Source organism: Geotrypetes seraphini, chromosome 6 (assembly GCF_902459505.1).
Source record: "Geotrypetes seraphini chromosome 6, aGeoSer1.1, whole genome shotgun sequence".
In the NCBI taxonomy this organism is placed as follows: domain Eukaryota; kingdom Metazoa; phylum Chordata; class Amphibia; order Gymnophiona; family Dermophiidae; genus Geotrypetes; species Geotrypetes seraphini.
The window spans coordinates 242210542-243298758 of NC_047089.1; the positions used below are offsets into that span (position 1 = coordinate 242210542).

A 1088217-nucleotide genomic window follows, 5' to 3' on the forward strand; every position below is an offset into this window, starting at 1 on the left:
ATTTCCTGCACAGCTAAGTCCATGTGAAGTTACCTTGTGCTGTATTTGACATCTAGCAAGGTCTCTGTTTGAAAGGAAAGATCTAAACTTAAAATGAAGTGGCCAGAAGTTATGGTAAAAGCAGATAGTGTAGCTGGTTTTAAGAAAGATTTGGACAAATTCCTGGAGGAAAAGTCCATAATCTGTTATTAAGACATGGGGGAAGTGTCTGCTTGCCCTGGATCGGTAGCATGGAATGTTGCTACTCTTTGGGTTTTGACCAGGTATTAGTGTCCTGGATTGGCTACCATGAGAATGGGCTATTGGGCATGATGGACCATTGGTCTGACCCAGTTAGGCTATTCTTATGTTATGTTCTCATCTGTAGGGGCCTTTGTTTTCACTTCTTATTTTAATGTATTTTTTTTCTGGGAACTTATCAGTGTTTTTTATAATGGGAACAAAAATGGAAGAGAATTAATGTGTGTGGGATGAGGGGGTAACTAATTTCTTCAGCTAAATAACTCAATCCACTTCAAACAGACATAGGAGAACTCACGCACCATTCACACCCTCCAAGTTTCCAAGTTTATTATTATATAGTTTGATTAATCGCCTATTCTACATTCTAGGCGATGTACAAACGTCAAAAGAACCAAAAACGTCAAAAGAAAAAAACTGTTCGACAACCTCCTAGCCATTCGAGCTGCAACACTCGACCCCCAACTCTACAACCAATTGACATCGACCACATACTGCAAGACCTTCAAAAAGAAATAAAAACCCTTCTATTCAAAAAACACATAAAACCGAACTAACAATCAGAACTGTCCCAAGCATCACCTGCAACTACTCCATATGTACTTCTGATGTCATGACAATTCAGACATAATTTATATTATGTTATGTTTGGAATATAAGAAAATTTTCACTGCCTGTTTCTATTCTGACCATTTATTCCGTTTCATGGTCATTACAAAAAATATTTTTTTACATGGGGGGGGTGCCAAAAAATGATGGGCCCCGGGTGCCACATACCCTAGGTACGCCACTGATTCCCAGCACTTTCTTCACCATGTTTTGCCTCTCCTTCAGGAACAGGCCAGGTCTCCCACCTTGTTATTCGCGGTTTCACCATATCCACGATGGCTTTTAATAGACAACCGTGAATAACATATGAAAAAGTTATTTGCGGTTTTTCTGTATTTGCGGGTCTGTTAATCCCCTATCACGGCGAATACGGAGGGAGAAGTGTACACCCTTTATAAATAATGTGTAGCATCTGATTTTCTTTTCAGCGGCCATTTTTTAAATGTTGTTTATAGAATTCCCTACTATGTGCTTGGACATGAGCAATTAAGCCTGCCTTAGAGTTTATGTAAATGCTTACATCTAGATTTGGGAGATATGCGCATATCTGTAGACTAGGGCAGTGTTTTTCAACCTTTTTACACCTATGGACCGGCAGAAATAAAAGAATTATTCTGTGGACCGACATCGGTCCGTGGACCGGTGGTTGAAGAACAAGGGGCTAAGTCGTGGGCCAGACCCCTCTCCCATAATAGTACTAATTGCACCTTGCATGTCCCATGCCTCATCTGGAAGCCTTCCCTCTGACGTTGCAAAGTCAGAGAGAAGGCTTCCGGTTCAGGTGCAGGATGAATCAGGTGCACTGAAGGGAGAGCTGGCTCAAAGATAACGAACGCCACATCGATCGCACCGTGGACCGGTGGATGAAGAACACTGTTTTGGGCCTGATGCACGTGCTGGCCCTGTGGACCGGCAGGAAATTTCTGTGGCCCGGCACTGGTCCATGGACCAGTGGTTGAAGAACACTGGACTAGGGGGTACTGCAAAGTTCTCAGTCGAACCAAGAATGGAATGACATGGAGCCTTGAAACTTACAAGTTATTCCCCCCTAAGTTCAGCACACTTAGCACATCGTGTCCGAAGTTTCTGTAACTTTTCCCAAAAAATACTCGGATGTCTGGTCATTGAAATACTGCTCTGCTACTGCAATCACCTCTGAATCATGCCAAAATCCATGAGGTTTGGAAAGAGAAAATAGATGGAGCAAGACCTGGTGAGTAGGTTGGATGATCTATGCCAGGGGTGTCAAAGTCCCTCCTCGAGGGCTGCAATCCTGTCGGATTTTCAGGATTTCCCCAATGAATATGCATGAGATCTATTAGCATACAATGAAACAGTGCATGCAAATAGATCTCATGCATATTCATTGGGGAAATCCTGAAAACCCAGCTGGATTGCGGCCCCCCAGGAGGGACTTTGACACCCCTGGTCTATGTACTGAAACCCCAACTGCATCAAAACATCCATCGTTTTGCCAGCCTTGTGAGCAGGTGCGTTGTCTTGCAAAAAGAGAATTCCTATCCACAGCTTCCCCCTCCTTTGTGCTTTCAATACCTCCTTTAATCAGCACAGCAAGTTATAGTATTTTGCATTAACTGTTTGGCCTCTTGGAAGATAGTCATTTGCAACACCTTCTTGATCCCATGACCTTTCCTGCTGACTTTCGGGTCTTGAATTTCCTTGGCTTTGAAGAACCTGAGTGTCGCCATTGAACGGACTGTTGATTTGTCTCAGGATCATAGTGTTGTACCATGTTTCATCAGTAGTAATTAGTCGTTCCAAAATGTTGGCACCAGGTTGCTGAAAATGCTCCAGAATCAACTTGGAAGTGTCCACTCAATGTTGTTTCTCGTTAGCATTCAAACATTTGGGCATCCACTTGGCTGACAACTTCTGCATACTCAGCTGCTCGTGGATTATACACCCAACACGTTCCCGAGATGTCTGTAGTGTCTCAGCAGTTGTGTTAGCCAATATTCACCAATCTGCTAAAATCAGGACATGGTCAACAATTTCAGGAATTGACATTGTATGAGGCCTCCCAGACCTTCCTGCATCTTCAGTCTCAAAATTCCCCGCTGAAAAAGTGCACACCACTTCTTCACTGCGGAGTATGATGGACATTTGTCACTCAAGGTTTGCATCATACATTCATGGATTTCCTTTGGCGATTTCTTCTGCAGGAATAGGAATTTCATGACAGCTCGGAGTGCCACACCTCCTGTATCCTTTCCTCCTCTCTCCCCTCCTACCTATCCACCTCCCTATTCTCTCCCCACTCCTCCCTTCCCTCTCTTTAAGTCGCCATGAGCCTGTATAGGTATGAGCGATGCACAAATAAAAGATTAGATTAGATTAGAAAATTCCACACTTTCCTATGACATGGTTCAATCAATGATCTGAAACAATGACAAAACATAGCATTACGATTCTGCAAATTGGCACTTTGCAAAATAAAATGCACTTCCCCCTCCGTATTTGCGGTGGTTAGGGGCAGAGCCGGCCCACGAATATTAAAAAAACCGCGAATGATATTCGGGCCGGTTCTGCTCCTAACCCCCGCTTCCCCCTAGCTATTTTAAGCCCTGTAAGCCTTACCTGGTGGTCTAGCGGGTTTTCGGGCAGGAGCTATCTGCCCATGCTCCTGTCCCGTGCAGATCGCTCACAGGAAATAGCTGCCTTGAGCTCCCGTCGTCTCTCGAGACGACGATGGGAGCTCAAGGCAGCCATTTCCTGTGAGCGACCTGCACGGGGCAGGAGCATGGGAAGATCGTTCCTGCCCGAAAACCCGCTAGACCACCAGGTAAGGCTTAAGGGGGGCTCACAGGGCTTAAAATAGCCTGAAAAATGAAAATGATTTTTTTGGCAGAAAATCGCGAATAATCGAAACCATAGATACGGAAACCACGAATACAGAGGGGGAAGTGTAGCACTCTTTTCAGCTACAGTGGCAAAATAGCACTCGGAATTTAGGAAGTTGGTGAGCTGTGCCTATGCTCCACCCATGTGAATGCCCACCTGCAAAGTACACGCTGTTTACATATGCACGCTGTTTACATATGCACAAAAATGACTCGATTATTGGCAAGTATGTGCATGCATGCCACCTATCTTTATCTGACCTCCTATGTGGATGGAGCCAGGGCAGCCTATAAAAATATTCAGTGGTACTATCTGGATAATGCCACTGAAATTTGACAGATAGGGCACTGGTGCTGCTGCTTTGAATATACTTAGTTTTATTTTTAATTTGACTTTTTGACGCTCCTGTTCTACACATTTAGGCAGTTTAGGGAAGAAACAGATCTCCTGATTATTTCTCTCTAGGCGTCTTAAAGAATCTGAGAGAACCTTGACCGGGAGAAGGAATACACAGTGAAAACCAAGAAATATACCTGATTTTTCAACATTTAGGAAAAAAAAAAGAAATATATGATGTAAAAAGTAAGTTTATAATTGGCATGTTGACACAAATTTCTGGGAAGAGACAAAGCCATGGATTCTCGAGAGCTCTACAACATTCGCAACTCATAGAAACATAGAAAAATGACGGCAGAAAAGAGCCAAAGCCCATCAAGTCTCGCACAGTCGTATCATTCAAATAGTTTGATTTTCCTAGCTATGTTATGTAAAATTAATTAAGATATTCTTCTGCGTCGCTGCTTTTGTACGGTTCAATCCAGGGACACCGCATTTTCATGCAATTTCAATCGCGACAGAGTAGCTTTTCAGTAGGAATCTGGCTTTCTAATTCTATTCATTTCAGGTAGGTGGAAATGAATTCATCCGTTTCTTTAGCATTCTCGTCTGCTCTTTGTTCTCCGCGCTGCTTTCATCTGCTAGTCTGAATGATGAATGCAGCCATCGGTAGCGTCTGATGACATTTCCGATGAGTTGTTCCTTCAAGATGTCTCCCTACACTTTCCTGTCTTCGCCTACAGCTGACAATTAAGTCTTTGCTAATTGATACCAATCCACTCATAACTTGGGGCTCCTTTTACTAAGGTGCGCTAGCGTTTTTAGCGGGCGCTGCCCCCCCCCCTCGCTACACGTAAAAACTAACACCAGCTCAATGGTGGCGTTAGCGTCTAGCCCAGCTTAGTCAAAGGAGCCCTTGGTGTTCATTTCCATTCTACTGTACCCCTAGGAGTGCTTACTTCTTTCAGCCTTTAGCATCTGACCATTGTGGTCTTAAAAGTAGAGAATGGCACGGGGACAAATTTTTCCCCATCTCTGCGGGGGTCTCGTTTTCTCGTACCCTCCTGTCAAGTTCTTTTCCTGTCCCTGCCTCTTTCCTGCAAGCTCCGTCCTCATCTGCACAAGCCTCAAACACTTTAAAATCATAAGTGTTCGAGGCTTGTGCGGTTAAGGCAGAGCTTATAGGAATGGGGCAGGAACAGGGACAGGGACAAAACTCGCAGGGATGGGACAGAGAAATTGAATCCCTGCGGGGACAAATGTGTCCCCGTGTCATTCTCCACTTAAAAGCGCATGTCCAACATGCCTGAGTATACAACTCTTACCTTGGAACAAGCACCAGAGTCCACAAAGAAGTGTTATGGCAAATAAAACTCTGTTATGTTTTTATGAATCCCCCTAACCCATTATTTTAGACTTTGAAAACCCCGTAGATGTATTTTACAGTTGACAGAGTATCAAATTGACCTTGACCTTGTACAAAAGACATTCAGCGCTTATCAATTAATTAACATCTGGGAGATAACACTATTCAAGACTATTTACCGTATTTGCCGGCGTATAAGACGACTTTTCAGTACCTTAAAATCCTCCCCAAAGTCGGGGGTCGTCTTATACGCCGGGTACTGTTTACATGCCCTTACTTTACATGCCCTAACATCTCCTTCCTTACCTCCTTACGGTGCTTACGGTACTAGTAAACCTGCCGGGACATCAGCGGGGCCATGGCGGGACATCAGTGTGACAAGGGTGCCAGCTCCTTCATCCTGCGCAGCGGGAAGCAGCGGCGCTCTGGCCCCACCCCTTTTCTCTTGACTACGTCTCTCGCACATGCGGCCGTGTGTGGAGTCTAGCCCTTAAGGAAGTTGCGGGGGCGAACAGGAGGCTTTTGAAGGCTTTTAAAGGGAAACTGTCATGCCAGCAAACTTGCTAGGGACTTGCCCGGCACTTGCTCTCTCCCTCTATGTGTTATCTTCCTTCTATCATTGACCGTTTCAGTTTGGTTAACAGTTTAGAAAACAAATAGCATGGCAGCTCCCATGGGTTTATTGTTCTATTCAGCTTTAGTGAATTAATTAAAATTGTTGAAATAAATTCTGATGTTCTGTTAAGTTTTATTTGTTGTGCAGAAGGTGTGCGGAAGAAGGGGTCGTCTTATACGGCGAGTATATAACAAACTCTATATTTTAACTGTAAAAGTTGGGGGGTCGTCTTATACGCCCAGTCGTCTTATACGCCGGCAAATACGGTATTTCAAATTTGGGTTGACTTAGTCGCGAGAGGAGAGTGAAGCTAAGTCCTTTAAAAAGGCACGGTTCCTCTTGTAAGGTGCGCTAACCTGGCTTAGGCCTCAGTTTCTGAGGTTTGCAGCATGAAAATGAATTACGCTATTCCCTTCTCCAGCCAAAACATCTTAGTGGTAGGGAGGGAAGTCAAAGTGTTGCAAGATGCAACTGAGACTGGTCAAAACGGCTTTCTGTGCACTGAATCAGTGACTCCAGAGCTTAGAAACATAGACCCAGCTTTGGACAACCTGTTGATCCCTGATTACTTTTGGATCCACAGAGAGGACAAGCATGGACGACACCACCCAGAAATAGCTAAGAAGAAAAAATTTAAAAAAATTTAAATTGAATCAGGTTGGGCAGACTGGATGGACCATTCGGGTCTTTATCTGCCGTCATCTACTACGTATGTTACTATGACTGCAAGAAATGCTAAAGACGTGTGCATAGCGAAGCAAATGGTTGAGGCCGAAATCCGGTGATTAGGAAAATAATTCACGACGGGTTTTTATCTAGTTAGAAAGAAACGGAAGATCCCAGTGTCCCGATTCACAGTTATTTTCAGTGTCATGCTACCCTGAATCCTAATCATTGCACCACCTCAGGATATAACACGACTTCTGCCTGTACCAGCAAAAGCATCCTAACAGTTACTACGAATGGCTTATGTGTGTGACTTTAATTACCGTACATATTTACACCATTGTCACCTGTGCACATTTAACTTGGGTGTTTTATGCAGGACGCATTTCAGAGCATGCCATCTTCCCTGTGCTCGAAAACATGCTGATTTTTGCATCAGAGTCCATGCAAGATTACAGGCACTGGTACACAAGAAAGAACTTATACAATAAACAGGACAGAAGTTCCAAAAAAAAAAAAAAAATCCATAATAACCACCCTGTATTATCTTCGTATCTGGAAGCTATGAGGCAATTTACATTTTTAGAATACTGTGCCTTGCAGTGGGTAAAGTCGTTTGCTTTCATTTTGTCCCATCTATTTCACTCGCACAGCTGCTCTCTACTAGCAAATTCTCGATCCTATTGAGTGAGCAACTCAGAAGCAACGTCTTTGGGAACCTCTTTCTCGTCTTGGTGTTTATAGAGATGACGGAGGGTCTCCATGCATAGACTGGTCATTCTGCCTCTCCAAAGACTTCTCTCGGCTCACCACTGTATGGCGGATGAAGCCAAACTTGTCCCATCGGCCTTTGCTTCTTTGACTCAAGCCCATCGTCTTCAGTGAATGGCCTTGGTTTCAAATTTTTGAACTACCCGGAAGGCCTCTAAGAACTCGTTGAAGTCAATGCTGCCGTCCTTGTTGGAGTCAATGGCACGAGCCAGATCATCGATCGCCGCGTCATCTATGTTGATCTGAAGATGAGAGCTGAACAGTTTCCAAGTCTGGCGGAACTCCTCGATGGAGATCAGCCCTACAGAAAAAATGATAATGTACCAGAATTTTCAGGTTTTTTCAGTCATAAAGGTAGTCATCATATCCTAATGCTGAACACATACATGTATAATCCATGAGAAATAGCAAGGAAACAGTAGAAAACAAAACCATTAACCCCCCCCCCCCCCATTTACGAAGCTGCATTAGGCATTTTTATCACCGGCTGCGGCGGTATTAGCTCTGAAACTCATAGGAATTGTATGAACGTCGGACCTAATACTAAACTAAACTATACCGCATCATCTCCATAAAGATAGAACTCAGCACGGTTTACAGGTAAATTCAATAAATGAGGGAAGGACATAATAAGAAATTTGAGGTTATGAAGAGAATAGCTAGCTTTACGTTTTGGAGAAAAGCCAGGTTTTCAGATGCTTTCGGAATAATTGGAATGAGCCTAGGTTCCGCAGCGGGGCAGGGAAGTTATTCCAAATCTCAGTGAATTTGAAGAACAGGGATTTCCCTAATTTACCTGCATACATGATGCCTTTTAACGAGGGGAAAGATAGTTTGAGTTTGTGGGCGGGTCTGGTAGTGTCAGGTCTCGAAGAATTCCAGGATAGTGGAATCAGGGGAGGAAGAATGCCATGTAGGATCTTGAATATTAGGCAGGTACATTTAAAGTGAATCCCAGAAATCACCGGAAGCCAGTGAACTTTTGACAGAAGCGGGGAAACATGGTCAAATGTGCTTTTTGCGAAGATCAACCTAGCCGCAGTGTTCTGGATCCGCCGAAGTCTTTGAAGATTTTTCTTGGTTAGACTTAGATGGAATTACAATAGTCCAGTCTGGAAAGAATGATTAATTGTATAATGACAGCAAAATGTTGTTGGCGGAAGCAGGATACTGCCGCGGCTGGTGATAAAAAAAAAAAAAAAAGCCTAACACGTCTTTGTAAAAGGGGGGGGGGGGTGAGGAGTAAATTAATCTTGCAAGATGGAACAAATTCTCTCCATAATACGTACTCCCCCATCTCTGCCCTCCCTTCCCTTGCTCCCCCTCCCCTTTTCTCTCTCTATGTCTTCTCAGCTGTCTCTTCTTCGAATGCCTATAATTTTATTGTCCTGTAACTTTATTGTGATTGTCAATTGTAACCCATTCTGAGCTCCCGGGAGAATAATCAATAAAGTCATAACCTTACCTGAATGATCCTTGTCAATTATATTAAATATTATCTTCAGATCGGTCTTGTATCGGTACAGGGTTTCAACTAAGTTTGGCTGAACCTACAATAATTGAAAATATTCTTTTTTAAAAACTTGATTCGAATTAAAAGGCAGTGTAAGTGAAAGCACTTGTTAAAACGTCCCTCCGCCAGCAGTTCTCCCAGTGAGAATTCTTAGGGGGGGGGGCAAGTTTGTTATGGGTGGGTCTTATGAGACGTTGTAACGTTTCATTGATTTTTAAAGGCTGTGGTAGCGATTGTACCACGCTAAATGCACCGAAGCCCGCAGGAATTCAATAGGCTTTGGTGCATTTACCACAGATTTGTAAAAGGGGCCCCTAGATCTTGTATCTGGCTATGATGTGGGATATAACTTTTAAACTAAATTAAAGATAATATGACATAAGAATAGCCATAATGAGTCACATCAGTGGTCCATCTAGCCCAATATTCTGTTTTCAAAGTAGCCAATCCAGGCAAAACCCCAAATAGCAGCAACATTCCTTGCAGAATCCCAAAGAATAGCAAGATTCCGGAATCCCAAAGAGCAACAAGATTCCGGAATCCTAAATAGTATCAACATTCCATGTTACCGATCCCAGGGTAAGCAGAGGCTTCCCCCATGTCTGTCTCAATAGCCGACTACAGACTTTTTCTCCAGAAACTTGCCCAAACCTTTTTTAAACCCAGCTATGTAAACTGCCGCTTGTGTTAAGTTTCAAGTTTTATTATTTTTAATATACCGACCATCAGCATGTATCTGGCCGGTTTACAATGCTAAAAAATGAAATAAAAGGTAAAATAATCTAATATAATAAAATGCTAGGCCGCGCATGCACACTCAAAAGTCGTGTTCCCTGATCCGTCGCGGAAACACGAGTACGCATGCACGCCAATCAAGCTTCCCTGCTCTCCACCTCACAATACGGAAGTTTCTTTACACGCTGACGATCGCCTCCACAAGCCTGCTCCCAGCCAGCCAATGATTGCCTCCACAAGCCAGGACTGGGGTACAAAGAGTGCCTCCTCCCCCCCCCCCCCCGGGACGAACCAAAAAACTGACCCCGCCGCCCGGGACCCGATTCCTTTGCCACCCCACCCTTCCCTTCCCGCGGACCCGACTACGAACCTTGCGATTCCAGCATGTGCAGCAGTCTTCACACGCTGCTTCAGGCCCTTCTACTGCCCTGATTTGCTCTGCCGCGTCTCTGATGATGTCATCAGGGACGTGCCAGAGTAAATCAGGGCAGTAGAAGGACCCGAAGCAGCGTGTGAAGACTGCTGCACACGCTGATGGAATCACCAGCTTTGTAGTCGGGACCGCGGGAAGGGAAAGGGGGGTAGAGGACCCGTTAATGTAATGGGCTTGCTTTTGGGAGGGGGTAGGGAGACAGAAGGGGGCCACGGAGAGACAGTCAGGCATGAAACAACACATAAATACAAGTAGGCAGGGGGCCAGGGAGAAAGACAGAGAGACATACAGAAAGAAAGACAGGGGTCAGGGAGAGAGACAGACATAAAGAAAGACAAACAGACAGGGGGCCAGAGAGACAACAGATAAATACAGATAGGCAGGGGGGGCCAGGGAGAAAGACAGAGAGACATATAGAAAGAAAGACAGGGGGCCAGGGAGACAGATAGAATAAACACAGACAGACAGCAGAGAAAGAGAGAAAGAAACGTCCCTGTCCCCCCCCCCCCCCAGACAAACACTAGCCAAGGATAGAGAGAGAGAAAGAAAGAATGACAGACAGGGGGCCAGAGAGACAGACAGAAAGAAAGACAGACAGACATCTATTCTAGCACCCGTTAATTTAACGGGCTTAAAGACTAGTAATTATATAAGGGGGAAGAGTGAACATTAAAAAGACAATTAACAAATACTAACATGAACTTGAGGGTAATAAGGGGAAGGGAGGGTCAATAATTACATTATTAAAAACAAAATTTAAAAGAGAAAGGAGGGGGGGATATAACATCAGGAATGGGGATTGCTTCCTAAAAGCGGTTACTGAAGTAAATATCAAACACTGAGGACAAATAAATATCAGGAAACAAAGCATACCTCAATCGAGAAATAAGATGTGCTACCGTATATATTCTCTCAGAGAGTGTAACAGTCCTCATAATGTCACGTACTTGTTTTATGGGTTGTTCCATTTTCAAGTCTTCAAAACAGGAGAGATATTCAACATTTCCATCTGAGGCAAGCCGCACCAAGCGGGAGCGCAGCGTCCTCCAGGGCAGATCCAGGTTCAGCACAGATTCCACTGCCGAGGCCCACTCACTACTGGAAATCCTTCCTAAAAAAACCCAAAAAACCAGACAGCTCTGTAACAGTGGCGTAGTGGGAGCGAGAGGCACCTGCAGCGGTGGTGTCCCTCCCTGCCCTCTTCACCCCCACCTCCACACGCTCCTTCTCTGCCCCCTTGCTGTGTACGCGCCACTTCCCTTCCCCCGTACCTCTTCAACATTTCTGTCGCGAGCAGTAACCACCCAACCTAGTGTCGCGCCAGCGTTGGCACTTCCTCTGACGTCACTTCACGGGCGCGGATCCGTGAAGCAACATCAGAGGAAGGGCTGACGCTGGCGCAGCAGCAGGTTTTGGATTACTGCTCGCGCCGGGAACGTTACCGAGGTACGGAGGAAGGGAAACGGCACACCCGTGCAGCAGTAGGGGAGTGGGGAAGGAGCAGGGGGACGGAGAGGACAGGTGCCTGCGCCTTCACCAAGTCAGCACCCAGGGCGGAGGACCACCCCTGCCTTCCCCTTACTATGCCACTGCTCTGTAAATGCAGCCCAAACCCAACTCTCTCACACATAGCATGGCAGACTGCTCCCTGAAAGAATCTGATTCCTCCAGCGCTTTTCTGATAAATCAGGCCTGCACAACTTCGGCCCTCGCCAGGCCAGGTTTTCAGGATTTCCCAAATGAATTTGCATGAGATCAATATGCATACAATGGAAGCAGTGCAGGCAAATAGATCTCATGCAAATTCACTGGGGAAATCCCAGAAAAACCTGACTGGATTCGGCCCTCGAGGACCGGAGTTGTGCAGGCCTGTAATAAATAGAGCAGAAATTAACTGAGAAATAAGGAACTAAGCATATTATTTTATTAACATGACTGCATTTATATGCCGCTCTTCGTTATAACATCAATGCGGCGAACATCGATTAAAAAAGGAAAAGAACGCCAAATAATCATAATACCAGGATAGAAAGGAAAGAAAGAGGAAAAAAAAGTCCTTTAGTTTCTATATTGAGAGATGCCTAATTGAGAATTCATAAAAGAAATTGAAAAAACATATTTAAAGAAGAAAAACTAAGAGGGAAATGCCAATCCAAATAAGTAAGATTTTAGTTTGGCTCGAAGTTCACCACGAAGTTCACTAGGAAGTTCACTAGGAAGTTCACTAGGAAGTGAGTTCCACAAGAAAGGCACTGATGCAAAAAAAAAAAAAATGCAGAGTTTTGAGTTGACTTAAGTGTACTCAAGAGGGGCTTTTACTAAGGCGCACCAGCCGATTTAACGCACGCTAAATGCTAACGCGTCCATAGGATATAACGGACCCGTTAGCATTTTGCACGACTAATTCAGCTACCGCACCTTAGTAAAAGGACCCCCAAGTGAATTGATGGCACTGACAATCTATTTAAAGTTGACGACCTCAATGATTGCAGAGGTTTACACAGGACGAGACGTTTTGCAAGATAGTCAGGTTGCCCACTGTTTAGCACTTTAAAGACCAAAGTCAATGCTTTAAACATCAGCCTGAATTTTATTGGTAGCCAGTGATATTCCTTAAATAATGGGGTCACCTGATCATATTTTCTGCATTATATTGTAAATGCTTTCTGTCTTTATCTGTTTTTAAGTCCATTATTTTAATTTGTATTTTATCTGTATCCCTTGTTGTGAACCGCCTAGAACTTTTTTGGTATGGCAGTACATAAGAACATAAGCAATGCCTCTGCTGGGTCAGACCTGAGGTCCATCAGTCCGCCCAACAGTCCGCTCACGCGGCGGCCCAACAGGTCCAGGACCTGCGCAGTAATCCTCTATCTATACCCCTCTATCCCCTTTTCCAGCAGGAAATTGTCCAATCCTTTCTTAAACCCCGGTACCGTTCTCTGCCCTATTACGTCCTCTGGAAGCGCATTCCAGGTGTCCACCACATGTTGGGTAAAGAATAACTTCTTTTGTTCTGGTTGTAATACCCTTCTTGATTATGCCTAGCATTCTGTTTGCCTTCTTAGCGGCCGCTGCGCACTGTGCCGTCGGCTTCATTGTCAATGTCCACCATTACCCCCAAGTCCCTTTCTTGGGTACTCTCATTCAATAACATCCCTCCCATTGTATAGTTGTACCTCGGGTTTCTGTTTCCCACATGTAATACTTTACTTTTCTCTACGTTGAACTTCATCTGCCATCTCGTCACCCATTCCCCTAGTTTGTTCAAGTCCCTTTGCAATTCTTCGCAGTCCTCTTTAGTCTGAGCTCCACTAAATAGTTTGGTGTCGTCCGCAAATTTTATTATCTCACACTTCATCCCTGTTTCTAGATCATTTATGAATATATTAAATAGCAGCGGCCCGAGTACCAAGCCCTGTGGGACCCCACTCGTGACCCTCCTCCAGTCCGAGTAGTGGCCCTTCACTCCTACCCTCTGTTTCCTACCCGCCAACCAGTTTCTGATCCATCTATGTACGTCTCCATATATAAGAATAAAATTATTATTATAGCTACGAGCATTTGTAATAACTCTAATAGCAGTATTTTGAACTGTCTACAATGTCTTGATAGAGGCTTGAAGGAGTCCGGTATACATGGCATTGCAGTAATCTAATTTTGATGTAACCAATGCATATACATGGTCTAAAATGTATGCATAAAAGTCTATTCAGAGAAGAAGGAGAAAGGCTGTTTTGGTCCCCTTCTTCTGCAGGGATCCTGAGCTGTTTCACAGAGAGAGAATTGGGTAGTGTATTTAAGGATTTAGTTACATTTATAGAAAGAAACTACTGTAGTTTATTTGTAGATTAGGTATACATAGAATAAGAGGTAGTTATCTTATTTGTGAAGCCTCCAGTTGTATACAGATTCATTGTATTCAATTTTTCCTTGCAATTATCACATTACTTTTCTCAATAAACCAAGTGGATTATTTAAGCTCATTTCTGGTTTCCACTGTCATGTTTGGGTTAGCTTCCTGATGTTAACTCTGCAATAAACTTGACCTCTGGCGTAAAACATAGCAAAAGAGGTAAAGAACACACATATACCTCAACGCATGAAATGACAGGAGCAGAAGTCATTTTATCCTAACAACACAAAGGCACACCCAGCTTTCTTAATAGACTTCCACCCTCCGCCATTGAATCCAAATGTAATACAGTGCAGGCCCTATGAAATCGAATCTGGTAATTTTGAGTCGGGCTCCGCCTAAACAGGATCAAGGCGGCGTACTTTATGGTAGTTTGATGAGGTCAGAATTATGGATAGAATGGAGGTTCTTTGACCTGGTAGAGCGTTTGAGTAGAGGGTGAGATTTTTTTATTTTTTTTTTTTTAATTTATCAGCCTAGAAGGTGCTTGAGATCAGAAAAAAGTATGAATCTGAGCTTAGAGGGTAAGAGGTTAATCTCTCATGTTAGGACAGCGATGCTGTCTGTAAGCTTTGGAATACGTTGCCTGAAATTTTGGGAGGATGAATTTTAAGAAAATGCTGAAAAATCAATTGTTTGTTAGCAATTTCCTATATTAGGTTTATTTGGGGTTTTTTTTTTTTTTTTAGAGCTGTTCTGTAATTGTGTCTGAATTTGGTGTTTAACTTGCTATGATTGTAATCTTTGTAAACCGTATAATCACTATACAGTATATAAATTTTTTAATAAATTATTTTGAGTTAGCTGTCAAAGAAAAGTGGGGTTTTGGTTTTGTTTTTTTTCGGAATCATAGAAACATAGAAAAAAAAGCGGCAGAAAAGGGCTATAGCCCACCAAGTCTGCCCATTCCAAGTATCCCCTCCCCTGAATTTACTCCCTTAAAGATCCCACGTGAGTATCCCATTTTCTCTTAAAATCCATCACGCTGCTGGCCTTTATCACCTGGAGTGGGAGTCTGTTTCTATAACCATAAAGCCCTATGACCTCACAATGCAGATGTAAAGAGCTTTAGCCAATAGGAAGAGAAGATGCAAATGTTAAGAGCCTTAGCCAATAGGGAGAGGAGGAGATAGTGGATGCTGTGGCCATTTGGCCTTTATCTGCCATCATAGAAACATAGAAAAAGCGGCAGAAAAGGGCTATAGCCCACCAAGTCTGCCCATTCCAAGTATCCCCTCCCCTGAATTTACTCCCTTAAAGATCCCACGTGAGTATCCCATTTTCTCTTAAAATCCGTCACGCTGCTGGCCTTTATCACCTGGAGTGGGAGTCTGTTCCAATGATCCACTACTCTTTCGGTGAAGAAGTACTTCCTGGAGTCACCATGAAACTTCCCTCCCCTGATCTTCAGCGGATGCCCTCTGGTGGTCGAGGGTCCCATGAGCCAGAAGATATCATCTTCTGACTCGATGCTTCCCGTGATGTACTTATATGTTTCAATCATATCTCCCCGTTCTCTTCTTTCCTCAAGTGAGTACAGCCGTAATTTCTTTAGTCTTTCTTCATACGTGAGATCCTTCAGCCCCAAGACCATCCTGGTGGCCGTTCGCTGAACCGACTCGATCCTCAGCACGTCCTTTCGGTAGTGTGGTCTCCAAAACTGAACACAGTACTCCAAGTGAGGTCTCACCATGGCTCTGTACAACGGCATCATAACTTCAGGTCTCCTGCTGACGAAACCTCTGCGGATACATCCCATCATTTGTCTTGCCCTGGAGGAAGCCTTCTCCACTTGATTGGCTACCTTCATGTCCTCGCTAATGATCACTCCTAGATCGCGTTCCGCATTCCATAACATCTGTTATGGAATGTTTCCATCTTGATGTCAGTCGGGAGTCTTGGAGCCACGACATGTGAAAAGCGAGCCAAATGTGCGTTTGTATTTAACAATTACCAGAACCCCCTGCCACTACAGAGCACTAGTGGGAAATACAAGAAATCATAACCGACATGTTCTGTCTTACGAGTGAAGTTCATTCACAAAACAAACCCATTTGGAGACATTACCCCATAAGTGGTAAGTTAAAATCCTGTGACGTGACTCACATTTGGTTACATAAAAAACAGTAATTGTAGTTATAGAATTCTGCTGTCTTTACAAAGGCAATTATCGGTAAATAGGATCTAACATCCCTAATGTGTGATTAGGGGTTCCCAAACTTGTCCTGAGAGAACCCTAACCAGTCGTGTTTTCAGGATATGAATATGCATGAGATAAGTGGCATACCAGTAGCAGAGGCAGTGTATGTAAATTTGATCTCATGAATATTCATTGTGGATATCCTGAAAACCTGGCTGGCTGGGGGGCCCCCTAAGACAGATTGGTGAATCACAAGATTAGGTTCACTAATTAAAGTGTAATTAACCTAAATCTGTGTGAAATTAATCAAAAGAACCTCCTAGAGTCATGCAAAATGGCATCCTTTCTTACTGGTGAGAAACTTCCCCAGGACATTTTGGATTATGTCACATTTTTAATTTTAAATCAATTTTATTTTGCTGCTGGGGGTTGCCATACTTCTGCCCGTTACACCTGTATTGTCTCTATAACAGGAATATACATTTAATAACACAGAAGGAGACAAAGACCATCTTTAAACTGGATCATCAAAATTTTCTTAAAGTCATTTTTCAACTAATTTTCAGAAATAGAGTGAGAGAACTAGTTGGACAATTTAGAATTGAATTAAAGTGACTGTTACTGCTGCTTAAAAAATAATCAGGAGAGAGAAGAAAAACTGGGAGACTTTATGCTGGGAGTAGGCAATTCCAGTCATTAAGGGCTGCAAACTGGTCTGGTTTTCAGAGACCTAGGCTGAAAAGTTCTCGGCCCCCACTAACCAACTTTCTAAATTCTGAGCTTTATTTTGTCACCGTAGCCGAAACGAAATTCTATGTTATGACATTGTTTCAGATCATTGATTGAACCCTATCCACATCATTCTCTTCTTGGCTGGGCTGAGAACTTTTCAGCACCCCCTGGTAGCGTGAAGAGTTTCAGTGTCTGGTAACCAGAGCTGAGATTGTGATGTCATAATGCCTCATTCCACCAATTAGAGCCAACCTCATCAGTGATGTCACAATGGCTTGATTGTCCTTTATTTGGCTCACTTTTATTACATATGAGAGGGTGCAGAAAAGTTCTCAGCTCAGCCAACCAGCTTCCTAAATTCTGAGCGTTATTTTAGCTGAAAAGAGTGTTATCTTATTTCATAAAGTGCCAATTTGCAGAAACGAAATTCTTTGTTTTGACATTGCTTCAGATCATTGATTGAACCACATCCGCGTCATTCTCGTTTTGGCTGGTCTGAGAACTTTTCAGCACCCCCTCGTATTCACCAGATATATGCACGGTGACGGGTCAAAAGCACGTGAGGACAAAGGCACGCCGACAACCGAGCGCGGACAACTGAGCGCAGGGCTTAATCGCGCTGAAGAAAACCCGTATTTTAAAGGGCTCTGACGGGAGGTGTGGGGGGGAATAGGAATCGCGCTGCCTCACGCTGCCATGTTGAGGGGGTGTGGGGGGTATAACCCCCCACATTATACTGGAAACTTAACTTTTTCCAGTATAATGAGGGGGGTTACAACCCCCCAAACCCCCCACAACGCTAGCGTGATCTCTATTAAGTAAAGTGGAGGGGTTCCCCACCAACACCCCTCGTCGGAGCCCTTTAAAATACGTTTTTTTCTTCGGCGCGATGAAGTCCTGCGCTCAGTTGTCCACGCTCAGCTATTGGCACAATGAAGTCCTCGCACGCTTTAGACTATGAACCTATATGCACGCATTGAAGAGGTGACTCTGGTTACTTTGCATTCTCTGGTTGTGCCGATATAATCAGATGTGTTGGAGTCACCAAATCACCATGCGACTTTGCTGGAGCTGTGGTCTACAGTGCAATGTTAATACCTGTCTCCTCCTGGTCATACTTCCGGAAAGCTGCAAGAAGTTCCGACCTGTGTGCATAGAGTTTCTCTCGCAACGACCTCACAGCAGCTTCTTCAGCCATACTAACTCTGTTTTAAAGAAATAAAACCAAATCTTGGGTGAACTCTAAACAGGATCCAGTTGTCTTTTCCTACGTGCTTCCAATGTCAATTGGTTATTCACTGGCAACAAGCCTCTTTAATCGTATATTAAAACTAGACAGTTCAGTATCCTTCAGAAGAAGCACAATAAGTAATTGGTTTTATTCATTCTAACATCTGTATCTGGAATAAAGAGAAAGGAGGGATAATGTTAGCCTAAAGCAGGGATCTCAAAGTCCCTCCTTGAGGGCCGCAATCCAGTCGGGTTTTCAGGATTTCCCCAATGAATATGCATTGATAGCAGTGCATGCACATAGATCTCATACATATTCATTGGGGAAAATCTTGAAAACCCGACTGGATTGCGGCCCTCAAGGAGGGACTTTGAGACCCCTGGCCTAAAGCGCTTGCTCAGGAGTTTTTGCAAAGGCACAGAGGGACAATTTTCGACAAATTTGCTGAGCAGCTAAAGCTACTAGGCTACTTTTTTGACTTTAGGAATGTTTTCAGTTGCGGCCTACAGCTTCTCAACACTCTCCTGGAGGCATAAGAACATAAGAAATGCCTCTGCTGGGTCAGACCCCAGGTCCATCGTGCCCAGCAGTCCGCTCACGCGGTGGCCCAACAGGTCCAGGACCTGTGCAGTAATCTTCTATCTATACCCTAGCCAGTTGGATTATCAGGATTGCCATAATTAATAATAATAATAACTTTATTTTTCTACACCTCCATGGTCAAAATGACTTCTAGGCGGTTCACATAGAAAGAAGGCTGGACAGTCAGCGAATTACAGAATGCATGAAGAAAGAAGTTACATAATGAATTGGAGAACATGGGAAAATAATACATGAGAGAAGAAAGATGTTACATAATATTTTGGGGTTAAATGGGGAAAGAATAACTGGGAGAAATACATGAAATACATTTGCCTATAACAAAGACCTGTTGCATGCAAATCTATCTTACGCATATTCGCTGATAATCCAACTGGCTAGATGGACCTCCAGGAGACAATTGAGAAGCACTGATGTAGGCCGCAACTGGCCTAAGGTCAAAAAAAGTGGCCCAGTGGATTGGGACACATTGGACTAGTTTTACTAAGCAAACCAATCGTGTACCGATCGGTCTGCGATCCCTTTGTGACCCGATTTTACTCCGGCCCGATTGACTTAACTCTTTGCCGATCCGATTCCGATCCGCACATGCAAAGCAGGCAGGGACCCGATTCACAAAAGAAATCGTGCAAACCGACTGGACTGGCCGATCAACAGGAAGAAGCGACTGCTGGGGACCAGTTGCAAATGTCCTTTCCGACTCTCCAGTTCCACTGCCGCCCTGCTCTCTGCTGCCCGACAATATTTATCTCTTTGCCCCGATCTCGTGCTCTGCCCCGAATCTCTCCCCTGCTCTGCCCTGAATCTCTTCTGCCTGCCACTCTGAATATCTCCTGCCTTTCCCCGCACTGTGAGCCCATGGTTTTAACCCACGGGTTTAAAGTGGGTTAAAACCACGAGCTCGCTGGGTTAGTAAAACTAAAAAAAAAAAAAAAATAGTCTGCGCATGCATCCATTCATCAGCGAGAAGGGAGAGGGGGGAGAGAAAGCTCTTCTGCTGGCACCACCCTCACAGCTGAATTCACCTCAGGTCTGCAATTTTCAAAAGGGGCTGATCAACTAGGGTGGGGTGGGGGGTGGGAATATTTTATGATTTCTTCTGCTTATGATTAATTGTTGGATATAAGGGATGGGGATATTTGATGAAAGATATAATTTGATGATATAATAAATAATGTTAAAGTATAAAATGATTGTATTTGTGTTATACTTATTGTGAGTTTAAAAATGAATAAAGTTTTTTTTTTTTTAAAAAGGGGGGGGGCAGTTCTAATTGGTAACTCTTTAGTCACTCAGCAAAATCTCTCTAAAAACAGTCCTCAGAATTTTGGAAAGTCCACCATAAGAGTAGTACATATCAGATATTAGTAAATGCGCTTTCATCAATCCCGTTAACCTACGAAGCCATAATCTGTGGTACAATATTGCATATTAAGCCTTCTTTAGATAGATATAAAAGCCGGCTCTTCTTGATTTTGACCGGAATAGTCATCCAGATGATTACGCGTAACTGGAAGAGTTACGACAGACTGAATTACACATTTTGGTGGGCAAATATTTGTTCCACGTATAAATATGAGAGAATGAATGCGGAGTGTTTGGGGTCTAGTATGATGTTCAATAAGATGTGGAGCCCATTGGCTGCATAATTAGAGAATGACACGGTGACAAAATTCATCACCGTTCCCGTCCCTGCGGATACCCGTGGGAAATAAACCCATGTCATTTCTAGTGTCTATTTCAACCTCAGTCCTTCTACACCAGCATTCTTCAAAGCAAAGCTTGCGGGTCAGTGGTTGTGGCCATTCATACTCTGATTCTTATGTGAGCCAAGGATAATGAAGCCATTGTGACATCACTGATGTGATTGGCTCTTAGGCACTGGTGGAATAAGGCATTATGACATCACAATATCTGCTCTGGATACCAAAGACTGTCATTCTTCAGTGTCTATCTCAACCTCAGTCCTTCTACACCAGCATTCTTCAAAGCAAAGCTTGTGGGACAGTGGTTGTGGCCATTCATACTCTGATTCTTATGTGAGCCAAGGATAATGAAGCCATTGTGACATCACTGATGTGATTGGCTCTTAGGCACTGGTGGAATAAGGCATTATGATATCACAATATCTGCTCTGGATACCAAAGACTCATTCTTCAGTGTCTATCTCAACCTCAGTCCTTCTACACCAGCATTCTTCAAAGCAAAGCTTGTGGGACAGTGGTTGTGGCCATTCATAAGAACATAAGAACATAAGAACATAAGAAATGCCTCCGCTGGGTCAGACCTAAGGTCCATCGCGCCCAGCAGTCCGCTCACGCGGCGGCCCATCAGGTCCAGGACCTGTGCAGTAATCTTTTATCTATACCCCTCTATCTCCTTTTCCAGCAGGAAATTGTCCAATCCTTTCTTAAACCCCAGTACCGTTCGCTGCCCTATAACGTCCTCTGGAAGCGCATTCCAGGTGTCCACCACACGTTGGGTAAAGAAGAACTTCCTAGCATTTGTTTTGAATCTGTCCCCTTTCAACTTTTCCGAATGCCCTCTTGTTTTTTTATGTTCTGAAAGTTTGAAGAATCTGTCCCTCTCTACTCTCTCTATGCCCTTCATGATCTTGTAAGTCTCTATCATATCCCCTCTAAGTCTTCTCTTTTCCAGGGAAAAGAGACCCAGTTTCTCCAATCTCTCAGCGTATGAAAGGTTTTCCATCCCCTTAATCAGTCGTGTCGCTCTCCTCTGAACTCTGATTCTTATGTGAGCCAAGGATAATGAAGCCATTATGACATCACTGATGTGATTGGCTCTTAGGCACTGGTGGAATAAGGCATTATGACATCACAATATCTGCTCTGGATACCAAAGACTGTCATTCTTCAGTGTCTATCTCAACCTCAGTCCTTCTACACCAGCATTCTTCAAAGCAAAGCTTGTGGGACAGTGGTTGTGGCCATTCATACTCTGATTCTTATGTGAGCCAAGGATAATGAAGCCATTGTGACATCACTGATGTGATTGGCTCTTAGGCACTGGTGGAATAAGGCATTATGACATCACAATATCTGCTCTGGATACCAAAGACTGTCATTCTCATCCCCAAACCTCAACTCACAAAACATCCAAATCACCAACGGCACCTAGCAACCCACCCTATGGTCGGACCACTATAAATACAACTTCACCATCAACTGGGAACACAACAAAAATAAACCCACCCCCCTCAAAACAAGCTTTATGACCAGACAGAAAATCGAACCGAACACATTCTGGAGCGCAGTGGACCCAGCAATAGATTCCAGCAACCCTAGTGAATTCATAAAAACCTGGCGGTCTCTCAGCGAATCGACCTTGAACAAACTAGCACCACTAAAAGAAAAAAACAAAATACACAGACAATCAGATAAATGGTTTGACACCGAACTCCTACAACTAAAAAGGAAATGTAGACAACTAGAAAGGGCATGGATAAAACAGAAACAAGAAATTACTAAAACAGAATGGAAAACCCAAATCAAGCAATACAAAATCAAATTGAAGGAAAAACGCAGACTATTACTCCAACCTCATAGGCACCGACAAACCAGACACAAAAAAACTGTTCAACCTAGTAAGAAACCTTACCGACACTAAACCATGTCTAGCCACCCAGGAAAACCTAACACCTACAGCCTCCCAATTAGCAGACCACTTCAAAAATAAAATCATCTCAATTAGAACAACATTCAACAACTCACAAAACAACACAGACAAGACTCTAATAAAACCCATAACAGATGAAGCAATATCAGCAGACAGATTCTGGACCGACTTCCCTACAACCCAGTGGACTGAACTGGACAGGCTATACAAAAAATATTGCAAATCATCATGTGATCTGAATAACTGCCCACCATACCTACTAGCAACAGCTTCCACCAACTTCAAAGCTAGCTACACATTATGGCTGCAAACCACACTCAGGGAAGGCCAGTTCCCACCAGACCTCGGAGAAATTATAATCACGCCTATACTGAAGGATCCCAAAGGTCTAACAAATAACCCATCAAATTACAGACCAATCGCTTCTATCCCAACATACGTCAAAATAATAGAAGGACTAGTTGCACAACAAATGTCCACCTACCTTGAAGCCCACAACATCTTACATCCATCCCAATCCGGATTCAGAACCAACTACAGTACAGAAACTCTCCTGGTATCTCTACTAGACATAGCTCGAAGTCACCTCAGCCAAGGAAACAGACTGCTAATCATCCAATTTGATCTCTCAGCTGCATTCGATCTAGTGGACCACTCCATACTTCTCCAAAAACTAGACGCAATAGGAATTTCAGGTAAAGTTCATAACTGGTTCCAAGGCTTCCTTAAAACTAGAACATACAGAGTCAAATCTAAAAACATTCTATCTGAACCATGGTCCAATCCATGTGGAGTACCACAAGGCTCTCCCCTCTCCCCCACACTTTTCAACCTATTCATATCCTCCCTAGGCACCACCCTAGACGACCAAAATATTACTTCTCTCAGCTACGCAGACGACATAACCATCCTCCTTCCATTCGACATACACAACCCAATCTCCACAGAACGCCTGAAAACTACATTAGAAACAGTGGAAAAATGGATGACAAATCACAAGTTGAAGCTGAACTCCGACAATACCAAATTCTTATTACTAGAGAAGGACAAAAAACCATCCCTAACAGAACTGGAAGTAAACTCAATCAAGTACCCTATACAGAACTCCCTCAAAATCCTAGGAATACATTTAGATAGATGCTGCACAATGCAAACACAAATCCAAAAAATCACCCAAAAAGCATTCTTCACAATGCGAAATTTAAGAAAAATCAGAAAATTCTTTAACAAAGACCAATTCAGGATCATTGTCCAATCCCTTGTGCTAAGTATTGTCGACTATTGCAACAGCCTCTACTTACCTTGCCCGACCAACACAATAAAAAAACTACAGACCATCCAGAACACAGCCCTCAGACTCATATACTCACTCAGCAAACACGACCACATTACCAATGCATACCTAGAATCTCACTGGCTACCAATAAAAGCAAGAACACAATTCAAACTCTACTGTCTCATTTTCAAAGTAACCCATGGCACGGCACCCAGTTACCTAATTAACCGTTTTCATCACTACCACCCACCAAGAAGAAGGAGAACACAGAACCTTTTCACCTATCCACCACTCAACGGTACTTGTCGTAAGAAACTCTACGACAACCTCCTGGGGACACAGGCAGCTAAAATAGACTCTGACATCTCAAAATTACTGACCAAAACAACAGACATAAAAGAGTTCCGCAAAGAAATAAAAACACTACTGTTCAAAAAATACCTCCCATCATTCTAACCACCACCCAATGAGTTCCCAACCAACGACTTCGGAAACACCCATCTAAACTATCTCTTTGTCTGTGACCAAGAATGTACTGTAACTCTTCTACATTACACCCGATTTAAACGATCAAGTTGACATGTATTACCTCTACAAAATGCATTATCTTCTGTTATATGTAATAACTTCTGTGATAAGTATTATCTTCTGTGAACTTGAGGTATCATAACTCCTTACTATTACTGTAATATACTCCTATCCGAAATGTAACTCTACTGGAACTACCCAGATATCTTCTAAAATGTAATCCGCCTAGAACTGCAAGGCACAGGCGGAATAGAAATCCCTAATGTAATGTAATGTAATTCTTCAGTGTCTATCTCAACCTCAGTCCTTCTACACCAGCATTCTTCAAAGCAAAGCTTGTGGGACAGTGGTTGTGGCCATTCATACTCTGATTCTTCCCTCTCTCCTTAAAGAATGACATGAAGATGGTTTCCCAAGGTTATCCGCGGGGACGGGAACGGTGATGAATTTTGTCACCGTGTCATTCTCTACTGCATATGTTGAATTGCAATGAAGGTCGGGTATCTCCCTTTTTACAGATTCCTTACACATCTGGGGGGGAGGGGAAGGTATTTGGGATTGCTATAGGTATTTATCTATAATATTGCAATAATATATGCATATGCAGTGTAATAGTTATGTGAGGAAGGGAGGGAGAAAAGGATTGGTAATGGATTAATTTTGTGTATTGTAAGTACGTTATGTGTAATGCTCATGTTTAATATCGTTGTATTGCACTTTCAAAATTTGAAAATCAATAAAGAATTAAACAAATTTTTAAAAAAAGTAAATGCGCTTTCGTATCTTCATTCCAAAATAGTAACAACCAGAGCAGGCGCTTATCTCTTCCAAAGTAATTTCTTCTTCTCAACAGTGCAGGAAACTAGATAGTTTTTTTCCCATTCGTTATCTTTGCAGTTAGACACCCCAATCAAAAGGGAACCCCCAAATGCACAGTGCGTTATAACAAGCTATCATTGCCACCTGGTCATAAAAAACTAGATGAAGAAAATAATCCCACTTTTCATATGCCAAATGCTTCGAGAAATGTTACCTCTATATTGCTGTTCAGAAAACCGCTGAAAGTACATCTGTTTGCTCAGGCCTATGATACGAGTATGAAATCTTGAGGTTCTACTGATTTGACGGGAAATAGTGGAGATTTACTGTATTTATATATTTTTGTTTGAAGTACGTCTTGATCTTACTACGACTATTTATTATTTCTATAGCGCTGAAAGGCAAACGCAGTGCTGTACATTTTAACCAAAAATAGACAGTCCCTGATCAGAAGAGCTTACAATCTAATTTAGACAGGGCATTTCAGGGTTGGGGAGGTTATAGTGGGTCTCGGTATCTGACAGCAGTGAGGGGGAGTCAAGAGTTGAACGCAGTTTCAAAAAAGTGGGCCTTTAGCTTGGATGTGAACACTGCCAGGGACGGAGCACGACGTATTGATTCAGGCAACCTGATCCAGTCATACGGCGCTGCATGAAAGAAGGGACGGAGTCTGGAGTTGGCATTGGAAGAGAAGGGTAGAGGGGCTTTCCCAAAGAGCGGAGATCATGGTGGGAGGGGGGGAGCATAAAGGGAGATGAGTGAGGAAAGATATCGGGGGGCTTCAGAGCGAACGCACTTGTAGGTAAGCAAGAGGAGTTTAAACTCTATTCGGAAACGTATGGGGAGCCAATGAAGCGACTTGAGGAGAGGGGTAATGTGAGAATAGCGGCTCTCATGGAATATGAGTCGCGCAGCAGCATTTTGAATGGATTGAAGAGGCGAGAGACAGGGGCGCGGGAGGCTCCAGCGAAGTAAGTTGCAGTAGTCTAAGTGCGAGGTGACGAGAGCGTATGTTTTCGTATTGTACACTACCTAAGATTGTAAGACAATGTGGTGTATAAATTTTAAATAAATAATCGCCTCCTTTACAAAGCCGCAATAAGGAGGGGGGCGAGGGGGGTGGTCCGCCCCAGGCGCCATATTGGTGGGGGAGCCAACACCCTCCTCCTCTCTGCCTCCGCCTCTTCCCATTCCTCCCCTCCATGCGTGCCCCCCCTCCTCCTTTCCCCCATACTTTGAGTTGAAGCTGTTGGTTGCGGCGGTCAACAAAGTGCTCCTTGCGACCCCTGTCAGCTCTCCCTCTGAGGTCACTTCCGGGTGCCGTGCGTAGGAAGTGACGTCAGAGGGGGAGCCAACGGGGTCGCAAGGAGCACGTTGTTGACCGCTGCGAGCAAGAAATTCAACTAGAGGTACGGGAGGAGAGAAGGGGGGTGTGCGCGGCAGGCGGGATCAGGGAAGGAGCAGGGAGCATAGACGAGGGTGGGGAGGGGCACCACTGCAAAGCCGTGCTAGTGTTTTTTGCACCAGCCGCGGTGGTAACAGCTCGGACGCTCACAGAAATTCTATGAGCGTCGGCGCTGTTGTCATGGCGGCTGGCGGTAAAAACGCTAGCGTAGCTTTGTAAAGGAGGGGGGTAATAATAATTGAAAGTAGTTAAATGGGTTTTATTTCGGACGTCTTGGGCTTTCCATAAATTCTAAGCATTTTACAGTAAAAAAATTTAAAAAGGGGTCCAATGAACAAACTATTAATGACATAACTTTACTTACATGAGACAATAGGATAGTGGGGAGAAATACAATTTGAATACTATCTACTAAATGTAGCCTCGCCAACCCTATCGAAGCGCTATCGTAAGTTTCAAAGGTTTCAAGGTTTAATTAAAATTTGATTTAATCCAATACCTTATCCTATGATACTGCGCTGTTTGGCATGTCAATGAGGGCTAAGAGCCAAATCTCATCTAAGAACAACAGGCTTCTACTTATTATGACAGGGGTTGGAAAAACTGGAAGAGACTTAATTACAGTTTTCGGTGGAACTCTTTATGTCACATTTATAAAATGGAGACGATAATAGCCACACAGCAGGGGAATTTTAGAAAATTTCAGGAGATTTGGGAGCCATTACCAAAATATTGTAATGATTGAATATTTCTTTTTCCCTTAAAATATATATCTAGGATGGGGGGAGGGGAGGGAATGGATTTTTATTGATTTGAGCATTAAATAAGGTATATAAGAATGAGGTTTATGATAGGTTTTCTGGAATTTTAAGAGTGTAATTGATTAGGGGGGAGGGGGGATAAAATCTGATATAATGTTTAACAAAATATTAAGTGTTGTATTTGAATTTTAAATGCTATAAATACTGTTACACTTATTTTAAGTTTTTTTAAAAAATGAATAAAGAATTTGAAAAAAAAAATTTGATTTAATCGCTTATCTAATTTCTAAGCAAATTTACAATATATATATATACTAGTGTTTAAGCCCGTTACATTAACGGGTGCTAGAATAGATGTCTGTCTGTCTTTCTCCTGCCCCCCTGTCTCTTTCTTCCTTTCTTTCTGTCTCTCTCCCTGCCCCGTTTATCTTTTTTCTTTCTGTCTCTCTCCTTCTATCTTTCTTTCTCCCTCCCGCTTTATTTCTTTCTTTCTATCTTTTTTTCTTTCTGTCGCTCTCCCTGCCCAGACCCTCACTGAATAGGCCGTTACATTAATGGGTGCTAGAATATATATGTGTGTCTGTCTTTATTTATTTCTCTCTCTGTCTCCTTAGCCGTTTTCTGTATTTCTGTCTTTCTTTCTTTTTGTCTTTCTTTTGGCTGTCCACCACCACCCCTTGCATGCTCCCCCTATCCATTCTCCCTTCCTTTTATCTCCCCTGTGTCCTTCACTGCTCCCCTTATCCAGCAGCAGCCCTTCTCCCTTTGTTTTACCTCCCCCCTGTCCATCAGCACATTTTCCTGTTCCCCCTGTCCAGCAGTAGGCCTCCCTTCCTCCCCCCCCCCCACCAAGCAGTCTGCAATAGTTACATTTGTGAACTTCAAAAAAGCTGAGAACATTGTTATCGAGAAATAAATGCTTCAAGTCAAGCAGACCTTGAAAATCCAGCCCTGTTCCATTTCTGCTGGCATCTTTGTATTGGGGGTGGCTGCTCCCTGTCGCTTTCAGGCCTTTCCCGGGGCGCTTTAACCTGCGATAATGTGCGCGAGTGGCTCCAGCACCGGCTTCTCCACCCGGACCCTGGGTACGCGCCGCGCTCCGCCCCTTAGCTACCCGGAAGTACCGAGCTTCACTCGCCTGCTCCCGGAGAGTAGCCTGAGAAGGCGGGAGGGGGGAAGCGGCTGCCGTGGTGATCTTGCCGACTTCCTTGCCGGAGTTATTTTTCAGTTTAAAGGTGCCACGGCTGCTCCTCTAACGATCCCCGCCTGCATTAGAAGTGTTTTCTGAAGCAGGTGCGGCTGGTGACAGGAGCCGCGGCGGCACCTTTAAACTGAAAAAATAACTCTGGCAAGGGAGCCGGCCAACTGGCAGTTCAATTGGGAGCTTCGGTCTGGTCTTGTCTGCTTCCTGCTCGCCTTGCCGTATTTTTTTTTTTTAGTTGAAAGACGCAGCGGTGGCTCTTCTCATGATCCCCGCCTGCGTCGGATGTCCGACGCAGGCGGGGATCGTGAGAGGAGCCACCGCAGCGTCTTTCAACTAAAAAATACAATAAGGCAAGGAGCAGCAGGGAGCAGGCCAGACGGAAAAACGGAACCCTAAGCAGCGCATGCGCACTCCTATCTGCGGGTCGCTACAGCTCACGGAAAACCGGCACACGCAGAGGAAGTGCGCATGCGTGGCCTAGCGTTTTATTATATTAGATAAAAAAAGAGCATGAACATAATAAAAATGCCATTAACAATACCATTAATACTTACAAAAAAAACCCAACAAATTACAAAGCAACATCAACTAATAATTGGCATATTAAAAAGGGATAAATGAGACAGACAGACAGGAAACAAAAGGAAATAGGGCTAGAAATACAATTTGGATAGGAATGAAAGACAAATAAGGAAAAAAACACAAAAGGAAAGGGCTCGTTGCTGCTTAATTCCTTAAGGGAGTTAAAAAGGATAATGTAAAATTTAAATCAAATGTTAAAAGCTTCTTTAAATAAAGCCTTGGGGGTGACAGCGGCTCGCTTACTGCTGGCCGCTGCATGGAAGAAAGCTGATCTCCCATCTCTAGAAGCGGTACTATGTATTTGATGTCTATAGTGACTGCTTTGCGTAAGAACCGACTTGCGCATTTTCATAAAAAGCGGTCCAATTGTGCTTCTTGTCAAGAGGCTGCCGATGCACCGGCCTCCTGATATCCTTGTTTCTGTAATGAATGTGTTAATTATTTTCTGAGCTGTTTGTTATTTAAATGCTCATACCTGAGAGAGAGTGTATTGCATTTGGAGGTGGGCAGTGTGTGTGAGTAGTTGGAAGCTTTGGTTGGGGTTATATAAGAACATAAGAAGTTGCCTCCACTGGGTCAGACCAGAGGTCCATCCCGCCCAGCGGTCCGCTCCCGCGGCAGCTCATCAGGCCTATCACCTGTGCAGTGGTCCCTGACTATTCATATGACCTACCTCTACTCCTATCTGTACTCCTCAATTCCCTTATCCTCTAGGAACCTATCCAAACCTTCTTCGAAGCCTTGTAACGTGCTTTGGCCTGTCACCGCCTCCGGAAGCGCGTTCCATGTATCCACCACCCTCTGGGTAAAAAAGAACTTCCTAGTCCCCTTTTTATTTCTCCGAGTGCCCCCTTGTACTTGTGGTTCCCCATAGTGTGAAGAATCTGTCCCTGTCTACCTTTTCTATGCCCCTCAGGATTTTGAAGGTTTCTATCATGTCTCCCCTAAGTCTCCGCTTTTCCAGGGAGAACAGCCCCAGCTTTTTCAACCTGTCAGCATATGAGAAGTTTTCCATACTCTTTATCAGTTTATTCGCTCTTCTCTGGACTCCCTCAAGTACCGCCATGTCCTTCTTGAGGTACGGCGACCAGTACTGGACACAGTATTCCAGATGTGGGCGCACCATTGCACGATACAGTGGCATGATGACTTCCTTCATCCTGGCCGTGATACCCTTCTTAATGATGCCCAACATTTTGTTTGCTTTCCTTGAGGCCGTCGCGCACTGTGCCGACGCCTTCAATGTTATGTCTACCATCACCCCCAGGTCTCTTTCAAGGTTACTTACCCCTAGCAGTGATCCCCCCCCATTTTGTAGCTGAACATCGGGTTCTTTTTTCCTACATGCATGACCTTGCATTTCTCTATGTTGAAGCTCATTTGCCACTTTTTTGCCCACTCTTCCAGTATCGTTAGGTCCTTTTGCAGGTCTTCGCAGTCTTCCGCAGTTTTAACCCTGCTGCAGAGTTTGGTGTCATCCGCAAATTTGATAACCTCACATTTAGTTCGCGCCTCCAGGTCGTTAATAAATATATTGAACAGGAGCGGTCCCAGCAACGACCCCTGCGGAACTCCGCTCGTGACCCATAGCCAGTCTGAGTAATGGCCCTTTACTCCAACCCTCTGTTTCCTGCCTGCCAGACAGTTTTTGATCCATCGGTGGACATCCCCTTGCACCCCATGGTTCCACAGCGTCTTAAGCAGCCATTCATATGGAGAGGTTGTTGGGGGGGGGGGGGTTAAGGGGAGACTTTTTTTTAAAATTCTTTATTCATTTTCAAAACTTCAATTGTGCACAAAAGATAATGCATTTACATAAAATATTATCATTACAGCACAATATACTCAATAGAATAAAAACAAGACTTATTTCCCCCCACCCACTTTCCAATTAATCAACACCTCATAATACCTGTAAACAACCCATCTATACCTCTTAACCAATGCCAAAACATACCCCCCTTCCCGGATGTGCATGTTTTCCTCAGTTATATAAATAAATCATTCCTTACAATATTTAATGGTTCCCAAACTTCCATAATTTTTTTATAATATCCCTTCTGAATGGCCATAAACTTTTCCATTTGAAAGATATAACATAGGGATTCCCACCAGAATGAATAATTTAATCTATCCCAATTTTTCCAATTCTTTAAAATAAGCTGCATGGCAACCCCCGTCATTATAAACAAAAGTTTGTTATTTTTTGCCGAAATTTGACTTTTTGCCCTCATAAATGTTCCAAATAAAACGGTATCATACGATAATGCCACTGGATTTTCTAATAAATTATTAACTTGATCCCAAATCGATCTCCAGAGACTTTAAGCCATGTACTGAAGAGTGTCAGTATGTGATTAGCCAAACTTTACGTATTTTATATCACATATGACCTTTTGGCTTTGTTTTTGAGAATGATTTTGTAAATGCTATATTTTGCTTCAATAAAAAGTTTAAAATAAAAGAAAGTAGTTGAAGGGGAAATTTAGCCACAGACCCAACCAGCCCCCGAATAATTTCTCACCTCTGTTGGAGAGTAAGTTTGCGGGTGCATTTACTGACTTGGTACTGGACAAATCGAGGCACCAGATCCGACCTCAGTTTAAGGTAAGCCCCTCGGTTACTGCCTTCTTCGTAGTAGTTGGAGGCGGAGAAAATCGTAATAACCTAATATTGAAAAGAGACATCGGTCTGAGCACAGTAAAAAGTTGCCACACTGTCTACCCACATAAACACTGTAGAAAAAAAACCATGGAACCAAATATTATATTCAATCAGAAGGGGTAACGATCACCACGTGATTCTGCCTGGTCCTCGTATAGTCTGTCATGAAGCCACGTAGGGCCAGATTTTGTAATCGGTGCCTAAAAAAGATGCCTACTGCACATCAAAAACGCTTAGGCGATCATTACAGAGTTGCGCTTACCTTAAAACTTATAATATCATAAATGAAGTTACTATATATTGTTAATTTTATTATTTCAAATTTATTAATTTTATAATATAAGAAAAACAATTTATTATACATTTTCTTTACAATTAAAATTCACTACAATCTATGAGACGGCTGAGGGGAGATATGACTGAAATCTACAAAATCCTCAGTGGAGTAGAACGGGTACAAGTGGATCGATTTTTCATTCCGTCAAAAATTACAAAGACTAGGGGACACTCGATGAAGTTACAGGGAAATACTTTTAAACAGGAGGAAATTTTTTTTTTCACTCAGAGAATAATTAAGCTCTGGAACGCATTGCCGGAGGTTGTGATAAGAGCAGATAGTATAACTGGTTTTAAGAAAGGTTTGGACAAGTTCCTGGAGGAAAAGTCCATAGTCTGTTATTAAGAAAGACATGGGGGAAGCCACTGCTTGCCCTGGATAGGGAGCATGAATCCAGGGTTCTGGAATCTTACTATTCTTTAGGATTCTGAATGGAATGTTGCTGCTATTTGGGTTTCTGCCAGGTACTTGTGACCTGGATTGGCCACTGTTGGATACAAGATACTGGACTAGATGGACCATTGGTCTGTCTCAATAGGGCGATGCTTATGTTCTTATGATCTGAGTATGATTTATGCATGGAAGAGTGATAAGAGAAGATATGAGCTAAATATATGTGTGTGAGAGACTTTATGAGAGGGATATAACAGCGTGTAGCCTGGTGCCCTTGAGTAGTTGATTGGCGTGACTCATGCTTGCAGTGGAATAGCAGCGTACGTCAATCCTGACAGTCCCAGGAAAGCACAGCTTGTGGGTGGATTGCAGAGAAATAAAGGCACAGCTGCGGTTGTTCCAAGTATATTTCTCAGGCTGTGACTAATAAGGTATTTTCTGAATATCTGCTTTATGGTAACTGGTTTTTTTCATGCGGTGCGACTCTCACTAAAGCTTAGCGGGTTTTTGCACTTACCGTGTGTTTCAGATAAAAATGAAAGTGCAGAAAGTACAGGGGACCTATCCAGTGATTCTGCTTCCCCGTTCCTATGTGTCATGACCGTCTGTCCAAGTGAGATTGTAAACTCTTCTGAGCAGGGACTGTCTATTTAATGTCAGAATGTACAGCACTGTGTATGCCCTTCAACACTACAGAAGTGATAAATAGTAGTATCTATCCTGAAATTGCCACACAGGGCAGATACTTACTGCAGGGCACTACATTACATGTCTGAATATTTAGCATGGGGGATGGGACTTGATATACTGCTGCTCTTCTATGGTTTCAATCAAAGTGGTTTACATATTTTATACAAGTATTTATTTTGTACCGGGGGCAATGAAGTGTTAAGTGAATGGCCCAGAGTCACAAGGAGCTGCAATGGGCAAGCAGTGGCTTCCCCCATGTCTTTCTCAATAACAGAGTATGGACTTTTCCTCCAGGAACTTGTCCAAACCTTTCTTAAAACCAGCTACGCTATCTACTCTTACCCCATCCTCTGGCAATGCGCTCCAGAGCTTAACTATTCTCTGAGTGAAAAATAAAATTTCCTCCTATTGGTTTTAAGAGTATTTCCCTGTAACTTCATCGAGTGTCCCCTAGTCTTTGTCATTTTTGACGGAGTGAAAAATCGATCCACTTGTACCCGTTCTACTCCACTCAGGATTTTGTAGACGTCAATCCTATCTCCCCTCAACCGTCTCTTTTCCAAGCTGAAGAGCCCTAACCTTTTTTAGGTTTTCCTCGTATGAGAGGAGTTCCATCCCCTTTATGATCTTGGTCGCTCTTCTTTGAACCTTTTCTAGTGCCGCTATATCTTTCTTGAGATGAGACCAGAACTGAACGCAATACTCCAGATGAGGTCGCACCATGGAGCGATACAGGGGCACTATAACATTCTTAGTTTTGTTAACCATCCCTTTTTAAATCATTCCTAGCATCTTGTTTGCTTTTTTGGCCACCGCCGCCCATTGGGCGGAAGGTTTCATCGTATTGTCTACGATGATACCCAGATCCTTTTCGTGGGTGGCTAATCCCCAAGGTGGGCCCTAGCATCCGGTAACTGTGATTCGGGCTATTCTTCCCAATGTGCATCACTTTGCATTTGTCCACATTAAATTTCATCTGCCACTTGGACGCCCAGTCTTCCCATTTCCTAAGCACACTGGGCTAGATTCCAGGCTGTCTACCTTTCAAGAAGATGAATGTCACTAGGTGGAAGACACAGATGGGATTACTGTCACATTGCTGGGTTACAGTTAGCTCTGTCAATCGTGGAGAAGACTTGATTCTTTACAGGTTGGAATCTGTTTTACCCAATCAATATATTGATTATTTAAACGCGTTGTCAGGCAAGGCCTTTTGAAGCCCCCATGGTGTGCTCTTCATCTGTATCAAAGAAATTCAGGATAAATTCATGCAACTTTTCCACAGCTATTTTGAAAATGTTTTTATGTCTAATCTAATCGGAATTTCTGAATCGCACTTACCCAATACGGGTTCAAGGCAATTTACAAGTTAAGAGGCCCAAAGGTAAGATGGGCAGTATTAATTACGTCTCATCGATAAGAGAAGGTAATTCCTTGCAAGCAGAGGGCGGGGGGGGGGGGAAGGGTATACAATTGCGTAGAGCAGTGATCGCCAACTATGTGCTGTGGCACACCAGTGGGCCTCCTGAGATTTCTGGTGTGCCGCAACACACTGGTGAGAAGGAGAGTCATCCACGCTGGTTGCCTACCTACAGGATGTCAGCTAGCGTAGACAACCATCCTCCTGGACGGCGTCTCTCCACTTCTCCCTGCACCTCCCGGATCCCAGTAACGACGGGGTCGCGGCAAGACAGGCCTCCGTGCATGCGCAGACGCGATGATGTCACGCATGTGCATGATGTCATCGCATCGACTTCCAGGTGCCTTGCGACCGGGGCACTGCATTTAGTGTGCCACCGGACGGAAAAGTTTGCAGGACACTGGCGTAGAGGATAGCAAATTCAGACACACAGATAGGAGAGAGGGGCAGTCAAAGTCAAATAGGGGAGACAGTGGCATAGCGAGGGTGAGTGGCACCTCCCCCGCCCTCTTCTCCACCTCCCCGCCACTGCGTGCGTGCCCCCTTCCCTTCCCCATACCTCTTTCATTTTCCTGGCGCAAGCAGGCATTACGAACTTGCTGCCCACTCTCCCTCCGATGTCACTTCCTACGGGCGGGACCCAGAAGTGACGTCAGAGAGAGCCAACGCCGAGGCGGGCAACAAGTTCGAAATGCTGCTTGGGCCAGGAAAATTAAAGAGGTGAAGGGAAGGGCTGCTTGGCGGGGGAGGGGGTCAGGAAAGAGAGGAGGATGGGTGCCGGCGCCTCAATCAAGATGGTGCCCGGGGAAGACTGTGACCTCCCCCCACTTCCCCCCTTACTAGGCCACTGATTCTTGGCTAGGTAAGTAGGAGGTGCCCAGGGTGGCAGCGCCTCTCACGCCTTCCTCTCCATGCCCCTGCTCCTTCTGCCCCCCCCCCACTCCACACTTGCGCTCTCCTTCCTCTCCCCCCCACCCCACTGTACCTCTAAATCTTCACCAATATGAGTGGCTTCTCCAGCATGCTCCTTGCGTCTCTGACGTCACTTTCTGGCCCAGTAACCTGGAAGTGATTCAGAGGGGAACCAGGCTGGTGCGAGCAACAGGCAGGAAAAGTTGCTCCCACTAGTGAAGATCTACAGAGGCACGGGGTGGGGGTGGGATGGTACGAGCGTGGCATAGTGTGGTGGGGTGGGGCGGAGAGGTGCCAGCGCACCCACTGACATGGTGCGCAGGGTGGTCCTCCCCCCCCCTCCTTACTTCCCCTGGGAAGAGCTACTGAGCAGTAAGGAATTTCTCTAAGAAGTGTGTTTTCAGCTTTCTCCTAAAGGTGGGGTAGTTTGTCTCTGCCCTAATGGACGTGGGGAGGCCGTTCCAAGTTCTCGCGGCTGTGTAAGTGAACAGTGCATTAAATATTTGTTTATAAAGTGTTCCCCCGCGAATTTCCAAATCGCGGACTCACTCATTCGCGGTCTGCGCCGACCGCCTCTTCCTGTAGTAAAATCGGGCTACACCAATCAGGAGCTGCATGTCACAGCAGCTCCTGATTGGTGTAGCCCGACTTTACTACAGGAAGAGGCGGTTGTAGCAGACCGTGAGTGATTTTCTTCACCTGCCGGCGCTCCAGCTGCCCTCTTCTGCCTCTCCAGCTGCCCTCTCCTGCCTTTTGACAGGTGAAAAAACGCATTTGCGGTTTTTCAAAATTTACAGAGGTTCCTAGAACGGAACTCCCATGAATTCCAGGGAGTACTGTATTTCACTTCTCTGGGTGAGGAGATGAGCAGTTGACAAGTGCTTTTGAATCTGGAAGATGTGAAGGAAGAGTCCGAGAATATGCGGATTATTTGTTCAGGAGAGTTGGGAGTCGAGGCCGTGAGAGATAGTGTGGGATAGTTTTATGTCGCCTCTCCTAATGAACAGCTGCGGTCAAGTGGGGAAGGCGGTATTGCTGGTGCAAGATTTGCAAATGTTACCTTTCCGTCATGACATAACTCATACCCTTCTTGTTTGCACTCGTGTGAGCGGACGAGCATCTTCAGATTGTACTTCTTCAGGAGTTTGGAAGTCACATCTGGCCCAAAATAGCAACCTCCACCGCGAAAGTTGTTGGGTGAGCAGCCTTTTTGCTTCCTGGGGTCACTCCAAAGAATATTTATAACCTTTAAACAGAGTAAAAACAGTTACAAGGTTTTTAAAAAATAAACATGGTGGTTAGTCGGCTTTTCATCGTTCTATCGTGCTGTTTCTAAAAGCAATATTTTCATAGGATCTACCAAAACTTTGATTAACCTTTTTCCCCCCCAGACACCAGAGCAAACTTTCAAATGGCCCAAGTAGTTACATAAGATGTGGGAATTTTTACCACAAATACTTCCGTCTAATTTCTTAAAAGAAACCATCCCAGTTATTGTCTTTGACAATTAGCTAACGGCATTACTTCTCCCTCCGTATTCGCTGTGATAGGGGATTAACAGAACCGCAAATACTGAAAATCCGCAAATAACTTTGTTATATGTTATTTGCTGTTTTATATTAAAAACCATCGTGAATATGGTGAAACCGCGAATAACATGGCGGGAGACCTGGCCTGTTTCTAAAGGAGAGGCAAAACACGGTGAACAAAGTGCTGGGAATCGGCGATTTTCTCCTTAAACGTTTGGAATGAGCGTTTCTCTATGCAAGCTGATGTAATTTGGGGGGAGGAGCCAGCAAGCTAAAAAATGTGAATAATCGAAACCGCGAGTACGGAGGAAGAAGTGTAGAGCCTTTTTACCGCGGGCCAGCAAGGTGAATGCTCCAATACTCATAGGAAGGGTAACCAGATGTACAGATTTTCCCGGATGGCTTTTCAAAACCTGCCACTGTGTCCAGGTTTTGAACAGCTGGTGAGATCGTGGTGGAACTTAACATGTGGATTTGTAAAGTGGGACAGCTCTATGTGGAACTTGAACCATTTATAGATAGAAACTGCCAAATTCATTTCGCTTATTTTTTTCTACGTGTATATTTGTAAATATGCACATAAAAAATGTGTGTACACCTTTAAGAAAGTGGAGAATTAGTTAGCTGGAATAAACTGCCAGCATTGGAGAACAGAAGATGCAAACTGTAATATAATACCTCAGTGTGTAACTAGGCAACAGCTGTATCCATATTTGAGGGAACAGAAAGGAGGGCGGGATATGCAAATTGATAATGTCCGCTGCTCAGAGATGAAGCACATTCCACTATTATTTGCACACATAAATGATAACATTCACAGCTGAAGAGTAAGAATGTACGCAGTAGCATATACATATTGTAAAGGAGGTGGCGAGTACGTGTTCAATGGGGAAAGCAAACTCTTCACCACAACCAGAAAGGATAGGATTTCACCTGGTCTAAGTTACTTGTGAAGCTCAAAAGTACTGAGAAAATTAGTACATCAGATTTTGTGTTGGAGAGAGTGTAGCACAGTGGTTAAAGCTACAGCCTCAACACCCTGAGGTTGTGGGTTCAAACCCATGCTGCTCCTTGTGACCTTGAGCAAGTCACTTAATCCCCCCATTGCCTCAGGTACAGTAGATAGATTGTGAGAGGGAAAAATGCATGTAAATCGTTCTGAGCTCCGCTGGGAGACTAGTATAGAAAATTGAATAAATAAATAAAGTGTAGCCTGGCATGAACTTCTGGGTGGACTGGTGGGTCCATGCTTTTCTTCTCTGCTCCTGTGCATGAACAGTGGGTACCAGTGTCAGTGGCTGGAAGTGTGGCACTAACTTTCTTGTTGCTCAGACAGCTTGGCAGGCTCCAGCAGAGGACATTGTCAGCTCTCATGGCTTGGGGAACCCTGTTAGCAACACCAATGATGTACACCACTGTTGGGTGAGCCTGAACCTACACCAGTGACTTGCACTGTTGTTACTGCCTGGTTCTTGGCCTTTTGGTTCAGAAGGTAAGGGTCCGGCCAGGCTAGACAACCTGAACTTCAGGTCATGGGCTCTGAGAATCATAAAAAGCTAAAGTTCCTGGCACTCGGACTGTAGAGACACCTTCCTGCAGATTCTGATGAACAGCCCAGGAAAAGGGGCTTGGTAGCACTTGGAGGACCTGGCACAGAGCTGGACAACAGATGGTCTAGTGGCTGAGAAGTAGCTCCGGAAAAGCTACAGCAGCTGAGAGGTAAGGGGAGGGGGATGGGACCCAATCAAAGCAGTTTACTTATTTTAGAGAGGTACTTATTTTCCTGGGGCAATGAAGGGTTAAGTTTTTTTTTGCCCAGAGTCACAAGGATCTGCTTTGGGAAGCAAACTCACAACCTCAGGCTGTTGAGGTAGCTGCTCTAATCACTAGGCCACTCCCAGACAACAGAGAATCCCAGGCAGTTCAGGTATAACCGCAGGGTCCTGTGGCAGAGAAACAATGAGGTAGCACCCCCTCCAGGCAGGAGGGCAACCAGCAGCGTAGAGGCGATCACACTGGGTAAAAGGATGATCTGGCAGTACAGAAGTGGTAGAGCCACAGAAAAGGAGAGCTGTGCCACTGCACTGCTTGTCTTAAACAAATCTATAGTCATCTTTCCTTAATGGCACTTTCTAGTCCAGACATGGGCAACTCCGGTCCTCGAGGGCCAGAATCCAATTGGGTTTTCAGGATTTCCCCCAATGAATATGCATGAGATCTATTGGCACGCACTACTTTGAATGCTTATTCCTTGGGGAAATCCTGAAAACCCAATTGGATTCCGGCCCTCGAGGACTGTTCTAGCCAGTGCTTCGTTTGTGGCTAGAAGGCAGTGCTGCATTATAAGAAATGAGAATTCTTAGACGTACGATACCTGTTTCCATTCCTTGTGTTCTGCTGCTGATAATTCTGGAGTTGCTCGGCGTGCATGGACTTGGGAGTTCAGGTGGGACATCTTTGGGCCGACTTCTCTCCTGGGCCCCGCGTCACCAAGCCTGCTTTCCGTCTTTGATCTTGGTGGTCTCACGGCAGACTTGAACTAAGAGGCAAACCCAGTGTCAGCAGACAGATTGCAACAATATCCCGCGCTATATGCACCCAAAGCAGAATTTTTGTAATTTTGTTTGTTTTGATTTATAAACAGTGGCATTATTAGTAGGTTACAAAAAAAAAAAAACCTCTGTGGAGTGATGTTGTTCCTAAATGGACTTTATTTGAAAGTGTCAAAGTTCCAAAGGGACACTGAAATCATCCACATAAAATAATTCCATCCACATAAGAGCCTTAAAGGACCTAGTCCGCTAGGGATACAGGACCCAACACGGTCCGCGTTTCGACAAAAGGTCTTCTTCAGGGGTCCCTGGGGGTCCTATAAAGGTGAGTACGTGGGAAACAATTGTGTGGTGAGCCGGAAGTTTTTTTTGGTTTTCTCTGGATTTTCATTTTTGTGGATATTTTGGGGTCAATTCCTTTTGTTTTTTGCTTATTACTAGGAGGTTTGCATACGCACATAGCATCAATTACACATACATGCAACTGCCAATTTTCGCTCCTTACATGTACAACTGTTGGATTTTCAAGTAGGAGTGTACATTCATTTGAAACAACATGAGAAATGTCAATGTTTTCAGACTTAAATGAGAGGAAACAACCTGACATTTCTGTTCTTATCGGTCATAAATAGGGTTACCAGATTTTCCTGAAGGAAAATCCGGACCCATGGCCACGCCCCCTCGACCCGCCCAGTTCTGCCCCCAGACTGCATCCACGCATGTGCGGATGCCCCTTCCTGATGCGATTTTGACGGGAAGCTTTTCCCCGGACATGTCTTCCTTTTACAGCACTGTCCAGCCGATTGGATGGCTTTTCAAAACCTGGCACTTTGGGTTTTGAAAAGCTTTGGGCTTGGGGCCAAGTCTGGAGGGCATCTGCGCATGCGTGGATGTGACACGGTGATGTCACCCGCATGCGCACGTGAGTATGACATCACTGCGTTGCACATGCGCAGACCCCCTCCGGACGCGGCCCAAAGAGACGAGGTTTGTGTGGGGCAGGGGTTGGAGAACGGAACAAGGCAGGGCTGTGGGCAGGATGGGGCAGGGCTGTGCGTGGAACAGGGCCACAAGTCCTCTTTTGGCCCAGAAAAAAAAAAATCCGGTAACCCTATGAAACACTGCACACTATGATATTGTTCCCAAAATGAATAATTTTTTAAAAAACAAAAGTATTTGGGCTGAATTGGAGGCAATTATGAATGTAATAGCATGGTAAAGGGGGAGAGGCAAGCAGAAACCTAGCAGCAGCCCGGTATCTCTTCTCTCCCTCACCCCCAGTTATGGAGGTTCTTTCAACTGCACCTCCCCTATCACCTTTACCTCTTAAATCCTTCTATTCTTCACTGGCAGTGAGCAAGGACTCCTACCTGCTCCCCACTGGGCCTGAGCCCTCCCTCTGATGTAACTTCCTGTTCACAGGATCAGGAAGTTACATCAGGGGGAAGACTTGAGATGGCATGAGCAGTGGGAAGGAGACCCTGCCCGTTGCCAGTGAAGAATAGCGGGATTTAACAGTTACGGGGGGGGGGGGGGAGGAGGGAAGAGTGCAGTTAAGAGACACCAGGGGCGATGCCAGGCACCAATGCCTGAGCTCCGTCCTCACCTGCACAAGCCTCAAACACTTTAAAATCATAAGTAGCAACATTCTAGGGCTCAGATTGTGATGTCATAATGCCTCATTCCACCAATGCCTAAGCTCTGTCCTCATCTGCACAAGCCTGAAACACTTTTTTTTTTTTTTTTTGGGGGGGGGGGGGGGGATTTCTCTAACAGGCCTACACATAGAATCCATATGTTTACTTACCCAACAATAAAGGCTTGTCATTATAAAAGATTCCTGGACAGAACTCTTGCTTTCCAGGCAGGTAAATTGAATGACTGGTTGGGTAATATTATCACGCATGCCCCGTCCTATTTTAGTTTCAGCAAATGAATAAAAACGCAATTGTTTGATCGATTTGTAACCTAAGAATTCATTGATTATGTTTATTCTGTATGTATTCTGGTGATTTGTATTTTTTCACCGATTGTCCAGCACTTCTTACTGTAAACCGCCTCGAACTATTATGGCTTTGGCAGTATATAAGAATAAAATTATTATTATTATAAGTGTTCAAGGCTTGTGTGGTTAAGGCAGAGCTTGCAGGAATGGGGCAAGGACAGGGACAAAACTCGTGGGGACGGGATGGGGACATTGAGTTTCTGCGGGGATAAATTTGTCCCCATGTCATTCTCTACTTAAAAGCGCATGTCCAACATGCCTGAGTGCACAATTCTTACCTTGAACCAAGGAACAAGCACCTCAGTCCACAAAAGAGTACTGTTATGGCAAATAGAACTCTGTTATGGCTTTATGAATCCCCCTAACCCAGGGGTGTCAAAGTCCCTCCTCGAGGGCCACATTCCAGTCGGGTTTTCAGGATTTCCCCAATGAATATGCATTGAAAGCAGTGCATGCACATAGATCTCATGCAGATTCATTGGGGAAATCCTGAAAACCCGACTGGAATCCGGCCCTCGAGGACCGGAGTTGCCCATGTCTGACCTAAACCCTTAACTATTGCTGTAGGACAGGGATCTCAAAGTCCCTCTTTGAGGGCCGCAATCCAGTCGGGTTTTCAGGATTTCCCCAATGAATATGCATTGAAAGCAGTGCATGCACATAGATCTCATGCAGATTCATTGGGGAAATCCTGAAAACCCGACTGGAATCCGGCCCTCGAGGACCGGAGTTGCCCATGTCTGACCTAAACCCTTAACTATTGCTGTAGGACAGGGATCTCAAAGTCCCTCTTTGAGGGCTGCAATCCAGTCGGGTTTTCAGGATTTCCCCAATGAATATGCATTGAAAGCAGTGCATGCACATAGATCTCATGCAGATTCATTGGGGAAATCCTGAAAACCCGACTGGAATCCGGCCCTCGAGGACCGGAGTTGCCCATGTCTGACCTAAACCCTTAACTATTGCTGTAGGACAGGGATCTCAAAGTCCCTCTTTGAGGGCCGCAATCCAGTCGGGTTTTCAGGATTTCCCCAATGAATATGCATTGAAAGCAGTGCATGCACATAGATCTCATGCAGATTCATTGGGGAAATCCTGAAAACCCGACTGGATTCCGGCCCTCGAGGACCGACTTTGACACCTGTGCCATAGAGCAGTGGTTCCCAACCCTGTCCTGGAGGAACACCAGGCCAATCGGGTTTTCAGGCTAGCCCTAATGAATATGCATGAAGCAAATTTGCATGCCTATCACTTCCATCATATGCAAATCTCTCTCATGCATATTCATTAGGGCTAGCCTGAAAACCCGATTGGCCTGGTGTTCCTCCAGGACAGGGTTGGGAATCACTGCCATAGAGTATCAAATTGACCTTGACTTTGTACAAAAGACATTTCTATTGTTTTGAAGTTCATTATTTTCTCTTTGCAGAGGCGGCCACGGAAATTAATGCTCATTTATCTGTATCATTTTGCCCACGTTAACCCTTATATCTTGCATGCTACAGCTGCTCTAAGTCGTAGGATTTGGTAGGCAAAGGACAGAGTCAGAAACGTAGCCAGGTTTTGACCTTTTGTAAAACAGGTACTGGTGCGCAGGCCCAATTCGCATAGGCCAGGGGTGGGCAACTCCGGTCCTCGAGGGCCGGAATCCAGTCGGGTTTTCTGGATTTCCCCAATGAATATGCATTGAAAGCAGTGTATGCAAATAGATCTCATCCATATTCATTGGGCAAATTCTGAAAACCCGACTGGATTCCGGCCCTCGAGGACTGGAGTTGCCCACCCCTGGCATAGGTGCTATTTCATTCAAAATCTTTTTGAGGGGGGGTTGTGGTCGCTCCCCTTGCACCCCCGCCTAGCTATGCCTCTGGGCAGAGTGGAGTGTGTGCGGTCCGAGCCGTGTTCCTCACCTTGTTTCTTTCAATGGAAGACAGAAGGTCCAGGTCGGTGGTGTCCGCGATCCCACCGTGTAACACCAGCACTTTGCTGTCAATAATGGTGGCTAGCGGAAGCCAGCTGTAGATATCTTGCAGAAGTTTCAGGATGATGGGACCGTGGGACTGTAAAAGAAGAGATTTGTACCTGTTACAGTGAGGCTAGATGTTTAAATGCCATTTTAGAGCATGGGCCATTCAGCCATAGGGAATCTGAGTACCTCCAGACAGCGAGGGGTTACAGGGAGAGGGAGTGGCCTGGGTGAGACTACAGACATGCATTTCCTATTTCACATAGGGCAGGGGTCAGCAACCTGCAGCTCTCCAGACCCCGACCCTTTAATCTCCCTCCCTCCCAACCCCACAGTCCCCCGTCCCCTAGGACCTACCAAGGTACCTTTGTGGCAGGAGCCGGCCTACTCGCTCTTGCCTCCTTGCACCTGTCTTCTAAAATAGCTGCCACGACCTCTTGTAGCTGCTCACGGGAGGGGGAAAGAATCGTGGGGTTGGGAGGGAGATGAAGGGGTCGGGGCCTGGAGAGGGGAGAGAACCTTGACTACGGCTTTGGAGGGAGGGATGAGAGGAGGGGTGCTGCGCCCTAAGCATGACAGTGCCCGGGGCGCACGCATCCCCACCCCCCCTTACTATGCCACTGAGTAGAACCCCAAAAAGTAATATTTAATAAATGCGCAGATTTCCAATTTGAAAGAATCATCTGAAGGGTTAAAGGCGATAGAGCATCAAGGGCTCCTCTTCACACCACACTGTCAGGCAGACGCCGAGGCAGAGCTGTCCAGTAATCGCTGAAAACTCAGACTTTCCCAAGTCATTTCCCACACTCCCGCTGAGGCAGCCCAAACTCCTTCCCAGTGGTCAGTTTCATGGCACGAGGCCGAGAAGATGCAGCAATCGATTTCCCCATGAAGACCACTCGAGGAGCTTGGACCTACCTCAGTCCTGCCGGGCCGCAACTTTTATGAACACATGTGAGAAATCACCTTCCCCTTTTCTCCTGTCTCCTGCAGGCTGTCCAGAGGAGAGAAAAGGGACTGGGTTAAGGAATGGTGTTCTCTGTACACAGCAACCTCCCTCCCTTTCTGTTCCCTCCATGTCAGGAAGGGAGGAGCCAGGTGACTATATTTTGATATCTTCTGTCTGCTTTATTTTTTTAATCATTTATATTCTGCATATCCTGCATATCGTGTTTTTAAAGCTGTTCTTAAGTTGGACTTGTATGTGACTCAGAACTTGTAGATTTGAAGATTCTGCTCCCAGCTGACAAAAGGGCCAACTGTCCTCACCAATGTTCTCTCTAAGGTACAGCATGCACAACCACACACTGTTCTTAATGTGGCCAGGCATCATTCCTGAATCTGGGTAGGAGTCTCTGCCACTGGAAATGCTGCTCCGTGAAATAAAATGAAGCTGTGACCACATTCTTAAGTAGCAACATTTCAGAGCTCATATTGTGATGTCATAATGCCTTATTCCACCAGTGTCTAAGAGCCAACTTCATCAATGATGTCACAATGGCTTGATTATTCCTATACAGGCAGGCCCCGGGTTAAGAACAAGCTACGTTTTTCAAGCTGTTCTTAAGTCGGAAATACTGCTCAGTGAAATCAAATGAAGATTCAACCTCGTTCTTAAGTCAGGAGTCTGTAACTTGGTGACTGCCTGTACTAGTTAGTGCCTTTTGCACCACTATACAGTATGACCGCATTAAAAAAAAGAAACCTTAAAGCTCCAGGAAGTAAATATCTAGCAGCACTAGAAAAGGTTCAAAGAAGAGCGACCAAGATGATGAAGGGGATGGAACCCCTCTCGTATGAGGAAAGACTAAAACGGTTAGGGCTCTTCAGCTTGGAAAAGAGACAGCTGAGGGGAGATAGGATTGAAGTCTACGAAATCCGGAGTGGAGTAGAACGGGTACAAGTTGATCGATTTTTCGCTCCGTCAAAAATGACAAAGACTAGGAAGCAATGGAACCACGGGATACAAGGGGAGGTCCACCCATGGATCAAAAACTGGCTGGCGGACAGGAAACAGAGGGTTGGAGTAAAGGGCCATTACTCAGACTGGCAATGGGTCACAAGCGGAGTTCCGCAGGGGTCGGTACTGGGACCGCTCCTGTTCAATATATTTATCAACGACCTGGAGGCAGGAACGAAATGTGAGGTTATTAAATTTGCAGATGACACCAAGCTATATAGCAAGGTAAATAACGTGGAGGACTGCGAAGATCTCCAAAAGGATCTGACAACACTGGAAAAATGGGCTAAAAAGTGGCAAATGAGCTTCAACATAGGGTCATGCATATAGGGAAAAAGAACCCGATGTTCACTTACAAAATGGGGGGTTCACCGCTAGGGGTGAGCAACCTTGAAAGAGACCTGGGAGTGATGGTGGACACAACATTGAAGGCGACGGCGCAGTGCGCCTCAGCCTCAAGGAAAGCAAACAAAATGTTGGGTATCATTAAAAAGGGTATCACGACCAGGACGAAGGAAGTCATCCTGCCACTGTATCGTGCAATGGTGCGACCGCACCTGGAGTACTGTGTTCAGTACTGGTCGCCGCACCTCAAGAAGGACATGGCAGTACTTGAGAAAGTTCAGAGAAGAGCAACTAAACTAATAAAGGGCATGGAGGACCTCTCATATACTGACAGACTGAAAAAGTTGGGGCTTTTCTCCCTGGAAAAGCGGAGACTTAGAGGAGACATGATAGAAACCTTCAAGATCATGAAGGGTATAGAAAAAATAGACAGGGACAAATTTTTCAAATTAAGGGGATCAACAAGTACAAGGGGGCACTCAGAGAAATTGAAAGGGGAGAGGTTTAGATCAAACGCCAGGAAGTTCTTCTTTACACAGAGGGTGGTGGATACATGGAATGCGTTGCCGGAGGATGTAGTAAGCAGGAACACGCTACAGGGCTTCAAAGAAGCTTTGGATAGGTACTTGGAGGACAAAGGGATAGAAGGGTACAGAAAAGAATAGAGGTAGAGGTAAGTTATAAAATTAGTCAGGGAGCACTGTTTCAGGCAATAGGCCTGATGGGCCGCCGCGGGTGTGGACCGCTGGGCAAGATGGACCTATGGTCTGCCTCAGCGGAGGCAACTCTTATGTTCTTATGGTCTAAATCCTGAGGTAAAAGGAAACAGTCCTTTAGTAATGTATAAATAGTCAAACAATCTAAAAAATAATACTTGCCTGGATGTTAGCTATGAGCGTTGGAGCTGTTACCGCCACGGCCGGCGCTAAAAACCACGCTACAGTTTTGTAACATGGGGGGGGAGTTGGTTTTTTTTTTTTAATTGTTTCTTAAATTGGAGTCAATTTACACATAGGGCCTGTTTTACAAAGCCGCTGCGTGGCAACAGCCCCGAAGCCCTTTAGATCTCTAAGGGCTTCGGGGCCGTTACCGCGCTGTAGCCGCTAGCGCAGCTTTGTAAAACAGGCCTTTAGTCTTAATTGACCCACCAAAGCATTCCAAAAGGTCATTGTCTGTATAGTTTCTCCGCACTATCAGGTTTAATAACTTTTGATACTCTCCAAGACGATGGCAGAAGCATAACACCTCCAAATTACTTCTGAATTTATACTTCTTAGGTATAATTATACTTCAACTGACAGTCAAGTCCAAGAGAGATCAACTGTCTAAAATGTTTGAGCCAAGTATGGGACAGTTAGGCCATTGTGACATCACTGATGAGGTTGGCTCTGAGGCATTATGACATCACAATCTCAGCTCTGGAATGTTGCTCTCATTGGGGTTCCGGAATCTTGCTATTCTTTGAGATGCTGGAATGTTGCTACTCCTTGGGTTTTGGCCAGGTAATAGTGACCTGGATTGGCCACCGTGAGAACAGCTACTGGGCTTGATGGACCACTGGTCTGACCCAGTAAGGCTATTCTTATGTTCTTACGTGAGCCAAGTATAGGACAATCAAGCCATCGTGACATCACTGATGAGGTTGGCTCTGAGGCCCTGTGGAATGAGGCATGATGATATCACAATCTCAGCTCTGGAATGTTGCTCTCATTGGGGTTCCGGAATCTTGCTATTCTTTGAGATGCTGGAATGTTGCTACTCCTTGGGTTTGGGTCAGGTACTGGTGACCAGGATTGGCCACCGTGAGAACAGGCTACGGGGCTTGACGGACCATCGGTCTGACCCAGTAAGGCTATTCCTATGTCTAACATAGGTCGAGTGATTGTTTCGGAACCAGAGAGACATATTGTGGAAGGAAACCCACGTAACAGAACAGATTTCCTACCTTGTATTTCAGCATTACTTCTTTGGTGAAGCCATACCTGAAAAAGCAAAGGCAATGTCATCACTCAATACTTTCTGCTAAGTTCAGCAGTGCAGGAGACAGACAGATGATTTTTCAAAAAGCTCTTATAAAGGGGATAAGAGGATTTGGGATTTAGCTCACATCTTTCTCAGTAGTTCACGGTGAGTTACGTCCCGGCAGAGCTGCTGTCCTTCCTGTCTCTGAAAGGTTTACAATCAAATTCCCTGATAATTAGACTGTGGTGGTCAATGTTTCTATTAAACGCCAACTGCTACAGACAAAAAAAAAAAATCTGTATATTCAATGGCAGTGGCATAGCCAGACCCAGTATTTTGGCAGGGCCCACAGTTAACTTGGATGGGACCTTCCACCCCTCCTCGCCCCAGAGATATGAAAAAAATTATAGTTTTTTACACCTACCCGCCGTCCCAAATCCATGGCCTCCCACCATCTGCCCTCTCAGCTCTGAACCTCGTCCCTTTCCAGAGTACTTTACAGGCATCCCCCAGCGCCAGCAGTGAACAAAATTTATTATCTATTCCCTCACTAAAAATTATTAATACGAGACGACAATTTATCTTTTCTTGTACTGCACCGCAGACTTGGAACGCCCTCCCTATTTTTTTACGGGAGGAGAAAGAGTTTGGGAAATTTAAAAATGAGTTAAAAACCTTCCTTTTCAAAGATGCCTTCGCAACTTAATTTTACTACTTTATTGTCTTATTTAACTTTGCTATACTTTTGTTAATTATTACCCCTTTGTATTTTCTCTTAATGTCTTCTCTTTACTTTAAGAATTGTATTTCTTCCCTCCTTACCCATTGTTTAGTAATGTTAATTTAATGTAAATTAGCCCTATTTAAGTATTTGTACGTATTGTATTGTCCCCTAAACAAATGTGAATTTTAAAGTGTACATCGCTTAGAAATCCTGATTAAGCGATTAATTAAGAATAAACTTGAAACTTAAACTTGAAACTTGATTCATTTTTGCTGCTGGCACAAGTAGGGTTACCAGATTTCCTCTTTAAAAAAAGAGGGCACAGGGCCTTGCCTCATTTCGCCTCCAGTCCTGTCCCATTTCCTAGCTTTGTTTGGCGATTTTATTTTTCTAATCATCTTTGCCAAGTCTCTGGTTGAACGTCCTTCTGTCTGTGCTCTTAACTGTGTTTCCATGGTCGCCTTATCCATTTGCTGTTTTCTCTCCTTTAGCACTAACTCTTAATATTCAACTTTCTTCCATTTTTCTGCCTCCTCCTCAGATCTATCTACTTTTCCATGTCTTTCTTTCCCATCTATCCCCCCTCTCTGTGCCCTTCCCCACCATCCATGTGTGCCATCTTCTCCCTCATTCTCCCCTATTCCCATCTATCTATAAACAGCATTTCTTCCATCTCTCTTCCCTTCCCCATCCCTCTGCACCATGTCCTCCCTCTCTCTCCTCTTCCCTCCAACATTATGTACCATCTCCTCCTTCTCTTTCCCTCTCCTATGATCTGACATCTGTCTTCCCCCTTTCCCCTTCCTACGGTCTGGGATCTTTATCCTCTCCTTCCCACAGTCTGGCATCTCGCTCCCCTTTTTCCTTTTCTTCCTCCCCCCTTTGTGGTCTGGCATCTCTATATCTTTCCCTTCTCTTCCCCCTGCCTTGGTCTAGAATCCCTTCCTCCTCCTTCCTTTCCCTGATCTGACATCTCACTCCTTCCCTTTCCCCCCTCCAGTGGTCTGGCATCTTTCTTTTCCCCTTCCATTCCCTCCCCTGGAGGTATGGCATCTCTCTTACATTACATTAGTGATTTTTATTCCGCCATTACCTTGTGGTTCAAGGAGGATTACATAAGAGGTTATCTGAACATTTCCAGAAGAGTTACAGAGTTGAGCGGGTTACTTCGGGGGATTGAAATGCTTCCTGTGGAGTTAGTTTGTCTTGATGGATTTCTTGAATAGCAGGGTTTTTATTTCTTTTCTGAAAGTTTTGTAGTCTGGTGTCATGATCAGTAGATTGGATAGTTTTGTGATCAAGTTTACCCACCCCATGCTATCCCCCCCACTCCGGGATCCAGTGCTTGCTCTCCCGGCACTGCTGTAACTCGTCGAGCTGTCGGCAGCATGACTGAAGTAAACATGCCACCTTCGGCGACCTGGAAGCTTTCTCTCTGCTACTGCTTCCCGCCTATGCGGGGACAGAAAGCAGCAGTAGAGGAGTAGCTTCCGTGTCGCTGAAGGCAACATGTTTTACTTCAGTCACGCTGCCGACAGCCCAAAGAGTTACAGCAGCGTTGAGTGAGCAAGCACCGGATCCCGCGAGGAGGGGAAGGGAGGACTCCAGATAAGTGCGGGGGGAGGTGGGGGGGGGGGGAAAGGAGGACTCCAGATAGGTGTGTGAGCTGCTCTGGGGGTACTAGATGTCCAGTTTCCCCCGTAAAAAGGTTATAAAATTAAAAAGCTGCCCGGACTCCCACCAGAGTCCTCAGAAAGAGGACATGTTTGGGAAAACCTGCACATCTGATAACCCTAGGTGCAGACCCTTATCTCATGCCATGACTTCGCTAACATCAATTCCTGTCTGGTGGGACGCAACAAAGGGAAGTCTGGGAGGCCCACGTTGGCAGGAAAAATGAATCGCTGCTGGATCCGGGAACACCTGTAAGGTACTCCAGGGTGGGACGGGGTTCAGAGATTGGATATCGGGGGGGGAGGGGGGCATTTTTCAGATAAGGTGCTCTTTGCAGTCTTTATCTAATTCAAACTTATGGCAAACATAGTTGAATCTTTTGTTATTGTCAATTGTTTGCTCTCCTGAGATATTACTGTAGTTCAAATCGGAAATATGAGTACGTGAGCATTGATGCATAAAATAGAAAAAAAACTATTTTTTTACTTCTGTGGTTAAAATGGCCTTACCATGCAGGAAAAAGGGCCTCTAAGTTCAGTAGTTTTGCATTAATTAATGATAGACAAAAATTCCTGAAAAGCAAGACTTCCGCTGCGAAATAACAGTTTAAGGGAGGTCCTGGTTGGCAAAGTCACCTCAGGTTTATGATGTGGTCCTCGTGGTTTCCTCTGTTCAAATGCAAATTATTTGGGTAGACGAGAAGGAACGCAAAAAGAATGACCAGTATCTCCATGGAATTTTGTCCTCGGTCTACGAAGTCCCCATTGAAGAGATAAGTGTTTTCTCCTGAAGGAAGGCCATTCTGTAGGAAGAGAATGAACAGACAAGTAACATTTCAAATAGGTTCACCTTTGCTGACCTGTTCTAGTAGATACATCTTTAGGGAGAAATTTTCACTTGCCCACATTAATTACATAGTATACAGTCTTCTGGTTACCCAGGGCAGAGAGCACCATCCCCCTCCTCCCGGCAGCGGGGGAGTGGCATGGAATGGTCACGGGGGTCACGGTCCGAATGCACTTGGCCGTCGCCTCTGCCAATCCCCTGCCCTGGAATACTGTGTGCAATTCTGGAGGCCGCATGATCGCAAGGATGTGCTGAGACTGGAGTCGGTGCAAAGAATGGCACCCGGATGGTCTCGGGACTCAAGGATCTACCATACGAAAAACGGCTTGACAAATTGCAGCTATACTCGCTCGAGGAGCGCAGAGAGAGGGGGGACATGATCGAGACGTTCAAGTATCTTACGGGCCGCATCGAGGCGGAGGAAGATATCTTCTTTTTCAAGGGTCCCACGACAACAAGAGGGCATCCGTGGAAAATCAGGGGCGGGAAACTACGAGGTGACACCAGGAAATTCTTTTTCACTGAAAGAGTGGTTGATCGCTGGAATAGTCTTCCACTACAGGTGATTGAGGCCAGCAGCGTGCCTGATTTTAAGGCCAAATGGGATCGGCACATGGGATCTATTCACAGGGCAAAGGTAGGGGAGGGACATTAAGGTGGGCAGACTAGATGGGCTGTGGGCCCTTATCTGCCGTCTATTTCTATGTTTCTATGTTTCTAAGAAGTTGGCATCACATCCCAGGTCATGCGCATGCAAACCACGGCTCTGTGACTGCTCCGTCACCCCCCCCCCCCCCGCCCCCAACTCCCTGCAGCCGAGGCAGACCGCCCCTGCTGACCTGCCTTTGCTACGCTAGAGGGTAGAAGGAAGTTACTTTACCAGTGGCCTGTCCACATACTGGAAAATAAGCCCAGGTGTTTGAAATGCACGATGCCTCTGTGATTCTCATATTTATTCATTCCCAGTGGAGACAGAGACTGTGTCTGATTTCAAGAAAGCTTGGGATTGGCATGTGAGATCTCTTAAGAGCAGTTATCAATGTGCCTCTTTCTAGGTTTGTTTATCCGCTGGAATTGCGGTTCAATTGTGGAGAGAAATGATGTATGGAGTATAAAGTAAAAGTATAGTGGATAAACAAACCTAGAAAAAGGAGAAGTGTGCAAAGTATTTGAAGATTTTGAAGTTCAGCATATGATACACGTTTGATATGAACTTTTATTGGATGGGACGGGTCTAGATATATTTATTTGATAAATTAGTTGTGCAATTGTGGTTTAAATGAAATTTTTGGTGGCTTGTGGGAAATTATATGTAAGCAATAAATTTTAAATGGTGTAAGATTGATTATATGAGTAGTAATTGATATATAGTTCTCTATGGTGCCTGAAATAATGTTTTAATATATGAGAACTATTGAACAAATAAATGTTGGTATTTAGTAACTGGTAATACATATTCACTGTGGATATCCTGAAAACCTGACCTGCATTGCCTACTCCTGTTCTAGACGCTAACAGGCCTTGCCTGGAGGAAAATTCCTGTTAAACAGGCCTTTGAGGAGAAGACAAAAGTGGTGGATGAGAAGGGGGGGGGGGGGAAGCAGATCAAAACTTTTGACACCGTTACATATGAGAAATGGTACATTAGATAGATTGTGAGCCCACCAGGACAGACAGGGAAAATGCTTGAAGTACCTGAATAAATTCATGTAAACCGTTCTGAGCTCTCCTGGGAGAACAGTAGAGAAAATGGAATAAATAGTGTGAAAAGCTTCTGTCTCTAGTAGCCAGAGCTGAGACTGTGATGTTACAATGCCTCCTTCCACCAATAAGAACCAACCTCATCAGTGATGTCACAATGACTTGATTGTCTTATACTTGGCTCCCTTTAGCTATATTTGATTTCTAGAGTGGTGCAGTGGTTAAAGCTACAGCCTCAGCATCCTGAGGTTGGGGGTTCAAACCCACGCTGCTCCTTGTGACCCTGGGCAAGTCACTTAATTTCCTTATTGCCACAGGTAGATTGTGCGGACAGCAGGACAGACAGGAAAAAATGCTCGAGTACCTGAATAAACTCATGTAAACCGTTCTGAGCTCTCCTGGGAGAATGGTATAGAAAATTGAATAAATAAAAATAAAAGTCAACTGAAATAAAGCAGAAAAATGCCAAACATTTAGAAACCGTAATTCAGTCCTAAAATAGCGTAAGATCACGTGGACTGGGCATCAAAATCTATCAACCGCTTCAAATCAGGAGGACAAAATCTGATAATAATCCCACAAGAGTAAATACAGTGGTGCCTGACACAACGAACTTAATTGGTTCCAGGAGCAAGTTTGTTATGCGAAAAGTTCGTTATGTGAAACGCGTTTTCCCATAACAATACATGTTAAAAAAAAATAATTCGTTCTGCAGCATAAAATATGCTAAGATGACATAAAAAAAGATAAATTTTTTGTTATTATGTTTATTTAGATACATCTAAAAACATAATTGTTTTTTAAAACAACACACATTTTTTAAATTTAAAGACAGACTAATTTTACAGTGAGAGAGGGCAGAGTCTCAGCGGCAAAAACTGGGACTTAACTGTTCATTTACATCCTTTAATTTACATTTGGTCCACTGACTTGCTGCCCTTTCTATTGTCTCCCATTGGAAAAAAACAGTCATTCCTTTGCATTTCTTTTGTGTAGCATCTCAAAGGCTACCCTGACACCCCAGTGTATGATTGAGAAAACATCATGTTTAGCTGCTGTTTGGCTCCTGGAGCCCAAAACAGAGAGACAGACTTGACTCCCTTGTAACCATTAGTATCTCAAGTACAGGGCAGCTTTAATGCAGAAGTGTAAGCATGCATCGGATACAAAAGAACGCAAGAGCAAAGCTTAACAAATTGCCAGATGCATGAAAGAAAAGTCAATTTAATAAGGTCAGTTGGTTTCTGTACAACAATGTTTTGTTTTTTTCTAGCATCGGGGAAGCGGCGAGAGTAGCTCCGCCCCCCCAACGCATCAGCAGTAGACGCCGGGCCCCTGCGAGCCGACGGTCCGCCACTGCACAGGGAGCCAGGCGGAGAGAGGGCAGTTAAGCGCAGTGCCTGCACGGAAGGATGCAGCTCGGGCGACTTCGTTGTGTGAAACGAAGTTCGTTGTGGGAAGCAAGACCTGAAGTTCGTTGTGCGCAGCGTTCGCTGTGCGAGGCGTCCGTTATGCGAGGCACCACTGTATCTCAGACCCCCGAATGACTGTTCCCCCCACGAATTCGTAAAACTCAATGAAATATTCAATTACCTTGTAGAAGATGAGCAAAAGATCATCCAGTTTCCCGTGCAGATCACCTGAAGAAGGCAACAGAGTCACGGTTTAAAAGCCTATGATATCAAACGCTCCCTGACGTCAAACGCTGCTTTGACTTTCCTACAGCTGCGATTCAATCATGCTGCAGAGCGTTTGCCGAGGGCTCCTTTCACGAAGGTGCGCTAGCGTTTTTAGCGCACGCAGGAAATTACCGCGCGCGACGCTTTCAGAACTAACGCCAGCTCAATGCTGGCGTTAAGGGTCTAGCGCGCGGCGCAACGTAACGTGCGCTATTCCGTGCGTTCAAGCCCTAACACGGCTTCGTAAAAGGAGCCCTGAGTTTCTGCATTACAGATTTTAGTTGTCCAAGTTACCCTGGGGTGTGGGACTCAGGGCGTGTTAAACCGCGTTAGCGGTTTAACACGCGCTAAACTGCCGGCCACACTAGCCGCTACCGCCTCCTCTTGAGCAGGTGGTAGTTTTTCGGCTAGCGCAGGGGTTAGCGCGTGATAAAAAGTCACGTGCGGTAAAGCCGCTAACGCGGCTTCATAAAAGGAGCCCTCGGTTTTACATCAAATATCACACCCCCACCCATTCATTGTGTTATATCACAGTACAGATAATGGTAGCACAGCGACTGACTAAGTAGGCCCAAAACGGTGGATATAGTAGTATTTATCTGAAATGATTCAAAAATCACAGGGAAAAGACCTCAAACGCCCAAGTGTCTGAAGATTTTAAGACATATACAGGGCTACGAACATCATCATTGGTCTAAAACTGGGGTCTGAAAGTCCCTCCTTGAGGGCCGCAATCCAGTCGGGTTTTCAGGACTCCCCCAATGAATATGCATGAGATCTATTTGCATGCACTGCTTTCATTGTACGCTAATAGATCTCATGCATATTCATTGGGGAAATCCTGAAAACCCGACTGGATTGCGGCCCTCCAGGAAGGACTTTGACACCCCTGGAGTATCTACTCTTACTGAAAATCAATTTGGCAGCTGTGTTCTGGATAAGCTGCATTCTCTTTAAATTACACTTGCTTAAACTGATGTAAAGAGAATTTGCATAGTCCAAGTGAGTTAATATAATAGCCTGGACCAGAGGTAGGCAATTCTGGTCCTCGAGAGCCGGAGCCATGTCAGGTTTTCAGGATCTCCACCATGAATATGTATGAGATGGATTTGCATGCACTGCCTCCTTGAGATGCAAATCTACCTCATGCATATTCATTGGGGAAATCCTGAAAACCCGACTGGATTGCGGCCCTCGAGGAGGGACTTTGAGATCCCTGGTCTAAAACCTCCGATCGGTGATTATCCCCTTCTTTTACTAAGGTGCGCTCGGCGGTTTAGCGCGTGCAAAATGCTAATGTGCGTGCTACTTGCGAATGCGTCCACAGAATATAATGACGCGTTAGCTTTTAGCGCAAGCTAAATCGGCAAGAGAGCCTTAGTAAAAGGACCCCTATTTATTTAACTTTATTTTAGAAATGCCAAAAAATATTTTAATGTTTGTGAAACATGTTCCTATACGTCACTCTTGAGTGCATAACCTTTTCAATATTCTTATGATATATTGGTGTAGATATCAATAGAGCAGTAAAATATGGGGCTCATAATCAAAAAAAAAAAAACCTCTAAAAAGTGGCCTAACTGGGTACTTGGACGATCAAAAAGCCTGATCGTCCCATAACCAAAGCTGGTTTTAGACGTATCTAAAACCAGCTTAGGCCTTTCCTCTATCTCTAAACGCATAGAGCGAAAAGAAGCGTTTTTAGAGGAGGGAAGAGGGCAGGAGGTGAGCTGACCTAGACATAGGTGTGCACTGCCTCCTCGAGATGCCTATTTATTGTGGATACCCTGAAAACCTGACCTGGACTTCGTTGCCAGAGGTTGTGGTAAGAGCGGATAGCGTAGCTGGTTTTAAGAAAAGTTTGGACAAATTCCTGGAGGAAAATTTCATAGTCTGTTATTAAGACATGGGGGGTAGCCTCTGCTTGCCCTGGATCGGTAGCATGGAATGTTGCTTCTCTTTGGGGTTCCAAAAGTGTAGGCAGGTTGCTTAGTCGGCACTTATACGTTTTGACTAAGACCAAGTCAAAACAGGTATAAGTGCCGAAAAAGGGGCCGCTGAGCTGATCGTGGCTGCCGCGATCAGCTCAGCGGCCCTGGCAACCTGCCCACCGTAACCATCGTAGCAGGAGAGATGGCTCATCTCCCCTGCCGCGATGGCGATCACCCCTCTACCCGAACTGCCAGTTGGCCCAGGCGCCTAAGGCCCCACCTGTGGGTGGGGCTTGAGGCATCTGGGCCAATCAGGGCCTAAGGCCCGCCATTCTGCGGATGGCGGGGTGGGGTTTCGCCAGGGCAGGAGGGCTTGGGCTCCCTCCTGCCCCGATCGAGTCGGGGGGAGTTGATGGATCGTGGCAGGAGAGATTGGCTATCTCTCCTGCCGCAATCGTTGCTGGGGGTGTGTGTGTGTCGATTTTGTAACCGGTTTTCTTTTTGACAGACACCGGTTATAGAATCCAGCTTTTAGGCAACAGATAGGCCCCCTTCTTCACTGAAAAGCTCTTGTGTTGGGCGTTTGGGACTTAGGCTTTTTTTTTGTTGATTATATGTTGTAAGTGTAGACGTAGTGGTGGTCTGGGCGTTTAAACAGTTGAACGTAGAGGCAGGCCATTAAAAAAAAAAAACACTCCTTTTGGATGGGTTTTTTTTTTTGAGAATGGACATTTTCCCTGCTTCTATTTTCAGCGTTTAGGGCCTAGACCAAAAGGGGACTTAGACTTTTTTTTTTTATTATGCCCCTCCACATATCAATTAATAAGCACTTAGCTCGCTCCCGAAGTATTCATTGATTGAATGTAAGTGCAGTTTTATGATATTAATTGTATGTATAATTTAATGCACTTTGTTCTCGAATTAAGGTGGGAGGGAGGGAGCGAGGGGGACAATATTTTGTAGCATTCTTTGATCGACAGTAAGTGCTGTCTATAAAGTTAATTGTATGTAAATTTTAATGCATCGTTCTTGAATTGAAAAGTAATAAAGATTTATTTTTTTAAAAAAAGAGTGTTGTTTACAGCATAAGCGTCTGAGTTTATAACCTGTTCTGATAACCAGCTCTTTCTTGCCGTGGAACCTCACCACAGATCGTTATTTCTTTGCAGTTGGAGGTTGACAGATGAATGATGTTTGGCAACTGTTTCAGGAACTTCTTGGTTTCGTGCAGCAGCTGGATGACATAGCGGGCGTGAAGAAACTGTGGTGGAGCAAAAACAGCAGACAGGTTATGGCACTGTAGATTTCCAAGTCTTGACATTTGGTTACATTTTGAAGACGTGTCCCTCTGCGTTTACAATAAATTCCAGTGGGCTAAGTTCGACCTGAAAGTGAATGTGGAACAACATCGCTCTTCCCATCCTCACCACTTTGCAGTTCTCTGGATCTGGTCACCCTAAGCTCAGGTGCAACCATTTTGTCATCCTAACTTCATCTAGACCAGGGGTAGGCAATTCCGGTCCTCGAGAGCCACAGGTGGGTCAGGTTTTCAGGAGACCCACAATGAATATATATGAGATAGATCTGTGTGCACTGCCTCCTCGAGATGCAAATCTATCTCGTGCATATTTATTGTGGATACCCTGAAAACCTGACCTGGACTTCGTTGCCAGAGGTTGTGGTAAGAGCGGATAGCATAGCTGGTTTTAAGAAAAGTTTGGACATATTCCTGGAGGAAAATTTCATAGTCTGTTATTAAAACATGGGGGGAAGCCTCTGCTTGCCCTGGATCGGTAACATAGAATGTTGCTTCTCCTTGGGGTTCCAGAATCTTTTGTTACTCTTTGGGATTCTGGAATCTAGCTATTCTTTAGGATTCTGAATGGAATGTTACTACTCTTTGGGAATTCCACATGGAATGCTGCTACTGTTTGGGGTTCCGGAATCTTTTGTTAGTCTTTGGGATTCCAGAATCTTGCTATTCTTTAGGAATTCTGAATGGAATGTTGCTACTCTTTGGTGTTCCGGAATCTTTTGTTAGTCTTTGAGATTCCAGAATCTTGCTATTCTTTAGAATTCTGAATGGAATGTTACTACTTTTTGGGAATTCCACATGGAATGCTGCTACTGTTTGGGGTTCCGGAATCTTTTGTTAGTCTTTGGGATTCCAGAATCTTGCTATTCTTTAGAATTCTGAATGGAATGTTGCTACTCCTTGGAGTTCCGGAATCTTTTGTTACTCTTTGGGATTCCAGAATCTTGCTATTCTTTAGGATTCTGAATGGAATGTTACTACTCCTTGGAGTTCCGGAATCTTTTGTTACTCTTTGGGATTCCAGAATCTTGCTATTCTTTAGGATTCTGAATGGAATGTTACTACTCTTATTATTAATAATAATAATAGCAGTTTATATACTGCAGGACCATGAAGTTTTATGCGGTTTACAATGATTAAAAATGCTACAAATTGTTACAAAAACTGGTGTCTAACAGCTCCAGAGATCGGTTATTGTGGGAAAGATTGTGCGAATCAGCTACCTAAGTACTTCAGGAACAGATATGTTTTTAGGTGTCTCCTAAATTCCCCATAAATATTAGTGAGCATAAGTAATTGTTCCAGATCTTTACCCCATAATGCTGCCTGATATGAGAAAAGCTGTTGATGATGATGTCTTTTAAATTCACATCCTCTAACCGGTGGGGATTCCACATGGAATGTTGCTACTGTTTGGGGTTCCGGAATCTTTTGTTAGTCTTTGGGATTCCAGAATCTTGTTATTCTTTGGATCCTGTGTGGAATGTTGCTACTCTTTGGTGTTCCGGAATCTTTTGTTAGTCTGAAATTCCAGAATCTTGCTATTCTTTAGAATTCTGAATGGAATGTTACTACACTTTTGGAATTCCACATGGAATGCTTCTACTGTTTGGGGTTCCGGAATCTTTTGTTAGTCTTTGGGATTCCAGAATCTTGTTATTCTTTGGATCCTGTATGGAATGTTGCTACTCCTTGGTGTTCCGGAATCTTTTGTTAGTCTTTGAGATTCCAGAATCTTGCTATTCTTTAGGAATTCTGAATGGAATGTTGCTACTCTTTGGTGTTCCGGAATCTTTTGTTAGTCTTTGAGATTCCAGAATCTTGCTATTCTTTAGAATTCTGAATGGAATGTTACTACTTTTTGGGAATTCCACATGGAATACTGCTACTGTTTGGGGTTCCGGAATCTTTTGTTAGTCTTTGGGATTCCAGAATCTTGCTATTCTTTAGAATTCTGAATGGAATGTTGCTACTCATTGGTGTTCCGGCATCTTTTGTTAGTCTTTGAGATTCCAGAAGCCAGGAAATTAGTGAGGTAATAATAGAAAAGGCTCTTCAATTAGGCATTTCATCAATTTTTAGCACTTATTATAGAGAGAGTCTATTTCAAATGGTTATGAGAGATTATGTTTCTCAAGTTCAAGCTTCACATTTTGGTTGTGTTGAGACAAGAATATACCTAAAATGTAAAAAAAAAAATGGATAATACATTGGGCCATGCTTTATGGTTAAGGCCCAAAATTCAGAAATTTTGGAATGCTGTTTGTGTTTTTCTTGGATTAATTATTTCTAGAATTGTGGTTCCTTCCCCCCTGATGGTATTATTTCTTCAATGGGACAGGATTTTTAAGAAAGGGGTTAGGAAATTATTTCATAAATCCTTTATTATAGGTCAAAAATGTATTTTGCAACATTGGTTAGAAGAAAATCCCCCCTCATTTTGGCATTGGAGGGCAGCATTTCATGCTCTTATGATTATGGAAGCTAGGGCGACCTCCCCATCTTATAAAAAAACAGAGTAAATTTGGGATGACCTGGGAACCTTATATACAGCAATTGTCAGTCAGAGCACGCAGTTTTGGAGTGAACTCATTACATTTGTAATCAGAAAGTGAAGCACTATTTATTAGTAATATTTGGGAATGGGATGGGTGGAGGGGGGAAGAGGGGATGGGAAGAGAGGAGGGTGTGTTGGGAGGTACTTTATCGTCTTTATATTGTGATGATAATTGATTGTTGATTTCTTTGAATTTATATATCTACAATGTATTAACTGAGTTGAGATGATATTCTTTGCAAGATTTTTGTTATGTATATTTTATTTTTAAAACTCAGTAAAAATGATTGAACATTAAAAGAGAAGGCTTTGAAAAATTGAAATGATGGCTTTAATAAAAGATTCACCCTTCTTCCTCTTGTCCATAGCATAAAAAAAAACTGGATCCAAAATAATACCAACTAGGATTGAGCCCTTCCAAGGAACACACATACTGCTATTTGGAGCATAACTTACCTGCTGTTTCTTGAATGCATGAAGAAGGGCATTGGTGTCAGAGGTTGCAAGGGGGAAGGAGAGCCGTAGACCATGATACGAATCAGGGACTTCTACCTTGCTGTATTCCAGTTGCTCGTGGGCCTCTGAGCTCTTCAGACATTCACTCGAAGAGTGGAAGAGGTGAGAAATCCAGTCTAGCAGAAATAAAAGGAGAAGCATGTTTGGATTTCCTAACATCAAGACTGCATCTCGATGGGCTAATTGATCAAATTGTATTGACAGCCAACTGAACATTGAATGAGATTTAAAGACTCGCTTTTAGCCTTGTACGTCTGCGAACCTTTGAGACTGTTACAGTCAGAGGGTGCGATGCTGTTGAAGACGCCTGCACGGACAAGAAACCTTTCGCAAGGACCAGGGCGGGTACATTTTCAATCGCAAGACGCTGGAGTGGAATCAGCTGGCAATCTTGGATTTAGGAAGAGAACCGCAGATCAGTGTCCCGCCAACTTTCTCGAGCTGCGGCACGCTAAAAAAGGAGTGGCCGCAGCTAGAGGCACCCGGAAGTGTGCGAGCATCGCCGTGATGACGTCGCACGCATGCGCGAAGGCCCTTCAGACGGGTCCCCAAGACGCTGGTGGGGATGGAGGGGAGGTGCCAGCAGGGAAGAGGGCCGGAGAGAAGGAGAGGCGCCAGCGTCGGCCGATTGCCTACAGGACCTGCCTCTCGCCACAAAAGGCACGTCCTGCAGACTGTCAGCCGGCATCTCTCCTCCCCAGTGTGCCATGGCACACAGTTTGCGATACACTGACATAGATTTAAGACCTTCAAAGGGCTACTGAGGCTCCGACCACCAAGCTACTCTGTCACTTGAATTCTTTTGTTGAGTGGTTGATATAAGTGAGATTTTTTCCTATCATTTTGATGGCATTCCTTTCTTCCTTTTGTTTTAGTTTGTAAACCGCTTAGATCCGCCTGCTCAGTTTTAGCGGAAGAGCAAATTCTTAAAAAAAAAAAAAAAATCGCAATCCAAGTTAATGCAGGTAAAGTTCTTGTCCGCACTCTACATTTTTACGAGCCCAACTCAAATTTTACACACATACATTTCTGAACTGAAGAGGATAAAGATGTGGAAATCATCTCCCCCTTCCCCCACACACACAAAATTAAAAATGGTCCCAAAGCAAAGGAAACGAAAAAGACAGAACAATGACAAATGAATGTTTATTGTATGATAAAACCGACTCAACGTGAATCGTGTTTTGGCCATTAGGCCTGCCTCAGGAGTCAGATCTAAGTACTGATTTTAGGTGAAAACCCAGAATCTTTTCGCGTATACAGTGGTGCCTCGCATAACGGACGCCTCGCACAGCGAACGCTGCGCACAACGAACTTCAGGTCTTGCTTCCCACAATGAACTTCGTTTCACACAACGAAGTCGCCCGAGCTGCATCCTTCCACGCAGGCACTGCGCTTAACTGCCCTCTCTCCGCCTGGCTCCCTGTGCAGTGGCGCTACATATTTTAAACCCCCCTGCCGCCGCTGCTGCATATTTGTAAGCCTCTGCCGCCACCGCATATTTTTAAACCTCCCCCCGCCGCCACATATTTTTTTAAAAAAGCCACCACTGCTGCAACTTTAATCTCACCCGCTCACTCGTAACTGGTGGTCTAGCAAATTTCCCAGCCAGAAGCGCAGAGATCAAGAGCAAGCCTTCTGTGCTACTGCCTGGGCCTGCGCTGATCTCTGAATGGCTGCAGTCAGCTCTCGCGGGACTCACAAGAACTAACAGCAGCCATTCGGAGATCGGCATGGGCCCACACAGGCGTGCAGAGGAATTGCTCCTGATCTCTGCGCTTCTGGCCTGTACGCCACTGGCTGGGAAAGATGGGAGGAATTAAAAAAGGTACCGAGGGGGGATGATTAAAAAGGTACTGGGGAGTATGTGGGGGGTGATTATAATACACAGCAAGGATCAACAAAACCCCTGTCTCCCCTCCCCTTCACATATATCCCCTCTACTATCAAGAAAATTGAATAAGCCAAATTATTATAGAATGCTACACAGAAATATCATGCTAACAGAATACCACAGTCACACATAGCAGGAATAGGGTTAGGGTAGTGCAACTAGGGCAACTGTCCCCCCTGGTCAAAGAGAGCCGTAAGCCTCTGCCTGGACTTTGCAGTCCCCAGTTGTGTCTAACACCAGCTCTAACAAGATAAATTTATCTTTTTTTATGTCATCTTAGCATATTTTATGCTACAGAACGAATTATTTTTTTTAACATGTATTGTTATGGGAAAACGCGTTTCACATAACGAACTTTTCGCATAACAAACTTGCTCCTGGAACCAATTAAGTTCGTTGTGTGAGGCACCACTGTATTTTCGTTCTTCACCGATGTCGTTCTAAGGGGAAAATGTTTTCATATACCCTGATGTAGCTAGACAAACACAGGACCGTAGGAAATTATTTTTGCTAATGAGACCTGAAATTGTCTCTTTGGGTGATACATTTCTTCTGGCCTACCCCTGCAAATGCCTAGTTAAATATTTAGGGGTTAAATATGTGTTTTATTCTCCTGAACAGCTTTGAGCGTTCTGGGATTTCAAGAAGTTGGCCACGGGGAATGTTTAGGCTAGAAATGAGAACAGCAGTTTGAAAAAGGGATTCTTAAAAAATGCTGTTAAGCCTTTCCTGATTGATTAATTATCTAATTATCTAATATAATATATATTGATTAATTATCTAATATAATGCTGATATGCACGGACGGGGAAAGGGACCTTGGGGTGATAGTGTCCGAAGATCTAAAGGCGAAAAAACAGTGTGACAAGGCAGTGGCTGATGCCAGAAGGATTCTGGGCTGTATAAAGAGAGGCATAGTCAGTAGAAGGAAGAAGGTGTTGATGCCCCTGTACAGGTCATTGGTGAGGCCCCACTTGGAGTATTGTGTTCAGTTTTGGAGACCGTATCTGGCGAAAGACGTAAGAAGACTTGAGGCGGTCCAGAGGAGGGCGACAAAAATGATAGGAGGCTTGCGCCAGAAGACGTATGAGGAGAGACTGGAAGCCCTGAATATGTATACCCTAGAGGAAAGGAGAGACAGGGGAGATATGATTCAGACGTTCAAATACTTAAAGGGTATTAACGTAGAAAAATATCTTTTCCAGAGAAAGGAAAATGGTAAAACCAGAGGACATAATTTGAGGTTGAGGGGTGGTAGATTCAGGGGCAATGTTAGGAAATTCTACTTTACGGAGAGGGTGGTGGATGCCTGGAATGCGCTCCCGAGAGAGGTGGTGGAGAGTAAAACTGTGACTGAGTTCAAAGAAGCGTGGGATGAACACAGAGGATGTAGAATCAGAAAATAATATTAAATATTGAACTAGGCCAGTTACTGGGCAGACTTGCACGGTCTGTGTCTGTGTATGGCCGTTTGGTGGAGGATGGGCAGGGGAGGGCTTCAATGGCTGGGAGGGTGTAGATGGGCTGGAGTAAGTCTTAACAGAGATTTCGGCAGTTGGAACCCAAGCACAGTACCGGGTAAAGCTTTGGATTCTTGCCCAGAAATAGCTAAGAAGAAAAAAATAAATAAATAAATTTAAATTGAATCAGGTTGGGCAGACTGGATGGACCATTTGGGTCTTTATCTGCCGTCATCTACTATGTTACTATGTTACTATGTATAAAGCCCTAAGCGCGCATGCGCACTCCCACCTGCATGCTCCCGTTTTCCGTGCGCTGTACGGCACCACAGGTAGGAGTGCGCATGCGCGAGAATCCCCCGCAGCGGCGGCTGAAGGCCGCAGCGGCTGTCGGCGGCTGCAGGCCGCGACCGAAGATGGCTGAAGCAAGAGGACACAAAGGAAAGTGGCAGCGAGCCACAGTGTCTCCAGCGACCATATCCCTGCCTCTCTGTTTCCGGGCTGGGAAAGGATGGGCTGAGGACAGGGCTAGAAGAGGAAAGAGAAGCCCCTGATCCGGCAAGTAACTCAACAGCTGAGGAAACTGCTCCCTCTAGCTGATGAAGAAGCCAGGGAGGGGGATGATACAGAGGATAAGAGAGAAAGAAAAAAAAGAGACTGAACTGAAGGATAAGAAGGGAAATTAAGATACAGAGGAAGGGATAGAGAGAATATTGTAATCACATCATATGTCATATTGTATTAATAATTGGGAGGAAGATAGGAGAAAATGATTGTTTTATGTATTACTAGCTGATGCCCCGGCGTTGCACGGGTATTTAATTATAGCAATAACACTGTAAATGGATTCAAATAAAGATACTTTATAGTGGTGAATGAATGCAAGTCTCACTGGAATTAGCAATCTCTTAAACTGAAAAGGAAGATCTGTTGGAATAAGTGGCATCCAAAAGTTTCAGTATTGATTTAAACAACTCAATATGTGGAAACTCAGGTTGAAAAGAAACTCCATGCAGTTTGTTCCCGGTTCAGAATGGAACCTGTGTTCCTAGTTCAGCATATGTGAGTACTCATGTAATGTAATAACATTATGAACTGGGGTGCATGAAGGAAACAGTTACAAACACAGTTAGAACATACAAACTCTATATGTATGGTGTCCGTGGTAGAATAGAAACGATGTCCCTAGTGGTTATAGTGTCATAGAAAGTGTTTTATAGTTGGAATTACTGTGAGAATGGCAGCTTTTTACATTTTTTCCATTGACATGAATGGGTGAAATCTGATTTTCTGTTTGTTGCTCCGCCCACGTGTGCAGGTGGGCCGCGAGACCCCCAGAACATATCACCCCAGGTAGTGAGGGATCTGCATACCAAGTTTCGTTCAAATCGGTCAAGCTGGTTTTGATTTACTGTGAGAATGGCAGCTGTTTACATTTTTTCCATTGACATGAATGGGTGAAATCTGATTTTATGTTTGTAGCTCCGCCCACGTGTGCAGGTGGGTCGCGAGACCCCCAGAACATATCACCCCAGGTAGTGAGGGATCTGCATACCAAGTTTCGTTCAAATCGGTCAAGCCGTTTTTGAATTACAGTGAGAATGGCAGCTTTTTACATTTTTTCCATTGACATGAATGGGTGAAATCAGATGTTCTGTTTGTAGCTCCGCCCACGTGTGCAGGTGGGCCGCAACACCCCCAGAACATATCACCCCAGGTAGTTGGAATTACTGTGAGAATGGCAGCTTTTTACATTTTTTCCATTGACATGAATGGGTGAAATCTGATTTTCTGTTTGTTGCTCCGCCCACGTGTGCAGGTGGGCCGCGAGACCCCCAGAACATATCACCCCAGGTAGTGAGGGATCTGCATACCAAGTTTCGTTCAAATCGGTCAAGCTGGTTTTGATTTACTGTGAGAATGGCAGCTGTTTACATTTTTTCCATTGACATGAATGGGTGAAATCTGATTTTATGTTTGTAGCTCCGCCCACGTGTGCAGGTGGGTCGCGAGACCCCCAGAACATATCACCCCAGGTAGTGAGGGATCTGCATACCAAGTTTCGTTCAAATCGGTCAAGCCGTTTTTGAATTACAGTGAGAATGGCAGCTTTTTACATTTTTTCCATTGACATGAATGGGTGAAATCAGATGTTCTGTTTGTAGCTCCGCCCACGTGTGCAGGTGGGCCGCAACACCCCCAGAACATATCACCCCAGGTAGTTGGAATTACTGTGAGAATGGCAGCTTTTTACATTTTTTTCCATTGACACGAATGGGTGAAATCCGATTTTCTGTTTGTAGCTCCGCCCATGTGTGCAGGAGGGCCGCGAGACCCCCAGAACATATCACCCCAGGTAGTGAGGGATCTGCATACCAAGTTTCGTTCAAATCGGTCAAGCCGTTTTTGCGTGATCGCGGCACATACACACATACACACATACATACCTCCGATTTTATATATATAGATTTGGGTAGTTAATAGTGTGTTTTATGCAGTATTTTATGTTCAATTAATTGTATTGCACTGTCAAAGTTTGAAAATCAATAAAGATTTAAACAAAAAAAAGATACAGAGGAAGGGATAGAGAGAGAGAGAGAGGAAAAAAACAAGAGAAACAGGGAGGGAGAATGGTACGCCTTGGGTTCTGAAATGGAGAGTTACTGCTGGACAGGGGGAGCAGGGAAGGGGTACTACTGGAGAGGGGGGAGGTAGAAGGAAGGGAGAAGGGCTACTGCTGGACAGGGGGAGCAGGGAAGGGGTACTGCTGGACATGGGAGGTAAAAGGAAGGGAGAAGAAACAGACAGACAAGGGGCCAGGGAGAGAGACAGACTGAAAGAAAGAAAGAAAGAAAGGGGGCAGGGAGAAAGAAAGACAGACAGAAAGAAACGTCTCAGCGCCCCATTGTGCTAAAAGTCTACACATCTATTCTAACACCCCTTAATGTAACGGGCTTAAACATTAGTATGTATAATAAGTTTCTCTTCACTTAGTGGAATTCCTCTCTTATAATTTGAGGTCTAAGGAGCTATAGATTGTTTCTTTATTGTATAAAGATTTTGATTCTTTTTCCTTTATCCAATTCAAGCTGTATTGCTTTCGCAAGAGTTAATTCTTGTAAATTATTTTGAAAACTGATTAAGAAATAAATATAAAAAAAGAAAACCCAGAATCTGTATTCCAAATGTCAACCTATAAAAACATCCACTTGTAATCAATCTCTTGAATGAACAAGAAAGAGCATTTTGCCAGACACTTTACAAATTAAACTGAACCGAGGAGGAAAAAAGATTTCATTTATTTATTTCATTTATAACATTTTGAATCTGCCTTTATCTGAGGCGGCCCTTACACCCAAAGACAACGTCCACAGCCTAGGAGTAACTCTTGACTCTAATTTATCAATGACAGATCACTTCTCCAAACTAGTATCATCCTCCTTCTACTACCTCCGCCAGCTAAAAACAAATACGTGCATACTTCTCAAAACCCGAATTTCCCCTACGCTTTTGTACTATCCCGCGTAGACTATTGTAACACTCTACTAGTGGGCCTGCCTACCAAAACTCTCTCCCGCCTCCAAAGGGTGCAAAACACTGCAATCCGCCTTCTGAAAAACCTAAGCATCCGTGACCGTGTTACCCCTGCATTAGCTTCCATGCACTGGCTGCCCATTCAAAAACGCTGCACCTTCAAGGCCCTGCTCCTCGCTTTCAAAACCTTCCATGAAACGATTCCGTACCACATGAAAACTAAACTACAAATCTACTTCCCAAAGCGACCGCGGAGGTCCCAAGGATAAAAACGACTGACCATACCTCCCGGCCGCTCCCTCAAAACTGAAACCGCCTGCAAACGCTCCTACTTATATTTCATACCCAAACTTTGGCACACAATCCCTCCATCTGTCAGATCACTAGATGGACTCTGGAACTTCAGGAAGGAACCTTCCTCTTTACTAACCCAGCGCCTTAAAGTCATTCACCCTGAAATGCCACCCAGTCAATGCACCTATGTCACTTAATCTCACCAGATGCTACTTAGTACATATGTTTTATTGTCACGTCTATATTGTAATTTATGTAAACTATGTCATCTCTGCTCTGTCTGGATTATTATGGATGTACTTTGTAACCCATTCTGGGCTCCTTTGGGAGGACGGGCTAAAAAATCGAATAAATAAATAAATAAATAAACTGTATTACATACATATTTTAGGACTTGTACAACATAGAGATCCCCTACATCAGCAAAAATCATGATTATACCACTTCAACCTATAAATTACATCTCAACCGCTCATCAACTACATTACGTCAATCAAACAGCACAAATCTGATAACCTGCAAAAAAAGATGATATTCAGAAAATAAAAAAAAATTAACTCAAGAAGCATTTGAAACTTAACTCAAGAATATCTGAAAATATCATCCACCTCCCCACCCCACCATTAAAAAGGATCCCAAAACATTGACGGTTGAATGGGATTTTGTGATAAAGCAGTAGATACAGTGTTTTACCTTTGATATTGGTGGCAAATCAAATGCGCCCCACAACGAACGCTCGCACGATAACTGAGCGTGACACAATCACGTGCAATACAATCACACACAACTAAAGACATAGGAAGGAGGCACTGGGGGGCAAATGACCACAATATAAACAAATAAATGGAAACACAATACTGAATACAGACCTGCGCGCATGTGTCCGCGCGCATTTCTCTTGCACGCTGTCTTGTGCGATATAGACCTGCGCGCATGTGTCCTCGCGCATTTCTCTTGCACGCTGTCTTGTGCGATATAGACCTGCGCGTATGTGTCCGCGCGCATTTCTCTTGCACGCTGTCTTGTGCGATATAGACCTGCGCGTATGTGTCCATGTGCATTTCTCTTGCACGCTGTCTTGTGCGATATAGACCTGCGCGCATGTGTCCACGTGCATTTCTCTTGCACGCTGTCTTGTGCGATATAGACCTGCGTGCATGTGTCCGCGCGCATTTCTCTTGCACGCTGTCTTGCGCGATATAGACCTGCGCGCATGTGTCCGCGCGCATTTCTCTTGCACGCTGTCTTGCGCGATATAGACCTGCGCGCATGTGTCCGCGCGCATTTCTCTTGCACGCTGTCTTGCGCGATATAGACCTGCGCGCATGTGTCCGCGCGCATTTCTCTTGCACGCTGAATTGCGCGATATAGACCTGCGCATATGTGTCCGCACGCATTTCTCTTGCGCAATATAGACCTGTACGCATTTATCCTGCGCTTTATTGTCTTGCGCTCAAATGGCTGTGCGCATTTGACTATGAACCTTGATATTTTGTGAATAGATAGGGTGATCGCCAGCAATGTGAGTAGCAGCACCTTTTATTAGATATAAGACGTAGTGTCTTAAATATTTTGTAAAATGCTTAGCAGTATATAAATTTTTTAGGAGAGATAATAGGTGGATTCTGTGACAATTGATGAAGGTCAGACCCGCTCTTCCCTCAGGTCTTCTTCCACTGGAGAGCACCAGAGAGTTTAAAGATACTGTAAGTGTCAGTCGTTCCCTTATTTACAAACACACACCCTTCCTCTACTAACGCGTAGCACGGGTTTTGGCGCCGGCAGCGGCGGTAACTGCTCCAATGCTCATAGAATTCCTATGAGCGTCAGAACAGTTATCACCGCTGATGGCGCTAAAACCCACGCTACGCCTTAGTAAAAGAGGGGGGTAAGTTTTTTTTGAAGAGTTTGTATGAATGAATGAATTCAGTGACTTAATCTGGGAACTTCAATAAGGAGGTTTTTTGCCAATGAGGTAGTTTCCCTTTCCAGTATTGTCTGGAAGATAAATTCTGGTGGCATACGGGCACATTTATGTTATATGTTTTTATGTTTTAAATCTGTAAACTTGTCCGTTTATGTTTTAAATGTGTATGATTTATATTGTATATGTTTAATTTATGAACTGTTCTGCAAAAAGCAGGTTATAAATTAAAAAAAAATAAAACATAGGTTCTATGTACATAGAAACATACATAGAAACATACATAGAAATAGACGGCAGATAAGGGCCATGGCCCATCTAGTCTGCCCACCCTAATGTCCCTCCCCTACCTTTGCCCTGTGAATAGATCCCATGTGCCGATCCCATTTGGCCTTAAAATCAGGCACGCTGCTGGCCTCAATCACCTGCAGTGGAAGACTATTCCAGTGATCAACCACCCTTTCAGTGAAAAAGAATTTCCTGGTGTCACCTCGTAGTTTCCCGCCCCTGATTTTCCACGGATGCCCTCTTGTTGTCGTGGGACCCTTGAAAAAGAAGATATCTTCCTCCGCCTCGATGCGGCCCGTAAGATACTTGAACGTCTCGATCATGTCTCCCCTCTCTCTGCGCTCCTCGAGCGAGTATAGCTGTAATTTGTCAAGCCGTTCTTCGTATGGAAGATCCTTGAGTCCCGAGACCATCCAAGTGGCCATTCTCTGCAGAGAATGACACAGGGACAAATTTTTCCCCCTCCCCGCGGGAACTCATTTTCCCGTCCCACGAGTTCTTTCCCTGTCCCTGCCCCATTCCTGCAAGCTCTATCCTCATCTGTACAAGCCTCAAACACTTTATGTTCGAGGCGGGATCTCTCAGAGAGAGAAAGAGATAATGGTTACTGCGGATGGGCAGACTAGATGGGCCATTTGGCCTTTATTTGTCATCATGTTACTATGCTTCTATAACCATAAAGTTCTATGACATCACAATGCAGGTGTAAAGAGCCTTAGCCAATAGGGAATTGTGGAATCTCTTTGGTGGAACCCTTTTTTTGTTTTCTGTTCAGGTAATTAACTTATAAACCCCCTCTTTTACTAAGGCTGACGTGTCCATTATATTATATGGACGAACCATGCTTCCAAAGCCTTCCATCCCCGTGGGAATCCCGTTGGCTACAGGGGGGTCCTCGTGGGAGTCCCGTGTGCCAGAGGGGGTCCCTGTGGGAGTTCCGTGGGTTAGGGGGGATTCCCGCGGGACCCACAGGATTCCCACGATCCCCGTTCCCATGCAGACCTCTATTACAAAGTTCCCGAGCACAAACCAGAAATGCCCTCTTGGCCTTCAGTGCTCTGAGAAAGCATGCAGTCATAATTACAGGTTAATTATGTGTCTGCACAATTACAGAAAGCCCTTTCGCTGTGGCTCCTTACCTGTGCCTGTCCCACTCGGGTGACTGCACTGATCCAGCATGAAAGTGAAAAAGGTGGCAAGCTGCAGGAAAGAGGAAAGCAAAATGTTAACTACACTGAAATACTAGCCATTACAATTAGACAGCTGTTACTCCTACTAAAATACTAACCATCATAATACTTAGCCAGCTGTTACTCCTGCTGAAATGCGATGTTAACCATTACACTTGCTGTGGTGATGTTCAGTCCTTAAAACACTTGTTCTTTGAATGCTATTATAGAGCTTCCTGGGTTCCAGTGTTAGGGGTCTACATGCATTTTTATGAGTGGATGTCCACTAGAGAATGACACGGTGACAAAATTCATCACCGTTCCCGTCCCCGCGGATAACCACCTTCATGTCATTCTTTAAGGAGAGAGGGAAGAATCAGAGTATGAATGGCCACAACCTCAAGCTTTGCTTTGAAGAATGCTGGTGTAGAAGGACTGAGGTTGAGATAGACACTGAAGAATGACAGTCTCTGCTATCCAGAGCAGATATTGTGATGTCATAATGCCTCATTCCACCAGTGCCTAAGAGCCAATCACATCAGTGATATCACAATGGCTTCATTATCCTTGGCTCACATAAGAATCAGAGTATGAATGGCCACAACCACTGACCCTCAAGCTTTGCTTTGAAGAATGCTGGTGTAGAAGGACTGAGCTTGAGATAGACACTGAAGAATGACAGTCTCTGGTATCCAGAGCAGATATTGTGATGTCATAATGCCTCATTCCACCAGTGCCTAAGAGCCAATCACATCAGTGATATCACAATGGCTTCATTATCCTTGGCTCACATAAGAATCAGAGTATGAATGGCCACAACCACTGACCCGCAAGCTTTGCTTTGAAGAATGCTAGTGTAGAAGGACTGAGGCTGAAACAGACACTACAGAATGACATGGGATTATTTCCTGTGGTTATCCGCAGGGACGGGAACGGTGATGAATTTTGTCACCGTGTCATTCTCTAATGTCCACGCTACCAATACATGCAGCTGGCCCAGATGTTCGCTGTCTTGCAACCCCACGATATAGAATTGATTTAAATCCCATCCACCCGATATTCAAAGTGATTTAAGCAGGCCGGAGGGGCTCCTGCCCTCTTACGACAGGGTTACCAGATGTCCGGATTTATTAGGACATGTCCTCATTTTTGAGAGCTGTCCGGACGTCCAGACAGGTTTTCAAAACCCAGCAGTTTATCAAGGGTTTTGAGAACTGTTAATCTCGGGGCCACATTTGGAGAGTGTCCGAGCACGCGTGGATGTGACGTGATGACATCAAGAGCATGCGTGCATGTAGGTGATGTCATTGCGTTGCATTCGCGGCCCCAAAGAGACGAGGTTTGGTTAGCGTTGGGAGGAGGAACAGGGTAGGTTGTGGGAGGAGTGGGGCAGGGGCCTTGGGTGGAGCCACACATCCTCTTTTTTGGAAGAAGAAATCTGGTAACCCTACTCGTAAGTAACACTCTATGGGCCAGATGCCCATATTCAGTGGTACTTAGATGGGCAGAAGGCCGGAAAGGCGTGGAACAGTCTCCTGGTAAAAGGGGTGGAGATAGAAACTGTGTCTTAATTCAAGAAAACCTGGGATAGGCACGTGGGATCTCTTAGAGAGAGGAAGAGGTAATGGTTACTGCGGATGGGCAGAATGGAAGGGCCATTTGGCCTTTATCTGCCACCATGTTTCTATGTTCTATAACCATAAAGCTCTATGACCTCACAATGCAGGTGTAAAGAGCCTTAGCCAATAGGGAGAGGAGGAGATAGTGGATGCTGCGGATGGGCCATTTGGCCTTTATCTGCCATCATATGTCTATGTTTCTATAACTATAAAGTTCTATGACATCACAATGCAGGTGTAAAGAGCCTTAGCCAATAGGGACAGGAGGAGATAGTGGATGCTGCGGATGGGCCATTTGGCCTTTATCTGCCACCATGTTTCTATGTTCTATAACCATAAAGCTCTATGACCTCACAATGCAGGTGTAAAGAGCCTTAGCCAATAGGGAGAGGAGGAGATAGTGGATGCTGCGGATGGGCCATTTGGCCTTTATCTGCCATCATGTGTCTATGTTTCTATAACTATAAAGTTCTATGACATCACAATGCAGGTGTAAAGAGCCTTAGCCAATAGGGACAGGAGGAGATAGTGGATGCTGCGGATGGGCCATTTGGCCTTTATCTGCCACCATGTTTCTATGTTCTATAACATAAAGCTCTATGACCTCACAATGCAGGTGTAAAGAGCCTTAGCCAATGGGAAGAGAAGGTGCAAATGTTACGAGCCTTAGCTAATAGGGAGAGGAGGAGATAGTGGATGCTGCGGATGGTCCATTTGGCCTTTATCTGCCATCATGTTTCTCTGTTTCTATTCTGAGGGCGGAGTAGGGGAGAAGCTGTCAGCTATGCGGGAGCCTGCACTGTTCATTGCTGATGTGACCAAATAAGAAGGCATAAAAAGCAATCCCAGCTTTGGTTGATTAGCTGCCCATGTGCTGGCACTTAATATCAGCTGGATCTCGCATAGCTTCCAGACAGTGGCAGATATTGTTGGATACACCCCCTCCTTCTCACTCCCTCCCCCTTATCATAACATAAAAACATAACATAAAGTGTTATTTGTATACCATGATACACCGTGATGTTCGATGCGGTTAACAAAAATGATCAAAAGACCATACATAGGTGGTTAGGGTACAAATGTAAATCGGTGAAATACAAATATAATCAGTACGGTACAAGAACGAGGAGCAGTTAGTCTTTGGGGGAGGGGGGAATGAACGAGAGCGAGCCACGGCGAGAACACCGAGTTAATGCTCTGCTAGGAACTTATTGAACAGTTACGTTTTTAAGCTTCACTTAAAATGCATGTATGATGGGCAGTAGTTCCCATATGTTTCCTCCTGACCCCCTCTCCCCCCCCAATAATAACTCCTCTCACTCACTTAGACACCCCCTTCCAAAACCCCTGCTGATTCTGACCCTCCTTTAGACCTTTTCCCCAAGATTGGCCCTCTCCTGAGGTGAATCCTGTCAAGACCAGATTCTCGCCCCCACCCTTCAGGATATACCTACATCCTGGTTGTCCAGGGAGGGGGGGGCATCCTGGGCAAGAGCGATTCCCACCTTCGTCTACTAGAGGCTCTATGTGTTAAAATGATACTACTGCTAAAAGTCAGCCTTCCATATATGCTTAGTCATATTACCACATGGAGCCACTAGAGGGAGGAGCAGGTGAGATCTCTCCTGCATGGGATACCCCAACTGGATCACCAGTGATATCGGTAGACCTTGAAGTTCTGTAGTATTGGTTTCTGGATCCTCCCTATAAACTGAGTTTTCTACCAAGATTCTAGGAGTCCTCTTCGACTCCTCACTTTCTTTTAAGGATCAAATCAACTCTGTGATTAAGAAATGTTTTTTTCAATTTACGCATGCTGAGAAGGGTCAGACACCTTTTTCATCAACATCACTTCTCTATTTTGGTTCAGACGATTATTATTTCTCACCTCGACTATTGTAATGCTCTTTATCTTACTAAAACCTGTCTCACTAGACTACAATTGGTCCAGAACACAGCTGCTAGATTGATTTTTGGGAAGGGTAAGTTTGATCATGTGACCCCACTGCTTTATAACCTTCACTGGCTCCCTGTATATTTTAGAGTCCAGTTCAAATGTGCTTGTGTCACTTTTAAAATCCTCTGTGGTATTTTTACTCCCCTGGTCCCTTTATCCACTGTCTTCGCTCCTCCCCCATGCCAGCAGGGGAGAGCCAACGGAGGAGGGCTGCAGTCCGGCCATTGGACCAACGGTCGGCTTGGGGGCCCGTTCCAGTAGGGCACCCAACACTGTCTTCGCTCCTCCCCCATTCCAGCAGGGGAGAGCCGACGGAGAAGGGCTGCAGTCCGGCTCGGGGGTCCGTTCAAGCTGGACTTCAGTTTTGACTGTTTTGATTTTATTTTCAATTCTTTTTAGTTTATGATATATTTTTTAATCTCACTTATTGTTTTACCACTTATTTTGTTTTATTTTATCATTCTAATTTCATTTAAATTTCCCCAGAATTCTATAGTTTCAACGGTTCTCCCTCTGCATCTATTCTTATATCCCCTCTTTTTTCAACCTTTCAAAGTCCTTTAGATCATTGTAGTCTTATTAGAATGTTTATTTTCTTATTTTTCTCATCTATTCTCTATTTTAGTTCTTCATTACTCTACTAATTGTCATTTTTCCAGGTACTTTAGTTAGATTGTGAGCCTTCGGGACAGTAAGGGAATTTCTAAGTACCTATTTTACTTATAATTTTAATGCACCCTATTGTCTATTTTTCTGTAAACCGCTTAGAATCCTAACGGAGTTTAGCGGTATATAAGAAATAAATTACATTACATTACATTACATTATCCTGGAACTCTTATAGATTCTCTTTTGCAAGGGGTGATCAACAATTCAAGCTGTCCTGTCCATCTAGTAAACATATTAAAAGAGCCATTCTCTGTCTTTTATTAAGTTTACCCAACTCTGGAACGACCTTCCACTTCGTTTAAGAAGTTCTGGCTCCCTTTCCGTTTTTTCGTAAGTCTTTGAAAACTATTCTGTGTACTAAACATTTTGGAAACTAATCTTTCTGATAACTTTCCCGATGCCTTTACTAGCCTACTTAATTTGTTGTAAACCGTCCAGCTTTCCTGGATTGAAGTCTCGGTATACAAAACTAAGGGCGACGGGACAAAAAATGCGCGAGACTTCAGCGTGCTGACATTGCAGCGCCGACAATTTGGCGCAAGACACCAGCACGCTGCCTAAAAAGTGACTTTTAAAGAGCTCCGACGGGGGGGGTATAGGGGGGAACCCCCCCCCAATTTACTTCAGACTGTTCGTGCTGCTGTTGGGGTGCAAACCCCCATATTATAGAGAAAACTTAACTTTTTCCAAAAAATTCGGGAAAAAGTTAAGTTTACTCTATAATGGAGGGTTCCAACATCCCCAATCCCCCCCCCCAACAGCAATGTGAAGAGTATGAAGTAAACTGTGTGGGGGGGGGGTTCCCCACTCAAATCCCACGTCGGAGCTCTTTAAAAGTCACTTTTTAGGTGGCGCGTTGGTGTCTTGCGCCAAATTGTCGGGGCTGCAATGTCGGCGCGCTGAAGTCTCGCGCGCGGAATGACTATGAACCAAACTAAGCATTAGATTAGATTAGGATTTAGGAGCAGGATCAGAATTAGCGGGGAGGGGTCTGAAACAGTGGGGGTAGGGAAGAGGAAAGGAGAAAGAAACTAACTGAGACACTTATGCAGCTTCCAGCTGACCTTCCGGTCACCCAGCAGCCAGCAACGGTCCAGTCAGACATGAATCTTTAGTCCCAGTGCCCCTGACAGGGCCCAGGATTGAATATCCAGGTCTACCTTAGCCAGTGATGGTTAGGGTTACCAGACGTCTGTACTTCCTCGGACATAGCCTCCTTTTGAGGACATGTCCGGGGGTCCGGATGGCTTTTCAAAACCCGGCACTAGAGAATGACACGGTGACAAAATTCATCACCGTTCCCATCCCCGCGGATAACCGCGGGAAATAATCCCATGTCATTCTGTAGTGTCTGTTTCAGCCTCAGTCCTTCTACACCAGCATTCTTCAAAGCAAAGCTTGCGGGTCAGTGGTTGTGGCCATTCATACTCTGATTCTTATGTGAGCCAAGGATAATGAAGCCATTGTGACATCACTGATGTGATTGGCTCTTAGGCACTGGTGGAATGAGGCATTATGACATCACAATATCTGCTCTGGATACCAGAGACTGTCATTCTTCAGTGTCTATCTCAATCTCAGTCCTTCAACACCAGCATTCTTCAAAGCAAAGCTTGCGGATCAGTGGTTGTGGCCATTCATACTCTGATTCTTATGTGAGCCAAGGATAATGAAGCCATTGTGACATCACTGATGTGATTGGCTCTTAGGCACTGGTGGAATGAGGCATTATGACATCACAATATCTGCTCTGGATACCAGAGACTGTCATTCTTCAGTGTCTATCTCAATCTCAGTCCTTCTACACCAGCATTCTTCAAAGCAAAGCTTGAGGGTCAGTGGCTGAGCCCATTCATACTCTGATTCTTCCCTCTCTCCTTAAAGAATGACATGAAGATGGTTTCCTGCGGTTATCTGCGGGGACGAGAACGGTGATTAATTTTGTCACCGTGTCATTCTCTACCCGGCACTTTATCCATGTTTGGAAGTCTCTTCTAAATTGCGTCAGGCAGGAGGAAATCCATGCATGCGCGGATTTCCTCCTGCCCGACGAAAGCTGGCAGTGGGGGGCGGGGCTAGAGTAGGATTGGGGGCAGGGCTGGGGCGTAACAGGGTGGGGATAGATGGAACTGGGGGGGCAGGTCTAGGGGGTACAGATTTTACTTTAGTATTCAAAAATATGCGGACCGCTGCTGGTTGAATATTGACCAGCATGATTTTATGAACTAAAGCCATACAGTGACTTGCATCTGTTTTTATGTCTTTCACAAATGTTCGCTGGCTTAGATGAAGACTTTTGGTCTTACTAATAAATTATGTATTTAGCTGAAATTGACTGCAGCACGTCACATGAAATTTCCAACTGGCAGCTGTTTCTAATCACATTCACATGACACATTATCGGCTTAGTGGTCGACATTCATCAGGGTTTAAGCGGGCAGAAGAGGCTATTTAAATGTTCCCTGGGAGCATCTGTTCGTGCATTAGTGAGCGGAGGCTCCTGAGGGAATAAATACATCTCTGGAGGTGTAGTTAACTTTCCTTGAATAACACCATTGCCACAAGCCACACTGTGAATTTGCAGAGCATCTCGTTTTTTGTGCATTACAGCACAGCTATATCTGCCATGTTAAATTGCTATAGCACAGCTTAGTAACTAGGGGCTTAAGGGTGCAGTACAAGTTAGAGAATGACACGGGGACAAATTTTTTCCCGTCCCCACAGGAACTCATTTTTTCGTCCTGTCTTGGCAAGTTCCTTTTCTCTCCCTGCCCCATTCCTGTAGGCTCCGTCCTCCTCTGCACAAGCCTCAAACACTTTGAAATCCTAAGTAGTAACATTCTAGAGCTCAGATTGTGATGTCATAATGCCTCATTCCACCAATGGCTAAGCTCCACCCTCATCTGCACAAGCCTCAAACACTTTAAAATCCTAAGTAGCAACATTCTAGAGCTCAGATTGTGATGTCATAATGCCTCATTCCACCAATGCCTAAGCTCCGTCCTCATCTGCACAAGCCTCAAACCCTTTGAAATTATAAGTAGCAACATTCTAGAGCTCAGATTATGATGTCATAATGCCTCATTTCACCAATGCCTGAGCTCCGTCCTCACGTGCACAAGCCTCAAACCCTTTAACATCCTAAGTAGCAACATTCTAGAGCTCAGATTGTGATGTCATAATGCCTCATTCCACCAATGCCTAAGCTCCGTCCTCATCTGCACAAGCCTCAAACGCTTTAAAATCATAAGTGTTCACGGCTTGTGTGGTTAAGGCAGAGCTTACAGGAATGGAGAAGGGACAGGGACAGCGGCAAAACTCACGGGGACAGGATGGGGAAATTGAATTCCTGCAAAGAAGGGAAAAATTTGTCCCCGTGTCCTTCTCTACCACAAGTGTTTGCATGGCTGGTAAGAGTCCTTGAGGCTGATCTTCAGACCCTAGGTGGCAGGCCGGCTAACTCTTACGATTGGCGCTAACCCTGAATATAAAATGTTTCCAGTGGCGAGCTTTTCTTAAAGCAAAACCCTCTCAAATGTCTCCTCCTTCCCCCCTCCACTATTTTATTTTATTTTTTATCTCGATGTATTTTTTACTTCCTCTTGTTCCTTCCTTCGTGTCATGTTAGTGTCCCTCGATCTTGTAACTCCATTTTTTTATTCTTTCATATTTTAACTGCTCTTTTATTTTTGGAAATTTTAATTGCTTATACTGTATTTTTATTGAATGCTTTTTATTCATTGTAAACCGTCTAGATACTTTTTTGATAGCCGGTATATCAAAGAAATAATAAACTTGGAAATATTGAATATCTGTATGTTTTGGGCCGGCACTAACTTAACCAGCTAAGTTAATGTTTGGCGCTAACCAGGTAATAGTGGCCAAATAAAGGCCTGCTATTTACATCCAGCATTCAGGGTTACCCAGTGCAGCACCCGGGACAGGAGAAGCCATGCCAGTCTTGTTCGATATTTTGTTTGCTTTATTCAATCTGGTTTCTTCATTCTCTATGTACTGATCATCTTGGACCCCTGAGGAAGGAGTGTTTTTTCGAAACACGAACCATGTTGGGTCCAGTATATATGAAAACAAGAACCAGTTTGGGGATACATTTATTTTATGTATGCTGTTTATATATGTTTTTATGACTTTTATTGAATAAATTCCTGCACCTTGTATGTTTTCCTGCAGTTTTAGTTTTCTGCTATTTACATGACCCAGTTTGGCCGCCAAACTTAGCTAGTTAGCGTTTGAATATTTGCAGCTAGCTGCCTAAGTCGCACAAAACAGCTGGCCTTTGGCTAACTGTGACTATTCAGCAGAGACCGCTGAGTGTGGCTAGTGGCTAGAACTACAGCCACACTCCTGAGATTGTGGGTTCAAATCCCACGCTGCTCCTTGTGACCCTGGGCAATTCAGTGAGAGATGTAAGTGCCCTACCAGTGCCTACGTTAATTGAGAAACGCTGTTTGAAATGGCAATTAACATTAAATTTAAAGTGCCTACACAAAAGATGACGAAGTCGTGCTTTCAGAGACACCTAACGTCACTGTAGGCGCAGCTAATGCCGGAAGTGGCATTTGGTGTTGTAATGCGCCTATGTAGGCACGATTCATGGCTCTGGAATGCATTGCCAGAAGATGTGGTAAGAGCGGATAGCGTAGCTGGTTTTAAGAAAGGTTTGGACAAGTTCCTGGAGGAAAAGTCCATAGTCTGTTATTGAGAAAGACATGGGGGAAGCCACTGCTTGCCCTGGATCGGTAGCATGGAATGTTGCTACTCCTTGGGTTTCCGAAATCTTTGATTACTGTTTGGGGTTCCGGAATCTTGCTATTTTAGGATTCTGTATGGAATGTTGCTACTACTTGGGTTTTGGCCAGGTACTAGTGACCTGGATTGGCCACCATGAGAACGGGCTACTGGGCTTCATGGACCATTGGTCTGACCCAGTAAGGTTATTCTTATGTTCTTATGTGAGCAATCAAGCCATTGGCTCTGAGGCACTGTGGACTGAGGCATTATGACATCACAATCTCAGCTCTGGAATGTTGCTCTCATTGGAGTTCCGGAATCTTGCTGTTCTTTGAGATGCTGGAATGTTGCTACTCCTTGGGTTTTGGCCAGGTACTAGGGACCTGGATTGGCCACCATGAGAACGGGCTACTGGGCTTGATGGACTATAGGTCTGGCCCAATGGGGCTATGCTTATGTTCTTAAAGATAGGTCTTGAAAACCCTGGCCTACATTTCCAGCGCCTATCTTTCCCAGGGGCAGTGTCGTAATAAGGGGAGGCCCTCCAGACCTTGTCCAGACTCGGAGAAGGAGAAGAGGTTTGTGTGGGGGCGGGGCTGAGGCAGAACAGGGCGGGGCCACATGTCCTTTTTTTTTTTTTCTTCTTCTTGAAGATTGATTTTGATTTTAAATTCTTTTTCTTACCGGGCTTTAAGAAAATCGTTAAAAAAACCTGTCTATTTGATAAATACGTGTAATTTAGATGAAATCCTTTAATGTCATGCTTTCTAAAATTTTACACAGAATATTCTGAACCTTGTGATGTTAATTCGCTGTGTTGTTCAGTTCTTTTTTTTTTTAATTGTAAACCACACTGAACCGTGAGGTTACATAGAAACATAGAAGATGACGGCAGATAAGGGCCCTAGCCCATCAGGTCTGCCCACTCTACTGACCCACCCCCAAGTCTACTATCCTAGGGATCCCACTCCTGGTGACAGGTTCCCTTGGCTTAACCCTCTAAGGGATCCCACATGGGCATCCCATTTGCTCTTAAATTCTTACACGCTGTTTGCCTCGATCACCTGCACTGGGAGCTCGTTCCAAGAATCAACCACTCTCTCGGTGAAGAAATATTTCCAGGTACTGCTGTATATAAATAAATGTTATTATGATTATTGCCTTCCCTGGGAGGTCTGGCAGCTGAGAATACTGACCTGCAGCTGGGCCTGCTCTTCTGCATACTCAATTGACTGGAAGATGCTCAGCGTGCAACGTCGCCGTACCTCCAGACGGGCCACAGAGCAGCGGTACCAGCGCTGAATGAGGATGGCTGCCCGAATCGCTATCGGAAACAGGGAGACAGAACAGGGGCATTATTATTTCTGCAAACGGCCAATGATCCTTGGGTGCCACACCTTCACGATCGAGGCCCACCAAGAGCAGCCCCCACCCCGGGAGTCCCCCTGTTACAATTTAAAGGGGGGCAAAAAGGCATCTACTGGATATCAAAAATGGCATCTTTTGTGACTATCACATGAGAAAGAAAAGTCACTGGTAAGTTTATTTTCAAGGTTTCCCCCCCCCCCCCTTTTTCCTACTCTGCCTTGTTTAATATGATGAACTGTTTAAAAAAAATTTTATATTCGTTTTTTTTTAAATTGTGAATGAAATCTGCTGGTTCCAACTGAGCTGGAAGTACAGTGAAACCGGAGGAAGCTGCCAGATCATAAAAAAAATTGGAAATAACCAGAGGGGTCCTTTTATCAAGCTGCGGTAGGGGTTTAACTCTCGTAATATCGCCTGTTAAACCGCCTGCCGCGCTATCCGCTAATGCCTGCAATGAGCAGGCGTTAGCTTTCTAAGCCGGCCGCGGGGGTGAGCGCATGATGAAATGTCCGAAGCGCTAACCCCCCTAGCGTGGCTTGATAAAAGGACCCCCAGATGCTGTAGAGAAAGCTGGCGATTCTTTAATTATTGCCAGCCATTTTGGAGCGGGGATCACATCTCTACAGATTTTTTTTTTTTTTAAATCTTTATTGATTTTCAAATTTTGACAGTGCAATGCAATTCATTGAACATAAAATACTGCATAAAACGCACTATTAACTACACAAGTAATACATAAAACAACCATTTTCTCCCACCCTCCTCCCAATTATTAATACAATAGGACATATGATGTGATTACAACATTGTAATTAAGTAATTTTAATCCTCAAAATACATTTCCCTCCCTCCACCCACCCACCCTGGATGTGTAAGGAAATCTAGGAAAAGGAGAGATATATGGCCCTTATTGCAAGGTAAAAAATGTAGTCAATGGGCTCCACACTTTACTAAAGTTATCTACAGGACGTAAGAAGACTTGGAGCGGTCCAGAGGAGGGTGACGAAAATGATAGGAGGCTTGCACCAAGCATCCACACTCAGACACAGAAAAACGCACTCCCCATTCATACCCCCCCCGATCAATGAAGTAAGAAGATCAAAACTTCACGATGGCCTCCTAGCCACTCAAGCCGCAAAAATGGATACCCGAATTTCCAAACTACTGATGACCACATCAGACTACAAGACATTCAGAAAAGAAATAAAAACAATACTTTTTAAGAAACTCCTAAATCAGCCCTAACTTCACCTAATTTTACCTCCATGTACACAATTTACTGTAAACTGTAATTATCCTTACCTCGAAACTACCTAACTGCCACTCTAATGTATCTTCAATTCCTACATTGTAACCCCATTTTATAAATCTTTTTGTAAGCCGCCTTGAACCGCAAGGTAATGGCGGAATAGAAATCCCTAATGTAATGTAATGTAATATGTATACTCTAGAGCAGGGGTCTCAAAGTCCTTCCTTGAGGGCCGCAATCCAGTCGGGTTTTCAGGATTTCCGCAATGAATACGCATGAGATCTATGTGCATGCACTGCTTTCAATGCATATTCATTGGGGAAATCCTGAAAACCCGACTGGATTGCAGCCCTCAAGGAGGGACTTTGAGACCCCTGCCCTAGAGGAAAGGAGGGACAGGGGAGATATGATTCAGACGTTCAAATACTTGAAGGGTATTAATGTAGAACAAAATCTTTTCCAGAGAAAGGAAAATGGTAAAACCAGAGGACATAATTTGAGGTAGAGGGGTGGTAGATTCAAAGGCAATGTTAGGAAATTCTACTTTACAGAGAGGGTAGTGGATGCCTGGAATGTGCTCCCGAGAGAGGTGGTGGAGAGGAAAACGGTGACTGAGTTCAAAGAAGCGTGGGATGAACAGAGAGGATCTAGAATCAGAAAATAATATTAAAAATTGAACTAAGGCCAGTACTGGGCAGACTTGCACGGTCTGTGTCTGTATATGGCCGTTTGAGGAAGGATGGGCTGGAGAGGGCTTCAATGGCCGGGAGGGTGCAGATTGGTTGGAGTAGGTTTTGACGGAGATTTTGGCAGTTGGAACCCAAGCACAGTACCGGGTAGAGCTTTGGATTCTTGCCCAAAAATAGCTAAGAAGAAAAAAATTTAAAAAATTTAAATTGAATCAGGTTGGGCAGACTGGATGGTCCATTCGTCTGGATGGTCTGCCATCATCTACTATGTTACTATGTTACAGATGTTTTTAACAAACGAGTGGTGTATATGGGCTCAGCTCATCAAGTGGAAAACGAAGCAGTCCCCTGCTTACTTACAGGAACTCTTTGGGGACTCGTCTCCTTACATAGGGCTAGATCCACTAAAGTCAACAAATCGCTCCGATTCGTGTCCTATCCGTTTCCGAGCCATTCTGGCCGATCGATTCAGTAAAGCTTGTCCATGCAAATGATCCAATCGTAAACACGCCCCCATTCGCACACACGTCTCGCTGTAACATCGATCGACGCGCGTGCGCAATGTATCCTTGTTGGTTTTGAAGTACATAACGCTTGCGCTAGCTCTTTAAGACTTCACTGCGTAGAAATGGGGCGGGGTTTAATTGTGGACGTCATTGGCGGGCTTCGAATGCGCCTACCGCAAAGCATTGTTGTCGTAAAAAAAAAAATGCAATATAAGAACTGTAGTTTTTACCAACCTCTCCTCGGCAAACTCGTGTTCCAAAAGAAGCAGATAGCGTAGCTGACGAGCGCCGTCCATTTCTCTCAGGAAATGAATTGTTAAGTGGCTAGAAGGCACAACAGCTAACAGCAGTTGAATGCGCTGGGATCACGCGCTGTTATATACAGCTTACGAATCCCAGGAGGCTTTGCGGCTCTTTCTGCCGTGAAGCATGAAGCAACCAAAGGCAACCCCGTGACGTCAGATGCACGCGACAATCTAGCTGGAAGGAAGGGGGATAGCTGGCCTTTAAAAGTTAATTTTGATTTTTTTTTTTTTTTTTTTTTTAAATTTCGCATTGAGATATGAAATGTACACTGTGCAAGGAGAGCACTGGGTTAATCCGTGATTTTCTCGCCATGCGCATTACAAATCCGAGATTCACTCCCGCGCTCGCTATGCGCATTCCCAAAAAATATTTCTAACGCTTATGTACATGAAAGTTTACATATATTTAAAGTTTAGATATATTTTGGATTTTATGCGGGGTAGATATATATTTTTAATGGGGTTCTTAACATGCACGCGGCAGTTGCTCGGCAGGAATAGTCGGCGAGGATGTAAAGCGACTAGTCCTCAGCAGTCAAACTTTTTGGATCGGAAAGGCCAGTCGGTTTGGACGAAATGGTTTCATGAATCGACGCCTTAAGAAATTTACAGGTCTTTTTACTCATTTGCATGCGCAGATCGGATCGGGTGCGGATGGGGTCTGGAGGAAGGTTAGTGAATCGAGCCGTAGTTGGAAACTGAGAGCAAACCGATCGGTATACGATCAGTTTGCATAGTGAATCTAGCCCGTAGTAATTGAATGCAGGCACTTGCAATTGAACTCAGTACACAAATGGAGGAAAATTAAAAAGGGCGCCTACGTAATGGTGAGTGGGTGACGGGACAAAGACGCGGTGACATTTGAGAGCAGACAATTGAGCGCAAGATTCCAGCGCGCCGCCGTAAAAGCTTATATTAAAGGGCTCCGATGGGGGGGGGAACCCCCCCACACTTTACTTAATAGTGTTCGCGCTGCCGTGTTGGGGGGGGGTGTTACCCCCACATTATACAGAAAACTTAACTTTTCCCCTAAAAAATAGGTAAACAGTTAAGTTTCCTCTATAATGGGGGGTTACAACCCCCTCAAAACCACCCCAATGGCAGCGCGAACACTATTAAGTAAGCTGGGGGAGTTCCCCCTTCACACCCCCCATCGGAGCCCTTTAAAATAAGCTTTTACGGCGGTGCGCTGGAGTCTTGCGCTCAATTGTCTGCTCTCAAATGTTGGCACGCCTTTGTCCCGCGCGCTTATGACTGTGAACCGGGGAGTGAGACTAAGGAAAGAAGACGGCCATCTTGGGGTTTTAGCAGCCCTTTCTTCATCCCCCTGAGCCCAGCCTTCTACCAGCCGTTGGTCATTGCCAATGGGAGACACTGGTGGGAAGGAACATAGGGGGGTCTTTTACTACGGCACGCTTGCTGATGTAGGGCGCGCCACATGCTAACGCGTCCATAGAATATAACAGGCACGTTAGCATTTCACGCGCGCTAAATCGGCTAGAGCGCCTTAGTAGAAGACCCCCCAAGTCACAGCAACTGGAAGGCCCATCTCGTCTTCCCAGTCCAGCTCCTGCTCCAGTACAACAGCCCCAGCCGATCTCTGGCTTCCCCTTTTCCCTACTAAGGATCCTCTGTGATTGTTCCGGGCCTTCCCAAATTCTGTCCTAACATAACATAACTTTATTCTTCTCTACCGCAAACAATCAAATGACTTCTAGGCGGTTTACACAGAAGAAAAACTGGATAATCAGCGACGTACAAAGTATTGAGAATAAAAGTACAAAAAATATGTATCCAACAGAGTCTGCAGTAAACAAACAGCAAGCAAAAACCAAAACCAAAACTGCAGACCATGTACAATATCACATTATGATTCTCTCCTTCACATTCTTTTCCCACATGTATTCTTATATCATTATTATCACACTTTTATTTTATCACACCATCACTTAATTACCATTGGTTCATATGTTGTATTGTCACGTATTTACAAGTTTTCAAGTTTATTAGGTGACTTGATCAATCGCTTAATCAAATATTCTAAGCGATGTACACTTTAAAATTTACAATTATTAAATATATAAAAAAAAATAAAACAAACAATACAGTACATACAATTACTTAAAAAAATGGGTAAGAACTCTAGATTTTAACATTGATAAACATGGGAAAGGAGGGATGAACTACAATTCATAAAGTAAAGAAGAAACATTGAGGGAAAACACAAAGGGAAATAGTTAACATAGGGCTCATATAGGAAAACATGATACTGAAACTAAAACTATGTTAAAAAAGCATCTTTAAAAAGGAAGGTTTTAAGTTCAGTTTTAAATTTTCCAAGCTCTTTTTCCTCTCGTAAAAAAATCATTATTTATGTTCATTAGGACCCCTGAGGAAGGTGTTGTCCGAAACATGGACCGTGTTGGGTCCCTTGGTTGGTAATAAGGTGATATATTTACCATACTGCATTAAGATTGTAATAAACAGTGCCTTCATCTTGTACATGATCTGCAGTTTTTGTTTTGAGAATAAAAGTACAACATGTTATCTAAAATATAGACAGTATAAAATTATTGTTAAAAATAAAACTTCAGTTAGGAAATAAATTTATCAAATAGTCCAGTCTTAATCCCTTTTCGAAATGCGCTGTAAGATTGCATGGTTCCGCTAGTATAATTGCCCAACCAGGACTGTCGTCTACTTGCCTGAAATGCTAGCATCCTATCCAAAAAAGACTTGCATTTACAGCCAATGATCCTGGGATAAGTAAATAAATTGCAATTCCTGGTTATCCTGGTAGGGTTGAATAGCACGAAATGAGATAAACGGTAGGTAGGGGCCAAACCAGCTTAAAACAAATACAAGAGAATTTAAAAATTACTCATGCTTCTACTGGCAACCAGTGCAGCATTCGATAATAAGGACTGACGTGATCATTTTCCCTCGGCCCAAATATCAGACGAACGGCCGTGTTCTGCACTATTCTCAGTTTTCTCAATATTTTCTTTGGTACTCCCAATTAAAGAATTAAAGAAGTTTTACTGTTTTTTGGTTCTAATTTATTTTAATATTTGGAACTCGACGTCTCAACTGACTTTATACTGTAATGGAATTATGGGGGGGGGGGGTTGTCTTCACCCCTTCCATTGCGAGGCTGTTCCCTGCCTCTACCAACTGGAAAAAAAAATTTGTTCTCTTGTGAAGCCTAAGTGAACATGATGAATTAAAGAGCAGCAGAAGAGAGCCTCAAAGTAAATTAAATTAAGACTTCATTGTAGAGTCTCATAGAATGACTTCCTCTTCTACAATTTCCTTTATTTGCTTCTAATGCGCTAATTATAACTCCGGAATATTCACATGTCTCTGTTGTCTCAGACATATTGCACCTCTGGTTTCTTTTCTCTCAGATACAGAGATATACAGTATATTTAGAATCTGAAGATAAAAAGCAAAAAAAGTGACCCAGCACTTCCTAGAGCTCATGGATCTTGATTTCTAACCTTGATGAGGGGGTGTAGTATTGCCAGACAGGTCCTCTTTTTAGAGAACTGGTGTCGAGGTGTCTGGATGGCTTTTCAAAACCCGTCAGTTTGTCCGGGTTTTGGAAGGCCCCCAAACTCAGGGTTGCATCTGGAGGGCCTTCGAGCATGCGGGGATGCACTGTGATGATGTCATACACATCTGTGCATCGGTGTGACATCATCACATCACATCCAAGCACGCTCGGAGGCCCTCCAGATGTGGCATGGATTCGGGGAAGGCGAAGAGAAGAGATTTGTGGGGGGGCAGGGCTGGGGCAGAATGGGGCGGGACCACGTGTCTATTCTCTCTGTTCCTTCTAAGGTGAGTGGGATTCTACTGTCTTGATTGCTACCAGTGGGGGGGGGGGGGGAGGGAGGGTGCTTCAATATTATGTTTTCAATTGCTAGAGACAGTCAGGTCCCCAGGAGTCCTGCAGAGCTTGGCTTGTCCCTTGCTATTGAAAGCAGAGCCACCAAGGAGGCGGAGTCCTATGAGAGTTTTAGGGCCCGCCCTTATTCTGCTCTGCTCAGTCCCATCCACAACTCTATCCAGTCCTGCCTATAACTCCACCCACGTCTTTTCCCAGCCACGCCTGCAATTCCTGCTGAGTTCCACCCACAGCAGCACCAGCAGTGCCTCTCCTTCCAGCAGCAGCAGGAGAGGCGTTCCTAAAATGTATTTAAGGTATTTGTATGCCGCCTATCAAAGTTATCTAAGCGGTTTACAATCAGGCACTCAAGCATTTTCTCTATCTGTCCCGGTGGGCTCACAATCTACCTAACGTACTTGGGGCGATGGAGGACTGAGCGACTTGCCCAGGGTCACAAAGGCGCAGCGCGGGATTTGAACTGGAGCTCTAACCACTAGGCCTCGTACTGTCACTCATCCATAATCTTAAAGGGAAATGTCACGGGAGAACGGCACCACTCACCTCTCTCAGACTTCTTTGCTGGACTCCCAGTTCTCACTGATGTGCCGCATCCCATGGCTTATTCTTCCATAGACCGTTAACACTTCAGAACAGGTGCTGTGCCGAGCTTCCAGTCCATCACCCCTAATAAGGGTCGCAGGAACAAGGCAGCAAGAGAAAGAGTGTAAAACTGATTAACATCCTGTGGTTTTTAAGGGACCACTCAGAAAAATCTCTCCTCTCTTCTACCTTCCAAAGTATTTAGATCAATGCTGTCTTGTTAAAATGTTTATTTTATTTTTATTTATTTTTCCTCTAACTCTACTTTTCACTTCTCTATTACCCTCCAGGTACTTTAGTTAGATTGTGAGCCTTCGGGACAGTAAGGGAATTTTTCAAGTACCTTTCTTATTTCTAATCTTAATGTATATTTTCTGTAAACTGCTTAGAACCTAACGGATGTAGCGGTATATAAGAAATAAATTACATTACATTACATTACATAACATCTCCACAATATAGTCCTCAAATAACTACACAGGCTGAATGTTCCGGAACTTTTTGTGACACTGACTCACACGATGCTTTGCTGGGAGTCAGGCTGAGAATGAGTTTCCATCCAGAATACCAAAATACCAGTACTGACCGGGATAAATACCACTCAACTGCTGGCTTCTTCTTGGTTGTTTTTGAAGGAAAGGTTGTCTACTCAAGTTTCTGAGAAACTCCCCCCCCCCTTATTAAACAGAATTGCCTCAATTTGATGTTTGCTGAATTTCTCTGTATCCGTCCCCTTCTTCTCCTGATAATCACAACAATGCAGTATGCATCGAGTTAATGAGAAACTTATCCTATAGCCCTTCAGTAGGAAGTATACGACCTACCGCCCATTCTGGACTTCCTGTCAACTTCTGTGCATCCGAACTTGGCTTCAAATTGGTTTTAAATACATTTCATAATAATTGCAGAGGTGCATTCCAGAGCTGAAAACGAGCTGGAAACCAGTTCCCATACTTACCGGATAAGGAGTTTAAATAAGGACCGTGTGCCCCAGGCTGCCTCTCCTACTGAGTTTACAGGTTCAGTTCTCCACTGCATGAGATACTGATCTGGGCAATGAGAGACAGGATAGAGGTGAATGGTGTACAGTTTGGGATGTGCCAATTTATAATACGAGTTATTTCATAAATAATGCACACTAATTTTTTTTATATTTACAAGTTTTATTTTTTTTCAAGTATTTCTTTACAATCCTTCAATATAGTCTCCCTGCTTTGCAAATGACCGAGTCCCAATGTCTGGGAAGCTTCATTTTTCCATCCAAGACACCGTTTTTGTTCAGTTGCCGAATGGCTCGGGTACCGGCGGAAAAAATCTCTTCCAGAGATGCAAAACAATGCCCACGCATAGGTCGAAGTCTGGTGGACTCATGTCTGGACTGTAGGGATCATGAGGTAACACCTCCCAGCCGTATTTGTGTAGTTTTTCAATGACGACATTTCCTATGTGCGGGCGAGCGTTGTCGTGAAGAATGAGTGGCCCAGCCAAGAGCAACTGAGAAAAAAACATCACGATAATACACTGCTGTGACACTTCTTCCACATGGAACTTTATCTGTAATGATGATGCCTTCATGATCATAAACAAAAATCATCATTTGTTTGACTTTTGATTGAGCTCATGAAAATTTTTTTGGTTATGGGGAAGATGGAACTCTCCACTTGTCATTGAAAAACTACGCAAATACAGCTGGGAGGCGTTACCTCATGCTCCCTACAATCCAGACATGAGTCCACCAGACTTTGACCTTTTTCCAAAGTTGAAACAACCTATGCGTGGACATCGTTTTGCATCTCTGGAAGAGCTTTTTTCCGCCGGTACCCGAGCCATTCGGCAACTGATCAAAAATGGTGTCTTGGATGGAATAATGAAGCTTCCCAGACATTAGGACTCGGTCATTGCAAAGCAGGGAGATTATATTGAAGGATTGTAAAGAAATACTTGAAAAAATAAAAATACAACATGTAAATTAAAAAAAAAAAAAATAGTGTGCATTATTTATGAAATGACCCTCATACCTAATGCACTATATTATAACATGGCTTTTGATGTTAATAAATGGAAGCACTATTATGCGCATTAAACCGCTAGCGCGGCTTGATAAAAGGAGCCCTCGATATACCGCCTTAATTGCGGCACAATTCAAAGCGGTGTAGAATAAAATCAAAATTTAGGAATAACAAACGGAACGCCATGAGGTACAGGATAGAATCACACAATCACGTCAAACGACAAAAGATTCATAATAGGAACTAAACTAAAACTATGGTCTCCTTTTACCGAGGTGCGCTAGCGTTTTTAGCGCACGCAGGAAATTACCGCGTGCGACGCTTCTAGAACTAACGCCAGTTCAATGCTGGCGTTAAGGGTCTAGCGCGCGGGGCAACGTAACGCGCTCTATTCCACGCGTTCAAGCCCTAACGCGGCTTCGTAAAAGGAGCCCTGAGTTTCTGCATTACAGATTTTAGTTGTCCAAGTTACCCTGGGGTGTAGGACTCAGGGCGTATTAAACCGCGTTAGCGGTTTAACACGCGCTAAACTGCCGGCCACACTAGCCGCTACCGCCTCCTCTTGAGCAAGCGGTAGTTTTTCGGCTAGTGCAGGGGTTAGCGCGTGATAAAAAGTCACGTGCGATAAAGCCGTTAACGCGGCTTCATAAAAGGAGCCCTCAGTTTTACATCAAATATCACACCCCCACCCATTCATTGTTTTATATCACAGTACAGATAATGGTAGCACAGCGACTGACTAAGTAGGCCCAAAACGGTGGATATAGTAGTATTTATCTGAAATGATTCAAAAATCACGGGGAAAAGACCTCAAACGCCCAAGTGTCTGAAGATTTTAAGACATATACAGGGCTACGAACATCATCATTGGTCTAAAACTGGGGTCTGAAAGTCCCTCCTTGAGGGCCGCAATCCAGTCGGGTTTTCAGGATTTCCCCAATGAATATGCATGAGATCTATTTGCATGCACTGCTTTCAATGCATATTCATTGGGGAAATCCTGAAAACCCGACTGGAATACGGCTCTCGAGGACTCGGAGTTCCCTACCCCTGCTCTAGGGCAGTGGTTCCCAACCCTGTCCTGGAGGAACACCAGGCCAATCGGGTTTTCAGGCTAGCCCTAATGAATATGCATGAAGCAAATTTGCATGCCTATCACTTCCATCATTTGCAAATCTCTCTCATGCATATTCATTAGGGCTAGCCTGAAAACCCAATTGGCCTGGTGGTCCTCCAGGACAGGGTTTGGAATCACTGCTCTAGGGGAAGAACTTTATAAAAAAAACAAAAGGGCAGTGAAAGTGTCTGCAGGACAGGGAGAGATCAGGGCCAAATCTGCCCTGGGTTGTCAGCCACTGGCTTTTCTCCTGCCCTCCCTGAGAACTCTCCAGCACAGGGGTCTCAAAGTCCCTCCTTGAGGGCCGCAATCCAGTCGGGTTTTCAGGATTTCCCCAATGAATATGCATGAGATCTATGTGCATGCACTGCTTTCAATGCATATTCATTGGGGAAATCCTGAAAACCCGACTGGATTGCGGCCCTCAAGGAGGGACTTTGAGATCCCTGTCCTACAGCAATAGTTAAGGGTTTCGGTCAGACATGGGCAACTCCGGTCCTCGAGGGCCGTATTCCAGTCGGGTTTTCAGGATTTCCCCAATGAATATGCATGAGATCTATGTGCATGCACTGCTATCAATGCATATTCATTGGGGAAATCCTGAAAACCCGACTGGATTGCGGCCCTCAAGGAGGGACTTTGAGATCCCTGGTCTAAAACCTCCGATCTGTGATTATCCCCTTCTTTTACTAAGGCGCACTTGCCGGTTTAGCGCATGCTAAATGCTAACGTGCGTGTTACATGCAAATGCATCCACAGAATATAATGACGTGTTAAAGTCCTAGCGCGCCTTAGTAAAAGGAGGCCGGAGTTTTATAGACCGAGTCATCTACCAAGAGGAGCTCGACTCGGTTAACAATAATGTAAGACATAAACTTGACAAGGCAAAGTAGACTTAAATAGTTAATTTCCAAAATGTTTAGCAAACAAAAAAATTTTTCAGAACTTTCCAGAATAAAGCAAAAGAACCTAAACTTCTTCATGTAAGCGGTAAAGCATTCCAGAATTTGGTTAATTTAAAAGCAAAAGAAGAACTAAATCTCTTCAAGGTTCTGTTTTTACCACTGAGAGAGGGAAATGTAAGTTTTAATTTTGGAGAACTTCTTGGCAAGATGAGATCTATCAACATCCCATGCCTTCGCCTTGCCTGCCCGGATCTACCCTGACCCACAGCCGTGTTTTTCCTGCTCGGTTCCTGAAACCCTGCGTGTTGGAAACAGGACTGCGCCTCACTTTTGGCCTTGAATAGAAAAGGACTTGGGCTACCTCCGTACGATGGACTCCTTTTACGAAGGTGCACTAGTGGTTTTAACGCACGCACTGGATTAGCACGCGTAGCCAAAAATCTACTGCCTGCTCAAAAGGAGGTGGTAGCGGCTAGGGCGGCTTTGTAAAAGGAGCCCTATGTGACAATAGGACTGTGTATTCAGCTAAGTACTCGGAGGGATGAATGACTGATTTATATTTCTTGCCTTTGGGTCAGCGGGCTCAAGCATTCGGGGCATTACTTGACAGTTGATTTCCTGCTTTTTACTGGCATTCCACTTATTTATTGGACACTTGTTTGTCACTGAATTTGTACTTATTAACCCTTTCAGGACCAAGGGACATATTTGTCCCATAACTTTAAAATCCTATAAATTTTGATTGGGATAGTCTACAGTTCTTTTTTTTTTTTTTACCATGAAGATTTATTAATTTTCCAAAAATCAGATAACAAGAACAAAGGAAAAAGGTACAGAGTACAGTGGCAAATTGCATTTACAGAAGGAAAAAAGGCAAGATTAAGCTTAGGAAACTCAGGTACATACATTTTGTAAATACGCAACTAAAGGAGACCATCTCATTGTTACAGTTCGGAACTGACCTCTTTTTCTATATAAATGTAGTTCATATTTTTGATGTTGCAAAACCATATTCCACCAGTGATGAACATGAAGTAAATCGGATGATTTCCAATTTGAAAGGACTAGTTTTTGCGCTAATATCAATAGAACATCAAATAGTTTTTTATGTTGTTCTACAATAATAATATGCGGAGATTGAGATTTAAACATTACTATTGAAAAAGACAATTCTTGTTTCAAATGGAAAATTGATTGCATAGTAGTCCATACATCATACCAAAAGGAATGAGTAAAAGAGCATTCATATAACATATGAATGATGGAACCAGGGTGTGATTTACAATTCCAGCAAATGTCAGAGGAACTAAGGCCAGATGCTTTAAGTTTATAAGGAGTCCATATTGCTTTATGATACAAAAAGTACATAGATTGCAATGTACTGGCTGAAGAAACTGCTCTTATGGTTTTAGACCATAAAAGAGACCAGGACTTAGTATCAATTTGACAATTACAGTCTTTTTCCCATATTTCCTTGAGCACTAAAGTGGATGGTATGTTGTTCATTAGTAACAATTTATATAGTCTAGAGGCAACATGGCCTGTTGTCAAATATTGTGAAGCTATTTGAGGAAGGGTTGGTTGATGGGAATGAAGGGAATCAAAAAACGGTATAGCAGATATACAGTGTCTAAGTTGCAACCATTTAAAATAAGAAGAAGCAGGAAGGCCAAAATTAGTTTGGAGAACATTAAAGGGGAGCAACTTATAGTCTGTATCCAAAATATCAGAAAGGCACAAGATACCCTTATCTATCCATTCCTTCCATAAAAAGGGTTTCTTATTAATAAGAATATGAGTGTTAAACCACAAGGAGAGTGACAGCGACCGGAGATATGGATGATCTAACTGGGAGTCAAGTTCAAGTAGGCATTGTGACGTCTGTTTTAAAATGGGACTAAGGAGACTAATTGTAGAAGTCGTTAATAGAGTTGAGGGAGGAAGTGGTTGTATAGCTTGTTTTTCCACTTCGAACCATATTGGTAAGTGTATATCACTTTCTGTGAACCAATAAAGACCTTGGTGGGTGATGAATGCTTTATGGTATATAAGAAAATCAGGGAACAGAACACCACCTTTATCTTTAGTTCTCTTGAGTTTTTGGAGGGCTATACGTGGTTGTTTATTTTTCCAAAGGAAAGAGGACAGGAGTGAGTCAAGTTTTTTGTAGAAGACAGATGGGAAAAGAGATGGAATCATAAGTAAAATATAGTTTATTTTAGGCATTAACATCATTTTAATTGTTTCAAGACGACCCCACCATGATAAATGTAACGGATGCCAAGAATGAATCAGATTCTTGACTAGTTGAAGAATATGTTGAGAGTTGATATCTATAGTATCTTCAATGGATGTGGTAAGTTCAATACCAAGATACTTTATTTTTGTGGGTGTCCATTGGAGATGATAGGGCTTAATCATGGAGGAGTTGGAATAATGATTGAGAGGGAGAGATTCTGTTTTATCTTGGTTGAGCTTATATCCTGAGAAAGAGGAGTAATCTGAAATAGTTCGAAGAAGCTCTTTTATAGATGTCTCAGGATTAGAGATGTACAAAAAAACATCGTCTGCGTAAGCAGAGAGCTTTACTTCAAAGGAATTACATACTATACCTGGGATATTCGGGTTCTGTCTAATGTGAAGTAATAAGGGTTCAAGCGCAAGGTTAAATAAATAGGGGGACAAAGGACATCCCTGTCTAGTTCCCCTATATAGTCGAAAAGATGTGGAAAGGGTATTATTTGCAATGATTCTAGCAGAGGGATCAGCATATAGAACTCTAATCATGTTAATAAAGGAAGAGGGAGCACCAAACCAATTTAAGATAGAAAAAAGATAATTCCATTCAATTCTATCAAAAGCCTTTTCGGCATCAAGCGAAAGGGCAATAATAGGATGTTTAGAATGTTCCGCAATATGTGCCAAATGAAAAAATAATCTAGTATTATCAGCAATTAACCTACCAGGCATGAAGCCTATTTGGTTTGGGTGGATAACTTTGTGTATTAGCATTTTTAACCTATTGGCTAGAATCTTTGCATACAATTTGTAGTCCACATTTAATAGTGAAATAGGCCTATAATTCTGTACAAGAACAGGATTCTTATTAGGTTTTGGTAAAACAGTAATAATGGCTTCAGAGAAACGTGAATTTATGACGTTTTCAGGGGTCAGGTACTGAAATAAATGGTGTAGGTGATAGATTAAATCATTCTGGAAAATTTTATAAAATTCCGCTGGAATTCCGTCAGCTCCAGGAGATTTGTGAGATGGTAATTGTTTCAAAGCGGTCTGCAATTCTTCTACTGTAATAGATTTCTCTAGGGTAGATACATCTGTTACAGACCAATTGGGTTTATCAATTCCCTGTAGAAAAGAGGATAAGGAAGACGACACGGAGGGTGAGTCAGACTGATACAATTTTTCGTAAAAAGTTTGAAACTCTGTCAGAATCTCAGTGAAGGAAGTTACGGTTAAATCATCACGTTTTTGGATGGCAGGAATCTGTATTTTATGTTTTTTCCTTTTTAGATAGGAAGCCAGTAACTTACCACTCTTATTCCCCTCTGCATAATACACAGCTTCGGTCGTAAAAATTTGCATTCCAGCCTGTTTAGAGAGGATAGAGTTATATTGATATTTAAGTTGACATAAAGTATTATACTGGAGAGGGTCTTTTGTAATGGAAAATTTGTTTTCTAATGATGAAATTTGATTCTCTAGGTCTGTCAGAGCGATTTTTTCCAATTTGTGTTTATGGGAAGCAAGAGAAATGAATTCCCCTCTTAGCGAGGCCTTAAAAGCTTCCCAAGTGATTAAAGGATTGGTATCTGAATAGGGGTTTTGTTTAAAATAAGCACTAATAAAAGTTTTTATATGTTGCACAGTCCGGTCGTCTTCCATTATTGAAATTGGCATTTTCCACAAAGGGGATTTAGGAACAAGGTCAGGAGCCCAAGTTAAAACACAGGAAATTAGAGAATGATCAGATATGAGTATCGGCGATATAGAAGAATTGATTAATGATTGGAGGAGATGTTGTGATATGAAAATATAGTCTAGTCGTGAAAAACTATTGTGAGGTATTGAATGATAGGTATATTCTCTGGCGGAAGGGTGATCAAAATGTGTCCGTTATGAGAATTTATATGTGCTGTCTATATTTTGCACTATGGTCCCCTTTTACTAAACCGCAATAGCGGTTTTTAGCGCAGGGAGCCTATGAGCATCGAGAGCAGCGCAGGGCATTCAGCGCAGCTTCCTGCGCTAAAAACCGCTATCGTGGTTTAATAAAAGGGAAGGGGGTATATTTGTCTATATTTGTATAGTTGTTACTGAGGTGATATTATGCATAAAGTCATTTGCCTTGACCTCTTTGGAAAAAACCCGGAATATAAATAATAATTAACATTTTCTCTGCGTACAGTGTGCTTTGTGTTTTTTAAAATTTTATTGTTGGTAGATCATTTTGACTTGGTCATTTTAAAAGTAGCTCGCAAGCCCAAAAAGTGTGGGCACCCCAGCCCTAGGGCATCCCCGGTTAATATTATTGTGTCTCTTAAGTATCTGATTTTCTTTTCTGGGGTACTTTTGTAATAGTAATAATAACATATGCTTTTACTGTCGCTTCAATTTGAGGGGGGGGGGTTATCATTTTTTTTCCTAAAGAAAAGCTTTCTCGAAAAGAAACGTTTTTAGAACGCAAAATGCTGTTGGGCTTTGGTTGAAAATGGATCCAATGGGTGGGCCCTGAGATGAGCAAAGTCAAAATGGTGGTAGAAATAAGCTAAATCAGCTAACAGAAGCCAAATAATCGGTCCGTAGATAGTGCCAATCACAGTAATAAAGCAAACACGGACAGATCGAAATAGAAGTCTAATCAAGATGTCATACTCAGTAAGGAACGTACCTCAAACACCCATACTAAGGGCCACACCCCGAGTCTTTCTGGGGTTATGAGGAATACCATTGTTACTTAATCCTTAAAAAATTTTTTTTTTGTTTTTTTGTATAAATATTTTTAATTTTTCAATTCAGACATGTTAGGGAAAAAAAAAATGAAGCGTTGCAAAAAAGAAACACTTAGCTGAAGATGACCCGAAGGAGAGTCTGCTGTTTCACCAAGGCTTCCTCAGGGGTTTACGGCTCCTTTTACTAAGGTGCGTTAGGGCCTTAACGCGTGTAATAGCGTGCTAAATTGCCATGCGCGCTAGACCTTAACGCCAGCATTGAGCTGGCGTCATTCTAGAAGTGTACCGCGCGGTAATTTCGTGCGTGCGCTAAAAATGCTAGCGCACCTCAGTAAAAGGAGCCTTTAGTGTTTCAATCGCTTCTTAAACCGCATGTTGTCGCTGAACCCTGTTCAAGCGGCGGTTCAAGAAGCGGTTGAAACACTAAGGGCTAGATTCACAAAATAAACCGATCGGTTTGCGGCCCCTTTGCGACCAGATTTGCGTCCTGCACTATTCATTAACCTCTCCTGCGATCCGCTTCGAATCCGTGCATGCAAATGGGGAGAAACGCATGCAAAGTAGGCAAGGACACGTTTCACCAAAGGAATTTCGGGCTGGTCGATCAACCCAAGAAGTGACTGCTGGGGACCAGTCGAAAACGTCTTTCCGACTCTCTCTTCCCTGCTCTCTGCACGCCCTGAATCTCTCCTGCCTGCCACCCCGATGTTCTTCCCCGATGTCTCCTGCCTGCTCTGCCCCGAATCGCTGCCTTGCTCATCTCCATCTCTCCTGCCTGCTCTGCTCTGGTTTTCTCCTGCCCTTCCCCGCACTGCAAGCCCGTGGTTCACTGGACTACAAAAAGTTTTTTTTTAAAAAAATTGCGTCTCCGAGATATCTTGACGCTTGCGCAGATCATCTAAAGATGGTCTGCACATGCACGGGATCGTACACTTGCGAATGCCCTCATTTGAATTTTCAAGATTGGAGAATTCGTCGGGCCTGCTAGGATCGGCCACGGATCGCCCTGGAAAAACGGGTTAGTAAATCTAGCCCTAAACCCCTGAGGAAGCCTTGGTGAAACGGCAGACTCTCCTTCGGGTCATCTTCAGCTAAGTGTTTCTTTTTTGCAACGCTTCATTTTTTTTCTTAACACAAAAAATGTTGTAAGGATTAAGTACTAATGATATTCCTCATAACCCCAGAAAGACTCGGGGTGTGGCCCTTAGTACGGATGTTTGAGGTACGTTCCTTATTGAGTACTAGCTGATGCCCCGGCGTTGCACGGGTATTTAATTATAGCAATAACACTGTAAATGGATTCAAATAAAGATACTTTAGAGTGGTGAATGAAATTATATTTTTACAGCTTAATAAAAAGTACAATATTCAAATTATAATGTGAAATATTTGACAAAATGAATACAATACAACTAACGCAAAACGTGATTATAAACAACATTTTTAGTTTCACCTCCAGGAGCAAGAACATATAAATTGTTGGGTGAACCCACCCTTGAGCAAGCAACATAGAGTTGTGGGCCGCGAGACCCCCAGAACATATCACCCCAGGTAGCCGTTTTTGAATTACTGTGAGAATGGCAGCTTTTTACATTTTTTCCATTGACATGAATGGGTGAAATCTGATTTTCTGTTTGTAGCTCCGCCCACGTGTGCAGGTGGGCCGCGAGACCCCCAGAACATATCATCCCAGGTAGTGAGGGATCTGCATACCAAGTTTCGTTCAAATCGGTCAAGCCGTTTTTGCGTGATCGCGGCACATACACACATACATACCTCCGATTCTATATATATAGATGACACCTTGATTAGACTTCTATTTCGATCTGTCCGTGTTTACTTTATTACTGGTAGAAATAAGCTGTCAACTCAGCAGGGGTTAAGAACTGCATGTGAAGTGGAACACTGGAGGTAGAGAATGACACGGTGACAAAATTCATCACCGTTCCTGTCCCCGAGGATAACCGCGGGAAATAATCCCATGTCATTTTCTAGTGTCTATTTCAACCTCAATCCTTCTACACCAGCATTCTTCAAAGCAAAGCTTGCGGGTCAGTGGTTGTGGCCATTCATACTCTGATTCTTATGTGAACCAAGGATAATGAAGCCATTGTGACATCACTGATGTGATTGGCTCTTAGGCACTGGTGGAATGAGGCATTATGACACCACAATATCTGCTCTGGATACCAGAGACTGTCATTCTTCAGTGTCTATCTCAATCTCAGTCCTTCTACACCAGCATTCTTCAAAGCAAAGCTTGCGGGTCAGTGGTTGTGGCCATTCATACTCTGATTCTTATGTGAACCAAGGATAATGAAGCCATTGTGACATCACTGATGTGATTGGCTCTTAGGCACTGGTGGAATGAGGCATTATGACACCACAATATCTGCTCTGGATACCAGAGACTGTCATTCTTCAGTGTCTATCTCAATCTCAGTCCTTCTACACCAGCATTCTTCAAAGCAAAGCTTGAGGGTCAGTGGTTGTGGCCGGTCATATTCTGATTCTTCCCTCTCTCCTTAAAGAATGACATGAAGATGGTTTCCCGCGGTTATCCGCGGGGACGGGAATGGTGATGAATTTTGTCACCGTGTCATTCTCTAATTGGAAGCGTGGCAGCCAGCTTTTCATAATGATTGGAGGTGCTAAATCCAGTGGAAATTACTCGTCCCTGGACACAGTCAAAGAGTTTGCTCAATATTGCCTCACAGCTGGCTCCTAGGACTGGAGGCAAGAGCTTCTTTTCTGGTCCGCCACTATTAACTCTTGACCTGCCCATACGAGCGTTCATTATTTTCCAGTGAAGGAGAGACTATATATAACAATAGAACGATGTTTAATGTCTAGTAATATGGAAACATTTCAAATAATTGCCTGATTACGAACCTTGCATATATCAACATAAAGCCCTGATCTGCTGCTTAGAGACTCCTCAACATTGATCCTTTGGATACCTCCTTAAATTAAAAAGTTTTACACTTCCTCCTAAACCAAGTGTGAGCATTCCTTTATACATATCCATGGCATAGCCAGTTGGGGGTTCGGTGGCCTTCCCCCTCCCATGTTGGTTTCAGGCCCCCTCCAAAATTGTGCAGCCAACACATGGCTGGCAGAAGAGCTGAAGCCCTGCCAGCTGAAAAGTTTCACCGCCAGAGCCCAGGAAGTTGGCTACGGTATCATTGACATGCGTTGTTCATATATTTGCCTCCTGTAGGAAGTTAAGGTCTGAGACATTGATCATTGACAACAGAGACATAGAAACACAATGGCAGGTAAAGGTCAAACGGTCCATCCAGTCTGCCCATCCGCAACATCCACTATCTCCTCCTCTGCCTATAGGCTGAGGCTCTTTACACCTGCATTGTGATGTCATAGAGCTTCATGGTTATAGAAACATGAGAGTGGATAAAGGCCCGTCCAGTCTGCCCATCCGCAACATCAACTAACTCCTCCTCTCCCTATAGGCTAAGGCTCTTAACACTTGCATTGTGAGGTCACAGAGCTTTATGGTTATAGAAACATAGCGCATTCCTTTCAACAAACAGCTGATATAAAAGCTTACGACAGATAAGTAATTTAACTGTCATAAATCTTGGAAGTTGTTGGTTGATATATTTATAACCTGCTGAGGTTATTTGAAGTAAGTCTTTTGGAAAGCGATTGCATGAATTTGAATTCACTGCACGCTAAGTCTGTCCTCATACGCCTTATGACGATGACCACGCACCATTTTAGTAGCCTTTCTCTGGACCGATCCCATCCTTTTTGAAGGTGCGGCCTCCAGAATTGCACACAATATTCTAAATGAGGTCTCACCAAAGTCTTATACAGGGGCATCAATACCTCCTTTTTCCTACTGGCCATACCTCTCCCTATGTAACCTAGCATCCTTCTAGCTTTCACCATCACCTTTTCAACCTGTTTGGCCACCTTAAGATCATCACATACTATCACACCCAAGTCCCTATCTTCTGTCGTGCACAAAAGTTCTTCACCCCCAAAACTGTACCGTTCCTTTGGGTTTTTGCAGCCCAAATGCATGACCTTGCATTTCTTGGCATTAAATTTTAGCTACCAAATTTCCAACCGTTCTTCACACTTCGCTAGGTCGTTCTTCACGTCATTCACCCCATCTGGCGTGTCTACTCTATTGCAGATTTTGGTATCATACACAAAGAGGCAAAGAGGCACAGGGCCGACATTAGGGGAGGGCAAACAGGGCAGCTGAACTGGGGCCCCAGGATCTGGGGGCCCTCTATGGACCGGCAGGTCTTCTCCTTTAATCTGCTCCAGTCTGATGTTGCCCTTACCATCCATCGCTGACAAATCCATTTTTACTGCAGGGGACCTTCAATCATGGCAGCCACTGTGAAGCGCTGTCTACTGCTCCCTTCTCTGCTTTCCTTCTGCCACCGTCCGTGCCCAGTAATACGTCTTACGGTTTATGCCTGGGAGGACCATGTCAAAGGAAAGCAGGGAGGGGAGCCGTAGAGAGTGCTTCAGAGTGGCTGCCGTGATTGAGCAAAAATGGATTTTTCATCGATGGAAGGTAAGGGCAACATCAGACCTGCATAGATAGAAGGGGGAAGACATGCGGGCGAGGAAGCTCCCTGGAATAGCTGTAATATTTTTTAAGAGAAAGGGAAAGGGATATAGAATGTAGCAATGTAGAAAAAAGTGTTTTAGTTTGAATATATTAACTGGAATATGTTATCTTTGGGATATGTGCATGACAAATATTTTTGTATTGCATTCAGTGGCGTAGCCATACAGCTGATTTAATGGGAAGGGCTGGAGGGCATGGTCACCAAATCTTCTCCCCGCCTGAAGGCAAAATATAAATACTTGAGCTGATGGTGATGCCCAAGCCCTGGCAACTGAAGACCTCTTCCTCCGGTCTGGCAATCAGAAGTCTCCAAGCTTTGCAGCTAATGGCAATATCCTCAAGCTGCCAGTGCTTTCATGCACACATGAGAGCCAAGCCCGGGGGGGGGGGGGTGGTGGAGGTGGAGGGAAAGTTCTGGACGCTGAACCTGAGGAAGGGGAGGAGGTAGTCATCAGCTGATGAGGCTTGGGGATCCCCAGCAGCTACAGCGAGGGAGATGTTCATTTTGAGGGGGCCTAAGCTCTAAGTGGGAGGCCCAGTTCCCCTCTCATGGATCCTTCTAAAATAAGGACGTTCTGCTTATAGGACTATTTATTATATAATCCTGAAGAAAAAAAAGAGGGGAAAACAACACCACAACACTGAATATGTAAAAACCAGAGTGAAATTGTCCAAAGAAGAGAGATGTACACTGAAAAAAAGTGTCCTCCAATCCGTCTGATGATATGAAGATCTTTATTGTTCGAAACATCTAAATGACACATTCACGACTCAATGACTCGACATGTACATGTTTCGGCCCTCAGGCCTGCCTCAGGAGTCTTAAAGAACGTGATGGATGAAATACACAGTACACTGGCACTGAATTGGATCTGACTAAATGGTCAATCATGGAAGAATACCATATCGCGTATACATCGAGTGTTATCGATCAACACCGCGTATCAATTGAGTGCCAGTGTACTGTGTATTTCATCCATCACGTTCTTTAAGACTCCTGAGGATTGGAGGACACTTTTTTTCAGTGCACATCTCTCTTCTTTGGACAATTCCACTCTGTTTTTTACATATTATATAATCCTCCATGAAAGACACAATACACCAAACACTAGAAACAGTAGCGACTTGGATGAAAAATCACAAACTGAAATTGAACCCAGACAAAACAAAATTCATCCTCCTCAAAAATAATAATATACCAACCATAACCAACAATGAAATCAGCGCAATCAACAACCCCATACAACCCACTCTAAAATTACTAGGAATAACAATTGACAGATGCTGCACCATGCAACCGCAAATCAATAAAACAATACAGAAATCACTCTCAGTCATGAGAAACTTAAGACAAGTTCGGAAATTATTTGAGAAAACACAATTCCAGCTCATAGTACAGTCCCTAATACTAGGCCTACTAGACTACTGTAATATCCTCTATCTCCCCTGCCCTGCAACAATAACAAAACAACTACAAACAATCCAAAACACAGCACCGAGACTCATCTACTCATTGAAGAAACATGACCACATTACAGAAGCATATCTCAAATCGCATTGGCTTCCAATCCCAGCAAGAATAGAATTTAAATTCTACTGTCTACTATTTAAGACTTTATATGGAGACAGTCCAAACGACCTGAACAACCGCCTCATCCACAACACCTCAACCAGACATAGGAAACCTCAAACCCCATTCTCATACCCCCCAATTAAGGAGATCAAACGGAAAAAAACTATACGATGGCCTACTAGCCACTCAAGCAGCCAAACTAGACAACCAAATCGCCAATCTACTGACGGCATCCCCAGACTACAAAAAATTTAGAAAAGAAATAAAGACCATACTCTTCAAGAAATCCCTTAAAAAGACATAGCACTGCAAGTTCAAATCCCGCCTCTCACTAAAGCCCCTAACCCAAAACAACTAGCCATACTCCTTTCTTACTTTCCTTGAAAATGACCAGATATCTTTTTGTAATACATCTTCGATAATTCTTGAACCGCAAGGTAATGGTGGAATAGAAATCCCTAATGTAATGTAATATGGTTATGTATGTACTATTTCTGTGCAAATTGGAATAAAGATTGTTTGTCCTGAGGCTGGTGTGGTCTATCCCACTCCCCACTTGCTTCTCTTTTGTACTTGCTGAGTTTAACATTTTGGGGTTTCCAGTTCAGTTTTGGTATTCATATACAGTGTTCCCCCCTCTTATTCGCGGTTCGTGAATCACGGACTCGCTCATTCGTGGTCTGCTCCGACCGCCTCTTCCTGTAGCAAAGTCGGGCTACACCAATCAGGAGTTGCGCCTCAAAGCAGCTCCTGATTGGTGCAGCCCACTTTACTACAGGAAAAGGCGGTCGGAGCAGACCACGAGTAATTTTCTTCACCTGCACCGCATTCGTGGCTTTTTGAAATTCGCAGGGGTTCCTGGAACGGATCCCCCGTGAATTTCGAGGTAGTATTGTATTTGTGATCCATTGTTCTGCATTCGGTGAAGGTCTGTCTTTGGGTGTGAAGAAGTCATTTAAAGGTGGGTGGGGAAATTGGGAGATAGGTAGGTAGAAGAGGGGACCCTTCCTTAATTTCTGCCCTGTGCCCCAGCATAACTAAAACCAGCCCTGAGCATGCATTGGGACAGGCTAGTTTGTCATCACAGACTTTCACGTAGAATCTGACACATTCATGAAAACAAACAGGCCGAGAGGGTAAATCTGTCTCTAGGACAATGATTTTTGGCAGGCATGAAACTTCTATTTATTCGAGTCCATTTGGGTGCACTATAATCGCATTACCTCCAGAGTATTTGAGGGCCAGGAGACATGGCCCATGAATTTAAATGGATTATACTTTCTGTGTTTCTGCTGTGATACATCCCAAAAGATTTCGCTTGGAAGCCGCCTGGGACAAATGTACTGACAACAAACCATCTGGACAGGAATTAATTTCTCTCCAGAAGGTCGTGGCAGGCAGGTGAGGCCGTGCCAACATTAACTCTTAAGGTCCCTGCATTACTACTTTGTGAAGTGACGGGGAAGGCTGGCCGGAAGACGGAAGAGGAATCCCCCGAAGCGACGCTTCCTGGACTGTAAGTGCTCGTTTATCGGGGCAGTGCTCGGTTTGCGAGTCAAAAGTTTGCTGAGTGTTTTGCTCGTCTTGCAAAACACTCGCAAACTGGGTTACTCGCAAACCGAGGTTCCACTGTAGTGGACTTAGAAAAGATTCAAAGAAGAGCAACCAAAATGATTAAGGGAATGGAACTCCTCTCATATGAGGTTAGGGCTCTTCAGCTCGGAAAAGAGGCGGCTGAGGAGAGATGAATGAGGTCTACAAAATCCTGTGTGGTGCAGAACAGTGTTTCTCAACTTAGTCCCGGTGTACCTCCTTGCCACAATGAATATGCATGAAATAAATTTGCATATAATGCAGGAGAGCGTGGCATAGTGGTTAGAGCTGCGGCCTCAGCACCCTGAGGTTGCGGGTTCAAACCTTTCGCTGCTCCCTGTGACCCTGGACAAGTCACTTAATCCTCCACTGCCCCCAGGTACATTAGAAAGATTGTGAGCCCACCAGGACAGAGACAAAAAATGCTTGAAGTACCTGTATGTAAACCGCTTTGAGTGTGGTTGCAAAACTACAAGTCCCAATCCTTTTCCCTGATGTCATAATGCCTCATTCTACCAATAAAAGCCAACCTCATCAGTAATGTCACAATGGCTTCATTGTTCTATACTTAACTCACGTCTGACATTGCATTGGGGGAGAGTGTGGAGCAGTGGTTAGAGTTATGGCCTCAGCACCCTGAGGTTGTGGGTTCAAGCCCTGCGCTGCTCCCTGTGACCTTGGGCAGGTCACTTAATCCTCCACTGCCCCAGATACATTAGAAAGATTGTGAGCTCACCAGGACAGACAGGGAAAATGCTTGAAGTACCTATATATAATCTGCTTTGAGTGTGGCTGTATAACTACAAAAAGGCAGTATACAAATCCAGTGACGTACCACGATGTCAGAGAGAAGGCTTCCGATGCAGCCGTGAATCGCGTGAGGTGTAGACGCCCGCAACTTTGAGCAGGGGAACCGGCCAGAAATGCTGGGCAGGGAATAGAACTGTTGTTGCTGCACAGGGAAGTTGGAGGGGGCATAGAAATGTTGCTGCTGAACAAGGAAGGGGGGGTGTAGAAATCTTGCAAAGGCAAGGGGGGGTTGAAATGCTGCACAGGCAAGGGGGGAAGACATGCTGCTTCTGCACAGGCAAGGGAAGGGAGGGAAGAAATGCTGCACAGGCAAGGGGGAGAAATGCTGCTGCTGCACAGGGAAGGGGGAGAGAGAAATGCTGCTGCTGCAGCATCCAATTGTGGAGAGAGATGGAAGGAGGGAGAAGGAAGACAAGGGAGATGATCCAGAGATGCCAATTCCATGGGAGGGAGGGAAAGGAAAAAAGGAAAGGAGATACCAGACTATGGAGGGGGAGGAAGAGATGCCATGGCATGGGGGAGGGGAGGGAAGGGAAGGAGATAGAGCTACCAGACCAAGGTGTGGAGTGGGAAGGAAGGAAAGAAAGGAGAAAAGAAAGAGAGAGATGCCACAGCATAGGAGAATGGGGTGGAGACAGAAAATGGAGAGGGGATGAAGCTGAAATGAATCATGTGAAAAGGAGAGAAGGGACACAGGATATACTGTTTATTGAAGGAACATAGAAAGAGGGAAGATACCATATGGAAGAGAGAGAGGGTGGACAGTAGATGGAAGGGGCAAAGAGAGTGTGGGCAATAGATGGAAGGGGTAGAGAGAAAGGGCAGAAGCTGGGTGGAAGGGGCAAAGAGAGGGCAGATGTTGCATGGAAGGGAGAGAGGACAAACGCTGTATAGAAAGAAGAGAGCAAAGAGAAGATGATTAAAGCAGAAATGACAAAAGGTAGAAAGATTTTTTTGTTGCTTTACTTAGAATCAAGTAGTATTGTAACTGTATTGATAAAAGTTTATAAATAGGAAATGGAAATAAGGCACTTTTTTGGACTAAATCCCTTTCCTCAGGTCAGGACAGGATACCATAACAGCAGTATACTGTACTGTTCTGAAGAAAGATTTGGCCTCTGAAATCTAATTGAAAAATGGATTAGTCCAATAAAATGGTATTTTCTTATTTCTCATTATTTGTTTTATTTTTATTTGTTAATTTGTAAAGTGGTGATTGTTTTGTATCAGTTTTTTCAAATTTACATCTACTGTCTTTATATTTTGCACATCATTAGGGGACATGTGTCACTGTTTTTGTGGTGTTGTGGTGTTGCATTGTATGCAGAGTCTGGTTTCTTGGCGGTTCAGTTTAACTTTTGTCTACATATTTCTATTTTTAGTTTGTGATTATTCCATATTGGGCGAGGGTGTATCTCTGTTCTGTGTGTATGAAAAGGACATAGTTTTCAGTTGGCATTGACTGCAGGATCAATTGACTGTGCGGGATCTGGCTTGTTTAGTTTTACAATGTATGTGTTGGTGTTCTAGTGCTCACTGCAGTGTTTAAGATGCTGCCTTTTCCTAGGTACACTCTTGTTGTGCGATATGTGGATTGTTACTAAAAATCATATTTTTCATATAGATGGGGGGAGGGGTGTCAAAAAATGATAAGCCCCGGGTGTCACATATGCTAGGTACGCCACTGTACACATCCCAATCCCAAATCAATCTTATGCATATTCATTGAGGATATCCTGAAACCTGACCGGCAAGGGGGTACTCGAGGACCGAGTTGAGAAACTCCAGTGTAGGACAAAGACTAGGGAACACTCAATGACATTACATGGAAACACTTATAAAACAAATAGGAGGAAATATTTTTTCGTCAGTTCGTATTTCAGCTCTGGAATTCATTGCCAGAGGATGTGGTAATAGTGTTTAGTGTATCTGGGTTTAAAAAAAAAAAAAAGGTTTGGACAAGTTCCAATGTGCATCACTTTGCATTCATCCACATTAAATCTAATCTGCCATTTGGATGCTGTCCAGTCTTCCATTCAATTTTCTATACTGTTCTCCCAGGGGAGCTCAAATGGTTTTACATGAATTTATTCAGGTACTCAAACATTTTTCCCTGTCTGTCCTGGTGGGCTCACAATCTACCTAAGATACCTGGGGCTACAGAGGGTTAAGTGAATTGCCCAGGGTCACAAGGAGCAGCACTGGGATTGAACCTGGCCGAGAGAATGACACAGGGACAAATATTACCTGTCCCCATGGGATCTATCTATCCCCAACCGCCGCAAGCTCTGTCCTCATCTGCACAAGCCTCAAACACTTTAAAATCCTAAGTAGCAACATTCTAGAGCTCAGACTGTGATGTCATAATGCCTCATTCCACCAATGCCTAAGCTCCGTCCTCATCTGCACAAGCCTCAAACACTTTAGAATCCTAAGTAGCAACATTCTAGAGCTCAGACTGTGATGTCATAATGCCTCATTCCACCAATGCCTAAGCTCCGTCCTCATCTGCACAAGCCTCAAACACTTTAGAATCCTAAGTAGCAACATTCTAGAGCTCAGACTGTGATGTCATAATGCCTCATTCCACCAATGCCTAAGCTCCGTCCTCATCTGCACAAGCCTCAAACACTTTAGAATCCTAAGTAGCAACATTCTAGAGCTCAGACTGTGATGTCATAATGCCTCATTCCACCAATGCCTAAGCTCCGTCCTCATCTGCACAAGCCTCAAACATTTTAAAATCATAAGCAGCAACATTCTAGAGCTCAGACTGTGATGTCATAATGCCTCCTTCCACCAATCCCTGAGCTCTGTCCTCATCTGCATAAGCCTCAAATGCTTTAAAATCATAACTGTTCGAGACTTGTGCAGTTCAGGCAGAGCCTGCAGGAATGGGACAGGGATGGGGATAGAACTCGTGGGGACAGGATAGGTATATTGAGATCGCATGGGGATGGGACAAATTTAAGAACATAAGAATAGCCTTACGGGGTCAGACCAATGGTCCATGAAGCCCAGTAGCCCGTTCTTATGGTGGCCAATCCAGGTCACTAGTACCTGGCCAAAACCTAAGGAGTAGCAATATTCCATACAGAATCCTAAAATAGCAAAAGTCTGGAATCCCAAAGAGTAACAAAAAATTCCGGAACTCCAAGGAGTAGCAACATTCCATGCTACCGATCCAGGGCAAGTAGTGGCTTCCCCCCTGTCTTTCTCAATAACAGACTATGGACTTTTCCTCCAGGAACTTGTCCAAACCTTTCTTAAAACCGGCTACGCTATCTGCTCTTACCACATCCTCTGGCAACACGTTCCCACGTCATTCTCAGGGTGCTGAGGCGGCAGCTTTAATCACCAGGCCACTCGGCCACTCCCAACATACGCATGCAAGTGTAGGAGACACCAGTACCCCACCCTAGCGAACACCCTTTACATTTGTGTGCTATGGAAGCTGTGCACTTAGAGAATACTGCTTGGCCACCAAGTAGAACTTACGCACAAATATATACCATTCACAATCTGAGCATGCAAATGGCATGTACATTTAGGTGCTCGTGTTATGGAATGTGGGTGGGTGGGAGCTTGTATGCAAATTTAATCATCATTTAATCAGTGGTGCAGTACCAGGGAAAATACACCGAAGCTACACATATACATTGGCAAATACCAGGATGTCATTGAAGCCCTGTTTTTCATAGCATCGCCACGCCCACTTGACACTAAAGCATCATTGTGCATCAATAACCTTAGTTATCCCATTCAACCCACTATAAAGATATTGGGAGTAACACTGGACCAGAGCCTGACCATGAAAGACCAGGTAGACTCCTTGATTAGAAAAGTCTTTCTCACCCTCTGGAAGCTTCGGTCCATCAGAGCCTACTTCGATGTTTCATCATTTCGAATAGAGAATGACAGGGTGACAAAATTCGTCACCATTCCCGTCCCCGCGGATAACTGCGGGAAACCATCAGCATGTCATTCTGTAAGGAGAGAGGGAAGAATCGGAGTATGAAAGGCCACAACAACTGACCCTCAAGCTTTGCTTTGAAGAATGCTGGTGTAGAAGGACTGAGATTGAGATAAACACTGAAGAATGACAGTCTCTGGTATCCAGAGCAGATATTGTGATGTCATAATGCCTCATTCCACCAGTGCCTAAGAGCCAATCACATCAGTGATGTCACAAAGGCTTCATTATCCTTGGCTCACACAAGAATCAGAGTATGAATGGCCACAACTACTGACCCGCAAGCTTTACTTTGAAGTATGCTGGTGTAGAAGGGCTGAGGTTGAGATAGACACTAGAAAATGACAGTCTCTGGTATCCAGAGCAGATATTGTGATGTCATAATGCCTCATTCCACCAGTGCCTAAGAGCCAATCACATCAGTGATGTCACAAAGGCTTCATTATCCTTGGCTCACATAAGAATCAGAGTATGAATGGCCACAACCACTGACCCGCAAGCTTTGCTCTGAAGAATGCTGGTGTAGAAGGACCGAGGTTGAAATAGACACTAGAAAATGACATGGGATTATTTCCCGCGGTTATCCGTGGTGACGGGAACGGTGATGAATTTTGTCACCTTGTCAATCTCTAATTTTGAATTCTGGTACAATCCCTTATACTGAGTCAACTCGATTACTGTAACATCGCCTACTTGGCACTCCCCCAGAAGTATATGCGGCGATTGCAACTAGTTCAAAATGCAGCGGTTAGACTACGTTGTGGACTGAAGAGGTTTGATCGCGTGACACCTTCCTATCGACTTCTACACTGGCTGCCGATGGAGGCACGTGCGAAATTCAAGTTTGGTTGTTTTTGCTTCAAGGTACTCTATGGCTTAGCCCCTAAATACATAACAGACCTTTTCTCTTTCACAACCAACAGACACAAGCGAAGCTCACACCCGAACTTTGTTTCTCCACCGGTCAGAGGTTGCAAATTTAAAAGTCATCACCAACATCTTCTCACACATCAAGTAGCATTATGGGGTAAAGACCTTGAACAAATACTCTTGCCTACTAACTATGGAGAATTCAGGAAATGCCTGAAAACACATCTGTTCCTGAAATACTTGGGAAACCAACCTATTCAATCTTAGTCCTCAACAAATGATCACTAGAACTATCAATCACTAAGTCTGTACTTTGTTTATTCATTCAATCTGTAACATTTCTAATCATTGTAAACCACATAGAACTTCACGGTCCTGCGGTATATAAACTCTTATTGTTATTATTAGAAAACTGGCCCTATATGTGTGTATATATCATAACGCACATACCATTTACTAAAAGGATATTTTAAGACAATCTAAGAACATAAGATTTTTGAAATCAAAATGTTAAAATATTTCGATACACACCAGACAGGACTCAACAAAGACCTTGGCTTTCATCCCCTCTACACAGAAATTCAGACTGCATTGCCGCCTCTGTGTCTTCAACTACCACTGAAATGCTTTCCTGTTTCTTTATATATACTGACATCGCCAACATTTACTTATTTCTAATCTGAGGAAGAAGGGGGTTACCTTCGAAAGCAAATCATAAACTACATTGTTAGTCCAATAAATAAAGGTTTGTTTGATTTTTACACAGTGGCGTAGTGAAAGTGAGAGGCGCCCAGGGCGGAGGCGGCTGGGGTGGAGGTGCCCTTCCTTTGCCCTCATCTCCACCCCCCCTTACCCGATCCCTCCTCCTTTCCCTTGTGCCTCTAGCTGAAGCTGTTGCTCGCAGTCAACGGAAGGGACGTCAGCGAGAGAGAGCCAACGGGGTCACAAAGGCCACGTTCATGACCGCCGCCAACAATAACTTCAACTAGAGATACGGGGGAACGGAAGGGAGGGGGCGCACTTGTGGAATGGAGGAATGGGAATAGGCATGGGAGGAGCAGAGGGGAGGAGAGGTGTTGGCGCTCTCACCAACATGACACCTGGGGCAGAGGGCCCCCCCCTAACCCCCTCATTACTATGCCACTGCACACATCATGTCTCTCTGCAAAAGGTGCCCAGGAAGAGGATCTTCACATATCACAGATGCCTGGGATTCACTGCTAACCTATCACTGGGCTCACCGGCTCGGGTACTGGGCTCTGCACTAAAGGTCTGCACGGGAACGGGGATCGCGGGAATCCCGCGTGTCCCGTGGGAATCCCCCCCCTAACCCACAGGACTCCCACGGAGACCCCCCTCTGGCCCATGGGACTCCCACGGGGACCGTCCTCTAGCCAACGGGACTCCCACGGGGATGGAAGGCTTTGGAAGCAGGGTTCGTCCATATAATATAATGGACACATCAGCCTTAGTAAAAGAGGGGGTTTATAAGTTAATTACCTGAACAGAAAACATAAAAAAGGGTTCCACCAAAGAGATTCCACAAGGAAAACAGCAGCGCAAACACAAAAGAAACTGTGGAATTGATGATCTTCTCAGAAGTAATTGCTGCTTTTTATGGGGATGGGCGGGGATGGAGGTAATTCCTTGCGGGGATGGGTGGGGACGGAGAGGATCCTGATGGGGATTGGTGGGGATGCAGAGGATCCTGGCGGGAACAGGTGGGGACGGAGAGGATGCTGGCGGGGATGGGTGGGGACAGAGAGGATCCTGGTGGGAACAGGTGGGGACGGAGAGGATCCTGACGGGGACGGGTAGGGACGGAGAGGATCCTGGTGGGGACGTAGAGGATCCTGGCGGGGACAGGTGGGGACGGAGAGGATCCTAGTGGGGATGGAGAGGATCCTGGCGGGGACGGGTGGGGATGGAGAGGATCCTGGCGGAGAAGGGTGGGGACGGAGAGGATCCTAGTGGGGACGGGTGGGGATGGAGAGGATCCTGGCAGGGATGGATGGGGACGGAGAGGATCCTGGCGGGGACGGGTGGGGACGGAGAGGATCCTGGTGGGGGACGGAGAGGATCCTGATGGGGATGGGTGGGGATGCAGAGGATCCTGGCGGGGACGGGTGGGGACGGAGAGGATCCTGATGGGGATGGGTGGGGATGCAGAGGATCCTGACGGGGACGAGTGGGGATGGAGAGGATCCTGGCGGGGACGGGTGGGGATGGAGAGGATCCTGGCGGAGAAGGGTGGGGACGGAGAGGATGCTAGTGGGGACGGGTGGGGATGGAGAGGATCCTGGCAGGGATGGATGGGGACGGAGAGGATCCTGGCGGGGACTGGTGGGGACGGAGAGGATCCTGGCGGGGACGGGTGGGGACGGAGAGGATCCTGATGGGGATGGGTGGGGATGCAGAGGATCCTGGCGGGGACGGGTGGGGACGGAGAGGATCCTGATGGGGATGGGTGGGGATGCAGAGGATCCTAACGGGGACGAGTGGGGACGGAGAGGATCCTGGAGGGGATGGGTGGGGATGCAGAGGATCCTGGAGGGGACGGGCGGGGATGCCTGGAATTTCTGTCTCCGCACAACTCTCTACTCTGCACGCCTAGGAAGCTTCATTTCCATTCTAGAAACATTTTAACTCACATGTGCAACCAGGCTAACATGTTCCCAGAGAGTGTAGTGCTAAGAGAAGCCTTAAACAGGAACATCAACTGGAATTAAAGTATATTTTTTCTAAATCTAGCACCCGTGGCATCTTTTAAGTCCCGCACGCCCTCTCCCAGGCCTGAGGCGGGCAGCGGTCCTGGTGGGGGAAGATACCATATCCTCCCTATTCCAACCCCTTCGCCCTCCCAAGCCCCATATTGCAATGAGTCGCATGCTACGTTTTTGGGAGCGCCTCCTCATCACTCCGGCCACTGCTGGAAAAACGGCAAACGGCGAACGGCAATGGGATACAGGATGCATACAAAGAGGCAGGCTCGGAGATTGTCAAGTGGCCCTACGGTAGAACAGCACAGATCAGCAAAGTCCTAGCAAGGGCAGCCCCAGAGCATGGCAGACCCTCTCTACTAGGGTTACCGTGTGGCTCTAGAAACAGGAGGACTGATTGAGACATCCGGGTTTTACTTCCGGCCCAGCCCTACCCCCACATAATCTCCTTTCTTCTTCCGGACGAGCTCCAGCCATGAATGGAGGGCCTGGAGCACGGGTGGATGTGTTTGACATCATCTGCGCATGCTCAGAGGCCCTCCAGATGTGGGAGCCCGGACAATCCTCTAAAAATAGGGCATGTCCGGGTTCCCCCGAATGTCTGTTAACCCTAACGGAAAGCAATGGAAGTAAAACCCGGATGTCTCAATCCGTCCTCCTTTTTTCTGGAGCCATACAGCAATCCTACCATTTACAAACAAGCTCCAAAACAGGTTGGGCCATGTACAGACCAGCCCCAGAGCAAGAAGGGTCCCAGAGAAGGATACCCCCAAAGAAGAGCAGACCCAGAGGAAAGCAGTCCCAAAAATAGAAGGGTATCTCCAGTTACACTCTAGCTGTCTGGATGGCAAACAGGTGGGATTCCCTCCGCCTCCAGCTATGGGTGAGGCAGCAGCAGACTTCGATGCCGCATGCTCCACGTCTGGGTCAGAACTGTGATATGGTACCGAGAGAAGTTTTTCATATAGGATTTATGGTTTATTGCATGCATAATAATGAAGTTTAGATGTTTGCGAGACTATATATCCATTCTTTGAGAAACATGTATTACAGAACAATAAAATGAATCCTCTCACGGCATATAATAAATTACGAACCAACGTCAGTCTGACCTCTGTGCAAAAGCTTAGAGCACACCATCACAAATCCTCCAGTCTTCCGAAAAAGCCTTGCAAGAAATGTCTGCCGAGGTTGATTATATTTACAGATGGCATTTGGGCTGCTTGTTGTAACAGAGCCATGCCAGTGGCTGTCAGTACATCACAGTGAGACCTTTTATCTCCTCACCCGAAGCCCATCTGCTTTCACCTGTTCCCTGAACCAACCTGATCCTGCAACACTGGAAATGGAGACCCGCCCCAGATCTAGGATTTGGCACTTCAGCTCTGCAAATGGCAGGTTTGCTGTCTGCAATTGAAAGAAAAGCCCCTGGAATAAAAAAAAAGAGACTGTTACCTGCAGGCTGGTGTCGGGAGGAAGCAGAGGATCTGTTACTAAACCAAAGCACGTCCTGGCTCCAGCGAGCATGTGTGGTGAAGGGAGAGGAGGAGGAACACGAGGGCTGATGGATGAAAGCTGACTGCGCTCGGCTCTCTAGGGTGAGCAGAAGATGCAAGCTGTGCTCTGTAATAACGGCACCCTTCCCCCAACATACACACCTATGAAGCACGGCACAGTCTGAAAAGATGTGTGTGCATACATGCACATGAGGCAGAATATGAAAGAGTATATGTGCCTGCGTGTACATAAGGGACTATATGAAAGTTTGTGTGTACATGCGCTTTAGAGAATGACACGGTGATAAAATTCATCACCGTTCCTGTCCCCGCGGATAACCGCGGGAAATAATCCCATGTCATTTTCTAGTGTCTATTTCAACCTCAGTCCTTCTACACCAGCATTCTTCAAAGCAAAGCTTGCGGGTCAGTGGTTGTGGCCATTCATACTCTGATTCTTATGTGAGCCAAGGATAATGAAGCTATTGTGACATCACTGATGTGATTGGCTCTTAGGCACTGGTGGAATGAGGCATTATGACATCACAATATCTGCTCTGGATACCAGAGACTGTCATTCTTCAGTGTCTATCTCAACCTCAGTCCTTCTACAGCAGCATTCTTCAAAGCAAAGCTTGCGGGTCAGTGGTTGTGGCCATTCATACTCTGATTCTTATGTGAGCCAAGGATAATGAAGCCATTGTGACATCACTGATGTGATTGGCTCTTAGGCACTGGTGGAATGAGGCATTATGACATCACAATATCTGCTCTGGATACCAGAGACTGTCATTCTTCAGTGTCTATCTCAACCTCAGTCCTTCTACACCAGCATTCTTCAAAGCAAAGCTTGCGGGTCAGTGGTTGTGGCCATTCATACTCTGATTCTTTCCTCTCTCCATAAAGAATGACATGAAGATGGTTTCCCGCGGTTATCCGGGGGGACGGGAACGGTGATGAATTTTGTCACCGTGTCATTCTCTAATGCGCTTAAGGCAGTACATGAAAGTGTGTGTGCATGCATGCACATGAGGCAGAATATGAAATTGTGTGTTCAAATAAGAGTACATATGTGTGCATGCACTTATGGGACTATATGTGTGTGTGCATGCATGCACATACAGAAGAATATGAAAGTGTGTGCACATAAGAAAGGGATAAAGACCATCCTCTTCACAGACTACTTTAACCAATAAAGCAATATAGAGGAGATTTGGGGCTTGTCCCCACTAGGAACACAATAGGGTGAACACAGAATTGCTGAGGATATGATAAACAAATTACAGAAAACTAGAATTATCAGAATGTAAATCTAAGATGAACATAAAACATGATACAGGTATTAGGTGTGCAAATAAGTAGGATTTAGTAGGAACATAGTCAGGGCCGGATTTTCCTATAGGCTAACTAGGCTTCAGCCTAGGGCCTCAAGATCATGAGGGGCCTACATTCAAACTATTAGCAAAATTAAAATTACACTATTCTAAAAACAGTGAACACTAAAACACTGAACCGAAAATAGGGAGAAATTCTACGCTTCGGGATCGGAACCGGCTCCGGCCGCAACGGGGCGCCGACTCGGCTTCTCCCTTTCTTTTTCTCGCCCTGGGAGGAGGATCGGGGAGGGAACATAAGAACATAAGAACATAAGAACTGCCATCTCCGGATCAGACCTTCGGTCCATCAAGTCCGGCGATCCGCACACGCGGAGGCCCTGCCAGGTGTACACCTGGCGTAATTTATAGTCCACCATATCTTTATATGCCTCTCTTAAGGAGATATGCATCTAGTTTGCTCTTGAAGCCTAGGACGGTCGATTCTGCAATAATCTCCTCTGGGAGGGCATTCCAGGCGTCAACCACCCTCTGAGTGAAGCAGAACTTCCTGATATTAGTCCTGAACTTGCCCCCCCTTAGCTTCATTACATGTCCTCTAGAAAGACGTCAGTCCGGAAACAGCTGGGCAAAGCCCAGCCCCGTGGGGAAAGAGGCAAAACGTGGATCCGTCAGGACAGGGCGGTCCAGACTGGCATCGGGGGGGGGGGAGGTTTCAGTGGAAGGGGGATGGGAGGCAGGCAGGCTGGCATTGGAGGGGGGGTTAATGGAAGGCAGGCAGGCAGGATGGCATGGGGGGTGTTCAATGGAAGGGGGATGGGAGGCAGGCGGGCATCGGAGGGGGGGTGAGGTGAGGAAGGACGCACTGGGGGCACTATGGACATAGGAAGGGGCAATGTTGTGTGTTATGTTTGATTAGTTATTCTCACAAGTACTACATATGGTGCTGAGAATAAATGTCCAAATAAGTGTTCTCGACTTTTTTTTATTTATTATCCGTGTCAATTTTTTATAAAGGTTAGTACCAATAACAACATGTTTCATTTAACATATTGATATATATCACAGTAATGATGTATTTTATTATCTCTCATATAATTTACAAACTTAAAAATGGGAGGTGAAAGGGCCTCATAAGTGCAATAGCCTACGGCCTCTTTTCATCTAAATCCGGCCCTGAACATAGTACATGACACTAATATTATATGTGTATATTCGTAGGATGATTGGTTATGGTATAAATGGGTCTGCATTGAAAAACCATCTCTGTATTGTAACACCATTACAGATGCTCATGTAAACCGCTCTGAACTGTCTCCCATCATTAGTAGCGGTAAAGACGCTTTCAATATTACCGGTATGTGTGCGTGTATTCACTTAGGGGAGCAGTGGTGTCTCTGTACCACAGCATCAATGGAGTCGTGATTTATTGGCAGAAACTCATCCTCCACTTAGGTGCAGAGTGACATTAAAACCTCAAATCCTTTATTCACTCCCCGCAGGAACGGAGTTTTGCTTCAATTCCGTAAATTAAATCCTAAATTGTGACACTCTAGATCCGAGTTTATTCATTCGCACACAGAGTTAAGCAATCCATCTGTACCTCTGCAAAGGCAGGGGGAGGGGGGGTACCATGACGGGGAGTGGATAATGCTCCTCCCCCGCTCAGCAGCCTGACACACAGTTCCTGCATCTTCTCGTCAAGAGCCACAGAAGATCTACAAGCTAAAGCAGCGATAAATCAAGTCAACATATTTTCCTCTAAGCTCAACACCTGAATTCTATCCCCTCTCATTCACATAAAAAGCAGGGGTAGGCAATTCCAGTCCTCGAGAGCCAGGTCAGGTTTTCATGATATCTAATATAATAAAACGCTAGGCCGCGCATGCGCACTCCCATCGCGTGGGTCCGTTTTCCGTGAGCTGTAGTGACCCATAGGAAGTGCGCATGCGCGGCTTACGGTTCTTTGAAAGACGCAGCGGTGGCTACTCTCACGATCCCCGCCTGCGTCAGACTTTCGACGCAGGTGGGGATCATGAGAGGAGCCACCGCTGCGTCCTTCAACTAAAAAAAAAAACGGCAAGGCGGATGTCGGCCGCAGCGGCTGTCAGCGGCTGCAGGCCGTGGCAACTAGCCCACCGCGGCCAAGCACGGAGACGGGCCGAAGTTTTTTTCAACTTCTCAAAGACGCTGCAGCGGCTCCTCTCAAGAGCTGCTCCTGCGTCAGAGAAGGCGGCGATCGTGAGAGGAGCCGCCGGGAAGTTACACTGCTGGGGGCTCGGGCTGTTAGGTCCGTGCAGGCTCCTCTCGCAGTAAATAGAGGGAGAGGGAATGCTGCGGCTGCTGGACAGGGAAGTAGGGAAGGAGATAGGAAGAAAGACACAGGGACAGGGGCAGGGAGAAAGACAGAAAGACAGACAGACAAAGGGGGCCAGGGAGGAAGAGAGACAGAAAGAAAGACAGCGGGAGGAAGAGAGACAGAAAGAAAAAGACGGGTATGGAGAGAAACAGAAAGAAAGACAGACATATATTCTACCACCAGGGGGAGGAAAGGAGACAGAAAGAAAAGAAGAAAGACACAGGAACAGGGAGAGACACAGAAAGACAGACAGACAAAGGGGGCCAGGGAAAGAGACAGACAGAAAAAGACAGCAGGACAGAGAGAGAGTGAGACGGAAATAAAGACAGACAGACAGACATATATTCTAGCACCCGTTAATGTAACGGGCTAAAATACTAGTCCACCATAAATATGCATGAGATAGATTTGCATCTCAAGGAGGCAAGTGCATGCAAATCCATCTCATACATATTCATTGTGGAAATCCTGAAAACCTGACCTGGCTCTGGCTCTCGAGAATCGCCTACCCCTGACATAAGTGGATGATAATTGACATGATGACCTCAAGGGGGCAGGAGAAGGGGAATAAGGCTAAACTTAGATACTTGGAGGAGCATAATCAAAAGAAATCTCTATGTGTGATTTGGACATATGGCGCTAGACGCCAAGTTGGCAGTGGTAAAATGCCCATTCTCGAAAAATTCGTCTAGAATATATATTTCTTTCTTTCCGAAAATCATCTGTCTAGATGTCCAGGCCATTGATCATCCAGACCGCCAGAAGTCTATCTTTATGCCATATTCTCGTCCAAATATTTGTCCAAGTCCCAAATGCCCAGACCAAGACGTGGAACGGGCCAACATTGTGATGAACTGGCCACCCAGACATGGCAACAGAGTGGGGCACCTTACAGGGCACTGCTGTGAACTTCACAAAAAGGGTGCCACATAAATATCTCACCAGGACTCCCTTATAGGTCATGGTGAGCTCCCCCAAAACCCACTATACCCACCTGTCTACAACCCCAATAGAACTTATGGCTACAGCTGCCACCTATATGGCAGTAAAGTAGGGTTTGGGGGGTGCCCATGTTCCACCATAAATGTAGTGGTTAGAGTGGCTTATGGGCCTGGGTCCTCCTCTCTATGGTTCACTAGCCCACCCAGCAGGTTATTTAAGAGACCTGTGTGCAGTTCTACTAGGCTTTCCTATGCCAGGTGCTGATGTTCTGGAGGTAGGTATGTGCATTTTTATTCTGATATTTGTGGTAGTGTGAGGGGGTCAGTGATCACTGGGGGAGTGTGTGGAGGTCTTTACAGTGTGTGGTTGTCTGCAGTAGTTATGTAGTCACTTTGGATACCTTTTTTCCACTTACTGATATACCTGGTTTTACATCGTCTAAGTCGCATCGTCTAAGTTTCATCCAAGATGTCTTGTGAAACCTTCGATTATCCCTGCAGGACGACTAAGTCTAGGTTGGCCCCTATCCCGCCCTAACCACTTCTCCTCCTTTCAGCTCTGGGCGCACAGCGGCCTAAAAAGTCCCTGGATACGTCCAGAAATGCAGTTTGATTATCGGTACTTGGACGGCCTGTCTTTTAGGTCGTCCATGTGCTGACTTGGGTGGGCTTATAGACGTGTTTAGATTTCAATTATGAGCCCCATAATATACAGTATGGGGCTCATAATCGAAAGAGAAAAACGTCCAAAAACCGGCCTAAGTCGTCACTTGGACGATCATAAACGAAAGACGTCCAAGTGCTGATAATAAAAACGGGTTTTGGACGTATTTCTAAACGACCTAGGCCTTCATAGTGCCGCTGAACGACCAGAGCTAAATGGGGCGTTTCAGGAGGAGTGTCGAGGGCGGGAGTTGGGCGGGACGTGTATAACCGAAAGTTTTACAACAAAGCCTAGACGGAACTTGGATGTTGTGACTTAGACCATTTAAAGCATGGTCTAAGTCACAAAAAACCACCTAAAGTCACCAGATAAGCACTGAAAACACATAAAACAGACCCCCATACACTACCCCAGTGATCACTGACCCCCCCCCCCAATCCCATAAAAATCATAATCACACCTGTAAAATTCAGCCTCCAGAACATCATCACCTGGCAGCCTGGCATAGGAAAGCCTAGTCGTCCTGCACAGAGGCAGCTTAAGTCATCTTGGGGGTGGGTTAGGGACCCATAGAGAAGAGGACCCATGTCCATAAGCCCCTGTAATCACTGTATTGATACTGAAATCACTGCATTGAAACATGTGCACTCCCCTATACACCCCAAAACCCTTTTGTACTGGCATATAAGTGGCTCCTGCAGCCATAAGGGCTATTAGGGTGGTAGATAAGTGGGTCTAGGGGATTCTGGAGGTGGTTTGGGGGGCTCACCATGACCTATAAGAGAATTGTAGTGAGGAGAAGACATGGCACCCTTTTTGTGAAGTTCACAGCAGTGCCCTGTAAGGTACCCCACTATTTAGGTGCCATGTCTGGGTGTTCAGTCCATCACTTTGCAGACCCCTCCCATGTCCAACAGGGCTTGTTCTAGGCATTTTTGACTTGGACGAAAAGTTGGAAGAAAATGTGGTATAAAGGTGGACAATTTAGCGACTTGGACGATCAGACCGGCAGTACGTATACTTAGACAATTTTCGAAAGGGAAAAAAATTTGGACGTATTTTTCGAAAATGTGTCCTAGGCTGTTTTTTACTTTAGACGACTTGCAACTTGGACGAAAACGGACTTAAGACGTTCCTTTCGATTATGCCCCTCTACATATTTTATTCTGTCAATTGAACTCCAAAGATCCAGAATAAAAATCAAGAAACTTTGCTTTAATTCATGGCATCAGAGGGAGTACGAAAGAGCACCTAACCACAGACAGCAGTGATAAGAAGCAAGACATGGCCACGGATTTGGGCTTGGAGGATGAGATGTATGGCGTCGGCATCTATGAGACAAACTTAGTATTTTTTGTTACATAGAGCGTTTTGGACCCCAGTTTGTTTACAGAAGTTAGATAGCTCTAAGTCTAATAGATGTTGGCACTGTCATCTTACAGCTGGGACATTGGATCATCTTCTATTTTACTGTCCTTTGATACTTAGTTTTTGGAAATCCATATGGGATCAAGTGAATAATCTATTGGAAAATCCGGTTGCATTATCATATGATACTGTATTATATGGTATCTCTACAATGCGCTGTGGCGGCGAAAAGGGCGAACAGAATGCTAGGAATGATCAAGAAGGGGATCATGAACAGATCAGAGAAGGTTATCATGCCACTGTACCGGGCCATGGTACGCCCTCACCTGGAGTACTGCGCCATACATGAAGAAGGACACGGTACTACTCGAAAGGGTCCAGAGAAGAGCGACTAAAATGGTTACGGGTCTGGAGGAGTTGCCGTACAGTGAGAGATTGGAGAAACTGGGCCTCTTCTCCCTTGAAAAGAGGAGACTGAGAAGGGACATGATCGAAACATTCAAGATAATGAAGGGAATAGACTTAGTAGATAAAGACAGGTTGTTCACCCTCTCCAAGGTAGGGAGAATGGTGATTGGGGGAGGGGGTGCTATTAGCCTTTCTGCCCCAATGCAGCAGCCTGAGAATTTGGGGAACTAGGTTCGATTTCCACTGCAGCTCTCTGTGAGTCTGGGCAAGCCACTTAGCTCACGCAAAATAGGGGTGGGGGAAGGGACACGATCAACCAACTGCAAGGATAACCAATTTATTGAAAATATATATGACTAAAACATATATAACATATAGAGAAAATATACAGCAGGCCTAGCAGAGAGTCCTTTAATCCTTTTTGTACTGGACCCCCAACGCGGGCCTTGTGTCGGCTTGAACAGCGACGCTACTCAGCATATGCGGACGTTCGTAGCGTTTCTTAGTTTGGAACCACTTTGAGCAGCAGGTTCCATCCTGTGTATCGAGAGCATTCCTTTTCGGTTTCATAACCCGTACTTTGGCGCCATCTACTGGGCTTCAGTCAGATACCCCCGAGGAAGGCTGTTCAAGCCGAAACACGGACCGCATTGGGGTCCGGAACAAAAAGAATTCAAGGACTCTCTGTTAGGCTTGCTGTATATTTTCTGTATATGTTTTAGCCATATATATTTTCAATAAATTGGTTATTCTTGATCGTGTCCCTTCCCCTCCCCTATTTTGTTTATATTACAACCCGTGGAGTTGGGTTTTTTTTCCCTTTTTGTTGTGGGATCAAGTCACTTACTGTAACTCTCCATTGCCCAGGCACAAACTTAGGGCTCCTTTTACTAAGCTGTGATTTTATGGACTGTTGTTTTGTCTCAGGATCATAGTGGTGTTACCATGTTTCTTCAACAGAAAACTAGTTGTTCCAAAAAGCTGACAGCTTCACTGAAAATGCTGTGCTCGGGCCACCTATACGTCGTTCAGTCTCTTTTTGTACCGGACCCCAATGCGGTCCGTGTTTTGGCTTGAACAGCCTTCCTCGGGGGTATCTGACTCAGGTTCTCCAAAGCCAAGGAAATTCAAGACCCAAAGGTCGGCAGGAAAGGTCTTGGCCACGGTTGTTTTGGGATCAGGAATTCTATTGTAACTTGCTGTGCCGATTCAAGGAGCCACTGAACGAGAAAAGGAGAGGGAACCTCATTTTGCAACACAATGCGTCTGCTCACAAGACTGGTGAAAAAAATGGATGTTTTGATTTTTGTTGTTCTGATATCTTGTACTGTTTTTGGATGCTCTGTTTTCTGATTGTTCCACTCGTGGTTGTGTGTTCCTTTGCAGTTGTCAATAAAGATAATTTACAAAAAAAAAAAAATAAAAAATAAAAAAAAGGGCACAGTTGGGGTTTCAGTGCCTAGGCCATCCACCCTGACTATTCTCTGTTCCCAAACCTTCAGGAGTCTGAAAGGGTGACAATTTTTGAGCGGTTTGGAGGCGATTGCAGCAACTGAGCAGTATTTCAGTGACCAGAGTATTTTTTTTTGGGAAGGGTTAAAGAAACTTTAGACATGTGTTGCACTTAGGGGTGAATATGTGGAATAACTTGTAAGTTTCACGGCTCCACGTCACCCCCTTCTTGGTCGGGCTGAGAACTTTTCAGCACCCCTTGTGGAGGAAGAGGAGAGGGTTAAAGAACCATTTAAGCAGATGAGCGGGCAGAGGATCGATGCCAGAGGTTAGAGAATTCATTACTGGTAGCACTTTTGCAACTTCAAAGCAGGGTGTAGCTAGAGAGAGCACTGCAGCTGAGGTTGCAAGACTATGAGAGAAGGGAGCAGATACAGACAATATGGTATCGGGATAAAGGCATCCTATATAATAGAAACATGGAAACATAGAAGATGACGGCAGAAAAGGGCTACAGCCCATCAAGTCTGCCCACTCAGCTTACCCACCCCTTGTCTATGCCCTAATGACCCAATTTTCTTATCTTGACCCTCGTAGGGATCCCACATGGGTATCCCATTTATTCTTAAAGTCTGGCACGCTGTCTGCCTCGATCACCTGCACTGGAAGCTTGTTCCAATGATCAACCACTCTCTCTGTGAAGAAATACTTTCTGGTGTCTGCAGCAGCCACTCTCTCCTCCTCTCCCTATTGGCTAAGGCTCTTAACATTTGCATATCCTCTTCCTATAGGCTAAGGCTCTTTACACCTGCATTGTGATGTCATAGAACTTTCTGATTATAGAAACATAGAAACATGATGGCAGATAAAGGCCAAATGACCCATCATAGAAACATAGAAGATGACGGCAGAAAAGGGCTACAGCCCATCAAGTCTGCCCACTCTGCTTACCCCCAATTTCCTTATCTTGACCCTCGTAGGGATCCCACATGGGTATCCCATTTATTCTTAAAGTCTGGCACGCTGTCTGCCTCGATCACCTGCACTGGAAGCTTGTTCCAATGATCAACCACTCTCTCTGTGAAGAAATACTTTCTGGTGTCTGCAGCAGCCACTCTCTCCTCCTCTCCCTATTGGCTAAGGCTCTTAACATTTGCATATCCTCTTCCTATAGGCTAAGGCTCTTTACACCTGCATTGTGATGTCATAGAACTTTCTGATTATAGAAACATAGAAACATGATGGCAGATAAAGGCCAAATGACCCATCATAGAAACATAGAAGATGACGGCAGAAAAGGGCTACAGCCCATCAAGTCTGCCCACTCTGCTTACCCCCAATTTCCTTATCTTGACCCTCGTAGGGATCCCACATGGGTATCCCATTTATTCTTAAAGTCTGGCACGCTGTCTGCCTCGATCACCTGCACTGGAAGCTTGTTCCAATGATCAACCACTCTCTCTGTGAAGAAATACTTTCTGGTGTCGCCATGAAATTTTCCACCCGTGAGTTTGAGCGGGTGCCCTCTTGTGGCCGAGGGTCCCTTGAGAAAGAAAATATCATCTTCCATTTCGACACGTCCCGTGAGGTACTTAAATGTTTCGATCATGTCTCCCCTCTTCCTACGTTCCTCAAGAGTGTAGAGCTGCAATTTGTTCAGTCTCTCTTCGTACGAGAGACCCTTGAGCCCCGAGATCATCCTGGTGGCCGTCCGCTGAACCGATTCAATTCTGCGCACATCTTTACTGTAATGTGGCCTCCAGAATTGCACACAGTACTCCAGATGAGGTCTCACCATGGCCCTGTACAACGGCATTATGACTTCAGGCTTTCGGCTGACGAAACTTCTATTGATACAACCCAATATCTGCCTTGCCTTAGATGAAGCCTTCTCCACTTGATTGGCAGTTTTCATGACTGCACTGATGATTACTCCTAAATCTCGTTCTGCTGAAGTCCTAGTTAAAGTTTCTCCGTTCAAGAAGTACGTCCTGCATGGATTTCCGCTTCCGAGGTGCATGACCTTACATTTCTTAGCATTGAAGCCTAGCTGCCAGGTTGAGGACCAACTTTCCAATGTAAGCAGGTCCTGCGCCATATAATTCTGTAAACTGCATTCACTTACTATATTACATAGTTTGGCGTCATCGGCGAATAGTGTTATTTTACCTTGAAGCCCTTGAGTCAGATCCCCTATGAATATGTTGGAAAGGAGTGGACCCAGGACCGAGCCCTGCGGCACTCCACTGGTCACCCTAGCCGCACATGCGCACTCCTACTTGCGTGCTTCCGTGATCTCTGATCTGTGATCAGTAGGTCCGTGGCTAGCAGGAGTGCGCATGCGCGCTTAGGGTTCTTTTCAGTTCGTCTTCGTCGTTGTCTTCGCCCACCCCCCTCCCCGGCACACCCGAACCCCCGTTGAGCCTCCCACCGCGGTCTGACCCTCCCATCCGACCTTCCCTTCTCGCGGTCTGTCAAATTTCTAGTACAACATTTTGTGATGAACCCAAATATACCACTCAGATCACCGGTACATGCTATGGTCTATCACTGGCTGACCACAAAGTTGATGAAAAAGTTTGTCGTGGAATGCACAATAGGAAGAGATTATGGCCTGTTACTATCCCATAAACCTTTAGGCACATTCTGCTTTGCTTTTATGAGATAAATCTTTATTGATTGTTAAAAAAAATTAGGCAAATTTTTACCTATCTTTGATGTCATATATCACAACTGTACATCCTCCAATCTCTTTCTTTCGTGCACCATTTGAAAGAGCAATTTCTGGGCTACAAAACTTGCCGAGCCACATTTTGACCCCCCTATTCCTAGTAGCTTAAAAGAGGCCTGGAAAGTACACCAAGGCTTCAACCTGCATTTAATGTTAAAATAAGTTGGCGAGGTAGACGGGCCCTGGAATAATTGAATTGGAAATGTGTGGCTTTCTAGTAACTGTAAAGTTTTATTAGGATGAAAAATTAATGTGATCAAAGAACAGCATGGTGAGGAAAGAGCAACAATTTCAAAGACAGATCGCGCTTCACAGTCACTTCAAATGCTGCTCGTCATGCAGTTAGCCTGAATTTGTTGTTAATACTGGATAACACAGTTCTTGAATAGCTGTATTGCCTTCCTGTCGAGGTTGTCTTTGGAGCTTCGAGAACCCTAAAAACATGTTCCTCTGAAACCTACACAGTATCTTTTGTAATGGGCCTAGGAAAGGATCGAACAGGGCCTTGTGGATGCAAAAAAACGTTCCGAGGAGATTTCAGAGATATTTCCAGTCCACCAATTATTGTCACACTTGCAAGCTACTTATTGGCCGGGCTGCAGGTTGACAAGTTGCATCAGCTTTAGTGTCCATTTTGATGGGCCATTTATAAGTGTAAGTGGTTAGCATGGCAAGCCTGACAAACTCAGCTGCACCATGCAATATCACACCTCTAGCTCATTTGCATATTATACAATAGAATGCCAAAGATACCCTTTTTTACCACTTCACGTGAATAATGCATATATTTGAGACCTAACTTCTGGCCAAAACAAGGCTGGATCAAATATGAAGCAGAATGGCTTTTGTCACAAAAAAAGATGTCTCTTTCAAGTGATTTAAAAAAAAATTGGATGATGTCAGGGCCGGATTTAGATGAAAAGAGGCCCTAGGCTATTGCACTTATGAGGCCTTTTCACCTCCCATTTTTAAGTTTGTAAATTATATGAGAGATAATAAAATACATCATTACTGTGATATATATCAATATGTTAAATGAAACATGTTGTTATTGGTACTAACCTTTATAAAAAATGTGACACGGACAATAAATAAAAAAAAGTCGAGAACACTTATTTGGACATTTATTCTCAGCACCATATATAGAACTTGTAACAATAACTAATCAAACATAACACACAACATTGCCCCTTCCTATGTCCATAGTGCCCCCAGTGCGTCCTTCCTCACCTCACCCCCCCTCCGATGCCCACCTGCCTCCCATCCCCCTTCCATTGAACACCTCCCCATGCCATCCTGCCTGCCTGCCTTCCATTAACCCCCCCTCCAATGCCAGCCTGCCTGCCTCCCATCCCCCTTCCACTGAAACCCCCCCCCCCCGATGCCAGTCTGGACCGCCCTGTCCTGACGGATCCTCTCTCCCCGCGGGGCTGGGCTTTGCCCAGCTGTTTCCGGACTGACGTCTTTCCCTCCCCGATCCTCCTCCCGGGGCGAGAAAAAGAAAGGGAGAAGCCGAGTCGGCGCCCCGTTGCGGCCAGAGCCGGTTCCGATCCCGAAGCGTAGAATTTCTCCCTATTTTCGGTTCAGTGTTTTAGTGTTCACTGTTTTTAGAATAGTGTAATTTTAATTTTGCTAACAATTTGAACGTAGGCCCCTCTTGATCTTGAGGCCCTAGGCTGAAGCCTAGTTAGCCTATAGGAAAATCCGGCCCTGGATGATGTGCAGTTGAGATATTGGCACCCAAAAGACAGCCAGAATTTGTATAAAGCACTAACATCATTTATTTGTTTCATTATATTTTTGCTTCCAATTGGCTGCAAAGCCTCTTAATGCAAATCCTACGTGCAGCTGGTACAGTTATGACTTGAATCAAAATACAGGTCAGGAGCAATGAGGAACCAAAGTAGGCATTACATTTCTTTAGAACATTTTTGCCTAATTTGCTGGCTCATAAAAGGGGAGGTAGACTAATGCTACATTCCAAACTTTGCATTCTTTCGGAGGCTTTGTTGGGTTGTAGTGGCTGGACTAAGTTGGCATTTTGTTTTTCCACAGACTGAGCGACTTACATTTGACAGCCTAGGTCTCAAGCCAATAGAGATCCAGCTGAAAATTTTTACATGGTTTCATTTGAGGCTACAGGGAACATCCACACAAAATTTAATTCAATTTGGAGGAGGTCGAGTGGGGATGATTTTCAGTATTGGACTACCTGACATGAAATGACCCACTAGCGATTGCTCTTCCGAGGCACAGCTCCTCCCCTCTTTAACCAGCAATTCTCTGCACGAAGAGCATGTATATAATTTGCATGCTATTTGTAAGGATGAACCCCCCCACACACCCAAAATGTAAGGTTTTGGATGGATGATGTTGCAGCAGACAAGCCCCCAGTGATATAATGTGGCGGCCTTCAATCTGCAAGGTCCCGGGTTCAGTACCCTCTTAGAAGGTTTAGTAGGAAGCGAAATTAATGACAAGAACAGCTAAGAGTAATTGCATAAAGAATACAGTATATCGTGAAGAAAGGTTGAATATTACCGAAGGGCACTATTTAGAAAGATATATCGAGCATATACTGGGTTACAAATGTACAGAAAGAAATCGAGATAAGCTTTAGAAATACAGAGTGGATTTTGGAACTGCTTGTGTGTGAGAGAGAGAGAGAGAGGACAGTTTACCTGCATTAATGTGCGTCTGGATAGGCGAGAGGTTGTCTGTGAGAAAACAGGGAGATAAGCCAGAGTCCAGAGGAAAGAGCAAACCCGGGTCCAGAGAGAAAGGATTTTAACCTCATTTTTATAAGTTTGAGACTTGTTCTAAAAATAGAATCTACTGAAGTTAAGTACCCCCTATGTTTTGTAAACTGTTTGAGACGATGGTGAATAAGGTGTGTGGGGCAGAGGGACTGGAGATAATTTCCAGTATCAGTCTGACAATGGTTTCTGATTAACCATAACTATCGGTGCCAGACCATGCAGCTGGGGCTGGTGTCCGTCTTAAGCACCAGCCATTAGCACATCTTAACTCATCTTCAGAACCTCAGGTCTGGTCCAAGGTCTTCTGTTACTTTTAATCACTGATTTAAGCATTCGGAGGCTGTCTCCACTGACATGCCCCAAGGTCAAATATAACCGCTATGACCTCCCATAGGCCATTGGTTAGGCCACCAGAAAACGCTGATAGGCTGGGCTGACACTATGGAGCTGGTGTCGGAGCTTTGTGCATCTGGGCCTTAAAAGCTTGATATATTGCCAGCTGCTGGAGAGTTTACCAAATGAAACGCATAAAATCATAAGGAAGAAGAAAGAAAATTGCAATCTGAACAGAAAAGCAGGGTAGCAGAGGGTATAAGAGAACAAGCAAGTGGGAAGATGGAGAGAAAATGGGAAGGGGGGGGGGGGCGAATGAGGAACAGAAAACATACAGTCCTGAAAGAACAAGAGCCAACACTGAACAGCCCTGCTTTGAGAAGTTCCACGGGGAAGGTCTGAAGTAACCATTTGCAGTACCCTTGAGATACTGAGTTGCACGTCAGAGGGAAGAAGCAGCCTGAGAGGGGCCCAGTGTACACGAGAGGCTGGATCACCAATATAAACAGCTGCTGTGGTTTCAGGCCCTTGCACGTAAGCACCAGAAGCCTGGATCATGCATTTGATATACCAGCTTCCTGTGATTCAACCAAGGCGGTTTACATATTACGTATGGGCATTTTCTCAGTCCCTAGCGGGCTCTTATGCCACGGGGTCAATAACCAGTCATCGGCAGTGAGAGTTTTTTTAGTCGTCGCTGCTGGCGTTATTCCTGGATATTCAATATCCAGGCACCAGAATTCAATATCCAGGTTTATAGGGCCAACTATCTCTTACAGGACTTGTGTTTTATGAAGACCGATTTAAGAGCTATACTTAGGCAGTTAACCCTTTCAGGACCATAAGGATCGTAGGCCAATTTTTGTGGTTTTGACGACATTTTTATGGTAAAAAGGGCTTGCAGATGCCAAAAAATTGATTTTTTTTGTGAAATATCATTATTTTTTTTTAAAAAAATCACACTTCTGGCTTATGGACAGTGTGGCAAGTGAATCTTCTCGTCAATCTGGCAACGACGCTAATTAATGAATGTCGGAACCAGTTTGTTTACATAAAGGCAGTATCATATGGAATCCGTACATATCAAATTTAGAACTGTAGACTATGCCAATCAACATTTATAGGATTTTAAAGTTATGGGACAAATATGTCCCTTGGTCCTGAAAGGGTTAAGAGAAGTGCTGAATATCGGCACTTAACCACATAAGTATCCCCAGACCACCCAGAAAAATAGCCAGCTTTGAATTTAGTGGTCTACGTCAGTGTATCGCAAACTGCGTGCCGCCCGAGATTCCAGGTGTGCTGCGAGATCCCAAGGAGGAGAGGCGCCGGTGCCAGCTCCTTCTCTACACGCATCTTCCCTTCCAGCACCCCACCCCCCGACAGCTCAGGGCCCCGGCCTTCTAACATGCACGGACGTTGATGTGATGATGTCACACATGCGTGTGATGTCATCGTGTTGACGTCCATGCTCTTCCGGATGCCTCGAGCTACGACCATGTTTAATGTGCTGCAGCTTGGCAAAGTTTGCAAGACACTGGCAGCCAGTAGAAGGAAGAAGGTGTTGATGCCCCTGTGCAGGTCGTTGGTGAGGCCCCACTTGGAGAATTGTGTTCAGTTTTGGAGACCGTATCTGGCGAAGGACACAAAAAGGCTTGAAGCAGTCTAGAGGAGGGCGACAAAAATAATAGGAGGTTTGCGACAAAAGACATATGAGGAGAGACTGGAAGCCCTGAAAATGTACACCTTAGAGCAGGGGTCCCCAAAGTCCCTCCTTGAGGGCCGAATCCAGTCGGGTTTTCAGGATTTCCACAATGAATATGCATGAGATCTATGTGCATGCACTGCTTTCAATGCATATTCATTGGGGAAATCCTGAAAACCCGACTGGATTCGGCCCTTAAGGAGGGACTTTGGGGACCCTGCCTTAGAGGAAAGGAGGGGCAGGGGAGATATGAGTCAGACGTTCAAATACTTGAAAGGTATTAACGTAGAACAAAATCTTTTCCAGAGAAAGGAAAATGGTAAAACCAGAGGACATAATTTGAAGTTGAGGGATGGTAGATTCAGGGGCAATGTTAGGAAATTCTACTTTAAGGAGAGGGTGGCGGATGCCTGGAATGCGCTCCCGAGAGAGGTGGTGGAGAGGAAAACGGTGATGGAGTTCAAAGAAGCGTGGGATGAACACAGAGGATCTAGAATCAGAAAATAATAGTAAATATTGAACTAAGGCCAGTACTGGGCAGACTTGCACGGTTTGTGTCTGTATATGGCCGTTTGGGGGAGGATGGGCTGGGGAGGGCTTCAATGGCTGGGAGGGTGTAGATGGGCTGGAGTAAGTCTTAACAAAGATTTTGGCAGTTGGAACCTAAGCCGGGTAAAGCTTTGGATTCTCGCCCAGAAATAGCTAAGAAGAAAAAAAAAGAAAAGAAAATTTAAATTGAATCAGGTTGGGCAGACTGGATGGATCATTCGATCTTTATCTGCCGTCATCTACTATGTTACTATGTTACTATTCAGCAGCATTAACCAGTTCAATGCCGCTGCATATCAACCAATAGCCCTGCACAAGTGATTTAACTGGAAAATTTCTGGACAATTAAATTACTTTGAATATTGAAGCCTATGTTTTTTTATGGAGGGTTAAGTGATTTCCCCAGGGTCACAAGGAGCCACAGTGGTAACTGATCCCTCTTCCCCTGGTTCTCAGTCCCACTGCACAGCAGTATCTAAAGGAAGACATGCTCTATATTGAGAAGCAATTTGACAGCAGTGGACTGACTAAGTCGAAGCTCCTTAATAGAATTAAGAGGCCGCACGTCATTTAGAGAGTTACGACATGACCAAGGCAAGCATAAGAATTCAAATCGGGTGAAAAGGAAGAAGGCGTGTGATGAAACGTACAGATGCAGAAATGAATAGCAGAACTGAAAGGTGAACTTGAATCAAATGTCACTCCCAGAATGCAGGCGAGGATCTTAATATAGAAGCACAGAATTCTGAACGGTAAAGGTTAAAGCCCAAACTGTGTGCAGTGAGATGGGGGACAAGAATAGAAACAGATGATTAATTTTGAAGCCAAGATTAATAAATAAAAATAAAACAAGACATGGAAAATATGGTGATGTTTTTTCATTGGAATAGCTTAATACTTCTTTTTTTTTTTTAACTAGGTTGTACAGAACAAAGTCATCTTTCTCAAGTTAGGACTGCCAGAGTCAGCAACAGTGCACACAGAAGCAATGGTCCTGTTTTATCTTGAATGCCGTCTTTAATGCTGCTACAAACCCTGAAGAGCTTAGCCTCTCATACGGGGCACCAATGACCTCGTGCTATAATCCCCCCCAGCCACTGCATTTTGGATCACTTGCAATGCTTAGCTAGTAATCCGAGCATAAGAACCGAGCAGGCTCATAACAAAAGCCTGTGTAACAGACTGCAAACTCACTCAGCTAGTAATTGTTGCTTGACAAGCCACAACTGCTACAGTAGCAAATTCTGGCCACATTCTAATTTCCAGGAATGCTCTGTGTCCTGGGGGTTAACTGCGAATCCTTCAGTTTCTCAGAGTTGATGACCCCCTAGAGCAGCCCAGCACCCCTGGACCTAAACTCTCCCCACCCCATCCCTCACCTGCCATGCATTCTCAGCTCAAGCACAATGACTTGGAAGGCAACCAGGCAATCCTATCTCGCAGGTGATGAATGGGAGAGTCCTGGGGGTTTGAAAGCAAACAAGCCTCTTCCAACTAGAGGTCTGCATCGGAACGGGGATCGCGGGAATCCCCCCAATCCATGGGACTCCCATGTGGACTCCACTCTAGTCGATGGGACTCCCACGGGGATGGAAGGCTTTGGAAGCAGGGTTCGTCCATATAATATAATGGACACGACAGCCTTAGTAAAAGAGGGGGTTTATAAGTTAATTACCTGAACAGAAAACAAAAAAAGGGTTCCACCAAAGAGATTCCACAAGGAAACAGCAGCGCAAACACAAAAGAAACGGTGGAATTGATGATCCTGTCAGAAGTAATTGCTGCTTTTTATGGGAACGGGCGGGGATGGAGGTATTTCCTTGCGGGGACAGGTGGGGACGGAGAGGATCCTAGCGGAGATAGGTGGGGATGGAGAGGATCCTGGCGGGGATGGGTGGGATTTCTCTACTTCCAACACCTCTTCCCTGATCCAGAGAGGAGGTGAGTGCAAACTCCACCAAAACGCAGAGAGGACACAGAAGTGTGCCACCTGGCGGTAGGAAACACTAGCAGCAGGGAAACAAAGAAGGACACTGCGCCACCTGGTGTTCAGAAAGTGGGACAGAGGAGGACGCAAAGCAGCCTACAAAACAGCTAGGGGAGGCGAGGAGATTTGGACGCAGTGCCGCCTGACGGCAGGAAACTACAACTGGATACGGAAGAGAAAAAAAAAAAAAAAAAAAAGAAGGTGCAGCGCCACCTGGTGTCAGGAAACAGTGACAAGAACGCCCGAAAGTTAAAAAAAAAAAAAAAAAAAAGCCACGGAGAACAGATGATCAGCTGTAAAAACAAAACAAAACCCAAAACAACAACAAAAAACTGCCAGGAGCTGAGAAACCAATAGGAAGCATCAAATGAAACTGAAGAAGGAAAGTAGCGCCACCTACGGCCAGAATCTGGAGCGACAGAGCTTAGCGCCTCCTGGCGGCAAAAAGTAGCGGTTCTCTCGGCCCCCACCTGGCCCGAACCCTTGCAGCTTTCTTTGACCTCGAGCTGTGCGCCGGCGCATAATTATATTGGCTTTACCTTGGTCTTTGCCGGGTTCTTTCGTAGGGAGAAAGAAAAGGAGTCCGTCAGGAGCAGCAGAAATAGGATGATGACGGCATGAAAGCAGCTTTCCATAGGTTGCTGCGATAGTAGGATCATGGGCGGTTCCGTAGTGTAGTGGTTATCACGTCTGCTTTACACGCAGAAGGTCCTGGGTTCGAGCCCCAGCGGAACCAGCTCGAATTTTTTTTTTTTTTAATCAGTGGGGGGAGAGGAACAATCTGGAAAACCTGTGCAGGGACCCGATGACCTTGGATTTACACATTCCTCATGTTCTGTGTCTATAAACAGAAAAGCTGAATCGTTAATTGGATAGCTTATTCTCCAGCCTGTTCCTTTCTTCTCACATTGATTTTGTTAATTAACCGGGTAAGCATGTTTTTGTGTCATTGAGACTAGATAAAAGTCAGATCCACCAGATCAGCCACTATGGTGTCTGGTTTTAAGGAGCAAACAGGCGGAATGCTTGGGTCTTAGCAATACATTAAATAAAGTATGGAGCCCATTGACTGCATTTGTTAACATACAATAATAGAGATATATCTTTTATTTCTTAGATTTCCTTACACATCCAGGGTGGGGGGAGGGGAGGGGAAAGTATTTGGAAGAGTTTAAAAAGATTTAAATATAATATTGTAATAAATAATACGATTTTATATATTCACTAGTCTTATAGCCCGTTACATTTACGGGTGCTAGAATATATATGTGTGTGTCTGTTTTTATTTTTTTTTTCTCTCTCCTGAGTCGCTTTCTGTATTTCTGTCTGTCTTTTTTTTTTTTTCCCCCCCCTTGGCTGTCTACTACCACCCCTTGCCTGCTCCCCCTGTCCATTCTCCCTTCCTTTTACCTCCCCTATGTCCTCCACCAGCCCATCACCTCACCTTATCCAGCAGAAGCCCTTCTCCCTTTGTTTTACCTCCCCCTGTCCATCATCACCTCCTTCCTGCTCCCCCTGTCCAGCAGTAGGCCTGTCTTTATTTTTCTGGCCCCCTCCCTGTTCATCAGCACCTCTTCCCCTGTCCATCAACCCCTTTTCTGCCCCTCCATTTCCGTGTGTTGCAGCATTTCCCTCCTACCCCACTTCCCTGTGCAGTATTTTCCTCCCCCCATACATTCCTTCTGAACTCCATGCCCTACTTATGTTAAAATGTTTTCAAGTTTCAAGTTTTATTGATTTTGATATACCAACCACGCCATCCGACTCGGGCCACCGCGGCCGACATCCGACTCGGGCTGCCGCGCCGCAGGAGAAGCAGTGCCCAACTTAAAACCCGGCACAGTTAATCTGTCCTGATCGTAACGACATAAGGAGTTTGGTCCAAGGAAGAATGTAGCTCTCTGGATGCAAAGTTGCAAGAAAAGTGTTACCTTAAAATGTTTTCCGGGTTTGGCTGCCGTGGTCGACATCCGCCTCGGGGGGGGGGGGAGGAAGAGAGAGAGCGGAGAGGCGGCGACCGCTGCGTCTTTCAACAGGGAGCAGGACAGACCGTAAGCCGCGCATGCGCACTTCCTATGTGTCGCTACAGCTCACGGAAAACCGGCGCACACATAGAAAGTGCGCATGCGCGGCCTAGCGTTTTATTATATTAGATAATTGGGAGGAGGGGGAAAATGGATGTTTTCTTTAATAATGTGTGTAATATGGTGTATTTTATGCAATTTGTTAAAGTTATATTAATTAATAATAATAATTTTATTTCTTATATACCGCCAAACGGAGCACATAAATTTTATTGGTATACAGTCATCAATGAGAATTAACCAAACCAACTACCCCCCTATTCAGATAAGTACATCTAGTTGATCTGTATTAGTTCGCGGTCACGTAGGGAGGGCAGGGGACAGGTGAAGGCGATGATGGTCCCCTTGTTAACCTCATTGTAGTGACTTCACTATATTTTGGGTTACTTGGTCTGAGCACTTCACAATAATATTTAAAATAAATTAAAGAAAGCAATATTATTAACAAGAGACTATAGCTGTGATTACAATATTATATAGTTATTTCTGTCACAGAAGATTAAGTTTTATCTCCCTATTAAGTAAGAAATTTATATACCGCCAAAGCCATGGAAGTTCTAGGCGGTTTACAGTAAGAAGAGCTGGACAATCAGCGACATAGTTACAATGAAGAATCAATGAATATCAGTGTACAGAACAGGAGAGATGATGAACGGACAAAATTCTTAGGTAACAAATCGGTTGAACAGTTGTAATACACTGTCAAAGCTTGAAAATTAATAAAGAATTTTTTTTTTAAAAAAGGAGCAAACAGGGCTAATAAAAAGGAACCACTTTGAAGACAATTTGATAACATTTTTCCGCATGTAAAACCTGTCTAGATGTGGAAATTGCAAATTAAACGCGGTGCATGGGAAAAGTGCACCCGTTTTTACACAATCTAAGATGGTCTCTGCAATCGTGGATCAGAGTTGCTAAGTTATCCCGTTCCAGAAGGGAAATGATTTAAAATCACATCCCTCCGGGTGCCCAAAGTGCCCTTCTGAATTTCTGACACTGGAGTGCTTGGGGGGTGTGGGGTGGGGTTGGGGGGGGGTGGGTTTGGGGGGTGGGTTCTTCTTGGCTTTTGCTGAGTATCTTTTGTCTCCGCGCAGAAACCACGCGGTAGACCCTCTAGTCTGGTGTTTTACTTTGTTCCTGGTTCTTTGTATTCGGATTGTGGTTTACTTCTTTGTATACTTCTTTTCTTAATAAAATGAAAATTTGAGAAAAAAAAAATAAAAAAAAATCACATCCCAAAGCATGACATCACCGCGTTGCATCCGCACATGCCCTCCCAACGCTGCTCCCAGCTGAAAGCTTTTCAAAACCCGAACAAAGTGACGGTATTTGAAAAGCATGTCCTCTAAAAAGAGGACATGACCAGATAAATCTGGACTGCTGGTAATCCTAGCCATATTACATTACAGATTTCTATTCCGCCATTACCTTTCGGTTCAAAGCGGATTACAAAAAGAGTTATGGAAGAAGGGTACAAAGTTAGATCAGAGATCGTTTCCAAGAGAGGGATAAGAAGGATCAGGGGTTGGGGAGGGTATTGGTAAGAAGGGGTATTCATGGTATTAAGCTTTATTAAGGGATTTCTTGAAGAGTATAGTTTTTATTTCCTTTCTGAACATCTTGTAGGCACAGATAATGGAATATATGGGAGGGAGGGATGGGAAAGGGGAAGGGATAAGAATTTATGAAATATATCAATGATTGTTTGTAAGTGATGTATTTATTGTTAATATGAATGAATATATTTAACACTTAATGTATTTTTGAAAATGAATAAAGAATTAATAAAAATTTTAAAAAATAGGTTACGCAGGCACAGACACATTTATACCAGGGCTACAGATTTAGTGTAATGCTCTAAAAATATAAAATTCCTGAAAAAATGTAATTGCAATTAAAGCGATGACCTGGTCTCCTGCTCCTGTGTCGGGCCCCCTGCTTCTCCAAGTCTGAAAGTGGCTGCAGCATCAGCTTGTGCCTGTTCCCTCTAGCTCTGTCTGACTCAGAGACAGAAAGTATGTGCATTATCCAAAATTCTCTAATGGCAAATACATATATAATTGCCCTTATGGAATACTGGGGGAAGATGGCATTTATGTGCTTAACTTTAGGCATGACACTTACCCCGTGTCAAAGTAAGGTTACCAGATGTCCAGTCTTTTTAGAGGACTGTCCAGGTGTCTGGATGGATTTAGAAAACCCTGCACTTTGTCCAGGTTTTGGACGGCCCTGGCTCTATTAGAGCTCAAGGCTACATCTGGAGGGCCTCTGAGCATGACCAGATGTAACACAATGATGTCACATGCACGCGCCTTCAGAGAATAGTTAAGCTCTGGAACGCCAGAGGTTGTGGTAAGTGAGGAGAGCGTAGCTGCTTTTAAGAAATGCTTGGACAAATTCCTGGAGGAAAAGTCCATAGTCTGTTATTGAGAAAGACATGGGGGAAGCCACTGCTTGCCCTGGATCGGTAGAAAGGAATGTTGCTACTATTTGTAGTTCTAGAATCTTGTTGCTCTTTGGGATTCCAGACAGACTATCCAAAATCTGGCATTTGTGCGGGTTTTAGAAAGCCCCGACGAGCTCCATCCTCATCTGGAGGGCCTCTGAGCATGTGCGGATGACATCAAACATATCCACATATGTTCTAGTCCCTCCAGAATGGAGTGGAGCTGGAGGCGGAACAGGGCAGGTTGATGTGTCCAGGGTTTCCCAGAGAAAAATATGGTAACCCTAGGTATACTGCATCTAAAAAAAAAACTTTAATACTGGGTCCCCTTTCGGAACATCCCAGTTTGAATGTTGCTGTCCTTACCATCTCTTCTTGGACAGTCATCATCTGTATTAAGTACTGGATTAGGTTACGGAAAATCGTAGGCAGTAAACAGACTAAGTAGCTTTACAGAGCCCTGTGTTAATCTCAAGATTTAGAAAACACAAAGCAAGGGGGAGAGGAAGAAGATGGAGCTCAGGGCTGAACGGCTCCTGTTGTTCCTTCTTTGCTATCAAGGTGAGTTCTAGCTGTCTAGATATATTCTCTGCCTCACAATCCTGTAGCCCATCAACTTCCCAAGAAAAATGCTGAGTTTGGAGTTTTAAGCCTGTGTGATTGTGAAAAGCAGCTCTTTCCACCCAGATCCCACATGAAGTTCTTTTGGTCCTGATTTGTCGCCCTGTTCACGGTTCTCCTCTCTCCGGAGATTTCAATGCGAAGTGTAGATTGGAAGGGTTTCGCACATAGCTCAGTTCCTTGTCTGGAAACATATTCAGTCTTCAGGCTTAAGCATCTCCAGGAAACAACAAACCAGAAAGGAATGGTGTGTCAGGGAATTATTAAGAAAGGAATGGAGAATAACGACTATTACAATACCTCTATATCACTCCCTGGTGAGGCCTTGCTTTGAAGTGGAGAAGATGCAGGGAAGAGCGACCAAAGTGATTAAGGGGTGGAATGACTCCCATATGAGGAAAAGTTAACGAGGTTAGGGCTCCTCAGTTTAGAGAAGAGATGGCTGAAGGGGTCTACAAAATCCTAAGTGGAGTGGAATGGGCAAACGTGCATCGATTATGTAATCTTTCAAAAAGTGCAAAGACCAGGGGACAAGCACAAGAAGTTACAAATGAGGAGGTGCTGAAAAGTTCTCAGCCCAGCCAAGAAGAGAATGTTTCTGCACCTCTTGTGTGTAATAAAAGTGAACCAAGTATAGGACAATCAAGCCATTGTGACATCACTGATGAAGTTGGCTCTTATTGGTGGAGTGAGGTATTGTGACATCACAATCTCAGCTCTGGTTACCAGAGACTGAAACTCTTCACGCTACCAGGGGGTGCCGAAAAGTTCTCAGCCGAGCCAAGAAGAGAATGACGCGGATATGGTTCAATCATTGATCTGAAACAATGTCAAAACACAGAATTTAGTTTCTGCAGATTGGCACTTAACGAAATAAGATAACACTCTTTTCAGCTACAGGGGCAAAATAGGGCTCAGAATTTAGGAAGTTGGTTTCAGCACCCAAGTTTCCAAGTTTATTCATGTCTCACTATCCCACACCAAGGTTAAAAACCTGGGCGGCTTACAATCTGAAATCAATTCAAAATAAAATGACAGTACAACAAAGAAGGTTAAAAATGGAACTAGTAGTGGTGCTTTTATAACAAATGGGATAAAATATTTCAATTGACATGCAGGGCCCCTGTTACAAAGCTGCAGTAGCGATTCCTGAGCGGCAAATGCGACACAGCCCGTTCAGTTCCCATGGGCTGCGCTGCATGAGCCGTGCCAGGACTCGCCCTTTGTAAAAGGGGCCCATAATTAAGCTCTGTAACTCATTGCTGATGCAAATGGTAAGAGCAGTTCATGTGGCTGGGTTTAAATTGTTTGGACAAATTCCTGGAGGAAAAGGTCCATAAACCATTATTAAAGCAGGCCTGGGTTCCTGGGGGTCAGTAGCATGGAATCTGTATGCATCGGCTTTTGTAAATAACGCCCTCACCTCAGGCTTTCCTGAATTCCAGCTGTGCAAAGATTTTTTCAGGAGAGAGAGGATGTGGAATCAGAACCCTGCAGCACTACCTTGGGCTCCATGGAGGGCTGATACCCACACTGGACGGGAGGAATCTTTGCCTCTCATCATGTGCCAGGGCATCTGATGCACAAACCAGCAGGATAACTGCCAGCAAACCTTCATGGAACCCCCACTTCCCCCCCCCCAAAAAAAAAAAAAAAATCAGCCACACTTTTGCCCAAAAGGCAGAATTTAAGAACTGGTCACGTTTCCCACAGTACTTATGATACATGGTTAGGTTCACATGATTGTTTTATAGCGCTTTTCCTCTTGCAGCTTTTTCAGAAAATTAAAGTTTTCAGACAAGTGATGCTATGTGAAGAATGTGCCAGCTACTTTTCAGAGACTAAGGGCTCCTTTTATCAAGCCGCGCTAGCGGGGGTTAAGACACGCGACTTTTCATCACGTGTTAACCCCCGCGCTGGCCTAAAACTATCGCTAGCGCGGCTCGATAATAGGAGACCTAAACGTAAGAGTTTGAAAACCCATCTTTCCAGTAAAGCTTTTCAGAATTTGTGATGGGAAACTGTTTTTTAGGGTTTGTTTGGGGGGGGGGGGGGGGGTTTACAGTTCTTACTTTGATGCTTATGTTTTAAAGGAATTGTTTTATGCTTTTTAAGAACTGCATGATGTACATTCTAGGATGTTTGAAGTATTCTATGTGATTTTAATATGTTGTAAAGTTGTTTTACTTGAATTATGAATGTGAATATTGTGACAGGGAAGCTGTTGTCACGGGTTCAAAATCTGCTTTAAAGCCTGACACTAAAGAAAATGTGCCTACTCCTAAGCCAAGGAATCTGCCCATTAACTCTGTTCCCAGGGCTAAGATCAGACAGGCAGGGCAGAACAGAGGGAGGATGGTGGAGAAAAACAGAATACCTGTTTCAAGCCCCTATAATTCCTTTTATAAATCATCTGTTCATTCTCAGGTTAAACCTCTGGTCAGGCAAGCTGACACAGCAAGGGTTAAGGAAAGGGGTGGAGCTGACAGGCAGAATGTGTTCAGAGCACAAGTGAAAGTTTCACAGAAGGATAAAACCATGTCAGCTGAGAACACACAGATCATCAGGAACCTGGAGGGAAGGAGCCTCACAACACAGGGAACAGAAGGCTAAAAGCTCTGTCTTACTGCCTTCTACTAGGAAACCTTCTGTCCCAAAGCACAGCCATGCTGACAAAGCTTTACTTCCCAAGCAGAGGCTAACTGGAAGGGAAAAGTTCTTTGAGCAGGGCTGCTCCAGAGGATCGCATGTATCCAGCTTCAGAGAGTGAGGAGTCTCTTATGGAGGTAGAGGGATATGTCTCTGAGGGAAATGAAATGTAGTGCAGCCCAGTAGCCCTAGACTACATGTCTGAATGCAGCATGAGACGGTAAGGTATTGTGTGGGGGAAGGGAATGAAAGTTTGTTCTATAACAATGGTCTACAGTGCTTAAAAGAAACATTTCTGTCCTCATGAGGGACAGTTTAATGAATGAGGGTTTGATGTGTGAATGTGAGGATTGGTTTGCAGCAGAAATTAAACCAGACTCCCTGTATGCAAGCAAAGCATAATGAGTGGGGGAGGGGTTAAGGCTAACTAACATTAGAAGGAGAAATAAAGCCCTGAGTTAATTCAGTGACCTGGCACATTTCACATCCCTGATAGTGGGAACTTTTGGGAGGGGAATCTTAGACCATTAAAACAAGGGTGGATGGTTCCCAGCCCACTGCCCAGAAATAAGAAGGGTCAGTGGGGTATTTATAATTCAGGCAGCAGCAGCAGCAGGGAATAATATGGGGACAAATTTTTCCCCCTCCTCACAGGAACTCAATATCCCTGTCATGTCCCCATTCCTGTAAGCTCTGCTTCAACCGCACAAGCCTCAAACACGTATGATTTTAAAGTGTTTGAAGCTTGCGCAGATGAGGACGGAGCTTAGGCATTGGTGGAATGAGGCATTATGACATCACAATCTGAGCTCTAGAATGTTGCTACTTGTGATTTAAAGTGTTTGAGTCTTGCGCAGATGAGGACGGAGCTTAGGCATTGGTGGAATGAGGCATTATGACATCACAATCTGAGCTCTAGAATGTTGCTACTTGTGATTTAAAGTGTTTGAGTCTTGCGCAGATGAGGACGGAGCTTAGGCATTGGTGGAATGAGGCATTATGACATCACAATCTGAGCTCTAGAATGTTGCTACTTGTGATTTAAAGTGTTTGAGTCTTGCGCAGATGAGGACGGAGCTTAGGCATTGGTGGAATGAGGCATTATGACATCACAATCTGAGCTCTAGAATGTTGCTACTTGTGATTTAAAGTGTTTGAGTCTTGCGCAGATGAGGACGGAGCTTAGGCATTGGTGGAATGAGGCATTATGACATCACAATCTGAGCTCTAGAATGTTGCTACTTAGAATTTTAAAGGGTTTGAGGTTTGTGCAGATGAGGACAGAGCTTGCAGGAATTGGGCAGGGACAGGAAAAGAACTTGCCAGGACGGGATGGGAAAATGAGTTCCCGCAGGGAAGGGAAAAATTTGCTGCCTTGTGTGTCAGTGGCTGCCACAGCTTTGTGAATGGGCCTCTTAGATTGTAAGTCCTCTAACAGGGCAATGCCTACCGTACTTGAATGTAACTGCTTTGAACTCCTGAGAAAGCTGTGAACTAAATGTAAACCCCTATGAACATGAAGAGATTTGTATGAATCTACTTATTAACATACATAGAGGTCCTTTTATTAAGGCGCACTAACTGATTTAGTACACGCTAATCTTTAGTGCGAAATAAATCAGTTAGCCCGCCTTAATAGAAGGATCCCCATAGTCAATTTCTGAACATTAAAAAGTTGGAGTCTGTGAGACCACTGGGACAGACAGGGGAAAATGCTTGAGTACCTGATTGCAAACCACTTAGATAACCTTGATAGGAGGTATATCATACTTTAGCGTTTCAAGCAGCTTCTTATGATAAAGAATTTCAAACACTACTGTTACAGCTTACACCTACAAACATTTTAGAACAAAGCTGAAGACCTATCTTTTTTCCAAGCACTTGACTAATTAATTTATTCTATGCCTTGTATTATGTTTACTTTTATAATCTTTGGTAAATCGCGTTGAACTTACGGTTACTTGGTTAACCCTTTCAGGACCATAAGGATCGTAGGCCAATTTTTGTGGTTTTGACGACATTTTTATGGTAAAAAGGGCTTGCAGATGCCAAAAAATTGATTTTTTTTGTGAAATATCATTATTTTTATTTAAAAAAATCACACTTCTGGCTTATGGACAGTGTGGCAAGTGAATCTTCTCATCAATCTGGCAACGACGCTAATGAATGAATGTCGGAACCAGTTTGTTTACATAAAGGCAGTATCATATGGAATCCGTACATATCAAATTTAGAACTGTAGACTATCCCAATCAAAATTTATAGGATTTTAAAGTTATGGGACAAATATGTCCCTTGGTCCTGAAAGGGCTACCAAGCACAATGTTATATTATGTTACCTAATAATAATAATATTAAGCAGTTTACAAGCCTTTCCCTATCTGTCCTGGTGGACTCACAATCTATCTAATGCAGGGGTGTCAAAGTCCCTCCTCGAGGGCCACAATCCAGTCGGGTTGTCAGGATTTCCCCATTGAATATGCATGAGATCTATTTGCATGCACTGCTTTCATGGTATGCTAATAGATCTCATGCATATTCATTGGGGGAAACCTGACTGGATTGCGGCCCTCGAGGAGGGACTTTGACATCCCCGATCTAATGCATCTGGGGGCAACAGAGGATTGATTGAGTTGCCCGGGGTCATAAGGAGCAGCATGGGATTTGAACACACAACCTGAGGATGCCGAGGCTGTAGCTCTAACCACTATGCCAGGGATTTAAAGGTTCCTCCTTGAGGGCTGCAATCCAGTTGGGTTTTCAGGATTTCCCCAATGAATATGCATTGAAAGCAGTGCTTGCAAATAGATCTCATGCATATTCATTGGGGAAATCCTGAAAACCCGACTAGATTGCGGCCCTCGAGGAGGGACTTTGAGATCCCTGCACTATGTCACTCCTTCCTCCTTGTCCAAGTGCTATCTCAAATCCTAATCCCTAAATCAGGGGTGGGGAACAAGGGCCATAATCCAATCAGGTTTTCAGGATTTCCTCCAATGAATATGCATGAGATCAATTTGCATAGAATAGAGGCAGTGCATGCAAATAGATCTCATTGGGGAAATCCTGAGAACCTGACTGGATTGCAGCCCTCATTCTCCACACCTGACCTAAGTAATGCAAAGAAAAAAAAAAAAAAAATTAACAAAATGTGTGAATTGAACATAAAAGTGAAAATCAGAAGAAAAAGACAATTTTTCTATAAACAAACCCCAATAAAGTGTCCCTGTCCATACCCCACACTTCACCATCCGTTGTCTTAGATGTAACTTAGACCACTGGTTCCCAACCCTGTCCTGGAGGACCACCAGGCCAATCGGGTTTCCAAGCTAGCCCTAATGAATATGCATGAGAGAGATTTGCATGTAATGGAAGTGACAGGCATGCAAATCTGCTCCATGCATATTCATTAGGGCTAGCCTGAAAACCCGATTGGCTTAGTGGTCCTCCAGGACAAGGTTGGGAACCACTGACTTAGACTGTCTGTAAGAACTCAGCTTGTATGACGAAAAAAAAAAGTTGTCCGTCTGATTGTAATTTGCCTTCAGCTTGGATTTGAAAAAAAGAGAGTAACTCAATTTCAAATGTTAATCAAATCTCCTGGTTATATCTAGCTGATAAAATAGATTTCATTTACCCTAATCCGTGACAGCTTCTGTTAAGAATTTTGTCAGGAATGGAAAACTTCTGTTTAGTGACTTTTATTCACTTAAGTGGAGTGTTTCCTGCCCTTTTGCCGTGTTTCCCAAGCTCTCATATCACAGAAAACTATCAGTGTGACTGTACTCATAGAACTTATCATTCACCTATCACATGATATTACTAAATATCATTTCTATAGTGTAACTAGATGCACAGAAACATGTAAGAAACAGTTCTTGCTGGACAGTGTTTATAATCTACTCAAACAGGACAAATAAAGGATTAGAGAGTTTCATTTTGGGGAATTATTAAAACAACATGGGTATTGAACAGGTGAGTAAAGGATTAACAGTAAAAACATCCTCATAAAGGTGGGCTTTTAGACTGGATTTTAATAGGGCCAGACGTAGAGCACGAGGTACGGACTCCCGTGATTCTAGATCAGGGGGTAGGCAATTCCGATCCTCGAGAGCCACAGGCAGGCCAGGTTTTCAGGATAGCCACAATAAATAGGCATGAGACAGATTTGCATCTCAAGGAGGCAGTGCATGCAAATCCATCTCATACATATTCATTGTGGAGATCCTGAAAATCTGACCTGGCTCCGGCTCTCGAGGACCGGAATTGCCTACCCCTGGATGAAATACAACTAATCTCTTCTGCTGACACAGCAGTGTACATTTTTAGAAACACACTGGCTTCACAACCTCCTGGGTTACATTTCCAACACCGTCCAAAAGCATCTGGGCTGAGGAAACCAGATGATTCATTTACTGAATAAGGCTTTTCTCCCAGTCGCTTGCCTATGGCGGGGGAAGGGGGAGAATGAAATTATAGATCAGGGGTAGGGAACTCTGGTCCTCGAGAGCCGTATTCCAGTCAGGTTTTCAGGATTTCCCCAATGACTATGCATGAGATCTATTTGCATGCACTGCTTTCAATGCATAGTCATTGGGGAAATCCTGAAAACCCGACTGGAATACGGCTCTCGAGGACCGGAGTTCCCTACCCCTGTTATAGATGGAAAAAAAAAAAAAGTCCCTGCAATTTCAGTGTTGACCCATGTCTGATTGTTCGTTAATTCCTTTTAAGGAGCACTGTGGATTTGATAACCTTTTTAATATTTCTCCTTTGCATGCATCCCCGATTGTAGCAGGACAGTCGTTGACTCCTACTGAGGTATGTATGGCAGATATGAAGATATGTCACTCTTTCCAAAGGCTCTGGTCCAATACCATTGCATGTATAAGTTAGTCTTGTACGATGGCTTTCTGTACATGGGTCCCAAAGTCTCTGGAGTGTGCTTCCAGACGAACTGGACAACTTAATGGATTCCCACAGGAGATATAGAGCCTTTCACCCCCTAGCTTACTATTGCCGAGCTATCTGGCGATTTGCATGGAAGAATCTGGTGGACTGAGTCCCATGTTCATGTCACCAATATACCGCCACCCTAACTTGATAGCAGCTAAGATAGAAACATAGAAAAAGACGGCAGAAAAGGGCTATAGCCCACCAAGTCTGCCCATTCCAAATACCCGCCCCCTGGTTTCACTCCCTTAGGGATCCCATGTGAATATCCCATTTTCTCTTAAAATCCGACACGCTGTTGGCCTCAATCACCTGCAGTGGGCGTTTGTTCCAATGATCCACCACTCTTTCAGTGAAGAAGTATTTTCTGGAGTCGCCATGGAACTTCTCTCCCCTGATTTTCAGCGGATGCCCCCTGGTGGTCGAGGGTCCCATGAGGTAGAAGATATCTTCTTCCGACTCGATACGGTCTGTGATGTACTTAAATGTCTCAATCATATCACCCCTCTCTCTTCGTTCCTCAAGTGAGTACAGCCTTAGTTTATTCAGTCTTTCTTCATACGTGAGATCCTTGAGCCCCAAGACCATCCTAGTGGCCATTCGTTGAACCGACTCGATTCTCAGCACATCCTTCCGGTAGTGTGGTCTCCAGAATTGAATGCAATACTCCAAGTGAGACCTCACCATGGACTTGTATAGCGGCATCATGACTTCAGGTCTCCTGCTGACAAAACCTCTACGGATACAACCCATCATTTGCCTTGCCCTGGAGGAAGCTTTCTCCACTTGATTTGCAACCTTCATGTCATCACTAATGATCACCCCTAGATCACGTTCCGTCGTGGTCCTGGCCAAGGTCTCACCATTTAGTATGTAAGATAAGGCCAGCTCGGCGTGGAGATTGAAATTCCTTTCACTTATCAATGATGACTGCAGAACAGAATGGGAGCAGTGGGAACGCCCCCTTTAAATCATCCCTGACCCCCAGTCAGATTAGTCAAAGCATGGCTTCCCACTGCACAAAGCACCCCCTCCCCCCCTCACCATTACAGAGCTGAATATTGTATTTTGAATTTGACATTTCCCTGTTATATGGACAGTAGATAATATATCAAGATTTTAGTTAAAGAAAGTGGAAAAAAAAAGTATTATAGTTAAAGAATCTTATCAAACCTAATGCCTGGGCTGGTCAGCTGGTTCCCTGGTTTCAGAATAGGATGAGACGGGTCTGATTTTATCCCATGATGGACAGGAACTACTTTCGATTCCCCTATGAAAAGCAGATAACTACGGTTTCATTCATGTATTAAAATAAAAAACAGAAACAGATCAAGACTGACCAGTACTGCTTAGGCCTTTCAGGACATAAGACTAGCCTTACTGGGTCAGACTTCCGGCCCAGTGTCCTGTCTCTGCGGAACCCAATCCAAGCCACAAGTACCTGGCCAAAACCCTAGTAGTAGCAGCATTCCACGCTACCGTCCCACGTCTGTCTCAAAAGCAGATGATGGACTTTTCCTCCAGGAATTTGTCCAAACCTTTTTTTTTTAAAAACAAGCTCCATCAACCGCTCTTACCACTTTCTCTGGCAACGTGTTCCACAGTTTGACTATTCTCTGAGTGAAAAAAATATTTCCACCTATTGGTTTTAAAAGTGTATTTTTCCCTATAACTTCATCGAGTGCCCCTAGTCTACACCACTGAGGATTTTGTAGACTTCGATCATATCTCCCCTAAGCCGTCTCTGATTCAGCACTATACTACTAGAGTACTACTATTAGTAGCCATCGGAGAAGGTTATCATGCCGCTGTACCAGGCCATGATACGCCCTCACCTGGAATACTGCATCCAGCAATGGTCGCCGTACATGAAAAAGGACATGGTACTACTTGAAAGGGTCCAGAGAAGAGCAACCAAAATGGTTAAGGGACTGGAGGAGTTGCCGTACAGCAAGAGATTAGAGAAACTGGGCCTCTTCTCCCTTGAAAAGAGGAGACTGAGAGGGGACATGATCGAAACACTCAAGATAATGAAGGGAATAGACTTAGTAGATAAAGACAGGTTGTTCATCCTCTCCAAGGTAGGGAGAACGAGAGGGCACTCTCTAAAGTTAAAAGGGGATAGATTCCATACAAACGTAAGGAAGTTCTTTTTCACCCAGAGAGTGGTAGAAATCTGGAACGCTCTTCCGGAGGTTGTTATAGGGGAAAACACCCTCCAGGGATTCAAGGCAAGGTTAGACGAGTTCCTGCTAAACCAGAATGTACGCAGGTAGGGCTAGTCTCAGGGCACTGGTCTTTGACCTAAGGGCCACCAAGGGAGCGGACTGCTGGGCACGATGGACCGCTGGTCTGACCAAGCAGCGGCAATTCTTATGTGTCTGACCTTTGGATACTCTGTAGGCCAGTCCTCGCCTTGCTTCCCTGTTTTCCACGGCTTCCTTCAATTGCTTGATGTTCATTCCCATGTAATTCTTGATGGTATCTAGCCAACGGGCCTTTGGTCTCCCCTGCTTTCTTTTACCACTGACCATTCCGAGTAGCACCTCCTTTTCTAGTGAATTCGCCCTCATCACATGTCCAAAATAGGTCAGTTTCTGTCTGGTAATCTTGCCTTCAGCACTATAGATATAATAAATAGTAGTAGCAGTTAATGGCCTGCCTATCCATACCAACTAGAAAGCTCTACAATCCTTTCCTTTCTTAGAGATGCTTTGTTGTTGTCCCAAGAATTCAGATACAGTATTCTTTGCACCTCCTCTTCCGTGAGGTCTTTTCACACATCACCACCATTTTGATCAAGAAGTATTTCCTTAGATTACTTCTATCGCCTTTCACCTTCATCCAACATCCCCTTCATCCAATATTCGCTTCCTCTGCATGAGCTCCTCCGAGATATTTAAATATATCTATCTTATCTCCCCTCTTCAATCTTTCTTCCATATTGAGATCTTTAAGTCTGTCGCCATATGTTTTTTGACAAAGACCACTTACCATTCTAGTAACATAGAAACATGATGGCAGATAAAGGCCAAATGGCCCATCTGCAGCATCCACTATCTCCTCCTCTCCCTATTGGCTAAGGCTCTTTACACTTGCATTATGATGTCATAGAACTTTATGGTTATAGAAACATGATGGCAGATAAAGGCCAAGTGGCCCATCCAGTCTGCCCATCTACAACATCCACTATCTTCTCCTCTCCCTATTGGCTAAGGCTCTTAACATGTGCATCTCCTCTTCTTATTGGCTAAGGCTCTTTACACCTGCATTGTGAGGTCATAGAGCTCTATGGTTATAGAAACATAGAAACCTGATGGCAGATAAAGGCCAAATGGCCCATCCAGTCTGCCCATCTGCAACATCCACTATCTCCTCCTCTCCCTGTTGGCTAAGGCTCTTAACATTTGCATCTCCTTTTCCTATTGGCTAAGGCTCTTTACACCTGCATTGTGAGGTCATAGAACTTTATGGTTATAGAAACATAGTAACATGACAGCAGATAAAGGCCAAATGGCCCATCCAGTCTGCCCATCTGCAGCATCCAATATCTTCTCCCCCAATTGCCTGTCCCACATTTTCGTGAATTAAGAGAGTTGCTATCTGGACTGCCTCCATCCTGTCTATATCTTTTCGAAGGTGTAGCCTCCAGAACTGTTCACGGGACCCCAAATAAGGTCTCCCCAGAGGCTTATATACAGGAACCGTGACCTCCTTTCTCCTGTTGGCCATTCCTCTCCCTATGCATCCGAGCATTTTTTTTCTGGCTTTTGCCTTTGCCCTGTTTGTCCATTTGACCACCTTTAGATCATCACGTGCAATCAGCTGCAAGTCCAACTCTTCTTTCAAAGGACACGATAACTCAGTAACTGAGGGCAGATAAAAACCCGCATAGTCCATCCAGTCTGCCCTGAACGGTGGCCAGGATTGTATTTGCTGCTCCCTTTTATTTCTACAAATCATTTATTTGTCACTTTGAGTGAAAATACTTTCTACATCTACGTGTCTTAAAAAGCCATGGTATAGGAGGCAATGTTCTGTTGTGGATTGAGAAGTGGTTAAAAGAGAGAAAACAGAGTAGGGTTCTATACTAGGACTGGTGCTTTTTAACACTTCTAAATGTTCTGCCAGTGGGGTATAAGGGAGATAGGCGGTCCGCCCCAGGCATCTTCTTGGTGAGGTCCGTCTCCACCCTGTTCCTTCCCTGCTCCCCACTGTACTGCCGCGTGTGCACGCTGCTTTCCTTCCCCCGTACCTCCGTAACATTCCTGGCGTGAACAGCAATCCCCCCAAGCTGCTGTCACGCCAGTGTCGGCTCTTCCTCTGATGTCACTTCCTGGCCCCGCATCTAGGAAGTGACATCAGAGGAAGAGCCAACGCTGACTCGCCATCAGCTCGGGGTTGCTGCTCCCGCTAGGAATGTTACAGAGTTACAGGGGGAGGGAAGCGCCATGCGCATGGCAAGAGGGGGCGGTGGAGGAGCATGGGGAGCGGAGAAGAGGGTGGGGGTGCCTCTCACCTTTGCTACACCACTGTACAGCCCATCCCATCTGTCCAACAAGATAAAGATACTACATATGCATACCATTTCAGGGGACAAACTAGAAGTCCTGTCTGTTCAGCCACAATTAGGACACGGGCCATAGAAGTCTGCCTGGCACTGGCCTTGTTCTCCAACTACTGAAGCTGAATCTGCCCAGCCACGATCAGGACACAGATCGTAGATGCCCGTCCAGCACTGGCTTTGCTTCTCAATGACTGGTGTTGGCCTCTAATCACCGCTAAGCTTGTTTGGTTCCAAGCCTTCCATACAGGATTTCCTTAGGCTGATCTCACACACTTTTGGATTCCGTTATAGTTTTCTTCTCTACCACTTCTCACAGGAAGGCGTCCCAGGGATCTACCACTCTCTCCATGAAAAAAAGACCCAGCTCTCATTTTAGGTAAATGCAATTGCATCCAGCGGGTAATTTCTGAAAACCAAGAGTTCCAAAGTGAGATTAGTGACAATACGGATGCAATCTTCCACCCAGGCCCCAAAAAGCAAACGGGAGGCCAGAAAGGATTAGGAAAGGGTTAGTAAAGAAGACCAAGAATATTATAATGCCTCTGTGTCGCTTCGTGGTGCAACCACACCTTGAGAATTGCGTTCAGCTCTTATCTCATAAAAAGATAGCGTGGAATTAGGAAAGGATCAAAGAAGGGCAACCAAAATGGCTAAGCTGGACAAGTTCCTGCTAAACTGGGACATACGCAGGTGAGGTTGGACTCATTTTGAGCACTGGTCTTTGACCTGGGGGGGGGGGGGGCCGCCGCGTGAATGGACTGCTGGGCAGGATGGACCACTGGTCTGACCCAGCAGTGGCAATTCTTATGTTCTTATGATAGAACTCCTCTCATATTAGGAAAGGATGAATAGGTTACGGCTCTTCAACTTGGAAAAGAGACATGGAAAACTAAAGACCATCTGGCCCATCTATCCTGCCTAGCCACGCCATCTACTAGCACCGCCTGTCCCGTAGAGATCCAACATACTTGTCCCACGTTAAAAGGTGATAGGCTCCGGGGTAATCTAAGGAAATACTTTTTTACAGAAAGGGTGGTAGATGCGTGGAATAGTCTCCCGGTAGAGGTGAAGAAGACAAAGACTGTGTCTGAATTCAAGAGGGCCTGGGATAGGCGCGTGGGATCTCTCGGAGAGAGAAAGAGATAAATGTCAGTTTCAGTTAGTGGCCCCCACCAATGTATGGTGGTAGGGGTTAAGTGAAATGCGCACTGACAGACGCCAGGTCCCAGGTTCAGTTCCCTCACGGATGACTCACCAGAAAGTAGAATAAAGAAGGCATAGCCAGAGGTGTTTGCATAAAGAATATATTATAGAAATAGTCTTACAGAAAAGCAATATTTATAATCATTACAATTAAGCATTACAATTAAATAGAGAGCATAGCAGTTTCCCTGCCTTACAGAGTTCAGAGGCAAAGAGGGACATAGAAGCTTGCAGTTCTAGGAAGAGCCAGAGAGAGAGAAACGGGGTATGGTCTAAGCTTCGTGTTCCATAGATAAAGGGAAGGATAGACAGAGAGAGGGAGAGCCAAGACAGAACCAGAGTGCCAAGCAAAGAGCCAAGAGATAGCTAGATAGAAAGAGAGAGAGGGCCAAGACCCCTCTCCTGATAGCTTGATAGAAAAAGAGAGAGATATGTGTGTTGCAGAGAGCAGGCTTTTATACTTGGCTCAATATAGAAACCTGTATGCCCCAGTATCTTTCTGTTTAGAATTTGTAAACTGTTTGAAACAATGGTTAATTTAATTGCTAAGGAGGGTGAGATACCTGCAAGCATGGTGATGGGATTAAGTCTCTGGCTTGATCTGTGCACCATTGTCCTAAGCACCCTCTTAATCAGACATTAACACCTTTTAGCTAGTCATGATTCAATCAGGGAAACTTAAAACATATTCGGGATACTTAAAACAGTTTCCCTGCACTAAGGGTCTATCTGTCTTCCCTTGCCAGAGTCAGATTGATATAATTTCCCATAGGCCTCTAGGCTGACAATAATGGTTACTGCAGATGGGCAGCTCTATGACCTCACAATGCAGGTGCACAGAGCCTTAGCCTATAGGAAGAGGAGATGCAAATGTTAAGAGTCTTAGCCAATAGGGAGAGGAGGAGATAATGGTTACTGCAGATGGGCAGCTCTATGACCTCACAATGCAGGTACACAGAGCCTTAGCCTATAGGAAGAGGAGATGCAAATGTTAAGAGTCTTAGCCAATAGGGAGAGGAGGAGATAATGGTTACTGCAGATGGGCAGCTCTATGACCTCACAATGCAGGTGCACAGAGCCTTAGCCTATAGGAAGAGGAGATGCAAATGTTAAGAGTTGTAGCCAATAGGGAGAGGAGGAGGTAATGGTTACATTTCTTTTCAAAACCTCATTTAATCTCTAAAAACAACCATTTTCTCACTCTTTTTCTAATCTCTAAGATCTAAAATCGGGTACCTCTCTATTAACCATACCCCAATCCAAGTGTTTTACCCCCCCCCCCTACTACTACCTTTCTTTCTTCCCTATGGGAAACAACAATTTGTAACTTTAACCTCCTTTTGTTTTTTCCTAATGTATTTTAGTTCGTCCGTATTGTCAGTCTATCGCAGCCCCTTTTTTAATGTAGTATAATATATTTTAATGTTATATGTTAAATAATTTTTAATGTAATTCGCTTAGATTATAATAAGCGAAACATCAAATTCAAATAAACTTGAAACTTGTTACTGCAGATGGGCAGCTCTATGACCTCACAATGCAGGTGCACAGAGCCTTAGCCTATAGGAAGAGGAGATGCAAATGTTAAGAGCCTTAGCCAATAGGGAGAGAAGGAGACAGTGGATGCTGCAGATAGGCAGACTGGATGGGCCATTTGGCCTTTATCTGCTGTCATGTTTCTAAGCTGTCTTTAATTGAGATACACTATTCGTCTCCACCACCTCCACAGGAAGGGCATTCAGCACCCTTTCTGTGAAAAAGTATTTTCTGAGGTTACGTCTGAATCTATCCCCTTTCATCTTCATCCTAAGCCCCCTCGTTCCAGAGCTTCCTCTCAATTGAGACTTTCTTCATGCGCAGTTATGCCATGTAGATACTTTAACATCTCATAAGAACATAAGAGTTGCCATACTGGGACTGACCGAAGGTCCATCAAGCCCTTTTTCCAACAGTGACCTACCCAGCTCACAAGTACCTGGTGAGATTTCCCCAAAGAGTAAAACAGATTGTATGCTGCTTATCCTAGAAATAAGCAGTGGGTTTTCCCAAGTCCATCTTAATAATGGCTTTTGGAGTTCTGTTTTAGGAAATTATCCAAACTTTTTTTTTTTAAACCCTGCTAAGCAAACTGCTTTCACCACATTCTTTGGCAACATATTCCAGAGTTGAATTACACATTGAGAGTATGATATGATTTGGGACATGTTTGGTCATCATCAACAAATTTGGTGTGGTTTTATACTACCTTAGCAATATCCACTTTGTTGATAATTTGATTCATATTTGAAAAGCTTCATCCTTTCTCTTTGTTCTCATTTCTACTAAAGCCAGAGGATAAATTGGAACAATGGCACAATAAAGCCTGTAAATGCGACTGCCACAGAGACTCCAGCTACACATGGTCTACTGGAGTGATGGTCTTGCACTGCATGCCAGGTAAGAGTGTACTGTGGCCAGCACGTGCTCAGAGACACACTGCATGGCAGGTTTTCTGTGCTGATGTATACTATACAGGCAGTCCCCGAGTTACAGACGTCCGACTTAAGTATAACTCGTACTTAAGAACGCAGTTGCGGTTTCATTTGATTTCACGGAGCAGCATTTCCAGTGACAGAGACTCCTACACAGATTCAGGAACGATGTCTGGCCACATTAAGAACAGTTTGTGGTTGTGCGTGCTGTACCTTAGAGGGAACACTGGGACAGTTGACCCTTTTGTCAGCTGGGAGCAGAATCTTCAAATCTACAAGTTCTGGGTTACAAACAAATCTGACTTAAGAACAGCTTTAAAAACATAACTTGTTCTTAACCCAGGGACTGCCTGTATAGGAATAATCAAGGCATTGTGACATCACTGATGAAGTTGACTCTTAGGCATTGGTGCAATGAGGCATTATGACATCACAATCTGAGCTCTAGAATGTTGCTACTTAGGATTCTAAAGTGTTTGAGGCTTGTGCAGAGCTTAGGCATTGGTGGAATGAGGCATTATGACATCACAATATGAGCTCTGGAATGTTGCTACTTAAGAATGTGGTCACAGCTTCATTTGATTTCACTGAGCAGCATTTCCGGTGGCAGAGACTCCTACCCAGATTCAGGAACGATGCCTGGCCACATTAAGAACAGTGTGTGGTTGTGCATGCTGTACCTTAGAGGGAACACTGGGACAGTTGACCCTTTTGTCAGCTGGGAGCAGAATCTTCAAATCTACAAGTTCTGAGTCACATACAAGTCCAACTTAAGAACAGCTTTAAAAAACATAACTCATTCTTAATCCAGGGACTGCCTCTACACTTTATTATTAGAGAACCTCAAAAGTCTCCAGTATCCAGTGTGTTAAGTGTCCTTAAGCTGTGTTTAAATGTTCATGAAATTCCAGATTTCTTCTGCATTTGCCCTGAATGCTCCTGAATGGTTTGATGGATCTAAGCCTCTATAACAGGGGCATGCGTATTTTATTTATTTCCTGAGATTTAGAAAGATATTTCCTTCTCCTCTACAACTTATTCTATAGGAGGAATATTAAGGCACCTGATTGGTAGAGCTGGTGCTTTAGACCGGAAAAGCGCTGGATCTGACGGTAGGACGAACACTTCCTCACAAGTCTATCCCACTGAAGCTCTGAATTATTGAATGACATGGGGACAAAGTTTTCCCTGTTCCTGCAGGAACTCAATTTTCCTGTCCTGTCCCCGTGAGATTTGTCGCTGCCCCTGTCCCCGCCTCATTCCTGTAAGCTCTGCCTTAACCGCACAAGCCTCGAACACTTATGATTTTAAAGTGTTTGAGGCTTGTGCAGATGAGGGTGAAGCTTGCAGAAATGGGGGAGGGACAGGAAAAGAACTTGCCGGGATGGGGCGGGAAAATGAGTTCCCACGGGGACGGGGAAAAATTTGTCCCCATGTCATTCTCTGCTCTGAATCCCTGAATCCAAAAATGTTGAAATATATTTTTAAAAAGTGTATTCATAGCTGAGTACTTTATAAGTAAGAAGTATATATCAATGGGCAAAAAGATAAGAACTGTGCATAAGGAAAGCCAATGTCATGAAGTTATTCAATAAACCAGGTCCAGCACAAGGTTATCAATTGCCCTAGGTCAGGAGTTGGCAACTCCGGTCCTCGAGGGCCGGAATCCAGTCGGGTTTCCAGGATTTCCCCAATGAATATGCATTGAAAGCAGTGCATGCAAATAGATCTCATGAATATTCATTGGGGAAATCCTGAAAACCCTTCTGGATTCCAGCTCTCGAGGACCAGAGTTGCCCACCCCTGCCCTAGGTCAGGGGTAGGCAATTCCGGTCCTCGAGAGCCGGAGCCAGGTCATGTTTTTAGGATCTCCACAATGAATATGCATGAGATGGATTTGCAATCACTGTCTCCTTGAGATGCAAATCTATCTCTTGCATATTTATTGTGGATATCCTGAAAACCTGACCTGGCTCCGGCTCTCGAGGACCGGAATTGCCTACCCTTGCCATAGGTGAACCTTCAGCCATACCTCCACAGTCCAGCATCGCTTCTTTCAAGTTTTATTAAAAATTTGATAAGATCGCTTATCAGGATTTCTAAGCGAGTTACAATAATAAAAAAAAGATTCAGGGGTAATAAAAAAAATAACATAAATTTTAAAATACAGATAACAAAACTAAACAGAGACTTTTGACTAACAGGAAGCGAAAGGTATGAGGGAATGAAATACAATTGTAAACGTAAAAGAGAACATTTAAGGTACGGTCAAGAAGACCGGGGCAAAGATAATGGGCGGAGTCTAGAATTGAAGGTCGTCACAGCGTGAATGCTTCTTTAAATAGATGACTTTTAAAACGGCCTTTAAAACGGTCGAGATTTTTTTCATTTCTCAGATTGGTGGGTAACGAATTCCAATATAGAGGAGCGACAACAGAGAAGATGTCCTGGTGTTTGGTGTTAATTATTCTTAATGATGGAATAGTTAATAATCCGAGATCTACTTTTATGATAGTTTTTAACTAATCTCTTTTCTCTCACTTTTTTAGTGTATTTTGGGCTTTGACCACTTTTAAATCGAGTCGAGCTCTGATGGGAGATGGCCCGGTATATAAACTGAAGACTAGATTAGATTAGATTAGATTAGAGATCCATTGATCTAAGTGTACGGGAGGGTTCATAGGGAATGAGAAACTGATCAATGAATTGGGGTTTTTTTGTCATTAATGTTTTAAATGTTAATAGAGAAATTATATAAGAAATCCTATATTTTATTGGCAACCAGTGTGTCTTTCCCTCCTTCCCTCCCTCCAGGTAGCCGGCTTCTCCCTCCCTCCCTCCAGGTAGCCAGCTTCTCCATCCCTCCCTCCTTCCAGGTAGCCAGCTTCTCCCTCTCTCCCTCCATCCAGATAGCCAGCTTCTCATCCCTCTGGTCCAGGTGTCTAGCACCTCATCTCTCCCTCCTTAAACCCCACTACCCATTTCTAGTACGTCATCTCCTTTCCTCCTCACTAACCCCCTCTTGACAGTCCAGTATCTCCCTTTCTTTCTCCCAGTCCTGTGTCCAGCACAGTGTGTTCCTCGTGCTGCTGCCCCCACTCCTCTTCCCTAGCCACTTTGAAGGTTCTGCGGACCAGTGCAGAGCCTTTCCAGTAGAAGCCCAGGCTCAAGCGCACCACCTCCCACCCTCCTCCTGAAAAAGCATTTCAGGCCAGGGGAAGGATGGGAGGCAGCAGTGCTTCAGTACAGGCCTCTAGTGCATGCAACGTCAGATAGGAAAGGGGAGGGGACTCTCATCACAGCATGAGGGGAGAATGCAATTGATAATAAAACTGTAATCTTTTAAGCAATTAGATTTTAGAACTGTCTTTGTACTTACTGCAACCGGTTTCGATTACAGAGTGTCCGTACCACAAGCCCCTTGGGTTTGAGTCTGGGGCGGTCACTTCGGACCAGATAAGTTGTTCTAATCAGGAACAGTACACTGGATGGTACTCCTCATGGACTCCAAACAAGGCGCGCCTTAATGGCCAAGGATTTGGGTAGGTCATGGGGTCATTCAGAGCAGGTTTTCTGCCAACAGGTATGCAGAGCTCTGTATTTATTAATGCCACAAAACAGTGTCCCATCATGTAATCTCTGGTTTATGAACTAACAAATTTTGAAAGCTGTGTAAAGAAATTCATTTTGATTTCTTACTCATATGTCTGTGTATTTAGGATTTTTTATTTTAATTTTTAGAAGACACATTTACTACTATGTTTCCCCATAAATAAGACACTGTCATATATTAATTTTGTGCCCAAAAAAGGCACTAGGTCTTATTTTTGGATAGGTCTTATTTTTTCCATGTACAATGATCATCTCTCCCTTCCTCTCCACCACCCTAATTCTTCCTATTTCCTTTCTCTCCCCACATGTGCAACATCTTTTCTCCCCTCTCACCCATCTCCTTGTGCAGTATCTTTCTATCCCTCCCTCCCTCCCCATGTGCAGCAGAACCCTTGCAGCTTTAAATCCCTCCCTTCCTCCCTCCCTCCCATCCCTTGTGCAGCAGAACCCTTGAAGCTTCTATTCCTCCCTGTGCAGCATCTTTCTATCCCTCCCACCCCCCCCCCCCACCACTGTACACCCCCCTGCTGCCCCTTTCATCTCTCTCTCCCATCCAAACCCCAACCGCGAGCTGAAATACCTGGAAACAAACAGCAGCATCGGCTGCATCGCGGCCTGCCCTTCTCAAGTCCAGGCGTTCCTCTGCCACATCACTGATGATGTAATCAGCAACGAGGCACCAAACGGCCGAGCATAATAAGGGCAGGCTACGATGCAGCCTGTGCTGCCAATGCTGCCATTTGTTTCCAGGTTTTTTGGTCTCACGGTCGGGGTTTGGATGGGAGGGAGAGATGGAAGGGTCAGCGGGGGTGGAAGGGGGTGGGGGGGGTGCTGCTGCTGGCAACTAGGGCTTATTTTCGGGGGTAGGGCTTATATCAAGACCTACCCCGAAAATCATGCTAGGGCTTATTTTTGGGGTAGGTCTTGTTTTTGGGGTACTTTCTCTGTCCCTAGTGGGGTCACAACCTAAGTTATGTATCTAGGGCAGTGGTTCCCAACCCTGTCCTGGAGGACCACCAGCCAGTTGGGTTTTTGGGATAACCCTAATGAATATGCATGAGAGAGATTTGCCTATAATGGAGGTGGCAGGCATGCAAATCTGCTTCACGCATATTTATTAGGGCTATCCTGAAAGCCCTCATGAATATGCACAAAAGACATCTGCCTGCCTCCTATGTATCATTAGGGCATTTATGCAGCTCCCATAATGTGTGAAAATCTTTATAATGGATATTTATCAGTGTTCTTCAGAAAATGTGACCAGCTGGTAGGCCTCATGGTCTGAAGTGTCTATCTCTTACCTAAATAAGCCTTCTGCTCAGATGTTTTCATTGAGACTAGAGGTATTCAGGCTCCATAAGAAGCAAACAGTCCATCAAGCCAAGCATCCTGCCTAACTCATATTTGTAAATGATTTGGAGAAACGAGTGATGAGTGAGACGATCAGATTTGCAGATGACACAAAATCATTCAAAGTCATTAAGACCGTACTTTGCTAGGAATTGCAGAACGATATTGTGAGACTGGGCATCTAGCATGGGCAGGTGCCAGTTGGTGCAGTAGGGAAAAATAATCTCAACAGGCACAAAAGAGTCTAGGGTTACCATATGGCTCCAGGAAAAGGAGGATCGATTGAGATCGTCCGGGCTCTACTGCCATTGCTTTCACTGGAAGTAAAACCTGGATATCTCACTCCGTCCCTACATACTGAGTTAGAAATCACCAAACGATGACAAAATCTGTAGAAAATACACTGAAATTTTTGATCCCAGGGGAGCAGCTTGCCAGAAAAGTGGGAGTGTGGTACAGTGGTTAAAAGCTATAGCCTGAGTACACTGAGGTTGGGGGTTCAAATCCACACTGCTCCTTGTGACCCTGGACAAGTTACTTTTTTTTTTTTTTTGTAAAAAATGTTATTGTTTTATAAACTACAACAGTGTAGTACATTTGACTGAATACAGAAAAATATTACAGAGATTACACCATTTTATACAAGTGGTATATAGAACCACAACTTTACCCACCCACCCTTCTATCCATTATTAATAATACAAGACATCTTTATTTATTACATTGGTATGAAGAATTAATATCAATTTCTCAATTACCTCTCCCTCCCCCCCCCCCTGGATGTGTAAGGAAAAACTTAGAAGAAAAGTGCATAAACCATTAATGTGAAGCAGCAAATAAAGCCAATGGACTCCATACTTTGTTAAATGAAACACTGGACCCCAAACATTCTGCATTCATTCTCTCATATTTGTATATATTACATACATTTTTCCACCAAAATGTGTAGTTTAATCCATCATGGCTTTTCCAATTTTTCGTGATCAATTGAACAGCTATTCCAGTCAAAACCAGGAAAAGGCGGCTTTTATATGTATCAAAGGGAGATTTAACGTGCAACATAGTAGCACAAATTATGGCTTCATATGTTAAGGGAATATCCGATTCTAAAACAAGATTTTATTTGTCCCCAAATTGACTTCCAAAAACTAAATATCAGTGGACAAAAAAATAACAGATGATCTAAAGTCCCTATATCAGCATGACAGGGCCAGCATCTATTAGATTTGGAACTATCTAATTTTTGCAAACGAACTGGGGTCCAAAAAGTCCTATGTAATAAAAATAACCATCATAGATGCTGACGCTGTACAAGTTACTTAAACCCCCTATTGCCCCAGATTCATTAGATAGATTATGAGCCCACTGGGACAGACAGGGAAAAATGCTTGAGTGCCTGAATAAATTCATGTAAACTGTTCTGAGCTCCCCTGAGAATAAATCTGTTACCAGTTAAGAATGCTGCTGTTACATTGTTTCACAAGCTGTTTAGCCACTCCCCTACAGCCTCTGATAAGAGCTGGTATTGTGACATCATAATACCTCATTCCACCAATAAGAGCCAACCTCATCAGTGATGTCACAATGGCTTGATCATCCTATACATGGCTCACTTTTGCTACATTGTGTCGCAGTGGTTATAGCTACAACCTCAGCACCCTGAGGTTGTGGGTTCAAGCCCATGCTGCTCCTTGTGACCCAGGGCAAGTCACTTAATTCCCCCATTGCCCCAGGTACATTAGATAGATTGTGAGAGGGAAAAATGCTTGAGTACCTGAATAAATTCATGTAAACCGTTCTGAGCTCCCCTGAGAGAACAGTATAGAAAATTGAATAAATAAATCTGTTACCAGTTAAGAATGTTGCTGTTACATTGTTTCCGAAGCTGTTTAGCCACTCCCCTAGAGCCTCAGAGCTGGTGTTGTGACATCATAATGCCTCATTCCCCCAATGCCTAAGAGCCAACTTCATCAGTGATGTCACAATGGCTTAATCGTCCTAGACTTGGCTCACTTTTGCTACATTGTGTCGCAGTGGTTATAGCTACAACCTCAGCACCCTGAGGTTGTGGGTTCAAACCCACGCTGCTCCTTGTAACCATGGGCAAGTCACTTAATCCCCCCATTGTCCCAGATACATTAGATAGACTGTGAACCCACCAGGACAGACAGGGGGAAATGCTTGAGTACCTGAACAGTGGCATAGCAAGGGTAAGAGACACCCTCCTCTCTGCCCCCCATCCACAGCCCCCCCTCTCCTTCCCCACTACACTTGTGCCCTCCCTTTTCCCCCATTCCTCTTTAAATCTTTGCCAGCACAAACAGCTTCTACGGCCTGCTGCTCACGCCGAAGTTGGCGTTCCCTCCGACATCACTTTCTGACCCTGCAACCCGGAAGTGAGCCAGAGGGAAGCCAGGCCGGCGCGAGTAGCAGGTCAGAGAATTTGCTCGCACTGGCAAAGATTTAAATAGGTACAGGGAGGAGGGTGTGAGCGCCCCTCCAAGACAGTGCCAAGGGCGATCCACCCCCACCCCTCACTATGCCACTGTACCCAAATAAATTCATGTAAACTGTTCTGAGCTCCCTTGGTACAGAAAATTGAATAAATAAATATTAGGGATTATTCATAAAATGATGGAGAACCAAACTGATAATATCATTGTGTCTCTGAATAGATACTACAATGATTATTTCATGTAGTTCTGGTCACTCCACAACTAAAAAGGGGATCACAGAAGTGTGACGAAAAAGATAAAAGGGATGGATCGCCTCTCTTATGATGAAAGGTTAAAGAAATTAAGACTCTTTGGCTTAAAAAGAGAGATTTTATTTATTTATTTTATTTTTAAAATTTATATACCATAGAAACATAGAAACATAGAAACATAGAAAGATGACGGCAGAAAAGGGCCACAGCCCATCAAGTCTGCCCACTCTATTGACCCACCCCATTGAGTGCTAGTGACCCAGTTCCTTAACTTGGCCCTCGTAGGGATCCCACGTGTATGTCCCATTTATTCTTAAAATCAAGCACGCTGGTGGCCTTGATCACCTGCACCGGAAGTTTGTTCCAGTGATCTACCACCCTTTCCGTGAAGAAATAGCCGTTTTATTCCCCAAACGGTTTACAAATACAGTAGTTACATACATAAAATATTATAAAATTCAGAACAAGGTTGAACCAAGATAAACATTCAATCCTTACATAAAATCAGTTTCTCAAAGAAATGCATCTGCCTAACTTTCAAGATCCTTCATGGCTTCCTTCCTCCTTTTATTCCACTTTTTTGGAACTCCTCAAATCTTACCCAAATCCTACCCCAAATCTTACCCAAATCCTACCCAAAAATTAAAACTATCCTTCCCCTCATTAAAAGGCATTTCCCATCCAGGAAAGCTAGGGACTTCCCTCCACTTCAGATTCACTGAGCTCTGGAACAACTGTACCTCCCCTCTTCAGAACCTGAGCTCCCTCCAACTATTCCGTAAACATCTGAAAACCTGGCTATTCTCAAAAATGTAACACTCCCTCCTCCTTTGATATCCTAGTCCTCTAAACATTCTTCTTTCCTCTGATCTTCATCCTTTCCTTGGAGTTCCTTTCTCATCCCAATTCCTGTAAACCGTGCTGAGCTCTACGACTGTGGAGATGGTGCGGTATACAAACCTAAGGTTTAGTTTAGTTTAGTGTTTTCAGCATTTTCCTAAATGAGCTCCTATCTCTACATTTTCGGATTTGACCAACCGGTGTCAGGTCAAAAGCGCGCCGGGACAAAGGCGCGCACAGACAATTGAGCGCAGTGCACGCTGCCGCGCCGCTCTAAATTACTGTTTTTAGCGCTCCGACAGGGGGGCGTGGGGGGGAATCCCCCCACTTTACTTAATAGACATTGTGCTGCGTTGTGGGGGCGTTGTGGGGGGTGTGGGGGGTTGTAACCCCCCACATTTTACTGAAAATTTCACTTTTTCCCTGTTTTTAGGGAAAAAGTTCAGTTTACAGTAAAATGTGGAGGGTTACAACCCCCCAAACCCCCCCATAACGCTGGCGCGATGTCTATTAAGTAAACTGGGGGGGTTCCCCAACAAAACCCCCTGTCGGAGCCCCTAAAAACTGTAATTTATAGCGGCGCGGCGGCGCGCGCTGTGCTCAATTGTCGGTGCGCGCTTTTGTCTTTCGCGCCATTGTCTATGAACCGACCAACCAGGCTATTCCACAACTTAACCCCTGCACGTGTAAAAGTCATGGCATCCATTTCCAAATATTTAGGGTTGGCCTTCGTTTTCAGCAATGGTGAACTTTCAGAGCGCAGTGATCTTAATGGTTGATACTCAGACATCAAACCTTTAAAAAAATTCAGGGTTCGTACCATATAAAAACTGGTGACATATCATCATTGCTTTGTATTGAATTCTGAATACAACTGGCAGCCGATGCAGTTGTCGAAGATATGGATTAATATGCTCATATCTTTGACGTTCATTCTGGCCGCATCATTCTGTACCACCTACAAAGCCCAGGGACAGGACATTGCAGTAGTCCAGGCGCGGCAAGATCATTGTTTGTAGAAGAGCACGAAAGTCAGATGGTAACCACATTGGTTTCAAACGATACAATAAACGTATCTGTGCAAAACATATTTGCACGGTCGTAGACTCGCTCACCGGTAATACCTCATCCATCACTTTCAACGGTTGATATGATTGAAATGTATAAAATCATGAGTGGGGTAGACCTTCAACCCACTCCTTTACTAACCCCGTAGCGCGGGTCGTAACGCCGGCAGCGGCGGTAACTGCTCCGACGCGCATAGGAATTCAGTAAATAAACAGCAATTGTAAAAGGCTCTGCTACAGATTTCTTAAACTAAAGGGAAAATGTGAAAACAAGAACAATATTTCAAATTAAAATTCACCTTTTCAAGATAGTTTTTCTCATTTAGGAAGATTTTTTTAAAAAAAAACAACTAAAAAACAGCTCATGCTATAGTAACGCCAATGTTAAACATTTTCAAGCATCTAGAACAGGGCTGGTTAACTACGGGCCTAGAGGGCCGCAACCAGTGGTGACGGGACAAAAGCGCGCGAGACATTGGAGCGCAGACAATTTGGCGCAAGACACCAGTGCACCGTGGGAAAACTTACTTTTAAAGAGCTCCGATGGGGGGGGTATGGGGGGGGATCGGAAAAAGTTCAGTTTTCTCTATAATGGAGGGTTCCAACCCCCCCAACGGCAGCGCGAACAGTATGAAATAAAGTGGGGGGGGGGGTCCCCACTCACACCCCGCTTCGGAGCTCTTTAAAAGTAAGCTTTCCCGTGGCGCGCTGGTGTCTTGCACCAAATTGTCTGAGCTCCAATGTCGGCGCGCGAATGACTATGAACCCAACCAGTGATGCGCTGGAGCCAGCTCGCACTGGCTCACGGGAGCTGTTAGTTAAGAAGCGGAGAACAGAGTAGGGCTACCAGATTTTCTGTAATGAAAATCCGGATCCATGGCCCCGCCCTCAGGCCCGCCCACTTCTGCCCAGCCCAGCCCCGTTCTGTTTTTAGATTCATCTAGTCACAACGTATAAGTTCTGTCCAGGCAGCCTGGGAAAACTTTCGATTACCCCTGCAGTCCTAAGATGCGCTAACCCATTTAGCGCGTGCATGTTAGTCTATGGATGCGTTAGCGCACCTTAGTTAAAGAGGGTATAAATCTAGGTCGGCCCACATCCCGCCCTAACCACTCCTTCAAAAACGCCCCTTTCGGCTCTGGGCGCACAACGGGATTCAGAGACTTAAAAAGTCTGTGGGCATGTCTAAAAACCTGTTTCAATTGTCGACACTTGGATGACCTGTCTTTTAGGTCGTCCAAATGCCAATTTGGCCGATTTTAGACGTATTTCTGTTTCAATTATGAGCCCCTAAGCATATAACCGGGAGTGCTGCCTCCTTATAGTTACAAGCACCCTGATGACACTCTCATGGATGTGTTAATATTCTTACTCAAAATGATTACCAGCTTCTTCGATTCATAATTACCATATTGTACTTATGTAATACTGTACTTATAATTTACTTATATACCCTCAAATTACATATATGTGAATAAATATTTAAACATATAAAAAGTGCTCAGTGTCTTATCTCTTGCATGCGAGCCACAATGAGATCATTAAGGGACCATCATCGCACTTTTAGGTCCCTTATTAAACATCCAATGAGTGCTAATGCTGTCTCTTAGATACTATTGAATAAATTATTGTACTTATCTTGTTTATCTTGAATGGTCAACTCTTGTGGCTGTGCAGGCTTACTGTTCCAATGAAACTTAGTGAATAAAGGTGTCCAAATTGTGCCAAAAGTGCGAATGTTCAAATTTTAAATTTTCTCTACTCCCCAGATTCGCACTTTTGGCACAATTTGGACACCTTTATTCACTAAGTTTCATTGGAACAGTAAGCCTGCAGAGCCACAAGAGTTGACCATTCAAGATAAACACGATAAGTACAATCATTTATTCAATAGTATCTAAGAGACAGCGTTAGCACTCATTGGATGTTTAATAAGGGACCTAAAAGTGCGATGATGGTCCCTTAATGATCTCATTGTGGCTCGCATGCAAGAGATAAGACACTGAGCACTTTTTATATGTTTAAATATTTATTCACATAAGGATACATAAGTAAATTATAAGTACAATATTACATGAGTACAATATGATAATTATGAATTGAAGAAGCCGGTAATCATTTTGAATATTCCTAAAGTACTACCGGCAATTTAGATATTTATACTCCTGTATTTTTATAGTGTGTTAATATTCTGCCATATAAAAGTGTATTGTGCAAACTATTAGTTTGTTGTAAAATTACTTATGGAACTTTTTTTTTCCAGAAAAAAAAGATAACACCTTAGTAAGGTGTAATTAAAGATTCTGTGAAACCATGTGAAGATTAACTTTGCTGTTAGTTTCTTCTCAGGCTACTTTGCACAGCACACGCTAATCTCCACAGCTGCCAAAAGGGCCCTTCAATGAGAATGTGGTTAAAACTGAGCTTAGCGTGCACTAACAGAACTAATTAGAACTGGACAGATACCGGACGATTGGAAGAGAGCGAACGTCACGCCAATTTTCAAAAAAGGATCAAGAGGAGAACCGGGCAACTACAGACCTGTGAGTCTTACGTCTGTCCCTGGAAAGATGGTTGAAGCACTGATTAAAGATAGCATAGTCCGGCACTTGGATACACACGACCTGATGAGAGCCAGTCAACATGGCTTCAGGAAAGGGAAATCATGTTTGACGAATTTACTTCATTTTTGGAGAACCGGTGGACATAATATACCTGGACTTCCAGAAAGCGTTCGACAAGGTTCCACATGAAAGACTTCTCAGGAAACTACAAAGAGGGAGATATACTAAGATGGATAGGCAAATGGCTGGAGAACAGAAAGCAGAGAGTGGGCATAAATGGGAAGTTCTCAGACTGGGAGAAAGTGACTAGCGGTGTGCCCCAGGGCTCGGTACTTGGGCCCATCTTTTTTAATATTTTCATCAATGACCTAGAAGAAGGAACATCCAGTGAGATCATCAAGTTTGCAGATGATACAAAGCTATGCCGGGCAATCAGATCGCAGAAGGATAGCGAGGAACTCCAGAGTGACTTGTGTCAGTTAGAGAAATGGGCGGAGAAATGGCAGAGGAAGTTTAATGTGGAAAAGTGCAAAGTAATGCATTTAGGCAGAAAGAACAAGGAACACGAGTATAGAATGTCAGGTGCAACTCTGGGTAAGAGCGAACAAGAAAAGGACCTGGGTGTACTGATAGATAGGACCCTGAAACCGTCGGCACAATGTGCGGCAGCGGCAAAGAAATCAAATAGAATGTTAGGCATGATAAAGAAAGGAATCACGAGTAGATCGGAGAAAGTTATAATGCCGCTTTATAGGGCAATGGTCAGACCACACTTGGAATACTGTGTCCAACATTGGTCTCCAACCTAAAGAAGGATATAAAACTGCTGCAGAGGGTGCAGAGACGAGCAACGAAGCTAATAAAAGGTATGGAGAACTTGGAATACGAGGAACGACTTAAGAGACTGGGATTGTTCTCCCTTGAGAAAAGGAGACTGCGAGGGGATATGATTGAAACTTTCAAAATACTGAAAGGAATTGACAAAATAGAGCAGGAAAAAAAATGATTTACAATGTCCAATGTGACACGGACAAGAGGACATGGACTGAAGTTAAGAGGGGACAAGTCCAGGACAAATATCAGGAAGTTCTGCTTCACGCAGCGAGTGGTGGACACCTGGAATGCTCTCCCAGAGGAGGTTATTGCGGAATCCACTGTTCTAGGATTTAAAGGCAAGCTAGATGCACATCTCCTTACGAGAGGCATAGGGGGAATGGGTGACTAAAATTACGCCAGGTGTACACCTGGCTGGGCTTCCGCGTGTGCGGATCGCCGGACTAGATGGACCGAAAGTCTGATCCAGAGATGGCGGTTCTTATGTTCTTATGAATAGTAAGATTCCGGAATCCCAGAGAGTATCAACATTCCAGAGCTGAGATTGTGACATGGACAAGAGGACATGGACTGAAGCTAAGGGGGGACAAGTCCAGGAAGTTCTGCTTCACGCAACGAGTGGTGGACACCTGGAATGCTCTCCCAGAGGAGGGTATTGCGGAATCCACCGTTCTAGGATTTAAAAACAAACTAGATGCACATCTCCTTACGAGAGGCATAGAGGGATATGGGTGACTAAAATTACGCCAGGTGTACACCTGGCTGGGCCTCCGCATGTGCGGGTCACCGGACTTGATGGACCGAAGGCTTGATCCGGAAATGGCGGGTCTTATGTTCTAACAGAGGACGTTCGCACTCATTAAGCTCAGATTTGCCATGTCATTAGTGCAGGACATTTTTTTCCTTGTTTGGCAGGTCATGGGTGAATTACATTCCCAATAATTCAACACCTTAAAAAAAAAAAAGCAACACTGGAGCATTTACTGTACCTCCTATGAGCATCGGAGCAGTTACCCTACGATAAAAAAAATTGCACTGGCTACCGGTGGAGGCTAGAATCGTTTTCAAGTTTGATTGTATGCGTTTCAAAACGTTAACTGGTTTGGCTCCAAACTATCTTTTATACCAATTTGATCTTGCTGGCATTACTAGACGTACCCGTAAATTTCATTTGTTTACCTTTCCTAACTTGGAACATGAGGATTTTATTGGCCAGACTTTACGGTAGATGTCCTGTAAACAACGGGGTGGTTGGATAAGCTGAAGTGCGCTTGGATGGCAACTTCAGCATTTGGAACCTAGGACAAGACCAGACTTTACAGTCTGCGGCCCAGAAATATCAAAGAAGAGACAAGTTAATCTAATCATGTATTTTTTAATGGGTATAACTTAAGGGCAGACTGGATGGACTGTTCAGGTCTTTATCTACTATTATTTATGTTAGCATAGGTTTATAAGAGGTTCCTGGATAGGACTCTTTCATTTCAAGCTGGTAAACTGAAAGACTGGTTAGGCGAATCTATTTTGAAAGCTTTTTCCTACCAGTCTTTCAGATGAACAGTAAAGACTTATTTCTTTGATAAATTTGCTTATCTTTATAATTATGCTGCTGTATTTCGATTACTGCTTGTAACTTTGCTGTCTGTCAACTGTCTCTATTACTGTGAACCGCCTTGAACTGCTTATGGTATTGCGGTATATAAAAATAAAGTTATTACTATTTCTCCCATTAAGCGTATGTTGGGGCTTAATACCCTTTATTCGAAGGGACCCCAAATTTTCCCCCTCTTCAATAGGCTTTTTCTAACCATGCACTCAGACACCTTTGGAGAGATAGTGGCTCACGTCTGAGACATGCAGGATTTAGTATAGGGAATGTATTTTAGTGCTTGTGTAATTTAGATCCCCTGTTCTGAGCAGGTGTGCCTGGCTTTCCAAATTTCAAGACAACGGGCAGTGGCTGCAGATTGACCTTAAAGAGGTGAAGGTTATTTCTGGCCTCCTGACTCAGGGACGCTGCGATGCAGACGAGTGGATGACGAAATATAGTGTGCAGTACAGGATGGACGAGAGCTTGAACTGGGTCTACTACAAGGATCAAACTGGAAACAACCGGGTGAGTGGCTGGTGACAAGTCTGCTAGCCTAAATAAAGCAAGTGGGAGAACATAAGAATTGCTATACTGGGACAGACCGAAGGTCTATCAAGCTCAGCCCATAGTCAGTAGCTGAGACAGACATGAGGGAAGCCACTGCTTGCCCTGGATCAGTGGCATGGAACGCTGTTACTCTTTGGGTTTTTGCCAGGTACTTGTGACTTGGATTGGCCTCCGTGAAGACGGGATAATGGGCTAGAAGGACCATTGGTCTGACCCATGAAGGCTATTCTTATGTTCTTATCCTGTTTCCAACATTGGCCAACCCAAGTCCCAAGTAGTAAAATAGATTTTATGCTGCTTATCCTGGGAATAAGAAGTGTATTTCTCCAAGCCATCTCAATAGGAAATTTTTAAACTCTGCTAAGCTAATACACATGTACATCAGCAATAAGCTCCGATTCCAGTTACCGTACATGTGTTTTCTCTTTTGAAATTAACATACCATGTTACAGATTGCCACTGCTAATTATTATTTCTATAGCACTGCTAGACGTCCGCATTGTACATTAAACAAAAATAATAAAGATCTCTAAAGCAAAATCTAAGGTAGCCTTAACCTTTAGAAGTCACATTATGTGAAAGTTAACATACCCTCAAAATTGTGTAATCAAGGCAAGGACCCAAGTCCCTATGATGAGACCCACCAATCCCGATCATTGTGCATGAAAAAAAAAAAAAATTTAATTTAAGAAGTTTTAACTTATGTAAATTTAATGAGAAATATACGCATAAATTTTATTTTTTTTGTTCAGAAAATTTTTATTGGTTTTCATAAAAGAGAACATAATACAAACAACGAAGATGCTTCCAAAAGGGGAAGCATATGATAACAATTATTAACACATGCCAAGTATATCGCATTGCAAAGAAAAGAAATATACGATATATATGTGCAAAGACATGTAATTAGTAATGCTAAATAAAGTAAAACGATAAGAGACCAGAGGAGTAATATTCAGCCAGATAAGAATAATAAAATTCAGGTAAAGATATAAGATGTATACCATATGAGAATCATAGACCAAACTGCTGTAGCTCAAACTTAGCTCATAGGATTGAGGGTCCCGGCGTGGGCCATGTAACCTTTTTCAAGGAACCCACAGAGAAATGTTGCTGAAAACTTAAATTGGAGATGGAAGTCTGATTCCAATGAATTTGTAATCTTTGTCATATGAGCAGTCTCAAAAGCGAAGGGGGCGCGTGCTTATCCTTTCTCCGTAACTTTCGCTTCAGGGATCTTTATTATTTGTGTGTAAAGTACTTTGATCTCTATCTTCACTACGCTGCATTTTTGGCAATCTCGCTTACGTTTACCTGACTGCTCCCGCACTGTACATTAAACATGTAAGAGACAATCCCTGCTCAATATAGCTTACAATCTAATTCAGGGGTGTCCAACCTTTTGGCTTCCCTGGGCCGCATTGGCCAAAAAAAATGTTTCTGGGGCCGCGCAAACGCTGCAGCAAGACAGAGGAGGGAGCCGGCAAGACGGCAAACACCAGGGGGCAGCAGAGGAAAACACTGCATTGCCCTTGACCGGGGCCGCACAAAATACTTCACGGGGCCGCAGGTTGGACACCCCTGATCTAATTAAAACAGACAAACAGGATAAAGAGGGGTTAGGGAATTTGTCACAGAGGGAATGATAAAATGGACATGGTTGCTTTAAAAACAGCCTTCAAAAAGTGGGCTTTTAGCCTAGATTTGAATATTGCCAAAGACAGAGCTTGAAGTACTGACTCAGGCAGTCTGTTCCAGACATTAGGCCAGATATAAAAGATTCCCCCCTACTCCTATTGTATTTCGCCTTCCCTTTCTTTTAGTTTAAGTAATATATCCTTCCCATTTGCCTATATGTATCTCGTTTTGTCTGTACTGTTCTTGTGAAATTGTTCCCCATGATATTATATTTTCTAACTAGTGTTTAAGCCCGTTACAATAACGGGTGCTAGAGTAGATGTCTGTATGTCTGTTTTTTGTTTTTTATTTGTCTCTCTCTGTCTCCCTGGACGCTGTCTGTCTGTCATTCTTTGTGTTTGTGTCTGTGTCTCTCCCTGGTCCCCTGTCTGTGCGTCTTTCTTTCTGTCTGTCTCCCTGGCCCCCCTGCTTGCCAAGCAGCCTCCTTTCCCTCTCCCCCTGTTGTGCAATGCCTGCCTGCTTCTTGGGCCCCTTCTGTTCCCTCCCATGATTGCTGTCTGCCCCCAGAATAACCATCTCCCCAAAGCAGCCCCCTTTCACTCTCCCTCTGGCCCCCTGTTGTGCCATGCCTGCCTGCTCTGTGGCCCTCTTTTGTTCCCCCCATGATTGCTGTAGGCCCCCAGCACAACCATCCCCCCAAAGCAGCCCCCTTTGCCTCTCCCCCTGTTGTGCAATGCCAGCCTGCTTCGTGAACCCCCTTCTGTTCCTCCCCCCCTCCCTGATTGCTGTCTGCCCCCAGCACACCCCTCCCCCCAAAGCAGCCCTCTTTCGCTCTCCCTCTGGCCCCCTGTTGTGCCATGCCTGCCTGCTCCGTGGCCCTCTTTTGTTCCCCCCATGATTGCTGTCGGCCCCCAGCACAACCATCCCCCCAAAGCAGCCCCCTTTGCCTCTCCCCCTGTTGTGCAATGGCTGCCTGCCTGCTTTGTGCATTCAGCATAACCCTCCCACCAAACAGCTCCCTTTTCTGCCTGCTCCATAGCCCTCCCGTTCTTACCTGTCTCCATCCATCCATGGTTGCTGCCGCTCCTGTTCCTGTTCAAAGCGGCCTGCTTAGATTCATGGGCGGCTGTATTGAACCTCGCAGGCCACTCTCCATATGATAGCATGTTCCTTCTGACGCGATCGCATCAGAGGGAACGTGCTTCATGTGGAGAGCGGCCTGCGAGGTTCAACACAGCCGCCCATGAACCTAAGCAGGCCGCTTCAAACAGGAGCGGCAGCGGTTGGTGGGGGAGTCGTCGACACTGCTGCGGCGCAAGGGGATCGGGGCCATGCTGCCAGCGGGACAGCCCCCAGCTCTCTCCCTCCTCCCCTCGCGCGCTGTGGAGGCGATCGTTGGCTGGCTGCGGTCCTGGCTTGGAGTGGGCAGGGGGTGCACTTGTCTTGCGCGTGAGGCCAGACCGTAAGCCTCGCATGCACACTTCCTATGTGTGCTACAGCTCACGGAAAACGGACGCACGCATAGGAAGTGCGCATGCGCGGCTTACCGTTTTATTATATTAGATATTTTTTAAATATTTGTAAACCACTTTGCACATAAAAGTGGTATATCAAGACCTAAATAAACTTGAAGGGCCAGAATATGGAGTTGGCTATAAAGGAGAAGGGTACAGATAAGAGAGACTTATCCAATGAGCTGAGTGCCGGGGGGGGGGGGGGAGGGGGGAGTGTGGGGAGAGAGGAGAGATACTGAGGAGCTGCAGAGTGAATGCGCTTATAAGTCAACAATAACAATAACTTTATTTTTGTATACCGCAATACCACAAACAGTTCAGAGCGGTATACAGAGGAAGAGACTGTACACAGACAGCGATGTTACAGAAAAAAAACTTTCAAATTACATTACATTACATTACATTAGTGATTTCTATTCCGCTTGTGCCTTGCGGTTCTAAGCGGATTACAAGTTAGAGGACTGGACATTTCCAGTAGCATTGCAGTACATGTAATCAAGAATGTGTCCAGTTACAATTGTTAGTCTGGACTTTTCCAGGAGAAATTGATAGCAGGTAGTAGATAGTGATAGGTTGTTTAGACGAATAGAGATAATACTGTCCGGATTCAGGGTGTTGCTGGTGGTGGTGATGGAGGTGGTCATGAGAGCATTTTCTAATACTTTTGTGAGGTTATGATGATGGGAAGTGTTTTTTGAAGAGATGAGTCTGAACCGTATGAGGAAATGGATAGAGAGCCAGTGAGGTGACTGGAGGAGAGCGGTAATGTGAGCCTAGCAACACTGGCGGGATGTGTCGTGCAGCAGAATTTTGAACAGATTGATGGGGGGAGAGACGATTTAGTGGGAGACCTCTGAGAAGCAAGTTGCAGTAATCTAGGCAAGAGGTGCTAAAAGTGTGGATAAGGATTTTGGTAGGGTGCTCAGAAAGGAAATGTCAGATTTTGATGATATTATAGAGAAAGAAATGTCAGGCTTTAACGGTCTGTTGGATGTGCAGAGTATATCACCACATTTTTATGAACTAGTAGCTAGACCACTATTAAAGGAGGACTTGGATGTCTCATTGGCTTGAAATTCCTGCCCGTTTTCTAACTTGTCGGCAGCTTCTAATTATAGAATGACAGGGGGATAAATTTCTCCCCATCCCCACAGGAACTCAATTTCTCCGTCCCTGTCCCATTCTGGTAAGTTCTGACTTAACCGCACAAGCCTCAAACAGTTATGATTTTAAAGTGTTTGAGGCTTGTACAGATGAGGACGGAGCTTAGGCATTGGTTGAATGAGGTATTATGACATCACAATCTGAGCTCTAGAATGTTGCTACTTAGGATTTTAAAGTGTCTGAGGCTTATGCAGATGAGGACGGAGCTTAGGCATTGGTGGAATGAGGTATTATGACATCACAATCTGAGCTCTAGAATGTTGCTACTTAGGATTTTAAAGTGTTTTGAGGCTTGTGCAGATGAGGACGGAGCTTAGGCATTGGTGGAATGAGGCATTATGACATCACAATCTGAGCTCTAGAATGTTGCTACTTATGATTTTAAAGCGTTTGAGGCTTGTGCAGATGAGGACGGAGCTTAGGCATTGGTGGAATGAGGCATTATGACATCACAGTCTGAGCTCTGGAATGTCACTACTTATGATTTTAAAGCCTTTGAGGCTTGTGCAGATGAAGACAGAGCTTGCAGGAATGGGGGAGGGACAGGAAAAGAAATCGTGGGGATGGGATGGGAAAATTAGTTCCTGCAGGGTCGGGAAAAAAATGTGTCCCCGTGTCATTCTCTACTTCTAATGTGTGAAGTGTGTATCGTATCAATTGAACAAGTTTGGCAAGTTTCTGAAGACTTGCACACAGGGTGGGGGAGCAGTTCTGCAAAGTGGGTCCAGACATTGCCGTGTTTAATACGGGCGTAAATAATTAGAATATTAGCATGTGACTTTAAGAATAGGTGTGGTAGCCTGTCTGGCCAGGAGGGCGGAGCTCAAGGAGAGAGCGGGGAGTTAAAAGACCTCTGGCAGAACAGAACAGGCCTGAAGTGAAGGAATCCCAGGAGGTTCTTGTTAGCTGCAGTACCTGAGGGGATCCTGGTGAAGAGAAGCAGTGCCACCACACACCTAGCTACCCTGTATTCACCAGCAGCAGAAGCTTATTCGAAGTAGGCCAAGTTTATCTTGGAACCTGGATGACATTGGGGCTCATTTTCAAAACAGAAGAATGTCCAAAAAGTTGCATAAAGGGGCAGATGGGTGTTTTTTTCTCACCAAACCCTTCCAAGTCGCTATTTTCTCTGCTGTTCATTTGTAGAGCGTCTAACTTTCAAAGGGGTGTTTTGGGCGTATGGTTTGGCAAGGACTAGAAGGACCAGGAGTCATCTCCACAATACAACCACAAATGAACCAAAAGTGGAGATTTTTCAAAGATACAAGTGTAATTGTTTATTTCGGGGAAAGAGAAGTCAGGGAAGCAGCTACCAGGAAGTATAAGAGATGGGGGGGCCAGGGTTAGGTTAGGGAGGCCCAGAGGGAGAAGAAGGAAGAAGTGGCCCCAGGAAACTCCTTAACAACTACCACGAGACATTCTGCTCGATCGAGTACCCTTTTGATGTTGCTTTTATCTGCAACAAGCTTGACTCTGCAAAATATATTGCGTTATCAATAAGGCTCCTGAGACAGGCCGTTTGGGCTGATACACGTGTGTGTCGAGCCATTGCACAAATGCAGCAGAGCTTTGAAATAAAACAACTACACTTGTATCTTTGAAAAATCTCCACCGTTGGTTCGTTTGGCAAAGACTAGGGTAGGCATACGATTTGGACATTTTTTTTTTTTTTTTTGCAGTAATTTGAACATTTGGGGCTAGACCTATTTTAACAACAAATAAGGAGCAAAAAGATGCCCAAACTGACCACTGGATGGATCTAAGCATGACTTTCCCACACTCTCCAAATAGTCACTAACCCCCTTCCCCTCCCCCCCCCCAAAGATGTGAATGGAACAGTACATGCCTGCCTGTATGACAGGTTCCGATTTTATAGCCAGTCCTAGTAGAGCAGTAAACAGGTTCCTGAGTATCCTAAGGGACATTAAGCCCAGGATCCTGTTTTCAACAGTGGCCAATCCAGATCCCAAGGAGAAAACCAGATGTTATCTAAAGTTTATTTCCAAAGCACCCAACATGGGGCCCTGTTTCGGCGGGAAACCACCTGCTTCAGGGGTCAAAATGCTCTGTAGAGCTTTAAAGAAAAGTGGAGAGATGATACTAAGGAAATGTACAATTCTAGCAATGAAGAAGAAAAGATTACTTTAAAAATACATCAGGTTTTAGCTCGGACAAGCCTGGGAAAATCAAATAAACCACTTACATTTGCTCAGTATCATCTCTCCACATTTCTTTACAGTTCTGCAAAGCATTTTGACCCCTGAAACACAGCCCTGTGTCAGGTCCTTGCATTTTGGGTACTTTGGGGGGGGGGGGGGAAGCCTTTTGATTGTTCAAGCCTGGCTGCTGGAAGTTTTTTGGTCCACCCCTATTGCTTCTTTTAAGGTGTAAATGTTACTGCCTTCTTCATAGAATTACCCCCATCATATCTGGAATCAGGAGGATTCTGGGAATGGGACCAGCATAGCTGGGAAACCTTCTTCTAGAGATCTGTTCATTTCACACAGGAATGTAATACACTCGGCATCAAGGATTGGCTACAAGCAGGTTAGGTTTGCAGGATATCCACCATGAATAAACCCAAACGATGAAGTTATGACCGTCTTATTTTGGTCACACCGTCAGAAGAGAGAGGTCAATGGAGGAGGACATCACGTTTGGGAAGATCGAAGGAACTAGGCGAAGAGGGCAATCTGCAATCAGATGGCTGGACATGTTGAAAACAGCCGTGAGGATGACGCTGGAGAACCTTACGATATGATAATAACAGTTTATATACCTCAGGACCGTGAAGTTCTATGTGGTTTACAATGATTAAAAAAGTTACAGATTGAGTAGTATTAACATCGTTAAGATTTAGCGGTCAGTTATTGTTCAGTGTAGCTGCCTAAGTATTTTAGGAACAAATATATTTTTAGGTGTCTCCTAAATTCCCCATAAGTATTCGCAAGGGTTCATAGACAGTAACGCAGAAGACAAAGGCGCACAGCACGGAGACGTGCGCTGAAGAAAAAGACTGTTTTTAGGGGCTACGATGGGGGGTTTTGTTGGGGAGCCCCCCCCACTTTATTTAATACAGATTGCAGCGGCGTTGTGGGGGATTTGGGGGATTGTAATCCCCCCACATTTTAGTGAAAACGTAACTTTTTCCCTAAAAACATGGAAAAAGTGAAGTTTTCAGTAAAATGTGGGGGGTTACAACCCCCCAAACCCCCCACAACGCAGCGCGATCTGTATAAAGTAAAGTGTGGGGTTCCCCCCCCCACACCTCCTGTCGTAGCCCCTAAAACCAGTCTTTTTCTTCAGCGCACGTCTCCGTCCTCCACGCTGCGCTCAGTTGTCTGCTCGCGCCTTTGTCCCGGCACGCTTTTGACCTGACACCATTTGCAAGTATGAGTAATTGTTTCAGATCTTTACCCCATAATGCTGCCCGATAAGAAAAGAAATGATGATGTCTTTTAAATTTACATCCTTTAACCGGTGGAGAAACAAAATTCAAGTTTGAGCTTCTCTTAAGTCGATTGGTTGAGAAAGAGAAAAGGTCAGTTATATATCTGGGGGCTAGGCTGAAAAGTACCTTAAAACAGAAACTTCACACGTGCCTCCATCGGCAGCCAATGCAGGAGTCGGTAGGAAGGAGTTACATGGTCGCACTTCTTACCAGACTAGTACAAAAGCGATTTCTTTTTAGATCTGTAATTCATCAAGACGCTAAGACTCAAACAAAAGTCGATGGCACCTACCACAGAAGGTGCAATGGAGGTGCAAATTTATCTCATGCATTTTCATGCTGGTTATCCTGCAAACCCGACATGCTTGTGGCACTCAAGGACCGGCTTTGCCCATCCCTGCTCTGTCTATATAAACCATAATAGTGAATCATACCGTTACAGTCAGCACAGACATCAAAAAAGGTGGCAGAGGCGGGGGTGGAAACTGAAGTCTCTTGCACAATAGCAGTAGGAAAATGAGTCGCTCTTGTGCCTCTCTTGCATTATGGTCGCTTTGGTTCAGACCGTGTGCAATGATGTCACCCAGCTGTGGAGATTACAATTAGAGAATGACACGGTGACAAAATTCATCACCGTTCCCATCCCCGCGGATAACCGCAGGAAATAATCCCATGTCATTTTCTAGTGTCTATTTCAACCTCGGTCCTTCTACACCAGCATTCTTCAAAGCAAAACTTGCGGGTCAGTGGTTGTGGCCATTCATACTCTGATTCTTATGTGAGCCAAGGATAATGAAGCCATTGTGACATCACTGATGTGATTGGATCTTAGGCACTGGTGGAATGAGGCATTATGACATCACAATATTTGCTCTGGATGCCAGAGACTGTCATTCTGTAGTGTCTGTTTCAACCTCAGTCCTTCTACACCAGCATTCTTCAAAGCAAAGCTTGCGGGTCAGTGGTTGTGCCCAATTATACTCTGATTCTTCCCTCTCTCCTTAAAGAATGACATGAAGATGGTTTCCTGCGGTTATCCGCAGGGACGGGAACGGTGATGAATTTTGTCACCGTGTCATTCTCTAATTACAATGCAGCTTGTCCTTAAACACAGGAATGCACTTGTACAGTGTGGCACGAGCTGTCCGAACACTACTTTGCAGGTTGCCATGGAAACTCGCAGCATTTGTGAGGGTTGCCCACATACCGAGTCAAATAAACCTGTTTTGGGGTTTTGGTTTTTTTTTTTTTGTTTACTTGACGTCTTTCTTGTCTGCTTTCTGTTCAGGTATTCTACGGAAACTCAGACAGGTCGTCTGCTGTCCAGAACTTCCTTCGGCCGCCAATTGTAGCCCGCTACATACGAATTATACCATTGGGTTGGCATGTGCGCATTGCTATAAGAATGGAGCTGCTACAGTGTATGAGAAAATGCACATAACATCCTGAAAGAGTGGAAAGCTTGGTCTTTTACAGTGGAAATAAATGTTTTCATTGTTAAGACATACAAAAAAGGCAGAAAAAGAAGTTGGCTTTGAAGAAAATGGCGCACAAGCAAACACCAAATACGTGACTGTGCATGGTCCTTTAAATGACCTAAGGGGGGGGGGGCATGTTATATATTTCGCAAATACATTAGAAAGATAAGATAGAAATGAAGAGAACCTATCAAGATAACAATTATAGGCCATCAGTGTTGAATCTGGACACAGCTTTGGGAATATAAATATTTATGTGGTTAAGTGACACTTATAAACTATTGTGCAGAAACTTGATTTTATAAAATCCAAGAAAGTGGGAAGAAACCACAGTATCAAACTGTGGGTTGTTTATTGTATAGATAAGTCTCAAACATGGATAGAAATGTTCAACAATGCAGGACCCAATTGATAAGAGAAAGGGATGGGTCTTTTTGTAGTTTTGCAACCACACTCAAAGCGGTTTACATACAGGTACTTCAAGCATTTTCTGTTTCTGGCCTGGTGGGCTCACAGTGGAGGATTAAGTGACTCGCCCAAGGTCACGGGGAGCAGTGCAGGGTTTGAACCCACAATCTCGGGGTGCTGAGGCTGTAGCTCCACTGCTCCACAGTCTCCCCCAATACAATGTCAGACGTGAGCCAAGTATAGAACAATGAAGCCATTGTGACATCACTGATGAGGTTGGCTCTTATTGGTGGAATGAGGCATTATGACATCAGGGACTGGGACTTGTATTCTGCCTTTTTGTAATTATACTATCACACTCAAAGCAGTTTACATACATGTACTTCAAGCATGTTCCCTATTTGTCCTGATGGGCTCACAATCTATGTAATGTACCTGGGGCAGTGGAGGATTAAGTGACTTGCCTAGGGTCATAAGGAGCAGCATGGGGTATGAACCCACAACCTCAGGGTACTGAGGCTGTAGCTCTAACCAACACAACATTCTTACACTATGCTACACTTAAACTGATAAATTTAAGAGGGATATTTCAGATTATAAAAAGGGAAATACATACGAGGGTCATTTCATAAATATTGCACACTATTTTTTTTTTTTAATTTCCATGTTTTATTTTTATGTTTTTCAAGTATTTCTTTACAATCCTTCAATATAGTCTCTCTGCTTTGCAATGACTAGGTCCCAAGCTTCATTATTCCATCCAAGACACCATTTTTGATCAGTTGCCGAAAGACTCGGGTACCGGCGGAAGAAAGCTCTTCCAGAGAGGCAAAACTATGTCCACGCATAGGTTGTTTCAACTTTGGAAAAAGGTTGAAGTCTGGTGGATTTCATGTCTGGACTGTAGGGAACAAGAGGTAACACCTCCCACCCGTATTTGTGTAGTTTTTCAATGATGACATTCCCTATGTGCGGGCGAGCGTTGTCGTGAAGAATGAGTGGCCCAGCCAACAGCAACTGAGGTCAGGTTTTGTGCATTTTTCTGTACATTTTTTGCAAAAAATCACAATAATACACTGCTGTGACACTTCTTCCACATGAAACTTTATCTGTAATGATGCATGATCCTATGCAAAAATCATCATTTGTTTGAATTTTTTTATTGAGCTCATTAAAATGTTTTTGGCCGTGGGGAAGATGGAGCTCTCCACTTGTCAGTGTCTTGGATGGAATAATGAAGCTTCCCGGACTTTGGGACTCGGTTATTGCAAAGCAGGGAGACTATATTGAAGGATTGTAAAGAAATACTTGAAAACAATAAAACATGCAAATTTAAAAAAAAAAAAAAAAAAAAATAGTGTGCATTATTTATGAAATGACCCTCGTATCCCTGGTATAAATCTAAGACTCCATTTCAATATTCACCATTTAGGTTTACATCTAGACTTAAAACAAAATTAGCTTCAGAATCTCAAACTTATCAGTTATCATCTTGCTGTCTCTTTTGAGGACTCCTGAGGAAGTCACGCTCTTCCGAAACACAGACTGCATTGGGTGCAGCATTGTAGAACATTTGTAGCCACATCTGAGAATTGTCTGTCCAATAAACCACCCCTACCATGATCGTAAGCCTGCGGTTTGTTCCCACTCTCTTGGATTGGTTTGATCTATGGTGTGGGCAATTTTCTCATGTTTCTTCTTGCTGCTTCGCAGAAACTTGATATACCAGATCTGGCCTAGTGGCTGAGTCAGTGAAATATTTTTAGGTGTAATGTAAAATAAATATTGGCAAGTCATATCACAAGCCTGCACTGCACATGATAATTCTTTTTTTTTTTAATCTTTATTAATTTTCAAATATTAACAGTGCATTGCAAAAGTTTTAAACATAAACGAATCAGGAAAAGCACTTTAAATATACAAAAATTCTGAAAACAATCATTTTCTCCCCCCATCCCTTCCTCCCATTCATCCATAAAAGTATAACCATATATGGAATTTCAATAAACTAAATACAAGAAATAATGATGCCTTCCCACCTCCCTCCCACTACAAAATAAATAAAACTTCAGAATGTGAAAGAAAAAAAATACCCAAACCAGGCTGGATTTAGTGACATTAGGCACTAGTGAACAGGGATAATATTTCTAAAGAGTCACTAAAGAGTATAAAGTAACAAAGGGATCGTCTCCAAAACAAAATTGCAAATAGAAAAATATATTTATGATATGTTTGAATTGTAATAATTGAGGAAGGGTGGGAGGGAAGGGTTATAATTTTTATGTTATTATGATTACATGAAAATTAATTTCAAGTGTTATATTGTAGATACTGATGTTATATTAATGTACACTTGTCAGATTTTAAAATGAATAAAAAATTTATAAAAAAGAAAAATGCATTAATTCTTTTGATTCCATTTAATGGTCCTCATAAAAGGCATTTTCTCTTCTTCAACTCAGTCCTTTGTGGTAAGTGCATTTTTCTTTTTAATGCTCTGCTCCCCTCTCCTGGGACTGCATGCTACTGCCCACGCAACTTTTTCTTCTCTGCTTATTTATGCTCGTGCCTTGCAGGAATCTTCAAGTTTGCCATCTGTATTACATGCATTCTTTATTTCATGCTGCTAAAAAAAAAAAAAAAAACAACCAAGAAGTGGCTGAGTACGCTGGTATCATCAGGATTGTCCCCGTTTTGTATATAAAAAGGATGGAGTCAGTCCAGAGGAAGGCTACTAAAATGGTGTGTGGTCTTCGTGATAAGGCGTATGGGGACAAACTTAAAGATCCCAATCTGTATGCTTTGGAGAAAAGGCAGGAGAGGGGAGATGTGATAGAGACATTTAAATACCTATGCAATATAAATGTGCATGAGTCGAGTCTTTCATTTGAAAGGAAAGTCTGCAATGAGAGGGCATAGGATGATGTTAAGAGGTGATGGGCTCCGGAGTAATCTGAGAAAATGCTTTTATACGGAAAGGGTGGTAGATGCATGGAACAGTCTCCCGGAAGAGGTGGTGAAGACAGAGACTGTGTCTGAATTCAAAAGGGCCTGGGATAGGCACTTGGGATCTCTCAGAAAAAGAGATAATGGTTACTGCGGATGGGCAGACCAAATGGGCCATTTGGCCTTTATCTACCATCATGTTTCTATGCTTCTGTAACCATAAAGCTCTATGACATCACAATACAGGTGTAATGAGCCTTAGCCAATAGGGAGAGGAAATGCAAATGTTAAGAGCCTAAGCCAATAGGGAGAGGAGGAGATAGTGGATGCTCTGGATGGACCATTTGGCCTTTATCTGCTGTTATGTTTCTATATTTCTATTGTGCATGATAATGTCCCAAACACTTGTTCAGGAACTTTCTTCCCAATTTTTGTGTGGCATGTCACGATGATCCTCTGCTTATATAGTATGAATATTTTTTTTTAATTGGTATATCAACCGCGTGTATACAAAACGCCAGTATCAGATAGCAAAATCAGTCACCAATTCCAAAAGCTGTAAGAGCACAGAATATGCTTTCTAGCATCTAGCGAACTTCTATCCTCCTGAAGTTTGCCCCTGTTCACCCCTCCTCCCTATAATTCCTCCCCCATTTTCCCTCCTCCAATCATTCTTTACTTCAGTATTTCCCAAACCTGTCCTGGAGGACCACCAGGCCAGTCGGGTTTTCAGGATAGCCCTAATGAATATGCATGAGAGAGATCTGCATATAATGGAGGTGCCAGGCATGTAAATCTGCTCCATGCATATTCATTAGGGCTATCCTGAAAACTTGACTGGTCTGGTGGTCCTCCAGGACAGGGTTGGGAAACACTGAATTAGTTCTTTAATACAAGTCGGCAACTTACATATGGATCTGCGAGAGAAGAGTTTATGCCCTTGCACTTCACTCCCAATCCTCGAGGGCTGCCAGTTCAGATTTTCAGAATATCCATAATGAATGTCCGTGAGAGACTTACATGCCTACTGCCTCCAGTGTTTGCAAATCTGTTTCATGGATGTTTATTAGGGCTATCCTAAAGATCTCACCTGTTGGTGAGCCTTTGAGGACTGGGAATGAAGAATTGATAATCTTCAGCCATTTTTGAAAATTGCTTTCAGTTATGACTAGTGCATTTCCAATTGTCGTTCTATAGCAAAGTCCCTCCTCGAGGGCCGCAATCCAGTCAGGTTTTCAGGATTATGCATGAAATCTATTTGCATGCACTGCTTTCATTGTATGCTAATAGATCTCATGCATATTCATTGGGGGAAATCCTGAAAACTCGACTGGATTGCGACCCTCGAGAAGGGACTTTGACACCCCTGTTCTATAGCATTTAATATTAGCAGATTAAACAGAATGAATTAGATCAAGGGTGGGTAAGCACGGTCCTCAAGGGCCACAACCCAGTCATGTTTTCCAGATTTCCACACTGAATATGCATGAGATTTATTTGCATCCAATGGAAGCAATATGTGAGGAATGTGGTTGCCCACCTTTAGTTTAGATCCATTTATTCTGATCAGTAAAGTATGATCAGAAGGATTAGCAGGATATGAAAAAAATGCTAAGACTATATATACCTGTGTTACGAGAGTCCAATCCCGATTCTAAAAGAGCTATTGATGCACTATAAATTTTGCATTGAAATGATTCGCACGGAAGTTCGTCGTAATCCCCAACTCTCCCGTCTGATTGATCAATGTGAGTGTGACTTTCACACATGTGCAGAGCCGGTAGAGGCAGAGGACCAGCTGAGAGGCAGAGGAAGCCCCAAAGCGGCCTCCTGCCACTCAGCTGTTTGGGGCAAAAGTCCTTTTTTGGGCATAGATGCTGTTGTTACACACACACACACAATATCTGCTTTATAAAATAAGAGGAACCCCCCCCCCCCAAAACTGCCACCCGATGATGACCCTCCCCATCTCCCTGATGGACCGGTGCTGGGGACCAACCGGCCTGCATATCACACCAATCTAAATATATTCACTATTCCTTCTTTCCAAATTGATCCAAAGTACCTCTTCCTTGCCCTGCAGATCCTGCAATTGTGTGGCTTTAATATGATCTTTAACATATAACGCTATTCCCCCTCCTTTTCTTCCTACCCTGTCTTTCCTGAACAGATTATAGCCTGGTATAACTACATCCCAGCCATTGTTCTCTGTGATCGCCACTATATCCAACTCCTCTTCTTCTATCACAGCTTCTAGACCCAGAATCTTGTTTCCCATACTTTGAGCATTAGTATATGCTGCTTTCCAGACATTGTCTCCTTTTCCCTCTCCCTCCTGCCAATGAAGATCCCCCCCCCAAAGCCATCCCCTATCCTCCCCCAAAAAGGCAAGAGGGATGCCCACTCCCTCCTGACACCTCAAACAACCCTCCCCGGTACCTTTTTCTTAAGTTGGAAGCAGGAGGGAAGCACAATCCCTACACCTTCAATGCCCGTCAATCCAAAATGGTGGGCCTTCCCTCCTCGGTGCATTGGGAGGAGCCCCTGATTGGCTCAGACACCTAAGGCCCTTTCCAATTTTCTCTCACTGGGGGGGGGGGGATTTGGCATGGCAGGAAGGAATGGGCATACTTCCTGCCATGCCGACCCACCCTCATGTGAGAAAAAAATGGCAGGAGGGAGTGGGCATCCCTCCTGCCATTTTCACTACTGTGTGTGTGTTTTTCTGTGTGTGGGAGGGGGGTTGGTTCCCAGTGATGGTGTGTCAGAGGGGATGTCATGGAGGGGTTTTCATCGATGGGGGGGGGAGTCTTTTTTACTTTAATGGGGAAGATATTGTGTGTGTATAACATGCACAGCATCTGTGCCCATTAAAAAACACAAGGGCTAAACTATGGTTAGACAGGTAAGTGACTGGTCTTGACCAGTCGATTTTTTTGGATTGCTAAAAGCAATCACTTTTTTCTTAGTGCATCGAGCAGCCATGTTAGAGCATCAATCGCTCTGCTAGTTTACATGGCATTTCAATATTAATGAGCTTATTTTCATGGTTGGATTGGAGAATGAGCGATCGTGCAGAAAACCACACGGTGAGCCGTTTTCTGCGGCGGGTTGGTAAAGGCAATTGTTGCTAAATCAGTCAAAACTGGTTTAGCAATGATCATTAGACAATCACTGACTTTAGTGCATCTGGCCCTGGGTTGCGGCCCTTGAGGACCAAGGTTGCCCACTCCTGTTCTAGCCACTGAACTGCTTCTCCATGTTGCTTTGCAGAGCAGGCCATCTCGCCTTTTCACTCAATGACTGGATTCGTTGTTTGTGGAACTGAGCCTTATCTGATGTTCTTAATTTCCATTTCATGGGCACTCTGGAATGAAGCACAGAATGTGTTGAGTAGATAGGGACAATAAGGCTGTCTCATTACAGCACCTCAACCTCATTTAATCATACTCCCTAGCCACTCTGTAGTCACCCAGTTCCACCCATTCCCGCTCCGTTACACCCCATCCCCGCCCACTGTGATTTTGAGGAAGCTTTTCAAAACCCGGACAAAGTATAGGGCTTTGAAAAGCCATCCGGACCCCCGGACATGTCCTCGACAAGGAGGCACGTCCGGGGAAATCTGGACATCTGGTAACCCTACCCAGACTTTGTTGAGGTCTCAGAACTTTTGCCACCACCTTCACTGTAAGACTAATCTAATCTAATCTTCATTTTATATACCGAATCTACTCCCTAAGGAGCTCGACTCGGTTTACATTTCGTTAAAAATGAAACATAACAACTAAAAAATGTGGGATAAAAATAGAAATTGGTTAGATTAGATGGCTGGAAAAAATTAGAAAAAAGTATGTTGAATTGTTTAAAATTACTATATGCCAACTGACTCAAAAAAAGAATTGCCAACGAAACTTAAAAGAATCCAACAATGAGGCAAAAAATGGTCAAAAGGTTCGTGAGTGATTGCAGAACAGCAAAACCATCAACATACAAAGGAATATGTATACTAAAATAATAATAAGAGTGTGACAATGTAAGGTACCCTCAGTGCGCAGGATAAGCGGTGGGAGAAAAACTCCAATGCTTCAAGCAAAGAGGTGGAGGCTAGAAAGCCCCCACCTACATTTTTTGCTGGGAGTTGGCTGGGGGGGTTCCCTGAGTGATTGCAGTTTGTGAATCCATTTTTTTAATTTGTGTTCATTGTGTACTTGTTTGGGATTGTGCTATTTAATTTCAAAACACACTATAGGTACCCCATGATGGTGTGTAGGTGGGGGCTTTCTAGCCTCTACCTCTTCGCTTGAAGCGTTGGAGTTTTTCTCCCATCGCTTATCCTGCGCACTGAGGGTACCTTACATTGTCACGCTCTTATTATTTTAGTATACATATTCCTTTGTATGTTGGTGGTTTTGCTGTTCTGCAATCACTCACGGAACCTTTTGACCATTTTTTGCCTCATTGTTGGATTCTTTTAAAATTACTATATGACACATCGATATAAAATTACTATACAACATAAAATTTCGACATAAAATTACTATATGACAAATATCAAATTAACTATTGTGAAAACAACCAGGTTTTTAAACTTTTTCGAAATTGAAATAATTGATCTACCAGTCTTAGAGAATCTGGAAGTCCACGGAAGTTACGTGGAAGCAGATTCCGATAAAGCCGAACTACTGATGAATACTTCTGCTCAGTCTTCACCTGTGAGGCACCGGGACACGGTCCGCAGTTGAAGGCAACACAAAGCACAGAAGACCCGTTTCAGAATTTTGAGTTCACACCAGGTGAAGTTTACAGTGAACTGGCAAGACTCAAGGTGAACAAAGCCATGGGACCAGACAATTTGCACCCAAGAGTGCTCAGAGAATTGAGCGATGTCCTGGCGAAACCGTTGGCTGAGCTATTCAATCTCTCCCTAAGTAAGGGGAAAGTTCCCCTGGACTGGAAATTAGCTAATGTCGTTCCTCTGCATAAAAAGGGTTGCGGGGCAGAGGCTGCAAATTATAGACCGGCGAGTCTCACATCAATAGTGTGCAAACTCATGGAAACACTAATTAAAAGAAAATTGGACATGATCTTGAATGAAGGGAATCTTCGGGATCCCAATCAGCATGGATTCACCAAGGGTAGGTCCTGCCAATCCAATCTCATCAGCTTCTTTGACTGGGTAACAAGAAAGTTGGACTTGGGACAGTCTTTGGACGTCGTGTACCTGGACTTCAGTAAAGCTTTTGACAGTGTCCCACACCGCAGGCTGCTAAGCAAGATGGAATCGATGGGGTTAGGAGAGACACTAACTGCATGGGTCAATGATTGGCTGAGTGGCAGACTTCAGAGGGTGGTGGTTAATAGTACCCTCTCTAAAACATCGGAGGTGACCAGTGGAGTGCCGTAGGGCTCGGTCCTAGGTCCACTCCTTTTCAATATATTCATAGGGGATCTGACTCAAGGGCTTCAAGGTAAAATAACACTATTCGCCGATGATGCCAAACTATGTAATATAGTAAGTGAATGCAGTTTACAGAATTATATGGCACAGGACCTGCTTACATTGGAAAGTTGATCCTCAACCTGACAGCTAGGCTTCAATGCTAAGAAATGTAAGGTCATGCACCTCGGAAGCGGAAATCCATGCAGGACGTACTTCTTGAACGGAGAAACTTTAACTAGGACTTCAGCAGAACGAGATTTAGGAGTAATCATCAGTGCAGACATGAAAACTGCCAATCAAGTGGAGAAGGCTTCATCTAAGGCAAGGCAGATATTGGGTTGTATCAATAGAAGTTTCGTCAGCCGAAAGCCTGAAGTCATAATGCCGTTGTACAGGGCCATGGTGAGACCTCATCTAGAGTACTGTGTGCAATTCTGGAGGCCACATTACAGTAAAGATGTGTGCAGAATTGAATCGGTTCAGCGGACGGCCACCAGGATGATCTCGGGGCTCAAGGGTCTCTCATACGAAGAGAGACTAAACAAATTGCAGCTCTACACTCTCGAGGAACGTAGGGAGAGGGGAGACATGATCGAAACATTTAAGTACCTCATGGGACGTGTCGAAGTGGAAGATGATATTTTCTTTCTCAAGGGACCCTCAGCCACAAGAGGGCACCTGCTCAAACTCAGGGGCGGAAAATTTCATGGCGACACCAGAAAGTATTTTTTCACAGAGAGAGTGGTTGATCATTGGAACAAGCTTCCAATGCAGGTGATCGAGGCAGACAGCGTGCCAGACTTTAAGAATAAATGGGATACCCATGTGGGATCCCTACAAGGGTCAAGATAAGGAAATTGGGTCATTAGGGCATAGACAGGGGGTGGGTATGCAGAGTGGGCAGACTTGATGGGCTGTAGCCCTTTTCTGCCGTCATCTTCTATGTTTCTAATTTAAAAGTAAAAGATTTACTAAGCTTCCCAGTGCATTTAATACCTTTCAGAGAAGGAAATGCTAATTTGTGAATTGTTGTAATTCTTGAATAACAGGATCTAAAGGAATTCCCACTAAGGGGAATCAAAGAGTTAAATATTCCACAAAGGAGTTTGAACATCACTCTTTCTGTGGGGAAAAATAAACTATTTTATTCCCATGACTCCCCAGCTTACCCCCTTTGAGAATCAAGCCATAGCCTATCGCTGTAGAACTCTTAGGTTAAAACCAAAAATGTTTACCCTGTTTTGCAATCATGAGATCATCAGGCTTCAAGTCCCAGCATGCCTTGAGAATTTAGTTAAAGTTAAAAACATCTTTCCACCCCCGCATGATTCTGAATCACGCACATAACCTCGGTTCATTTGGCAGCGTGTGGATCGAAAGGGCACCTTGCTTTTCATGCTAACTCTTGCTACTCATGCAGTGCTCTCTGAATGGTACAGTAGATGTTTGCTGAAGTGACTCAGATCCCTCTCCACAGCTGTTCATCCCTGAAGACAGAAAATTATCATTTTAAAATGCCAGAGCTCAAAACACATTTTAAAATAAGACCTATAGAGGGGATAATTTTGCATAATGTTGACTATTGTTCTCATGACAAATAAAATTAACGAACTATAACAAATTACAGGTTAGTAAAGAATTACAGTACGTCTATAAAGAGTAAGAATTTGAGGCCTAGAGGATTTAAGATTCAGAGATATCTGGTAATACTCCCCAGTTAAAATACTGTCCTTTTTTTTTTTTTTTTTTGCATCAACTATGTGAAAACTTACCAAAGGTCAACTTTCGGCCTAGTTGTTTTTGTCCTATTCCCATGGATTTCCGGTTGTTAGAATAAAGGCTGGGATCTGATGTCACAAACTTTCATCTACAACCATGTATTTGGTGAGCTTCTCCAGTCTTTTATATCCCTTTCTAATGTGCCTAGTCTGGTTCTCACAATAATGCTACTCAGTTGAAGGCCATTCTGGAACCCTACATTCATGAATCCTAAAACTATTCACCAGTGGGGTAATTCTATAATAGGGTGCCTGTATCTAACGCGGGGAGTGTCTGTTCTAGAATGACATCTGTTATAAAATACTAGGAAAGAAAGGGTCAATTAAAGAAGACAAACAGGTTGCCGATAGGTTAAATTCATTCTTTGCCTCTGTCTTTACAAATGAGGACACTACAACAATGCCAGAAACAAGGAGGATATTCGCCGGAAGCATAGAGAGCCTCGCAACAGTACATGTGGGGTTGGACATGATATACTTTCAGATTGATAGACTTAAAAGAGACAAGGCCCCTGGACCGGATGGAATTCACCCAAGAGTATTAAAGGAACTTAAGATAGAAATTGGCGAACTATTACAATCCTTAGCTAACATGTCAATCAGAACCAGGCAAATACCGGATGACTAAAGGATAGCAAATGTCATCCCAATTTTCAAGAAAGGATCAAGAGGTGAACCGGGAAACTATAGACCTGTGAGTCTCACATCGGTTCCTGGGAAGATAATTGAAGCACTAATTAAAGATACCATTGTACAACACCTGGAAGAGCACAACCTAATAAGTGCTAGTCAACACGGCTTCAGGAAAGGGAAGTCATGTTTGACAAATTTACTTCAATTTTTTGACAAGGTGAACAAACAAATCGATAGTGGAGACCCGGTGGACATAATTTACTTGGACTTCCAGAAAGCGTTTGACAAGGTCCCGCATGCAAGGCTTATGAGTAAATTACTAAGTCATGGAATAGGAGGAGAAGTGCACAGATGGATCAGCAAATGGCTAGAGAACAGAAAACAGAGGGTGATCATAAATGGGAAATTCTCGGATTGGGAGAAGGTGACTAGTGGCGTGCCCCAGGGCTCGGTTCTTAGGCCCATCTTGTTCAATATTTTTATAAATGACCTTGAGGAGGAAACAACATGCAATATAATCAAGTTTGCAGATGATACAAAATTATGTCGGGGGGTTGGCTCTCCAAGGGACTGCGAGGATCTTCAGAAGGATCTGAACCAGCTGGAAAAATGGGCGATAAAGTGGCAAATGAATTTCAATATAGACAAATACAAGGGATGCATCTGGGAAAGAAAAACAAAGAACATGAATATTGGGTGTGACATTAGCCGAATGCGAACAAGAAAGGGACTTGGGGGTCCTGATAGACAGAACCCTAAAACCATCGGCTCAATGCGCGGCGGCAGCAAAGAAAGCAAACAGGATGTTGGGCATGATTAAAAAGGGGATCACGAGTAGGTCGGAGGACGTCATAATGCCACTTTACAGAGCAATGGTCAGACCACACTTAGAATACTGTGTCCAGTACTGGTCTCCATACTCAAGAAGGATATAACTCTGCTGGAGATGGTGCAGAGGCGAGCCACGAAACTAGTCAAAGATATGGAGAATTTGAGCTACCAAGAACGCCTCAGAAAACTGGGACTGTTCACCCTCGAAAAGAGAAGATTGAGAGGGGATTTGATAGAGACTTTTAAAATATTAAAAGGATTTGACATAATAGACCAGGAAGAAGCATTACTGACATTTTCAGATGTGACACGGACAAGAGGTCATAGCCTGAAACTGTGTGGCAGCAGGTTCAGGACAAATGTCAGGAAGTTCTGTTTCACACAGCGAGTGGTGAGCGCTTGGAATGCTCTCCCAGAGGAGCTTGTGGCGGAGACTAGTGTTCAGGGTTTCAAGTGCAAGTTGGATGCACACCTTCTTGCAAATCATATCGGGGGATACGGGAAATCCGGGTCTCCAACAGGGAGCACCTAACTGGGCCTCCGCGTGTGCGGATCGCCGGACACGATGGACCTAGGTCTGATCCGGTGAAGGCGTTTCTTATGTTTTTATGTTCTAATATAACCCCCACATTGACATGCTGAAATTTGAGTGGAGTGGAAAGGGTAGATGTGAACTGCATGTTTACTCTTTCCAAAAATACTAGGACTAGGAGGCAAGCTACTAAGTTGTAGATTTAAAACTGGAGAAAAAATTTCTTCACTCAATGTGTATACAAACTCTGGAATATATTGCCAGATAATGCAGTAAAAGCAGTCTTGTTTTTCTCTGCTTGGGACCTGTCCTTTTCAGCACGACTATTCCCTCAGGGTGAATGGACAGCTCCCAACACCCCTTGCAGGATGGTATGCAGATTAACTATTTCTTTCAATAGCTCAGGCTCCCTCTGCTGGCCAGGGAGAGGAACTGCATCCTGTTATAGTGCTATTTCCCATGTTTGTTGCAGAGCAGAATAAAATTGTAGAGTTGGGGATTTTTCCCTATTTTTCTCCTTCCTGTTATGTCTTTTATTATAGTGCTCCCTGGAAAGAAGGTGGAGTTAGAAAACATGATTGATAGTTTTCTGCAAGCAACTTGCTAGTTCAGATACAAGATCCTTGTGTTTAGGACCATAGACATATCTACAAGAAAGATTTCCGAGGTAATAACCTAATTTTTATATATCTCTATATATACTACTACTATTATTTCGATAGCACTACCAGACATATGCAGCACTGTACAGAGTCACAAAAAAGAGTCCCTGCTTATAAGAGTTTACAATCTAAATAGACAAGACAAACAGGATGTCATGGATACAGTTAAGGGAAATGGCTAATCTGCTGGCTGTGTTGGTGGGCAGTGGGAAGTAGGGTTATGGAGTGAAGGCTATATCAAAAAGGTGGGTTTTCAGTCTGCTTTTAAACCAAGGTAAGGGAAGAAGCTTGGCAGACATGTGTTAGAGATATGTTAGTTCTATGTGTGCTTGTGATTGGGAGAGGAGATAGGGTGGTTTGAAAGGTGCAATTTAATTGCTATGTTACATTGAATTAGCTCTTGGAACAGTTTTCCCCACAGACATGTACTGGGGCATTTTTGAATGTGCTTTGTTTCTCTTTCCCCCTTCCTGCCACCACATACAGTAACATCACTTACATAGTACATAAACTTTCCCCAGTTCACCTCCTCCCTTCCTGTGCCTACAATTGCATTCCAGTGCTCAAGTGCGCAGTGCTTTCATATTCTCCCATTCCTACCCTGTGTCTCTGCTTCTAGATACACTTCTCCCTCCGTATTCGCTGTGATAGGGGATTAACAGAACCGCAAATACAGAAAAACCGCAAATAACTTTTCCATATGTTTTCTATTAAAAACATCGTGAATATAGTGAAACTGCAAATAACTTGGTGGGAGACCTGGCCTGTTCCTGAAGGAGAAGCAAAACACGGTGAAGAAAGTGCTTGGAATCAGCGAATTTCTCTGTAAATGTTTGGAATCAGCGATTTCTCTATACAAGCTGACGTAATTGGGGGGAGGAGCCAGCAAGCTAAAAACCGTGAATGCTGAAACCGCGAATACGGAGGGAGAAGTGCATATCGGACACAGGCAGGATAGGCTCACTCACACAAGGCATGCAGAACTGCAGAGAAGTAATACTCAGTGGGTAGTGTTCAGCATTTTGGACCACTGCCACAAAAATTAAGCCCGGATAAAAGTGCCAATGTTCAGCCCTTGATTGGAGAAGTTAAACTGGATAAAGACATGACCACTGTTTGTGAACTCCTACTTGTCTAGTTAAGGGCTGAATATCGGCACTTATTCAATTAAGTGCCAGCTCCCCAAACTGTTCACATAATAGCTGATTTTGGCTTTAGCGGTAGAGGGGATATTGGATGGCACTATATGGGGTAAATATTTATTTTATTATTTATATAACACTTATAGCCTAAGTGGTTTACATTCAGGTACTTCAAGCATTTTCCCCATCTGTCTCGGTGGGTTCACACTCTATCTAATGTTCCTGGGGCAATGGGGGATCAAGTGACTTGCTCAGGGTCACAAGGAGCACCGTGGGATTTGATCCCACAACCTCAGGGTGCCGAGGCTGTAGCTCTAATAATTGTGCAAACACTGAATAATCACCCAGGATCCAGTAAGTGTGAGTCAATCATTTAAGAGCCTCTCACTTTGAACATTGATCCCCAGAATTTTAAACTGAAAAATGCCCACAGTAACCATTCTTTTAGCTTCAGACCAGAATGTGTGTTGAATCCTGATAAAGCCAAATAATTGCAATCCTTGCCTCCCGAGTCCTAAACACATCTCAAAGCTGCCCCCGTATGTATCTAGTTTGCCAGTGCCTTAATCTGGCATTGGAAAACTAGTTACATAAATATGCACACATAAAATACACGTGTGTGTGTGTGGTATGTATATGCATCAGTTGTATGCATCCATCTCTGTTGTGTGTATTTGGAGGCTTGGAGGTAGTTTTGTGGGTTTGTCGTGAGGGGTGAGGTTAGTATTGGGGACTGAACAATATAATAATAATTTATTTCTTATATACCGCTATACCATGAAGTTCGAAGCGGTTTACAATAGATACATTTGACAGTACATGGGATAGAATATGAGTAGTTTTGAAGAGAAGTTTGGGGGTGTTGAGGCAGTTGTGGGAGATGATAGGACAACTACAGAAGGCTCATTTTGGGAAGTGGGACAACTGAGTGTGGTGGGGCAGGGTCACTTATGGAATGGTGGGCAGTTGTAGGGGGTTAGTATAGCAGTGGAATGATAAAAAAAACAGGAATATATTTTAGTCAGTTGGTCCTGGAAGCATTGACTTTTCCCAGGGTAATAAAAGTGGAGAGAAAGGATGAATTTTGGATATTGAACTCATATTATCAGGGCTTGAGTCAGAGTCTAGTGTGCTAGCAGGACACACATCCTTCTTATCTGAGCCACAGTGGAAAAACCCAGGAAATTAAATATACTGAGTTAAAAAAATAATGTTTTAGGGGTCCTTTTACTAAGGCACGCTAGTATGTCTTAGTGCGTGCTAAATGTTAACACATCCATAGGATATAATGGACGTGTTAGCATTTATCGCTCGCTAAAGTGCACTAGCGCACCTTAGTAAAAAGACCCCTTAATGTTGCTGCAGACAACCAAAAAGTAATTAGAAACATAGAAATAGACGGCAGATAAGGGCCACGGCCCATCTAGTCTGCCCACCCCAATGACCCTCCCCTACCTTTCTCTGTGAATAGATCCCACGTGTCTATCCCATTTGGCCTTAAATTCAGGCACGCTGCTGGCCTCAATAACCTGAAGTGGAAGACTATTCCAGCAATCAACCACCCTTTCAGTGAAAAAGAATTTCCTGGTGTCCCCGTGCAGTTTCCCGCCCCTGATTTTCCATGGATGCCGCGGGACCCTTGAAAAAGAAGATATCTTCTTCCACCTCGATGCGGCCCGTGAGATACTTGAATGTCTCGATCATGTCACCCCTCTCTCTGCGTTCCTCGAGTGAGTACAGCTGCAACTTATCCAGCCGTTCCTCGTACGGGAGATCCTTGAGTCCCGAGACCATCCGGGTGGCCATTATCTGGACCGACTTCAGTCTCAGCACATCCTTACGGTAATGCGGCCTCCAGAATTGCACACAGTATTCCAGGTGGGGTCTCACCATGGATCTATACAATGGCATAATGACTTCAGGCTTACGGCTGACGAAACTCCTGCGTATGCAACCTATGATTTGCCTTGGATGAAGCTTGCTCCATTTGATTGGCAGTCTTCATGTTCTCACTGACGATCACCCCTAAGTCTCGTTCTGCTTCAGTTCTTGTTAGGATCTCGCCATTAAGGGTGTAAGTCTTGCATGGATTTTGACTGCCCAGGTGCATGACTTTGCATTTTTTGGCATTGAAGCTAAGTTGCCAAGACCTAGACCAGCGCTCCAGTAGGAGTAGGTCGTGCATCATGTTGTCGGACATTGAATTTATGTCTGTTGGATTTTGCCCACTACATTGCTTAGTTTGGCGTCATCGGCGAATAATGTTATTTTACCTCACAGCCCTTCTGCCAAGTCTCTTATAAAGATGTGGAATAGGATTGGGCCCAGGACCGAGCCCTGCGGCACTCCACTGATTACCTCCGTCATTTCAGAGGGGGTGCCGTTCACCACTACCCTCTGAAGCCTACCTCCAAGCCAGTTCCCAACCCATTTCGTCAATGTGTCGCCCAATCCTATAGAACTCATCTTGCTCAGCAACCTGCGGTGTGGTACGCTATCGAATGCCAACTTATTTTAATTCAAGTTGGCTATTTCCAGAAAAACAAAAATGTTATCAATAAAGTTCTTCCATGTACTATATGAGAATATTAATAATCATAATTTTTCCAGCCTTCTAGTGCAAAAGCTGTATATTTTATTAGAGACATTTTTGAAAGGTCCATTCAAAAATACATTGTGCTTAGTAAAAATTAATAATTTCCATGCTGATAAAGTTACCACAGAATAAATACACAACTCTTAAAAAAGTATTTACATCAACAATAGAAATATACAGAAACAAAGAATGCAATACATGCCAGGAAAAACTGGGTACAGTGTATGAGAACATGATACAAATAGTTATATAAACACTTTACAAATGGCTAAACTTTCACAGAGTTTTCTTTTAATATTAAAACTTTTAAGGTCAGTTTTTATGTGAGGGATAAAAGGTCAACAATGCATCACACCCATTCTAAAGTTAAAAAAAAAATGCATGGCATGATGTGGAAATGTGTACATGTATAAATTTCTAAAGAGCTGCTAACAGAACAGAAGGATACCATCAGCCTCCCAGCCAAATATTTAGAAATTCTACATCTATATAGTTTGTCTTTTTGGCCTAGTTCCCATCATGTTGGTCCATGCGGCAATGAAATGACCACATCTACTGGCAAGGAACATCTTCCCCTAATCAATTTATGGGCATAGAAAGCAGAGGGGGAGCACTTCTCCAAGCAGAGTAAACCAATGTCACTGGTGATCCCTTCACTGAAAAGATATCCTTGACATGGTCTCACTTGGGAGAAGAGCTTGGTCAGTGCAGACAATATTCCTGTCTCACGAGGACCATTTCTAAGAGCACTTTTTATAAAATGACCATACAATTTAATTTACTTGTAAATAAAAAAGAAATTTAACGTTTTCATTTGTGGTGTGGTCAATTTGCTGCTGTCCTATTATATGGGAATCCACTGAGGAAAAACTAAATCAATCAGTTTGTTGACTGAAAATTTCATGATAATACTGACTACAGTTGCTCTAGATTAATTCTTCACTTGTAGATTTAAATAACTCATTTTGATCACAGCTTTATCCTCTATTCTATTATACCCACCGCAATCGTAAAAATAAGTGAAATTATCACAAAAAAAGGACAAATGAGAATGGAAAAGAAACAGCCAATTACACATTAGAATTCCCTTGTAAAAAAGCTGCCTGTCAACATCTTATCAAAAATTGTGGTTGTATATAATTACTTACCTTATACAACATGGGTGTGATTTTAACACTGCCTGGATAGGTGCAGTCTACATGTATTTTTACCTGTTGATTTTGCCCTAATTTTCACAACTAAAGTACAGTACACATATCCTAATCTGAATATTGCCTAAGGAATAAAGTACTGAAAGTTACAGCTGCTAATTTTTACAGGCAGGTTATACTCTTGCTCTCCTCTCCACCCTCCCCCCTTTGAAAATTCAAACCCCATCCCAAATCCCTCTTCCTCTTCTGTAGGGGTGTGCATATTCTTTGAGGCTGGCAATTTTCTAAAAAAGCTCATTGTCACAAAAATGCTTCTTAAAATTACCCTTCCCTGTGTGCTTTTTTAAAAAATTAAATGTCATATGTAGTCGTCACAAAATAAACTAAAAATACTTTAACTCCTTTTTGTTGTAATGTGCCTTTAAAAAAAAGGATGCTGACATGCTTCATAAAGCACTTAAACAATTTTCTGCTATGTATCTTGAGAAAAAAATTAAAAGTATCCTCTGAGTGTTTGTACTAAGGCAAAACAAGATTAACAACTTGATTAAAGCACATACGAACACAGTAAGTGGAAAAAATCCTGAGTAATCTGCAAATATCTAGACTTGAATAAATCTATCTAGTAAACTGGACAGACTAAGAACCATCCCATCAATTTTAGGCACTCTATGATTAGCAATTCACATGAAACATCTCCTATTCAAATATTTCACTTAGAGTACAGACAGAAAGATGAAAAATGTTGGTCGATAATATTTGGAATTCCATCCTCCCACATCTGAGCTTATGAAATCTTGTCATAAGACAGGCACTAGAGAGAGTCTGAATTAAGGATACTATGACACAAGCAGAGAGGCTTTCAGAAGACTATAAATACTAGAACTAGGGCAAGGCTTTCTAATTAAAAGTCACAACCCTTCAACAGCTGACCTTGAACAAAACACTTATCTACTTTTGCCTAAATTTGTTCTTCTGCATTAAGTAATACAAGCATTGTTCCCTCATCCATGGGGGATGGTTTATTTAGTCTGGGGATCAAAAAGTGGCTGTACTCTGGTTTCCAAAGGTATTAATGGTCAAGATTGTTGGGTTCACTGGTAAAGCTACCTATATAAGATTTGCACAGGATGATAAGAGGAAGAACATCCATACTGGATCAGACCAATGGTCCATCTAGCCCAGCCTCCTGCTTCCAACAGTTGCCAATCCAGGTCACAGTACCTGGCAGAAACCCAAATAATTGTAACATTGTCCAAATAGCAGCAACACTGACGAACTATGTTTATTAGCTGCACTTTGAGTCTGAATGTCCAGATGCACTGACTGAGTACCAGTAGAAAGCTGGACATCAAAACAGGAGGCAGTTAGGTTAACGTTTCTTATGATTTTCTTTCTTATATAGCAGTGGTTCTCAACCCTGTCCTGGGGACCCCCCAGCCAGTCGGGTTTTCAAGGTATCCCTAATGAATATGCATGAGAGAGATTTGCATACCTGTCACTTCCATTATATGCAAATCTCTCTCAAGCATATTCATTAGGGATATCTTGAAATCCCGACTGGCTGGGGGGACCCAGGACAGGGTTGAGAACCACTGCTATATAGAATGGTAAGTAAACACTGCATTAAAATAATTCAGTGCATGACCTCATTACACTGCGGGATTCTCTTCTTAAATAACTATCTTTTAAGTTATTCTCAACTTAAAACTGTTTTATGAATGCTATAAATGTCAATAAAAAAGATTTTAATTACTTGCTGCCCTTTGGGTTATACATTTAGATATATGAAATGTAGAAACCTATCCTGCCAATCTGTTCCATCAATATTACTTGTGCAAATGATGGGAAGCCTAGACAAATCTTAGAATGGACTATGGCCATCTTTTGGATCAAAAAAAAAAAAAAAATTGCTTGACCTCAGTAATCTTTATTTCCTTGCTAAAACTTGTCTAAGTTCCTCAGGTACTATTCAAATATATACATATTTAACACAAAGCATAGAGACAATCTGGACTTCAACTATAAGCTTTTTACAGTTTCATTCTGTATATCAAATTATCATCTAAATATTATAGCAGGCAAAAAAAAAAATTATATCAGGTAGTAAGTAGGGATACAGATTTAGGGCTCCTTTTATGAAGGCGTGTTAGGGCTTTAACGCGAGGAATAGCACGCGCTAAAATGCCGTGCGTGCTAGCCGCTACCGCCTCCTATGCAGGCGGTAGTTTTTCAGCTAGCGTGCTAATCCGGTGCGTGTGCTATAAACGCTAGTGCACCTTCGTAAAAGGAGCCCTTAGCATGTTAATAACGTGATTAACGTGCTAAATCTTTAACACTGATTAAAAATATTAATAGTGATTAATGTGATTATCTGATCTGCCACTCCTGCACTAGACCCGCCGCTTCTCTGGCTCTGGAAACTGGTTGCGGTGTGAACGTCAGCATGTGCGCGCGCTGCTTCTGGCTCTGCCTGACCTGGAAACAGGAAAATACATTAAACTCTGCTTTAACTTCCTGTTTCTGGGTCAGACACGCTGATACTGACACTGAAACTTATTTCAGACCTGCAGAAGTGGCAGGTCCTGCGCACAAGTGTCAGATCAGGTAAGAGGGAGACAGTTGCTACTTTGTGGGATGCAAGGAGGCGGAAATATGATGCATTGGGGGGGGATGGAAGGTGAGGAGATAGAGAGAGATGCTGAACTTGGGGAAGGGATGGGGAGGAAAGAGAGTGAACCAGTGAGGGGATTGAGGACCAGAAGGGGAAATTGGATGCACAGAGGGAGGGAAAGACATACTGGATATGAGGGATGAGTGGAAGAAAAAGAAAAGAGGAGATGCACTGGATTGGCAGCAAGAGAAAAGAGAGACCAGGATGGGGGCTGAGGCTAGTACAGAAAAAGGAAATGGGGGATTAGGTAGTAGGTGAAAGATAGAGAGGAAACTACAGATAACCAAGTGGTTTATGCTTGATTAACATTTTTAATCTTCCTGCAGCACCCCCCCCCCCCCCAAAGTTAGGAAATACCTGCAATATCTGTACACTTATTCTAAGGTAGTAATAATTAAATAATAATAATTAAATCAACTGTATCAATATATCTAGAATTGTATTAAGAACAAGGCTCCGGAAAGCTATGTTCTGGCTTATTTCTGTTTTATTTTGTTTTGTTTTAAAGCCCACATCACAGCTGCTTATAAGTAGAGTGACTCATGTGAGAATGTGAAATTATCTTATGAAACTGCAGTGAAATTTGCAGTTACCGTGGGAGGGGGCAGGGGTGGCATAACCAACATTTTCTAATGCTGGTCCCACAGTTAAGTGGAAAATAGCATATGGCCACAGGTAACAATGGAGCACTTATATGCCCCCATTAACTATGCATTAGCCAGTTAGCATGTGGTAAGTGGAATGCATTAGTTGGTTAATGCGTGTGTGCCCACTCTCCATTCAAGGCAGAGCTCCTGACAAATGCAGAAAATTTCAGTGACAGGTCTTACTTGGTGCAAATCCTTGCAACCAAACTTGAGCACACGCTCCAGCGCTAAACGCTATCCAATAAATGGCGCACAACTCTAAAAGCTGGTTATTCACTAGAGCTTTTAGCGCTAAGTTTTATCAGAGCATTATAGAATTATGTGCTTCACACACTTTAATAAGAGAGTCCCTAAGTATGAAAATAGCATTTGGTCTTCAATTTCATGTCTCATTACCTGTTGAAAAACTTTTCATGCCATCTGCTATTGACCACATCCAATTAGGTTCAAAGGTTACCCTCACAGATGCAAACACAGCACCCTGTTGTCCTTAAACTCTCCCAGACCACTGAAAAAGTTCACTTTTAAAGGCACAGTGGGCAACAACACATACTGGAAAATTAGCACTGCCTCACTAGATCCTAATGGAGATTTATAGGCACTTATACTATATCAGTGGTCTCTACCAACCAGCACATGGGCTTGCAAAAAGCCCAAAGAGTTAAGCGAAGTAACACTTATGTGAATTAACTACAAATGTTTCGGGTGATAATTTTCCAGAACATAAACATCCATACATAGGCCTGTAAATAAATACAGAAGGGCTGCAATTTTAGTAAACTTATATAGACTGCATATACCTATAGAACTATTAAATCTAAAATCAGAATATATTTTCTTTTTCACCTCTATGAAACATGTACAGTCCTGAGAATCTTTCCGCCTGGATACACATATTAATAGCCTTGGGTTATTTTTTGTTCCGTTGAGAAATTAAATCATCCAGAAAAAGATTGACTACTAACTTTGTCCAGTTTAAGGTATATATTATTCATCTATTATTCTATTCCCTACCACCATCACCATCTGAGAAAAAAATTAAGAAGTTAAAGAATGGAAGGAATATTCCAGCAAGGTTTATTGTCAGATTGACTGCAACATCCAATTCTTAGCTTTAGGATAATGTTTCTCTAAATGCTATCGGCGTCTACCAGTTATGTCAATGACATTTATGAATAAAAATCCTCCAGAAAAAAACAAATTAGTTAGAGAAGCTCTGAAAGAAATCACCAAATGAATGCAAGTCATCAGATTTATCCTCAGACGTCCCACCTAGGGAGGATAATTTTCTGAAGAATTTTTGTGCATATATGCCAATATATACATGCAAAACGCTGCTTATAAGTTTACCCCTGCAGAAAGTACACTCAATGGCAGTAAAACAACTAAAGGTAATCTTTCCACATAAGGAGAAATTGCCCTTGTATGGAAAGATGACTCTTAGCAATAGCATGGGAGACTCGCGCTGGGGGTCATCAGCACCAGAGCTAAATGGGCAGGAGCAGAATGGGACTGGCCCCACTCTGTGCCTCTAGACATGTTACTGGACTACCATTTAGCTGTCACTCCTCCACTCATGTATGGCATGCCCACAACTTGTTCCTAGCAGCATTAAGTAACTAGCAGGGTTTAAAAAAAAAATCATGCTGGCTGCTTTTAACACATTATAAAGCCCACACTAGCTGCTTAGCATAGCTTAATAAAAGACTCCTCCAAAGGCTTCTGCATAAGTCTTTGGACTGAAACACTAGCCTTCACAGTATTTTGGAGAACTTGTGGGAGCTTTGGTCCTCAAAAACTAATCAGACCCTCTGGGAATTATAATTTTCTAGGCTACTAGGTAAGTTCTACTAACTTTGCTTGAATAATCTAAAAGTTAAATATTGTACTACCTCTCACAGATTGAAGAAAGCTATGCTCTTGGAAGCCAATAGGTTGTATTGTTTAATTATGTCATCTCTGGAAGTTTCAAAGGCATTTTAACCATACAGAGAAATTTATGCTGCTATTTCTTTTCAGAGGGAAATTCTAAAGTGGTCTGTACAGAATATGTTGAAAAATGCACTTTTCTTCCGCATAGTCACAAAAATGAACCAAAGCCATTCTAAACTATTAACCCCTCCCCCCAAAAAAAAACACCCACCACCCCACAACAACTCAAAACCAAACCAAACCATGCAGAGGGATGGGATAAATAGTATCCTACATACTTTAGCTTGTTGTTTAGGATATGTGATAAATAAAATATAACTGGATGACCAACCAGGTTAACTCCCTTACTTCACTCATATTTGGTGAAATACAGAACTAAAATGTGGCAATGTTTTCTAATTTCAGCATGGAACAGAGCAGCCTTAACTGACCACTGTCCACTCTTGACCTGGGAGACTTGCTTTCCTGGCACACTGTTGGGAAGGAAAGAATTGGTAACAGGACATAACATATGTAATGCACCCAAGTCCCAGAAGCCCTAGTTCTTCAAAGAAAATATGGCACAATGGACTTGAAACAAAATCTATCATTAACTCTAAACTTAAAATAAAGGGAGTTTATGGACAGAATTTTAGGAGTCTGAAAATTAAAGTGCTGACCAATTAGAGTATCTTATTGGGACCCTCATCTAAAACGTAAAGCAATATTTGAATTATCTGTTATTGAAACAGGACCAATTCCTGGGTTCCAAATTGTGGATGTAGCTGTGATCAAAAGGAAATTTTTATTCCTTTTAGGGAAAAAAGTAATTTGCAGAAATCCACAGTTTTAAAGACTAAACTACCCCAAATTGAAACTAATATTGATTTACATTCTCTCTCAGATGTTCATATCTTATTAAAAATAAAAATCCCCCTTGAAGGGCTGCATATATATGGTATGTACATATACTTTACATGTATAAAAAATATATACGAAATAAAGAAGGTCAATGGGCAAATAAATAATTCTTGATATCCATCTTCATAAATTCTTTAGGGCTATAACCTTTTAAACTTGTTTATAAATCTTTAGCAACAGCATATGCAGAGTATATTAACATCTGTATACGTATGGTGCTTTTTTCCAACATTAACAAGTTCTATGAAATTTTCTCTTATCTAGCACTAGTGCAAAAAACTCCATTTTGCTCTACATGTGTTGGACAGTCTAATTCACAGGTGTCAAAAGTCGGTCCTCGAGAGTCGCAATCCAGTTGGGTTTTCAGGATTTCCCATGCATGAGATCTATTAGCATACAATGAAAGCAGTGCATGCAAATAGATCTCATGCATATTCATTGGGGGAAATCCTGAAAACCTGACTGGATTGCGGCCCTCGAGGAGGGACTTTGACACCCTAAATTAATACAATAATACAGTGACTGAAGAGGCGACAGCTTTGCTTTTCTTTTCATATATTTCAAGTGAAAATATAAAAAACACACATAGCTGCTTGCAGACGTTTCCAACTGTCATCAAGAGCAAGAAATGGAACTGTACTTTAGGTTAATCTGATTAATGGGGGAAAGAGAGAATGGGTTTATTCTGAACCTATACTTACTAGGCTGTAAGTTTAACAGGTCACAGGTAATTCTTTTCAGATTATCTACCGTGTACAGAATTTGGAACCTTTGTGTGAAGGACAGTGTTTAGCAAGAAAGAGAAATGAGCGTCAGAGGTGGCATGGAGGGCTGGCAGGATAAAGCTACAAGTCAAGTATATTTGTCAGATTCACAGTAAGCCATTTTGCAATTGAAATATACAGGAGAAAGACTGTTTACGGTACTTCATGACAAGTGAAAACTAATCTTGTGGCCTTTCACTGCTCCAAGCTCTGTATGACTTTGGTGGCTAGGTCTTAGGACTAGCACCAGTCTGACCGTTTGAGTATGCTGGCTCTCTTTTCAAAGCAAGAATGAGGAAGAAAACAGTTTATGTGAGGCAGCTCTCGCTCATCCTACTGTGCACTAAAGTAAACAGTTGGCCAAATGCAATCTGAAACAGGAGTAAGCAACAAAAAAGCAAAGCAGCAGTTCCAGATAAAACAATACAAACCCAAATGTTTATCTTCATACAATGCTAAATGTGCACCAAACCTCAACTCTGGTGATGTGCCACATTCCACTTGTAGCTCAGGTTAAATTTCTTTGGTGTCCGCCCCACAAAAGTGAATGGAAGAGCATCTATTTTGAAGTGATGGTAGAGGGGCACTGTTCTCTGTTCAATGGGATATAAGTAGAATTATCGTACAGTATGCCTTATGCCCCTTTTCATTTTGACATTCCCTTCAATACAATTTGGTAACAAAGATCAGATTTTGTTAACGATTGGTCCCAATGCCTATAGAACTAAGCAAGAGTCATACTGTTAGTCACACTTATATCCACAATTAAACACCCTTTTGTTAGAAATATAAATACTGCACTTTATATCACAAATGTATGAAAATATGGCAGAGTGTCCTAATACCGTCTTTTAAATGAGGATATTTATAAAACAGCTATTTACTGTATATATACTGTATAACTTTCTTGATGCAATATATAAATGCTATACCATTAGTTTTTATAGAAACTACTTTAGCTGTTGCACCGGTTCACAATGTTTTAAACAGCTCAATAGAACTTTATATTGTAACATAAAATATATGATTAAACAGTACAATATTAGATCATCATAAATAAATATTACAAAAAATCCTATCAAATAGGGTAATTAAAAAAAACCAAAAAAACAATTTTTAGACACACAATACCTCTTTAAACTCATTAAGAGGAATACACTGGTGTCGTGAGCTCCACTGCTTTGGTTCAACAGTGAGGGCTTGGGCCTAAAATGTCTATTTCCAGCTCTGTTAATAAAAGGAAGTACTGACAACCTCTTTTTTCTTGAATTGCACAACTTATCCGATGTCCAGCGAGCTTTCTGGTGAAAGAATCAATGCCATCTCATTTTCTGGGATGATCTGGACGTATCGATGTAGTGGCTGCATAGTATGGCTCCACACGTGTATTGCACATGTTAAAGTAGCTGAAAAAAAGATTATTCCTTTCCCTGCTGCACTAACCCTCCACTTACCCATGGTTCACACTACCTGCAGGTTGCTATTGCATCCAGATTGCAATTACAATGCTGTCTCTTTTAAATCATTCAAATTTGGCATGCGTGATCGGTTTGTTCGGTTAAATGTGTGTCCGTTTTGTCCACTCTTGGAAGTCAGCTGATCAGGGTAGGAAGTCCCATCACTTCCACCTCTGTTTACAGGGGAGACGTGCCAGACTGGTTCAATCTGGCCTGGGATCTGAAGTGCTGGTCTACTCTTTGGCTGCGGCTCCTGACGAATAACTACTCCACTGCCACCACCACTGCCCATTGTCTGACCAATGGAATGAATCCGACTCTCAGGGAAGGAACTTTTGGTTGGCTGGCTTGATAAGGGTTGAAAACGAGGTTCAAGAGGAACAGAATGATTAGAAGAGGAGAGATGGAGCAGCTTCCGAAGGGATTTCAGAGGCTGGTTCTGAAAGGAAAAGCACATGGACAAAGTTTTATTCTAAAGCTCAAAATCTTTTCAAAAAATAATAGCAGAATTTGAAGAGGTAGACTTATTTATATATTGATTGATTGATTGGGATTTATTAATCACTTTTATGAAGAGATTCACCAGGTGGTAAACCTGGAAACAGCAAATTGAAAACCAAATAACAGGACTAACATGACACAATATCAAAAATATACACATTTAACGGCACTACAGAACAACCAAATAACAGAAATATGATAAATTAGTACAACACAAACAATACCATAATAGACAGCATAGAAGAACATTCAAGTAATAGATACAGTGTCAGCATCATACCAATGAAACACCTAATAAACACAAATTAGAACAATTCAAACAACATAGATTATGATGCTAATGCTTTCCGACAATACAGCTTACTATGTAGCTGAGGGGTCAAATACAGATGATGGAGACAAGATGGGTAGTACAGAGTAGAGGTCTGCACGGGAACGGGGATCACGGGAATCCCTTGGGTTCCGTGGGAATCCCCCCTAACCCACGGGACTCCCACGGGGACCCCCCTCTGGCCCACGGGACTCCCACGGAGACCCCCCTCTAGCCAACGGGACGGAAGGCTTTGGAAGCAGGGTTCGTCCATATAATATAATGGATACGTCAGCCTTAGTAAAAGAGGGGGTTTATAAGTTAATTACTAGAACAGAAAACAAAAAAAGGGTTCCACCAAAGAGATTCCACAATGAAAACAGCAGCGCAAACAAAAAAGAAACTGTGGAATTGATGATCCTGTCAGAAGTAATTGCTGCTTTTTATGGGGACGGGCGGGGATGGAGGTAATTCCTTGCAGGAATGGGTGGGGACGGAGAGGATCCTGGCGGGGACGGGTGGGATTTCTGTCCCCATGCAACTCTCTAGTACAGAGCCAGGATAAATAGATGGGTGGTTAAATTCAAAGCAAGTTCTTTGTAGAGTTACACAACATATAAGGAACTGGTCTAAGTTACAGTGTGTGCAGCAAGCTAGTTCAGGTGTGGAATGAATGTATAGTTAGTCACCATATATACTAAAAGCTTGGAGGAAGAGCCAGGTTTTCACCTGCTTACTGGTATTATCAAGAAAGGTATTACAACCAGAACGAAAGAAGTTATCCTTCCATTGTATTGGGCGATGGTGCGCCCGCACCTGGAGTACTGCGTCCAATATTGGTCACCATACCTTAAGAAGGATATGGCGATATTCGAGAGGGTTCAGAAAAGAGCGACACAATTGATAAAAGGTATGGAAAACCTTTCATATGCTGATAGGTTAGAGAAACTGGGGCTCTTTTCCCTAGAAAAGCGGAGACTTAGAGGGGACATGATAGAGACTTACAAGATCATGAAAGGCATGGAAAAAGTGGAGAGGGACAAATTCTTCAAGCTTTCGAAAACTACAAGAACGAGAAAAATTAAAAGGGGACAGATTCGGAACCAATGCTAGGAAGTTCTTCTTCACCCAAAGAGTGGTGGACGCCTGGAATGCGCTTTCAGAGGGTGTGATAGGACAGAATATGGTATTGGGGTTCAAGAAGGGATTGGATAATTTCCTGAAGGAAAAGGGGATAGAAGGGTATAGATAGAGGATTACTATACAGGTTCTGGACCTGATGGGCCGCCGTGAGAGCGGACTGCTGGGCATGTTGGACCTCTGGTCTGACCCAGCGGAGGTACTGTTTATGTTCTTAATTAGTCTGGGCTTAGATGTAGCCCTTCTAAGAGTAAGTTCCAGAGCATGGAAAACTTGTTTTATTCCAGTGAAATATATGGGACTCATAATTAAAAAAAAACCCAACCATATCCAAAAACCAGCCTAAGTCGGTACTTGGATGATCAAAGAGACAGGTCGTCCAAGTTCCCATAATCAAAACTGGTTTTAGATGTATCTAAAAACAGCTTAGGTCTTTTCACTTCCTCTTTGCGCCCAGAGTGAAAAGAGGCATTTTTGAAGGAGTGGATAGGGCAGGGGGTGGGCGGGATGTGGGCCGACCTAGACTTAGTCATCCGGCAGCCATAACCACAAAAGTTTGACAGGTTGCCAGACGGAACTTATACATTTTGACTTAGACGAAGTCAAAAAAGGCAAAAGTTTCAAATCGTGCCGCTGAGCTGATTGTGGCTGCCGCGATCAGTTCAGTGGCCCAGGCAACCCATTCCCCCCACACCTGTAATAATCGTGGCAGGAGAGATGCCCAATCTCTCCTGCCAGAACTCCCCCGAACTAGTGTGCTCTTCACCGGCAGGAGGGATGCCCAGTCCCTCCTGCGGAACACCCCGCCCACCCCCCTGCCAGACCGCCCAGCCCAGCCCACCACATTGACCCCCCCTCCTCCAGGATTTGGTTCTATATTGAGGAAAGCTTGAGGAAAAAGACCCTTAGGAGAGAAACTGTGTTAATGAAACATGCCCAACCTTTATGACCAAACAACTACAAACAATCCAAAATACAGCTTTAAGACTCATCTACTCATTGAGAAAACATGACCATATCACAGAAGCCTACATCAACTCACATTGGCTACCAATCCAAGAAAGAATATAATTCAAATTCTACTGCATGTTATTTAAAACTCTTAACGGAGACAGCCCGTCCTACCTGAACAACCGCCTCATCCCAGCATCCACAACCAGACACAGAAAAACACATTTCCCATTCATTCCCCCCCCCCCCCAATCAAAGAAGTAAAACGATCAAAACTACACGACGGCCTCCTGGCCACTCAAGCAGCAAGACTGGACGGCCAGATCTCCAACCTTCTGGTGTCCACCCCAGACTACAGGACATTCAGAAAAGAACTAAAAACCATACTTTTCAAGAAATTCCTGAAACAGCCCTAACCTCACGTTCTCTCAACAACACTAATAATAGACAAAGGATCGACCCTTTACTATCATAGCAAGGACAATTGTAGTTTATAAATCTTCTGTTAAGCCTCCCTGTTCTTAACTACCAAAGAAATGTCAAAAAATCTACTCTCTACCACTCTAGCAATTCTATTGTTATCCCATTGTAACCCTGTTTATAAATCTTTTGTAAGCCGCCTTGAACCGCAAGGTAATGGCGGAATAGAAATCCCTAATGTAATGTAATGTAATGCAATGACTTATAATGAGACCTATGAGTTGTGCAGAGCATGCATTTCTTTCAACACAAATTATATTTTTGCAAGAGAACTTCATCTTTGCCCTAGAAGCTGACACTTATCTGCTGAGTGTGACACTTAATAGTTGTTCTATTAAGAGACTTTCCAAGATGCTTGGGTCACAAGAAAACCATAATAACAGGTCAAGATGACAATGACATGAACTATAGATAAAACTGCTGACGACTACAATCAAGCTTAAATAGAAGAAGGCCAGTTCAGTGGAGAAGGGAGGGGGCTCACTCTCAAGGATCATTGACCTTAGTATTAACAATGTACTGTCAGGGGAAATAGAGAAATCATATTTGACACCAAGGAGCCTTGAAATAATTCAGTTATTTGTACAACAGCCAATCATTGAATTGCAGATTATGATAACTAATTATAATATAATTATGTAACCAATGGCTATGCAATGTAGCTATGTAGAGTCCCAGCCTTCTAGGCTAAGGGCTAGGATATAAAAGAACAAGGAAACCTATGGATGTTATAACGGACTGGGCATCTCAGACTACTGGTACTCTGAGTGTTTTTCCCCTCCGTTAGGCTCAACTACTGTTACTTTGTCCTTTCTTGGGACCAATTTATTTTGTAAGCTGACGTTTGATTACTATTAAACTTACCTATATTTTACAGCAATTGTTCTGTCGGTGTGAGGTCATTTAAATACATTGAAGATTTTGCAGCGGTCTTCAATATTAATACCTTTCAAGTATTCAAATGTCTGTATCATATTTTCCATGTCCCTCCTCTCCTCTAGACCGGTGTTTCCCAACCCTGTCCTGGAGGACCACCAGCCAGTCGGGTTTTTGGGATAACCCTAATGAATATGCATGAAAGAGATTTGCATATAATGGAGGTGACAGGCATGCAAATCTGCTCCATGCATATTCATTAGGGCTATCCTGAAAACCTGACTGGCTGGTGGTTCTCCAGGATAGGGTTGGGAACCACTGCTCTAGACTATACATGTTTAGGTCTTTCAGTCTCTTCTTGTACTTCTTTTGGTTCATACCCCTTACCATTTTCATCGCTTTCCTCTGAACCGCTTCAAGTCTTTTATATCCTTTGCCAGATACGGCCTCCAAAACTGAACACAATACTCTAAGTGCGGCCTTACCAATAACCTATACAGGGGCATCACCACCTTCTGCTAGTTATTCCTCTTTCTATACAGCCTAGCACCCTTCTGGCTACAGCCACCACCTTATCATACTGTTTGGATGCCTTTAGATCCTCAGACACAATCACCCCAAGGTCCCTCTCTCCGTTTGTGCTTATCAGCTTCTCACCTCCCAGCACATATGGTTCCCTCGGATTTCTACCCTCCAAATGCATCACTCTGCACTTCTTCGCATTGAATTTTAGTTGTCAGACTTTACACCATTCTTCTAACTTTTGCAGAACCTTTTTTATGTTTTCCACTCCCTCCAGGGTGTCTACTCTGTTACAAATCTTGGTATCATACACAAAAAGGCTAACCTTACCTTCTAACCCTTCAGCAATGTCGCTCACAAATATATTTAACAGAATCCAATCCAACTGAGTAATGCATTATTAAATATATTTTAGCCTTAATATCAAACTGGAGTACTCTTTATCCCCCAAAAAACAAAGCCTTTTGGGAATGAGGTTTAGTATGCAATATATTTTTTCATGTACTATGCTTGAGTAATGCATTATTAAATATCTTTTTACCTTAATATCAAACTGGAGTATTCTTTACCCCAGAAAAACATAGCCCATACCACTATATCTGGACGTCGCCAGCACACCTAACTCAAGCCTAGTTAGCACCCAACTCACACCCAAAAGTAGACCTGGTTTTGCAACGCCTACATTTTGAGCAAGAATATAGATGTGCTAGTGCGCTGAGCACCATTCAATTCTGTAAATGGACGTCCATATTAAAACCATGCCCAAGCCTATCACATTAGGCACAGCTTTTTCTGATGGGCGCCTAAAAAATCCTAGATGCCTATTCTGTGAATTGCACACATGTAACTTTCAATTACTGATTATTAAAATCGTTAATTGTGCTTATTATTCAGAGAAGAGTCAGGAGTTCTGCGGGTGCCAGCAGTATCCACATAGCTAAGTAGGCAGACATGCTCTCCCTCACAAAAGGCAGTCGTAATTATACCCGCTTAGCTATGCAGTAGCCAGCACTGTATATCAACTGGCACCTACTTAGTTTCCAGGAACTGGCCTGTAGCTGTCCATATCCTCCCTCCTGAGCATCCCCAACATGGCAGGATCCCCGTTCCCTGCCCCCCCCCCCACACACACACATAACATAAAATTTTTTTTTCTATATTGAAAATACCTTGTGGTTTGATGCGGTGTACAAAAGAATAAAACTGAATAAAGATTAAGTAGGTTCCCCTGGGCCTACTTTAACATCCATTTGGTGATTTAGTGGCTAAGCAGGGCAGGAGCAAACCTCACTGGCTCTTGCCCCTGGCAGCATCTGTTTAACAATGGTGGCCACAACCTCTAGTGGTAATCTCAAAGTACTATTGCTAGGGCCAGCCATGAGGATTGTCATTTCCTATACCTGAAAATCAGCAAAAGGAACAGCTTTTCCAGGTACATTCAGGTGATACAGACTAGCCAACGTGGAACTGCTGTAGTCTAATACACCAACTGTATTGCAGGTTTTATGCAGTTCTCCTAGCCTATTCACCCACTTCCAAATATTTTAATATGAAACACAAGAATAGCCTTACTGGGTCAGAACAATGGTCCATCAAACCCAGTAGTCCCTTTCTCACGGTGGCCAAACAAGTCCCTATTCCTGGCCAAAACCCAAGGAGTAGCAACATTCCATGCTACTGATCCAGGGCAAGCAGTGGCTTCCCCCATATCTTTCTCAATAACAGACTATGGACTTTTCCTCCAGGAAATTGTCCAAACCTTTCTTAAAACCAGCTTCGCTATCTGCTCTTACCACAACCTTTGGCAACGCGTTCCAGAGCTTAACTATTCTCTTGAGTGAAAAAATATTTCCTCCTATTGGTTTTAAAAGTATTTCCCTGTAACTTCATAGAGCAGTGGCTCCCAACCCTGTCCTGGAGGACCACCAGCCAGTCAGGTTTTCAGGATAGCCCTAATGAATATGCATGGGGCAGGTTTGCATGCCTGTCAGCTCCATTATATGCAAATCTCTCTCATGCATATTCATTAGTGCTATCTCGAAAACCCGACTGGTTAGTGGTCCTCCAGGACATGGTTGGGAACCACTGTCATAAAGTGTCCCGTAGCTTTTGTAATTTCTGACGGAGGGAAAAATCTATCCACTTGTACCCGTTCTACTCCAATCAGGATTTTGTAGACTTCACTCATATCTCCCCTCAGCTGTCTGTTTTCCAAGCTGAAGAGCCCTAACCTTTTTAGTCTTTCCTCATATGAGAAGAGTTCCATCCCCTTTATCATCTTGGTCACTCTTCTTTGAACCTTTTCTAGTGCTGCTATCCTGAGATAAGGAGGCCAGAATTGAACACAATTCTCAAGATGAGATCGCACCATGGAGCGATATGGGGCATTATAAGTCTTGTTAACCATCCCTTTTAAAATAATTCTTAGCATGTGTGAAACTGAGCAGGTGCAGCAGGAAGGAAGCCAGTGGGATGCTAGCGCTTGGACAGTGCCGCGGAGTGAAGCAAGTGGGAGAGGGTGAAATTTTTGCTGCTGGAGGATCCCCACCAGCCGGTTCTCGGGGGTGGGGGCTCGCATATCGCGTCAAAGCTCAGTTTGCGAGGCAAGATTTGCGAGAATGTTTTGCTCGTCTTGCAAAACACTCACTTTACTTGTAAATTGAGGTTTGACTGTGTGTGTGTGTGTATATATATATATATATACAGTGGTGCCTCACACAACGAACTTAATTGGTTCCAGGAGCAAGTTTGTTATGCGAAAAGTTCGTTATGTGAAACGCGTTTTCCCATAACAATACATGTTAAAAAAAATAATTCGTTCTGTAGCATAAAATATGCTAAGATGACATAAAAAAAGATAAATTTTTTGTTATTATTTTTATTTAGATACATCTAAAAACATAATTGTTTTTTAAAACAACACACATTTTTTAAATTTAAAGACAGACTAAGTAGAGTCTAATTTTACAGTGAGAGAAGGGCAGAGTCTCAGCGGCAAAAACTGGGACTTAACTATTCATTTTTTTTTTTTTTCTAGCATCGGGGAAGCGGCGAGAGTAGCTCCGCCCCCCCCAACGCATCAGCAGTAGGCGCCGGGCCCCTGCGAGCCGACGGTCCGCCACTGCACAGGGAGCCAGGCGGAGAGAGGGCAGTTAAGCGCAGTGCCTGCGCGGAAGGATGCAGCTCGGGCGACTTCGTTGTGTGAAACGAAGTTCGTTGTAGGAAGCAAGACATGAAGTTCGTTGTGCGCAGCGTTCGCTGTGCGAGGCGTTCGTTATGCGAGGCACCACTGTATATATATATATATATATATATATATATATATATATATATATATATATATATATATATATACACACACACCACAAATGTATGAAATATATATATAAACACAGAACAAATGGCCCACCCACTCTGCCCATCCGCAGTAACCATTATCTCTTCCTCCCTCTAAGAGATCCCATCTGCCTATCCCATGCCTTCATGAATTCAGACACATAAGAACATAAGCATTGCCTCTGCCGGATCAGACCAGGGGTCCACAGGCCCTGCAGTCCGCTCCCGCGGCAGACCCCAAGGTCCATGACCTGCAAGTTCTCCACCACCTAAATTGTTTATACCCTAATCCTGAAGTACCCTGTATAGTAACCTTCTATCTATACCCTGTAATCCCTTTCTCCTTCAGGAAGTCATCCAATCCCTTTTTGAAACCCAATACTGTACTTTGTCCTATCACCTCTCCTGGAAGCACATTCCAGGTGTCCACCACCTTCTGACTGAAGAACTTCCTTGCATTCGTCTTGAATCTGTCTCCTTTCAGTTTTTCTGAATGCCCTCTTGTTTTTGATGTCCCCGCTAGCCTGAAGAATCTGTCCCTCTCTACCTTCTCTATGCCTTTCATGACTTTATAAGTTTCTATCATGTCCCCTCTAAGTCTCCGCTTTTCCAGGGTAAAGAGCCCCAGCTTCTCTAGCCTTTCAGTATATGAAAGGTTTTCCATGCCCTTAATCATCTTTGTTGCTCTTTTCTGGACCCTCTCGAGTATCGCCATATCCTTCTTAAGGTGCGGCGACCAGTATTGGACGGGGTATTCCAGATGCGGGCGCACGATCGCTCGATACAGCGGCAGGATAACTTCCTTCATTCTGGTAGTGATACTTTTTTTGATAATGCCCAACATTCTGTTCGCCTTCTTTGAGGCCACTGCACATTGTGCTGCTGGCTTCATCGTTGTATCCACCAATACCCCCAAGTCTTATTCTAGGTTGCCTTCCCCCAGTACCCTCCCTCCCATCGTATAGCTATACATCGGGTTCCCTTTCCCTATGTGCAAGACTTTACATTTCTCTACATTGAAGCTCATCTGCCATCTTTTTGCCCATTCACCCAGCTTGTTCAGGTCACTTTGTAGATCTTTGCATTCCTCAACAGTTCTGACCCTACTGGACAGTTTTGTGTCATCCGTGAATTTTATAACTTCGCACTTCGTCTCTGTTTCCAGGTCATTAATGAATATATTGAACAGCAACAGTCCCAGCACTGACCCCTGTGGGACACCACTCGTGACCCCTTTCCAGTCAGAGTAGTGTCCCTTTACTCCTACCCTCTGCTTCTTGTCTGCCAGCCATTTTTTGACCCATCTGTACACATCCCCTTCTACCCCGTGGCTCCACAGCTTCTTTATTAGGCGCTCGTAGGGTACCTTATCGAAGGCTTTTTGGAAATCCAGAAATACGATGTCTATAGGGTCACCTTTGTCCAGTTGTTCGCTTATCCCCTCAAAGAAATGCAGTAGGTTCGTTTGGCATGATCTTCCTTTGGAGAAACCATGCTGGCTTGTTCTCAACAGATTATTTTTTTCTATGTGCTCACTGATACTTTCCTTGATCAATGATTCGGCCATCTTCCCCGGAACTGAGGTTAAGCTCACCGGTCTGTAGTTCTCCGGGTCGCCTCTTGATCCTTTTTTTGAAGATAGGTGTAACATTTGCTATCCTCAAGTCCTCCGGGATTACCCCTATTCTCAATGATAAATTACAAATCTGCTGCAACTCCGCTGTTTCGTCTCTGAGCTCTTTCAGTATTCTCGGGTGGATTCTGTCTGGGCCCGGAGATTTGTCAGTTTTTAATCTATCTATCTGCTTGAGCACGTCTTCGAGGCTTACCTCCATGTATGATAATTTTCCCTCTTGATCCCCCTTGAAGATTTTTTCTGGCTCAGGCACGTTGGATGTGTCTTCTCTTGTAAAGATCGACGAGAAGAATGTGTTTAGTCTATCAGCCACCTCTTTTTCCTCCTTCACCACTCCCTTCCTGTCTCCCTCATCCAAAGGTCCCACCTCCTCCCTTGCCGGCTGCTTTCCTTTCACATATTGGAAGAATGGTTTAAAATTTCGTGCTTCCTTGGCTAGTCTCTCTTCATATTCTTTCTTTGCTTTTTTGACCACTCGGTGACATTCTTTTTGTCCTTTTTCAACTTCCGAAATGATTTTTTCTTGTCTCCTATCACTTCCTGTACTTCATTGGTTATCCACCATCTCTCCACCACCTCTTCCGGGAGACTGTTCTACACATCTACCACCCTTTCTGTAAAAAGATATTTCCTTAGATTATTCCTGAGCCTATCATCTCAACTTCATCCTATGCCCTCTCATTCCAGAGCTTCCTTTCAAATAAAAGAGGCTCAACTCATGCACATTTACATCACGTAGGTATTCAAATGACTATCATATCTCCCCTCACCCACCTTTCCTCCAAAGTATACAGATTGAGATCTTTAAATCTGTCCCCATACGCCTTATGACGAAGACCATGCATCATTTTAGTAGCCTTCCTCCTTCCTTTTTATATCTTTGTGAAGGTGCGGCCTCCAGAACTGTACACAATATTCTAAATGTGCTGTAACTAGTTTTTCATCGATGCCATTTTTTATTGGTTTGTTTTACTGGCAGCTTAATTATTGGTGACCTCTGCTACATTTGAATGTTGCAATGTAAAATGACCACATTTGGTTTTCAACCCTTATATGACTTAATTTCCGGCATCCCCGGAAAATTAAATATTACCAGTAATTTGTTCCTCTCTCTTTGCTCTCCTCCTCCCCATCTCTCTTCCTTCCATCGCTGAATCAGACATTTTCCCTTCATTATTCCTCCCTATTATCCATCCTATTATCCATCATCAATCTCTATCTCTCCACCCTCATGATATGTGGTCAAGCATCTCCAAACCCATGTTTAACAGCACAAGTGGGCTCTTGGGTTTTTGAGCCTACAGACACATAGCCAGACAGAACCATCAACAGTACAGAAAAGCTTTCTATTGGTTCAAAACAAAGCTCCCTGAGTCCTATTACTTCACAGGGCAGGGTATGCAGCAAACAGTGTCTTGGTTTGATAAACAAAAAGTCCTGGGATGGGCCTGGAGATGGTAATGCCATACCTCAAACACAGACTGCAAAAGTCTTCTTAAACCAGGAAGTGAGGCCTGGTCCTAGTCAGACATCAGAACAGTACTCAGATATAATTAGCACCAGAAGTTGGCTTACCAAAGTCAAGTAAAATGTTTAAAGATAGTAGTCAAGGAGTATGCTGGGGCCACTTCTTCCTTCCTCTGGCCTGGGCCTCCCCAACCAAGCTCTGGCCCTGCCTTTTATACTTCCTGGTAGATGCCTTCCTGCCCCGCCTTCCTGTATCACTTACTCCTAAGGAGGAGTTACCTATATTAAGGTAGTTCTGACATTATGAGGGAGTACCCAGCAGGGGGAGTTGGTAGCATCATATAGACTCCCTCACTCCATGGTTTGGCATTTCCCCCCCTCTCTCTCTCTGTCGCTATGCTGCCTACCCATGTACTTGTCTTTTAGAGAGCAGCGGCAGCACAGTGATATATCTATTAACATTATAGGGATAGTTATTTTTAAGTTGGATATCAATCTTATATGTGGGGAATGAGACCGATAACGTATTACCTAAATGATGCAATAGGCCGTAATTAAGCTCTGTATATAGTGCATTCATATGGATACTTAGCAACACATTTAGACTGCCTGTGCAAATAGTTAACTGAAGGTTTCTTCCCCCACCACTATCATTTAAAATAATGTTTTTATTAAAACAATTTTATTTCCCATAAACTGTTTATTCATTACAAGAAAATCATGGAAACACACAATTGCAGATACAAACTTTCATTTGTCTAGATAATACTTCTAAAACCTAGGGCAATACAGAGAGAACCCAGGTCACTCTGGACTCTTATATTAGAACAGTTTAATGTGTGATTAGTTGTACATTGAAAAGGAGTGTGCTATTTCAGAGTTTCTAGTGCTCCTCTTGGTGAAATAGTTTGCACTGGGCATGCACTTATACTTATGCATGAATGTGCGCAAATTACATATAATCTTGCAGACTGTAAACCACTTGTGCTACAATATATGCCCTCCACATACACTGCCTATGCGCCATCAAAGCATGAAGTGTATATTTCTACTAGTTGTTATTTATAAGGAGTCACTTAAGTGCATAAATGAATCAAATAGTGCTATTCTTGCTACCTAAAGCCAGGTTAAATTTTATATGAATGCCTCTCAGGTGTCGCCATTAGAACAATGGCTAAGGCTCCCTCTCTTCCCCTCATCCTTTCCATGGCTGTGAATAGTGCCTCCTCAGCATCCCCAACTCCAGCCAACCTGAAAAGCAGCTCACTGGACTTGGGAAATCAAACCTAGATTCATCTACGAGGGTCATTTCATAAATAATGCACACAATTTTTTCTAATTTACATTTTTTATTTTTTGTCAAGTATGTCTTTACAATCCTTCGATATAGTCTCCCTGCTTTGCAATAACCGAGTCCCAACGTCTGGGAAGCTTCATTATTCCATCCAAGACACCGTTTTAGTTCAGTTGCCGAATGGCTTGGGTACCAGCGGAAGAAAAGCTCTTCCAGAGATGCAAAACGATGTCCATGCATAGGTTGTTTCAACTTTGGAAAAAGGTCGAAGTCTGGTGGACTCATGTCTGGACTGTAGGCAGCATGAGGTAACACCTCCCAGCAGGGCAGGATTAATTCGTCGAGAGCCCCTAGGCACACAAGTACACTGGGCCCCCTGCCCCACCCCACCCCACCCCACCATGCGCCCAGGCGGAAACAGGAAGCTGCGTCAGAGGGAAGCTTTGGGCAAGCAGCACCGCTTGCAAAATTACAGTTCTCGTTGCCTTTCTTACCTGCGTTGCTTGCTTGTCTTACTTTCCGTCGATTGGGGGGGGCGCATTATTGATCGGGGGGGGGCGCATTGCCGATCGGGGGGGGGGGGGGCCTGCATTGCCGATTGATGCTGGAGGGGCTCATCGCTGTTTGGAAAAAACAATGTTGATGCCCTCCTTCATCGGGCCCTCCTGACCATTTAGGGCCCTAGGCACGTGCCTACTGGGCCTATTGGTTAATCCTGCCCTGCCTCCCAGCTGTATTGGTGTAGTTTTTCAATGAAAAATGGAGAGCTCCATCTTCTCCACAACCCAAAATATTTTGACAAGTTCAATCAAAAGTCAGAAAATTATGATTTTTGCTTAGGATCATGAAGGCAAAGTTCCATGTGGAAGAAGTGTCACAGCTGTGTATTATTGTGATTTTTTTTGCAAAAAATGTACAGAAAAATGCACAGAACTCGACCTCAGTTGCTCTTGGCCGGGCCACTCATTCTTCACGACAACGCTCGCCTGCACATAGGGAATGTCATCATTGAAAAACTATGCAAATACGGCTTGGAGGTGTTACCTCTTGTTCCCTACAGTCCAGACATGAGTCCACCAGATCTGACCTTTTTCCAAAGTTGAAACAACCTATGCGTGGAAATTGTTTTGCATCTCTGGAAGAGCTTTCTTCCACCAGTACCCGAGCCATTAGGCAACTGAACAAAAACGGTGTCTTGGATGGAATAATGATGCTTCCCAGACATTGGGACTCGGTCATTGCAAAGCAGGGAGACTATATGGAAGGATTGTAAAGAGATATTTAAAACAAAACAAAACAAAACATGTAAATTAAAAAAATTAGTGTGCATTATTTATGAAATAACCCTCGTAGATCACAGTACTTGCCACTTGATCCATCAAATCTGCCAAGTTTTCCATTCTGAAGTTTAAACTTTTAAACTGGAATAAAGAAAGCACTTTGCAAAATCAGCTTTAATAGTTATAGTCTACTTTTAGCGCCATTCAAGGGGGTGCTTGAAGTACACAGAAATATATTCATGTATTGCCTTGACAGGACTTTGTAAAGACCCCTGTATTTTAGGGATCCAACAACATAACTTACATGAGGCTGGATTTCTGACATCTTCTCAGGATGCCAATCCTTTTGCCTGTTGCTCTTGTGATTAGAGGCGTGAATGGCCTTCTGTAAAGCCAGAAGATCCTGCCCATCGCTGCCAGACATCTGCAGCACAGCAACAGAGAATAGGGAAAAAAAATAAGCAACTGCTCAGCAAATTCTTAGAAAGAAATATAATTTGCTAATCTCTCTTTTGTTTTTAGGACATCCACAATGTGAATTATGATCAGCCAGTTTATAATTACATTGCCCCAACTGCCAACACTACTTCCAGATTAGCAATTATATTGGCAGTCGTCATGCAGTTGTTTTCCATCCCTCACCCCTGCAAGCAGTCACATGCTATTAGTTTAGTGATTGTGGAAGAGAAAACAGTCAAAAGCCAATAGGTGAACCCAAAGTTTCTTATAATTTCAGTCACATTCCATAGTGCAGCTAGATAAGGGCCAGTTCCATAAATCACATTCAGTATCAGCAGAGTAATACTTTCCAGTGTCTACTAGGCTAGGGATGAGGATTGTAAAGAAGTTTATACTTCAGCTATGCGGCTGCAAATTCAAACAATAACAATTTGCACAGACCACCAGGATCACAATTAACCGCATTCACTGGTTTAGCTGCTAGTGAATCACAAAACAAATTATTTAAATGAAAAATGAAAGTCATTTTGCTTTGTAGCTGAAACTAGAGCAACAACTACATTGCCCTGAAAAGCCAAAAAAACAATGACTGCTGAAAATGTAATACAAAAAAAGTCTGAAAACATGATTTGTTTGCTAAATCCCCATGATGTAATTCTGGACCAAAACTAATACAGAACTGTGTTCTGGCTTAAACATATCTCCCATTTATCAAGAGATACTGTGCTTTGGATTTTTGCTTTAGGCTTGAAAATGCATCTAAAGGTTAAATGGCTTCCAGACTAACAAATACACAGTAACTACAAGACTTCTGGCAAGTTAGCTTAGTTTTAACTAGAATTTGAGTTACTGTGTTCTGATTTTTTAGGGCAGTAGCAATGGAATAAAATAAATTATAATATAATAGTGCCATAAGATAGATAGTCAGATAGTTTGGGATGCTTTAGCAGTAAACCAAATTTATAGTTATGCATGCACAGAAACCAACACTGGATTTTTTTCTTGTTATTTACATTAAATGCAAAGAACATTTTATGGTATTCAGATGAATTTTTAAAAAACATATAAAATCCAAAGACATCAAGCATCAGAAGAACTACATCTATTTTGTGTTTATAGCAATGCCACTGTGTATATAAATCAAGAACTGGATAGTAAAAGTCCAAGTAGGCTTGAGAAATCTGACTTAAATTTTTTTTGCTCTTCATGGATGTATGCAATTAGGTATATGATTTCCCATTAGATATGTTGCAATCATTCTCTCTATTTTTTTATTCTTTTATATTCCATTGAATTTTAAAACAGCCTAGATTTTGGTGACTCGTGAATTTATGGAACTGGACCAACAGTAAGCTAATATGTACATGCCGTTTTGGAAGTAAAAATTTATTGGAAAGAAGCTGATTGCTACTGCAGTAGTTAAAAGTGAATACCATAGGTAAAGTGACTACGGGAAGCTTTTTCAAAGAGGAACTATGCTTTAAATCATTCTTTGAACTAAAAAGAGGAAAGAGGCATTTCTTGATGCTTGGATTGTCCCCTTCGGTGGAGCCAGTCTGAAATATAAGATACAAACAATCTAATTGTACGTCGTTTTTTGGTTTTTTTTTTTTTAAATTAATGGGACTATCTTCAGAACCTTACACAACATTTAACTGATAAAACCATAGATACTTAGAAAGTTATACAGATAGTGCCAGGAACCTAATTGCAAGTGGCATTATTCATACAGAAAAGGGGTGGAACCAAAAAATTAGTCATACACCCTTCAGATTCTATACAGATCACCCAAATTTGGGCACAGATCCCCAATATGTGCATAAACTAATTAGTCAACAAGGTTCTATCAATCAATTATTGGAGTTAATTGGCACAAATTAGGACTAGGGCTGTGTTTTAATTAATTTTAAATGTTAATAGTGATTAATTGTGTGATTAAAGGTATTTTATTTAGAAACATAGAAAAATGACTAGTACTACTAATAATTTCTATAGCACTACTAGACATTTATAGTGCAGTATATATTATATGCAGGTACTTTCTCTGTCCCTAGTGGGCTCACAATCTAACTGAGGCAATGGTGACTTGTCCAGAGTCACAGGGAGCTGAATGGGAATTGAACCCAGTTCCCTAGGATCACAATACACTGCACTAACCATTAGGCCATCCAGCCTGCTCATCCATGCCATCTACTATCCCATCCTCTCCCAAGTTTTCTTGAATTCAGGTACTATTTCATCTCCATCACTTCCACCAGGAGGTGGCTCCACAAATCAGTCACCCTTTGCATGAAAAAATATTTTCTGACTTCTTAGTCTATTTCCTTTCACCTTCATCCTATATCTCCTCTTTCCAGAGTTTCCCTTCAAGTGAAAGTGACTCATCTCATGTGCATTTATGATATTTAAACATCTCTATCATATCTCCCCCTCCCGCCTTTTTTCCCCAAAATATACATATTTAGATCTTTAAGTCTGTCCTCATATGCTTTATGACAAAGACCACTGACCATTTTAGTAGCCATCCTCTGGACCGACTCCATCCTGTTTCTATCTTTTTGAAGGTGAGGTTTTACTGTAGTAGCAGAGCACTGGGACTCTACTGTTCATTTAAATTTAGACATTTCCACTTAAAAATATTGCTGTTTCCTGCTGCTGCCTTCCTTGGCATCAGAATCAGATACCAGCTGGAAAGCAGTCATTAAAGAAGGGTCATATAAACAACTCTTAACTCACTCTTATTTGCCTATTGCATTCTAGATCTATAGATCCTTCTATGGAAATGAAGTTAATTTCTGTATTTACTCTTCAGTAAGTGCTCAAATAATCATGTGGTGAGAGCTAAACTTGTGCATTAACTATTGAGGCCTTTTCCAGCATCGTCTCATACACTTACTAAAAAGTGTACATAAAGTTAGTGTGGATGCAATCCCCCTTAAAAAACAGACTTTGTATCTAAGCTATCTGCACCAAGATACAGTGCAGTAAACTGCTATGTATTAACTACAATGCACAGTCCAAGCCCATTCTCCAACCCATGGAACGACAAGAGGAGGATCAAAATACAAATGAAAAGGAAAAAGCACCAAGAGCCTCTGTGAATTAGGACCAATTTTTAACAAAACATTCAATGTGTGACTAAGCAAGATTCATGTTCAGGTGTCTTTCTACTGGTTCATTTTTGTATCTATTGCTGTTTGGCAGTTTCATAGTTTTTCATTATATCTGATGACCCCTGATGAAGGTGTTGTGTGCTAAAACACGGCCTGTTGGGTCAATAAAGATTGGTCCCAATTCACGGAGGCTCTTGGTGCTTTTACTATTGTATTTTCTAACCCAAAACAAGGTATGCAATCAGAATGTGAAGATGCTGCACAGCTCTACCAGTGCAGTAATGGTTACTGCTGCTGTGTGCTAATATCAATCAACACACAACAGTAAAAGGGCCTTCTAATTTCAAGTTTCATTCATTTGTTTTAGGTTAGATTTTTGACAGCTGCTCTCTGCCTGGGATACATTCATTGAAACCAGCAGATGCAGATGACATACTCTGTATGGTGGCTTACTAAGTCATCAATATCACTTACCAGTTGAGATTTCTTCTTTTTCTTTTTTATTACTCTGAAAAATCCTTGCTTTTCTTTTTCTTTCAGCTGCTCGGGATGGCTGTTGACATTTTCTGAACCTTTCCTGAAGAAATAACATTAAAAAAGTATTTTCAAGAGAATTTACATGAAAACATTGTCTATACAGCATTTTTGAGATTTCTTGCCTACATAATTCCTATTTTAAAAAACACAAGAGTGTCTTCCTTGCAGTCAGTAGGGAGTTGAATGCCTCTCTGGTTTAAGGTTAAATCTGCACTCAGTTTTAGCATGTCTTGTTATGTTAGTTTTCATTTTGATTACAGACTACCTTATATGTTCTATTCGATTCCTCTTCCCCTGCTTGTGGGTTTATTAGGGGTGGGAGGGAAGTGGTGGTACTTTGTTATCTGATTTCTGTTAAATGATTCATGTTCCATATAGGTTCTTGTGTTATAACCTCATCTCATTTTCTATTCAGAAATTAAATTATTTCTTGTAATTTTTGCTGAAATCTAATATAGAGTAAAAAAAAAATGTTCTAAAAATTTATGTAGATCTTAGGATGGAATTAAGTAACAATGGCTGATAGAAAGCATTTCTTTTTCAACTGGAGGAATTGCAATTTGTGTTGGGAAATAACCAGACACACATTTAGGTGGAAATGGAATGGAGTTTTGATATGCATTTATATTTTTTTCTAATATACTCCGGTATTTGTACAGAATAAACACACACGTATACATGTACGCCTTTTTTAGAGCAGGTGAAAATTTGTGCAAGAGCATTTGTGTGTTACTGGGTGCACTCCAGAAGCCTATATTTGATATACAGTATTGCCAATAGCCAAAAAGACATTTAGGAATAAAAGCTCAAAGGTGAGCAGAAGATATAGGAGGAAACGGCCTAGGAAAAAGAAAAGTTAGTCAGAAAAAGCCTGGTTAAAAAGAAATATTTTGAGTAATTTCTTGAAAACTGAGAAAGATGGTGCAGTTTCGAGTTTGACATAAGCATACGCAGAGGCATGGGTAGAGTCATATTGGATGCAGGTGAGCAGTAGCATGCATAAAAGGGCCTGCTATGTAGGGAATCAACAGTTTGGAAATGTAAGCTGGAGCAGAAGGTAACAGTCCTTTGTAAACTAAAGATACAGATTCCTAGACTGCCTTTATAGGCCTGATTTTAAAGCTTGAAGGGAAATATGTTAGGAGAAAAAGCATAAAACGTAAGGCAAAACACCCCTAAAGAATAAGTGGGTAGCAATCCTATAAGCAAAATTCATAGTGTTGATTGTATTGCACATTGCATTCTCAAGTCAAATAGAAACTAAACTCAGGCCCTCTTTTATCAAGCTGCGTTAGGGTTTTTTTTTATTGCGAGTCGAAGTTGTAAAAGCTCCAACACTCAGAGGAATTCTATGTACTGCAGCAGCCTGTGATAAAAAACCCTAATGTAGCTTGATAAAAGAGGGCCTCAATTAGATGATCTTAAACAGGGTTTTACCCACTCATATTATAAAACAACTCACCAAGGATCAAAGACAGTGGGTCTTTTAGAGTGGTTTGATGCAGTATTGTCTGCAGATCCTCGGTTTAACACATTATCATCATTGTATGTAGCATCTGGACGTGGTGAAGGAACTGAATAAAAGCAGAAAAATGTTTTCATTTTTTTCAACAGCACAATCACAAAGTTCTCTCTCCTAGTTCGCTCTCCATGTTTTCAGTTTATACATGATATTATTCCTTTTAAAGTTATTCAATATAAAAGTAATAAACAAAATTTAAAATAATTTAGTTGACTCTAGAATATACAAAATTATATGGAAGGTAATTTAAAAACATAAGAATAGTCATATTGGGTCAGACCAGTGGTCTCAAACTCAAACCCTTTGCAGGGCCGCATTTTGGATTTGTAAGTACTTGGAGGGCCGCAGAAAAAATAGTTAATGTCTTATACACGAGGTAAAATTCGTTATAGTTTTTCACTTTCTGCATGTTGCACTGCTTTCAGCTGTGTATAGCTGAAATTATCAGAAGCAATTAAGGAACGATTTATAAACTATAGAGTTTTACGGTGACGAGACAAACGAGCGCCGACAATTCAGCGCAAGACTTCAGCGTGCCACAGGAAAACCTTCTTTTAAAGGGCTCCGACGGGGGTGGGGGGAATCCCTCCACTCTACTTAATAGGGATCACGCTGCCTCGTGCTGCCGTGTTGGGGGAGTGTAGGGGGTGTAACCCCCACATTATACTGAAAACTTAACTTTTTCCCTAAAAAATAGGGAAAAAGTTAAATTTTCAGTATAATGTGGGGTTACAACCCCCTAAACCCCCCCACGCCAGCGCGATCCCTATTAAGTAAAGTGGGGGGTTCCCTACCTACACCCCCCATCGGAGCCCTTTAAAAGAAGGTTTTCCTGTGGCACGCTGAAGTCTTGCGCTGAATTGTCGGCGCTTGTTTGTCGGCGTGCGCTTAAGACTATGAACCGTACAGATGCAGGAAAGCACTTGTGTGAGGTTACAGCAGTGAGGCAGGCAACGTTCCAGAACAAGGGTAACATACCGGGGGCCTCAAAATAGTACCTGGCGGGCCGCATGTGGCCCCTGGGCCGCGAGTTTGAGACCACTGGGTCAGACCAAAGGTTCATCTAGTCCAGTATCCTGCTTCCACAGTGACCAAAGTACCTATCAGAAACCCAAATAGAGCAACATTACATGCTACTGATCCCAGAGCAAGTAATGGCTTCCCCGTGTCTGTCTCAACAGCAGACTATGGACTTTTCCTCCAGGAACTTGTCCAAACCTTTTTTATACCCAGCTACACTAACCACTGTTACCAAATCCTCTGGCAATGAGTTGCAGAGCTTAATTATTTCTTTCTATTTGTTTTAAAGCCAAATTGGTGAGTTGAATGGTAATTTACCTGAATATGCCCATTCAACTTAAAATGTAATTTTAAGTTGAATGGTAATTTATCTGAATATGCCTACTCTACTTAAAATAAGAACTACCATACTGGGTCAACCAAATGGCCCATCAAGCCCAGCATCCTGCTTCCAACAGTGGCTAATCTAAGTCACAAGCATTTGCATATAACCAAAACAAGCTAGATTCCATACTGCATACCCTCAAGACTACTTTAATAAAGATTTATGGTCTTTTCCTCTAGGAACTTGATCAAACCTTTTTTTAAACCAAGGTACGCTATCTACTTTTAGCATATCCTCTGGCTTCAAATTCCTTACTTTGGTAGTTGGAAAGGTAATGGAAGCACTACTCAAGGAAAAGATAATGAAACTCCTGGAATCCAATGGGTTACAAGACCTGAGGTACTAAAGGAAAATCGTGCCAAATGAATCTGATTTCTTAGACACATGCTAGATGTAGTCTACTTGGATTTCAGTTAAGGCCTTTGACATGATTCCTCATTGGAGGTTCATGAATAAACTCAGCGAGCTAACGTTAGGACAGAAAATGGTGAACTGGATTGGAAACTGGTTGACTGACACACAGTAGAGGGTGGTGGTAAATGGATTTTACTCAAGAGGATAAAAAGGTAAGTAGTGATCTGGGGCCCATTTTATTCAACATATTCATCAGTGACTTCGCTGAATGGTTAGAACAGTGTATTGCAAACTGTGTGCTGTGATGAGATTCTGGGTGGACCACGAGAGGCACGTCATGTAGGCGAGTCAGCCGGTGCCAATGCCTCTGCCTATTGTGACCATTCAGGCCCTCAGACCTGACCACCAAAGTCCCGGTCAGGTCTGAGGGCAGAGTACAAAAGAAAGCTAGGAATGGAGTGGGTAAAGTTCCTTTGGTTCCTGAACCTGTCAATTTTCCTGTTAACCACCAGAGGGAGCCTGATCTTTCAGAAAGGGAATTAGGTGATCAGTATACAGGTCACCACTGGAGGAGCCCAAGAGCCACTTTGAGTCCTGCTGACACCGCTAGTTTAGGGCGTGTCCCTAGGATACAAAAACCCACAGTGGAGAACAGACAAGCAGGCCGGCTAGGGAGAAGGTTTAAACCGGTTCTCCCTGAGGATCTCCCTGGGTCAAGCAGGTGCAATAGGCCTACACCTATGGAAATAGAGGAGACTGGACAAGCCAAGGAATTGTCTTTGCTGGACACGGAACTGCCGATGGAAGTCCAAGAAAACTTTCCTGAAGTTGGTGGACATTTACCTGAGGACATGGAGGTTGGCTTGATTACCAGCTGCAAACAGTAAGTTTTGTTTTTCAAGAAACTGTTTGCTTTTGAAACTGTGGAAGTTTAGAGCTAGTGATTTGAGCTCAGAATCTTTTGTTTTTCTGTAAAGCTGGAAGTGTCTCTGGGGAGAGGTTTTGCTGTCATCCTGGGAGGGAATTTGTGAAAGCCATTACTAGTGGTTTTTTATTAGCAAAACCTAAGGCACTCTCCTTTTTCCCGGCAGTACCATATTTGCTGCCGGAGGCTTTGTTCTGTTAAGGACTATAAAGTGTGAGAACTGATGCAAAGAACTTTATTTTTGGCCTATTGGACAATCGTGTTTGGGAGCAGGAAGAACTAGCACTGAGGAGAGCTAAGCCTCAGCTGCAGTTTGGACTTTATTTTTGAACTGTTTTATTTTGTTTCCAGTTTTGCATTTTGTTTTGCTGGAGTGTTTGCCTTCTGCCATTTTCATCCTTGTGTATGGAGTATTGACCTTTATGTCTTGGATGAGTAAAGAAGAAATACTTTCAGTCAAATTTCTTTTTGTGTGACTTTGATTTGTGTTCCTGAGTGTGTCAGGACTCCAGTCCGGGTCACACGCTAGTGTTCTTTTCTAGAGTAACCACTTGGAGCGCTGTGGAGTCCCGGTCGGACCACAGTGGGGTTACACTATCTATGAAAATGGATCTAAAAAAATTACTACTACTATTATTTCTATAGTGCTACCAGACATATGCAGCACTGTACAGAGTCACAAAGAAGACAGTCCCTGCTCAAAAAAGCTTACAATCAAAACATATAAGACAGACAAACATGATGTCATGGATACAGTTAACAGAACAATTAATCTGCTGGCTGGGTTGGTGGGCAGTGGGGAATAGGGTTATGGATTGAAGGCTATATCAAAAAGGTGGATTTTCAGTCCGCTTTTAAACAAGGGAAGGGAAGGGACCTGGCAGACAAACATGTAATTTATTCCTGGCATAGGTGGCAGCTAGATGAAAGGAACGAAGTCTGGAATTGACAGTGGAGAAAGGTACAGCTAAGAGCAGATGACCTGAGGAATAGAGTTCTCTGGGAGGTGTATAAGGACAGAGAAGAGAGGAGAGATATTGAGAAGCAGCAGAATGAACATACTTGTAGGTCAGCAATAGGTGCTTGAACTGTATAAGAAGGCGGATAGGGAGCCAGTGAAGTGATTTAAGGAGAGGGGTGACATGAGTGTAGCGAGGTTGATAGAAGATGAGTTGTGCAGCAGAGTTTTGCACAGATTGCAGGGGGGAGAGGCGGCACTGTAGGAGACCAGTTAGAAGTAGTTTGCAATAATCTAAGTGTGAGGTTATGAGAGTGTGGACAAGTGGCTTGGTAGTGTGCTCAGAGAGGAAGGGGCAAATTTTGGTGATTTTGTAGAGATAGAAGCGACCTTAGCAGTTTGTTGGATGTGCATAGAAAATGAGAGGTCGGAATCGAAGACTCCAAGGCTGAGAGCAGAGGAGACTGGAACAATAATGGTATTATTTACTGAGAGAGTTTAGGAGGAAAGAGGAATAGCTCAGTCTTGGACATGTTTAGTTTCAGATGATAGCACTCCAACAGTCAAGGCAAACAATCCACAAAAAACATAATGGGTCTTTTGTGGATTGTTTGCCTTGACTATTGGAGTGCGCCCTGGAGCTGGGGTGTTATCTGTTAAGCAGAAGTGCCAGGATTGGCAGCTAAGTACTGAGTCTCTTTGCCTAACTTTTGCTCATGGAACTGTCTGCAGTTTTGGGATGTGGATTTCTTCCTGGGCTTGCAGTATTGCCTTCCACTTTTTTTGACTGAACAAGTAAAACAGCACTGGAGTATTTCTCATGGAATAAGGGGAGTTTTTTTAACCAATGAAGTTGAACTGAGTTTTTTTTCTCCACTTATTTGTTTTTGTTTCGTGCTTGTGTTGTGTACTGTGGCGACTATATGCTGTATACCAGGGGTGCCCACACTTTTTTGACTCGCGAGCTACTTTTAAAATGACCAAGTCAAAATGATCTACCAACAATAAAATAAAATAAAAAACACAACACACACTGTACGCATAGAATTGTTAATTATCATTCCTATTCCGGGGTTTTTTCAAAGAGGTCAAAGCAGATGACTCTATGCACTGTCACCTCAGTAACAACCATACAAAAATAGACAAATACCCACCCCCCTCCCTTTTTACTAAACCACAATAGCAGTTTTTAGCGCAGGGAGCTGCGCTGAATGCCCAGCGCTGCTCTCGATGCTCATAGGCTCCCTGCGCTGAAAACCACTATTGCGGTTTAGTAAAAGGGGACCATATTGTAAAATATAGACAGCAGATATAAATTCAGACACATTTTGATCACTAAATTTAAAATAAAATCATTTTTCCTACCTTGTCTGGTGATTTCATGAGTCTCTGGTTGCACTTTCATCTTCTGACTGTGCATCCAATCTTTCTTTCAGCCTGTATGCTTCCTCTCCTCCAAACCTCATTCCCTCCTCCAACTTTTTCTTCCTCTCTCCCTGCCCTTTCTTTCTTTCTCTCTTCATGCCCCCTTTCTTTTTTTCTGTTTCTCTTCTTTCCTTCTGTCTCCCTGCCTGCCCCCTTTCTTTCTTTCTTTCTCCCTGCCCTTCCCCAAGCCACTGCCACTGTCGCAACCATCGGGGAACAGGACCCAAACCGCCACCAATGGATAACAGGCCCCAAAACCGCCGCCACTGCCCCATGCTCTCCCTGCTTCGGGCCGACCAGCATTCCTCTCCCCGACGTCAATTCTGCCGTCAGAGAGGAAGTTCCGCCCAGCCAGGCAGCGATTGGCTGGCCTGAACTTCCTCTCCGACGGCAGAATTGACGTCGGGGAGAGGAAGACTGATCGGCCCGATAGATCGCCAAGGCAAAGTGAGTCTTGGGTGATCGACTCACTTTGCCTTGGCGAGCTACCCGTTGATAGCGATCGACCTATTGGGCACCCCTGCTTTATACCCTAGCTGGGGTCTTTATTGTTTCCCTTATGGGGTACAATGGATGTGTGTAGATGATTTCAATTACCCCCAACATCGAGTGGTTAAATGTTACATCGGAGAGTGCTAGGGAGGTAAAATTCCTAGACATCATAAGGGAACATGTATTCCACGTATCAGAAAAGGTGGAAAGAAGAGGAAACGAGAGCTGGCGTGGTTAAAAGGTGAAGTGAAAGAGGCTATTAGAGCAAAAAAAAAAAAAAACATCCTTTAAAGAATGAAAAAAGGATCTGAATGAAGAAAATAAGAAGAGACATAAGCACTGGCAAGTTAGATGCAAAGCATTGATAAAGAAAGCTAAGAAAGAATATGAAGAGAAACTTGCAAAAGAGGCAAAAACTCAACAATTTTTTTTAGGTACATCAGAAGCAGAAAACCTGTGAGGGAATCTGTGGGACCGTTGGATGATCAAATAGCAAAAGGGGTGCTCGGGGAGGATAAGGCCATAGCAGAAAGACTGAATGAATTCTTTGCTTTGGTCTTTACAGAAGAAGATGTAAGAGATCCCACCTGAACCGGAAATGGTTTTCAAGGGTGATGATGTGGAGGAACTGAAAGAATCTCGGTGTATCTGGAAGATGTACTAAGCCAAATTGACAAGTTAAAAAGTGATAAATTGCCTGGACCAGGGTACTAAAAGAACTCAAACATGAAATTACTGACCTGCTGTTAGTGATCTGTAACCTATTGCTAAAATCAGCTGTAGTACCTGAAGATTGGAGGGTGGCCAATGTTATGCTGAATTTTAAAAAGGGTTCCAGAGGAGATCCGGGAAATTACAGACCGGTAAGCCTCACTTTCAGTGCCGGGCAAAATGGTGGAAACAATTATAAAAAATAAAATTGAGGACCTTGTAGACAAACATGATTTAATGAGACAGAGTCAGCATGGGTTCAGCCGAGGGAGATCTTGCCTCACAAATTTGCTTGACTTCTTGAAGGTGTGAAAAAACATGTGGATAAAGGTGAGCCGGTTGATATAGTGTATCTAGATTTTCAGAATGCTTTTGATAAAGTTCCTCATGAGAGGCTCCTGAGAAAATTAAAGTCATGGGATATGTGGCAAAGTTCAGTTGTGGATTAGGAATTGGTTATTGTATAGAGAACAGAGGGTATGGGGTAAATGGTCATTTTTCTCAAGGGAGGAGAGTAAACAGTGGAGTGCTGCAAGGATCTGTACTGGGATCGGTGCTACTTATAAATGATGTGGAAATTGGAACGACAAGTGAAGTGATTAAATTTGCAGATGACACTAAACTGTTCAAAGTTGTTAAAACTCATGCAGATTGTGAAAAATTGCAGGCAGACCTTAGGAAATTGGAAGACTGGGTGTCCAAGTGGCAGAAGAAATTTAGTAGTCCTTTTACTAAGGTGCAGTAACTGATTTAGCGTGTGCTAACATGTCCATAGGATATAATGGACACGTTCCTATGTGTTAGCATTTAGCGGGCGCTAAAATGGCTAGCGCACCTTAGTAAAAGAACCCCTAATGTGGACAAATGCAAAGTGACGCACATTGGGAAGTTAGAGGAATAGTCTAATGCCTGGCAACTAAAATTCAATGCAAAGAAATGCAGAGTAATGCATTTGGGGATTAATAATCAGAAGGAACCGTATATGCTGGGAGATGAGAAGCTGATATGCACGGACGGGGAGAGGGACCTTGGGGTGATAGTGGCCGAAGATCTAAAGGCGAATAAATAGTGTGACAAGGCAGTGGCTGCTGCCAGAAGGATGCTGGGCTGTATAAAGAGAGGCGTAGTCAGTAGAAGGAAGAAGGTGTTGATGCCCCTGTACAGGTCGTTGGTGAGGACCCACTTGGAGTATTGTGTTCAGTTTTGGAGACCGTATCTGGCGAAGGACATAAGAAGACCTGAAGTGGTCCAGAAGAGGGCGATGAAAATGATAGGAGGCTTGCGCCAGAAGACGTATGAGGAGAGACTGGAAGCCCTGAATATGTATACCCTAGAGGAAAGGAGAGACAGGGGAGATATGATTCAGATGTTTAAATACTTGAAGGGTATTAACGTAGAACAAAATCTTTTCCAGAGAAAGGAAAATGGTAAAACCAGAGGATATTTGAGGTTGAGGGGTGGTAGATTCAAGAGCAATGTTAGGAAATTCTACTTTACGGAGAGGGTGGTGGATGCCTGGTATGCACTCCTGAGAGAGGTGGTGGAGAGGAAAACGATGACGGAGTTGAAAGACGCGTGGGATGAACACAGAGGATCTAGAATCAGAAAATAATAGTAAATATTGAAATAAGGCCAATATTGGGCAGACTTGCACGGTCTGTGTCTGTATATGGCCGTTTGGGGGAAGGCTTCAATGGCTGTGAGGGGATAGATGGGCTTGAGTGAGCTTTGACGGAGACTTCAGCAGTTGGAACCTAAGCATAGTACCGGGCAGAGCTTTGGATTCTTGCCTAGAAATAGCTAAGAAAAAAATAAAAAAATTTTTAATTGAATCAGATTGGGCAGACTGGATGGACCATTCGGATCTTTATCTGCCGTCATCTACTATGTTACTATGTCACAGTTACCGGATCATAGGGTCCATCTTGGGGATTAGCACCCAAGAAAAGGATCTACGTGTTATTGTAGACAATTTGATGAAATCTTCCACCTAATGTGTGGCGGCGGCCACAAAAGCAAATAGGATGCTAGGAAATATTAAAAAAGGTATGGTTAACAAAACTAAGAATGTTATAATGCCCGTTTTGCTCCATGGTGCGACCTCATCTGGAGTACTATGTTTAATTCTGGTCTCCCTATCTCAAGAAAGATATAGCGGCACTAGAAAAGGTTCAAAGAAGAGCAACCAAGATGATAAAGGGGATTGATCTCCTTTCATATGAGAAAAGACTAAAAAGGTTAGGGCTCTTCAGCTTGGAAAAGAGACGATTGAGGGGAGATATGATTGAAGTCTACAAAATTCTGAGTGGAGTAGAATGGGTACAAGTGGATTGAATTTTCACTTTGTCAAAAATTACAAAAACTAGGGGATACTCGAAGTTACAGGGAAATACTTTTAAAACTAACATGAGGAAATATTTTTTCACTCAGAGAATAGTTAAGCTCTGGAACGCACATTGCCAGTGGTTGTGGTAAGAGTAGATAGCATAGCTGGTTTTAAGAAAAGTTTGGACAATTTCCTGGAGGAAAGTCCAGTGTCTGTTATTGAGAAAGACATGGGGGAAGCCACTGCTTGCCCTGGATCGGTAGCATGGAATGTTGCTACTCCTTGGGTTGTGGCCAGATACTAGGGACCTGGATTGGCCACCATGAGAACGGGCTACTGGGCTTGATGGACCAATGGTCTGACCCAGTAAAGCTATTCTTATGTTATTAAAAAAAAAGAGAGACTAACTTGACATATAGGCTACCATGACATAAATCCATATAATTTATGTTTATTTATTTAAATCATTTATATTCTGCATATCCAAAGAACTATGTGGGTTACATAAAAATATTCATAAAATTTACATAAACAGGACAACACATTCCCCAATTTAATCTCATATCTATTAGCCGTCTTTTCATAAAGAGATTCACCCAAAGTAGTTTACGATACATTGACGGCCTCTTTTAGCTGCGCTGCGCTAACGGCCCCGAAGCCCATAGAGATTTAAAGGGCTTTGTGGCTGTTGCTGTGCGGCAGCCACTAGCGCAGCTTTGTAAAAGAGGCCATGAATAGTAATTAGGTACTCAAACATTTTCCTCTATCTGTCCTGGTAGCCTCACATTCTAACTGTGGTACCTGGGGCAATGGAGGGTTAAGTGACTTGCCCAGAATCAGAAGGAGCAGGCTGGGATCGAACTCAATCAGTTGCTTTTCTCGGAAATTAAGATCTATTATGTCAGCCATCATTAAAAGAGATTAAAATGAATAAAGACAAGGAATAAATGTTTCTCTTGTGCAGTCCCTAAAACTGTGGACTCAGCTGTCATGGGATATCTGTCTTTTAATTGATACTTTGACTTTCAGATTTTAATGTAAGCTTATCAAGCCATTATGAATATATCAGAGTCACATGGGACAGTTCTTCATGTGCAATTATGGTATCTAGGCAGCTCTGGAAAAGAGCTGATGTTGCAAGGCCTATGAACTGGACAGTGATTTAAGAGTGTTTTACGTTCTGATAGTTCATTTGGCTATTTGTACATTAACTTTTATGTGATGCTTAATAATCGATATATGTATATATCACACAATTTCTTGATTGTATTTTAAATGAAATTGTCCTATAAATAATTTAAGTGATGCATATTAATGTAATGTAATGTAATTTATTTCTTATATACCGCTACATCCGTTAGGTTCTAAGCGGTTTACAGAAAATATACATTAAGATTAGAAATAAGAAAGGTACTTGAAAAATTCCCTTACTGTCCCGAAGGCTCACAATCTAACTAAAGTACCTGGAGGGTAATAGAGAAGTGAAAAGTAGAGTTAGAGGAAAAATAAATAAAAATAAAATAAACATTTTAACAAGACAGCATTGATCTAAATACTTTGGAAGGTAGAAGAGAGGAGAGAAAGGAATAGAAGCAGAAGGGGGAGCCGTTGAACAGTAGAATTCTGGAGAAATTTAAATGATAGAAATAGAACAAAACAAAGACAAAAGGCAAAACAATAGATAAGATTAAAGATAAATCATAAGCTGGAAAGAAAAATAAAATAAAACTTTGTCTTCAATCCACGGTTTCAGCGTCAGTGATGAAGTGGAGCAAGTAAGTTTAGGAGGAGCGATTGACGTTTCCAGAAAGGGCTTCTTCAGGGAAGAGACTTGGCAGACAGTCCCAGGATGCCTATGTCTCCTCCCCTGCGATGTTCTCCCATCCATGCATTCCCTCCCAGACACACTGCCCGTGCCCCAGCCGCTCCAAGTACAATTTGTTAACATTTTGCACAGTTCGATTTATTTTCAAGTGCCCTAGTGCATAATTAAAGAATATTTAAGAGAGTACTGATGATCATCACACCTCCAATCACTTGACTGGCACAGACGACAAATTAACTGACCTTTTTTAAATTCAATTTAAGTTCAACTTGTTAAAAAGACTAATATATACTGTAGCTTTAGAGGTACAATAACTAATGCATGAAAATCATTCCATCTATATCATGAGTTGCTGAACTTCACTTCATATGAGATATGGATAAGAGGTTAACCCTCCTCAACATCTCAAGCTAGTGTATTTTCATTAATACTACTACAAATGACTTGGGAGTTCTGACTGACAAGTCGATGAAGTCATCAGCGCAATGTGCGGTGGCGGCGAAAAGGGCAAACAGAATACTAGGAATGATAAAGAAGGGGATCACGAACAGATCGAAGAAGGTTATCATGCTACTGTACCGGGCCATGGTGCACCCTCACCTGGAGTACTGCATCCAGCACTGGTCGCCGTACATGAAGGAGGACATGGTACTACTCGAAAGGTCCAGAGAAGAGCGACTAAAATGGCTAAAGGGCTGGAAGAGTTGCCGTACAGTGAAAGATTGGAGAAACTGGGCCTCTTCTCCCTTGAAAAGAGGAGACTGAGAGGGGACATAATTGAAACATTCAAGATACTGAAGGGAATTGACTTAGTAGATAAAGACAGATTGTTTACCCTCTCCAAGGTAGGGAGAACGAGAGGGAACTCCCTAAAGCTGAAAGGGGATAGATTCCATACAAACGTAAGGAAGTTCTTCTTCACCCAGAGAGTGGTAGAAAATGGGAATGCTCTTCCAGAGGCTGTTATAGGGGAAAACACCCTCCAGGGATTCAAGACAAAGTTGGACAAGTTCCTGCTAAACTAGAATGTACGCATGTGAGGCTGGACTCATTTAGAGCACTGGTCTTTGACCTAAGGGCCGCAGTGTGAGCAGACTGCTGGGCAAGATGGACCACTGGTGTGACCTAGCAGCGGCAATTCTTATGTTCTTATGTTCATATTACTATAAAGTAAAGATTATACCAACTCCAATTATTCAAGTAGTAGAGTAACTCAGTTTTATGGTCTTCTCATATAAAGTGCTCATGGGATAACTCAATTCATAAAAGGGACAAAGGGACATGCTCATTAATTTATAACAGGTGAATATTAGTATGGTGCTGAAATTTCAAATGCTAAGGAGAGACTTGAGTCTACCAATACTTAATGAACACTTGGTTTTGAAACTAAGACATTCACCACATAGTCATTTTCTCTTCAAATATTTATCTTAAAAACACTCCTTTAAAAAGCAGAATTTATCTTGCATCACATGTAATTTGGATACCTCATGCAGCATATAGAAAGATTACCTCTGTAAAAACTGCCAACTCTTCTCGGAAGAGTGTCACTATAAAGATGTCTATTTTCCTTTGTTCCATCGTCTGGGTGACTATCATGATACGGTCCACTCTAAATCAACAGAAAAAAAAATGTAAGGACTTTTAAAACTGGTGGAAATTTACTGAAGACCTTAGACAGTGATATGAAAAAGTATTATCCTCTTCTTGATTTCCTCTATTATTGCATATTTCGTACTAAATGATTTTTGATCTTTAAACAAAATCTAACATGAGTCAAAGGCAGGACCAGAGTTGGGGGAGGAGATGGAGAGGCAAACAGGGCAGCTGTCCTGGGCCCCATGGTCCATCTCTTTCCCTTCTCCCAACCCCCGTCTGATTTCTCCCTCTTTGCTGCTCACCTTTGTGGTCTACCTTAAAATTGATTTTCTTCTCAGGGGCTCATTGGTGCATGAGCAATTCTGCTATGTTGCCAATGGCTTCCCAGGAGCTTTTCTTCTGCCATATTCCAACCAGGCAGAAACAGGAAGTTGCAACAGAAGGGGTTAGAACGCGACAGAAGGAAAGCACCAGGGAGATTGCAGAGTACCAGAACTGCTGCCAGGCTGGCAAGCCCCTGAAAATAGAAATCTATTTTAAAGTAGACTGGGAAGGTGTCATGGAAGAGATACTGAAGTTGTTTTAAGGTAGAGCAGTGTATGTGTGTATGGGGGGGGGGGGGGGGTTCAAGCAGAGAGAAAAGTGCCAGATAAGGGATGGGAGGAGAGGAAAAGGAAGGAATGATGGGCCTGGAAACACATGAGCGGGAGAGAGTTGGTGGATAATGGGATGGAGGAAGGGAAAGGGAGATATATTAGGCATGGGAGGAAGGAGAACTGCTGGATCTGGGGGTGGTAGGGAGAGAGAACTGCTGGATCTGGGGGTGGCAGGAAGGGAGGGATGATTAACAAGGGAGGGAAGGGTGGAGGGTTCAAGGAGAGGGAGAAATGCTAGAACTGAGGTGGGGAAAAGGAAGGAATGATGAGCCTGGAAACAAATGAGAGGGAGAGGAAGGGAAAGGAGAGATGTTGGGCCTGGGGGTGGAAGGGAGATAGGGAGAACTGCTGGACCTGGGGGTAGCAAGGAGGGATGATAAAGAATGGGAGAGAGTGAGGGAAGAAAAAGAGGGATGCTGGATAATGCTGGGGTGGAAAGTAGAGAATGACACAGGGACAAATTTTCCCCATCCCTGCGAGTTTTGTCGCTGTTCCTGCCCCAATCCTGTAAGCTCTGCCTTAATCGCATAAAGCCTAAGAACATTTATGATTTTAAAGTGTTTGAAGCTTGTGCAGATGAGGACAGAGCTTGCAGGAATGGAGCAGGGACAGGAAACAAACTCAATGGGATGGGACAGGAAAATGAGTTTCCACCGGAATGGGGAAAAACATAACATAACAAATTCACTTATATACTGCAGTAACCTCTCAGATCAATGTGGTAAACAACAATCAAGAGACTGTACAAGCACAGTGTACTGTCATTCTCTAGAGGAAAGGAGAGCAAAAGAAAGAGAGAGGGAACAAAGTTGGACCATGGGGGTAGGGAGAGAAATAATAGGTCCTTGGAGAGGGGAAGAGAGGTAGAATAGGATGATACTAGTAGTTGGAGTGAAAGGGATAGGGAGACATCAGGTCATGAGAGGGGAGTGATGAGGTTGGGCTCGAGTGGGAGAGGAGATGCTGCACTCCAAGAGTAGAGATACTGAAAATGGTGAAACCATGTGGGAGATAATAATAATAATAATTTATTTTTATATACCGCCTAACCAGCGGTTCATAGCGGTTTACACAATTAGATACTCAGCATACAACATAACATCATACATAATAAAATCAGAGTAACTAATACAAACATTAAAACTAATAAATAAGGATAACATAATATCGACTAAAATAAGTACAAATAAAAAGTACATTATAACCACATGATAATATGAAAATCAATAATGTACATTATATTGTTTAAATAAATGGATTTTAAGATCTTTTCGAAATTGATAATAAGTAAGAAATGGAGAAACAAGAAGATTCAAACATGAATTCATTAATCCTGCTTGGAATGCTAGGATCCTATCCAAAATTTTTTTGTAACGACATGCATTTGCTGAAGGAAAATAAAACCAACCAGATCTACAAATATTTTTCTTAGAAATAAAAAAAAACTAAAATGTGAAACAAGGTAAGCCGATGCTAAGCCAAATAAAAGTTTAAAACAAATGCATCCAAATTTAAATAACACCCTAGCCTCAAACGGAAGCCAGTGAAGCTTTTGATAATATACACTGATATGAGCTGTATTTTGTATGATTTTTAATCGGCATGTTTCCAAATAAATAACATTACAATGCTGGGGGAAGGGCAAGAGTAAGAGAAAGATGAGTACAGAGATAGTGGGGAGTAGACAGAAGGTATTAGGAGGCTGGGGAAGGGGGAGAGTGTGGCGCAATGGTTAAAGCTACAGCCTCAGCACCCCGAGGTTGTGAGTTCAAACCCATGCTGCTCCTTGTGACCCTTAGCATGCCACTTAATCCCACCATTACCCCAGGTACATTAGATAGATTGTGAGCCTGTCGAGACAGACAAGGAAAAATGCTTGAGTACCTGAATAAATTCATGTAAACCTTTCTGAGCTCAGAATGGTACAGAAAATTGAATAAATAAAGATGGGAAATGAGAGAGCTAGAGAATGAGAAAAAGAGAAGGAAAGTTGATTATCTGAAAATTAAAAAGAAGAAGGGTGAGAAAGGATGAAGTTTGAATGGACAGGTAGAAAAGTAAAAAGGGAGGAAAAAGCTGAAAGGGAAAGATCAATATGATAGACACAGGCATAGTGGGGAAATGGAACAAGAGAGAGGAGAGGAGAGGAGAAAAGCAAATGAACAATAGACACTGAAAGAGAATTAGCAGAACACAGAGAAGCCAAACTGACTATCCCATCTAGAATGATTTTCCAAACAGTAGTGGGGATGTGAATTTATGCATGTAGGACCAAGTAGCTGCTTTACAGATGTCCTCAATAGGAGTAAAATGTAGACGAGCTACTGAAGTGGCTAAAACTTGAACTCCAATTCTGTTTGGATCTAATATCAGGAACAGCTGTGTAGAAGTTCTGTGAGGCTTGGTCTGATTTAAGTAATAAGCAAGATCATGTTTAGTCTAATGTGTGAAGTGCTGCTTCACCAGGATGAGAATGTAGTCTTGGAAAGAAGAACTATAAACTGGTTGAGATGACATTGTGAGACTACCTTTAGGAGGAACTTCGGATGAAATATTCTGTCATGGTAAAATGTTTTGTAAGGTGGATCTGATCCCAGCGCTTGCAGTTCATTGACTCTGAGCTGAAATAATGTAGATTAGGAATACCACTTTCCATATGAAGTGTTTGAGAGATGTTTGAGTGGTTCAAATGGAGGCTTCATCAGAGTTGAAAGTATAACATTAAGGTCCCAAGCAACTGTAGGAGTCTTGATTAGAGGTTTAGTATGGAAAAAGTCCCTTCATGAATCTGGAGATTAAAGGATGCAAGGATAAAGCAAAGTTACTTACCTGTAACGGGAGTTCTCCTTGGACAGCAGGATAACTCAGCCACACATTTGGTGATGTCATCTACGTTCCCAATTCAGAATTGCTCTCCCAGAGCTCAGGTGAGGCTTTTGGGAGCCTCATCTGAGCATGTGCAGGTAGCCCTATATATACCTGTGCTGGCCCTCACTAATCCAGTGATTTCCCTAGCTTGAATCTTAGGGCAGTGTCACCCATAGGAGAGGAGGGAGGGTCAGTGTGGCTGACTTATCCTGCTGTCCACGGAGAACTCCCGTTACAGGTAAGTAACTTCACTTTCTCCATGGACAAGCAGTATAATTCAGCCCCACTTTTGGTGACTCTCCAGCTGCGGGGTGCAGAGGGGGTAAAAAGGACGGGGTCCCCACTAGAGATGGTCCCCTCTGTGTCCCTGCTACCTCACTGCGGTAGGGTGAGGCTGCATAAGCGTCAGGTGAGGGGCAGAGATAAGAAAAAAAATCCCAAATACTGAGACCAGTCAGAGGTTATGCGTTGTAAAGAATAGGAACTTTATTTTGGTCCATAGAACTGGACCAACAATTTTTTTTTTTTTTTAAATAATTTACCAACATGGAGGTAAGCCTCGAAGACGTTCTCAGGCAGATAGATAGATTAAGAACGGACAAAGCTCCGGGCCCAGACGGGATCCACCCGAGAATACTAAAAGAGCTCAGAGATGAAACAGCAGAGTTACTGCAGCATATTTGCAACCTGTCCTTGAGAATAGGGGTAATCCCGGAGGACTGGAAGATAGCGAATGTTACACCGATCTTCAAAAAAGGATCGAGAGGCGACCCGGGAAACTACAGACCGGTGAGCTTAACCTCTGTTCCGGGGAAGATGGTCGAATCAATGATCAGGGAAGGTATCAATGAGCATATAGAAAAAAATAATCTGATGAGATCAAGCCAGCATGGTTTCTGTAAAGGCCGATCATGCCAAACAAATCTACTGCATTTCTTTGAGGGGATAAGTAAGCAATTGGACCAAGGTGACCCAGTAGACATTATATATCTAGATTTCCAAAAAGCCTTCGACAAGGTGCCCCATGAACGCTTACTGAAGAAACTGTGGAGTCACGGGGTGGAAGGGAACGTGTACAGATGGATCAAAAATTGGCTGGCGGACAGGAAACAGAGGGTAGGAGTAAAGGGGCACTACTCTGACTGGATAGGGGTCACAAGTGGTGTTCCGCAAGGGTCAGTGCTGGGACCATTGCTGTTCAATATATTTATTAATGATCTAGAAACGGGGACAAAGTGCGAAGTTATCAAGTTCGCGGATGACACAAAACTCTCCAGCAGGGCCAGAACTGTTGAGGAATGCAAAGAACTGCAGAGCGACCTGAACAAGCTGAGTGAGTGGGCAAATAAATGGCAGATGAGCTTCAATGTGGAGAAATGTAAGGTATTGCACATAGGGAAGGGGAACTCCATGTACAGCTATACGATGGAAGGGAGGGTACTCGGGGGAAGCAGCCAAGAAAAAGATCTGGGGGTATTGGTGGATAACACAATGAAGCAGGCGGCACAATGTGCAGCGGCCTCAAAAAAAGCGAACAGAATGTTGGGCATTATCAAAAAAGGTATCACTACCAGAACAAAAGAAGTTATCCTGCCACTGTATCGAGCAATGGTGCGCCCACATCTGGAATACTGCGTCCAATACTGGTCGCCATACCTCAAGAAGGACATGGCAATACTCGAGAGGGTCCAGAGGAGGGCAACGAGGATGATAAAGGGTATGGAGAACCTTTCATATGCCGAACGGTTGGACAGGCTGGGGCTCTTTACCCTGGAGAAGCGGAGACTGAGAGGGGACATGATAGAAACTTATAAAATCATGAAGGGCATAGAGAAGGTGGAGAGGGACAGATTCTTTAGACTAGCAGGGACAACTAAAACAAGAGGTCATTCAGAAAAACTGAGAGGAGACAGATTCATAACGAATGCAAAGAGGTTCTTCTTCACTCAGAGGGTGGTGGACACCTGGAACGCGCTTCCCGGAGAGGTGATAGGACAGAGTACAATTCTGGGGTTCAAAAAGGAACTGGATGATTTCCTGGAAGCAAAGGGAATAACAGGGTACAGATAGAGGTTTACCTTACAGGACATTGAGTGAATAGGGTATGGATATTTTAGGTTAGGTAGGGAACACTTTCAGGTCATGGACCTGGGGGGCCGCCGCGGGAGCGGACTGCCGGGCACGATGGACCCCTGGTCTGACCCGGCAGAGGCAACGCTTATGTTCTTATGTATCTCAATAACAGATAGCAAGTATAGCAAAAATATATATCACCAACGTGGTGTTTGAGTAACACCTTTTTTTTTTTTTTTTGTAAGATCTAACAATCTCTTCTATCTGATTCAGACTAATAGTCCTGTTCAGCTAATCCAGGTATTGGTGTCCTTGGCTGTGTCTGTTTTGGTCACCATTCATAGTATGTTGAGACCAAAGTCATTGGAAGACTGCAGCGGTCGATCCAGGCAATAGTGTCTGGTGAAGGTGTGCGGGGCAGACCATGTGGCTGCTCTGCAAATGTCCTGAAGTGGCATGTTGCTGAGGTTTGCCAATGTTGCGGCCATGGCCCTAAGTTGGTGTGCTGTGGCCTTTCCCTCAAGGGACACTCCCTCTTGCTCATAGCAGGAGGCAATGCAGTTTGCGATCCAGTTGGATATAGTGCGTTTCCCCACTGGTGTTCCTGGCTTGTTGGGGTCAAAGGATACGAACAGTTGTACTGCCTTTCACCAGGGTTGTGTTCTTTGAATGTACAGGCGAAGGGCACGGGTGCAGTCTAAGGTGTGTAGGAGTTGCTCCGTGCTGTTGGTATGTGGTCCCAGACAGAAGGAGGGGAGCACTATGGATTGGTTTATGTGAAAAGGTAAGGCTACCTTTGGTAGGAACTTTGGGTGGGTTCTAACCACTGCGTGATCATGAAGGATCTGTGTGTATGGTAGGTATGTCACCAGGGCTTGTAGTTCACGGATGCATCTCGCTGATGTGATGGCAATGAGAAAAACTACTTTCCAGGTGAGGAATTTGATGGCGCCTCCTCCAATGGCTCAAAGGGGTGCGCTGTTAACCTGCGGAGGATGATGCCCAGGTCCCACATGGGCGGCATACCGGGGGGTGCAGGTTTGTAAGCCCTCTCATGAACTTGGACACTAGCGGGTGTGTGGCTAGGGTCCTGTCCTTGATGCGGTTGTGGAACGCAGATATAGAGCTCAAGTGGACCCTTATGGAGGATGTTCTGAGTCCCGTTGTGGATAGGTTAAGTAAGTATTAGAGTACTGCTAGGACCTGGCAGGTGAGTGGGTCTTCTCCTTTCGAGACACACCATATGTGGAATCTTTTCCACTTGAGCCTGTATGATTTTCTAGTCGCCGGGCATCTGGCTGCTAGTAGTACCTCAGTCACCCCTGTTGATATGTGGAGAGGGTCCAGGATTAGCCTTTCAACATCCATGCTGTCAGTGCTAGTGTTTTCAATCTGGGATGTAGAGTTTGTCCCTGGTCTTGGGTGATGAGGTCCAGTCACAGTGGTAGGCTGATAGGGGCCGTGTCGACAGCCGATGTAGGAAGGGGAACCACACTTGTCTCGGCCAGTAGGGCGCAATGAAGATCACTGTGGCTGCCTCCTGCCTGATCTTCTGGAGTGCTCTGTGGATGAGTGGTATGGGGGGAAGGCGTAGAATAGGTGTTTCCCCCAATGTATGGCAAAAGCATCCCTGGTTTGGCTGTATTGTGTCGGTCTTTTGGAGAAGAATTGAGGGCACTTCTTGTTGTCCTCTGCTGTGAAGAGGTCCCTTGTTGGGAGGCCCTGCTTGTGGAAGAGGTCCGGGGTTACCTCTGGGTGGAGGGACCATTCGTGGGGGTCCAGCTTTCTGCTGAGGCTGTCCGCCAGGGCGTAGTTCTGGCCTGGGAGGTAGGTGGCCTGGATGAGAGTGTTGGTTGTGATAAAGCGAATGTCCAGATTTTGTGGGCCTCCCTACAGAGGGTGAGTGAGCCCTTGCCCCCCTGCTTGTTGATGTAGAACATTGCCACCTGGTTGTCTGTCTGGATCAGTAAAGTCTTGTTGAAGATCCAGGGGGCCAAGGCTTGCAGGGCATTTCCAATTGCCCTGAGTTCCAGCAGGTTGATGTGTTGTTTGGCTTCGGATGGGGACCATCTCAGGTGGAGGAGGTGGACTCCCCACCCCTGCTTTGAGGCATCTGTGGTGAGTGTCAGTTGGTGTTGTGGCTGCTGGAAAGACTTGCCCTTGAACAAATTCTGCTGTTGTGTCCACCATTTGAGATCGTGGCAGATTTTCTGGTCCACTGTGACTCTGTGAGACAGAGGCTGTGTATGCTGGTTCTAATTTTTCCTGAGGAACTACTGGAGTGGTCACATGTGAAGCTTGGCAAGCGGGACAACGTGCATGGCGGCTGCTTGATGGTCCAGGAGATGTAGTATTGTCCTTGCTGTGACTGTACGTGTCGCTGATATTTTCTGGGTCAGTTTTTATATTGCTGTTCCCCTTGAGTGGGGTAGAAAAGCTGCGTTCAGGGGCGTGCAAATCCTTGCCCCAATAAATTTTATTGATTGTGTTGGTTGTAGTACTGATTTTTTTATGTTTACGAGGAACCCCAGGGATTGCAGGAGTGACCTCGTTGTATTTACTGCTGCAGCTGTTGCCCGGGCTGATGGACCCACCAGCAGCCAGTCGTCCAGGTAAGGGAACATGCATATGGCGCTCTTGCGGAGTTGGGCCACTGCTACTGCGATGCATTTTGTAAAGACTCTCGGTGCAGGAGAGTCCGAAGGGCAGGACCCTGTATTGGAAGTGCTGAGTTAGGGTCCTGAATCGTAGAAACTTTCTTTGGGAGGGATGCATAGGGATGTGTGAATACACATCTTGAAGGTCCAGTGAGGCCAGCCAGTTGTCTTTTTGAATTAATGGTAAGATTGTCCCTAGGGAGTGCATATGAAATTTTTCCTTGACTACGTGCTTGTTCAGGCCTCATAAGTCTAGGATGGGTCTGAATCCTCCCATCTTCTTGGGGATGAAAAAGTAATGGGAGTAGAATCCCTGGCTGTGCTGTGACTTGGGTACTGGCTCTATTGCTCTTGCTTGGAGGGGAGCTTTTATCTCTCTGGAGGTGAGTTCTGGCTGTTTCGTTTTGGAGGGTTGGATGGTGGATGGGTGCAGAATCTGATGCGGTACCCATTTTTTATGATTCGCAGCATTCATTTGTCTGTTATTTTCCTTTCCCAGGCTTTGTGGAAAGCAGAGAGGTGACCCCCAACTGGGATGGGGGGCGTTGTTGATGAGTCAAAAGCTGGGCCCCACTTTCATACCGGTGGAGGTGGCTGGCTTGTGTTGTTTCGTTCCCTCTGGCACTGCCTTTGCTGGTAAGGGGCACTGGGCTGTTGTGCTTTCTGTCTGTGTGACGGCCATCTGGTCTGGTTGTCATATTGCCTTACATTGGTGTTGTGTTGTGTTGACGGTACTGGTTGGTGTTGGGCCATCTTGGTGTCGCATTTTTTACAAAACCATCTGAGGAGAGGGTTTGAAGAGTAGTGTAATGTTCTTTCATTTTGTCCACTGTTTCTGTCACTGTCTCCAAATAAGTTCTCCCCTGAGCATGGTGTGTCTGCGATATGCTCGTGTGTGTCCTCCCGTAGCCCCGAGGCTCGTAGCCATGCCAGGCGCCTGGCTGCTATGGCTACTCCGGCTGTGCGGGCAGAAGTTTCAAATGCATCAAAGGTCACTTTTATCATATGTTTTCCGCATTCTTCCATATCCTGCAGTATGTGAGCTATGCAGGCTTTCCCCTCCGGGTGTAGCATGTCTAGGGCTTCCTCTGCTCTCCTCCGGAGGGCATCATTGTACAGGATAAGGTGGAATAAGTGAGTGTCAATTTTTGCATTTAGCATGGAGCCATGGTAGACCTTTTTTGTGGTGGAATCCAGGGTCCTGTGTTCCTTGCCCGTCGGGTCATTGGCATGGGGGCGGTTGCTCTTAGCCTTCTTGAGCGCAGATTCTACTATGATGGATTGGTGAGGGAGTTGTGGTTTGTCAAAGCCTGTTGCCTCACTAATCTGGCATTTTTAGTCTAGCATCCTGGACACGGCAGGGCTTGACATTGGGGTCTTTCAGATCTCGTCCCGGCAATCTAGTAGCATCTTGTGAGCTGGTAGTGCTGCTGTGGCTTTTTGCATTTTCAGGTATTTTAGCAGTCCCGGTGCTTCATTTGTCGCTTCTGGCTCTTGTATTGGAGTGAGTGCTAGTGTGGATGCTACTTTCTGGAGGAACTTTGGGTAGGTGAGGTCCTCTGCAGGAGTGTCAGACTGTGTTGTCCCCGAAGCAGGCTCTGTGTCTGGGGTCTCCTGGGTTGCTGATGTATGTGGGCTGCCCCTTGTTGAAGCGTAGCTTTGCTGGTAGCGCCCACTGCGGTCGGAGGTATAGCCGTCGGTAGCTGAAGAGTGTGATGGGGCTGTCTCTGTTCTCTGCCTCCAACTGGTCGGCGGCTGCAGTGTCTGCTCTGCGTTCAGCGCTGGGCTTTGTCTCTGCACCCTTTGCTCGGCGAGTTGTGCGATGAACCTGTTGAAGAGTTCAAACAGACCGTGGTCAGCGGTGGTTGGTTGGTGCGGCTGGGCGTTGTGGGCTGTGGTGGGTGCAATGGGTAACCCTTCGACTGGTGGGGTCTGCCCCTGCTCCTGGCCTCTTGCCCTGCTGATCCTCTGCGTCTTCGTTGTTTTGGTGAGGCGGCTGAGGAGGAGGAGGAAGAACTTGCTCTGTATCTCCTTCTTCTTCCCTCCTTGCAGGTCTGGGTGTGCTGGATCCTGTGAGGCATGTCGTCCTGTCCCTTTAAGTGGGCAGAGGATGGATCCATGTTTGCGAAGGCACTGTCTGTAGTCAGGTTTGCCTTTTGCTGTGGCTGTGCCTTTAAGGGGGTGGAGCCTGGCACGCTGACATCATCCTGGGATGAAGTCGAGGCCACTGGAGTCGTGCAGAATCGGAGCCGACCTAGATCTGTGCTTGTAAAATGGCCGGCGGAGGGGATAGGAAACCCTCGGCCGTTTCTGCCACTGTCTGCACCTCTGTGCTCAGCCCGGGCCTTGGAGCAGCCATCGGGGAGCCTTTCATGAAGCTGGAGAGTTTTAAGAGCAGTCTGCTCTGCTGTTGCTAGGATTCTTTAGTCAGCAGGTAGGCAGGGTTTGCTGCGGTTGCCGATTGGGCTCCCGGGGGCGGGGGGGGGGGGGGTCTTTACCGGCGTCGGGTGTGCAGATGGTGTCTTCCCTGCTGTGGTGGGGATTTTTTCTCCTTCTTGTGCTTGTCTTCCCCCGGGTTTTGAAGCGTGTGCAGGCGGCTTCTGCGGACTCTCGGGGACATCTTGAGACACTGAGAGCAGGCGGCCATGAGGTGAGCTTCTCCTAGGCAGCGGACACACACCTCGTGGGGGTTCGTGGAGCTCATTTTCCTCTTGCAGGTCGGGCACTTCTTGAATCCCGGTTTTACAGTGTTTTTTTCTGATTCCTTTGCCATTCTTTTCCTTCTGGTTTCTTTGTCTTCTTCTTCTTCTCCTTTTTTTTTTGGTGGAGAGCTGTGATCCGGCTGTTGGGAAGGGCGGTTGAACTAAACTGGATTAGTGAGGGCCAGCACAGGTATATATAGGGCTACCTGCACATGCTCAGATGAGGCTCCCAAATGCCTCACCTGAGCTCTGGGAGAGCAATTCCGAATTGGGAACACAGATGACGTCACCAAAAATGGGGCTGACTTATACTGCTTGTCTATGGAGAAAGGTTTCTTATCCAGCAGTGCATGAAATGCAATTATAGCACTGATAAGAACTCTGACAGAAGTAGTTTTGAGACCAGAGTTAGAGAGATGTAAAAGATAGTCCAGGACCGATGGGAGAAGACAGGTGATAGGATCTAAGGAATTAAGATTACACCAGAGGGTAAAGTGAGCGTTGGCTTTCTTAAGACTTCATTGATAGCTGAAACTGAAGCAGAGAATGTAAAAGTATTTACTGATTGGGAGAGAGATACCACGCTGTGAGAGCTAACGAGCATAGATTGGAATGGAGAAAAGACACTTTGTTCTGAATCAGCAGTGTTGGAATGGTTTTAAGTTCATTGGGTTCTTGAACACCGAGTTGGAGAGGGAACCATGGCTGTTGCAGCCATCAAGAAGCTATAAGAATCAAGGTGGCTAGCTCTTGATAGAGTTTGAATAAAGTCTTTCTGATGAGAGGTATTGGAGGGAAAACATACAGAAATCTGTCAAGAGTAAGGAATCTGACTCTAGGTGACTGGGAGTGTAGATTTTGGAACAGAAGACTGAAAGTTTGTGATTGTAAGGGGATGCATAAAGGTCTACTTCGGGGGTCCCCCAATTCCTGAATATTTGTTGCAGCACAGTTTGAGTTGAGTGACCATTCATGAGGTTATAGGATTCTGTTCAGCTTGTCTGCCAAAATATTCCGTTTCCTTGCTAGGTAAACTGCTTTCAGGAAAATGTTTTGAGGTATAGCCCACAACCAGACATGGATCGCCTTCTGGCATAGGTGACTAGAGCCCATACCCTCTTGCTTGTTTATGTAATACATGGCTACTTGGTTGTCTGTATGGATTAGAACTACTTGATTCAGAAGGTGATCCTCGAATGTGCATAGCGTATTGCATATTACTCAAAGTTCTAGCAGATTGATGTGAAGAGTTTTCTCTTGAGAACTCCAGGTTCCTTGAATATGGAGCCCATCAAGATGGGCTCCCCAACCGAGCATGGAAGCATCTATTTAACATTTTTTGATGTGGTGTGTGTGTAAAAAAAGGCTCCTGGAGAGGCTGGCTAGAAATATTCACCACTGAAGAGACTGACGAAATGTTGAGGTAACTTGTAGATGTTGAGATAGTCAATCGGTGGCTTGAGGCCATTGTGTTGATACCTGAGAAGACATTGATGCATGTCTGGATGGAGAAGCAAGCATATGATTTTTAGCTTTTCTGACGGATGACTCTGATGGTGAGGATACCAATGCCTAGCGAGGTTTCAAAGTTGGTAGCAAATTTGATGCTGGAGATGTTTTCTGTGTATTGACATCAAAGTTGCAGACATTTTCAATGCTGTCAATGTCCTTGATGTGGATGCTCCCAAAGTTGGTGGAAAAAGTTTGTTGAATTGGTGCTATCTAGCCTTCAGTGATCCCAATGCATGCACAGACTAACTGTAGATGGTCTGTGCATGCTTAAGAGCAGCGACCTTTTTTTACTTTTATTTTTTTGTTAAAACCATGGGCTTGTAGTGCGGGGAAGGGCAGGAGATTCGGGGCGAGAGCAGGGCAGCCAGTCGGGGTGGAAGGAGAGATTCGGAGCAGGCAGGAGAGCAGATTCACTAGGCAGGAGAACAGATTCGGGGAGTCGGGGCAAGGAGCAGGAGAACAGATTCAGGGCAGAGCAGGGCAGCAGGAGAAAATCGAGGCAGAGAGTCGGGGCAGAAAGAGCAGGAGAGTAAGGAGCAGACAGCTGGAAAAACAGCAGGCAGAGCAGGAGATGGCAGTTGGAAAGCTATGAACAACTGGTCCCCAGCAGTTGCTTGTTTGTAATCGGTCAGCCTAGTCGGTGTTGCAGGGTTTTTGTTTGTGAATCGCTGCCTGCCATCATTTCAATGCCGTTCCCCCTCATTTGCATGTGCAGATCGGAGGATGATCGGGACAGAGGTTAGTGAATCGGGTCGGAGGGAAATCGGGTCGCAAACCAATTGGTACACGATCGGTTTGCTTAGTGAATCTAGCCCTAAGGGATAGAGTTTCAACATGTACTACTGCATTAAGGGCTAGATTCACTAACCTGCCTCTCTGTGCCCAATCCACGGCAGGCCGACCAATTCACCAAGGCTCAGCATACAAATGGGGCGATCGGAGAACGCCCCCCACTGACCACATGGATCGCTAGTGAGCGATCCTGACGCATACACAGTCCATCTGCTTTTCCTGTAGATGGTCTGCGCATGCTCTCTGGAGTAGCCCCGGAAGGGGGGGGGAGGGGCGAGAGCAATAAATACGAAAGCTAGGACAGTGTTTAGCCGGGTTAGCGTTGAGCTCTGGCAAAGGGGTTGCCAGCACTCATTCACAGCATGTAAAAGTGCTTCAGAAGCTTTAAATGGTAGTCTATTGGGCTTTAGAAAGCCTGGCTCCTATTTACAAGGCAGACACAATGAGACACAACCTCTTTGCATATCAATCAGATGGGGACTGAATGCAAATCTGAGAAAGGAGCTCACAATAGGCCTTGCACGGGCACTTGGGAAATTTGCAGGGATGCTGGGTTTTGCCGCCCCGACTCTCCTGCTCTCTGCCGCCCTTCCCCACTGTGCAGCCCCACTTTTAACCCAGGGATTAAAACTAAGGGCTCGCACTGCGGGGAAGAGCGGCCAAGAGCAGGGTGGCCAGAGCAGGAGATCGGGGCAGAGAGCAGGGCGGCCAGAACAGGAGAATCAGGGCAGAGAGCAGGGTTTTAGTACAGGCAATTAAATTTAATTGCTTGTTTTTTGATTGGCCAGCCAGTCAGTATGCCAGAAGAAAGTTTAGTGAATTGCATCCTTCCTGCTTTGCATGTAGTTTCCCCTCAATTGCATGCACAGATCAGGATCAGATCGGAGGATGATCAGTACACAGGTTAGTGAATCGGGTCGGAGGGAAATTGGGTCGCAAACCAATTGGTACACGATCGGTTTGCTTAGTGACTCTCGTCCTAAGTGCGTTATCCTTCTGTAGATCTTGTTTACTGTAATGAAACCTAATTACAGTACAAATAACACATCTTAATGACATTAGTGTGCATTAGTAACTCTAGTCCTAAGCATGTTAAGGATTTCTTTCTGCAAAATGTAAATGCGTCAATAGATTATTCCAGGGTATTACTATTGGAACAGTTTTGTATTAACATTTGTTTTAATTGCATTATATTAGGATAAAACACAAAATAATCAATTGTTAGCTAAACGCTGCTGGGTTGATATTCAATCAGAGATGGTGAGTGGTTTTATCTTTTTTTTAACTGCTGGCAAAATTATTCCTGGATATACAATGCCAGGCCACGTCCAGACATTGGCACTGAATATCTGGTTTTATGTGGCTGGCTATCTCTGATGCAGTTAAGTGCTGATATTAAGAAATGAACCAGATAAGTCTCACTTTACAGATTAGTTTCATTTTTGTGTGGGTGTGTGTTCAAAAACTTTATTATAATTTAATTATGAATGTACATTAACAGGTAAGAATGGATGGGCAGGTAGGTTTGAAGTCTTGACGATTGCTATTACCACTCAAAAGTTTCACACCTGTGAAATCAACTTTTATCATCTGCCACTATTTGTCTCAACATGGATCCACATTTGTTTGGATTATTTTCATACTAAAAGCACATAAGTGATGAACATGTAAACATTAATAATGCACTGGCTAGAATAACTGCTTGGACCAGTAAAATGAAGGAGTGGTATAACAAGATTAATAAACTAATAATAATAAACCAGAAGGATCTTAAAAGTCCTTCAGACCTCAGACTTTTGCCGCGAGTGAAATGAAGTTGAATCTCTGGAAGGATCTTTAACTAGAGGTCTTGCATGGTTCACATCTGGAGGGGTCTGGTCAACCTGAACAAGCAAAACATATAATTCACATAGTTTATGATACTTAATACAGTTCAGTTCTAGTCATTACACATTAAAATGTAAAGAAAAACAAAACATAACAAACAGAAATTAATACAGTATTTCTATTATGCATCCAAATAAGATTCAGAAACAACAAAAGTGTCTCTATACTAGAGAGTTGCGCGGGGACAGAAATCCCGCCCGTCCCCACCCGTCCCCGCCAAAATCCCACCCATCCCCACCCGTCCCCGTGAGGAATCCCTCCGTCCCCACCCGTCCCCGTGAGGAATCCCTCCGTCCCCACCCGTCCCCGCGAGGAATCCCCTCCGTCCCCACCCGTCCCCGCGAGGAATCCCCTCCGTCCCCACCCGTCCCCGCGAGGAATCCCCTCCGTCACCATCCTTCCCTATAAACTTCAGAAATAGTTATTTTATTTAATTATGCTACTGAATTAAAGGCTCTGGTAGAGACCCATTTACAAATAAGCAAAGAGACTATTAATTTGGAAATATTAATTGGGAAGAATACATACTTTGTAAATGGGTTTCTACCAGAACCTCTAATGTAAATATAAAATATAAATACTCAGCTGATGAGAACCCACAAACTGTCAGCTGAGGACTTCCTTTGCAGTTGGCCTGGGGTCCCTTTTGCCAAGCTTGGCAGGCAGCAGTAGCGTCCCTGAGTCACAGATGCTGGCACCTCAGTGGCTCATGGATGCTGCCAGCGACTGCTGCGCTTGGTGGAGGGGAGTTCTGACCATCTCTAGAGGAGGTCCTCTGCTGGCGGTGCTTGGGGATCCCCACCAGTCACAGCAAGGGCCAACAAGTACTTCAACACTGTAGAAATAAAACCAGAAATGCATTTCCTTTTCTTTTGAACACAAAACAAAGATATCTGCCATATACATTTCCCAAGGCAGATGACTCTATGCAATGTCACCTCGGTAACAAAATACAAAAATAGACAAATACACCCCCTCCCTTTTTACTAAACCACAATAGTAGGTTTTAGCACAGGGAGTTACGCTGAATGCCTCGCGCTGCTCTCAATGCTCATAGGCTCCCTGCGCTAAAAAACAATATTGCGGTTTAGTAAAAGGGAGCCATAGTGCAAAATATAGACAGCAGATATAAATTCTCAAAACAGACACATTTTGATCACTAAATTGAAAATAAAATCATTTTTCCTATCTTTGCTGTTTGGTGATTTCATGAGTCTCTGGTTGCACTTTCTTCTTCTGACTGTGCATCCAATCTTTCTTCCTTTCTTTCAGCCTCCTGTATGTTTCCTCTCCTCCAGACCTCATTCTCTCCCCCAACTTTTTCTTTCTGTCTCCCTGTTCCCCCTTCTTTCTGTCTCTCTGTCTGCCCCCTTTCTTTCTTTCTCCGTGCCCTCCCCCAAGCCACTCGGTTTGCTGCCACCGCCATCGGGGAATAGTCCCCAAGCCACCGCTGTCCCAAGCTTTCCCTGCAGAAGCGTCGCGCTGACCAGCATTCTGCTCCCTGACGTCAATTCTGACGTAGGAGAGGAAGTTCCGGGCCAACAAGGCATTTCTCCTCATTCCATCCAGCCTGAGCCCCATCTCTCCTTGATCCAGCATTTCCCTTCTGTGTCTGTCAGAATTACCATTCCACCTATTTTCCAGCATCACCCTTCTTTGTGTCCATCTCACCTATATCCCTATCTCACCACTTTTTCAGAATCTTCATTTGTCTCTGTCCTTGTCTTTACCCCATATTCACCATTTGCCCTTTCAATGTCTTTATCTCCCCCCCCCCACACACACTTTTTCAGCATTACTTCTATGTCTCTATTTCACCTCCTCTTCATGTCCCCTCTGTATCTCTATCCTTATTCAGAAGGTCCTGCTTACCCTTTCTCTTCTTTGTGTCACTATCTCCATTTTCAGCTTTCCCCCCTTTTCCTTTGTTACTGCACCCTGTAGCCAGAATCTTTCCACCCTCTCTCCACTCCGGCCCAGCCCAGTATGAAATATTTCCTTTTGTTTCTCTCCCCTCTCTCTTCTCCTCCCTCACCCACGAGTCCTGCATCTGGCCCTCTCCCTTCTACCTGCACCTGGCAACACCCCCCTGCTCCGCGGCTCTCTTAAGCAACTCGTCAGCAGCGGTGATCAAGACAAGCTGCCGACATCGAGGCCTTCCCTCTACGAGTCCCGCCTTTGTGGAAAAAGGAAGTTGAAACAAGCGGGACTCGCAGAGGGTAGGCCCCGACGCCAGAAGCTTGTGTCGATCGTTGCTGCTGAGTTGCCGAAGAGAGCCGCAGGTAGAAGGGAGAGGGAGATAGGAAGGCTGTAGAAGCTCCGGAGCATGACACCGAACCCGGCCAGGATGATTTCTTTTTCAGGCTGCTGCTGCCGCTGCCATCCCCCACCCGAAATGACAAAAAACAGCCTAATGCCCGCGTCGGGAAATAGCCATGCTGAGCAGTGAGCTCAGCACGTACACAGATGAAAGCCTTGCTTGCTGATTGGTCCGGCGGCACGGTGGGGCGGGGCCGCCGGACCAATCAGCAAGCAAGGCTTTCATCTGTGTACGTGCTGAGCTCACTGCTCAACATGGCTATTTCCCGACGCGACGCCAGACTTGTAAGCTGCATGCTTGCATCGCCAGAATTTAGGTAGGTTGTTTTCATCCCCGTGGGAGTCCCGTGGGCAAGGGGGCGTCCCCATGGGAGTCCCGTGGGTTAGGGGGGCATCCCCGTGGGAGTCCCGTGGGCCAGGGGGCGTCCCCGTGGGAGTCCCGTGGGCCAGGGGGGGAACCCGCGGGATCCCCGCGGGACCCGCGGGATCCCCGAGATCCCCGTTCCCGTGCAGACCTCTACTCTATACTCACTTATGGCCCCATCAAAGCCTCCTTTTATTAAACTGCGCTAGCAGTTTTTAGCGCCGGGAGCCACACTGAATGCCTCGCGCTGCTCCCAACACTCATAGGAACTCTGAGTGTTGGGAGCAGCGCGGAGCATTCAGCGTGGCTCCCCGTGCTAGAAACTGCTATCACAGTTTAATAAAAGGGGGTACAAATCTTTAAGCATAAAAGCAAAGGAGCATAAGAAACTCCCCAAAATGGTCTGCTTTTAAAAAAAAAATAACCTTAAGATCTCTGCAGTAACCCAATGGGCAGTCCTTTAATTATGAAGATTGTAATTCCAACCTTCTAGAATCAACTTCCTTTGTTCACAATGGAAGTCCCTAGTGAATTTTACGAAGAACTTAAACTATTATTTTCAGGTTTCATATGCAGAGATGTAAGATGCCCGCTTCTGGCCTTGGATTGGCTTGGACAACAGCTGACTTTCTTTATATCTACATGTATTATATTTGATACTTAATATTGTAATCTTTACTTCCTTTTCTCTTCGATTCAAAATTTGATTGTGAACCATTCAGATGGATGGTATATCAAATAAGAATTAAGCTTGGAAACTAGGCTAATTTTAATTCATTTATATGCACAACATAGAGGTTTCTTCATAGAAATGGTTTGTTATAAGACAGAAACCAAACAAAAGCAAGTAAGGATGCCCCAAAACTTGTTTTTTAGGGCTATCCTGAAAACCTGACTGGCTGGTGGTCCTCCAGGACAGTGTTGGGAACCACTGCTTTAGATGGTGAGCAAGCATTAAGGAGATGGAGTTTTTCTGACCAAGGATGTCTTCTTGTCTCAACTTGCTGTTGAAACAAGTTTGCCTGTGGGGGTGTTACAGTTTTAGACACAGTATGACACTGAGGCCTTTTCTTCATTTTTTGATAGATTATACGTCATCTTTCTGTTTGATTTTTAAACAGTGCTGGGGGATATTTTGGATGATTGTTACAAGACAGACCATAAAAAGCAGAATGGAACAAAAATCAAAAGAAACCTATTAGTCCATTCACTCTATGACAAAAAAAAAAATCACAAGAAAGGAATAATAGGACTAAGATCTTCAAAGAGTTATAAAAGTTGACTGTTATAAGACTACCCAGAGCATATGCAGGTAATAGTGTATTATGCTCTCAGTCCTTTGGAAGAAGCCATTTTGCACATATTTTTATTCACGATGAGTATATGTGTTCCTTGCAAAGGTGTTTGTGTGGAATTAAACTTACATATATACAGTACATATTTTTGGATTTTCATATGTATACGTACATTTTCTTGAAAGTTTTAAGGTACTAGATAATAAGTATAAATGTGTATATATAATTTCAATGGGATGATTTTTAAAGGGAAAGTATACATGTAACTTTCCCTTTGAAAATTGGTTTAACTTCTGGCCTGTTATGAAATTACAGTCTATGGAAATAATTTTATAAGCAATTTATACAGAGAAAGAAGCACTCTAAAAATTAGTTGGGGATATACATGAATAGACATAATCCAGGCAAATGAAGGGTAATTTCATACACCATTGTGTAAAACTCTGCTTACAACTTTGATACAAATATATAAATTGTCTCTTATAAAATTCCAACTAGGCTAATATAAAGGTGAAGACAATAAACAAAATATCCCCCTGTCTTTTTTGTGTGTCCAGTTGCCCCTCAGTTAAATCACACATTAACCAAATGAACCTCAAATCCCATAGGGAAACAGCTCCACTCAAGAGTTGATAATTCTAATCACAGGTCCGCTCCAGAAACAGGCTATAGAGAAAAAAGTCCCTCCTCCCTACTGAGGAAGAAAAAGTCTCTAGCCAAAAAAACAGGATTATATCAATAACTTCAAGAGGAGACACCCAGCACAAAAATCTAAATGAGGTTAAACTATTCTGCCTGGGAACTGTACTATCATGAAAATCAAATATACAAAAAACAGAGCTGAGATAGCCAAAAAAGGGGAGTGAGGTTGAAACCACCTGTGCTGCAGACACTTTCCTGGCTGCCCCTGCCTGGCATCGGATGGACTTTCCAGGGATCTACATCTGTTGCCGGCTCCGCTAGGAAAGTTATTCACAGATAAGCTTAATTGGATAGTCAACAAATTTAACCAGATAAAAGTCTGACCGCCAATTATATAAAGTTATCTGGAATGACCCAAATACCATCTTCTCTTAACTGGATAAATCTGATCTGCTGGGAAGAGAGAGTGATAGAATTATCAAGAACAAAGATTTGTCCAGGTAACTCCTGAAAATTACCTGGACAAGTCTTTCGACTATCACCCTCAAAACTTATCACAAAACCTGAGGAACCTACTTTGCTTAAGGCCAGCAGTGCCTTCTGCCTTCCACTGCAACTACAATAGGGAAAAGGAAGCAAGTTCATAAAGGTTCTAGGTCAGCAACAAAAGATCATAGGCCAATGACCTGATATGCTAGAAAACCCAAGGAGTGCACCTCAAATTTTGGATTGGCACATGTCCTTTTTGCAGTTCGCCCTATCCAACTCATTAAATACCTGAGTTGTCAGGAATCCCCCAAGCCATACTAGCTGAAAACCTTCTTGAATATGGCCAGAATTCTCTCCAACACAGCTCTGCAGCAGACAGCAGCTTTCTTGAGCTGCCCGATGCTGCCACTCAGCGCATTGTTTGGATTTTGTGCATGTACAAAAACTGAGCATGTGCCGAGTGCTGGCATCAGGCAACTCAGGAAAGCTGCAGACAACTGTGAAGCTGTTCTGGAGAGAGTCCTGGCCATATTCAAGGTGGTGGGGTTTGGGGATCCCCACCAGGGCCAGGAGAAGTGCGCTACCAATGTTGGTGGGTCCCTGCCTACTCATGGCTACATCATGGGAGTGCACACACACACAAAAATAAACAATATTAATGGAACAAATTATTACAAATAAATAATTAAATAATAAATCATATGATCACAAAATCCAATAAGACCATATTTTGGCATTTACCTGCATTAGGGATTAAACATATAAGGCAATTGCTTAAAAAGTTTCTTCATATACAGTAACACCATATGCATCACTTGCCAATAAAAGATATACATATAATATTAGGTCTTGCTATTAATAAAATCCAGATTAGATTCTATAGACTATACTGTATTTGAACCTACTGTACGTCTTCAGAAAAGTGCTTTTCATAGTTGGTTTCAGTTAATTCCACCAGTAATTACAATGACCAAATCCAATATAAATTATATCATGGAATTAAACTGGAGTCAAAACCTAAGTATCACTGATACAAAAGATATACTATTTAAAACCTTGTAAATACCTTTTATTATTAGATGAGAAGATTGTTTATTTAATATTCCTAAAATGAACTTCTAATAGATTACTACTTTAGGTTGGGTACTGCTTTTCTCTACATAAAGTACACATATTTAGAGGAAGAGTAATCTATTAAGAATATACTTTAAGAACATTAAATAGACAATCCTTAATAGAAAAGGTTTTTAGAAACACCTAAGTCTTATCTGTTTTACACGAAAGAGAACAATAAGTATATATTGGTACGAAAAAGAACAATAAGTATCAATGGTATTAAGGTTTTCATTATGGGGGTCGACATTTAAAAAGTTTAAATAGGCAGGAAAGGCTCCTGCCTGGTTAAATCCCACTAAGTTAGCCATTTGTTGATATTCAGCAGCACCTGATGGTTAGTACTGTTGAGTATCACTGCTAATCAGCCATCCCCTAGGTTAGGGGGTGTGGCTGGGGCCAGAGTTAGGGCAGAATTTAACTGGTTAGCAGTGACATTCAGCCAAAACGCTGTCCTAACTTTATGCATCGAGTTAACTGGGCACCAGTCTGAATACCACCAGTGCCCAGTTTACTTCCAGGTCAGCAGACATACCCGAATATTCAATGCTAGGAGGTGCACATGGCCAGGTTGCAGCTGAAGTGGCCTGCAAGCTGCTTACTGCTGTGAGCTGAATATTACCCCCTATATGTTTAGTTTCCTGATTTAATTCAATGCTCATGATCACAGACAAATAAGATCATGTGACTTGCTAGAGATACAGAATAATCATGCGCTCATGGAGAGTCCACCCAGGTCATGACCCTAAGCTCAGGTTTTCTGACTCATTTAAGGTCCCCCAACCCAAAGTTTGGAAAGCTCTTATTTATTTTGGATTGGACATTTGAATTACTTGTGAAACTAATTGAAACCAGTAATGCAAAACACTTTTCTGGAAATATATGATATACTTAGATTCTTTAGATCATATTTAATCTAAATTTTCTTATATTAGAGATCTAATCATGTATGTATAACTTTTCATTAACAGGCAATGCATATGATGCTATATGAAGAAAGTTTTTTAGAAATTGCTTTTTTTATGCAGGCATATGCTGAAAAATGAGCATCTCAGGTGTTTAGGTGATGACCGTTTAGTATTTTATTTATACACAATAAATTTTAATAAAGTTTTTATTCTTTTGTTTTTGGCTTGTTGATTTATGAGGGTGCACTCCTTGGTTCTGCCAGCTGCACTTGTTTTACACTTGATTCATTTGTATTTTCTAGCGACCTAGTACGTACAGCCTGTCAGAAAATCACTGTAAATCACTGCCATTTTGAATACTCCTGTATTAAACTGCTTCTCTGACTCACTGAAAAGTCCAGCTGAAGAGAGTTCAAAAACCACAATCTTTTTGAGAAGATATATGTATTTCAGACATAAGCTGAATTTGGAATGAACCTCACATTTTCAAATTTTTACTTAGTGAGAAAAGCAAAGTTTCACACTGACCCTGTTAAGATCCTCTGTGCAGTCCTCCCGTGAAGACCCAACAGATCTAGTAAGAGACCGGTGTTGCACCTGAGGGGATAGTAACTGCAGACTGTTTGCACGTGAAGCCATACCTTGCCCTGCAGCCAGTCCACCATCAGTGTTCTTTACCTTTACTCTGTCCCGGGTCACATACATAGAATGCCTGTGAGGACGCTGCTGTGAAGAAAAGGGACTAGTGTATCCCAGACCATAGGAAAAGGATTCATGTGGGCCAGAACTGGAATGGGAATGGCTTGAGTCCATTTGATCAGGTGGTTTTAATTCGTCCATGGTCCTTGAATGCCTTGTCTGTGGCCTACGGGAATCCAGGCTGTTTTCAGCTCGGTTATTCCTTCCTGAGGGGCTAAGCAAAGTTCTGTTATCATTATGCCTAGGTGGTGTTGGACTGGTAGGAGAGTTCAAGTCCAAGCAGCTGGAGGGGAAGTACCTGCTACTGGGTTCCAAAATCTGACTTCTAACCTCACTAAGATTACCCACAGATTTTGAGTCTGTCAACCCTGCGTGACTCTTTGACATTGCTATATAGGATGCATTTTTCTTGGAGGATTGGGGTATTGTATCAATGTAGCTATGACGACTATGTTTTTCGCCTGGCTGCAGACTTCCTGTTTTGCTCTGTGATGTTTCCATGAAAGAGTGCCGGTTCTGTTGAGAGCGTGAGTTTGATTTCAGGTATTTTGAGCCTGGACCCTCTGAAGTCTTTTGCTCTGCATTAAAATCAAACTCTGTTTTTGTCTTTGATTCTTTAGGGCTGAGAAGATGTGGCAAGTTATTACTGGCTATGTCCTTGTTGCCAGCTGCATTCTGGCTGCTCTGCTGATAATTTTTTTTGTGTGCCATTGGGCTGTGGGTGGCTGCAGGATGATTTCCATTTATAAGTGTTTCATTGGCAAGGTGCACATCATCTCCTCCTCTTTGCAGTCCAACTCCCAATGACTGGGTATCCTTGCTGTTTGACCTGTGATGATGTTGATGGGTGCAGCTTTTGCTAGACTGATTTCTACTGTATGCAAAAAGTATAAAAACACATTTATTTCATATATATATATATATATATATTAAAAACCAATGATATTAATAAACTATCATGAGACACTAAAATGTGTTACTTTAGAGTTGTAAGTATTGTTCTAATATGAAATCAAGTATTGAGACAGACTATATGGCCAATCAGTACAACTGATATCGCAAAACCAAGAGGGAAGGAAAGCAACTTTTACCTAAGTTGATGACATCATAAAACCATAACAGGGCAGGTACTATCTAAATATTCTGAAATTTACCATCGTTCATGGAGACACAAATATTTTCCAAATGGAATCCTCACATAATACAAAATGAATGCTACACATTGGGTCTGTTCTCATGAGAAGGAATTCAATAAGCAGGTTACGTTTTTACTACTGTACTTCTGAGCTATGGCCTTTCCTTAAACTCATTAGCTATACAATATTTATCATATATAAATTATAATCTATTATCTGCAAAGACCACCATATTATCAGCATCAAGCTCTAACCACACTTTAAAATGCATCTCTTATAATTTATGTGAAGCATATAAGTGTGTTTCAAAACTGGATGTTAGGCTGTACAGCAGGGCCTGTGTTCTATGTAATCAGACACAGTTTAAGCAGAAAAAAAAACTTCTGTGCATAGAAACAAGCATACTAAAGAGCCTGGAACAGTGGACAGACCTCTGCAAAATTCTTCTCACCCTGGTAATTTTTTTCACATTTTGCTGTTTAATAAAACTACAATTCAAAACGCATTAAAAGAGGAGTTTGCTCCACTGACCTATACAACATATTCTATACTTTCAAAGTAAAGAAAACCAATTAAATAAATATTCAATAAATGTTTAGAATACACAGTGTGCATGCTTGGAGTAAGGGTGGGGGGAAGTTATTGTCAAAGTTTTGTTGCAGTGCAGAACTTGTTGCTCTTAAGAAAGGTAAAAACAATGGGATGAAATGTGTACTGTTTGGGGATCACTGCTGTAGTGTTTCATGAATCATTCCGCTGGTAAAGGTTGTGCAATTGGTGATCTGTTGCACTTGGAAATTACAGCTGTCTTATCCTGACTGAGGCATTGAAACCACTGAGATAAGTACCGTATTTTTCACACCATAAGACGCACCTAGGTGTAGAGGAGAAAAAAACAAGAAAAAAATATTCTGAACCAAATGGTGTACCCTGTCCTACCTCCCTGCCCTGAACTCTGTCCCCCCCTCTGGTGGTCTAGTGGTAGGCCAGGACAGGAGGAGGTTGAGAAAGATGCGCCACCTTATTGTGTCTTTTGGTATAGGAATTTCATGTCATCAGAATGTCACAGCCAGCATTAAAATGAGTAACTCTTTCCAGCTCCAGAGTTCGTTGCTGTCTCCAGTTATTTTCATAATATTTATCTTCCTCCGTTGAGCATTTTTTTTAGAAATTTAATATCAATTATCATGCCAATGTGGATATTATCCAGCTTTATATAGAAGCTGATTAAGAAGGCCATTAAATACTGAATAAATATCTGGAGGCGATGCACACCTGGCTTGATACTCATAAATTTAAAAGTGAATCTTGACATATGTGAGTTATTATGGATGCCTAAGAATGCACATCATTTTTGGTATTTCCATGTTTTTTATCCCCCCCCCCCCGGTACCTTTTTAAATCCTGGTGGTCCCGCAAGAACTGATGGCAGCCATTCAGGGAGCGGCACGGGCGCAGGCAGGAGCGCGGAAAGCTCGCTCCTGCTGATACACCGCTGGACCACTAGGATTTAAAAAGGCGGAAAAAAGGTAATATTCGCTCCATAAGGTGCACAGACATTTCGACTAACTTTTGAACATACAAAACTGTAAACCAGGCGTGGATGTTATTTAAAAATATGATCATGGAGGCTCAGACCAGATGTATTCCATTTATCAGCAAAGGTGGAAAGAAGAAGAAACGAGAGCTGGTGTGGTTAAAAGGTGACGTGAAAGAGGCTATTAGAGCAAAAAATCATCCTTTAAAGAAAGGAAAAAGAATCCGAATGAAGAAAATAAGAAGAAACAGAAGCACTGGCAAGTTAGATGCAAAGCATTGATAAAGAAAGCTAAGAAAGAATATGAAGAGAAACTTGCAAAAAAGGCAAAAACTCATAACAATTTTTTAGGTACATCAGAAGCAGAAAACCTGTGAGGGAATCTGTGGGATCGTTGGATGATCAAGGAGCAAAAGGGCGCTCAGGGAAGTTAAGGCCATAGCAGAAAGACTGAATGAATTCTTTGCTTTGGTCTTTACGGAAGAAGATGAATGAGATCTACCTGAACCAGAAATGGTTTTCAAGGGTGATGATGCGGAGGAACTGAAAGAAATCTCAGTGAATCTGGAAGATGTACTAAGCCAAGTGATAAATTGGCTGGACCAAATGGTATACATCCCAGGGTACTAAAAGAACTCAAACATGAAATTGCTGACCTGATGTTAGTGATCTGTAACCTGTCACTAAAACCATCTGTAGTACCTGAAGATTGGAGGGTGGCCAATGTTACACTGATTTTTAAAAAGGGCTCCAGGGGAGATCTGGGAAATTACAAACCGGCATGCCCCACTTCAGTGCCTGGAAAAATGGTAGAAACAATTATAAAAAATAAAATTGTGGAACATGTAGACAAGCATGATTTAATGAGACGGAGTAAGCCTGGGTTCAGCCGAGGGAGATCTTGCCTCACCAATCTGCTTGACATTTTTGAAGGTGTGAATAAACATGTGGATAAAGGTGAGCCGGTTGATATAGTAGTGTATCTAGATTTTCAGAAAGCTTTTGATAAAGTTCCTCATGAGAAAAAATAAAGTGTCATGGGATCGGTGGCACAATTTAGTTGTGGATTAGGAATTGGTTATCGGATAGAAAATAGAGGGTAGGGGGGTAACTGGCCATTTTTCTCAATGGAGGAAACAGTAGAGTGCCGCAGGGGTCAGTACTGGGACCGGTGCTATTTAACTTATTTATAAATGACCTGGAAATTGAAATGATGAGTGAGGTGATTAAATTTGCAGATGACACTAAACTGTTCAAAGTTGTTAAAAAGCATGCGGATTGTGAAAAATTGCAGGTGGGCCTTAGGAAATTGGAAGACTGGGCGTCCAAATGGCAGATGAAATTTAATGTGAACAAATGTAAAGTGATGCACATTGGGAAGAATAACCTGAATCACAGTTACCGGATGCTAAGGTCCACCTTGGGGGTTAGCGCCCATGAAAAGGATCTGGGTATCATTGTAGACAATATGATGAAACCTTCCGCCTAATGTGTGTCGTTGGCCAAAAAAACCAAACAGAATACTAGGAATTATTAAGAAAGGGATGGTTAACAAGACTAAGAATGTCATAATGCCCCTGTTTCACTCCATGGTACGACCTCATCTGGAGTATTGCGTTCAATTCTGGTCTCCTTATCTCAAGAAAGATATAGTGGCGCTAGAAAAGGTTCAAAGAAGAGCGACCAAGATGATATAGGGGATGGAACTCCTCTTGTATGATGAAAGACTAAAACAGTTAGGGCTCTTCAGCTTGGAAAAGAGACAGCTGAGGGGAGATATGATTGAGGTCTACAAAATCCTGAGTGTGGTAGAATGGGTACAAGTGGATCGATTTTTCACTCCGTCAAAAATTACAAACACTAGGGGACACTCTAAGTTACAGTGAAATACTTTTAAAACCAATAAGAGAAAAAAATGTTCAATCAGATAATAGTTAAGCTCTGGAACGCATTGCCAGAGGTTGTGGTAAGAGTGGTTAGCATAGCTGGTTTTAAGAAATGTTTGGACAAGTTCCTGGAGGAAAAGTCCATAGTCTGTTATTGATAAAGACATGGGGGTAGCCACTGCTTGTGTTTTATCCTAATTACCAAGTGAAACACTCCACAATCACACAACTCCAAGGAAACCAACAATTCAATACTCCAAACATCTAGAGGATATATTCACTTGTTCCCTAATTAAAAGCAAATGAATTAAACTTACATTGGCACTTAACTCTGTGCTCAAAAGGCTAGCAAACATGGAAACCTTCAGGTCAGATTTTGAACTCGATGGCATCTGATGTCATAGACCCGCCTACAGCTTGAGCTGTCCAATACTAGTGCTCCCTGACTCAAACTAGGCTGGCCATTGGCTCAGCCCCAACTTCTCAATCCAGGAACCAAAGCTTCCACCAGCGTTCCTGATCACAAATAGTGTTTAAAATGTTCTTGTGTGCATGTTGTATACTGTAAAACATGGACACATGAAGACCCGCCTACAGCTTTTGCTGTCCAATCCCAGTGCTCCTTGATTCAAACTAGGCTGGCCTTGTTAATTGGATCAGCCCCACCTTCTCCATCCGGGAACCAAAGTTTCCACAAATATTCTTGATCCCAGTGTTTAAATGTTTTTATGTGTATGTTGTGTGCTATAAAGCCTGGACACATAAAGATTCTCAGATCGAATTTTAAACTTGACAGAGTCTGCCATTGCAGACCCGTCTACAAACTAAGCAACCCAATCAAAACACTTCCTTACACTGCCCAATCAGAGCTCCTATGCCTGTCCCGCGGCTGAGTCAGATGCCTTCTCTCTGACATTAATATCAGAGGGAAGACTTCTGGTTCAACTGCGGAATGCGTGAGGAGCCACCGCCCGTGGCTTTGTGCACAGAAACAACTGTGGCAGGGAGGAGGAGGGAGCTGGCCAAAAGGTAAACACCCAGGGGTGGCAATTAGCAAAATGTCACATCCCCTTCAAGCCAGGCCGCACAAAACACCTTGCCTGGCTGCATGCGGCCCGTGGGCTGGACACCCCTGCTATACAGTATAGTTTGAATTCTCTTTTGTTTTCTATCAGATAACTATAACCAACCATCTCTCCACTTAAACATATGTTGTGAATGTAAAATTATGTCCTACCTGTTAATTTTCTTTCCTTTAGAAGCAGCAGATGAATCCAGAGACAAGTGGGATATAGCTCACATCGACCAGCAGGTGGAGATAGAGAAACTGATTTACAGTTGGCCTTATAGCCTGGTGTTCCTCCTGTTGAATCAGTTATGCATATTGCCCCAGCATCCCAAGAAAGGAGCATGAGCATTCAAACCAAAGGAAAAACTTCATTCCAGTGAAAAACCTTCTAATTAGAAATGTAAGAAAAAATAATCACCAACAATATCCCAACCGAACCAAGAACCCCATAGATCAAGAGAGAGAGAGAGAGAGAGAGAGAGACCATCTGGGTGGGGCTCTGGATTCATCTGCTGCTTCTAAAGGAAAGAAAATTAACAGGTAGGACATAATTTTACATTCCTTAGCAAAGCAGCAGATGAATCCAGAGACAAGTGGGATGTAGCAAAGCAACTCAAACTGGGTGGGAAGCCAAAGTCGCCTCTGCAATAACCGAAGCGCCAAAATTAGCCTCCGCACAGGCAGCCACGTCCAGACGATAATGCTTTGAAAAGGTGTTCCCCGAAGACCAAGTGGCCGCATGGCAAATTTCTTCCAAAGACATACCACCGGACTCCGCCCAAGACGTTGCCAATGCACGAGTTGAATGAGCCCGAAGTTGTTCCGGCACGACCTTCCCTGCCAACAGATAAGCCGACGCAATAGCCTCTTTTACCCAACGAGCGATCGAAGCTTTAGACGCAGCCATAACCTTGTGTGCACCTGCAAACACCACGAAGAGATGGTCTGATCGGCGAAAGTCGTTAGTCACTCCTAAGTAATGAAGAATCATACGGCGTACATCCAGGCCGTAACAACGCGAAACGCATTCCCCAATCCTCCTTCCGAAAGGCCGGGAGGAATAAACTCTGGTTTACATGAAACGAAGAAACCACCTTAGGAAGAAAGGACGGCACCGTCCGCACAGACACACCAGCATCCGAAATGCGCAAAAAAGGATCCCTGCAAGAAAGCGCCTGCAGCTCCGACACCCGTCTTGCAGACGCCATAGCTACCAAAAACACTGTTTTTAACGTGACATCCTTCAGAGTCGCCGCAGACAGAGGCTCAAACGGAGCCGCCTGCAACCTATTAAGAACCAGCTTCAAATTCCATGCTGGACAGGTGCGCTTTACCGGCGGACGGATATGGTGAACCCCCTTAAGGAATCGCACCACATCCGGGTGAGAAGCTATTGACGAGCGAGACACCCGGCCCCTATAACAAGCAATGGCCGCCACCTGAACCTTTATCGAGTTATAGGCTAATCCTTTAGATACGCCCTCCTGCAGAAAAGACAGAATAGCCGACAGAGACGCCTGGAAGGGCGCAATACTATGCTGCCCGCACCAAGCCTCAAAAACTTTCCAAACTCTAGTAGACGTAGAAATTTACTTCGCTTGAAGAAGAGTGGCAATTACCTGATCTGAATAGCCCCTCTTTCTCAACCGCGACCGTTCAATAGCCAGGCCGTAAGACCAAAGTGGGCCGGATTGTCCATGGAGATTGGACCCTGAGTCAGCAAGTCCGGAGTCACCTGGAACTTCAACTGATCTCCCGTCGAGAGTTGCATTAGATCCCCGTACCAAGGCCGACGCGGCCAATCCGGAGCCACTAGGATCACCTTGCCCTGAAAGAGAGCGATGCGTTGTAACACTCGACCTATCATCGGCCAAGGGGGAAATACATACAGAAGGGAATTCGGAGGCCACGGGAGAGCTAACGCGTCCACCCCCTCCGAGCCCCTCTCTTTCCGTCTGCTGAAGAACCGAGGCCGCTTTGTATTGCGGGATGAGGCCATGAGATCCATGTCTGGAAGCCCCCACCGAAGGACCAGCAGCTCGAACGCCCTCGGAGACAGCTCCCATTCGCCGGGATCGAGAAGGTTCCTGCTGAGGAAGTCCGCTTGAATGTTTTCGTGACCCGCAATGTGTGCTGCTGACAGAAGCGGAACATGAACCTCCGCCCACTGAAACAGCAGCATCGCCTCTTCGGCCAATTGAGGACTCCGAGTCCCCCCTTGACGATTGATATATGACACCGCCGTGACACTGTCCGAAAAGATCCTGGTCGGACGGTCCTGAATCATGGACCGAAACTCCCGTAGCGCAAGCCTTATAGCCCTCAGTTCTAACAAATTGATTGAACACTGGGCCTCTTCCGAGGACCACACTCCCTGCACGGAAGCTTGCCGGCACTGAGCCCCCCATCCTTGCAGACTGGCATCTGTCGTAATCACGACCCAATCCGGCATCGCTAGCGGCATGCCCCGGAAAAGATGGACCTCGTTTAGCCACCAGTGCATGCCGCGAGCCACCCGAGGACTCCATCGGAGACGGCGACTGTAGTCCAGAGATGCCGGGAACCACCGAGAAAGAAGCGACTTCTGCAGGGGCCTCATATGGAACCGAGCCCAGGGAACCACTTCCAGAGTCGCCACCATCGAGCCCAGAACCTGAACATAATCCCAAACCCGAGGATTGGGCGACCCGAGAAGACCCCGAATTTGAGACTGTAATTTCTCTCCCCGTTCCCGGGGTAGATACACCATTCCCAGACCAGTGTCGAACCTGACCCCCAGGTGCACCAAAGACTGAGAAGGGGACAGAGAACTCTTGGGAAAGTTGACTATCCTCCCAGTGACTGAAGGAGCGAGATCACCCGTTGAGTTACCGACACACTCTCCTGCCTGGACGACGCGCGGATCAACCAGTCGTCTAAGTACGGGTGTACCCGAATCCCTTCCTTGCGCAAAAAGGCAGCCACCACCACCATAACTTTTGAAAAGGTGCGGGGAGCCGTCGCAAGGCCAAAGGGCATTGCCCGAAATTGATAATGCTGGCCGAGGATCGCAAACCTCAGAAATTTCTGATGCGGAGGCCAGATCGGAATATGGAGGTATGCCTCCTTGAGATCGAGGGACGTGAGGAACTCTCCCGGCCGTACGGCCGCAATCACCGAGCGAACCGTCTCCATCTTGAAATGGCGAACACTGAGAAATTTGTTGACTCCTTTTAGATCCAACACCGGCCTGAAGGATCCCCCCTTTTTTGGTACAATAAAGTAAAGGGAATATATACCGTGGCCCACCTCTTCCGGCGGAACTGGCACCACCGCCCCTAGATCCAGGAGAATCTGAAGAGTTAAGCGGACCGAGTCTCCCTTGGCCGCCCCATTGCACGGGGATACCAAGAAAGAATCGGCGACGGGAGAGGCGAATTCTAACTTGTACCCTTCTTGAATAATGTCCAACACCCAACGATCTGACGTGATCTTGGCCCACTCCGCCCAAAACGCCGACAGGCGTCCCCCTAATGGAAAAGCAGAGGGGGCCAAGACCCCGTCATTGTGGAGCGCGACTTGCCGGGGTACGAGCTGGCTGGCCTGAAGCGGGTTTCGTCGTACGAAAGGAACTTCTCTGCCGACCCCTAGGTCTAGAAGAAGAGAAAGAACCATACGCGGAACCGAAGAATGGTTTCCCGGACCTGTATCTCCTCACTTCTCTGAAACGAGGTCTAGATGACGAGGACTTCAAAGGGGGCCTAGGCCTATCTTCCGGTAACCGCTGAGTTTTGGTATCTCCAAAATCTTTTACCAATCTATCTAAATCTTCTCCAAACAATAAACCCCCTTTAAAAGGGAGTTTCATCAGTCGAAGCTTAGAAGCCGCATCTGCCGCCCAATGGCGAAGCCATAAAGATCTGCGAGAGACTACTGAAAGCGACATCTGTTTAGCCGAAGCGCGAATAATATCATATAAGGAATCCGCTAAATAAGCCAAACCTGATTCCAAATCAGCCAGTTCCGAAGGGACAGAACCCCCGGACTCCATCATATCATCCGCCATCACTTTAGACCCGTAACCCGGCCTCCGGCGTATCCCATTGTGCCGAGATCAGCTCCTGCATGGCTTCATGCACCGGAAAAGACTTAGGCGGCCTACGGGTACCTGCCATAAGAGGGTTACCCGAAACTTTCGAATCTACTTGAGAGATGTTCAAACCCAGTAAAGCTTTCGAAATTAAGGAGGAAAGTTCTTCCCGGTGAAAAAGACGGAGTGCGGAAGGGCCATCCACTTCCCTACACGGGGGATCCTCCGCTTCCCACTCCTCTACCTCCCCTTCCTCCAAAGACTCCGGAAGGGAAAAAGGGGAAACTACCATAGGCTCGTCCGCGGAAGCGAGCCTGCGCTTTTTAAGTATTGGCGATTTTATTGGAGAATTAGCTCCCTTCGCCGTCTCCCCAGCATCCACTTTCAGGGGAACAGCAGAGGAAGAGGGCCCAGGCAGAACCGGCAAGTTCACCGAGACCGGAGGAGCAGGCTGACTGCACTGCGGCATGAAAGCCCTATGCATCAGCATAATGAACTCCGGTGTGAATGAGCCCAGGCCAACCGCTGTTGAAACCCCCTGTTTGGCGCCGGAGAGCGGAGCCCCCCGCTCCCTCTAGCGCTTCCGACTCCCCGCTCCCTGCCGACCCCCCCTCGGCCGTGGAAGCACCTCGCCGCGAGGCCGAGCCGACCGTGAGGGGCGGGGACGTCGAGCGCGCTTCACGGACGCGGGAAATGGCCCCCTCGCAAGCCTGCAAGAAAGGATCCTCAGCCGGTGCCTCTAAGCACCCAGCTGAGCACAATCCCGCCGGTGTTCGACGCTTCCCACAGCGTGAACACCGCTGACGCGAATCTTCTGCCATCAGAACGCCGCCCCCCCCCAACCGGACCGGCACTCGAGGCGGCAAAAAAATAAAAAATGAAAGTAAGCAATTTACTCACCACACTCTCAGCCCGCCCCCCTGCAGTAAGGATAAAGCTGGTAATTAAACCGAAAGCTACCTCAAAAGGGCACAGCTCAGTACAGGAAGGAGCGTTTTTTGTTTTTGTTTTTTAAACTGGAATGAAGAAACCAACGCTGAGAGCAGGAAAATCCCTCAATCACTCGGAGGGGAGGGTGGAGAAGGGACCTGGGAGGGCCCAGGTGTAGCTCCTAAAGCCGGCACCACTCAGCCAGGCACCCCGATCCTACTGAAGAGCCAAAGGCTCAACAGAGGAGACGAAATGATCACCAATCCACCAGGCACCGTCAGAATCCAGGAGCTAGTGAAATAGCTCCACCCCTGCTGGGAGATAGAGCAAAACTGATTCAACAGGAGGAACACCAGGCTATAAGGCCAACTGTAAATCAGTTTCTCTATCTCCACCTGCTGGTAGATGTGAGCTATATCCCACTTGTCTCTGGATTCATCTGCTGCTTTGCTAAGGAATGGAAAATTATTTATATCATGTTAGAAAGGGAAAAAAGCCTTAAAAAACAGTTACCGCACAATAAACAAGTGCTAGAACTGTAACCAATCATATGCAAAAAAAAAAAACAACACCTTTCATTACATAGTGAATAAATTAAATATAATATACGTATATAGCACTTAACTTAGGGGTCCTTTTACAAAGGTGCATTTAGCGTATGCTAAATGGGTTAGCGCACCTTAGTAAAAGCACCTCTTAAAGTAAATTGCTATTGCAACACCCCCCCACGAATCGGCCCACTAACAGAATTATTAAAGAAGCTCTGACGTTCTATTACTTTCTTAAGAGCCACAATCTGAGGAAAACATGATTCATTCTATATAGCAACAAAGCCCCTTCCAAATAACAATTAATGTGAAATCCATCTCTCTCTGTATCCTGCATACTCTTACTACCCGAAAACAAACCTCAATTTGACAAACTAATCCAACAAGAGGAACAAAGCTTCTGATCCCCTCTCTGCAAGAGGACAAAATGGACTGACCTGCTGCCTGTGTTGCTCTCTCCATGGTGGGGTTTCCTTTTAGAGGACCGGGAAGGGGAACTTGCACAACGGTCTAAGAGTCTCTGAGTTTGAAATGCCAGATGGTTCAAGCTCTGTTCTGTCAGGTATCTGTCTGATGGATTTAACTTTAATAAATTCTAGAGGAAAAATCAAACATATCAATTTATAAATGACCACAGACAACCAAAACACATCTTGTCTTTTAAAAATTTTGGTTCCCATTCACAATAATGAATTTGGTGTAAAATCTCTGTGGGAAGACATGATTGGGGTGGGGGAAGGAAGCAGTTCTACCACTAAGGAAGGGCAAATTTTGTTACTGCATACTAATGATATGGTCATTAATGAGGAATTTGGTTAGCTATACCTCGTGAAGTGGCACTAACAAGCCTTATATATCAACTGCAAGGAGAAGGTCCCACCCATCTTGTACCCCTTCATTCTGATTTCAACGTTAGATGTTTAATGTGGCAAACAGTTAACAACACAAAAACAAAGAAAAGACTGCAGATATGATGTACAAGGCAAAGAAACTTTATTTCAGTCAATACATAGTTGTAATCCAAATAATAATAATAATAACTTTATGGTAGTTCTCATTCATAAAAAGACATAATCTCTACCTCTGTCTTTATATTTTTATCTTTACTTTTCATAAATTGTTTCTTCAGGTACTTTAGTTAGATTGTGAGCCTTTGGGACAGTTAGGGAATTTCCAAGTACCTATCTTATTTATTGTATCTTTTAATGCATCATTTTTGTAAACCGCTTAGAAACCTCCCGGTTATTAGCGGTATATAAGAATTAAATTAAATTAAATAATCAGGACCTGACATGGTCCATGTTTCGAAAAACACTCCTTCCTCAAGGGTCCAAGATGTTAAATGTCACACTCGTAGAGAACCAATAGCATCGAACAATTAACATAAAATCCGAAAAGACAGGTGACGCAAAGTTCCCATCCTGCTGCTGCACAGTATATGAACTTGTTGCTAAAATTAACACCACTACACTGTTAATGCGGTCAGTATTTGCATATGTTAAAAGCCATGTTAAACACTTAACTTAGTAAGAAAGCCCTTTTATGTGAGACAGATGCCAGAGGGTGGTGGTTAATGGAAGATGCTCGGAGGAAGGAAAGGTGAATAGTGGAGTCCCTCAGGGTTCGGTGCTGGGGCCAATCCTGTTCAATATGTTTGTGAGTGACATTGCTGAAGGGTTAGAAGGAAAAGTGTGCCTTTTTGCAGATGATACCAAGATTTGTATCAGAGTAGACACCGAAGAGGGAGTGGAAAATATGAAAAAGGATCTGCAAAAGTTAGAGGAATGGTCTAATGCCTGGCAACTAAAATTCAATGCAAAGAAATGCAGAGTAATGCATTTGGGGATTAATAATCAGAAGGAACCATATATGCTGGGAGGTGAGAAGCTAATATGCACGGACGGGTAGAGGGACCTTGGGGTGATAGTGTCCGAAGATCTAAAGGTGAAAAAACAGTGTGACAAGGCAGTGGCTGCTGCCAGAAGGATGCTGGGCTGTATAAAGAGAGGCGTAGTCAGTAGAAGGAAGAAGGTGTTGTTGCCCCTGTATAGGTCATTGGTAAGGCCCCACTTGGAGTATTGTGTTCAGTTTTGGAGACTGTATCTGGCGAAGGACGTAAGAAGACTTGAAGCGGTCCAGAGGAGGCCGATGAAAATGATAGGAGGCTTGCGCCAGAAGATGTATGAGGAGAGACCGGAAGCCCTGAATATGTATACCCTAGCAGAAAGGAGGGACAGGGGAGATATGATTCAGACGTTCAAATACTTGAAGGGTATTAAAGTAGTGCAAAATCTTTTCTAGAGAAAGGAAAATGGTAAAACCAGAGGACATAATTTGAAGTTGAGGTAGATTCAAGAGCAATGTTAGGAAATTCTACTTTACGGAGAGGGTGGTGGATGCCTGGAATGCGCTCCCGAGAGAGGTGGTGGAGAGGAAAACGGTGACTGAGTTCAAAGAAGTGTGGGATGAACACAGAGGATCTAGAATCAGAAAATAAGATTAAATATTGAACTAGGCCAGTTACTGGGCAGACTTGCACGGTCTGTGTCTGTGTATGGCCGTTTGGTGGAGGATGGGCAGGGGAGGGCTTCAATGGCTGGGAGGGTGTAGATGGGATGGAGTAGGTTTTAACAGAGATTTCGGCAGTTGGAACCCAAGCATAGTACTGGGTAGAGCTTTGGATTCTTGCCCAGAAATAGCTAAGAAGAAAAAATTTAAAAAATTTAAATTGAATCAGGTTGGGCAGACTGGATGGACCATTCGGGTCTTAATCTGCCGTCATCTACTATGTTACTATGTATTCAATTTCTTCGGAATGAAACTAAAGATATTCTTCCCTTCTGTAGAAGGCTGGGTCAAAGAAAAATGGAGCAGAATAGACTAACAGAAGAATTGCCACACTGGGACAGACTGAAGGTACATTAAGCCTAGTATCCTGTTTCCAACAGTGGCCAATCCAGATCACAAGTACTTTGCCAAGATCCCAAGGAGAAAAACAGATTTTATGCTGTCTATCCTAGGAATAAGCAGTGCATTTTTCCAAGTCATCTTAATAATGGCTTATGGTCTTTTCTTTTAGGAAATTATCCACTCCCAGAAGAGCCTTTCTCTTTGTCCTTCTGTCCTGGGAAAGCAGGTAAGGAGGTAGGTATTAGTCAGGGGAAAGAGAGTATGGAACAGAAAAGGAGTGGTTGGGGAAAAGTGTTATGAATGGCTTGAATGGAAAGACAGAGTGTATGATACTGACAAGCTGCCTGGGAGAGGAAAGAGTAGCAGAACCCTAGCTTTTGATCTATCCACATTACCTGCCCTGCTCTTGACATTTAGATGCAGGCTGGCCATTCACTACCAGATGTATTTTGGTTTTCCTTTTTTTTTCTTTGCGGTGTAAGGGGAAATTTTGTTGTGAGTTAAGAGTTCAGCACTCCCAACCATTTTCAAAAGTTGGCTTTTATGCTTTAGGTAAACTCACAGGATTTCTATTCACAGCCCATGACTGCAGATATCATGTGTTTCATAGGTCAGCAACATTGCAAGAACAGTCTCTCTCTTTTCTTTTTGGAGTTAGAGCCCCTGTCCTAAACTGATCTGTTTCTTAAAACAATAGTACATATTCCCAACATGGCTGTACTTAATTCATAAGGCCCAAACCAGACAAATCTAGGCTGAGTTGCAGTTTCCTGCAAACTGAGTTTCCTTCTTCAATCAGGATCAAAAGAAGAGGGGGAACTAGAGCAATATACGCCAAGATGGAAAGTGTTAAATAATTTCAATAAATGTAAACAAGCTTGACTCCATTTATAAATTCAAAACAAAAATTTTAGAGAAGAGCTGCAATTCCAAGAGATACAGTTGCTTAGATTCTCCTACCTTCATGAGGTCAAGTAAAACAGTGTTTATAATTCCCAGATATCTTCTTTCCAAAGACTGCGGGTGGTTAACTGCTGGAAACTGTAAAAGAATGTAATCATTTCATTTATTTTGCTTTCTTATAATGGCTACTAGAATAAAAGTGAAGCAAGTCAACATAAGCAAGGGCAAAAGAAAGGAGCAATTTGTAACATACATTTCCCGAAATATACAAGAAACTGCAGAGAAAAAGTTGCATACAAAGTACAGGTGAAAAAGCTGAACTTGTATGTTAACAATAATAAGTCTGGGTTTCTGTGACACTGATGTGCTTTTTAATTTTTTAATAAAAAAGAAGAAGAATATGCTAGAAGACAGCAGTGTTGTAGTCAGAAAGCCAATTCTGGGTGGGTTTGGGCCCAAAGCTGGTAGGCATAAGAACTCCCCCCCCAACCTCCTGCAGGTGATCCAGTCTCTCCCTTCCACCCCCCTCCCCCCCCAATATCTTTTAAACAACAGTTCTTCGCAGGCAGTGAGCAGCAACAATGCTCGTGGTGGCCTAACAGCCTTCCCTCTGACATACTCCTGCCTATGCAGGAACTTGTATCAGAGGTGAGAAGGGTGTATTAGTCACAATTCATTGCCTAGAAGAACTGATATTTAGGTCTAGGTGCACTAAAGATAATGACGGATCGCTGTTGGTCGATTCTCTAGCAGCGATTGATGCGCTATCAAGATTGCATGCAAATGATTTGCATGGAGGTGCAAATCATCTGCATGCAAACGTGACCAATCGCTCAGTGAGCGATTGACACATGCACAGAGCCCTAACAGCAATGACGGGGGAAGCAGCCTTTTGTCACTTATTAGGGCTTCTTTTCTTTTTTTAATGACTTTATGACTCAGGGCCAGAAGAATCCCCAGACGCAGGACCCTGGGACTTCACAAATAAGGAACCACCAGACTCAGCTATTGAGGAGAAGTCTAACCTGGAATGGCGGGAAATGCCGGCTGCAAGCTGTAGCTCCTGTTCCCTCTCTGCAAGCCTGAGGCACGTGCCTACTGTCACCCAGTCGGGTCCGCTAGGGCACTGCGGGGAACCGCCAACTGGTGGCAGCACAACCCTGGTATGGCTCCCAAAGGGGGAGACCCTAAACAGTGACCAAGTTCTTTGGCTTCCCAATAATAATAATAAGCCAACACGTGCTCAGATCATTGCCAATAGATTAATCTATCAAAACAAAAAAAACCCACAAAAACTATTTCACTGGCTATTCCTCTTTCTACAAACAGTTCATGGAAGCCAGTTGTAATCCAGCGAATAAACTTAAGTTTTGTCCCAGGTAAGTAAGCACAAGTTTTAGGTACTCTTCTGGCAGCATCACACAGCTTCAAACCAGAAACAACAAAAAAACAAAGGAAACACTTTTTCATATCTTCCTGGAGACCTGGGCTTTCAATAATACAGTCCTGTTCTTCACCAGGCTTTCACACAATAAATCCTCAAAATGAAACTTCAGAGAAATGCAGTCTTATAGACTTCGCCTCGAAACAATCTACACATACACTGATGACATCCTCGTCCTTCTCGAGACTGACTAGAACCTCACCAACTTCCACGAGAACATTACAGCTTGCATAACAAGACTTCACTCCTGGTCCCTCTCGGTTCAGATGAAACTGAATGAATCTAAAACAAAACTACTCTGGCTCGGCCCAAAATTAGAACACCTGCCCATCCTCTTTTCACTGCCCTCTGGCGACACTCTGCAGCTTGAGTTCTCAAGCAAGGTCCTAGGCATCACCATCGATTCCTCCCTCTCCTTCAATGACCACCTCAACTCCTTGGCAAAATCATGCTTTTCTAGTCTCCACATGCTGAGGAAAGTAAGGTCCTACTTCCGCCAACATCATTTTGCTGTCCTTGTCCAATCTATCATCTTCTCCAAACTAGACTACTGTAATGCCATCTATTTAAGTTTAACATAAAAAAAATCTTCAAAGACTACAGCTAATCCAGAACACTGCAGCCAAGTTGATCTTCGCAAAACGCAAATCTGATCATGTCTCCCCACTTCTGTCCAAACTTCACTGGCTCCCAGTGATTTCCAGAGTTCATTTCAAATGTACCTGCCTGCCTTTTAAGATCATTCACGGCACCCTCCCCCCCCCATCCCACTATCTTATAACTCCCCGAGTCCTGACTCCACCAGGCCCACCCAAAAACATAAACTATCCTTCCCCTCTCTACATGGTATTACCAGTGTGACAAGGCAGTGGCTGCTGCCAGAAGGATTCTGGGCTGTATAAAGAGAGGCGTAGTCAGTAGAAGGAAGAAGGTGTTGATGCCCCTGTACAGGTCATTGGTGAGGTCCCACTTGGAGTATTGTGTTCAGTTTTGGAGACCGTATCTGGTGAAAGATGTAAGAAGACTTGAGGCGGTCCAGAGGAGGGCGACGAAAATGATAGGAGGCTTGCGCCAGAAGACGTATGAGGAGAGACTGGAAGCCCTGAATATGTATACCCTAGAGGAAAGGAGAGACAGGGGAGATATGATTCAGACGTTCAAATACTTAAAGGGTATTAACGTAGAACAAAATCTTTTCCAGAGAAAGGAAAATGGTAAAACCAGAGGACATAATTTGAGGTTGAGGGGTGGTAGATTCAGGGGCAATGTTAGGAAATTCTACTTTACGGAGAGGGTGGTGGATGCCTGGAATGCGCTCCCAAGAGAGGTGGTGGAGAGTAAAACTGTGACTGAGTTCAAAGAAGCGTGGGATGAACACAGAAGATTTAGAATCAGAAAATAATATTAAAGATTGAACTAGGCCAGTTACTGGGCAGACTTGTACGGTCTGTGTATGGCCGTTTGGAGGAGGATGGGCAGGGGAGGGCTTCAATGGCTGGGAGGGTGTAGATGGGCTGGAGTAAGTCTTAACAGAGATTTCGGCAGTTGGAACCCAAGCACAGTACCGGGTAAAGCTTTGGATTCTCGCCCAGAAATAGCTAAGAAGAAAAAAAAAAAAAATTTAAATTGAATCAGGTTGGGCAGACTGGATGGACCATTCGGGTCTTTATCTGCCGTCATCTACTATGTTGCTATGTTACTATGTTACTATGCGGGTAAACTGGGAAAATCCCTCCTTTTCAAAATCACAGGGCTTTGGAACAATCTTACTGTCCCACTACGGAACCTGAACTCCCTCCAACTATTCTGTAAGCACCTGAAAACCTGGCTTTTCACAAAAATGTAATTTTCTCTTTCCCCCCTTCACGCAACCTCAACCCTTTCTCTTCCCCCCTTTACTCAACCCCAACCCTTTTTCTGCTCTTCCTACATTTAAGTGTTTGTAAACCGTGCCGAGCTCTACATCTGTAGAGAAGATGCGGTATATAAACTTAAGGTTTAGTTTAGTTTAGTTTAGGCTGCAGCAACTCTCCAGCCTCTGGAGACTGGGAACAGAATTGCTGGGTCCCCTTTTAATAATGGCTTTTACAAGCACCCGCAAAAATCCCAACCTTAGGGCTCATTTGCAGCTGGGGTGTAGTAACTTAATTAGTGCTGTGCACAGCTTTAGCACTGCTTCCAGCCCAGCCCCCACTGCTATGTAACAAAGAAGAGAAAAATACTCTCAAAACAAAACAGTTCCTTGTCAAATTGTCCCAATCAAAATATTCAGAAAACAGCAACTTCAATCACTGGCAAGAAACTGCCAAACTCACGTTCCTGGATTCCAAGCATTCAACTTCAGGCATTTCACATTCAGCTGTGTCCATGCTCTCCTCTGGAACTGCCAACTCTGTAGTTTCCTGGGATGTAGAACCTTCCCATTCCATGGGTTCTTGGCCTGTGCCTTGCCTTTGCCTGGCCAGAAGATCTGCTAGGTCTTCTTGAGCTGCCTCCTTCACAGACTTTGAGAGCTGTTTTGAGGAGTTAAAGCCACTCCCTAGCTTAGGTGGCTGGGGCACAGATTTGAGTGCTCTCTGGCTCCCTCTCAGGTCATTGGGAATATTGCAATTGGAAACCTGATTGAATTTCTTAAGGGAGCTTACTCTCTTACAAGGCTCTGTCTCTAGCATGGGTTCTAGGTCATAGTCAGGCTCATTCTCCTCAGGATAGGCAGCCCTGTCCTCTACAACCTCTGAGGCACTATTTTCAACCGGTTTCCTGCCCGGGAAAATGGATCTAATAACGGACTTAATCCTGACATGTTCATCTCTAGGGATCCGGCCCTGTGTATAACACATGCAAAATATTTGTGCCGAAAAAAGAAACCAAAACAGGTAGACTTGTCAGTAAAACAGTTATCTAGACCAGTCAGTTTTTCCGATTGCTAAAACCCCTTTTTTTTTGGGGGGGGGGCTCTTTTTTGGGGGGGGAATAGCCAAGCAATGTTAGTGCATCAATAACTTGGCTACTTTGCATGGAGTTTTAGTTAATTTGCATGGCCAGATTGGAAAATGGGCGATCGAGGAAAAAACATGCAGTGACCCATTTTGTGCAGTAGGTCAGTGAAAGTAATCGTCGCTAAAGCTGTGAAAACAGGTTTAGCAACGCTTGTTGACTTTAGTGCATCTAGCCCTTAAAAGATTTGTGGGAGGGAGAGAGGTTGAGAGGTTTCAGCTGGCAGGGCTTGGAGATCCCTGCCAGCCACATTAATTCTCGGAGAACCCTCAATAGAATACTTCTAAATCTTCCTTCCACAAAAAATCTTCAATACAAATGTGTTTTCCACTCCATGCTCACCTTTCTAGGTGTAAAAACTTGGAATGATCTTACTGAAATGACCAGAACAGAGCCTAACCATGCCATATTCTGGAAGAAACTGAAAACTCATTTATTTGACACTTAATCACCTGTATCCCCTCCTTCCCCCTTCTCCCTACCCCCTCCTACCCTCCTCTTCTCCCTCCCCTCCCCCCTTCTCCATCCTCTCCCTTCTCTATAAGCCTTCAGCCTACCTAGGTATGAGCGACGCTGAAATAGAAGATTAGATTAGATTAATCAGATATTTAACCCATCCTCCCAAAAAGTCCACAATGTGTTACAAAATTACATTTACAATAATTCCCAAACAAAATAAAATACAATCATAAAAATAATCATAATTTTAAAAAAAGTACAGTGTTTACTCGTTTGCGATCTGCTCCGACCGCCTCTTCCTGTAGTAAAGTCGGGCTACACCAATCAAGAGCTGTGTGTCAAAGTAGCTCCTGATTGGTATAGCCTGACTTTACTACAGGAAGAGGCGGTCGGAGCAGACCGCGAGTGATTTTCTTCACCCACCAACGCTCCAGCTGCCCTCTCCTGCCTCCCCTGTCTTTTGACAGGTGAAAAAAATTTACGGGGGTTTCTGGAACAAAACCCCCGCAAATTTCAGGGGAGTACTGTACTGTAAATTAAAATAAAATCACTCATCAAATAATCCAGAATTCAGAAAAAAACAAGATTTTACAGCTTTTGAAAATAAAAGTAACTCATCTAGGGGTCCTTTAACTAAGACGAGTTAGCCTAGTGCGCACCAAACGCTAACATGTCCATAGAATATAATGGACATGTTAGTGTTTAGCGCGCGCTAAAACGGCTAGTACGCCTTAGTAAAAAGACCCCCTGATGACCTAATAACAGAAGGAAGCTGATATCAAAACGTTGTCATAAACAGGAATAAGCTTGTTTATGTGCAGTTTCACTGGGGGATAGAAAAACGCTTCTCCCTTTGTGATTGTAAGGAACATATAGGAGTATAAATTGGCAATTTCTCAGATATATAATCCTGTAATTATTGCATGAAATTGTTTAAATGCCAATACTAAAGCCTTAAAAATAATCTTTTCTTGACTGGTAGCCAATGTACAGAGGCTAAAGCAGGAGAAATATGGTCAGAAGTAACAATCTCAAAGCAGAATTCTGCACACATTGAAATTGAAACAAATTTTTGTCAGACAATCCAACAAATAACACATTACAATAATCTATATGTGATAAAAACATATGCATAGAGTAATTGGGCAATGTCAGTCTCTGAAAAATAACATAAATTTTTGCAATTGACACTGATAATAAAAAGAGGTAGATACCGTTTGAGAAAGATGGTCACTACTGGGTGGGCCTGTGTCAAAGCAAAGCTTATTTGGTTGTGGGGTAGTCTGCAGGTGAGAATAGACATAAAAATCCCCTACTGTTCAAATTATGAGTAGAAAATTCAAATCAATACTATTTTTCAAATTATAAATAAATAGCCTTCCAAAATTTTTCTTCATAGTTCATCAGTAAATAAGTTTATTTTTCAATGATGTGATCATTATATCTTCAAAAATGATTGTACTTGCCAACAGTGGTCGCATTTTGCTGTAATAGTTGCTTCAGGGCTTATGGGATTCATAATGTTTGATGGCAACTCAGCTCAGCACTTACAATGTTTGAAGAAAAATTTGGGAGGATTATTTGTCATGAACAAGTGATACACTGAGTTTGCCAAGTTTCCAATAACAATATCTATAATGAATTTGAAGCCTTCAAAGTTGATTTTAATTTTCTATCCATAATTTGAATTGGGGATTTTTATGCCTATGAAGAAGCATCAAATTGCCTGTGAGGATGGTGATCCTGGGTTGTGCCTAGAGCTCTTTTCCTCCTATTCAATTACATTATTAGTAATAAAAACATAGAAACAAGATGGCAGATAAAGGCCAAATGGCCCATCCAGTCTGCCCATCCACAGTAACCATTCTCTCTTTGTATCTTTAAGAGATCCCACGTGCCTATCCCAGGCTTTCATGAAATCAGACACAGTCTCTGTCTTTACTACCTCTATCGGGAGACTGTTCCACGCATCTACCACCGTTTCTGTAAAAAAGTATTTCCTTAGATTACTCCTGAGCCTATCACCTCTTAACTTCATCCATTGCCCTCTCATTCCAGAGCTTCCTTTCAAATGAGACTCGACTCATGCGAATTTACGCCAAGTATGTATTTAAATGTCTCTATCATATCTCCTCTCTCCTGCCTTTCCTCTAAAGTATACATATTGAGATCTTTAAGTCTGTTCCCATACGCCTTATGATGAAGACCATGCATCATTTTAGTAGCCTTCCTCTGGACAGACTCCATCCTTTTTATATCTTTTTGAAGGTGCGGCCTCCAGAATTGTACACAATATTCTAAATGAGGTCTCACCAAAGTCTTACACAGGGGCATCAATACCTCCTTTTTCCTACTGACCATACCTCTCCCTATGCGACCTAGTATCCTTCTAGCTTTTGCTGTCACCTTTTCAACCTGTTTGGCCACCTTAAGATCTTCACATACAATCACACCCAAGTCCTGTTCTTCTGTTGTGCATATAAGTTCTTCACCCCCTAAACTGTACCGTTCCCTTGGATTTTTGCAGCTCAAATGCATGACCTTGCATAACTTTTAGTTGCCAAATTTCAGACCTTTCTTCAAGCTTCACCAGGTCTTTCTTCCATGTTATTCACATCATCCGGCATGTCTACTCTATTGCAGATTTTCGTATCATCCACAAAGAGGCAAATCTTACCCGACAACCCTTCAGCAATATCGTTTATAAACATGTTAAAATGAACAGGCCCAAGAACAGAACCTTGAGGTACACCACTTGTAACATCTCTTTCCTCAGAGCGATCTCCATTGATCACTACCCTCTGTCACCTTCCACTCAACCAATTCTTGATCCAGCTCGTCACTTTGGGGCCCATCCCGAGGATTCTATATACTGAGCTATATTTTTAATAAGGTGACTCTCCCCCACTTTTACAAAGCCGTGTGGCAACAGCCCTGAAGCCCTTTAAATCCCTATGGGCTTCAGGGCAGTTACCGCAGTGTCCTGCACTAAATGGCTTTGTAAAAGAGGTCCTGTTTTTTAACTTGATTTGTTAGTATTTTGCTAATTTATAGAAGTATGAGTTTAGATTTTGTGTATTTTCCATGCGCTTCGTTTTACAATTTTCCCAAATATTTAATAATTTTTGAGTGATTTCTCTCCATTTGTTTCACACATTCATTTTTATAGGTCCAATTTAACATGTGCTGTAGCATTTTAATACATATTAATCAAATTAACATATGTTAATTTATGTGTCACTATGTATTAAATCAATTTAGCATACACTAAATTATTAAAGCTACACAAATGAATGAGCACAAACAGATGCACTTGCCTAAGAACAGCTTCTACAGAATCACTCTAATAAGCTTTCAGAGAAACTATTAAGGGACTAATATGCATTCAAGGGTCTAAAACACTTGGAAAAGAGCCAGCCTGAAAGGGATAGCAATGGAGAAAGGATGGTGGAGGCTGAGATTATAAGAGATTGTGTACCTTGGAAAGAGAGTGTAGAGGTCAAGAGCTGAGAAACAGAAGCAGTGAATATGATGAAGCTCACGGACTTTATGGAAACCTTTCTTCCAAAAAGAATCCAAAGGCCTCAAACTCTCCCCAGGGGCACCAAAGAGTGAGTCTTTGAACTTTTGGCTCTTATGAGAGTGGATTAGATGACTATAGAGTAGTGTGACTGCTCCTTGTGACCATGAGCAAGTCACTCAGTCCTCCATAGCCCCAGGTACATTAGATAGATTATAAGCCCTCCGGAAAAAATAGGGAAAATGCTTGAGTACCTGATTGTAAAACCACTTCGATAACCTCGATAGACAGTATATTAAAAAAAAAAGCCCCTAATAACCTAATAATTCTTACAAGAAAGCTGAACAGAGGGGTCTCCCACTGTTTCTTTTGAACTGCCTTAAGAATGTTGTCAATGGGCATAGTTACAACTGGTAAGAAAGAGCTCCTCAGGGAGAAACTTTTTCCTTTCATGAGAAGGAGAGTGGTCAGATGGGAGACCAAAGGGACACCTCCTCAGAGGCTCTCTGGCTCCAATTCAAATTCTTACAAGTGGTATGAATCAGATTCAGGTAATATTCCTCAAGGGATGATTGAATCTGGGCCTGCCTCGGTCTACTGGACTCCTGTCTAGACTTGAAGCAAAAGAACCAAGGAATGGAGTCTCTTCTAGGCTTTGGGTGAGATTGTTCGAGAGAATGGAGAGGAGCATCATCCCAATTAGAGCCAATTCCAACACCTGTCTGAGCACTTATGTTAAGACTTGACCAATAGGTCTGGAGAGAGTCTCCAGAATGGTCTGGAAAAGCATCTCAAAATTTTGGTAGCACACCAGGAGGCACTCCAATTCTGGAACTGCATTTCAAGGGAAGGCATCAGAAAAGGATGAGTCAGTACTGGTGTGGTCAGGTTCACAGACTGGGTACTGATTCAAAAGCCTGGTCCCTGGTGTTGAATCCATGGAAAGATAGCAGCCTTCTCGATCCTGATGCATCTGAAGTATCAACATTAATGCCTATGATTCTTTGCCTTCACCTTCTACTCTGGCATCAGAGTCTCTTGGTATAAACAAGGATGATGCTGAACCTTGACCAGTCTTCATGGCTGGGTTTGAAGATGCTCGGTCCTGGTGGGCGCTATTAATGCTCAATGCCAAGAAAGGTAGAGAGCTCCTTGATGCTGATGCAAGTTTTTGGGCATATATCTGGTTTGTTGGGAGTAGACCTGCAGGTGAGCTCCATGGTGTGTCTATCAGATATAACGGATGATCTGACTTTGGGGGATGGAATGGAGGATTCTTTTGTGAAGAAAGTTGGTTCAGTTGCTAAGAAATATATTATGCTTAAATGAGTTGAGAATGAGCCACCCACCCTGGTTTGCTGGAGATTGCAGAATGTAGATGCATGGTCTATTGAGACCAAAATAACTGCAAAGGGATTGATTTATAGAAGTGTGGCACCCCCTTTATAATGCTACTTAAACCACGATATTCATAGTAAAATAATGCTTTATCCTTAACTTAGGAGGATAAAGTATGATTAGATTTTATGGGAGATATGAATTGGTGAGGGAGGGTTTTAAGACTCATTGTGACTATATAGAACAAATTGTTAACTGCTATACTGAGGTTTCAGAGTATGCGCCTCTTTAAAATCAATAAACACTGAATCATAAAAGAACATAAGTACATATGTTGGTTTCTTTGCATGTGCACCCTTTATAAAAGAACTCTTAATATTATTATGTTAAGAGAGCTGCACGATAAATAATACTTTGTTTGTGCCATAATATTAGTAATAAAACTTGAAATAAATTTTCTGAGACCAAATTGTGTGCATGGAATTACATTCATATGTCTACAACCAAACCCAAAACTTGCCCAATTTTTAGTGTGGTATGGGATGTCATATGCAAATATCCTACTGCTGTGAAGGACTATATGTACCTTTCCAGGTGCCACCTCAATACTGCACCACTCAGGAATCCAACAACAAACCTTTCTTGTGTGGTGCTCTTTTCAGCATTTGTATTCAGGCACAAATCTTTTCACTAGGGTAGCTGGTGCTCCTGTTGCATGAACCTGACTATCCACATGTGCACACACTACACAAGGCGAAGTACTGCATAATATCTGCAATTAAAAAGTATTCCCAGATGTAGCAGGCAGTACTATTAATATTGTACAAAAAATCCGTTTGACGTCTTAAAATCTTAAAAGCAAGCATTCTTCTAGTAGATTTACACTGAAAAATGTATGAAAAGAAAGAAAAAATAGCACAGTTTACATTGCTTTTCTGGAGCATGAGTATTTCAGATTTATGGCTTATACCAGATCCTGCATTTGACAGCTTTCTGCTTAGTACTGCTTTATGTTTCAAAGCAATGATAATGGGCTAACTGCTCAAAATATTCATTTGTCTTTTCCTTGACTGTGAATAAACATGTGGATAAAGGTGAGCCAGCTGATGTAGGGTATCTAGATTTTCAGAAAGCTTTCAACAAAGTTCTTCATGAGAGATTCCTGAGAAAATTAAAAAGTCATTGTGTGGATGGAGTGGTCACTTGGGTCACTTCCGGTCGGTTATGGTCACTTTCAGTCACTTGGGTTGCCCTTGAACATTTGGATTGCCTTTGGCCACTTGGATTGCCCTTAGCGACGCTCAGGCCTCTCAGGTTAGTCTCTGATCTTTCAGGCTTTCCAGTGGTTAGGCTTATGCCTGCATTTCTCCCACCAAGGGTTGCCTGTAAGTCAGGGGTACTCTCTCAACTAACTGGCTTTGGATGGCAGGGGATCTTGATCCTCAGCCCCTTAGATGATCAAGGTAAGGCTCAAGGTCAAGGGGAACTGAAGTCCCTATCAATCTCTTGTGACTTCAACATCTTTTCAGAGACCTCTGGGTCGCTTTCCCCACCCACCTTTGGTAAAGCTAATTCTCCCTAGGGACCTTCCTGTTAAAATCAATATATGTAAAAATATTTTGAATGCCTTATGGGTACTCCTTATACCCAACTGGTCTGCTTATACTGTTTCTCTTTAACAATTCTCTTCTCAGGTCCCTGTGACAGAATATAAACTCCATCACATATCCTCCCCCTCAGCTCACGCATATGTGGTTGAGCATGTGACATGTCGGAATTTATTTCTCTGGATGAAAAGTCTATGTTGACATGGTCTTTCCCTGCTCTATGTTTTACAGTAAAATTGTAACCCTTTAAAATAAAAGTACCACCACATGAGACAGCCATTACTATTTCTCATCAGGTAGAGCCATTTCAATGGTACATCATCTGTGATCAGTGTGAATATTCTTCCCAGTAGGTAATAGTGTAGAGTTTTGAAAGCTAGGCACTCTTTCTGTGGTTGTATAGTGCTGTTCATGCCCTGACAGTTTTTGACTAAGGAAGAGTATTGGATGTTTGATTTTTCCTTCCCCCTGACTTAAGACTGCTCCTAGGCCAGCTCCAGATGCAAAGTTTGTAGAATAAAGACTTGAGCAAAATTGACATTTTTCAGTACAGGTTCTCGACAGTCACCTTCAGTCAGGAAAATGCTTTACTGGCATCCATATCTCAATATAAGAAATTTGGTCAGGAGTTTTTTAACAAGTCAGTCAGAGGGGCTGCTATTTCCACAAACTTTGTTATAAACTTTTGGTAATGTCTAATCATTCTTAAGAATCTATTGAGTTGTTTCTTTCCCTAAGGGCATGCTTCTTTGGTTTAGCCATTAGGCTGGACTGTCTGAGAGACTTCAATCTTTTGAAAATATAACATTGTCCAGATAGCCTTTGGCAAACCTATAGTGTGGCTGCAGCATCTGACCCGTTCATTCACTGAAAGGTTGCTGGGGCTCCATGCAGTCCAAAGGGGAGCACTGTGAATTGGTAGAGTCCTTGGTGGGTTATGAACACTGTTTTTTCTTTTGATTCCTCGTCCAATGGGATCGGCCAATACCCTTTGGTCAGATCAAGGTTTGACAAAAACTGTGCTCCTCCTAATTCCTCAATCAGCTCATCGACTCATGGCATTAGGTAAGCATCATATTGAGATACACTGCTGACAGCCCTAAAATCTACACAGAAGCAAATAGAGCTATCTGGCTTTGGAACTTGTACTACGGGACTAGCCCATTCTCCGTAATATTCTTTAGTCACTCCCAGTTTTAACATCTCCAGAATCTCTTTTTCCACTTCCTTTTTTTTTCCGCTTCTGGTAGCTGATATGGTTTCTTCCTGACCACTGTTTCTGGTATTGTCTCAGTATGATGTACCCCCACATGGAAGCATCCCGGAATGGGAAAAAAGACATATTTGAAGCGTTGCACTAAGAGCTGCAGCTGATTCTTCTAGGCTGGGATCAGGTCTTCTCTGATTATTACCAGATGGCCCTCCCCAAAAGTTCCCACTTTAGGTCCTAAATTGAACTCTTCTCTGTTACTACTACTACTTATCACTTATATAGTGCTGAAAGGCATACCAACCCATCTCTCTCTACCCATGCTTTTAACATATTCATATGATATATTTGTATTCTGCCTTTTCCCAGCTTCACTTCTTATGTCAACAAACCCAGCTTTCCGGAGATAGAAAAGGGCTAAAAGTTTATTGGTGGAGGTGGGCATCAGGATTAGGACCTTAACCCCTGCTTTGAATCCCCTTTCTTTTGCTTTTTTTTTTTTTTAATCACAGTAAGTCTTTTTGTTTATTTGGATTTTCTTCAAATTCTCCCCAGTCTTACATGAGCTCAAATGGAGAGAAGCCTGAAGGGGCTTGGGACATTTCTTGATATGCAAACAAGAGGTAGGGGACTGCTTTGTCTAAATCAGCAATTTTCTCCCCAAGACATTTTTTTAAAATCATGCAGAGCAATGTCTGGTTAAAACGTTCAATCAGCCCGTCTGTCTGGGGATGGGAGGCAGGGTTCTTTGAATGCTAAATCCCAAATATCTTAAAGATTCTTTCTAATGCTTTAGATAGGAAGTTTGTCCCTCTATTGGTCAGTATTTCGCATCGGTATCCAACCTGACAAAATTTTATTTATTTATTTAGCACATTTATATACCGCCTAGAGTCTAGGAGGTTTCCAGTATCAAAAACATTCATAAAAATCCATAAGATCAACAAACAAGACAACATTCACTATCTGCAGATCTATAAATACATAGACTTAGACAGCATTTTCATCAATTCCTGGGCAATTATGACAGCAGAAATTTTCTTTAAAGGGTTGGCCCAGGGATATTGGGTAGCATAATCCACTATGATGAGAATGTACTGAATGGTCTGAATGCCTTATGGGTACTCCTTATACCCAACTGGTCTGCTTATATTGCTCCTCTTTAAAGATTCTCTTCTTAGGTTTCCCTGATGGTATATACACTCCATCACACATGGATAGGAGGCAATGTTCTGTTGTGGATTATTGGACAGAAATGGTTATTGGACAGAAAAGAAATGGTTATTGGACAGAAAAGAGACAATATGGTTATATGGCCATTTTTCTCAACGGAGGATGATGAATAGTGGAGTTCTACAGGGATCTATACTAGGATAAGTGCTATTTAACATATTTATAAATTATCTGGAAAACTGACAAGTGAGGTGTTTAAATTTGCAGATGATACAAAACTATTGAAAGTTGTTAAAACCCATGCAGACTGTGAAAAATTGCAGGGAGACCTTAGGAAATTGGAACACCAAATGGCAGATTAAATTTAATGTGGACAAATGCAAAGTGATGCACATTGGGAAGAATAATCCAAATCATAGTTACCTGATGCTAAGGTTCACCTTAAGAGTTAGCATCCAAAAAAAAATCTATGAGTCACTAGACAATATGCTAAAATCTTCCACCTAGTGTGCAACAGCAGCCAAAAAAGCAAACAGGATGATAGGAATTATTAGGAAAGGGATGGTAGATAGGATTAATTATATTATAATGACTCTGTATCACTCCATGGTGTGACCTCAGCTTGAGTACTGCATTCAATTCTGGTTGCTGTATCTCAAAAAAGATATAACAAAATTAGAAAAGGTTCAAAGAAGAGCGACCAAAATGATAAATGAGATGGAACTCCTCTCATATGAAGAAAGGCTAAAGAGGTTAGAGCTCTTCAGCTTGGAAAAGAGATGGCTGAGGGGGAATATGATTGAAGTCTACAAAATCCTGAGTGGTGTAGAATGGGTACAAATGAATCTATTTTTTACTTCATCAAAAATTACAAAGACTAGGGGACACTCAATTAAATTACATGGGAATACCTTTAAAATCGATAGGAGGAAATAGGTTTTCACACTGCTTGAAAGAGCTTATTATTTCTCATCTGTACCCTTCTCCTCTACAGCCAACTCCCAACTCCGTCCCTTCGGCCTTGCTGCTCCTTATGTCTGGAACAACCTGCTTGACTTGGTACATTGGGTTCTATCTCTGTTGGTATTCAAAGTCCAGGCTGAAGGCTCACTGCCTTTCTTTTTTCATGTTTTTGAAGTTTTATTTAAAATTTGATGAATCGCTTTATCTTAATACAAAGCGATGAACAAATCTAAAAAATAATACATCACAATATTCGAGGAAACAGTACAAATAACATAGACAAGTCACAAACACAGACAGGGCCAAGAGGGGGTAGAAATACAATGTTTGAAAGGAAATGAAACAAGTAAGGGAAATAACAAAAGGGAGGGTTAAAAAAAGATCAGAGGCCAGAATTAAAAAGTATGACCTAACTATGAGGAACTAGCAGTCAAAAGCATCTTTAAAAAGAAAGCATGTCAACTGTTTTTAAATCTGTCGATAAGACATTCTTCCCTTATGTATGTTGGGAGGGAGTTCCACAATTGTGGAGCCACAACTGAAAAAATGTATTGTCTATGTGTATTGATGGATTTGAGAGAGGGAACAACCAGCAAATGTTGATCATTGGATCTAAGTGATCGGGTGGGGGGCATAGGGTATTAAGACTCTATCAATTAAGGGAGGGGCTTTATAGAGTATTGTTTTAAAGCTTAGCAGACATATCTTGTAGGTTATTCGATGTGACACCGGAAGCCAATGACATTTTTTGAGAAGTGGTGAAACATGATCAAATTTCTTTGCTTTCATTATGAGTTTGATCGAGTTTGGATAAGTTGTAAGCATCTTATTTCTTTTAGGGGGATTCCTGTGAACAAGGCATTACACTAGTTGATTCTGGAAATGATCAATGAATGAATTAATATGTTAAGAGATTTGGGTTATAGCCATTTTTGGGACCCATTGTCTTCCTCTCTCATATTCTTCCACAGCACATCATCCCAGCCTCAGTCACACAGAGCCCTGTTCAAATACTGGATAAGCAACCACAAACTACAGTAGAAGTACTACTGAAGACTTAAATTAAACTGAAACCTGAGATGCCTGACTCTGAATGTAAGAACATAATAGCCTTACTTGGTCAGACCAATGGTCCATCTAGCACAGTATCCTGTCTTCGCTGAGGCCAATCCAAGTCACAAGTATATGGCAAAAACCCAAATAGCAGAAGCATTCCATGCTACTGACCCATGTCTATGGACTTTTCCACCAGGAATTTGTCCAAACCTTTTTTAAAATCAGCTACATTAACTGCTCTTACCACATCCTCTGTAGTGCAACATCAGAGAACAATAAAGAAATACATATCCTCCTGCAAAGTGCAAATAAAGCTGGCAGATGCAAATTCTCAAAACTGAAATCATTTCAATCGCTAACTGAAAATAAAATACTGTATTTTTTGCCCCATAAGACGCACCCTAGATTTAGAGGAGGAAAACAAGAAAAAACCCCCAAAACATTCTGAAACAAATTCTCCCTGCCAGGCTCTGCACCCTGTCCCCCCTCTGGTGGTCTAATGGTAGGCCGGGACAGGGCAGGCAGGCAGGCCTAGTGGCTGGCTGGCAGGTAGGGACAGGGCACAAGGAATGAAGGCAGGCAGCGCCCCCCCCCCCCCCCCCAACGGTACCTTTTTTATAATCCCGGCAGGTAAGAACGTAAGTTTTCTTTATTGAGACAAGACATGTCCTGGATCGGCAGCATGGAATGTTGCTACTCCTTAGGTTTTGGCAAGTAACCTGGACTGGTCACCGTGAGAACGGGTTACTGGGATTGATGGACCATTAGTCTGACCCAGTAAGGCTGTTATGTATTTATAACCGGAACCAGCTGACACCTTGCGCATGGGCTGCAGGGTATTGTAGTCCGGCGCCTGAACTACAACTCCCATTGGCCTCTTGGGCCAGCAATTTAAGGAGACCCCCAGTTTGTCTTTACTCTCGGTACACCCTAGCCCTCTGGATACCTGGTGACGCTCCGGCCAACTCCCGACAAGCACCGCAGTAGCCCGGTTTGGAAGAAGTACTACAGAAGCATGGAGAGGAAAAACACCGGAACCACCACCAATCACAGCACGACCCTTCCCTTTCCGTCTCAAAACACACCTGCACAATCTTCTTCTGGCCCTTGCATCTTCTGTTGCAAAGGGCATAGGGGAGGAGCAAAGGAGAGACGGGCAGCTAACAAGTGGTGCGTCTGGGCGAGGAAGCGACATGGGTGTTGCCCTGGGGAGGGGACACGAGCAAGAAGGCGGAAGACATAGTAGACTGAGCGAAGGGGTTTGCACATGTGCCCTGAGGGGAGGAAGGGGACTGTGGGTCAGAGGCCAGGTGATGTGATGTCACAAGGCTTGTTGTCATTTTTGAAGACGCTGATTACTGCTGACAGAAAGAGACGGTGTAAAGATCCACTCTGTAGAGAGACAGCCTATTATCGAGAGTGGCGGGCAGTGAGGCGCGAGACAGTCTGCCGTCCATACCAGAGACGGAAAATGTGTATGCGGAGGCACTGGCAATAGAGAGGCGGGGTCATTATACGGAGGAACTGATGGGCGACAGAGAGCCTGCCAAATATTCTGAGACACAGAAACAGTATTTAGAGAGTGACAGCAGAGTAGAGTGAAAGCCGAAGAATAGACAGGGCAATACACAGAGACGTCATCTGTAGGACTGCGTCTAGAGTTTATAAAGAGACATTGAGAGGGTGGACCACGAGACAGTCTGTAAAGTAAATAGCGTCTAGGAAAACTAAGAGCCTTGTTCGCCACTCTTCCTCTTGCTGCCGCAGCTGTCCAGCAAGGGAGGTGCCAGGATTAAAAACACATACCAGGGGTGGGGATGGGGGGGCTGCCAGGATTAAAAACAGGTACGGAGGGGCCCCTGCTGCGATTATAAACAGGTACCGGGGGGGGGGAAGTTGTGGTATTCGCTCCATAAGATGCACCCTTATTTCCACCCACTTTTGGGGGCAAAAAGTTCATCTTATGGAGCAAAAAATACGGTAATTTTTCTTACTTAGCTTGTCTGGTGCTTTTATTTTTCTAATCATCTTGGTTCCCAGTCTCTGGTTCTGTTTCCCTGCCTCTGTGTGCTTAACTATGAGGGATGTTCAATGATTTATCTACCTCAGTAGGAAAGAAGAGTTTTAAAAAATTTTTGTTTTATTTTTCAATATAGTCCCCTGATAGCTCCATACACTTCATCCATTCTTCCCGCGAGAACTGATGCAGCCATTCAGAGAGTGGGGCGGGCCCGGGTAGCAGCGCAGACGGCACGCTCCTGCCAGCCCATACACCGCTGGACCACCAGGATTCGGGGGTGTTTAAAAGGGTACTGCGGGGTGGGGGATGTTTTAAAGGAAGGGCGAGCGGGCGGGGTGTACCGGGAGGGGGGCGGTCGTCTTCATTCCATAAGATGCATCCACTTTTCCACCCTCTTTTTGGGGGTGGAAAAAGTGTGTGTTATGGACCAAAAAATATGGTAATGTCTTATTGAAGAAATGACAATTTTGCATGAAGTAAAACTCTTTATAGTTTATAAATCTTTCCTTTTAGCTAAGTCTTAATAATATATTGTAATTTATAGCTAAAGAGACATATGATCAAGAAATTGTTTTATTTTACTTTTGTGATTATGATAAACATACCAAGGGCCTCAAAATAGTACCTGGTGGGTCACATGTTGTCCCCGGGCCGTGAGTTGGAGACCACTGATGAAGAGGTTGTATTAAGTTTCATGTTTCAATTCTTAGAAACTTTATTATACAAGCTGTTCGTTATTGCTAGCATCTAGGTCACAAAAAATAATATAGGTTGTATGTGGACATGATGGTTAAAAATCATTTAATTTTATGAATGTTTACTGCTTGAAAACCGCTTAGAACTTAGGCAGTATACACATTTTTTAAATAAATAATATTCTGGAGACCAAATCTTCAAAAAGAGATAAAAAGGATGGAGTCGGTCAAGAGGAAGGCTACTAAAATGGTTCGTGGTCTTCATCAGCCTTAAAGATCTCAATATGTATACTTTGGAGGAAAGGCAGGAGAGGAGAGATAATGACAGACGTTTAAATACCTACGTGGCGTAAATGCACATGAGTAGAGTCTCTTTCATTTGAAAGGAAGTTGTAGAATGAGAGGGCATAGGATGAAGTTAAGAGGTGACAGCTCAGGAGTAATCTACGGAAATACTTTTTTTTACAGAAAGGGTGGTAGATGTGTGGAACAGTCTCCCAGAAGAGGTGGTGGGGACAGAGACTGTGTCTGAATTCAAGAAGGCCTGGGTTAGGCACGTGGGATCTCTTAGAGAGGAGAAGTGATAATGGTTACTGCAGATGGGCAGACTGGATAGACCATTTGTCCTTTATCTGCCACCATATTTCTACTACTATTTATCATTTCTATAGTGCTGAAAGACATATGCAGCGCTGTATATTTAACATTCAATAGGCGGTCCCTGCTAGAGCTTACAATCTAATTTGGACAGCTGCTTGAGTTCTGAATATCAGCTTAAATGGCCATGGATTAGCTGGTACTGCACAAAACTGATATTCAGTGCCGAAACCTGGACACCGCCCGGCACTGAATATCCAGGAAAATCAGCAAAATTCTCATTGCCACCATATGAATATTGATCCCATGGTTCCTAGGGAAGAGTCTCCAACAAATGCAACCTATAAACTCCCTTAATTTATTGAACTCTGTTGGGAGTCAATGACTTTATGTACATCTTGAGCCCTCCCCTTACAGAAGAGTTCTTCCAGCATTGGGACTGGAATGCTGATTACTATACATTCTGCATTCTGTGAAAAAATAGTGATAGTTAGAAGAAGGCTAGGGGTAAGTGAACTGAGGAATAATTTTTTTCCTTGTTAGTTAACTGAAATATCTTCCTGTAGTAAAGAATAGATTGGGCATGGCTGCAGAGAAAGTCTAAAATGGAGCTCAGTGATCTGTCATCTCTTATTTTACATCAAAGGAAGTACAGAAATTGTCAACTGGGGCCACCCTTAAACAGAACTGACATCTGCCTAAAGCCAATGTTTTACAAATAGAATGGTTCTTTCAGTGCTCAGTTGCACAATGCATTTTTAGAAAGTAAACCAATGGCTCTTTTTTTTTTTTTTTTTACAAGCTTAAACATGCTACAGCAGAAATGATACATTATACTAAGGTATCAGGAAGCATATGTTCAAATAAAACCCTATTAAAATTGTGTTGACCTTTATCAGATAAAATTTATAAAGTAAATTATTCTAAGTTTTGTAGATATAAAATCCTAGAATCAAGAAACAAAATTTAAGCACTTGTAATGTTCTCTTACCCGCAAACCATGGAAACGAGGATTGCTGTAAAACAGTTTCATCTGTTCGGATGGAAGTGGTCCTAGCACCTTCTGTATGGTAAAAAGCTGGTCAATTTCACTCTCCCCTGGAAACAACGGCTGACCATCACTGAGTTCACCAAGGATACAGCCTACAGACCACATGTCTACAGCTTTTCCATAGGGGGCTCTAAAATGCATAGGATAAACCTTCATGATAATTGAGAAAATGTGAACAACATTTACATATTTTAGCAAGATTGGCAGTTTTCTTTTTTGGTTTTCTTTAGTGTGTCTACAGGAATCCACCATGGCACTCATCCCTACAGTAAATAGTGCAGCACGAATAACTCATGCTGCTTTAACAATGCCCATGCGATTGTTGTTTTTGCAGGGGAAGGGGCTGAAACATCACCTCGGTCAGATGGAGGCAGTTATAATCATGTGCATTATATTTATGAAGGAAAGATCCAGAGGTAAGGTACCAATTTGGTTCAGTTAGGGTTTTTATTTTGCTATGCTCCTCCAGATGAGTTACACAGATCCTGAAACCCTTCAGTGAATGCACCTCTTTTCGTTTTATTTTGATCTCATACAGAATCAGTTAAAGCTTTTCTTTTCTGAAATCCTAAACCATTTCGTACGGGAATAGTAAAGAAATAAATCAACAAACCATCGGCAGTAAAGGCAAATGACTGAAACCTTACAAAAGTTGTTTTCAATAAAACAGCGACACAGAATTTGTATGAATGTCAACATTAAATGTATCTCATCAGGAAGTAGTGGTATCATCTCTGCTATCTTAAAAAGATACTCACCCAAGCAACAGTTCTGGTGAGCGGTACCACCTAGTGGCAACATACTCTGTGTAATTAGCATTGTTTCCTTCGGAAAGGTTTCGAGCAAAGCCTACAAAAAGATTTCAGAAAGCATTACATTTTATTTAATAAATTCAGCTTTTATAACATGGCTAGTAGATTTCTTTAATAAGACAAGTAAGCAATTTCAAATTTGCAGTATCATTTTTATGCTTAGTAGAAGCATTTATTCCATACATTTATATGAACTGTTGAATACAACTCTTACTTACTATATGTTACAATTGTGAGAAATCTTGTTAATTTAGTGTCACCTCACTGTGGATTTTTGGCACAAATTGGATGAAAATGCACAGAAGGATTGACCTTTTGATGGACCCTAGACAAATGAACACATTGGGCTTCCCATCATAAAATAAATGTAATTTAAAACCCTCCATGATTTTGAGTAGAGAAAACTGCAAAAGCAGCTGCAGATGAGCACTGCTTTCTAACTCTTCCTATTGACAAAGAGGACAGGACAAAGCAGAGGGGGATGGGAGAACAGACATACCTCTGCAGTAGTGCTGCTCGATTCGCCGATTCGCTTTGGTGAATCGATTCAAATCTATTTGCTTGCTGATTCAGTGACCAACCCTCCTCCCCACATAACTTCGGCCTCCTAAAGCAGGAGCTGCAGCGCAAAGCCTGTCCTAAGCACTGCCTCTTGCTGGATATCCACTGCCGCTGCTGCTCCTATTTTAGGAGGCCTCATGTCAGAGCTCAAGGGAGGGGAAGGTGGCCGTGAAGTGCTGCATAGGTGCCAGCACTGTGGGTACCCTTAGCTCTGCAGTTTTAGGGGTTTCCCTGAAGGCTGGTTGTTTTCCCCTTCTCTCCACAGTCATCTGGCTTCCCCCTGGCATCTCCGGTGATGTAGCGATTCTAGCAGGCTGCGGTCGGCCTCCGTCACACGTTCCCTCTGCCATGGGCCATCCCAGACCAAAACAGGATGTGATGGAGGAGGGGCAGGGGGAACATGCGGTGGAGGCTGATGGCAGCCTGCTAGAATCGCTACAGCATGGGCGATCCTTGCAGGCCGTAATTAGTTTTTAAAGTGAGACTGGTAGGCCAGGGGGGAAGCTGGATGACGGTGGAGAGAAGAGGGAAACATGCCGGCCTTTTGGGGGGGGGGGGGCCCTGGTGTAGCTATTAGAAGTACACGAAGGGAGGGGGGGTCCAAAGAGAGGGACATATAGCAAACTGAGGGTGGGGGAAGAGGAAGAAATAATGGGTCTGAAAACAGAGGAGAGGGAGAGATGGTGGACAATGGTATGGAGGGAGGAAGGGAAAAGAAAGGGAGAGGAGTTGGATTCAAGGGGTGGGGTGGAGGGAGGGGGATAGAGATACTGGATAGGAGGGTAGTTGGGAAAAAAAAGGGAGAGATTGTGGACCCTGAGGTGAGAGGAAAAGATGCTAGATGAAAGGGTACTTGAGAAAAAGAGAGATGGTGGATCTGGGGATGGTGGGATCCATTGCTGCAGCCGCTCTCATTCTTTGGGCCGCCGGCAGTGTGAGTGAAGAACACATGATGCCTTCTGCAGCTAGAAACCTTCCCTCTGCTACTGCTTCCTGGTCCCACTTGGGCGCGAAGTAGTAGCAGAGGGAAAGCTCCACTCAAGCTATTTATCAAACTCGCAGCAAAGAACATACATCGCCAGCGTATACAAAACGCAGCAATCAAACTTCTAAAAAACCTTGCTCGCAAATGTCTCCCAAGCTCTATCATCAGCTCACTGGCTACCCAAAGCCAAACGTTGTATCAAGGGCCTGGTGCTAGTGTTCAAATCCTTGCAGAACATGGCAATAGGCTACATGACAACCAAGCTTCCTCCATACATGCCAAACAGGTCCCTCTGCTCCCAGGATGAAATATGCCTCAAAACGCCCTCCAACTGCAAACCGCCAAGCGATGTTCCTAGTTTCACTTCCTACCAAACCACTGGAATCAACTGCCCCCACAGATCTGATCCCTTGAAAGATTCCTGAACTTTAGGAAAGCAATAAAAACATACCTCTTCACCTTACTCCCCTGCCTACAGCCAGTGGATTAGAAAGAAATATATATCGGTACTAGATCCTCAGTATGTGCAGTGTTAGGATAAAAACTTGTATTTTTAAAAGTCTTGCACTATAACTATAACAAATTTAACCTACAAACTTTATATTATGTATATTGGTATTAGATCCCTAGTATGTGTTGAGTTAGGATAAAAATATGTATTGAAAAACCTTGCAGTGTAACTATGGAAAATTGTAACCTGTAACCTGTTCTGACTTGTTGGGGGAGAACAAAATAAGCAAACAAATAAATAATCAATAGAGGTAGGCTATAAAAGCCAATTTAAATTAAAATTATAACCCATGCTAAATAAGACACTATTCCAATGTTACTAAAAAATATATATTCAACTTACCAAAGTCACACAGTTTCAAAATGTCATTGCAGCTAATTAAGAGATTTTCTGGTTTGATATCTGAAAGGAAAAAATGATAAACAAGCCTAAATATGTTACTGTCCTTCAATGTTTCAGTGTAATATATGAGTATTGCAATAAAATGTTATTAGCTAACACCATGCAACAGAACCTGATACACTATTAAAGTTTCAATAAGTTTTGAGTTACTACTTTTTATTTCTAGTAAATGTGTCAATATTCGGTATTTTTCTATCCAGTAACCATGTAGCAAACTTATGCCAGATGACTGTTTAGGATTCAAACATACCACCGACAGCCAATAAAAGATTTCTTTAGGTTAGCAGCAAAAGTGGAATATTAAAGCTCTGTTCACAGGAAAATGAAGCTGCACATCAATGGCTTGGGGTCAGCTCACCATAATTAATTTACCCTAGTACAAGAATTAAGATTAAATAACAGAAATCACTGGGTGATAAAGAGAGACTTGGGTGACATAAGTGGAAGATAGGGGCTAGATTCTCTAATATTTGCAGTAAAATCCGATGGGCTGCTAGTGAGGCTGTTATTGTAATGAGGTTTGCAGATGTTCGTGTAGGCTCGTTAAATTTACCTAAAATGAGAAGCAATCAGCACATGTGTAGAATAAATCCCACAAAAAAAAAAAAAAAAAAAAAGAGACCCCTGAATTGAAGATTGGCAGGAGGGATGGCGACTCCCTCCCATTGCTGCTACTATGGTACCCCGAAATCCAAAATCCGATACCCCCAGCAGCAGGAGGAATGCCAATCCCTCCCACCACCACCTCATACCCCATGACAATCAAACACCTGCTCCCCCCCCCCCTTCCCTGAACATAAGAATTGCCGCTGCTGGGTCAGACCAGTGGTCCATCGTGTCTAGCAGTCCGCTCACACGGCGGCCCTCTGGTCAAAGACCAGCGCCCTAACTGAGACCAGCCCTACCTGCATACGTTCTGGTTCAGCAGGAACTTGTCTAACTTTGTCTTGAATCCCTGGAGGGTGTTTTCCCCTATGACAGACTCCGGAAGAGCATTCCAGTTTTCTACCACTCTCTGGGTGAAGAACTTCCTTACGTTTGTACAGAATCTGTCCCCTTTTAACTTTAGAGAGTGCCCTCTCGTTCTCTCTACCTTGGAGAGGGTGAACTACCTGCCTTTATCTACTGTCTATTCCCTTCATTATCTTGAATGTTTCAATCATGTCCCCTTTTAGTCTCCTCTTTTCAAGGGAGAAGAGGCCCAGTTTCTCCAATCTCTCACTGTACAGCAACTCCTCCAGCACCTTAATCATTTTAGTCGCTCTTCTCTGGACCCTTTCGAGTAGGACCATGTCCTTCTTCATGTACGGCGACCAGTGCTGGACACAGTACTCCAGGTGAGGGCGCACCATGGTCCTGTACAGCGGCATTATAACCTTCTCCGATCTATTCGTGATCCCCTTCTTTATCATTCCTAGCATTCTGTTCGCCATTTTCACCGCCGCCGCACATTACGTGGACAGCTTCATTGACTTGTCGATCATAACTCCCAAGTCTCTTTCCTGGGAGGTTTCTCCAAGTACCGCCCTGGATATTCTGTATTCGTGCATGAGATTTTTGTTACCTATATGCATCACTTTACACTTATCCACGTTGAACCTCATCCACCATGTTGATGCCCATTCATCGAGCATGATTATGTCACGTTGCAGATCTTCGCAATCCCCCTGTGTCTTCACTACTCTGAATAACTTTGTATTGTCCATAAATTTAATCACCTCACTCCTCGTACCAATGTCCAGATCATTTATAAAGTTGTTGAAGAGCACAGGTGAAAGCACCGAGCCCTGCATCACCCCACTGGTGATGCTCTTCCAGTCCTAGTATTGTCCATATACCCCCATTCTCTGTTTCCTATGCTCCAGCCAGTTTTTAATCCATATAAGTATATCACCCTCGATTCCATTGCTCGCAATTTTCCGAAGTAGTCGTTCATGCGGAACCTTGTCAAACGCCTTCTGAAAATCCAGATATACAATGTCGACTGGGTCGCCCTTGTCTATCTGTCTGTTTACTTTCTCAAAGAAGTGCAGCAAGTTCGTCAAACATGATCTGCCTTTGCTAAAACCGTGCTGACTGGTCCTCATCAGCCCATGTCTGTCAAGGTGATCAATGATGCGGTCCTTTATCAGTGACTCTACCATCTTTCCCGGTAACGAGGTCAGACTCACCGGTCTGTAGTTTTCCGGATCTCCCCTTGAACCTTTCTTGAAGATCGGCGCCGCCACCTTCCAGTCTTCTAGAATCTTTCCTAATTTGATTGACAGATTGGCTATTAGTTGAAGTAGTTCAGCTATGGTCCCTTTCTGTTCCTTGATGACCCTTTCAGTTCCCTTGATGCCATCCGGTCTATCAATCTGCCTACACACCTCCTCTAAACTGACCGTCAATCCTGTCAGCTTCCCGTCTTCGTTTCTAGCATATAGCCTGATGGGTTCTGGTATGCTGTGTACATCTTCTTCGGTAAATACAGACACAAAAAATGTGTTCAGTTTGTCAGCGATTGCTTTGTCCTCCTTTAGCGCTCCCTTTATTCCATGGTCACCCAACGGTCCTACTGTTTCCTTCGCGGGTTGTTTCCCCTTAATATATATTAAAAAAATGGTCTGAAGTTCTTCGCCTCCTTGCTATTTTTTCCTCGTAGTCCCTTTTCGCCCTTTTTATTGCCTTATGGCACCTGCATTGATGTTTGTGCTTGTTCCAGTTTTCATCCGTTTTTGACCGTTTCCATTCCTTAAATGAAGTTTTCTTGTCTCTGATCGTTTCCTTCACCTCTACAGTGAGCCACGTCAGTTCTTTGTTCTTATTCCTCTTTGATCCCTTGTTGATACGCGGTATATACAGAATTTACGTCTCAGTGACTATGTCCTTAAAAAGAGACCAAGCTTGCTCTAGCGTTTTTACAGTGCTTATCTTCTTCCCTACCATGAGTCTCATCCCTTTGTAATTCCCTTTTCGGAAGTTCAGTGCCGTGGCTGTCGTTTTGGATCGATGTTTCTCCCTGGCGTCCAGATCGAAGTGGATCATATTGTGATCGCTGTTTCCCAGCGTCCCTTCTACTTCTACATCTTGTGCCGGTCCTCGCGGTCCAGAATTGCATTTCCTCTAGTATTTTCCTTTACAAGTTGTTCCAGGAAGCAATTGCCTACAGCATCCAAGAACTTGGTCTCTCTAGCCAGAGGTGCATAGGTTCCAGTCTATTCCCGGATAGTTGAAGTCACCCATGATAACTGCGTTGCCTCTCTTACAGTTGCATTTAATCTCATCCGTCATTTCTCCATCAATTTCTTCGGACTGCCCTGGGGGTCGGTAGTAGATGCCGATCTTCGTTTCCAAGCCATTTATTCCTGGAATTTTGATCCATAGAGACTCTAACTTATCTGTCAGTTGTGGCGTGTTCTCTCCAGTAGATTCAATTCCCTCTTTGACGTATATGGCAATGCCCCCACCTTTTTGAGCCACTCTGTCTCTGCGGTATAGTTTGTATCCCGATAGCACAGTGTCCCAGATGTTTTCCTCAATCCACCATGTTTCCGTGATGCCTATAATGTCAACGTTATCTTTGTGTGCCATAGCTTCTAATTCACCCATCTTATTTCTAAGGCTCCTTGCATTCGTGTACATACACTTGAGTTTGCAGCCTGTTCCTTTCTTGCATTTCCTTCCCTCTTGTGTCCTTTTCGCTCTGTCTTGCTTGTAATCCGGTGAGTCTTTCCCTCTATCTTCTTGCACGGTATCCTCCAGGTATACCGGTTCCTGAACCATCGTCTCTCTCTCTCTCTCAGTCAACTGTCAGCTTTCCCCTTCTTCCTAGTTTAAAAACTTATCAACTTCTCTCTTGATGTTGCTTGCAAGTAGCCTCATTCCGTCTCTGCTGAGGTGGAGTCCATCCTTCCTGTATAGCTTGCTCTTCCCCCAGAACGTCGTCCAGTTGCGCATGAAGTGGAATTCTTATTCCTCACACCAGAGCTGCATCCACGCGTTGACTGCTTGCAACTCCTCTGCCTCTTCTCATCAGCCCTGGGTACCAGCAGGATCTCCGAGAATGCTATCCTCTGCGTTCTGGTATTCAGCTTCCTTCCCAGCGTCCTTCAGTACTTTCCTGTTGTAGTTCCTGTTGCTCACGTTGTTCGTCCCCCACATGGATTACCACCGCCATATCTTCTTCTTTCACACTGTCGATGACCCTGTCGATGCGGCTCACTATGTCTTCTACCTTGGCTCCCGGTAGGCAGGTCACCAGCCGATCCAGTCTTCCTCCCACTATGTGGCTGTCGACTTGTCTGATGATGGAGCCCCCACAATGATTGCTGTCCTCTCTATCTTCTCTTGATTCTCCAGCCGCAGGTCCGTGTCCCTGGTATATGTCCATCTCTCCTGCCGCAGATTCGTATCCTTCATTCTCGCTGCTGTGTCACCCATTTCTTCGTGGTGGTTGTCCGTCGGGTGGTCCACATTCTCTGTAGGTGTCTTTCGGTAGTTCCACTGTTGCTGGTGACTTTCCACGGCCTCCCTGTATGCCTCCTCTATGAACTTCTCCAGTTTTCGGACTTCGATGGTGTCCTCTGTCTTGTTCTCTGCTTCCCCTGTCTTGACGTTCTCTGCATCTCTGTCTCCCTCCTCCCGCTGCTTAATGTGCCTCCAGTTCCAGTATTCTACCCTCCAGGAGGCTGACTTGTCTCTTCAGGCTCTCCAGTTCTCTGCATTGAGTGCATACATAAGACCGCCTCCAAGAGGGGAGGTAGTCATACATATGGCAGATGGTGCAGAAAATTGGGTAGCTCAACATCGTGCTTCCGTCCATGCCTCCATCGCTGCCCGCCTGCAGGTCTGTTGTGGATGCCTTCTGTGTCTGCTGTGGTTGTCCTCTGTGCCTGCTGTGCTTTAGCGGTGTGTGGTTGTATTGCCTCTGTATCTGCTGTGTCTGCCTGGTTGTGTGCCCTCTGCGCCTGCTGCGGTCTCCTTCTGCTTTCCTTTAGCGGTGTGTGGTTGTGTGGCCTCTGTACCTGCTGTGTATGCCTGATTGTGTGCCCTCTGTGCCTGCTGTGGTCTTTTTCAGCTCTGCTTTAGCGGTGGCTCGTCCCTTCTCAAAGGCACTCTCGCTAAGGCGAGCGCCTTTAACGCTCACCTTCGACGTGCGCCAAACGGCTGAGTGCCTTTGGCCCCTCCCCTTTTAAGGGGGAGCTTCGGTGATCGACGTCGGGGGTAGGCGGAGCTAACTCTTGCCGATTCCCCTCTTGGTCTCCTGCCTCTGCTTCCCTCTCCTGCTCTTTTATCTGTTTTTCCCCCTTTGGCTTCTCTCTCCCTCTGCCTCTCTCTCTAGCTGCTTTTCTCTCACTCCGTTGGCCCCTCCCCTTTTAAGGGGGAGCTTCGGTGATCGACGTCGGGGGTAGGCGGAGCTAACTCTTGCCGATTCCCCTCTTGGTCTCCTGCCTCTGCTTCCCTCTCCTGATCTTTTATCTGTTTTTCCCCGCTTTGGCTTCTCTCTCCCTCTGCCTCTCTCTCTAGCTGCTTTTCTCCCACTTCGTTGGCCCCTCCCCTTTTAAGGGGGAGCTTCGGTGGTCGACGTCGGAGGGTGGGCGGAGCTAACTCTCGCCGATTCACCTCTTGGTCTCCTGCCTCTGCTTCCCTCTCCTGCTCTTTTATCTGTTTTTCCCCCCCTTTGGTGGATTCTTCTGTTTTTAGGACATTAATAGCAATACCCATTAAACCTGAGAATGTGCATCTGAAAAGAGAAGTTTTGAAACTTTCCTTAAACTTATCTACTTATCTGTTTAAAAGCAGACTGAAAACCCACCTTTTTGTTATAGCTTTCAATCCTTAACCCTACTCCTCTGCCCTCCAACCCAGCCAGCTGATTAACTGTTCCCCTTAACTGTATCCATGAAATCTTGTTTGTCTGTCTTGCCTTTTTAGATTGTAAGCTCTTTCAAGCAGGGACTGTTTTCTTACTCTTTGCGACTCTGCACAGCACTGCGTGCATCTGGTAGCGCTATAGAAATAATTAATAGTAATAGTAGTAGTAGAAGTAATTGATTTAAGTGCCAATGGTATTGGATTCCAATACTTTGGACCATTAACAGAGACGATAGTGTCTATTACATGTTTGTGTACATTTTCTTTGTATAATGGAATAAGCAATTGTTTATTTCTAGATCTCAAGTATAAATTAAATATATATAAATTAGTAAAAGGAGCCCTTAGTTTCAGTTGTAACTTTATTTTTCTTGTCAAGATTTATGCTTGTAAAAATTGGAAATTTGAATAAATTAAATATTTACAAGCATAAATCTTGACAAGAAAAATAAGGTTACAACTGAAACTAAGGGCTCCTTTTACTAAGGTGCGCTAGCGTTTTTAGCGTGCGCTAAAGATTATCGCGCACAAACCATGCGCTAAATGAAAAATTCTAACACAAGCTCCATGGAGGCGCTAGCATCTAGTGCGCGTGGCATTGTTGCGCGCGCTAAAACCGCAAGCACACCTTAGTAAAAGGATCCCTAAATATACAAAAATTAATGTCCCACAAATTTACAATAAGTAGCACTATTTAAACCTGATTGATAAGGAAATTATTAAGAGACCGGAGAGGCAAGACGTTGAAACCAACAGGGAAACAAGGAAAAATATCAAATAACAGAAAATTTATAACTAGCGGATTACATGTTAAGCTTCATTAATTTCCACCCGATTCACATTAGAGGGAGTGGAGACTGCTATTGGTACCAGAGGTTTTCTTGTTTCCAAAAAAAATTTCAAATGCTCAGGATCAAAGAATGCAAAAGATTTCTCATCTACTTCAACGATACATTTACACAGGAACTGCAAGAAAAAAGTCCCTTTGAGGTCCAATACCAGGGGTTAAGAGCCAAAAAAGCTTTTCTCCTCTGTTGAGTGGACCTACAGAGGTCAGAAAATATCAAAATAGAATTATCCATAAATTTTAGATCCTTAAATCTGAAATACATTCGGAGAATCCAATTCCTGTTGTATTCTAGTGCAAATGTAGTAATAAGGGTAGCTTTATAAAAGATTGTTTCTGACTTCTCCAAGAGACCAGTAACATCAAGGCTGGCTTCCTGGTTCTGAGCTGGAATTGTTTTTTTCAGTGGACTACCTGTAGAAATATAATAGGCTTTTGTTATCGGGGGCATAGATTCAGCAGGAATTTGTAAGACCTCACTCAAGAATTTTTTTAACATCTCAATTGGTTGTAATAAAGCAGATTGAGGAAATTTCAGAAATCTTAAATTCAATCGCTTTTCATAGTTCGTCAGTCTTTCCATTCTCTGGTGAATATTCAAATTATCTTTAACCAAAGTTGTTTGAACAGTTTTGACCCCTTCTATAGTTTTTTCAAATTCCTTTACTTGGGAATCCACCTTTGCTGTAAAGTACCCTGTTTGTTTAACATGAGATTGAACCACCTCAGGAAGTTGGAATACTTTATCTAAACACTCAGTCAATTTTTCCTCTAGAACAGTAACAGCCTCCCATACCTCCTCCAGTGTTATTCTCTCCGGTCTTTTCTTCAACCTGGTGGAGCTCTTCAATCCAGCTTCTTTAGTGTTGGCAGCCACAGATTTTTGCCTCGGGAGCACCTCCTCTGACCTGTAGCTCCTACACAGATTTCCCCAGCTGGTTGTTCCACCTATTGGAGTAAAGAAGGAAGCGACGGCCCAGCTATAATACTACCATCAGCAACCAAACTGCTATTCTCGGGACTTCCCATCAGGTTCATTGCTTTACTTCCGGGTTGGAGTGGAGTGTCGCGGTCCTTGGGGTTTAGTGTGGCTTCTGCCACACTGCAGGCGAAATCCTCTGTCTGTTGATCACCCTCACCCCGAAGAATTTCTTCAATATGAACTGGTAAGAGAAAACTCTCCAGTGTTCATTGTATCACTACTGGGGAGGGCGCCGGGTTGGCCAGGAACAAAAGCAGCTTCCCCTTTCTCTTTACCATACTGTTTTTATTGACGGTATTGAATGCTGGTCAGAGCGACTTCTCACAGTGGCAACCGTGGCCATCTTGTCTTCTTTACTGATATTGCATCTCCTTCAGGAACAGGTCAGGTCTCCCACCATTGTTTTTTATTTGCGGTTCAATAGTAATAACGGTGGCTGTTACAAAAAACCACGAATAACATATATAAAGTTATTCGCAGTTATATCCCGCCCCTAACCACCACAAATATGGAGGAAGGAGTGTATTAGAAGACCTCACTCATTTAGAACAGTCACTACACTCCTGTAGCATCAGAGAGAGAAGAACTATTGGCTTAGTTGTGATGATGTGAAACATGTATACTGTATGTACTCATATTGCAAGACTTTGCTTCTTTAGAACAGTCACTACACTCCTGCAGCATCAGAGAGAGAAGAACCATTGGCTCAGTTGCAATGTGTGTATTGCAAGACATTGCTTGTATATCAAGTTAAAATTTAATAAAATGTTTTGCAGAATACTTGCAAACCAAGTTATTTGCAATCCAAGGTTTTACTGTAACTATTTTGAAGTTTATAGGAACAGGTGGGGATAGATATGATTTCAGCGAGGACGAGTTTGACTCCTAGCAGGGATGGGCGGGGACGGGTTTGATTCTAGTAGGGATGGGTGGGATGGGTTTGATTTCTGTCCCCGTGCAGCTCTATAATCACCAATGACTATGGCAAAGATTTTCTGCTTTATACTCTCAGAAAGTTACATCTTTCTATACCAGCACACATTTACCTCTATGAACAATGTCATTTTTATGACACCAGTGAATGGCCTTGATTAATTGGTAGATATAATTCTTTACTTTTTCTGGTGGAACTCCATTTGGCATTTCTTCAAGCAATTCCAACATGTTCTAAATGACAAAAGTAGAAAGACATTACTATCATTCCATGCAAAGCACAGTTACTTACCTGTGATAGGTGTTATCAGAGGACAGCAGGCAGATTCTCACGTGTGGGTGATGTCATCCATATGGACTATGGTGAAGTGTACTGTCACTTTTAAAAATATTGAAAGTCTCAAGACTGCCCATTCTGCACATGCGCCAGTGCCTTCCCGCCTGATGTCAACTCATGGAATCATCAGTTCAGTAAAAAAGCTGAGAAGCCAATTAGGGGAGAACGGAGGACTGTGAGAATATCTGACTGCTGTCCTCAGATAAAATCTGTTACAAGTAAGTAACTGTGCTTTATCCTAGGACAAGCAGGCAGCATATTCTCACATGTGGGACTCTCTAGCTACCAGGATCAGGATTGGAGTGAAGTTGGCATTTAAATGGAGAATAAATTTTGAAGAACTGCTTGGCTGAACCAACTGTCCCGTCTAGAAAGATTCTCAAAACAGTAATGGGATGTGAAGTCATGAACTGAAAACCAGGTACCGTATTTTTTGGTCCATAAGACGGACTTTTTCCACCCCCAAAAAGGGGGTGGAAAAGGGTATGTGTCTTATGGAGTGAAGATGACAACCCTCCCAGTACCTTTTTAAAACACTGCCTGCTCACCTATCCTTTTAAAACACCCCCGGCCACCCGCCAGCCCTTCCTTTTAAAACACCCCCACCCACCCGTTCCTTCCTTTTAAAACACCTCTCGCCCCACAGTACCTTTTTAAGCGTCCCTTAAGCCTGGTGATCCAGCAGTGTATGGGCCAGCAGGAGCGTGCTGTGTGCGCTGCTGCCTGGGCTCGCCCCGCCTTCAGAATGGCTGCGTCAGTTCTCGCGGGACTCGCTTCTCTTGCAAAATTGTTAGAAACTTGGAACATGAAGTTCCATATCTTTGCAGATGACATTCAGTTGCTAATATTTGTGGGGAACAATCAGGAGGCAGCAATTACGAATCTTAATGTATAACTGAGAGAGATGTGTAATTGTTTAGCTGAGAATGGGACTTCTGTACAACATCCCTGTAGGTTTTCCCTTGTACTTCTCTGTCTCCCTCAGCTCCTCCAAATCTGCTACTCTAGCCTCGTTCTCTGAGAGCTAGGAGCTCATTGCTGTGAGCACACATATAACTTCTCAACAACCGGGAGAAAATCATACATGTGACACTCAGTGCAAAAGACTGGATAGCATCCCTCTTGCTGCTGGACTACTGTCTGCATCTTATTATTGAGCTGATTAATTAATTCTTATTAAGCTACTAGGAATATATCAGACTAGTATAGAGAGCCTTAGGATTATATTATATGCTTTATTTAGTATTTGTTTCTTAGATAGGGTTATATTATACGCTTATTTAGTGTTTGATTCTTTGCAGGTAATGAAATATAAAAAGTTCTCCTGATGTCCTAATTAGAATAATTGACAATAAATTAAGATCATTAGTAAAGAAATAAGCTAGGGGTGGGCAGGAGGGAATGGAGACTAAGCCAGATCCTGCTCTGCCTGCCAGAAACTATCTCTAGCAGAAGGTTCAAGCTTACAAAACTGTAGAACTATAAAGCACAGTTACTTACCGTAACAGGTGTTATCCAGGGACAGCAGGCATATATTCTCACATGTGGGTGACGTCATCTATGGAGCCCCAGCGAGGACAGCTTTTCAAGCAAACTTGATTGAAGTTTCAAGTTTGCTATGCTGCACCACGCATGTGCATGCCTTCTTGCCCACTAGAGGGCGCATCCCCACCTCGTGGTCCTCAGTTCCATAGCCAGCAAAGAAGCCATCCCCGGGGAGGAGGGCGGGTTGTGAGAATATATGCCTGCTGTCCCTGGATAACACCTGTTACGGTAAGTAACTGTGCTTTATCCCAGGACAAGCAGGCATGATATTCTCACATGTGGGTGACCTCCAAGCCAACCAAAAAAAGGCAGGTGGGAGGATGGCAATTTAGGAAAACAGATTACGCAAAACTGACTGGCCAAACCGGCCGTCACTCCTGGATAACGTATCCAGGCAGTAGTGGGAGGTGAAAGTATGAACCGAAGACCAAGTGGCAGCCTTGCAGATATCCTCCACCAGAGTAGACCGGAGGAACGCCACAGAAGCTGCCATCGCTCGGACCTTATGTCCCGTGACCCGACCATGAAGCGCGAGACCAGCCTGAGATAGCAAAAAGAAATACAAGCAGCCAACCAGTTGGACAAGGTGCGCTTGGAAACAGGACGTCCCAACCGATTAGGATCAAAGGACAAAAATAATTGAGGAACCTTCCGATGAGACTTGGTGCGTTGAAGATAAAAGGCCAACGCTCTCTTACAGTCAAGCGTGTGAAGCGCCGCCTCCCCAGGATGAGAGTGGGGCTTCGGAAAAAACACCGGAAGAACAATGGACTGATTAAGGTGGAAATCAGACACAACCTTAGGTAAAAATTTAGGATGGGTGCGAAGAACCACCTTGTCATGATGGAACACAGTAAAGGGCGGGTCCGCAACCAAAGCCTGCAGCTTGCTAATCCGACGAGCGGACGTGAGCGCAAGCAAAAAGATCACCTTCCAAGTGAGAAACTTAAGATGAGATTTGTCAATAGGCTCGAAGGGAGGCTTCATCAGTTGAGCCAAAACCACATTAAGATCCCAAACTACAGGAGGAGGTTTCAAAGGAGGATTAACATTCACTAGACCCCTCATGAAACGAATCACCAGAGGATGAAGAGAGAGAGATCGACCCTCCAGATGCCGATGGAAAGCAGCAATCGCACTGAGATGCACCCTAATGGAAGTCGTCTTCAGCCCAGACTTGGACAAATGCAACAAATATTCCAGAACCGAAGACACCGGAACCGAACTCGGATCCAGATGATTCGAGGAACACCAGGAAGAAAATCTGGTCCACTTCTAAGAATAACAAAGCCTAGTCGAGACCTTCCAGAACCTCCCTCACAGACTGAGAAACCTGTGAAGTCATGGGGAAAGGAACCAAGCCGTCAGATGTAAAGACTGAAGATTGGGATGCAACAGCGAACCCCGACTCTGAGACAGCAGAGAGGGAAAAACAGGCAGAAGCAGAGGCTCCCTAACACTGAGTTGAAGGAGCAGGGAGAACCAGTGCTGACGAGGCCAACGAGGCGCAATGAGAATCATAGTGGCTCTGGACGACTTGAGATGAACCAACGTCCTCAAGATCAGAGGGAAAGGAGGAAACGCATAAAGGAACCTCCCTCTCCAGTCGAGAAGAAAGGCATCGGCCTCGAGACGGTCCGGGGAGTACATCCGAGAACAATAGAGGGGCAGTTTGTGAGTCTCCGGGGAGGCAAACAGATCCACCTGAGGAGTCCCCCAGCGGTCGAAGACCTCGCGCAGAACTCGGGAGTTTAGCGACCACTCGTGCGGCTGGAGAAGATGACTGAGTTTGTCGGCCAGACAATTCTTCTCTCCCTGAATGTAAACCGCCCGCAGGAAGATGTTCTGGGAGACCGCCCATTCCCAAAGGCGCAGGGCTTCCCGGCACAGGGACCAAGATCCCGTTCCCCCTTGTTTGTTCACATAATACATAGCCACCTGGTTGTCCGTCTGCACGAGGACTACCTGATCATGCAGCAGGTGGCTGAACGCTTGAGCAGCCAGAAAAATGGCACGAAGTTCTAAAACATTGATGTGACAACTCCGGTCCTCTGCTGACCATAGACCTTGAGTCCGCAGACCGCCCAGATGAGCTCCCCACGCTTACTCCGAAGAGTCCGTGGTCAGGACCTTGCGATGCGAAGGAACGAGAAAGAGCAAACTCCCGGAAAGATTGGAAGAGTTGGTCCACCAACGGAGCGAGCGTCTCAAGGAAGGAGTCACTGTTATAGGGGAGGAGACTGGGTCCCGATCCTGACGCCACTGGGAGGCCAAGGTCCACTGAGGAAGCCTCAGGTGCAAACAGGCGAATGGAGTGACATGGACCGTCGACGCCATGTGGCCGAGCAGAACCATCATGCGCTGCGCTGAAACTGAGGGCAGCAACGAAACCTGGCGACTCAATCGAAGCAGGACCTCCAACCGTGGCGGGGGGAGGAACGAACGGAGGCGAACCGTGTCCAGCACGGCCCCAATAAACTGAAGGGATTGAGCCGGGCACAACTGAGACTTGGGGAAGTTCACTTCGAACCCCAGACGTTGAAGGAAGATGATAGTCTGTCGGGTCGCTGAAATAACCCCTTCCTTGGAGGACGCCTTGATCAGCCAATCGTCCAGGTAGGGAAACACCTGCAGCCCCCGAGATCTCAGGGCTGCCACGACCACCACCATACACTTCGTGAAGACTCGAGGGGACGAAGCCAGTCCAAAGGGGAGGACCCGATACTGGAGGTGCAACTCCCCCACCTGGAACCTGAGGAACTTGCGGAAGGCGGGATGCACCGGAACATGAGTATATGCTTCCTTCAGGTCCAGGGAGCACATCCAGTCCCCCGATTCTAACAGAGGGTACAGGACTGGAAGGGACAACATATGGAACTTCTCCCGGACAAGGAACTTGTTGAGCCTCCGGAGGTCCAGAATGGGGCATAAGTCCCCTGTCTTCTTCGGGACCAAAAAGTAACGGGAGTAAAACCCCCGTCCCCTTTGGTTCGGGGGCACGGGCTCCACCGCCTGAAGGCTCAACAAGGACCTGGCTTCCGACAAGAGAAGAGGAAGCTGGTCTCAACAGCCAAGAGAAGCCCCCGGCGGATGTTCTGGCGGCATGGCTAAGAAGTTTAGCGAGTAACCCTCGGAGATGATCCAGAGCACCCAAGCGTCCGACGTGATCTCGTCCCAGGCTGGAAGAAAGGCCTGCAATCGGCCCCCGATAGGAAGGGGGTCCTTTGACTGTGCGGAGGGGGCCCGCCCCCAACCGCACATCACGTCAAAAAGACGGAGCCGGTTTAGACGCCCCTTGCGCCTGAGGCTTTGGTTGGGACGCTCTGCCCTGCTGAGGGGGATGCCGGGGCGGAGGCCTCGAGAAAGCCGGCGTCGACTTCTACGGGTATCGCCGCGGAGGAGGTCTAAACGGCTTCCGCGGCGGGGCCCAGGGTTTAGGACAGACCAATGAGGCGATAGAGCGCTCATGTTCAGACAAGCGTTTGGTCGCCGCCTCCAAGGACTCATTGAACAACTCGGAGCCAACACATGGAAGATTGGCCAGACGTTCTTGCAAGTTCGGGTCCATATCCAGGGTACGAAGCCATGCGAGACGGCGCATCGCCACCGCAAAGGCGGATACATGAGAGGCCAACTCAAACGCATCGTAAACTTCGTGAAAAAGGTAGAGACGCAGCTGAGACAAACTGGCCATAAAGGTACCAAAATCCCCCTTATGGGAATCCGGCATGACTCCATAATACCTGAGCAACGCCTTCACCATCTGCCTTAAATAGGATGAGAAGGTGAATGCGTAATTAAGGACCCTGGCAGCCATCATGGAGTTGGAATAGAGGCGACGACCAAACTTGTCCAGGGTCCGTCCCTCCCGCCCGGGGGGGACCGCAGCAGAGACCCTAGAAGGCTGAGACTTCTTCAACGCCGACTCCACCAGCAACGACTGGTGGGACAGCTGTGCTTTATCGAAGCCCATGCAAGGGACTGTGCGATACTTAGACTCCATCTTTGATGGAACCGCTGTGACTGTAAGAGGGGAGTCCAAGTTCCTCAGAAAGGTCTGGTGGAGAACCTTGTTGAGAGGCAGCCAAGGAGTCTCTCTGGGGGGAGAGGGCAAATCCTGCTCCTCCAAAAATTCCTTCGTGTACTGCGAACCTGACGCCAGATCAAGGTCCAAAGCCCACCCCATATCAAGCACAAATCTCGAAAAGGAGGAGGGCTTCGAAGGCGGAGAGGGAGATCGAGAAGCCCTCGTCGCCAAGAAGGAAGGGGAAGCCTCACGGGAGTAACAAGGTTCCTTACCCGTGCCAGACCCCGAACCCCAAGAAGCCGCACCAAGCGACCTCGATGGGGTCGGGGACCGCCCATGCCCCGAGGAACCCCTGCGGGAAGTCCCCGGGGTATGGGGCACCGAGGCACGCCCCTTCCGTCTCGGCGAAGGGTCCCTCGAGCACTCAACCTCGGAGGAACGGAAAAGCCTCGGATTATCGAGGCGGAGCTCAGGAACCCGTAGGGTCTCTGTCCCGGTCGTCGAGGAGCGACCGCGTCGTCGAGGAGAGGCCCGTTGACGTTTGGGCATCCTCGACCGACGCTTCGCCCGAGGCCGATCCGAGGGCGAGGAGCCCCGGGAGGACCTCGACGAGGACGAAGAGGAAGAGATCCTCCGAACCCTCCGCACCTTGTCCCGAGGCCGCACGCTCCGCTCAGGTTGGTCAACCGAGGTCAAGGGCAAGGTCGGGGCCGAGGCCGAAGCCCCCCCGGGGGCCGAAGTCGAGGGTACCGAGACCGAGGCAGCCGACGCCGGGGCCGCCGAAGGCGGCTGGAGGTGCGCGAGGGCACCGGACAGCTCCGAGGTAATGAGCGCACGGAGTAAGTCCTGAAAGGCGGGAATCCCCATCATAGCCGGCAGATCCAGGGCCGGCGGGTGCTCTCTCGAGGGCGACCTCTGTCTCGAGTATTCCCGCGGGGCACCCGACTTCGACGCTCGAGGCAGGGCCGAGGATGACCCACCCGCCCCCGTCGATGAGCCCGAGGATGGCTTCTTCGAGGCTGGAACAGAAGAAGGAAGTAAGGACTTACCCGTCGTCGACTTCGGGGTCGAGGACACAGGCTTCGACGAAGCGGGCTGTCGGGGCGAGGTCGAGGGAGTCGAGGCCGAGGTCAAGGCCGGGGCCGAAGCCGAGGCCGACGTCGAGGCCTTCCCCGCCACGGGGTCCACAGCAAAGAGCTCTGCCATACGAGCGCGACGGCGGCGGAGGGCCCTTTGCTGAAAAGTAGAGCACCGAGTGCAGGAGTCGGTCGGGTGCTCAGGACCCAGACAAAGTAAGCACCACCGGTGGGGATCGGTGATCGAAAGGAGTCGATCGCACCGGGTGCACTTTTTAAAGCCCGTCAAGGGATGGGACATGGACACAAAAAACGGCCAGGAACGAACGAGGTCCCCCGGCCGCGGCTACCGGGAGCCCCCGGAGCCGAACGAAAAATCTTTTTTTTTTTTTTTTTTTCGACGAAAACCTAAACACAAACAAATAAAAAAACAAAGTAAGCACAGCGACCGAGAAAGAAACACTCAGCAGCGGTGTCAGAAGGCAAAATAGAAGAGCACAAATTCCACAGGGCTTCTGGCTCCGCGGAAAAGACTGAACTGAGGACCACGAGGTGGGGATGCGCCCTCTAGTGGGCAAGAAGGCATGCACATGCGTGGTGCAGCATAGCAAACTTGGAAACTTCAATCAAGTTTGCTTTAAAAGCTGTCCGCGCTGGGGCTCCGTAGATGATGTCACCCACATGTGAGAATATCATGCCTGCTTGTCCTGGGATAAAAGGCTATTATACTATGGAGACTAGCTAAGTAAAGTTTGCTCTTTTAAGATCTAAACTGTCTATAATTGAGCTTTTCTCCCCAAACCTATCAAAGCTCAGAGCAAAATAATGTAGACTTACCCAAAGATATGTCTTCTACTCTTCTGTTCTCAGAAAGAGAATGTCCTCTCCCCTCTTTCTCTCCTCTCAGAAAGAATCAAAGTTGTGTTTGTGTGTTTTTTAATTCGATCAGCCACCTCTTCAATCTTAGATCCAAACATATCATTATTCTTGCAAGGAACATCAGAAAAGCGCTCTTGTTCTGAGGTTTCAAGATCAGAGACTCTGAGCCAAGACAAATGGCTCATTTCTACTGCAACTGCAGATGAATAAGAAGCATCAAATTTATTGACTATGCCTCTAGCTAGAAACTCTTGGAGTGAACAAGTTCATAGATAATTGTTGAAATTTCTTGAGCTTTTCTTGAGAGAGGAGTTCCTCATAAACTGGAAGTTGTTTAAGTAAAACCGTGAATAGAATTGGTAGTCCAAGATTCTGTTTGTTAACCTAGATGTTTGAAAAAAGAATTTACTAAAGGAGTCTAATGTTCTAGCTTCTCTGCCTTGAGGAGCAGAAGCATAATATCTTGATCTGTGTGAAGGCAGATTCCACAACCAGAGAATGATGTTGAAGTTGTGTTCTCCCAAAACCTGAACACTTTTATATTCTATACATCATGCCAATCTTTTTAGGAGCTAAATTGGACTGACAGAGGGTTTTCCCAATTCTTAAATAGGGTATCTTTTCATGACTCTATGCAAAAATACTTTAATGCAGTAATTTGGAGGTGATTCATAGTCAAGAAGCTCAAAAGGTTCAAAGCAAGGATCTTCCTCCATTTTAATGAGTAAAGCTTGATCCATCTGTCTAACAAAGCCAGTAAGATATGCTTTCTGGTGGAGACTTTCACCTCCGAGGTGGAGGAGAAGGATCAGAGGCTGCTGAAAAGTTTGGCAGATCCTTATCTGAGTGGATGGAGATATCCGAGTCAGACTCCTCAAAATACTGTCTCCAGGAAATGCATGTCGAGAGGTGTGCCAAATGTCCACTGAGGGATGTTGAGGCATGGATTGATGCTCTGAACCAGGAGATAACTCCTCTGTCAATAACACATACATGGAATGGGCCCATGCTGACCTTGATGCTCAATGTCGAGGAGTGTGTAACCTTGTCCTCGATCAATGCTTCAATGTATCTTTGAGTTGGGCTGAGGTAGGCATGGATGACTTTAAAGCCTGTGAAGATTGCATCTGCAGTAGCCCCCAAAACTCTTGCTTAAGCATAGCTCAAATCTCCTCCTAGAGAGTCAGTGTCTGCATTGGAAGAGACATCAGTGTGGAAGTAGTCTGTGGTGTCAGTTGTCTGGGTGTGGGAGACCTCGATATCGAGGAGGAGACATGATCTGCAGCGATGTGGAGAGATCTTTTGTGCGCCAACATCTAACTATGCGTTGAAGAGGTGAACATCTGCGAAGATGTCGTGCTAAACCTAGAATGGAAGGAATGCATATGCTTCTTAGCTTTCTTAAATGACGTTTCCTGCAATGCATGAAAAATGGACGATATCGAATCATCGAATCTTGCCTCTGCAGAAAGCCCAATGTTCGATGCTCTCTATATAGCATCGGTGTACATAGTGTCAATACCAATGCCAGTATTGACTGAAAAACACTGACAGTCCCTGGGGGAATAAAGGGCCTCAAAGTGGCCTGAAGACCAAAATTGAAAAACTGTCTGTACTAAACTCAGAGTACTAAAAACAATAGAAATGGAAGAATTATGAAGAAAATAATAATGGGAAGGCACAAAAAATACTTCAGAGTTTGACATGCTGAGGAGATGCACCTTCTCAGCTCTGCAGAAAACTTAAAACTGTTGGTCCCGTGTGCCAACGTCAGATAGGAAGGCACCTATACACACACACACAGTATGCACATTACCTGATGATTTAAAGTGACAGTGCAGCTGGCAATGTCCATACCAGGTTCCGTGGATGATATCACCCACTTGTGAAAATATTTTGCCTATTTATCCTCAGAGAACAGTGCATTATCTATGGAAAAGGGATTTTTATCCATCCAATACACAGGTAGAAGCATGATCATATTATCTGCAATTGTATTTCCAAGTTTGGGGTCAAATAAATTAACCCAGAAAGTTTATATGTTTCAAAAATACAGGGTAAATATAAATAATTTTCAAAGTGGAAGTACGTGCATGCCTTCACTTTGAAAATTTGTCAAAATCTAGTGTGCATGTAATTTCACCCAGGTGTACATTTATAAAATTACCCCCTTAATGAAGATCTTGGTCATTGAAGATACCTAATTTTTTTCTTTTGTGAATGCATATTGTTGGACACCTATGGTTTTTCACTGTTTCGCTGCCAGTTGTTGATGGCCATATCACAGTCTTTGAAGTGAATAATGTATCTTTCACCTTTAGAGGTTTTTGTCTAGCCAGGAGACTCAACGTATTTGTTTATACATCTGAGCAGCCTTTCCAAAAATAAAATGATCAAGATGACTGTGCTGGTGTTCAATTACATACAAATCAGTCTGATTTTAATTAACTACTTGCTTCTTCACAAAACAAGAAATCACTTACTTTTTCCACATACTCAAAGACCAAATACAGTTTTCCTCTTCTTCTAAAAGCTTCCTTCAGCTCTACTATGTTTTCTTGTTTCAAGGTACGTAACATTTTAAGCTCACGCAAAGTCGTTTCCTTGACCTCTTCATTTTCTAGGGTTGAAAAATTGTGGAAATGATCATGAAATAGGGCTCTAAACATTAAATTGTATATTTGTGAGTTTGCAGGGAAGCACTATGCTAAAGATGTAGGATAGGAGTTTGATCATCCAAAGTCAGTTCTCCTAGATCAGTGGTCGGCAACCTTTTTACAGCAAAGAGCCAATTTATCCAAAATGTTTGACCCAAGATTTACAAGGATCTGCAAGGTGTAGCTTCTCTCCCCTCCAACTCCTTGCAGGTCTTTCATCCCTCCCCTGCCTCTCCCCCCAACCCATAGGATCTCCCCCCTCTCCAGGCATCAACCCTTTAATCTCCCTCCCAACCCCACGATTCTCTCCCTGCCCCCTCCTCCCCTACCGAAGTACCTGGTGGTCCAGCGGGAGTCTTTGTGGGAAAAGCACAGCCCTCTCGCTCCTGCCTCCTTGTGGCTGCCTCCTAAAATGACTTTTGCAACCTCTTGCAGCAGCTCGCAGTACTACAGGAAATGCTGCAAGCATTAACGAGAGGTTGTGGCAACTATTTTAGAAGGCAACCGTGAGGGAGGCAGGAGTGAGAGAACATAAGAACATAAGAACATAAGTAGTGCCTCTGCCGGGTCAGACCAGAGGTCCATCCCGCCCAGCAGTCCGCCCCCGCGGCGGCCCAACAGGTCATGACCTGCCTTAATCACCAGAAGGGGCCCCCTTGCTCCCTAGGTTTCTCATCGAAGTCCTATCTTCCCATCAATGTCCTAACCCTCCGGCCTTGCACCTGCACGACCTGGTGAGCTGTCTATACTTATGCAACACCCCAGCACCTCCCTCAGTACCCCACGATCCCCTTTTCCCTCAGGAATCTGTCCAATCCCTGTTTGAATCCCTGTACTGTACTCTGCCGGATCACTTCCTCCGGGAGCGCATTCCATTTGTCCACGACCCTTTGGGTGCACTCTGCAACAAAGACCCCCGTTGGACCATCAGGTACCTCGGTAGGCCTAGGGGAGGGGGTAATTGTAGGGTTGGGAGGGAAATTAAAATGTTGAGGCCTGGAGAGCCGCAGCCACATGCAAGAAGAGCTGCATGTGGCTCGCAAGCCTGAAGAGCAGCTATTTTCTTTTGTGGTGTTAGACCCAACAATCTTTGCCTTTCTTAAGTTGCAGTAATGGAAATATGGAAATGTTTTTCTACTGACCAGCTTGGTCCCGCTGGAGACATGGGGAAAAGGTAGGATTACTTTACTAGGTCTGACCAACACTGGTTGTGCCTGAGCCATGGTGTCAGCAAGGGATTACTTTTGCACAGAGCCAGACCTAACAACCTGGCACCCTCTAGCCATAGTATAGCACAGAGTTCTTTTTGCTCTTTCAATTTTGTTGTTATGCTGTCTTAAATAATTATTATTTCCATTTTCAAAAATTGTACTTGACAACATGCTTCCAGTGGTTTTCCAGCTTTTACATCTGAATTGTAAGCAAGCAATTGTTGTCAGCATACTAGTCAGCCAATTTATTCTTGATTATTTGATATCAAACTGAGAATTCTATTTAGCTTACAATATGTAACACTCTTAGCACCAGTGGCCTCCCTCTACAAGGTTTACAGGCTATTTTTATTCAACACAGGACTACCATGTCTTGTGTTCTTGATAAATTTCACAAAAAAATTCTTAAGCACGCCAGTTATTCATGCAAAAAAATATAAAAAATACAGATACAAATATAAGGCATTACCTTCACTGTCTTTGAATTTCTTTATAGCCACAATTTCTTTTGTTTCCTAAAAAAAAGGAAAAACAAAAATACTAATAAAGGTGGCAAAACACATTTGATTAAAAATTTATCTCAGATAAGAGGATAATTGCAGTGGCCACCAAGAGAGGGTGCTAGAGGAAAATGTGGTACCTATTCTCAGTTGCAGGAGCAGTTCTTGAAAGGTACCAGTGATCTTTGGCACTGGAGGGAACAAAAGGTCATTTTGGGAGCAGGGGGTGGTGGTGGGAGCAAACAAGCAGGAGCAGAAGATTAAAAATGCAGTTTGAGGCCTTTGACTTCCTGCAATGTCCATAGCCTGTCATGCTCTGCCCCTCCAAAACAGGAAGCCTGCCTCAGAAAGGATGTGGTTCAATAGACCTCAGTTGCATTTAGGCACATAAAGGCTCTGCCCTGCGGTTTTTTTCCCCATTGTTACAAGGAGAAGATAACCAATGGGAGATGCTTGATCTAGAGAGTGTTGAAGGGAATCACAGGAAGATGCCTGACCCATGGCAGAAGTGGAGGAAGTTTTAGGGAACCAGGAGGAGATGCTGAAACTTGGGGTGGGAATGACAGTAAGGAAGAGATATTGGATAGAGAGACAAGGGGATAATGCAGTACCTGGAATAGGATGGGAAGGGTAGCAAGTGAGAGATGCTGTACCTAGAGCAGGGTGGGAAGAGAAGCAAGAGGGGATTGCTGGACTTGGAATAGAAGATAAGAGATATGCTAGATACTGATGTTTGCTCAACGGCAGGAGTCCTCAAATCTAATCTTCGAGGTCTACAACCTAGCCTGGGTCTCAGGATTTCCACAATGAATATGTACGAGGTCTATAGTAAAATCTCAAGTTATCCAGCACCCACAGGAATTGGTGGATACCAGATAACTGTTTTTCTGGTTAATTGAAAATGTGTTAGAAACTTTGGCTATCACACTCTCATTCGTCTCCCCTCCGGAAGCACCAGCGCAGCAGTGGAACTAAGCTGCAAAGTCCTCCTCCCTCCCTCAAGCTCCAAAGTGGCAGAAGCAGGCAGTGGTCTTGAGTCACAAACTCCCTCAGTCCCTGCCTTTTTCTTCTCTCCCTTCCTTACCTGAGCACAGCTGGTCAACAGGAGTCAGCCTCAAAACAGGATGTTCGCAGCCAGGTCTTTCCTTTGATGTATTGGTCAGACCTGCCAATTTCAGATTAGGAGCGTGTGTCAGGGGTTGGGGAGGGGGGGTGGCAGCAACAGGAGGAAGTGGGCATTCCTCCTGCCAATCTTGGATTGGGTGTGTGTGTTGGAGGGCTGACGGCAGGAGGGAGTGGGCATCCTTCTTGCTGATTTCAGGGGGTCATCTGCTGCAGCCAGCTCAGCTGACTGTGGCAGAGGTATTTTCTCCCTGATCAGCTGAGCAGGCAGGGCTCTCTGAAGCCGCAGCTTTGGGAGTCCTGCCGGCTTAACTGATCATGGATTCCCTTGCTGCGATCAGCTGATGACAAGAGATCCCTCAGCAAAGATAGGCCGCTAGACCACCTATCTTTGCAATCAGGCTAAGGCGTTATTGTCTAACTGGTGCCGGTGACATGGGTGCCAGTTAGTGAATTGGGGGTGGGGGGTTAGGCGTCTTGCTTGTTAGGGCAGACGCAATTCTGCATAGGACATCAGTATTCGATTCTCAGCTGCTTCTTAGGCGGCCACCAAGACCGCGTCCTATACAGAATCAGACCTATTCAGCAGAATACTTACAGGAAGTAACTTCAAAAGCTATAATAAAATGTGAACAAAAATTCAAATGTCTAGTATGCAGTTTAGTCACAGACAATACTGCAAATGTATCCAAGATGAGAAGAAATTTAGAAGAGCATGAAGACAATACCAAGCTAATAACATATAGTTGCAGTGCTCATTTGCTGCACCTCCTAGCCAAAGTCATCAGAGATAAAGACTAATGTCATTGAAATTGCTAAATACTTCCAATCATTTTTCAGAAGCAGCTCTGAAATGAATTTGTATAATCAAGCTAATGCTCCCACAGGTTGTTAGATGGAACTCTGTAGAATTAAATAAAATTCACAAAAGTAACTGCTTTATTACTGATGCTATTCAAATTTGGAAGGAACCGAGTGATCACTTAAAAAAGGAACTGCACAAAGACAGAATTAAATTACAAGCATTAAAAATCCAAATGCACTGTCTCCAGCTTATTTTCTTGCAAATATTGTCAATATCTGGTACCAGGGTCAAAGCTTAAGTGCTGAAGACGAGAAGTTACTTATGACATTGGTATCCAGGAATCATCCATCTGTAATGCCAACTATAATAAACTAAGGGCTAAGGGGTAGAGAATGACATGGAGACAAATCTGTCCCCATAGGAACTCAATTTCCCTAAAAGTTTTGTTGCTGTCCTTTTCCCACTCTTGTAAGCTCTGCCTTAACTGCAGAAGCCTTGAACTCTGATGATTTTAAAATGTTTTAGGCTTGTGCAGATGAGGATAGAGCTTACAGGAATGGGGCAGGGACAGGAAAAGAACTTACGGAGACGGGAAAATAAGTTCCCATAGGGACAGGGAAAAATTTGTCCATTCAAGAACTATATTTTAGCCAATGATGTTTTAAAGAAAGTCACACCAATGAACTAGTGGAGGTCACTATTAAACATTTGGATTTAGAGACTGCTGAAGTAAGGGTTTCAATTTTAACAGCAGTAGCTTCTTCTACTGGCATCGAAAGAATATTCTCTTCCTTTGGACTCATTCATTCTAAACTGAGAAATCTTTTTGGACCAAAAAAAGAAGGAAAGCTTGTTTTTCTTTTCAAGATTATTAATAAAGATGATGAAGATGAAAAAGCTACAGAAGACAGTATTTTAAGTTTTTCATGTGTGGACCTGGCTGACAGTAAATTATTTAAAGATATTTTGTTTAACCACATTACTTAACATGGTTAAGCAAATACAGTGGAACCTCGGTTTGTGAGTAACCCGGTTTGCGAGTGTTTTGCAAGACGAGCAAAACACTCAGCAAACTTTTGCCTCACAAACCGAGCATGTTCTGGTGTACGAGCACCTCCCCCTGCTCTAACCGGCATCACACCCCCCCCGAACTATCATCGCAACCACCCCCCCGCGAACGCCCCCCGCGAGAACCGCAAAGCACCCCCGTGCTGAAAGTGGCATCCACCCGCCCTTCCTCCCAAGCACGGTCCTTACCCCTTCTGCTTGTTGTAAGGGTGAATGCGAGCTCCCGCCTCTTGCCTGGGCTGGGTCTTGAGCATCTGCGCATGCTCAAGGCCTTCTGGCTCTCGTTCTCTCGGAGAGACTGAGGGACTGAGGGAGTTTGTGACTCAAGACCACTGCCTGCTTCTGCCACTTTGGAGCTTGAGGGAGGGAGGAGGACTTTGCAGCTTAGGACCACTGCTGCGCTGGTGCTTCCGGAGGGGGGACGAATGAGAGTGTGATAGACAAAGTTTCTAACACACTCTCAATTAACCTGTTAGAGTGGGGGAAGGGGGTGATGGCGCAGCGCCGGTAGCCTCGGGGGGGGGGGGGGGGGGTTGGTGGAACGAATTGTTCAAGTTTCTATTATCTTCTATGGGGAAAGTTGCTTTGATATACGAGTGTTTTGGTTTAAGAGCATGCTTCTGGAACGAATTATGCTCTTAAACCAAGGTACTACTGTATAAGAATACATATGCTTTAATGTTATTTTTTTCTTAAATAAAACTATTTATATTATTATTAAAGTTGATTATTTTTCCTCTTTCAATAAAGTACAGAAAAAAAGTTGTCCATATATGAATGATTAACCTATTAAACTGGAGATAGTTCACTTCATAATAATTTCACATTTATTTATCTATGTATTTCTAATAGTATAACCAAATCAGTAATTTTTTTCCTATAACTGTAAAACTAATCTGAAAAGTAATTTTTCAAAAAAAGAAACCTTCATCTGGTTGCAAATATTAAGATTATACCAGTTAGAATGAGTCTTTCTGACGAGTGATTTAAATCAAATCCACTCAATTATGCAGGAACATATGTAGATGGTAAGTTCTTGGAGGAAAGAGAAATAAATACCTATAGTACCTGAATGTAGCTCACTTTGACTATTGAACAGGTGTGAGCTAAATCCAAAATGGAACAGAATGTAACTTATCTCTAATAAGTAAAAAATAGCACCCATATGATTGGCAGTGATCTAATTACCGTATTTTCGCGGATATAACGCGCACCCGTGTAAAACGCGCACATGGGTATAGCGCGCAGAAACCACACTTGTATGTACGGAAACTTTTGTATACAGCGCTCATGGGTATACCGCGCATGCTGCCCGACTCTCCTCTGGCCACCCCGACTCTCCTTTCGCCCTCCCCGACTCTCCTCTGGTTGCCCCGACTCACCGTTCACCCGCCCTGACTTTCGGTGCACTGCCCCGCCTCTCCGTGCACTGTCCCGACTCTCCGTTCACCTGCCCTGACTTTCCGTGCACTGCCCCGCATCTCCGTGCGCTGTCCCGACTCTCCGTTCACCTGCCCTGACTTTCCGTGCACTGCCCCGCCTCTCCGTGCGCTGTCCCGACTCTCCGTTCACCTGCCATGACTTTCCGTGCACTGCCCCGCCTCTCCGTGCGCTGTCCCGACTCTCCGTTCACCTGCCCTTCCCCGTACCTTTGGTAGTTGGCCGGACAGACGGGAGCCAAACCCACCTGTCCGGCAGGCAGCCAACGAAGGAATGAGGCCGGATTGGCCCATCCATCCTAAAGCTCCGCCTACTGGTGGGGCCTAAGGCGCGTGGGCCAATCAGAATAGGCCCTGGAGCCTTAGGTCCCACCTGGGGGCGTGGCCTGAGGCACATGGCTGCGTGCTTCAGTAACTGCTGCTGGCTAACGGAGGGAGAAGGTACCGAAGAGAAATGAAGTAGGTCCGAGAAATAGATTCGCTACAGGCTAAGGCGAGAGATAGGGCAGGGAGGAAAGCTTACAATTTGGTGTTCTTGCTTGCTTCGGGTCTTCCTCGCTGCCGGGTCCTGCCTACTTTCTGTTTCCATGAAGGCAGGACCCAGCAGCGAGGAAGGCCCGAAGCAAGGAAGAGCTCCAAGTTGTAAGCTTACCTCCGTCGCTGACCTATCTCCTGCCTTAGCCTGTAGCGAATCTGCCGACCGAGGGGGGGGGGGAGAAGAGATGAGGGGAAAGAAATGCTGTTACTGCTGCATCCAATTAGGGGGAGAGAAATGCTGCTGCTGCACCCAATGGGGGGGGAGAGGAAGACCAAGGAGAGGAGAGGAAAGAGATGCCAAGACCATAGGAGGGAGGGAAAAGAAAGGAGATACCAGACTATTGGGAGGGGGGAAGGAGACAGATGCCAGACCAGGGGAAAGGAAGGAGAGAAAGGAAGGAGAAGAGATGCCAGATAATGGAGTGGAAGGGGGAGATGGAAGGAGAGGCGAGAGATGCCAGGGCATGGGGGGAGAGAAGGGGATAGAGGTGCCAGAGCATAGGGGAAGTGGTGGAGACAAAAAAAACGGAGAGGGGGTGAAGCTGAAATGGAGAGAAAGGGCATAGGAGTACAAAGGCACAAAGTACAAAGGTCACAGAGTACAAAGGAGAGAAAGGGCAAAGGATATACAGTTTATTGGGACATAGAAAGAGGGAAGATGCCATATGGAACAGAGAGAGGGCGGACACTGGATGGAAAGGGCAGAGAGGGTGGACAGTGGATGCAAGGGGGAGAGAGAGAGAGGGCAGAGGCCGGGTGGAAGGGGCAAAGAGAGAGGACAGATGTTGCATGGAAGGGAGCGAGGACAACCGCTGAATAGAAAGAAGAGAGTGAAGAGAAGATGATTAAAGCAGAAACGACAAAAGGTGGAAAAAAATTTGTTGTTGCTTTATGTAGAATCAAGTAGTATTGTAACTGTATTGATTAAAGTTTATCAATAGAAAATGGAAATAAGGCAGTTTTTTGGGGACTAAACCCCTTTCCTCAGGTCAGGACAGCATACCATTACAGCAGTATACTGTACTGTCTTGAAGAAAGATTTGGCCTCTGAAAGCTAATTACTACTAATTGAAAAATGGATTAGTCCAATAAAATGGTATTTTCTTATTTCTCTCTTCCCTGTTTTATTTATATTTGTTAATTTGTAAAGTGGTGATTGTTATGTAGCAGTTTTTTCAAATTTACATCTACTGTCTTTATATTTTGCACAGTATTAGGGTACGTGTCACTGTTTCTGTGGTGTTGCATTGTACGCAGAGTCTGGTTTATTGGCGTTTCAGTTTAACTTTTGTTTACATATTTCTATTTTTAGTTTGTGATTATTCCATATTAGGCGAGGGTGTATCTCTGTTCTGTGTGTATGAAAAGGACATGGCTTTCTGTTAGCAATGACTGTACAGGATCAATTGACTGTGCAGGATCTGGCTTGTTTAGTTTTACAATGCATGTGTTGGTGTTCTAGTGCTCACTGCAGTGTTTAAGATGCTGCCTTTTCCTAGGTGTACCCTTGTTGTGTAACTCATGGATTATTACTAAAAATAACTTTTTTTATATAGAGGAGGGGGTTATTAAAAAATGATCAGCACTGGCAGTCATATATACTAGGTACGCCACTGGATTTAATGATCCTATGCTAACTTTACTGTTGATGTAGGTGTTGCCCCCCCACACACACTATAATGAATTAAATTAAAGCTGTATTAACATCAAACAGCTTTCAAATGACATTATAAGCAAATAAAAATAAAATATTTTTAATACATTGCTAATTATTACCTGCATTTTTACCTAAACTGTTTTGCCTAGCTCTCACTTTGGTTTTTATCTGCTACTTTTTTATTTTGCTGTAGTGCGATCACACAGGTCTCCTTCAAATTATGTGGAAGAGGTTTGGAAGTGGGGATCGCATCTATTTCATATCCTCAGTGAGACCTCAGGAAGGAATATAGTGATCAAAATATTATTAAAGGTGCTGTAGAGATGTTTCTTGTATGACTGGATGAGCTATATTTATCTTTTTTTTAGTTGTTTAAATTCATGCAGAAATAAATGGCTAGATTGAACCTAATGATTTCATTAACGCATTTCCCTTTTTTAAATCTGTATACCAGCGGTCTCAAACATGCGGCCGCGGGCCACATGCGGCCCCCCAGGGACTATTTTGCGGCCCGCAATCTGTCCTTGCCTAAAGCAGGGGTCCCCAATCTGCTTCCCTTCCCCACTGCCCTCCCCCAAGCCACTGCAATCGGGGAACAGGTCAGCGCCCGAGGTCTTAGCTCTCCCTACATATCTTCCCCAGCTCGGAGCCGACCAATTCTCGCCACCCAACGTTCAATTCTAATGTTTGGGAAGAAGTTCTGGGCCAGCCAATTGCTGCCTGGCTGGCCTAGAAGTTCCTCCCCGACGTTAGAATTGACGTCGGGTGGCGTGAATTGGTTGGCCCGCGCTGGGGAAGATATGCAGGGAGAGTTAAGACCTCGGCACTGGCCTGTTCCCCGATTGTGGCGGCGGCCTGTTCCCCGATTGTGGTGGCGGAGGCCTGTTCCCCGATTGCGGTGGTGGCGGCCTGTTCCCCGATTGTGGCAGCGGCAGCTTGTTCCCCGATTGCGGCGGCCTGTTCCCCGATTGTGGCGGCAGCAGCCTGTTCCCCGATTGTGGTGGCGGCGGCCTGTTCCCCAATTGTGGTGGCGGCGGCCTGTTCCCCAATTGTGGTGGCGGCAGCTTGTTCCCCGATTGCGGCGGTGGTGGCCTGTTACCTGATTGCGGCGGTGGCGGCCTGTTCCCCAATGGTGGTGGCTTGGAGGGGGGGGACATAGAGACAGAAAGAAAGAAGAGAAACGGGACACAGACAGAAAGGGGCATGGAGAGAGAAAGGGCGGGCATGGAGAAAGAAAAAAGAAAGAAAGGGGGCACGGAGAGAGAGAGAGAAAGAAAGACATATAGAAAGAATGGGGGCATGGATAGAGAGAGAAAGAAAGAAGGGGGCAGGGTGAAAGAAATAAAAAGTTGGGGGAGGGAAGGAGACAGATGCCAGACCAAGGGAAAGGAAGGAAGGAGGGATGGAGAGAAAGGAAAGAAAGAGATGCAGACCATGGAAATAGGGACAGAAGAAGAGAGAGATAGAAGGGAAGGGAAGACATGGAAACATAGATTTTGAAAAGAAAGCAGAAAAATTGAATATTAAGTTAATGCCAAAGATGGATGCAAGGCAGAAAGTGAAGACGGAGCGAAAAACAGTCAAAGGACAAGAAGACCCTGGAAACATAGTTAAATGGACAGAAAAATAAAGTCGATGCACAAAAGGGAGAAAGAAAGTCCAACGTAGTATGTAGTAAACAACAGCAACCAGAAAACAACGAACAGACTGCAGATAATGTACAAGATGCAGGCGTTGTTAATTAGTAAATGCAGTAACATATACAACCTTATAGCCAAACAAGGGACCCGACATGGTCCGTGTTTCGGATAACACACCTTCCTCAGGGGTCCATGGTGGTTAAGGTATAAAGCAAACTGCATAAAAGATAACAAACACACGCCAATCATGATCAAATGGCATTGTGTAAGACTTGCTTGACCCCATTTGATCGTGATTGGCGTGTGTTTGTTATCTTTTATGCAGTTTGCTTTATACCTTAACCATCATGGATCTGTGAGGAAGGCGTGTTATCCAAAACACGGACCGTGTCGGGTCCCTTGGTTGGCTATAAGGTTGTATATATTACTGCATTTACTAATAAACAACGCCTGCATTTTGTACATTATCTGCAGTCTGTTCGTTGTTTTCAGAAAAATAAAGTCACCAGACAACAAAGGTAGGGAAAATGATTTTATTTTCAATATAGTGATTGAAATGTGTCAGTTTTGAGAAAGGAAAGATATTAAACTTTAAATGTGAGGGCTGCAGAAAAAGTAAGGTACTTGGAGGGCCACAGAAAAAATAGATAATGTCTTATTAAAGAAATTACAACTTTGCATGAGGTAAAACTCTTTATAGTTTATAAATCTTTCCTTTAACTGTTAAAGGAAAGATTTATAAATTATAAAGAGTTTTACCTCATGCAAAGTTGTAATTTCTTTAATAAGACATTATCTATTTTTTCTGTGGCCCTCCAAGTACCTACAAATCCAAAATGTGGCCCCACTAAGGGTTTGAGTTTGAGACCACTGCTCTATACCATTTGAAAGAGGGCGAATATCTAATTATTCACTTCTAGAATTGGATACTTCTTAAATTTAGTAAAAATATTCTGGCACAAGTGTCAAACCTTAAAAAAAGGAAGCAATAGTGAACATTGGAAAATAATAATTAATAAAAATAGTACACATTTAGGGCTCCTAGTGTTTTTAGCGCACACACCGGATTAGCGTATGCCATCTGAAAAACTACTGCCTGCTTAAGAGGCGGTAGCAACTACATGCGCGGCAATTTAGCGCACGCTATTCCGCGCATTAAGGTGCTAACGCATCTTTGTAAAAGGAGCCCTTAATTTTCCCCACCATCAAATTTCCCTGTCTCGCCCACCCCATCCAGCTACTTTTTCATGCCACCCGGCTGGAAAAAATTTCTGGGGAGAACACTGAGTATTTATAAAATCTTTGCTAACATTAGAAGTGATATTGAAGAGCACTTTTCCAAAACTCACTTGGTCCTTTTTTTTTTCATTTGAGGTAAGATTCATTTACTCTAGCTTATCCCTGTACCAAAACTCACAAACACCATGGTATTTTACTATTTTGAATATTCTATCCAAAATTCAATTAATCAGTTTAAAAGCCCAATATTCTACTTTCAAAAGTGGCTAATCCAAGTCACAAGTACCTGGCAGAAACCCAAATAGTAGCAACATTCCATGCTACCAATCAAGCAGTGGCTTCCTCTATGTCTGTCTCAATAACAGGCTATAGACTTTTCCTCCAGGAACTTATCCAAATCTTTTTTTTTTTAACCCAGCTATTACCACATCCTCTGGGTAACAAGGTCCAGAACTTAATTACCTCCCTTTTTATCCAAACTACTTGAATGTGCTGTTCACTTGAATGTGCTATGTCTTGACTTTCTTTTATCTCCAGCTATTTTTGACCTGCTTCGATTGCGCAGGTAATCTCTGGTGGATTCTCTTCCACTACCCCAGGACTCTGTCTTGGGTCCTCTTCTTTTTTCCCTTAGTGCTCTGTTCTCATCCCATCATTATTACTCTATGCTAATGACTCACAGATTTACATCTCTAAATCTGACATTTCTAAAGGAATCTGGGCCTGAATCTCAGCCTGCCTGTCCAACATTGTTGCCTGGATATTTTGCTGCCATTAAAAACTAAACATGGCTTTGACTGAGGTTTTTATCTTTCTGAACTGAGGAAGAAAGGGTTACCTTTGAAAGCTAGTCATAAAGGGGCAAATTCTGTAAAGGACTAAAAGTCTAAAAGTTAGGCATCGTTTAGACGTCCAGCACCAGAACACTCAGCACAAATCTATTAAGTATAGACACACAACAGAAAATTGTGCTCAGCAAATGTAAGCACATCTATATAGTTAGGCGTGCTTTATAAAATCGCCTTTTAGGTGTCACATAGATGTCTTCACAACGTCTATAACGTTATCGCGTTTCAGCATTATGATGTCATTAGAACGACGATTTTATACTTTTTTAACATTAAAATTGTATGCAGTAAAATGGCATGCAGATGGCAGCTCAATTTTACAGAAGAATCACTATTATATTTTATTTATTTTTATCTACTATAATAAAATGGTAAGCGTGCATGCGTACTCTTAACACAGTGTTCCCTGATCTGTAGTTCCGTGGTCGGCAGAGTGCGCATGCGCACTTAGCTTTCCAGTGGCCGCAAGACAAATTGGAAAGTGCTGCCTTTCCTGCTCGCGCAGACCTCCAGGAAAAACTGCAATACAGTTTATTTTTAAGTTAAAGGCTTCTGCCTTGGATCGCCATCTCGGCGGCGGCTTTTTTTTTTTTCCGCCTCGACTCCTTCCCAGTGAATGGAGGGCTGTTCCACGGCATGGATGGAGGAGCGAGCGAGGCTGGGGAGGGAGGGGGAGCAGCGAACGGAGGGTTCAAATCCGCCCCTTCTACCGTCCGGACAAGTCGCCCCGCCGCATCTCTTCCCGGGGCTCGGAGGACGCCTCTGAAGGTGATTTCCAGCTGGGGAGGGGGAGGGGAAGCGGATGGTCGGGGCCCGGGCTGTTCGGTCTGTGCGGCCACCATCAGGCGTGGGAAGGGAAAGGAGCTGCCAGCGGGTACGCCCTGGATCGCCATCTTGGCGGCAGTTTTTTTTTACTTTTTTCCACCTTGATTCCTTCCCAGCGAGCGCGTTCCAAGATTAGGGATCGGCCTTTTCGGATGGTAAGCCCGAACAGAGGGTTCAAATCTGTCCCTCTGAAGGTGATTTCCAGAGGGGGAGGGGAAGTGGATGGTTGGGGCCCGGGCCCGGGCCAATAGAAAGACAGCTGCCAAGGAGAAATATAAAGAAAACAGACAGCGTCCAAGGAAAGAGAGAGAGAAAGAAATAAAAACCTCAGATAACGGCCAAGCAGAGAGAGAGAGAGAGACAGACAGACAGAAAGACATTCTAGCATCCATTAATGTAACGGGCTTAAAAACTAGTTTATTTATATTCAGCTACATTATCACATTTCCCTTCTGTCCTGGTGGGCTCAAGGGGATTAAGTGACTTGCCCAGGGTCACAAGGAGCAGTGAAAGGTTTGAACCCACAACCTCAGGGTACCAAGGCTGTAGCTCTAACCACTGAACCACACACACAAATAGTAAACCACATGTCAATTCAAAGGTCACACTTATATCCTCATGATTCATGAGCAGTAATTTCTCTAGGATAAATATCAAACATGTAACTTCAATACTTGTCCAGTTTCTCTTTTGGCCTCTGTGTTTCTCAATCAAAGCACATGAATAAAATTTATATATTGCATATTAAACCTTCTATTTTTTGGTGCAAAGACGACTCCTCTTTGATCATGGAAAAAGATGTTTAATAATGCATTACTCAGTCAAAGCACATGAAAAAAATATATATTGCATACTAAACTTCATTCTCAAAGTTTAAGAAAAAAAAGAAGAGAACCCCCTCATTCCCAAAGTTTAAGAAAATAAGAAGAGAAACCCTACTCACAATGGCTGTGGCTCAGAGCAAGTAGACATGTTCGACGTACAATCTTGACATCATTGTGACATCATCAATATGCACCTAGATGGCAGATCATCACAAAAAAATGGGAATATGTGCTGGGGTACCTGATCATACTAGGGATTTGAACCCATGATCTGTGGAAGATGGAAGCAGTGACTTTAACCACTGAGCCACATGCACTTCCTTTTAGGCAGGGGAAAAAGAAATATTGCATAGATTACATAGTGTATGACAGCAGAAAAGAGCCGACGGCCCAACAAGTCTGCCCACTCAAAGAACCCTCCCCTAAGCATTTCCCCAGAGCAAACCCACATGTTTATCCCATCGTCTCTTGAAGTCGAGCACGTTTCTGGCTTCGACTACCTGGTGTGGAAGACCATTCCAACGATCAACTACCCTTTCGGTGAATAAGTACTTCCTGATGTCACCATGAAGTCTCTCACTCTTGAGTTTGAGCGGATGCCCTCTTGTTGCCATGGGACCTGTAAGGAAAAAGATATCTTCCTCCACCTCAGCTCAGCATGTAAGATATTTGAACGTCTCTATCATGTCTCCCCTTTCTCTGTGTTCCTCGAGAGAATATAACTGCAGCCTGCTTAGACATTCTTCATATGGGAGATCCTTGAGTCCTGAGACCATTTTAGTGGCCATTCGCTGAACCAATTCCATTCTCTTCACATCCTTTTGATAATGTGGCCTCCAATACTGAACACAGTACTCCAGATGAGGTCTCACCATGGACCTGTACAACGGCATTATAACTTCAGGCTTTCGGCTGACAAAATTTCTTCAGATGCAACTCAGCATTTGTCTAGCCTTGGTTGAAGCTTTCTACACTTGATTGGTAGTCTTCATATCTTCACTAATGATTACATCAAGGTCCCGTTCTGCGACAGTTTTTGTTAAGGTTTCACCATTCAGGATGTATGTTTTTTAGGGGTTACCGCCGCTACCAAGGTGCATAACCTTACACTTTTTGGCGTTAAAGCTCAGTTGCCAAGTATTTGACCATTTTTCCAGTAAAAGTAGGTCCTGCCTTATAGTATCGGGCACGGTTGTGCTGTCCACTACATTGCATAGCTTAGCGTCATCGGCAAATAATGTAATTTTACCTCAAAGTCCTTGGGGCAGGTCTCGTACAAAGATATTAAATAGTATCGGACCCGACTGAGACCTGCGGCACTCCACTGGTCACTTCCAACGTTTGAGGGAGTACCATTTACCACCACCCTCTGAAGTCTACTACTGAGCCAGTCTTTAACCCATGCAGTCAATGTTTCTCCTAGTATTCATTTTTTTCAATAACCTACGGTGTGGGACACTATCAAAGGCTTAACTGAAGTCTAAATATACTATATCCAAGGAATCTCCCCTATCTAGTTGTTTCATTACCCAGTCAAAGAAGCTTATCAGATTGGATTGACAAGACCTTCCCTTCGTAAATCCATGCTGGTGAGGATCCCTCAGCCTCTCATCATCCAGAATCATATCCAATCTGTTTTTAATCAACGTCTCCATAAGTTTACACACTATTGATGTGAGACTCACAGGTCTGTAATTTTCAGCCTCTGACCTGCATCCCCTTTTGTGGAGCGGAATGATGTTAGCAATTTTCCAGTCCAAGGGGACTTTTCCCTTGTTTAGGGAAAAATTGAAAAGCACAGATTGGATTATGGATGACAGAATTCAAACTAAAACTCAACTCGGACAAGACCAAATTTTTCTTAGCAAGCCCAAATGACAAAATTAAAGACTCAATAATTTTGGTGAATGGTCAGGCCTTCCCTATTGAAGATTCCTTAAAAATCCCGGGAGTGACTCTGGACTGCCACCTTACCCTAAATATACACACGGATTTACTGGTTAGGAAATGCTTCTCGATATTATGGAAACTCAGAACCATCAGAAAATATTTTGACGCAGTCTCATTCCGCTTACTGGTTCAATCTTCCATTCTTAGCATACTTGACTACTGTAACATCATTTATTTGGGAACCTTAAAAAAAAAACCCTCCAAAGACTCCGAATCATTCAAAATTTGGCAGTTCGACTGATTTTTGGGTTGAGAAAATGGGAACACATTAGCCCCTACTACCAAATACTTCATTGGCTGCTCCTGGAAGCACGAGTTTTGTTCAAATTTTTTTGCCTTTTTTATAAATCAATTTTTGGCCTGGCCCCTACGTACCTGGCTTCTCAGTTTAATCTGGACAGTGCTATTAGGCCCACACACAGAATTCACATGTTCACCTTCCCATCCTTAAAGGACTGCTGCTACAAAAGATTCCTGGACAGAACTCTTGCTTCCCATGCAGGTAAATGGAACGACTGGCTGGGTAACATTATCATGCATTCCTCATCCTACTTCAATTTTAGAAAAGCAATAAAAACAAATTTGTTCAATCGATTGTAACCTAAAAATCTTATAATGTGTCACTACTCCCAACCTGTACCTTATATACAATGACTTTGTATTGTACCACTTCACTGATTGTCCAGCACCTCTTATTGTAAACCGCCTCGAACTATCATGGCTTTGACGGTATATAAAAAAATAAATTATCATTATTATTTATATATATATATATGTGTGTGTGTGTGTGTGTGTGTGTATATATATATATATGTGCGTGTGTTGTGTGTGTGTATATACATATATATCTATATAAATAATAATAACAACAGTTTATATACCGCAGGACTGTGAAGTTCTATGCGGTTTACAATGATTAGAAAGATGCTACAAATTGAGTAGAACTTACATAGTTGAAGAATAGTGGCTAACTGTTTAAAGGGGGGGGGGTTGAGATGGGCGATTGTGATGGGAGAGATTGTGCAGATCCGCTACCTAGGTATTTCAAGAACAGGTATGTCTTTAGGTGGTTCCTAAATTCACCATAGTTATTTGCGTTTATAATTAGTTTTTCCAGGTCTTTGCCCCATAATGCTGCCTGGTAAGAGAGAAGATGTTGATGGTGTCTTTTAAATTTACATCCTCTAACAGGTGGGGAGATGAACTTCAGGTGTGTACTAGAGAATGACACGGGGAAAAAATCTGTCCCCGTCACCGCCCCGTCACCGGCCCACCATCCTCTGCACTGCCCCGTCACCGCCGTTCCCTTCACCGCCCCGTCACCGCCATCCCTTTCACCGCCCCGTCACCGCCACTGCCATCCCATTCACCGCCCCGTCACCGTCCCCGCTGCATCCATATAAGCCTTAGTACTGTAATATTTAGCTTATTCCTTTCTTATAAATCAAAGTTCCTGCTGCTGAACTAGAGAAAGAGATGTTCAGCTGGCAGGGCTTTGTTTATAAATTTTTATCAACACAACTAATATACTATTTTATCCTAAAGCAAAAAATAAATAAATAAATATAATTTTTTTTTCTACCTTTGTTGTCTGGTTTCTGCTTTCCACATCTTCTCATTGAATTCCTTCCATCCACTGTGTGTCTTCTCTCTGCGTCTTCCATTTGCTGTTACTGTGCCTCTCCCTTAACCCCCCCCCCAATTGGTCTAGCACCCATCTTCTTCCCTCCGCTCCCGCATAGTCTGGCATCTGTCTTCTTCCCACTCTGTCTTCCACATTTCCCTTGGGGGTCTGTTCCTCTCCACCCTCCTTCAATGTCTGTCCTATTCCTTTCCACCACCACCCTTCCCTCCCTCCTTTACCATCTGTTCCTTTTTACCACCCTTCAGCTCCTCTCGCGTGGCCTATCTATCTACCTTCCTCCCTCTTATTTTCATGGCACGTTACAATGTAATTTGTGCAAGCCACTGGAGCCTGCGAGCTCAGTCCCTGTCCCATCCCCACAAACCATCTCGCTTCTGTGCTCCTATTTTCTCCATTTCTAATATCTCCCCTATGTATCTGTCATTGCCCCCCCTGTGTCCATATACCATCCCCATGGCATGTCCTCTTTATGTCTCTGTCCCTATGCCCCATGCACATAATTTCCCCTCTTTCTGTTACCTTCCTGTGTCCAGATTTCCCCTATCTTCCTCTTCCATACCAGTGTGTCTCTTCTTTTCAACCCCATCTAGCTTTTTTCCCTCTTTCTTCCCCCCCCCCCTGCTTCTAGCATCTGGCTCACCTGCCAGTCCTTCCCTTTCTTTCCTGCTGTGGGTTTTTCTTTCCGACTTCATCCCCTTGGCCCAGAATCCTTTTCCCTTTCACTCCCTCCTTCCAATTTGAGCCGGGATGGGAACACTAGCGATCGCACGGTCCCCGCAGCCACTACCTGCCTGCCCAATCGATCCTAGTGTTTAGCCAGCTCTCTCCCTTCTCCTCACCTTAGTTTATAGGTTTTCTTTTTCGGCGACCTGCACGCTTTCCCAAAGAGCCGCGCACGCGCGGCTGCTCAGTGTTCAATCTTCTGCTCTGCTGCAACTTCCTGTTTCCGGTTGCGTCAGAGCAGAAGATGAAACTGAGCAGCAGCGGGTGCGCGGCTCTCTGATAGCGTGCGGGTCGCCGAAAAAGAAAATCTACAAACTAAGGTGAGGAGAAGGGAGAGAGCTGGCTAAACACTAGAATCGATTGGGCAGGCGGGTGTGAGCTGCGGGGACCGCGCGATCCTTCATGCCTCACTGCGGGGACAAGACCATTCACCGCCCCGCGGGCGGTGAATGGCCTTGTCCCCGTCGCCGCAGCGACTGCTAGTTTTCTTCCCCGTTTTCGGCGGGTGACTCGCGGCTAAAATACGGTGGCCGCGGGTAAACCGCCACCGTGTCATTCTCTAGTGTATACTTCTCTTATGTCTATTGGTTGAGAAATAGAAGAGGTCAATTATATATTTAGGGGCTAAACCGGATAGTACCTTAAAGCAAAAACATCCCAGCTTGAACTTCGCACGTGCCTCCATCAGCAGCCAGTGTAGGAGTCGGTAGGAAGGGGTTATGTGATCGGACTTCTTCAACCCAAGGATCAACCTGACTGCCGCATTCTGCACCAGTTGCAGTCTCTGCATGTTCTTCTGGGAGATTGCCAGACGGGCGATGTTACAATAATCGAGATGGCTTAGTATTAGGGATTGTACCAGAATTCTGAATGATGAAGCGTCAAAGTATGCTCTAATAGACCTAAGCTTCCAGAGAGTAAAAAACCCCTTTCTGACTAGGGAACTCACTTGGTCTTTTCATGGTTAGGCCTTGGTCCAGTATTATCCCCAGAACCTTCATTGTAGTTTGAATAGGGTAGCTGAGTTTGTTGATGCATAGTGATGTTGTGGTGACAAGTGGGTGTGGCGAGGCCACGAAGAATTTAGTTTTTTCTGGATTAAGCTTCAGTCTGAATTCTGTTGTCCATTGTTCCATCAAGTTTAGTACTTCTGTTGCCATGGGGTTAGCTTCAGAGAGAGAAGTAGCGAACGGGATAATGATTGTAAAGTCGTCTGCGTAACTGAATAATTTTATGCCTCGCTGGGCCAGCTGTGCACCTAGTGATGACATGTAAACATTGAAGAGCAGTGGGGATAATGGTGACCCCTGTGGAACACCAGATGGGTTTCTCCAGGTATTAGAGAGGTTGTAATTGAAACGTACTTGATACGTGCAGGACATAAGGAAACCTTGGACCCAGTCTAATACCTCACCTCTGTTGCCAATTGCGTCTAAGCATTGTAACAATTTCTCATGATTGACTAACTCAAAGGCTGAACTCATGTCAAATTGCATGATCAGGGCATTATGGCCCTTGCTGAATAAGGAGCGTAAGTAATCAAGGATCGCCGCAATCACTGTCTCGGTGCTAAACAGAGGTCTGAAGCCAGATTGGGTTTTATGTAAGAGAGAGAACTGATCAAGGTATTCCATCAACTGGGTATGTACCAGACCTTCCATGATTTTTACGAAGAGTGGGATGGATGCTACTGGTCTATAGTTGGTTACCGATGCTATGGATTGTTTATGATTTTTTGGAATTGGGGTAATTATAATGTGACCGTGATTGGTTAGGAATTTTCCATATTTAAAATTATCGGCCAGATAGCTCCACAATGTTAGTTTAAAGTTTAATGGGGCTGCTTTCATAATGTCAAGGGAACAGGGATCCAGAATGCAGTATGATTTAGTGTACTTGTTATATAGTTTGATTAATTATTCCATTCTAGATCTTGAAAGGAGTTCCAAATCATATCCGCTGGTATTTCATTTTCTTGTATGTTGGCTATTTGTTATGCACATATGTTGTTTGTTGAACAGTTGTGTATGTATGTGTATATATATAAAAGGACCTTTTCATTTTCCCCAGCACCAAATTTCCCCATCCCACCCCACCCGGCTAGAAAAAATTTCTGGGGAGAACACTGTATGTATATGAACATAGTAACATAGTAGATGACGGCAGATAAAGACCCGAATGGTCCATCCAGTCTGCCCAACCTGATTCAATTTAAATTTTTTTTTTTTTCTTCTTAGCTATTTCTGGGCGAGAATCCAAAGCTTTACCCGGTACTGTGCTTGGGTTCCAACTGCCGAAATCTCTGTTAAGACTTACTCCAGCCCATCTACACCCTCCCAGTCATTGAAGCCCTCCCCTGCCCATCCTCCTCCAAACGGCCATGCACAGACACAGACCGTACAAGTCTGCCCAGTAACTGGCCTAGTTCAATCTTTAATATTATTTTCTGATTCTAAATCTTCTGTGTTCATCCCACGCTTCTTTGAACTCAGTCACAGTTTTACTCTCCACCACCTCTCTCGGGAGCGCATTCCAGGCATCCACCACCCTCTCCGTAAAGTAGAATTTCCTAACATTGCCCCTGAATCTACCACCCCTCAACCTCAAATTATGTCCTCTGGTTTTACCATTTTCCTTTCTCTGGAAAAGATTTTGTTCTACGTTAATACCCTTTAAGTATTTGAACGTCTGAATCATATCTCCCCTGTCTCTCCTTTCCTCTAGGGTATACATATTCAGGGCTTCCAGTCTCTCCTCATACGTCTTCTGGCGCAAGCCTCCTATCATTTTCGTCGCCCTCCTCTGGACCGCCTCAAGTCTTCTTACGTCTTTCGCCAGATACGGTCTCCAAAACTGAACACAATACTCCAAGTGGGGCCTCACCAATGACCTGTACAGGGGCATCAACACCTTTTTCCTTCTACTGACTACGCCTCTCTTTATACAGCCCAGAATCCTTCTGGCAGCAGCCACTGCCTTGTCACACTGTTTTTTCGCCTTTAGATCTTCGGACACTATCACCCCAAGGTCCCTCTCCCCGTCCGTGCATATCAGCTTCTCTCCTCCCAGCATATACGGTTCCTTCCTATTATTAATCCCCAAATGCATTACTCTGCATTTCTTTGCATTGAATTTTAGTTGCCAGGCATTAGACCATTCCTCTAACTTTTGCAGATCCTTTTTCATATTTTCCACTCCCTCTTCGGTGTCTACTCTGTTACAAATCTTGGTATCATCTGCAAAAAGGCACACTTTTCCTTCTAACCCTTCAGCAATGTCACTTACATACATATTGAACAAGATTGGCCCCAGCACCGAACCCTGAGGGACTCCACTAGTCACCTTTCCTTCCTTCGAGCGACTTCCATTAACCACCACCCTCTGGCATCTGTCCGACAGTCAGTTTCTGACCCAGTTCACCACTTTGGGTCCTAACTTCAGCCCTTCAAGTTTGTTCAACAGCCTCCTATGAGGAACTGTATCAAAGGCTTTGCTGAAATCCAAGTAAATTACATCTAGCATATGTCCTCGATCCAGCTCTCTGGTCACCCAATCAAAAAATTCAATCAGGTTCGTTTGGCACGATTTACCTTTTGTAAAGCCATGTTGCCTCGGATCCTGTAACCCATTAGATTCAAGGAAATACACTATTCTTTCTTTCAGCAACACTTCCATTATTTTTCCAACAACTGAAGTGAGGCTCACCGGCCTGTAGTTTCCTGCTTCATCCCTGTGACCACTTTTATGAATAGGGACCACATCCGCTCTCCTCCAATCCCCAGGAATCACTCCCGTCTCCAGAGATTTGTTGAACAAGTCTTTAATAGGACTCGCCAGAACCTCTCTGAGTTCCCTTAGTATCCTGGGATGGATCCTGTCTGGTCCCATCGCTTTGTCCACCTTCAATTTTTCAAGTTGCTCATAAACACCCTCCTCCGTGAACGGCGCAGAATCTACTCCATTTTCTCGTGTAACTTTGCTGGACAATCTCGGTCCTTCTCCAGGATTTTCTTCTGTGAACACAGAACAGAAGTATTTGTTTAGCACATTTGCTTTCTCCTCATCACTCTCCACATATTTGTTCCCAGCATCTTTTAGCCTTGCAATTCCATTTTTTATCTTCCTCCTTTCACTAATATATCTGAAAAAAATTTTATCTCCCTTTTTTACATTTTTAGCCATTTGTTCTTCCGCCTGTGCCTTCGCCAAACGTATCTCTCTCTTGGCTTCTTTCAGTTTCACCCTGTAGTCCTTTCTGCTCTCCTCTTCTTGGGTTTTTTTATATTTCATGAACGCTAACTCTTTCGCCTTTATTTTCTCAGCCACTAGGTTGGAGAACCATATCGGCTTCCTTTTTCTCTTGTTTTTATTGATTTTCTTCACATAAAGGACCGTAGCCATTTTTATCGCTCCTTTCAGCTTAGACCACTGTCTTTCCACTTCTCTTATGTCCTCCCATCCTATCAGCTCTTTCTTCAGGTACTTTCCCATTGCATTAAAGTCCGTACGTTTGAAATCTAGGACTTTAAGTATTGTGCGGCCGCTCTCCACTTTAGCCATTATATCAAACCAAACCGTTTGATGATCGCTACTACCCAGGTGAGCACCCACTCGAACATTAGAGATACTCTCTCCATTTGTGAGGACCAGATCCAATATTGCTTTTTCCCTTTTGGGTTCCATCACCATTTGTCTGAGTAGAGCCTCTTGAAAGGTATCCACAATCTCCCTATTTCTTTCCGATTCCGCAGACGGAACATTCCAGTCCGCATCCGGCAGGTTGAAATCTCCCAACAGCAGAACCTCCTCTTTCCTTCCAAACTTTTGGATATCCACAATCAGATCCTTATCAATTTGCTGCGATTATCAATATGCATATATACAGTGTTCTCCCCAGAAATTTTTTCTAGCTGGGTGGGGCGGGATGGGGAAATTTGGTGCTGGAGAACATGAAAAGGTCCTTTTACTAAAGCTTGCTAGCCATTTTAACACACGCTAAACGCTAACGTGTCCATTATAGTTTATGGATGCATTAGCGTTTAGTGTGCACTAAAACAGCTAGCATGCCTTAGTAAAAAGATCACTAAATGAATGTCTGTTGAATGAAACCAGTTTGATGCATATCAATGATAAAAGGGAGAGCCTTAGCCAACCACATTGTCAATGCTTTAGCTAATAATTTTCCATCCACATTAATTAAAGAAATAGGCCTGTAATTTGAAACCTAAGTGGGATCTTTATTTGGCTTTGGCAAAACAATAGTCAAAGATTCTGCCATAGTACCTGTAATGCAACCTTTACTTAGTTGAGATTGATATAAATTTAATAATTGGGGTAATGGAGAAGTTTGAAATGATTTATAAAATTCCACTGTAAAACCATCCCTACCTGGAGCGGATCCAACTCTAAGAGACTTCAACGTTGTTTCTAATTCTTTTAATGATATAGGCTCTTCTAAACTTTTTTTTTATGTGATCAGGAATTTTCGGACCATCAATAAGTTTTAAAAATTCCAAACTTGTTTAAAAATTCCAAACTTGTTTTTAATCAGCATAAGACTCGGAAGAATACATCTCTTTATAAAAATTTAAAAATTGATTTAAAATATTTCCGATCTGAGTGTGTGTATTTTCTTTTTCATCCTTTATTGCTATAATTTTTGTTCTTCTTTTCTTTGCTTTAAGATAATTTGCCAATAATCTTCCCGCCTTATTTGAATTTCCATAATACAGGGTTTGCTGGGAAAATAAATCTTTCCTTACTAATTTTGAAGATAACTCATTATATTTACCCTTTGCTTTTAAAAGAGCCTGTAAAGTGTCTTGTTCCCATTTATCAACTAATTTAGATTCCAAATGTTTAATTTCATTTTCCAAATTAGAAAATTGTTTTCCAAGTTGTTTTTTAATATATGCAGAATATGAAATAATATTACCTCTAATAGTAGCTTTAAATGCGTCCCATAATATTTTTTGCTAATATCTTCTGAAGTATTTATTTGAAAAAAACTCAATTATATTCAATTTAAACTCTTCAAGGAAAATTGAATCCGCAACCAATGTATTATCAAATCTCCATACTGATCTATTTTTATCCTTTTCATCAAATTTAAAATCAATCCAAACCCCTCCATGATCAGATAAAATAATTGGATCAATGGAAGCTTGTGTCACTTGTTGAACCAGTGTATTTGATACAAAAATATAATCTATTCTTGAAAATGATTTATGAACTTGTGAACAAAAAGAAAATTCCTGATCATTAAAATGAAGTATTCGCCATATATCTTTCAAATCACAAGATTGTACCAAATTATCTAACCCTAATGATTTTATATTTTTACTTGGTTTTTTATCCATAAAAGGATCCATTACAGCATTAAAATCTCCAGCTACAACTAAATTAGAAGCAGCTAGTGGGAGTAATAATTGTTGTATATTCTTAAAAAATTCAATTTGGTTCGAATTAGGGGCATAAACATTAAATAAAGCCAAGGTATTATTTCCCATGCTCATTTCTACATTAATCCACCTTCCTAAGGGATCAAAATCTATCATTTGAAAAGAAGCTGAACATTTTTTACTTATTAAGATGGCAACCCCTGCTTTTTTCCCAACTGCAGGGGCAAAAAAACAATGTTTCACCCAATCCCCTTCGAGTTTCTTTGATTCTATAGCCGAAAGTTGCGTCTCTTGTATATAATATGTATCAGCCCTTTGTTTTTTCAAGAATGCAAGCATTTGTTCCTCTTTACTGGGTGATTGAGGCCATTAACGTTAAGTGAAAAGATTTTAACCTCCATTATATATATTAATTAGAATATAACTCTTCCATCTATCATAGAATAAAGTAAATATTAAAATATGAATATACACCATTTTCCATATTATTTCATTTTGCATAATACACCTCTTCAATTCATCAAAGACAGCTGCCAAGGAGAAAGAGATAAAGAAAACAGACAGCATCCAGGGAAAGAGAGAGAGAAAGAAAAAAATACCCCAGTCAGCGGCCATGGAGAGAGACAGACTGAAAGACATACAGACAGACATCTATTCTAGCATCCGTTAATGTAACGGGCTAAAAAAATTAGTATAATATAAAGCCACAATCAATAAACCCTTGACATCTATTATCTTTTTACTTTCAATCAATGGTGAAGATTATATCTACTTAAATAAAATAAGATCAGCCCCTAGGATTTATCGCAAACATAACTATTCAATTATCAACAAAATTAATGTTGAAATATATTTCTTTAGCAGTTTTACAAAGTAAAATATGTTATTATATATAATATTATTTCCATAAATATTAATTGTTTATTTGACCTGGTAAATTCATTTATCTTATTTTATCATAAATAAATATATTAATTCAATAGTTGATCCATCTCATTCAAGAGAACAAAATAAAATTAATATGAGCCTGAGGTTATTGGAAGCAAGTATGCAGGAACCTATCCTTTGTCAATTCAAATATCTCTAAAACTAACTGTTATTCCTCTGTAAACTCGAAATACTCAGTCAAGGGATCACAGTTCAGAATTTCTCATTTATTGCAGAGGATCTTCCAAAGCCGGCTGTCTTCTTGTGAAGTTATCCAGTTACAAAGTTCTGCGGTGCAAAGTATTCTCACGATGCCCCTATATATCCCATAATATTACGTCTTCAATTTGATAGGAACTCCTCCCTCTTTGCTTTCAAATGCTCACATACAACTGCTTATTTACTCATGTGGCAGACCACACTGACCACATTTCACTTTGGAGATAGTTTAAATCTGTTTGGCATGGTTGGCATAGCGCAGTGTGTTGTATGTGTCATCATAGATGCTGGAGGAAGGGCTGATGGCTACATAACCATGCGACAGTTTCCTCCAATGGAAACCTTTAGTAGTCACGTCAGCTTGCTATCCCGATATATTTTGCAGCAAATCTTCCAAAGCCGGTTGTCTTCCTTCAATACTATCCAAATCCAAAGCTCCGTGGTGCAGAGCATTCTCACCATGACCATGTAGTTCCAACAATACTATGCTTGCAATTTATCACATTCCTCTCTTCGAGCACATCAACTAAATCATTTGGTGACAGGGACCTTCTGTCAGTCAATATCACAGGATACTCCTCCTCTCGAGAACTCATCTCAAGAAGCAGATTTGTAGGCATTCTTAATGCTTTTTTTTTCTTTTTATATGAAAACATCATGCCTCAATAGATTTTCATCTGCTCCAGTCTCCTTTTCACACATCTAGTAGAAAACATGGCAGCAGGAAAACAGCACCACGAGACTTCATTCCATACAAGTTAAATCGGGGGTTTAGCCAGCAACGATATATCTATATTTATTCAACATTTTTAGTCTTTCATGAACTTCAGTAACTCAGCAACTGTCTTTCACTAAATGTAGAATTGTCTACATTTTTCCTTCTTCTTTCATCTATCCTTAAATATCATTTGTAATCTTCTGACAGAAACTCCTAGGATTACCTAAAGATTGACATATTGCATTCTAGATCTTATAACATACTCCACTACCATCAGGTTCCCATTCCATAGCAAACGTTCTTTAATTGTTATTAATCAAATATAATTATAAATAAACTGTCACCATATTTTATAGTAATCGAGGATCAAATTAAAACAAAAATTAAAATAAACTATATCATTGAGCATGTCATTACACGTTCATTGGCTGTTCCCGTTGACTCAAATACACTTTTAGTTTTTCAGGATCGTCAAAGCTAGAAGATTTATTATCCACCGTTATCTACATAATAGCAGGATAAATTAAACCATATTTCGCTCCAATTTCTCTTAAATTCGGTCTTAAATCAAGAAATTGTTTTCTCCTTTCTGCTGTAGATTTTGCAAAGTCTGGCACTATGTGGATTCTTGCATCTTGACATCGCAAGTTTAGATTTTCTTTTGCCAGACATATAATCTCTAATGCATGTTGATGTCGTAAAAGTTTAAAGATTAGCGGGCAGGGATCAACAAATTTATCCGTTCTTCTCATTGGCACCCTGTGCGCACGTTCAATTTTTATCGGAAACTTTGTTTTTATGGGCAGGACTTTTGGGAGAAAATTCTCCAAAAAGGAAATCGGATTCCCCTTCTCCACCCCTTCCGGTAAGCCTAATATTCTTAAATTACTCCTCATTTTATTCGAGCAATCCTCCAACTCCTTGGTAAGCATTGCAATTTTCTCTCTGTCTATTTTGAACTGCTTCCTTTCAGTTTCAAAACTCTCCACGTTCTTTTCCAGTCGGCTTACTTTAATTTCCAATACCTCAGTTCTCTTGTTTAAAGTAGATACTTCCTCTTGTAAATCGTTTAGCTTTTTTGAGTTCATCAGCACAATTTCTTTAATCTCTTTGATTTCCTTAAGTATTTCCTCATCGCATTTACATTCCTTTGGTAGTGGAGCCTTTGATGGAGTTACCGGTTTGGGTTTCGATCTTTTAACGCTGTCAGCATTAGATATCGCAGATTCAACTTTACTTTGCTTTCCTGAGGCTATATTACCTTTTATCTTCTGTTTAAACAGCAATTTTAACTTTTTTCTATATTTTTTCTATATTATTTTATTTTAGAAATGTTTGTAACAGCTGGAGCTCTCTCTTTATCTGACCATTCGCGTGCACCACCAAGCCATGCCCCAGACAAAAACTACCGAACTTCAAACTCATGTTGAATCAGTTAATGCTTTGTATCCCTGGCAATCTGTGTTTTAAGACACAGCACAGAGACAGTAGTTCCTGCCTTAGGGCTCCTTATACAAAGCTGCGATAGCAATTCTGCCACAGCAAATGCACTGAAGCCCATAGGAATTGAATGGACTTTGGTGCATTTGCCATGGGAGAATTGCTACTGTGGCTTTGTAAAAGGGACCCTTACTGAGTGAACTCCATACTAGTCACCTAGAGACCAATGTTTCTCAACTTCTTCAAGCCAAGTACCCCCCTAAGTCTAACAAATACCAACTGAGTACCTCAGTCCAAGCTCCGTCCCTGACCCCACTCCCATTATAATAGTACTAATTATAATGCAATTTCTTCCATTCATGACCCCATTCCCATTATAATAGTAATAATTGTAATGCAATTTCTTGCATTCATTTTTCATGTACACACAACCCTACTGTACAACCATTAAAATACTCCTCCCCAATGTCAAAATTATAAAAATCCTATTAATACAAAAATAATAATAATGCAGAATACATTTATAAGTCCAACTTTAAAAGCAAGGATAAGCCTCCCCCAATACACCCCCAAACAATAGGATGTATAATCTAGAAAAGTGTTTCTCCACAGCACTGCAACTGCATCAATAACCCCAGGACTACCATACTAGGAAAACAATACCTTCCTTGAATAAGTCAAAGGATACTAAGGAGAAAACATGTTCATTCAGGTGCAGCAGAGCAGAAAGATGCACACTAGTTCTATTCATGGTACTCAGAAAAAACCCCAACAAAACACATCCTTCAAAAAACGTGCTCAGGGTTTACAGTTTTTCCTCTATCTCCCTCAACAGCCCATCCTTCCACGTTACAACTTTGTACACCATTCAAAACACAGATGTCATAGTCTAATGCTCTTGTCTACGCCAGGCATCCTTATCCATGCTGTACCAACCTGCTACAGATAAACTATAAAACTAAGCACAAAAACATTTTGCCATCCCTTGCCTCCAACAAATCAGCATATCTAAGACCATAATGCCTTAAAACCTCATATCGCCTATATACTGTTTACAGCTCACATTGGGCAGTTAAAAATTATCACATTCTTCAAGCATCCAGTCCCTGCTCTATTAAATAACACCAGTTACGACCCTCCCACTGCAGAATCTTTTTTTTTCAGGGGGGGGGGCAATGTCGCAATGGTTTATAATCTAATATAATAAAATGCTAGGCCGCGCATGCGCACTCCCATCTGCGTGCGTCCGTTTTCCGTGAGATGTAGGGCACCTTAGGTAGGAGTGCGCATGCGCGCTTACGTCAGCAGCTGCCAATGCCTCCACAAGCTGGGACCGCAGCCAGCCGCCGATCTCCGTTCCTCCAACGGGCCAGCGGGCGAGCGCTGGGCGGGGGGGGTGTCTCGGAGGAGAGGGATCGCGGCCGCTCAGCGCTCCCACCGAGGAGCCCAGCAACTTTCCGCCCCGGATTGGGACCAGAGTCCTTTGCCGCCCCCCCTTCCCTTCCCGCGGATCCGACTACCTTGGCCATTCAAACAGCGTGTGCAGCAGTCTTCACATGCTGCTTCGGGCCCTTCTACTGCCCTGATTTGCTCTGCCGCATCTCTGATGATGTCATCAGTGACGTGCCAGAGTAAATCAGGCCAGTAGAAGGACCCGAAACAGCATGTGAAGGCTGCTGCACACGCTGGAATCACCAGGTTCGTAGTCTGTACCACGGGAAGGGAAAGGGGGGTAGAGGAAACGCTAATGCTGCTGCAGGGAACTGGTGTGGGGGGAGGGAAATGGAGGGGGAGGGAATGCTGCTTTGGACTGACAGACAGAGGGAGGAAGGGAGACAGAAAGAAAAGAAGAAAGACACAGGGGCAGGGAGATACACAGAAAGACAAAGGGGGCCAGGGACAGAGACAGACAGAAAGAAAGACAGCGGGAGTCGCGTCAGTGGGGTGCAGGATGCGGCAGAAGGAACTTTTCCAATGGGTGCAACTGGGCGGCTTTCGGGAACCTCTGATCAGGGGCAGAGCAAGGTAAGTGTATCATAGGGATAAGAAGGAGGGGGGGAGAAAAAGGAAGGGACGCCTACTGCTGGACAGGGGGAGAAGGAAAGAGGTGCTGATGGACAGGGGGGGTGAAGAAAAAGGAACGGAGGCCTAATGTTGGACAGGGGGAGAAGGAAAGAGGTGCTGCTGGACAGGGAGGAGGTAAAACAAAGGGAGAAGGGCTGCTGCTGCATAAGGAGAGCAGTGAAGGGGTGGTGGACACAGTGGAGGTAAAAGGAAGGGAGAATGGACAGGGGGAGCAGGCAAGGGGTGGTGATGGACAGTCAAGGAAAAAGAAAGACAGAAAGAAAGAAAGCGGCTAAGGAGAGAGAGAGAAAGAAATAAAGACAGACACACACACATATATTCTAGCACCCGTTAATGTAACGGGCTATAAGATTAGTAATAATAATAATAATAGCTTATATACCGCAGGACAGTGAAGTTCTATGCGGCTTACAAAGATTAAAAGATGGTACAAGTTCAATGAACTTAACAGAGGTGAAATGTCATTCGCGCGCGGAACTTCAGCACGCCGACATTTAAGTGCAGACATATCAGCACAAGACTCCAGCACACTGCCTAAAAAGTTACTTTTAAAGAGCTCCGACGCGGGGTGTGAGTTGGAACCCTCCCCCCCCCCCCCCCATTTACTTCATACTGTTCGCGCTGCCATTGGGGGGGGGGTTGTGGGGTTGGAACCCTCCATTATAGAGTAAACTTAACTTTTTCATGATTTTTTAAGAAAAAGTTCAGTTTTCTCTATAATGACACCCTCCCAAGGCAGCGTGAAGAGTTTGAAGTAAAGTGAGGAGGTTCCCCACAAACATACACCTCCGTCAGAGCTCTTTAAAAGTAACTTTTTAGGCGGCGCGCTGGGTCTTGCCCCGATTTGTCTGTGCTGAAATGTGGGCGCGCCGAAGACTCACGCGCTTTTGTCCTATCACCGGTCGGAAGTAGCTTTCACTATGTTTTATGTTCCCAAATACCTGTAAACATAAATAAATAAATGTGCTTAGACTTCCAGACTTGTGTGTTTAAAGTCAAGGGTTGAATGGAAGGAGTTAATACTAAATACCAGAAAGTCACAGGCAAATAATGAATCAGTTTAGTCACAGTGGCACTCGGCGTCTCACCTCCTGGGGCTCCAGCTGTAACGGCCTTGGGATAGTTGTGTCTGGTTAGCGGTTTGGGGCTTGTTTGCACTGCCAGAGCCAAGCTGTGGTGGGCAACAGGAGCCGGGCAGCCAGAGCCATGGCTGCCGTGGTGCCAGCCCCGGTGCCAGGCATCTTCCTCCTCCTCTTCCCCCGGTAGCCACTTGACTTGCCCCAAACCAATGCTGCACAGGAGCTGCCGAAAGCCTTGCATCGTCAGCGAGCTGTTGTCGCCGTAGCGTGTGAAAAGCACATGCAACTGCCGCCGCTAAGCCAGCAACGCCTGCTCCCGGTCCACGGCAGCCAGCTCTAGCTCTACACTGTTTTCGCCACCGGCCGCACAACGAGAACAAAGGCGGCGAGATGAGCATCAACAGCATCAGCCCTGCCCAGCCGCCACTTCCCTCCCAGCTCACACATCCGTTGGCAAAGTCGCTAGTCAAATCGTAAGCTTCCCTCCATCGCTGACCTATCTTACATAGGTCAACGATGGAGGGAAGCTTACAACTTGCTTCGGGTCTTCCTCGTTGCCGGGTCCTGCCTTCGCGGAAACAGAAAGTAGGCAGGACCCGGCAGTGAGGAAGGCCCAAAGCAAGTTGTAAGCTTCTATCCGTCGTTGACTAGTGTCCTGCCTTAGCCAGTAGTGAACTCATGCTTCGGGGCTCTAAGGTGTGCGTGCCGGCTTCCCTTCTCTTCTTCCCCCCACCCCCCGGACGTAACTTCCGGTTTCGGAGGGAAGAGAAGGGAAGCCGGCACACACACCTTAGAGCCCCGAAGCATGAGTTCACATCTCCAAGCCGGTGAGAGATGGTTTTTGGGGAGATTTTTTTATGTTGAGTGGTGGCAGCAGCATAACTCCCAATAGATGACAGCCGGGTGGTCATCTAAATTAGCCGGGCGGAGCGCCCAGCTAAAAGGCCCTGGGGAGAACACTGTATATATATATAGTTGTGAACTTGCTAAAGTTCTTAAAGTGCTAGTGTACTTGTACAGCTGTCTGTACCTGGGCTCCATCCTATATAATAAAACGCTAGCCGCGCATGCGCACTCCTACCTGCGTGTTCCGTGATCGGTAGGTCCGTGGCAGGCAGGAGAGCGGATGCGCGGTTAGGGCCCACATCGAGCGCTGTGGCCGACTCAGGATCGTGGGAGGATGCGCCTTGCAAAGTGCTGCACAGGTACTGGAGGGGGAGGGACATACTGCTTCTGCACATACCGGCACAAAACTCCCTCCAGCGTTGGCAGCCGCAGCACGTTAAACAGGCTGCTTCGCGGCTTTCTCCTGCAGTTGAGTCCCTCTGCCGCGTCACTGATGACATCATCAATGAAGCGTAGAGGGACTCAACGGCAGAAGAAAGCCGCGAAGCAGCCTGTTTAGGTGCTGTAGCTGCCAACGCTGGAGGGAGGTTTGTTAATAAAGTCATCTTGCTGGGAGGGTCGCAGAGTCAGCGGGGGTTGGGCTGGGAGGGGAGAGAAGCATCTGCCTCGGGTGCTTCAGGCAGCAGCAGCGTTTACAATTCGCTGCTGTTGCTGCCTTCAGGCCTTCCTCTCTGGCCGGTCCTGCCTACTTCCTGTTTTCATGAAGACAGGACCCGCCAGAGAGGAAGACCTGAAGCCAGCAACAGCAATGAATTGTGAATGCTGTTGCTGCCCGATGAAGTAGTTCAAGGAGGAAAGGGAGCAGAGGGGGAGAGAATGGCTTGGAGGGAAGAAGACATGGCAGAGCATGGAGGGAAGGAGGAAGGTATGCCAGACCAAGGGAAAAGGAAGGAGGAGATGGAGAGAGGCCATATGGAACAGAGAGAGAGAGGGTGGACACTGGATGGAAAGAGAAGAGATGGCAGTGAATGGAAGGGGCAAGACAGAGGGTGAACAGTAGATGGAAGGGGTAGAGAGAGGGAGACAGACACTGAATGGAAGTGTGGAGGACAGGGGGAGCAGACGTTGGAAGGAAGTGGGGAGGAGAAAGAAAAAAAGGGCACATGCAGGATTGAGGGAAGAGGATAGAGTTAGAAATAAAGATAGACAGACAGGGGGCCAGGGAAAGACACAGACAGAAAGAATGACAGCGTCCAAGGAGAGAGAGACAAATAAAACAAAACAAAAACAGACAGACATCTACTCTAGCACCCGTTAATGTAACGGGCTAAAACACTAGTGGATATATATATATATATCCATGGAGCCCCGGTACGGACAGCTGTACAAATACACTAGCACTTTAAGAACTTTAGCAAGTTCACAACTGACCACACCACGAATGTGCGAATGCCTTCCCGCTCGACGTAGGCGCACGGCTCCTCTGTTCAGTAAGCCAGCTAAGAAGCCAACCAGGGAAGGTGGGTGCATTGTGAGAATATCTGCCTGCTGTCCCTGGATAACACTTGTTACAGTAACTGTGCTTTATCCCAGGACAAGTAGGCAGCATATTCTCACATGTGGGTGACCTCCAAGCTAACCAGAATGGGATGGTGAGAGAGTTGGCCTTTTAGGAAAATAAATTTTGGAACACTGCTTGGCCGAAGTGCCCATCCTGTCTGGAATAGGATTTCAGATAGGAATGAGAGGTGAAAGTATAACCGAGGACCAAGTTGCAGCTTTACAGATTTCATCAATAGGGGTAAAGCGGAGAAAAGCTACTGAAGCTGCCATAGCTTGAACTTTAAGGGCTGTTACCCAACTCTCCAGTTGCAGTCCAGCCTGAGCATAACAGAATGAAAAGCAAGCAGCCAACCAATTGGATATCGTTCATTTGGAAACAGGATGCTCTATCTTGTTAGGATCAAAGGAGACAAACAGCTGAGGAGATGATCTATGTGATTTAGTCCTTTGCAAATAGTAGGCCAATGACCGTTTGCAGTCTAAAGTATGAAGAGCTGATTCTCCAGGATGAGAATAAGGCTTAGGAAAAAATATTGGAAGAATTGATTGATTGATTGATTGATTGATTGAGTTGAAATTCAGTGACGACCCTTAGGAAAGAACTTCGAATGAGTGCAAAGCACCACCTTGTCATGGTGGAACATTGTAAATGGTGGATCTACCACTAATGCTTGAAGTTCACGCTCTCTTCTGGCAGAAGTGAGAGAGATGAGAAAAACAACTTTTCAAGGAAGATAACGTGAGATGAGCTGTAGACATTGGTTCAAATGGAGTCTTCATTAACTTGGTAAGAACCACACTGAGATCCCAGACCACTGGAGGTGGGCTTGAGGGGTGGTTTGACACTGAAAAGACCTTTCATGAATCTGGAAACTACAGGATGAGCAGCAAGAGGTTTTCCATTCACTAGTTGATGAAAAGCAGCAAATGCACTGAGATGGATCTAATGGAAGTGGACTTGAGGCCAGAGTGTGACAAGTACAGAAAGTAATCCAAAACTGAAGAAACAGAGGTGGATTTTGGAACTTGGTGGTGAATTAAGCACCCGGCAGAAAAATAACACTGACATATGGCCGGTTTTCTGGAAGCATCAAAGATGTCTCTTACAGGTTGAGAGAATTGTAGACCAGTAGAAGTCAGCCGAGAGATACCAAGCTGTCAGGTGCAAAGACTGCAGATTGGGGTGAAGAAGAGAACCGTGACTCTGCGTAAGAAGATATGGAAAAATTGGTAGAGGTATGGGTTCCCTGATGCCAAGTTGAAGTAGAAGGGAGAATCATGGTTGTCTGGGCCATGAAGGAGCTATCAGAATCATGGAGGCAGACTCCTGTTTGAGTATGACAAGCATCTTGAGAATAAGAGGAATGGATGGAAACGCATAAAGGAACTTGTACATCCAATTCAGGAGAAAAACATCCACTTCTAGGCGATGAGAATATAGTCTGGAGCAAAAGCAGGGCAGTTGTGGTTGAGGGGAAATGCAAACAGATCTACTTGAGGAGTCCCCTATTGAGAGAAGATGGGATGAAGAGCTGTTGAGTTCAGTGTCCATTTGTGAGATTGAAGAATGTAGCTTAGTTTGTCCGCTAAAGAATTCTGTTCCCTCGGAATGTAGACAGCTTTGAGGAAGATTTTGTAAGGAATCACCCAATTCCAAACCTTTTGAGCCTCTCGACTGAGAAGGAGAGATACCGTTCCTCCTTGCTTGTTTATAGAACCAAGATCTTGTATAAGAATGGCCAAGGGGCCCAGAAAAACATTAAAAAGTACTGGAACCAGGATGAAGCCCCTGAGGAACACCCCCACAGAGGGGATATGATTGAGATAACATGTCACCCGTTCTAGGATTTAAGGGTAAGTTAGATGTACATTTCCTTATGAGTGGCATAAGCTAGATGCACATCTCCTTATGAGAAGCTTAGAGTGATATGGGGACTAAAACTACGCCAGGGTACAACTGGCGGGGCCTCCGCATGTGCAGATCGCCGGACTTCATGGACCTAGGATCTGTTCCGGAGATGGCACTTCTTATGTTCTTATGTTTGATTGAAGGTACTGTCAATAGGTTTTGATTCGTAGATGTAAGGACCCTAGAAGAGGTATGTGGAATGAGATATTTATCTAGAAAGACAGGGAGGTGAGAGGTCTTGATTTTAAAAGTTAGAAGGAGAATTTTATATGTAGTTCAGTGAGAGACTGGTAACCAGTGTAACTCTCAAAAAAGTGGAGTAGCATGATCATATTTTTTAGCCTTATAAATGAGTTTGATTGCGGTATTTTGGATCAGTTGTAATCTACGGATTTCTTTTTGAGTTATACCATGGTATAGAGAGTTGAAGTAGTCTATATGTGAAATGATTAGAGAGTGAATTAGAATTTGGATTGAAGAGGGTTCAAGAACAGAGGTTATGGAATGAATTAAACAAAGTTTATAAAAGCAATTTTTGGTCACGGAACTGATTTGATCATGGTAAGTAAGATCTTTATCGAAGATAACTCCTAGTAATTTGAGTTTGGGTTCTATTTGGAGGGGAATTGTATCAATAGATATTTGTCCGGTTAAAGAGTCTTTATTTTTATAAGGGAGAGAATCCCTCGTGATTTAGCTACGTTTAGTGATAGTCTGTTAATTCGGAACCAAGAGCTGATTTTGTCACGTTTGAAATTGATTTCTTGAATATCACTGATATTGGCCGGGATGAATGGGTGAAGGGGTTGAATGTCATCAGCATAAGCAAATGGAGTGAATCTGATAGATTGAGCTAATGTCAGTAGTGGGGCTAGGAAAATGTTGAATAGTAGAGGGGAGAGGATTGAGCCTTTTAGTACACCGTAAGCTTGAAACATTGGGGCAGAAAAGATTCCTTTAGAGTGAACTTGAAAGTTCCTATCAGCAAAGTGAGGAGAGCTGAGTCAGTTATTCCGCTGTCTTTGAGACGTTTGAGAAGTAAGTCATGGTCGATTGTGTCAAAAGATCACTCAGTCAGGGTAAGCATTACTACTTTTTTGGGTTCCTCTCCACAGTGTCCCTTTAATGAAGACTTATTATTCGATACGTTCATCTTCTATATTAGTGATTGCAAATTTGGGACCTGCTCAACCTTTTCTTTGCTCATCGGCTAGTGTTAGTGTTTGTGTGGCCCCAGAAAAATTTTTTGGGCCAATGCGGCCCAGAGAAGCGAAAAGGTTGGACACCTCTGCCTTAGAGCTATATTAATCCTCTAAAGCAGTGGTCTTCACTAATTTTTCACTTGGGGCTGATTCAAGTCCAAAAAAAGCTGACAGAGAGCCAACAAATATCTTCCTACTTGGGGCCATGACACCAACCAAAGTTTCTAGACTTCTATCCCCATCAGAACACCTGGCTTCAGTCACACATGCAGAAAGCAGAAAAAAAATCATTTTTAATACAAACTCAAAAAGTACAATTGCACACAAATGAAAACCTAATATGCCAGATTCTGCACACAGTACACCACAAGAGAACTAGAAAGAAATGCATTTGTTCATTTCTTCCTGAACAGTCCAAATTTTCAAAATTGACATATTTCAATCATTAAATTGAAATTAAAAACATTTTTCCTACCTTTGCTATCTGGCTATTTTATTTTTCTAATCATCTTGTTCCCTTTGTGCTCTTAACTCTTGTTTCCAAAGCCTCCTTATACATTTGCTATTTCTTTCCTTTCCTCCTTCACTTTTTGCATTACATCCATCTTTGGCACTGATTTTCATATTCAGTGTTCTTCCATTTTTCTGCCTCCATCTCAAATCTATCTTTCTATCTCTCCCACTTCCCTCCATCCATCCATGTGCACCATTTCTTCCCTCTCTTCTCTCCCACTTACCTCTATTTGCACCAACTCTTCCCTCTCTTCTCTTTCACTTCCTTCAGTGATACCATCTCCTTCCCCTCACCTCCAACCATATGTCCCCCTGCTCCTCTCCTCTCTGCCCCTCCCATTCAGCATCTCTTCCTTCTTAATCCCTCCCTCCTCCCGGTTCCATCAAATGTTCTTCTCACCTCCTTCACCATGAAAACTACAATGAAGTAACCAGCAAGGCAGCAATTCTCTAGCGCTGTCCACGGTCTCCTCTGCACAGTTCCTTTGCTGCAGTCTGCCCAAGCAAAAACAGAAAGTTGCTAGAGAGGAGACCACAAGCACTAGAGAATCACTGCTGCGCCAGTGCCTTCCTTGTAGTTTTTGAGGTAAGTTGAGTTTTGACCCGGTGGTAAGCTGTGAGCTGAACAAGAGGTCCCCACGGGTCGCCATTGGCTCATGGACCTTGCAAGGAAGAACACTAAAGGAAAAGCAGCTAGAGCAGGCAAATCAGGATAAAAGATCTATGCAGAGTAGTAGCACATAGGTTACTGCGGATGGGCAGACTAAATGGGCCATTTGGCCTTTATTCGCCATCGTGTTTCTATGTTTCTATACAAGGGTAAATCAAAAAGTAAAGGCAAAATACATGTAATGGCTTTAATAGAAGCAATTGAACATAATCACTTTTCCACATAATCCCCATGTAAGATGACATATTTGTTGTATCATTCAACTAGCTTCTGCATTCCTGCAGAGAAGTTTTTTGGCTGTTCCTGAAACCATGGGAGTACCACTTCCTTTACTTTATCATGCTTTGTCTTTTGCTCTCTGGGTCACAAGTCTTGTCGCCAGTGACAATTCTCTCCAGAATACGTGAATCTTTATACCATACCAGTGGGTCGCAACTCCATACACTGTTACTTGTGCAGATCAGTAAGCCGTTTGGAAACCCATCATGCACAGACTTTCCTGTATCCCAAGTCATCATGCATTATGGCAAATGCAGATCTATAGCTGATATCCAAATTTGTAGCCAATTGAGACACTATTATCTATCAGTCTTCTCTAATCAAGGCATGTGCTTTTGAATGTGCAATGTTGATGGGCGACCAGAACTATCTTATTTTATTTACACTGTATGTATTAACTTTGCTTGCTGTGAACCGCTTTGAACCTTTTTGGTATGGCAGTATATAAAAATAAATTATTATTATTTCATCAGTTACACTTGTTCTTCCTGCTTTAAACCTTTTTACCAACTCATAAAACCTTTTGTTGATTCATGGTGCTATGTCCACACTGAGTCAATATCCATCAGTGAATTTCCACAGGTTTAACTCCCTCTGTCCAAAGAAAGTATACTACTGTAAGTTCTTCTTCGATGGTGCAATCTTGCAATAACCAATTCTTAATCAACAACAGATTATTGCCTCCTATCCCATGACTCTCTAATTTTCTCAGGAGTCTCTCATGAGGAATTTTGTTGAAAGCTTACTGAAAGTCTATATCAGTGTCTCTCAAACTTTCTCGAGCCGGGACAACCTAAAGGTAGTGTCCACGGCTTGAGGCACACAGAAGTGCGTGGATGTCGGCATGATGACATCACACATATGCGTGACATCATCATGTTGACATCCGCGCATGTGCAAGGCCCTCCAGTTGGGCCCTGAGATGCCAGCAGGGAAGAGGGCCATAGAGGAGAGGCACTGGTGCCAGCTGATTGCCTACAGCAGTGTTTCTCAACTACTTCAAGCTAAGTACCCCCTAAGTCTAACAAATATTAGCTGAGTACCCCAACCACAGACCTCCCTAGGCCCACCCAAGATATGCCCCAGATCCCATCCCCTTTACTAATTGTAATACAATTTTTTCCATTCATTTTTCATACACACAATATACACAGCAGATATAAATTCTCAAAACTGACACATTTCAATCAATATATTGAAAATAAAATCATTTTACCTACCGGCGATCCTCTGCAGGCTGCTGTAATTAGCTTTAAAGGTGAGACTGGGAGGCCAGGGGGGAAGCCGGAGGACGCTAGAGAGAAGGGAAAATCATGCAGGCCTTCGGTGAATTGGGCAGTGCTGGTGCTGGCAGGAGCCTCTCTTCCTCCTCAATGTGCCGCGGCACACTTGGAATCTCAGGAGGCACACAGTTTGAGATACACTGGTCTATATACACTTCATCAACCGGCTCTTCTTTATCCACATGTTTATTTACACCGTCAAAGAAATGCAGCAAACTGGTGAGGCAAAACACCTCCCTTGGCTGAACCCATGCTGACTGTCCCATTATGTTTATGTAATTTTATAACTTAAAACAAATTTTAAAACTCTTATTACATTAGTTATTTTTACCCTGTGCTATTTTTTATAGCTAGGGTTAGCACCCAAGAAAAGGATCTGGGTGTCATCATAGATAATACGATGAAACCTTCTGGCCAATGTTTGTTGGCATCCAAAAATGCAAACAGGGAATTATTTAAAAGACTAAGAATGTTAATAATGCCTCTGACGTCAGGGGTGGGACCACGGCAGAGGCAACGTGCTTCGGAAGCCAATGGCAGCCTGCTAAGTTCGTTGTGCAGGCTGCCATAATTAGGTCAGCTGTGGTCACAGCGTGGAAGATGACCTCTCTCGCTGGGTAAGGAAGCAGCTTGGCGGTAAGGCCCCGCCCATCGCAAGGGCAGGACACTGGATCTGGACACCGTGGGTGAGTGAGAGGAGGCTTCAGTCGCTCACCGACGTTAGGGAGAGCTGTATGGGGCGTGGCAATTTAAAACGGTACGTCGAGATGGGGATGGGGTGTTTAAACAAAATGTACCTTCACTGCATGAGACACAGACATTTCCACCCACTTTTGGGTGGAAAAAAAAGTGGATCTTATGGAGCGAAAAATACGGTATATGTTTTCCTGCATTTTTACAAAAGACAGATATTTTATGCTACATTACAAGTCATCACATGGACTAACATCACTTTTTATGAAAGCACATTTAGGGGGAATACATTAAGGGGCACTAACCAATTTAGCAAGCACTAAATGCTAAGATGCACATTATATTCCTATGGGTGTCTTAGTATTTAGTGCACACTAAGGTCCCGAAACTCAAAGCTCCGACACTACAGTATTAAATAGCATTGTGTGAGTTATTTTTATTTGTCGGGAAATGCTCAGCACAATAACATGCAAATATACATGCTATTTCATGCGGAGCAGCCCAGTAAAAGGAGGAGGAACTGTGTCTGGCGCTTGCTCAGAAGAGCAATCGCTACGCACAGCTCCTTCTCCTGCCTGCAGCCACCGTTGTCCTTCCCTCTGCCCAGCTGATGATGGCTCCAGAGGCGCAATTAGCAAGCTGGCAGAAGGAAGAGTGGTGGCTGCCAGCTCAGCAGATTTGAAGTTTCCCCTGCCAGCTCCAGAGTGGCGGATCAGCTGATCCTGCTCTTGCTTTTTTTTTTTGTAAAGAAGGGTGCAGCTGTTGTTCGTTTGCTCTGTGAGCGCACAAGACAAGCACAACAGCTGCGTATATTAAAAAAGTCCATCCACAGCTGAGCTAGAAGCCCCTGCTATCCCTGCCGGTCCTAAATGTTTATTTTAATGGACGCTGCTGTTGTGTGTTGCATGCCTCACAAAAAACAGCCACAACAGCTACCAGCAGCTCCAGAGCTGCTGGAAAATTACTATCCCCCCCAAAAAAAGGGTGGGGGGTCCCTTTAGTGAATTAAAAGGATAGCTCATTTAAATAATAATGAGCTCCTTGTGATGCATTTGCATAGGGAAGGGAATGGGGACTTGTATACCACCTTTTTGTGGTTTTTGCATTTCAAAGCTGACATTCAAAGTGGTGGGCACTGGAGGATTAAGTGACTTGCCCAGAGTCACAAGGAGCAGCACTAGGTGCAGAGGCAGCAGCTCTACCAGTGAGCCACACCTTGGTGGCTGCTACAAGGATTGGAAGCAGTGCCTGAGAACCCTTTTGACCACTGGCAGGAGAGTTTTCTGTGCCAGTAAGACCGCTTTAACAAGTTTTACTGCCACAGAGAGCTTTTGAGCATCAGGGCCTAAACTGGTTAGTGGCCCTTGATAAATTCCTTCCTTATTGGTGCAATCTGAATTGATCGGAAACCTTTTAACTGCTATGTTTCAATTTAAATGTACTTCCTTCCATTCATAGTAGCCTCTAAAGTCCTACATAACAATTCTCCAACAAACATATTACTACTGCTACTTATTTATATAGAACTACTAGACAAAAAAGCACAATGAAAAAATTGAGTCTTATAAGCACTGTATTATTTCTTTGATGCTGGCTCAGCTTTTCCAACATGAAGTAATTGAAAGGATCCGTTTCTTTCCAGTGCACAAAGTAATGCTGGATAAGCATTGGTCTTGTGAAATGATGTAATATTTTCAATTAGTCTCTTGATAATAAGAGCAATGTTTCTGCCAGCAGCTAAGTAGCTTTCTGAACGTGCTTTCTCTCTAGCTCCCATCTCTACATAGCATCACTATTATTTAATCATGCTTCGTCTTGGTTAGGGAAGAAGGATAGACCCATGTGAATTGAGGCCATGGTTAGTCCATGCTTTAACAGGGTAAAGACCATAGTCCAAATTCCAGGATTCATGGCTCATAAACCAGTCCCAGTAAAACAGACTTTGGACTGCCACCTGGGGGGATTAGGCCTTTCTAATCTATCTACAGCAGAAGCCCAACCTCACCATATCCTGGAGATATATAAATACTGAAGGATTCCTATAAGGCACCAGCCCCTATACCACTGGAACAGTTCAGTATTTCTTCTTCCATCTGCTGGTCAGGAAGGAATACAACCTACTAGTCTAGCTGGAAGAAAATAAAATACTGTTCATTACCTAACACTGAGGCTATTAGGCTAAACCTTTGCTTACATATACTTAAATATCTGAGAAGAGGAGAGAAGGGCTACAAAATAGCAGAGAAGAGATAAGGCACCATCTTAAGGAATAAGGAGTCCTTTTTTCACTTGCACAGTCAGAGAAAGTGTATGAATGATGGAGTTTGACGTGAATGAAACTGAACATGAGAGAGCAAGAACTGCTTCTTCAATTCTTTTTGTAACTGTGAAATTATTTTTGTGGACAGTTTGTGAACCTGGTTTTATCATTCTTCTTTGGTATTTACTTGCTCTCTACTCCATTAAAGGGATTTTTTTTTTTTAAATTTTAAAACCAACAATTGCCTCCAGTACACTTTCTGCTTGCTCCTTTACCATGCCTAAGTATTAATATTTTATTCAAAACGTTTACGCTTTAGGTATCTGGCCAGAGTCTCGGGCCCCTTCCTAGAATGGGAGGGGCCTTAGGCATCTGAGCCAATCAGTACCTTAGACTCCTCCCCAGTGCATTCCAGAATGCACCAGGAAGGGGAAGGCCCACCATTTTCCAGTGGCGGGCCTGTTGGCCGGAAGGTGTATGCCTCCCTCCGATTGGACCTTCTGTTTACAAGATACAGATGGGAGTTGGTCTCCCCTTTAGGGGGGTCGGCAGGTGGAGGGGGAGTCGGCGGGTGGGTGGGTGTTTCGGGGGGGGGGGAGGGTTGTTCTGGCAGGAGAGAGTGGGCATCCCTCCTGCCTATCGTGGTTGGGGTGGGGGGGTTTCCGTCAGGAAGAATTGGACATTTCTCCTGCCAGGGGTTGCTTAGGGGAGTTCTGTCAGGCACTTCTCCTGCTGGGGGTTGCTTCTGGGAGGTGGTGGCAGGAGAGAGTGGGCATCCCTGATGGGGGGGGGGGGGTTCGGTAGTTCCCTGCTGCTGCAGTTGCCACTGAGCTGATCGCAGCAGGGAGATTCCCTTGCCGCAATCAGCTCCATGGAAATGCAATTCTCTAACCGGTATCTGAGATTTAGACGCAGGTTTGAGAATCAAGGTTGTTAGGTCGGGTTAGTCGGGATTAGATAGGGTTAAGTGTCTGTCTGTCTGTTAGGACAGACGTGTGCGATTCTCAAAAGCCGCTTAGGCAGCTGCTGAGACCGGGCGTTCTATACAGAATTAGGCTCTAAGAGCCAGATTCTATAAAGGATGTCTAACTTTAGGCGTACACAATGTGGATGTCCATCGACTTAGGTGTCTAAATAAAATGGATAACGACTTTAAGAAGCAATAATTAGAAGTTAGACGTCCCAAGGCTGGATGCAATTAACAAAATAGGGGTCCACAATTTCATGGACACCCATCGGAACACACTGCGCCTAATGGCTTCGATATAGACGTCCATTTACAGAATCGCTTGCCGCTCAGCATCCTAATGTGTCTACTTAATACCTAAAATGTAGGCGTTGCAAAACAGATCTACTTTTGAGCATGAGTTGGGCACGAGTTAGGTGGACGCGACTTACGTGTCACTTAGGCATTCTGGAGGCATCCGCATATAGGTGAACAGGGCTTCTATTTTTTGGTGTATAGAGGACTCCAGTTTGATATTAAGGTCAAAAGATGTTTAATAATGCATTATTTAAGCAAAGCACATGAAAAATATTATAAACATTGTATACTAAACTTCATTCTCTAAAGGCTAAGAAAATAAGAAGAGAATCCCTACTCACAAAAGCTGGTTCAGAGCAAGTAGACATGTCTGATGCACAATCTTGACAGTATTGTGACATCATCAATATCCAACTAGATGGCAGTGTCACTAATAATAATAGGAACCCCTTCCTAAATGAAAGCTCCTGTAGCTCAGTGGTTAAAGGCACTTCTATCTTCCACAGGTCATGGGTTCAAATCCCCACAAACTCCCCCCAATACCTTAACAGCTTCTTTTTGGTCTCATAAGAGAGTATGGGCTGTGGACTTTGCCATTTACATTTGCACTCTGTCGTTTCCAGGATCCAGAGGGAAACTTATTTTTCCCTGAGATGGCTATGATCTCCTAAGGTATCATCTCACATGGCAGGAACCCCTGCTTAAAAGAAACCTCCTGTGGCTCCATTTTCCCAAGGTTTTGGGTTCAAATCCCTAGTATGGTCAGGAACCCCAGGACATATTCCTATTTATTTGTGACAATCTGCCATCTAGGTGCATATTGATGATATCACAATGATGTCAAGATTGTGCATCAGACATGTCAACTTGCTCTGAACTACAGCCGTTGCAAGTAGGGATTCTCTTCTTATTTTCTTAGCCATTAGGGAATGAGGTTTAGTATGCTATACATATTTCATGTGCTTTGCTTGAGTAATGATTATTAAACATCTTTTGACCTTAATATCAAACTGGAGTTTTCTATACTCCAAAAAATAGAAGCTCCGTTCACCTATATGCAGATGACTCTAGCAGCTTAAGTGACGCCTAAGTCGCGCCTGCCTAACTCGCGCCCAACTAACATCCAAAAGTAGAACTGGTTTTGAAAAGGAGTCCTCTTATAATAGAAGATTCCATATGATATATATATATATAGTGGAACCTTGGTTTAGGAGCATAATTCGTTCCAGAACCTCCTATAGTGGGAGGGGCCTTAGGCGCCTGGACCAATCAGGCACTAGGATCCTGTGTGTTGGGCAGTGGAGGGTTGGGCCCGCCTCATTTGGATGGAGGCGGGCCTGCTGGCCGGACAGTGCAAGAAGCCGTCCGGCCAACTGGGAGGTAAGCCCAAGGGGGGTTCCAGGGTGGGGGATTTCATTGGGGGAGGTCCGGCAGGAAGGGTTGGGCACCCTCCTGCCGGCGATCTTAGGAGGGCTGTCAGGGAGGGGTCCGGCAGGAGGGGTTGGGCACCCTCCTGCCGGTGATCTTCGGGGGGGGGGGGGGGGGGGGGGGGGGGGGGGCCCAGGAAAGGATTAATGTTGTTTCTATTGTTTTGGAATCCGAACGGGTTCCAAGGTACCACTGTATATATATGTATATATATATGTATATATATATGTATATATATATATATGTATATATATATGTATATATGTATATATATATATGTATATATATATATATATATATATATATATATATATATATATATATATATATATATATATATACACATATATACATACAGTGGTACCTTGGAACCCGTTCGGATTCCAAAACAATAGAAACAATATATATATATATATATATATATATATATATATATATATATATATATATATATACATACAGTGGTACCTTGGAACCCGTTCGGATTCCAAAACAATATATATATATATATATATATATACAGTGGTACCTTGGAACCCGTTCGGATTCCAAAACAATAGAAACAATATATATATATATATACAGTGGTACCTTGGAACCCGTTCGGATTCCAAAACTATATATATATATATATATATACAGTGGTACCTTGGAACCCGTTCGGATTCCAAAACAATAGAAACAATATATATATATATATATATATATATATATATACAGTGGTACCTTGGAACCCGTTCGGATTCCAAAACAATATATATATTGTTTCTATTGTTTTGGAATCCGAACGGGTTCCAAGGTACCACTGTATATATATATATATATATATATATATATATATATATATATATATATATATATATATATATTGTTTCTATTGTTTTGGAATCCGAACGGGTTCCAAGGTACCACTGTATATATATATATATATATATATATATATATATATATTGTTTCTATTGTTTTGGAATCCGAACGGGTTCCAAGGTACCACTGTATATATATATATATATATATATATATATATATATATTTTATTTTTTTTTCATGTGCTTTGATTGAGGAACACAGAGGCCAAAAGAGTTTTTGTTTTTTTTTGAAAACAGCAGAGGAACTGGACACATGCTGAAGGTACGCACGAAGTTCAAGCTAGGATGTCTCTGCTTCAAGGTATTAAACGGTCTAGCCCCTAAATATATTACAGACCTCTTCTCATTCCCAACCAACATTCATAAAAGAAAAACACACCTGAAATTTGTCTCCCCTCCGGCTAGAGGGTGTAAATAGCACAGTTACTTACCGTAACAGGTGTTATCCAGGGACAGCAGGCAGATATTCTTAACACATGGGTGACGTCACCGACGGAGCCCTCGGTACGGACCTTTTTAACTAGAAGTTTCTAGTTGGCCACACCGCGCGTGCGCGAGTGCCTTCCCGCCCGACGGAGGAGTGCGTGGTCCCCAGTTAGGATAAGCCAGCTAAGAAGCCAACCCGGGGAGGTGGGAGGGACGTAAGAATATCTGCCTGCTGTCCCTGGATAACACCTGTTACGGTAAGTAACTGTGCTTTATCCCAGGACAAGCAGGCAGCATATTCTTAACACATGGGTGACCTCCAAGCTAACAAAGAGGGAGGTGGGATGGTTGGCCATTAGGAAAATAAATTTTGTAACACAGATTGGCCGAAGTGTCCATCCCGTCTGGAGAACGCATCCAGACAGTAGTGAGTAGTGAACGTGTGAACTGAGGACCAAGTGGCCGCCTTGCAGATTTCCTCGATGGGCGTGGAACGGAGGAAAGCTACAGAAGCAGCCATAGCTCGGACTCTGTGGGCCGTGACAGTTCCTTCCAGTGGGAGACCGGCCCGAGCGTAGCAGAAAGCAATACAGGCAGCAAGCCAATTTGAAAGTGTCCGTTTGGAGACAGGACGACCCAAACGGTTGGGGTCGAAAGACAAAAAGAGCTGAGGGGCTGTTCGGTGAGCTCTGGTGCGATCAAGATAGTAAGCAAGGGCACGCTTACAATCCAGCGTGTGCAACGCCTGTTCCCCAGGATGCGAGTGAGGCTTAGGGAAGAAGACGGGCAGCACAATGGACTGGTTGAGGTGAAAAGCTGAGACCACCTTGGGAAGGAATTTAGGGTGGGTACGCAGAACAACCTTGTCATGGTGAAAAACAGTGAAAGGTGGGTCGGCAACCAGTGCATGCAGTTCGCTAACCCTCCTGGCAGAGGTGATGGCAATTAGGAAAAGCACCTTCCAGGTAAGAAGCCTGAGAGAAGCTGTGGCAAGAGGCTCAAACGGAGGTTTCATGAGAGCTGAGAGAACCACATTCAGGTCCCAGACGACAGGAGGAGGCTTGAGAGGCGGTTTGATGTTGAAGAGTCCTTTCATGAATCTGGAAACCAGAGGATGAGCCGTGAGGGGTTTTCCGAGAATAGGCTCATGAAACGCAGTGATGGCACTGAGGTGGACTCTGATGGAGGTAGTTTTGAGGCCAGCGTTGGACAGTGAGAGCAAATATTCCAAGACAGTTTCCACCGCTAAGGAGGTGGGTTCTTGATGATGCCGGAGACACCAGGAGGAAAATCTGGTCCACTTCTGATGGTAACATTGGAGAGTGGCCGGTTTCCTGGAAGCGTCCAAAATGAGGCGGACCGGTTGAGATAGATTCTCCGGAGAGGTCAGCCCGAGAGAAACCAAGCTGTCAGGTGGAGCGAAGACAGATTGGGATGTAGCAGAGACTGATGCTGTTGCGTAAGTAGAGTAGGAAACACAGGAAGTAGAATGGGTTCCCTGGAGCTGAGCTGGAGCAGGAGTGAGAACCAGTGTTGGCGAGGCCACCGAGGCGCGATAAGAATCATGGTGGCGTGGTCTTTGCGGAGTTTGGACAAGGTCCGCAACATCAGAGGGAGTGGAGGGAAGGCATACAGGAACCGATCCCTCCAATCGAGCAGGAATGCATCCGGGGCCAGACGGTGAGGAGAGAAGAGTCTGGAGCAGAATTGGGGCAGCTGATGATTGTGAGGTGCTGCAAAGAGGTCCACCTGCGGAGTGCCCCATCGAGCAAAGATGGAGAGCAGAGTCGGAGGGTCCAACGTCCACTCGTGGGGTTGAAGGATGCGACTGAGATTGTCGGCTAGAGAGTTCTGTTCGCCCTGGATATAGACCGCCCTGAGAAAAAGATTGCGGTCCGTGGCCCAGGTCCAGATGCGCAGAGCCTCCACACAAAGGGGGCGAGATCCGGTGCCGCCTTGCTTGTTTATGTAGTACATGGCGACTTGATTGTCCGTGCAAAGGAGGAGAACTTGAGGGCAGAGGAGATGTTGGAAAGCCTTGAGGGCATAGAACATGGCTCTGAGTTCCAGAAAATTGATGTGATGACGACGCTCCTGTGGGGTCCAAAGTCCCTGGGTGCGTAGATCTCCTAGGTGAGCTCCCCACGCGTAGGGGGACGCATCTGTGGTGATGATCATAGAGTGGGGGGGCAGATGAAAAAGCAGACCCCTGGAAAGATTTGAGGAGTTCAACCACCATTGGAGAGATTGCTGAAGAGATGATGTCACAGAGATGGGATGAGAAAGAAGGTCCGTAGTCTGTGACCATTGGTTGGCGAGAGTCCACTGAGGCGTACGAAGGTGGAGGCGTGCCAGAGGAAGGACATGCACCGTCGAGGCCATGTGCCCCAGTAGGACCATCATCTGTCGGGCAGGGATGGAGGGGTGCATGAGTACCTGACGGCAGAGATGGAGCAGGGTCCGCTGGCGATCGGAGGGGAGAAAGGCCCTCATTAGCGTGGTGTCCAGAACTGCTCCAATGAATTGAAGTCGCTGGGTGGGAAGCAAGTGCGACTTGGGGTAGTTGATCTCGAACCCCAGGAGGTGGAGGAGAGAGATGGTGTGATGAGTGGCTTGTAGCACGAGTTGAGATGAAGGTGCTTTCACCAACCAATCGTCCAAGTAGGGGAACACCTGGAGGTTGTGAGACCTGAGGAAGGCCGCTACCACTATAAGGCACTTGGTGAAGACCCTGGGTGAGGAAGCTAGGCCGAACGGTAGCACCTTGTACTGATAGTGATGGTGCAGTACCTGGAACCGTAGGTAGCGGCGAGAATTCTGGTTGATGGAGATGTGAGTGTAGGCCTCTTTGAGGTCCAGGGAACATAGCCAGTCGTGTTGAGAAAGAAGAGGGTAAAGCGTGGCAAGGGAGAGCATTCTGAACTTCTCCTTGACCAGACACTTGTTGAGGTCCCTGAGATCGAGAATGGGACGGAGGTCTCCCGTCTTTTTGGGGACCAGGAAGTAGCGGGAGTAGAATCCCTGACCCCTTTGATCTGGAGGTACTTCTTCGATGGCACTGAGAAGGAGGAGGGATTGAACCTCCCTCAGGAGGAGGGGGGTTTGGGATGAGTTTGAAGCAGACTCTACGGGAAGGTTGTCCGGAGGTAGAGTCTGGAAGTTGAGAGAGTAGCCGTGGCGGATGATGTTGAGGACCCACTGGTCCGACGTAATGACTTCCCAACGGCTGGAGAAAATGGTGAGACGACCTCCGATGGGTTGTGGAAGAGGTAGCAAGGGTGGATGACTGGCTATGCCCTGGAGAGAAGAGTCAAAAGGGCTGAGTTTGTTTAGTAGGCTGAGAAGGCTTAGAGGTTTGAGTGGCCTGAGATCGAGCCTGAGCATGATGTTGCTGTTGACGGGGCCGCCGAGATTGCTGGGGAGGCGGGTTGAGTGGTCTGGCTGAGAATCTCCGTTGATAAGATGTTTGTGGCCGATAAGGTCGGGTAGGCGGTGCCTTCTTTTTCGGCTTGATCAGGGTGTCCCACCTGGTCTCATGGGCAGAGAGTTTCTGTGTGGTGGAATCCAGTGACTCTCCAAAAAGCTCATCCCCGAGACAGGGGGCGTTGGCCAGACGATCCTGGTGGTTGATGTCCAGGTCGGAGACTCTGAGCCAGGCCAAGCGACGCATGGCTACGGCCATGGCAGAGGCCCGAGAGGTGAGCTCGAAGGAGTCGTATATCGAGCGGACCATATACTTGCGCATTTGGAGAAGGCCAGAGATGTGCTGTTGGAATAGCGGGACCTTGCGCTCAGGAAGGTACTTTTGGAGGGCAGACAGTTGTTGGACCAAATGTTTCAGGTAGAAGGAAAAATGGAAGGAATAGTTGTTTGCCCTGTTTGCAAGCATGGCATTCTGGTAAAGCCTCTTGCCAAACTTGTCCATGGTTTTACCTTCTCTGCCAGGAGGGGTAGAGGCATAGACACTGGAGCCCTGAGTCTTTTTTAAGGTGGATTCAACCAGAAGGGACTCATGGGGCAATTGAGATTTGTCGAATCCAGGAATGGGAATGACACGGTAAAGGTTGTCCAGTTTACGGGGGGCTCCCGGTACCGTGAGGGGATTTTCCAAGTTTTTGTAGAACGTTTCCCGTAGAATATCATGCACGGGAAGCTTGAGGAACTCCTTAGGAGGTTGCTCAAAGTCTAGAGCCTCTAGAAAGGCTTGAGACTTTTTTGAGTCCGATTCCAGAGGAAGGGATAGAGCAGCAGACATTTCTCTCAAAAATTTAGAAAATGAGGACTGCTCTGGTTTAGAGGTGGCATCGGGTGCCGATGGTTCCTCATCAGATGAGGAGGGATCCTCCTCGGTACCGAGAGGAGTTTCCTCCCATAAGTCAGGGTCCCTGACTTCTGGTCGAGACACCGGGGTGGAGGGCGCGGTATGTCGAGTTTTAGACAAGGACTTTCCAGAGCGCACCGAAACGGTACCAGGGGAGGACGACCGGCGTCTATCTCGGTCCCGAGAAGAATGCCGTACCGCCTGGTGCCGAGGAGGATCCAATGTGGCCTGAGAAAGAACCACCGGATCGCCGTGAAGTTGTTGGGCCGAAAGGATCGGCATGGATGTGTTCACCGGTACCGAAGGGGTGGACACCGGGGGCTCGGTACGGGGCTCGGGCCGGTCTGGTACCGGAAGGAGCGGTGCCAGGATAGTGGGCAACAGTTGTTCGAGTTGTTTCTTCAACTGTTCTTGGAGTTGAGCCTTTAAGATGGCCGAGATACGGTCATCTAAGGGTGGCATCGGAACCGCTTTCTTTTTCTTCGGTTCCTTAGATGCCGCTCCACGCCCCGGCGATGAGGAGGCCGATGACGAGGCACTCACCGAGATCGGGGCGGAGCGTTTGCGGGACCGGTGCGACGCCGGTAGGGACGGTGTCGCCACCGTAGCCGGAGGGCGCTCGAGGGAAGAGGAAGGCTTCTTAGCCGGCTTACCTGGCGCCAGTGACGCCGATGCGGGGTCGGTCGGTGTCGAGGACGACGGTGCCGATTTTTGAGGTACCGCTGTTGAAGGTGAGGAGTCCATCGCCGATTCGGTGCCGAAGAGGAGAGTTTGCTGAATTCTTCGGTTTTTAAGGGTTCTTTTTTGAAGAGTAGCACAGCGGGTGCAGGAGTCCGCCCGATGCTCCGGACCCAGACACTGCAAACACCAATTGTGTGGGTCAGTTATGGAGATCGGGCGTGCACACCGCTGGCACTTCTTAAAACCGACCTGCGGGGGCATGAAGGGGAAGATAGCCTCCGCAAAATCGAAGCCCGAGGCCTGTATACTGGCAACAGGCCCCGCCGGGGCAAAAACGAAAGAAAAAGGGAAAAAAGCAAAGTTTTTTTTTTTTTTTTTGCAAATCAAAGAAAAATAAACCCGAAGGTAAAGGAAGAAAAATTAAGGAAAAAAGCGCGAGCGGGAAGGCAAAAAAGTGGTTTCAACGGCCGTTGAAAAAACACACGCGTCTTCTTCGCTCCGCGGAAACGAAGAAACTGGGGACCACGCACTCCTCCGTCGGGCGGGAAGGCACTCGCGCACGCGCGGTGCAGCCAACTAGAAACTTCTAGTTAAAAAGGTCCGTACCGAGGGCTCCGTCGGTGACGTCACCCATGTGTTAAGAATATGCTGCCTGCTTGTCCTGGGATAAATAAGAGATACCATCAACAACTGCTATCGTACCAGGCAGCCACATGGGGCAAAGACTTAGAAAAACTAATTGCACACACAAACAACTATGGCGAATTCAGGAAACACCTAAAAACCTACCTGTTCTTGAAATACCTAGGTAGCGAACCAGAACATCAACCCCCCTCATAATACCACCACATACCCGACCCTGTAAATTATAAACCCCAACCCTAATCACTAACCATGAACACACCATTCAATTCATGGAATATTTCTAAATTTCGTGTTAGCAGTATGGCACTTCCTGGTCTTGCAGCACACAAACTGTTGTTAATATTATTAATGTTGGAATTACCAGATGTACAATGCTATACCCTTTAATTCGCTGTATGTACAGTTTCTCTTTATTGTATTTACAGTTTCTCTTTATTGTATTTACAGTTTCTCTTTATTGTAAACCACTTCTCTTTATTGTAAACCACTTCTCTTTATTGTAAACCGCCTAGAAGTCGCAAGATTGTTGGCGGTATATAAGAATAAAGTTATTATTATTATTATTATTATTATTATAGTACATGTTTGATATTTATCCTAAAGAAATGACTGCTTGTGAATCAAGAGGATACAAGCTTGACTTTGGAACTGACATGTGGCTTAATGGCTGAGTGTGTGGCACAGTGGTTAGAGTTACAGCCTCAGCACCCTGAGGTTGTTGGTTCAAATCCTCCACTGCTCCTTGTGACCCTGGGCAACTGGAACAGAAGAGAAATATGATAAAGGAGCCACATAGGATATAAGTGGTATATAAATAATCAGAGGGCGCATGCGTGTGGCTACTTGCACGTGCAACTAGATCCACGTACCAGTACTGCAGGGGATGACTTTTGTGCAGTGCTAGTTAACTGCGGGCCACAACCAAAGCAGTGTGTTAAATAATGCACCAGAATATATTTAATGATATATTTCTGTTCACTTGTTGTATGATGTAAAATGAATAAAGAACTTGGGAAAAAAATATGCACCAGGAGTTATAAGGTCAAAAAAAAAAAAAAAAGATAAAAGATAAACAAATAAAATATAATAGTGGTGCTAGCATTTTACTGCATACAATTTTAATATTAAAAAAAAAAAGGATAAAATCGCTGTTCTAATGATGTCATAACACTAACACACAATAACATTATAGACGTTATTAGGACATCTATGCAATGCCTAAAAGGCAATTCTACAAAGGACGTTTAACAATATAGATGTGCTTATATTCCCTCAGCGCTGCTGGAAACGATTCTCTATAGTGCATCTATGCATTATAGAATCACACTCAGCATTGTACTCCTGGATGCCTAAACAAAGCCTAACTTAGATGTCCTTTACAGAATCTGGCCCCAAGTGTCTACAACACCTAAACAGCAGCTAGTCTTAACTCACCTAAAACTTGCTTGTTTACCTGCATTATTCATTAATTCAAATGAAAATGTACCCACCTATCATGGAGCCAGCAATGCAGATTATATTAAAAATGGCCAGACCCTGAAGAGAGTCTTGGCACAGAAGTATACAGTAGTCATAAATGCATGTAAATTAAAGAACTATATGTGGATTTAACAGAAGACATATCTATTTTATCTTTTATGTATAATAAACCACATGCAGCTTGAACCTTACAGTAATAAATGCCACTGAATAATTATTTACTGATGAAAATGGAACACTGTATCAAAGGAGTATGCAAACACCCAGCTGTCAGATAGATGCTTTGTGATTTCATTAAACTAGCTCCAACATTTGGTAGATTAAACCTAGTGTTCTACCACAGCAGTCAGCACATCAATTAGTAGCGTCAAAATCTTACTGCTTTGAACTGCAACTGGACAGATATCTTGCTTAGAATGACATCAATTTCAAAGCAAAATCGCTTCTCTCTTACACATAAGCACTATGGTTATCAATCAGTTTATTAAATGCCAACAGTAAAAATGAAAAAAAAAAAAATATTTGTAGGTTCAGATACAATATTTCTGTCATTTAAAGGCACATTAGTTTACGGTTAAACAATTTTTTTATTGATGACAACTGGGCATCAGATACAGCAGGATATACAAACAGGCCTCGTGTCCGAGATACAAATCATACAAAACAGAAACTCTGAAGACCCGATCACCACGAATTAAAAATACAGAGGTACTTAATAACCACCCCAACCCTCCCCCCTCCGCCCATAGCAGAAGGAACAGGATACTGAATAACGTCCATGAAGAACAAAACTAAACAACGGAATACTAACAAATCCCAAAGATCTTCACCCAATGCCATCTTGTATAGGAACCAGCCAGACGGGCTATCCCTACCCAGCTTCCCTCTTCTAATCGATGCCCCTTAATTGCTCTGTTTACTACCCCCCCCTCATGATCCCTATCCCTCAGCCACACTCTACCGATATTAGGACAAGAGTGTAAGGAGTAGATTACGCCCCTGGAGTACAGAGACTATATACGAGTTCTCAAGTAGTGTAACTTCTGTTTCCGGACCCACAAGTAGGCACATTAGTTTAAAACAAATACATACAGTTCAATAAACATTCTGAAATCTTCATTCTCCCTTAACCCACTATCTGCAACCCTTCAAAATATCCTAATTTTATATCCAGGATCATCATACCAGACTGTATCAGTGCAACCATGTTTATCTTCATGTCATAATTAATACTGTGCTAGCATTACTAATCATACCATCTACAGTCAAACCTCGGTTTGTGAGTGTTTTGCAAGGTGAGCAAAACATTCTCGCAAATTGTGACTCGCAAACCAAGCATTGACTCAATTTGCGAATACCCCAACCCGCTAACCGGCATTGCCCCCGCCTGCAAACGCTGCCCCCTTGCGAACCGGCATCACCCCCTCTCGCGAACGCCCGCCCCCCTTGCGCAAACTGGCATCCCCGCCCACCCAAACTGAAAGCTTACCCCCCCAATGTGGCACCGGCACGCACCAACCCACAGGAGGTGCCGGTGCCCGAAGATCGTGCCTCTCCTCCAACTGGGCCTTGAGAGAACGAGAACCAGAAGGCCTTGAGCATGTGCAGATGCTGAAGGCCCAGTCGGAGGAGAGGCACAATCTTCTGGCACTGGCACCTCCTGTGGGTTGGTGCTGCGTGCCAGTGCCACATTGGGGGGGGGGGGTAAGCTTTTAGTTTGGGCGGGGGATGGCAGTTCACGAGGGGGGGCAATGTTGGTTCGCTGGGGGGGGCAGCATTTGCGGGCGAGGGGGGGGGACATGCTGGTTTGCGGGGAGGGGGAGATGTGGAAGCGCACTAGTGGCCTCGGGGGTGGGGTGGGTCTTTGGGGGGTGGGGTGGAGCAGCACCGGTGGCCGGGGGGGGAATGGGAGGTGGAACAAATCAAGCAAATTTCTCTTACTTTCTATGGGGAAACTCGCTTTGATATATGAGTAAATTGGTTTACGAGCATGCTTCTGGAACGAATTATGCTCGTAAACTAAGGTATATCCCTTTATCTCATCTATTCACTTGGATTTGACTCATGCATTAGAAGCTCAAGGCATGTTACATTCAGATGCCAAAGGGCTCCCAATGTTAATATGTTTATGTATATTGATGTGTATAACTGTGAGTTATGCATATAATTAGCAAATAAGCTCAACTGACAATAGTAAGCATACCTTAATATATTAACTCATAAATCTAGCCCTTTAAAGCAGTATTTATTGTTTTATACACAAATTCAAGTCTATTGAAATCTACTACATTTACCTTGTGTCTGCACTTAAGCACCACACCATAGGCTCCTAGAAATAAAGAAACAAAAATTCAAGTACATATTTTTTGTGAATAAAAAAAAAAGACAACAGTATAAACCAAAAGTTCCACATTTTGAGAGAAATAGGTTCATAAAATTAGGTAGTAATTTTATAAAGCTTTTTCTAAGTGTAAAGCCTGCTTTACATGTAGAGAAGGGATAAAAAATTTGTGCAAAAAAACAAAAGGAATTGACCCCAAAATATCCACAAAGAAGAAAATCCAGACAAAACCAAAAAACTCTGTGGAGTGACGATGTTCCTAAATGGACTTTATTTGAAAGTGTCAAAGTTCCTAAGGTACACTGAAATTATCCACATAAAATAATTTCATCCACATAAAAATAAATCATCCACATAAAAGCCTTAAAGGACCTAGTCCGCTAGAGATACAGGATCTAACACGGTCCGCGTTTCGACAAAAAGTCTTCTTCAGGAGTCCCTGGGGGTCCTATAAAGGTGAATACGTGGGAAACAATTGTGTGCAAGCAGTGTCTCACTTCCGGCTCACCACACAATTTTTTCCCACGTATTCACCTTTATAGGACCCCCCAGGGACCCCTGAAGAAGATTTTTGTCGAAACACGGACCGTGTTGGGTCCTGTATCCCTAGCAGACTAGGTCCTTTAAGGCTTTTATGTGGATGATTTATTTTTATGTGGATGAAATTATTTTATGTGGATGATTTCAGTGTACCTTTGGAACTTTGACACTTTCAAATAAAGTCCATTTAGAAACATCGTCACTCCACAGATAAAATTTGTACAACCATATATGTGTAAAAAAAGTATGCACATGGAGAATGTGCATCTATGTTTCATGAGCTATTTATAAGCAAGCTTAGAGGTATAATTTTGGCAGAGTGGATGTGGAGTTGGGATGTATATACATATTTATAAAATACCAATAAGGTACATAACACAGAAGAAAATTCAGGGTATATACACACATATACACCTGTTCAGAAAAGGTGTAAAATTGTCTATGGGGATTTGGGCACTACTGGGGCTGGTTTTGGGACAAGGCACATGGGCAGTATGTTACCTTTATAGAATAAACTTAAAATAAGTGCCCATTTGGACTTCTTATATAGGCATCTGGTTATAAAGTCAAGCCCCTACTGAATACATGCTAACAGACAACTCACAAGGGTAGTCTCTCAAAACACTGTAAATATAGAGCCAGAAATATAAAGCCAGGAGCTGTTTGTTTAAAATCCTTGAAAAATGGAGTACAACACACTTGAATACTAGTCGACTAGTCCAGCCTCTAATGCAAAACTCAAACAGGTCCCCAAGGGGGGTAAGAAAAATATAAATCAAGTTGATTTTTTTTTTTAATTTGAAGTTTTTAAACTTGATTTATACTTTTCTTATCCTATGGGGACTGGTTTTAAGTTTAGATTAGGGGCTGGAGACCCCCAAAGTACTACTACTACTATTACTAACAATAATTTCTATAGCGCTACTATACATGCGCAGCACTGTACATCAAAACATAGAAGAGACAGTCCTTGCTCAAAAGAGCTTACAATCTGGTCAAGGCAAACTGGACAAGAAAGTGCATCAATACACAGTGCTCAGGTGGGAAAATTACAGAGGGAATGATAAGAAAAATATTGGTGCTTAGCAGGTGGGTTGGAGTTTGGAATTGAAAGCAGCTTCAAAGAAGTGGGCTTTGAGTCTGAATCTGAACACTGCTAGAGACGGAGTTTGATATACTGAGTCAAGCAGTTTGTTCCAGGCATACAGTGCAGTAAAGTAGAAGAAATAGAGTCTGGAGTTGGCTGTAGAAGAGAAGGGTACAGATAAAAGAGACTTACCCAATATGTGGAGTGCCTGGGGTAAGTGTGGGAAGAGATGAGAAAGGCGAGATACTGAGGAGCTGTAGAGCGAAAGCACTTGTAGGTCATTAAGAGGAGTTTGAACCATATGCAGAAATGGATAGGGAGCCAATGAAGTGACTTGAGGAGAGGTAATGTGGGCATATCAACATTGGCAGAATATGAGGCGTGCACCAGAATTCTAAACAGATTGAAGGGGAGAGAGATGGTTTAGCGCAGAGGTAGGCAAACTTTTTGACTCTTGGACCACAATGGGTTCTTAAATTTGACAGAGGGGCTGGGCGACAGGTAAACAGATTGTCTCCGCTGTGCCTGAGGAAGGAGGTTCTCAAAGAAAATGAAAGGGAAAAATATGGAGCCCATTGACTACTTATTCTAATGATCAGACATCCTAAGCACATGGTTAGTTTATATTTGGGTGGAGGTGGGGTATCTGTATCATATCGTCATTTGTATATTGATCAATATGGGGGGGGTATTTATTTTTAGTCTATAAGATTATTTGATTGCAATTTCAAGTGTTTGGTAAAAATTGATTTAATATGTGTATTTCCACTTGATGTACGAATTAAAAATGAATAAAGATTTATAAAAAAAAAAAAAAGAAAGGGAAAAATAATAACCGGTCGCCTCTGACGCCAACTAGTTTTTAAAAAATGAGTTTACCCTCCTTGCTTTGCCGGAGGTGATTCGGCTGCATTCACTCTAGGACAGGTTGCAGTTCAGGTACCATTGTCCCTCTCGTCTTAGCCCTCCAACTCAAGATTATTTGCCCTTGCAGTTAACGCAGTGGTGGAAATAATTTTGAAAGTTGAGTTTTATGGTCTGGCTCATGTGCAAAATGAGCGCTTTGTGGGCTGGATTAAAAAACTAAACGGGCCAGATATGGCCTGCGGGCCATAGTTTGCCCATGTCTGGTTTAGCAGAAGGTCAGTGAGAAGCAGGTTGCAGTAGTCTAGGTGAGAGGTGATGAAGGCATAGATGAGGATCTTAGCAGTGCACTCAGAAAGGAAGGGTCTGATTTGTAGAGAAAGAAACAGGTTTTGACAGTCTGTTGGATATGTGAAGAGAAGGAGAGAGAAGAGTCAAAGATTACCCAAAGGTTGCAAGCCAAATACACAGGGAGGATGAGGGCATTGTTCACAAAAATAGAGGAAGAGAAGAGACAGGTTTAGGTGGAAAGATAAGGAGCTCAGTCTTGACCATGTTTAATTTTAGATGGCGGCAAGACATCCAGATAGCAATGTCAGACAAGCAGGTTGAAATCCAGGACTGTCAAAATTTCAGGTATAGAGAGAGATCTGCGAGTCATTGGCATAGAGGTGATACTGAAAGCCATGGGAGAAGATAAGAGCGCCAAGGGAAGAAAAGTAGATGGAAAAAATAAGTGGTCCCAGGACAGAGTCCTGAGGTATACTGACCAACAGTGGGATGGTGGTACAACCTTATAAGTGCTGTAGGTGACTGCCTAGGTGGATTATTTGTACAACTGACACTTTTAAATTCTGCCCCAAAACATGTTGAACTGATGAAAGCCTCTATGTTAAGAGAATGGAACGGGGGACAAATTTGTCTCCATCCCCGCAGGAAAATAGGATGGAGTCAGTTTAGAGGGTAGCTACAAAATTGGTTCATGAATAATAATAATAACTTTATTTTTCTATACCGCCAACACCCAAAAAGTTCTAAGCAGTTCACAGAATAAAAAGGATTGGACATTCCAGTAATGATACAAAGCAAACAGAAAGGCAGTACAATATTTCAATAATGAAAAATACAGTATGAAACAATGATAGTCATCAATCAAGTAACACATTTTTTAAACAAATAGGTCTTAACCAGTTTTCTAAATGTGCAATAAGATGCAGATTGTTGAATCAGATCGTCTAACCATACTTGAACTTTACCTGCTTGATAAGCCAAAGATCGATCAAAATACTTTTTATAACGACAATTTTTGGGATTAAGAAAAGTGAATAAACCAGTACGCCGAGTAGACCTAGTCAAACAGTACAACTTGAAATGAGAGAAGAGATATAAAGGAGCTAATCCAAATAACATCTTATAGCAAATAAAAGCAAATTTGAAAAGTACTCTTGCTTCCATTGGCAACCAGTGCAGCATATGGGGGCAGACTTAGAGACCTTAATATGCATACTCTGGAAGAAAAAGGGGATATGATAGAGAAGTTTAAATATTTCCATGGCATTAATGTACAGGAGGTGAGCCTTTTTCAAATGAAGGAAACTCTTGAATGAGAGGGCAAAGGATGAAGTTAAGATGTGATGGGCTCAGGAGTAATCTAAGAAAATTCAGAAAGGGTGGTGTATATATATGGAATGGTCTACCAGTAGAAGAGATGGCGACAAAGACTGTGTCTGAATTCAAGAAAGTGTGGGACAGGCACGTGGGATCTCTTAGTTACTGGATGCTAGAGTCTACCTTGGGGGTTAGTGCCCAAGAAAAGGATTTGGGTGTCATTGCAGACAATTCGATGAAACCTTCCGCCCAATGTGTGGCGGTGGCCAAAAAAGCAAACAGGATGCTAGGAATTATTCAAAAAGGGATGGTTAACAAGACTAAGAATGTTATAATGCCCCTGTATCGCTCCATGGTGCGACTTCATCTGGAGTATTGTGTTCAATTCTGGTCTCCTTATCTCAAGAAAGATATAGTGGCACCAGAAAAGGTTCAAAGAAGAGTGACCAAGATGTTAAAGTGGATGGAACTCCTCTCGTATGAGGAAAGACTAAAACAGTTAGGGCTCTTAAGCTTGGAAAAGAGAAAGCTGAGGAGAGATATGATTGAAGTCTACAAAACCCTGAGTGGAGTAGAATAGGTACAAGTGGATTGATTTTTCACTCCGTCAAAAATTACAAAGACTAGGGGACACTCGAAATTACAGGGAAATACTTTTAAAACCAACAGGAGGAATTTTTTTTCACTCAGAGAATAGTTAAGCTCTGGAAAGCATTGCCAGAGGTTGTGGTAAGAATGGATAGCATAGCAGGTTTTAAGAAAGGTTTGGACAATTTCCTAGAGGAAAAGTCCATAGTCTGTTATTGAGAAAGACATGGTGCAAGCCACTGCTTGCCCTGGATTGGTAGCATGGAATATTGCTACTCCTTGGGTTTTGGCCAGGTACTAGTGACCTGGATTGGCCACTGTGAGAAAGGGCTACTGGGCTTGACGGACCATTGGTCTGACCTAATAAGGCTATTCTTATGTTCTTATGAGGAGATAGTGGATGCTGCAGATGAGCAGATTAGATGGGCCATTTGGCTTTTATCTGCCATATTTCTATGGGCTCCTTTTACAAAGGTGTGTTAGGGCCTTAATGTGCGGAATAGCGCACGCTAAAATGTCCTGCGCGTTAGCCGCTACCGCCTCCTCTTGAGCGAGCAGTAGTTTTTCGGCTAGCACACCTTCGTAAAAGGAGCCCTATGTTTCTAAATTCAATCACTCCTCAAAATCCGCCTATTTATAGAATCCTTTGGACTAGCTGCTGTATGACTCCTTCTATGTCTCCCCTCCCAGCTTCTCTCATATCCTGTTTTTATTGTAAACCACATAGTTGCCACTGCAGATCACTGGTGGTATATTCAAGTCCCTGGAAATAAAGAGGATCTTTTACCTAAGATGCATTAAGCACTTAGGCCCAAATTCTCTAAATGGCGCTGTAAGTTAGGTGGCAGTAGGTGCCCTACCGATGCCTAACAATCATTTAAATTGGTGCTAATCAGTGTGGTAATTGACCATGTCATAAAAAAATGTAGGCGCCTAAAAGTTCCTGCAAAAAGGCACTAATTGCATCTACAGAGCCATCTGAAAGTGCCTAAGGTCAAAGCAGGCATGGTTTATGCCAGAAATGACCTTAGGCGCCTCTGTAGACGTGATGCTCATTAAACGAAGGAACTGGGAATGTAGGCCTTCAAAATCCTGGCCTACATTACGGGCACCTATGCTTAACGGTGGACGCAATTCTGCAAACGGTGCCACAGCATGATTGACACACAATCAGCGGTGTTTTTGTAGGCGGCTGCTGACATAGGAAGCATTGGCAGAATGATCTAAGAAAAAATTTCTAACCTAATTAAACCCTTTGTATTTCGGTAAAGATTAATGAAAAATGAAAAGTTGGAAGGATACAATGAAGACAACTTCACAAAACAAAGAGAATCTCTTAAGGAAAGCTGTCTTCAATTAGAAAGGCAGGAAAAAAACATGCTCAGAACTTTACACTTCTGTCCTAGAGCTGACAGATGAAGTTAATCACTTATATGGCCAACTGCATCCTACTTGCATATATTTTTATATTTAAGTAAGGTTTTAAACACACATGCATTAAAGTTCCCCTTATTCCTCATTTTCCCTTCTCCTTCTTTGCATCCCTGACACTGTCTTAGGAGGTTTCTACAGCTTCTTTAAGCTAGAAGTGATGCAATTTTCAAAATTCTCCTACATAAAGTTTTCATTCATTCATTCATTCATTCAATAAATCTCATGTTTAGATTTGAAGAACTGACTTACCTTCACCTACAACTCCAAGGACCTCAAATTTATTCATCACATTACCAATGTTAGGAATCTTCATGAAGACAAATTCTTGTTGTGATTAAAGCCACAAAACATGGCAAAGTGTAGAGTTCAGGAAAAGAATTAAAAATATTTTGAAGATGGCAGATTTGAAGACTTAATTCAAAATTTCCCCAAGGGTCACCTGGAATTCCATGTTTTTCTTTATTTCTATACATCGGTTGCACCCTAAAAAGAAATTAACAATTATTAATGACATACTTTTGACTTTTGCTTTAATTAAAACTGGGCAACAAAACACATGCAATTTGCTAACAGACACATTGTACTGTACAGTTTCCTGGAGAACTTAGGCTCTCTTTTATGAAGCTGCATTAGTGTTTTTTAGTGCCAGCAGCTGCAATAAAAACTCTGCTCATAGGAATTCTATGAACATCGAAGCTTTTATTTCAGCCAACAGCGCTAAAAACACTAAAGCGGCTTTATATAAGGGGGCCTAAATCCAACATCATTCTTTAATTCCTAAAAAAAAAAAATCTATTCACAGATTGTTCCAGAACTAGTATAAGAGTTCAGCTAAAATAAGACTAATAAAAAGAACACATTTCTTTCAAATCATTTATACCTGGATAATAGCTGGGCTGTGAGGTGTTCCTCAAGGCATGTTTGAGTCAAGGGAGGAAAATAGCATGGGCACAGGTGCATGTGCCATCTTACCTTTTATGGCCACTTGTACAAGATAGTAGGAACAAGTAGATGGGTAACTTTAAACATGTTGCATATCAGGTTTCGCTCCCAAAGTTACATTCTGCAGGCAACGGTGATCTACTTATACCATCTAGAAGGGAGTTGCGGTTGCAAATCATGAGGGTTTATGTGCAGGGCAAACAGAGTGGAATAAACTCCCAGTCTACATACGGCAGCAAGGGAACTTGAGTGTGTTCAAATGTTTGATAAAACATTATCTGTTTTGACAAATGAAATATAAGTGTTAAGAGAAAGGAATCTATTTTCTGAATTTGAATGTTCAATAGACACAAAGGCCCAGATTCTCTAAAAGTGCGTCCCGATTTTAGGCAGCTGTAGGCATCCTGATGCCTACAGCTGTCTAATCAGCCAATCGGGATGCACGTTTTTTAAAAAAAAAATGCTCCCCAGGCAGGCCTGAAGGCGCCTCCGGGAGCCTAGGGAGACCCGCAAGATGCCTAAGCTCGTCTAAGGGCCTTAGGCGGGCCTTAGGCTGAACCTAGGCGGCCCTACGCGTCTCCCTAGTAGATGAGAAGCTTAAAAATGTAGGCCAGCAAAATGCTGGTCTACATTGTAAGTAAACGCGGCCGCTATACTTATCGCAGCAAGGGATCTCTTTGCCGCTATAAGTATAGCGGGCCGTGGCCCCTGACCGATCACTGGCAGGAGGGTGCCCAAATCCTCCTGCCCAAAGACGCACCCCCCTCCCCGACACTACCGACCGCCCCCCCCCGACACTACCGATCGCCCCCCCCCCCCGACAATATCGGTCGCTGGCAGGAGGGTGCTCAATCCCTCCTGCCCGAAGACGCACCCCCCCCCCCGGCGCTAACAACCCCCACTCCACCAAACCTGTTCTTACAGATGGGTCTTACACGTCGAGCAAACAAGCACGCCTCGTCGAAATGAGGCGGGCCCGCCCCTTCCCGGCCCATCCCGCCGAAGCCTAAGGCCTGATTGGCCCAGGCTCTAGAAGCCTGAACCAATCAGGCCTTAGGAATAGCGGGTCCGCCCATCCCTACTAAGTCTAAGGTCTGATTGGCCAATCAGGCCTTAGATTAAGTGGGGATGGGCGGACCCGCTATGCCTAAGGCCTGATTGGTCCAGGCTTCTAGAGCCTGGGCCAATCAGGCCTTAGGCTTCGGCGGGATGGGCCGGGAAGGGGCTGGCCCGCCTCATTTCGACGAGGCGTGCCTGCTTGCTCGACGTGCAAGACCCATCTGTAAGAACAGGTTTGGTGGAGTGGGGGTTGTTAGCGCCGGGGGGGGCGTCTTTGGGCAGGAGGGATTGGGCACCCTCCTGCCAGCAACCGATATTGTCGGGGGGGGGGAGATCGGTAATGTCGGAGGAGGGGCGATCGGTAGTGTCGGGGGGGGGGCGGTCGGTAGTGTCGGGGAGGGGGGGTGCGTCTTCGGGCAGGAGGGTTTGGGCACCCTCCTGCCAGTGATCGGTCAGGGGGCCACGGCCCGCTATACTTATAGCGGCAAAGAGATCCCTTGCCGCGATAAGTGTAGCGGGCCGTGTCTTATCTAACCCGATTCTCTAACCCGCGTCTGTAACATGGACGCCGGTTACAGAATCGGGGTTTAGTTTAGGCCGATTCTGAATAGGACGCCTCTCCCGGGCGTCCTATACAGAATCAGGGCCTAGGTGTCTTGCGGGCCTCGCCTTCAATATAGGCGGCCTGCCTGGGGAGCATTTTTTTTTTTTAAACGTGCATCCCGATTGGCTGATTAGACAGCTGTAGGACGCCTACAGCTGCCTAAATTCGGGACGCACTTTTAGAGAATCTGGGCCAAAGAATCTAGGGTGTAACTGTGGCATGGGAGTAAGTATTTTATAAAAGGATAGGACAATTTTTTTTTGATGTGTATGCTGATGTAGGACTGGGATGTTTAGATAAGATTGTGTCTGTATGTATACGTATTTGTAATGTGTGTATTTTATTATGTGTGTGTTCTTGGAACCCGCTTTTTATAAAGCGAGATATAAATAAAAAACATAAACCATGTCTATTTTATGCTAACTTAAAACAAAGCAAAACAAAACAAAACCCCCCCACTAACATTGTCTCTCTCAAAATCAGTGTATAGCAGTCTTACTAAGGACCCCTTTTAGAAAGCCATGGTAGCAAGTACCAGCACGGAAAATGTAATGTAGCCCATTCAATTTCTATGGGCTGTGTTGCATTTGCCATGTCTGGACTTACTACTGTGGTTTTGTAAAAAGGGCCCTAAAAGAAGTCACATACTTCACAGCTCTAAGGGTTACAAGAATTTTTCATTCAAAGTAGTCAAAGATGACAAATTGATTAGGCTTAAAACTGTTTAAATGCAAATTTTTGAGATTGCTATGGTCCCTTTCCCTAGGACTGCAAACATACCAAGGCTAAACAAAGATCTTATAGCTCTACTCTAATACCATCAGCTCAATGTGCAGCAGCAGCAGCAGCAGCTATGAAAGCAAACAGAATGGCCTAGATTCACTAAGCAAACCGATCGTATATTGATCGGTTTGCGAGCCCTTTGCGACCAGATTTCCCTTCAACCCCATTCACTAAAGCCTGTAGCAAACCCATACCGACCCTCCCATGCAAATTAGCAAAACCCCATGCAAAATAGCCAAGCGACTGATTCACTAACAATTGCTTGGCTATTTTGAATCGGTTTTACTATTGGCAAACCACACTACTGCCAACCTATCGGTAACTGAGTTACTGACAGGTCTGCAGGTTCTTTGACAGGCCTACCTGTCTTTTTTATTCATTTTTTTCCATGGTACAGATATTTTGCATGTGTTACAGGCAGGCCTGTCAAAAAATGGCTGAGGGCCCCCCCCTATCCCCGGCGACCCACTCCCTCCTGCAACCACCCGACGTTGCCCTCCCCATGGGCTCCCTGTCCGACAAAAAAGTAAAAGAAAACGTTTAAAAAAAAAAAAAAGTCATGATGGCCCCCCCTCACACGCCGATGCCCCACAAAAGGCAGGAGGGATGCCAACTCTCCTCCTGCCATGTTAAACCACTTCTGGTCTGGTCGGGCCCAGCCCGGCCCGGACCACCTCCCTCCCTGTTGTAAAATCTGGCTGGGCCGGGCCCAACTTTTCCACCCCTCCTCCCCGTACCTTTAACAGAGCAGGAGGGATGCTCAACCCCTCCTGCTCCAATGCCTTCCGCGACGACTCTTGAGGCCTTAGACCCCGCCCCAGCGCATCATGCGATGCACAGGGCAGGGCCTAAGGCCCTGATTGGCTCAGGCTCCTACCTTGGGAGGGCAAGGGGCACCTGAGCCAATCAGGGACTTCCGTAGGGCTGAGCTTTAGGAAGTCCATCATTGGCTATTGTTTTGACCAATCAGGGACTTCCTTAGGCTCAGCCCTAAGGAAGACCCTGATTGGCTCAGGAACCCCAGGCTCCTCCCCCCCACCCAAGGTGGGAGCCTCAGCCAATCAGCTCCTTAGGCTCCTCCCCGTGCATTACATGCAATGGGGGGCCTAAGGCTTCAGAGTCGTCGCAGGAGGCATTGGAGCAGGAGGGGTTGAGCACCCCTCCTGCTCCGTTAAAGGTACGGGGAAGGGGGGTGGAAAGGGGGCCTTGAATGGGTAGGGGGTGTCCAAGGATGGTGGTGGCAGGAGGGAGTTGGCATCCCTCCTGAAGTTTGTTTTTTGGTGGGTGGGCCCGGCCGGCCGGACTAGATTTTGCAACAGGGAGGGCTAGGCCGGTCCCAGCCCAGCCAGGAGAGGTTTAACATGGCAGGAGGGTGTTAGCATCTCTCCTGCCTTTTGTAGGGCATCAGCGCTTGGGGGAAGCATCGCGGGGGGAGCAATTGTGACCTTTTTTTCTTCTTTTTTTACTTTTATAGACCAGGGAGCCCATGGTTTTAACCCGCAGGTTAAAACCACAGGCTCCCAGTGCGGGAAGGCAGGAGAGATTCGGGGCGAGAGCGAAAGAGTCAGGGCAGGCAGATTTGGGGCACAGCTTCGGGGAAGCAGAGCGCAGGCTGCAGGGCAAATTTATGTGCGGTTCGGGGCACTTGTTGGGAGGGGGGGTTAATTTCTTTTTAATCGGGCAGATATTTTGTGTGTGTAAAACATGCAAAATATCTGTCCAATTAAAAAAAAATTTTTAAAAGCCGACAGAAGCTCTGACAGCAGTGACAGGAGGCTGCTTCTCCTGTCACTACTGTCAGGGTCTGCGCATGCTCTGGGATTGCTCTCTAGTGATCCTGGCCATGGGTAGGGGGCATGTTAACAATCGTCCCCATTTGCATGCAGGCCTTTAGTGAATTTGTCGGTCTGCATGCAAACGGAAATGGATCACACACGGATCGGAGGGTTAGTGAATCTAGCCCAATGTTAGGAATTATCAGGAAAGGCATGGAAAACAAAAATGAAAAATAATGCCCTTTGTATTGCTCTACGGTACGTCCGCACCTCGAATACTGTGTGCAATTTTGGTCGCCGTATCTCAAAAAAGATATAGCGGAATTAGAAAAGATACACAGAAGTTTGACAAAAATTATAAAAGGGATGGGACAACTTCCCTATGAGGAAAGGCTAAAGCAGCTAGGGATCTTTAGTAGCTTGGAGAAGAGACGGCTCAGGGGTGATATGATAGAGGTCTATAAAATACTGAGTGTAGTGGAAAAAGTAGATGTCTATCACTTGTTCACTCTTTCCAAAAATACTAGGACTAGGAGGCATACAATGAAGCTACTAAGTAGTAGATTTAAAACAAACCAGAGTAAATATTTCTTCACACAACATGTAATTAAACTCTGAAATTTGTTGCCAGAGAATGTGGCAAAATCAGTTAGCTTAGCAGGGTTTTAAAAAGGTTTATATAATTTCCTAAAAGAGAAGTCCATAGGCCATTATTGAGATGGCTTTAGAAAATCCACTGCTTATTCCTAGGATAAGCAGCATCAAATCTGTTTTACTACTTGGGATCTAGCTAGGTACTTGGGACCTGGGTTGGCCCCTGTTGGAAACAGGATACTGGGCTTTGATGGACCTTTGGTCTGTCCCAGTATGGCAATTCTTTTTTTTTTTTTTTTTTTTTTTTTATAAATTTATTCATTTGTTACAACTTATAACAATTCCATGAAAACAAATAATCAAGGAAAATACATCAAAATAAAAGAAAATCTAATTCAAGTCCACATTATATGAGGGCTGCTTGTTCTATTGGCATCACCAAGTCATAAGTAAAAATTAACAGGAAATTATTCAAAATTCTTCAAATCAGGCAAGAGAAAAAACTTCTATATTTCACTCAACCTCAATCTCTGCAATAGTTTCAGGTTTTGGGTGTAGGAGCTTCCTTTTTCCTTAAATTTCCATGTAAATGTTTGGTGACTTATCAAAATGTTAGGAATTCTTATGTTTTTACTCATAAGAATAGCTTTACTGGGTCAGACCAATTGTCCATCTAGCCCAGTATCTCATCTTCTTGGTGGCCAATACAGGTCACAAGTACCTGGCGAAAACCCATTGCTACCAAAACATTCCATTGCTACCAATCCAAGGCAAGCAGTGGATTGGTAGCAGTGAACTCTGATGTTGATCTGGATCTTTCATTTAAAATGGACTTCTGTTAAATCAACAATGCTACACACTAATATAGCCTACAAATGAAAATGCAAATGATATACTATACTAATATGCTGTTCTTTGCAGGAATATTTAGATGGTACTAAAATTGCATTTTATCTGCTTCTGATTTAATCTTGCTCTTGTTTTTACCTGCAACAGGTCTCTAAATATTTATGCCCCTTGAAGTCTCACGATCTTGTTTCTCCACCTCAATAGAGGATATTATTCCCATAAACATTAGAATTAGTTTCTATTTGATACACAACACAGCTGTTTTATGTGAGTTAACATATGCTTTTATTTTACTCAGCAGTCATGAAATCTAAAAGGAAAAAAATGTATACATGAGATGTTTTTTTCTGCTGATGAAAATAAAAATTTAGGGGGAATTACTACAAAAAAAATTTGAATTTTTTCATCAATTGATTTTTTTTTTGTTTTTTTTTTTAATTTAGTAAAATTTAAGAAGTCTTTTTACTAAGCTGCAGGAAAGAGAAGCTTTAGCATGCCCTTATGTGGGTCTTTCCCAAGTGCTAAGGCCATTGTTACCGAAGCTGTGAAAATGCCTTTTTCCTATTTTTGCACTAATGTTGCCACTGGTGTGCAGCCATTTTTAAAAATTACTGCAGGAGTGCTTACTCCCACCCATTTTGTAGGCAGTAAGGACTCCCAAATTATGCATGCACTAATCAGTGAGTGCAGCTATACAGTATAGACATGCAAATTGGTTAGAATAGGTATGTGTATTCTCTGCCCTGGCATGGCATCTCAAAAAAAATAAATAAAATAAAACTTTTTTAGTGTGAGGTTAGTGCACACAGACACCCCTGAATGTGTCCTGCAGTATTCCATTTTTGTGGTGTTAGGCATGAGTTAGTGTCTAACACAGCTTAGTAAAAAAGCCCTTTAAACAATAAAACCTTGGAAAGCGGACTACCTGATTTTTTTCTTTCCGCTATATGGATACAGTTAACAAAAGATTAATATGACTGATAATTGTAATTCTTCAAAAGAAACTTAGGCCAGGATTCACTAACCTGCTCGATCTGGCCCGATCCGGGCAGGTCTGACTAATTCAGGAAACAAAAATATGCAGATGGGGCAATCGGAGGAACACTCCCATCTGCCTGCACGGCTCGCACATGCGCGATCGGTGCGCATGCGTAGGCCCGTCCCAGCTGCGACTTTTTTTTTTTTAACTTTATACTTTTGCAGCCTGTGGGTTTAACCCTCTTCGGGTTAAACCCATGGGTTTGCACAGGTAGTCAGGGCAGACGTGTGAGGGGCAAGCAGGCAGGCATGTTCGGGCCCGACTCTCCTATTTCCATGCAGCAGCGGCAGCCTCTTCCCTCCTTCCCTTCAGTGCGAGCCCGTAGGTTTAAAGCGGGGCTGTACTACGGCGTGCAGCCCCGCTTTAAACCCACGGGCTCGCACTGGAGGGAAGGCAGCAGAGCCAGGGGGGAGCAGAGAGGACATCTCAGGCAGGCATTCGGGGCAGGCAAGCCCAGGGGTGCAGGACCGCGAGAGCCAGGGCAGGCAGATCAGGGCTGCAGGAGGTGTTCGGGGCTGCAGGAAATCAGGGCTGACAGGGCAGAGAGCAGGGCTTCAATAGAATAGAAGAGTCGGAAGGACGTTTTCAATTGCTCCCCAGCAGTCGCTTCTTCTATTGATCAGCCAGCCCTGTCCGATGTGAAATTTTGTGTAGTGAATCACATGGCTGTCCAATTTGCATGCGTTTCTCCTCATCTGCATGCATGGATTCGAAGCGGATCGCAGGAGAGGTAAGTGAATCAGGCTGGAGGGAAATTTGCTCTTTAAGGGGTCACAAACCGATCGGTACACAATCAGTTTGCTTAGCGAATCCAGCCCTTACTCGGTCATTTAAATCCTCTGTTAGAAACGTGGCATTCCTCTTTCATAGCAAATGATCAAGCAGCAGCAAAAAAGGAGCAGTTTAACTAAAACTGAGATTCAAACGTATGCTGATCACATCTGGGCCAACTAAGTGTATTGCTTCAGTCTCTCTATGAAAGATGGTCCACTAGCTGTATGCATAAGCAAGTTAGCAATTCCTTGATGTACCATTCATTGGACACAATAATATAAACTGGGTGTGCCCTAGGACATTGCAGGCAATACGATTCCCTAGCCTCCACACTAAATAACACAATAACCTCAAATTTAAATTTTTGAAATAAGAAGCACCCTCAGTGTGAGTTTGAAAGCTCTGAAGAGCAGCTCAACAGAGTGGCTCTAATGCTTAGAAAAGCAGAGCCAGCAAACACCAAACAGAAAATACTACTCCTGCCGGCCACACACCATTATCTGGGTGCTCCTGTGTGCTTTAAAGTGCAAATAATGTGCAATGAATAAGTAAATATCGGTGGAAAGACAGGAAATCAATGTCCTGTAATTCCCCGAATGCCTGAGCCCACTGACCCAAAAAGGCAGTAAAAAAGTTAATCACTTGTCCCTCCAGGACCTTAGCTGAATGCAAAATGATGTAGTCAAATGGTATCAAATGAAGCCCAAGTCCTTTTCAATCACAGGCAGAAGTTAAAATGCAGTCCTATTTCAACACGGCTCAACCCAGCAGGGTTTCAGGGCAATAGCCCCTTCCTCAGGAACCAAGCAGGCAAACACAACTGTAGGTCAGAGTTATTCCAGGCAGATATTGGGCAGACATTCAGATCTTTCTTGGCTAGTATACGAGTATAATCAGTTCAGAAGGGTTCAAAATTTACTTTTGATCATTGAGCTTCCAGATTTCTGTTTGTAATCTACAGGGAGGAGAGGCCTAGTCATTGGAGCTGCTTCCTCAGCCCCCTGAGGTTACAAGTTTGATCCCAGCACTGCTCCTTGTGACCTTGGACAAGATATCTAACCCTTTGCCCCAGGTATCATAGTTAATAATACAAATTTATTTTCTTGTATACCGCCCCACCAACAGTTCTAGGCGATTCACAACAGAAAACTGAGACAAGTCAGCAGAAAAAACAATTTTGGGACACACTTCTACATACAATCGTTAGTACAGCATTAATTAAAATATATTAAGCAGAAATAAAAATTGAACTATAAAGCACCATCAAGAATATTAAATGAATCAATCATTCTTGTTCATCAAATAGGTTAAGTTTTTAATGATTTCCTAAATGTAAGATATGATAAGCTTGAGCAATCAACAGGCTCCCCCCCAAGAGTTCATCTTCCCTGCCTGATACTCCAATGTCCTGTCTAAAAAAGTAACGACAGGCCCTTGGGGTAGGGAAGATGAACATACCGGAATTTCTGGTACATTTTGTTGAATAAGACAATTTCAAATAGGATACCAAATAAGAAGGTAATAATCCAAAAAGTGCTTTATAACAAATACACCCAAACTTAAAAAAACACTCTGGCCCCAAATGGCAACCAATGCAGTCTGGCATAATAAGGACTAACATGATCATATTTTTTGAGACCGCAGCATTCTGAACCAGTCGGAGTCTTAATAGTCTTTTTAAGTAACCTAAATAAACAATCTAATATAATAAAACACTAAGCGCGCATGCGCACTCTACAACCGTGTTGCCTGATCTGTAGTTCTGTGGTTGGCAGAGTGCGCATGTGCGCATACAACGGTCCCTCTCTCGCAGGTGATGTGAGGTCTTGCCGGCTCTCTCCCTTACACTTCACGGCCGACGTTTGCAACACGGAGGCAGGGAACACACCAGTGACTCCCCCCTCTTCCCCTCACTCCATCTAACATAGTGGTCTTGGCAGCGACTCCCCCCTCCTGTCCTCACTTCGTCAAACTGGCCGGCAGCGCTGGACTCCCTGCTCTCCACCTCTCAAGCTGCGGTGTCAGCTCCTCTCATGAGCCTGCACCAGCGTCGGAGAAGGCTTCTGACGCTGGCGGGGATCGTGAGAGGAGCCGCCACCGGAACTTTTAAACTTTAAAAAAAACCTTTGCTGCAGCAGGCCAGCCCGCGGAAAGGGAAGTGGAGGCCGAAAAAGAACAGGACTCCAGCTACAGGAATGCAGGCTAGACCGCGGGAAGGGAACGGAGCAGGCCAGATCGTATTATGAGAAGGGAGGGGCCGAACGGAGCAGGACAGCTCGCGTTAAGAGAAAGGAATGGGGTTGGGGGAAAATGCTGCTACTGTTTCACAGGGACCTGGAGGGGAAGGGAAATACCGCTGCTGCTTCTGCAAAGGAAAGTGTGGGGGGGGGGAAGGAGGGAAATGCTGTTGCTGCTGCACAGGGAAATGGGGTGAACATGCTGCTGCACAGGAAAAAGGAGGGAAATAATGACAGACAGACAGCGGGAGGGAGGGAGACAGAAAGAAAGGAAGAAATTCACAGGGGCAGGGAGAGGGACAGAAAGACAGACAGAGAAAGGTGGCCAGGGAGAGAGAGAGACACACAGCGGGAGGGAGACAGAAAGACAGACAGACATATATTCTAGCACCCGTTAATGTAACTGGCTTAATGACTAGAGAGAGACAGAAAGAAATACAGACAGACAAAGGAGGCCAGGGAGAGAGACAGACAGAAATAAAGACAGAAAGGGGACCAAAGAGACAGACAGAAAGAAAGACAGACAGACAGACAAAGGGTGCCAGGGAGAGAGAGAAAAAAATAACAGGAGGGAGAGAGACAGAAAGAAAGGAAGAAAGGGACAGGAGCAGGGAGAGAGACATAAATAAAGAAAGACAGGTATATATTCTAGCACCCGTTAATGTAACAGGCTTAAACACTAGTATTACAATAATACAAGATAGACAATACAGTTGACTGAACCAACAACTTCAATTTCTACAATATTGCATAACTTTTTTAAATTAACAAATCTGTATGTTTCCTAAAAGTTAAGCTACGATCCAGAGTTATTCCCAAAATTTTCAGATATGGCACTATCTCAAAACTTTGGTCCTTCAATTGAATAATTGTTTCCTGAATTTTTTCATTAGGGCTAGCTAAAAAAATCTTGTTTTTTTCAGGGTTAAGCTTCAACCTAGTCTGCAACATCCATAATTCTACCTTTTCCAAAATATTAGAAATTTGAATAATCAATTCATTCGAAATAGCCTTGCAGGGTAACAGTATACAATACTCATATATAAAGCAAATACCACTTGATACGAGAGATGCATCAAATATACAGCATACTTAAGTTCAGGAAAAGGCCTCAGAATCGGAGCCTACATGCAGTCCTATCATGGACTAGACAATCAGCGTAGTTTTATAGCTCCATGCTCCAGTCATAGGCCAGAAAAAACCTGAACTTTATGAGGTCTTGTATCCTAATTTCTAAATAGTTTTTTTTGAAACTTTTTTTAGTGAAACTTAAATTATGTGGTTTCAACATTACAAAATTTAACCTATTCAAAATGCATCATTCTCAAAGTTAGAAAAACAGTTGACAGCTGAATTACTTATCTCAAACAATTTTCATTGTGACTTGAATGTCCCGTTAGTCAGTTAATGTACTGCCTATATAATGTCTGTGTCTGCAGGGTTGCAGGTTCAGGCGTCCTGAGGATGGTCTCTTGTTTGGCTCCTGCTCGGTGACCTGGGACAACTCCTGGATGACTCTGTCGATGAAGGTCTCGTCCTTTCGGATGCTTCTCAAGCGCTTTACCTCCTCTCTCAGGCTCCTCAGCTCCTGCAAGATGTCTCCGTCTAGCTCAGTGGTCTCAAACACGTGGCCCGGGGACCAAATGCGGCCCGCCAGGTACTATTTTGAGGCCCTCGGTATGTTTAGCATAATCACAAAAGTAAAATAAAACAGTTTCTTGATCATATGTCTCTTTAACTATAAATTACAATATTATTATTAAGACTTAGCCAAAAGGAAAGATTTATAAACTATAAAGAGTTTTACCTCATGCAAAATTGCCATTTCTTTAATAAGACATTAACTATTTTTTCTGAGGCCCTCCAAGTACCTACAAATCCAAAATGTGGCCCTGCAAAGGGTTTGACTTTGAGACCACTGGTCTAGCTGATCCATCTCTTCTGTCTGTTTGGAGACTGTAGTCATCTGCTTGGGGATGGCCTCGGTCTGTACAGAGACCTCTATCCTCCGTCCTGGCTCTCCTTCCATCTGTACGTGGACCGTGGCCATCCCCTGGATCCCTTCGGTGACTGGGCTGCCGGTCTTGATTGTAGCCTTGTTGCTTCTTGTTCTTCCTGTCATTTTCAAATTTATTTATTTATTTATTTATTTTTGTTAGTTTAGATATTTGTTAGTTAGTTATGTCTGCCTGATGGTTAGTGAGCTGGAAAAGTCTGCCTGTTAGATAGTATGAAAGTCTGCCTGTCAGAGTTTGAAAGTTGGAAGGATAGAGGTAGTTAGTTAGTTAATTGTTAGTTTAGTCTGCCTGTTTGTTAGTTGGCTAGAAAGGGCTGCCTGTTAAATAGTTTGAAGGATAGAGTGACTGGTAAGGTCTGGCTGTTGCTTAGTTAGAGAGGTCTGCCTGCTTGTTGGCTAGATAGAAAGGTCTGCCTGGTTTGAAAGTTGGATAGAAAGTTTAAAAGGTAGTCTAAAAGTTAAATAGCTAGTTGTATGTGCCTGGTGGTCATACTCCGCCTTGTTATGTGTTAAAACCTTACCTTGGCAGTTATCCGGAGCCTTTCCTTGAGGCCCTTCGCAAAGGCGCTCTCGCTAAGGCTAGCGCCTTTGCCGCTCGCCGTTGGCTCGTCCCCTTTTATGGGGGGAGTTTGGCTGGTGACGTTGGGGTGGGCGGAATTAGCTCTCGCCTCTTCCCCTGCTAGCATCGCCTTCTCTGTTCCTCTCTCCGCTCCTTCCTGCTAGCACACTCTCTGCTCCCTGCTCCACTCACTGTTCTGCCATGTGCTCAGGACTAGGCACAGCTGCTACAGTCTCCCTTCGGCTGGCCTTGCACTGTGGACTCTCTGCCGTTGGCTTGTCTCCTTTTATGGGGGGAGTTTGGCTGGTGATGTCAGGGGTGGGCGGAGTTAGCTCTCGCTTCTTACCCTGTTAGCACCACCTTCTCTGCTCCTCTCTCCGCTCCTTCCTGCTAGCACACTCTCTGCTCCCTGCTCCGCTCACTGTTCTACCATGTGCTCAGGACTGTTCTACCATGTGCTCAGGACTAGGCAAGCATAAGTGCAGGCAGGGCATCTAAGCCCTTAACTTCCAGAATGGGTATTTGCAAGAGGGCAGATACATAGATGGAACATGGGTGGGGCTCCCATTTACTCACCTTTCAGAATACTGCAAGTTCTATGCATCTCTGCTATGTTTAGGCAAACCAACACCAGATTACACTTGTTCTCTGTAGCAGAATCTAAGTGACTAGGTTCTAAATAGGCATCTACTACACAACCTTGGAATGCCTAAATGGAAACACCCAATTACAAAACCAATGCCACATGCTGAGCGTCAATTCTAAACTGTAATGGCATCTGTGCACCAAGATGCCATTATAGAATACTAGTGTAAATCTGAATGGGCATGCCTAAATTTAGATGTAACCATGAATGCAAGGCCAATGGCAGGCATAAATAGTTGCACCTAAAGTGAACCATACAAAGTGCATAACTTATAGTATTCTACAAGCAACTCATGTAAAATGGAGACATGCCCTTAGCCCACCCATGCTCCTCTAACATATATGCCTCTCTTGCAGTTATGCACTTTAACACTTAGTGTGACCATATAGAATAATGCCTAGTGTGTTTATGCCTGTAACTGCCAATTTTAGCACCTTTGACACACTTAAGTAATACAACATGAATATAGGTGCCAAGTTATAGAACTGCTCTTCACATGTCTAATTGACTTTTATGCCTTACCTCTCAGAATCTATTAGTTAGTTATTTATTTAAAATTAGTTATTACCCGCCTATCTACAAATCTAGGCAGGGAACACATACAAAACCATTCTAAACAACAAACAAATGAAATACAGTAAAAACAAAATTAAAAGAGCCTGCACATCCATAAGCTATAACATAACATACACCCCCCAATAAAAAAGAAAAGAAAAAAAATCTTGAAAACAGTACTGACCCTCTGCCTGGAATACACAAAAGAACTACACATCCTCAAACTAATCGCATGACTTGTACCAAAAAAGTGCTCAAAACACAGTCGACTGACACAATGACAGAGGTAATAATAAATTTATATACTGCAAGGCCGTAAAGTTCTATGCGGTTTACAGTAGTTAAAAAAACCCAATAAGGGGGGGGGGGTCACGTGATGCGATGAACGAGTGAGGATGGATTCTTGCTTTCTCTGGGGCTACCCTGTTACTTTTCATCATTTAACTGCATATTTCAGCCTATTTGAAATCGCGACGGCATCCAAGTGGTATCTCACTATATGGACGGGTATATTAATCGATCCAAGGACTCCATGACAACTAAAGCTGCCAAAAAAGATCAAGAACGTGTGCGGCCTGCAGACAGCAAGATGGCGGCTAGCCCGGTGCCGGCGGTGTCGCACTTGACGGAGGTGGCATTGAGTGATATTAAGGAGGCGGTAGCACAAGTTCTGGGCCCGCAAATAGAACAGCTTTCCTCCCAAATCACACATATTGAAAGTATACTCTCCATGGCTATGGCGCGTACGGCGGAGTTGGAACAGCGTGTGTCCACGATTGAAGACTCTACTTCTGCATCACAATGGTGTCTGGAAATCATTCACTACGCCTGAAGCAGCTGGAGCATTTATCAATGCTTTAGGGGATGCTTCATCGGGGGATACCTGACTGTTTCTCTCTAATGTTTGGGATTTGAGAGACACTTGGATGGTGACTATTTTTTTTCTGCTCTAATGTTGTGATGTGTTCTGGACACAGTTATTTTTGTGAGGCTGTTACTGGTTAGAGATGCAGGGGACACCCTTTATTCTTGGCATTTAAACGCGACTTCTTTGTATCCTTCATGGTAGGGATAGGTGGGGCAATTTGTGGGAGATGGGGGGGCTTATTTTTTGGGGAGCAGCAGCAGAAATGTTATTGTTCAGTCTTTTCCTTATGGGATTGTTGGGGTTGGGGTACATTGTTGTGTATGTCAGTGTGGTGTGGAGTGTACTATGTAGTGGGGCATTTCCTTTACGGGTAGTACTTTTTCAGTCTCGGGGCGAGGCTGGGCGCCCGGAGACTTCTTTTATTCCTACAGAACATAAGAGTAACATAAAAAATTGAGTGATAGGAGCCCCATTGGCAAAACACTGTATAGAAAAAAACCATGAGTTCGTTTCATTAAGGGCGATAATTATTGAAACAGTTAGCTGCAGCACCAGAGGAGGAGACTTTAAACGTTACCTGGCTCAGCATGAACAACGCTGGATCAATCGTCTAGGTACCTTAGATCCATTTGGCCTCAATAGAAGTTTAGAGTGGCAACACTTCTACTAAAAACCTGTAATGGTTATCTATGGGACTATATAAATAATGGATGTCCAATACTGAGACTAAAACTTAACTTGTCTTTCCTTTAATTGGAACGTCAACGTGACAGTACGTGAACACGTGACAAAACACGTCGATGTAAGAGTATAAATCAAATGCTGCCGCCATCTTGCCGCTGTTTGAGAAAGTTTAGCAGTCGAGAATTCAGTAGTGAGTAACAATTTGCTTAAGGTTTAAACGTAGATTTTGATATGGTATTAATTATTTTATTCTGTTTTAGATGCCTTGATGTTTTTTTTGCTACTGGCCCTGAAGCAGTGGATTTATAAGAAAGTCCACGAAACGCTGGCCGCATCGGCATAGGCATTACACAGGCAGTACACAAGCTAAATGAATGATCAAATAACAACGGAAAATGTTTAAAGATAAGTAATCAGCTGTCAACTGCTTTTCTAACCAAAGGAGTTATTCATTTTGAATAAGTTAGATATAAGATTTTAAACATTTAAGTTGCACTGGATAAAAATCTAAAAAAAAGTTTGAAAAACAAAAAATTAAGTTAAATTACTATATAGGATTCAGGTTTTTGGCCTATGACTGGAACATGGAGCTGTAACACTACACTGACTGTTCAGTCCATGATAGGACTACGCGTAGGCTCCGATTCTGAGGCCTTCTCCAAAATATTAGTGAAATATATGCTGGATGCATCTCCTACATTAAGTGATATTTGTTATTTATGTTAATAGAGTACATTTTGACAACTTTGGGTGATAACAGTTGAGATTGTGAGATAGCCAGAAGGCACTTCTCAGCTGCGATTATTAGCTTTTGCTGATGATCTTTTGCTTACTCTTGGTAACCCTCAGCGCTCACTACCTCGAGCGCTGGAATTATTGGATGAATTTAACATCTATTCTGGCTTGACCCTGAATAAGCAAAAATCTTTAGTACTTCCTACGACCCCAGAAGTAAGGACACAGTGGAGGAGTGATTTTTCTTTACAGTGGGCTGCTCATCATTTGGTCTATTTAGGGGTTAAAATTCCACAGGACCTAACCACATTATATAGACTGAATGTACTCCCTTTGTTTCATCATACGGAGGCCACTTTATGAAACTGGCGAGCTTTTCCCCTTTCCCTCTCAGGTCGTATAGCTTTATATAACATGATAGTAGTGCAACAATGGCTTTATTTATTCCAAATGCTTCCTTTAATGATAACTCAATGTCATATTGCACAACATTCGACCCAATTGTAATGTAATTTGTAATGTAATTTATTTCTTATATACCGCTACATCCGTTAGGTTCTAAGCGGTTTGAAGAAAATATACATTAAGATTATAAATGAGAAGTAAGAAGGTACTTAAAAATTCCCTTACTGTCCCGAAGGCTCACAATCTAACTAAAGTACCTGGAAATTAATAAAGAAGAGAAAATAAAGATGGTTGAAAAAAGAAAAATTCTATGTGAACTTATAGGATGGAAATTAAACTGACAGTGAAGAACTGTATGAAAAATACATATGGAATGCAGTTAGAGAGGATTCCTGTGGTAGGGAAGGCGGGCAAGGATTGTGTTGTCCACATTGATGTTGCCTAAAGACCAGAGAGGGTTTGGCTTGTTGAGTATTTTTCAGTTTAATAAAGCTAGTCAATTACGACATATACATGACTGGTTTTGTAATACTACTCATTTTTCATTGCCTGATGTGGAATGTTCCCCTTATAGCTCTTATCATTTCAGCTATTTACTTCATGTTAAAAAGTTGCCTGCATTATCTCAGTTACAGCGAGACTTGTTTCTACCTGCCATGCGTAAAACTTGGAGGACTGTGTGCAAGCTTCTTAAGATCTCTCCACATTATACTCCATGTCTCCCTATTGTGGGAAATGGGGACTTTCAGCCTAACATGGCACCCTCTGCCATCACTAATTGGACACGCTGTGGCCTCCAATATGTGTCTCAAGTGGTAACACCGGATGGATTGCCAATTCCATTTGCAGAACTCCGTGAGACATATCATTTGCCGGCCACGGATTGGTTTGTTTACTGGCAATTGCATCATTATTTGATTGGGCTGACTTCAAGAATGTTACGGGAGGATGTGCAGGAACAGTTGACAGAGGCGATATGTCTTACGGCTCAAGTTCCCTTACCTTTGAAATTTCATCATCATAAATTTCTACAGGAAACCACAGGTGACTTGGATTATGAGGTCTTCGCACAGAAATGGACTTTGGAATTGAATATCGCTATTACAGCGGATATGATTAAGAAAGGCATCCATCTTGGCAACAAATATATTCATCAAGCCACAGAGAAAGAGAGGAACTACAAATTTTTGTTGAGAGCACTTTGTGCTCTGAACAGGGTGCATAAGATTGTGCTGGAGATTGCTGTGCTAAATGCACCCATCCACAGGCCAATCTTGGTAATATGTTTTCGACTTGTCCTTTTATTTCTCATTTTTGGACACAGCTCATGACTTATGTTGCCCATCTTTGGGACTGTTCTTGGCGCCTTCACCCTAGTTTTCTCTTCACTTTACAAGTTTGACTACATCCTGTTCGACCTGGATGTGCTGCCTTCCTTAGGTGGACTATATTGATGGGTCGGAAATGCATTTTGTTACAGTGGCATTCAGCACAACCCCCAACTATTGTTCACTGGAGATCATTAATGTTGAACCAAGTGTTATTGGAGAGGCGGGACATTGCAGACTTGACCACTCGTGCAGGACAGTTGTTCACCCAATGCTGGACACCATTCAGCACCACTCTGACTCTATACATTAGAAAACAACTTTGGGATTCTTGATGTAGATTATGCTTGCTTATGCCTATACCAGGGGTGCCCAACGCGTCGATCGCGATCGACCAGTAGCTCAGGAAGGCAACTCGAGTCGATCGCACTCGTGTTGCCGTCCTGATCTACGGGCCGATCAGCCTTCCAGCTGGGCGGTCCGCTCAGCTGTCATCTGCCGCTGCTGAACATTAAAAAAAAAACCGGCTTGGAGATTTCAGCCCCTAGCGAACTTATGCTCCGGGCTCTAACGTGTGCGTGCCGGCTTCTCTTCTCTTCCCTCCGAAACCGTAAGTTATGTCCGGGGGGGGGGGGGGAGAAGGGAAGCCGGCACGCACATGTTGAGAGCCCTGAAGCAAGCGTTCGCTACGGGCTAATGCAGGAGACAGGTTAGTGAAGCATTTGTTCTTCTTCCTGCCGGGTCCTGCCTACTTTCTGTTTCCGTGAAGGCAGGACCCGGCAGCATTTCCCCCAACAGGTTGATCACGATCTTGGGCTGATCAGCCTTTTTCTTCTCGACGGCAGAATTGACGTCGGGGAGAGGAATGCTGGATGGCCGAAGCAGGGAGAGCTTGGGGCCTGTTATTGGTGGTGTTTGGGTCCTGGTCCCCGATGGTAATGGCAGTGACAGTGGCTTGGGGGAGGGCAGGGAGAAAGAAAGAAAAAGGGCAGGCAGGGAGACAGAAGGAAAGAAGAGAAACAGAAAAAAATGAAAGGGAGGCAGAGAGAAAGAAAGGGCAGGGAAGAGGAAGGAAAAGTTGGGGGGAAGGAATGAGGTCTGGAGGAGAGGAAGCATACAGCTAAAAGAAGGGAAGAAAGATTGTATGCACAGTCAGAAGAAGAAAGTGCAACCAGAGACTCATGAAATCACCAGACAAGGTAGGGAAAATGATTTTATTTTAAATTTAGTGATCAAAATGCGTCTGAATTTATATCTGCTGTCTATATTTTACACTAAGGTCCCCTTTTACTAAACCGCAATAGAGGCTTTTAGCGCAGGGAGCCTATGAGTGTTGAGAGCAGCGCTGGGCATTCAGCGCAGCTCCCTGCGCTAAAAACTGCTATCGTGGTTTAGTAAAAAGGGAGGGGGTATATTTGTCTATTTTTGTATGGTTTTTACTGAGGTGATAGTGCTTAGAGTCATCTGCTTTGACCTCTTTGAAAAACCCTGGAATAGGAATGATGATTAACATTTTCTATGCATACAGTGTGCTTTGTGTTTTTTTTTAATTTTATTGTTGGTAGATCATTTTGACTTGGTCATTTAAAAAGTAGCTCGCAAGCCCAAAAAGTGTGGGCACCCCTGGCCTATACCTTCACAGCTATACTCTGTTTTGATCTGTTGGGAGGGGATCGGGATTGGTTCTAGATACATGTGTTTGGTTACTTGGTGTAATTCCACTTTGCACTGATGTTCTTTTTTAATGATTGAAACTTCTTAATAAAAATGATTTAAATATAAAAAAAACAATAAAAGAAGTTGAACAGAACTAGAAAAGTTAAAAGCCAATAATTAGAGACACTAAAATGATCAAAATAGTGCATAATAAAATTTTTACGAATTAGCTGCCTAAATACTTTGAAAACAGATATGTTTTTAGATGTCTCCTAAATTCCCCATAAGTGCAATTATTCTAAATCCTTATCCCATAACGCTGCTTGATATGAAAAAAGATTTTGATGATGTTTTTTAAATTTACATCCTCTAACAGGCGGAAAAACAAAATTCAGATGCGAGTTTCTCTTATGTCTGTTGGTTGCAAAAGAGAAAAGCTCAATTATATATTCGGGAGCTAAACCAAACAAAGCCTTAAAACAGAAGCAACCAAACTTAAACTTCACCCGCACCTCCATTGGCAGCCAATGGAGTACTCGATAGGAGGGTGTTACGTGATCGTATTTCTTCAACCTAAAAATCACCTTGGCCACTGCATTTTGTACTATTCATAATCGCTGCATATTCTTCTGGGAAACTGCCAAATAGGCAATATTACAGCAATCAAGCTGGCTTAGTATAAGAGACTGTACCAAAATTCTAAATGATGAAACATCAAAATATGCCCTAATGGACCGAAGCTTCCAAAGAGTAAAGAAACCCTTTCTGACCAAAGAGTCCACCTGGTTCTTCATAGTCAAGCCCTGGTCCAGTATTATTCCCAAAACCTTAATGGTAGATTGAATATGATAGCTGAATTTATTTATACACTATGATGTTTTAGCATCAAACGGGTGCAGTGAAGCTACAAAAAACTTCGTTTTTTCTGAGTTAAGCTTCAGTCTAAATTCAGTCATTCATTGCTCCATTAGACCTAATACTTATGTTGCTTTAGGAATAACTTCAGAAAGAGAAATAGCAAATGGAATAATGATTGTAAAATCATCTGCGTAACTAAACAGCTTTATCCCCAACTGGGACAACTGCCCACATAATGATGACATATAAACGTTAAAGAACAATGGGGATAATGCAGAACGCCAGATGAATTATTTCAAATACCTTTAAGATCATTATTGAAACAAACTTGATAGGTGCGAGACATGAGAAAGCCCCAAAACCATTCTAACACCTCTCCTCTAATACCAATAGCATCCAAACATTGCAGCAATATCCCATGGTCCACTAAATCAAATGCAGATTTCATATCAAATTGCATGATCAAGGCATTAAGACCAATTGTCCAAAATAGCCACAATTACTGTCTCGGTACTAAATAAAGGTCTAAAACCAGATTGAGATTCATGCAAGAGAGAAAATTGATCAAGATATTCCATTAGTTGAAAATGGACCAATCCTTCCATAATTTTTTACAAAAAAAATGTAATGGATGTTTCTATAATTAGTGATTAATGCTAATGATTCTTTGGGGGGGTTTTGGGGATTGGAGTTATTATAATATGACCATTATTAGTGAGGAATTTTCCATTCTTTAAATTATCACTCTGATAATTCAACAAATTCAGGTAGTGCATTCCACAGTGCTGAACCCTGAACAAACAACATAGATTTGCGGTTGCCCATGAGCGTCACAGCTGCCAATGACGGGATTGCCAACGTCAAGCTATCTGAAGACCGCAACTCATGTGAAGGACATGCTAATGAAAAAAAGTACAAACTACTGATGGACAATTGTGTTGCAACATGTTAAACATCACACACAGAACATTAAATTCCACCTGCATACCAATAGGTAGCCAATGAAGTGCATGCAGTATTGGCGTAATGTGATTGAATTTCGAGGCATGAACAATAAGGCGTGCAGCAGCATTTTGAACCATCTGCAAGGCACGCAGAACACATTTAGGCAAAACTAAATAAATGGAATTATCATAATCAAGTAGCAGTGTTATCGTCAACGTGATAATTGTACGAAAGTTATCATCTGACAGATAATCACGCAATCTCCACAATAAACGCAGTTTGAAAAACACGCTAGAAATCACTGCCTTAATTTGGATCTTAAAAGACAGAGTGGAATCAATCATAACTCTCAAATACCTGCAATGCCTTCCCACTGGGACGACCTCACCTGCAAGGGAGATCTCAGAAGGACAAGTCACCATGTTCTTCCCATGGCCAATGTATAACACTTCAGTTTTTGAAACATTTAACTTTAAATGGTTTTGTGTCATCCAATCCTGAATAACAGAAAGGCAGTCATTCAGGTATGATAAAACTTCATCCTGCGATTTTTCAACGGGAATAAAAACTTGAATATCAGCGTAAAGATGAAACTTAACACCCAACATCCGCAAGCAAGTAAATATTAAACAAGACCACCATAATTATTCTATAGTTGACAAAAAAGGAAAATTTTATGATATGAATCAAAGCTATCTCTTTTTATGCCCCTCTGTAGCAAACTATTTGCCCTTTCATCGATATATTCCATTTTTTCAAAAATATAAAAAATATTTTTTTATAAAAGCTTTTGAAAAGATATATGGAGCTTTTAGATTTAAATGAGTTGTAATTTGGTTTTAGTAGATTTATTTTTTTGTGCAAGATGGTATGTTAATGTTTTATGTTTTATTTTGTTCATTGATATTTTATGTATGTTCTTTTTGTTAAATAATAAATGCAACAACAAATTTGCCATATACAAGCATAATAAAAATAAAATTAAATGTTTTATAACAAATGTGTATTAACATATTTTCAATACTAAAGAAATCAAATTGCAAACTCAATTTTATTTGTTAATATAAAAGGAATTCGAATTTGCTCATCACATCATCTGAACAGAGTACAACAAAATATAAAACATAATCTACAAACACACTAAAAGACAAGACAAAGGGGTCCTTTTATCAAGCTGAGGTAGGGGTTTAACGCGCGTAATACCGCACGTTAAACCGCCTGCCGCGCAAGCCGCTAACACCTGCATTGAGCAGGTGTTAGTTTTTTAGCTGCCCGCGGGGGTTAGCGCGTGATGAAATATCCAACGCGCTAACCCCACTAGCGCAGCTTGATAAAATGACCCCAAAATCTAAACATCAAAATGAAATATATCATCAAAATAAAATGATAACTCCTTAGTTGTTCAAGATATACTTGAACTAGGTTAATAAAAACCATCCTCTCTACAAATAACCTTCAACTTACCACAGGGGAAAGGAAACCACTAACCCAACTATAGAACTTTAGATTGGAAAATCTGAGCGAATGAAAATGTTTTTATTTGCTATTTGAAATCAATGTCTCAATAATCAATCTGAGTTCAACTGGAAATATATTCCACTAGATTGGGACTGCAATATAGAAACAACAAGTTGTTTGTTTTTTTCAAAATATATCTTATGCAAAGAAAGGAACAATAAGAACTACCGGTATGTACCATCAAAGTGTAAAGCTTGATCAGGCTTATAAATTTTCAATACTGAATAATATGAAGCACCATTCTGTAGCACATTATGAAATCAATAATCAAACTCTAAATTTAATTCTGAGGAAAATCAGAAGTCAATATAATTAAATATAATGTGGGGTAATACAGTGAACGTGAGTAATCTGGGCACAAAACTTTGGATTAACTGTAATGCTCTGAACTGTGGAAGGTTCAAATACAGTATTGGGATTTGCAGTATTCTGTCAAGATTAAACTTTGAAGGATTGTTCTAAAATTAAAGGATAACAGCGGTTTAATAATAATAATAATAATAACTTTATTTTTGTATACCGCAGTACCAGAATAGTTCAGAGCGGTTTACATGACAAGAGACTGTACATCTACAGCGAAATTTACAAATAAGTCAATCAATTTATGTTGCATTGATAAACAAAGTCTAAAAGGCAGAATGAATTACTTCTCTATTATGAGGTTTCACAGAAAGCACAGGATCAAAAATAAGCCTCAAACTAGAAACCTGTTGGGACACAGTTTATCTGCACATTAATTAAAAATATGCAAATCAATGACTGAAAGCAAAGATTTCAGTATTGCTGATGTTTGGCACAAGTTTCTTGGCATGAAGGAACAGTAGTCAAACAATGATAAATGGGAAAATTCCATGTAAAAACAAACAAACCCAAAACCCCTGAATTGATCATCTGCATAAATGCAAATCCAGACCTTTAGTTCTTAAAATTTCAGAGAAATACCGGTAGTAACTAGATAAAGACTGAATAGGAGTGTGGACCAAGACAAGCCTTGGGGAATTCCAACCTTCAGAAGTCTCATTCAAGACAAGCACAAGAAGTCTAAAGAATATTGTTTTAGTTTATTATCAGCCCTGGGGTATATCAAAAGGCAGTACATATACCTAATACCATGATCTTACTTAGCATTGCATTTATGAATACATATTCATGGTATACCTATTAAAGAAATAAAATGTAACATAAGATCATGCACAAAATATTTCTAATAAGAAAGCTTTTACGGTAATATTAAATTACAGCATGAATTTCTCCCTCTCATTTTAACAATCAACCATAAAAGTTATATCACAGAAGCAGAAATTGATTTTCTAACTGTTATTCAGTAACAACCGCAACTTCACAACTTGTCTGAGAACAAGAATTTTCTTGAGAAGAAAATTACATGGGAGGCCTATGTACTAAAAATAGAACTTCAGCATACTGCAGCTAATGGATCTGTGACCAAACTCTCTTCATAAAGAGTATCAAGCTGCAATTCTATTTTAGAACTGTTAGTGGGAGTTGTTTTTAGTACTGTTGTGAATGAGCCAAGATGAAAAAACAAAACAGTGGAAGGGATGGAAGAAAGGAGCAAAAGAAACTACTATAGATGAAAAAATATCCAAATTCTATACCAAGCTTCTTCATGCCTAAATCTAAGGGTCATTCCAATTGCAAAGGTCAGCAAGAACTGGAACAATTAGGAAGAAGGCAATTGGTGGAATCTCCAAACAAAAACTGAAAAATCTTACCATTCTTTAGTAAAGAAGCTCCTACATACCTAGACTGTGGTGGTTACATGCAGTAATTGATTAAAAAATAAAAAAAATAAGTTGAACCACCTCTGAATTTTTTGTTAGGGGTGTCCTCAACAGTTTCCCATGAAATTAACAAAGATAAATATTAACATATATTAACTGAATTGCAGAGTAGCTACACCTATTCAGATGTTGTTAAATATGTTATGTTAACAGTCAATGCATGTTAACTACCTCAATGTTACCTGTAAAGCGCAGTACTTACTTGTTATTTGCATGTTCCATGTTACATATTAATGCATGATCATTTCTCTATTAACAATTAGGGCACCCCATTAATACTGTTTCAACAGCTTTCAGGCTTGCAGACGATATTAAAAAATTATACTATATATATATATGGGATTTTATAATACATTTCTCAATCTGACACCAAACTAGACATTCAAGATCCAGAAAATAGTTTCCTACCGCATCATTGATCACCTTGACAGACACAATCTGATGAGGACTAGCCAGCACGGCTTCAGCAAGGGGAGATCTTGCTTGATAAACTTGTTGCACTTCTTCGAGGGAGTAAACAGCCAGACAGACAAGGGTGAGCTGGCCAACATTGTATATCTGGCTTATCAGAAGGCGTTCGACAAGATCCCGCATGAAAGACTACTACGAAAAACTGCGAGACATGGAATTGAGGGTGACATACTCATGTGGATAAAAAACTGGCTGGCGGATAGGAAACAGAGAATGGGGGTAAATGGACAATACTCAGACTGGAAAAGTGTCACGAGCGGAGTGTCGCAGGGTTCGGTGCTTGAACCTATGCTCTTCAACATATTTATAAATGACCTGGAAATTGATACGACGAGCGGGATGATTAAATTTGCAGACGATACGAAGCTATTCAGAGTAGTGAAGATGCAGAAGGATTGCGAAGAACTGCAACAGGACATAAACACACTCGAGAAATGGGTTGCGACATGGCAAATGAGGTTTAACGTGGATAAGTGTAAGGTGATGCATGTTGGTAACAAAAATTTTATACACGAATACAGGATGTCCAGGGCAGTACTTGGAGAGACCCCCCAGGAAAGAGACTTGGGAGTACTTGTCGACAAGTCGATGAAGCCATCCGCACAATGTGCGGCGAAGAGAGCAAACAGAATGCTAGGAATGATTAAGAAGGGGATCATGAACAAATCGGAGAAGGTAATCATGCTTCTTTACCGGGCCATGGTACACCCTCACCTGGAATACTGCCGTACATGAAGGACACAATACCGTATTTTCTCGCATATAACGCGCGCATTATACGTGGTTTTTACGTACCGCGCATACCCTCGCACGTTATACGCGTGAGCGCGTTGTGCAAAATTTTTTTTACATAGTTCCCCCCCCCCCCGACGTCCGATTCACCCCCCGCAGGACCGCTTGCACCCCCACCCCGAAGGACCACTCGCACGCACTCCCACCCGCACCCCCACAGCCTCCCGACCCCTCCCCATCATGTAGAAGCTCCTACCGGTGTCCTGCTGCTTCCTCTTGGCGGTCCCGACACCCGACACGATCGGGGCAAGAGGGAGCTCAAACCCTCTTGCCCCAGCCAACCGCGGCACACCCGACACGATCGGGCCAGGAGGGAACCCAAGTCCTCCTGGCCCTGGCGACCCCCCCCCCCCCCCGCTAGTTGTTCGGGCCAGGAGGGAGCCCAAACCCTCCTGGCCACGGCGACCCCCTACCCCCACCCCGCACTACATTACGGGCAGGAGGGATCCCAGGCCCTCCTGCCCTCGACGCAAACCCCCCTCCCCCCAACGACCGCCCCCCCAAGAACCTCCGACCGCCCCCCCCCAGCCGACCCGCGACCCCCCTGGCCGACCCCCACGATACCCCCACCCCCCTTCCCCGTACCTTTGTGTAGTTGGCCGGACAGACGGGAGTCAAACTCGCCTGTCCGGCAGGCAGCCAACGACGGAATGAGGCCGGATTAGCCCATCCGTCCCAAAGCTCCGCCTACTGGTGGGGCCTAAGGCGCCTGGGCCAATCAGAATAGGCCCGGGAGCCTTAGGTCCCACCTGGGGGCGGAGCCTGAGGCACATGGGCCCAACCCGACCATGTGCCCAAAGCCCCGCCCCCAGGAGGGACCTAAGGCTCCCGGGCCTATTCTGATTGGCCCAGGCACCTTAGGCCCCACCAGTAGGCGGAGCTTTGGGACGGATGGGCCAATCCGGCCTCATTCCGTCGTTGGCTGCCTGCCGGACAGGCGGGTTTGGCTCCCGTCTGTCCGGCCAACTACACAAAGGTACGGGGAAGGGGGGTGGGGGTGTCGTGGGGGTCGGCCAGGGGGGTCGCGGGTCGGCTGGGGGGGCGGTTGGAGGTTCTTGGGGGGGCGGTCGTTGGGAGGGGGGTTTGCGTCGAGGGCAGGAGGGCCTGGGATCCCTCCTGCCCGTAATGTAGTGCGGGGTGGGGGTAGGGGGTCGCGTGGCCAGGAGGGTTTGGGCTCCCTCCTGGCCCGAACAACTAGCGGGGGGGGGGGGGTCGCCAGGGCCAGGAGGACTTGGGCTCCCTCCTGGCCCGATATTGTCGGGAGTTGGGGAGTCGGCGGGGCAAGAGGGCTTGGGCTCCCTTTTGCCCCGATTGTGTCGGGGAGTCGGGGGGGGCAAGAGGGCTTAAGCTCCCTCTTGCCCCGATCGTGTCGGGTGTGCCGCGGTTGGCTGGGGCAAGAGGGCTTGAGCTCCCTCTTGCCCCGATCGTGTCGGGGAGTCGGGGGGGGGCAAGAGGGCTTGAGCTCCCTCTTGCCCCGATCGTGTCGGGGGTGCCGCGGTTGGCTGGGGCAAGAGGGCTTGAGCTCCCTCTTGCCCCGATCGTGTCGGTGGTGCCGCGGTTGGCTGGGGCAAGAGGGCTTGAGCTCCCTCTTGCCCCGATCGTGTCGGGGAGTCGGGGGGGCAAGAGGGCTTGAGCTCCCTCTTGCCCCGATCGTGTCGGGGGTGCCGCGGTTGGCTGGGGCAAGAGGGCTTGAGCTCCCTCTTGCCCCGATCGTGTCGGGGGTGCCGCGGTTGGCTGGGGCAAGAGGGCTTGAGCTCCTTCTTGCCCCGATCGTGTCGGGTGTGCCACGGTTGGCTGGGGCAAGAGGGCTTGAGCTCCCTCTTGCCCCGATCGTGTCGGGGAGTCGGGGGGGGCAAGAGGGCTTGAGCTCCCTCTTGCCCCGATCGTGTCGGGGAGTCGGGACCGCCAAGAGGAAGCAGCAGGACACCGGTAGGAGCTTCTACATGATGGGGGGGGGGCCGAGAGCCTGTGGGGGTGCGAGCGGTCCTTCAGGGTGGGGGTGCGGGTGGGAGTGCGTGCGAGTGGTCCTTCGGGGTGCGGGTGTGTGCGAGCGGTCCTTCGCGGTGGGGGTGCGAGCGGTCCTGCGGGGGGGGGGGTGAATCGGACGTTGGGGGGGGGGCATCAGGCTTTCAGGGTGGGGACAAGACTTCAAGGGGGAGAGGAGAGTCGGGGCGGGCGAAAGGAGAGTCAGGCGGCGACGGGAGAGTCAGGCAGCATGCGCGGTATACGGGTGTGCGCGGTATATAAAAATTTCTGTACATAGATTTGTGTTTTTCGCGCGCTATACCCGTGTGCGCGTTTTACACGGGTGCGCGTTATCTACGTGAAAATACGGTACTCCCAAGAGAGGTGGTGGAGAGTAAAACTGTGACTGAGTTCAAAGAAGCGTGGGATGAACACAAAGGATCTAGGATCAGAAAATAAGATTAAATATTGAACTAAGACCAGTACTGGGCAGACTTGCACGATCTGTGTCTGTATATGGCCGTTTGGTGGAGGATGGGCTGGGGAGGGCTTCAATGGCTGGGAGGGTGTAGATGGGCTAGAGTAAGTCTTAACAGAGATTTCGGCAGTTGGAACCCAAGCACAGTACAGGGTAAAGTTTTGGATTCTTGCCCAGAAATAGCTAAGAAGAAAAAATTTAAAAATTTAAATTGAATTAGGTTGGGCAGACTGGATGGACCATTCGGGTCTTTATCTGCCGTCATCTACTATGTTACTATGTTACTCGAAAGGGTCCAGAGAAGAGCAACTAAAATGGTTAAGAGGCTGAAGGAGTTGCCGTACAGTGAGAGATTAGAAAAACTGGGCCTCTTCTCCCTCGAAAAGAGGAGATTAAGAGGGGACATGATCGAAACATTCAAGGTACTGAAGGGAACAGACTTAGTAGTTAAAGACAGGTTATTCACCCTCTCCAAGGTAGGAAGAACGAGAGAGCACTCTCTTAAGTTAAAAGAGGATAGATTCCGTACAAACATAAGGAAGTTCTTCATCACCCAGAGTGGTGGAAAACTGGAATGATCTTCCGGAGGTTGTTATAGGGGAAAACACCCTCCAGGGATTCAAGGCAAGGTTGGACAAGTTTCTGCTGAACCGGAACGTACGCAGGTAGGGTTGATCTTAGTTAGGGCTCTGGTCTTTAACCTGGGGGCTGCCATGGGAGCGGACTGCTTGGCACGATGGACCACTAGTCTGACCCAGCAGCAGCAATTCTTATATTCTTATGTAAAAATAATTCAAGTTCAGAGTTCCAACACTCAAACATTTGGATAAAGTAATATGGTTATGAAGTTCAGCTACTTTAAATTACAGCAATAAAGGTTAATAAATAAAACAAAAATGAGAAAAGAAAGCAATATTTTTGACTAGATTTCAAGAACTAAAACCCTCTTGTTTCATTTTTTTAAAAAAATTCTTTATTTAAACACTATGCCCTGGCATACAACAAAAATGGCATAACCAGAAAAGCAGTAAAACAGTGTACAATAAATGCGTAACCCCTCCCCCAATGAAGAACCTCCCCAAGCCCCATCCCAACCCTCCCCCATCCCAATCCCAACCCCCCTTCCCTCCCCCCCCCAAAAAAGAACCAGCTGGAATGCCTAGGCACCGGAAAGCACCGTAATCCCCTACCCTATAGGGCAGGCACGAGAAAAGGAAAAGGACAGGAGTCAGAACTGCAAGCCCCAAAGAAATACCAAACCCTCTTTTAGCCCAACACAGAGTATGCGGTCTAAGTGCCCAGGAAAACTCTACCCTCCACCTCCAAAAACCTACCCCAGAGATCCTCAAACTGTTGCCTCCGGTGGGTTAGCAGAGCCGAAAGCCTAAATTTCTCACACACCCATCCCAATTTCTTCTGCAACATCGCCACTGTGGGACTCTTCCAGTGAGACGCCAGTATCAACCGAGCGGCTGTAAATGCTAGGCGCGCCAATTTATCTTGAGTGGCCTCCACTCCCCCCGGGATCACCCCCAACAAAGCAGTTTCCGCTCTATAGGTCATCCTGCATTGAAGAAGTTGCCCCACATAGCTAAACACCTGAGTCCAGTAACCCAAAATTCGAGGACACTCCCACCACATATGGAAGAACGTACCCTGAAGCCCGCACCAACTCCAGCACTCACCCGCATATGAAGTATACATCTTGCTAAGCACAGCAGGTGTGATATACCAGCGCACTAGTAGCTTAATAGCATTTTCCACCAACTGCGGAGCCACCACCACATGGTGTATACGTAAGGCAATTTGTTCCCATTCCTCTCTTGTATAGGTGAGCCCCAAATCCTTCTCCAAAGCCTGCATATAAGACCAGGAGCAGCATGCAATATACGATATAAGACCAATATGCACCCCCTGTGCACCGGATCCCCCAACATCAACTCAAACCGCAAGCGCCAGAAGGCGTTATGGTCCCCCACTTTAATACGCATAACATAGTCTTTCACCTGTAAGAATGGGAATAAATCTCGCTGCTCCAAATAAAATTGAGCTTTGACCTCAGGAAACCCTTTAATTTGCTCCTCCTCCAACAGCTGGCCAAAACACTGCAATCCTCTGCGCTCCCAACGGCGAAAGACACCCCCTTCCCTACCCGGAAGAAGTCCTCTGCATACAAAATAGGAAGAAAATGTAGGCCCCGCACTTTACCCACCAATTGCCGAAATGCCCCCAACCACACCCGCATCGTCCATCGTATAAAAGGATTAGAGAGGGCAGCGATCTCCTTATCCCGTAAACCCACCCACGGTAAGTATGATAAAGCACCAATACCCCTTGGTCCCCCCCATTAGACCCTGTTCCACCTGAACCCATAATTCAACTGGAGCTGCATGCCAATCAACAACTGCCCGAAGCTGTGCATCCCGATAATACTGTTCCAAATTGGGTATCCCCAAGCTCCCCTCCTCCTTGAATTTAATCATGGCATATCTCGCGAACCTGGGACGCCTACCCCCCCCCCCCCCCCAATAAAGCGCAGAAGATTCCTGTGCCATCGGGAAAAAATACATTCTGGGAATTTCTATAGGTAAGACTTGAAAGAGATAAAGAAACCTGAGGAGGATCATCATGTGCACAACCTCCATTCTACCCATCTAAGAAAGGTACAAGGCATCCCATCTAGCAAGGTCCTGCTGCAAAGCCGCAACCAGGGGTAGATAGTTAAGTCGGAACAAGGAGGACCACTCCACCCCCAGCTGGATCCCCAAATATCTAATAGGACCCGACACTAGAGAATGACACGGTGACAAAATTCATCACCGTTCCCGTCCCCACGGATAACCGCGGTAAACAATCTTCATGTCATTCTTTAAGGAGAGAGGGAAGAATCAGAGTATGAATGGCCACAACTACTGACCCTCAAGCTTTGCTTTGAAGAATGCTGGTGTAGAAGGACTAAGGCTGAAATAGAAACTAAAAAATGACATGGGATTATTTCCCGCGGTTATCCACGGGGACGGGAACGATGATGAATTTTGTCACCGTGTCATTCTCTACCCGACACCCAACGAAAGGGAACCCGACATTGCAATTCCTGAACCACCTCAGCTGGTACCGAAATGTTCAAAATCTCCGTTTTGGTCAAATTAGCTTTGAAGCCAGAGATCCGCCCATAAGCTAGCATCAGATCTTGGAGAGCCAAAAGTGACTGCTCCGAGCCCTCCACGACGGCCAAAATGTCATCTGCAAAAAGTGACAATTTACGTTCAACCCCCTGTACCTGAAGACCCCGCGCAAGCCTGGATTGGCGAATACGTTGTGCCAAGGGTTCAATCACCAAAGCAAACAACAAGGGAGAGAGCGGGCACCCCTGTCTCGTTCCCCTATGAAGCTCAAAGGGCTTGGAGTAGATCCCATTAACTTTGACACAAGCCATCAGGGTATGGTATCGAGTAAGAATCCAGGAAATAAAGCGCGAACCGAAACCCATCTGGCGTAAGACTGCCTCCATAAACGTCCAATCCACCCTTTCAAACGTCTTCTTGGCATCCACCGCTACAGCCACCCATGAGGACCCCGATCTCTGCGCCTCCCACACCAAATTCAGCACTCGCCGAATACCATCAGCCGCCTGCTGCCCCCCAATGAACCAGACTTGATCAGGATGAATAAGCACTGGCATATGGACAGTCATCCGATCAGCCAGAATGCGGGCCAAGATTTTGGTGTCAATACCCAACAAAGAAATAGGACGATAACTCCCACAGATGGTAGCATCTTTCCCCGGTTTAGGGAGTATCGTAATCCCTGCCAATCTCATATAAAAAGGCAATTGCTCTCCCTCTTTCAGGGAGTTGAATAACCTAGTCAGTAGCGGCGAAACCAAGGGGGAAAGCTCCTTGTAAAATAGCCCCGTAAATCCGTCTAACCCAGGGGATTTTCCCGGCTTCAAATGTCGAATAACTCACAAGACCTCCTCCACGGTGATATCCCTCTCCAGCCCCTGAGCATCAGGGGCGGACAAAGTAGTTAGCCCCAAATCCCGCAAATAGTGTTGGCTCTCATCAACAGAATCCGCATGTTCCGGAGTATATAGTTCCTGATAGAATTCCCGAAACCTCTGTTGTATCCCAGCTTCGTCGGTCACCACAGTGCCATCACTAGCCTTAATAGACATATTATCCCGAGTTTGCTGCAGTTTGACCCTGTGAGCCAATAGTTTACTGGCCCGATTCCCAGATTCAAAATATTTGAGCTTCAACTTATCGAGATTAAATTTAATCACCTCATCTTCTAATTTCCCTAGGGCCATTCGGGTTTCTTGAAGCTGAAGCTGAAGCTGCGCTCCCCCTTGCCCCCTCTTATGTTGATACACCAATGTGCAAAGTGTTTCCCGCAACTGTAATTCCTCCCGCTGCCGGAACTTTTTCTTATAGGCTGCCATAGAAATCAGCTCTCTACGTAACACCACCTTTAAACTTTCCCAGATTGTCATGGGAGAGAACTGATCTATACTATTCAGTGTTCTCCCCAGACATTTTTTCCAGCCGGGTGGCATGAAAAAGTAGCCGGGTGGGGCGCGATGGGAAAATTTGGTGGTGGGGAAAATTAACCCCCTCTTTTACTAAGGTGCGCTAACATTTTTAGCACGCGCAAACTCCTGCGCTACACGGGAAAACTAACGCTAGCTCAATGTTGGCATTAGCGTCTAGCGCGTGTGGTAATTCTGTGTGCGCTAAGCACACGCTAAAACCATTTTCGCAACTTAGTAAAAGAAGCCCTAAATGTGTACTATTTTTATTAGTTAATTATTATTATTTTCCAATGCTCAATATGACTTCCTTTTTTAAGGTTTGACACTTGTGCCAGAATATTTTTACTTAATTTAAGAAGCATCCAATGCTAGAAGGGAATAATTAGATATTTGCCCTCTTTCAAATGGTATAGAGCAGGGATCTCAAAGTCCCTCCTTGAGGGCCGCAATCCAGATGGGTTTTCAGGATTTCCCCAATGAATATGCATTGAAAGCAGTGCATGCACATAGATCTCATGCATATTCATTGGAGAAATCCTGAAAACCCGACTGGATTGCAGCCCTCAAGGAGGGACTTTGAGACCCCTGGTATAGAGGTTTAAAAAAGGGAAAGGAGTTAATGAAGTCATTAGGTTCAATTTAGCCATTTATTTCTGCATGAATTTAAACAACTAAAAAAAAAAGATAAATATAGCTCATCCAGTCATACAAGAATGGCTCTACAGCAGGAGTGCCCACACTTTTTAGGCTTGCGAGCTACTTTTAAAATAACCAAGTCAAAATGATCTACCAACAATAAAATTTTAAAAAACACAAAGCACACTGTACGCAGAGAAAATGTTAATTATCATTTATATTCTGCGAGTTTTCAAAGAGGTCAAGGCAGATGACTTTATGCAATGTCACCTCAGGAACAACTGTACAAAAATAAACAAATATACCCCCTCCCTTTTTACTAAACCACAATAGCGGTTTTTAGCGCAGGGAGATGTGTTGAATGCCCTGCACTGTTCTCGATGCTCGTAGGCTCCCTGCGCTAAAAACCGCTATTGCGGTTTAGTATAAGTGGGCCATAGTGCAAAATATAGACAGCAGATATAAATTCTTAAAATGGACACATTTTGATCACTAAATTGAAAATAAAATCATTTTTCCTACCTTTTTGTCTGGTGATTTCATGAGTCTCTGGTTGCACTTCCTTCTTCTGACTGTAAATCCAATATTTATTTATTTCTGCCACTTCCCTTTTCTTTCTGTCTCTCTTTCTTTCTCTCTTCCCCCCGACTGCCTGTTTCTCTCTCCCCCTGCCCCCTCTTTATTTCTGCCTTTCTTTCTCTCTCCCCATGTCCTCCCCAAGCCATCACGCCGATTTATCCACTTCCCCCATTCTTTCCCTACCCCCTAAGCCACCACGCCGATTTCTCCCTGCTGCTTCCCTGAGCTAGGCCAGGCATGTACAAGTGCCGGACTCACAAGACTTTACCTCTGACGTCAATTCTAATGTCGGAGAGAAGTTCCAGGCCAGCCAGGCAGCGATTGGCTGGCCCAGAACTACCTCACTGACATCAGAATTGACATCAGAGATGAAGTCTTGTGAGTCTGGCGCCTGGCCTGGCTCGGGGAGGCAGGAAGAAAAAGATTGCAAAGGCAAAGCAATCGACTCACATTGCCTTTGTGATCTACTGGTTGATCGCGATCGACCATTTGGGCACCCCTGCTATTATGGTATCCTGTCCTGACCTGAGGAAAGGGGTTTAGTCCCAAAAAAACTGCCTTATTTCAATTTCCTATTTATAAACTTTAATTAATACAGTTACAATACTACTTGATTCCACGTAAAGCAACAAAAAAAAATGTTTTCTACCTTTTGTCGTTTCTGCTTTAATAATCTTCTCTTCAGCGTTTATCCTCGCTCCCTTCCATGCAACATCTGTCCTCTCTTTGCCCCTTCCACCCAACCTCTGCCCTCTCTCTCTCTACCCCTTCCATCTACTGTCCACCCTCTCTCTGCCCCTTGCATTCTCTGTCCACCCTCTCTGCCCTTTCCATCCATTGTCCGCCCTTTTTCTGTTCTATATGGCATCTTCCCTCTTTCTATGTCCCTTCAATAAACTGTATATCCTGTGCCCTTTCTCTCCTTTGTACATGATTCATTTCAGTTTCACCCCTCCCCTATGCTCTGGCATCTCTCTCTTCTCCTTTCCTTCCTTCCTTCCTTCCCACTCCACCCCATGGTCTGGCATCTCTATCTCCTTCCCTTCTCTTCCCCATGCCCTAGCATCTCCCTCCTCCCCAATATGTGCTGACATCTCTTCCCCCCCCATGGTCTGGTAGCTCCTTTCCTTTCCCTCCCTCCCATGGTCTTGGCATCTCTTGCCTCTCCTCTCCCTTTCCTAGTCTTCCTTCTCCCCTCTCTCTCCCCAATTAGGTGCTGCTGCAGCAGCACTTCTCATGCCCCTCCCCCTCTCCCCAATTGTGTGCTGCTGCAGCACTTCTCATGCCCCTCCCCCTCTCCCCAATTGTGTGCTGCTGTTGCACTTTTCTTCCCCTCCCCAATTGGGTGCAGCAGCAGCTTTTCTCTTCCCCCCAAAATTGGGTGCACCAGCTTTTCTCTTCCCCCTCCCCCCAAAAAAAAAATTGGGTGCAGCAGCAACATTTCTCTTCCCTTCCCCCCAAAATGGGTGCAGCAGCAGAATATTTTTCTTCCCCCTCCCCTCCCCTATTCAGTGCAGCAACAGCATTTCTCTTCCCATCCTTCCCAGCTCACAAACCCGGTAGTCGCTAGGCAAGTTGTAAGCCTCCCTCCATCGCTGACCTATCTTTCATAGATCAGCGATGTTGGGAAGCTAACAACTTGCTGCTTTTACTTGCTTCGGGCCTTCCTCTTCGCCGGGTCCTGCCTGCTTTCTGTTTCCGTGAAGGCAGAACCCGGCAGCGAGGAAGGCCCGAAGCAAGTAAAAGCAGTAAGTTGTAAGCTTCCCTCCGGGGCTCTGTGTGCATGCTGGCTTCCCTTCTCTCCGAAACCGGAAGTTGCGTCCCATGGGGGGGAGTGTAGAGAAGGGAAGCCGGCATGCACACAGAGCCCCGGAGGGAAGCTTACAACTTACTGCTTTTACTTGCTTCGGGCCTTCCTCGCTGCCGGGTCCTGCCTTCACAGAAACAGAAATTAGGCAGGACCCGGCAACAGGAAGGCCCGAAGCAAGTAAAAGCATGCTGTCAAACAAAATTTTCAGCGGCGAGTCAGCCCGGGAAGGAGCATCGGCGGCAGCAGCAGCAGGATTAGCTGGGTGGTCATCTAAATCAGCCGGGCACAGCGCCCGGCTGTAAGGCCCTGGGGAGAACACTACTATTATGGTCCAGGAAATCAGAAATCCCCTTCTCCAACTTTTGAACGATCTGGGGATCTCCCAGCAGGGTATCATTCAACTTCCAATAAGTATCGCCTACCCGAGAACCTCCCCATCTCAGATCCATCCATAACGGGGCATGGTCGGACCACCTAATAGTATCAATTTTGGTGTCTAGCAATTTCCCCCCCTCCCCCTCCAATCTTTATCAACACATAGCATATCAATGCGAGTGTATACCTCATGTACAGGAGAATAAAAAGTGTTGTCCCTTCCCATCCAATGTTGCACCCGCCACCCATCCACTACATTAAGGACTTCCAGAAATCTCTTCAAGCATTTCCTATCGTATTTAAGCCTATCTTCCCCCTTGCCCGTGGAGTCCCAAGCCGGGTTAAGTACCAGATTAACCGCCAACCATCAAATGCCCAACCTTTACCGATAGAATTTTGGACAAAAGAGTGTCAAAAAATTGGCCCTGTTGAGAATTAGGTGCATACAAATTAACCAATGTCACCTGAGCCCCATTGATAATCCCGGCCCATATAAGCCACCTCCCCTCTTCATTCCTCCATTCCCGGTCAGATACCACCTTCAATCTGTTAGAAAACAGAATCCCTACCCCAGCCTTCTTCCTCTCCAACCGATTAGAAGCCCAAGTCCACAAGGGATAATCCCGGAACTGTACAAGTTTTTCCCCTGCTTTTACAAAATGAGTTTCTTGAACAAAACAAATATCAAAACATAGGCTCTTAACTTCCTTCAATAACAGTTGCCGCTTACGAGGCATGTTAAGCCCCTTAACATTCAAACTTCCCACACGTAGTTCACTAGCCCACATCCCCCATCCGGAATCAGAGAAAGCCTACCCAGCACCAGCTCCCCTCCCCCTCTCATCCCCCACCCTGCATCCCACTTCCCCCCCACCCAAGCCCTCCACCCCCCATCCCCAGCTCTCCTCCCCTGTCTTCCCCACCCCCCTCCCCTCCAGTACCACACTCCCTCACACCCAACACCCACCATGACTTCAAGTGACTCCACCACCATCCAATTGTCACCTCCAATATACCTCCCACCCTCACAGCCACTCCTACCACACTCAAAATCCCCCAATGACCACTCCCCAGACCCTCATCCATACAATCCCAATCACACTTCCATAGTCAACAAGGGATCTCCACCAAGTTCCAGAACCCTTCAGAAAACGGATAACTACAATTCTCAGCCAGCCGCTCAGTGTCAGGGGAAGCTGCTGCTCTCGTCTTGGTCTCCTCCCCCTCTGGTCGGGAGCTCTGCCGCCCTCTCTAGGTCATTAGCACTCTGACTAAATGGGGTGGGTCAGTAGAGTGGGCAGACTTGATGGGCTGTAGCCCTTTTCTGCCGTCATCTTTCTATGTTTCTATGTGTCTATGTTTCTCTTTGCCGTTGTGGTGCCGCTTTCCATTGATAACGCTCCAACTTCTGCGCCGATAATTTGCTCAAGGCAGGATCTCCCATTGTCACCAGGCCCTCCTTCAGAAGTAATGCCTGCAGCTCTGCCACTGTCGTTACTCGCTTGTGCACCCCACTAAGAGTCACCAGCAGGCCAAATGGAAAAAGCCAACGGTAGCGCAAATTTTTCTTCTTCAGCACCTCCAGAAGCGGCCGATCTTGGAATATCTCCACTTTCAAATTTTTCCAAGAAATAACACCCATGTCTCTAGCTTTCTTCACCAGACAATCTTTATCTTGAAAGTGGTGAATGCAAGCAATAATATCTCTCGGGTAATCCCCTTTCTTTGGACCCAGCGTGCGATGAGCCCTATCCACTTTTAGGGTACCGGGAGTAGAAACAGAGTCCCCGTCTTCATTCAACAGAAACTTGTAAGCTCCTGCACCACAGCCGCGACGACCCCAAATTCAGCCGTGTCCGGAACTCCCCGGATCCGTACATTGTTCCGCCGCGACCTATTCTCCAGGTCTTCCACTTGTGCACAACAATCCAGGAGATCTTTTTGGACAGCCGTCATCTGGATATTGATCCCTTGCACTGCTTCCTCCTGCTCCCCTAGCCGCCGTTCAGTGTCTTCCACCCTGCCCAGCAGATCCTCAAAGTCCTGCCGGATCTCCTTGACCGCATCTTTAGTTTTCCCTTTCACAGCCGCCACCTCGTTCTTAATATCAGCAGCCCACAGTTGTAAATCGACTTTTGTAACAGCCGTTGCCAAGCCAGCACGCCGCAGCGAAGCACCTCTCTCGGATTCGTCCTCAGACGCGCTGTCTCCTGACTCGCGCGCGGACACGCTGGAGGTCCCACGCACATAGCGGAGGCCTCCCTTTTCTCCTCCATGCTCCAACTGTCTCCCCTCATCGATCTTTTTTCGCGACGGCATCATGCAACTGTGCTCTGTGTCGCGTACTCCCGGCTCTTCACTCGCTCAAAAAAAATGGGCAGCCCGCAGTGGGAAAGGGAAGGCAATATACAGCGGTGAGTCAGAGCAAAATCTCATGACGTCAGTGACGTCACCGGAAGTCTTGTTTCATTATTTTAACTGGATTTTTTTATTTGACTTACTTCATCCTACTTTTCTACCTGAAGATAAAAGAGTAATGTTCATCTCTGAAGAAATAGATCATTTATTCCATAAGTTGACATCACTTAAACTTTTTAATTACTTTTTGTACCACAAAGTAGCTGACAGCTGTCCTAATATTCATTAATTTGAGGAACCAACAAGACAAGTACATTATCTGGTTCAAAAGGAAAATAAAATAACTGATTCTAAGAACCTTAGGCTCTATAACTATTTCTCTCTGATAGCCAAATGTCATGAATATATTCCAAATTCTTTGCAGAATAATTTAGAATTCAACAATGAGTCAACATCTTGATGAAATCATGTGGGATCTAGCACTGATGAATAAGGCAGCAATACATGTTGTACAGAGACATGTTTATTCCTGTAAGTGCCAATGAATATTCCCTCTACCATTAACACATTTTTTTCTTGATTCATATCACTAGTTGGAACTAATGGCAATCTGGTAGCTACTGGAGAACACTCTGAAAAAAAAAAAAGGCAAAATCTAATGACTACGAGTGATACCCTCAACCCCCTCAATGGAGGAGGGAGCAAAAATCTGAATTTTAGTTACCGGTAACACCTATTCTGTAAGGTGAATTACATTCCCTGGAAGGTTTTCAATATACAATTTTTAAGTAAAGAAATGGATGGTTTAGTGACTTCCTAAAATCACAAGGAACACACTGTAGTGGGATGTGAACACTGGTTTCACGTCTGCTTGCATATTCCTCATTGTTATCAAGTTATCTACCAATTTAGAAAAAAATGAGACTTGACAAAACAAGAAAGTATATTTGATTAAATGTGAAATTGTTATTTGAAACCACAATGTAGTACCCATCACATCAACCTCATTTGTATGCAATGTATCCAGGTGCAATAAAGCACTCAATAAGACAGCAAGAAACGAGACAAAATTTATATGTGAAGCCAAGACTATGGGCTCCTTTTATCAAGCCGCACTAGCGGTTTAATGCGCGTAATAGCACGCATTAAACCGCCGGTTGCGCTAGCCGCTACCACCTCCTCTTGATCAGGTGGTAGTTTTTGGCCAGAGCGGTGGTTAACGTGTGATGAAACGTCGCGCGTGTTAACCATGCTAGCGCGGCTTGATAAAAGGAGCCCATAGTCTTGGCTTCACATATAAATTTTGTCTTGTTTCTTGCTGTCTTATTGAGTGCTTTATTGCACCTGGATACATTGCATACAAATGAAGTTGATGTGATGGGTACTACATTGTGGTTTCAAATAACAATTTCACATTTAATCAAATATACTTTCTTGTTTTGTCAAGTCTCATTTTTTTCTAAATTGGTAGATAACTTGATAACAATGAGGAATAGCTTGATGATTAGAGCAGCAGACGTGCTTTGACTTTCTCCAGCACCCTGAGGACTTCCAGATCAGTTGGAACCAGGGTTAGAATATGTCACCAGTGACATATTCTTTCACAATTATCCAAGACTTTTTCCTTATTTTTATGATCCTCTATCTTACTATTCTATTTAATTTACACTAGTATAATTGTGATATTCATGCAATTTAACTAAATAGAGTATAGTTTTATAATTGTATGGAAATGTAGCACTTTTTCAAACGGCAAAAAAGTTCCAATATCCAGGCTTTCAAAGAATTGTGAAATGATAAAGCAAAGTAGCAGGTGTTATCTAAGGACAGCAGGCATATTTTCTCACATGTGGGTGACGTCATCTACAGAGCCCCAGTACAGACAGTCAACAAGTGCACTGCCACTTTAAAACTTGAAGACCGCCCGTACTGCACATATGGCTGTGCCTTGCCACCTGAAGCCAGCTCATGGGATCATTGTTGTTGCCGGAGGCTATGGCTAGTCCCAATAACTTTTCCAGTTGAATTCGTCAAGCCTTAAGAGAGCGTTTTTGCAGCATAGAACAACGAATTCAAGTGTCCATTCAATGCTCTGGGTCCAGACACAGAATGCACCAGCTACGCAGGTCAGTGATGGAGATGGGTCGTTGACAATGAGTGCACTTTTTAAAACCAGGAGAATACCTTGACATGTGAGGGAAAATTTTGGTGAAAAAACAGTCAGAAAATACCAAGTAAAGAGGGCCCGAAGGCCTGACTGAGAAAAATAAAGAAAAAGAACATTTAGAATTATTATTATTTTTTTTTTAAAGAACAGAAGGAAAACTAGTACTGCTAATAGAAAAATTAAGAAAACCGAGCTGAAAGGTAAAATGACATTGGGAAGGCAACGCGATTTGGACAGAGTCCAAAACACAACTTCTTTGCTCCGCAGAGAATGAAAAACTGAGGAACCGCGAGCTGACGTCAGGCGGGAAGGCACTCATGAATGTGCAGTGTGGGCAGATTCAAAGCTTCTTAAGAAGTTGAACGTGACAGTACACTTTTAACACTGTCTATACCAAGCTCTGTGGATGATGTCACCCACGTCAGAATATGCTGCCTGCGTGTCCAAGGATAATAAATGACTACTTGGTTGCCTGCTCAGATCAGATGATCTTGGAAAGTGCATAGAGCATTGCAAATAGCTTGAAGTTTGAGAAGGCTGATATAAAGAGTTTTCTCGTAAGGAGTCCAGCTGTCTTGAGTATGGAGGCCATCAAGATTGCAGCGGGAGGGAACTCATGGCAAGCATTTCTGATCAAGGCTCTCAAGGGGCAAGAACATAGGAAGATTGTTCCTGCCCCGCTTCACCGCCAGATCACCAGGGCTTTAAAAGTAAGGTCTACAGGAAGCATGTCAAACTCAAAGGCTGACATGGGCCAAATAAACAAGGTTTAAGTTTATGTGGGCCACAAAAAAAGCAAAAATGTCATTTTTCATAGAAACTTAGGTTTATTTTGAAAAATACAGTTTAAAAAAAGAACAAGAGCAAAGATAAAATTAATGTTTTCTTCCTGACACTTGGCATGAACTGTTGCTTTTTCAGTCCCAACTTGAGCTCTTTCAACTTTTCTTGTCTCATTAATCCTTCGTAATTGTCATATTTTGATTTATGCTGTTTACAGTGCCTTTTAATGTTATATAACTTTGGCACACTACTAGCATTATTACATTTCAAGTAAACTATTTAATCCCTTACTTCACAGCAAAAATACTCCAATTCCCACTTTTCTTGGAAATTTCGATGTTCATCAGCAATTTTTTGTTTAGTTTTACTGCCACTTGGTTTCAATAAAGACATACTGAATACAAATAGCTGAAATAAACGTGTAATCATTAACACAAAAAAATAAAATATTTCAATAAAAAATCAATATCTTTCTTAAATATTAACTTGCCAGACACAGAATAATTGCACAAATTAATAAATGTAACGTAAATAAACCTATACTCGTATTTTTATTGCACTCTAAAGGCGAAATATTTCCTGTTAGGCACACCAAGCAAGTTAATACAAGACTAATGGCATGCTAGGTATTACTGTCATTTAATTCACTGCTAGTATTAGTAGGGGGGATGGGGGGGAAATGGTGCATCCGCATTGTAGTACTTAAGAATAGGCAACTGGTTATACTCGTACGTTGTATTGTTGTTTTCGACTGGCTTAGATAGGTAACTGCTCAGTGCCTATGGATTGTGGGAGAAATTTTGCGACTCTAGTTATGACTTATTGGATTACATTGGCTGGGCCACAAAGATGTTTGTTGTGGGCCGCATGCGGCCTGCAAGTTTGACATGCTTGGTCTACAGGGTTCAAGGAAGCAAGAGGGAGGCAGGGTGGTTTAGAATTTACAGGAAGGATCGCTCCTATCTTGGCTCACTGCTGGACCACCAGGGCTTCAGGCAGGTCCACGGAAGGCCTGCAACAAGTCCAGATGGGGAGTACAAACCAAAGGATTCAAATATAAACAGAGACCCCCATTTTGGGTCCAAAAATCTTGGTTTAAATTCAAGTAAATATGGTATATAGAGAGAGATAGATGTTTTAATTGAAACCACAAAAATCAACAGAAATTATTTTTACAGCAATTTCATCATAAAGGAAACTAAACTAAACTAAACTAAACTAAGCCTTAAGTTTATATACCGCGTCATCTCCACAGAAGTGGAGCTCGACACGGTTTACAGGAATTAAAAACAAAGAAAGGAACTCCAATGGAAGGGAGGAGGGTTTGGTAAGTAGGAAGGTGAGGGGGGAAGGGAGGGGGGAGTTACATTTTGGCGAAAAGCCAGGTTTTCAGATGTTTTCTGAAGTGTTGGAGGGAGGTCGTACACCGGAGGTGGGCAGTAAAGCTGTTCCTAAAGAGGAGGGATGTTCCGAGCTTTCCTGTATGAGAGATGCCATTTAGAGAAGGGAAGGATAGTTTGAATTTCTGAGTGGATCTGGTGGAATGAGTGTTCGAGAGCCAAGATAAAGGAAAGAGGGGGGGAAGGATGCCGTGAAGAGATTTGAAGGTAAGACAGGCACATTTGTAACGAACCCTGAGGAAGACTGGGAACCAGTGAAGCTTAGATAGAAGTGGGGAGACATGGTCGAATTTGCCTTTTGTGAAGATTAGTTTAGCTGCGGTGTTCTGAATCCGTTGGAGTCTGATAAGATTTTTCTTTGTTAGGCTTAGGTAGATGGAATTGCAGTAGTCAAGTCTGGAGAGAATGATGGATTGGACAAGGACAGCAAAATGATGCTGGTGAAAGCAGGATCTGATTTTCCTTAACATATGAAGATTGAAAAAGCATTTTTTTACTAGGGAGTTGATGTGGTCGTTAAAGGACAATGTAGAGTCAATGGTGATTCCCAGAACTTTGCTAGAGTGCTCAAGCTGTAGATTGGAGCCCGAGGAAAGAGGGATGGAGGAGGGTAGGTGATCCAATTTTGGGCCGAGCCAGAGAAGTTTTGTTTTGGTCTCATTTAGTTTCATCTGAACGGAGAGAGCCCAGGATTGGAGATTAGTTATGCAGGTTGAGATGTTTTCAGAGAGGTTGGTGAGATTCGAGTCAGTTTCGAGAAGGACAAGGATGTCGTCGGCGTAGGTGTAGAGTGTCGCAGTGGTAGAAAGTTGGAGGAGTTTCAGGGAGGACATATAGACATTGAAAAGAATCGGGGATAGAGGTGAACCCTGGGGGACTCCGCAGAGCGGTTTCCAAGGAGAGGATGAGGTGCCATTCATGTTGACGAAGTAGGAGCGGGAGCGCAAGAATTTTGAGAACCAATCTAGGACTGTGGAGTTTATGCCAATATCGGAAAGTTGGAGGATTAGAATGTCGTGGTGGACAATGTCGAAAGCAGCAGAGAGGTCGAATTGAAGAAGGACAGCGAACTTGTTGCAGGCGTGGAGTAGTTGGACCTTTGAAATTAAAGAGGATAAAAGAGATTCAGTGCTATAGTTGGGTCTGAATCCATGTTGGAAGGGTAGGAGAATGGAGAATCTCTCAAGGTAGGATGGGAGTTGGGTGGCTATGATGGATTCCAGCATTTTGGTCAGAAGTGGAATGTTGGCTATTGGGCGGTAGCTGGAAGGGGTGGAGGGGTCCAGATCAGCTTTTTTCAAGAGAGGGGATAGGGAGATGTGTCCCATTTTGGTCGAAAATAGGCCTGAGAGCAGGGCGGAGTTTAAGAGTTTGGTGAGTGATGCAATGGCCTGTGCTGGAATGTTCTCGTATAAGTAGGAAGGGAAAGGATCCAATGTGCAGTTGCAAGATTTTAGTTTGAGGCAAAGTTTAGAGACTTGGGAGTCGGAAACAGGCTCAAAGGCAGTCCAGGATCTATCGGCTGGGATATGGTTAGCCTCGTTTAGATTAGGGGTGGAGGTAGTAAGCACCAGAGAGTTGTAGGCAGGGGTTGGGGGAAAGGAGCATCGTAGGGTGGTTACTTTTTCATTGAAGAATGTTGCTAGATCATTAGCAGATGGAGAGGAGGGAAATGAGGAGGAGTCGTGTTTAGAGGATATGGAACGCCAGATATTGAACAAGGTGTTACTTTGGTTGTTGGAGCTGCAGATTTTGTTGCCGTAGTAGTTCTTCCTAGATTTTTTTAATTCGGTGTTGTAGATCTTAATGGAAGTCCTCCAGGACTGTCTATCGGTGGGGGATTTTGATTTTTTCCATTTTCGTTCTAGTGTACGACATTTCTGCTTTAGATGTCTGTGGAGGGGAAGGTACCAGGGGGCTTTGCGGGTGTAGGAGACCGTTTTAGTGGAAAGTGGAGCAAGGGAGTGGTAGGTGGTCTCAGAGAGAGTGATCCAGTTGTGCCAGTTGGATTCGGGGTTGGGAACTTTGGGGATGGTGGGGATTAGGTTGAGGAATTTGGCCCAGAACAATTCGCTCGCAATTTTTTTCCGGAAGGTGATAGGATTGGGGGAACGAGGGGGGGGTTCGATGCGGGACATGAAAATGGGGAGGCAGAAAGCCCCTAGGAAGTGGTCGGACCAGGGAACGGGTTCCCAACGAGTGTCGTCAGTCGAGGTTTTGTATTCAGTGAGGTCGATGAAGCTGATGATGTCTAATGCATGCCCTTTTTCATGGGTTGGGGAGGGGGCTGGGGGGGGGAAGCCTAAAGAGGTGAGGAAGATGATGAGATCCGATGCATCTTTGTTGGTAGTGTCGTTTAAGTGAAGATTAATATCCCCAATGATTAGTAATCTTTGGAATCTGAGGAAGGCGTTTGTAATGGTCTCAAGGACAAGGTCGGAGGATTTGTTCCAGGGGGACGAGGGTGGGCGATATAGAAGCAGGATACCTAGTGGATGCGGGTGAAGCTCATCGTTGACAGAGGCTAGCATGTATTCTAGGGGAGCCTGGCTACCCTTATCAAGGAGCTGGACGTCGAGGAATGATTTATGGAGGATTGCCAGACCACCTCCTTTCCGGTTAAGTCTGGGAGAGAAGAGGCCTTGGTATCCGTGGGGGCAGAGTTCATTTTGAGAGAAGAAGTCGTCTTTTGCGATCCAAGTTTCGGTGATGAATAAGAAACTCCATTTAGTGTTTTAGCTTTGTCATCAAGCTACCAACTCCTCAAACCATAAAACGATCATGGCAACAGTCGCATATAGTCTGGACCATGCCACCAGAATTGAAAATTTTAATATAATGACCTATCCCACCCTACACTCTGCCTCCCCACCTTATATGCTCCATTTAGCACAGTTACTTACCGTAACAGGTGTTATCCAGGGACAGAAGGCAACTATTCTCACATATGGGTGACGTCATCAATGGAGCCCAGATGCGGAAGCCTCACAAGCAGACTTGCTTGTAGAAACTCAGAAGTTTCAAGACAGCTGCACCGCGCATGCGTGAGTGCCTTCCCGCCCAGCGCAGGGTGAGTCTCCTCAGTTCAGATAGCTAGCAGAGAAGCCAACCAGGGGAGGTGGGTGGGTTGTGAGAATAGTTGCCTGCTCTCCCTGGATAACACCTGTTACGGTGAGTAACTGTGCTTTATCCCAGGACAAGCAGGCAGCCTATTTTCACATATGGGTGACCTCCAAGCTAACCAGAATGGGATGGTAGGAGCGTTGGCAACTTAGGACAATAAATTTTGTAATACTCTCTGGCCAAAATGGCCATCCCGTCTGGAGAAAACATCCAGACAATAGTGAGAAGTGAAAGTATGAACCGAGGACCATGTGGCAGCTTTGCAAATTTCTTCAATAGGTGTAGATCGGAGGAAAATTACTGAAGCTGCCATTGCTCTGACTTTATGGGCTGTGACTCAACTCTGTAGTTGTAATCCAGCCTGGGCATAGCAGAAAGAGATACAAGCAGCCATCCAGTTAGAGATGGTACGCTTAGAGATTGGATGTCCCAACTTGTTTGGACTGAAGGAGACAAAAAGTTGAGGAGCAGTTCTGTATGGTTTGGTGCGTTCCAAATATAAGGCCAAAGCACCTTTACAGTCCAGAGTATGAAGAGCTGATTCTCCAGGGTGAGAATGAGGCTTTGGGAAAAACACTGGAAGAACAATGGATTGGTTGAGATGAATTCTGAAACCACTTTAGGTAGGAATCTGTTCCTTTTCTCAATCCTAATGACACAAAACCAATCAATTGAATGTTTACATGCAAAGGGGAAGATGTTGCCAAGCTTTTAAATGAAATATGGTCTGATCCATTAGTTTGGCTACATTTAGTTTATAAAGAGTAGTTGTATCCATAGCCAGCTCAGCCCCTAAACAAGTAAAGGACTCCTTGGCCCATTCTAAAGGAAAAGAGCCCTGCTAGTTGTCCCTCAAAGCCACCTGAGATGATAATGCTTCCAATTTTCCCTACTTTAATTTAAATCCCAAGAAATCCCCACATTCATGGAAACTCTCCATCAAATATGGTAAATGTAGTCTCAGGGTCAGATAAATGCATCATTTCTTAAGAAAAACATATTTATGTAGAAGTGTCAACAAAAGTTTTTGATCAAATCATAAAGGCAGATAAACTTGAACCTGGGGGCAGAACAAAGGAGGAACCTGCTATTTCAAAATCTTAGAATTTAAGTTTTTAAAATATGATATGCTCATGAATTGATAGCCATGTAGTTGACAGAATATCTGGAAGGAACTAGTTCTTATCTTCTCAGCAAAAATCTTACCACGCTGTTTTGTACAAAATGAAGTTGCCTCAATAATTTCCCTGGTTATCCTCCATATAAGGCATTACAATAGTTAAAAGAGCAGATAACTGTTTGTACCACTGTCCTAAACAGGTCTTCATTCAAAAAAGATCTTAATATAGTGGTGCAAGTTTACAAAAAAGTGTTCTTGTTTATCCTTTAAATTTAGGATTTGCTCTACTGATGTCTTAATTTTATAAAGAAATATACTCATTCCTATCTCACTGTATTAGAAACTATGTTTTCTTTATTTTTTCTTTTTTACTTTGTTTTCCTTTGAGTCATGCCATTAACTTCAGTATCATGTGGTCATGCATTGTATCTAGTGTTTTCTCTGCATGGTTCTTTGCTACTCCCAGTGCAAATCTTGTTTGTTTTTCCATCTCTGTAAACCATAATCAACACCCTCCTGAGTCATACACCAATTAAATAATCCTTTCTTTAATAAGTAGGTTTTTGGTTCCTAAAAGCTCACCCTGTAGAGTTTGGAATGCGCATTGAAGGAATCTGTTTAGATAAGGACACCATTGTAAATGCTAAAAATAAATATGGTGACTTTTGGATCTATGTGTTTCAACACTTGTTTTTAAAATTATTTTACAGTAATTAAGAACTTAAGAATAGCCTTACTGGGTCAAACCAATAGTCCATCAAACCCAGTAGCCCGTTCTCACAGTGGCCAATCCAGGTCACTAGTACCTGGCCAGAATCCAAGGTGTAGCAATATTCCATGCTACCAAAAAAGGGCAAGCAGCGGCTTCCCCCATGTCTTTCTCAATAACAGACTATGGACTTTCCCTCCAAGAACCTGTCCAAACCTTTCTTAAAACCAGCTACGCTATCCGCTCTTACCACATCCTCTGGCAATGCATTCCAGAGCTTAATTATTCTCTGAGTGAAAAAAAATTTCCTCCTATTGGTTTTAACAGTATTTCATCGAGTGTCCCCTAATCTTTGTAATTCTTCACGGAGTGATCCACTTGTGCCCATTCTACTCCACTCAGGATTTTGTAAACTTCAATCCTATCTCCCCTCAGCCGTCTTTTTTCCAAGCTTTAGAGCCCTAACCGTTTTAGTCTTTCCTCATACGAGAGGAGTTTCATCCCCTTTACCATCTTGGTTGCTTTTCTTTGAATGTTTTTTTAGCGCCACTATATCTTTCTTGAGATAAAGAGACCAGAATTGAATGCAATACTCCAAATTAGGTCGCACCATGGAACAATACAGGGGCATTATGATATTCTTAGTTTTATTAACCATCCCTTTTTTTAAATAATACCCAGCATCCTGTTTGTTTTTTTGGCCGCCATCGCACATTGAGTGGAAGGTTTCATCGTATTGTCTACAATGATACCCAGATCCTTTTCTTGGGCATTAATTCCCAAGGTGGACCCTAGCATCCGGTAACTGATTCAGGTTATTCTTCCCAATGTGCATCACTTTGCATTTGTCCACATTAAATTTCATCTGCCATTTGGACACCGTCTTCCAATTTCCTAAGGTTCATCTGCAATTTTTCACAATCCGCATGTGTTTTAACGACTTTGAACAGTTTAGTGTCATCTGCAAATTTAATCAACTCACTTGTCATTCCAATTTCCAGATCATTTTATAAATAAGTTAAAGAGCACCGGTCCCAGTACAGACCTCTGCGGCTCTCCACTGTTTACTCTCCTCCATTGAGAAAAATAACTATTTAACCCTACCTTCTGTTTTCTATCCGATAACCAATTCCTAATCCACAACTGAACTTCACCACCTATCCCATGATTCTTTAATTTTCTCAGGAGCCTCTCGTGAGGAACTTTATCAAACGCATTCTGAAAATCTAGGTACACTATATCAACTGGCTCACCTTTATCCACATGTTTATTCACACCTTCAAAGAAGTCAAGCAAATTTGTGAGGCAAGATCGCCCTCGACTGACTCCATCTCATTAAATCATGTTTGTCTACATGTTCTACAATTTTATAGGAAAAGTATAAATAGGACTTCCATTACCTGAAAAAAATAGTTTATCTGGGATGACTCCTCTCTCTCCATCATTTGAATAAAAGATATATTACTATGTACGGACTACTGGTAACTTCAGTACTGAAAAGAATTGACAGAGGGAAGGAATGGCAATTTATGAAAAACTATATTCAGATAAAGACAGTACTGCCTTCAGAAATTATTTTTTCTCTTCAGGGACCAATATTTTTCCATTATTCAATGAGGTGGTTTTTTTTAATGAGATGAGGCATGAACTTGAAATTATTAAACGAAGTTAGTTGGAAAAAATTAAAAGTGTTACCCTGGGTTGATATTCAGTTGGCAGTAATCAGTGTTTTCTAAAATGACCACCATAGACAAAATTAGTCTCAGATATTCAGTGTTAGGCTATATCCAGGTAATTGTACTGAATATCTGGGACTAACTGCTGTTTTGCAGTAGCCAAAACTTATGCGTGGCCCTAGTGATATTCACTGTGATGCTCCTTAAGGTCACACAACATTTTGTTGTTGTGCACAATTATATATGCATATTCAACCACATAATTTTATATAAGGTCTTTTCCATGTGTTAAATATGCTTTCTCCGAGGACAAGCAGGCATAATATTCTCACATGTGGGTGATGTCATCTATGGAACCAGTTCAGACACTTCCAAGTGCACTGTCACTTTAAATCTTTAGGCAGTGTCCATACAGTGTGTGTGCTGGTGCCTTTCCACTTGATGTCAGCTTGCAGGACCATCAGTTTTCACTTTTCTGCAAAAATGAAAAGTTGTGTCTTCAGTTTCTCCTCAACATATCAAACATAGAATTTTTTTATGCCTTCCTATTTTTTTTTATTGTAGTTTTCTTCATAATTCTTAATTTTTATCTTTTTTTTTAGTCATTCCCTCAATGTAGTGATAATTTCTTCATTTTTGATTTTTGGCTTTCGGGCCACATCGAGACCTTTATCACCCCAGGGAGCATCAATGATTTTCGGCATATTTCTAACTCGAGTTACCTGTGCCTTCGAGGCTTTTGACTGTGTGTCAGCCATTTTTTCCTCCATGTCAAAGAGGGTGCCGAGCACCTGCAAAAAAAATGCACTTAATGTAATCAGCCCATTTCAGGCTCTGACCCCCATAATTGGTATGGTCAGTGTCTAGATCCTAACCATGGGGACATTCATTGTAACCACTGTCTGATTGTGCAAAAAAAAAACCAAAGCCCGAAAAATTCAGTGTGAAAGACTTTTTGGTTCAGCATAAACACTGAGCATGGCAGGAGTTTAGAGACCTAATGCACAGCTTACATCGACACTGAAATTGACACTGTGCACCAATGTCGCATAGAGAGCATTGAACATTGGGCTCTCTCCAAAGGCAGGACTCAACGTCAGGGAAGGCAGAACGTAAGAAAGTTAAAAAGCATAAACATCCTTCCCCTTCTAGGCAAAGCACAGCATCATTCTGGGCATCCACCTCCTTGATGCATAATAAGTGTCGAAACACCGAACATCACTATCTATTGCTACAGATCATGTCTCCTCCCAGGAGTGCCACAACATCAAGGTCTCCCACACTCAGACAACATGCACCACAGACTGCTTTCCACACCAATGTCTCTTCCAGTGCAGATGCCAACTCTCAAGAAGATCCAGGCTTTTAGGGCTTTTAGGGCTACTGCAGATGTGGTCTACACAGGCTTTAAAAGTTGTCCATGCCTGCCTCAGCCCAACCCGAGGATACGTCAAGGTATCAATCGAAGACAAGGTCATGAAACCCTGCTTGACACTGAGAACATGGGGTCACCACAGACCCATTCAACACAAGTCATCAGCAGAGAAGTTATCTCCTGGGTCAAAGCATTGACTCAAGCCTCGACATATACGCCCTAATTCCCCTTCTCCTCTGCCTCAAAGGCATAAGTCTCCACAGAGAACATATCCTTTACTGGATTTGTCAGACAAAAGGGTGAAGCTGCTTACCATGAAAATGGAGACAGCGGAAGAACCTCATTCAGAGCTTTTTGAGTTTCTTGACTATCAATCACTACCAAATGAATGTATAAAGTGTCTTTACACAGAGTCATGAGATATACCGTACTCTATTTAAGAACTGGGAGACCCCTCTTTCAGTCCAGGTAGCTCCTACAAAACTTGATACAATGTACAGAATACAAAAGTGTCTTGAGTGAACAACTTCAATATCATTCTCTAGTTGTGAAATCTGTTCTAACATGCTCACACAGTTCTAGCTTTTATGCTTCTGTTCCTCCAGGAAGGGAAGCCAGAACACTAGACTCCTTTGGTAAACAAATTTTTTAGTCATTATGGATTATCAGTTCTATTCTTCCATTTATTTAAAATCCTTGCTTAAACAACTTTCAGAGTATGAGGAATTAAACGCTCCAAAGAAACTTAAGGAGTTCTAACAGTTATTCAAAAATATGTTCACTACCAGAATGTTTCTAGCTAGAGGCATATTTGACCACATTTGATGTTACCTTACAGAACATCAGTAGTAGCAATTGCTGTGTGCCATTTATCTTGGCTCAGGGTTTCTCATCTAGAAACTTCAGTTCAGGAGCACCTTTCAGATGTTCCTTGCAAGAGTGATGATGTGCTTGGAGACAAAATTATTTCAATTTAGTGATCAAAATGTGTCCGTTTTGAGAATTTATATCTGCTGTCTACATGTTGCACTATATTTGTCTATTTTTGTATAGTTACTGAGCTGACATTGCATATTTTAAAGTCATCTGCCTTGACATCTTTGAAAAAAAAAAAAAAAAAACTCGTAAATGATAATTAACATTTTCTCTGTGTACAGTGTGGGCTAAGGCGGGGTTGGTGTGGGGCTAGGGTGGGATTGGGGGCGGGATTGAAAATTAATAGATGTTCCATTTTGATTAAAAAAATAAATGATCACATTATTCATACCTATCTGGATGATTTGCTTTTGAGTGGATTCCAAAGTGGATTCTTGTCAAGTTGCAGAATCTGAGATGGGTAGTAAACTATGCAAAAAGCCAAATGGAGCTACCTGGATAAGTTTTTCTGAGAAAGAGTACAATCTAGATATTGTCCCTGAATATCATTACAGATTACCATGACACTGTCTGGTTAGTGCTGGGATGAAGATGTGTCATCAGGGTAGTGGTTGTGTTCAGTGCTGCTACCTATATCTCATATACAGTAATTATCTGTACAAATTTAGACAACAGGAAAAACTGCTGCACATATTTTAACCCCATCAAAAAAGGACACACTTTTAGCAGCATGTTTGTGGAGGAAGTCAGATGCATACACAGAAAGACATTTTCAAATTTCCACACACAGTTTCCTCATTAGACAGATTCAAAGGTTTATTAAAAAGCTTTTTGTATAAAGACACATTCTACACATAGGATTCATACGAGGCTTTGCTGATAATTTAGAACATAAGAACCTAAGAATTACCGCTGCTGGGTCAGACCAGTGGTCCATCGTGCCCAGCAGTCCGCTCCCGCGGCAGCCCCTAGGTCAAAGACCAGTGCCCTAACTGAGACCAGCCCTACTTGCGTACGTTCCAGTTAAGCAGGAACTTGTCTAACTTTGTCTTGAATCCCTGGAGGGTGTTTTCCCCTATAACAGCCTCCGGAAGAGCGTTCCAGATTTCTACCACTTTCTGGGTTAAGAAGAACTTCCTTACGTTTGTACGGAATCTATCCCCTTTTAACTTTAGAGGATGAACAACCTGTTTTTATCTACTAAGTCTATTCCCTTCAGTATTTTGAATGTTTCGATCATGTCCCCTTCTCAGTCTCCTCTTTTCAAGGGAGAAGAGGCCCAGTTTCTCTAATCTCTCGCTGTACGGCAACTCCTCCAGCCCCTTAACCATTTTAGTTGCTCTTCTCTAGACCCTTTCGAGTAGTACCGTGCCCTTCTTCATGTATGGCAACCAGTGCTGGACGCAGTATTCCAGGTGAGGGCGTACCATGGCCCGGTACAGCAGCATGATAACCTTCTCCGATCTGTTCGTGATCCCTTTCTTAATCATTCTTAGCATTCTGTTTGCCCTTTTCGCCGTCACCGCACATTGCACAGACAGCTTCATTGACTTGTCGACCAGTACTCCCAAGTCTCTTTCCTGGGAGGGTCTCTCCTGTCCTCATGTTTTGACCTTTTATTGTTATCTTTTCTATTCTAATTGTAATTACCCCACCTCCCTCCTGTTTAATTAGTAGCTTACTAGTTGTGATCATCTATGTCACTGTTATTAATTGTTTTGTCTGTCTTCCCAATTTTATATTGTACATCGCTTTGAATTTCTTGAAATTGCAATACGATCAAAGATCAAAAAAATTAAATGTTTTATTTTTCAAAAAATAATACAGTGCTCCCCTGCGATTCTCAGGGGTTCCGTTCCAGGAACCCCCGCAAATCTCGAAAAACCGTGAATACAGTTTTTCATGGAGGAGCCTGAAGAGGGCAGCAGGAGAGCAGCCAGAGTGCTGCGAGTGCAGGAAATCACTCACAGTTTGCTCCGACCGCCTCTTCCTGCACGAAGTCGGGTCTTATCCAATCAGGAGCTTCGTGTCAAAGCAGCTCCTGATTGGATAAGGCCCAACTTCGTGCAGGAAGAGGCGGTTGAAGCGAACCGCGAGTGGTTTACTGCACTCGCGGCGCTCCGGCTGCTCTCTCCTGCCTCTCCCGCTGCCCTCTTCTTGTCGGCAATTTGCGGTCTGAAAATACCGCGAATGATCGGGTCCGTGAACCGCCGACCGCAAACAACCGGGGGAACACTGTACATCAGATACATACATTACATACAATAGTAGATACATACTGTATTACATCATTGTAAAGAAAACAACATTATAAAAGAAACAACCTTACATAAATTAAGCATAAATAATATAAAATACACAAAAGCTGCAAATTTCCATTTCAGAGAAAAAAGGAATCAAGTGAGATTACCAATTAAGTTTCTACAGAAATTATCTAGTGGGGCCCATTTCTTAGTGAAACCAGCAATACTGTTTTGTTTGAAAGCTATTATTTCTTCATATTTTCTAATTATGCGCTAGTGATTCCACCATTTGTGAAAATTAATTTTAGAGTTATCTTTCCAATTACAGGCAATGTGACGGATAGCCAGAGCAATCAGTGTCAAATATTTTGATGAACTTTGATTGGTTCGCAATATCTGGGTTTGAGGAGCGCATTATAATGGATTTATGCGAGATAGTTAAATTGTTATCTAATTGAATAATAGAAAGTATTCTAGACCATATACGATCAAAATTTTTAATAAACCTGAAACTTGAACTTGATAAACTTGAAACTCAGTCTCTTCTCCCAGAGAAGAAAGGCGGGCAATATTTGCAGGGACTTTGTGCTTATGAACCTGAATATGAATTCTCTTTAAAAATTGCCTTCCAAATCCATGGCGACTTTGCAACTACGGAGACTTCTGAAAATGTACTGTACCATAAATGTAAACGAAAACCAAAAGAGAAAACTGCAGGATTGATGTACTTGATGCAGGCACTTTTTATTGAATCAATAAAACGTTGTTTTTAAAAGTGGTCCACCTATGTTCTAGAGCGTTTCATTGATTCAATAAAGTGCCTGCATCAAGTGCATCAGTCCTGCAGTTTTCTTTTTTGGTTTTTGTTTGCTCAACATTTACTGTAGACTTGTTGGATTCCTTTTCTCTCTGTGACTTCCAGTGCCATAAATGTAACTTTCTTGAATCAGTACTTTTAGCATTTTGCTAAACATTGCTAATAAGTGATAGTCTGGATTTACTCATCTCTAGAAATCCTTTCTAGACAAGCAGAGGGCACACTCATTTGAGATAAAGCTTTCTTTCAATTTCCTTACAGGTCACATTCTTGAAAATTGGAAGTTTAAGTATCAATGTGGATATGAAAGGCAATATATTTGTTCGTATTGCCAAACAAATAGGAAACAAGATGAAATTGTTTCAACCTCAGTGGCAGAGGCATGATAGCGATCATGGGCATTTTTCTTAACTATTTTTTGCTATTAACTGTTGACAGCATGAAACGGTAGTGTCTAAATAGCTAGATACGGAATAAGGAATGATATTCATTCTCATCTAGCAGCACAGCTCCAGTAAACTTCACACTATCATTAAAGTTATGACTCAGAGCCTTGAATGCATGTGTTTGAAGCACAGCAAGTTAAGTAGAATGACTATAGCCTGACAAAAAAATACCCTCTTTGATGGAAAAATACTTTTAACCACTGTACTTGCAGCCTTCTATGCTGCCAGCCACAGGACTTCACCTGTATAAAGCCAGCTCTATCAAGTGAAGGTTGACATTGACTCTCTGAGCTGAATGAAGAGCTAGCTCTCTGTGCCAAATATCTCTACTGAAACCCACACCAGAGTTTCAGCCTGCCTGTCTGACCTTGCCGCCTGGCTGTCTCACCATCTAAAATTGAATATGGCTAAAACAGAGCTGCTCATCTTCCCTCCTAAATCCACTTCTCTGCTTCCCTCATTCTCCATCTCTGTGAACAACTCTCATATCCTTCCTGCTTTGTCTGCTCATAATCTTGGGGTCATCTTTGACTAACGTGACCATTTATTTTTTTCATCAAAATGGGACAGTCCCGCCCCCAATCCTGCCCTAGCCCCACCCCAATCCCACCCCCAATTTATTCCATTCATTTTTCATGTACACATATCTTATTAATTCATAATGGTAACCATAAAATTAAATTTAAAAAAAAAAACAAAGCACACTATACGCAGAGAAAATGTTAATTATCATTTATATTTGGGGGGTTTTCAAAGATATCAAGACAGATGACTTTAAAATATACAATGTCACTTCAGTAACTATAGAAAAATATAGACAGCAGATATCAATTCTCAAAACTTACATTTTGATCACTAAATTGAAAATAAAATCATTTTTCCTACCTTTGCTGTCTGGTGATTTCATGAGTCTCTGGTTGCATTTCCTTCTGACTGTGCATCCTTTCTTTCATTCTGCACTCAGTCCTTTTCTATTCCCTCCCTCCTTCCTATGTCCTTAGTGCCCCCAGTACCCGCTTCCTATGTCCTTAGTGCCCCCAGTACCTCCTTCCTATGTCCTTAGTGTCCCCAGATCCAGTGTCAGTTCTCCTTTGTACCTTTATTCCAGGTCTCCCTCTCTCTCCCTCCTCTGTTATGATCTTTCCTCTCTCTGCTCTTCCTCAGGGTCTCTGCACCTCCCATAGTCCTGCATCTGCCTCCTGTCTTTCCCCTTTGGTCCAGGTCTTTCTCTCTCTAGTTTTTCTTCTGCTTACAACCCCTCTCCTTTCTCTACCTCTTTCTCTCCTTCCTTCCTCCCTCCTTCCTTCCTATGTCCCCCCTCACTGCCTTCCAGCCTTTGTCCCACCCCCCTCCCCCAAAGCCAGCCTGCCTGCCTCCCTCCCTCGCCAAAGCCAGCCTCCCTCTAGCACCCAATTCAACCCCTCTGATCTGCCCCCACTGCTTGCCAGCCTCCCTCCGGCGCCAAATCAAACCACACACACACACATGGTCAGCTGCCGCTGCTTGCCGCCCAGAAGCCTTCTTCCCGACGTCAATTCTGACGTCGGAGAGGAAGTTCCAGGCCAGCCAATCGCTGCCTGGCTAGCCCGGAATTTCCTCTCCGACATCAGAATTGATGTCGGTAAGAAGGCTTCCGGGTGGCAAGTGGTGGTGGTGGCGGAACGGGGGGGGTTAATCGGGCGCTGGAGGGAAGGAGGGAGGCTGGTTTAGGCGCAGCAGGGAGGGATGGGAAGCAATCGCCTGTCCCATTGTCCCCGCACACAGCTTTGGGATACTGTCCTTGAAAATGGGGCAATTCGGCGTTCCGAAACTGTGTGTGGGGACAACTGAACAGGGGATCTAAAAACGGGACGTATGGCCACCTTATCTTTGACTCCTCTCTCTCTTTCACCACCCAGGTACAACATATTGCTAAAACCTGCCATTTCTTCCTCTATAATATTACCAAAGTCCGACCCTTCCTCTCTGAGCACATTACCAAAACACTTATCTATGCCCTCTCACCTTGCGTTTAGAATACTGCAACTCGCTACTCTCAGGCCTTCAGCTTAGCCATCTTGCTCCCCTCCAATCCATCCAGAATTCAGCTATACATCTCAGATTTCAGGAGAGCTGCTTTACCCACATTAGCCCTCTCTTAAAGCCACTTCATTGGCTTCCCATCTGTTTCCAAATACAATTCACGGGATAAACGGCCGCAAATCCAGCCATCATCTGCCGCATCTAAAGCATGAATCCATTCCATCCTGTCCTGAGGTGGCCATCTGTGAAGTTTGGATCAAAAACGAAGCTTCTAAGTCAAAAAAATATGCATTTAAAAACCTAAGAAAATCCAAGATGGCCACCGCAGGTGCCGATTTTGCATTAAAAACGGCTGTTAAAAATCCAGGAAAACGTTAAAAACGGCGATTTTAGGATATTAAATGTGGGGGGGGGGGGGACCAGGGCATGCATGGAAACCCGTCAAAACCCCAATTTGAAGACCTCCCAAAATTGGCAAACTCTGTGACTCACAGACACCACAGAGACATGTGCTGCAATGCATTTCAATGGTAGCCAGCAATACACAGTGCAAGCATAGGGAGATCATTACCTCAGGAGCTGATTAAGCTGGATTTTTCAGATCTTCTGGCCGCCTCACCTTCCCTGCCACCTCAGATCATGACCACCAGGACCCCTCAGGAAAGACACGTGGCGCAGTTCCGATCCTGGCGTATCTCCTCGGAACCGTAGCAGCCTGCACTCTACCCCTTTGCGGACGAACCAGGGAAGAGATGGCTCCTGATCCTGGAGACCTGATCCAATCTGCGGGCTGTCCAGAGGGCTTACTACAGTTTCAGGCTTACAGAGCAGACAAGCTTTAAAATGTCTGCGATCTCCTGCCGAAGGATCACTCGCACAGAGTTGATCCGCAGAACTAGGGCAAACCCGCGGTATCAAAGAAAATAAAAGACTAGGAATTGAGAAATAAAATCATGAGCAGAAGAAAACTAGAAGTTCTCAGCAAGGCTGCAGAATCAAACTGAACTTCAGGGGGAGTGGCCGCACAGGTGACCTTGCAGAGGGGGTTGGTGTTATTTTTAAGTTCTGCAGCCAAGGCTGGAATGGATGCACTACCCATGTTCTAGTTTAGGCTCCAAAGGGATTGTACAAGAAATGAACTTACTTAGCTCCCCTCGCTATCTCTCTTTATTTATCTCCTTCCGTGATCTTCCCAGTGAGCTCCGCCCTTCTCTTCAACTGCCAACTCGTTTCTTCTGCCTTGCTGCACCATATGCTTGGAACAAGCTGCCCAAGTTCCTACGGAGGGCTGTCTCTGGCAGTGTTCAAGGCCTAATTAGAAGCTCACCTCTTTGAGAGTGCTTTCAACTCCTAATGCTTCTCCACCTTGGGTTCTGCATCCCCAATCCTAAATGTCATGTCTGTCTGTCCAATATAGATTGTAAGCTCTTCCAAGCAGGGATCGTCTATAAATGTCAAAATGTACAGCGCTGCGTACGCCTTTCAGCGCTATATAAGTGATAAGTAGTAGTAGTTGTTGTAGTAATATCCAGCTCCAGAGGATTCACTATAAGTGCAACCACTGAAAAAAAATTAGTATGCTGACTTTTGTACTTGAAGATGCTGCTGAGATAACGCTTAAGGACTAATATAGAAGATTCTGCGGCCTGAAAATCAAATGCATCTACAGTCTGAGAAAATATTTTAGCAGATAAGTGTCCAATCTATACTTGGGACTTTCCCCAACTTGTCCTGGTGACCCTCATGCTTGCGAATACTTATGGGGAATTTAGGAGAAACCTAAAAACATATTTGTTCCTAAAGTACTTAGGCAGTTACACTGAACAATCTTTCTCCACAATAACTGACGGCTAAATCTCAACTCCACTAGCACTACTCAATCTGTAACTCTTTAATTATTGTAAACCGCATAGAACTTCAGGGTACTGCGGTATATAAACTGTTATTATTATTATTATTCATTTTTCAGGATAATCTAAAGGAATATACAAGAGAGAGGTTTCCAATGTTTGCAAAATTAGTAAATAATAATTTATTTCATGTATATTCATTATAGATATCATATTCGTTCTAATAAATGCTTGGGCAATTATTAGAAACATGTTTTTTTTCTGGAGACTAGGGTGGGCTGTTAATGGTGACACTTCAATTTTTAGGAAGCCTGAAATTGGCAACACAAGACAGACTGACAACAGACTGATAAAGTGTTCCACAATTTTTTTTTTTTTATTATTTATTTAATTTTATAGATATACATTCATACAATATGTATATGAGAAAGAGAGATTAAACACATTAATTAAAAATAAAAAGGAAAAAGAAGAAAACTAAACAACTTCCAATACAATATAAATCATCTCTCCAAAAAGTCCACATTATTGGAAAAGCAATTCACATTAGTAGGGCCTTATATTATACAGAAATTTATAATACGAAAATGCAGTGTTACTTCTTCAAATAAATGAAAACTAGACCTTATTCCACTGTGGGAGCACTGGACAGCATTACCCCTTTAGACTCAAGAAAAAATCGTAATTGGGGGGGATCAAAAAAAATATATGAATGTTGATCCAACAAGATCAAACATTTGCAGGGATATCTGAGTTGAAACTTAGCCCCCAAAGTTAATACAAATTGTCTCATTTCCAGGAACTCTTTCCTTCGGGATTGAGTTAATTTGGATACATCCGGAAACATGGAAATCTTTGAGTCCATAAAGGTCACCTCTTTAAGCCTAAAAAACAGCCTAAGAAGTGCCTCTTTATCTTGCTGAAAAACAAATGTCACCAGAAGTGTAGAATATGAGATGACTTCATCCTCTGAGGTTTCCAAAATTTTTGTAACATCCATAGGGCTTAAATTAGCTGAAGCCTCAGTTTTAGAAGCCTTCTTGAAACTAATGGAGGAAAACCATTCTCAGGATATTTAAATATCTCTTTCAGAAATTTGTAGAATAAATCTTTAGGCGTCATTGCTAAAGTTTTAGGAAAGTTAAGTAATCTTAAATTCAACATTTTAGTATAATTTTCCAAATTTTCTACTTTCCTTACTAATAGCAATTTGTCCTTCATTAAAACAGTCTGTGTTGATTGAATGCCTTGGACCCGTTGATCCAGGCAATCCATCTTTTCCCCCTGAGTTTTTATTTCCTCCTGCATAGAGTTAATCTTTATATTATGTGCATTTACCAAAGGAAGAGTTCCTGCACATAATTTGTATAGTGAGTCTAAAGCAGTCCAGATAGATTCCAGAGTGAATTCAGTTGGCCTTACCAGTGGGGGGACCGATGGAATTTGTCCCCCAACCTCTGATGCCAACTCTGCCTTCTCCAACGCTGAAGTCTCTGCCTGAGCAACCAGGGATACCGGTAAGCCCTCCAGCTCTCTCAGGGTGGATCCTTCCTGTCCCTGCAGAGCCGCCGTAGTTCCCTGGTCTCGCGGCTGTTGGGGAGGCTCGGGTCCTGCAGGGCTAAGTGAGATATCACTCCCGATAGCCAAGACTTCCCTCTGCCTCGGCTGAGCCGGTTCGCCCCAGGGGGAAGAAGAGAAGAAGCTCGAAATCGTCTCCTGTCTTCTCGGGGTAAGTTCAGCCTGCCGGGCTGTGGCAGCCGCTCTTCCCCTTCTTTTTGGCATATTGAGCCGACTTGAGGAAAATAGTAAACGCAGGAGAACCGATAATGAGCGTCCTCACTGCACCGCGGCCATCTTGCTTCTCCCACAATTTTTAATTATTGAAATAAATGAATGAAACAATTCTCGTGAGAATTCACAGGAGCCATTCATGGAGCCACTTAGCACCGAGCAGCAGCGCCAAAGCACGAACCTGCTCAGTACCGCTCAGCAGCTGAAGCTAGAACATGCGGCAGCGACCGACTGGGTTAGCAGCGGGGCAGGAGCACGGAAAACTCGCTCCTGCCCGCTACACTCTGGACCACCAGGGATTCCAGCAGAGGAGGTACAATGTAAAGGGCAGGGAGGGAAGACAAGGTGGAGAGCCTGGGAGGGAGGGAAGGGGACTGGGTGCAGAGCCTGACAGGGGAGGGAGGGGATGCTGGATGTAGATCCTGTCAGGGCAATTGAATATTAAGCTACCTGACTTATATTCGAGTCAACCATTTTCCTCCTTTTTGGGGAGAAAAATTGAGGGTCTCGACTTATATTCGAGTATATAGGATGGAATTAAAGATAAGAAATAAAAGAAACTATTATATAACACAATTATAATCATAAGCTCTTCATACATTTTTGTTTTGCAGTTTGCAATAAATCAGCTACCTATTAGCCTTTATTCAAGCATTGTAATCATCATAAACTCATTATAGAAATGGACCATGTTTTCTGCAACTGCTGTTACCATACCTGCTTCCATGTCAGTAAATCCTTTAGAAATATCATTGCCATCATTGTCACTGAGCCAAATGAGATCATTTTTACAGCCATCTAAGGTACTGGCTATTTTTGTTTTCAATAAGCTTTTCTGGATGATTTCTGGGTGTAGGTGAATCCATGATTTTTTTCATCCATTTTAGAAGAAGCCGATGACTGCCCTTGGTGTAAATGCTCCTCAGACCATCCAATCAACTCACTTTTGTTTGTTCGTTTCTCACCCGCCCTTATCCAGGGCGAGTTACATATTAACGTACAAAATAAAAGATTTATATTTATCGTATAAAACACTTCAGACACACACTATAACACATTACATACTTGCATATCAAATCAAATTACATATAACATACACGTGACGGATATCTTTTAAGGCCAAACCTGGCCAAACCCACACATACATCAAAATATAAAATTCCATAAGTCATACAAGATGCCTCAATAACAGATATCAATAAACAAAATAAAACAAATGAGACCATCGACCATCACTCAGCACTCAAGAGTCATCACTCCTTCTCCCTCAGCCAAACTCAAACCCTATATTTCATTTTACAGATCAGATGTCTTTTCAGCAGTTTCCTAAAGTTCTGAACATTTTGCTGCTGGCAAATGTATCCTGGAAAATTGTTCCACTCCCAGGGGCCAATGCATTGAAAGACACTGTTACTGGGAGAGGAAAGCCTTAACTCCCGCACAGATGGTACACACAGATCACAATGCTCAATTGAGCAGAGCAGTCGAGCCGGCTCACGCAGAAAGATGCTCTGGACCAGGTATTTAGGGACCAACTTCTGTAAGCACATAAAGACATTCACCAGTAGCTTGTACCGGATCTTATCCTTTACTTTCAGCCAATACAACCTTATAAAATATTCTGTTACATGCTCACATCTGTCCAATTTAAACAGAGAGCACAACACTGAATTTTGAGCCACCTGAAGCACCCCCAAAACTGATTCTGGTACTTCCAAGAACACAAGACTGCAAGTCGAAAATGGACAAAACCATCGACTGTAACACCATCCTAAACAATGTGGCTGCTAATGTGGCCTTCAATGCAGGTCTGTGCAACCTCCAGGTAAGATGGCCATATTGCTATTACCATCCAAAAGAAACAAGGGGAACCCCACGGTTGATATACAGAGTGAAGAAGAGTGGGGAAGGAACCGTACACATCTGCCTTGGGTAGGAACCCCTGATACAATCAATCTATCTCTAGATATCTTCTAAACTCATTTGGGTATCAGATATTTTATATTCTTATAAATGTTTGTATTTAAGAAATTCATTTCTACCCAAGGTTGATGTGTACGGTTCCTTCCCCACTTTTCTTCTCTCCACATTGCTATTACCTCTATAGAAACCACTCTCCTTTAATAACTTCTTGATCTCTGGAGTTTTGTGGCTGGAAAAGGTACTCCATACTAAAAATTTGCATTGCAAATGTCACCTTTCCATTCTTTTTTCACCCATCAAAGTGTTGGCATCCTCATTGCTCCATCCATTTGCATTCAGGCATACCAATATCCTGAGTGGAACAGTTGTTTCCCTGTGCTATCATCTTTGCATTTTGGAACAATAACAAATTGCAGAACACAGTTGAATCTGAAAATATTAATCAACATTTTGGATGGTGGAACTGTTGTCTACTCCTGAAGAAGAAAGGAAACTCAGCACTCTGTCAGGTAGTTCTAGACCAGTGGTCTCAAACTCGCGGCACGGGAACCACATACAGCCCGCCAGGTACTATTAATTATTTCTATAGTGCTACTAGATGCACGCAGCATTGTACAGAGTCACAAAGAGTAAGAAAACAGTCCCTGCTCAAAACAGCTTACAATCTAAACAAGCAAGACAGCAAACAAGATGTCATGGATACAGTTAAGGGGAACGGTTAATCAGCTGGCTGGGTTAGAGGGCAGAGGAGTAGGGTTAAGGATTGAAAGCTATATCAAAAAGATGGGTTTTCAGTCTGCTTTTAAACAAGGGAAGGGAAAGAGCTTGACAGACAAACTCGGGTAATTTATTCCAGGCATAGGGGGCAGCTAGATGAAAGTAACGAAGTCTGGAATTGGCATTGGAGGAGAAGGGTAAAGCTAAGAGTGACTTATCTGAGGAACAGAGTTCTCTGGGAGGTGCTTAAGGAGAGAGAAGTGAGGAGAGATATTGAGGGGCAGCAGAATGAATACACTTGTAGGTCAGCAATAAACTTAAACTGGCAGATAGGGAGCCAGTGAAGTGACTTACGGAGAGGGGTGACAGTCACAAAAGTAAAATAAAACAAAGGATCTGAGTTTGAGACCACTGTTCTAGACCATGTTGAAAGAATAGCTAAATGACCCCTGCAAATCATTTAGTGCAGTGGTCTCAAACTCGCAGCTCGGGGACCCACCAGGTACTATTTTGAGGCCCTCAGTATGTTTATCATAATCACAAAAGTAAAACAGTTTCTTGATCATATGTCTCTTTAGCTATAAATTACAATATTATTATTATTACTTAGCCAAAAGGAAAGATTTATAAACTATATAGAGTTTTACCTCATGCAAAATTGTCATTTATTTAATAAGATATTAACTATTTTTTTCTGAGGCCCTCCAAGTACCTACAAATCCAAAATGTGGCCCTGCAAAGGGTTTGAGTTTGAGACCACTGGTTTAGTGTCTTTTAAAAATGGCATAGGACAAGTGTTGAATTTTGTTGAACTTTTCAGCTTTGATGATTATTTGACAAAAAATTTTCCTGATTTAAAAAGATTTATAATATCATTATAAGAACTGTATATGAACCTTTTGCATATTTGAAAAGTACTCATACGAAAATAAATGATGTAGCGGTTGACCCGTTAGATATTCACTTAATTGCTTGATCCACATGGTTTCTTGGGGATATTTACCTCCACAAAAATAAAAGGTGCAGTTCCTCCCTTCCTCCAATTAAAGCCACTACATCGGCCTAGTCAGTGACTGAGGGATGCCCTTCAGAGGAGCTGATCTATCCCATGAAACAAGAACACATGGCCGTGGCTCCCCTCAAACTATTTAGCAAGTTTGGAACTCACCACTGGGAAGCAGCTGTGCCTCCCCCAGAACACCAGAGTGTCATATTCCATGCAAGTGCTCACATTGCTAGACTCAATTGTTTGCTCCAGCTGCCCTCTGTGTGAATTCCAGAGGCCTTTAGCCAAAGGAAGCTGTACTCCAAGGAGTTTTTATGTTTTCCTTCTTTTTTTTTTTTTTTTTTTAAGTGAGGAGACTTGGAGACAAGAAGCTTGAAGAGAACAGAGTGGTTGGGCAGGAACCTGGAAAGACCAGGTGTAGCCCAAGTAGGAACTTCAAAAGAAAAACCTACACCCCTAAGCTCACTGAATTAACAAGTAAAACAGGAGTTGAGCCCAGGAAGAAAACAGGATCTAGACATCCATTTGCCTACTGAAGACAGAGAATACTGACTTACCAGTGAGCTTACCATCCTTTATATGACAGAGTTCATTTTGGTGTTCTCTATCTCTGCCTGCTGGTGGATGGTCATAACCTATTCGTCTCTGGATTCATCTGCTGCTAACAAGGAATTATAATCGATTCTTCATTGTTCTTGAAATCTCAGATTAGAAATGTGATTCAGATTTTTTTTAAGATCAAACTGTTGAGAAATAGGAGATTTGACCCAAGGACTTAGAGGAAAAGTATCACTGTTTGCCGACGACGCCAAACTATGCAACATAGTAGGCAAAAGCAGTGTACCTGACTTTATGACGCAGGACCTACGACAGTTGGAACAGTGGTCATCAACTTGGCAACTAAGCTTCAATGCCAAAAAATGTAAAGTAATGCACCTAGGCAAAAAAAACCCACACAGAACTTACACACTAAATGGTGAAACCTTGTCCAGTACCACGATAGAACGTGATTTAGGAGTGATCATTAGCAATGATATGAAGGCTGCAAATCAGGTGGAGAAGGCTTCGTCCAAAGCAAGACAAATGATGGGCTGCATCCGTAGGGGTTTTGTCAGCAGAAAACCTGAAGTTATAATGCCACTGTACAGATCCATGGTGAGACCTCATCTCGAGTATTGTGTTCAATTCTGGAGACCACACTACCGGAAAGATGTGTTGAGAATTGAATCGGTTCAGCGAATGGCTACCAGGATAGTCTTGGGGCTCAGGGATCTCACATATGAAGAAAGACTAAAAAAACTGCGGATGTACTCGCTGGAGGAGCGAAGAGAGAGGGGGGACATGATTGAGACCTTTAAGTATATCACGGGGCGTATAGAGATGAAAGATGATATCTTCAGTCTTACAGGGCCCTCGATAACCAGAGGACACTCGCTGAAAATCAGGGGAGGGAAATTTCAGGGTGATGCTAGAAAGTACTTCTTCACCGAAAGGGTGGTCGATCATTGGAACGAGCTGCCTCAGCAGGTGATTGAGGCCAACAGCGTGTCAGATTTTAAGAGAAAATGGGATATTCACATGGGATCAATAGGGGAGTAAAAGTCAGGGAGTAGGTCATTGGTATGGGCAGACTCGATGGGCTATAGCCCTTTTCTGCCGTCAATTTCTATGTTTCTATGTTTCTATTCCAATTTTAGACCTGTTCAGGTTTTTATTACTCCTTTATCTGACTACTGAAACTCTTTATATTTAGGTCTGCCAAACCATGGACTTCTTTTACAAAGCCGTGATAGCAAGTTCTGATGTACCTGAATGGGCTGTGTCACATTTGCTACTACGGCACTGTAAAATTGGCCCCGTATGCTTAGGAACTAAACTAAACTAAACTGCTCAGATGTTGAATGGATTCCAAAAATGGTCATACATCTCCCCTATATTAAAAGAGCTTCATTGGCTTCCAATTGTGTGGTGTGTGAAATTTAAGGTTCTTACCTTAATTCATAAAGCACTGAATAATGAAGCCCTTAAGAGCCTAGCTTCTTGTTTGAGGATCTATTATGAACTACGCAAGTTATGATAATCAGATAAAAGGCAGAACTTTTAACAGTAGCTTAAGACTATCTACCTATTGACAGTGGCATACTAAGGGTGAGCGGTGCCCCTCCTCTGCCTTTCCCCGTACATTTTTAGCTTCTCCAACAGATGTTGTGCCAATTTAAAAAAAAAAAAAAGTTGTGCCGGGGAACCATCCCCAACTACGGCCCTCCGACACCTGAACTTTAATTGCCAAGAGGGTTGTCCACTTCCTCCTACCTTGGCCACCCAGATCTCCCACGCCTCTGACCCACTCCCCTGTACCTTATTCAAACAAGCAGGAGGGATGCCCTCAGGTTCACCTCTTCAAAATGGTGGGTCTTCCACTTCCCAGGCCCTTCCCATAGGATGCATCAGGAAGGGGCCTAAGGCCTTGATTGGCACAAATGCCTAAGAATTCACCTATGGCCGAGGCAGGAGGGAGTGAGCATACCTCCTGCTGATCATTTGGGGAGCGGTCAAGGCAGGAGGGAGTGGGCATTCCTCCTGCCCTGCTGATTTTTTTTTTTAAGTTCTGGGGTGAGGGAGCGGAGCCATCATCGGGTGTGGGGAGGCAGTATGACTTTTTTTAAAAAAATAGGGACAGATATTATGCGTGTGTAATACAGACACTGCCAGAGCTGTCGGAGATTTCGGAGTGTTAAAAACCGGCGCTTTATTTTGTGCATCATCTGGGTATCAATCAAAGTGCTCATTTTAATACTGAGGAACTCACTGATTCATTTACATATGATTATTGGAGGCTGATACAAACCATGGAAAAGACAGCAATTAGCCATTTTGGGCATCAATAGCTGAAATACTTTGATGCCAAACTGGTTTAGTGTTGACCATTAAATGCACGGCAAGTATTGAGCATATAGGCAGGCCCCTCAGTTCTCCAACCCTGTGATAAAAGGAAGTCTCACATGGTTCAATATCCAAAGTGGATAAGAGAGACTCTAGGACTGCAGGAGACATGTACCTCTCTCTGCAGGGATAACACATAGATCGAGAGGTCTGGTTTGCAACTTGGTCCTGTTATTTAACACCTCAAGAGCAGCAGCCCTTGAAAAAGTCATTGAACATCATTTGCAAGAAAGGAAGAGTGTGGTTGTTTCAGTTAGGGTAGCAAAACTGGCAGGGAAGATTTATCTGCTATTGTGACTAGCACTGGATGAGGAGGGGGCACTGCACAGGAGAAGACAATGTTGAGGCATTCACCAGTTATAGCACAGAAGATGATGTCTGTGCTAGCTAATTCATTGTACAAAGATACTGCATTCTGTTAAACACCAATTGACATGTGCCTGACTGCACTCAAAACTGTTTCTGTGCTATGTTCCAGCAGAGGCTTCTTGCTTGGTGTAAATAGCACAGAAAAGCAAAGAAGAGTAAGACAAACATGGCACCGCTGATTCAACTGTGTCAAAAAAAAAAAAAAAATAGGAAGAGGAGGTATCAGAAAATTATTGTGGGTGGGTACTTGCAGTGTTCCCTCTAAGGTGAGCGCATGAGCGATCGCTCACTATTTTCAATGGTGTCGCTCATACGCTTTCTCCTGTCGCTCACTCGAAGGCGGGCGGAGGTGAGAGGAAGCGGCGGCGGCCTGTATTTTAAAGTTGAAAGATGCAGCGGCGGCTCCTCTCAAGATCTCCGACTGCATCGGACTTCTGACGCAGGTGGGGATTGTGAGAGGAGCCGCTGCTATGTCTTCAGTGTCCTACCAAGGGGGGGGGGGGGGTGGGCGGTCCGCCCCGGTTGTGCACCCGCCCTAAGGCTGCAGTCGGAGAGGAAGTTCGGGCCAGTCAATCACTGCCTGGCTGGGTGGAACTTCCTCTCCGACAGCAGAATTGACGTCGGGGGATTGCTGGTCGGCCCGGTGGGAAGCAGAGAGAGCTTGGGGCAGCCGCGGCGGTGGCTTTGGGGCCTGTTTCCCCCGATGGTTGCGGCGGTGGCTTAGGGGCCTGTTTCCCCCGATGGTGGCAGCAGTGGCTTTGTGGAGGGTAGGGAACAAGAAAGGGGGCAGAGGCAGGGAGACAGAAGGGAAACAGAAAAAAAGAAAGGGGGCATCAAGAGAGAAAAAAGAAAGAAAGGGCAGGGAGAGAGGAAGAAAAAGTTGGGGGAGGGAATGAGGTCAGGAGGAAAGGAAGCATACAGGCTGAAAGAAGGGAAGAAAGATTGGATGCACAGTCAGAAGATGAAAGTGCAACCAGAGACTCATGAAATCACCAGACAAGGTAGGAAAAATGATTTTATTTTAAATTTAGTGATCAAAATGTGTCTGAATTTATATATGCTGTCTATATTTTGCACTATGGCCCCTTTTACTAAACCGCAATAGTATTTTTTAGTGCAGGGAGCCTATGAGCGTCGAGAGCAGCGCTGGGCATTTAGCGCAGTTCCCTGCGCTAAAAACTGCTATTGTGGTTTAATAAAAAGGAAGGGGGGTATATTTGTCTATTTTTGTATGGTTGTTACTGAGGTGACAATGCATAGAGTCATCTGCCTTGACCTCTTTGAAAAAACCCCAGAATAGGAATGATAATTAACATTTTCTCAGCGTATAGTGTGCTTTGTGTTTTTTAATTTTATTGTTGGTAGATCATTTTGACTTGATCATTTTAAAGTAGCTCACAAGCCCAAAAAGTTTGGGCACCCCTGAGCTAGAGCGTTGAAGCTGTGTATTTCTATTTTATCCCCCCTTTTACAAAACTGTGGAGCGTTTTTTAGTGCCAGCCGTGGTGGTAGCAGCTCTGATGCTCAGAATTCTATGAGCGTCAGAGCTGTTACCACCGTGGCTAAAATCCACACTACAGTTTTGTAAAAGGGGGAGGGGTTAGTTTGTGATGACATATTCCATACTAGGCGAAGGTGTTTTCTGTGTTCTATGTGTTCGAAAGACATGGTTTTCTTTAGGATTGACGGTGTAGGATTGATCTGTGCTGGTCTGGCTTGTTTAGTTTTACAATGGGTGTATTGATGTACTACTCACTGCAATATGTAAGATGCTGCCTTTTCCTAGGTACTCATGTGTGATGTGTGGCTTGTTACTAAAAATCATGTTTTTCGTACAGATGGGGGGGGGGGTGCCAAAAAATGGTGGGCCCCGGGTGTTATATATGCTAGGTACGCCACTGTATGTAAAGATACCAGAAAGCTGGCGAAGCAAAAACTTTAAGTAAATTGTTATTCTTCTAAGTTTTGAGTATTTAACCCTTCCACAATCTCACAGGCACTCGTTTCAAGTTTATTGAGATTTTGATTTAAAAGCAATATCAAATATTTTCAATGCGTATAACAAAAATAAATTTGGGGAAATAAATAAAACTATTTGAACAATAAACATACAAACATATCCATAGATGATTAAAAATACATAAGGAGTACAAGGATAAACTACATTTGTTTAAAAATGCGTCCTCCGCGCCTGCTCATAAATTTGTGGAGTATGTAACTTGTCGCTCATGCATATTTTTTTTGCACACACCTCATCAATCCTTAGAGGGAACATTGGTGGGTAGCCCCAGCTATTTCAGATCCCAATCTATACAATATTATCGCTCTTATGCCTCTCATGCCTTCTTTTCAACTCTTATGGGCTAATAAGCTCCAACAAACAAACTTTGTTAATGCTGATTAGCAAACTGTTTAGAGAGCAACTCTAATCACAAGAACCAATCAATCAAAGCGAATAAAGATAAAAAGCAACCACTTATCTGCTACTGTAGGATCAGCGCTGTTATAATATCGTTACACCCAATGCCATGGCATTTTTGAAAAAAAAGATCTGCATCTGGGTTTGTTGATTGGATCACTACAAATACATTCCAAAAAGTATAAATAGCACAGCAGAGATGTACATCAATATGGACTTAGAGACATAAAAAACTTGTTTAATAGGTACACTAAGGCGGCCGCACTTCTCCACTGCATTAGAATACAACTTAGGTTTTGCCTTGCTGAATTAGTTGCCTTGTAACTGCTCTGGATGTGTCTACACTTTTGGTCAAGAAATCTAAGGCAAGACTCACACCGAGTCATAGTGCTGCCCCTTCACAACTGTGGAGCAGAGGCAATATCCACAGAGGAAGATTTACTTGAGTTCACAGAATCAGCTAATTTCTGCATAGAAGCTGATTTTCACTTCTCTTTCTGTGCAAGAATCCTGCTTTCTGCTATATATTGTTTTAGGGAGGTTACTCAAGAGACTCAGGCTTACAGAATCAGTCTTTTACAGTGCTTGAATTTAGCCTGGTTATCACCCAAGCACAAACAGATGAGACACCTGGAATGGGTGTCGAAGTTCTTGATCTTTCTGCCACACAATGGACATGGTCAAAACCTCGACTTGGTCATACCAAAAAGGAGACTTCAAAATGTGGAAGAACTTTGTTTTTGCATACATTTTGCAGAGCTGAAAATACAAAACTGAAAGCTTCAAAAGATCATGGTGTATGGTAAATAGAGCACAAACTCAGAACTGAATACCAGTTCTGAGCTATGCGAAAGTTATTCCATCCTGGCACTGTGCAATAATACCTATCTGTATGACTTATTACATCCTGTTTATCAATGCAGAATGGTATGTTAAGTCAAGAAACAGTTCTGCACAACTTTAAAGGTATCAAAATTAGGATTTTGAAAATGAACTTCATATTCACTTTGCAGACATGCCATGAAAGAGCTCCCCAGATTGGGTATTCTTGATGTAGAAAAAACTCTCTAGGTTGAATATGTTTGCTCAATGCAGGTACATATTATTGGAAGATTAGGTTCTTACTTCGGTAATCTTTTTTCTGTTATAAGACAAAATAATAATAATAATTTATTCTTATATACCGCCAGACCACGAATGGTTCTAGGCAGTTCACAGCAGATAAGGCTGAACATCCAGCAAAAGAAAAGATGTGATAGTAGTAAAGGCTGCAACATAAGCAATATCAGCAACTCATTTCTTAGTATTGCAACGGAAAGTGAAACGACACAAAAATCCATACGAAAAAGGAGATTATCGCTGAAAAATAGCTGGAAAGCGATGACCACAAATGCTCGCAGTCTAAGCAACAAAGTTCATGATCTGCAAGCCCTGATATTAGAGGCAGATCTAGATATTGTTGCTATCACAGAGACATGGTTCAGTGAATCACATGGATGGGATGCAAACATACCGGGATATAATCTTTTTAGGAAGGACAGAGATGGTCATAAAGGTGGAGGAGTAGCTCTCTATGTAAAGATCAATATCCAAGCGACCGAAATGCAAGGGACCTGGGGAGAGGAAGAAGCGATATGGATTGCTCTGAAAAGAGAAGATGGAACTTCTATCTACGTGGGTGTAGTCTACAGACCTCCGACTCAATCGCAGCAAATTGATAAGGATCTGATTGTGGATATCCAAAAGTTTGGAAGGAAAGAGGAGGTTCTGCTGTTGGGAGATTTCAACCTGCCGGATGAGGACTGGAATGTTCCGTCTGCGGAATCGGAAAGAAGTAGGGAGATTGTGGATGCCTTTCAAGAGGCTCTGCTCAGACAAATGGTGACGGAACCCACAAGGGAAAAAGCGATATTGGATCTGGTCCTCACAAATGGAGAGAGTATCTCTAATGTTCGAGTGGGTGCTCACCTGGGTAGTAGCGATCATCAAACGGTTTGGTTTGATATAACGGCTAAAGTGGAGAGCGGCCGCACGATACTTAAAGTCCTAGATTTCAAACGTACGGACTTTAATGCAATGGGAAAGTACCTGAAGAAAGAGCTGTTAGGATGGGAGGACATAAGAGAAGTGGAAAGACAGTGGTCTAAGCTGAAAGGAGCGATAAAAATGGCTACGGACCTTTATGTGAAGAAAATCAATAAAAACAAGAGAAAAAGGAAGCCGATATGGTTCTCCAACCTAGTGGCTGAGAAAATAAAGGCGAAAGAGTTGGCGTTCATGAAATATAAAAAAACCCAAGAAGAGGAGAGCAGAAAGGACTACAGGGTGAAACTGAAAGAAGCCAAGAGAGAGATACGTTTGGCGAAGGCACAGGCGGAAGAACAAATGGCTAAAAATGTAAAAAAGGGAGATAAAAATTTTTTCAGATATATTAGTGAAAGGAGGAAGATAAAAAATGGAATTGCAAGGCTAAAAGATGCTGGGAACAAATATGTGGAGAGTGATGAGGAGAAAGCAAATGTGCTAAACAAATACTTCTGTTCTGTGTTCACAGAAGAAAATCCTGGAGAAGGACCGAGATTGTCCAGCAAAGTTACACGAGAAAATGGAGTAGATTCTGCGCCGTTCACGGAGGAGGGTGTTTATGAGCAACTTGAAAAATTGAAGGTGGACAAAGCGATGGGACCAGACGGGATCCATCCCAGGATACTAAGGGAACTCAGAGAGGTTCTGGCGAGTCCTATTAAAGACTTGTTCAACAAATCTCTGGAGACGGGAGTGATTCCTGGGGATTGGAGGAGAGCGGATGTGGTCCCTATTCATAAAAGTGGTCACAGGGATGAAGCAGGAAACTACAGGCCGGTGAGCCTCACTTCAGTTGTTGGAAAAATAATGGAAGTGTTGCTGAAAGAAAGGATAGTGTATTTCCTTGAATCTAATGGGTTACAGGATCCGAGGCAACATGGCTTTACAAAAGGTAAATCGTGCCAAACGAACCTGATTGAATTTTTTGATTGGGTGACCAGAGAGCTGGATCGAGGACATATGCTAGATGTAATTTACTTGGATTTCAGCAAAGCCTTTGATACAGTTCCTCATAGGAGGCTGTTGAACAAACTTGAAGGGCTGAAGTTAGGACCCAAAGTGGTGAACTGGGTAAGAAACTGGCTGTCGGACAGACGCCAGAGGGTGGTGGTTAATGGAAGTCGCTCGAAGGAAGGAAAGGTGACTAGTGGAGTACCTCAGGGTTCGGTGCTGGGGCCAATCCTGTTCAATATGTATGTAAGTGACATTGCTGAAGGGTTAGAAGGAAAAGTGTGCCTTTTTGCAGATGATACCAAGATTTGTAACAGAGTAGACACCGAAGAGGGAGTGGAAAATATGAAAAAGGATCTGCAAAAGTTAGAGGAATGGTCTAATGCCTGGCAACTAAAATTCAATGCAAAGAAATGCAGAGTAATGCATTTGGGGATTAATAATAGGAAGGAACCGTATATGCTGGGAGGAGAGAAGCTGATATGCACGGACGGGGAGAGGGACCTTGGGGTGATAGTGTCCGAAGATCTAAAGGCGAAAAAAACAGTGTGACAAGGCAGTGGCTGCTGCCAGAAGGATTCTGGGCTGTATAAAGAGAGGCGTAGTCAGTAGAAGGAAGAAGGTGTTGATGCCCCTGTACAGGTCATTGGTGAGGCCCCACTTGGAGTATTGTGTTCAGTTTTGGAAACCGTATCTGGTAAAAGACGTAAGAAGGCTTGAGGCGGTCCAGAGGAGGGCGACGAAAATGATAGGAGGCTTGCGCCAGAAGACGTATGAGGAGAGACTGGAAGCCCTGAATGTGTATACCCTAGAGGAAAGGAGAGACAGGGGAGATATGATTCAGACGTTCAAATACTTAAAGGGTATTAATGTAGAACAAAATCTTTTCCAGAGAAAGGAAAATGGTAAAACCAGAGGACATAATTTGAGGTTGAGGGGTGGTAGATTCAGGGGCAATGTTAGGAAATTCTACTTTACGGAGAGGGTGGTGGATGCCTGGAATGCGCTCCCGAGAGAGGTGGTGGAGAGTAAAACTGTGACTGAGTTCAAAGAAGCGTGGGATGAACACAGAAGATTTAGAATCAGAAAATAATATTAAAGATTGAACTAGGCCAGTTACTGGGCAGACTTGTACGGTCTGTGTCTGTGTATGGCCGTTTGGTGGAGGATGGGCAGGGGAGGGCTTCAATGGCTGGGAGGGTGTAGATGGGCTGGAGTAAGTCTTAACAGAGATTTCGGCAGTTGGAACCCAAGCATAGTACTGGGTAAAGCTTTGGATTCTCGCCCAGAAATAGCTAAGAAGAAAAAATAAAAATAAAAAAAAAAATTTAAATTGAATCAGGTTGGGCAGACTGGATGGACCATTCGGGTCTTTATCTGCCGTCATCTACTATGTTACTATGTTACTATGTATACAGTTCATAAAAAGACATCAGTTTCTAAAATACATATTATATTTTGAAAAGCATTAGGGAGCTTAGGTTACAAATTTATCAAATAGTTGTGTATTTAATAATTTTCTAAAAAAGTAATAAGATGAAATTTCTGGCATAATTTTGCCAAACCAGGCGTTCAGGCGTTCATTTTAGCTGCCTGGAAAGAGAGAGTTCTATCGAGAAGTCTCTTAAAACGACACGATTTGACAGTTGGATATAAATAACTGGACTCTACGTGTGGGCTTATTTGAGTGATTTAAGGAGAAATGGGAAACAAGGAAACCTGGGGACATACTGAAGATTGATTTGAAGCAAATATATGCAAATTTGAATAAAACTCTCGCCTCAATCGGTAGCCAGTGTAATTTTTGGTAATAAGGAGTAACATGCTCCCATTTTTTCAAGCTGAAAATCAGTCGAACAGCAGTATTTTGAACCACTCTTAGTTTTTTGAAGATTTTCTTGTAGGCGCCCAGGTAAATTATATTACAATAATCAAGGATACTCAGTATTGATGACTGAATTAACAGACGAGGAAGCTGTATCAAAATATTCTGTACTGTGCCACAAAGGAGGCAGCCGCTGCTGCATTGATATCCAAAACCAGCATTTCAAACTATCTCTTAAGGATCAAATCTACTTTGTGATCCTTGTATGTCCTTCAGCATCATCCCTCCCTCACCACCACTCACTAGAAATGGAGGTACACTTGGTCACTTGAGCTACTGTGGAACCCACCTTTGGCTGTGAAAACAACTGCTGGAAGTCTGGAACCATAAGATAAAGCCTGGACATAGCTTTTACCACCTTTAGAAAGCCTTCTGGGAACTCTCATTGGTCAGTGACTAATAATGTGAGGTCTGGATGTGCCAGAAAGAAGGGCTGTTGAAGGTCCAACTCCAACTCACAGAGAATATCCGAAACGACATGTGAAACAGTGGTGAACTTGAAAAGACAACACACTGAAGGGTTGTCACCCTGATCAATGGTAGCTACAGCTTCCAGACCTACAGCCACAAACAGAGACCCTAAATCATCCAAAGATGCAGCAGATCTTTGAAATAATAAAGGCATGGAAAGGGGCTTCCAGTCCTCCCAGTCCTGCTCTGAGTGGTCACTGATGCTTGGAGCCGGCTTATTCTGAGGTGGGGAAGCCAGCTTGGTATGCTCGCAGGCAGCACAGTGCTCCCCGGGCCCGTCAAACTGTCATTCTCTTTTGGGAAGCCTAAGTCTGAAAACTCCTGGTAAGCAACCCCAAGGCCCCCTGCAGGACCCCTGACTGGGTGGACCTCTGCTGCCTCCATGCACTTGCATTTCGCACCCTTGTTAAATGTGGCTTTCTGAGCGGGATCTCTTCCCTGTTGGCCAGGCTTTTTGGGGGTTCTCCCATCCTTGAGGGCTCAAACGAGGTTGAGCCTAAAGCTCATGCCCTTTCCTACCGTGCCCTATGGCACATGGAACATGGCTGCTCATCTGCTGACAAAGCTGCACAAAAAAGGCATGAAACTGAAAGATTTGCCTTGGGAATCCATTGCAGATGATCCCTGGGCAGAACGAGGGGTTTTGAGGCAGAAGGAATCTTTTGAAAGAAAAAGATCAATAAAAATCCAAGATGGCCACCATCAGTAAAATCGTGCCAAAAATGACTCGTGAAAGCTTTCCTGAAATGCAAAAAAAAAAAAAAAAAAAAAAGTCAGAAAAGGTGTTATGGAGGTGGGGGAAACCTATTTCTAACCCCAGAAACCCTCAGATCTATCTTTCTCCAACCCGTCCCCTCCCAATTTTCCCCAGAGGGAATAAAGGGAGTACTCACTGTGGCTTCTGGTGCCTGTCTGTCAGCTTGCAGCAGTCTGCCTGCAGGAAAAAGAGGAGTCCTGCCTCGGAGACTATTGGAACAAATCCACCACTGGAAATCTTCTGGCTGCCAGTCAGGACTCCAAACCCCAAAAATCCATGCAGAATATCACGGAGAGATAATTCACAGTTGGCTCCAAAGGTCTGGAGGGGCACCACAGCCTGACAAATCAGCAGGTCCAGGAATGGACCCTGAGCCTTCACTGGATGACAAAGCAGGCTGGCTCCACAGGTACTCCAAGAGATTAGCCTATGAGAAGTAGCCTGCCTTCACAAGTCTGTGTCCCTTTTTCGGCAGAGTAAGCCCAAGAAAGGGACCTCTGGGCACCGAAGCCATGCAAGAAAAAAGAACCGGTGGACTAAAAGTCCTGAAAATAATAAAAAGAAGGCAGAGCAGATCAGAATACACCTTCTCAGTTCACTTGCAAAAGGAGAAACTGAAGAGGGAGCTATCCTCCACTGGTGAAGGAAAGGAGTTGAAAGATATGAGTGACACCCTTCTGCAAAGTTCACAATTAAAGGAGGACAACTGCTTCAGTACAGAACCCTGTGTCTTTGCAACAGGAAAGACTGCTGCAAGGGTGAAATATGATTTTTTATTATACAGCAAGTGCTTTGGCATTTTTGGTAATAATGTCTGCCTGAAATAGGATAAAGGGATGAAACTATAATGGTATGTGCTGAGAAAAATGGTTAAAAAAAAGCTAAATGCAACTAAGTCTACTCCCACTACCAATTTGATGCCTCCTGGCACCATACACCCACTCCTCTCTGATTTAAGTAAAATTTAATGTACACACACATCTGTTGTTAAATAAGACAGACTACTTAAACTTGGATTTTTCACATACTGCACCTCTAGGCAGTATACATTTAACAGTATACATTTAATTATCACCAAAATGGGTCCGTTTGAACAATCTTCAAATCCAGCACACAAATAATTTTTTAAAAAACTGTGTAAAATCCCAGAATCTTTGAGATACCTGCTACTTTTATTTCCATCCCAATTTCCACCAAGATGTTTTCCTTCCATAATACCAATTACAAGCACTCCAGATACACTGGTAAAGTAACATGAAGGAGCTGAAGAATTCTTTTAAAGCAGACAAGCTTTAATGATTATTACCTGCCATTCTACCAATTTGACATGACAAGATAATTTAAGTACTATGCTTTAGTTTTTCAGACTGTCTACTCCCACTCAACTCTTTCTCTTGCCCACCAAGATCTAGAAGTGGATTACTCATGTTTGTCATCTTCATCCCACATTTGGACTCGAACTGTAAAGTCTTAAGACCTTCAGCACAATACTACCCCTAGTTTTGAACCAGCTCGCTAAATATATTGCTTAGAGTGAGGCCATTGGTTCTTAAACCTGTCCTGGGGGACCCCCAGCCAGTCAGGTTTTCAAGATATCCCTAATGAATATACATGAGGCAGATTTGCAAACAGAGGTGACAGGCATGCAAATCTGCCTCATGCAAATTCATTAGGGATATCTTGAAAACCCGACTGGCTGGGGGTCCCCCAGGACAGGTTTAAGAACCACTGGACTGAGTTATAATCTTCTATTCACATTTTTAAAAATGCTTCTTCCGTAACAATGAACCATTTGCCAACAGTTCAGCGCCTACACAGAAATTGAAATTCACTTTTCATAGTTCTAAGGATTGTGTGATGATGACTTCAGCTCATTTATTGTTTAACTCAAGCAACAGGGTATAGGATTAATATTGGCACATGGTAAACAGAGCTACAATATGGCTTTGAAGGGTACCATGGGCAAATTAATGGTACAAACTTTACAGTTTCTGTATTAGTAAGGGAGCTGTAGTTGTAAGGGATACCAGGCCAAAAATATTGAGCATACATTTTTTCTTTTGTAGAAAAAGAGAGGTATAAAGCAGAAAAACAGAGGGTGATGAAAATACACCAAAAACTAATACCAAAAGGAAAATACAAAGAAAGTAAGCTGTAACAGAGATATTTTAACAATTCACAAAAAACATATTCCCCAAAATGTTTTTGCTTCTTTCTCAGGCTTGCTATACTGCTATTTCTGAAACATGGGCCACAGCGATTTACAAATACCGTATATACTCGAATATAAACCAGGATTTTTAAGGTAAGCAGCCAGCGACGCACCCAGGCTGGCACACAGCAGTGAGCTTTTTGTGCTGCCGGCCGGCCCTGCACCACTCCTTAACAGGCTGCCACGAGAACCGCAAATCCCGCGAGAACTTGCGGCAGCCTATCAAGGAGTGGTGCAGGGCCGGCCGGCAGCACGAAAAGCTCGCTGCTGCGTGCCAGCCTGGGTGCGCCGCTGGCTGCTTACCTTAACAATCTTCTTGAGGATTTTCATGCGGGATACATGCTGGATCACCAGGGAACACACAGGTATGGGAAGGAGGGAGGGTGGTAATTGCTAGTGTCGGCCGGGGCAGGAGATGGGAGGGATCCCTCCTGTCCCGGCCTACCACTAGGTGGTTTACGTTAAGGGGAATGTTTTGTCTGCTTGGTGGGTTAGAGGGCAGAGGGGAGTATGGGACAATCAAGCCACTGTGATGAGGATGGCTCTTTTTAGGGGGCAGAGGGTACAGGGAAGGAAGGTGGGACAGTGTTCAGAGCCTGGTAGGGAGAGGGGACAATATTCAGAGCCTGACAGGGAAGGGGGCTTGGTTCACAGCCTGGTAGGGAATGGGACTGAGTGCAGGGCAGGGAGAGAAAGGGTCTGGTGCAGAACTTGGCAGGGAGGGGGGCTGAGTGTAGAACCTTGCAGGGGAGGGTGTGATGGAGGGGACACTGGGTACAGATCCTGGCAGGGCATGGCACTTGAATATTAAGCCCCTGACTTATATTCGAGTCAACCATTATTTTTTTTTTTTTTTCCTCCTTTTGGGGGGAAATGGGGGTCTCGACTTATATTCGGATCAACTTATATTCCAGTATATACAGTAAAATGAAAAAAAAGAATGCCAAAATGAGACTGGAATGCACACAATCAAACCAAGTGTAAAAATACAAATAAGCGAAGCACCCCAGACAACTGAGCAACCACACACCAATCATCCACTGGGCCAAATTAAAAGCCTGTTCAAAATAAAAAGTCTTTAAGTTTTAAATTTAGAAAATACCAACTCTGTGTGGATACATGTTAGAAGTGCATGCCACACTTTTGAGGCTACAATGAAAAAAAAAAAGCTAAGCTGTGAGTAGAATTCATAAAGCACAGTTACTTACCGTAATAGGTGTCATCCAGGAACAGCAGGCAGATATTCTCACACATGGGTGACATCACCGACGGAGCCCAGGTACGAACACTTGAAAAGTGAATTGCAACTTTAGAAAGTTCACGATCAGCCTGCACCGTGCATGCGTGAGTGCCTTCCCACCCGACATAGGCGCGCGGTCCCTCAGTTAAGATAAGCCAGGTAAGAAGCCAACCAGGGCAGGTGGGTGGGTTGTGAGAATATCTGCCTGCTGTCCCTGGATAACACCTATTACGGTAAATAACTGTGCTTTATCCCAGGACAAGCAGGCAGCATATTCGCACACATGGATGACCTCCAAGCTAACAGAGATGGGATGGTGAGAGTGTTGGCCTTTAAGAAAATAAATTTTGTAATACTGACTAGCCGAAGTGCCCATCCCATCTGGAGAAAGACTCCAGACAATAGTGTGAGGTGAATGTATGAACTGAGGACCAGGTGGCAGCTTTACAGATTTCCTCAATAGGAGTAGATCTAAGAAAAGCTACAGAAGCTGCCATAGCTCGGACTTTGTGAGCTGTGACACGACTTTCCAGGCACAGACCAATCTGAGCATAGCAGAACGATATAGAACAGTTACTTACCGTAACAGGTGTTATCCAGGGACAGCAGGCAGATATTCTCTACATGTGGGTGACGTCATCAACGGAGCCCCCTAGCGGATGTTCTCGCAAGCAGACTTGCTTGAAGATCTTCAAGCTTGCGAGTGTACTGCGCATGTGCATATGCCTTCCCGCCCGACTCAGGGCGTGCGTCTCCTCAGCGTGGCCTCAGTTCAGATAGCATGGCCTCAGTTCAGATAGCCAGCAAGGAAGCCAACCCGGGGAGGTGGGTGGGTTGCGAGAATATCTGCCTGCTGTCCCTGGACAACATCTGTTACGGTAAGTAACTGTGCTTTATCCCAGGACAAGCAGGTAGCATATTCTCTACATGTGGGAGACCTCCAAGCTAACCAGAAAGGGACAGTGGGAGAATTGGCAATCTAGGAAAACAGATGTTGTAAAACTGACTGGCCAAAATGGCCGTCATGCCTGGAGAAAGCATCCACACAGTAATGAGAGGTGAAAGTATGAACCGAGGACCAAGTGGCAGCCTTGCAGATTTCCTCAATCGGAGTCAATCGGAGGAAAGCAACAGACGCCACCATCCGCTCTGACCTTATGTCCCGTGACCCGACCTGGCAGGGAGAGACCAGCCTGAGCGTAACAGAAAGAGATACAAGCGGCCAACCAGTTAGAAATGGTCCACTTAGAAACAGGACGCCCCAAACGATTGGGATTGAAAGAGACGAAAAGCTGGGGAGCAGTCCGATGAGGCGCAGTGCGCTGCAAGTATAAGGCCAGCGCACGCTTACAGTCAAGAGTATGGAGAGCCGCTTCACCAGGGTGAGAATGGGGCTTCGGAAAAAACACCGGAAGAACCACGGACTGGTTGATGTGAAAGTCCGAAACAACCTTAGGCAAGAATTTAGGATGGGTACGAAGAACCACCTTACCATGATGGAAAACAGTGAAAGGAGGGTCTGCCACCAAGGCCTGCAGCTCACTGACCCTACGAACAGAAGTGAGCGCAATAAGAAATACAACCTTCCACGTGAGATACTTCAAGTGTGCCCTAGCCAGCGGCTCAAAGGGCGGTTTCATCAAGTGAGTAAGGACCACGTTGAGATCCCAAACTACAGGAGGAGGTTTAAGGGGGGGATGAATGTGAAAAAGACCCTTCATGAACCGGAAAACCACAGGATGAATAGAGAGCGGTTTCCCGTCAATTGGCAGAGGAAAGGCAGCAATGGCACTGAGGTGGACTCGAATCGAAGTGGACTTGAGACCAGCGCCAGATAAATGCAATAGATAATCAAGCACAGAGGACAAGGAGGCAGATTGAGGCTCCAGATGCTGCGTAGCACGCCAAGAAGAAAATCGGGTCCACTTCTGCTGGTAACATTGGTGAGTAGACCCCTTCTGAGACGCCTCCAGAACATCCAGGACTGACTGAGACAACTGGAAAGAGGCCATCAAGTCTCGAGGAACCAAGCTGTTAAGTGTAGAGACTGCAGGTTGGGATGGAGCAGAGATCCCCGACTCTGCATAAGCAGTGAAGGAAAAACAGGCAGAAGAAGAGACTCCCTGGAACTGAGTTGCAGCAGAAGGGAGAACCATGGTTGCCGAGGCCACCGAGGAGCAATCAGAATCATGGTATGAGTGGATTTGAGCATGACGAGAGTCTTTAGAATCAGAGGGAATGGAGGGAATGCGTATAGAAACAGGTTCGTCCAATCCAGGAGGAAAGCATCCGCCTCGAACCGGTAGGGGGTGTAAACCCTGGAGCAGAAATGAGGCAACTTGTGATTGCGGGGGAACACGTACAGGTCAATCTCCGGAGTCCCCCACTGCGCAAACACCTGACGCAGAGTCGAGGAATGGATTGACCATTCGTGGGGCTGCAGAAGGCGGCTCAACTTGTCAGCCAGGCAGTTCTGTAGGTCCTGAATGTAGACCGCACGGAGAAAAATGTTGTGGTGGATTGCCCAAGCCCAGAGTCGCATCGCTTCCTGGCACAGGGACAGAGATCCCGTGCCTCCCTGTTTGTTGATATAATACATGGCAACCTGGTTGTCTGTGCAAATCAGCACCACACAGTCGCGGAGTAGATGACGGAAAGCCTTCAAAGAACTGAAAACCGCTTGGAGCTCCAGCAAATTGATGTGGCAGAGACAGTCCGCAGTGAACCAAAGCCCCTGGGTGCGAAGACCGTCCAGATGAGCCTCCCAAGCATAGGCCGACGAGTCCGTCGTGAGAACTTTCTGTGGGGGAGGAGCGTGAAACAGAAAACCTCTGGAAAGATTGGAAGAGAGCATCCACCAGCAGAAAGACTGCTTCAAAAAAGGAATCATGACAATGTGTCAAGCCACAGGATCCCAATCCTGGTTCCACTGAGACGCCAGAGTCCACTGAGATATGCGGAGATGAAGTCTGGCAAAAGGAGTCACGTGAACCGTGGAGGCCATGTGGCCCAACAGGATCATCATGAGATGAGCCGGGACCGAGGGCAGGAAGACAGCTTCCGACAAAGATGGATAAAGGTCTCCCGACGAGGCCAAGGCAAGAAGGAGCGAAAGCGAAGAGTGTCCAGCCCCGCCCCGATAAACTCAAGGGACTGGGAAGGACACAGCTGGGACTTGGGAAAGTTCACCTCGAAGCCGAGACTCTGAAGGAGGGAAACAGTCTGATAAGTCACCATCAAGACCGCCTGACGAGACGACGCTTTGATCAGCCAATCGTTGAGGTAAGGAAAAACCTGCAGCCCCCGCAGACATAGCGCAGCGGCCACCACGACCAGGCATTTCATGAAAACCCTTGGAGAGGCCGCAAGGGAAGAACACGATATTGGAGGTGGAGATCCTCCACCCCGAATCTCAGATACCGGCAAGAAGCCGGGTGAATCGGGATGTGCGTGTAGGCCTCCTTGAGGTCCAACGAGCACAGCCAGTCCCCCTAGTCCAACAGGGGGTACAACACGGGGAGAATGAGCATCCTGAACTTTTCTTGGACTAGAAACTTGTTTAGGGCTCTGAGGTCCAGGATCGGGCGCAAGTCCCCCATCTTCTTGGGGACCAGAAAATATCGGGAATAAAACCCCGTATTGAGCTTCCCGCAGAAGGGGAAGTTGAGACCTGGAAGAAGGAAACTCTCTTGGTGGAAGGTCCGGGGATACGCGACTGAAGTGAAGCGAGTACCCATCCTGGACAATGGAAAGCACCCAAAGGTCTGTGGTAAGTTTCTCCCACTGAGGATAGAAATGACGGAGACGACCCCCGATGGGAAGTGGGGAAGGCTCCAGAAGAAAGGGAGCCAGCAAGCTCAGACTGGAATTGTCAAAAAGGCAGCCCAGCTTTCGCCGGAGCAGGCAGTTGGGCTTTAGAGGGACTCTGCTGCTGCTGGAGGCGGGCAAGAAAACGCCTCTTGGAGGCGGGCAAGAAAACGCAGGAGTAGATTTCGGCAGGAATTGCCTCAGAAGAATCTTGTATGGTCAAGCCGGAGGAGTTTTCGGTTTGAGCCTCACCAGGGAGGCGAAAGACCGCTCATGCTCAGAAAGACGTTTAGTGGCAGATTCGATGGAGTCATCAAACAGCTCATTCCCCACACAAGAGAGGTTCGCTACACGATCCTGGAGGTTGGGGTCCATGTCCACTTTCCGGAGCCAGGCCAGGTGACCGCAAAGGCCGTGACTCACGAGGACAACTCAAAAGCGTCATGAGCCGCCTGAAACATATAGAGACGAAGTTGAGAAAGAGTCTCCTGGTGAAGATGGAACCTCTGCCATTGAGGCGCAGGCACGTCCAACTGAAACGATTGGAGGGCGTCCACACAGAACCTGAGATAGGACGTGAAGGTAAAATTATAATTGAGAACTCGGTTAGCCATCATAGAGTTCTGGTAATGACGGCGACCGGAGAACAGCAGCGTAGACCTTGGAAGGGTTAGACTTCTTCAAGGAAGACTCCACCAACAGGGACTGATGGGAAAGCTGCGCATTCTCAAACCCCTCGACCGGAACCGTCCGGTAATGGGACTCCATCTTGGAAGGAATGGCTGTGACCACATACGGAATCTCCAGATTCAGGAGAAATGTCTGCAGAGGCAAACGCAACGCCTCATGGGGTGGATTCAAGAGCCCCATCTCTGCCAAATATTCCCGAGTATACTGGGAGTCGGACTGGAGATCCAGTTGCAGCGCCTTCCCCATGTCCGAGACAAATTGGGTAAAGGAGGAGGCTTTAGAAGAGGAAGGATCCTCAAGAGGCGAGGAAGACCGAGACCTCAGAGCAGCAGAGAAAGAGGAAGAGACTTCCCTTGAATAATATGCAGGGGCTTCCGAGTCCCAAGATCAGGACACCGAGGATGCCCTGCTGAACTGCCCCAGAGGTGTCGAGGAACAGCCCCGTCAGAGATGACTCGGGGAGGACCCCGGTGTCCGAGGCAACACCACCTGAAGCTTCGGAGGACTCAATTCCCCCACGGGCAGCGAAGAAGGGAACCTCGATCTGGAAACCCCCTGCCCCAAAGAAAGGGGCGGGGAAGGAGACAGGCAAGAGCTCACACCAAACGTATGTGGGGCAGATGCCCAGACAGGCCCCATGGGCCTTTCGGTCAGGGAGCGGCCCCGTTGAGGCGGGGAAGTCTGTTGCCATTTCGAAGGTACAAGCCTCGAAGGCGCAGAAGCCCTCGAACGAGGGCCCACCTGGGCCACCCGGAGAGGCGCATGCCTCGAATAAAGGGAAGAAGAATCACTCGAAGGCAAGCGGCAAGATTTGCAAGACGAGCCTGGAGGAATCTCAGAACGCCCAGGCTGGTCAGGCTGGGGTGGGGTCGGGTCGAAGCCAGGGTCAACTGACCCAGAACCGAGGAAAGCTGCGTAGTAAGGATAGCCTTAAGCATGTTCTCGAACATAGGCACCGAGACCAGAGGAGGCTGGGTCTGGGGTGCAGCAGTGCATTCCTTTGGGGGCGACCTCAAGGAAGAGTATTCCCGATATGAGGAGGCACGCTTAGCATGAGGTCTCGAAGAGGCCAAAGAAGCAGCATTTGCATGAGACTCTGAGGGAGGCTTCTTTGCTGGCACACCTGAGGAGGGAAGAGGAGACTTACCTGAGGCCGGGGCAGCAGGCGGAGCCGAGGTCGAGGCCTTCGAGACCGAAGGTGACTGCATTGAGGTAGAGGATTTCGAAGACGAGGCCCCCACCAGAGGGGCCGAGGCAGTGCCCTCAGTCTCCATAGGGCCAAATAGTTGGAGGATTTTGGCCACACGCCAACGAAGGGCCCGCGGTTGAAGAGTCGTACAACGCGGGCAAGACTCGGCACGGTGATCAGCACCAAGGCACTCCACACACCAATGATGGGGGTCGGTGATGGAGATCACCCGGTTGCACTTAGTGCAGTTCTTAAACCCGGACAGAGTCTGGGACATAGGAAAAAATATAGCCGCGGCCTGACATAAACCAGCAGCCCAGTCGAAAAAAAGATAAAGAGGGGGGTTTTTTAGAAAGAAAAGACGCGCTGCACAGCGACCTACCTGAAAATAATAAAGCAAGCCGCAGTGCAAGAGGCACTACAAAATCATGCAGAGCAAGGGAGCAGGGCTTCTGGCTCCGCAGAAAACATAGAACTGAGGCCATGCTGAGGAGACGCACGCCCTGAGTCGGGCAGGAAAGCACACATGCATGCACAGTACACTCGCAAGCTTGAAGATCTTCAAGCAAGTCTGCTTGCGTCACCCACATGTAGAGAATATGTTGCCTGCTTGTCCTGGGATAAATAGGCCGCTACCCAGTTGGAAGTCATTCTCTTGGAAACGGGATGCCCCAACTTGTTAGGATCAAATGAGACGAAAAGTTGGGGAGATGTTCTATGCAGGACAGGATTAACCAATAGGCCAAGTAGGTACGTAACTACGGTCCGAAATGGTCAGGGACCCGATAAAGGAGGGCATCAACATTGTTTTTTTTCAAACGGCAATGGACCCCCCTGATCGGCAATGTGGGCCCCACCCCAATCGGCAATGCAGCCCCCCTCCATCGACGGAAAGTAAGACAAGCAAGCAACGCGGGTAAGAAAGGCAATAGGAGCTGTAATTGGTGTAAGCAGTGCTGCTTGCCCAAAGCTTCCCTCTGACGCAGCTTCCTGTTTCTGCCTGGGCGCATGGTAGTGTGGGACAGGACGGGGCAAGGGGCCCAGTGTACTTGTGTGCCTAGGTGCCCTCGACGAATTAATCCTGCCCTGGTTCTATATGGCTTTGTCCTGTCAATGTAATAGGCCAAAGCACATTTACAGTCTAGAGTGTGCAGCGTCGTTTCTCCAGCATGAGAATGAGGCTTACGGAAAAAAAACTGGAAGAACAATCAACTGATTGAGATGAAACTCTGTGACCACTTTCGGTAGAAACTTAGAATGCGTGCGTTGACCCACTTTATCATGATGAAAAACTGTGAAGGGTGGATCTGCTACCAACGCTTGCAACTCACTGACCCTCTTGGCAGAGGTGAGAGAAATGAGAAAGACAACTTTCCAGGTGAGAAACTTCAGATGAGCCATAGCCATTGATTCAAATGGAGGCTTCATTAATCTGGAAAGACCCACATTAAAGGTCCCAGACCGCTGGAGGAGATTTGAGAGGTGGTTTCATGTTGAAAAGTCCTTTCATGAATCTGGAGACCAAAGGATGAGCAGTAAGAGGTTTTCCCCCAACTGGCATGTGAAAAGCTGTAATAGCACTGAAATGGACTCTGATAGATGTAGATTTAAGTCCCGAGTCAGAAAGATGAAGTAGATAATCCAACACCAATTCCACTGGAAGGAAGTTGGATCATGATGATGATGATGATGAAGGAAGAAAATTGAGTCCACTTTTGTTGATAACACTGTTGAGTGGCTGGCTTCCTGGAGGCGTCAATAATATCGCAAACAGGCTGAGAAAGATGTAATTCATTGCCCTCTTTTGTGATCATGTTCCTGCCTGCACTCCTATTTTTTGCCTTGGATCCTGCCTTGTGTGTTGTTCTAGATTCTGGTTTGGTTTTTATATATCTATTATAATAAAATGCTAAGCGCGCATGTGCACTCTTACCTGCGTATTCCCTGATCTGTATGTCCGTGGCAGGTAATAGTACGCATGCGCGGTTAGGGCTCTATTCTAGGAAATACGACTGCCGGCAGGTAACACGCTGTGACTCCCCCCCCCCCCCCCGACGCCGACCTTAGCCGAACCCCCATTGACCCTCCCAGCCGAACCTCCCATCATGAGACAAACACAAACCTCCTGGCTCCAGCTGCTTCGCTGCCTTCTACTGGCCTGATTTCCTCTGCCGCGTCCCTGATGACAACATCAGAGACGCGGCAGAGGAAATTAGGGCAGTAGAAGGCAGCGAAGCAGCGTGTTTACTGTGTCTCGGACGCTGCTGGAGCCTGGAGGTATGTCGGCTGTCTAGCGGTGGGAGGGTCGGATGGGAGGGTCAGTGGGGTCGGCTGCACGGCAGCGGTAGTGGCGGGGGGGGGGGGGTTAAATGGAAACATGCTACTCAGTGGAATGGGAGGCAGACAGGCTGGCTCCGGTGGGTGGGGGGGTTAAATGGAAACATGTTGCTCAGGGGGATGGGAGGGAGAGAGGCAGGCTGGCATCGGGGGGGGGGCAAAGTCTGGAAGATAGTGATAGGGACATAGGAAGGAGGCATTGGGGGGCTCTAAGGACATAGAAAGGGGCACTAAGCAGGACAGAGGCACTGGGGGCACTAAGGATATGGGAAGGAGGCACTGAGGGCACTAAGGACATGGGAAGGAGACACTGGGAGCACTAAGGACGTAGGAAGGGGTACTAAGGACATGGGAAGGAGACATAGGAAGGGACACTAAGGACATAGAAAGGGGCACTGAGGGCACTAAGGACATAGGAGGCACTGAGGGCACTAAGGACATAGGAAGGAGGCACTGAGGGCACTAAGGACATAGGGAGAGACAAAGACAGAAAAAATGACAGACAGACAGGCAGCGTCCAAGCAGAGAGAGACAAATAAAAAAATAACAGAGACAGACATCTACTTTAGCACCCGTTAATGTAACGGGCTTAAACATTATATATATATATATATATATATATTTATTAAATTGTTATACAGAAAACAACCCATAATGAAAAAACAGATTCACAAAACAGCAAACAGTACAGCTAATTACCAGAAAACTTCACATAAATCTACAACGTGAATCCCCCAAACCCACCTCCCCAGCCCCACGGCACCCACCCCCAACCCAGCATCCCAAAGACTCCCACCCAAGAAAAATTAGCAAGCAAACAGAGGTTCTCAAGTAATGCCAATCCAGAACGAAAATAACAACACAAACACAACAAAAAAAAAAGAAAGGGAAAAGGGGGGGCGAGAAGAGGATATAAAGGAAAATAGTATTCAAGAGGGATATAAATCCAGTGGCACTCTAGAAGATTCCCTCCAAGTCAAATAGGAATCCCACACCTTATGATAACAGGGCATCATCGTATGTCGGCAAATAGCCGTCAATTGGGTCAGCAGATATTGGGAATCCAAAAGATCCCAGACCCTACAGTGGTCCGGGACCTTCCTGTGTTTCCAGTGGGCCGCTACTGGTTTGGTTTTTGTTACAGGTTTTGTCTGTATTCTTGTCTTCCTTGCTTCTGAAGGTCATTCATTGGAATTCTGGTTCTGGATACTTGCTAGGCTACTTGTTAACCTGCCCTTAGCACTAGGCCTATAGTGCTAAATAAATTGTGCACTCTTCCTTAAAGGGATAATTCCATTTTCTTTATAGCATCAATCAGCACTCAAATTATTCTATTTAATTATATTATCATACTAGGTGATAGGCTGAAGCTGTAATGTAATCCTCACACAGAGAGGACAGCTGGCTGTTCAGCTGTTTCACTGACTGTACTGTTAATAATATGATTGCTATGTAACCCCCAACCACCATCAGCAACCAGCAAAGAAACTTAAATTAGTCAACAACTTGCAGGGGAATGCTTGAATTTTCATGACCATACTGTTTGAGCACTGGACAATTTGTAAAAGATCCTATTAGTTTATTCACAGATCAGATCTAAAGAAGCTACAGAAATTGTTACAAGTCTCCTACTTATCACTGAAGAAAACCACCCATCTCAGATTCCTATGTTTTGGAGACACAAGAAGGAAAACTGAATGTGCATGGTCCCTGAATAAAAGGCTAACATAAAACCGAAAAACCTAATTTTAGGACTGTCACTAGAGTGTGGTAAGGAAGGTTCACATTTTTATGGCTTGGGCCAGACAGATAAAGACTACCACAAGGGAAAAAATCCCTAATGAGAGATCACAGAAAAAACCCAGAGATCATTTGCTACGCATATGCTACTAATAAAAGACTAGGTGTGCTAAAGAATTTTTCCCATTTTGTATCTATGGGAAAAAAAAGCTTACAATATCTGGTCCAATATGACAAGCTAAACTTGAAAAGTAATTGAAAATTCTCACAGATAATGAAGGTAAATTTAAGGGGGGGGACCTAGTGTAAGCATATTTTCAAGTGCTCATTTATCTTTAGAAAATACTAGTATTAAGAGGTAGAAATCATAGAAACATGATGGCATATAAAGGCCAAATGGCACATCCAGTCTGCCCATCCACAGTAACCATTATCTCTTCCTCTCTCTAAGAGATCCCATGTGCCTATCCCAGGCTTTCTTGAATTCAGACAAGGAACAAATGTAAATGTCCTCATCTGTATATAAGAACATAAGAAGTTGCCTCCGCTGAGGCAGACCAGAGCTCCATCTTGCCCAGCGGTCCGCTCCCGCGGCGGCCCATCAGGCCTAATTGCCTGAACAGTGTCCCTGACTAATTTTGTAACTGCCTCTAATCCTCTAATCCTATCTGTACCCCTCAATCCCTTTGTCCTCCAGGTACCTATCCAAACCTTCTTTGAAGCCCTGTAGCGTGCTCCTGCTTATCACATCCTCCGGTAGCGCATTCCATGTATCCACCACCCTCATAAGAACATAAGATATAATGAAATTATTGAAATACAGATATAATATAAGATATAATGAAATTATTGAAATACACGGGAAAAATACACGGGAAAAAAAAAACAACAACAGACGACCTCATGAGCCGGTGTAGAATGAGAAGGCATTTGCGCATGCGCAGTGTGGGAAGTTAAAGCTTTCTAAAGCTTAAAGTGACAGTACACTTTAGCACTGTCCATAACGGGTTCTGTGGATGACGTCACCCACATGTGAGAGAATATGCTGTCTGCTTGTCCTAGGATACTATTACTTATTAACTGTAGCAAAAGTTGATTAATGTAACATATTGTTGACAGGAATTCATTAAACAGAAATCAGGAATTTACAATTTCTTCAAAACACTATTATAAGGTTGCTTAAAAGTGCTAAATAGTGACACCACTTTTGATAGAAGAACATTTGCTATCAATAAATCATAGGTAATATTAAAATCTTATTTATAAAATCTATCAGCCTGGGATACCTATTTTCCTCTCATTGTCTAGTACCCTATGCATTATTTAGGCCCTCTTTTACTAAGCTGCGGTAGAGGTTTCTAGCGCGATCTGAGGTACTAAATGTTCTGACACTCAGGAATTCTGTGAACATTGGAGCAGCGTCTGAGTATTTAGTGCGCTGGGCCACAGTAGAAACCTCTACTGTGGCTTCGTAAAAGGGAGGTTATTTATTTGTTAGTAAGGATTTACTTTTAAAGAAATTCACCCAAGGTAATATACAGAAAGAATAACTGAACATAGACAATAGATAATTACATTAGTGAAAACATATTCAGCTTTGTGTTCCTGGATATGGCCTGGCAGTGAATGTCCTGGTCGAATTCATTCAATGGCTATCAGCAGCTTTAAAACTACTAACCTTCAGTTGCTGCAATTGTCACAAAAGAATTTGCTAAATATGCCTTCCTTTATATACAATTTCTTTGAATTAATTTGTAATTTCATCGTATGTCTGTATGGTCATGCCCTCTCTTTAGAACAATTTACCCAATATCTTAAGGCTAGAACTATCTTATTCCTCATTGAGGAAGCAGCTAAATTTTTTGTTTAGATAAACTTTTGGCATCAGTCTTCATGGAATAGCAGAGCGGGATGGAGAGAAAGAATGAGTGACGACTGAGTTTATGTGACAAAATCTTATTCTCTATTCAGATTTGAATTGCAATTTTTTGTTATTTCTTTTATATATTTTACTATATTATATGTAAACTGTGTCAGTCATTTGGGGTGGGTGGGTAGATAAATGCTGCACCCAATTGGTGGTGGTGGTGGGGTTTAGAGAAGAAATCTATCCAATTGGGGGAATAAGAAGGAAGACCAGGGAGAGGAGAGAGAGATGCCAGACCATAAGGAAGGAAGGAAGGGAGGGAGGGAAGGAAAGGAAGGAGAAGAGATGCAAGACTATGGGAAGGAAGGAAGGGAAGGAGAGGAGAGAGATGCCAGGGCATGGGGGGATGGAAAGGAAGGACACAGAGATGCCAGCCAATGTTCTTAAAATTATATAAGGCTCCTTGAAGAAAATGCAGCTGTATGGGCCCCTAGAGAATTGCTGGGATGTTAAAAATGATTTGATTATAGTATTTCCCAAAAATAAGAATAGCATATTAATTAAGCCTCTGAGATGTCTGGTGACAGTTGTGTTGGAGAAAGATTTAATGCAGCGCTAACAAACTGGTTAACTCTGAGGGGAATGGAGACTTTCCAGTGGGTATAGCTTGCAAAAAGTTTTCAGTTAGGGCTAGGAAAAGAATTAGATAGTTTGGTGTATTTAGTGGATGAAGAAGGGAGGTGATTTTGCTATTTCGAAGTTAGTGGACCAGTCCTTTTCACTTATCCACAGGCAAAACATTCTGACAATAGTTTGCATGGCAACTTTAACAGATGGATTGAAGGTTTAATTTCGCTTGACTTCAATCCACTGGTTTTACGTATACAGTTTATCACAGTCTTACCTCTTATTTCCAGAGCAGGAAATATATAATCCAATGGCAATGTCAACAATCTCAACCTTACTCTCTGTGCTGCAAAGCTCTCTAAGGATCTATCCTTGCTTCTATTCTATTTAATATTTGACACCTCTCTTGACTCTTATTCAGTCCTTCAGTCTTGTCTCATACATTTATGCAGATGCAGGGTGGATAAAAATCAATTACTTTTTTTAAATCAATTTTTTTTTTTTATTTAAATTGGATTTTTTTTTTAATAAAATGCTTTTTGAGGAAAAGAGTTTTCAATATAAGATATATTATAGTCTGGATGGCTGCTGACTAGCTCGGCTGAATGCCACGTTTTGGAGCACTTCTCTATACGGGTTTTTTCTTCTTACCTTGGATTCCGAAATGCCCAAGTGGAGAGGAAGGAGTTCTGCTATGACCTCGTGAAACTCCAGAGTGGCCGCTTTGGATAACATTGAGGAGTCTCCTGCGGTGTATGCAGGGAACCCCATAGCAACTCGGGACTTCCCCGCTGGAGACGCTCCATGTGAACGGTACGGAAGCGATCACCTTGGGCCTTGAAACCACCCTTAGCCCCGATACTAGGGCGCCACCTTCAATTCCTCGGATTACCAGCTCCCCGTGGGCGGAAGAGCTTCTGGAAGTAGGAGCTCTTCTGACTCTGGAGGTCAGAGGGAATACTGAGGGGAGCTTGGAATTAGACTCCCTGAAGCTGCAGGAGAGTCCACATCTGGATACCGAGGAAGTAACAGCGGAAGGAGCTGGCAGAATCCAGAAGGACGAATGACGAGAGACAAAACCAATTGGTGAGGAAACAAGTATTAAACCTCATATTTCTCAATTACAGAAACCCCAGGAGATTACTTTAGACGCAATTTGGGACCTTGTTGCTAATCTTCCTAACTCGATAAATCCACATTTGCAGCAGATAGAAGAGAAAATAAAGAGTCAGACAATTGAAATTTAGAAATTAAAGACTGAATTGACTGGTTCTAAATAAGTTATGGATAATATCAACCAGGACTTAAAAATTACCAAACAAGTTCAGGAAACTCTCATTAAAGATAATATAAATCTCAGGAGAAAAGTAGAATTTCTAAAGAATACTTCAAGAAATAATAATTTCAGACTAGTAAACTTCCCTAGGAAACTACAGTATCCCCTAGGGAAATGTTGAAGAGATATATATTGGAAGTTTTGGAGGTCACAGAGGAGGTTATACCTCCATTCTTACAAATCTACTATTTGCCTAATAGACTTCAAAATCAACAAGGAAATAAACAGGAGATACTGAACGTTTCTTCAATGTTAGAGATGTCTGAAAAAATCTGGCGATACCGGCAACATTGCTCTTGCTTTGGCACCAGATAAAAATTTTCAGCTAAGATTGTTCTTTAAAAATAGACAAAAAGAATTCTTGGGTTTGAAAATACAAATGTATCCCGATTTAGCCAGGGATACCCAAAGGCGTCGTCGAGAATTTCTGTTGTTAAAACCTGGATTATTAGCCCTTGGGATGACTTTTCTATTGGTGTCACCCATGTAAATGTGTAGTGCATTATTCTTCACAAAAGTTTGTCTTTTTTGAACCCTTTCAACTGTCTACATTTCTCTCTTTGTCACGCATGGAAAAAAAAAGGATAAGAGCTAAAAGCCCTAATATGAGAAAATGTGTTTTTTTGCTTGTGTTCAGCTTAACCTAGCCTTATGTCTTATTTAAATTTTCCTTTAGTTTGTTAAATATATTTTGGATCTAATCAAGGGAGGACTTGATCTGGGAACTAAGCTAATAATTTGTTCTTTTTATTATATTTTATAAAATAATTCTTTTTCTTTTCTTCTATGCTTAGATCCTACTTTCTGTATAAGTTTATACTTGATAAGTTTAGAGCTCCTTTTACTAAGGTACGCTAGCATTTTTAGCGCACACTGCAGATTAGAGCGCACTAACCCCATGCTACGCAGCTAGAACTAATGCCAGCTCAATGCTGGTGTTGGCGTCTAGCACGCAGCATTGTAGCATGAGCTATTCCGCGCATAAAAGCTCTAACGCAGTTTAGTAAAAGGATCCCTTAATGTAAAATTGATAAATAAATAATTTTTAAAAAAAAGATATATTATAGTCCAAAAGTTATTCATCATGAAATAAAGATTCATTTTTAATTATGTAGCATGAGGCTTATAATCCATTCACAATGTCATGGGCAAATTTTCTATCTAGAAGATATTATCACAGATGCTTGATTTTGCATTTCTCAAAACTGAATTTGTGTCTGCAGAGATAACATGCTTCTACTTCACAGCAAAAATGTTATAAAATATACAGAGCTGAGAAAAAAATATGTAGCCCTATTATTCCTTTGCAAATCAATATACATAGAATCAACCCCCTTACCTCTTAAGTGCTAAGTTTATATTTTTGCACAAGGAGCTAAGTGTGAGGAGGGAAGGGCAAGAAGTAAAAATGAAAGTGAAAGTTTTTGAGCAGCATACTCCACATACTTGGGATCTTTATGTGTATTCTCTCCTTGGAGGAGAAAACCTATAATATCAGCAGACCATAAGAGACCGGGTTTGGAAATATTTTAATGAAGTTCCTCTACCAAATTCTTCCCTTCAACTGCTCAACCTTCAAATTCTGAAATACCACCTTCCCTTCTCTGATCATCATCTGTTAACATTAACTGTTCATTGCCCTACCTCCCAGATCCAGCCAATTGCCACCAACACATTCAGGAAATTTCAGGCTATTGACCCCAGAACCCTCTCCACTGCTGTCTCATCCCTCTACTCAACTGCAATATCACACAAGACTGTCAATGAGGCCTCCTGTCTTATAATACCATTCTTTCTCTCCTCTGCTCTAGATACCCTTGCTCCTTCAATCTCACATCCTATTTGGTGTGCTAAACCCCCAACTCTGGCTCACCCCCCACATCTGCTACCTGCGCTCATGTGCCCATTACGCTGAACATCTCTGGCTTAAATTTTGTGTGCTCGCCAACTTCATACACTTCAAATTCATACTGACATCATTCCAGTCTGCCCTCTCACTGGCCAAACAAGAATACTATATCCACTTAACCACTTCTCTTAGCTCCAATCCTTGCTGCCTCTTTACCACACTAAACTCCCTGCACAAAGCACCCTTGCCGTCTATTCACCTTTCAATTTCTCTCCAGACAATGGCAGAGTTCTTCTACAATAAGATTCAGAAGATTCCCCCTCCCCTAAAGTCACTTCATTGGTTTCCCATCTATTTCAGACTAAACTCTTATGAATAGGCCCAAAATTAGATCCTTTTCCCTCTACTGTGGTTTCCCATCTATTTCAGACTAAACTCTTATGAATAGGCCCAAAATTAGATACTTTTCCCTCTACTGTGATTTTAGAGTCAGGAGAATCTCTGAAAATTGAGTTCTCCTCGCTAATATTGGGTTTTGTCATTGAGTCCTCACTTACTTTTAAGGATCAATTAAATTCTCTTGTAAAAAAGTGCTTTTTCAGCCTTCGCACTTTGAGAAAAGTGAGAACACTTTTTCATCAGCAACACTTCTCTGTCTTGGTGCAATCAATCATCCTGTCAAAGCTAGATTATTGCAATTCAATATATCTGGGCCTTTCCAAGGTCAGTCTGCAGAGACTTCAGATGATGCAAAATACAGTGGTACCTCGGTATACGAGTGCACTGGTTTGCGAGTGTTTTGCAAGACGAGCAAAACATTTGCATGGCTCGATTTACGAGCGCCCCCCCCCCCCCCCGGGCAATCCGGCACCCTCCCCCCGCGATCCGGCACCCCCCCCCCCCCCCGCCACGATCCGGCACACCCCCCAACATGATTGGGCACCCCCCGCCATGATCCGGCACCCCCCCCCGACACGATTGGGACCCCCCCGCCTCTTCTTACACTCATCTGGGCACCCCGAAGATCGGCCTCCTTGTCTGCTGGGCTTTGAGCATCTGCGCATGCTCAAGGCCTGCGAGTTCATGTTCAGAACTCGCGTCGAGGGGGTGCCGGATCGTGGTAGGGGGGTGCCGGATCGCGGGGGGGGTGCCGGATTGCAGTGGGGGCCTTCGAGGGGAGCAATGCCAGTTCTCGGGGGGGGGGGGGGAAACGCATCAAAGAGAGTTTCCATTATTTCCTATGGGGAAACTCGCTTTGATAAACGAGCATTTTGGATTACGAGCATGCTCCTGGAACGGATTATGCTCGTAATCCAAGGTACCACTGTACTGCTGTTTTTCCCCTAAATTGTTATCTTTTATCTTTAAAATTGTAGTTCTTGCCCATTATCCTCTTGTTTCCACTCGTTATGGTTCTATGTCTCCAAAAGTCTTTGTCGTCCCCTGTTTTCTTAAATTTGTATTTTAGCTATTGTATGCTGTTATGATTTTGTATACCGCCTAGAAGGCTGATTAGGCAGTATAAGAAATTTTAAGTAAACTTGAAACTTGATCTTTGGTAAAAGTAAATTTGACCATGTAACTCCTTTGCTTAAGGAATTACTGTATTTTTCGCTCCATAAGATGCACCTGACCATAAGACCCTAGATTTAGAGGAGGAAAACAAGAAAAAAAACATTCTGATCCTAATTATCCCTGCCAGGCTCTGCACCCAACTCCACACTCCTTGACAGGCTCTGTACCCTGTCCCCCCTCTGGTGGTCTAGTGGTTAGCAGGCAGGTAGGGACAGGGTACAGGGCAAGCATAAGATCATAAGAAGAAGATCGGGTTGGTCATTCCCATTGAGTTGTTCGTAGACTATTGTAACGCTCTACTAGTGGGCCTGCCTACCAAAACTCTCTCCCGCCTCCAAAGGGTGCAAAACGCTGCAATCCGCCTTCTGAAAAACCTAGGCATCCGCGACCATATTACCCCTGCATTAGTTTCCATGCACTGGCTGCCCATTCAAAAACGCTGCACCTTCAAGGCCCTGCTCCTCGCTTTCAAAACCTTCCATGAAACGATTCCGTACTACATGAAAACTAAACTACAAATCTACTTCCCAAAACGACCACTGAGGTCCCAAGGAGAAAAACGACTGACCATACCTTCTGGCCGTTCCCTCAAAACTGAAACTGCCCGCAAACGCTCCTACTCACATTTCATACCCAAACTTTGGCACACAATCCCTCCATCTGTCAGATCACTAGATGGACTCTGGAACTTCAGGAAGGCCATGAAAACCTTCCTCTTTACTAACCCAGCGCCTTAAAGTCATTCACCCTGAAATACCACCCAGTCAACTCACCTTTGTCACTTAATTTCACCAGATGCTACTTAGTACGTATGTTTTATTGTCATGTCTATATTGTAATTTATGTAAACTGTCATCTATATTGTAATTTATGTAAAATGTCATCTCTGCTCTGTCTGGATTATTATGGATGTACTTTGTAACCCGTTCTGGGCTCTTTTGGGAGGACGGGCTAAAAATCGAATAAATAAATACTCTTTGAAGTGGTTGATTGCATTAGACAGAAGTCTAAACATACCCAGGAAATCCAGCACCCCATTTCTTATTAATTTTTATGGGATTCCATATACTGATCATTATTGAATCCAACTTTCCAATATACAAGTCATAATTCTGGTTCCACTTTGGGTCAAGTGTATTCCTCACAGTGTCTAAATGGCACTGCCCTGATCTATCAACTACCACCTTGGCGAATGGATCAGGAAGCCAGAAAAAATAGATAGCTGGGTGGCTGGTGGGCATGAGGATGGCCTGGTCACTTGCCTGCCTGTTGCGAAGGTTGCGGATCTCACGTGTCACATAGATAGGATTTTAGATAGTGCTGGGGAGGAGCCAGCTGTCTTGGTACACGTAACTACCAAATGACATAAGAAAATGTGGGAGGGAGATTCTGGAAGCCAAATTTAGGCTCTTAGGTAGAAAGCTGAAATCCAGATCAGAAATGCTCCCAGTTCCATGCACAGTACCCAAGAGGCAGGCAGAGCTCCAAAGTCTCAATGCGTGGTTGAGATGATGGTACAGGGATGAGGGATTTTGTTAGGAACTGGGTAACCTTCTGGAAAAGGGGAGCTCGTTCCAAAAGGATGGACTCCACTTTAACTGGGATGGAACCAGGCTGCAGCGCTAACATTTAAAAAGGAGAAAGGGCAGCTTTTAAACTGAGATGCGGGGGAAAGCCGATAGTCGGCCAGAAGCAGACGGTTCAGTGTGAAGGATACTATTGAAACAGGATATTTAGGGAGTCCCAGTAGAGAGGTTCCAATAATGGTGAAAGATTTAAGAGGAAGGCAGAGTGGAAGACTCAAAATTTTCCCTGTCTTCTCAGCAGCCTGTAGTTACAAGGAAAATACACAATTTGAAATGTCTGTATACAAATGCTAGATGCTTAAAAAATAAAATAGGAGAGTTAGAGTATACAGTATCACACTAAATGATGAGGCAGATATATTAGGCATCTCGGAGACCTGGTGGAAGGAGGACAATCAATGCTTTAAGTTCATACACTCAATAGGCAGAAATGAGAGAAATCAAGACGACCACTTTCCAAGTAAGAAACTTGAGTTGAGTAGAAGTCATTGGTTCAAATGGTGTTTTCATCAAAGGGTTGAGGACTACATTAAGATCTCACACAACTGGAGGCAGCTTGAGTGGAGGCTTGGAATTGAAAAAACATTTCATAAACCTGGAAACAAGAGGATGAGAAGCCAGAGATTTATTGTTGACAGGAATGTGGAAAGCACTAATAGCACTGAGGTGAACTTTGACCGAGGTAGTTTTGAGGACAGAATTGGAAAGATGGAAAAGATAATCCAATACTGATGATAAAGACACAGATGGAGCATCTTGTTGGTGGAGAGTACACCACGTATTGAAACATGTCCACTTCTACTGATAACATTGCTGAGTAGAAAGTTTTCTGGAAGCAGCTATAATGGCTAGTACAGCATCAGAAAGATTAGGATCTGCTGAAGTCAGGTCAAGAGGTATCAAGCTATGAGGCATAGTGATTTCAGATTGGGATGTAAAAGAGACCCTTGACTCTGCGTGAGCTGCATTAGAAGGGAGTACCAAGGTTATATGGGCCACCAAGGAGCTATCAGTATTATGGTGGCTGACTCAGTCTTGAGTTTGACTAATTTGTTGAGAATTAGAGGGATTGGAGGAAATGTGTATAGGAACTTCTGTCCAATCCAGAAGAAAGACATCTACTTCCAGAAGCTGAGGAGAATATTGTCTGAAAGAGAATTGAGGCAATTTGTGATTGTGAGGAAAAACAAACAGATCTAATTTGTGATTGTGAGGAAAAACAAACAGATCTATTTGAGGAGTTCCCCATAGTGAAAAAAGTGGAAAAATATTTTGGAATTGAGAGTCCACTAGTGTGGTCAAAAAAATCTGCTGAGTTTGTTGGTTAGAGTGTTCTGAGATCCTTGCACATACATAGCCTTGAGAAATATGTTTAAAGCAATGGCCCAGTTCCAAATGTATTCGGCTAGAGTGTTCTGAGATCCTTGCACATACATAGCCTTGAGAAATATGTTTCAAGCAATGGCCCAGTTCCAAATGTATTCGGCTTCCTGACATAGCAGGAGAGAGCCCATCCCTCCTTGCTTGTTGATATAATACATCGCTACTTCATTGTCTGTGTGAACTAGAAGGACTTGATTGGATAGGTTGCTCTGAAAGATTTGAAGAGCATATTGAATTTCTCTGAGCTCTAACAGGTTGATGTTGAATGTTTTTTCTTGAACAGGCCAAACTTGCGTGCGAAGACAATCTAGGTGAGCTCCCCAAGAATACATGGACGCATCTATGGCAAGTACTTTCGGATGTGGAATTTTAGACCTCTGGAAAGATTGGTCGGTTCCATCCACCACTGAAGAGATTGACAACGAGATGAGGTGACTGTAATCTTTTGAGAGAAGGGATCGAGAGCTTAAAACCTTTGAGAGGCTTGGTTCCACTGAGCTGGTCTGAGATGGAGTCTTGCAAAGATTATTTGATATACATTAGTTGTAATTACCATTTGTTTTGAAGCAAACTGCTTTTTCTTATATTACTTTTTTAGGTTTTTTTGCATTATTGCTTCTTTTTTCTGATATTATAAGCTAGTGTCCCGCAAATCTTTTTTTTTGCTCCTGCATACTAACAGAACAAATTGGTTTTCAGTGGCACATCCACACCCCCGCCCTACTCCACATGAACCTTGTCTCATTTTCCCTGAGCAAGGGGCCATGTCTGGAGACGCTCCAAACATGTGCGGACGTCAACGTCAACGAGTTCAGGGAAAATGAGACAAGGTTTGTGTGGATGCAGAGAGGAGGCGCTGATGCCAGAAGTGACACTCATGTGTCCTTCATCACTGGCGGCAATCTCGCCGTGGCACACAGTTTGTGATTCACTGTTATAAGCCAATAATAGGTTCCTGTACTCCATGAAAACATAGTGGTTTGTGGCCTTGTAGGCCAAGGTCTATGCTTGTTGAGACTTTGAGGCTTGTTTGGTAACTACCGTATTTTCGCGGATATAACGCGCACCTGTGTAAAACGCGCACAGGGGTATAGCGCGCAGAAATCACGATGATATGTACCAAAACTTTTCTATACCGCGCTCAGGCATATAACGCGCATGATGCCCGACGCTCCTTTCGCCCGCCCTGACTTTCCGTGCGCTGTCCCGACTCTCCGTTCACCCCCCTGACTTCCGTGCACTGCCCTGACTTTCCGTGCGCTGTCCCGACTCTCCGTTCACCCCCCCTGACTTTCCGTGCACTGTCCCCCCTTGAAGTCCTGTCCCCCTTGAAGGTCTGTCCCCATTCTGAAAGCCTGATGCCCCCCCCCCCGACGTCCGATACATCCCCCCCCCCGGCAGGACCACTCGCACCCTCACCCCGAAGGACCGCCGACTCCCCAACAATATCGGGCCAGGAGGGAGCCCAAACCCTCCTGGCCACGGCGACCCCCTAACCCCACCCCGCACTACATTACGGGCAGGAGGGATCCCAGGCCCTCCTGCCCTCGACGCAAACCCCCTCCCCCCAACGACCGCCCCCCCCCAAGAACCTCCGCCCGTCCCCCAGCCGACCCGCGACCCCCCTGGCCGACCCCCACGACCCCCCCCACCCCCCTTCCGCGTACCTTTGGAAGTTGGCCGGACAGACGGGAGCCAAACCCGCCTGTCCGGCAGGCAGCCAACGAAGAAATGAGGCCGGATTGGCCCATCCGTCCTAAAGCTCCGCCTACTGGTGGGGCCTAAGGCGCGTGGGCCAATCAGAATAGGCCCTGGAGCCTTAGGTCCCACCTGGGGGCGCGGCCTGAGGCACATGGGCCAAACCCGACCATGTGTCTCAGGCCGCGCCCCCAGGTGGGACCTAAGGCTCCAGGGCCTATTCTGATTGGCCCACGCGCCTTAGGCCCCACCAGTAGGCGGAGCTTTAGGACGGATGGGCCAATCCGGCCTCATTTCTTCGTTGGCTGCCTGCCGGACAGGCGGGTTTGGCTCCCGTCTGTCCGGCCAACTTCCAAAGGTACGGGGAAGGGGGGGGGGGGGGTCGTGGGGGTCGGCCAGGGGGGTCGCGGGTCGGCTGGGGGGGCGGTCGGAGGTTCTTGGGGGCGGGCGGTCGTTGGAGGGAGGGGGGTTTGCGTCGAGGGCAGGAGGGCCTGGGATCCCTCCTGCCCGTAATGTAGTGCGGGGTGGGGTTAGGGGGTCGTCGTGGCCAGGAGGGTTTGGGCTCCCTTCTGGCCCAACTACACAAAGGTACGGGGAAGGCGGGTGGGGGTGTCGTGGGGGTCGGCCAGGGGGGTCGCGGGTCGGCTGGGGGACGGGCGGAGGTTCTTGGGGGGGGGCGGTCGTTGGGGGGAGGGGGTTTGCGTCGAGGGCAGGAGGGCCTGGGATCCCTCCTGCCCGTAATGTAGTGCGGGGTGGGGGTAGGGGGTCGCCGTGGCCAGGAGGGTTTGGGCTCCCTCCTGGCCCGATATTGTCGGGAAGTCGGCGGTCCTTCGGGGTGGGGGTGCGAGTGGTCCTGCCGGGGGGGGGGGGATGTATCGGACGTCGGGGAGTCGGCCGGGCAAGAGGGCTTGGGCTCCCTCTTGCTCCGATCGTGGATGCGGGTGCGGGTGGGAGCGCGTGCGAGCGGTCGTTCGGGGTGGGGGTGCGAGCGGTCCTGCTGGGGGGGTGAATCGGGCGTCGGGCGGGGTGGGAACTATGTTTAAAAACTTTTCTATACCGCGCTCAGGCATATAACGCGCGAGGGGTATGCGCGGTACGTAAAATCACGTATAACGCGCGCGTTATATCCGCGAAAATACGGTATATATTCTTGTGCCTTTATAATGTGTTTCTCCCATTGTAGGAAAGCTAAGGGGGGACAAGTTCAGGACAAATATCAGGAAGTTCTGCTTCACGCAACAAGTGGTGGACACGTGGAATGCTCTCCCAGAAGAGGTAATTGTGGAATCCACCGTTCTAGGATTTAAGGGTAAGTTAGATGTGCATCTCCTTATGAGTGTCATAAAGTGACATGGGTAAGGGTAAGCTAGACACATATCTCCTTACGAGAAGCTTAGAGTGATATGGGGTCTAAAACTATGCCAGGGTACACCTGGCGGGGCCTCCGCGTGTGCGGATCATCGGACTTGATGGACCTAGGTCTGTTCCGGAGATGGCACTTCTTATGTTCTTATAAGCGTGTGTTCCCTTAGTTTATTTATTCAGTCATAGAAATTAGAGAATGACACGGGGAAAAATTCTGTCCCCGTCACTGTCCCGTCCCCGGACCACCATCTTCTGTACCGCCCCTTCCCTTTCCCGCTGATCCTTTCACCGCCCCGTCCCCGTCTCTGCCGTCCCCTTCACCGCCCCGTCACCGCTGTCTCTTTCACCGCCCCGGCCCCGTCTTCTCCTCTCCATCCCCCCACCCCCAGCACCCTTTACACGATCCAGCAGCTCCCTCCCGCCAGCCAATCGAGCATTTCCCTCCCTCCCTCCTTTTCTTCTTGAAACTGGCAAGTTCTATAAGGCTACGAGCTGTATTACAGCCGTAGCCTTGAAGTCGCGTCAGGTTGCCTGCTTGAAAAGTCTCCTCCAATGCAACCGGAAACAGGAAGTTGCATCAGAGGAGACTTTTTCCAGCAGGCAACGCGATGCGACTTCATGGCTCTGGCTGTAATACAGCTCGTAGCCTTATAGAAATCGCCAGTTTCAAGAAGAAAAGGTAAGGGAAAAGGAGGGAGGGAGATTCATGGACGGCTGGCGGGAGAGAGTGAGCTGCCGGATCAAACGCTCGTTCATCGCGCATTCACTACTTGTTCACCGCCCCGTGCTACCATTCACCACTCCACGGGGCGGTGAATGGTCTTGTCCCTGAACTCGCGCTGACCTTTTTTTTTGGTCACCGTTTTGGTGGGTTACCTGCGGCTAGCCGCGGGTAACAGCTACCATGTCATTTTCTAATAGAAATAACCATTTAGGGAGGAATTCATCAACTGGCATTACCGCGTTAGCAAGCACTAAACGTCAATGATGCCCATAAGAATATAATGGCAGTTAACCATTGATACATTCCCCCTTAGTGTCAACGGGGGCCACCACCGGCCCCTAGACCTTACAACTGAGAACACTATAGTAAGCTCTTTCGATTTGCATAAAGCCCTGGAAATGGGTAATCTTACATATCTGTAAATAGAGCAGGATTCAGCTCCTCTAAAGTACTAGCACTGATATTCTCAACATCAAGCCAATTGTACATAAAGTTCTTTTTCAATCTGTTTCCCTAAGTAGGAAGCCATTCTCTTCTCAAAAAGGCACAAAGGCATACTTTTTCCATATAATATGGTTATCAAGTAACATTTTTTATTTTCATTTAATTTCTGTATAGATATTAAAGAGATTAAAGCTTGTACAAACACTTTTGCTTACATTATTAAAATAGTTAGAGATAAAAAAAGGGTCAGGGGAGTGCTGATTTGACCCTACTCAGTAAGAAAAACAAATGTATTGTAACAAAATTGACAGAGGCAGGTGGTACTTTATTGCCTAACCAATTTATTGAGGCATGAATTTTCAAGGACCAGAGTCTGACAGATGAGACTCTTGTTCCTCGAAAGCTCATGCCTCAATAAATTGATTAGTCTTTAAGGTGTTAACTGCCTCTGAATTTTCTTACACCAGAATAATATTTTCCACTCTTTTTTTCTTCTCTCAAATAAAATTTGTATATCTTTTTAAGTGTTTAAATTGTATTTTTCCAAACTGTATTAAAGGTCTAGAAAGACGACTCACAACATAGAATGAGTATGGAATTGTTTGCAAGCTCTATGAACCATATATTAGAGGATCCTAGATGTTGGATTAAGTATTGATCTTTAAAAAAAAACAAAAACTACGAAAGCGAGGCCTGGTAACAGTGACAGAGGACAAAAAAGTACAGAGTAATTCTATTCAATGCAAAACAAATGGCTTTCATGTTTTGTTTTTTTGTTAAAATGGCAGCATGTATAACCCTGGCCACCTTTCCAGGCAGATTGGATGGACCATGCTGGACTATATCTGCCGTCGCTTACTATATTATTATATTTTTTTGAGCACTTGGAAAAATACTTATAGTTATGGGCAGTTTTGCTTATTTTGTAAAATATGGGATATGGATATCAATATATTAATGCAAGCTATTTACAATCTTTAAACAAACATTTCATGATATGCATATATATCTAATATAATAAAACCCTAAGCGCGCATGCGCACTCTTACCTGCATGTTCCGTTTTCCGTGAGCTGTAGGGCCCCGCCGGCAAGAGTGCGCATGCGCACTTCTACTCCCTCCCTCCCTGTAAGTTTGCCACCGTCGTCGCCCCCTACCTCCCCCCCCCTGTGCACCCTTTCCTGGCGCACACGACCCCCCATTGACCTTCCCACCGCGAGACGCACAAACATCCCGGCTCCAGCAGCGGTCGCATCACACTAAAGATGCTGCTTCGCGGCCTTCCCATGCTCTGATTTCCTCTGCCGCTAAAATTATTAATTTCTGAGTTAAAAGTTCTACGGAGGAGACATCTTACATTACAAGTAGGTAGAATCACAGATTCAGACTAAAAATGTCCTCTGGCTCACACCTTACCTGAAACCAATTGTACTGCAACTTTTAGAACCAAATTCAATTTTCTCCCAAATGTAAACAAGCAGTCTTTGTAGTAATGTGGATAATATGAAATGATAGGCACATAAATTACACCACTCCTCCATTAGACTCAGGTATGTCCGCTTGGGACAAAGGGATTAGGAGGGAACTTTTGGACAAAGGGACTGAGTGGAAATCTCTTGAAAAAGGACCCACAGATACAATACAGGGGCCCAGTGCCCAAATGAATCTAACAGGCAGGGTCGAGAGAGTAAAATGGGAGCAAGGGGACCATCCAAAAAAGGGGATACTGGCTGGGGGCAAAACGGACACGCCACGGGAGGTGGATGACCGAGTAAAGCCAAGCCAGGTGGGAGCGCCGAGCCATGGAAAGAAAACAGCAGGGCGGGCGACAAATCAGGACCTATATTGCCTCTACACAAATGCGAGGAGCCTCAGGGCCAAAATGGGAGAGTTGGAAATTATAGCCAGTCAAAAAGCCCTAGACATAATTGGAATCACAGAAACGTGGTGGGCTGATGACAATAAATGGGATGTAGTCATACCAGGGTATAAACTTTACAGGAGAGACAGGACGCACAAGAAGGGTGGAGGAATAGCGCTATACATAAAGGACTCCATACCCTCAACCAAAATGGAAACAGCAGTAAGGGCGGACGGCTTGGAATCAATATGGGTTAAGCTACCAGGAGGATCTGGAGCAGACATCAAACTGGGTCTATACTATCGTCCGCCTGACCAATCGGAAGAAATTGACCGGGACCTGGAGACTGAACTGCGGCAGGTATGCAAAAATGGAAGTGTGGTGGTGATGGGGGACTTCAACTACCCTGGGATAGACTGGAGTATCGGGCACTCAAGTTGCGTGAGAGAGACCAAATTCCTGGAAGCCACGAGGGACTGTTTCCTGGAGCAGCTGGTCACAAAACCTACACGAGGAGAAGCTACTCTTGATCTAATCTTCAGTGGACTGGGGGGACCTGCAAAGGAAGTAGCAGTATTAGACCCACTGGGGAACAGCGATCATAACATGATCCAGTGCAGACTAGAACTGGGATCATCCAGGGTGAAAAGAACCACAACAACAGCGCTCAACTTCAGAAAAGGGAATTATGATGCAATGAGGAAAATGGTGGGGAAGAAACTCAACGGTAGCACAAGGAAAATAGAGTCCGTAGAAAGCGCCTGGACCCTGCTCAAGCGTACGGTGCACGAAGCACAGAACCTGTACGTCCCCAGGTTCAGAAAAGAAAAATCGAATAAAGAACCCAGCATGGATAACGGCTGCTGTAAAAAAGGCGATCAGTGACAAGAAAGCATCGTTCAAAAAGTGGAAACAGGATCAAACGCAGGCCAACCAAAAGGATTACAAGGAAAAACAGAAGGAGTGCCACCAAGTGGTTAGGAGAGCAAAGAGGGAATATGAAGAGAGACTAGCGGGAGAGGCAAAAAATTTCAAATCATTCTTCAGGTACGTAAAGGGAAAGCAACCAGCGAGGGAGGAAGTGGGGCCCTTGGATGATGGGGATAGAAAGGGAGTAGTGAGGGAGGAAAAAGAAATAGCTGACAAGTTAAACGACTTCTTTACGTCGGTCTTCACGAGGGAAGACACATCCAACATTCCGGAACCAGAGGAAATAGAAAATGGAGATCAAGATAGCAAGCTGGTCCAACTAGAGGTGAGCCAGGAGGATGTCCTCAGGCAAATAGACAAGCTAAAGAGCGACAAGTCGCCAGGTCCAGACAGCATTCACCCAAGGGTGCTCAAGGAATTAAGAAATGAAATAGCAGAGACACTTCAGCAAATATGCAACCTATCCCTAAAAACTGGAGAGATCCCGGAGGACTGGAAAATAGCTAATGTCACGCCCATCTTCAAGAAGGGTTCAAGGGGCGACCTGGGAAACTATAGGCCGGTGAGCCTCACATCGGTCCCGGGAAAGATGATGGAGGCGCTGATTAAGGACGGCATCTGTGATCATATCGAAAAAAATGGACAGCTAAGGTCGAGCCAGCATGGGTTCTGCAAGGGTAGGTCGTGCCTCACAAACTTGTTGTACTTCTTTGAGGGGGTAAATAGCCAGGTGGACAAAGGTGAACCCATAGACATAATTTACCTAGACTTCCAGAAAGCCTTCGATAAGGTACCACATGAGCGGTTGCTCAGGAAACTATGGAATCACGGAGTGCGAGGGGAGGTCCACCGATGGATCAAAAACTGGCTGTCAGACAGGAAGCAGAGGGTTGGTGTAAAGGGCCACTACTCAGACTGGCAAGGGGTCACGAGCGGGGTTCCTCAAGGGTCAGTGCTGGGACCGCTCCTGTTTAACATATTCATCGACGACCTGGAGGCGGGAACAAAATGTGAGGTCATCAAATTCGCAGATGACACCAAACTATTCAGCAAGGTTGAAACCACGGTAGATTGCGAGGATCTCCAAAGGGATCTTACGACACTGGAAGAATGGGCGAAAAAGTGGCAAATAAGCTTCAACGTGGGGAAATGCATATAGGGAGAAGGAACCCGATGTTCACTTACAAAATGGGGGGATCAACGCTAGGGGTCAGTAAGCTGGAAAGAGACCTGGGAGTGATGGTAGACACGACATTGAAGGCATCGGCACAGTGCGCCACAGCCTCGAGGAAAGCAAACCAAATGTTAGGTATCATTAAGAAGGGTATCTCGACCAGAACGAAGGAAGTCATCCTGCCACTGTACCGGGCTATGGTGCGCCCGCATCTGGAATACTGTGTACAGTACTGGTCACCGTACCTCAAAAAGGACATGGCAATGCTTGAGGGAGTCCAGAGAAGAGCAACTAAACTGATTAAGGGTATGGAAAACCTTACATACACTGACAGACTGAAGAGGCTGGGGCTGTTCTCCCTGGAGAAGCGGAGACTCAGAGGAGATATGATAGAGACCTTCAAGATCCTGAGGGGCATCGAAAAGGTTGACATGGACAGATTTTTCAATTTGAAAGAAACCACAAGAACAAGGGGTCACTCGATGAAATTGAAGGGGGACAGATTTAGAACAAAGGCAAGGAAATTCTTTTTCACACAGAGGGTGGTGGACACATGGAACACCCTTCCTGAAGCCGTGATAGGAAATAGCACAGTACAGGGTTTCAAGGAAGACCTGGATAGGTTCCTGGAGGACAAAGGGATTGAGGGGTACAGATAAGAGCAGTGGAAGGTTTAGAGATAAGTGTAGAGGTAGGCATAAAATTAGTCAGGGACTGCTGCTCAGGCAATATGCCTGATGGGCCGCCGCGTGAGCGGACCGCTGGGCAGGATGGACCTCTGGTCTGCCCCGGCGGAGGCGACTACTTATGTACTTATGATTCAGCAGCAGGAAGTCATTTTCTGTATATACACATACATACACACACACACACACACACACACACACACACATACAGTGGAACCTTGGTTTACGAGCATAATTCGTTCCAGAAGCATGCTCGTAAACCAATTTACTCGTATATCAAAGCGAGTTTCCCCATAGGAAGTAAGGGAAACTCACTTGATTCGGTCCCCCCCACGCCCCCTGAGGCCACCGGTGCTGCTCCACCTTACCCTCCCACCCCCAAGGCCACCGGCGCTGCTCCACCTTACCCCCCACCCGAGGCCACCAGTGCTGCTCCACACACCACCACGATCCGGCATCCCCCCACTCACCTACCCACCGAAACACAATCTCTTCTTACCACGATCTGGCACCGGCACCAGCACCAATGCACAGGATATGCCAGTGCCCGAAGATCCTCCCTCTTGCTTGGGCTGGGCCTTGAGCATCTGCGCATGCTCAAGGCTTTCTAGTTCTCGTTCTCTCTGGTTTGCGAGGCACGATTTGCGGGAATGTTTTGCTTGTCTTGCAGAACACTTGCAAACCGCGTTACTTGCAAACCGAGGCTTGACTGTATATTCCACAAACATATCTTATTCATTATCCATTCCACAGCGCCCCCTAGAGTGCCACTTCAATATATATATTGAAGTGGCACTCTAGGGGGCGCTATGGAATGGATAATGAATAAGATGTGTTTGTGGAGTATTTTGTGGAGTTTTTCTACCAAACGCCTGCTTTACGCATGGTTCTGGGTAACTCTAGTTAGATACAAGCATATGTGTTAGTTAAGGCCACGCCCAATAGAAGCGTACGAAAAGTTGGTGAATAAAAATCTGAATATGGATGTAGCCAAGGTCAGAAAAACACACTACAGATTAATATTAAGGAAAAGCATAATAATATTCTTTTTATGTACTTCGCTATTAAGCCAGACCATAGAGGAAATCAGGTAATGCGTAACATACATAGAAATATTAATGACTCCATTTTGTTCTCTGTCTTTCTGTATCTTCTGCTTGGCTTTACTCCATTTTGTGTTCGGCCTATGTCTCTCTCTGTCTGTCTTTGTTCAGCTTCTCGCCTTTAGCCTTGTGGTTCTAAATTGATAACAGATGTGCTTAGGCCGGTTAGGAAGAGCATATTAGACTCCATATTCCAAACTGAGATATAACATGTATTAAATATGAATGAAATATATTGTGTGGATCTGTGGATGAAAGGGGCCTCGAATGAATGATGGATGCTATGAATGAGATGTGAGAAAATGATTTGTACTTATATTTAAATGTTTTATATATATATGATGTAAGAAACTCTAAGGAGAAATCCTGAGGCAACATCTGGAAATAGTTAGAATCAGAAACACTGAACCAGTTTTTCAGAGCAGGGGGGATAGCCCCTCCTCCTCCTCTTCTGTGCTGACAGGGAGAGACAAGAATTTTTCAACACTTTTGAATGCAGGTTCTTTTGAAATAGATAAGCAGGTTTAGATTTAAAGTTTTTGGCTATGTTATAAAATGGTTATGTATATTTAGAAAGAAATGTAAACGAAAATATGAATTCTGAAACTTTTATTTCATGTTAAAAGGAAGTTCTTTATCCAAATTTAAGGACAGCCTCTGTTAATGGATTGGCTGACAAGTAATGATGTCATGCAGGACAAAAGGTACATATTAGGGAGCAACAAATTATCGAGTTGAGATCTTTGTCAGAAAGCCAGCGTTTAGCAGCTGTAAAGACCTCCCAGTGACGCAAACTAACCTTTTGATAAATCATTATGGCAATTAATACAACGGAATAACTATTTTAAAGAAATTTGCGTCATGTGTCATTTTCCATGTACTTTTTACACATCTAGAGCGAAGCTAGCAGCTTACTTTGCCTTCCTTGTCCAATCCACCATCCTTTCCAGACTGGACTATTGCAACTCTATCTACCTAAGCCTAACAACGAAAAACCTTCAAAGACTCCAGCGGATTCAAAATGCCACTGCTAAGCTTATCTTCGCAAAAAGCAAATTCGACCACGTCTCACCATTGGCTCCCGATAATCTCGATAATCTCCAGAGTCCACTTCAAATGTGCCTGCCTTATTTTCAAGATCCTACACGGCATTCTCCCCCCTTTTATTCCTCTTTCTTGGAATTCCTCTAACCCCAATTCCACCAGATCTACCCAAAAACTGAAACTTTCCTTTCCCTCTCGAAAAGGCGTTTCCCTTGTAGGAAAGCTAGGTTCCTCCCTCCCTTTCAGAATCACTGAGCTCTGGAACAATCTTATCTCCCCTCTTAGGAATCTAAGCTCCCTCCAACTCTTCCGTAAACATCTGAAAACCTGGTTATTTTCAAAAATGTAACTCTTCCTCTCTCTGGTTACTCTGTCCTAAATTTTCTCTTCATTTTGTCTTTTCCTTTCACTGGAGTTCCTTCCTACCCTAACCCTTGTTAACCGTGTCGAGCTTTGCGAATGTAGAAATGATGCGGTATACAAACCCAATGTTTAGTTTAATTTAGTTAGTTTAGTTTACTGCTGCTTAGAAGTGCGCTTGTGTTTACCCTGCTCAATATATATATATATATATATATATATACCGTGTTTCCCCGATGATAAGGCAGGGCCATCAAATAAGATAGCACCCCCCTTTTTAGAAAAAAATGTAAAATAAGGCACCTCCCCGCAAATAAGCCACCCACCGATACCTGCGCTTACCCGAATCGGGTGGTACGGTGGGTGACTCCGTGTGGTCCCTCCGTCTACCGTATTTGCCTCCATGGCTGCGTGCCGTGCCTCGTCATGAAGTGAAGAGGAGGAAGTGACAGGACTGCAGCGCGCGCACGTGACTCCGCGCAAGGAAACACAGGCAGCTTCCCTCATCCCTCCCTAACGGAGACTGCAGGAGTTTGTTCACGGCCAGAACATCCAAAAGTGAGACACGCAGACAGGTTTCTTTTGCTGTGAGCAATACCACTTACTGTATATAAAGCCTGTTTAAAATGCATACGGTATATAAACAATGGTTTCACATTGTCAAGTCCCCTCTGATGCTGCACTACAGAATAATCTCTTTACTGTGTTTCCCTGATGGAGAACATTGGGGACATTAAATGGTACAATATATGGTATGATGGATAAAGCTGGCCATACACGGTACGATTTTTTGGCCGACCGATTCTTCAGCCGACCGTTTTCTTCCTCCAACGAACGCATTGCGAACGTACCTATCGCGAACGTAATAAAATTCTGTTTTTTTTCAACAATAACTGTGTACTGTAGTCTTCTTCATGGGTAAATAAGGCATCCCCCCGAAAATAAGCCCTAGAGCATATTTTGGCCTTCCAAAAAAAATAAGACAGTGTCTTACCATCGGGGAAACAGGGTATGTACACATATACATATTCAGTGGTACCTCAGTTTACGAGTGCACCGGTTTGCGAGTGTTTTGCAAGATGAGCAAAACATTTGCAAACTTGGTGCCTCGTAAACCGAGCATGCCTCGATTTGCGAGTGCCCCCCCTGCGAACCGGCACCCTTCCCCCCGCAATCCGGCACACCCCCGCTGCCATCGGGCACCCTCCCGCCGTGACCTGAGGTCCCCCCAACCCACCCGAACCCTCTTCTTACTTTGATGTAGCCTCTGCACCTGCACCTAAAAACCCGACTGGATTGCGGCCCTCGAGGAGGGACTTGGACACCCCTGTACTAGAGTAACAATGATTATTTTAGTACCTCTGACATTAAAATACAGAGGGAAACTATCGTTAACCTGGTTCTTTATGTTTGACCACTTTTAACTGCAGCATATTGGTCACCAATCTCACATCAATTGACATACAAAATTCTTCTTACATTCAAATCCATGCAAGAACACTCTCCAGCATTCATAGATATATTACTACTTCCATAAAACCTTTCACAAGTACTTTCGTTCTGGTCAACATTTTCTTCTTCTTATTCCTTCAGTAAGCCACATTACCTATGACACTACTCATAACTCCATATTCTCTTTAACAACTCCTACTTTATGGAATGCTCTTCTAGTTTATCTTTGTCATGAAACCTCTTTAGCTAGATTCAAATCAGGCAAAGATGCTTATGATATTTAGAAACATAGAAACACGATGGCAGATAAGGAAAAATTATGTTCTTACCTGTTAATTTTCTTTCCTTTAGACGCAGCAGATGAATCCAGAGACCAATGGGATAGCATGCATCTACCAGCAGGTGGAGATGGAGAAACTGATTAACAGGTGGTCCTATTGGCTGGCACACCTCCTTGCCCAAGCATCCGTAACCATCAATATGCCTAGCATGTAAAAAACTTCTTTCCCATAACAAATTTCAAAAGGTAATAATACAGAATACAACTATCAATAATAACAGACTTCGAAAGTTGCAAAAGAAAAAAACGAAAGTCAATATCCAGAAATGGTGGGGTAAGAACATAATTTTTCCTTCCTTAGCAACAGCAGCAGATGAATCCAGAGACCAATGGGATGTAGCAAAGCAATTTTCAAAAGCACAGAACCAGAGTGGAATTGTCCCAATCAGAATGGTGCACACCAAAGAAAGTCCTTCAACTCATCTGATAAATTCAAATGCCTTTATTGATCCAAAGCCTCATAAATTCATCCAATGACTTGGAAGACCAAGTAGCTGCATGACAAAACTCCTCCAAGGAAAAAAACCTGTGGACTATGTCCAAGTAGCCGCCATTGCTCTGGCTGAATGGTCATGAAGTTCTTCCGCCAAGTAAACGTAAAGAATGTTCTCCTGGACCCTTCGAGCGATGGAGGCTTTGGACGCTGCCATACATTTGTCGCATCCCTTGAAAAAGCGGTGATCTAAATGACTAAAAGTCATTAGAAACCTACAGATTGCGGAGAATGCTACGCACTTTTAAAAAATGCAGTGATGAAAAGCTCGCCTCCCCATTCATCCTCCCAGGAAGACGGAAGGAAAAGTGAGAGCAGCATAAAAGAAAGGATGACACCACTTTAGAAAGAAATTGTGGTACTGTCCAAACTGACACCCCAAAATTTGTAAATCAGAAATAAGAATCCCCGCCGTACAAGGCCTGCAACTCAGAAAACCACCGAGCTGAAGCCATGGCCACAAGAAACACCATGTTCAACGTCACAGCCTTTTATTGTCTCAAAAGACAAGGTTGAAACGAAGCCTTCTGTAAACTGTAAGACTGTACTCTGGACAGGGCTTCTTAAGAGGTGAACGAATATACTGTACTCCTTTTTAGGAACTGAACTACATGAAGCTGAAAAGTAAGCGAAGAGCGAGATACCTAGCCCTTGTAACAAGCTAAGATTGCCACTTGAAGCTGAAGGGAAAGTGATAGATATGTTTAAATCCTTTGCAGCACAAATGTACAGGAGACATGCCTTTTTCAATTGAAAGGAAGATCTACAACAAGGGGGCACAAAATGAAGCTGAAAGGAGACAGACAGAAGTAATTTATGGAAAGGGTGGTGGATACACAAAATGGCCTCCTAGTGGAGATGGTGGAGACGAAGACTATCTGAATTTAAGAAAGAATGGGACAAGCACAAAGAATCACTAACAAAGTAGGAATAGTAGAGGGTATAGATGGGCAGACTGGACAGCCCATACAGTTTTTACCTGCCATCATTTTATCCATTTCTAAGTTAATTGTGTATTGAAAAGAAATGTGAATATATTCTTAAACATTTTAAATCTGCTTTTACGGGTACTTAGTTCCATGGAATGTCCCCTAGTGCAAGTATTATTTGAAAAGGTAAATTTCCCTATTAATTTGATCCAAATTATTCAATTTTGAAAATCTCTATCATATCCACTCTCAAGCGTCTCTTCTCCAGAACAAAGAATTCTAACCTGTTACTCTTCATAAGCGTTATTTGAACATTCTATTTTGCCTTTTTTAATTACTGCTGTACTCTATCTTTATAGCCAAAAAAATATTTTTTTCATATAATTAAAATAACTCATATCATAATAAAGACAACATCCACTGCATGTGCTACTTCTGAAGAAAAGGACCTACGAGAGACAAGATCTATGAGACAAAACAAAATGGACAAATTTATTATGGTTGATTTAAGAAATTATCTGAACATCCAAGGTAGCCAAATGATGGATATATGCATCTAATCTTTCTCAAAATAGTAACATATTTAGCATTCTATAAGTTCCTGATGCTCCTTTTTATTTCTTTTGGCTAAGCCAAAAAAAACCCTCTCTAAACCTTTATCTTGCATGCTGATTTCAAGAATGAGAATCACTGACAAGAAGAAACAGATGGGGGAATGCCTGAAGCAGCTGAAATAAAACCTGAATGGGCATTTGCTCTACAATTATCAGAATGCTTGCTTATCCCACTGTCTGGTATTCAGCAACTTTAGATAAGAATTAAAAAGAAATCAGCAAAACCACATGACTAATGCAGCATTGCAGGAGCCATTACGGAAGCCGCTCAGAGTTGAAGCTGAATTTTGGAAAATTAGTTTTTGTAGTAGGAAAACTTAAACATTTGTTATAATAGAATAGTATGTATTTCATACTTATGTCAGACAGTGCAAAGGGGAAGCTTGAAGGAAATACCATATAAGGAGAGGGCTAAGAGACCAGATGCTTGCTTCTGGTACAATGTATGTATATTTAAATGTAACCACAAAAAATGTATATGCAATTAGGTTGGAATAATTACTATATAAGGTGTTGCCTTATAATTTGGATTTGACATAGCATAAGAGATACCACATGCCCCTACGGCACAAACAGCTGAGATCTGTGTCATTTTTGTTTACATAATAAAATATTTTTCATTCCAGCCTTTGTGCCTCTCTTCAGGTTTTTCTTTCCATATTTTTCATAACTATTATTACAGGGTTGGAGAGCCCTCAAATAAATCTGAGGGACCCTCATCTCTGATCGGCTGCTCTCATTTCCATTGTTGGGTTCAGGGTTGCAGAAAACCTCAACAGATGCCTGGCTACACTAAACTCCTGCAAGTTGATCTCTACTTCCAAAGACTTACTGCTATTGCTAAGGGCAAGATTCACTAAGCCCACTGATCATGTCCCAACCACTTTGCGACCCTGACCCTATTCACTAACCTTCCTCACATACCCAATCCGCACAGTCAAATAAGGGAAAACGGCATGCAAAGTAGGAAGGGCCTTGATTCACTAAACAAAATTCAGGAACACTGACTTTGGCTAACTGATCAAGAAGAAGCGACTGCTGAAGACCAATCGCTCACGTCCTTTCCTGCCTCTTTGCTGCCCTGCCTACCGCCCCGACTCCTGTTTTTGCCGTCCTGCCTGCCTCTCTGCCTCTCCTGCTTTTGCTGCCCCGACTCTCCTGCCTTTGCCGCCCTTCCCTGCAGCGCGAGCCCATGGTTTTAACCTGCTTTAAAACCCACAGGTTAAAACCATGGGCTCGCGAGTAAAAAAGTAAAAAAATAAAATAGCTAAGTTTAACATACAGCAAGCGCATGCGCAGACCATCTACAGGCAAAGAAGACGGTCTGCACATGTGTTGGGATCGTTCTGCAGTGATCCGTGTTGTCAGTGTGAGGTATGCCTCCGATCGCTCCCATTTGAATGAGGACGTGTTGTGGATCAGTCGGCTGGCCAAGAAGCGGATCGGATCGCCCACGGAGCAGGAAGGTTAGTGAATCTAGCCCTAAGTGCACTTCCCATTTCCCAGCTCTTGCCCTCCCTACTCCCAGCAATCTCATTAGGGGTTGACAAAACCAGATGCTGTCTACTGATACTGCTATGTTTTCAGTGCTAGCAGTTCTCCATAGTGGCTTTCCCCTAAAGTTCATTTATTTTTCCATATTGACTGGCTTGGGTATCTGCCTCCATGCTTTTATGAATAACATCTTTTGTTAACAACTGAAATGCTCTGAATGAGCAATCTGTTTTATTGTGAACAAGTAGTACTTAAAATATAATCCTGAATATAACTGTATGCTGGAAAAATTAATCATAAATATAATAATTGTGATAAGGGACTCTTGTAAAATAAACTTAAGCCATCAGTACAGCACTGATTTAAGACTGTTGTTTTAGATTTAATATAATCTGGTATATAATCATAATCCTTTATTTTGTGTTTAACTGGTTTTCAGAATATGTCAATAAACTTATTTAATCAAAACTTGAAGCAGGCTTGTCAAAGTTGCTTCAAGCGCACATAATTAGTTCTGTCCTTTAGGTGCAAAGTCAGCTGTATTTACATAGCACGGTCCCCGAACCCGATTCAGAGTTTCGTATCCACTACTTCAAGGATAAGGGAGCTACCACTTCTTTCATTTGAATTCAACGCTGTGGTCCAGGTTTATTAACCGTCCACTTAAGTAAATGAATAACAATGGTGCCCAGTGTGTTCTGGATCCTCTATAATGGGAGAAGCTTTGGAGTTGTTTCCAGGAGCCTGAATATGCCTTTGGAATAGCTTTGGTTATGCATGTAACTCAATTACTGTATATACTCAAATATAAACCTAGATTTTTGGTCCAAAAAGGAATCTCTCCTCCTGTCCTGGCAGACAGCGAGCGGATAAAAGCTGGATAAAGGGTAGGCAATATTTATTTATTTTTAAAATTTCTATACCGTTTAAAACATATTTTGCCCTTCTCCTCCAGTTCTGTAGTCACTAGAATTAATGTTACTTACTGGAAAGACATGGGGGAGCAGAAGGGAATTGAGCCAGTATTTGATGCCATAGTCTGAAAAATATCTTTAAAATTACTTCCCTTTGGCAGATCTGAAATACAGAGACTTCAAATTAAAAGGGGAACAGAGAGTAACATCTTTATCTTGTCACATCTTATGGGGGACAGTAGTGTTGGAATAAGTGGGCTCATTATGCTATATTGTCCCAAAGAAATAGCATAGCAGCAGCAGGAGAAGTGGGTAGAGTTTGGAACGGGTTTGGTTTTAATCTTGGTTCGGCTATTAAGCCCTGGTTTTTCATTCTCATTCCCTCAGTTTATATTTGAGTTACCATATTTTTGCTCCATAAGACGCACTTTTTCCACCCCCAAAAAGGGGGTGGAAATAAGGGTGCATCTTATGCAGTGAATACCACGCACTCCACCCCACCCCCACCCTGCATCGGCAGGCCCTCCTGCTGGACGGCCACCTGATTCCCCATCTGCCAAGCAGGCACGAGCCCCGAGCGCGCCTGCCTGGTCCCGTGCCGCCGCCCGAATGATGTCAGCTTGACCCAGCACTGCATGGCAGGCTCTCCCATCAGCCGCAGCTAACCTGGTATTTTAAACATACCCCCACCCCCCGGTACCTTGATGAAATCCTGGCGGTGCAGCGCTGCATCAGCAGTCTCCCCTGCTGGACATCTGCCCAAATCCCCATCTGCTATGGCAGTGAGAGGCAGGCGCGAGCCCCGAGCGCGCTTGCTTGGTCCTATGCCGCCGCCCAAATGGTGCTGTTGGTTCTCGCGAGACTCACGGGAGCTGACGGCACCATTCAAGCGGCGGCGTGGGATCAGGCAGGCATGTTCGGGGCTCGCGTCTGACTTTCACTTCCAGCGCAGATGGGAGAGCCTGCCGATGCAGCAGCGCTGGCCAGAGCTGACACCATTCGGGCGGCGACACAAGACCAGGCGGGCACGCTCGGGGCTCGCACCTGCCTCTCACTGCCATAGCAGATGGGGACTTGGGCAGATGTCCAGCAGGGGAGACTGCTGATGCAGCGTTGGACCGCCAGGATTTCATCAAGATACCGGGGGTGGGGGGATGTTTAAAATATCAGGTTAGCCGTCTAGGAAGGGAGGGATTATAAAAAGTACAGGGGGTATGATTAAAAAAGGTACTGGAGGTATGTAGGGGGTAAAGGAGATGATTTAAGGTACTGGGGGTATGTGGTGGGCATATGGAGATGATTTAGGGTCTGTGAGGGGTATGGAACTTGCCTGCCTGTCTGTCACTAGGTCTGCCTGTCACTAGGCCAGCCTGCCTGCCACTAGGCTTGCCTGCCCTGTCCCTGCCTACCACTAGACCACCAAAGGGGGAACAGGATACAGAGCCTGGCAGGGAGGGGGGACAGGGTGCAGAGCCTGACAAGGAGTATGGGTTGGGTACAGAGCCTGGCAGGGAGAATTTGGTTCAAAATGTTTTTTTTCTTATTTTCCTCCTTTAAATCTAGGGTGCGTCTTATGGTCAGGTGCGAAAAATATGGTAATCTTTTTTCCCCCTTTTTAGGAGAAAAATAGATTACCTCTGTTTATATTCAGATTGGTTTATATTAGAGTATATATGGTATGAACAAACTGCCAATACACCTGAGACAACCCATCAACTACCTTGAATTCCGAAAAAAACAAAAGACATACCTCTTTTCATTATAGTAATTTTCTTACCCTTCACCCCTCCTTCCTAAGCCAATGCTCTTGCAAACAATGTAACTTAAAACTTGATTTAAATCTTATTGTAAACCACATAGATTTCTTGCAGAAAATTGTGGTATATAAGACACTGTATTGCATTGTAATTATTTATTTATTTCTTGCCTAACACCCAGGCGATTTACAATAAAAATATCCACAATCACATAAAATTTTACATATGCAATCATTAAAACAAACTTCATAGCAATAATAACAGCTAGCAACTCCTTCCTCTACCTGAACATCTTTGGAACATGTGCTGCCTTCCTTAATGGAATGCCTGCACAAAGAAATAAGATTTTTTTTGTGTGGTTTTTTTTGTAATATCATATTTATTGAAGTAGAAACCAGTCGGCAATACAATACATGGCCAAAGGGATATAGACAGAATCAAGCAGAACGTTGGCATATATACATGAAGAACTGGGCAAGGTTACATAAGAAAGAAAGAAATATACATATCAAGTGCAAGCAGATTGCAGAGTGCCCCCTGAAGCAAAACCAAAGAGTGTTGGACAAGAGAAGAACGCAATAAGAAAGCATCGGGACAAGCAGCAGCCCAAGCCTGAAGTACAGGCTGAACCACCGACTGGCACTGCCAATTTTAAATAGAAGAAAATAAACAAACAGAATCCCCAAACGATTCTAAACACATGCACACACCAGAAGCACACACCAGACAATCGCAAACAGACCAGCACACAAGCAATCTCAGACAAACAAACATACACTCCAAAGATAGGACAATGTGTTGAATGTTCAAGAAACAAAAGGAAGGAGAAGGAAGAGTAACGGAAATCAGGTGAAGAGCAGCGGCAAGCAGTAAACACACACAGGTCCCAAAAGGAAAAAGAAAAAGAGAAGGAAGAAAGGAAAGGGTAAGGAGAGGAGTAAAGGAGTACCTGGGGGCCCGGCAGGCATCCACTCAGAGGTCTCCAACAGCTGCAGGAGAAAGGCAGAACAGACCTTCCGCATGGGAAACAGGAGGACGGAAAATCAGAGACAAGAACAAACACAAGCCACCCCCAAGCGTTCTCCAGTCCTTAAGAGGTAGTGGACAAAAGTTTGTCCCACAAGGTACAATAGGATTTCCACAAGGCTTGAGCACGAGCAGAGTAGGTGTCCAATTCGTAGCAAGCTTGAATTCTCATCAAGGGAAGCTACATGAAATAAGATTTTAACAATTTCTTAAACATCAGATCATTACCACATTGCAAATGACCTGGCATGGCATTCCACATAGTTGGACCAGCCACAGAAAAAACAGACTGCATTGTACTGGCAATAATTGGCATTAACGAGTGCTAGTTGACATTATTTTTCACGTATAAAGACTTATGCCCCTACTTTATAAACTTAGGCAACGTGACATAATCAGGCTCAGGGAGAACGAGAGGCCACTCTCTAAAATTGAAAGGGGATAGATTCCATACGAACATAAGGAAGTTCTTCTTCACTCAGAGAGTGGTAGAAAACTGGAACGCTCTTCCGGAGTCTGTCATAGGGGAGAACACCCTCCAGTGATTCAAGACAAAGTTAGACACCCGGAACCAGAACGTATGCAGGTAGGGCTAATCTCAGTTAGCAGGAATTCTTATGTTCTTATAATTCTGTAAACGGTGCTTACCAAGATAGATGCCTATCTTTAATTTTTTTAAAATTGGTTAAATGGCACTGATAATTGAAAGCACCATTAAAATCAAATTAAAAGCAATTAAAAACATTATTTGGTGGGTAGGTACTTACCATCTCATGGTAGGCGTCTACACCGAGTGGCCCCTACCCGGAAAATAGGAGTGGTCCTAAGGGCAAAATTTGGGCATGGATTGAAGTTAGGCCAAGAAAACCCTGGCTTAACATACTGGTGCCTAACATTACGACGCCTACTGGTGCCTTAGTTGATTTAGGTACCTCTAGGGGCGATTCTACAAATGGCATCTAACTTTGAATGATGTGGTAGGTGCTGCTTTGCTAGGCACTTACCGAGTGAGGTGCTGTTTATAGAATTGGGCCCTAAGGCCCTGATTCTGCAAAGCGCGTCTACAATTAGGTGCAATTTGGACATCCAAGATAGGCGTCCTTTGTAGAATTGCGCTCAGCGACGCTCAGCACTGTTTAGACGTCCTTTAGAGAATCAGGTTTTAGGTGACAGTTAGATGTCCATGCAATGTCCTTAATGTTATAATATTTTATTATTATGTTATTAGAATGGCGATTTTATAGTGTTTTTCATTATAATTGTGATACTGGGAATTGGATCTGTTTAATGCTTTTATTTATTTCTCTTCCATCAGAGAGAGTGACTGGGATTTGAACCAGCAACATTAGGATAGAAGGCTGTAGGTTTACCCAGTGTGCTAGACAGTGAGCTAGCAAGTTGCATAGCATTTGTAAAATTAGGTCCTATAGGCATTGTAAAGAAGGTATACTTTTGAGCATAATTTGGGCTTCAGATAGACCTAAGATCTATGGACAGAACTTAGGCACAGTTTGGAGTCCTTAATGCGATCTGCTAGATAATAATAATAATTTAATAATAATTTTATTCTTATATACCGCCAAAGCCGTAGTAGTTCGAGGCAGTTTACAACAAAGAAGAGCTGGACAAACAGTGAATACAGGTATAATGTAAGATCATCAAAATACAGGAGAGCATGGTACAGAGGTGAGGCAAAGATATTTTGGGAATAATTCGGTTAGGGTTGGAGAGGAGAGGCTTGAGAGGACTTGGTTACAAATTGGTTAAACAAGTTTGTTTTTACAAATTTTCTGAAACTTAGATAGGATGAGGAGTGCGTGATAATGTTACCCAGCCAATCATTCAGTTGACCTGCTTGGAAGGCAAATGTTCTGTTCAGGTATCTTTTGTAACGACAGGCCTTTAGTTTTGGGTGATTAAATAGGTGTAGTCTGCGTGTGGTTCTGGATGGACATTCTAAGTTGAAATGGGGAACCAAGTATAAGGGGGCCGAACCTAGAATGAATTTGAAACAGAGGCAGGCAAATTTGAACACCTCTCTCGCTTCAAGGGGCAGCCAGTGGAGCTTTTGGTAGTAGGGAGTTAGGTGCCGAGTTTTGGATGATTCAGAGCCTTTGAGTGAGTTTTTTGAAAGACCCCAGATAAATGATGTTACAGTGGTCGAGTGAGCTTAGAATGGAGGATTGTACCAGTAAGCGGAGTGAGATAGTATCGAAGTACTTTCTGATGGTTCTCAATTTCCACAATGTTGAGAAGCCTCTTCTGACCAGCGAGTCTGTGTGCGCTTCAAAGGTAAGGAAGCGGTCCAGAGTAACTCCCAGAATTTTTATGGAATCTGCAATTGGAAAGACTAGACCATTCAAGGAAATTGATGAGTCTGATTTTGTCGTTCGGGCTCGCCAGGAAGAATTTATTTTTTTCTGAATTGAGTTTTAATTTGAAATCGGCCAGATAGTTCTCTGGGTTTTTATTTTTGCTTTATTAAGCTCAAAATATATTTAATAAGGCACCACATAAAAAGGGCATATCAAAACAGATATATTGCATGCAAAGCTATCTATTTTTGTGGACAAACAGCAATGTTATTTGCTGATTAGAAGAAAACATCCATTAACTCAAGCAGAGCATATGAAAAAAACACAGCTTTAGGTTTCTTGCTAAAAAGCTACCCTTTTTTTCTGACTAAGCAGTGCTCCAATCAGCTCATTACTGAAAGCAAGGAAAACACATTTTAAAAAATGTATAAATTGCAAACATAACTTCATTTCCAAAAGCTTAAAAATTGAAAAAAAACAGATACAAATGGAGGTGTGCAGCTGCACAATTCTGACCTCATTGTGAGATCATCAAGGTGCACCTGGAAGGTAGAATGCTACAATTAAAATATGTGCTGGGATTTGAGCCTATGACCTCTGGAAGATGGGAACAGAGTTTTTACCCATTGAGCCACAGCAGCTTCCACTAATGTCTTTCTTCCTCACATCTGATATGATATGATAGCTTAGGGATCTGCTAAGCTATGATCTTGTCAGATATTTTCACCTTCACATGGCTAGGATCACTAAGCTCTCATGGTAGGAACCCCATAACTGAAAGGAAGCAGCTGTGGCTCATTGGGTAAAAGCCTTGTGCTCATCTTCCAGAGGTTGTGGGATCAAATCCCAGCACATATTTTAATTATGGTATTCTACCTTGCAGGTGCACCTTGATGATCTCACAATGAGATCAGCATTGTGCATCTGCACACCTCCATTTGCAATGAAGTAGAAGCCATGCTAAGGTTTTTAAGCTTTTGCAAATGAAGTTATGTATGCAGATATAAATTCTCAAAACGGATACATTTCAATTGAAAATAAAATCATTTTCCCTACCTTTGATGTGACTTCATTTTTCTGTGCTTTTAACTATTATATTACATTAGTGATTTCTATTCCACCATTACCTTGCAATTCAAGGCGGATTACATAAGGAGTTATTTGGACATTTAGCAATACATAAGGAGTTATCTGGACATTTCCCGTGGTATTATAGAGTGGAGTGGGTTGCTATTGGGGATTGAGATGATTCTTGCTGTGTTAGTTTGTTTTTAAGGATTTCTTGAATAGCAGGGTTTTTATTTCTTTTCTGAAGGTTTTGTAGTTTGGGGTCGTGATCAGTAAATTGGAGAATTGGTCTAGTTTTGCTGCTTGAGTGGCCAGGAGGTCATCGTACATTTTTTTTCGTTTGATTTTTCTGATTGGAGTGTGCGTGAATGGAGTGTGGGTTCTCCTATGTCTGGTTGTGGTTGTTTGGATTAGTCGGTTGTTCAAGTAGTTCTGGGCAGTCTCCGTTTATGGTCTTAGTAGACAGTAGAATTTGAATAGTATTCTTGCTTGTATTGGGAGCCAGTGTGAATAGAGGTAAGCCGCTGTAATGTGGTCGTATTTCCTCAGTGAGCTGTGTTTTGTACTGTTTGTAGTTGTTTTATCATGGTTGCGGGGCAGGGGAGATAAAGGATGTTGCAGTAGTCTAGAAGACTCAGGACTAGGGACTGGACCACGAGCTGGAATTGTTTTCTTTCGAAGAATTTTCAAACTTGCCTTAAGTTACCGTATTTTCGCGGATATAACGCGCACCATTGTAAAACGCGCACAGGGGTATAGCGCGCAGAAATCACGATGATATGTACAAAAACTTTTCTATACCGCGCTCAGGCATATAACGCGCATGCTGCCCGACTCTCCTCTGGCCACCCCGACTCTCCTTTCGCTCTCCCCGACTCTCCTCTGGCCACCCCGATTCTCCTTTCGCCCTCCCCGACTCTCCTCTGGTTGCCCCGACTCACCCTGACTTTCGGTGCACTGCCCCGCCTCTCCGTGCCTGTCCCCCTTGAAGTCCTGTCCCCCCTTGAAGGTCTGCCTGTCCCCCCTTGAAGGTCTGCCTGTCCCCCCTTGAAGTCCTGTCCCCATCCTGAAAGCCTGATGCCCCCCCTCGACGTCCGATTCTTCTCCCCCCTCGGCAGGACCACTCGCACCCCCACCCCCGAAGGACCGCCGACTCCACGACAATATTGGGCCAGGAGGGAGCCCAAATCCTCCTGGCCACGGCGACCCCCTAACCCCACCCCGCACTACATTACGGGCAGGAGGGATCCCAGGCCCTCCTGCCCTCGACGCAAACCCCCTCCCCCCAACGACCGCCCCCCCCCCAAGAACCTCCGCCCGTCCCCCAGCCGACCCGCGACCCCCCTGGCCGACCCCCACGACACCCCCACCCGCCTTCCCCGTACTTTGTGTAGTTGGGCCAGAAGGGAGCCCAAACCCTCCTGGCCACGGCGACCCCCTAACCCCACCCCGCACTACATTACGGGCAGGAGGGATCCCAGGCCCTCCTGCCCTCGACGCAAACCCCCCTCCCTCCAACGACCGCCCCCCCCCAAGAACCTCCGACCGACCCGCGACCCCCCTGGCCGACCCCCCCACCCCCTTCCCCGTACCTTTGGAAGTTGGCCGGACAGACGGGAGCCAAACCCGCCTGTCCGGCAGGCAGCCAACGAAGGAATGAGGCCGGATTGGCCCATCCGTCCTAAAGCTCCGCCTACTGGTGGGGCCTAAGGCGCGTGGGCCAATCAGAATAGGCCCTGGAGCCTTAGGTCCCACCTGGGGGCGCGGCCTGAGGCACATGGGCCAAACCCGACCATGTGTCTCAGGCCGCGCCCCCAGGTGGGACCTAAGGCTCCAGGGCCTATTCTGATTGGCCCACGCGCCTTAGGCCCCACCAGTAGGCGGAGCTTTAGGACGGATGGGCCAATCCGGCCTCATTCCTTCGTTGGCTGCCTGCCGGACAGGCGGGTTTGGCTCCCGTCTGTCCGGCCAACTTCCAAAGGTACGGGGAAGGGGGGTGGGGGGGTCGGCCAGGGGGGTCGCGGGTCGGTCGGAGGTTCTTGGGGGGGGGGGCGGTCGTTGGAGGGAGGGGGGTTTGCGTCGAGGGCAGGAGGGCCTGGGATCCCTCCTGCCCGTAATGTAGTGCGGGGTGGGGTTAGGGGGTCGCCGTGGCCAGGAGGGTTTGGGCTCCCTTCTGGCCCAACTACACAAAGTACGGGGAAGGCGGGTGGGGGTGTCGTGGGGGTCGGCCAGGGGGGTCGCGGGTCGGCTGGGGGACGGGCGGAGGTTCTTGGGGGGGGGCGGTCGTTGGGGGGAGGGGGTTTGCGTCGAGGGCAGGAGGGCCTGGGATCCCTCCTGCCCGTAATGTAGTGCGGGGTGGGGTTAGGGGGTCGCCGTGGCCAGGAGGGTTTGGGCTCCCTCCTGGCCCGATATTGTTGGGGAGTCGGCGGTCCTTCGGGGTGAGGGTGCGAGTGGTCCTGCCGGGGGGGGGGGGATGTATCGTACGTCGGGGAGTCGGCCGGGCAAGAGGGCTTGGGCTCCCTCTTGCTCCGATCGTGGATGCGGGTGCGGGTGGGAGCGCGTGCGAGCGGTCGTTCGGGGTGGGGGTGCGAGCGGTCCTGCTGGGGGGGTGAATCGGGCGTCGGGCGGGGTGGGAACTATGTTTAAAAACTTTTGTATACCGCGCTCAGGCATATAACGCGCGAGGGGTATGCGCGGTACGTAAAATCACGTATAACGCGCGCGTTATATCCGCGAAAATACGGTACTCATGACTGCCAATGATTTCTATATTGTTTTATTGATTTGTGGCTGCATGGTACAGCCTCTGTCTATCAGCATTCCCAGAAGTTTTAGAGTGGGTTGAATGGGAATGTGAATGAGTTTATTACTAGGTTTGATATGGTTGGGGGTTGGAGGATGAATTTTGTTTTGTCAGGATTTAGTTTCAGTTTGTGCTCTTTCATCCATATTGCTACTGCCTACTTATCCATCGACTGTTTTTCTTTCCGTCTTCCATTTCTGCCTTGCATCCTCTTTAGCATTAAGTTAACATTCAATTTTTCAATTTGTCTGCTTTCTTCTCAAAATCTACTTTTCCATGTCCTTAGCTCACAAGAAGCCGGTTAACAGCGGGGAAGGAACTTGGAAAGTTCGTTCCTGCCTGCTACACCTTCACCAACGATCACCAGTAGAGGTATGAGCCTGAGGCTAGGACAGAGAGGGCAGCAGGCTGCAGAGCCTGGAAGGTAGGGAGGGTGCAGAGTCTGATGGGGGAGGGAAGGAAGGGGACTGGGTGCAATGCCTGACAGGGGAGGGAAGGAAGGAAGGGGGCTGGGTGCAATGACTGACAGGGTAAGGAAGGGAGGGAAAGGTGCTGGATGCTGTGTCTGGCAGAAAGAGAGCTGGGTGCAATGCCTGACAGGGGAGGGAAGGAAGAGTGCTGGGTGCAGTGCATGGCAGAAATGGAGCTGGGTGCAGAGCCTGACAGGCAGGGCACTTGACTATTAAACCGCCCAACTTATATTCGAGTCAACCATTTTTCCTCCTTTTTGGGGGGAAAAAGGGGGTCTCGACTTAAATTCGAGTATATACGGTAGTTATTTGAAAGACATTTGCTTCAGTAAAGGTCAGGTTATACTGAAATGTTTTTATAGGCCTGTTTATTACGAATAGGTCAAATATATATTTTCCCAGGTATTCCTGGCTTCTTCTTACAAAGCCGCATCAGCGACTGCCATGCGGAAAAAGCCCCGAAGCCCTTTAAATCCCTATGGGCTTTGGGGAGGATACCACAGAGCCTGCATTATCAGGCTTTGTAAAAAGAGGGGGATAACTTGAAGGTATTTGCAGAATAAAAGCATTGTATTAATTACCGGTAGATTAGTATTATAACAGAAGAATGAGTGGAATATAAGTTTTTCAAATTAATAGATGTTTGAAAATTGAAACTTTCCAAAAGTCTTTCTAGATACACCCCCTTCCCCCCACCATAAAATGGTGAGGGAAAGCAAATCAAAAGGTTTTAATTTTGCAGTGATTTCCCCAATCCTGTTCTCACTCTTGAATGTGGTTACTGCTACTGTTTTTGCACCTAAAACCTAGAAACTAATGACGTCCTAAGTTCTGCAGAATACCAACATATAGAAATTCATACAACCTACTGTAATGATACTGAACTTTCCAGTGCTAGGAAATTTAGTCTGCAAATGTTGATGGCAGGAAGCTGCCAAAAAATCATTTTTTTAAACAGAAGAACAAATTTCAAAAATGCAGTACAAGTTAGCTTGGTGAGGTTATTCAGTTATTTTTATAAATGTATATATACTAAACAGAAACACAGAATACTTGAAGTCAATTTTCACAGGACAGTATCAAGCTTGCAATTAAATCTGCACAATTACTAGAAATAAAATAACTAATGTCAATGTTTTAACTGAGAAGTGTAGTATAGTAAAGTCAGAGTCCCAATGTTTTAGAGTGCAACAAGAAAAAAAATTAATTTTTAAAGTTCCAACTAGATTTTGAATCCATTTTATTTGTTCTTTTTAGGGCTCTTATATGTCTGTTCATTTGAAGTACAAAATGGAAGAATAGCTGACTAAAGATACAACCCGTAGCAAGAAGGCACCCAGGAACATACAAGCATGTAACAGAACATCACATAAGGAACACAAGGCCTATTTTGTCAGCCTAGTTTATTCCTTGGTGCAATGCTATAGGCTCCAGCTAATCTCTGACTTTTCTTGAAACTAGAAAGCCTCTATGCTTATCCTAGGCTCTCTAAACTTGTTAATCATTTTGCCTCCACCAGAATACTGTTCCTTGTTTTGGTGAAGAATTTATCTATGATGTTACAGATTTACAAGGAGGTAAATCAAGTAAACATATGTTATCATATACTAGAAGTTTACTTTGTTGGGCAGACTGGATGGCCCATGCAAGTCTTTATCTGCCATCATCTACTATGTTGAAATGAATTATGACTCTCATAACCCCTTTTTCTCTAGAACTCTTTCCACCAAAAAAGTTTGCCTGTTATGCATTGTTTTATACCTTTGAACTATTTGAATGTCTGTCATATCCCCACCTTCTTTTTCCTCTTGGTCATACATATTTAGGTCCTTAAGTTTAATGTCATAGGGTTTTTGGTGCAGATGCTACACATGTTTGGTACACTAGAAGGATGCTAGGGTGAATAGGGAGTGGTATGGCCAGTAGGAAAAAGGAGATATTGATGCCCCTGTATATGACTCTGGCGAGACCTCATTTAAAATATTGTTTACAAATTCTGAAGACCACACCTTAAAAAAGATTTAAACAGAATGGGGTCGGTCCAGATTAAGGTTACTAATATGGTCAGTGGTCTTTGTCATAAGATGTATGGGACAGACTTAAAGATCTCAATATGTATACTTTGGAGGAAAGGCGGGAGAGGGGAGATATGATAGAGGCGTTTAAATATCTACATGGTGTAAATGTGCATGAGGCGAGTCATTTGAAAGGAAGCTCCAAAATGAGAGGGCATAGGATGCTCAGGAGTAATCTGAGGAAATTCTGTAAAAAAAAGTAAGAATGGTAGATGTGTGGAATAGTCTCCTGGTAGAGGTAGTGGAGACAAAGACTGTGTCTGAATTCAAGAACACATGGGATCTCTTAGGGAGAGGAGGAGATAGTGGATGCTGCAGATGGGCAGACTGGATGAGCCATTTGGCCTTTATCTGCCATCATGTTTCTATGTTTAGGAAATAAATTTCAACATCATCTTATTTTTATTTTGGGGTTCACTAGTTATGTCTTTTATAATGTCATCTTACTGTTCCTCTTTCACATTACTTTGTCACACTATTTCACAACTTTGAGATCACTGGATACATGCCCAGGTAATTGCACAATTATGCAGAAATATAATTATGCACAATTGATAAGTATGCAAATAATCACATAAATTATCATAAATCTGTTCATATGCAGCAGGGCCCAGCAAGAGTCAGCTTGATGAAGGGATCAGGCAGAGCAGGAAAGTGTAACTGGCAATCAGTGTTCCTGCTGAGGTTGGCAAAAGAGGGATCAGGTATGTGCGACACTGCTTGCCTGGCAAAGAGAAATGTGGAGTGCAGGAGAAAAAGGTGCTGAAGCACCTGCTTAGGCTACCTCATTTGCCTACTCTCACTGAACAAGTCCATAGAATAGGTCTGCCCTTTAATCCACAGTGCACAGTTGGATTGCAGAGAAACTGAGATGTAGGGTGTCTGAGGATGGGGTCCTTATGAGGAGAGTAGGGAGATGAACAGAGTGGATATTTCAAAAGCCAGTATGGATGCTGTTTAGGGGGGGGGGAGAAAGAGGTGCTAGATAGGGGAAGTGAGGAGGGGGGATTCTTCTTGAGGAGAGAGTTGAGATATTTGGTTGGAAAGGGAGGTCTGATGAGAGATGAAGAGGGTTTTCTAATGGGAAATAAGAGGTAGATGTTTAATGGAAAAATGAAAGAGAAAGGGGCGCCAGACAGAGGAGAAGAGGGCTCCCTATTGATAAATAGAGCATCAGATGTGAGGACAGGAAGGGGTATCTGATAGTGAGTGGTAGCAAAGGGGGCAGTAGGAAATTCAAAAGTCAAAGAGGAAAAGATACAATATAAAAGGAAGGAGAAGAGGCAGTCGATTAAGGGGAAAAGAAAAAGGCTACAAAGGAATAAACTGCCTTACACAATTTTAGTCACAACATACTCATATGCAGTCCAAATCAAACGTACCACAAGACACAACCACCTGCTTTATATGTGCATGGTTTCAAATTTGTAAATGAGAGACACATACATACTATAGATAGCCTCCATCTACAGCCCCCACCTGCAACATTTTCCTCCACACGTGTTTTTCAACTGCTCCTACTTAATCATGAACAATAGTCCCCTATGGGGTTGTTTTGTTTTGTTTTTATTTAGCAAGGCCTTTCTAAATATGCCAAAATCATAAACTCACAGTACATTACAATAGCCACAGTATTATTAAAATAATACGTATGCCTAATACATATATGGAGTTACCAGCTCCACTCCGATAATTAATGAAAGAACAATGAACAACAATTATAAACTAGGAGAGGTATCAGAAGTACAAAAGTTTCCCCCTCTCTTTCATACTCCCCAATAAAGCAAAGAAAAATCTGTGCATTCTAACATAAATCCACCCCTCCCCCACAAGCAAAATAACATAGAAGTGCCCTATGATTCTACCCCCCAACAAATACAAACATGCTGACCCCAGTTTATCCTCACAAATACACTCCACCCACTCAAACATAGCTCACCTAATAATCATTCACTGCACAGAAACACACTGCAACCCATCGTTCACAACCCACAGTCATATACTCAAAAAGCACACCACACCCACTTCCCCACCCAGTACACAGCACTCAAGTCTATACATGCAGTCACATACTCGGTCACATTCCCCTTGCACATGCAGATCCCAACACTGTACAAATACCTCATGTCTCTTCCTCCATCTAACATCCACCCATGCATCTCACCCACTGCCAAAAAGTACCAGTCATGCTTAACTTATCTATGAATATACTGTAGATTCTCATGACTGCTGCAAACATACTTCATCTATTTATAAACAAAGTAAACCATTAAGTAATCTATTTGTGTGACGAATAAAAGTATTTACATTTGTATAATTCAGATCTGTGTGTGTTTAATTTTGAATTTTTTGATGCATAATTTGCTAGGCTGTAATCAGATATGATTAGCCCGAGGGCCCTTTCTTGCTTTGTAGGTTATTATCTCTCTCATCCCCAATCACATACTTGAATTTCTGTACCCCAAATACATGACTGCCCTTTTTCTTTTTCGCATTGAGGTGTATCTGTCAAACACACCACCACCCAACCTGTTGAAGTGTTAATTTTACTGCATTTATAAATCACTTTATTTTTACAGTGAGCACAACATTCTCTAAATATAATAAATCACATCTTATTTTATCTAATCCCTCAAGTGTGGTTACTCTATTGAAGAGATAACATTCTTGGTTTCAGGGCTGGTTATTATACATGATGGGGTTCAAGGCAGAAATATAGGAGGGGGCCTGAACCTCACTGGCAGGCTGTACTTTCCTCAGTTTTAAAGCGATTTAGAGCCCTTTAGAGCAGAGGTTCTCAACATAAGGTGCATGTACCATTGTCAGGGGGTACATGGCACCGGCTGTCTCCCAACTTTCTTCTGCCATCTCATATACACAGCGCCGGCGCTGTATGTCTCCCAACTTCCTTTTAAATGCACCCATAGTGGCGATTAATTTATAGATCAAGTTTTCACATAAACAATGAAAATTAAAAATTAAAAAAAGAGACACTTCGGACCAGTGATAGCCCGCATACAGGTTATTAGCTAAGACTAGTTCTAAAGGCAATTAACCGCGAGCACTTGAGGTCCATAGTCTCATAAATAATAGGGACAAGCTCATTCCAGCATTAGCCTATAACTAGTAGGATTATTGGTCCCAACTTCCTTCTGCCATTGCGTATCTCCCGCCTTCCTCATTTTCTCTCCCCAGCCTCCCTCTCTCCCCCTGGGACCAGCAGCGACAGCTCGCTGTATGCTTTTAACTTCTCCACAAAGCTACCGCTAACATTACTTTAGCCAGTGATTCTATCAGGCAGCCTTGGCCCGCCTCTGACAAAAGAGGAAGTTGCATCATCATAGGCGGGCCGACCAAGCAAAGGCCCCCAAGGCTGCCTGATGGAACCACGGCTAAACTAATGCTAGAGGCAGTTGTGTGGGGAAATTAAAAGCACACAGTGAGCTGCTGCTAGGGAGAGGAGAGGGTACTGCTGAGCCAGCAATTCCATCAGGCAGCCTCGGGCCTGCCTCCGATGATGCAACTTCCTCTTTCGTCAGAGGCGGGCTGGCCTAGCAAAGGCAAAACACTTGCACCTTAGGACACCAAAGGTTTCAAGTACCTTGGTTATACTTCAGTTTTCAGTATCTCTTCCTTCATTTTGAGAATATAGTATTGCAACAATCCAAAAACATGAATCAACTTTGAAAATTTAAATGAACAAAAGCCTTGGGTTCTGCATCCTTAACCCTATATGTCCAAGTTAGATTGTAAGCTCTTCTGAGCAGGGACAGTCTATTAAATTTCAAAATGTACAGTGCTGCATACACCTTTCAGCGCTATATAAGTGATAAATAGTAGTAGCAGTAATATATATTTGGGCATGTCATGTTGGTAATTATCACAAAGAAAAAGTCACCTTAATCTTTCTCTGAAGCTATTTTTGTTATGCAAAACAAAGTCAAAGTATATCAACATAAAATTGTTTGCAAATCATTTTCTAAATCAGAATAAAAATTTATCCTGGAATGCTGTTATGGGGATTACACATATTGTGCTCTTAAAAGGAGCTTCATCCAGTACTTCTGAGTGACAATTTCAGAACGGTGTTGAAAACCTGAATGTGTGTGTAAAGCAGTGGTCTCAAACCCTTTGCAAGGCCACATTTTGGATTTGCAGGTACTTGGAGGGTCTCAGAAAAATAATGTCTAAAAATAGTTAATGTCTTATTAAAGAAATGACAATTTTGCATGAGGTAAAACTCTTTATAGTTTATAAATCTTTCCTTTTGGCTAAGTCTTAATAATAATAATAATAACAGCTTATATACCGCAATACCGTGAAGTTCTATGCAAAAGATTAAGCAAAAGATTAAGACAAAAGATTAAGCAAAGGTACAAATTGACTGATAATAATATTGTAATTTATAGCTAAAGAGAAACTGTTTTATTTTACTTCTGTGATTATGATAAACATACTGAGGGCCTCAAAATAGTACCTGGTGGGCCTCGTGTGGCCCCCAGGCCGCGAGTTTGAGACCACTGGTATGAAGTATTTGAAATAACAACTAATCTAGCACAACAGAAGTCAAAGGAATTCCGTAGGCACAATTTAATAGCCTAGGTCACATCTCTTAGGCAGTACCACTAACAGCGATGGTATGTGGGTGGGTATATAAATGTACAGTATATGTATATATACACACACACAAATGGAAGAAAATATTTCTTATTTGGAGATAAGAGACATATAGTTTGAGCTCAGTACAAAAATTGTCATTGCATCACCTACCATTTACAGTTTTCTGCAGGTAATATCCCTGAAGCAATAATTTAGCAGCAAAATGAATGATTTCTTAAAATCTCTGTCTTTAGGGGGAAAAAAATAAATAAAGTTATGCTTCTTAGCAAAATCAACCAGTATGGAAAATAGGTGATGCAATGACAATAATGGACCGTGGCAACTGTTATACCAGATTGTAAATGAAGACATCAGCTCCATCATCGGTTTCCAGCCTACCTTCTTAGACAGGTAGGAAATACCGTCTCTGAGTGATCCGGGCTGATGACACACGTTGACAACTCAGCAGCAGCAGCAGCAGCAGCACCCTGCTCTCAACCTGCTGAAATGTTGGAAAGAGGGCTTTTGAAAAAAACAGCAAAAACAAAAAAAGGGGCAACGCGACGAAGTTCAAGAGGTGAACGGGCCTCTGGCATCGCTCGGCCTCCCCTCGTTTGATCCCGGGGCTCATCGATTTCCCCAGCAACAACCCCCCAAAAAACAAAACCAGAGGTGCACAGCCACAGGTTGGCCGCTTCGTGCCTGCGCGGAGCCGAGGGGGCGGAATGGCCAGATGCAAGCAGGTAACCACCCCCCAGCCGGGAGCGGGGCCTAAGCCGCCAGGGGATGAGCCCTCACCCCGCGACCGAGGTGGGGAGGGCGAGAGGAAGAAAAGGCAACGCAGCCCTCCGCCGCCCCCGCTGAGGTAAAAATAGCAGAGCGCGCAAGGTGCAGGCGAAAATGGCAGAGGGAACCGGCTGCTGAGGGGGCGGCGCGCGCGCGCACACAGCCTCCCCTCCCCTCCAGGACGGGGGCTTAGCAACCCCCCTCCCCTCCGCGGCGGACGGAATATCCCGGCGCCCAACTCACCCGGCAGTTCCGAAGCCGCTCACTCCCTGCAGCTCGTTTTCCCTTCGGCGTCGGCGGCGGCGGCGGCGACAGCGCTCTCGCCCAACTCCGCACCGCCTCCGGCCGAAGCAGGCCCCGCCTCCCCCCCCCACCCCCACCCTGCTGGCCCGGCCTCCCGGGGCAACCGGCGCTTGACGGGCAGCGCAAGGAGCCAACCGGCTAGCCGAGGGGCGTGGGCGGGCGGTTAGAGGTCGCCCGCGAGTGGCCGAGGGGAGGAGGAGGAGGGGAGAGCGAGGCTCGCGCTCGGCGGGACGCTGACAGGCTTCCCGCCACCCGCGAGCCAGCGTTCCGTAGTCCGAGCAACTGAGGGGAACGTCTTGGGCGGGAGCCTCGGCATCCGGTGAGAGCTAGAGGGGGAGGGACGGGAAGTGCGCCGTTATCGGTGCGGAGGAGACTCATTGGTGGCGGCTAAACACAACACAACACAACTAGAATGAGGGAGCTTTGCAAAAATACTGGCGGGTGCTTAGCATCTACAGAGCTGGCACCTGTTGGGGGAGGGGGGAATCCAGTCAGATTCTTGCTATTCATGGAGTATATGTGCGCATACATAAGAATATATTACGTGCACCCACACAGTATGCATATATATGATGCCTGTATAAACTCTGTACAGTATAGATAGGGCAAGGATAAGTTAGAGGGAGACAAGGCGCATGCCTAGGTCCAGAGTCAAGAGGGGGTGCACAGCCCTGTGAACTTCTGACAGTTCTGGGATACTTAGGGCTCCTTTTACGAAGGCGCATTAGGGCCTTAACGCACGGAATAACCGCTTCCGCCTCCTTTTGAGCAGGCGGTATATTTTCGGCTAACGCACGCTAATCCGGTGCGTGCGCTAAAACGCTTAGCGCACCTTCCTAAAAGGAGCCCTTAGAGCTAGCATAGGGTTGGCAAATACTTTTGTATATTGGATGCAGGGCCAGATTTAGATGAAAAGAGGCCCTAGGCTATTCCACTTATGAGGCCCTTTCATCTTCCATTTTTAAGTTTGTAAATTACATGAGAGATAATAAAATACATCATTACTCTGATATATATCAATATGTTAAATGAAACATGTTGTTATTGGTACTAACCTTTATAAAAAATGGGACACGGATCTTGAGAAGCCTGATTGGATGTCTGTAGGTCCTTCCCCCCCACCTTTTATGTTTTTGGACATTATTTTCATAGGGAACCCACCTCATTTTTCACACAAAGTTTCTATTCTTTCTCTCATATGGTTCCATCAACCTTATTTCATCCTCTTAGGTCCAGTGACAACACCATCTACTGCAAAGCAACCTCATCTACTCCTTATCTCCTCTAGAAATTACCATAAAAGGTGGGGGGAACCCATAGACATAATTTATCTCGACTTCCAAAAAAGCCTTTGACAAGGTACCCCATAAGCTGCTACTTAGGAAACTGTGGAACCACGGGGTGGAAGGGGATGTATACAAATGGATTAAACACTGGTTGGCAGGCAGAAAGCAAAGGGTTGGAGTGAAGGGCCACTACTTGGACTGGAGGAGGGTCACGAGCGGTGTTCCACAGGGGTCGGTACTCGGACCGCTGCTGTTCAATGTTTTTATAAATGACCTAGAAACGGGCGAAGTGTGAAGTTATAAAGTTTGCGGATGACACTAAACTCTGTAGCAGGGTTAGAACCGTGGAGGAATGTGAAGACCTACAAAGGGACCTGAACAAACTGGAGGAGTGGGCAAATAAATGGCAGATGAACTTCAATGTAGAGAAATGCAAGTTCATGCATATAGGGAAAAAGAACCCGATGTTCAGTTATAAAATGGGGGGATTAGTACTAGGGGAAAATAGCCTTGAAAAAGACTTGGGTGTGCTGGTGGATACAACATGAAGTCAATGGCACAATGCGCGGCAGCCTCAAAGAAAGCAAACAGAATGTTGTGTATTATTAAGAAGGGTATTACAACCAGGACGAAGGAAGTCATCATGCCGCTGTATCGTGCGACGGTGCGCCCGCATCTGGAGTACTGTGTCCAATATTGGTCACCGTACCTTAAGAAGGACATGGCAATACTTGAGAGGGTTCAGAGAAGAGCGACAAAAATGATAAAAGGTATGGAAAACCTCTCATACGCAGACAGGTTAGATCAGTGTTTTTCAAACTTTTAACACCTATGGACCGGCAGAAATAAAAGAATTATTCTGTGGACCGGCATCGGGCCGTGGACCGGCAGTTGAAGAACTGGGCTAAGTTGTGGGCCAGACCCCGCCCATCTCTACCCAATCTCCGCCCCCATAATAGTACTAATTGCACCTTGCACGTCCTGTGCCTCATCTGGAAGCCTTCCCTCTGACATTGCAACGTCAGAGAGAAGGCTTCCGGTTCAGGCGCAGGATGCCTATAGGAGCCGCTGCCCATGGCTTTGTGCACTGTATCAGTGAGGAAGAGGGAGCTGGCTCAAAGATAACGCCGCATCGATCGCACTGTGGACCGGTGGTTGAAGAACACTGTTTTGGGCCTGATGCACGTGCTGACCGTGTGGACCGGCAAGAAATTTCTGTGGACCGGCACTGGTCCATGGACCGGTGGTTGAAAAACACTGGGTTAGATAGGCTGGGGCTCTTCTCCCTGGAAAAGCGGAGACTCAGAGGAGACATGATAGAGTCTTTCAAGATCATGAAAGGCATAGAGAAGGTAGAGAGGGACAGATTCTTCAGCCTATTGGGAACCACAAGAACAAGGGGGCACTCAGAGAAATTAAAAGGGGACAGGTTTAGAACCAATGCTAGGAAGTTATTTTTCACTCAGAGGGTGGTGGGCACCTGGAATGCGCTTCCGGAGGTTGTGATAGGACAGAGTACACTACGGGGTTTTAAAGAAGGATTGGATAAATTCCTGAAGGATATGGGGATTGAGGGATACAGATAGAGGCAGAGATAGGATTATGAAAGGATATAGATAGAAGCATAAAGGGGAATAAAGGGTTTTAGACAAGGATCACCTTACAGGTCATTGACCTGATGGGCTGCCGCGGGAGCGGACTGCTGGGCGCGATGGACCTCTGGTTTGACCCAGCGGAGGCAACTTCTTATGTTCTTTATGTAATACGTTTTTTTGTAATTCTTTTGTAATCCACTTTTAACCGCAAGGCAATGGCGGAATAGAAATCTCTAATGTAATGTAATGTAATCTACTTCCTGTCAAATCCATTTAAAACTGGGAAAAACAAAACAAGATGACCCAATGTTCCACAGGAAAAAAGGTGCAATCCAAAACAAGACAAACTGTGGAAAACACAATGCTATTGACTTTTCTTTTATTTCTTCCAAAAATCTTCACAGTATTGAAAAGCTTAGCCACATTAAATCATATTAAAATCTGACAGACCCGACACGGTCCATGTTTCAGCAAAACAAGCCTTCCTCAAGGGTCCAATAATAAATGAAGCTTTTCCTTGTGATGTCGAGCTAGTTTTCAAATCTCGAAAATGCGATGTGAAGAGTGAAGTAAAAAGTGACGCATTCTCAGGTGGAAGATTTCACAGGGCTGTGCTCCCACTCTGGACCTAGGCATGCGCCTTGTCTCCCTCTAACTTATTCTTGCCCTGTCTATACTGTACAGAGTTTATACAGGCATCATTTGTGCATGCTGTATGGGTGCACATAATATATTCTTTATGTACAGCAGATCAGTAGATTCTTGTGTACAGCAGATCAACTGTGCATCAGCATCACTTTTTACATCGCGTTTTTGAGATTTGATAAATAGCTCCACATCAGACCCTTGAGGAAGACTTGTTTTGCCGAAACACGGACCATGTCGGGTCCGTCGGATTTTAATATGATTTAATGTGGATAAGCTTTTCAATACTGTGAAGATTTTTGGAAGAAATAAAAAGAAAATCAAGAGCATTGTGTTTTCCACAGTTTGTCTTGTTTTGGATTAAATCCATTTAGAAAGCACACATTGTTCTAATTTTAGTCATCTGCAACAGTCTTATGGAATTCTCTGCCATTCACTTTAAGGTGTGAATCATTTCATACATATTTTAAATACAGCTTAAGAACTTGCTTTTCAACCAAGCCTTTTTATAGTTGGGAAAACCCATCATTTCTGAGTTTTAGTTTTGGAGGTCTAGCATAGCATATTCTCTTTCCCTTGTCCCACTCTTTGAACTTATTCATAAGAACATAAGAGTTGCCACACTGGAACAGATTGAAGCTCCATTAAGCCCAGTCTCCTGTTTCCAACAGTGTCCAACCCAGATCACCAGTGCCTAGCAAGATCCCAAGGAGTAAAAGAGATTTTATGCTGCTTATCTAAAGAATAAGCAGTGGATTTCCTGAAGTCCATCTTAATAATACCTTCAGGACTTCTGTTTTAGGAAATTATCCAAACCTTTATTAAACCCTGCTAAGCTAACAGCTTTTATCACATTCTACGTCAATGAATTGCAATGAATTAAAAGTTAAATTACATATTGTGTGAAAAAATATTTTCTCTGGTTCGTTTTAAATAGCTCTTCATTCTCTCCCAGCTCTTTTCTCGCTCTCCTAATTTTTTCTTCTATGTACATTTTTCTTTGTTTAAATTGTAAACCACTTTGGTATGATTCAATGAAAGGCAGTATATCAGATCAATGAAGTCACGTTAAGTAAATCACTTAAAAGTAGGTTTACACTTTGTTGTTTAGAATCTGGTCCCATTAGATCTTAAATTAGAATCTTCTTTGACAGACTTTAAAATTCAGCTTAAACTTTTTATCCAGGTTGTCTGTCTTGGCTAAATTGAGCAGGGACTGTCTCTTCTATGTTTTGATGTACAGTGCTGCTTATGTCTAGCAGAGCTATAGAAATGATTAATAGTAGTAGTAAAATGTATCTTTTCAGTGTGACTGACATGGACCTTAGGGGCCATTCGCTGGTTTGAGTGGGCTTGGATATACTAAACTAAACTAGAACTTAAGTTTATACGGTCTTTGCAGTGTCAATTTGATTTGATTTGCCTTTTTTCCTATTTTATTTCTTGCTGCTCTGTCTCTTATATATTATTATATATATATTGTATATTATTATAGTTCCTTTCTTTTCTTTGATATTATTTTTTAGGAGGTAGGCAATATATAAATCAAGGCTGTGGAGTTGGTACATAAAAATTTGACTCTAATTCCTTTATTATGGTATCTGCACTTTGACTCTAACTCCTTTATTTATATATCTTCTGTATATAGGTGTACTGCATGCAGGGTGTGGGATTTTGGTTTAATTTATGTTTATCATTTTTGGTCAGCTGTTATGGATTTAGCATTTGTGTGTGATTGAGATATTCTGTTAGCGTGATGTTTCTATGCAGCATTTCATAGTAATTTGGCTAATTCAATTGTCTTGATAGTGGAGGAGATATTTGTGGGGTGGGAGGGGGAGGCAGCGGTTTTGTTGATCCTTGTTCTGTATTTGTGATTTATAAAATGACAATTGTGCAGAATAATGTCTTTTTATACTTTAATAAAATGATTTCAGTATAAAATCATAACTATTCAAGATTTGTGTGGATGGGATCAGACATAGTTCGTGGGGATGAACTTTGGCCCCGTGTCGTGCTCTAGGTGCCACTTTCACCAATATAAATATCATAAAATATATTACATTTTGTAATCATCAAAGAACTTGATATCAAAATATATTCTAAAAGTAAAACATATCCTGAAAAAAAAATGGGTTCATCAAATTATTATCTGTGAAATAAGAAATTTAAACATTATAATATTTGCATGACATACAATTTAACTCTATTACTGTGTATCACAAACTGTGTGCCTCCTGAGATTTCAGGTGTGCCGCGACACACTGGCGAGGAGGAGAGTCGTTCACGCCGGCTGACTGCCGGCATGTGCCTCTCGCAGCGAGACATCCTGTAGGAAATCAGCTGGCGCAGATGTCTCTCCTTCTCTCCCCACACCTAGATCCCTCCACTAAAGCGGGTCGCAGTCAGATGGGCCTCTGCACATGCCCGTGACATCATTGCGTCGATGTCCGCGTACTTCCGGGTGTCTTCCAGCTGGGACACTGGATTTGGTGTGGAAAGTTTGTGAGACACTGCACTCTGGGATGCACTGAGGGAGCATAAGACTTTGGCCCAGGCACTGGGAAGTGGAAGGCCCACCATTATGATGAGGTAGGCCTCCCGGCAGGCAGGAGTAGACATCCCTCCTGCCGATTGTCCATCAAAGTTACAAGGGGGAATGTGAGGATGTCAGACTCGGGGGAGGGGTCTCTCCTTAGAGGGGTATTGGGGAGGAATCGGTTGGTGGTTGTGCGGGAGGGAGGAAGAGAGAAATCGGAGATCTCCCTGCTGTTTTCATACTCTTCGCTTCATTTGATCTTTACTTGGTTCTCTTGATTCAACTTGTGCTACTTTTCTCTGTTATTTAGTCTCCTCTCTCCTAAAACTTTTCTCAAACATCAGAACAGTCCAAAATACCATTCTTCAGTTGCTAAATTTTGCCCATAGATCTGACCATGCATCTCCACTTCTTTCATGACGCCGCTGGCTTCCCATTTCTAACCATATTCAGTTTAAAATTCTTACTCGTGTATAAAATATTTCACTTTAGTACACCTTCTTATCTCTCCGTGCTGATATTCCTTTATACTCCTACTGGGACTCTGAGATCTACGATTACATCTCATTTAACCATGCCTCCGGCTTGTTCACATATAGAAACCACTTGTCATTCAGCCTTTTTTGTGCCACTCCTATCCTTTGGAATGCTCTCCTCATAGAAGTCCATTCTGCTCAAACACTCCGTTTTCGGGACCCTTCTCAAAATTCACGTATTTACATTTAGTTTTTCAGTTTGCAACAATTTAACTCTTAGCTGATTCTGACTCAGAGCTTCTCTTTTCTCCTGTGTGTTCTATCCCTGTTGATTGATTTTATACAGTTCTTTTCTTAGCTTTGATTTTAACGTTTTAATTGTAAACAACTTTGATTTAGTTGAAAGGCAGTATATTAAACAAATAATAAACTAAACTGTCCTGCAACACATAACAGCTGACAGAACCTTTCCACCAACCAGCACCACCGCAACCATCACTACCATCAAAGCTGCAACCACCAGCAGCTCAATATGTGCCCCACCCAGCAAGGGACTGCATACATCAGGTCCAGGAGACACCATGGCCACTCTTTCTGCCACTGATTCAAACCTATTTTCTGCATGACAACTGTTATCAGTAGTCCGTGCCATTTACAGTGATCTAATGCACTCCATTCAGTTCCATGACTTCCTCGGTGCAACACAGCATGCAGGAGTGCAGACTGATGGTTCTGGTTCCAGTATGGACACCGGTGACATGACATGCAGTAGTCTTGAGTGCCAAGTGGAAGGGCGGTAGGAGGAAGGGATTTGGCAGAGAAAAGAGTGGTAATAGGAGGCAGAGAATCCCCATTTGGAGGAGGGAGAGTATGTGTGTGTGTGCCACAGTGAAGGAGGAAGAAGTAGTGCATGAGAGCCATTGAGAGAAAGGGAAGGAGGTACAGTATATATAACACATTGTATAGATGATTGATATCTATCATAAATATATGCATGTAACCTCACTGAAAATGTCTGTGTATGAGGTTATTTCTTGTCTTAAGTCTGGCTTGGTCTGGGTGTGATCCTTTGTTGACTCAACTTCCTCCTCCTCTGTGCCCTGGATGTCTTATACTCTCCACTTGACTGCATAATTATACGACGTGCAGCAAGCATGGTGTGAATATTTGACAGACCTTCTCAGGCAGTTCTCTCCCAGGGCAGTCCAGACAGTGAAAGCAGCTTTATAGTTTACCAAAAGTGTTCTTTTATTTATTTATTTTGTCTAGGAACTTTACCACCCCCCACCCCAAGTGTGCCCTGATATTACATTTGTACAGTCAATATTGGGGTAATTTAAATCAGTAACAGTGAAAATGTCATCTTTCAACTTCAAAAATCTAAAATCAACTGCTCTAATTGAGTGATTTGGTAAGTGGATAATGTCTCTAAGGGCTCCTTTTACAAAGTTTCAAGTTTATTAAAAATCTTTTTGAACCGCTTAATCGGTCTAAAATTGATTAAATACATGTTAAAACAAGGGATGCTAGGTAAAAACCAAGCGTCATAACGAAACACTGATAGATATATGGACTTATTTCAAACAATAGGAGAGTGGGGAAGAACTACAATCATGAAAGAAAAGTGCAACATAAAAGGAAAGTACAATAGGTTAGGGAAAATTTATCAATTGAGTCTAAATGATGTCCTTAAAAGGACAGTTGTTATCCAAAGGCGTCCTGGAACAAAAATGTTTTTAGTTTTGTTTTAAATTGTTTTTAGATCGGACTCATTGCGCAAATAAGTAGGCAATGAATTCCAGAGGGTAGGGTCGGTGACGGCAAAATTATTGGAGCGCAGCGTGTTAATCAATTTTAAAGATGGTATAACAAGAAGATTCTGAGATATTGAACGAAGAGTTTTTATAGTATTGTAGGGAATTAGAAGTCTGTTAATGAATTCTGGTTGGGTATTTAATTTTGTTTTAAATGTTAAAAGCAGGATTTTATAACTGATTCTATGTTGAACTGGTAACCAGTGTGCGCTAATAAACAAGGGTGAGACGTGATCGTATTTCTTTGCGTCGCAAATGATCTTAATAGCTGTATTTTGTACAATTTGAAGCCGTCTAAGGCTTTAAGGCGCGGCATAGCGTGCGCTAGCCGCTACTGCCTCCTCATGAGCAGGTGGTAGTTTTTCAGCTAGCGCACACTAATCTGATGCGTGCACTAAAAACACTGGCGCACCTTTGTAAAAGGAGCCCTAAATATGATGCAGAGTATCATAATAAATACAGTATGGGGAGAAAAAAAAAAGACTTCAGCAATGTGATCATACAAGTGTCAATACATCAAAATCATTTATCTGTTTCTCCAAATCGGCAATAAAAATAATTATCAGAGCAGTTGGCTTTTAAATTTTTGATGGTAATTGAAAACACCCATTATTATTGTTACCTAGGGGTCCTTTTACTAAGGTGCGCTAGCCGTTTTAGCGCTCGTTAAATGCTAACTCGTCCATTATATCTTTTTTTTTTTTCCTTTTAATAAATTCTTTATTGTTTTTCAAACTTTAACAGTGCATTACAAAATAATATAACATTAGAAGATTACATAAAATGCACCACGATACACAAATAGAACAGCAAAAACAACCATTTCCCCCACCCCCTCTCAATTATGAATACTTTATATCATATTATTTATATAGCATTATACTCAAATAATTAACTCCTCAAAATATCCTTCCCTCCCCTCCCCCCCCACCCTGGATGTGTAAGGAAATCTAAGAAAGAAAAATACATTACTATTATTGCGTATTAACAAATGCAGTCAACGGGCTCCATATTTTATTAAATGCATTACTAAAACCCAAGCATTCCGCGTTCATTCTTTCATATTTGTATGTGTTACACACGCTTGTCCACCAGAATGTGTAATTAAGTCTGTCATGACATTTCCATAAGAACATAAGAAGTGCCATCTCTGGATCAGACCTTCAGTCCATCAAGTCCGGCGATCCGCACACGCGGAGGCCCAGCCAGGTATACACCTGGCATAATTTGTAGTCACCCATATCCTTCTATGCCTCTCATAAGGAGATGTGCATCTAGTTTGCTTTTAAATCCTAGGACGGTCGATTCCGCAATAACCTCGTCAGGGAGAGCGATCCATGTGTCCACCACTCTCTGCGTGAAGCAGAACTTCCTCGTGATCATTTGAATAGCTATTGCTGTCAGGATAAATAAAAGACGGCTTTTGTATTTATCTAACATAGGCTTTACCTGTAACAACGTACCACAAATAATGGCTTCATATGATAAAGGAATAGATGACTCTTATCCTATGGATGCGTTGGCATATAGTGCGCACTAAAACAGCTAACGTGCCTTAGTAAAAAGACCCCCTAATTTGTTAGCTTTTTCTAATTTCTGTTACCATTTCAACATCTGTCTGTTCATTCTGGCTGGGTAGACTTTTCTTCCCTTATCACATGGAATTTCTGTTCATAAAGATTCTGAGATGTATTTTGTTTCCTGCAGAACTTTTATTCTACGCCAGTGTCTTTCAAACTACAGTAAAACCTTGGTTTGCGAGCATAATTCGTTCCGAAAACATGCTTGTAATCCAAAACACTTGTATATCAAAGCGAATTTCCCCATAAGAAATAATGGAAACTCCACAACCCAAAAACTTTAATACAAAATACTGTATGCACTCGTATTGCAAGACCTTGCTTGTTTAGAACAGTCACTACACTTCTGCAGTGTCAGAGAGAGAAGAATCATTGGCTCACTTGTGATGATGTGATGTGTGTATACTGTATGAACTTGTATTGCAAGGCCTTGCTTGTATATCAAGTTAAAATGTAATAAAATGTTTTGCTTGTCTTGCAAAACACTTACATACCAAATTAATTGCAATCCAAGGTTTTACTGTATTTGTCATGGCACATTGGTGTGCCCCAAAGAGATTCCGGGTATGCCATGAGAGATACCAGAATTTTACTTTATTTAAAAAAATTCCTTTCATAAGTATACACAAGAATAGATGACATGTGCATCACGTACGCAAGAGTCTGTCAATGTTATGAGTGTCTGTGTGCATAAGGATACAACCAGCAAGTAATTTTATTTTTTATGCAGTAGTTTTCCTAATTTGAGCAACAAAGCAATCAAGACTTTGTTACCATTTGGATTGCCTTATCTTTGCAAACTTGGATTATCAGCTCTGACAGAAATTTAAAAAATAAAAATAAAGAGAGAATGACTGCAGATGGTGGATGATGAAATGTCAACTATCAAGTCACATTTTTATTTAATTTGCACTCAAAACAAGTGCATCCGTAGCAATTTTATTCTGTCTACTTTAGTTTCACCATTGCTACAATTACCCATAAATAGCTTAAAGAACTTTAAATAACTCTCAAATTTAATGTTTTAATTGGTTTTGCAATTTTATAATTTCAGTTATAATGTGCCGCGATATACATTGCTCTGTTTAGTGTGCCAAAGCTAAAAAAGTTTGAAAGACACTGTTCTACATGGTCGTGTCACATTATTATGACCACCTGTTAATATGCAGACGCCATGGAATTGACTCAATAACTCAATAAGATTCTGGGTGGTTGCTAGAGGTATCTGGAGCCATGCAGACTGCAGTGCGTATGATAGCTGCTGACAGGTGCATGGTGGTGGATCCAGTCATCAAAAATGTCAGTTGAGGTGGTCCCAAATGTGCTCTGGGGAATTCAGAGGCCATGGAAATATCTGGAAGTCTTGGTCATGCTCTGCAAACCACTTGCAAATTATTCTGGTGGTATAACACATCACATTGTCCTGTTGAAAGATCCCATCAGCCATAGGATAGACTGTCAACATGTACAGGTGTACTTGATCGACAAGGATGGAGAGATACCCATATCAGTTGAGAGTGCTTCCAGAGGTGTTAAGGGACCCAAACCATACCAAGAAAATATTCTCCAGACCATAACGATGCCGCCACCAGCTTGTGTACGTCCAACAATGGTTGCTGGGTGTTTGTTCTCAGTGGTTTCATGCCTGGCACGCCAATGTTCATCTGTTCGATGAAGCTCAAAACATCACTCATCAGAGAAGACAACCCACTGCCAGTCAGTGCAAGTCCAATTTTGGTACTACTGTGCAAATTGCAGCCATTTTTTGCAATGAATCCTCATGAGGATGGGTGCAGTCACCAGCCATCTGCTCCAGAGTTCCATTCGCAACAGGGTTTGCTGCATAGGTAACTTTGGACACACATCTGGAAGCCCCCTGGTTCATTTGGATGGTGAGTTGCTCCATGGTAGCATGCCATTCGGCCCGTATCAACCTGCGCAGCCAACTTTCACCTCTCGCGTCGATGACTAATGCTGCCCCCACAGTTATCACGTCAGGTTGTTGAAAAGATTCCATTCGTCCCCTCATAAGAACATAAGAATTACCGCTGCTGGGTCAGCCCAGTGGTCCATCCTGCCCGGTAGTCCTTTCACACAGTGGCCCCCAGGTCAAAGACCAGTGCTCTAAATGAGTCCAGCCTCACCTGCGTACATCCCAGTTTAGCAGGAACTTGTCCAGCTTAGTCTTGAAACCCTGGAGGGTGATTTCCCCTACAACAGACTCCGAAAGAGTGTTCCACCTCTCCACCACTCTCTGGGTGAAGAAGAACTTCCTTACGTTTGTATGGAATCTATCCCCTTTCAACTTTAGAGAGTGCCCTCATTCTCCCTACCTTAGAGAGTGTGAACATTCTGTCTTTATCTACTAAGTCTATTCCCTTCAGTATTTTGAATGTTTCGATTGTGTTTTCTCTCAGTCTCCTCTTTTCAAGGGAGAAGAGGTCCAGTTTCTCCAATCTCTTGCTGTACGGCAACTCCTTCAGTCCCTTAACCATTTTAGTTGCTCTTCTCTGGACCCTTTCGAGTAGTACCGTGTCCTTCTTCATGTACGGCGACCAGTGCTGGACGCAGTACTCCAGGTGAGGGCGCACCATGGCCCGGTACAGCGGCATGATAACCTTCTCCGATCTGTTCGTGATCAAGGTACACTTTAACCACAGCAGCCCATGAATAGTTCACAAACTCCACCGTTTCCAAAATACTTCTTCCTTGACCCAGTAGCTGACAATCATGCCTTTTTCAATGTCTGATAAATCATTCTTTTTCCCCATGACAGCCACGGTTGCTATAATAATAATAATAATAATTTTATTCTTATATACCGCCAAAGCCATAGTAGTTTGAGGCGGTTTACAACAAGAAGAGCTGGACAATCAGTGAAAATAATTACAATAAAGTCGTTGAATACATGTAGAGAGGGAGGATACAAGTAGAGGGGGAGAAAGTCAGAGTAATAGACACAGTGTAGAGACATTGAGTACATGTAGGTAGAGTACAGGGATAAGGCATTAAGAGTTCTTGGTTGCAAATACTGGCAACCTGCTGACATCCCACCTTATATACCCATGAAGTCTGTGTGCGACATGTGCACTGGTTCATTGGCTGTGCATCCCTGATGTCAAAGGTAGGCAGCGACCATAATGTGACTCGACTGTGTATTTGATTTAATATTTTCCAATGTACAGCGCTATTCCTTCACTAATTTGATCCACCCTATCACTGTGATATAATTTGTACTCTGGTATGACAGTGCTCCATTGTTTATCCTTCTACTAGGTCTCAAAGATGCCTATTTATCTTTTCATTTAGTGCAATATATTTTAATTCTTCCAGCTTACTTTTAGTCTTCTAGTATGTGTACACAGATATTCCAAACAATGTTTTTGGTTTTTATGAACAACTTGCTCAGCAGTTGACAGTAATAATTTGCAATCTTTCAAGCCTGTCTGCTCTTTATTTAAAGGCACCTGGCCTACTTTGCCTTTATTGCAACTTCTCTGTCAGGGTGCCCTACCTTCTCTGTTTTGATGATATCCTTCAAGGAATTTTTGTTCCAAATAGAAATTTATGTTAACTGGAAGCTGTATGCTAACCTGATTTAATAAGAATCACAAAACAGAGACTTTAAATGCTAAACTAAGAACATAAGGGTTACCATACTGGGACCGAAGATCCATCAAGCCCAGTATCCTATTTTCCAACAGTGGCCAATCCAGGTTACAAGTACAAAATGGGGGGATCAGCGCTAGGGGTGAGCGACCTTGAAAGAGACCTGGGAGTGATGGTAGACACAACATTGAAGGCGTCGGCGCAGTGTGCCACGGCCTCAAGGAAAGCAAACAGAATGTTGGGTATCATTAAGAAGGGTATCACGACCAGGATGAAGGAAGTCATCCTGCCACTGTATCGTGCTATGGTGCGCCCGCACCTGGAGTACTGTGTTCAGTTCTGGTCGCCGTACCTCAAGAAGGACATGGAGGTACTTGAGAGGGTCCAGAGAAGAGCAACTAAGCTAATAAAGGGCATGGAGGACCTCTCATATACTGACAGACTGAAAAAGCTAGGGCTTTTCTCCCTGGAAAAGCGGAGACTTAGAGGAGACATGATAGAAACCTTCAAGATCATGAAGGGCATAGAAAAAATAGACAGGGACAGATTTTTCAAATTAAGGGGATCAATAAGTACAAGGGGGCACTCAGAGAAATTGAAAGGGGAGAGGTTTAGAACAAACGCCAGGAAGTTCTTTTTCACACAGAGGGTGGTGGATACATGGAACGCGCTGCCGGAGGATGTGATAAACAGAAGTACGCTACAGGGGTTCAAAGAAGCTTTGGATAGGTACTTGGAAGACAAAGGGATTGAGGGGTACAGATAAGAGTAGAGGTAAATTATAGGGATGGGATTAGAGGTAAGTTACAAAATTAATCAGGGACCACTGTTCAGGCACTAGGCCTGATGGGCCGCCGCAGGAGCGGACCGCTGAGCAAGATGGACCTCTGGTCTGACTCAGCGGGGGCAACTTCTTATGTTCTTAAGATCCCAAAAGAGTAAACAGATTTTATACTACGTATTCTAGAAATAAGCAGTGGATGACAGAAAACAATATCTGCAAGAGAGCTGATCACTTCAAATTTAGAAGAGAGATCTAGGGCTCCTTTTACGAAGGTACGCTAGCGTTTTTAGCGCACGCACCGGATTAGTGCGCGCTAGCCGAAAAACTACCACCTGCTCAAGAGGAGGCGGTAGCAGCTATCGCGCGGCATTTTAGCACACGCGTTAAGGCCCTAACGTGCCTTTGTAAAAGGAGCCCCTAATATTTTATCTTGTATTTACCTAAGGTTCCTTCACTCCTTGCAGGTCAAACTGAACTTCTAAAAAAAAAAGTCCTTCTTAATCCTGCATTGTTTTACTTGTTCATCTTCAGCCTCATGTATGATTCTCCAATTTCTAACTTTACAGAATGTATAAATATTAGCTGTTAAGTCTTCGGTCATGTATGCCTACTTTCCACTCAGCACCAGTGAAATAGTGATCTTATTGTGTAACACAAGCACCAGCATTTCAAAATGATTGGAGGTGCCAAACACAACAGAAATTACCTCTTTCCTGGACACAGTGAAGGAGTTTGCTAAATATTGGGGGTGCCCAGCACCCACTGACACCCACAGAGCTGGCTATTATGTTGTGTAATATTTATAGCAAAATTCAATTAAGCAACTACTAGCTAACAAAAACACAAATACATAAAATAGTTTCCACCATATGTTTTTTGTTGTTGGTTATTTTTTTTACAAAGTGATTGATGTTAGTGGTAGTAATAATAATAGTATACAGTCCTCAGGAAAAAATAACATCTCAGCCTCACAAATAATCAAAGGAAAACTTGTGAATGCAGTAGATAAAGAACAGCAAAAAAATATAAAGGAGCCATTAAGAAGGTCAGAAATGGTCATGTAGACTCCTTAGGATTAAAAAAATGAGTTTGCACCCAACGCACCCTGACACAGGAATGAGAAGTAATCCTCCTGTGTCATAGGAGCCAACTTTTCAAAATTATTGGAGGTGCCCAATATCCTCCTTTCCCCGGCTATCACAAAAAAAAAAAATCTTACATTTTGTTGAACTTGAAGGTGTAGAGAGCTTACCTCAAATTGGGAAGATACCGCAAAAATCCAGTGCGCTGAGAAGCAGCAAACTCTTATGGTAACGGCCACAGTATCCTGCAAAATCATACTTAGAACTGAAGACAACTTGCACATGGAACCACTCCCTCTGCATGGGTAACATTTTTTGTCTACAGAAGTACAATAGCAGCTTTGGTGACATGATGTTTCCCAGCCATACTGTCGTTACAGTAGTACTTATACCTGGAAGAAAAAAGAAAGAACAGAAAAATCCTGCCAAAACAATGCCCTGCTCCTGAGCCAAAAAAGCTCTGCCTTGGGGTGGGCGGGAGGGAATTAACCTCAAGGGTCACCTGTAGAATCTGATTTCTAAGAAAGTCCTCAGTTCAGTCTGAAACTGAGGCTAAAACCAGCCAGAGGTCTCTCCTCAAGGAGTGCTTTTCAGTTAGGGTGAGAGAATTTACATCCCCATGAAGTATAATATGCTTGGCCTGACTTAAGAGTTTTCCAGGCCTCTCTCCCACTTATTACTCCCCAAAGTCTCAAAAAGGGCCTGAACAGATCCAAAGAAGCCTTTTAGTCAAGAGCTCTCTCCTCAAGCAAATATGTGCAAATTATATATGCAGTTCACAGGTTACTGTGAAAACTGTCTTTAATGCTGAAGTCTCTACAACCTCTCTCAGAACCAGGCGTATCGAGGGTTAGGCACTAGGCCAGCATTCCTCCCCTCAAGGGTCACCTGTGGAGTTTGATCTCTAAGAAAGTCCTCAGAGTTCAGTCTGCTATTGAGACAGACATAAGGGAAGCCACAGCTTGCTTTGGATCGGTAGCATGGAATGATGCTACTTTTTTTTTTTTTTTTAATTTATAAACTTTATTGAACCATATGAAGCAAAATATAAAAAAGGACAGAAAAGTACCACCAACATAACACCATAGGTTCCACTTATGATACACAGTAGCTCTTCAGTACATGGCAAGACAATGTCACCTAAAGAGAATCTACAAACCTAACAAGTAAATTCTGGAAGTATCCCTCTACCACTACCTAGACCCCTCCCCCCCATTCACTCCTCTTCTCTCTCCCCCTCCCCTCCCTCCACGTATGATAGAACAAGCTCTATATAATGAGGGTGTGAAGTACGAGTGCCAGCAATAGATGAAAATCTTAAAGCAGCACAGGTTGAAATTTCTCACTCCATGCAAGAAAGGGAGCTCAAATTTTCTGGAAATGAGAGAGCCTATTTCTAAGAAAAGGTGTGTATTTGGCCACCAAAGATATATAGTTTATTCTCTCAAGGACACCATCCAAAAGGGGGAGTTCCTGCTGTTTCCAGGCTGCCAATACTACAAGGCGGCTAGCTGTCACTACTTGGATGACCCATTTGCGGTAGTGGGGCAGTAGTACTGGAGGGGCAACATTCAGCAGACAGCATTCAATCGATTTGTCCACTGAGATTCCCAATACCTCAGAAACAAAATCCATAACCCATTCCCAAAACATTGTAACTTTAGGGCAAGACCACCAAATATGTAGGAAGGAACCCTGGGACCTCAGGCTCTCCAACATTGGTTGGAACCCTTTCCAAAAATAGCTTTGAGGTGCACTGGGGTATAATACCATTGGTAGAGCATCTTATAGCCATTCTCAAGCATATTACTGGCAACTGAGACTCATAATAAAGCTCCCAATTGTCTCTCCCACACATTAGTCTCATAGGTCCTGCCAGTGGCATTTTCCCATACAATCTGATACTGCCTGGGCACTGGGATGGAGAGCAGTATAACATTGTAAAGGAGAGGTAACGGCACCCTTGCCCGCCCTCTGAATAACAGCCCGCTCCAAGGGAGATGGGGGCTGTTGCAAATCTGGGAGTGCTCCTTTTTTCAAAAAAATCCACCAGTTGCTAATAATGAAAGAGATCATGTCCCACCAATCCAGATTCCTCCTCCAAGTAGGAGGAGGAGACCAACTCACCCTCAGAGAAAAGCTGTCACAGAGTTAGTAATCCCCTTCCCACCCAGCGTCGAAACATAATATGGTATGGCCATCCCAGAAAAATATAATTGCCCACCCAGTAGCCTTGTACGAAATTGAACCCATACATTGAGGACATGCTGTAGGATTGGGTTCTTAGTAGTATAATGGTGCAGGCCAGCCATGGAATAACCCACAGAGGGGCTCTGCCTAGGATAGTTTGTTCCAAGCACACCCAGCCCATTGGGATCTCCCATTTCCAGGCCGTTAAACAATGCAGTTGGGCTGCCCGATCGAAAGAAAATGCGATACCTCCATCTCACCCTATTTCTTCTGCTGATACAACATTTTACGCTGGACCCTGCCTCTAGGAAAACTATTATTGCAAATATATTGAAAGAGCTTCCTTTCCAGATGCTTGAAAAAGGAGGCAGATAAAGGGATCAGTAGAACTGAGAATTAGTAAAGTAACTTGGGCAGTACCATCATTTTAATAGCATCAACCCAACCCAACCAAGAGATAGTTAATTGTTTCCATCGCTCCAATTCTTTATCTATTTGCTTTAGGATAGGGGATAGTTTGCTGCATAAAGAACAGATAGAGTCCTAGTAAGATTAACTCCTAAATAACGTAACGAGCTGGAGGCCCAATGGTAAAAGGAAGCTCGTATATTCTCCCTCTCTACTTCCGTATGGGAGAGCTCTAAAATATCAAATTTAATGACATTAACTTTAAAGTCCGACACAGTTCCATAAAGGTCCAGAAGCCTGGTTACTGTCGGTAAGGATTTGCATGGGGCTGAGAGAGTAAACAAGACATCGTCTACAAACAATAAAAATTTTTGTTCTACTGTTTCACAGGTCAGGCCCCGAATAGCCGGACTCTGAAGCACCATTTGGGCCAGGTGCTCCATCACCAAAGCAACAGCACAATCTTGCCTTGTCCCACAACCCAATTGGAAACTGTCTGAGTAGGAATCATTCACCTTTAACAGGCCAAGGGTGCCCTATAAAGAGTATGAAGCCACATCAAAAAAGTATTAGGGAGACCCAATTTTTCCAATAATTGGAACAGATAGGGCCAGTAGACCCTATCAAAAGACTTTTCGGCATCTATACTTAGAATAAGGGTGGAATTCCCTCCCATCAGGCTTACCAGATTAAATGGCACACCCTGCGAATATTATCAAAGGTCTGTCGACACCGCACGAATCCTGATTGATCATCCTTAACCAATTGGGGCATATAACGTAAGCGATTGAATTTATAGTTACTATATTTTCCCCCCCCTTTTGGGGGTGGAAAAAGTGCATCTTATGGAGCGAATACCCAACTCCAACCCCCCCCCCCCCATTACCTGTTTTTTCATTCTTGCACCCTCCCTCGCTAGACATGGCTGCCTGCTTGGTTCCCGCAAGCAGTGACGTCTGCTTCCAAGTCCTCTTCTTATCCCTTGCAGTAGAGCGGCGCACAGAGCTGCCTGCCCGATCCCGCACCCACACCACTTCCCGCGAGAACTCAGTAGTTATGTCAGCCTTCAGGAATTACTTATATGTGTGAAAAGAAGAATGCAAAGATAGGAGGGAACCTTGCAGAATAATCCTAAAATATATGACTTTAGTCCTAATAACACAGACAAGGTACATCGTAATTGTGTAGTGCATATCCTTGTTGTTTTGTTGCACCACCAAAACTCCCTGATATGTTCATTTCCCGTTTTCCACATCTTCACCTGTCTCACTCTAAATTTCTGTTAAGCTTTATGTTAGAAATGTTGGAGAGAATGAAAGAATGTACCACACTAAGATCATAAAAAGTATCAAGCCAGGTCAGAGTAATGGTCCATCAAACCTTATATCCGTTTTTATCGGTGGCCAGTTTGAGTCACTTAGAAGTGCCCTTCAAACCCCAAATAGGTAACAGTAGTAATGGGTTTCCGCCATTATAAATGTAATTTATCCTTGGTCTAAGCTTTTAAAGTTATTGAAGAATAACAAATTCTGGACTCAGTATTCAGAAAATGCTGAACTCCTAAATTTATGCTCCTAAGTTTGTACCCAATTTTCAGCTGAAAATTCATCTTTAATACAGGAGTTTAAAAGTTATGCTCATAAATTTAGGCCTGCCATTAATTTGCCTAGATTTATGAGCCCAATGCTTAAAATCAGTGCTAAGCTCCTAACTTCTTTTCCCTGCCCTAAATCTGTCCCTGTTACTACCCACTTTTTCTGCTTTTAAATTTAAGTTTAGTAAAATTTTGAGTAAAAATGTAAGCAATCATCTCTAGTAAATTTTCAAACATGGTAGCTTATGAGTATAAATCTAAAAGTTAGGAGCTTAAATCCTTTGAATATTGGGCTCTCTGGCCCAAATTTTATAATTGACACATCTAGCTGATCTAGGCCCTAACTTAGGACTCCTTTAACTAAGCAGCGTAAGAACATTTTACCACGGGCCAGGAAGGTAAATACTCCGACGCTCATTGAATTCCTATAAGCGTCTGAGCAATTACCTCACCAGCCCACAGTAAAATACTCTTACACTGCTTAGTAAAACCCAGCTTTAACTTTTTTAATTAGTGAGGAGTGATCCAGTGCTAGAGCTGCTGCTTCTGCACCTAGAGATTGTAGGACTTTTGGATGATCAAGGAGCAAAAGGGGTGCTCAGGGAGGATAAGAACATAGCAGAAAGACTGAATTAATTCTTTGCTTCGATCTTTATGGAAGAAGATGTAAGAGATCTACTTGAACCGGAAATTGTTTTTAAGGGTGATGATGCGGAGGAACTGAAAGAAATCTCGGTGAATCTGGAAGATGTACTAAGCCAAATCGACAAGTTAAAAAGTGATAAATCGCCTGGACCAGATGGTATACATCCCAGTGTGCTAAAAGAACTCAAACATGAAATTGCTGACCTGCTGTTAGTGATCTGTAACCTGTCGCTAAAATCATTTGTAGTACCTGAAGATTGGAGGGTGGCCAATTTTAACGCCGATTTTTAAAAAGGGCTCCAGGGGAGATCCGGGAAATTACAGACTGGTAAGCCTCATTTCAGTGCCAGGCAAAATGGTGGAAACAATTATAAAAAATTGTGGAACTCGTAGACAAACATAATTTAATGAGACGGAGTCAACATGGGTTCAGCCGAGGGAAATCTTGCCTCACCAATTTGCCTGATTTCTTTGAAGGTGTGAATAAACATGTGGATCAAGGTGAGCCAGTTGATACAGTATAGTGCAGGGGTACCCACACTTTTTGGGCTTGCGAGCTACTTTTAAAATGACCAAGTCAAAATGATCTACCAACAATAAAATTTAAAAAAAACACAAAGCACACTGTATGCATAGAAAATGTTAATTATCATTCCTATTCCAGGGTTTTTCAAAGAGGTCAAAGCAGATGACTCTATGCACTATCACCTCAGTAACAACCATACAAAAATAGACAAATATACCCCCCTCCCTTTTTACTAAACCACGATAGCAGTTTTTAGTGCAGGGAACTGCGCTGAATGCCCAGTGCTGTTCTCGACGCTCATAGGCTCCCTGCACTAAAAACCTCTATTGCGGTTTAGTAAAAGGGGACCTTAGTGTAAAATATAGACAGCAGATATAAATTCAGACACATTTTGATCACTAAATTTAAAATAAAATCATTTTTCCTACCTTGTCTGGTGATTTCATGAGTCTCTGGTTGCACTTTCTTCTTCTGACTGTGCATCCAATCTTTCTTCCTTTCTTTTAGCCTGTATGCTTCCTCTCCTCCAGACCTCATTCCCTCCCCAAACTTTTCCTTCCTCTCTCCCTGCCCTTTCTTTCTCTCTGCCTCCCTTTCTTTTTTTTCTGTTTCTCTTCTTTCCTTCTGTCTCCCTGCCTGCCCTTTTTCTTTCTTTCTCCCTGCCCTCCCCCAAGCCACTGCCACTGCCATCGGGGACCAGGACCCAAACCGCCACCAATAACAGGCCCGAAAGCTGACGCCGCCCCAAGCTCTCCCTGCTTCGGGTGACCAGCATCGCGATCGACCTATTGGGGGAAATGCTGCCGGGTCCTGCCTTCACGGAAACAGAAAGTAGGCAGGACCCGGCAGCAAGAAGAGGAAATGCTTCACTAACCTGTCTCCCGCCTTAGCCCATAGCGAACGCTTGCTTCAGGGCTCTCAACATGTGCGTGATGGCTTCCCTTCTCCCCCCCCCCCCCGGACATAACTTCCGGTTTCGGAGGGAAGAGAAGAGAAGCCGGCACGCACACATTAGAGCCCGGAGCATAAGTTCGCTACGGGCTGAAATCTCCAAGCCGGGTTTTTTTTTAATGTTCAGCAGCGGCAGCAGCAGCAGATGACAGCTGGGCGGACCACCCAGCTAAAAGGCTCTAGGGAGGACACAGAGGAAGGCTGATTGGCCCGGTAGTTCAGGACGGCAACACGAGTCTATCACGGAGCCTGGGATGGGCTCCGCGATCGACTCATGTTGCCTTCCTGAGCTACCAGTTGATCACGATCGACGTATTGGGCACCCCTGGTATAGTGTATTTAGATTTTCAGAAAGCTTTTGATAAAGTTCCTGAGAAAATTAAAGAGTTATGGGAAAGGTGGCAAAGTTCAGTTGTGGATTAGGAATTAGTTATCGGATAGAAAACAGAGGGCAGGGTTAAATGGTCATTTTTCTCAATGGAGGAGAGTAAACAGTGGAGTGCCATAGGGGTCTGTACTGGGATTGGTGCTATTTAATTTATTTATAAATGATCTGGAAATTGGAACAATGAGTGAGGTGATTAAATTTGCAGATGACACTAAACTGTTCAAAGTTGTTAAAACGTATGTGGATTGTGAAATATTGCAGGAAATTGGAAGACTGGGCGCCAAGTGGCAGATAAAATTTAATGTGGACAAATGCAAAATGATGCACATTGAGAAGAACATCCCAAATCACAGTTACCGGATGCTAGGGTCCACCTTGGGGGCTAGCACCCAAGAAAAGGATTTGGGGTCATTGTAGACAATACGATGAAACCTTCCGCCCAATGTGTTGGGGTGGCCAAAAGAGCAAACAGGATGCTAGGAATTATTTTAAAAGGGATGGTTAACAAGACTAAGAATGTAATGCCCCTGTATCATTCCATGGTGCAACCTCATCTGGAGTATTGCATTCAATTCTGGTCTCCTTATCTCAAGAAAGATATAGTGGCGCTAGAAAAGATTCAAAGAAGAGCGACCAAGATGATAAAGGGAATGGAATGCCTCTCGTATGAGGAAAGACTAAAAAGGTTAGGGCTCTTGAGCTTGGAAAAGAGACGACTTAGGGGAGATATGATTGAAGTCTACAAAATCCGGAGTGGAGTAGAACAGGTACATGTGGATCGATTTTTCACTCCGTCAAAAATTACAAAGACTAGGGGACACTCAAAGTTAAAAGGAAATACATTTAAAACCAATAGAAGGAAATTTATTTTCATTCAGAGAATAGTTAAGCTCTGGAATATGTTACTAGAGGTTCTGGTAAGAGCGGATAGCATAGCTGGTTTTAAGAAAGGTTTGGACAATTTCCTGGAGGAAAAGTTTGTAGTCTTTTATTGAGAAAGACATGGGGGAATCCACTGCTTGCCCTAGATCGGTAGCATGGAATATTGCTACTCCTTGGGATTTGGCCAGGTACCAGTGACCTGGATTGGCCACCGTGAGATCGAGCTACTGGGCTTGATGGTCCATTGGTCTGACCCAGTAAGGCTATTCTTATGACCAAATCCCAGGGGAGGGGGCCATAGGCTCCTCCCATGCATCCCAGGATGCACGGGGAAGGGAAAGGTCCACTATTTTGGATTGACAGGCCTGTAAGCAGGAGGGACAGGGCATCCTTCCTGCTGTTGTCATAATTTTGAGGTACGGGAGAGATTTGGAGGGGTGGGGGTCGTTAGGGGAGGCCTGGGGGGGGGACTTCCGGTGGCAGGAGTGAGTGGGCATCCCTCTTACCAATTTTTTTTATTGAAGTGCAGGGAGGTGGGTCCTGCGGGGGTGGCGGTTCTACTGGCATGGGGGGGTTGCAGTGACAGGAGGGAGTGGACATCCGTCTTGCCTTTATTTTGGTGTCAGGGGGTCATCGGGGATGGGGACGTTCATCAAGGGGGGTGGCTTGCAGTTTTTTAAATGGGGACAGATATTGTGCATGTGTGACACATGTACAATATCTGTGCCATTAATAATAAAAGCCCTAACAGCTGAGTGGCTTTTGGGGCTTCCCGTGCCGCTCAACTGTTTGGGCTTCCCCAAACTGACTCTGCGCATGTGTCACAGTTGCTTGTATGATGAACCTCCATGAAAATCATTTACATGCAAACCTGTTGGAACATTGGTCGCTGTTTCAGAATCAGCCAAAAAAATCGGCCCATAGCAACCCGCACAGTCTTAGTAATTGTGTTTTGTCCATCTAGCCCTGAGGCACCTACTGGCAAGTAAGGGTGATTAGGATTGGATTTGGTATGGATTTTGGGCATGGTTTCACTAAAGCGCCAATAGGCGCCTACCTTGGGCACATTCATTTAGGCGAAGAAAACCCTGGCTTAAATGGCAATACACCTAAGGTTTTAACAGCTAGTGGTGCCTAAAAAAACTTAGGCACTGCTAGGCATGTTTCTATAAAGGGCACCTAGCAGATGTTTGACAACCATGTTCAACGGTGCCTAGGAGGTAGGCACCGTTTATATAGGGTCACCAGATTTTTACTAAAAAAAAAAAAGGATGCATCCCCCCCCCACCCCCGGCAACCCCAGCTCCACACAAACCTTGTTTCTTTGAGGCCACATTTGGAGGGCATCTGCGCATGCGCAAATGTGACACGACAAAGTCACATGCATGTGCTCATGCGTGAGATGTCATCGCGTTGCATCCACGTATACGGGAGTTTCCCCTCTAGATGCGGCCCCAAACTCAATGGTTTCCAAAACCCGGACAAACTGCCAAGTTTGAAAATCTTTCCAAATGCCTGGACAGTCCTTTAAAAAGAGGCCATGTCTGGGTAAATCTGGACTTATCCCAGGACAAGCAGGCAGCCTATTCTCACATGTGGGTGACGTCATCGATGGAGCCCGGATGCAGACGCCTCACAAGCAGACTTGCTTGAAGAAACTCTAAGTTTCGAGTTGCCCGCACCGCGCATGCGCGAGTGCCTTCCCGCCCAGCACAGGGCGCATCTCCTCAGTTCTCAGTTTTCCACGGAGCCGAGAAGTCCATCTTTGACTCTGCGTTTAACTAACTAACTTCGTGCCTTCTCTCACCGCAGTTTTGTGTTTTTTTTCTTCACGAATCGCTGTGTTTCTTTTATTTCTTGTTTTGTTTTTTAAAAAAATTTTCTTTCTTCCATCTGGTTGCCAGGGCAGGCCGCTCAGCCGCAGCCACGGGCTTCGACCTTACAGCAGCTCTTTTTTCCTTCTATGTCCCGGCCAGCTACCAGCTTTATGAAGCATACCAGGTACCTTAACTGCCTTGGGCTTCGTGCGACCGCTGTACTGCTCTTCAACTTCGTGCTTACACGTTGTCTACTTTCAGTGGAGAGGCTCTTCCAGGTGGAATCCACTTCTTCCTCAACTCTGAAGTCGACCCCAGCCTCGACTTTGATCGAGGGTCCACCAGCCTCCACTGCTTCGACGTCCAGCCTTCCTAGTTTGCAACGGCTCTTTCCTCGACGACGACTGCTGTATCGTTCCCTGTATCCTCAGGTGAGCTAGCGCAGCAGACAGTTATAGAATCAGGGCCTATGTGTATAATCTAAATCTCATATTGAACACTTTCAAACATTCTTTGCTGAAGGAAAGTAGTTTGCTTAGTATCCAGATTTCATAGTACTAACATATCAGTAAAAGACTCACAAATTAAGACATGTACTTGAAAGTACAGGCAGTCTGGACAGGTTTCATTTGTACATTAATGGTTTTGTAAGAATCATGTTTCCTTGCTTCTTTCTTCCTCTTCCAAATACATTCTTGTTTTTGACATAACTTTAGTACACTGTGGGCTACAGTGACATCTGCTGAACAGGACCAGCAGTCCCTGCATTGGTGATTAAGACCAGTCATCAGTGATGGGCTGACAGTGAATTGCACGGATCTAGCAGAACAGCCAGGCTTTTCTTGTACCAGATGGCATGATTATCAAATTCCAGAAATACTGTGAAGGAATCATGAGAGTCCGTTTCAAATAAAACTGCTAGCTGCTGCCTGTACTAAAGATCAATGATTAAGTACTCTGCTAACAATGCAAATTTTAAATAAATATAGCACAGATCAATACCGGCATCCACACAGTATAACCCTATCAAAGTCTGTGTAGGAATGCCATTATTTGATTGGATGCACAACTGTTATATTAATTGCCTGGAAAAAGATCAGTACTGTCGCTGGTGTTTCCATGACAACATGTCTTCCTAAAATAAATCACTAAGGTTGCAGATTCTGCCAGATTATACATACATGGCAACAGATATGGGCATTCTCTCTAAGCTCAATTCATAGCTCTGCAGCTTTTCTTTCTTATACTTGCTCTGCTTCTTCTCAGCATGCACCTAGGAGACCACAGATCTCGGGTGGAAACAAACCCCTACCTGCAACCTGCACAATCTACAGGTGAAACCTAGTAACATAGTAAATGACAACAGATAAAGACCAAAATGGTCCATCCAGTCTGCCCAAACATGCACTTTCTATAATTTAATGGTTTAATTTAAATTGGGTTTTTTCTTAGATATTTCTGGGCCAGAAACCCAGAGCTCTGTGCATAGATTCCATCTACTGGAGTCTCCATCAAAGCTCACTCCAACCCATCTAAACCATCCCAGCCCATCCTCAACTAAATGGCCATATACAGGACACAGACCGTGCAAGTCTGCACAGTACTGGCCTGGTGTGATTGTATGTTATGATCTTAAGGTGGCCAAACAGGTTGAAAAGGTGATGGCGAAAGCAAGGATGATGCTAGGTTGCATAGGGAGAGGTATGGCCAGTAAGAAAAAGGAGGTATTGATACCTCTGTATAAAACTCTGGTGAGACCTCATTTAGAATATTGTGTACAATTTTGGAGGCCGCACCTTCAAAAAGATGGAGTCGGTCCAGAGGAAGGCTACTAAAATGGTGTGTGGTCTTCGTGATAAGGCGTATGGGGACAGACTTAAGAATCTCAATCTGTATACTTTGGAGAAAGGGCGGGAGAGGGGGGAGATATGATAGAGTCATTTAAATACCTACATAATATAAATGCGCATGAGTCAAGTCTCTTTCATTTGAAAGGAAACTGCAATGAGAGGGCATAGGATGAAGTTAAGAGGTGATAGGCTCCGGAATAATCTATGGAAATATTTTGTTACAGAAAGGGTGGTAGATGCGTGGAACAGTCTCCCGGAAGAGGTGGTGAAGACAGAGACTGTGTCTGAATTCAAAAGGGCCTGGGATAGGCACGTGGGATCTCTCAGAGAGAGAAAGAGATAATGGTTACTGTGGATGGGCAGACTAGATGGGCCATTTGGCCTTTATCTGCTGTCATGTTTCTGTGTTTCTAATATATACCATTATTTTCTGATTAGAGATCCTCTGTGTTCATCCCATGCTTTTTTGAACTCTGTCACCATTTTTCCTCTCCACCACCTCCCTCGGAAGCGCACTTGTCATTTCCCCAGGAAGCAGCAGTACTTGTATAAGATATTTTACTTTCACACAAACACATCTAACAGAATATTCAATGCAGCAGCATCAAAGCTTTATCACCATTCCTTATAATTGCAGATGAAGGAAGGATCATGAAATTACTAAATGAAGGGCCTTGATGGCTTTTGTTCTTGTACATAGAGTCCCAAACACATTTGTGGACGTATGTGATGCTGCTCTGTGTCCCAAGCTACTGATTGCTACTGCAGAATTCTCTGGTGGCAGCAGAAACAAAACATCTATTTCCCCAAGTGAGCTGACATATGTAATCCTCCTGCTCAGGAGAGTAATAGTTTGTACTTATAGGCACTGAAGCTATGGGTACAGATAATGTAATATGTTGACATTTCTATCCTATTGCACAGTTGCAATAAGCAAAGAGAAGGAAATGCATTTGGATTGTCATAAAATTATAGACTTTCTACCATACTTTAGGGCTCCTTTTACTAAGGTGTGCTAGCGTTTTTAGCACATGCACAAGATTAGCGCAGGCTATAGCTGAAAAATTACCACCTGCTTAAAAGGAGCCCTTAGTGTTCCCTTCAAAGATGCAACTTTTTCCAGTTGCACTACTTCAGCTGTAATAAGTAAACTGTGTGTGTAGCGGGGGACAGTGGGGAAAAGGACTTGACAGATGTACTATGAGCAGCAGGGAAGACGGGACACCCAGCTGTGTAAAAAATCTGGGGAGAGTGGAGAAAAAGACAGAAAAGAGGGGACACCTGTGAAGAGATCACACAAAAGGGAGTTAGAGTTCCACCTGACAGTTCATCAAAAGGATTTGTAGATCTGATTTTCTTAGGAAACTTGTTAGAACAATCAGAACTAAAAATCATGCATGTAATAGTGTAAAACCAGGACTGGATTAGTCTGACATTTTATTAGAAGAAAAGCCCATAAATTGTACTTAAGGCAGACCTGGGAAAGCCACTACTTAGCCTTAGGGCCAAATAGCATGGAATCTTGATAACCTTTAGGATCCTGCCACGTATTTGTGACCTGCATTTGCCACCAGCTGCAGAGCTTAGAGTTCTGGCTGCTGGACTGGAAGAAGTTTTCAGTTGCCAGGATTTTGGGATCCCCACCAAACTGGGTATTTATTTTTTGCATTTGGGCAGGAGGGCATGGAAAAAAATTGATGTCTGCTACCCATCTTGAGCTGAGGGCCACTGCCCCCTCCCTCCCCCATATCAGCTGTCTGGTAAGCCACTGAACACAATACAAAGATCTGTGATACACATTAGAAAATGACACAGTGACTGTTAGCAATGGGTAACCCTGCCCAAATGGGGATGTAAAAAAAAAATTGTCACCGCGGGTACGGGCACAAGGCCATTCACCCCCCCCCCCCTCATCCCCTGCTTCAACATATTTCTCTTTTTTTTTTCAGACTGCCCTTCCATCCAGTATCTTCCCCTCCCCGGGCCTGCCTCCCAGGTCCAAACTATCTGCCATTCTCTTCCGTCCCATCATCCCATTGTCACCATCTATATACCCATCTCTCTCCCTTCCCGTCCCTTTGTTTCTGGGCCCATAATTTCTTTTTCTAGTCTTCTCCCCTACCTCTGGCCTAGCGTTTCCCTTTCTTTCTCATCCCTCCCCAACTCCACCCCTGGGCTAACTTAAAACAGCTCCAGGGGATCCCCACAGTTGTCTGGTCATTTTATTATTCAAATCATGTTGGTCCCAGGCTCTGGTTTCTGTTTGTCTTCTTCCAGAGTCTCCTGCCCATTTGACGTTTTCTTCTTTCTTCATGCTCACCATACCATCTTTGTAAATTCCCTTTCCTTCTCTCTCCCTTCAGCACCCCCTCCACCACATGTGACCAGCACCCTCTCTCTTCCTTCTAGCCTCCCTCACCCCATGCCCTGGCATCTGTCTCCTTCCCCTCCCCCATTGCCCTGGCATCTGCCTCCTTCCCTCCCTCCATGTCCTGGCATCTACCTCCTTCCCTTCCTCCCCATGCTCTGGCATCTGACTCCTTCCTTTCCATCCCCCATGCCCTGGCATCTTTTTCCTCTCCTTCTCCCTCCCCCTCTATGCTCTGGAATCAGTGGCATAGTAAGGGGGTGTGGGGGAGTGGACTGCCCTGGGCACTGTTTTTGTGGGTGCGCCAGCAGTGGCGCCTCTTCTCCTCTCCACCCCTCCTCCCATGTACATCTTTAAATGTTTGCTGGTGCGAGCAGCATCTCCTAGTTGCTGCTTATGCTGGCCTCGGCTCCCTTCTGTCACTTCCAGGTCACAGGACCAGGATGTGACGTCAAAAGGGAGCTGAGACCACCGCGAGCAACAGGTGGAAAATGCTGCTCACACCAGCGAATATGTCAAGAGGTATGCCAGGGAGTGGGAGGGCACTCAAGCAGCAGGGAAGATTGGGAGAGGGGGTGCTCAAGTGCTGAGGAAGAATGGAGGAGGGGGCACTCAGAATTGGGCTTTCCTCTCTGCTGATCTTGCATACTTCCTGCTTCTCTGGAGGCAGGACCCAGCAGAGAGGAAGGCCCGATGCCGGGTGAATGCTGCTGCTGCTGCCACCATTGGACGGGGAAGAAGTTTGGATGCTGACCCTGGGAGTTTCCTTAAGGCATTATGGTATGCACTCAGGGTGGACTGCTTCTCCCCTTCTCCTCCCCTCCTCCCTCCGTGGTACCTGAAATCAGTGAGTGATTTTTTCTAAAAACAAATTGATATGAATTGATTCATCCAAACTGAAATCGGTGGATCGATTCAAATCCATAGGTTGAGTTGGCCCTGCATGATACAGTACCTGAAATTACAAATTAAACAGTACAGTAGAACAATCATAAAATAGAAATATGAAAAATAACAGCAAAAGTACAAATGATATCATAACAGGCAGCATAGAAAGCACATTCATATAACATAGAAATGTGTCTTCTGTAAAGGGGAAAACTTACTTGTAAATAGACACTACCCTATTCATCCTTCCAAAATCTCACCAGTCCTGTTGCCCAACATTTTTATTTCATAGGTGGATAGGTAGAGAGACTTTGAATGAAAGAATGTTTCTGGTTTAGCACCTAACCATTTTTTCAAATCCTCACATCTAAAAATAATCCAACATTTCTCTGCTTTTAGATAAGTGCTCCAATATATATTGAACACGTGAAAACACGTACTGAAAAATAGTTGAATAGGCACAAGCTGTTAGAACATCAATCAAGACTTAAACATTAGTCACTATTCCACCAGGAATATTACGTTCCTCTGAAATTTTTCCTTCCTTATTTATATTCAAATCCCCTGATATAGCAGCAAAAGAACAGACACAACCTACTGATCTTATTTACCAAATAGAGACCTTGTTCTAATTAAGCGGTGAATAAATACAGGTACGTTTTGATTGCAGAGGCAGCTCAGAGCAGAAGATGGATATTCTGACCAGTGGACCACCATGAGAACACAGGAAGGCATTCTGCATGTTTCCTTGTACAGCGGCTGTGGAAGGAGGCTGTGCTGCAGTGTCCGGTACAAACAATGGCAATGTTGGAGGTGGTGGTGCTATTATGGTGACAGTGGTACAGTTTGCTGTTGCAATATTACAACTGCTACTACTAATTATTTCTATAGCACTACCAGACGTACACAGTGCTGTACAGAGTCACAAAGAAGACAGTCCCTGCTCGAAAGAGCTTACAGTCTGAACAGACAAGACAGACCAACAGGATGTCATGGATACAGTGGGGAGTAGGGTTATGGATTGAAGACTATATCAAAAAGGTGGGTTTTCAGTCTGCTTTTAGACAAGGTAAGGGAAGCTGTGTGGTGGACGAACTCGGGTAATTTATTCCAGGCATAGAGGGCAGCTAGATGAAAGGAACAAAGTCTGGAATTGGCAGTGCAGGAGAAGGGTACAGCTAAGAGCAGCTGATTTGAGGAACGGAGTTCTCTGGAAGGTGTATATGGGGAGAGGAGAGATATTGAGGGGCAGCAGAATGAACACACTTTTAGTTTTATGTTTTTAGGTTTTTATTAGGATTTTATATACCGCCTATCAAGGTTATCTAAGCGGTTTTACAATCAGGTACTCAAGCATTTTCCCTATCTGTCCCGGTGGGCTCACAATCTATCTAACGTACCTAGGGCTATGGAGGATTAAGTGACTTGCCCAGGATCACAAGGAGCAGCATGGGGTTTGAACCCACAACCCCAGGGTGCTGAGGCTGTAGCTTCAACCAGTGTGCCACACACTCCTCCTCCTTTTAGGTCAGCAATAGTAGCTTGAACTGTATGTGAAGGCAGATAGGGAGCCAATGAAGTGATTTAAGGAGAGGGGCAACATGTATGTAGTGAGGTTGGCAATATTGATGGTGACTATTCACTGTTTTCTCTCTACCACAATATTCTTACAAATATGTTGTTTGAAACAGTTTATGGCTTCTATTTAAAAGCATCTCTATGTGTAGATTACAGGATACTATGGGAGCTCAGAGAGGTTCTGGCGAGTCCTATTAAAGACTTGTTCAACAAATCTCTGGAGACAGGAGTGGTTCCTGGGGATTGGAGGAGAGCGGATGTGGTCCCTATTCACAAAACTGGTCACAGGGATGAAGCAGGAAACTACAGGCCGGTAAGCCTCACTTCAGTTGTTGGAAAAATAATGGAAGTGTTGCTGAAAGAAAGGATAGTGTACTTCCTTGAATCTAATGGGTTAGAGGATCCGAGGCAACATGGCTTTACAAAAGGTAAATCGTGCCAAACGAACCTGATTGAATTTTTTGATTGGGTGACCAGAGAGCTGGATCGAGGACATATCTAGATGTAATTTACTTAGATTTCAGCAAAGCCTTTGATACAGTTCCTCATAGGAGGCTGTTGAACAAACTTGAAGGGCTGAAGTTAGGACCCAAAGTGGGGTGGTTAATGGAAGTCGCTCGGAGGAAGGAAAGGTGAGTAGTGGAGTCCCTCAGGGTTTGGTGCTGGGGCTGATCCTGTTCAATATGTTTGTGAGTTACATTACTGAAGGGTTAGAAGGAAAAGTGTGCATTTTTGCAGATGATACCAAGATTTGTAACAGAGTAGACACCGAAGAGGGAGTGGAAAGTATGAAAAAGGATCTGCAAAAGTTAGAGGAATGGTCTAATGCCTGGCAACTAAAATTCAATGCAAAGAAATGCAGAGTAATGTATTTGGGGATTAATAATCGGAAGGAACCGTATATGCTGGGAGGTGAGAAGCTGATATGCACGGATGAGGAGAGGGACCTTGGGGTAATAGTATCCGAAGATCTAAAGGCAAAAAAACAGTGTGACAAGGCAGTAGCTGCTGCCAGAGGGATGCTGGGCTGTATAAAGAGAGGCGTAGCCAGTAGAAGGAAGAAGGTGTTGATGCCCCTGTACAGGTCATTGGTAAGGCCCCACTTGGAGTATTGTGTTCAGTTTTGGAGACCGTATCTGGCGAAAGACATAAGAAAACTTGAAGCAGTTCAGAGGAGGGCGACGAAAATGATAGGAGGCTTGCGCCAGAAGACGTATGAGGAGAGATTGGAAGCCCTGAATATGTATACCCTAGAGGAAAGGAGAGACAGGGGAGATATGATTCAGACGTTCAAATACTTAAAGGGTATTAACGTAGAACAAAATCTTTTCCAGAGAAAGGAAAATGGTAAAACCAGAGGACATAATTTGAGGTTGAGGGGTGGTAAATTCAGGGGCAATGTTAGGAAATTCTACTTTATGGAGAGGGTGGTGGATGCCTGGAATGCGCTCCCGAGAGAGGTGGTGGAGAGTAAAACTGTGACTGAGTTCAAAGGAGCGTGGGATGAACACAGAGGATCTAGAATCAGAAAATAATATTAAATATTGAACTAAGGCCAGTACTGGGCAGACTTGCATGGTATGTGTCTGTGTATGGCCATTTGGTGGGGGATGGGCTGGGGAGGGCTTCAGTGGCTGGGAGGGTGTAGATGGGCTGGAGTAGGTTTTAACAGAGATTTCGGCAGTTGAAACCCAAGCACAGTACTGGGTAGAGCTTTGGATTCTTGCCCAGAAATAGCTAAGAAAAAAAATTAAAAAATTTAAATTGAATCAGGTTGGGCAGACTGGATGGACCATTCGAGTCTTTATCTGCTGTCATCTACTATGTATGTGTAAATAATTTTAGAAACCCACTATTTGTGTGTCGAGATCTACTCCGGGGGGTGGGGGGAAAGGGTGTTGCTATTCGAGCAGAGACTAGATGGAGCGAAAATCTGTAAGTAGATGTTGGGTTTATGCCATTTATTTTATCCATATGTATATTTCTAAAATCAGTGCTCCCATTTATACATGCCAGCAAATAAATGTGCACTCCTGCAGATATTTTAGAAAAGGATATTTGGCAGCAGAGCTTTTTCTACAGTAAGATACTTCTGGAATTGAGCAGTCCTGGGGCCTTTGCCATTGTTGTGGACTTAGCTTGTGCTTTTCAGTTGTAGCTCAAGACATTTTCCTGACCTCAGAGGGCTAAGTGCCCATCATTACAAGGAGACACAGTGGGATTTGAACAAGGCTTGCCTGGCTCTTTGCCCAGTGCTTTCTGAAATGTTCTTTTAGTTGGTAATGATGGTTCAGTGTCCTGAGGAATTTTCTGAATCTCTGGCTTGGTGTTGATGTAAGTGTTCTTCACAAACACTGCACTAGCCAGATTGATTGATTACAGCACTCTGGTATGCTAAAGGTACTGTTTGTGGCGAGTTCTCAGGGATTTATTGATATGATTTTGATAAATGGCCTGGTTTGTTGCTACTTAGTTTTGATAAAGATGCCTAAAATACTGGATTGTTTTTCTAGTAGCTTTTATATGGCATTCATTCTTTGGAATTTTTGGTGCATATATGTGCGGCAGGTGCTGTTTATGGAGAGTTGGCAGATGAAGTTCAACGTTTAGAAATGTAAAGTATTACACGTGGGAAGCAGAAACCCGAGGTACAACTATACGATGGGAGGGATGTTATTGAACGAGAGTACCCAAGAAAGGGACTTGGGGGTAATGGTGGACATAACATTGAAGCCAACGGCACAGTGCGCAGCGGCCGCTAAGAGAGCGAATAGAATGCTAGGTATAATCAAGAAGGGTATTAACAACCAGAACGAAATAAGTTATCCTGCCTTTGGGATCTCCACAGTTAAGTTTTCTTCTTCTGTTCCAGTCTTCACTCTCATCATTTGGAGTCCACTGAATTTCTTCTAGCTTGGGCAACCTAGTTCCTATATGTGTTCCCTTGTGTCCCTGTAATATGGAGCTCCTTATTCACATTTCAGCAGGATCAAACTGCCATGATTCTTGTGGTTCCACAGTAACTGAAGCAATCCTCATTACCTTTGTTTCTTCAACTCAATGTTAGGGAGCCCATGCCTCTTCAAACCTTTCAATTGCCTGGACTCAGAGTGAAAGTTCCCTTCTGCCTGCCAGCCAATCTACAGTATTGGCACCTTACAGCCTCGTTCCTGGTTCCCCTTGTGTGATAACTTACATCACTCTATTCCAGTGTCGACCACCATAACTACTTGAGCAACTCTCCACACGATAATTCTACCGCATCATGTGGACACAGTTTATCTGCTGGTATCACCTAAAGGACTGGACTCCAAACATATATCCTATATTGTCAGTGCTGCATTACCTTTTTTGTCTCTCTCAAACTAAAAAAAAATAAATTAAGAGGGACAACAAACAAGAACACTTCAGTGCATGCTTATCAGCGCCCTTCAAGTGCCTTTCAGCACCATATCTCAAGACTTCAGTGCCTTATAAGTTCCTATGGGCACCAACCTTGCTTTCTCGCTTCATGAAGGGTCTCATGACATCAAAGCCTCCAAGCCAACCTTCTCCAGTTGTTTAAAATGCTCAGGTTGTCCTCTTCATTTGGTGAAGCCTCCATTTGAAACACTTGAGTTCATCTCTCCAGCACTTTACTTAAGACAGTAGTAACCCCCAACGTAGACCATAGCATCTGGTAACTGTAATTTGGGTTATTCTTCCCAATGTGCATCACTTTGCATTTGTCCACATTAAATTTCATCTGCCACTTGGATGCCCAGTCTTCCAATTTCCTAAGGTCTGCCTGCAATTTTTCACAATCTGCATGCGTTTTAACAACTTTGAACAGTTTAGTGTCATCTGCAAATTTAATCACCTCACTCGTCATTCCAATTTCCAGATCATTTATAAATAAGTTAAATAGCACCGGTCCCAGTACAGACCCCTGTGGCACTCCACTGTTTACTCTCCTCCATTGAGAAAAATGACCATTTAACCCAGAAAGGCATAGAGAAGAGATCACTTACACTGGACTCTGAGATCAATATAAATAGCTATAAGAAGAAGCAAATATCTTAATTAAAATTTTTAGAAACATTGATAGCAACAATGCTTTTAACAATGGTAAATTTAGCAAACTGACCAGTGCCCTAGCTAGAGTACAAGAATGGTCAGCAAGATACCACATGAAATTAAACACTGAAAAAATAAATTACTGTGGTTCAGATCACAGATACCGCCAAGTCCATCTACATTCAATCAGACTGGAAAATAGAGCTAGAGGATTGTTCAATAATGAGTCTAAGGGCTCCTTTTATGAAGCCACGTTAGCGGTTTAACGTGCTTAATAGCACACACTAAACTGCTGGCTGCACTAGACGCTAAGCTGGCATTAGTTCTAACCACGTAGCGTGGGTTTAGTATGCACTACAACCGCTAATGCGGCTTTGTAAAAGTTTCTGGGCACCATCTTAGATAGCTCACTGAAATTCAAGAATCATATTAACAACTTGGTCTGAAAATCTTTTATGCTACAACAGCTAAGAAGAGTTATAGAAACATGATGGCAGATAAAGGCCAAATGGCCCATCCAGTCTGCCCATCCGCAGTAACCATTATCTCTTCCTCTCTCTAAGAGATCCCATGGGCCTATCCCAGGCTTTCTTGAAATCTGTCTCCACCACCTTTACTGACTGTTCCACCCTTTCGATAGAAAAGTACAGTAAAACCTTGGTTTTCGAGCATAATTTGTTCCGAAAACATGCTTGCAATCCAAAACACTCGTATATCAAAGCGAATTTCCCCATAACAAATAATGGAAACTCGGATAATTAGTTCCACAACCCAAAAACTTTAACACAAAATACTGTATGTACTTGTATTGCAAGACCATGCTCTTTTAGAACTACATTCCCGCAGCATCAGAGAGAGAAGAACCATTGCCTCAGTTGTGATGATGTGACGCATGTATACTGTATGTACAAGTTTCAAGTTTATTAATTCTATTGATTAATCGCTTAATCATTGTTCTAAGTGATGAACAAATTAATTAAAATACATTTAAGGGGAACATTACAAAACAATACAATACAAACTTTAGACAATACAATTGGTTAAAAATTAATTCATCAAATTCATAACATAAGGTAAAAAAGGGGTAATGAAATACAATTTAATATAGGAAAGTAGAACAAAAAAGGAAAGGTACATAAGGGAACAAAAAAATAAAAGCATATTAATAAAATAAAATCAACGACCTGGGTATTAAAAAAATTAAATATCAAAAGCATCTTTAAAAAGGAAAGTTTTTAAATTACTTTTGAATTTTCCCAGGTCCTGCTCCCTTCGTAAGTAAATTGGAAGGGCGTTCCAGGTCTGTGGTGCGGTCACTGAAAAAATAAATTGGCGTCTTGTATTTATGATCTTAAGTGAAGGGATAGTTAATAAGTTTTGTTCATTTGATCTTAAAGTTCTCACAGGATTATATGGTATTAGGCACTTATATATGAATGCTGGTGTTTTATTGAGAAGGGATTTGAAGGTAAGCAAACAGAGTTTATATGTTATCCTGTGGATAACCGGAAGCCAGTGTGCATCTTTTAAAAGGGGCTCGATCTTATCCCCACTACTATTTAACATTTTTCTAGCTCCTCTCCTCACACTAGCCCAATCCATAGGATTTACTATTTTCGCATATGCTGACGATATTCAACTTCTCCATCCTATTAACACATCAAACATTTCTGATATAAAAGATATTAATACCAAATTAGACATTATCTACGATTGGTTATTTACAAATAAACTCTCTCTTAACCTAGATAAATCTCGAAGTATGCTATTATCTATCAAAACCACAGAATCCTTATTAGGTAACATTTCTATCAAATCTACACCAATTCAAATAGATACCAGAATAAAACTTTTAGGCGTCACTATCGACAGAGATCTTACCTTCCATGATCACATCAGCTCAGTTATCAAAATCTGTTTCTTTAAATTACGTATCATCCGATCTTTAACTTCTATACTAGAGACCAGCTCAATCACTATCCTAATTCATTCTTTAGTAATCTCCCATTTAGATTACTGCAATTCACTCCTCAACGGTCTACCCCAAAAAGAAATCCGACGCTTACAACTAATACAAAACACGGCAATAAAACTTATTTATAAACTAAGCAAATATGATCATGTAACTCCCCTTTTCAAAAATGAACATTGGCTTCCCATCACTCACCGTATCACTTATAAAATCATCATCCTAACCTTTAAAATTAAACTCTCTCATCTTCCCTTATTTCTAGATAAACTCCTCATTCCTCATAGTTCCCCACGTACATTAAGATCAACTGATCAAAACCTATTTTTCATCCCATCCATAAAAGAATTTTACAATACACGAAAAGTAAATTTTGCAGTAACTGCCCCAACCCTCTGGAACTCCATACCACTGTATCTCCGCAACGAGCCTCGAATTGACAAATTTAAGACAGGACTAAAAACCTTCCTCTTCCGCGATGCATTTGATATCATATAGAGTCTCACTTATTCCCTCTTCTGCAAATAATAAATAGCTCTAATATTAAAAATCCCCCTCCATGTTTTATCCTAACCCCACTGTCACCCTTTTCTATCTCCAATATGTAACTTTTAACCTTCCTTCCCTTCAACCCTCACTTTCCAGTTTGTCTTGTAATGTTATTTATGTTCACACAATACTGTTAAATTAATTATATATATACTTTTAGTATTATTTTTTATTTTTTTTCCTGTAATCTTATTGTAAACCAGCTAGATATTAATTTGATAGTTGGTATATCAAAATCAATAAAACTTGAAACTTGAAACATGGTCAAACTTTCGAGAATTGGTAATAAGTTTGATGGAAACATTTTGAATTATCTGAAGGTGTTTAATTTCATTTAATGCTATTCCCTTAAAGAGTGCGTTACAGTAATCTATTTGTATATCAAGTTAAAATTTAATAAAATGTTTTGCTTGTCTTGCAAAACACTTGCATACCAAGTTACTTGCAATCAAAGGTTTTAGTGTATTTCCTTAGATTACTCCTGAGCTTATCACCTCTTAATTTCATCCTATGCCCTCTCATTCCAGAGCTTCCTTTCAATTGAAAGAGATTCAACTCATGAACATTTATGCCACATAGGTATTTAAATGTCTCTATCATATCTCCCCTCTCCTGTCTTTCCTCCAAAGTATACAGACTGAGATCTTTAAGTCTGTCCCAATACGCCTTATGACGAAGACCATGCACCATTTTAGTAGCCTTCCTCTGGACCGACTCCATCTTTTTTATATGTTTTTGAAGGTGCGACCTCCAGAATTGTACACAGTATTCTAAATGAGGTCTCTCCAGAGTCTTATACGGGGGCATCAATACCTCCTTTTTCCTACTGGCCATACCTCTCCCTATGCACCCTAGCTTTTGCCATCACTTTTTCAACCTGTTTGGCCACCTTAAGATCATTACATACAATCACACCCAAATCCCGCTCTTCTATTGTATACATTTCTTCACCCCCTAAATTGTAGCGTTTCCTCGGGTTTTTGCAGCCCAAATGCATGACCTTGCATTTCTTAGCATTAAATTTTAGCTGACAATTTTCTGACCATTCTTTAAGCTTCGCCAAGTCTTTCTTCATGTTATTCACACCATCCTGGGTATCTGCTGTATTGCAGATTTTGGTATCTTAACCGCTTGACCTGCAGCAATATCATTTATAAAAATGTTAAAAAGAACAGGCCCAAGAACAGAACCTTGAGGCACACCACTTGTAACATCCCATACTTTCTCCATCAACAGTATAGAATACTGGTCTAATCAACCATACCATCACTATTGGACTTTTGTAATACACTACTCCCAGGAATCTTGGTGAAATTAATTTTTAAAAACTCCAACTGCTACAGTGACTTTTGGTATCTGGCCAATCGGAGTCTTAGTCCACTCCCAGTGCATCTCAGAATGTACTGGGAAAGAGGCCTAAGACTCCGGCTGTCCCTGGCACCTAAGCCCCTCCTATGGGGTCAGTCAGAGCCTTAGGCCACTCCCCAGTGCATCTAAGAATGCACTAGAAAAGGAAGGCCCACCATTTTGGAAGAGGCGAGCTTGCCGGCAGGAGGGAGTGGGCATCCCTCTTGCCAGCCATCTCCTAAAGGTATGGGGAGGATCTTGGGGTGTGAGGGAATGTTGGATGAGTGCCGGGTGGTTGTTGGGGAGTGTCAGGGTGTGTTGGGGAATGTCAAGTGAGTGTTGAGTGGGTCATTGGTATGGGCAGACTCGATGGGCTATGGCCCTTTTCTGCCGTCAATTTCTATGTTTCTATGAGTGGATGTTGAGGGGTGTCAAGGTGTGTTGGGGAATGTCGGGTGAGTGTCCGGGGGTGGCGAGGAGTGTTGGATGGGTGTTTGGGAATATCAGGTGTTCGACAGAGCCAATGGCAGTTAAGAGTAGGCATTGCACCTGCCAATTGGATGTGGGTGAGGTCAGCGGCAGGAGGAAGGAGGGCATCCCTCCTGCCATGAACAGTGTTGGAGGTTGGCAGCGGGAGTGGGAATTCCTCCTGCTATGGACAGTGTCAGGTGATGGTGGGGGGTGGAAGTGGGAGTGGGCATCCCTTTTGCTGGCCTTTGTAGAAAGGTGGGGGGAGGGTAGATTCTCTGCTGCAGCTGCTCAGCGGCGATCAGCTCAGTGCCCACGCCTATTTGAAATGTAGACCAGCTTTTTGTTGGCCTACATTTCAGGCGCCTATCGCAGCCCTAAGGAGATGCCTAGGGCAATTTAAGGTGAAACCACACCTAGCCCTGGACAAGCTTAACATCCCTTGGCGCCTCCCTGTGCCCGCAATAGACACCTATAGTGTAGAAGGCCTGTAACATAAGGTGGTTTGTTGTTGTTTTTTTGAAAATGTGTCTCACTTGGCTGGTTAGACAGCAGTAAAACGCTGTATGCCACATGAATGGAACTTTATGAGTTGAGGTTGCAGGGTAGGAGACTTAGGAGCAGTATCAGGAAATACTTTTTCACAGAAAGGGGGGTAGATGCCTGGAATGCCCTCTTTTGGGAGGTTGTGAAGACAAAAATGGCAATGGAATTCAAGAATGTGTGGGATAAACATACAGGATCACTATAAATAAAAAGGATGGGAAAAATGAAAGCAAATCTTAAAGAACCTCGTAACTGTAGTGAGCTTTGACAGCAGCTTCAGCGATTGAGAAGACCAATCAATGCCAGCAGACTTTTATAGTCTGGGTCCTGTAAATGGCAAAACAGATCAGGATCAAGGTCAGAGTGGGCTTCATCAGCAACGTTAGATATTGGGATGTAGGACTGGCACAAGGCAGGCTTCAACAGGCTGTGCCCCAAAATTGGCAGGGACTGGCAGAGATTACATATACCAGAGCTTAATGATGAAGCAGTGGAACCTGTGCAGAGTTGCAGATTCAGCTCTGGTCACCTCGATAAGCAGATTGGATGGACTATGCAGGATACTTACTATGTAGTCCAGGTTTCTACCCATCCAAATTAGGGCTGCAGGTCCCATTCACCTGGATAGGGTTGACAGAAAAATCAAGAACTATTTTACAATCTCCCTCCTGGAACTGGATAATCTAATAGCTCCCCAGCTCTCTTCATTAAGCCCATTTCATTTGAAGCATCTGTCTGCCTAGTTCCCTTGTTCACTCAAAATGTATTGCGCCCACAGCATAACTATACTTTCATACTTCTGAAGTGGTGAAAGAAAGAAACAGCTTGAATGAAAATAATGGGGAGAGGAGGGCAAAGAAAATGTGACAATAGGAAGGTGGGAGGGTCCACTATACAGTACATTAATCCAGCTCTGTACAGTACATATACTCCACACAAAAAGCCATTAGGGGAGTGTGTGACGCAGTGGTTAAAGCTACAGCCTCAGCACCCTGGAGTTCAAACCCACGCTGTTCCTTATGACCCCGGGCAAGTCATTTAATCCCCTCATTGCCCCAGGTACATTAGGTAGATTGTGAGTCTACAGCAGGGGTGTCAAAGTCCCTCCTCGAGGGCCGGAATCCAGTCGGGTTTTCTGGATTTCCCCAATGAATATGCATTGAAAGCAGTGCATGCAAATAGATCTCATGCAGATTCATTGGGGAAATCCTGAAAACCGGACTGGATTCTGGCCCTCGAGGACCGACTTTGACACCTGTGGTCTACAGGGACAGACAGGGAAAAATGCTTGAGTACCTGAATAAATTAATGTAAACTGTTCTGAGCTCCCCTGGGAGAACGGTATAGAAAATTGAATAAATAAAAATAAATTTTGAAATGCATGATCCCTAGCAAACAGCAGACTTGGCTAGGCAATTCCATCAACAGAGCCAGGTTGACCTAAGGCACCTTTCGGAAAGAAATTAAGACAGCACTGTTCGATAGATTTATCTCCTAATCAGATACCATTTTAAAACGATTAACACCATGCTGATAACTTGAGAAATATGTGTATTTTACTAATTGTATTCTGTAATTTGCTGACTATACTGTGACATCTTCGCTATTTGTATTTTGTAATTCGCTGATTGTCCAGCTCTCTTAACCGCCTAGAAGTCGTAAGATTGTGGCGGTATATAAAAAATAAAGTTATTATTTTTATTACAAAGAAAATGTTTTAGGAAGTTATATTCAGAGGGGGGGGGAGGATTATTACATTACATTACATTAGTGATTTCTATTCCGCTTGTATCTTGCGGTTCAAAGTGGATTACATTGGAAGAGAGCTGGACATTTCCAGGAGGTTGCATTACATTGGAAAATTGCTGGTACAGGTTACAAATTGAGGATTCAGATTACATTACATTGGAAAAAATGTCAGGTTACGTTACATAGACGTTACAAAGAAGATGTTATATTCAGAGGGGGGGGGGAGGATTTCCCTAACAGTACAATAAAGCTGGAGGTTGGAGAAAGGTCTATTCCAAGGCAGGGAGTGGGGGGGACACCATGACAAACTGCGGCTAGGGACGAGACAAGAGCCCCCTCTCCGGAAAGCATCAGAGCGCCCAACGTCCCTCCCCTCTCGTGACGCAACAGTCCGTCCCCCCAGCCGCGTTCCGCCTTGCCGGAAAAAGGAAGTTGAGTCAGAGGGGGCGGGGCGCCGGAGGAGGAAATCGGCGGGGCTGGTGGCGGGTCGACCTGAGGCTTCAGTTTGAAGGTAGGCTGGGGGGGGGGGGGGGGGAGTTTAGGGAGCGTGGACGGGTCGGGCCCTGCGTGCGAGGGGGGTGAGGGGCTTTGAGCTCTCTGAAGAATGGAAGCCGAGCGCTTTTTGACCGGGGTAGAAGCCTCGTTGCCTGTCCTGTTAGTCTATGCAAGTGAAGGGGGATGAACCAGGTTACATTTCTCGACTGCCTTTAGGGCTTCTTAACTCCCATTTCTCGGGTCTCCTGCCCATCACTAAAAGGAGTAAAAATAGAAATCTGCCAAACCTCCAAAATCTGGCGCTCACTTTCCATAAAAACTCGTCCAACACCCAATTCCCCCCCCCCCAAAAAAAAAAACAAAAACAACCCCCACTGAAAACATTGGTTCTTCCTAGACACTACATACAAGAACTTAATTTAAGCAAGCTTTACACCATATACAACAAATGCTGCAAATCAATCTCCAGAAATCCAAACTACAACAAACGAACTCTGAGCAACCTGTAGTCCAAGACATCCATAATTTAAATGGAGGAACTTTTTTCATCCAGCAAATCACTACAATGCAATGCCAAACCTAGGCTGAATTCCACACTAATAGCAACCTGTCATGCAGCATTGGCTTTCTAGTATGTCACAAATCTACCTCATTTGACCAGGTACTTCTATGTTTAACCAAACCAACCAATCCCCCCTCCATGTTTATACCTGCATTGTAGTCTTTCTTATATCCAAAATGCTTTATCCATATTGTATCTAACACTATGTAACAAAACCCTCCTAAATTGGGTAACCCACCTAGTGAGGATTTGGCAGGATATAAGACCACATATAACATATTTGATTTTGTAAACTTGCTTTTCCCTCCAGTGACTTATTCTGAGAGGATGCTGTTCTAGCACAAGTAAGGATTAAAAAGGGGGGGAAAAAATCCCTAAACACTTAACTACTTTCTCTCAGTGTAAATACATACACATATGTATGTTAGTGTATATATGTTTTGGGTGGTTGTTTCATTCAAAACAGGATATCAGTACTTTGAATAGTAGAAACATGTACCTTATATCTCTATCAAAAGGGGAGAAGTGTGAAGGAACAGTGTCATTTTATTTATTTAGTCATTTAGCCCATCCTTCCAAAAGGAGCCCAGAATGGGTTACAAGAGTACATTTGTAGTAATCTATGCAGGGAGGAAGGAGAGTCAGGGTGCAGAGCCTGGCAGGGCACTTGAATATAACCCCCCCCTTCCTCTAATTTATATTTGAATAAACCTTTTTTCCTCCTAGTTCTATCATTACATCTGAGCAAGCATTCAGACAAGTAGAAAGAATGAGTGAGAACCCACCTGAACAAACAAAAGGAGGAAGCGACTGTCTAAAGTATTAGATCAGCAAATTAGGAAAAACAAGTGGAAAATGGAGCAAAGACTTGCCATACTAAGTCAAACCGAGGTTCATTAGCCCAGCATCCTATTTCCAACAATAGTCAATCCAGGTCAGAAATACCTGTTAAGATCCCAAGAACTAGAAGATTCCATGCTACTTATGGTATTCCCAGGGTAATCGGTGGCATTAAGGTTCAGCTAGAACTGTGTCTCGCAAACTTTCCAGCCGGCAGCACACTAAATGCAGTGCCGCAGCCGTAAGGCACCCGAAAGTGCGCAGATGTCGACACAATGTCATCGTGTCAACGTCTGTGCATGTGTGGCGGCCCATCTAGCCATGACTGGCTTCGGTGGAGGGATCCGGGAAGTGCGGGGAGAAGAGGAGAGACGCCGGCCAGGAGGAGAGTCATCTGTGCCAGCTGACTTCCTACAGGACTTGCCTCTTGCCGCGAGAGGCACGTCCTGTAGGCAGCTGGTGTGGATGACTCTGCTTCTCGCCAGTGTTTCACGGCACACCTGAAATTTCAGGATGCACACCGTTTGCGATACACTGAGCTAGGAAATAGTGTATGGACTTTTTTCTTGGAATTCTGTCCTAACTAGAGAATGACACTGGGACAAATTTGTCCCAATCCTGCAAGCGCTGCCTTAATCATGCAAGCCTCAAACACTTACTTAATCATTTTAAAGTGTTTGAGGCTTGTGTCGATGAGGACAGAGCTTGCAGGAATGGGGCGAGGACGCAAAAAATTTGTCCCCCGTGTCATTCTCTAGACTCCAAACCTTTTTAAACCCAGTTATGCCAAATTTTTTAGCAACTATATATTGAGTGAAAAAATATTTTTTCCAATTTTGTTTTAAATGAACTGTTTAGTAATGTCATGGCATGATGCCATCTAGTCCTTATGCTTTTTGCCTTTATTATTCCATTTCACTCAGGATTTTATTGATCTGTATTATATATATCTCCTTTCTGCCAACTCTTGTCCAAGCTTTTCCTTATGTGAGAGTCGTTACCTATTCTAATTCTACTGTATCTTTTTTGAGATGCAGTGACCAGAATTCATACAATGTTCAAGATATGGTCACACGATGGAGGTTTGGAATTATTTGGAAAGACCTCTAGATTTGCTTTGCTTTTTTTGGCCACTGCTGCACCCTGAACAGATACCGTATATTTATAAAGAATTTTCCAAAACAAGCCAACAAGATAGTTTCAAAAAGATACATGAAAAATAGAAATATTCATGGTCTGAATCTGCAAAAATGCAGTAACTAAGAAACTTGTAGTCCACAAAAATAAGAAAAAGAGGAATGAGACCAATAAATGAAGAAAAACTACATACAATTGCAATAAGGTCAGTGTGAGATCCACATCCTTATTCTATAACTGTACTCTAGGACAGTGTTTTCCAACTTCAAGCCAAGTATCCCCTAAGTTGAACAAATTTCAACCAAGTACACCTGATCAGATCTTAACAGAGATTTTGAAATGGGCATTTCCCCCCTTTATTAAGCCATGGGAGAGGTTTCTATTAGAAAATGAGATGGGGACAAATTTGTCCCTGTCCCTGCAGGAACTCAATTTCCCCATCCCGTCCCTGTGAGTTTTGTTGCTGTTCCTGCCCCATTCCTGTGAGCTCTGCCTTAACCGCACAAGCCTCGAAGTGTTTGAGGTTTGTGTAGATGAGGATGGAGCTTGCAGAAATGGGGCAGGGATTGGAGAAGAACTCAACGGGACAGGAAAATGAGTTCCTGCCGGGACGGGGAAAAATTTGTCCCCGTGTCATTATCTAGTTTCTACCCTGCCTGGAGTGCTAAATGCTTCGATACTCAAGGCATGCTACTGTCCCCACTATCAATATCTACAGAGACAGAATCCACATCTACTCCTTTGCAGATGACACAACTCTACATCCCACTGGGCAAAGCACGGGCCACCCAAACTGAGACTCTACAGACCTGCCTTGCAGAGATTAAAGCATAGATGACAGCCAACAAACTCCAATTAAACCCATCCCCTGGAACAGCACCATTCTGGAACCAAAAGACCAAGTTTCTAGCTTGGCCATTACACTGGATGCTGGCCTGACTCTATCTCCCCAAATCTCCAAGGTAGTATCCGCCTCATTCTACTACCTAAGAGAAGCCTGGGGCAGGGACATTCATAGGAGATTCCTAGGGAGGTATTTTGGCGTGGTCCTTCATCCGTACCCTTACCTTGATCTCTCCTCCTGCCCATTACCCTCTTTTCCCATCCTGCCTCTTTCCCTCTTGCAACCTCATAGTCTCTCCATCTCTCTACCATCATCACTTTTCTCTTGTACCCATTCATCCTGACCCCACAGTGAAGTTTTTGTTTTCCTTAAACAGTGCTGAGGTTGTAAGTTCTGGGCTGAGGAACCAGAGCATAGCTGCAGCCATAATGCAGTTGGGTCTCCTGATCCACCTGTAGAGCCAGGGGAATGAGCTGCTTTCTCGTGGCAGTGGGTCAGCATGGAGCTGTACTTTGAACAGTGGTAGGGCAAGGAGAATGACCGCAACCACAATAAAATTGAGTCTCCTGACCCTGCTTGCGCAGTCCCTGGGCTTAGGAAATAAGAGAAAGGGCACTGCTTTCTGTCATCAGTGGGCCTTGTCAAGGTCAAGGCTGCAGCCATGATATGCATTGCCCTGGGACTCAGAGGAGGGAAGAGAAAGGTGCGGCTTTCCAGCAGGGGACGATCAGTATTGGATCATTGCAAAGAAACTACAGAGGCCAACGAATAGAGCTCCCCTCCCACTGTAGCTTTTGTGCCTTCTCCAACTTGAACTGCTGCCCCTGAGGGATGCACAAGATGGGGAGAGAGCAAGAAAGATCAGTTTGCTTTCTTGTCAGCTGCTGCGTACCCCCCTCCCCCGCCTGTGGGTGTCTCACATACTACTTGGGGTACGCATACCATGTTAGGGTTGTCCAGAAAAACTGCGAATTAAAGGTTTTCCCATGAATCTGATTGTGCTTGATCAGAAAACAATTTTTAATAATTTTAAAGCCCAAACCATTGCCCAAAACCATTGATTACGTAAAGCTCCAATTTTCTTAAAATTTGCTATTTTTTGTTTAATGTAACAGATTTCTTGGTATTATAACTTTTATGTTTTCACACTCGACAATAATACGTTGATAAGGACATTTTATGCAAAAAATCTAGCAGTATTTTATTAAACGAATCTTCAATATCTGTACTTTTTGTGGAAAATAACAGAAATATAAAATATTTCACTAATAGCTAAACACATACACTTTGGTATAGTCATCCACCAATGACATTCCAAACACTCAAAAAACAAAAAGCTTAGCACAACAAAGTACTAATGCCTCTTCCTATGCAACCTAGCATCCTTCTAGCTTTTGCCATCGCCTTTACCAACTCTGATTCCAGCTTCAAAATAAAACTTACAACTTTGTAATATATTGTAAATATATCATTTTACACTTTTATTTTTTATCCTGGATCTAAAATACTGGAAAATATGTTATATTTACTAGTACTTTAGATCCAGGACGAAGATATACGAGTATACAGTATAATACATATGTCTTCAGAGTGAAAAGTTTAAAGCCTACTATCAGTAGGAGTTGGAGTTGAAGGTTTGGTGTATCGACTCCACAATTGCCCTGTAGTAGATCAATACATTTGGAGGTTTCTTATGGCAGCTTTCTCAAAGATCTTTACATAACTGTTGCGAGATTTCTCTCTTCTCGATGTTCCATCTGGATTTGTGGGTGCCTTTATCTGGATTGACAGAGGCATTCTTTGATAGATTGTGTACCAGCCCTGATTATTAAATTGAATGTTGGAAAAAGAGGAGATTTTGCTCAGTTCTGAACATTTATTTTGCTAATTTCTTTGTATCAGTATGGGAATACTTAAATAATGGATATTTTGATACGACGATCTGAGCCTAGAGCCAGAAACCATGTAGGTCTCAACTTTGAGCTATTGTATTAGAAATGGACAGACTAACAATCTTTCATTTGCTCTTGTATTCTATATTTAGTTCTTTCCTTTCCTTATGTTCGAGGTTATTAGGACTGTGATATTGTTAGTTATAGAGATGGTCTCTGGTCAGCCCTGTAGTCCCAGACTTGTGCATAAGAACTTGTAGAACAGTGTTTCCCAACCCTGTCCTGGAGGACCACCAGGCCAGTTGGGTTTTCAGGATAGCCCTAATGAATATGCATGGAGCAGGTTTGCATGCCTGGCACCTCCATTATATGCAGATCTCTCCCGTGCATATTCATTAGGGTTATCCTGAAAACCCGACTGGCCTGGTGGTCCTCCAAGACAGGGTTGGGAACCACTATTGTAGAACTCCTGTTCTGTTGTGTTAAGGTTGCAACTAACGTACCTTTACTATTTCAACAGGAAACTACTGCAGCAGTAAAAGAAGTTAACCTAGTCGTTCAACTTGAATTTTTATTGTGTGAACAAAGACCATTGAGAAGGTACCATGGGGAGGACGTCAGCGAAAGGTAAGGACTGTTAAAACTTTTGTGGAGACAAGGAAAGAGCAGAACTCATTTTATTAGAACATATGAAAATGTACTATTACTAGTTACCATTTCTATAGCGTTACCAGACATACGCAGTGCTGTACATCAAAACATAGAAGAGACAGTCCCTGCTCGAAAGAGCTTACAGTCTAGTCAAGACAGACAAATTGGACAAAAAAGTGCATCAATACACAGTGCTCAAGTGGGGGAACTAGAGAGGGAATGATAAGGCAGATATTGGTTCTTAGCAGGTAGGTTAGAGATTGGAAGTGAAAGCAGCTTTGAATACTGCCAGAGACGGAGCCTGAGGTATCGAATCAGGATTCCGGAATGTTATTCTTTGAGGTTCTGGAATGTTGCTATTGGTTGGAATCCCCAAAGAGTAGCAGCATTCCATGAAGAATCTCCGAAGAATAGCAACATTCCGTGCTACTACTACTTATCATTTCTATAGCGCTACTAGACATACGCAGTGCTGTACATCAAAACATAGAAGAGACAGTCCCTGCACAAAAGAGCTTATGATCTAGTCAAGACAGATAAACTGGACAAGAGAGTGCATCAATAAGTGGGGGGAATTAGAGAGGGAATGATAAGACAGATATTGGTGCTTAGAGGGTGGGTTGGAGTTTGGAACCGAAAGCATCTTCCAAGAAGTGGGCTTTGAGTCTGGATTTGAATACTTGCAGAGGCGGAGCCTGATGTATCGAGTCAGGATTCCAGAATATTATTGTTCTTTGAGGTTCTGGAATGTTGCTATTGTTTGGAATACTCAAAGAGTAGCAACATTCCATGAAGAATCTCCGAAGAATAGCAACATTCCATGAAGAATCCCCAAAGAATAGCAACATTTCATGAAGAATCTCCGAAGAATAGCAACATTTCTATAGCGCTACTAGACATACGCAGCACTGTACATCAAAACATAGAAGAGACAGTTCCTGATCGAAAGAGCTTACAATCTAGTCAAGACAGATAAGAAGATGCATTTATAGACAAGTGCTCAGGTGGGGGAATTACAGAGGGAATGATAAGGCAAATATTGGTGCTTAACACATTCTTCTATTGATATACTCAATGCAGGCACAATAGAGGTGAAAATAAATTTTCAGTAGAAATGTGTGATACAGTAAGAAACAGTAAAACACCAATATACAGCTCTCAGATTAATAATATAAAACCAATACAGAAGGAGACTTGGCAAATTAGAATTCATGGATGCTGTTTAATGAAGTAATTTCATGAGATTGTTTACAGCCTTCGTGGATATCTTTGTGTGATAACATCAAAATATTGGATGTCACTGTCAGCAGGTTTCAAAGGATGAATATTGGAGTTCAGTCATAGGGTGCCACTTGTGCCTATGGCAACAGGTATTGAACTAGTTGACAGTACATTTTACAACCAGTGGCAAAGTGCGTAGTTCAGGTACCAAGTTTGATGGTAGCAGTTGCATAAAATTAAAATAAATAAAAATTGTATATATCTGAATCCCTATGAACCAGCACAGCAAGGATAGGGGTATTGCAACACTGAGACAGGGAAGGGAGTGCATGTTGCTCATGCTTCATGGAATTATTTCCAATCCCTTTCAAGTTTTTTATTGATTAGCATAAAGTCTAAGCAGTTTACAAAATATGATTAAAATATATATTAAAAACAAAGTGGAATAAAAACAGAAGTAAATATAAACAACAAAGACATATAAATATGGCACACAAGGGAGGTAGGAATGAATTTACAAGAATATTTATGAAATTAAAATACAGGAAGACAAGAGGATGGGAAGAGAATAAAACTTTCTTTAGAATAAGTCCAATTATATATTGAATGTATCTTTAAACAGAAATGTGTGTGCTTGTTTGAGAGACTGGGAGACTAGAGAAGAGGAGAAAGGCCATTTGAAAGATGCAATTCCCTATCTGCTGTGATTCAGTATATCAGTAGATACCGGTATGTCTGTGCCACTGATTTTCTGATAATTCATTGGGTTAAGTTTTTTGTGGGGTTAATTTCTCTGGAAAGTCTAGTCTGATCTGAGCACTGACTTTTGCCCCCATGCCAAATTTTGGTCCCATTTAATCTTTGGCAATTATTTGTCATGGATGAACAGATATTCTCAACCCTTATATATCATTTCTTTCCAGCTTCCGTTCCAGATAGAAAAAATGACTGACATTGTCCAAGAAGGAAACGACACAGCATAGGAGATTTTAGTGCCCAATCACTTTTATTGTATATCAAGACTTGACATGATCGTGTTTTGGCCCCAAATGGGCCTGCCTCAGGAGTCTGAAATCTGAGTGATGGTATGTGCAACTATTCTTCTAAAAGAATCAAAAGTCAATATTATGAAGAATTAAAAGTGGCTCCTTAAATCCAATGTAGCAGTCCTTACAAAAGCTTGGCCGCAATCCCGGTACACATGCCATCACTCAGATTTCAGACTCCTGAGGCAGGACCAATTTTCCCTCTAAGGATTGATGAGGTGTGTGCAAAAAAAATATGCATGAGCGACAAGTTACATACGCCACAAATTTATGAGCAGGCGCGGAGGACGAGTGCCCGTGAGATTGCGGGAGGGTTAAATACTCAAAACTTAGAATAATAACAATTTACTTAAAGTTTTTGCTTCGCCAGCTTTCTGGTATCTTTACATACAGTGGTGTACCTAGCATATGTAACACCCGGGGCCCATCATTTTTTGGCACCCCCCCTATCTGTACGAAAAACATGATTTTTAGTAACAAGCCACATGTCACACATGAGTACCTAGGAAAAGGCAGCATCTTACATATTGCAGTGAGCAGTACATCAATACACCCATTGTTAAACTAAACAAGCCAGACCAGCACAGATCAATCCTACACCGTCAATCCTAACAGAAAACCATGTCTTTTGAACACACAGAACACAGAAAACACCTTCGCCTAGTATGGAATATGTCATCACAAACTAATCCCTCCCCCTTTTACAAAACTGTAGTGTGGATTTTAGCCACGGTGGTAACAGCTCTGAGGCTCATCAGAGCTGCTACCACCATGGCTGGCGCTAAAAAACGCTCCACAGTTTTGTAAAAGGGGGGATAAAATAGAAATACACAGCTTCAATGCTCAAGCTCAGGGGTGCCCAAACTTTTTGGGCTTGCGAGCTACTTTAAAATGACCAAGTCAAAATGATCTACCAGCAATAAAATTAAAAAACACAAAGCACACTATACACTGAAAAAATGTTAATTATCATTCCTATTCTGGTTTTTTTTTTCAAAGAGGTCAAGGCAGATGACTCTATGCATTGTCACCTCAGTAACAACCATACAAAAATAGACAAATATACCCCCCTTCCTTTTTATTAAACCACAATAGCAGTTTTTAGCGCAGGGAACTACGCTAAATGCCCAGCGCTGCTCTCGACGCTCATAGGCTCCCTGCGCTAAAAAACACTATTGCGGTTTAGTAAAAGGGGGCCATAGTGCAAAATATAGACAGCATATATAAATTCAGACACATTTTGATCACTAAATTTAAAATAAAATCATTTTTTCTACCTTGTCTGGTGATTTCATGAGTCTCTGATTGCACTTTCATCTTCTGACTGTGCATCCAATCTTTCTTCCTTTCTTTTAGCCTGTATGCTTCCTCTCCTCCAGACCTCATTCCCTCCCCTAACTTTTTCATCCTCTCTCCCTGCCCTTTCTTTCTTTTTTCTCTCTTGATGCCCCCTTTCTTTTTTTCTGTTTCCCTTCTGTCTCCCTGCCTGCCCCCTTTCTTTCTTTCTTTCTCCCTACCCTCCACAAAGCCACTGCTGCCACCATCGGGGGACACAGGCCCCAAAGCCACCACCGCGACTGCCCCAAACTCTCTCTGCTTCCCACCGTCGGGCCAACCAGCATTCCCCCGACGTCAATTCTCCCGTCGGAGAGGAAGTTCCGCCCAGCCAGGCAGCGATTGGCTGGCCCGAACTTCCTCTCCGATAGCCCCCCCCCCCTTGGTATGCCACTGAAGATGTGGCAGCGGCTCCTCTCACGATCCCCACCTGTGTCGGAAATGCGTCGGGGATCTTACTATGCAGTCCTCAGTTTCCCACTGTGTATTTTAGTGAGCAACATGAGAAAAATTATGAGCGACCCCAATGATAATAGTGAGCGATCGCTCATGCGCTCAGCTTAGAGGGAACATTGGGCAGGACCATTTGGGGCCGAAACATGATCATGTCAAGACTAGATATACAATAAAAATGATTGGGCACCAGAATCTCCTTCACTGTGCTGTTTCCTACTTTCCACGTTTTGGGAAGTTGGCATCTCCTATTTTCTTATGACATTGTCCAAGAAACATTTGTTCTTACTAGGCAGACTAAGGAGAGGCGGGAGAGGGGAAATATGATAGTCATTTAAATACAGTCAGCAAAAAAATTGTTATTAGCCTAGTGGTGGAGATACCCCATGAAAGTACATTTATAATAGGTGGAGAAAAAGCCTCAACTTAACAACAATATACGGACGGCAACCCAATGAGTTCTTAAGCCAGTCCTGCTCTGTATCATAGGCAAAAAAAACTCCACAAGTTTCAAAATGTAACTTTTCAAAACGGGACCAAAGCCACCACTGTGCACAGGGAGCCAGAAAAAGAACAAAACAGTTCACTTATCTTCTGACGATGGCAACAACAGCAGCAAGTAGATCTTCCTGCTATAGCACTTCTTACGCTGAAAAAAGACAAGGATATCGCCAACAAGGCTCTTGTTTCGCCAAACAACGGCTGCGTCAGAGCAATCACATTCTCTCCTGCTCCGTCCACACCCGGCTCAGAATGGCGCTGGAATTTATACTTCCGGGTTCATAGGGGTCACTGTCAAAAAACTATTTACTGGAACAAACGATCTCACCATCAGTAGAAGGCAAACCATTCTACTTTCTGATTAAGTCCTTTAGGCCAGATAGTTTTCAAAAAGAAAATAGACCACTGTTCACTTTGATATAACAATCTTTTCACATCCCCACAACGAGCTGTAAGGGGAATTTGATGTAATACAAAGCACCCAAATTCCTCAAAAGAGTGATTTTTTTCTACCTGTCTTTTGTGTGAAATGTTAGAACGATGTTCAAACAGCCTTGTTTTAAGTATAAATTCCAGTGCCATTCTGAGCTGGGTGTGGACGGAGCAGGAGAGAATGTGATTGCCCTGATGCAGGTTGGCGGCAGCAAGGCTCTCTCCTTCCCGGCAGCAAGGCTCTCTCTCCTCCCTGGCCAGGCGGTAGCGAATGCAATTCACTATCCTGCTGCTACTCCGAGCGTCTTCTCTCCATTCGGCTGCCCAAGCGGAAACAGGAAGTTTTCACTGAAGGCGGGCTGCAGTGGAGAGAAGACGCAAGGAGTATTGGCAGGAGTGGATCGCTACCGCCACCGGAAGATCTCTTCCCAGATGCATCCCTACTGCTGGACTCTCTTTTGGAAAGGTGTGGTGGTGGTGGGGGCTTAGGAGTGCCATTAAAAAAATAAAAGGCAGATGGAGGGAGGGAGAGAGGAGATGGGGAGTTGGTGGACTGGAGGAGAGATGGGGAGAAGATAGATGGGAGAAATGAACCTGGTGGAGGGGGAGATGGACTTGGAGGAGATCATGGACAGGGGAGATGGGGGAAGGATAGAAGAAATAAGGATCTAAAAACAGGAGAGGGAGAGAGATGGTGGACAATGGGATTTAGGGAGGGAAGGAACAGAAAGGGAGAGAAGTTGGACACAAAGGATGGTTTGGAGGGGGGATAGAGATATTGTATAGGAGGGTAGTTGGGAAGAGAAAGGGAGACATGGTGGACCCTGGGGTGGTAGGGAAGGAGAGAGATGAAGGATGAAAGGATAATTCAGAAAAGATGGATGGAGATGAAAAAAAGGAAAGATCCCAGACCTCCGGGGGAGGGAAGGGAAACGGAAGGGGAAGACAGAGACAGAAGATGGATGGTTAGCCCGGAGAAAGAAGAAAGAAGGAGACCCTGGCAAGCAAGTTATCAGAAGACAACTGGAGCCGGGGACGGATAAGATCTGAATAATGATCAGACAACAAAAGGTAGAAAAAATAATTTTATTTTCTATTTTGTGATGTTAGACCACGAACGTGAGCTAGGATTTAAGAGAGAGAGGAAAAGTCTTTTTTGTTTGTTTATTTTGTTTATACCACAGCGCCAGTGTGGGTAGGAGAGGGCAAAGTGGGTGAAGAGGCTATAAAATAAACCCATCAGGATATTTGAAAAAAATATCCACTTTGGCAGGAAAATCGAATCGAAATATCAATTCAATAGGCTGAATCGAATCTAATTTTTTTTTTCCTGAATCGGGCAGTCTGAAGCTCCATCCTTAACACTGTGGAGAAATGAATTGTTTCACTTACTGAAAATGAAACATCTGGATGGTTAAAAGAGCATCACCTAGAATAGTGGTTCCCAACCCTGTCCTGGAGGACCACCAGGCCAATTGGATTTTCAGGCTAGCCCTAATGAATATGCATGAGAGAGATTTGCATATAATGGAAGTGAGAGGCATGCAAATCTGCCCCATGCATATTCATTAGGGCTAGCCTGAAAACCCGATTGGCCTGGTGGTCCTCCAGGACAGGGTTGAGAACCACTGACCTAGAACATGGAGAATGTTTCTGAAAACTTGGTTGCCTATATCGGAGGGATTTCCACATAAGGCTAATAGTTATATATTGACTCTGCGACAGAGTTTTAGAATGGGAGGGTGGGGGTTGGGTTTTACCGAGCTGATTGTTATCTTGTTTTATTTAAGATCACCTGTATTGACTCTTCACGGTGATTTTTTCTTTGTTTATTAGCCTTAGAACGACGGAGGGGGGAAAAATGTTCAGGTTCTTGAGTGTGTACAACTGTGCAAATACTGTAATATATTTTGATGTAGGGTTTTCTCTGTATATTCTGTAAGTTTGTGTTTTTTGATCTTGTACTTTGTGGTGGTTTTCAAAAAAAGCTTTAAAAAAAATTACCATCATGGAAACCAAGCCCAAAGTGGAAAGAAGAGAAAACGACAGCCAGCGCAGTTAAAAGGTGGCTATTGGAATCAAAAGAGTATCTTGTAAAGAATGGAAAATAAGAAGCAACATAAACACTGGCAAGTTAGATGCAAAGCATTGATAAAGGCAGCTAAAAGAAAATATGAAGATAAACTTGCCAAAGAGGCAAAAACTCAGAGTAGCAACTTTTTAGGTACATAGAAGCAAAAGTCTGTGAGGGAATCTGTGGGACCATTAGATCACGAAGGAGCAAAAGGTGCACTGAGGACAGGACAAAGACCCAAATGGTCCATCCAGTCTGCCCAAACATACACTTTCTATAATTTAAAGATTTAATTTAAATGGTTCTTTTTCTTAGATATTTCTGGGCCAGAAACCCAGAACTCTGCCCAGTACTGTACATAGGTTCCATCTACTGGAGTCTCTGTCAAAGCTCACCCCAGCCCATCCTCATCTGAATGGCCATATACGGGACACAGACCGTGCAAGTTTGCCCAGTACTGACCTTAGTTCTTCAATAGATACCATTATTTTCTGATTAGAGGAGAAACTGAATGAATTCTTTGCTTCGGACTTTACAGAAGAAGATGTAAGAGATCTGCCTGAATCAGGAATGGTTTCAAGGATAACAAAGTGGAAGAACTGAAAGAAATCTTGGTGAACCTGGAAGTTGTACTGAGCAAAATCGACAAGTTAAAGAATGATAAATCACCTGGACTGGATGCTATATATCACAGGGTACTGAATAAACTCAAACATGAAATTGCTGATCTGCTGTTGGTGATCTGTAACCTGTCATTAAAAATCGCCCATAGTACCTGAAAATTGGAGGCCAATGTTAATGCCAATTTTTAAAATGGGTTCTAGGAAGGCAGCTATGCTCACCAATATACCACCAACGCTGTTTCATATTAAAAGATATGTTCCCTTCTGAGTTTTTCATTACTGGGATGGGATGTGGGGGTAGGGTAGGGAAAGGTAATGAAAATATAGATATTAATTCTTCATATTAAAGATGTTTAATATTGTCAATATTAATAATTGATGGAAAGGGGTTGGGTATAGCTATGATTCTATTGTTTGAGATAGTGTATTCTTTGTTATATTTTGTTATTTTCAATCTAAATGTATTACACTATTGTAACTAAATAAAATAATAAAAATGTAAAAAAAAAAAAGGGTTCTAGGGATGAGCTGGGAGTCTATAAACCAATTAAAATAACAATTGAAGAAATGAATGAACCCAGGGGTCAGAAAATACGGTTATACCCTGATGTTTCTAAAACCACTCAGAAAGGATTTCCTTTCTTTACGTCAAGAGACAATCAAATTAGATGCCACATTTCTTCTTGCCTATCCCTTTAAGTGCCTGGTTAGGTACTTGGGTGTCAAATATATATATTTTTTTTCTCCAGAACATCTGAAGCAGTACCTAGATATTAAGAAGATCATCAAGGAATGATTGAAAAAGGGGACTCTTTTGAATAAATTTGTCATTGATTCACACTAAGCTTTTTCCTTAAATGATATGCATTTAATTTCTCCTTGTAATATATGTTGACTACCCCCACTATTATTGTGGTCTAAGAAAGGGGATTAAGATTTGGTTCTATTATAAGAATTTTTTTTCCTTTTTGAATTATTTTCCTTCTCTGTGTTTCATGCATCAAGATGTATTCTTATGAATCTTATTTGAAAGTTATAAATAAATTTTAAAAAAGAAAGAAATGAATGAACCCAAGATAAAAATATAATATAAAATAATTAAATAAATAAAATACATGAAAAGTAATTACATATGTTAATACGTCATCAATACAGGTATAGTTTCTGCAGCTTATAGAAATAGTTTTTAAAGTTGTGGGATGAGTCCAACTATATCCTTAGATTCCTGACCTGTGATTTCTGGGGGGGAGGGGGGTTCAAGCAGGCTGGAAGACTTGAACATCAAGGCCAAAAGAATTGCCAGAATGGATTCTCTCTCCCACATGATTGAGCTAGAGACGCCGTTCTGTGAATTCAAATAACAGACGAGGAAAAGTCATGTAAAAAAACAAATAGGTTTTAGTGACAAAGCTCCCATTGTGTAGGAAGAGCAAGCCCTCAGAATTTCAGTGCTCTTCAAAGAGAGAAAACAAGGCAAACAGATTTATACCCTGTGACATTTGTAATAATTATCATGCTTTAGAATACAATGGTACAGTTGATCACATGACTTCCTTTTCAAAAATGCCTTACGTCAATATTAACATTAAAAGTCCATTCTGTTAAGTTTTTAAACCCAGCAGGTGGCAGTGTTTCATTTTTTCTTTCTAAATCACTTTTGATCTCTGACCTTTTCAAATATCAATCATGTCAGTAAAAAGCCCTACTTCCTGCAGACACATCTTAACTTCTGTATGACCTTCCAATTAATATTGTATTTTCTAATCTATAAGAAACAGATTCTCTGTAAAACACCCAAATTTCCTGTTCCTCTGAAAACCTTATCCCCATGGATGTATATGAAGAATGGTAAATAAATCTATGTCTCTTAAGAGTCACAAAATCAATCTTCTGAACTTAGCTGAAATGTAGAATCAGCAATTTAGACAGGGAATGCCAATCAGCTTAATCTCTTTATTATAAGGCCTCAAGGCTGAGTTTCCAATGTAATGTGTAGATACTGTATTTTAATTTATTCACGTAATTTTGAGTCATTCACAATCTTAGTTTTCTTATCATCGGTGACAACTATCACACACCTGTAAATTCCAATAAATTTTCAAAAGTTTCTGAAAGGGATTTTGATATCCGGTGTATGTCTGCTTGTTAGGAACCCATAGAATCTCTGTATACCAACTCTGAAGTTCCTTTTAAACTGTGTGTGGTTTATACATTCTGTAGCATAGCATTAGGGCGGTGTTTTGTTTTCTTTGCTGCTGCTGCTTCAGGATGGCATTTTTCTGTTTTACTTAGTAAAATATATTTATACTCTCCTTTTATGTAGATGAAAAAGATTCCAGTAAAGAAAAACATGGGAAGAACCATCCTGCAAACAGTTCACCTTCAAGCAATGGTAGGTCTTTCATAAAACATTTGTATAATGATGATGTTGCAACCATGAAAAGTGAAAAATGTTGGTTTGTTTTTTCAGAATTCCACCATAGCTCTGCTGGTGACATTTGACTATTATGAGATGGCACTGCTCTGTTTTCCCTTACTCTCATTCCCTTCCCCCAGAAAACTGAAGAAGATAATACTTCAAAGATAAACATAAAACACAATACAGATATATGTATATAGACTATATTTAGTTGATAGGCCAAACTCCTTAGGAGGTGTGTAATATTGTGTACCTAGCTGAAATAGTAAACCTAATATTAGATGTGGATATAAGTAGGATGATTGATTTGGTGTGAACATATACATATAAGTAGGATGGTCGATGTGCCGGTAACATAAGTAGGATGGTTGATTATGCCATAATTATGCCAGCTTCTACAGAAGCTCAAGTATTGTAACACCTTTACAGCAGCTCATACAAACTGTTCTGAATTGACTCCCCTGTCATTAGTAGCGGTATAGAAACTCACAATAAACAACAATCTTGTTCCAGGCTAGTTTCTCTGTTTCTTTTGCTCCCTTTTCTCTTTTCATATTCTTCCCTTTACCTGTTCTACAACAACACTTCTTGGAGACAAACAAGGGTCGTCGTCCTCACGTGAGGTGATGTCATTCAATGTAGGCCAGAGAAAAAGCTAAACAAAGCTCTCTATGTTGAAAGCTTTCTAGAGCAGTATACTTTTGTTCTCCAGGAACAAGCAGGACACTGTCTCTCACACATAACATCATCTGATGAAACCCCGGAGAAGATGCTACTCGGCATTCTCTTGCTTTTGGAAGTATCCCACTGCACATGCATGAGTGCCTTCCCACCCAGTGTGAGCATGCGGGACCCGTAGTATCCAGTTTTCCAGAGAAGAGAGGTCATGCCTCGGTGATCTCTCCTCAACTTATAGAAACATAAAAACTGACGGCAGAAAAGGGCCAAGGCCCATCTAGTCTGCCCATACCAATGTCCCACCCCCTAACTCCCTCCTTGAAGAGATCCCACGGAGGGAGTTAGGGGGTGGGACATTGGTATGGGCAGACTAGATGGGCCTTGGCCCTTTTCTGCCGTCAGTTTCTATGTTTCTATAAGTTGTCAACTTTAATAGTTTATTTTTTGGTACCAGTGCTTTCCTGTGCAGTATTTTTCCATCCTTTCTGTTTTTTGGGGGCCTTTTGTACTGTTCCTTCTTTCTATTTATGTTTTTTCTTTTTTGTGGCTCCCAAGGTCGCATAGGTTTCAGCACCAGCTGGGATTATTCTCCCCATAGTGGGGCACCCTTCCTCTCACAATTGAGCCACTTTATTTTGTGTCAGACATTTTTCTTAAATGTCTCAGAAAAGTCCTAGTGGGTTTAAGCATCACTCCCAATTCGACAGGGTTATTTCAGGGATAGGTCCCCTTAACTGGTTCTGCCCTGCCTTGCCCTTGACTGTGACACCTCTAACTGTGTTCAGAAAAGCAGAGAGGCCTTTTGCAAGAAACATTTTTGGCACTTCTAAGTATGATCCATTGACATTGGCATCAGAAGCATTGGGCCCCATGGCCACAGGAGCTGCATCTGATATAGGGAGTGCGCTGGCTTTGAGGAGGCCTTGCCTCGACATGGATGCTGATGGAGCTAAACCTCCTCCCTGCTGGTTAGATTTTAAATTTTATAATCTGATGTTAGATATAGCTTTCAATCCTTAACCCTACTCCGCTGCCCTCCAACCCAGCCCTCTGATTAACTGTTCCCTTAACTGTATCCATGACATCCTGTTTGTCTGTCTTGCCTGTTTAGATTGTAAGCTCTTTCGAGCAAGGACTGTTTTCTTACTCTTTGTGACTGTGCAGTGCGCGTAAGTCTGGTAGCGCTATAGAAATAATTAATAATAGTAGTATTAGAAACATAGAAACATGATGGCAGATAAAGGCCAAAAGACCCATCCAGAGCATCCACTATCTCCTCCTCTCCCTATTGGCTAAGGCTCTTTACACCTGCATTGTGATGTCATAGAACTTTAGTAACATAGAAACATGATGGCAGATAAAGGCCAAATGGACCATCTGCAGCATCCAGTATCTCCTCCTCTCATTATTGGCTAAGGCTCTTAACATTTGCATCTCCTCTTCCTATTGGCTAAGGCTCTTTACATCTGCATTGTGAGGTCATAGAGCTGCCCATCTGCAGTAACCATTATCTCTTTCTCTTTCCAAGAGATCCCACGTGCGTATCCCAGGCCCTCTTGAATTCAGACACAGTCTCTGTCTCCACCACCTCTTCCGGGAGACTGTTCCACGCATCTACCACCCTTTCCGTAAAAAAAGTATTTCCTCAGATTACTCTGGAGCCTATCGCCTCTTAACTTCAGTCTAGAATCGTCTCTTAAAGTAAGCCATGTTTCCGTCAAAAATAAAAGACCTGGCTGATTGTCCTCTACCAGATCTGTAATGATTTCAACCTTATTAATTACAGATCTAGCATTTATGTAATAGCAAGAGACAAACATATAGACTGTATAATCTGCACTCATCCACTGTTAGGGCCACCTTAACTTTCTCCCTTTTCTATGAAAGAGTGACTTTACGTGTTTTCTCCCACTAACAATACTAGTAATTTCAACTTGCACAAATAAGGAGCAGTCAAGTATTTTTTCACTCTTTGAAATCTATGGAAGATTTGTCTCAAGGACTGAGGAACTGTTGCAAGACAAACTGCCACAGCTACAGTATGTGACTTCTCAAACTCTGCAGTTCAATTTGTGAATTAGAGAGAAGAATGATTAAGTTTGAGACTAGGCTTAACTGACTTAGAGCCTAAAATTCAGAATTGTGGAATTCTTAATTGTGGAAATTAAGAACCATAAAAAAGTATTTTGATCCTTTATCATTCAGACTATTGGTGCAGGCATTAGTTTTATCTATTTTAGACTATTGCAACATTATCTATTTAGGAGCACCCAAAAAATTCTAAGGAAATTAAGGATAATTCAGAATACAGCTGTTCAATTGATTTTTGGTTTAAAAAAGAACGACCATATTAGTCCATATTATCGTTTACTTCATTGGCTGCCTTTGGAGGTAAGAGAATCATTCAGATTCTCCTGTATCTGCTTTAAGCTGATATCGGGATTGTCTCCAGCTTACCTTTTTCCTCTTGTTAAAATGTTTATTTTATTTTTATTTTTCCTCTAACTCTACTTTTCACTTCTCTATTACCCTCCAGGTACTTTAGTTAGATTGTGAGCCTTCGGGACAGTAAGGGAATTTTTCAAGTATCTTTCTTATTTCTAATCTTAATGTATATTTTCTGTAAACCGCTTAGAACCTAACGGATGTAGCGGTATATAAGAAATAAATTACATTACATTACATTTTGTTTTGCATAGACCATCAAGAGAAACTAGAAACTTCTACTTATTTGCTTATCCAAAAATGAATGGGTGTAGATAGGACCTTAGCATTTCAAGCTGGTAGGCAACAATCTTGGTTAGGTAAATGTATTCAGCAAGCTATGTTATCCTATTGCTGTTTTCGGACATTAATTGTTCGATAAGTTTATTAATTAATGAGAGTTTTATTATTGAAATTCTATTTTACAAATATTTGTATTTTTTACTGATTGTCCAGCTCTTTTTATGTAAACTGCCTAGAACTTTTGGTTATGGCGGTATAAAAGAATAAAGTTCTTCTTATTATTAATCTGCTTTTGCGGAGAGAGGCCACAAAAAACCCTTCTCCAGAATTGAAAAGTTAAGTCAGCAGAGCCACCAGAACTTCCCTAAATTCCTTCAGTACCCTCGGATGTGTGCCTTGTTTAGCTAGCACAGACTTCTGAAAATCGTTTACGGTCTACCAAACCTCCATTCCTGTTTGTCTTTGTCCCCTGCGGTTCTGTTCCCAGCCCTTCAGCTGTGAACACAGAACAGAAATATTTGTTCAGCAATTCAGCCTTATTTTTTATCACCTTCTACATATTTCTCCCCTTCGAGTCTCATAGTGCCACTTTTGCACGTCTTATCACCAGCATATCTTTAAAAAAAGTCTCATCCCCCCATTTTACCATGTTGACTATTTTGCATCTTTGCTTTTCTGACTCTCTTCCAGCTTCTCTTAACTTTTTGCCCCTCTTCCTGCGATCTTTTGTACTTTATGAAGGCTAACCTCCAACATAGAGAAGTCCAAAAGAATATCCAAAGGAAGCTGGAAATGATAATGAATATCTTAAGCTAACACAAAACTAACCACTGGATAAAATGTGAATAACGCAGTTAGTCTCCGCTATTTACAGTGGCATCAAAATATAATGACAGGTTTGGAGAAATTTCACTGTTCTGAGATCAAATGCTAATCTAATAATTTAAATTTGGAGTGATATATATATATATATATTTTTTTTACATCTAAAATATTAAAGTGTTGCCTTTTGCATATGGGTAAAGCCAAACAAAACCATGATGTGGGCTGCTTTGCACATATTTGGGAACAGAATTTAGTTCAAGCTTGCATAGAACTCATCTAGTTTTTCAGAACTGAGTTGCCTGAAGTTCAAAAGGCAGTTTTATGATGGAGTGCTTAAAGGACCTCTTTTATCAAGCGCTGGCCGGTGTGGTGAATGCACCAAAGCCCATAGGGATCTAAAGGGCTTTGGTGCATTTGCCACTCGGCACACACTAGTGCAGCTTCATAAAGAGGTCCAAAATTAAGCGCCGTTTGTGGGCATAGAATACTGGCAAAGTGATGCACATTAGAAAGAATAATCTGAATCACAGTTACCGGATGCTAGGGTCCACCTTGGGGATTAGTTAAGTTTACAGTAAAATGTGGAGGGTTACAACCCCCCAAACCCCCCACAACGCCGGCGCGATCTCTATTAAGTAAACTGGGGGGGCTCCCCAACAAAACCCCCCGTCGGAGCCCCTAAAAACTGTAATTTTCTTTGGCGCGCGCCTCCGTCTTGCGCTCAGTTGTCAGCGCGCGCCTTTGTCTTTCGCGGGGTTGTCTATGAACCAGTTTTTGGTTATAGATATATTTTTTTTAGAACCCAAATTATATTGGAATTTTATTTGAGATCAGCTTTATAAATGCAGCAGCATTCTTTATGCAATAATGTTACATCTGAATCACCCAGGATCACTGTTATTTAAGAACTTTTGTATTCAGTTCAGCTTGTAGGTGGGTATTTAAATTAAGTGTAAATGTCATTACTAATTTGGGGATGTGCGCTCTATATCAAGAGGGTAGTTAATAGATATTAAGATTTGAAGTTGTTATAATATTAGTTTTAATCTTCAGTTTGGTATTCTCTTACTCATATTTGCAAAGCATACACATGAAAAATGTCATACTCTTGGTGCATAAATTCCACTGTTATTACATTACATTACATTACATCAGGGATTTCTATTCCGCCATTACCTTGCGGTTCAAGGCGGATTACAAAAGGTTAGTTTAAGGACAGAATTACAATGAATACAGAATTACAGCGTTACAGAATGAACAGAATTATATGAATTGTAGAGCATAGCTAGAGAGGTAATATGAAGATCTTGAGGGCTTTTAGTGGTTGTGTTGTTATTTCTGTTTTAGGAATTTCTTGAAAAGTGTGGTTTTTATTTCTTTTCTGAACGTCTTATAGTCTGGGGTGGTCATCAGAAGGTTGGAGATTTGGTTATCCAGTCTTGCAGCTTGTGTGGCTAGGAGGCCGTCATGTTGTTTTGTTCTTTTCACTTCTTTGGATGGGGGGGGTATGAATGGGGAGTGCGTTTTTCTGTGTCTGGTGCTGGTTGCTTGGATGAGGCGATTATTCAGGTATGATGGGCTGTCTCCGTGTAGTGTTTTAAATAATATGCAGTAAAATTTAAATTGGATTCTTTCTTGGATTGGGAGCCAGTGTGAGTTGATGTAGGCTTCAGTGATGTGGTCGTGTTTTTTCAATGAATAGACGAGTCTTAAGGCTGTATTTTGGATTGTTTGGAGTTGTCTTATCGTAGTCGCCGGACATGGGAGGAAGAGAATGTTACAGTAGTCCAGTATTCCTAGTACTAGTGATTGTACTATAAGTAGGAATTGTGTGCATTCAAAGAATTTTCGGACTTGTCTCAGGTTTCTCATGATTGCGAATGATTTTTGAGTTGTTTTGTTTATTTGTGGCTGCATTGTGCAGCATCTGTCTATGGTCATGCCTAGTAGTTTTATGGTTGTTTGGATGGGATATTTGGTTGCGTTTATGTCTAGGATGGTTGTGGTTTGGATCCTGTCGTTTTCTAGGAGGATGAATTTGGTTTTGTCTTGGTTGAGTTTAAGTTTGTGATTTTCCATCCAGGTTGTGACTGCTTCCAGTGTGTGGTGAAGTTCCTCTGTCATGGTATGTTTGGAATGATCGTATGGGATGAGGATGGTGATGTCATCTGCATAGCTATAGGATGTTATGCCTAGATTATCCAGATGGGTTCCTAGAGAGGCAGTGTATAGATTGAAGAGGGTGGGGGACAGTGGAGATCCTTGTGGTACACCGCATGGGTTTGACCAGGATTCTGATTTTTCTTTGTTTGATTTTACACTGTAGGTTCTGAGTTTTAGGAATCCTTTGAACCAGGAGTATACTTTGTCTGAGATGCCTATTGCATCTAGTATCTGTAGAAGGATGTTGTGGTCTACTAGGTCGAATGCTGCCGATAGGTCCAGTTGTATGAGTAGCATTTTTTTCCCTATACTAAGTTGTTGTCTGACGGTATCCATGAGGGAGCCTAGTAATGTCTCTGTGCTGAAATTTGTTCTGAATCCTGATTGCATGGGGTGTAGTAGGTTGTGGTCCTCTATGTAATTGGTGAGGAGTTTGGCTACTAGGCCTTCTGTTATTTTGACATATAGCGGAATTGAGGCTATAGGTCTATAGTTGGAAGGGAGGTTTTGTGGTGCCTTTGGGTCTTTTTGGATTGGGGTGATGACAATTTCGCTGAGGTTGTCCGGGAATGTGCCCTCTGTGAGCGTGAATTGGATCCATTGTAGAATTATGGTGCGGAACTTTATACTAGAGGTGGTAAGGAGATATGGGGGGCAATGGTTGAGGTCACAGGAGGCATGGCTGTATTTTTTGTATAATTTGTTAAATTCTGGCCATTTTATGTTTGGGAATTGAGACCAAGTTCTGTCTGCTGCGATTGCTTCTTTTCCTGTGGGGTGGATTGTGATTGGATTTTGGTTGGATGGGTTGAGTATGAGTGTGGCTCTGGTGTTGGTGATTTTATTCTTGAAATGTTCTGCTAAGATGGTGGGTGATGGTGGAGGTGTGTTGGTGGTGGTAGTGTATGGTTTGGTGTCTGTTAATTCTTTTAGTATTTGGAAGATTTTTTTGGAATCTTGTGTTTCTGTGCCTATGAGCTTGGTATAGTAACTTTTCCTCTTGTCTTTTAGTAGATTTTTGTATTGTTTGTTGATTTTTTTCCAGTCGGTTTTTGTTTGTTCTTGATTCTTTTTTCTCCATTTTCTTTCTAATCTTCTACACTGTCTTTTGAGTTGGAGTAATTCATTATCAAACCATTGGTCTGATTTCCTTCTGATTCTGGTTTTGGTATGTAGGGGTGCCAGATTATCAAGTATGTTGGCGGATACATTTTTCCAGTGGGAGATGAAATTTTTTGGGTCGCAGTCTTGGATGGTTTCGTCTACCTTTGACCAGAAGATGGTTGGGTCGATATGTTTGCGTGAGGTATATGTGGTTTTTTTTGTTTGAGGTGTGTGTTTGGTTTTGGTCCAGTTGATGTTGAAGTTAAAGATGTAGTGGTCTGATCATATTAATTGAGTTAGCTATTTGTTTGGGGGTTTTTTGGGGGGAGGAAGTTAACTATGCGCAAAGCTAACCCATTTGGAGACCTTGCCCCCTGATTTGATTGGTTGTTCACAAGAAGACATTCCATTGAACACAAGAGGTCAAATTTAATGGCTCGGTACTTTGCAGTTTGAAAATCAGCTTTTATTCTAGCTTAACAGCATCATCCTGCAAGATCCTTCTTATTAATTTCGGTTTGTCTGCAGTAAGACATTATATGGAATCAGTGGCTCATGATGATAGATTGAGCTAGAGAGTGTGGCGCAGTGGTTAGAGACACAGCCTCAGCACCCTGAGGTTGTGGGTTCAAACCCACGCTGCTCCTTGTGACCCTGCGCAAGTCACTTATTCCCCCCATTGCCCCAGGTACATTAGACAGATTGTGGGACAGACGGAAAAATGCTTGAGAGCCTGAATAAATTCATGTAAACCATTCTGAGCTCACCTGGGAGAACAGTATAGAAAATTGAATAAATAGTGTGAAAAGTTTCTGTCTCTGATAACCAGAGCTGGTATTGTGACATCATAATGCCTCATTCCACCAATAAGAGCCAACCTCATCAGCGATGTCACAATGGTTTGATTGTCCTATACTTGGCTCACTTTTACTACACTTTGATTTCTAGAGTGGCGCAATGGTTAAAGCTACAGCCTCCACTCTGAGGTTCTGGGTTCAAACCCACGCTGCTCCTTGTGACCCTGGGCAAGTCACTTAATCCCCCCAATGCCTCATCTACATTAGATAGATTGTGAGTCCACCAGGACAGAGGGAAAAATGCTAGAGTGCCTGAATAAATTCATGTAAACCATTCTGAGCTCCCTGGGGAGAACAGAATAGAAAAATTAATGAATAAATAAAAATAAAATTAAAGTTGTATAAATATTAGATAGTGATTACTATGGACTCTTATCTTCTTTAAGTAATGCATTTTCTTCCAATTAAATATGTGCTTTTAAAATTTGGATGTAGGTGTTTCTGTTCAAGCAGACTTTGATACAGTGTATACATGAGTGAAATCTACTTTAGTACATTTTGAATTACACTTCTCCCTCCGAATCCGTGGTTTTAGCATCCACGGATTCAGTTATTTGCGATTTTTTTTTTAAATTTAAATTAAAGCTGTATTCCGGACCTTCTCCGCCTCCCTCCCACTTTCCCCTGGAATCTGTTAAGCCTTACCTGGTGGGTTTTCGAGGCAGGAGCGATCTTCCTACACTCCTTCCCCATGCAGATCACTCATAAGAAATGGCTGCCATGAGCTCCCGTCGTAGTCTCGAGAGACTATGGGAGCTCACAGCAGCCATTTCCTATGAGTCATCTGCATGGGGCAGGAGCGTAGGAAGATCTCTCCTGCCCCGAAAACCCGCTAGACCACCAGGTAAGGCTTAAGGGATTCCGGGGGAAAGCAGGAGGTGGGTCAGAACCGGCCCGAATATTATTCGCGGGCCGGCTCTGCCCCTAACCCCCGCAAATTTTGAGGGAGAAGTGTATATTTTTAGACAGCAGAATGTGAAAAGTGTGAAAGGCAGTTTGTATATATTTATTCAGGTGAACAATGCCTAGCACCTTTCCTAAATGAGGCCACAAGATGGCAACATTTCAACATTTTTTAGATTGTATAATATAGCTAAATATGCCCTGGTTTTATTTCATACTCGTTGTTTTGCGATTAGGATCGTGAAAGAACTATGAAAGATTATTCCAAATTAATCTGCAGTAGTTGGTAGAGCATTCTATGGCCTACTTTCCTTATAGCACATACCCCAGAGATCAAATATTCCTGTTTTCAAGAAGGAAGCAGAGTAAATACTGGAAATTTCTCTTTCTGAAAACGCAGCACAAAGAGTTTGTGGTCGTACGGAGAAGATACGTTTCTTGATGGCTCTTAATGATAGGTCTTTGAGCTCCCTTGCATGTGTTTACTGTTGTAAGAAGGTGAATATATTAGCTAATGTGGGTTCTTTTTTTTGGGCGGGGGTGGGGGGCAGTGTTCCCGCTAAGCTGCGTTGGCCTGCGCTCGCGCACAAAATATTACATCGCAGCGCAAAGTTTCTCTTCACAGCGCACACACGCGTCGGTAAGGTAAGGGGACGCATTGGGGGGATTGCACTTCCCCACAATTGCCATGCTTCGGTTCCTCTTCTTCCTTCCTTCCTCCCCCCCCCGCGGGACCCTGCGGCACCATCAACTCTTACTCCCTCTAATGTCGGCCCTGCAGCTCCAGACTTCCTCGCACCTTCTCCCCTCCCCCTTTGGATCGCTATTATTTTAAATGTTATAGCCGCGGAGCTGTATCCATCAGTGGAGATGTCTAACCTCGGCCTGCCCCGGAACTCTTACTGCAACAGTGACTTCCTGTTCCTGCCTAGACGGGCGTCTGCTGCAGTAAGAGTTCCGGGGCAGGCCGAGGTTAGACATCTCCACTGATGGATACAGCTCCGCGGCTATAACATTTAAAATAATAGCGATCCAAAGGGGGAGGGGAGAAGGTGCGAGGAAGTCTGGAGCTGCAGGGCCGACATTAGAGGGAGTAAGAGTTGATGGTGCCGCAGGGTCCCGCGGGGGGGGGGGGGGAGGAAGGAAGGAAGAAGAGGAACCGAAGCATGGCAATTGTGGGGAAGTGCAGAGCTGCAGGGAAGAGTGTTGCGGTACCCAGCTGGAGGGAGAAGGAAGATGAGGGAGGGAATTAAAGGAGATGCCAGGGCTTGGAGCATAGGAGGAAGGTATGCCAGTCTAAGGGAAAAGGAAGGGGGAGATGTGAGAGCATGGAGGGGGAACGAAAGATGGAAGAAAAGGAAAGGAGAGAGATGCCAGAGAATCAGGGAAGGGGAGATACCAGACTATGAGGAGAGGTGTGGGAGAGGGAAGGCGAGGAGAGAGATGCCAGACCAATGGGGTGAAAGGAGAGATGGAAGGGGGAGGCATACAGTTTCTGGAAGGGGCATAGAAGGAGAGAAGATGCCATATAGGGGAAGAGAGACGGCAGACAGTGGATGGAAGGAAGAGAGTTACAAGAAGATGAGGAAAGGAGAAACCACAGAAGACAAAGGTAGAAAAAAATTTCTATTTATTTATTGCTTTAGGAGACATGTGTCACTGTTTCTGTGAAGCATTGTATGCAGAGTCCAGCTTCTTGCTGGTTCAATTTAACCTTTGTCTATGTATTTTTATTTTATCCCCCCTTTTACAAAACTGTGAAGCGTTTTTAGCACCAGCCTTGGTGGTAGCAGCTCTGATGCTCAGAATTTTATGAGCATCAGAGCTGTTACCTCCGTAGCTAAAATCCACACTACAGTTTTGTAAAAGAGGGAGGGGTTAGTTTGTGATTAAGTTTCAAGTTTCAAGTTTCAAGTTTACCTTTATTTGATGAATCGCTTATCACAGTACCTAAGCGATGTACAATTAAAAACCATCAGGGTGTGGTAATACATTTAGTTTCTAATAATCAAATAATAGACAGACATACATTTAGTTTATAAAAATCACTTAAAAAAAAACGACAAAGATTGACGAACATGAAGGGGTGGGAAAAAAGGGAAGAAGTTACAATTTTGTTATTTATGAAGGTTTAAACATTCAAGGGTAGAGCACATTAGGTAGACATGGGTTAAGATGGAATAGAAGAGAATGGAAAACTTAAAAAGACTATGTTTTATAGATCAAATGCGTCCTGAAATAAATATGTTTTTAAAATTTTCTTAAACGCAACAAGGTCTTTTTCGATTTTGATAAAATTTGGAAGGGAGTTCCACAGTGTGGGCGCTTTTACAGAGAATATATCATTGCGTCTGGTGCCTATGATTCTTAATGAAGGGACTGAAAGCAAATTTAAAGAAGAAGATCTTAAGGAACGAGCAGATTTGTATGGGATAATTAATTTTGCAATAAATTGGGGTTCGTTGAAGCATAATGTTTTGTAAACCAAAAATAATATTTTAAAGGTAATTCGGTGGGTTATAGGAAGCCAGTGAGATTTAATGAGTAAGGGGGTGACATGATCGAATTTCTTCGCATTGAATATTAATTTTACTGCTGTATTTTGGATGACTTGGAGACGTCTGTTTTCTTTTTGAGTTATGTTAATAAAGAGAGCATTGCAATAGTCCAGTTTGGAAATAATAAGAGAGTGAATTAAAATATTCCTTACTAGGCGAAGGTGTTTTCTGTGTTCTGTGTGTTCGAAAGACATGGTTTTCTGTTAGGATTGACGGTGTAGGATTGATCTGTGCTGGTCTGGCTTGTTTAGTTTTACAATGGGTGTATTGATGTACTGCTCACTGCAATATGTAAGATGCTGCCTTTTCCTAGGTACTCATGTGTGACGTGTGGTTTGTTACTAAAAATCATGTTTTTCTTACAGATGGGGGGGGGTGCCAAAAAATGATGGGCCCCGGATGTTACATATGCTAGGTACGCCACTGTATGTAAAGATACCAGAAAGCTGGCGTAGCAAAAACTTCTAAGTTTTGAGTATTTAACCCTCCCACAATCTCACGGGCACTCGTTTCAAGTTTATTGAGATTTTGATTTAAACGCAATATCAAATATTTTCAATGCGTATAACAAAAATAAATTTGGGGAAATAAATAAAACCATTTGAACCAGTGTTCCCGCTAAGCTGCGCTGGCGTGCGCTGGCGCACAAAATATTACATCGCAGCGCACACGTTTCTCGTCACAGCGCACGATCGGAAGAGGCGTACGGCAGATGGCAGGGCGGCGAGAGGAGAATCGGGCGAGTTGGCTCATAACTTGCTGGCGCCCGATATTTTTGGCTCACGGTGAAAAAAGTTTGCTCACAACACCCGCCCGCTTAGAGGGAACACTGGTGGGGGGTCAGTATTTTTACGCAGATTGAGGGACTGTCTCTTGCGTGTTTAATGTACAGTGTTGTGTGCGTCTGGTAGTGTTATAGAAATGATTAGTAAGTAATCTTTATGCTGAATGATGCCAAATGTGGTGTCTTGTATATGATGGTTTCTTTATATTTCTAACAAATAGATGAAGATGGGAGAGTTATTTAACAAAAAAACCTTCTAATATGGTGTTAGAAGGTTTTAAGTATGTTAAGGCTGAAAAACCTCAAGTGTTCACAGTTTTCTGGGTCCAGAAATAAACCTGCCCAGATTGCCCAATGTGAACCATTACTGGTCTTATTTGCCTTTATATTTCTAGACAAACATTGACAATATTCAAAGGCCATTTTCCATGTCTAGCTAAGATTATTAAGGCTACATTTTTATAGTGTGGGATAGTAAATCAAAAATAAACTTGGAAACGTGGTTAGTTAATACCATTTTCATAATGGCAACTAACAAGGCAAAAGTGAATGGGGATTGTTCCTGCCCTATGGACCCTTTGAGCGAGTCAGGATGCCGACCCTTTGCTTTATTCTGATAAACTGTGGGGCTTCAGGGATGAGGATCAAATCATTTTGGCCCTGTTAAAGGGCACAGGAAGTGCTTTTGATGGTCTTCTAGTTCAGGCAATGGGCCCTCTTAATTGTATTCTACCTTTTCTAAAGGGTCCTTTTATTTACAGGTCTTGTTCTGTTTTTAATGAAAAAAAAAAAAAAAAAGCTGCAACCTTGGAAGCATTTATTAGAGAATGACACGGTTAGCCACGGGTAACCCGCTAAAACAGTGACCAAAAAAAATGGTCACCGCGAGTTCGGGGACGAGGCCATTCACCACCCCGTGGAGCGGTGAATGGTAGCATGGGGCAGTGAACAAGGAGTGAACGCGCGGTGAACGAGCGTTCAAACCGGCAGCCCATTCTCTCCCGCCGGCCGTCCATGCATCTCCCTCCCTCCTTTTCTATTACCTTTTCTTCTTAAAATTGGCGATTTCTATAAGGCTACGAGCTGTATTACAGCCGGAGCCTTGAAGTCGTGTCGCGTTGCCTGCTGGTAAAAGTCTCCTCTGACGCAACTTCCTGTTTCCGGTTGCATCGGAGGAGACTTCTAGCAGGCAACCCGACGCAACTTCAAGGCTCCGGCTGTAATACAGCTCGTAGCCTTATAGAAATCGCCAGTTTTAAGAAGAAAAGGTAAGGGAAAAGGAGGGAGCTGCTGGACTGCGTGAAGGGTGCTGGGGGTGGGGGGATGGAAAGGAAAAGACGCTGAAGATGGGGACGGGGATGGGGCGGTGAAAGAGACAACGGGGCGGGGACAGGGTGGTGAAAGGGACAGCGGGGACAGGGCGGTGCAGAGGATGGTGGTCCGGGGGCGGTGACTGGGACAGAATTTTTCCCAGTGTCATTCTCTAGCATTTATCATATTTGTGCTAGGGCTGAGCAGTTAATGTATTAATAACGCGATCAATGTGTTAATTATTTAACGGTGACAAAAAAATTTAAACAAGATTAACGGGTCTGACTGGCAGCACTTCCTGTGTGCTCCACCGGAAGTGAAGTCAGGCTGAACATGGTATTTCTACCACCACCGCCTATCCCCAGAGAGCTGCCTTGTTGCTGCTGCTGTCTGCCACGGTTCCCTATAGCCTCTCCATCCTACTAACCTTTTATAGCCTGCTGGCAGTGCTAGCAATTAAAGCAGAGCACTGCCAGTAAGCTTGCCGGCTCCAGAATAGGAAGTTTCATCAGCAGGGACTGAAGAGACTGCGAGAGGCGGTGGAGCAGGTGACCTTGCCAGCAGTTCTCTGTTTTAATCGCTAGCTCTTTTGGCAGGCTATAAAAGGTTAGAGAGAAGGAAGGAAAGAAACTGACCCAACCCTGGGGGAAGGAAGGAAGGAAGGAGGGAAACAGACCCAATCATGGAGGGAGGGAAGAGGGACAGAGAGAGAGAGAGACCCAATGAGGGAGGGAGAGGAGAGAGAGAGAGAAACCCAACCAGGGAGGGAGGAGAGAGAGAGACACCCAACCATCTATCATGCCTGTATGCTACTATTGGAACATCATCCCTCTTGTTTCTCAAATTACTTAAATGTTGAGCTAGACGCAGTTTAATCATTCGCTTAGTTTGACTAATATACCACTTGTTACAAGAGCAAGAGATTCCATATATCACCTGATCTGATTCACAATTAAATCTGATTTCAAATATAAGTTTTTCCCTGTTTTAGAGTTTATAACAGTATTGGTTTCAATTGCATGACTGCAATAAACACAGTGATTACAACAAAAATGTCCACAAGATTCTATATCTTGTGTTCTCATTTGCAATTTGAGAACAGTACAGAGGATTTGATAGTTGTCTTGATCAAAATTCATTTGGAACGGGGTGGTAATGTATCTGCTATTTTGCTCAATAAAGAACAAAGATTGATTTATCAGTGGGACACTTGAACCTAGAGGTTTAAATAGGGAAATAGAATGGAGTGCAATTCAGTACTAATTAGTTTGTTAATTGAACTTGATCAGTGATGCCCCAATCAGTGGTTCCATCAGGTGTAGAAATATTTGGTAAGTGTGTAGGTTTGTTTTTGATGTAGTAGTGCATTGATCTGGATTTTGGCCAATCAGAGACTTCCTTAGGCTCCTCCCTAAGGATATCCCTGATTGGCTCATGCACCTCAGGGCCCTCCCAAGGGAGGAGCCCAAGGTGCCCTAGCCAATCAGGGCCTTAGGCCCCTCCCCATGCATCACATGATGCACCGGGGTGGGGCCTAAGGCCCGCGTTGCACAGGAGGAGGCCGGAGGAGCAGGAGGGACTGAGCACCCCTCCTGCTCCCAACTTAAAGGTAGACAGGGGCAGGAGGAGATGCCCCAGCCCGATGGCAGGAGGGAGTGGGCATCTCTCCTGCCATAAGTTCGATGGGCAGGCGGGGAGGTTTGGGGGAAGTTCATCAGGGGGGATGGGGAGTGGACCGATGACAGGAGGGAGTGGGCATCCCTTCTGCCATATTTAAGAGCTGTGGGGGACGTCTTGAGGCAGTAGGGAGTGGGCTTTCCTCTTGCCAATTTTTTGGTTGGGGCGGGAGGGATAGAGGAGGCTTTTTTTTTTATTTGGCAGATATTTTGCATGTGTAATGTATGCAAAATATCTGTGCCATTAAAAAAAAAAAAGTCTCCTGACAGAAGCCCTAACAGTAGTGACAGGAGGCTGTGATAAACCACTTGCATTTGGGATACAGGGGTGTTCTCTGGACATTGGGTGTATGTATTTATGAGTAGTAACAATGATTGTAGTATATTATTTTATAGATATAAGTATATTAAGTTTTCACTATCAAAATTTTGTGAGCTTATTGTAAATTGTTATTGATATTTAACAGACTCTTTTTTAATGAATTTTTGAAATAGGAAGCTGTATATTTATGTAATACCCTAATTGGTTTTATCAAAATACACATATTGAGATATTCAAGACTGTCCCCATACGCCTTATGATGAAGATCACTGACTATTTTAGGATATAGTGATAAGAACCGTAGAGCATTGGTCTCCATCTCATGGCCCCTAAAGTCCTTCACTGTGGCCCTCAAACAGTTGGCTGAAGTGCTCTTCAAATCCTATAAATGTGTTGATTTCAATCTTTCCCACTTGATGTAACTCTAATCTCTTAAGTGTGTTATTCAGATATCTCATATATGGAATTTGCTACTGTTGACAATCCAAAATAAAGTGTGCTTTTAAAGTAGATCCTTGAAGTGTCGAATCAATTTTAGTAATAATTTTTAATGTTTAATACCCAGTCTGAACAAACAGGTTAAGGCAGTTTACAAAATTAGCTTGAAATCTTTTGGTGGCCCTCAGACCTTTCTTGTATTCAAACTGCGGCCCTTTACGTGAAAAAGATTGGAGACTACTGGCCTAAGAAACCTTTGTCCAGCAGAGCACCTCTTTCCTGCTCCTCTGGTCCAGCAGCACTCCTTACCTGCTCCCCCTGTCCCTCTTCCCTGCTCCCCCTGTCCAGCATCACTCCTTACCTGCTCCACATGTCCCTCTTCTCTGCTCCCCCTATCCAGCAGCACTCTTTATTGCTCCCCCTGCCCAGCAGACCTCTTCCGTGCTCCCCCTGTCCAGCAGCACTCCTTACCTGCTCCCCATGTCCCTCTTCTCTGCTCTCCCTATCCAGCAGCACTCATTGCTCCCACTGTCCCTCTTCCCTGCTCCCCTGGTCCAGCCGCACTCCTTACCTGCTCCCCCTTTCCCTATTCCCTGCTCCCCCTGTCCAGCAGCACCTCTTCCCTGCTCCCCCTGTCCAGCAGTACTCCTTACCTGTTCCCCATGTCCCTCTTCTCTGCTCCCCCTATCCAGCAGCACTCCTTATTGCTCCCCCTGTCCCTCTTCCCTGCTCCCCTGGTCCAGCAGCACTTCTTACTTGCTCCACCTGTCCCTCCCTCTTCCCTACTCCCCCGGTCCATCAGCACTCCTTACCTGCTCCACCTGTCCCTCTTCCCTACTCCCCCTGCCAAGCAGCACCTCTTTCCTGCTTCCCCTGTCCAGCAGCAATTCTTACAGCAGCACTTCTTACTTGCTCCCCCTGTCCCTCTTCTTTGCTATCCCGGTCCAGCAGCACTTCTTACTTGCTCCCCCTGTCCCTCTTCCTTCCTTCCCTGGTCCAGCAGCACTCCTTACCTGCTCCCCTTGTCCCTCTTCCCTGCTCCCCCTGTCCAGCAGCAATCCTTACCTGCTCTCCATGTCCCTCTTCTCTGCTCCCCCTATCCAGCAGCACTCCTTATTGCTCCTCCTGTCCCTCTTCCATGCTCCCCCGGTCCAGCAGCACTCCTTACCTGCTTCCCCTATCCCTTTTCCCTGCTCCCCCTGTCCAGCAGCACATCTTCCCTGCTCCCCCTGTCCAGCAGCACTCCTTACCTGCTCCCCGTCCCTCTTCCCTACTCCCCCCTGTCCAGCAGCACCTCTTCTCTGCTCCCCCAGTCCAGCAGCACTCCTTACCTGCTCCCCCTATCCAGCATGGCCGTTTGCCCTCCTCTTCTTTAAAGCGGCCTGATAAGGATCACGGCCGGCTATAGCGAACCTCGCAGGCCACTCTGCACCTCGATAGCACGTTCCTTCTAACGTGATCGCGTACGTCAGAGGAAACGTGCTACCGAAGTGCTGAGTGGCCTGCGAAGTTTGCTACAGCTGGCCGCGATCCTCACCAGGCTTCTTTGAAGAGAAGCGGCGTCGGCAGCGGTTGGTGAGTGAGGAACAGCCACGGAGCGGATTGGGGGGGCCATACCTGGGACTGGAAGTCCTGCTCGGAACTGGAGGTCTATCTTCTCCGTAGGACGCTCACGCTGGGGCCGCTGCTGCGCGCTTCGGACATGCTCAGCTCGGAGTGGGTTAGGTAAGAGCATGAGGTGGCAGGGGGCGATCGCTAGCCCCACTCTGTCCCCGGGCTCTCTGCGCGTGTCTCTCAGGGGTCCCAGTTCATCCCGGCAGGGAGAGAGCTTGCCTGCACTTCCTCGAGCAGCAGTGGTTGGTGAGTGAGGGTGGGAGGAGGGGAGTCGCCGGAGTGTTCCCTGCCGCCATGTTCTAAAATAGAATTCAGCCACTGACCAGAAATCACGGCGGCAGGGATCACAAAACCCAAAGTGCGCATGTGCGCTTAGGGTTTTATTATATAGGATAACAAATAGTGCGGTTACATTGCTCATTCATTTGGGTTCATGTCCATGAGCAGTATATTAGTTGTTTCAATAAATAAGCTTTTTCATCCAAATGAACACCCAGACCCTAAGGTGCCAGCCTTCAGATCTCACAAAGAATGGCTGCAAAGCTTGGGAGCTGATAATTGCAAATGCCATTTTCATGTGAGCCATCCATAGTTCAGTGGTAATCATTCTCGTTAGAGGTGATTAACGCCACATGGCCACTAGTTACCTAACGAGTCTAGTAGCAGAGTATGTTCTTGCTAGGCTGCCTCAATCCTTGAAAGCAACAAGATCAGTTTCACAGGTATAGTAATGGAAGGGTTTTCTGAAATGTTGTTAAATTGGTGGACATTTGCATATGGGGAATGCTTTTCTATCACTAATGAGGGCTGTTAGTGATTATCTCCTTGCATTATGGAGCAGTTTATATGTTGAGTTCACTAAGTGGAATAAATTCATTTATTTTACAGTCCATATAATTAGCTGAACTTCGCTCTTCTGCAGCCTTTTGTAATCCTAGTATTTGTGGGGGTTTTGTCTTTTGTTCTGGGCTACAAATTAGTGTTCATTTTACCTTCCAGTTACAAAAAAAAGTTTAATAGTGAACCTTGTTGAATATATGTATGTCTTATTTTAATCTTTTTTTATTATTATTATTTTTAGACCATTTTAACTGGGAAGATTACTTGAGAGAGACTGGTTCACTATCTGCTCCTCCACATTGTTTCAGACAGGTACACAATTTTGTGTAAATGTATGTTTTGGGGTTCTATCTATGCATGTACCCAAGTGAGTACGTGTTACGCCAGAGGTGGGCGGGGGGGGGGGGGGTTAAACATGAATAAGGGAAACGAAAGTTTGATAATGTCTCTCCTTTGCTTAGAAAGCTTCATTGGCTTCCTATTTGTTTTAGGATCCAATTTAAATGCACAAGCATTATTTTCAAACTTCTTTATGGAATATTTGAGCCTTTGATTCCTTTACTTGAATGCTCACAGATCCCGCTACTTGAGGAACCACACAGAAGTACAAATTATCGTTTCCTTCTTTCAAAGGAATTAAATCAGCTGGGAAACTTTGTCAGTCCTATGCTTTCAAGTTGGTAGAGATTTGGAATGGAATTCCTGGTTCTATTACAACGATAGACCAATTGCAATTGTTTTAAAAAACCTTAAAAACCCTGCTATTCTTACAGTACCTAAATAATTTACCTGCAGAATATTAATCGCTAATTGCAAGATCTACTTTTATGATAGACTAAATTAATTTCTACTATCCTTACTTCTCCTTATTTTGTGTATATTCTGGTCTCCTGACTACATGTAAACTGAGTCGAGCTCCAATGAGAGATGACCCAGTATATAAACCGAAGACTAGATTAGATTAGAGACAAAGTAAGACTCTGATTGTTTGTTTAAAAATAGGTTAGGGGGAGAGTTCCAAGAAGAGTTTAGGTCAGTATTAGGAAGCTGGGTTAGAAACCACAATATAGGGTTTCAAAATAGGCAAAGAGGATGTATACATACAGTACTCCCCTGGTCATTCACGGTCGGCAATTCGCAGTCCCCAGTCATTCGTGGTATTTTCCTATCGCGAATGACCAGGCAGGAGAGGCTCATGATTGGTGAGGCCCGACTTTAGTGCAGGAAGAGGAGGTCGGAACATACCGCAAGTGATTTCCTTCACTCGCAGGCGCTCCGGCTGCCGTCTCCTGTCTCCCCCGCTAAAAACCGTATTTGTGGTTTTTCAAGATTTGCGGGGGGTTCCTGAAACGGAACCCCCGTGAATATTGGGGGCGTACTGTATTTCATATAAATGATTTTGGTTCATTATGTTGCACCTTCAGGGTTTTGAGGTTTATATTGCCTTGCATTCTGGTAGTAGCATTTTAATTTCTCCAAGGATAACTAGAATAGGTATATTACCACAGATAATGTTCATCACCAAGCAAAGCCCTGGCATGAACTATACTCAGAGTTAAAAACTTCTGGAAGCTTTTGGTGTATATTTTGTAATCGGCCTGTTCTGCTGAAAGCGAAGCTATATACTTGAAGTGTTATTTAGGGGAAAGAGATGGGAGGATTGAGTGACTTGTCCAGGGTCACAAGGAGCAGCACTGGGATTTGATCTCACAACCTCTGTTTTGGGTAGGTGAAGGTAGTGAACAAAGCTGCCTCTTATCAGACCTTTTCCCATCAAAAAGACGTATGTTCTACTGAGCTAGTGTCTTGTTTTTCCCTCAGAAAACACTTTTCTAAAATAGCTCCTGTAAATATAAGCTATTCTAAAACAACGCAGACTATACATGTGTGTGATTCTTGTTCTTGGGGGTTCAGTATGGTCAGAACAGAATAGCAGTTGTAGAATACACAGGAGCATAGAAGCCAGCTCTGGATGCCACTGAGTATGGAGCACATCGGAGGGGTCATTTGTGTTTTGGCACCCCAATCACAAGAGCAGATGTGAATTTGTTCAAGAGCATTGGGGAAAGTTCTGGAAGCCTGTTTTTGTGAAGATAACTCCCCTTGTGTCTTTTTTTTAATTATTTTTTAAAATGATTTTTTAAATGATTTTTAAAAACTTTTGTGAGTGCCCTTTTATAATATTATCCTTACAGAGGGCAACTTTGAAAGCCTGCCTTATTTGCAGTGTACGCAGACATGTTTATGTTCAAATCTGTTTTATTATGAATACAAAACAACAAAGAAGACAACAAAGTCAAAGGGATGAACTTCCAACAATACAAAAGTTGTCACATTGTTTTGGGAGAACAAGAAGAAGAGAACCCCCCATCCCCCGAACTCTACCCAATCAACAGTAACCCCCCAAACAAACCTCCTCCCCTTTTCCCATGAAGCATACAGACGACAACCAACAAACTCTGATATGCCAAAAGGCCCGTGCTCTGGTGGCCCTTGGCAGCCGCAGTAAGAAAGCCCTCCCCCCCCAACAAACAAACAACAACAACAAAAAAAAGGCCTGCGGTGACCGATCCCGGGATTGAGCGCGATGGACCTCAATAAGGCTAAGCAAGAGGATTCAAAAGGAGACTGCGACCTCGAGGAGATAAGGAATCCAAATAGACTCCCCAAACAAGCAAAGAGCGACATCCAAGTTTCCAAGTTTTATCCAAGTTTATTAAGTATTTTTGATTTATCGCCAATTCAAAATTCAAGGCGATGTACAAATAAAATGGTTGGTGATGAGGACGCCCAACCGCCTCTCTGGCCTCCCACGTGGCTAAAGAGTGCACCAGAGCTCTCCAGGTCCAAAAAGAGGAAGGATTGCAAAATGCATTTGCGAGCAAGAAGACACACCTTATGACCTTAGGAAGGCTACGAAAAGCCCTAGGCACATCAAGGACCAACTGCTGCACGTGACCCACAATTGGTCTAAAAATAAGCCTCAGAAGTAATGAACTATAGACTGCCATAAAGCTTTTATAGTCCAACAATCTCAAAAGGAATGAGTTAAAGTGTTGGAATCCCGGCCACATTTCAGGCAGAGGGGGGCGAGTCAGTACCTCCTACTTTCTGCAATTGGACTTGAGTATAAGAGGCCCTATAGATCACTCTAACTAAACTAAACTAAACCTTAAGTTTGTATACCGCATCCTCTTCACAATTGTAGAGCTTGGCACCGTTTACAGGAATTGATATAAAGAAGGAACTCCAATGAAGGGTTACAGGAACTTAGTATAAAGAATGTTTAGAGCAGGGGTGTCCAATGTCGGTCCTCGAGGGCCGCAATACAGTCGGGTTTTCCGGATTTCCCCAATGAATATGCATTGAAAGCAGTGCATGCACATAGATCTCATGCAGATTCATTGGGGAAATCCTGAAAACCCGACTGGAATCCGGCCCTCAAGGAGGGACTTTGAGATCCCTGTCCTACAGCAATAGTTAAGGGTTTAGGTCAGACATGGGCAACTCTGGTCCTCGAGGGCCAGATTCCAGTCAGGTTTTCAGGATTTCCCCAATGAATATGCATGAGATCTATTTGCATGCACTGCTTTCAATGCATATTCATTGGGGAAATCCTGAAAACCCGACTGGATTGCGGCCCTCGAGGACCGACATTGGACACCCCTGGTTTAGAGGGACTTAGTATACCATAACACTCGCGGTACACTGCTCCCGTTATCAAGCAAGGGACGCGTACGCAGGGCGCGTATCCAGACATTTTAAACGTATATGTTGCAGTGTTGTCCTTCCCAAAATAACATCTCGAAATTAAGGGCTCCTTTTACAAAGCTGTGGTAGCGAGTCCAAATATGGCAAATATGGCACAGCCCATGGGAATCGAATGGTCTGTGTCGCATTTGCTGCGCAGGAATCGCTACTGCGGCTTTATAAAAGGGACCCTAAGAGGCAAATTCTGTAAGAGGTGCCTAACTTAGTTAGTAAATTGGTTTCAATTATGAGCTTTTAACAGAATAAAAACTGAGTGATAGACGCTTATTTTCTTAGGCGCAATCCTTCAAAAAGGTGCCTAATGCCAAAGTTGGTGTGTTTAGGGGCAGAGAAAGACTTAGGTGCCACTAGGCGTGAGTCTCTGTGCCTATAACAGGGGTAGGGAACTCGGGTCCTTGAGAGCTGGAATCCAGTCGGGTTTTCAGGATTTCCCCAATAAATATGCATATCCATTTGCATGCACTGCTTTCAATGCATATTCATTGGGGAAATCCTGAAAACCCGACTGCAATACGGCTCTCGAGGACTGGAGTTCCCTACCCCTGGCCTATAATGTAGGTTTCTAAAACCGTGGCCTAAATTACAGTGCTTTTTAAGTTAGGCGCCAGTAGACGCGATTCTATAAAAGGTACCTAAGCGTGATATATTAAAGGCACTATCTTATTAGACATAAGAACATAAGCAGTGCCTCTGCCGGGTCAGACCATAGGTCCATCCTGCCCAGCAGTCCGCTCCCGCGGCGGCCCAAACAGATCACGACCTGTCTGAATCATCTGAAGGGGCTCCCCTGCCACCTTGGCCTCCCAATTTGGTCCTGCCTTCCCATCGAAGTCCCAGCCCTCCGGTCCTGCACATGCACGACCTGGTTGGTTTATACTCATTACCTGACAAACTTTCTATACTTTTGTTACATCCCAGCTCCTCCCTCAGTATCCCATGATCCCTTTATCCCTCAGGAATCCGTCCAATCCCTGTTTGAATCCTTGGACCGTACCCTGCCTGATCACTTCCTCCGGTAGCGCATTCCAAGTGTCAACGACCCTCTGGGTGAAAAAGAACTTCCTTGCATTTGTTCTGAACCTATCTCCCTTCAGTTTCTCAGAATGCCCCCTTGTATTTGCTGTCCCCTTCAGTCTGAAGAATCTGTCCCTATCCACCCTCTCTATGCCCCTCATGATCTTGAAGGTCTCTATCATATCTCCCCTGAGCCTCCTTTTTTCCAGAGAGAAGAACCCCAGCCTATCCAGCCTCTCGGCATATGAGCAGTGTTCCAGCCCTTTTACCATTCTCGTTGCTCTCCTTTGGACTCTCTCAAGTACCGCCATGTCCTTCTTGAGGTGCGGCGACCAGTACTGAACGCAGTATTCCAGATGCGGACGCACCATCGCTCGATACAATGGCATGATGACTTCCCGTGTTCTGGTTGTTATGCCCTTTTTTATGATGCCCAGCATCCTGTTGGCTTTTTTCGAGGCTGCCGCGCACTGTGCAGATGGCTTCAGTGATGCATCCACCAGCACACCCAAGTCTCTCTTGAGTCTGCTGTCTCCCATCAATACCCCCCCCAATTTGTAGCTGAACAACGGGTTCTTTTTCCCTATATGCATGACCTTGCATTTGTCCACGTTGAAGCGCATTTGCCATTTGTTTGCCCAGTCTTCCAGCTTGTCCAGGTCTCTTTGTAGGTCCTCACACTCCTCCCTGGTCCTAACTCTGCCGCACAGTTTGGTATCGTCTGCGAATTTTATAACCTCACACTTTGCCTCCTTTTCCAGGTCATTGATGAATATGTTAAAGAGTAACGGCCCCAGCACCGATCCCTGTGGCACACCGCTCGTGACTCCCCGCCAGTCAGAGTATTGACCCTTTACTCCAACCCTCTGCAGTCTACCCGACAACCAGTGCTCGATCCATCTGTGCACATCCCCTCCCACCCCGTGGTTCCAAAGCTTCTTAAGTAGCCTTTCATGTGGCACCTTGTCGAAAGCCTTCTGAAAATCGAGGTAAATGATGTCTATGGGCTCCCCTTTGTCCATGCGACTGCTTATTCCCTCAAAGAAGTACAGCAGGTTCGTTAGGCACGACCTCCCCTTACAGAATCCGTGCTGGCTTGTTCTCAGTAGGCCATTCCTCTCAATGTGCTCGCAAATGCCGTCCTTGATCATAGCTTCCACCATCTTCCCTATAATTGAAGTCAGGCTCACCGGCCTGTAGTTCCCGGGGTCACCCCTCGATCCCTTCTTGAAGATGGGTGTGACATTTGCCAATTTCCAGTCCTCTGGTACCTCACCCGTTTTCAAGGATAGGTTGCAAACATGTTGGATTGTGCCCGCTATTTCCTGTCTTAGTTCCTTCAGAACCCTTGGGTGGATCATTTACAGAATTTCCCTCTAAGGCCCCGATTCTGTAAACTTCGCCTAACTTTCGGCGTGCTTTAGGTGTCTGATTTAAGTGGATAATGAGCGATTTAAGGGTTTTAACAAGTGTTAATTGGGAATGAGCTGATTGTAGCAATGTTTCATGACAAAGAGAGTGTTATTTAGAGCAAGGAATCGCTTCTAAAATCCTCTCTCAAATAACGTCTGTGGGATGCCCAGAGAAAGCTGATTGGATGACCTAAATAGCATGTATCGTGATAAAGCCTTTCTGGAGCTTAAACCACGTCTATACTGAGCTCAAAGTCCTTTGCTTTACACTTCTTATAGGAGCTAATGATACCATTGCTATACAAGTTTCTGTGTAGCACAGGAGTGAAGCTTTCCCCCTTCCATGCTGATGTTACCAGTAGTGCTGCCCGATTCACGATTCGAATCGGTTCACCGATTCAAATCAGGTGAATCGATTCGAATTGGTTCATTTTTGTGAAAAACCAGACTCAACGATTCAGCCCCGATTGAAGTTCATTATTTTTTTCATCGCCGACCGCCAGACTCATTCCCATCTAATGTAACTTCCGGTTTTGCAAAAGAGGAAGTTACATCAGAAGAAACGAAAGGACGTGGGAGCGTTGAGGGGGAAGCGAGCAGACCTCGTGCAGCAGATCCTCAAAAGCAAACGGTATTTTTTGCTGGCTCTCTCTATGCATTTCTCCTCTCTTCCCCGTGATTCCACATCCAGTTGAGTAAGTATATGAATCGGCAGGGGGGGGCTGAGAATCGGCAGGGGGAGGCTGAGAATCGGCAAGGGGGGCCTGAGAATTGGCAGGGGGGTTGAGAATTGGCAGGGGGGGCTGAGAATAGGCAGGGAGGGCTGAGAATCGGCAGGGGGGCTGGTGAGTCTTGGCTGGGGATGGAAGCTGGGAACCGGCAGGGGGGGCTAGTGAGTATTGGGCCTGGGGATGGAAGCTGGGAATCGGAAGGGGGGGCTGGTTAGTCTGGGGGGCTGAGGATGGAAGCTGGGAATAGGCAGGGAGGCTGGTGAGTCTGGGGGGCTGGGGATGGAAGCTGGGAATTTTTGATATGATATTGCCTTGGTTAAATAAAATTGTTTAAACTTAAAAAGCTGTATCATTAACAGGAAATCGAATCGAAAAATTGATTCAACAGGGTGAATTGAATCGAAATATATTTCTCTGAATCGGGCAGCACTAGTTCCCAGAACAACTCCCACGGAAACTAATATATTATAAATATCCTTTTAAACATGGTATATTGTGTTTTTATTATCCTTTTAATGATGGTATACTTTGGGTTAATTATGTTAAAGCTTACAGTCCTGAAATAATGATAACAAATCGGTAAAACCCACCTTTTTATATTTAACATCGTAGGGACGTCTATCTGGCGTCTATATGGGGTTTTGGGAACGCGAGCCTAACAGATACCTAAGATACGCTTAGTGCATTAGAGACATCTATATGATGTCTATGTAGCACCTAAGTAACGCTAATTGGCACTTGCGCTACGAGGACATCTAAAGCACGCCTAACGTTAGGTGCGCTTTACAGAATCTAGGCTTAAGTGTCTACATAATTTGTATTGCCTATTTCGGAAGACTGAGTAAACAGTATGCACAGTTGACATTTTCAAAAGTATACATGGTTAATCTTCCTTCAATCTTAACAACCCTCTCCCCTGAGTAACTTTTTAATGCGAATTAAAGCCCTCTTTTATCACGCGCATAAGGATTTTTTGTAGCAGGCTGCAGCAGTAAATGCTCCGATGCATCGGAGCTTCTACCGCAGCGACCCGCGATAAAAAAAAACCCCTTATGTGACTTGATAAAAGAGAGCCTAAATTATCTGTCTCTTTTACAAAGCCACGTGGCAACGGCCCCAAAGTCCTTTAAATTTCTATGGGCTTCGGGGCCATTAGCGCAGCACAGCCGCTAGTGCGGCTTCGTAAAAGAGGCCCTATGTACACAGAATTCCACACGTACCTTTTAGCTGGAGGAGGGCAGTTTTCAAGCAGGCCAATTCTTAAGAGCAATTTTCAGAGCTATTTACCAAGATTAACACTGCATGAATGTAGGTGTTTGTAAGAGCATTTTAAAAAAAATAAATTTGTATGGTCAGCTTATCAGATCAGTCCAGACAAGTGAGTTATGTCCATTTTACCAGCAGATGGAGGCAGAATAAGAAAGTAGTTCTTAAGTGATTTGCCCCTTAAGGGGATTGTGCAGTATAGAATGTTCAGTACAGTAGTACAGTGGTACCTCGGTTTACGAGTGCATCAGTTTGCGAGTGTTTTGCAAGACGAGCAAAACATTCGCAAACTTGGTGCCTCGTAAACTGAGCTTGCCTCGCTGTACGAGCGCCCACCACCCCCCCCGTGATCCGGCATCCCCCCAGCGATACGGCATTCCCCCCCAGCTCGCGTTGCCCCCCTCCACCGCGATCCTACTTCCCCCCCCCCCCGAGCAGTCAATGACACCCTTTACCCGACTTGGCACCAGTGATTGAGAGCGAGACCAGAAGGCTTTGAGCATGCGCAAATGCTCAAAGCCAGTTCAGCCCAGCCCAGAAGAAGGAGGATCTCCGACGCACCGCCCAGCCGCACCAGAAGAGAGAGGATCTTCGGGCACCGGCACTGGTGCCAAGTCGGGTAAAGGGTGTCATTGACTGCTCGGGGGGGGGGGGGGAAGTAGGATCACGGTGGAGGGGGGGCAACGCGAGCGGGGGGGAATGCCGGATCGCTGGGGGGGATGACGGATCGCGGGGGGGAGGGTTGGAACAGCATCGGATTCCTCAAGGGGGGGGGGAGAATGGAGCAGCGCCGGTAGCCTCGGGGGAGGTGGGTGGAGGTGGAACCAATCAAAGCAGTTTCCCTTACTTCCTATGGGGAAACTTGCTTTGATATACGAGCAATTTGGTTTACGAGCATGCTTCTGGAACTAATTATGCTCATAAACCAAGGTTCCACTGTACTTCTCTGGCTCCCAAGTAGATGGATGATGGGCTCTTGGCCTGGTGTTTAACTAGTTTCTGTTGAGTTTTAACTACTTTGTGGTTTTGTGCTCCCGAGCTAGTTTTATGCTGAATCTGTCAAGTTGAGGGTACCTTCCTGGGCTTGTCCTGACTCAGTTATTTCAGTTGAGTTGGGAGTACCTCCTTTGCTTTAAGCTCCTTTATTTAAAAAAAAAAAGAAAGAAAGAAAGAAAAAAAAAAAGAAACGTAAAAGGCAGCTGTTGTATGGGTCTTTTTAATTTTTTTTTTAATTTTATTTAACTTTTATCACATACATTCAAAAAAATGCATGAAAAGTAATATGGAACAAAATCAAATATATTAAAGATGAAAAGGAAATTGGAGAGTCAAGATTACACACAAAAAAGGAAAAAAGTGTGGCCCTGTTTCTCTCTCACTCTCTCCCTCACCCCCCCCTTCCTTTACAATGGTGCCTTTCATTTTTGCCCACTGCTTTCCTACTACTTCCAGATATCCCCATCCAAACAATTACTTGATGTATATCCACAGCATCCACTGTCTCCTCTCCCTAAGACATCCCATATGCCTATCTTACGCTGTCTTGAATTCAGACACAGTTTTTGTCTCCCCCACCTCTACCTGGAGACTATTCAAAACTATTCCGCACATCTACCAGCCTTTCTTAAGAAAGGCTCAGGGGTAATCTAAGGAAATTCTATCACCTCTTAACTTCATCCCATGCCCTCTCGCTCTGGACTAAGTTCAGGATGACCCCATCCTGTGTGGGTTCCATTACCAACTGCTGGAATAATAGAGAATCCAGAATCTCCCTACTTCTAGAAGACCCTGCAGTAGGGATATCCCAATTAACCTCTAGCATATTAAAATTGTCTATTGGTAGTGATTTCTCTTTCACAGTTATGTCAATTAAATCTCTCTGTTCACTTCAGTCTGTGAAGGAGACCTGTATATCACACTAGTGTAAATGCATTTTCCATTTCCTCCTTCCAGACTTACCCACGGTGTCTCTTTCTTATCTTGTAGATCCTGCAATTATGTGGCTTTAATATTATCTTTAACTTATAATGCCACTCCCCCTACCGTTTTTCCTATCCTGTCTTTCCTGAAGATTGTAGCCCAGTATAACAATATTTTAGTCATGGTTCTTTGTGAACAATGTCTTTGTGACTGCCACCAAATCCAAATCATCTTCTTCATCACAGCCTCTAAAGTCCTTCTGATTGGTCTTGGTGGTTTCTACATGGTAAAGACCTCTAAGTCTATTCCAGTTTCTCTCTCCCTCTGTCAGTTATTTTGTATTTTCAACTGGAGGTGATTGATGCATTTTTAATTGAAAAATCTCTTCTTTTTTTAAGTGTTTCAGTCTTTTAGTCTCACTCTCTATTGGATACACTGCATTATTACATGCCACTTGTTTGGACTGGTCTGTTAGGATGCTAAGGAAGGAAAAGTTATATCTAACCCAGTGGCTTTCTTTCCTTTCCTATCAGACCAGGTTGATGTAATTTTATTTTGCTTATAAGCTCTATTTTTCAGATATCACTGATTTGTACTTTTAAGTTTTCATAACCTGTTGTATGTCGCATATCTCCTGAATCGGTGAACTATCTGCATTTCAGTAGAGGATACCTCACTGGCTGGTACCATTATGACCTGAGATATTTGGTCTCAAAGTTTCAAATATTGGCCATCAGACAGATTTTGAGCACCATTGTATGACTATTCAAAATACTGAACATTCCATGCTGCACGATACCCTTCAGTGGCAAATCACTGGAACTATATTCTTATTCTATTGTCATCTACTGGGAAATGGACCCAACCCTCTTCTCTGGACTGGTCTGATAGGGCTAAAGGAAAGAAAGTTATCAGGTCAGGTATAACTTTTCCTTTGTAAACTGTCCTGAGATCTGGGTTGAGAAGATATATAAAATACTGTTATGTAGGGATGGAGATCTGATAAGTTCTGATCCAGGGCATCAGAACACAGGCAAGGTCAGCACACAGGCAGTTCTGAACCAGGCCAAATTGGCACACTGATCTAGGACCTGTGTACGGATCTAGGCCCTGTGTGCAGATCTAGGCCTTGAGTAAGGCTTTGAGGCCCTGTGTAGAAGTATGAATTCTTTCTCTTTCCCTCTTGTAAAAGCAAGGAAAAAGGTTTGACCTTGAGACAGAATGCTGAGGCATTCCCCCATACCTTTTGTCACAAGACTCTTGCCACATATTAACCTGACACAGGTTTACCCTTATCTTATCTCTTATCTTGTTTAAGCATCCCTTATATGTGCAACAATCAGACTTTGCCTACATGCCAAAGCAGACCCTGAGCTTAAGGCTAATCAAGAGAGCATAAGGAGCATGCATTTTAACCTTCGGACTGTTACATGCTTTAGTAAGATTTGAGACATATCGGAAATGTACACATTGGGAATCACTTTATTGTAACTGTTATGTATTCATATGTCACGTGAGAAAGTAGCTCTGAGAAGCACATGAAATATGTAAACAATGAATTATCTTGGTCTAATCCTCACTGTAAATGCATTATGAAATTATAACCTTGTAGAGCATTAGCTTAGTAATTAATGGAGCTAAGATTCTCAATAAAAGGGTGAGAGACCATCCTATAGGGAGCGCCTCCATCCCGACTCTAAGACTGCATGTGTGTGTTTCCTGTGTGGTATTCCTACACTGTTATTTTTAAAAAAAGTGAATTAGATTAAAATATTTATCATCAATAATAGACATTCATGGAAAAAAATTAATGTAGGTGTGAATACTTTTAAATGTTAGTTTTATGTTATTTTGATCCATTACTAATTTTTCATGTTTTACAAAGATATTTTAATAATTCAGTTACATAATGACAGTGATGGTTTGTGTTTACAATAGTGAATATTGTATTACATTCTTCTTTCTTATAGTCTAAGAACCCACCCAGCAATGATTTCAAAATTGGCATGAAACTAGAAGCTCATGACCCTCGAAACGTGACCTCGGTTTGTATAGCAACTGTCATAGGAATTACTGGTGCCAGATTACGTTTACGACTAGATGGCAGTGACAATAAGAATGACTTTTGGAGACTTGTGGATTCCTCAGATATACAGCAAATTGGAACTTGTGAGAAGAAAGGAGATATGCTTCAACCACCTCTTGGTAAGTCAATGAGCCAAGTTTACTGAAGGGTTTCTGCAGGTTTGTATATCACTAAAATGGTATATTTAGGCCACTTTATCATTACTAAAGGGAGTTTTATGGAAAACAGCTTTATAGTTGATCTTCGTAGCACATTTTCCTTGGCAGCATTAGGCAAATTAACTGTATTAGAATAAATGTTATCTTATTGATTTGGGAAAATTTTCTAATGTAGACATAAGAAAAGCCTTAGTGGGTCAGACCAGTGGTCCATCAAGTCCAGTAGCCCATTCTCACGGTGGCCAACCCAAAGAGTAGCAACATTCCATGCTACTGATCCAGGGCAAGCAGAGGTTTCCCCATGTCTTAATAGCAGACTATGGACTTTTCCTCCAGGAATTTGTCCAAACCTTTCTTAAAACCAGCTACGCTAACCACTTTTACCACAACCTAAAAACTAGGTGCCAAGTAGTGTGGCATTTAAGTGCAGTTCTATTGTATAAAAATTAGGCGCAGATGACATTCAGCTCCTTCGCCTTCTAGACTCCAACAATATCTCCAACATATGAACCCTAAACTAGCTCAGATTTTAACCTGGATTCAAGACAACTGTCTTTCACTGAATCCAACCAAATCTAAAGCACTCCTTTTCTCTCACTTCTCACCTCATAATCTCATCTCACCTGTCCTTCTCCTAAACACATCTGTGGCTCTTGTCTACTCCCTAAAAATAATGCGGGATGATAAGCTCACTTATCGGCAACAGATCTCCATCATACAAAAATCCTTCATCAAATCCTTGACACCGCAGCGCTTAACACTGATTCACTCTCTTGTCATTAGTCAACTCGATTGTTGCAATGCACTTTATCAAGGATCACAGCTCAAAGATCTTCAACGATTCCAACTTACTCAGAATACTGCAATAAAATTAATCATGGGAGCACGAAAATACGACTACGTTACATTATCTACGAAGCCACCTGTCAGCATCTCAGTAACCAGCCCCACTCCAGGAAAGCCCTGCCCATGTCCCTCCACCTTAAAATTTCACTGGACAAGTTGAAAACAAATCTAAAAACGTTCCTCTTCCAAGATGCTTTTAGCTAACTTATTCCCTACTACCAGTCCCTTTACCTACCCTGTCCTTTTTGGAGGTGGCTTGAGGACTCCCTGGAGTAATGGATCTGTGAGGACAGTTTCTTGCCTCCCCCCCTCCCCTCCTTTTCTGTCAACTTTCCTCCCTCTTCTCCTTGATATTTTCCTTTAGTTAAGCCTAGTACTTTGCTCCCCATAATTGAATTGTTTTATTTGTAAATTTCTTAGATAGCCCTTGATAGGTAGTATATTAAGCTATTAATAAACTTGAAACTTCGTAGGCATCCTAACCTTAGGGCAGGGGTGTCAAAGTTCCTCCTCGAGGGCCACAATCCAGTCGGGTTTTCAGGATTTCCCCAATGAATATGCATGAGATCTATTAGCATACAGTGAAAGCAGTGCATGCAAATAGATCTCATGCATATTCATTGGGGAAATCCTGAAAACCCGACTGGATTGCGGCCCTCAAGGAGGTACTTTGACACCCCTGCCTTAGGGTTTTTTGGCCTAAATGAATGTGCCTAAGTTTAGTGCCTACAGGTGTATAAGTTCAAATCAGACTAGTCTCTTACCGAATTGGCTACTGTTGATGAAAATTCAGTACCGTATCAGTAAAACACAGCATATAACCCAGTATGTATCACAGCAAGTTCAAGTATTTAAATCAATTCAAAGGTAAAATCTGTAGATACCTCTTCGAACCTCGATTACAGTGCTGTGTGGTAGCATAACACACGTTGGTTCACATCCTCGTAGGTTCCTTTGTTTTAAGTGCAATTAACCATGTAAAGTGCTTCTCTTAAAGTGCTTTTCTCTTATGTTCATAATAACGTTATTTTTAAATTGATTTGATTAACTAATTTAATATGGAACTTATCTCATATTGTAGCATGCAGGGGTAGTATCTGCATGGCTTTGTTTATTCCTTCAGGAATTAGTGGAAGTAATGTATGTAAACTGATCGAATGAATATTCACTGTGGATATCCTGAAAATCTGACTAGCTGGGGTTCCCCCAGGATAGGTTTTGGACTCATTGCCTTAATATTTCTCTATAATGCCCATTTGTTGTTATCCTGCAGCTTCAGGCAAACAAAATGGCAGGATTTGCCTGGTTTAGCAACAGATTCACAGGAAATTCTGCTCCTGGAACACCTGGGTTGGGTAGTGGATTGTGTCTTATCTGTACCCTTCTCTTCCACTGCCAACTCCAGACTCCGTCCCTTCTTTCTTGCGGCACCGTATGCCTGGAACAGGCTGCCTGAATCAATACGTCATGCTCCATCCCTGGCAGTGTTCAAATCCAAGCTGAAGGCCCACTTTTTTGAAACTGCTACTCACTGCTGTCAGATACCTAGACCCACTGTATCATTTTCTCTACCATAATCTCCCCAACCCTGTAATGTCCTGTCTAAATTGGATTGTAAGCTCTTCTGAGCAGGGACTTTCTATTGTATGTTAAAATGTACTGCGCTGCGTACGCCTTTTCAGCGCTATAAAATAACAAATAGTAGTAGTAGTAGTGTCAAGAGCCACTTCCCCCCACCCAGGTTCTGGAATACCTGGGACTTTGATTCAACATATATCAAAGCAAAACATGGGAATAAACCAAAACTACAAATGTCAGTCAACCAGAGGTCTATTCATTATACATGCATGTCACTACAATTCATGAAGGAAAAGGATCTCGGAAATCCAAACCATAGACTACATTGATATCTATTGTTTATAACTGGGTTGAATTTTCTTTCATTGATCCTGAAAAACCTTCAAAACGTTGTTTAAAGATATTTTTTTTTTCTTTTTTCTTGATGTGTTGTTTTTTTTCTTTTTATGTGATTTTTTTTCTTTTGACTGTGTGACAAAATTCAGCAAACTCTTTATATGCTGTCTGGCACTTCGTGCAACAAATAAATATTAACTACTACTTATAGATAGAAAACAGAGAGTAAACATAGAAATAGACGGCAGATAAGGGCCACGGCCCATCCAGTCTGCCCACCCTAATGTCCCTCCCCTACCTTTGCCCTGTGAATAGATCCCATGTGTCGATCCCATTTGACCTTAAAATCAGGCACGCTGCTGGCCTCAAATCACCTGCAGTGGAAGACTATTCCAGCGATCAACCACCCTTTCAGTGAAAAAGAATTTCCTGGTGTCACCTCGTAGTTTCCAGCCCCTGATTTTCCACGGATTCCCTCTTGTTGCCGTGGGACCCTTGAAAAAGAAGATATCTTCCTCCGCCTCGATGCGACCCGTGAGATACTTGAACGTCTCGATCATGTCCCCCCTCCTCGAGCGAGTATAGCTGCAGTTTGTCTAACCGTTCTTCGTACGGGAGATCTTTGAGTCCCGAGACCATCTGGGTGGCCATTCTCTGAACCGACTCCAATTTCAGCACATCCTTGTGATAATGCGGCCTCCAAAATTGCAAAAAGTATTCCAGGTGGGGCCTTACCATGGATCTATACAATGGCATAATGACTTCCGGCTGACGGTTGACGAAACCCCTGCATATGCAACCTATGATTTGTCTTGCCTTGGATGAAGCTTGCTCCACTTGATTGGCAGCCTTCATGTCCTCACTGACGATCACCCATAAGTCTCGTTCTGCTACCGTTCTTGTTAGGATCTCGCCATTAAGGGAATAAGTCTTGCATGGATTATGGCTGCCCAAGTGCATAACTTTGCATTTTTTGGCATTGAAGCTGAGTTGCCAGTTCCTAGACCAGCGCTCCAGTAGGAGCAGGTCGTGCATCATGTTGTCGGGCATTGAATCTTCGTCCGTTGTGCATTTGCCCACTACATTACTTAGTTTGGCGTCATCGGCGAATAATGTTATTTTACCTCGAAGCCCTTCTGCCAAGTCTCTTATAAAGATGTTGAATAGGATCGGGCCCAAGACCGAGCCCTGTGGCACTCCACTGATCACCTCGTCATTTCGGAGGGGGTGCCGTTCACCACCGTTTTCTCAATGGAGGAGAGTAAACAGTGGAATGCCATAGGGGTATGTACTGGGACCGTTGCTATTTAACTTATTTATAAATGATCTGAAAATTGGAACGGTGAGTGAGATGATTAAATTTGCCAATGACACTAAACTGTTCAAAGTTCTTAAAACGCATGCGGATTGTGAAAAATTGCAGGCAGACCGTAGGAAATTGGAAGACTGGGCGTCCAAATGGCAGATGAAATTTAATGTGGACAAATGCAAAGTGATGCACATTGGGAAGAATAACCTGAATCACAGTTAGCGGATGCTGGAATCCACCTTGGAGATTAGCGCCCAAAAAAAGTATCTGGGTGTCATCGTAGACAATACGATAAAATCTTCAGCCCAATGTGTGGCAGTGGCCAAAAAAGCAAACAGGATGCTAGGAATTATTAAAAAAGGGATGGTTAACAAGATTAAGAATGTTATAATGCTCCTGTATCGCTCCATGGTGCCACCTCATATGGAGTATTTCATTCAATTCTGGTCTCCTTATCTCAAGAAAGATATAGCGGCGCTAGAAAAGCTTCAAAGAAGAGCGACCAAGATGATAAAGGGGATGGAACTCTTCTCATATGAGGAAAGACAAAATGGTTAGGGCTCTTCAGCTTGGACAAGAGACGGGTGAGAGGAGATATGATTTAAGTCTACAACATCCTGAATGGAGTAGAACATGTAGAAGTGGATCGATTTTTCACTCCGCCAAAAATTAAAAGACTAGGGGACACTCGATGAAGTTACAGGGAAATACTTTTAAACCAATTGGAGGAAATTTTTTTTCACTCAGAGAATAGTTAAGCTCTGGAATGCGTTGCCAGAGGATGTGGTAAGAGCGGATAGCATAACTGGTTTTAAGAAAGGTTTGGACAAGTTCATGTAGGAAAAGTCCATAGTCTGTTATTGAGAAAGACACAAGGGAAACCACTGCTTGCCCTGTATCGGTAGCATTGTATATTGCTACACCTTGGGATTTGGCCAGGTACTAGTGACCTAGATTGGCCACCGTGAGAATGTGCTACTGGGTTTGATGGACCATTGGTCTGACCCAGTAAGGCTATTCTTATGTTCTAAAGTCCTTATGTTGAATATCAATCAAATATCAAGAACTTCAAATAGCCATTGCATGAAACATACAATGCATAACTTTCAACGCACACTTATCTTGTATGCACTGTTGAATGAATGCACTCTCTACTATTAAACGTGGTTCAAGTAGTGATTAAAGAACTGAAGGGTCCCGTTTCGCCAAAAGAGGCTTTTTCAAGGCAAGTGCCAATTTCTCCCATATGCTCTTTTACAAGCAAAGATAAAAAAATATTAATATAAAAGAAGAAAAAATATCTTTAAATGACTTTTTGAAGGTTCTTTAGGATTAATGAAAGAAAACTCAATCCATTTACAACCAATAGACATCAATGTAGTCTATGGTTTGGATTTCTGAGATCCTTTATCTTCATATATGGTTGTAGTGGCATGAATGTATAAATGAATAGACCTCTGATTTATTGACACTTTGATTCAACACCATATCAGGGTGGTGTTGCTTCTGGAGGAGCATATAGCCATATCCAGGCCCAGAAGCACAGTCTGTGTAAACATGGGGTTCCCAGGGTCTGGGACTACCTTCAGCTCTAGTGGTCCATGGCAGTGATTCTGAAATTGGTGCTATGGACGTGTACTCATATGTGCCTCCTTCAGTCAGCACTTTTGTTTCACCTGGCACCAGCTTCCTTTTCCCTCCTGTAGGTAGATTTATGGATGTACTAATTACCGTAACATAAACAAGTCACGTGTTTCTTAGTTTTCTAAGGGAAACCATAAACTCCTTACCCAAGGTTCGTTATCTTGCCAGTTTATACTAAGAATAGAGACCAAGCCAGCAGTAAATAATAAACTAATTATTTGTTCACAATGTCTCTGAATACATATATATATCTCATTACATAATTATTACACAATAATCCCTAAGTAAATGAGCAAAACTAATTCTTACACACTAAATAATTCCTTATAATGATAATTCCTGATTAGCAGCAACTATAAAAATAGCTTATCACCAAGAGTAACTTTACATCTCCTTATCCTATACAACAATGGAATACTTTTAACTAGCCCCAGCTGATAAGATAGATAAGTTCCTTATCTCACTATCCGATTAGGCCTTAGCACAGAATTGGGTGAAAGGGAAGACGTCTTTTACTCAGCACTGAAGATAAGAATTCTCCGATCAGGAACAAAGTCCGATAGACACTGGAACAGCTGTAAATTAGGTTGGCAGCCAAGGTTTCCTTTATATGATGGAATCCAGATCTGGATAAAAGTCCGGTTTCTCTCTCTCAGGCAGAGAGTCATAAGAGGTAACTTTTCAGGTCTTTATTATAGAAGATATGCAGAGAAACCTATGATAAGATGCAAGCTTCCTTACATCCTAACATAGACTAATCAATAATTAGGCACCTTCTACTTGGTTCTCGTCTGATGACCTCTCAGGACCAATCTAGCAACAGAACTTAGATGAATAGCCTTTCTGTTTAGAGTCTCGCACAGGCTGTGTAACAGAGGCGCCTTCAGAGAGATAAGAACAGCACAGGAGCAATGCCTCTCCCAAGATTCACACAGGCTGAGCATGTAGGCATAGCTTGATGTCCTTGACTAGAATACAGTTCTGGTACATACCCAGAATGCATCAGGCAGAACAGCAAAGATGTTTTCTTTCTCTTCTTGCATGGTTCAGGCTTTATGATTTCTTGCAGACAATAGTTCAGGCTTTATGAAGTCAGAGAGGCCTAACCTTCAGGTGTGAATAAGGAAACACCCCTACATTCCAGGGTGAGGTGCAGTCTGAACTGGTGGATGGTCCGTCATCTTTGGGGAAGATACTTTTGGACCAACTGGATTAGGGTGGTAATCAACATAAGTGCAAATCTCCTTTGCTGGTGAACTCACTGTTTGGGCCGATTGACACAGGGATGCTGGTCCCTGCTTGGCGACCTCTTGGTCCATCAATCATCTGGAGGCCCAGGCAGTCAGATTGGCATGGTGAAATAAATGGTGAATGGATGTAAAAGCAGAAGTGCCTGTTATCGTGTAACTTAAAAGAACTGCCATGGGCTTGAAGTTGGCTTCTCTAAATTTTGTGAGCTTCGTCCAAAATGGTCTACTGGAACCCATTCTGTGCATGTCTGTGCAATTCATCAAAATATTAAACTTATGTTGGCAGCTACTTCCTTAAATAATGATTACAATTTCTAACTGGCAAAATTGTATGCAATTTACATTATTAAAAAATTCCATGCTGCATCGCTGTGAACTGTGTACAAGCAAGGGGGCACTTAAGGATTACTTGTCTGAGATGTTCAAGGATTCAGACCCTGGTGACCCAATTACATTCAAGAAGTGGGTCCATACTGATTGTGATACGCTAGATATGTCAGTTGAGCACAGAGGACTTGCAACAAAGATATTCCAAAAGCTCAGCGAGACCCGGAAACCTGCAGCAAGCAAAGATATTGCAACTTACCAGTCACTACTTTCCAAGCATCAAAGCTCCTGCCTCAGAACCCTAAATGAAAACTTAAGGGAAGATCATATCATTATCTTAATAGACTTTGCAGAGAACTATTCTTCTATAGTCCAGGATGCAATCCAAGGCTTTCACTGGGAAAATAGCCAAGCAACTTATGCTTTACTTCAATTCTGGCTCAGGACTTCAGAATTTGAGTCTTTGCATAATTAGTGACTGTTTGCAGCATGACACTGTTGCACTCCATGCCTTTTTGAAAGCTTTAATTGCCTTTATGAACCAACTTACTCCTGGATTCAAAAATGTGGACTACTTTGGCGATGGATCTGCAGCGCAATACAAAAATTACAAAAACTTTGTTCTTCTTTGCTACCATTTCGAAGACTTTGGGATATCTGCTGAATGGAATTTTTGGGGGGAACTAGCCATGGAAAATCGCCATGTGATGGTATTGGGAGAACTGTAAAATGACTTGCTGCACACGCCAGATCTTGACTCCAGGTGATTTGGTTAACTTTTGTGAAGAAACTATTACTGGGGTCAAATTCTTATTCATCTCAAAGGAAGACATTGAGAAATTAAGACCTACCGTATTTTCACACATATAACACGCGCGTTATTAACGATTTTACAAACCGTGCATAACCTTGCGCGTTATACAAATTTTTTTTTACATAGTTCCCCCCGACGTCCGATTCACCCCCCCGCAGGACCGCTCGCACGCAACCCCACCCTGAAGGACCGCTCGCACCCCCCCAGCCTCCCGACCCCCCCCCCAGCAGGACACCGGTAGGAGCGTCTACATGATGGGGGGGGTCGGGAGGCTGTGGGGATGCGTGCGGTCCTTCAGGGTGGGGGTGCGGGTGCGAGTGCGTGCGAGTGGTCCTTCGGGGTGCGGGTGCGTGCAAGCGGTCCTTCGGGGTGGGGGTGCGAGCGGTCCTGAGGGGGGGTGAATCGGACGTCGGGGGGGGGGGCATCAGGCTTTCAGGGTGGGGACAGGACTTCAAGGGGGGGAGGAGAGTCGGGGCAGGCGAAAGGAGAGTCAGGCGGCGACGGGAGAGTTGGGGCAGCATGCGCGGTATACAAATTTTTTTTTACATATTTTCGGTTTCCCGTGCGCTATACCCGTGTGCGCGTTTTACACGGGTGCTTGTTATCTACGTGAAAATACGGTATTCAGGAATCCAGGTTTGAGAATAGCTATACAGTAGCTGGATCACAGGAAAATCACAGTTTAAGCCAATTAATGAAACCAAAATTTGTGTCAGTATTGGGAGATGAACCATTTTTCATTGCTGATGTCACTAAAGCTGATAATCCTTCATGTATTCAACTAGTCAACCTGCAGCCCGGTCAATATGTTGCTTGCATATATGACAATTATTGGTGGATTGGAAATATCTCTGAAATCTCCCCAGAACACAATGATACCTTAATTAAAAAAAAATTTTGTATCCACAAGGCTCTGCTCAATCCTTTCATTGGCCCATTCAAAAAGACACTGTGTGAGTTTCAGAAGAACATATTTTATGGTTCTTGAAGCTCCAATGGCAACCTCAATATCGACAGCAAATTCAAAGCATTGTACTTAGGCTAGCTGTATGATGAGCAATATTTGGAGTGATTGTGAAGCACAATTTGTTTTTGAAATTGTTACTCTTTCCTCGCCAAACTGTTCTTTGATCACATTATTTTTTTGTCCTAAAAAAATTTACAGTCATTAGAAAGTCAAAGATTTCCATTTCAAATTGCGTTCCTTTTCTCTCAATTAAATCTGCCAGTCAACAACCTGGTCGTCACTGAACACTTTTCAAAGTATTATCATCTGAATATTTCAGCCAGTCAGAATATCCACAGTGAATACAAATGAGAAAGATTTGCATGCACTGTTTCCTTGGGATGGAAATCTATCTCGTTTGTATTCATTGTGGATATCCTGAAAACCTGTCTGGATGTGCCCCATAGACTGGGTTGAGATTAGAACCAGTGCTCTACAGGTTCATTGTGACTTTCCTTTTCCTGCTAATTATGTCTCTTATGCACCATGACGTTCCTTTGGCTTTGGATACTGCCTTCGGACACCATTTCACTGCCTCTAAATTATTGAACGTGATCACCTTCCAAGACTCTTTCCTGGTTGGTATGTGTCAGTGCCGCATCTCGCATCATTCATAATGAACACTGGACCGGGGTGGTATTTGTTAATGTCAGAACTTTCTTACTTAGTAACTTTCAGATTAAGGGGGAAATGCATCAATGGATGCTAATGATTAGCACACGCTAAACATGGCCTCTCGATTTTGGGGAGGGAGTAGATGGGGGGGGGTAGCTTTTTTTGTTGGCCATCTTAGTTACCCGTAATTGCGGGCTGCTCTTTCTGTATATGGTATTGGGTTAGTGTTCTCCTGCTGCCCTGGGGGGGGGAGGGGGATAGGGGAGTATCTAAAGATCAGGGGAGGTGGATATTGTACCTTTGGTATTTTTGGTTAGGAGGAAGTTTAGATTTGTTACAAATAATATCATGATGGGAATGTTACTTGGATTATTATTGTGGATGGTCTGTATGTTCCTGGTCTGAAAAATAAAGAATTACCAAAAAAAAAAGGCATCTTGGCGCTTAACACCCTTTGATGTATTCTCCCCTAAATGTACTTGCCATTGTCATTTTGGAACTATTTAACTCGGTTGACAGACTGGTTTTCTGTATGTTCTGATGTACCATTCAGTATAGTTATTTCTTAATATTGAATGGTATCTTTTGCACAACCACAGTAACCTCCTCATATTTATCAGGTTTCCGAATGAATGCATCTTCTTGGCCGATGTTCCTCTTAAGAACACTAAATGGAGCTGAAATGGCACCAGCTGCAATTTTTAGGAAGGTAAGAAGAAAGGGCATCTAAGCTTCTATCAAATGATCTATAATGGGATTGCAAGTTTTTTTTTATATTTAATTATTTGCACGGAATTAACAAGCCGCCAGATTGGATCGAAAATGATTACCACCTGCTGGTTTAAATGGATGGCCACCTTTTTTCCTCTCTTTGGTCTGTAGAGTATGTTATGAAATATAAAGGATTTTGGCCCCGATTCACTAAAGTCAGCGATAGTCACCAAACCTGTTTTCACAGGTTTAGCGACGATCGCTGCTACCCACCCAATTCACTAAATGGCCCACCGCGTGCTTTTCCCCATTTTCCAATCCGACCCATGCAAAATAGCCAAGCGATTGATTCTCTAACATTTTCTTGGCTATTTTGCATCGGGTTTTACAATCCTAAAACACGACTCCGTTTTTTTTTGCACCAATTAATAGCCTTGTTTAAATGGAATGTTTATGTAATACGGTAGAGCCAGTGGTGTATTAAGGGTGAGTGGTGCCCCTCCCCCGCCCTCTTCCCTGACTCCCCTACCGCGCTTTGCGCCCCTCCTTCCCTTTTCGTGTACCTTTTTAACTTCTCTGGCGTGAGCAGCATGCCCTTTGATGTCACTTCTTAGGCAGGGGTCCCAGAAATGACATCAGAGAGAACGCCAATGCCAACACAGGCAGCAGCCTCAAACCAGGGAAGTAAACAAGGTTCCGGGGAAGGCAAGGGGCATGCGGCAAGGAGAGGTGCCGGGGGCACAGAGAAGAAGGGTTGCTCCGTCGTTAGGAAGGCCACACCCAGGGCAGTCCGCAGTCCCCTTACTACGCCACTGGGTAGAGCAGTAGTACTGATAGGCTTTTATGGGCCAGCAGTTATCCTTCTGCTTTATTTTTTTGGCTTCCAACTCAGAACAGATCAAATTGTTACTTTTTACCCTAACCTATTGTACTTTCCCTTTATGTTGCACTCTTCTTTAACGATTGTAGTTCTTCCTCACTTTCCTGTTGTTTGAAGTAAGTCCATACGTCTTATCAGTGCTTTATTATGACACTTGGATTTTATCCAGTATCCCTTGTTTTAATATGTTTTTATGTAATTTTATATTGTACACCACTTAGAAAACTGATTAAGTGGTTTAAAATTTTTTTTAATAAACTTGAAACTTAAAACTTTATTGGACCGTGGCACTATGAATATTCATTCCTAACATACTGAGATCCATCTACCCACCCCAACTTCATATTTCTTTTCTAAAATACCCAGCCATTTCAACGGTCTTCAGCCAGATTTCGTTCCATGATTGCAGAATTCAGGGGACGCTTTAGGACCTGGGATAGGCATGTGGGATCTCTCAGAGAGAGAAAGAGATAATGGTTACTCCGGATGGGCAGACTAGATGGGCCATAGTAACATAGTAACATAGTAGATGACGGCAGATAAAGACCTGAATGGTCCATCCAGTCTGCCCAACCTGATTCAATTTAAAAAATTTTTTTATTATTTTATTTTTTGTAATTTTTCTTCTTAGCTATTTCTGGGTAAGAATCCAAAGCTTTACCCGGTACTGTGCTTTGGTTCCAACTGCCAAAATCTCTGTTAAGACTTACTCTAGCCCATCTACACCCTCCCAGCCATTGAAGCCCTCCCCTGCCCATCCTCCACCTTGGCCTTGGCCTTGGCCCTTATCTGCCGTCACTTTCTATGTTTCTATGTTTCTAAACGGTCATACACAGACACAGACCGTGCAAGTCTGCCCAGTAACTGGCCTAGTTCAATATTTAATATTATTTTCTGATTCTAAATCTTCTGTGTTCATCCCACGCTTCTTTGAACTCAGTCACAGTTTTACTCTCCACCACCTCTCTCGGCAGCGCATTCCAGGCATCCACTACCCTCTCCGTAAAGTAGAATTTCCTAACATTGCCCCTGAATCTACCACCCCTCAACCTCAAATTATGTCCACTGGTTTTACCATTTTCCTTTCACTGGAAAAGATTTTGTTCTACGTTAATACCCTTCAAGTATTTGAACGTCTGAATCATATCTCCCCTGTCTCCTTTCCTCTAGGGCATACATATTCAGGGCTTCCAGTCTCTCCTCATACGTCTTCTGGCGCAAGCCTCCTATCATTTTCGTCGCCCTCCTCTGGACCGCCTCAAGTCTTCTTACGTCTTTCGCCAGATACGGTCTCCAAAACTGAACACAATACTCCAAGTGGGGCCTCACCAATGACCTGTACAGGGGCATCAACACCTTCTTCCTTCTACTGACTACGCCTCTCTTTATACAGCCCAGCATCCTTCTGGCAGCAGCCACTGCCTTGTCACACTGTTTTTTCGCCTTTAGATCTTCGGACACTATCACCCCAAGGTCCCTCTCCCCGTCCGTGCATATCAGCTTCTCTCCTCCCAGCATATACGGTTCCTTCCTATTATTAGTCCCCAAATGCATTACTCTGCATTTCTTTGCATTGAATTTTAGTTGCCAGGCATTAGACCATTCCTCTAACTTTTGCAGATCCTTTTTCATATTTTCCACTCCCTCTTTGGTGTCTACTCTGTTACAAATCTTGGTATCATCTGCAAAAAGGCACACTTTTCCTTCTAACCCTTCAGCAATGTCACTCACATACATATTGAACAGGATTGGCCCCAGCACCGAACCCTGAGGGACTCCACTAGTCACCTTTCCTTCCTTCGAGCGACTTCCATTAACCACCACCCTCTGGCGTCTGTCCGACAGCCAGTTTCTGACCCAGTTCACCACTTTGGGTCCTAACTTCAGCCCTTCAAGTTTGTTCAACAGCCTCCTATGAGGAACTGTATCAAAGGCTTTGCTGAAATCCAAGTAAATTACATCTAGCATATGTCCTCGATCCAGCTCTCTGGTCACCCAATCAAAAAATTCAATCAGGTTCGTTTGGCACGATTTACCTTTTGTAAAGCCATGTTGCCTCGGATCCTGTAACCCATTAGATTCAAGGAAATACACTATCCTTTCTTTCAGCAACACTTCCATTATTTTTCCAACAACTGAGGTGAGGCTCACCGGCTTGTAGTTTCCTGCTTCATCCCTGTGACCACTTTTATGAATAGGGACCACATCCGCTCTCCTCCAATCCCCAGGAATCACTCCCGTCTCCAGAGATTTGTTGAACAAGTCTTTAATAGGACTCGCCAGAACCTCTCTGAGCTCCCTTAGTATCCTGGGATGGATCCCGTCTGGTCCCATCGCTTTGTCCACCTTCAGTTTTTCAAGTTGCTCATAAACACCCTCCTCCGTGAATGGCGCAGAATCTACTCCATTTTCTCGTGTAACTTTGCCAGACAATCTTGGTCCTTCTCCAGGATTTTCTTCTGTGAACACAGAACAGAAGTATTTGTTTAGCACATTTGCTTTCTCCTCATCACTCTCCACATATTTGTTCCCAGCATCTTTTAGCCTAGCAATTCCATTTTTTATCTTCCTCCTTTCACTAATATATCTGAAAAAATTTTTATCTCCCTTTTTACATTTTTAGCCATTTGTTCTTCCGCCTGTGCCTTCGCCAAACGTATCTCTCTCTTGGCTTCTTTCAGTTTCACCCTGTAGTCCTTTCTGCTCTCCTCTTCTTGGGTTTTTTTATATTTCATGAACGCCATTTGGCTTTTATCTGTCATCATGTTTCTATGTGGACAGAGAATAGTGATGTTTCTGGGATCCAGTGGATTTCAGGACTTGAGGCAACATGGATACACTAGAGGCAGATCTTGTCAGACAAATCTTATCAATCTCTTTGACTGGGTGACTAAAGAATTAGATAGAGGGAGAGTGCTAGATGTGGTGTATTTAGATTTTAGCAAAGCCTTTGGAAGTGTTCCACACAGACATCTAATAAATAAACTGAGATTGGCCCTAAAGTGATGGTGTCAATAACTGGTTGAGTGGAAGGCAACAGAGGGTAGTGATTAATGGAGATCACCCTGAGGAAAGGGATGTTATCCCAGTACAAGCAGGTAACATATTCTCAACATATGGGTGACGTCATCCACGGAGCCCCGATGCAGACAGCTTCACAAGCAGACTTGCTTGAAAAACTTTTAGAAAGTTCGGAACTGCCGCACTGCGCATGTACGAGTGCCTTCCCACCTGACGTAGGCTGCGCGTCGCCTCAGTTCTAAGCTTTCTGTGGAGCAAAAACTCATTTCAAGGCTCTGCGCGAGAGTTAGTTCTACTCGTGCCTTCTCTCACCACGGCTCATGCATTTTTCTTTACAGGGTCGCTGTGTTATCTGCGCATTTGATTTTTTTTTTTTAAAGTTTTGTTTGTTTTCGATCATGTCACAGCGGGGCCTACTCTACGGCCTCAGCCTGCGGGCTTCGATTTCACCATGGCCATGTTTCATTCCATGTCCTGGCCAGTCACAGGGTTCAAGAAGTGTAGCTGGTGTGAACACACGATCTCCATCACCGACCCACATAATGGCCCATCCAGTTTGCTCATCCTCAGCATCCACTATCTCCTCCTGTCCCTATTGGCTAAGGCTCTTTACACCTGCATTGTGAGGTCATAGAGCTGCCCATCCGCAGTAACCGTTATCTCTTCCTCTCTCTAAGAGAGCCCACGTGACTATCCCAGGCCCTTTTGAATTCAGACACAGTCTCTGTCTCCACCACCTCTTCCAGGAGATTGTTCCACGCATCTGCCATCCTTTCTGTAAAAAAGTATTTCCTTAGCTTACAACGGAGCCTATCACCTATGCCCTCTCATTGCAGAGTTTCCTTTCAAATGAGAGACTCAACTCATGCGTATTTAAACGTCTCTATCATATCTTCCCTCTGCCGCCTCTCCTCCAAAGTATGAGCATTAGAGCTTTTTCCCACTTTGGGATAGTACTCTTTAGAGCTCACAACCTCACACTGAGGATTCAACTTTATACTTAATATTTATTTAGATACTAGTCTTATAGCCCGTTACATTAACGGGTGCTAGAATATATGTGTGTGTCTGTGTTTATTTCTTTCTCTCCTTAGCTGCTTTCTGTATTTGTGTCTTTCTTTCTGTCTTTCTTTTTTCTCAGCTGTCCACCCATTCTCCCTTCCTTTTACCTTCCCTGTGTCCACCAACACCCCTTCACTGCTCCCCTTATCCAGCAGCAGCCCTTCTCCCTTTTTCTTATCTCCCCCCTGTCCAGCAGCACCTCTTTCCTGTCCCCTGTCCAGCACCCTCCCCCCCCCCGAGATACAGTAACTAATGTAATCCAACCAGAATTTCCCACTGCTATCTCCACTTTTTCCTCTTCGGGTTCTTGGCCTGCAAGGTCCTGGAGCACTACTGTCAGGTTGTGCCTGGCTGTTTCTATGGGAGAAGCCTGGGTTGTAAGTTCTTTCCTCCACCTCCTGCGTTTCTTTTGCCAGCCCCCTACAGAGTCACCTGATGCTAGGCAGTTACTCTTCGACCGTTTCCTCCGCTTACTGCCTGACACATCTTCCTCTTCCAACTTCTCCCCTAAGTGTGCAGAATGAATTGATCGGAAGGCCTCTCTCCTCCCTGCAGTATTATAAGGAGTGGTGGAGGGTTTATCTTGCAGCTTCCGTGGCTGACAGCCGCCGCAGCCTGCAGCCTCATGGGAGGAAGGCCGCCGCAGCCTCGTGCCACTGGTCAGGTGGGAGTTTGGTCGGTGTCGAGCGTGGGACTCGGTTTCGCACACAGCGCCGCGCTGTGCTTTGGAGTGTCTTTGGCAGAGAGGGGAGAGGCCTGTGCAGGAGGAGAAGCCCCGGAGCCGCCGTCATTCAGCGCCTGTACACCGCGCTCCTCAGCATGAGCGGCAGCAGCCGGCAAAGGACCAGCTCGTTCGCCGACTCGGGCTCGGGGCCTTCCGCTGTTGAAGGAGCGGAGCGGGCTTCTGGAGGCGATCAGCTGGCTGTGGTCCCAGCTTGTGGAGTCGATCCTGGTGATGTATTAAGTGCGCATGCGCACTCTCGTTGGCATATCCCGACGGAAAAGGGATCAGGGAACATGCGACGTGAGTGTGCATGCGCGGCTAGCATTTTATTATTTAAGATACTGTGTTATCGTTCCACAAGCGCAGTCTCCCCCCTTCCTTTTTTGTATATTTTAAAGAAGACTTTAGAACATACAAATCACTATTACTGGGTTGAGATGCACTGGTCTAGACAAATACAGACTTTTTCATTCAAATATTTAACATTTTGCACTTACGTTTTGATAGGAGCCTCCAAAACCACCTGAAAACTATTTTAAAGTGGGCATGAAACTTGAAGCAGTGGACAAAAAGAACCCTTATTTGATATGTCCGGCAACTATTGGAGATGTTAAAGGAGATGAAGTTTTCATCACGTTTGATGGGTGGAGAGGCGCCTTCGACTATTGGTGCAAATATGATTCTCGTGATATCTTCCCAGTTGGATGGTGTCGCTTGACAGGTGATGCACTTCAGCCACCTGGGAACAACAGTAAGTCTAGTTTAACATGTAACAGAAGGTTTACTTTTGCTTGTTTGAGGATGCGCTATTTGATGGGGTAAAATACAGAAAAGAAAATTAAACAGGTATGTTGAAAAAAATTTATATACAGTGCATATACTTTACGGTTGTACATTTGATATTAGAAAGGTATATAAACACTTTGATTTGATCATTTTCTTATACAGCTTAGTTCTTTTATAATTTGTAGTCCTTGGGATTGAAATATAGGCCTAGAACAAATGGGTGTTGTCCATCGACCAATAGATGGAGGCAGAGCAAGCAAGTAGTTCCATGCGCGTTCCCTTAAAACAGTGTTCTTCAACTGCTGGTCCACAGACCGGTGGCGGTCTGCAAAAATTTTCTGCCGGTCTGTGAAGAATTAGTGGCCCCTACAAGTGCAACAAAAATGATAAAAGGGATGTGACGACTTCTCTGAGGAAAGGCTAAAGCGGCTAGGGCTCTTCAGCTTGGAGAAGAGATGGCTAAGGGGTGATATGATAGTCTATAAAATACTGAGTGGAGTGGAAAGGGTAGATGTGAATTGCTTCTTTACTGTTTCCTAAAATAATGGGACTAGAGCAGTGTTTTTCAACCTTTTTACACCTATGGACCGGCAGAAGTAAAATAATTATTCTGTGGACCGGCATCAGTCCGTGGACCAGCGGTTGAAGAACATGGGGCTAAGTCGTGGGCCAGACCCCGCCCATCTCTACCCAATGTCCACCCCAGACACCGCCCCCATAATAGTACTAATTTCACCTTGCACGTCCCGTGCCTCATCTGGAAGCCTTCCCTCTGATGTTGCAATGTCAGAGAGAAGACTTCCAGTTCAGGCACAGGATGCCCCTAGGAGCCACTGCCCGTGGCTTTGTGCTCTGAATCAGTGAGGAAGAGGGAGCTGGCTCGAAGAGAACGCCACATTGATCGCACCGTGGGCCGGCGGTTGAAGAACACTGTTTTGGGCCTGATGCATGTGCTGGCCCTGTGGACTGGCAGGAAATTTCTGTGGACCGGCACTGTTCCATGGACCGGTGGTTGAAGAACACTGGACTAGAGGACATGCGATGAAGTTACCAAGTAGTAGATTTAAAACAAACTGGAGAAAATATTTCTTCACACAACGTGTAATTAAACTCTGGAGTTTGTTGTTGCCGGAGAATGTGGTGAAATCAGTTAGCTTAGTGAGGTTTAAAAAAGGTTTGGATAAATTCCTAAAAGGGAAGGCCATAGGCCATTATTGAGATGACTTGGGAAACTCTGCTGCTTATTTTTTAGATAAGCAGCATAAAATCTGTTTTATTATTTGGGATCTAGCTAGTTACTTGGGACCTGGTTTGGCCACTGTTGGAAACAGGATACTGGGCTTGATGGACCTTTGATCTGTCCCAGTATGGCAGTTCTTATGTCACTGCCTTCCTTTTGGCTTGGCTGCTCCTTATCTTAAGCGCCAGATGCACTTGTTTGGGACTGCACACAGTGGCTCTTTCACGCTGCACGTGGCTGACCTGGAACCAGAACCGGGTCAGCGGCGTGCAAGAGCCGCTGCACGCTGTCCCGGCAAACAAGTGTAGCTGGCGCTGAAGATAAGAAGCAGCCAAACCAGAAGGAAAACGGACACATGCTTGCAGGGGATACTGATCTGGCTTCAGCAGAGGCTGGATGGCCCTGAACAAGTAAGGGAGAAAAGAGGGGGGGAAGGAGCGTGTTGGACGTGGGAGGGGCATGAATTTGGGACAAAGGTTGGAAGGCTGGGGGGGGGACATGAACTCAGGTCACAGAAGGAAGGGAGGAGGCATGAACTTGGGACACATGGAGAAAGGAAGAAAGAGGAAAATTGTTGGGCATAGAAAGAGAGAGGAATGAGGTAGATATGCATTAGAGAATGACACGATGGCGGTTACCTGCGGCTAGTCGCGTTTAGCCATGGGTAACCCGCCGAAACGGGGAAATAAAAATAGCAGTCGCTGCGGGGACGGGGACAAGGCTATTCACCGCCCCGTGGAGTGGTGAATGGTCTTGTCTCCTCAGTGAGGCATCAAAGATAGAAACATAGAAAGATGACGGCAGATAAGGGCTACAGCCCATCAAGTCTGTCCATACCATTGACCCCCTTTTAAGTCTACTGGCCCCCTTAACTTTACTGACCTGCTCTATTAAGTCTATCCTAGCGACCCTATTCATTGATATGACTCTCGCAGTGATCCCACATAGGTATCCCATTTATTCTTGAAGTCTGGGATACTGCGGGCTTCGATCACCTGTACTGGAAGCTTGTTCCAATGCTCTATCACTCGTTCCGTGAAGAAGTACTTCCTGACGTCTCCACGAAACTTCCCTCCCCTGAGTTTGAGCGGATGTCCTCTTGTGTTCGAGGGTCCTTTGAGAAGAAAGATATCATCTTCCACCTCGACCCGTCCCATGATGTACTTAAATGTCTCAATCATGTCACCCCTCTCCCTACGCTCCTCGAGGGTATAGGGCTGCAATTTGTTCAGTCTTTCTTCGTACGACAGACCCTTTAGCCCCGAGACCATCCTGGTGGCCATCCGCTGAACCGACTCAATTCTGAGCACATCTTTACGGTAATGTGGCCTCCAAAATTGCACACAGTATTCTAGATGAGGTCTCACCATGGCTCTGTACAATGGCATTATGACCTCAGGCTTCCTGTTGACGAAACTTCTCTTGATGCAACCCATCATCTGCCGTGCCTTAGATGAAACCTTCTCCACTTGAGTAGCAATCTTCATGTCTGCACTGATGATCACTCCCAAGTCTCGTTCTGCCGTAGTCTTGGTTAAAGTTTCTCCATTCAAGGTGTAAGTTCTGCATGGATTTCCATGTCCGAGATGCATGACCTTACATTTCTTGGCGTTGAAGCCCAGCTGCCAGACAGAGGACCAACTTTCTAAAGTACGGAGGTCCTGTTCCATAGTATCCTTCAGATTGTAGCCGTTTACAGTATTGCATAGTTTGGCGTCATCAGCGAATAAGGTTACCTTACCTTGAAGCCCTTGAGTCAAATCCCTAAAGAATATGCTGAAGAGGAGTGGACCCAGGACTGAGCCCTGCGGCACTCCGCTGGTCACTTCTGACATTTTGGAGAGGGTACCGTTAACCATCACCCTCTGAAGTCTGCCACTTAGCCAATCTTTAACCCATGCAGTTAGTGTTACTCCCAACCCCATCGATTCCATCTTGTTCAGCAGTCTGCGGTGTGGGACGCTGTCAAAAGCCTTGCTGAAGTTAAGATATACGACGTCTAAGGACTCTCCCGAGTCCAGCCTTCTTGTTACCCAGTCAAAGAAGCTGATAAGATTGGACTGGCAGGACCTACCCTTGGTGAATCCATGTTGACTTGGGTCCCGGAGATTCCCCTCTTTCAAGACCGTATCTAATTTATGCTTAATTAGTGTTTCCATGAGTTTACACACTATTGAAGTGAGACTCACCGGTCTATAGTTCACAGCCTCAACCTTGCAACCCTTTTTATGCAGAGGAATGACGTTGGCTGTTTTCCAGTCCAACGGAACTTTCCCCGTGCTTAGTGAGAGATTGAAGAGCACGGCCAATGGTTCCGCCAGAACATCTCTCAATTCTCTAAGCACTCTTGGGTGTAAATTGTCCGGTCCCATGGCCTTGTTCTCCTTGAGCCTTGTCAGTTCGCTGTAGACGTCTTCAGGTGTGAACTCAAAATTCTGAAACGGGTCTTCCGCAATTTGTTTTGCCATCAACTGTGGTCCGTGTCCCGGTGCCTCACAGGTGAAGACTGAGCAGAAATATTCATTTAGTATTTCGGCTTTTTCAAAATCCGCCACTGCGTAGTTTCCGTCCGGTCTTCTAAGGCGTACTATGCCGTCTGTGTTCCTTTTCCTATCACTAATATACCTGAAGAAAGATTTGTCCCCTTTTTTAATGTTTTTTGCCAAAGTTTCTTCCACTCGAAGTTTGGCCTCCCTAACTGCTGTTTTGACCGCTGCAGACCTGGTCTTATATTCTACTTTAGTTTCCCTTCTCTGCGTACGTTTGTAGGAAAGAAATGCTGTTTTCTTCTCCTTAATGAGGTGCGAGATCTCCTCAGTGAACCATTGGGGTTTATTGTTTCTTTGCCGTTTGTCTACCGATTTTATGTAGCGATTAGTAGCTTCGTGTATGGATGATTTCAGGTATGACCACATAGCTTCCACATTACCGGTCTCTGCTTGGTCCTGCAGCGTCTGATGGACGAAATCTCCCATGCGTGTGAAGTCGGTGCCCCGGAAGTTAAGTACCTTTGTTTTTGTGATTGATTTAGGGAATCCTTTCCTAAGGTTGAACCATACCATGTTATGGTCGCTGGAGGCTAGCGTATCTCCTACCAAGACCTCTGAGACGCTTTCCCCGTTGGTGAGTACCAGGTCAAGGATCGCCTGGGCCCTAGTGGGCTCCGTTACCATCTGTTTTAGTTGTGCACCATTTATGGAGGCCAAAAGCCTCTTGCTGCTACTTATCGCATGTCCCTGCAGCCCCCAGCCGCCCGCGGTCCCCGCAGCCCCCACCCGCCCGCCCACCCAATCGTTCGATCGTAGAGTTTAGCCAGCTCCCTCCCTCCACCTTACCTTAGTTTGCACTGCAGGCTTTCTTTTTCGGCGACCCGCACGCTTTCAAAGAGCTGCACACACGCGGCTGCTCAGTGTTCAATCTTCTGCTGTGATGCAACCGGAAACAGGAAGTTGCAGCAGAGCAGAAGATTGAACACTGAGCAGCCGCGTGTGCGGGTCGCAGAAAAAGAAAGCCTGCAAACTGGATCAAGTCCCGAAAATGGTTCAGTCTGAGATTCATCTTGGTGAAGTAAATTGTCATCTTACGAAGAAAATCCATTGCTTTCTATATGATCACTGAAATGAGGAGAGCCAGCTGATGCAGGAAAGTTCATGTCCACAGAGGACAATTTGGAACTGCTAAAGCTGCCCTGAGGATGTGCTGAATGCAACATTTGGAAACGATTTGAATTCAGTGTTGCACTGGGGTTAAGAATATGCTGGGTAGTTTCTTCCTTGGTCCCGGTTGCAGCTGAAAAAGCATCACTTATAGGAAAATCTGCTAGAGAGTGAGTTGATTGGCTGGTACTAAGAGCTGAGGATGACTGCAAAAGACCATTAGCGTGATGCGATCGGGCGGGTGGGGCTGCTGGACCGCACACTGGAAGAAGGGAGTGAAAGTGAAAAGGATTCTGGGCCAAGGGGATGAAGAGGGAAAGAAAAACCCACAGCAGGAAAGAAAGGGGAGGACAGGCAGGTGAGCCAGATGCTGGAAGCAGGGGGGGGGGGGGGGGGGGAGAAAGAGGGAAAGAAGCTAGATGGGGTTAAAAAGAAAAGACACACTGATATGGAAGAGGAAGATAGGGGAAATCTGGACACAGGAAGGTAACAGAAAGAGGGGAAATTATGTGCATGGGGCATAGGGACAGAGACATAAAGGGGACATGCCATGGGGATGATATGGACACGGGAGGGGGGGTGGGGGGGCAATGCCAGATACATAGGGGAGATACTAGAAATGGGGAAAATAGGAACACAGAAGCGAGATGGTTTGTGGGGATGGGACAGGGACCGAGCTTTCAGGCTCCAGCTGCTTGCACAAATTACATTGTAAAATGCCACGAAAATAAGAGAGAGGGAGGTAGATAGATAGATCACGCAAGAGGAGCTGAAGGGTGGTAGAAAGGAACAGATGGTAAAGGAGGGAGGGAAGGGTGGTGGTGGAAAGGAATAGAACAGACATTGAAAGAGGGTAGAGAGGAACAGACCCTGAAGGGAAATGTGGAAGACAGAGTGGGGAGAAGATGCTGGAAGGGAAGAAGACAGATGCCAGACTATGGGGGAGCGGAGGGAAGAAGATGGGTGCTAGACCAATTGGGGGGGGTGAAGGGAGAGGCACAGAAACAGCAAATGGAAGACGCAGAGAGAAGACACGCAGTGGATGGAAGGAATTGAATGAGAAGATGTGGAAAGCAGAAACCAGACAACAAAGGTAGAAAAAAAATTCTATTTATTTTTTGCTTTAGGATAAAGTAGTATATTAGTTGTGTTGATAAAAATTTATAAACAAAGCCCTGCCAGCTGAACATCTCTCTCTCTCTAGTTCAGCAGCAGGAACTTTGATTTATAAGAAAGGAATAAGCTAAATATTACAGTACTAAGGCTTATATGGACGGGGACGATGATGGGGCGGTGAATGGGATGGCAGTGGTGGTGACGGGGCGGTGAAAGGGATGACGGTGACGGGGCAGTGAAGGGAACGGCAGTGACGGGGCGGTGCAGAGGATGGTGGGACGGGGACGGGGCGGTGAAGGGGACAGATTTTTTTCCCCGTGTCATTCTCTAATATGCATGGGGAAGAGAAGAATGAGAGGGAGAAATGTTGGATATGGTGGTGGAGAGGGAACAGAGGGACAGATTGAAGGCGATGCAAAGGGGAGGAATGTTGGACATAGTAATGGAAGGAGAGATGTGGCATGGTGCTAGAGATGGGTGATAGAAGGAGAAATGTTGGGCAGGGGGCTGGTGGGCAATACTGAAAAATGCTGCACATGATCCTGAGGATGAGAGGGAGAAATGCTGGATGTGGCAGCAAAGGGAGTGGAAGAGATGCACCCTGGGTCTATCTCTCTTTCCCCACTCCCTGTATATGGGATGGAGACAGGGACCAAGTTCATGGGGACGGGACAGGGACCGAGCTGGGGCAGAGACGGGGTTTTTTATTTCAGTCTTGGTAGTTTGCCGGTCCACAAAATAATTCTTTTATTTCCACCAGTCCATAGGTGTAAAAGGGCTGAAGAACACTGCCTTAAAGGGAATTTTGCAGCCATAGAATAGGCTGTATTACTCTTTCTCCAAGCAGATGATGACTGTCTCTTGGCTTCTGAGCTCTGCTGGCTTCTGAAATACTTTATTATCCCAGGACAAGCAGGCAGCATATTCTCTACATGTGGGTGACTTCATCTACGGAGCCCCCTAGCAGATGTTCTGACAAGCAGACTTGCTTGAAGATCTTCAAGCTTGCGAGTGGACCGTGCATGCACGAGTGCCCCTCCCGCCCGACCTAGGGCATGCGTCTCCTCAGCGTGGCCTCAGTTCTAAGTTTTCCGCGGAACCAGAAGCCCTGCTCCCTTGCTTCGCGTGTATTCATTGTGCCTCTTTGCACTGCGGCTTGCTATTTTTGTTTTCGGGTGAGTACCTGTGCTCGCATCTTTGTTTTTCACTTCGTGTCTTTTTGATCGGGTTGCCAGTCTTGCTCAGGCCGCCTGGCTTTGCGGGGCCCAGGCTGTATTTTTTCTTATGTCCCGGCCTCGTACCGGTTTTAAAAACTGCAACAAGTGCAACCGGGTGATCTCCATCACCGACCCCCATCGTTGGTGTGTGGAGTGCCTGGGTGCGGATCACCGTACAGAGTCTTGCCCGCGTTGTGCGACCTTGCAACCGTGGGTTCTTCGTCGGAGGGTGCCAAGATTCTCCAATTGTTTGGCCCGATGGATCCTGTGGGACAGGCCTCGAGCTTGGCCTCAGCCCCGTCGTTGGGTGCCTCGAAGTCTTTGGCCTCAAAGTCCCCCTCGGCCTTGAAGGCTTCGGCCTCGGCCCCCTCCTGCTACACCAGCCTCGGGTAAGTCTCCTCTTTCTTCCTCAGGTGTGCTGGCAAAGAAGCCTACCTCAGAGTCTCATGTGAGTGCCACCTCGTCGGCCTCTTCGAGACCTCATTCAAAGTGTGCCTCCTTGCGTAAGGAATACTCTTCCTCGATGTTGCCCCCAAAGGAGCGCACTGCTGCACCTCCGACCCAACATCCTTAGGTCTCGGTGCCTATGTTCGAGGACATGCTTAAGGCTATCCTTACTATGCAGATTTCCTCGGTTGTAAGCCAGCTGGTCCGGCCTCGAGTCAACTGGTCCCGATCTCGACCCAGTACCGGCTTGACCCAGTCCTACCTCGGGGCCGTACTCGCAAGACTCGAAGACTGCTCTCGAGTGATTATTCGTCCCCGGATTCAGTGCATGTGGCCATTCGGGGGTCCCGGAAGGGGGCCTGATCTTCGCCTTTTGTCTCGTTGAGGCTCGCTCCTTCTAAAAAGCTGCGGTCTTCTCTGCCCCTTTGGGGCAGGTCTCCAAGCGAGAGACCCGCGGGGCTTGTGTTAGCTTCGGAGTTGGAAACTGATTTGATTTCCCCGACGAGGCAGGCGGCTGTCTCCCAGGGGTTTTCCTCAAGGCCTGCAGGGGAGTTTTCATTTGCCCCGTCTTCACCGAGGCTCCGCAAGCTGGTGCCTTGGACGCCTGGGTCCTCCCCAATTCGCCTTCCACGGGGCTGTTCTTTGTCACCCCTGAGGCTATTCAGTCGAGCCTCCTCGGTCTCTCATTCCCAAGACTCCGAGGCTCCTGCATTTTATTCGAGGGAAGTCTCCATCTCTTTCTCTGCTGACCCCAGATCTCGCTCTGGGTCGCCTCAGGAGGATGAGTCTTCTTCTCGAAACTCCTCCTTTACTCATTTATTTCTGATATGGGTAAGGCCCTGCAACTGGATCTCCAGTCTGAGTCCCGTTATACCCAGGAATACCTGGCTGCATCAGGTTCTCCGGCAGACATTTCTCCGGAACCTGCAGACATTTCTCTGGAACCTGGAGCCTCCTTATGCCATTCCCTCCAAATGAAAATTCTCAGCTTTCCCACCAATCCTTGGTGGTAGAGTCTTCCTTGAAAAAATCCAACCCCTCAAAGGTGTACGCCACGGTCCCTCCGGGCCAGGAGGGATGTACAATGAACAAGTTTGGGCGCCGTCTTTATCAAAACTCAATGATGGCGAACCGTGTTCTCAACTATAATTTTACCTTCACGTCCTATCTCAGGTTCTGTGTGGACGCTCTCCACTCGTTCCAGGTGGACATGCCAGCTTCTCGGCGTCAGGAGTTCCGTCTTCTCGAGGAGACGTTCTCCCAGCTCTGCCTTTATATGTTTCAGGCGGCTTATGATGCTTTCGAGTTGTGCTCGAGCGGCCTTTGCAATCGCCATGCGTCGCCTCGCCTGACTCAGGATTGTGGATATGGACCCCAACCTCCAGGATCATCTGGCCAATTTCCCTTGTGTGGGGAATGAGCTCTTTGATGATTCCATTGAGGCCGCCACCAAGCGCCTCTCAGAGCATGAACAGTCTTTCGCCTCTGGTGAGGCTTAAGCTGAAGACTCCTCCAGCTCGGCCGTACAAAATTCCTCCTCGGCAGTATCCACAGAAATCTACTCCTGCGTTCTCTCGGCTGCCTTCGAAGCGGCTGCAGCAACAGCAGCAGCGGCTGCAGCAACAGCAGCAGCGTCCTGCTGCCTGGGCCATCTTTTTGACAATTCCTATCTGAGCCGGCCAGCTCCCTTCCTTCTGGAGCGCTTCCCATCGGGGGTCATCTCCATCATTTCTATCCTCAGTGGGAAAGTCTTACCACCGACAGTTGGGTGCTTTCCATTGTCCGGGACGGGTACTCTCTTCACTTCAGTCGTGTACCCCCGGACTTTCCGCCAAGAGAGTTTCCTTCTGCCAGGTCTCAACTCCCTCTTCTTCTACGGGAAGCTTAAACCATCCTTCGCCTCCGGGCGGTCGAGGAGGTTCCTCCGGATCAGTGGAATACAGGGTTTTATTCCCGCTATTTTCTGGTTCCCAAGAAGACGGGAGATCCTGGACCTCAGGGCTCTAAATAAGTTTCTGGTCAAGGAAAAGTTCAGAATGCTCACCCTTCCTGATGGACGAGGGGACCTCAAGGAAGCTTACACGCACATTCCGATTCATCCGGCCTCTCGACGGTATCTGAGATTCCGCGTGGGGGATCTCCACTTCCAATATCGTGTTCTTCCCTTTGGCTTAGCAGCCTCACTAAAGGTTTTCATGAAATGCCTGGTAGTGGTGGCAGCGGCCCTGCGTCTCCGAGGGCTGCAGGTGTTTCCCTACCTCGATGACTGGTTGATCAAAGCTTCCTCTCGCCTGGAGGTTCTGTGTGCGACGAATCAAACTATTTTACTCCTTCAGAGTCTCTGATTCGAGGTGAACTTTCTCAGTCCCTCGAGTTTATCGGAGCGGTCCTGGACACGGTTCGCCTCCGCTCTTTCTTGCCTCGGCCTCGTCAGGAGGCCCTTGTTTGTTTGTGTCAGTGGGTGGTGGTCCTGTCCTCGGTCCTGGCTCGACTCATGATGGTCCTTCTCGGCCACATGGCCTCCACAGTTCACGTGACTCCTTTTGCCAGACTTCACCTCCGAATCCCTCAGTGGACCCTGGCATCCCAGTGGAACCAAGATCAGGATCATGTCTCTCAGATCATTGTCGTGACTCCTTTGTTGAAGCAGTCTCTACGCTGGTGGATGCTCTCTTCCAATCTTTCCAGAGGTTTTCTGTTTCATGCTCCTCCTCCGCAGAAGGTCCTCACAACGGACTCGTCGGCCTATGCTTGGGGTGCACATCTGGACAGTCTTCGCACTCAGGGTCTTTGGTCCTGTGCCGACCGCCTATGTCACATCAATCTGCTAGAGCTTCGGGCGGCTTCCTCGCTCTGAAAGCTTTTCGTCACCTGCTACCGTGGTGCTGGTTCGCACGGATAACCAGGTCGCCATGTATTATATCAACAAACAAGAGGGCACGGGGTCCCTGTTCCTGTGCCAAGAGGCAATGCGGCTCTGGGATTGGGCCATCCGCCGCAACATTTTTCTTCAAGCAGTCTACATTCAGGGCCAGCAGAATTGCCTGGCGGACAAGTTGAGTCATCTGCTGCAGCCTCACGAGTGGTCTCTCCATTTCTCGACCCTTCGTCAGGTGTTTGCTTGTTGGGGGACACGGGATGTCTAACTGTTCACTTCCCCCCTCAATCACAAGTTGCCCCGCTTCTGCTCCAGGATCTATGCCCCTCACAGGGTCGAGGCGGATGCCTTCCTTCTGGATTGGACGAACCTGTTTCTGAATGCGTTTCCTCCATTCCCGCTGATTCTGAAGACTCTCATCATGCTCAAGTCCACGCATGCCACCATGATTCTGATAGCTCCTCGGTGGCCCCTTCAGCCCTGGTTTTCCCTTCTGTTGCAGCTCAGTTCCAGGGAGCCTCTTCTTCTGCCTGGTTTTCCTTCTCTACTTACACAGAGTCGGAGATATCTTCTTCATCCCAACCTGCAGTCTCTGCACTTAACAGCTTGGTTCCTCGAGACTTAATACCCTCGTTCCAGTTCTCCCAGTCTGTGCTGGATGTTCTGGAGGCCTCCCGGACAATGTTACCATCAGAAGTGGACCCAGTTTTCTTCTTGGTGTGCTCAGCTGCGCCAGTCTGCCTCCTTGTCTTCTGTCCTGGATTATCTGTTGCATTTATCTGACGCTGGACTGCAGTCCTCATCGATTCGAGTCCACCTCAGTGCCACTGCTGCTTTTCATCAGCCGATTGATGGAAAACCTCTCTCTGTTCATCCTGTGGATTCCCGCTCCATGAAGGGCCTTTTTCACGTTCATCCGCCCCTTAAACCTTCTCCTGTGGTTTGGGATCTCAACGTGGTCTTTGCTTAGTTGATGAAGCCTCTTTTTGAGCCGCTGGTGCGGGCTCACTTGAAGTTTCTCACTTGGAAGGTTGTGTTTCTTATTGCCCTCACTTCTGCCTGTCGGGTCAATAAGCTTCAGGCCTTGGTGACGGACCCGCCTTTCAGTGTCTTCCATCATGATAAGGTGGTTCTCCATACCCATCCTAAATTCTTGCCTAAGGTTTGTTTCGGATTTTCACATCAACCAATCCATTGTTCTTCCTGTGCTTTTTTCCTGTGTTTCTTCTCTCATTCTGGAGAAGTGGCTCTGGCCTTCTACTTGCAGCGTACTGCTCCTCATCGTACTGCTCCCCAGTTGTTCATCTCTTTCGATCCTGATCGCTTGGGGCGATCTGTTTCTAAGCGGACCATTTCTAACTGGTTGGCCGCTTATATCTCTTTCTGTTACGCTCAGGCTGGTCTCTCCCTGCCAAGTCGAGTCACTGGCCACAAGGTCAGAGTAATGGCGGCGTCTGTTGCTTTCCTCCACTCGACTCCGATTGAGGAAATCTGCAAGGCTGCCACTTGGTCCTCGGTTCATACGTTCACCTCTCACTACTGTCTGGATGCTTTTTCCAGGCGTGATGGCCATTTTTGGCCAGTCAGTTTTGCAAAATCTGTCTCCTAACATGCCAACTCTCCCACCGTCCCTTTCTGGTTAGCTTGGAGGTCTCCTACATGTAGAGAATATGCTGCCTGCTTGTCCTGGGATAAAGCACAGTTACTTACCGTAACAGGTGTTATCCAGGGACAGCAGGCAGATATTCTCGCAACCCACCCACTTCCCCGGGTTGGCTTCTTTGCTAGCTATCTGAACTGAGGCCACGCTGAAGAGACGCATGCCTTAGGTCGGGCGGGAGGGGCACTCACGCATGCGTGGTCCACTCGCAAGCTTGAAGATCTTCAAGCAAGTCTGCTTGTGAGAACGTCCGCTAGGGGTCTCCGTAGATGACGTCACCCACATGTAGAGAATATCTGCTTGCTGTCCCTGGATAACACCTGTTACAGTAAGTAACTGTGCTTTTCTGGCTATCGGAAGCGTAAAACTTTTCAACCTTACATGACATCTACACTTAGGGAAATACTTGGAGGTCTTCAAGTCCCTTTCCTATTTTCCCTCTTACCCGGAGAGGAGTATGGGCTTGAGTTGTCTCCAGACTATTCATCCGTGGCTAACTCCTGGTCCAATTTTCTGGCTGGAAACCAGTTGTGCATGGGGAGTGTTTTACTGGAGATGGTTAAGACCAGAGGATAACGCTCAGTGATTCTGAATCCCTTCCCCCAACAGCTGCCACCGTGAAGACCAGCTCTCTGGAGGTTTATTTCTAGACATATCTAGTATGTTCTGTTGTTGCCTGAGTTTTTGAATGCTCTCTAATGTGCTGATTTCAAATGCAAATTTCCTCCCTGCTGTTTTCAATGCAGTACTTAATTTTATGGCTTTTCTCCTTTTCCTGTGTGAATAATTTCTCCTTTCAGTTATTTGCGAGGAAATTACTTCAGCATTCTTTTTGCCTCCTTCCCACCCCCAAAAAAGTGCCTTTCTGTCATTTTATTTCTATGTATTATGTTTATAATTGAGCATATTTGGTGTTATCATATTTTTATATAACTTTTGTTTAGCGAGCTTAAGTCTCCTGTTTTTTTTTGACACAGGACAGCTACTTTAAACCCCCCCCCAAAAAAAAACAAAACACCCCAACAATCCTGAACGCTTCCCTTGCTTCATTTGTGAAAATTTCTTTTTGTTATGAGACTCTAAATTAGCAACGCAAGCATTCCTCGTTTTAGCACCTTTTACAAAAGAGTTTGGTAATAGAGTCTAGCTTACATTGGCTTCATGTTCTTGTGAGTTTTCTCAGAAGACAAGCAGAACATTACTTTTTACACATGGGTGATGTCATCTAACGGCGCCTTCATGCGGATGCTATCCAGTGTTCTGCATCTTTAAGAAGCCTTTTGCAGCACTGTATCGCTCATGCGCGAGTGCCTTCCTGCCAATATTTATTTATTTCAATTTTTATCCCGCCCCCCCCCAGTAACTTAGAACGGTCTACAAGCAAACATTCACAGTGGAGTACATTTGAATAATACAAAGACTATACAGTAGTTTAAGTACAAGGTTAAGAATGGATTGTACAGCAATTTAAGTACAGATTAAGAATGGACTATACAGCAATTTAAGGAGAAGAGAGGGTAGAAGGAAGGGGGAGTTTAAGGGGGGTGAAGGGGTAGATTGCAGTTGTAATTTTAGTTGAAGAGGAGGGACTTTGCCACTTTCCGGAAGGTCATCCATGAGTTCTGTAATCTGATTTGCTGGGGGAGTTGGTTCCAGAGTTGAGGGATGAAGTGGCTGTAGGAGTGTTTGCAGATGGTTTCTGATAGGAGAGACCTTCCTGGGGGGGATGCATAGGCTTTTCTCCATTTCCGAGCGGAGGGGGCGGGTGGGGTTAGCTTGGATTCTATGTAGGCTGGGGTGGTGGCGTAGATTCTTTTATGCGCTATTATCAGGGCCTTGAATGCGCAGCGTTGGTTAATCGGAATCTAGTGCTCTGTGCGGAGGGCTGGGGAGATGGGGTCATGGTAGTTGAGGCTGTATAGGAGGCCGATTGTTGCGTTTTGTACCCACTGGAGGCGCTTGAGATATTCTTGGGCTACTCCATTAAATAGGGAGTTGCAGTAATCCATCCTGGAGAGGACATAGGCGTAGTGCACAAGACCTCTAGTCTGATTCTTTAATTGTTCTCTCTGTTGCAAATGCAGAAAAGAACACAGAAGGTAAGGCAGGCCCAGCAAGAGAGCCGGAGCCAGGTCAGGTTTTCAGGATCTCCACAATAAATATGCATGAGATAGATTTGCATCTCAAGGAGGCAGTGCATGCAAATCCATCTCATGCATATTCATGGTGGATATCCTGAAAATCTGGCCTGGCTCCGGCTCTCGAGGACCGGAATTGCCTACCCCTGCCCTAGAGGCACAGTCCAGGAGCTGTGGGTATACGAGAAACATCAGTGCCGGGAGGACTGCTATTTAATTTAAATGCCCCAGTTAAAAGATGTAGTGATTGTACACAGAGCATAGAAAATTTTTCTTCTTAGCTTTTTAGTTTATGAAAACATGTGGTCCAGTAGTAGGGAGACTTAAGGGTACACTTTTATCTGCAAACGCAGTGATTAGGACTAGATTTTGCTTCGTCTCTTAGTTCCTTTCCAGATTCTGTGACCCGGTGTAACCTTTGGTCTGTTTCTAAAGGCCGGGTGAAGGAAGCTTGAGCAGGTGACTGATGATCATTGTCAACAGACAATCAGCAAATTACTTTAGCAGGCACTCCTCCCCCTCTGCTTAAATTAACATGCAAATAATCCATCCCCGTTTGCTAATGTTTCTGAGCTGCACAAGTAGCTGGAGCTTTGTTACAGCCTTCCTGCTTCAGTTTCACTGCAAGACCTGCAACTCAAGTATCTTAATGGCTAGTGCTGTTGGGTTCCCCTGAATACGATTCGAGGTAGGAAGCTGCTGCTCCAGACCCCATTTGCCCTTATGCATTGTGAAATAATGTGCGGTGAAGATTTCTTTTCATTGTTTGCGTTGTTAACCTGCATGGAGTAAAAGCAATTGGTCATTGCAGCAAAAGCCTAAATATTTTGACTTAGATTTTCCATTTGGATTGCTAGTATGTTTTGTCGCCGTGGATATTTTTAAAAAGTAGCGTTTTCTAGTCTCATGTGCAGATGGTGATGGTCTGTAAGTTTAAAATATTTTTGCATTCAGAACAGAAGGCAAAGTAATGATTATTGATGTGCAATTCTGTATTAGATTCATACAGACCTGCACTTATTCATAGGGCTACTGTTAGAATTGTTCAATTTACTTAAGTATTTTATAGAAAATTCAAGCGTGCGCCATTTATGTATTTAGCAACACAATAAAATGCTGCTTCTAAGGCAGTTACATGCCATTATAGATGTATTTTTACAGTTTTACCGCGGCTCGAGAGAGTTTGCAGGACACTGGGCTATATTATATGATGCTGGCTCAAAAAAAATCTTAAAATTGCATATATGTATATTTATATTTAGAAACATTTTGAAACCAGATAAAATGAATGCTTTGAACTAGATCATTTTAAATGGTTGCCTTTCTGAAACCATATTTCAGTTTTCACTGTGTATCCACATTACTCATTGTGGAGGACAGCCAGCAGGAATAAATGTTCAGAGAATTAGCCATTTCCTTCTCTCCATAGCAGCTCACAATGAGTTTTCTACTCAAAACACAAAGTAAATGCTCAAGAGCATTACATCACAGTTACTTGTTAAACTGATGGCATGCTCATGCAGAATACTCTAAGGTAGTTCTAATTAAATATTAGAAAAGTCGCTCCAGGAATTACAAAGAAAAGATATAAAAAGGATGGCGTCGGTCCAGAGGAAGGCTACTAAAATGGTGCGTGGCCTTCATCATAAGGGCATATGGGGACCAACTTAAAGATCTCAATCTGTGTACTTTGTAGGAAAGGTGGGAGAGGGGAGAAATGATAGAAATGTAGGTTTAAATACCTACATAATGTAAATGCGAATGAGTCCGAGTCTCTTTCATATGAAAGGAAGCTCTGGAATGAGAGGGCATAGGATGAAGTTAAGAGGTGACAGGCTCCTGAGTAATCTGAGGAAATACTTTGTTACAGAAAAGGGGGGTAGATGCGTGGAACAATCTCCCGGAAGAGGTGATGGAGACAGACTGTGTCTAAATTCAAGAAAGCCTGGTATAAGCAGGTGGGATCTCTTAGAGCACAGGTGTCAAAGTCAGTCCTCGAGGGCCGGAATCCAGTCGGGTTTTCAGGATTTCACCAATGAATATGCATGAGATCTATGTGCATGCACTGCTTTCAATGCATATTCATTGGGGAAATCCTGAAAACCCGACTGGATTACGGCCCTCGAGGAGGGACTTTGACACCCCTGTCTTAGAGAGAGGAAGAGATAATGGTTACTGCGGATGGGCAGACTGGATGGGCCATTTGGACTTAATCTGCCATCATGTTACAGTGTTTATGTATATGTTTAGTAATTTTGTTCTTTATAAGAGTCTGTACCATTTTTGTCCATCATGCTCATAAATCTATAATTTCCCAGCTCACCTCTAAAACCCAATTTAAAAGTCTGTGTCACATTTGCCATCCTCCAATCTTATGTTTCCAGGCTTGATTTTTAAGATGTTACAAAGTATTAACATTAGCTCTGCAAGTTCATTTTTCTAGTTCCGTTAGTAGTCTGGGATGTATGCAGCCTAGGCCAGGCGATTTGCAACTCTTCAATCTATCAAATTGCACCATTATATCTTCCGGGTTTACAGAAACTTGTATCAGTTTCTCCAACTCATCAGGTATTTCCCCCCATATCTTCCTCAGTGAAAACCAAAGCAAAGAATCCATTTGGTCTCTGTATCATGGACTTTTCTTCCCTGAGTGCCCCTTTTACCCCTCTGTCAACTAGCAGTCCAATTAATTATTTTACTGACTTCTTGTTTCAAATATACCTAAAAAAGTTTTTATTGTGTGTTTTCACCTCCAGTGCAATCTTCTTTTCATATTTTCTCTTCGTCTTCCTCATCAGCACTTTGCATTTGATTTCATCTTCTGTTTCCTATTATCTTCTGTTGGATCCGTCTTCCATTTTCTGAACGATGTTCTTTTAGCTCTAATAGCTTCCTTCACCTCGTTTTTTTAGCCATGCCTGCTGTCATTTGGCCTTCCTTCCACCTTTTTTGAATAGGTGGAATATATCTGATCTCCGCTTCCAGGATGGTATTTTTTAATAACATCCACGCCTGATGCAAATTTTTGACCTTTGTAGCTGTTCCTCTAAGGCAGGGGTGTCAAAGTCCCTCCTCGAGGGCCGCAATCCATTCGGGTTTTCAGGATTTCCCCAAATGAACATGCATGAGATCTATTAGCATACAATGAAAGCAGTGCATGCAAATAGATCTCATGCATATTCATTGGGGAAGTCCTGAAAACCCGACTGGATTGCGACCCTCGAGGAGGGACTTTGACACCCCTGCTCTAAGGTCTTTTAAAAATTATTCTCCTCATTTTATTATCGTCTCCTTGTTGAAAGTTAAATGTTAACACATTAAATTATGCGTTCCAGAGTCCAGTAAGGACTAGGACTGGAATTGCTCCCCTTTTGTTGGTTCCTGAACCAGCTGCTCCATAAATCCATCCTTGATTTTGTCTAGGAACTTTGCATCACTTGTGTGCCCTGATGTTGTATTTATCCAGTCAGGGCCTGGTTCTAGTAACAGCGCTGTAAGTTAAGTGGTGGTTGGCGCCCTACCGTTGCCTAACTTAATTGTTTTAATAGGTGTTAATCAGTATGGTAATTAACTACATCGTTTAAAACCAATTAAGTCTTTATAAAGAATGGAAGCGCTTGAACCATTATATTCCCTCCCTATGTCCTAGAAGTCATAACTTAGCACGTTGTAGCCTGGGTTCATGAATATGGGCACGGGTAAACAGGGTTACCACATTTGTCCTGTACTGTGGAGGGATGGGGGGAGGGCAGAGGAGGGGTAAGGTTACCTTAAGCCAGGGAATAGCAGAGTCCAGTTCCCTTGAGCGTTATAGAGATCAGGGTGGAAGACCTTGATTTCCCTGTTGAAAGGAGTTGGGGGGGGTTAGATTGGGGGTTAGGAAGGTTTATGGGAGAGGTGGGAGGAAGAGGGTAGAGGGAGGTTTGGAATGGGAGGGAAGTTCTTGGACTAAAATATTGCTGCTCGTAGCTGATGAATACAGATGAATAGTTTATAGACTTCTGAAATAATGTCGTTTATTGTTGTGTACAGTATTTGTATTCTCCTGGGGTCCTTAATAATAAAAATTGTAGGTGCTTGCAGGCACCTACAAAAGAGGATGTTAATTGTGTTTACAGAGGTGCCTAACAGTGCCTAAGGTCAAAGTTGGCATGGTTTATGCTAGAAATGACCTTAGGCGCCTGGACGCAATTCTCGTCTCACCTGCATTATCAGTGCCTATGTTAGATTTTCTAAATGTGGGTACAGTGTACTATTGTTAGCAAAATTTTACACTATGTTTATTTAAGAAACTAGTTGTATTTTTAACCATTTGTATTTCGCTGATTATCCAGCCCTCTTCTGTGTAAACCCTCTTCCGCCTAGAAATCGTTTGGTTATGGCGGTATGGAAGAATAAAGTTATGTTATGTTATGTAAGCCGTGATTGGCACGCGACCGGCACTGTTTAGAGAGGCTGATATAGGCCCTCAGTGTCCGAATAGTTGAAGTTATCCATTATTATTGTGTTACCCAGTTTGTCTATCTCTATATATCTTCACTACTTTAATATACCAGCTTCTTATTCAATCTGTATTTATCTTTTTTTTTTTTTTTTTTTAATAACCATAATGAATATGTATGATATGGAGTATGCAAATGAATATGCTAAGGTATCATCCACCTTTTGTCACTGCCTACCCCGCCCCTCTTTTTAAATGAAACCGTCGAACTGTGCTCATGTTTAGGAAATTACTGCCAGAATGGCCCTGTGTTTATAAAATGTGTGTTTCCCACCAGCCTTAGCATTTATTTTGTTTTCTTTCTCAGTTTCTATCACCAAGAGTATTTTAAACACACCATCATCCCCACCCAAAGCGATCCGACGGTCAATGCAATCTGCGCAGAAGTCTCCAGTACCAGCACAACGGGGTAGGAAACTAGGTGAGAGCAGGTCTCCTGGACCAGTTACAGCCCCTAGGAAAGGCCGTCCTCCCAAAAATGCCTCGCTGGCAAAAAACGTTCCGCACAATGAAAATCTCAAAACAACAAGAAAATACCTAAATCCTAGAAAAAAGGTGAGTTTATATTTTTGTTTTCTATGTGTTAAGAAAAGTAGCATCCAGTCAAAGGCAACAGATGGGCGGCGTTCAGCAGCTCCACTAATATTTAGCGATGCTGCCTGCTGATATCTTGCTATTCTTGAGCAGATCCGCTGAAGCCAACTTCTCACACCTCACATAAGAATTGCCACTGCTGGGTCAGACCAGTGGTCCATTGTGCCCAGCAGTCCGCTCCCGCAGCGGCCCTTAGATAAAGGACCAGAGCCCTAACTCTGTCTAGCCTTACCTGTGTACGTTCTGGTTCAGCAGGAACTTGTCTAACTTTGTCTTGAATCCCTGGAGGGTGTTTTCACCTATAACAGCCTCTGGAAGAGCGTTCCAGTTTTCTACCACTCTCTGGGTGAAGAAGAACTTCCTTACTTTTGTACGGAATCTATCCCCTTTTAACTTCAGCGAGTGCCCTCTCATTCTCTCTACCTTGGAGAGGGTGAGCAACCTATATTTATCTACTAAGTCTATTCCCTTCATTATCTTGACCGTTTCGATCATGTTTCCTCTCAGTCTCCTCTTTTCAAGGGAGAAGAGGCCCAGTTTCTCCAATCTCTCACTTTACGACAACTTCTCCAGCCCCTTAACCAGTTTAGTTGCTCTTCTCTGGACCCTTTCGAGTAGTACCGTGTTCTTCTTCAAGGCTTATTGGACCTTCCGAATATGAGTTTCTCATGGAGAACTTTAGTGACACTCGCTCAAATCCTCATCAGTCCATTTTTACTATTTTCATAGTTCAGTTTTCGACACATCGCAGTCTTTGGCGCATCAATCCTCAATGCGTTGTAGATTGAAAACATCCTTGGTTATTTTAAAAATACTTATCTTGAGCTTGATCTTATGCAGTCAAATCTTGATACACACAGCTTGAGGATTGTAGTGCCCCAAAGAGTGTGATGTGTGGCAAATTAAAATATGAAAATAGCAAAACTGGACCAATGAGGATTTGAGTGGGTGTGATTGAAGTTCTCCATGAAACACATTCTGAAGGTCTGATAAGTCTTGAAACTGTGTGTGAGATTTGAGAAGTTGGTGGTGATTCGAAGTTCTCACAGTGGAGCTTTTCACAGAATAAATATTTGCATCATTCTTGAGCAGATGACGTAATAGATTCTTAGGTCCTTATTTTGTTTTTATGAGATTAGAATTTCATCTAATGGAAAATAAAATATGCCATTGTGTGTTATCAAATACACATTTCATTATCGCCTGGTAGACTGGTATAGTCTTTACGAATGGGTATTATACCTCACTGCTACCAGCAGGTGGAGACTGAGAACAAACAACCACGATAAAGCAATTACAAACAATACAAAATACAGCCCTAAGACTCATCTACTCATTGAAAAAATATGATCACATCACAGAAGCATACCACGACTCACACTGGCTCCCAATACAAGCAAGAGTACACTTCAAATTCTACTGCCTACTATACAAAGCTATTAATGGAGAAAGCCCAACATGCTGGAACAACTGACTAACCCAATACACCTCAACCAGGCACAGGAGAACCCACTCACTATTCACACACCCACCAACCAAAAATGTCAAAAGAGGAAAATTATATTACAATCTAATGGCCACCAAAGCAGCTAAACTAGACAGACAAATCACCAATCTGCTATCTACGACCACAGACTACAAAACCTTCAAAAAAAACCCTAAAACCATATTCTTCAAAAAACACATAAAACCTGTTTAACACTACCAGTTCTTTCCCTATCTCCACCTACCACACACTCCACCCTTATCTAATCTAAAATGTTTCTAATTATCCAACATGTTGCTCCTTAAGTTCTCGACAATTGTTTCAAGTTTCAAGTTTATTAGGATTTTATATACCGCCTATCAAGGTTATCTAAGCGGTTTTTACAATCAGGTACTCAAGCATTTTCCCTCTCTGTCCCGGTGGGCTCACAATCTATCTAATGTACCTGGGGCTATGGAGGATTAAGTGACTTGCCCAGAGTCACAAGGAGCAGTGCGGGGTTTGAACCCACAACCCCAGGGTGCTGAGGCTGTAGATCCAACCACTGCGCCACACACTCCTCCCCAATTGTTATGTAACTCTTAAGTTCTCGACAACTCTTATGTAATGCTTACGACAATTCTTATGCAATGTCACAATTCTTGTAACCTCCTTAAGTTCTCATGTAATTCTTAAGTTCTCGACAATTCTCATGTAATGCTTACGACAATTCTGATGTAATGTTACAACTCTTGTGTAATCCGCCTTGAACCGCAAGAATAGAATAGAATAGAAATCACTAATGTAATGTAATATATCAGTATAGCTTCCCCTCTTTCAATCCATTCTCCTCAGTCTCCTTTAAAGCAGGTGGTAAGACTAATTCAGCTCCCCTCTTAGTACTGTTGCAATTTTGTTTTGGACTCCTGGGTTCCCCTTTTGTGCCGGATAGAGCTTGGATGGGTCCTGTTTGGGGATCCGTCTGACCTCAGGGGTATTAAACTTGGTGGCTCTCGTGCTGGGTCTCTCCCCCCACCTTCCACCTCCCCACATTTTTGTAGAGGTGCCTCAGCCAGCGGACTGACCCTCTGGTTGGTCAGCCCTGCAGCTTTGAAGCTGTGGAGTCTGTTCTGAGTAAAAATTAAAAAAAAAAATCCTGAGATGTGCCGGTCTAAAGAGCTCAATTCCCTTTAAAACTGCCATTTGTATTGTTTTTTCTCATCTAACCGGCCTTTTTATTACAGCTAGGGTGTTTTTCAGCACATTGAGCACTTTAAGGAGAAAAAAAATGTTCCTTGTGCAAGCATTTTGCAGGCCGAAGCACTGGGGGAGTCTCGGCGGCAGTGGTTGCCGGCAGCTAGGGCACCCCGCCGCATGTACTTCGCGAAGGATTCCCTTCCTGTCGGAGCGGCTGGGAATTCCCTTTTTGTATTGGTCGGTTCCTCAGCATTAGTGTCAGGAAAGTCCCAAGCTTTTCAGACACAACAGGCCGCAGGAGCTCCGATTTTGGCGGGAACCTCCTCTTTCATTTCTGTTACCTCAGGTGACCTTCCCCCTGTTCTGGAAATACAGGGGCAAGGTATGGCAAGGTCCCCTTCTGGGGCAGGGAGTTCCTTGCGGCCGAAGGGGGTTCCCCCCCCCCCCTGAATTTATGTTAGCGTTTTGTAAAGCTTATGTGCTGGCGGCTGGAGGTTCCGTGTCCACTCAGGGGGTCTCAGGAGGGAGGGGGGGTGTTGCCCTTGACGTCTTCCCTGGTGCGGCCTCATACAATAGCGGTTTTGCCCCCCTCTGCTCCTCTCTCATCTCAACACCCGAGGGTTTTTTGGGATGAGGATTTTGACCGAGAAGCAAGATGTTATTGATGAGGACCTGGACCCTTGGGGAAATTTCCAGGATCCTCTTGGGGAGTCGGATTCCACCAGCAAGGGATTCGAGCACCCCCCCTCCCCGGTTGGCGAAGATGCATCTGCGGTGCGCATTTTTCAGTGGGTAGAGCTTCATGAATTAATTCTTCAGGTCTCCTCGGTTTTGCACTCTGAAGACACCGTGTACTTGCTTAAGGGGATCCGCTCTGCTTCCCGCTCTTGTCCTATGCATCAGGATATTCAGGATATTATGCTCGCACAGTGGCAGGTGCCGGAAGCCCCTTTTCGGTTTGCGCACTCTATGGCCCGCCTGTATCCCATTTCTGAAGGGAATAGGGACACTCTGAAGTCGCCTGTAGTGGACGTGGTGGTCTCGGCCATTTCTAAGAGGCATGGCGTGCCTGTTGAGGGTGTTGCGGCCTTGAAGAACCCGGAGGAGCGTAAGTTGGAGTCCCTCCTTAAACAGAGTTTTGATGTGACAGCTCTGGTGGTCCAGGCAGCGATGTATGGTGACTGGTGGCTCGGAAGTGTTTTTTCGCTGGGCCAAGCATGTCCTAGACTGTAAAACCGAGGCTAAGATTGAATTGGGTGCTTCTTATCTTTCAGATGCCATGTATGACCTTTTGCAAGTTTCTGCCAAGTTGTTGGCATTTTCAGTGGCAGCTCACAGTACATTGTGGCTGCACGCTTGGTCGGCGGACTCGGCGTCCAAAGCCAAGTTGACAAAGCTTTCCTTTTAAAGGATCTTTCTTGTTTGGTGAGGACCTGGACAGGTTGGTTCAGACTCTCACTGATTCTAAAGTGCCTCGTTTGCCTGAGGATAGGCCTAGGCTGCTGGCTCGAGGTGGCACTGCTCATGGGCGTGATTTCCACCATTTCCGCCCTGGTCGAGGAGCTGCCTCTTTTGAGTCCCCTGGGCTCTCTAGAGGCAGGTTCTTCCAGCGCATGCAATCCTTTCGTGGGGCCTGCCAGGGTACAGGTAGCACCCCTGCCGAGTCCCCTGCTGCCTGTCCTGCCCAATGGCTCCTTGCCGGCGCCTGTCTTGGTTCCAGTGGGTGCCCGGTTTTCTCCAAAGTGGGCAGACATCACGTCCAATCAGTGAGTTCTGGAGGTGATTCGGGATAGCTATGCTCTGGAGTTTGCCCGTTCCTTTCCAGATCATTTTCTCGCTTCTCCTTCGCAGGTAGCGTGGAAGCGGCAGGCCTTTCGCCAGACCCTTCAAAGATTGTTGGATCTCCACACGGGGGTACCAGGACCCCCGCAGGAATGGGGCACAGGTTGGTACTCGATTTATTTGTGGTGCCAAAGAAAGAAGGAACCTTTCGGCCTATCCTGGATTTGAAAGGGGTCAACAGAAACTCTGCGGTCTGATTCTGGCGGTTCAGCCGAGGGAATTTCTGACCTCTCTAGTTCTGACTGAGGCCTACTTACACATTCCTATTCGGGCCTTCCATCATCACTTCCTGCGCATTGTGATCTTGAGGCAACATTATCAGTTCTGGGCACTTCCCTTTGGTCTGGCCACGGCTCTGCGGACGTTCATCAAGGTGATGGTGGTCATCGTGACGGCATTGCGCAGAGAGGGCATTCTAGTTCATCCCTACCTGGACTACTGGTTGATTTGAGCGAAGTCGTTACAGAAGAGCACCCGGGTCACGGCTCGGGTGGTGGAGTTTCTGCAGTCGCTGGGATGGGTAGTCAACCTTGCCAAGAGCCAGTTGTCTCTCTCTCAGCGCCTGGAATATCTAGGGGTGCTGTTCGACACCTCCTTAGGGAAAGGTCTTCCTTTTGGAGGCCCGGTAAGCAAATTGCAATCTTGGATTTGCCTACTTATGGCATCCCGGTGTCCTCAGGCGCAGAATTTCCTCCAAGTCTTGGGATTGATGGCGGCCTTCCTCGATGTAGTGAGGTGGTCACAGGCCCACATGCGTCCTCAGAGGCACAGTCTGGATCACCCTGTTCCGCTTCTGGGCTTAGTTCGGGGCAGTCTTCATTGGTGGCTTCAGACCCCCCCATCTTGTACAAGGGGCGAGTCTGGATCAGCCTCAGTGGACGGTGCTGCTCACGGATGCCAGTCTTCTTGGTTGGGGAGCTCAGTGTCTAGGTCACTCAGCTCAGAGCACCTGGTCCATGGAGGAGGCTTCTTGGTCGATCAATGTCTTGGAAACCAGACTGGCGTTGCTAGCCTTCCAGTCCTTTCTGATGGGCAAGTCAGTCAGGGTTCTCTAAAATTGAAAGGGGATAGATTCCGTACGAATGTAAGGAAGTTCTTCTTCACCCAGAGAGTGGTAGAAAACTGGAACGCTCTTCCGGAGTCTGTCATAGGGGAAAACACCCTCCAGGGATTTAAGTCAAAGTTAGGCAAGTTCTGCTGAACCAGAACATACGCAGGTAGGGCTAGTCTCAGTTAGGGCACTGGTCTTTGACCAGAGGGCCGCTGCAAGAGCGGACTGCTGGGCACAATGGACCACTGGTCTGACCCAGCAGTGACAATTCTTATGTTCTTATGTTCTGTCAGACAATGCCGTGGCGTTGGCCTATGTCAGTCATCAGGGGGGCACCAGGAGCACTTTGGTGGCACAGGAGGCGACTCTGATCATGGTCTGGACAGAATCGCACCTTCAAGAAATATCAGCATCCCACATAGCCAGAGTGGCGAATGTTCAAGCAGACTTCCTAAGTCGTCATGTGCCAGATCCCAGAGAGTGGTATGTCAGCCCGGTGGCTTTTCAGTTGATAGTGCAGTCTTTGGGTCAGCCCCTCATGGACCTGATGGCCACAAGTGTCAACGCCAAAATGCCCCACTTTTTCAGTTGTCACAGAGATGGTCAGCCGAGGGCCTGGATGCTCTGGTTCAACCATGGCCAATGGAGGGATTGTTGTACGTGTTCTCTCCGTGGCCATTAGTGGGCAGAGTTCTTCTCCGCATAATTCACCATCCGAGCCTTATGGTTCTGGTGGCTCTGGATTGGCCTCGATTACACAACTACAATCTCTAATTTTTGATTTTGGCAGTTCTACTTTAAATCCCCTAATACTGGGTGATTTTAATATTCATTTTGATGATCTGAGTAATAATTACACAAAAACTTTTCTTTCATACATAAAGCAACTAGATTTAGATCCAATCATAACCCTCCCAACTCACCAGGCAGGCCATACAATTGATATGGCCCTAATACCATCAACTACAAAGAAAAAGTTACTATTAAACAACTGCCTACCAGTTCCATGGACCGATCATTTTCTAATCTCCTTAACATACTTATCTGCATATAATTCAAACCACAATAAACAACAAATAATTAATTTTCGAAACTATGATGATATCTCTGTTGATTCAATTCTTTCTTCATTCAAACTAGATTTTACTAAATCTAGTACTAACTCCTTAGATGAATTAACTAATTTATGGAATATGGCTTTAAAATCATTCTTAGATGAAACAGCACCCATACAAACCAAGGTAATATCCGCTCGAAAAATTCAAAATCCGTGGTTCACGGCCGAACTTTCTCTCATTAAACAACAAGTAAGATCTTCAGAACGTAAATGGAGAAAGAATAAAACTCAAACTAATCTAGAATTATTCAATGAACAATCTACATATTATAAAACAAAAATAAATCAAGTAAAAATGAAATACTACTCTGATAAAATACTTAAAGCTAAAAACTCATCCATATTATACAAAATATTAAATAGAATAACAACAACAAATTGCAAAGATTCACCAGATGAAATTGGAAATACTCTCACAGCTTAAGAACTTGCGGACTACTTTACTGAAAAAATCAATAACATTAGGAAAACTTTCACTATAACCCAATAAATAATAAATGATTATGATCAAATAAACTTGGAATCTTTAATCTCAAAGTGTTCTAAATTTAAACTACCTACTCAAAAAGACATTGAACTTATCTTAAAAACCATTAATATTAAGGGCTCGAAAGCTGATCCATTTCCTCCTTTCCTTCTAAAGCATTATTTTCATATTTTTGGACCATTTATTCACACCTTAATTACCGAGAGTTTGAACCAAAGCACTGTTCCAACGACGTGGAAAAAATCCATTATCCGTCTTATCATTAAAGATAAAAATGCAAGTTCCATAGATCCATCAAATTATAGACCAATAGCCAATATCCCTTTTTTGGCAAAATTGACAGAAAAAATAGTTTTCAACCAACTTTCTGATTTTGTGGAAAAGACCAATGTTCTTCATCCTAACCAAACTGGTTTTAGGCAACATTATAATACCGAACTTGCACTGATAGGTTTGACCACCTCAGTTCAATATTATCTGGACCACCATCAAACGACTTTGTTAATTTCACTAGATCTTTCTGCGGCTTTTGACACGATTGATCACCAGCTTCTTCTTAACAGACTTCACTCTATTGGTGTCACGGACCAAATTCTTTCCTGGTTCGTGTCTTATTTAACTAACCGCACTTCTACTGTTCTCTTCAGTGACACAACATCTAACTCTTCAACTACTTATGGGATTCCTCAAGGATCTATTCTATCTCCACTATTATTTAATATCTTCCTGGCTCCTTTGATTACCCTATGTCAGTCCGTGGGTTTTCAGGTGTTCGCATATGCAGACGATATTCAGCTCCTGCATCCAATAAATTCAAACAAAACATTTGATATTCAAGAGATCAGTGAAAAACTCGACCAAATTCATCATTGGTTAAACAGAAATAAACTTGCTCTTAATATTAAAAAAACCAACGTGATGCTCTTTCCATGGAAAGACAACTCTACTCTTATTGCTCCCATTACAATAAAAAACATACCATTACAAATAGTTAACAATATAAAAATCTTAGGGGTAACTTTTGATACAAAACTTAATTTGCATGATCATATTAGTACTATAGTTAAATCTACATTCTACAGATTACGTAGGATACGATCTATTGCAAAATTTCTTTGTCCGAAATCAATAAACATTCTCATTCATTCTTTAGTAATTTCTAAATTGGATTATTGTAATGCCCTTTTTAAGGGGATATCACTAAATGAAATTAAACGACTTCAAATTATTCAGAACGTATCCATTAAGCTCATCACTAAGTCTAGAAAATATGACCATGTTACACCCCTTTTGATAGATGCACATTGGCTCCCAGTTAATCATCGAATAACGTATAAACTCTGTCTGCTAGTTTTTAAGTCTCTTCTTTATAAAACCCCTGCATTCATATTTAAACATTTAATACCTTATCATTCAAACAGAACCCTGAGGTCTAATGAGCAAAACTTATTAACCATTCCATCACTTAAGATTATTAATACCAGACGTCAGTTTATTTTTTCTGTAACTGCTCCCCAAACTTGGAACGATCTCCCCATTTATCTACGGAATGAGCAAGATCTAGGAAAATTTAAAAGTAATCTAAAAACATTTCTTTTTAAAGATGCTTTTAATATTTAATTAAACAGTTCTTAAATTAGTGATTATATTTTACTGTGTTATGCTTTGTGTTTTGATTCCCCTAATGTATTTTTCCTTTGTTTTGCTTTTCTTTATTAATTGTATTTCAAACCCTTATCTTACCCTATGTAATGAGTATAAGTACTATGTATTAGTTTTTCCACCCCGTGGTATTATTTAAAGTCTGTATTGTATTGTCTCTATTTGACTATATTTTAATATGTTCATCGCTTAGAATTTGATTAAGCGATCAATCAAGAAAAATAATAAACTTGAAACTTGAAACTATGCGGATCTGGTGGCGGATCCTTTTCCTCTGCCTCTCTTGGACAACCTTCTTACTCAGGGTCCCATTCCAATGTTCGATCTGGGTTCCTTCTGTCTTACAGCTTGGCTCTTGAAAGGGGTCGCCTAGGTAAGAAGGGGTATTCAGATAAAGTGATCTCAACTCTTGTGGTCCCAGAGACTTTCCGTCTCTTGGGCTTATGTGAGGGTTTGATGTCTCTTTGAGGAGTGGTGTGCTGTACCTGGAGTGGTCTCTTTTCACACTTCCCTTCCTAACATCTTAGAGTTATTGCAGGATGGCCTGGACAGGGGACTGGCTTGGTCTTCTCTCCAGGTTCAGCTTGTGGCCTTGTCAGCCTTTCATGGGTTATTGAAAGGTCAGCGTTTGACTGCCACTCCTGATGTGATTTGTTTCTTGCATGTGGACAAATTGCTCAAGCCTTCTGTACGACCCTCTGTTCCATCTTGGGATCTGAATCTGGTTCTGTCAGTGCTAGTGTGCCCTCCTTTTGAACTGTTGAGCGACTGCTCTTTGAAGGACCTTACTCTTAAAGCGGTCTTCTTGGTGGCCATTACTTCAGCTAGACGTGCTTCTGAGCTGCAGGCTTTCTCTTGTAGGGCTCCCTTCTTGGAGTTTTCTAGGGAGCAGGTTGACTTGAAGCCTGTCCTTCTTTTCTTTTCTCCTTTTCATGTCAATCAGGCAATGGTCCTCCCGGTGTTGGGTAGCCGGGAGGGCTCTTCCGAGCAGAGATAGTTGCGCAAGTTGGATGTCATTCGGTTCCTTCGCTCTTATGTACAGAGGACCCAGGAGATCAGGAAATCAGATCATCTCTTTGTCCTTCTAGTGAGCCCTCGTAAGGAGGATGGCTCTTCTAAGGCTACTATTGCGCGCTGGATTAAGGAGACTTTTTCTTCCGCTTATCTTCTGAAGAAAAAGTCTGTTCCAGAATTTCTCAAGTCTTTTTCCACTAGGGGTCAGGCAGCTTCTTGGACTGAGTCTTCTCTAGTGTATCCAGTGGATATTTGCAAGGCTGCAGTTTGGCCTTCTCTGCAATCTTGTCAGACACTACCATGTGGATGTTCAAGCGCATCGGGACGCGGTGTTCGGTGAATGTGTTCTGATGTCGGCCCTTCAGGGGTACCACCCTTAATGGGTACTGCTTTGGTACGTCCCATTCGTAAGGACTATACCAGTCCACCAGGCGATACAGAAGGAGAAATTAGGTTCTTACCTGCTAATTTTCTTTCTGTTAGCCTGTAGACTGATATAGTCCCCCACCCTTATCTGTCTTTGTGCGGTGATTGTGGATTTTTGTTTTGCTCACATGCAGATTATGGGTTTTCTGCGGTTTCTAGGATTTTTCTAGGGCCGGGGAGAATTAAGAACAGCAGCTATGGCTCAGCTGGTGAGCTGTGTGGATATTTTCTATACCAGGATTAAGTTCTACACATGTTCCAACAGTAGTTTATAAGTGTTTGTTGTTTTTCTGCTCCTGTTCGGAGTGTGTGCTACTGTTTTCAGTTGAAGTCTTTCCTAGGTCCTGCTTGCCTATTCGGCAGACTGGATTACAAGAGCAGAAGCTATACGGATATACAAGTTTGTTCTCAGTCTCCACCTGCTGGTAGCAGTGAGGTATAATACCCATTTGTAAGGACTATACCAGTCTACAGGCGATCCTCTCTGCAGGCTGTGGTAATTAGCTGAAACTAAGATCGGAATGCCAGGGGGGAAGCTGGAGGATGCTGCAAAGAAGGGGGGTTGAGAACATGCAGGCCTTGGGGGAGGGGAAGATTTATAAACTATAGCAAATTTTACCTCATGCAAAATTGTCATTTCTTTAATAAGATGTTAACTATTTTTTCTGCGACCCTCCAAATACCTACAAATCCAAAATGTGGCCCTGCAAAGGGTTTGAGTTTGAGACTACTGACTTAGAAGAACCTCAATATCTGCTCGGCAGACTTTGCAAGTATGTACCTACACAGGCACTATGCTCGGGACAAGAGCTTTTGTTAGAAGCCCCGTCTTCTAATGACATTAAATTTGAGATCATAAGGGTGAAAATGTTTTCGTTGATGGCCCCAGTATGGTGGAGCGCACCACCAAAGGAATTAAGAACTGAAATGGATGCTGGTAAATTTAAAAGAAAACTGAAGACGCTGCTTTCTACAGAACACTTCGGCTGATGCCGCATCAGCAGTTTCAACAGAATAATAATAGAACCCGAAAAAAATGGGAGAGGAATGACAATGAAAAAAAGAAAAATCTCCCAAAACCCCAAGAAATAGAACTAGATGAGGAGGAGAGACAACCCGAACTATATCTGCACTGCTACCACACAAGCAACATAATAAAGAAATTTGGAGAAATTGAGAGAGCCCTCAGTCAAACAGCCTCCCACGGGGAAATCCCCAGAAATGTTGGCTGTCACTGGCTTACACCCAGAAAGGGTGTTAACTGTGAAACATCCCCGGGCTTTCTCAGTGAGAATTGATGTGATCAATCTACACACAAAAAGTGCAAAGTGATGCACATTGGGAAGAATAATCCAAATCATAGTTATCGGATGGTAGGGACCACCTTGAGGAGCAGCACTCAAGAAAAGGATCTGGGTGTCTTCGTATACAATAGCGACCAAGAAGGCAAACATGATGCTAGAAATTATTAGAAAAGGGATGGTTAACAAGACTAAGAATGTTATAATGCCTCTCTATCGCTCAATGGTGCGATCTCACCTTGAATATTGCGTTCAGTTCTGGTCTCCTTATCTCAAGAAAGATATAGCGGCACTAGAAAAGTTTCAAAGAAGAGCGACCAAGATGATAAAGGGGGATGGAGCTTCTCTCGTATGAGAAAGACTAAAAAGATTAGGGCTCTTCAGCTTGGAAAAGAGAAGGCTGACGGGACATATGATCGAAGTCTACAAAATCCTGAGTGGAGTAGAACTGGTAAAAAGTGGATCGATTTTTCACTCCGTTAAAAATTACAAAGACTAGGGGACACCCGATGAAGTTACAAGGAAATACTTTTAAAACCAATAGGAGGAAATATTTTTCACTCAGAATAGTTAAGCTCTGGAACGCATTGCCAGAGGTTGTGGTAAGAGCGGATACATGAAACTCAATCCGGTTTTAGACCGTTATTCAGTACTGAGACAGTAATTGTGGCTATTTTAGACAATCTGCGCCTACTGTTTAGTAAGGGCCTTAATGCCCTGGTTATGCAATTCGATGTGAGTTCTGCCTTTGATCTAGTAGACCACAGGAAATTGCTGCAATGCCTAGACGCCATTGGTATCAGGGACGAGGTGCTGAATTGGTTCCGTTGCTTCCTTATGTCCCGCACTTATCAAGTACGTTTTAATTATGAACTTTCAGATACCTGGAGCAATCCATCCGGTGTGCCACAAGGGTCTCCGCTATCTCCATTGCTCTTCAACGTCTACATGTCCTCACTAGGCACGCAGCTAACCCAGTTAGGGATAAAACTATTTAGTTATGCAGATGATTTTACGATCATCATCCCATTCGTTAATTCTATCTCTGAAACTATTCCTAAAGCTTCAGAAGCCATAAACGTGATGGAGCACTGGATGACAACCTTTAGGCTCAAACTTAATTCAGAAAAGACAACTTTCTTCGTTGCTTCGCCACATCCGCTTGACACCAAATCACCACTACGTATCAATCAGCTTAATTACCCTATCCAACCTACCATAAAGATACTAGGTGTAACTTTGGATCAGTGCCTAACCATGAGAGACCAGGTGGACTCCTTGATCAGAAAGGGATTTTTCACTCTCTGGAAACTCAGATCCATTAAAGCTTATTTCGATACAGCGGCATTCAGAACCCTAGTCCAATCCCTCGTACTGAGTCTACTTGACTACTGCAACATCACCTATTTAGCAATTTCCCAAAAGAACATGCAGCGTTTACAATTGATGCAAAATGCAGCGGTCAAACTGATCTTTGGGCTGAGGAAGTTTGACCACGTGACACCCTACTACCGGCAGCTGCATTGGCTGCCAATGGAGGCGCGCGTAAAGTTTAAATTTGCCTGCTTCTGCTTCAAAGCACTACACGGACTTGCCCCTAAATATATAACTGACCTTTTCGTCTTCTCAGCCAACAGACACAAGAGAAGCTCACATTCCAACTTCGTTTTCCCCCCAGTGAGAGGTTGTAAACTGAAAAAACACCATGAACGTCTTCTCTCGCACCAAGCAGCATCATGGGGTAAAGACCTAGAACAATTGCTTTCGCCCACTTCTTATGAGGAATTTAGGAAACGTCTGAAAACACACCTGTTCCTAAAGTATCTAGACAACTGATCCTCTCTTCTCTCTCCCCTCTATAGCGATTAACTTGTTCTATTGATCACTCTCGCCTCAAAAATGGATTTCCTGTCCTATTAACCCTCTTTCTTCCTCCCCTCTTAAAATCAATCAGTTTGTACCTTTGCTTAATCTTTGTAAACAGCATAGAACTTCACGGTATTGGGTATATAAGCTGTTATTATTATTATTATTATTATAGTGGAACTGGTTTTAAAAAAGGTTTGGACAAATTCCTGGAGGACAAACATGGGACGGAAGCATGGAATGCTGCTACTATTTGGAGTTTTGCCAGCTACTTTTGACTTGGATGGGCCTTCGCGAAGACGAGCTACTAGACTAGATGGACCACTGGTCTGATCCAGTAAAGCTATTCTTATGTTCTTATTCCATGTGTATGAAGAATGCTGTCTTTGTTATACCATGTATGAAGAGTGTTTTTTTTATACCATGAGTTTGCAGTGTTAATAGAAATTATGAGCATACTAGTCATTAAGCCCATTACATTAATGGGTGCTAGAATATGTCTTTCTGTCTCTCTCCCTCCCACTGTCTCTCTCTCCCTGGCCCCCTTTCTCTGTCTTTCTGTCCCTGTGTCTTTCTTCCTTTCTTTCTGTCTCCCTCTCTCCTGCTGTCTGTCTGTCATTCTTTCCCTGCATTTCCCTGTGCAGCTGCAACAGCATTTCCCTCCCCCTATAGGTCCCTGTGCAGCAGTAGCAACATTTTCCCCCACCCCCCTTCACTACTCTTACCACGACGTGGCCTGCTCCTTTTGGCCCCTCCCCCTTCCTTTCCTGCGGTCTAGCCTGCTCCAAGGGACCCCCTTCCCTTAATGCGTTCCAGGCCCAGCTTCTCCCTGCACGTTACCTTTTTTTCATTCTGTTGCCCTCCCTCGCATGGCTGCCTGCCTGGTCCCATTGAGTGGCGAGCGGCTGGAGTCTTTTTTTTTTTTTTTGTCGGTGCTTCCCTGTCCGCCCCGCGGTCTGGTCTGCTCTGGGCGAGTGTTGCGGCGGCTCCTCTCGATTCCCGCCAGCGTCAGAAGCCTTCTGTGATGCTGGTGTGGCCCATGAGAGGAGCCGACACTGTGATCTTGTGGAGAGCAGGGAGTCCAGCGCTAGCGGCCAGTCCTGCCGGCGAGTGTAGGTAGGTGCTGGGAAGCAGTAAGGATGGGGACTCGCGCATGCGCACTCCTGCGGCCACGGACCTACATCTCACAGATCAGGGAAAATGGAACACGCAAGTAGGAGTGCGCATGCGCGGCTAGGGTTTTATTATATAGAATACCCCACTGTAAACCACTTTGATTTGACCTGCCAGTCATTATAAGCACTATGGAAATTTTTAATAAAGACAAAAGTCGTTCTACCAGAAGAGGGAAAGACTGAGAACTACTGAGTGACTTCACCATATAAGGTATTGTGCTGCCCTGAATCATTCAGTCTCCCAGCAGAACTATAGGTGAGTGTTCTCAGCCTGGGTCTTTCAGGACCTCTAGGGCTAAGAAGCCAGGATACTCTCACATTCAGGAGTTGGAGAACCACGTGGGTCCCTGACATTTCTGGCAGAGAACTTGGATCTGGTGGACCTACAGAAAGGCGATCTTCCATTGACCTGAGCTCCTTGAGTTCTCCGTGTCCTTGAGTTGAAAGAGGAACAAGTTGCCAGAAAAGGGGACCCACTTTTGAAGGGCATCAGAAAGCCTGATAAAACTTTCACATTTAATGAAGATCTCAGGATTCTGGTGGATGCTGAGTGACAATCCCTGGATGCAGACTTAAAAAACGGTGGCTCTGTGACTAAGATTTTTTTTTTTTTTTTAAATCTTTATTCATTTTCAAATTGAACAAGTGCACAAAAATACATTATACAAGTAATTCCAATATAGCACTATAATATCTAACCCCCACCCAACCATCCACCCTTCATCTCATTTTCAACCGAAATAGAAATATCCACGTGTTATATAACATATTATAACATATCCTATAAAATTATTCCCAACTTCACCCTCCCCCCTTGAGTGTGCTAAATACAACTAAGAAAGAAAAGAAAATAATTAATTAAAAGCAACCTTTGCCAGATCTGGAAAGATTTTGTTTGCCAAAGATAGATGTTCACATCACAGCAGTCTCTTAAAAAGACAGCACTTTTTTATTTATGACCCGCCTAGGTTGTAAGTGGATAGACATTTTTAAAATAAATAAATTTGGTAGAAGGGAGGGTGGGACTTAAAAATCTGCAGGATCCGAGCATGAAGGCGCTTTTGATGTGAACCCTTGAGGTTTCCACTTTAGCCTTGCAAACAGCTTTCTGTGACGGTTATGTTACAGCAATGTGTTTTACAGACTAAATTTGAAAAAAAGGAATATCAACAATGTTGTAGGAAAGGACTGGTAAATAAAATCAGAAGATCCTTGCACTGTATTGGAGAAATAAGAGAATGCACTATTGTTTCCTTAAAATGGTTCTGAATACCTTTAAAATGATTTACAACTAAAACATACCATCTCCTAAAAGTTGGAAAATTTTACTGTTGTATGATTAGGTTTAATCTGCTATTCATAGTCTAGAAACGTAGAGTTTGTGTAGCCATAATTCTTTCATGAGATACACCTTTATTTATATATATATATATATATATATATATTTTTTTTTTTTTTAATAGAAAAAACTTACAGTACAGTCGCCGCCTCCACTTTCACCTATCAGCAACTCAGATGGAGACCAGAATAAAATGCAAGCACTTAAAGATGGAGGTGGCATTGCAGGCACTACCACGACAGTTATATCCACAGGTAAATAAGTTATTTTAAAATGCAACAACATTCTGTTTTATTGAAGTACAGTGGTACCTTGGATTACGAGCATAATCCGTTCCAGGAGCATGCTCGTAATCCAAAATGCTCGTATATCAAAGCAAGTTTCCCCATAGGAAGTAAGGGAAACTTGCTTTGATATGTTCCCACCCCAAATCTTCCCCCTCCCGAGGCCAGCAGCGCTGCTCCCCCGCCCCCCCACAAGAACCGGCATTGCTCCCCCCAAAGGCCCCCCCCCCCGTGAACCGGCATCCTCCCCCCCCCCGCGATCCGGCACCCCCCGCCGCCATCATGCATCCCCCCCCTGCCGCCATCGGGCACCCCCCCGCTGCCACCTGAGATCCCCCAACCCACCCGAACCCTCTTCGTACTTCCAGTGTAGCCTCCGCATCGGCACCAGCATGTCCTGTGCCCAAAAATCTGCTTCCTGTGCCGGGCCTTGAGCATGCGCGCACGCTCAAGGCCCGGCACAGGAAGCAGATTTTCGGGCACAGAACATGCTGGTGCCGATGCGGAAGCTACACTGGAAGTAAGAAGAGGTTTCGGGTGGGTTGGGGGATCTCAGGTGGCGGTGGGGGTGCCCGATGGTGGCGGGGGGAGTGCCGGATCTCGGGGGGGGAGGGTGCCGGTTCGCGGGGGGGTGGGCGTTCGTACAGTGAGGCAAGCTCGGTTTACGAGGCACCAAATTTGCGAATGTTTTGCTCGTCTTGCAAAACACTCGCAAACCGGTGCACTCGTAAACCGAGGTACCACTGTATAACCAATTTGTGCATTACTGTGAACTACAATTTCTGTCTTGGACAAAAGTCATTCTTGTATCAGTCCTATATGTGAAAGATGCAATCGATCTATCTTTATCCGTAATTTTTTTTTTTAATTGAAATTTCAATTACTTCACAAGAATCCTCTTGTTCAAGAAAAACAGAAAGAAAATGTATGAAAGGAATTACATCACTAATGTTAATTAAAAATATTAATTAACAAACAAAATATATTCAATCTTTCTCGGACCACAACTTGGAGGAGGAGAATTCCATAGAGTAGAGAGACTCAAAAAGGAAAACAAGACAATAATCTGGAAATAGGCTTAACAGCTATAACACCATATTATAACTACTGTTCTACAGTTTTACCTGTATTTTATTTGAAAGGCTAGTTTTCATTTTTCTACGTGCCATACTTTGAAATTCTTTTTCTTAGATCTATAGAGGCTAAAATACGAGGCCTGTTCAAAAAGTTCCAGGACTGATTTTATAAAAATGTATTAAACAATCTTGCAACTTATTCCATTGGGTCCCCTTCAAAGTACTCCCCTTCCCTATGTATACACATTTCCCAATGTTGTTTCCACTTCTGGAAACAGTCCTTAAACGCATCTTCAGGAATCGCCAAAAGTTGCTGCATCGAATTTTGCTGTGTCTTCAACGGTGTCAAATCGCTTTCCTTTCAGCGTGGATTTAAGTTTAGAAACCAAGAAGTCAGGAGAGTAAGGTGGCTGGGGAAGAACTATCATCGTGTTTTTGCGCAAACCTTGACACATTCAAAACACCTTTCATGACTCAATGACGTGTTCCTCATAAGCCACTTTCAACATTTCATAAGTTTCTGTAGTGGTCCTACCCAATTTAAAATATTCATATAAAAGATATAACCCACTAAATGCGAGAAGTGCAACAAAACTAATCTCCTAGTCCAGGAAAAGGCCTCAGAATTGGAGCCTATGTGTAGTCCTATCATGGACTGAACTATCAGCGTAGTATTACCACTCCAAGCTCCAATCATAGGCCGAAAAAACCTGGAACCTATAAAATCTTTTAATTTAATATTATTTTAATATATTTTTAAATTTCCAAACAGTTGATTTGAACCTTAAAAAATACTAGAATACTCATTGTGAAGTTTTCCCTGAGTAGATTTTTCAATAGTTTTTTTAAATAGACCTTAAGGTATATAGTCTAATATTACAACCTTACTCTAACTGAATAGTGTTTAAACGATGCAAGATTCTCGAGGTTAGAGAAGTGAGAGGCAACATAATTACTTATAATCAACAATTTTCATTATGATTTAAGAATTCAAGTCACTTATCTTAAGCAGTTTTCATTGTGGCTTAAAGATTTAATAGTTTATATTTAGGTCCTATCCAATTTAAAACAGAACTTTATGCTGTAGCATTGCTCATTGAGGTTACACTTGATGAAAAATAGCCGCTCACGAAAACACACTTTCACAAAAACTGCTGTAGCTCGGAGACAAAAATAGGTATCAACAGACTGAAAAAAGGAGGTTACTGATGAGGTTCCAAGCTACTCAATGCCATCTAGCACATCCCATTGGCGCACAATTCAGACTATCATGGAACTTTCTGAACAGACCTCGTATTTATTAAAAATATATTTCATGGTAAATTTGGGATTGGATATTATTATTTTTTTTTTTTTCAGTATGCGTTTATGTCAACATGCATGGAAACTGTGGACCTCACCTAGATAAGAAGAAAGTACTACAGCTTCCCGATCACTTTGGACCAGGTCCTGTTGATATGGTGCTTCTACAGGCAGTGCAGGCCTGTGTAGACTGCGCCTACCATTCGAAAATGGTTTTTGGCTTTCTGAAGTCAGGTCATCATGGTGGAGAAATGATAACTGGTACATGGTATTTATTATATCAGATCTTTGGTTATTGCATGTGGTGATATGTTTGATCATGACTGGAATTTAATGAGTAAAATGTGTCGCAATCTAAGAAAAGGGACCAAGTCTTAGTGCGCGCTTACTTGAGAAATGAGGCAACAATGTCAGTTGGGTTCTTTTTATCAGATACAACAATTTGTTAATTGAAATGGTGTAAATCTGGCAAAAGAAATGATAAAAAGATGTGGTTTGTTGCATTTGAATCAGCAGCATCTTGATTATAACTCAATTTCTAAGACTTGATCCCTTTTATCCCAGGACAAGCAGGCATGATATTCTCACATGTGGGTGACGTCATCTACGGAGCCCCGATGCGGAAGCATTTTCAAGCAAACTTGATTGAAGATTTAAGTTTGCTCTGCTGCTCCACGCATGCGTGCCTTCCTGCTCCACTAGGGGGTGCATCCCCTCGTCTCCAGTTCAAAATTTTCCGCGAGCCTAGAAGCCGTGTTTTTCAGGCTCTGCCCCAACTGCCTTCTAGCACCGCGATTTTTTCTTGTTTTTTCACGATTAAGTCGCTGTGCGCGAATTCTTTACCTTTTTACTTGATTCCTGCTTCGTTTTCAACGACCCGGAGGCTTCCGGGTCCCCGTGGCCGCGTGGCTAGTCGAGCCGCGGCTACTTTCGATTTAATGTCCCGGCCTTTGACCGGCTTTAAAAAGTGCACCCGGTGCGAGCGACTTCTTTCTCTCACAGATCCGCATCGCCGGTGCATCCTCTGTCTGGGGGCGGCTCATCCAACCGACTCCTGCCCCCAGTGTGCTATTTTCCAAAACCGGGCCCTCCGCCGAAGAAAAACCCGCATAGCGGATCTCTTCACCCCGGACCAACCCTCCGCCTCGGCCTCGAGGTCGGCCTCGGCCCCGGCCTTGACCTCGGCCCCGGATACCTCGGCATCGCCTCGAGACTCGACCCCGAAGTCCTCGGGACAACAGAAAGCCTCGGCCCCGGGTAAGTCCCCTCTTCCCTCTTCAGGTTCTGTAACAGCGAAGAAGCCAGCCTCGGGGACAACGGCGACGCATGGCGGAAACCCCATGCTTACAGCCCCGTCTAAGCCCTCCAAGCCTTCGGGCCGTGCCTCCACCACACGGGAATACTCTGATATGAGGTCGCCCCCGGTGGAGCGCACCGAGGCAGTGGACATGCCTTCGATGCTGTCCGTGCCCGTCTTCCAGGACCTACTCCGAGCGATGATCACGTCGGAGCTGTCCGCTGCAATGGCCCAGTTTCAATCGGCCTCGACCTCGAATGTGCCAGACCAGCCTGAGCCTCGCACCGAACAACCTTGAGGAAAGGTGCGCAATCCTCGCCGCATCCCATCCTCCTCGGACTCCTCACCGAGACGCCCGAGACGTTCCCCCTCCGCAGACCGCCGAGGGGCAAAACGTCGGGCTAGAACGACAGAAACCTCGAACCGCCGTACCTCCAAGAAGGCCCGAGGTTCACCAACTCTACGAGGCCGTTCTCCCACACCTCGTACGGGACCTCTAAGGGTGGCTGAGTTATCACTCTCCAACCCGCGCATCCTACGAACTCCCCCTCGGACGTATTCTCCGAGGGAGTCCGGATCGAGGTCACCAATCCGACATCGATCGGTACCCCTAACCCCGGCATCGTCTCCGAGGGGCTCCTCGAGACGCCGAAGATCGACGACCCCGGAACACTCTCACAGTGCTTCCCCAGTCTCGGAGCATGGATCAGAGCATGAACCTCGATACTCGAGGGAAGCCTCCTTATCCTTCTCCACCCGACGAAGGTCTCGTTCCCCGACCCCGCACGGGGCCCCGGGGACATCTCGCCCATCCTTCACTCGCTTTGTCCAAGACATGGGCCATGCATTGGACTTAGACCTCCAGTCCGACTCCAGATACTCTAAGGAGTACCTGGCGGAGCTGGATATGCCATCACTGCCCAGAGAGTCCCTTCGCTTACCACCTAACCCGGTACTCCAACAGGCCTTCTTCAGGAACCTGGAGACCCCCTACATGGTCACGGCCGTACCCTCCAAAATGGAGGCCAAGTACCGCACAGTACCTTACCCGGGATTCGAGCAACCACAGCTCTCCCACCAATCGCTGCTAGTGAAATCCTCCTTGAAAAAGGCTCACCCGTCCCGGGTCTCAGCAGCAGTCCCCCCAGGCCGAGAAGGCCGAACCCTGGACAAGTTCGGCAGGAGACTATACCAAAACGCAATGATGGCCTCTAGGGTGCAAAGCTACACTTTCACCTTCACATCATACCTCAAACACCTCATTGGACTATTGAGAGCCTTTGAGACTGACTTACCGGCCTCCCGGCAGGGAACGTTCGGCCTGCTTTTAGAGTCCCTCTCCAACCTGCGCCTTCATCTATTCCACGCGGCCTACGATGGCTTCGAACTCTCCTCCAGAGAAGCAGCCTTTGCTATCGCCATGCGCCGACTAGCTTGGCTGTGCCTGGTCGACATGGACCCCAACTTACAGGACCGGTTGGCTAACCTCCCCTGCGTGGGAAAGGAATTGTTCGATGACACTATCGAGGCGGCGACAAAACGCCTCTCCGAACATGAACGCTCGTTTGCCTCCCTTGTCCGGCAAAAGCCCAAACCACCAGCCATACAGCCTTGTCCAGGCCATACAGGGCCCCTCCGCGCCGCTACCCACAAAAGTCCACCCCTGCTTTCTCGCGGCCCCCACCCAGACGTCCGCAAGCCCACCACAGGGCCATGCCCAAGTCTCAACCGCCCGCGACCACCAAACCATCCCCGTCTTTTTGACGGGACACGCGGAAGGGGGCGGGCCCCCTCCGCCATAGTCCCAGGCCGCCTTCCCATCGGGGGTCGACTCAAAGCCTTTTACCCTCGCTGGGAACAACTCACGTCGGACGCATGGGTCCTTGGCGTGATCTCATCAGGGTACTCTCTCAACTTTCGGGCCATTCCCCCGGACAATCCCCCAAGGAATTGCCCTCCCAACCGGACTCAGCTACCCCTACTCTTCTCCGAAGCTCGAGACCTGCTTCGCCTGAGAGCAGTGGAGAAGGTCCCCCCCGACCAACGGGGGAAGGGCTTCTACTCCCGTTACTTCCTGGTACCGAAAAAAACGGGAGACCTACGCCCAATACTAGACTTGAGACGCCTCAACAAATTCCTGGTACGGGAAAAGTTTCGGATGCTCTCACTACCAACACTCTACCCCCTGATCGACGAGGGCGACTGGCTCTTCTCCCTCGATCTCAAGGAGGCATACACACATGTCCCAGTGCACCCCGCTCACCGCAAGTTTTTGCGTTTCCAAGTAGGGGACTGGCACCTACAATACCGAGTCCTCCCCTTCGGACTAGCATCATCACCTCGGGTCTTCACCAAGTGCCTCGTGGTGGTAGCAGCAACCTTACGTTCCCAGGGCCTCCAGGTATTCCCCTACCTGGACGACTGGCTAATCAAAGCCCCGTCCAAGGAAGGGGTTATCTCAGCGACCCAACAGACTATTACCTACCTACAAAGTCTGGGGTTCGAAATAAACTTCCCAAAATCTCAACTACGCCCCTCGCAGTCCCTACAGTTCATCGGGGCCACGCTGGACACGGTTTGCCTCCGTTCCTTCCTCCCCCCTCCGCGCCTAGAGGCGTTAGTAAGACTGAGCCGAAGGATCTCGCTGCTGACCTCAGTATCAGCTCGACAGATGATGACCCTCCTGGGCCACATGGCCTCCACCGTCCATGTCACACCCTTCGCCCGCCTCCATCTGAGAATCCCTCAATGGACCCTGGCGTCAAGACCGGGACCCGATCGACCGTCCCGTGACAGTGACTCCTTCATTGCAACGATCGCTCCGCTGGTGGGCCGACTCTTCAAATCTTTCCAAAGGTTTGCTCTTCATCACCCCACCCCACAGCAAGGTACTCACCACGGACTCGTCGGAGTACGCTTGGGGAGCCCATCTGGACGGCCTACGCACCCAGGGAATGTGGTCAGCACAAGACCGCCGCTGCCACATCAACGTGCTAGAACTTCGGGCCATCTACCTCGCAGCTGTAGCCTTCCAACATCTGCCCCGTGACCGAGTGGTTCTCATCCGAACCGACAACCAGGTAGCGATGTACTACGTAAACAAACAAGGGGGCACAGGGTCTTGGCCCCTTTGTCGGGAAGCCCTGCGCCTCTGGAAATGGGCAATCTCCAACAACACCTTCCTTCGGGCGGTGTACATACAAGGAGAACAAAACTGCCTAGCGGACAGACTCAGCCGCCTCCTCCAGCCACACGAGTGGTCACTACACTCTCAGATCCTACGAGGAGTGTTCGAAAGGTGGGGGACGCCTCAAATAGACCTGTTCGCGTCCCCTCACAATCACAAGCTGCCTCTCTTCTGCTCCCGGATATACTCCCCGGACCGGCTCGAGGCCGACGCCTTCCTCCTCAACTGGGAGGGAAGGTTCTTGTACGCGTTCCCGCCGTTTCCTCTGATACTGCGGACGCTTGTCCACCTGAAAACAGTACAAGCCACCCTGATCCTGGTTGCTCCTCGCTGGCCACGCCAGCCGTGGTTTTCCCTGCTACTTCAACTCAGTGTCAGAGATCCACTGCCTCTGCCTCTGTTTCCCTCTCTACTGTCACAGGGTCAGGGTTCACTGTTACATCCCAATCTTCAGTCTCTTCATCTGAATGCTTGGTTTCTCTCCCCCTGACTGCTCTCCCCGTGTCTCAATCAGTCAAGGAGATATTGGAGGCCTCTAGAAAAACCTCGACGAGAACCTGCTACTCACAAAAGTGGACCAGATTCTCAACCTGGTGCTCCTCCCACAGCCAGGACCCGGTGTCGGTCCCCATCCCCCTGGTCCTTGACTATCTACTTCAGCTATCTCATTCCGGCCTAAAGACCAACTCCATTCGAGTACACCTCAGTGCGATTGCGGCCTTTCATCAGCCCCTGGAAGGGAAAGCCCTCTCGCTCCATCCCTTAGTCACTCGCTTCATGAAGGGTCTGCTGAACGTCCACCCCCCTCTCAAACCTCCCCCGGTGGTTTGGGACCTTAACGTGGTTCTGGCTCAATTAATGAAACCTCCATTTGAGCCACTAGACAAATGCCATCCAAAATTCCTCACTTGGAAGGTAATTTTCTTACTCGCGCTCACGTCCGCACGGCGGGTTAGTGAGCTACAAGCGCTGGTAGCGGACCCACCCTTCACGGTATTCCATCACGACAAGGTGGTACTCCGCACCCATCCAAAGTTTCTACCTAAAGTAGTGTCTGATTTCCACCTCAATCAGTCCATCGTCTTACCCGTGTTTTTTCCCAAGCCCCACTCTCACCCCGGAGAAGTGGCGCTCCACACTCTTGACTGCAAAAGAGCGTTGGCCTTTTACCTCCAACGCTCTCAGCCACACCGGAAAGTCCCACAACTGTTTCTGTCCTTCGACCCAAACCGGTTAGGCCACCCAGTTTCCAAACGCACCTTGTCCAACTGGTTGGCCGATTGCATCTCCTTTTGCTACGCTCAGACTGGTCTCGCGCTGCATGGTCGAGTAACGGGACACAAAGTCCGAGCAATGGCAGCCTCCGTAGCTTTCCTCAGGTCCACACCTATTGAGGAAATCTGCAAGGCTGCCACGTGGTCTTCGGTTCATACCTTCACCTCCCACTACTGTCTGGACTCCCTGTCCAGAAGCGATGGCCGGTTCGGCCAATCGGTATTGCGAAATCTATTTGCTTAAATTGCCAACTTCCCTCCATCCCTCTTCAGTAAGCTTGGAGGTCACCCACATGTGAGAATATCATGCCTGCTTGTCCTGGGATAAAGCACAGTTACTTACCGTAACAGGTGTTATCCAGGGACAGCAGGCATATATTCTCACAACCCGCCCACCTCCCCGAGGTTGGCTTCTTGGCTAGTTAAGTGAACTGGAGACCACGAGGGGATGCACCCCCTAGTGGAGCAGGAAGGCACGCATGCGTGGAGCAGCAGAGCAAACTTAAATCTTCAATCAAGTTTGCTTGAAAATGCTTCCGCATCGGGGCTCCGTAGATGACGTCACCCACATGTGAGAATATATGCCTGCTGTCCCTGGATAACACCTGTTACGGTAAGTAACTGTGCTTTCTTGGATTATGACATAAATAGACCACTAGGCATTTTTTATTTTTACCTAGTAATGTTTACCTAGTAATGTTCTAGCTTTTAGGGGCTTTCAGTTTAGCTGAACTAGCCATTACTGGGCTATGGTGCAGTGTAGAGAATGACACGATGACAAAATTCATCCCCGTCCCCATGAATAACCACGGGAAATCATCCCGTGTCATTCTTTAGTGTCTCTCTCAACCTCAGTCCTTCTACACCAGCATTCTTCAATGCAAGGCTTGAGGGTCAGTGGTTGAACCCATCCATAGTCTGATTCATATGTGAGCCATGTATAGGACAGCCAAGCCATTGTGAGATCACTGATGAGGTTGGCTCTTAGATATTGGAGGAATGAGGCATTATGACTTCACAATCTCAGCTCTGGATACCAGAAACTGTCATTCTTTAGTGTCTCTCTCAACCTCAGTCCTTCTACACCAGCATTCTTCAATGCAAGGCTTGAGGGTCAATGACTGGGCCCATTCACACTCTGATTCTTCCCTCTCTTCTTAAAGAATGACATGGAGATGGTTTCCCATGGTTATCGCCATTCTCTAGTGCGGTGATCCTCAATTTGCAGCTATTTGGGGATTTCCCCATTGTATAACCAACCCTTCATATCTAGCCACCTATTGCAACAACTATGGGCTACATATCACAGCTTTTTCCAGAACCTAGTATGTGTGCACTCTGATTCCCTCCAATAGATGTCATGGATTGATGGCTGAGACCCACGCTTGCCCCCCTCTCAGGGCTGTGAACAGTAATAATAATTTTTTTAATTCTGTATCTCATATTCAACATTTTTCTCATCTTCAAACTCACAGGAGAGAAATAGCATTGCATAGTTTGACTTGATAGAGCTTTTGCCATCTATTTGAGACGATGAATTCTTTAGTTATATCAGAATTTGTTTTTCTTCGTTTTGGCTGTATCAAGTCTGTGGGCAAAACCTTTGTTCATTTTATCTTCCAAAACTGAATCTTATAAATCATTCATGTAGGGTTCAATTTTTACATTTCACCTGTTTCATTTTCTGTCAGTGGCTATGATAATGGATTTGATTCCTGGATTAGCAAAGGCCAGAGGCACAGTGCTGACATCTACTGGGAATCGGAATATATTCCTATTGGGTCCTAGAAGAAAGGCATATTGTAATGGGGAGTTATAAATGGTAGGAAAACACCATCCTATTTATTTAAACTCCATGGTCAGCGTGCCCAGATATTTGGTGCCAGTACAGGTGCTGAATACCCAGGTGTAAAGCAGTGCCGAAAGTTATCCGGGTGCCGCCAGTATTCAGCACTGATACCCAACCATCAGGCCAAGTTGGGACAGGCGTAGAGAAGTAGCCTGATGGTTAATGCAGTGGACTTTGATCCTAGGGAACTGGGATTCAGTCCCCATTGCAGGTCCTTGTGACTTAACACTCCACTGCCCCAGGTACAAAAACAGATTGTGAACCCACTAGGGACAGAGAAAGTAATAATAATAACTTTATTCTTGTATACCGCATTACCATGGAAGTTCTATGCGGTTAACAAATGAAGAGACTGTACATTTACAGCGAAGTTACAATTTCAATAATGTTACATTTACATTTTAGATGATACATTGTCAGTGATTTTACATTTACATTTTAGACGATAAATTTACGGTGAAGTTGTTTTTTCAGCTAGGTTGACATATACTGAGTAGTTACATTTGTTGTAAGTTACATACAGTGGTGTTACAAATAGCAGTGTTACATGCGGTGGTGAAGGGTCTGGGGGTGAGTCGAGGTCAGAGGAGGAGGCAAGGAAGAGGGTGGATAGATCAGAGGAATTTGTCAAAAAGGTAGGTTTTGATTAACTTCCTGAATGTTTGATAGGGGGGGGGAATTGGAGATGAGAGTGGAGAGGCATTTGTTCCATTTGCCCGCTTGGAATGCTAGGGATCGGTCAAGGAATTTTTTTGTACAGGCAGCCCTTCAGGGAGGGAAAAGAGAACAGGTATGTATTTCGAGTACGAGAGGGGCCAGTAATTTCAAGGTGCTCGGATAGGTAGATTGGTGAAGAGCCTGCTAAGGTTTTGAAGCAGAGGCAAGCGAATTTGAAGGTGATTCTTGCCTCCACCGGCAGCCAGTGGAGTTTGGCGTAATAGGGGCTAACGTGGTTGTATTTTTTGAGGCCGAAGATGAGGCGGACGGCGGCATTTTGTACTATTCTTAGACGTTTGATGGTGTTTTTATAGGTTCCTAGGTATATGATATTACAGTAGTCCAGTATGCTTAGGATTAATGATTGGACCAGTAAACGGAAGGAGAGGTGGTCGAAGTGGTGTTTGATGGTGCGAAGTTTCCAGAGGGTGCAGAAGCATTTTTTGACTTGGGCACTGGTGTGGTCTTCTAAGGTTAAGCATCTGTCTAGGATGACTCCGAGTATTTTTATGGAGGGGTTGATAGGATAATCTAGGCCGTTCAGTTTTATGGAGGTGTTTGTTATAATGTGTACAGCGCTGTGTACGTCTAGTAGCACTGTAGAAATGATTAGTAGTAATGGCAGCTATTTTGCCGTATTCCATTGGTTCCCAGATAAGGCAAAATTGATCCAGCAGTTGGCTCCACCTCCAAAAACCCCAAGGTCATGGTGCCCTAGAACAGTGTAGCAGGAAGCAAACCAAGGACATCGGTTGTTTTATTTCCTATAGTTCTGTATTTTTAAGGTCTGGCAATTTCCTCAGTCTCCCTTTCACATCCAGCTTAGAATGTCATACTAACATAGTAACATGCTCCATAAATCAATCATTTAGTTTAAATGGTCCTTTTTCTTAGATATTTCTGGGCCTGAAACCCAGAGCCCTGCCCAGTTGTGTTCTTAGGTTCCATCTACTGGAGTCTCCATCAAAGCTCACTCCATCCCATCGAAACCCTTCCCATCCCGTCCTTAACTGAATGTCCATTTACGGGACACAGGCCCTGCAAGCCTGCCCAGTACTGGCCTTAGTTCCTTCAATGTATGCCCATTATTTTCTGATTAGAGATCCTCTGTGTTCATCCCACACTTGTTTGAACTCTCGCCATTTTCTTCTCCACCACCTCCCTTGGGAGCGCATTCCATGCATCAACCACCCTCTCCGTAAAGAAGAATTATCCCAGGACAAGCAGGCAGCATATTCTTAACGCATGGGTGACGTCACCGACGGAGCCCCGGTACGGACACTTTTAACTAGAAAGTTCTAGTTGGCCGCACCGCGCATGCGCGATTGCCTTCCCGCCCGACGGAGGAGTGCGTGGTCCCCAGTTTCTTCGTTTCCGCGGAGCGAAGAAGTCGCATGTGTTTCAACGGCTGTTGAAAAACTTAGTTCTGCCTTCCCGCTCGCGTATTTTTTCATTTCTTTTCAATTTTTTCCTTTTCGGATCCCTTTATTCTTTAAAAAAAAAAAAACTCGTTGAGTTTTCTTTATTTTTTCGGGCCGGCCCCGGCGGGGCCTGTTGCCACCATACAGGCCTCTGGTTTTGATTTTGCGGAGGCCGTGTTTCCCTTCATGCCCCCTCAACCGGGCTTTAAGAAGTGCCAGCGGTGTGCACGCCCGATGTCTCTCACCGACCCGCACAATTGGTGCCTACAGTGCTTGGGTCCGGAGCATCGGGCTGATACCTGCACCCGCTGTGCTACTCTTAAAAAGCGCACATTGAAAAATAGGCAGATCCAACAAAATATTCTTTTCGGCACCGGATCTGCCATGGAATCTGCCGCGACGTCGACGGCACCCCAAAAGTCGGCACCGACTACTTCGACGCCACCGGATCCTTCTTCGGGGTCGCTGGCCCCAGGTAAGCCGGCTAAGAAGCCTTCCACTTCCCTTGAGCGCCCTCCTGCCACGGTTGCGGCACCGCACCGACCCCGCAAACGCTCCGCTCCAATATCGGTGAGTGCCTCGTCATCGGCCTCCTCATCGCCGGAGCGTAGAGCAGCACCTATGGTACCGAAAAAGAAAAAAGCGGTACCGGTGCCTCCCCTGGACGACCGCATTGCGGCCATACTCCAAACAGTTACAGGAGCAGCTGCAGCAACAACTCCAACAACTCTTGCCGGCGTTGCTGGCACCGCACCTTCCGGTACAGGACCGGTCCGAGCCTTGCACCGTCCCATCGGTGTCGACCCACTCAGTACCGCTCAACACTTCCATACCGGTCCTCTCGGCTGAACCACATCTCTCCCAACCTGCGGTACAGACCCGCTCCGATACCGATCCTTCTCAGTTCCAGGCACGACATCGGTCTTCCTCTCCCGGTACCGCCTCTATACGCTCCGGCAAGTCTCTCTCTAAGACCCGCCATGCCGAGCCCTCCACACCGATGTCCCGCCGTGCGCACCCCGACATCAGGGACCCAGACTTATGGGAAGACTCCCCACACGGTACCGAGGAAGATACTTCATCGACAGACGAGGAACCCTCAGTAGCTGATATCGTTTCAAAACCTGAACAGTCCTCGTTCACCAAATTCCTAAGGGAGATGTCAGCTGCTCTTTCCATTCCCTTAGAGTCCGACTCTAAAAAGTCACAGGCCTTTCTCGATGCCCTAGACTTTGAGCAACCTCCCAAAGAATTCCTCAAGTTACCCGTACATGAATCCTACGGGAAACTTTTTATAAGAACTGGGAGAACCCCCTCACTGTCCCTGGGGCCCCTCGCAAATTGGATAGCTTGTACCGGGTCATTCCCATCCCAGGGTTTGACAAGCCTCAATTGCCCCATGAATCTCTCCTGGTGGAGTCCACCTTAAAGAAAACTCAGGGCTCCAGTGTCTATGCCTCCACCCCTCCTGGCAGAGAGGGAAAAACTATGGATAAGTTTGGCAAGCGCCTTTTCCAGAATGCAATGCTGGCCAACAGGGCAAATAATTACTCCTTTCACTTCTCCTTCTACATGAAGCATCTGGTGCAACAACTCTCCTCCTTACAAAAATACATTCCTGAACGTAAGGTCCCTCTTTTTCAACAACAAATTTCCAGTCTTCTCCAACTCCGGAAATTCATGGTGCGCTCTATTTATGACTCATTTGAGCTGACTTCTAGAGCATCTGCCATGGCTGTTGCCATGCGGCGTCTGGCATGGCTGAGAGTTTCTGACCTCGACATTAACCACCAAGACCGCCTGGCTAACGCACCTTGCATTGGTGATGAACTCTTCGGGGAGTCCCTGGACTCAACAACCCAGAAACTCTCGGCTCACGAGACCAGGTGGGATACTCTGGTAAAACCTAAAAAGAAGACTCCACCTGCTCGCGCCTACAGACAGCAGTCTTCCTACCAACGCAGGTTCTCCGCCAGACCTCTCAACCCGCCGCAACAGCAGCCGCGCCGACCTCGGCAACAGCATCAAACTCAGGCTCACTCTCAGTCTCACCAACCTGCCAAGCCTCTACCTCCGTCAAAACCATCTTAGCCCTTTTGACTCTTTTCTCCAGGGCATAGCCAGTCTCCCACCATCATTGCCTCTTCCTCAGCCTATCGGAGGTCGCCTCCAATTCTTCCTCAGCCGTTGGGAGGTCATCACATCAGACCAATGGGTCCTCAACATAATTCGCCACGGCTACTCTCTCAACTTCCAGACTCTTCCACCAGAAAATCCTTCCATAGAGTCTGCTTCTCACTCCTCCCAATCCCTCCTCCTCCTGAGGGAGGTCCAATCCCTCCTTCTTCTCAATGCCATCGAAGAGGTCCCCTCAGACCAAAGGGGTCAGGGATTCTACTCCCGCTACTTCCTGGTTCCCAAGAAGACAGGAGACCTCCGTCCCATCCTCGATCTCCGGGATCTCAACAAGTGTCTGGTCAAGGAAAAGTTCAGAATGCTCTCCCTTGCCACGCTTTACCCTTTTCTCTCTCAACACGACTGGCTATGTTCCCTAGACCTCAAAGAGGCCTACACTCACATCCCAATCAATCCGACTTCACGTCGCTATCTAAGGTTTCAGATACAGCACCATCACTATCAGTACAAAGTGCTACCCTTTGGCCTCGCATCATCACCCAGGGTGTTCACCAAGTGCCTTATTGTGGTGGCGGCCTTCCTCAGGTCTCACGACCTCCAGGTGTTCCCCTACTTGGACGATTGGTTGGTGAAAGCACCTACCTCTCCGCTTGTGCTACAAGCCACTCAACACACCATCTCATAGAAACATAGAAACATAGAAAGATGACGGCAGAAAAGGGCTATAGCCCATCAAGTCTGCCCACTCCACTGTCCCACCCCATTAAGTCAGAGTGCTGCTCGACCCACGTAGAGATCCCACGTGGATGTCCCATTTAGTCTTAAAGTCGAGCACGCTAGTGGCCTTGATCACCTGCACCGGTAGTTTGTTCCAGTGATCCACCACCCTTTCTGTAAAGAAATACTTCCTGGTGTCACCACCAAATCTCCCTCCTCTGAGTTTGAGTGGGTGCCCCCTTGTGACTGAAGGTCCCTTAGGAAAGAATATGTCGTTTTCCACCTCGACACGACCTGTGACGTACTTAAATGTCTCAATCATGTCACCCCTCTCCCTGCGCTCCTCTAGAGAGTAGAGCTGCAACTTGCCCAGTCTTTCCTCGTATGAGAGACCCTTGAGTCCGGAGACCATCCTAGTGGCCATTCGCTGGACCGACTCAGCTCGAAGTACATCTTTACGGTAATGTGGCCTCCATCTCCTGGGGTTCGAGATCAACTACCCCAAGTCACACCTGCTTCCCACGCAGCGACTTCAGTTCATTGGTGCAGTTCTCGACACCACTCTGATGAGGGCGTTCCTCCCCTCCGACCGACAACGGACCCTGCTCCACCTCTGTCGTCAGGTGCTCCTTCATCACGCCATCTCAGCTCGGCAGATGATGGTCCTCCTGGGCCACATGGCCTCGACGGTCCATGTGCTTCCTCTGGCGCGACTCCACCTCAGGACACCTCAGTGGACTCTAGCCAACCAATGATCACAGACTACGGATCCTCTTTCTCATCCCATCTCTGTGACATCATCTCTTCAGCAATCTCTTCAATGGTGGTTGAACTCCTCCAATCTTTCCAGCGGTCTACTCTTTCATCTACCCCCTCACTCCATGATCATAACCACAGATGCCTCCCCCTATGCATGGGGAGCTCACCTGGGGGATCTTCGCACCCAGGGACTCTGGACCCCTCAGGAACGTCAACATCACATCAATTTCCTGGAACTCAGGGCCATGTTCTATGCCCTCAAGGCTTTCTAGCACCTTCTCTACCCTCAGGTTCTTCTCCTGTGCACAGACAACCAAGTCGCCATGTACTACATAAACAAGCAAGGCGGCACCGGATCTCCCCTCCTCTGTCAGGAGGCCATCCGCATCTGGACCTGGGCCACGGCCCACAGTCTCTTCCTCAAGGCTGTCTATATCCAGGGCGAACAGAACTCCCTGGCCGACAATCTCAGCCGCATCCTTCAACCTCACAAGTGGACTCTGGATCCTCCCACACTCCGCTCCATCTTCGCTCGGTGGGGCACTCCGCAGGTGGACCTTTTTACAGCTCCTCACAACCATCAGCTGCCCCAGTTCTGTTCCAGACTCTTCTCTCCTCATCGTCTGGCCCCGGATGCCTTCCTGCTCAACTGGACGGATCGGTTCCTCTATGCCTTTCCTCCACTGCCTCTGATGTTGCGGACGTTATTCAAACTCCGCAGGGACAGAGCCACCATGATTCTCATCGCCCCTCGGTGGCCTCGCCAACACTGGTTCTCCCTCCTGCTCCAGCTCAGCTCCAAAGAGCCCATTCCTCTTCCTGTGTTTCCTACTCTACTTACACAGCAGCATCAGTCTCTACTGCATCCCAATCTGTCTTCGCTCCACCTGACAGCTTGGTTTCCCTCGGGCTGACCTCTCCAGACAATCTGTCTCAGCCTGTCCGTCGTATTTTGGATGCCTCCAGGAAACCGACCACCCTCCAGTGTTACCATCAGAAGTGGACCCGGTTCTCCTCTTGGTGTCTACTACATCACCACGATCCCACCTCATTGGCAGTGGAAACTGTTCTGGACTATTTGCTCTCTCTGTCCGACGCTGGCCTCAAGTCTACCTCAATCAGAGTCCACCTCAGTGCCATCACTGCGTTTCATGAGCCTATCCTCGGAAAACCTCTCACGGCTCATCCACTGGTTTCCCGGTTCATGAGAGGCCTCTTCAATGTCAAACCACCGCTGAAGCCTCCTCCAGTCGTCTGGGACCTGAATGTGATTTTATCCGCCCTCATGAAACCTCCTTTTGAGCCTCTTGCCTCAAATCCACTCAAATTTCTTACGTGGAAGGTGCTTTTCCTCATTGCCATCACCTCTGCCAGGAGGGTTAGTGAGCTGCATGCACTGGTTGCCGACCCACCTTTCACTGTTTTTCACCATGACAAGGTGGTTCTGCGTACCCATCCTAGATTTCTCCCCAAGGTGGAATCGGACTTCCACCTCAACCAGTCCATTGTATTGCCTGTCTTTTTCCCTAAGCCCCATTCTCATCCTGGGGAACAGGCGTTACACACACTAGACTGTAAGCGTGCCCTTGCATACTACCTTGACCGTACCAGGGCTCACCGCTCGTCCCCCCAGCTTTTTCTGTCCTTCGACCCTAACCATCTAGGTCGTCCTGTCTCTAAACGGACGCTTTCCAATTGTCTTGCTGCCTGCATTGCGTTCTGTTATGCTCGGGCCGGTCTCTCACTGGAAGGTGCTGTCACGGCCCACAGGGTCCGAGCTATGGCTGCTTCTGTGGCTTTCCTCCGCTCCACGCCCATCGAGGAGATCTGCAAGGCTGCCACTTGGTCCTCAGTTCACACTTTCACTACTCACTATTGTCTGGATGCCTTCTCCAGACGGGATGGACACTTCGGCCAATCTGTGTTACAAAATTTATTTTCCTAATGGCCAACCATCCCTCCTCCCTCTCTGTTAGCTTGAAGGTCACCCATGCGTTAAGAATATGCTGCCTGCTTGTCCTGGGATAAAGCACAGTTACTTACCATAACAGGTGTTATCCAGGGACAGCAGGCAGATATTCTTACGTCCCACCCACCTCCCCAGGTTGGCTTCTTAGCTGGCTTATCTTAACTGGGGACCACGCACTCCTCCGTCGGGCGGGAAGGCACTCGCGCATGCGCGGTGCAGCCAACTAGAACTTTCTAGTTAAAAGTGTCCGTACCGGGGCTCCGTCGGTGACGTCACCCATGCGTTAAGAATATCTGCCTGCTGTCCCTGGATAACACCTGTTACGGTAAGTAACTGTGCTTTTCCTAACATTACTCTTGAGTCTACCACCCCTCATGAACATTTACAACTGCTTAGGGATTTTGTTTTTCCCTCTTACATCCTCTCCTAATGTTCTTGGTCCATGACTGGGGCTCATAAGTATTACAGTAGCAGGTAGTAGTCTTTTCATAGGGCTGCTGGATGTGTATTCAGGAACAATACGTCCCTTTTCAAAAGAGTTTATAATCTAAGTGAGTATCTGAGGTAACGGGAAATGACTTCTCCAGGGCCGCAGAGTGGTCCTTCTCACTAAAAACTGAAGCAGAGAATTCCTTGTTTTTCTATCATTACCTTATTCCATCCTGAGCATTATTTTACCCCTGCTTCAAATGTATTTCAAAAGGCTTCGCCCATCCTCCCCTCTTTTATACAAGCATAAATGAAAGCATATGCAGCATGGGAAACTGCCTAGGGCATCAGATTTTGAAGGCCCCAAATACCTAGGTTAACAATGTGTAAATGTATGCATAGTTCCCAGCAGGCATATATAACTTTTATGTAACCCACATGTACACATGTTTGGGGGTGGTGTACATGTGGAGTTGCAATTTACGCATGTTACATACTTTACATGCACTCTTTCATACCTGTTCTTAAGTAGATGTAAATGTCCACAGCTTTAATTTAGGTCTGATTTTTGCCACTTTTTCCCCCTAACGTTTTATAAAATCACATAAGTGCCTATGAGCCTTTTAAAAACAGGTTTGGAATAGGTGCTTGCATGGCCTTCACACATAGACAAACTGTTATGCACATCCCCCTCCATATTTGCGGGTTCAGAACTCGCGACTTCGGTTATTCGTGGGTTTCGTCTGGGTGACCCGCCTCCCGGAGCTCTCCACTTACTTTTTAAAACCTGGTAGTCTAGCGGTGAAGCAGGGCAGGAGCGATCTTCCTACCCTCCTGCCCTGTGCAGAACTGGTTACAAAAATAATTGTTGTGAGCTCCCACGAGACCACGGGAACTCACAGCAGCCATTTTTGTTCTGGCTCTACACGGGGCAGGAGCATAGGAAGATCGCTCCTGCCCTGCTTCACCCCTAGACTACCAGGCTGTAAAAAGTAAGTACAGTGGAGAGGTCCAGGAGAGAGGCAGAGGTGGATCAGAGTCGGCCCTAAAGTTATTCATGACTTTTTCATATTCACGGGCCAACTCTGCCTTAACCCCCATAAATATGGAGGAAGAAGTGTATTAGCATCAATGTGAATCAAACATGCAGTTTGTACTGTTTGCCATGTTCTGGCAGCTGTTGGTGAAATGTGGCAATATTTTTGTTGTAGGACCATAGCACCTTGTGGGAATGTGGCATTAGAAAGAAAGCAGACAAGCCTAGAAGAGCTGGTTTAGGGAGCAGAGTAATTTTCTGTCTTCAGCTCCGGGCTCACACCCTCCTCTCCTCTCCCAACAGGCTGCCTGAAAGAGGGATTGGAGCAAAACACCCCTGCTGCTGTGGAGTCTGTGAAGCAATGACGGTCCTGTGTTTTGGGCTGCTCCCCCCCCCACCCAATAAACTAAGCCCTGCCTGTTTCATTTATTATTCTTTACCAGCCATCTAGTGTTTGGTTTGAATGGCACAGTAACCACTCCTTTCCCCTCTTCACCAGGTCAGGGAGAGGCGGAGGTAAACAGATGTGCACATACATATATACACTTCCCCCTCTGTATTCGCGACTTCAGTATCTACGAATTCGTTTATTCGCGGTTTTAAATCAAATAATACATTTTAATTTTTTGGGCTATTTTAAGTCCTGTAAGCCCCCCCTTAAACCTTACCTGGAGATCTAGCGGGTTTTTGGGGCAGGAGCGATCTTCCTACTCTCCTGCCCCGTGCAGATCGCTCACAGGAAATGGCTGCCTTGAGCATGAGAAGATCGCTCCTACCCCGAAAACCCGCTAGATCTCCAGGTAAGGCTTAAGGGGGGGCTTTCAGGGTTTAAAATAGCCAGGGAAGCGGGGGATAGGGTTTTTAATATTCGCGGGCCGGCTCTGCCTTTAACCCCCGCGAATACGGAGGGGGAAGTGTACACACAGGGAGGTTGGAAATAGAGATCTTCCATTGTAAGTTTGTACTTGAGGCATTGGGAGGTTTAAGTGACTTGCCCAAGATCACAAGGAGTGACTGTAGACTTTGAACTCTGGCTTCCCTGATTCTTAACCTGCTGTTCTAGACTACCCCTAAACTTATGTCGGGTTCAGGAGAATGTTAAAGACTTATATTTTCTCCTTATAATGACTGATCGCTATCCAATATGCTCTCTAGAATCTAATCGCTAATGTAATAATTAGGGCTGCACATTTAACACAGTAATAACGCGATTAATGTGCGTTAAAAATTTTAACTAGTATTAACGTCCCTTGTCTCCTCGGCTTTGCCCCATCACCTTATGCCACACTCCACTATAATCTTCTCCCTCTAAAAAGCAAAGTACTGCCGGCAGGCTCGCCGACTCCAGTCTCTTGCAGTCTCTTCAGTCCCTGCTACACTGGAACAGGAAATGACATTAACCATTCCAATGTAGCAGGATACAACCACCTGTAACTGCCACCACCCGCCATAGTCCAATATATCCCTCCCTCCCTCCCTCAAATCTTTTATAGCCTGCTGGTAGTGCTAGCAATTAAAGTAGAACATTGCCAGCAGGTTTGCCAACTCCAGCCTTTTTGCACTCTCTTCAGTCCCTGCTGCACCGGAACAGGAAGTTACATCAGCTGCTCCAGTGTAGCAGAGACTGAGGAGATCGGGAGAGGCTGTGGAGCCAGCGAGCCTGCTGGTAGTGCTTTGCTTTAATCACTAGCACAGCTGGAGGAGTCCCTTAGCCTTCGTAAAATCAATCCACTTGTACCCGTTCTACTCCATTCAGGATTTTGTAGACTTCTATGATATCTCCCTTCAGCCGTTTCTTTTCCAAGCTGAAGAAACATGGGACTGTTCTTTGTTGGGTAACTTATCGTATGGATACATCTGACTTTCACAAAATTATGTAGGAATAGAATTGGGGACGGGGACATTAATAAAAGAATTTCAAATGAGGCGTGGGAGGTTTTAGATTAAGTCCAGCGATAAGAAATGGAGGAGGGGTTCAGGGACTGGTGACCCAGGAAGAACAGAGATTAGTTCTTAGGAGTTGGAGGGCCTCTTGGGGACTGGAGATGGGTTGTAGAGATGACCGGAATACAACGGAAAAGCAGGAGTGAGGAAGCACAGGATTCCGATGATGAGCAGAAATATATGGTAGGAACAGAGAGAGAGAGGGACAATATGTTCCAGAGCTTAACTATTCTCTGAGTGAAAAAATATTTCTTCCTAATGGTTTTAAAACTATATCCCTGTAACTTCTAGTGTCCCCTAGTCTTTATAATTTTTGACGGAGTGACAAATCAATCCACTTGTACCCGTTCTACTCCACTCAGGATTTTGTAGACTTTAATCCTATCTCTTTTCCAAGCTGAAGAGCCCTAACCTCTTTAGTCTTTCCTCATATGAGAGGAGTTCCATCCCCTTCATCATCTTGGTCGCTCTTCTTTGAACCTTTTCTAGCCCTTCTGACTTACATATTTATATATTTTTTGTGCTTGATTAGATTTTAGTTTCCAAGGGACTACTGTCCTTGCCTAAATTTCTCCACCATTCCCCTCACGCATAATTACTTAATAATATTTAATTAGTCTTTCTACACTTGATTATGCAATAATTATCATAGCGACTTTTATTGAGTGCAATAACAATGATGCTGATACAGACCATTTGGGGGCTTAAAGGGCAATTCTGTAACCAGGCACATAAGCACCATTCTGGAAGGGCATGCATAAATGCTATTAACATGTAAATGCAAGGGAGAGCACACATGGGTGGGACATGGACATGTCTTCCAGGTACACACATAATTTATAGAATATTATAAGATTCATGCCCCCCTGCCACATATACAGGGTGACCACTATTAAACATTTACAAAGGTGGAGGCAGCAAATAAATTTCAAATAGGGATCACAACAATTGATAGGAAGTCAATTCATAGAATAACAATTCATAGGTTAAAATTAGTAGGAAGACAATTTATAGGATGCAGGAAGTCCTTACCGAGTGTCATTTGTCATTCAAGAAATTGATTTTCTCAAAACTTGCTGCAGGATCCCCCGTGATCCCCCCCCCAGTCCCCTCCAGGGATAGTACTCCTCCTGCCTACCCCTCCCCCGCATCCCCCTACTCCCAGGCTTAACATCAGCTAATTGTGGGATTCCCCTGCCAAATCAGCTGAACCAACAGGGAGAGCCCCGATTTCCTCCACAATCCGGGAGGATAAAGGGCCACCATTTTGAAGAGGCAGCCCTATCGGCAGGAGGGAGTGGGCATCCCTCTTGCCAATTTTTTCATTGAAAGGTATAGGGTGTGTGGGGAGATGGGGGTGTCAGGATATCTTGGCCTCAGCGAGAGGGGGGCTATCTTTGGAGGAGGGCTGGGAGGGATCAGTGGGGGAGAGAGGGAGGAATCGGTGCTCTCCCTGCTGGTTCAGGTGATCACGGCAGGGGGATCACCGATCAGCTGATCAGGGATTCCCCTGCCAAGATCAGCTGATGGCAAGCCCAGGTGTCAAGCTCGGTGAGGAGGGGGGGCAACACTGAACCTAGTGGGGGGCAAAGGGGGCAATGCCCCCCCCCTACCAATTGTCGTAGACGCTATCTGAAAATCCATCTTCAGTGTCAGGTCCCATACTACGAAGTGCCCTGCCTCTGTATCTACACTTGGAATCCTTTTGGAAATTTGTCTGGCTTGAAGACCTTTCTATTTCATTATTGAAATCATTAGGGCTTTCAGTTTCCTTCTGTCCTGCTGTGCTCTGTTGCTTTTTGCTGAGGGTCCTGAGGTATGCAGTAGAGAATGACACGGTGACAAAATTCATCACCGTTCCCGTCCCCGCGGATAACCGCGGGAAATGATCTTCATGTCATTCTTTAAGGAGAAAGGGAAGAATCAGAGTATAATTAGGCACAACCACTGACCCTCAAGCCTTGCATTGAAGAATGCTGGTGTAGAAGGACCGAGGTTGAGATAGACACTAGAAAATGACATGGGATTATTTCCCGCGGTTATCTGCGGGGACGGGAACGGTGATAAATTTTGTCACCGTGTCATTCTCTAGTATGCAGCAAATCAGCCTGAATAAACACACACACATTCCCCTTTCTGCTCTCTCCTTTGAATAAGATTGTAATTTCCATATGTCTACTATTTTCAGTCTGTCCTTTTGTGGTATGCAAACTACTGAGAAGGTTTTCCAAATGGGATGGATTAAACTTGAGACTTGATTAAAAGCCTACATTTATCCCTACATTTGCCCTTTTCCAATAATCTAAGATGCATATACTGCCTTTGTGCCAGGCAGGCCAGATATCAAGGGATCCACATGGCCACTAGCCACACAGCTGCCTGATTACGTCAACTACAGTGACAATGACAGTCCTAGCCCTTCCTTCCTGGTGGTACAGTCTTAGCACAAAAGGATACTGCATCATTGGAGGGCATGCCTTGGCTAACGCATAATTTCTTGCCATTCAGAAGTGGTCATCTTTCAGGTGACCTTGCTTCTCTAGGGCAGCACAAGGACTGGCAGACCAGAGCTGGAACTTTTACTATGTCTCTTAAAGTCTCCTTTTATATATCTTGTCTCCCTCAACAACTCCAAGTTTGCCACACTGGCTTTCTGAGATCACTTGTTCTTTGAAAGCCAGGAACTTCTTTTACTGGGTTTAGATCAGTGTCTCTCAAACTGTGTGCCTCAGCAAAGTGACACTACTACTATTTATTATTTCTATAGCGCTGAAAGGCATCTGCAGAGCTGTACATTTTTACATACAATAGAAAGTCCCTGCTCAGAAGAGCTTACAATCTAATTTAGTGATGTGCGACAAGAGATTCCAAAATTTTACTTTATTTAAAAAAATTCCCTTCATAAAAATACGCTAGAAGAGATGACATGTACGTCGCATACGCAAAAGTCTGTCAATGTTATGAGCATTTGCATACGTAAGGATACAACCAACCAGACAAGCATCATTCTTTGACATGGTTGGTCCTTGAAAATTAACGGCAAGTAATTTTATTTTTATTTTGTATGCATTCGTTAACCTAACGAGCAACAAATCAATCAAGGCTTTGTTATTGTTTGGATCTTCTTTTCTTTGCGAACCTGGATGTTCATCTCTGACAGAAATTAAATCGAAAAATAAAGAGAAAGACTGCAGATGGTGGATGATGAAATGTGTGTTTGCCTGTTGACTATCGAGCCACGTTTTGAGTTAGTTTGCATTCAAAAACAAGCTCATCCATTGCATTGATTACCAACTCTATTCTATTTACTTTAGTTTCACCATTGTTACAATTACCCATACATAACTTAAAGAACTTTAAATAAATAACTCTGATTTAATTTTTTGATGATTTTACAATCTTATACACTTCTCCCTCCATATCCACGGGGGTTAGGGGCAGAGCTGGCCTGCGAATATTAAAAAACTGTGAATAATATTTGGGCCGGCTCTGACCCTCCCCCTGGCATCCCTTAAGTCTTATCTGGTGGTCTAGCGGGATTTGGGGGCAGGAGCGATCTTCCTACGCTCCTGCCCCGTGCAGATCACTCATAGGAAATGGCTGCCGTGAGCTCCCGTCGTAGTCTTGAGAGACTATGGGAGCTCACGGCAGCCATTTCTTATGAGTGATCTGCACGGGGCAGGAGAGCAGGAAGATCGCTCCTGCCTTGAAAACTTGCTAGACCACCAGGTAAGGCTTAAGAGGGGGTCTAAGAGGGTTTAAAAATAGCCCCCAAAATGAAAATGGATCTAAAAAAAAATTACAAATAACCGAAACCGCGGATGCTGAAACTGCGGATTAGGAGGGAGAAGTGTAATTTCAATTATAATGTGCCATGAAAAACATTTGCTCCATTTATAGTGCCAGAGCTAAAAAAAAGTTTGGGAGACACTGTTTTAGACAGACAAACTCTCGCTAACCTTTTGAACAAGCTTTTGGTCCCTCTTAAGCCCTGACGTGGCCTTTGGATAGCCTCTGCTGTCCCCCTGTTACCTGGAAGTGTCGTTATTTGTGTTCCTGTCATTAATTGGAGTTCTTTCCTTTGATAATGCTTTGGTTCGACAGTTGAAGTGGGAATATATAAATAAATAACTGGTAGATCATCATACATATGGTAGTCAATGCAGACGTTCAGATGGCCACAGCTCGCTGCAGAACTGTTGCTTGCATCTGAATGTTGAGTTGCTAGTTATTTAAAATCTAGGGAGTAAAATTTGAAAATTGTATTTCATGAATTTTGTGTTGCACTACAATTAATCTAGTTAGGTGCCATTGACTTGTGTTCGAGTCCTAGTGACTCAATGAATTACAGATCTAGAAAGAGATCGGTTTTATGCTAGTCCTTAATATTGGCCCTGTTCATTTTTTTGATAGGAATCCCTAATGGACTCATGAAAAATGCCTTAGTTTCTTAACAATCTGGGGATGATGAGAATATAGCATCACGTTCTCGGAGACAAATAATGCTCCTTTGCAAATTTTTTTTCTGCAAACATTCACTGTTAGACATAAATATTTTAATTGAAATGTTTCTTTTTTAAATTTATTTATAGATTTTAACATTTATAACACAAGAATCCTCTTGTTACAGAAATTCAGAGGAATAGATAAGCAAGAAATCATGAAATGTACATATTGTATACAGTATTATAAAGAAAGAAAAAAAGGGCAAATATAAAGAATAACAATAAACTTAATGGAAACATAAAAATTCTTAATTAATTATATACTCTTCCTTAGACCACTAAACGGCTCCAAAAAGACAAGATAATAGTAAAGATAAAGACATCTCATAACCATGTAATCAACTTTAGGTAAAAGGCATAACATGACTGGCATTAGGATGGAAACATTCTACAACAGATACACACTATATACAATTAATTCAATATACCTAGTATCACTAAATTCCATAACACCAGTACAGTCATGGACCCTCAGTTCCTCCCTTCCCCATTACTCCACTCATATCTGTTCTCTTCAAACTGCTATAATATAATGTAGCTTATACATTCTATAATGCCTTATATTGTAATTGAACCTAATTAGGCATAGTACGACTCAGACACACTGGATTACCGTAAATTAACTCGCATGTGGAGTCTAAAATCTGGCTGGGTGTTTCTAAAACTTTACACAGTTCTTGAGAATTTCGAGCTTGCTGTTTCTCATATAAGCTTTGAGTCCCACCGATACACACACTCCTGTGTACTCACCAGCAAATTCCTTACAGTAAATAATACTTAAACTTATATGGAAGTGGATATATTTTTTTTTTTTTACAATATTGATTTTGGAACATGTCAAAGATGAGAGGTCTTAAAATATTGTGCAATACCCTATACATAATCCTAAATATAATATTTAGTGAAATGCTCAGATCCTACACCCCGTGTTTTAGTGATAACACCAAACTGAGGTTCATAAGGGTCCCCTTATGAACCTCAGTTTGGTGTTATCACTAAAACACGGGGTGTAGGATCTGAGCATTTCACTAAATATTATATTTAGGATTATGTATAGGGTATTGCACAATATTTTAAGACCAGTTTAAGAGCTGTGACAATTTGATATTTAAATAAGTAATATCACAGAGGAATAAATAGTATCTCCCTATCAAAATTTTGAAAGATTAGAGAGGCCCATGGATGTTCACAGCGACCATTTTCCGTTGTGGAGGGTCCACTAGAAAGGTTCCCATGAGAGATCAATTGCTTTTCTGAAACGCCACGGTGAACTGAGGGTTCTCTGTTGTTCTCAGAACAATTTAAAATGGTATAATTGAGAAATTTATACAAACCTTTTCTCCCAACCCTACCATAGGTTTCAAGTTTATTATGTTCAAATGATTTTTATTGGTTCAACGATAAACAAGCAAGGACAATTAGCAGAATCAACCAGTAAATAACACTGCAAGCACCCCCCCCTCCCTGTCCCTCCCCACCCCCAGAGTCCTTTGCCATAACAAAAACTGAGAGTCGGAGTCAAACTTAGATTCAATAGTCTACTGCAAGCATGCGGTGTGAGGTCCTGCCAGAAGCATTCCCAGGTCTGACAAAATCTACGACCCGGTCCATGATCCAGGTCTCCCACCGGTCTCCGCTCTGGCGTAGCATGGATTATCATCAAGGATCTCCATTGGGCATAGGAAGGGGGATCACGGGACAGCCAGTTAGTGAGGATTGCTTTCTTCTCCATCAAGTTTATTAAAAGATTTTTTAAACCGCTTATTCAGGTTTCTAGGCGGTTTATTTTGAGGGATTTTTTTTAGTATACATATTTTTTTCTTCACGAAGGGCAAAGTCAGCGTCTGCTGACGAGTCTTTCAAGAAACATACATTGTTGCCTGAATTTTATTATTTTTTTTTTTTTAACCCACAATGTTAGTAATGCTACTAACCAAAATATTATGGTTTCTTGGCTTTGTGTTGAAGAAAAGGGATCTTTTAGCTTTATGCCCTCTCCAATTACTGACATTAGTAAGCCTTTACATTAAATGTTAGAATTTGACATATACATTTTCCTTTTCAGCCTCCTTTGATGGGGAGAAGCACGCAGTCAGTCTTCCTCCTGTAAACAGTGCCTCATTTGTCCTACGATTTCTGGAAAAACTCTGTCACAGCCTACAGTGTGATAATCTCTTTAGCAGCCAGCCTTTCAGCCCTTATGTGGGAAGTGCACATAGCCCAAAGGAATATGATAAAAATAAATCAGGTAATATCAAAAATTTGGAAATTTAAATAAAACATAAGGAACATGCTAATTGCAGCTCACACGTGCTCTTCTAAACCCAGTTTGCCATGAATGATGACGTTTTATTTTATAATGCATGCAAAAAATATGAAACTGCTTTTACTGCTTTCTCGTAATGATATGATATTGTATTTTTTATATGCTGACAGCAAGCTTGAAAGGCAACGTAGATATTTTTCAAAGGGAAAGGGTTTTCCGGGATTTTTAAAATGCAAATGTCATTAGCCAAAGTAATTTCCGATCAGTATGAGAAGACAAAATTAAGATTTTCATATGACCTTTAACAAGTTCATCTGAACATCTATGAACACATGTTTTTTTTCACAAGGAAATAACCCGTGTTTCTTTGCATTATTTTAAATATTCCAAAGCAAAAAAAATTGGATGAAACCAAATCAATTATATAATGATAAATTCAAATTAAACAAAATGTTTCAAAGAAATAGAGCTCATATAAATTGGGAGCAGTAAAGACTAGTCAAAAGTTTATTCAATGCTTGATATATCACCTATTGAGAATGTCAAGGTGGTTTACATAGGTACAAATTTAAATATAAGGAAATAGCTTTATTTATATCCCGTCATACCTTTTCAGTTCTAGACGTTGTACAATAAAGGAGAGGTACAATGTGGATACTGTGGATACAGGTATCGATACATGTGAGTGGAATAAGGTAGATGGGTTCATAGACAAAATCGCGCAAGACAAAGGCGTGCCGACAACTTAGCGCAGACAACTGAGCGTAAGGTTGACGGCGTGCCGAAGAAAAGCACTATTTTAAAGGGTTCTGACGGGGGGTGTTGGTGGGGAACCCCCCTATTTTACTTAACAGACATCGCGCTGGCGTTGGGGGGGTTTGGGGGGGTTGTAACCCCCCTCATTATACTTGAAACCGAACTTTTTGCCTGTTTTTTAGGGAACTACCCGGGGATTGACTGGAGTACGGGTCACTCCAACTGCACTAGGGAAACAGGATTTGTAGAAGCTGTGAGGGACTGCTTCATGGAGCAACTAGTCAGGGAACCGACGCGAGGGAGTGCTACTCTTGACCTCATCTTAAATAGATTAGGGGGGCCTGCAAGAGGGGTAGAAGTGGGAGGACCACTAGGCAACAGTGACCACAACGCGATCAGATTCACATTAGAAAGGGGGACACCCACAGTAAGGAGGACTGCAACAACTGCGCTCAACTTCAGGAAAGGGAACTATGTTGCTATGAGGAAAATGGTGGGGAGGAAGCTCAGAAACATCCTTAGGATGGAGACTGTAGGAAGCGCCTGGACCCTATTCAGGGACACCCTGCAGGAAGCACAAAGAATGTACGTCCCCAGTTTCAGGAAAGGCGGCAAGAACAAGCGGTCAAAGGACCCGGTTTGGATCTCAACAGAAGTAAAGAGGGCAATAAATGACAAAAAAGGACCCAACGGAGGAAAATCACCAGGCGCACAGGAAATGCCAAAAGGAATGCCACCGAGAGGTTAGAAAAGCAAAAGGGAAATACGAAGAGGGGCTGGCCAGGGAGGCAAAAAACTTCAAGGCATTCTTCAGTTACATAAAGGGGAAGCGACCAGCGAGAGAGGAGGTGGGGCCGTTGGACGATGGGGATAGGAAGGGAGTGATTAAGGAGGATAAAGAGGTAGCTGAGAGGTTGAACATGTTCTTCTCGTCGGTTTTCACGAGAGAAGACACATCTAATATACCGGACTCAGAGGAGCTCATGAGTGGGGAACAGGCTGAAAAATTGGAACACATAGAGGTAAGTAAGGAGGATGTCCTCACACAGATAGACAGGTTAAAATGCGGCAAATCGCCGGGCCCGGACGGGATCCACCCAAGCGTTCTGAAAGAACTAAGACAAGAAATAGCGGGCACAATCCAGCATGTTTGCAACCTATCCTTGAAAACTGGAGAGGTACCAGAGGACTGGAAATTGGCGAATGTCACACCTATCTTCAAAAAGGGATCGAGGGGTGACCCTGGGAACTACAGGCCGGTGAGCCTGACTTCAATTATAGGGAAGATGGTGGAAGCTATGATCAAGGACGGTATTTGCGAGCACATCGAGAGATATGGCCTACTGAGAACAAGCCAGCATGGATTCTGTAAGGGAAGGTCATGCTTAACGAACCTTCTGTACTTCTTTGAGGGAATAAGCAGTCGGGTGGACAATGGGGAACCTATAGACATCATTTACCTCGATTTTCAAAAGGCTTTCGACAAGGTGCCACATGAAAGGCTGCTTAGGAAGCTGTGGAACCACGGGGTGGGAGGGGATGTGCACAGATGGATCGAGCACTGGTTGTCGGGTAGACTGCAGAGGGTTGGAGTAAAGGGACAATATTCTGACTGGCGGGGAGTCACGAGCGGTGTGCCACAGGGATCGGTGCTGGGGCCGTTACTCTTCAACATATTTATCAATGACCTGGAAAAGGAGGCAAAGTGCGAGGTTATAAAATTTGCAGACGATACCAAACTGTGCGGCAGAGTTATGTCCAGGGAGGAGTGTGAGGACCTGCAAAGGGACCTGGGCAAGCTGGAAGACTGGGCAAACAAATGGCAAATGCGCTTTAACGTGGAAAAATGCAAGGTCATGCATATAGGGAAAAAGAACCCGTTGTTCAACTACAAATTGGGGGGGGCATTGTTGGGAGACAGCAGTCTTGAGAGAGACTTGGGTGTGCTGGTGGATGCATCACTGAAGCCATCTGCACAGTGCGCAGCAGCCTCGAAAAAAGCCAACAGGATGCTGGGCATCATAAAGAGGGGCATAACAACCAGGACGCGGGAAGTCATCATGCCATTGTATCGAGCGATGGTGCGTCCACATCTGGAATACTGCGTTCAATATTGGTCGCCGTACCTCAAGAAGGACATGGCGGTACTTGAGAGAGTCCAAAGGAGAGCAACGAAACTGGTAAGAGGGCTGGAACACTGCCCATACGCCGAGAGGTTGGATAGGCTGGGGCTCTTCTCTCTGGAAAAAAGGAGGCTCAGGGGAGATATGATAGAGACCTTCAAGATCATGAGGGGCATAGAGAGGGTGGATAGGGACAGATTCTTCAGGCTGAAGGGGTCGACAGGTACGAGGGGGCATTCGGAGAAACTGAAGGGAGATAGGTTCAAAACAAATGCAAGGAAGTTTTTTTCCACACAAAGGGTCGTGGACACTTGGAATGCGCTACCGGAGGAAGTGATCAGGCAGAGTACGGTACAAGGATTCAAACAGGGATTGGACAGATTCCTGAGGGATAAAGGGATCGTGGGATACTGAGAGAGGTGCTGGGATGTAACACAGGTATAGAAAGTTAACCAGGTAATAAGTATAGAAACCCAACCAGGTCGTGCATGTGCAAGACCGGAGGGTTAGGACTTCGATGGGAAGATAGGACTCAATGGGAAACCAAGGTGGCAAGGGGACCCCTTCTGGTGATTCAGACAGGTCGTGACCTGTTTGGGCCGCCGCGGGAGTGGACTGCTGGGCAGGATGGACCTATGGTCTGACCCGGCGGAGGCATTGCTTATGTTCTTATGTTCTTAAAGCAGTTTACATACTGTATATGCAGTGCAGGTACTGTATTTGGGGCAATGGAGGATTGAGCGACTTGCTCAGTCATTATCAGTCAATCTGTTCAAAAAGGATGGCTCTTGTAGAGATCTAATCCTATTCCAAGAAACCAGTCCAATCAAATTCAGTTGAAAGTTGTTCAAAGTTGTTAAATCGCAAGAATATTGTGAAAAATTGCAAGAGGACCTTACGTTTGTGAGACTGAAAGACTGGGTGTCAGAATGGCAGATGATGTTAGATGTTAGCAAGTGCAAAGTGATGCATGTGGGAAAGAGGAATCCGAACTAGCTATGTGATGTAGAGAGTTGCGCGGGGACAGAAATCCCACCCGTCCCCACCAAAATCCCACCCGTCCCCACGAGGAATCCCCTCCGTCCCCACCCGTCCCCGCGAGGAATCCCACCCGTCCCCGCGAGGAATCCCTCCGTCCCCACCCGTCCCCACGAGGAATCCCACCCGTCCCCGCTAGGAATCCCCTCCGTCCCCGCCCATCCCTATAAACTTCAGAAATACAGTCAAACCTCGGTTTACGAGTACCGCGGTTTATGAGTGTTTTGCAAGATGAGCTTGGGGATCCCCACCAGTCACAGCAAGGGTCAGCAAGTACCTCAACACTGTAGAAATATTTCCTTTTCTTTTGAACACAATACAAAGAAATCTGCTACATACATTTCTCAAAGCTAACATATTTTAGTCAATAAATTCCGTTTTTTACCTTTGTTGTCTGGAGACTTATTTTTCCATAAAGTTGGTCCCAGTTTCTTTTTTCCGCTTTCCCATCTTCTGTAAATTCTTCTGTTGCTGTCCATTGGTTCCTCCTACCATGGTCCAGCATTTATCCCTTTCTCATCTTTCGTGCCTGGCCACCAGCCCCATGCCCAACATTTCTCCTTCTATCACACCTCTCCAGCACCATGCCACATCTCTCCCTCCATTCCCTTCACCACTATGTCCAACATTCCTCCCTCTTGCATCCATTTCAATCTGTCCCACTGTTCCCTTTCCACCACGATATTTCTCCCTCTCATCTGTACCTCATTCTCTCCCTATGACCAGAAATTCTCCTTTCTTCCATTCCCATGTACACAACATCTTTTCCTGCCTTCCTCTCTCCCAAGTTCAAGTGTGTCCAAAAACGCATTCCCTCCCCCACCTCAGCATCTCTTTCCCTCCCTTTCTCCCAAGTTCATGTCTTCTGTGTCCAAAAATGCATTCCTTCCCCTACCTCAGCATCTCTTTCCCTCCCTTCCTCTTTCCCAAGTTCACGAGTTCATGCCTTGTATCCAAAAACGCACTCCCTCCCCCCTTTTGTGTTCTGCGTTTGTCTCCCAGCCCTCATCTGCAAGCAAATTACCTTAGCAACTTTCTCAGCCAAATGGAGCTTGAGCCATGAGGCTTGTCTTCTTTTTCCTACCTGCCCTGCCGCAGCACACATAGCCGACCGGAAGTCTTTCCCAATGTCAGCGCTGACGTCGGAGGGACGGCTTTGCTTAAGCCCTCCCTACGACGTCAGCGCTGACATCGGGGAAGACTTCCAGTTGGCTATGTGTGCTGCAGCAGGGCAGGTAGGAAAAAGAAGACTAACCTCGCGGCTCGAGTTGTATCGAACCCCGTAGGATCCCTGCGACCTTAGGAGGCATCCCCATGGGATACCCACGACCCTAGGGGGCATCCCCACGAGATCCCCGTGACCCAAAGGGGGAAGTTTCAAGTTTTATTACCATTTGATGAATCGCTTATACAAATTTTCTAAGCGATGTTCAATTTAAAAAGCCACTAGATAGTGGTCTCACATACAATTGGACGAACTAAACAACATACAAACTAAATAAGTCCATTAACATTTTTGCTATTATATTAAAGACAGACATGATTAAAGAAGGAAAGGGGGGAAAAGTTACAATTTCATTCTCTATTGGAAATTACATAAAAGGAAAAAAAAAACAATGGGGAGGGAAAGGGGTTAATGAGTTTGATATCCGTAGCAAAATGTGAGAGGTCCAAGATGGGTCATATTACACATCAAAAACGTCTTGAAATAAAAAAGTTTTTAATAATTTTTTAAAAGATGAAAGATCTTTTTCATTTCTAATATAATTTGGCAGTGAATTCCACAATTTAGGAGCCATAACAGAAAACATATCATTTCTTCTTGTGCCAACGATTTTCAAAGAGGGAATTATTAGTAAATTTGAAGAAGATGATCGTAGAGAACGTGGGGCATTATATGGAATAATTATTCTTGACATAAATTGTGGTTCGTTAAAGATTAGTACTTTAAATACTAAAAATAGAATCTTAAAGTTAATTCGGTGGGAAATAGGAAGCCAGTGTGATTTAATCATTAGTGGTGTGACATGATCATATTTTTTCGCTTTATGAATAAGTTTTATTGCCGTATTTTGAATTATCTGAAGCCGTCTTTTTTCTTTCTGTGTTATATTGATTAGAAGAGAGTTACAGTAATCGATTCCCGTTGTCCCCGTTCCCGTGCAGCTCTCTAATGTGATGATGGGTTGGCCACTGGGGGCTTGATGGACCTTCAGTCTGTCACAGTATGGCAATTCTTATGTTCTTATGAAGGACTACATGTCCCTAACCCTCTTGGACTTTCATTTGTTTCATTAAAGGTAAATAATTAGAAATACTTAAGAACCTCTGGTCAATTGGAATCTTAGGCTACTCCCAGTGCATCCCAAGACTCCGGTTGGCCCAGGTGCCTCTCCCATAGGAGGGGTCTTAGGCACCTGGGCCAGTCAGAGCCTTAGGCCCCTCCCCAGTGCTTCCCAGAATGCACCAAGAAGGGGAAGGCCTTCCATTTTGGAAGAGGTGGAGTGGGCATCCCTTTTGTCGGTCATCTCCTAAAGATTTTGGGGAGGGGGGTTTGGAAGGTGTTAGGGAGATATTGGGTTGTGAGGGAGTGTTGGGGAATGTTGGGTGGCAGGGAGTATCGGATGAGTGTTGGGGTGCGTCGGGGTGTGTTGGGGAATGTCAGATGAGTGTCGGGGATGTTGGGGAGTGTTGAGGAATGTCAGATGAGTGTCAGGTGTTTGGGGTATCGACAGGGCTGGCAGCAGGGTGAGTTTCGGGGTGTGTTGGGGAATGTCGGATGAGTATGGGGGGGTGTTGGGGAGTGTTGAGGAATGTCAGATGAGTGTCAGGTGTTTGGGGTATCGAAAGGGCTGGCAGCAGGAGGGAGTGTGCATCCCTCTTGCTGGAGGACTTCGAGGGGGAATTCGGGGGTGGTGGAGGGATGAATTAGACATCCTTCCTGCTGGCCAAGTGGCGCCTGTGACATGGGCGCCAGTTGGAGAATTGGGCCAGTTAGGCAGGGTTTGGCGTCTGTCCCTTAGGGCAGATGCGATTCTGTATAGGATTCTGGTGTGTGATTCTCAGGCATCCTATACAGAATTTCCCCCATAATGTGTATTACTTCAATCTCCACCTATTTTCCCTCTTAGATTTTTGTGTACATTTTTTTATTTATATATTATAATTTATATATCACCTGGAAACCTAAAGGCTATCAAGGCAGTTTACATTCTTGTACTGTAGATAATTTACTGTCCTTGGAGGGCTCACACTGTTTGTATTTAAGGCAGTGGAGGGTTAAGTGACTTGTCCAAGATCACCAAGATCTGAAGAAGGACTTGAAGCAGGCGCCCCTGGTTCTTAGCCTGTGCTCTAACCTTTAGGCTCCTCCTCCACTTCTGTTTGACTTCTTAATTAAGGGTGCTAGCTACTTTTCTTTCTTGACAAGGTGAACATAAGAATTGCCGCTGCTGGGTCAGACCAGTGGTCCATCGTGTCCAACAGTCCGCTCACGCGTCGGCCCTCTGGTCAAAGACCAGCGCCCTAACTGAGACTAGCCCTAACTGCGTACGTTCTGGTTCAGCAGGAACTTGTCTAACTCCTGTCTAATTTTTTCTTGACAAGACAGAAGGTAGTACAAATAATTAGCTCACCTACTTTGAATAGAGGACATCAGTTATATGACAATTGTCAGAAATATTGATTATCCAAACTTGAGCAACCGTCTATAGACCTGGTGTTGATGCAACTGCTTGTTTTCATGTGTCCGGTTTTCTGAACATATCCAGTCTGTTAATTTGGATAATTAACTTCGTGCTGTATTTTGAGGTCCAAAGTAGGCAGAACAGCAAATTTTGTGAAAAGCCATTCAATTTGAGGAAAACACAATATAAGAGGAAAAGTTGAAAACCATATAATAGAGCGAATGTTTAGATTTCTCAAATTTTCTTCATTCTTTTTTAATAGCAAAAGAAGAAATACCAGAAAACAGAAATGCTAAAAGATTTTCTCAAGATTCTCCACCCTACTCTGCTCCTCTCTCACCTAAGCTGGCCAGAACGGAAGCTCACCCTTCTGAAGGTATTCTATCTATTTATTTAAAACTTCCTACGCGGCTTTAAATTGAACTGGGCAGAGCAAGGTGGTAGCAAAATGGAAGCAGGAGTTGGAACTACATAATGTTTGATGGAAAAGAATCATTGCTTTATTATCTTCCTACCAAATCTCAAAATCCTGAAAAAAAGAGAATGTTGGAAAACCTCAGGAAGATCCATTGGATATTTCTGCTATATTGGAACAATCGGATAGAGAAGTCACTATTCCAGCCACTCTTTTATTGACTGTGGCTTTGGCTCCAGACAAAGATTGGATCCTAAAACTTTTCTTCAAGAACTGATCTAAAGACTTCCTGGGTTTCCATATTCAGATATTTCCAGATGTCTCCATAGAGACTTAAAAAAGAAGAAGATAATTCTTAATTTTGAAACCTGGAGTGACTCAGATAGGGTTTTTTTTCTTTTTAAGATATCCTTGCAAATGTGTTAGATATTGTTCTTTAAAATATGTGTTTGTAGACTCATCCCATCTACAAGTTTTCTCTCAATGAAGTGTCTTGAGAATGAAGGAATAATAGCACCCTAATAATAATTAGCTCTCTGTTCAGCAGTAGTTAATGTGTTTTTTGATTGTTGAATATTTGGATTTAATTATTCTACTCTTTAAGTCTTGGATCCAAAGTTTAAGGACTGGTGTGTGATTAAGTTAAGTCGATTTTTCTTTTTAATAATTTGATTGATTACCTTTCAAGTTTGAAAGTAAATTTAAATTATGATGTCTTGATCACACTTTTCTGTACAAGATGTTATATGCTTGGAATAATTTTTTGAAAATTGCATGCATGCATAAATAAATAAAAAAAAGAATCATTGCACCAAGATCATTATAAAGCATTTTGAACATAGAAACAAAGGGGTATAGAGAGAGAGAGGGAAGGAGAGCAGGGATACAGATTCTGACTGGTAAGTTTTGATTGCTATTTTGACTTTCTTAAGTTTGGGTTCTTTGCGAATATTTATAGGCAAAGAATTCCAAAATGACGGAGCAGTGAAGAAAAAAAGCAAATTGTCTTGTGGATTCAAGATGAGCGTCTTTCGGAAGGGGGAGGACAAGTCGATGGTCATTTAACAAACGTATCTATTTTAGTGAGAACAGGGAAGCATAATCGGGATCTGAAGTAGGATTGAGAAAATGTTGTGCTTTACATAAAAATAAAATATTTAAAAAATTAAGATAGAAAAACACTAAGATATGGTAACTTGAGAATGCAATAAAACAACAATTTTTTTTAATTTTTTTTTTTGCTTTAGAGAAAGCCAGGATCCAAATTTCCCTGCTAAACCTAGAAAGAGCAATTTAAAAAGAAAGGCAAACATATTGTATAGCTTTCCTGCTAACTATTTTTCCATTTTATTGTTCTGGTTATGTAGCAGAAACATTGCCTGCTGAAGAAAATAGCACTCACAAAGAACACAGGTTTTCCGAGGAAACCATTGACTCTGCATTGACTTCAGTAAATGCTCCCAGCCCTTCCCATCGAAATACCACTGAATATCGTACCTCAGGGAATACGACATACTACAGGAACGCTCTTCATCCAGTATCTGCTACCTCAAATTCTGCCCCCATTCGACGGAGGCTATCATCAAACTCTACTGGGAACACAAGTTATTATGAAGTAAACAGGAGCCGCATGCAAAGAAGGATTGAAGGTAATTGAAATTATTAAAAATCTATACCCAGTCTGATACACCTACCCTGAAAATATTTTTTTTCTTGTACACTAGTTCAAACTTTTTTTCCTTCCAGCTCATTTGGAACTGTTGCTGGCGTTCTGGCAACATGAGTCTTGATTTGCATCAACCTGGGGATTTTTCCCATGTTGATACAACTGCCCCCCTCCTGTTCCAAGTCTAGACATTGCTGCAGTGGTTCTAAGGCTGGCAACCGTGTATCATGAGCTCTATATCTGGCCACCAGTTGGCCCTCTTATTGTATGCTGAACTTGACTCTGTATATCTAACACTGCTATACCCATGTAAATTCATAATTTGTTTGTCTATGCATAACGTAACATAAAACTGATAAACCACAGCTACCTATCAGTTCAGAGCTGTTAACAAATAATAAAAATACTGAACATACACAGTTGATCATAATCATTCATCATATTTGCCAAACAGAAATGCCTTCAGGCTTTTTCTAAAGGCTAGGTAGGAGATGGAAGTTGACATAATATTACCAAGTTGTTTATTCCATATACTAGCTTGGTACGAAAGCAACTACTAAAGGATCATTTATAGACACAGCCTCTAAAGGATGGGAAATCAAAAAATCGTAAGCCACGCAAATGTTTCCTATCGGCAAATACAAAATGGTCGGAAAGAAAGCAGGGTAGGAGCCCACTCAGAGCTTTAAAACATAGGCAGCTGAACTTGAAAATCACTCTCGCTTCAATGGGCAGCCAGGGCAATCTATGATAATACTGAGCCACGTGGTCGGATTTTTTCAATCCGAAAATCGGGCAAACAGCAGTAGTTTGTAGAAGCTGTAGCCTTTTAACCTTCTTACCCGCTCTGAGCTCGTTGGGGAGGACAGGATATAAAACTAACCAAATCAATCAATCAATAAACAGATCTAGTGAAGCTTGAGGAATATGGCAGCTAAATTGCAAGATCATAGAAACATAGAAAGATGACGGCAGAAAAGGGCTATAGCCCATCAAGTCTGCCCACACTACTGACCCATCCTCTTAAGTCTATACCTAGTGACCAATTCTTTAGTTCGACCCTCGTAGGGATCCCACATAGGCATCCCATTTATGCTTAAAGTCCAGCACGCTGCTGGCCTTGATCACCTGCACTGGAAGCTTATTCCATCGGTCAACCACTCTTTCTGTGAAGAATTGTACACAGTATTCCAGATGAGGTCTCACCATGGTTCTGTACAATGGCATTATGACTTCAGGCTTCCTGCTGACGAAACTTCTATTGATACATCCCATCATCTGCCTTGCCTTAGATGAGGCCTTCTCTACTTGATTGGCAGTTTTCATGTCTGCACTGATGATTACTCCTAAATCTCGTTCTGCTGAAGTCCTAGTTAAAGTTTCCCCATTCAAGGTGTAAGTTCTGCATGGATTACCGCTGCCGAGGTGCATAACTTTACATTTCTTAGCGTTGAAGCCCAGCTGCCAGGTCCTTTGCCATACTATCCTGCAAATTGCATTCACTTACTATATTACATAGTTTGGCATCATCGGCGAATAATGTTATTTTACCCTGAAGCCCCTGAGTCAGATCCCCTATGAATATGTTGAAAAGGAGTAGACCCAGGACTGAGCCCTGCGGTACTCCGCTGGTCACCTCCGATGTTTTAGAGAGGGTACCATTAATCACAACCCTTTGAAGTCTTCCACTTAGCCAATCATTGACCCATGCAGTTAGTATCTCTCCTAACCCCATCGATTTCATCTTGCTCAATAGCCTGCGGTGTGGGACGCTGTCAAAAGCTTTACTGAAGTCCAGGTACACGACGTCCATAGACTCTCCCAAGTCCAGCTTCCTTGTTATCCAGTCAAAAAAGTTGATGAGATTGGATTGGCAGGACCTACCCTTGGTGAATCCATGTTGACTGGGATCCCATAGATTCCCCTCATTCAAGATTGTGTCTAATTTATGTTTAATTAATGTTTCCATGAGTTTACACACTATTGATGTGAGACTCACCGGTCTGTAATTCGCAGCCTCTGCCCTGCAACCTGTGCAGAAGAATGACGTTGGCTGTTTTCCAGTCCAAGGGTACTCTTCCCGTACTTAGGGAGAGATTGAAGAGCACAGCTAGCGGTTCCACCAGGACAGCACACAATTCTTTGAGCACTCTTGGTTGCAGATTGTCCGGTCCCATGGCTTTGTTCACCTTGAGTCTTGTCAGTTCGCTGTAAACGTCACCTGGTGTGAACTCAAAATTCTGAAACGGGTCTTCCGCGCTTGAATTAGCCTTTAACTGAGGACCGTTTCCTGGTGCCTCGCATGTGAAGACTGAGCAGAAGTATTCATTCAGTAGTTCGGCTTTATCAGAATCTGCTTCCACATAATTCCCGTCCGGTTTGCTAAGGCGTACTATCCCGTCTGTGTTTTTTTTCCTATCACTAATATACCTGAAGAAGGATTTGTCCCCCTTCTTAATATTCTTTGCTAGAGTTTCTTCCACACAGAGTTTGGCCTCCCTAACTGCTGTTTTGACCACTGTAGACCTGGTCCTATATTCTATGTTAGCTTCTCTTGTCTCCGTACGCTTGTAGGAACGAAATGCTTTTTTCTTCTCCTTAACAAGGGGATCTCTGCTGTGAACCATTGAGGTTTATTGTTTCTTAGCCGTTTATGTACTGATTTTATGTAGCGGTCAGTTGCTTCGTGTATGGCTGATTTCAGGGTTGACCACATAGTTTCCACATTACCTGTCTCAGCTTGGTCCTGCAGCGTCCGATGGACGAAATCTCCCATGCGTGCGAAATCAGTGCCTCGGAAATTAAGTACCTTTGTTTTTGTGCTTGATCTTGGGAAGCCTTTCTTCAGGCTGAACCATACCATGTTGTGGTCGCTGGAGGCTAGCGTATCTCCTACCGAGATCTCTGAGACACTTTCCCCGTTGGTGAGTACCAGATCGAGGATCGCCTGGGCCCTAGTAGGCTCCATTACCATTTGTTTGAGACGTGCTCCCTTTATAGAGTTTAATAGCCTCCTGCTAGCGTTGGTTGTCGCAGAAAGTGTGTTCCAGTCTGCATCAGGCATATTGAAGTCCCCTAGTAGTACAGTGTCCCCCCGTAGAGTGATATTCTCATTGTCTTCAATTAAGTCTGCGTCTATGTCATCCAGTTGTCTTGGGGGTCTGTATATCACACCAAGATACAGGCACTTTTCTCTGCCTCTTGCCAGGTTTACCCAGAGGGATTCCCCGGTGTACTTGACATCTGTGATCCTGGTGGTTTTGATGTCCTCTTTAATGTATAGTGCTACCCCACCACCTAACCTGCCCACTCTGTCCCGACGTAGTAGGTTATAACCCGGTATAGCCATATCCCACCCATGAGAATCTGTTAACCAAGTTTCGGATATCGCCACCACGTCTAGTTCAGCATTCCTTATTTCAGTCTCCAAACGTTTAGGCTGTGTGGCCCTGATTCTATACGTGTGGCATGAGTTGTCAATCAACCACTAGGTGCCATTTATAGAATCGTGCCTAGTCCAGGGTTCTACCGGTGCCTAAGTGAATCCACACCTAAACTCTGCCCCTAACCATGCCTATTTGCCAGTAGACGTCTACCTCAAAGTGGTAGGCACCTACCAGCAAATTGGTTTTTTTTTAAATTTGTTTTTAAAAGGCACTTTCAGTTATCAGCTCTGATTAAGCCAATTAAAAAAATTAAGTTACATGCCTAGATTGGCTGGGCACACTGCTCTAGGCACCTAACTGTAGGCATTTTTTTAAAGAATCGGACCTAGTCAAGATGATCTACCAACAATAAAATTTTAAAAAAATACAAAGCACACTGTACGCACAGAAAATGTTAATTATCATTTATATTCCGCGGGTTTTCAAAGAGGTCAAGGCAGATGACTTTATGCAATGTCAGCTCAGTAACAACTATACAAAAATAGACAAATATACCCCCTCTCTTTTCACCAAACCATGAAAGCGGTTTTTAGCGCAGGTTGCGCTAAATGACTCATGCTGATCTTGATGCTCATAGGCTCCCTGCGCTAAAAACCGCTATTGCGGTTTAGTAAAAGGGGGCCATAGTGCAAAATATAGACAGCAGATATAAATTCTCAAAACAGACACATTTTGATCACTAAATTGAAAATAAAACCATTTTTCCTACCTTTGTTTGGTAATTTCATCAGTCTCTGGTTGCACTTTCTTCTTCTGACTGCATCCAATATTTCTTCCCTTCTTTCAGCCTCCTGTATGCTTCCTCTCCTTCAAACCTCATTCCCTCCCCTAACTTTTTCTTTCTTTCACCCTGTCTCCTTCTTTCTTTCTCTCTCTCTGTATATCTCTCTATCTTTCTCTCTCCATGCCCCCTTTCTGTCTGTCTCACTTCTTTCTTTCTGTCTCCCTGCCCTCCCTTCCTTTCTTTCTTTCTCCCTGCCCTCCCCCGAGCCACCGCCATTGGGGAACAGACTGCTGCTGTCGGGGAACAGGCCGCTGCCAAGTTCTAAGCTCTCCCTGCTTCCCTTCCCCGTAAAGAGGACACTGAAGTGCTGGGCCGACCAACTTTCACCACCCGACGTCAATTCTGACGTCGGAGAGGAAGTTCCAGGCCAGCCAGGGGAAAGTGCATATGATTTTTTTTCATATAGTTGTGGTGCTTAAGAGTCATGACACCCTGGCTATTCTTCTCATTAGCAGGATGGGGGGCAGGCATTGGGATGGAATTGTGGGGGGTTACAAGGGATCCTATTGTTGACTAAAAATGACCCATTTGTGCACTGTGTATTTTTTGGATTTCTATTGTTAGTGTGTTTTCTGCTAAATGCACATTTGGTTCACAATAAAAAATAATTTTGCTAAATAAAATTGGAAAAAATGTGGGCTACCAGTGAAAGCAATATGAAGTTGTTCTAGCTATCGTAAGACTTTGAATTGATTCTGAGTACATTAGGGGGAGAGTGTGGCACCCTGAGGTTGTGGGTTCAAATCCCATGCTGCTCCTTGTGACCCAGGGCAAGTCACTTAATCCCCCCGTTGCCCCAGGTACATTAGATAAATTGTGAGCCCAGCAGGACAGACAGGGAAAAATGCTTGAGTACCTGAATAAATTCATATAAACCGTTCTGAGCTCCCCTGGGAGAATGGTATAGAAAATTGAATAAATAAATAAATAAATCTGTTACCAGTTAAGAATGTTGTTGTTTCAGAAGCTGTTTCGCTGCTCCCCTAGAGCCTCAGAGCTGGTATTGTGACATCATAATGCCTCATTCCACCAATGCCTAAGAGCCAACCTCATCAGTGATGTCACAAAGGCTTGGTCATCCTTTACTTGGCTCACTTTTGCTACATTTTGATTTCTAGAGTGGCCCAGTGGTTAAAGCTACAGCTTCAGTAACCTGAAGTTGTGGGTTCAAACCCACACTTCTCCTTGTGACCCTGGGCAAGTCACTTAATCCCCCCATTGCCCCAGGTACATTAGATAGATTGTGAGCTCACCAGGACAGACAGAGAAAAATGCTTGAGTACCTGAATAAACTCATGTAAACCGTTCTGAGCTCTCCTGGGAGAACTTTATAGAAAATTAAAATAATTAACTAACGTTTTTATCATTTTTCTGCCTTATTCTGCTCGAAGCTGCAAGTTCCACGACTGGGCCTGATCTTCATGTCTCGGATCGCGAGCCTTCAAGATTAATCAGTAAGAATCCTTCCACTTGGTCTATAGAGGAAGTCATACGATTTGTGAGAGAAGCTGATCCTCAGGCTTTGGCACAACACGCTGAGCTCTTCAGGAGACATGTAAGAACACTTAAGGCTGTCGAGCGTTTTGACCCTCATTGCCTCCTTTTACTTCCCATTATGTTTCATGGTGAAAAGAATGATTCCTCTTCTAATTCCCACTAGTTGGGCCCATCTTTCTAAGACTTCATATTGTATAATCCTTATTTAACCTTTGCTACATTCCATTTGTAAAACTAGTTTCAGCACAATATAAAAACCAAAACAAAACTGTAGAAAATGTACAAAGTGCAGAAATTTATTCAATTAAAAGTCATAAAAAACCATGTATAATGGCATCAATAAAAGTAATAAAAACAAATCTATAAAAACAAAAACCTATCCGCGCATGCTCACTTGAAACTCTGTGTCTCTGTACCTCCACATGCGCAGTAGAAGAACCGCCGAGCAGGGAAGCACCTCCGCACGGAACCGCCGAGCAGGGAAGCGTGGCAGCAGTCCTGACCCGCAACCCCCCCACACCATTGCTTACCCAAAGCAGCAGTGGCAGCGGTGTAAACAGGCTGTTTTCAGCAAGCCCTGGCAGGGCCTTTCCTCTGCCGCATCACTTCGGATGCAGTAGAGGAAAGGCCTTGTTGGGGCTGGCCGCGAACAGCCTGTTCACAGCGCTGCCACTGCTGCTTTGGGTAAGGAATGGGGGGGTTGTCTGCTTTGGGGCACAGAGGGAGGGAGGAGGGGTTGGTAGGTCAGGACCGCTTCTGCTGCCTCGGGTAAATAATGGGGGTCCAGGAGGCCAGACCCACACGGAGGGAGGAAGGGAACACCTGTGGGGGCAGTGGACCAGGTGTGTGTGTGTGGAGGGTCCATCAGGGTGAAGGGCTGGGGAGGGGCAGCCTGCCCAAAGATTCAGTGCAGTGGCCAGGGAGGAGGTAGGTGTGGGAGGGGGGTGGGGTTTGAATTGGTGCAGGCTCTGGTGTTGGCGTGCGGTTGGGTGAAGAGGGTTAAAGTAATTGGGAGGAGGAGAGTTGCCGTACCGTAGGGAGGGGCTGGGGAGAGATGAGAAAGAAATTGGTCCTGGGGTGGGGTACAAGAGAGAGGGTAAAAAAGGAAGAGAAGCTGTGTGGGGGTAGAATATAGGGACATGAAGAATGGCCTTGGAGGCAATGGAAGGAAGAATAGATAAGAATGGAGCTGGGACTGAAAGGATGATAAATGCAGTGGAGGATTGATGAGGACCAAAAGGGTACAGAGGACTAATTAAATGGTGATGGAGGGGCATAGAGAGGGTGGATAGGGACAGATTCTTCAGGCTGAAGGGGACAACAGGTACGAGGGGGCATTCGGAGAAACTCAAGGGAGATAGGTTCAAAACAAATGCAAGGAAGTTTTTCTTCACCCAAAGGGTCGTGGACACTTGGAATGCGCTACCGGAGGAAGTGATCGGGCAGAGTACGGTACAGGGATTCAAACAGAGACTGGACAGATTCCTGGGGGATAAAGGGATCGTGGGATACTGAGAAAGTATAGAAACCCAACCAGGTCGTGCATGTGTAAGACCGGAGGGCTAGGACTTCGATGGGAAGATAAAACTCATCAGGAAACCAAGGTGGCATGGGGGCCCCTTCTGATGATTTAGACAGGTCATGACCTGTTTGGGCCGCCGCGGGAGCGGACTGCTGGGCTAGATGGACCTATGGTCTGACCCGGCGGAGGCACTGCTTATGTTCTTATGTTCTTATAGTGCCGGGAGCCAATAGAAGAAAGAAAGAAAGAAAGACATAAAGACAGATAGGGGGCAAGGAGAAAGACGGGGAAGGGAGAGAGACAGAAAGAAAGAAAGACAGGGGCAGGGAGAGAGAAAGAAATTCTGCACATCTATTCTAGCACCCGTTAATGTAACGGGCTTAAACACTAGTATTAATAATAATAATTATTATATCCAAAAGCTGGTTCTTGTTGTGAGGTGTACTGGACCCGACACAGTGCAGTTTTACAACCAGGAGAGCTCCTCGCCTGATTCCTTTGCATAATTATTTCCACCCTATTGATTCTTGAACATCCTGGACCCCTGAGGACGAAGTGTTTTTTGAAACATGGACCATGTCGGGCCCAGTATGCCTCACAACAAGAACCAGCTTTTGGATATAATTATTATTATTTGTTTTTATTACTTTTATTGATGCCATTATACATGGGTTTTTTAATGACTTTTAAATGAATAAATTCCTGCACCTTGTACATTTTCTGCAGTTTGGTCTTGCATTGCATTTTCACTGCAGTACCTGTTGGTTTCTTTTTGCTTTGTTCAAGACAATATAAACATATATAAAATGATTTTTGAGATGGATAAAGAGTTCATTGTGATGATTGAAATAGTTGGAACTTTTTTCCATACAGGTTGATTTCATTCTGGCTTGAAAGTACAAAATGGGCGTCAACGGTTTAGAAGTGCATACTATCTTAGAAGAAAAAGATAACATGTTTAGTATTTTTAATATTAAAATGTTATAAAAATCTAATTTATTTGATCTTTTTCAAAGAAGCATTTTAATAGAATGGTGTCTAAGTTTGCTAAGCTAATTTTCAGTTACCTCAGGTGACCTTTCCCCTGTTCTAGAAATACAGGGGCAAGGTATGGCAGAGTCCCCTGCTGGGGCAGGGACTCCCTTAGGACCGCCGTGGGTCTTTCACCCTGAATTAATGTTAGCACTTTGTAAACCTTATGTGCTGGCAGCAGGAGGTTCCATGTTCACTACGGGAGTCTCGAGGGGGGGTTTGCCCTCAACGTCTTCTCTGGTGTGGCCCTACACAGCAGCGGTTTTGCCCCCCTCTACTCCTCTCTCATCCAAACACCTGAGGGTCTCTTGGGATGAGGAGTTTTGCCCAGAGGGACAAGAAGTACTTGAGGAGGACCTGGACCCTTGGGATGATTTCCAAGATACTCTTGGGGGGTCGGATTCCTCCAACGAGGGGTTCAAGCACCCCCCAGCGTCTGTGGTGCACATTTTTCAGCGGGACGAGCTTCATGAGTTAATTCTTCAGGTTTTGCACTTTGAGGACACCGTGTCAGAGCCCCCACATATGGTGGACCACTAGCTTAAGAGGATCCACTCGGCTCCCCGCTCTTTTCCTATGCATCAGGATATTTGGGATAGTAAGCTCGCTCAGTGGCAGGTGCCGGAAGCACCCTTTCGTTTTGCGCGCTCTATGGCCCACCTGTATCCCTTCCCTGAAGGGTTTAGGGACACTCTGAAGTCACCTGTGGTCTCATGCCTGTTGAGGGAGGAGCATAAGTTGGAGTCCCTCCTTAAACAGAGTTTTGATGTGACAGCTGTGGCGGTCCAGGTGGCGATGTGTAGTGGGATAGTGGCTCGGGCGTGTTTTCACTGGGCCGAGCATGTGCTTGACTGTAAATCTGAGGATTGGGAATTGCTCAAGCATGAGGTGGCAAAGATTGAATTGGGTGCTTCTTATCTTTCAGATGCCATCAAATATTCTAACTCCTTCTGCAAACTAGACACCTGCCCTCCAAACGTCATGAAAACTGCGCCCATCCACTTCAAAGCCAACATGCTAACCTGGGTGAACTTCCTACTTTCCTCAGGATACTTTCCTCCAGACCAAGGCCATATTATGTTAACCCCAATCATAAAAAACACGAAAGAACCCCCAAACGCCCCTTCTAATTACAGACCAATCGCTAGCATCCCTCTTTTCACCAAAATAGCTGAAGGGGTGGTAAAAGCTGATCTCACCGCTTATCTGGAGAAATTCAACATACTAAGTGACAATCAATCGGGCTTTCGAACAGACCACAGCACCGAAACCATCATTGCAGCCTTAATTGACCACTTGCACACCCTCTTCAGCCTGGGCTCCAGCGCCTTGATCCTTCAACTCAACTTGAGCAGTGCGTTCGACCTAGTAGACCACAACATTCTCCTAGAATGCCTGACCCACATTAGCATCTCCGACCAGGTCCTCAATTGGTTTCACGGATTCCTACAAAACAGATCCTACAGAGTACTTAAAAACGACTCTTCCTCACCTAGCTGGGTTAACTCCTGCGGGGTGCCGCAGGGCTCCCCCTGTCCCCCACACTATTTAATATCTACCTCGCCTCCCTGGGTAACCTCCTTCATAACCTCAAACTCAAATTCTTCATCTACGCAGATGACATCACAATAGTCATCCCACTCACCACTTTCTCCCCAGAACTTCTAGCCTACATCACAAGCATAATCAATCAGATAGAACTCTGGATGCTAGCCTACAGATTAAAACTAAACCCGGACAAAACAAAATTCTTCCTAGCCTCCCCCAATGAAAAAATCAAGGACTCCACAATCCAGGTGAAAGGTCTGGTCTTCCCCCTCGAACAAACATTAAGAATACTGGGAGTCACTCTAGACAAACATCTATCGCTAGAAAATCACACCGATCTTACTGTCAAGAAATGCTTCTCGGTGCTCTGGAAACTGCGCACCATAAAAAAATACTTTGACGACTCCTCTTTCCGCCTTTTGGTACAGTCCTCCGTGCTCAGTGTACTAGACTATTGCAATGTCATTTATTTGAGCCCCACAAAGAAAACCATGAGGAGACTAAAATTGATCCAGAACACTGCCGTCCGCCTCATATTCGGCCTGAACATATGGGACCACATCACGCCTTTCTACCACCAACTGCATTGGCTCCCTTTCGAATCCAGAGTCCTATTCAAATTCGCCTGCTTCTGCTACAAAACAGTTTTTGGCCTCTTACCTAGATACCTCAATCACCATTTCACTCTGAATCTCACCAACAAGAAATCCCGCAGAATCCAGCTGTTCGTCTTCCCATCCCTAAAATTATGTCATTGCAAAAGATTTCTCGACAAAACCTTTGCTTACCAGGCGGCTAAGCTGAACCCTTGGCTTGCCCAAATGATACTCGAGGCCCCCTCTTACCTTAGTTTTAGAAAACTTCTCAAAACACACCTCTTCCGTGAACAGGGCTTTTAATCCCCCTTGCCCCCTGCTTCTCCCCTTTCCCACTCTCCCACGTTCCTTCCGCTCTCTCTCCTCCCCCCCCTCTCCACACTTGGTCTCACTCTCATTATCGCTCACCAACCCTACCTTCTGTCTTACCCTACCTCTGCTCAATCTCAGTTATAGAGTTCCCCTCGCCCCCTCTTCATTGCCTGTAATTTTGTTAAAATTTTGTAAATCCGTGTGTCACCGCGGACCTTAATTAATTGAATGTGAACCGCCTAGAACTTTTTGGGTATGGTGGTATACAAGAATAAAATTATTATTATTATTATTATTATCTATGACCTCTTGCGAGCTTCTGCCAAGTCATTGGCGTTTGCAATGGCAGCTTTCCGTACCTTGTGGCTTTGCGCTTGATCGGCAGATGTGGCATCCAAATCTAAGTTGACAAAGTTCCTTTTTAAAGGAGCTTTCTTGTTTGGTGAGGACCTGTAAAGGTTGGTTCAGACTCTCACTAATTCCAGAGTGCCTCGTTTGCCTGAGGATAGGCCTAGGTCACTGGCTCGATGTGGCGCTGCTCGTGGGCATGATTTCTGCCGTTTTCACCCTGATCGAGGGGCTGCCTCTTTTCAGTCCCCTGGGCTGTCTAGAGGCAGGTTCTTCCAGTGCATGCAGTCCTTTCGAGGGGCCTGCCAAGGTGCGGGTAGTACCCCTGCCGGGTCCCCTGCCACCCGTCCTGCCCAGTGACTCCTTGCTGGCGCCCAGCTGAGGGATTTTTATCCAAAGTGGGCAGACATCACATCCGATCATTGGGTTCTGGAGGTGATTCGGGACAATTATGATCTGGAGTTTGCCTGTTCCTTGCCAGACCGGTTTCTCGCTTCTCTTTCGCAGGTGGCATGGAAACAGCAGGCCTTTCGCCAGACCCTTCAAAGATTTTTGGATCTCCATGCAGTGGTTCCAGTTCCCCCGTAGGAATGGGGCACAGGTTTGTACTCGATTTACTTTGTGGTGCCAAAGAAAGACGGGACTTTTTGACCCATCCTGGATTTGAAGGGGGTCAACAGGGCTCTTCACGTGCCTTCGTTCTGAATGGAAACTCTGCGGTCTGTGATTCTGACGTTTCAGCCGGGGAAGTTTCTGATCTCTCTGGATCTGACCGAGGCCTACTTACACATTCCTGTTTGGACTTCCCATTATCGCTCCCTGCGCTTTGCGATCTTGGGGGCAACACTATCAGTTCTGTGCACTTCCCTTTGGTCTGGCCAGGGCTCTGTGGACGTTCACCAAGGTGATGGTGGTTGTTGTGGCGGTGTTGCACAAAGAGGGCATTCTTGTTCATCCTTACCTGGATGACTGGTTGATTCGATCCAAGTTGTTCCAGGAGAGCACCCAGGCCATGGCTCGGGTAGTGGAGTTTCTGCAGTCACTGGGATGGGTAGTCAACCTTGCCAAGAGCTAGTTGTCTCCTTCTCAGCGCCTGGAATATCTAGGGGTGCTATTCGACACCTCCTTGGGGAAGGTCTTCCTTCCAGAGGCCCGGGTAAGCAAATTGCAATCTCAGATTTGCCTGCTTATGGCGTCCCGATGTCCTCGGGCACAGGTTTTCCTCCATGTTTGAGGTCAATGGCGGCTTCCCTCAATGTAGTGAGGTGGTTGCAGGCCCACATGTTTTTTCTTCAGTATGCTCTTCTTTGGAGGTGGTTGCCTCAGAGACACAGTCTGGATCCTGTTCTGCTTCCAGGCTTGGCTCGGCGCAATCTTTGTTGGGTGCTCCAGATCTCCCATCTTGTGCAAGAGGTGAGTCTGGACCAGCCACAGTGGATGGTGCTGCTCCCGGATATCAGTCTTCTCAGTTGGGGAGCTGTCTAGGTCCCCTGTCTAGGTCACCAGCTCAGGGCACCTGGTCCACGGAGGAGGCTTCTTGGTCGATCAGTGTCTTGGAGACCAGAGCCATCCATCTGGCGCTGTTAGCCTTACAATCCTTTCTGATGGGCAAGTCTGTCAGGGTTCTTTCAGACAATGCCACGGCAGTGGCCTATATCAATCATCAGGGGGGCACCAGGAGCACTTTAGTGGCACAGGAGGCAGCTTTGCTCATGGTATGGGCGGAGTCTTATCTTCAAGAAATATCAGCCTCCCACATAGATGGAATAGAGAATGTTCAAGCGGACTTCCTAAGTCGTCACGTACTAGATCCCGCAGAGTGGTGTCTAAATCCCATGGCCTTTCAGTTGATAGTGCAGTCCTGGGGTCAGTCCCTCATGGACCTGATGGCCACCATTGTCAACGCCAAAACACCCTGCTTCTTTAGTCATCGCAGAGACAGGCTGGGGGCCTGGACGCTCTGGTTCAACCATGGCCAACAGAGGGGCTGTTGTATGTGTTCCCTCTGTGGCCATTTGTAGGCAGAGCTCTTTTCTGCCTAATTCACCATCCGGGTCTCGTGGTTCTTGTGGTTCTGGATTGGCCTCGACGTCCGTGGTATGCAGGTCTGGTGAGGCATCTGGTGGCGGATCTTCTGCCTCTGCCTTTCTTGGACGACCTTCTTACTCAGGGCCCCATTCCAATGTTCGATCCGGGTCCCTTCTATCTTATAGCTTGGCTCTTGAAAGGGGTCGCATAGGTAAGAAAGGGTATTCAGATAAAGTGATATTAACTCTCTTGGGGTCCCAGAGGCTTTCCACCTCTTGGGCTTATGTGAGGGTTTGGTGTTTCTTTGAGGAGTGGTGTGCTTCGCGTGGAGTGGTCTCTTTTTGTGCTTCCCTGCCTAAAATCTTAGAGTTCTTGCAGGATGGCCTGGATGGGGGACTGGTTTGGTCTTAACTCTGGGTTCTGCTTGCGGCCTTGTCAGCCTTTCGTGGGTTGTTGAAAGGTCAGCGTTTGACTGCTATGCCTGATGTGATTCGCTTCTTGTGGGCAGCCAAATTGCTCAAGCCTCCCGTACGACCCTCTATTCCTTCTTGGGCTCTGAATCTGGTTCTGTCAGTTCCAGTGCGCCCTTCCTTTGAACAGTTGGGCAACTGCTCTTTGAAGGATCTTACTCTTAAAGTGGTCTTCTTGGTGGCCATTACTTCAGCTAGATGTGTTTCTGAGCTCTTGTAGGGCTCCCTTCTCTTGTAGGGCTCCCTTCTTGGAGTTTTCTAAGGAGCATGTTGTCTTGAGGCCTGTTCCTTCCTTTCTGACAAAGGTAGTTTCTCCTTTTCATGTCAATCAGGCAGTGCTCCTCCTGCTGTAGGGTAGCCAGGAGGGCTCTTCTGAGCAGAGACAGCTGTGCAAGTTGTATGTCGGTCAGGTCCTTCGCTCTTATGTGCAGAGGACCTAGAAGATCAGGACTTCAGATTATCTCTTTGTCCTTCTAGCAGGCTCTTATCAAGGAGATGGCGCTTCTAAGGCTACTATTGCGCGCTGGATTAAGGAGACTATTGCTTCTGCTTATGTTCTGAAGAAAAAGTCTGTTCCAGAATTTCTCAAGTCTCTTTCCACTAGGGGTCAGGCAGCTTCTTGGGCTGAGTCTTCTCTAGTGCCTCCAGTGGAAATTTGCAAGGCTGCTGTTTGGTCTTCTCTGCATTCCTTTGTCAGACACTACCATGTGGATGTTGAAGCACATCGGGACGCGGTGTTCAGTGAACGTGTTCTGGTGTCGGCCCTTCGGGGGTCACACCCTTAATGGGTAATGCTTTGGTACGTCCCATTCATAAGGACTATACCAGTCTACCAAGAGATACAGAAGGAGAAATTAGGTTCTTACCTGCTAATTTTCTTTCTGTTAGCCTGTAGACTGGTATAGTCTCCCATCCTGTCTGTCTTTGTGCGGTGATTGCAGATTTTTGTTTTGCTCACTTGCAGATTTTGGTTTTTTCTGTGGTTTCTAGAATTTTTCTAGGGCCGGGGAGAAGTAAATACAGTGGCTATGGCTCAGCTGGCTTAACTGGTGAGCTGTGAGGATGTTTTCTATTCCAGGATTAAGTTCTACACAAGTTCCAACAGTTCCTTATAGTTGTTTGTTGTTTTGTACACTCCTGTTCGGAGTGTGTTATACTGTTTTTCAGTTGAAGTCTTTCATAGGTTCTGCTTGGCTATTCGTCAGACTAGATTAGTAGGGGATTCTAGCCTGATATACAAGTTTGTGCTCAGTCTCCACCTGCTGGTAGCAGTGAGGCATTAAACCCATTTGTAAGGACTAAAGCAGTCTACAAGCTATCAGAAAGAAAATTAGCAGGTAAGACCCTAATTTCTCCTTCCCCAACGATAAGCCGCCCCATTCCATAGGCCACAGAAAATGCTGATTTATGTTTTAAAATTGTTAGATAAGCCACTCCATTTTATTAGCCGCGGAGTTACTGGAGTAGCTGTACTTTTTAAAATCATTCCCCCCCCCCAATACCTTTTTAAATCCCCCTTAAATACCTCCCTCGTTGGACGGCTTCCTCCAATCTTGCAGTCAGCGGTGCAGGGCAGGAGCAATCTTTTCGCGCTCCAGCCTGGCCTTGCGCCGCATCATGAATGACTGCCGTCAGTTCTCGCGGGAGGTATGGGGGGGTGATGATTTTAAAAGGTGTGGGGGGAGTATGTCATCTTTTGTGTACTGAATTATAGTTTTAGCGAATGAGGTTTTCATGTCTTTAGATATACCGCCCCATTTAAGCAATCCCGGTGCACAGGTTTGTAAAATCCATGTATTAGCCGCAGCCTATCTATGGGGAAATATGGTACACGTAATAAAAAGCAGGTTTCATGCATTGTTTTTATTTTTACTCATTGCAATATCTTCATTTAAACAAAGGTTGCGGAGGTGGGGGCATTACTTTTCGTTTAACCCTTGTAGTTTCAGTAAAGTGTTACATAGTACAGCAGATATTTAGAAGCTTTTCAAGTCATTTATACACACATATTCCTTACACTTTGAAGTGCAATTTTAAAAAGTTGCTATTTATACATTTAGATCAGCCGCACCCACAGTTTCAAAGGGTACAAATTGGTGTGGGTTGGGCAGGTTTGCATTCATCCCTGCTCTGAGCTGGTGTCAGCTAGCAGCTGCTTTCGAGTTTAGACCTGTGGTTTGCAATTGTGCTTATTGTAAAATCTACCTTAAAATGCCGTAAAAAGAAGGTTTTTCTCATCTTAATTTGCTGTTCCTGAACATTCAGTTTTAAGTTGCAAATGACACTTCTACCAGAAAGTGATAGAGAAACACTTCTACGATGGTCGGATATAAGTTGTCCTAGTGTCACCATGCAGTTTCCCGCCCCTGATTTTCCACGGATGCCCCCTTGTTGCTGCGGGACCCTTGAAAAAGAGGATATCTTCTTTTTCAAGGGTCCCGCGGCAACAAGGGGGCATCCGTGGAAAATCAGGGGCGGGAAACTGCACGGGGGGACACAAGGAAATTCTTCTTCACTGAAAGGGTGGTTGATAGCTGGAATAGTCTTCCACTTCAGGTTATTGAGGCCAGCAGCGTACCTGATTTTAAGACCAGATGGGACAGACATGTGGGATCTATCCGCAAAGATAGATAGGGAGGGTCATTGGAGTGGGCAGACTTGATGGGCCGTGGCCCTTATCTGCCGTCTATTTCTATGTTTCTATGTTACAGATGGAATGAAGACAAGTGCAGGTTCAATGTAGAAATCAATGGAGGAAAAAGCCTCAGACAAGGGCCCTCCCACCTCCACAATGGTGGAATAACAGTGGAAAGGCGTTCACCTCATTGGCTAAAAAAACTTCCTGAAATAACAAGAACTCTGCACTATTAAAAAGTTCTTAAATGGAAATACTGAATGATAGATAAAAAAATATATCTTATCACTACTTAGCTTTAAATGATCGAAACACCGATGGTGGCCAGCGTTTCACTTTACAGCTACCTCAGGGTGTAACGTCTCCGATCAAAACTTAGAAATGGACGCAAAAGCGCTTCAGGCATCCAAAGTAGTGATAAGATATATTTTTTAATCTATCATTCAGTATTTCCATTTAAGAACTTTTTAATAGTGCAGAGTTCTTGTTATTTCAGGAGGTTTTTTAGCCAATGAGGTGAACGCCTTACCACCGCTATTCCACCATTGTGGAGGTGGGAGGGCCCTTGTCTGAGGCTTTTTCCTCCGTTGATTTCTACATTGAACCTGCACTTGTCTTTATTCCATCTGTAGACAACTTATATCCGACCATCGTAGAAGTGTTTCTCCATTACAATTGTGTTTCTACTTTATCTGTATTTTGTGGCTATATACTTCTACCAGAAAGTGCCATTATTTACAGGATGTTGCTCTTTGTAAAATAAATGCTATCAAAGTGCATGCCATCAAATGCACGTCATTTATACAGCATTAAAGATATCGTACAAAAGAGTCCAACCAATTCAGTAGCTTTCAGCCTTGTAAGTACTCATAAGAGTTGTTAATAAGCGCTGTGACTTGGACGTCCCTTTTTCTACAAGATTTTCTATGCAAAATCAAGCTTTTAGCAAAGATGTATAGAGGCTCAACAAATTCCTGCTTTTATTCTTTGTACATCATGGAATTTTAAAAAGCGTGGGATAAACATAGAGGATCTCTAATTAGAAAACGAAGAATATAAATTAAAGAGCTAAGGCCGCTATTGGACAGACAGGTCTGTGTCCCATATGTGGTGATTTGGTGTAGGATTGGGCTGGGAAGGGCATCTATAGGAACTCCACTAACTTGGAACCTGAGGATGTTACTGGCCAGACTTGATGGTAGATATCCTGAAAACAGGATGGTTGGATAGGCTGGAGTGAGCTTGGACGGCAACGTCAGCATTTGGAACCCAGGACAATACCAGGTGGACTTTACAGTCTATTTTCTAGAAATATCAGAGGAGAAAAGGTAATTTAATCATGGATTTTTAATGGGTATAACTAATGGACAGCCTGCATGGACCGTTCAGGTCTTTATCTAACTTAAGGTTTAGATTAGATTAGATTATCTGATGCCATCTACTATGATACTATGTTACTCAGCAGAAACCCAAAGAGTAGCAACATTCCAGTACTGAGATTGTGATGTCATAATGCCTCATTCCACCAATGCCTAAGAGCCAACCTGAGCAGTGATGTCACAATAGCTTGATTAGATGGCAACTTCAGCATTTGGAACCTAGGCCAAGACCAGGTGGACTTTACAGACTAAACTAAACTAAACTAAACCTTAAGTTTATATACCGCGTCATCTCCACGGAAGTGGAGCTCGACACGGTTTACAGGAATTAAAAACAAAGAAAGGAACTCCAATGGAAGGAAGAAGGGGACTTAGGGAAGGAAAGAGGGGGCTTAGAATAATGGAGAGGGGGGGGTTACATTTTGGAGAAAAGCCAGGTTTTCAGATGTTTTCTGAAGTGTTGGAGGGAGGTCGAGCTCCGAAGATGGGCAGTAAAGCTGTTCCACAGCTCGGTGATCCTGAAGAGGAGGGATGTTCCAAGTTTTCCTGTATGGGAAATGCCATTTTCTAGAAATGCCTATTTTCCAGAAATATCCGAGAAGACAAGTTAATGTAATCATGTATTTTTAATGGGTATAACTAATGGACAGCCTGGATGGACCGTTCAGGTCTTTATCTGCTGTCATTTACTATGTTACTATTACAGCAGTGACTTAACTGTGTTTCTTTCACTTATCCAGGAAATTGACGGCAAGGCGCTACTTCTGCTGAGGAGTGATATGATAATGAAATACATGGGACTGAAACTTGGTCCAGCATTAAAGCTGTGCTATCACATTGAGAGACTTAAACAAGGCAAATACTAACTACGTCAGACAATGGTTATGTTCTCACCAACTTACCTCTCAGGTTTAAGGCAACGGTCCTTTATTTACAGGTCTCGTGACTTTGAACAGGCTGAAATATTCTTTGGAACGCATAAGAGTCAACCTGTTGCTATGAAGGGACCCATTTGTAAGCTCCACTAAGTTTAAGCTTTTCAGCAAAAGTAGATGACAGTCATCTGGTACAGCGTTTAGAAAAGTCAAATGTAGCGCTCTCGTTACAGGACACTGAGAGACAGCTTCTGTTGCAGCCTTCCACCGACACGTTCCAGTTCAGAACCAAAAGAGCTGAATTCCAAAAGAAAGCCAGTGCAGCATCAGGAATTATACTGATGGCCAGAAATGTGCAATTCTGAATCAAATTCCAAATTGCGCAAAAGGAGTTTGGGGGGGAAATGAAAACAGCAGCTGGTTTCATCTTTAGCTGTATCTGGTGCTCCAAAGGAGCAGCGTGACTTCAATTTGACTTTGATATACAGATTTCCATGAGGGGAATAGCCATATTTAAAAAAAAAATTTTTTTTTGTTTTTTTAATACAAACAAGCTTTTATAAAGTGTGGTTTATCTTTTTTTTTTTCTGGCAAGTTATGCAAGCAGTATTTTCTGTTTTGTTGAGAGGTTTTATTATCTTAGGTATGAACAAGCTTCCAGATTTTTCGGGGGGGGGGGGGGGGAATTCATTTCTGACACCCTTGCCATTTTCATATTTTTGTGATAAGCAACACATTTGTACATATATATATGTATCTTGTTTTTTTTAAATATTAATCTTTTTATTCTTCAGTTGAATTAAATGGTGCATCGCACTGTCCTAGTAGCATTTATACAACTGTGTCATACAGTTTGTACCAAGTTGGGGTGGGAAGGCAGACTCATTGCCCTGTTTGGGAGTTTGTTACATAACCTTCTAGTACTGGAAAGCAGTCACGGAATGGATTTTCCTATGAGGACTTTGTATTATGCAATATGCTTTGTTACTTGTTACGTAGTCTTGAGACCCATTTGTTTGCCCTGTTTTCTGCAAATACTGTATTTTCACGCATATAACGTGCGCGTTATACACGATTTTACAAACCGTGCATAACCTTGCGCGTTATACGCGTGAGCGCGTTTTACAACCTTTTTTTTTCAATCCGATCGGCATCCCCCCTGCGAACTGGCATCCCCCCCCCCCCGCTCGCGTCACCCCCCCCCCCCGCCCCGCGATCCTACATCCCCCCCAGCACCAAACATCTCTTACCCGATTGGGCACCAGCACCAATGCACAGGACGTGCCAGTGCCAGTGTCTGAAGATCCTCCCTCGTTGGGTTGGGCTGGGCTGGGCGGTGCGGTGCGAGAGAGATCCTCCTTCTTTCTGCGCCGGGCTGGACTAGGCTTTGAGCATTTGCGCAAATGCTCAAAGCCTTCTGGTCTCGCTCTCTCCGAGATTATCTCGGAGAGAGCGAGACCAGAAGGCTTTGAGCATGCGCAAATGCTCAAAGCCCAGTCCAGCCCGGCACAGGGAAGAAGGAGAATCTCCCTCGCACCGCCCAGCCCAGCCCAACGGGGGAGGATCTACGGGCACTGGCACTGGCACGTCCTGTGCATTGGTGCTGGTGCCGGTGCCCAATCGGGTAAGAGATGTTTGGTGCTGGGGGGATGTAGGATCGTGGGGGGGGGGGTGACGGTTCGGAGTAGGCGGGAGGAGGTTTTAGCATGCGCGCTATACGTGTGTGCGCGCTATATTAAATTTTTTTTACATAAATTTGTGTTCCCCGCGCGCTATACCCGTGTGCGCGTTTTACACGGGTGCGCGGTATATGGGTGAAAATACGGTAATCAGTTTGGTTTTGAAGTTACTGGCTTTTCAAATTTGAAAAGAAACTGAGCCTATTACAGTGGTATCTTCGCCTGCTTTCCTTTGTGGTATTTATAATAAGCTATAATAATCAGTGCTAATGGGAGAACAGTTTCCTTTCACTGCCAACAAAATATACATCAGGGAAAAGTGTACAGTTTCTAAGTAGAAAATTGAATGTATGTAATAGTGTAAGTCATGATAAAGAGCTATATATTAAGGAAGATGTGAAAAAAAAGAGGAGGGGCTAGATTTTTATATGTTTCCTATCTCCTGTTTTATGAACAAAATCTTAGCTAACGTTTTTGTATTTTTTACAAATTTCTTGTTGGAAAATGCCTTGCTTAGTTCAGCATTCCTCAGGTTTTAACAGAGATCGGATAAATGACAAGTTTTGATGTTCTCCAGGTTTTGAGTGCTTCAGTAGTAGCGTTTTTTTATACATTAAAATATTGGGAGACAGTTTGACTTCCCTTTTGTGTCTTTATGCACATATATAGATGGATGCGTGGGTTTCATTGAAAAGCAAACGCAGGCACACTTCAGGCAAGCTCCGCTAAAGCTTTTCTTCCGTTTTGTGTGGACATTTATAACCATAGGAGTAAAGGATAAAGCAGTACTATTTATATTTAACATGGAAATCCTTATCTAAAATCGTATGCCTTTATTTGTAGGATGCACAAATAGATCTATGAAGATATGTTTAAATGAACATCATAGTTATTTGAATACAAAGACTCAGACAGCTCCCCATGTTGAACTTTTTGGGACGCAAAACACCAGTTTGAACAAATCCAAGGGTTTATCATTGAACATATTAAGGCATCAGTGCTGGGGGGGAATAGACAACAATGTCTTACCATTCAAGAGCAGTATTGGATTTACAACTTACAAACATTGGGCCCTTGGGGACTTAACGAGTCAGTTGAATGGGACACCATCATTTAAATAACTTTTTCATGGCACGGTAGTGAACACATAAAAATAAGGTTACCAGATTTTCCATTTAGATCGTCAGACACTATCACCTCAAGTTCCCTCTCCTCTGAAGCTATGTACTGTTTCTTTTACATCTTTGGGGTGGGGGGTGGGAGGGGGCCAGTGACCACTGGGGTGTGTGGTTATCTAGTCAGTTTGGGCACCTTTCTGGCACTTATTCATTGTTAAAACAGGTCTAGCCCTAAATGACCAAATTGCGCCCTGGACGTTTTCTAAAATGTTCAATTATTGCAAAAAAGTGCCCAAATCGTAATCCCACCCAAACCGTGCCTCCGACATGCCCCCTTGAGATTTCGATGCCCTGCCGTAAGCCACCATCTACAAAGTGGGTTTTGAAAATAGCAAATTGGAAGGGTTTGGTGAGAAATATGTTCATATGCTCCTTTTTGGATGTTTTTCATTTTTGAAAAAGAGCCTCATAGTGTTACAACTACTTGAGTTTGGCACCAGATCTCTAAAGGTAATGTATGTTAAAGCGTGTTCTCTAAACCGTACTGTGGTTTTTAGCGCTGGCCGCAGCGGTAAGAGCTCCGACGCTCATAGGAATTCTATGAGCGTCGGAACTGTTCCCACCACAGCCGGTGCTAAAAATGGCATTACGGTTTTGTAAAAAGGGGAATAAATGAGGCTAACTTTTTCTTGAGAACCTGTTATGGTGCAACAAATTTGGATAGCTGATGTCAGCATAGTTTATTTTCCCACTTTGGGTTTATCACTTTGCAAGTTTTGATTCATCAATTTTGTGTGTATTGGGTAGGATGTGAGTTTTATTACTGGCACATTTAAAATATGATATAATAACTGGAAGTGGAAGAAGCGATAAAGAAATATGCATTGACCAACTGCAATAGTCCTCTGATTATATTAAGGGGGATTCAGGATGAACCTTATTCAATAACCAAATTAATTTTCTCAGCCCTTTTCCTTATACCTTACAGATTAGCTCACATTCCACTGTTGGAAGTACAGCCCCTTGAAAAAGTCTTCACCTGTTGTATATTTTTTCATATGCTGCTGACTAAAAATAATAAAATTCAAATGTATTAAAATAAGGTGGTTTTTTCCTGATATATACAACCTACTCTGCTTTTTTCTTGTGCAAAAAAAAAAAAAAATTACATAAATATTAAAAAATTACTTAAGAATAAGAAACAAAAAAAGTCTTGATTGCATAAATCTGACCCAGTAAGGCTATTCTTACAGATAGAGATGGGATGGTAGCATGGAATGCTGTTACTATTTGTTTTTTTTGCCAGGTACTTATGACTTGGATTGGCCTCCGTGAAGGCAGGATACTGGACTAGATGGACCATTGGTCTGACCCAGTAAGGGCATTCTTACGTTCTTATTTGAGCTAAGTATAGGACAATCAAGCCATTATAATATCACTGAAGAGTTTGGCTCTTAGACAGTGATGGAATGAGGCATTATGACATCACAATCTCAGCTCTGGATGCTGCTACTATTTGGGTTTTTGCCAGGTACTTGTGACTTGGATTGGCCTCCATGAAGACGGGATACTGGGCTAGAAGGACTATAAGTCTGACTCAGTAAGGCTATTCTTTTGTGAGCCAAGTAAAGGACAATCAAGCCATTGTAATGATGTTGGCCCTAAGGTATTAGTAGAATGAGGCATTATGACATCACAATCTCAGCACTGGAATGCTGCTACTATTTGGGTTTTTGCCAGGTACTTGTGACTTGGATTGGCCTCCATGAAGATGGGATACTGGGCTAGAAGGACCATAGGTCTGACTCAGTAAGGCTATTCTTGTGTTCTTTTGTGAGCCAAGTAAAGGACAATCGAGCCATTGTGACATCACTGATGACATCACAATCTCAGGTCTAGAATGCTGCTACTATTTAGGTTTTTGCCAGGTACTTGCGACTTGGATTGGCCTCCATGAAGATGGGATACTGGGCTAGAAGGACCATAAGTCTGACTCAGTAAGGCTATTCTTTTGTGAGCCAAGTAAAGGACAATCAAGCCATTGTAATGATGTTGGCCCTAAGGCATTAGTAGAATGAGGCATTATGACATCACAATCTCAGCACTGGAATGCTGCTTCTATTTGGGTTTTTGCCAGGTACTTTTGACTTGGATCGGCCTCCGTGAAGACGGGATACTGGGCCAGATCTGGGCCATTAGTCTGACCCAGTAAGGCTAGTCTTATGTTCTTAAGTCTTCATATCCCTTGACTCAGTACTTGGTAAACGCTTATGTTGCAGCAGTAAAACATAAGTCATTTAGGGTAACTGCCCACTTATATTCATTGTTCTTGACAGGTTTTTGGTTTTTTTTTTTTAATTTTTAAGCATGTCTTTCCATTAGTAGCTTAAAGCCAGTTAAGCTGAGGTATAATATTTATTTCCCTGTCTCCAGAGGGCTGATGATTTTAGCACGAAGACAGCCAACAGCGAGTGAAGTGACTTGCCAAGTTCAAAAGAAGGATCAAATCCCTGGTTCCCCCAGTTTTCAGCCTTCTTTAAACCACCGGATGACCACTCCACTCGTGCTCAAACTCCTTCAAATTAGCTGGACTGCAGTCTATTTTTTTTTTTGGACAGTTTGACTCGCGCTACTATTCTGTGTATGAGAAACACTATCGGCTTTAAATGAGTATAGACACTTCTTTCATTTTGAAGAAATGTTTGATCTTTATTCCTGATTATTGTATGTGTGTGTGTGTGTGTATATATATATATATATATATATATATATGTATATATATATATATATACATATACACACACACACATAAATATATACAGTGGTACCTTGGATTACGAGCATAATCCGTTCCAGGAGCATGCTTGTAATCCAAAATGCTCGTTTATCAAAGCGAGTTTCCCCATAGGAAATAATGGAAACTCGCTTTGATAGGTTCCCCCCCCCCACCCTCTCCCCCCCGAGGCCAGCAGCGCTGCTCCCCCCCCCCATGAGAACCGGCATTGCTCCCCCCGAAGGCCCCCCTGCGAACCGGCACCTTCCCCCCCGCGATCCGCAACTCCCCGCCACCATCGGGCACCCCCCCCGCCACCATCGGGCACCCCCCGCCGCGACCTGAGGTCCCCCAGCCCACCCGAACCCTCTTACTTTTCTGTAGCCTCCGCAGTGGCACCGGCACCAGCATGTCCTGTGCATGGTGCCGGTGCCTGAAGATCTGTTTCCTGTGCTGGGCCTTTAGAGTTCACGTTCAACGTGAACTCTCAGGCCTTGAGCATGCGCACATGCTCAAGGCCCAGCACAGGAAGCAGATCTTCAGGCACCGGCACCACGCACAGGACATGCTGGTGCCGGTGCCGCTGCGGAGGCTACAGAAAAGTAAGAAGAGGGTTCGGGTGGGTTGGGGGGACCTCAGGTCGCGGCAGGGGGGGTGCCCGATGGTGGCGGGGGGGGGGAGCCCGATGGCGGGGGGAGGGTGCCGGTTTGCAGGGGGGGGCGCTCGCAAATCGAAGCGCGCTCAGTTTCTGAGGCGCCGATTTTGCAAATATTTTGCTCGTCTTGCAAAACTCTCGCAAACCGGTGCACTCGTAAACCGAGGTACCACTGTATATACAGCAGACCTTCAATATTCATGGGGGTTAGGCCCGTGAATATTGAAACATCGGAGATAATTTTTAGGACCAGCTCTGACCCACTCCTGTGTCCCAGACCTTACCTGGTGGTCTAGCGGTGACGCAGGGCATGATCGATCATCCTATGCTCCTGCCCCGTTTAGAGCCATCATCATCATGGATGCCATGAGTTCCCATTGTAGTCTCGAGAAGGTCCGATACAGAGTTTTGTTTAAAAAAAAAATTTGCAAAGAACCGAATCCATGGGTACTGAAACCACGGATTCAGAGAGGTTACTGTATATATTCAGACTGATAAAATCAACAGTTTTGATGAATGCTCCAGGCTTTTGTGCTGAAACACAACTGTGTCGAGTTCCATGTTAAGATAGTATGATTTTTAATAAATTGATGTTATTTTTACATCTTGAGGAGAGTGTGGTGGAGCAGTTAGAGATATAGCCCCCTGAGTTTGGGGGTATAAACCCCAAGTCGGAAATCAAGTTTACAAAACTTTGGTCTTGAGACTGAAGTGGGTAAGTGGTGCCTGGGACAGTGGAACCCTTCCCCCGCCCTCTTCTCCACCCCCACCCCCCGCACGTGCACCCCTCTTCCCCATACCTTTTAAATTTTTCAGGCGAGAACAGCATGAACTTGCTGCCTGCATCTTGTCGGCTAGCCCTCCGATGTCACTTCCTAGTGACATCAGAGAGAGGTGACACCATTGCAGGCAGCAAGTTTGTAATGCTGCTTGCTCAGGAAAAATTAAAGAGGTAAGAGAGAAGGGAAGGGGGTGCATGCATTTGGGGGGAGTCGAGAAGGAGGGGAGCGGAGAGGACTGTGCCTGGGGCAGACCACTCCCCCCTTACTACACCAGCGATCAACATGACAGTTAAAACTGCCCAATATCAGTAAATTGGAAAAATGTATAATCGCCTGCTGATATTGTTTGTGATGGAGTGATAGCGCGTCTCATGCTGCAGTGTCAGAGGATGGGGACATTTCCAAAATAGTGCTCCATGTTGAGTTTTCTTTCTTGTTGGGTTTTCTTATCTTAGGGTGGTCAAAAGGAAAGGCAAAGTGAGGATTTTCCCTTAGAGCCCTCTTCCTGGCCTCTTAATAATAATAAAAACGTTTTTCTTTTATACCGCCATAACCAAAAGTTCTAGGCGGTTTACACTAAAAAGAGCTGGACAATCAGTGAAATTCAATAATACAGTAAAAAATGCAAATATTTGTAAAATAGAATTTCAATAATAAAACTCACTAAGTAATAAACCTATCAAACAAAGTGGTCTTAATTTATAAAAACTGCAATAGGATAATATAGCTTGCTGAATACATTTACCTAACCAAGATTGTTGCCTACCAGCTTGAAATGCTAGGGTTACCCCGGATTCTTATGTGCTAAAGGAGATTAGCACGTAATAGGGGATACCTGAAGGGAAAGCATTAGCAAAATGCCCTCTGCTTTAGGTTAGTAGGCCAGGCAGAGTTTTATAGAACAAGTAGACAAACATGATTTCATGAGGCAGAGTCAGCATGGGTTCAGCCAAGGGAAATCTTGCCTCACCAATTTGCTTGACTTCTTTGAAGGTATGAATAAACATGTGGATAAAGGTGAGCCGGTTGATATAGTGTATCTAGATTTTCAAAAAGCTTTTGATAAAGTTCCTCACGAGAGGCTCCTGAGAAAATTTAAGTTGCATGGGATAGGTGGCAAAGTTCAGCTGTGGATTAGGAATTGGTTATCAGATAGAAAACAGAAAGTAGGGTAAAATGGTCATTTTTCTCAATGGAGGAGAGTAAACAGTGGAGTGCCACAGGGGTCTGTACTGGGACCGGTGCTATTTAACTTATTTATAAATGATCTGGAAATTGGAACGACGAGTGAGGTGATTAAATTTGCAGATGACACTAAACTGTTCAAAGTTGTTAAAACGCATGCGGATTGTGAAAAATTGCAGGCGGACCTTAGGAAATCAGAAGACTGGGCGTCTTCTCCCACCCCCCCATCGCAATACAGACGTGTTGCAAGCAGACCAAAACTCTGGTGCTGGATTTAAGTTAAAGACTTTGGTTGACAACTTGTATTGTGAGAAGTCAGTGTGTGGTGAACTTAGAGAAGAGAATAAGTAAAAATGAAAATGATATTCTGCAGTGTAGACTAATTCTAAATTGATAAACTTGGATCAGTCAACATCTTCCATGAAAACTTTGGAATCAGCATTGGCAAAGGATAATTTATTTCTCAAGTCTAAGTCTGAATCCTTGGAAAATGCAGCTAGAAGTTGTAACATATAGTAACATAGTAAATGACGGCAGATAAAGACCCGAGTGGTCCATCCAGTCTGCCCAACCATACATGCTCCATAAATTAATTATTTAATTTAAACAGTCCTTTTTCTAAGATATTTCTGGGCCAGAAACCTAAAGCCCTGCTCAGTAGTGTGCTTAAGTTCCATCTACTGGAGTCTCCATCAAAGCTCACTCCAGCCCGTCTTAACTATCCCAGCCATCGAAACCTTCCCCAGCCCGTCTTCATCTGAATGTCCATATACGGGACACAGGCCGTGAAAGCCTGCCCAGTACTGGTCTTAGTTCCTTCAATGTATACCCATTATTTTCTGATTAGAGATCCGCTGTCACAGTTTTCTTCTCTACCACCTCCCTTGGGAGTGCATTCCACGCATCAACCACTCTCTGTAAAGAAGAATTTCCTAGCATTACTCTTGAATCAACCACCCTTCAACCTCAAATTATGCCCTCTGGTTTTACCATTTTCCTTTCTCTGAAATAGATTTTGTTTTACGTTAATACCTTTCAAGTATTTGAACATCTAAATCCTATCTCCCCTGCCCCTCCTTTCCTCTAGGGCAGTGTATCTCAAACTGTGGGCCGTGGCACACTAGTGTGCCTTTTGAGATTTTAAGTGTGCCTTGGCTCACTGGGCAGGAAGAGAGGCTCTGGCACCTCTGCCAGCTGACTTCTACCATCGTGTTGGTCGCGTATCTGCTGGGACTCCTGCCTTCCTCGTCTCCGCACCCCCGATCAGAAGTGGCAGCTCTGTGTGCTTTTAACTTTGACATACAGCTGCCGCTAAGCAGTAGTTTAGCCGCAGTTTCATCAGGCAGCCTCGGGGCCTTTGTATCATCTCGAGACTACAACGGGAACTCACGGCAGCCATTTTGGCGACGGCTCTGCACAGGGCAGGAGCATAGGAAGATCGCTTCTGCCCCGCTTCACCAGGTAAGGTTCCGGGGATGCAGGAGGGGAGGCGGTGGTGGGTCAGAGCCGGCCAAAAAGTTATTCACGGTTTTTCACACTTCGCGGTCCGGCTCTGCACCTAACCCCCGCGGATACGGAGGGAGAAGTGTATCACACATTTGATACTTAAGTGTGAAAAGCATCTTTAAATAAAAAAGACTTTAAGCTGCTCTTAACCCTTTCAGGACCATAAGGATCGTAGGCCAATTTTTGTGGTTTTGACGACATTTTTATGGTAAAAAGGGCTTGCAGATGCCAAAAAATTGATTTTTTTGTGTGAAATATTATTTTTTTTTAAAAAAAATCAAACTTCTGGCTTATGGACAGTGTGGCAAGTGAATCTTCTCGTCAATCTGGCAACGACGCTAATGAATGAATGTCGGAACCAGTTTGTTTACATAAAGGCAGTATCATATGGAATCCGTACATATCAAATTTAGAACTGTAGACTATCCCAATCAAAATTTATAGGATTTTAAAGTTAAGGGACAAATATGTCCCTTGGTCCTGAAAGGGTTAAAGCGATCAAGCTTTTGTTCTTCTCTAAGATGAGAGGGTAGAGTATTCCATTGCTGCGGAGCATAAGTTCACGTGAATATTTAGTTTCTTCGAGTATTAATGATTTTTAGGGAGGGAATTACAAATAAATTTTGGTTTGAACATCACCACCAACTGGTTAAATGCATGGTCCTGCTCCCTTGGTCGTCAAAGGTGGCACCATTTGCTTAAATGCACTGAATATTGGTGGATGGCCAGCTCAACAGGGTTTAACTGGGCAAGACATGGGCCTTTTGAATGTCAGGCTCATTACTATTACAACTTCTAGTATGTGAATTTGAATTATTTTTTTTTTCTAAGTATACTTCTCCCTCCATGTTCGCTGTGATAGGGGATTAACAGAACGGCAAATACAGAAAAACCGCAAATAACTTTTTCACATGTTATTCGCTGTTTTCTATTAAAAACCATCGTGAATAGGGTGAAACCATGAATAACACGGTGGGAGACCTGGCCTGTTCCTGAAGGAGAGGCAAAACACGGTGAAGACAGTGCTGGGAATCAGCGATTTCTCTATGCAAGCTGATGTAATTTGGGGGGGTGGAGCCAGCAAGCTAAAAAACGTGAATAATTTAAATTATGAATGCTGAAACTGCAAATACGGAGGGAGAAGTGTAGGTCTCTAAAATTCAAGTTGATCATATTGAATGGAAAGAAAACATACACACAATTATTATACTCAGTGGTGTAGTTCAGGGCAGTGGCGCCCCTCTCCTGCCCCCCTGCTGCACACATGCCCCCCCTTCCCTGTACATTACATTACATTACATTAGTGACTTCTATTCCGCCTGTACCTTGCAGTTCTAAGCGGATTACAGAATAAGACAGCTGGACATTTCCAGGAAGTTACAATTTAGGGGACGCTTACACAGTAGATGCAGGGGAAATTGCAGTTTAGGGGACGTTAAATAGTAGATGCAAAGGGGAGAAATTGAGGAAGGGAGGAGAATTGAGGATTACTAGAAGGGAAGAAGTAGTTTAGGGTTGGTTACTTGATAGGGTCATTGGGGAGATATTAGTAGAGAGGTAGGAGGTCAGCTGGAAATTTGCATGGAGGGGGGAGGATGCAAGGGGGGGATAAGAAGGCTGTATAGTCTTTTTGAATAGCAGAGTTTTGATTTCCTTTCAGAATGATTTAAAGTCACTTGTAGTTGTCAACAGGTTGGAGATGGAGGGGTCCAGCTTCGCTGCCAGCGTCACTAGGAGGCCGTCGTACATCTTCTTGCGCTGAGTTCCCTTGAGTGGTGGGTAGGAGAATAGGATCTGGGTTCTTCTTAGTCTGGGACGGGTGTGCGGTTGCAATTTAGACGGTTGTTGAGGTAGGTGGGTGCAGTTCCGTTTATTGCTTTGAATAATAGTAACTTCGATGTAAGCAGCCACGTTGGCTTTGGCGCTCTCTCTGACGTCCCGGAAGTTACATTACATTACATTGCATTAGTGACTTCTATTCCGCCTATACCTTGCAGTTCAAGGCGGATTACAAAAGAGCTGACTGGACATTTCCAATGACGTTACAATAGTTTTTTGTTTTTGTTTACAAAAGAGGTGAAAGCTGGATAAATTCCGGAAGAACTTGCAATTGGATAGTAAGATGACTGTACATTTCTAGGTAATATAACAAATAGGTTACACGTCTCACCGCTTTTATCCAAGCTCCACTGGCTTCCGATTATCTCCAGAGTCCACTTCAAATGTGCCTGCCTCACTTTCAAGATCCTACACGGTATCCTCCCTCCCTTCATTCCTCTTTCTTGGAACTCCTCTAACCCTAATTCCGCCAGATCCACCCAAAAACTGAAACTTTCCTTTCCCTCTCTAAAAGGCGTTTCACTTGTAGGAAAACTAGGTTCTTCCCTCCCTTTCAGAATCACTCAGCTCTGGAACAACCTTACCTCCCCTCTTAGGAATCTGAGCTCCCTCCAACTCTTCCGTAAACATCTGAAAACCTGGTTATTCTCAAAAATGTAACTCCTCCTCCCTCTCTGGTTATTCTAGTCCTCTAAATTTTCTCTTCATTTTGCCTCTTCCCTCCACTGGAATTCCTTTCTACCCTAACTCTTGTTAACCGTGTCGAGCTTTATGAATGTAGAGATGATGCGGTATACAAACCTAAGGTTTAGATTAAATTAGTTAGGTTACAAATAAGATTACATTACATTTCAGGGATCTGTATTCTTGGTTGGTGTTTTGAGGAGGAAGAGATTACCTAAGTGGAGGCTTTGGGAGGGGAATTAACCTGGGAGGAGGGGGAAGGGGGGGGTTTAAGATATCTGGATAAATTTTTTGAAAAGCAGGGTTTTGATTTCTTTTCGAAATGTTTTGAGGTCGCCCGTTGCCGTCAGCAGGTTGGAAATGGGAGTGGTTAAGTTTTGCTGCTTGGAGAGAGTGCCAAAGCCGACGCGGACAAGTTGGTGGCTGCTCGCACCAAAGTTAAAAGATAAGGGGCATGCGTGTGGCAGGGGAGGAGGGGTGCCATTGCCCCGAGCACGTCGGTGCCCTGCTTGCTGGAAACTTGTAATCCTAATGGGTCTGGACTAAGACCTTAGAGACGTGTGACCCAGAACGAGAGCTAATTTCTTTCTTTACCAGAGGGGGGAGGTTGATGTATCCAATGGCCTCCAGAGAATTTCGAGGAAGGAGAATACTGTCCAGTATGAATAAACAAGAATAGCACTGATGTCCGTGGCATGAGTAAAGCAATGGGATCTCCTCCCTAGCATCCTGAGGACCTGTTTGGATCGATTACAGTTTAAGCGAATGTTAAAACCTCAATTGCAAGTAGATGCCTTCCTCTGATTCTCTGTGGAAGGGAGATGTTTAAAGAGGAATCTGAACTATGAACAATGCTCTTGATTCATTAACGACTGATGATATGTAATCTAATCTAATCTTCAGTTTATATACTGGGTCATCTCCCAAAGGAGCTTGACTCGGTTTACAGTTGATTAAGTTAGAGTAACATAAGAGCAAGCCTATGACGAGGAGGTCTAAGAATAGAGAACATGGAAATTAAAATTGTATGTAAAATTATTTAAAATTTAATTTAAAAAAATTAGGATAAGTTGTTGCTGCAACACTTCAGCAGGTAGACCTTCCAAATATAGTGTAAACAACCAGGTTTTTAGAGCTTTCTGAAATTGTAAAAACTGTCCTATGAGTCTGGTGGAATCAGGAAGCCCATTCCAAATTTCAACCAGTTTGAATGCCATGGATTTGCTAAGCTTCCCAGCATGTTTAATTCCTCTAAAACAGGGCTGCCCAATTCCGGTCCTCAAGATCTACTGGCAGGCCAGGTTTTCAGGATATCCACAATGAATAGGCATGAGAGAGATTTGCCTGCACTGCCTTATAGGTATGCGAATCTCTCTCGTGCATGTTCATTGTGGATATCCTGAAAACCTGACCTGACAGTAGATCTCGAGGACCGGAATTGGGCAGCCCTGCTCTAAAAGAAGGATATGATAGTTTATATATTGCTGTTCTTGAATAACATTCCAGCATAGAGGGATAGAAAGATCAAATATTCCATAAAGGGATTTAAAGATAACACATGCGCACTTGAAATGTATCCTATAACGAACTGGTAGCCAGTGAAGTTTTCTCAATAATGGGGAAACATGATCATACGTCCTCTTTCCCAAAATAAGTTTAGCCTCTGTATTTTGTATCAGCTGCCGCCGATCTAAGATACCCTGTTTAATACCCCAATAGACAGAGTTACAATAGTCCAACTGAGCAAGGACAGTGGACAGTACATATGTGCTGTGCCGGGAGTTGTATTATTACCTACACTAAAATATGACTTTGCTATCAGGCCGCTTCAGAGACTTTTCTATCTCTTCAATTTGTTTTATTTTATTATCTTCTTTCTTTCTTTCTTTCATTTTTGATCTTGGAAATGTATTATATGTTGTTATTACTTATTTTTAGTTTATCAGGTACTTTTGTTAGATTGGGAGCCTTCGGGACAGATAGGGTCGTTTTTCTCAAGTACCTAATTTCATTTTAGTTTGATACTTTGTAAACCGCATAAGTCAGTAAAATGCAGGAGCAGTAGATCAAATCTTAAATCAACATAAGTACATAAGTAGTTGCCTCCGCCGGGGCAGACCAGAGGTCCATCCCGCCCAGCGGTCCGCTCACGCGGCGGCCCATCAGGTATATTGCCTGAGCAGCGGTCCCTGACTAATTTTATACCTACCTCTACACTTATCTCTAAACCTTCCACTGCTCTTATCTGTACCCCTCAATCCCTTTGTCCTCCAGGAACCTATCCAGGTCTTCCTTGAAACCCTGTACTGTGCTATTTCCTATCACGGCCTCCGGAAGGATGTTCCATGTGTCCACCACCCTCTGTGTGAAAAAGAATTTCCTTGCGTTTGTTCTAAACCTGTCCCCCTTCAATTTCATCGAGTGACCCCTTGTTCTTGTGGTTTCTTTCAAATTGAAAAATCTGTCCTTGTCAACCTTTTCGATGCCCCTCAGGATCTTGAAGGTCTCTATCATATCTCCTCTGAGTCTCCGCTTTTCCAGCTTCTTCAGTCTGTCAGTGTATGTAAGGTTTTCCATACCCTTAATCAGTTTAGTTGCTCTTCTCTGGACTCCCTCAAGCATTGCCATGTCCTTTTTGAGGTACGGTGACCAGTACTGGACACAGTATTCCAGATGCGGGCGCACCATAGCCCGGTACAGTGGCAGGATGACTTCCTTCGTTCTGGTCGAGATACCCTTCTTAATGATACCTAACATTTGGTTTGCTTTCCTCGAGGCTGTGGCGCACTGTGCCGACGCCTTCAATGTCGTGTCTACCATCACTCCCAGGTCTCTTTCCAGCTTACTGACCCCTAAACATAAACATAAGAATTGCCTCACTGGGTCAGACCAAAGGTCCATCAAGCCCAGTAGTCCGTCCTCACGGTGGCCAATCCAGGTCCCTAGTACTTGGCCAAAACCCAAAGAGTAGTAACATTCCAGCATCTCAAAGAATAGCAAGATTCCGGAACCCCATTGAGAGCAACATTCCAGAGCAGAGATTGTGATGTCATAATGCCTCAGAGCCAACCTCAGCAGTGATGTTAGAATGACTTGGTTGTCCTATACTTGGCACACATAAGAGCTTAAGAACAGCCATACTGGGTCAGACCTAAGGTCCATCTAGCCCAGTATTAGCCCGTTCTCACGGTGGACAATCCAGGTCACTAGTACTTGGCCAAAACCCAAAGAGTAGTAACACTGCAGCATTTCAAAGAATAGCAAGATTCCGGAACCCTAATGAGAGCAACATAAGAAGAAGAAGTTGCCTCCACTGGGTCAGACCAGAGGTCCATTGCGCCCAGCGGTCCACTCCCGCGGCAGCCCATCAGGCCTATGACCTGTGAAGTGGTCCCTGACTATTCCTATAACCTACCTCTGCTTCTATCTGTACCCCTCAATCCCCTTATCCTTTAGGAACCTATCTAAACCTTCCTTGAACCCCTGTAGCATGCTCTGGCCTATCACAACCTCCGGAAGCGCATTGCATGTGTCCACCACTCTCTGGGTAAAAAAGAACTTCCTAGCGTTTGTTCTAAACCTGTCCCCTTTCAATTTCTCCGAGTGCCCCCTTGTACTTGTGGTTCCCCACAGTCTGATAAGAACATAAGAAGTTAATAAGAACATTCCAGAGCTGAGTTTGTGATGTCATAATGCCTCATTCCACAGTGCCAACCTCAGCAGTGATGTTACAATGGCTTGACTGTCCTATGCGTGGCTCACATTATCTTTCATTCTTTCTATTTATTATTTCTTTGATTTTTAATCTTGTAAATGTATTATATGTTGTCCTATACTTCACTCACATGAGAACATAAGAATAGCCATACTGGATCAGACCAATGGTCCATCAAGCCCAGTAGCCCAGTGGCCAATCGAGGTAAAACCCAAGGAGTAGTAACATTCCAACATCTCAAAGAATAGCAAGATTCCGGAACCCCATTGAGAGCAACATTCCAGAGCTGAGATTGTGATGTCATAGTGCCTTAGTCCACAGTGCCTCAGAGCCAACCTCATCAGTGATGTTACAATGCCTTGATTATGCTATACTTGGCTCATGTAAGAACATAAGAATAATGTCCACCAAGCCCAGTAGCCCATTCTCATGGTGGCCAATCCAGGTCACTAGTACCTGGCCAAAACCCAAGGAGTAGCAACATTCCAGCATCTCAAAGAATAGCAAGATTCCGGAACCCCATTGAGAGCAACATTCCAGAGCTGAGATTGTGATGTCATAATGCCTCAGTCCACAGGGCCTCAGAGCCAACCTCAAAAGTGATGTTACAATGGCTTGATTGTCCTATACTTGGCTCACATTATCTTCTTTCATTCTTTCTATTTATTATTTCTTTGATTTTTGATCTTGGAAATGTATTATATGTTATTACTTATTTTTAGTTTATCAGGTACTTTAGCTAGATTGGGAGCCTTCGGGACAGATAGGGTCATTTTTCTCAAGTACCTAATTTCATTTTAGTTTGATACATTGTAAACCTTTTAGGTCAGTAAAATGCAGGAGCAGTAGATTAAATCTTAAATCAACATACTATATAGTTCTCTGCTATTTTTAGTGGGTTAAATGTGTGCACTGAAAGTATCGTTAAATGTTTTTCTTTGAATCTTTGTGAATGTTTTACGCTGTAAACCGCTTAGTTATAGGCGGTTAAGAAATTTTAGAAATAAAAAAAATGAACGGGGGTTTAGGGCACAGCAGTAGCAGTGGTGTGGGGCAGACAAAACATCTGGAGATCTTACCTGCCGCCATATATGATGTGTTTTCATCAGCTTTCCTAGGTCAGTTGTTCTTAATCCAGTCCTCAGGTTTTCCGGATATTCATAACATTCATGAGGGATGTTCACACCAAGGAGAGAGTAATAGGCACTAGAAGAACTACAATTTTTTCGATCTTGGGACCCCAGCTTTGGAACAAGCTACCAATCTATTTACGCGCTGAAACCTCTCTAGATAAATTTTAAAGCAGACTTAAAAGTTACCTGTACAAAGATGCATATGAATCTTAGATTGGATAATTTTTTTTTTCTTTTCCCTCTATCAACAAACTTAGGACAAAATACTTAAATCTTACCAGATCTGTAAATAGGTTATTGATCTTCCTATTCACTTTTAGACCAAGTCTTATTTATACAATTACTTTTAGATCATATCTTACCTAAAAAAAAATTTTTTTATACCCTTCCTGATGCTGTTCTTCCCTCAATGTTTTTTCTTTTTTTTTAACAATTGTAATTTATCCCTGCCTTCCTTATGTATCTCCAATTCACTATGGATATGATTGTATGTTTATTATTTTTAAATGGTTTTATTTGTCACCCCAAATTATCATTGTTATACGCATTGAAAATACTTGATAATGCGTTCAAATCAAAATTTCAATAAACTTGAAACTTGCTGGCAAAATCTATCTCATGCCTGTTCACGGTGGCATAGCGAGGGCGAGAGGCGCCTGGAATGGTGGCACCCCTCCCCATCCACTCCTTCCCCACCCCCTTCTGCTGCGTGCACCCATGCCCCTACTTCGTACCTCATTAACGTTCGCGGCGCAAGCAGCAACTAGTGTCGGCTCTTCCTCTGACATCAGTTCCTAGGTGAGGGTCCAGGAAGTGATGTCAGAGGAAGAGCCGATGCTGACGTGAGCAGCAGGTTGAGAGTTGTTGATCACACCCTGAACATTAAAGAGGGACAGAGGAAGGGGGCGCAGAAGATGATGGGGACTGACGCCCCTATAAAGAGAGCACCCGGTGCGGACCTCCTTCCTTTCCCGCCCCCTTACTATGCTACTGCCTGTTCAATGTGGATGTTTGGAAACCTGACTGGCTGGGTGTACCCTGAGGACGGCTTCTAGGTTGCAGTATCATGGTCAAAACGTCCAAGTATAGGAAAACAATCTGCTATAATAAAACCTTTAGCGCGCAGGCACAGTTGAAACTCCGTGCCACCATGCTTCGTGTCTCCATGTTGCCGCATGCGCAGTGGTGATTTCTCCATCAGCCTCTGTCCTCCGTCCTCATGCACATACGCGGCAATGGCTTCCTCCCTCCCACACCCCAGCCAGCCTGCGTCTCGACGAATGGCAAATGTCCAGGCCTCTAGGGGTCAAGGCACCGCTGCCAGGTGCACACACAGGAAGGAGCTAAAGGTAAAAGGGAGGAGAACAGGGATCGGACATCTTGCCTGAGAGAGACAGAAAGCCCCGAGGCTGACCGGCCAAGCGGATGCTGGACAGGAAGCACGGAAGGGAGAAGAGGTACTACTGGACAGGGGAGAGGTAAAAATAAGGGAGAAGGGCTACTGCTGGACAGGGGGAGCAGGGAAGGGGTGCTGCTGCACAGGGGGAAATAAAAGGAAGGGAGAAGGGCTACTACTGGACAAGGGGAAGCAGGGAAGGGGTGCTTCAGGACAAGGGGGAAGTAAAAGGAAGGGAGAAGGGCTACTGCTGGACAGGGGGAGCAGGGAAGGTGTGCTGCTGGACAGAGAGGAAATAAAAGGAAGGGAGAAGGGCTACTGCTGGATGGGGGAGCAGGGAAGGGGTGCTGCTGGACAGGAGGGAGGTAAAAGGAAGGGAGAAGGGCTACTGCTGGGCAGGGGGAGGTAAAAGGAAGGGAGAAGGGCTACTGCTGGACAGGGGGAGCAGGGAAAGAGTGCTGCTGGACAGGGGGAGGTAAAAGGAAGGGAGAAGGACTACTGCTGGACGGGGAGCAGGGAAGGAGTGCTGCTGGACAGGGGGAAGTAAAAGGAAGGGAGAAGGGCTACTGCTGGATAAGGGGGACCAGGGAAGGGGTGCTGCAGGACAGGGGGAAGTAAAAGGAAGGGAGAAGGGCTACTGCTGGACAGGGGGAGCAGGGAAGGGGTGCTTCTGGACAGAGGGGAAGTAAAAGGAAGGGAGAAGGGCTACTGCTGGACAGGGGGGAGGTAAAAGGAAGGGAGAAGGGTTACTGCTGGACGGGGGAGCAGGGAAGGAGTTCTGCTGGACAGGGGAGAGGTAAAAGGATGGGAGAAGGGCTACTGCTGGACAGGGGGAAGCAGGGAAGGGGTGCTGCTGGACAGGAGGAAGTAAAAGGAAGGAAGAAGGGCTACTGCTGGACGGGGGGGTGCAGGGAAGGGGTGCTGCAGGATAGGGAGGAAGTAAAAGGAAGGGAGAAGGGCTACTGCTGGACGGGGGAGCAGGGAAGGGGTGCTGCTGGACAGTGGGAGCCTGGAAGGGGTGCTGCTGGACAGGAGGAAGTAAAAGGAAGGAAGAAGGGCTACTGCTGGACGGGGGGGTGCAGGGAAGGGGTGCTGCAGGATAGGGGGGGAAATAAAAGGAAGGGAGAAGGGCTACTGCTGGACGGGGGAGCAGGGAAGGGGTGCTGCTGGACAGTGGGAGCCTGGAAGGGGTGCTGCTGGACAGGGGGAAGTAAAAGGAAGAGAAGGGCTACTAATGGACAGAGGGGATCATGGAAGGGGTGCTGCTGGATGGGGGAAGTAAAAGGAAGGGAGAAGGGCTACTGCTGGACAGGGGGAGCAGGGAAGGGGTGCTGCTGTTCAGGGGGGAAGTAAAAGGAAGGGAGAAGGGCTACTGCTGGACAGGGAGGAGCAGGGAAGGGGTGCTTCTGGACAGGGGGGAGAGAAGGAAAGAAAGAAAGAAAGAAGGACAGACAGTGGGCAGGGAGAAAGACAGAAAGAAAGAAAGACAAACGGGGCCAGGGAGAGAGAAAGAAAGACAGACATACAGAAAGAAAGAAATACCTAAGTCTACACATCTATTCTAGCACCAGTTAATGTAACGGGCTAAAAAACAATTTATAAATAATTGAATACCTCAAACGATAAGCACGTACAAACATTTATTCTTTTTGAAATATGCTTTCTTGCCCATTAAGAATTACAGCATCAAAGCACTTCTTGGCACTGAAAATAGCTTTTCCTTCTGACTGATTATTCCATTAAAGCTGTAAAACATGTGCAATGTACTTAAAAATAGCTGGCTCCATTTCGCTTTCCCCTTGAAAGAAATAAAAATCTGTTTTTCAGCGACTCTTCATGGAACTTTATTATTATGCCATTATTCCTATCACTCCTCCAAGTAATAAGTTACAAACATAGTTTTAATGCATAAACAAGCACATTTTTTTCCATATTTTATGTTACACTTGAATTTTAAAAATTTTTTTAAAGTTTACTTTCTTGGAAAAAAGGCAGCCAGCCGTTGCTTTTTGATCGGAAGGATATGAATCTCCTGTGAGTTCATTTTCTTTAATTTTACACTCCTGCTTTTAATGGGTTTTCTAAGCACGTCACCGTTTTCCCTAGATTCTGGTTGGCTCTTTGCGTCGTAACGCTGCAGCACAGAATCCGGGGGCAGGTCCCTCTTGAAGGAAAAGTTTTTGGTCGATACCCCAGAAAGGCCTTTGATCTTACCGCAGAAAATGGCAGGTACAGCGTCTTTGACCGATACTATGACTTTTGCAGTCTGCGACGTGCTCACAATTTCGATGTTGCTCCCGGTTTTGGGGTCGCAGCTTGCCCTGCCACCCTGATCCACCAGCCACTTTTGCTGCCTCAGCATGTCAGGCTGGTTGCTGCCGCCAACTGTGTTGTTCATGCTTCCTGAGGACTCAGGGCCCTTGTGTGGGGCACAAGATTTCAGAATTGTAGGGCTTTTGTCACTAAAATGACCGACTCGCTCATTCAGCGAGCCAACCAAACGGGCCCTGTCTGCGTGTGGGTCTGGCTTGCTCGTTTTTCTTTGGGAAGGGACTGAGAGATCTAAAATGCCATCTTCCCGAGAGGATGGCGGCGGTGGAGGGCTCATCTCATTCCTCTTTATTACCGGCATAGTCTTCAAGGACAGATCCAGGGCTTCGTTTTCGTTGCCCATTTTAATGACCGTGTGACGATTGAACTGGGAAAATTCTCTCTTCTGGGTGAAATCGAAAAAATTTAACTCGTCTTTTTCCAGAGTGGTTTGGGTTCCTTTGCAGACACTGTGCTTATGTGTGGTGGGCTTGGCCATGTCAGCAGTTCCTTTGGATTCCCCATGATGGGGCACGGGGATTGGTATCGGGATAGGAACGGGCAGAGGAACTGGAAGTGGAACAATCACAGGATATGGGACCAGGAGGGTTGCTGGTGGCACTAGTGGAGACAAAAGCGAGCCAAAGGGTTGAGGTGGAACAGAATGAAGATTAGCGGAGATGTAATCTGGTGTGGTTTGACAAGGTGATGAACCAATGGGTCCCTGCGAAGGAAACAAGTCCTGAAGAACTGCGGCAAAACCAGGTGTCTGAAAAACGGATGGAAACACAGGATCCTGTGTCTGATTCGAAGGCTTTTGATCCAAGAGTTGAGGCTGTCCAACTGCGGCAGAAGGGCCTGGAAAGAGATGGCTCTGGATGGAACTTGCTGTGCTTGAAGTGCTTTGAGGTAACCCTAAGGGGGGATTTAAATGCTGGAACACGTGTTGCTCTAGAAGAACGGGTAACGGAACTGGGCCTTGTGTGGTCATCACATAGGGTATGTTATTGGAGTTTAAGGGCGATGCCGTACTTCCTGCAACCTGCAAGTGAATTGGCAGGACGACGGGGCTGTCGCCTAAGCAAATTGGCTGAAGCAAGGTGGCGGCCACTTTCAGGGCCACACCGCTTTGGGATTCGGCGGGCGGAGTTAAAATAGAAGGGGCGGGGACAGTCACCAGGGGTGAAAGTGCTTTTTTCATCAAACCTGTGGAGTTGATATTCCATGCTTCGGCCGTTATTAGTTGAGTGACTCCATTTTCGAGCTTATTATTGCCAAGAGTTGAGGAAGGGCTGGTAACATCCATCTGCAAGCCTTGGGTATCTTTGTACAGTTCCTCCATTTTATTTGCCTTCTGAGACTCAAGAGTGATAAAATTTACACCGCTGTCACCAGAATCCACATTTTGGTAGGGCTCCCAAAGACATCTGCATCGTCATAAATCAAGCCTGAAAAACAGAAACATAAGGATCACATAAATGTGCTTGGCATATTTGTAACAAATTTGTGTTTTAAAGACATAGAAATAGGAATTCAAACATTACTAGTGTCCAATGGTGTAGTGAAGGAAGGAAGCAGTCAACCTCACTGCGCCGTATCCGCCCCCCCCCCCTCCCATGTATCTCTTCAAAATCGGCAGCATCAAGTAGCATCTCCCAGGTGCTGCTCGCATCGGCTTCAGCTCTCCCTCTGATTAGTTACCAGATTTTTCATTTGGAAAATCCAGACCCCCCCTAGACCAGTCCCCAGGCCCGCCCAGTTCCACCCATTCCCGCTGTCATGCCACAGCCGCCCCCCCCCCCCCCACTGCTTGCTCTTGTTGGGAAGGAGGGCATCCGTACATGAGCGGATGCCCTCCTGCCTGACGCGATGTGGAGGACATGTCCGGGGAAATCCGGAAGTCCGGCAAGCCTACCTCTGATGTCACTCCCCGATCCCGCAACCAGGACTTGGTGTCGGAAGGAGAGCCGAGGCTGGCGTGAGCAGCGGATACAAGTTGTTGCTTGCTGCCGCTGAAGATTTTGAAGAATGCGGGTCGGCAGAGAGGAAGAGAGTTGCCGGTGCCTCTGCCAAGACGGGCACCCGGGGCAGTCCGCCCCTCTGTCCCTCTCCCTTGCTACGCCGCTGCTGGTGTCTACCAGTTTAAATACGGATGGGAATGTTGTGTTATAATACCCGGTTGCAATAAAAACCCACCTCCTCACCTAACCCCCTGCCCGATAGACTACAAAGAAAGCTTATAAGGTAAAATCTGGTATTACACTTCTCCCAAAAATTAAAACAGAGAGCTACAACCAATAAACAACGGGATTCAAAAGTAAATCTCAAAGATAATAAAAAGAAATCCCTAAAGAGTATATACCACAGAAAAATACTATAATATCAGAGCAATGTACTCAAATTGCAAAATTAGAAATATTGTACATATTTATTAATTTCAAATTTGCAAAAATATCACAAAATTTTCATAGAATAGCATACACAGAACACCATACAAACACTACAAACAAACCAGACAAGATATAACAACATATATGCAAAGTCATGCACCTAGGCAACCATAATCCATACAAGACTTATACCCTTAATGGTGAGATCCTAACAAGAACGGTAGCAGAACGAGACTTGGGGGTGATCGTCAGTGAGGACATGAAGGCTGCCAGTTAGGTAGAGCAGGCCTCATCCAAGGCAAGACAGATCCTAGGTTGCATACGCAGGGGTTTCGTCAGCCGGAAGCCGGAAGTCATTATGCCATTGTATAGATCCATGGTGAGGCCCCACCTGGAATACTGTGTGCAATTCTGGAGGCCACATTATCGCAAAGATGTGCTGAGATTGGAGTCGGTTCAGAGAATGGCCACCCGGATGGTCTCGGGACTCAAAGATCTCCCGTACGAAGAACGGTTAGACAAACTGCAGCTATACTCGCTCGAGGAGGGGGGACATGATTGAGACGTTCAAGTATCTCACGGGCTGCATCGAAGCGGAAGAAGATATCTTCTTTTTCAAGGGACCCACGGCAACAAGAGGACATCCGTGGAAAATCAGAGGCGGGAAACTACCAGGTGACACCAGGAAATTCTTTTTCACTGAAAGGGTGGTTGATCGTTGGAATAGTCTTCCACTGCAGGTGATTGAGGCCAGCAGCGTGCCTGATTTTAAGGCCAAATGGGATCGACACGTGGGTTCTATTCACTAAGCAAAGGAAGGGGAGGGTCATTAGGGTGGGCAGACTAGATGGGCCATGGCCCTTATCTGCCGTCTATTTCTATGTTTCTATGTTTCTATAACAAGCACTATCAAACCAGGCTGGAAAAGGCCACACAAAAAAAATCATACAATGATATATAAATATAACTGTGTTCAAAAGTTCATAAATCACTTAGCTTGAGAGTTCGAAGTCTTCCTGGAACAGTTTCCACGAGGAATGAAGCAAGCAAGATGATTGTGGGCCATCCAGAAAAGAAAAAAATAAAAAAAAACCAACATCCCAAACAGATTAGAGTTCAAATCCAACCTCCATATCACAAAGTGCAGGTGCAGGTGCAAGTGCAAACATGCTGTCAGTAAACAGTATAATAATTTAGATAATCAAAAAAGTCTCAAACCAAGAGGACAGAGAGCATTTTCAAAGCCTTCACAAGCGGAGGTGAAATGCCATAACAGGCAACCAATCTTCTAACATCTCCTCACACTTCCTCCAGGCAGCGAGCCAAAACCAAATGCAAAGAGCAACGCTGAGTACACAGGAAGACTTCGAACTCTCAAGCTAAGTGATTTATGAACTTTTGAACACAGCTATATTTATATATAATTGTATGATTTTTTGTGTGGCCTTTTCCAGCCTGGTTTGATAGTGCTTGTTATATGTTGTCTGCTTTGTTTGTAGTGTTTGTATGGTGTTCTGTGTATGCTATTCTATGAAAATTTTGTGATATTTTTGCAAATTTTAAATTAATAAATATGTACAATATTTCTAATTTTGCAATTTGAGTACATTGCTCTGATATTATAGTATTTTCCTGTGGTATATACTCTTTAGGGATTCTTTTTATTACACTTCTCCTGCCATATTCGCGGGGGTTAGGTCCAGAGCCTACCCGCGAATATGGAAAATTTGCGAATAACTTTCGGGCCGACTCTGACCCACCCCTGCCTCCCTCCTGCATCCCAGACCTTACCTGGTGGACTAGCGGTGATGCGGGGCAGGAGCGATCTTCCTGCACTCCTGCCCCGTGCAGATCGCCATGAGGAAATGGTTTCTGTGAGTTCCCGTAGTCTCTCGAGACTACATCGGGAACTCCCTACAGCCATTTCCTCATGGCGATCTGCACGGGGCAGGAGCGTAGGAAGATTGCTTCTGCCCCGAAAGCCCTCTAGACCACCAGGTAAGGCCGGGAAGGTGACAGAGAGGTAAAAAATATGATGTTTTTTTATTTTCCCCCTCCCCAGAAAAAAATTGCGATTATGTGAAATCGCGAGTGCAGAAACCGCGAATGGGGAGGGGGAAGTGTAGTCTTTTGAGATTTGTGATTATTATTATTCCTCCTCCCTTTCGTACATTCCCCCTCAAATTGCTACTCATCTTGCACTTTCTCCTCAAAGACTCGACTATGAAACCAGTCCCCTAAATTGTAATTTCCCTGTAAACGTCCAGTTTTCTTCTGATTTCTACTCATCTTGTAATCTCTCCTATGTTCGCTACCCTTCTTGTAATTTCTCCTCTAGGACTCTATTATGTAACCAGCCCCTTAGACTGTCATTTTCCTGGAAATGTCCAGTTATCTTCTGATGTAATCCGCCTAGAACTGCAAGGTACAGGCGGAATAGAAGTCACTAATGTATTGTAATTATGTTGTAAGTCACTTTTACGAATCGGTCCCCTGATGTAGTCTCCCGTCATGTTCTCATTATATTGTCCTTCCAGGGGTCTACCAGTCGTTCTCTCCACACAAAACTCAATCCGCTGTGGCCAGTTCGTAGTGCACTTTTGTGTCCCTGCTGTCCCGAAGGCAGAGATAGCAAGGAAACCTGGCAAAACCACCTTGAAGACCCATTAGGAATGCCACCATTCTGAAGTCTCTGATGACCTCCCAGCCGTACTCATCCTGCTTCAAGGCGCCTAGTAAGGTCTTGATGGGAGACAGGTGGGTATGGTAGAGTTTAGGAGGCTCTTTTTGTGAGACTTCTGTTATAGGAGCTGAATGGATTCATCCCATCACCGGGAGGTCGTACAAATTACATTCTGTGACATCATGCACTTCTACTTTTGTAATCTATGTGATTTCGACGACCGAAAAGCTCCTTACAGTCCCTTCACTAAAAATCATAGGCACTAGAAGGCATGATATGTTCTCTGTAATGGCTCCACAATTGTGGAACGCCCTACCCCATTACATTAGAGAAGAAAAAGACCTCAGTCAATTTAAGAAACTTTTAAAAAGCCGTCTTTTTAAAGACGCATTTAACATTTAATTTTTAATATATAACTCTTAACCCCCTTTTAGATACAAATATTAGGGCTCGAATTTCTTACCCTGACCTATTGTTTCATCCCTTTTTTCCTCTCTCTCTATAAGCCATAAACATGTAACATAAGAACATAAGAACATAAGCAGTGCCTCCGCCGGGTCAGACCATAGGTCCATCCTGCCCGGCAGTCCGCTCCCGCGGCGGCCCAAACAGGTCACGACCTGTCTGCATCACCAGAAGGGGCTCCCTTGCCACCTTGGTTTCTCATTGAAGTCCTATCTTCCCATCGTAGTCCTAACCCTCCGGTCTTGCACATGCACGACCTGTTGGCTTTCTATACCTGTGTTACATCCCAGCACCTCTCTCAGTATCCCACGATCCCTTTATCCCTCAGGAATCCGTCCAATCCCTGTTTGAATCCCTGTACCGTACTCTGCCTGATCACTTCCTCCGGTAGCGCATTCCAAGTGTCCACGACCCTTTGGGTGAAAAAAAACTTCCTTGCATTTGTTTTCAACCTATCTCCCTTCAGTTTCTCCGAATGCCCCCTCGTACTTGTTGTCCCCTTCAGTCTGAAGAATCTGTCCCTATCCACCCTCTCTATGCCCCTCATGATCTTGAAGGTCTCTATCATATCTCCCCTGAGCCTCCTCTTTTCCAGAGAGAAGAGCCCCAGCCTATCCAATCTCTCGGCATATGGGCAGTGTTCCAGCCCCTTTACCAGTTTCGTTGCTCTCCTTTGGACTCTCTCAAGTACCGCCATGTCCTTCTTGAGGTGCGGCGACCAATACTGAACGCAGTATTCCAGATGTGGACGCACCATCGCTCGATACAATGGCATGATGACTTCCCGCGTCCTGGTTGTTATGCCCCTCTTTATGATGCCCAACTTTACCCCTTTATCCTCACGTTCCATGTACGTCTTAAAATTGTTTATCCCAAGACTTGTGTCTGTTATTTATTCATTGTAATCCGCTTTTATGAAATTGTTAATCACTTAGTAAATCGAATAAGCGATCCATCAAATATGAATAAAAACCTGAAAAACCTAATATATGTGGGCTGTACCTCCCGGGCGATCAAGACGAGACTGTCAGAACACCGTAGCTGTCTTTAGACAACACCATACATTTGCTGATCTCAGCTGGTGCCTATTAGAAAAAATACCTGCCTCCTTCAATGGCGATAAAACTTCTCATCTTTTGAAGGGAGAAAATTTTGGGATTTTTCATCTCAAAGCCTATGCTCCAATTGGTTTGAATTAAAACGCGGATAAATGTTTTTCTACTTAATTCTTCCCGTTCTCTTTAGTTTTGTTTCGTTCAGAGTTTTTTCTTAATTTTTTTGTTTTTACGTTGTGACGCTAATTGTGACGTCATCACGTTTCAGAGGACGTTACTCACGCAGGATTTCCAGGGCATCTCTAAAAGCATCAGCCGCCATTGCTCCTGCCACTATGATTGGCGTTATTATGCTTGAGGTTGGAGCTTTCGTCAACTAAGAAGATTTTTTCTGTGATATGTCTCCAACTTGGATTTAACTGGATGTTTCAGCTCCTGAAGAAGTTTGTGAAACGGAGCTCTGTCGAGCCGAGACAATCATTTGTTGGGATTCAGATAAATCTAATGAATGGACTGTGATCTGTGACTATTGTGTGTTGGGACTTATATAAGAATTTTGGATGAAATATTTTCCTTATATTCTTTTAGAATTTTTTGCACTTTTGATATATTTTGAAAGTATTTATTCGAGGGGCGGAGCTTTCTGAGCCATTTTTTTCCGGCCCTCTATTTTGCTTTTAAAGCCTCTCACTGAGTGTTTATTCACATTGCAATACAAACGTGTTTGCCACTCCATGCTCACCTTTCTAGGCGTAAAAACTTAGAATGACCTTACTGAAATGACCAGGATGGAACCTAACTACACTTCCTCCTCCGTATTCGTGGTGGTTAGGGGCAGAGCCGGCCCGCAAATATTAAAACTCGCGAATAATATTCGGGCCGGTTCTGCCTCTAACCCCCGCTTCCCCCAGCCCTCCCTTAAGCCTTACCTGGAGGTCTAGCGGGCTTTCAGGCAGGAGCGATCTTCCCACGCTCCTGCCCCGTGCAGATCGCTCACAGGAAATGGTTGCCTTGAGCTCCTGTAGTCTCTTGAGCCATTTCCTGTGAGCGATCTTCACGGGGCAGGAGCATGGGAAGATCGCTCTTGCCTGAAAACTCGCTAGACCTCCAGGTAAAGCTTAAGGGGGGGGGGGCTTACAGGGCTTAAAATAGCCCGAAAAAGGAATTTTAGGTTTAAAATCGCGAATGCACACCATATTCCGGAAGAAACTGAAAACTCATCTATTTGACACTTAATCACCTGTATCCTCTCCTCCCCCTCTTCTCTTCTCCCACCCCTCCTTCCCCTTCTCCTTCCTCACCCCCCTCTTTAAGTCACCTTGAGCCTACCTAGGTATAAGCGACGGAAAAATAGAAGATTAGATTAATTAATTATTTATCATTACAGAGACCGAATGATGTACGGAGCAAGACTTATTAAGGTTTTCTAAACCTGGTGCTGGTCACCTATGAGTTTCCTGCCCGGTGCCACAAAAAGTTATTAACGTATTGATCGTACGCCCGCACTGAGGTGTCTCACGTTTAACTCTTATTCATTTACAGCCTGTGGATGTTCTTTGAGAGCTCAATACAGGGTACTGCCAATGCTTTTTTGTTTTGAGATATACATACGACACCCTTTATGTGAAGTTCACAGCAGTGCCCTCTAAGGTGTCCCACTACTCTGTTGGGATGTCTGTGTGGCCAGTCCATTACTATGCTGGCCCCCTCCTACCTCCAAATGGTCTGGATTAGGGCGTTTTGAAGATGAATGTTTTTGTATTTGAAAAGCAGAGAGTGGGCATAAATGGGAAGTTCTCAGACTGGGAGAAAGTGACTAGCGGTGTGCCCCAGGGCTCGGTACTTGGGCCCATCTTATTTAATATTTTCATCAATAACCTAGAAGAAGGAACATCCAGTGAGATCATCAAGTTTGCAGACGACACAAAGCTATGCCGGGCAATCAGATCGCAGAAGGATAGCGAGGAACTCCAGAGTGACTTGTGTCAGTTAGAGAAATGGGCGGAGAAATGGCAGAGGAAGTTTAATGTGGAAAAGTGTAAAGTAATGCATTTAGGCAGAAAGAACAAGGAACACGAGTATAGAATGTCAGGTGCAACTCTGGGTAAGAGCGAACAAGAAAAGGACCTGGGTGTACTGATAGATTGGACCCTGAAACCGTCGGCACAATGTGCGGCAGCGGCAAAGAAATCAAATAGAATGTTAGGCATGATAAAGAAAGGAATCACGAGTAGATCGGAGAAAGTTATAATGCCGCTTTATAGAGCAATGGTCAGACCATACTTGGAATACTGTGTCCAACATTGGTCTCCCAATCTAAAGAAGGATATAAAACTGCTGGAGAGGGTGCAGAGATGAGCAACGAAGCTAATAAAAGGTACGGAGAACTTGGAATACGAGGAACGACTTAAGAGACTGGTATTGTTCTCCCTTGAGAAAAGGAGACTGCAAGGGGATATGATTGAGACTTTCAAAATACTAAAAGGAATCGACAAAATAGAGCAGAAAAAAAATTATTTACAATGTCCAATGTGGCACGGACAAGAGGACATGGACTGAAGCTAAGGGGGGACAAGTCCAGGACAAATGTCAGGAAGTTCTGCTTCATGCAACGAGTGGTGGACACCTGGAATGCTCTCCCAGAGGAGGTTACAATGTCCAATGTGACACGGACAAGAGGACATGGACTGAAGCTAAGGGGGGACAAGTCCAGGACAAATGTCAGGAAGTTCTGCTTCACGCAACGAGTGGTGGACACCTGGAATGCTCTCCCAGAGGAGGTTACAATGTCCAATGTGACACGGACAAGAGGACATGGACTGAAGCTAAGGGGGGACAAGTCCAGGAAGTTCTGCTTCATGCAACGAGTGGTGGACACCTGGAATGCTCTCCCAGAGGAGGTTATTGCAGAATCCACCGTTCTAGGATTTCAAAGCAAACTAAATGCACATCTCCTTACGAGAGGCATAGAGGGATATGGGTGACTAAAAATACGCCAGATGTACACCTAGCAGGGCCTCTGCGTGTGCGGACTTGATGGACCGAAGGTGTGATCCAAAGATGGCAGTTCTTATGTTCTTATGGCCTAAAAGGCTAAGACGTCCAAAAAGGTCATTTTCAAAAAAATATTTAGATGTCTAGCGATTTTGAAAATGGATGTTTTCCCGCCCTGATATTTGGACGTGTTGCGGGATACATCCAAAGTCGGACTACTGCAATGATCTACAACCCTCGAGAAATTGAAAGAACTGTTGCGTCCAGGCTATGAGCAAGCTGCGGCCAACAGAATGAGTTTTAAAAAATCATTTTTCTCCTCTCTGATAGTAGGTTGAAGCTGGACTACAGAAAATAGTAAATACATTTCATGATTTCAAAGCACCTTCATCGTTTATTGGCAGCTTGGAATTATATTTTTACATTCATACTGACGACAGACTTTTTTTTTTGCAAGACCAAAAATCTTTGTTACAATTTATTATGCATTGAAAAATAATTCCTAGCAAGCAAGCTGTAATATACTGTTATGAAATCTGTTTTTCACATCTACTGCCAGTACAGAAAAGAAAAACCCCTGCGATTCCTAAAGCAAACACTGCAACTGGTGCTAATCTCCAAGGAAACCACCTATTTAACGTGGTTACCATGGAGAAGTGGAAGGGCATCCAAAATTTACATTTCCAGTTGCAGTGATTTGGAATTCAGCACCTGAAATGTTTTCAAATTGCTGCCATCTTGCGTTTGAGCATCAAGGTGCAGTAGGAACTAGGAGTAATAGGGGCCATGAACAATCCAGGCTTCCATCACATGCCATTTTACAAACGGGTCTGAGAGGAGTTGGAGTTTAAGAGTGCCCTAGGCACATCTGCCTTGTGCCTGCTCCACCCCCTCTTCCTTAAGGCTGCTTCTGCAAGCATGTTCAAAATGTGATGCGTGAGATCAGGAATCAGCGCCCCGTGACCCTGTCTTTTGAATGTGCTTGGGATGCTAGCCTTTAAGGAAGAGGATTCCCTCTCTTCCTGGATCGGCAGATTCACTTCTCTTTTCAGCCAAAGTGAGCCACTTAGATTGGCTGTTTTGCCGGAGGTTGTGGTATGAGCGGATAGCATAGCTGGTTTTAAGAAAGGTTTGGACAATTTCCTGGAGGAAAAGTCCATAGTCTGTTATTGAGACAGACACAGAGAAAGCCACTGCTTGCCCTAGATCGGTAGCATGGAATGTAGTTACTATTTGGAGTTCTAGAATCCTGTTGCTCTTTGAGATTCCGGAATCTTGCTATTCTTTGGATTCTGTATGGAATGTTGCTACTCTTTGGAGTTCTAGAATCTTGTTGCTCTTTGGATTCTGGAATCTTGCTATTCTTTGGATTCTGAATGGACTGTTGCTACTCTTTGGAGTTCTAGAATCTTGTTGCTCTTTGGGATTCCGGAATCTTGCTATTCTTTGGATTCTGAATGGAATGTTGCTACTCTTTGGAGTCCTAGAATCTTGTTGTTCTCTGGGATTCTGGAATCTTGCTATTTTTTAGGATTCTGAATGGAATGTTGCTACTCATTGGGTTTTGGCCAGATACTAGTGACCTGGATTGGCCACCGTGAAAACGGGCTACTGGGCTTGATGGACCATTGAGCTGACCCAGTAAGGCTATTCTTATGTTCCTACTGCCTAAATTTGCCTGGTGGTGGAGCTAGCCGTAAAAGAGGTGGATAATGAAGCTCTCCCTTCCTCCTCCTTTACCTAAAACTCATATACCCCATGTCATAGGAGGAGGCAGGTAAGTCATTCAACACAGACTTCATAAAACATCGGAGGTGACGAGTGGAGTGCCGCAGGGCTCGGTCCTGGGTCCACTCCTTTTCAACATATTCATAGGGGATCTGACTCAAGGGCTTCAAGGTAAAATAACACTATTCGCCGATGACGCCAAACTATGTAATATAGTAAGTGAATGCAGTTTACAGAATTATATGGCGCAGGACCTGCTTACATTGGAAAGTTGGTCCTCAACCTGGCAGCTAGGCTTCAATGCTAAGAAATGTAAGAAGCGGAAGCGGAAATCCATGCAGGACGTACTTCTTGAACGGAGAAACTTTAACTAGGACTTCAGCAGAACGAGATTTAGGAGTAATCATCAGTGCAGACATGAAAACTGCCAATCAAGTGGAGAAGGCTTCATCTAAGGCAAGGCAGATATTGGGTTGTATCAATAGAAGTTTCGTCAGCCGAAAGCCTGAAGTCATAATGCCGTTGTACAGGGCCATGGTGAGACCTCATCTGGAGTACTGTGTGCAATTCTGGAGGCCACATTACAGTAAAGATGTGCGCAGAATTGAATCGGTTCAGTGGACGGCCACCAGAATGATCTCGGGGCTCAAGGGTCTCTCGTACGAAGAGAGACTGAACAAATTGCAGCTCTACACTCTTGAGGAACGTAGGAAGAGGGGAGACATGATCGAAACATTTAAGTACCTCATGGGACGTGTCGAAGTGGAAGATGATATTTTCTTTCTCAAGGGACCCTCGGCCACAAGAGGGCACCCGCTCAAACTCAGGGGCGGAAAATTTCATGGCGACACCAGAAAGTATTTCTTCACAGAGAGAGTGGTTGATCATTGGAACAAGCTTCCAGTGCAGGTGATCGAGGCAGACAGCGTGCCAGACTTTAAGAATAAATGGGATACCCATGTGGGATCCCTACGAGGGTCAAGATAAGAATATTGGGTCATTAGGGCATAGACAGGGGGTGGGTAAGCAGAGTGGGCAGACTTGATGGGCTGCAGCCCTTTTCTGCCCTCATCTTCTATGTTTCTATGTTTCTATGATGGGTCATTTGGCCTTCATCTGCCATCATGTTTCTATAATCAGAAAGTGCTATGACATCACAATGCAGGTGTAAAGAGCCTTAGCCTATAGGAAGAGGAGATGCAAATGTTAAGAGCCTTAGCCAATAGGGAGAGGAGGAGAGAGTGGCTGCTGCAGACACCAGAAAGTATTTCTTCACAGAGAGAGTGGTTGATCATTGGAACAAGCTTCCAGTGCAGGTGATCGAGGCAGACAGCGTGCCAGACTTTAAGAATAAATGGGATACCCATGTGGGATCCCTACGAGGGTCAAGATAAGAAAATTGGGTCATTAGGGCATAGACAGGGGGTGGGTAAGCAGAGTGGGCAGACTTGATGGGCTGCAGCCCTTTTCTGCCCTCATCTTCTATGTTTCTATGTTTCTATGATGGGTCATTTGGCCTTCATCTGCCATCATGTTTCTATAATCAGAAAGTTCTATGACATCACAATGCAGGTGTAAAGAGCCTTAGCCTATAGGAAGAGGAGATGCAAATGTTAAGAGCCTTAGCCAATAGGGAGAGGAGGAGAGAGTGGCTGCTGCAGACACCAGAAAGTATTTCTTCACAGAGAGAGTGGTTGATCATTGGAACAAGCTTCCAGTGCAGGTGATCGAGGCAGACAGCGTGCCAGACTTTAAGAATAAATGGGATACCCATGTGGGATCAAGATCAGGAAATTGGGTCATTAGGGCATAGACAGGGGGTGGGTAAGCAGAGTGGGCAGACTTGATGGGCTCTAGCCCTTTTCTGCCGTCATCTTCTATGTTTCTATGTTTTGCTAGTGAATTGGGATTGCATCCTATCTGTTCCCTAATGTAATATTTTCATGGTAGATTAGGGTTACCAAGACTGTCCAGGCTCCTGCACGGACTTTCCCATAACTGGCATTTGTCTGGGTTTTGGAAAGTCCAAATGAGCTCCGGCTGCATCTGGAGGGCATCTGAGCTTGCGCAGATGACATCACACACATCTGCGCATGTTCCAGGCCCTCCAGATATGGCCGGAACTTGTTTGGGAAGAAGAGAGGATGTTTGTGGGGCTGGAGGCTGAACTGGGAACGGCTGCGATCGGATCGGAGGCGGAACAGACCGGGGCTATGTGTCTGGACTTTTGCAGCCCGAAAAAATGGTAAGCCTAGGGTAGATGATAAAAACAAACTTTCTTCTCTTACAAGGAAACAAATGTAATTCTATAACTAGTGTGCATAATTTTACACCTGGGGCCTGATTCTCTAAAGGATGCCGATCTCGGTGGCCGCTTCACGCATCGGTGTCCTTTAGAGAATCGCGTCTTTTTTCCTAACAAACACCTTCAATGTAGTTGAGCATTTTAGAGGCCTATGTTTAAGGCATCTGTTTCGTGCCTATGGAGACGCATATGGACGTTTACGAATGCCCAAGACCACTTCTGGTGGAAACCATGCCCACGCCAGCCTTGGGCTTTGGTAGACGTGCCTAGATGCCTCTATAGGTGTAGGTCAGACGCACATATTGTAGAATTTGTTTTAAAACTGTGCGTTCTGATTGGCTGGTGAGATAGCGATAGGACATGGGAAAATGGGACAATCAGCCAGCCAGGGCAAACGTGGCCTTAGTATATGAGAAAGACCCACTTAAGGGATGTGCTAAAGCCACATTTGCTGCAGCTTTAGTAAAAGGGCCCCGTAATTAGGTAAACAAAATTACAGAAGTTAATTAGGCATTGGTCAATGTTTAGTCCAGGGCTCGGTTAAGTCCTTGCATAAAGTTAGGACAGCCTTTCTTCTGTCCTAATTTCATTCTCCGGCTTAACTCCACCCTTGGACTCAGTGGCTTAGTAAGGGAGGGGGGGGCATGGGGGTGATCCTCCTCGGGCGCCATGTTGGCGCCTTTCCATCACACCTCTTCCCACTCCGCCCCTCACCACACACGCGCCCCCCTTCCCCCGTACCTCTAGTTGTTCACCGCCGCGAGCAACAACTTTAGCCTGCTCCTTGCAACCGCGTCATCTCTCGCACTGACGTCACTTCCAGGTGCCGCATATAGGATGCGACGTCAGCAGGAGAGATGACGGGGTTGGGAGGAGCACATTGAAGTGCTTGTTGCTCGCAGCGGTGAACAACTATGGGGGGGCGCGTGCGGCAAGGGAGAGATTGGGGAAGGGGTGCCACCGCCACAGGCACCTCTCACCCTCGCTGCGCCACTGCCTACGCACTAGCCGGTTTCAGCATGGTGATTAGAGGGGATATTCAGCTGCACTGTCCACTGGAAAGCCTCACACAAGTAATTTAATTGGTCACTATCTACTACTACATCACTATGATCACCTCTAGGTGGCTGATGGAGGGGGTGAGGAGGACCCTTTGAAGATGAGATATGATCAGTGGGCATCTTCTGCTCCCTCGGATTAGCCTTTCCTGCTCTTGAGCTAACCCTTTTAAAGTCAGCTCTGGTCAGAAGGTGCTCCTGGGAAAGCCAGCCCTGCGCCTTCTTAAATTAACGGTGATTTTTAGCCGACAAACCACATATGGTGAGGACACCAAAATGTCTGTCCTAACTTTATGCGGTGAAGTTAACTGGGCACTGGTTTGATATCAGCCAGTGCCCAGTTAACTTATGGTCACTGCCGAGACCCAGATATTCCGTGGTAGAACATAAGAATTGCCACTGCTGGGTCAAACCAGTGGTCCATCGTGCCCCGCAGTCCGCTCACTCGGCAGTCCTCTGGTCAAAGACCAGCACCCTAACTGAGACTAGCCCTACCAGCGTACATCCTTGTTCAGCAGGAACTTGTCTAACTTTGTCTTGAATCCCTGGAGGGTGTTTTCCCCTATAACAGACTCCGGGAGAGCGTTCCAGTTTTCTACCACTCTCTGGGTGAAGAAGAACTTCCTTATATTTGTACGGAATCTATCCCCTTTCAATTTTAGAGAATGCCCTCTCGTTCTACTCGTTGCTACTCATTCTACTTGTTGCTACTTGGAGAGGGTGAACAACCTGTCCTTATCTACTAAGTCTACTTCCTTCAGTACCTTGAATGTTTCAATCATGTCCCTTCTAAATCTCCTCTGTTCGAGGGAGAAGAGGCCCAGTTTCTCTAATCTTTCGCTGTATGGCAACTCCTCCAGCCCCTTAACCATCTTAGTCGCTCTTCTCTGGACCTAACTGAGGCCAGCCCTACCTGCGTACGTTCCGGTTCAGCAGGAATTTGTCTAACTTTGTCTTGAATCCCTGGAGGGTGTTTTCCCCTATAACAGACTCCGGGAGAGCGTTCCAGTTTTCTACCACTCTCTGGGTGAAGAAGAACTTCCTTACGTTTGTACTGAATCTATCCCCTTTCAACTTTAGAGAGTGCCCTCTCGTTCTCTCTACCTTGGAGAGGGTGAACAACCTGTCTTTATCTACTTTGTCTTGAGTCCCTGGAGGGTGTTTCCCCCTATGACAGACTTCGGAAGAGCATTCCAGTTTTCTACCACTCTCTGGGTGAAGAAGAACTTCCTTACATTTGAACGAAATCTATCCCCTTTCAACTTTAGAGAGTGCCCTCTCGTTCTCTCTACCTTGGAGAGGGTGAACAATCTGTCCTTATCTACTAAGTCTATCCCCTTCAGTACCTTGAATGTTTCGATCATGTCCCCTCTCAATCTCCTCTGTTCGAGGGAGAAGAGGCCCAGTTTCTCTAATCTTTTGCTGTTCGACAGCTCCTCCAACCCCTTAACCATCTTAGTCGCTCTTCTCTGGACCCTTTTGAGTAGTACCGTGTCCTTCTTCATGTACAGCGACCAGTGCTGTACGCAGTACTCCAGGTGAGGGTGCACATAGGAGCTGTGCTTGTCCCAGCACAGCATAACTAGGGTCAGTTCAGCACACTCCTGGAAGCAGCTCAGGTGTCTTTGTATGAATCAGTGATATATCCATTTTGGAGACCGTATCTGGCAAAGAAGACTTGAAGCAGTCTAAAGCCAATGAAAATGGTAGGGGGTTTGCGCCAAAGGACGTATGAGGAGAGACTGGATGTTCTGAATATGTATACCCTACCCTAAAGGACAGGAGGGACAGAGGATTCAGACGTTCAAATGTAGAACAAAATCTTTTCCAGAGAAAGGAAAAGGGTAATACCAGAGGGCATAATTTGAGGTTGAGGGGTGGGTAGACTCAAGAGTAATGTAAGGCAATTCTTCTTTATGGAGAGGGTGGATGATGCCTCGAATTTGCTCCTGAGGGAGGTAGTGGAGAGGAAAACAATGGCAGAGTTCTAAAAAGCATAGGATGAACACAATCTCTAATCAGAAAATAATGGTATATAATGAAGAACTAAGGCCGGTACTGGGCAGACTTGCACTGTCTGTGTCCCATATGTATCTTATCTCTATATGCTTCATCTTTGCTTATATCCTATGCTGCCTATTACGCTGTTTTATTGCACATTGTGTTGATATTGTAATGTTCGTCATATATCCAAACTGTAGCGCTGAAGTTCCCTATGTTAAGCACTTCACCGTGGGTACATCACCATGGGTACATCACTGATCCTCAGAACGCCACCTGAGTAATATAACTCAATGCGGCAACAATCTCCATCGATCCAGGTAACCCTGGTAAAGCCTCATTCCACCAATGCCTAAGCGCCAACCTCATCAGTGATGTCACAATGGCTTGACTGTCTTGTACTTGGCTCCCTTTTACTACATTTTGATTTCTAGAGTGGCGCAGTGGTTAAAGCTACAGCCTCAGCACCCTGAGGTTGTGGGTTCAAATCCCACGCTGCTCCTTGTGACCCTGGGCATGTCACTTAATTCCCCCATTGCCCCAGGTACATTAGGTAGATTGTGAGCCCACCAGGACAGACAGGGAAAATGCTTGAAGTACCTGAATAAATTCATGTAAACCGTTCTGAGCTCTCCTGGGAGAACAGTAGAGAAAATTGAATAAATAGTGTGAAAAGCTTCTGTCTCTAGTAGCCAGAGCTGAGACTGTGATGTCACAATGCCTCATTCCACCAATAAGAGCCAACCTCATCAGTGATGTCACAATGACTTGATTGTCTTATACTTGGCTCCCGTTAGCTACATTTGATTTCTAGAGTGGTGCATTAGTTAAAGCTACAGCCTCAAGCATCCTGAGGTTATGGGTTCAAACCCACGCTGCTCCTTGTGACCCTTTCTAAGTCACTTAAACCCCCTCCCCCTGTTGCCCTGGGCACATTAGATAGATTGTGAGAGGGAAAAATGCTGGAGTACCTGACTAAACTCATGTATAGCAAAAGCTCTAAGCAGACAAATCGAACCATTGTTATAAACTGTTTCCAGGTAGTGCTGATTTTTGCAACCCTGGGAAGGACGTGAAGGGTTAAATTTCGAGCTGGATACCTCAGATCTAAGTAAGCCCGGGTGGGACAGAGAGCTGGATTAAATGAAGGAAAAATGCATAGGACCACTGGGCTCTCATTCAGGCAGGCTCTGTGGGAGGCTCATTGGCCAGTGTTGAAAAACCTTCTGCTTAGGTCAATAGCTCCGAACAATAGGTCTGGTGGTCCCGTTTGCTTTCGTAGCTGCTAGATAATCCCTGCTGACTTTTTTTTTTTTTTTTTTAATGGGGTTCAGTGCGTGGATCAATTTAATATCATCACGAAGTCAGAGCCCTACTACGGATCACCTAAAATGTTGTTAATCAGTTGCGAGATTGTTTGGAAATTATGCCCGGTCACTCCCTGTCGTGAAATCACCCAGAAATGAGTGACAGCGTTACGGCTTTGATTGTCTGTCTCCGCAGGGTCCTAGCCGCCTGGGTTATTGAAAAATAAATGCCCACCTGACCGCGGCACATTGCTTAATTAGCGTGTACGATAATGAAATCCATCATTCGGGGGATTTCCGTGCCTGCTTCGAAGCTGCTGAGCTAGGCAGTAAGGCAAGGGAACGTATTTCTTCGAGGTGGGCAAACTGGTTTATTCTTTTGAATTGTTGTACACTATTATTTTGCAACGCTGCAGTGAAATTAAGATGTCTGACTTATTCTTACTCTAAGCTGCCTTCAGTAAATCTATATATATAAAATCGGAGGTATGTATGTGTGTATGTGTGTGTGTTGTATGTATGTGTGTATGTGCCGCGATCACGCAAAAACGGCTTGACCGATTTGAACGAAACTTGGTATGCAGATCCCTCACTACCTGGGGTGATATGTTCTGGGGGTCTCGCGGCCCACCTGCACATGTGGGCGGAGCTACAAACAGAAAATCAGATTTCACCCATTCATGTCAATGGAAAAAATGTAAAAAGCTGCCATTCTCACAGTAAATCTAAATCGGCTTGACCGATTTGAACGAAACTTGGTATGCAGATCCCTCACTAACTGGGGTGATATGTTCTGGGGGTCTCTTCACCCAAGAATTTATATGTTCTTGCTCCTGGAGGTGAAACTAAAAATGTTGTTTATAATCAAGTTTTGTGTTAGTTGTATTGTATTCATTTTGTCAAATATTTCACATTATAATTCGAATATTGTACTTTTTATAAAGCTGTAAAAAAATAATTTCATTCACCACCATAAAGTATCTTTATTTGAATCCATTTACAGTGTTATTGCTATAATTAAATACCCGTGCAACGCCGGGGCATCAGCTAGTTCCTTATAAAAGGTGGTAAATTCTAATGAACGAATAAATCAATCGGAAATGGCTATTTCCAGAAAATAGGGCCATGAGGCCTTACCGCTACCCATGAGTGCAATGAATCTTCTCCTAGGTACAGTCCTAGGAGGAAAGCAGTTCTCTATTGCAACCATGCCTGGAGGCCAGAAGGGTCCTTGCGACCCTGAATAGCCATGAAAGATTGCAAAAGGATGGAATTCGCCAGGGCTGAGTTAGCGGAGCATGGTTTATGAGCTGCGATTTTGCTCTGGTTCCACAAACGATCCTTGGTAAGGTTCGAGCATTGTTGTGTTGGGATGAGAATGTATTTACAGTAAAATCTTAGTTTGTGAGCATAAAAAAAAAACCCTTAACTCCCTTGAAGAATAACACCCGCAGTTTAAATATAGCAAGAATTAAATTATGCTAATAATAATAATGGGATTTCAGTACGGGCTCAATCAACCTTTCGAATCATAATTAGCCCCGGGCAGGAGCACCAGAACAACGGTCTAAATAAACCAGTGGTCTCAAACTCAAACCCTTTGCAGGGCCACATTTTGGATTTGGAGGTACTTGGAGGGCCTCAGAAAATATAGTTAATGCCTTATTAAAGAAATGACAATTTTGCCTGAGGTAAAACTCTTTCTAATTTATAAATCTTTCCTTTTGGCTAAGTCTTAATCATAATATTGTCATTTATAGCTAAAGAGACACATGATCAAGAAACTGTTTTATTTTACTTTTGCGATTATGATAGACATACCGAGGGCCTCAAAATAATACCTGGCGGGCCGCATGTGGCTCCCGGGCCGCGAGTTTGAGACCACTGAAATAAACCCTGCCCCGGACATCATCAGTTCCCCTAATTCAAAACTAATTTCTTAAGCAAATACATAGAAAGTGCAGGTGTGCATTGAAGGCAGGGGGATAAAAGGGGGTTTACATTACATTACATTACGGATTTCTATTCCGCCATTACCTTGTGGTTCAAGGGCGGCTTACAAAAGATTTATAAACGGGGGTTACATTGGGAGAACGATTGATTTACTAGAGTGGTAAAGGGTGGATTTTTTGACATTTCTCGGGTTGTTAAGAGTAAGGCAGCTTACAAAAGATTTGAAAGGGGGTAACAATGGAAGCACGCTTGTCAAATTTAGAGTTATTAAGAGAACGTGAAGTTTAAAGTGCTAAATCCTCAAAAACCAATCAAAAGTAATAGCAGCATATGAAAAAACAAAAAACAAAAAGGAAAATCCAAAAAGTCACAGTTAAATATCAAGCAGCGATAGCACCGTTCGACTTAGCGGAATCCTCTCGGGTTCGTGCCACCACTTTATCTCCACTCGACAGAGCTCCGTTTCGAAATCTTCGTCAGGGGTGGGGGATACTGCAGAGACGAGAGAACCAGAATGCTCGACCAAAACGAGTAGCGGTGAATCCTGCTAGCGACAGCATAGTATAATCACACTGGGGTTTTTTTCATAGGCTGCTATTACTTTTGATTGGTTTTCGGGGATTTAGCACTTTAAAACCCCCCCCCCCTTTTTCCCCCTGCCTTGCATGCACACCTGCACTTTCTATGTATTTGCATAAGAAATTTTTTTTGAATTAGGGGAACTGATGATGTCCAGGGCAGGGCTCCTGCCCGAGGCTAATTATGATTTGAAGGGTTGATTGAGCCCATATTGAAATCCCATTATTATTATTAGCATAATTTAATTCTTGCTAAATTTAAACTGTGGGTGTTATTCTTCTCGGAAGTTAAGGGTTTTTTTTTCACCAATTATTTTGGTTTTGTTTTCTATTTTATTGGTAACATTTCGGGGTTTTTGAAGCCTATAAGAATATAAAAACATAAGAATAGCCTTACTAGGTCAAACCAGTGGCCAATCTAGCCCGGGGTAGGCAATTCCGGGTATTCAAGATATCCACAATAAATATGCATGAGACAGATTTGCATGCAGTGCATGCAAATCCATCTCATACATATTCATTATGGATATCCTGACCTGGCTCCGGCTCTCGAGGACCGGAATTGCCTACCCCTGAACTAGCCCAGTATCCCGTCCTCACAATGGCCAATCCAGGTCACAAATACCTGGCAAAAACCCAAATAGTAGCAACATTTCATACTATCAATCCAGGGCAAGCAGTTGCTTCCCCCAGGTCTATCTCAATAGCAGGCTATGGACTTTTCCTCCAGGAACTTGTCCAAACCTTTTTTTTAAAACCAGCTACGTTAACCACTCTTACTATATCCTCTGGCTATGTGTTCCAGAGCTTAACTAGTCTGTTGAGTGAAAAATTAATTCCTCCTCTTGGTTTTAAAAGAATCTTCCTGAAACTTCATCGAGTATTTGTAATTTTTGATGGAGTATAAAAGTTGTTCCATTTGTACCCGTTCTACACCACTCAGAATTTTGTAGATTTCAATCCTATCTCCTCTTAGCCTTCTCTTTTCCAGGCTGAAGAGCCCTAACCTTTTTAGTCTTTCCTCAAACGAGAAGAATTCTTTCCCCTTTATCATCTTGGTCGCTCTTCTTTGAAGCTTTTCTAGCGCCACTATATCTTTCTTGAGATAAGGAGACCAGAATTGAAGGCATTATAATATCTTTAGTCTTGTTTACCATCCCTTTTCGAATCATTCATAGCATCTTGTTTGCTCTTTTTGGCCGCTGCCACACATTGGGCGGAAGGTTTCAGATCTTTTTCTTGGGCATTGACCCCCCCCCCCCAAGGTGCATCTGGTAACAACAATTTAGGTTATTCTTCCCAATGTGCATTGCTTTGCATTTGTCCACATTAAATTTCTTCTGCTATTTAGACGCCCAGACTTATTTATATATTACTTATATACCACTTATAGCCTATCACAGGGGTAGGGAACTCCGGTCCTCGAGAGCCGTATTCCAGTCGGGTTTTCAGGATTTCCCCAATGAATATGCATGAGATCTATTAGCATACAACGAAAGCAGTGCATGCAAATAGATCTCATGCATTTTCATTGGGGAAATCCTGAAAACCTGACTGGAATACGGCTCTCGAGTATCAGAGTTCCCTACCCCTGGCCTATCATATCATGTTTCAAGTTTCAAGTTTAATCTTTATTTGATGAATCGCTTATAACAATATCTAAGCGATGTACAGTATAAAAACCATCAGATTGTGGTAATACATTTAGTTTACAAAAGTCAATTAAAAGACAGACAATGTTGGACTAACAAGAAGGGGTGGGAAGGAAGGGGAAAAGTTACAATTTTGTTTTATGATAGAAATTAACATCAAAAGGGAAGCACATTGGGTAGTAATGGGTTAAGATGATATAAGAAGAATGTAAAAACTTAAAATGTTATGTTTTATGAATCGAATGCGTCTTGAAATAGATATGTTTTTAAAATTTTCTTAAACGTGACAAGGTCTGTTTCGTTTTTAATATAGTTAGGGAGGGAGTTCCATAATGTAGGGGCTTTCACAGAAAACATATCATTTCGTCTTGTACCTATGATTCTTAGCGAAGGGATTGAAAGCAATTGTAATGAAGAGGATCTTAACGGACGAGAGGATTTGTATGGGACAATCATTTTTGCAATATATTGGGGTTCGTTAAAGGTCAGCGTTTTGTAAACCAAAAATAAAATTTTAAAGGTAATTCGATGAGTTATGGGAAGCCAATGTGATTTGATTAGTAAGGGGGTAACATGATCAAATTTCTTTGCATTGTGAATTAATTTGACTGATGTATTTTGGATGATTTGGAGACGTCTATTTTCTTTTTGAGTTATGTTGATTAGGAGAGAATTACAGTAGTCCAATTTAGAGATGATAAGAGAGTGAACTAAAATATTTCCCTATCTGTCCCGGTGGGCTTAAACTCTATCTAGTGTATCTGGGGCAATGTGGGGATTAAGTGACTTGCCTAGGGTCACAAGGAGCAGTGAGGGATTTGAACCCACAACCTCAGGGTGCTGAGGCTGTAGCTCTAACCACTGCACCACACATTCCCCCCCCCAATTTCCTACGGTCTTCCCGCAGTTTTTCACAGTCCGCATGCGTTTTAACAACTTTGAACAGTTTAGTGTCACCTGTAAATTTGGTCACTTCACTCGTCGTCCCAGTTTCCAGATCATTGATAAATAATTTAAATAGCACTGGTCCCAGTACAGAGCCCTGTGGCACTCCACTGTTTACTCTCCTCCACTGAGAAAAATAACCATTTAACTGTTTTCTGTCCAATAACCAATTCCTAATCCACAACTGAACATTTTTATTTATTTATTCAATTTTCTAAACCATTCTTCTAGGGAAGCTCAGAACAGTTTACATGGATTTATTCAGATACTCAAGAATTTTTCCCTGTCTGTCCCAGCAGGATTACAATCTACCTAATATCGAGTGGTTTGTGACGGTAATTATTCTCATTCTTAGAGTAATCCATCCAGGGTACCTCAAGGTTCTCCGCTGTCACCCACACTGTTCAATATTTATATTCCATCCCTAGGACATCTATGACACGGTGACAAAATTCATCACCGTTCCCGTCCCCGCGGATAACCGCGGGAAATAATCCCATGTCATTTTCTAGTGTCTATTTCAACCTCAGTCCTTCTACACCAGCATTCTTCAAAGGAAAGCTTGAGGGTTAGTGGTTGTGGCCATTCATACTCTGATTCTTATGTGAGCCAAGGATAATGAAGCCATTGTGACATCACTGATGTGATTGGCTCTTAGGCACTGGTGGAATGAGGCATTATGACATCACAATATCTGCTCTGGATACCAGAGACTGTCATTCTTCAGTGTCTATCTCAACCTCAGTCCTTCTACACCAGCATTCTTCAAAGCAAAGCTTGAGAGTCAGTGGTTGTGCCCAATTATACTCTGATTCTTCCCTCTCTCCTTAAAGAATGACATGAAGGTGGTTTGGGGACGGGGACGAATTTTGTCACCGTGTCATTCTCTAGTCTGAATCTGAACTTTTATATATATGCAGATGATGTTTCCATTTTAATTCCTTTAAATAATTCTACTACTGACATTTTAAAACAAATATCTCATGACTGTGATAGAGCAGTGGACAATCAATTTTAAATTGAAACTTAATACACCTATTTAACATGGTTACCATGGAGAAGTGGAAGGACATCCAAAATTTACATTTCCAGTTGCAGTGATTTGGAATTCAGCACCTGAAATGTTTTCAAATTACTGCCGTCATGCGTTTGAGCATCAAGGTGCAGTAGGAACTAGGAGTAACAGGGGCCATGCACAATTCAGGCTTCCATCACTTTTTCTGGCCAGCCCAAATGACAAAATAACTAAACCATCGCTTCACTTAAAGGCTATGACTACCCAATTTCAAAATCTATAAAAATACTGCAAGTCACACTAGACAAGTGGGCAACAAAAATCTCATGCACGAATACAGGATGTCCGGGGCGGTACTTGGAGAGATCTCCCAGGAAAGGGACTTGGGAGTTCTGATCGACAAGTTCTTGAAGCCGTCCACGCAATGTGTGGCGGCGGCGAAAAGGGCGAACAGAATGCTAGGAATGATAAAGAAGGGGATCATGAACAGATCGGAGAAAGTTATCATGCCGCTGTAACAGGCCATGCTGCGCCCTCACCTGGAATACTGCGTCCAGTACTGGTCGCCGTACATGAAGAAGGACATAGAACTACTCGAAAGGGTCCAGAGAAGAGCGACTAAGATAATAATAATAATAACTTTATTTTTGTATACCGCCATACCCCGAAGAGTTCTAGGCAGTTCACATTAGTTAAACAGAGATTACAAGTGGTTACATATCAAATTGATCATAGAGTTGCAAACAGCAAGGCGAGAGTAGTTACAAGTGGTTGCATATTGAATTGATCATAGGGTTGCGAACAGCAAGGAGCGAAGTGGGGGGAGAGGAGGGAGAAGGGGGAGGGGAGTAGATCAGGACGGGGGGAGGAGGAGGGTAGAAAAGGGGCATTAAGGGTCTTGGTTAAGGGGCTGGAGGAGTTGCCGTACAGTGAGAGATTAGAGAAGCTGGGCCTCTTCTCCCTTGAAAAGAGGAGACTAAGAGGGGAGCATGATCGAAACATTCAAGATAATGAAGGGAATAGACTTAGTAGATAAGGACAGGTTGTTCACCCTCTCCAAGGTAGGGAGAATGAGAGGGCACTCTCTAAAGTTAAAAGGGGATAGATTCCATACAATCCTAAGGAAGTTCTTTTTCACCCAGAGAATGGTGGAAAACTGGAACGCTCTTCCGGAGGCTGTCAAAGGGGAAAACACCCTCCAGGGATTCAAGACAAAGGTAGGCAAGTTCCTGCTGAACAAGAACGTACGCTGATAGGGCTAGTCTCAGTTAGGGCGCTGGTCTTTGACCAGAGGGCCGCCACGTGAGCAGACTGCTGGGCATGATGGACCACTGGCCACACCTCTCCCTAAGCAACCTAGCATCCTTCTAGCTTTCGCCGTCACCTTTTCAACCTGTTTGGCCACCTTAAGATCATCACATCCAATCCCACCCAAGTCCCGCTCTTCTTTCGTGCACATAAGTTCTTCACCCCCTAAACTGTACCATTCCCTCGGGTTTTTGCAGCCCAAATGCATGACCTTGCATTTCTTCGCATTGAATTTTAGCTGCCAAATTTCAGACTATTCTTCAAGAATCGCCAGGTCTTTCTTCATGATAATTACAGCAAAATATATCATATACACTTCACAGAGGAATCATTCTCCCATAAGATCCCAATTTCATACTTTCAAGGCATTTTTCCCAAACCTTCAGTCAGTCGGTATTAAATATTTTCTCAACAAATTTTTTTTTTTTTTTCAAGATTTACAAAATTGGCCATAGCAAGGAATGCTTCTAATAGATATGAGTCACTAAATGTTCTTACCAACTTCCCTCCTGAATTTTCCATTTCTGCTCTGTTACATTCCTAGCTTGAAGTTAAGAGGGAGATTATTCTGACTGTTGCAGCCTGGGCTATAACACTGAAGCTAGAGACGGCCCAAGATCTTTTTTGGTTGGAAGGGCCAAACAACCAAACTCTGACCCCAGCACTGCCCCCAAGCTCTCTAGTTTCTGGTGGTGTATGAAAGCATTGCCGTACTGGGACAGATCGAAGGTCCATTAAGCCTAGTATCTTGTTCACAACAATGCCCACTCCTGCCCACTCCTGTCCTCCTAGGAGAGCTCAGAACGGATTACAAGCATGGCAGGACATTGTCTGACAGAGATGACAAAAAATAGGTAACAACATGACGAGCATCGTATGGTGAGACATAGCATGACATGCATTAAGAACATAAGATTTGCCGCTGCTGGGTCAGGACAGTGATCCATCGTGCCCAGCAATCCGCTCACGCGGCAGCCCTTAGGTCAAAGACCAGTGCCCTATTTGAGTCTAGCCTTACCTGCATATGTTCTGGTCCAGCAGGAACTTATCTAACCTTTTCTTGAATCCCTGAAGAGTGCTTTCCCCTATAACAGCCTCTGGAAGAGTGTTCCAGGTTTCGTTTCTACCACTCTCTGCGTGAAGAAGAATCTATCCCCTTATAACTTTAGCGAGTGACCTAATATGGCATGGCAACCATTGCATGAAAAACATAGTATTACAAGCATGGCTAAAATCAGATTTTATGCTGCTTATCCTAGAAATAAGTAGTGGGTTTTCCCAAGTCCATGTTAATATTGACATATGAGCTTTTCTTTTAGGAAATTATCCAAACCTTTTTTTTAAACCCTGCTAAGCTAACTGCTTTCACCACATTCTCTGGCAATGAATTCCAGAGTTTAATTACATGTTGAGTGAAGAAAAATTGTCTCTGATTTGTTGACTACTTAGTAACTAGTGGCTTCAGAACTAGGAGAACTGGGTTCAATTTAGAGAGTTGCACGGGGACAGATATCCCATCCATCCCCGCCCATCCCCGCCAGGATCCTCTCCGTCCCCACCCATCCCCGCCAGAATCCTCTCCGTCCCCACCAGGATCCTCTCCGTCCTCACCCATCCCCGCAAGGAATTACCTCCTTCCCTGCCCGTCCCATAAAAAGCAGCAATTACTTCTGACAGGATCATCAATTCCACAGTTTCTTTTGTGTTTGTGCTGCTGTTTTCCTTGTGGCATCTCTTTGGTGGAACCCTTTTTTTGTTTTCTGTTCAGGTAATTAACTTTTAAACCCCCTCTTTTACTAAGGCTGACGTGTCCATTAAATTATATGGACGAACCCTGCTTCCAAAGCCTTCCATCCCCGTGGGAGTCCCGTTGGCTAGAGGGGGGTCCCTGTGGGAGTCCCGTGGGTTAGGGAGGGATTCCCGCGATCCCCGTTCCCGTGCAGACCTCTAGTTCAATTCCCCTTTATTCGATTTTTAAAAAATAATTTCGACATCCAATCTTTATCTGGGGATAATGCCACTGTAATTAAGAGTGTAGCTGGTTTAGCTATCTCTTGGTCAGAGGTTTCAAGCATTGCGGTAACATCTAATGGGGTTTCTTGCTGCTCATTTGTCCTTGAGCAAGAATCGAAAGATAGGACACCCGTGTAAGGGGAGGTAAAGAATCTTCAGGAATTTGAAGAATTTTTTGAAAATATCTTTTCACTTGGGAGGTACAGAGAGGATCTTAGGAAAATTTATCAGTCGTAGATTGTTAAGTCTGCTATTATTTTCAAGGGCCTCCAGTTTCCTCCGCAGAATAATGTTATCCTTAACCAGCATATCTTGATTTTGCGTCAACTGGGTTCAATTCCCGCTGTAGCTCCCAACAAGCCACCCAACCCTTCATTGCCCCAGATACAAAATAAGCATCTATATATATAGGGTTTCCCGACGTCTGGATGTCCCTGGACATGTCCTCCTTTTGAGGACATGTCCGGGGTCCAGATGGCTTTTCAAAACCCGGCACTTTGGGTTTTGAAAAGTTGTGTCGGGCAGGGAGGACGTCCGCACTTGACGTGGCCATCACGCAATAATGTCATGTGCACGTGACGCTATCCCTTGGCGTCCGTGCATGCACAGCCGTCCTCCCTGCCCGACAAGAGCAAGCGGTGGAGGGGGGGGGGGCTTGGGGATGGGCTATGGGCGGAACTAGGCAGGCCTGGGGCGGATCTAGGGATCCGGATTTTCTGAAAGGAAAATCTGGTAATCCTACATATATAATATGTAAAGCACCTTGATTATAACCATGGAAAGGCAATATAAGAATTCCCATCCCCTTTCCTTTCATTGCTTGACCCCTAGTCCTTTGGAAAGAGTAAACTGGTAGCTCATGTCTACCTGTTCCACTCTACCACTGGCGTAGTAAAGGGGGGGCAGACCACCCTGTGCACCATCTTGGTGGGGGCACTGGCACCTCTTACCCCCCACCCCGTACACTCGCGCCCTCCCTACCCCCACCCCATACATTCACACCCTCATTTCCCACGTACACTCACGCCCTCCCTTCCCCCCACCCCATACGTTCGTGCCCTCCTTTTCCCCCTGACACTTGCGTCCTCCCTTCCCCCAATCCGTACATTCGCACCCTCCTTTCCCCCATACACTCGCGCCCTCCCTTCCCCCACCCCATATATTTGTGCCCTCCTTTCCCCCTGTACACTCACGCCCTCCCTTCCCCTCCCCCCTTACACTCACGCCCTCCCTTTCCCCCCTGTACATTCGCGCCCTCCTTTCCCCCCGTATACTTCCACCCTCCCTTCCCACCATACCTTTTAAAAGTCTTCACCAGTGCAAGTTTTGAGAATCTGGCCCTAAGTTAGATGCCTACATTTTCTAGGTGTGCCAATGTAGGCACCCAACTTTAGGTAGACTATACAGAATTTGGCAGTAAATACCTACAGGCCCATACTACTCCTAGGTCACAGTTCCTTTCTCTGACAAAAGTCCATCTAGCCCACTATCCTGCTTCTACCATGTTTCCCCAAAAATAAGACAGTGTCTTATATTAATTTTGAGTCCAAACAACGCACTAGGGCTTATTTTTAGGGATGTCTTATTTTTTTCATGTTCAACAATCATCTCTCCCTTCCTCTCCTCCACTCCATTTCTTCCTCTTTCTTTCTCCCCCCCATGTTAAGGCATCTTTCCTCCCCTCTCACCCGTCCCCTTGTGCAACATCTTTCTGTCCGTCCCTCCCTCCCATCCCCCTGTGCAGCAGAACCACCCAACCCTCTAACCATGAGATTGACATACCTCTGCTCCGAGGCCTCCTAAAGTAGCAGGGATGGGAGATGCTGAATCGATGAGTCCAATTTTTTTCAGCAAATCAGGCAGCACTAGTGTTAGAGATAGAGTCGGGGACATTCGGGGGGTTGATCTTAACTAAGGCTTAGTTTTGGGGTAGGACTTATATTAGGAGCATCTTTAGATATCATGCTAGGGCTTATTTTTGGGATAGGTCTTATTTTCGGGGAAACAGGGTAACATTGGCCAAGCTAGGTCGCAAATACCTGGTAGAATCCCCCCAAAAGCAAGATTCCATGCCTCCTACCCCCAGGGATAAGCAGTGGCTTTCTCTAGGACAGTGTATCACAAACGATGTGCCGCGGCACAGTCATGTGCCATGAAGAGATTCCGGGTGTGCTGGCAGGAATTCAAGAATAGAAGACAAGTGTGCAAGTCTATCACCAGTGCAAGAGCTCAGGTCATGTGTGGAGGGCCTCTGAGCATGTGCAGAGGTCAATGTGATGACATCATGCCACATGCGCGCATGTGTGTGGCGTCAATGCATCAATGTCCACGCATGCTCAGGGGAGACGAGGTGTAGGGGGAGGGGCTGAGGGTAGAGTGGGGTGGGGCTGGGGTGGAACAGGGCGGGGTTGTGGGTGGAACGGGGTGGGCCACGTGCTCCCTTTTTTGTGTGCCACGAAAAACATTTGGTCCATTAGTGTGCCGGAGCTAAAAAAAAGTTTACAAGACTGCTCTAGGGCTATCTTAATAACTGTTTATGGACTTTTACATCGAGGAACTTTTCCAAACCATTTTTTAATCCAGCTATGCTGGGTTTTTTTTATCACGTTCTCTGTCAATAAGTTCCAGAGCGTAACTACGCATTGAGTGAAAAAAATATTTCATATAAGAACAGCCATATTGGATCAGACCAATGGTCCATCTAGCTCATTGGATCAGACCAATGGTCCATCCCTGTTTTTAGGGAAAAAGTTAAGTTTACAGTAAAATGTGGAGGGTTACAACCCCCCAAACCCCCCACAACGCCGGCGCGATCTCTATTAAGTAAACTGGGGGGACTCCCCAACAAAAACCCCCGTCAGAGCCCCTAAAAACTGTAATTTTCTTTGGCGCGCGCCTCCGTCTTGCACTCAGTTGTCGGCGCGCGCCTTTGTCTTTCGCGGGGTTGTCTATGAACCCACTGGAGTGATGGGGGACAGGATCGTCCGGGCAGGAGAGGGGCAACCTGAGACTCCGGAATGCCGGAGGCATGAGTTGGATTGCCTGGGTGGGAGAGGGAGAGATCTGCCCACCCGACTTAGGTCCATGGTGACCCATAATTGGGTGTCTGGCTATGCTCTGCCCCTGACTGTGAAATCGGGTTACAACCAAACCTTCAAGTTTCACTAAAAGATGAAAAGATTGTACCCCAATAAACAAAACAACTAAATATGAATGAAATATATATTCAAAAAGAAAACATAACAAAAAGATTCACAACATCAATAAAAGGTAATTATAAATGGCCTTTAGGGAGTAAAGTAAAACAACTAGATTAATAAATATAACTGGGGGAGGTTAGTGAGATAGACATATGGACAGACAAACTTGAACGAAAGGAAAGGGAAAAAGAACATGGAAGGGACAAAGAAAAGGTTTGGGAATAATCTCAGGTGAGGAATGTCAAAGTGTCCTGATGAGGACAGTTGCTATTCAAAAGCGTCTTTAAACAAAAAAAAGGTTTTTAATTTGGATTTGAAATGATTTAGCTTTGATTCTTCTCTTAGGTAGTTTGGTACGGAGTTCCAGAGGGAGGGTGCAGTCACTGAGAAAAATATTTCATCGCATGTTTTAGAGATGGAATATTGAGAAGATGTTGTGTAACAGACACGGCAGTTAAATCTCCACACTGAAAGGATAACTTCATAGGCTTTAAAAACAACAACCCTCTTTTATAGTACAAAACTTTCCAATCTTAAATAGAAACATAAAAACATGTCAGATAAAGGCCCATCCAGTCTGCCCATCCACAACATCGACTATCTCCTCCTCTCCCTATTGGCTAAGTTCTTTACACGTGTATTGTGATGTCATAGAACTTTAGTAACATAGAAACATGATGGCAGATAAAGGCCAAATGGCCCATATGCAGCATCCACTATTTCATCCTCTCCCTATTGGCTAAGGCTCTTAACATTTGCATCTCCTCTTCTTATAGGCTAAGGCTCTTTACACCTGCATTGTGAAGTCATAGAGCATTATTGTTATAGAAACATAGTAACATGATGGCAGATAAAGGCCAAATGGCCCATCCACAGCATCCAGTATCTCCTCCTCTCATTATTGGCTAAGGCTCTTAACATTTGCATCTCCTCTTCCTATTGGCTAAGGCTCTTTACCTCTGCATTGTGAGGTCATAGAGCTGTCCATCCGCAGTAAACATTATCTCTCTCTCTCTCTCTCTCTCCGAGAGACCCCACCTGCCTATCCCAGGACCTCTTGAATTCAGACACAGTCTCTGTCTCCACCACCTCTTCTGGGAGACTGTTCCACGCATCTACCACCCTTTCTGTAAAAAAAGTATGTCCTTAGATTACTCCGGAGCCCATCACCTCTTAACTTCATCCTATGTCCTCTCATTGCAGAGTTTCCTTTCAAATGAAAGAGACTCGACTCATGCGCATTTACATTATGTAGGTATTTAAACGTCTCTATCATATCTCCCCTCTCCCGCCTTTCCTCCAAAGTATACAGATTGAGATCTTTAAGTCTGTCCCCATACGCCTTATAAGAACATAAGAATTGCCGCTGCTGGATCAGACCAGTGGTCCATCATGCCCAGCAGTTCGCTCACGCGGTGGCCCATAGGTCAAAGACCCAGTGCCCTATTTGAGTCTAGCCTTACCTGTGTATGTTCTGGCCCAGCAGGAACTTATCTAACCTTTTCTTGAATCCCTGATGATGACCACATACCATTTTAGTAGCCTTCCTCCGGACCGACTCCATCCTTATCACGTCTCTCTTAAGACTTATCTTTAAATTTTGATAACAGCAGTCCAACTGACGGTGACCAGCAGGTTTCGCTTTCTAGCTTTAAACTGTCGCCTTCATCGGGGAATAGGACCCATCGGCAGCTTCGGCAGCTGTCAGTTTACTCACACCCAGTCCCCAAACTCAAAGAACCCCCTGACTTGCCCACGCCCCTTCCGTATTTTATAGAACAGGGAACAGGGCAGATCCACACGTTACACAGACAAATCCGCGCACGACAATTGCACTCCGACAAACGTGCCCCCGACATTTGCGTCCCGTCAATTGCGCCCCGTGACTGAATCTGCCATAAGTGGATATCTGGAAGGCCATGATTTGCTCAGACTCCTCGGGCCCCTTTCCTTGGTGGGGTGCATGGCGTGGCCCCGTGTGCAAACCTCCCTCGCCACACCACTGGATCTACACCCAAAGTTTGGCAACCTATATGGAATTCGGGGGAGAGTCCCGTTGGAAATTATTTTGTACTCTCTGGAGTGCACCTTTCCATCCTTGAGAATGAATTGCATATGTGTGTGTTCGCACAACTTTGCTGCACTTTAAAAGGGTTTATGAATAATAAAGCTTTATGAGAGAAAGATGGTTCATGTGTTTCTTACATCATAAGAACATAAGAATAGCCTTACTGGGTCAGGCCAAGGGTCCATCAAGCCGTTCTCACGGTTCTCACCGTTCTCACGGTGGCCAATCCAGGTCTCTGGTATCTGGCCAAAACCCAAGGAGTAGCAACATTCCATACAGAATCTCAAAGAATAGCAAGATTCCGGAATCCCAAAGAGCAACAAGATTCTAGAACTCCAAAGAGTAGCAACATTCCATTCAGAATCCTAAACTAGCAAGATTCTGGAATCCTAAAAAGTAACAAAAGATTCCGGAACCCCAAGGAGTAGCAACATTCCATGCTACCGATCCAGGGCAAGCAGTGGCTTCCCCCCTGTCTTTCTCAATAACAGACTATGGACTTTTCCTCATAATTTCGGACACCCCGCCTATAGCAGGCAACTCAATGCTCATTTGTGAATTTTAAGGGCTGGGCTGCAAAGTGCCAGCACTGTTTTCTAGCCTCCCTAGAAACAGTCTTAGACCTTTTCCCCCCCCCCTTTGAAAACAGTCTTTGCACAATCAGGAATCGTGCTCTGAGCTATAGTCTGTGAAACTACTGTCGAGTGAGTGTTTAAGAGACAGCTGGCAGCTCTTTCATCTGCAATATTGTGTTAGCCATAACCCCTGTGAACTGCCACGCTAGGCCTTGATAGAGTCACGGACAAGATGCTATTTTTAGAAAGAAAAATTGTTTCACGAGAGGTTGTTCAAGCAGAGGTTCCATTTCAAAGGAACCTTTTCATTTTTAGGAGAGGCAACCCAAACGCAAAGAGGCTGATGTATTAAGCTGTGAACAGCTCTGCAAAAGCGATATACCATGTACAAAATAGTAAACATCAGGCCCTTTTACCAAGCTGCGGTAAATGGTAAAGTTCACTTATTACAGTTTAAAATGGCTGACTGGGGGATGCCCCAGTTGAAAGGTCACTTTGGGCAGCCACAAAACTTAGAGACTTGAAGAAAGCACAGATGTTTTATTCAGCATACATATGCGACTCCTGAGCTCCAAGCTGGCTTCAGAAGTCCCGAAACCAGGAAGTTACAGAGATATTTATACATTCTTCTGGCTATACAACTGAATTCTAGAAAAAACTTTTCACGTGTTACTTTTCTTAACAATCATTGGTCCTAAGCTCACACTAGCAGGTCACTAGCAGGTCACTTATCTAAGCCCTGCAGTCTTTCTGTTACATGTCCAGGAGGGCGGAATACAATATTGTGTATGTTGAGATAGCCATAAGAAGCTAGAATGCCCAAGCAAAAACACCCAGTGCAGGCAGGCTAGAACATGAGATAAGTTAGGTCTGCAGCTAAACATAATTCAGCATTTTATTAAAGAGAAAACTTAGTTCAACACTTAGGAAAACCAGGCCCAGACTCCTTCACAGTAAGTTGCACTCTGCACGCACTAACCATGTGCTACCCGACATCTCCCCACATCCCCCGACAACCCCAGTACCTTCGGATGACAAATCTGCAGGAGGGAAGCCCACTCCCTCCCGCCTATAGGGCCGCGTGCTCAGAATGATGGGCCTTCCCCCTCCCAATGCATCTTGGGATACAGTGGGAGGGTTCTAAGGCCCTGACTGGCTCACAATTGCAATTTCAAAGTTTTGATTATGGCCTCCAAAGTGAAGTACTACGAAAACCAACCAACCAAACTTCCCTAAGGTGGGTTTTTACACAGGTGTGCTGCTAGAAGAAAGTCACGAAGCGAGAGAAACTTGAAGGCGCTTTGTTTTGTTTTTTTCTCTAGCATAATTTAATGAAAATACGGAATTGTACTGAAATTCTGGATAACAATTAGCAAAAATATCGTTTAAATGTTGTCAAACAAACTTGCAGAATATGCACATTTTCCCCCTCTTTTACGAACGCGTAGCGTGGGTTTTAGCGCCGGCAGTGGCGGTAACTGCTCCGACGCTCATAGTACCGCCACTGTCAGCACTAAAACCCGCGTTATGCGTTCATAAAAGAGGAGGGGGTTTGTGCGCAAAATTTGGATTTGTTTTGGCGCAGAATTTTGACGTAGGTTTCGCACAGAATTCCGCTAGGAGTAGGATATACGGGCTTCCCCCTCATAGTAAACAAGGCTGGACCTGGTTGAAGCATACAAAATGTTTATGCCCTTACTAACATGATCCTAAAACTTGCTAAGGAAGGGGGCGGAAAGGGTGATGGATGAAGCACTTTATCTTCCCTTGCCGTCTATGAAACCTGCTTGAATAGAGCAGTCCTGAAAGACTGATTAGACAGCTGCCTCGCAATGATCAGCTTCAAGTGATGAAAGACATCTTACAATTTAAAGATCGCATATGCAGTGGTCCTGTCCGTTACATAATTACTGACTGTGGAAGGCATATAGAGCCCCGAGGAGCTGATGATTACGAACGTGGCGCTGCCGCTCAAGCCCCCCCCCCCCCCCCCGTGAACACTGCTCCGTAGAAAACAACAGCCAGTGCCGTACAAAGCCCCCACACGTCATTCTCCCCCCCCTCCTGTACAATATTTACGGTCTCCATAGCCCCGCAAGCCACCTCATCAGACAGCACGAGCAGAATGGCTTTTACGGCCCTGTACATGTGCCATTATTTTTCTGACAATAAAAAAAAAAAAAAACCCAGGAAAATTCCACATTCATCACTGAGGCTAATTCCTGAACCTTTAATTGTTATTCTTAAGGGCACAGAAGTCATATTTTTCCATAGACTGTGTGCTGCCATTAATCATGACAACGGTAATGTTATGCCATGTTTTCCCTGTTGATTTATTGTGTTTGGGAGAAGGAAAGGGCTGTGATTTTAGTGTGCTACAGTACACAAGAGGTACAAACAGAGCTAGGCCGCAGCGAGGAGTGCAGGAATCTAGCTCAGGTCACCTGGTGCCACTGGGGGATCTGCTCCTCACCCTCTGCCTTCCTGAGGCCTGGCCCAAGCTGGAAATGTACCCTCTGCGATCTAGGCAGTGGAACGCTGCTTGGTTTGGAGGCGCCCAGGAGCTCTGCCCTAGCCCCAGCGGAATCCTGCGGCACAGCCCCGTCACCAGCTCCCGACTCCACCTCCTACCTCCTCCCGGCATTGTACTTTAAATCTTTAGGGCTGCCGCCACGCAGCGTCAACGAGCAGGCCTGCCCCCCCCGGAAGTAGAATGAAGGGTTCCAGGGCAGGCCTGCTTGTTGACGCTGCAAGGCTGCTGCCCCAAAGATATAAAGTTACAACATCGGGAAACGGGTGGGAGGGCGAGTACCAACTGTCAACCGCCATTTTGGCCTCCCTCGTTCCAACACCTATGCTGTGCAGCACATCCTCTAGAGCTGTGTTTCTCAACCTGCGGCATGCGTACCCCAGGGGGTACACGGGCCGTCTGTTGGGGGTACGCGGCCTGACCGATACCAAGGATCTTTCCATGCCTCTTACTGGGAATCCCTGCCTGCCCCCCCCCCCCTAATGAAGCCACTGCCATTGGGATGCCTCCCTGCTGCCGTTGGCAAGCCCGCTGCAAAGCTGACCCGGAGTCGACACACTCAATCCCTCCCTATTGGCTGGCCCAGAGCTTTTTTGGCCTAAATGAGTGACCTAGGTTAGATGCCTACTGATGCCTGAGCCAAACCATGCCCAGAATCTACCCCCAAACCACACCTACTTTCTGGTAGGTGCCTCAGTGCAGTCGCCTATCTTGAAGTTAATTTTTAAATCTTTTTTTTTTAATATAATTTTTAATGCTGCCAATTGAGCTAATTAAGAAAATAAAGTTAGGTGTCTTGATTGGTTAGGCGTGCCAGTCTAGGACCCTAACTTCAGGCGCTGTTCATAGAATCTGGGCCCCAAGGAATTTATCTAGCTAACTATTAAAGGGTTAATAATCACAGCGATTTAACCAGCCAGAAATGGCTCCTAGCCGGTTAAATCGCTTGTTCGGAGCTAACGGGTCATTTTCAGCGGCCCTTAACCGGTTAATGCCGCTAAAAATGTTCAGTAAGCGCTGAATTCAAAACCGGCTATTGTGGGGCTTCTGGGGCGGAGTCAGCATTTGGCCAAGATCACTGCATAAACCTTCATACGGCACCCCTTGTCTGGTTAAGTGTTGAATATCGCATTGAACCGGCTATGTTGTGCCAGCTCCACAAACCTGGAAATTCGGTGCCGAAGTCCAGAAATGGCCTGGCCTTGAATTTCCGGGTGCAACGCAGGCAACGGTCAGCGAAATGCTGAACGCCGCCAGCTGAATATAAACCCCTCGCACCAGCCTCGGCTCCTTTCTGACATCACTTCCCGGTTGCGGAGACCAGGATGTGACGTCAGAAGGGAGCCGAGGCCGGCATGAGCAGCAGGTAGAAGATGCTACTCACGTGGTGAACATTTCAAGAGGTACTTGGGGGTGTGTGGGGGCACTTAAGTGGCAGAAAAGAGTGGCGGGGAAAAGTGGTGGGCGCGTGGGCCCTGGGCCGCCAATCTCCCTATCTACGCCACTGTTTGACATCTCTGGTATGTGCCAGAGGGAAAGCGGTTTGAAGTCCTCAACATCCTTGGTTCTCAGCCCAGTGCCGCAGAGCTGCCAAGTTACCCAGGAGGGAAACTATTTAGTGAGTTCTGATTTTGAACTTATGGATTATGGTTTATTAATCTTGTAATGCCGCTCGTTCACTTTACTGGTCTAAGCGGTTTAAGAACACATGAACATAATCGCCGCTGCTGGGTCAGACCAGTGGTCCTTCGTGCCCAACAGTCCGCTCTCGCGGCAGCCCCTAGGTCAAAGACCAGTGCTCTAAATGAGACCAGCCCTACCTGCGTACGTTTTGGTTCAGCAGGAACTTGTCTAACTTTGACTTGAATCCCTGGAGGGTGTTTTTCCTTATAACAACCTCTGGAAGAGCGTTCCAGTTTTCCACTACTCTCTGGGTGATGGCCTAACTCACACAACAACAAACATACAGGACCCACAAATCATTTAAAAATCATGGGTTAATTCAGTTTGGATCGAATCTTCTCCAAATGCTTCTTTAACCGCCCCCCCCATCACCCGTTTTTAACATAGTTTTAAAAGATTTGAATTTTTCCTCTAATCTTAATTCCATAAGTTCGGAACTGCAAAGTAGAATGCCTTATTTCGTGTAGGGTCCAAGCATCGAACCCTGCGGCATTCCACTGGTGACGCTTTTCCAGTCCGAGTATTGTCCATTTACCCCCACTCTCTGTTTCTTATCCGCCAGCCAGTTTTAAATCCACGTGAGTATTTCACTTTTGGCCAAGGTTCTCCCTTATATTATTGGTATGCACAAACGGGTTTTGTTGCTCAGAGACATTCATCAAACACCAGACTGGCTTTTCACATGTTAAATCTAACAAAGACTATTGATGATCCGGCTTTCTCTGTATCCTTGGAGGCAGGGAAGGCCTTAGATCATGTGGAATGGACCTTCATGTATCAAGCAATGAATTGGTTTAGAATAGGTTCTGGATTTATACAAATAATTCAAACCTTGTATAGTTTCCCTTATGCAAGATTACACATTAATAATCATTTTTCTGAACGTTTTAGTCTTAGAAGGGGTGTTACACAAGGGTGTCCGTTATCTCCTTTGCTTTTTGACATTGTATTGGAAGAACCCTTGTTATTGGCTATTCGGCAGGCAGAGGAGATACACGGTATTCCTTATGCAGGTTGGGAATACAAGGTCTCTGCTTATGCAGATGACATATTGCTTCATTTGAGGAATCCTGAAACCACCATTCCGCATTTACTGGATCTGATTGATAGATTTGGAAAATTCTCTGGTTACAAAATAAACTGGAGTTTATTTGATACATTCCCTTTTCTATGGAAGGAAGAGGGTATAAAATATTTAGGTATTTGGATAAAAAGTACACTGGAAGAAACTATGAAAGTAAATGAAAAATCTTTGATACTGAAGGCCACAGAAATGTGTGAGCATTGGAACCCATTACAATTGTCTTGGTGGGGGAGAGTTCAAACAGTTAAGATGACGATTCTGCCCGTAGTCTGTTACCAAATGGGTATGTTGCCAGTGTTATTTTCAGGGGTCTTTTTACAAGAAATTAAATAGTATTCTGACAAAATTTATTTGGCTATGGAAAGCAGCAAGAATTGCCTTGGTATCTCTACAAAACCCAATTCGGAAGGTGGGGTAAATTTTCCCAACTTTCATAGGTACCATCAAGCCTATATTATGCGTCAGGGTATGTACTGGGTCCTCCCTGAGCTCGTGGAAAATCTCCCAGACTGGTTATGGTTGGAATGGCAACTCATGTCTCCACTGAGATTAGTTGAGGAACTGCACTATAAGTTTATAGTGTACACTTTTGTGCAAGCAAGGTTATACATATGTAGATAGGAAAAGGATATGTCTTCTATATCCCTTTCTATAGACTCACACTTGTCAACGAGTCTCAGTTTTAACCGACCCTCGGAGGTACCACCGCGATACTCAAAATGTTTCACTGTATCCAGCTTCACGCACCATATCTTCACCGGGCCATACTACATAAATATTTTTACTTTTTGAAACGTTTAGGCAAAAATTTATATATATATTTACATATATAATATTATGTAAAAAGTACTTAACTTTTGATCTTTTAGTGGTCAGCTTGTAGGGACATTCGTGCCACTGAGATTAGGGCATGTTCTAAGTGTCAAGATGCCTAGGCTGTATAAGGATAATAGAATTTTAGTAGACACGTGGCAAACTTTAAAATTTATCAGTAATTTAACACCTGTTCCAATCCATAAATCCACGTGTCAGACCCTCTGGCTGAACTCCAAGATTCAAATTGGCGGGTTTAAGGTCATCTGGAAACATGGGATGAAGGCAGGTAAACGTACTTTGGATGATGTTAGATCAGATGGTAAGCTGCTTGACTTTTCACGATTGCAACACAAATTTGGTCTTAACAAATCACAAAGTTATAGATGGTTGAAGTTGAAGCAGGCCATTCAGGAGGGGTTTCCTGAATGGAAAAATCTAACTGGTCAATATAATTTGCCGGTCTTATGTTTTCAGGTGGACATCAGGCCGCTCAGTGGTATAAATTAATATCTGGATTTTTGAATAAGAAACCAAAGACTGGTCTGCGTGACATTTGGAGCATTGAGATAAAGCATCAAATTACTGCGTCTCAAAGGCCACGAATTTGGACTTGGAGGATGAGATGTACAATGTCTGCATCTATGAGACAAACATGGTTTTTCTTATTACATAGAGCAGTTTGGACCCCAGTTCGTTTACAGAAATTAGATAGCTCTAAGTCTAATAGATGTTGGCACTGTCATTTTGAAGCTGGGACATTAGATCATTTATTATTCTATTTTCCATTGATACTTAGTTTTTGGAAATCCAAGTGAACAATCTGCTGGAAAATCCGGTGGCATTATCATATGACACTGTGTTATTCGGTACTGCAATGAGAGCTAAGAGTCAAATCTCTTCTAATAATAATACATTTTTGCTCATTATGACAGGGGTTGCCATACAGCAAATTATGAAAAACTGGAAAAATTGGGATCGGCTGAACTATAATTTTGGGTGGAATTCGTTATGCCAAATCTTTAAAATGGAGCAGGCAATAGCCATACAACCGGGACATTTTAAGAAATTTAGGGATGTTATGGAAGCCATTAACAAAATACTGTACAGAATGATTAGAATTTTTTTCCCCCTTTTTTGCATGCACGTCCAGGGTGGGGAGGGAGGGAATGCTTTATGATCCCTTATGCTTAAGAACAAATGTTGGGTATATGGGAGGGGGGATATTTGATGTGAGTTTGAATTTGATGGTATATTAATTGATGTTGAAGTAAAAAAAATGATTGTATCCTATGTTATACTTATTGAAAGTTTAAAAATGAATAAAGATTTTTTTAAAAAGTATTTCACCTTCGATTCCATGGCTCGCAATTTTTCAAAGTACCGTATTTTCACGCATATAATGTGCATGCGTGTATAACACGCATACGCGTATAGCGCGCGGGTCCAAAGCATGTCTGTAAAAAAAATTTTATATAGCACACATACGCGCATGCTGCTATAACCTCCTCCCACTCCCGCTTACTCTTCTGGCCTGTGAACCGGCCTCCTCCCCCCCCGCTCGCGTCACCCCCCCCCCCCGCGATCCTACAACCCCCCCCCAGCACCGCAAAACATCTCTTACCCGATTGGGCACCGGCACCAGCACCAATGCACAGGACGTGCCAGTGCCCGAAGATCCTCCCTCGTTGTGCTGGGCTGGGCTGGGCTGTGCGGTGCAGGGAGATCCTCCTTCTTCCCTGTGCCGGGCTGGACTGGGCTTTGAGCATTTGCGCATGCTCAAAGCCTTCTGGTCTCGCTCTCTCCGAGATTCTAGGATCACGGGGGAGGTGGGGGGTGACGCGAGCGGGGGGGTGGATGCCGGTTCGCAGGGGGGATGCCGGATCGGAATGAAAAAAAAAAGTTGTAAAACGTGTTCACACCTATAATGCGCACGGTTATGCACGGTTTGTAAAAATCATGTATAACGCACGTGTTATATGCGTGAAAATATGGTAGTCGTTCATGCGGAAATTTGTCGAATGCCTTCTGAAAATCCAGATATATAATGTCGACCGGGTCGCCTTTGTCTATCTGCCTGTTTACTTCCTAGAAGTGCAGCAAGTTTGTCAAGCAAGATCTTCCTTTGCTGAAGCCGTGCTGGCTGGTCCTCATCAGGTCGTGTCCGTCAAGGTGCTCAATAATGCGGTCCTTTATCAGCGCCTCCACCATCTTTTCCTGTACCAAGGTCAGACTCGCCAGTCTGTAGTTTCCCAGATCACCCCTCAAACCTTCCTTGAAGATCGGCGTAACATTCGCCACCTTCTAGTCTTCCGGAATCCTTCCCAATTTGATCGACAGATTGGCTATTAGTTGAAGCAGTTCAGCTATAGCCCCTTTCAATTCCTTGATTACCCTCGGATGGATGCCATCCGGTCCCAGGGATTTTTCATTTTAAAGCCTATCAATCTGCTTGCATACTTCTTCTAGACTGACCATCAACCCTGTCAGTTTCCCATTTTCATTTCCCGTGTAGAGCCTGTCGGCTTCCGGTATGTTGTTTATATCCTCTTCGGTAAAACAGACGCAAAAAATGTGTTCAATTTGTCGGCGATGGCTAAGTCCTCCTTTAGCACTCTCTTTATTCCATGGCCATCCAACGGCCCCACCACTTCCTTCGTGGGTCGTTTCCCCTTAATATATCAAAAGAATAGCTTGAAGTTTTTCGCCTCCTTGGCTGTTTTTTCCTCGTAGTCTCTTTTAGTTCCTCTTACCACCTTATGGCACCTGCTTTGATGCTGTTTGTGCTTTTTCCAGTTTTCATCCATTTTTGACCTTTTCCATTCCTTAAACGAAGTCTTCTTGTCTCTGATCGCTTCTTTCACCATTACAGTGAGCCACACTGGTTCCTTGTTCTTTTTCCTCTTGGATCCCTTGCCGATACGTGGTATATATAGATTTTGCTTGTTCTAGCGTCTTTACAAAGCTTATCCTCTTCTTAATCTTCTTCCCCACCATGAGTCTCATCCCTTCGTAATTCCCTTTTCAGAAGTTCAGTGCCGTGGCTTTTGCTCTGGATCGATGTTTCGCCCCTGTGTCCAGGTCGAAGCGGATATATTGTGATCACTGGTTCCCAGCGTCCCCTCTACTTCTACACCTTGCGCCCGTCTTCATAGTTCATTTAGAATTAGGTCCAGAATTGTGTTTCCTCTCGTATTCTCCTTGACAAGTTGTTCCAGGAAGCAATCGCCTATAGCATCCAGGAACTTGGTCTCCCTACTGCTGTCGGAGGTGCCTGGGTTCCAGTCTATCCCTGGATAATTGAAGTCACCCACGGTAACTGCATTGCCTCCCTTGCAGTTGTGTTTAATCTTGTCTATCATTTCTCCATCAATTTCTTCGGACTGTCCTGGGGGTTGGTAGTAGATGCCGATCTTCGTTTCCGTTCCATTTGTTCCTGGAACTTTGACTCCTTCCTGGACAAATTCAACTAGTTTGCTTACAGTGGAGTAGTAAGGGTAGGAAGTGCCTCTCATCTCCCCTGCGCCCTCCTCTCCATGCCCCTGCTCCTTCCCACCCCCCCACTCCGTATTCATGCTCTCCCTTACCTCCCCTGTGCCTCTACATCTTCGCCGGCGTGAATGGCTTCTCCAGCATGCTCCTCGCACCAGCGTTGGATTTCCTTCTGAGGTCACTTCCTGTCCCCGTAACCCGGAAGTGATTCAGAGGGGAAGCTGCTCGCGCTAGTGAAGATCTACAGAGGTACGGGATGGGATGAAAGGAGGGTGTGAGCATGGCCTGGTGTGGTGGGGGTGGAGAGGTACCGGTGTCCCCACTGACACGGCGCCCCGGGTAGTCTGCCCCTCCCCCTTACCACGCCACCGTTTGCTTAATATTAGGGGTGATCATGCACCCACAGCATCGCAGAGCTGGCTCCTGTGGTGTTACAGGTCCCATAATGCACCAGAATAGGGATGTGAGAAATCCAGGACTGGCTTGTAATTAAAGGTCTGCACGTGAACGGGGATCGCGGGAATCCCCCCTAACCCACGGGACTCCCACGGGGACCCCCCTCTGGCCCATGGGACTCCCACGGGGACCCCCCTATAGCCAACGGGACTCCCATGGGGATGGAAGGCTTTGGAAGCAGGGTTCGTCCATATAATATAATGGACACGTCAGCCTTAGTAAAAGAGGGGGTTTATAAGTTAATTACCTGAAGAGAAAACAAAAAAAGGGTTCCACCAAAGAGATTTCACAAGGAAAACAGCAGCGCAAACACAAAAGAAACTGTGGAATTGATGATCCTGTCAAAAGTAACTGCTGCTTTTTATGGGGACGGGCGGGGATGGAGGTAATTCCTTGCGGGGACGGGTGGGGATGGAGAGGATCCTGACGGGAATGGGTGGGGTAAGAGAGGATCGTGGCGGGGATGGGTGGGGACGGAGAGAATCCTGGCGGGGACGGGTGGGGACGGAGAGGATCCTGATGGGGACAGGTGGGGACGGAGAGGATCATGGCGGGGACGGGTGGGGATGGAGAGGATCCTGGCGGGGACGGAGAGGATCCAGATGGGACAGGTGGGGACAGAGAGTATCCTGGCAGGGACGGGTGGGGACGGAGAGGATCCTGACGGGGACGGGTGGGGACGGAGAGGATCCTGGTGGGGATGGGTGGGGATGGAGAGGATCCTGGCAGGGATGGGTGGGGACGGAGAGGATCCTGACGGGGACGGGTGGGGACGGAGAGGATCCTGGCGGGGACGGGTGGGGATGGAGAGGATCCTGGCGGGGACGGGTAGGGACGGAGAGGATCCTGACAGGGACGGGTGAGGACGGAGAGGATCCTGACGGGGACGGGTGGGGACGGAGAGGATCCTGGCGGGGACGGGTGGGGACGGAGAGGATCCTGACGGGGACGGGTAGGGACGGAGAGGATCCTGACGGGGACGGGTGGGGACGGAGAGGATCCTGACGGGGACGGGTGGGGACGGAGAGGATCCTGGTGGGGATGGGGTGGGGACGGAGAGGATCCTGGCAGGGACGGGTGGGGACGGAGAGGATCCTGACGGGGATGGGCGGGGATGGGTGGGATTTCTGTCCCCACGTAACTCTCTACTTGAAATCACCCTCCCAGAACCGGGTGGCTTGGCAGTACTATGCTTGTATGGCCCCAATGTTCACTCACAAACTATTACTGCCATGGAAAAAAAGGCAATGAGTGACGGAGGGTGGGGGGAGGGGATGAAACTCTTTGCGTAGGTCTTTCTGAATGGGCTGCTGCTGGAGGGCGTTTGTGCTTTCCAGCATCCTCCTTCTGAAGGATTATATAATGATATAAGTGAATGCCAAAATCTGCTTCTCTCACTATTCAGCGACTCATTTAGAAAATGGAAACCTACTCAGTCTTTTTTAATTGTGCTGTTTTGAGTTTCTCGCCTTGCCCAAGAGTTTATTACAATGCAGCTACAGCTGAGATCTTCCCTTTCCCTCATGTAGTTATGGCTTTCTTATGCTGCTCTTCCAGCGTATTTATCAGCGTGTGAATCTTACATTTCCGCAGCTGTACGATAACAGGCTTAGAGTCCTGCTCTTGTGAGTGTGTGTTAACTGTTTGATGGATAATGGATCCTCCCCTCTGTCTGGGAGACTCAGGAGGACTGAATAAGTTTCTATTGTAGCCTGAAATCTCTTCCTCAAAGCAGAACAGTGGAGTCTGGATTAGAGAATGACACGGGGAAAAATTCTGTCCCCGTCACCGCCCCGTCCCCGGACCACCATCCTCCGCACCGCCCCATCCCCGTCTCTGCTGTCCCCTTCACCGCCTCGTCACCGTCCCCACTGTCTCTTTCACCGTCCCGGCCCCATCCCCGTCTTCAGCGTCTTCTCCTCTCCATCCCCCCATCCCTAGCACCCTTCACGCGGTCCAGCAGCTCCCTCCTGCCGGCCAGCTGTGCATTTCCCTCCATCCCTCCTTTTCCCTTACCTTTTCTTCTTGAAACTGGCGATTTTATAAGGCTACGAGCCGGAGCCTTGAAGTCGCGTTGCATTGCCTGCTAGAAAAGTCTCCTCCGATGCAAGCAGAAACAGGAAGTTACGTCAGAGGAGACTTTTCCAGCAAGCAACGTGACGCGACTTCAAGGCTCCGGCTGTAATACAGCTCGTAGCCTTATAGAAATCGCCAGTTTCAAGAAGAAAAGGTAAGGGAAAAGTAGGGAGGGAGGGAGATGCATGGGCGGGCGGGAGAGAGTGGGCTGCCGGATCGAACGCTCGTTCATACTTGTTCACCGCCCGTCTAACCATTCACCGCTCCACGGGACGGTGAATGGCCTTGTCCCCGATCTCACGGTGACCTTTTTTTTGGTCACCATTTTGGCGGGTTACCCGCGGCTAGCCGCGGGTAACAACCACCATGTCATTCTCTAGTCTGGATATCTGACCATATGGCTTATCTAGGGTTACTAGGTTTTCCATCTGGAAAATCCATACCCCCTAGATCCGTCCCCCAGGCCCACCCGGCCCAGCCGAGCCTATAATCCCCCTCCCCCCCCCTCTGCCTGCTCTCATCGGGCATGACATCCGCGCATGCACGGATGTGACACAATGACATCACGCACACGTGCGCGCAGATGCCCTCCTGCCCGAAGGAAAACTTTTCAAAACCCGGACAAAGTGCTAGGTTTTGAAAAGCCGTCCGGAACGCCGGACATGTCCTCAAAAGGAGGACATGTCAAGAGAAATCCAGATGTCTGGCCACTGAGCAGTTACATCTCTTGTTCGTAGTTTATTCAGTCATTTTCAATGGTACTTAGGGTGTTAGGTCAAAAGCGCGCCAGGACAATGGCGCGCGCAGACAATTGAGCACAGCGCGAAGGTGCGCACAGCGCAAAGGTGCGCGCCGCAAAAAATTACTGTTTTTAGGGCTCCGACGGGGGGTTTTGTTGGGGAGCCCCCCCACTTTACTTAATACAGATCGCGCCGCGTTGTGGGGGCGTTGTGGGGGGTGTGGGGTGTTGTAAACCCCCACATTTTACTGAAAACTTCACTTTTCCCCTGTTTTTAGGGAAAAAGTTAAGTTTACAGTAAAATGTGGAGGGTTACAACCCCCCAAGCCCCCCACAACGCCGGCGCGATCTCTATTAAGTAAACTGGGGGGGGCTCCCCAACAAAAACCCCCGTCGGAGCCCCTAAAAACTAATTTACTTCGGCGCACGCCTACGTCTTGCACTCAGTTGTCGGCGCGCACCTTTGTCTTTCGCGGGGTTGTCTATGAACCGGTACTTAGTTAGCTATCTTCGCTGAAAATGACCGGTTACCGCCTAACTGGCTATGTTGCGGGCGTTGCGGGGGTGGAGTCAGCGCTTGGCTGTTTAAGTTCCAATATTCACAGCTTAACCAGCTAGGTTAATTTAGGCTTACCAGACGTCCGGGAAAACGTGGACATGTTCTCTTTTAAGAAGACTGCCCGGGTGCCCGGAGGGCTGCATCTAGAAGGTGTCTGCGCATGGACATCGACACGATAAGGCCATACACATGCACGTGATGTCATCATGTCGATGTCTGTGCAAGGGTAGATGCCCTCCAGACACGGTCCCGATCTCGGGGAGGTTTTTTTTTTTTTGGGGGGGGGGCAGAATGGGGCAGCACTGGAGGCAAAATAGGGCGGAACTGGGCAGAATGGGGCGGGGCCAGGTGTCCTCTCTTTTAATAAAGGAAATCTGGCAACCCCAGGTTAAGTGCATAAATATGACTGCAGAAATCAAAGACCTATCTTTATGCGTTAGACCAGGGATGGGCAACTCCGGTCCTCGAGGGCCGGAATCCCCAGTCAGGTTTTCAAGATTTCCCCAATGAATATGCATGAGATCTATTTGCATGCACTTCTTTCAATGCATATTCATTGGGGAAATCCTGAAAACCTGACTAGAATACAGCTCTCGAGGACTGGAGTTCCCTTCCCCTGTGTTAGACCATGGGTGGGCAACTCCGGTCCTCGAGGGCCGGAATCCAGTCGGGTTTTCAGGATTTCCCCAATGAATATGCATTGAAAGAAGTGCATGCAAATAGATCTCATGCATATTCATTGGGGAAATCCTGAAAACCCGACTGGATCCTGGCCCTCGAGGACCGGAATTGCCCACCCCTGCGTTAGACCAATGCTGCTTAAGTCAACATCCAGAACTTAACTGGCCTTGGTCTAGCACAGTGTTCGTCAATGCACGGCCTGGGGGCCAAACGTGGCCCCTAAAGTAAGGTTACCATATGCTCCAGGAAAAGGAGGATAGCTTGAGGCATCTGGGTTTTACTTCAAGTTGAAAGCTATGGAAGTAAAACCCAAATGTCTCAATCTGCCCTCTTTTTTCTGGAGCCTATGGTAACCCTATCCTTCAGTTCAATGGTTCTTAAACCTGTCCTGGAAGGTCCCCCAGCCAGTCGGGTTTCCAAGATATCCCTAATGAATATGGATGAGGCAGATTTGCATGTAATAGAGGTGACAGGCTTGCAAATCTACCACATTAGGGATATCTCGAAAACCCGACTGGCTGGGGCTTCCCTAGGAACCACTGCTTCAGTTCATTTAGATCAGTGGTTCTTAACCTTGTTGGAGGTACTGAACCCCCACCAGTTTCATATGCGTGTTCACCGAACCCTTCTTTATTGGAAAAATAAAATATGATTTTTACAAATTCAAAACATAGATATACAGTGAGGGAAAAAATAATATCAATTTTGAAAACAAAAAAGTTCTCCTATATTTCGAATAATAATGCAATTAGGACGCTGACTCCCATCACATTCCATTATACATGTGAATCCATATTAGAAACATAGAAAGACGACGGCAGAAAAGGGCCACAGCCCATCAAGTCTGCCCACTCTATTGACCCACCCCATTGAGTGCTAGTGACCTAGTTCCTTAACTTGACCCTCGTATAGAAACATAGAAAGACGACGGCAGAAAAGAATATTGTACATATTCGTCTGACCACTTTCGTATTTTGCTCGACATAGTTAGTAAGGGATTAAAATATTAAGATAGGTATCACACGACGTACCATCACAACAGTTACAATTCGACTACTGTGCGCATCAAATCCCCTGCAGCACAGATAGGCCAAACGATGTTGCGTGATCACCTGCAGCCAATTATGGACGTATCATCACGAATCCTAAGCGCTTCGGTCACGTTCAATCATCTATCAGTTAAATCACAAATTTTGATCAGGAATTGATTGATGTATATAAGGCGTTCGTTACAGATTGATAGATCAAGAAACCGAGTCCACGATCAGTCTTGATCAAAATCACCGAGAAACTGATAGATGATTGAACGTGACCGAAGCGTTATATGAGTCGGAGGTGTGTTTTGACCTCCACCGAACCCGCGAGACTGACTCACCGAACCCCTGGGGTTCGGTCGAACCCAGGTTAAGAACCACTGATTTAGATCCAAAGCAGCTCCAGCTTAAAAAATTATAAAGCTAGGACAATGATTATGCACTAAACCTGGCCAGTTAAGTCAACCAGCTCAAAAAAAAATGCCCAGATATTCAATGCTGAATGAAGCCTGGACAGAGCCCGGCATTGAATATTCCGGAAAAACACTGGCGACAGTCAGCAAAACGTTTAATGCCGCTGACTAAACACTAACCCTATTAAGTATTAACGTAGAACAAAATATTTTCCAGAGAAAGGAAAATGGTAAAACCAGAGGACATAATTTGAGGTTGAGGGGTGGTAGATTCAGGGGCAATGTTAGGAAATTCTACTTTACGGAGAGGGTGGTGGATGCCTGGAATGCGCTCCCGAGAGAGGTGGTGGAGAGTAAAACTGTGACTGAGTTCAAAGAAGCGTGGGATGAACACAGAGGATTTAGAATCAGAAAATAATATTAAAGATTGAACTAGGCCAGTTACTGGGCAGACTTGTACGGTCTGTGTCTGTGCATGGCCGTTTGGAGGAGGATGGGCTGGAGTAAGTCTTAACAGAGATTTCGGCAGTTGGAACCCAAGCACAGTACCGGGTAAAGCTTTGGATTCTCGCCCAGAAATAGCTAAGAAGAAAGAAAAAAAAAAAAAAAAAATTTTAATTGAATCAGGTTGGGCAGACTGGATGGACCATTCGGGTCTTTATCTGCCGTCATCTACTATGTTACTATATAAGTTTTATACACATATTCCTGTTTCTTCTTTTATATTTTTTTAAAATTATTTATTCAATTTTCTCTACTATTCTCCCAGGGGAGCTCAGAATGATTTACACGAATATATTCAGGTACTCGAGCATTTTTCCGTCTGTCCCGGTGGGCTCACAATCTGTCTAATGTACCTGGGGGCAATGGGAGAGTAGGTGACTTGCGCAGGGTCACACGGAGCGGCGTGGGCCTACACCCATTACATCAGGGCGCTGAGACCGCAGCTCCAACCACGGTTGCCGCTTTCTCATTGACAGAGATGGCAAAACTAACAAAGCACGGTAAAACATAATATTTCAAAACATGATATGGTGAGACATAGCATGGCGAGTACAGTTCAGCAAAACATAGTATTACAAAGCACGGCTGACATGGTATGAGACCTTTTCTGGTCTCAAGCTCTAGCTGCTCTCCCTCACTCTCCTAGGGGAAATCCCATTGATAGGAGGCATTGTTGGGAGACAGCAGTCTAGAGAGAGACTTGGGTGTGCTGGTGGATGCTTCACTGAAGCCATCTGCACAGTGCGCAGCAGCCTCGAAAAAAGCCAACAGGATGCTGGGCATCATAAAGAGGGGCATAACAACCAGGACGCGGGAAGTCATCATGCCATTGTATCGAGCGATGGTGCGTCCACATCTGGAATACTGCGTTCAGTACTGGTCGCCACACCTCAAGAAGGACATGGCGGTACTTGAGAGAGTCCAAAGGAGAGCAACGAAACTGGTAAAAGGGCTTGAAAACTGCCCATACGCCGAGAGGTTGGATAGGCTGGGGCTCTTCTCTCTGGAAAAAAGGAGGCTCAGGGGAGATATGATAGAGACCTTCAAGATCATGAGGGGCATAGAGAGGGTGGATAGGGACAGATTCTTCAGGCTGAAGGGGTCGACAGGTACGAGGGGGCATTCGGAGAAACTGAAGGGAGATAGGTTCAAAACAAATGCAAGGAAGTTTTTTTTCACCCAAAGGGTCGTGGACACTTGGAATGCGCTACCGGAGGAAGTGATCAGGCAGAGTACGGTACAGGGATTCAAACAGGGATTGGACGGATTCTTGAGGGATAAAGGGATCATGGGATACTGAGGGAGGAGCTGGGATGTAACACAAGTATAGAAAGCTAACCAGGTAATAAGTATAGAAACCCAACCAAGTCGTGAATGTGCAAGACCGGAGGATTAGGACTTCGATGGGAAGATAGGACTTCAAATGGGAAACCAAGGTGGCAAGGGGGCCCCTTCTGGTTATTCAGACAGGTCGTGACCTGTTTGGGCCGCCGCGAGAGCGGACTGCTAGGCAGGATGGACCTATGGTCTGACCCGGCGGAGGCACTGCTTATGTTCTTATGTAATCTGGTCTAAATGGAATTCTCTTACGGAATCCACTTATCATTCTTTAGCGCCACTTACCACTGAATCGATCGCTGAAACGCAGAATGCACCTTGGTTTTTACCTTCTCATAGAATCTTGAAACGAAACTGCAGAGAGTTAGAAAAGAGACGGAAAAAAATCTCGCTCCGATTCAGATAAATCAACCTGGCGTTGTGCACTTAGAGCTTACAATCTCGAACTTAGGAAAGCAAGAAAATCCTTTCACGGTGGCAAAATAGTCAAGTCCTCTAATCAAAGTAGCACTCTCTTTAAGCTTTTGCGCTCTTTGACTAATATTGTATCTAAAACTGATCATCCTCTCTCTCTCTCTCTGCGGATACCTTAGCCTGTTTCTTTCAAGATAAAATTTCCCTTATCAGACAATCTTTTCCGACAACTAAAATGGAATATTAAGAACATAAGAAGTTGCCTCCACTGGGTCAGACCAGAGGTCCATCGCGCCCAGCGGTCCGCTCCCGCGGCGGCCTATCAGGTCTATGACCCGTGAAGTGGTTCCTGACCATTTCTATAACCTACCTCTGCTTCTATCTGTACCCCTCAATCCCCTTATCCTTTAGGAACCTATCTAAACCTTCCTTGAACCCCTGTACTGTGCTCTGGCCTATCACAACCTCTGGAAGCGCGTTCCACGTGTCCACCACCCTCTGGGTAAAACAGAACTTCCTAGCGTTTGTTCTAAACCTGTCCTCTTTCAATTTCAAAAATTCTATAGATGAAATCCTAACTGATCGCTTTTGGCACTCATTCTCCTCAGTTTCTGAATCTCAAGTTCTTAGATGAGTGAATGTAAATCTTTACTGGATCCTTTCCCATCTTACTTATTCATCAATACACCTTCCCAAGCTATTACGTGGCTGACTGCCTTACTTAATTTTTCTCTGGAAACAGGTTATTTCTCACGCTCTATGGGACAAATAACACTCTCCCCTCTTTTAAAAAAAGCTGACCTAGACCCTTCTGTTCCTTCTCTTTACCGCCCAATTGCCAATATACCCCTACTCACAAAAATGTTAGAATCAATTGTAGCTAGTCAACTTACTGATTACCTGGAAAGATTTTCTCTACTTCAGCCATATCAACATGGATTCCGTTCCAACTTTAGTACTGAAACTCTACTGATCTCTCTTCTTTCTAAAATCCAACAAATTCACTTCCAAAATAAATACTCTATTTTACTTCAATTTGACCTATCGGCAGCATTTGATGTGGTTCATCACGACATTCTGCTTCTGTTGCTTTCAGATATAGGTCTCCATCAAGTAGCCTTGGATTGGTTCTCTAAATTTCTCTTGTACCGCTCTTATTCAGTGAATTTTGAAGGTAATTCATCTGTCTCTTGGCAGCCCTCTTGTGGAGTCCCTCAGGGATCTTCACTTTCCCCAATATTACTTAATCTTTACATGACTACCCGTAATACTTTCAAGTTGTCTTACTTGCAAAACCTTATTCACTTATGCAAATGGAATTTTTATACTGATAGAGACAGATCCGGATACTATCATAGAAACATAGAAACGTAGAAATAGACGGCAGATAAGGGCCACGGCCCATCCAGTCTGCCCACCCTAATGTCCCTCCCCTACCTTTGCCCTGTGAATAGATCCCATGTGCTGATCCCATTTGGCCTTAAAATCAGGCACACTGCTGGCCTCAATCACCTGTAGTGGAAGACTATTCCAGCGATCAACCACCCTTTCAGTGAAAAAGAATTTCCTGGTGTCACCTCGTAGTTTCCCGTCCTTGATTTTCCACGGATGCCCTCTTGTTGTCATGGGACCCTTGAAAAAGAAGATATCTTCCTCCGCCTCGATGCGGCCCGTGAGATACTTAAACGTCTCGATCATGTCCCCCCTCTCTCTGCGCTCCTCGAGCGAGTATAGCTGTAATTTGTCAAGCCGTTCTTCATATGGAAGATCCTTGAGTCCCGAGACCATCCGGGTGGCCATTCTCTGCACCGACTCCAGTCTTAACACTTAACACTTTACTGCCCCAGGTACAAAATAAATACCTGTCTAAAAATATGTACACCAGTTTGCTTGTAAGCATACAAAAAATGCACTATATCCTCTTTATCATCATAGTTGTTATTTTATTTATAAACTAGTATTTTAGCCCATTACATTAACGGGTGCTAGAATATATGTCTGTCTGTCTTTATTTCTGTCTCTCTTCCTCCCGCTGTCTTTCTTTCTGTCTGTCTCTGTCCCTGGCCCCCTTTGTCTGTCTGTCTTTATTTCTGTCTCTCTTCCTCCCGCTGTCTTTCTTTCTGTCTGTCTCTGTCCCTGGCCCCCTTTGTCTGTCTGTCTTTCTGTGTATATCCTTGCCCCTGTGTCTTTCTTCTTTTCTTTCTGTCTCCCTTCCTCCCGCTGTCTGTCTGTCTTTCTTTCTATCTATCTGTCTCTCTCCCTGCCTCCTATGCAGCAGCATTTCTCTCCCACCACTTCCCTGTGCAGCAGCCAAAGCAGCTTTCCCTCCCCCCACACCACTTCCCTGTGCAGCAGCAGTAGCGTTTCCTCTACCCCCCTGTCCCTTCCCGCAGTCTGTCTGGCTCCCTTAGTCCCTTCCCGCCCCCCCTTCCCGCAGTCCCGACTACGAACCTGGCGATTGCAGCAGCGTGTGCAGCAGTCTTCACATGCTGCTTCGGGTCATTCTACTGCCCTGATTTACTCTGGCATGTCCCTGATGACATCATCAGAGACGCGGCAGAGGAAATCAGGGCAGTAGAAGGGCCCGAAGCAGCATGTGAAGACCGTTGCACACGCTGCTGCAATCGCCAGGTTCGTAGTCGGAACCGCGGGAAGGGAAGGGGGGGGGGGGGCGGCAAAGGACTAAGTGAGCCGTCAGAAGTCGGGAAGGGATGGGCGGGTCAGACCGGCGAAAAAACCTTACCGAGTGGGGAGCCGGCAAAGGAGTGTTTTCTGATTTTAAAAGCGATTCCAAGGTCGGCTGCGTGTGAGTTTAGGGGCATAGCAACGGGCGTAGGGCTTCGGGTGGGGAAGATCTGGTCTGCTGATGCTGGCCTCCTCTCACTGGGTCCCCGCGCCGTCTATGTGTGCCGTGCGTGAGGCCGCTGGTAATGTCAGATGGCTCGGCGTGGGCCCCGTGCAGCAGGAGCTGAAAGCGCTGGGGGCTCGTGAGAGGAGCCGCCGCTGCTGGCAGCCAAGGTAGATTCTGGGAAGAAGGCTGGGGACTGCGGCCACAGACCTACTGATCATGGAACACGCAGATAGGAGTGCGCATGCGCGGCTAGCGTTTTATTATATAGGATATACTGTACTGTATTTGTTAAAAATGTTTGTTACAGTACAGGCCCATGTACAATACTGCTGATTGTTGGGTTAATAAACAATACTTGAAATGCATTTTATCTGTGAATCTGTCATGTTTTCTGTATTATCTGACTTTTCAGTTATCCAACAATGGGTCAGTCCTGTTTACGTTGGATCGAGACTCTACAGAGTAGCCCGAGAGCCCGTCTCGAAGGGCGTATGATAACACGGGGCTGGGAGCCCTGTGTCGCCCACGAGTCTTTGGGGAGTAGGGGTTAGGAGGAGGAGTGGGGAAAAGAGTAAGCGTGTGGGAAAGTAGCGCGCCAGAAAACTGGTGCACGATTGGTTAATGGGGGTAAAAGGGGGCAGCAACGGAGGAGGTTTTAAAGCCGGGACCTTGGAGGACTCGGTTTTTACTGGGTCCTCCAGGGCGGCTTTTTCCCCGCACATCCGCCCTCTATTAGTGGCCTTAGTAGCTCGGGTAGGCGGATCTCCCGAGCTACTGGGTGCTGGGGCTCATCCGGCGATGAGCGGAGGGCCGGCTGGGAGCCGTGTCTTGGGGTCTACTGACCTGGTTAAAGGGGCATGAGGTCATGCCACCCCTCAGACTCTTGCTGTTCATGGCGGGGTCGGGGGCCATTTATTGATGATTACACCGGGTAGCTCGGGAGGAGCTGGCAGATTTTGTTATATCAAGTTCAAGTTTCAAGTTTATTTACATTTGATGTATCGCTTATTACATTATCTAAGCGATGTACAATTTAAAAACCAACAGATTGTGGTAATACATATAATTTATATAAGTTAGACAATTGACAAAACAATTTGGACAAACATGAATAAGTAGGAAGGAGGGGGAAAGTTACAATTACATTGTTTGTTAAAATTTTACATAAAACGGAAAATACATTAGGTATAAATGGGGTGAGGTGAAAAAAAAATATTGTTGATTATTAGAAGGATATAAAAAATCTAGAATAGGTCATATCATAAATCAAATGCATCTTGAAATAAATAAGTTTTTAGAAATTTTTTAAAAGAAATGAGATCTTTTTCATTTTTAATAAAATTTGGAAGGGAATTCCACAATGAAGGGGCCACCACTGAGAACATATCATTTCGTCTAGTGCCGATTATTCTTAACGATGGGACTGAAAGCAGATTTGACGAAGATGATCTTAAAGAGCGAGAAGGGTAGTAAGGGACAATCATTTTTGAAATAAATTGGGGTTCATTAACGATTAATGTTTTATAAACATTGGTTTTAAATATGGTTTTAAAAGTGATTCGGTGAGAGATGGGGAGCCAGTGTGATTTGATAAATAAAGGGGTAACATGATCGTATTTTTTTGCTTTGTGAATTAATTTAATTGCAGTGTTTTGGATAATTTGAAGCCGTCTCTTTTCTTTCTGGGTTATGTTGATTAAAAGGGAATTACAGTAGTCTAATTTTGAGATAATTAGAGAATGAACTAGAATATTAATTGATTTGGGGTCTAAAAAGGTGGAAATTGAACGCAGAAGCCGTAGTCTGAAAACACAGGATTTAACTGTTTCGCTAATATGGCTATGAAATGAGAGATCCACGTCTATTATTAATCCTAGAATTTTCATTTGGGATACGGATTCAATGGGAGCGTTGTCTAATATGAATGGTGTTTTTAAAGTTATGTTTCTTTTCCAAGTAAAAAGCATTGTTTTTGTTTTTTGAGTATTCAAGGATAGTTTATTATTGTTTAACCAGTTTTTTATTATTTCTAGTTTGTCATTGATAATTTTTATTTCTTCTGCATTTTCTGGGTTAAGAGGGTGCATGAGTTGAATGTCGTCTGCATAAGAGAAGGCTGTAAAACCCAATGACTGTGCAATGGTAATAAGAGGGGATAAAAAAATGTTAAATAAAAGAGGCGATAGTATAGACCCTTGTGGTACACCATATGATAAGGTGAAATTTGCAGAATAAGCATCACTGAATTTAACTCTAGCAGTACGGTCTGATAGGAAAGAAGTTACTCTGTTAAGGATGTTCATTTATGCAAATGAATTTAGTTGCTGTTTGATTAATAAATTGAGCTGCGGCTATATTCCAAGTTTGTGTGTGGTTTCAGTTATTGGGACAAGGATAAGGGGAGGTGGGGTGTAGGGACGGCAGCAGGGGCTATCCAGATCCCGCTGTTATGTATTTCAGTGCCATTTCTTGTTTCTTTGTATTTGTTTTCTCTGCAGAACAAAAAAAAAAACCAAACCTTTAACCACTATAGACAAAATTACTTTGGGACAATATGGCACTTTTGTTGGAAGGAACTCAGCTGAATGGTTGGAAAAGAAGCCTTTCTTGGGTTGAGGAATGTTTGACAAGTGCTTTACTCAGTTTTGGAGACCGTATCTGGCGAAAGACGTAAGAAGACTTGAGGCGGTCCAGAAGAGGGCGACGAAAATGATAGGAGGCTTGCGCCAGAAGACGTATGAGGAGAGACTGGAAGCCCTGAATATGTATACCCTAGAGGAAAGGAGAGACAGGGGAGATATGATTCAGACATTCAAATACTTAAAGGGTATTAACGTAGAACAAAATCTTTTTCAGAGAAAGGAAAATGGTAAAACCAGAGGACATAATTTGAGGTTGAGGGGTGGTAGATTCAGGGGCAATGTTAGGAAATTCTACTTTACGGAGAGGGTGGTGGATGCCTGGAATGCGCTCCCAAGAGAGGTGGTGGAGAGTAAAACTGTGACTGAGTTCAAAGAAGCGTGGGATGAACACAGAGGATTTAGAATCAGAAAATAATATTAAAGATTGAACTAGGCCAGTTACTGGGCAGACTTGCACGGTCTGTGTCTGTATGGTGGAGGATGGGCTGGGGAGGGCTTCAATGGCTGGGAGGGTGTAGATGGGCTGGAGTAAGTCTTAACAGAGATTTCGGCAGGTGGAACCCAAGCACAGTACAGGGTAAAGCTTTGGATTCTCGCCCAGAAATAGCTAAGAAGAAAAAAAATTTAAATTCAATCATGTTGGGCAGACTGGATGGACCATTCGGGTCTTTATCTGCCGTCATCTACTATGTTACTATGTTACTGCTTTTGACGAGAAAGCTTGCATCCTACACTGGTTAGCTTAATGTTAAAGGGGGTATATAAAACAAAATGGAAATCATGGTTTCAATCCTACTTATGCACTTTACTTGTTTATTTCCCTTGATTAATCACAACTTCCAGCAGCTTACAGCGATTTACTTAATATATTAAAAGCATCACGGATAAGAACATAAGAATTGCTGTACTGGGACAGACCGAAGGTCCATCAAGTCCAGCGTCCTGTTTCCAACAGTGGCCAACCCAGATCCCAAGTAGTAAAACAGATTTTATGCTGCTTATCCTAAGAATAAGCAGTGGATTTTCCCTAGCTATCTCAGTAATGGCTCTATGGACGACTCCTTTAGGAAATTATCCAAATCTTTTTTTAAACCCTGCCAAGCTAACTGATTTCACCACATTCTCCGGACACGAATTCCAGAGTTTAATTACAAGTGTGAAGAAATATTTTCTCCGGTTTGTTTTAAATCTACTACTTAGTAGCTTCATCGCATCCCCCTAGTCCTAGTATTTTTAGAAAGAGTTGAACAAGTGATTCACATTTACCCTTTCCACTCCACTCAGTATTTTATAGACCTCTATCATATCACCCCCTGAGCCGTCTCTTCTCCAAGCTGAAAAGCCCTACATAAAACACCCAATGAAAATGGCTTAGTTCATTCTTATATCACACCCCTACATTTAGACATAGCATACCAGGGGTTGCTGAAAAGTTCTCAGCCCAACCGAGAAAGTTGGGGCCGTCTCCATCGAGGGCTATACATGTGGTCCAACAATTTTCCACTTTTTTTGTTCCGTATATTTCCAATGGCATGAAAAAATGTTGAAAATCACTGGACCACGTGTATAGCCCTCAATGGAGACTGCCCCAACTTTCTCGGTTGGACTGAGAACTTTTCAGCGGCCCCTCATATAATCATCTCCTGGCCCCAACTGTCATTAACCAACGCAACCTCACCAACTCAAGGGTGCTCCATTAACAACAGGCGATATTCATCCTACGCCTACCAAGCACTATCCTTTCTTTGTCCAATACCACCCTTTGAAACTTGTAAGTTTCATGACTCCACATCATTCTCTTCTTGGTTGGGCTGAGAACTTTTCAGTGGCTCCTCGTATTGTGATGTCATAAGGCCTCATTCCACCACTGCCTAAGAGCCAACCTCAGCGGTGATGTCACAATGGCCCACATAAGAGCTGCCATACTGAGACAGACCGAAGGTCCATCAAGCCCTGTATCCTGTTTCCAACAGTGGCCAATTCAGGTCCCAAGTAACTGGCAGAAAACCAAAAAGTAGCAACATTCCAGAGCTGAGATTGTGATGTCATAATGCCTCATTCCACCAATGCCTAAGAGCCAACCTCATCAGTGATGTCACAATGGCATGGTTTCCCTATACTTGTGCCCATTTATTTCAGGATGGCCCCGACATTTGTCTCACTGAAATGAAAAGTGTCAAGGAAAGTGTGGAATAGCTTGTAAGTTTCATGGCCCCACATCATTCTCTTCTTGGTTGGTCTGAGAACTTTTCAGCGGCCACTTGTATAGCTCATTCTGCCCAGAGAAATAGCAGTGTCCTATTGGTAGCCGCACAATAAGTTAGGAAGAGATTTGGGGGGGGGGGGGAGATTTCAGAAATATGAATTGGGAAACTCAAATTAAAACCTCATCTACTTGGCTTTAGCCTCCCAGCCCTGATTTGTGTTTAAGGGGGCTCGCCAACCCGAAGCCATGAACCCTTAGACAATTACAGTATTATAGCAGGGTTTTGCTAGCCCAGAAAACACATTCAAGCCTTAAACTACAAAAAGGAGACAAGTACCAGAAATGTTACCAGGACCTCTGACCTTGTTGTGGGTGTCACGGAAGTGGGGGTATCTACTTCATTCTTTTCTATAAAAGACTGAAGAAGAGGTTATAACTGTGTCTGCGTGGTCTTTCTGTCTCATCTTAATACTAAGAGAGAAATGATTTGGGGTCATCAGCTTTCCAGTGGCAATGCTGAACAGACATGATAATCTCCCATTTCCTGTGGATCATCACAAGTATAAGAGTTTCTCTAAACTGACAGCTGTATTTATATGGGGATCGGAGACACGCTGAAGGAACAGAGAGAGCTTTGCATGATTCCGATAAAGGAGTATACATATGAAAATAGGTGTGGAACTCGGCTTAAACTCTGCAAGTACAGATCCCTCTAAGTCAGTGGTCTCCAACTCAAACCCTTTGTAGGGCCACGTTTTGGATTTGTAGGTACTTGGAGGGCCTCGGAAAAAATAGTTAATGACAATTTTGCATGAGGTAAAACTATTTATAGTTTATAAATCTTTCTTTTTGGCTAAGTCTTAATAATAATATTGTCATTTATAGCTAAAGAGACATATGATCAAGAAACTATTTTATTTTACTTTTGTGATTATGATAAACATACCGAAGGCCTCAAAATAGTACTTGGCGGGCTGCATGTGGCCCCTGGGCCGCGAGTTTGAGACCACTGCTATAGGTTAAGGCTCTTTGCACCTGCATTGTGATGTCATAGAACTTTATGGTTAGAAACATAGTAACATGATGGCAGATAAAGGCCAAATGCCACATCCACAGCATCCACTATCTCCTTCTCTCCCTATTGGCTAAGGTTCTTAACATTTGCATCTCCTCTTCCTATTGGCTACGGCTCTTTGCACCTGCATTGTGATGTCATAGAACTTTATGGTTAGATACATAGTAACATGATGGCAGATAAAGGCCAAATGCCCAATCCACAACATCCACTATCTTCTCCTCTCCCTATTGGCTAAGGCTCTTAACATTTGCATCTCCTCTTCCTATAGGCCAGTGGTCTCCAACTCAAACCCTTTGTAGGGCCACGTTTTGGATTTGTAGGTACTTGGAGGGCCTCGGAAAAAATAGTTAATGACAATTTTGCATGAGGTAAAACTATTTATAGTTTATAAATCTTTCTTTTTGGCTAAGTCTTAATAATAATATTGTCATTTATAGCTAAAGAGACGTATGATCAAGAAACTGTTTCATTTTACTTTTGTGATTATGATAACCATACATTGGCTCATACGTACATTGGGTGCATGCCCAGATTTGCACGCACAATTTTCAGTGGCATATATAGAGTCGGGGGTGGAGAGGAGAAGGGATGCCGGTGCCCTCACCAACATGGCACCCAGGGCAGACTGCCCTTCCTTATTACACCACTGGACGCCTATGATCTGTGTCCCTATTATGGAAAGACAGATCTGGATGGGCCAGAGTGGGCGTCGACAGAAACTCCATCAGTTGGGATGCCAGGAGGCTAGTGCTGGGCAGACTTCTAGAGTCTGTGACCCGAAAATAGCAAGGACAGATCTAGAATGGGTATTTTATATCACATTCACAGTCCTATGCTAGGAGTGCAACTCAGAGGGGGAGGGGAAGGCATCTTTAAGATTGATAGCGTGTAAATGGTTGTCATGGGGACACCAGGAAATACTTCTTTACCGAGAGGGTGATTGATAGATGGAATGGTCTTCCACATCAGGTAGTCGAGGCTAGTAGAACACTCGACTTCAAGAGACGATGGGACAAACATGTGGGGTCGCTACAGAGGTATGGTAGAGGATAGTTTCTCGAGGGTGGAAGGGATCATGATTGGGCAGACTTGTTGGGCCGTCGGCCCTTTTCTGCCGTCATATTTTATGTTTCTATGTCAGTTTGCAATACTGTTGTATGGCTCTGGCTGCCTTGTTGGGCAGTCTGGATGCAGCAGGCGGGACTTTAACTACCATCATTTACAGTGGTACCTTGGATTACGAGCATAATCCGTTCCAGGAGCATGCTCGTAATCCAAAATACTCGTTTATCAAAGCGAGCTTCCCCATAGGAAATAATGGAAACTCGCTTTGATGCGTTCCCCCCCCCCCGAGAACCGGCATTGCTCCCCCCGAAGGCCCCCCCTGCGATCCGGCACCCCCCCCCCCCGCGATTCGGCACCCTCCCGCCACGATCCGGCACCCCCCCCCCCCCCGACGCTTCTTACCCTCATCTGGGCACTGGCACCGGCATGCCCTGCGCTTGGTGCCGGTGCCCGAAGATCGGCCTCTTCTTCTGCTAAGCCTTGAGCATCTGAGCATGCTCAAGGCCTGCAAGTTCACGTTCAGATGCTCAAGGCCTAGCAGAAGAGGAGGCCGATCTTCGGGCACCGGCACCAAGCAGGACATGCCGGTGCCGGTGCCCAGATGAGGGTAAGAAGCAGCGGGGGGGGGGGGCGGATCATGGCGGGGGGTTCCCAATCGCGTCGGGGGGTGTCAGATCGCATCTGGGGGGTGCCGGATCGTGGGGGGGAGGGTGCCGGATTGCGGGGGGGGAGGGGTGCTTGTAAATCGAGCCATGCTCGGTTTCCGAGGCACCGATTTTGCAAATGTTTTGCTCGTCTTGCAAAACACTCGCAAACCGGTGCACTCGTAAACCGAGGTACCACTGTATTATGTTACAATGCTACTAGAAGACATTTTGAAAGTTATGACTTCTAGGTCACCTCTGAGTAGGATATTTGTATCCTGTGCCAATGATCCCATGACTCTAAATCCTTCCACAACTGTTATGAAATTGCCCAGATATGAAAACATCTCTTCTTTCAAGATGCCCAGAGCTGGTGCAACACAGTAAGCGAGGAAAGCATGGCAGAGATGTGCCAACATTGGGGGACGGGAGGGGAGGGGCCTGGGCCTATGCTTAAGCCATACTGCATCATACTCCCTCTGAGAGGTTGTTAGAGAGGAAGGCCCCGTGCCTTGAGTGTTTCCTCCTGGCCTAGATAGAGGTACAGCTGTGGTGGGGGGCAGTGGCGTAACGAGGGTAACCGGCACCCTCTACCACCCTCTTCCCCGCACCTTTTAAACTTTGGTGCGAGCGGCGAAGAACTTGCTGCCCACGTCGGCTTCGGCGCTCTCTCTTGATGCCACTTCATCCCGGAAGTGACGTCAGAGAAAGCGCCGAAGCTGACAGGGGCAGAAAATTCTGGAATCTTTTGTTGCTCTTTGGGATTCCGGAATCTTGCTATTCTTTAGGATTCTGAATGGAATGTTGCTACTCCTTGGGTTTTGGTCAGGTACTAGGGACCTGGATTGGCCACTGTGAGAACAGGCTACTGGGCTTGATGGACCATTGGTCTGACCCAGTATATTCTTTTGAGAGGAGGAGGGGTGCTGGTGCCCTCGAGGAAGACCGCGCCCAGGGCGGACTGCCCCCTTCGCATCCCCCTTAGTATGCCACTGGTGGGGAGAGAGAGTATGGAAGGAGAGAGAAAAATTCTAGTGCTATTAGTAGTAGTAATACTGATATGAAATGTTGGGCATGGGGGAGGGGTGATGATTTATAGGTTGTAGGGGAACACATTGTGGACACGTTGAAAACAACCATGGGGATGACAGGGAGAGTATGGTGCAGTGGTTATAGCTACAGCCTCAGCACCTTGAGGTTGTGGGTCCATGTTGCTCCTTGTGACCCTGGGCAAGTCAAACCCACCATTGCCCCAGGTACATTAGATAAATTGTAAGCCCACCAGAACAGACAAGGAAAAATGCTTGAGTACCTGAATAAATTCATGTAAACAATTCTGAGCTCCCCTGGGAGAAAAGTATAGAAAATTAAATAAATAAATTGTGGGAAGAGTTTCAGCCTCTGACAACCAAAGCTGGTACTGTGACATCATAATGCTTCATTCCACCAATGCCTAAGAGCCAACCTCATCAGTGATGTCACAATGGCTTGATTGTCCTAGACTTGGCTCACTTTTGCTACATTTTGAGCAGTGGTTAAAGCTACAGCCTCAGCACCCTGAGGTTGCGGGTTCAAACCCATGCTGCTCCTTGTGACCCTGGGTAAGTCACTTAATCCCCCCATTGCCCCAGGTACATTAGATAGATTGTGAGAGGGAAAAATGCTTGAGTACCTGATTCATGTAAACCGTTCGGAGCCCTCCTGGGAGAACAGTAGAGAAAATGGAATAAATAAATAGTGTGAAGAGTTTCAGCCTCTGATAACCAGAGCTGGTATTGTGACATCATAATGCCTCATTCCACCAATAAGAGCCAGCCTCATCAGTGATGTCACAATGGCTTGATTGTCTTAGACTTGGCTCACTTTGGCTACATTTTGAGCAGTGGTTAAACCTACAGCCTCCGCACCCTGAGGTTCTGGGTTCAAACCCACGCTCCTCCTTGTGACCCTGGGTAAGTCACTTAATCCCCCCATTGCCCCAGGTACATTAGATAGATTGTGAGAGGGAAAAATGCTTCAGTACCTGAATAAATTCATGTAAACTGTTCTGATCTCCCCTGGGAGACCAGCAGAGAAAATTGAATAAATAAATAAAATGCTGGAGGACTTTACCAGACTAGCACAAAACGGATTTCTTTTTAGATCGGTTATTCATCATGCCGCTAGGACTCGAAACACGAGTCCAGGGCAGCTCACTAACTAGAGGAGCACAGGATTTGTTTGTGTGATGATTTATAAGTTGCAACCCTAGATGCCATATCTGTCTGTTCAAGTTAGATTGTAAGCTCTTCGGAGCAGGGATCGTCTATAAATGTGCTGCGTTCGCCTTTCAGCGCTATATAATTGATAAGCAGTCGTCCAGCATCTCCTCCTTCCTTCCCTCCTCCTCCCACCACCATTGCCACAATCCCACTTTTACCCACAGCATTCGGCTACTTGCCAAGCACGATGCACAAATTGCCACAAAGTCAAGTCCTTCTGCAGTATTGGGAGCTGAGACAGGAAACATTTCCTCAATCACAGAAGCCCCACAATAAAATCTCTGAATCTGGAGGTGGCTGTGGAAGGGTCAAAAGCTTCTCCTTATATCAAATCATCAGCAATTTCACTAGAACAATTATGTGATTCCTCCTCTCCCCCCCCCCCTCCCCTATTCATAGCATTCAGCACATGATCCTGCAAATCAACAACCTATTAAAGCCAAATCTTCTGGGGGGGGGGGAGTGTTCGGCATTCTGAATTTTAATTAGTATTTTGCCACAGCCACCATGTGTAGACCAAAATGAACATTTAGAATTGTCGATTGTATATGAAAAAGACTAGGATATGTGGTTAACTTCACTACATCTTAAAAAATACGAGAGGGGGGTGCCGAAAAGTTCTCATTCCAGCCAAGAAGAGAATGACGTGGATACGGTTCAATCAGTGGTCTGAAACAACGTCAAAACAGAATTTCATTTCTGCAAATTGGTAGTTAATGAAAAAAGATGACTCTCTTTTCAGCTCCAGGGGCAAAATAATGTTCAGAATTGAGGAAGTTGGTTGGTCGGGCTGAGAACTTTTCAGCACCCCCTCGTATGTAACAAAAGTGAGCCAAGTATAGGACAATCAAGCCACTGTGACATCACTGATGAGGATGGCTCTTATTGGTGAATGAGGCATTATGACATCACAATCTCATCTCTGGTTACCATAGATCAGTGGTTCCCAAACCTGTCCTGGGGGACCCCCAGCCAGTCAGGTTTTCAAGATATCCCTAATGAATATGCATGAGAGAGATTTGCATATAATGGAAGTGACAGGTATGCAGGGGAAAAAATAATTTTTAAAGAGCTCCGACTGGGGGTTTGGGGTGGCAACCCCCCCCCACTTTATTGGTTAGTGTTCGCGCTGCCGTTGCGGGGGGGGTTGAAACCCCCCACATTATAGAGAAAACGGAACTTTTCCCCCCCAAAATCAGAAAAAGTTCCGTTTTCGCTATAATGGAGGTTTCCAACCCCCCGAAACCCCCTCCAACAGCAGCGCGAACACTAACCAATAAAGTGGGGGTGGGGGTTGGTGCTCTTTAAAAATGACTTTTTCCCCAGCGCGCTTCTGTCTTGCACCGAATTGTCGGCGCTGGATTGTCAGCGCGCTGACATCTTGCGCTCCACTGTCTATGAACCCGAATCACTTGTTACCAGGATTTGAAAGATGAGGGACACAATCAGAGCCATGAAACCGATATAAGGGCTGTCTATATGAAGCACCATTCTGTCTCCACTACAGAAATCTTCCTTAATTCTTTATTTATTTGATTATTCATTACAATACCTTAGTAACAAACATTCACGAATGACCACAAAAATGCAAATTCCATATAAGGAACAACAAAACATATAAGGCAATTAATCAACCGTGTCCTAGTCCACATTATCGCTGATCGCCAGTATTTTAAACTAAAACATCAAATCTATCTGTCTACTATCTAGGAACAGGCAAATGGCATTTATATATATATTATACATCATCCTCCAAAAGTAAACTCAGTATTAGAAATTAAACTTTCAACAAAGGTTTCTCTTTGATAAAATCTTCCAACTGGACTGGAGAATGTATCTGAAGGAGATATTACATTATACAGAAATCTTCCTTTCACCAAGAAAATGTTTGGAACAGGCCGTCATCCTCTGTTCCTATCGCTGATCCTGAAAAATATGATACACGGCACCAGATATACCTTGACACAGAACAGGAAGGAACCCTTCTCAACACAGATATTAGCCCTGCCAGAAGATACATGAGGAGTGTAACTTTAAAAGGTGATGATGCTGCAGTCAGCACAAAGGAGAATTATTCACGTCGAAGGTAAAAATGAACAGCACACGCCTTTTGTCTATAAGCTTAGACAGTGTAGTGTGGCGCAGTGGTTAAAGCTACAGCCTCAGCACCCTGAGGTTCTGGGTTCAAATCCACACAACTTCTTGTGACCCTGGGCAAGTCACTTAATCCCCCCATTGCCCCAGGTACATTAGATAAGATTGTGAGCTCACCAGGACAGACAGGAAAAATGCTTGAGTACCTGAATAAATTCATGTAAACAATTCTGAGCTCCCCTGGGAGAACAGTAGAGAAAACTGAACAAATAAATAAATGTTACCAGTTAAGAATGTTGCTATTACATTGTTTCAGAAGCTGTTTAGCCACTCCCCTAGAGCCTCTGATAAGAGCTGGTATTGTGACATCATAATGCCTCATTCCACCAATGCCTAAGAGCCAACCTCATCAGTGATGTCACAATGATTGTCCTATACTTAGCTCACTTTTGCTACATTTTGATTTCCAGAGTGGTGCAGTGGTTAAAGCTACAGCCTCAGCATCCTGAGGTTGTGGGTTCAAACACTGCTCCTTGTGACCCTGGGCAGGTCACTTAATCCACCCATTGCCCCAGGTACAATAGATATATTGTGAGCCTACCAGGAGAGACAGAGAAAAATGCTTGAGTACCTGAATAAATTCATATAAACCATTCTGAGCTCCCCTGGGAGAACAGTAGAGAAAATTGAATAAACAGTGTGAAAAGTTTCTGTCACTGGTAACAAGAGCTGATACTGTGATGTCACAATGCCTCACTCCACCAATACGAGCCAACCTTATCAGTGATGTCACAATGGCTTGATTGTCCTATACTTAGCTCACTTTTGCTACATTTTGATTTCCAGAGTGGTGCAGTGGTTAAAGCTACAGCCTCAGCACTCTGAGGTTGTGGGTTCAAGCCCATGCTGTTCCTTGTGACCCTGGGCAGGTCACTTAATCCCCCCATTGCCCCAGGTACATTAGATAAGATTGTGAGCTCACCAGGAGAGACAGGGAAAAATGCTTGAGTACCTGAATAAATTCATATAAACCATTCTGAGCTCCCCTGGGAGAACAGTAGAGAAAATTGAATAAACAGTGTGAAAAGTTTCTGTCACTGGTAACAAGAGCTGATACTGTGATGTCACAATGCCTCATTCCACCAATAAGAGCCAACCTCATCAGTGATGTCACAATGGCTGGATTGTCCTATACTTGGCTTCCTTTTACTACATTTTGATTTCTAGAGTGGCGCAGTGGTTAAAGCTACAGCCTCAGCACCCTGAGGTTGTGGGTTCAAGCCCATGCTGTTCCTTGTGACCCTGGGCAAGTCACTCAATCCCCCCATTGCCCCAGGTACATTAGATAAATTGTGAGCCCACCAGGACAGACAGGAAAAAATGCATGTAAACCATTCCAAGTTCCCCTGGGAGAATGGTATAGAATAAATAAAACAACCTTCCCCCCTTTTACAAAACCATAGCATAGGTTTTAGCACCAGCCACAGGAGCAATATTTCCAACGCTCATAGGAATTCTATGAGCATCAGAGCTGTTACCACCATGGCCGGCGTTAAAAAACACGCTATGGTTTTGTAAAAAAAAAAAAAAAAAAAAAGGGGAGGGGTAAGTGTTGCATAAGTAGAATCAGCAAATAATTAAACACCTTTTCATTTTTAAAAAATCATTTGAAATTGTTATATTTTCTTTGTAGGGTACATAACACACAAGTCCAAGTGACAGACAAGGCAGTTTTACAAAAATGTTATCCAATCCATTTAATTTCCTGCTATGCTCAGAATGCCTCCTTTGAAAGAAATACTCAAAGAAAAACACATTTCCATGCATGCTTAATTTTGCCAAACTGTCAGCCAGACATCTCCATTCTCCAAAAAGGCATAAACAGCTCAAAATTCAAAATCTCTAATTTTCTTTCTTTTTTTTGTGATCTGGCAGTGTCTGTGCTTCTAGCTCAGAAAGAACCAGGGTGGGATCGAGCATCATAAGGGGCGTGTGTGGTGCAGTGGTTAGCGCTACAGCCTCAGCACCCTGAGGTTGTGGGTTCAAATCCCTCGCTGCTCCTTGTGACCCTGGGCAAGTCACTCAATCCCCTCATTGCCCCAGGTACACTAGAGAGTTTGAGCCCACCAGGACACACAGGGAACAATGCTTGAGGACCTGAATAAATTCATGTAACTTCTCTGAGCTCCCTGGGGAGAATAGTGTAGAAAATTGAATAAACAAATAACTAGTATGAAAAGTTTTGACCTCTGATTACCAGAGCTGGTATTGTGACATCATAATGCCTCATTCACCAATAAGAGCCAACCTCATCAGTGATGTCACAATGGCTGGATTGTCCTATACTTGGCTCACTTTTACTACATCTTGATTTCTAGAGTGGCGCGGTGGTTCAAGCTACAGCCTCAGCACCCTGAGGTTGTGGGTTCAAACCCAAACTGCTCCTTGTGACCCTGGGCAAGTCACTTAATCCCCTAGAGTTTAAGACCACCAGGATAGATAGGGAAATATAATAAAGTACCTGAATGTAAACCATTTAAGATATAAGTGGTTTATAAATCATAAAATAAATAAATAAGCCTTCATTCACAGCTGTCAGGGACTAATTTCTTCTTTTGTATACTTGCTACCAATTCCAATTAAAACCGTGCTGTTTGACCGATTCATCTCCTAATCAGAAGCCTCACTAAATTTATATTTTTCTTCTGTCTATTCCTTCACCATTTACTTTCTGTAATTCGCTGGTTGTCCAGCCCTCTTCGATGTGAACCGCCTAGAAGTCATCTGACTATGGCGGTATAGAAGAATAAAGTTATTATTATTATTATATTATCCTAGGCCCAAACTCTGTCCACGAAGTGTGGCCAGTGAACAATGGCCCGGAGTTCCTAGCCACCCATCTATAGGATTGGGCGACACGCTGACGAAATGGATTGGGAACTGGCTTGAGGGTAGGCTTCAGAGGGTAATGGTGAATGGTACCCCCTCCGAAACGACGGAGGTGATCAGTGGAGTGCCACAGGGCTCCGTCCTGGGCCCGATCCTGTTCAACATCTACATAAGAGACTTGGCAGAAGGTCTCCGAGGTAAAATAACATTATTCGCTGATGACGCCAAACTAAGCAATGTAGTGGCCAAGAGTACAACAGACAAAAACTCAATGCCCGACAACATGATGCACGACCTACTACTACTGGAGCGCTGGTCTAGGTCCTGGCAACTCAGCTTCAATGCCAAAAAATACAAAGTCATGCACCTAGGCAGCCATAATCCATGCAAGACTTACACCCTAAACGGCGAGATCCTAACAAGAACTGAAGCAGAGCGTGACCTAGGGGTGATCGTCAGTGAGGACATGAAGGCTGCCAATCAAGTGGAGCAAGCTTCCTCCAAAGCAAGGCAAATCATAGGTTGCATACGCAGGAGTTTCGTCAGCCGTAAGCCTGAAGTCATTATGCCATTGTATAGATCCATGGTGAGACCACACCTGGAGTACTGTGTGCAATTTTGGAGGCCGCATTACCGAAAAGATGTGCTGAGACTAGAGTCGGTGCAGAGAATGGCAACCCGGATGATCGCGGGTCTCAAGGATCTCCCTTACGAGGAAAGGCTGGATAAGTTACAGCTCTACTCACTCGAGGAACGCAGAGAGAGGGGAGACATGATCGAGACGTTCAAGTATCTCACGGGTCGCATCGAAGTGGAAGAAGATATCTTCCTTCTCATGGGTCCCACGGCAACCAGGGGGCACCCGTGGAAAATCAGGGGAGGGAAACTGCACAGTGACACCAGGAAATTCTTTTTCACTGAGAGAGTGGTTGATCGCTGGAATAATCTTCCACTTCAGGTCACTGAGGCCAGCAGCGTGCCTGATTTTAAGGCCAAATGGGATAGATACGTGGGATCTATTCACTGAGTTAGGTGGGGAAGGGTCATTGCGGTGGGCAGACTGGATGGGCCGTGGCCCTTATCTGCCGTCTATTTCTATGTTTCTATGTTACCCCGGAAAAGAAGCCCGGGCCATTCACAGAATGATGCACAGTGCTGCCATCTCGGAAAGAAGTCCAGGTGTGAATCCCTAGCCTCAATTAAACTTTCAGGCCCCTCACCTGAAGACCCCTCAACTTTAGCCCTCCTCCTGGCGAAAAAACTCCTCTTGCAATATTGGGTGTCTGATCAGGTGGCTTCCTTTAATCATTGGCTTCATCGGGTTGCCCAAGTAGCCCACTTTGAAATTCACCGAACTCCCAGCAGGGGGAGGATTGACCATCGATGTTATGTGGGGCTTTGGAAAGCGGCCTTGTTACTGTGTCCCGGGGACTCGGGGGCACAGGTGGACGATCTCTCTTGATTACATTTTTTCTCTTTTAGCTATTACCCTTTTCTATTTTTGCTGTTTTTCTGGTTTCCCTTTCTCTTTTTTCTCTTTCTTCTCTCTCTTTTCTCTTTCTATCTTTCCTCCTGTTTAGGGGCCTTCGGTGCAGTTCGACGTGGGGGTGAGTGTTTGTGTGAGTGTGTTGGCGTGTTTGTGGAGTGTCTGTTGTGGTTTGTATGGAGTGTCTGTAGTCTGGAGGGGTTGTTTTTGCTCTTTATATGAAAACATTTGCAGATTGCGACTGGAGGGTACGGCGTTTGTCCGTTCCATTAGTTCTTTTATGTGATTGCCAGTTCGTTTTACTGTTCGGTTCTGTGCTTACCTTTATTTGGACCTTGTGGCCTTGTACTGTTGGATTTCTGTACACTCTGTGTTGCATTCGCTAATAAAAATTATTTTTAAAAAACCCAAAAAACACTCAACATTCGTGATCTTACAAACATCCTTAAAAAATGCAGATTAGAGATGCGGATGGTTCTTTGAGCTTGTATAGCGGTCAGAATCTATTGTTCTGTATTGACTGAAGCTGCTCTTTTTCTGCCCGTCAGAAGTTGTTTCCCTAGGCGACTACCTAGCCTTGCCTAGTGGCTGGTCTGGCCCTGCTTGGGACTAATTGGACAAGCCTAAAACATCAAACTGAATCTATAGGCCTGGATTTAAATAACATACAGCATAAGTAACTGTTTAGGGCAGGTATGGGCAACCTCGGTCCTTGAGGGCACAACAAAGTTGGCTTTTCAGGATTTCCTCACTAAATATGCATGAGATCTATTTGAATATAATGGAGGTAGTGCATGGAAAAAGAGCCCACGCATATTCATTGGGGAAATCCTGACAATTCAACTGGATTGCGGCTCTCAAGGACAGAGGTTGCTCACCCCTGGGTTAGAGTGCTAAATTCTAAAGTAGGAGTGTCCAACCTCAGCCATCACCCAGTCAGTTTTCAGGATTTCCGCAATGAATATGAATGAAATCTATTTACTGGGTCAGACCAATGGTTCATAAAGCCCAGTAGCCGGTTTGCACAGTGGCCAAACCAGGCCCCTAGTACCTGGCCAAAACCCAAATAGTGGCAACATTCCAGAATGTACTGGTGGACACAACAACGAAGTCAACGGCACAATGCGCAGCAGCCGCGAAGAAGGCAAACAGAATGTTGGGTATTATTAAGAAGGGTATCACGACCAGAACGAGAGAAGTCATCCTGCCGTTGTATCGGGCAATGGTGCGCCCGCACCTGGAGTACTGTGTTCAGTATTGGTCACCGCACCTTAAGAAGGATATGGCAATACTTGAGAGGGTCCAGAGGAGAGCGACACGAATGATTAAGGGCATGGAAAACCTCTCATACACTGAAAGATTGGAGAGACTGGGGCTCTTCTCCCTGGAAAAGCGGAGACTCAGAGGAGACATGATAGAGACCTACAAGATCATGAAGGGCATAGAGAGAGTAGAGAGGGACAGATTCTTCAAACTTTCAAAACATAAAAGAACAAGAGGGCATTTGGAAAAATTGGAAGGGGACAGATTCAAAACAAATGCTAGGAAGTTTTTCTTTACCCAGCGTGTGGTGGACACCTGGAATGCGCTTCCAGAGGACGTAATAGGACGGTACTGGAGTTCAAGAAAGGATTGGACAATTTCCTGCTGCAAGCAGAGGCTTCCCTCATGTCTTAATAACAGACTATGGACTTTTCCTCCAGGAACTTGTCCAAACTTTTCATAAAACCAGCTATGTTATCCGCTCTTACCACAACCTCTGGCAACGTGTTCCAGAGCTTAACTATTCTCTGAGTGAAAAAAAAAATTTCCTCCTATTGGTTTTAAAAGTATTTCCCTGTAACTTCTTCGAGTGTCCCCTAGTCTTTGTCATTTTTGACGGAGTGAAAAATCGATCCACTTGTACCCGTTCTACTCCACTCCGGATTTTGTAGACTTTAACCATATCTCCCCTCAGCCAATGGAAGTAGTACATGCAAATTATTCTCATGCATATTCACTATGGAAATCTTGCAAACCTGACTATTGTGGCCCTCGGGGACCATAGTTGCCCATCCCTGCTCTAATGGGGGAGAAACCTCTCCCAGCATCTCTCTCTAGTCCTGTCTTTGGGTCAGTGGCATAGTAACGGGGGTGAGGGGGGGACAGTCCGCCCTGGGTGCCATGTTGGTAGGGGCCCCAGCGCCCCTCCTCCTCTTTTTCCCCGCTACCTATTTACATTCCTCCCCTCCACGCGTGCGCCCCCCCCTTCCTTTTCCCCGTACCTCTGGTTGAAGTTGCTGTTCGCGGTGGTCAACTATGCGCTCTTCGCGACCCCGTCGTCTCTCCCACTGACGTCACTTCTGTAGGCCGTAAATAGGAAGTGGCATCAGCAAGAGAACCGACGGGATCACAAGGAGCACGTTGTTGATTGCCGTGAGCAACAACCTCAAATATAGATACGGGGGAAAGGAACGGGCACACGTGGCAGGCGGAATTGGAGAAAGAGCAGGGGAGGGCACACAGCACCCTGGGCACCTCTCACCCTTGCTAAGCCACTGCTTGGGGACTTGCATAAGAACATAAGAATAGCCTTACTGGGTCAGACCAATGGTCCATCAAGCCCAGTAGCCCGTTCTCACGGTGGCCAATCCAGGTCTCTAGTACTTGGCCAAAACCCAAGGAGGAGCAACATTCCATACAGGATCCAAAGAATAGCAAGATTCCGGAATCCCAAAGAGTAACAAAAGATTCCGGAACCCCAAGGAGTAGCAACATTCCATACAGGATCCAAAGAATAGCAAGATTCCGGAATCCCAAAGAGTAACAAAAGATTCCGGAACCCCAAGGAGTAGCAACATTCCATACAGAATCCAAAGAATAGCAAGATTCCGGAATCCCAAAGAGTAACAAAAGATTCCGGAACCCCCAAGGAGTAGCAACATTCCATACAGAATCCAAAGAATAGCAAGATTCCGGAATCCCAAAGAGTAACAAAAGATTTCAGAACCCCAAGGAGTAGCAACATTCCATTAAGAATCCTAAGATAGCAAATTCTGGAATTCCAAAGAGTAACAAAAGATTCCGGAACCTCAAGGAGTTGCAGCATTCCATGCTACCAATCCAGGGCAAGCAGTGGCTTCCCCCTTGTCTTTCTCAATAACAGACTCTGGACTTTTCCTCCAGGAACTTGTCCAAACCTTTCTTAAAACCAGCTACGCTATCCGCTCTTACCACATCCTCTGGCAACTCTGGCCACTGTTGATATGTGACATAAAACACAGCTGTCCATTTATGTTTTGAGTAAGGCTCAGCTTGGATCCAAAATGAGACAAGAAATGACATCGCTGCCACAACCCGCCATATATTTCGCCATTTGATTTTCTGGCCTGCTTTGCGCTTCTTTGTTCTGTAAACTGTTTTAATACTTCTGTGCTTGGCAGCGTGTGGAGTTATTAAAATCGAATCAAATCAAGATAACAGCTGCCAATTACTCACAATCAGACATCCTCTCTAATTTTATGACTCCTGTTCAAACGCTAGGCTCTGTTTACTTCTTCACCGAGGCTGAAGATTTTCTCTCCGATCAGCCACCTCTTCGCTTCACTCATCCCCTCAACCCCTATTGTTATACAAAGTTCTCCGAGAAATCGTGATGGCCAATTGATATGTTTCACGGTTATGTTGTCTGGTCGGGCTGCAGCATCCCTCGTCACCTGCGGGTCGCATTTGGCAGTGCCTAAACCCCGCTCTTGGGACCTCTGCAGCTGAGACACAAAACAACGGTCTGTCAACCTTTCTCACTGCCAGCCAACAAGGGTGCATTCTGCCTCCCTAAGGCCAGGATTCTCAAAAACCCGCCTTACAAAGCGACGGTCTGCTAACGCAGCCGTTTCGATACCGAATCTAAAAACCCGAGACATTCTCAGAAAATGGCGCGTGCCAATAAGATCGGCGGACAGCAACGAAGATTTCCTACATTTGCATGTGCCCATCAGTGATGGGCACATGCGCAGAAAAAATGCTGTCAAACCCCCCCCCCAAAAAAAAACACATTCTCCCGCTGGCAGCAGGAGAGACTTTTATCAATCGTGCATAAAACATGCATTTCTCTCTCTAAAAAAAAAAAACTACTATAATTCAGGTAAATCTTGTAATTTGTTTTTAATGTAAATTTTAATCAAGACCCACAGCCAGAAACACACGCGCTCAAGAAGAAACGTTGGCTTTTAACACACGCGCATAAAACATGCCTGTCTCTCCCAAAAACTCAAAAGAAGCGTGATTTTACTACCCTCCACTTTAAAATATATTAGATACACATTAAAAAAAAAAAAATTAGCCACAGTCAAAACACAAGTGCTGGCACTGTAAGGGCACCCCCGAACCAGTTGCTGCATTTTGTCGCCAAAAGCCGATGCCGCTCTTCAAAAATGCCTCAGCGATTTTTAAGAATCCGCCGGAGGGACTCATGTCAATGGCAGAGAGCACATTTGCGTGGGAAGGGGTAAAACGCGGACCTCACGGACCTTACGGACCTTACGGATCTAAACCCGCACGTCCTTAAAAATCCGAGGTCCGCACCATTTTTCAGGTCCGTGCCACTTTTAGTCTCTGTCTCTGACAGAGCTCTATGACAATTTAACTCTGACGGATCCAAAAAGTGGCACGGACCTGAAAAGTGGCGCGGACCTCGGATTTTTAAGGACGTGCGGGTTTAGATCCGCTAGGTCCATAAGGTTCATGTTTTACCCCTTCCCCATTTGCGTGCCATTGTCGGCGACTGCTAGAAACCTCGCTAAAGCCAGAGATAGTCCATTTTGATGATCCGCCGCTACAATGCGTGCAGGCTAAACCGCTGGAAAACAGTTTAGCGGTGGCGTTAAAGTTTTGAGAATCTTGCCCTAATTCAGCAAATCTCCTTCAGAACCAGTAAAGCAATGGTTTAAAAAAAAAAAGCCCACAAACCCACCCAATCAGCGTTACCACTCCGATCCGAACCACAGCGTGCTCCCAAAGCGACTTTGTCCTGGGCTATTAATGTGAAAAGCAGCAGGCAATTTACACACCTGGCCTGTTTTCCATTCCGCATCTGCCCTTTTCAATATTTCAATAATTAAGATAACACATCCCCTGGTAGGAAAGTAATAGATCATTGGCATGGTGAACAGGCAGGGTATCTGCTTCTAGCAGACAGCCACTATCTTGCTGTCTCTGCCACAGAATCCAAGTTCTTATTAACCCCCCCCCCCCCGACACACACACACACACACACACACACACACACACACACACACACTTCATCTTCCAAACAGGTTTAAAAAATCGGGGGAAAAACGCACAGATTTAACAAATGGCCCAAACTGACCCAGCCTAACGATGTGACATGCGTGCTATCGTCCGGACTGGGCGGCAGCACAGCAGTGAAATCAGAACCGAGACCACAGCCAGAGACACCTGGAGAAGGGGGAAAAATAGCCAGAAGCAGCAGCCATGAATGCAATCTGGACATCATATTCCCAGACACCACTGGCCTTGGACGCAGCACCCCCCCCCCCCTTTCTGTGCCATAAATATTATAATGCATATACGATATTAACATCTTACTCAGCAATCTCCAGCCTTATAATGTCCTTAGCTAACAGCCGGCTGATATTATCTATGCATATTACATACCCTGGACTATATTACCCTGGACTGGCCCACTGTTCCCCCTCTTCTACACAGTGGGGGCTTACCCGGATTCCCCCCCCCCCCCCGATCCTACCTTCACTGGCTCCGCTGTAGGTTCCCACTGCAGACAGTGTCTGGCCGCCGCCGCGCACCCGATCTGCCCGGGGCAACCGAATGTCCCTCCGGTGCCCCGCCTCCCCCCTCCCCCCACCGTCGTTCTTTCTGTCTAGGTCTTGGGGGCTCCGCCCGCCCGGCTGTCGCCGTGGCCGCCGCTGCTGAACGGCTCGATTGTACGTGCAGCTCCCACCCGGCGGCAGGGAGGGAGGAGGGAGGACTGAGTTCAAGGAGAAAGGGGGGGGGGAGGTGGAGAGGGATGGGAGGAAGGACTTATTATAAGGAGAGGAGAAGAAAGGGGGAGAGAGAGAGAGGCAGGAGATCTGCGAGAGAAAAGAGAGTCTGAAAGCAGGAGAAGAAAAAGAGGAATGATTTATAAGGAGCTAGATGGAAAGGGAAAAGGGGAGTGAGAAAGATGAAAGAAGAAAGGAATGGGAGAAAGGATTTATAGAGAAGAGGAAATGAGAGAGATGGAAGAAATGACAGGAGTAAAGAGAAAGATGACAGAGAGTTTAGAGGAATTATTTGTTAATAGAAAGAGGTGAAAAGAGGAGGAGGAGAGAGAGATGAAAAATAAAGAGAGGAGAGGAAGGACTTATAGGCAAAAAGAATAAGAGAGAAATGGTGAGGAAATGAGAGAGGAGAAGAATGATTTACAAGGAGAAAAGGAGAGAGAGAAGTGGAAGGGAAGAAAAGAAAGAAGGGGATGTTAGGAAGGATTTATAGGAAAGAGGGATGGGAGGAATATCAGAGATTAGAGAGATGGGAGGAAAGACATTATAAGGAAAGAGAGAGGAGAAGCAGAAGTGGAAAAGAGGAGAAGAAAGGAGAGAGGGATAGGAGAAAGTACATAGGGAAAAGAAAAGAGAGATGAAAATGGATGGGAGGAATGAATTACAAGGACAAAGAGAGCTGGAAAGGAGAAACAAAGAGAGATGAAAGAAGAAAGGGATGGCAGGAAAGACAAGGAAAAAAGAAAGGGAAAGGAGAGAGGGATGACAGGAATGAGAGGGAGAGCCTAATATATGAGGGCATAGTAACATTATAGATGACGGCTGAAACACCCACGTGCTGATTTTCTAAGCAAAAAAAAAAGATGTTTTGCAGGACGTACCCTCCAGAATTAGTAAAGGGGCGTGTTAGAGGCGTGTTTTGGGTGGGCTTTGGGGTGGTTTAGTAGTGGATGTCTCGTGGCTTATAATCGAACCTTTTGCAAGGCATCCTGGACAGAGCTTGGTCGTTTTAGGCTAGAAGTGTCTAAGTGCCAAAAAGGTGACCACTGGAGGGATTAAGTAATGACCCCTCTACACTCCCTCAGTAGTCATAGATCCCCTTCTACCCCCCCCCCCAAACATCCAAATTAAGCAGTACAGTACAGTACTCCCCCCAAATTCACAGGGGTTCCGTTCCAGGAGCACCTGCGAATTTTGAAAAACCACGAATGCGGTTTAGGAGCAGATCGGAGGTGGGAGAAGGCTGCAGGGGTAGCGGCGGGCACTAAAAAAAAACAATATTTAGGCTGGCAGGCGGTTTGGCTGGGCAGAAGGCTGACGGTGGGAGGGGGAGAGGAAGAGGAATCGACTGTGCAGAAGGGTGATTGGCTGACGGGGGGGGGGGGGGAGGAGGAGGAATCGGCTGTGTAGAAGGTTGATTCATGGACTCAGTCATTCCCTGTATTTTCTGACCGGAAGAGGCAGTCAGAAAATACCATGAATGACTGAGTCTGTGATTCGCGAACCGCAGATTTGCGGGTGTCTACTGTATATATCTGTGTCAAGAACAGCAGCATCTAGAATAGGGAAGCTTAGCAGAGCATCACACAGGTGGGTGGGGCTAGTGAACAATAGAGAGGAGGAGCCAGGCCCATAAGCCACTCTAACCACTACATTTATGGTGAAAACTATAAGCCCTCTAAAACCCTACTAGTATGACATATAGGTGCAATACATAGAGTCACAGATTACAGGAAACTTGCAATTCACAGACGTGCCCCTAGCAATGCCTAAGCAGTCTTAAACACCAGTAGAGGTTGAATCTTTAGGCGCACTACCCTCAAGGCCAGAGTTTTCTCGGCCTATATGAGTGCACCTGTCAAACCACACCCATAATTCATCCCTAACTACACCTACTTGGTGGTAGACGCCTTGCTAAAGATGCTCACTTTGGAACCTTAATGAATCTTAAGATAACTGACCTATTTATATCCATGAAGGACAGTCAGAAGAGGAACCACTTGATTATCAAGAACAAACCCCACCAGGTCACATGACTCAAAGTCCGATGGATAGGCCCAATTGGGCATTCAAGATCATAATTATGGTCCCTCTGCATGCTACCAGAAAAAAAATGAATGAGCCTGAATCTCACATCAACCTTGAAATGCCTGTATAGCAATAAGGGCTATTGGGGAGGTAGACAGGGGGGTATAATAGGGTTTGGGGGAGTTTTGGAGGGCTCACCATAAATTATAGTTTTCAGTGAAGTTCACAGCAGTGGCATAGTAAGGGAGGGGTAGGAGGCAGTTCACCCCGATACCATCTCAGTGGGGGCGCTGGCACCTCTCCATCTCCATTCTTGCACCCTCCCTTCCCTGCCCCCATAGCCTGTTGCTCGTGCAGGCCTGGCTCCCTTTGAAATCACTTCTGGGTTGCAGGGCCAGGAAGTGACATCAGGGGAGAAGAGACAGAAGTATGGGGGTTACAAAGGACAGCGCAAGTGTGGCACGGGGGGTGTGGAAGGAGCGGCGGGGAATAGAGGAGGGCTTGGGGGGATGGTGTGTAAGAAATGGCGCCTCCCACCCTTGCTATGCCACTGACTCCACTGCTCTGTTGGCACGTCCATGTGGCCAGTCCATTACAATGCCCGATTCGGACGTTTTTGACTTGGACGGTTTTGTTGTTGTAAATGGAGTATAAAGTTAGACGACCTGGCGGTCCAGAGGTTCTGGCAGCCAAGAAGTCCAAGTAGACGATTTTCAGAAAACATACATTTGGATGTCCAGTTCAAAAGTGGGCATTTTGGGGGGGGGGGCCTCGACTTTGGACATTCTGCTCGAAATGTCCAAATCAGACTTAGACGTTCAAGTCGAAAATGACCCTCCGCGTATATAGAAATTAAAGAAAAAAATATTTCCTGTAATATGAAATATTTTATATTGATATTCTTTAGTTATACAGGCTGTTATTGCTTTTTTGACTTTTATAGATTGTCAATTGTAAAAATGATATATAAAGAATTTAAAGAAAGAAAGAAGATGAAAAAATAGAGATATGAAATGAAGGGAAAGATGTGGAAAGGGGGGAGGGAGAGATGAAAGGATGAAGGGATGGGAGAAAGAGGTGATAGACAAAATGAATGAGAGAGAGAAAAAAACAAGAGATGGGAATAATGATTTATAAGAGGAAAGAGAGAAAAAACTGGAAAGAGAGAGGATTTATTATGAGACACAGTGAGGCAAGGAAAGACAATGGAAAGAGAACGGAGGGGTGAAAAGAAGAGGGGCATTGTGAGTGTCTTCATAATAAATAAAAACTTAGATTTCACTGTGGGGGAAGGGCGCCTGCTCATTTAAATCGAACTGGCCTTCCCTTGAGCAGATATATTTGGTGACACTTTATGGAGGCTGATTCGGTTTGCCCCACTATCCGGTTAGTACCAGGGCAGTCTGGGGCTGGAGACGGCATAGGTGGAAGTTATCTGGGCACTGCAGGATCAGTGGCCAGTAAGTGATCAATAAGGGAGTCAGTGGCCAGTGGCCAGTGGTCAGTGGCCAGTAAGTGATCAGTAAGGGAGGGGGGGGAGGGGAGTCCACTCTGTGTGCCATCTTGGTGGGAGTGTCAGCACACGTCCTCCTCCCTTTCCCCCCTCTCCAATACCTCTTTAACATACCTGGTACGAGCAGCAACTCTGACCTGCTGCTCATGCCAGCGCCGGCTCTTTCTCTGACATCACTTCTTGGGCCCGCACCTAGTAAGTGACATCAGAGGAAGAACCGACGCTGGTGCGAGCAGCAGGTCAGGGTTGCTGCTCGCCCCGGGAACATTATCACATAACATAATAGCAAATTTCTAGACCGCATCGCCTTTAGTTCAATGCGGTTAACAAAAGATTACGCTACGGGAAAATACAGAGAGAAATTTAGCTAGCCCAAAATTTGGAGACAGGAAAATTCTTCAAAAGTTTTCTGTACTGTTTATAAGATATAAATCTAATCAGTAGTGGACGGAAATCTTTGCCAAAGGAAGCAGCGTGATAGGAAAGACAATGGCCATGATGCTTCATTCTTTTACAGCCCTTCGCAGAAGGAAACGTAAACAGGGCGTGAGATTTTCTACTCCTCTCATGTGTCACGATAACAAATCTATCAACAAGATATGATGGGGCAACGCCAAAAGCAACTTTATAATATAAGCATCCCAACTTGAAAATCATCCGGGCCTCCACTGGGAGACCAATGCAACTCACGATAATAAGGAGTTACGGGGGGAGGGGTATGCACGGGGCAGGAGGGGATGGGGAAGAAGCAGACGGGGTGGAGGGGGGCAGAGAAGAAGGCGGGGGAGAAGCGCCATCGCCCCGGGCACCTCTCGCCACACCACTGTGAAGGAGCTTCATAATGCTGGTCCAGAATAGCTGAGGAGGCATCTGGAACCACTTATGGTGCTTTGGATATCAGCTGTGCCTGGAGAATTTCTGGGCACCGTCAAAACCCAGGATCTGGCAGAAATATCTGGATCTAACTGGCTAAATATCCTCCCCCCTTCCCTTAGGATGACAATTATCACGTGGGCTACCGTAAAGGTGAGTTATTTTATCATTTTAGCAGAGGTCTGATTTAATGCAATGAGACCTAGTTATAGAGAGTTGCACAGGGACAGAAATCTCACCCATCCCCGCCCGTCCCCATCAGGATCCTCTCCGTCCCCACCCGTCCCCGCCAGGATCCTCTCCGACCCCACCCAACCCCGTCAGGATCCTCTCCGTCCCCACCCATCCCCGTCAGGATCCTCTCCGTCCCCACCCATCCTCGTCAGGATCCTCTCCATCCCCGCCAGGATCCTCTCCGTCCCCATCAGGATCCTCTCCGTCCCCACCCATCCCCACCAGGAATTACCTCCATCCCCGCCCGTCCCCATAAAAAGCAGCAATTCCTTCTGACAGGATCATCAATTCCACAGTTTCTCTTTGGTGGAACCCTTTTGTGGTTTTCTTTTCAGGTAATTAACTTATAAACCCCCTCTTTTACTAAAGCTGACGTGTCCATTATATTATATGGATGAAGCCTGCTTCCAAAGCCTTCCATCTCTGTGGGAGTCCCGTCGGCTAGAAGGGGGTCCCCGTGGGAGTCCCGTGGGCCAGAGGGGGGTCGCCGTGGGAGTCCCGTGGGTTAGGGAGGGTTAGGGAGACAACCCCACAAAAGACAAAGGCGCGCGCCGACAACTGAGTGCAAGACGGAGGCGCGCACCAAAGAAAATTACAGTTTTTAGGGGCTCCGACAGGGGGTTTTGTTGGGGAGCCCCACCAGTTTACTTAATAGAGATCGCGCCGGCGTTGTGGGGGGTTTGGGGGGTTGTAACCCTCCACATTTTACTGTAAACTTAACTTTTTCCCTAAAAACAGGGAAAAAGTGAAGTTTTCAGTAAAATGTGGGGGGTTACAACCCCCCAAACCCCCCCACAACGCGGCGCGATCTCTTTTAAGTAAAGTGGGGGGGGGGGGTTTCCCCCCATGCCCCTCCCCATCGGAGCCCTAAAAACAGTAATTTTCTGTGGCGCGCATCGCCGCGCTGCGCTCAATTGTCTGCGCACGCCTTTGTCCCGGCGCGCTTTTGACCTGACACCCCATGGAAGTCCTGTTGGCTAGAGGGGGGTCCCCGTGGGAGTCCCGTGGGTTAGGGGGGATTCCCATGGGACCCGCGGGATTCCCGCAATACCCGTTCCCGTGCAGACCTCTACCTAGTTACTAATAACTGGGGGGGAGGGTCAATATTTAGCTGGTGGTGCTCATTCTACTCACCACCACCAGTGTTAAACCTGGAACTTCAGTGCTGGCCCATGTCCAGGCCTAGCTGGGGAGGTTGGCGCCTGGCATAGCTGTGCCTCCCATCCCCCGTTTGAGTGCCCCTCCCCCACTCTTCCCCGCCACTTGAGCGATCCCCGCCCCCCTCGCGTACCTCTTTAAAACGTTTGCTGGCATGAGCAGCCCCTTCTGCCCGCCGCTCGCGCAGGCCTCGGCTCCCTTCTGACGCGGCATCCTGGTCCCGCGACTGGAAAGTGACGTCAGAAGGGAGCGGAGGTCGGCGCGGGCAGCGGGTGGTAGATGCTGCTCACATGGGCGAACATTTCACAAGGTACGCTGGGGTGGGGGGACAGAGAGCAGGAGAGACACCGGCGCCTGGGGCGGTCCGCCCTCCTCGCTCCCCCCTTTACTAAGCCACTGTGCTCTGGCACTGAATTTCCAGGTGTACAGGACTAGGAAGTCCACAGCTGGTTAAGTGAGATATTCAACGCTTAACTTATTTATGCAGTTACAATGGATGTTGAGCATGAACAGTTAGCCCTAAAGAAGCGATTTAACTAGCCAGTAAAACCTCTCTGTATACTGACCCCTGAGGTTAACAGTGAAATAACATCTCTGAATGGTAGCCCACACTGATGACTTGCCCCCTTAATTAAAGAAAATAGAAATGCCTCTAGAAATTGAAAATCATTGCTATATGTAATAAAAGTGAGTCAATTATAGGGCAGTCAAGCCATTGTGACATCACTGATGAGGTTGGCTCTTAGCCATTGGTGGAATGAGGCATTATGAGGTCACAATCATCTCTGGAATGCTGCTACTCTTTGGGTTTCTGCCAGGTACTTGTGACCTGGGTTGGCCACTGTTGGAATCAGGATTCAGGGCTTGATGGACCTTTGGTCTGTCCCAGTATAGTAATTCTTATGTGAGCCAAATATAGGACAATCAAGGCCTTGTGACATCACTGATGAGTTTGGCTCTTAGGCATTGGTGGAATGAGGCATTATGACCTCACAATCTCATCTCTGGAATGCTGCTACTCTTTGGGCTTCTGCCAGGTACTTGTGACCTGGGTTGGCTACTGTTGGAAACAGGATACTGGGCTTGATTGAGCTTTGGTCTGTGCCAGTATGGTAATTCTTATGTTCTTATGGGAGCCAAGTATAGGAGAATCAAGCCATTGTGACATCACTGATGAGGTTGGCTCTTAGGCATTGATGGAATGAGGCATTATGATGTCACAATACCAGCTCTGGTTATCAGCTCTGGTTATCTTCACCCTAAGAGGAGAAGCCATCAACATAGGCTACTGTTAAGATGTGTGGTTTTTACCACTAACTTGTGCTATTTTATCTCAGGTCCCATTTCATATGGATTCTATAAATGGCATGCAAATTTGTTGTTAGGTGCCGTCGACTCGTGTTCGAGTCCTCGTGACTCGATGAACACCGTCAAATTTCCGTGGCAGAATACGGAAGTAGATTGCCGGGCCTTTCTTCCGCACAGCATAAATTCGATGCCGTTGCATCAGATGCGATCCTCCGCCCCCGACACTGCCCACCTGCTTCTGCCCAGATGTTAGGCCGACATCTCCGCTAAAACCCGTCCACGCTGAGAGACCCTGCCGGTAGCGAAACCACCGATGGCTTAGCTTTCAGCTTCTCAGGTGTGCGCAAGCCCAAGTGGCACGACAAGCCCATGTACTATAACCGGAGAGGTGCCTGCAACCAAATTGGATAGCAACAATTTGGATTTGCGTGTGCAATCCACGTGCAAATCTTATAATGTGCAACTCAGAAATGGGGCGTGAGCAGGCCAGGGGCATTCAATCTGTAGCAGCGGGTGATGAGCCAGCAGTCAAGTAGAAGCAATGGAGATACACTTCTCCCTCCATATTCGCGGTTTCAGCAATCGCGGTTTCGATATGAAAAAGTTATTCACGGTGTTTCTGTATTCACAGCGAATTTGGAGGGAGAAGTGTAATGGTTATGTGTTTCATTGTTGTCTATTTATTGATGGTTGTATTATTAAGTGTTTGCTGTATTGGAATATGTTCATTGTATTATTGTTATTTTGTTGTTTTATTGCAATATATGTTGCATGAGAAGGTTGTAATTTGTTTTTTTTTTAATTTGGGTGATTGACTGTACTCCGCATAGAATTCCAGGATATTCGGAATATAAATTTTTTTAAATAAATAAAGATGCATGCAGTATTACTAAATTCCCGGGATCCATGCCTAACTTGAGTGCCAGGATTTATACCAGGTTTCAGTTGGTATAAAACAGTGGTCTCAAACTCGTGACCCACCAGTACTATTTTGAGGCCCTCGGTATGTTTATCATAATCACAAAAGTAGAATAAAACAGTTTCTTGATCATATGTCTCTTTAGCTATAAAAGACAATATTATTATTAAGACTTAGCCAAAAGGAAAGATTACATAAGAACATAAGTAATGCCTCTGCGGGTCAGACCAGAGGTCCATCATGCCCAGCAGTCCGCTCATGTGGCAGCCCATCAGGTCCAGGACCTGTATAGTAATCCTCTATCTATACCCTTCTATCCCCTTTTCCTTCAGGAAATCATCCAATCCCTTCTTGAACCCCCAAACCGTACTCTGTCCTATCACACCCTCTGGAAGCGCGTTCCAGGTGTCCACCACCTTTTGGGTGAAGAAGAACTTCCTAGCATTGGTTCTGAATCTGTCCTCTCTTAACTTTTTTTGAATGTCCTCTCATTGTTGTAGTTTTCAAAAGTTTGAAGAATCTGTCCCTCTCTACTCTCTCTATGCCCTTCATGATCTTGTAAGTCTCTATCATGTCCCCTCTAAGTCTTCTCTTCTCCAGGGAAGAGTCCCAGTTTCTCCAATCTTTCTCTCTCTCTCTATTTCTCTCTGTCTCCCTTTCTCTCTCTCTTTCTGTCCCTCTCTACTCTCTCTATGCCCTTCATGATCTTGTAAGTCTCTATCATGTCCCCTCTAAGTCTCCGCTTTTCCAGGGAAAAGAGCCTCAGTTTCTCCAATCTTTCAGCATATGAAAGGTTTTCCATACCTTTTATCAAGCGTGTTGCTCTCTTCTGAACCCTCTCGAGTATCGCCATATCCTTCTTTAGGTACTGCGACCAATATTGGGCGCAGTACTCCAAATGCGGGCGCACCATCGCCCGATACAACGGCAGGATAACTTCTTTCATTCTGCTTGAGTATTCCCAGCATTCTATTCGCTTTCTTAGCGGCCACTGCGCATTGTGTTGACGGCTTTATTGTCATGTCCACTATTTCCTCCTATTGGTTTTAAAAGTATTTCCCTGTAACTTCATCGAGTGTCCCCTAGTCTTTGTAAGTTTTGACGGAGTGAAAAATCGATCCACTTGTACCCGTTCTACTCCACTCCGGATTTTGTAGACTTCAATCCTATCTCCCCTCAGCCATCTTTTTTCCAAGCTGAAGAGCCCTAACCCGTTTTAGTCTTTCCTCATACGAGAGGAGTTCCATCCCCTTTACCATCTTGGTCGCTCTTCTTTGAACCTTTTCTAGCGCCGCTATATCTTTCCTGAGGTAAGGAGACCAGAACTGAACGCAATACTCAAGATGAGGTCGCACCATGGAGCGATACAGAGGCATTATAACATTCTTAGCCACTTGGTGTCCTCAGTTTTACGCCTGCCGTTGACATGGCATTAAGAGGGTACATTAGCCAAGGGCACGTCCATACCAACAAAAGGTAGCATTCTGCATGTTTGAATATCTTTATTATTTACTGTAATTAAAAAGATAAATGACAAAATCAACTGATGCCGTCATCGAATTGGCACTCATGGCACTGGGGCGCCTTAACTGTGTCTTTTTTTCCTCGTACATCAATTTGATTTTAGTGCATAAATTACCTGCAGATATTGAATACATTATAGCAGATTTGGGAGGACAATTTTCAGAAATGGCATATAGTAATATATTTGGGTGGGATGGCTCAGCTGAAAGTGACCTCTCTCTGCCTGACTTAAAGGACTCGCAGGCTCTTCTCTGGGTGTGTGAACATCGGGGAGAGTTAAATAGCTTGCGTAGTTGGTATTTTCAAATGTACCTGTACCTTTTTTTTATTCCCCTTCAGACTGTCTAGTATCTAACAGACGCAAAACATGCAGCTGCTTCTAACACACGTACTTGGCATGTAATAATTCTCAAAGGCGAAGAACTTGTGTGTTCTTTCCTTTTGAAAATATCAACCTTAGTCTGAAAACACCTGTTTGCACTAGCAAAAATGTAGACTGCTCAAAATGTTCCTAAAATCTGAAATGAGTTGGTAAAAGTCAGAAACTTGTGTTCATTCTGGACACCGTCAGGGCACTGATCTGCCAGATCTGCAGCTAGGCAGGTACCAAAGCATCCCGGGCACTTGAAAAAGGCACCCGTGGGCAGTGGTGTACCAAGGGCTAGACGGTGGGGGCAGTCTGCCCTGGGTGAAGCCAGTAGGGGGAGCGGGGAAAAGCCATGGTCCAGTGTGAGCAACCTTCGACTCAGCCAGTCCCCACCCCCCTCTGACGTCAACTTCCTGTTCCGGGGCTGGGGACTGGCAGAGCCGACAGCTGCACCCATCAGACAGTGGCCCCTTGAACACTACTTGCACCCCATTCTGCCTGGATGGGGGGGGTGCTCCACCCTGTGTGGCAATAAACACAGATATGCCACTGCCCAGGGGTATCCAATGCGAGGCAGCACACACTCAAAGGGGCTAACCAACACAAGGTGAAAAACTTCAAGCCGTTCTTTCGATATATGAAGGGGAAATGACCCGCGAAGGAAGCGGTGGGGCCGTTGGATATCCGTGGAATAAAGGGAGCGCTAAAGGAGGACAAAGCAATCGCTGACAAACTGAACACATTTTTTGCGTCTGTATTTACCGAAGAGGATATACACAGCATACCGGAACCCATCAGGCTATAAGCTGGAAACGAAGACGGGAAACTGACAGGGATGACAGTCAGTCTAGAAGAAGTACGCAAGCAGATTGATAGGCTTAAGAGCAATAAATCCCCGGGTCCGGATGGCATCCATCCGAGGGTCATCAAGGAACTGAAAGGGGCTATAGCTGAACTGCTTCAGCTAATAGCCAATCTGTCAATCAAATCAGGAAAGATTCTGGAAGACTGGAAGGTGGCGAACGTTACGCCGATCTTCAAAAAAGGTTCAAGGGGAGATCCGGGAAACTACAGATCGGTGAGTCTGACCTCAGTACCGGGAAAGATGGTAGAGGCTCTGATAAAGGAATGCATCATTGATCACCTTGACGGACACGAACTGATGAGGACCAGCCAGCACGGTTTCAGTAAAGGCAGATCTTGCTTGACGAACTTGCTGTACTTCTTCGAGGAGTAAACAGGCGGATAGACAAGGGCGACCCGGTCGACATTGTATATCTGGATTTTCAGAAGGCGTTCGACAAAGTTCCACATGAATGACTGCTTTGGAAAACTGCATACCATGGAATCGAGGGTGAAATACTGGCATAGATTAAAAACTGGCTGGAGCATAGGAAACAGAGAGTGGGGTAAATGGACAATTCTCAGTCTGGAAGAGCGTCACCAGCGGGGTACCTCAGGGCTCGGTACTTGGACCCGTGCTCTTCAACATCTTTATAAACGATCTGGACATTGGTACGACGAGTGAGGTGATTAAATTTGCGGACGATACAAAGTTATTCAGAGTAGTGAAGACACAGGGGGATTGCGAAGATCTGCAACGTGACATAATCAAGCTCGAGAAATGGGCATCGACATGGCAAATGAAGTTCAACGTGGATAAGTGCAAAGTGATGCATGTCAGGAACAAAAATCTCATGCATGAATACAGGATGTCCGGGGCGGTACTTGGAGAGACCTCCCAAGAAAAGGACTTGGGAGTTCTGATCGACAAGTCCATGAAGCCATCTGCACAATGCGTTTATAAATATGTTGAAGAGCACGGGTCCAAGCATCGAACCCTGCGGCACTCCACTCGTGATGCTTTTCCAGTCCGAGTATTGTCCATTTACCCCCACTCTCTGTTTCCTATCCGCCAACCAGTTTTCAATCCACGTGAGTATTTCACCCTCGATTCTATGGCTCGCAATGTCTTTAATAATGGCCTAAAGGCCTTAGGATTTACTTCAGACCGAACATGGCTTGGCAGATGATTCCAAATAATAGGTGCCGAATGTAAAAGAAACATGGGGTTAACGTATGTTTACAGTTGTACAGTATTACATTAATAAGGTTCTTCCGGTTTTGAGCTTCATCTCCATTAAACCCGCACCTGTGTTCAATACTGGTCGCCATACCTCAAGAAGGACATGGCGGTACTCGAGGGAGTCCAGAAAAGAGCGACTAAACTGATAAGAGGTATGGAAAATTTTTCATACGCCGACAGGTTAAAAACGCTGGGGCTGTTCTCCCTGGAGAAGAGGAGACTTAGAGGGGACATGATAGAAACCTTCAAAATCCTAAAGGGCATAGAGAAAGTGGACAAGGACAGATTCTTCAAACTGTGGGGACCCACAACCACTAGGGGTCACTCGGAGAAATTGAAAGGGGACAGGTTTGGAACTAATGCTAGGAAGTTCTTTTTTACTCAGAGGGTGGTGGACACATGGAACGCGCTTCCGGAGGAGGTGATAGGCCAGAGCACTTTACAGGGGTTCAAGGAAGGTTTGGATAGGTTCCTGGAGGATAAAGGGATAGAGGGGTACAGATAGAACTTGAGGTAGGCTATAGAAGTGGTCAGAAACCACTTCACGGGTCACAGACCTGATGGGCCGCGGCGGGAGCGGACCGCTGGGCGAGATGGACCTCTGGTCTGACCCAGTGGAGGCAACTTCTTATGTTCTGACGTTCTTATATACCAGACAACCAGTTGAACAAAATGGTCTTGTTTTTCTTGTACAAATTACAAAGCCTTCCTCAGATGCTGCTTCTGCAGCACCATCCGATCCAGTGACAATGGGGATATTCCTAGTGGACAAAGAAGCCCCTTTTACCAAGCGATTACCATGTGATTTATCAGACGGCAACTCTTAGCACACAGCTGTACTATTGCCATGCTGGCATTTTGTATAGGTTGCCTAAAATTAAGCTCTAGGATGATGCGTGTTGAGACAAATTCTATGAGGACATAGTAAGATAGGGCTCCTTTTACGAAGCCGCGTTAGTGGTTTGACGTGCGTAATAGTGCACGCTAAACTGCCGGCCGCGCTAGGCGCTAATGCCAGCATTGAGCTGGCGTTAGTTCTAGCCACGTAGCACGGGTTTAGCGAGCGCTGAAAAGCTGCGTGTGCTAAAACCGTTAACGCGGCTTCGTAAAAGGAGCTCGTAGTAAATTTAATTTAATTTTAATTTAATGTGGTGTCTTATATACCACTAAATCTCCCAAAGGATTCAAAGCAGTTTACAAAACAATTAAATTGATTTCAGTAATGACCAAAAATCTAATCAGGTACTTTGAATTAAATGACAGCAGATAAAGACCTGAACGGTCCATCCAGTCTGCCCATTAGTTATTCCCATTAAAAAGACATGATTAAATTAACTTGTCTCTTCTTTGATATTTCTGGGTCATAGACTGTAAAGTCCACCTGGTATTGTCCTAGGTTCCAAATGCTGAAGTTGCCATCTAATCAAGCCATTATGACATCACTGCTCAGGTTGGTTCTTAGGCATTGGTGGAATGAGGCATTATGACATCACAATCTCAGCTCTGGAATGTTGCTACTCTGGTTCGGATACCGGCGAAAGAAAGCTCTTCCAGAGATGCAAAACGACGTCCACGCATAGGTTGTTTCAACTTTGGAAAAAGGTCGAAGTCTGGTGGACTCATGTCTGGACTGTAGGGAGCATGAGGTAACGCCTCCCAGCCGTATTCGCGTAGTTTTTCAATGACGAGTGGAGAGTTCCATCTTCCCCATAACCAAAAAAATTTTCATGAGCTCAATCAAAAGTCAAACAAATGATGATTTTTGCTTATGATCATGAAGGTATCATCATCATAGACAAAGTTCCATGTAGAAGAAGTGTCACAGCAGTGTATTATCGTGATTTTTGCAAAAAAAAATGCACAGAAAAATGCACAAAGCCTGATCTCAGTTGCTCTTGGCTGGATCACTCATTCTTCACGACAACACTCGCCCGTACATAGGGAATGTCATTGAAAAACTACAGGAATACGGGAGGTGTTACCTCATGCTCCCTACACTCTAGACATGGGACCATCAGACTCCGCCCTTTTTCCAAACTTGAAACAACCTATGCGGGACATCGTTTTGCATCTCTGGAAAAGCTTTCTTCCGTCGGTATCCAAGCCATTCGGCAACTGAACTAAAACGGTGTCTTGGATGGAATAATGAAGCTTCCCGGACGCTGAGACTCGGTCATTGCAAAGCAGGGAGACTATATCAAAGGACTGTAAAGAAATACTTGAAAAAAAAAATAGAACATGTTAATTTAAAAAAATAGTTACTCTAGACCAGGGGTGGGCAACTCCGGTCCTCAAGGGCCAGAATCCAGTCGGGTTTTCAGGATTTCCCCAATGAATATGCATTGAAAGCAGTGCATGCAAATAGATCTCATGCATATTCATTGGGGAAATCCTGAAAACCCGACTGGATTCCGGCTCTCGCGGACCAGAGTTGCCCATCCCTGCTCTAGACCGACACCTAATGTTTGAGCAACACACGGACCAACTGACTAAAAAATGCTTCGCTATTTTATGGAAACTAAGAACCATAAACAAATATTTTGGCATGGTGTCCTTTAGGACAGTGGTTCCCAACCCTGTCCTGGAGGACCACCAGGCCAATCGGGTTTTCAGGCTAGCCCTAATGAATATGCATGAAGCAAATTTGCATGCCTATCACTTCCATCATATGCAAATCTCTCTCATGCATATTCATTAGGGCTAGCCTGAAAACCCGATTGGCCTGGTGTTCCTCCAGGACAGGGTTGGGAATCACTGTTTTAGGATACTAGTTCAATCCACCATCCTATCTACCTCAGACTATTGCAATATCACATACCTAGGGTCAACCATGTAAATATTGCTAAGTCTTCACCTGGTTCAAAATGCGGCTGTACGTCTGATCTTTCGATTAAAGAAGTTTGACCATGTAAGCCAGGGATGTCCAATGTCGGTCCTCGAGGGCCGCAATCCAGTCGGGTTTTCAGGATTTCCCCAATGAATCTGCATGACATCTATGTGCATGCACTGCTTTCAATGCATATTAATTGGGGAAATCCTGAAAACCCGACTGGATTGCGGCCCTCGAGGACCGACATTGGACACCCCTGATGTAAGCCCTTTTGATGTGCAAGTTCATTGGCTCCCTTTCGAAGCTAGAGTTATTTTTAAATTTGGCTGCATTTGTTATAAAGCAGGGGTGTCAAAGTCCCTCCTCGAGGGCCGGAATCCAGTCGGGTTTTCAGGATTTCCCCAATGAATATGCATTGAAAGCAGTGCATGCAAACAGATCTCATGCAGATTCATTGGGGAAATCCTGAAAACCCGACTGGATTCTGGCCCTCGAGGACCGACTTTGACACCTGTGTTATAAAGCACTCTTCTGGCTACTACCATCATACTTATCCACCCAACTAAAATTATTCATATCAAATAAGAACACAAGAAACTCGGGCATGTTTATGCACCCCTCTCTGAAAGGCTGACGTTTTAAAAATTTTCTAGACAAAACGCAGGCTTTCCAAGCGGGAAAAATGAACTCTTGGATCTGTTCTCCAATTGCCCAATCCCAAACTTACTATGAGTTCAGAAAAATCGATGAAAACCTATTTGTTTGGTAAATTTATGTGATGATTTTACATTGTATTATATTGTATTCCACTGAATTCTACTGTATTTTGTGTCTTCGCTGATATGTCTCAGTTCTCTTGCTGTGAACCGCCTGGAACTTCTGGTTGGGCGTTATATAAGAAAATAAATGATTATTATTATTATTTATGAAATGACCCTCGTATATACTGCAACATTTGCACACCAAGCTGCTAAATCTTGGAAAAATTTGCCAGTCCATATTGCTTCTTTGACTAAGTACAAAAGTGTTAGAAGGGCACTGAAGACATATCTTTTTAGTAAATATGAGTTCTTTTACTTGTTTTGATTGTAATTCTGGAACATGTCAAACAAAACCAAAAGCGCAATCCAAATGGCTCTGCAGTGAAGCGCAAACAACGCAAACTGCCGACAGGGGTACAAGATGCAGGCTAGGTTTATTAAATCAAGTCTGTATGGCGGCTAATGTCACCACCTTTATACAAACCAGGGGACCCGACGCGGTCCTTCATCAGGGGCCCCTAGTTTGTAAAGGTCTCAAAATCAAACCGCAACAACAATAAACGTGAGCCTGTAGGACGTAAAAGTTAATCGTCGAAAAAGTCTCCCCGCAAAAAAAAACTCTGTCTCCATTTTTAATATTTGTAAACCGGAATGAACTGCGCAAAGGTATTTGCAGTATATAAACAATGACTGTAATGTAATAATATAATGTAATTTGGCTGAAACCCAAATATTAAAAATAATCAGGGTGGGATATATGCAACTTCAAATGCTTTATAGATTGAAGCCAATTTTACCATAAGAACATAAGAACGTAAGAAATGCCTTCACCGGATCAGACCGAGGTCCATCTAGTCCGGTGCTCCTCACACGCGGCGGCCCATTTAGGTACTCCTTTCTGGAGACCCGACTTTACCATACTGTGGTTCAAGCATTGATCCTAAGTAGAGAGCTGCACGGGAACGGGGACGACGGGAATCCCGCGGGACCCACGGGCATCCCGCGGGTTCCCCCTTTGGGTCACGGGGATCCCGTGGGGACGCCCCTAGGGTCGCGGGGATCCCGTGGGGACGCCCCCTAGGGTCGCGGGGATCCCGTGGGGACGCCTCCGAGGGTCGCGGGGTTCCTGCGGGGCTGGATGTACTCAGTCGCGCGGCTCTTCTCCCTACCTTCTCTGCTTGCAGCACAGAGCCGAACGGAAGTCTTCCCGACGTCAGCGCTGACGTCGGAGGGGAGGGAGGGCTTAAACAAAGCCCTCCCTCCTTCCGACGTCAGCGCTGACGTCGGGAAGACTTCCGTTTGGCTCTGTGCTGCAGGCAGTGCAGGTAAGGAGGAGAGTAGCCTCGCGGTTCGAGTGGCTACCAAGGGAGGGGGCGGTCCGCCCCGCCACACCCCGCCCCGGTTGCAGCACAGCCGGCCAGGTCCCCTTACTTTTGTGGCACTTCCCCGACCGACCGACAACAGCCCCGGTCCGACAATCCTCCCTGCCCTGTAGCCGCGAATCTAAATTATCTTCTTACAGCAGCTGTAATAAGGTAATTTAGATTCGCAGTTAAGGGCAGGGAGGTTTGTCGGACCGGGGCTGTTGTCAGTCGGTCGGGGAAGTGCCACAAAAGTAAGGGGACCTGGCCGGCTGTGCTGCACCCGGGGCGGTAGAGAAGGAGTGGGGAGAAGGACGCTGAAAGGCCATGGGGAAGATGGGAGGGGGGAGGAAGGACTCTGAAAGCACTTGAAGACAGAGGAGGGAGAAGGACGCTGAAAGCACATGGGGAATACAAAGGGGTGGAGAAGGACGCTGAAAGGCCATGGGAAGGGCGTGGGGGGGGGGAAGGACTCTGAAAGCTTGTGAAAGGCAGAAGGGGGAGAAGGATGCTGAAAGCACATGGGGAAGACAAAGAGGTGGAGAAGGACGCTGAAAGGACATGGGGAAGACGGGGGTGGGGGGTGGAGAAGGACGCTGAAAGGCCATGGGGAAGACAGAGAGGGAGAAGGACGCTGAAAGGACATGGGGAAGCAGAGGGGGGAGAAGGACGCTGACAGGACATGGGGAAGATGGGGGGAGAAGGACGCTGAAAGGAAATGGGGAAGAGAGAGTAGGGAGAAGACGCTGGCAGGGAAGAAGACAGATGCCAGACTATGGGGGGAGCGGAGAGAAGAAGATGGGTGCCAGACCAATTTGGAAGGGGGAAGAAAGGGAGAGGCACAGTAACAGAGCAAATGGAAGATGCAGAAGGAAGAGAGACAGTGGATGGAAGGAATTGAATGAGAACATGAGGAAAGCAGAAACCAGGCAACAAAGGTAGGAAAAGAATTATATTTCTTTTTTTTTTTTTTGCTTCAGGATAAAGTAGTATATTAGTTGTGTTGATAAAAATTTATAAACATTAGAGGCTCTGGTAGAAACCCATTTGCAAAGTATGTATTCTTCCCAATTAATATTTTCAAATTAATAAAGTCTTTTTGCTTATTTGTAAATGGGTTTCTACCAGAGCCTTTAATTCAGTAGCATAATTAAATGAAATAACTATTTCTGAAGTTTATAGGGACGGGAGGGGACGGAGGGGATGCCTCGCGGGGACGGGTGGGGACGGAGGGGATTCCTCACGGGGACGGGTGGGGACGGAGGGATTCCTCACGGGGACGGGTGGGGACGGGTGGGATTCCTCACGGGGACGGGTGGGGACGGGTGGGACTTTGGCGGGGACGGGTGGGGACGGGTGGGATTTCTGTCCCCGCGCAACTCTCTAATCCTAAGTAGAGTGGATTATTGCAATACATTATACTTAGGAGTTGCGATAGGGAAGATGAGGGCTTTGCAAATGCTTATTAACTCGGCTGCAAGATTAATCACAGGGGTTTCAAGAAGTACAGTGCTCCCCCGGTCATTCGCGGTCGGCGGTCCCGGTCATTTGCGGTATTTTCCGACCACGAATGACCGAGCATGAGAGGGCAGCCGGAGAGGCAGGAGAGGGCAGCCAGAGCGCCGGCGAGTGAAGGACATCACTCGCTGTATGCTCCGACCGCCTCTTCCTCCACTAAGTCGGGCCTTATCCAATCAGGAGCTGCTTTGACACGCAGCTTCTGATTGGTAAAGCCCGACTTTAGCGCAGGAAGGGGCGGTCGGAGCACACAGCGAGTGATGTCCTGCACTCGCCGGCGCTCCGGCTGCTCTCTCCTGTCTCCCCTGCCTAAAAACCATATTTGCGGTTTTTCAAAATTTGCGGGGGTTCCTGGAACGGAACCCCGCGAATTCCGGGGGAGTACTTACACTGTTCCCTCTAAGCTGAGCAGGAGTCCTCCACCCACAGTCTCACCAATAGAGGGTGCTGTTTTACTGTCACATTTTTCAATTGTGAGGGACAGGCAAGTTCTGCAGGACTCCAGGGAACATACCTGTCCTTAGCGACTGAAAATATTCCACCCCCTAGTGGTAGCAATGCAGCTGGAGACTCATAGAACTCCTGTGCTGAAGAAACTGCACTGGTTACCTATGCAGCAAAGAGGGCTGTTTCAGATTGTTGCGATTATACGTCAGACGCTTTCTCATGCTTCGCCAAAGATCTTACAAGAATTTTTTGAAATTTATAAACCCTAACGCACCTTTGTAAAAGGAGCCCTAAGTTTGGAGGGACGAATGTCGATTCTGCACGTCGGGATTGGAGCATCAATGATGCAGAATTATGGAATGCCTTGCCTGGTATTCTGCGATTCTGCATTGGGAGGATGAATTTGAAGAAAATGCTGAAAACGCAATTATTTACCAATGCCTTCCTATGCTAACTAAACTAACCTAAACTAAACCTTAAGTTTGTATACCGCATCATCTCCACAGAAGTAGAGCTCGACACGGTTTACAGGAATTACAAAAGAAAGGAGTTACAATGGGAAGAAGAAGAGCTTGGCAATAAGGGGAGAGAGAAGGGATTAAGTGTAGAGGAGAGGGAGGGAGTGGTTACATTTTGGAGAAAAGCCAAGTTTTCAAATGTTTTCTGAAGTGTTGGAGGGAGGTCGCGCTCCGGAGAGGGGCGGATAAGCTGTTCCACAGCTCGGTGATCTTGAAGAGGAGGGATGTTCCAAGTTTTCCTGTATGGGAAATGCCTTTTAAAGAGGGGAATGATAGTATGAATTTCTGAGAGGATCTGGTGGAGTTGGGATTTGCGGAGAGCCAGGATAGTGGAAACAGGGGAGGAAGGATACCGTGTAATGACTTGAAGGTTAGGCAGGCGCATTTGTAGTGGACCCTGAGGAAAACTGGGAGCCAGTGAAGCTTAGATAGAAGCGGGGAGACGTGGTCAAATTTGCTTTTTGCGAAAATTAATTTAGCCGCGGTATTCTGAATCCGCTGGAGTCTGAGAAGACTTTTCTTTGTTAGGCTTAGGTAGATGGAGTTGCAGTAATCCAGTCTAGAAAGAATAATGGATTGAACGAGGATAGCGAAGTGTTGTTGGTGGAAGCAGGATCTGACTTTTCTTAGCATGTGAAGGTTGAAAAAGCATTTTTTTACTAAGGAGTTGAGGTGATCGTTGAAGGACAGTGTAGAGTCCAAGATGATTCCCAGAACTTTGCTTGAGTGTTCAAGCGGCAGGTTGGTGCCTGAGGATAGTGGGATGAGGGTGGGCAGCTGATCTAATTTTGGGCCTAGCCAAAGGAGTTTTGTTTTGGTCTCATTGAGTTTCATTTGAACGGTGAGAGCCCAGGATTGGAGGTTCGTTATACAAGAAGAGATGTTGTCAGAGAGGTTGGTGAGGTTGGAGTCGGTCTCGAGGAGGACAAGAATGTCGTCGGCGTAGGTGTAGAGTGTCTCAAAGGGGGAAAGTTTGAGGAGTTTCAGAGAGGACATATAAACGTTGAAAAGAATCGGGGATAGAGGTGAACCCTGAGGAACCCCGCAAATCGGTTTCCAAGGGGAGGATGAGATACCGTTCATGTTAACGAAGTAGGAGCGAGAACGTAGGAATTAACGTAGGAATTAACGTAGGAATTAACGCTTATTTCATCTTATAATATCCTCTTTAGATTTCCTTGACAGTAACGTATGATTTAAAGCATGATTGCATTTATGAACTGCTGGGATTCGACTTGCTTTGTATGCAAATGTAAATTGGTTTGGCTATTTAATTTAGAAACAATCATTTGATCTGACGTCTTTTGTTTCTTTAATTGGTGAATGTTGTTTTCTCTTGATTTACTGATATTTTATAATGGGAGGGGGGATGTTTATGATGTCCAGACATGTATACGCAGGGCAGGATTAACCAATAAGCCAAGTAGGCACGTGCCTAGGGCCCAAAATGATCAGGGGGGCCCGATGAAGGAGGGCATCAACATTGTTTTTTCCAAACGACGATGGGCCCCTCCAGCATCGATTGGCAATGTGGCCCCCCACCGATCGGCAACGTGGGCCTCCCCCCGTCGACGGAAAGTAAGACAAGCAAGCAACGCGGGTAAGAAAGGCAACGGGAACTGTAATTGTGCAAGCGGTGCTGCTTGCCCAAAGCTTCCCTCTGACGCAGCTTCCTGTTTCCGCCTGGGCGGGGGAGTGGGGCGGGGCAGGGGGGCCCAGTGTACTTGTGTGCCTAGGGGCCCTCGACGAATTAATCCTGTCCTGTGTACACGTTATATGTGGAAGTCGCAGGGAAACAAGATTTTACGTATGTGATATGGAAACCGCATAGTTGTATGCGGTATATTAATTTTTCAATAAATAAATACTTTTGCAATTTTTAAAAAAATCTAAGCAGGGGGAGGGAATACAGGGGTCCTTTTATTAAGGCGCACTGATGTAGCGCGCACTAACTAACCTTACTAACACCAACTCAATGCTGGCGTTAGCGTCTAGCATGTGCGGCAATTCTGCGTGTGCTAAAACCGCTATCGCAGCTTCGTAAAAGGAGCCGTATATTTTGCCATCTTTGTCAACTTTTGCTCGCTTTGACCTTACAATGTATGAGAATGCAGCACCGCGGTTGGAACCGCAGCCTCAGCTCTCTGAGGTTGTGGGTGCAAAGCCACGCTGCTCCTCGTCACCCTGGCAAATCACCTAGGGGTCCTTTTATTCGGGTGTGCTAACCGATTTATCACGCGTTAAATGCTATAGCATATAATGGATAGCCCATAGCATATAATGGATACCTTAGCATTTAGCACTCTAATCGATTAGTGCGCCTTAGTAAAAGGACCCCTAATCTCCAACTGCTACATAATGGCAGATATATTGTGAGCCCCACAGGACAGACAGGGAAAATGCTTGAGTACCTGAGTAAATTCATGTAAACCCTTCTGAGCTCCCCTGGGAAAACAGTAGAGAAAATTGAATAGTGTGAAAAGTTTCTGTTTCTGGTAACCAGAGCGATACTGTGATGTCATAATGCCTTTTTCCACCAATAAGAGCAAAACTCATCAGTGATGTCACAATGGCTTGATTGTCCTTTACTTGGCTCACTTTTGTGACATTTTGATTTCTAGACTGGTGCGGTGGTTAAAGCTACAGCCTCAGCAGGGTTCAAACTGTTCCTTGTGACCCTGAGCCAATCACTTAATCTCCCCATTGCCCCAGGTACATTAAATAGATTGTGAGCCCCCCCCCAGGACAGACAGGGAAAATGCTTGAGCACCAAAATAAATTCATGTAAAACCCTTCTGAGCTCCCCTGAGAGAACAGTAGAGAAAATTGAATAGTGTGAAAAGTTTCTGTCTCTGGTAACCAGAGTTGATCCTGTGATGTCACAATGCCTCTTTCCACCAATAAGAGCCAACCTCATCAGTGATGTCACAATGGCTTGATTGTCCTTTACTTGGCTCACTTTTGCGACATTTTGATTTCTAGAGTGGCGCGGTGGCTAAAACTACAGCCTCAGCACCCTGAGGTTGTGGGTTCAAACTGCTCCTTGTGACCCTGAGCCAATCACTTAATCCCCCCATTGCCCCAGGTACATTAGATAGCTGGTGAGCCCAACAGGACAGACGGGAAAATGCTTGAGGACCTGAATAAATTCATGTAAACTGCTCTGAGCTCCACTGGGAGAACGGCATGCAAAATTGAATAAATTAAAAAAAAAAAAAAAAAATCGCATTGAACTTCTTCTGGGGCATAATAACGATCCATAAATACTAATGTACAGTAATACAACGTATCTAACATTGTCAAATATTAGATATAAGATGTATTGTTTTAAATACTTTGCATGTTGATTGTAAACTGCTTAGAATTGTAAGCAGTATATAATTTTTTGTAATAAATAAATATGTAAGTATGAGAACATAAGAATTGCTGCTGCTGGGTCAGACCGGTGGTCCATCATGCCCAGCAGTCCGCTTATGCGGCAGCCCCTAGGCCAAAGACCAGTGCCCTAACTGAGACTGGCCCTACCTGCATATGTTCTGGTTCAGCAGGAACTTGTCCAACTTTGTCTTGAATCCCTGGAGGGTGTTTTCCCCTATAACAGCCTCCGGAAGAGTGTTCCAGTTTTCCACCACTCTGGGCGAAGAAGAACTTCCTTATGTTTGTACAGAATCTATCCCCTTTCAATTTTAGAGAGTGCCCTCTCGTTCTCCCTACCTTGGAGAGGGTGAGCAAACCTGTCTTTATCTACTTTGACTTGAATCCCTGGAGGGTGTTTCCCCCTATGACAGACTTCGGAAGAGTGTTCCAGTTTTCCACCACTCTGGGCGAAGAAGAACTTCCTTATGTTTGTACAGAATCTATCCCCTTTCAATTTTAGAGAGTGCCCTCTCGTTCTCCCTACCTTGGAGAGGGTGAGCAAACCTGTCTTTATCTACTTTGACTTGAATCCCTGGAGGGTGTTTCCCCCTATGACAGACTTCGGAAGAGCATTCCAGTTTTCTACCACTCTCTGGGTGAAAAAGAACTTCCTTACGTTCGTACGGAATCTATCCCCTTTCAGCTTTGGAGAGTGCCCTCTCGTTCTCCCTACCTTGGAGAGGGTGAACAACCTGTCTTTATCTACTAAGTCTATTCCCTTCATTATCTTGAATGTTTCGATCATGTCCCCTCTCAATCTCCTCTGTTCAAGGGAGAAGAGGCCCAGTTTCTCTAATCTCTCACTGTATGGCAACTCCTCCAGCCCCTTAACCATTTTAGTCGCTCTTCTCTGGACCCTTTCGAGTAAATTATGCATACATATTTACATAACAGTATATGAAGACAAATATCAGGATTTCTACAAATATGCGGGGTTGCTGAAAAGTTCTCGGCCTAACCAGGAAGAGAATGACGTGGATATGGTTCAATCAGTGGTCTGCAACAATGTCAAAATGTAGAATTTCATTTCTTCAAATTGGCACTTAACGAAAGAAGATAACACTCTTTTTAATTACAGTGGCAAAATAACACTGAGAATTTAGGAAGTTGGTTAGTTGGGCTGAGGACTTTTCAGCACTCTCTCGTAAGCCATACGTATAAGACCCAGAATAGCAGTGTCATAGATATAAATGATGTTAATCTATTTAAAAAGGTGGAAGTGGGTAAATAAATAATAATAATAATAACTTTATTTTTCTATACCGCCATAGTCAAAAGACTTCTAGGCGGTTCACACTGAAAGAAGGCCAGACAATCAGCGAACTACAGAGTGCTTGAAGAGAAAATATGAATACTCCACTTAATAATTCTAAGAGCACTATTTCAACGGAAGAAAAAGCCTCAGGTATTATTCTGGCAGAGCATAAATGCTCAAACCTCCTCCACCCACATTATCGGCAAAAAAACGTCCAACAGGACGCTGGTGAGAGTGAGAAAGCAAGCTACGCAACGAGTGTGGGAAAGCGAAAAAAAGACAAAGCCCTGAAGAAACAGTTGTATTCCGTGAAACGTTGGCTCAAACATTGCGTCACTTGTGCCTTCACAGTAGAAACAGGCAGCTATCTCAGTCCTGCATTGAAGAGTAGTGGCTGTAGCACATTCACTTCGGAAGTTTTTTTTATGCCGATGATGTGGGTGGAGGAGGTTTGAGCATTTATGTTCCTGCCAGGATAATACCTGAGGCTTTTTCTTCCGTTGAGATAGTGCTCTTAGAATGATCAAGTGGAGCATTCATATTTATCGTGCAATGGTGCGCCCGCACCTGGAGTACTGTGTCCAGTACTGGTCGCCGTACCTCAAGAAGGACATGGCGGTACTTGAGGGAGTCCAGAGAAGAGCAACTAAGCTAATAAAGGGCATGGAGGACCTCTCATATACTGACAGACTGAAAAAGCTGGGGCTTTTCTCCCTGGAAAAGCGGAGACTTAGAGGAGACATGATAGAAACCTTCAAGATCATGAAGGGCATAGAAAGAGTAGACAGGGACAGATTTTTCAAACTATGGGGAACCACAAGTACAAGGGGGCACTCGGAGAAATTGAAAGGGGAGAGGTTTAGAACAAACGCTAGGAAGTTCTTTTTCACACAGAGGGTGGTGGATACATGGAACGCGCTACCAGAAGAAGTGATAAGCAGGAGCACGCTACAGGGCTTCAAAGGTTTGGATAGGTACCTAGAGGACAAAGGGTTTGAGGGGTACAGATAGGAGTAGAGGTAGGTTATAAGGATAGGATTAGAGGATTAGAGGTAAGTTACAAAATTAGTCTGGGACCACTGTTCAGGCGATAGGCCTGATGGGCCGCCGTGTGAGCGGACCACTGGGCAAGATGGACCACTGGTCTGTCCCAGCGGAGGCACCTTCTTATGTTCTTATACACGTCTGAGTCAAATACATAATCTACCAATGCATAGAGCCAAATATCTGTGGCTATACAGATCCACCCCCCTCCCCCTACTTGTTCAAGGGGGGGGAGGGGCTGGCAGTGTCGGAAAGTTTATGGCCAACGAAGGAGGACCTCTTCCAGTGGCACAGCATGGGGATCTCCACCAGCTCAGTTTTTCGGGAATCATGGGGCAAGAGGGGCTGATCCAAAGTCTGTGTCACTTTCCCCCACTTTGGGTTTAAGCCCCCCCCCTTCAACATCTGGCTACACAACTGGTACACACTGCAGGATTCTGCTAAGTTTCATTCCATTAATTGTTATAGATGTGGTGTCAGACATCACCCTTTTATCAGTCTCATCATGTTTTAGTTTTGATGCTCACTTTGAATACATTGAAACATTTGTCATGTCAAGTTATTGTCGATTATTCATTTAACAGGTTTATTTATAATGGCGTGCGTATTCGACTTTGCTGTACGGATGTTTTCCTTCAGCCATTTAAATAGGTTCCACCGGTATACCTGACATCCTGTCTTGACATTTATAGACCTGTAAATAAAGTCTGCCACAGAGGACCAGAGGACGGATATCCATAAAGGCTTTCTCTTTTTAAAGATCTCTTTATTAAAAAGCTTTTCAATAAAAGGTATTGTGTATGGAGCAGGGGTATAGAATTACATGAATAAATTTTAAGGAGTGTCAGTGTTTCTTCTGATTGTGGCAGCAAGTGGCTGCAAGAAGGAGGAGAGGTCCCCAATAATGAAATCAAAGAACCAAATCCTCGGGAGCCTGGTCATTCCGTGTTCTATAAACCAGACGACAAATCTTGAAATCAATACACGTGCTGTCACACGAAGCCAGCAATGTTTTTTCAGCAAAGGTAAAGGAGAGGAAAACGATGATGGAATTTTTTTTTAAAAAAAGAAGCTTCGGATAAACACAGAGGATCTCTAATTAGAACACAAATGGTATAAATTAAAGACTTGCACTGTCCGTGTCCCATATGTGGTGATTTGGTGTAGGATGGGCATCAGTGGGAACTCCAATAACTTGGAACATGAGGACGTTCCTGGCCAGACTTTACGGTCGATATCCTGCAAACAACGGGATGGTTGGATAGGCAGGAGTGAGCTTAGATGGCAATATCAGCAGTTGGAACCTAGGACAAGACCAGGTGGACTTTACAGTCTACGACCCAGAAATATCAAAGAAGAAACAAGTTAATTTAATCATGCATTTTTAATGGGAATAACTAATGGACAGACTGGATGGACCGTTCAGGTCTTTATCTGCTTTCATCTACTATGTTACCTGGCAGAAACCCAAAGAGTAGCAACATTCCAGAGCTGAGATTGTGATGTCATAATGCCTCATTCCACCAATGCCTAAGAGCCAACCTCAGCAGTGAGGTCACAATGGCTTGATTAATGGCAACTTCAGCAGTTGGAACCCAGGACAATACAAGGTGGACTTTACAGAGTGCCCTCTTGTTCTCCCTACCTTGAAGAGGGTGAACAAACTGTCCTTATCTACTAAGTCTATTCCCTTCAGTACCTTGAATGTTTCGATCATGTCCCCTCTCAATCTTCTCTGTTCGAGGGAGAAGAGGCCCAGTTTCTCTAATTTTTCGCTGTACAGCAACTCCTCCAGCCCCTTAACCATCTTAGTTGCTCTTCTCTGGACCCTTTTGAGTAAATTATGCATACATATTTACATAACAGTATATGAAGACTATCCAAATATCAGTATTTTAATGGGTATAACTATTGGACAGACTGGATGGACGGTTCAAGTCTTTATCTGCCGTCATTTAATATGTTACTACAGGGAACTATATTTTCTTTCATCTCTCCTAATTGGTGCTCTTCCTGAGGATTTTATCAGCTGGTTCAACATAGCAGCACAGAGGGGCCGCTTTAAGACCCGCCCACTGGTGCCGAGTCCATGTGACAAGGACGAAAAGTGCAAAAAGAAGGAGCCAGGGGAATTTAAACTGCTTGTTTCAAAACCTGGAACTGGGAAATCAGAAAATTGTAAAGCAAAAACCAAAACCCAGAATGTAAATTTTCAAATAACACACAACAAAATACAATTATTGATTAGAGAGATGTATGCTCAGAGACCCGAAGACCAGCCCGGCATGTACCCAACACAATAGGTCTCACCATCCAATCCTGATATCTTATCAACATTGTCTTTGCTCTTACAGATGGAACATTAACTTCATCTGGCACTTATCTTTCAGCAATTTCCTGGGTCCCGACATGGTCCATGGTTTGCGGGCTGCTTCAGGGAACCCGATTCCGAAACTCAAGATTAACTTATAACTTAACTTATAATTTATTAACTTATGGAAAATTTTTCATACGCTGACAGGTTAAAAATGCTGGGGCTGTTCTCCCTGGAGAAGAGGAGACTTAGAGGGGACATGATAGAAACCTTCAAAATCCTGAAGGGCATAGAGAAAGTGGACAAGGACAGATTCTTCAAACTGTGGGGAGCCACAAGCACTAGGGGTCACTCAGAGAAGTTGAAAAGGGACAGGTTTAGAACAAATGCTAGGAAGTTCTTTTTTACCCAGAGGGTGGTGGACACATGGAACAAGCTTCCGGAAGAGGTGATAAGCCAGAACTCTGTACAGGGGTTCAAGGTAGGTTTGGATAGGTTCCTGGAGGATAAGGGGATAGAGGGGTATAGATAGAACTTGAGGTAGGTTATAGAAGTGGTCAGAAACCACTTCACAGGTCGCAGACCTGATGGGCCACCGCGGGAGCGGACCGCTGGGCGGGATGGACCTCTGGTCTGACCCAGTGGAGGCAACTTCTTATGTTCTTATGTTCTCCGGTCTCTGTAGGTAAAAAATAGTTATTAACAAACTGTAACCCAAGTCAATATCAATGTTCAACTTGTAGATTCCAAAAAGTGGGTCAATAACTATAAAAAGCCACAATAGCGAGGAGGAGAGTCATTCCACGCCAGCTGCCTGCCTACAGGATGTCCTAAAGGAAGTCAGCGGGAGCAGCTGACTCTCCTCCTGGCTGGCGTCTCTCCTCTTCTCCCCGCACCTCTCGTATCCCTGTAACGGTAGTGTTGCGGCCAGACGGGCCTCTGCGCATGCACAGACGTTGACGCGATGACCTCACATCATCGCATCGACTTCCAGCCGGGGCACTAGATTTAGTTTGCCGCTGGCCGGAAAAATTTGCGAGACACCGCCTTAGGCATTTGCCAATAGTACCCACTACAAAAGTTCTCTTCTCTCTGAGTCTTCAAAAAAAAATTGTAAAAACACCGCGGGAAAATCAGCGATTTAAACGAAATGACGTCACCCCAGCTGATAGACGTGGTGACGTCAACGACAAAGTTCACTATCTAGTGGGGAACACTGGGAACAACACTACATTACGCAGCTAAAAACGCTCACCGCTATATTTCACGGTTACGACCTTGAGGGTGCGCGGCATTAAGGGCTCTTTTTACTAAGGCGCGTTAGCGGTTTTAGTGCACGCTGCAATGCCATGCGCGCTAGATGCTAACGCCTCCGTAGAGCTTGCGTTAGTATTTTTTATTTAGCACGGGGTTTTGCACGCGCTAATCTTCAGCGCGCGCTAAAAACGCTAGCGCACCTTAGTAAAAAGAGCCCTAAATTTACGTATCCATGGTTTTTCCCGCCTCCGCAGCGCTGCCGCACAGTTGCCTCTGCAGGGAAACTTAGGAGCTCCAATAACTGAAACCGCGAGTGCGCCAGGTTCTGAAGGATCTTTGCTTTCTTTCCTAACTGCTGCTCTTCCTGGGTTCAACCCAGTAGCACGGACAGACTCAGATGTGTGACCTACAGTCCTAAAAGGGGATCACCTAGCAAACTTCTAAAATGAACCAGCGTTTATAGCTGGTGCTGCAACGGCGCTCCCTAATGGCACAGAGGATGCCTCTTACGCCCAGGGCCTCCGCTTGCATCCAGCTCCCAGCCCACGACGCCTTCTGAATCCCTGTGGGCGGACGGTCCACCTCTCTTCGTTCTGCCATCTCAGAGCGGGCCGGCGGAGCGGCGGCGTTTGGCTCCAGGAGCAGGGAAATGGAAGCGGTAGAGCCGCTTTTGTTGCCGCACAGCGAACGATTAGAGAAACTGGGCCTCTTCTCCCTCGAACAGAGGAGATTGAGAGGGGACATGATCGAAACATTCAAGGTACTGAAGGGGATAAACTTAGTAGATAAGGACAGGTTGTTCACCCTCTCCGAGGTAAGGAGAATGAGAGGGCACTCTCTAAAGTTGAAAGGGGATTGATTCCGTACGAACATAAGGAAGTTCTTCTTCACCCAGAGAATGGTGGAAAACTGGAACGCTCTTCCGGAGTCTGTTATAGGGGAAAACACCCTCCAGGGATTCAAATAGGGGGAAACACCCTCCAGGGATTCAAGACTAAGTTAGACAAGTTCCTACTGAACAAGGACGTATGCTGGTAGGGCTAGTCTCAGTTAGGGCACTGGTCTTTGACCAGAGGGCCGCCACGTGACCTGGCTCGATTGGGGACCTGGAATTAGAAACTGACAGAGACTGAGGATAGTTAGAATGACTGGGCTTTATTTTTATTTTATTTTTGCTTAATTTTTGTTGGGCTTGTTTAATTTTGCTTTTATTTTTAGGATTTTTCTTCGGGGTTCTTTGATATTGAAGTTTTCCCTTTCATACACCTATTGAATTTATTATATTATCTTTCCCTCTTCCTCTCTTTATATAAGTAAATGTAAGTAATTATTTCTTTTAAAGGTACTTTAGTTAGATCGTGAGCGCGTTAGGACAGAGAGGAAAATTCAAAGCGCCTGATTAGATTTTTGGCCATTACTTAAAAGTCATTTTTAATTATTTTGTAAACCGCTTTGAATCTTTTGGGAGATTTAGCGGTATATAAGACACCACATCAAATTTGACTACATATTAATTAAGCTGCGGGATTCTGAATCAGACAAAGCTTCCTCTGTAATCTGACGTCTCCTTTCACAAATTCGCACTCGTGATTCCCAAGTGGCAAATGCGATGAAGCCCACAGGAACTGATTGGGATTCGTCACATTTGCTAGGCGGAAATCACTAGCCCGGCTTTGTAAAAGGAGCCCCGAGATTCCTAGATGCAAAGAATTACAATCGTCCAAGGATGACAAGACTTTCATCTGAACCAATACTCTAAAATGATCTTGAAGACAGTACGAGTGAATTACTCTCAGTTGTCTAAATTTGAAAAATCTTTTTTTTGAATTAGGCAGGGGTATCAAATAGAGAATGACACGGTGATAAAATTCATCACCGTTCCCGTCCCCGCGGATAACCGCGGGAAATAATCCCATGTCATTTTCAACCTCGGTCCTTCTACACCAGCATTCTTCAGAGCAAAGCTTGCGGGTCAGTGGTTGTGGCCATTCATACTCTGATTCTTATGTGAGCCAAGGATAATGAAGCCATTGTGACATCACTGATGTGATTGGCTCTTAGGCACTGGTGGAATGAGGCATTATGACATCACAATATCTGCTCTGGATACCAGTGACTGTCATTCTTCAGTGTCTATCTCAACCTCAGTCCTTCTACACCAGCATTCTTCAAAGCAAAGCTTGAGGGTCAGTGGCTGAGCCCATTCATACTCTGATTCTTATGTGAGCCAAGGATAATGAAGCCATTGTGACATCACTGATGTGATTGGCTCTTAGGCACTGGTGGAATGAGGCATTATGACATCACAATATCTGCTCTGGATACCAGAGACTGTCATTCTTCAGTGTCTATCTCAACCTCAATCCTTCTACACCAGCATTCTTCAAAGCAAAGCTTGAGGATCAGTGGCTGAGCCCATTCATACTCTGATTCTTCCCTCTCTCCTTAAAGAATGACATGAAGATGGTTTCCCGCGGTTATCCGCGGGGACGGGAATGGTGATGAATTTTGTCACCGTTGTCATTCTCTAGTGTCAAACTCAATCACATAAGGGGCCAAAATCTAAAACATAGGCTAAGTTGCGGGCTGAATTTTTTAATAAGATACTTAGGGGCCCTTTTATTAAGGTACATTGACCGATTTAACGCGCGCTAAATGCGCACCTTAATAAATGGACCCCTTAGTCTTAGTAGAAGTATGGGGTTACAACCTCTCCAACTCCACGCCGGCTCTGTGATGTAAACAAAATAAATAAAAAAAGAGATTTTTCCTCTCTTTTACGTCCTAGTTCACGCTTGCTGTCTAACACCAGCTTTGGCAGTTTACACATCTCAAACCTGACATATTGTAATCACAAAACAGAAAATACAATTTATTTTTTCTACCTTTTGTTGTCTGGTCATTATTCAGATCATGTTGGGGTCCCAGGCTCTGGTTGTCTTTTGATAACTCGCTTGCCAGGGCCCCCTCTTTCTTCTTCCCTCCCTCCATCCCGGCAGCTGAAGACAGGCATCTCCCCCCAGCGGTCTGAGACAGGAGGGAGCATCAACAACGCGCAGATACTGAGGCAGGAGAGGGTCTGAGGCTACAGAGGGGCCCAACAGCGCACAACCACCGTTCCTTCCCTCCCTCCATCAGGTGCAGCGCAGCTCCGCCAATGTTAAAAGGAGCCACGTCGAAATCGGAGCCCTGCCACTGCCGTAGCACATTCCCTCTGCCTCGGTTCCGCCCCTCCTCGGATGTACGGGACCGCGGCTGAGGGAATGTGCTACGGCGGCGGCAGGGCTCCGATTTCGAAGTAGCTCCTTTTAACATTGGCAGAGCTGTTCTGCACCTGATGGAGGGAGGGAAGGAACGGCGGGCCAAATCTCAACGATGGCAGGAATTGTTTGGCGGGCCAAATTTTTGTACCCCGCAGGCCAGAGTTTGACATGTCTGAATTAGAGCATTAGTTTGAGGTTCCGTCCTCAGACTAGACTCTAAAATCATCCCCCCAAATCCTTGAAGTAATACCTTCAGCCCAATTTATCAAAGATGAATCCCCAGTAAGAACAAAGCAACTTGATTGCATAGAGCTTCAACATAAATTTTTCCACGTGATTACAAAAATGCATATTTTATAGGATGAGGAGAAAAATGAGAAGCAGTCAAATTCGACTATTACTGCTACTTCTAAGAGGGGGTGCTGAAAAGTTCTCAGTTCAACCAACCAACTAACTTCCTAAATTCTGAACATTATTTTGTCACTGTAGCTGAAAAGAGTGTTATCTTATTTCGTTAAGTGCCAATTTGCAGAAATGAAATTCTACGTTTTGACGTTGTTTCAGATCATTGATTGAACCATATCCGCGTCATTTTTCTTCTTGGCTCGGCTGAGAACTTTTCAGCACCTCCTGGTAGCGTGAAGAGTTTCAGTCTACGGTAACCAGAGCTGAGATTGTGATGTCATAATGCCTCATTCCACCAATAAGAGCCAACCTCATCACTGATGTCACAATGGCTTGATTGCCCTATACTTGGCTCACTTGTATTACATATGAAGGGGTGCTGAAAAGTTCTCAGTCAGTCCAACCAACCAACTTCCTAAATTCTGAGCCTTATTTTGCCACTGTAGCTGAAAAGAGGGTTATTTTATTTCGTTAAATGCCAATTTGCAGAGACGAAATTCTATGTTTTGACTGTTTCGTCATCCTCTTCTTGGCTGGACTGAGAACTTTTCAGCACCCCATCATATTAATTATTTCTAGACTGCTACCAGATGTACGCAGCGCTGTACAGAGTCGCGAAAAAGACAGTCCCTGCTTGAATGAGCTTACAATCTAAACAATCAAAGAAAGGAGTAGAACGATGGTAGACACAACCAGCTGTTTCCAGATGTAAACTGCAGAGCCTGAACCATATACCAAGGAGCAACCAAGTACAGAACGTGATAAATCCAAGATAATATCGCAAACCATACCCTACACTAAATGGATAACCAGTGCAATTGCTTCAAGACTGGAGTGATATGTGAAAACGTTGACACTCCCACGTGTATCTTGTGTTATGCCAAAGCAATGTTTTACCCTGAAACATCTGGAGCCTTGAATTTCACACTGTTTCCATCTTGTATGACACAGACTATATTTACTGTATTAAAGTGATTGATAGATATGATGAGATCATGCCTATATTTATGGCATGGTCATTAGCTGTAATGATGTCTTCCAGCATTCCTATCGAGCCACATTGATTTTGAGGCTGTATCGGGAAGCTCACTGCAAATAACACACTGAAATGGCAAATCTTAGTTGTATCTATAATAATAAAATGCTAAGCGCGCATGCACACTCTTACCGCGTGCTTCCCTGATCCGTCGGGCTGTGGCGGTAGGAGTGCGCATGCGCGCCAGACAAGCCTTCCCTGCTCTTCACCTCTCCACCTTGCGTGGCTGCAGAAACGGCCCCACATTCGCGGCTCCAGGCTCACTTAATCCCTTGCCGCCCGCGATCCGACCGGCTCACTTACTTCCTTGCCGCCCCCCCCTTCCCACGATCCGACCGGCTCACTTAGTCCCTAGCTGCTCCCCCTTCCCTTCCCGCGATCCGACCGGCTCACTTAATCCCTTCCCGCCCCCCCCTTCCCTTCCCGTGGGCCCGACTCCAAACCTGCCAACTCCAGCAGCGTCTGCAGCACTGTACACACACTGCTTCGGGGCCTTCTACTGCCCTGATTTTCTCTGGCACGTCCCTGATGACATCATCAGAAACGCGGCAGAGCGTGCCAGACTTTAAGAATAAATGGGATACCATGTGCGATCCCTACGAGGGTCAAGATAAGGAAATTGGGTCATTAGGGCATAGACAGGGGGTGGGTAAGCAGAGTGGGCAGACTTGATGGGCTGTAGTCCTTTTCTGCCGTCATCTTCTATGTTTCTAAGGTGACAGTCAAAAAACCACGCAGAAAAACAGGGGCCTAAAGAGACAGATTTAAAGAAAAAAAAACAACAACCAAAAAAACAACTTTGGACAAGGAGAGAGAGACAAACAGGAAAAAACCACACACAGAAGGACAGGGTGCTACAGAGACAGATTAAAAGAGACAGACACCAAAACAAAGACAGACAGACATACAGTGGCCAAGGAGAGAGACAGAAAGAAAGAAAGAAAGACACACAAATCTATTCTAGCACCCGTTAATAAAGACTAGTTACTACAGAAACTCATAAGATCATGAAGGGTATAGTGAAGGTAGAGAGGGACAGATTCTTCAGACTAGCAGGGGCAACAAAAACTAGAGGGCACTCAAAAAAATTGAAGGGAGATAGGTTCAGAACAAATGCTAGGAAGTTCTTCTTCACGCAGAGGGTGGTGAACACCTGGAATACGCTTCCAGAGGAGGTGGTAGAGCAGAGTACGACTTTGGGGTTCAAAAGGGGATTGGACGAGTTCATGAAGGAAAAGGGGATCCAGGGGTACAATTAGAGGGTTACTATACAGTACAGAAGGCTGTAAAGTAATAGAGTAGTAGAGTAATAGATCACTACAGGTCATTGACCTGGGGGGCCACCGCGGGAGCGGACTGCTGGGCGTGATGGACCTACGGTCTGACTCGGCAGAAGCAATGCTTATGTGCTTATGTTATAAAGACATAGACCCCCCCAGATCATTGCTTAATGTTAAACTGTTTATAATAATAATAACAGTTTATAGACCGCAGTACCGCGAAGTTCTATGCGGTTTATAAAAGAAGGTACACGTTGATTGAACTTAAAAGAGGTGAAAGCAAGTGGTTGATAGGTCAAGAGAACCGTTATTGAGGAGAAAGAGATGTATGTTTATGACCTTCAGTTGTCATTTAAGTAATTCAGCAGTGGTGAGAAAACCAAATAGAATATTAGGAATTATTCGGAAAGGATTTAAAGAGCACAGCTGAGAATGTCAAGATGCCTCTGTATAGATGCGACCGCTCTTTGAGCGCTGTGTCCAGTTTGGGTCTCCTAATTGTGGAAAAAACATAGCAGAAGTTGAAAATATACAGAGAATGACTACAGAAATGTTAAAGGGATGGGACGGCTCCCCTATGAAGAAAGGCTAAATATAGTAACATAGTAACATAGTAGATGACGGCAGATAAAGACCCGAATGGTCCATCCAGTCTGCCCAACCTGATTCAATTTAAATTTTTTTTTTTTTTCTAAATAGTTTGGAGAACTCATTTTGAGTATTGCATTCAGTTCTGGTCTCATCTCAAGAAAGATTTATCAACACTGGAAAAAGTTCCAAGAAGAGCACAATGGACCGCGGGTCTGACTCAGCAGCAGCAATTCTTATGTTCTTATGACCAAGAAGATAAAGGGGATGGAACTCCTCTCGTATGAGGAAAGACTAAAATGGTTAGGGCTCTTCAGCTTGGAAAAGAGATGGCTGAGGGGAGATAGGATTGAAGTCTACAAAATCCGGAGTGGAGTAGAGCGGGGACAAGTGGATCGATTTTTCACTCCGTCAAAAATGACAAAAACTAGGGGACACTCGATGAAGTTACAGGGAAATACTTTTAAAACCAATACGAGGAAATATTTTTTTTTCACTCAGAGAATAGTTAAGCTCTGGAACGCGTTGGTTGTAAGAAAGGTTTGGACAAATTCCTGGAGGAAAAGTCCATAGTCTGTTATTGAGAAAGACACGGGGGAAGCCGCTGCTTGCCCTGGATTGGTAGCATGGAATATTGCTACACATTGGGTTTTGGCAAGATACTTGTGACTTGGATTGGCCTCCGTGAAGACGGGATACTGGGCAAGATGGACCATTGGTCTGATCCAGTAAGGCTATTCTTATGTTCTTATAAAGATGGAAAGCCAATAGGATAGACAGAGGACTATAAAATCATGAAGGGTGTCACCAGTGGTGCTTTTAACTCCTAACTCCCACTCGCTCGTAAAGCCTGTTTTATCATCCCCTCTCAGAGAAACTTCCTGACCCCCTTCTTGTTCTGTTTGTCTGCTTGATTAGATCGTAAGCTGTACTGAGAAGGGACTTTCTCTTAAATGTTTAGTGTACAGTGCTGTGAACATCTGGGATCTCAAAGTCCCTCCTTGAGGGCCGCAATCCAGTCGGGTTTTCAGGATTCCCCCAATGAATATGCATTGAAAGCGATGCATGCACATAGATCTCATGCATATTCATTGGGGAAATCCTGAAAACCCGACTGGATTGCGGCCTTCAAGGAGGGACTTTGAGATCCCTGGCACAGTACAGAAATGATAAGCAGTAGTAGTCATAGACAGTGAAACGCTATTTTGTTGTTGGGGAGGCCCAAAGGCTTCGCCCTAGCTCCAGCAGAATCCTGAGGCACCGCCTCTCTCTCCAGTTCTCTACTCCTCCCACCTACCTTCCCCAGTTGCTGTGATTTAAAATCTTCGGGCAGCCTCCGCGCAGCGTCCACAAGCAGGCCTGCCCCGGAAGTCTTCATTCTGCAGCAACTTCCTGTTCCCACATAGACGGGACGCCACCGAATGAAGGGTTCCAGGGCAGGCCTGTTCGTTGACGCCGTGTGGTGGCTGCCTGAAGATTTAAAATTACAGCGGCCAGGAGGAGGTAGGTGGGGGGTATGGAGCCTAACTGGCCGCCAATTTTTGGGGAGGCCATGGTCCCCGTGGCCTCCCCGTTCTGACACCTATGGTAGTAGAAATAGATTTAAGTGGGCAAGGAGCTTTTGCTGCCCATGTAAACACAGTTGAATAGTTACCTGTTAAGAAGAATCTTTACTCAGTAGAAATTGTGTTACATATGAAGGCTCACAAAGCACTCACACACCCCCTAGATCCTAATTCAGGAAGAAACCCATTTCCAGAGCTATAGCTTGGGAGCACACAACTAGAAATTTCCTTCTGACCACCTAAGTTACAAGCAGTACATCAGGAAATACATATAAGCTATGGGCCTCTTCAACGAAACTGCGCTAGCAGTTTCTAGCGTAGAGAGCTGCGCTGAATGGCCCGCGCTGCTCCCGACACTCAGAGGAACTCAATGAGCATCGGGAGCAGCGCGGGCCATTCAGCGCAGCTCTCTGCGCTAAAAAAACGCTAGTGCGGTTTCATAGAAGAGGGGGTACGGCTGTAGAACGTGGGCTTTCTACATTTTTTACACAAAAATGACATTTCAGGGAGGTGTCTTCTGCGGGTATTGCAGCTTTTTTGGTTGGAAACGGATATAAGGTTCTTTTTCGGTGGTACTACACCCCTCAGGTTTCGGCTAGGTGGCGCGGGGATGTGAGGGGTCTCTGTTGGCGAGGTTGTGGGGAGATGGGTACTTATCTTCACATGTGGCGGGAATGTAGGAGGGTGAGGGATTTTGGGGACGTGGTTTTCCATCATATTTCTCGGATCCTTGGCAGGCCGATCCAGGTTGACTGGAGACGTGCTCTTTTATTTCGGCACCACTTGGATCTGGATTGGGGAGCTGCTCTGTTCTGTAAGCTGGCTTTTACTGCAGCCAGATTGGTCCTAGCCTCCTCTTGGAATCAAGTACAGCCCCTCACATCGCACTTGCAGAAATGGCAGCTTCTCTACCAGCTTACAGCTTTGCAACATGGTAAACGTCATGGCACCGTTTTAGGGAGTCTGTTTTGTAGGGCTCCCTGGTGGTGTTTGAGTTGGGGGCTCGGTCCGAACTTGGGTGGTTGTGGCCCTTTTTGATGCTGGTCTTCGGGATGTTTCTCTGGGTTCATAGACAACGGCGCGAAAGACAAAAGTGCGTGCCGACAATTGAGCGCAGCGCGGAGGTGCGCGCCACACAAAATTACAGTTTTTAGGGGCTCTGACGGGGGGTTTTGTTGGGGAACCCCCCCCAGTTTACTTAATAGACATCGCGCCGGCGTTATGGGGGGTTTGGGGGTTTGTAACCCTCCACATTTTACTGTAAACTGAACTTTTTCCCTAAAAACAGGGAAAAAGTTAAGTTTTCAGTAAAATGTGGGGGGTTACAACCCCCCCACACCCCACACAACGCCCCCACAACACGGCGCGGTGTCTATTGAGTAAAGTGGGGGGGTTACCCCCCCACGCCCCTCCGTTGGAGCCCTAAAAACTGTCATTTAGAGCGGCGCGCGCCTCCAGGCTGAGCTCAATTGTCTGGGCGCGCCTTTGTCCCGGCGCGCTTTTGACCTGACACCGTTTCTCTGCTATCCTATTTTCTGTTTTGCGCTTGCTGCCCTCTTCATTTCGTCTGAGGTGTGGGTTGTGGGATCTGTTGGATCTGTCGTTGGGGGAGGAGTGGGGGTGGGGCGATGTTTCTGCTGGTGTGGGAGGTGGTTGTTCTTGTACTGTAGGGTTTTTGGGTTGTGTCTCAATGTTCCCTATTGGTGCTACTTTTGCTATTTTGTGTATGTTATTGTTGGCATTTGTTGTTTGCCTTTTTCATTGATTTATCTAATAAAGTTCTTATTTAAAAAAAAAAAAAAAAGACATTTCCAAAATCATATTTCTATTGGCAATCAAGTAAAAGAAAGCCACCACGGCAGCGTGATTAGTGAATTCCTCTATGAAAAGCCGGAGAGTATCTGTCAAGTTGAGCCTTTCATTAAGGGAATAATTCATCCTGCCTTTATCACCAGCAGTCTGTCTCATAGAGCTTGGCATATAATTAGCTCATGAGAGCCCTGGCAGGGAGTCTTTTGAAGGATGTAAAATCTCAATAAAATAGCGTTTAAGCATCTCATGAGAAGAAATTAATTTAGATACAGGGAACTTGAGAAGTTGCAAGTTATTATAATAGATGTTTTCCATTCTCTGAACCTTGCTCTGTAACTACACATTGCCCTTAACCGTTAGAGCAGGGGTAGGGAACTCCGGTCCTCGAGAGCCGTATTCCAGTCGGGTTTTCAGGATTTCCCCAATGAATATGCATTGAAAGCAGTGCGTGCAAATAGATCTCATGCATATTCATTGGGGGAAATCCTGAAAACCCGACTGGAATACGGCTCTCGAGGACCGGAATTCCCAACCTCCAACCCCTCAGTCTCCCTGTTCTGATCCTGGAATTCAGACTGGCATTTCTAGAGATAGACATGAGGGAAGTCACTGCTTGCCATGGGATCGGAAGCATGGAAGGTTGATATTTAGGATTCCAGAACCTTGCTATTCTTTCGGAGTCTGCATGGAATGTGGCTGCTATTTGGGTTTCTGCCAGGCACTGTGACCTGAATTCACCACTGTAGAAACAGGATACTGGGTAAGATGGACCATTGGTCTGACCCAGTATGGCTATTCCTTTTATGCTTTTTTGATATGTTCTTCCAAAGATGAAAATTTGGACACCGTCTCCCCTACAGACCACAGATTACATCATATACAGTACGATATACAGTGGTGCCTCGCATAACGAACGCCTCGCACAGCGAACGCTGCGCACAACGAACTTCATGTCTTGCTTCCCACAATGAACTTCGTTTCACACAACGAAGTCGCCCGAGCTGCATCCTTCCGCGCAGGCACCGCGCTTAACTGCCCTCTCTCCGCCTGGCTCCCTGTGCAACAAGCACTGGCGCTACAGCCGACACCCCGCCGAGAAGAGAAAGTGATGTCGGCAGGGAAAGAAGCACGGTATCAAGCAGCTGTGGGTCCTGCACCGCCGATGCGGCTGCATCCACTGAGAGAGCCAGCGAAACTGAATGCACATCATTCGGGCGGGAAAATGCCAACTCAACCGGCGCCATTACTACATCTTCCCCCGAAGCGTCCACATACCCTGCAGCGCATAACCCCGATGGTGTTTGCCGCTTCCCACACCGGAAACAACTTTTAACCACCTCTGCTGCCATGTTACTGCACCGAAAAAGAGAAAAAACTAACACCACAGAACATAAAAACCACCGGGCCAACCAAAAATAAGCCAAGAAAAAAAAAATGAACAGTTAAGTCCCAGTTTTTGCCGCTGAGACTCTGCCCTCTCTCACTGTAAAATTAGACTCTACTTAGTCTGTCTTTAAATTTAAAAAATGTGTGTTGTTTTAAAAAACAATTATGTTTTTAAATGTATCTAAATAAAAATAATAACCAAAAATTTATCTTTTTTTATGTCATCTTAGCATATTTTATGCTACAGAACGAATTATTTTTTTTAACATGTATTGTTATGGGAAAACGCGTTTCACATAACGAACTTTTCGCATAACAAACTTGCTCCTGGAACCAATTAAGTTCGTTGTGTGAGGCACCACTGTACTTAAGAACAATACCATTTTAATTTTTAAAAAAACTTGTACAAATAGATAAGTTTTCAATTGTTTTTTTAAAAGGCCTCAGGTTTTTGCACAATCTCAAATATCCCGGCAAACCATTCCGCAAATGTGGACCTGCTGCTGAAATAGCTGTTGCTTGAGTATTTCACCATGTGCCTCAGTTGATTATAATTTATTTGTTCCATTTTCCATACTGTTCTCCCAAGGAAGCTCAGAACGGTTTACATGAATTTATTCAGGTACGCAAGCATTTTTCCCTCTCACAATCTATCTGATGAACCTGGAGCAATGGGAGGGATTAAGTGACTTGCCCAGGGCCAGTGTGGGGATTTGAACCCACAACCTCAAGGTACTGAGGCTGTAGCTTTAACCAATGCGCCACTCTAGAAATCAAAATGTAGTGAAAGTGAGCCAGGTATAGAACAATCAAGCCATTGTGACATCACTGATGAGGTTGGCTCTTATAGGTGGAATGAGGCATTGTGACATCACAGTCTCAGCTCTGGTTACCAGAGACAGAAACTTTTCACACTATTTTTCTCTACTTTTCTCCCAGGGGAGCTCAGAATGGTTTTACATGAATTTATTCAGGTACTCAAGCATTTTTCCCTCTCACAATCTATCTAATGTACCTGGGGCAATGGGAGGGATTTAGTGACTTGCCCAGGGTCACAAGGACCAGTGTGGGGATTTGAACCCACAACCTCAGGGTACTGAGGCTGTAGCTTTAACCACTGCGCCACATAACATAAAATTGGATTTCTATACCGGATAACCTTAAAGGTTCGACGCGGTTTACAAAAAGTTAGAGAAAAATCATATTAGAGGGCGCCATGAGGATCTAATCATCTAGATGTCTTGAGAAAAGAACTGTTTTCAGTTGTCTCCTAAAGTGTACATAGGAATCAGATGCAAACAATAAATGTCGACAATCTTTATCGAGAGACGCTGCCTGAAATGAGAGGGTTTGGTCATAACCTCATTGCTGCCAATGACCTCAACGATCTTAAAGGCGGACTAATATTTTTCCAAAGTCTGCGCTAGATACCAAGGTACCCCCCATGTTTAATACGCCCCCCTCTTTTACCAAGGTGCGCTCTACTTTTTACACGTGGTAAATATTACCGCGCACTAATCACGCGCTAAATGCCAACGCGAGCATGATATCCTATGGACGCTTTAGTAGTTAGCGCACGCATTGATTTAGCACGCGCTAAACGCACGCCAAAATGCTTAGCGCACCTTAGTAAAAGAGGGCCATAATGTTTAATATTTCCTTTTTGTCTTTAATATTTTTGGATTTTATTTCGTATTATCGTTCGTGAATGTATGTGATAAAAGTTTCGCAAATAAAAAACTTTATTAAAAAAAAATAAATGTCTGAGGGAATGGCCCAGTGGTCTGCCATGGGCGCCGTCTTGGCAGGGACGCTGGCACCCATCCTCCGCTCCGCTCCCGGTGCACCCCTTCCCCCGTGCCTCTTTAATTTTTGCGACACGAGCAGCAACCCCAACCTGCTGCTCATGCCAGCATTGGCTCTTCCTCTGAAATCACTTCCTGGACTCGCTTCTAGGAAGGGGGCATCAGAGGAAGAGCTAGCGCAGGTTAGGGTTGCTGCTCGTGCCGGGAACATTAAAGAGGTATGGAAGAAGGGAAGGTGCGGGCACGTGTGGAAGGAGGGGCAGGGAAGGAAGGAGTGGAGGAGTGGAGGAGAGGGCAGGGAAGGGGCGCCACTGCTCTGTTCGCCTCTCACCCTCGCTATGCCGCAGTCCACCACTTCTTTTCAGACTCCAGAATAGCCAGTCCCTCCCTTCAAGAAACCTGCAGGAACATAAGAACATAAGAAATGCCTCTACTGGGTCAGACCTGAGGTCCATCGTGCCCAGCAGTCCGCTCACGCAGCGGCCCAACAGGTCTAGAACCTGTGCAGTAATCCTCTATCTATACCCCTCTATCCCATTTTCCAGCAGGAAATTGTCCAATTCCTTCTTGAACCCCAGTACCGTACTCTGACCTATTATGCCCTCTGGAAGCGCATTCCAGGTATCCACCACATGTCGGGTAAAGAAGAACTTCCTAGCATTCGTTTTGAATCTGTCCCCTTTCAACTTTTCCGAATGTCCTCTTGTTCTTTTATTTTTTGAAAGTTTGAAGAATCTGTCCCTCTCAACTCTCTCTATGCCCTTCATGATCTTGTAAGTCTCTATCATGTCCCCTCTAAGTCTCCTCTTCTCCAGGGAAAAGAGACCCAGTTTCTCCAATCTTTCTCTATCTCTCTCTCTCTTTCTCTCTCTCCCTTTCTCTCTCTCTCCCTATTTCTCTCTGTCTCCCTTTCTCTCTCTCTTTCTGTCCCTCTCTACTCTCTCTATGCCCTTCTTGATCTTGTAAGTCTCTATCATATCCCCTCTAAGTCTCCTCTTCTCCAGGGAAAAGAGTCCCAGTTTCTCCAATCTCTCAGCATATGAAAGGTTTTCCATACCTTTTATCAAGACGTGTCGCTCTCCTCTGAACCCTCTCGAGTAACGCCATATCCTTCTTAAGGTACGGCAACCAATATTGGATGCAGTACTCCAGATGCGGACACACCATCGCTCGATACAATGGCAAGAGGAGATGGAGTAGAGTCACTTTATTCCCTAATTCAGTCCCTCTTTTCTTGTTGCTACCGCCCCTGGCCCACCTACTGCCTCCACAGTTCCTCCTTTTTTGCCTACAAGGAGGAAAGGCGGGAGAGGGGAGATACGATAGAGGCGTTTAAATACCTCCGTGGCGTAAATGCGCATGAGTCGAGTCTCTTTCACTTGAAAGGAAGCTCTGGAATAAGGGCAGGATTAACGAATAGGCCCAGTAGGCATGTGCCTAGGGCCTGAAATGGTCAGGGGGGCCCGATGAAGGAGGGTATTTTTTTTTTTTCCAAACGGCGATGGCCCTCCCCCCCCCAGCATCGATCGGCAATGCGCCCCCCTTCAATTGGCAACGCGGGCCCCCCCATCGATGGACCGATTGGCAACGGACCCCCCTCCCCATTGACGGAAAGTAAGATGAGCAAGGAACACGGGTAAGAAAGGCAAGTTCAAGAAAGAGTGGGACAGGCACTCTCTTTAGAGAGAGCAGGAGATAGTGGATACTGCAGATGGGCAGACTGGATGGGCCATCTGGCCCTTAACATCATTTATCTGGGATCTACCTAGAAGACCTTAAGAAGATTGAGAATAATTCAGAACACGATTGATATTTGGCCTAAAGAAAAAGGACCACGTTAGTCCATTTTATCATTTACTGCATTGGAGGCAAGAATATGATTTCAGTTTTCCTGTATTTGTTTTAAGCTGATCTCAGGAGAGTCTCTAATTTATTTGTCTTCTCACTTTGAATTTTACAGACCATCAAGGATCACAAGAAGCTCCAACTTATTTACTTATCCTAAACCAAATGGAGTCAGATATAAGACCTTTTTTAAAAAGGACCTTAGCATTCCAGGCATGCAAACTACAATGTTAACATAAGAACATAAGAAATGCCTCTGCTGGGTCAGACCCGAGGTCCATCGTGCCCAGCAGTCCGCTCACGCAGTGGCCCAACAGGTCCAGGACCTGTGCAGTAATCTTCTATCTGTACCCCTCTATCCCCATTTCCAGTAGGAATTTGTCCAATCCTTTCTTGAACCCCAGTACCGTACTCTGCCCTATTACGTCCTCTGGAAGCACATTCCAGGTGTCCACCACACGTTGGGTAAAGAAGAACTTCCTAGCATTTGTTTTGAATCTGTCCCCTTTCAACTTTTCCGAGTGCCCTCTTGTTCTTTTATTACTAGAAAGTTTGAAGAATCTGTCCCTCTTTACTCTCTCTATGCCCTTCATGATCCTATAAGTCTCTATCATATCTCCTCTAAGTCTCCTCTTCTCCAGGGAAAAGAGACCCAGCTTCTCCAATCTCTCAGAATATGACAGGTTTTCCATACCTTTTATGTTGGCTCGGTGAATGCATCCATCAAGCCATGTCTTATTACTCTTTTCGTAAACTAGTAAAATCTGTTTTGTTTGAGAAATTTATCACTTAATTAGATTGTTTTAAGATTGTAATTTTTTTTATCTTTTACTCTGTTTTTACCTTATTATATGTATATGTTTCGCTAACTGTTCAGTTTCTTATGATGTAAACCGCCTAGAACTCTTGGATAATGGCGGTATAAAAGAATACATTTATTATTAAGCCATGAAATTACACCTCCACTTAGATGACATTAGTAGGAGGCTGGCACCAACAGCCAGTTCAGCGCAGCTCTTTCTGGTATAGCTGGAAACTTTGGGTACAAACGGCCCTCACAGCGCTTCTGACCCTTGCATGTTTCCCTTCACTCTCCTCAATGGACCACCAACAGCTGTTCCTTCTGCCAGGTACAGACTTGGTTCTTAGTAATGGTTCATCCACATTTTTTTTTAATGCAAATTCCTGCTTGCAAAGGGGGTCGCAGGCTATCACTGCTTAAATGAAACCCATCGAAACACTTGGGCAAGATAGCAAGAGCCCGATTTTCAGGAATTATGCTCCTAATCAGCCTACTCCAGGGGTAAGCAATTCCGGTCTTCGAGAGCCAGAGCCAGGTCAGGTTTTCAGGATATCCACAATAAATACGCACGAGATAGATTTGCATCTCAAGGAGGCAGTGCATGCAAATCCATCTCAAGCATATTCGTGGTGAAGATCCTGAAAACCTGACCTGGCTCCGGCTCTCGAGGACCAGAATTGCCTGCCCCTGTGTAACTAGATGAATTTGCCTCATTGAAAGGAAAAGTGTCAAGTGTGGAATAACTTGTAAGTTTCATGGCTCCGCATCCTTCTCTCCTTGGTTGGGCTGAGAACTTTTCAGCAGCTCCTCTCCTATTGTGATGTCATAAAGCCTCATTCCACCAATGCCTAAGAGTCAACCTCATTGATGATGTCACAATGGCTTGGTTTCTCTATACTTGTGCCCATTTACTAGACCAGGGGTAAACAATTCCGGTCCTCGAGAGCCGGAGCCAGGTCAGGTTTTCAGGATATCCACAATAAATATGCACGAGATAGATTTGCATCTCGAGGAGGCGGTGCATGTAAATCCATTCATACATATTCGTGGTGGAGATCCTGAAAACCTGACCTGCCTGTGGCTCTCGAGGACCGGAATTGCCTACCCCTGGCCTATTCGAAGATTTAGTAGAATTGAGTACTTTGTGCTCAAAATCTCAGTGAACTCAGAAATTTAGAAGCATTAAAAGTGGGCGGCAAAATGGGCAGATTTAGTGCAAGGAAACAAAGGGATTTTTTTTTTTTTAAACTTCTTACAAAGGTGCTGTAAAATATGCCCTTAGCATTAGGGTTGCCAGATTTTCCAGTCGGAAAATTCGGACCCCTAGACCCACCCCCAGGCCTGCCCAGTCCAGCCAATCTCCACCCTAATCCCACCCCCAGTCCCACTCTAGCCCCGCCCCCCGCTGACTGCTCTTGTTGGGCAGAGAGGAAGACTACATGCGCGGATTTCCTCCCTGCCCGATGCGATTTGAGGAGGCTTTTCAAAACCCGGAGAAAGTGCCAGGTTTTGAAAAGCCGTCCAGACCCCCGGGCGTCTGTTAAACCTACTTAGCACAAACTTATGCAGTTCTTTCCCATGTTCTAAGGCCATTTGTATGACGGCTATAAACCCCCCTCCCCCCGTTAATTTTCTTTTTATTTTATTAATTTTATTATTTTATTTTATTCCATTGACATGAATGGGTGAAATCTGATTTTCTGTTTGTAGCTCCGCCCACGTGTGCAGGTGGGCCGCGAGACCCACAGAACATATCACCCCAGGTAGTGAGGGATCAGCATAGCAAGTTTCGTTCAAATCGGTCAAGCCGTTTTTGAATTACTGTGAGAATGGCAGCGTTTTACATTTTTTCCATTGACATGAATGGGTGAAATCTGATTTTCTGTTTGTAGCTCCGCCCACGTGTGCAGGTGGGCCGTGAGACCCCCAGAACATATCACCCCAGGTAGTGAGGGATGCTGCCATTAATGCATGGGAAGAAATGGAGCAGAGATGGCCAAGCAGAGTATAACGATATGGCCACGTCATTGCAACCAAGCGGTATTTATCGAAAAATGAACAAGGACATTACATTCAAAGATAGGGTTACCAGATTTTATTTTAGCAAAATCCAGAGCCCCTAGACCTGCTTTCAGGTCCACCCAGGCCCGCCCCGATACGTCCCAGTCCCGCCCCCCCCCCCCACTGCCTGCTCTCCTTGGACCCGACGCAATTTTGAGGAAGCTTTCAAAAACCCGGACAAAGTCCCAGGTTTTGAAAGGCCATCTGGACTCCCAGACATGTCCTTGAAATCTGGACGAAACCAAAAGAAACTCTGTGGAATGACGATGTTCCTTAATGGACTTTATTTGAAAATGTCAAAGTTCCAAAGGTACACTGAAATCATCCACATAAAAGCAAAGTAATCCACATAAGAGCCTTAAAGGACCTAATCCGCTAGGGATGCAGGATCCAACACGGTCCATGTTTCGACAAAAAGTCTTCTTCAGGGGTCCCTGGGGTCCTATAATGGTGACTACGTGGGAAAGCTAATATGTGGTGAGCCGGAAGTGAGACACGGCTTGCATTTGCAATGCAAATCTGGACGTCTGGTAACCCTATACAAAGAGGACCCGACATGGGCCATATTTCGACGTGTCTGCCTGCTTCAGGGGAGTCCAACAGCATCTGTTAGTTGACTGAAAAGTCTACCGGCTTTCAAAGGAGTGGCGTTTCATATGACGATTGAAAAGATTTTGTGGATTTGTACGTCATATCTATCACGATTTAACTACCTTGCCAAAGGGATGTATTTACAAAAGATTGCTGGACAAAACCCTCTCTTTTCAAGCTGGCAAATGGAATGATTGCCTTTACCACCCTCATCTCTCTTGCCCCATCCTACCTATCCTTCAGAAAATCTCTCAAAGCTTACCTCTTTGATAAATTTCTCTAACCCCCATCCTTCCTTCCTTTCCTCTCCTTCCTTCCTTCCCCGGATCTTACTATCCTCATCCTGCACTCCCTTGTAACTGTATATATTCCTTTCTCTCCTCTCTTCATCCTTCCAAAGTATTTTTAGATCAATGTAGTCTTGTTAGAATGTTTATTTCTTATTTTTCCTCTATCTCTATTTTTCACTTCTTTGTTATTCTCCAGGTACTTTAGTTAGATTGTGAGCCTTCGGGATAGTAAGGGAATTTCTAAGTACCTATCTTACTTTTTAATTTTAATTGTTACTGTTACTGGTTACTTTACCCTGGTTAATCTGACTCTGCATCTTCGCTGTAAATGTACAGTCTCTTCTGTAAACCGCTCTGAACTGTTTTGTGGTATTGCGGTATACAAAAATAAAGTTGTTATTATTATTATTATTATTACAGGACTCCCGAGGCCCTCTTGGGCCGAAACACGATCGTGTCGACTCTATTACAGTAAAAAAGACTGAGCCAGCTGATCACCTTTGTTGTTTTTTGCTGTTCACTGATGTAAAGGCAGTTTCTCCTGTTTGTTTTTCAAGCATTCTATAAACTGTATCTAACTCCTTTTTGGTGCCGATTTTTTTAGGCAACGTATGGTAAGGTGGGGACTACTTGTACAGTTGACATGGACTGACCCATAGGAGGAATTTTTTTTTTTTTCACTCATAGAATAGTTAAGGTCTGGAACGCATTGCCAGAGGTTGTGGTAAGAGCGGATAGCGTAGCTGGTTTTAAGAAAGGTTTGGACAAGTTCCTGGAGGAAAAGTCCATAGTCTGTTATTGAGAAAGACATGGGGGAAGCCAGGTTTGGACATATTACTGGAGGAAAAGTCCATAGCCTGAAAGACATGGGGGAAGCAACTGCTTGCCCTGGATTGGTAGCACAGAATGTTGCTACTCCTTGGGGTTCCGGAATCTTTTGTTACTCTTTGGGATTCCAGAATCTTGCTATTTTAGGATTCTGAATGGAATGTTGCTACTCTTTGGGTTTTGGCCAGGTACTAGTGACCTGGATTGGCCACCGTGAGAACAGGCTTCTGGGCTTGATGGACCATTGGTCTGACCCATTAAGGCTATTCTTATGTTATATAAAATTTACTGATGGGCTCATAAATCTAGACAAAAAACAGCAGGCCTAAATTTTTAAGCACAGTCGAAGATACTAATTTAGGAGCCTAAAATGAGGAGCTCAGCTTTTTTTTTTTTATTATGCGGCCCAGGATGTTTAAAGATTCAGACCTTCGCAGCCACCCTCAAAACCTCCATATTGAGCTGTTGGTGAGCTGCCTTCTGAATTGTCTGTGGGCCATTGTTTCCTTCTAACAGCAATGACAAATGGCTCCAGAAAACCTGTTATAAATTGGATTAGCAATCTCATATTGAGATCATCTGCTCTGTATGCTTTCAATTTTGCCTTTCATCTTTCCTTGGTGGCTCAGAGTTAATGCATACATTGCTCATGTGGTAATGCCCTGTCCAAATTTTGCCAGCCTTGCGCCTTGTGGGCCAAGGCTCTTCATACAACCAGCAGGAATATAGGGAAAAATACGCTTTATGACCCAGGCTTTTGCTTAATGACAGTAATTTGCAATTCGGAGCAGAGGAGGTGGAGAAGGAAGAGCTGCTTTCATCAGATTACCCTCAGTAGCTCAGCAGGCCCTCAGAACTCTCCACAATAGATAAATTACAAGGGGTAATATTCAAATGAGACAATGAGGCTGAACGCTAATTTTAACTGCAGTTCTGAGTTAAAAAGAGAACATAGGATCAAGCCAGCTGTAAAAGAAATTATTTCCTTAAAAAGTGCAGGAGACCTGGGCAGAGACAAGCGACAAAGATCAGCCTACACTGACAATATACACAGTACAATACAGTGTCTTATATACTGCAATTTTCTGCAAGGAATCTATGCCGTTAACAATAAGATTTAGATCACGTTTTTAAGTTATATTGTTAGTAGGAGAGCTGGAGTTTAGAAGGAAGGAGAGAAGGATAAGAGATATGTCTTTAGTTTCTTCTGGAATTTAAGCTAGATGGTGAGAAGTTGGCAATTTGCTCTAAATGAGAGTTCCTTGGTACTCAAAGGATATCATCAAAGGAACTCAAAGGATATCTTCAGAGGTACTCAAAGGATATCTTCAAAGGATATTTTCAAAGGTACTCAAAGGATATCTTCAAAGGTACTCAAAGGATATCTTCAAAGGTACTCAAAAGATATCTTCAGAGATACTCAAAGGATATCTTCAAAGGTACTCAAAGGATATCTTCAAAAGATATCTTTAAAGATACTCAAAGGATATCTTCAGAGGTACTCACAGGATATCTTCAGAGGTACTCAAAGGATATCGTCAAAGGATATTTTCAAAGGTACTCAAAGGATATCTTCAAAGATACTCAAAGGATATCTTCAGAGGTACTCAAAGGATATCTTCAAAGGTACTCACAGGATATCTTCAGAGGTACTCAAAGGATATCGTCAAAGGAACTCAAAGGATATCTTCAAAGGTACTCAAAGGATATCGTCAAAGGTACTCAAAGGATATCTTCAAAGGAACTCAAAGGATATCTTCAGAGGTACTCAAAGGATATCGTCAAAGGATATTTTCAAAGGTACTCAAAGGATATCTTCAAAGATACTCAAAGGATATCTTCAGAGATACTCAAAGGATATCTTCAAAGGTACTCAATGGATATCTTCAAAGGTACTCAAAGGATATCTTCAGAGGTACTCAAAGGATATCATCAAAGATACTCAAAGGATATCTTCAAAGGTACTCAAAGGATATCTTCAAAGATACTCAAAGGATATCTTCAAAGGTACTCAAAGGATATCTTCAGAGGTAATCAAAGGATATCTTCAAAGGTACTCAAATGATATTTTCTTCTGCCGTACTTGTTTAGGTGAGGGGAAGGATAGTTTGTAGCGTTGCGATGTGTGTGAATTGAAGGAGTGAAGGACTTTAATATCGGACGTTAGTCCCTCTGAGTTTTCTCCATAGATCGCCTTGCAGGCCATCTTGAACTGGATTCTCTTTATCTTTGGCAGTTGTGTGATATACATAGTGAGATACATATATGGAAGGCACCTTTTGAAGCAATCGTTTGTGTGTAAATTGTTTTGTCTAAATAATGACCCTTCCAAAGAGGATTAAGTGCTGCTGAGTAGAAAACTCTGCAAATGGGCTTCGTGCACTGAAAAAATGCGTTCTTTGCATATATCAGCAGGTGAAGTTAGGGTTACCAGATTTTCTGTTTGGAAAATCCGGACCCCGTTTGGATTTTCCATTTGGAAAATCCTAGACCCATCCTCAGGCCCATCCAGTTCCACCCACCCCCAGTCCTGCCCCAGCCCCACCTCCCACTGCCTCCTCTCGTTGGGCAGGAGGACATGTGCACATGTGTGGATGCCTTCCTGCCCGATGGTGATTTGATAGAAGCTTTTCAAAACCCAGACAAAGTGTTGGGGTTTGAAAAGCCATCTGGCCCCCCTGGACATCTAGTCTACCGGTAATCTTTGATTTTATATACCGATTCATCCCTACGAAAGGGCTTGACTCGGTTAACAAAATGTTAATGAAATATACAAAAGATTAGAGCAAAAACTGTTTCTTTTATACCAGAATTTTAAAAAATCTTTTATAGTCATTTATTTGAAGAGGAACTAAACTAAACCTTAAGTTTGTATACCGCATCATCTCCATAAAGATAGAGCTCAGCACAGTTTAAAGGTAATTCAATAAATGATGGAAAGACATATAAGAAATTAGAGGTTATGAAGAGGATAGTTAGCTTTACATTTTAAATAGATAGCTTTACATTTTGGAGAAAAGCCAGGTTTTCAGATGCTTTCGGAATAATTGGGATGAGCCTAGGTTCCGCAGCGGAGCAGGGAGGTTATTCCAAAGCTCAGTGAATTTGAAGAAAAGGGATTTCCCTAATTTTACCTGCATACATGACGCCTTTTAACGAGGGGAAAGATAGTTTGAGTTTGTGGGCGGATCTGGTAGTGTCAGGTCTTGAAGAATTCCAGGATAGTGGAATTAGGGGAGGAAGAATGCCATGTAGGATCTTGAATATTAGGCAGGTACATTTAAAGTGAATCCTAGAAATCACCGGAAGCCAGTGAAGTTTTGACAGAAGCGGGGAAACATGGTCAAATTTGCTTTTTGCGAAGATCAACCTAGCCGCAGTGTTCTGGATCCGCTGAAGTCTTTGAAGATTTTTCTTGGTTAGACTTAGATAGATGGAATTACAGTAGTCCAGTCTGGAAAGAATGATTGATTGTACAAGGACAGCAAAATGTTGTTGGCGGAAGCAGGATCTCATTTTCCTCAACATGTGACGAGGAAGAGTCATTAGTAAATTTCTGAAATAAGTATGTCTTCAATGCTTTACAAAAAATGGATCCATGAGGGAGAACGCTAACGGCCTCTGTTACAAAGTTGCGCTAATGGCCCCGAAGCCCATAGATATTGCTGAGGGGCTGACTGGAAAAATTTGCCTCTTTGAGGTTGATTCCATAATCTGCAGTAGAATAGGCAGCCCTGATGGTGTGAATATCATGAGGAAGGACCTAGTGAAGCTTCAAGAATGGTCTGAAATTTAGCAGCTAGGATATAATGCTGGACGGCGAAAATCCAAAGGAACGGTACAGTTTAGGGGGTGAAGAACTTTTGTGCATGAAAGAGGATAATATGTGATGATCTTAAGGTGACCAAATGGGTTGAAAAGACAACAGCAAAAGCTAGAAGGATGCTAGGTTGCATAGTGAGAGGTCTGGCCAGTAGGAAAAAGGAGGTATTGATGCCCCTGTATAAGACTCTGGTGAGACCTCATATAGATTATTGTGTACAGTTCTGGAGACTACACCTTAAAGATATAAAATGGATGGAATTGGTCCAGGAAAAGGCTACTAAAATGTTTGGTGGACTTCATCATAAGGGGACAGACTTATATATCTCAATATGTATACTTTGGAAGAAAGGCAGGAGAGGGGAGATATGATAGACACGTTTAAATTCCTAGGTGGCATAAATGTGCATGAGCCAAGTCTCTTTTATTTGAAAGAAAGTTCCGGAATGAGAGGGCATGGGATACAGGAGAGGAGAGGAGCGTGGGAGCCCTTGCTCCGCCCCTCCCCCGCATCGCCAGAGTCTTCGGGAGACTTAAAAAGAACTCCCCACCGATTTTGCAGCCTTTCTGCTGCACAAGCATACAGGAGAGGAGAGGAGCGTGGGAGCCCTTGCTCCGCCCCTCCCCCGCATCGCCAGAGTCTTCGGGAGACTTAAAAAGAACTCCCCACCGATTTTGCAGCCTTTCTGCTGCACAAGCATACAGGAGAGGAGAGGAGCGTGGGAGCCCTTGCTCCGCCCCTCCCCCGCATCGCCAGAGTCTTCGGGAGACTTAAAAAGAACTCCCCAACGGCGTGCAGCCGTTCGGCGTGCCGACGAAGGCGCACGACAAAGGCGCCTGCGCCTTTGTGAGCGCCTTCGTGAAGCGCCAACCAAGGAAGTAACCCGTCCCAACCCGAAGAGCCTATTGAACTCCACCACAGTAACCAGCCACCACTGTAACCAGCCTCAACAGGACTCCACCAGCCCCAAAAGACTCCTAGCGATAAACATGAAATCCAAAGTCATACACTCATCCCTCTAAAACAAAGGACAATTAAAAGAGCCTAAGGTGTAACTGAAAAGGAGGACACCATCTTAAAAAGACAAACCCGACGCCAGCACCACACAAGCCAGCTCGAACGGGCCGGCGTGGGAGCCCTGCTCCGCCCCCCCGTTCCCGCAGGAGGACACCACCTTAAAAAGACAAACCCGACGCCAGCACCACACAAGCCAGCTCGAACGGGCCGGCGTGGGAGCCCTGCTCCGCCCCCCCGTTCCCGCAGGAGGACACCACCTTAAAAAGACAAACCCGACGCCAGCACCACACAAGCCAGCTCGAACGGGCCGGCGTGGGAGCCCTGCCCCGCCCCCCCCGTTCCCGCAGGAGGACACCACCTTAAAAAGACAAACCCGACGCCAGCACCACACAAGCCAGCTCGAACGGGCCGGCGTGGGAGCCCTGCTCCGCCCCCCCGTTCCCGCAGGAGGACACCACCTTAAAAAGACAAACCCGACGCCAGCACCACACAAGCCAGCTCGAACGGGCCGGCGTGGGAGCCCTGCTCCGCCCCCCGTTCCCGCAGGAGGACACCACCTTAAAAAGACAAACCCGACGCCAGCACCACACAAGCCAGCTCGAACGGGCCGGCGTGGGAGCCCTGCCCCGCCCCCCCCGTTCCCGCAGGAGGACACCATCTTAAAAAGACAAACCCGACGCCAGCACCACACAAGCCAGCTCGAACGGGCCGGCGTGAGAGCCCTGCTCCGCCCCCCCCGTTCCCGCAGGAGGACACCATCTTAAAAAGACAAACCCGACGCCAGCACCACACAAGCCAGCTCGAACGGGCCGGCGTGAGAGCCCTGCTCCGCCCCCCCCGTTCCCGCAGGAGGACACCATCTCAAAAAGACAAACCCGTCGCCAACACCACACAAGCCAGCTCGAACGGGCCGGCGTGGGAGCCCTGCTCCGCCCCCCGTTCCCGCAGGAGGACACCATATTTAATTCGACCCTGGGTCAACGGCGCCTTAGTGAGCGTCTCCGTGGAGCACCTGAGAGGAGCACTTGCGGACCTAGGAACCGGGAACACCACTCCACAGGACCTCCTGCCGACTTCCAACATAAGGTAAGGAGCGTGAGATCCCCGCTCCTCCCCCTCCTCCCAGCACGAAAAAAACCGGCCACTCCCGATCCAGCTGGGACTCAAAGGGAGAACCATTCCTTCTACCTAACACTCCGTACCAGACATCAAAAATGAAGCTCTCCTTGCATACACACACACTAACCACCCTTTTGATAATCCTCCTCATTTCTAGTTGGAAAGCAGCAGCAAACAACTTTCCCACCACAACCACAACTTCCAGTACAACCAACTTCCAACATCCCAACAGAAGAATAATCACATCAAGAAACTCGAACCACCACGCCAGCACTCAACACTCCATCACTGTTACCTGGAGAAGAAGACCAACACTTCCGAAAACAAAATCTCATCTATCTCCCACAACACTCATATACCCGGAAACAACACACATTCCCCAGACTGACACGACCTCCCTTACATGTGCCTATGTCAACATCAGAGCTCTAGGACCCAAAACAGAAAACATAAAAAATTGGATAAAAACAGAAAAACTTGACTGCCTGTTCCTCACTGAAACCTGGTTAACCTCAGACACAGACCCAAGAATAAAAGAAGTATGCCCGCCGGGATACAAAATAACAGTAACCTGCAGAGAAAAAAAAAGAGGAGGAGGACTAGCAATAATAATCAAGAATTCCCTAACTCTAAACATACTTGAAAAAACATCCACCCCGCAAATGGATCTCCTAGCATGTCATCTCACAAACCCAACACTAAAAAACTCACTAAACTGCTTGCTCTGCTACATAACACCAGGAAACTGGACCACAGTGAGACCTGAATTTGAAAACTTCATCTACCAAAACTCATTAACAGCAGAATATAACCTCATCCTAGGAGACCTAAACCTACACCTAGAAGACACAACCTCCACACCAGCAAATAACTGTCTATCCTTCCTCAAAGCCTTATCCTTCCAGATCCTAAACCCACAAACCACCCATGAAAAAGGTCATCAACTGGACATTGCTGCATTCATGACTCACCAACCATCCAATCCAGCAATCCAAACTCCTAACGGAACATGGTCCCCATCCCTATGGTCAGACCACTACACATACAACTTCAACATCAACTGGACCATGACCAAACACACACCCCAATCAAAAAAAACCACATATACCACACGCAAACATATCGACCCAACCATCTTTTGGTCAAATGTAGACGAAACTATACAAGACTGCGACCCAAAAAACTTCATCTCCCACTGGAAAAATGTGTCCACCAACATCCTTGATGATCTGGCCCCCCTACAAACCAAAACTAGAACCAGCAGGAAATCAGACCAATGGTTTGATAATGAATTACTCCAACTCAAAAGACAGTGTAGAAGATTAGAAAGAAAATGGAGAAAAAAGAACCAAGATCAAACAAAAACCGAATGGAAAAAAATCAACAAACAATACAAAAATCAACTAAGGGATAAGAGGAAAAGCTACTATACTAACCTCATAGGCACGGAAACCCAAGATTCCAAAAAAATATTCCAAATCCTGAAAGAATTAACAGACACCAAACCATACACAACCACCACGAATACTCCTCCACCATCACCCACCCTCTTAGCAGAACACTTCAAGAACAAAATTACCAACACCAGAGCCACTCTCATCCTTAACCCATCCCATCAAAACCCAATCACAATCCACCCTACAGGAAAAGAGGCAACTGCAGCAGACAGAATTTGGACTCAATTCCCCAACATACAATGGTCAGAATTCAACAAATTCTACAAAAAATACAGCCATGCCTCCTGTGACCTCAACCATTGCCCCTCATATCTCCTCACCACCTCTAGTGTAAAATTCCGCACCACAATTCTTCAATGGATTCAATTCACGCTCACAGAAGGCACATTCCCTGCTGACCTCAGCGAAATCGTCATCACCCCAATCCAAAAAGACCCAAAAGCACCACAAAACCACCCATCTAACTTTAGACCTATAGCCTCAATTCCGCTATATGTCAAAATTATAGAAGGCCTAGTAGCCAAACTCCTCACCAATTACATAGATGACCACAACCTACTCCACCCCATGCAATCAGGCTTCAGAACAAACTTCAGTACAGAGACACTACTAGGCTCCCTTATGGATACCGTCAGACAACACCTTAGCACAGGGAAAAAAATGCTTCTCATACAACTGGACTTAACTGCGGCATTCGACTTAGTGGATCACAACATCCTTCTACAGATCTTAGACGCAATAGGCATCTCAGATAAAGTATACTCTTGGTTTGAAGGATTCCTAAAACTCAGAACCTACAGCGTAAAATCAAACAAAAAAAAGTCAGAATCCTGGTCAAACCCCTGCGGCGTACCACAAGGATCTCCACTATTCCCCACCCTCTTCAATCTCTACACTGCTTCTCTAGGAACGCATCTGGACAATATGGGCATAACCACCTATAGTTATGCTGATGACATCACCATCCTCATCCCATACGATCACTCTAAACCTACCATGACAGACAAACTTCACCAAACACTTGAAACAGTCACAACCTGGATGAAAAATCACAAACTTAAACTCAACCAAGACAAAACCAAATTCATCCTTCTCGAAAATGACAAGATCCAAACCACAACCAACTTAGACATAAACACAATCAAATATCCCATCCAAACCACCATAAAACTACTTGGCATGACCATAGACAGATGCTGCACTATGCAACCGCAAATAAATAAAACAATTCAGAAATCATTCGCAATCATGAGAAATCTGAGACAAGTCCGAAAATTCTTTGAAAGAACACAATTCCAACTTATAGTACAATCCCTAATACTAGGGATATTGGACTACTGCAACATCCTCTTCCTTCCTTGCCCTGCAACTATGATTAGACAACTCCAAACAATCCAAAATACAGCTTTGAGACTCATCTACTCATTGAAAAAACATGACCACATCACTGAAGCCTTCATCAACTCACATTGGCTTCCAATCCAAGAAAGAATCCAATTCAAATTCTACTGCATACTATTCAAAACACTACACGGAGACAGTCCATCATACTTGAACAATCGCCTCATACAAGCACCCACTACAAGACAAAGAAAAACGCACGCCCCATTCATACCCCCCCCCAATCAAGGAAGTAAAAAGAACAAAACTACACGACGGCCTCCTAGCCACCCAAGCCGCAAGACTGGACAACCAGATCTCCAACCTCTTGATGACCACCCCAGACTATAGGACGTTCAGAAAAGAAATAAAAACCACACTTTTCAAGAAATTCCTGAAGCAGCAATAACATCACGACCGCTTAGTAACTCTAAAACGGACACTTGATCTACCCACTACTGCACTAATAATAACAAAAGAACTCCCACTATGACCACCTATTAACTCTTTTACAAACCACCTCACCCTCAACAACCTGCTAAATGTTTATAAGATCTACAACTTACCTCTCTAGCTAATCATTGTAACTCTGTTTTTTTATAAACTAACCTTTTGTAATCCGCCTTGAACCGCAAGGTAATGGCGGAATAGAAATCCCTAATGTAATGTAATGTAATGTAATGTAATGTAAAGTTAAGAGGGGATAGGCTCAGGTGTAATCTGAGGAAATATTTTTTTTTACAGAAAGGGCGATAGAAGCGTGGAATAGTCTCCAAGTGGAGGTGTTGAAGACAGACTTTGAGAGGCACATGGAATCTCTTAGGGTGAGGAGGAGATAGTGGATGCTGCGGATGGGCAGAATTGACGGGCCATTTGGCCTTTATCTGCCGTCATGTTTCTATCTTGTGTATGCTTGGGCATGCTTTGGTCGAATCTGCAAAGTTAAGGGGGAGACATTTTAAATTAATAGATTTTATATGTCCCCAACCTGGGTAGCCAAAATATGTCAAAGAAAGTCAGCTTGCTGAATTAAATGTACTCAAGATGTCATTGCCTCTGGGGATATGCTCAGATTAAACAATTTTGGGAAGGCCTTTGGCTTCTTTTGCAAAATGTAATAGGTGAATCTATACCTAGGACTATCAGGGTGTTTCTTATGTTTAATACAGATGACACAGAACTGCAAACTAGTGATCATGAATTATTTCACCATAAGGCCTATTTGATCGCAACAAAATGCATTTTGATTCCACGGATACATCCAGAGACACCTACTCAGTCCTTATGGAGAAATCTTATGCATGAGTTATTGCAAATGGATAGACTTTCTGTTCTTCAGGCAAAGAAGAGGACAACTGCCAGATATTTGAAGGTGTGGAATCCTTTTTTTTGGGAACTTCATAACGTCCTTTGGAATTCACGTTTCGAAGGACTGTGCTGATTTACTACTGCAGGGGCTAGGGCAGTGGTCTCAAATTCGCGGCCTGGGGGGGGGGGGGGCCACATGCAACCCGCCAGGTACTATTTTGAGGCCCTCGGTATGTTACCATTGTTCTGGAGCGTTGCCCGCTTCACTGTTGTAACCTCACGCAAGCGCTTTCCTGCATCTTTCTGCATGTGGACTGCTTTCAGCTGTGTATAGCTGAAATGATCAGAAGCAATTAAGGAAAGATTTATAAACTATAACAAGTTTTTCCTCATGCAAAGTTGTCATCCTCTATAATAAAACCCTAAGCCCACATGCGCACTTAGGAGGCCGTGATCCCTGCCACCGTGCTGTGTGCTTCCGTGGCCGCATTCCATTTGCGGCGCGTGGAGCAGCTTGCGGCGCGTGGTGCATGCACGTGCTTGGGGCGGCTTGCGGTGCGTGCGCCGGCTTGAGCAGCAGTTTGTCTCAGCAACGGCAGGAGTTTGTCGTGCGGGTGCTGCGAGGTGTCCCATGCTGGTAAGAAGTGGAGGGGGAGAGGGAAAGGGGGCTGCTTTGGGGGGAGGGGTGTGCTGGGGGGCAGACAGCAATCATGCTTTGCTCTGAGAGGGGGGGAAACAGAAGGGGGCCACAGAGAGACAGGCAGAGAAATACAGGGATGGGGGAGGTAAAACAAAGGGATAAGGGCTGCTGTTGGACAGGGGGGGAGCAGTGAAGGGGTGCTGCTGGAGAGGGGGGAGATAAAAGGAAGGGAGAAGGGCTGCTGCTGGACACGGAGGAGGTGAAAGGAAGGGAGAAGGGCTACTGCTGGACAGGGGTGGTGGTGGACAGCCGAGGAAAGAGAGAGACAGAAAAAAAAAGAAAAACAGACAGCGGCCAAGGAGAGAAAGAGAAAGAAAGAAAGAAAAACACACACACACTTCTATTCTAGCACCCGTTAATGTAACCGGCCTAAAGACTAGTTTCTTTAATAAGACATTAACTACCTACAAATCCAAAATGTGGCCCTGCAAAGAGTTTGAGTTTGAGACCGCTGGGCTAGGGTGTGACGGGGGAGGAGGAAGTGTTACATCAAGGTCTTTGATAGGGTTTGCTTGAGCACGGTTTACTTTTAAGAAAAAAAACCTATGTCGAAGACGTTCAATACAGCCAGATGGAATTAACATATTCTATTGCTGTGGCTGTGTGCTTTCTCTACTGTTATTTATGAAAAGTCATCTTTACTGAATAAAGAAAAAAAATCCCCTGTTTAATTTTATTTCTGCATATTTGGTTTGCTTCAAGATCATTATCAGCTCCCCAGCCAGCTTTTCCTCCCACCTTCTGCACGCATGACACATTAATTATAGAAGCCATTCATGAAAACCAAAGGGTCTGATTAACTACCAAATACATACAACACTGCGCTGGCTGCCAGCACGAAGAAGTTACAGGATGCCTGCAGCCCCGTTTAGGCTCACAACAGCTGTGGAGCTGGAGACATCTTGCCGCACAGAGTTGTAGAAAACCTGATTACCAGGCAGAGGAGGAAAACCATGCAATTTAGCCCTCTTCATGTGGATTAAACGGGTTGGCTGCAGCTTGGGCGGTTCAGAGACTCAGCAGGGATTCGCGGGGCAGAGTATCAGTCAGTCACAGCCCAGCAGCTAAACCACAGGGCAAAAAACTGCTGTCGTGCACTGGAATAGTCACTTAATCTGTCCTAATGGGTGGAAAGCCCAGGGGACTCTTGCGTATTAAAATTGACAGGTGGGCTGCAGTGTTGAGGCAGGGCCTTGAATATAATTTATGTGATAACACTGTAAGAATACCCTTAATGACGGTTGAATCTCCGTCAGTGCCCTACCATTTAGCTTTGGATGGCGATGAAAAAAATGCTTTTTTTATTTAAAAAAAAAAAATCTGCATTTTTTTTCTTCTCTTGTGCATCTTTTACTCCTGTTTTTGTGTTTTCCATTCAAATTGAGTATTCGATTGGATGTTTAAAAAAAATTTTTGATAGACCACTGTTGATGGGGAGTGTTTGGTGCAGTGGTTAGTGGTTTCGCAGCAGTTTAGCTGTTACTCATGTGAGAAACATAGAAACATAGAAGATGACGGCAGAAAAGGGCCATAGCCCAACAAGTCTGCCCACTCTACTGACCCACCCCCCTTGATTTTACCTCTTTAGAGAACCCACGTGTGTATCCCATTTCTTTTTAAAATCCGGCACACTGCTGGCCTCAATCACCTGAAGTGGAAGTTCATTCCAATGATCAACCACCCTTTCGGTGAAGAAATACTTCCTGGTGTCGCCATGAAATTTCCCACCCTTGATTTTCAGTGGATGCCCTCTTGTGGCCGAGGGCCCTTTAAGAAAGAAGATATCATCTTCCACCTCGATACGGCCCGTGATATATTTAAACGTCTCTATCATGTCACCTCTCTCTCTACGTTCCTTGAGCGAGTACAGCTGCAATTTATTCAGCCTTTCCTCATACGGGAGATCTTTGAGTCCCGATAACATCCTGGTGGCCATTCGTTGCACCGACTCAACTCTCAGGACATCTTTTTGGTAGTGTGGTCTCCAGAATTGAACACAATATTCCAGATGGGGTCTCACCATGGATCTGTACAAGGGCATTATGACTTCGGGCTTCCGGCTGACAAAACTTCTACAGATACAACCCATCATTTGTCTTGCCTTCAATGAAGCCTTCTCTACTTGATTGGCAGTTTTCATGTCTTCGCTAATGATCACCCCCAAATCACGTTCTGCCTTAGTCCTGGCTAAGGTTTCACCATTTAGTGTGTAGGTTTTGCACGGATTTCTGCTGCCACGGTGCATGACTTTACATTTTTTAGCATTGAAGCTTAGCTGCCAAGTCGAGGACCACTGTTCCAATAGAAGTAGGTCCTGCGTCATACTGTCGGGCAAAGTGCTCTTACTTACTATGCTGCATAGACTGTGTTATTGTTCGAGGGCTGATTGAAAAGTAATGAGACAAAATTTTTTTTTTTTAAATCAGAATCGGATGAACCACAAGATCTGAACATTTATCTCTTTTAAAGTAGCGTCCCCATGCACGCCCAGTTCTGCCCACGTCACGCCCCATCCCACCCCCCCCATCCACGCCCCCAGCCCCATCCCCTTAACCTCTTCATGCATCGGGATGGCATGCGCAGATGCGATGCGATGACATCGTGCATGTGTGCATGATGTTATTATTGCATCCGCGTGTTAGCAGATGCCGCCCCGACGTCGGAAGCTCTTCAAAACCCGGTTACCAGACGTCCGGATTGCTCCGGAAATGTCCTCCTTTTGAGGACATGACCAGGGGTCAGGGCGGCTTTTCTGGAGGACATTTCCGTGGCAATCCAGACGTCTGATAACCCTACCGTCACATTCAGTACATTTCTACAGTGTTTCAAAAATGATTCAAAGACGTGCAGTACCCTGCTTTGTGACATCACTTCTAGCGCTGCAGCTGTGGTACTTCACGTCATCATCTGAAAAGCGTGGCTTAATTGTTTCACCGCCAAATGCATGACGTAACATTTCAAGAGTTTCATTATGGCTCTTTCCGAGTTTAACACAAAATTAAATCGCATGCCTCTGGCGTACTCTCACAGACCAGTCTTCCTCGTCTGCCGTGATGAAACGTACGAAGTTCTTCCTCTCGCTGTGACCCAACAATGAAGACTATGTCAGTCCAGCCGCAGGTTCAGAAACGTTGCCGTAGGAGCTTCGAAAGAACCAGCACAGCCTTGCCACGTCTGCTTCCTGGAAAGAAAACCAGAAGCAGTCTCGTTACTTTTAAATCCACCCTTGTATTTTTGCAAATTTTTTTTCCAGGGGGGGGGTGTGGCATTGGTGATGAGTGGTTGTGGAAGTGTTAGCCAGCTAACTGGCTAACACAGAGCTAATGCGGACGCATTTAGGCCCGAATTTTGAAAGCGGCGGCGGCATGATTGGCAGGCCCCCGAAAAAATGGCATAGGCAGGCGCCTGAAATGTAGACCAGGGTTTTACAGGCCTATATTTCTGGCACCTACCTTTGACGCAGGATCACACTTGGCGGCGCTGAACATGAACCCCGCACATAACCATGCCTCTTTTGACGTTTGCCGCTGGTAAGCATCTGCATAGATGCGATTCCGGCAACGTGTTTTGTAGGTGCTTCGTAGTGCCCTACTTTTCTTTCTTTTAAATTAATGCATCTCAATGGCCACGAATTTCGAATTGGAGGATGAGATGTACGACGTCAGCATCTATGAGACAAACTTGGTTTTTCTTGTTACATAGAGCAATTTGGACCCCAGTTCGTTTACAAAAGTTGGATAGTTCCAAGTCTAATAGATGTTGGCATTGTCATCGTGAAGCTGGGACATTAGATCATCTTCTATTCTACTGTCCTTTAATACTCGATTTTTGGAAATTTATATGGAACCAAGTTAATAACTTAGAAAATCTGGTGGCATTGTCATATGATACTAATTTATTTGGTATGTCAATGAGAGTTAAGTCAAATATCATACAACATATTACGAAAAATTGGAAAAATTGGGATCGTTTAAATGATACCTTTTGGTGGAATTCTTTATGTCACATTTACAAAATGGAACGTGTTCTGGCCATACTGCAGGGGCATTTAAAGAAATTTAGGATCGTTTGGGGACCATTAGAAAAATACTGTAAGGATTGATAATATTTTTTTTTTAATTTTCCTATGCTTATTGTATACATCCAGGGGGAGGGAGGGAGAGGGTGGGATACTTAAGGTCTTTGAATGAGGAACTGATGGTAGGAGAGGGAGGGTAATTCCTTGACAGAACTCTCTCATTCCAAGCTGGCAGATGGAATGATTGCTTGACCACCCTCATTCCATATGCTCCATCCTACCTATCCTTCAGGAAATCTCTCAAATCATACCTCTTTGATAAATTTCTCTAACCCCTTCCCTCCCGGCCAAACTACCAAACTCTAACCATCTCCCCTCCTTTTCCTGTCCCTCCTTGTAATTGAAAACTAGTTACCAATACACTTGACAATTACTCTTTCTATCTTCGCTGTATATGTACAGTCTCTTACATAAGAACATAAGAAGTTGCCTCCGCTGAGACAGACCAGAGGTCCATCTCACCCAGCGGTCCGCTCTCGCGGTGGCCCATCAAGTCCACTGCCTAAACAGTGGTCTCTGACTAATTTTACAAATTACCTCTAATCCTATCCCTATAACCTTACCTCTACTCTTATCTGTACCCCTCAATCCCTTTGTCCTCCAGGTACCTGTCCAGACCTTCTTTGAAGCCCTGTAGCGTGCTTCTGCTTATCACATCCTCCGGTAGCGCGTTCCATGTATCCACCACCCTTTGGGTGAAAAAGAACTTCCTGGTGTTTGTTCTAAACCTTTCCCCTCTCAATTTCTCTGAGTGTCCCCTTGTACTTGTGGTTCCCCATAGTTTGAAAAATCTGTCCCTGTCTACTCTTTCTATGCCCTTCATGATCTTGAAGGTTTCTATCATGTCTCCTCTAAGTCTGCGCTTCTCCAGGGAGAAAAGCCCCAGCTTCTTCAGTCTGTCAGTATATGAGAGGTCCTCCATACCCTTTATTAGCTTAGCTGCTCTTCTCTGGACTCTCTCAAGTACCGCCATGTCCTTCTTGAGGTACGGCGACCAGTACTGGGCACAGTACTCCGGGTGTGGGTGCACCATTGCATGATACAGTGGCAGGATGACTTCCTTCGTCCTGGTCGTGATACCCTTTTTAATGATACCCAACATTCTCTTCCTCTGTAAACCACTTTGAACTGTTTGTGATATAGCGGTATACAAAAATAAAGTTATTATTATTATTATTATTAATTGTTTTGAAGGAATTGTGTAAGAGTTTTAATGAAATTGATTGTATATTGTATCACACTCATTGAAAGTTTTAAAATAAATAAAGATAAATTTTTTTAAAAAAGAAGCGATTCCGGCAACATGTTTTGTAGGTGCCTCGTAGTGCCTACTTTTTTTTCTTTTAATTTGGTTTTAATTGGGTTTTAACGGCGCAGTCAATTACCACACCGTCAATAGCCAATAGCCAATAACTCTGCAACTGGACAGGCGTCGGCCTGGTACAAATTAATACACAAAAATATCTATACTCCACCTACGGTGTTATATGACATATGGGCTCATGATATCCCAATTCCAACAGAGCAGTTTAATTGGACTGAAAATTGGCTTACATCATTTAAGGCCCTAAAATCAACTGCCATTTGGCATACTATACTATTTTTATATCACAGAGCCTATTGGTCACCTTCCAAACTCTCTAAGATTGATCCTACTATCTCTAATAAGTGTTGGTCTTGCATGGCTGATGTAGGTACACTAGACCACATGATCTATACATGTACTCAATTGGTACCGTTTTGGACAGATGTATGGTCTATCATCAGTAAGATTTTGCATTTGAGTGAGGATTTGTCACTTGCTATTGTCATTTATGGTGCTAGTGCTTTGAAAAACTGTCAACCAGATAAATATGAAGCTAGATTGCTTAAATGTTTGATTCTTATAGCAATCAAAACCATTTTATCCAATTGGAAGAACTTCTCTGTGTTGCATTGTAATTCTTGGTGGAATACTGTGTGTCTTTTTTCCAAATATGAGTCGTTAGCTGCGGAAAAGACTAATTCTAAGTACACCTACAACAAAATGTGGAGTCCTGTTTTGACTTATTGTAAATCATAATACTTTCTTTAATAGATGCCAGAGTGGCTACTATGTATTTAGTACAATATAATGATTGCATCTTGGTCTTTATTTATCTTTAATATCATTCCCATGCACGTCTTAATGTACACTGTCTGTTATACTGCAATGCATAGTTGTAGTTATCTGTTTTATGTTTTTGTACTGTTTACAAAATTCAATAAAACTGATTGAACTTAAAAAAAAAACAAAACACATTAATTGTAAAAGGGCTCCTAGGCACTTATTTGGGGAGAGGTTGGCCACTGAACGGCTTGGTTTTTAAATACAGTAAAACCCTGGTTTGCAAGCATAATTCGTTCCGGAAACATGCTTGTCATCCAAAGAACTCATATATCAAAGTGAATTTCCCTATAGGAAATTAAGGAAAGTCAGACGATTCGTTCCACAATCCAAAAACTTTAATACAAGGCGCCAGAGGAGGAGAAAGAGACGAAGAGTGGCTCTCTGGTGCCGCTGCTCCTGTCTCAGCGGCCACCGCTGCTTCTGGGGCTGGGCTTGGTAATGCCGCAGCCCGCCGCCGTCGCCTTTCAGGCGCACGATGCCGGCGTGGCGTTGCTGTGTGGAGCAGAAGCGGCGAACCCGCAGGCGGTGTTTGCTATGCTTTCCCGGGCCTATAACATAGAAACATAGAAGATGACAGCAGATAAGGGCCATAGCCCATCAGGTCTTCCCACTCTACTGACCCACCCCCAAGTCTACTATCCTAGGGATCCCACTCCTGGTGACAGGTTCCTTGGCTTAACCCTCTAAGGGATCCCACATGGGCATCCCATTTGCTCTTAAATTCTTACACGCTGTTTGCCTCGATCACCTGCACTGGGAGCTCGTTCCAAGGATCAACCACTCTCTCGGTGAAGAAATACTTTCTGGTGTCTGCAGCAGCCACTCTCTCCTCCTCTCCCTATTGGCTAAGGCTCTTAACATTTGCATCTCCTCTTCCTATAGGCTAAGGCTCTTTACACCTGCATTGTGATGTCATAGAACTTTCTGATTATAGAAACATAGAAACATGATGGCAGATGAAGGCCAAATGACCCATCATAGAAACATAGAAGATGACGGCAGATAAGGGCCATAGCCCATCAGGTCTGCCCAAGTCTACTATCCTAGGGATCCCACTCCCGGTGACAGGTTCCCTTGGCTTAATCCTCTAAGGCAGTGATTCCCAACCCTGTCCTGGAGGAACACCAGGCCAATCGGGTTTTCAGGCTAGCCCTAATGAATATGCATGAGAGAGATTTGCATATGATGGAAGTGATAGGCATGCAAATTTGCTTCATGCATATTCATTAGGGCTAGCCTGAAAACCCGATTGGCCTGGTGTTCCTCCAGGACAGGGTTGGGAACCACTGCTTAAGGGATCCCACATGGGCATCCCATTTGCTCTTAAATTCTTGCACGCTGTTTGCCTCGATCACCTGCACCGGGAGCTCGTTCCAAGGATGGCGGTGGAGGAGTAGAAGAGGCTTCGCTGCTCCGCAGAAAGAGCATCAACGCCAGTGAGTTCGTCCCAGTACCCAGCTCCGAGCACGTCGCTGAGATCATGGGGCGGCAGGGTCGGAACATCAAAGCACTAAGAGGCAGGACAACCACTTACATTAAGACACCTGTTCGTGGAGAAGAACCAGTTTTTGGGCGCGCATGTTGTGCGCACTTGAACTGCGGGTAAATTGTGCGTGATGCACTCAGCGATAATGCACGTATTTGGTGCGTACTCGACGTGCTCGTTTTGCAAGACAACGCTCGTTTATCGAGTTAAAATTTAATAAAATGTTTTGCTCGTCATGCGAAACGCTCGCACAACAAGTTACTCGCAAACCAAGGTTTGACTGTACTTTATATTCACCCTTCCCTAGGAGCCAATGACTCTGGTGTACATGGATGCAAAACTAAGGCTCCTTTTACTAAGCTGCGGCAGCGGTTTTAGCGCGCGTGCTAGACCCTAACGCCTCCATTGAGCTGGCGTTAGTTTTTACGCATAGCGCGGGGCTTAGCGCGCGCTAAAAACACTACCGCGGCTTAGTAAAAGGAGCCGTAAATTCAAGCTAAAATTATCAACCCGCTTTGCTTCTGCTGAAGTTAACACCGTGTAATGTCGAAATTCATTAAAAAATATGACTGGATTCACATATTGGCTTTGGAAATCCACTCAGGTAAACAAACCCGGAGAGTCACGCCCTCTGCTCTCGATGTGTGTGCGTGTGGTTTGGAGGAAAATTTCCTTCTCCAGAGGCCTGGCTGACTCTGGATTAAGGCAACCAGATGAGCAACAATAATTGTTATAATTGGATTTTCCTGAAACTAGGGGATGAGAGCAGATAAGGCCTGTAAAGCCTATCTAGTCTGGCTAATTTCCTTCCTGTAGCGCTACCAGAGCTCAAATTCAGCTAGAGCTGTCTGGACCTCAGCTTTGATAAATATATTTTACATTTGAATCTTTTTTATTAGCAACCAGGACAAAGGGCAAGTCATTTTAGAATGAATATGCAGCATCTACTTAGCTAAATACCGATTTTGAAATGCTACGTGTGGATGCTGCAAGAGTAGGCCGATCTGAAGTGGGTGTGTTCTGGGTCTGGTTTAGGCAAGAAAACCCCACTTTCAAATCACCTCAGCATAACAGAAGTGAAATGGATTGGAATTAATTGCATATACCACATTTATACCATAGTGTTAAAGCAGTTTACATAAGACAAATACAATTAAATATAAATACAATAAAACATTAACGCCAGAGAAAAATACAAACCACTTTACTTAAAACACTTTTGGAACAACCATGTTTTTTTGAAAGTTTATGAAAACTAAAACAGGAAGAATCATTCGGAAGTTCATCAGGCAATAAGTTCCATAAACTTTTTCCTGGTCGTAGCGAGTGTAATATCATCAAGATCAGGAGACTTTTCTGTGATGAGTGTACTTCTCGCCGAGGAATTTTTTTGGAACGATAGACTGGAAGACCTTCATAAAGTGATTTACAATCCAGACCTAAAAGCTTGACAGTGATGTCTGTTGTTTGGAAGGGTCTGGATCAGTGTATCTCAAACTGTTTGCCTCCTGAGATGTCAGGTGTGCCACTGTACACTGGGGAAGAGGAGAAGTGCTGGTGCCAGCTGACTACCTACAGGACGTGCTTCTCGTGGCGAGAGGCACGTCCTGTAGGCCACTGTTCTTCAACCACCGGTCCACAGAAATTTCCTGCCGGTCCACAGGGCCAGCACATGCATCAGGCCCAAAAACAGTGTTCTTCAACCGCTGGTCCACGGTGCGATCGATGAGGCGCTATCTTCGAGCCAGCTCCCTCTTCCTCACTGATTCAGTGCACAAAGCCAAGGACAGTGGCTCCTACGGGCATCCTGCGCCTGAACCGGATGCAACGTCAGAGAAAAGGCTTCGGATGAGGCACGGGACGCACAAGGAGCCGCTGCCCGCAGCTTTGTGCACTGCATCAATGAAGAAGAGGGAGCTGACCTGAAGATAACACCAGGGGCGGCATAAAATGGCCAGGGCGTGAGCAGGCCAGAAGGTAAAGGAGGGAGGGAGCCAACAAAGGTAGGGGGGAATGATTTTATTTTTGAATTTATTGATTGAATTATGTCAATTTTGAGAATTTACATCTGCTGTCAGTGTGCTTTGTGTAGTTTAATTTTGTGGTTAACCATTATGTGTTGTTAATAATATTATATTGTGTATCTGTGAAAAATGAATGGAAAAAATAGTGTTACAATTAGTACTATTATGGGGGAGGGGTCTGGGGGAGATTGGATAGAGATGGGCAGGGTCTGGCCCACGACAGCCCAGTGTTCTTCAACTGCCGGTCCACAGAATAATTATTTTATTTCTGCCGGTCCATAGGTGTAAAAAGGTTGAAAAACACTGCTGTAGGCAATCAGTGGGCGCCAGCACCTCTCCTTCTCTCTGGCCCTCTTCCCTTCTGGCACCCCCCACTGGCGTCTCAGGGCCCGCCTGGAGGGCCTTTACACACACACGGACATCGGCATGATGATGTCATGCATGCACGTGATGTCATCACGGCGATATTCGCGCACTTCCAGGTGCCTTGAGCCATGGCCGCTACCTTTAGTGTGCCGCGGCTCGAGAAAGTTTGCGGGACACTGGGCTGGATGCTGGTGGGGATGTGGGGGTGTGTGAGGAGGGGGTTGAGATCACAAGAAGGGGAAACTAATTCTATTTCTTGTGTGGGGGTGGATGGGGGAGTGGGGGGGGAGTGGGGGGTGGGGAGGTGCACAAGCAATGATGAAACCTGGGTGAGTTTGTGAACTGAAAAGCCAAAGGGTGAAAATCTCTGTGACATTAGAGGTTATAATTTAGGGCAAAGGTGGCAATAGAGGTTCAGAGGGAAACCCACTAAGGAGGAAGTATCATCAGAAGCAGGCTGAAAGAGGGCAGAGGGGCAGCTGATTGCATAAGGGGAACAGAAGGGTGATGGGGGGGGGGGAGGGGGAGGGAAGAAAAGGTGATTATCCCAGGTAGTGGGCTGAAGGGATGAGGTGATTATGCCAAGAAGCGTTGACACATTGAATGTCAATGTACAATACTGGAAAGAACAAACAGGGGAAAACAAAACCACAGACACAAATACAAAGAAACCAGAATGGAATTGTCCGGATCAGAATGATGTGCACTACATAAGTGTCCTCCAACTCATCTGGTGATATGAAGATTTTTATTCCTCCAGTGTCATAATGGTACATTCACACCACTCTATGACTCAATGACTCGACATGTACATGTTTTGGCCAACTGGCCTGCCTCAGGAGTCTTGCGAAACAAGAATGATGATGCACGAAAGTTACTACCACTCACATAGATGTGACCAAAATTCAAATAAGTGTTGTCACGCCTTGCGAATTGTGACCCGCTAATGCCGGACAACTTGCTGCTAGCTGGCCGAAACATGTACATGTACATGTCGAGTCATTGAGTCCTAGAGTCGTGTGAATGTACCATTATGACACTGGAGGAATAAAAATCTTCATATCACCAGATAAGTTGGAGGACACTTTTGTAGTGCACATCATTCTGATCCGGACAATTCCATTCTGGTTTCTTTGCAATACTGGAAATGCACCATAAGTTTCTTGTTTACAGTGAGAGAAACTAAAGCGTTCCTAGAAGCAGCATTTCTTTGCCAAATATCTCTGAATGTGGGGGTTTGACCTGCCCAAGAGAGCCTTCTGAACGCTTGCCAGTACTCGGCTCTGAATATAAACACGAGGCATGAAGGCAGAGGAGAGAGGTGAAACAGCAGGCGTAGACATCTCCATCTCCCAAGTCACAGCGGCACAGGTCTGGCACAACACACACACAGACACAAAGCTGGTCCAAAAACAGATTTTGTTCTGTGCGCTTCTGCACAAACACACAGCGTGGTGTGAAGGACCAGATGTTGCTCAGTAAATGGCTAAACCACTCTTTAAAATTTCAATTAACCATCATTCTGCTTGGTTTCGGAAAAGACGACACAAAATGCTTAACCAGGGGGAGTTCACATCAGTTCTAGGAACTCTCTTTGGCTTTAAATTGATTTCGATTTAGCTCTCATTTTTTCACCTCAAGATGAGTTGCCTTCAGGGCCAGGGGATATTTCCTTTTTACCAGAACGCATGAAGGTAGGATTACCAGATTTGTTCGTGCAAAAAAAAAAAGAGGACATGGGGCCCTGACCTGACCCCATTCTGCCCCACCCCACCCTAATCTTGTCTCTTCTTCCCCGAGTCTGGGCCTTGTCTGGAGGGCCTCCAAGCACGTGCGAAGGCGATGCGATGACATCGCGCACACGTGTGCATGCGTGTGATGTCTTCGTGTTCCATCCGCGCATGCTCGGTGGCTCTGCAGATGTGGCCACAACCACGGCACCTTCTAAAACCCAGACAAATTGCCGGGTTTTGGAAATCTGTCCAGGCACATGGACAGTCCTCTACAAAAGAGGACATATCTGGGATTCCCAGCCATCTGGTATCGCTTAATGAAAGGCAATTCTATAACTCATCGCACAGGGGTACGCGCCGCTTTGCGCATGCAAATGAAGATAAAAGTAACAGTAATGCATGTAAGAACCTTAACAACTGTTTTGAAAGGTCATGCGTAAGTGGTATAGCATGCAAATGCAAGGGGCATACACTGACCCCCCTCTTTTACAAAGGTGCGCTATGCTTTTTAGCGTGCGGTAAATATTAGCGCTAAATGCTAATGCTTGCATGTTATCCTAAAATGCTTAGCACACCTTTGTAAAAGAGGGTCTCAATGGAGCATGGATGGGACATGAGTGGAGCTTCCACTTACATGTGTAACTTACAGAACACTTTTACGGATCCTGGCTGAATATTCCGTGTAAGTCACAATGTCAGTTTCTTTGTCCCTCGTTGTCCCCACTGCCAATTCAAACCCCAGCACCAATTCAGACCTCTCAGCACCCACTGCCAATTCAAATTTCCTCTAACACCCCCATTGCCAATTCCAAGTTCCCCAAGGCCTGGTGGTCCAGTGGGGGGTTCCAGGCAGAAGCAATCACCACTCGCTACTCTCCTAAGTGGCTTCATGTACTAAAATGGCTGCCACAAACTTTAGTGGTAGTCTTGTGGCACTACCACTAGAGGTCAGCCTTCCAGGATGTAAGTGGGCCCTGGGGGGAAGGAGTCTGAATTGGTGGTAGTGGGATTCAGGGAGGCTGAATTGCTGGGAGGGAAGGGGTGCTCGGGGGGCTCTGAATCATTGGGGGGGGTCTGAATGGTTGGGAGGGTTGTTTGGGGGGGGGGCTGAATTGGAGGGGGTTATAACGGGTGCTACATTGGCAGGGTTGTGTTTCGGCGGAGGGGATCTTGGTGAAGAGAGAAGGAAGGAGAGCACATCCAGCAACCAATACCCGGAAGTTATGCAGCTGTAGGCCGATACTCGGTGCCGGCACCCACACAGCTAAACAACCAAAGTCAGGACTGTTTGTTGGTTGTTCAGCTACGCAGACACTGGCAGTGAATAATGCTGGCACGCACAGAGCCACCGGATCCTCCCGCACTCTGCCTTATAACATCCACTGTAAAAATGGATGGTCAGAGCCGATATTCAATAGCTCAGTGAAGTGCCGCCAGCTATTCTTATGGTCTGGATTATGCCAACAGGGGTAATTTTGCAAAGTTCAGTAGGAAAAGCATTTCTGTTTCTTTTTTTCTGTTATTGTAGTGTCTGGTCTGGCTTTGGGGGGGGGGGGGGGGTTGTATTTCTGTTTCTGTTTGCATGCATTTGATTCTCATTTCTAGCCCTGTATTAGCCGAGAGTCTGGCCATGCTCTGTGCGACTGAGATAAAGGATTCTGCTGCTGGGTAGCTCCTGTAGCCATAGGAGCCAGCTCAGTGGGTGCTAAGGGTGCTTGGGCACCTCCAATATTGAGAAAACTCCTTGACCGTGTCCAGGGATGGGATGATTTCTGTATAATGGACGCCTTAGCATTTAGCGTGCGCTAAATAAATGAGCGCATGCTAAATCGGTTAGGGCGCCTTAGAAAAAGGACCCCTAAATTAACTCTCCTTGTGATACAGAAAAGGGAACGCCCCCCCTCCCAATTTCATGGGCAAAATTGTAGCTATTGTGCATGTGTTGTATGGATTTATGTCCCGTGCCTATGCACGGTAACAGCTGTGCCCTTTTTTTTTTTTTTAAACTCCCATACTGCTTCTCCCCTGCCCACAATCAGCTGAGCCTGCAGGGGAGAAGAGCCGTGATCAGCTGAGCCTGCAGGGGAGAAGAGCCGTGATCAGCTGAGCCGGCATGGAGCTGCAAGAAGAGGGGGGAGGGCTGCACTGTGCAACTTAGGGACAGAAGAGGGACGAGCTGTGTCTACCAATTTGCTCTTCTGAGGAGGCACCAGGCATAGCTCCTCCCCCTTTTACTGGGGCTGCTCATGCTATTGTGCTGAGCATGGCACACCGTCTAAAGCACGCAGGACTTTGGTGTGCCGACAATCCTGAGGTGACATTTGTGCGCAGGACATATGCGCGCCGCTGCTTCCACTGCTTTCAAGCCTTCCCCTTAGAGCTGTGAGGGGGGCACAGGGGGGGGGGATCCCGCCAATACATTTACAAGTCCTCGCACTCCCGTTTGGGAGGGTTGGAGGGGGGAACTCCCCCAAGGACACTGAAAATACCCCTTCTCCTTTCTGTTTTCGCTATTTGGGAGTTTTCAGTATAGTGGGGGGTTCCACCCCCCCCAGAGGAAGTACGAGGACTTGTAAATCTCCCCCCTCAGAATGGAAGGCTTCAAAGCGGCAGAAGTGGCAGCTCGCATATGCCCTGCACACAAATGTTGCCGCGGGAATCTCGTCGCGCCAAAGACCTGCGCGCTTTTGATGGATCACCGCTGAGCATCACCCTGTAAATTTAAATCGCTCCCAACATGGTAATTATTACCGTGCTATCAGAGTGTTGTGCATCCTGCTCTTAATCCCAAATTTATGTCTTTCTTGCAGTTGTCCTTCACCGCCTCTAACGTTATTTGTTCCCTAATTTTGTACATTATATTGCCCCAGAAACTTACTGGGAAACTTATAATATCAAATACATAGAAATATAATGACAGATAAAGGCCAAATGGCGCAGCCAGTCTTTCCGTACACAGCATCCTCTATCTCAAGGGTGCCCAAAAGGTCAATCACGATAGACCAGTTGATCGCAAAGGCAATGCGAGTCGATCGCGACTTGCATTGCCTTTGCATTCTTCTTGTTCTCCAAGGCCACAACAGGTCAGCAGTGACTTCAGAAGCGCCAGGTAAGCCAGCCTCCCCCCTCCCCCCATGTCAATTCTGATGTCAGAGAGGAAGTTATGCTCGGAACTTCCTCTCCGACGTCAAAAATTGATGTCGGGGGGAAGGCTGCTGGCCTGTTGCGGCATCGGGAAAAAGGGAGAACTCGGCAGCAACGGCGTTGGCGTTGGCTTGGGGGCCTGTTCCCAGACGTCTGCGGTGGCCTGTTCCCAGATGTTGGCAGTGGCTTGAGGCCAATTTCCAGACGATAGCCCCAATGGTGGCTTAGGGAGAAAGAAAGGGGAGACAGAAAGACAGGGAGGCAGAATGGGGAGACAGAAAGACAGACAGGCAGACAGAATGAAAGGGGGGTAGGGAGAAAGAAAGAAAGAAAGAATGGGGGGCATGGAGACAGAAAGAAAGAAAGGGGGGCATGGAGACAGAAAGAAAGACAGCAGAGAGAAAGAAAGTAAGAAAGGAGGGCAGGGAGACAGAAAGAAAGAAAGGGGAGGGGGCAGGGAGAGAGGAAGGAAAAGGGGGAGGGAATGGAGTGTGTCGGGTGGCAGAGGGCAGGCAGGGAGAGAGGAAGAAAAAGTTGGACTCATGGAAGTACAGAGATGTTGGTTGGGGAATGGAATGAGGTCTGAAGGAGACGAAGCATGCAGGAGTCAGAAAGGAGGGAAGAAATATTGGATGCACAATCAGAAGAAAGTGCAACCAGAGACTCATGAAATCACCCGACAACAAAGGTAGGAAAAATGATTTTATTTAAAATTTAGTGATCAAAATGTGTCCATTTTGATCATTTATATCTGCTGTCTTTATTTTGCACTATGGCCCACTTTTACTAAACCGCAGTAGCGGATTTTAGTGCAGGAAGCCTATGAGCGTCGAGAGCAGCGCGGGGCATTCAGCCACAAACTGCTGTTGCGGTTTAGTAAAATGGCAGGGGGTATATTTGTCTGTTTTTGAATAGTTGTTACTGAGGTGACATTGCATATTTTAAAGTCATCTGCCTTGACCTCTTTGAACCCCCCCCCCCCCCGAATTTAAATGAAAATTAATATTTTCTCTGCGTACAGTGTGCTTTGTATTTTTTAAAATTTTATTGTTGGTAGATCATTTTGACTTGGTCATTTTAAAAGTAGCCAACAAAGTGTGGACACCCCTGCTCTATCTCTTTTACTAAAGGTTAGCATGGGCTTGAGTTAGTATTGAGTTTACTTAGCCCACTGCATGCTGGAACTTGTAGTTCCAAGTTCCCAACTGCACTGAATTTCCTATGAAAAGCGAGACCACAAATCCCAGTGTGCAATGGGATAAACTCTGTCAGGCACCAGCAGAGCCAGGTAGCGACCCTATTAAAGATTTGCACGATTCCAGCTCTCTGGGCTGTTTCTTTGAGACTGCTTCTCTCTCAGACATCTCAGCATCCGAGCAACTTCTTTTTCCCTTGATACAAATTTTTAAATATCAAAGTGGTTTTTTTTTAAGGGAACCTTTGCAGCATGCTTCCAACAAGGCTGCCTGCAGCAGAGAATGCCAGATAAAAAGGAGCATGTGATCCCTGGGTTGTTCAGGAAGCAGGAGGAGTGAACTGCTGCTGGTGAAGAGTTCAAAGTTCAGGATTCTTTGAAGAGGAGAACAGCTGTATTAGACATCAAAGTTTGTTGTTACAAAGGCTCTCTCGTAATATGTTTCTATCCTATCAGACTTAGAATAGGCTGTCAAAGGTCTGCACATGTCAAACCTCCTACTAGTAAGTCAGGAACATTTTGAGGATAACATTTAGGTACCACAAATGCATATAAAGAACAGGATACCGACATGTTAAAAAACATAAGAACAGCCTTACTGGGTCAGACCAATGGTCCATCAAGCCCAATAGCCCGTTCTCACGGTGGCCAATCCAGGTCCCTAGTACCTGGCCAAAACCCAAGGAGTAGCAACATTCCAGAATCCCAAAGAGTAACAAAAGATTCTAGAACCCCAAAGAGTATCAAGATTCCAGGCAGAATCTCAAAGAACAGCAAGATTCCGGAATCCTAGAGAGTAACAAGATTCTAGAATCCTAAACACTAGCAACATTCCATGCTACCGATCCAGGGCAAGCAGTGGCTTCCCCCTTGTCTTTCTCAATAACAGACTATGGACTTTTCTTCCAAGAACTTGTCCAAACTTTTCTTAAAACCAGCTACGCTATCCACTCTTACCACAACCTCTGGCAATGCATTCCGGAGGATGTGGTAACACAAAAAGAATATATACAAGGGGACTGGGTATAACGTGGATTCCAACTGCACGCGCCCCAATAACCAGCCCCCCGCAGCTGTGACTTCAGGACATAATTTCAGTCTGATAGAGCTTAAAGCATTCCCCCTCCCTCCTGCAAAGGCCACAGATCCAATCCAATAAAACACCAGAACACCGGGCTCTGGGGCAGCGGCACTAACCCCCAGGTCACGTCCCGGCTGCACTTTTACCCATTCCCTCTCTATATTATAACTACTTCAGAATTAATAAATATTTCAAAGCGAAGCAGATCCTTAAAAATCTGACAGCTGTGGGCTCAGATTTCAATTTAACACTAAAAACACCTCAATGCCTCACCTGCCTTGAAGACCCCCATGATGTGCATTTCATGGACCTCAATGCCCCCCCTCTCCCCTCCATTTTGACATGCTACCGAGTACCGATCCAGGGCAAACAGAGGCTTCCCCTATGTCTTTCACACGTTTGAATCAATTTCCCACTGGTAAATCTGCTGGCGGTAATTAAGGCTGGATGGAAAAATAATGGCCACTATAAGACGTTTCTTGACTTCCTTTATATTGGCTTATGCAAACATAGATTTCATTGCAGACATTCAAAATATGGCTGAGAAAGGGTGGCATACTACCTATAGGTGATTTTAATATGCCAGATGTTGATTAGATCAGTGTTTTTCAACCTTTTTACACCTATGGACCGGCAGAAATAAAAGAATTATTCTGTGGACCGGCATCGGTCCGTGGACCGGCGGTTGAAGAACACTGGGCTAAGTCGTGGGCCAGACCCCGCCCATCTCCACCCCAGACCCCGCCCCCATAATAGTACTAATTGCACCTTACACGTCCCGTGCCTCATCTAGAAGCCTTCCCTCTGACGTTGCAATGTCAGAGCGAAGGCTTCCGGTTCAGGCGCAGGACACCCGTAGGAGCCACTGCCCGTGGCTTTGTGCACCGAACCAGTTAGGAAGAGGGAGCTGGCTCGAAGATAACGCCCCATCGATCGCACCGTGGACCGGCGGTTGAAGAACTCTGTTTTGGGCCTGATGCACGTGCTGGCCCTGTGGACCGACAGGAAATTTCTGTGGACCGGCACTGGTCCATGGACCAGTGGTTGAAGAACATTGGATTAGAGATACCCTAAAGTAGACTTGCTTCAAGGTAAATTGTTCTAGAATTAGTTGGTAACGGAACTCATGCGGAATTGAACTGTACTAGACTTAGGCCTTCTTATACTAAGGTGCGCACTAACCGATTTAGCGCATGCTAAATGCTAACGCGTGCGTGTTAGTCTATGGACGCGTTTAGTGCGCGAAAATCGGTTTGCGCACCTTAGTAAAAGAGGGGATTAGTACTTACAAATGGGGAGAGCATTTCTTTTTTTGAAAATGTATTTATTGAGAAACGCTGCACAGAAGGAACACACAAATGCCATACCAGAAAGATTAATAATAATAATAATTTTATTTTTATATACTGCCCTACCACATAGTTCTAGGCGGTTCACATTCATTACTAAAATTATACAATCGATGAATAAAAATACAATGCTCTAAATCAGGGGTGTCCAACCTTTTGGACGCATTGGCCGAAAAAAATGTTTCTGGGGCCGCACAAATGCGCAAATGTTGCAGCAAGACAGAGGAGGGAGCCGGCAAGACGGTAAACACCTGGGAGCAGCAGAGGAAAACACTGCATCGCCCTTGACCGGGGCTGCACAAAATACTTCACTGGGCCGCATGCGGCCCTCGGGCCGCAGGTTGGACACCCCTGCTCTAAATAGAACTAAAATTATACAGTAAAAGAATAAAATACGATTTACTAAAATACAATAAAAATCCTCAAGAATGTTCTAGCTGTAAGATCAATTTGCAATTTGCCTGTCAATATTCTGGAACATCAGTTTACAAATTTATCAAATAAATCAGTTTTTAGTAATTTCCTTAAGGACATATATGAGTGGGCCTGGGAAATAATAGTACTTAGCCATTGGCCCGTTTTACTTGCCTGAAAACCGAGCAATTTATCGAAAAATCTCTTGTAACGACAAGGTTTGATGGTCGGAAAAACAAATAAACATTGCCCTCGAGTAATTCTATTAGGTTTGTATCGTTCAAAGCATAGAGCCAAGTAAATAGGAGCCATACCAAACAGCACTTTAAAACAGGTACAACCAAACTTAAGCAATATTCTAGCCTCAAAAGGCAACCAATGGAACTGTCGATAAAATGGGGTAATATGGTCATATTTTTTCAACCCAAAAATTAGACGAACCACCGTGTTCTGTATAAATCTCAATCTCTTTTGAAGTTTTTTATGAGATCCCAGATATATTATATTACAATAATCCAGTATGGACAGAACGGATGATTGTACCAGTAATCTAAATGATGCACTATCAAAAAAATTTGTTATCGTCCGAAGGTTCCACAAGATTGTGAAACATTTTTTTTACTAGAAAATTTGTGTGATCCTCCAGAGTTGAATGGCGATCTAATATGACACCCAAAATTTTTATTGAATCAGATATTGACCATTCAGATGTAATTCTTTTTTTTTTATATTATCTAAAGGACTGGCCAGAAAAAAATTTGATTTTTCCGGATTCAAAACAACCAATGCACAGAAAACAGCGTAAACAAGTCCAGATACTAATGTGAACAACTTCTAGCTAAGTTCCATTATATAGGAACAAAACTAAATCCCACCTCCCCCCACCCTACCTTCCCACCCCCACCCCCTGCGTCCCGGGATTCTGACCCCCTCTAGAAAGAGCTCCAACAGTCCAAATAAGTCTCAGCATTCCAGCTAGTTGCACTCTTTTTACGCAGACTTTCCCATACCGACATACTAGCTCTCCATTGTACTGTCAGACAGGTGACGGGACAATCGCGTGCCAGACACCAGCACGCCGACCATCGAGCGCTAACAATTCGGTGCAAGACACAAGCGCACCGCGGGAAAACTTAATTTTAAAGAGCTCCGACAGGGGGTGTGGGAGGGGGGAATCCCCCCCACTTTACTGCATACTGTTTGTGCTGCTGTTGGGGGGGGGTTCAACCTCCACATTATAGAGAAAACGGAACTTTTCCTGAAAAAAATCTGAAAAAGTTCCATTTTCTCTATAATGGAGGGTTCCAACCCCCCAACCTCCCCCAACAGCAGCACGAACACTATGCAGTAAAGTGTGTGTGTGTGGGGGGGGGTCCCCACTCACACCCCGCTTTGGAGCTCTTTAAAACTAAGTTTTCCCGCAGCGCGCTGGTGTCTTGCGCCGAATTGTCTGCCCTCCATTGTCGGCGCGCTGGTGTCTCGCACGCAACTGACTATGAACCGTCGGACATGCATCACCCACCCAATGCTGCAGCATAAGCTTTTTTGTGAGACCCAGAGCCACCAGCAGAAAGCGCTGACGGGGCTCTGGAACACCAACCTCAAGCAGGGGACTCATGACACCCAGCAACAAAGTCTTGTAGGACCAGTCCAAAGATATACCCAGGATGCCTTCCACCTCCCGAAGCACATTCCAAAAAGTGATGTACCAGTGCGCCTCATTTCTGATATTATAGTTGGTGATCACCAGATGGTGTGATTCAGTATTAAAGAGAGGCGTAGAGAGGGTTCATTCACAAGTGAAGGTACCAGACTTAAAAAAAAAACACCCCACTAACCTTGTTCAAACAACGGATTAACTCAAGGACTTGTTAGCTGGAAGAGACTATCTGTTATAAGTAGGCAAACGGAAAAGAGCTATTTTAAGGGCAACAAACCTCTTTGTAATGAAAGCAAATAAAAGTAAGAGGAAAAGAACACTGCTTTGGTTCTTAAAAGTAGTAGACAAAAAAAAAAAAAGAAAAGAAAGATATTCGCCTTCATAAACTAAGAGATTGCAGAAAGAGGGATTATGACAATATCTGGAATACCTAAGAGCAGCTGGTAAAGTAGTCAGGAAAGCAGAGAAACAAATGGAAGAAAAAGTTATGTTATATGTGGTTTTATATCCCGACAGATCCTCACTAAGCAGAGTTCAAGGGGAAAAATCGTTGGACTGAGTGTATAGCCCTCGATGGAGACTGCGCCAACTTTGTTGGTTGGGCATAGAACTTTTCAGCAGCCCCGTGTATGCGAGGGTGAGAGGTGCCTGGGGCGGTGGCGCCCCTCCCCGCCCCCTACCGCGTGCGCGCACACCCCTTTCTTACTTTTACAGCCCTTTACAGGAGGGAAATTGAATAGAGCATGAGTCTTTCTGCTATATTTATTCTGTTAACCAGGTAAATAGGGGCTGAACTATAAAGAACTTTGTGACTAAAACAGCTCAATTTAAACAGTACACGGGCCTCACAGGCAACCAGTGCAGTTCACGATAAAACAACGTGACATAATCGTACTTCCTCAATCCATATATCAATCTTACTGCTATGTTTTGAATCACTATTAGTCTCGACAGTTCTTTCTTAGTCATTGATCGATAGGCAATGTTACAATAATCAAGGAGACTCAGTAACAGTGACTGGACCAATAATCTAAAAGCGGAAAACTCAAAATGAGGTCTAATTGTTCACAATCTCCATAAAGTAAAATAACTTTTACGCACAACTGCGTCTGTTTGACTCTTCATAGTGAGATGTTGATCTAAAACAATACAGTGTTCCCCCCGATCGTTCACGGTTCGCAGTCCCGGTCATTCGCAGATTTTCCGACCGCGAATGACCGGGCAGGAGAGGGCAGCCAGAGCGGCAGAAGAGAGCAGCCCGGAGCACCGGCGAGTGAAGGAAATCACTCGCGGTATGCTCCGACCGCCTCTTCCTGCACTAAAGTCGGGCCTCATCAATCAGGAGCTGCGTGTCAAAGCAGCTCCTGATTGGTCAGGCCCGACTTTAGTGCAGGAAGAGGAGGTCGGAACATACAGCGAGTGATTTCCTTCACTCCCTGGCACTCTGGCTGCCCTCTCCTATCTCCCCTGCTAAAAACCGTATTCGTGGTTTTTCAGCATTCGCGGGGGATCCTAGAACGGAACCCCTGCGAATATCGGGGGAGTTTTGTACCTAGAATTTTAATCGCTGGGTGAATGACATATGATGTTGAATGTATAGTAATAAAGTGTTCATGAGAAATGTTACTAGGTGACGCTAGAAACAACTATTAGCTCCGATGCTCATAGAAATTCTACGAGCCTCCGTGGCCGGCAATAAAAAAAAAAGCCTAACGCAGCTTTGCAAAAGGAGCTCTAAGTTAGGCAGAAGTAGGGAGCCTACCACTCAGAGCGGGTGGCCGACTATCACTAGCACCAGCATCTCTCCGCACCCCCCCCCCCATGCCATGCTCGCGCCCTCCCTTCCCCGCCCCCGTCCCTCTTTAAATCTTCGTCAGTCCGAGCAACTATTCTGGTCCGCTGCCCGGGCTCCCTCTGGAAATCACTTCCAGGTCACAGAACCAGGAAGTGACGTCAGAGGGAAAGCCAACGCCGGCGCGATCAGCAGGCCAGATCTGAAGAGGTAGGGGGTGGGAAGGGGGGGGCGCGAGTGTGGCATGGGAGGGCATGGAAGGACAGGAGGTGCAGAAGGAACGGAGGGGGGGGGGGTTTTTTCCACCGCCCTGGGCGCCTCTTATCCTTGCTCCGCCACTGCTACCACTTCCTCTTTTAAGTTTCAAGTTTATTAGGATTTTATATACCGCCTATCAAGGTTATCTAAGCGGTTTTTACAATCAGGTACTAAGCATTTTCCCTCTCTGTCCCGGTGGGCTCACAATCTATCTAATGCACACGCTTTAAACGCTAACGCGTCCATAGAATATAATGTGTGCATTAGTAAAAGGACCTCTTATTGTGCCTATTTGTAGAATATGCCCTTTGGGTCTAAATTACATCTCATATATAGAATTCCCTGGTATATACATATTGTATTTAACCTTTATTTATGTAAATATACAAGTGATAATGTTATAACACCCCCACATAATTACACTTCCCAAATGTATATCTTTACAAACACTTATCTAATATTTCAGGCTGGATAGTGGTCAAAATTTTTTACTTTAAACTCATTCAGTATTCCCAGACAGTTTCTAATCATAGAGAGACTATTGGTTGGTTAATACGGTTTTTTTGTATATTAATGAAAATAGACAGCAATCAAGAAACGTTCGGTTAAGATGAAAAATAAACCCTTTAACTCTCAATTTGATTTCAATTACTTTCAGAAGCAAGACCCGCCGCACCTCATCTGGGTGAAGAGATGCTTTATTATTTAAATTGAGCTTCAAAGAGCATTACGGCCCCTATAGAAAATCTTCCAATCAGTGTTTAATTCAATGGTAGGATGCAAATTTCAATTCCCGTAAGGAGAAGCTGGTTAATGCCATTTAAATTGGTTGCATATTACAGATAATATGCCAGAGATCCCTGAATACAGAGTAGTGGAGTGTTGCCGTCACCATCCCCTTCGGCCGTGGAGCCCATTTTGCATTTCATCTTTCTCTGAACAATGAGACAATGGCGCTATGTTTGCCAACTGTATTAAAAAGCTGATCTTTTTTTTGATTTATGCAGCCCCCTCGCCCCCTTTCACCCCAAACAGCAACCAATATTTTGGCTTGGAAAGTCAGCCAAGAGGGATCTGAGAACGCAGCCCTCGCTTAATGAAGTAGGATGCCATTGTTTGAAACTGTTTGATGTCCGCTTGAGGGCTCGGTTTATAAGACTGGGACCTCACAAAGTCTTATTCGTCAAGCGACGTTCTAGCCCTGCTAGTGGTTTACAAGGGGGGGGGGGGTGCTGAAAAGTTCTCAGCCCAACCAAGAAGGGAAATGATGTGGAGGCATGAAACTTACAAGTTATTCCACATATTCACCCCTAAGTTCAACAGCTATACTCGCTCGAGGAGCGCAGAGAGAGGGGGGACATGATCGAGACGTTCAAGTATCTTACGGGCCGCATCGAGGCAGAGGAAGATATCTTCTTTTTCAAGGGTCCCACGACAACAAGAGGGCATCCGTGGAAAATCAGGGGCGGGAAACTACGAGGTGACACCAGGAAATTCTTTTTCACTGAAAGGGTGGTTGATCGCTGGAATAGTCTTCCACTACAGGTGATTGAGGCCAGCAGCGTGCCTGATTTTAAGGCCAAATGGGATCGGCACATGGGATCTATTCACAAGGCAAAGGTAGGGGAGGGTCATTAGGGTGGGCAGACTAGATGGGCCGTGGCCCTTATCTGCCGTCTATTTCTATGTTTCTATGACTTGGCATATCGTGCCTGAAGTTTCCACAACCCTTCCCCAAAAATACTCTGATGTCTGGTCGCAGAAATACTGCTCCGCTGCTGCAATCACACGAATCACCCGAAAAATGTCGCCCTTTTTAAGGTTTGGAAACAGATGGAGCAAGATCTGGTGAGTAAGGTCTATGGTCTATGCACTGAGAACCCAACTGTGTCAAAACATCCATCGTTTTGCCAGCTTTGTGAGCAGGTGCGTTGTCTTGCAAAAAGAGAAATCCCCCTCCTTTTTTCTTTCAATGCTTCCTTTAATTGGCACAGCAAGTTACAGTAGAATTGTGCATTAACTGGCCCCTTGGAAGATAGTCAGTCGTTACAACATCTTCCTGATCCCAAAACACTGTGACCATGACCTTTGGGTCTTGAATTTCCTTGGCCTTGGAGAACCTGAGTACTGTCATTGCATGGACTGTTGTTTTTTTTTCTCAGGATCATAATGTTGTACCATGTTTCATCAGTAGTAATTAGTCGTTCCAAAATGTTGGCACCGGGTTGCTGAAAATGCTCCAGAATCAACTTGGAAGTGTCCACTCAACGTCGTTTCTCATCAGCATTCAAACATTTGGGCATTCACTTGGCTGACAACTTCTGCATACCCAGCTGCTCGTGGATTATACACCCAACACATTCCCGGGACATCTGTAGTGTCTCAGCAGTTGTGTTAGCCAATATTCACCAATCTGCTAAAATCAGGACATGGTCAACAATTTCAGGAACTGACATCGTATGAGGCCTCCCAGACCTTCCTGCATCTTCAGTCTCAAAATCTCCCCGCTGAAAGTTTGCACACCACTTCTTCACTGCGGAGTATGATGGGCATTTGTCACCCAAGGTTTGCATCATACATTCATGGATTTCCTTTGGAGTTTTCTTCTGCGGGAATACGAATTTCATAACGGCTCAGAGTTCCACACTTGAAAATTCCGCGCTTTCCGTTGACATGGTTCAATCAATGATCTGAAACAATGTCAAAACATTGCATTACGATTCTGCAAATTGGCACTTTGCAAAATAAAATAACACTCTTTTCAGCTACGGTGGCAAAATAACACTCAGAATTTAGGAAGTTGTTTGGACTGAGAATTCTCCAGCACTCCCTTGCATTTCCCCTGTGTTTTATTGACTGGTTGGACTAAAACCTATGGCGGGGTTTCCAACATTTGCACTTTACACTATCTCCTGGATTTAAGCTGTAGAATGGTTATAAAACAGGACGGTCCGATGTTCTCACCTGTGGACATTAGATAGGGTCAAAGTTCAAGCTGGCATTTTGAGATCCGGCTATAAGCAGAAATGTTGCAAATAGGGGGTAATTCTATAAAGAAGCACTGTCATAAAATTTACAATAATGGCAATGAAATAAAAAGGTGAATTGAAAAATATATAATGGAAAATTCAATTTAAGTGACCAAATAAATTTGAAACCAACAAAAAATTGTAGGAACACTTGTGATATATATAATATGTATTAATAATCAAAGGAAAAAAGACCTCAAAATACCCCTTATATGTGATCAATGCAGCCACAATATTTTCGGGGTGGGTATCATCACTGGTCAAAAACCTTTGAAATTTGTTTTATATTTTTTTAATTACAACTTTTTTTTATATATTTTAATAATTTATTTTTATTTAAGAAAAGTTCTTCTCAATTATTTTCTCCTTAATTTGAAAATTTTTCTTTTCTTTTACTTTCTTTCCTTTTACTTATTGAAATGAGCATAAATATAACCAGCATCTTTTGAAAAAGTATTCACATCATTTTTTGTATTGTGATATAGAATACTAGAAAAGCACTTATCTTGTGAACCCGACGGAGGCCCAGCCCGTTTCGCACCAGTGGGCTTCTTCAAGGATGATGATAAGATTTATAATAGTGCCAGTGATATGTTCATTTTTTGCTCATAATTTCATTCGAGATGCAGCTTGGTGATTTCGCCCAGGAAAAGGATTTAAGGTGGCCACAATATATTCCCTCTGACTACGCCCCCCTCCCAAGCCACTATGGCCTCTCTTACTCAATCTCTGTCTTATCTAATTGCCCTGCCTTTTCATAGCCTCACATTTAACATCACTGTAAATGTACCACCGCTATAACATGTAACATCGCTGTATACGTACAGTCTCTTCTTTAGTATATGCCTTTTTATTACTGCCATTTATGTAACATCTCTGCAAATGTAACAACACTGTAATATGTATCATCGCTGTAAATGGACAGTCTCTTCTATTGTTAACCGCATTGAACTTCCATGGTATTGCGGTATACAAAAATAAAGTTATTATTATTATTATTATATTGATATTGACAATCTAAGAATACCAATACATAAGTGATTCAAAATTTTAGAAGTTTGGTTGGATTCAGCACTGAGTATGAGGGAGCAGGTGTTAGAGATTTTAGTAATTTCTTAAATGACATACGATCCTTATACAATCTCATCATGCCTGGCATAGAGGTGTCCTGCGATGCCTACCTAAAAAATAGGTGTTAGGATTGGAGAATAGGTGTGGTTGACTTAAACGTCGCTAGGCATCTGTGGTAGGCACCGGTAAATTAGGCTCGATTCAGTAAATGACGCCTAACGGTTGTTGGAGCGGTGTCACTGCCTTCAAGTTAGATGCCACCAGGTGCCATTTATAGAATCAGGCCCACAGAGCACAAAAATTTGAACATAAGAATAGACTTACTGGGTCAGAACAAAGGGCTTGCCCAGTGGCCCGTTCTCATGGTGGCCAACACACAAAGAGTAGCAACATTCCATATAGAATCCAAAGAATAGCAAGATTCCGGAATCCCAAAGAGCAACAAGATTCTAGAACTCCAAAAAGTAACAACATTCCATGCTACCGATCCAGGGCAAGCACTGGCTTCCCCCTGTCTTTCTCAATAACTATGGACTTTTCCTCCAGGAAATTGTCCAAACTTTTCTTAAAACCAGCTACGCTATCCGCTCTTACCACAACCTCTGGCAACGCGTTCCAGAGTGTAGCTATTCTCTGAGTGAAAAAAAAATTTCCTCCTATTGCCTGTAATTTCATCGAGTGTCCCCTAGTCTTTGTCATTTTTGACGGAGTAAAAAATCAATTCACTTGTACCTGTTCTACTCCACTCAGGATTTTGTAGACTTCAATCATATCTCCCCTCAGCCGTCACTCCTTCATACATTATAATTCAGGAAATACTGCAGTAGCTGTCACAAAATGTGAAACTTCAAACCTTGAACAAAAATGTAGAAATAGGATCAGTAAAATAAAATCAGGTGCGGATTTAGCTCAGTAACAATTGGTCTTTTTCCTGTCCCTGGACGCCTAAGCCAGTGGTTCCCAACCCTGTCCTAGATCGATGAGTAGAAGAATCATATGTTACAGCAGGGGTGGGCAACTCCAGTCCTCGACGGCCGGAATCCAGTCGGGTTTTCAGGATTTCCCCAATGAATATGCATTGAAAGCAGTGCATGCAAATAGATCTCATACATATTCATTGGGGAAATCCGACTGGATTCCGGCCCTCGAGGACCGGAGTTGCCCACCCCTGTGTTACAGGGTTAGAAACAAGGCTTTGCAGTTTATTTCAGCTGGGTTTAATTTACTTCTGTGTTTAGACCTTATCTAAATGCAAAAGTATTAATCACTGTCCAATGCGTTCTTGATTTTATTTTCTCTTATATCTCTTATATATTTTCTTTTAAGATTTTGCTCTATTATCTTGAGTTGGATTGAGGGAAGCCTTTTGGGATCTGTAGCTCATTTATATCTGTTGCATTTTTAATCTCCATGAAACCGTTTTTGTTTAATGAGGTTGCATGACACCTTGACCTGCCGGAAAAGTGGCATTTAAGCTTTAAATTAAATTGGAGTAGAGATTGCATACAAGTTTGTTTTGGTGGTGGTAATGAAATATGAGGAGACTGATTGATTTCTTTGTCTGGGTGACCAAACAATTGGATATAGGAGGGGTGCAAGATGTGGTATACTTGGATTTTAGAAAAGGTTCAAGGAAGAGCGACCAAAATGGTAAAGAGGATGGAACTCCTCTCGTATGAGGAAAGACTAAAACGGTTAGGGCTCTTCAGCTTGGAAAAGAGACGGCTGAGGGGAGATACGATTGAAGTCTACAAAATTCTGAGTGGAGTTGAACGGGTTACAAGTGGATCGATTTTTCACTCAGTCAAAAATTAGAAAGATTAGAGGACACTCGAAGTTACAGGGAAATACTTTTAAAACCAATTGGAGGACATTTTTTTTTCACTCAGAGAATAGTTAAGCTCTGGAACGCATTGCCAGAGGTTGTGGTAAGAGCGGATAGCGTAGCTGGTTTTAAGGAAGGTTTGGACAAGTTCCTGGAGGAAAAGTCCATAGTCTGTTATTGAGAAAGACATGGGGGAAGCCACTGCTTGCCCTGGATCAGTAGCATGGAATATTGCTACACCCTGGGTTTTGGCCAGGTACTAGTGACTGGATTGGCAACTGTGAGAACGCCTACTGGGCTTGATGGACCGTTGGTGACCCAATAAGGCTATTCTTATGTTCTTAGCAAAGCCTTTGACACGGTTCCACATAAGTGACTGATATATAAACCGAGTGCCCTTGGTATGGGCCCTAAAGTGACTGACTGGGTTAAAAACTGGTTAAGTGGAAGGAAACATAGGGTAGTGATAAATAGGGTAGACACACCAGAGGGTATAGACAGCATGAAGAGAGATCTAACGAAACTTGAAGCTTGAAAATTGGCAACTAAGATTTAATGCTAATAAATGCAGGGTCACACTTAAGATGCAAAAATCCAAGGGAACGGTAAGAAGAGGGGGACTTAGGAATGATCGCATCCGATGATCTTAAGGTGGTCAAACAGATAGAAAAGGCAACTGTCAAAGCCAGAATGAAGCTTGGGTGCTTAGGGAAAGGAATGGCCCAGTAGGAAAAAGAAGGTGATCGTTCTGCTGTAGAAGTCGGTTCATAGACAACTCGGCAAAAGACAAAGGCGCGCACCGACAACTGAGCGCAAGACGGAGGCACGCGCCGAAGAAAATTACAGTTTTTAGGGGCTCCGACGGGGTTTTTTGTTGGGGAGCCCCCCCAGTTTACTTAATAGAGATCGTGCCGGCGTTGTGGGGGGTTTGGGGGGTTGTAACCCTCCACATTTTACTGTAAACTTAACTTTTTCCCTAAAAACAGGGAAAAAGTGAAGTTTTCAGTAAAATGTGGGGGGTTACAACCCCCCACGCCCCCCACAACGCCCCCACAACGCGGCACGATCTCTATTAAGTAAAGTGGGGGTTCCCCCACACACACACCCCCGTCGGAGCCGTAAAAACAGTAATTTTCTGCGACGCACGCTCCGCGCTGCGCTCAATTGTCTGCGTGCGCCTTTGTCCCGGCGCGCTTTTGACCTGCTACGTAGAAGTCTTTGGTGAGGCCCCATTTGGAATACTGTGTGCCATTCTGGAGACCACACCTTCAAAAAGATATAAACAGGATGGAGTCAGTCCAGAGGAAGTCTACTAAAATGGCTGGTGGTCTTCATTGTATGGGGACAGACTTAAAGATCTCAATATGTATACTTTCGAGGAAAGGCGGGAGAGAGGAGATATGACAGAGAGATTTAAACAAAAAACTGTGGATACAGATGTTCTGGAGATAGATCTCATGCATATTCATTGGGGAAATCCTGAAAAACCCGACTGGATTGCAGCCCTGCTATATAGGAAGAATCTGTACGTGATTCCCAGGTCAAGTCTTCCAGCCAGTTCCTAGGAAGGAGGAGATTATTGTTGCTTGAAAGTGACACCTAGTGGCCAGATTGTGATTGCAGGGTTTCATAAAGCACCCCGGGCACAATGTTGACCAAGGCTGGAAGGGTTGCACTTAATGCGGTCACCTCCTATTAGCAGATAGCGTAATTCCGGGGTCTCAAAGTTGCTCCTTGAGTGCCGCAATCCAGTCGGGTTTTCAGGATTTCCCCAACGAATATGCACGACAACCTTCTGGGGACACAGGCAGCTAAAATCAACTCTGACATCTCAAAACTACTGACCAAAACAACAGACATAAAAGAGTTCCGTAAAGAAATAAAAACACTACTGTTCAAAAAATATCTCCCATCACTCTAACCACCACCCAATGAGTTCCCAATCAACGCCTTTGGAAACACCCACCTATAGTATCTCTTTGTCTGTGATCTAGAATGTACTGTAACCCTTTTACACTACACCCGATTTAACTTGATTTAGTTGATATGTATTATCTTCTGTGATATGTATTATCTTCTGTGAAATTGAAGTATCATAATTCTTTACTGTTCCTTTAACTTACTCTTATCCTGTAATGTAATTCTACTGGAATTGCCCAGATATCTTCTATATTGTAATCCGCCTAGAACAGCAAGGCACAGGCGGAATAGAAATCCCTAATGTAATGTAATGTAATGTAAGATCTATGTGCATGCATTGCTTTCAATGCATATTCATTGTGGAAATCCTGAAAACCCGACTGGATTGCGGCCCTCAAGGAGGGACTTTGAGATCCCTGATCCAAACGCAGCCCCAAAGAAATGAGATTTGGGTGGGGACAGGGATTTCAAAGTCCCTCCTTGAGGGCCGCAATCCAGTCGGGGTTTCAGGATTTCCCCAACGAATGTGCATGAGATCTGTGTGCATGCATTGCTTTCAATGCATATTCATTGGGGAAATCCTGAAAACCCGATTGGATTGCGGCCCTCAAGGAGGGACTTTGAGATCCCTGGCGTAATTAGTTCATATTTCATGGTATGCACAACGCTCCGACGAGTATTCCTGCCAGGGTTAGTATAATGGGTTCGCAAACAGGAGCTGGCGTTCGCTTCGATTATTTCCGTTGGAGCACATTTTCTGCCGAGACACCGAAGCAAAGTCATAAAACGAACGGCTGCTTCACGCAGCTCTTAGGTGAGAACAACGGCAGACTTTTGACTGCTGGCGCCATCAATCTGAACTAAATGGGCTGCTTCTGAGAGGTGATTTATCATGACAGGAACGGGAGCCTTTCACGAGCAGAGAGAGAGAGAGTGGAGGCACATGTTTGCCGTCATCTCTTAGCCAATGGATTTGATGCACTAAAGGTGTTTCGCCATTCTATATCTATGGGGAAATAGTGTGATTTTGTCTTACCCATTTGTCTTAATCTACGTGTGGGATTGCCCTGAAGGGTGAAATGCCAACACATCGTTTCTATAGACGCAACCTTTGGACTTCTTGACAAGGTAACCAGTTAGCAGGGTGCCTTGTTTTTATTTCTTGGAATTTGTGAGGTGCCTTAATGAAAAAAATGCACCCAAGACGGTATTATGCCAGCTGTGAGTCTTTTGATATTTACCCACCCACCCCCATTTCTCTGGTCTTTTTTGTTGTTGTTAAGTGTTAAAAGTGATTTATCATTCTGTTACTTTTGTATTCCTTTTTCTTTTTGCTCCGTCTTTAGTCTTTACTGGTTGTTTCGATGTTTGAACCTAGGAGGATCTGACGGTCTAACAAATGCACGGATAAAAACCATTTAAATAAATTCCCTCTCTCAGCTGCCAGGCTCAGATTGAGACCACAGGCCATGACATCTGAATTTTAAACTAGTTACTGGCCTGTGCCAGGCTGCTTCCGCCTCCCCTTTACAGATGCAAAATATCATGAAAATAGCCACGGGCAGCAGTGAAAACGGCCAACATGTTATATGGCATTCTGTTCACGCTGGCTGCTGACGCTCTGTCTGTTCAAGCTGAGGTTTGCGTAACTGAACAAAATGGCTTCTACAAAATCATTGTCTGCAGCACCAGAACAATAATGGAGTCAATTCTTAAAGCCATTTTCATGTGCATGAGAAACATAGAAACGTGAACGCAGATAAAGGCCAAATGGCTCATCCTGTCTGCCTATCCATAGCATCGACTATCTCCTCTTCTCCTTATTGGCTAAGCATCTTTACACCTGCATTGTGATGTCATAGAACTTTATGGTTGATTGTTATTTAGTATGATGTATTAAATATTTCATTGTATAAAGAAACTTTTTTCTGATTTTCTCTTTAGAAGAACATTATAGAAACATTGTAACATCATGGCAGATAAAGGCCAAATGGTCCATCCATAGCATCGACTATCTCCTCCTCTCCCTATTGGCTAAGGCTATTTACACCTGCATTGTGATGTCATAGAACTTTAGTAATATAGTAACACTAGCTGATGCCCCGGCGTTGCACGGGTATTTAATTATAGCAATAACACAGTAAATGGATTGAAATAAAGATACTTTATAGTGGTGAATGAAATAATTTGTTTACAGCTTTATAAAAAGTAAAATAATCAAATTATAATGTGAAATATTTGACAAAATGAATACAATACAACTAACACAAAACATGATTATAAACAACAATTTTAGTTTCACCTCCAGGAGCAAGAACATATAAATTCTTGGGTGAACCCACCCTTGAGCAAGCAACATAGAGTTGTCCATGGGAAAAACAGGGGGATATTAAATCCACTCCACAGTATGTAATAGTCTGTCCCTGTGATTTGTTGATTGTGATAGAGAATGCAAGTCTCACTGGAATTTGCAAGCTCTTAAACTGAAAAGGAAGATCTGTTGGAATAAGTGGCATCCAAAAGTTTCAGTCTTGATTTAAACAACTCAATATGTGGAAACTCAGGTTGAAAAGAAACTCCATGCAGTTTTTTCCCGGTTCAGAATGGAACCTGTGTTCCTAGTTCAGCATATGTGAGTACTCATGTAATGTAATAACATTATGAACTGGGGTGCATGAAGGAAACAGTTACAAACACAGTTAGAACGTACAAACTCTATATGTATGGTGTCCGTGGTAGAATAGAAACGATGTCCCTAGTGGTTATAGTGTCATAGAAAGTGTTTTATAGTTGGAATTACTGTGAGAATGGCAGCTTTTTACATTTTTTCCATTGACATGAATGGGTGAAATAAGATTTTCTGTTTGTAGCTCCGCCCATGTGTGCAGGTGGGACACGAGACCCCCAGAACATATCACCCCAGGTAGTGAGGGATCTGCATACCAAGTTACGTTCAAATCGGTCAAGCCGTTTTTGAATTACTGTGAGAATGGCAGCTTTTTACATTTTTTCCATTGACATGAATGGGTGAAATAAGATTTTCTGTTTGTAGCTCCGCCCATGTGTGCAGGTGGGACACGAGACCCCCAGAACATATCACCCCAGGTAGTGAGGGATCTGCATACCAAGTTACGTTCAAATCGGTCAAGTCGTTTTTGATTTACTGTGAGAATGGCAGCTTTTTACATTTTTTCCATTGACATGGATGGGTGAATTCCGATTTTATGTTTGTAGCTCCGCCCACGTGTGCAGGTGGGCCGCGAGACCCCCAGAACATATCATCCCAGGTAGTGAGGGATCAGCATACCAAGTTTCGTTCAAATCGGTCAAGCCGTTTTTGCGTGATCGCGGCACATACACACACACATACATACATACACACATACATACCTCCGATTTTATATATATAGATAGAAGCATGATGGCAGATAAAGGCCAAATGGTCGATCTAGTCGGCCCATCCGCAGCATCCACTACCTCCTCCTTTCCCTATTGGCTAAGGCTCTTTACACCTGCATTGTGAGGTCATAGAACTGCCCATCCACAGTAACCATTATCTCTTTCTCTCTCCAAAAGATCCCACATGCCTATCCCAGGCTTTCTTGAATTCAGACACAGTCTGTCTCCACCACCTCTTCTGGGAGAATCTTCCACACATCTACCACCCTTTCTGTAAAAAAAAAGTATTTCCTCAGATTACTCCGGAGCCTATCGCCTCTTAACTTCATCCTATGTCCTCTCATTGCAGAGTTTCCTTTCAAATGAAAGAGACTTGACTCATGTGCATTTACATTACGTAGGTATTTAAACGTCTCTATCATATCTCCCCTCTCCCGCCTTTCCTCCAAAGTATTCAGATTGAGATCTTTAAGTCTGTCCCCATACGCCTTATGACGAAGACCAGGCACCATTTTAGTGAGAGAAAGAGATTGAGATTTGCAAACTGCCTTTATGTAGTTACTAAACCACATTCAACCACATATATAGAAGTACAGTGGTGTAGTAAGGGGGGTGGGGGGAGGCGGACCACCCCAGGTGCTGTCTCGGTGGGGATGCCGGCATGTCTCCGCCCCCCCATGCCATGCTCATGCCCTCTCTCACCTGCTGACCTTTAAAATCTTTGCCAGTGCGAGCAACTACGTTAGCCTGCTGCTCACCCAGGCCTGGCTCCCTCTGAAATCACTTCTGGGTCGCGGGCCAGGAAGTGATGTCAGAGGGAACGCCAGCGCAAGCAGCAGGCCGGAGAACCTGCTCGCACTGGTTGGGAAGGAAGAGCATGAGTGTGGCATAGGGGTATGGAAGGAGCAGGGGGGTGGGGAGGAGGGTGCGGGGGGGGGGGCTGAAGAGGAGAGCACAGGGGAGAGCCACCAACTCAGGTGTGTCCTACCCTTGCTACGTCACTGTACAGGTACTTATTTTGTACTTGGGCCAATTATAGGGTTACAATTATTCGGGCCGCAAAAATCCAGACACATGGCCCAGCCCTGTTCCGCCTTCAGCTCCACCCTGTTCCATCCCAGCCCCTCCCAGCTCAGCCTCCAGTCCCACCCCCACAAACCTTCTCTCTTCTTTCCCCGACAAGTTCCGACCACATCTGGAGGGCCTGGAGCATGCACGGATGTGTGTGTGATGTCATCCATGCATGCTCAGATGCCCTCCAGATGCAGCCGGAGCTCATCGGGGCTTTCCAAAGCCGGGACAAACTGCCGTATTTTGGAAAGTCCATCCGGGTCCCCGGATGGTCCTCTAAAAAGAGTAATACAAATAACAACATAGCAGCTCACGACAACTCTGATCAAAAGTTCACTGTGCACACGTTGGCAAACAGCTCATGAGCATGCAAAAATCAGAAAAAGTGGAGAAAAAGAGGCCTCAGAGAAAGATTTTTGCTCCTTATTTTCAGTCCTGCAATGGAGCTAACACAGGCACTGGTCTCTGAAAAAAAACGCCAGAAAAATATGTCAACTCTTCTCACTTTCTTCAGTAATAATAAATAGGCAGTCAGCTGCTTATCCTCATAGTTGCCAGGGACGGTCAATCACAGGCGGAATGAAAATTCTGTTGCTAAAATCCACTCCGTAGAAAGATATGGTCAAACCAAATATTCATAGAAGTCACAACGAGAACAAACAATTGCAATATAATCTTATTTTTTTTTTCTTCTTCTTTTTATTATGAATTTAATGGTTAACAATATCAAATAATATCAAAGAAAAAGGTATTCTCATACAAATATAACACAACAATCCTTTTCAAGCCCACGATATTGGAGGAGACATGCTGCTTTTCTGCTACATATTTAAAGGAAAACAAAAGAAATGGGTTGAATTCATATGAATCCTAATCATTCCCTACTATATGGAACTATTGACATCCTACCATTTTCTCAGTACTGAATCTTAAAAGCAAAGAAAAGAAAGGAAAACTCACTTCTGTTCTCGAGCTAACAAAAATTGTTGCAATTGGATGGGATCCCAAAATACATATTCTATGTCTTGTATCTTAACAAGACATTTGCATGGAAATTTTAAGTAAAAGGATACCTCAAGAGCAGAGAATGACACGGTGACAAAATTCATCACCGTTCCCGTCCCCGTCCCCGCGGATAACCACGGGAAACCATCTTCATGTCATTCTTTAAGGAGAGAGGGAAGAATCAGAGTATGAATGGCCACAACCACTGACCCGCAAGCTTTGCTCTGAAGAATGCTGGTGTAGAAGGACTGAGGTTGAGATAGACACTGAAGAATGACAGTCTCTGGTATCCAGAGCAGATATTGTGATGTCATAATGCCTCATTCCACCAGTGCCTAAGAGCCAATCACATCAGTGATGTCACAATGGCTTCATTATCCTTGGCTCACATAAGAATCAGAGTATGAATGGCCACAACCACTGACCCGCAAGCCTTGCTTTGAAGAATGCTGGTGTAGAAGGACTGAGGTTGAGATAGACACTGAAGAATGACAGTCTCTGGTATCCAGAGCAGATATTGTGATGTCATAATGCCTCATTCCACCAGTGCCTAAGAGCCAATCACATCAGTGATGTCACAATGGCTTCATTATCCTTGGCTCACATAAGAATCAGAGTATGAATGGCCACAACCACTGACCCGCAAGCTTTGCTTTGAAGAATGCTGGTGTAGAAGGACTGAGGTTGAAACAGACACTACAGAATGACAGACTCTGGTATCCAGAGCAGATATTGTGATGTCATAATGCCTCATTCCACCAGTGCTTAAGAGCCAATCACATCAGTGATGTCACAATGGCTTCATTATCCTTGGCTCACATAAGAATCAGAGTATGAATGGCCACAACCACTGACCCGCAAGCTTTGCTTTGAAGAATGCTGGTGTAGAAGGACTGAGGTTGAAACAGACACTACAGAATGACAGTCTCTGGTATCCAGAGCAGATATTGTGATGTCATAATGCCTCATTCCACCAGTGCTTAAGAGCCAATCACATCAGTGATGTCACAATGGCTTCATTATCCTTGGCTCACATAAGAATCAGAGTATGAATGGCCACAACCACTGACCCGCAAGCTTTGCTTTGAAGAATGCTGGTGTAGAAGGACTGAGGTTGAAACAGACACTACAGAATGACAGTCTCTGGTATCCAGAGCAGATATTGTGATGTCATAATGCCTCATTCCACCAGTGCTTAAAAGCCAATCACATCAGTGATGTCACAATGGCTTCATTATCCTTGGCTCACATAAGAATCAGAGTATGAATGGCCACAACCACTGACCCGCAAGCTTTGCTTTGAAGAATGCTGGTGTAGAAGGACTGAGGTTGAAACAGACACTACAGAATGACAGTCTCTGGTATCCAGAGCAGATATTGTGATGTCATAATGCCTCATTCCACCAGTGCTTAAGAGCCAATCACATCAGTGATGTCACAATGGCTTCATTATCCTTGGCTCACATAAGAATCAGAGTATGAATGGCCACAACCACTGACCCGCAAGCTTTGCTTTGAAGAATGCCGGTGTAGAAGGACTGAGGTTGAAATAGACACTAGAAAATGAGATGGGATTATTTCCCGCGGTTATCCGCGGGGACGGGAACGGTGATGAATTTTGTCACCGTGTCATTCTCTACTCAAGAGCTAAGACTCTTATTCTTAATTTCAAAAATTCTTTTCTTCTATAATCTTATTTTTCAGACCTCATACACCCGGGGCATTACTCAATTTTTTTCGTGGTGAAAAAACATCTTTAAGTTTGTTTGTTTTTTTAAATACGTCTTAGGCTGTATTCTAAACGGTTGTGTACGGCCCTGTTTCGTAAAAATCTGTATCAAGGGCTCTGGCCACTGCATCTCCCAAATATAGCAACAAACAGCACGTGAAAGGAAACTGGTCCCCTCGTAGACTCACCGGTACCGGTACCATTGGCTAGGATTACCAGGCGTCCGGGAAAACATTGCTGGAGTTCCTTTTTCTCTAAGGCCGCCTTATACAAAGGCGCACCAAGTGTTTTAGTGCGCGTTTAGCGTGTGCTAAATCAACACATGCGCTAACCGCTAACGCGCTCATAGGATAACATGCACATGTTAGTGTTTAGTGCGTGTTAATATGTACCGCGCGCTAAAAAGCATAACGCACCTTAGTAAAAGAGGGGGGTAAGTTTAGTTTGTGATCTGCTATGTTATATATGAGGAATAACAATACAGTGCTCCCCTGAAATTCGTGGGGGTTCCGTTTAAGGAATCCCCGCGAATCGTGAAAAATCGCGAATACGGTTTTTCATGGGGGAGCCTGAAGAGGGCAGCAGGAGAGCAGCTGGAGCACCGCGAGTGCAGGAAATCACTCGCGGTACGCTCCAACCGCCTCGTCCTGCACGAAGTCGGGCCTTATCCAATCAGGAGCTGCGTGTTCAAAACAGCTCGTGATTGGATACGGCCTGACCGTGCAGGAAGAGGCAGTCGGAGCGTACCGCAAGTGATTTCCTGCACTCGCGGCGCTCCGGCTGCTCTCTCCTGCCTCTCCCGCTGCCCTCTTCTTGTCGGCGGTTCACGGTCGGAAAATACCGTGAATGACCGGAACCGCGAACCGCTGACCGCGAACAACCAGGGGAACACTGTATATCAAATAAATTTAAACCTTAAAATACATACTGGCTGAATATTAAGGTTTATCTTATATGTTAGAATTTTTGAACAGTCCTTGTTCTGTGCAATTTTCTTTCACAAAGATTAAAATCATGGTAAAGATTTCATTTTCTGTAGTTGGCCATGGGAAAAAATACAATTTTCAAGCAGTATTACCTGGGCAATGGAGCAATCTAAGAACCTTGGATTACATGCAATAAAAATTTTATAAATAAGTAAATTACTTAGAGAAATCTTCCCTTCTGCGGGCATAAAGGGGTGGATAATTCAGGCTGCCAATTGCAGCTATGTAAAAATTCTGGTTCTAGTGTCCTCTGGTGTTGGCAAGGGGGTGGGGGGTTGTGAAATAAGGAAACAGATTTGCTAAATTGCCAAGCTGGAGGGCCTCTGGCTAGTGCTCACAATGGCTCTGACCTAGTATGGCCCTTTTGCTATTGAAATACAGATTTATTTAAATCGCCTCGTTTTTCATTAGTTCGGAAGCTTCTCAATTTAGAGTTCCTGTTTAAGCTGGGATGTGGTGCCACCCCGTTCCGGAAAACTCTTGTGACAGCTGGGGCACTTCCCACTGGCTAATTTGCCTTCCTCTGGCTGAAATGTCCTCTCCTCAGACACACTTTTCAATCAAAGTCTTCTGTCCGCGTCTCTTGTCTAGAGGAAATTCTGAAAAGTGGTTTATTTAAAATGAAACAAGATAAACTCCGATATGTGAAAACTCAATAATGTTCCAATACACACTTTTCACAAGAAAGATGCAAGAAATATCATATACAACGTAAACAGTGCTGCTTTGGTTTAAATAGGATGTGTTTCAAAAAATGGAGGAAAAGCCTCAGACTGAAGCCCTCCCACCAGCACAATAGTGGTCCAAGGTGGTTGGGTGATAACCTCACTGGCAAAAAAAACCTCCATTGCACTCCCAAAGTATAAAAAAAACCTTACGCAGGGCTGTCTATGCAAGGTGATAGAAGAAAGAAACTTTCAACTTATCTTCAGTTGATCGGTACACCGACGGTGGCCAGCGTTTCACGAGTCTGCTGCCTCAGGGTGTAAAACAATCCGATCAAACTTTTAAACGGGACGCCGAAACGCATCTCCTGATCCTGATCCTGAGCCTTTCTTCTTCAGGGTTAGGGGGACCTAAGGAGTTTCCTGTCTTCTCTCTCTTCAGTTCGGTCATTGCATGCAGTCCTTGGCAAGGGCCATATACGAGGGGCCATTGAAAAGTTCTCAGCTCAACCAAGAAGAGAATGAGGCGGAGTCATGAAACTTACAAGTTATGCCACACTTTTCTTGATACTTTTCGTTTCAATGAGGCAAATGGGCACAAATCTAGGGAAACCAAGCCAATGTGACATCACCGATGAGGTTGGCTCTTAGGCATTGGTGGAATGAGGCATTATGACATCACAATCTCAGCTCTGGAATGTTGCCACTCTTTGGGTTTCTGCCAGTTACTTGGGACCTGGATTGGCCATTGTTGGAAACAGGATACAGGGCTTAATGGACCTTCGGTCTGTCTCAGTATGGCAGCTCTTATGTTCTTATATGGGCCATTGTGACATCACCGCTGAGGTTGGCTCTTAGGCATTGGTGGAATGAGGCATTATGACATCACAATACGAGGAGCCGCTGAAAAGTTCTCAGCCCAACCAAGAAGAGAATGGGGTGAAGCCACGAAGCTTACAAGTTATTCCACTTCATTTCATATCACTAAAACAAAAAGTGTGTGGAATAACTTGTGGCTCTACCTCATTCTCTTGGTTGGACTAAGAATTTTTCTGTGGCCCCTCGTACTATATAGCATCTTCTGGTCTCTAAAAGTGATTATGATGCTCCCCTCCCCCCCCCCCCCCCCCCCCCCCCCCCCCCGTTCTGCAGGTTGTAGACTTTGCCTGGTCCAAGGGGCAATTGATTTTAGGTGTCTATATACTGCCTATCAAAGTGGTTTTGTTCTCGATTTATTAGGAATTGTTGCAATTGAATTGGATCCCAAAATATATATTCAATGTCTTGTAATTTAACAAGACATTTGCATGGAAATTTTAAGTAAAAGGATGCCTCAAGAGCTAAAACTCTTGTTCTTAGTTTCAAAAATTATTTCCTTCGTAATTGTGTAGCTCTTGAGACATCAGGAAATATTCTAATTAAATCTCCACAGAATTGTTATTATATTCCGCAAAAGAAAATACAATCCAACCAGGAGGTGGACCACCTGGTAGCAAGTGAAATTAATCTGACCGAGTTTTTGGAAGATACTCAGGATGTTATTCAGAGTAGGTCCACCATGGTATTAACATGCATGAGTAAGATAGATAAAATGTTAATTATGAAACTTTACTTTAAAAATAGGTTGACAAAATGTAGATTCCAATTTAAGTTGTTTGGATAAAAGATTAAGTGTGGTTGAAAATCAAAGTACCGTATTTTCACGCATATAACGCGCGCGTTATACACGGTTTTTACAAACCGTGCATAACCTTGCGTGTTATACACGTGAGCGCGTTTTACAAAATTTTTTTTACATAGTTCCCCCCCGACGTCCGATTCACCCCCCGCAGGACCGCTCGCACACCCCCCCTCATCATGTAGAAGCTCCTACCGGTGTCCTGCTGCTTCCTCTTGGCGGTCCCGGCCCTTCTGTGAGCCCTGCGTCTGCGCTGCTTCGTCTTCTGGCGGTCCCACCCTTTCTCTGACGTCTGACGGACGGACCGCCGGAAGACGAAGCAGCACAGACACAGGGCAGCATGCGCGGTATATGGGTGTGCGTGGTATATAAAAATTTTTTTTAACATATATGTCGGTTTCCCACGCGTTTTACACGGGTGCGCGTTATCTACGTGAAAATACGGTAATACACTTCAAGCTGTCTCAGTATCTGCTGTTAAGGATTCTACGGTCCTACGGGATCGTGGGGTACTGAGGGAGGTGCTGGGGTGTTGCATAAGTATAGACAGCTCACCAGGTCGTGCAGGTGCAAGGCCGGAGGGTTAGGACATTGATGGGAAGATAGGACTTCGATGAGAAACCTAGGGGGCAAGGGGGCCCCTTCTGGTGATTAAGGCAGGTCATGACCTGTTGGGCCGCCGCGGGGGCGGACTGCTGGGCGGGATGGACCTCTGGTCTGACCCGGCAGAGGCACAGCTTATGTTCTTATGTTCTTATGTACGGTGTTACATTTTAAAATGGAAATGATGGAAAATAAGTATAGAGCGAGGAATCTCCGCTTGGTTAATTTCCCAGTAACTCATTTATTGTCTCCTGAAATTTTGTTAAGAAAATTTTTTAAAGAAATACTAGGATTACCCAATGCAGAAAATTTCCCAATAAATAACTACTATTATGTTCCGCAAAGGAAAATACAATCCGCCCAGGAGGTGGACCATCTGGTTACAAATGAAATAAATTTGACAGAGTTTTTGGAGGATAGTCAGGATGTGATCCAGAGTAGGTCCACTATGGTAATAACATGCATGAGTGAGATAGATAAAATGCTAATAATGAAACTTTACTTCAAAAATAGGCTGACAAAATTTTGTGGAGATTTGGTTAGAATTTTTCCAGATGTCTCAAGAGCTTCGCAATTAAGAAGGAAAGAATTTTTAAAACTAAAAACAAATATGGTTTACTGATATTATTACATTATAAATATCTCTCACAAATGTGAATTGTTTCTCCTCCAGAATGTGGACTAATTAAGAGCGAAATTTTGTTTAATTATGATATGGATATCATCCAGATATACTTTTTCCTTTAAAATTTGTGGATGTACTCTCTTTATTTTCTTATACAAGTAATGTATATGTATCTATATATAAAATGATAAATAAAAAAAAAATAGAAACAAGAATTTTAGCTCTTGAGGCATCGTTTTATCTAAAATTTCCATGTAAATGTCTTGTTAAATTACAAATATTCGTCACTAACTCCAAGCTCCAAATGTAATTCTCACCACTAGTATCCGATATCTCACTATGAGGAGACCTCAGCCCCACCACTCCACCGCTGTATATCATTCAAAAGCGGGAAGAATCACGGTGGTGCCTTTCATCATTGGTCTCAACATATATATATAGCTTTGTTTGTTAAGTCATTTAAATAGTATAAATAGTATGAAAAAATATACTTATATGTATAAATATTAGTATAAAGCACTTAGCTCAGCCTTAGAATGGGAGTTGCGCCCCCAATATGTTTCGCTCATATTGCGCTTTGTCAAGGGGCTCCCTATAAAGATAGAAAAAGGACAGGTAAAACCTTTATACAACACTCCCCTCTTTAGATGCATTGGAGTACGAAAGAGGGGAGTGTTGTATAAAGGTTTTACACCTGTCCTTTTTCTATCTTTATAGGGAGCCCCTTGACAAAGTGCAACATATTTTTTCATACTATTTATACTATTTAAATGGCTTAACAAACAAAGTTATATAGAAACATAGAAACATAGAAGATGACGGCAGAAAAGGGCTACAGCCCATCTACTCTGCCCACTCTGCTTACCCACCCCCTGTCTATGCCCTAATGACCCAATCTCCTTATCTTGACCCTCGTAGGGATCCCACATGGGTATTTCTCGCATCCAGACAAATCCCCACCCACAAAGGGAAATCCTCCAAAACTCCAACCTCCCTCCCTCCCAAAAATTCAGACAGACAAGAGCAATGAATCCCAATCTTCCCCTCCACTGCATTCTGGCCTGCCCCAACCCAAGGCCCGACGGGACCCGTCTCGCCCCAAAAGGCCTCCTCCAGGGCACCAAGGGGAGCACACAACCACATGTCCTCCCACTCACAGGGCAGGAGCAGCTGCTCCTGCCCTGTGAGTGAGAGGACGCACGACCGTGCGCTCCCCCTGGCACCACGTTGAGACCAATGATGAAAGGCACCACGTGATTCTTCCTGCTTTTGAATGATATACAGCGGTGGAGTGGTGGGGCTGAGGTCTCCTCATAGTGAGATATCTGATACTAGTGGTGAGAATTACATTTGGAGCTTGGAGTTAGTGACGAATATTTTTGATACAGCTTCTTTTTTTTTTTTTTTTTTTTTTTTTTTAGAAGAGCCAACTTTTTATTTTAATTTATATATACAAACCAAAATAATTTACATTTCTAGGTCATATTCATTCAGGCTGCTTGCCATAGATACCTTAATTTTATATTTAGCTTTCTCTTATCTAAGAGCAGAGTTGAAATTTGTATGGTTATTCAGAGATACATATCTGAAGTTAACTGTCAGAAGGACAAAAGTTGTGAAATTTTTGTTTTATTGATGGAAAGCTTCTAAACGAATTTTGCTTGGATCTTCTGGATGTCTCAGTGCAATTCCATAACGCAGCAGCATTTCAATGTAAGGTGGCCAGTAACTGTCATCAATTGTTAAATATGGCTGATGTGGTGTAGACATTAATTTATCTATGAGGATCTCTAAAATTTCATGCAGTGTTATTAGTTGGGCTGGTGGTTCTGTCGACAGGCCTTTTTTCTTCTTATTAGTGCTTCCCTGTTCTTCTGGGAGAGGGAAATGTTCTTCCAGAAATTCACCCAGAGCTTCCAGAAGTTCTTTCTCATATTCTTTGATTTTCACAATTCTGTTACTTAGTTCTTGAATTATTCTCGTCTCAGACGTCTCTACCACTAGATTTCTCAGTTCTTCCTGTCTCACAGTAAGAGCATCGACCAGCTGCTGTTGCTCCTCCAACCACTTTTGTTCTCTTTGCAAATCTTCTTTCAATTTCCTATTCTTTGACTGATATTTTTTGACTATTTTGACTATTTTTTGATACAGCTTCTGATTGAGATATTCAAAAGCATTGCCATTTTTTCTATGCTTTGTTAAATTACAAGACATTGAATATGTATTTTGGGATCCCATTCAACTGCAACAATTTTTAATAACTCGAGAACAGAAATGAGTTCTTTTTTCTTTAAAAATGTTTCACCACTGAGAAATTGGAGGATGTAAGAGTCCCAAATAGTAGGGATTGGTTAAAGATTCACAAGGATGACTCAAGAACCAATTCTTAGTTTTCTTTTTCTTTTTGTTAGTTGAAATTGTAGCATGTCTTTCCATGGTTGTGGGCTTGGAAAGGAATTTTGTTTTGTATGTATAAGTATTCTTAAATTTTGTGTAAGAATCCTTTTTTTCTTGGTATCATCTGATATTGTAATCATTAAATTTGCATATTAAAAAAAAATTATTACCTAATAAGGGTTTTATTGCTCGCAACTGTATTTTTACTGAATGTTTGTATTTTTTACTGCATGATTGTATTTCGCTAATTGTCCAGCTCTCTTCAGTGTAAACCGCCTAGAACTTTTGGTTATGGCGGTATAAAAGAATAAAATTTTTTTATTCTTATCTGGGCCTGAATGAACTGTTACAGGTCACAGACACTTATGCGAATCTCAACCAATATTCAGACAGGAACCACATAAGATGGCAGATAGACAGACTAAAGAGCGACAAATCGCCAGGTCCGGACGGCATTCACCCAAGGGTACTCAAGGAACTAAGGAACGAAATAGCAGAGCCACTTCGCCAAATATAAGAACATAAGAACATAAGAAGTTGCCTCCACTGGGTCAGACCAGAGGTCCATCGCGCCCAGCAGTCCGCACCCGCGGCGGCCCATCAGGTCCATGACCTGTCAGGTTTTCTTGATTTAGCCCTATAGCCCCCTTATGTTTCTATCTATACTCTTTCTATACCCTATCTACCTCTCCTTGTACCCCTCAATCCCTCTATCCTTCAGGAATCTATCCAATCCCTTTTTGAATCCCCGTAGTGTACTCTGCCCGATCACCTCCTCTGGGAGCGCGTTCCATGTGTCCACAACCCTCTGAGTGAAGAAAAACCTCCTGGCATTGGTTCTAAACCTGTCCCCTTCCAGTTTCTCTGAGTGCCCTCGTACTTGTGGTTCCCCGTAGTCTGAAGAATCTATCCTTGTCTACCTTCTCTATGTCCTTCATGATCTTGAAAGTTTCTATCATGTCTCCTCTAAGTCTCCTCTTCTCCAGGGAGAAGAGCCCCAGCATGTCCAGCCTGTCAGCGTATGAACAGTCTTCCATACCTTTTATCATTTTCGTCGCTCTTCTCTGGACCCTCTCAAGTATCGCTATGTCCTTCTTGAGGTACGGCGACCAATATTGGACAAAGTATTCCAGATGCGGGCGCACCATCGCACAATACAGCGGCATGATGACTTCCTTCGTCCTGGTTGTGATACCCTTCTTAATGATGCCCAGCATTCTGTTTGCTTTCTTTGAGGTCGCTGCACATTGTGCTGATGATTTCATTGTTGTATCCACCAGCACACCCAAGTCTTTTTCAAGATTACTTTCCCCCAGCAACGCTCCCCCCATTTTGTAGATGAACATCGGGTTCCTTTTCCCTATATGCATGACCTTGCATTCTCTATGTTAAAGCGCATTTGCCATTTATTTGCCCACTCTTCCAGTTTGCTTAGGTCCCTTTGCAGATATGTAACCTATCCTTAAAAACTGGAGAGATCCCGGAGGACTGGAAAATAGCAAATGTCACGCCCATCTTCAAGAAGGGTTCAAGGGGTGACCCGGGAAACTACAGGCCGGTGAGCTTGACCTTGGTCCCGGGAAAGATGATGGAAGCACTGATTAAGGACAGCATCTGTGAACACATAGAAAACAATGGACAGCTAAAGTCGAGTCAACACGGCTTCTGCAAGGGTAGGTCATGCCTCACCAACTTATTGTATTTCTTTGAGGGAGTAAACAGCCAGGTGGATAAAGGGGAATCCATAGACATCATTTACCTTGACTTCCAAAAAGCCTTCGACAAGGTACCACACGAACGACTACTCAAGAAGCTGTGGAATCACGGGGTGCAAGGGGAGGTCCATCGATGGATCAAAAACTGGCTGGCAGGCAGGAAACAGAGGGTTGGAGTAAAAGGCCATTACTCTGACTGGCAATGGGTCACAAGCGGAGTTCCTCAGGGGTCGGTGCTGGGACCGCTCCTGTTCAATATATTTATTAATGACCTGGAGGCGGGAACAAAATGTGAGGTTATTAAATTTGCGGATGACACCAATCTCTACAGCAGGGTTAAAACCACAGAAGACTGCGAAGATCTCCAAAGGGACCTAACGACACTGGAAGAGTGGGCCAAAAAGTGGCAAATGAGCTTTAACATAGGGAAATGCAAGGTTATGCATGTAGGGAAAAAGAACCCGATGTTCACCTACAAAATGGGGGGATCGCTGCTAGGGGTAAGTAACCTTGAAAGAGACCTGGGAGTGATGGTAGACACATCATTGAAGGCGTCGGCACAGCACTCAACAGCCTCAAGAAAGCAAACAAAATGTTGGGTATCATTAAGAAGGATATCACGACCAGGACGAAGGAAGTCATCCTGCCACTGTATCATGCAATGGTGCGCCCGCATCTGGAGTACTGTGTCCAGTACTGGTCGCCGTACCTCAAGAAGGACATGGCAGTTCTTGAGGGAGTCCAGAGAAGAGCAACTAAACTGATAAAGGGTATGGAAAACCTCTCATATACTGACAGACTGAAAAAGCTGGGGCTGTTCTCCCTGGAAAAGCGGAGACTTAGAGGAGACATGATAGAAACCTTCAAGATCCTGAAGGGCATAGATAAGGTAGACAGGGACAGATTTTTCAGATTATGGGGAACCACAAGTACAAGGGGGTACTCGGAGAAATTAAAAGGGGACAGGTTTAGAACAAACGCTAGGAAGTTCTTTTTCACCCAGAGGGTGGTGGATACATGGAACGCGCTTCTGGAGGCTGTGATAGGCCGGAGCACGTTACAGGGCTTCAAAGAAGGTTTGGATAGGTTCCTAGAGGATAAAGGGATTGAGGGGTACAGATAGGAGTAGAGGTAGGTTATAGGGATATTCAGGGACCACTGCTCAGGCAATAGGCCTGATGGGCTGCCGCGGGAGCGGACCGCTGGGCGAGATGGACCTCTGATCTGCCTCAGAGGAGTTAACTTCTTATGTTCTTATATAATTGTACACTATGCCGATGCACATCACCCCTTCAAATCAGCAATGATCTCTCTCCTCCAGAGCAGCAACAATCCCTCTCCCTCCCACCCCTGAGCCCCAAAAGGCCCACATGGGCCTAATTACTCGCTCCTTGCCCAATTTAGTTGTGGGCACATCTCAGGATTGCACCCAAATTTGGGTGTGCAAATCTGAGTATTTGTATGGAATTTGAGGGATAGCGTGTTAATGCAAGGGGGAGTTCACAAGGAGAAGTGCATAGGTGAGACGAGGGTATGTCACAATGTTATGTGCATAGATTAGAGCGGTGGTTTCCAACCCTGTCCTAGAGGACCATCAGCTAGTCGGGTTTTGGGGATAGACCTAATGAATATGCATGAGAGAGATTTGCATAAAATGGAGGTGATAGGCATGCAAATCTGCCCCATGCAAAATTCATTAGGTCTCTTGAATGTAAACCTCCTAGAAGTCGCAAGATTGTGGCGGTATAGAAGAATAAAGTTATTATTATTATTAAATGTTAGCATCTCAATGTTGACTTATTCTAGTATCCTATAACAAAATCTGGACACTATAGAATTTGTGCTTAGCACTAGAGAATGACACGGTGACAAAATTCATCACCGTTCCCGTCCCCGCGGATAACCGCGGGAAATAATCCCATGTCATTTTCTAGTGTCTATTTCAACCTCAGTCCTTCTACACCAGCATTCTTCAGAGCAAAGCTTGCGGGTCAGTGGTTGTGGCCATTCATACTCTGATTCTTATGTGAGCCAAGGATAATGAAGCCATTGTGACATCACTGATGTGATTGGCTCTTAGGCACTGGTGGAATGAGGCATTATGACATCACAATATCTGCTCTGGATACCAGAGACTGTCATTCTTCAGTGTCTGTTTCAACCTCAGTCCTTCTACACCAGCATTCTTCAAAGCAAAGCTTGCGGGTCAGTGGCTGTGGCCATTCATACTCTGATTCTTATGTGAGCCAAGGATAATGAAGCCATTGTGAAATCACTGATGTGATTGGTTGTTAGGCACTGGTGGAATGAGGCATTATGACATCACAATATCTGCTCTGGATACCAGAGACTGTCATTCTTCAGTGTCTGTTTCAACCTCAGTCCTTCTACACCAGCATTCTTCAAAGCAAAGCTTGTGGGTCAGTGGTTGTAATGTAATGTAATGTAATTTATTTCTTATATACCGCTACATCCGTTAGGTTCTAAGCGGTTTACAGAAAATATACATTAAGATTAGAAATAAGAAAGGTACTTGAAAAATTCCCTTACTGTCCCGAAGGCTCACAATCTAACTAAAGTACCTGGAGGGTAATAGAGAAGTGAAAAGTAGAGTTAGAGGAAAAATAAAAATAAAATAAACATTTTAACAAGACAGCATTGATCTAAATACTTTGGAAGGTAGAAGAGAGGAGAGAAAGGAATAGAAGCAGAAGGGGGAGCCGTTGAACAGTAGAATTCTGGAGAAATTTAAATGATAGAAATAGAACAAAACAAAGACAAAAGGCAAAACAATAGATAAGATTAAAGATAAATCATAAGCTGGAAAGAAAAATAAAATAAAACTTTGTCTTCAATCCACGGTTTCAGCGTCAGTGATGAAGTGGAGCAAGTAAGTTTAGGAGGAGCGATTGACGTTTCCAGAAAGGGCTTCTTCAGGGAAGAGACTTGACAGACAGTCCCAGGATGCCTATGTCTCCTCCCCTGCGATGTTCTCCCATCCATGCATTCCCTCCCAGACACACTGCCCGTGCCCCAGCCGCTCCAAGGAGGCTGCCCCAGATGAGGCCCACGGTGAATGCAGGATTCTCTCCTCTGCGGGAAAGCCGCCCGGAGCCGACAATCGATCTTCTTAGCGGATTGCATGGGGGGAAGAGTTCACACTCTTGGTAGGATCGGGTCTGTGTGCTCTCGGTGGTTGTGGCTGGTCTCGTTGCTGCTTAGGTGTAAAAGCAGTTGATCTCCACTGCTGCTGATATTTAAAAGCAGGCAGATTGATCTCTCCAATGGACTGCAGGGGGAGGAGTTCACATTCCTGGCAGGATCGGGTCTGTGGGCTCTTGGTGGTTGCGGTAGGTCTCGCTGCTGCTTGTATGTAAAAGCAGTTGTTTTTCTACTGCTGCTGATATTTAAAGCAGGTAGATTGATCTCTTAAACGGGATATAGGGGGAGGAGCTCACATGCCTGGTTGGATCGGGGCAAGGGCTCCTATTATAGGCTGCTTAGGTGTAAAAGCATTGATCTCCTACTTCTGATAATATTTAAAAGCAAGCATATTGATTTTTCCAACGGAATGCTGGGGGAAGAGCTTACTTGTTTGGCTGGATCAGGGCAAAGGGCTCTCGGTAGTGGTGGCTGGTCCTGTTGCTGCTTAGGTGTAAAAAACAGTTGATCTTCCTAGTGGACTGCAGGGGGAGGTGGAGCTCACACTCTTGGCTGGATCGGGTCTGTGTGCTCTTGGTAGTTGCGGATAGTTCCGCTGCTGCTGAGGTGTAAAAGCAGTTGATTTCCCACTGTTGCTGATATTTAAAAGCAGGTAGATTGATCTCTCCAATGGACTGCAGAGGGAGGAGCTCACATGCCTGGCTGGATCGGTCCTGCTGCTGCTTAGGTGTAAAAGCAGTTGATTTTCCTAGCGAACTGCAGGGAGGGTGGTCATATTTTTGCAGGACCGGGACTGTGGGTTTTTGGTGGGTTGGTTCCGTTGCTGCTTAGGTGTAAAAGCAATTGATCTCCCACTGCTGCTGATATTTAAAAGCAGGCAGATTGTCCAGGGAGATGATTCTTCCCTCTCTACTTAAAGAATGACATGAAAATGGTTTCCCGCGGTTACCCATGGGGACGGGGACGGTGATGAATTTTGTCACCGTGTCATTCTCTACTTAGCACTCATTTTGGTGCCTAATGTAAGGCATACTGTATGAAATTGCCCCCATAATCTACATGGGTGCCTCTGAGTCAAGCCTCAGAAGTAGGATATGAACCCAGGGTTTGCTGGATTATCCACCCATTGCTCTAACCACACCTCCACTTCCCCACAAAATAAAAAGCAATTGTATCAGCTCTCTCAGCCCCACCTACACCACCCGGTTTGCTCCTGTCCTGCATCCATGGCAGGAGGCCGTGGGTCTGAAACTGGTGAACCAGCAGAAGGGAGAGCAGAGGCTTTTGCAGGAGCACAGGAAGCTTTTAGGAAAAGTGAACGTGCAGCCAAACGAAAATGGGTTACACTAACGAAGAATGTGATATATAGTTAAATGCTTTCATAAATTACATACGCTGATTTGTTTTCTTATTATAATTAGTGTGTAATGAGCTGTGTCGTGCTCAAATCATTGGCGTGCCTAATGATGTCTGCTTTGTAGTTTTCTATAACATTCAATAAAGAAATATTTTTTTCACAAGCATTCTCCATTAAGTGTGTTTGCTCTTTTATTTTTCACCAGGAGCCCTTAAGGCTAAGAATTGCCCTTTCCGATGTAGGGCTTTGTAGGTTCATTTTAGGTTCCTTAACTCAACAAAGTGCTAACAGATAAATAAAATAATGAAAATGTTTTTGATTAGTTGCTGAGAAACACATTTAAAGTGAAGAGTTTAAAGCAGAGATTTTCAACTGAGTCCTCAAGACACACTCAGCCAATCAGGTTTTCAGGATACCCACAAGGAGTATGCATGAGATAGATTTGCATACAGGGGAGGTGGTGCATGCAAATTTATCTCATGTTTATTCAGTGGTGGAATCCTGAAAACCTGAGTGTGTCCCAAAGACAGGGCTGAGAACTGGCGATTTAGGTGAAAAGTTTCCATTTTGGTGGCATTTTGGTTCTACTGAAAAACCTCATGTTGCTGAGGGAAAGTGTCCCCCCCCCCAGTCTATCATGCCTTGTTCTCTAATAATAATAATAGTTTATTTTTATAAACCGCCAAACCATCAGTTTTTGGCGGTTTACACAATAGTAATTACAACAAGTAATTAAAAAGACAGATCCAAATAACAATCTATATATATATAAAATCGGAGGTATGTATGTGTGTATGTGTGTGTGTATGTGTGTATGTGCCGCGATCACGCAAAAACAGCTTGACCGATTTGAACGAAGCTTGGTATGCAGATCCCTCACTACCTGGGATGATATGTTCTGGGGGTCTCGCGGCCCACCTGCACACGTGGGCGGAGCTACAAACAGAAAATCAGATTTCACCCATTCACGTCAATGGAAAAAATGTAAAAAGCTGTGGGACCGATTTGAACGAAACTTGGTATGCAGATCCCTCACTACCTGGGGTGATATGTTCTGGGGGTCTCGCGGCCCACCTGCACACGTGGGCGGAGCAACAAACAGAAAATCAGATTTCACCCATTCACGTCAATGGAAAAAATGTAAAAAGCTGTGGGACCGATTTGAACGAAACTTGGTATGCAGATCCCTCACTACCTGGGGTGATATGTTCTGGGGGTCTCGCTGCCCACCTGCACACGTGGGCGGAGCTACAAACAGAAAATCAGATTTCACCCATTCAAGTCAATGGAAAAAATGTAAAAAGCTGTGGGACCGATTTGAACGAAACTTGATATGCTGATCCCTCACTACCTGGGGTGATATGTTCTGGGGGTCTCGCGGCCCACCTGCACACGTGGGCGGAGCTACAAACAGAAAATCAGATTTCACCCATTCATGTCAATGGAAAAAATGTAAAAAGCTGCCATTCTCACAGTAATTCCAACTACCTGGGGTGATATGTTCTGGGGGTCTCACGGCCCACCTGCACACGTGGGCGGAGCTACAAACAGAAAATCAGATTTCACCCATTCATGTCAATGGAAAAAATGTAAAAAGCTGCCATTCTCACAGTAATTCCAACTACCTGGGGTGATATGTTCTGGGGGTCTCGCGGCCCACCTGCACACGTGGGCGGAGCTACAAACAGAACATCAGATTTCACCCATTCATGTCAATGGAAAAAAAGTAAAACGCTGCCATTCTCACAGTAATTCAAAAACGGCTTGACCGATTTGAATGAAACTTGGTATGCAGATCCCTCACTACCTGGGGTGATATGTTTTGGGGGTCTTGCGGCCCACCTGCACACGTGGGCGGAGCTACAAACAGAACATCAGATTTCACCCATTCATGTCAATGGAAAAAAAGTAAAACGCTGCCATTCTCACAGTAATTCAAAAACGGCTTGACCGATTTGAATGAAACTTGGTATGCAGATCCCTCACTACCTGGGGTGATATGTTTTGGGGGTCTTGCGGCCCACCTGCACACGTGGGCGGAGCTACAAACAGAACATCAGATTTCACCCATTCATGTCAATGGAAAAAATGTAAACAGCTGCCATTCTCACAGTAAATCTAAAACGGCTTGACCGATTTGAGCGAAACTTGGTATGCAGATCCCTCACTAACTGGGGTGATATGTTCTGGGGGTCTCGGGGCCCTCCTGCACACGTGGGCGGAGCTACAAACAGAAAATCTGATTTCACCCATTCATGTCAATGGCAAAAATGTTAAAATCTGCCAACGCAAAAACGGCTTGCCCGATTTGAACTAAACTTGCAACACATCTTCCTTTTCAGTTTAAGAGCTTGCAAATTCCAGTGAGACTTGCATTCTCTATCACAATCAACAAATCACAGGGACAGACTATTACATACTGTGGAGTGGATTTAAGATCCCCCTGTTTTTCCCATGGTCAACTCTATGTTGCTTGCTCAAGGGTGGGTTCACCCAAGAATTTATATGTTCTTGCTCCTGGAGTTGAAACTAAAAATGTTGTTTATAATCAAGTTTTGTGTATTGTATTCATTTTGTCAAATATTTCAAATTATAATTTGAATATTGTACTTTTTATAAAGCTGTAAAAAAATAATTTCATTCACCACTATAAAGTATCTTTATTTGAATCCATTTACAGTGTTATTGCTATAATTAAATACCCGTGCAACGCCGGGGCATCAGCTAGTGTCTTATAAAAGAAAGTAACACAATTCAACAAAACATACTGACTAACAAAATGTGACACTAATTTACTCAAAGTAATATAGGCACAATACAAATTATTTATACTAAAATAGATAAGAAACTGTAAACATTGGTCCATAAAAATAATAAGAAATCCGCTTATCATGATAATTTTGAAATCAATTAAATATTGCATTGTTTAAATAGATAAGTTTTAAGATCTTTCCGAAATTGATAATAAGTGAGGGCTGGAGAAATAAAAACGTTCAAACATGAATTCATTACTCCTGCTTGAAACGCCAGAGTCCTATCTAGGAATTTCTTAAAGCGGCGAGCTTTTGCTGAGGGAAAATAAAACCAACTGGATCTGAGTTTGAGCGAATGCCCTCTCAGACACAAGAGGGCATACGCTCAAACTCAGGGGCGGGAAATTTCATGGCGACACCAGGAAATATTTCTTCACCGAGAGAGTGGTTGATCCTTGGAACGAGCTCCCGGTGCAGGTGATTGAGACAAACAGCGTGCAAGAATTTAAGAATAAATGGGATACCCATGTGGGATCCCTAAGAGGGTCAAGATAAGGAAATTGGGTCATTAGGGCATAGACAGGGGGTGGGTAAGCAGAGTGGGCAGACTTGATGGGCTGTAGCCCTTTTCTGCCATCATCTTCTATGTTTCTATGATGGGTCATTTGGCCTTCATCTGCCATCATGTTTCTATGTTTCTATAATCAGAAAGTTCTATGACATCACAATGCAGGTGTAAAGAGCCTTAGCCTATAGGAAGAGGAGATGCAAATGTTAAGAGCCTTAGCCAATAGGGAGAGGAGGAGAGAGTGGCTGCTGCAGACACCAGAAAGTATTTCTTCACCGAGAGAGTGGTTGATCCTTGGAACGAGCTCCCAGTGCAGGTGATCGAGGCAAACAGCGTGTAAGAATTTAAGAGCAAATGGGATGCCCATGTGGGATCCCTTACAGGGTTAAGCCAAGGGAACCTGTCACCAGGAGTGGGATCCCTAGGATAGTAGACTTGGGCAGACCTGATGGGCTAGGGCCCTTATCTGCCGTCATCTTCTATGTTTCTATGTTATGTATATTTTTTTTACATGTAAAAAATCTAAAATGAGCAACAAGATAAGATGGAGCTCACCCAAATAAAACTTTAAAACAAATTTAAACAACACTCTAGCCTCGAACGGCAGCCAGTGAAGTTTTTGATAATATGAACTAATGTGATCATGTTTTTTTAAAAATTAAAAATCAGACGAATTGCTGTGATTTTATTCGGCCATTATGGAAGAATTACATCCCTGGATTTATTTTCCAGACTCCTCCCCCTCTACCAGTGGAGGAGTAGCTTAAAGGTTAGTACAATGGCAAAGAGATCCTGGGGAATTGGGTTTGATTCCCAGTAAAGCTCTCTGTGACCCTGGGCAGGTCACTTAACACTTCACTGCCCCAGATACAAAAAACACTCCTCAGATTGGGAGCTCACTAGGGTTAGAGAAACTACCAGCCTAAAAATGTGTACAGTGCTGCATATATCTAGAGCAGGGGTCTTAAAGTCCTTCCTTGAGGGCCGCAATCCAGTCGGGTTTTCAGGATTTCCCCAATGAATATGCATTGAAAGCTGGCACGCACATAGATCTCATGCATATTCATTGGGGAAATCCTGAAAACCCGACTGGATTGCGGCCCTCAAGGAGGGACTTTGAGACCCCTGATCTAGAGCAAGGGAACAGTGGCATAGTGAGGGGGGGGGGCTGCCCCGGGCACCGTCTTAGTAGGGCCATAGGCACCTCTCCACCCCCCCATGCCATGCTTATGCCCTCCCTTCCCTGCCCCCTGTACCTCTTTAAAATCTTTGCCAGCGCGAGCAACTAATCTATCCTGCTGCTAGCACAGTCCTGGCTCCCTCTGAAACCACTTCCAGGTTGTGAGGCCAGGAAATGGCATCAGAGGAAAAGCCAACGGCAGTGCGAGCTGCAGGCTAGAGAAGCTGCTCATGCTTGAGAAGGTTTAAAGAGGCACAGGGGGTGGAAAGGGAGGGCACAAGTGTGACGTGGACAGTGGAGAAGGAGTGGGAGTGGAGAAGAGGGTGCGGGGGGGGGGGATGCCTCCTCCTACCCTCGCTATGCCACTGCAAGGGAACATCTTTTTTGGTAGTAGGGCCAATCATCAATCCAGCTCCTGAACCAATTTGTTCTCAGAATGGATCGAAGTTTCTAGTCATACGCAACACTAAAAAAAAAGTTATAAAGACTAGGGAACACTCAATGAAGTTACAGGGAAATACTTTTAAAACCAATTGGAGGAAATTTTTTTCACTCAGAGAATAGTTAAGCTCTGGAACTCGTTGCCAGAGGATGTGGTAAGAGTGGATAGCGTAGCTGGTTTAAAGGAAGGTTTGGACAAGTCCCTGGAGGAAAAGTCCATAGTCTGTTATTGAGAAAGACATGGGGGAAGCCACTGCTTGCCCTGGATCAGTAGCATGGAATATTCCTACTCTTTGGAGTTCGAGAATCTTGTTGCTCTTTGGGATTCCGGAATCTTGCTATTCTTTGGAATCTTGTAGCAAAAGTGAGCCAAGTATAGGACAATCAAGCCATTGTGACATCACTGATGAGGTTGGCTATTATTGGTGGAATGAGGCATTGTGACATCACAGTATCAGCTCTGGTTACCAGAGACAGAAACTTTTCACATTATTTAGCTTTCTCTATTGTTCTCCCAGGGGAGCTCGGAAGGGTTTACATGAATTTATTCAGGTACTGAAGCATTTTTCCCTCTCACAATCTATCTAATGTACCTGGAGCAATGGAGGGGATTAAGTGACTTGCCCAGGGTCACAAGAAGCAGCGTGGGTTTGAACCCACCACCTCAGGGTGCTGAGGCTGTAGCTTTAACGACTGTGCCACGCTCTACTTGTGGGGGCAGGCCTGCTCGTTGACGTTGCATGGTGGCTGCCCCGAAGATTTAAAGTGGTAGGAGGTGGAGTTGGGAGCTGGTGATGGGCTGTGAAGCAGGATCCCAACTGGGGCTAAGGCGGGGCTCCTGGGAATCTCCAAATCAAACAGTGTTCCGCTGCCTACGAGGAGAGCGACGAGTCAAATATGACCCCGAGGTTGCGAGCCGACAAGACAGGGAGGATGAGAGCGTTGTAGAGAACGGGGAAGGGGCGAGGCGGGTTGAGGAGAAAAGATAAGGAGCTCAGTTCGGCACTGTTCTCTCGCACAGCGGCCATCTCCGGGGAAGCGGGAGGTGAAGGACGTGTGTGTGAAAGAATTCATCTAATCAACAGAGTTTTAAATAATGTCAGAGGTTCGTGATTTCATCACTTTCTTCCTTTATGGAATGAACAACTGCTATATTTAACTTTCTATCATGACACACTTCATTAACTGCTAATCAGCTAGGGGCGGGGAAATCCCTGAGCAATCTCGGAAGCTTCTGAAAATGCAATAAAGAAAGGTATCCCAAGTAATGGTGACGGGTCCCTGAGGTCTCCAGATGCTGTGAGAGCAGGTCATGCAGCCACTCTTTAGGTGTTCGTTCTGGACTCTGTGGGCTGTACGTGTACATTTTAAGAGCTACAGATACGATTTGTACAGTGTGTAGGATGGGGTGGTGAACAATTCAGACCACTTGTTATCTTCTAGGCTAAACTGAATCAGTAAAGTCAGTTGAGCCAAAATACAGTCAAACCTTGGTTTGCGAGCATAATTCGTTCCGGAAGGATGCTAGTAATCCAAAGCACTCTTATATCAAAGCGAATTTCCCCAAAGGAAATAATGGAAACTCAAGACGATTCGTTCCACAACCCAAAAACTTTGATACAAAATACTAGACGTACTTGTATTGCAAGACCTCGCTCGTTTAGAACAGTCACTACACTCCCGCAGCATCAGAGAGAGAAGAACCATCGGCTCAGTTGTGATGATGGGACCCGTGTATACTGTATGGACTCGTTTTGCAAGACCTCGCTCGTTTAGAACAGTCACTACACTCCCGCAGCGTCAGAGAGAGAAGAACCATCGGCTCAGTTGTGATGATGGGACCCGTGTATACTGTATGGACTCGAATTGCACGTATTGCGAGAGTTTGCTCATTTAGAACAGTCACTACACTCGCGCAGCGTCAGAGAAAGAAGAACCATCGGCTCAGTTGTGATGATGGGACGCGTGTATATTGTATGAACTCGTTTTGCAAGACCTCGCTCGTTTAGAACAGTCATTACACTCCCGCAGCGTCAGAGAGAGAAGAACCATCGGCTCAGTTGTGATGATGGGACGCGTGTATACTGTATGTACTCGTATTGCAAGACCTCGCTCGTTTAGAACAGTCACTACACTCCCGCAGCGTCAGAGAAAGAAGAACCATCGGCTCAGCTGTGATGATGGGACGCGTGTATACTGTATGAACTCGTATTGCAAGAGTTTGCTCGTTTAGAACAATCACTACACTACCGCAGCATCAGAGAGAGAAGAACCATCGGCTCAGCTGTGATGATGGGACGCGTGTATACTGTATGTACTCATATTGCAAGACTTTGCTTGTTTAGAACAGTCACTACACTCCTGTAGCGTCAGAGAGAGAAGAACCATCGGCTCAGTTGTGACGATGTGACGCGTGTATACTGTATGAACTCGTATTGCAAGAGTTTGCTCGTTTAGAACAGTCACTACACTCCCGCAGCATCAGAGAGAGAAGAATCATCGGCTCAGCTGTGATGATGTGACGCGTGTATACTGTATGAACTCGTATTGTAAGACTTTGCTCATTTAGAACAGTCACTACACTCCCGCAGCGTCAGAGAGAGAAGAACCATCGGCTCAGTTGTGATCTGTGTATACTGTAAGTACTTGTATTGCAAGACATTGCTTGTATATCAAGATAAAATTTAATCAAATGTTTTGCTTGTCTTGCAAACCAAGTTACTTGCAATCCAAGGTTTTACTGTACTATACTTCTCACCCCCCTTTTACTAAACCACGATAGCGGTTATTAGCGCAAGGAGCTGCGCTGAATGCTCTGTTCTGCTTCTGATGCGGTTTGGTAAAAGGGGGGTGGGGGTTGTTATATTTTACATTTTATTAGGATCTTCAGATCACTGCTGGAATATATTACTCCATTGCAGCCCAAGTCCTCATTGATCCTTCATTAATTCATTTTTCTTTTTTATTTCTCAAAAACTTCCCGCTTGTTTTTAAAAAATATTTTGTGTATATCTATATAAACTTATCTTGAGTTGTGTTCAAAGTTTGGCAACACCCCTCCCGACCTGAATCCATGTGTCACCCACTTCTTCAGGGTCAAGGTGCAACCCGAAACCAGAACAGAACTAACAATGCAATAAATTTTCATATCGTGTTAAAAACTAGTTATCAAATTTAATTTATCCACCGCTCTATTAAGGATATACAGGAGGCCTCTTCCCGGCTTTTCTCCGCTTTTTTTTTCTTCTTCTTCCTTTTCTCCCCTTTTCATTTTTCTCTTTCTTCCTCGGGAGGTCCACTTTTTGATTTTTTGGGGCTCATCAGAGTTCAGGGCCCTGAATGTTCTGCGTTTGCTTGGTTCCTGTTCTTACCTCCTCCTTGGATGGGCTAGATGTTTTTGTTTTTTTTTTTCTTTTGGTTATTGTTGTTTGGAGGTGGGAGGGGGAAGGGGTGAGGTGGGGGGTGGTGGGGGGGTTCTGGGGCTTGGAATATAATTGCTGTATGGCTTTTGGTGCACCTGTATGTTCTTTGTTGTATTCATTGCCTTTTTCTTTGCCTCTGCTGTGCTCAATAAAAAAATGTTTCCAGTGAAAAAAAAGGAAATACAGGAGATGAATTAATTTCTTGCCGACATTGCTTCTATCTCTTGCAATTCAAAAATGGCCATGGCGTCACCGGCTGCTGTTCTTTTATTTAAAAAAAAAAAAACTTCCACGACTATGTCATCATCATTACATCATCGCTCTGATGAACCAATCGCATCTCTTCCAGGATGTGGTATTGGACACACACAGACTTTCCACCACACCAAGCTTGACAGTGGAAACAGAAATGCCCAGATCTCAATAGCAAAAAGGCATCCAGAGTTGGGGGTGGGGGGGATTATTAGAACTGCTGTGGTTGAAAAGGAAGCGGAACACAATGAAAGCCTGTGACAGAAGGACCTGTCCAGCTGTGATATCAGAGAGAACAGCTATAGAGGGTTTTCCATATTGTCTCTGGCTAGGAATTATTCCTGCCCAGAGAGGGTTAGTGGAGAATTTAAACAGAAATCTGATTATTTCGTTATTGCTGTCTGTGTATGTAAATGAGCCGCATACAAACGTTTCTGGTTTCTCCAAAAGCCTCAGAACCATGCCTGCCTGTTTGGGGGGGGGGGGGGTCTTTTGCTGCCTTTTGGATTTTGCATTTAATTTATTTCATGTACAACAGATGTAATGATAACATGTGTACAAACATATTCATCCCAAAGGCTGCATTATAGGTCCATATGGTTTATATACAATGATCATCCCAGAGGCTGGAAAATATATTCAAACAATGGAACACAAACATGTGTGCAGGACAATTTGCAAACTCATCTAGGTTCCACAGTGCAGTGATAAGCACCTAGATGCCTGGGCTCGAAATTTGACCCCCCCCCCCCCCCCCCCAGCAAACCTGTTAAAAGGAGTAGAGCTACACTGTTAAAGGTTGTGACTCCCACAGGCATAACTGAGATAAGGGAGAACAATACCCAATTCCTTCTCTCAACCAGAGCATTACAAATAGCAGTGGCACAGAGACTTTATTATGCAAGATTTGGGGATAAATTCTGTCTAGGTCTCAGTGGCCAAAAAACTAGGCACTAAGGCCTGGATTCTCTAATAGAGAATGACACGGTGACAAAATTCATCACCATTCCCGTCCCCACAGATAACCGCGAGAAACCATCTTCATGTCATTCTTTAAGGAGAGAGGGAAGAATCAGAGTATGAATGGCCACAACCACTGACCCGCAAGCTTTGCTTTGAAGAATGCTGGTGTAGAAGGACCGAGGTTGAAACAGACACTACAGAATGACAGTCTCTGGTATCCAGAGCAGATATTGTGATGTCATAATGCCTCATTCCACCAGCGCCTAAGAACCAATCACATCAGTGATGTCACAATGGCTTCATTATCCTTGGCTCACATAAGAATCAGAGTACGAATGGCCACAACCACTGACCCGCAAGCTTTGCTTTGAAGAATGCTGGTGTAGAAGGACTGAGGTTGAAATAGACACTAGAAAATCACATAGGATTATTTCCCGCGGTTATCCGCGGGGACGGGGACGGTGATGAATTTTGTCACCGTGTCATTCTCTATTCTCTAACTGGTGCCGAATTTTCAGCTTCACCCTCTCTCCATTTTTCTCTCTCTGTCTCCACTCCCTCCCCTATGCGCTGGCAGTTCTCTCTTCTCCTTCCTTCCTTCCTTCCCACCCTACCCCATAGTCTGACATCTCTCTCCTTCCCTTCCCTTCCTCCCCCCATGCCTTGGCAACTCTCTCCTTCCCTTCCATTTCTCCCTCCCTCTCCTCCTCCATGTTCTAACATTGTCTCTCCTTTCTTTCCTCCTGGTCTGACATGTCTCCTTCCCTTCCCTCCCCATGCCCTGGCATCTCTCTCCTCTCTTTCCCTTCCATTTCTCTCTCCCCTTCCTTGTTCTGGCATCTCCTCTCCTTCCTTCCCCTCTCCCCCATTTCCTCGTACCTCTTCAATTTTCCTGACACAAGCAGCAACACAAACTTGCTGTCCGCGTCGGTGTCAGCTCTCTCCGATGTCACTTCCGGGTCCCACGCCTAGGAAGTGGTGTTGGAGGGAGATCCGACGTGACGCGGGCAGCAAGTTTGTGATGCTGCTTGCGCTGCCTAACAGAAATAAAAATACTGGATGACTGCAAATAAACTTCAGCTCAACGCATCGAAAACAGAACTTCTCTGGATACGCAAAGTCACTTGCGCACACCCTCATAGCCAAAGACAACGTCCACAGCCTCAGACTCAGACCTGTCGCTCTCAGACCATGTATCAAAAATAGTGTCTTCATCTTTCTCTTACCTCCATGCCTATTTTTCAGAAAGTGATTTTGCTCAGCTACTATACTATACTTTACAAACCCAGCTCCTTAATGACCCGCGTCTACACTCCAGACGGATGGATCTCAAAGGCACTGCCTAATGTACCAAACGACATCTCTGCACTCACAGGCCACCGCAAATATAACTTGAATTACCACCACATTCTCCGAGAACAAAGATGCGCCCATCTGCTCGAAAAGCTATGTTACCTCCATGTTACATCTACACTGTAAATGCTGTAATCTAAACCCCTTTGTCTATATTGTAAATGCTGTAAAGTCTGTATTTCTCACTAAAGTTTGTCCTACCCATACTATGAAAGTACTCTTGTAACCCGTTCTGGGCTCCTTTAGGAGGGCGGGCGAAATAAATGACTCAATAAATAAAGAGGTGTGGGGAAGAGAAGGGGGGTGCATACACGGAAGGGGGGGGGTCAGGAAGGAGCAGAGGGTGGAGAAGAGAGCAGGGGAGGAGTGCTACCACTCCAGGCACCATTCACCCTCGCTATGCCACTGGAGGTGCTGGCACCCCCACCAAAAGGTACATGGGGCACAGGGGGGGGGCTTACAAAAGAGTGCCAGGGGGAGGGAGAATGGCTCAGCAAAGCTGGGTGCCACTGTCCTTGCAACACCCCTACCCATAGTAAATGACGTCAGATAAAGACCTGAACTGTCCATCCAATCTGTCCATTAGTTATTCTCATTACAAATACATGATTAAATTACCTTGTCTCTTCTTTGATATTTCTGGGCCGTGGATTGTAAAGTCCACCTGGTCTTCTCCAAGGATCCAAATGCTGAAGTTGCCGTTAATCAAGCCATTGTGACATCACTGCTGAGGTTGGCTCTTAGGTATTGGTGGAATGAGGCATTATGACATCACAATCTCAGCTCTGGAATGTTGCTACTCTTTGGTTTTCTGCCAAGTAACATAGTATCATAGTAGATGACGGCAGACAAAGACCTAAACACTATACAAAGACACTATACACTAAGGATAACATCAAAACTACCAGGATTACAGATGTTAGATACTCTGGGGAATCCCTCTGGGTGAATCTGGCCAGAGGAAATGAAAAATGCCTATACCTTGGTGTGATATACAGACCTCCGAAACAACAGGAAGACAAAGACTTAGAACTGATAGAGGACATAGAGAACATCACTCTACGGGGAGACACAGTGTTGTTAGGGGACTTCAACATGCCCGATGCAGATTGAAACACACTCGATGCAGATTGAAACACACTCTCCGCGACTACGTGTGGCAGTAAAAGAATTTTGAACTCCATAAAGGGTGCACGACTCAAGCAAATGGTGTTGGAGCCCACCAGGGACCAGACGATACTGGACCTGGTACTTACCAACGGAGATAGCGTCTCGGATGTCTCAGTTGGAGACACACTGGTCTCCAGCGACCATAATATGGTATGGCTTAACCTTAAGAAAGGTTTCTCAAGGTCAAACACGGCAACTAGGGTTCTCAACTTTAGAGGCACAGACTTTGACCGTATGGGAGATTTTGTCCGTCAGGAGTTACATAAACAAGCACTACCTAACAATGTGGAGGATATGTGGTCGACTCTGAAGTCCACCCTACACGAAGCAACAAACCGCTACACAAGAACAATAAGTAAACACAGGAGGAACAAAAGACCCCAATGGTTCAGTGCAAAAATTTTGGACCTCGTTAAAAAGAAAAAAGAAGCATTTATCACCTACAAGCATATAGGAAAACGAGAGGCGAAAGAAGACTATCTAGACAGATCTAAAGCTGTCAAAATAGCAGTCAGAGAGGCCAAACTCCAAATGGAAGAAGATCTAGCACGGAACATTAAAAAAGGGGATAAATCCTTCTTCAGCTATATTAGTCACAGGAAAAGAAATAAAGACGGGATAGAATGCCTGAAGAAATCGGACGGTAGCCTTGTAGAATCAGATTCTGCCAAGGCAGAATTACTAAACGAATACTTCTGCTCAGTCTTCACCTGTGAAGCACCGGGAGCTGGTCCACAGCTTCAAACGGGAGACAACCAGAAGGACCCGTTTCAAGATTTCGAGTTTACACCCAGTTGCGTCTACTACGAACTTTCAAGACTCAAAGTAGATAAAGCCATGGGACCAGACAACCTACATCCCAGAGTGCTAAGAGAATTGAGTGAAGTCCTGGCAGAACCATTATCTGTTCTTTTCAATCTCTCCCTAAGCACAGGAAGAGTCCCCTTGGACTGGAAAACCGCCAACGTTATCCCACTCCACAAAAAGGGATGCAGGACAGAGACGGCAAACTACAGACCAGTGAATCTCACGTCTATAGTGTGCAAGCTCATGGAAACACTGATCAAACGACATCTTGACATAATCCTAGACGAGGAAAACCTACGTGATCCCCACTAGCACGGATTCACCCAGGGCAGATCCTGCCAATCTAACCTGATTGGTTTTTTTGACTGGGTTACTAGGCAGCTAGATGCCGGAGAATCAATGGATGTGGTGTATTTGGACTTCAGTAAAGCTTTTGATAGCGTCCCACACCGAAGGTTATTGAACAAACTGAAATCAATAGGGTTAGGGAACACTCTAACTACATGGGTTGAGGATTGGCTGAGTGGTAGACTTCAGAGGGTGGTGGTAAATGGTACCCCTTCCAAAACGTCAAGCGTGATCAGTGGAGTGCCGCAAGGCTCGGTCTTGGGCCCGATTCTATTCAACTTACTCATAAGAGATATGACCCAAGGACTTAGAGGAAAGGTATCAATGTTCGCCGACGACGCCAAACTTTGCAACATAGTAGGTAAAAGCATTTTGCCTGATAATATGACGCAAGATCTACTACTGCTTGAACGGTGGTCGGCAACATGGCAACTAGGCTTCAATGATAAAAAGTGCAAGGTAATGCACCTGGGTAAGAAAAGCCCGCACAGAACTTACATACTAAATGGTGAGACCTTGGCCAGGACCACGATGGAACGTGATCTAGGGGTGATCATTAGTGATGACATGAAGGTTGCAAATCAAGTGGAGAAAGCTACCTCCAAGGCAAGGCAAATGATGGGTTGTATCCGTAGAGGTTTTGTCAGCAGGAGACCTGAAGTTATGATGCCGCTGTACAGGTCCATGGTGAGGCCTCACTTGGAGTATTGCGTTCAATTCTGGAGACCACACTACCGGAAGGATGTGCTGAGAATCGAGTCGGTTCAGCGAATGGCCACTAAGATGGTCTGGGGGCTCAAGGATCTTAAGTATGAAGAAAGACTGAATAAACTGAGGCTGTGTTCACTTGAGGAACAAAGAGAGAGGGGTGATATGATTGAAACATTTAAGTACATCACGGGCCGTATCGAGTCGGATGAAGATATCTTCTACCTCATGGGACCCTCGACCACCAGGGGGCATCCGCTGAAAATCAGGGGAGGGAAGTTCCATAGCGACTCCAGAAAATACTTCTTCACTGAAAGAGTGGTGGATCATTGGAACAAACTCCCACTGCAGGTGATTGAGGCCAACAGCGTGTCGGACTTTAAGAGAAGATGGGATATTCACATGGGATCCCTAGGGGAGTGAAACCAGAGGGCGGATATTTGGAATGGGCAGATTTGGTGGGCTATAGCCCTTTTCTGCCGTCTTTTTCTATGTTTCTATGTCCATCCAGTCTGTCCATTAGTTATTCTCATTAAAAATACATGATTAAATTAACTTGTCTCTTCTTTGGTATTTCTGGGCCGTGGACTGTAAAGTCTGGTCTTGTCCAAGGATCCAAATGCTGAAGTTGCCACTAATCAAGCCATTGTGACATCACTGCTGAGGTTGGCTCTTAGGCATTGGTGGAATGAGGCATTATGACATCACAATCTCAGCTCTGGAATGTTGCTACTCTTTGGGTTTCTGCCAGGTAACATAGTAACATAGTAAATGACGGCAGAAAAAGACCTGAATGGTCTATCCAGTCTGTCCATTAGTTATTCCCATTAAAAATACATAATTAAATTAACTTGTTTCTTCTTTGGTATTTCTGGGCCATGGACTGTAAAGTCTGGTATTGTCCCAGGCTCCAAATGCTGAAGTTTTCGTCCAAGCTCACTCCAGCCTATCCAACCATCCCGTTGTTTGCATATTAACTTGGCGCTGTCACGCCTACTTTTAGGTCCCCACTTTACAGAATTACTACCATAGTCTTTCACGAGCTAAAGTCTGCATCAGACCTCGGGGTTGTGGAGTTTTTTTTTCCTGAGCAGACTCCACTGTTTGGCATCGCTCTGTCAAGATCATGCCAATAAAGCTCCCAGCCGAGGAAAGTGAGGGCTGACTGCAAACTTCTGTACCAGATCTAATGCGTTAGTTCTACGACACCCTGGCACAGGCTCTAATGATCAGCTTGCCAGCAATATTGATGCTTATTCCAGGCTTGTAAACTGTTCTCCTTCCCGAGCAGGCGAGATCAAAATAATTTAACTCTTTCTCTGCTGTATTCAGGCTTTCCATTCACCCGAATGCAAGCAGCATATTAAAATAATTTGGATACTGTGTTTGGTGATCTTGGGCTAGCCACTTAACTCCTCTTTGCCTCAGGTGCAAACTTTAGATGGTAACTTTTTGACGGACAGGAAAATACCTATTATAATTGTATACCGTAACTCGCTTTGAACTACTACTGAGACATCAAAGAAATAAAATCTGAAAAGATGAGGGTGAACCTAGTATGAATGATTGGAGCAAAAATTTTGGTTGGACACTAGGAGCCACTTTCTAACTCAGGGTCTCTTTTGCAAAGCCACGGTAGAGAGCTCCCGTGTGGCAAATATGACGCAGCCCACAGGAATCGAACGGGCTATGTCACATTTACTGCACGGAAATCGCCCCCCCGTGGCTTTGCCAAAGGGGCCCTTAGTGTCAGAAGAACATAAGAATAGCCTTATTGGGTCAGACCAATGGTCCATCAAGCCCAGTAGCCTGTTCTCAAGGTGGCCAATCTAAGTCCCTAGTACCTGGCCAAAACCCAAATAGCAGCAACATTCCAATCAGAATCCCAAAGAACAGCAAGATTCCGGAATCCCAAAGAGTAAGAAAAGATTTTAGAATCCGAAAGAGTAGCAACATTCCATGCTACCGATCCAAGGCAAGCAGTGGCTTTCCCCATGTCTCTCTCAATAAAAGACTATGGACTTTTCCTCCAGGAACTTGAACAAACCTTTCTTAAAACCAGCTACGCTATCCAGTCTTACCACAACCTCTGGCAACGTGTTCCAGAGCTTAACTATTCTCTGTCATCAAACACAGGAGCAGGTTAAAAAATTTTTTTTTTTTCTGAATATTACATGCTGCTCCAGTGGGACTTTTTATCTATTATTTTTTAAAATTTTTATATCTATTGATTTTTATGCCAACATACAGAGCTATTAGACATCACACCATCTGCCGCAAGCAAGGGGACGGCAAGTAAAAACATCAATGTCAAAACAAGCCGAGACTGTGTGAAAAAACCCAGGAAGGTCCAAATGGCAGGTGAGGGATTGAGATCGGGGCAATAGAGAGAATAGACTAGATTAGTTGTTCTGAAACTCAGGGCAGGATTCTTAAAACTTACCGTGCCTCTAACCAGTGGTGTAGCGAGGCAATTACAGAAAATACTTTATAATTCTGAGAGTTGGGGCGAGATGTTCACATATCTGGCTTTATAGGCAGTTGGAATGGGACATTCCTATGCTCATACTGCTGGCCTTGCTCTCCTCCTCATGAAATAGTTATGGGACCTACAACGAGACATAAGCACGCTCGAGGAATGGGCCCGAAATGGCAAATGAGGTTCAACGTGGATAAGTGCAAGCTGATGCATGTCGGTAACAAAAATCTAATACAAGAATATAGGATGTCCGGTGCGGTACTTGGAGAGACCCCCCCCCCAGGAAAGAGACAGGAGTATTTGTAGACAAGTCAATGAAGCCATCCGCACAATGTGCGGCGGCGGCGAAAAGGGCGAACAGAATGCTAGGAATGATTAAGAAGGGGATCACGAATAGATCGGAGAAGGTTATCATGCCGCTGTACCAGGCCATGGTGCGCCCCCATCTGGAATTTTGCATCCACCACTGGTCGCCGTACATGAAAAAGGACATAATACTACTCGAAAGGGTCCAGAGAAGAGTGACAAAAATGGTTAAGAGGCTGGAGGAGTTGCCGTACAATGAGAGAAACTGGGCCTCTTCTCCCTTGAAAAGAGGAGACTGAGAGGGGACATGATCAAAACATTCAAGATAATGAAGGGAATCATTTAGTACATAAAGACAGGTTGTTCACCCTCTCCAAGGTAGGGAGAATGAGAGGGCACTCTCTAAAGTTAAAAGGGGATAGATTCCGTACAAATGTAAGGAAGTTCTTCTTCACCCAGAGGGTGGTAGAAAACGGGAACGCTCTTCTGGAATCTGTTATAGGGGAAAACACCCTCCAGGGATTCAAGACAAAGTTAGACAAGTTCCTGCTGAACCAGAACATACACAGGTAGGGCCAGTCTCAGTTAGGGCGCTGGTCTTTGTGAGTGTACTGCTGGGCAAAATGGACCACCGGTCTGACCCAGCAGCAGCAATTCTTATGTTCTGCTTACAGCAAAGGCCAAAGCAGTGTCTAACTAACTCCCTCGGAGTAATTTCTCCAAATGGGTTAAGGGACTTTTGCTAAGCGCTAATTCATGCTTAATGCAGGAACAATGACCTAATGCAGGATGTGCTACAGCATCCATCTACATGCACTAAGCATGCAGTTTTTAGTTTTCACATCTTTTTTGGAGGTGGCACATCAGGGGTGAAGAACTGGCATGGGAACACTATACAGCTGGGACACTGGCATTACTGCCACATTAACTGGTTAGTGTAGGGTTATCAGATGTATGGAAAAACCCGGACATAACTTCTTTTTAGAAGACTGTCCAGGGGTCCGGATGGACTTTCCAAAACTTTTTTGGAAAGCTCCGAGCTCCAGCTGCGTCTGATGACGTCACACGCATCCGGGCATGCTGGAGGCCCTCCAAACACAGCCTGGAGGTTGGCAAAAAAGAGATGAGGCTTAGGGGGCAGGGCTGGAGGCGGAATAGGGCAGGTTGGAGGTGGAACAAGGCGGGGCCATGTGTCAGGGTTTTCTCGTCCTTAAATATGGCAATCCTAACTCTGACAGGAGTAAAGGGAGCGCCATAGACTAAGATTTCTCTCCGCACACTCTTTTTATATAACTCCCCCTCCTTAGGGTTGCCAGATTTTCCAATCAGATAATCCAGTCTCCTAGACCTGCCCATCCCCACCATAATCCCTCCCCCCCCCCCCTGCTGGCTGCTCTCGTCAGGCAGGGAGGACATCCGTGTATGCTGCCCGATGCGATTTGAGGAGACTTTTCAAGACCCGGACAAAGTGCCGGGTTTTGAAAAGCTGTCCAGGGAAATCTGGACATCTTGTAACCCTCCCCCTCCCCTGGCAAAGGGACCTCCTGCTCCTCTCTCTAGTCCAGTGTCTACCATACTACCTTCTCAGTGACACACTGGAAAATGCACAGCCATCTGCTGCTTACAACAAAGGCATTTTCCAGGAGGGGGGGGGGTGTCACATATAAATGACGCCTAGCTCCCTGTTTGTCATCTCCCTCCGCCCCGCTTTTCCCTGAGTCACTTATCCTAATAATTGTCATGTTTTCCTCATTTCTGAGCTGAAGACACTAATACCTTTGAAAGCTACTGCAAAAAAATGTATTGTTAGTCCAATTAAAAAAAAGATGTCATATTCTCTACTTTTTTTTAATATATATATATCTATTTATTACCTTTAAAAGAAGACTGACATGACGACCAAACCAATTCACCCATTATGTCATGCAGAACAATCCGAAGGAAGCAGGCCCTGGGGCTCTTCTGCTTTGCTCATCCACCGCCGCTGTGGCATACTTCTGAGCAGTCCTTCTGCTTTGCCATATGTCAACCCGGCCTCTCAGCCAAAACAAAACAAGTGGGCAAGAGCCTCCCCCATGTGTGCTCCTCTGGTGACTGGCATTCTGCTCCCCAAAATGGTTAGAGATGTTAAAACTCTTTCATACCGAAAATGAAAAATCATGTAAAAGAAAAATGGACCTTGGGCACAGAGTAACCGACCCCCCCATCCTCTCTTTTTTTTTTTTAGATAGCGGAGTCCAGAGAAGAGCAACTAAACTGATAAGAGGTATGGAAAACCTCTCATATACTGACAGACTGAAAAAGCTGGGGCTGTTCTCCCTGGAAAAGCGGAGACTTAGAGGAGACATGATAGAAACCTTCAAGATCCTGAAGGGTATAGAAAAAGTAGACAGGGACAGATTTTTCAGATTACGGGGAACCACAAGTACAAGGGGGCACTCGGAAAAATTAAAAGGAGACAGGTTTAAAACAAATGCCAGAAAGTTCTTTTTCACCCAGAGGGTGGTGGACACATGGAACGCGCTTCCGGAGGCTGTGATAGGCCGGAGCACGTTACAAGGCTTCAAAGAAGGTTTGGATAGGTTCCTAGAGGATAAAGGAATTTAAGGGTACAGATAAGAGTAGCGGTAGGTTATAGGGATAGTCTGGGACCATTGCTCAGGCAATGGGCCTGATGGGCCGCCGCGGGAGCGGACCGCTGGGCGAGATGGACCTCTGGTCTGCCTCAGCGGAGGCAACTTCTTATGTTCTTATGTTCTTATAAGGGCCACTAAATCCCGTCTTTCTCCCGAGACTGATACGACCAGCTTCCCATTTCCAAAACAGCGTGAAGCTGGAGTTCAAGGCAGCCGGCCAAGCTCAGGAATCTCGACTGCGCGCACGCTCATCCTCGTTTGTTTTGCTGTGCGAGGGCGCTTTCGGAATTCAAACAGGCACAAACAGCTTGAAAACGGCGCAGAGGAATAGGTAATGGCTCGTCGTGGCGGCCTGCTGGATCTGCTCACTGCTGTTGTTCCTCCCTTCCGCTATTCCATTCCTTTTCCTCACCCCCCTTATTTATTTAAAAAGCTTATATCTCATTTAAACCTAACCCCCTCTTTTACTAAGGTACGCTAACCGAATTAGCACACGCTAAACGGTAACGCGTCCATAGACTAACATGAACACATTAGCGTTTGATTAGCGCCTCTTAGTAAAAGAGAGCCTAAGTAGGTTACAAAAATACATACAAATTTATAACATAAAAATGAACATTATCTCCCCCCATCTCCAGTCATCCTTGTCCCACCCTCTCTCTCTCTCTCTCTCTCTCTCTCATCCACCCTCAAACTTTTTTTTCCACCTCTCAGTGTCGTTAGGTGCCTTTGACTCGAGTCCTAGAGCTTGATGAATTGCAAATCTAAAACGAAATCAGTTTTGTGCTAGGCCGGTAAGGTTCTCCAGCATCCTTCCCATGATTGTTTTCAGTATGTCCAGCCCTCTGATCGAACCCCCGTGTTTTTAATTTATTCTTGCCTAAATGCGCATGAGCCGAGTCTCTTTCATTTGAAAGGAAGCTCTGGAATGAGAAGGCTTAGGATGAAGTTAAGAGGCGATGGGCTCCGGAGTAATCTAAGGACATACTTTTTTTACAGAAAGGGTGGTAGATGCGTGGAACAGTCTCCCGTTAGAGGTGGTGGAGACAGAGACTGCGTCTGAATTCACGAAAACGTGGGATAGGCACGTGGGGTCTCTTAGAGAGAGGAAGAGATAATGGTTACTGCGGATGGGCAGACTGGATGGGCCATTTGGCCTTTAATCTGCCATCATATTTCTAAAGTTTGCTGTCTTTTTGTTTCAGTTTTGGAACAGCCAGGATTATATTTTATACACAAAAATTGGGTTCATAGACAACCCCGCGAAAGACAAAGGTGCGCGCCGACAACTGAGTGCAAGAAGGAGGCGCGCGCCGAAGAAAATTACAGTTTTTAGGGGCTCCGACGGGGGGTTTTGTTGGGGAGTCCCCCCAGTTTACTTAATAGAGATCGCGCCGGCGTTGTGGGGGAGTTTGGGGGGTTGTAACCCTCCACATTTTACTGTAAACTTAACTTTTTCCCTAAAAACAGGGAAAAAGTGAAGTTTTCAGTAAAATGTGGGGGGTTACAACCCCCCACAACCCCCATAACGCGGCGCGATCTCTATTAAGTAAACTGGGGGGTTCCCCCCCACGCCCCCCCATCGGAGCCGTAAAAACTGTAATTTTCGCAGCGCACGCCTCCGCGCTGCGCTCAATTGTCTGGGCGCGCCTTTGTCCCGGCGCGCTTCTGACCTGACACCCAAAAATTGAGCCTCAAAGCTCTAGATTCAAACCTCAAATGCTTGCTGATGCACCATCAGAGACCCATTTGTTATCATCGGTTCCTAATATGAGACCAGGAAAAACAACAGCTCAAAACTCGACGATTTCCACGGAGGAAAAAATTATACAGTCTCTTGCTCTGTAAACCGCTTTGAACTGTTTGTGGTATTGCGGTATATAAAAATAAAGTTATTGTTATTATTCATCAAAAACCCAAAGTCAGCCAAAAATCCAAGACAGGCATTATCCCACTACTGTAGCAAAATCAAAATCCAGAAAATATTTTCATTTCAGTTCTCAATATGCGAAATGACCCCTTTTCCCACACAGTTCTATTTCACTTAGCTTGAACTCTTGAATCCAGGTACTGTAATAAGGAAGAGTAATAAGCTATCAGTTCTCCCTCCGCGAAACAAGAGGTCCAAAGAAACCCTTTTCTTCCTTGCAACCTGCTGGTTTGCTACTGTGCTCTTGCATTGAAGTCCCTGGAGGAATAATTTGAGTAATTACTGGGATTCAAGAGTTCAAGCTATGTGAAATTGAACTGCGTGGGGATAGAGGTTATTTCTTGTATTAAGAGCTGAAATTAAAATATTTATTGGATTTTGCTACAGTCGTGAGATAGAGTGCCTCATTTGGATTTTTGAATGAGTTTGGGTTTTTAATGAACAATTTTTTCTCCGTGGAAATCATGGAGTGGGGTTGTTGTTGTTGTTTTTTTTTGCTGTTCTGTTTTTCCTACTCTCATAATAGGAGCCGATGATAACAAATGGGCCACTGATGATATCTTGGCTGATGCAGTAGAGGGAAGCCCTAGAGGGGCAGGTCAAGAAGCAGCCCGTTCAGAGCATTGCCACTGCTGCTGCTTTAGGAGGCCTTGGAGGCATGTCAGGTTTCACGGTGGGAGGATAGATGGGGTGCTGCTGTACAGGGGGATGGATGGGAGGGGAGGAAAGCTGCTGCACATGGGGGGAAGAAAGGAGAGAGGAAGAATTGTTGGGGTGGAGGAGAGGAAGGGAGAGATGAAACAAAGAGGTAGAAAGGGGTGAGAGGGAGAAATCCTTCAAATGGTGGAGGGGAGGGAGACATGCATGGAGAATAGAGAGGGAGGAATGTTGGACATAGGGTAGAGGGCAGGGAGAGATGGTGCATGGGGAGAAAGAAATGTTGCACATGATAATGGAGGGGAGGAAGGGAGAGTATCGCATGGAGGGGAACAGAGAGGTTTGATCCAGGGCACAAGGCAGGGAGAGAGACAGATGGTAGACAGTGGGAAACAAATGTTGGCTATGGCAGTGGAAGGGATGGTACAGAGATGGAAAATGGATGGTGAATATGGAGAAAGAAGAAATTGTCCAATGGGCAGGAGACCCTGGTGAGCGAGTTAACAGAAGACAGGCAGAAATCAGAGCCTGAGACTAACATGATTTGAATAATGAAATGACCAGATAACAAAAGGTAGAAAAAATCATTTTATTTTCTATTTTCTGATTACAATATGTTAGATTTGAAATGCGTATCCTGCCAGAGCTGGTGTTAGACAGTGAGCGTGAGCTAGGAACTAACAAAAAAAAAAAGCGCTAGCATGGGGTTGGAGAAAGCAAAGAGGGCCAGAGGAGTGAAAGTGTGTGTGTGTGGGGGGGGGGGGGGGGGGGGGTGGAAAGACTACAAAGTAAACCTGCCAGGACATTTGAAAAAAACAAAACAAAACACCCAATTGGGCAGGAAAAGTGAATCGAAAAATCGATTCAATAGGCTGAATCAAATTGAAATTTTTTCCCCTGAATCGAGCGGCACTAGTTCACGGCACTCAATCTGCAGTGGCACCAGGGACCTATTCAGAAGCACCGTGTGGTATTCTCTATTCTCCATTCCTTTTCAAATAATCCCTAAAATACTATGGGCCAGATTCTGGAAACAGCGCCTTGGTCAGCGGCTGCCTACAATGACACCGCCGATCGCATGTTCATTCACACTACGCCGTCGTTTGCGGAATCGTGCCTACCATTAAACAGAGGCACCGGTGATGTAGGCCAGGGTTTTGAAGGCCTACTTGCCTGGCGCCTACGTTTGACGTGAATCGTGTCTACAGAGGCGCCTAGCAGCACCTAAGGTCATTTCCGGCCAAAACTACGCCTACTTTGACCTCAGATGGTGTTAGGCTCCTTTATTTATTTAATTTTATATACCGTTCTCCCAAGGGAGCTGAAAACGGTTTACATTAATTTATTCAGTTACTCAAGCGTTTTTCCCTCTCACAATCTATCTAATGTACCTAGGGGATTAGGTGACTTGCCCAGGGCCACAAGGAGCAGCTTGGGTTTGAACCCACAACCTCGGGGTTCCGAGGCTGTAGTTTTAACCACTGCACCACACTCTCCCTCTGTAGACATGACTGCGGCACCATTTTTGGACCCTCCCGCGGATGTCTACTTATCTAACGCCATTTTCATCAGTTTAAATGATGCGGTCAATTACAGCGCGGATTAAGTTAGACAGCGGTAGGGCAATCGATTTTTGAGAGTGCGCTTCTGAAGTGACGAGCAGCGGGAGCAGGAGTCAGCACGGTGCTCGGGGTCCCAGACATTGCATTCACCAGCGGCGAGGGTCGGTTACAGAAATGGCCCAAGCACAGCGACCGCACTTTTTGAAACCTGTCAGCGGGCGGGACATGGATGAGAAGACAGCCGTTGACAAATCGAACTCTATGGAGAAAAGAGTCCATAAGGCCCCGCTGGGCCAAAGCCCGTGGCGGCAAAGTAAAAAGAAAAAAATAAGAGGGTTTTTTTTTTTTTTTTTTAACTTAACACAGAAAATAAAATTTAAAAAAAGCCTTAAATGGGCTGTCTTGGTGGCCCTGAAATGTATTTTGACCCACTGGCTTGAAGATACTGTTCCCGATTATTCTTTGTGGCGATGTCGGATGATTACCCTCTTGATGTGGGAACGGAGAGATGTGTTGGACCTTTCTTCTCTCCCAGGTCGGGTCTTTCAACGCACTTGGGAACCCTTCTGGACAACTATGACCCCGTTGGCCCGAAGTCGCTTGCTGAATTGTTGAATCTCTGTACTTTGTTTTCCTTTGTTACACCTGGTCTACTTGATCTTTGTATAATTTTCTCTAGATGAGATGTACTCATCAGGGGCGGGAAACTACGAGGTGACACCAGGAAATTCTTTTTCACTGAAAGGGTGGTTGATCGCTGGAATAGTCTTCCACTACAGGTGATTGAGGCCAGCAGCGTGCCTGATTTTAAGGCCAAATGGGATCGGCACATGGGATCTATTCACAGGGCAAAGGTAGGGGAGGGACATTAAGGTGGGCAGACTAGATGGGCCGTGGGCCCTTATCTGCCGTCTATTTCTATGTTTCTATGTTACTTGGAAGGAGGATCCTGGGAGGGAGGGGGTTATTTATTTTGGGGTGGGTTGTGTTGGGATAGGGGGGGCTTTCTTATTTGTAGGGACGGGTTTTGTTATCCAAAATGCTGAGCTTACTTGTAATTGCTTGGTTTCTTGTTTGCTGGTTTTGTTGAGCTCAATAAAATATATTTGAAATAAAATTTTAAAAAAACGAAAGAACTGCGACAAAAAAGTCACAATCCGCGAGAGCAGGAAGGCGAGCGAGAGAAAAAAATTCAACAGGTGTTGAAAAACGCATCTTTCTAGCTCCACAGAAACTAGAAAACAGGGACTGTGCGCCCGCGTCAGGCAGGAAGGCACTCACACATATGTGGTGCGGGCTAATTGTGAACTTTCTGAGCTTAAAGATGCGATTCACTTTTTAAATGTCCGTACCGGGGCTCCGTTGGTGACGTCACCCATTAGCGAGAATATGCTGCCTGCTTGTCCTGGGATAACCTAACTTACAGCGCCATTAATAGAATGTGGCAGTATTTGCTTCGGACTGGGTCCCTGGTGCAACTTCAGCTTGAGTACCGTGAATTAGATTCTATAACTGGTGCCCAGAAAAACGTCAGTCGAAATTAGGCATAATTTGTAGAATCAGGCCTAACGGTACATAAACCAACTTAAGTGCTGGTAGGCGTCATAATCTTAGGCGTCGTATTAAGCCGGAGTTTTCTTGGCCAATCAGACGCCCATGGCGCCTAACTCAATCCACACCAAAACTCCAGCGCTAACCGTACCTACTTTTCAGGTAGACGCCACTAGGCGACTCGGTGTAGATGCCTACCGAATTAGGTGTTTTCAATTATCAGTGCCAATTTTAAAAAAATTTAACTTAGGCACCTAAGTCGGTAAGCAGCCATATTTAGTTTTTTGGGCTGCTGCAGTACAGAATGACACGGGGACCAATTTTTCCCCGACCCCGCAGGAACTCAATTTCCCAGTCCCGTCGCTGTCCTGTAAGCTCAGCCTTAACCACACAAGTCTCAAATATTTATGATTTTAAAGCGTTTGAGGCTTGTGCAGATGAGGGCGGAGCTTAGGCATTGGTGGAATGAGGCATTATGACATCACAATCTGAGCTCTAGAATGTTGCTACTTAGGATTTTAAAGTGTTTGAGGCTTGTGCAGATGAGGGCGGAGCTTAGGCATTGGTGGAATGAGGCATTATGACATCACAATCTGAGCTCTAGAATGTTGCTACTTAGGATTTTAAAGGGTTTGAGGCTTGTGCAGATGAGGACGGAGCTTAGGCATTGGTGGAATGAGGCATTATGACATCACAATCTGAGCTCTAGAATGTTGCTACTTAGGATTTTAAAGTGTTTGAGGCTTGTGCAGATGAGGACGGAGCTTGCAGGAGTGGGGCAGGGACAGGAAAAGAACTCACCCGGAGGGGACAGGAAAATTAGTTCCTGTGGCGATGGGGAGAAAAGCTGTCCCTATGTCATTCTCTACTTGGGAGAACAGTATAGAAAACTGAATAGTGTGAAGAGTTTCAGCCTCGGATAACCAGAGCTGGTATTGTGACATCATAATGCTTCATTCCACCAATGCCTAAGAGCCATCCTCATCAGTGATGTCACAATGGCTGGATTGCCCTATACCAAGGGTAGGGAACTCCGGTCCTCAAGAGCCGTATTCCAGTCGGGTTTTCAGGATTTCCCCAATGAATATGCATTGAAAGTAGGGCATGCAAATAGATCTCATGCATAGTCATTAAGGGAAATCCTGAAAACCCGACTGGAATACGGCTCTTGAGGACCGGAGTTCCCTACCCTTGCTCTATACTTAGCTCACTTTTACTACATTCTTGATTTCTAGAGTGGTGCAGTGTAGAGAATGACACAGGGACAAATTTGTCCCCGTCCCCGCGAGTTATGGCTCTGTCCCTGCTCCATTCCTGTAAGCTCTGTCTTAACCGCACAAGCCTCGAACACTTATGATTTTAAAGTGTTCGAGGCTTGTGCAGATGAGGACAGAGCTTGCAGGAACGGGGCAGGGGCAGGAAACGAAGGGAAAATGAGTTCCCGTGGGAATGCGGGAAGATTTGTCCCCGTGTCGTTCTCTACGTTGCAGCACACTGGGTTGAAAATTTCAACATATTATCCACCAGGCCTCTAAGCTCTTTTTCATAGGTAGTGATGCCTAACTTAGGACCCAGCATTTCGTACCTGAAGTTCTTCTTCATCCAGAGAGTGGTAGAAATCTGGAACGCTCTTCCAGAGGCTGTTATAGGGGAAAGCACCCTTCAGGGATTCAAGAAAAGGTTAGATACGCAGGTAAGGCTAGACTCAAATAGGGCACTAGTCTTTGAACTAAGGGCCGCCACGTGAGCCCTTAGTTCAGCGACAATTCTTAGTTCAGTGACCCAGCAGCGACAATTCTTATGTTCTTATCTACCTCCCTTTGTCCTTGACTAAAACAGACCACCCTTAAACTATAACAAACCCCCGTAAACGCTATTCAATCTCCCAGGAAGCTCCAATTTTCATGTATTCTTTACCCATGGAACTTAAATTAGTATGTACCTTGTTTATGTAACTTTTCTATTTTAGGCTCCTTTTTAGGCTCCTTAGTTCACTCTCTAATAATTTCCAAACTAGACTATTGTAATTCATTGTTATTAAACATCACATATAAAGAACAAAGACGTTTACAAATAATACAAAATATAGCCATAAAAATAATACATCATGGGAAGAAATATGATCACGTGACTCCTTATCTGATAGAATCTCATTGGCTACCCATCAATCAAAGAATAACATATAAAATAGCATTATTAGTATACAAAACAATAACTTCTAATGAACCTCAGTTTATTGATCGTCTACTAATTCCTCACGTTTCAAACCGCCTTCTTCGATCTAACACCCAAGAGCTACTTATGGTCCCTTCATTAAAAATAATAGGAACTAGACGCCACGATATTTTTTCAGTCAAAGCGCCGCTTATTTGGAATACTCTCCCTTTATATATTAGAAACATCAAAGACCTCACTTTATTTAAAACTAACTTAAAAACATATCTTTTCAAAGCCTCTTTCAATCTTTAAAAAGGAATTTTTCCTCGATAATTTAAAATAATTAAAAGTGAAAAATTTTAACTTTTTTAAAACCCCATCCTTAGTGTTTTATCCCATCCTTTATAATTTTCTTTTCTTCCCATTGGGAATACAACAAATGTGTAACTTTCATTCCCCTATGTTCTTTCCCACGTATTCCAGTCTCGTCTGTATTGTTAGTCTGTATCGACCCTGTCTCTTTTAGTTTTTTTTTCTTTTAAAATTTTTTATTTTTATTTAATTGTTTTATCCCTATTAAACTGTTATGTTATTCGCTTAGAATTTATTAAGCGAACCATTAAATCTAAATAAACTTGAAACTTATTATTCGCTGACTGTCCAGCCTTCTTTCAACGTGAACCTCCTAGAAGTCGCCTGACTATGGCGGTATAGAAAAATAAAGTTATTATTATTTATTGTCTACATTAAATTGCATCTGCCATTTACACACGCAGGTTTCTAGACTCACAATATCCTTCTGCACATCCTCACAATTTTCTGCTCTTTTAACAGCTTGGGATAATTTTGTGATATCTGCAGATTTGATCACCTCCCTCCTTTCACCCTTTTTGATAATTTATGAGACTGTTAAACGACACATGGCCCAGTACAGACCCCCTGGGGAACTCCACTCCTGATCTATTTCCATTTGGAAAATTAATCGTACACGTTTTCTATCCTTTAAGTTTCAAGTTTTATTTTGATTTGATGAGTCGCTTATTCAAAATTTACTACGCGAGTTACAATAAAACAAAAATAAACATATCCTTCGACCTACTAATTAAAATTTAAGTATAATGGGTTAGACCGACAGACTTACAGACACAATGGATACACAAGGAAAAAGGGAATGAAAGATACAAAATTGGTGCTTTAGAGAAGCAGAAAGAAAACCATGTAAGGAAAAACACGAGGAAGGGCAAATGTCTCTCTGAAGGATAACTACTTCACTGTTCAAATTTTAAATTTAAGAATTAAAAAAGGAAGCTTTTTAAATTGTTTTTAAAACGACTGAGGTCCTTTTCCTCTCTTATATATTGAGGTAAAGTGTTCCAGAGTTGGGGGGCCATTACTGAAAACATATCATGACCAATGTTCCCTCTAAGCTGAGCGCATGAGCGATCGCTCACTATTTTCAGTGGCGTCGCTCATACGTTTTCTCGTGTCGCTCAGTCGAGGGCGGGCGGAGGTGAGAGGAAGCGGCGGCGGCGGTCTGCCCTGCTCGCCTTAGTGTATTTTAAGTTGAAAGATGCAGCGGCGGCTCTTCTCAAGATCCCCGACTGCATCGGACTTCCGACGCAGGTGGGGGATTCAGGAGAGGAGCCGCTGCCAAAGATGCCAGAAAGCTGGCGAAGCAAAAACTTTAAGTAAATTGTTATTCTTCTAAGTTTTGAGCATTTAACCCTCCCACAATCTCACGGGCACTCGTCCTCCGCGCCTGCTCATAAATTTGTGGAGTATGTAACTTGTCGCTCATGCATATTTTTTTTTTTTGCACACACCTCATCAATCCTTAGAGGGAACGTTGATCATGACGTCTGGTTCCAATAACTTTCAAAGAAGGGACAATTAAGAGCTTTTGTGTTGTTGATCGAAGAGAACGTGATGAATTATAAGGGATAAGCATTCTATTAATGAATTGTCTAATCTATTAAGCAGTGTGTAATCCACAACAGGACTTTGCCTCCTGTCCCATGAGGTTTTTAATTTCCTGAAGAATCTCTAAAAATCCAGGTACAATGTGGGGCTCATTTGCAAAAAAGAAGACCGTCCAAACAGTGGCTTAAAGGGGCAGATGGATATTTTTCTCACCAAACCTTCCAATTTGCTATTTTCAAAGCTCATTTTGTAGACAGATTTCTCTGGTGGTTGTCCGTAGTGCATCCGTCTCAAGTAGGTATGTTATACAAACCGGAGGAGGGCCAATATTCAAGTGCAGTGCCTTGCCCTGCCAGGCTCTGCATCCTGTTCCCCCCCCCTCTCTCACTCCTCTGCCAGTCTCTGCACCCAGCCCCACTCCCTCCCGGCCAGGTTCTGCACCCCCCTCACTCCCGATGACTTGCAGGCCTCCACCGGGCTGGTGGTCCAGCGGCGGCCAGGACAGGAGGGATACCTCCCGCCTTCTTTCCCAGCCCATTCTAAGAATTTTTACCTCCCTCCCACGTACCTTTAGTATCCCTGGTGCTCCAGCGGTGAACCATGGCAGAAGCGACCTTCCTTCGCTCCTGCCCACGCCGAGCCGCTAGCGCCGGTGTGAGTTCTCTCGGTCCTGCAAGATCTCGTGGCAGCCAATTAGCTAGCAGCTCTGCATACGCAAGAGCGAAGGTCACTTCTGCCGCGGTTCACCGCTGCAGCACCAGGGATACTGAAGGTACGTGGGTGAGGCGGGAGGGAGGTCAAAATTCTTAGAATCGGTTGGGACAGGAGGCAAGAGGGATCCCTCCTGTCCCCGCCACCGCTGGACCACCAGGTCCCACGACAGGCCCGGCAGAGGCCTGCAACAGGTTCGGGAAGGGGGTGGGTCAGGACTGACCCAAATATCTAATCTAATCTAATCTAAATCTTAGGTTTGTATACCGCATCATCTCTACATTCGTAAAGCTCGACACGGTTAACAAGAGTTAGGGTAGAAAGGAACTCCAGTGGAGGGAAGAGGCAGAGTGAAGAGAAAAATTTAGAGGACTAGAATAACCAGAGAGGGAGGAGGAGTTACATTTTTGAGAATAACCAGGTTTTCAGATGTTTACGGAAGAGTTGGAGGGAGCTCAGATTCCTAAGAGGGGAAGTAAAGTTGTTCCAGAGCTCAGTGATTCTGAAAGGGAGGGAAGAACCTAATTTTCCTATAAGGGAAACGCCTTTTAGAGAGGGAAAGGAAAGTTTCAGTTTTTGGGTGGATCTGGTGGAATTGGGGTTAGAGGAGTTCCAAGAAAGAGGAATGAAGGGAGGGAGGATGCCGTGTAGGATCTTGAAAGTGAGGCAGGCACATTTGAAGTGGACCCTGGAGATTATCGGAAGCCAGTGGAGCTTGGACAAAAGCGGTGAGACGTGGTCGAATTTACTTTTTGCAAAGATAAGCTTAGCAGCGGTATTCTGAATCCGCTGGAGTCTTTGAAGGTTTTTCTTTGTTAGGCTTAGGTAGATAGAGTTGCAGTAGTCTAGTCTGGAAAGGATGGTGGATTGGACAAGGACGGCAAAGTGTTTTTGATGGAAACAGGTTCTCACTTTCCTCAGCATGTGAAGGCTGAAGAAACATTTTTTACTAGGGAGTTGAGGTGATCGTTGAAGGAAAGTGTAGAGTCAATGATGACTCCCAGAACTTTACTTGAATATTCAAGATGCAAAGTGGGGCCAGAGGACAGTGGGATGTAGGTGGGCAGTTGGTCCAATTTTGGGCCGAGCCAGAGAAGTTTTGTTTTAGATTCGTTCAGTTTCATCTGCACAGTGTGGGCCCTAGATTGAAGGTTCGATATACATGAGGATATATTCGCCGAGAGGTTGGTGAGGTTCCGGTCGGTCTCGAGGAGGACAAAGATGTCATCTGCGTAAGTGTAGAGTGTTTCAAGGGGGAAGAGATGGAGGAGTTTAAGGGAGGACAGGATGAAAAGGATAGGAGAGAGAGGTGAGCCTTGCGAGACTCCACAGATCGGGTTCCAGGGGGAGGAAGACTCCCAGTTTGGGGCCATTTTTTGGCCCAAAAATCTTGGTTTATATTTGAGTATATATGGTATGTTATGGACATTTTTCCGCTTTAAATTGAACATTTTAAAATATGTCCAGAGCATAATTTGGACGTTTAGACCTGTTTTAACAATGAAGTGCCATTAAGGTGCCCACTGAAGAGATGAAGGCATGACCCACACTCTCCCAGTAGTCACTGAACAGCACATACCTGCTTGTATGACAGTATCGGATGTTATGGAAACTCCTATTACCTGCAGTAGCCTAGCTGGTGGTATAGTCAACCATAGCGAAGAGGACTCAGGTCCATATCCCAGCTCTTAACTACTACTACACTTGTGGTGGGATATGTGAGCCTCCCAAAACCCATCTTAATTCCACTGTAACTACATATAGGTGAGACCTGCAGGCATGAGGGCTAGTGTTGTGGTGTAGTTTGGTTCAGTATGTTTTGATGGGGTTTGGAGGGGTCACTATACAGGGGTTATGGTGAGATGTGTATCTGGGCCTTTTTATGTGAAGTTCACTGCAGCTCCCTCTAGGGTGCTCCAGTGCTCTGCTGAGATGTCTGTGTGGCCAGTCCAGTACACCTACTGACCCTTCTTACATCCCAATGGTTTGTTTTGTGTGGTAAGCACGTGGGATCTCTCGGAGAGAGAAAGAGATAATGGTTACTGTGGATGGGCAGCTCTATGGCCTCACAATGCAAGTGTAAAGAGTCTTAGCCTATAGGAAGAAGAGATGCAAATGTTAAGAGCCTTAACCAATAGGGAGAGGAGGAGATAGTGGATGCTCTGGATGGGCCACTTGGCCTTTATCTGCCATCATGTGTCTATGTTTCTATAACCATAAAGTTCTATGACATCACAATGCAGGTGTAAAGAGCCTTAGTGCACTAGTGCACTGCGATACTCAGGAAAACAGAAGGGAGGTGGGACTGGAACCAATGAAAGAAACTCAAGAGAACAAGAGCACCCTAAGTAAAAATAAAAAAGCCAAAAACAGAAAACTATTACTGTTGGGAGATTCCATCATCAGAGGCATTAACCTTGGAACACAGGGCGAGGAGTCCAAAATAGTGAAATGTCTTCCAGGATCCTCAGCTACCAGGAGTTCCAGGCAAATACTGACTATAATTAAGGAAGAAACTAAGGATTTTAACACTGATGTTGTTATCCATCTGGGAACAAATGACCTGGCCAACAACTCCACACTTGCAGCACAGAAAGCTTTTCGGGAGCTTGGTGAGGGCGTGAAACCTTTTGTAAAGACTTTAGCTTTTTCTGAAATACTGCCTGCATATGGAAAAGGAGAGCAAAGAATGAAAAACACAGAGGACTTTAATAGATGGCTCAGAGCCTGGTGTCATCAAGAAGGCTTCAGGTACATAGGAGGATGGGGAAATACATGGAAGGACAAGAAGCTATATTGCACTGATGGGCTACATATTACTACAGCAGGAAAAAGAAACCTTGCAGAGAAATTTAGACAATATTTTTCTAGGCATTTAAACTAGAAGGTGGGGGTGGTGTATGTAGAGACCACCCCCGGCAAAAGAAAAGATGTGATAGTAGTAAAGGCTGCAACAAAAGCAATATCAGCAACTCATTTCTTAGTATTGCAGCGGAAAGTGAAACGACACAAAAATCCATACGAAAAAGGAGATTATCGCTGAAAAATAGCTGGAAAGCGATGACCACAAATGCTCGCAGTCTAAGCAACAAAGTTCATGATCTGCAAGCCCTGATATTAGAGGCAGATCTAGATATTGTTGCTATCACAGAGACATGGTTCAGTGAATCACATGGATGGGATGCAAACATACCGGGATATAACCTTTTTAGGAAGGACAGAGATGGTCATAAAGGTGGAGGAGTAGCTCTCTATGTAAAGATCAATATCCAAGCGACCGAAATGCAAGGGACCTGGGGAGAGGAAGAAGCGATATGGATTGCTCTGAAAAGAGAAGATGGAACTTCTATCTACGTGGGTGTAGTCTACAGACCTCCGACTCAATCGCAGCAAATTGATAAGGATCTGATTGTGGATATCCAAAAGTTTGGAAGGAAAGAGGAGGTTCTGCTGTTGGGAGATTTCAACCTGCCGGATGCGGACTGGAATGTTCCGACTGCGGAATCGGAAAGAAGTAGGGAGATTGTGGATGCCTTTCAAGAGGCTCTGCTCAGACAAATGGTGACGGAACCCACAAGGGAAAAAGCGATATTGGATCTGGTCCTCACAAATGGAGAGAGTATCTCTAATGTTCGAGTGGGTGCTCACCTGGGTAGTAGCGATCATCAAACGGTTTGGTTTGATATAACGGCTAAAGTGGAGAGCGGCCGCACGATACTTAAAGTCCTAGATTTCAAACGTACGGACTTTAATGCAATGGGAAAGTACCTGAAGAAAGAGCTGTTAGGATGGGAGGACATAAGAGAAGTGGAAAGACAGTGGTCTAAGCTGAAAGGAGCGATAAAAATGGCTACGGACCTTTATGTGAAGAAAATCAATAAAAACAAGAGAAAAAGGAAGCCGATATGGTTCTCCAACCTAGTGGCTGAGAAAATAAAGGCGAAAGAGTTGGCGTTCATGAAATATAAAAAAACCCAAGAAGAGGAGAGCAGAAAGGACTACAGGGTGAAACTGAAAGAAGCCAAGAGAGAGATACGTTTAGCGAAGGCACAGGCGGAAGAACAAATGGCTAAAAATGTAAAAAAGGGAGATAAAATTTTTTTCAGATATATTAGTGAAAGGAGGAAGATAAAAAATGGAATTGCTAGGCTAAAAGATGCTGGGAACAAATATGTGGAGAGTGATGAGGAGAAAGCAAATGTGCTAAACAAATACTTCTGTTCTGTGTTCACAGAAGAAAATCCTGGAGAAGGACCGAGATTGTCCGGCAAAGTTACACGAGAAAATGGAGTAGATTCTGCGCCGTTCACGGAGGAGGGTGTTTATGAGCAACTTGAAAAACTGAAGGTGGACAAAGCGATGGGACCAGACGGGATCCATCCCAGGATACTAAGGGAACTCAGAGAGGTTCTGGCGAGTCCTATTAAAGACTTGTTCAACAAATCTCTGGAGACGGGAGTGATTCCTGGGGATTGGAGGAGAGCGGATGTGGTCCCTATTCATAAAAGTGGTCACAGGGATGAAGCAGGAAACTACAGGCCGGTGAGCCTCACTTCAGTTGTTGGAAAAATAATGGAAGTGTTGCTGAAAGAAAGGATAGTGTATTTCCTTGAATCTAATGGGTTACAGGATCCGAGGCAACATGGCTTTACAAAAGGTAAATCGTGCCAAACGAACCTGATTGAATTTTTTGATTGGGTGACCAGAGAGCTGGATCAAGGACATATGCTAGATGTAATTTACTTGGATTTCAGCAAAGCCTTTGATACAGTTCCTCATAGGAGGCTGTTGAACAAACTTGAAGGGCTGAAGTTAGGACCCAAAGTGGTGAACTGGGTCAGAAACTGGCTATCGGACAGACGCCAGAGGGTGGTGGTTAATGGAAGTCGCTCGAAGGAAGGAAAGGTGACTAGTGGAGTCCCTCAGGGTTCGGTGCTGGGGCCAATCCTGTTCAATATGTATGTAAGTGACATTGCTGAAGGGCTAGAAGGAAAAGTGTGCCTTTTTGCAGATGATACCAAGATTTGTAACAGAGTAGACACCGAAGAGGGAGTGGATAATATGAAAAAGGATCTGCAAAAGTTAGAGGAATGGTCTAATGCCTGGCAACTAAAATTCAATGCAAAGAAATGCAGAGTAATGCATTTGGGGATTAATAATAGGAAGGAACCGTATATGCTGGGAGGAGAGAAGCTGATATGCACGGACGGAGAGAGGGACCTTGGGGTGATAGTGTCCGAAGATCTAAAGGCGAAAAAACAGTGTGATAAGGCAGTGGCTGCTGCCAGAAGGATTCTGGGCTGTATAAAGAGAGGCGTAGTCAGTAGAAGGAAGAAGGTCTTGATGCCCCTGTACAGGTCATTGGTGAGGCCCCACTTGGAGTATTGTGTTCAGTTTTGGAGACCGTATCTGGCGAAAGACATAAGAAGACTTGAGGCGGTCCAGAGGAGGGCGACGAAAATGATAGGAGGCTTGCGCCAGAAGACGTATGAGGAGAGACTGGAAGACCTGAATATGTATACCCTAGAGGAAAGGAGAGACAGGGGAGATATGATTCAGACGTTCAAATACTTAAAGGGTATTAACGTAGAACAAAATCTTTTCCAGAGAAAGGAAAATGGTAAAACCAGAGGACATAATTTGAGGTTGAGGGGTGGTAGATTCAGGGGCAATGTTAGGAAATTCTACTTTACGGAGAGGGTGGTGGATGCCTGGAATGCGCTCCCGAGAGAGGTGGTGGAGAGTAAAACTGTGACTGAGTTCAAAGAAGCGTGGGATGAACACAGAAGATTTAGAATCAGAAAATAATATTAAATATTGAACTAGGCCAGTTACTGGGCAGACTTGCACGGTCTGTGTCTGTATATGGCCGTTTGGTGGAGGATGGGCTGGGGAGGGCTTCAATGGCTGGGAGGGTGTAGATGGGCTGGAGTAAGTCTTAACAGAGATTTTGGCAGTTGGAACTCAAGCACAGTACCGGGTAAAGCTTTGGATTCTCGCCCAGAAATAGCTAAGAAGAAAGAAAAAAAAAAAAAAATTTTAAATTGAATCAGGTTGGGCAGACTGGATGGACCATTCGGGTCTTTATCTGCCGTCATCTACTATGTTACTATGTTACTATGTTACTTAGCCTATAGGAAGAAGAGATGCAAATGTTAAGAGCCTTAGCCAATAGGGAGAGGAGTAGATAGTGGATGCTCTGGATGGGCCACTTGGCCTTTATCTGCCATCATGTGTCTATGTTTCTATAACCATAAAGTTCTATGACATCACAATGCAAGTGTAAAGAGCCCTAGCCCATAGAAAGAAGAGATGCAAATATTAAGAGCCTTAGCCAATAGGGAGAGGAGGAGATAATGGTTGCTGCGGATGGGCCATTTGGCCTTTATCTGCCATCATGTTTCTATGTTTTCTTTTGGATGTGTTTTCAAAAATGGTTCAAAAAGATAGACGCACTGGCCAAGAACACCTGAGAAAGTACTATCTTCAAAAGAAATGCTTTTCTGTTTCAAATATGGTCACGTTCGCTATTGGATTTTTATGCGTCTTCGATAAAACATCTAAACTCGGATTTGGACATCACAAATCAAAAATGCCCCTCCATGTCATCCGGCTCACCTTACATTGGTTTACACCTTTGGAAGACTAAGTTAAAATACCCGTTCCTTTCAGACTCCAAAAGCCTTCCTGTTTTCCACACATACTAACCTCTCAAGAACTGCAGCCATCAACCACTCCTGAGCATTGCTGAAACTGCTTCCGACTTCAGTTCCACCCTGCTCTTAGAAACATCTTTCCTTCCTCCGGTCTCAGCTTTGGGAAAATGCCTCTTTGTCAAACTCAGTGTATCGCACACTGGGAAGGAGAGGTGACTGGCGAGAGGCATGTCACAAAGGCAATCAGCTGGTGCCAGCGCCTCTCCTTCCCAGTGTGCGATACACTGAGTTTGACAAAGAGGCCTTCTTCCCTGCTGGCACCCCCCACTGGCATCTCAGGGTCCGACTAGAGGGCCCTCACGCGTGTGTACAGATGTCGTGATGACATCACATATGTGCGTGACATCATCATGGCGATGTCCACGCACTTCTAGATGCCTCGAGCCGTGGCCATTATGTTTAGTGTGCCGTGGCTCAAGAAAGTTTGGAGGACACTGTGCTAAATCCTAGACGACCTCTCGAGATAGTCTCCACAATAGGCCCTCCCACCCTCCCCTCACCCCACCCATCCCATGGCTCACATTACATATGTAATCCCACCCACCAATTTCCCTTAAGACCTCCCTCCTGTTAGCCAATCAAATTTTATCAAGGCTCTGTAACCCTAAACCAGCCACCATAGTCATTCAAAATAACAGTACCTTCCTAATACCAATGCCATTTATCTGGCATTTACCAATCCCCATGGGTGCCGGAGCAGAAGAGTTTACTGTATAACAAATTTTAAATAGTTATAGTTTGATGTTATACTTGTGCAAGATTGTTCTGTGAAAGGTGATGTTACGGTGCTTACGATGGGTAGATTTAACAATTATAATTTCACACAGGAGCAGCCCGAGGGCCTGAAAGGCAATCAGGAGGGAAAGGGGGCAGATGAAGGCTTATGCAGGTCACCCAATACCCCTTCTCGCAGCCCTGCTACTAGGAGCCAGTTTTTCAAAGCACACTGTTATAGGCACTTTAACCAAGCCACCATTTGGATCAACGGGGTCTGAAAAGATTCAAGTTGAGGAGGAGAAAACCAGCACTAATATCCAGGATGTTTGAGAGGGCAGCTGAAATATTTTGAAGACATTGTACAGTGGTAATGGGTTCTATAAAATCAAACGGACTACAGTGCCCACAACCTTCAGGAAATTAATGCACGCCACAACAATTTCTCTGTACTTCCCCTTTAAGCAGGATGGTTCAGGTTTTTGCAGAAGCCCACCTTATCTACACAGACAGTCAAGTGCAACCTAACTTCAGACTGTCACCATAACAACAAGCTGACCAATCAGAACTCCAGGAACAATATTAATAGCACCAGATGGTCAGTGCCTGGGCTGAGTCCAACCAGCTCTTGCGCTGGGCACCAGAGCCTCTAACACATCACTGATCTTGATACCATAATATTAGCATGCAAAGATAACAACCCATTCAACACACTGGAGCTTAGATATTCAGCTTCTTACAGTTTACCTTTGTGGATTAAAGCAGTTTGTAATAAAATATAGGGGAAAGGAGATAGAATTCAATATACTGCCTTTTATGTTTACAGTCAAAGCAGTTTACACCGTGGCGTAACGAGGGTGAGTTGCGCCTGGGGCGGTGTTGCCCTCCTTCCTTTCCTCCGCGCTTCTTTCATTTTCCCAGCACGAACTGCATTACGAACTTGCTCTCCGCGTCGTGTCTGCTCTCCCTCGGCGAGGGACCCGGAAGTGACGTCAGAGAGAGCTGACACAGACACGGGCAGCAAGTTCGGGATACTGCTCACGCCGGGAAAATTAAATAATAATAATAGTTTATTTTTATATACCGCCAATCCATCAGTTCTTGGCGGTTTACACAATAGTAATTACATCAAGTAATTAAAATACAGATCCAAATAACAATGTCTTATAAAAGGAAATAACACAATTCAATAAAAGATACTGACTAACAAAGCACAACCCTAACTTATTGAAAATAAAATATGCACAATACAGATTATTTACACTAAAATAGATAAGCAACTTTAAACTTTACTCCATAAAAATAATAAAAATCCGCCTATCATAATAATTTTAAAATCTGTTACATATTGTTTTGTTTAAATAGATAAGTATTAAGATCTTTCCGAAATTGACAATAAGTGAGGGCTGGAGAAATAAGAGCATTCAAACATGAATTCATTACTTCTGCTTGAAAAGCCAGTGTCCTATCTAAAAATTTCTTAAAACGGCACGCTTTCGCTGAAGGAAAATAAAACCAACCGGCTCTACATATAGTTTTTTTACATTTAAAAAATCTAAAATGAGCAACAAGATAAGATGGAGCTAACCCAAATAAAACTTTATAGCAAATACATCCAAATTTAAACAACACTCTAGCCTCGAGACGTTTTTGATAATATGAGCTGATGTGATCATGTTTTTTTAAATTAAAAATCAAATGAATAGCTGTGTTTTGAATTAATTTTAATCGACTAATTGTTTTTTTATCAGCACCCAAATAAGTAACGTTACAATAATCTAATATTGAAAGAATTGATGATTGAACCAGTATTTTAAATGATATAAAATCAAAATATTTTCTGATGGTACACAACTTCCAAAGAGTAATAAAATATCTTTTGACCAATAAATCTGTATGAGCCTTAAATGATAAAGTACCATCTAATGTAACTCCTGATATTTTTAAAGTAGGAACTATTGGATAGGTTTGACGATTTACCGTCAATATCGTTTCAATAAGCTTATCATTAGGGCTAGCCAGAAAAAACTTTGGTTTATTTGGATTCAATTTCAATTAAATTAAAGAGGTATGAGGGAAGGGGCACACTCGCATGGCGGGGGGGGGGGGAGGGTCGAGAAGAGGCAGAGAGGAGGATGGGTAATGGCACCCCCACCAAGACGGTGCCTGGGGCAGACTGCCCTCCCTCCCCCCCTTACTACGCTGAATTTTCGTATTATATACAGGTACTTCTCCAGTCAGGGTACTTGGGGGTTGCGTCTGAGAAGCTGAAAGCTATGCCGTCGGTAGTGTCACGACCAGCAGGGCCTCCCAAGGCGGACAGGTTTCAGCGGAGATGTTAAACGAATGATGTGCCACCCATCTGGGCAGTGCTGGAGGCGGAGGATTGTGTTTGATGCGACGGCATTGAACTTATACAGCGCAGAAGAAAGATCTGGCAATCTACTTCTGTATTCTGCCACGAAAACCTGATGCTGTTCATCAAAGGCACTAGGACTGGAACCCGAGTCGATGGAACCTAACACATACAGGTACAATGGAACCTTGGTTTACGAGCATAATTCGTTCCATGCTCGCAAACCAAATTACTCGTATATCAGAGCGAGTTTCCCCATAGGAAGTAAGGGAAACTCGCTCCCCCCCCCCCCGAGAACCAACATCACAAACACCCCCCCCCCCCACGAACTGGCACCGCCCGCCTGAACAGCATTCAGCCTTACCCCATCTGGCACCGGCACGCAGCCCACAGGACGTGCCGGTGCCGGTGAAAGAAGTTCCTGCCTCTTGCCATCTGCGCATGCTCAAGGCCTGCTGGTTCTCGCTCTGTCCGAGAATCTCGGAGAGGGTGAGATGCCCAGGCAAGAGGCGGGAACTTCTTTCACCGGAACATCTTTTGGGCTGTGTGCAAGTGCCAGATGGAGTAAGGCTGAATGCTGTTTGGACGGGCGGGGGGGGGGGGGGGGAGGTGCCAGTTCGTGTGGGGAGGGGCATTTGCAAGCGGGGAGGGGAGTGATACCGGTTCTTGGAGGGGGGGTGTTCGCAAATCGAGTCAACGCTCGGTTTGCAAGACAAGATTTACGAGAATGTTTTGCTCGTCTTGCAAAACACTCACAAACTGCGTCACTCGCAAACCGAGGGATGACTGTACTTAGATTGTCCTTGGGGCAAGAGGGATGAGGGGCTTGCTCAGTCACAATGAGCTGTGTTGGGAATCAAACCCAGCTCCTCTAGCCATTAGGTGACGACTCTACTGCTAAACATAAAACAAAGAATGCCATAAAATTTGATACAGGCAAAAAACAAAGGAACAAAGAAAATCCAATAACCAAGAGTAGAGAATGACACGGGGACAAATTTGTCCCCATCCCCGCAGGAACTCAATTTCTCCATCCTGCCCCTGTGAGTTTTGTCGCTGTCCTTGTCCCATTCCCGTAATCTCTGCCATAACTGCACAAGCCTCACACACTTATGATTTTAAAGTGTTTGAGGCTTGTGCAGATGAGGACGGAGCTCAGGCATTGGTGGAATGAGGCATTATGACATCACAATCTGAGCTCTAGAATGTTGCTACTTAGGATTCTAAAGTGTTTGAGGCTTGTGCAGATGAGGACAGAGCTCAGGCATTGGTGGAATGAGGCATTATGACATCACAATCTGAGCTCTAGAATGTTGCTACTTAGGATTTTAAAGTGTTTGAGGCTTGTGCAGATGAGGACGGAGCTCAGGCATTGGTGGAATGAGGCATTATGACATCACAGTCTGAGCTCTAGAATGTTGCTACTTAGGATTTTAAAGTGTTTGAGGCTTGTTCAGATGAGGACGGAGCTTGCAGGAATGGGACAGGGACAGGAAAAGAACTCACCGGGACGGGAAAATTAGTTCCCATGTTATTCTCTGTGAATGAAACAGAACATATCAGCTTGTATAACGGCTTCAGATATTATGGTCAGTCCTGTTACAGGGGCAAGCAAGTCTCTTGAGTAGCCTGGTGGTTGGTGCAGTGAGGCTGGACTCATTTAGAGCACTGGTCTTTGACCTGGGGGCCGACGCGTGAGCGGACTGCTGGGCACGATGGACCACTGGTCTGATCCAGAAGCGGCAGTATGTTCTTATGACTGCAGAGGAGACCCAATTGTTGTGGAACGTGTGAGCCCACCAAAAATCTACTCTATTGACATACTCGTATAGGTGACACCTGCAGGCATAAGGGCTATTGGAGACGTATACAGTTGGGAACAGTAGGTTGTAGGTGAGTTTTGGAGGGATTATGGTGAGAAGCGTACCTGGAACCTTTTATGCCCCACTGCTTTCTGGGATGTTTGTGTGGCCAGTCTCTAAGAATGCTGGTCCCTCCTACATCCCAATGGCTTGTTTTATGCTTTTCTCTTTTGGACATGTTTTCCCCCACCCCCAAAAAAAAATGGTTCAAAAAAGGTAGATGCACCGAGGACAAACATCTAGGAAATGGCCATTTTAAAAAAAGAAGACATTTTTCTGGTTTGAAAATGATCATTTTTCTCAAAACGTCAAAAATCGGATTTAGAAGTCATGTTGAAAATGGCCCTCCACATTATCATTTCATACATTATTGCAGTGCGATTCCCCAGAGCACTAATAGATTGATTGATTTATTCATTGCGTTCAGAGAATTTAGCTTTACAGAAGATGACTGTGAATCCAAGGCTTGTTGAGACTGGTAAAATGACTTTTTGGAGTGCAGGAGTTAAGATCTGGAGCTCCCTGGTGGGTCAGATACGAAACTGTCGTGAAAAGGGCATGTTTAGAAAACTACTTAAGACGCAGTTATTTGTAGATGCCTTTCTCTAGCCAAAACCTTTCCTCTCTGGCAGAGTTGATGAACTATTCATGATCTTTATTATGCAAAGCTATGGTATTATTGTGTAGTTATGATTTCGGAGGATTGTTTGCATATTTATTCTATCGTGTTTTTGTTTTAAAATTATGTATGTAAATTATGTAAACTGTTTAGCTTTAAACGGTATAGAAATTTTTAAAATAAAAATAAAATAAATATTCTCCCAGGGGAGCTCAGAACGGTTTACATGAATTTATTCAGGCACTCAAGCATTTTCCCTGTCTGTCCTGGTGGGCCCACAGTTTATCTAATGTACCTGGGGCAATGGGGGGATTAAGTGACTTGCTCAGGGTCACAAGGAGCAGCGTGGGATTTGAACCCACAACCTCAGGGTGCTGAGGCTGTAGCTTTAACCACTGCACCACTCTAGAAATCAAAATGTAGTAAAAGTGAGCCAAGTAAAGGACAATCAAGCCATTGTGACATCACTGATGAGGTTGGCTCTTATGGGTGGAATGAGGCATTGTGACATTGTGCATGGGTTAAGGACTGGCTTAGAGGTAGACTTCAGAGGGTGGTGGTAAACGGTACCCTCTCCGCTACGACGGAGGTGATCAGCGGAGTGCCGCAGGGCTCGGTCTTGGGCCCGATCCTATTTAACATCTTCATAAGAGACTTGGCCAAGGGGCTTCAAGGTAAAATTACATTATTCGCCAATGACGCCAAACTATGCAACATAGTAGGTAAAAAGCACAGCGCCCGACAAAAGCTCAATGCCCAACAGTATGACGCAAGACCTACTCCTACTGGAGCATTGGTCAAAGACTTGGCAACTAAGTTTCAATACCAAAAAATGCAAAGTCATGCACCTAGGCAGCAAAAATCCATGCAGGACTTATACCCTAAATGGTGAGATCCTAGCAAGGACGGTAGCAGAACGAGACTTGGGAGTGATCATTAGCGAAGACATGAAGTCTGCCAATCAAGTGGAGAAAGCTTCATCCAAGGCTAGACAAATCATGGGCTGTATCCGTAGAAGTTTCGTCAGCCGTAAGCCCGAGGTCATAATGCCGTTGTACAGATCCATGGTAAGACCCCATCTGGAATACTGTGTACAATTCTGGAGACCACATTACCAAAAGGATGTGCAGGATGGTCTCAGGACTCAAGGATCTCCCGTATGAGGAACGACTGGGTAAGTTACAGCTTTACTCACTAGAGGAACGCAGAGAAAGAGGAGACATGATCGAGACGTTCAAATATATCACGGGCCGTATCGAGGTGGAAGAAGACATCTTCTTTCTTATAGGACCCACGGCAACAAGAGGGCATCCACTGAAAATCAGGGGTGGGAAATTTCATGGCTACACCAGAAAATATTTCTTCACCGAAAGGGTGGTTGACCGCTGGAATAATCTTCCACTACAGGTAATCAAGGCCAGCAGCGTGCCAGATTTTAAGAAAAGATGGGACTGGCATGTGGGATCTCTTCATGGAGGAAGTTAGGGGGTGGGTCACAAGTGTGGGCAAACTAGATGGGCCGTGGCCCTTTTCTGCCGTCATTTTCTATGTTTCTATCAGCTCTGGTTACCAGAGACAGAAACTTTTCACATTATTTAGCTTTCTCTATTGTTCTCCCAGGGGAGCTCAGAATGGTTTTACATGAATTTATTCAGGTACTCAAGCATTTTTCCCTCTCACAATCTATCTAATGTACCTGGGGCAACGGGGGTATTAAGTGGCTTGCCCAGTGTCACAAGGGGCAGCGTGGGTTTGAACCCACAACCTCAGGGTGCTGAGGCTGTAGCTTTAATCACTGCGCCACTCTAGAAATCAAAATATAGCAAAAGTGAGCCAAGTAAAGGACAATCCAGCCATTGTGACATCACTGATTAAATTGGCTCTTATTGGTGGAATGAGGCATTGTGATGTCACAATCTCAGCTGTGGTTACCAGAGACAGAAACTTTTCATATTATTGAATTTTCTATACTGTTCTCCCAGGGGAGCTCAGAAGGATTTACATGAATTTATTCAGGTACTCAAGCATTTACCTTATCTGTCCCAGTGGGGCAATGGGGGGATTAAGTGACTTGCCCAAGGTCACAAAGAGCAGCAGGGTTTTGAACCCACAACTTCAGGGTGCTGAGGCTGTAGCTTTAAACACTAAGCCTATGCCTAGATTGTGCTGTACACCAGTGTTTCTCAACTTTTTCAAGCCAAGTACCCCCTAAGTCTAACAAATATCAACTGAGTACCCCTGCCCAAGCTCTGCCCCAGACCCACCCCTGACTCCACCCCCATAATAGTAGTACTAATTGTAATGCAATTTCTTCTATTCATTTTTCATATACACACACAATATAATCTTATTAATTCATAATGGTAACCACAAAATTAAAAATACACAAACCCACTCTCTCCTTCAACCAGTTCTCAATCCATGAAAGGACATTACCTCCTATCTCATGACTTTCTAATTTCCTCAGAAGTCTTTCATGAGGTATTTTGTCAAATGAATTTTGAAAATCAAAATCCAAAATATCAATTGGTTCACTCGAGCTGCAACACTTAATATCCAACACTACAATCTACTGATCTCGACCACAAAACCTTCAAAAAAGAAATAAAAACCCTTCTATTCAAAAAACACATAAAACCGAACTAACACAATTAGAACTACCCCAAGCATCACCTGCAACTACTCCTCATGTACTTCTAATATCATGACAATCCAGATGTAATCCTTAGCAACTTAAAGAAATGGACTAACTACTCCCAACACACTTCTAATGTCCTGACAATTCCTTTGTAATCCGCCTTGAACCACAAGGTAATAGCGGATAGAAATCACTAATGTGGAAAAATGCAAAGTGATGCACTTAGGCAGAAAAAATAAGGAACACAAGTATAGTATGTCAGGTGCAACTCTGGGAAAATCTGAACAGGAAAAGGACCTGGAGTATTAATCGATAGGACACTGAAGCCGTCGGTGCAATGTGTGGCGGCAGCGAAGAACGCAAATAGAATGCTAGGCATGATAAAGAAGGGAATCACGAATAGATCGGAGAAAGTCATAATGCCGCTTTATAGAGCGATGGTCAGACCACACTTGGAATACTGCGTCAACATTGGTCTCCCAACCTAAAGAAGGATATAAAACTGCTGGAGAGGGTGCAGAAACGAGCAACAAAGCTGGTGAAAGGTATGGAGAACCTGGATTACGAGGAAAGACTTAAGAGACTGGGATTGTTCTCCCTTGAGAAAAGGAGACTGCGAGGGGATATGATCGAGACATTCAAAATACTGAAAGGAATCGACAAAATAGAGCAGGAAAAAACGTTATTTACAATGTCCAATGTGGCATGGACAAGAGGACATGGACTGAAGCTAAGGGGGGACAAGTCCAGGACTAATATCAGGAAGTTCTGCTTCACGCGAGTGTGGACACCTGGAATGCTCTTCCAGAAGAGGTAATTGCGGAATCCATCATTCTAGGATTTAAGGGTAAGTTAGATGTACATCTCCTTATGAGTGGCATGAAGTGACATGGGTAGGGGTAGGCTAGATGCACTTCTCTTTACGAGAAGCTTAGAGCGATATGGGGACCAAAACTATGCCAGGGTACACCTGGCGGGGCCACCGCGTGTGCGGATCGCCGGACTTAATGGACCTAGGGTCTGTTCCGGAGATGTCGCTTCTTATGTTCTTAATGTAATGTAATGTTCATTCACCCCTTCAAAGAAATACAGTAGATTGGTGAGGCAAGATTTCCCTTGACTAAAAACCATGTTTGCTTTCTGTCATTAATCCATGCTTACATATATGTGCTATCATTTTACATAACATAACTTTATTCTTCTATACCACCACAATCAAACAATTTCTAGGCGGTTCACACAGAAGAGAGCTGGACAATCAGCGAAATACAAAATACTAATAATAAAAGTACAACACGCTTCCTAAAGTATAGACAGTGTAGGGTTTTTGTTATGAATAAAACTTCAGTTAGGAAATGAATTTATCAAATAGTACAGTCTTAATTTTCTTTTCTTTCCGAAATGTTATTTATAATCATCTCTATCATTTTGCCCAGCACCAATGTCAGACTCACCGGTCTATAATTTCCCTGATCACCTCTGGAACCCTTTTTAAAAATCAGCGTCACGTTGGCCACCCTCCAGTCCTCTGGTACTATGCTGGTTTTTAGAGAAAAATTACTAACAATAGATCTGCAAGTTAATTTTTCAGTTCTATCAGCACTCTGGGATGTATACCATCTGGTCCAGGCAATTTGCTACGTTTCAGTTTGTCAAACTGACCCATTACATTATCTAGTGTTACGGAGAATTTGTATAAGTTTCTCTGATTCATCAGAATTGAATACAATTTCTGGCACTGGTAACTCCCCCACATCTTCCTCGGTGAAGACCGAGGACAAGAATTCATTTAATCTCTCCACTATGCCCTTGTCTGCCCTGACAGCCCTTTTTCTCTCTCGGTTGTCTAGCAGTCTGAGCTAGTCTCTTCCCGGCTTCTTGCTTTTAATATACCTAAAGTTTTTACTGTGTGTGTTTTGCTTCCAGCGTAATCTTCTTTTCAAATTTTCTCTTCGCCTTCCTTATTAGCGCTTTGCATTTGACTTGACATTCCTTGTGTTTACAATTATTTTCAGTCAGATCCTTCTTTCACTTTCTGAAGAATTCTCTTTTAGTTCTAATAGCTTCCTTCACTTTACTCCTTAACCACGCTGGCTGCCGTTTGGTCTTCCTTCCTTCAAGTTTCAAGTTTCAAGTTTATTGGTTTTTTATACCCCGATCATAAAACAAATATCTGACCGGTTAACAATAAAATTTAAATAGGAAAGAAAGAAATATTTAATGGTGTTTTAGAAAGATTAGTAGGAAAAATAGAAACATATAAAACATATGGACAGACCTGACAGTGAGGGTGAGTGGGGAGGTAGGGAAAAAGTTACATAATCTTAGGAGAAGTGAGATAGAGGGAAGGGATATAACACAAGGGGCGGGGGTGCCTGGTATGAGAGATATGCGCTGAAGAAAAAATTAGATTGAAAAAGAGATCAACGATTAAGATTAAGATTTGGCATAGGCATCTTTAAATAGAAAAGTTTTAAGATTAGTCTTAAATTTTGATAATTGGATTTCATCCCGAAGAAATTGGGGTAGAGAGTTCCATAATGTGGGGGCAGTTATAGCAAAGTTAATGTTCCTAGTGTAGAAAGATTCTTTTAGAGAAGGAATGAAAAGAAGTTTTTGATCAGATGATCTTAAGGAACGAGAAGAACTTTGGGGGATTAATAGTTTATCTAGAAATAGGGGCAAGTGGGAATGTTTAATTTTGAAAGTAAGCAATATGATTTTATAAATTATCCGATGAGTGACTGGGAGCCAATGAGCCTCTTTAAAAAGAGGAGTGACGTGTTCGAACTTACCGATTCTGTAAATGAGTTTGATAGCGGTATTTTGAATGAGTTGCAGCCGTCGAAGTTCTTTTTGGGGGAGTCCGTTTAGAAGAGAATTACAATAGTCTAAGTGTGAAATGACTAGGGAATGAATTAAAATGTTAATCGAGTCAGTAGTTAAAATAGATCTGAGGGAACGAATGATACGTAGTTTAAAGAAACAAGTTTTTACAACAGAACTAATGTGGTCGTGAAATGTAAGTTCACTATCTAGGATGACGCCTAGTAATTTTATTTTAGTCTCCATACGTAATGGTGTGGATTTGATGTAAATTGTTCCTGGTATTATTTCAGATTTTTTAATGGGGAGAAGAAGACCGCAAGATTTGTCAGCATTGAGTGAGAATTTGTTAGAGAAGAGCCAGTCACTTAAGATAACCAGTTTGGTATTTAGATCTGTGATATCTAAAAGATTTGAGGTGTTAATCAGGTAGAGCAACTGTATATCGTCAGCGTAAGCGAAAATAGAGAAACCTAGTGATTGTGCGAGAGAAAGAAGAGGGGATAGAAAGATATTGAATAATAGTGGAGATAAAATGGAGCCCTGAGGGACTCCGAAATTTTGAATTACTGAAGAAGAGATTTGATTTTTTGCATGAACTTTGGAGTTACGCTGATGAAAATAAGATATGAACCAATTGAGAGCGTGACCTGTGATGTTACAATCTGTCAGTCTAGATAGTAATAGAGAATGGTCGATGGTATCGAATGCCGCGGATAAGTCGAGAGAAATTAGTATGACTGATTTTAAGTGATCGTGAAAGTAATGTATAGTTGAGATGAGGCCTAGTAATGATAGCTCGGTGGAATGTGAAGTGCGAAAGCCTGTCTGATACGGATGGAGGGCATGTGTTTGATCGAAATAATCGGATAATTGGGTGTGAACGATTTTTTTGGTAACTTTAGAAATTAGAGACAGATTTGCGATTGGACGATAGTTATTGGGTAAAGATGGGTCGGTGTTATATTGTTTGAGTTTAGGGAAAACTAATGCGGTTTTCCATGATGTTGGAACTTGACATTCGGTAAAAGATTTAGAGATCATCTCCCTTATATAAGGTCCAAAGAAAGAGAAAAATTTTTTAAGTAAATGTGGTGGAAAGGTTTCGATAATATTGTTGGGAGAATTTATTGATTGTAGAATGGTGAATAATTGGGAAATCGAGGGTACTTTAAATTGAGAAAGAGAACTGAGGGGTAAGAAGGTTGAATCATTGTTGGTGGACGGAGAAAAAGGTGGGACAGATGGTCCAAGGTGAGTTCTGATATTGATCACTTTATTGTTGAAAAATTGGGAAAGTTCGTCTGCGGATGGGGATGCTGTAATTGGAGGAGGAAGTTTCTTTTTTGAATATTTTGAAAGAGATTGAGCTATGCTAAATAAAGTAGATGAATTACTAGTTTTTGAGATAAGTTTTGAATAATATTCCTTTTTTGTCTGTTGAATGGTCTTTTTGTAATGGGATGCTTTTTCTTTGTAGAAGAGTAGGTGAGTATTTTTGGATGTTTTACGCCATTTACTTTCGGCCGAACGAACCTGTCGACGGAGGAGAATCAGATTATCATTAAACCAAGGTTGATTTTTTTTGGCGAAGGATTAATGGTAGATTTATTTTGTATTTTAGAATTAGGAGCTAGTGAATCTAGGAGAGAAGTCGTAGCGGTTTCCCAATTAGCTCATTGTTCCTTCTTTTTTAATACATGGAATATACCTAGTCTGGGCTTCCAGGATGGTATTTTTAAATAAAATCCACACCTGATATATATTTTTGACCTTTGCAGCTGCCCCTTTTAAGTTTCTTTTCTCGTGTTATCATAGTCTCCTTTTTTTTAAGTTAAGTGCTGTTGTATTGGATTTCCTGTGTAAACTTATTCCAGGGGTTATATAAAATCTGATTATGTTATAAAAAAATGATCACTTTTATCAAATGGCTCCAGCACCATTACCTCCCTCACCAATTCATGCGTTCCACTAAGAACTAGATCTAGAATTGCTTCACCTGTTGTTGGTTCCAGAACAAGCTACTACATAAAACAGTTCTTAATTTCATCAAGCAATTTTATCTCCCTAGCATACCCTGATGATACATTTACCCAGTCAATATCGGGGTAGTTGAAATCACCCATTATTATTGTGTTACACAGTTTGTTAGCTTCTCTAATTTCTGATAACATTTCAGCATCTGTCTGTTCATCCTGGTCAGGCGGACGGTAGTCCACTCCTTTCACTATCCTTTTCCTCCTTACACACTGTGTTTCTACCCATAGGGATTCCAAGGTGTGTTTCTGCTCCTGTAGAAATTCTAGTCTGTTCGATTCAAGGCTCTCCTTAACATATAATGCTATGCCTTCCCCAATTTGATCCACTCTATCACTATGATATATCTTGTACCCCGGTATAACAGTGTCCCATTGGTTATCTTCCTTCCACCAGGTTTCAGAGATGACTGTTATATCTATCTTTTCATTTAGTGCAATATAGTCTAACTCTCCCATCTTGTTTCTTAGGCTTCTGACATTTGTATAAAGACATTTCAAACAGTGTTTGTCATATCTATTTACAATTTGCTCAGCACTTGGCATGGATAATTTGCAGTCTTTAAAGTCAGCCTGCTCTATATTTAAGGAAACCTGGTCTACTGTGCCTTTATTGCAATCTCACTATTGGGATGTTCTGTCTTTCCTTTTATGATATCTTTTAAAGCTACTTTGTCCTGAACCATGCTCTTTTGAGCAACTGTTTGGCCTTGCCCCAGTTTCTAGTTTAAAAGCTGCGTTATCTCCTTTTTTTAACTGCTGATGCCAGCAGTAATTACACAATGAATATTCATTGCAGATATCCTGAAAACCTGACTGGCTGGGGTGCTTCCCTGACCAGGTTTGGGAGCACTGACTGAAGCACAAATGTTACTTTTTACATATAAGGACTCAGGGGAGGGGACCTTCAACCTATATGAAAAATGGGCATGTCATATAAAAACACAGTGCTACAGTTTCTAAGGTACATCTCTCCCATGTATAAAATTAGTAATACTAATATGATTATTATACATGACCAGTTTCACTGACAAAAAGTGGCTTGCTCTTTCAATAGCTGTTAAAACATTGTTGAATGAGAAAGCATTCCAACGAGTTATGCTTCTTGGGGTGACCTCTAGTGTCCACACAGTAGCATTACAGCCAATTACTGTACAGAACACATCTTAAAAATATGGATGGTTTACACGGTAACATAGTACCAGACAGCAGATAAAGACCATCATGATCCATCTAGTGTTCTTAGTAAGATGGCTAGAATTTGTTCCTGCCACTCCATGCATTCAGATTACCTCTTTTCTGCTTTTGTTTAGATCAGTGATTCCCAAACCTGAGGAAACCCTAGCTAGTTAGGTTTTTAGAATATCTACAATGAATATTCATGAGATGGATTTGCATATACTGCCTCCTTGGTTTGTTATTGAGATAGAAAGGGGGGAAAGTCACTGCCCACCCACCCCCCACCCCCTCCTGCAGCATGCCATCCATGGCAGATGCAAAACCCACCTTGGGTCCATCTGTTCCCCCACCCCAGCATGCTGCATTCATCCAGCATGCCTTGCAGGGAGCAGCTCAATGTAGAAACATTCAAACTGCTTCAGCATCTCAGCACATTGTGTGTCTTACTCTGACTGGCCAGTCTGTGCTGCTCCCACCAAGGCACTGACCTCGGTGAAGAACTGAGGATTCCTACACAAATTCCAGGTGAGGGAAGGAGGGCTCGTTTTGGGTCCCAGTCTGGGCTCTAGAGCACAGGTGTCAAACTCAAGGCCCACGGGCTGAATCCAGCCCGCCTGGTCATTTTATGCAGCTTGCAGTCCGCTGCCCCCAGTGTTATCTTGTGGCCGGCTCTCACCTCCTCCTCACAGCTGTAGCGGCTCCTCACACGTCCCGCACCTCATCCGGAAGCATTTTCTCCGACGTTGCGACGTCAAAGAGAAGGCTTCTGGTTCAGGCGCAGGACGCATGACGAGCCGCTGCACGCGGCTTTGTGCACACTGCGACTATGAGGAGGAGGGAGTCGGCCACAAGATAACACCACGGGGGGAAGGGGGCATTGGACCGCAGACCACGTAAAATGGCCAGGTTGGAGCTGGCCAGAAGGTAAGACACCCACCAGAGGGAGGGACAGCATGGAGGGAGGGAAACAACAAAGGTAGGGGGAATGATTTTATTTTCAATTTAAGTATTTGAATTGTGTCAATTTAGAGAATTTTAATCTGCTATCTTTTGCACTGCTCAGGAAGAAATATATTTGTTGCTTTTTCTCTGGGGGGGGGGGGGGGGGTTGTAGGGTTTCTTTTTTATATATTAGTACTCTTAATTTTTGGTCCCATATTTGCATAGAGGTTATCTGTGTTCTGACAGGAATGAATGTCGAGAAGCATACGTACAGTGTGCTTTGTGTAGTTTAATTTTGTGGTTAACCATTATGTATTAATAAGATTATATTGTGTGTATATATGAAAAATTAATGTAAAAAAATTGTGTTTTAATTCAAACTATTATGGGGGGTGGGGTCTGGCCCGCGACTTAGCTTGTGTTTTGGATTTCGGCCCCTTAATGTGATTGAGTTTGACACCCCTGCTCTAGAGAATAACACGGGGATGGGTACTGGTGGGGCGGGGAAGGATCCAAAGCCTGCAGGGATGGGGTGGAGATAGAGCCCGCAGGGATGGGACAAACTGGCTCCATGTCATTCTCTAAGAACTTGAAACTAGTATCAATATATAAAAACATTCACGTTCTTTTCTACACCCATGTCTGAAAGACAGTCCAATTACCTTCTCAGATGATGTAAAAACATAAGCAACTGAATATTGTCCCTTTTTATACTTTAATAAAAAGATTTAAATATAAAACCATAAGTCTTCTGAGCAGAGACTACCTATTACTTGTTAAATGTACACTTCTCCCTCCCTATTCGCTGTGATAGGGGATTAACAGAACCGCAAAGAACTTTTTCATATGTTATTCGCTGTTTTCTATTAAAAGCCATCGTGAATAGGGTGAAACTATGAATAGCTTGGTAGGAGACCTGGCCTGTTCCTGAAGGAGAAACAAAACACGGTGAAAAAAGTGCTGGGAATCGGTGATTTTCTCCGTAAATGCTTGGAATCAGCGATTTCTCTATGCAAGCTGATGTAATTTTGGGGGGAGGAGCCAGCAAGCTAGAAACCGTGAATACGGAGGGAGAAGTGTACAGCGTTGCATCTGCCTTTCAGTGCTACAGCAATGACAAATAGTGGTAATAGTAAGTGTTCGAGGCTTGTGCAGGTGAAGACAGTCTGCGGGAATGGGGCAGGGACAAATTTTGTCCCTGTCTCATTCTCTAGCTTCTACCTGAAACCAAGCAGCAAATTTTGGCCATGGATTTGGTTGCAGCCAGCTTCCTAATTTTGACTCTCGTGTTCCTGAAATTGGTGAAAGTTCAGTGCTTCAATATGAAAAATGGATGTTTGGGGAAGGTGAGCAGGAGAGATTCTGCAAAATTCTGTACAGGAACCATAGTGTTGGCAACTTTCCTTCCCCCCCCCCCATTCCTTGCCAAAAATTGTGGCAGAAAGAGGAATTGGTAAACAGTTGTGCATTTGGGCTGCACGCTCCTGCTCTTCCACCCTAGATCCAGTTGTTAATTTGAACCACATGAGCCTCTGTACAGATCCATGCATCAAATGAAAATCAGGCCTATAAGTGTGGTCCTGTTGCAGTCATCCACAAGAATTGGGGTAGGGAGGAACCGAGCAAAACTACAGGAAAATGTACAGGGCACAGGAACTTAACAAAAATCTTAAAGCAAATGCAAATACATAAGCTACATTAAATGGTATCCAAAGAACTGGTCCTAATATTCATGTGGACCGGACCCGACATGGTCCGTGTTTCGAAGAAACACTCCTTCCTCAGGGGTTCCTAATGTTGGTATGTGGAGTATCAGAAAACCAGATTGGATGAAATAAACAAAATAAAAAATAAACAGGTGTGGAAATCTCCTTTGTAAGGCGCTGGATTTCCGATATTCCACGTACCAACATTAGGGACCCCTGAGGAAGGAGTGTTTCTTCCAAACACGGACCGTGTCGGGTCCAGTCCACATGAATATTAGGGCCATTTCTTTAGATACCATCTAATGTAGCTTATGTATTTGCATATTTTTTAAAGATTTTTGTTATTTTAATAAATTCCTGCACCCTGTACACTTTCCTGTAGTTTTGTTGTTTTCTTATGCATTTTTACTGCAGGTCTTGGTTCTTTTTTTGTGTTGCTGTAAGAAGGAACAGCACATTTACTGTAGACAGAGGAGCGTGGGGAAGGGGGGGGGCAGCTGAAGCAAGCCCCCCAACACTCTCTTTCAAAATGAGATTGTCAGAAAAAGTTAAAAAAAACTCTGGAGTGGAAACTACACATTGGATTCAATCAGATAAAACCAATTTACTCCAGTCAAATCAATGTGTAATTTATGCTCCAGAGGTTTTTACCCTTTGCTGACAATTTCTCTTTGAAAGCAGAGCAAATTTTAAAAGTTTTAGGAGTTTACTTAGACATGACACTTTCTTGAGAGCCTCAAATTAATGCAGTAGTTTGTAATTTTATTTAAAGTTCTTCAAATTTTGACCAGAGTTTCAGCTGGAATTCAAAACCTTGGTTGTGGTCGGCCTCTAGAGAAACTACACAAGTTCGGATGATAAGGCTAAATCCACAGTCCAATGAATTGACAAGTACTCAATAAATTTAGGGTCGGAAAGTAATGATGGGAAATCTACTTTTAGTACAGGGTCTCTGCTAATATTTAGTTTACTGTATATACTCAAACATAAACAAAGATTTTTGGGCCAGGATCTCTGGTTATATTCGGGTCAATGCTGACCTGCCCCCTCCCAAACCTGTTGCAGGCCTGCCATGAGACCTGATGGTCCAGTAGTGGCCGGGCCAGGAGGGATTCCTCCTGTCCCAGCCAATTGTAAGAATTTTTACCTCCCTCCCAGGTGTACCTTTAGTATTGCTGGTGAACCGCGGCAGGAGCAACCTTCCTTCCTCCAGCCTGTGCAGAGCCAATCCTGTTCCGGCCACCGCTGGACCACCAGGTCTCATGGCAGGCCCGGTGGAGGCTTGCAAGGTATTGGGAAGGAGGGGGAACAGGGCATAGAACCTGGCAGGGAGGGAGGGGGCTGGGTGCAGAGACTGGCAAGGCAGGGGAACCAGTGAGTAAGGGGGCTGGATGCAGAGCCTAGCAGAGAAGCGAGGGCAGGGGGGAACAGGGTGCACAACCTAGCAGGGCAAAGCAAGGCATTGCACTTAAATATTAAACCCCCAGTTTATATTTGAGTCAACCTTTTTTCCTCCTTTTTTTTTGGGGGGGGGGGGGAAGTTTGCCTCAGTTTATATTCAAGTATATACAGTATTTTAGTGGTTCTTATTCCTGTCCTGGGGCACTCCCAGCCAGTCAGGTTTTCAGGATATCCCTAATGAATATGCATGAGAGATTTGCATGTAATAGAGGAGACAGACTTGCAAATATGTCTCATGCATATTCATCAGGAATATCTTGAAAACCCAACTGGCTGGGGATCCCCCAGAATAGGGTTGAGAACCACTGGTTTATTTGATAGACTGCAAATATAAACAAAAGTAAAATCTAAGAGATTTACAAGCACCTTATTCAGATGACGAGCAGGAGGGATGTCTACTCTCTCCTGCCGGCAGGGCTGCCTCTTCAAAATGGCAGAGACTGCCTTTTCCCGGTGCATCCTGGGATGCACTGGGAGGGGCCTAAGATTCCAACTGGTTCACTCAACTAAAGCAACTAGGCCAATCAGGACCTTAGGCCTCTTCCCAATGCATTGAATGGAGTAGGAGGGGCCTTAGTCAACTGAACCAATCAGAATCTTAGGCCCCTCCTAGAGCATCCCAGGATGCACCAGGAAGAAGGCCCATTTTGAAGAGGTGGCCCTGCTGGTAGGAGGGAGTGGGCATCCCTCCTGCCAATTTTTTTTTTTTTTTTAAGTTTGGGTGGAATGTCATGTGTTGCCATGCCATGGAGCAACACATGCAACCCTTCTGCATATTTTGGATTCTTTCCACTATTTTGGTCTACTGGAAATGGCACTTTTTGTCTGCTTTTCGATGGCACCGAGATCAATTTGAAAGATAAAGAAATACAGTGTCTGGAACAACAAAATAGTGAATCCTCAAATCCTGCCAAGCCCATCCATTAACTTGGCTTGGACGGCCAAATATGCACGAGACATAATTGGCTTGGACGGCCAAGATTATTGCTGAAGTATCAGCAGTGGTGGAAGCCGTGCTAGATATTAACGGAAGTAGCGTCGCAAAAGAAATCTACTATAGAGGTATTTAATTTTCGAAAGGGCAACTATGATAAAATGAGGAAAATGGTTAAAAAGAAGCTAAAAAGATCAGTTGCAAAGGTTAGGACTGTAAACCAGGTATGGATGTTATTTAAAAATATCATTGTGGAAGCCCAGACCAGATGTATTCCAAGTATCAGCAAAAGTGGCAAGAGAAGGAAATGAGAGCCGGCATGGTTAAAAGGTGAAGTGAAAAAGGTTATTAGAACAAACAAACAAACAAACAAAAATCCTTTAAAGAATGGAAAAAGGATCCGAATGAAGAAAATAAGAAGAGACACAAGCACTGGCAAGTTAGATTATTTATTTAAAACATAACCCACTTTAGACCAAAGCGGCTCACAATTTACATACAATTTTAATCGTATACACTTAAAACAAACAAAATATAAAACAGACAAAAGTGGGGCGAAGTTTAAGGACACTTTACCATTTTCATCATAAAAAGGGGCAAATAATTTGAACAAATAGCATTAGATGAAAAATGCCTGTGCAAAGAGCTAAGTTTTAAGGAGTTTTATGAAATGCAGCAAGTCTTTGCAAAATCTTAAGTTACCAGTCATAGAATTCCTGGCCCAGCCAATCTATGTTATTCAGCCAGTTGTCCCTAATCTCAGCTTACTTTTTCAGAAAATAGTTTCGCTCAGAATCAAAGTACCCCTCTTCTATCTCCTCTTGCAGGTCAAAGGGTGTGATCTTCATACTCCCTTTAAAGTCAATCATGGTAGATAAAGCAAGCTAAGAAAGAATATGAAGAGAAACTTGCAAAAGACGCAAAAACTCATAACAATTTTTTAAAGTACATCAGAAGCAGAAAACCTGTGAGGGAATCCGTGGGACCGTTGGATGAACAAGGAGCAAAACGGGCACTCAGGAAGGGTAAGGCCATAGCAGAGAGACTGAATGAATTCTTTGTTTTGGTCTTTACGGAATAAGATGCAAGAGATCTACCTGAACCGGAAACTGAACTGAAAGAAGTCTCGGTGAATCTGGAAGAGGTACTAAGCCAAATCGCCAAGTTAAAAAATGATAAATCACCTGGACCAGATGGTATACATCCCAGGGTACTAAAAGAACTCAAACATGAAATTTCTGACCTGCTGTTAATGATCTGTAACCTGTCACTAAAATCATCTGTAGTACCTGTAGACTGGAGGGTGACCAATGTTATGCCAATTTTTTAAAAGGGTTCTAGGGGAGATCTGGGAAATTACAGACTGGTAAGCCTGACTTCAGTGCCAGGCAAAATGGTGGAAACAATTATAAAAAATAAATTGTGGAACACAGACAAACATGATTTAATGAGACAGATTCAGCATGGGTTCAGCCGAGGGAGATCTTGCCTCACCAATTTGCTTGACTACTTTGAAGGTGTGTGAACTAACATGTGGATAAAGATGAGACAGTTGATGCAGTGTATCTAGATTTTCAGAAAGCTTTTGACAGAGTTCCTCATGAGAGGCTCCTGAGAAGATTAAAAAGCCATGGGATAGGTGGCAAAGTTCAGTTGTGGATTAGGAATTGGTTATCAGAAAGGAAACAGAGGGTAGGGTTAAATGGTCATTTTTCTCAATGGAGGCGAGTAAACAGTGGAGTGCTGCAGGGATCTGTACTTGGACCAGTGATATTTATAAATGATCTGGAAATTGGGACGAAGAGTGAGGTGATTAAAATTTGCCAATGACACTAAACTGTTCAAAGTTGTTAGAACACATGCAGATTATGAAAAATTGCAGGCAGACCTTAGGAAATTGGAAGACTGAGCATCCAAGTGGCAGATGAAATTTAATGTAGACAAATGCAAAGTAATGCATATTGGGAAGAATAACCCAAATCACAGTTACTGGAGGCTAGAGTCCACCTTAGGTGTTAGTGCCCAAGAAAAGGATCTGGGTGTCATTGTGGACAATACAATGAAACCTTCCGCCCAATGTGTGGCGGCGGTCAAAAATACAAACATGATGCTATGAATTATTAAAAAAAGGGATGGTTAACAAGACAAAAAAAATGTTATAATGCCTCTGTATCGCTCTATGGTGCAACCTCACCTGGAGTATCAATTCTGGTCTTCTTATCTCAAAAAAAAAGATATAGTGGCGCTAGAAAAGGTTCAAAGAAGAGCAACCAAGATGATAAAAGGGGGTGGAACGCCTCTCGTATGAGGAAAGACTAAAAAGGTTAGGGCTCTTCAGCTTGGAAAAGAGACGGCTGAGGGGAGATAGGATTGAAGTCTAAAAAATCCTGGGTACAAGTGGATCGATTTTTCACTCCGTCAAAAATTACGAAGATTACGGGACACTCGAAGTTACAGGGAAATACTTTAAAACCAATAGGAGGAAATATTTTTTCACTCAGAGAATAGTTAAGCTCTGGAAGGCATTGCTAAAAGTTATGATAAGAGCGGATAGCGTAGCGTAGCTGGTTTTAGGTGTTGTTAAACAATTGAGACCCTAATTGACTAAAGTCAGCGATCGCTGCTACTCACCTGATTCACTAAATGGCCCACCATGTTTCCCAATCTGATCCAACCCATGCAACGGCGAGCCAACGGCGCGCAGCCGTTCGGCGTGCGGCAAAGGTGCTCGCCTTAGTGAGAGCACCTTTGCGAAGGGCCTCAAGGTAAGGACTCAACACATACCAGGGCAAATACAACCACCAGACACATACAACTAGCTAATTAACTTTTAGACTATCTTTTAAACTTTCTATCAAACTTTCAAACCAGGCATACCTTTCTAGCTAGCCAACAAGCAGAGAGTCCTCTCAAACTAAACAGGCAGACCTTACCAGTCACTCTACCCCTCACACTCTCAAACTATCTAAAACAAGCAGACCTTTCTAGCAAACTAAGAAACAAGCTGACTTAACAAACAAATAACTAATTAACCACCTCCATCCTTCAAACTATCTAACAGACAGACTCTTCTAGCTAACTAGCAAACAGGCAGACCTAACTAACAATTAACTAATTAACCACCTCCATCCTTCAAACTCTCCAACTATCTAACAGACAGACTCTTCTAGCTAACTAACAGGCAGACCTAACTATCAATTAACTAAAAAAAACCCAAAAAAACAAACCTTTAAAAATGGCAGGAAGAACTAGAAGCGCCAAGACCACAATCAAGACCGGCAGTCCAGTCATCGAAGGGATCCAGGGGATGGACACGGTCCACGTGCAGACGGAGGGAGAGCCAGGATGGAGGGCAGAGGTCTCTGTTCAGACCGAGGCCATCCCCAAGAAGATGACTAGTCTCCACACAGACGGAAGAGATGGACCAGCTAGACGGAGACATCTTGCAGGAGCTGAGGAGCCTAAGAGAGGAGGTGAAGCGCTTGAGAAGCATCCAGGAAGACGAGGCCTTCATCGACGGAGTCATCCAGGAGCTGTCCCAGATCACTGAGCAGGAGCCAGACAAGACCATCCTCATGACACCCAAACCGACCGAACCTGCAACAATTGGGGTGCAGGAAGAGGATGGAGACGTTGACTCCTGGCAACCTCCTCCACAGGAAAACACAGAAGACCTTCCTCTTCTTTATCCCATTCCCACTTTCTCCTTTTCTTCTCAAATATGTAACTTTTCTCCTCCCCTCCCTTTTACCCTCACTTTCAAGTTTGTCTTGTTAGTATTATTTATGTTCACACCATTTATTTTAAAATGCCAATTATTTTATTTTTTTATCTTTCTTACTTTAAATTTTACTGTTAACCAGCCAGATATCTGTTGATGGTCGGTATATTAAAAACTAATAAACTTGAAACTCTTTCTCTTGTAAACAGGACAGCTTTACATCAACCCCACAAATCACCTTGAACATAAGAACATAAGAACATAAGAAATGCCATCTCCGGATCAGACCTTCGGTCCATCAAGTCCGGCGATCCGCACACGCGGAGGCCCTGGCAGGTGTACACCTGTCGTAATTTATAGTCCACCATATCCTTACATGCCTCTCTTAAGGAGATATGCATCTAGTTTGCTCTTGAAGCCTAGGACGGTCGATTCCGCAATAATCTCATCTGGGAGGGCATTCCAGGTGTCAACCACTCTCTGAGTGAAGCAGAACTTCCTGACATTAGTCCTGAACCTGTCCCCCCTTAGCTTCATTTCATGTCCTCTAGTCCGTGTCAAATTGGACAATGTAAATAATCTTCTCTGCTCTATTTTGTCGATTCCTTTCAGTATTTTGAAGGTCTCGATCATATCCCCACGCAGTCTCCTTTTCTCAAGGGAGAACAATCCTAGTGTTATAAGTCTGTCCTCGTATTCCAGTTTCTCCATACCCTTCACCAGTTTTGTTGCTCGTCTCTGCACCCTCTCCAGCAGTTTTATATCCTTCTTTAGGTAGGGAGACCAATGTTGGACGCAGTATTCCAAGTGTGGTCTGACCATTGCCCTATAAAGCGGCATTATAACTTTCTCCGATCTACTCGAGATTCCTTTCTTTATCATGCCCAACATTCTATTTGCCTTCTTTGCCGCTGCCGCGCATTGTGCCGACGGCTTCAGGGTCCTATCTATCATTACACCCAGGTCCTTTTCTTGTTCACTCTTCCCCAGAGTTGCACCTGACATTGTATACTCGTATTCCTTATTCTTATTGCCTAAATGCATTACCTTGCATTTCTCCACATTGAACTTCATCTGCCATTTCTCCGCCCATGTTTCTAACCGACACAAGTCGCTCTGGAGTTTCTCTCTATCCTCCTGCGATCTGATCGCCCGGCATAGTTTTGTATCGTCTGCAAACTTGATGATCTCACTGGATGTTCCTTCCTCCAGGTCATTGATATAAATATTAAAAAGGATCGGCCCAAGTACCGAGCCCTGGGGTACACCACTAGTCACTTTCTCCCAGTCGGAGAACTTCCCATTTATGCCCACTCTCTGCTTTCGGTTTTCCAGCCATTTGCCTATCCATCTTTGTATATCCCCCTCTATGCCATGGCTTTGTAGTTTCCTGAGAAGTCTTTCGTGTGGAACTTTGTCGAACGCTTTCTGGAAGTCCAAGTATATTATGTCCACCGGCTTCCCACTATCAATTTGCTCGTTCACGGTCTCAAAAAATTGGAGTAAATTCGTCAAACATGATTTCCCTTTCCTGAATCCATGTTGACTGGGTTTCATCAAGTCGTGTGCGTCCAAGTGCCGGACCATGCTATCCTTGATCAGTGCTTCAACCATCTTGCCGGGGACAGACGTAAGACTCACAGGTCTATAGTTGCCCGGTTCCCCTCTCGATCCTTTTTTGAAAATTGGGGTGACGTTCGCTATCCTCCAGTCGTCCGGTATCTGTCCAGTTCTGATTGTCAGGTTTGCAAGTTTTTGCAATAACTCTCCGATTTCAACCTTCAATTCCTTTAAGACTCTCGGGTGAATTCCATCTGGTCCAGGGGATTTGTCACTTTTAAGTTTGTCGATCTGATAGTATATCTGGTCTAAGTCCACTTCAACTGTGGTGAGGCTGTCTTCTATTTCTCCTGCAAACACTTTCTCCGCTTCAGGTATTGTTGAGGTGTCCTCCTTCGTAAAGACGGACGCAAAGAAAGAATTTAGTTTGTCTGCGATTTGTTTATCTTCCTTGATGTACCCTTTTCTTCCCTGGTCGTCCAAGGAACAGATTCCAGCTGTTACAGGAACAACCTGCAAGTGAGGCACAGGAGGTTGACCAACAGACGGTCCCAGTTCCGGAGACAACAGATCAGCTCCCCCCAAAGAAGCGCAGAGTGGTAGTCATTGGGGACTCCCTGCCGAGGGGCACCTTGGGACCAATTTGCAGACCAGATATGCAATCAAGAGAGGTTTGCTGTCTACCAGGGGCCAGGATCCGAGATGTAACTGCCTGCCTGGATCAACTCATCAAGCCCAAGGACCACTTCCCCATGCTCCTTATCCACGTTGGAACGAACGACACTGCCAGGAATACCCCGGAGAATATACCTAAGGACTTTGGAGCCCTGGGTGAGAAGCTGAGGCAGATGGGAGTGCAGGTGGTCTTCTCCTCGATCCTCCCTGTAAGAGACAAGGGAAGAGCCAGGGAAGAGTGCATCCAGAGGACAAACGAGTGGCTAACGGATGGTGCAGGGAGATGAACTTCGGCTTCCTGAACCATGGAGAGGCACTACAGGGACCAGACGAACTCCACCTGACCAGAAGAGGTAAGAACATCTTCCGACATCAACTAGCCCGCCTACTTCGAAGGGCTTTAAACTAGGTAAGTTGGGGGAGGGTACCCACTCATGTACCAGCGCAGTAAGTAATTATCCAGGAGAGGTGAGTCAAAACTCCATTTCCGAAACCGAGGTAAGTAAACACAATAAAAACAATACTATAAGAGTCACTCAAACTCAGGTGGCAAATTCCACACAGGGTCTTAGAAAACATAAGGTATGGAGGGCTATGTATGTTAATGCACACAGTTTAGGCAATAAAATTCTGGAATTGGAGACGGAAATAATGAACACCGACCTGGACGTGGTAGTGATATCTGAGACTTGGCTCACAGACTCACATGGGTGGGATATGGCTATACCAGGTTACAACTTACTTCGTCGAGACAGTGGGGGCAGGATAGGGGGAGGGGTAGCAATATACACTAGAGAAGACATCAAAGCTACCAGAATCACGGATGTCAAGTACACTGGGGAATTACTCTGGGTGAACCTGGCCAGAGGTAACAAAAAATGCCTGTATCTTGGAGTGGTATACAGACCTCCAAAACAACAGGAAGACAAGAATATGGAATTAATCAAAGACATAGAGAACATCACTTTGCGAGGGGACACGGTACTGTTAGGGGACTTCAATATGCCCGATGCTGATTGGAACACACTTTCCACTACAATCAGTGGCAGCAGAAGGCTATTAACCTCCATAAAGGGAGCGCGACTTAAACAAATGGTACTGGAGCCCACTAAAGATCAGGCGACACTGGACCTGATACTCACCAACGGAGAAAGCGTTTCGGAGGTTTTGGTAGGTGATAAACTAGCCTCCAGCGACCACAACATGGTATGGTTCAACCTCAAGAAAGGTTTCACTAGATCAAACACAGCAACAAAGATCCTCCACTTCGTCCATCGGGCACTGCAAAACCAAGCTGAAACCAATAATGTAGAGACTATGTGGTCAACCCTGAAATGTACCCTGCATAAGGCAACAAACCGCTATATAAAAACAGTAAGCAAATGACGGAGAAAGAACAAACCCCAGTGGTTCACTGCGGAGATCTCGGATCTCGTTAAAGAAAAGAAAAAAGCTTTTATTTTCTACAAGCAATCAGAAAAAAGGGTGACAAGAGAAGACTAGCTGGTCAGGTCTAAAGCAGTCAAAACAGCAGTCAGAGAGGCCAAGCTTCGAATAGAAGAAAATCTAGCAAAGAACATTAAGGGGATAAATCCTTCTTTAGATACATTAACGACAGGAAACGAAACATGGATGGGATAGTACGCCTTAGGAAAACAGACGGGAATTATGTAGAATCAGATTATGATAAAGCCGAACTACTAAATGAATACTTCTGCTCAGTCTTTACCTACGAGGCGCCGGGGACCGGCCCACAGTTGCATGCAAGGCAAAGAAGGAAGACCCGTTTCGGAACTTCGAGTTTACACCCAGCAGCGTCTACTGCGAACTGAGGAAAGTGAACAAAGCCATGGGACCGGACAATCTACACCCCAGGATTCTTAGGGAGTTGTGTGATGTCCTAGCGGAACCGTTATCCGTGCTCTTCAATCTTTCCCTGAGTACGGGAAGATCCCCTTGGACTGGAAAATAGCTAACATCATTCCACTGCACAAAAAGGGTTGCAGGACGGAGGCTGCGAATTACAGACCGGTGAGTCTCACATCAATAGTGAGTAAACTCATGGAAACACTTATTAAACACAAATTAGATACGATCCTGATCGAGGAGAATCTATGGGATCCCCACCAGCATGGATTCAATCTAATTAGCTTCTTCGACTGGGTAACAAGAAAACTGGATATGGGGGGAGTCCCTGGACGTCGTGTATCTGGACTTCAGTAAAGCTTTTGATAGCGTACCACACCGCAGGTTGTTGAGCAAGATGACATCGATGGGATTAGGAGAAACATTAACTGCATGGGTCAATGACTGGCTAAGCGGTAGACTACAGAGGGTAGTGGTTAACGGTGCCCTCTCCAATACGTCAGAGGTGACCAGGGGCGTGCCGAAGGGCTCGGTCTTGGGACCGATCCTTTTCAACATATTCATAAGAGACCTGACTCAGGGGCTTCAAGGTAAAATAACATTATTTTCCGACGACGCCAAACTATGCAACATAGTAGGTAAGAGCACTTTGCCAGACAGTATGACGCAGGACCTACTCTTGTTGGAACATTGGTCCTCGACTTGGCAGCTAGGCTTCAATGCTAAAAAATGTAAGGTCATGCACCTTGGCAGCAGAAATCCATGCAGAACTTACACTCTAAATGGTGAGACCGTAGCTAGGATTAAAGCAGAACGTGACTTAGGAGTGACCATTAGTGAAGACATGAAAACTGTCAATCAAGTGGAGAAAGCTTCATCTAAGGCTAGACAAATGATGGGCTGTATCCGTAGAAGTTTAGTCAGCCGGAAGCCTGAAGTCATAATGCCTTTGTACAGATCCATGGTGAGACCTCATCTGGAATATTGTGTACAATTCTGGAGGCCACATTATCAAAAAGATGTGCTGAGAATTGAGTCGGTTCAACGAATGGCCACCAGGATGGTCTCGGGGCTCAAGAATCTCCCATATGAGGAAAGACTGAATAAATTGCAGCTATACTCACTCGAGGAACGTAGAGAGAGGGGGGACATGATTGAGACGTTTAAATATATCACGGGCCGTATCGAGGTGGAAGACGATATCTTCTTTCTTAAAGGACCCTCGACCACAAGAGGGCATCCGCTGAAAATCAGGGGCGGGCAATTTCATGGTGACACCAGGAAGTATTTCTTCACCGAAAGGGTGGTCGATCATTGGAATGAACTTCCACTGCAGGTGATTAAGACCAGCAGCGTGCCAGACTTTAAGAAAAAAATGGGATATGCATGTGGGATCTCTAGCTGGGTGAAGTTATGAGGGTGGGTCATTAGGGTGGGCAGACTTGATGAGCTGTGGCCCTTTTCTGCCGTCATTTTCTGTTTCTAATTTGTAAAACCCAATGCAAAATAGCCAAGTGATTAATTCACTAATATTTGCTTGGCTATTTTGCATCGGGTTTTACGATCCTAAAACCCGACTGCTGTAGACCAGTCGGTATGTTACCAACAGGTCTGCCATTTTTTTTTTTTTTATTACACATATATTTTGCATGTATTACACAAGCAAAATATCTGCCCATAAAAAAAAGACCCCCCCCTACTGATGCCAACGGCCCTGACAATCACACCCCCCGACCCGACTAACACGACCCTAAAACAAACGGCAGGTGGGATGCTCACTCCCTCCTGCCCAGAAAGATCTCCCCCCTCCCCCGAAGAAAAAGGCAGGAGGGATACCCACTCGCTCCTGCCATCAGGTTCCCCGAAGGAAAACAAAATGGCATTGGGCTCGGATCCCCGAAGGTCAAAAAAAACCCACAAAAACACGACAGGAGGGATGCCCAATCCCTCCTGCTGGCAAATACCTCCCCCCCCCACTCCCCAAAAAACTGGCAGGAGGGATGCCCACTCCCTCCGGCCATCAGCCGCTCCTCCAATCCCTTTACATTGGGAGCAGGGGTGCTCAATCCATCCTGCTCCTCCGACGAATGCAGGCCTTAGGCCACGTCCTGGTGCATCATGTGCTTGCAAGCAAGATAGTGAATCAATCGCTGTTTCAAAATCGGCCAGAGAATCAGCCAACAGCGATCGAATTGCAATATTTAGTGAATCTGGGCCTGAGTTGTGTGCTTAAATCACCTGTGCACACCATTTATGATACTATATGCAGAATTTGGGAATTATACCTAGCCTGTATTTTTTTTTTTAAACACTGGTTATCTGTTCAGCAGCACAATTTTTCTTTTCCATTTGTGGTTCTGGTATCCAAAGCATTAATTACATGGGCTTACACCTACCTAGCTCCAAAAGGCACTGAAACTTTCAATACGTATATTTTGAAATGAATTGTGTAATGATAGGAATTTTAGCTTATTACATATAGATCACTATATTGCATAACAGTAGCGCTCATGAGATAATGTGAGCAAAAACTTATCCTTGCAATCAAAATTTCTCAGTTCAATCAAATCAGTCCTTAGAGGGAACATTGGTAGACACTGGATCAATAGCCAACACACAGATGACTGGGGGTAAATCTAATATAAAAAAAAAATAATAATAATAATCAGTACAAACAGGTTTAAAAATGAGAAGAAACAAAGACAGTTGAACAAAAAATTCTAAAAATGCTGCTTAATTTTCTCAGATTGCTCTAGAAATTTTATGAACGTTTCTATCCATTCCCACAAAGGTTATAGAAGCTGAAAAAAAAAAAACCCCAAACATTTTAACACATCAATGTCGAAGCTCTCATGATTGGTGCTAAAATTTTCAAAAACTTGGGTTAAATTCAACACACCTCTGTGTAGACAGGAAACACAAAAATTTCAAATAATCAAAGCAGTCAAGCTGCATTTAAAAATGTGCCAATTACCTGCAACTGGAATTTGTCACAAAGAAATCAACAGTCGCTCTGCTCAAAAATCCACTTGGAGGGTTATTGATTAAAGAAGTAAAAACGGCTAATTTTTTTTACAATGTAAAATGCAGTAGTAATATTTTTATTCCAATTTTAAAAGAGGGCTAAAATCATATTCAGTCCTAACTCTAGTTAAATAGTTATGTGGGTGTTGGGACCTGCATAGCTTCCAAGTGGCAGCCAGAATAATTTCCTGTTTTCCCCTCCTTCCCAATCCCCTTTCAGCCACAACCCCAAAGCAGCAACCTTTCAGAACCCCTCTCCCTTTGAGCAATATCCCCCTTCTGGCCACCCCTCTCCAAAGCGGCAGCCTCTTCCGGAAGTCTCTACTCCTTGATTTGAGCATCATCTCTTTCCAGCCTCCCCCTCCTAACATTACTTGGGAGTCTTAACAGGACTCCCAGGCAGAAGTAATCCCCAGTCATTTCTGTCTATGCCTCTGCCAGCCTCAAAATGGCTGCCATGACATCTAGTGGCAGTCTCATGGTACTACCATTGTACCATGACAAAGCTGCTAGAGGTTGCGTTAGTCATTTTGAGGCAGGATGTGGCATGGTGGGAGCAACAGGGGATTGCTTCTGCCTGGAAGTCCTGCTAGACCAGGAAATAAATGGGGAGGGAGGAGTGGCTAAAAAGGGGTGGGATAGATAGCACAGTTACTTACCGTAACAGGTGTTATCCAGGGACAGCAGGCATATATTTTCACATGTGGGCGACGTCATCTACGGAGCCCCAATGCGGAAGCATTTTCAAGCAAACTTGATTGAAGATTTAAGTTTGCTCTGCTGCTCCACGCATGCGTGCCTTCCTGCTCCACTAGGGGGCGCATCCCCTCGTGGTCTCCAGTTCACTTAACTAGCAAAGAAGTCAACCTCGGGGAGGTGGGCGGGTTGTGAGAATATATGCCTGCTGTCCCTGGATAACACCTGTTACGGTAAGTAACTGTGCTTTATCCCAGGACAAGCAGGCATGATATTCTCACATGTGGGTGACCTCCAAGCTAACTGAAAAGGGATGGAGGGAAGTTGGCAATTTAAGCAAATAGATTTCGCAATACCGATTGGCCGAACCGGCCATCGCTCCTGGACAGTGAGTCCAGATAGTAGTGGGAGGTGAAAGTATGAACCGAAGACCACGTGGCAGCCTTGCAGATTTCCTCAATAGGTGTGGACCTGAGGAACGCTATGGAGGCTGCCATCGCTCGGACCTTGTGTCCCGTTACTCGACCATGCAGCGCGAGACCAGCCTGAGCGTAGCAAAAGGTGATGCAATCGGCCAACCAGTTGGACAAGGTGCGCTTGGAAACTGGGTGGCCTAACCGGTTTGGGTCGAAGGACAAAAACAATTGTGGGACTTTCCGGTGTGGTTGAGTGCGTTGGAGGTAAAAAGGCCAACGCTCTCTTACAGTCAAGAGTGTGAAGCGCCACCTCTCCGGGGTGAGAGTGGGGCTTGGGAAAAAACACGGGCAAGACGATGGACTGATTGAGGTGAAAATCAGACACTACTTTAGGCAAGAACTTTGGATGTGTGCGTAGTACCACCTTGTCATGGTGGAATATAGTGAAGGGTGGGTCCGCTACCAGAGCCTGTAGCTCACTAACTCGCCGAGCGGAAGTGAGTGCAAGCAGGAAGATCACCTTCCAAGTGAGGAATTTAGGATGGCATTTGTCTATGGGCTCAAATGGAGGTTTCATTAGTTGAGCCAGAACCACGTTAAGGTCCCAAACCACCGGAGGGGGTTTGAGAGGATGGTGGACATTCAGAAGACCCTTCATGAAGCGAGAGACTAAGGGGTGGAGCGAGAGGGCTTTTCCTTCCAGGGGCTGATGAAAGGCCGCAATCGCACTGAGATGTACTCGAATGGAGTTGGTCTTTAGGCCGGAGTGAGATAATTGAAGTAAATAGTCAAGGACCAGAGGGACGGGGACCGACACCGGATCCTGGCTGTGAGAGGAACACCAGGCTGAGAATCTGGTCCACTTTTGGGAATAGCAGGTTCTCGTCGAGGTCTTTCTAGAGGCCTGCAATATCTCCTTGACTGATTGAGACACGGGAAGAGAAGTCAGGGGGAAAGAAACCAAGCATTCAGATGAAGAGATTGAAGATTGGGATGTAACAGTGAACCCTGACTCTGTGATAGTAGAGAGGGAAACCGAGGCAGAGGCAGTGGATCTCTGACACTGAGTTGAAGTAGAAGGGAAAACCAAGGCTGGCGTGGCCAGCGGGGAGCAATCAGGATCAGGGTGGCTTTCACCGTTTTCAGGTGGACCAGCGTCCGCAGGATCAGAGGAAACGGTGGAAACGCGTACAGAAACCTTCCCTCCCAGTCGAAGAGGAAGGCGTCGGCCTCGAGTCGGTCCGGGGAGTGTATCCAGGAGCAGAAGAGGGGCAGTTTGTGATTGTGGGGGGATGCGAACAGATCTATTTGAGGCGTCCCCCACTTTTCGAACACCTGTCGTAGGGTCTGAGAGTGCAGTGACCACTCGTGTGGCTGGAGGAGGCGGCTGAGTCTGTCCGCCAGACAGTTTTGTTCTCCTTGTATGTACACCACTTAAAGGAAGGTGTTGTTGGAGATTGCCCATTTCCAGAGGCGCAGGGCTTCCTGACAGAGGGACCAAGACCCTGTCCCTCCTTGTTTGTTTACGTAGTACATTGCTACCTGGTTGTCGGTTCGGATGAGGACCACCTGGTCGTGAAGCAGATGTTGAAAAGCTACAGCTGTGCCCAGAGCTCTAGCACGTTGATGTGACAGCAGCGGTCTTCTGCTGACCACATCCCCTGAGTGCGGAGGCCGTCCAGGTGGGCTCCCCAAGCGTACTCCGACGAGTCTGTGGTGAGTACCTTGCTGTGAGGAGGGGCGAGGGAGAGCAAACCTTTGGAAAGATTTGAAGAGTCGGCCCACTAGCAGAGCGATCGTTGCAAGGAAGGAGTCACTGTCACGGGATGATCGATCGGGTCCCGGTCTTGACGCCATTGAGAGGCCAGGGTCCATGGAGGGATTCTCAGATGGAGACGGGCAAAGGGTGTGACATGGACGGTGGAGGCCATGTGGCCCAGGAGAGTCATCATCTGTCGAGCTGATACCGAGGTCAGCAGTGAGATCCTTCGACTCAGACTTACTAACGCCTCTAGACGCGGAGGGGGAGGAAGGAACGGAGGCGAACTGTGTCCAGCGTGGCCCCGATGAATTGTAGGGACTGCGAGGGGCGTAGTTGGGATTTTGGGAAGTTTATCTCGAACCCCAGACTCTGTAGGTAGGTAATAGTCTGTTGGGTCGCTGAGATAACCTCTTCCCTGGACGGGGCTTTGATCAGCCAGTCGTCCAGGTAGGGGAATACCTGAAGACCTTGGGAGCGTAAGGTAGCTGCGACCACCACGAGGCACTTGGTGAAGACCCGAGGAGACGATGCTAGGCCGAAGGGGAGGACTCGGTATTGCAGGTGCAGGTCTCCCACCTGAAAACGCAAGAACTTTCGGTGAGCGGGGTGCACTGGAACATGTGTGTACGCCTCCTTCAGATCGAGGGAGCAGAGCCAGTCGCCCTCGTTGATCAGGGGGTAGAGGGTCGGTAGGGAAAGCATCCGAAATTTTTCCCGTACCAGAAATTTGTTGAGGCGTCTCAAGTCTAGTATTGGACGAAGGTCTCCAGTTTTTTTCGGTACCAGGAAGTAACGGGAGTAGAAGCCCTTCCCCCGTTGGCCGGGGGGAACCTCCTCCACTGCTCTCAGGTGAAGCAGATCTCGAGCTTCGGAGAGGAGTAGGGGTAGCTGCGTCCGGTTGGGAGGGCAATTCCTTGGGGGGTTGTCTGGAGGAATGGCCCGAAAGTTGAGAGAGTATCCTGATGAGATCACGCCAAGGACCCATGCGTCCGACGTGACTTGTTCCCAGCGAGGGTAAAAGACTTTGAGGCAACCCCCGATGGGAAGGAGGCCTGGGACTATGGCGGAGGGGGCCCGCCTCCTTCCGCGTATCCCGTCAAAAGGACGGGGATGGTTTGGTAGTCGCAGGCGGTTGGGACTTGGGCAAAGCCCGATGGTGGGCTTGCGGATGCCTGGGCAGAGGCCGCGAGAAGGCAGGAGTGGATTTTTGTGGGTAGCGGCGCGGAGGGGCCCTGAACGGCCTGGACGCGGGCAGTTTAGGCTTTTGCCGCACGAGGGAGGCAAACAAGCGTTCGTGTTCGGAGAGGCGTTTTGTAGCCGCCTCGATAGTGTCATCGAACAGATCTTTACCCACGCAGGGAGGTTAGCCAACCGGTCCTGTAAGTTGAGGTCCATGTCGACCAGGCGCAGCCAAGCTAGTCGGCGCATGGCGATAGCAAAGGCTGCCTCTCTGGAGGAGAGTTCGAAGCCATCGTAGGCCGCATGGAATAGATGGAGGCGTAGGTTGGAGAGGGACTCTGAAAGCAGGCTAAACGCTCCTTGGCGGGAGGCTGGTAAGTCAGTCTCAAAGGCTCTCAGTAGTCCAATGAGGTGTTTGAGGTAGGATGTGAAGGTGAAAGTGTAGCTTTGCACCCTAGAAGCCATCATCGCATTTTGATATAGTCTCCTGCTGAACTTGTCTAGGGTTCGGCCTTCTCGGCCTGGGGGGACCGCCGCTGAGACCCTGGAGGGGTGAGCCTTTTTCAAGGAGGATTCTACTAACAGCGACTGGTGGGAGAGCTGCGATTGTTCAAATCCCGGTACGGTACTTGGCCTCCATTTTGGAGGGTACTGCTGTGACCATATAGGGGGTCTCCAGGTTCCTGAAGAAAGCCTGTTGGAGTACCGGGTTAGGCGGTAAGCGAAGGGACTCTGGGCAGTGATGGCATATCCAGCTCCGCTAGGTACTCCTTAGAGTATCTGGAGTCGGACTGGAGGTCTAAGTCCAAAGCGTGGCCCATGTCCTGGACAAAGCGAGAGAAGGATGGGCGGGATGTTCCCAAGGCCCCATGCGGGGTCGGTGAACGAGACCTCCGTCGGGTGAAGGATGGGGAGGCTTCCCTCGAGTATCAAGGCTCCTGCTCCGATCCACGCTCCGAGACCGGGGAAGCACTGTGAAAGTGTTCTGGGGTCATGGATCTCCGACGTCTCGAGGAGCCCCTCAGAGACGATGCCGGGGTTCGGGGTACCGATCGATGTCGAATCGGTGACCTCGACCCGGACTCCCTCGGTGAAAGCCTGAAACCTCGGATCGGAGCCCCGGTCCGAGGGGGAGTTCGGAGGATGCGCGGGTTGGAGAGTGATAGCTCTGCCACCCTCAGCGGTCCCGTACGAGGTGTAGGTGAACGGCCTCGTAGAGTGGGGGAACCCCGGGCCTTCTTGGAGGTACGGCGGTTCGAGGTTTCTGTCGTTTTAGCACGACGTTTTGCCCCGCGGCGGTCTGTGGAGGGAGAGCGCCTCGGGTGTCTCGGCGAGGAGTCCGAGGAGGATGGGATGCGGCGAAGCTTGCGCGCTTTTCTCCGAGGTGGCTCGACTCGAGGCTCAGGCTGGTCTGGCACATGCGGGGTCGAGGTCGAGGCCGGTTGTAGATGGGCCATTGCAGTGGACAGCTCCGATGAGATCATCGCTCGGAGTAGGTCCTGGAAAATGGGCACGGACAGCATCGAGGACATGTCCACTGCCTCGGTGCACTCCACCGGGGGCGACCTCGTATCAGAGTATTCCCGTGTGGTGGAGGCAAGGCCCGAAGGCTTGGAGGGCTTCGCCGGGGCTGTAAGCATGGGACTTCTGCCATGCGTCGCCGGTGTCCCCAAGGCTGGCTTCTTCGCTGTTACGGAACCTGAAGAGGGAAGAGGGGACTTACCCGGAGCCGAGGCTTTCTGTTGTCCCGAGGACTTCGGATTCGAGTCTCGAGGCGATGCCGAGGTATTCGGGGCCGAGGTCAAGGCCGGGGCCGACCTCGAGGCCGAGGTAGAGGGTTGGTCGGCGGTGAAGAGATCCGCCATGCGGGCTTTTCTTCGGCGGAGGGCCCGGTTCTGGAAAGTAGCACACTGGGGGCAGGAGTCGGTTGGATGAGCGTCCCCCAGGCAGAGGATGCACCGGCGATGCGGGTCTGTGATGGAAAGAAGCTGCTCGCACCGGGTGCACTTTTTAAAGCCGGTCAAAGGCCGGGACATAGAATCAAAACTGGCCGCGGCTCGAGTAGCCACGCGGCCACGGGGACCCGGAAGCCTCCGGGTCGGTCAAAAACGAAGCAGGAACAAGTTGAAACAAGAAAAAATTTGCGCACAGCGACTTAATCGAGAAAAATAAGAAAAAATCGCGGTGCTAGAAGGCAGTTGGGGCAGAGCCTGAAAAAACACGACTTCTAGGCTCAGCGGAAAATTTTGAACTGGAGACCACAAGGGGATGCGCCCCCTAGTGGAGCAGGAAGGCACGCATGCGTGGAGCAGCAGAGCAAACTTAAATCTTCAATCAAGTTTGCTTGAAAATGCTTCCGCATCGGGGCTCCGTAGATGACGTCACCCACATGTGAGAATATCATGCCTGCTTGTCCTGGGATAATCTCTTATGTCTGAATCCCCCATAAATGTCTTATGCAGATCTCAGCTGAGTATTGTCCTGGCAACCAGCATAGTCCAGTCAGAGCAGCTATTCAATGATGGTGTCCAGACATGGTTAAGCACTGAATATCCAAGGTCTAACTTAGCTGGTGATGTGGGGGGAAAACGCTGACCACTACCAGCTAAATATTGACTGAGAATGAAACTTGGGATTCAGAAAAGATCTATCATCAAAATTTACTGAATTCTCACAAATCTAAAATATCCCATTGTCGGTTACTTCTTTTTGGTGCAATTTGTAAAACCTGTTGAAACTGTTAAAGTTGCTCTCAGAAAGGTCTCTCAAAAGGTTATCTGAAATAAAGCTAATTTGAGCTGTCAATTTGCGAGACCTTCAAAAGGTTTTGGTGCATCAGACTTCAGACACAGAGACAGGCAAAACAGTATTAGTACTTTAGCATATTAAGGTTTATGTATCTACATTTTAAAAAAACATATTTGAAATTCAAAAGGATAGGAAAAATTTGGTTGAATTTGACCAGATATTTACTAGGACACAAATCTATACAATGGGTTGTGCTTTCCTATGGAGCTGTTATTTAAAGCACGTCAGACAGTTCCTTTTATCTGCTTTGTAGATCTAACTCAACTGGAATTTATGAGCTGAGATCCGACACCGAGAGGTTTATACACTACCTGCTGAGTTTTCCCTTATTTCCCTTGGTTTGGTTATTGCAGTGGCCATTCTGGGTCAGGGTCTCAAATTCATTCACTAGGTGCCATCAAACAGCCGTGTCTCCCTCCATCCCCCAAGAAGAGGCTCGATGGTTGCCTCTGCAGTATTCTCAAGTGACCCAAGGAGCAAACTAAGGACCTTCTACATGACAGAGGAGCGTGTGGCGCAGTGGTTGGATCGACAGCCTCAGCACCCTGGGGTTGTGGGTTCAAACCCCGCGCTGCTCCTTGTGACCCTGGGCAAGTCACTTAATCCTCCATAGCCCCAGGTACATTAGATAGATTGTGAGTCCACCGGGACAGAGAGGGAAAATACTTGAGTACCTGATTGTAAAAACCGCTTAGATAACCTTGATAGGCGGTATATAAAATCCTAATAAAACCTTAAAAACAGAGCACACTATTTTCTTTCTGGAGCCAAAAGATTTAAAAATAACACACACACACACACAAAACAGCCTTGCCAAGATTTGATACAATAAGGCTCAGGTCTCTGCAAAGTTCATTGCAATGACAAACAAGAGTTAGAAATCCAGCTGGACAAGCATTTAAGTATAAATGTACCTTTCAACTGCATGTTACGGCTGTGGACATTTTTCCTACCCTTTGCAGCAGGATCGGAGTTCTTTTCATTCATCTGCCGATGTGATGGAGGGTCAGCGATGGGGAGATGTTCGGCTTGCCGGGCTGAACAGTGCATCGTGGCGCTCGGAGGGTGTGCATACTGGCAAGGGCGCGGTCTTTCTGTGTTGCCGCGGAGACCAGCGATGGGGAGCAGATGGCACCTACACCAGAGACAAGGATGCGAAAGCCCAGGGCCAGTGCAGTGTAAAACCGGCGAGTCAACCTTCTCTCCTCGGCCGTTGGGCCCTCCTGCCTCTGTGAATTTTACCTTCGGCTGCTTCAGGGCTGGCGACTGAGCAGACTTTTGCTTCATCCTGCTTGCAGAGGTTGTCCTGCTGTGGTAGCCGAGCTGCCTTATTGAATAATTCATTTCATTCCCTGTTTATTTTTCTTTCATTTGTTTTTATTTATTTTCAAGTTTTCTCCTACATGTTAATTTTTTACTCTTTAATTTTTCCTTTTTTTTTTAAATCTGATTTGAATTTATTGGTTTTGAATTGATTTGATTTGAATTTATCTGAATTATTTGAATTGAATTGATTTGAATTTATCTGGCTGAATAAATGTTTAATATGGTGCTTTAGATTGTGAGCCTTTTCGGACAGATAGGGAAGTTTTAAGCACCTAGTTGCAACCCATTCTATAAAAATGAACAAATAAATAAATAAACCACTGTGTGTAGAATGCAGATGGTGGGCTCAGACCCAGGGAGGAATGGAAGGAGGATATACAGGGAGAACATAATTGCCAAACTCTTATTGTTTTCTATGTGCTGATTTGTTTTAATGAAATTCATTTCTAGCTTTTTGTAAAGTACTGAATACCACTTTACTTCCAATTCAGGAAAGCACTGAAAACTCACCTTTTTAACTCAATTCATTGACTGTCCTCACACCCTATTCCCACCCCTCTACTTGACCCCCTTCTCACATACTGGTTTTCCCTCCCATCTGCCATATTCTCAATCTATCCGTTTCCACTGCAATGGTCCCTGATGCCTTCAAGCTTGCGGTGGTTAAGCCACTTCTCAAAAAACCCTTGCTGGACTCCACCTCCCTGTCCAACTATCGCCCTATCTCCCTTTTTCCGTTCCTATCCAAGTTACTCAAGTGTGCCATCCCGTCACTGCCTTGACTTCATCTCAACAGACCCTTGATCCTCTTCAGTCAGACTTTCGTCCCCTACACTCTACAGCAGTGGTCTCAAACTCGCAGTCCAGGGACTGCCTGCGGCCCCACCCGGTACTATTTTGAAGCCCTCGGTAGTTACCCGCCTCACTGGTGTAACCTCACGCAAGCGCTTTCCTGCGTCTGTACGCAATTGTGAGGTGGAGTGGAGCAGACAATCGTGTACAGATGCAGGAAAGCGCTTGCGTGAGGTGGGCAATGTTCCAGAACGTAAGGTAACATAGTAGATGATGGCAGATAAAGACCCGACTAGCCCATCCAGTCTTCCCAACTTGATTCAATTTAAATTTTTTTATTTTTCTTCTTCTTCTTAGCTATTTCTGGGCAAGAATCCTAAGCTCTATCCAGTACTTTTCTTGGGTTCCAACTGCTGAAGTCTCCGTCAAAGCTCACTCCAGCCCATCTACACTCTCCCAGCCACTGAAGCCTTCCCCAGCTCATCATCCACCAAACGGCCATATACAGACACAGACCGTGCAAGTCTGCCCAGTACTGGCCTTAGTTCTTCAATATTTACTATTCTTTTCTGATTCTAGATCCTCTGTGTTCATCCCATGCTTCTTTGAACTCTGTCACCGTTTTCCTCTCCACCACCTCTCAGGAGTGCATTCCAAGCATCCACCACTCTCTCTGTAAAGTTTCATTTCCTTACATTGTTCTTGAGTCTACCACCCCTCAACCATTGGAGGCAGTGCAGCTTGTGCATATGTACTTAAATCTCATGAACTCTCGCAAAATTTAGCACCTCTCCTGGCGGTGACTGCTTGATGTAAGATGGCGGTTGTGTCCGGTGATGGAGGAGGTGAGAGGTCAAGGCGGTCGTGGACGCGACCACTGGACACTTAAGGTACAAGTTTTCCAGGCACAAGTCGGATATTGATTCTCCCCTCTACAAAAAAGCCTAGAGGACTACACCAAAATCTTGTCTCTTGCAGTTGATACTTTAGAATCTAAATCACAATCTTTATAGTTTATAAATCTTTCCTTAATTGCTTCTGATCATTTCAGCTATACACAGCATGCAGAAAGTGAAGTTTAGATAGTTTTTCACTTTCTGCATGTTGCACTGCTTTCAGCTGTGTATAGCTGAAATGATCAGAAGCAACTAAGGAAAGATTTATAAACTATGAGTTTTACCTTATGCAAAGTTGTCATTTCTTTTATAAGACATTAACTATTTTTTCTGCGGCCCTCCAAGTACCTATAAAAACAAAATGGGGCCCTGCAAAGGGTTTGAGTTTGAGACCGCCGCTCTACAGACACTGCCCTCACCAAAGTCTGCAGTGACCTTTTCCTGGCCAGATCTAAGGGCCTTTATTCGAGCCTCATCCTTCTTGACTTGTCTGCTGCCTTTGATACTGTTAATCACTGCTTACTCCTTGATATGCTGTCCTCGCTTGGAGTCCATTAAATCTGTCCTCCTACCTCTCCCATCACACCTTTACTGTATGCGTTGGTGGGTCCTCTTCTGCTGTGATCCAGCCAGTGGTTGACATAACCCAGGGCTCTACCTTAGGACCTTCTCTTTTTTCTCTCTACACCTGTTCCCCCCTCCCTTGGCTTCCAGTATCACCTATATCAGGGGTGTCAAAGTCCCTCCTCGAGGGCCGGAATCCAGTCGGGTTTTCTGGATTTCCCCAATGAATATGCATTGAAAGCAGTGCATGCAAATAGATCTTATGCAGATTCATTGGGGAAATCCTGAAAACCCGACTGGATTCTGGCCCTCGAGGACTGACTTTGACACCTGTGACCTATATGCTTATGAATCCCAGATCTACCTCTCTACACCTGAAATTTCACCTCAAGTTCAAGAAAAAGTCTCAGCCTATTTTGGCTGACATTTAAAACTAAACATGTCCATGACTGAGCTGCTTCTCTTTCTTCCTAAACTCTCCACTCCTCTCTCCATCTCTGTAAATAATACTATTGTCGTTCCAGCCTCCTCTGCTTGCAACCTTGGAGTCATCTTCGACTCTGACCTCTCATTTTCTACGCACATCCAACAGACTGCTAAAGCCTGTCACTTCTATCTCTACATCACCACAAATTTGCCTCTTTCTCGCCGAGCACACTTCCTGGACTCTTGTCCACACTCTCATAATCTCACACTACTGCAATTTACTTCTAACAGGTCTCCCACTGAACAGCCCCTCTCCCTACAATCAGTGCAAAACTTGACTGCACGACTTATCCACTGCCAACCTCACTACACTCACCTCTCTCAACAAATTTCACTTGCTCCCTATCCACTTCTGCATACAGTTCAAACTCCTGTTACTAACCTACAAGTGTGTTCATTCAGCTGTCCTTCAATATCTTCTCTCTCCTTAAACACCTCCGTTCCTCAGATCAGCAGCTCTTAACTGTACCCTTCTCCTCCAATGCCAGTTCCAGACTTTGTTCCTTTCATCTAGCTGCCCCCTATGCCTGGAATAAAGTTCCTTCCCTTGTTTAAAAGCAGACTGAAAACCCATCTTTTTGATATAGCCTTCAATCTATAACCCTACTCCCCACTGCCCACCAACCCAGTTAGCAGATTAACTATCTCCCCTAACTGTATCTCCACACTGGCATCCTGTTTTGTCTGTTTAAATAAGCGCAGGGACTGTCCCTGTTGTGACTCTGTATAGCGCTGCGTATGTCCTGTAGTGCTCTAAATATAAATACAGTGGTACCTCGGAATCCGAACGCCCCAGAACTCAAACAACTTGGAATTCAAACTTTTTAAAAAAATTAAATTTTGCCCTGGAATCCGAACATGCAGGAACTGCAAGCGTTGCTCAGCCCAAAACTTCCCCTCTAACGCAGCTTCCTGTTTCCGCCTGGGAAGGAAGCTTTGGCCTGATCTTGCTGCTTCTGCCAGTGTGTTACTGTTAAATTTATTGGAAAATCTGAGTTTGTGGGACCAAGGAATGGATTAATCCATTCTATTATTTTCAATGGGAAAAATTGTCTTGGACCTCAAACGTTTTGGAACTCAAATGGGGTTCTGGTATGGATTAAATTTGGATTCCAAGGTATCACGTCCATCTAGCCCAGTATCCAGATCAAAAATAGCTGGTACAGTCTCAGAAAATAGCAAGATTCCAGATTATGTAACCCCAGGGATAAGCAGTGGCTTTCCTAGATCTACCTTAATAATGGTTTATGGACTTTTTAAAATTTCAGCTACCCTAACTGCAGTGCCCCCTGGTATACACCTTGACAACAACAGCTAGATATCCTGCTTGGCTGAAGTTAGCCAACCACTTTTTGCTGAATACTCGCGAGCCTTGTTCTGAGGTCTGGCTAGCGCTAGACCTTTTTGCGTGACTAAAGACTCTTACCAAACTGTGTTTGGGGCATTGTAGTCACAAGACAAAGATCGTGTCTTGGGGCCTGTCAGCCCTACAGGCCCATCTCAGAATAGACTTGTTTTCTTGCATGCCCAGCCCTGTGAAGTGAACAGGACTTGGGGTTTTGAGTCAATAAAGAGTTTTGTTTTACTTTCTACGAATGCATCTGGCTGTGTTTGCACAGGCCCACAACCAACCCTTGCTCGTGTTATTACAAGGACATACTTTCAGAAACTGACAATGGCACCATCGCTCCCCAGCTGTTACCATAAGATCCAGAAGTGTCCAAGCACTGATCCAGCAAAAAAAATGTTGGTAAAAAAAGGAGGGACATCACCCTAACAGAAATACTTTCATTTACACTTTCCCATGTGTCTCTGGAATAGTATTAGGATAAAGAAAAGAAACTCCAAGCAACAGATCCAAGAAGCAAGGATACTGATATTCGGAACAATATAAAGCAATGCACTAGCTGGAAAGGTGGTTTCTGAATACAAAATCACTGCATCGATACATTTTTGATGGTAAAGATTATCTAACAAATTTCAAGAACGTTACCCGTACTAGTTAACAGAATATGTGAAAAAATTTGTCACACAGGCAGAAAGCAAAAACAACCTTTGCTCTTTAGTTTTAAAAGTGGATGCAAGATTAAAGATATCCATAAAGTTAAAAAAAAACAAGGGTTTGAGAGCAGGTATGAGAAACAGCCACTCTATTGTACATAGAAGTCATGGGGGGAGGGTTGTTTAATTTTTTTTTTGTAAAACAAACCAGAGTTTATATTCTTGTCCTGCAAAGACTGTAGTCCTGCTTGAAATATCTTCAGCTCTGCACATTAAAAATTAGACAACTGCTTGAAGTTAACTGCTTTACCATTCTTTTCAGTCCATCAAGCTGATAGTATCCACTCCGCCTGGCTTTACAGAAGACGGGCTGTTTGGAGGGCTTTTTTCACACCGCTTGCATGATGAAACAGATTTTCTCTGGGCTGCACCTGCCTTCTTGAGGTCATGCCTGAGGCTGCGGATCGTACCATTTATGGCTGCCACACATGCCTTCCAATCATATCCCGATTCATTCAGATCAAATGATGGATAGTTGTCTTGAAGAAAGTCTAATGATTGAAAACAGGAAGCAGAAGCTTATATCAATTCTACATATTCATCTTGCAAATTTCATAGACAGTATTTCTGGTTAACTGTCCATTTCTAAACAGAGGCCAAGAATTTCCTAGTCCAATACAAAAAAAATATTCATTTATAAACCTAGGGCCCAAATGATTTCTACAAGGTTTCTAATTAGTGTACTAGTTTACACAGAACAGATGGTAACGGTACAAACAGGTTGTGTAATTTGTGCAGCCTAAGTTCCACCTCTTTCAAAGGAAACTGAAGCCCGATTACCTGTTTTCCCATAGACAGAAGGGGACTACAGATACACTAAATGGGTTCTATCATTCAGGCAGCCCTCAGTGGCAAAGTTCTCACATACCCCTGGAAAGATTTGCAGAGGCCCTCCTGAGCAAGTGTGCAGCTTCCTGTGCCGAGTCCTGTCCCCTCTCCTCAGTGTATAGTATAGCTGCCGTTAAAGTGTGCGGACAGAGAGTGGAAAAGTGCGCCTGCGTTCCCTTCAGTCTATGGCGAGCCCACATGACAGGTAAGCAACTTGGTTTTCTCCGTCAACAGTTAAGGAGAATGCAGGAACACTAATGGGCAAGTCCATAGCTTAGGGTTGCCCGGTGTCAGTATGGTAAAAGAATACTGGGAGTGTGTGGTGTAGTGCAGTGGTTAGAGCTACAGCTCCAGCACCCTGGGGTTGCGGGTTCAAATCCAGCCCTGCTCCATGTGACCCTGGGCAAGTCACTTAATCCCCCAGTGCCCCAGGTGCATTAGATAAGAGTGTGAGCTCACCGGGACAGATAGGGAAAAATGCTTGAATACCTGAATAATTTGTAATCTGCACACAATTGTAGGATATGCAGAATATAAATAATTAAATAAATAAATGTAATATCAGCCAAAAGGAACCTGAATAAACAGAACACCGATTTTAAATGACTTCATTTATTTAAAGGCAACATTATCCTACCCACGTGAAAAAGTAACTGCCCCTAAACTTAACTGCTTGCACCATCTTTAGCAGTAATAATTGCAACCAAATGCTTCTTATAATTTGATCTCAGTCCTTCACATCGCTGTTGAGGAATCTTAGCCCAATCTTCTTTGCAGAACTGTGTTAATTCAGCTAGGGTCATAGTTTTTTTGTACGACTGCTCATGACCGGTTCTGCCTAGTCAAGTCCTGACTTTGACTAGGCCAATCCAAAACTTTACTTTTGTTTCTCCTCAGCCATTCAGTGTAGATTTGCTTTTGTGTTCTGGATCAGTTTTGCTATATAAACCAATTATGGTTTAACTTCAGCTCAGACAGATGATCAAACCTTTTCCTTAAGAATTTTCTGGAATTCATGGTTCCTTTGAAAATGGAAAAGTAGGTTCAAAGATGCTTCCATTGGGAACTTTATTCATGATCAATAATGCAGGGACAGACTCAACACGACTAGTGTTTCGGTACCTTCCTTAGGAATCCCAATCTATACAAATCTTTCGGAGCTGTAAATGGACCATCAAACAACATTAAGGTCCAGAAACTACATCAGAAAAATGCCTCCAATATTGCAGTTCCTTTGCATTTTTCTGATGCAGTTTCTGGTCTTATTTTCCTCAGTGCCTGCGCCAATCAGCGCTCAGGCACCAACAGGAAAGAAAGGCTACGACAGCTCAGACCCTGCCGGAAAATTTTGCTCGTAAAAAATGAGCAAAATGTACTTTAGAGCATTACATGGAATGCTCATTATAATACTACTGAGTTTCTTGTAATGCATTTGCATAGGGTTCTCGGTGGCTGCTACAACAATCGGTAACAGCCATAGAGAACCTTTCTGAGCATGAGGAGAATTTCCTTGCAAGTACGCAAGACTGGTTAAAACCAGTCTTACTTGCAAGGAAACCTTTTGTGCATCAGGGCCTGGGTGAACAGAGAACAAAGGCTTGAAGCTCACTGACTGAGCCTGTTGAGGCCATGGCAATACAAATCTGAGGTGATGCAGAATAATGGCTCCAAAGGGCTTCTTTAAGAATGCTGCAAGTACTACATTTACATTCCACTGAGAAGGGAGGGCTGGGGTTGGGAATAAGGGAAGGACATGCTTCACAGGCTGCAGTGGAGGAGGGTTGGGAAAGCAAGAAGGACAGATGCTGCATGGGCTGGGAGAGGGTTGGGAAGGACAGAGGCTACACGAGCTGGGGGTTAGGAAAGGAGGAAAAGAAATGCTGCCGGTGGGTGAGGGAAGAGAAAAATAAAATTCTTGGACATAGGTGTGTGGAGTGGGAGGAAAAGAGATGCTACACATGAGGAAGAGGGCAAATTGTTGGACATGATAGTGGTGAAGAGGGAGGAGAGATGACCCAAAGAAGGGAGCAATGTCAGATTCCAGAAAAGGATGATGGAAGGAGGGAGGGAGAGAGAGAGATATCAGATCACTGGAGGGAAAGAGAGAGAGAGGGAGAGATTCCAGACCATGGAATGGAAGGGAAGGAGGGGAAAGAGATGCCAGACCACAGAAAGGAGACATGTTAGACCACAGAAAGGAGAGAAGGAAAGATGTTGGACCTTGGGAAAAGGGAAGGAAGGAGAGAGAGATGCCAGTCCATGGGAGAGAAGAGATTCCAGGCTATGGGATGGAGAGGAGAAAGATGCCAGACCATATGAAGGGGGGACGGGGGAAAACAGTTGCCTGACCAAGGGACAGGGATGAGATGGTTAACAGGGATGGAGGGGAAGGGGAGACAGAGGGAGAAGATGGTGCACAGCAATGGGTGCTGCAGGGAAGAGATAAGCAGAAATGCTTCTTATGGATAGATGGGAATAGGGGAGAAGAAAGAGGGAGAAGCTGGCCACATTTTGCCCTAAAAAGCTGTGTCAGGGGTAGAGCTAAAGGGGAATAAAAGCACACACTTTCCTAATAGCGAAAATCTATTTTCCGATAATCTCTCAGCACTCTGAACAGAATAGTAGCACTTGTTCACTGCTGGTCTGCTATGTGGTGTTTGCTGCTGATAAGCAGGTAGTCTCCATATAAAATTTAGGGAAGAATCTCACTCCTCACCCCGAGGGGCCTGGTGGAAACAAAGATGTTTCTAGCTGTAGAAAAGGCACAGTGTGGCTGGCAGGAGTGTTTGCGATGAGCATGGATTATTCTGTGTCCCACCACAGTGTGCTTTTAGGAGGAAGACTATCTTTAAGAGAAAACGTGGCTCTTTCTTGTGAAGGATGACTTAAGTGTTCTACTGTCTGCTGTTGAGTGGGATCAGACACCAGCGGGCATGGCTTCATGGAACTAGCCTATTTGTGGCAAACGGGACGCATGGTCTCCACAGCAGCCGGTATCAGGGAGAGAGAAGCAGTGTACAGAATCAGGTGCCAGCTACGGAGCCCACTGGGAAGGTGGAGGATGGGCTTTTGTTTTCTATCATGTTGGTAATGACTATTTTGCTCTGCCTGTCTCCTTTATTTTTTTGTGAGGAATTAATGAAGTGAAGAGTAAGAGAACATGTTGCTGAGGAGGGCACCGTGCATGCTCTGTGGACCTCTTGAAAGCTTGCCTGAGCCAGGTGAGAGTACGGCCACCAGTCCCATATCAGTGTAAAGATATTTGCATACCTTCTCTTTTTAAAAACTACCCTATGAAAAGAACTCACACATTTGCCATTTTATATTTCATACACATATATTTCACAAAAAATATGGAAGTGCAAATCCCACCCACCCACCCACCAAGTTAAACAGATCTATACGCATACAGAGTATGTATAGACCAGAGGCTTCCAATTTTCAGATGTAATTGGGAAACCCCGAAAATATCCCTCTTCCCAATGGAAAACAGGTGTGTCCAGTTACAACAACAAAAAAACCAGCGTCATTTTCCAGCAATGGGTGCTTAAGCCCGTTTTTGCTCCCACTATTCTCTGCTGCTTCACTAGTTCTAAAGAGGGTTTACAATATGAGAACAGAAAACATTCTTTTGCATTAAGTGGGAAGAGCTCCCTGCTTCTGGGTCTTCCTTGTAATCCTAATTTAGAGAAGGCTGATGCAATGGGTTTTGGGGGAGGGTTTATAAGGTTTTTGATTAGCTCATTTGACAAATATTTTGAGAAGTACAGTTTTCAGTTCTTTCCTGAATGATAGAGGCGTTTAAATACCTACATAATGTAAATGTGCATGAGTCGAGTCTCTTTCATTTGAAAGGAAACTCTGCAATGAGAAGGCATAGGATGAAGTTAAGAGGTGACAGGCTCCGGAGTAATCTGAGGAAAACCTTTTTTACAAAAAGGGTGGTAGATGCATGGAACAGTCTCCCAGAAGAGGTGGTGGAGACAGAGACTGTGTCTGAATTCAAAAGGGCCTGGGATAGGCACGTGGGATCTCTCAGAGAGAGAAAGAGATAATGGTTACTGCGGATGGGCAGACTGGATGGGCCCTTTGGCCTTTATCTGCCATCATGTTACAATGTTTCTATAACCATAAAGTTCTATGACATCACAATGCAGGTGTAAAGAGCCCTAGCCTATAGGAAGAGGAGATGCAAATGTTAAGAGCCTTAGCCAATAGGGAGAGGAGGAGATAGTCGATGCTGTGGATGGGCCATTTGGCCTTTATCTGACATCATGTTTTTATGTTTCTATTTAAGATTGGAAAGTTTTGTACTATAAAAGAGGTTTGTTTTTTTTAAAGCCTATGAAGTTATCCTTTCAGTGTGGAGATTTAACTGCTGTGTCTGTTACACAACATCTTCTCAATATTCCATCTCTAAAACATGCGATGAAATATTTTTCTCAGTGACTGCACCCTCCCTCTGGAACTCCGTACCAAACTACCTAAGAGAAGAATCAAAGCTAAATCATTTCAAATCCAAATTAAAAACCTTTTTTTTGTTTAAAGACGCTTTTGAATAGCAACTGTCCTCATCAGGACACTTTGACATTCCTCACCTGAGATTATTCCCAAACCTTTTCTTTGTCCCTTCCATGTTCTTTTTCTCTTTCCTTTCGTTCAAGTTTGTCTGTCCATATGTCTATCTCACTAACTTCCCCCAGTTATATTTATTAATCTAGTTGTTTTACTTTACTCCCTAAAGGCCATTTATAATTACCTTTTATTGATGTTGTGAATCTTTTTGTTATGTTTTCTTTTTGAATATATATTTCATTCATATTTAGTTGTTTTGTTTATTGGGGTACAATCTTTTCATCTTTTAGTGAAACTTGAAGGTTTGGTTGTAACCCGATTTCACAGTCAGGGGCAGAGCATAGCCAGACACCCAATTATGGGTCACCATAGACCTAAGTCGGGTGGGCAGATCTCTCCCTCTCCCACCCAGGCAATCCAACTCATGCCTCCGGCATTCCGGAGTCTCAGGTTGCCCCTCTCCTGCCCGGACGATCCTGTACCCCAATTGTTAATTGGGGTACAATCTTTTCATTTTTTACTGCGGATGGGCAGACTAGATTGGCCATTTGGCCTTTATCTGCCATCATGTTTCTATGTTACTAAAGTTCTATGACATCACAATGCAGGTGTAAAGAGCCTTAGCCAATAGGGAGAGGAGATGCAAATGTTAAGAGCCTTAGCCAATAGGGAGAGGAGGAGATAGTGGATGCTCTGGATGGGCCTTTTGGACTTTATCTGCCATCATGTTTCTATGTTTCTACTCATCTGAGGCTTTCTACAGTGCCTGGTGGCAAGGGATGCATAAACACACTGGTCCCAGAATAAAGGGGGGATTATACAAGAAACTTGCAAATCACATTGAGGGATACGGGTGAACAAGGTGTCCATTAGGGATCACCTAGCTTGGCCTCGGCGTGTGCGGGTTTGCAGGACAAGATGGACCTAGGGTCTGATCCGGTGAAGGCATTTCTTATGTTCGTGTAGAGGCCGGATTCGTATGTCGTTATCAGACAGCTTTATGCATAAATACATTCATATATCAGCCAGAGAGTGATTTTGTCTTTATGGTACATATTTATGCACACAGCTGAAAGCAAAAACACCTTGAAAGTAGTTTGAGCTGTGTATACAAACATTTACTATAAAGACAAAATCATTCTAGGGCCAATGTACAATTTTTCATTTCTAGCAGATAGCAAGCTAATTAGAAATGGGAGCTCTGGCCATGTATTCTGCAGGTTAACCTCAATTTAAAAGAGATTTTTTTCTATTTTATTTTATTACCCTTCTGACCTTTTGACATCACGCCTTGCCAGACAAATATTCATTGCAACAGAAGACGGGGCAGAGCATACCTCTCATTGCATTAATCTTGTTGGAATCCAGTGGCGACATACCACGTTCCACGTTGCCGTAAACATTGCTTTTCACCAGCACATCTTCAGTAAAGAGATGCCTGACAAGGTAGCGAGCAGACAGTTCTGGACGAGACTTTCCCTTTGCCACATAGATAACAGAAAAGGGCATTTGAACCTTTCTCCAGGGCTTCCCAAGATTCTCTAAGGGGAAATGAGCAGAAGAATACATCTTGGTTTGAAAGAGAAAATCAAATTTAGTTTTAATAACTTTGGAACCACCCACATCCTGAACAGAATTAAGATCTACAGGAAACGTTTCAGTGCAACTCTGAGGGCTGCAATTAAGAATCCATTTGAAAGGGAAATACAGAATATAAAACTACCACAATAATGGCCCATCTTGTCTATACTACAGACTCTACTCCAGAAACTTTACGACAGCCTTCTAGCAACTCAGGCAGCGAAAATTGACCCCACCATCACCAAACTGATGATCAAAACAACAGACATCAAAGTGTTTCGGAAAGAAATCAAAACATTTCTTTTAAAAAAACACGTCCTTACTTAATATTCCCCTCCCCAATCGCACATGCACTCTCCCCAGCAAATAACACACTAGTCATCCCCTTGAACCTCATTTACCAAAAATATCCAAACTCCTAAATAAGCATCTCCCTTAGGTATCCACTTAACTGATTCCTTCAAAGTTAGGTATCTTTCTTCAATTGCCTATATTGTTTTCCCCACTGAACCTTATAACTACTTGAACCCTGTCAAGTTATTCTATCGATAAATCCAGATATCTTATACTTGTATTTCTATACCACAACATGTAATTTACTTAAATCGTTGTAATGTAATTCTCTCGGTAATGTCCTGATCTCTTTTAACTGTAATCCGCTTAGAACCGCAAGGCACAGGCGGAATAGAAATCACAAATGTAATATACCAGTGTATCACAAATTGTATACCACAACACACTGGCGAGGAGGAGAGTCGTTCACGCTGGCTGACTGCCTACAGGACATGCCTCCATGCACGTCGACGTGATGATGTCACACTGTGTCGACGTCCGCTCACTTCCGGGTGCCTTCCGGCCGGGGCACCGAATTTAGGGTGCTGCCGGCCGGAAAGTTTGCGCGACACTGACATATACCAATGGTAAGGACCCTCCGTTTTGCTCCAGGCTTTCTTGAATTCTGTTATTAGATTTTAACCACAGCCCCTCCACGGTTCATAGACAACTCGGCGAAAGACAAAGGCGCGCGCCGACAACTGAGTGCAAGATGGAGGCGCACGCCGAAGAAAATTACAGTTTTTAGGGGCTCCGAAGGGGGGTTTTGTTGGGGAGCCCCCCCAGTTTACTTAATAGAGATCGCGCCGGCGTTCTGGGGGGTTGTAACCCTCCACATTTTACTGTAAACTTAACTAAAAACAGGGAAAAAGTGAAGTTTTCAGTAAAATGTGGGGGGTTACAACCCCCCACAACGCGGCGCGATCTCTATTAAGTAAAGTGGGGGGGTTCCCCCCCCACACACCCCCGTCAGAGCCGTAAAAACAGTAATTTTCTGCGGCGCACACCTCCGCGCTGCGCTCAATTGTCTGCGCGCGCCTTTGTCCCGGCACGCTTTTGACCTGACATCCCCATCCACTGGTGCTGTTCTATGTAACCACTACCCTTTCTGTGAAAAGATGTCTCCTATGTTCCTCCCAATGTCCCTTTACAACAATCTTATACATAGGCTTCCATGCCAATTTAAAAATATACCATATTTCCCCATATATAGGACGCAGCTTATACATGGGTTTTACAAACCTGTGGCTTGCTTAAATGGGGTGGCTTATCTAAAGACATGAAAACTCATTCAAAGAAAATATACCAAAAACAAAAATAATCCTGAAATCAAGCAAAAAAGCACAGTTACTTACCGTAACAGGTGTTATCCAGGGACAGCAGGCATATATTCTCACATGTTGGTGACGTCATCTACGGAGCCCCAGCGCGGACAGCTTTTCAAGCAAACTTGCTAGAAGTTTCAAGTTTGCACACTGCACCACGCATGTGCATGCCTTCTCGCCCACTAGAGGGCGCATCCCACCTCGTGGTCCTCAGTTCCATAACTAGCAAAGAAGCCATCCCCGGGGAGGTGGGCGGGTTGTGAGAATATATGCCTGCTGTCCCTGGATAACACCTGTTACGGTAAGTAACTGTGCTTTATCCCAGGACAAGCAGGCATGATATTCTCACATGTGGGTGACCTGCAAGCCAACCAAAAAAAAAGGGCAGGTGGGAGGATGGCAATTTAGGAAAACAGATTTCGCAAAACTGACTGGCCAAACCGGCCGTCACTCCTGGATAAAGTGTCCAGACAGTAATGAGAGGTGAACGTATGAACCGAAGACCAAGTGGCAGCTTTACATATGTCCTCCATAGGAGTGGATCGGAGGAAAGCTATCGAAGCTGCCATCGCTCGGACCTTATGCCCCGTGACTCGACCCGGGGGCGGAAGTCCAGCCTGAGCATAGCAAAAGGAAATGCAAGCAGCCAACCAGTTAGACAGAGTGCGCTTGGAAACTGGATGCCCTAATCGATTGGGATCGAAGGACAAAAACAATTGAGGAACCTTCCGATGAGACCTGGTGCGTTGAAGGTAATATGCCAACGCCCTCTTACAGTCAAGCGTGTGAAGCGCCGTCTCGCCAGGATGGGAGTGGGGCTTAGGAAAGAACACAGGAAGGACAATGGACTGATTGAGGTGGAAATCAGAAACAACTTTAGGTACAAACTTAGGATGGGTGCGGAGAACCACCTTGTCATGATGGAAGACAGTGAAAGGAGGGTCCGCAACCAAGGCTTGCAACTCCCCAATCCGCCTAGCGGAGGTGAGGGCAATCAGAAACACCACCTTCCAAGTCATAAATTTCAAGAGGGACTCGTTGAGTGGCTCAAAAGGGGGTTTCATCAGTTGAGCTAAAACCACATTCAAATTCCACACGACAGAAGGAGGCTTAAGAGGGGGACAAACCCTGAGTAACCCTTTCATGAAGCGTGTTACCAAAGGATGGAGCGACAGAGGGCGTCCATCCAGATGTTGGTGGAAAGCAGAAATAGCACTAAGATGAACACGCACCGAAGTGGTTTTCAGACCAGAGTGCGACAGATGGAATAAATAGTCCAAAACCGAGGATACCGGAACCGATACCGGATCCAGGAGAAAAGACGAACACCAGGTGGAAAACCTGGTCCATTTCTGCGAATAACAGAGCCTCGTCGAAATCTTGCGTGAGGCTTCCAATACCTCCCTCACCGATTGAGACAGATCCGGAGAAGTTAGGGAGCAAGAAACCAAGCTGTCAGGTGCAATGATTTCAGATTGGGATGTAACATGGATCCTTGACTCTGAGACAGCAGAGAAGGAAACACAGGCAGAAGAAGAGGCTCCCTGGCACTGAGCTGAAGCAGCAGGGAGAACCAGTGCTGACGCGGCCACCGAGGTGCAATGAGAATCATCGTGGCCGTGGACGATTTGAGATGTACTAACGTTCGCATGATCAGAGGAAAAGGAGGGAACGCATACAGGAACCTCCCCTCCCAATCGAGAAGAAAGGCATCGGCCTCCAGACGGTCCCGCGAGTACATCCGAGAGCAATACAGGGGCAGTTTGTGGGTCTCCGGAGAGGCAAACAGATCCACCTGTGGCATTCCCCAGCGATCGAAAACCTCGCGCAGAACTGCGGAGTGTAGAGTCCACTCGTGCGGTTGCAGAAGTCGACTGAGTTTGTCTGCCAGACAATTCAGTTCTCCTTGGATGTAGACCGCCCGAAGGAAGATGTTCCGGGAGACCGCCCACTCCCAAAGGCGAAGAGCCTCCGAGCAGAGGGGCCAAGACCCCGTTCCACCCTGCTTGTTCACATAGTACATTGCCACTTGATTGTCCGTGCGGACGAGGACAACCTGATTCTGCAATATGTGAACGAAAGCTCGAAGTGCTAGAAAGATGGCCCGAAGCTCTAGCACGTTGATGTGACACCGACGGTCCTCGGCAGACCACAGGCCCTGCGTGCGAAGACCGTCGAATGGGCTCCCCACGCGTACTCCGAGGAGTCTGTGGTCAGAACCTTGCGAAAAGGAGGAGTGAGAAACAGTAGACCCATGGACAGATTTGAAGAGTCTGTCCACCAACGCAGCGATTTCCGCAAAAGCGGAGTCACCGAAATGAGGCGAGACACCGGATCGCACTCCTGACGCCACTGGGAAGCGAGGGTCCACTGAGGAATCCTCAGATGCAGCCTTGCAAACGGAGTGACGTGAACCGTCGATGCCATATGACCGAGCAGCATCATCATGCGCTGGGCCGACACCACCGACCGTTGAGAGACCTGATGGCCCATCCGCACCAAGGCTTCCAACCGTTGGGGCGGGAGGTAGGAGCGCAGGCGCACCGTGTCCAGCACCGCACCTATAAATTGAAGAGACTGAGCCGGGCTCAACTGAGATTTTGGAAAGTTTATCTCGAACCCGAGGCTTTGCAGGAAGGCAATAGACTGTCGGGTCGCTGAGATAACCCCCTCCCTGGTCGGGGCTTTGATGAGCCAATCGTCCAGGTAAGAGAACACATGAAGCCCACGAGACCTCAGGGCTGCCGCAACCACCACCATGCACTTCGTGAAGACTCGTGGGGACGCGGCCAGGCCGAAGGGCAGGACCCTGTACTGGAGGTGCAGGTCCCCCACCTGGAATCGTAAAAATCTTCGGAAGGCGGGGTGCACCGGAACATGGGTATAAGCTTCCTTCAAGTCGAGGGAGCACATCCAGTCCCCTTCCTCCAAGAGGGGATATAAAACCGGGAGAGACAGCATTCGAAACTTCTCCCGGACCAGGAATTTGTTGAGCTTCCTGAGGTCCAGTATGGGGCGCAGGTCCCCGGTCTTTTTTGGGACCAAAAAGTAACGGGAGTAAAACCCCATACCCCGCTGGTCCTTGGGGACCGGTTCGACCGCCCGAAGCACCAATAGGGACCTGGCCTCGGCCAGAAGGGTCGGTAGCTGCGATTGGTTGCAAGAGGCTAGACGTGGGGGATGGTCCGGTGGCGAGGACACAAAGTTGAGCGAGTAGCCCTCGGAGACGATCCGGAGCACCCAAGCGTCTGAGGTTATCTCGGTCCATGCCTCCCGGAAGAACCGAAGACGCCCCCCGATAGGAAAGGAGGCCTGTGATTTCGCGGAGGGGAACCCGCCCCGTCCGCTCAGCCCGTCAAAAGGAAGGCGCAGGCTTAGAAGGACCCTGCGCCGGGGCTTGGGTTTGTCCCCCTCTGCCTCTCTGAGACGGACGCCTCGGAGGTGGTCTCGAAAAAGCCGGGGTCGACTTCTGAGGATATCGGCGCGGCGGAGGACGGAAAGGTTTCTGCGGCGGGGGCCTAGGTTTGGGGCGGACCAGGGATGCTAACGAGCGCTCCTGCTCAGACAACCGCTTGGTCGCCGCATCTAAGGACTCGTCAAATAACTCGGACCCCACACAAGGCAAGTCTGCAAGACGTTCCTGCAGGTTTGGGTCCATGTCGAGGGTGCGAAGCCAGGCCAGGCGGCGCATGGCCACTGCGAAGGCCGACACCCTCGAAACCAGCTCAAATGCGTCGTACACTGCATGAAATAGGTACAACCGCAATTGAGACAAGTTGGACATAAACTTATCGAATCCTGCCCTTTGGGAGTCCGGTAAGGAGTCTCGATATTGAGGAAGGTCCTTCACCATGCCACGCAAATAGGAGGAAAAGGTGAAGGCATAATTTAGAACCCTGGTGGCCATCAGGGAATTTGAATAGAGGCGACGGCCAAACTTGTCTAGGGTCCGCCCCTCCCTGCCAGGTGGAACCGCCGCAGAAACCCGTGAGGGCTGCGATTTTTTAAGGGCAGACTCCACCAGAAGAGACTGGTGGGAGAGCTGCGCCTTTTCGAACCCCTTAGGGGGCACCGTCCTATACTTCGCTTCCATTTTTGAAGGCACAGACGTGACTGTAAGAGGGTTCGATAAGTTCTTCAACCAGGTCTGTAGAAGGACTCTGTTGAGGGGGAGCCTAGGCACCTCTCTAGGAGGAGTGGGAAGGTCCTGCTCCTCCAAAAATTCTTTGGAATATTGAGAACCGACCATCAGGTCTAACCCCAGGGCTCGGGCCATGTCCTGAACAAAGGATGTAAAAGAGGACGGCCTGGCCGGGGGGGACGGGGTTCTCGACCTCCCCACCGAGGAGAGGGGAGAGGCCTCATGGGAATAATGAGGATCCCTTACTGACCCCGAGTCCCAGGATCCCCTCTCCAAGGCCCTCGAGGGGGAAGGAGAAATTCTCCGCCTCGCAGAAACCTTGGGTGAGGACCCCGGGGTCCGGGGGACACTCTCCCACTTCCTCGGCGAGGCGGCACGGGAAGACTTCCCATGAGGTGAACGGAGGAGCCTCGGATTGTCGAGGCGTAACTCCGACACCTGCAGCGCCTCGCCCCCGAGCGGCGAGGAACGATCGTGCCTCCGAGACGAGCCCCGCGGCCGCTTAGACTTCCTCGATCGGCGCCCCGTCCGAGGTCGCGTCGAGGGCGAGGCGTCCCGAGAAGACCCCGAGGAGGAGGAGGAAATACGGCGCACTCTGCGCAACTTTTCCTTGGGCCTTACAGTCCGCTCAGGCGGCCCCCCCGAGGTCGAGGTCGAGGGCAAGGTCGGGACCGAGGTTAAGGGGGCCACAGTACCCGAGACCGAGGTCACCGAGGCTGGGGCTCCCGAGGTCGAGGGAGCCGAGGCCGGAGCCTCCGAGGCCGGGGGCGCCCCGGCCGAGGTTGCGGGCGCCGGAACCGCAGCCCGCTGCAACACTTCCAGGGCTCCCGACAGCTCCGATGAAATCAGGGCTCGGAGGAGGTCCTGGAAGGCCGGAATCCCCACGAAGGTGGGGAGTTCCGAGTCCGGAGCACACTCCCTGGAGGGCGACCTCGGTCTCGAGTATTCCCTCGGGGTGTGCGAAGTCGAGGTCCGAGGCGGGGCCGGGGTCGACCCACCCGCCTTAGCCGGAGTAGAGGACGGCTTCTTTGCTGAAGGGGATGGAACAGAGGACTTACCCGAAGCTGGTTTTCCTGAAGACGCCTTCGAAGACGAGGGCCGAGGCGAAGCCGAGGCCCCCGAGGACGCCGAGGCCGAGGTCAAGGCCGGGGCCGAGGCCGACGTCGAGGCCTTGGGCGGCGCGTCGACGGCGAACAATTCCGCCATTCTGGCCTTACGGCGACGGAGGGCCCTGTTTTGAAAAGTCGCACAGCGATCACAGGAAGCTGTGGGATGATCCGGCCCAAGACAGACAATGCACCACCGGTGAGGGTCAGTGATGGAAAGTAACCTCTCACACCGGCTGCACTTCTTAAATCCCGTAACAGGACGGGACATCAACGAAAAAGAAGGCCAGGAACGACCGACGTCCCGCGGCCACGGCTGCCGGGAGCCCCCGGAGCCTAACGAAAAATAAAATATTTTTTTTTTTTTTTTTTAACGAAAGGAAAAAAGAAAGCAGCACCGCGAATCGATCAAAAAATTAAGAAAAACAACGAAACGCGGCAGCTAGAAGGCAATACAACTGGAGCTCAGATCCACAGGGCTTTCTGGCTCCGCGGAAAAAATTGAACTGAGGACCACGAGGTGGGATGCGCCCTCTAGTGGGCGAGAAGGCATGCACATGCGTGGTGCAGTGTGCAAACTTGAAACTTCTAGCAAGTTTGCTTGAAAAGCTGTCCGCGCTGGGGCTCCGTAGATGACGTCACCCACATGTGAGAATATCATGCCTGCTTGTCCTGGGATAACCACTGTTTATCTGTAGTTTTCTCTCTTTCATCGGCTACCTAGTCCCCCTCTCAGCTCTATCCTGATCTTTCCATTTTTTTGCATCCAGGCCAGTGTGTCTCCTCTTTTCTTCCAGTATCTCTCTCCCTACCTCTGTGCATCCAGTTCCCCCTTCTCCCCTCAATGAATCTACTTTTGAAATCATCCCCCCTCCACCGTACTTTTTTTTTTTATATTTATCTTTATTGAGGCAACAGAATGCCATGTACAAAAGAAAGAACACAGTACAGCAAATGTGGGAGATAAAAAAATACTCCCAAGACAACTAGGGGTAGAAAGAAGCCCCCCCCCCCAAGAAATAACATACCCATAGGAAAACAGTGCAAGACACCGTACGAAGTCCAGACATGACTTCTGTATCGCCTAATTTTAAATGATTCCCATAACAACACACTCGAAACACCCCCATTCACACAAACAGCCAAACAGTCCACCAACAGCTCAAAGCCACACCAAGCTTACCACAACAGCCAATCCACAAATATCCGTACCCGAGACATACCCCCCCAGCTTGTTTCCTACTGCAAGGAAATAAGAGAAAAAAAGTGAAGGCAAGCAGTCGACAAGGTTTCAAGGTCATATCCCCTGCTCCCAAACATCCGTACCCTCTCTCCAAACCTAATTCAGAGGTTGCTACTCTCTTAAATCACCCTTAAATACCTCCATCCTCTAATCTCACGGTGCAGGGCAGGAGCGATGTTTTCGATCTCAAGCCTGGCCCCGCGCTGCTTCCTGAATGGCTGCTATCAGTTCTCGCGACGGCAGACATTAAGGAAGCAGCGCGGGGCCAGGCTTGAGATCAAAAACATCACTCCTGCCCTGCATAGCAAGATTGGAGGAGGCAGCCATGGAGAAATTTAAGGGGGGATTTAAAAAGGTACATGGGGGGAGGGGAAATGATTTAAAAATTCAGCTAATCTAGATAAGCCGCGGCGAGTAACATGGGGCGGCTTATCTAACAGATTTAAAACGAAACGCAGCATTTTCTGCAGCCTATACACTGGGGCAGCTTATATATGGAGAAATAAGGTACTCTAGATGGCAGCCTAACAAGAAGAAATGCAACTTACCCATTGGTTCCAAAGACTGTGATTTATTTGGAGATGACATAGGTAAGGCCTCCTGGACATCATTATCCCATGATGCATTTGTCGTTGAGCTGGCTGTTTTCTGAGATGTCTGGGAAATGACATCCCCTTCGTCTCCATTATTATCAGAGTCCACACAAATGGATGTTTCTGGTGTCTCTGCCGTCTTCTCTGCCCCTTCACTATTGCCCTGTTAATGCAAAACACATTGTTCTCTACAGAAGTCTTACAGCTAAACATTAACCCTGAATTACGACAAAACCTACAGATTGTGAAAAGTTAGCAGCGGATATCTGCATAAAGCATTTCTACTTTTATTACAGTGTCAAAATTTGTAATGGCCTTTGAAAGATTAAAGAAATGTTAATGTATAGTCTCGCTGCTGATTTATTTCTCCGCAGCCTATCAGCAAAATAAGACTGATAAGAGTAAAACCGATTTTTTTTTTGAAAGCAGTTAATTAAAAATTTTAAAAACAGCTTTGGTCTCCTTTTAAGCATCGCTGCCACCCAATATATCATAGGCAAAAAAGGGAAGCACGTTTTAGTAATAATAATAATTATTTTTTAAAAACATGAAGATGGTCAGAGGTAGTGCTGGTACTACTTTTTAAGTATGTGCAAAACTCTGCTGTACGACTCATCTTCTACCAACCTTGCTACGCTCATGTCACCCCTCTCCTTAAGTCACTTCACTGGCTCCCTATCTGCCATCGTAAACAGTTCAAGATCTTATTGCTGACCTACAAGTGTGTTCTTTCTGCTGCTCTTCGCTTCTCTCTCCTTATACACCTGCCAGAGAACTCCGTTCCTCAGATAAGTCGCTCTTAGTGTTACCCTTCTCCTCCACTGCCAATTCCAGACTTCGTTCCTTTCCTCTAGCTGCCCCCTATGCCTGGAATAAATTACCCGAATTTGTCCATCAAGCTCTTTCCCTTCCCTTGTTTAAAAGCAGACTGAAAACCCACCTTTTTGATATAGCTTTCAATCTTTAACCCTACTCCTCTGCCCTTCAACCCAGCTCGCTGATTGACCGTTCCCCTTGACTGTATCCATGACATCCTGTTTCTCTGTCTTGTCTGTTTAGATTGCAAGCTCTTTCGAGCAGGGACTGTTTTCTTCTTCTTTGTGACTCTGTGCAGCGCTGCGTGCGTCTGGTAGCGCTATAGAAATAATTAATAGTAGTAGTAGAATAAATTTGAATGGCTCTGCATTAACAAAAACTCCATGACAGGGGACTTATCTAACACATTACTCATAAATTTGACCTGTTCCCCTATAAACATAAATACACTATCATACTCCCCATTACATCCTTCTGCTTTACAACATTAAAGGAAACCTACCGTGCCTCTTCCAGTTTCACAGCGTAAGCAGCGTATCATGGCATTGACGTTTGTGATGCAGGTTTTCCAGTCTCTTCCATATTCGTTCAGATTATGGCTAGGAAAAGCAGCAGCAAGAAATTCTGCACACAATATATAGGCTCCGTCAGTTTTGAAAAAGTAATAAAAACAAATAAAATTGAAAAGGAAAATGAACCTTTAATCAGATATCTGCACGAATATTTCAAAGTCAGTCTAACAGGGTCTATAAAGACATTTTATTTCCAAGCTTGTGACAAATTCATTACTTTATGCTTTACACGTTTTCACATATGGAAAAAGTGACATGCAATGACAGCACAATCCAGATGGGATCACAGACCTGACAAGAGCAGTGCAGCCCTGTCTGCTGCGCTTAATCACTGTACCTCGGATAGCTGCAATCTTGTTAGTATCCAGTGTTCTCCGCCCACGGGCACTGCCACCCATGATGCTGCAGAGTAAGGTTTCCTTTGGAAATAAGACACGAACCAAGTAGCGTGCAGCATACTTTGGTTTTGTCTTCTGTCGGGCCTTCATCAAGTAGGTCCCAAGAATCCTGACATTTCTTTTTGGGTCTCCAACATACTCTGGGTGGGAGAGGAAGATTAGACAAGCTTAGATTTTTTTTGTGTTATCAATGACTTCCAAACAAAATTATGCCTAGCTGTGAAAAGGTTCCCTAGTGAAAAGAGGCGGCTGGATGTCAAACTACATTTAACAAATTCAAACTCTCTTAAAGCTTTTTGGGGTTTTTTTTTCCTTCTTTATTCAATTTTAAATTGAAATATAACATATTCATGCATTAGGTAATATAAATCAATAAGCCATATCAGAAATTATATAACAAAGTTAGATAAAAGAAAAACCTCATACAATACATAATTTAAATGGCTATAATTCCCCTATAAACCCACAATATTGGTGAGAGAGATTTCAGGTAAGGAGGCATCTCCAAAGAGATCCAACATAGGAAAAACTACAAAATACAAAAATGGAGAAGGCATCTTAAACTACTTGTCTCATTATTTCTGTACTTCACATTAGATAACTATTATCCATTTTCTTCCCTCGTATCCTTAATCTGGACCTGGACTTTATGCTTATTTTCAAGAAAAGCCTTTAGTTGTTTGAGCTTGTTAGATTTAAAAAGAATTAAACATTTGCAAGGAAAGCACAAGAAGAAATGTGCCCCCAAGACCAATCCCCGGGGGTCTCGTAAAGCTTTTGTGCAGATTAAACGGCATTCCTTTGTTACATCTGCTTACTTATATTCAAATCTTATCTGTTCACTTTACTATAGCAAAATCAATTCTCTAGTTAGTTTCTTCCTAGTAAAAGAATTGCTTCTGACTCTTAAGCTACATTCTTTATCTTAACATGCCACCACATTATTTTTTAGTACATAATTAAGATTACAAAAATTAATGAACCAATTTTAACTAAATTTCCTTTTCCATTCTGGAAAGGTTATTAGGCAACATGACTATGAGGTGTAAGTCAGAAAAGGTGGGTTTGGCTATAGGAGTCCAGGCTCTTGGCCAAATTATACAATTCTGAGTGTATGTGAATTTCACTAGAAATTTAAGTGTATCTAATGTTTGACTCAAATTCCTTTTGGAGATCTTTTTTTCACACAACTTAATGAGGTGTAAGTGCCACACAGGTCCATATAGCACATTTTCTGGCCAGACTAACCAGCTGGTTAAATTCCCTGTGCTGAAAACTTCCTCCCTGCAATACAGCAGGAGGAGAGGCAGAAAGGTAAAATATATGTGGCGATTTGGAAATCTTCATGTGCGCTTTTCCAGGCACACTTTGTACCTGCTGCAAAAAAAGGTACAGACTAGAGAATGACACGGGGACAAATTTGTCCCCAAAGGAACTCAATTTCCCCATCCTGTCTAACGTGAGTTTTGTCACTGTTCCATTCCTGTAAGCTCTGGACAAGTCTCAAACACTTATGATTTTAAAGTGAGGCTTGTGCAGATGAGGACAGAGCTTAGGCATTGGTGGAATGAGGCATTATGACATCACAATCTGAGCTCTGGAATGTTGCTACTTATGATTTTAAAGCGTTTGAGGCTTGTGCAGATGAGGACGGAGCTTAGGCATTGGTGGAATGAGGCATTATGACATCACAATCTGAGCTCTGGAATGTTGCTACTTATGATTTTAAAGCGTTTGAGGCTTGTGCAGATGAGGACGGAGCTTAGGCATTGGTGGAATGAGGCATTATGACATCACAATCTGAGCTCTGGAATGTTGCTACTTATGATTTTAAAGAGTTTGAGGCTTGTGCAGATGAGGACGGAGCTTAGGCATTGTTGGAATGAGGCATTATGACATCACAATCTGAGCTCTAGAATGTTGCTACTTAGGATTTTAAAGTGTTTGAGGCTTGTGCGGATGAGGGCGGAGCTCAGGCATTGGTGGAATAAGGCATTATGACATCACAATCTGAGTTCTAGAATGTTGCTACTTATGATTTTAAAGTGTTTAAGGCTTGTGCAGATGAGGAGAGCTTAAGCACTGGTGGAATGAGGCATTATGACATCACAATCTGAGCCCTAGAATGTTGCTACTTATGATTTTAAAATGTTTGAGGCTTGTGCAGATGATGATGGAACGTGCAGGGATGAGGCAGGGACAGAACACAAACTCACGGTGATGGGACGGGAAAATGAGTTCCCGCGTGAATGGGGAAAAATTTGTCCCCATGTCATTCTCTAGTACAGAGGTCCCCTTGATGGCTCCACAGGGTGTCTTGCTTTGAAAACTGGCACACAAGTGGACAGGTGCTTCTTTGCAAGCTTCTCAACCACTGTCAAAATTGCTCTCACTGCGTGCAACCCAAATGCTCTCATTTCACAATGTGATTTTCTCCTTCCTAGGCAGGACTCACCTAAATTAGGGTCGATTGTGACAGAAGAGGAGGGTAGCTCTTCGTTACTATTTGAGCTTCCAGATGAAGACATGTAGTTCTCTCTGCCATTGGATTCTGCCACTGAAGAAATCAGAGGACCACTGCCAGCAGGAGATGTAGCGATTTCAGAGCTCTCAGTAACTGCTTCCACAAGGTTTGGCTGGACAGTAAGCTCGGTAATCCCAGGGGCTGTAGAGAAGGGTGGCTGCAATGAGTGTGTAGAGACGATGGTAGGCAGTGGAGGACTCTGTCTTAATGCAGTTTGCTGTAACTCTGCTTGAAGAGCTGCAGGAGGCACACAGTTTACTGCCAGCCTGGCTGGGGCATGGTTCTTTTCTAATCTAACCCTCAAGGATGGACTATGCTCTCTTTGTGTAGGGGGGCAGACCTGTAGATTTGACTCCCTTAGCAATGGTTTCGGAACTCTTACTTTCCCGAGAGGTACAGGATGGGAGCTTCGGTATGAAAGTCCAACTGGCCTCTACAAATATGGTTGGGAAAAGATGGGTTAAAAGAATAAGTCAGTTGTACAAAAACAGATACATAAGAAAGAAAATAACTCTATGCAATAAAATTCTCACTTTTTTTTCAATTTCTTGATCACATCTGAAAGAGGAACTGGGATAGTCTTAAAAGTTCTTGTACTATCATAAGGGGACTTGTCGCAATGTATGACTAGTTCTCTAGAAGTAATATATCTGTTCCACAATTACCAAATTCGCTTACATTTTACTTATCTTTTAAATTAAAACCCCAAATGACAGACTTCATTCCCCTCCAAACACACTCCAGTCAACCATATGATAGATCACATTTCCCCCATCATTGGCCCTCAACACTCCTACCCTCTCAAAACAAGTACAAATTTCAGTTTTTTTCTGGAAATTCATAGTTCATCAACTTCAGGTCTAAAAACATAGTACTACAAAATTTTAGGGCCTCTGCTTGCAACTTACCCTTCCTCATCCCCCCTCCCCCAACTGGTGGAACTACAAACATGCCCTTTGTTGATCTTAGAGCTTAGACTTCAGGCTGCCAGTCAGATCGATATCGGACTGAGCTTCATCCCTAGAAACTCTTGCTGCAATGGGGGAGGACAAGGCAGCCGGCCCGCTACTAATCCCAGCCAAACAGGAAAGGAGCCAAACAGCCTGCACTCAAGCTCCTGATAAATCAGGGATGTCAGCAGCTATTCAGGGGATGGCCCCCAAGCTCCAAAAATATTACAGCAGGCTGGCTGGACTGGTGTCCCAGAGGGCTGATTATGCCAGCAGAAGACTTCTACCACACGAGTCTGTATCTTCTCCCAGGCAAAAGTCCTACCAAGAAGAAACCTCTGAGCACCAAGCTTCAAACTTACAATAAAACCACAGAGCAGATCAGAAACACATCTGAACAACTTGTTTGCAGAAGAAAAACCAAGGGGCAAAGGAAAGCCTACTGGGAAGGAGGCAGAGTTGAAAAATGAATGGTAGCATTCTGCAAGCAACTTGTGTGTTTAGATGCATAACCCTAGTGTTCAGGACTACTAGACACACTGCACTATAAACAGTAACTATAAACTTTGACTGGAAAAAGGGACGCACTTACAGGTTTAAGAATGAGTGGTTTCATCCTAGAATGCTGCATTTCCGAAACCCTGCGCTGAAGCAAGTCAAACTTCTTATCCAGTTTCTGAATTGCATCATACATGATCTGACATGGTAAAAACAGAAAACCAAAGGCATTAGAACTCAGACTCTCTCAGATAGATGGATATGTAGATTTCTCAGAAATTCCCTGAAACACTTTTTCATAGAAAGTAGTGAATGCGTAGAATGGATTCCCGGTGGAGAGGAAAAGTATATCTGAATTCAAGACAGCTTGGGATAAATACACCGAATCTCTATGGGAGAGGAAGGGAGAGCAGATGGCATGGATAGGCAGATAAAAATCATATGGCCTAATTTTTCTATGTTTATGTTCTTACCAGGGGGGGGGGGCAGGGGTGAGGAGGGGGAAATCAAAAAGCCCTTGCCCAAACAAACAAAAATAAATACAAGAGTAGAACTTCCAGTCTTCCTGCAGACTACTCCAGCTGTAGAGCCATTTTTAAACCACTTTTATGTATCTTGACTAAATTTCAAAGCTAGCATATCTCTGTATGACAACCAGCTATCTGAAAACTATCTTTCCTCAATGCAGTGAAAGGCACTTTGAAGCTGCATTTGAAGATGTATTTTAAATAGGGTCAGCAACTGACCACGGCTACCGGGAGCCCCCGGAGCGAAAAGAAAAATGAATTTTTTTTTTTTTTTTTGAGAATTAAAGAAAACAAAGAAAGAAAAGAAACGTAGCGCAGCGACCGCGTCGAAAATCCGAACACAGCCGCGGCGACAGAAGGCAAAAGTAGCACAATTTTATCCACAGGGCTTCTGGCTCCGCGGATGAAAATGAACTGAGGACCACGAGGTGGGGATGCGCCCTCTAGTGGCGAGAAGGCTAGCACATGCGTGGTGCAGTGTGCAAACTTGAAACTTCTAGCAAGTTTGCTGAAAAAGCTGTCCGCGCTGGGGCTCCGTAGATGACGTCACCCATGTGTGAGAATATCATGCCTGCTTGTCCTGGGATAAACTACTATCAAAGACTCCACTGGCTGCCCCTAGAGGCGCGAATCCTGTTTAAGTTCGCTTGTCTATGTTATAAATCAATATTTGGTCTGGCCCCCACCTACCTGGTTTCCCACTTCAATCTGGCAAGTTATCTTAGGCCCACACGAAGAATACATCTGTTCACCTATCCGACAATAAAAGCCTGCCGCTACAAAAGATTCTTGGACAGAATTCTTGCCTTCCAGGCAGGCAAACGGAACGACTGGCTTAGTAACGTTTTTGCGCTCTCTTCATCCTACTTCAATTTTAGAAAACTATTAAAAACGAGTCTGTTCAATGGATTTGTTAACTAAGAATCTACTCACCACTGCTTATTCAATCCAGTAACCCTAAGAACTTTATAGCTTTCTCATTCTTTATTATGTAAGATTGTATTAACTTTGATTGTAACCTCTTCGCTGATTGTCCAGCGCCTCTTGCTGTAAATCGCCTCGAACTTATATGGCTTTGGCGGTATATAAGAATAAAATTATTATTATTTTTTCAACTCCACACACTAATTTCCAGGAAGTTACTATCTACACAAAAAGTCAGCTTTCACTTTGAAAACTGGAGAAAAGTCCCAGGTTAAGAGTACCTGCAGATCTTATCCCAATGCAGAGCTTGAAAACATCTTCCTTCATACGAAATACAAATATTTGCCATATGTTCACATGTTACTGCAATTTTGTTTTTCAAACTCTTAATATGTTTGTCTCTTCTGGACGTTAGAGGCCCAGCTCCCAAGTTCCTAATGGAAATGCATGCCTTAGTGATAAAGCAGTGCTTATAACCACCATCATCCTGTTTATTAGATATAAGGCATTTAAAACAAGGGTTATAACCGCCCAATGATGTTGTGGTCTTTCAAACTCTCCAGCTACTATGAAACCTGCCCTATTGGGAGACTATTTTGACAGCTCTCCATTGCTGCTTGATGAAGGCTGAAATTTTTTCAAAAGTGTCCAATAAAAAATATGTACAGTGTCCGCATCTATAAGACAAACTTGTTTTTTTCTTCTGCATAGAGCATTTTGGACCCCAGTTAGATTACAAAAGTTAAATAGCTCTAAGTCTGGCATTGTAATCTTGAAGCAGGGACTCTAGATCACTTATTATTCTATTGTCTTTTTTTTTTTTGGGGGGGGAGTGCAGATAAGTTTATTTATAATTTACTATCTAGTAATATTAATTTTTTTCCAATTCTTTATTCATTTTTCATCTTACTTCTAGTACACAATATTACATCAATTGAATCATACACATCACTTGAAATTCTTTCAATTGTTATCTTAAATATATAAAATATCTCCCCCCACCCACCCTTTTCACAAATATTGTAATCAAAAAATATCATACATGTGTTATATTCATAGAATTAATGAAACCTATATTTGACAAAATAGAGCAAGAAACATCGTTATTCTCATTGTCAAATGTGACTCGGACAAGAGGTTATGGACTGAAACTGAGGGGCACCAGGCCCAGGACAAATATTAGGAAATTCTGTTTCGCACAACGAGTAGTGGACACTTGGAACACTCTCCCTGAGGAGGTCGTGATGGAGACCAACATTCTGGGATTCAAGAGCAAGTTGGATGCACACCTTCTTGCAAATCACATTGGGGGATACGAGTAAACAAGGTTTCTCAGCAGGGAACAACTGGCTTGGCCTCCGCGGGTGCGGGTCGCCGGACTGGATGGACCTAGAGTCTGATCTGGCGAAGCCATTTCTTATGTTCTAACTATATACCACCCCCTTTCCCATAATTATAATTATACTTTCAGTGTAAAAAGGCGTCTAATCATTACAATAAGTTATCAATGGCCCCCAAATCTTTTTAAAATTATTATAATTTCCTTTTTGTATAGCAATTGTTCTTTCCATTTTGTATATATGGCACAACGAATTCCACCAGAAGGTGTAATTAAGTCTGGTGTAATTTTTCCAATGTCTGGTGATATGTTGAATGGCGACTCCTATCATCTATAATAATAAAACGCTAAGCACGCATGTGCACTCTCACCGTGTGTTCCCTGAGATCTGATCTGTCGGGATGTGCCGGCAAGAGTGCACATGCGCGCTTACTACGTATCCGAAGGTGCGCTAGACGCAACAGACGCGTTCGGCGGCGGGACATTTAGAGGCAGCCACAGAGGGGGAAAATAAAAGTGTACCATAGTTGTCAGAGGGCGCAGGGCAGCGGTCCGGGAGTGACAGAAAAGGAGAAGAGAGAGTTGGTGTCACTTGGAGACGGCTGCTGCAGCCCCTGTCACCGCCTAGGCCTCCCGGCTACTCACACGCACCCTCCGAAGGGCTGGGGCACAAAGAGCACCTCCAGCCCCCCCCCCCCAACCGAGAAACGGAGCCAGTCTGGCCTCCGCAACAGACCCGAGGAGCCCAGCAACTTTCTGCCCCGGCTCTTGCGCTGACCCCGCCGCCTGGGACCCGAGTCCTTTGCCGCCCCCCCCTTCCCTTCCCGCGGTCCCGACTACGAACCTGGCGATTCCAGAAGCAGTCTTCACACGCTGCTTCGGGCCCTTCTACTGCCCTGATTTGCTCTGCTGCGTCTCTGATGATGTCATCAGGGACGTGCCTGAGTAAATCAGGGCAGTAGAAGGATCCGAAGCAGCATGTGAAGACTGCTGCACACGCTGCTGGAATCGCCAGGTCCGTAGTCGGAAAGGGAACCATAGGCAGTAGGTAGTAGAGAAGGGCAGGCCACAGAAGCCATGGCCCTAGCATATTTTCGCAGTCAAGCATATGGGTGGGCAGGAACAGAGCCTGGTTTGTCCCCCCCCCCCCAAGCAAAAAGATACTCTGCTTTCAGATTCCAATAAAACCAGGGTTGGCTCACTCTGCTAACAGCTCTTCAGTCTCAACTGTTCCAGTTTCTGTAATTCTGCTGATCCAGTTCAAGCGTATATAAAACACCACTCATTTGGAAGCCCCGGCACAAACACCATAAACCTGCTCTGGGGAGCTCATAGCAGCGCCAGTCAGGTTTTCAGGATATACATAGTAAATGAGCACCAGTTAAATCTGCACACACTTGACCCTGGTCTAAGTATTTTCTGGGATTAGTGCTTTAATACCCAAGTTGAGCTTTGGGGATGGGTGGATTTAATTATGTAGTAGCACAATAAATTATGTGATATACACAATAAAGATGGTAAACGAGACCCACTGGAACAACTCCAAAATAACAAAAAGATCCCACTGTTCAAAGCATAACGTGTAAAAAAAGGGGGAGGAAAAGGATCTCAGAAACCTGCTTGGTGACAGGGAATAGACCTCAGACAAATCTGACAAGGTTCTACGTTTCATTCATTGATCCTGAACCTACCCAGTGTTCTCCCCAGGGCCTTTCAGCCGGGCGCTACGCCCGGCTAATTTAGATGACCGCCCGGCTGTCATCTATGCAAATCCTGCTGCTGCCGCCGCTGCTCAACATAAAAAAACAAAACAAAAAAACCCCCATCTCTCACCGGCTTGAAGACTCGAACTCAGTGATTTGTATTTATTTCATAGGCAGCTGCCTTAGCCCGTAGCGAATTCATGCTTTCGGGGCTCTAAGGTGTGCGTACCGGCTTCCCTTCTCTTCTCTCCGAAACCGGAAGTTAAGTCCGGGGGAGGAGGGGAAGAGAAGGGAAGCCATCACACACACCTTAGAGCCCCAAAAGCATGAGTTCGCTACGGGCTAAGACAGCTGCCTGTGAAATAAATACAAATCACTGCCGATAAGCACAGGACGGCACATCAGAAGGGCAGTCCTCAGGTTGCCTCCAGTTTTGCTCCGGAGGGTTACTGAGCTATTTTGCTGTTTTTTTTAACCAGGCTCTGTCCTCTGATTGGGTATGTTTCCCTGTCTCCAGAAAGCAGAATAATCCTGCTGCGTTAAGTGTAAACAACACCTCCGACAAAGCTGCTGATAATGCCTCTGCTCAGATCGTGCTGTTGGGAGGAAAAAAGGTGTCAAGTTCCCTTCAGTTCTGGCAAGCAGGGTGATCAAGACCACGTGGGGTGTTTCTGCCTCGGGAAAGTTTAGTTTTTGGTTTGTAACGTCATTTTTTTTCTTGAGAGGGAGCAGAATCCGAGTTGTGCCTCTGCCACTTGAATTTCCTGGCGAAGGAAGGGGGTCAGTTGCTCTGATCTTTCCTAAATCACAGCAAATGCCCATTGACCCCCAAAAGAGGCAGACAGCAAGTCATTATTAATCAGTTGTATGCATCTATGGGTAGCAAAGAGAGTTTTATCCCAGGACAAGCAGGCAGCATATTCTTGACTGATGGGTGACGGCACCGACGGAGCCCCGGTACGGACAATTTTAGAGTGATTGCACTCTAAGAACTTTAGAAAGTTCTAGCTAGGCCGCACCGCGCGTGCGCGAGTGCCTTCCCGCCCGACAGAGGCGCGAGGTCCCCAGTTTTCTTAATTCCGCGGAGCTAAGAAGACGCGTGTTTCCAACGGCTGTTGGAAGATTTTTTTCTTATCACTTGCCTTCCCGCTCACGCGTATTTTTCTCTTCATATTTTATTTTCCTTCTTTTTTAATTATCGTTTGTGTAAAAAAAAAAAAAAAAATCGTTTTCTTTTTTTTTTTCGATCTGCCCCGGCGGGGCCTGTTGGCACCATCGAAGCCTCGGGCTTCGATTTTGCTACAGCAGTTTTTCCCTTCATGCCCCCGTCACCGGGTTTCAAAAAGTGTCAGCGGTGTGCACGCCCTATCTCCCTCTCCGACCCGCACAAGTGGTGCCTCCAGTGTCTGGGTCCGGACCATAGGGCTGAAACCTGCACCCACTGTAGTTCTTTACAAAAAAGAACGTTAAAAAATCGTCAAATTCAACAGCGGATCCTTTTCGGTACCGCTATGGAAGTTACACCGGTATCGACGTCGACGACTTCCTCCAAATCGACTCCGACTGTCTCGGCACCGCAAGATACATCGCCGGTGTCGACTCCTGTAGGTAAGCCGGCTAAGAAGCCTTCCCCTACTGTTCTAGGCCCGCCAGTCGAGCATGCAGTGAGCCAAGTCCTGCAGACTGAGCGCCGGCCCCGTAAGCGCTCCGCTCCCATTGAAGTCACTGCCTCGTCATCGGCATCGACTTCACCCGAGCGTCGAGCGGCACCGAAGGTACCGAGCAAGAAAAAACCGGTACCGGTGCCAACGGGACCAACGTTGGATGAGCGCATTGCCTCTATCCTCCAGGTCCAGCTTAAGGAGCAACTCCAACATTTGCTCCCGGCTCTGTTGACTCCGAACCTTCCAGTATCGGTACCGACTGAGCCTTCGGTGCCGACTGTCGATCAGCCTCTTTTATTGACATCGACTTTATCGGCACCGCACAAATCTCTATCCATGCCTGTTCCGTCAGTGGAACCGAAGCGGCGTACTACTCCTACGGTTTCTGACCCGGTACCGTTCTCTGAACCCCGTACCGTACTACACTCCCCAGGTACCGTCTCCACCCGTTCAGGGAAATCGGTACGCAAGACTAAGCATACTGAAACATCTACTCCACTTTCCCAGGGCCGTTTCCAATCGGTACGGGACCCTGACTTGTGGGACGACTCGGATGATCCCCTCGGTACCGAGGAAGATTATTCATCTGATGAGGATGATCCATCGGTGCAGGATCCTGCTGCTAAGCCAGAGCACTCCTCCTTCACCAAATTTTTAAAGGAGATGTCAGACACCCTTTCTATTCCTTTAGAGTCTGACTCTAAAAAATCCAAGGCATTTCTGGATGCTTTGGATTTTGACCAACCTCCTAAAGAGTTTTTGAAGTTGCCCCTCCATGACATCTTGAGGGAAACTTTTTATAAGAATCTGGAAACTCCTTTGATGATTCCAGGAGCCCCAAGAAAACTGGAATCTCTTTATAAAGTGATTCCAATTCCAGGATTTGACAAACACCAACTTCCCCATGAATCTCTGCTGGTGGAGTCAACCCTGAAAAAATCTGCAGGAGCTAGTGTATACGCCTCTGTCCCTCCTGGCAGAGAAGGAAAGGCCATGGATAAATTTGGGAAACGCCTTTACCAAAATGCGATGTTGGCCAACCGTTCAGGTAATTACGCATTCCACTTCTCTTTTTACCTGAAGCATCTCATTCAACAGGTGACCTCTTTTCAAAAGTATATTCCGGACCGTAAACTTCCTGCTTTTCAGCAATGTACCTCTAGTCTTTTGCAACTCAGAAAGTTTATGGTCTGTTCAATTTATGATACTTTTGAACTGACATCACGGGCTACTGCTATGTCTGTGGCAATGAGAAGGTTGGCATGGCTACGTGTCTCAGACCTGGATGTAAATCACCAGGACCGACTTGCCAATGCGCCCTGCCTAGGGGATGAGCTATTTGGGGAGTCCATGGATACCACCACACAAAAGCTCTCCGCCCATGAAACTAGGTGGGACACCTTGTTGAAAAACAAGAAGAAACCTCCTCCTCCTCGTCCATTCAGGCAACAATCTTCATATCAAAGGAGGTTTTCTGCTCGACCGGCTCAGCCTCATCCCCCTCAACCTCGCAGACAGCGTCAACAACAGCAACAGGCCCGTCAGCAACAACAGCCTACTGTAAAGCCTGCTCCTCAACCTAAGCCGACACAGCCCTTTTGACTCTCTTCTCCAGGGCATTGCCAGTCTTCCTCCCTCCTGTCCTCTACCTCAGCCCATAGGAGGTCGACTCCATGTTTTTCTTTCTCGCTGGGAAGCAATCACCTCCGACCAGTGGGTTCTTGCTATCATCGCCCACGGCTACTCCCTAAACTTTCAGACTCCTCCACCATTAAGTCTGCCAAAAGAGTCTGCTTCCAACAAGGCTCAGTCCCTCCTCCTTGCTCAGGAGGTTCAATCCCTCCTTCTTCTCAATGCCATCGAACCAGTTCCTCAAGACCAGCAAGGCCTGGGATTTTATTCCCGGTACTTTCTCGTACCCAAAAAGACCGGAGATCTCAGACCAATTTTAGATCTCAGGGATCTCAACAAATGTCTGGTCAAGGAGAAGTTCAAGATGTTATCTCTTGCCACCCTATACCCTCTTCTCTCTCAGGAAGACTGGCTATGTTCCCTCGATCTCAAGGAGGCGTATACTCACATCCCAATTCATCTGATGTCCAGACAATATCTTTGCTTCCTTGTCAACCAACATCATTACCAATACAAGGTGTTACCCTTCAGCCTAGCCTCCTCTCCCAGGGTATTCACCAAATGTCTGATTGTGGTCGCAGCTTATCTCCGCTCCCACAAACTTTCAAGTCTTCCCTTATCTGGACGACTGGCTCATCAAGGCTCATTCTCCTCTGGCCGTTCAGATTGCCACCAATCAGACCATTCACTTCCTTCGACTGTTGGGGTTCGAAATCAATCTACCCAAGTCGCACCTCATTCCAACTCAGCGACTTCAATTCATTGGAGCCATTCTGGATATTATTCGGATGAGGGCGTTTCTTCCTCCAAACCGCCTTCACACCATCCTTTATCTCTGTCAGCAGGTGTTCCAGCAAACTTCCATCTCTGCAAATCACATGATGGTGCTCTTGGGACACATGGCCTCCACAGTACATGTCACACCCTTCGCACGTCTCCACCTACGTACTCCTCAATGGACCTTAGCGACCCAGTGGTCCCAAGCGACGGATCCTTGTTCACAACTCATATCTGTGACCTCGTCTCTTCGACAGTCGCTTCTTTGGTGGTTGACATCCTCAAATCTATCCAGAGGTCTGCTGTTCCATCTACCTCCTCATCAACTGGTCATCACCACGGATTCCTCCCCCTATGCATGGGGAGCTCACTTGAACGAGTTCCAAACTCAGGGGTTTTGGACCGCCCAGGAAAAGAACCACCACATCAATTTCCTGGAACTCATAGCGATGTTTTACGCCCTCAAAGCTTTTCAACATCTTCTCTTTCCTCAGGTACTACTCATTTGCACAGACAACCAAGTGGCAATGTACTACATCAACAAACAGGGAGGGACGGGATCCCGTCCCTTGTGTCAGGAAGCTCAAAGGATTTGGACCTGGGCGACTGCTCGTCACCTATTCCTGAAGGCAGTCTACATCCAAGGGGAACAGAATTGCTTAGCAGACAATCTCAGCAGAATTCTTCAACCTCACGAATGGACTCTCGACCCCTCGACTCTCCAGTCCATCTTCTCTCAATGGGGCACACCTCAAGTGGATCTTTTTGCAGCTCCCCACAACCATCAACTGCCCCTGTTTTGCTCCAGACTTTACTCTCCTCACCGTCTGGAACCCGATGCATTTCTCCTGGATTGGACCAATCTCTTCCTTTATGCATTCCCTCCTCTTCCGCTCATGCTGCGCACATTATTCAAGCTCAAGAGGGAACAAGCCACCATGATTCTCATCGCTCCACGGTGGCCCAGACAGCATTGGTTCTCCCTTCTGCTTCAACTCAGTTCCAGGGAACCCATACCTCTTCCACTGTTTCCTTCACTACTTACACAGCATCAGCAAATTCTACTTCATCCCAGCTTACAGTCTCTGCACCTGACAGCTTGGTATCTCTCGGGCTGACTTCGGCTCACGCTCTCCTTTCTCAGCCTGTCCGTTCTATTATTGATGCCTCCAGGAAACCGTCTACTCTTCAATGTTACCAACAAAAGTGGTCTCGGTTTTCTTCCTGGTGCCTGTTACATCACCATAATCCCATATCTACAGCAGTGGGACTGGTGTTGGACTATCTTTTGTCCTTATCTGACTCTGGTCTTAAATCCTCTTCGATAAGAGTTCACCTTAGTGCTATTGCAGCTTTTCATGAGCCGATTCATGGAAAACCCCTCTCAGCTCATCCCTTGGTTTCAAGGTTCATGAAGGGCCTTTTCAATGTGAAGCCACCTCTTAAGGCCCCTCCTGTTGTATGGGATCTTAATGTGGTTCTTTCTGCGTTAATGAAGCCTCCTTTCGAGCCTTTGGCCACAACGCATTTTAAATTTCTAACTTGGAAAGTGGTCTTTCTTATAGCTCTCACTTCTGCCAGGAGGGTCAGTGAGCTCCATGCACTGGTGGCTGATCCACCTTTCACTGTTTTTCACCATGATAAGGTCGTCCTCCGTACACATCCAAAATTCCTTCCTAAGGTTGTGTCTGAGTTTCATCTTAACCAATCCATCGTTCTACCTGTTTTTTTCCCAAAGCCTCATTCTAATCCAGGTGAACAGGCTTTGCATACCTTGGATTGTAAACGTGCTCTGGCTTACTATCTTGATCGCACCAAACCTCACAGATCATCTCCTCAACTCTTTTTGTCCTTTGATCCTAACAAGTTGGGTCATCCTGTATCTAAACGCACCCTGTCCAATTGGCTTGCTGCTTGCGTTTCATTCTGTTATGCTCAGTCGGGCCTGACACTGGAAGGTTCTGTCACGCGCCACAAGATTAGAGCTATGGCAGCGTCTGTAGCTTTCCTCCGTTCCACTCCTATTGAGGAAATCTGCAAGGCTGCTACTTGGTCCTCAGTTCATACTTTTACATCTCACTATTGTCTGGATGCATTCTCCAGACGGGATGGACACTTCGGCCAATCTGTTTTACAAAATTTGTTTTCCTAATGGCCAACCTTCCCTCCATCCCTCTTTTTGTTAGCTTGGAGGTCACCCATCAGTCAAGAATATGCTGCCTGCTTGTCCTGGGATAAAGCACGGTTACTTACCGTAACAGGTGTTATCCAGGGACAGCAGGCAGATATTCTTGCGTCCCTCCCACCTCCCCGGGTTGGCTTCTTAGCTGGCTTATCCTAACTGGGGACCGCGCGCCTCTGTCGGGCGGGAAGGCGCACGCGCGGTGCGGCCTAGCTAGAACTTTCTAAAGTTCTTAGAGTGCAATCACTCTAAAATTGTCCGTACCGGGGCTCCGTCGGTGCCGTCACCCATCAGTCAAGAATATCTGCCTGCTGTCCCTGGATAACACCTGTTACGGTAAGTAACCGTGCTTTCTCACTGGGTTCCAGTGCTGTTTGCTATTTGAACTGCAGTGCTTAAGGTGTGCAGCTCAGAAGAGAGGTGTTTTTTTTGTGGGTTTAGAAAAAAAAAAATCCTATCCCTTACAATACAGGGAAAAAATCTTGGCAAATCATCAGATGAGAGCTGCTACTTGAAGCTCCTACGATGATATGATTTTGAAGTGCAGGGATTTTCATGCTGTGCATTGTGCACATATGTTGGTATGAGTTAATGATCGCGCAAACGGGGCTATGTGCACGGCTGCTGTTTCCAAGTCCTGCAAGAAGGCAGAGTTGTAGTTCCATGACAGAAATCGAGTTTTCTCTGGCTCTTTTCAAAACTTCAGGCCAATGAAAAGTTTGTGGGTGCTTTCTCTTTGATAACTGGTCACCACATCCATCATGAAACTAAGAGCACTGAGCACTTTCTCTTTGAAAAAGTCATCCAAGAAAATAAGTATTCCCATAGATTTAAACCTTCCTTTTCTGGAAACAGCATCTGGATAAACAGCTTAAAAAATTGCTCTGGGATTAGGTAAAATAAGGATTGCCCGGATCCCACAGACCTCGCACATTTCTGTGGCATGGGGTCTGCAGGGCATTTTAATACCCGCAGACCTCACAGTTCCCGCTCACCCTTAAGGTAAGCAAATTTTTAAGGATGTGAGGTAGAGATCCACGAGGTTCATTGGGCTGCAAGATCCTCGTTTTACCCAGTCCGCGAGGTTTGTGTGTTGTCACTATGCATGTCATGCACAAAATACATATTTTTTGTGGTGTTTTGGGGGACGAGTGACTAACTATATTTTTCTTGGGTCTCTTTTTGGTATCAAACAAAGTTGTTCCTTAAAGATCTTTTTCCTGTACATGTTCTTGCCCTAGATGGAAATACCAGGGATGGACTGTCATAGGAAAGGAAGGTCAGAGAGGGTGGACAGTGGATGCAAGGGTCAGAGAGAGGGTGGACAGTAGATGGAAGGGGTAGAGAGCGAGAGGGCAGAGGCTGGGTGGAAGGGGCAAAGAGAGATGACAGATGTTGCATGGAAGGGAGTGAGGACAAACGTTGAATAGAAAGAAGAGAGTGAAGAGAAGATGATTAAAGCAGAAATGACAAAAGGTAGAAAAAAAAATTTGTGCTCTACGTGGAATCAAGTAGTATTGTAACTATTGATTAAAGTTTATACATAGGAAATGGAAATAAGGTAGTTTTTTGAGACTAAACCCCTTTCCTCAGGTCAGGACAGGATACCATAACAGCTTTATACTGTACTGTCTTGAAGAAAGATTTGGTCTCTGAAAGCTAATTGAAAAATGGATTAGTCCAATAAAATTGTATTTTCTTATTTCTCATTATTTGTTTTATTTCTATTTGTTAATTTGTAAAGTGGTGATTGTTATATATCAGTTTTTTCAAATTTACATCTACTGTCTTTATATTTTGCACAGTAATAGGGGACATGTGTCACTCTTTCTATGGTGTTGCATTGTATGCAGAGTCTGGTTTCTTGGCAGTTCAGTTTAACTTTTGTCTACATATTTCTATTTTTAGTTTGTGATTATTCCATATTGGGCGAGGGTGTATCTGTGTTCTGTGTGTATAAAAAGGACATGGCTTTCTGTTAGCAATGACTGTACAGGATCAATTGACTGTGCAGGATCTGGCTTTAGTTTTACAATGTGTGTGTTGGTGTTTTAGTGCTCACTGCAGTGTTTAAGATGCTGCCTTTTTCTAGGTGCACCCTTGTTGTGTGACTCATGGATTATTACTAAAAATATCTTTTTTATATAGAGAAGGGTTTAAAAAAAATGATCAGCACTGGCTGTTATATATACTAGGTACGCCACAGGATTTAATGACCCTATTCTTACTTTACTGTTGACGTGGGCGTTGTCCCCCCACTACCACCACACACATTAACAAGCAGCTTTCAAATGACATTATAAGCAAATAAAAATAAAATATTTTTAATACATTGCTAATTATTACCTGAATCTTTACCTAAACTGTTTTGCCCTAGCTCTCACTTTGATCTTAATCTGCTACTTTATTATTTTGCTGTAGTGCAATCACACAGGTCTCCTTCAAGGCTCAGTAACACCTCTCCATAAATTATGTGGAAGAGGTCTGGAAGTGGGGATTGCATCTATTTCATATCCTCAGTGAGACCTCAGGAAGGAACCTAGTGATCAAAACATTATTAGAGGTGCTGTAGAGCTGTTTCTTTTATGACTGGATGAGCTATATTTATCTTTTTTTTTTAGTTGTTTAAATTAATGCAGAAATAAATGGCTAGATTGAACCTAATGACTTCATTAACGCATTTCCCTTTATAAACCTCTATACCATTTTAAAGAGGGCGCATATCTAATTATTTGCTTCTAGAATTGGATACTTCTTAAATTTAGTAAAAATATTCTGGCACAAGTGTCAAACCTTAAAAAAGGAAGTCATATTGAGCATTGGAAAACAATAATAATTAACTAGTAAAAATAGTACACATTTAGGGTTCCTTTTACAAAGGTACGCTAGCATTTTTAGCGCATGCACCAGATTAGCGTCCACTACCTGAAAAACTACCAGCTGCTCAAGAGGAGGCAGTAGCGGCTAGCACACGGGGCATTTTAGCGCACACTATTCCTGTGTTAAGGCCCTAACACACCTTTGTAAAAGGAGCCCTTAATTTTCTCCACTATCAAATTTCCCCACCCCACCCGGCTACTTTTTCATGCCACCCAGCTGGAAAAAATTTCTGGGGAGAACACTGCTACCCCTTCCTTATTTATACTATATCTCTTATATTTATGATGATTTTCTTCCTTTTAATATTAATTTTTATAAAATCTTCTCCACTGAATCTTCTCTTAAAACTATATTCATTTAAATTACTGTTCAATGTATCTTAAAATTTACTTAACTCAAATGTAGCAGGCAGTCACAGCCCAAAAGGACCCATTTCGCCAGAATTGCTGGCATTCTTAAGAGTTCACATAGGCTCCTGCATGCGATTACTAGGCTTCAGTGGAGAAGATTTTATACAAATTAATATTAAAAAGAATGAAAGAATCGGAATAAATATAAAAAAATAGAATAAAAAAGGAAGGGGGAGGTTTTTCAGGATCAATGAATGAAACTTGGAAGCTTGTCAGACTTAGCTGAGGTTTATTTCCACCCCCCCCCCCGCCCCCCTCCGTCACCAAGCAGGTTTTTGAGATCCTTCTCCTCCCTTTTTTTACACTTTATGCTTTGAACAATGGGATCTTTTTGTTATTTCTGAATTAATTGTGGCTCAAAGAAAAGAAATTAGTACCTGACAGTAGTTCAGAACTTCTGTAAGTATTCTCTGTTGATCTCCTGAATAGGAAGCTTCAGATACCACACTGCCCTAAGAAGTATGGAAAAAATATATATATTTTCTTTACATTTTCTCGACACCAGGATTACAGCGCTTTACAATTAGGACCTTCCGTTAAAGTAAGAGGTAAAAGTAAAAGTTGAACTTCTAATGATTTCTATGACACAATTTATGAAATGCCGTGCCCAGAATTTAACTTACACACTCGTAGTCTGGCTCATATTCATAGAGCACACTGTTGGTATCTTCATACTCAGGTTCTCTGGCCGTCGTCACCTGTACAGAGACCAAGTTAAACACATACTAATATAACAGCTCCTGAATACAGGACTCTGAATACATACTCACAATTTGCACACAATACAGCAGAAAAATACATCGTGTCTAGTAGAGGAAGCAGATTAACCTCCCGGCTCATGCGACCTTACTATGCAACTAATTAAATGAGTAACTTTCTTTCACAGAAATGCACCAAACTTTAATACCGACTAGACCAGGGGTGTCCAACCTGCGGCCCCGTGAAGTATTTTGTGCGGCCCCGGTCAAGGGCAATGCAGTGTTTTCCTCTGCTGCCCCCGGGTGTTTACCGTCTTGCCGGCTCCCTCCTCTGTCTTGCTGCAGCGTTTGCGTGTTTGTGCAGCCCCAGAAATTTTTTTTCAGCCAATGCGGCCCAGAGAAGTCACAAGGTTGGACACCCTTGGACTAGACTATTCATAACATTTATTGAGATTTATTAATCACCTTTATGAAGAGATTCACCTAAGGCAATGCACAGCAGGTATAATTCAACATAAAAGCTACAATTTTGTTAACAGCACAGTAGTAGAAAGACCAACTATAAATCCAAATACAACAAAAGAAGTAATGTCAAAATCAATAAAACAAACTTAACAGGACTACCATGACCCAGTTCAAAATTACACTTATTAGCAGCACTGAAATTCAAATGAGATATAATACATACTAAAAGGGACACATAATACTTTTACGATGCATCTGAAAAGCACATATCTCTAATCTATATCTATTCTTTTTTTATAATTTATATTCCGCATATCCTACAATTCTATGTGGATTACAAATTATTCAGGCACTCATGCATTTTTCCCTCTGTGTCCCAGCAGGCTCACCCTCTATCTAATGTACCTGGGGCAATGGGGGATTAAGTGACTTGCCCAGGGTCACAAGGAGCAGCATGGGGATTTGAACCCACAACCTCAGGCTGCCGAGGCTGTAGCTCTAACCACAGCACCACACCCTCCCACAATTCACCACACATTTCCATATATTCATCTAAGATACTGCTCTTTTGCTCTCCGTCAGTCTTATTCCTAAGTTTCCCCCTTTTTTATGGAATGTAATTATTTTTACAACTAAAAGGTTTGCTGCAAATCAGAACAGCTACACCTCTATTTTAAATGGTGTTTTTCCTTGAAGGACTGGACCCAAAGAAGGGTTATGAATACAAGTCAGTGCCCCACAAACATTTTTACCTGGCGGCACAGTAAACACTGTGGCTGGAGGGCACCCGGAAATGCCGGATGTCGACATCATGTCATCATCTGCGCAGGCGCAAAAGGCCCTCCATATGGGGCCCTGAGCAGCCAGTGGGGGGTGCTGGAGCAGGAGAGGCACCGGCACCTGCTGACTGCCTACAGGACATGCCTCTCGCCATGAAAAGCACGTCTGTAGGTGGTCAGCCAGTGCCTCTCCTCCTAACTGGCATCTTGCGGCACAAAGTTTGTGATACACTGATGTAAGTAGAAGTATTTAAAAATCAAACCTCAATATCTCCCCCCTCCAGATTAAAATTCAGTAAAGCCAGATATTTGCCTATACACTTCTCCCTCCGGATTCGCAGGGATAGGGGCAGAGCCAGACCGCGAATGGTGAAATACTGCGAATATCTTCTGGTCCGGCTCTGACCTACCCCCGCCTCCCTCCTGCCTTCCCCCCGGCATCCCGGCCTTACCTGGTAGTCTAGCGGGCTTTCGGGGCAGGAGCGATCTTCCTACGCTCCTACCCCGTGCAGATCGCCAATAGGAAATAGCTGCCGTGAGTTCCCGTAGTCTCTCGAGATTACGACAGGAACTCCTCACAGCCATTTCCTATTGGCTATCTACATGGGGCAGGAGTGTAGGAAGATCGTTCCTGCCCCGAAAGCCCGCTAGACCACCAGGTAAGGCCAGGATGAAGGCTAAACTGTGAGTTTTTTTCTTTTTCCCCCTCCCCAAAAAATCACGAATATGTGAAATCGCAGTTGCCGAACCCACGAATGGGGAGGGGGAAGTGTACAATATTGCTGCCCTGAAGAGGATTATTTTTGAGGCCATCACTGGTCAACCGAAATTCCTGCCAGCTGGATGGTTAGAGAGCTGGAGGACCCCCCTACTCTCTTAGAAATCCGATTCATATGAGGAGGAGTCAGGTACCAGGTTTTCTCCACAAAATCCACTTTCTGCTACCTCTTCGAAATGCTTGGACGTGGTGGAGGAGGCTATGTAAATCTTCGGAGGCCTCTCCGTTTCTGGTGGAGGACGGGAATTTCTCCCCAGAAATTGGACATGCCTGTTTTCAGGACTGTGTTTAAGCAACTTCAGGATAAATGGCAAATTCCTACTTCTCGGTTCTGGGCGTATTTGCAAATTCAACACTATTACAGTTCTCTTTGGGCTAAGTGGGGTGAGGTGTTGGGATAGGGCCCTCTAGACGCTCAGTTGTTCAAACTGTCCCCTGCAAGTAATCACCTATCCACATGGTACAGATTGCTGAAAATGGAGATTCCTCTGGATCCCATTACGGGCTGGGTACCAGCTATGATCCCTCTCTGTTTCTACAGTTATTCCATAACCTTCACACTATGGGAAGTTCTTTGGGTCTAAGGCAGACACGGGCCACTCCGGTCCTCGAGGGCCGGAATCCAATCGGGTTTTCAGGATTTCCCCAATGACTATGCATTGAAAGCAGTGCTTGCAAATAGATCTCGTGCATATTCATTGGGGAAATCCTGAAAACCCGATTGGATTCCGGCCCTTGAGGACTGGAGTTGCCCATGTCTGGTCTAAGGGAAACCCAACATTATAATAATAGTAATACTAACAGTTTATATACCGCAGGACCGTGAAGTTCTATGCGGTTTACAATGATTAAAAATGCTACAAATTGAGTAGAACTAACAAAGTTAAAAGCTAGTGACTAACAGCTCTAGAGATCAGTTATTGTGGAATAAGATTGTACAAATCAGCTATCTAAGTTCTTCAGGAACAGATATGTTTTAGGTGTCTCCTAAATTCCCCATAAGTATTAGCAAGCCTAAGTAGTTGTTCCAGATCTTTACCCCATAATGCTCCCTGATGTGAGAAAAGATGTTGATGATGTCTTTTAAATTTACATCCTCTAACCGGTGGAGAAACAAAATTCAAGTATGTGCTTTTCTTATGTCCACTGGTTGAGGAAGAGAAAAGGTCAGTTATATATTTAGGGGCTAAACCGAATAGTATCTTAAAGCAAAAACATCCAAACTTAAACTTCACATGGGCCTCCATCGGCAGCCAATGCAGAAGTCGGTAGGAAGGAGTTACGTGATCGAACTTCTTCAACCCCAAAATCAGCCTGACCGCCGCATTTTTGCACCAGTTGTAATCGCCGCATATTCTTCTGGGAAATTGCCAGATAGGCGATATTACAGTAATCAAGTTGGCTCAGTATAAGGGATTGTACCAGAATTCTAAATGATGAGACATCAAAATATGCTTCCAGAGAATGGGGAACAGCAATGGGACTTTGGGAGAGTGGCCTCTACACAAAGTATTTGAAGGCGGTGGACAAGTATACACACTCACTTTTGGAATGTTCTAAGCCAGTGGTCTCAAACTCATGGTCCGCCAGGTACTATTTTGAGGCCCTCAGTATGTTTATCATAATCACAAAAGTAAAATAAAACCGTTTCTTGATCATATATCTCTTTAGCTATAAATGACAATATTATTATTAAGACTTAGCCAAAAGGAAATATTTATAAGCTATAAAGAGTTTTACATCTTACAAAACTCATTTCTTTAATAAGACATTAACTATTTTTTCTGAGGCCCTCTAAAGTGTTTGAGTTTGAGACCACTGTTCTAAGCCAACATTGTGGAGACAGGCACTGCCTATTTTGGAGCAGATCATCGGTCGCTCCATACCCTGGGATTATTCTACATTTCTCCTTGGCGATAAGAGTCAGTGGGAACAGCTGGGACTATCTACTCCCTATCAGAAATTTTCACACACAGCCATTCTTTTGATTAAGAAGACCTTGTTCCACTATTGGGCGTCTCCCGATTCTGCCCCTGTACAGGGCTGGCTCCAAAAAATGCAAGAAATAGCTGGGGTTAAGATCCAAACTTATAGAGCCTCTTGAAACAGTTTAACTTCTGTGTATGTCTCCTTGTGGAAGGCCTTCCAGACCAGATGATTGGGGCTCCCTCAGACACTCTGTTTAGAATGCTGTTACCCGATTAGATACTGGGGAGAGGGTGGTATGAATGTGAGGGGGATGAGTGTTGTGTTTTTGGAATGGTGTGCTGTTGGTGGTGAGGAATTATGGATGAGAAATGTAGTGTATGATGTTTTGGGGAAGGGGAGAGGACTGATTCGGAGGAGTTGGTGGCGCGGGGGAGGAGGATCAGCGCGGGAGGGGCTTTTTGTTTATGAGGCAGGTTCTTACCTGCTAATTTACTTTCTTTTAGCCTCTCCAGACCGGCATAGGTTAATCTTATAAGCGGGTTATATCTCATCATGACCAGCAGATGGAGACACAAACTTTGGAACTGTACATATCATGTGAGCCCCCTCCCTAATTACTTCAGTCTGCTGAATAGCCAAGCAGAACTAAGAACTATACACAGAAAACAAACAAGACTTTGAAAAGGAATATCAACAAATAAAAATTGAAATGCTGTTGGAAAATGCAAAGGAACAAATGCAAATAGCAAAGGTCCCCAGCTCAACAGCTACGCCAGCCAAGCCACAGCCGCTGTTCTCAATCTCCCCGGCCCTAGAAAAATATTAGAACCCACAGAAAAACCAAAACCTGCACGCGCAACACCCACAAGAACACGACAAGATACAGGGTGGGGATCTATGCTGGTCTGGAGAGCCTAAAAGAAAGTAAATTAGCAGATAAGAACCTAATTTCTCCTTCTTTAAGAACATAAGAATTGCCGCCGCTGGGGCAGACCAGTGGTCCATCGTGCCCAGCAGTCCGCTCACGCGGCGTCCCTCTGGTCAAAGACCAGTGCTCTAAATGAGTCCAGCCTCACCTGCATATGTTCCAGTTTAGAAGGAACTTGTCCAACTTTGTCTTGAATCCCTGGAGGGTGTTTTCCCCTATAAGACTCCGGAAGAGCATTCAGGTTTTCTACCACTCTCTGGGTGAAGAACTACATCCTTACGTTTGTACGGAATCTATCCCCTTTCAACTTTAGAGAGTGCCCTCTCGTTCTCCCTACCTTGGATAGGATGAACAATCTGTCTTTATCTGCTAAGTCTATTCCCTTCAGTATTTTGAATGTTCGATCATGTCCTCTTTCAGTCTCCTCTTTTCAAGGGAGAAGAGGCCCAGTTTCTCCAATCTCTCACTGTACAGAACTCCTCTAGCTCCTTAACCATTTTAGTTCCTCTTCTCTGGACTCTTTCGAGTAGTACCATGTCCTTCTTCATGTATGGTGACCAGTGCTGGACGCAGTACTCCAGGTGAGGGGCGCATCATGGCCCGGTACAGCAGCATGATAACTTTCTCCTGTTCGTGATCCCCTTCTTTATCATTCCTAGCATTCTGTTCACCCTTTTTGCCACCGCCGCGCATTGTGCCAGGAATCAGCGATTTTCTCTGTATACACGTGGAAGTGGCAATTTCTCTAGGCAAACTGATGTAATTTGGGGGAGGAGCCAGCAAGCTAAAAACTGTGAATAATCGAAACCGCAATTGCTGAAACCGCGAATACGGAGGGAGAAGTATACATACACATCCTTCAATATCAAGATGGTTACTTATCCAGTCAAACATAAGGGACTTTGACCCTAGCATGGCTTGAACTGGTGTGCTAAGGCTTTATGAATCTCTCCCACTCCAGAATGAGCTACCTACCAGGTACTGATGATTGCCTTCCAGGTAGCTCACCTGTGTTATTTGTATCTGTAACCATGCTGTCTTGCTTCCTAGTTTCCAACTATGTCCAGTCTCCTTTTCCTGGTGACTTGGGATTTCAACCCTTCCTTTCGCTGTGCTCTTGGCCGATTTATCATAGTTCCATAGTCCTGTTCCCGAGTTCTGCATCACTTTCTGCTCCAGTATGACCTTGCTTGGGTCCTATGTAACCTGCCCTAGATGGTGCCTTACTCTTCCTGCATCCTATCTGATCGGATTCTTGGGCTTGACTTACACTTGTTGGGATTTTGCTTATGCCTTATGGGACTTGTCTTGTTCGCTTTGGAACCATAATAGCATGCTTAGTAATAAGCACCATTTACAAACTTCTCTGGATGTTTCCAGGCCCTGCAGGCTATCTACATTCTAAATAAAACAGGGTCTCCATATCCTGGAGGAGATCCCAACAGTGATAAGAGGTTATCCTGACAGTTTCCTGCTTCTGCTGAGAATATTTATTTTATGTCTGCGATGCACTGTAGTTCATACCAGTTATCAAGTCTCAGAAAAGGGGCTGATTGACAACACACAAGATGCTCCTCAACAGCTGCTTCACAATATACATAGATCTAAAACCTGTTTCACAAAAATGAACAAGCTAATAATGAGTCTGTGAAAACAGGCAACCCTCCCCCCTCCACCACACATGCACTTTTAAAATGTGAATGAAGCAAGAGTGCAATTGCAAAGAAAGGAAGCAGAATGTTAAAGAAATCTTAAACATCATCAATACAATATTTGGGGCATTTCATACCATAGAAGAAAGTCGTCTTCTTTTAGGTAAAAGCTCATACTCTATTTCTTCAGCACCGTGGCAGTCATTTTGCAGGCTGCTCGCATGACTCACTTGCGACAACACTGGATCACTCTCAGCTGATAAATCTCCTGAGGACCAAAGAAGTACAATGCATGAGATTTATATAATCTGTTTTAAAGCCTTAAACAAGGCAGGCTCGACACTTCTGACTTCTGAATGAAATATATTCTGCACAAGAGCAATCCAGTTGTACTACAGATAGACACATTTATCTGAAATCCTTGGAACCAGACATTTTGGAATTTTTCAGATTTAGGAATGGTAATCAGGAAGATTAGTTTCTGGTCATCACTGCCACTGTAGTGTACATTGTTTGGATAGATGGCCTTTGGGTGGTGTATTAAATTAAATAAACCTTGAAATCATCTCTGGGAAAAAGTGATTAAATTCACCAGAAACAAAATATAGTCAAATCTCAGTTTGCGAGTAACGCGGTTTGCGAGTGTTTTGCAAGACGAGCAAAACACTCAAGCAAATCGTGCCTCGCAAACCGAGCATTGACTATTTGTGAGCCCCCCCCACCGAACCAGCATTGCCCCTCCCCCCCTCCCCGAGAACTGGCATCGCCCGCCCGTCCAAACCCTTACTCCGATCTGGCACCAGCATGCAGCACCAACCCACAGGATGTGCCTCTTGCCGCTGGGACTTGAGGCTCCCGCTCTCTTCAAGATTCTTGGGGGGGGGGGAGGGCGATGCCAGTTCTTGGGGGGTGGGGGTGGAAGTGCACCAGTGGCCTCGGGGGTCTTTTGGGGATGTGGTAGGGTGGAAGCAAGCAGCACCAGTGGCCTGGGGGGGGGGGTGGAGAGGGAAGTGAATCAAGCGAGTTTCCCTTACTTTCTGGAACGAATTATGCTTGCAAACCAAGGTTCCACTGTATGAGGTTTTAATGAATTCTCTTAGAGCAAACTAATACACAGTCCAAACCCCATCCTTTTATGTGAAATTCTATTTTTTTAAACGTTATAGAAGTTTAAATGTAATTTTTGCGGTCTGCTTAGACATCTCCCCACCCCCCAGATGTAAAAATAACGCTCTCTCAACATGTTGATCTGCTATTTTAATCACCTTTCCTAAATATGGTCACAAATGGGGGTAGTTTTCACAAATTAATCTTCAGTTAGATGCTGCACAGATAAAACATGACCAAGCTGCTGAGTTATTTTCTGCGCCATAAACAATAACAGACACTTCCTTTTCTGCTTCTTGAGTTACCTATAGGGGACTTTGCAGCTCTTTTTGGTGTTTTCACAGTCCTCAAAAGTCACAGTATCACAAAACAATTAAAAAAGAAGAAAAAAAAAAAAAATCAGCACGAAGCAGACATGAAATTTGGTGTGCAGAGAACCCCAAGAAAAAAAAAAAATTGGTTTTCAGAATTTCATATAAGAGATTGTATACCTATATACAAAGTCAACTAAAAACATATAAAACATAGTAGATGATGGCCGATAAAGAACCGAATGGTCCATCCAGTCTGCCCAACCTGATTCAATTTAAATCTTTGCTGTGATAAATCTCCCCAGTTACAAGAGTGGACTTTGGTGCTGGATCAGCAGCTTTCCATGCTCATGAACAGAGTATGTAAAGATAAGGAATGGTTAAAAGTGGCTAAGGCTCTTCAGCCTGGAGAAGAGACGGCTCAGAGGAGATATGATAGATGTCTATAAAATACTGAGTGGAGTGTAATGGGTAAATATGAATCACTTCTTTACTCTTTCCAAAATTACTAAGATTAGGGGGCATGTGAGGAAGCTACTAAGTAGATTTAAAAGAAATCTGAGAAAATATTTCTTCACTCAACATTAAACTCAAATTCATTGTCAGAGAACGTGATGAAAGCAGTTAGCTTAGCAGAGTTTAAATAAAACATAAAAAGGGGGTGGAATTAGACGTAGTATCGTCCGGTTTTAAGAAAATATATTGGTAGGATCAAGCTAATTGGATAAGATATGCCAAAAATCTGACCACCACATATTCAAAGAATTAGGATAACCACAAATTATAACAAAATATTGGGGGAAACCCTCTTTCCTATCCAAAGAAACTCATCAAGTCAGCAAATAATTCATTTAAGAAAAAAAGAAAATTATAATTACTATATGAGAGTTGAGTCATATAGTGGTTCTTGCTATTTGGCTGTACATTTTGTTCCAGTGGCATCAGGCCTTGCATAGAGACTTCATTCTGGATATCCACTATCTGTGTATTATCAATAATCACTGTATCATCATCTTCCACTTTCATGGTAACAAAACCTGAAAAGACATAGGAAATACAAGATGATAAGAACAAGACAATGGAGAACACATTTTCAACATGCATTCCTAAGACATGCCTTAACCTTTTCCTATCGTGAGTCCCGGATGACGGGACATTCCAAAAATGTCGTTGCCATCGTATGTCCCGTGGCATGGGACATACAGTACATGACAGGAACACAGAATATTTGAATTTAAAGACTTATGACTTATTTACATTATGTTTACAATAGCCGTACATGATAACGGTGAATAATACAAAACTTTGCTAAAATAATGACGATTGGAACCAGCGTAACGTAAAATTTGTTACAATAGCTGCCAGTTTCACTTTGTAACGTTGGAAGGAAAAATTTGCAAATTCAACTGTCCTGTAAAAAAAGGTGACAGTAACATATGAGGTCAGAGAGTCAACTGCTTGCACAATTTTGAAAAGTACATTTTTTTTGAATGAAATAAGAAATTAACTTATTAACAGAAAAGTTGTACAAGAATGTAGCTGAAGTTTTGCTGGACTCTGAAAAACGTAGAATTTGAGAGCATATTCTCCAGTGACGTGTGTGACTTTCACAAGCCAGTTTTAAATAATCATAGTATTTGTTGGCACACTGCAGAACATGCGATGTGACAATCTATCAGTGTCTCGCAAACTTTTTCGAGCCAGGGACACTAGACACACCCGGAAATGCGTTGGTGTCGGTGTGATGAAGTCACAAGTATGCGTGACATTAGTGCGCCGCCGTCAGCGCATGCGCAAAGGCCCTTCAAACGGGCCTTGCGCTGAGAGAAGGACCTGCGCTGGAGAAGGCCCGGCGGAGAGAAGAGGGGCTGGCGTCGGGAGATTGCTTACAGGACGTGCCTCTCTTCGCGAGAGGCACATCATGTAGACCAGTGTTCTTCAACCACCGGTCCATGGACCAGTGATGGTCCACAGAAATTTCCTGCCGGTCCACAGGGCCAGCACGTGCATCAGGCCCAAAACAGTGTTCTTCGACCGCCGGTCCACAGTGCGATCGATGCGGCGTTATCTTTGAGCCAGCTCCCTCTTCCTCACTGACTCAGTGCACAAAGCCACGGGCAGCAGCTCCTACGGGCATCCTGCGCCTGAACCGGAAGCCTTCTCTCTGACATCGCAATGTCAGAGGGAAGGTTTCCAGATGAGGCAAGGGACATGTAAGGTGCAATTAGTACTATTATGGGGTGGGGTCTGGCCCACAACTTAGCCCAGTGTTCTTCAACCGCCCGTCCATGGACCGATGCCGGTCCATAGAATAATTATTTTATTTCTGCCGGTCCATAGGTGTAAAAAGGTTGAAAAACACTGATGTAGGCAATCAGCCAGTGCCGGCACCTCTCCACTTCCCCAGTGTACCGAGGCACATTAGTATGTGATACACTGCAAAATATGCTGAAAATACTGACTCTTTATTATCTATATTTCAATATGCAAAGCACCTGTTAAATATGACACATTTCATTTGTCATCTGTTGTCAATTCACTGGTTATGTGCGACTGTTCAAATCGATAAATCTTCAAATGAGTATAGAAAAAGAGAAAACTATGCAGTGTAAGGCCTTTTAATAAAACAATTCTTAAGTGAATTTAGTACCAGTCCACTATTCAGCTGTGACTAGGGCGAATTATTGTTATGTATGACAAAATGTTAAGTTTATGTGATTGACAATGTGTAAATGCAGAACCTTAGGAAGATAACATTTATTTAGCCACGTGTTAAGCAACATTTAGCTAATCAGTAACAATTAAGCTATTTTCTGTCACAGTTTTAGATTATTATAGTAATAGAGGCTCCTGGTTTTATTGCCAACTGGTTCAGGCGGAGATATGGCATAAAGCATATCCTGTTTCTTAAAAAACAGCTGATTCTGTTTGTCTGGCCAATGGTAATATTTGCTGATTTTATCATGACACTTCAAAGTGTAAGCCTAAGATCTGATTTAATTCATCAGGATACAATGATCCACTATACCTCACCATGCACCTGCTTCCAAAGACCCGTCATCTGAATGAAAAATGTTCTTCCTTGGTGAGGAAGGCAGAGCACACCTAGGGCTCCTTTTACTAAGGTGCGCTAGCGTTTTTAGCGCACGCAGATTAGCGCCCGCTAACCGGCTAGAACTAACGCCAGCTCAATGCTGGCGTTAGCATCTAGCGCGTGCTATTCCGCGCATTAATGCCCTAACACAGGTTTCAAGTTTAATAAAATCTTTGATTAATCGCTTAATCACATTACTAAGCGATGAACATTTTAAAAAAATTACAGTCTTTGGGGAACAATACAATACTTTAACAATTTTACATCCAAACGGACTAAAAGACATACTTAAACAGTAAACACAAGGAAAACGGAGAATGAAATACAAATTCCTTAAAGAAAAGTAAGACAATCAGGGTAAAACACGAAAGGCTTAGTAAAAGGAGCCCATAGCTTTCCTGAACAGCCTTACCAGTGTGGCACAGTGGTTAGAGCTACAGCCTCAGAGCTCTCAGGTTGTGGGTTCAAACCCCGTGCTGCTCCTTGTGACATTAGATTGGATTGTGAGCCCACCGGGACAGAGACGGAAAATGCTCGAAGTACCTGTATGTAAACCGCTTCGAGTGTGGTTGTAAGAACTACAAAAAGGCGGTATACAAGTCCCAATCCCTTTCCCCCTTACCAAGAGACTGGGGGCTTTTGTATGGAAGCAGTGTTTGTACAGCAGAGGCAGATGACACCCAAGGAGTTATCAGCCGACTCTAAATTTCTAATATATAGGAGACTGACTATAATGGTGATAATTACCAGTGAGGAGAAAGCGACTGACTCTTTGGAAAAAATGCTCAGAGAAGTGAAACTCTGAAGAGGGGGTGAAAACCTCCTCTTGAGGGAAGAGTTTACCGTCCAGTCATTGCATTAACTTGTAAAACATCACTTTCTGACCACTGGTAAAATGTTAAATTATTCTTGCAAGATCGACATGAAATGTTCAAAATTTCTTATACAAAAAATCTCTCTCGCTGGAAAAATGATGCAATGTACTTATCTGTGAGATATTCTTAAGAATCTTAAGGCTCTTAGGGATTTTTTGCATAAGAAATTTTGAACATTTCATGTCGATCTTGCAAGAATAATTTAACATTTTACCAGTGGTCAGAAAGTGATGTTTTACAAGTTAATGCAATGACTGGACGGTAAACTCTTCCCTCAAGAGGAGGTTTTCACCCCCTCTTCAGAGTTTCACTTCTCTGAGCATTTTTTCCAAAGAGTCAGTCGCTTTCTCCTCACTGGTAATTATCACCATTATAATCAGTCTCCTATTTATTATCATAGCTATTTTACTGACTAGTGTTTATACACAAGTCCCTGTATTTGCCCTTTAACGACTCTAAATTTCTGGCAGCTTTTTTACCGCATGATTTGCGCTTCCGAAGTTTTGCCGCCTCTCAAAACAACTCCTTTTCTTTTTCACTTCTTTTTGCATCCTGTCTACACCTTATGTGTCTTATTCTTTCATTCTCTTTCTTCTGAAAATTTGGATCCAGCTCCTTCCGTCTTGCTCGCCTGCGTCGTATCTTCTCTGCATTTGGCAGAGGCATTCTTAGTTCCCAAAAGAAATCACACAAAACAAAGAGATGCACTTTTGCAGCTTAAATGATCTACCGGCACAGCATTACCAGAATGCTATGTGGTTACTCGAGCAACAGAATATTCAGAGGAGCCCAGGAAAGTGAAATATCAAAGGAAACTATCATTTGGTGAGAAAACTGAAACGGGTAAATCTTTTCCTTTGATGAATAAGCCCCAAGAGGTAACTTTAGATTCCATATGGGATCTCGTAGCGGAACTCGCCAAATCTATAAATCCTCAGCTTGTACAGCTGGAAGATAAACTTAAAGTTCAGGAAAATGTTATTAAGAACTTAAAGGTTGAAATTGGTGATTCTAAGGCTTCAATAGTAAATGTTAATCAAGAATTAAAAGTTTTCAAACAAGTTACTGAGACATTACCGTATTTTCACGTAGATAACGCGCACCCGTGTAAAATGCGCACACGGGTATAGCGCGCGGAAAACACAAATTTATGTACAGAAATTTTTAAATACCGCGCACACCCGTATACCGCGCATGCTGCCCGACTCTCCCGTCGCCGCCCGATTCTCCTTTCGCCCGCCCCGACTCTCCTCTGGCCACCCCGACTCTCCTTTCGCCCGCCCCGACTCTCCTCTCCCCCTTGAAGTCCTGTCCCCACCCTGAAAGCCTGATGCCCCCCGACGTCCGATTCACCTCCCCCCTGCAGGACCGCTTGCACCCCCACCCTGAAGGACCGCTCGCACCCCCACAGCCTCCCGACAAATCGCCAGGTCCGGATGGCATTCACCCAAGGGTACTCAAGGAACTAAGGAATGAAATAGCAGAGCCACTTCGCCAAATATGTAACCTATCCTTAAAAACTGGAGAGATCCCGGAGGACTGGAAAATAGCAAATGTCACACCCATCTTCAAGAAGGGTTCAAGGGTTGACCCGGAAAACTATAGACCGGTGAGCTTGACCTCGGTTCCAGGTAAGATGATGGAAGCACTGGTTAAGGACAGCATCTGTGATCACATAGAAAACAATGGACAGCTGAGGGCAAGCCAGCACGGCTTCTGCAACGGAAGGTCGTGCCTCACAAACTTACTGCACTTCTTTGAAGGGATAAATAGCCAGATGGACAAAGGGGAATCCATTGACATCATCTACCTTGACTTCCAAAAAGCCTTTGACAAGGTACCCCACGAACGGCTGCTCAAGAAGCTGTGGAACCACGGGGTGGAAGGGGACCTCTACCGATGGATTAAGCACTGGTTGGCGGGCAGGAAACAGAGGGTTGGAGTGAAGGGCCAATACTCAGACTGGCAATGGGTCACGAGCGGAGTTCCGCAGGGGTCGGTACTGGGACCGCTCCTGTTCAATATATTCATAAACGACCTGGAGACGGGGACGAAATGTGAGGTTATCAAATTTGCAGACGACACCAAGCTCTGCAGCAGGGTTAGAACCATGGAAGACTGTGAAGATCTGCAAAGGGATCTAACGAGACTGGAAGAATGGGCAAAAAGTGGCAAATGAGCTTTAATGTAGAGAAATGCAAGGTCATGCATGTAGAGAAAAAGAACCCGATGTTCAGCTACAAAATGGGGGGGATCATTGCTAGGGATAAGTAACCTCGAAAGAGACCTGGATGTGTTGGTGGATACAACAATGAAACCATCGGCACAATGTGCATCAGCCTCAAAGAAAGCAAACAGAATGTTGGGTATCATCAAAAAGGGTATCACGACCAGGACGAAGGAAGTCGTTATGCCGCTGTATCGGGCAATGGTGCGCCCGCACCTGGAGTACTGTGTCCAGTACTGGTCACCGTACCTCAAAAAGGACATGGCAATACTTGAGGGAGTCCAGAGAAGAGCAACTAAATTGATAAGAGGTATGGAAAACCTCTCATACGCTGACAGGTTAGAAAAGCTGGGGCTCTTCTCCCTGGAAAAGCGGAGACTTAGAGGAGACATGATAGAAACCTTAAAAATCCTGAAAGGCATAGAGAAGGTAGACAGGGACAGATTCTTCAGACTTTGGGGAACCACAAGTACAAGGGGGCACTCGGAGAAATTGAAAGGGGACAGGTTTAGAACAAATGCTAGGAAGTTCTTCTTTACTCAGAGGGTGGTGGACACATGGAACGCGTTCCCGGAGGTTGTGATAGGGCAGGGCACACTACGGGGGTTCAAGGAAGGTTTAGATAAATTCCTGAAGGACAGGGGGATTGAGGGGTACTGATAAAATTAGAGATAGGTTATAGGAAAAGGCAGGGACCACTGAACAGGTCGTGGACCTGATGGGCCGCCGCGGGTGCGGACTGCTGGGCGCGATGGACCTCTGGTCTAACCCAGCGGAGGCAACTCTTATGTTCTTATGTAGCATTGGCACCAGATAAAAACTGGTTGCTCAGGCTTTTCTTTAGAAGTAAACAAAAATAATTTCTTGGCCTTGTTCCTAGATCTAGCATGGGATGCTCAGAGGCTTAGACGCAAATTTTTGCTTCAAAAACCTGGAGTTATAGCTCTAGGGGCAACGTTCTACCTTCGCCACCCATGTAAATGTGTAATGCATTCGCATGCAAAAGTTTGCCTTTGTTGATCCTTCCCAATTGACAACTTTCCTGTCAGTTTCATGTCTGGAATCAGGAAAAACTTGAGTGTCCTTAGAACGATTAGATACTCATAACTCAGCTAATCAGTTCCTTTATCTTATTGCTTTGTTTCTTTATAACTCGCTTTAGTATACCTTGGATCCTAATTGAGTACTTGAGCTGAATTTAAGCGTATTATTATTATTTTCTTCTTGTACGATAATTTAACTTTTTATTAATATTAACTTTTCTTGCTGCATTTGGTAAATCTTTATATTGCCTTACATTTATGGATGCTTGATATTTAATTTGAAAAAGTATAAAGAAAAAAAAAGAAATTGCAATGAAGCAAAAATGTTTCAATGCAGGTTGTTTACTGGAGGCCGTCTAATTAAGATAGTCAAATACAGTAAAATCTTGAATTGAAAATAACTTGGTTTGCAAGACAAGCAAAACATTTTATTAAATTTTAACTTGATATACAAGCAATGTCTTGCAATACAAGTACTTACAGTATACACACATCACAACTGAGCCGATGGTTCTTCTCCCTCTGGCTCTGCAAGTGTGTAGTGATTGTTCTAAACGAGCAAAGTCTTGCAATACGAGTACATACAGTATACACACGTCACATCATCACAACTGAGCAGATGGTTCTTCTCTCTCTGACACTGCAGTGTAGTGACTGTTCTAAACGAGCGAGGTCTTGCAATACGAGTACGTATAGTATTTTGTATTAAAGTTTTTGGGTTGTGGAACGAATCGTCTGAGTTTCCATTATTTCCTATGGGGAAATTCGCTTTGATATACAAGTGCTTTGGATTACAAGCATGCTTCTGGAACGAATTATGCTCGCAAACCAAGATTTGACTGTATGTTAACCGACAATTTGTTATATTATTAACTGGCATTTTGTGCTGAGGAAATGTTTGTTGTGTGTGTGTGTTACTGTCACACATGTAACTGAACATTACATGTATAACTTCCATTACATGTTGTTTCTGTTTAATGAGATATACTAATGCTAATATGTATACCTAAGTTTATTATTAATAGCTATTTTAAGAATAGAAACCCACTTGTTGGCAGTATCACAATTTATGTCAATTTGTGGTTATGTGCCTGAGAGATAAACATTATACTAATCATTTTAAGCAAAATTACACTTAAATTAGGGCTGGAACAATTAATATTAATAATTAATGTGTCAATTGTTTAACGATGCTAAATGGGATTAACACAGTCAGACCCATCTACATTCCTTCCCAGTCTTGGCATTCTTCATCAGACTGATATCACTTCCAGTGCACTCCACCAGAAGTGAAGTGAGACAGAAGACAAAGTTGACTTAGAGCCATATTGAGAGCTGCCTCTGCTGTCGCTGGTCTCACCCCATAGAGCCACCCTTGTCACCTCTGTCCTCCCAGAAGAGTGGCCTTGCTGCCATGGTCCACTATATTCCCTACACTACCACTCTACCTTTAACCTTTCATGGACTGCTGGCAGTGTTAGCAATTAAACCAGAGCGCTGCCAGCAGGCTAGCCAGCTCCAGTCTCTCATGTTCTCTTCAATCTCTGCTACAGTGGAAGAGGAAAGTTACATCAGCTGTTCCGGTGTGACAGGGATTGAAGAGACAATGAGAGACTGGAGCTGGTAAGCCTGCTGGCAGTGCTCTGCTTTAAATCACTAGTGCTATGAAAGGTTAGAAAGAGAGAGAGAAAGAGAGACCTGACCACAGGGGGGAGAAAAGGAAGGAGAGAGAAAGAGAGGTCTAACCTCAGTAGGGAGAGGAAGGAAGGAGAGGGGGAGCAGGAGAGAAGCCCAATCATTGGGGGGGGGGGGGAGATGCCCGACCATGGGGGAGGATACCTGACCAAGGAGGGGCAGGGAGAGATGCCCAACCATAGGGGGGGGCGGAGAGATACCCGACCACAGGGGGAGGGCGGAGAGATACCCGACCACAGGGGGAGGGCGGAGAGATGCCCGACCACAGGGGGAGGGCGGAGAGATGCCCGACCACAAGGGGGCAGCGAGATGCCCGACCACAAGGGGGCAGCGAGATGCCCGACCACAGCAGGTGGCGGGAGGGAGAGATACCTGACCACGGGTAGGGAGGGAAGGTAGGAGGGATTAAGACAGAGATACCCAATCACAGGGAGCAAGAGAGGGCAGGAGAAGGTAGAAGCACAGGAAGATTTTAAAGTAGAAAGAGCTGCAGATGGTGGGAGGTAGGATGATGTTTAAAAGGGCCAGATTCTGGAAACAGGGATGGAAAAAACGAGGGAGATGGCGACAGAGAAGATTGGTGAACATGGAGTGGTAGGGAGAGGGTACCCATGTAAGGGAATTGAAAGGATAGACAGAACACTGTGAGCCTTGCTCTATACAGGCCACCATACAGTCCTTGGCATGTAGTAAAGCAAACATACTGTAGATCTTTCCCACATTACTTCCAGGCCGAAGATGAAGGTCTTTCCTTACTGCTATCTACAGGATATTCTTCCCACTATGGAACAACTACAAGAAAGTGAATTCAAGCTACTTGCAGACTCAGTCGCTGAAACCACAGAAAGGGACTCTGGACCGATCTGGTATGACTGAAGGAAAGAAAATTAGCAGGTAAAGACCGAATGTTTCCTTTATTATACATCAGGCAGAAGCAAGAAAACACTTGCACTACATACACCTCATTAGCAACTCTTTTAGCCCATAGGGCCCAGGGAACATATACATCGAAGACCAAAGTCACATGAGCATACTATCTAGCACCACCAGATCTTTAGAAAACTGAACACAACCCTGAGTACACAGCATGACTCTGAAGCAGAACAGTTCTAACAAACATCTCAGAGTGTCCCGGTAGAAAGCAGGTAGCAGCCGACTCCTTCTTGGGAACAAATCTGAGCATCTTCACAGACTGACCCAGGAGACGGACCGATTGCTGCCAGTTTGGTGAAGCTTGCGTTTTACATTGACTGGTTTCATTGCCCCTAACGCAGACTGTGTACAGCCAAGCTTGGGCATCATTTTTTAATCCCCGGGACTTTCTATTCTATTCAAGTTCTTTATTTACCGCCCTATACATAAAGTTTAAGAATGGTTTAAAGTCTAATACAGTATATAAAATATAAAGAAAAATAAAATTTAATATAAATTCAGAACATGTAAAAATAACATTACTAAATAGTAATGTAAAGCTAACAACAAAAAGAAACCCGGTATTATTAATTTATAGTGTGAAATGTTGAGGAAAATAGCCAAATTTTCAGCATCTTAAGAAAAGAACTGAGGAGACACGCCCGGCTCTCCGGGCGGGAAGGCACCGGCGCATGCGCGGTGCGGGCATCTCGAAACTTTTAAGTTTCTACAAGCAACACGTGCTTGTGAGACGTCCGTATCGGGCTCTGTCTGATGACATCACCCACTAGTGAGAATACCTGCCTGCTTGTCCTGGGATAAAGTTAAATATCCCAATGAATCTGAAATTGCTGAGTGTAACGTATTCCAGAGGGAAGGACCAGCATATGAAATAGTTTTTCCTAGTAGTTGTCAAATGAATACACTGCAAAGTGGGAAACTCAAACAGGCTATACTGGGAAGAGCGTAGCACTCTGTCCCAGTAGGGTTCCTTCGATTTCTCCCTAAGATAACCTGGTTGAAAAAAACAAGACAGTAATTTGAAATCGATCCTTTCTTGGACAGGAAGCCAATGCAGGTCCGTCAAGACAGGAGTGATATGTTCAAACTTCTTAAATGTAATCAGCTGTGCAGTTGTATTTTGGACCTACCGAAGCCTTTTAAGATCAACTTTAAGGCGGCCCATGTACAGTACATTACAATAATCCAATCTATTGATTACAAATGCATAAACTAGCTTTGCCAGATTTTCCTTTGATAATATAGATCGCAACTGGCGAATGACACGAAAATGAAAATAGCATGACTTAACCACTACATTGAGTTGGTTTGCCAAACTCAATTCTGAGTCACAGAGGACTCCTAATGTTACAATTTCTGATTTCAAGGAATTATCTGTCCATCCGTTGTAGGTAGAATTGAAAGCAGATGCTGCTGTCTGGATATCCACAAAGCTGAGCATTTGTCGATATTAAGAAATAGGTCATTTTCCTGAAACCAGAGCCTCAATAAATCCAAACGATTATTCAAAATTTTCATGGTCTCAGACTGATCCATCTTCATAAACACTATGACTTGAATATTAACTGCGAAAAGGTGGAATTCCAACCGTCAAGTATTTGGTTAAAAGGATCAAATAAAGATCAAAAAGAAAGGGAAAAAGAAGTGACCCTTGTGGGATTCCAGTTTTAGGACATAAGGACATAAGAAGCGCCATCTCCGGATCAGACCTTCGGTCCATCAAGTCCGGCGATCCACACATGCGGAGGCCCAGCCAGGTGTACATCTGGCGTAATTTTTAGTCACCTATATCCCTCTATGCCTCTCATAAGGGGATGTGCATCTAGTTTGCTTTTAAATCCTAGGATGGTCGATTCCGGTATAACCTCCTCTGGGAGAGCATTCCAGGTGTCAACATTACTTTTTTCTGAAAACTCTGAATTCCATTGGACAATCTGAATGATTCAAAAAATAGGACTGTCACACTCACTCCAAACTTTTCCAGTAATTTAAGCATTTTAACATAAGAAACCGTGTCAAAAGCAGCTGTCAAATCAAACTGAAGTCACAATGCATCATAGCATGGATCACCTTTAACCAATATATCAATTATAGATGTTCGTAACATTTCTGTGCTATGATATTGTCTGTAACCAGACTGACAGCATTGTAGGAACTGATGTTTAAGAAAAAAAAGTCCAGTAGCTGATCAAATACTACCTTGTTAATAACTGCTGAGCAATAACAAGTTAGAAATTGGTCTAAGCAGAATAGCCATCTTCTTCAGATTTACCATTCTTCAAAGAAATGGTAACTATAACAAAGCTAATCAGGAATTATCCATTGATGCAAAGAAAGATTACCGTATTTTTTGCTCCATAAGATGCACTTTTTCCAGCCCCAAAAAGGGGGTGGAAATATAAGCAGGGCTGTGGAGTCGGTAGATAAATGTTCCGACTCCTCAGTTTTTTGTACTTCAGACTCCGACTCCAGGTACCCGAAATTTCCTCTGACTCCTCGACTCTGACTCCACAGCACTGGTTAATTTTCAGATCTTTAAAATGGAATGTCAAGTTGAGAGAAATGAGCATTTTCAACACCACCTTCTTTTTGCTTTTAATCAAGGTTCTAAGGCCGCAGAAGCTGCTCGCAACATTTGTGCTGTGTATATAGTGGGTGCTATAGCTGAAAGAATCGCTCGTGATTGGTATGCCAAGTTCAAAAATGGAGTCGGTAGATAAATGTTCCAACTCCGACTCCTCAGTTTTTTGTACTTCTGACTCCGACTCCAGGTACCTGAAATTTCCTCCGATTCGACTCCACAGCCCTGAATGTAAGTGTGTCTTATGAAGAGAAAATACAAATTTGTTAAACCTGCTGCCACATATTTTTCATCCCCTCCCGCATCTTTTTAAACCCCCCCCCACATATTTTTTTTTAAACCCCGCCACTGCTACATCTTTAAAACCCACACACCCGCCCGCTGCCGTTGTACCTGGTGGTCCACCGTATTTCCCGGCCAATGGCACCACAGTCCAGAAGCGCAGAGATCAGGAGCAAGCCCTCCGTGCTCCCACGACAATCTCCGAATGGCTGCAGTCAGCTCGCGCGGGACCTACGAGAACTGACTGCAGACATTCGGAGATCGGCGGGAGCACAGAGGGCTTGCTTCTGATCTCTGCGCTTCTAGCTTGTGCGCCGCTGGCTGGGAAAAATGAGAGCCGTTTAAGGAGGGAGGAATTTAAAAAGGTACCGAAGGGGTATAATTAAAGGTACGGGGGGGATGATTAAAAAAGGTACTGGGGGTACATGGGGGGATAATTTAAGGTACTGGGGGGGGCATGTGGTTGTATGGGGGATGATTTAAGGTACTGGGGGGGGGGCATGTGGTTGTATGGGGGATGATTTAAGGTACTGGGGGGCCCGTGGGGGGATGATTTAAGGTACATTGGGGGAATGATTTAAGGTACTGGGGAGCACATTGTTGTATGGGGGACGATTTAAGGTACTGGGGGGCACGTGGAGGTATGGGGGGATGATTTAAGGTACTGGGGGGTATGGGGCCTGCCTGCCACTAGGCCTGTCTGCTTTATGCCCTGTCCCGGCCTACCACTAGACCACCAGAGAGGGGGGGAAGGGTACAGAGTCTGGCAGGGAGAATTTGGTTCAGAATGTGTTTTTCTCCTCTAAATCTAGGGTGCGTCTTATGGTCAGGTGAGTCTTATGGAGCGAAAAATATGGTAACTAGATAAGCCACTAGAGGAAGAATGGTTTCTGTGGCTCTAGCTAAGACTGAAAAAGGTAGCTTATCTAAGACAACTGATGAGAAGTGCAAATATTGCAATGCTTTTGATATTTCAAAATCAAAACCAGCTTTTAACTTTTCCCATTTAGGGACCGAAACCATTTTCTTACACTAAACTTCACATCTTTTATCATTAATAAGGTTTTTAATTTATCACTAATCCCCAAATCTAAGCAATTAGCACCTACACACTGAGTGGAAACAAGTTGCCCATTTTTTGAATCAATCAAATCAACAACTTTCTTTTTAAAAGGGTTTTCAAAGCCAGAGGCTGTCAAAGTGGAATCCAGATTAGAACAATATTTAGTGATTAATTCACTATCTTAAAAAGAAGATGCTTATTGTTATCAGTATGATCCAACCTAGAATTCAAGGACTGCTTTTTTGCTTGCAAGACTGCTGAACAAGACTGCTGAATAGTAAAATTCTCATAACTCCACACCGTCGTATGATTTCTATGCCACTCCTGTCAGGCTTTCTTTTTAAAGGTACGGGGGGAGGGGCCTTTCCCACACAAATACCTCAGTGAAAGCCACAATTCATGGGGGTTTGATTCGCAAACATGTCATGCAGGTAATTAAACTTTGCACACACACACCCTCCCTGGCTGATTCTTCCCACCAAAGCTCCATCCAACAACTGAAGCTGCAACCAGAGATCTTGAATGCCACTCCCAGCACATCTGCCTCCCCCCTCCTTTTAAAAACCTCCCAGTCCAGCCTGCAGAAGCATACTCCTGCCACATGTGGCCTAAGAGGCTGCTCCCAGCACTGCTCTGTGCTATCTCAGGGTCTTATAGACCAGTCCACAAAGAGGGCTCTCTAATAACTAGATCACTGCTAGAATGCTGAATTTCATTCACGGCACATTGAAATGGGGCTTACATGCTCTCCAGATCAGTATGCAGTAGCTCCCTTCTGCAGCTGAGACTGTCATTAGCAAAATTCATGATTGCTTCACTGCCCCGGAACACCCACCTACAACACTGCCAACAAGAGGGTGTGGACTCAAGCACTGATCCCAGTGCAGTATATGATACCTTGATCTCTTAGCTCCCACACTTCAACCACAACAGCAAAGCCCTACATGATAACAGTAAATGGACAACTAGAAGAGAAGATCAGGAAGTAAAATCTCTGGTGAAGTTTCTCCACGTAACAATTAGTTTACAGGTAATAACATCTAGAACAGTCGCTCAGCCTTGTCCTAAGAACACCCTCCTCCCAGACAATCAAGTTTTTAGGACAATCACAATGAATATTTATTTGGGGAGGCAGTGCATGCAAATCTCTCTCATGCAAATTCATTGCAGTTACCCTGAAAACTTGACTGGCTGGATGTCCCCAAGACAAGTTTGGAAACCTATGGTTTAAAAAGTGGCTTCATGTAATAATGCATTTTGGTAAATTTTAAAAACATGTTTAAAATTTACCAAAATGGGCCTCCCCCCGTGGAATCCTTTTTTAAAATCTGGATTTAGAATCAGAGCAGAAATATAATCTTCTGTAACTGCAAAAGAAACAGGAAACTTTGGAGACTGCGAACCGTCCTTTCTAAACTGAGAAAACAATCTTTGCACATCATGGGATGGAAGCTCGTGCAAAATATGCACGATCAGTAACTCCAGTCGGGCTTCATCTCTGGCAGTATTCAAATCCATGCTAAAAGCTCACTTTTGTTTTTTAGCTGCTTTTAAGACCTAGCTCTTATCCACTTGTAAAGCACTCATATCTATGTCATTCCCTCTATCATCCCTACCCATCCCATTTTTTCTCCATGTAATTCCCTACCTGAACAGCGTGTATAGATTAACTCTGTTTGTCTATCATAATTAGATTGTAAACATTTTTGAGCAGGGACTGTCTCTCCCATGTTCAATGTGCAGCACTGCGTGTGTCTGGTAGCACTATAGCAGAGTGTTTCAAACTTCTTTTTAGCTCCGACACACTAAGGGCTCCTTTTACAAAGCTACGCTAAACCGCCGGCTGCACTAGCCGCTACCACCTCCTCTTGAGCAAGCGGTAGTTTTTTGGCTAGTGCGGGGGTTAGCGCGTGATTAAAAGTCACATGCGCTAAAGCTGCTAACACAGCTTCGTAAAAGTAGCCAATGATTTTGGGGCACATTATAATTGAAATGATAAAATTGCAAAACCAACAAAAAAATGAAATCTGAGATTTATCTAAATTCTTTAAACTATGTATGGGTAATTACAACAATGGTGAACCTAAAGTAGATAGAATAGAATCGGTAATCAATGCAGTGGATTTGTTTGTTTTTTTGTTGTACAAATTAACTCAATAGGTGACAAGCAAGCACACATTTCATCAACCACCATCTGCAGTCGTACCCGTCTTTTTCAATTTAATTTCTGTCAGAGCTGAAAATCCAAGTTCGCAAAGATAAGAAGATCCAAACGGTAACAAAGCTTGGATTGCTTTGTTGCTCAAGTTAGGATAACCATTGCATGGAAAATAAAACTAAAATTATTTGCTTTTAGTTTACAAGGAGCAATCATGTCAAAGAATGATGCTTGTCTGGGCAGTAATTGTATCCTTATGCACACAAGACATTCGTAACACAGACTCTTGCGTATGTGACGTAAATACCATGTATTCTAGCGCAGTGGTTCCCAACCCTGTCCTGGGGGACCACCATACACAGTCGGGTTTTCAGGATAGCCCTAATGAATATGCATGGAGCAGATTTGCATGCCTGGCACCTCCATTATATGCAGATCGCTCTCATGCATATTCATTAAGGCTATCCTGAAAGCCCGACTGGCCTGGTGGTCCCCCAGGACAGGGTTGGGAACCACTGTTCTAGCGTATACTTCTGAAGGGAATTCTTAAAAATAAAGAAAAATTATGGAATCTCTCGTGGCACAGTTTTGAGAGACAATGCGCTATAGAAATAATAAATAGTAGCAGTAGTAGACTCCTATTACCACTAACCAAAGGTTGTTGTGTAAGAGCACGCACACATTCGTAATCCCGTAACTCCGTTGTATGTGAAATTCCACTGGTTACCAATGCAATTTAGGATTAAATTTAAGGTCTTGATGTTAGTACATAGAGCTCTGTATGAGTTACAACTGTTATATCTCTCTAACTTGGTATTGTTTTATGCGTCTAGGCGTTTATTAAGACCTTTGAATGACAACAGAGTAGCTGTTCCCCATATTCCAAAAGCTCATCTTGCCTCAACTAGAAATTGTTCTTTTTTAAAAAAAAATTTAGTCACAATATTGTGGAATAGTTTATCTGTGGAACTGAGGAAGAAAGAATCATTTCAAAATTTTAAAAGACAACTAAATGCATATTTTTTTCAACTGGCCTTTTTAAATGGATGAGATGTAATCGGAACTGCAGTCTGCATTTATATATTTTTAAGTAGGGACTAAGCTGCGATTTTTAGCATACGCAGCATTTTAGTGTGCGCTATGTGGCTAGAACTAACGCCAGCTCAATGCTAGCATTAGCATCTAGCGCGCGCTAAAACTGCTGTCGCAGCTTTGTAAAAGGAGCCCTAAATGTTTTAAACTGGTATCAATTAATAGTTTTTAATTTAACTTTAGTTTTTAGGGGATGGTAAAGGACAGGAGTGTCCAACCTTTTGGCTTCCCTGGGCCACATTGGCCGAAAAAATGTTTCTGGAGCCGCGCAAATGCTGCAGCAAGGCAGAGGAGGGAGCCAGCAAGACGGTAAACACCCAGGGGCAGCAGAGGAAAACACTGCATCGCCCTCGACTGGAGCCGCATAAAATACTTCACGGGGCCGCATGCGGCCCTTGGGCTGCAGGTTGGACACCCCCGGTATAGGATATTATGTATTACAAATCTTCTTGATTTTTCTTCTCTTCTTTTTCTTTCCTATTTTATATATTTGAAAAAGTTATATTGTAAACTGCTTTTGATCCTTTTTGGCTGTATATGCAGTATATAAATATTTTAATAAACATCCAAATGCTAACCCCCTACCTGCACAAAAGCCTTTCAACTGTTTCAACAAAAAGGCCTAGAAAAAAAAAAAAAGTCCTAAGTTGTTGTTTTTTTGTAAAACGCGTCCCTTAAACTCAAACCAGGAAAGTTTGCATGCCAACCCTCAGAGCAGCGCCTGCAACCAGCAGCCTCATTCCCAAGCCTCAGCGGCCGGCGTCATACGTCATCATGCTGCACGCATTCACCACCATTCCTCGCGCTAAAAAGCAGCCGGCAGAGCGGGGGGTCGCGCGCGCCCATGGGGGAGGGGAGGGGCGACGGGCCTGGCTCGAGGCCGCGGGCAGCCTTCAGGGTCCCCGCAGCGGCGCACAAACACATCCGGGCCGACGGGCGAGCGCTCTCTAATTACCTGCTCCGGGTGGCTCCGGCGCGGTGCTGGCGAGGACAAAAAAAGCGGACCGAGGCCGAGAGCTCCGTGAAGGCTGGTGCGAACGGCGGCCGCGCAACCTCGATGCCGGCGCTTCCGCTGCGACGCCTCACGTCGCTCCCACGTCGTGACGCGCCCAGCGTTTGCTTCCGCAGAGGCCGCAAGCACGTCTGCGCACGGACGCCGTGGCAACCCGGAAGAAGGCGTGCGCGGAGGGGTTTTTGACTAGAAACGCGGAAAGAATGCAACAGAAATGTGGAAAGAGTTGCGTATATATAAAGATGCAATAGTACTTACAAAAATATAGATCTTATTACATTTCCCAAAAATCAGTATACAAAATTTATTTTCACTTTATTGCATTATTTATTTAACATTAAAAAAAAAAATTGATGCTTATTGTGAATTGTTAAAGACTCAACTCTTTGATAGGCTTCTCAACTCTTTGATTCTGCTTCATTTTTTCAATCAAGTTCCTTATATTCAACTTGATGTATTTGATCTGTTCTATGTATTACTTCTTTCCCTGCCATGCCGGTGTTTCTGCATTATATTGTAAATGCTTTCTGTCTTTATCTGTTTTTAAGTCCATTATTCTAATTTGTATTTTATCTGGATCCCATGTATTAGCTCACCTTGTTGTGAACCGCCTAGAACTTTTTCGGTATGGCGGTATATAAGAATAAAATTATTATTATTACTAGTCTTTAAGCCCGTTACATTAACGGGTGCTAGAACATATGTGTGTGTGTCTGTCTTTTTTTCTCTCTCTCTCCTTAGCCGCTTTCTTTCTTTCTGCCTTTCTTTTTCCTTGGCTGTCCATCACCACCCCTTGCCTGCTCCCCCTGTCCATTTTCCCTTCCTTTTACCTCCACTGTGTCCACCACCACCCCTTCACTGCTCTCCTTATGCAGCAGCAGCCCTTCTCCCTTTGTTTTACCTCCCCCCTGTCCAGCAGCACCTCTTTCCTTCTCCCCCTGTCCAACATTAGTCCTCCGTTCCTTTTTCTTCACCTCCCCTGTCCATCAGCATCTCTTTCCTTCTCCCCCTGTCCAGCAGTAGGCATCCCTTCCTTTTTTATCCTCCCTCCTCCTTCTTATCCCTATGATACTCTTACCTTGCTCTGCCCCTGATCAGAGGTTCCCGACAGCTGCCCAGTTGCACCCATTGGAAAAGTTCCCACTGCCGCATCCCGCACCCCTCCTGACGCGGCTCCCGCTGTCCTTTTTGTCTGTCTCTGTCCCTGGCCCCCTTTGCCTGTCTGTCTTTCTGTGTATCTCCCTGACCCTGTGTCTTTCTTCTTTCCTTTCTGTCTCCCTTCCTCTCTCTGTCTGTCTGTCCAAAGCAGCATTCCATCCCCCTCCCCCTACACCAGTTCCCTGTGCACCTGCCCCTGTGTCTTTCTTATTTTCTTTGTGTTTCCCTTCCTCTCTCTGTCTGTCCAAAGCAGCATTCCATCCCCCTCCATTTCCCTCCCCCCACACCAGTTCCCTGAGCACTTGCCCCTGTGTATTTCTTATTTTCTTTGTGTTTCCCTTCCTCTCTCTGTCTGTCTGTCCGTCCAAAGCAGCATTCCCTTCCCCTCCATTTCCCTCCCCCCCCCCCACCAGTTCCCTGTGCAGCAGCATTAGCGTTTCCTCTACCCCCCCCCCCCCTTTCCCTTCCCCTTCCCGCGGGCCGGACTACAAAGGTGGTGATTCCAGCAGCGCTTTTATCAGTCTCCACACGCTGCTTCGGGCCCTTCTACTGCCCTGATTTGCTCTGCCGCGTCTCTGATGATGTCATCAGGGACGTGCCAGAGTAAATCAGGGCAGTAGAAGGGCCCGAAGCAGCGTGTGGAGACTGATGTACACGCTGCTGGAATCGCCATTCGGGCCCGCGGGAAAAGAAGGAGGTGGGCGGAAAAGGAGAAACGGAGTTCGTCGGCGGCGGCAGGAGAAACGGAGAACATCGTCTGGCTGCGGTCCGGCTTGTGGAGGCGATAGGCTGGTGACGTATTAGCGTGCATGCGCACTCCTTAGGCCACAGACCTACAGCGCACAGAACATGCAAATAGAAGTGCGCATGCGCGGCTAGCATTTTATTATATAGGATTATTCTTTGAGATTCTGTATGGAATGTTGCTACTTTTTGGGATTCTAGAATCTTGTTACTCTGGGATTCCGGAATCTTGATAGGCTGGTATCTTAATGCATTCTGCTTCATTTTTTCAATCAAGTTCCTTATATTTAACTTGATGTATTTGATCTGTTCTATGTATTACTTCTTTCCCTGCCATGCCGGTATTTTCAGCATTATATTGTAAATGCTTTCTGGCTTTATCTGTTTTTAAGTCCATTATTCTAATTTGTATTTTATCTGTATGCCATGTATTAGCTCACCTTGTTGTGAACCCCCTAGAACTTTTTCAGGATGGCGGTATATAAGAATAAAATTATTATTATTATTATTTTCAACCAATTTATTACAGTAGTAATGGAAGATAGTATGAGATTCCTTGAAGCCAGTTTGATAGTGTAACTTTATTACAGTTAAACACTTTGTAATAGATAACAATGCGCCAAAATATCTATTAGATTCCCTTACCCCGGTCCCGGTTCTCTATTGCAATGCCAGATTTGTCTGTAATAAACGACGGATAATTAAAGACTTATTATTCGATTCATACCCAGGTTTGATGTGTATTACCGAATCATGGATCTCTCAAAATGATATTTGCCCTCGGCTTTAAGAGTCTTTTTTCTCACAGAAATAATAAAAAAGGTGGTGGGCTAGCTCTTTTATTCAAATCATTTTTTAATGTTCAATTACTTGAAAAGGCCAGCAACCCAGAGTTAGAGTACCTGCTGGCATCTGTTAAAGATGAATGCTCCCCTTCTCCACTCGGTATTCTTCTCTTTTACAGACCTCCTATTCCTTGGAATAGATCTTCCCCTTTAATTTTAGAGATGATAGCTAATGCCACAGTGAAATTTCATAGACTTTTGGTGATAGGCGACTTAAATTTACATCTAGAAGACACCACTGACAGAGATGCGTCTGATTTTGTTACTTTTCTCATGTTCACCTTTCACCTCTACTCATGAAAAAGGCCATTCCTTGGATATTGTTAGTTTCTTTGATCATACTCTTCATCAGACTTCAATAGACGACTTAAATTTACATCTAGAAGACACCACTGACAGAGATGCGTCTGATTTTGTTACTTTTCTCATGTTCACCTTTCACCTCTACTCATGAAAAAGGCCATTCCTTGGATATTGTTAGTTTCTTTGATCATACTCTTCATCAGACTTCAATAGATTCTGTCCGCTGGCAATTAGTCCCCTGGACAGACCATTATCTTGGTGAGTTTTCACTTCCCATTTTCATGTCTCCTATTTCGACACAATCAACAAAGAAAACTGTTTCTTTTCGAAAGAAAATTTGTCTAGAACTTTTCTGGTCTCAAGTTCTAACCACTCTCCCTCGCTCTCCTAGGGAAGATTCTATTGATGTAATCTGGCCTAAATGGAATTCCCTTAAAGAATCCACTTATCATTCTTTAGCTCTAGTTACCACTAAATTGATCACTGAAACTCAGAATGCACCATGGTTTTTACCTTCTCATAGAATTTTGAAACGAAAATGCAGAAAGCTAAAAAAGAGATGGAAAAGATCTCGCTCCGATTCGGATAAGTCAATTTGGCGATGTGCACTCAGATCTTACAATCTTGAACTTAAGAAAGCAAGAAAATCTTATTACGGTTGTAAAATAGTTAAGTCTTCTAATCAAAATAGCACACTTTTTAAGCTTTGGCGCTCTTTGACTAATACTGTATCTAAAACTGATCATCCTTCTTCTCCCTCTGCGGAAACTCTAGCCTGTTTCTTTCAAGACAAAATTTCCCTTATCAGACAATCTTTTCCTACATCCAAAATTGAATATTCTTTTATTCATTCCAAAAATTCTATAGATGAAATTCCAACTGATCGTTTTTGGCATTCATTCTCCTCAGTTTCTGAATCCCAAGCCCTTAGATTATGTGAAAGGATGAGTGAATGTAAATGTTTACTGGATCCTCCTTTCCCATCTTACTTATTCATCAATACACCTTCCAAAGCTATTACGTGACTGACTGCTTTACTTAATTTTTCTCTGGAAACAGGTTATTTTTCACACTCTATGGGACAAATAACATTTTCCCCTCTTTAAAAAAAAGATGATCTAGACCAGTGGTCCCCAACCCTGTCCTGGAGGACCACCAGGCCAGTCGGGTTTTCAGGATAGCCCTAATGAATATGCATGAGAGAGATCAGCATATAATGGAGGTGCCAGACATGCAAATCTGCTCCATGCATATTCATTAGGACTATCCTGAAAACCCAACTGGCCTGGAGGTCCTCCAGGACAGGGTTGGGAACCACTGATCTAGACCCTCCTGTTTCTTCTCATTATCGCCCAATTGCTAACATACCCCTACTGACAAAAATGTTAGAGTCAATTGTAGCTAGCCAACTTACTGATTACTTGGAAAAATTCTCTCTACTCCAGCCATTTCAACACGGATTCCGTTCTAACTTTAGCAATGAAATTTTATTGATCTCTCTTCTTTCTAAAATCCAACAAATTCATTTTCAAAATAAATATTCCATTTTATTTCAATTTGATTTATCTGTAGCATTTAACGTGGTTCATCATGACATCTTTCTTCAGCTGCTTTCAGACATAGGTCTCCACCAAGCAGTCTTGGATTGGTTCTCCAAATTCCTTCTGTATCGCTCTTATTCAGTGAATTTTGAAGGTAATACATCCATTTCCTGGCAGTCCCCTTGTGGAGTCCCTCAGCGATCTCCATGTTCTTCAATATTATTTAATCTTTACATGACTACCCTTAATATTTTTAAGTTGTCTACCTGCGAAACTTTACTCACTTATGCAGATGACATTTTTATACTGATAGAGATAGATCCGGATACCATTGATTTAGTATCTAAAGTTAATCTCTGTATACAAGTTTTTTTTTTAATACAAGTTTATTAGGATTTTATATACCGCCTATCAAGGTTATCTAAGCGGTTTTTACAATCAGGTACTCAAGCATTTTTCCCTCTCTGTCCCGGTGGGCTCACAATCTATCTAACGTACCTGGGGCTATGGAGGTGAACATTAACTGGTGGAGCTTGCTCCTGGAAACTGCATTTAAGTGGTAGTCAGCCACTGTTTACAGCAAGCCTAGGATGGGTGGGAAGAGTCTGCCATTTTAAAACTTTACTTTGCAAATAAAAAAGCATTATTTTGTGGACAGCAAATGAATATATTTCCTGATGTCTCTAAACAGACTCAATATAGGAGAAAACAATTCTTGCAGCTTAAGGCTCGGGTCTTAGCTGTGGGAGCTTTATTTTATTTTTTTTAAAAGTTTCCCTTTAATAATAATAATAATAATAACAGTTTATATACCGCAGGACAGTGAAGTTCTATGCGGTTTACAAAGATTAAAAGATGCTACAGATTGAGTAGAATTAACAAAGTTAAGAGCTAGTGATAAACAGCCCTAGAGATCAGATATCGTGGACTAAGATTGTACTGGTCAGTTACCTAAATCTCCTGTTAACTCTAATGAAAAAATTGGTGAGGTTGAGAGTTTGTGATGTAGCACAATATAAATTAAGCCTGATTATTTAAGTATGAATTATATTTTTCCTAATTTAATTATATGACTTCTTTCTGGTGAAAATCAGTCCCAATAATGTGGACTGGAAAATTTAAAATGATTGGTAATTATTTTATTTTTGAATTTTTGCATTTCCTGTATTTGTTATATGAAGACCAACTCTGTATGTGTTCACCTTTCAGCTATATCAGCCTACCACCATATTTTGGAGGGGAAGCCTCTTTCTCAAAATCCTCTGGTTTCCCGGCCACCTCTTCATATGCCACCTTCAGCCTGGGATCTCAACATTGTTTTGGACCAACTGATGAAGGATTCCTTTGAGCCCTTGGGATCCGCTACACTAAAGTTACTTGTCCAATCCATCATCCTCTCCAGATTGGACTATTGCAACTCTATCTACTTAAGCCTAACTAAGAAAAACCTCCACAGACTCCAACGGATTCAGAATGCCGCAGCCAAGCTCATCTTCGCTAAAAGTAAATTTGACCATGTCTCCCCGCTCCTGGCCAAGCTCCACTGGCTTCCGATAATCGCCAGGGTCCACTATAAATGCGCCTGTTAACTTTCAAAATCCTATATGGTATCCTCCCTCCCTTTATCCCTCTTTCTTGGAATTCCTCAAACCCTAATACCACCAGATCCTCCCACAAATTAAAACTATCCTTCCCCTCGCTAAAAGGCATTTCCCACACAGGAAAGCTAGGGATCTCCCTCCACTTCAAAATCACTGAGCTCTGGAACAACCTTACCTCCCCTCTTCGGAACTTGAGCTCTCTCCAAGTTTTCCGCAAACATCTGAAAACCTGGCTTTTCTAAAAAAATGTAAGTCTCCCTCCAACTTAGGAATCGAGGAAACTCTTATATCTTGGCATCCCAAGTCCTCTAAATTTTCTTCACACTTCTACCTCTAACCCTCGGTTGTAGTTCCTTCCTATTTCTCCTACTGTAAACCGCGTCGAGCTCTACGAACGTGGAGATGATGCGGAATACAAACCTAAGGATTAGATTAGATTAGATCCTAATATAGAAAATAGCTTTTTTAGTGGCCCTTACTTCTGCTAGAAGAGTTAGTGAACTGCAGGCTCTGGTTATCTAGGAGCCATATCTTCAATTTTTTCCTGATAAGGTACTTCTTCAGACGAATCCAGAGTTTCTTCCAAAAGTAGTCACGGATTTTCACATCAATCAATCCATTGTTTGCCATCATTTTTTCCTCCTCCGCATGGGACCCCATCGGAGCAAACTCTTCATACACTGGACTGCAAAAGAGCAGTACTGTACTACCTAGACAGGACTGCAGCTATCTGTAATACCAATCAATTATTTGTTTCTTTTAATGCAGCTACTCAAGGACATGCAGCTTCTAAACGAACTATATTGTCTTGGATTGCTAATTGCATCTCTTTTGCTAATCAGAAAGCTTCCGTGTCTCTCCGGGTCACATCGGGGCTCATCAAGTATGAGTGACAGCTTCCTCAGTTGCAAGTAGAGAATGACACGGGGCCCGTTTACCGCAATAAACCGTGGTCACTGCAGGAATGGAGACATTTGCAATTGGTTTACTACAGGAATGGGGACAAGACCTTTTACCACCCCTTGGCAGTGGTGAAAAGTCTTGCTCCTGTGGTGAAAAAAATTGCACCCGTGTCAGACTCGGCATCTCCTCCCCATTTCCTCTTGCACCTGTTTTACCTTCAGGAGCCAGCCATGGCACAATGAAGTCAGAAGGAACCCAAAACCAAAGCCTGAGACCAATGTGATTTGAAGTGATTTGAAGAATAAAATTATCAGACAACAAAAGGTAGAAAAAAAATAAATTTATTTTATATTTTGTGATTAGAATATTTCAGATTTGCAATATGTATCCTGCTAGAGCTGGTATTAGACTAGAGAGTTGCGCGGGGACAGAAATCCCACCCGTCCCCGCCAAAGTCTCACCCGTCCCCACCCGTCCCCGCAAGGAATCCCCTCCGTCCCCGCCCGTCCCCGTGAGGAATCCCTCCGTCCCCACCCGTCCCCGTAAGGAATCCCCTCCGTCCCCGCCCGTCCCCATGAGGAATCCCCTCCGTCCCCACCCGTCCCTATAAACTTCAGAAATAGTTATTTCATTTAATTATGCTGAATTAAAGGCTCTGGTAGAAACCCATTTACAAATAAGCAAAAAGACTTTATTAATTTGGAAATATTAATTGGGAAGAATACATACTTTGTAAACGGGTTTCTACCAGAGCCTCTTTTGTTTATAAATTTTTATCAACACAACTAATATACTACTTTATCCTGCAGCAAAAAAAAAAAGAAATAGAATTCTTTTCCTACCTTTGTTGCCTGGTTTCTGCTTTCCTCATGTTCTCATTCAATTCCTTCCATCCACTGTCTCTCTTCCTTCTGCGTCTTCCATTTGCTCTGTTACTGTGCCTCTCCCTTTCTCCCCCCTTCCAAATTGGTCTGGCACCCATCTTCTTCCCTCCGCTCCCCCCATAGTCTGGCATCTCTGTCTTCTTTCCTGCCAGCGTCTTCTCCCCATTCTCTCTTCCCCATTTCTTTCAGCGTCCTTCTCCCCCCTCTGTCTTCCCCATGTCCTTTCAGTGTCCTTCTCCCCCCTCTGTCTTCTCCATGTCCTTTCAGTGTCCTTCTCCCTCTCTGTCTTCCCCATGGCCTTTCAGCATCCTTCTCCCTCTCTGTCTTCCCCATGGCCTTTCAGCGTCCTTCTCCACCCCCCCCCCCGTCTTCCCCATGTCCTTTCAGCGTCCTTCTCCACCCCTTTGTCTTCCCCATGTCCTTTCAGCGTCCTTCTCCCCCCCCCGTCTTCCCCATGTCCTGTCAGCGTCCTTCTCCCCCTTGTCTTCCATAAATGCTTTCAGTGTCCTTCCCCCCCCGTCTTCCCCATGGCCTTTCAGCGTCCTTCTCCACCCCTTTGTCTTCCCCAGTGCTTTCAGCGTCCTTCTCCCCCCCTCCTTCTCTCCCGCCTCGGGTGCAGCACAGCCGGCCAGGTCCCCTTACTTTTGTGGCACTTCCCCGACCGACAACAGCCCTGGTCTGACAAACCTCCCTGCCCTTAACCGTGAATCTAAATTTCCTTCTTACAGCTGCTGTAAGAAGGTAATTTAGATTCGCGGTTAAGGGCAGGGAGGTTTGTCGGACCAGGGCTGTTGTCGGTCGGTCGAGGAAGCGCCACAAAAGTAAGGGGACCTGGCCGGCTGTGCTGCACCCGGGGCGGGGCGGACCGCCCCCCTCCCTTGATAGCCACTCGAGCCGCAAGGCTACTCCTCCTTACCTACCCTGCCTGCAGCACAGAGCCGAACGGAAGTCTTCCCGACGTCAGCGCTGACATCAGAGTGAGGGAGGGCTTTGTTTAAGCCCTCCCTCCCCTCCGACGTCAGCGCTGATGTCGGGAAGACTTCCGTTCGGCTCTGTGCTGCAAGCAGAGCAGGTAGGGAGAAAAGCCGCGCGACTTAATACATCCAGCCCCGCAGGAACCCCGCGACCCTCGGAGGCGTGCCCACGGGATCCCTGCGAACCTAGGGGGCGTCCCCATGGGATTCCCGCGACCCTATGGGGCGTCCCCACGGGATCCCCGTGACCCGAAGGGGGAACCCGCGGGATGCCCGTCGTCCCCGTTCCCGTGCAACTCTCTATATTAGACATAATATGTGGACTACAAAGCCCAGGCAGTGCTTCTTTAGCTTCCAGCTGGCTTAGGGCTCTCTCTCTGACCAGGGGGCAGTTGCCCTAGTTGCACTCCCCTAACACTATTCCTGCCATGTGTGACTGAAGTATTCTGTTATCTTGATTTTTCTATGTAGCATTCTGTAGTAATTTGGTTTGTTCAGTTTTCACAATAGTGGAGGGGATATTTGTGAAAGGGAGGGGAGACAGGGGTTTTGTTGATTCTTGCTCTGTATTATTTGTATTTATAAAATGTCAATTGCACAAAATATTGTCTCTTTTTATACTTTAATAAAATAAATTCATAGGGGAAAACACCCTCCAGGGATTCAAGACAAAGTCAGACAAGTTCCTGCTGAACCAGAACGTACACAGGTAGGACTAGTCTCAGGGCAGCAGCGGCAATTCTTATGTTCTTATGTTATCAAATCATAACTATTCGAGGCTTGTGCGGATGGGATCTGACAGTTTGCAGGATGGGGCAGGGATGGGGACTGAGTTTGCGGGGACGGGGCAGGGATGGGGACTGAGCTGGCGGGGACAGGGCAGGGACAAGACGAGCTCACGGGGACGGGGCGGGAACGGTGATAAATTTTTTCCCCGTGTCATTCTCTAGTTGTGACCTTAAGAGCAGTTCCCATACAAGATATTTGCAAAGCAGCAACTTGGTCTTCAGTTCATATGTTTACCAAGAATTAATTTAGACAAAAGTTCAACACAAGACGTTCAGTATGGACAGTCTGTTCTTTTCTATTTGTTTCCACTGTCAAATTAAATTAAAAAAAACAATTTTTGACATGCCTCCTCCCATTTTCTTATTAAGGCTAGTAACTAACCATCAAGTGGGGCTGCATTACCCTGCTGGTCTATTGGAGAAAGCAAAGTTGCTTACCTGTAACAGATGTTCTCCGTAGGCAGCAGGAGAATGCAGCCACACTTCCCCCGCCCTCCATCCCCGCATGTCAACTTATTAATGACCCGGGGGTGGAGCTACAAAGGCAAGGTGGCTGCACATGCTCAGTAGGTTAAAAAAAAAATCCTACTGTACTAGGGGAGAGTTTCCACAGCACAGGCTCATTCCAGGGACTTCATCAAGTGCGGCTGCATTCCCCTGCTGTCTACGGAGAACACGTTACAGGTAAGCAACTTTGCTTTCTTGTTAGAAGCACCAAAGAAAGATAAGCGTTGTCTATTCTTCCATTCGTCTACTTTTCTTTATAGAATAGGATTAAAGTAGGCAGCGTAACCAGTGGCTAAAGTGGGCGCCCTGTTATACAATTAACCTCAGTTTCATGACATTATTACCCACACTGCATTATGGGAATTTCAGGCTCCTGGAACCTGAAATAGTCACCTTCATGTTTCAATGGGCTAGATTTACTAAAACATGCTACTGTGTTATCTCACGCTAACACGAATGCATGTTATACGCTACATGTTTCATTTTATGCAGTGAACCTATTTACCTATAATGTGCGTTATAACAACATTAGTAAATCAGACCAGGCCACTACTGTTTAAATTGTGGAGGAGCAGTTTTCCATGGCAGTGATAACCATATTAACTGAAATCAGTGGCACAACCGTGGATGGGCACAGGCCCGTCATTTCAGATAGTATTTTGTTGGGGGGGTTAGTTTTGGGAAGCACCAGAAAGGGGGAGGGGGGTAGAGATGACATTTAGGTATTTCTTATAGTTTGTGGGGTTAGGTTAGAAAAAACCCTACCTACTTCATGTGTTTAAGCAGCAAGCCTGCTTCTCTGTGGAGAAAAGTGCCGCCCCCGACTCTCCTGCTCTCTGCCGCCCTTCCCCGCGGTGCAGCACCGCTTTAAAACCACGGTCTTACACTGCGGGGAAGGGAGGCAGAGAGCCGGAGAGTCAGGGTGGGTTTTGTGTTCTGGCTAGGGCATCTGCATTAGAGGTCTGCACGGGAACGGGGATCGCGGAAATCCCTAGGGAATCCCCCCTAACCCACGGGACTCCCACGGAGACCCCCCTCTGGCCCACAGGATTCCCACGGGGATGGAAGGCTTTGGAAGCAGGGTTCATCCATATAATATAATGGACACGTCAGCCTTAGTAAAAGAGGGGATTTATAAGTTAATTACCTGAACAGAAAACAAAAAAAGGGTTCCACCAAAGAGATTCCATAAGGAAAACAGCAAAAGAAACTGTGGAATTGATGATCCTGTCAGAAGTAATTGCTGCTTTTTATGGGGACGGGCAGGGATGGAGGTAATTACTTGCGGGGATGGGTGGGGATGGAGAGGATCCTGATGGGGACGAAGAGGATCCTGGCGGGGATGGAGAGGATCGTGATGGGGACAGGTGGAGATGGAGAGGATCCTGACGGGGACGGGTGGGGACGGAGAGGATCCTGGCGGGGACGGGTGGGGACGGAGAGGATCCTGGTGGGGACGGGTGGGGATGGAGAGGATTCTGACGGGGACGGGTGGGGACGGAGAGGATCCTGGCGGGGATGGGTGGGGATGGAGAAGATCCTGGCGGGGACGGGTGGGATTTCTGTCCCCGTGCAACTCTCTAATCTGCATGGGTCTGCTCTTTGCTGGCCCAGCCTTGCATCCAAGTTGCCTTGCCCTATCGTCATCCCTTTTGCCTTTGATCTAGCCTCCTCGACCCCCCCCCCTCCCTCCCCCTCCGCGCATGCGTCCCAATCACTCTGCAGCGATCAGTTCAGTGATTGCGGGGCGTGCCTCCGATTGCATTAATTTGCATGAGGAGGCTTGCTGAATCGATCGCCCAAGAAGACCCAGCCACGGATCGGCCAGCAAAGGTAAGCTTTGTGAATCTAACCCTATATTAGAAGGTCTTCTGGTCTGAATACTTCCCATTTAAGATATACAATACATCGTTATACTAAGGAAACAAACAACACAGTACAAAGATCTCTTTTTAAATTGCAGTCATGTTTATTTGCAGCTTCTAAACACACTTTCTAGTAAATCAAACTTCCGGACATGTTGTTAGAGGGGTTTCACAATGAAATTGTCACCAGTTTTACTAAAAAATAAATACAAGACTGAAAAGTGTTGCACGGCTCTAAAATATACAAAGGTGAATTTGATGTAAACTTCTGAAAACTTTTTACAAAATCAAGCTTCTCTTCAACGGTTTAAAAAGTTCAAATATACAGATATTACAAAAATACAAAATGGATGCAAGCTCCGTGATCCATTGTCTTTTCTGCCAGCTCAAACTGGTTCTAGTACCAAATTAGTTACACTGTAACCTTTTTAAATTTTTTTATTTTTATTTTAATCTAGTTAATCAAACACTGTTTTTAATAAATCTGCTCCCATTGCAGCAAACATACTCAACCAATGACCTCTGGCAAAAAAAAAAGCAAACATCTCCTGGACTGGCTGTCCTTGTCACTCCGTGTCACTTACCTCACCAAAAACCTAACACCAAGGGCTCCTTTTACAAAGGCACGCCAGGGCCTTAACGCACGGAACAGCACGTGCTAAATGCCGCCCACGCTAGCCGCTACCGCCTCCTTTTGAGCAGGCGGTAGATTTTCGGCTTGCGCACACTAATCCGATGCGTGCGTTAAAAATGCTAGCACACCTTTGTGAAAGGAGCCCCAAAATAATGTTAATTTAGTTTACTATTATTTTAAGAGAGAGAGAGAGGAACGCTACATAATTTCAGCAGGCGGTGAGGGAGAGGCGGAATCTTTTAGGTAACGCCAGTGGAAAAGAAACACCGATTTGATGGTCAGATGTCACCTTGGTATACCTCAGCCATACAGTTTTAATAGGGAAGTGCCATCATGTTAGCCCAAAACCTTGAACTCGAGTGCGCTGATGCCAGGGAAATCATATTGTACACATCAGTGAAACCCTTTCCTGAAATGTTATCATTGTCCTACCAATCCCACCCCGTAGATTTTTATCATTCAATATGTAGCCAGCAGTCCGAGTGCCTTTTAAATGCTCACCGCTGCCGGCTGAATCACATCCAGGTAGTCAATGCCAGGCTGGTCTGGGCACTGGCACAGCCGGTAATCACTGCCATATCTACAAAACTAAACCAGGCAACATTAGGGCTGCTGTTTAAATAATGAACAATTAGGTTTCTTACCTCTGCTAATCTTCTTTCTTGTAAATCTCCTCTGGTGGCTGAACTCGAGGGCTCTTGTATGTCTGATAGTTTCTGCTGCAGGGCTACTAAAACTTGATCCCTCCCCTTTGGGCTACCTGCCTGGGAGTTTCCTGTCATGCTCAGTTAGTAGAAAAGCCAGGTAGATCTATGACAACAGGAAACAGAAGAAAGAGAGGGCTTGGGAACTCTCGCTACCAGTCAATTCTGCTCAAGAAATTATTACACTAAAAACTACGGCCAAAAAAGGCCAACTGTGATTAAACACATAATGTAAACTTTATAAAACTGCAAAACTTAGGAAATTTATAGAACGTAGACACAGCCTGAAGATCAGAAGGGGTACCCCCCCCCCCCCCCGGGAACCTCACCAACCCTTAAACCTTACAAAGGGGAATACACATGTAATTCTTAGTGAGGCTGGTCAAAGACAGAAATCCAGCTTACCAATTACTTAGGAGGTGGCCTGCAAATCAGACAAAACAGATGGGCGGGAGTTCAGCCTCCAGAGGAGATTTACAAGAAGGAAGATTAGCGGAAGTAAGAAACCTAATCTTTCATTCTTGTACAATCCCTCTGGAGGCTGAACTCGAGGGATGTATGAAAGCAGTTCCAAATCTCGGGGAGTGTCCGATGAGCCCGCTGCAAGAACAGAAGCTCCAAAGGCCGTATAACCCTTAGCCGCAACATCAAGCCGGTAAAACCTACAAAAGGCCCATGTGGCCGCCCAACAAATCTCAGGCGAGATCGCATGAGATTCAGCCTACGAGGAAGCCATTCCTCTGGCAGAGTGAGCCTTCACCCAAAGGGGAGGCTTCTTCCCCACTGCCACACAGGATGCAGAAATGGCTGCATGTATCCAATGCGAAATGGTAGCCTTGGAAGCAGGCCGATCCTGACGTGCGGGGCCCACCAGGACAAACAGATGGCTCAACAGACGGAAGTGGCCTCTAGGTATCTCAAAGTGAGATGCCGTACATCCAGAGACTGCAAAACACAGTCCTGAGACTTGGAACCCGAAGGAACAAAGGCTGGCAAACGAACTTCCTGGTTGACGTGGACAGTGGAAAGCACTTTCAGAAGAAAAGAAAGCAAAGTCCTCAAAATCACCGCAGACTTGATGATGTGAAGAAAAGGATCTCTGCATGACAAAGCCTGAAGCTCTGACACTCTCCATGTCGATGTGACCACCACCAGGAAGACGGTCTTAATGGTAAGATCTTACGGCGAGATCCCATCCAGGGGTTCATAGGGCGGACGAGCCAGGGAGCGTAGGACCAAATTCAGGTTCCACAATGGGCAAGGCAGTTGCAAGAGAGACCTGAGCCTCCCGGCCCACCTCAAGAACTGGACCACATCCAGATGAGAAGCCAGAGAACCCCTGAATGAATAAATAGGAGGGTCCCACAATCTGAACACGTAGAGAAGAGACCGCCAGACTCTTCCTGAGGCCAGCCTGCAGGAAGTCCAGAACATGAGCCACCGACGGTATCAAAGGGTCCACCTGAACCCTCGCACCAAGCCTGAAAACACCTCCAGGCTTTCGCATAGGCTGATACAGTCGATTCCCGCTTGCTCTGCAGGAGCGTGACAATAACCGCAGAGGAATAACCCCTGGCCATCAAGGCTGCCCGCTCCAGTGCCAGGACGTAAGACCAAAGTGGTCCAGATCTTGAAGTGCAATCGGCCCCTACGTGAGCAACCTCCGATGGCAAGGAAGACGCAGACCCCTCCCCGAGGACAACCTCACAAGGTCTGCATACCAAAATCTCTTGTGCCAGTCCAGAACCACAAGGATTACCGGACCCCCTGTGAGAGGACACCCAGCGCAGCACTCGCCATATCATAGGCCATGGGGGAAAGATGTACAGAAGTTCCCTTTTGGGCCAAGGTTGAACCAGAGCGTCGAGTCCTTTGCTGCCGACCTCCCGTTATTGGCTGAAAAATCTGTCGGCCTTCCTGTTCCGAGAAGACGCCATCAGATCGAAAGTAGGACGACCCCAGTGGTGCTCTATGGTCTCGAACACCAGCCCGGACATGGACCATTCTCCCTGGTCCAGAGTCTGGTGACTGAGAAAGTCTGCCTGAACATTGTCTACGCCGGCCACATGAGCCGCGGACAAGGACAACAGATGTCATTCTGTCCAAGCAAAGAGTAACAGAGCCTCCAAGCCCAGCAGGGGACTCCTTGTACCCCCTTGATAGTTGTCATAGGCAACTATCAAGTTGTGTGATAGTTGTCACACGGACAGCCTTCTGGCGGAGATACCCTTGAAATCTCAGTAGAACTAACCGGATCGCTTGCAGCTCCAGTCTATTTATGGACCATCTGCTCTCCCACGCTGTTCAGTGACCCTGGACTGGGACTGACATGCAAACTGCACCCCAGCCGGAAAGACTCGCGTCCATGGGCAGGATCACCCAGTCCAAGTGGTCCTGAGCCCACGAGGGAACTCTGATCAGCCAGTTATTGAGGTACGGATGCACGAGCACACCCAGAGATAGCAGATGGGCAGCCACCACCACCATGATCTTGGTAAAAGATCTGGGCGCCGATGCCAAACCGAAAGGGAGCGCCACGAACTGGAAATGCCTCCCGAGAACATGAAACCTCAGCAACCTCTGATGATCTGGGAATATCAGGTTGTGGAGATACGCTTCCGTGAAATCCAAGGAAGCCAAAAACTCCCCAAGTGCCATTGCTGCTATGACAGAACACACCGTTTCCATCCGGAAATGTGGAACTTACTTTCAGGTCCAGAATTGGTCTGCAATCGTTAGAGTCCTTCTTTAGCACAACGAAGTAAATTGAGTAGCTCTTGGAGCTCAAGTCGTCCCTTGGGACCGGCTCTATTGCTGCCAGATTCAGTAACCGGCGTACCGTAGCGTGCCCCTGCTGGCCCTGTCCAGATTTCCCTCGGGAGAGGACAGGAAGAAGTCTTCCAGCGGCCGGAAGAACTGCAGTCGAAGACCATCCCTGAGTACCTCTAGGACCCACTGGTCCAAGGATATCTTTAGCCATTCTAGACGGAAGGTCAAAAGCCACCCCCCGATTTGGGGGGGGTGGCGCGCCAGAGACCTGGTGTCAAAATTTTCTCTCGGAAGGGACATAAGGTTGAGAGTTGGAAGGCTGTTGGTACACTGCACCTCCAAAGCGTGGTCTGTAGCATGCTCCGAAACGCTATCCTGCCACAGGGGGTCTGGCATACTGTGAGGTTCTCCAGAAGGGACAAAAATTCAGCCGTCCCATCCCCACGGTCGGATGAGGTCTAGAACCAGGAAGCACCTTAGGCTTATGGTCCTGCACACTTGCCATCAGATCATCCAAACCCTGGCCAAACAAGGGCAAACCTTTGAAGGGTAATTTGTTCAGCGTAGCCTTGGATGAAGAATCACCCGACCACTGGCGAATCCATAACATTCTCCTAGCAGAAACTGAATAAGCTCCCAGCTTATCAAAAACTTTCAAAATATCATAAAGTGCGTCTGCCAAATAATTCACTCCAGAAACTAGGAAGTCGAGATCCCAAAGGATAACCTCCTCAGGATCCTGACGAAGTTTAGTATGACATGCCCGGGCCACAAAGGAAGTGGCTGCTGCAGCTTGCACTCCCGTCGCAGCGGAATCAAAAAGACGCTTCATGACAAAATCTAGTCTTTGGTCCTGGACATCCTTCAGGACAACCCCTCCATCCGAGGGCAAAGAGGTACGTTTAGTGACCTGAGCTACCATCGAATCCACCCTTGGTGGGACTAGGTGCTTGGAAAATTATGAAACCATGGGATACAATTTATCCATGGCCCTAAGCGCACTTCAGGGGACCCTCTGGGGCTTCCCAAACCTCCAAGAGTATTTCCGCCAAATCCACGTGATCTGGAAATGCAGCGGAAAGCAGGGGCTTAGAACTCATGACGGAACACTCCACCTGAACCGCTGAGTCTGAATCAAGTTTTAATGGCCACAGGGATTCGGAGATAAGATCAGGAAGGCGACTGGATTTAAAGAGCCTGCGCACCATCTGATCCTCTCCCAGATCGTGAAAATCAATGTTCTGGGAATTCCTGAGATCCGCTAGGCTAGCCACGTTAGCGGAGCCCGCCGAAGAACTGTGCGACAACAATGGCATAGAAATTGACGCAGGCACCTGAGGCAATAACAGGAAGTTGCCACTGGTTTTCAGACGGACCAGCAAGGGAGCAGATTGACATGCTGGAATCCAAAGGCTGCACCGGAGTCAAAGAGGGAGACACAGGCATAGTCCGCTTTCTTATGAAAGCCTGATACATCATATCCACAAATTCCGGCGGAAAATAGTCCCTGGCGGCCAGAGCCGATCTGCGGGACTCAGATTTGGAATGTTTTGAAGACTTATGAGACTTTTCCCTGGAACTGTGCTTTTGTTTCACAAAAGCGCCCTCCTTGCCCAAATTTGGCGTCCCGGATGCTGGAATCGCATCTCCAGTGGAATCGGAGGAAAGCAGGGCCTCCCCGGAGGATAGTGTGGGATCCACACATGGTTTACGGCTCGTGGGCCGCAGCGCACGTGATACATGGCTGCGAATCCGTCAGCCATCCGCCACATTTACGGCATGAATCCATGCCATCCTGAGGTGGCCATCTGTGAAGTTTGGAGCAAAAACGAAGCTTCTAAGACCAAATAATATGCTTTTAAAAACTTTTTAAAAATCCAAGATGGCCGCTGCGTGTGCCGATTTTGCCAGAAAAACACCCATTAAAAACGTAGGAAAATGCAAAAAACAGTGATTTTAGAATTTTACATATGGGTGGGTAGGGGACCAGGACATGCAGGGAAACCACCCAAAACCCCAATTTGAGCGCCCCCTCCTCCAAATCGGCAAACTCTGTGACTCAGACACCACAGAGACATGAGCTGCAATGAAAGTCTATGGCAGCCTGCAATGCATAGTACAAACAAGGAGATCAGTACCTCAGGAGCTGATTAAACTGGATTTTTTTTTTCTTCCAGATCTTCTGACCGCCTCACCTTCCCTGCCACCTTAGATCACGACCACCAGGACCCCTCAGGGAAATTAGGGAAGACACATGGTGCGATTCCGATCCCAGCGTACCTCCACGGAACCGCGGAAGCCTGCACTCCACCCCTCTGCGGACGAACCAGGGGAGAGATGGCTCCCGATCCTGGAGACCTGATCCAATCTGCAGGCTGTCCAGAGGGCTTACTGTAGTTTAAGCTTACAGAGCACCCTCCATAAGCAGACAAAATTTTAAATGTCTGCGATCTCCCACCAAAGGATCACTCGCACAGAGTTGATCCACAGCACGTAGGCAAACTAAATAAATAAAAAATAAATAAAATCTATGAATTGAAAACAAATCACGAGCAGAAGAGACTGATTTCAACCATGCAGAGAAGCTGCAGATACAATACTGAGCATGACATGAAACTCCCGGGCAGGTAGGCTAAAGGGGAGAGATCAAGTTTTAGTAGCCCTGCAGCAGAAGCTATCAGACATACAAGAATCCTACTTGCCCAGTTAGCTATGTGAGCACCAGTGCTGAAAATTGCTGGTGTTTGTATAATTTCTGGGACTGCTTTTCTGAACCACCCCAGTACTGCCACAGCGGTCAGAGAAAATATTCAGAGGAACTGCCCAATTAATTGCTGATAAACACTGGTGTCGTAAGGGGGCGGACCACCCACTGTGCGCTGCCTTGGCAGGGGCACTGGCATCCTTCCTCTTCACCCCCTCAAATCTTCACCAGCCATAAACAGCATCTCTTCCCTGCTGCTTGCACTGGTCTCGTCTTTCCCTGTGACATCACTTCCTGTTCATGGGGACCAGTAAGTGGCATCAGAAGGATGAGGTTGGGGAGATGCTGCTCACAGCCTGTGAAATTTTGAATAGGGACATGGGGGTGCCCAGTGCAGCACTGCTAGGAGTGAGGAATGTATGATGTGGCGATGCCAGGTTCCTCCGTACTGGGCACAAACTTCCCTCACTACACCACTGCCACTGAATATCCCTTCCCAGCCTGCTCAGCATGGTTTTAACCAGGAAGAAGCCTCTCCTGCCCTGTTAAACCTTTCTGAATATTGGATCTATAGTTTATCAGAAGTGTCTCCCTCTGATTTCACTTGCCCTGCAGAATAGATAGACTATTGATTTAAGCAGAAAGGTAGACATTCTGACCTTAAGTCACTGGTTTTCTTAGCCTTATGTCCAAAAGAAGTTTTATTGCCTTATAAGTTAAAATGTGTTATTTTTTTTTTTTTTTCTCTACCAAACTCCCTGTCCAGGTTTGTACTGTCTTAAAAAGCAGCTGGCCAAATCGAAGGCAAGTTTTTTTTTCTGTTTAAAATTTTCAAGACATGATTCTCTAAGTAAAATATACAGTATTTTAAAATGAATCCTATCAGGATGCTAAAGCGGCCGAGCACAGCTGTTGAGGTTAATATGTTAATTCATTTTAATACTCTTCTAAACATGATTTCAATCTATACTCAAAACGTGTGAATCAATGAAAACTGAGAAGTGATTTGCATTTTAAGAGACTAGCACAGAGGCCTCTAACGTTTTCCAAACACTTTCTAAGCTGTTCAGTTTTAACCATCTTTTGCTCCTGTTTTCTGTTGGATCATAAGGGAATTAAGCACAGGAAAAAATGACAAGAAAACAGACTCTGTGGCCAGCGTTTCACCCTCCATTCATGGCACATGCAGATTCAAGGCCCTTTTTACAAAGCCGTAGTAGTGAGTCCCAGTGTAGGGGACGTCCGGGGAAACCTGGACGTATCCTCTTAACGGGCCTTTTCAAACCCCAGCATTTGTCAGGGTCTTGGGAAGCCCCGACGAACTCCGGCTGCATAGGGAGGGCCAAAGTCATCCGCGCATGCTCCAGACGCAACCGGAGCTTGTCGCAGAAGAGAGGAGGACTTCTGGGGGATGGAACTGGGCGGGGTCAGGGCAGAACCAGGCGGGGGTGGGACTGGAGGTGGAAAGGGGTGGGGTTGTGTGTCCTTTGTAAAATATGGTAACCCTATCCCAGAGCAGCAAAAGCAACGCAGCCCACTGGAAATGAACGGGCTGCATCGCATTTGCAGCGTGGGAACTGCTACCGCGGCTTTGCGAAAGGGGCCCTTAGCGCAGCGTTTCAGCAGAGAGCAGCAGGAAACCGCAGACATTCGTTCTGTGGAAAAAGACTTATTATAAGACAACTTGAGCTTCAGAAAGTGTTAACTGGTCTTTGAAAGTTCTTCAACACAATTTTCTTTGTTGCACTGTTTCATATGCCTTTATTTCAAAGTCTCTGCCTTATACACGGTTATGAATAAAATCCAAAAAACTATAAAATCCATTTGCACACATCCCGCTTTCCGTTCGTCATGTACTTTGGACTCTGTAGGTCCTTTCTGCTGGTCTTCATTCTGTCTCACTCCCTACTTGTTCCTTCTCAAGAATGCGTTCTCTGCTCTCACCCTCCCCGCATGCAAAACCATATTCTCACCTAACTCAAACTTACTGACTTTAATATAAAACCCTGAACGACTATATATATATATATTTTTTTTTTTTTTTTGTTCTCTCTCAGCTTTAAGACCAGAAAATTCAAGTAATTTCAAGTGATTCAGCTTATGTTTGTCTTTGAAACCGCTCATCTTCACATACCACCCTGGCCCAAGTTGCTTATAAAAGTTTCAACGGATAAGATCGGGCCACTTGTAGTAGAAAAAATAATAAAAGGGCCTGATAATCAAAGGACTTTTGCTCCTAACTCTGAAAATTACATTCCTAAATTGGTCTTTTCAAAAATTGACTAGGACCAGTGCTTATATTATACTGAAAATATCACTGTGGGGTTATAGTCAGCTCATGGAGGTAAGCAACTTCCAACCACAGGCTGAACTAACCCCAGATATCCAATGCAGGGAATATCTGGGTATATACGCATGATCCAGAAGTTAATTAGCACTGAATGGTATTCAGACTGGTGCTCACAGAAGGGAAGCAAGCTCATGCTGGAAGGTCTTCCACGGTCTGTGGCAAGTTGTATCGGGATAGGCTGAAGTAGATTTTGGAAGCAACTCCAGTAATGGGGAAGTGAAGCCGATGCCGGAAGGCCTTCTAAGGTCTGCGTCCTGTATGTGGTAAGATGGATCAGGATGGGCTGGAATAGGTTTTGATGGTACCTTGAAGAAGGCAAGGATGTATCAGGAGCTAGTATATGTGTTTTATACCACATTCATATCATCTGAGTACAGATTGTGCATATCTTGGGGGTGGGGAGACATCAAGCTCAGTATCCTGTTTCCAACAGTGGCCAACCCAGGTCACAAGTACCTGGCAAGGTCCCATGAAGTAAAAAAACAGATTTTACGCTGTTTATCCTAGGAATAAGCAGTGGATATCCCCAAGCCATCTCAATAATGGCCTATGGACGTCTCTTTTAGGAAATTATCCAAACTTTTTTAAAGCCCTGCTATGCTAACCGATTTCACCTCATTTTCCAGTAACGAATCCTAGAGTTTAATTACGCGTTGAGTAAACAAATATTTTCTCCAGTTTGTTTTAAATCTACAGTCAGTTAGAGTTGCTTAGCAGTGCAGGAATTGCTCTTGGGAGTTCAGGTGCTTGACTCAGTCCACTGAGACGTATCTGTGCCAAGAAATAGTCTGCAACCATGATGAAATGCATTTGAGGAGGGAGTCAGGAAACCCAGTTCCAATCAGTGGTTCCACTGCACATTTACAAGCAAATTTTTATTTCTCTGCTGTAATGGACATGGCAGTGTCCTGTTCAAAATTGATAGAGGCACTCAAACTATAGCTATATGATGCAAGTTTCTACATTACAAGTCACTGCCCAGGAAAAAGATCTAGGTTAGAGAATGACATGTGGACAAATTTTTCCCCATCCCCACGGGAACTCGTTTTCCTGTCCCTGTCCCATTCCTGCAAGCTCCGTCCTCATCTGCACAAGTCTCAAACACTTTAAAATCCCAAGTAGCAACATTCTAGGGCTCAGATTGTGATGTCATAATGCCTCATTCCACCAATGCCTAAGCTCCGTCCTCATCTGCACAAGCCTCAAACACTTTAAAATCATAAGTAGCAACATTCCAGAGCTCAGATTGTGATGTCATAATGCCTCATTCCACCAATGCCTAAGCTCCGTCCTCATCTGCACAAGCCTCAAACACTAAAATCGTAAGTGTTCGAGGTTTGTGCGGTTAAGGCAGAGCTTACAGGAATGGGGCAGAGACAGGGAGAGAACTCACGGGGACAGGACGAACGAAAGGAAGTTCTTCTTCACCCAGAGAGTGGTAGAAAACTGGAACGCTCTTCCAGAGTCTGTTATAGGGGAAAACACCCTCCAGGGATTCAAGACAAAGTTAGACAAGTTCCTGCTGAACCAGAACGTACGCAGGTAGGGCTAGTCTCAGTTAGGGCGCTGGTCTTTGACCAGAGGGCCGCCACATGAGTGGACCCCTGGGCACGATGGACCACTGATCTGACCCAGCAGAGGCAATTCTTATGTTCTTATAGGCCAAATTTGTCCCCATTTTGTTCTCTAATCTAAGTGTCATAGTTGAGGAAACCCTTGCACAGTGTGTACTGGCAGCCATGAAAGTGAGGAAAGGAATGGATAACAAAAGATGAGAATGTTATAATGCTCTTGTATCGCTCCATGGTGCGACTGCACCTCAATTATCGTGTGCAGTTCTGGTTACCGCATCTCAGAAAAGATATAGTGGACTTAGAAAAAGTACAGAGACGAACAACCAAAATGATAAAGGGATGGAATGATTTCCCTATGAGGAAAGGCTAAAGTGGCTAGGAGAAGAGACGGCTCAGGGGAGATATGATAGAAGTCTATAAAATACTGAGTGGAGTGGAACGGGTAGATGTGAATCATAAGAATAGCCTTACTGGGTCAGACCAATGTTCCATCAAGCCCAATAGCCCGTTCTCACGGTGGCCAATCCAGGTCACTAGTACCTGGCCAAAACACAAATAGCAGCAACATCCCATTCAGAATCCCAAAGAACAGCAAGATTCCAGAATCCCAAAGAGCAACGAGATTCTAGAACTCCAAAGAGTAGCAACATTCTATACAGAATCTAAAGAATAGCAAGATTCCATGCTACTGATCCAGCGCAAGCAGAGGCTTCCCCCCATGTCTTTCTCAATAACAGACTATGGACTTTTCCTCTGGGAACTTGTCCAAACCTTTCTTAAAACCAGCTACGCTATCCGCTCTTACCACAACCTCTGGCAATGCCTTCCAGAGCTTAACTCTTCTCTGAGTGAAAAAATATTTCCTCCTATTGGTTTTAAAAGTATTTCCCTGTAACTTCATCGAGTGACCCCCTAGTCTTTGTAATTTTTGGCTTGTTTTACTCTTTCCTAAAATACTAGGACTAGAGGGCATGTGATGAAGCTACTAAGTAGTAGATTTAAAACAAACCGGAGAAAATATTTCTTCGCTCAACATGTAATTAAACTCTGGAATTCGTTGTTGGAGAACGTGGTGAAATCAGTTAGCTTAACGGGGTTTAAGAAAAGGTTTGGATATTTCCTAAAAGAGAAGTCCATAAGCCATTATTAAGATTTTGCATATTTCCATTTGGGCCAGTTAGAAAGAACATTAGTACACTCTTGAAGGATTTTACACAGTATTTTTTTTTTTTTTTTTTACATGTGGAAAGAGCTTTTATTAAATTACCCAGCTACAACATGACAAGGAGGTATGTGCTATTACATGACTCGCATGTAGGCATATTCTGGGGTAGAATCTGGAAGGAGCACATTGATTTATATAATGTATACTTGAACATAGACCTGCCACCGAGCAGGCGCAAATGTCTATGCCTCCAATCTAAGGTTACCAGGCGTCCGGGAAAATCAGGACTCTTTTTAGAGGACTGTCTGGGCTCCCAGACAGACTTTCCAAACCCCGGCATTTGTCTGGGTTTTGGAAAGCCCCGACCAGCTCCGGCCGCATCTGGAGGGCCTCCGAGCCTGCTTAGGATGACGTCACACACATTCGCGCATGCTCCAGGCCTTCCAGACGCGGCCGGAGCGTGTTCGGAAGAAGAAGGGAGGCTATGTGGGGACGGCGCTGGAGGCAGAATGGGACAGGGGTCAAGTGTCTGGGGTTTCCAGGAGAAAAATATGGCAACCCTACTCCAATAGCATTTTTTGTCTAAAGTAGGCTAACATTAGACACCTGCTTGGCCATAACATGTCAGTGATCTGATATAAATTTACCCAAGTGGATCTGGTCCGTTTGATGGTCCATAGTCTGCTACAGAGACAGACGTAGGAGATGCCACTGCTTGCCCTGGGATCGGTAGCGTGGAATGTTGACACTGTTTAGGATTCCGGAATCTTACTACTTTTGGGGATTCTGCCAGGTTTTTGTGACCTGGGATTGGCCATTGTTGCAAACAGGATACTGGGCTAGATGGACCACTGGCCTGATTCAGTATTCTTGCTATTCTTTAGGTTTGCTACTCCTTGGGTTTTGGCCAGGTGCTAGTGAGCTGGATTGGCCACCGTGAGAACAAGTTAACTGGGCTTGATGGCCACTGGCTTGGTCTCCTATTTGGTGCTGAGCAAGAAGACTACAATGGCTGGGGTGGCAATATCATTCTGACAGTGACACTCAAGACAAGCAAGCACAAGCTATCCTTCTGAATCAGTCTGCAAGCATATGAGTATAAGCCCAAAATGGAAGGGTGCCCTGGAAACGTTTGTCTGGCAACGAGCCCCATGACTCGTGCCTGGCTGGGGACGGACACTAGAAGTGTCACCGTCTACAGGAAGTTGTAAGCTTTGTATTTTCAAAGGGAGGAGATGGAAAGAAAGCACCAGAGGCTGCACGGAAGATTATAGTGCCATCCCAGGTCCTTCCCATTAAATTAATTAAACCTGGATTAGCCTGGGGCAGAGAATAAGCTCAGGGAAGAGCAGAGAAAACATCCCACCCCTTGAAGATAAAGCCATAATAGCCATACTGGGTCAGACCAATGGTCCACCTAGCCCAGGGGTAGGCAATTCCGGTGCTCGAGAGCCGGAGCCAGGTCAGGTTTTCAGGATCTCCGCCATGAATATGTACGAGATGGATTTGCGTGCACTGCCTCCTTGAGATGCAAATCTATCTCGTGCATATTTCTTGTGGATATCCTGAAAACCTGACCTGGCTCCGGCTCTCGAGGACCGGAATTGCCTACCCCTGACCTAGCCCAATATCCTGTTTCCACAGTAGCCAATCCAGG

General features: G+C 44.4%; 7 protein-coding genes and 1 non-coding gene across 18 annotated transcripts; 3 read left to right on the forward strand and 5 right to left on the reverse strand.

Annotated features, from left to right (window-relative positions):
• Window positions 1–6250: 6250 nt before the first annotated feature.
• Window positions 6251–88917, reverse strand: PPEF1 (protein phosphatase with EF-hand domain 1). The gene is made up of 16 exons (XM_033949734.1): window positions 88786–88917; window positions 81412–81539; window positions 71189–71249; window positions 60596–60771; window positions 57414–57528; window positions 54251–54297; window positions 50746–50912; window positions 47696–47732; window positions 43390–43539; window positions 39297–39461; window positions 36454–36639; window positions 31502–31644; window positions 18034–18140; window positions 11095–11258; window positions 8932–9016; window positions 6251–7767 (listed from the first exon to the last, which is right to left on the reverse strand). The coding sequence occupies exons 1-16, from the start codon at window positions 88838–88840 to the stop codon at window positions 7574–7576; spliced, it is 1980 nt and encodes a 659-aa protein (XP_033805625.1). The 5' UTR covers window positions 88841–88917; the 3' UTR covers window positions 6251–7573.
• A 45808-nt stretch (window positions 88918–134725) lies between these two features.
• On the forward strand, window positions 134726–134798 carry TRNAV-UAC. The gene has a single exon. It is a non-coding gene; the product is annotated as a tRNA-Val (tRNA).
• Window positions 134799–145822: 11024 nt separating this feature from the next.
• Window positions 145823–180112, forward strand: RS1 (retinoschisin 1). The gene is made up of 6 exons (XM_033950054.1): window positions 145823–145837; window positions 146597–146683; window positions 154913–155021; window positions 158457–158598; window positions 169951–170146; window positions 179244–180112. The coding sequence occupies exons 1-6, from the start codon at window positions 145823–145825 to the stop codon at window positions 179394–179396; spliced, it is 702 nt and encodes a 233-aa protein (XP_033805945.1). The 3' UTR covers window positions 179397–180112.
• A 19013-nt stretch (window positions 180113–199125) lies between these two features.
• CDKL5 (cyclin dependent kinase like 5) lies at window positions 199126–515299 on the reverse strand. Of its 4 annotated transcripts, none has more exons than XM_033950592.1 (20): window positions 514928–515299; window positions 514298–514397; window positions 379819–380052; window positions 373402–373436; window positions 319555–319600; window positions 317701–317837; window positions 307467–307587; window positions 298676–298735; window positions 296223–296313; window positions 295405–295594; window positions 275392–275472; window positions 271959–272116; window positions 260176–261220; window positions 252418–252513; window positions 237284–237383; window positions 225291–225402; window positions 223766–223868; window positions 221612–221734; window positions 220024–220143; window positions 199126–206365 (listed from the first exon to the last, which is right to left on the reverse strand). In XM_033950592.1, the coding sequence occupies exons 3-20, from the start codon at window positions 379880–379882 to the stop codon at window positions 205970–205972; spliced, it is 3078 nt and encodes a 1025-aa protein (XP_033806483.1). In that variant the 5' UTR covers window positions 379883–380052; window positions 514298–514397; window positions 514928–515299; the 3' UTR covers window positions 199126–205969. The 4 variants fall into 4 exon arrangements, with proteins under 4 accessions (XP_033806483.1, XP_033806484.1, XP_033806482.1 ...); XM_033950593.1 differs by having other exon boundaries at window positions 260176–261217; window positions 514298–514400; XM_033950591.1 differs by having other exon boundaries at window positions 514298–514400.
• On the forward strand, window positions 515280–713983 carry SCML2 (Scm polycomb group protein like 2). 6 transcript variants are annotated; one of them, XM_033950596.1, is made up of 16 exons: window positions 557559–557677; window positions 558950–559157; window positions 563457–563563; window positions 573596–573664; window positions 592733–592803; window positions 604576–604810; window positions 615195–615283; window positions 621480–621723; window positions 640919–641166; window positions 657272–657401; window positions 659867–660070; window positions 685115–685297; window positions 693181–693294; window positions 694701–694982; window positions 700621–700784; window positions 713337–713983. In XM_033950596.1, exons 3-16 carry the CDS (start codon window positions 563542–563544, stop codon window positions 713460–713462), a joined length of 2181 nt encoding a protein of 726 aa, XP_033806487.1. In that variant the 5' UTR covers window positions 557559–557677; window positions 558950–559157; window positions 563457–563541; the 3' UTR covers window positions 713463–713983. The 6 variants fall into 6 exon arrangements, with proteins under 6 accessions (XP_033806488.1, XP_033806491.1, XP_033806486.1 ...); XM_033950597.1 differs by lacking the exons at window positions 557559–557677; window positions 558950–559157 and adding an exon at window positions 515280–515306; XM_033950595.1 differs by lacking the exon at window positions 558950–559157 and having other exon boundaries at window positions 557533–557677.
• A 19576-nt stretch (window positions 713984–733559) lies between these two features.
• Window positions 733560–810739, reverse strand: RAI2 (retinoic acid induced 2). Of its 2 annotated transcripts, none has more exons than XM_033947656.1 (2): window positions 810318–810739; window positions 733560–735694 (listed from the first exon to the last, which is right to left on the reverse strand). In XM_033947656.1, exon 2 carries the CDS (start codon window positions 735586–735588, stop codon window positions 733909–733911), a length of 1680 nt encoding a protein of 559 aa, XP_033803547.1. In that variant the 5' UTR covers window positions 735589–735694; window positions 810318–810739; the 3' UTR covers window positions 733560–733908. The 2 variants fall into 2 exon arrangements, with proteins under 2 accessions (XP_033803547.1, XP_033803548.1); XM_033947657.1 differs by lacking the exon at window positions 810318–810739 and adding an exon at window positions 768565–768627.
• A 102675-nt stretch (window positions 810740–913414) lies between these two features.
• Window positions 913415–914212, reverse strand: LOC117362964 (centromere protein K-like). The gene has a single exon (XM_033950055.1). The coding sequence runs from the start codon at window positions 914210–914212 to the stop codon at window positions 913628–913630; it is 585 nt and encodes a 194-aa protein (XP_033805946.1). The 3' UTR covers window positions 913415–913627.
• An 85907-nt stretch (window positions 914213–1000119) lies between these two features.
• Window positions 1000120–1062694, reverse strand: BEND2 (BEN domain containing 2). 2 transcript variants are annotated; one of them, XM_033950403.1, is made up of 13 exons: window positions 1062243–1062290; window positions 1062121–1062157; window positions 1045371–1045529; window positions 1043212–1043342; window positions 1036469–1036543; window positions 1036223–1036297; window positions 1021902–1022006; window positions 1020291–1020792; window positions 1017775–1017975; window positions 1017368–1017489; window positions 1016005–1016212; window positions 1007065–1007268; window positions 1000120–1000815 (listed from the first exon to the last, which is right to left on the reverse strand). In XM_033950403.1, exons 1-13 carry the CDS (start codon window positions 1062273–1062275, stop codon window positions 1000583–1000585), a joined length of 2085 nt encoding a protein of 694 aa, XP_033806294.1. In that variant the 5' UTR covers window positions 1062276–1062290; the 3' UTR covers window positions 1000120–1000582. The 2 variants fall into 2 exon arrangements, with proteins under 2 accessions (XP_033806294.1, XP_033806295.1); XM_033950404.1 differs by lacking the exons at window positions 1062121–1062157; window positions 1062243–1062290 and adding an exon at window positions 1062491–1062694.
• Between the last annotated feature and the right edge of the window lie 25523 nt (window positions 1062695–1088217).

What these genes read in the sequence shown, in the direction of transcription:
- LOC117362964 (XM_033950055.1), bottom strand. Translation starts at nt 914,212, where the DNA reads ATGTCTTGTAATTTAACAAAGCATAGAAAAAATGGCAATGCTTTTGAA.
- CDKL5 (XM_033950592.1), bottom strand. Translation starts at nt 379,882, where the DNA reads ATGAAGATTCCTAACATTGGTAATGTGATGAATAAATTTGAGGTCCTT. An exon ending in TCTTTGAGTATGTGGAAAAA is followed by an intron (nt 307,588 to 317,700) that starts GTAAGTGATTTC and finishes TTTGTCATTTAG; the next exon opens with AACATGTTGGAATTGCTTGA. An exon ending in TTTGAAACTGTGTGACTTTG is followed by an intron (nt 296,314 to 298,675) that starts GTAAGTTGAATA and finishes ATCTTTTTGTAG; the next exon opens with GCTTTGCTCGAAACCTTTCC.
- RS1 (XM_033950054.1), top strand. An exon ending in GGTCTTGCACTGCATGCCAG is followed by an intron (nt 155,022 to 158,456) that starts GTAAGAGTGTAC and finishes TTTCGATTACAG; the next exon opens with AGTGTCCGTACCACAAGCCC. An exon ending in ATCAAACTGGAAACAACCGG is followed by an intron (nt 170,147 to 179,243) that starts GTGAGTGGCTGG and finishes CTTTCTGTTCAG; the next exon opens with GTATTCTACGGAAACTCAGA.
- PPEF1 (XM_033949734.1), bottom strand. Translation starts at nt 88,840, where the DNA reads ATGGGATGCGGCACATCAGTGAGAACTGGGAGTCCAGCAAAGAAGTCT. An exon ending in AAGTAATGCTGAAATACAAG is followed by an intron (nt 43,540 to 47,695) that starts GTAGGAAATCTG and finishes CTTCTTTTACAG; the next exon opens with TCCCACGGTCCCATCATCCT. An exon ending in GTATGACCAGGAGGAGACAG is followed by an intron (nt 11,259 to 18,033) that starts GTATTAACATTG and finishes GGGTTTTTTTAG; the next exon opens with GAAGGATTTCCAGTAGTGAG.
- RAI2 (XM_033947656.1), bottom strand. Translation starts at nt 735,588, where the DNA reads ATGGAGGAACTGTACAAAGATACCCAAGGCTTGCAGATGGATGTTACC.
- BEND2 (XM_033950403.1), bottom strand. Translation starts at nt 1,062,275, where the DNA reads ATGAGGCTGCTGGTTGCAGGCGCTGCTCTGAGG. An exon ending in CAAGATTGCAGCTATCCGAG is followed by an intron (nt 1,017,490 to 1,017,774) that starts GTACAGTGATTA and finishes TATTGTGTGCAG; the next exon opens with AATTTCTTGCTGCTGCTTTT. An exon ending in CAAGATTAATGCAATGAGAG is followed by an intron (nt 1,000,816 to 1,007,064) that starts GTATGCTCTGCC and finishes TTCAATCATTAG; the next exon opens with ACTTTCTTCAAGACAACTAT.
- SCML2 (XM_033950597.1), top strand. Translation starts at nt 563,542, where the DNA reads ATGGGGAGGACGTCAGCGAAAG. An exon ending in CAGTTCACCTTCAAGCAATG is followed by an intron (nt 573,665 to 592,732) that starts GTAGGTCTTTCA and finishes TATTATTTTTAG; the next exon opens with ACCATTTTAACTGGGAAGAT. An exon ending in CAGCTGCAATTTTTAGGAAG is followed by an intron (nt 615,284 to 621,479) that starts GTAAGAAGAAAG and finishes ACGTTTTGATAG; the next exon opens with GAGCCTCCAAAACCACCTGA.